The sequence below is a fragment of the Phacochoerus africanus genome, chromosome 5 (genome assembly GCF_016906955.1).
Source record: "Phacochoerus africanus isolate WHEZ1 chromosome 5, ROS_Pafr_v1, whole genome shotgun sequence".
Taxonomy (NCBI): Eukaryota; Metazoa; Chordata; class Mammalia; order Artiodactyla; family Suidae; genus Phacochoerus; species Phacochoerus africanus.
In genome coordinates, this window is record NC_062548.1 from 65,030,564 (window position 1) to 66,183,996 (window position 1,153,433).

General features: G+C 35.5%; 1 long non-coding RNA gene, 1 other non-coding gene and 1 pseudogene across 2 annotated transcripts; 1 reads left to right on the forward strand and 2 right to left on the reverse strand.

The window, feature by feature from the left end:
• Positions 1-33,001: 33,001 nt before the first annotated feature.
• Positions 33,002-54,266, forward strand: LOC125126808 (uncharacterized). The gene is made up of 3 exons (XR_007134788.1): positions 33,002-33,060; positions 46,033-46,115; positions 53,885-54,266. It is a non-coding gene; the product is annotated as an uncharacterized LOC125126808 (long non-coding RNA).
• Positions 54,267-102,342: 48,076 nt separating this feature from the next.
• On the reverse strand, positions 102,343-103,872 carry LOC125128450 (52 kDa repressor of the inhibitor of the protein kinase-like; annotated as a pseudogene).
• Positions 103,873-957,635: 853,763 nt separating this feature from the next.
• On the reverse strand, positions 957,636-957,742 carry LOC125128519 (U6 spliceosomal RNA). Its single transcript, XR_007135230.1, has one exon. It is a non-coding gene; the product is annotated as a U6 spliceosomal RNA (small nuclear RNA).
• Positions 957,743-1,153,433: the final 195,691 nt, after the last annotated feature.

The following is a 1,153,433-nucleotide window of genomic DNA, read 5'->3' on the forward strand; positions in this document are numbered from 1 at the left end:
ACTTCTGAGTGCATAAAGAACTATAATTCACTTGAAGTTAGGCATTGCCAGGAAAGGTGAGTTGAAGTGATGAATGTGTTTGTCAATCCAGAACATTCAGTGGGCCAGTGCCCTTCCTTCTCTTGCAACAGCGATTGTGATCAGAGGCCTGTGTTAAAATAATGATGTCATCGTTTTATTGAGCATCTCTTAGCCTGTGTTCTAGGATGGCCACAATGAATAATTTCATTGGCCTACCTCATTGAACATGTTGTGTGAGACAAAAATAAATCTTTATTATTTTCAACTACTGAGAGTTTGGAGTTGTTAATTTAGGTTCCTAATAAATGAGGTTGCTACCTAGTCTCTCCTGACAGATAAAATCCACAAAAGACTTCACTCCCCCACAATAACCTGGGGAGTATTTTATATAATCAATAATTAATGTAGTGTTGATTATATAAAATGGAGGCTTCAAGATTTAATTTGACTCAGAAAAAATAAAGGTGATCTTTATTGCTCTAAATTGTAATTGAACAAATGTTTGCTAATGAATAAATGTCTTTTTATGGCAAAAAAATAGAAAAAATATGATGGGCACTGCTTTTTTGCTGGGACACACTTATTAATCTAATTGCTAAATGTATTAAGCACAATATTTTAAATCCAATGTAATAGAACAGATGTGTAAAAGTGGTTTGAAGGAGTGAGGTTGCTACACTGTCATTCATCCACTGATTTGCTTTTGAAAATTAGTGTTCTGTCCTCAGATATTTCATACTGTTTGTTCCATACTGATAGCTTGGAAACATGACTTCTAGAAGTAATTTACTTAAGCCATAAATCCTCACTACTGCTTTCCGCTTGGCTACATGGCATCTGAGGTAGCCATGGGGGGTTTCTAGAGGATACAATCTATTACATGGCAAGGGGAAAGGGAATGTTATTTTTCTGACCCTGATAATTGTGGGCCTGTGTTCTTTTCATGTTACTTACAGCTCTACTATGCAGTCTATACATGAATCTTGGATGCTGCCCCAGAACACGGGATTTTTCAACAGTATTATATGTGGCTTTGGTTTTCTATCCAAGATTCAGCCAAAGCTTCTGATAATTTTAGTCCTTCCTTTAAATTCCTGGTTGTATCCAGTGGGACAAAGGTACTAAAAATCATCAGAAAGTTTAACCTATTCCTAAACATTTTACCAGAAAGCAAAGCCATATGGATGTAGTCTCCTCTGATACTTTCCTTACTAACTTATAAGCAGCTTGCTTATGACTGGTATTTATTCATAAATAAGCACACTGTTTCAATTTAAATGACTTCTCATGGAAATAAACACAAATTACACCTAGCCAAAAAAAAAAAAAATCAACTATTGTGTATCAGTACCAGTTGGTAAAATTTTGTCAACTCAAGTTGCATGCTATATTTTGGTGTAATGAGTGAAAGAATGGAAAAGCTATTTTTCTTTTTTAAAAGGATGTTCAGAGAATGGAAAGATGAGAAAAGGCAAAAGGGATTCCAAAATGTATCATTCCCATTAAGAAGTAGGAAGACGGAGTCAGAATTGCAATAGTAATATTAAATGAAACATTGTGGAAATTATATATATATATATACACACATACACATAGATTAGTACGCTATACATCTAAAACTAATACATTGTTATATGTCAATTATATCTCAATAACAATAATCTTGAAAAAATGACAGTAGCAAGATATAGAACTAGAATCTTCATTCTCTGCACTTATTTGTTCAATGCCTTAAGCAGGATTGATCTGTATTTTCATGGCAATGCTGTGCATAAGTGAATATTTTATTTTAGGATGGCATTAAAAATAGAAATATGTGGCATCTGAGTATTGGCAGAAAGGCTACCAGGGGACATCGATTTTCAGGCGGAAATGCAGCATTTGAGAAGAGTTAACTCAGATTAACCAAGATCATAAGTGAGTATGCTTAATTAAAGTGCTCACTTATTAATTCCATATGGGAAATAAAAGAACTTTGAAGATTAGAATTCTTGAGCAAACATATCCTGTAAAATGTATCCCTTTAATCATAACTACATAAGGTGAAAAACATGTATGATGAGCATAAAATTTAAGGAATTGATTAATTATGAAATGGCTAAAATCGAAGATAGCACACATCTTGTCAAAGGGGATACTCCCAAATGTAAGACTGGAATATTCAAAACATGTTGTCTAGATAGATAACCTTCTGAACGGTAGTGACACAGAACTGCCATTTCGTACCTCTGATTCTTTCCTCACTTCCCAGGATTCGAGAGGCCATTGTCTACTCACCTTCCTGCTGGCAGACTCTTCTGATTTGGTTATGATTCTGGAAACTATTTATGCCTCTTTAAAGTACCTCTTCTTTTTTATTTATATTCTGGCATTTCATGAATGAATGCCAATGTTAATTACCTTATTTATGAATTTGTGGATTTGTCTCTGTATTTCCCCCTCACAGATAATGGTTTCTTTGTTATTTGGGAGGCATTACTTTCCAGCTCCTGATTGCTTCTCTGTTCCATCATCATCCCATTTCAGGTGAGTGACTCACCAGATCTGCAAATCTGAGAACATACTAAACTTTTGGTCATGAACTGCCTTGGAAAACAGCTGTTCTCTGAATCTTGTTTAACATATTTCTAACCTGGGTAGGGCCTTCCCCAAAGAGCTCGTGACTTCATCAGTAATTATCCATAATTATGGGTTTATTTAGCTGATCCATTTTGCTCTCATACCGAATTGTGTGTTATAATTTAGATTTTACCTGTAATGGAGTGATTTTTGTTTTCTCTACATTGCCACTTATTCTTTTTATCAACTTGTTCAGAACTTGAGTGAGAAAGAATATCATTTCCACAAGGAAGTTTTCCTTGAAAACCCAGGCTTAGGTCCCTTGTATAGCAACCTGTTTTCCTTTAGCTTATCATATAACAATTTTTTTCCTTAATATTTATTTGCTACTCATGTTATTAATTCTAACTTGTCAGTAGCTTTTATAATCATACCATAGGGATAGCAATGGAAGTTTTGACCCCTGTATTCCTATCTCTTTAAACTAGTTTGTTCTTATTAATTATTATTGAATGAACAAATAAATAAATATGAGAAGAAAGAGGTAGAGTCTATTTATGCCTGGTACATTGGGTGATGCATTCTCTAGAAGAAACTAAGATTCAGGACATCTCATAAAATTGTTTAAGATTACCCAATACTCTCTAGTAGAAGAGAAAAGATTTGAACTCAGATAGCTTTGGCTGCAAAGGTAACCCCCGAGGCTAGTGGAATCATTAACACCTTATAAAAAATGGATCATCTCCTATTATGGGTCTCCAAGGAGCATCTTCTGTAATAACTGTTCTAAATTTCTGTTGTTTGGTTGCTGTAGTACCTTCTAAAAATTTTTGATCCTTGAGCTGATACTGTGGAAGAAATCAATCATTTCCATATTGTCCCTCAGACACTTGACTTCGACTCATATTCCCTGGCCCCTCCACACATTTATGTACTTTTTTTTTTTTTGGCTTTTCTAGGGCTGCTCCCGTGGTATATGGAGGTTCCCAGGCTAGGGGTCTAATTGGAGCTGTAGCCACCAGCCTACACCAGAGCCACAGCAATGTGGGATCCGAGCAACCTACACCACAGCTCATGGCAATGCCGGATCCTTAACACACTGAGCAAGGCCAGGGATCAAACCCGCAACCTCATGGTTCCTTGTCTGATTTGTTAACCACTGAGCCACGACGGGAACTCCTATGTACTTACTATTAGTTTACTTCTTTGCCTCAAAAATACTCTTTGCATGAATCATGGTTTAGTGAGAATGTCCTATTATCTTTGGACATCAAAGTCTCCAGAATGAAAGAATAACATGAGAGCAATTCTTGCTTTCCTCATGGTCAGTCCATTTCATTGTTTATCCCAGCCAATCTCACAGAGTATGTAAGAGTTAAAATCATAATAAACCAGTGTAGAAAATGGCACAGATAATAAAAGAGTCAGCATAAATCGCTTGCTGTTCTGCTGCAGGGCCTTTAGGAATATTACAAACTGTGACTATATATACATTTATGTGCCCTTGTAAATACGTCACATGTAAATATTTTTCTGGAAGGCTGGGAGGGCTGAATCAATGTATGACCATTTTTCCTCCTGTCAGAAGCAATAGAATTTTTATTAGCATAATTTCCATTTCTCAGCACTGACTGTGGTATCTTTGATCAAACTAATTAGAAGTAGTTATACTTTGTACCATGAGATATATCAAATTTATTAGAAAAAATTATGTATGTGCACACACAGAAAATAAATAGGGATATTAAATACAAAAATATGACATTTATGCCACTGCTTGGAGTGAGGAGGCATTCTAATTAGACAGTGAATGTTCTTAAAGTGTGGGTTTTCTATATGGATTGTGCTATTCAGCTAAAACTACAGTTGCAAATATTGCTTTTTTTTTTTTTGCACTGATGTCAATCTGTTTATTGGTTTAAAGTAATGTGTCTTTGCTACAAGGCATGATGAGGAAAGTAGGTTTCTGGTATTGAGAAGCTTTTTAAAATATACTTTGTGGATGATCCTTACCCTATATACAAATGGAATGTTGCAGTATTTTAAATTGTGTGTTAAAAGAGAGAACTGATGAAGTTGTGTAGAGAAAAGATGGAACCTTGGGGTCGGGAAACATTTCTGTGGAAGGGGTGAAATTCATGTGGTTTGGAAAACTGAGGAAAGAAGGCAGCAGTAGAAAATTATGGCAGTGAGAGAATGGAGTAAGAAGTGGAGCTTCACTGCTTGCATCCAAGGACACATATCACTAAAGATAGACTCAGATACCAGTGGTGAATAGGAAGTGGGTCTCGGGAATATATTTGAAAACTCTGTGGCAGATACGAGGCTAGGAATTGAATGGAATGAGTAAACCAGGAGTGCTTTCTCTTGCTGATGTTACAATGATTTTAAGCATCCTTATTTAGAAACAACTTCAGAGTTCAGAGGAAAAGGGGCTTTCCCAGTCTCGGCAGTTTCCAAAAGTGTTTATGTGACTTCTGTAACCTGTGTGTCCCAAGCCCCTACCAGTCTGTGATACAAATGGAAGTCATGTTATCTCCATAACTCACCTTCCTACAGAGCTCAGGTTTTGCTGGGCCACCTCCTTCAGCGAGAGCAGAGGTGCACATATACCCATGTGGTTGCCATGAGCATTCTCATCCAGTATCTCCTGGAGTCTGCCTCTGTGGTATGCAATGCTCTCTAATGCTGGAGAGCCCCAGTTCTGAATTCCAGCAAAGCTCCACTCAAAGCTGTCATGAAATATAGGTAACGTGTAGCTGCTAACACCCTTGGTAAACTTAACATTGTGCTAAAATGAATGCCTGTGCTTCCCTGGAGAACCAGAAGAAAACAATCACATAATTTATCCACTGATCAATGTAGAGTCTTCCTGCCTCACTTGACTGATGTTCAGACATGGGATAGAGGCTGTCATTCCTTTTGAAGCTGAGAGAATGTGTCGCTCCTCCCAGGAACTTTCTTATACTTGCTTTCAATAACCAAAATTTCTCCTTTTCAGGTCTGAACTTCTCAGTTAATTTTACTTTTTTTTTTTAATTGTGGGCTAAACCAAATACATTTTCGGTTATTTGAAATTCAAAGTTCCGTCATCTGCCTACTCTTTAAAAACCCTGTTTTCTTGTGCCCTTGGCCCCTCTTCTCACTTTGTTGTTGTTGTTCAGAAGAACACAATGACTGACTCAAAGCAAGATTTCTTTTTGAGAAAAAATTAATATGCATTAGCAAGAGTTAGCCCAGGTGAAGATATTTGTTATTTAAATTAATGGCAATTAAGCAACTGAATACATAGTCACAGAGGAAAGTCACGGTTATAACTTTTAACTAATGGGGAGCAATCGAGTGGGAAGCAAAAATATAACACCTTTTATTACATTCTCTTTCTCTTGCCCTCTCATTTCATTTTATGTTTCTTCAAGTGAAAATATATTTAGATTACTGAATACTAAAACTGCTAGCAGTTCCCGTCGTGGCTCAGTGGTTAATGAAACCAGCTAGTATCCATGAGGATGTGGGTTTGATCCCTGGCCTTGCTCAGTGGGTTAAGGATCTGGTGTTGCCGTGAGCCATGGTGTAGCTCGCTGACCCGGCTCAGCTCCTGAGTTGCTGTGGCTGTGGCGAAGGCTGGCAGCTGCAGCTCTGATCCTATCCCTAGCCTGGGACCTTCATATGGCTTGGGTGTGGCCCTAAAAAGACCAAAAAAAAAAAAAAAGCTGAACAGACTGAAAATAAGAATCAAGTGCTACACAAATAGGTGTGTGTACTTATGCACACATGCACACACATGCACAGGTCCATATTTCTGTTATCACATTCAGTATAAACATCTTGAAAATGGACAGAAGACTGTAAATCAGCTATAATGGAAAAAAAATCATTATATAAAAAAACACAACATCTTGGAGGAGGTAAGTTTTCAAAACTTCTTTCTTGGAGAAAGTGTGTTTGCGTAGTCTGTGCCCCTAGAGATGGGGCACAGGGCTGGGTATAAGGGATCACTTGGGCTACACAGATCAGGAATTTCCATGTATATTGGTTGCCTACTAAGTTCCTTACCCCAATGGCAAATACTTATCTTTGGTTTTGACTCATCAGGATTGGTTCTTGTCAAATATGGTGACTTCTACAAAAATCACTATGTGTGTACTTTATTGACTCTCTTAAAATAAATAATTGATATAGATTATTGACTAAAAATTATCATCAGGAAATCATTTTTGCCTCCATAAAACCAATGTCTATTAGTTATGGTTAGATACCTTAATACTCATTTAAATAATTTAAGAAAAAATTTTGATGCTAAAAGGTTTTTTTTTGAGGCATTAGTTATTCTGAGCCATTTAGATAGCCACCTATAACTCCAGACCAAAAAAAAAGTCTACTACAGTTTAGTTTGATACAATTTAACATTTATTTATGGTATGATCAAGGCAATGAAAACAAGATAAAGTCTGTCACAATATTTTAAAAAATAGGTAGAATAATGCATTTCAAGTAAATCTTAAAAGCATAGAATTAGACTAATTATTTGTAATCTCATTTGTCCATCAATAGTCCTTTTGTGTTTAGTTATTTTTCATAATTTTATGTAATGTACTTTAATAAATGCAACTCAGAAGCTCATTTTTCCACAGGTAACCTAGGATTTGGGCAATAAACTACATGTAATTATACATCTTTTCTCACTTGAAGAATCATAATCCTAAATCTTGTGTTCACCATTCATTTCCCTTTATTTAGTTTTATAGCTGCTATATATGTATATACAGTCGATTCATCTGCTCTGTGTTGATAGATATTGGGATAGCTTCAATTTTTTCTCCGTAAACAGAGCTTCTGTGAACATTCTTGTCTTTTTTTTTTAAAGTAATAGTTGATTTACTATATTGTGCCAATTTCTGCTTTACAGCAAAGTGACCCAGTCATATATATATATATATATGTACATATATATATACACTTTTTCTCATACTATCTTCCATTGTTCTATTTCAAGAGATTGGATATAGTTCCCTGTGCTATACAGTAGGACCTCATTGCTTATCCATTCTAAATGTGATAGTTTGCATCTACTAATCCCAATGCTTGCTACAATTTATCCTCCGCTAGCAATATATAAGAGATTCTGGTCATTCATATTCTCTCTAATACTTGTTATTGTTATACTTTTTAAGTGTTTTGCCAATAAATGAATATAAAGTTGCAGCATATTGTGGTCTTAATTCAAACTTACAAGATATGTAATAATACATTCATACATTTCTTAGCCTTACATGCTTGCTGTTTCATTAAATTCTTATCTGTTTTTGGTCAATTTTTCTATTGGTTTGTTTCTGCTTTTCTCATTGTTTTTCATGAGTTTTTTAAAAAATATAATCTAAGTCAAATCAGTTACATGAATTGCACAAATCTTTTCCTAGTTTGTAACTATCTTTTTTCCTCTATGGTATTTTTCATGAACAAATTATTATTATTATTATTATTATTTTTTTTTGGCTGCACCCATGGCATGTGGAAGTTTTCCAGGCTAGGGATCGAACCTGCACCATAGCAGTGACAATGCCAGATACTTAACACATTGGGCCACACAGGAATTCCCAAAGTTCTTAATTTTAATAGTCAAATGTATCAATTTTCTCTTAGAGTGACCCCATTTTGAGTTTTGTTTGATAATTCTTTTCATTCCCTGTCTGAAGTTATTAGCTTATATTTTCAATTAAGAATATGCAGATTTTATTTTTAACATATGTCATAGGCAGAATGATGCAGTCCCCCAAAGATCTATTCCCTTATACTCTGGAATATGTTATTATGGCAAAACATATACAATATGGTAAAGGGTTTTTGTAGGATGTAACTAAGGTTATGGACCTTGAGGTGGGGATTATATTTTCCTGATGGCATCAAACCGATCACATGATTTTGTCAGAGCTGACAATTTGTAGTCAGAAAAATTATGACAACTAGAAGTCATAAACAAAAATAATAAAAATAACCTTGGGAAACAATCCAACTATATCCACATCCACATTTAATCATTAATTGATCAACCTTTTGGTAGGACTGACATATAAAGTGATCTGGATCTAGCATTGCTTTTTGGCAGGAAAATTACTGAAGTAATGCTGTTTTCTTCTCAATGAATTCTATTACTTGGCATAAGCTCTTGATTTGTTTAATACTGGTAGTGTTACTTAACTCCTGGCCACTCAGTGAGATAGTGTCTACCAAGCTTCTCCACTGCAAAATTATTTTCTCCTCTCTTGTAAGCAACAGATACTTATTGAGGAAGTACCTTAAGACTATTCAAATATCTTGTCCCTCAGAAAATTTTCATTCACTAATTTAATCATTATTGCTATGTTTGTCAAGTGGAGATTTTTTTAATTCCAACATTCCTTCTCCTACACTTGTTAGAATTCCACCATAAAGACCCTTATCTATTTATGTGTTTATTCATATGACTCATTATGAGTAGGTTATACTTTTACTTTGATATCAAAATAATCTTGTATTTGGTCCGTGGGAATTCTTTGAACTGGCTCCTGGGTCTTTTGACAAAACCTCATCATTCTTAAAACAATTCCTTACTTTCTGTTATAAGATGTTTTAGACTCATATGGACTTTTCCTGTCACAGTCTAGGATTTAGCCATGTCTCCAAGAATCCTGGTTCCTTCTGGTGGAGAATAGTATTTACAAGTCAAGACATGGACATGAGGTATGCTGAGTACTGTTGGGACATTCTTGTTGTTAGACCCTTTCAATGGCTACAGCTAAGAATGTGTGTGTGTTTATGTATGTTCATAGATAGGCATGCATATGAACACATTGAAAAGTGGCACTGATAACTTCAGTGTCAATCCAACACCACATGGCTGATTCTAGCTTTCTTCTTTTCCTTGTTTATAACTCCCCTTTTTCAGTTAGAAATGTAACTTTTATTATCCTCACCATATCTATTAAATTGATCAATCTCCCAGTGTATAACCAATTTCCCTGTTGTAGTGCTGTTGGTACTCACTGTACAGACATCTTCCTTACTCAGCTCGGGCTTTGCTAATCTACTCTGGGGTCATTGATCACACCATCACCCCACAGCATCAGCAGCAAGTTCTAAGGCTCTTCTCCCTACTCTGCTTGGGCTCTGATACTCGGACCATGCAGTTGTTCTCTTCACTCCTTTCACTCTCTTGAATCCATACTTGGCCACTGTCTTTACTCCCCAAACACCACAAATTCCTAGCTTGCTCATTCCTATCCAATGTGATATGCAGCAAGGAAGGGAGAGAAGGAGGCTAATATCACTTAGAAAACAAAACCTACAATAATATCAACTGAAAGAAAATTAAAGATGAATAATACTTGTAGATGTTAAAAATACGAGCAAACTGAATTCAGCAAAGATAAAAATGCATCTAATCATACTGGGTTCAACCAAGGACAACTAAAATGCTTTCACATTCTAAACTGTTAATGTAATTCAGTACATTACCAGCTTAAAGGAGAAATAAATATGATTATTTCAATAGGTGCAAAAAAGCATTTGCTAGAATTCAATACCCCCTTTTGATAAAACTTAGAGAAACACTAAATATAAGTGTTAAGTATAAGATATTTTCTTTTTTATTCATTTCTGAAAGTTCTATTTTTTAAATATGGAGAATATTTTATAACATGACTTATTCTTTTCCTCTGTTTGCTTGCCCTTGGTCATTTTGATCAGACTTGTTTTATAGTCTCTATCTGATAATTTTAGCATTTGAAGGTCTCAGAGTGGCTCCAGTTGCTGGCCATACTCCAGGTACGTGTTTCAGCTTGTGTGTTGCAGTCTTGCCCAGGCATTAGCAAGGATCTTATGTGTGGTCTGGACAGAGGATGTGGCTGCTGGTGGTCTTGTGGTTTGCAGAAGCTAGCAACAGAACCAAATCTCCTTTCCTTGGGGATTCTGCACCTCCAGGTGATGTTGCTCAAAGCCTGGTCCTGGAGACGCTGCTGACCTGACAGGTCCCCAGGGAGGCTCCATGCTGCTGGACAAATTTTCCTATGTAAGACATGCTCTTGACTTGAAGTGGTAGAACTGTCAACATTCTTCAAGAAATATCATATTTAATCATTTGATATTATGAACATTTTCTTAAATATCAGTCACAAAACAATGAAGCCCAAAGTAATGTTGCTTCTGTTCATCATCTTACATTTTCTAGAATATGAAATAACCAAGACGAATGTTTCAAATGATCTTTGAAATGTAGAAGACAAAACTGTCATTCAAAATTTTGTTTTTGTCCAAATAGAATACACTAGAAAAATTTCAATCAAATATTGAGTTATTTTGAGAGTACAGGTGCGCTGGATATAGATTCAATATATGAAAATTAATGTATTTTTATATCAGGAACAAATATCTAAATTTTCAAAAAATACTACTTTAAAAACAACTTAACGTGGAACCTTATTTGTCAAAATGTACCTTCATGGCAAAATAATATTTTATTTAAAACCATGAAATAAGATATAAGGAGTTGGAAAGATAACCTATATATGAAAGAAAGACTTTTCTGCTGTCAAGATATCTATTCTCCATTAATTGATCTATGAACTAAATGCAATTTGAACAAAAATCTCAACAAGATTTTTCATGAAAATTGAAATGTGATGCTAAAATTTTCTTGGGAGAAAAGCCAAGACTAAGACAATTTTTAAGAGGAACATAAAGGGATGATACTTTCCTTACGAGCTATACAGATTTGTTAAAACACCAAAAATTTAAGAGGGTAAGATATCTATGTTACCAAGTCTAAAGATATATGAAAATTCCAAAATATTTAAAATTATTACAGATGATCCACCAGAGTAAAATAGGAAGCCCCTCAAATTGATAGTATCCTTTGAAGCATAGAAGGTTTTAATTTTTTTAGCCACACCCACATCATTCAGAATTTCCCAGGTCACCACTGAACTGGTGACCCAAGCCACTGCAGTGACAATGCTGGATCCTTAACCCACTGAGCTACAACAGAACTCCAAAGTTTTTAATTTTGGTAAAGACAATGTGTTTATAGTTCCTTTCTTAGGCTTTTGATGTCATACCTAGGACATTGCCAAACATGAGGACATGAAGATTAACCCTTATATTTCTTTTCTTCTAAGAGTTTCATACTTTTAGCTCTTACATTTTGGTCTTTGATCTATTTTGAGTTAATTTTTATTTACTTATTTTTATAAAGTATAGTTGATTCAAAATGTCATGCTAATTTCTGCTTTATAGCAATGTGACCCAGTTATATATATATATATATTTTTTTTTCTTTTTCTTGTATTGTCATCCATCATGGTCTATTCCAAGAGATTGAATATAGTTCTCTGTGCTATACAATAGAACCTCATTGCTTTTTATTTATTTAGATAATTTTTTGCATATGATGTGAGGTAAAGGTTTAATTTCATTATTTTGCATATGGCTGTCCAGTTGTCCAGGCACCATTTGAATTGTCTTGGCAAACTTATCAAAAATTATTTGACCCTAAACACCGGTTTTATTTCTGGACAAAGGCAAACAAAGTAATTTAGTTATTGGTCCCTCCAGTGTGAAATCAATATAGCTTGCAGAGTTCCTTAAAAATGTTACATTTCTTCCAAATTGATAACTAAGAGCTTTTATTTTCTGAGACACTAGTACTGCCCTTATAATGCCTATTATTATTTCATTTACTCCTCAGAGTAACTCTAAAAGATGGGTATTGTTATGTGATACTGTTGCTCAGAGACAGAGCATATAATGAGTCATAGACAACACTGTGGAATCATACCTCCTTGGCTGAATTCTGACTTTACCATTACCTTTGCCGTCAAGGCCAAGGCACTTAACTTCTTGCTATTTCAATTTCCTCATTTGTAAAATAACACCTACTCTGTAGGATTGATGTGGGGATTGAATAATGTAATATACATAAAATATTTAAATTAGTCCGTGGTTCAAACAGCTGTATAAATGTTATAATTACTTCAAAGATAGGAAGACTTGGGTACATAAAATTAGGTCATTTGCTTCAGGTAATTAAACTAGAAATTGATGTATCTTATAGAGCAAATGAGTTCTGTGCTTATGATCCTGACCACTCTGCTTTCTGCCTCCCAGGCTGTTTATTTAGATTATTATTTTTTATTGTTTTATGGATGATTGGCGATGCCTATTTTAGAAATTTCCCAGGTGAGAAGCATTTACATTTAAATAGAATTTTGAAAAGTGATCTTCATTTGTCCATGTGTTAGAATGATCTCCAAACTGTCTCCTGAGGAAGGTTTTGGTCCTGCCTATATTTTCTTCATTATCTAACTTGTGTTGAGGTGTAATGCCACCCATTCATGTATAAGTCATTGTCAGACTGTAATTTTATAACTTTACTTATTACATAGATAACTGTTACTGTGTCAATCTGCAATTATCTAACTGATAACATATAATACAGGTTTTCCCTAATATCTGAAAGTAGAGCATTCCTAGGAAAGCTTTCGTTAGCTGAAATGGTGTAAAGTCAAGAAGAAATGACCTTAGAGCACAATTTGCTAACAGACGCACAAGATAAAATGAGGTAAAGCACAGAGGCTCACAGACACAGTTCAAAGCTATGGTGCCCCGACACTGAGATGCTGAGTGTCATTCCCCTGGAAGGAGCTTGGAGGTGCCACTTATGCTGTTTGTGGTGTAAATTGCCTTTGTAACATCTTGCTGCAAAACAAACGCTGAAGGTATTTTCACTTTTTGAATTTTTTTTTCTAAAAGCAAATATCCTCTTCTGATTCCTTTCCATTAGCAAAAACAGGTACTAATGTAGGTCTTTAATAAAAGCAAAGTGGAGTAAAGCAAACTTTCAACTTTTTTGGCTTCTAAAAGCAAAGGAAACCTGTATCTGCCTGGCAAGCTTTATATAGATGGTGTAAATGCAAATCTTAAGTATGTGTCCTCTCTAAAAAGCTTTGGGTTAACAGAGTTCCTGAGAAACATTCAGTCCATTCATTCCTATAGATATTCAAAATGGATTATTAATTGAAGTTAGATCATCAAAGGTCTGCACCTTTGGTTTGCATCATTATGACTCCCTAAAACCATTTAAAATAAATTTCATTTTGGAATTATGCAAGTAACGTACATTGAGGATGTATCAGTAATAGTTCTACAACTTCTGTATTATATACTAGATATATTATATACAGTATTATATCTAATACATAAAATATATATATATACACATAGTAAAGATTTCACTTAACACTTACATTAGATTTGTGACATATGCCATATCTTCTACTAAGTTCTGGATATGCAAAAAAATGAAAACATTAAAGCATGATCTTATCACTGAAAGTCTAACTCATAGAGGTATAAGAACATAGTTAACAAAGAAGTGTAAAAAAACTGTTATACCTGATATGACCATATTATATACCAGCAACAGCAAGTTAAAATGAATTAAGGGTTCAATTTTTGCTAAATGGTCTGGAAGGCCTTCATGGCAAAAGAGAAGACAGGGATAGTAAAGGAAGGTAGGTTCATTTTTCTAAAGGGCTTAGATGCAGAAGGAAAGCAATAAGGCGGTGTTAGGTTGAAGGAAGGGTCAAGTCTTCTTTCATATATTTGTTTTGGTTTGGTTGCAATGGGGAAGATTTAAACAGGCTTTTAACGAATTGGGACAAACTATTGAAAAGAGAAATATCTGTTTGTTCACCATCTCTCACCCCCTAGATTGGCAGTGGCCATAAATGTGCAGGTTGCTGGTACCAGAGGCAGCAATGTAGCCCTTATTCTCAAGTAATTTTGGAAATGCTTTCCCAATGGCTTCCTGAAAGACTGGTGAAAGGACTTGACTTATTTAGCACAACTTGGAGTATTCCAGGGACAGAGGCTACTTCCTAGGTAGCATTTGCTGAGCTTCTAAAAGCAATAGATTGATCATAGAGGTCTGGGAGAAGTCTAGACAAGTAATAGCCTAGAAAGTCTGGGAAGGAAGAAGTTGGGGGAAAAAACACAGAGGGGGAATGAAAGCCTTTTAAAAGTTCCTGTGTCCATTGAAGAATCAAGAAGGGCACATATGTGAGCAGAGCTAGATGCAGGCTTAAAAGAGACCTAGACCTAAGCTTTCATCTTTGACTGATCTCCAGTCTCTACACAAGCAAGAAGAGAATATGAAAGCATAGTTGTGAATGGTGTGGCTAAGTTTTGAAATTGTGCCCCATGCAGAACCAATCTGCAGAGACTAGGAAATTCTTTTCTTCCTTCCTTCCTTCCTTCCTTCCTTCCTTCCTTCCTTCCTTCCTTCCTTCCTTCCTTTCTTCCTTTCTTCCTTTCTTCCTTTCTTCCTTTCTTTCTCCCTTCCCTTCCCTTTCCTTCCCTTCCCTTCCCTTCCCTTCCTCCCTTCCTCCCTTCCTTCCTTCCTTCCTTCCTTCCTTCCTTCTCTCAAGAATTTTAGTAAAGCTCTGTCAAAACACTTGTGAACTACTAAGTTAGTAGAACACAGACTTCACTGGTCAAACACAACAAGAACACAGACTTGGCAAAAAATTTTGGGAGATTTAATAAACTAAATACACAAGAACAGCCCACAACAAATACCAACAATAAATCTTAGGAAGGAGGAGAATCAGGGTTCCAGAGCTGCCATATTGTATTTTAAGTGTCTTGAAAAAAAAAAATACTGAAAACTATCCCCAAGGAAGCATAGGGATTGAATATACTAAACAAAGACTTTAAATCAACTGTCTTCAAAGAGCTGAAGGAAACTAAAGGCAAAGAACTTAGCTAAGAGCACCCTGTATCAACCAATAGAGAACATCATTAAAGAGATTGAGCAGAGCGGAAAGATTTAACCTGAGCAGAAACAGTATATTTCTGCTATTATACTATTAACCTCAGTATGCTTCTGGTGTTAAAAGGTGAAGGGAGTTGCATTTACAGAGAAGACTTAAGAACAGGGGTGGGGAATTAAAGAGGGGTCATGACTAAGAGCTTCAGTTTGCTCTGAGTCAATGTCAAGTGCTGAGAGAAGAGGATCATGTTGACAGGTTTGAGAAAGGCTGAAGATGTACATTTGTATAAATAATACTTAGTATCCAGTTGACACTGGAAATCAGAAATTGAGGGAGTAGAACTCTGTGCCATGGTGATAATTCCTTATCAACTACTGAGTAGGAGCAGAGAGGGCCTGTTGTCATATTGATCCAAAATTCTTGAACTCTTAATCTCTTAGTGGTCTTTTAACGGTAGCTCTTATTAATGCCAGTATCAAGAAAGAATGGTTTCCCTAAATAATATTTTACTTTTACACTCAAGTGTTTACATTGAAAACTTTTTTCATGAGGTCTTAGAAAGTATAGAACACATTTCGATTTCACTTCTAGAAACTACAAAGAATCATATGGTATGCATTTCTACAGGTAGATTTTTTAATTCTTAATTTTTTTCTTGACCAGCTTTCTATAATAGCAATTCACAAAATAGTTATGTAGAATTCAATGTTAGGAATTTTAGCGAGTTAACTAAAAACCACCTGTTGTATCCTTTTCTTTGACAGTCACGAATTACATTAATATTATCCAGAGTGCACATATATGATAAATAATTTAACTATTTTTAATGTCAACTTTTCTTATATTTATTTTGTGACTTCAAAACAGTTTGCGAAAAAATGTGTTCTGTGAAATGCCAGTGAGAACAATTCTGCCTTAAGCCATTTGTCTTATGCTCTTGTATTTTATGTTTTTTTTTTTTTCCTAAAGTGCCTTGATATCTTTGTCATTTGAGGAAAGTCAACTGGTTTCTAGCTCGAGGAAGGAGGTATTCATTTCACTGGACTTTTATGTGTTAGTTCACACCCAGAATGTTGTATACCCATTTAACACCAACATATTCTCTTTTCCTCAATGTATTTTCAATGGCTTTTTCCCACCTTTTGTGGAGGAGGGTTTTTTCATATATATATTTATTTTTTAATATATATATTTCCCCAATACAATTTTTCTTCTACTGTACAGCATGGTGACCCAGTTACACATACATGTACACATCCTATTTTTGTACATTATCATGCTCCCTCATAAGTGACTAGACATAGTTCCCAGTACTACACAGGAGGATATCATTGCTAATCCATTCCAAAGGCAATAATTTGCATCTATTAACCCCAAGCTCCCCAACCACACCACTCCCTCCCCCTCGGCAACTACAGCTCTATTCTCCAAGTCCATGATTTTCTTTTCTGTGGAAAGGTTCATTTGTGCTATATATTAGATACCAGATATGAGTGGTATCATATGGTATTTTTCTATCTCTTTCTGACTTACTTCACTCAGTATGAGAGTCTCAAGTTCCATCCATGTTGTTGTAAATGGCATTATTTCATTATTTTTGATGGCTGAGTAGTATTCCATTGTGAATATATACCACATCTTCCTAATCCAATCATCTGTCAATGGACATTTGGGTTGTTTCCATGTCTTGGCTATTGTGAATAGTGCTGCAATGAGCATGTGGGTGCATGTGTCTTTTTTAAGGAAAGTTTTGTCCAGATGTATGCCCAAGAGTGGGATTGTGGGTTCATATGGTAGTTCTATGTATAGATTTCTAAGGTACCTACATATTGTTCTCCATAGTGGTTGTACCAGCTTCCATTCCCACCAAGAGTGCAGGAGGGTTCCTTTTTCTCCACACCCCCTCTAGCATTTGTTGTTTGTGGACTTATTAATGATGACCATTCTGACTGATGTGAGCTGGTATCTCATGGTAGTTTTTTGATTTGCATTTCTCTAATAACTAGTGATGTTGAACATTTTTTCATGTGCTTTTTGGCTATCTGTTTTTTTGTTTAATGTAGAATATACCAATAAGGAAATACAAATGATCCATAGGTTGACTGTTTAATGAATGCCTGCTAAAATAAACAAACAAACAACTCATATGTCAGGCATTTTTTAAAAGAAATTCCAAACATTACAATATAATATAAAGTTATAAATATTATTCTTTCTAAAGGAAATCACTGTTTATAGTTTCTTGATTTGATTTCAAAGTAAAAGATCACATAGCAATGAATAAATATGTCCATAAATACTTAGCAATAAGTAAACTTTATCATACTATGTCGATTCACTAATTGGAGGTGCTTCTTCCCTCCCCCCCCCAATTCATTTAAGGGACTTTTCCATATAATTATAAGGTGTGCCTGCCACATTTTTAAAGAGTTATGTATCATTGAAGGAAACAAAAAAAAGAATGAACTTAACCACTCTTCTTGTAAACTTGGCATAAAAGGGTAAATTCTCAGCAATATAATGCTTAAGTCAAAAAGAATAGGCATCCAATTATACACCACCAGAAATACATGGTATTGCCAATTTTTTTCCTTTTATTTATAGTTTGAGGAGGGCATTGTGAAACCAGAATGTGTGCAGTGAGTGTGCTGAAAATATCTGGAAACCTAGACATGTGAGAACAGATTAAGACTGGGTTGCTGATTCTCAGGAACAAAAAGCTGGAGAAAATTTATTAATTCACATTAAAACATAAATGAATTCTATTCATCCTACTTAATCTTGCCAATGTAGTTGTATTTCATAAGGAAATTATTTACATGAGCCATTTTCTAATTAGGAGATTTTAGGCAGTGCAGGAAAATATTAAGTACAGCTAAATTTGAAAAAAAACAAAAACCAGTGTTATCAGACTGTTTGACTTAACAGGGTTTAGGTCTCTGCTACGTTAATCTTATAGCAGCTTCCTTCCTATTACTCATCAACCTCTTTCAAAAGAAATGATATTATAGGATTACAAGAAACTATAGGTGATTTACAATATGGATCAAAATATTGATCTATTTATTTCCTTCCTTCCTTCCTTCCTTCCTTCTTTTCTCTCTCTCTCTCTCTTTCTTTCCTTCTTTCTTTTTCTTTCTTTCTTTCTTTCTTTCTTTCTTTCTTTCTTTCTTTCTTTCTTTCTTTCTTTCTTTCTTTCCTTCTTTCTTTCTTTCTCTCTTTCTCTCTTTCTCTCTTTCTCTCTTTCTCTCTCTCTCTTTCTTTCCCTTTCTTTTTTTTTTCTCTCTTTCTTTTTTTTTTTTGTCTTTTTAAGGCCAAATGGCAGTATATGGAGGTTCCCAGGCTAGGGGTTGAATCAGAGCTATAGCTGCTGCCCTATGCCACACAGCTCACAGCAATGCCGGATCCTTAACCACTGAGACAGGCCAGGGATCAAATCTGCATCCTTTTGGATATTAGTCAGATCATCAGTTTGTTTTCTAAAGTCAAATTGTGACAAATGCATCAGGAAAAGAAAGCTCTGATGGTGGGGGAGGGGGTGAAGAAGGGGAAAGAATATTCTATTTTGGACTATGACTTCTTTAAGGGAGAGACTGGATTGATTTAGGGACTACTTTGGGGAGGATAGAAAACATTATACAGCCAGAAGGCAGCTATAGGGAATGAATAATTGCCTCAAGAATGAAGCTGAGCCTCATAGAATAGGAGTATGAAAATTGCTTAGTCTTTTTCTTATGTCTTCTTTCCTTTTCTCTGTTTTCTCTTTCTCTCTTGAAAAATTAATTTCTGCTCAATACTGCTTTTGTGAAAGCAGGACATCAGGTGCAGCCATCCTAACTCCTCTCATCCTAGTCCTAAGGATGCAAGTTCATGTCTTCACTTTCTTGTCATAATCCACTCAGATCCTGTTTCCAAACTCCACCTATAGTCTATACACATTGATCTGAAATTCTCAGATTACTACCACTTCTCTTTTTGCCTTTTTCTCCTATTTCGTTCATGAAATTCTAGTGGCCATTCTATTCACCTAAGTAGTTCTGCCTCCTTAATCACATTTGATTGACTTTACACCAATCAACGGGTGGCCAGCAGAGTTTTTCCCTTGGACTTTTTCGGGCTGGACTGTCATGTTACTTCTCGAATATCAGCACGCGGGGAGGGTCCAGGACACAGAAGACTGAACATTCATCTGAAACCTTCACCTGTGTTTCAAAGAAATAAGATCACTTTTTGCCTCTTGCCATTTCTCAATGGAGGATGGGGTCCTCATGGGAAGGATTAAACCAATAAAGTAGAAATAAATAAGTCATATTTTAATTAGATGTTTGAGTGAAATAAAAGCAAGATTTGCTGTGTACAACAGCATCATACAACCTGATACTTTTTGATTCAAGGTGATATGAACATTCTAAACTCTCAAGAGTGTTATTGCAGATGTCATCATTTCATTAAAAGATAGGGACAGACAAATTAGATGTTCTTCCTTGGAAAATTTTAAACTACTGTAAATAACCAGTGAAAATATGGGAAAAGATAAAAACACAAGCCCCTGGCACAGGGTAAACTTTAGGAAATTCACCTTTAATGGATCGTTTTGATTCCACATGGAAAGTTATTTTGGAGTTTGAAGATTTACTTTTTTTCGGCTGAATTCTTACTCTTTTAAGATAGTTTAAAATCAAAGTCGTAGAAAATACTTCCCAAGTTCACAATCTATCTTTGTCTGGGTGTCTTCCATGAAGCTGTGAATTTAAGGAAAAAAATAAAAATCTATTTGTCTTAAGAAAAAAATAGGGAGTTCCCATTGCAGCTCAGCAGAAATGAATCTGACTAGGAACCCATGAGGCTGCAAGTTCAATCCCTGGCCTTGCTCAGTGGGTTAAGATCTGGTGTTGCCATGAGCTATGGTGTAGGTCTCAGATGCAGCTCAGATCTGATGTAGGCAGTAGCTGTAGCTCCAACTGGACCCCTAGCCTGAGAATCTCCATATGCTGCTGGTGTGGCCCTAAAAAGCAAAAAAAGAAATAAAAAGACAGATACTTTTTGGTAAGGGTGATTTATGGTAACTGGGGGCTTGTTTTGTGAATTTTAATTTTGTAAAGTAGAAAATAAATCTTATAGCATGGCAATTGGCACTAATGACAAAACTCAAGTCTAAAACACATTAGATCTTAATTTTGGCTTTTCCGGACAAGGCTTATAGAAATATCATCTTTTCTAGTTGTTTTTTTTTAATACCTCAGATATGTGATATATAGGGATCAAAACCATTGACTGACTGCTGAGAATTTGTCAGACAAAACATTCAAAAACACTGAAGTTTTGGAAATCAGCTTATCTGTAACATTTCTATAATTAAATCCATCAATCTTTCTTTCTTTCTTTTTCTTTTTCTTTTTTCTTTTTTCTTTTTTTTTTTTTTTTTTTTTTTGCTTTTTTAGGGCCATACCCACAGCATATGGAAGTTTCCAGCTAGGGGTTGAATTGGAGCTGCAGCTGCTGACCTATGCCACAGCCACAGCTACACAGGATCCAAGTTATGTCTGTGACCTACACCACAGCTCATGGCCACGCCAAATCACTGACCTACTGAGCAAGGCCAAGGATCGAACCTGAATCCTCATGGATACTAGTTGGATTTGTTTCCTCTGCACCACGATGGGAACTCCTCCATAATTAAATCTTTCACTCATGTTTATTGATGTATCCATTCATTTAATTCAACTCAAATTTGCTGCCCCCCCTAGTACATGTTAGGTCTTGGGATAGACCCTCCACCAGCACACTGACCACCCTTGCTCTGACCATCCTGACCCAAGAGCTCTCTCTTTCCTTCATGGAGTTCTCATTGGTATTTCTAAACCAACCTCAATGACTCATGGAAGTTGTGCTCCCCATCACAAGTAACCAAAAAATAAACTCTCACTTGCATATCCCCTAAACGGAAATGAATCTTTTCTTCTCCTGAAATAAAGGGGAAAAAGACCAAGCCAAACAAAGCAATGAAGGGGTAAATAGATGAATCTCTGTAAAGCAGGATTCACTTAATCTTGCTGCAGTTACAGAATATTCTGCTTGATTGCCATCTCCTTTTCTAAATGATAGCTTTTCCAATTCTTCAACATTGAGTAAATTCACCAATCAGATACTTTGATAAAATTAAGGGAAAAAAATTATACTTCAGTGAGCAACCACAGTTTCTTTGTTTACATGTTCTTAGTTCTTTCCAAACTAAAGCACGTGAGTATAGTTGAATTTCTCATATTTGCATTCAATGTATTTGCATTCAACGTATTTTTTTTCAAATTAGAGGGGACATAAATGCCATAAAGAATTTGTGGAGAAGATTAATTGCCTTTCATTTAAAAAATATTTCTCCATCATTGCATACCAGTGGGATGCATTAGTACAGACAGGGTGAGCTTTTTCTTCTGTTTTCTTGTTTTTGCTCATTCAGTTTAAAATACTTCTAATTATTCGTTCTCCTTATCAAGCACACATTCATTGAGCTTACATTTCTGTGTGTGTTTGCTTTGAAACAGTAAAATATGAGAATAAAATAATATTTCAGCCAAGCTCAACACACACACAAATAAGCCAGAAAGATTCTAGTTATTATTATGAAACGTCTTAAGTTATTATTCTCAGCCTGATCCTCACCAAGTTATAATCCATCTTCAATACAAATGTAAGTCCCTGAAGGAAGGATAAACAAGTGATAAACATATTGTTTCTTCATTGTCTAAAATTCAAGTTTATGAAAAAGAATGGTAGAAAGGAATTCAGAAAATCATATAATGCAAGCAAATTCAGAGGAAACTTGCGTTTTCAAAAGTAGATGTGAGGTTTAATATTAGTTAGTTATTAATACTGCAATATATAGGCCAGACTTTATTTGAAAGACAATAATCGAGTTTTGAAAGTTAAAGCTGACTCTTTTTGAGTCAAATTTGAATATTTACTGTATGCTAGGCCTTATGGGAGGAGGAAGAGATTTGTGCCCATGTTTTGATTCTCCTTATAAAATATGAAGTTCTAAATGTTATTCTGTCAGTGTTATTCTATTGTTATGAATTCAAATATTAATTAATTCATGCAAATGCTAATTAATTCAGATGCTCATACTGGTTGACGTTTCATCGCTAATATTCTCTCCCTTGTGGTCAGTGCCTAGGAGTCCTGAGACAAAAAGTAGTCAAGCTCAGAAAATCTTTACCCTATGACAATACAGACAAATAAAAACACAACAACAGCAACAAACAATACCATAAAAGAACACCCCGACAAAGATAATTTTTTCTTCTTTAGAAAGAGCTTAATGGGATAATTTCTTAATTTCAAACCAAGGATGAATCTAATACTTGAAATTTTACACGGTTTTAGGTTACTTCTGATGTCATCTTTAGCTAAAATTCTAAGCTTCACTTAGCAGCTCCTTTCTCTCCACGGCTTTCTAGAAAAGAGCTACCATATTCAACCTAGTACCTGCTGTTATTGAAACAGATCAACCCCCCCCAACACACATTCAACCATTTATTACTTAGGTTCTTTTTAACTGCTTCATTATAAATGATATCAGAACTAAGAAATTTGTTTTTCTCTGGCCAAACCATATGCATCACACCAATTATGGATGCTTGGTGCATAGTGTCTTTCCTTTATTTCTACAAGGAACATAGAGTAGAAGGTCTGGGGAAATGGGGCACCAGGCTGTGGCCTGAGATCCATGCTCTCAGTTGCAAGATGAAAATAAAATAATAGGAACAATCTCCAAGCTTTCTATCTAACTTATACAAGAGCAGGCGATCCTTAGACATCCTTGGCTCCTATCCAGCATGGCAGCTGTGACTCTCAAAGCTGCGGATTGATGCTGGCAATGAAATTCTCGATAAGATCTTTTTCTGCCATATGTTCTGGGATAGCCCAGGGCATCAAGCTTCCAATGACAATGTAATTTAATGACTTAAGAGTATCTTAACCATATTTCTTTCCAGAACTTTCAGACAGAAAAGTAAGCACTACTTCTGGATACTGACAATTTATTTACTCAAACTATTAATTACCTAGTTCTGTCCCACAAACACTATCCTTGTGGGAATCTGGTGTTACGGAGTTATTGCACTTAGACTCTACTGCTTAGGGTATTAGCTGTCTTTGTGGAAAAATCAGGACGGTGATGGGGAAAGAGAAGACTCTTTTTGGAAGTTTGATCTGCCTCTGTTCAACACTAAGGCAACTTTATTTTCCAAACCCTATTTATCCCTGAGTAGAACAAACCTATAATATTTTATTGTAAACACAGCTCATAACACAATGGCTGTTTTTCTTATTACAGCATAGTTGATTTACAATGTTGTGCCAATTTCTGCCGTACAACAAAGTGACCCAGTCTCACACACACACACACACACACACGGACACACACACACACAAACACACACACGAACATACACACACACACTCTCACATATACATTCTTATTCTCATATTGTCTTTATCATGTTCTATCACAAGTTATTGGATATAGTTTCCTGTGCTGTACAGCAGGACCTCATTGCTTACCCATTCTAAATGTAAGAGTTTGCATCTACTACCCCCAAACTCCCAGTCCATCCCACTCCCTTCCTCCTCCCTCTTGGAAACCACAAGTCTGTTCTCTATGTCTGTGAGTCTATTTCTGTTTTATAGATAGGTTCATTTGTGCCTACCAAGGATAGATACATACTAAGGAATACTGTAACATAAAGGATAAATTTAGTAAAACATATCTAACTCAAAATTAAAGTGCCTATCTTTCTGTACTATAAATCAAAAAGAAATATGAGTTGCCATATAGAGGGCAGATCCTATAGACTTTATGGGCTCTGGGTCCAGAGAGAGACTTACGTAGCATAATGTAAAGGAAGCTTGTTTACATACACAGGATTCAGTTCAATGTTAGAAGCCACAGTTTGCAATGGTGTAGAAATCTATACAACAAATAACATAGTGACCCTTTAAAAAGCAAAAACTATAGGCAATGAGGGAATACCTGGGTAGAAACACATCATTAAAAAGAAACTAATGAACTAGTTGAATTTTTTAATTCTACTTATCACAATATATCGAGGCTTCTATTTCACCAGAGCTCGGTGATAAGCTCTTTAGTTTTTGCCTGAAGGGTATGGAATAATGATCTTATTAGAATGAACAGTAGAGGCTGTGGTCAAGAACAGTGACCTCACAGGCAGATCGCCTTCATTCAGGGACACCTTCACCTCTTACTCACTGTGTTACTTGGATGGATTACTTTGCCTCCTGTGACTCAGATCCTCATCTGTAAAATGAGGCTAATAATCCTACCTAATTCATAAGGTGCTTGTGATGATTATATAAGAATATATATATATAAATATAAAATATGAGAATGTATCTGTATATCATCTACATATATGTATATACATGTATACACATGTAGATATGTATTTATGCCTATATACGTATATAGGCATATATACATCACTTAGAACAATGCCTGTCCTATAGTCAGCACCAGTCAAGGCCTATCAAATTATCCCAATAATTTCCTTACAGCACAAGATAACCCCTCATCATATGTCGCATTCAGTTGTACATCTCTTTTGTCTCTTTTAATCTACAATGCTTTATTATATTTTCTTTCTCTTATAACATTAATATTTCTGGAGAATGTAGGCCAGTTAGCTCACTGAATTTTCATCAGTTCAGAAAAGCTGGATGGTCCTTACAGTTTAGTTCAAGTTATGCATTGTTCTTTCTTCTCAAAACATGCTTCATCTGACCCTTCATTGAGAGATATGGAGTTGGGTTAGTCTTCCAAAACTTCTTGAGTTGTTTCAAGGGGGCTTTATGCTCCCCATTAAGCAGGCTGCCATGGGAAAAAGTGCGACCTTGGGAAAGGTGGCTTTCTTCAGCACCAAGGAATTTCCAGAGAGGTATGACGGTGGAGGTTAGGGGGTTCAGTTCTGGCACTCCCAGCAGCTGGGCAGAAAGTGCTTCAGTCTTGAAGAGGGAGCTGAGAGGTACATCACAACCTCCCTACATGAATAATGCAAGTTGAAGAATAATATAAACTACATTATACCTTTTATATATATATATAGTCTTAAAGCAATACTAAAGCATATGTAAATGGTAAAACAATACATCATTTCAGGAACCTATGAATGCAGAAATTCTATGAGATGACAAGCTTTAAATCCAGATTGTTGGTTACATAAGGGTGGGGGTGACGTTTAATGGGATGAGGGGGGGTACTCAGGGTTCTACCTATATTTGTAAAGAGTCTTCTTTAAACAAAGGAAAAGAATAAGGCTTTTTAGACTTAGATGAGAACATGTGTTCTTGGAATTCTTCTGTTTATGTTTCAGCATTTCTGAAATATTTCACAATGAAACTGTTACAGGGATCATTAAATCATTTAAGCATTTGCTTGCCATAACAAATCACCCATGCTGAGTTTTAAATAACTTTATTTTAATTAGGAAAGTAATTTCTGCTTATAAAATATCAACTGTATAAAGTGCATCTGATGAAAAATAATACCACACCCCTATGTTCTCAATGCCCCTCCCCCTTTTAAAAATGCCTTGTGTTTCTCTCTAGAAATAGAGACACCTAGATAAAGAGAGACGTGAACTTAGGTGCGTGGGCTAGGAATGCAAGATGCAGAAAAGCACGAAAAGCCAGAGGGGCCTGAGTCCTTGGTTGCAATGCCATTTAGGGACAGTAATACACTGGCTGTGCACCAAATCTGGTGCTGGGATGCTACTTTTCTCCGTGAGATCTGCCAGGTAAAGCCTTTACAGTTGTCTAAGGTTGGGCCTGAAAAACCATACATAATTTTTTTAATCAGTTTTTCTTTCTTTTTTTTTTTTTTAACCAGGAGAGAACCCAATTCTCTATTGGGTTCATTCTAAGCACTCCTTTTGGGCAACAGGCTTAGGTTGGCTTCACAAGTGCCTAAGGAGTGTTTGGCTAACATCTCTTCTACCGTTTCTACAGTGAACTCTGGGAATGTCATCAGTTCCCAGTGCAACTTTCTCTTCTTGTGCTGCCACGAGAGCAGGTAGCCAGGAATAGTCTCTCATTTTCAGCTTCCTTCAATGATGGGGTCTCTGGAATTTCATAGCTCAAGGTCTAGTGTGGTCCCACTGAAGGCTTTCATGTTGACTTTGATATAAGAGGGAAGCATCCATTCCCCTTTGTCATAGGAGGGAGTAGTATGCCATAGTATTGTAAAATTTTCCAAAGAAATTCTTGGTGCAAGCTTAACTTCAACAATTCAACAGTTCTATAAATATGAGACGCATATAGATCAAAGTATTATCAAAAGCAGTTTTTGGTTATCTTTTTTTGTATAGTATATAAAGCCCATACTTTTTGTACAGTGCCATGTTATTTTAGGTTCACATCCTCACACAGAAGGATAGCACAACAGGCCCCAAATAACTAAAAGAATCTCGGAGTTCCCACTGTGGCACAGTGGAAATGAATCCGACTAGGAACCATAAGGTTGTAGGTTTGATCCCTGGCCTTGCTCAGTGAGTTAAGGATCCGGTGTTGCCATGAGCTGTGGTGTAGGTCACAGATGTGGCTCGGATCCCGTGTTGCTGTGACTGTGGTGTAGGCTGGTGGCTACAGCTCTGATTTGACCTCCAGCCTGAGAACCTCTACATGCTGTGGGTGTGGCCCTAAAAAAAGACAAAAAAAAGGCAAAAAAAGTGTCTTGAAAAAGAAGAATAGAGCTGAAAATCATGCTCCTTGGCTTCAGACTCTGTTAATCTTTTTGGGAAAATGACTAAAATTGGGATAAAGTATAAGATTCCCATTATACTTAAAGCACTGCTAAGAAGGAAATAATGTAATTGTTCAATCCTGATTTTATAGCTGAAAAAATAAGGACCAAAGGAGTAGATTGATGTTTTAATCAACATTAAACATATCAGGATCTGGAAATGTTATTATTTATATTTAATTCTAGCAGTCATCCCCTGTAAGCTTCGCTAACATATAAAATTGGAGGGGGGAGAATAAATAAGGAGTTTGAATCTCAGTGTCTTCATTTTTAATCTAATTTTCTTTTAAGATTTAATAAAATAAGTTAATTTTCTAGCATGGGGCTGATACATTGTGAGTCCAAAAGTATAACCACCATCTTTCATTAATATTTTTCTTCTTGTGCCATCTCTAAGTCCACATATATTTCTAAACATTCATAATATAACTTTAAAATAAAAATCACAACTTTTTTTTTCACTGGGAATTAGAATAAATTTTGAGAAATTTTGTCCTAATGTAGATCCTAGGAAAGGAAGAAGATAACCTCGAGGTAGAACTATTGAATCTGAATGTGAAGAGAGGAGGAAATATCATACAATAAATCCTATGAGGGTGGGAGAATAAAAGGGGACATGAATGGCTGAGATGTAGAAACCGACAGCAGCGAAGGAAAAGATCTTAGGGTAGCACTTAAAACTGTAAACTGGAGGAGAGAAAAATGGCTCAGGCCACTGATGATTAATTTACAAGCATGGCTTACTTTGTAAATAAATGACCTGGAACAATATTAACTTGACCAGTTAGAGCTGTGAACACACAGACACAGATTTTAAAAAAAGAAGAAAATATTAGACAAGACAGCTGAAGAATGACAACACCTGGAAGGTGCCAAGTGCATCATTTATTGTATATCTGACTTATATGCAGTAATGCCATATCTCAGTAAGTAGGAGTAAATTGAAAGGCAAAGATTATCTTTTGGTTCTACAATTCTCACCGCTGGCCTGCAGAGAAAGGATTTTGTAAGAATTACTGCCCCCTGGGAAATTTCAGGTTTGTAAAATATCTGGTGAGCGTCTCAGAAGAAAGATGCAATTCCTATGTGAAATTTATGCTGAGCTTGTATTGCTCCTGGTTCTAAGTTTCTCACTGGATATAATTAGGCACATCAGGAATAGCAAATTATATCTTCCTGTAGTGCCAATTTCTCTGTCAATTCTTGATCAAATACCTACTATTAGTCACTATAACACTAAGCCATACCTGACCTCTCTTTTAACACTCTTCATAGAATGACATGCTAGTTCTGATGAAGCTGTGTTTCCCGATATTCTTCATCTTATTTTTCTGTTTCATTCAGAGATGCTATGTTTCATCAGTGGTGCTGAGGCCAGTGGATTCAACTGCTGATTCAAGGAGTAATTATTGGTTTAATTTGGACAAAGCAGGCTTGTATACATGGGAGAAGAATGGGGGAAAACATAAATTTGTTCTTGATTTGAAAAGGCTCTGCATCATTGTTGAACAATGCTGCAGAGAATTTTCTTGGCTTCTAACTGATTTCAAGTCACAGAACCCCCGTAGTCAACTGAGAGGTGGATCTTTAGGACCGAGGTTCATGCTCTGAGATGGATATCTGAGATAAAAATTTCAAGAAATAGGCTCAATAGAAGAATAGGAAGATGCACAAACTGAACAAGAGAATAATAAAAATTACTTAATTTGAAAAATGGAATAAAAATAGACTGCAAAAAAGAAAGGAAGCTCAGAAATTTGAGGGACTGTAACAAAAGTGAAGTAACATTTGTATTTTGAAGGTTTCAGAAGGAGAGGAGTGAGAGGGCAAGGTTGGAAAGTACCCACATTTGGTAAGTCATAAACATACAGATTCAAAAAGTTGTATAAATCCCAAGAAAATACATAACAAGGTACACTGTACTCAAACTTTTATAAACTAAAAAAAAAAAAAATCTTAAGTGTGATAAAAACATCCTACTTGCAGGAAAAAATCTGAGTGTCAATAGATTTCCACTAGGAACTATGAAGACCAGAAGGAAGTGACTAAACATCACATTCCATATTCAGCAAAAGCAACATTCAGGGAGAGGGGAGAATCAAAATATTTGTAGAAGAAAGAAAACTAAGGGAATTAGTTACCAGAAGAACTACCATGCAAGAATGGCTATAGGAAGTTATCTGAACTAGAAGAAAGAAATGAAAACAAATTTTGGAACATCGTCAAGGAATAAAGAAAATGATAAACAAAAATATGGGTAAGTAAAATAGACATTTCTTTTGCATTTGGGTTTTTCTAATTTACATTTGATGAAGGAAAAATATAACACTGTTGGATATGGTTCTAAATATATAAAGATGAAATATTAACACAATTTAATTATAAATAGGACATGGTAAAAAGATATAAAGGGATGTAAGTTTTTACACTTCACCTGAACTGTTAAAATAATGACATGAGTAGACTCAGATAAGCTGTGTATACATAATTTAGACCTAAGGAACTGTCAAAACAGCTGTATGAAAACATCACATGTAAATCAAAATAAAATTCTGAAATATGTCAAGGAATTTATATGAAGGAACTAAAATGAAAAAGAAGAGTTAAATAAATCAGAAAGAACAGAGGGAAAACAAAAAATACAATGGCAGATAATCATAGGTCATAGACACGTGGATCAATTTCTTGAAAAATGTACACTAACACTGTAGCTCTGATTTGACCCCTACTGTGGGAACTTCCATAGGCCTCAAGTACGGCCCTAAAAAGCGGGGAGAAAAAAAAAAGAAAATAAAAAAAAAAACCCATTTAAAAATGGGTTAAAGGAATTCCCGTCATGGCTCAGTGGTTAACGAATCCGACTGGGAACCATGAGGTTGCGGATTCGATCCCTGGTCTTGCTCAGTGGGTTAAGGATCTGGCATTGCTGTGAGCTGTGGTGTAGGTTGCAGACATGGCTCGGATTCCGCGTTGCTGTAGCTCTGGCGTAGGCTGGTAGCTACAGCTCTGATTGGACCCCTAGCCTGGGAACCTCCGTATGCCCTGGAAGCGGCCCTAGTAAAGGCAAAAAGACAAAAAAAAAAAAAAAGGGTTAAAGACATGAGCAGATGACTTATCAAAGAATATGTACAGATGGCAGGGAAGCATAGGAAATGATGGTCTACAACATATGTCATCAGGGAGACACACATTAAAACAACAAATAGGAAATACTACACACCTGTTAGAAAGGCCAGGCTCTAGAACACTTAGCGCAGCAAATACTGGCAAGGATTTAGACTGACAAGAACTCTTTTTCATTGCTGGTGGCAATGCAAAATGGTATTGCCACTTTGAAACATAACTGAAAGATGATTTCTCATTTGAAAGTTTCCCAGAGAACTAAACTGACTCTTATCATATGATTCAACTATGATGTTTCTGTGTATTTACCCAAATCAGTTGAAACTTTATGTACCCACAAAAAGTTACATGTTAATATTTATAATTGACAAAATTTGGAAGCAATTAATTCATTGATATGTTTCATCAAAAAATTCAAATGTCGGTCAGATCTACCTAAATCAAAACCTGCCTTTTTTTAAAGTCAGGAAATTTTTTTTTTTTTTTTTTGGTCTTTTTAGGCATATGAAGGTTCCCAGATAGATTAGGGGTCCAAACAGAGCTGAGCTGCCAGCCTATGCCATGGCCACAGCAACAAGGGATCAGAGCCACGTTTACAACCTGCACCACAGCTCACTGCAACGCCAGATCCCTAACTCATTGACCAAGGCCAGAGATCGAACCCACATCCTCGTGGATACTAGTCGTGTTCATTAACTGCTGAGCCATGATGGGAACTCCAAGTCAGGAGCTTTTCAATAATTTTGGCTCACCTGTTTTATTTTGTGTTAGTTCAATAATATGTATACTAAATGTTCCTTGTTTAATACTATTTTTATTCTTTGTTAAAATCTAGTGAACTGGATGAGGTATTTATTATTTGTGATATCATATCTTACTGTATTTAGTATTAAATTAATAATTATATATTGGTTTTTCTTAAGTAGTGATGATTTTTTTTACTTTATGTCTTATTTTAGTCATTCTCACATCGGATTTCACAATCATCCCTACAAACCTAGATATTTCCTTTTGTTCTCTGCAACATCTGTTATGTAGATCCTATAAGTATTATCTTAGCTAAATATTAGATACATAAAATTTTTTATGTACCTCTTATATTCTATCTTACTCTTTACTTTTTTTTTTTTTGTCTTTTTAGGGCCACACTTGTGGCATATGGAGGTTCCCAGGCTAGGGGTCAAAGCCGCTGGTCTACACCACAGCCACAGCAACGTTCAGTTCCAAGCTGCTGCATCTGCAACCTACACCACAGCTCAAGGCAGCACTAGATCCCTAACCCAATGAGGGAGGCCAGGGATTGAACTTGAATCCTCATGGATACTAGTCTGGCTCATTAACTACTGAGCCACGACAGGAACTCCAGACTTGTTATTGTTGAACAGCACCAACTGCTTGTTTTTAATCAAGTGTATTGTAAATTCTAATTATCTCATGCATAATTTTTGTGTGGAAGTGACAATTTGAGTTATTTTAATCAAAAAGTTTCCATTCAAAAACAACTTCATTGGATAAATTTTATCTTCAAGATTAGTTGTGAAACAGATTGTTTTTAGAATCAAAGTATATATATATACATATAATTGTGTATTACATTATATTATACATCATTATACATTTATTAAAAAGTATACATAATATTGCAATATTACATATTATGTACATACATAGAATAGAAAATTTTGGTACTACAATTTATTTTTCCATTTAAAACTTTTTTGGTGTAAGGTGAATTATTGCAATCTTTAATTTGAATAATCTTGGCTGCTATAAGAAGCATCTTACACTATTCAGATAGCCTATAGTTTGAACTCACTGAATCCTCACTTAGCTTTACCTTTTGTCAGCTCCAGAATGGCACACACAGTTCTGTTATCTACTGAAGGGCAGCAGCCATGATTGTTATTATTGCTTCTGTGTTTACGTACATGGCCACTTTTTGGAGACAGGCAGCTTGCTTTTTTAAATCCTAATTTTACTAATGTTAACATTGAAATTTAGAGAGGCTATTATTGCCCAAGGCAATTCAGTCTGTAATTAGAAGATCTGAAACTTTTGATTTGTAGTTTAAAATTATCCTTTCGGTCTGCCCAGCTTCTCCTTATAGAACACACATCATCTGCTATTTGAGACAAATAAAACCCCAGTTTAATGGCACATTCTTTTCCCCTAATTGGGCACAACGCCCTGAAAATTTCTTTTTAATCTGCTGCACAAGGCTGTGCAAAATAAGATGCCTTAAAGTTCTTTCTCTCATTACCTTTCTCCTTTTCTGTCTTGGGCCTTTTTTAAATGTAGACCTCTTTGGAAACAGTGCGCCTGTGCTGTAATATGACCAATAGGAATGAGGCTGTATAAATCACCTTTCCTGGTAGTTGCCTGGGGATTAACAGAGGCTGTAGGCACTAAACTCCCTCCAGGTGGCAGTGTGCTCCAGGAAAGTCCTAATATGGAACACATCAAGAGGAAAATGACATTGACTGTTTTACTAAATTAGCTTTGCTACTTTAAAAATGTTATTGGGAGTTCCCGTCTGTGGCCAGCGGAAACAAATCCGACTAGTGTCTATGGGGCTGCAGGCTCGATCCCTAGATCCTTCGCTCAGTGGATTTGGCATCTGGCATTGCTGTGAGCTCTGGTGTGGGGCTCAAACGCTGCTGGGATCCTGCGTTGCGAGGCTATGGCTTAGGCTGGCGGCTGTAGCTTTGGTTGGACCCTTTGCCTGCGAACTTCCAGGTATGCAGCTGCGGCCCTAAAAAAGCAAAAAAAAAAAAAAAAAAGTTATCAAAGGTAGGCTCTGCCCAAGCTCAGCTCAACTGACACCATCATTATTCCTGTGTGAGGGCAGCTTGATGAGGGAACAATGACTTAGAGTACATAGTGGAAAGAACTTTAGCCTGGGAGTCAGATCACTTCTGAGTAATGGCTGTGCTACTCTCTACCTGAGTAATTTGAGGTCTGAGTTGATATGAGGCCTTACCCTAAGGTGTGGTGCTAATCTTCAGACCTAAGGCAATATCTTTAGGTTGGGGAGTTATTGTGGCATCCTTAGTTTGTGTGTCTGTGAAATAGTTGCCTATATAATATGATACCCATGATCAATTACAGATTTTATATTCTGAGACATAATAATGAGTTGGATTAAAATTCCCATATTATATCAGTTTACAGTCTCAATTAAATCAACATATTCTAAGGGAGGGGTTTGAGATGATTTTAAAAAGATATTATATTTTTTTATTTTTAAAATGTCTGTGATATTAAGAAACACCATTGTTTATAACCGCTTTCAAGGCAAAAAATGCATGCTTAAAAATAAACAACATATATTCCCCAGATAGCTGTTGGCAAATAACAATTGTCTAGTTTTAAAATTAGTATGATTTTAGTCTTCAATATCGTATCCTAGAATCTAACATTTCTTCACATCTAAGATTTATTCACACTCAGGTTCTAAAATCAACTCACTTTTGATACTTTACTGGTTTGCAAGACAACAAGGGGATAGGCTGCCTTTTTAGGTGATTTGTGTTTATGCCCTGTTTTTGCACCAATACAATTACCAGAGTCATTCTTGTAGTAAAATGAAGATGGAAGTTTTATCTCCATTTCTTATTTGAGTAAAATTATAGTTCTTTTTTCCCCCTAAGTTGAATTATACATCACTGAAAATTGAATGGCTTTTCTTGAGAGGCCACCGGGAACTTTTGTCAGATTTTCTATGCCTTTTTAATAGTCATTCACTACATGAGAATTAGCCATGCCAATCTCTCCAGTTTTGCAAATGCTTGATCTACTCTGAAAGGTTTGACAGTTACAGTAGCCTTTAATTGCAGTGCCTGACATATGTCAGGAAACACATTCTTATAAGTGTCTTAATGATGAGAGACTTCATATTTGGGGTTATCTATTCTTCCAAAGTCCTAAGAAGTATTCAGTTGTTACTTTATAAGATATTTTGTAAATTAGTTATTCTTCTGGACATACACATTCTCCTTTTAAAGTGAAAACTTTTTTGCTACTTTAATTCTATACTTTTTTGTATTTATAGTACATTTTATATATCCTATCTGTAGTGTTGCTTTTCAGTCTAAGTGTTGTAAAATATTTTCAGGGATGATGAAATGCAAATCTTAGTTACAATTCAATTGCATGTGTTGATAGCTGTGCAAATAGCTGAACTGACACAATAAATTCAGAAGAGATACCTTTTTCACATGGCGTAATTAATACATGCTCAACACTGAAGACTGCATTAGCACTTAAATCTTTTTAGCATGGGAAAGGTTATTTTGACAGAAATTTGTAGATGCATACTGATTTGGCTATAGTTAAAAGACAGGGCAGATAATATTTTAAAATCAGGAAATTACATATATCTGTGAATGTGTGCATATGTATGCAATAAATAAACATGTTTATTGTTTATTTTACTATTATATAAGCAAATAATACTTTAATCATAATATGGATGTTAATTTGGAATAAGGCAATGTAACATGTATCAGAATTAATAGGGCAGGGATCTCTCCAAACCAAATAGGGAGAGATTCAGTTTCTCTCTGGTACCTGTATTCTTATTACAAAATCTTTGCCACCACTTCCTCTTCCATGAAATATGCATATTTTTTCTCTAAAAATAAAGTCTCACAAATCTCAAAGTTTCACTTTCTAATGCATGCAATACACAACTACCCAGATATTAGGAATAAAACAAAGTCAGAACTCAGTAGTTGATACTTGTTTTAATCAGTGTATTTCCTTTTAAGCTGTGATTCTTCATACTTGGTTAGCATCCATTTTTCAGATTTCCGACATGCCATTTCTTCAGTAACCACTTATTCACAATCCTAGGAAAAGTTATGATAAACTTTAAAAAGAAAGATACATAGGTATTCTTATTGTGGCTCAGCAGTAATGAACACAACCATGGGTCCCATCCCTGGCCTCACTCAGTGTGTTAAGGACCCAGCATTGCTGTGAGCTATGGTGTAGGCTGCAGACACAGATCTCTCATTGCTGTGGCTGTGGCATAGGCTGGCAGCTACAGCTCCAATTCGACCCCTAGCCTGGAAACTTACATATGCTGTGGGTGCGACCCTTAAAAAAATAATAATAATTAAAAGTTCAAATGCAAACAAAAGCCCAAAAGACAAGTTAGATGAAATACACAATATCATGAACCTAAAAAAATAATAATACCATCATATATCTGGTAATCCCTGCCTTCCCAAGCTCTGGCACTATCTCACCTTGAAATCATAATCTGACCTTCCATTAAATGTAATTTCTACATGCTTGAAAGCATTCATGTAGTTCACACCTAGCCCCCTAGGAGGAGATGAGAAGTGCCTGTTTCCAGAGTGACAGAGGCCATGCTGATTAACCCATCACAAAAAATAAAAGCTGGCAGAAAGTACATAAATCAGGTCTGTTTGTTTTTGCCTTTTGAATTGCAGTGAGAATAGCTGAAGAACACTCAAATGAGACCAAGCAGAGGGTATTTACTCAGAGCTTGCTATATAGCAAGTGAGTCAGCCATCACTATTTGAAATTGGCAGAGATGCAAAGACTAGCACAGGAGTGAGAAAGTTTTATAGTGAGAAAGGTGAAGATTTGAAGTTGCCTTGATTGGGTTCTGTTGGCATGAGGAAGCTGGGGGCATGAGAACCATTAGTGGGGCATCCTATGTGATTGGCTTCAAAGCATGTTTGGGTTTCCTCTGGTTGGTCATGAGTTTGAATCATAGACAAAAATTATGGCAGCTGGTAGTCATTGACCACATCCTGAGGATTCTGGATCTACTGCTTGCAGAGGTAGTACTTTTGCTTCCCGGGCTGTTTGCTGCAGAGGTTATGGGTCAGAATTATATTGTCATATGTGGTCTGGTCATTGTCCATTTGTGTATTCAGTCTCTCATATATGTCCATATAACTTAAAATATGCCCCAAATTTCCAGCAATAATTTTGATACTGTCTTTGAAAAAGGTAAAACAAACAGCCTACATACTTTTCATCAGTCTATTTCAAATTTTCTTAAATTTTTGTTTGTTTTGGGGATAAAAAGGAGTGGAGATTGGAATGCAATTTTATTTATAAATGGTGATAATTGGGATTAAGTAAAATACACAGTTGCACAATTAACACTCATATGTTCAAATAAAGTACTATATTGGAACTTTCTTGGAATGATATATAATGTATGTTTTTTTCTGGTAATCATAAGAGGATATTTTTATATAACAGTTTACAGTGAAACTGAATAGAGGCCTAGAAAGGGGCAAGGCCACTTAATACTGAGGGGAATCATAGAAACCATCTAAATTGGAAGAAGATTAAGTAAAATATCCAAATTATCAAAGCCCAGTTAGTAGAAGAGTTAGTTGTGTTCTTCAAATCAGCCTAGTGTAGGGATCAGCAAACAATTTCTGTAAAGGACTATAATATAGTCTGTTGCATATTATTCTTTTCATACAACCCTTCAAAAATGTAAAAATCATTCTTAGCTGGTATGTTGTGCAAAAATGAGTCCTAGATTTTGACCCCTGTTCTAGTATATTAAAGAATTAAAGACCATATAAGGAAAGCAAAAACAAAGTTTTCAGTTGACTCTTATGCTCCACTCCCAAAATTGAACATCAGAAAAACCTATCAAAAACAGAAAAGTAAAACTATGTTTATTGAACCTACTGAAGTAAAGGAGACACCCACTTTGACCAGTTTTACCTGTCTCAGAAGGGAGAAATTTAGAAGAGGGGATGATACAAACAGATGGAAAGATATACCATGTTCTTGGATTGGAAGACTCAATATCCTTCAAATGACTATACTACTCAAGGCAATTTAAAGATTCAACAAATTCCTATCAAATTACCAATGGAATTTTTCACAGAACTAGAATGAAAAATTTTTTTAATTTGTATGAAAACACAAAAGACCCTGAATATCCAAAGCAATCCTGAGAAAGAAAAATGGAGCTGGAGGAATCAGACTCCCAATCTCAGACTAGACTACAAAGCTACTGTCATCCAAACAGTATGGTATTGATACAAAAGCAGAAATATAGATCAACGAAACAGGGTAGAAATAAACCCACACACCTATGGTCAGTTAATCTATGACAAAAGTGGCAAGAGTATACAATGGAGAAAATACAGTCTCTTCTATAAGCAGTGCTGGAAAAACTGGAGAGCTACATGTAAAAGAATGAAATTAGAACACTTTCTTATTCCACACACAAAAATAAACTCAAAATGGATTAAAGACCTAAATATAAGACCATATACTATAAAAACTCTTAGAGAAAAACGTAGGCCAAACACTCACTGACATAAAACACATAAATATCTTATCAGATCCACCTCCTGGAGTAATGAGCATTAAAACAAAATAAACCAATGGGAAATTTTTGCACAGCAAAGGAAACCACAAACAGCATGGAAAGACAACACACAGAATGGGAGAAAATATTTTCGAATGATGCAATTGACAAGGGATTAATCTCAAATATACAAACATCTCCTGTAGCTCAATATAAAAAGAAAAAATAGGCAGAAGATCTAAAAAGACATTTCTCCAAAGAAGGCACACGTGTAGCCAAAAAACACATGAAAGGATGCTCAACATCACTGATTACTAGAAAATTCAGATCAAAACTACTAGGAGGTACCACCTTACTGCAGCCAGAATGGCCATCATCAAAAATCTACAAGCAAAAAATGCTGGAGAAAAGGGAGCCCTCTTACACTGTTGGTGGGAATGTAAATTGATACAATTACTAGGGAAAACAGCATGGAGTTTCCTCAAAAAACTATCTATAGAACTACCTTGTGATCTAGTGATCCTACTCCTGTGCATATATCTGGAGAAAACCATAATTCAAACAGATACATGCATCCCAATGTTCATTGCAGCCCTATTCACAATAGCCAAGACATGGAAGCAACCTGAATGCCCAATGACAGAGGAAAGGATAAAGAAGATGTGGTACATATATACAATGGAATAGTACTCAGCCATAAAATAATGAAATAATGTCATTAGCAGCAACCTGGACAGATCAATGATTAATATACTAAGTGAAGTTAGTCAGACAGTGAAAATCAAACATCATATGGAATCTTAAAAAAAGGATACAAATGATCTTATTTGCAGAAGAGAAACAGATTCACAGATTTTGAAGACAAACTTCTCATTACCAAAGTGGACAAGCTGGATGGAGGGATGGCCTGAGGTTTGGGATTGGCATATCCACACTCTGGTATGTGAAATGACTGGCCAATAGGAACCTGCTGTATAGGACAGGGAACTCTACCCAATATTCTTTCTTTGATAATTTATGTGGAAAAAGAATCTGAAGAAGAATGGATGTGAGTACATGTATAACTGAATCAATTGGTTGTACAGCAGAAATTATCACAACATTTTAAATCAAATATACTTTAATAAAACTTTAAAAATTAAAAAAGAGAAGAGGGTATTATTGGATTAAGGCTTGTGTGGGGTCATTTTTAATTAAGACATCAAAAGATAAATCTTGAAAGGCAAGAAATGGTCTGAAATCAGGTAGCATTTATAACAAAACAACTTTAAAATCACAGGCACAACAAGGTGAGAATTTACAGTAATTATTGACAAGCAAAATGTTATTCTTAATAAGTAAGCTGCATAGTTTGCTCAGTTTTATTTTTCAGTAACATATGTCTTAGAGCAAATAGCTAAGAATGTTTTTCCCCCCAATTCTAGCATTGTTCAGAAAAACCTGCTAAACATGCTTTGTTTCACAATTGGTAGCATAGGATAGGCACAAAAGATTATTTTGACTTCAGTTCTCAGCACCTAAACACAAGTTAGTTATGAAAATTATCTGGAAAATGGACCAGCCATGTTTTTACAGCTCTAGCACCTAATAATAATGGTGCCTTGCACAGTGTAGATGACTGATGAAAAAATACTGAACATAAATATGATTTCAATTTGTAATCCAAAAGGATTTAATTAGCTAAAAACAGTGATTATATGTTCCATCATCTTCAGTTAAATAAAGGCTTCCTAAATAGAAATAAAATGGATGGAATTGAATGAGCAGCAATTAAGTTCTTACATAACAGCACTGGAGTTTATTGGGAAAAACATTTCTCCTTCTACTATTCTGGGTCTGCTTTCTTCTTATTATCTCTTTCGCTTTGAGACTGAAGCCTTCTAGTTCCACTCATGATAACACCAGCAAAAGAAACCAATATTCTTCTGCAACATACAAGCCTCTCAGTGAAAGAGTTGCTTACAGGTAAGGGCAGGGAGGTACCACCAGCTTAACCTATTCGTGCTGCAATCTGAAAGCAGTAATCTTCTAGATATCTTCATTTCCCAAGGTTCCCTTGCCAAGCCCTCAATTTAGAGAGAAAATCTATTTCTTATATTTCTAAGTGGAAATTCTCAGCTGATTTTAGATAAACTGGGCACCAGAGCTGTCAGCAACACACGTGGTGAAACCTCAGGATATGTTCTTTATTTCACATGTCACTTGGCTTTGCCTTGAATCAGCTGCCCTCTAACAATGGGTAATTATCTTTTTTTTTCTCTCTTTTTTTGGCTGCCTCTAGCAATGCATTCTCTCCCTCTTTGCTACGGAAAAGCCCACTCCCTGTGTGGATGCACATTCCCATCCACATATTTCTGCCGAAGAACAGGAAGAATGCATTTTGGCATGATTTTTTACAAACCAAAAAGCAAAACTGGAGGGAGACAAAACCATCTGAAGATAAGTTCAGAATAATCAACATAAAAACAAAAATTGAGGATTTGAGAATAAGGTCTCCAATGCAAGTCAATTTTAGCATGAATCACAGACCAGTTCGTGAATTAGAAGCTCTTATCCACCATAGGTTCTTAAGGCAGGGACCATCTTGCTCACATAATTACCATAACTCATAATTATATGAATGAATGAGCAAATAAATGAGCAGGGAGGAAAACAGGCATTGGCATGGAAAATAAGTTCCAGCAGATATTAGAGATTGAGGTTGAACATTAAAACCTAGACAATGCTGCAAACAATAACTAGGATTTCTCCCAAACATACGGAATGCATGAGGAAAACTGCAATGAATTGAGCCAGCATTTCCAGGGTGGCTTTGATTTAACATTTCATGGATCATGTCTTCTGGGTGTACACAGGGTTTCAACAGTACCCTGGCACCAAATGCCTAAAAAATTAGAGAAATATTATATAATTGGATAGATTTCCTTATTCACATCAAATTTTCAGACTTGTTTAGAGAAATAGCAAATCAAAATTTATTCAAAGGAATAAGAAATAGTCTTTTTTTTCTGTTATGGTCTATACGGGAAAAGAATCTGAAAAAGAATGGATGTGTGTATGTGTATAACTGAATCTCTTTGTTGTGCCACAGGAATTGTCACAACATAGTAAATCAACTACATTTCAATAAAACTTTTTTTTTTTTGTCTTTTTAGGGCCGCACATATGGAGGTTCCCAGGCTAGGGGTCCAATTGGAACTGTAGCTGCCAGCCTACACCACATCCAGAGCAACATGGGATCCAGGCCATGTCTGTGACCTATACCACAGCTCACAGCAACACTGGATCCTTAAGCCACTGAGTGAGGCCAGAGATCCAACCTGTGTCCTCATGGATACTAGTCGGGTTCATTAACTGCTGAGCCATGATGGGAACTCCTCAATAAAACTTTTAAAAATAAAAAAAAAAAGGTAGGGAAAAAAAGTTCCAAGACATTTGTCATCATTTTGTGCTTTTATAAATTCATAAAAGAGTAAATAAAGGGTATATAGTATTTACTATGTGTCATATTGGATGCCAAATATTTTAATACATTTTTTAATTTAGTTAATCAGCCCTACACATATCGTTTTGATCTCTATTTTACACATGAGCAAACCTAAGCACACTGTTAGTTAGTCATAGTGATTTGCCACATAGTCAAATCCAGAGGAGATTCAGGATTTGATTGCAGACAATATAGCTCTAAAATCCAGGCTCTAATTCACCATGGCCAGCTATGATTACCTCATGGGATTGTTAGTTCTTTGAACCGAAAGAGCATATGCAAAATACGCTTTAAAATGTTATAGCAATTTGAAAACACAAAAGCTTTCTTTTTCAGGTAAAAAATATATTTCAGGAGTTCCTGTCATGGCACAGTGGTTAACGAATCTGACTAGGAACCATGAGGTTGCGGGTTCAATCCCTGGCCTTGCTCAGTAGGTTAAGGATCTGGCATTGCCGTGAGCTGTGGTGTAGGTCACAGATGAGGCTCAGATCCGCGTTGCTGTGACTCTGGCATAGGCCAGTGGTTACAGCTCCGATTAGACCCATAGCCTGGGAACCTCCATATGCCGCGAGAGTGGCCCAAGAAATGGCAAAAGACAATATATATATATATTTCAAGAAGTTTATCAATGGTAATTTATTGACATGAGCCTGTGTGCAACAGCTAGATGCTTTAGGCAGTGGTGGTTGCCCTTATTGTTGTATAAAAGGGCATGGAACCAGGGGCTAGATAACTCAGATTCTACTTGGTGCTTTGAAACTAAATGTGTGAGCCAAGTTTCTTGGCTTCACTGATCCTCTGCTTTCTTCTCTAGACAAAAAATATAGTAGTAGACCAGCAGTCTCCATGCAAGGGCTGTAAAAACACTTTAAACAATACATGTAAAAATGATTTTGAAAAGTTAAACATACTCAGCGTATTTAATATACTGAAGCCTGCTTAGTAATGCAAATTTAAGTTATTTTGAAATAACCACCAACTTAGAGTGACTGAAAAGCTGGATTATTAAAAAAAAAATTGTTGTTTGAACAATAGAAAGCCGTCAAGGCACAAAAGAAATAAGATATACGGAAATAAGCTCTGATATAAGAAGGAAGACTATAGAAGTGGTCAGGTTCTGGTTGGTTTATTTGCATGCCTATTTACTTTAGGCATTCTTAATCTCCTAAACTTGTATTTGAGAGACTGAGACACAAGAGAGAAACTTTATTAAACTTACAGAAAAGAATCAGCATTCCAGGGCCACCAAAATGGAGACATCTTAATAAATGTCTTGTGATTTTAGGTGGAGCCATAAATATCTACATCATATGTATTAGTTTCCTATTGTTGGTGTTACAGATTACCACAAACTTAGTGGCTTAAATATAACAAAGTTATTATCTTGCTATTCTGGATGCTATCTTGCTATTCTGGATGCCAGAAGTCCAAAATGTGTTTGAGCTAACATCAAGGTGTTTCTTTCTGGAAACTCTAAAGGAGAATTTGCTTTGTTTGTTAGTTGGTTTTTTCCAGATTCTAGTGGTGGGCCACATTCCTTGGCTTGTGGTTCCCTTTCCTTTCCAAAGCCAGTAGTGGTTGGTTCAAGCTCTTTCATCCTGAATCACTCTGATGCTAAGATTCTTCTTCCTTTCTCTTCCAAGGTAAATACCTTATAATCAAACCTGCCCAGGTGAACAAGGATAATCCCCTAGTTTAGGGTCTGATGACTAGAAATCCTAATTCTCCACTGCCAAGCAAACTAACAGAATCAGTTTCTGGGAATCAGAGTATGCACTTCTTGGGGTGAGGGGGGAGCATTATTCTGCTGGCCACACACTAGGCTTAATATGTGCCATAATAAGACATGTTTTCCTAGGAAGTATGTTTGATATGAATACTATGAATCTCTGATTGAAGTATATTTGAGGTTGTTAGTGTTTCTAACTGGGCTTCATGTAAGAAACAGAAGTAAATTGTCTTTGAAGGATGAGAACACAATTTACACACTTAGGTTCTCTAAATTTTTTAGATTACCTGGTACCCCAGCAAAGTAATGAGGATTGTGAGAGGATAATACTTGAGCAAACAACATGTGACATATGAGACAATTAAAAAATAATAAAGTGATATTAGAAATTAAGGTTTTGCTACATGAGGTTTAAAATAACTACAATGAACACATTAGAATATTAAAGTAGACTTAGAAGTTATAAAAATAACCAAATGATAGTTCTATACCTAAAGAATGCCGTGATTAGAATTAAGAATTCAGGAGTTCCCAAGCTGGTTCAGTGGAAACAAATCTGACTAGTATCCATGAGAACGTAGGTTTGATCCCTGGCCTTGCTCAGTGGGTTAAGGATCTAGCGTTGCCATGAGCTGTGGTGTAGGTTGCAGACATTGCTCAGCTCCTACGTTGCTGGTGGCTGAAGCTCTGATGCAACCTCCAGCCTGGGAACCTCCATATGTTGTGGGTGCAGCCCTAAAAAGACAAAAAAAAAAGAATTAAAAATTAATCAAATATGTGTTTCAATTATCAATTTTTTGACTCAGTTCTAAATTCATTTTTTTTGGTAACTACTCTATGATAACTGAGAGGATGCTTTTATTTTTTATTTTGGCTACATCCACAGCATATGGAAGTTCCAAGGCCAGGGACTGAATCAGAGCTGCAGCTATAACCCAAGCCACAGCTGTGGCAATTCCAGATATTTTAATCCACTGTGCTGGGCACGGACTCAAACTTCACCTTTGCAGCAACCCAAGCTGCTGCAGCTGGACTCTTAACCTACTGCACCACAGCAGGAACTCCTGAGATGATTTTTATAAATATTTATCTTTTGCAAGTTAGCATGATGTCAAAAGTCAAGCCTTTTGAGTAGAGGGTGCTGGATGCACCGTAGGCAAGGGAATGCCATCTCTTCTTGGCTTTAAAGCAGATCACTTGGCAGATCCTACAGGAATGAAACTTTTTTCTCTCCATTTTTTGACCTGTGACTTTTTCCAGTGCTAGGTACCAGACAGCCACCTACCTTTTGTTCCAGTATTTAGTAACCACATGCTTTTTCTCACTTTCACTTTGGGGAATGGAAGTATATCTATTCCAGGCTTGAACCCATGCCTAAACTGCAGCCCCCAGCTCTCCTATAGCCCTATAATATGCCCATGCCAGAGGCCACATGATGCTGACAGGTACTGAGTTGGTTACCCGACTTTCATCCCTCTTGCCACTCCATTCCAAGAAGACAAGAAGCACACCAGGTTCCTACAGAAAGAGACCTCACCAGCTCCCAGCTCCAGTGATGTTAAGTGGTCCTCCCTCCCTCCTCTGCCTTTCTGTGGGCTTCTAGCCTGTGTCCCAGAGGGCTGGGCAGTTTCTGTTTGCTCATTGGTTGTGAAACAGCTCCGAGAGGGCAACTGTTTGAAGTTATCCTCCATCCAGTGGGCTTTAGCTATACCAATTTCAACAAGATCTGCCCCTCTTTTCCAAGTTTATCTTACCTCAGGTACTCCCTCTGAGCTCTAGAATCTCCTTTATAGTTAGTCTTCTATCATAGCTTAATTTTTTTATATGAATCACCACCTATTTAAATAACTGCATGGTTATGGTCTCCTCATTAGCCACAGACTGATTCAATGCACTGAATACCAGACATGGCTAGAAAAAGAATTAGATAGCTAGAAGGCATCTCAGGAAAAAAAGTACCTAGTCTAAACCAGAGAGAGAGAATTTTTTTTAAAGCAAAAAGACTCAAAAAGCAACAAGAGAGAAAGGGGTGCAAGAGAGATATTGGAAAATAATTATTAAGAATTTTGTAATATCAAAGAAATACATCAAGCAAAGATTTGAGAAATATTGTGGAACTCAAACAGAATGAATACAAAGAAAACCATACTCAAAGGCGCTATTAAAATGTTGCAGAAAATAAAAAAAGAGAAACTTATAAAAGCAGTCAGGAAAGAAATGTCACTTTGGTGGTGAAGCAAGAAAACTGGAGGATTTTACAAGGTATATAAGGGGAAAAAAGCCCAAAGACAATGAAGTTTTACCTTCAAAAACTTTTTAAAAATCTCTTAATCTGGAGTTCAAAATAAAATAACAATATGTTTAATTTTGAAAGATATTTTCAGCAAAACAGAGACAAAATATTTGTTAGCAAAGATATAAAGTCCATAAAAATATACAACATTTTGAGATGAGAAGTATAAAATTCTAGGGAGAAAAAGAGAGAAGCAGGAATAAAATGAAGAAGAAATGATCCCGGAAATATTACACAGACAATTTAAAATAATAATAGGTGGGAAAATAAGCAGTAAGCTGGTAGATAGATGGGCAAATAGACTAGATAGATAGACAGCATTCGACTTAAAGCAACAATAGTATAAAAGGTTTGAGGAGGGTACAAAAAGTTAAATTCTTCTGAGAGCCTTATAATGTCTTGGCAGGGGTAAAATTATTCATTCAAAGTAGTTCTCAACAAGCCACAGTGCATGATATAATTCGTACTGTAAACAAAATGTAAATAGTAAAACCATGCATAAAAGCTAGCCCAAAATGACTTACCTTGAATCTAAAATAAACGGATAAAAATAGGAAAATAATATAAAATTAAATGCCAAAGTAGAAAACAAATAATAAAATGGTAGGTTACAAATATACCAGTAATTATATTAAATACTTCCTCATTGCCAGCTTACGGAATTGTAAGAAAAAAAAAAAAAGAAAAGAAAAGGAAGCAAGCACAGACCAACAGCAGTTTCACTGAAAAAACTTGAAACATTTTAGTTACAGGTTGTACCCCTTTTACCAAACAAGACGCCTTCAATTACAAGAGATGAAACAGATGCCCATCTTTCAGCTCAGAGACAGTACCCCCTCCATTTCTCACTGTTGATGCTGTGTTTGTCCTATTAGGAGCAAGAGACATTTCATAGACCTTCCAGTGCACCTGGAACTCATCAATAAGACGTTTCACAATAATTACCTCTGATAAGCAGGTAAGTTGACTTGATATGTCACATAGTTAAGTTTCATCATTTATCTTGACTGACTAAATTCCAAGAGCACTATTATGAAAAGGTCATGCTCCCAAGTACATCTGGGTCTCAGATAAAAGTTCAGTCCAGTTCTTAGTTCTTTAGCTGTACCATAGAAACACTAATTATAATAAACTAGTCTAAGCTATACCAGTGTCAGGAAAAATAAACTTCACAGCAAGAAATACATTTTATGCAGATAAAAGCGTCCATTTATCAGAACTATATAACATTGCTAATGTATGCATCCATTAAAATAATGTATGTAAAGCAAAACTCATCAGAAGTAAGTGGTGATAAAGTCAAATCCATGGTCATATTCAAATATTTGAATGTCCTACTTCCACGCTTAATAGAACAGGCGGATATAAACAATTACTAATAGCATAGAATAGCCAAACAACAACTTTAAAAGTTTGATCTAGGAATTCCCTGGTAGCTTAGTGGGTTAAGAATCTGGTATTATCACTGCTGTGGCTTGGATTGTTGCTCTGGCACAGGTTTGATGCCTGGTCTGGGAAATTCCAAAGGCTACAGGTGTGGCCAAAAAAAAAAAAATACATTTTGAACTAATTGACATATACAGAAAATATGTACCCAATTACAGTGGACTAGATATTAGTATTAATTACTCATAGAATAGGTACTCAAACTAATCATATTATGATCCACAAAGCAAGAAATTGACTCATGTAAATTGTGTTCTTTGAGCACAATGAATTTAAGATGGAAATAAATGCAAAAAAAGAACACAAGAAAATCCTCATGGAAGGAAAAAATTAACGGATGGTTGGTAGAATTGTCTCAAGGTTCAAAGATACCTGGAGATTTGCTTCTTGACCAATCCTCCTTGTAATACTAATTCAAATGTTACATACCAGATTTAAGACAAATCTGAGTCCTCTTGAAGTTACTATATGTGGAAGTAAATACATCTAATTTCTTGATAAAAGCGTTTATTGAATAACCTGTACATTAAGAGTAACCTATATTTGATGTGATACAGCTGTAGCAGAGACTGAAAAAAAAAATCACATATTTCAAAGGGTTCTATGACTAAAAAGATAGAAAAAATTAAAGGAAGGGGCTTTCGAGTACCTAAAACAATGGTGGCTGATAAGCTACCTAGTTGGTGACATTTCTTCCCAAAACAATTTTTAAAAATGAAAATGAGGAGTTTCTGCTATGGCACAGTGGGTTAATGATTCTGCTTGTCTTTTGTGGAGGCTCTGGTTCAATCTCAGCCGTGCACAGTGGGTTAAGAATCCCACATTGTTACTGTGGTGCAGGATGTGGCTCCGGCTCAGATTTGATCCCTGTCCTGGGAACTTCCATGTGCCACGGATGCAACCCAAAAAGAAAAACAAAAAAAGGAAAATGAAAAGTGAATTTATATCAAAACCATGTTTTCTGTCTTATTTGAAGACGGAGAATACCTAAACTTCAAAATAATTGTGAATAAAAAGGGCAGTTCATCAAATATCAGCATATGCTTACTCAAATTTCTGCCCTATCCTCACTCTGCTGCAGTGCTAATGCCAAGCAAAGGCAAAGCAAGGGAAAAAATAAACACAAAAGCAAAAGAAGGGAAAGACAGAAATGGAAAGCTGTAACAGTGGGCTAAAGACTCAGCTTACCTTAAATCTAAAAATGCAAAAAAAAAAAAAATGTTTAGTAGGAATTTCTATCTTGGCTTAGCAGGTTAAGAACCCAAACATAGTTTCTGTGAGAATGCAGCTTAGATCCCTGGCCTCTCTCAGTGGGTTAAGGAACTGGCTGTTGCTCCAAGGTGCAGCTTAAGTGGCAGATGTAGTTTGGATCCACCGTTGCTGTCGCTGTGGCACAGGCCTCAGCTGCAGCTCCATTTCAACCCCTAGCCTGGGAATTTCCATGTGCCATGGGTGTGGCTGTACCAAAAAAAAAAAAAAAAAAAAAAAAAGAAAGAAAAAAGAAAGAAAGAAAAGAAAAGAAAAAATATTTGGTAAAATCACAACATGGACTACAGAGATAAGACTTCAAAGTATATATACTTAAGAACTCAAAAACGATTTTGAGGGAGCAGCCTACAAGACACTTTGCTTTTGAGAGACAGTAAAGGCAAAAAAGGGGGATTGTGCTCTTTGGTAATTTGTTAGTGAAGAGTTAAAGAAACAAAAGGGGGAAATTTAGTGCCCTGGGAGATGAGAAAACAACAAAACTAGAGAACTCATAGCTCTTTTCCCCTCCAAGAAAATAAACAAAACCCACCAAAGAATCAGGACTTTGTAATGACAGAAAATGGTACCATTAAATTAAAAATCTGGTTTTAAAAAAAAAAGTCTAGTAAAAAAAAAAATCTAGTAAACAAAGTTTAGCCAGTTCATACAGAGATAATATTTTGAAAAGCAAAATTTCACATCTATCATGCCAGAAACATTCCTCCCTCCTCCCAAATGAAAGGATCAGCACTTCCTGAATTGAAGTGGTCCATGCTCAGCTACGCTTGTCCCAGGTAGCTATAAATATCCCATTGTAGAGTGGTTTTCAGAATCTGATGCTGTGCCTTGGTCAAGAAAGCACCACCATGCCTTCATACATATGATGTTTCTTGTACTACATCCTTTTGGAAAGTTGAATAAACTTGGTTCTGAGTGAGGTGTATTGCATCTCATGGATTTGATTTTCACTCAGAATTGGAGACCATTGCCACTGGTGAAAGTGCAACTCAAAGTTTTGGAAATTAAAAAATGCCCTTCAGTAAATAGTGACTCTGAGAAGAAATCACAATGGTATTAGAAAATGCTTTGAACTGAATTAAATGAACTTATGGCACATCGAAACTTATGCATTGTGCATAAAGTTGCATTTAAAGAAATGTTATATCTTTTTTTTCTTTTTTCTTTTTAGTGCTACACCTGTGCCATAAGGAAGTTCCCAGGCTAGAGGTCTTTTTAGTGCCACACCTGTGGCATAAGGAAGTTCCCAGGCTAGAGGTCCAATAAGGGCTGCAGCTGCTGGCCTATGCCACAGCTACAGCAATGCCAGATCTGATCCACATCTGTGACCTACACTGAAGCTTGCTGCAATGCTGGATCCTTAACCCAATGAGTGAGGTCAGGGATCAAACCTGCATCCTCATGGATACTAGTCAGGTTCTTGTCTGCTGATCCACAATGGGAACTCCAGAAAAGTTATATCTTTTCATGAATATATTAGAAAGAAACCCCTGAAAATCAATGATATAAACATTTATTTCAATAAGTTAGAAAAACCACATTCAAAAGTGCAAAGAAGGAAATGATAATTTTAAAGAAATAAATGAAGTAGAAGATAAAAGTTGGTTATCTGAAGAGCATATAAAATAGTATTTTCAAGACAAATGAATAAAAATATAAACATCAGGAAATTATTAGGGGGAATCTCTGTAAATCATATGTATACATATATATATATATATATAAATGACATGAGGATATTTTGAATAGTCTTATGCCAATAAATATGTTATATTTGGAAGCTGTACTAGTTAAAAACAAATATTCAAACTTTGGACTTTTCCAAAATTAAGAACTTTTGTTTATCATACACCATTGTCAGTGTTAGCCCCAGAATGGAAAAAGGCATTTGGAACAGCTATAATTAAAAATACGTTTATATAGAGCCTATTAAAAAGAAAACTTTAACAAAGCCATGAAAAAAGAAAATTTCCAAGTGGGGGGGTGAATAAAGGACAACACATTAGAACAGGCACTGTAGAATGGATGGGATATTCAAATTAACAAACGTGAAAAGCCATTGAATCTTATTAAAATTTAATGAAATGAAAATTAAAAACTAGCAAAACATACTACTAATACCTACTGGAATTGTTAAAATTTAAAAGGTTGACACCATTAATTTTGATGAAGTTGCAGAACAAATGGAACTCCCAAACATGCCAGAGGGACTACGTGCTGATACAAATCCTTTGGGAATCTTTTAGCACTAACTAATAAAGCAGAATAAATATGACTATAATACCTAATCATTCCATTGTTAGGTAGTTAGCAACATAAATATACCCCAGTGTGAACCAGACATAAACACAAAAAGGTCATAGCACCTATTGCTCATATTAACTTTAAATTGGAAACAACCCAAGGAACCATCAGTAGTAGAATGGATAAATAGATTATAGTATATTTACTCAAAGCAATATTCTAACAAATTAACAGGAACAAAGTATTGTTAGACTCAACAAAGACGAACCTTACATACATCATTTTGAACAAATGTCTGATTCCATTATTTAAATTTAAAAATAGGCGAAAAATCCTCCATGCTAGAATTCAGGATAGATTTTTCCTTTTGGAAGGCAGGCAGAGGTAGACTTAGGAAGATGTCTCAGTGGCTATTTCTTGGGTGCTGGTTAAAGCCTATGTCTTCATGAGCATTCAGGTTACAAAACTGTGTTCCATTTTTAACAATTCATTCTGATATACAATTGTTATTTGAGTTTTTCCAGTGGATATGACACACTGAGATGATTGTTAGATTTTTATAGCAATAAATTATTTTAAAATTAAGGTGTGTACTTTTTTTTTTTTTTTTTTTAGGCACAAGGCTACTGCATAGTTAGTAGGCTACAGTATGTGTAAACGTAAGTTTTATATGCACTGGGAAACAAAAAAAAAATCGATGTAACTCACTTTATTGCAATAGTTGCTTTGCTGTGGTCTGGACTTGAACCCACAGTATTTCCAAGGTATGCCTGTAATCAGTAACCAGAAAGTAGTCTAGGATAAAGGTTTTAAAAATGAGTTAGCAGAGACAAATATATAACTTTATATAAGCTAAGGAAAGAGAACATTTCATTAAAAGAACAAGTTTGAAGACTGATGGGGGATATTCAGAAGATCATGTACCTGGCCAGTGCAAATGATGAGTAGGACCAAAAGCTCATTGGTTCAACATCATCTATGAAAGGTTATAAAACTATACTTCAATGTGTTGATTTCAAGGCATCAGGGATTTTTTTAAGTAAGCATCTTGGTTTTCCTAGTAGACCATCCTGGATCTATGGTCTATGTTTATGAATTTGTCTAAAATCTTTTAAACATATTTCTATTTGCAGTGAAAATACCAGGTTTTGTGACAATTAAAAAACAAATTGCATTTAGTACTTCCTTGAGAAAAATTCACTTATTCCTGACATTTTAGATTATGAATGAATGAAATTTTCACTTCATCAGCACCACATCAACCCAGCTGGACCAATAACATTAAATATAGAATTGAGAATGAGAGAATTGCTCCCCAAAGAAAAACAACAAGGAGAATGCATCCCAAGTGCTGGGAAATTTATCCATAAGTCTCTCTTGGGACTCAATTGACATTGAAATCCAGGTAAATCCCTTCAGATTGATGCTGTGTCTCAGATTTAGCACTCTTACAGCAGCTGTGTACATCTTCCGTCCTGCCACACCAGGAGCCATTCCTAAGAGATAAAAAGACACAACTATTCTTTTCTGCTAAGGAATGGATGTCATCAGGCAGATTTGTCATCCCTCAGTGAAAGAAAATTCTATTGCATTTTATAGATTCGAATGTTCAAGAAACTGCCATTTAAATAAAAGACAGACAGAAAAGCTAGAAGAGCTGGAAAGATAATCCTTAGTGGAAGGAATGAAGTTTATTGCTTAAGAAGAGTTCAAAATTGAACACTGCTAACCGGATTATAAAACCAGTTCCTTGCTAGAATGGTTCTGTTAACTTTAACAAATGTTTATTATACATACAGTACAGTTATTGTAAAGGCCTAAAAAGAAGACCTCATAGCTTAACAAATTTACACCAAAGGGAAATAGAGGGTGTGCAACTTGGATTTTGACACAAGATGTAATCAAAGTAGTAGCATAGTCTGTCTATGAGATTGATATAGTTGTAAGAGAAATAATTTGTTATTGAAAGATGGTCTACAAAATAGTTAAGACCCTGGTTATTATAGATGGTGGATAGGTTTGATGCCCCCATGATGGTACCTTTTGTGCTTTGCAGCACTCACTTCTGGGAGGAAGGTAGGAGACTTGTAATCAAGGCCAAAGAACTTCATTGATAATTTACTGAATTCTAAACCTTTCCCTTTTAGAAATTCACTGTTACTAGAACTTTTCTAGGGTGATTTAGGTTAACTTTCAGGAAAGAGCATGGAGGCTATGCAAAGGAGATTTCCCCTGGGTGAAGGGGGGTCAGCCCTGATGACAGAGTTTCAACATGAAGGTCAAGATGGAAGCAAGGCAATGGCTGGTTTTGAAACAAAGCTTGGCCAAGACTGGAAGCTCTAGGTAGCCCCAGCTATGTTGAATTGGCAGAAGGGCTCTGGGAATTGTGGCTGAGAGATTAATACAGATTAGCTAGCACTAACACTGCAGATCCAAGGGTAGGGCTCTTCTTTGTCCACTGTGGGAATCTGTGTCAGTTGGGGTGTCATTATAGCAGTGAAAAATGCAAGAACAGATTTTATGGGATCAATTTTCAACAGTGACTGTGTGGCACTGTAACCACCAAAGAATGACTCAGGAATAGATATGACACAACCACAACCCTACTTTCCCAAATCAAGGTGACCTTTGGAGGAAGAGATTCTGGAGCTTGGATTTCTCAGGAACATATACCCAGTGTGTGTGTGTGTCTCTCTCTCTCTGTGTATACTTACATATTCTATGCAAAAACATTTAGTGGGGTCTGTATGATGATACAGGCATGTTCTTAGTGGCTGGTGATAAAAGGGTGAATGAAGGAATATGCAGTGGTCTTTACACACATGCGTGCACACCAGAGGTCACTTTTTAATTCAGTTACCTGATCTCATCTGAGCTATATACCACCATCCCACTTTACAAATGATAACAACAAGGACAAGAAATAGAGATACTTGATGGCCAGGAAGGGGGGGTAGAACCATAATGCACTCATCAAAATTCAGTCTTCTACTTATATCTCCAACATTACACAAATCCATTCAGATTATTGATGTGCTTAATCACCAAAGGAGTGACTGTTACCATTAGAATAAGTGACAAACTATACAAGAAAGATTAACACACCCCACTCTCTAGTAAATACTCCGGGCTCCCATCTGGCCACTCTTACATCCTCTCTCTCTTTAAAGTACCCCAATTATCACCCAATCCCTCAAACATACAGCATCTTGTACACCTTAGCATCTTGTACTCATTCGTGTCACTTGGCATGTTTAGTTTTAGTAATAATTACGAGTAATTATTTATTTAATATCTGATTGCCCAGCTGTACTGCAGGTCCTGTCGGCAGTTCCACTGAGGTATTGTTTACTTGGTCTATGCCCAGTGCTTTGCCCAGTATCTGGGACATAGTCCGTGCTTTCTACATTTCTCAAGTCACACACTAACTCCAAATAAGAAAATTATCTTCCTCTGACATTTTATAGCATCTGGTCCTTTGCCACCTCTCTGAGAGCAGGCAGATTCCACCCACCTCCTTTGGTTACCCTGTGTAACTTCTGCCCCATCTTCCAAATCCAATTTTAGACTCTCTGGGACAGTTATTTCCCCATCTTCCCATCTTCACTCGTTTGCTGTTAGAAACACACAATCAACATTTGGTTACATTCATTCTTTTTATTAAAAAAATGTTTATTTCATGAGTATGTTTGCTTTTACCTCAATGAGATTCAAGATTTTTTCTAAAAAAACAAAATTCTGAAAGCCTTTTGTCCTTATTTTTTTTTATAGAGTCTTGTGCCTGCTGGGAATCTTCAAGGTGATGGATAACAACATGCTGACATTGATTTGGAAGACATCGAAGAGTAGAGAGCAGTTAGGAGACAAAGGTTTTTGATAAAGCACGTGGACTGGAACTGATCAAAGACACGTCTTAGGAATGACAGCCCTTTTCTTTTTTTAAATTTTTTCTTTCCTCTTTTTTCTTTTTTTAAGAGGCTGCATGTCTACAGATTGTGGTGAACATTTCAAAACATATCTGAGCAAATAACAGTAGATATTTGTCTCTCAGGATGCATCTGTGAGAAATGTACTGAAAAAGTCTTATCTAAAAACTAATAAGAAACTCAAGGTTAATAGGAGACATATTGTTTGAGAACTCCACACGCAATATTTGCAGAAGTTCAAATTTAACTTCATGTGAAAAAGCAACACAGAAAGAGAAGCAAAACCCTTTGGAATTTAAATCACTTACAATCATCTGTGTATTTGGACCCTTTATTCAAATGTTTTTTGGAGTTTTCAAACACTGAATTTAATCAAACTCAAAAGTACAGAAGTTGGCAATCTGACAGAAAGGGAATAATTGAATAGACTTTCTTCTTTCAACATGAATAGAACTTGTGGACGGAGGAAAACTATTTGTTCCCTATTCATTCCCTGTCATAAATCTATAGAACCGAACAACCATGTTCTGAAAATCCCTTTCAGACAGGGAACATGAGGCTCTTAATCTCAAAATCCTGTGGCCCAACCTGTACTGAGTTGATAGGTTTGTTTTTTTCTTACCAAACTGTGAGTCTAGAGAATTTTTTTTTTTTGCATGCCTATCAATTATGTAGTGTCTAGCTTTTATAAAGCACATTTTTAAAGTGAAAGGAAGAAGAAATTCAGGGAGATGCTATTGTGAACAGTAATAATTTCAAAATGATACTTGGCAAAACATGAAAGTCCTCAGCCACAGATCAGAAAATTGCATTTTTAAAGAGACTTATGAAGGAACAAAGATGACGAACTTCATGCTGCAGCATATTTCCAGACTCTGTCTTTTAGAGTACCTGATATTTCCTTGTTTATTTTAGCCTTGGTTTAAGGCATTTTTTGGCTCCTGTTAAAGTATTAAGATGGTATCTGAGATATGAGTAATGAATTTAACCCATATCCGCTACATGAATTAGTGTATCAGATATACCGAGACAAAACTCATTGAAGGATGGAGGCATAGGTAAGATGTGTTTTGATAAGAGATAAAAGGAGTTACGGTTCTGGGTTTCACCTCTGAGAAGAAAAGGTGTATGAACAACTCAAGGTAAGAAAACATTGTTGAGAGGAATAGAGACAGAAGAGGTGACCGGTGAGACTGTGTAACTCTTCATTTTTAAGTAGACCTGCCACAGACAGTTCAGCTCAATGGTGTGGCTAAATTTTGAGTCTCTGTTCATTTAAGATATTTTTTCTATGATATGGAAAGGAATTTCAGTAATAAAAAAAGTGTCACTGTCACTATCACCGAAATGTCACTGCACTGGCACAGAAATAGATCTTTTCTCTCTAAGACTTGAGCTGTGTTCATGCAACACTGGCTACATTGATGAGATACGTTGGCTACTCAGCATGGTTGCTTCACCATCTCTAAATCTGTTTGGGAGCTAAACTAAGACATTATGCACCAAGGGTTTCAAGTAAGTGCTGGGGCTGGACAGGAACATGGGTTATTTGGATATAGTAATTCCAGTTTGATTCATAAAATAGTGATGATGGTCTTTGCTTGGCTTTATTTTTTCTCTCACCTCCACTCCCTGCCCCACCTTACATCAAAGTTTACACTATCTCAATACATTTTGTTATTTTATTTTATTTTATTTTATTTTTTGGGCATGTCTGAGGCATGTGGAAGGGATAGAACCGGCACCAGAGCAGCGACTGGAGCTGCTGCAGTGACAACATAGCATCCCTAACCCACTGAGGCAGGAGGGCACTCCCATTGTTATTTTCTAATGCAGGTGAGTCCATGAATATTCATTAGTTATACTATACTTCCAACAAGCATAAAATGTATTTTCTTAGAAATGTTGAATGGGCATGTTGTGGCCTGGGATGAAGTGGAGGTGGGTGTAGAACAAAGCTTTCTTTTACTCTTCCTCAATGAAAATGGCTCATGGTTATCAAACTTTCTACAATGACCACCCCAAATATGCCTTATCTTCATCCCACTATCTGTGAACATGATGAGAGATCACACCTGTGAATATGTCACATTACATAGGAAGAGGGACTTTGCAGAAACGTAAGGTTACTCAAAATAACCGTTGACCTCAAAATAAGAAGGTTATACTGAATTTCCTAGGTGGGTCCTATGTAGTCACAAGTGCCCTCAAAAGCAGAGATTTTTTTCTCCAGTTTATAGGCAGAACCAGCAAGAAAAAGTGGATGTCAGAGAGATTTGAAGCATGAAGAATATGTCATTGGTGGTTTGAAGATGGAAGGGGACACAGATGGGATGCAGTCAGCTCTAGTAGTAAGGAGAGGAGAGACTGACAGCAAGGAAGTAGGGACCTCAAACCTACAGCTCTAAGGAACTGGATTTTGCCAACCACCTGAATGAGATAGACTCTCCCTGAAAGCCTCCAGATAAAAGCTCAGTCTGAATATAACTTTGATTTTAGCTTCATAAGATCCTGAACAGAAAGGCCAGGTAAACCCACTTGGAGTTCTGAGCACAGAATGCGAAATAATAAATGGGTGTTTCTTTAATAAACTGTGGGATAATTTATTATTTAGCCCTGGGAAACTAACGCAGACACATCCTGATCTATTTATGAATAAAATAATGTGATGTGGGACTTGCATCAGAATAATGTAGTGGAGTGGGCTGGGGATGGGGAGCATGTGAAACATGGCTCATGGTGGGTTGATAATTGGTGAAGGAGGTTGATAGGTCATGGAAATTCATTACATGATTCTTTCTGTGTATATTTCAAATTTTCCGTAATAAAAAGCTTAAAAAATTTGGAAAGCGTGCCTGAGACAATTTTACAAGGGAAATGGTTGGAAATTGGTTCCACAACTCTTTAAAATCTGTATCCACTATGAAATTCTAAAAGAGTAAAGCGAGAGGAGAGTTTGTGAGGTTCTGTGAATAGTTTCTGCTCTGACGTCAAAGGGTGGTTGAAATAGCAGAGAGAGAGGCTACATTGGGGATATAACGACTCCCACCAACAGAGGGACAAAGATCGTGTGAATATGTCCACGGACTAGGGATAGCCTGCATGCAAAGAAGCAGGTGTGAGATCCTGTATGGAGCATTTACTGGGATGTGACGGTGGTAGATTTTAGGTTACTGTGGGCTATGGGAAACCAAGTGACCTCCTTGAAGAATGAATTAGAAATGAAGATCTGTAGTGGTGGAAATCTCTGAGGAACTCACAATAGCACCACCATGGTAGAAAGTCTTGATGATGAGACAATCAACCATGTAAGAGTATTCCTTTCCCCACCCTTTTGTTTTTTCATTCTACTTTGGAGGGATAGGAAACCTTCTTAAGCTTGTGGGAGCTGAGGAAGTAGTGGGAAAGATGAACCAGATGGAACACAGTTTTCATCTATCTCTGGTCCTGCCCCAGGTGGGAAGGATGCAAGTGATTTAACCCTAGAACAAGTTAGGTGTGCAATTATAACATAGGATTGGGGTTCTAAATTGTCAGATGGGACTGTTTTGTGGCTTAAAGTAATAGCAATATTATCATTGTAGAAGATGATCATAAATATGTCTATAGACACTTCTGTCTATTCCTCTTATCCACCTATTGTGTCCCAGAGTAAATGATAGAGTTAAAATTAGTTATTACATGGAGCTCTGGGGCAGGGGGTGGAACAGTGCTTCCCCAGCACTGCCCTCCTGGGTTCTATAAACATGAAATGCGGTGAAGCACAGGCACACACACCCAGAGGGGATGATCTGCCTGGAAGTGGACAGCTGAGACTGTACTCAGAGCAGGAGACATCTGCATCTCTCCTGTCTTCACTCTGGGTCTTTCCTTTACTTCACTTGGGCTGCTGAGATACCCTTCATCTGGTCTCCTTGCTTCAAGATGCCCGCACTCTCGCTCAGCACATTTTTCTTGCCACACCCAGATGATACTTCTGTCATGTCCTTTCCCTTATTAACATCTTTCCAGAGTTCTTTATACCCCTTGGGGTGGAATTCAAGATACATACATCCTTTGTAGACCGGTTGTCTTCCTTTTTGGAGTTCTCTTTTACACTATCTAGACAGTCCATGCCATTTGTCATAGGGCAGGCCTGCCTTAAGCTCTTGAACGTGGTAGAGACTATGAGAGATTGAATGAGATGAGAAAAATAGATTCAAAAATTTACCTTTCTGTTAGTCTTAGATTTTTATATGTTGGTCAGATTTACTTTTAAAACTAAGTATACCATGGTATGCTTTCCTTGGGGGTAAAGTTACCCTATATATCATTCACTTAGGTTCCAATACATTAAAACATGTGAGAAGAAACAAGGGAGGGGGGAGAGAGAGAGCGTGTTCTTTTTTCGGATGAAATTATCATTATCTCAGGAGTGCTAACAACAATTGGCTTCCAAAGAGTTGCATCCTTAGTTAAACAAAAATTCAAGGGGAAAACATTGTGATCCAACTCCTATTGCAGAAAATGTGTCCCAAACACCTTATTCTATCTTTCTTCTAGTATGGCCCATTGTTCAGAATTGAATTTTTCTTAGATAAAGCCTTGAATGACACTCTGGGCCCTTAGTCTCTACACTCATTTTTCATGGTTTCAGGACTAGAGGATTATGTATTAAAGTTGGGTTAAAGTTGGATGGTCCTCAAAACATCACAAACAAGACCTGATTTACTTTTTAAAAATAAATATACCTTTTCCATTAACTTCTACTAATTGAAATCTAAGTTCTAGAGACAAAAGAGTGTTTATTTAGAACAATTTAAATGTCATTGCTTAGCTACAGTTTTAGGCAGGTAGAATTAAGGAACTGGAAATCCCCTAGGTAGCCCTGGCTCAGCTGTCATTTTAATAGTCAAAAAGCCAAAAAATACAGAGAACTTAAGCTCACGTATATACAGTAAGATATATGAACAAAGTTGCTCTAAAATACATTTGCATCTAAAATAATAAACACAAAGTCTTTAATTGATTGAGTTCTTAATATGTTGCAGACATTGTACAAAAATCCCTAATTTAAGCCTCACAATTATTTTCAAAATTAGTATTGCTTTCCTCTTGGAGATAAAGGAAACTGAAGTTTAAAGTCAGAGGTTCTCTGTCATTGCACTTTTCATAATTTATTAATTTTTTTCATGGCTATTTCATCAAAAGAGATGCCAAAAACTTCATATTTTAAGTAGTTATAGGTCCATACAACTTAAGTATTAATGGTCTACAACTTAGTGGCTGTTTAAAAAAAAATGTAGAAAGTGAAAGAAAAATAATATACTGATTTCAGTTTCTTAAGTAATGCCAATTAATTTGCTAATGGGATGTATGTGCCTATTAGACATTTTCAAGTGTCTCAAATCTCAGAATCAGATTGAACACAAATCTCATTTCCTATTTTACACTGATCTTCAGCAAACATATGTCCTAAAAAAGAATGGGATCTAATGTTCAAACTTCTAACTTACCTTAAGCTAGTAATTGCCTGGCTCCTGACAGAAATGGTATATCATGGCCTTTCTCTAAGAAAATAAAACATCCTGCCTTAACTCTTTCAGTTCCTTAACTCTGCAGTTCCAACACAGCTGGAACTGCAGAGTTAAGGAACATGCTCAAGATCATGTCAGCAGTCATCAGTATTTTTTTGTTTTTTAAAATTTTATTATTATTATTATTAAATTATAGTTAATTTACAATGTTTCGTCAAGTTCTGTTGCACAATAAAGTGACCCAATCACACACATTTCCCTGTGCTGTACAGTAGGATCCTATTGCCTATCCATTCCAAATGTAACAGTCTGCATCCCCAAAACCCCCCAAATGCCCATCCATCCAACTCCCTCCCCCTCCCCATAACCCCAAGTCAGCTCTTCTTGGCCATGATCTGTTTCTGGTTTTTGTTTGCTTGTTTGTTTTTGTTTTTAGATAGGATCATCTGTTCCATATTGTAGATTCCCCATATCAGTGATATCATATGGTATTTGTCTTTTTCTTTCTGGCTTACTTCGCTTAGTATGAGAGTCTCTAGATCCATCCATGTTGCTGCAAATGGCATTATGTCATTCTTTTTTATGGCTGAGTAGTATCCATTGTATATATGTACCACATCTTAATCCATTCACCTGTTGATGGACATTTAGGTTGTATCCATGTCTTGGCTATTGTGAATAGTGCTGCTATGAACATAAGGAAGCATGTATCTTTTTCAGTGAAAGTTTTGTCCGGATATATGCCCAGCAGTGGAATTGCTGGATCATATGGTAGCTCTATATTTAGTTTCCTGAGGTCACCATACTCTTTTCTATAGTGGTTGTACCAATTTACATTCCCACCAACAATGGAGGAGGATACCTGTTTCTCCAAACCCTCTTCAGTATTTGTTATTTGTTGACTTGTTAATGATAGCCATTCTGATTGGTGTGAGGTGGTACCTCATTGTAGTTTTGATTTGCAATTCTCTAATAATTAGTGAAATCGAGCATTTTTTCATAAGCCTGTTGGCCATCAATATATCTTCTTAGGAAAAAAAGTCTTCTGCCCATTTTTCAATTGGGTTGTTTGGTTTTTTTTGTTGTTGTTGAGTTGCCTGAGTTTTTTTGTATATTTGGACATTAGGTTCTTGTCTGTTGCATCATTGGCAAAGATTTTCTCCCATTCTGTAGGTTGTCTTTTTGTTTTTTTAACGGTTTCCTTTGCTGTACAAAAACTAGCAGAATCCTGCCCCTCTGTGCTGCTTCAGAAGTAACTTGGAGTTCCCCTTGTGGGGCAGTGGAAACAAATCTGACTAGGAGACATGGGGTTGTTGGTTCGATCCCTGGCCTTGCTCAATGGTTTAAGGATCCTGCATTGCTGTGAGCTGTGGTATAGGTTGCAGACGTGGCTCAGATACAGCATTGCTGTGGCTCTGGTGTGGGCCAGAGGCTATAGTTCTGATTGGACCCCTAGCCAGGGAATCTCCATATGCTGGGAATGGCCCTAAAAAGATAAAAAAGACCCCCCTCTCCCAAAGAAAACACCTTCTTTCCCCTAGGGGAAACGAGGCTCTCCACCACACCGAGGACCAACCGAGATGCCCTGAGCCTTCTGTGCTGTTATAGCAGTCACTTCAGTATTCCTGAACCCGGCTGCTGCCAGGGCTGTGTGGACTTAATCATTCCCACATTCCCTCCAACTGTTTAAAGGGTTCAATCCTCATGCTCCACTTTCTCTGTATTCTTAAGGGCTGTGGGCTGCTCCACAGCTGTTGCTAAGCAGCCACCACTCAAGGGTAAAACCTGGATCTGGGGCTGTTGGTGTCTTGCAGTCTGAGAGCATTCATGGGGGGTAAGGGTATGGTGGTGGCATCCCCCTCTTCTCTCCAGCTCCCCTTAACAATGGCATCTAGCCTCAAAACCCGACTGGGATTCCTCAGCTTCCCACTTCAAATGTGGTTATTCTAGACTCCAATCCCTCCAGGCTGTCTCCATGCTACCAATTCTACTTTTTTCCGAGGTTGCCAGCTCGGGAAGTGCAGGTGATGACACTGACAGTTTGTAGAGGACTGTTTCCATTTCATTTTAGTCTGATTGCTCTATTCTCCTCCAATGCTCCAAAGCTCCTCTATCTCAGCTGGTCTCCTCGCTGGTGTGGCGGACTTCTCACTTTTGTTCGTTTGTTTTTCCTCCTTTTCCAGCTCCCCTCCTGGGGGGTGAGGCACAGGTTTCTCCTTCTCTCTCTTTCTCTCTCTCTTTTTCCTGTGTCCTACCCTGTTTCCTGAAGATTTTCTTTCTCTGTTGGCATCTTAGGTTTTTTGCCAGCCTTCAGCAAGTTTTCTGGTCAAGTAGTTTTGCATATAGATGTATTTTTGATGGATCTGTGGGAGTAGGTGGGGCTCATGTCCTCCTCCTCCTCCTCTGTCATCTTCTTTCCCCATTAAGTGGTATTTGAACCCCATTCCCTGTGAACCAAAACCAGAGTTTGGGCTACAGAACACAATCCCTCATGTGCATATAGAAAAGTAAAATGATTCCAGAGTCACTCGATAACCATACCCTGTTATGTTGAGGAAGACTTTATGAATATTAGCATTTTCAGTAAATAACAATATTAAACGGTGCCAAGTTAATCCTTTTAGTTTCTCAACACTTAAAAATGTGTGGAGTCTATGAGGACATATTTATTTTTAAAAAGCCCTTACATTTCATGAGTTGATAGTCTCTAGTTAGGAAAAGATCATATATATTCAAAGTTTAACTGAAGCAACTCAGCTAGTGAAATTGACAACACTATGACTTGAACCCATCCAGAACCCAAACTGGGACTTGAACCCATGTGCCAGGACTCAAACCCAGCCAGAACCCAGATTAGGACTTGAACCCACAGTTTTTAAATTAGGATCACTCACCTGATGTCTAGACTCACTGAGGTTCAGGTTCTTTGTGCCTCAGTGCTGAAAGAATTCAGTGATAGAGAGCATGATAGGAAAGAAATAGGTTTCTCAAGATAGGATGCTTGTGGAGTTCCCGTCATGGTGCAGAAGACACGAATCCAACTAGGAATCTTGAGGTTGCAGGTTCGAACCCTGGCCTCGCTCAGTGGGTTAAGGATCCAGCATTGCCTTGAGCTGTGGTGTAGGTTGCAGATGTGGCTCGGATCTGGCGTTGCCGTGAGCTGTCCTGTAGGTCGCAGATGTGGCTTGGATCCTGTGTTGCTGTGGCTGTGGTGTAGGCCAGTGGCTACAGCTCTGATTCGACCCCTAGCCTAGGAACCTCCATATGCAGTGGTTGTGGCCCTAGAAAAGACAAAAGACAAAAAAAAAAAAAAAGATAGGATGCTTGTGAGAGGTGTAAGCAGGCAGGCAAGGAGGCTCTGCCCTGAGAATTAGGTTGGCTACAGTTTTATCATCCAAGGGGAGTGGGGGTGGGAAAAGGCTGCTTCTTCCTCTTTCTTAGAGTAGGAGATCTTCCTTGGTATCCAGTAAGAGAGGATTTGACCCTATAAAGTCAAACTAGCACTGTCATGGTGCTTATTCAAATCAGCAGAAGGGTGGTTCCCTAAACGCCTGCCCTTGGTTTGAACCTGAATGCAGGCCTCACCCCATCCCCCACCCAATGACCTGAGGCATATCTCACACCTCCTTTAGTCAAGAAAGCCAGCCTCATTCTGATGGCTTTCTGGAGCAAATATTAACTTGCAGGGATCTCCCCAAATTCCCTAGATTTCCCTCTCTATGATCCCTCATTTGGACTTCTACAACTACCTGTGTAACTATCCTACTCCATCCCAATTACTAGTACCAACAAGGTAAAGATCTTTCTGCTCCTCTTATGGAAGCATTTTATTTTATTTTATTTTATTTATTTTATTTTATTTTTTTAGAGCCACACCCACGACATATGGAAGTTCCCAGGCTAGGGGTCCGATTGGAGCTATAGCTGCTGGCCTATGCCACAGCCACAGCAACTCCAGATCCAAGCCATGTCTGTGAACTACACCACAGCTCATGGCAACCCTGGCTCCTTAACTCACTAAGCAAGGCCAAGGATTGAACCTGCATTCTCATGGAAACTAGTTAGATTCATTCCTGCTGTGCCACAAGGGGAACTGCTGAAAGCATTTTAAAATTCTCAATTGTAATTTTGCTTGTAGAAAAGTAAAGTTTATGCCCATAATAAAATATGTTGCCTCAATTAAAAACACTGGAATTTAAATAGGCAGTTGCTTTGATTTCTCTGGCTGCTTATTTATATTTCAGATATCATTTTTAAAAATTTCTATGTTTTGTTTTTATACATATTTTTATGCTTTTTTACTATCTCAGGCATTTTATTCATTTCAGTGTTACTTGCCTTTTTGAAAACAGGGTTAGGGTTAGGGTTAAGGTTAGGGTTATAAAAGCCAAAAAGAGTGGAAAAAAAAAAGAGTGGAAAAAAGCCAAAAAGAGTGGAAAAAAAAAAAAGATCATGGTATTTCAGAATACAATTGCTTTAGTAGATTTGCTCAGCCAAAGGTAGCCATAATAATGAAAAATCCCATGCCATCAAGAAAATTATTGATCCACTGCCAGTTTCCTGCAAAATTTGCTTATAATCAAAATATTTTTAAAGTAGTGTTATTATTAAAATATGGTCACAAATTCAGCTTATTTTATAAAAGTATTTTTTATATCATCCAATGGAACAATTTAATACATTATTTTTTGTAATGTAATAGCTATTAGTATATTCTGAGCAAATTTTCTAATGCATTCATTTTAAATGAAATTAGTTCATCTAAGTGAAGTAAAATCTACTCCTTTACAGATTGATTCTCCATAATATTTAAGTGTGAATTTTCCAGAGAGGAGATTTGATAAGGAGGAGTTTCAACAACAATTACGGAACCTTCAGAATCATTTTTACTTCACATGCTGAGAATTGCAATCTCAATATTGATTAACATGAAAAACAGATCTTAGTATAGTACAAAGTGCTACAGCTTATGCTTACGAAATGAAACTGAATAAGTTATATAGTGCATGCAAGGTCTCAGATTATCTTTTGCTACTCTGTCAATGGACTTAAATGAAACTTTTTTTTGTGCCACTTATATGGTTTTTACTCCAAAATAACAACATATTTTTTCTGTATCCCAGAAAAAAATTTTTCTAATAGCCATTAATTTATAGAATTTATATACATTAAAATGTCAAATTATTTTTATAAGAAGAGAGTAGCATCGTGTCATTGAGTTAGTCAATAAGTGACCATAGCTGTTGGTGGGATGGAAGACATTATTTTGAAATGTTTGATTTTATTTAGTCTGAATGGTACTTCAAGCCAGAAAAAGCCATAGGGGAACTTGATTTCAAACATAAAAGTCATGGAAGGCCTATAAAGGAGACATTGTCTACAGAAGCATACTTATAGATTTGAACAGTAGCTATAATACAGATGTACAAGGTGGCTCAAGAGTCATCATTCCAACTTCATAGGAATCCCACGAAGGACTCAACTTATGACTCTGGTTTGACTGTTTAGGACTGGCCATCTCACATGATTTATGACAGACTTTATTGGTTATATTTTCTTTCACACTCATGTCCCAATTTGCAGGACAAAATTTTATTTTATTTTTTTTCATTTTATTTCCTTTTCACTTCTTTGCCCCCTTCTTTTTTTCTTTCCCCTTCCTCTTCCTTTTTTTTTTTTTTTTAGACTATGGTAGTAGAGCCTTACAGAAACATGATTTTAGCTGAAAACTAATGGTATTTTCTTATTCATTCATTAAACAAATATTTATCCAGGATATATTATCTGTGATTCAAGATGGCAGGTGTGACATGGTAGAGTGTAAGAGATAAACCACAATGGCACATAGGAATAGAAAATTATTGGATGATAGTAAAGTAGTAAGAAGTTGTGCAATGTGACCAGCAATGTAAATAAAATCCTTGTCTCTTTGGGCTTAATGGCACCACCACCACCTATGATAAATAATACGAGATCGAGAGTTCTGATTCTGGTGCAGTGGAAATGAATCCAACTAGGAATCATGTGGTTGTGGGTTCAATCCCTGGCACTGAAAAGCAAAAAATTATATGAGACCCATGCTTTTACTACATTTATTTTGATGTTATTTGTGAGCTTCTCTCTTTACTTATCCTTCTATTGATGATTTGGTTTTTTGTTGTTGTTGTTGTTTTTTGTCTTTTGTCTTTTGTTGTTGTTGTTGCTATTTCTTGGGCCACTCCCGCGGCATATGGAGGTTCCCAGCCTAGGGGTCGAATCGGAGCTGTAGCCACCGGCCTACGCCAGAGCCACAGCAACGCGGGATCCGAGCCGCGTCTGCAACCTACACCACAGCTCACGGCAACGCCGGATCGTTAACCCACTGAGCAAGGGCAGGGACCGAACCCGCAACCTCATGGTTCCTAGTCGGATTCGTTAACCGCTGCGCCACGACGGGAACTCCTGATGATTTGTTTTATTCTATAAGATTTCTTTGGAGTTCCCATAGTGGCACTGCAGAAACAAATCTCACTAGGAACCATGAGGTTGTAGGTTCATTCCCTGGCTTCACTCAGTGGGTTAAGGATCTGCCGTTGCCCTGAGCTGAGGTGTAGATGTGGCTCAGATCCTGTGTTGCTGTCGCTGTGGTACAGGCCAGCAGCTGTAGCTTGGATTGAACCCCTAACCTTGGAATCACCATATGCTACAGGTGCAGCCCTAAAAATCAAAAGCAAAAAAAAAAAAAAAAAAATTTCTTCCACGCTGGGGACCCACTTCTACTCAAATGGTCCAGTATTCCAATTACACATTTAAAGTTAGTTAGGTGGGAGTTCCCACTGTGGCTCAGTGGAAATGAATCTGACTAGCATCCATGAGGATGCAGGTTTGATCCCTGGCCTTGCTTGGTGGGTTAAGAATCTGGCATTGCCATGAGCTTATATCACAGATGTGGCTCAGATCCCAAATTGCTGTGGTGTAGGCTGGCAGTTACAACTCTGATTTGACCCTTAGCCTGGGAACCTCCATATGCTGTGGGTGCAGCCCTAAAAAGACAAAAGATAAACAAACGAACGAAGCAGAAAACAACAATAAATTTTCTTAAGTGGATTCTATAACGTAAATCAATCATGAACATTCACAGTTATTAATTGATGTCTGCATTGGCTAAACTGTAGCATCTGACAGGATGCCGATCCTAAACTAGTTACCCTTTTAGGGTATTTTCTTCATTGTATCATTGCTAATTGTTTTTCTATGTATTTCACCATTTAAGTAATCAATCCCTTAATTAGTGAATCTTTTTTAAAAGTAAAATTGGGAATCAGTGTATTGTGATGAAATACATACACAGTAAGGATTGGGGATAAATGAGATTTAGTCTGTATCTGCTTTAAATTAGTGTATTCATTTATTAGGGCTGCCATAAAAAAAAAAAAGTGCCTCAGCAGTTTAAACAGCAGAGACTTTTTTCTCCCCACAACCTGGAGGCTAGAAGTTTCATTAAGGTGTTGACAGGGTTAGTTTCTTCTAAAGTTTCTCTCCTTGGTTTGTAGATAATTGTCTTCTCCCAGTGTCTTTACAAGGTTTTCTTTGTGTGTGTGTCTGTCTACAACTTTCCTCTTAGAAGGACACCAGTCATACTGGATTATGACCCACTCTAATGTCTTCATTTTAACTTAACTTCCTCTCGAAAGAAACTACTACCAAAAATGGCCACATTCTGAAGGACAGGGAGGGCTTTCATATAAGAATTTTGAGGGAACAAAAATCAGTCCATAACAATTAGCTTTGGTAATTTTTTTTTGGCTTCGGTGGGTTTAATTTTCTTCTATCCTAGAAACTGAGTACTAGACTTCACATCATCTCACATTCCTGACAGCTCTGACAATCTATGACTATATCAGCCACCTGTCACATAATGTGGGAAAATATCGATTTCGAATGTATACAATATGTTGATATTTGATGATCATGATAATGGCAATAAAATTGAGATTTTTCCAATGACTTTAAGTCAATAATATTTCTTACATGTGCATATTCATTTAAATTATTTGAAAGTCAGAAATGTAGAGCTCATATTTGTGTACATACTCATGCATAAGACTCAGAGTTAATGAGATGTAACTTTGTGCTTTATCAGCTACTCTCTGCTCATTCTTTTGGAGAGCTACAAATGAAATAAAGAAAAATTTGAAAGAATAATATTGTTTAAGCCCTTGACAAACTTAAATGGCAAATTTGCCAAAAAGCAAAAGGATTTAAGTAGTTTAAGAAAAAAAAATGAGATATTGAGTTGACAGGGTTGAGAAAACATAATGTTGTTCACTAGGACAAATAAATAGATACAGCTAAGGGGTTAAAAAAAACTGAAAGAAAATTCAGTGTGGAAAATGAGAAGAAAGAAATATTAACCTAAATTACAATACCAATGAAAAGACTAAATCTACATATTTAATTACCTAAGATTTGCTGCAGGTGGACAAGGAAATAAGAAGATTCCAATCTAAATCTCATGCTTATTATCTACAGAAAAAAAGTCTCCAAAATGTCATTCAGTTTTCCCCATCTGCAAAACTTATCTTATTGTAGTTTATTTTTATGTATGCTGTGAGAAAACTGTTTCCCAAAGTAATACCACAATCACTTCATTTATTATTTCTGTCAATCTATTATCATTTAAATATACAAAAATATAACCATAGAATTGAATAAGTAGCAATCATGCATTATCAAATTATAAACTGCTTTCCTGGATCATGACACCTCTTTCCTTTTCTTATGTCCATTCCTTCCTTTCCCTGCCAGTGATGGGTGCTCCAAATGTTTCTATCTCACATTGGTGCCAATCTTTGCACTTTTTCCCACAAAGTATACCTTTTTTTTTTAAAGCAGACCCTAATGCCAGAATATAATTTTATGTGCTTCAACTTTAACTCACTACAAATAAAAACTCATGAATATACTTTCTCAGTTATTTTTCGTAAGGATGTTAAGATCTCAACATATCAACCCAAGTCCTAACAGTGGATCCAATCAATTTCCCAGCTTCCCTCTTTCCCCAACACCATCAGACACAATACTATGGATTGAGTGTTTCTGCATTTTATCATTCCCCATATCACCTCATTACGGGGAGGCGAGCAGTGTAGTAAACTCAGTAAGTGCATAGCATGTTGGCTTTGAAGAGTCAAAAGATCTGCTGTCATTTCCAATGCCAATGTGCTGCTGCTACTTCCTCATGGATTTTATTTATTTATTTTTATTATTTTTTAATAGTTATTTCCCCAATACAATTTTTTTTCTACTGTACAGTGTGGTGACCCAGTTACACATACACGTTCTATTTTCACACATTATCATGCTCCCTCATAAGTGACTAGACATAGTTACCAGTACTACACAGCAGGATATCATTGCTAATCTATTCCAAAAGCAATAGTCTGTATCTATTAACCCCAAGCTCCCCAACCACACCACTCCGTCCCCCTTCCCCTTGGCAACCACAAGTCTATTTTCCAAGTCCATGATTTTCTTTTATTTTCTGTGGAAAGGTTCATTTGTGCCTTATATTAGATTCCAGATAGAAGTGATATCATATGGTATTTGTCTATCTCTTTCTGACCTGTTCACTCAGTATGAGAGTCTCTAGTTCCATTCATGTTGCTGCAAATAGCATGATTTTGTTCTTTTTTATGGCTGAGTAGTATTCCACTGTGTATATATACCACATCTTCCTAAGCCAGTCATCTTTCAATGGACATTTGGCTTGTTTCCATGTCTTGGCTATTGTGAATAGAGCTGCAATGAACATGTGGGTGCATGTGTCTTTTTTAAGGAAAGTTTTGTTCAGATATATGCCCAAGAGTGGGATTGCTGGGTCATATGGTAGTTCTATGTATTGATTTCTAAGGTACCTCCATACTGTTCTCCATAGTGGTTGAACTAGCTTCCATTCCCACCAGCAGTGCAGAAGGGTTTCCTTTTCTCCACAACCTCTCCAGCATTTGTTGTTTGTGGACTTATTAATGATGACCATTCTGACTGGTGTGAAGTGGTATCTCATGGTAGTTTTGATTTGCATTTCTCTAATAATCAGGGATGTTGAGCATTTTTCATGTGCTTGTTGGCCATCTGTACATCTTCCTTGGAAAATGTCTATTCAGGTCCTTTGCCCATTTTTCCATTGGGTTGTTGGCTTTTTTTTGCTGTTGAGTTGTATAAGTTGCTTGTATATTCTAGAGATTAAGCCCTTGTCAATCTCATCATTTGAAACTATTTTCACCCATTCTGTAAGTTGTCTTTTTGTTTTCTTTTTGGTCTCTTTTGCTGTGCAAAAGCTTGTCAGCTTGATTATGTCCTATTGGTTTACTTTTGCTCTCATTTCTATTGCTTTGGGGGACAACCTGAGAAAATATTCAATTACTTTTGGGGTTGAGTCCTTAGGGATTTCTATATATAGTATCATGTCATCTGCATACAGTGACAATTTTACCCCTTTTCTTCTTTTTTGGATGCCTTTTATTTCTTTTGTCTGATTGCTGTGGCTAGGACTTCCAGTACTATGCTGAATAACAGTAGTGAGAGTGGACGTCCTTGTCTTGTTCCAGATTTTAATTGAAAGGCTTTCAGCTTTTCTCCATGGAGTATTATATTTGCTTTGATTATGGCTTTGATTATGTTAAGGTATGTTCCTTCTATACCCACCTTAGTAAGAATTTTTATCATGAATGGATGTTGGACTTTGTCAAATGCTTTTTCTGCATCTATGGAGATGATCATGTGGTTTTTGACTTTTCTTTTGTTAATGTAGTGTATGACGTTGATTGATTTGCATATACTGAACCATCCTTGTGCACCTGGGATGAGTCCCACCTGGTTGTGTTATATGATCTTTTTGATATATTGTTGGATTCCGATGGCTAAAATTTTGTTGAGAATTTTTGCATCTATATTCATCAAAGATATTGGCCTATAGTTTTCTTTTTTGATGGTATCTTTGTCTGGTTTTGGAATTAGGGTGATGGTGGTGTCATAGAATGTCTTTGGGAGTGTTTCTTCTTCTTCCACCTTCTAAAAAAGTTTAAGGAGGGTGTGTGTAAATTCCTCTTTGTATGTTTGGTAGAATTCACCTGTGAAGCCATCTGGTCCTGGTCTTTTGTTTGTAGGGAGTGTTTTTATGACATATTCAATTTCATATCTAGCGATCCGTCTGTTCAGTTGATTTATTTCTTCTTGATTCAGTTTTGTCAGTTATTGCCATTTTAAACCTTGTTCTCCAGTTAATTCTATGTTTCTTTTTTCTTCTTCTCTTTTTTGGGTTGGATGGTTTCCATTTATTTTATGCTTGAGTACTTTTCTTTTCAATTTTTGTGAATGTAACATTTGGTTTTGATTTATGGTTGCCCTGTTTTTTAAGCACATTAAGCCCGTCCTATATCTGCTTGCTTTTGCCTGACAGTCATATAGGCTCAGACACATCATTAAAATAATAAAAAAAAAGAATCTATATTTTCTTACTTGCCTTCCCCACATTGTATGATTTTGATGTCTTTTTTTTTTTTTAACATCTTAATGTTTAGATCTGTATCCTGGCTTATTTAAGTACTTGCTTTCCAATCGTGGTTTTCTCCATGCTAATTCTTCTTTTTCTCCTTTTTCTCTCTCTCTCTTGTTTAATTTAGAGAAACCCTTTCAGTATTTCTTTCAGAATGGGTTTAGTATTGCTGTACTCTTTAACTTTTGTTTGTTGGAGAAATTTTTTATATACCCTTCTAATTTAAGTGATATTCTTGCTGGATAGAGTATTCTAGGTCGCAAATTTTTTCCTTTCAGCACTTTAAATGTATCTTGCCACTCGCTTCTGGCCTGTAGTGTTTCTGTAGAGAAATCAGCTGATAGCCTTATGAGGGTTCCCTTATAATTAATGCTTTGCTTTTCTCTTGCTGCCTTTAGAATCCTCTCTTTAACTTTTGCCATTTTTATTATAACATGTCTTAGTGTGGGCCTGTTTGGGTTCAGCTTGTTTGGGGCCCTCTGTGTTTCCAGTATCTTGATATGTTTCCTTTAGATTTGGAAAGTTTTCAGCCATAATTTCTTCAAATACATTTTCAATCCCCTTTTCTTCTTTTCCTTCTGGAATTCCTATTATGCATAGAGTGGCCTGCTTTATATTATCCCATAGGTCTCATATTTCTTTCATGTTTTTTTTTTTCATTTGGTTTTCTGTCTGCTGTCCTGATTGGGTGATTTCCATTGTTTTATCTTCCACATCACTTATTCATTCCTCTGCATTATTCACTCTGCTCTTTATGGCCTTAAGCTCAGTTTGCATCTCTGCAAATGAATTTTCTAGTTTTTCTTGGCTCCTCCTTATATTTTCTAGTTACTTTCTAAAGGAATCTGCATTATTGTTAATATCTTCTCTTAATTCCTTCTGTATTTTCACTAACTCCTTTTTGAACTTAATGTCTGTCAGACTGCAGAGGTCTGTTTCATTGTCTGCTTTAGGTGAATTCTCCTGTCCCTTTATCTGGGAATGGCTTCTGTGCTTCTTCATCTTGCTCATGTTTTTCTTTTTCTGTGAGTTAGGGGAAACCAAGCTGTAGTCTTGTGAGGCTACTTCTATGCAGGAATACCCTTTTGTATTTTGGGGGTTACTATTTATTTTTGGTGTGGGAGTTTGAATATTTGCTGTCTCTTTCTTCGGTGTGAGCAGGCTGTTGTTCCCAGGATGCTCAGTGCGATTTCAGGGAGAAGGAGGCAATGGGTAGGGCCAGTAGTCAGTGCCTGATTGTTGGGCTCTCAATAGCAGCAAGGACATGCAGGAAGGTGGCACAGGCTACTCCTAGTTGCAGGGCCCTGTGAAGTGATAATAAGCTATAGGCAGATCTTCAAGGTGATCAGAGCATTTGGCAGTAGTAACAGCAGGGTGTGCATCATGGATTTTCTAATCAGGATATGAATGTGTGCTGTCATAACCCAGACTGTTAGCAACAGGTGAAGGAGAACTATTCTCTGGTAAGCATTAATGAATGGGCATACTCAGAATATAGAAGAAATAGTACCAAATTTGAAATGGAACATATGGCAGGCAAAGAATCACATTCAAGATAGTCAGCTAAGGCAGACAGGCACCTAGAGATATTATGAAACAGGAGTTGAGATGACTCATTGAGGAGCCAAAATGAGAGAAAAGCATACTTGAACTGATCATTTGGACCTCATGCTTCAAGGAGTTTCAGCTCTGCTTCTTTTCATGTCAGGGTCAACTCCATTTTCCAGATTTCTGCTTTGCCTCCCCACCCTGAATATTTTTCTGCTGCTTTTCTTTTTCCCTTAGTAATCCTACCCTTTGATACTTCTAATTAAATAAGTGAATTTACTAAGTGATATTAGCCATTGATTGTAGCTCAATGTCTACTATCCTTCTAGAGTGTATTTTCACACAGAGAGAGGGAGAGTTATATGCCATGTATTTATGAAGGACTCTAATGCCTTTACATGGGGCTGGGCAGGCAGGAAGTACTATCCTTTAGAAAGAAGGATTTGCTTTGCTTAAGAGAAGGCTCACACTGTGTTGATTAGTACCTAGGGGTGCTTGTCTCATCCCAGTGATTGAGCAGTGACTGGAAAGAAGTGAAGGTGATAAAGGAGGGAAAGGAGAGCCACTGAGAGATGCAATAGACACAGTTCAAACTTTTCTGGCCAAGTAGAGTTTCTGCAAGGTTATTGATTTTCTTTTTTGAAATACAATTTGAAAGGCTTCTCTCAAGTTTATGAGTGAGGATGTTTTTAAGCAAGGCTGTGGCAAAGACATGCTTATGGTTGACACTGTGTCATTTTCCACTTTATGGTATCTGTTTGGGGAATATGTTTATATCCTCCTCAGTGCTGGCATTTACCAAGCAAAGACACCACTTGCAAAGGGTGATTTATTAATTTTTTTGTGTGCCATTATGTTTTGAAAGACTTTCAGGTTACAAGAAGTCTTTGAAATTAGGGCCCAGGATTTTAAGATTAATAACAGTAATTACAGGGCTCTTTTATAGCAGAAAATGAGGTGGCTTGCCTGTGAGATTAAATAAGAAAGGTCCCTGGTCCAAGGGAACAATAAAATCCTGTCCTTTCTGCAAGGATACCATCAGAGACATGGTGAGGGTTAAAGCTTTTTCTTTTTCTTTTTTTTTTTTTTTTCTGAAGCTATGCTGGTTCTCTGTAACCTGGACATGAGGACCAATTCAGGTCATAATTACTTTTGTTTGATCCTTTTTTTTCCCCCCTATGGTGCCAACAATCACCTGGGAAATTAGGATTGTTTTGATCCTTTCTCCCCAGCCATATACTTAAAAGTTTGCAGTGATATAAAATGTTCCCTGCAGTAGGTGGAACTGATAGACCTGCCATCTGGTTACACAGCAATGGTAGGGAGAGTCATTTCTCTTGATGATGAGTAGCCAGGGTTGGGCAGAAACTGAATAGTCCACCTACACTTTGGAGGAGTTTTTACTGTCTCCCCCCTCCAAAATGCTTTAAGCATTTATAATGACAGAAAATGACAAGTTAAAAAGAACTCTAATGATTTTTTTCCCACTAACTGGACTTTTTAAGGAGCCCTGTGGGAAGTAAGGAGGGGAAAAGTAAGATAAGATAAATGGAGTTGGAAAAAACATTGGGAAATGTGCTAGAATGAGTTAGAATGGAGTGGATGAAGAGGCAAAGACATAGACAAGATAGGGGAAAAGGTAAAGAAATTTGTAGAAGAACAGGGGGGTGGAAAATGAGAAATGGGAGAAAGACAAGGTGAGAGGAAAGGGAAGAAAATTGACAGGAAGGAGAAGTGGGGAAGGCTAGCAACAAGGATGACAGAGAGTATAGTAGTGAAGAAGGAATACAAATGAAGGAATAGGAAAAGTGGCCCAGAAATGCAATTCCTATCTCTATTCCATTACCCTTTTTACTCCAAAGAAAGTCTTGGAATTCAAGCTCAAATATAGAATTTTACGGTTGGAATATCATGCTCTTTAATAAGAAAAAATACATTTAGAAATAGAAACTGGAGTTTCTGTGGTGGCTCAGTGGAAACAAATCTGACTAGCATCCATGAGGACACAGGTTCGATCCTTGGCCTTGCTCAGTGGGTTAAGGATCCGGCGTTGCCATGAGCTGTGGTATAGTTTGCAGATGAGGCTCAGTTCAGCTGTGGTGTGGGCCAACAGATATAGCTCTGATTCAGCCCCTAGCCTGAGGACCTCCATATGCTGTGGGTGCGGCTGAGAAGAAAAGAAATGGAAACAGAAAGGTCCTACTTGAAATCTTTTCTCAGGATACACAGAAAGATAACAATGTCAAGTTTTAAGTATGGCAGAGCATCAGGAGACTCAGATTTGGAAAGCCATGCAGGATGCTCAGTGCTGGAGAGTGTGGTAACTTATTACCTTCTCAAGTCCTCCATGGGGTAGTCTGCAAGAACATCACCTGGTGAAATGCATCTCTTTGCTCCTGTCCTCATCCTTGTCATCAATCAGTAACTATATCTTTGGTATCTTCCTCTGTTCTATTTATTTCCTCTAGGAGATTAAATTACCATTCCCAAGTCCTCACCCTTCCTGTAACCAGACCTTCTTCTACATGAGTTTCAACTATTCCCACCAGAGGCAGGGTGTACACTAGTGTACCCTTTGACTCTGGCTTCACTGTGTAACTACTTTGGACCAATGAGATGATGGCAGATATGATGCAGGCGGTGGTTTCAAATATACTCACATGATGGGATCTTCCCTTCCATGCTTCTGCTACTGCTATGAGAAGAACATGCCCATGAGTCCTTTAGGTTCTCAAAGAATGGGACACATATGGAGCAGATCTGAACTAAACTGGTAACAAGGAGCTAAGCCAACCAGAGTTCAGCCAAGATAGGCAGAATTACTCCAGCTAAGCCACAGTTGTATGACCAGGAGATGATGCTCTTTAAGACAAGAGTGAAATTTTAGAGTTAGTTGTATAGGTTTTTTAAAATTTAATTTAATTTGTTGATTGATTTTTCATTAAGTGTAGTTGATTTACAGTGTCGTGCCAATTTCTGCTATATAGCAAAATGACCCAGTTATACATATATACATACTTTCCACATATTATCTTCTATCATGTTCTATCCCATGAGTTTGGATATAGTTCCCTGTGCTATACAGCAGGACTTAGCCACTATCTTTTCTATTGGGCAAAGGTCTCACTTCAAAAAAAAAAAAATCTCATGTTTTATAGCTCAGCCTATCAATGGGTCAATTTTGGGTCAAGTGGTATCCTCTGAGCTAGTCTATTGTGAACAGACTGTCACCAGGTAGAAATCATGAGCTTCTACGCTGAAGAAACAGCCTGAAATCACTCTCCTCAGTATCACTGGCTTGTATAACTAAACTACTCAGCCCCCTCCTTTTTTTCTCCTCAAATCTCAAACATTTTTCTTCTATATGACATGAATTTTGAGTTGTTGCTTTAAGCCTTTAATAAATCATGTATCAGGAACTATGAAACAATCACAGAATATTCTGTATATATTGGGAGAGAGTAGGAAAAAAATTAATTTCATTCAATCAATAGTATAAACCAATTACTTCCTTTCCATTCCTCTAACACCTGTCTCTCCCAGTATGTTTGGTTGAGAAAGTTTATAGAGTTAGAAAATCTGGCTGTACTTCAATTACTCTGTTTTTGTTAGCTGTGCTAGCTTCTGTTGTTGACAAGCTACTCACTCTTGGCTTTGATTTCCTAATTTGAGAACTAATATTATAAATTGACACAGAAAAAAAATTATAAAAGCAAAAGTTGCAAGATTGATATTTATAATTATGAGTTAGTAGGCTATTCATAAGGTTTAAGAATAAGTACTGTCAAGAGTTTCAGTGACTAATTTCTAGTAGTTTTGTTGACTATGTATGTTTGTAATTAATACGTTACTCATAAATTATAAAAGTGAGTGCTTTTAAGTTTTATGCACTAGGGAGTTCCCAATGTTGCTCAGAGGGTTATGAACCTTACTAGTATCCATGAGGATGTAGTTGACCCCTAGCCCGGGAACTTCTATATGCCACCAATGTGTTCCTGAAAAAGCAAAAAAAAAAAAAAAGTTTCATATACCAAAGACTTCTTTGGAGAGCAAGAAACTTACACCCAATTGAAAAGTTCATCTAGTGACCAAACATGCAACTCTCTAAAATGCCTGCCATTTCCCAGGATTATCTGACAAAAGAGTGAAGGCAGGCTGGCAGGCACTTTTCTTCATCCACGTTATTCCACAAAATTCGACCTGGCCTTGGTCTAGTCTCTGGGGAAAGATAGACATGAAAACTACATTTAGGAAGAAGTTGTATGAAGAACTTTAGTAGCATTTTGGATTTCACCTACCATATCTGTGGGCTTAGAATTCCATATTTGTGTAAGTGAAGGCATTAGCCTTGCATTTTATTGGGTCTTCATGCCTTCTATATATTCCATACTCATTACACGGAAGTATAATTATACCCTTCAGAGGAATTGAAGGAAGGAGCATTAAATTTGGACTCAGATACCCTAAGATTTGGATTCTGGCCACATAATTTACTAGTAGTAATACCTTAGAGAATTCATTTACCTTTTCAGAATCCAATTTTCTCACCTTTAAATTAGAGTAATAATTTGTGTATCATAGAATTATTGAGGAAAGTAAGCGTCATAATGCATGAAAAATATGGCGTGTGTATTCTGGCACATAGCAAGCATTGAAATGCTTTTTATATGTAAAAGGGTGATAATTTTTTGAAATCAATGAGAATAAATGAATAAAAAGTTAACAACAAAATAAGATTACAAAAGGAAAGCTTACTTTCATTTTCATAAAAATTTTGTAACAAAAGGCTATTACATCTCTATAAGAACTCAAGAAGAATGGAACCTTCAGCTGCAGCTTATTTGTTCATTAACTCACGGGATTATTTGAACGTCATCAATACCCATGGTGCTCTTGGCAGTAAGTACGCCCCATGGCCCCTGTTGTGCAGATGTAGAAGACATGCACCAGGCCATTAGGAACTTCTTTTTCCAGTAAGAGAGATGAGACATTCTTATAAAGAACTGTTAGTCAACACATCCCAAAGAACCTGCCATGAAAAATCCAATTTTATGAAACCCAGTTACACGGTCAAATTAGTTTAGAAAAAATATACACAGCTCCTTATCCATCCTTGAAAGTTCACAAATCAAAACTCCTCTCAGTACTCTGAGGATCCTATGTAACGAGGGTCCATTTCATGGGTAGAAAATAAATGTTTCTAGTTTTATATATTTTCCCCCCAAGTAACCCCTCTGGACAACTAGTGAGAATCTTGTTGCATGGATCAAATTTTGTAAAATATTTCTGCAAGTAAAGGTATAGAGTAGGAAGTGGCAAGGGAGGGTGGTCAATAAAGAAGTGCCATACTCACAGGGCACAGAGAAGGGGCAAAGTGCTTCTCTAAGAGAAAAGGAACTGAAGGATTATGGAAAGAGCCATATTAGGGCAAGTTTTGAAGTGTGACTAAGGACTGCAGAAGTAAACATTGACTGCAGAAATGTCTAAATTAAAAGGAGGGAGGTTTAAAAGGTTTGTGGGGTCCAGAATATTGATCTATTATATAATGCATATATTTTGTCTGACCTTCTAGCAGCTGCAATCAGATTTTTTTTTTTTTAACGCATAATGAGGATGTGCTAAGGATCAGAATAGAGTGTAAACAGAATAGCTATAAGGTTTCTTGCCCTTAGAAGTGTTTCATGGAAGGCCAGACAATGGAATAAACACACATACAAATGTGGCTCAGGATCTGGCATTGCTATGGCTGTGGTGTAGGTCGGCTGCTGAAGCTCCAATTTGACCCCTAACCTGGGAACTTCCATATGCCACGGGTATGGCCCTAAAAAGAAAAAAAAAAGAAAAAAAAAGATTCCTTTGGCTATTTGGGGTCTTTGTGTTTCTATACAAATTAAAAAAAAATGTTTTTGTTCTTCTCATTCTGTGAAGAATGCCGTTGGTAATGTGATAGGGATTACACTAAATCTGTAGACTGCCTTGGGTAGTATAGTCATCTTGACAATATTGATTTTTCTAATCCAATAGGATGGTGTATCTTTGCATCTATTTGTGCTGTCTTCGATTTCTTTCACCAGTCTCTATGTAGACATGTAGCAGGAGGCAGTATTACATTTCAAATTAACCCCTTGTACCAACATATGTTATAAGACAGAGTGACATTGCTTTACCAACTATAAGGTGCTGGTACAGTAAGTTTCTTTACATGATCATTGGTTTCAGAAATTTCCAACAAAACTCTCATACCCTCAGCTCTTCAAAGAAGATTTTTTTTTTTTTTTTTTGATCTCTTTGCTGGAAGAGGTGGGGTTTCCCATTTCCCTTTAAACCATGTAAAACAGAGGGCTGGTTGTATATATAACTTGATGGCTAGTAACTTCCAAATATAGAGTATGGAATTAATTATTTATCATATTCTCCACATGATAACCCCTATTCAATACCTACTATGTGGCAGGAAGTGCAGTTGGGTGTAACATCCATGGAAATGGAGAAAATCATGGCCTCATATACCCGAGGAAGAGTCAGGCAAGCACAACTCTCATGTAGTTAAAATTTAGCTGTCATCTAGTCAAACATTACAATTTTACACATCCAAATATGCAAGAGCATAAAAGACTATTGACTTTTCAAAATCACATGGGATATTGGTGGTACAAATGAAATTAAATCTCAACTCAACCAGCATCTGAACCAATGCTCTTTGAAGTTTAAATCCCAAGGTACATCATATTTGATCTCTCTTATCCTTTGCCTTTGCTTTCCTTGGTTTGAAAGCCACTGATCATTCTGTCCCATGCTAATCTAGTTCTCAACTATCTTCATGATTTCGTGACCATGCCCCTGATCAGTCCCCCTTTTGCTGACTTTTCTCCATCTCATTCACGTCCTTAGAGTTTCCAGAGGCTCCATTTGCTTGATCATTCTGTTTCACAACTGCCTTCGAGTGATGAGGTTCACTCTTGCCAACCTGTCCTTGCTCCTGATTTGGCTACAGATAATGCTGCCTCCTTCCACATTGCTTGTAGAAGTGGGAAAAATATACCTTAAAGAGTAATGGCTGTCTCACATATGTCTCTCTTGGCTGAGCAGTCTCCAGTCCTCTGTGATTATAAGCACATAATTTTCACATCTATTACTGCTTTCTTGGACATTGCTCCAACACTAAAACAAAATTAAGCAAAACAAAACCCACTGTACACATTTCTGATTGAGTTGTCTGTCCTGGAATTGATGCACATTTCTTTTCATCACTGGGAATGCCTGCCTGTTCACTCACTAGTTTTACCAAGATCATCTGCTCTTTCCTCTGGTTTAGCTGAGTCTATTGTTCAATATGTTGTTAACAGAGACCTTGTAAAAAATTTAAATATTTTTTTCAGGTGATTTCATAATTACATTTTTCTCTCTCTACATCCCACTCACTTTCATTAAGTCTCACTTATCCTACTGCAAATGCAAAATGATTACTTAATTTTTTTTACTTTTGTTTTTTGTACAACACACACTTATTACTGAGGACTCTAGCATTTAAGATGAACACAGAAATAAAATACATATCCCTGCATTCAAGTTTGTGGGGAAGTCAGACATGTAAATCAATAGTAACTACGAGGTGGCACATGATATGATGGAGTTAAAGACAGAGTGTTATAGTGAAATGGAAGAGTGATAATGGATCCTTGAATTCATCCCATGGTGGGAGAATGAAAGCCTTGACAAAGTAAATAGATAGTTACACTGACATTTGAGTGTTAGAAAAAAGAAAGTAATTGACAGAAAGGGAATACTGTGCCATTTTGCAGCTGGGGAAAATGAAGTATAAATAAAACATTGTCATTCTCAAAAGCATGGGGTCAAGTTTCCAAGAGAGAGAGATTATAGAGAAAACACACAACCCACTCAACAGAAGTGGGATATAGTCGGTGGAATTTTTAAGCATCCCAACTCCATTTGAGATCTCAGTGTACCATTTCCTTTTCTTCTCTTGGTGAAGAACGAACATTTGCGATATTTTAAGCATTTGATTTGATACCCAAAAAAAATTTAGAGGAGGTTAAGAAGTTAATAAAATATCTTTAACAGGATTTTGTTTTATGAGTAAGAAGGAGTCATTGAAAATATTAGAGAAAGATATTTGTTATATTGATGAAAGGTATATTTAATGAAGTTATTCTGGCAGGGACATTAGCATGTAATTTCATAACAGAATCAGTTTGGAGAAAATGATAATAGTTTGTCAGTGAGACAAGCCAAGACCAACATTATTTCTACAAGATTAAAAGTCAAAGCTTAAATCAGAGAGGCAATTTAAGTAACAGATCAGGATGTCCAATTGAATAAAGTAATTCTGAATTATTAATATGAATGAATTCATAAAATGGTGTTTTCCCTAGTACTTAATAATTTTTTTTTGTTTGTGAATGGGAACATCTATATATTATATGAACTCAAATACAAACTCTAATTTTTTTAGTTTTTTTATTAAATATACTTGATTGATTTGCAATGTTGTGCCAATTTCTGCTATACAGTGAAGTGACTCAGCCATGCACATGAATATATATATATATATATTCCTTAAAATAATTTTCAATAACTTGTTTTATCAGTTTCATGCTTTTTTTACTTTAAATTTTGTAAAGTGGGTTCAAGCCTCTAGGGATTTGAGCACATATGGGAATAATTGGGATACTTGTCTATTTCTGTCCCATGTAGCGTTGGACATGATGCTCTGAAATGATATTCACCAGAGACAGAAAAACAAAGCAGAAATGAACAAAAAAAAAATAGAAGAAATCTCAGAAGTCTCTAGTGGCTGATACCTTCCTTTTACAGATAAGATTGTGGACTAGTATAAAACCCTCCTCTATCAGTTCCTAAGCCTGAGGGGATTTCCAACCCATATAATCTATGATTTATATTGCTTTTTAGGATTCAAAGTGGTACAGAGTCAGCTGGCAACTAGGAGCCCCCAGACAAGCCTGAAACTCCTCTAGGGGATGCTTGGGCAAAAGAACAACCTGGGTGGGATCCCAGGCAGGAGATGAAAGGTGAGTGTGACCAAGGGCAGGCAAACACAAAGCAAAGCGAAAGGGAAATGCCCACTTAGTTGGATTTCTATCCTCCACACTTGAGATCTCTGTGGTGCCTGTGAAACAAAGATTTTCTTTTGGACCCATAATCCACAATGCCTGGAAAAAGAGATGCAGAACAATTCTAATAAGAATAGAAACTACTGGGATCTTGTGTTGTGTTACTGTTACTCCACTAGTCCTGTGGATTCCTCAGTGCTTTGTCTTCCCAAAGGAAAGAATTCCAAGGAAAGACACAGAACAGGTTCAAGCAGCAAAGGTTTTATTTGAGGAGTTCCCAGTGTGGCTCAGTGGAAACGAATCTAACTAACATCCATGAAGATGCAGGTTTGATCCCTGGCCTCCCTCAATGGGTTAAGGATCTAGCATTGCCATGAGCTATGGTGTATGTTGCAGATGTGGTTTGGATGTGGTGTTGCTTTGGCTGTGGTGCAGGCCAGCAGCTGCAGCTCTGATTAGACCCCTATCCTGGGAATCTCCATATGCTGCGGGTGCAGCCCTAAAAAGACAAAGAAAAAAAAGAGTTTTATTTGCAAAGTGAAAGTACATTGTCAAGGGAAAGCAGGCTGTCTGGAAACCAAAGGTAGCCCTGCTATTAGGGTTATGGTTGTGTTTTATGCCCTCTAAAGTGGTGGAAAGTCCCTCCCTGCCCTCCTATGCCATTTATTGACAAGTTGGTGGGCAATTCCAGGGTATATAAATTTTCTTCTTGCACTGCAGGTTCTTGCCCATAAGTACCCAAGTCAAACTAATGGTGGTGGTGGGGGAGGGGGGTCAAAACTGCACTGTTAATTCATTATAATTCATTATACAGTATAATGAACCCGGGGTCACCTCCTAGGGCTTGGTGTGCCTGTGCCAACCTGTGCTGCTGGTGGTTTAGAAGGCCCTCATTGGGTTTTGTGAATCCTGCTTGATTCTGATAGGGCAAAAAATTTAACCAGAAAAAGGGAGGATTTTATTTTTTACATCTAATGTCAAGGTGGTAGAAGAGAAAGATGGCTCCATCCAGGATGGGGTGGGACCAGCTTGTGTCTCACTAGCTACCCAATAGTAGTATAAATCATTTAGGAGAATAGACTTTCTGGTTCCAATTTTGTTCTCAGGTGTCAGTGTGAACCTGTCTCAGTTATTGTTCCCTTTTGGAGGGTATATATGTTTAAATTTATTTTTTATGATGAGAGAGTTGCATTTTCTTCTTATTTTTTTAAGAATAGAAGAGTTTTCTCTCTCTCAGTTCTATTTCTAGGCCACACCCAACATATGGAAGTTCCCAGGTTAGGGGTCAAATCGGAGCTGCAGCTGCAGGCTGACTCCATAGCCACAGCAACGCTGGATCCGAGCTGAGTCTTTGATCTATACCACAGCTCATGGCAATGCCAGATCCTTAACTCACTGAGTGAGGCCAAGGATCGAACCTGCATCCTCATGGATACTAGTTGTATTCGTTTCCACTGTGCCACAATGGGAACTCCTAGGAAAGAGTTTTCTTTGAGCTGAACTGAGGATTCTAAGCTGGAAAGCAGCATCCCAGATTACTCTTAGAAACAGCTCTGAAGAAGCATGGTTTTCAGTTCAGTTTTATATCTTGTCAGAAAAAAGAACATTGAACAAGTCAGAGACGCACTTCTTCAAGGTTTCAAAAAAAAAAAAAAAAAAAGCCAGCTTATACACAGCCAGTCAGTATGACCTTGAAACCTGGGAAAGGAGTCTTATCATCAGAAGAGTCCCAGCATTGGCATCCTAGGAAGGGAAGCATTTAATTTTTTACAATCAAATAATAATTTATTTTTCTTTTTTAGGGCCACACCTGTGGCACACGGAGGTTCCAAAGCTAGGGGTCGAATATGAGCTGCAGCTGCCGGCCTTCACCACAGCCACACTATGCTGGATCCAAGCCACGTTGGAAAGCTACACCACACATTGCAGCAATGTCATGTCCTTAACCCACTGAACTAGGCCAGGGATGTAACCCACATCCTTATGGATACTAGTCAGATTCTTAAACAGCTGAACCACAACAGGAACTCCCTAATCTTTGTTGTTCATATGGACATTCTTTACTTCTGGTCAATGAGAATTGCATCTTAGGTTTCTCATACTCCAAGCTTTAGGTCTTTCACATATTTCTTCCAGGAGTAAGATTTTTGTTTTTTACCATACAGAATCATCTTGAAATGTCTCAAAATATTTCCAGTCAACTTTTGGGGGGATGAATTGAGGATGTCATCACTTGAGTAGGGCCAAAAGGAAAATAAACATTTTTTTTTGGTTCATTTGTTTCACTATGGCATGTTGCACATACCCAGTATGTGGGGGCTCTTTCCTCACCACCACCTCATGGTTCATGGTTCCTTCCCTGAGGAGGACTTCAGGGACAGCCATCTGCCTCCTCCTCACTGGGTGTTGGTGGAGTAGAGTGACTTAGCTCTTTGGTGAGTTGGGGAGGAGAAATTAAATGTGGCTAGTACCACTCATTTCTTTGTCTTTCCTATCACAAGGGAACTACCTGTAAGCAGTACATATTCTGTTCTAACCCCCCATGGCATAAGACTGCTGCTGGGGGAGGCCTATAGCACCATGCTCTGCTGGATAGAAGTCTGCTATTTTGGGGGGTTCCCTATTCAGTCTATAACAGCTTCAATAATAAGGTTTTTTTTTTTTTCTTTGTCTCCAACGTGGTTTATTTCTTTGTCTTTTTATTTTTATTTTTTTTAAGGCTGCACCTGTGGCCTATGGAGTTTCCCAGGCTAGAGGTCAAATCAGCTGTAGCTGCTGGCCTGCACCACGGCAATGCCAGATCTGAACCGCATCTGCAGTCGATACCACAGGTCACGGCAAAGCCAGATCCTTAACCCACTGAGGGAGGCCAGGGATGGAACCTGGTCCTCATGGATCCTAGTCAGACACGAAGGGAACTCCTATTTCTTTGTCTTAACATTTCTCATCAATTTCAAGGTTTCAATTTATCTGAATTTTAGATACATCTTAAAGGGCCGACATATAAAAGTTTTATTTAAAACATTTGTTTTCTTAGCCATAAATTAAATAATGGAATTTCTAATAGTTGGTGTCATCTACTAGCTGATGAAATAGAGTGTATTCACAATTGATTTAGAAACAAAGTGGGAGTCATGTAGGGCAAATTTTTGGCTCCAGTAGTGTTATGTCCTGGGGTTAAGAAAAACATGCAGCTTCTGTGTGATGGAGAGGATAACCATATTGATGTGGAGGCTAAGCACAATTGGACATGTTTCCTATGCCAAGCAAATTTATCATTTTTATTTTATTTTTTTGCTTTTTCAGGGCTGCACCCACGGCACATGGAAGTTCCCAGGCTAGGGGTCAAATCGGAGCTACAGTTGCTGGCCTACACCACAACCACTGCAACACGGGATCTGAGCTGCATCTGGGACCTATTCCACAGCTCACAGCCACGCTGGATCCTTAACTCACTGAATGAGGCCAGGGATTGAGCCCACATCTTCAGGTTTGTCAACTGCTGAGCTGAAAAGAGAATTCCCTATCATTTTTCAATAAAATGACTTCTCTTTTAAGACTATATTCTCTTTGTTTTCAAGTGAAAACTACCCTCTGCCCGCTGCTCATCCCTAGGTTTTTAATTCATAAATATGCTATTTATACAGTTAGAGAAAAAGTCCAGGAAGTTCTAAATGATGTTGTTAGTGAGAGCTTTGGATTATCTTCCATGCATTGAGTGAAAAATATTACCTGTTAAATGATTCTTAATGCTCTCTGCTTAATCACTAACAGAAGGAATGTAGACCCATAACATTGGATAGACTTCAGTTTTTGTTTTTCCTTAAAGTAGAGCATTTCTTTAGTGAAGGCTGAATATTCAAACAATGAGCCTTCATTCTCTGTGTATTTTCCTGAAGTGCCAGGAAATAAACCAAGACACATACTTAGGAGGTAATCTTTTTCAAGGTTTTAGTGCACACTTGGAGGAGAGTGGCAAATAGGTTGCATGAAGTGAGGAACAAAGTATCTAGAGTGGAGTCAGGTGTTCATGGATTTAGTAACTGACTAGACTATTCACTAAGTCACATTATCTGCTGACATTCAGTCTCCTCCTCACTGAAAAGCTGCAGTTGGATTTGGGGGTTATCTCAGATTCTATCATTCTGTTTCTTTCTTTCTTTTTTTTTTTTGAAGTATTTTATTTTATTTATTATAGTATAGTTGATTCTTTCTGCTTCTTTTTTTGAGGAATTTTATTTTATTCATTAAGTCTAGCTAATTTTCAATTTCTATTGTACAGCAAAGTGACCCAGTCATACATATATGTACATTCTTTTTTTTTTTCATACCTTATTCCATCATGTTCTAGCTCAAGAGATTGGACATAGTTCACTTTGTTGTACAGTAGAACTCCACTGCTTATCCATTCCAAATGTAACAGTTTTCATCTACTAACTCCAAACTCCCTACAGTGAGGCACCACTTCACACCAGTCAGAAGGGCCATCATTAACAAGTCAACAAAAAACAAATGCTGGAGAGGTTTTGGAGAAAAGGGAACCCTCCTTCACTGGTAGGAATGTAACTGGTACAACCCACTGTGGAAAACAGTATGGAAGTACCTCAGAAAACTAAAAATACAACTACTATATGATACAGTAATCCCACTCCTGGGCATATATGCAGACAAAACATTCATTCAAAAAGATACACACACCCCTCTGTTCATTGTAGCACTGTTCACAATAGCCAAGTCACTCTGCTTCTTTAAAGTTTCCTTTAAGTGTCCAAATCAGCATGCCACACAGTACAGAATATGTGAACTGTGTAGGAAAAAAAAAACCTATAAGAAAGACATTTGCATATTGACTTAAGAAGTCTGATCCATGGTTATACCAAATATTACTATAGTCACAATTTAAGTAATTAAAGATGCATTATATGATACAAGAAAAACGATAAATTAGATGGTATAAAATAGTCTGAAATTAACTGGATTCTATTTAAAAGATGATTATCCAGTTAATATGAGAAAGGTTGAATTATTCTATAAAAGTTGTTGCAACAGTTTCTTTTCTACCTGTAAACCAAAATTTAGCTCCTCACTTCTTAGATTATACTAAAAAGTATTTCAAATGTCCTATGCAGTTAAATATTAAAAGTAAAAACATTAAAATACGAGGAATATTATGAATATATGAATATAGAGGAACCCTTTATAAACATCAAAGGGAGTCATCCACTAGTCTTCCTAAGGCACTGTGTATAGTATTTTCTGTCAAGGTTTCCTGTGTAGAGTGAGAAAATAAGCATATCCTTACTTTCTTTTCCTCCCCTTGTCAAAAATTAAACTGAAAGAAAATTTTTAAAAGCTCAAGCACATTCATAATTTTGCTAAGGATGGGAAGAGAAGACATCAGTGGATTAGAGATTTGAAAAGTTTCTGGAAAACAGAAAGTGGGTTGAGTCATGATAGGCAAATTGCAATGAGCACCATAATCCAGCCCAGAGCCTGAAGGCTGCTCTATGAACAAGAGCTGGCAAAGCTACAAAGAGATTCTGAAACCCAGAGGCATAAGCTGATGAACTGAGGATAAGTTTTAGTGATAAATACAAGTAAATTATTGAAGGAATGCCCATATGGGAAGGTTGCCTCTGAACTGTGGTGAATATAATGGCAAAAACACTCCTTATAGAAAATGAACAGCTTCCTAGGGAAAGTTGGCCCCAAAGTAAAGTTTTCCTTAGGTTGTTTTTGGAATAGTGGGTGAAAAGGATAAAGAGACCAAACCTGTGTTTTCTACATGGTCAATGAGACATTTAATTCTCCCATCCAGTAAAAGCAGAGTTAATCAAGAGAGAGACCTTTCACATGTTGTGAAAAAAATAAACAACAACAAAAAACCCTATCCACCTACTCTCTCATTCATGCACATGTATAGGCAAGACATATTTTGGGCATTCCCTTGTTAAGCTAGCAGAATCAATCCCTTTTGCCATCTCTAATCTTGAGAATTATTGAAAAATAAGGCCAAGGTTCAATGGAAACATATATTCCATCTTGGATGAAACTAAGAGGTTACAGTATATTGAGATCACAAGCGAAGAGAAAGTGGAACACTGTATAACTGAGAGGGATGAAAATAAAACAAAGGGAATAGGGATAAGTCCTCCGATTCAAGGTACACACACTGGCAAAACTTCGGGTGTAGAAATCTCAGCTTGTACAAATGGTAAAGTGACAGGTAGGGTTGAGTGTTTATATAAAAATAATTTAAATCCTCAGGTCCTTACTTCCACTCCCATGCCTCACATGGTAAGACTGATTATCTTCTGCAACCCCACAGACATACAGACATTTAAATTCTTCAGGAGATTGGATGTGTGTGGCTTGAAAAGAGGGAAAATCAGTCACAATGATAGTGGGATAAAGACTGAAAAAGTGAGGTTTTATTTCTACCTCTGGGGATGGCAGACTAGCTTTGTGCATTACTGATGCACATATTAAACATAAACATATGGACAAAACCCGGAGTTTGATTGATGGAATTAAGACATACAAAAGCACTGAGAGTGTAAAGGGCCCCAGATTCCATAAAAAGGGATGTGCATACAAGTGAGTCTGCTACTCACTGTTCTTCCTCTTGAATATCTGCCATTACTCAAGTTGTCATAAAAACTAAGGCCCCAATGCAAACCAGCCTAGGTCATGAACTGTGCTGAGGTGAAGTGTCCCTATCTTAATAGCTTGATAGCATCATGAATCTCTTCTGTAGCAAGGAAACATCACCAAGAACTTAAATTAATATATTATATCAAACCAAAGCAGTTATTAATTATTAACACATAATTATATTCTCACTGGAGACTTCTCTAATAACACTATATAAAATTACACCTCCTTGGCAAATTTTCTTTCATCTTTTTATTTTCTCTGTTTAGCCCTTATCTCTAATACATCGTGTGACTTACTATTTATCTTGTCTTTCTGTCTCTCTTGCTACAGTGTAAGTTCTATATGGGCAGAGATATTTTGGTCTTTGATGTATCCCTAATATATAGAACGCTGGCCTAGAACCATACTTCATAAATATTTGTTAAATAAAAATACTTAAACATTCACTTATACAACACTTGTGGTGATAGGCCTGAGGGAAATCAATCATCTAACAAGTGGTTACATCTTGGTTGTGGGAAATTGTATTTTTCTTTATGTTTCACATTTTCTACCATTACCATGTGTTACTTTTGAAAGCTTCTCTTTAAATGTTATTTCATCAAAAGCCATCCAGTAGAAAGTATCAAGGTCTTTCCCTCTTATAAATTCAATGTTTAAACTCAGGAAAAAAACAACTATAAAAAAGTATGACCTTTTAACACAGTCATGTTGTATGTAACCATGTTATCTCCTGTGTTTTCCAATTTGACACACACTAGGTTAGGATGGATGATTGAGGCCATGGAGCAGAGACAAGTCAGCCCAGACTTTGTAAAATGACACCCTTCAATTTATTTCCAGTGTTGAAGATCCTACCTTTCTATAATATCCACTAAGAGAGACACAGCAGAGAGTCAAGGCTAAAAGAAACCCTAGTCTAGAGAATATCTAGTACATATTTTTTTCTATAATGTTTGGGCATTTTTCCATATTTTTTTGAATTTATAAAATACAACCTACAATTAGGAAGCAATAATAAATATGTCTTAACAGTAGGAGATGACTAGCAACTTCACTGAATAGTCGTAATTACATCATCAAACAAAATACCAACATGTTTTAGTGTAGCTAAGTCTAATCTCTATGAAATTTCTGAAAATATCATATATATCTTCCAGACTGCTATTAATATCTTCCAGGCACTTCCACATGTGATATTGTCAGTTGGAAATTAGAAGTCAAAATCTCTCAGCTCATTTTATAGAATAATGGCAGTTAACCGGCATTCCTTTTACCCTAAAACCCCGTCCACGCACTATACATTGGTAGAATTTGCCACTCAAAAAGTAAACGGTTACTCATCTTAGACTTTGTGGTCCTCTAAGAAAGGCGCTGGGGCCCATGCCATTGCCTACTCTACTTTTAAGCGTCAGGCAAAAAGGCACTGCCCTCACACTCAAGTGTCATTTAAGGGTGTCATTGCCCAACGATCTTAAAAAAACTTATTCTTTATTATATTTAAACAAATGAAAGGAAGGAGGGGAGGAAAGAGGAAGGAAGGAAGGGAAGAGAAGAGAGGAAGAATGAGCGAAAAACAAAGAATCTACCAGGCAGCTAAGGCATTTGAACAAAATCGCTAACGTGAAAGATAGGGGCCAAAATTAATCCCATAATCAGAAACTTTGTAAAACATAAATACATCAGCTTTTAGAAGAAAACTTGAAGACATATGTTAATATACTGAGGAATAAAATATGTTTCACTGATGAAAGCAAATAGGATGAAATTTAGAAGAACATTTATATTAAAAGAACTTGCTATTGAAAAGAATAAAAAAGTGAGAGTTCTCGGGTGGTCTAGTGGTTAGGACTTAGCGCTTTCAGCACTGTGGCCTGGGTTCAATTCCTGGCCTGGGAAATGTTCACATTAAGCCACTGCATCCTGGGGAGAAAGGAAGGAAAGAAGGAAGGAAGGAGGGAGGGAGGGAATGAAGGAAGGAAGAAGGAAATGGCATTGAAATAAATTAGAAAAGTAGAGTAAAAAAGTTGATGAACTATTTCAGTAGACAATACAAAAAGATGAAGAGATGGATATTAAGTGAAGAAAAAAATGTACTTAAAAATTTGGCACATCAGGAATTCCTGTCATGGCACATTGGAAACGAATCTGAATAGTATCCATGAGGATTAGGGTTTGCTCCCCGGCCTCGTTTGGTGGGTCGGGAATCTGGTGTTGCTGTGAGCTGTGCTGTTGGCTGCAGACAAAGCCCAGATCCCATGTTGCTGTGGCTGTGGTGTGGGCTTGCAGCTACAGCTCTAATTGGACCCCTAGCCTGGGAACTTCCATTTGCCATGGGTACATTCCTAAAAGGCAAACAAACAAACAAACCACAACGACAATAACAAAGAAACACATGTAACCAGAAGGGCCAGCAAAATATCAATAAGCACTTCAGTAAAAAACTCAGAAAACAAAGAGGAAGAAAAGATGAACAATGTTCAGAAAATGTTCCCAAAACTGAAGAACTTACTTTAGTTTCAAGATGAAAATATATCCACAATGTACTTATCTGCTTACCCCTCCTGTGATAAACCCATCATTGTGACTGTTTAGGCTATCAGGGTAAAGAGAAGAATCCAAAAGCAAGAGACATGTTGCGCATATAGAAAAAGAAATTCAGATGTCATTGGGCTTTGTAGAACTAACAATTAAGAAATTTGCTGAGAAATTTGAGAAGAAATGACTTCTAAGTAGAATTTATACCTAAATTATCTCTCAAAGGTGATGATAAAGACATTCAATCACACGAAAATTTCAAAACTGTTACCTCCTTTGCCTCTAGATACTTTAAAGTGGCTTCTAAGAAATCAGAGATGAATTGACAAAGAGGGAGACCTGGGATTCCTGAGACTGGACATTCAAAAGGGACATGAGGAAGGACAATTTTATGATGAACAGGAGGGGAAAGTCCTAGAGTGATAGATGTCAGCAAACTATAGAGCCACCAGGTTGGATTATGTCCAGACAATGAAGAATGATAAGGATGGTGTCTCAAAGATGACAACATTTGATTAAGGACATGTATTAATAGAATTGACAGGAAAGAAATAGACAAAAATGAATAAACCCCAACCAAATAAAGTAAATTAAGGCAGTCATCAAGAATAGATTCTCTTACTCCCAAATATATCTGGATCAGATGGCCTTATTCATCAGTTTTAATGGTTTCAGAATGGAAAGAAAAGGAAATGTATCTAAATCACTGTGTGAGGCTACCTTAGATACATGCACAAGGATAACCTAAGAAAAGTAAAAACAAATATAACAATGGTAAATTCCCAAATAAATTATTTACAAACACAATATGCAGTGAGCTTTTTAAAAAATCGGTAGAATAAAACTGAATTTATCCCAGAAGCTACCAATGCAATTCATTATATTATTGCAGTAAAGACAAGAAGCCTAAGAAATCCTATAATATAATTAAACTGTATTAACAAAGTAACAGATTAAAAACTTTATTTGATGGGGGAAAAGCAGTATTCGGTATGATTAAAAATTTTTGGAGTTCCCATTGTGGCACAGCAGTAATGAGCCTGACTAATATCCATGAGGATGCGGGTTTGATCCCTGGCCTCACTTAGGGGGTTAAGGATCTGGTGTTGCTGTGAGCTGTGGTGTAGGTCATAGACACGGCTCAGATCCCGCGTTGCTGTAGCTGTGGCACTTTCATATGCCGCAGATGGGGCCATGGAAAGAAAAAAACCTCATTCTCTAAAATATAATTTGTTATAGTAACATGGTAATTGATAAGAACTTAATTTTATGGAGAAGTAAATAGTATTCAGTCATATTCAAGCTCATAATTAAAAATACTTTATAAATTTATCTAAAACTATTAATTGAAGGAAACTTTCTTAATCTAATATCATGTCTACTTACCTCCTCTAAAAAAAATCATACCTAACGATATCTGATGTGTACCTTTTAAAAGAAGAAAATAAAAGATAGAAATGACTTCATCAATATTACGCAACTTGAGATTTTATTATTAAATAGAAAAGGAAAAGAAGTATAAGAATTATAAAAATGTAAAAGATTTTAACATAAATGAAATATTAGGATTTTTGCTATAGAAAGTATGAGATAATACACATTCTAACAATTATAACTGAGAAAGTTTAGAAATAAAGCTAAATTTTTTCAACTATTAAAATATAATGGCAATTTTTAAAAATAAAATTAATATATATTTGCATATTTTATAAACTGTCATTACTTAGAATGGAATATAAAATACATATGCAATAACTTTACAGAGAATTTCTCAAAATACCGCTGGAGGGCATGGAAGAAAACTTAAGTAATTATGAGGCATATATACTTGGCTATGAAGTCTCAATACTACAAAGATATCATTTCCCCACAAATTAATCTAAAAATTCAATGCTATTTTAATCACAGCCCTAACAGGAATTTCCATGAAATTTAAAGATTTAATTCTAGGAGTTCCCATCATGGTGCAGTGGTTAATGAATCTGACTAGGAACCATGAGGTTTCGGGTTCAATCCCTGGCCTTGCTCAGTGGTTTAAGGATCTGGCGTTGCCATGAGCTGTGGTGTAGATCGCAGACGCAGCTTGGATTCCACAGTTGCTGTGGCTCTGGCGTAGGCCGGTGGCTACAGCCCCAATTCGACCCCTAGCTTGGGAACCTCCATATGCCATGGGAGCGGCCCTAGAAAAGACAAAAAAATCAAAACAAAAAAAACAAAAAAGAAGAAAAGATTTAATTCTAAAAGTGATATGGAAAAAGTAAAGACCAATCCTAAAATGGGCAAGGATTTACGGAAATGGGAACTTGTAGAAATTGCTTATAGTTTAAATTGGTACAATGGTTTTGAAGGAAAAAAAATTGCCATACAAAATTTGCCGTATTTGCAGATAAACAGAAATGTCACTTCAGAATTTAACATGGAGAAGCTCCCACTATGCCACAATGGGTTAAAAATCTGACTGCAGTAGTTTGAGTCTCTGAGGAGATGCAGGTTCAATCCCTAGCTCAGGGCAGTGGATGAAAGGATAAGGTGTTGTCCATAGTTGTGGCATAGGTTGTAGCTATGGCTTGGATTCGATCCCTGGTCCATGTACTTTCATATGCTGCAGATGTGGCCATAATAATAATAATAATACTTTAGCATGGAAAGTCTTTTCACTTGCACAAGAAAAATATAATCTAAATGAAGAATTATTTTCAATCACAAACAGCTGATCAATATAAAGTTTATCAACAGGAGGATCTATAACACATTATGATATACTCAAAGGGTGTAAAACCATAGAGAGACTTGACTAAATAATAAATATCAAATAAGTTATCTTGGGATAAATAGGAACGATCCATAATGATATATAGAACATGATAGATTTAATGTATATTTAATGACATGCATAACAACAATAAAAATTGTTTATGGATATATACAAATGTAATATACTATGGAAACATTTACTGCAAAGACACATATCATTTTTATAATTATGGTTATCTCTAGGGAGGAAGGGTGTTTGGATCCGAAGGGAATATAAAAGAGTCTTAAAAATAGCTGTCATGTTTGACTTAAAAACATTTTGAAGGAATCATTTAAATATGACAGCTGAGTATATGGTCTTTATTATAATATTCTCTATCATTTTCTAAATAACTAAAATTTTATTCAAATTAATATGTGTAATTCATCAGTTTTCTAGTTTCATTTAAAATTAAAAATAATTTTGTTTTGATTACATCAACTTCCTTTTTGTGCACCAGGCTTTAAACAAAAAGTACCTAAAGATTTACCAGATGGTGAAGAGTCGAGCATTAGGTCTGTAACTACAATAATCAAAGAGGATTTTAAGATAACTTTATAGGTGGTGTGGGTTTTTTTTACAACGCACAAAAAATAACAGACAGATGCTTCATCAGCTCACACAGGCACCTTATATATTCTTCATCTGTAATTTTTGAGCACAACACCCAGCATTCCAAATAAGCTGAAAAGTGGGCCAGTTGTGAAAAGAAATGTGGAGAGTTTGCTGTTCTCATCTTTCATTCCAGACAGATGGTTGTCAATTCTTAGAAAATTGATTGCACCCAGTTTAAATCACATCGTGATATAAATGTGTGTGGCATCTTTCCAGAACTATCAGAGTTGATTTCAGTTTAGGAGAACAAGCTTAATTTGCTGGAAGTGATGCAAGGATTGGTGTGATCAGGAGTGACTCCATTCATAACTTTCTTACCTTCGAGATGATTCCATGAATGCTAAGAATTTTTCAAATGAAATGCAACAGATGCTATTCAGTGTGAGAAATCTCCAGGAAAGTACTTCTTTGCAAGGGATATTTTTAAGGCACTTAATAACTAAGAAAATGGAAGTCTCTGGGCAGTTGAACATTGACAAGATGAATTTATTTATAAGCTAGTAAGGGTTTTGACCTGATGACATGAAGCTTGGATATCTGTAGATTTCTCAGTCTCAATAAGCCCAAGTCATTCTGTCCACTGGCCTCTTGTGATCTTTTAGAAATGTCTGATGCCATCTCTACTTAGGTTTTTCAATTCAGTCTTTTGCCATTGGTCAGGCATATTGTAGTCAAAATAAATTTCACTAAGAGTCCTTTCTCCAACAATAATTGAGGAAAATCACTACTGGTCTTTCCATTCTTTAAATGCAAATTAAAAAAAAAACATTTTGAGGACATCGAAATGAATGGTGCAGGTGCAGTATTGGCTAATGCGGTTTTTGAAATTTGCCTTGTTGCATGACTAATAGACAGGAAAATTCAATACCTTTGACCTCATTTTTTGTAATACACACATAACAGTAAATAAATACTAGAGCAAAATGTAACCATGTTACTTAAAACAGAAATGAAAGTTGGTTGTTCTGATCATTCAATTAGTCAAGCAAAATTTCTTGATAATTTATCTAATATTGGATTATTATTTTGTACATTATTGAGAAAGTAAAAATGATATTCATTAACTAATTGTATATATTCCATTACAATATTTAAAAGGATTACCTATTCTTTATTGGAAGTAGCAGTAGTGGACTTTTTGTTTTGCTTTCTTTTCTTTTTAGGGCTGAAGCTGCGGGACATGGAAGTTCCTAGGCTAGGGGTTGAATAGGAGCTTCCGCTGAGGCCTAGATCACAACCACAGTGACACTGAATCTGAGCTGCATCTGTGGCCTATGCTGCAGATTGCAGCAATGCTGGGTCCTTAACCCACTGAGCGAGGCCAGGGATCAAATCCACATCCTCACAGACACTATGTCAAATTCTTAGCTTGCTGAGTCACAACAAGAACTCAGATATCCTGGACTTTAAAGTTAAAGAAATGGTGTGACTCTGTAGCTTTCCATGATACTCAGACTGTGAGTCCCAAGACTGTTGAATAAAAGTTTTATCATCTGTCAATTGGGAGTAATATTTTACTGGGTTTTTTGAGGAATACATTGCCTATTGTTATCTGCTCCCCTAATGTGGCATAGGGTCTATGAGATCATAGTTTTTAACTGTTTTATTCACTTATGCTTCCCTATTACTTATAATATTGTCAGGCACATAGTGGGGGAATCAAGGACTATTTATTAAACAAATTATTAATGTATATAATACATTCATAAATGTAGGCATGAATGAAAGGGGTACTGCCTGGCACAAAAGTGGTTAATAAGCATTTGTTCCATCTCCTTTTACTCCTCTGCCTTAAGGAAAGTTATGATGACTAAACAAGTCAATGTGTGTGTTTAGATCACAGTTGCTACTGAGAAAAAATGTTGAGGTTGCATCCTCTTCAACATCTCTTCACATTTCCATATCAATTAATGCTTAAATACTTTCCTATTAGGCTAGAGAAGAAAGAGAAATAAGAGGAATCCATATTGGAAAAGAAATAAAACTATCACTGTTAGCAGATGACATGATACTATACCTAGAAAACCCTAAAGACAATACCAGAAAACTGTCAGAACTCATCAATGAATTTGGCAAAGTTGCACAGTACAAAATTAATACTCAGAAATTGATTGCATTTCTATATACTGACAATGAAAGATCAGAAAAAGAAATCAAAGAAACCATCCCATTTTCCATTGTATCAAAAGAATGAAATACCTAGGAATAAACCTACCTAAAGAGACAAAAGACCTATACTCTGAAAACTATAAGATGGAAAGAAATCAAAGATGACACAAACACATGGAAAGATATACCATGCTCTTGGATTGGAAGAATCAATATTGTCAAAAGGACTATACTACCCAATGCAATCTACAGATTCAATGAAATCCCTATCAAATTACCAGAGACATTCTTCATAGAAATAGAAAAGAATATCTTAAAATTTGTATGGAAACAAAAAAGACCTCAAATAGCCAAAGCAATATTGAAAAAGACAAAAAAAGATGGAGGAATCAGGCTCCCTGACTTCAGAAAATATTGCAAAGCTACCATTATTAAAACAATACAGTACTGGCACAAAAACAGAAATATATTTCAATGGAACAGGATTGAAAGCCCAGAAATAAAACCAAGCATCTATGGTTAACTAATCTATGACAAAGGAGGCAAGAAGATACAGTGGAAAAAAATATAATTTCTATAATAAGAGGTCCTGGGAAAATCAGGAAGCTACATGAAAAAGAATGAAATTAGAACACTCTCTAACACTGTACAAAAAAATTAAACTCAAGATGGATTGAACGCCTAAATATAAGGCCAGATACTATAAAACTCCTAGAGGAAAACATAGGCAGAATGTTCTTCGACATAAGTCACAGCAACATCTTGCTTGATCTATCTCCTAGAATAATGACTATAAAGACAAAAATAAACAAATGAGACCTAATTAAATTAGCAAGCTTTTGTGCAGCAAAGGAAACCATTGAAAAAATGAAAGACAACACTCAGAATGGGAGAAAATCTTTGAAAATGATGCAACAGACAAGAGCCTAACATCCAAAATATACAAACAAGTCACACAAATCAACATACGCAAAAAAGCCAAACAACCCGATTGAAAAATGGGCAGAAGACCTAAATAAACATTTCCCTAAAAAAGACATATCAGTGGCCAATAGGCTCATGAAAAAATGCCCAGCATCACTAACTATTAGAGAAATCCAAATCAAAACTACAATGAGATACCACCTCACACTGGCCAGAATGGCCATCATTAACAAGTCAACAAATAACAAATGCTGGAAATGTTGTGGAGAAAAGATACCCTCCTTCATGGTTGGTGGGAATGTAAATTGGTGCAACTGCTAAGGAGAACAGTACGGAAGTACCTCAGAAAACTAAATATAGAGCTACCTTATGATTCAGCAATCCCACTCCTGGCCATATATCTGGACAAACTTTCATTCAAAAAGATACATGCACCCCTATGTTCATTGCAGTGCTATTCACAATAGCCAAGACATGGAGACTACCTAAATTTCCATTGAGAGATGAATGGATTAAGAAGATGTGGTATATGTATATACTGGAATACTACTCAGCCATTAAAAATGACACAAACTAATGCCATTTGCAGCAACATGGATGGAACTAGAGATTCTCATACTAAGTGAAGTAAGTCAGGAAGAGAGAGACAAATACTATATGATATCACTTATTTGTGGAATCTAAAATATGGCAGTGATGATCCTATCTACAGAATAGAAACAGATCTTGACCAAGGAGAGTAGACTATGGTTCCCAGTGGGAGGCGGAGGAAGTGGGATACACCAGGAGTTTGGGGTTTGGGGATGCAAACTGTTACATTTGGAATGGATAGGCAATGGGGTCCTAACTGTACAGTACAGGGAATTGTATGTGATTGGGCCACTTTGATGTACAACAGGAACTGAGGAAACACTGTAAATCAACTATACGTTAATAAATAAATAAATAAATAAAATTTTAAAATAAAAAAAACTAAAAAAAGAGAAAAATACATAACAATTTGGTCTGGCAAAGACAAATGTGTATGAGGTTAGCTGTAAGTTCAATATATGACTATTCTTCAGTTGACCTGAAGTGAAACGATTCATGGTGTCTTCCATTTACACCGAGTTTCACGGCTTGTCTAGTATTTAGGAAACAATTCAGTATACTATTCTAGACTGTCACAAATTTCTTATACTAAGTAGGTTTCCCACCCCTAACTTCCTGATGGACTTAGTTCTGTAAAAGAGGGGCTCTAGTTTCTCCTATGCCATAGCATGTAGGTAAATATGTTTTAATAAATTATATCAATTAGGATGGAATGGCATTAATATTTTCTGATATGTCTTCTCTCTTTCCCCATTAAGTGTGCATGAAAAAATAAAACCAGCCCATGAATGATACAGCGAGTGGTTAAAATGTGTGCTCCAGAGCCAGACTATTGAATCTGAGTGATATTTCCACCATCTGGGAAAGAGTTGTCCAACATGTAAAGTGGGTTTGTAATTACCTCTTAAAGTTGTTCAAGGAATTAAATCTTTTCTACATTTAAAACATTTAGAACAGTCCCTGGACATAGTAAAAGAACAATAATCTGAGCTCTACTGTTATTATTGTTACACAAAGATTGGGGGAAAATAAAAATAAAGTCCAGCTATTGATGAGAAACACCTGAAACCAAAACTTGTCAAAAACTTGAAAATAAAAAGGTTGAAGATGCACTACACAAGTAGTGACAGAATAAAGTGGGAGGGGACCTATCAATATGACACAAAATAATATATTAAAAATAATTTAAGAGAATTCATTGGAAATGTAAGGAAAATAAACATCTATAATCACAGTGGCAGACTCTCTCTCTCTCTCCATATAGATGTATGTCAGTAACTCACTCAATTGGACAAGGAAAGCAAAAAGAGTAATTATCACTCTTACTTTACAGACACATAGGTACAGATGTGAAACTTGTGTGCCTTTAGCGATGGTCAGACTTGTTGCTCTGAAATTTCAAGCAGTCCTACTGGATCAACAAAATTCAGAAATCCAGGAACAATTAGATTATGTTCAGTGGTTTAGAAAAACATATGAATTTCAACCCTCTCCTTTGGACCAAGGGATTCACTTCTTATTACTCATGCCTAAGGCCCTCTCCTGGGAGTAGATACGGAGAGAAAGTCTCTCGCATGCACTACATTCAGCTGGTCCTGCAGACTAGAGATCCCAGCCATTCAGCTGTTCTCAGAACAAGTCCTTTTCAGGGCTGTTTGTAAATTTCCATAACAATTGTTAATCACTTATTTTCAGAAGTCATGGTAACTGAACAAACTTTCAGATGAACAAAATACAGGGATTGCTGCAAAATGTACATATGACATAAAACATTTTATTTTTAAGGGCAAGATAGTGAGGAAGCCTGGCACTCTTAAGCACAGTGTGACCCCTAGCAGGCTATGAAAGACTCTTATCATCTTGGATTATATGCTATGAAATATTGAAAGAGAAAAGATAGTCAAGGTAAAAACTGTAAAATTAAATTGAACTATTTGGGTGATATGATGCATATATATATTATTGAAGATCCCTAGGATAGAACAACTTGAGTTTGGAATGTGATAGACACTGCTGAACATTTTTGGAGGAGGCACAGTAAAGCTGCATCCATTCATCGCCAAAGGCTAAGGGTGATTAACATCTTTAAAATGATCCTCTATGTTTTCAATCATTTGATGTGTTAAAAATCTAATAATATACCACAGCTGGAGGCCACAACCGTTTCTTCAATTGATTTAATGTTGTGATTTATCTTAAAAATAATTTAAATGAAAATCAGTTGTGATTTTGGCAGAAGGATATTAAAAATATGCTTGATTCAGATAGTTATGAAGAAGTTACAAGGCTTAGATTCTAACAAAGAGACTGGTGTCATTTTGATGTGCTTAATTGTGACCTTAAAATATTAGCAATCACTCTAGACCCAAGTCAACACTTGCAACCACCAAGGCTTTTTAAAGTTGTCTCCTTTACCTCTCAGTAAGTTGATGTGGATAATTTGAGGTGAGAAAAACACACTCTATTCATCTTTACTACCACTCTGATTACTATCCCTCGAACTACTCACTGAAGTATTTTAGCCCCACCTATAGAGGATCTCAATCCAGACTCAAGATATTTTTTTGTTTCCATACCCACATTTGTTCACAGAGAAAATAATAGAAGAGCAAGAAAAATAAATGGTGTCAATCTTTACGTCATTTTATTCTCACATGTATTTGCATGTCATGTTCCATATTTATTTTATAGAGAAGGCCCATTATTTTCTTCTACCTGAACTTTACAGTTTAAGTGTGTCCATGTTAATCGCATTCAGAAATAAGTTGACCACCCGTGGCTACAATATTCTCTCATAAGCCCCACAAGACAGGCAAATGGTCAGATGGTTTCTCACTCTTGCAGCAGCACCCCTCTAACCATAAACAGCACTTATGATTGGCCTCTGGTCCTCCATCCGAAAGTGGCAAATGACCCTAAGGAAACAGGCAGATGCAGCCCATCAACTGACATCTTTTTGGTTATCTACTTAGAGAATCTTGGCTCCTGCATCCTCATGGTTTCAGTAGCCCCATGGTGCCTTTGTATTTTATCTAGAATTCTACTTTTTCTCAGCAGATTTGGTCACCTACAAGCTATATAATGGTACTGGGAAGTAAAAAAAAAATTATTTATTTTTAATTTTTTATCCTAACATAAAATAATTTAATGACATCTTTGCAATATTCATTCATTTATATTTTAGCCAGCAACAGTTAAGTAAACCCTAGCAATTTTTTATCAGGGGCCATATAGCATAATATTTTTAAAGTTAGATAAATCCTACATTTAATAATTTTGCAATTAAAATGGTTTCTTTTAGTTCTTCCAAGTAGCAAACCACATACCCCCCCAAAATAAATAAATAAAATATAAAAGAACTTATCTCCAATTGTGACGGTGATAAATATTTTTGAAAAGAGAATATACCACAAGAATCTGTTTTGTCCCCACCAGAAACAATGAACCTAAATGTTAAACAAGATTCACATTTTTTTAAGGTGGAAAGAAACTATACAAAATAGATTTTATTTACCAAAAATCATAGCCCTATTTTCTGATCATCCCTAGATAAGCTACAAAACACTTACGTGTGTGGGTTTTCTAGGTTTTGCTTGTAAATCAAATAAGGCAGTAGATACTGGGAAAAGACAGAAGAAAACAGACAAATCGGTTCTTAGTATCCATGGTCTCTGATCCTGTCTTGACCATGAAACAGAGAGTTTAACATGGACCTGCCAAAAAGCTGATGAAGGCATAGGCTCCACAAAGGAAGGTAAACTAGATGTGGATCAACAATGGCAGGGTCTTCCATTCAAATTTTAATTATAATTCGCTCCTTTAAGTTCCTTTGATAAAGATAAAAATATACACTGAAATCCTTGTCTGGTAAGCTCACAGGTTTCTCTTACCTGTTCGGTAATTCCCTTAAATGTCCCTTATAGATTTTTAATAGTGTACTTTTTTAAAACACCTTCTTTTCCAATGTCAGTCATTAGCTTCTCTGTAACACTTTATAAAGTGTATTCTTTCCTCTCGCACCTCCTCAAAATTTATTTCTTCAAAGAATTGGTAACTCAACACTTGATAATTGGCTCCACAGTGATAAATATTACAACTTAACTAAAATAATTGTAAAGTACCATTAGCAGAGATCACATGGAACTTTCAGTGGTCTCTTCTGGAAGAACAGTTAGGTCTCCAAAGGATGAGAGTTCAAATAGGGGCCACTTAACCAGGCAGATTATAAATGACTCATGTACTCAATGAGAGCCCTATAGGTCAAGATATTCAGTGATTAAGTGGCCTATGTACACCTTACAGATCTCCTGAAAGATATTTTCAAATTTCTTACAGATTTTTTTCATATATCAAATATAAGAGAAGGCCTATTTTAAAAGTCTCTTAGGTATTGTCAATGGTTTCTGAATTATCTGTAGGAAGCTCTGACTTATGTGTATAGAGTTTGATATAATGTATTCACTATTAAATCCAAATCATGTTTTATATCAAAATTTATGTTAAGCAAAGCCAAGTTATTTGACCTTTGGTCTGTCAAAGTGTTCCTCAGGTATTGCCCATTTTTCATAGCATTCATTCTCAACCTTCGTCACAGGAAGAACACATGGGACTTTCAGCAATGCATAAACATTAGGAAAAAACTTGATGTCTGGCAGATGAAAGGCTTCATAAATAGTGGAAGGAAGTTCTACATCTTTCCCTCTGGGTTTCCACCTGATTCTCCAACAATGCAGCTCACCATGCAGCATCAGGATTAGGTAAGTCACTTTTGTACATGTCAGCATGGTGTTCTCTGATGTATTGAATCTGAGCTGTCCCATGACAGGAGGTACAAGATATAAGCATTTAAGATCTTTGAGGTGCTGTTCTGAAAATATATCTTTGAGTTCCTGAATAACGTGTTCCACTATTGGAACACAATAGAGTTTCTTTATAGTAATTCTCAGAGGTTAGCTGGGATTCCAGGTTATGGTGCTGAGCTCTACAAAATTTCCCTGGGAGTTTCATCTGAATATTAAGCCACATTTGTGGCTTCCTCAAACCAAAATTTATGATAAACTTCAATATTTTCCATCAATTCACTTAGTGAATGTAGCCCTGCAGTCAAGCTATACTGGCTGCAAAGAAGACATGAGAGGTTTGCCCCTGAAGATTTTTTCCAAAGGCCCTTGTAAAAGAACATTTTTAAGAACCACAGTGGTAACAATGAAATCAAAATCTGTTACTGCACTACAGAGTACAAATGCTCGGCCAGCTACACAGTAATTCCATCTAGTATTTGTATCACTGTCTATATCATCTAAACATAAAACAAGTGCTTGTAGGAGGTCCACTAAGATTTCAAAAGCATCATGCCTGCCTGTTCACTGAAAATGGCAAATTTCCTTCAGTTCTTTGCCCCTTTACTCATTGTTCTGAAAGAGGACAGAAATTACATTGTCAAGCTCTAAAAACAACTGTGGTGATTGATGGAAAAAAGAACAAACTTCCTCAATTACTCCTAATGTGACAGGTACTCACATAACAGGCAGTGATTTTGCCAACCACATATTTAAAGCACAGGAAAAGCAGGGTGTGTAGATAGCTTGGGGATATTTCTCTAAAAGTCTAGAAACAACAACTTTCATTTTGGAAGAAAATCCACTGGATACAATGTCAGCCCGGCCACAGCAGTACTCCACGCTTAACCCTCACTTCTCAGTTATCATAGTGTGAAATTGCACCTCCAAAATTTCTGCATCAGCTTCATAAAGCAAGAAACTGACAAATTCCTCTCAGGTTATGAGCTTCATAGACAAACCTTGTCCCCTTCCGGACCCTGAAGGGCAAAGGGTGGGTGGGCTGCCCTGAGGAGGAAGGGAGCGGCAGGCTGGGCTGGCCAAAGAAGGATTGCGTTGTTTTATATCTCAACATTAATTGAAGGGGATACTTATGAAATCAGTGGGAGAGTTCTTATAGGACAGGTCTTCAAGATAATGCCATACCCTCAATATTTGATCTTACCAGCCATTTGAATAACCCACATAGTAGACACAGAAAACACATAAAAGAATTGAGTGAAAATGAAATCAGGACACTGAAATGGAAAAAAAAAATGATGAAACTTCTGAAAAGGACCAAGTTATGAGAAAAGCTGCACACTGGAAGTTAATTGTAATTATTGTATTTGCAAAATTGTAATTGACAAGGTGATAGTCTACAGATTATACAAAAGGTACCCACAAATCAGTAAGAAAAAGTAAAAGATAACTCCAAGCAAAAGTAGTTCAAGCATAAAAATAAAATATTCAAAGAAAAGAAAATCCAATTGCCTATGAGGGTATGTGTTTACTCCCTCAGTTTCAAGGAAATGGAAGTAGTTGAAACAATGATGTACCACTTGCAATTATCAGAGCATAATTTTATTTCTTAATTGGCAATAACAGCTGTTAGGATTAACCAGAAAGGGGGAAACAGATATTCCTCTGCACTGCTAGTGGTAGTGTCTTGTAAACAGATGACCACTGCTATATAAAATGACTTATCAATGGATCTGTACAGCTAGAAGAAATAAATATATTTAAAAAAATTAAAAGTCACTCAACAGCCATAGAACAGGGCAAATGTGTTTGAATAAATTGAAAATAGACATCAAAAATAGTACAAAAACACAGTAAGCTTACATAATTTTGGGATCATTTTTTTTTAATAAAAACAATCCAGAATTGGAGTTCCTGTGTGTCTCAGCAGTAATGAACCCAGCTAGTATCCATGAAGATGCTGGTTCGATACCTGGCTCCACTCATTGGGTTAACGATCTGGTGATGTGTGAGCCCTGGTGTAAGTTGCAGATGATGCTCAGATCTGGCATTATGTGGCTGTGTTGTAGGCCAGCAACTGCAGTCCGATTCGACCCCCTAGCCTGTGAACTTCCATATGCCATGGGGTGTGGCCCTAAAAAGAAAAAGAAAAATCCAGAGTAAAATATTTATTTAATGTGACATATTAACTAGTCAAACTTTTATTATTATCACCATGTGTAATGATATTACAATCAGATAAATAGTACACAAAATGTATAAAACAATATTAATTTTAGAGGTGCACATATCCCAAATACAATATTGTCAAATTAAAATTCTCAGCATAGGGAGTTCCCGTCATGGCGCAGTGGTTAACGAATCAAACTGGGAACCATGAGGTTGCGGGTTCGGTCCCTACCCTTGCTCAGTGGGTTAACGATCCCGGCGTTGCCGTGAGCTGTTGTGTAGGTTGCAGACGCGGCTCGGATCCCACGTTGCTGTGGCTCTGGCGTAGGCCGGTGGCTACAGCTCCGATTCGACCCCTAGCCTGGGAACCTCCATATGCCGCGGGAGCGGCCCAAAGAAATAGCAAAAAGACAAAAAAAAAAAAAAAATTCTCAGCATATGGTAAGATATCATGAACAAATAGATATTATCCTAGCAATAAAATACTTCAGTATTATAATTTATAGATGATATATGTTGTATTAAGAGATTGAAGAGAGCAAATATATGATCTCAATAGCTGCACATACGTATTTGATGTGAGTTCAACATGTTATTTGTTTAAAAGCTCATAATATGCGAGATTTACAAAAAAAGTATATGAAATTTCTTTGTAAATCTGGAATATATATAACATATACATATATAGGTGTACATATATATAAGCATAAAACATTTCTTTGTAAATCTGGAATATATATACTTTTTATATATATAATATATATATATATGTGTGTGTGTACATTTCAGCCAAATATTTTGGGTAAAGGGCCAAATAGTGAAATACTTTTAACTTTGCCATCCATACTCAACTGTGCCCACTATCAAAGCTGGAAAGCAGCCATAGGAAATATGTATGTAAGTGTAGGTATGGCTGTGGTCCAATGAAACTTTTTTTTTTTTTTTTTTAGCTGTGCCCACCACATGTGGAAGTTCTGGACCAGGAATGGAACCTGAGCCACAACAGTGACAATGCCAAGTCCTTAACCACTAGAACATCAGGGAACTCCTAAAAGGAGTTTGGGCTATTGAGCATTTGGTGCATGGATTTGGTGAACCTTGTACTAGAAACATGCTGCCAGCCTTAAACTTATGAAAGAACAATTAGACATATTCCCATAAATTTAGGAACAAGATTTAGATGTCAACTATCAGTATTATTGTTCAGTACTGATAGGTTCCTAGCCAGTGCAAGACAAGAAACAAACAAACAAAATTATATATTGTAAAGGAGGAGGAGCAGAAACTATCATTATTTATAGATGTTTTGACTGACAGAGAATCAACTGCAAAAGTATTAGAAAAACAAAAGATAATATTGATAGAATCTTGTAAAAAATCAATCATTTTCCTATAGGCAAGCAGCTGGAAAATGCAATAGAAAGGGATCCCATTAGCAATTATCCCAAATTGTAACATATCTTGGAATAAAACCAACCAGAAATGTCATCTAGTAAGAAATTTTTATTTCTCTTTGGAATGATTGAAATGGCAGTCAGTATAATTTTCAATAAATGAATACACTCTCAATAAAAATCCCAAGATATTTTAAAAATTTTTGTGGAAATTACCAAGGATTCCTAAAATTTCTATTTGATTATTTTAAAAGAATGCCTAAACATTTTTAAAAATTATTTTTAATATTTTTTTTATAGCTGTGCCTATGCATTATGGAAGTTCCTGGGCTGGGGTGAAATCTGAGCTGTAGCTGGAGCCTTTGCCATAGCCATGGCAACACTGGATTCTAGCATCAACTGAGACCTACACCACAGCTTGCAGCAACATCAGATCCTTAACCCACTGAGCGAGGCCAGGGATTGAAACTGCATCCTCACAGAGACAATATCGGAATCTTAACCCACTAAGCCACAGAAGAAACTCTCTGAATGTAAGTCATTTTTTAATACACTCACATTTTGATAACTCCCCATGGCTAAATATTGCTACCTCAATGTAGAATTCAAAACAAAGCAAAACAAACAAAAGCATTTCCCAGCCTCAATAACTTCTTGCTTTTAGGGACTTAATAGTTATCATTTATCTTTTATCAATCCAATGAGCACACCTAAGACTTAAATCAGAATTGTGAAACCTGAGAAAGTAAGCTGGACTAAGGATAATCATTTTTGCTGGTATGGGTTTAGCTGAGTTCTAAGGAGAGCCACTGGGGAGACACACCCCTGGTTTCATAACTTTCTGATTATAACAGAGGCAGCATTGGTACTGCATCCAGCAAAAGGAACTGTGGCTTCCAGTTCTTATAGCTTCCTAAGGGATTTCAGATCTGCAAACTGTAACTGTGTAAGTAGCTTCTTTATTCAGAGCTTCCGAATCACAATGGAGTCTAATGTCTTCCTCTTGGACTGCCTCTAAAGATCCAAGGTTTTTGTTTTTTTGTTTTCTTTTTTTTTTGTCTTTTGTCTTTTTTAGGGCCACACCCACAGCATACGGGGTTTCCCAGGCTAGGGGTCTAATCGGAGCTGTTGCTGCCGGCCTACACTACAGCCACAGCAATGCTAGATCTGGGCCGTGTCTGTGACCTACACCACAGCAGCAACGCTGGATCCTTAACCCACTGAGTGAGGCCAGGGATTGAACCTGCAACCTATGGTTCCTAGTCGGATTCATTTCCACTCCACCACGACAGGAACTCCTCAAGTTCTTTATACTCCTCAATAAATCCCTTCCTCATAAAGCTGTCTACAGTGAATCTCCCATTTGCAACTAAGATCCCTGGCTATTGTAGGCTCCTCAACATAGAAGCAAGAACCAACAAGATCCAACCTACTTCAAAAAAAGTTGTTGTTATTACTATTATCATTATCTTCATCAAATAGTGATTAACGCCTGGTGAAAGCTGCTCAGAATTTTACAAAGTCCTGGGTTCACCAATGAGATTGAGCTATAGGTTTTTCCAGTATTTACCTCCACTTGAACAGGTGCTAATATTCTAAAGGTATATAAAGGAGTGAGTCCAGAGTCAAGGTCTTCAGTTTGTACTTGCTCCTTGTAGATTCTTTCTCTCAGGTAATATGTTCTTGACTCTGCTTAATGAGAGAGAAATTGGTGAGGAGTATTCTGAGAGTATTAATTTTATTCCCAATTTTATCCCATGTTCCATGTTCTCTTCATGCAAATTTTCTTAACTGTGGAATTAATGTAGATGATTTTGTGGACAGCCCCAGGAACACTAGCTCCTCTTGTCTCTCATTTAGAAAGATGCCCAGGGAGTTGCCATTGTGGTTTAGTGGATTAAGGACCCAACATTGTCTCTGTGAGGATGCAGGTTCATTTCCTGGCCTCACTTAGTGGGTTAAGGATCTGATGTTGCCTCAAGCTGTGGTATATATGTCAGAGAGGTTGTTGCCATGGCTGTGGTATAGGCATCAGCTGCAGCTCTGATTCTTCCATATGCCACAGGTGTGTTTGTAAAAAGCAAACATAAATAGATCAAAAAGTAAAAACATGCTGAGAACAAAGAAGTCTTCTAGGTTGTGGAATGATTTGTGTCCATCTTTAGTAGTCCATTTGGTCTCTTTTTTATATTGTAGGAGTGGAAAACCAGCTGTGTAACTGAAACATACATGGCATAATACTCATCAAATTACACTAACTTATTTGGGGGGAATAGAGGCATACAGCAACAACTTCAGGATAACATTTTATAAGTCTGCATTTTGTCTCAGTTTTGTATTTTCTATGCCTAGGCAAGGTTATTTTATTTTTAAATAAACGAACAATATAACACTTGAAAAGGCAATATGATGCCACACATTCCAGAAAGAACCATGACAAGTTTTCAAACTCATCTCCAAATTAATTGTAGGGAAAGACCTATAAAGTTAGCTGTGAGGTCCAGAACAATCAGTCTTTCGTGTTTTCATATATGCCTCATTTCTCAAAGCCACAGGGGAAAAAAATACTTTATAGTGAGAGTATTTATGGAACAAAAAGAACAAAAATGACAAAACTCTAGAGAAGAGAGGAGAAAATCTAGTTAAAAAGAACAGTTGTCTCTTCCAGATGATTTTGATTTCCCCATGTGCATTTTCCAGCCTTTATAATTAAAAAAATAAAGGAAAGAAAGAAGGAAAAAAAGAAAGAAAAAGAGAGAGAAAGAAAGAAGGGGAAACAGAGGGAGGGAGGGAGGAAGGAAGGAAAGAAAGGAGAATTTGAATTTGTTTTGAATCAGAGACTGTGAGGTTCAGACATCCTTGTTTAGGAAGACTGGAATTTTTGCTCAAAGTAAGCTAATAAAAAATCTTTTTTTTTCTAGACTTTTTCCCTTAATTTAGGCACCCCATAGGGTGCATTCAACCTTTTTAGTTACTGTGGGTTTAAAAAAAAATCAACATCATGATCATATTGTGAAGGGAATAACAAGAAATTAAACAGGATTCCCAGAGCTTCCATTGCGCCTCAGCAGGTTAAAAACCCGACATAATTGTCCATGAGGATGTGGGTTCGATCCCTGGCCTCACTCAACGGGTTGAGGATCCAGCATTGCTATAAGCTGCAGCATAGGTAGCAGGTTTGGCTTGGATCCCACCTTGTGTGGCTGTGGTGTAGGCTGGCAGGCATAACTCAGATTCAGCCCCCAGCCCAGGAACTTCCATATACCACTGTAGCCATAAAAAGAAAGAATAAATAAATAAACAGGATTCCCCAGTTACCTTCACTTCCTCTGTTTTTTCTTCTCAGGAATTTTAATACCATCTACTTGCATTAGGCAAAAGGCTCTGCTTGTTTTCCTAAGCCCCTAACTCAGAGATTGGCAAACCTCTTCTGTAAAGGGGCTGATAGTATATATTTTAGGCTATGTTTATATGTAGTTCCGTTGCAACTCCTCTACTGTGTTGTTCTCTACTTGTAAAGTTTGAAACACCCTTTGAAGAGGGAAATGGCAGATTTTATGTCAGGCAAATGACATCTAATAAACACCAGAAAAGGTACTAGATTTAGGTCTGTGTCAGAAAAGCAAATAATCGTTCCAACGTATGCAACACAAAACATCCAGAAAAGCAAAAGCTAATAACACAAGACCAGGATTGAATAGGATCTGTGGTCTGGAGCAAAACGGGGGTTAAAAATATAGACCACACATAGGTCACAAATGTGTCAATGGGTAGAGATTAAAGGAAGAGATTTAAGCAGTCCCCAAATAGAGATTGTATAGAAGGAAAGTTCTTGGCAGTTCCAGAAAACAGTGGCCTTAGCTAGGTATGCCATGTGTGAAATGGGGCTATTAGATAAGCAAGACTGGATGGAAAACTGCCAGTGTTAAGAAAACATGTCTGGAGCAGGAAGCAAGGTGATAGAGATACATATCTTTTCTGGCATTTATGAAGCCTGTTGGTGAATTAAGGAGGACGATGCTGTATTAAAGAGGCTTTACCTCACCTTGTTCAGGGATAAACCTGGTACCCGTCTCCCTCTCCACTGTATGCTCTCCTGGTGCCTCTCTCCCACTCCAGATTCCCTCCTGACCACACTGTGTCCCAAGCCTTAAGCCTGACTGGCCCATCCAAATGTACAGCATTTATCTTGCTCTTCTGCTTTCATTTCAGCACCCATCTGATAGACACATTTGTCTCCTGATAGAATGGCTGCTGATCATTTGGATGAGATAAGCCAGAAGAGGTGAATACTGAAAAGTATTTGAATGAATCACACTTAGCACTTAGTTTAAGAGGGTCTTTCAACAAACAAATGCTTTGGCATCCGTTCTTCTTTGAAAGGTAATTCTTTCAAACGGTAGAAATTATACAAAACACCACTGATTTGGTATGCATTCTGTTTGAATTGTCTCAATATGGACGGTTTCTGCTATAACCTGATGCATTCACTGATTAGTGAGTATTGTCTTGGCAATGTCTGCACTTTTGACTTCATTTTGAAGGAGATACATATGAGTTTAAGTGGTATGTTTTCAGCACCAAGATAGAAGTTTCAACATTCATGTTTTTTCATTGCAGTTGTTTTATGCCCCCAACACAGCCAAGAATGCACAAGAAGAATATATTGTTACCCTAAGACAATTCTCAACATGAACTTCTAAAATAGCATATTCAGTGATTTTCCAATTCCATTCTGTCCATTTTGTATTTACTCTTTCCTTTCATCTCCTCCGTTCAACAGCTTTATTTCCATGGGCTTATACCAGGGATCTCCAAAGTGGGATCCACGCACTCCTGAGAGCTGGAAGATTTTCTAGTAGAACACAGGAAAAAAAAATCCTAGAATTTGTGTCAATATTTATTCTCTATAGAAAAATAAAGAAGAAATTAAGACTGCTAAATTGAAAATATTCAAATATTTATTTTCTTTAATATGCAAAATATACAGTTATGCATCAAATGCATATACTATCATCTATAATATGATATAGTTGAGAAATTATATGTAGGCTGACAATAGCACACTCATTCAGTTTCTAAATTAGATGTTCCTGTGCCATATTGACTATCCAAGATATCATCAGGGAATAGTGAGATTCCACAATGTAGAATGGGTAGGGCTATGGAAATTGAGTAAAAGTCTCAACATGTTTCAACATATTCTATTTGCTATGAATTATTTCAGTATAACAGAAGAAAGAAGAACATATCAGAGAAGAAACACGCTCAACAGGGAATTATTTCTCTAACAAATATATGCATTGTGGAACACTTTTATGCATGGCTGTATTTCTTCTTTTGTATTTCTTTATTGGTTTAGAAGAACAATTGGCATTTTATTTTATTTTGTTATTTTATTTTGCTTTTTTCAGGGCCGCACACACAGCATATGGAGGTTCCCAGGCTAGGAGTTGAATCCAAGCTGCAGTTGCCAGCCTACACCACAGCCACAGCAAGGCCAGATCCAAGCCACATCTTCAACCTATACCACAGCTCATGGCAACGCTGGATCCTTAACCCACTGAGCCAGGCCAAGTATCGACCTGTCCTCATGGATAAAACTCAGGTTCGTTAACTGAGTCACAAGGGGAACTCTGGCATTAATTTTAAAATTGAGATGCTGCCTCTGCAAGCTAAGAAATGCCACAGGTTGCCAGAAAACCAGCAGACACCGAGGGAAAGACCTGACACAAATTCTCCCCACAACTCTCAAAAGGAATAAGCACTGCAGACACTTTAATTTCAGACTCCTGGCCTCTTATAAGCTTCTGTTGTTCCATTTGGGGTAATTTTTACAACACCTCTGGGAAACATATATAGGATTTAGGATTAGCACTTCTTTTTTCTCTCTCTCTTTTTTTTTTTTTTGGTCTTTCTAGGGCCACACCCGAGCATATGGAGGTTTGCAGGCTAGGGTAGACCCTATGCCACAGACACAGCAATGCAGATCTGAGCCGCAACCGTGACCTATACCACAGTTCACGACAACGTCAGACTGTAAAATTACTTAGGATCAGTTTGCTTTTAACCTTGCTTTTAAGCTTTGTCAGTTGGGGCCAGATTAGCCTCTAGTCTTTTTTAACTATTATTTATTTATTTATTTATTTAATTATTTCCCCAATACAGTTTTCTTTCTACAGTACAGCATGGTGACCCAGTTACACATACGTGTACACATTCTATTTTCGCACATTATCATGCTCCATCATAAGAGACTGGATATAGTTCCCAGTGCTACACGGCGGGATCTCATTGCTAATCCATTCCAAAGGCAATAGTTTACATCCATTAACTCCAAGCTCCCAATCCACTCCACACCCTACTAATTTGGCCCTATTACTGAGGCAATGGCTGAGTGCTGTACATGGTGTGAATTTTGAGGCTTTTCACTTTAGCTGTAAACATGAGCCAGCGTGGTGTGAGCTCCAGGAATTGTTCCATCTGATTCTTTCTGGTGGTTCTTTCCCCACCTCTATCATTTCCTCACACAATGTGCTGATAAGAACTTATATGAAGAGAGGAATTTTCTTCTAGAGCTCTGGAAATTTCTATGTAACTCTTCTTGAATGCGGTCTTTAGATTTCTGGTTGCTTTGTCCTCCTGAACTCTGAGCTCTTTCTCCAACTGAAGGAGACCACAGACTTCCTGTTCATTCTCTTCCTTGTGCTTTGGCCCAGCAATTCCCTCCAGGCATTAAGCTGAGAAGGCTCAGGATTTTTCCCCTGTTTTATGAATGACTGTTCCACTAGGTTTTCCTAATGTCTGAAAAACATTGTTTCACAGAGTTTATCTTCTGTTTTTGTTGTGTAAGGTGGAAAGGTGAAGCTGGCCTTGCTACTAATGTATACCTGGAAACAGAAGATGTAAAGTGGAGTTTAGATTATTTTTTAAATTAGTTACTTATATGATTTTAATTCAGGGTATGATAATAACAAATTAATTAAGTAATTAACTTATTTATTTATTTTCTGTTTCCAGCTACATCTATGGTGTATGGCACCAGACCCAAGCTGCATCTGTGACCTACAGTATAGCTTGCAGGAATGCCAGATCCTTAACCCATTGAGCAAGGCCAGGGATGGAACTTACAACCTCATGGAGACTGTATCTCAGGTTCTTAACCTGCTGAGCCACAATGAGAAATCCAAATTTATTTTTTATAGTTATTCTTCTCAGAGAAATGGAATAAATTAAGAAGAGAAATAGAGGAAGAAGGAAGACCAGCTAGGAAAACATGGCCATGGACCCGGATAGATATGGTGATTGCTTGGACAGGGTTTGCTGCAGTAGAGACAGTGAAAAGGATGGTTGGGGGATATAATTTGAGATGGGTCATACAGATGCTGCTGGCTTGTTAGATGTGAGGTAAAAGAAAATATGAGCTATCAAATGTAATTTATAAATTTTTGTTAAAAACTGGTAAATGATGGTGCCATTTACTGAACTGTGGTAGAAAAGTCATTAGAGAAAAGTGGTACGTAGAGACCTAGGAGAAGAATTGGTATTTTATTACTAAAATTTTTTTTTGCTACCAATTGGGAAATTGGTACTTTTACTACTGCTGCTTATTTTTCTATTCACTATTTTTGCTTCTCAATCGTTTCTCCTTTATTGCCTTCTGTTACTTTTTTCCTTTTTTCACTTAAATACATTTGAAATTTTCTTTTATTTATCCTCTACCAGAGTTTAAGCCTTTAAACTTGTATTCTCCCATGATCATGAAAAATTAATCAATATCTACTGCTGGTAGGAAGGTTTCTAAAACACACATCTGACCATGTTGGGATCTACATAGAATTCTTCAGTAGTCTCTAGTGCTTCAGGATAAAATTAATTCTTAAAATTTATCTTATGTCAGAGCTTTGCTTCTTAACACATTTTATTCACTCGGTCTTCTGCAAGAACAGAAACTTCTTGTTGCTTTTATAAACTCCCAAAACTAGGGTGATGTACTTTCTTTATTCCTTTGATACCTTCTTGCTATAGCAAAAGTTTCATATTCAGTTAATTTTATCCATAGCCAGTGAGAGAAGGAGAGACCACTATGAGTCAGGTGATAGCAAATCAAAGATTTTGGAATTCCATGGCAACTCTTTCATGAACTATGAAATAATGAGAGAATCTAAAAAATTTTATCTGGATGTCAACAGGAAGTGGGTCTATGTGTAAAATAGAGTTGACATGTTGGATGACTGGTGTACATCATTCTTCCATCACTTTCCCTGCTTTTCCCCTCCATGAGCCACTGTCACTCTCTCTAGGACTTGTTCTTATCACCTCATGGAGTTTTCCCATGTAGAGCAATCCCAGAAGTGCGGCACAAAGGAAAGTGACCTGCATACAACATGGATAACAATATTTTTGTTTGTTTGTTTTACCTTTGGTCACATCTTTTTTTCCCATGAGAATAGCTTATTTTTTTTTTTTAATTATTAGAGTATAGTTGATTTGTGACGTTGTCCCAATTTCTGCTGTACGGGGCATAGTGAGATATGTGTATATCTTCTCAATACGATCCTCCATCATCCAATATCTTGAGATAGAACTGATGGTCACTTATCTTTAAAATGAATAAGTTTGCCCAAGTTTATTAATAAGGTCTTCTCCATCTCTATTATTTTAGAAATTTTATAATTATATAAATGAATAGCATGTTATATTTATCATCTCACCCAACACTGTTTGAAGTGTGATTTTTAAGAAACACTCATGTCTCTCAGAAATATCAGAAGAAAATGTCATATCTATGTCAATTCAGAAAATAGGAACTCTTAAATGAAACTACTAGAGAAGAAATGGTTTCAGGAACTTACAGAAAACAGAGTTGAGAGTGCTAGGCATAAAGAAGTGGGGAAAGTGATATTTGTAGTAATAAAATGATGAGGCACCTGGCTTAGTCTTAGAAATTTGACATTTTCTAATCTATTCTGTGCTTCTTAAATCCACAGTGGCTCTTCTCAAGATCAAATAATAAGATGGAACCATTGAAAATCTACTAACAGAGACATAAATGTAACTCAAATTCATTGTGATTATTATTGTATTTTCCTGTTGACTTTGTTCAGAGGTGTGGATATTTTACTTAGCCACTTCCTAGGCTAGATGTCTGAAATTAAAAAAATAAAAAGTGAAATTTATTATAGCTAACCTTGCTTGAAATAACAAGCTCTTGAGCACCTCTCATCTGGATGACTCTATCAGCCTTCAGTCACTACCAGGGCCCTACACAATAGCCATTCTCTCTGAATAGAAAAACAAGAAGAAGAATATGAAAGTATTATGATTTTGCTGTGTATGCGTGGTACTCAAAAATCCTTATTTGCCAGCCTCCCTTAGGACATGGGCAGTCATGTACACACTTCTAGACAATGAAATGGAGGGATAAGACTGTGGAAAAGAATATTTTCCTGAATCAAATATCAACTTTGTGTTTACTCTTCACATGTGCTTGTTCTTACAGCCCAGAATGTGCATCCTAGGCCTATAGCACAGAAAGAGGTGCCATCTTTTAGCCATAAAGTTAAAAGTAAGGTATTCAACGTGGTTGAGAAAAAGATAATTAGAGACTGGCTCCTTCTTTAAAGACATCCCTTTCACCTCGGGATCCCTAAAACTACATGTTCCTTGAGATGGTCAACTGTGCTTGTGTAAGTTGCAGGTAAATAATTAGTGTCTACCACAGTCTTTGAAACATGAACTGTCAACAAACATGTTTTTTCAGGAATAGGTTAATTTGGGCTCTGCTTACTTGTATTAGTTAGGATTGCCTTTGACTGCACTTAAGAGAAATCTCAATTAAGAGCTTCTTTTTCCTCTCTGTAACAGTATGTCTGGAGGTGCAGTAACTGTTCTGTTCCACTTTGGGATGCTTCTCACATGTGCAACACATGGTTTCTCCAAGAACCCAGGAAACAGAAAGCTTCAGCTTAAATGGTGCTGTCAAAAATTTAAATTGTGAACCACAGAAAATCACAACCAAAAAGCAGTTCCTATAGGACCTGGAAACGTGCATCCAGATGGATTTCAGTCCATAGCTACGGACTAGTAACATTACATTCCCTCCTTTTTGAACCAGCATGTCCATCATGGTTGTCTATCTCTGTTTCAACATTCTATGTCAATGTGGGAGCGGCTGGAAACTTTTCTGATTAGTTCACGTCTCCAAATCAAAAGTAACCTTACTTGAGAAGTTGTATACCCAAGGAACTCTACCTGAGGAGACTTACTTATACCAGGAGCTGATTTAAATGATGTAATTAGCTCTTTGGAGTGAGTGAGTGAGTTTGACGTATAGAAAAAAAAATCTCTGTTGATGGAGGGTGGAGTATGATTGGATGTATTTTCCCAAGGAGGCCACAATAATATTTCTTCTCCCTTAAGAATTTTTTTTTGTAATATAATATGCTAATGCATCCTCCAAAAGTGGAGTCTATGTTATATCTCCATGAAACTGGGCAGGCTTTGAGATTGCTTGAACAAACAGAATATAGCAGGTATTACACTGTGTTAACTGAGGTATAGCTCTGTTATGAGTTGAGTTATGCCCCACAGAATGGTATGCTGAAGTCCCAATCCCCAGGACCTCAGGGTGTGATATTGTTTGGATATAGAGTCTTTACAGAAATACCCAAGTTAAAATTAGATACTTCAGGTAGGCCCCGATCCAATATAAAATTGGGTTGGATCCATACAAAGAGGAAATGAAAACACAGAGACAGATACATACAGAGGGAAGATGATGTGAAGACAAAGGAATGAAGGGGTGCATCTCCAAGTCAATGGATGCCTTGGTCTACAAGAGTCTAAGAGAGTCCTGAAACTTCACCTTCAGATAGAGCTGAGCCTTGCAGACATCTTGGTTTTGTATTTCTGGCCTCAGAACTGGGAGATGACAAATTCCCATTGTGTTAAGCTACTTAGCATGTGGTACTTTGCTACAGCAGCCCTAACAAACTAATACAAACCTTTAGTTTGACTTGAAGCATCTATGTCCTCCCTCTTGGTGTGCATGTTTTTGGGGTCATGCCTCTCAGTATCATAGCATTTGTTTGAAGTCTAAGTCATATGGAAAGGTGGCATGAAGGCATTTTGGTTGAGATCTCCAGACAGACTCCCTTTTGACAGCCTTGTGAAGGAGCCCTCTTGGACTTCTGGAACTGTTGATGCTAAAATAACTAGTTACCACCTGACTGCAACTGAAAGAGAGACTCTGAGTGAGAACTGCCCAACTAAGCTTAGTCAATTCACAGAACCCTAGTACCTAATTTTAAGTCATTAATTCCTGACAGACTGGACATAGTTAAAATTTTTTAAAAAGGGAGTTCCCATCATGGTTTAGTGGTAATGACCCCTACTAGGATCCGTGAGGATGTGTGTTGAATCCCTGGCCTCGATCAGTGGGTTAAAGATCCTGCATTGCCATGATCTGTGGTGTAGGCTGCAGACACAGCTCAGATCCTGCATTGCTGTGGCTGTGGATGTGGCCAGCAGCTACATCTCTATTTCAACCCCTAGCCTGGGAACTTCCATATGCTGGACCTGCAGCCCTAAAGAGCAAAAACATAAATAAAAATAAAAAACAAATCTATGTTGCTAAAGACAGTATCAAGATAATTAGAGAACAAGTCACAGACTGGGAGAATATATTTTCAAAGACGTATCTGATAAAGGACTGTTATCCAAAATATACAAAAATTCTTAAAACTCAACCAGAAAAGAAACAACCAATTATAAGTGGGCCCAAATCTTAAAGGACATATCCTAAAAATATACAGGTGGCAAATATGTATATGAAAAAAAAATGCCCCACCTCATTTCTCATCATGAAATGCCAGTTAAAGCCACAATGTACCCATTAAGGCCAAAATATGGAACTCTGGCAACACCAAATGCTGGTGAAGATGTGGAGAAACAGGAACTTTCATACATTGCTTGTGGGAATACAAAATGGTACAGCCACTTTGGATGACAATTTGGAGGTCTCATATAAAACCAAACATACCCTTACCATATGATCCAGAAATCTGTCTTCTTGATTTTAACCAAAGAAGTTGACACCTTATGCACAAAAGCCTGAACACAGTCACTTATAGCACCTTTACTCATAATCACCAAAACCGGAAGCAGCCAAGATGTCCTTCAGCAGATGGACTGAAATACATCCAGACACTGGACATGCAGCCATAAAAGCAATGAGTTATCAACCCATGAAAAGACATGGAGGAAATGTATATGCATTTATTACTAAGTGAAAGAAGGAAGTCTGTAAATGGTTACGTACTGTATTGTCCCGACTTTATGATATTTCAGAAAAGGCAAAGCTGTGGAGACAATAAGAATATAAGTGAGTTCCAGGGAGGTGAGGTATTTTAAAATGACTTTTTCCCCATCTGTCAACATTTTTAGAAGTTCCCGTTGTGGCTCAATGAAAACGAATCCATGAGGATGCAGGTTCAATCCCTGGGCTCGCTCAGTGGGTTAAGGATCCAGTGTTGCCGTGAGCTGAGGTGTATGTTGCAGACACAGCTTGGATCCCATGTTGCTGTGGCTGTGGTGTAGGCTGGCAGCTGCAACTCTGACTCAACCCCTAGTCTGGGAACTTCACTATGCTGAGGGTGTAGCCCTAAAAAGAAAAAAAGAAAAAAAAAATTTTCTAAATTGCCTTTTGGCTAGCTGCTGTGGAAATGATACCTTTTTTTTTTTTTTCCTTTTAGGGATGCACTTGCATCTGTGGTACATGAAAGTTCCCAGCCTTGGGATTGAATCAGAGCTGCATCTGCCAGCCTAGACCACAGCCACAGCAATTCTAGATTGGAACCACATCTGTGACATATCCTGCTGCTTGGGACAACGCCTGATCCTTAACCCACTAATCGAGGCCAGGGATCAAACCACCATCTTCATGGATACTAATCAGGTTCTTAGCCCTCTGAGCCAAAACAGGAATGCCGTAATGGCACTTTCTGACCCAGTCTTCCTGTTGGCTCACTTTCAGGACCCTTTTCCCTTGGCATCCAATTCTGCCACAGCACTGTCAATGATGCCAGGTGGGATTTCATCTCCTTTGCTCAGAACCTAACCTTCCTTTTGCTGAAAAGGATTTTTAGGCCAGTGAAAGTACTTTGCAGGACATTATAATGATGAATATATGTCATTAAACTTTTCTCCAAAACTATAATATGTACAGCAAGAGTGAACAGAAAATAGAAACTGTGAACTTTTGTGATAGTGATTGGTCCATGTAGGTTTGTCCCTATTAAAAAGTGTACCATTCTTATAAGTGATGTTGATAACAGGAGAGGAAATACATGTGTGGAAGTGGGAGGCATATGAGAAAGGCCTGTATCTTCCTCTCAATTTTTTTGTAAACCTAAAACTGTTCTAAAAAGAAAAGTATTTAAAAAAATAATGTTTAAAAAAAAATAATAATGTTTACTACAATAGGGTCCTACTGTATAGTGCAGAAAAATACATCCCATCTCCTTGGATAGACCATGATGGAAAATAACATTTAAAAAGGAATATTTAAAAAATATCTATGACTGTGTCACTTTGCTGTACAGCAAAAATTGGAACAATATTGTAAATCAACTATACTTTAATAAAAAAAAAAAGTCCTAATTGTCACCCGATAGTTTAGTAGGCTTTTCAACCACTTGCATTTCAGTTGTTTTGATTAGTGGATGTTGAAGGGTGGCTAGCTTGAATAAATTAAATAATTGCAAAACAAGGCAGCAATAATTACAATTCAATCATTACTCCAGGAAAAAACAAGTATTACAAAGTTTATAAAAGCATCCAACATGATTACACTTGTCACTTGGCTGCCCTTCAGCATGTTGCTGACTAGAACCATTTCCTGCCATGATCATACCCATAATTTTTTGTATATCAGGAAAACAGGTCTTCTTTCCTTGTTGCTAGATTTTTGTCAAGCACTACCCATTCATTGCATCATGTGTCCAACCTGCCTTGCCAGGTTTGCTCAGTTTAATCTTCCTTTGGACTGAAATTACCACCATATCGTTTACACCAATCAATATTTTCCTACCCACCTGTAGGAAGTTCTTGGTCCCCCAGAGACACCAGGTCACAGGGAGCCACTGTCTCTGTTTTTAAGGGAAAATAATTTAAACACTTAAAGGCTTATTTTCGAAAGTATGCGTCAGAATGGCAAATGACAAATTTCACTTTTTCTATGTCTGGAGATAACCTCAATCTATTGCGCAGTTTCAGTTCCCATGAGTGACCCTCATACACTTTCCATCTCAGGCCAACTGGAGGAAGAATTGCCCGATGTCATGCACTGATTTTTCAAAATAATACTCAAAGTTCTACAACATTTGCTTGCATTTTACACAGTGATTTAACATTTTATATAAAAAGTGTAAGATTTTTAACATAAAATAACATATAATATAAAAATGTTCTTGCGTAGATATCTTCATTTTTTCTTAATTCTTCTACGTGAAGTATTTCTCTGCTTTCCAATATCTGATTACTTAAGTCATACTCATTCTTAACATCAAGTTGCTAAGATGAATCTCACTATTGAACACCATTTTGTGCTTATTTCCTATTTTGTGGCTTTCACGAGTTTACCATGTTAATCACTGATTTACAATACCAACTTCACATGTCATTTTATAAATTCTGTATATTGGAGATCTTAAGTACTGTATATATATATATATATTTTTTTTTTGGCTTTTAGCCAATTCTTGGGCCGCTCCCGCGGCATATGGAGGTTCCCAGGCTAGAGGTCTAATCGGAGCTGTAGCCACCAGCCTACGCCAGAGCCACAGCAACGCGGGATCCGAGCCGCGTCTGCAACCTACACCACAGCTCACGGCAACGCCGGATCGTTAACCCACTGAGCAAGGGGAGGGACCGAACCTGCAACCTCATGGTTCCTAGTCGGATTCGTTAACCACTGCGCCACGACGGGAACTCCTTAAGTACTGTATTGATTGTAGATTTCTAGTGTCAGGTATGTCTCTCCCTCTCCTTTTTTTTTTTTCTTTTCAGGGCCATGCCTGTGGTATATGGAAGTTCCCAGACTAGGGGTCAAATTGAAGCTGCAGCGGAGGCCTATGCCACAGCCAGGGCAGCACTGGATCGGAGTTACCTCTCTGCCACAACTCACAGCAATGCCAGAATCCTTAACCCACTGAGCAAGGCCAGGGATCAAACAATGATAATTCATTAAGTCAATAAGTCAGTGATAGTGAAACACTGGCAATATGGAAATTAACTGCTTCTTGGAATCTGTATTAGGCAGATAAAAGAAGCTAAGGATGAACTAATAGAAAAAAAAACATTATTCGTAATATCCTTACATTCGACATTCTCCAAATATTTCTCCACAAGAGAATGATAAACTGTTGTGGTATATTTACACAATGGAATACTACACAGCAATTTAAAAAAAAATGAGCTACTGATGCAGGCAATCACAGTGATGGCTCTCAGAAATATTTTTAGAAAAGAAAGTCAAGACACAAAAATATTACACACTATCCACTTACATTTTTTAAAAGTTAAAAAAAAAAGGTAAAACAAATTTATGGTGGTAGAAATCAGAAAAACTGTTTCTGGTGTTGGGGGAGTTGAAATTAAGCAGTTTTAAAGAATAAATTAACATATTCACAGTCATCATGGGAGACTGTAACACTAACAGAGAAAAAAATATTGTCTATGGAAGTTTCATGAAATAAAAATCAAGTGTCATCTAACAGATGTGTGTTAAACCCTCAAAACTACAAATATACAAAAACCATTCTTTTGATGCTAATATATAAAACATTTATAAAAATTGCCTGCATCATTTCCACATGAGGAATCTCAAAGTTTTCAAATTAAGTGTATAATATTATATTCTGTGTTAAACTATATCATTAAAAAATGGTTTATTTATTTTCCTTTTTTTTTCTTTTCTTTCTTTTATTTAATTTTATTTATATATTTATTTTGGCCATTCCTGAGGCATGTAGAATTTCCTCGGTTCCCGGGGTCAGGGATCAAACAGGGATCAAACCCACACCACAGCAGTGACTTAAGTCAGATCCTTTACCCACTGCACCACAAGAGAACTCCTAAAATAGTTTCTTAATACAAAGTAAATAGAACCAATAAGTAAAATATAATTATATACATTATATATTTTATACATATTATATTATATTATATATATATATATATATTTAACTTGGAAAAATCACTCTTAACCCATAAGTTAAAAAGTAAATTAAACTTAAATTTAGAAGCCCAAAAGGAAATTTTAAACTGTTTACAAATAAGTGACAATGAAATCTGCATAATATTTTGGGGACTTAAAACACAAAACAATTAAAAACAAGTAGACCAAAATGTTTGAAGAAGACAAATCTCACTGAAAGAGTGCTGCTGTTCCTCAGTTCAGGAAAATTCTTGTCATGTATGATTGCTGCCAGAGTTTCAAATTTTATTTATTTAAAAGAGCCTGAGAAAATCATTTCATATGACATCTTCCAAGAGATCTATGTTGGAAATCATCTTTTTAAAAAATTATACTGTATGAGACAAGACCAAAAAAAAAAGGAAAAAAAATATGTGTGCTAGCTAAGTGCTCCTAGGTGGCTCTCGAAGTGAGGTTCCTGCTATAGTCACATTTGTATCAAGAGGAAACTTGTGAGGAATGCAGATTCTCAGACGTTTTCCCAACCTTTGGAAACCTTATGGGGAGGGTCCAGCACACTGCCTTTAACAAGCCTCCCTGTTGATTCTTATGTACTTTCAAGAATGAGAAATACTACCTTAGTAGTCTAGAAATTTAACTGTGATGTCCCATCTTCCCAGTGCAGCTAAAACAAATTCATTTTTACTGCACAGTTTTACTTGAAACTGACAATGAATCTCCTTCTTTCCAAAGCATCAAATGCAGCACCACACAGAAAGAAAAAGACTATGTCATCCTTTGAAAGCAAAAAGCATCTTTGTTAATCTAACAGCTCTGTGTTCTTTCCATAAGGGAAAAAGGAGTTCAAGAGGCTCTGCCAGTTAAAGGATGTCTTTATTTGAATAGAAACAAACAAACACAAAACAAAGGAAGACAAGGAGATATGCTTGTGAGGGGGCAGGTCAGCAAGCTCCTATGCGGTTAGCTCCAAAATTGCACTTGTTCTGATGAAATTTTATGGCTATCGTCCCCAAAAACACAAGATAGGGTTTCTCTTATAACCACTGATTATGTTGATTTGTTTTTTAAAGAAAGCCTAAGCCCTAACAAGATGGCAAAGAGCCAAATAAACCTAATAAAAACTAGACCTCCTGATTTTCTATTAAAAGTCATTATAGTAAATAATTAAATACCCTGATTCTTTGCTGAGCTCTTAGTACCTATGATGCTTTAGGGAAGTAGTGTGTTTCATAAAGTGCTGTTTGGGTTTGTGCTGCAACTAGCCAGTTGAATATTGATAATCAAAAATAAGATTTCAATTTTCTGCAACTTGTGAGACAAATCTTCCTGGACTCACACGTAAGACCTATAGCTAGATTGCTGAGAAAACACAAACGAAGTCATAAATATATATATACATGTAATTTATATAATATAAAATATTATATTAATATTTATAAATATATATTTAATCTCTTATGCCCTTGGTCATATCTACAATTAAACACAGAAAAAACTGAATTAAGTCTTTTGACTTTTTTCAAAATATATTTCCCATCTGACTCATTGAAGTTTGAAAACAAAAACTTTTCTTCATTTTTTAAAATTTTATTCAACTAGAGCTGATTTACAATGTTGTGATAATTTCTGCTATACATCAAAGTGATTCAATTATACACATACACATATCCATTCCTTTTCAGATTCTTTTCTCATATAGGTTATCATAGCATATTGGGCAGACTAATATGTAGAATTGGATGTTAAGGCTCTGAAATCAAATAAAGCTGGCTCTGGGCTAGCTGTCACTTCTTAGCTGAGTGACTCAGCCAATTGCTTGCTGTCTCTGTGCCTCATTTACCCATATATAATATGAAGATAAGTATAGTTACTCAGAATAGGTTAGACAATTTTTCTTACAGTCCAATAGTTAAGATAATCTATTTGACAGTAACTTTCAATAAAAGCTACTGTTTTATTTTCATTAGAATTATTATTATATGAGTTAATGAGCTATTAAGTCTCCTCAGAACAAAAGCATTGTATAAAAATTTAGGCCCACATATACTTTTATTCCCAGAGTAGCTAATTTGAATAGGAATATGTGACACAAAAGAAGATTCAAGTACTGTGTGAACAAATGTTTTCTTTTTGAACAACTACCCAATCTGGTAATTTACTATTTCCCAAGCTAGATTACAGTGACATGGTTGGTATTGCCTTATGTTATATATTGGAAGAGACATTGTATGGTTTTATTATTTTTTTTCTTTTTTCCATCATTAACACCATATATCTTAGTTGATTTTTGCATAAATGGAGTTGTAATGCTCTTATCATCCTGACTGAGCTCTTCCTGGATATGAAACTAAAGGTTCCACTTTGCAAGGTTTAATAACAATACTATTTAAATATTTAAACTATTGTTGGGGATATGGCTCAGATCGTCAGTGTTGAAAAATGAGACACAAGGCTCTTTATACTTCAGCAGAAGGGTGTGGGTGCTCAAAGAAAAAGAAAAGACCCTCCCTATTTATCCCTAACACAGGTAATGTACCTGTCCCCTTCCCATTGGTCAGGTCAGGGTGCACATTCTTCTCAGTTGACTAATTTGAAATGAATTGTTACTGGGAGAAGAGGGAAAGAGGAGGGGGTTGCAGGAAGGCATTTCAGCTGAAACCTGAGCAAAATGGAGTAACCAAGATTTCCTTTGATAGAAAAGACATTATGTTACTTTCCACAGTTAGCAAAATGAAGTGTGGTTATATATAGCACGAGTTCCTTGGGGCAGACTCTAAGATAAAGATTAGCATTCAGGAAGCTGATTAGGGGTGCTCCTGGAATAATAGCTCAAGAAGGGAAAAAAAGGAATCAGGCGTGCTGAAAGGGAGAAGATGGACCAAACCAAACAGGCAATGAAAGCCAAAACTGTCCTTCAGAATTTTGCATTTTGGGAGTGAAGAGGCAAGCTTTTCGCTCCCACAATGACTGATCATTAGCTGTGGTCTGTTTCTAGGGAGGGGCTGTTACCTTGGGGGTCAGCAACTTGCCTCGGTCATCTTAAGTCAGCATTTCCAGCTGCAGGAGGAGTGAAGCCTACAGTCCTACAGAATGATGTCATCAGCATATTGTAATGTGGTACAGCATGTATCACAGAATGAAAAGGGAAATACCTATATCTAATCTCATATATATGCACACATTTATTTATATATAATGTAGGTATTTATATATAAATATAGTTATTTCTTTTGGCAGAAACTTGATCTTTAGCAGGGGCTGCAGTATGATAAAATATTCCAAGTAAATGCTGTTTTTTTCCAAACAAGATGATACATCTCAGCCAGATAAGCGGATAAATGAACATTAACAAGAGTCAAAGACCACAGCTGTACTATGTCTTCCTTTCTCTTATGGCTATTTATATAGTAAAAAAATTTTAGTTTGTTTTTGTCTTTCTGTCTTTTCTAGGGCCGCACCCATGGCATGCGGAGGTTCTCGGGCTAGGGGTCTAATCGGAGCTGTAGCCACCAGCCTACACCAGAGCCACAGCAATGCCAGATACAAGCCATGTCTGCGACCTACATACCACAGCTCATGGCTGAGCAAGGCCAGGGATCGAACCTGCAAATCATGGTTCCTTGTCAGATTCATTAACCACCGAGCAATGACAGGAACTCCTTTAAAGCCTAATAAGAACTGAGGTATCTTTCACTGCTGCCACCATCCCAGGATAGTTTTGCTGGGAAGAAAGAAGAAGATGAAGAAGGAGAAGAAGGAAAAGAAGAAAGAGAAGAAGGGAAGGGGAAGGGGAGACGGAAGAGGAAGGAAAGAGAGGGGAGAGGAGTGGGGAGGAGGAGGAGAAGAAAAGAGAAATGAAGGAGAGGAAATGAATGAAAAGAATGAGAAGGGAAAGGGAAAGAAAAAGGAATTTAGGAAGTGAGGAGAGGGGAGAGGAGGGAAGAGACAATCCCAGTTTCTTGGGAGTTCCCGTAGTGGTGCAGTGGTTAACGAATCCGACTAGGAACCATGAGGTTTCGGGTTCGGTCCCTGCCCTTGCTCAGTGGGTTAATGATCCGGCGTTGCCGTGAGCTGTGGTGTAGGTTGCAGACGTGGCTCAGATCCCGCGTTGCTGTGGCTCTGGCGTAGGCTGGTGGCTACAGCTCCGATTAGACCTCTAGCCTGGGAACCTCCATATGCCACAGGAGCGGCCCAAGAAATAGCAAAAAGACCAAAAAAATTTACTAACTCTATGTACTCTATTCACTTTCTAATTTGTCATTTGCCTGTGAAGACAGGTTAGGCGTAGGCAGTTCTTTTCAGGAAATGGGAAACCCTCACGTGAGTGACCATTTGAATGAAAATCCATCTCTGTAGGCAGACACATCCTCTTTCTTACCTATCCTTTTCTTCAACTAAAATCAAACTATTTTCATATGTTTAAGCTCTCCTATGGACACAAGAATTGGATCAACAAATTATGTCATAATTTTTCCTTCTTATGAACATAGTGTGCTTGACCAAAACTAAAATTCTTCAAGATATGTTTCAAGTTACAAGGGTTCAAGATCATAAAGTTTTGAAGAACAGGAAATTGATGATTTGGGTTGATTCTTGCCCCACTTTTTTTCCTAAATGTCTTTCTGGAAAAATAAGATGATGATTAAAATTTTTAATTTTTATATATTTTAAAAAGTTTCTTCTGCCGACAACAACATAAGTGATATTCTAAGCAGCACAAAATATGTTTTTTAGAGGAGAACAAAAACATTTTCTCAGTGTAATAGTGGCTTGTACTCAGCCACTTTCTCCCACTTGGTTAGACACCTCTATAATCAGTAGTAGTGAATACTTGGCTGTTTCTCTGCTTTAAAGCAAATGTTAAATCTTTTATCCTCCAGAGTCAAACCAGTGCCATTTATCATTAAGGGAAAGACTGTGCTGTGAGGATGGTTTTAGTTTAGCCTTTGCTCACCTTTTAACTGCTCAGCATGAAACATGCCCATTTATCATTAAGAGAAATGTACTGAGAATGGTTTAAATTTAAAAGCTTCTTTGTTTTTAAAGTAGCAGAGACTCAAAACTTAATTATAGAGATAGGGAAGTTTAAAACAGAAAATTCTCATTTGAGATTTTCCTCCACATATGGGAAAACAAAATCATATCCTAAAACATCCTCCCCTTTGCTAATAGCTGGTTAAGTCAGTGTCTATATGCTGCTTCTTCAAGCACTTTAATTATAGTGCAACCTATGTACAGTTGGGTTTGAGTTGTTACAGGGCAAAGGTTGAGAAAGGCATTAGGCAGAATGTTTTAAAGGCTTCTATGTTCCAAATGCTCTGCAGATAGAGTTGTATATAATGAAGCAATGGAAGTAAAGTGAGAGTTAGGAGGTTTTGTATTTGCAAAAATTGGACAGAGGAGTATTTTTGCAATCATCTGGCATAGGTTTGAGAGTCTAAAAAACGTGGAAAAAAAGAAAGACAGAAAAGAAAACTCTTCCCACTGTCGCTATGAGGCATTTTGGAACAAATGGTGCAAGACCTTTGTCAGAGTAGGTGTATGGCTCCTAAAATTCTGCATTCTCATGGTTGTATGTAATATCTAAAAGGTAAAAGAAGGTAGTAGGCAGCTGACTGCTGCTTCCTTTGTTTTTCTGTTTCTTTTCTTTTGCTTTTTTTTTTTTTTTTTTTTGAGGCACCCCCGGCATGTAGTAGTTCATGAGCCAGGGACTGAACCTGAGCCACAGCAGTCAGTGGTCAGTGATGACACTGGATCCTTAGGCCACAAGGGAACTCCCTGTTCCTGCCCCTATACAACAGAAGAATATAAACATTTCCAGAAGTAATGTGATACCATGTGAAGTGGTTTTCCCTACTAGAAAATTAGGCCAGGATTTTTAATGGGCATGTATCTTCAAAGGAGCCCCTAGGTCAATGGATCTCAAAACTTAGCATGCATCAGAATCACCTGGAGGGCTTGTTAAACCAGATAATACTCATTGTGGGAGAAAGAAGCTGCCATGGTGTGAGCACCCCAGTGATTGACTGTCTGTATCCTCCTAAGAGACCTTAAGTCAGAATCCCACAGCTAAGCCACCCCCACATCTCTAACCCTCAGAAACTGTGTGATAAGATGCTTGGTTTTGGTAAGTGCTGCCACCCAGAATAAATAATGTAATAGTGAATGATGCTCCGAATATAAAACTCCTGAGAAATTGTAGACAATGGCTTAGAACAATGTGCAGTTAAAGCCACAGCACTTATATATGAGTTTACAGGGAATGTGACCATATGATGTACTTTTTATGAATTGGAACATTGCATGGACGGGCCTGAAAAAATTTCAGTGGCTCAACCAGAGCAAAAATGACAGAAAGAGAAGTTCCAAATGCAATTAGATAAAAGCTACAACTTAGTTCATCTATGAAATAAAAAGTTTCCTCCATATACTACATAAAGTCAGAAAAGCGATAACATACAGAGTTTTATTTATAATTTGGTATATTGATATATGTGTGTAAATATGTATATTTGTCTAGTCAACAAAACTTGCTTAAAGGTACATGTCAAATTCAAAGTAATTATTTTACAGACCTGCATGTATAATATTCTATACATTTAACTTCATTTAATCTCAAGTAATTTTAGATATTTCTATGAAATACAATTAATGATGCCAAGAGCCAAGGATAGCAAATGCGTTTCAAGTCATAAGTCAGCTCTCAGCATCTTATAGAAGTTTTGTGGATCACTGTGGTATGAACTCTGACCCCACTACCAGACTTAGTGAAGAAGATGTGATGATAATCTACAAATATTTGTCTTAGACGTGGTGTGAATGGATTTTTGGCATTTCAACAGAGGAACCCAAACCAATACTTAAATGTGGAACCTTGTTTCCCAGAGCAGATGAAATAGATAAGAATCACTTGTATGTTTGGTTACTTATTTGTTTTTGGTGAGACAAGTTTAATGCAACTTGATTTACATCAATTCTATTCCTCAAAAACAAGTGCCAATGAAATAACCCTTTAGTTGAAAGAGAAATAGCAATTCTTCTTGTGATCTTGGATAGATTTTTCTGAAAATTTAAATAAGTCTCTATAAAAATTTTGGCCTTCTGCATATAACTCAGCTTTGGGGGAATAAGTAAAACCCATATGTCCTCAAAGAAATAACAGCATTGGGATTGGCATATGCACACTGTGGTATATGGAATGTCTGGCCAACAGGGCCTGCTGTATAGCGTAAGGAACTCTACCCAATATTCCATGGTAATCTATATGGGAAAAGAATCTGAAAAAGAATGGATGTGAGTATAACTGAATCACTTTGTTGTGTAGAAGAAATTATCACAATATTGTAAATCAATATACTTCAATAAAACTTTGAAAAAATGAAAAAAAGACCTAAAAAATAATAGTAAAGCTAAGTCTGTGATATAATTATTAAATGTCAAGCTTATTTGACATAATTATTACAGTTGATTTGTTCTACCAGGCAGGGTGATGTGTAGATCAAATAATTCCTGTTATGAAGTCAACTTTAAAATATCTATCTTCATAAGCACAGGGAATTATATCCAGTGTTTTCATATAGAATATGATAGAAGATAATATAAGAAAGGGAATGTAAATACATTTATGACTGGAGCACATTGCTGTACAGCAGAAATTGGCACAACATTATAAATCAACTATAATTAAAAAAAAATCTATCCTCATACTCAGGAACTCACGTCATCTTTAGTCCTCATAATTTTCAGAAAAAATTCTACCTATTACTTTTTCTGTATTTACATATAAAGTTTTAGTTAATATTTTTCTATTACTGAAATGATATGAATTTGCAATGCTAGTTTTTATTTCATTCTATTTGGACGCTAAAGATATAACAATTGAATCATGCTAGTAGTAAATCTAATATGAATTCATGAGTATACTTTTCTGACAATAATATATATGCAATATCATAAATCAACTTGATATTCCCTTTTTAGTCAGAATAGAGAAGTAAACCAGAGAATGTTACAGTGCACAAAAAAGGGTTAGAATAAAGTACTGCAGATGAACTGTGGTCTTTGTGGTCTAAGCATTCTAGAAAATAAATAGGAGTATAAAATTAATCTTTAAGAAGTGCGAACCTGTAGTTCCCATTGTGGTGCAGAGGAAACAAATCCACCTAGCAACCATGAGGTTTCAGGTTCGATCCCTGACTTCGCTCAGCAGATCAAAGATCTTAAAATACAACTCAAAAAATATTTAAATAGGAGTTACTACTGTGGCCCAGTGGGTTAAGAACCCAACATTGCCTCTGTGAGGATGTAGGTTCAACCACTGGCCTTGCTCAGTGGGATAAGGATCCCACATTGCCAGAAGCCATGACATAGGTCACAGTTACAGCTCAGATCTGGTGTTGCTGTGGCTGTGGCATAAGCTGACAATTGCAACTCCAATTTGATTCCTAACCTGGAATTTCCATTTGCTGCAAGTGAGGCAATAAAAAGAGGAAAAAAGATCAAATGAATGCAAAAATAAAATAAAAACAATCCAGCACCCAAAAATGTAAAATTCATAAGTTCTGGCATTGTTAAACATTGAACTATGCACCACCTCCAACCACACTCCCTGTCCTACCCTTCCACCCCAGCAAAAGATAGAGTGAAGTCCTAGCCCCAATATCTAAATATGTAACCATATTTGGAAATAATCTTTGTAGATATAATCAAGTTAAAATGTGGTCCTTAGGCGAGCCTAATATAATGACTGACATCTTTGTGAAATGAGGGAAATTTGGACATAGCATCCTATGGAAGGATGATAGTAATGTGAAGACAGAGATAGAGATTGCAATTATGTCACCACAAGCCAAAATCCCTGGGGTTACCAGAAGTTGGAAGAGATATGGAGCTTTAGAGAGAGCATGATCCTAGTGACACCTTGACTTCAGACTTTTAGCCTCCAGGACTGTACAGAATAAATTTCTATTTTATTTCTATTTTTTTCTATTTCTATTTCTATTTAACACAACCCAACTTGTGGAAATTTGTCATGGTTACTTCAGACAACTTATACAGGTACCATCAACAATTACCAAGCATTCAAAAAGTAGATAAATTTGAAGTATAATCAAGAGTAAAGTTCATCAATAGAATTTAAGACCCCAAATGATTTAGATAATCAAATTGGTAAACAAGAATAATAAAATATTTATCATAAATATACTTCATATATAGTTCAAGAATTATAGTAAAGCAGGTGCAAGATTAGAGATATGGAAAATATTTAAAATTATGTCATACTTCTAGAGATGTAAATTACAATACCTGAGATGAAAAATACATTCTATGGGATTAACAATAGATTATACACTATGGGAAAAAAGAGTAATGGATTTAAATACATAGCAATAGGAACTACCAATAGAGAAGAAAGTCTAGAGAGAAAAATGAACAGAACTTCAGTTATTTCAAAATTAAGTACATGTGTAAGTGATTAGAGTCCCACAAAAGAGGGAGAAAGAAGGAAAGAAAAAGTATTTGAAAAAATAATGGCTAAGCATCTTACAAATTTGATGCAAACTATACAGACTCATGAAACTCCATGAACTCAAAGAAGAATCCTGAACGAACTAAATCAAGGTTTATTTCAAAGATAATGCTTAAAATTAATGATAAAGATAATATTATAAAGCAACCAAAAGGGGGAAAACACACACACTCATGTGCACGTGCGCGCACACACACACACACACACACACACACACACTCCATACTGAAGAATAAGGATCAGAAACCATATAAACCAGAAAGCTTTAAACTCTAGACAGAAAGTGTCAGCAACGAAACTCTGTCAACCTGGAATTCTAGACCCAGTGAGAATATTTTTTCAAGCTCCATTTATGACCTATAAGATCTTAAATTTCAGCCATCATTTCTCTCTACTCTGCCTTCATTTGTTGCTCTCTCATGAAGATAGCCCACTCCAGTTGACACATTGCTAAATTCATCTTAAATTGAGAAACTTTACATTGATCCCTTTGCCTGCAATGTTTTTCCCCAGACTTTTGCCTCCTGGATTCTATCACTATTCAGGTCTCAGCTCAGGCCTTATTTGATTATCCTAGCTGTAAAGACTGGTGTGATCATCACAGATCAAAACTGATTGAAGAGCAAGTTACCTAGGTTTATTTAAGGAATGTATGAACATTTTTGATTAATGTGCAAGGAAGGGTTTAGAAATGAATCACTCTCCAAAAAAAAAAAAAAATGGGATTTTACTTTACTCAAGAAGAAGTGCTAACAATAAAGTAAAACTTTGCTGACAAGATTTGCTGACAAATTGTGAGAGATTAAGAACAATTAAGAATGACCCCTAGCTTACACGACCCCTGTGGCTGCCACAAAAGCGACATGGCTTTCGAAGATGCTCTTGTGGGAGGTGCTAGAGAACAAGGCACTGGAGGTCACTATTGGGAAGCCAAACTACGTCTACCAGAGCGGCATTAATTTCTGATGGCTATCAAATGATATCTTGAAACCATTCCCCTCTCCTCCATGGCGCAATCATGAAAGCACAGGACAAGGTGAAAGAGAGGAAGCATTTGCATTTTAGGAAAGGAGCCCACTCATTTCTAGTCATTTCTCTATTTTGAATTATTTCCATGATACATGGGTCTCCATAATGCAGTCATGGATGCTCATAGGAACTGCTGGTTTGGCAAATGTTGAAGAATAATTCATTTTACAATGCCGTCATTCATCAGGAAGCCAAAGACAGTTTTATTGAATTTGATACATAAAATAGTTTATGGTCGGAGGACACTGGAGGGCAAATCACTAGTAGTGGTGATTAGTCTTGGCATGATGTGCCTTACGCATCAGGAGATAAAATAATGTGAATATGGGAATAGCTAAAGCAATATATGCGTGTTCCAAACCCATTGTAGGCAACTTTTCTTTGCTTCACTCTAGAATGTCACACACTTAAAATAATATTTTATGGGTATGTGACATGAACGGAATACCTTATGCTAGAGGGCTCATTCATGCTTCTTAAAAAGCTCATATTTGAACTACATGACCACAGATCAGTTTGGAAGATGTTTTTAGCCTAGTCTGTGTGGTCCTGTATCTTTCATCTATGTGGTATTCACATTGGCAGAGCCAGCCAAGCCTATTCCATGTTAATGGTGTATCAACCATATTTCAGTCTGTTGTGTCTTTTTTTTTTTTTGTCTTTTCTAGGGCCACTTCCCGCGGCATACGGAGGTTCCCAGGCTAGGGGTTTAATTGGAGCTGTAGCTGCCAGCCTACACCAGAGCCACAGCAACACAGGATCTGAGCCGCATCTGTGACCTACACCACAGCTCACGGCAACGTTGGATCCTTAACCCACTGAGGGAGGCCAGGGATTGAACCTGAAACCTCATGGTTCCTAGTTGGATTCATTAACCACTGAGCCACGATGGGAACTCCAGTTTGCTGTGTCTTCTATTGAAAGTAGAAATGATTCAGGTTTGATTTTTAACAGTATCTGATGATTAGCAAACAATAGGAAACTGGGGACTTCTTTTTCTTTAGCTAGACCTTCAAGTATTAATCCTATATTGGTCAAGCAAAGTTGATTTAAAGAGCTCCTACTAGATGCATATTACAGAGGAAGATGTCTCTGTTTCTTTCTAGAAAGTAGTGATGAGACAGAGGCTTTGGGTTCTGCTGGATAGAAGGAAGAGGCTTTAGTGGAGTGGTCAGAAGCTTCTTGCCTAAGGGGCAAATATGCTTATTTTTTTCTTTCAGGAATAATTTAAAACAAAGTGATTTTGTTAGCATGATTCAAAGTGGCTGATTCTGTGGCCATGATTCTAAGAGGGACCGTGTAGACAAGTTGAAGCTTTTGCCTCCTTTGGGGCACTCTTTTATCTCACTCTCTGTTCTGCACCCCTTGGAGACTCACATTCAGCTGCTGTATACTGGGTCCCTCTTATTTGAATTCTGAAGTATTGGTTGTATCCTGCTTTGATAAAGGTTTTACTAACCACACTTTCAAACCTATGGAAGTGGTGGCTGTGTTGTGATCATAAGGAACATTAATCAAATAGATTGATGCCTTTAGTTAAACCTCTCTCTTGCATCATTATTTTTTTCTCTGCTTGATTATTTCCATCGGCATACCAAATTTCTCTAGTAATCTATTTTTAAAACATAAACAATGCTTTGGCTCATCATTCATGACCCGCACGTACCATCTAGCATGTCATCTCTGCTCTCCTTCATCACACTGTGATCAAGGCTCTATTATCCATCACTGGAATTGTTGTGTTGGCCTTCATGCCCTCTTAGCTCCTAACTTCAGCTGTTTTTCATTCAACATTCATAGTTGCACTTTCCCAAAGCAAATCATATCATAAAAATTAAATGCTTTCCCTCTATCTTAGAATGAAATTCAACTCCTTTCAAGATCTTATTTGCTTTGGCCCTCGCCTCATTCTCCAATGTTGTCTCAAACTGCCCTGTCCCCGCCCCCTGCTCCCCCCCCATGACGTGCACTTAACTCACTATATTCCAACCAAACTCATTACTCTTCCTCTCCTGAATATTTCAAGATATTTCCCACCTTAATTTGCTCTTCTCCCTTCTTGAATTGCTTCTTTCTCTCCCTTTGAGTGGCATATTTCCTCATCCATCCACTGAATCTCAGCTCAGCCTTTATCTACACAAAGTGGGTTTTATTCTCTTCTACCTTATTAGAATTGTTACCCATAAACTCTCTCCATGATTCCACCTACTCAAATGGAATAAATGTGAAATCATTTTGCTTGTAAATAAATAAATAAATTTTTTTGAGTAAATCTACCTTAAAATGTGGAATTGGATGAAAGGAAGAACGGTAATATGAGAGAGGACTCAAGTTAGTAATAAACACTGATATATATTGTTCCCATTATGGCAATCTTCTAAATACCTTACATGTGATAATATAGTTGATTCTTATAGTGTTGTGGTTCTATCATACTTTTTTTTTGTATTTGGTGCAATTATATATATATATATATATTTTTATGGTATAATTGACTTACAATATATCATTTTCAAGTGTACAACAGTGAGTCAATATGTTTATAAATTATGAAATGTTCACCACAATAAATCTAGTTACAATCTGTCATCATACAGTTATCACAATAATATTGACCATATTCTCTATGCTGATCATCATATCCCCAGTATTTATTTTAAAAGTTTTTACCCCTTAATCCCCTTTACCTCTTTCATGCATTCCCCCTCCAGCAACCACCAGTTTGTTTTCTCTATCTATGAATCTACTTCCTCTTCTTTTTTTGGTCTTTTGTCTTTTTTGGGCCACACTAGAGGCATATGGAGGTTCTCAGGCTAGGGGTCGAATCAGAGCTATGGCTGCTGGCCTATGCCAAAGCCACAGCAATGCCAGATCTGCCACCTATATCATAGCTCACGGCAACACTGGATCCTTAACCCACCGAGTGAGGCCAGGGATCGAACCCACAACCTCATGGTTCCTTGTTGGATTCATTTCCACAGTGCCGTGATGGGAACTCCCTCTTTTGTTTTTTGTTTTATTTATATTCCATGTAGTAGTGAAATAATTTTGTATTTGTCTTTCTCTGACTTATTTCACTTAGCATAATACCCTCTAGGTCCATTTATGTTGCACAGATGATAAGATTTCATTCTCTTTTATGGCTTAGAATACTTCATTTTGTATATATATACCACATTTTCCTTATCCACTCATCTATCCATAAACATTTAGGTTGCTTCCATAACTTGGCTATTACAAATAATGCTGAAATGAGCTTTGAGATGCAAAGATCTTTTTGAATTAGTGGGGTTTTCTTTGGATAAATACTCAGCATGGAATTACTGGATCACATGGTGAGTCTATTTTCAGTTCTTGTTTTTCATAGTGGCTGTAACATTATCCTTATTTCGAAAAAAGAAAACTAAGGCAATAGAGATCCATCAGATGCCAGAGGACATAGAAATAATAAGGTATGAGGCTGAAATTCCTGTCCAGGAAGTCATCATCTATTTCCTGAATCTTTTATTTATTTATTTATTTTGGCTACACCCATGGCATGTGGAAGTTCCCAGGCCAGGGACTAAACTCATAGCACAGCAGGGATCCAACCTGCTGCAGTGACCGCACTGGATCCTTAACCCACTGAGCCATAAAAGAATACCTCCTGAATCTTAAATTACATCCCAATGCTACTTTTTGCCTTTTTTTTCTTTGTCTTTTTTAGGGCTGCACCCACAGCATATGGATGGTCCTAGGCTAGGAGTCCAATCGGAGCTGCAGCCTGCACCACAGCCATGGCAACACAGGATCCAAGCTGTGTCTGTGACCTTCACCACAGCTCATGGCAATGCTGGATCTTTAACCCATTGAGCGAGGCTAGGGATCAAACCCGTGTCCTCATGGATACTAGTCAGGTTCGTTAACCACTGAGTCATGATGGGAATTCCTCCAATGCTCCTTTTTGGTGGCTCCAAAGAGATTGCCTCAAGGGGAAGAAGCAAGGACTTCTTATGTGGAATTTGAGAACAGTGAACATCACTTGCAGGCCTCAACATGGATCATCACTGCCGTTTGTAGCTCAGTGGTCCACTGTCCAGTGAGGAAACAGCAATATATAAGAGATAATATGAACAAAGGAAGAAATTAGTGATGAGTAATGCTAGTAAAAATAATGAATAATTTTGGCTTTTTTTTTTTTTTTTTTTTTTTTTGCTTTTTAACACTACACCTGCGGCATATGGACATTCCCAGGCTAAGGGTCAAATCAGAGCTACAGCTCTGCCGGCCTATGCCACAGCCACAGAAACGTGGGATCAGAGAGCTGCATCTGTGACATACACCACAGCTCACAGTGCTGCCAGATCCTTAACTCACTGAGAGAAGCCAGGGATTTACCCCATGTCCTCATGGATACAAGTCAGATTCAGTTCTGCTGTGCCACAAAGGGAACTCCCTGGCCTCTTTTAACATTGGCAAATCTAGCTGCTACTGTGGGTCAGAGGAAAGATACTTATTAGTCATTGAGTACTTTAACACTTACTTGGGCAGAGGTCCATTTTAAATTGCAAAGAAGACAAAAAAGGAATAAGGCATTTTCTCACGCATCAGTGCAACCAAATCCTTTCCACTTCGTTTTAACTAATTCCACTCCTCCCAAGTTCAACTCATTTTACCCTATTCTATCTTATTCTATCCCATTCAGTTTGGTTTTATTTATTCAATCATTATTGAATACTTGTGATGTATAAGGTTTTGCATTTGATGTTGAGAGTAAGGGAAAAAGTAAGGATTATATAGTTAAGATGTCATGTCCATCTTCAAAGATGTTAAAGTCGAGGGGTTGATCTATGTCTAGGAATCAGAAAGTTCTGCATTTGAAACATAGATCTCTTAGTCACTCTTTTGGCGCCTCAATTTCTTATCTTAAAGAACTTGTGTGTGTGTAAATATGTTTACTATCAGATAATTCAGTGCAATGATATATATAAAGAACCTGACATTGTCACTGGAATATAGAATTTTAATTCTCTCCTGCTTGCAAAACCTCAACAGTAGTACAGCAAATAATAAATCATAACAGATGGTGATAATAATTTCCAGAATTTATGTCAGAAATTCATTTTATCTTTTCTGAAAAGCTAATTTGTTAACTATAATTTTATTCCTCTCAGGCTTTTTATCAAATTAAATAAATTAGGAGGAACCTCACTTTTTAGGATATCCATACTGATATGTGAAAAATCTGCCCAGCCATAAATGTGCCACAGAGAGGAACAGATTCATGGATCACAAGGCCAAAGTGGAGGAGAGATTTTAGAGGTTCTTTGGTTAACTGCCAACATTATACTTAACAAGAACTTTGAGGTAAATAGAGTTGAAATGAATTGCAAAATATCATAAGTGATTTAGTGATTAATCTAGATACTTAATCCCACTTGTTGTACCTTGGCCTCCTTATTGTATCCCCTAAATTTCTAATGCAATACATCAGTTAGTTAGTTAGTTAGCAAATACAATTTTGTACACTAATTATATCTTGGATAAAAAAATATAGACTACTCTATGATCTGGCAATTCCACTCTTGGGCATATATGTGGACAAAACTTTCACTCAAAAAGATACATGCACCCCTATGTTCATTGAAGCACTATTCACAGTAGCCAAGACATGGAAACAAACTAATTGTCCATCAACAGATGAACAGATTAAGAAAAATTGTACATATATACAATGGAACACTACTCAGCCATAAAAAACAAAACAATGCCATTTGCAGCAACATGGGATATAATAAGATTCTCATATTAGGTGGAGTAAATCAGAAAGAGAAAGGTAAATACCATATGATATCACCTATTTGTGAAATCTAAAATATAGCACAAGTGAACCTATTGCCAAGGGGGAGGGAGGAGAAAGTGGGATGGATGGGGAGTTTGGGGTTGGTAGATGCAAACTACTACATTTAGAATGAATAAGCAATGAAGCCCTACTATCGCACAGGGAACTATATCCAATCTCTTGGGATAGATCATGATGGAAAATAGTATTAAAATAAGAATGCATATATATGTATTACTGGCTCATTATTGTTATTATTATTATTATTATTGTCTTTTTGCCTTTTCTAAGGGCCACTTCCACGGCATATGGAAATTCCCAGGCTAGGGGTCTAATCGCAGCTGTAGCCACAGGCCTACGCCAGAGCCACAGCAACACGGGATCCGAGCTGCATCTGTGACCTACACCACAGCTCACGGCAATGCCGGATCCTTAACCTGCTGAGCAAAACCAGGGATCGAACCTGCAACCTCATGGTTCCTAGTTGAATTTGTTAACCACTGCACCACAAGAGGAACTCCCATGACTGTCTCATTATTCTATGTACAGTAGAAATTGACACAACACTGTAAATCAACTATACAGTAATTAAAAAAAAAAAAAAGCGGACCAAAAAAAAAAGAATTCGGGAACTGCCTGTCAAAATCTTTTGTAAAACAGAATGAATTCCTCTCAACGTTTCATCTTTATTACCTTAATCTTCCCTCCCCTTCCTTCACTTAACAAATATCTGTCATGAACCTACTTATGACATTTTCCCAAGACCCTAGTTCCTGTTATTGACACAGAAAGTTTAATAAGATCAATGCCAATACAATTACACTATAGTGGTATAGTCAGTTCCTTTATAATCTAATACAGCATATTCATGCAGACATACAAGCAGATACACACTCTGTGAAAACTATCAGGGGTCCATCCATGTTGTTGCAATTGGAATTATTTCATGCTTTTTCATAGCTGAATAGTATTCCATTCTGTATATTACAACATCTTCTTTATCCATTTATCTGTCATTGGACATTTAGGTTGTTCCCATATCTTGGCTATTGTAAATTGTGCTGTAATGAATATTGAGGTGCAGGTATATTTTGGAATTATATTTTTGTATGGATACATGCCTAGTACTAGTATTCCTGGGTCATATTCCTAGAGATTATCATACTAAGTGAAATAAGTCAGAAAGAGAAAGACAATTACCATATGATATCACTTATATGTGGAATCTAACAACATAAATAAACATACCTACAAAATAGAATCAGACTCTTAGACATAGAGAACAGACTTGTGCTTGCCAAGGGAGAGAGGGGGAGAGGAATGGACTGGGAATTTGGGGTTGGTTACTAGTTGCAAACTATCACATTTAGAATGGATAAAAAGCAAGGTCCTTCTGTAGAGCACAAGAAACTATATTCAATGACTTGTGATAAACCAAAATGGAAAAGAATATGAAAAAGAATATATATATGTAACCAAGTTACATTTTTATACAGCAGAAATTAACACAACATTGTAAATCAATAGTTTAATGATTTTTTTAAAAAAATCTGAAGAACTAATACAGGTTTTAAAGCAAAATATGGAGCTTACAGGATCAATACTCATTACAAATAACTGAAGATAACTACAGAAACATGACATATTTAAAATGGAAATAGATGCTTACAGTAATTTTTATTATAATATTTATATATGCTTATTATAGACCATTTAGATTTTACTAGAAAACTAGGAGGGAAAAAATAAATCATCCATGGATTCATTACTAAGAAGCAATCACACTTAATATTTATTAATTTTTTGACTTTTTTTGAGGGATGGTGCAGATTATAGTGCATAAACAATTTTATTAACATTTATTATATTTATCTTTATGCTTGAAACATTTACTATAAACTCCTTATATGCATTTAAAATAATATTTCATTATCTTGGAGTTCCTGTCATGGCTCATTGGTAACAAACCCAACTAGTATCCATGAGGATGCAGGTTGGATCCCTGGCCTCTCTCAGTGGGTTAAGGATCCGGCATTGCCGTGAGCTGTAGTGTAGGTTGCAGATGCAGCTTGGATCCTGCATTTCTGTGGCTGTGGTGTAGGCCAGCATCTGTAGCTTTGATTTGACCCCTAGCCTGGGAACTTCCATATGTTGTGGGCGGGGCCCTAAAAAGACAAAATAAATAAATAAATAAATAAATACATAAATAAAACAAAATAGCATTTCATTATCTGGATGTTCTGCTATTTATTAAGTCATACCCTTAACAAAATTTGGCTTCCACCCTTAACTGCAGTTTTTACTTTCATTCCAACCTTTGAAAAATCACTCAAAATAAATATAACACATACCAGGAAACTAGGTATTGATTATATGGCTCAGAGCTGTTGAAAAGGAAAAGAAGGAACCATCAGAAATTGAGTTCTGATTTTTGGAACCACTTGACCATTCATAAGCTAAGTCTCTTCCCTAATGTCTAGCATCTATTTCTGCCTTGGATATAAGATTTTTATCAGGCTTCAATCACACATTCTAATATTGGCATTTGAGTCTTGACTGCTGACTTAACCATTTTGATTTTGCTGTTTCTCCGTGCTGAAAAACCTGCATCAGTATGTTGTGGAATTCTCCATTCCTTTCAGACATCGAAAAGTTTTGCCTTATTCTCACAATACTTGCTTTTAGGGATATTGATCAAATTAGATTATGCTGACAGCCTCTTGACCTATACTTTTAATTATTCTTTCATTTATTAATCCATAATGCATGGATAAATTATTCTTTCATTTATTAATCCATAATGCATGGATAAATTCATACATTCATAAATTCGTGCATATAAACTCACATGCTTATGCAGAACACTTCCCCCTGACCCAATTTTCTAAACCTCTTCTATATACCAGTCACTCTGCTACCTGCTGAGAATACACAGATGAATAAAACAGTTATTGATCCTGGAAGACTTTTAGTTTCACAAGAAAGATTGTTGTTTGATCCATTTGTCTTTGCTGGCTTCTACCCTTCTAAAAGCCCATGTCCTCGGAGGAAATGCTTTGCTGAGGTCTCAGTTTGTATTTTGATATTGTATCATCACCAGATTAGGCTTTGTTTATGCACCAATGCTTTTGTTTATCTCCCTGAAATATATTCTGAATCTTAAGAATCTGAATCTCTGAGTCAATCTTACTTCATTTCAGGAAGTCTGACTATGCTCAGCCATGAAATAGGGCAGAAGAATTGAAGAATTTGTGGTATTCTTAACACTATCCTAAACTTCTACTCCAGTAAGACTTAAGGGTGTCATCTGCAGAAGAAACCAAGTCCTTTCTCCTGATCAAGCCAAAAACTAGAATGTCAGAACAGCTAGATAGAGACTGTAAGTTTTTTGAAAGAGTAGTTTTATCTCTTTTGCTGCTGAAAAGCAGACGATGAATTCTCAAGGTTAAGTGGTAAAAAGAAACGTTTCAGTGAGTTTCTTAAATTTTCACATTGGGAAACTACAAAAATCCCTTGAATATCCCCAAATGTTCTCTTGAGAAGATACTGTGGAAAGAAGCCAAACTGCCTTTTTCTATTAACAGAGTGAAGGTGTTTGTGAGGGATGAACAGAATGACAATTCACTTTCATAGCTGGAAGATGAGCCTTCTGCATACCAAGACCATTCTCTACCTGAATCTCTAAAAGTCTACAATTCTCCCTTTGATACAATAGAAGTCCATACATCTCCCAACCACTAGTCATGCAATTGTTATACTGATCTATTGGTTAGGGTTATTCAGAAAAATGGAACCAAAAGGAAATCAGAGTATCTTTAAGAGATACACATACAAATTGATGTGTGTGTTATATACATGTATACACTCACACACACACACACACACACACACACACACATATATATATATATACTATATGTGTTATATACAGAGAGAGAAAAAATTAAGGACTTGGCTCATATGATTGTGGGGACTGGCGAATCTATAGATCAGGCATTCAGGTTGAAAACTCAGGCAGGATTTATATGTTACATCTTAAAGAGGAATTATTTCTCAGAGAAGCTTCAATGTTTACCCTTAAGGCCTTCAACTGATTTTATGAGGCCCACCACATTATTCAGGGTGATCTCAAATTATAGTCGGTTGACAATAAATATTAATCACAGCTACAGAATACATTCAAAACACCATCTAAAAAATATTTGACCAAACAACTAAGAACAATCAGTTGGCCAAGTTGATACATAAAATTAGTTGTTATATCTGTCTATACCATAAGTGCATTCACTAGGATATGGCTCAAACAATTAATATAAAATTTTCCATTTTATCTTTATATGATTACAGTTTTTAATCAAATCGATTCAAAGTCACTTGGAAAAGTGGTGACTTTTCATAATTCCATAGGCAAGATTGTGACATGGAGATGATCTCCTTTACCCTTCCTCTATGATAAACTATGTAGAACCCATATACCCATAATTTTTCTCACTCGAAACCTTGCAGGACCAATTATTTGGTTAGTAAATCTGGAAGAGTCCACATCATTCTGAATCTCACCAAGGACTCCATTGTTAGTAATAAGACTTACACCTTGAGGAGATTTAATCCAACCAGATTAGGGTCCTACTTTGATTTTATTGTGAATTATAGTGTCTTCATTTATTGACAGACCTCCATCATGTGGAATGCCCAAGTAGATTTTGCAAAGGCAGTCAACACCAGATGCCACTAAACCTATTATTGGATACCATCTTAAGATGCATCAGTCTTAAAGATCAACATCAAGAAACTCAAACACATGAAGATGCATAGTCATCCTGTGAAAACTGTCTCTGGACCTAAGGGACCTATGTAGTGTGGATAGATGTTAACCTATGGCTTCATTCTCAAAGAAAGAGCATGGTGAGTCTAAAATAGGTATCTGGCATTTACAAAGGAATCAGAGCATGCCAGAATCCTGTAATAAAAGCATTCTCAGACTAGCAAGTAAAAATAGAAGTCGGGTCTTATTTAATTTGGGCAGAGAGGGAAGGCATGAGATCAAATCTGAGTGTTGGAGCCATTGTGTCAAAGCAATGACATTCATCCATTTATTCATATTCACTCCTCCATTATCCAAAGTTTATTGTTACAAAGGTAGATGGTTTTCACAAAGTTAAAACCAAGGTAAGAGGGATGGTAAAAAATAAAATCCGCAGTTCTGAGATGCCATGATATGATACATGCTTATTTAGGGAAAGATTTATGTGAAGTTTACGTGGTTAGAGTTTTCTGTAATAACAAGCTTTGAGGATGTGAAGACTTCAGAGGAATTCTGACAATTCCTCATAAATAGTTCATAATGTGGATGGGCCAATAATTTTCAACATCCTTGGCTTTGATCATTATTTTTTCTTCCACAAACAAGAATGTCACATGTTTTATTATAGTTCTATATACTAATCTCTGTTTTGTTTTTACAATGTCTCTATGATATGCAATATCATGCTCCCAGTGGTATCATGTGAGGAATAACCTATGGTTTTTTTTTTACCATGTGTAGAATTTTTTCCACATATATTTACTTATTTTTCACATTTTCAAAACAGAATCATAAGGCTTAGGCAAGTGGCAAACATATATATAATTTCCGCCAATTATTCCATGTAGGAAAAATTATCTCTCCGCACAATAAAACAACAAAATAGATCCATACCTTGAAATCTTCCTTGGGTATAGGCTTGATTTTTTTTGCAAATGAAATTCATTATAAGAAATATCATCAATAATCAATTATATTTCAAAAGCGTGCCCTCAGGAAGTTTTCATTGTGCCAATCAGAAGAACATCTTGAGATCTACTCTAATTCAGGTATAGAAAATACAGCAGTGATTTGAATGGGTTGAAGTGTGTCTGATATAGAATAGATGGAGGGAGGCTGGCTATTCTATGCACAGAAAGAAGGAAAGCACAGGAGGATAAACAATGGTTTCAGGGAATTTTCATAACTGTGTGGACACTCAAACTGACTATAATTATTTTGAGGGGACACATATTTTGAGGTGGGAATCTTTTAAAAGGGAACCAGCATACTAGAATCTGAGGATGGAATGAGAATTTGACACAATCCCATCCAGAAAACTGTTTTCCACTAGATTGTAATTCTTTGAGTGCTGAAATGGATCAAATTCGCTAACTGCTGTATCTCCAGTATCCAGTATGAAAACAAAACATATTCTGCATCCTAAGCACCATAACTACTAAATCTTTGTCAAATAATTAATGATTGAATAAATGCTAAGACCTCAAAGGCTGAGAGAAAGTGTATAGGTATTATCTTCAAACAGAGTAAAAAATGAAGACTATTTTTTAATCTTCTGCACTTAAAAATCATTAAACAACAGTGTTAGGATCCATGTTTATCTCAAAAAGACAACACTGCTTGAAATTTGAGGAATGGACCATTAGGGTAAAAGACTGGATATAAACAGACCAGTTAGGAGCTGGTTAAGAGCCTATCATTGAATAAATAAAGCAGTCTGGAAAAGCACAAGGGTGAACAGGGAATGGGGGGTAAGATTTATGGTGTTTAAGGGTATAAAATTGTAATGAGTAGTAAATAAGACATAGAGGTCTACTGCACAGTATAATGAATGCAGACAAGAGTATTGCAATATAATGATGTAATGTGATAAATAATGCTTCAGTGGCAAATGTATTACAATATATAAATGTTTCAAAGTAACAGTCTGTACACCTTAAATTTACAAAATGTAACATGTCAAATTTATCACATAAAAAACACAAGGGTAGAAGATACTATAAGAGGAAGATTTGAATGAATGAAAAGGAAAAATCAAGAGCATGTAGATCCACCAGTCGTGGGGGAAAGAAGGTGTGATAGAGGATAAAATGACACAGGATGTTTTGAGGAATGACACTCACTGAAGAAGGAAATCAAAGAAGATGGTTTGTCTTCATCCACATTTCCATCATTGGTGACCTCAAGTGAAGCTCTGTTTGGGGACTAGAAAATATTTATAATTTCATGATTATACTAAACAACCATGTGTATCCATAGTGTACATGCCTTTCTTTTACTTTAATTAGTACTTAGCAACTTACCCATCATGCAGCAAATGTTCATAGACTCTTCATACCTGACTTTGGGTATATTCAATCTAAACATGGTCCCGATGTGGATAACAGCCTATTGAAAACCACTCCAGAGCCATTGGAAGTCACTACACTGGGGTAACACAAGGAATGTTCCTGAGATTTTGTAATTTTTGTTTTGCTTTGTTTTCTTTTTCTTTTTCTTTCTTTTTTTTTTTTTTTTGCCTAAAAATTTGTCAGCAAGAACCTGTTTACAACATTCAGCTCCACAAGATTTTTCTCTCTTGTTGTGTTTGCCTGTGCCACTTAGATGAATGCTCGAGTTGTAGACTTTCCATTGTCTATCTCATTCCATTTGTTCTCTGCTGTAAACACTCCTAAAAAAGATGAAGACAGAGATAGAAAAAATATCTTTAGTTTAGCAAGAGCCCACAATCCCACACACTGTGTGTGTGCTGTGTAGACATGTGCCCATTGGCATGGATGTATGTGATTTAATCCAGGTCTTTCCGTGGGTTTCCCATTCCCCAGTCCTGGATGATTTGAAGATTAATAGCTTTCATTTGTCAAGTCTTCTATCCAGCTTTTAAAATTTAATTATCTGCACAGGGCCCATTCTTTCTACTACATGTCAGAATGTGTCTTTATATTTTTATACAGAATAATAGTATCTGGATGTCTGATGAAATTGTTTTATTTACCATTGAGAATAATATAAAGAGAGTAAAATAAAAGGGTGAGTCAATCAGCTTCCTAGTATATTAACAAGGAAAACTGTCAATGTAATATAAGTACCAAGTAACCTTTCAGATCACACTTCATATTTCTGTTGTACTTAGAAACATTCAGTCAACTCTAAGAAAGTCTTTGGCCCAAAGACCTTTGCTAAAGAATTAGATCTAGAATTAGTTTTTTGCTAGATTTTCAACTTTACAAAAGCTGACAATGCCACTCCTTTTCTTCTAGACTCTAGTGATAATAGACTCTAGAAATAATTGAGTAATTAATTTACTTTTCACACATTTATGAACTGTATGCCCTTGCCACATCCTGCCCTGAGTGCAGGTAGTGGAATGTTGAGACAGAGTGGCTGCCAATTTGGAATTTCTGAGTTCCTCAACCACACAAAAACATATGGCCATATTCCCATGTTGGCAGAATTTAAACCATATGAATAAATAAGTAATGATATGTCTGTACTATATGAATGTGATACTAGGCATATCATGATTCTCTGTACCACCAAAGCCCTTCCAAAATATGATTATGAGAGTCCATGCACAATTTCCTACCATCCTTGGAGATGACAGACCTAAGATGAAGAGGCAGCACCTTCGTTACAGAAAATTAGTCCACAGAGATCGATCCTCTAATAGTATCTGAGTGGTATGAGGAGGAGGGTCTACGGAACATGGCTGGCAAGAGCACCACTGGGTCTCATGTTAATGGCAACTGTGCCTGAGCTCTTAAAGGGCACTAGTACAGTCAAGAGAGAGAGGCATTGGTAAATCCATTGAAATGGGGTCAATAAGGCAATTATTGGAAATAAACAACTCAGTAAACATAAAGTAAACAACCCAATGTTAAAGACCCGATGTCGTAGAACCGTGAGCATTCTCACAATTACATGAATTTCTTGTCTATTTTTGTGTATTAGGGAGGTAAGGTTGCCTGCTCAAATTATGTTTCTTTTGGGAGATAAGAAATCATAAATATGAAAGTATAAAGAGTGTATTTGTTCTTCACAAAGGGCTGCATCTCTCATAATGCCTAGTGAACAGACACAAACCACTTTCTTAATTTCAAATGGGTTGAATTAGACAAGGAGAAATCAAGGCACAATTTAGAAACTGATGTTGGATAATGTTGATATGTGGCCAAATCTGATTTTTTAAGTGTGATAGAGATCTATGTTTGTGTTGACCTTAGATTATAAGATGCCCCAAATCGCTTCCATGTCTTGGCTATTTTAAATAGCACCACTGTGAACACAGAAGTTCATATATCTTTTTGAATTAAAGTTTTCACTTTTTTTTCCAGAAATGTGCTTAAGAATGGGATTGCTGGATCATATATTAACTCTATTTCTAGTTTTTTTAAAGAACTTCCATACTGTTTGCCCTAGTGGTTGCATCAATTTACACTCCCACCAACTGTGTAGGAGGATTGCCTTTTCTCCACATCCTTTCCAGAATTTTCATAATGGGAATTCTGTTGAGTGTGAGGTGATACCTCATTATAGTTTTGATATGCATTTCTCTAATAATTGGTGCTATTGAGCATCTTTTCATGTGCCTATTAACCATCTGTATGTCCTGTGTGAAATGCCTATTTAGGTCTTCTGGCTATTTTTTGATTGAGTTCTTTTTTTTTTGTTGTTATTTAGTTGTATGAGTTGTTTGTATATTTTGAAAATTAAGTGCTTCTCAGTCACATCATTTGCAAATATATTCTCCTAGTCTGTTGGTCAACAGATGAATTAATAAAGAAGATGTGGTACATACATACATATAAATATATATATATGTATATATATATATATATATATATATAAATATATATATATGTATATATACACACACACAACTTACATGCATACACACACAAAAAAACCCAGAATATTAATGTCATAAAAAAATGAAATGATGCCATTTGCAGCAACATGGATAGACTTATAGATTTTCATACTAAGTGAAATTAGGTAAATACAAATTTTATATGATATCACTTATAAATGTAATCTAAAACATAGTACAGGAGTTCCTGTTGTGGCTTAGTGGTAACAAAACCGTCTAGCATCCATGAGGATGTGGGCTAAATCCCTGGCTTGGCTCAGTGGGTTAAGGATCAGACTTTCTGTGAGCTGGGTGTAGATCACAGATGCAGCTTGCATCTGGCATTGCTATGGTGTGGCATAGGCTGAAATTTACAGCTCCAATTTGACCCCTAGCCTGGGAACTTCCATATGCCATGGGTAAGACCCTAGAAAGACATAAATAAATAAACAAATAAATAAATATGGTACAAATGACCTTATCTGCAAAAAAACTCTGACTCATACACATAGAAAACAAGCATGGTTACCAATGGAGAAGTGGAGGAGAAGGAATAAATTGCAAACATGATTAACAGATGCATACTACCAAATATAAAATAGATATAAACAACAAAGATTTACTGTATAGCACAGGGAGCTTCATTCAATATCTTATAATAAACTATAATGGAAAAGAATCAAAAAATGAGAATATATATTTATGCATATATATATATGTAAAACTGAATTATTTTGCTGTACACATGAAACTATTATAAATTATCCATACTTTACTCAAACAATATAAAAGATGTCCCAGGGTTAATTCCAAACACAATGATATTTGTTATCACAGAAATCAGGCCTATCTTAACATGCAGTTATAGAAAATTATTTTAGGCTCATTTTATCTTTTTTTTCTTCTTAGAGCCACACGCACGGCTTATAGAGGCTCCCAGACTAGGGATCAAATCCAAGCTGTAGATGCTGGCCTACACCACAGCCACAGCAATGTCAAACCTGAGCCATGTCTGAGACCTACACCACAGCTCACAGCATTGCCAGATCCTTAACCACTGAGAGAGGCCAGGGATCAAACCCTCAATCTCATGGTTACTAGTTGGATTTGTTTCCACTGAGCCATGGTGGGAACCCCCTCATTTTATCATTTTTATAAATGTTTTGTTCTTTCTAAAGAAAACTCTGGATTTTATTTTTTTTTTAGTAGTGGTCCATGGTCAATTATAGTAAATGAAAACATGTGGAGACATAAAACAAGCAACATCTACCCAAATGTTGCATGTTATAGGAGACTTGGCAGGATGCTTGTCAAAGTGGTCTCCTGCATCAGAATCATGTGAGAAATTGTTTAAATACAGTTTCCTGGTACTTATTTGACTTACCAAATAAGAGTATCTGGAATAATGCATATGAATCTACAATTTCAACAAGCACCCCAGGTAATTCACATGTGTCCTAAAGGTTGAGAACTACAGTTTTCAAATGAAGGGAGGATCCTGGAATTCTGGAGCTATTCTCTCTAGTTTATTGACCCCAAATCTGATATTTCTTAATTACGATGCTGTTTGATAAAAATTCCCGTCCTAGAAAAAAAATCATTGCATTTTATTCAATATTTTAAAAAATTACACAAGATGAAATGTCAACATTGAAGATCAGGTTGAGAAAAATGTGAATTTTGTTAAACTCATAAAATTTAAATGATTGTCTTTGCTTCAGTTATCTCTGAAACACCTTAACATCTCAGGGTGAAATTTTAACCCTTAGCAAATGATAAGGTAAAAAAAAAAGAGAGAGAAAGAGATACTAGAATTTTCTTTAGAATGAACTTGCTTTCCAATCAAGATTATAGATCTTTGGATTTTCTGATGTGACACAGTGGGTTAATTATCCTGCTTATCTCTGTGGATGTCCTTGTTGGATCTTCAGCCCTTTGGGGTTGGTTAAGGATCTGGCATTGCCCCAGCTATGGTGTAGGTTGCAATTCTGGCTCAAATTTGATCCCTGGCTTAGGAATTTCCATGTGTTGTGGGTGTGGCTGAAAAGAAAAAAGTTTATGGCTTTTTAAGCGTATTATATAATTACACACTAATATTAATTCAAAATAATGTTTTGGGAATGAAAATTTAGGGAATAATAATATTTTGAAAGCAAACCTAGTTGTCTGATTTTAGGATGCACCAGCTTAAAAGCTAATATTGAATAGAAATATTTCAGTCTTATACAATGACTCAAAACACATTTAACTTGCCAAGAAAGAAGCAATAAAGTTTTTTAAAGAATAAATTCTATTAACATTTGTGGCTGGGGCCTCGGGGCATGCCGGGAGAGTGCAGAGAAATTCATAGAACTATATTTTATGTCTTATCTAAGTTCAGTAAGGAATATCACATTTTAGGCAAAATTTATCCCTCTCTAATTCAATATTTATATGCCCTATGTTTTCTGGTGTATTGGGATCATAGGAGATAAATATCAGCACAAATTTGAAAAAGAATGTTTTGGTACATTTTACTCAGATATACTTCGAAAAAGCTCAGCAATAATTGTGTTTTATTCTAGAAGCTTAACATATTTACAAAAATATCTTGGCATTTTGACAAAATATTGGTCATCTTGTAATTATGCTTTTATTTTTTAATATAAAGAAAGCAAAAAAATAACTTTGACATATATTTTTAAGGTTCTGAGTCTGATAAGCACTGTCCATTCTCCAGTTTTTAAGTATCAAAGTTACTTATTAATTCCAGTGGGTATAGTTCTGATTCTTACTTATGGTCTTATAATCTCTATATTGACTTATGAATTTCTGAGGCTGTAGGAATTCCTCCCACACCCAGAAGTGATCTTTGACTTTTATAAGATTCTTAAAAGAGTCGAGAGCCCTACCACCTTTTTGATTAACCCACTGCAGCCAGTTATCTTATTATAGCCTGCTACTAGTTATAAAGGGGGAAGGGTAGTAGTGGTATACAGTTACACATTTATTCAAAAGCTCATGCTCTTCTCAACTTAAAGAATTGTACTTTACTCAAATTATTTCTCTTTACTCTCTCAGTTAAAATATTCTCTTTTTCCTGATACTTTCTTTCCAAACTGAGCTGTTTGGCCAAAATGGTAACTCTTTTCTTAATAACCATTGGAATAATTATCCACTTTGTAAATACATAGGTCATTTTTTGTTGAAATGTCTTTCTTTCTGATATTTTGATGTTCATTTCTTTTGTTATTATTTATATTTTGTCCTGTTCATCTAGAATAGAAGTAGCAGAAGATCAGCATCTTCATGACAGTCAAACAGTAGTTGTTAAATAAATGCTTCATTAATGACTATTAAATAAATGTTTGTTATTTTTTACAACTAACCAGCACATTCATTTCCTGTTTTTTCTAAGTGTGGCATACTTTGACAAAGATACTGTATAGGCAGGGTGGACCACAAAATGCTAGTAATTTTGCAAATCTTTAACTAGGCCTTATTTAATCATTTGCTTAATACCTATTTATAAGAGTCTGAGTACCTACTAACCTAGTCTATTTATCAGAGTACATTTTAAAAAAATGAACTCCTGAAGAGGAGTTCTGGTAAAAGGTAATATTTTATCCATCACGTGATATTCTATATATAATTTAGAACCCATTATAAATTGGCATTCTAGGCCATCTCACTAGCCTGCTTTCTAATTTGGCTTAAAATCTATGTGGGTTAAGTCAGTAAGGGCGAAGTAAGATTATGCCTCAGCAAATCTGTTGTCCAGAGGACAGTTCTTGGCTGCCAATATAGTCATTAATGGTCAATTCCATGGAAAGGTCTTGGAAATGATTTCAACGAAGAACCCAAGTCATGAAGCAAAGGGTAAGGGCCAAGCAAATCTGTTGATTCTTCAGGCACCAAACACAAACTCAGAGATACAAGTCCCAGAGAACTCTAATGGATTTTGTGGAAAACACATTTGCTGTCTGCCAAATTTTATTGGTCTTGCTCCAGGCACTACAACATCATAAAATAAACTTGTGGTCTTTGATATTTTCAGTAAACAGTGGACTGTCTTCCAGGTAGTAGGGATTTAAAAGAAATCTACTTAATTCATTGAAAAACAGAACACAAAGTGCCTATCTTACTAATGTTATTTATTTGTTTAAGAAATATATATTAAGTGCCTATCCACTTAGCTGTGAAGTGCTAGATAAATACAAATAACACACATTTTCTCCACTTAAGAAGTTTGAAGTTAAAAGGGGTGGCAGATAAATTATACAAAATTGCGTAGCAGAGTCAGAGTGCCATGACAGAAGCCAGAAGAAGGACCTAGCACATAAGAATGAAAACAAACCCAGTTATAGGGAAAACAGTCTACCCACAACTACTCCCAATAAATACATCCTCATCTGAAATTAAAGAAAGGCCAAGGAATTTGTTCTTTCTTAACTTATCCGTGGGGTTAATTTATTGTCTTACATTTGAAATTTTTCCTATGAAAGCAACACCTAGGAAACAAAATATTAATTGGAGAAGTTTGGTTTGGGCTTATTCTGGGATGATTTATAATGTGAAGTTGGATGTTTCTGCATCTGGAGATGCTCATGTTTTTCTGGAGGAATTTCAGCCTTGGGCATATAAGGTAAATAGACAAAGAAAAGTCCAAGAATAAAGGATCCTCAGCCCTGTTTCTGCATCAGTCAGGTGGCTGATTTTCATCTCTTTATTATAATGGGTTCTGTTGTAAAATTCCAGTTAGGGTAAGTTATTTTTCTGAGTGGTCAAAAATAAATGTTAAAAATTCTGATGTAAATAGCAGAAACATCTTACTGCTGTAACCATTTTCTACCCAACATTTCCAGGTCTAAATTCCTTATCCTGTGTCAAGGTCATGTATACCATGGCTTCTGCCTTCCCTTTCTGGATCATCTCTCACAGCCTTACATTCCACCAAGCCATTACCCCAGACACTTGGGAGTTTATGACATTTCTCTACTTTGCAGGTGTCTAGGTATTATGAATTTTCTTAGTTTAAAACTTATCAAATACATGAAAATAAATTCTGCTTTTGCTGTCCTGCATGGAGAATTAGAGCCTGTTCAGTATTTACATTGATTTACCCACATTTTGTACTGCTTATTTTTTACACCACAAAAATGTTAAAATTAATCTTCTATGAGATAGAACTCAGATAATTAACATCGTTTATGAGTCAGGTTATGTATCTGTCAGAGAACAATCTCCCTTTCTATTTGCAGAATTTAGAGTGTAGGGTTAGCTTTTGTCTCACCCATTGTTACTGAAATGCTATTACTAACACGACCAAATTCCTGAAATGAGCCTGAAGAGAAACTTTTTGCCCCAAGACTCACAAAACTAATGTAAATTGTGATCATTAAATATATTTTAGGTAACAGTTCCAGTCAAGTAGTGTATAAGCTTTGAGGGAGCAGCTGTCCAGGAAATAATTTTATATTTTTCTCTTTCAAAATTATCTCAGTAGAGAGTATCACACATTTGTTTATATAGTGTATATATTTTATTTTTTTATTTTTTATTTTTTGGATTTGTCTATATAGACATATATGTAGACATATATAACACACAGTACAGACTAACTCCTAAATACTATGACTATATCGACTCCATATTTCTTTTTTTTCCCCCTCTGTTGATATTCTTTTCATTCTTTTTTTTAAATTGTTATTTCCCCAATACAATTTTTTTTCTACTCTACAGCATGGTGACCCAGTTACACATACAGGTACACATTCTATTTTCACACATTATTGTGCTCCCTCATAAGTGACTAGACATAGTTTCCAATGCTACACAGCAGGATCTCATTGCTAATCCATTCCAAATGCAATAGTTTGCATCTATTAACCCCAAGATCCCCATCCACCCCACTCCCTCCCCATCCACCCCACTCCCTCCCCATCCCTCTTGGCAACCACAGGTCTATTCTCCAAGTCCATGATTTTCTTTTCTGTGGAAAGGTTCATTTGTGCTATATATTAGATTTCAGACACAAGTGATATAATATGGTATTTGTCTTTTTCTTTGTGACTTACTTCACTCAGTATGAGAGTCTCTAGTTCTGTCCATGTTGCTGCAAATGGCATTATTTTGTTCTTTTTGATGGCTGAGCAGTATTCCATTGTGTATATATACCACATCTTCCTAATCCAATTGTCTGTCAATGGACATTTGGGTTGTTTCCACGTCTTAGCTGTTGTGAATAGTGCTGCAATGAACATGCAGGTGCGTGTGTCTTTTTCAAGGAGAGTTTTGTCTGGATATATGCCCAAGAGTGAGATTGCTGGATCATATGGTAGTTCTATGTATAGATTTCTAAGGTGCCTCCATACTGTTCTCCATAGTGGTTGTACCAGCTTCCATTCCCAACAAGAGTGCAGGAGGGTTCCCTTTTCTCCACACCCCCTCCAACATTTGTTATTTCTGGACTTATTAATGATGGTCATTTTACTGATGTGATGTGGTATCCTGTGGTAGTTTTGATTTGCATTTCTCTAATAATCAGTGATGTTGAACATTTTTTCCATTCATGATCAAAACTCGTACCAAATTGGGTATAGAGGGAGCACAACTTAGCATAATTAAAGCCATTTATGACAAACCCAAAGCAAATACAATACTCAATGGAGAAAAGCTGAAAGACTTTGCACTAAAATCTGGAATAATACAAGTATGCCCACTCTCACCACTGTTATTCAATATAGTACTAGATGTCCTAGCCACAGCAATCAGATAAACAAAAGAAATAAAAGGCATCCAAATAGGAGAAGAAGAGGTAAAACTGTCACTGTATGCAGATGACATGATACTATACATAGAAAACCCTAAGGACTCAACCCAAGAACTACCTGAACTAATCAACAAATTCAGCAAAGTAGCAGGATATAAGATTAACATTCAGATATCAGTCGCATTTCTGTATACTAACAATGAAATATTAGAAAAGGAACACGAAAACGTAATACCTTTTAAAATTGTACCCCCAAAAAGTCAAATACCTGAGAATACACCTTACCAAGGCAGTAAAAGACTTATATGCCAAGAACTATAAAATATTAATCAAGGAAATTAAAGAAGATGTAAAGAAATGGGAAGATTTTTCCATGTCCTGGGTTGGAAAAATTAATATTATAAAAATGGCCATACTACCCAAAGCAATCTACAGATTCAATGCAATCCCTATCAAATTACCTGGGTCATTTTTCACAGAACTAGAACAAACAATCCAAAAATTTATATGGAACCACAAAAAACCCAGAATTGCCAAAGCAATCCTGAGAAAAAACCAAGCAGGAACCATAACTCTCCCAGACTTCAGGCAATATTACAAAGCCACAGTCATCAAGACAGTGTGGTGTGGGTAGCAAAACAGACATACAGACCAATGGAACAGAATAGGGAACCCAGAAATAAACCCAGACACCTATGGTCAATTAATCTTTGACAAAGGAGGCAAGAACATCAAATGGGAAAAAGAAAGTCTTTTCAGCAAGCATTGCTGGGAAACCTGGACAGCTGCATGCAAATCCATGAAACGAGAACACACCCTCACACCATGCACAAAAATAAACTCAAAATGGCTTAACAACTTAAATATAAGACAAGACACCATCAAACTCCTGGAAGAGAAGATAGGCAAAACACTCTCGGACATCAACATTATGAATATTTTCTCAGGTCAGTCTCCCAAAGCAACAGAAATAAAAACAAATATAAACCAATGGGACCAATCAAACAGCAAAAGAAACCAAAAAGAAAACAAAAAGACTACTTACAGAATGGGAGAAACAAGTTTGAAATGATGAAACTGACAAGGGCTTAATCTCTAGGATATACAAGCAACTTATACAACTCAACAGCAAAAAAGCCAACAACCCAATTGAAAAATGTGCTAGAGACCTGAATAGACATTTTTCCAAGGAAGATGTACAAATGACCAACAAGAAACTGAAAAAATGTAGTGTATGTATTTTAAATGAAAAAGTGCACAACTAAAAAGAAATAATTTTTCTTCAAATAAAACCTACATCAAGCTGTTCCCATCATGACTCAGCAGCAATGAACCCAACTAGGATCCATGAGGAAGCAGGTTTGATCCCTGGCCTCAATCAGTGGGTTAAGGATCCAGAGTTGCCATGATATGTGGTGCAGATTGCAGATGCAGCTTGGATCGCACTGTGTTGCTGTGGCTATGGCTGTGGCCTGCAGCTGCAGCTCGGATTGGACCCCTAGCCTGGGAAATTCCATATGCCTCAGGAGCATCCCTAAAGAAGCAAAAAAAAAAAAAGAGCCAAAATCACTCAGAAATCCAAATCTTTTCAAGAGATAAGAAAAGGAGAAAATGTTAGCATGTGATATTTTTTAGTCTATCAAATTTTATTGTAATACAATTGGGAACTTAATTGGTGTATAAACATTGCTAGGAAATGAGAGCTAGGTGATAATCCTGCACAAATTGCAATCAAGAAGCAATTATGTAGCATTTATTCATGACATCTGTTATACTAAAATAGCTCAAATGTTAATGACAGACGGATGGATACAGAAAATGGGGTATGTACTTACAATGGAATATTATTCAGCCTGAAAAATGGAAGAAATCCTACCAATTGTAACAATATAGATGGGCCTGGATTACATGACACAGTGAAATAAGTCAGTCACAGAAAATATGCTGAATGATTTCACCATGTGTAGAATCTAAAATAGTCAAACCCCTAAAAGCAAGAATAGAGTGATAGTTTATAGGAGATACAGAGAAGGGGCAATTTGTAGTTATTCAATAGGTATAAATTTACACACTAGGTGATTCAATTCCAGAGATCTTTTGACAACATAGTGCCTATAGTTAACAGTAAGATGTTTCTTTGTTCGTTTTCTGATTGTTTGCTTTTTGGCCACACCCATGGAATATAGAAGTCCCCAGGCCAGGGATAGAAAACAAATTTCTGCTGTAGCAATTCTTAACCCACTGTGCCACATTGGGAACTCCAACAATATGGTGTTCTTTTCAAAATTTAAGAGGGTAGACCTCATAATGTGTTCTCCCCAAACACACATACACACACACAATCACAAACAAGAAAGAGGAAGCAAGGAATTTTTAGATATAATAAGTATGATTATAACCTTGATAGTGGTGATGGTGTCACAGTGTATGCTTTATGTCCAAACTCGCTGAAACACGTGCACTAAATATGTGCATGTTTTTTTTATTTTTTTATTTTTTGTCTATTAAGTGTATCTTGACAAAGCTGAAAAAAGAAAAGAAGTAGAACTCCCACTTCTGGAATGGCCCTGTGGGTTGCTCCACAGATGTGCTTCTTAATAAAACAAATTTTAATAAGTTAAATAGTGTCCTCCCCAAATACATGTCAACTCAAAGCATTAGAAAATGACCTTCTTTGGAAATAATGTCCTTGAAGTTTTCCTCAAGTTCAATATCTTGAGACAAAATCATTCTGGATAAGGGGTGACCCCTAAATCCAATATTTGGTGCTCTTATTAGGAAAGTTCATCATCAGAGAAGATGCTTGATATGATTTCAATTTTCTTAAAGTTACTGAGGTTGGATTTGTAGCCCAGGATGTGATCAGTCTTAAAGAATGTTCCATGTGCACTTGAGAAGAATGTCTATTCTGTTGCTTTTGGATGGAATGTCCTATAAATATCTATTAGGTCCATCTGGTCTAATGCTTCATTCAGGGCCTGTGTTTCCTTATTGATTTTCTGTCTGGATGATCTGTCCATTGCTGTAAGTGGGGTGTCAAAGTCCCCCACTATTATTGTTATTGTCGATTTGTCCTTTTAAGGTTGTTAGCAGTTGCCTTATATATTGTGGTGAAACTATGTTGGATGTGTAGATATTTAAAATTGTTACATCTTCTTCTTGGATTGATCCTTTGATCATTATGTAGTGACCTTCCTTGTCCCTTAAAATATTCTTCATTTTAAAGTCTATTTTGTCTGTTATGAGTATTGCTACTCCAGCTTTCTTTTGATTCCCATTTGCATGGAATATCTTCATTCATCCTCTTACTTTCAATTTGTATGTGTCCCTAGAAGTGAAGTGGGTCTCTTGAAGACAGCATGTATATGACTGGAAATCAACAGCAGGAAAAAAACAGCAAAAAACACAAACAGGTGGAGACTCAACAACATGCTACTAAACAACAAATGGATCACTGAAGAAATCAAAGAGGAAATTTAAAAATACCTAGAAGCAAATGACAAAGATATGACACTCCAAAACCTATGGAATGCAGCAAAAGCCATTCTAAGAGGAAAGTTTATAGCAATACGAGTCCACCTCAGGAAACTAGTAAAAGCTCAAATAAACAAGCTAACATTATATATAAGCAGCTAGAGAGAGAACAGACAAGACCTAAAGTTAGTAGAAGGAAAGAAGTCATAAAGATAAGAGCAGAAATCAATGAAATAGAAATGAAGAAAACCATAGAAAAGATCAATGAATCAAAAAGATGGTTCTTTGAAGAGATCAACAAAATTGATAAACCCTTAGCCAGACTTATCAAGAAAAAAAGAGATAGGACTCACATCAATAAAATTAGAAATGAAAAAGGAGAAGTAAGAACGGACATCACAGAAATACAAAGGGTCATAAGAGACCACTATATGCAACTATACGCCAATAAAATGGAAAACTTAGAAGAAATGGACAAATTCTTAGAAAGTTACAATCTTCCAAGACTAAACCAAGATGAAATAGAAAAGGTGAATAGACCAATCACAAGAACTGAAATTGAAACTGTGATTAAAAAACTTCCAACAAACAAAAGTCCAGGACCAGGTGGTTTCACAGGCAAATTCTATGAAAAATTTAGAAAAGAGCTAACACCTCTCCTTCTGAAACTATTTCAAAAAATTTCAGAGGAAGGGATACTCCCAAACTCCTTCTATGAGGCCACCGCCATCACCCTGATACCAAAACCAAAGATACCACAAAAAAGAAAACTACAGGTCAATTTCACTGATGAACATAGATGCAGAAATCCCCAACAAAATACTAGCAAACCACATCCAAAAATACATTAAAAGTATTGTACATCATGATCAAGTGGGATTTATCCCAGGGATGCAAGTGTTCTTCAATATTCACAAATCAGTCAGTGTGATACACCACATTAACAAACTGAAGAATAAAACCCATCTGATCCTCACAATAGAGGTAGAAAAAGCCTTTGACAAAATCCAACACCAATTTCTGATTAAAACCCTTCAGAAAGTTGGCATAGAGGGAACCCTCCTCAACATAATAAAGGCTATAGATGACAAACCCGCAGCTAACATCATTCTCAATGGTGAAAAGCTGATAGAATTCCCGCTGAGATCAGGAACAAGACAAGGATGTCCACTCTCACCACTACTCTTCAACATAGTTTTGGAAGTCCTAGCAACAGTGATCAGAGAAGTGAAAGAGATAAAATGAATCCAAACTGGAAAGGAAGAAGTAAAACTATCACTATTTGCAGATGACATGATACTATACCTAGAGAATCCTAAAGACTCTACCAGAAAAATATTAGAGCTCATCAATGAATTTGGCAAAGTCACATGATACAAAATTAATACACAGAAATTGATGAAATGTCTATGTACTAACAATGAAAGATCAGAAAGAGAAATTAGGGAAGCAATCCCATTTATGATCATATCCAAAAGAATAAAATACCTAGGAGTAAACCTACCTAAAGAGGCAAAAGACCTGTACTCTGAAAACTATAAGACACTGATGAAAGAAATCAAAGAAGACACAAATAGATGGAAAGACATACCATGCTCTTGGATTGGAAGAATTAATATTATCAAAATGACTATACTATCCAAGGCAATCTACAGATTCAATGCAATCCCTTTCAAATTACCAAGGACATTTTTTCACAGGTCTTGAACAAAATATTTTAGTTTTTTTGGAAGCACAAAGGACCCAGAATAGCCAAAGACATCCTGAAAAAGAAAAGTGGAGCTGGAGGAATCAGGCTCCCTGATTTCAGACTATACTACAAAGCAACAATCATCAAAACCGTATGGTATTGGCACAAAGGCAGAAATATATATCAGTGGAACAGGACAGAAAGTCCAGAATTGAAGACACACACTGACAGCCAACTAATCTATGACAAAGGAGGCAAGAATATACAATGGAGAAAGGACAGCTTGTTCAATAAGTGGTGCTGGGAAAAATGGACAGCCACATGGAAAAGAATGAAATTAGAACACTCCCTAATACCATAACAAAAATAAACTCAAAATGGATTAAAGACCTACTTAGAAGACCAGACACTATAAAACTCTTCGAGGAAAACATAGGTCAAACACTCTCTGACCTAAATGACAGCAACATCTTCTCAGATCCACCTCTTAGAGTAATGACAGTAAAGACAGAAATAAACAAATGGGACTTAATTAAACTTAAAAGTTTCTGCACAGCAAAGGAAACCCTAAACAAAATGAAAAGACAATCCACAGAATGGGAGAAAATATCTGCAAATGAATCGACTGACAAGGGGTTAATTTCCAAAATTTATAAATACTTTCTCCAGCTCAATACCAAAAAACAAACAACCCCATCAAAAAATGGGCAGAAGATCTAAACAGACAATTCTCTAAAGAAGACATACAGATGGCCAAAACACACATGAAAAGATGTTCAACATCACTCATTATTAGAGAAATGCAAGTCAAAACCACTCTGAGGTACCACTTTACACCAGCCAGAATGGCCATCATCAAAAATTCTACAATAAAATAAGGGCTGGAGAGGGTGTGGAAAAAAAGGAACCCTAGTACACTGTTTGTGGGATTGTAAATTGGTGCAACCACTGTGGAAAACAGTATGGAGAGTCCTCAGAAAACAAAAAATAGAACTACCATTTGATCTAGCAACCCCACTCCTGGGCATCTATCCAGAGAAAACCATGACTTGAAAAGATACATATACTCCAATGTTTATTGCAGCACTTTATACAATAGCCAAGACATAGAAACAACCTAAATGTCCATCGACAGAGGAGTGGTACATATACACAATGGAATATTACTCAGCCATTAAAAGGAATGAAATACTGGCAACATGGATGTACCTAGAAATTATCATGCTAAGTGAAGTCAGTCAGACAATGAGACACCAAGATCAAATGCTATCACTGACATGTGGAATCTGAAAAAAGGACAGACTGAACTTCTTTGCAGAACAGATAACTGACTCACAGACTTTGAAAAACTTATTGTTTCCAAAGGAGACTGTTCGGGGGTGGGGGGGTGCGCTGAAGGTGTGGGATGGAAATCCTATAAAACTGGATTGTGATGATCATTGTACAACTATAAATGTAATAAATTCATTGAGTAATTAAAAAAAGAATCATAAAAAAAGGAAAGTTCACACACAGAGGCACAGGGAAGATGGCTCTGTGAAGACAGAGACAGTGTTGGGAATTATGATGCCACAAATCAGAAATGCCAGGAGTCACCATAAGCTGGAAGAGGTAAGGAAGGATTTTTCTATAGAAAAGAAAGAACATGGTCCTCCTAACACTTTGATTTTCTACCTCTGGCCTCCAAAACCTGTGAGAGGATACACTTCTGTTGTATTATGCTTTCCAGATTGTGGTAATTTGTTATGGCAGCCCTTCAAAATTCAGAAACAACCATAGCTGGGGAAAATTACTAAAAGATAAAAAAAAAAAAAAAAAAAAGCTCTGCTCATCATACCAAGGGCATAGAAAAAAGAATAAATGTTTATCCAATAAAATCCACTGAATGCAAGTAATAACACTGGAGCCCTGGAGCCATGACCCTCCCCCACCCCTTGATCTTCTTAGCAGAAGCTACACTCTGAGTGATCTGGCCAACATGATGGGCTCCCTATCTCCTCAGCCATCAGTCAAAAGAGGCTGACAAGGGCTGTGATACAGATTCTGTTATGTTTAACCATAGCCATGAAATCAACTACCATGCATACTCTGTTATCCTCAAAATCTATGTACATAACGCCAGAAAAAATAGCCATTCATTGAGGAGGGAAGTGGACAAATGAAAAAAGGAAGTAATCTTGGAGTTCCCACTGTGGTGTAGTGCATTACAAATCTGCCTGCAGTGTTTCAGGTCTCCTGCAGAGGCAAGGGTTCAACCCCTGACCCTGCACAGTGGATTAAAGGATCCAGCATTGATGCAGCTGCAGCGTAGGTCCCAGTTGGACTCAGATTCAATCCCATGCCTGGGAACTTCCATATGTCACAGGTATGGGCATAAGAAGAAAAAAAAAAAAAAAAGAAGTAATCTTATTTTGACTATCACATTCTGCAAGAAAAAAAAAGATTGTGAGAGATGAAAGAAATGAGAAAATTTGAGAGATGAGGAACATCTGAAAATTCAAGTAACAAGCACTGGTTGTTTTGCTCGGACATATGTTCTAGGAGTATAACTTTTATTCTTGAAGTTGCTGCCAATAACTTGAACAGCTGGAGTTCTAGGACTTTCCTTTTTAGGTTAGTGGCCTTCTCAGTAAAGATGTGAGTTTATGTCATTTAAGATATAATCCAACAATGCTGCAAAATTAGTGGTACACTTTATGTAATCCCACTTTCAAGTGCTTCACGTAAGTATCCCAAATTCCTTCATTATATGCTAAATCCCAATTGTTCCTTTAAAAGATAGGGTCTTTTTTCCTGCTCTGGCATTTCTTCTACTTAGGGCAATATAAAACCATTTACTCTTATTACTATTGTTTGTCAAAAAGCTGAGTCTAAGACCCAGAGGGACTGAGTGATGAAAAAAGTAATCTCTGTGGAGGAAAGATATGGAGAGGGTACACTGGGGAAATTATGACCAACTTCAGCCAACTGAAAGCAGCCAAAAAGTAATGAGGATACCTAAAGGGTAAAAGGAGATGAATTCTCAAACATAAAGGTACAGACAGAGAGTAGATGTAGCTCCAAAAACATTTATATGTGGTAAATTTCTACAATCATATAATGGAAGAGAAAGTCTAATTCATACATGCCCTTTAGCTAATTGTAACTGACAATGTTGCACCCCCCCCTTTTTTTTCCAAAAAGTAAAGTGTTATTTGTCTAAACTACTTTTAAAATTCCATTGTATTGGAGTTCCCATTGTGGTGCAGTGGAAATGAATTCGACTAGGAACCATGAGGTTGTGGGTTTGATCGCTAGTCTTGCTCAGTGGATTAAGGATCCCACATTGCCGTAAGCTGTGGTGTAGGTCGCAGACAGGGCTAGGATCTGGCGTTGCTGTGCCTGTGGTGGAGGCCAGCAGATGCAGCTCTGATTAGACCCCTAGCTGGGAACTTCCATTTGCTGAGGATGTGACCACAAAAAGACAAAAAAAAAAAGACCAAAAAAAAAAATTCTGGTGTATTAAAAAAATTCTGTGTAAAAATGTTATCAAGAATTAATTTAAAATTTTGGTATCTGAAAAACATGTACAACAGTAATTACAAGTTTAAAACATTTGCCAGACTTTCCTCAACCTATCTAAAGATAGAATATTATGCTGGGCTCTAGTAATTGTCAATTTCATTATATAGAGCAGACCTCTTTATTGACTAAAAAACAATACTTGTCATGAATTTGAATGAACAAAGACCTTTTACCTTCATCTACCTTACAATTTATTTTGTCTATTTGCCTGTCATTAATTTTGGCAAACTGTTAACCAGAACATTTGCTTGCAAGCCTTTTCCTTAATTATTTTCAAATGAAAAATCAATAATGCATCACAGCAAGCCATTGCTTATAAATTTATTAAATATACAAATATTCTTGGAGTAGTTTTCTTTTTTTTAAGCTTATCTTAACAAATTGTATTTCCACCTCAAATACCAACCATGAAAATTCTACTTGAGGTTGACTCTAATTAATAAAATCCACAAGAAGAGAGAGCATTACTTATTCACTAATAGGCCTGCCTCTGGCATCTAGAAAATTCTCATTACATATGTGTTGAATAAATAAGCTCTAATGGTAATTCCTATAATAGAAGTTATGATAATCTGAGCCATTGTTCAAATTGTCACTGTGCTACAGAGATAAACATTGTAAAATGTGTTTGCTTGAAAAAAGAAGAGTCAGAGAAAATGAAGGGAAAATAAAAGGTAAAAAAATCAGAGAAAACTTCATCCTAGCAGTCCTTTCAAATACAAAATTCAAATTTAGAAAAAATCTTTACATTATTTTCTTTTATATTATATATATAAATGAAATTCTTTAAAGGACTCTCCTACAGAATACTAAAGATCCCTGAGCAATTCTCCACAGCAGGAGAGATGGGTGGGTGAGTGTGTGTCTTCTTAGTCAAAATATAGGACTTATGTCTGTTAACTAGTCTTTGGATATTTTTATTGCATTTTAATGCATATGGTTGTAGTTCATTTAAAATATCTTCAGGGGAGTTCCCGTCATGGCACAGTGGTTAACGAATCCGACTAGGAACCACAAGGTTGCGGTTTCGGTCCCTGGCCTTGCTCAGTGGGTTAAAGATCCGGTGTTGCCATGAGCTGTGGTGTGGGTCCCAGACATGGCTCGGCTCTCGCGTTGCTGTGGCTCTGACATAGGCCGGTGGCTATAGCTCTGATTAGACCCCTAGCCTGGGAACCTCCATATGCTGCAGGAGCGGCCCAAGAAATGGCGAAAAGACAAAAATAAAATAAAATAAAATAAAATAAAATATCTTCAATAAATAAAGTTATTAAGAATATATAGTCCTATATTGCTCACGGATTCTTTTTTTATTTTTCAAAATTAGTATCACACTTTTGTTGCCAAAATTCAGCCTCCCTCTGTCTTTGGTGCCTAATAGAAACGCAGAGAGAGAGGTTTGGGCAAAAGAGAAAAAAAAATAGCTTTATTGCTTTGTCAGGCAAAAGAGGTCGGATCTAATGCCCATAAGAGTGTGCCTTCCTTTGGGAGAGGTTAGGACATGCTCTTATAGTTTGAGGAATGGAAAATAAGACCACAGATAAGGATCAGAAAATATGCAAATTTTCATTTTTCTTCAAAGTTGGTGTTTAGTGGCCCTGAGACTGGTTCTGGTGGTCCTTCTTTCTGGATTGAAGAATGTTTCATCAAGTAGTTAACGTCTTTCATTTGTTGGGGATTCTAGTTGTACAGAAGAACTCAAAGATATTGTTATATATATTCCTTGAGGATATTCCTCATATATATATTCCTGCCCCAAGGCTCCACTATTTTTTCTTGACTACTTCTCCTTCATCTCTGAATCCCTCCCTTCCATGATTAGTAACTGTTTGAACCTGCCCTTTGGAACTCAGGGAAGGTCGTGGAGGCTGAAAAATGCCTATTTCCAAAGATGCCTATTTCCTACAAATAAGCAGTAAGGGAGAAAGTTTTTTGTGCCCAGAAGCCCACAGAGTCCAGCTCAGTTTCAGTCTTGGAAATGGAATATTTGGGAACTGAGAAAGCTGTAATGATCTCTATATGTGAAAAAACAAAACAAAACATCAAATTTGTGTTGACTTTAAAAGAGGGATTGAACTTTCCAAGCAGACATGACCAGAGGAATGTTAGACAATCTTGTTTTTAAAAAGCCCATGCATAGGCACAGAGCCTCAATAGATGTTGATGGGCTGGAGTATTAACAAAATTGGGATGTGTTGGTGTAGCAAACTTAGAGGAAAGGGATGACTAAAGTAAGACTGGAGAGATGGGGAGGGACAAGACTTTTAAATGTATTGTCTGCTATTTTGAAGAATTTAATATGTATATACGTAGAAGGTTGGAAATGGTCAAAACATCTTCTCCATGAAAAATTTTTAATCTTCAGTGAATTTTTTCCAACAGTCTTAACTGTATGATATGTAGCCATATGCTTGGCAATTACAAGGCTGAAATTTCCTCCCTCCCATTTTTATCACCCTTATGCCATTTTTAGGTTGTAATTTCCATAATATCAGGTCAAAAATGCAAAGAATTTATGTGGTGTCTTAAATGGGTAATTTCACCTTCTAATCAATATTCCAACCATGCTAGTATTTAATAGTGAGGCAGAGAAGACAACAATATTGATATGCATCCTTCCTTCCTAGACAGATTTTCTGTCTAAATTTGTATGTCCCATAATGGAGAAAGTAAGATATGGAGAAATGACACATTTTGTGATGAGGAAAATAGTAAAAAAAAAAATCAAATCTCTCCTCTGAGAGAGCACCAGTTTCCAGATACGATAAATGTGCTCACAGTTAATGAACAGTAATTCACTCTGCCACACTGTTTTGAGACAGAGTCCAGATTTGTTCCTAGAAAACGTTGAGAAAAAACAAATGGTTAATAACTTTCTGTTTAAAAAAAAAATCTGAAAAAAAGAAATTTCTAAGATTGAGAAAATTCTATTTTAGATCATTGAAATGTTAATGTGTTTCAGGAGGTGGAAGTTAGTGACACAAAGATATATATATCACTATGTGCAACTTATTTTTCCTAATGTTAATGAGAAGTAAAGAGGTGAACTTTGTGTAAATCATAAAAAGTGATTTTAAAAGGGGAGAGGCAAGGGGGTCACTTAACTTTGAAAATGAGAATAATCTTTAAGACTAAAAGCAAAAGGAGCTTCACATAAGCATGGTACTTGAGGGTGATAAAGTTGTTTTCCACAGGGGCATGGGTTCACAATTCTGATACTGTTATACATGTGTACTAGGATGGGACAATTAAGTAAATGGAGCCAGATTTCTTATGCTTAGAATGGGAATTTATAGATAACCAAGTGGAGGAGGCTAGAATGATTCAAGTGGTAATGAATTAGAGCTGGAGATGCCAGCATGGACTCATGTTTAACATAATATGATATAGATAGTTATATCTCTATACATATAGATTTGTGTGTGTACTTGGGCACTATACAACCATGTATGTCCTTGCTCTGTAAGTTGATGGCCCAAAAGTAACACCCCATTAATCCTTAGCACCTTTATTCATATCTTGATTTTAACACCATTCTCCAATAAAAGGAACCAGAGATACTCATAAAGATGGATGATTGCAGTACTGGGGCAGGAAATATACAAGATGAAACAATGAGGCTGAAAAATTCCTGTCATGTCAGAAATAAAGGAAGTGCTCAAAAAAAAAAAAAAAAAACCCAAACCTCTCAAAACCCCCACCTCACTGAAGATGGTATGTCAAAGGGACACTGGCCAATTGAAAGAACCCACAATGGACAAGAATTGGACAATTTGATCAAAATAAAATTTTAAATCAAATTATAACCATTCATTCGATTCAGCAATACTACTCCTGGACATCTATCCAGAGAAAACCATGACTCGAAAAAACACATGTACTCCAACATTCATTGCAGCACTCTATACAATAGCCAAGACATGGAAACAACCTAAATATCCATCGACAGAGGAGTGGACAAAGAAGATGTGGTGCATATACACAATGGAATATTACTCAGCCATTAAAAGGAATGAAATAACAGCGTTTTTAGCAACATAGATGGACCTAGAAATTATCATACTAAGCGAAGTCAGTCTGACAATGAGACACCAACAACAAATGCTATCACTTACATATGGAATCTGAAAAAAGGACAGACTGAACTTCTTTGCAGAACAGATAACTGACTCACAGACTTTGAAAAACTTATGGTTTCCAAAGGAGACAGTTTGGGGGGGGGAATGTGCTGGGGTTATGGGATGGAAATCCTATAAAATTGGATAGTGATGATCATTGTACAACTATAAATGTAATAAATTCATTGAGTAATTTTTAAAAAGAAAATAAATAAAATTATATTGGAATATAATCCAAATTGAAATAAATACCTAATGACTACTAGTCTGTTCATTTTTAGTAAATTAATAAATGCAAAGGAGCCAACAGATCTCCCACAGAAGAATTCAGAAGAATTTATGTAGCTACTCTGTCCTCAAGAAGAAGGAGTATGACTTCCATTCTTTATGCGTGAGTACTTCCAAAGAGTATGGCATGGAAAGGGGGAAAGAGAGAAAGTTTATAGAGGAGACCTGATGCAAACTACTTTAGCCAAGTGGATCAAGCTCACTATCAATAATGGGAAATCTTATTGTCTAGTAAGGACTCTTGATATAACATGATGTAAATGACATTTTACTTGTGTGTTTTCTCTCCCAAATCCATAACCCTGGTTTAATCATGAGAAAGATATCAGACACATTCTAATAGAGAGGCATCCCAGAAAATACCTGATTAGTAATCCTCATGTCTATCATAGTCATAAAAAACAAGGAAAGTCTGATAAACTCTCATAGCCAAGAGGAGCCTAAAAAGGTATGACCGATAAACACAATGTAGTGTGTTGGATGGAATCCTGAAACAGAGCAAGGACATTAGGTGAAAACTAAGGAGATCTGAATAAACTACAATATTTAGTTTTTAATATATTGATGCTGGTTGTAAATTGTAACAAATGTACTTATATAAGCTCTGAGGGGGATAGGGAGAGTCTTAGTACTGTCTTACTTTTTCTGTAAACATAAAACTCTTCTAAAAATAAAGCCTATTAAAGTAAATACAAGGAATATAGATTTATTAACATAGAGCAAAAGTAGTGAACAGCAGAGTAGGGAAATGGCCATGTCATTTTTTGTTGCTTTAAAATAAACTCCAAGTAATTTCCATGGTTAAGAATGCTCAATGAATTTTATTTGATTGATTAAATGAATGAATGAATGGACAAATGGATGACAAATATATAGCATGCTACTTCCAGGTTTCCATTACTTTCCCTTTTTTTAATTTTTTTTTTCTACTGTAAAACATGGTGACCTAGTTACACATACATGTATATATTTTTTTTCTCACATTATTATGCTCCCTCATAAGTGACTAGACATAGTTCCCAGTGCTACACAGCAGGATCTCATTTGCTAATCCATTCCAAAGGCAATAGTCTGCATCTACTAACCCCAAACTCCCAAGCCATCCCACTCCCTCCCCCTCCCCTTTGGCAATCACAAGTCTATACACCAAGTCCATTATTTTCTTTTCTGTGGAAAGTTTCATTTGTGCCTTATATTAGATTCCAGATATAAGTGATATCATATGTCTTTTGCTTTCTGACTTACTTCACTCAGTATGAGAGTCTCTAGTTCCATCCACATTGCTGGTATCTCATGGTAGTTTTGATTTGCATTTCTCTAATAATCAGGGATGCTGAATATTTTTTTTTATGTGCTTGTAGGCCATCTGTATCTCTTCCTTGGAGAAATGTCTATTCAGGTCTTTTTCCCATTTTTCAATTGGGTTGTTGGCTTTTTTTGCTGTTGAGTTGTATAAGTTGTTTGTATATTTTAGAGATTAAGCCCTTGTCAGTTGTGTCATTAGGGCAATACAACTTTCCTTGATAGAATCCAATTATTGGTGAGTATTTTTGTTTTTGTTTTTTGCATTGCCTGAACATGACCTTAGAATCTTTTCTTTTTTTCTCTCCTGGCTTTCTCAAAATTTAAATGAAGTCGGTCCCTGTTCAACTGTGGGTTTTTGAAATTCTTGGCAATAATGAATTAGTCTTTCCCGAGTGTTACCTGAAGTGGTTAATAAAAAACAAATAAGACCATGTGGCTTGTCTATTACATGAAATAGAGAACTTGATAAAGGCGGTTGAAGTAAATATGAATTGAATATCTACCACGTAAAACTATTAGTTTTAAAAATTAAATACTACTCAAAGCGTGACATAATCCTTACATAAAAGGCACAGAAATCTTTGACATACTTCTAATGCTTCTTTGCTAGAGTTGTGGGTTAGGGTAAAAAAAAAAAGTCAAAACAAATTTTATTCTTAAACAACTTCTGGTCTATGCTTATGGATTAACCACCTGTCTATGAACTGTCACTAATAACAAATTATTGTGTAGCAAAAGTGATAAAAAAATTCCCAGGATCCAGAGGAAGTAGGAAGCAAAGTAAATGCGAATACAAGTATCCCTCTATCTTCTACTTTAAGCTTATTTCCCCTTGTGCCTCTGTTTCAACAGCTCTTCAAGACCACTGGAATTGATAATTGATAATCCATTGATCCTAGTTCCTTTGTGGTATTCTTGTCAATCAACACTCCTTTGTGTTGTTGGAGTCTGTAAAGACCCAGTTTTCCTCTTATTTCATCCATCTGCTTTATTTGATGTTGACTATTCACTACTTCTTGAAATGTATTTTCCCATGCCTTCAACATCCTCCTGACTTTTTCCTACTTAATTGGCTGTTTTTTTTTCAGTCTCCTTTGGTTCCTCCTGATCTTCTTAACTGTAAACATTGATGCACTAAGTTCTATTAACATTGATCATTAAGTTTAGATGCAGTGTCTTATTGACTTTCTTCTTCTGTCTACAAGCAGTCATTTGCTGGTTTTATCCACTCTCATGCCTTTAACATCATTTTAAAGATAATGATTCTGAAATGTACATAAACCTGAAGTTCAGGGAAAATATCTTGGTTGGACATATATCCAGTGACTCTTCAATATATTCACTTATATATCTAAACAGCATTTCAAAACTCATTATCTAAAACTTGACCATTGATAATTCTTCCCTACACCAAATCATATTTACCTCAAACCTTCCTCAATTCCATAAGTAATACTACAACCTGCCATTTTTCTCTGGCCACCAAGTCATCTTTGACATCCTTCTTTTTCTTATTTTTTACCTCCCAAATATAACCCGTCAGTAAATCCTATGGTACCCACCTTCAGATGACATCCAGAATCCTCCTGTTTATGACCTCAAACAAAACCACTGTTATCTTTGACTTGGATTGCTGACAAAGCCTTCTCATTGGTATTTGTGATGTGCCTCTAACAGGCTATTCTCTGTAGAACAATGGAAGATCCGTAAAGACTGGTCCTGCCACGTGATTGTGTAGATTGCACAGTGTCACTCATTGTGGAATTGTACATCAATTATGACAATGCTGTAACAGATGGTTAAGAAACTCTGTTCTTATTTTTTAATTAAAGTATAGTTTTGAGAAACTAATATCTTGTTTAATGATTGACACCGAAGAGCCAACTAAACCATAACCTGAGATCATGCACCACTCATTGTCACACAATGGCTATCCAATCACTCAAGATGAAGTCTAACGAGGCTTTCTCAACCTGGGTCTTGCTACCTCTCTTTTGCACACTCCTAGTCCTATAGTTCAGTGATTCTGAAAATTTTATTTACGTAGGAATTACCTAGAGATTTTGTCAAAATTCAAAAATGATCCAATATGTCCAGTAGGGCTTTAATTTCTACATTTTAAACAAGCTCTCAGGTGATACCAATAGAGGGTTCAGGTCTGAAATTACTGTTTCAGCCAATCTCTTTGCTTGTGCTGAAGTTACTCATACCTAAAGACATCTGTACTTGTTTCTTTTCCTTGGAATACGCTTTCTCTATACATCCTCAACTACTTTTGGTTATTGCTTTTTTTTTTTTTTTTTTTTTAGGGCCTCACCCTAAAAAAAAAAAGCAGATGGATGTTCACAGAATAGGGGTCAAATTAGAGCAGCTACTAGGCTACACCACAGCCACAGCAACTTGGGATCTGAGCTGTGTCTGCGACCTACACTACTGTTCATTACAACACTGGATCCTTCAACTGGATCGTTGAAGCCACTCTTGCCTATCTTGTGTAAACATGTGTTTATCCCTCCATAATAAATTTTTTTTGTATGCAAATTGAAATTAGCTTTTATCTTTTTGATAGACAATCTGTCGTTTCTTTCTAGCATCTTTTTTTTTGTATTTTTGTATTTTTGCCTTTCCTAGGGCTGCTCCTGTGGCATATGGGGTTCCCAGGCTAGGGGTCTAAACAGAGCTGTAGCATGCCAGAGCCACAGCAACGCGGGATCTGAGCCTCATCTGTGATCTACACCACAGCTCACCGCAACGCCGGATCCTTAACCCACTGAGCAAGGCCAGGGATTGAACCCGAAACCTCATGGTTCCTAGTCAGATTCATTAACCAGTGCGCCACGACTGGAACTCCTCTAGCACATTTTAACATGTTCTCTTTTTTTGTTTGTTTAACTATGATGTTATTGGTTTATATTTCTACTGAATTATCCTGCTTAGAATTTGTTGGAGTTCCTGAGTCTGAGAGTTTCTGTCTTTATTATAAATGCTAGAAACATCTCATTCATTATCTCTTAGGTATTAATATTCCCATCTCCTTTTTGAACTATGTTAAGATATATATGAATGTCAATCTTCTCACTTAATCTTACACTCACATCCATATCTCTTAATCTTTCCTTCACATTTTCTAATGGTTAACCTCTTCTGCTTTTTGGATGGTTTGTCTGAATTTTTTTTTTAATTCATTAGTTATCTTTATTTGTGGCTTATCTATTTAAATATCAATTGAAAAAATTATGTATGTGTGTATAATTTTTGGAATTTTGACATGGCCCTTAAAAAGGCCTACCATTCATTCGTCATAAGATCTTTATTCTTCAGCAAATTCTTTTTGTCTTTTTTTTTTTTGATCATACCCATGGCATGCAGAAATTCCTGGGCCATGAACTGAACCTGTGCCATACCAGTGATGCAAGCTGTCACAATCCCAGGTCCTTAAACTGCTATGCCGCAAGAGAACTCCCCTTTCAGTGAATTCTTAAAATAATGTTGTATAATATTTCATTTATATAAAACATTTAATACTAAAACTATTATATAGTCAGAAATTCATTTATTTTAAAATAACATCTGAAAAAATTGATGTTTTATGAATTTGATTTCATAAGTAGTTGTTGTACTGACTAATTCATAAGAGTTTGTGTGCTTGTGTGTTTAGCATGAGATTTCATTTTGTACGAATTCTCCTGTGATGATTCTCTTAGCTTTTTGTGTAAACATACTCTGGGAGAGAATTTTTATTTGCTTACCCTAGACTCCTGGAAAGACCAACCAATTGACTAACCAAGTCAGTTAATTTTGATTTCAATGTTGATCATGATGATGGTAAGGATGATGAGGATACTTATTTTAAGATATAGAAGCAGTGCAAATTCTAGATCAAGAATTTTTAAAAAATAATTTAAGTGAAAGAATCAAGGTTTTAATCTAGAATCAGTGGACAAAAATAAGTATGTAAACAGTCCCACATATATGTTCACCTTTAAATTCTTAGGCTTATGTTCATGTTTGTGACCCATTAAGTGAGCACAATAAGCCTGTGAAGTAAACACAGAAGCATCTTTATGGCAATATTATATATTATATATAATATATATTATATATTATTAAATGTATTATAACAAAAATGGAGAATTAGAAGTATGAATTAATACTCAAGGACTAGGTCATGCCTCTGAGAGTTCTAAATTAAAGTTAACTAAACTTCTACCTATATTAAAGTATAGTACACTATATATTTTAAAATATGATATCTAATCTATAATTATGTCATGGAACTTTGGTTTTATTCTGGATTTGGTAATATTTCACAATTCTTCCAAAATGTTTTGCCTTCTATCAAATAATCTATTTCTAAAACTCTCTCCTCTTAACCTATTTGAAATTTTGACTGCAGAAAGTCTAGGGGTTATTATAAAAATACCTGAGATTCCTATACCCAAGTGTAGTCTTTCAACACAAATATATGTAAATGTCTAACTATAATCAAAATTGTAATTAGATTAAATTAACAAGATGGGTGGATTTAATTAGTGCCTGAATGATACCTGAGTCATTTGTCAATAGTTTCAGAAACATATACTCCCCCTTTGAACCCTTAAGAATAGTTCTGAGAAGAAATTAGAAGGAAACTGTTACTGACACAAATGAGGACATGCTCAGCCAGATGCCAGGTTGTGGGCAGAGCTCTGGGCAATGCAAGAAGAAAAATCAGAATTTCTTTACTCTTTAGTGCCAGTTCAGAGAGCTAGGAATTTCAGGGGTTTTACTGTGATATCAAAAGGTGTTGTTATGACTTGGATAGAGCAGGGGATCAGAAGACCTAAGTTCAAGGTTCAAGTTGATGATCTTTAATAGATAGTAAAAATTGGTTCTTTTTTTTCAGATTGGTCCCCCTTTGTGCAATAGGGACAACCCTTTCTGTCCTCATAAATAGAATTTTGGATGCTTGCATGCAAAATATTTAGCAATCACTTTACCTGGATATTACATTTAATCTTCATTTTGACTCTATACATTAAGTAGGGGTCATTATTATTCCTGTTTATGAATATGTAACTGAAACATTAGCAGTTTGATTCTGGAACCAATTTATTGGTAAGAATTACCCCAGAAGGACATTATAAGGACAGACTTAGGAATGCAAATACCTAAGACTGGGCAACTTACTAGATAATATACCTGGCATCTGCCTGATCTGCCTTCTTTGAAGATTTGCCAGAGTTCAGAACAGCTCTCATTTTCATTGGGAATATGCACTATGTTGGGCATAAATATCTGATAACTTTTGGTTAAATTAACATACTGTTGGGCCTCTTACTCATCTGCAAGCATATTAAGCATGTCTTTAATACTGCAGTACCACTGGCCTGAGCTAGGAACAGTGATTGTTGGTTTGTTTGTTTTTCTTTTTAGGGCTGCACCTGTGGCATATGGAAGTTTCCAGGCTAGGGGTATTTGCCACAGCCATAGCAACATGGGATCAGAACTGCATCTGTGACCTAAGCTGCAGCTTAGAGCAACACAGGATTCTTAACCCACTGAGTGAGGCCAGGGATCGAATCCTCATCCTCATGGATACCGGTGGGATTCTTAACCTGCTGAGCCACAACAAAACTGCTCTAGCAATAGTGTTTTTATGAATTGAAGCAGAGCTGCAGCTCTATTAAGTCGTCTTAGAATTATTACAGGAATATTTTGAACCATAAACGTACATTTGCTTTCTTTGTACGGTTAATGTTAGAATGTATTTTTTATTTGCATTATTGCATTTGTGCCTCACAGAAGGCTTCTGAGTAACTGTTAGGAATTTACTATTTTTATTGGTAAGAGAGCTCAGATCTCAAAAAGGCACATAAGTTTCCTCATGGCACAGCAAATAGGATTTGAAGAATAACTTTAAGCCAGATGTACTTTAAGGACATTTTATCATTTAATGATCATTCCTTCTCAAGGTAATCTCGTGCCCATGTATGGTGGAGTTGCCCAATGTTGGAAATGAAAGCTTGTTTTCTTCAAGATTGCATTATGTATGGAAGACATGGGCCAGTAAGGGGGTGCACACAATTTTTATGATTAGCAACTGGAAAGTAAGGATGATTAAGCTTGTCATAATGCCATGAGTGGGATCCAATACATTTAACTAGGTGCAATGGAAGGTGATATTGTAGTGGTGGCCATGAGGTCACTGGGCAAGACTTCCTGCCTAGCCATTCTGCAGATTTGGGATCTGTAGAGTGAATCATATTACAACTTAATTTACATTTTTGTGGGGCATACAATTGTACTCCTTTGTTTTAAATTGCTTGTTAAGTTTGATTTCCTGTTCTTCTCTATTGTTCCCAGATTCTGACTTATCTCCTGGGGTGTTGAATGAGATACTTATTTTTGAATGAATGCATCAATTAATTTATATGTATAAAATTCATGTATTCTTTCAAAACATATATATCTCATTCTGATGTACTAGGAAGTTATATATATATTTATTATATGTAATATATATTTTATATAATATAATTATATATATGTAAACACATCTCATTAACTCACCTGTGGTGGTTTCTAAATGTTCTTGTTGAGGTATGTAATTATTCCTTATCCTGCTACCTTCGTGATGTTCTTCCTGATCACATCTCTATCAGAAACTCTTTGAAATTATTTATTTGTTAATTTATGATCTCCCTTCCCCCACTGCACCTTTCAACACAAAAGATAGCAATTTTTTTTTTTGTCTTTTTGCTATTTCCCTGGGCCGCTCTCACGGCATATGGAGGTTCCCAGGCTAGGGGTCTAATCGGAGCTGTAGCCCTCGGCCTACGCCAGAGCCACAGCAACTCGGGATCCGAGCTGCGTCTGCAACCCACACCACAGCTCACGGCAACGCCAGATCGTTAACCTACTGAGAAAGGGCAGGGACCGAACCCGCGACCTCATGGTTCCTAGTCAGATTTGTTAACCGCTGCGCCACAATGGGAACTCCAAGAAAGCAAATTTTAAGTGAGCAGGATCCTTCCTATTTTGGTCACTGCTGAGTCTATACATAGAAAGCAATATCTGTCACATGTTAGGAGGTTAAAATATTATTGCATGAATGAATATCTTAACATAGATGAGAAAAGTGAAGAGAATAGTTTTCCTAGGGATGAAAGAAATGAAGAGAAGTCAAGGACAGGTGAAAAACTTGCCCTTCTCCTTTCAGAAGTATGAAATTTGATCATGTATACAAATAATCTAGAAAATCCAGAAGAAATAAAAATTTAGAACCTGACTAGTTCACCAAATCACAGGATGTTAAACCTAGGAATAGGCTTGCTTGAAATGTAAAGGTAAGTTTCATAGGTGCATCAGGCAATGGCTTCATAAACTGTCATTTTTCAAAGAGGTGCTAACAAGCTGAAAATATGAAAAGATACAAAACAAGAGCAACTTAATTATAAATTGTTCATTAGATCTGGACCCGTTTCAACTGCAACAAGATAACAAATACAGGCCCTTCATCTATTTTTTTAGTTTGCATCTCTGCCCCCTTGGAATTCAACATTTGTCAGCCAGAGCACAATTAGCAACAGATTCAGAAATGAGCTCTTTGTTAGCCAATTGGGCAGTTCCACTTGTCCACTCTTCTTCACCCTGCAAAGAAAACTTTGTTAAGAGCTTGATGATATTAACAGAAATGGGAGAAAAGTTTGGCTGTGTACAGCCAGAACTTTGATTGTGCTGGTAGTAGAGAAAAAAATGAAAGTGATAGTAAATAAAATACAATGATGGGCTTCTGATGCCCAGGCTGTTCTTGAAAGCAGAAAACTGAGGAAATTCCCCTGGACATATAAGATTCAATGTCAGGGCTTAAAAGTTTCAAAAGTGACCATAAAATGTATATCAAAACTGGGACATTTCTCTGAGTGAAAAGGGGAATTAATAATCACTCTGGAAACATGAGAAAGGAAATCTACTTCAGTGTCTGCTGGGGTTATCAACTTGCCTATCAAAGCAAAGGAAATTACAACTATGCATGTCAGGAACAACTGACTAGGAAAGAGAAAAAAACAGAACTTTTTTTATAATGGTGGATTGATGATTTTTGGAATATTACTTTCTGGTATTTATTTATGTGTGATAGTTATTCTTATAATAATCCCATTCAATTTTCCTCCTGTAAGTCAAATTGAATTTTATACACAATCCAAAAAGCACAGAGTTCCCATTGCAACTCAGTGGGTTAAGGACGTGATGTTGTCTCTGTGAGGAGGCAGGTTTGATCTCTGTCCTCGCTCGGTGGGTTAAGGATCTGGTGTTGCTACAAGCTGTGGTGCAGGTCTGCAGCTGTAGCTCCAATTCAACCCGTGGCTCAGGAATTTCTATATGTCACAGGTGCAACATTTTATTTTACATAAATAAAATAAAACAAAACAATAACACCTATATCACTTTCCCCACAGTCAATATGATCTGTTAGTTCCTACGTGGCTTGAAAAATGGTACCATGGGATATTCTGACACCAAAAATTTCATGCAAGGATGAGGTATTCAAAATGCTAGAGTCACAGCATGAATGCTGAGCTTTTGATTTTCTTTTTGATGTTAAGGGTGGACAGATAAAATTTTTAAAACATGGAAATAACTATATACAGAGAATAACATAAGAAATGTCATGTACGAGATGAGTCAGGTTACAAAGAAGGACAGGTTACCATGAATTAGGAGAGCACCAAAGAGGGAAGAGTTTCACATACCTGAAGTCTGTCACCATGGTGACCTTAGCCTGTCACCAACCTTACACTCTATTCATTTATTTATTTATTTATGAACTTTTAAATTAATATTATTACAAACATTTGTATCAAGCAGTGTGCTAGGCATTAAGGATGAAAAAATGAAAGACTCCACCTACATCCTGGTTGGAAGATGGTAAGCAAACAGTGGCATTATGATGAAAAATATGGAACTCAATTTGCTTCTAGCAATCCAAGTACTGCAAGGCAAGAGCCTGTGGGTCTATGGTAAATTTTCTTTCATACTTTTTGTTTATATTGTTTCTAAGATCATTCCTTATCATCAACTTTTTCCTTCTTCTCTTTGTCTTTTCATCCAGAAAAAATTAGTTTGTATAACAATGAATACTAAAGATTGACAATTTACTGTGTTTCCATGACACTAAATAAAGGATCTTGGGAGTTCCCATCATGGCTCAGAGGTTCGTGAACCCAAGGTTTTCACTAAAGATTCCCACCCAGTGCAGCATTTTCTGGTTAGATCCCTTATCCCTAGATTCTGCTACCACTCCTGTTCTCTCAACTTTCTTAAAACCCAACCCTGTCTAGCTTTACAATCTCATAAAGCCTTTTCCATGTACTTAATTGTGTTATAAGGATAATATAAGTAGTGAAAAGTTATGGAGTTAAAGTCATTTTCAACTCAGCTCTTATTTTTCTCACCATTTAAATAGAGATCCATGTGCAAAAGAATAAGGTTAGCCTCATCTTATACCACACACATATCAACACAAAATAAGTTCTTTAAAACATATTCTTTTTCTTTTTTTTTCAGAATCACATGATTTATGTAAAAATCCATATTCAAGTTCTTCCTGATCCAGAGACCGTGAATGAAAATGTACTTTCACAATTCCATTGAAAATTTGCTACATTAGTTTACAAAGTTGGAGCACAGACTTACTGTGCTAAATAGATCGTAAGTTTAAAGCAAGGATCTAGAGGAATTTCCCACCTATGCTTCTAGACACTAGTCTGATGAAGTACACTCCTCACCATCCTGTGATTTTTTTTTTCCTACCTTCATTCCCAGAGCTTGAGAGAAAAGTATTAAGTGAAAAAAAAAAAAAAAAAAAAAACTTCCTGAGTCATGCAGTGCATATGTCAGACTTTCATCAATTGGTAGTAAAAAGTGCACATGAGTAATTTGGAGTCATCAGGAAGCAGGTGAGCAAGGGGAACAATAAACCTACTTAGAATTAATGTTTTATTTAATGAGGACCCCTTGGGTTCATATTAAAAGCAAGACCTGTCTTTCTGCAAAGATTAGTCTCATTCAGCAGGGAACTCAGATGTTCATGCTAGTTGGCAGCAGTTTGTAGTTCTAATAATCCTGGGACTGAAGAATGAAGAGGGATGCTGACAAACTTTGCAATTGCTAATAATTAGAATTTGCATAAAGGTAACAACATTTACACCTCCAGCTCTTTCTTCCTACAAATAATTGGATAAAGGATGATTGAATAATTACCCAGAGTTAACCTAAGACCAAAGGTTAGGGGAAAAAAAGAGAAATATTACCAAGCTATAATAATCAGAACAGACTTGGCATAGAAACAAACAAACAGATCAATGGACCATAACAGAAAGCCCAGAAATAAATTCAACTAAATTACAGTCAACTAATTTTTGAAAAAGACACCAAGAATATACAATCAGGAAAGGATAGTCTTTTCAATAAATGGTGCTGGGAAAAATAGAGATCCACGTGTAAAAGAATAAGGTTAGCCTCATCTTATACCACACACATATCAACACAAAATAAGTTCTTTAAAACATATTCTTTTTCTTTTTTTTTTCAGCCACACCCATGGCATGTGGAAGTTCCTGGACCGGGATTGTACCTGTGCCACAGAAGTGACCCAAGTTGCTGCGATGACAATGCCATATCTTTAACCCAGTGCACCACAAGGAACTCCTCCACTCAAAATAAATTAAAGACTTAAATGTAAGACCCGAAACCATAAAACTCCTAGGAGAATACTTAGAGAAAGCCTCCTTCATATTGGTATTGGCAACGATTTTTTGGATCTAACAACAGCACAAGCTTTAAGTCAAACAAGTGAAAAAAATGTCAAAAAAAAACTTCTGCATGGTAAGAAACAAACAACAACATGAAAAGGCAATCTATGGAACAGGAGAAAATATTTGCAAATCATGTATCAGATAAGGGGTTAATGTCCAAAAACATAAAAGGAAATTTTAAATGCATTGGCAATAAACCCCACATAACCCAGTTAAAATGGTCAAAGGACTTGAATAGGCATTATTCTAAAGAACATACAAATGGTCAATAAGTATAGCCAAAGATGTTCAGCATAAACATATTTTTAAAAATACAAGTTAAATACAAAAGGGAGAAAGTGTGATTTGAGTGGAAGGATGATAAATGAAAATTGGGTACAGAGTAATGTTTAGAATGTGAAGGGCTTTCCTTCTTCCTTACACACAGCAGGGAGAAAGTGAACTTGATTGATTATTCCAGTTTATACGTTTCAGGCTACATATATTTGTGTGTTGGGGAGATGAAATTAAAGGTTGATGAAATAAGAACATAAAATTTTGAGTATTTATATATCCTTCAGTTTTTATTTAGTTTTGGCCTTCTGTTTTGAGTCTCATTTATGTGTGTGTGTGTGTGTGTGTGCATATCTTCATCACTCTTTAGATCTCTTGTTACTTGAGTCAGTCAGAAGTGGGGAAGAGCTCAATGTTTAGACATGACTGAGGGGAAAAGAGAGAGTCTATTGGCTTTTTTGCCATAGAGTGAGTCCACAAAGTTTACCAATGGTATTTGTAAAGGCCATCTTCAAATAATAAAACTTAGTATCTTGTTTGCTGCTCTTATTTCTGTGTATAACTTTCTCAATATCCTCTTAGGAGAGAGTGACTACAATCATCCTAGTTTTGGTAAGTTCCTGCCCCCTTGAAAATAACATAAAACTATGAACATCCATAACATTGATTTTCTATTCACGTTTCCTGAATTGGCTAGGTGACTGAAGCCCAGTACTCCCCCCACCTCTGTGGGAGGGATAAGTACAAGTGCTCGTTATTTTTGCCTCCCTCCTTTTCCTCTGGCACAGGGCATTTTGTTTGCACAGGTTTTCTGTGCATTTCAATGGTAAGATCCAGTCCTTAGACTTCACGATGATGAAATGCACAGGCCTGATGTGGTATTAAAAGTGAAAATAAGACCATTATAAGCAGATCCAAATTTTTAATATCAGAGGAAGAATAGATATGCTGGAGAAGTTCTCACTAACGTTTGATAAAATATTGACGCAAAACAGCAGTCTTGAGATAATGACAAATACTAGTCCTGAACTTAAGGGATGACTTTATTGTACTTGGGTGGCAAAGGTGAGGGAAGACTGAGATGCAGAAGGGAAACTCATATTTAAAAAGAACCTCCTTTAATTCAAGCAGTATATTGCAATGCATTATATAATGTATGAATAAATGGTAGTCTCAGAGGTATCCATTGTCTTTAAGAAATGTAAGATAGGAGTTCCTGTTGCGGCTCAGTGGTAACAAACCAGGCTAGTATTCATGAGGATGCAGGTTTGATCCCTGGCTTTGCTCAATGGGTTAAGGATCCAGCCATATAGTGAACTATGGTGTAGGTCATAGATGTGGTTCAGATCCCTCATTACTGTGGCTATGGCTGTGGCCAGAGTTGTAGCTCCACTTCGACCTCTAGCCTGGGAATTTCCATATGCCACAGGTTCACCCCTGAAAAGAAAGAAAGAGAAAGAGAAAGAAAGAAAGAGAAAGGAAGGAAGAAAAGATACACTTGTGTAGGAAAAAAATAACTTTCCAGTAGGTCATTCCCCTAGAACTTCACAAGCAGTGTCTCACTTATTCTTCTGATGTGCTGAAGAAATGAGAAAGGGATAGAAATTTATCTGAACGCTATATAGGTTTCAGAGACACTGAAGAAAGGGTTAACTTTTAATGAGTAATGCAGATGAGGCTTGGAGAAAACTCTAAAGGTATTTTCAAAAAGAAGCTATTTCTTTTTAAAGAACCAGATGGTGGATATTAAGAAATGTTGCTCAAGGGATAGCAAGCAGATTAGCCTAGATTTCGGGTGAGGATGGTGAGATTCAGAGTTGACTTTAACGGCCAGCTCAGCAGTACTCAAATTCTTTATAAAATTACACCGTGGGAGCCCTTCCTTTACTCAGTGAAGCAAAACCTTTCCAGGCAATTCTGAGTAATAGACACGGTTACAATCACTAAGATTGATACCTCCACCTCTTAAGTGTGACACTGACAAATAAAAGTATCCAGATGTGGGTGCCGGTACAGATCTAGGAAATGTCATACCTAGGACATGACTAACATCTTAGGGCATTAAGTCTGTAGAAGATACTAAAGAGGAATGTGTCAATGGCCATCGCCTGGAAAAAGACGTCATGTAGGAAGGGAAAAGTAGGGTAACACCCAGAGCCTAAATTCAGAGACAGAAAGTTTCAAATAGGCTTTCAGTAATTGATCTAAACAAATGTTTCTAAATGTTATTTCTTTAGCAATAGTTCTACTACCATAAAAGGAAGAAGGATAGGTCATAGGCAGAGAGTTTAAATATCCCCAGTGAGTTTCCATTTTCTTTTCCATTGCTATTTCCACTTTCCACTTTCCCTAGTTTAGGGTAAGGATATAAAAATGCCTATCACAAGACACATGGTATTGATTACTACATCAGTAAGCTGGGAGAAAAATCCTATAAGCTTGATTTTGTCGTTTTGCTTGTTTTCAGATGGAGTTTCTAATTTAATATATATTTCTCACGAACCTGTTATGTAATATTTCAAGACTTGACTTAGGAAGCAGCAAAATAATAAAACAAAATGCTGTTTGATAAACTCATGTAAATATCTTTAACAGGAATAACTAATTAACACCTTTGAGAGCTAAAAGAATTTCCCTTTGTAAAATTCCTACTTTAACTCCATTCGAAACAAACATTTTTATTGCAAAATACACATAACATTTTCAACTTTTTTCTTTTTTTTTAGGGCCGCACCTGTGCCATATGGAAGTTCCCAGGCTAGGGGTTGGATTTGAGCTGCAGCTGCTGGCCTACACCACAGACACAACAATACAGGATCAAAGGCACATCTGCAACCTACACCACAGCTCAAGGCAACACCAGATCCTTAACCCACTGACTGAGGCAAGGGACCAAACCTGTGTCCTCATGGATACTATTTGGATTTGTAACTGAAATAGAGTTTTAACTAAAGAACAACCCCCTCCTCCCCTTGGCTAAGAAGGCAGCTGCAAGCCTTTCCAGCTATGCTCATCACTATACCACCCTTCTTGTAATAATGTAAAAACTGTGTGCCCTATGTCCAAGCCAGCAGCCCTGCTACTCATGTACCCAGCATTGCTTAACAGTTCCGCTTCTGTAACCTTGCTTGCTCAGTTTCTTAGGGAGGAACACTCTCTGCTTGGGGATGGGAGGAGGTCCGGGATGCTTACATGGGGAAATCAAGACCTCGTAGTGTATAAAAGTTACTGAGAACAAAGACCTGGTGCTCAGACTCTGGAGGTGACTCCTCTGAGCCTGCACCGGTGCTGAATAAACCTTGCTTTTCCATATCTCCGGGTGCTGTTTGTCTCCTTCCACTGCCATGGTTTTTTGCGGTTTCTACAACATAACCACTGAGCCACAACAGGAAATCCTTAAATATTTTTAGTGTACAAATCAGTGGCATTTATTATATCCACCATATTGTGTAGTCATCTCAACTATCTCGTTGAAATGATATTTTTATCACCAGGAAAGGAAATCCTGTTCCCATTAAGCAGGTTCTCTCGTTCCTTTCTCCTCACCGTGCCTGACAAAGGCTAATCTGATTGCTCTGTCAATGGATGTGCCTCTTCTTGGTCTGTCATAGACGTAGAATCATGTAGTTGTCTTTTCTATTTTACTTTTTTCAATTTGCATAATGTAGTCAGAATTTATCTGTGTTGTACTATGTAACTACTTCATTTCTTGTTATGGCTGAATATATTCCATTGCATTGTTAACCAGGAATTCCAAGGAAAAAATACGTGGTTGAGAGCAAAAAATATTGTTTATTTTGTGCGAACTGCACTCAGTGAGGCATAGATTTAAGACGCACATGAATTGTATTCCCTGGACTACAAAAATGGGGGATGCTTATAAAGGAAAAAAAAAAAACCTGAAATGTTGCATAACATTTTTTTTTGTTGTTGGTCTTTTTGCCTTTTCTAGGACCACTCCCACAGCATATGGAGGTTCCCAGGCTAGGGGTTGAATCGGAGCTGTAGCCACCGGCCTACACCACAGCCACAGCAATGCGGGATCCGAGCTGTGTCTGCGACCTACACCACAGCTCACGGCAACGCCAGATCCTTAACCCACTTAGCAAGGCCAGGGATCGAACCTGCAACCTCATGGTTCCTAGTTGGATTCGTTAACCACTGTGCCACAACGGGAACTCTGTGTAACATATTTGTTGAGAATTAGGATTGGAGCTGGCAAGAAGTAAGGGTACCAGTCAAGCAAAGGAAGGTTGAGGTTCAAAACAACTAAATAAATGTCAAGGAAGGTGGAGGGTGGGGATGCGAGGGGGAGACCTTGAAACTATAAGGTTGGAGCTAGCAACTGCTACCAGACTTTGTTTCAAAAATTGTTGGTGAGTCCTGGCGTTTGATACAGTTCAGAAAATTCAGGTTCTCAGTAATGCAAGAACATGTCTGAAACCACAAGGGCCACCTGGCTCCCTTTTGGATGCCTGAACCATAGTTACTCTATTTCGATTTGTTTGAAAGATCTTAAATATGTCCTTAGCAAGTATGTACTACATTTCGTTTATCCACTCATCAGCTGATGGACATTTGGGGTGATTTCTACTGTTTGGCTATTGTGAATAGTGCTTCCAAGAACACTCTTGAAGGTTTTTGTTTAAATTCCTTTTGTGTCTCTATGCTGTCAAACCCAAGTTTGTGTGCCTGAGGCACAGCGAGTTCAAACAAACCAAAATATTGGAGCTTGGAGTAGAGAGAGGTTTATTGCAGAGACAAGCAAGGGGAAAGGGCAGCTTGTGCTGAGAAAGCCCAATCTTCTTCATGATTTTTGAGGAAGACTTTTTACAGACAACATTTGGGAAGGGCTGCCAGTGTGTAACCTCCCTCTCATTGGTTGGTGGTAAGTAATAGGGTAGTGTTGCAACAATCTCACTCATCAGCCTTCTGGTTCCAACCAATTTGAGCCCACATGCTTGTGCTTAGCCTGAAGTTACCATCTTCCACCTGGATTGAGGTCCTAATTCTTGTAGAGGAAACTAGATATAAGTATCAGATTGTTATGCATATACTCCGCCTGTAGGAGGGACCAGGACCCTGCCCCATGATGCATTATTATTTATTTGCATTCCCTCATTCCCTAATTAGTAACTGGTTGAATCTGTCCTTTGGATCTCAGGGAACGTGTAGGAGGCTGAAACCTTTTATCTTCAATGAAGAATGGGGGACAAGAAAGGCTTTTGTACCCAGGTGAGCCCTACAGGGTCCTGTTCAGCTTCATACACATAGGAGTAAAATGGCTAGCTTGCGTGGTTACTCAAAATTTAATTTTTTGAAGAATTTCTAAGCTGTATTACATAGTGGCTGCACAATTTTAAATTCCTAACAGTGATGTATGAGGCTTACAATTTCTTCATATCCTTTTCAATATATGATTATGTTTCCATTTTTTAAATTTAAAATGTTAATTATAGTCATTCTAGTAAGAGTGAAATTTATCTAATTTTGGTTTTGATTTGTATTTCCCTAATGACTAATGATCTTGATAATTTTTTTCATGCACTTGTTTGTCATTTGTATATATGCTTTAAATGGAACTGTCCATTTAAATTTTTTGCCTAAATTTTATTTGGCCCATAATTTTTTTCTTGATTGTATTAGATGGGTTGATTTTCATTTATTGTAGCACTTGCATTCCTGAGAATGATCCCACTTAGCTATTGTGTGTAATCAGTTTAATATGATTCTAGATTCATTTTCCTAGTATTTTCTTGAATGTTTTAAATCAATACTTTTTCTGTCTCCAGGACATTTATCACTCCCAAATATGTGGTTTCCTGTCAGTCTGGAGATTCCTGTTTTTCTCTGTCTGCTCATGGATCTTGCTATTTGCATGATGCATGGATTCTTGCCATCTGACCCCATCCTCCCCCTTTTCTGCTCATACTTAGTTGTTGCTGTAACAAGAAGCCTAGCAGCAACCTTGCTATATGTGCTGGTTGCATGTAAATCATATGTATACTGACATTCCCCCATACCTTTGGAGGGGTTTTTCTCAGAGCTATCTGAAATGCTTCCTCCCAGGCTATAGTCCTCATTTTGCCCAGAATAAAGTTTGTGTCAGCTTTTAGGTTGTGTGTGTATATATATAGGTATATGTATATATATATTTATATATATTTCTAAGTAGACATTTACAGTGTCATTATAAGGCTTTGGTATCAGGGTAATACTAGCCTTATAGAATGGGTTAGGAAGTATTGCTTCTTCTTCTATTTTTTTTTTTTGAAGAGTTTGATAAGGATCAATGTTCATTATTTAAAATATTTGGTAAAATTAGTCAGTGAAACCCTCTGGTCCTGGACTTCTTTTTTATGGGATGTTCTTAAATACCAAATTAACTGCTTTACTGGTTACAAGTCTGTTCAGTTTTTCAATTTACTCTAAGTTGGTTTTGTTAGTTTGTGTTTTTCCAGAAACTTCTCCATTTCATTAGTTTATTAATATACAATTGTTCATAGTCTTCCTTTATGATTCTTTTTATTTTTGAAGGTCAATAGTAATATCTCCATTATTATTTCTTATTTTAATAATTGAATCTTCTCTTTTTTATTCTTTGTCTAGCTAAAAATTTGTCAATATTGCTGGTCTTTTCTAAGAACCCATTTTTGGTTTTGTCACTTTTCTGTATTGTTTTTCTTATTTCCTGTATTTCTGCTCTGACCTCTATTATGGCTTTTACTCTGCAAGCTTTGGTCTTACCTTGCTCTTCTTTCTCTAATTCCTAAAGTATAAAAGTAGATCATTGTGTTGAGAACTTTTTTTTTTTTTTTTGATGTAGCCATTAATAGGAATAAGTTTTCCTCTGAGCATTGCTTTTGCTGCACTCCATAAGTCTTTGCTTTTGTGGTTTTCATTCATAAAATTATTTTCTAATTTCTCTCGTGACTTCTTTGTGATACATTGATTTTTTGAGACTGTTTTATTTAATTCCACATATTCTTGAATTTTACAGTTTTCCTTCTCTCAGTAATTTCTGGAGTCATCCCATTGTGATTACACAAAATACTTTCAGTTTTTCTCAACTTATTAATAATTGTTTCATGACCTATTCTGGAAGATGTTCCATGTGCACTTGAGAAGAATGTGCGTGCCTCTGCTGTTGAGGATAGTGATTTACAGCTGTCTCCTAGGTCTAAGAGGCTTATAATGTTGTCCAATCTGTGGGACTCCAAGTGTCTCCAACGAGATTAAACTCAAAGAGTCTCAGGATGTCAATGTTCCTGGGATAAAAATTACCAGGCCCTGGAGTTCTGTTGTGGCTCAGGGTGTTAAGAATCAGACATTGTGGCCCTGAGAATGAGGGTTCAATCCCTGGTCTCGTTTGGTGGGTTAAGGATCTGGTGTTGCTGCAAGCTGCAGAATAAGTCACAGATGCAGCTCAGATCCAGTGTTGCTGTGGCAATGGCTGTGGCTGGAAGTTGCAGCTCTGATTCAACCCCTAGCCCAGGAACTTCCATGTGCCACAGGTGTGGCCCTTAAAAAAATGTTATTACCAGGCTCTTATCTTCCCTTCCAATCCACTAAAATTTCTCCAAAGATCTTGAGCCCCTCCTGAGCAACATGGCCTATTTCACTCCTGTCCCATATAAAGAATAGTATTTGGCCCACTCTTCTCCCCAGCCCTATGGGCAAGTGTACGTCCTCAATCAATCAGCAAATGTACCATAAGACCTCCCTTCTGTCCTTTGTTCCTGGGCTATAAAAAGAGATGTCTCATGCTCTGGTCGGCACTCCCTTATCATCAGGAAGTTGGCCCACTGGCAGTGTTTATCATCTCAATAATCTCATCTTTATCTTTACCTGTTCTGAGTCTAGAAATACTATTCCAAACCACACATGGGCCATAACACAAATCTATTTCTGTGCTTATTCTCTATTACAAACCAAAAGTACAGTACCAGTGAAGTGACAAAATAAAAACATTATAATACTGCCTTTTCTATTTACTTGTGTAAACTTCACCAGTGATAATTGTGTCTTCTCAGTGCTTGAGAAGCTGTCCTTCCTTTCAGCTTGAAAGACACTCTGTAGCATTCCTGGATAGTGAGTCTACCAGCAACTAACTCCCTCTGCTTTTGTTGTTTGAAAGTCTTTGTCTTGTAATTGCAATGTCTGGGTCTCTCAGGGGCAGTTTCTGTTAATATTTTTGTCTTGTGAATAAGTCACACTTCCTTGTTTCATTTCACGCTTTATAAGTTTTTCTTGACAACAAGACATTTTGAATATTATAATGTGTAACTCTGTAAATCAGGTATTTCCCCTCCCCAGAATTCGTTGTCACTGCTTGGTTCAGTTTGGAATGGTCTGCTCTTTGTTCCTTGACTTTTCTAAGGACTTTTGTGAGGATTACATCTATCCATCCTTGCCTGTGGTCATTAACATTTCCATTTTGTTATCTCCTAGTCTGAGAGTGTTTTGATGAGCATTTCCTGAAATTCCTGGGGTGGGAGGCTGTAGCTCATCTCTCCGGGTCTTTGCAGATGTATCTGTGTTGTGGTTCTGCAGCAGTGCTCGGCAAGGCCATCTGTAAGTCTGCTTTGGTTTTCATTCCCTATTTATGTAACACCTAAGGCTCAGCCAGAGATGAAAGCTTTGAGTCTTCTCATCTCTTTTCTGAAGACATGTCCAGCTCTGTGCACGTGTATGACTTTCTACGTTCCTCAGTATATGCAAGCACTTTTTCAAAATGACATTGCCCCCATTTATTCTTTCATTAAGCACATCTTTGATTGTTGTAAATTATTGATTAGATTGTTTAAAAGTATACACCAGCTTAATCATTTCTTTAGTGGAGGCATGAACACTAGTTTCTTGGCCAGAGTTGATTTGAGAATGGCTGACTAAAAGACACTGTGGTAAATAGTACTATTATAGCTTAAAAGCAAAAAAAAAAAAAAAAACCCAAAAAATATTAAAAATTAAGTATTATAAGCAATTTTCAAACTGAAATATTCTAGTTTTTTCAGGTTTATTGAGATGTAATTGACATGTGATATTGTGTAAGATTAAGATGTTCCTTTGATAGACAGATACATTGCAAAATGACTATCACATAGTGTCAGCTAATGTCTTCCTCATGTCACATAATTACCATTTATTTTGGAGATGAGAATATTTAAAATTTACTCCTTAGCAACTTTTAAGTATATAATACACTAGTTTAAATTATAATCATCTTGCTCTACATTAGCTCCCTGGAACTTACTCATCTTCTAACTAGAAATTTTAAACTTTTTTTTTTTTTTTTTGTCTTTTTAGGGCCACACTAGTGGCATATACAAGTTCCCAAGCTAGGGATCGAATTGGAGCTGTAGCTGCTGGTCTACACCACAGCCACAGCCACTGCCACAGCAAAGTGGGATCTGAGCCATTTCTGTGACCCACACCACAGCTCACAGCAATGCTGGATCTTTAAACCCACTGAGTGAGGTCAAGGATTGAACCTACATCCTCATGGATACTAGCCAGGTTTGTTACCTCTGAGCCACAACTCCTAGAAATTTTACATTTTGACCAACATATTCCCATTTCTATCACTACCAGCCCCTTGTAACTACCACTGTTTTCTCTGTTTCCGTGAGTTTGGCTTCTGTAGATTCCATATATAAGTGAGGTCACAGACTTGCTTTTTTTCTGACCAATTCACATAGCACAATGCCTTCAATATCCATCCATGTTGTCATAAAAGGGGGCATTTCCTTCTTTTAGACAGCAAAGTACCACAACATGTATACAGCATATATACAGACACCAGTTTCTTTAGGCATTTTTCTGTCAGTGAAAACTTTGGTGGTTTCTATGTTCTAGTTATGGTGAATAATGCTGCAAGAAAAGGGAGGCTTGTTTTCTGAACATACTCCCCAGCTGTCTACAAGAGCTCATCCTGGCTGCAGCCCTCAGGAGCAGGCACAGGGAGTGGGTCACCGAGTGGAAAGAGGTGTGGGGAACAGGAGGAAGGACAGGTGGATGAAGTTTTCCTAGCAAGTTTTGGTCCCATTTCCTGATGGAATACACAACCCTATCAGCAGTAACCACATCCTTCAGTGCCCTCTAAAACTCCTAACTACAGGATTTTTAGTAGTCTCCTGAACTTCCTGAACCCAGTGATGGAGTGCCTGATTTAAAAACTCTGGAGGCTGCTTTTTGGCAGTGCCCCCCCACAGCTGGGAAACCCAGGGCTCACTCACTTGCTCTTTATTTTTATTGCAGCAGAAATCACAGACTGAGAAATTCTCACTTTGCCAACTTGGGGGGAGGGTAATGCAGACAAAGTCCTCTCCAGTGCATCCAAACTTGTGATTTTTTTTTTTTTTTTTTTGGCTCCAACATAGTTCTGGAATTTCCCCTCTGAAACCCGGACTTCCACAAAGGCTCTCTCCTGCATGGGTGACTCCAGTGGCTTTTGGACCATGGCTCAGAGATGCTGGAGCTTGTTTATAGATTACTGCAAGGTCCACAGCTGGAATTGAGATCTCTCTGCCTTTTATCCAATGAACAAGTGGGCAAGACTCTGCCCAGGTCCCTTAGTGTATGGTATCGGATCCCACAACCCTGGCAGAGGCACATTTATTTGCAGATAGTGCTGAACTTTTGTTGTTAAAAGGGGAGGCAACACAAGGGACATGTTATGCTTCCACGATGTTGATATCACTCTGAATGCAAAACTGGTTTTCAAATTGTGATCTGGTGGCATCAAAATTAATAGAACTTGGAGTTCCCTTGGAGAGGGCTAAAGATCTGGCATTTTCACTGCAGCAGCTCAGGTCGCTGCTGTGGTGAGAGTTCAGTTCCTGGCCTGAGATCTTCCACATGCCCTAGATGGGGCCAAAAAAAGAAAAAAAGAAAAAGATTAATAGAACTCATTTAGGATTAGTTGCAAACATGAGAAATACTGAGGAAAAATATTTGTACCATTTACCACCCCATACTTAAAGTAACACTTTAATTTTTTAAAAATATCTATCTATCTATCTATCTATCTATCTATCTATCTATCTATATCACATACACACATATGTATACATGTGTGTGTGTGTATATTATATAAATATAAAAAATATGTTAGCCAAGGAGATAAAAAAAGGGAGAGGAAAGATAGAAACTGAGAGCAAGGAAGAAATTCCCATCATGGTGCAGTGGAAATGAATCTGACTAGGAACTATGAGGTTGTGCGTTCAATCCCTGACCTTGCTCATTGGGTTACGGATCCGGCATTGCTGGGCACTGTGGTGTAGGTTGCAGACATGGCTCAGATCTGGCGTTGCTGTGGCTATGGCTGTGGTCAGCACTTGTAGCTCTGATTGGACCCCTAGCCTGGGAACCTCCATATGCTGTGGGTGCGGCCCTAAAAAGACCAAAAAAGAAAAAGAAAAGAAAACTCAGTAGGTCATGAGGGAAGGGTAGCAGCAAAGCTTTCTCTGGCACAACTTCCATATTTCTATATGCTCCACTCATTTTGTTGGACATAACACTTCTTGGTTTGAGAAAACTTGGTTTCAAATATTTTTTTCAACCAATTTCAGCAAATTGCTAGCTATGTAAGATGAGCTTCTCCAATAGTCCTCTGCAGAAGTAGTCCCTCAGGCAGTTTGGGATCCATTATGCTGCAGAAAATGTTTCTCCTTATCTTACACATCCATTGGGGACATAGGGGTACTAAGACCTCTGAGATGTCTTTCCAGGAAGAGTGTTTTAAAACTTCCTTTGGGAGTTCCTGTCTTGGCACAGTGGTTAACGAATCCGACTAGGAACTATGAGGTTGCGGGTTCGATCCCTGGCCTTGCTCAGTGGGTTAAGGATCCGGCGTTGCCGTGAGCTGTGGTGTAGGTCGTAGACGCGGCTCAGATCCCGTGTTGCTGTGGCTCTGGCGTAGGCTGGCAGCTACAGCTCCGATTAGACCCCTAGCCTGGGAACCTCCATATGCCGCAGGAGTGGCCCAAGAAATGGCAAAAAGACAAAAAAATAAATAAATAAAATAAAATAAAATAAAACTTCCTTTGTACTGGTATTTGTCAAACTGACTTGATTGTTACTGCTTTTTTTTTTTTTAAAAGCAGGTAACTTTTAATCTAATTACCATACTTTTGTAAACTCAATATTAAATCAGCAATCTCTCTGTACCTAAGTGATGGATTTAAAATAACTGTCCTCCTGTCCATATGCAGTGACAATTTGGCACTATAATATGACAGGTCATTATAAATCATAATATTTATATAAATAAAATTACAGTCAGTATACTTATGAATATTTTTAAAACAGTATATTACATTTCCTATTCTTTCTTTGTGGAGGCAGAATAGTGAGTGCTCAGATTCAGCCTTTGTTTCAGAGATGAGTAAAGAGTCCTAAAAAAATGAAAGGCCTTACCCAAGACCTCAAGGCAGTAGCTAGCTGAATTAGAATAAGCCAGATCTCCTGACACTGAGAACAGAGTACTATTTATTTTTCTTCTTTGCCTCCATATGGTCACATGTCAAACCATTCATGCATAGAGCCGTTGGGGTGAGAAGGCTAGAAGCATTGTCAAACTAACTCTGTAAAATATTGCCTTGGAGAAAATTAGGAAAGAATCATAATTTAAAATTCAACTTAAATCTCCACACATAGGATATTATAATCAGAGATGAATGTAAAATGTATTTAAAATATTTTAATTCCAAGTATTTTAAAAAGGAAAGTGTATGTTCTTGAATGAATGAGCCATAGTTGCTTGAAAATTTGTGCCACTGAGTATGGTCAATGGAAAATCTAGATTAATGGGATATTTCTAGAAGTGCCTAGACTACAACACTGATGTTTAATTTTTGACACTGGTCTCTAAATATTAAGGTTAATATATAATTCAAAAATGTGCTTTACTCACCCCTCATTCTCTATACTTTATCTTTTTTAATTCATTTTTTTTCTTTCAGCCCTTTAATTTTATTTCTTTTGCTATTCATGGCCATCTCTATTGAAGTAAGTTCCAGGTGAAAAGAAGGAGAGTTTGGCTAAAAGGAAAAGGGCATTGGTAAATACTTCTGCTCTAGTTCTGAGTGTGTTTGCAAAGTGACCATTTCAAAGTGACATGAAAGACATTTAAGGAACAGACACAAGCAGATGAGCAAGAGACTTCTTTGGGGAGACTAAAACATGTTGGTATTTTTTTGAAAATCAAACAATATTTTCCATGGGTTCCTCTCAAATTCAGAAATTATTTCTGAGATAGAGGAACTGATCAAAGAAGTTCAAGGGCCCTAGTTCAATGTCATGATCAGTAAAGGACCAAAAACCCAGAACTTAGAATATTCATGCTTTGTCTGAGATTTTTATTATACAAACTGAAGAGTTTCTTATACTTGGATAGTTATTTATATAAGTGGAGTATCTTTTAAAATAAATTAATGATTTACAAACAAAATATCAGGCTTAAACCTTTTAAAAAATTATTTTCACTATCATTAGCTGTACTCCCAAGTATTTTCAGGCTTTGTGAAGAAATAATGTTGGGATTGCTGTAGAAAAATTCAAAACATTTCTTAATTGTGTGAACACCAATGTGGCTTCATTAACCATTTTAGTCTGAGTCTAAGAATTTATCTGATCTGTACCTGTAACTAACAGATCAGAAATGAATTAAAATAGAACCAAAACAATACAAGAAGCAAAACTCATGACTTAACCTTAGGTAGAATTTCTTTCATAGCCTCATTAAAGTATGGAGAGAGATGTCCCTTTTACAAGGAATTAAAAACTGCTTTATATCAGAAAGTCATTTTCTTTTCATTTGTTTTGTTTTTTTAGGGCCACACCCTGGCATACAGAAGTTCCCAGGCTAGGGGTGGAATCAGAGTTGTAGCTGCTAGCCTACATCACAGCTCACTGTAATGCCAGATCCTTAACCTACTGAGCAAGGCCAGGGATTGAACCCACATCCTCATGGATACTAGCTGGGTTCATTATCACTGAGCCATAATGGGAACTCCCAGAAAGTCATTTTTATAAGAAGCACTGCTGCCCAAATCTTGACTGCTTCTGTACACGATGCCAAATAGAAAAGTGGAGAGAAGTTGGAGGAAACAGAAAAAGTAGCCCTAATTGTCAGGCAAAGAAGGGAACACAGCAGGCTAGTGCCTCAAGGACTGTGCCCTCTGGAAGGGGTAGTGAGAAGTCTTCTAGTGTTCAAGGAGCGGGGTGTGATCAGCTCCTAGACATTCTTCTGATTAGTGGATGGTGAGGTAATTGGAAGTCAGCATCATCAACCTGGTTCCAATTGGTCTGGGATCTACATGTTCGTGGGCGCATACAGTTGACTTCTTCCACCTGGTGGGGGCTCCAGCACCTGCAAAATGGCTCCAGGGACGTGGCTCAGAATATTATATCTATAGTCCTTGAGGAAGAACTAAATGTCCTTGACAATGTTGAATGGCGGAACTATTATTATTCTGTTTTGCTTGACTGTTTTCCTTTTTCTCAGTATTTTCTCACTTCTCTGATGAAATCTGTTCTTCGACTAAAGTTTTTCTATAGACAGAAAGGCAGGTGGAAGGTCTATTCTGGAAAGGCCTCGTAGGGCCCGGCTCAGTTATAGTACTTGTTTGGTGTATTCGCCCCCTTTTCCTCTGCCTCCACTTCTTCTCCCCTCTAAGGAGAACCCATGAGGAGCTTCTTACATGGGCTCATCTAGGTTTGCAGGCATGGGGAAGGCTAGCTGGTATGAAACACCAGCACCTGCACATGACTTTATTTAAACTGCATTTACATTTAATTTCAGCTCCTAGACAGTGAAATTTGGGTTTTAGTCAGCAACTTCCTGGCCCAGGAGCCTGGTAAAATTTGGGCCAGGTTTCTGGGCTAACAAGTTTCTAGAGAGTAGTAATGATTATAATGATAAATCTTAATAGCCACTGCAGTGCCTACATAATGAGCAATTGATAATCCAGTGAGGATTATAGACCAATATAAATGTTTGAGATATTTGGCTTAGGAAAGGACAAGGAATATGGCACATTTCTATTCAGAAAAGGCAGGCAATATCGGGCAACTATTAATCCCAGGAGGAAAGACCTGAGAAAGGAGACAACTGGTTTATCTGTTCCCTACAAGTCCCTGGGGCAACTTCAGTTCACAATTAGGTTATATTATTGAATATATAAATAAGACAACTAGGTAAAAAATAGCCATTTAGCATTGAAACAATACATACAGTAAACTAGTGATCTTCAAATATGAAGAAAGCAGAAGGGAGCAGTTTGAGTAAATATATATAAATATATATATTTATGGAGTTCCTATTTTGGCATAGCAGAAACAAATCCGACTAGGAACCATGAGGTTGTGGGTTCGATCCCTGGCCTCCCTCAGTGGATGAAGGATTTGGCATTGCCGTGAGCTGTGGTGTAGCTCGCAGACGTGGCTCGGATCCTGCCTTGCTGTGGTTGTGGTGTAGGTCAGCAGCGCTGCTCTGATTGGACCCCTAGCCTGGGAACCTCCGTATGCTGTAGATGAGGCCCTAAAAAGACAAAAAAATTAAAAAAAAAAATTTAAGGTGCATAGTTTGCTTACCCTGAAGAGAGGTGATGTAGGTCATGGACAGAAAATTAAATTTGATCATGCTTGCGTTATGACAACTTGCTGAATAAATAAATACAGTAGATGGTATATATATTTTTCCATTCTTTCTCTTTTCTTTACTTGTGAGCAAATGACTTTGGCATGAAGAATATAATTTTTCAGAAGAAAAACTGTATTTACAAGGGTTAAATAATTCAACTTGTCAACAGCACTTCTTCCAAAATATATTTGAAGAAGAGAAATCCGTAGGCAATTTACACTTTGGGGTGAGCATCTTTCTTTGGCATTTTATTCTCTGTAGTAATTCCATTAAAAGAGCACAATTTATTGCACATCTGTCTTTGCAGATTTTTATCAATGCTGAAACCTTTTAAACTGAGAATGGGATTAAATAAACCCCATTTACCAATGTGGTAAAATATAATAGACATCCAGCCCATTAAATGACCAGCTAAATCAATACATCCACTTGGCAGCAATTTCCAGAAGATAAGGTGAGAACCTCCTGTTCTGTTTGATAGATGAGTAAACTTAAGGGGAAGAATTTACAGTAGTTTCAGTGTATACCTTGAAGGAATGTTCATTATTCTCAAATTACCCTCTCATGTCAGCAGATTTGTGGTTAGTAAACAGAGAAGCCATTCATACTCCTGCTATGTGGTTATAGAGGCTGCAATGAGGCGACTGAGGAGGAAGGCGGTTGAGTTTGAAACTAGTGAACACAGACGAGATTTTAGCTCTGGTTACAAGATATTTGTAAATTTTAATTATGTGATACATACTTTTCCTATTACCCCAAATAATGTCGCTTTCTCTATGAGGCTGAGGAGAGGAGAACGGGAAGGACACAGGATGCTGAAGAATGTAATTGTTAAAACAAATAATGTGTCAGGTGCCAAGTGTTTTATATATTTATTAATTTAGTTGAAATCAATCAAAGGAGAGAAACTAACTTCATTTGTGTTTACAATGTGCCAGAAATGATTCTTGGAACATTTGTATATATTTTTCTTTAGTCCTTACAAAAAAATCTTTTGAGGTAGATATTATTATGGCTATGAAATAGAGAATCAGAGTGAACTGCCCCAAACCATAATTAAAAGTATTGGAAAATGGTATTTTTTTTTTTTTTTTAGGGCCACGCCTATGGTGTACGGAAGTTCCCAGGCTAGGGGTCGGATGGGAGCTGTAGCTGCTGGTCTACTCCACAGTGATAGCAACACCAGATTTGAGCCATGTCTGCAACCTACACCACAGCTCACGGCAATGCCTGATCCATAACCCACTGAGCAAGGCCAGGGATGGAACCCGCGTCTTTATAGACGCTAGTCAGGTTCGTTACCTCTGAACCACATTCCTGTCTGATATTAGTCTTTTTTTAAAAAAATTCCTTTAATAATGCTTATAGTGCAAATGTACTATCAAGGAAGTCTGTCAGTTTTTGTCTGAAAAAAAAAAGACTTTTCATTTATTGAAAGGTATTTTCACTGGTGGGTTAATAGATTTTCCTCTTTTTATATTTGAAAGTCACTACAAGCCATTGTCTTTGGTTTTCAGATGTTCTCATGAGAATGTTGATATTCTTTGTTCCTCTGTATCTACTGTGTCTCTTATTCTTTTGACTGTGGGGACCAACTGAGTTTTCTTCAGTGTGTATTCGACCCTCAACTTTGAGCTCAGAGAAGTTCTCTTTCTACGGTTGTCCCACCCCCAGGAGACTCACTGGTCATATACAGCGGGAGGCAGCAGTCCCTATTGTTCTGGCTCAGTCTCTGTCTTAATCAGATGTTATGTTCCTGAATCTTTGGAGCTGAACCTTCTCAGTGGTTCTGCCCCTCCCCAAATGGTAGAGGAGTCCCAGGATTTTCCTGCCCCTTGCCCAGGACAGGTCTTCAAAATGCTTTTAAGGTAAACAGTTCTATTCCTTCAGCATCTCGAGGCTTTAGGTTCCTTCCTTCCTTTCTTTCTTTCCTTCTTTCTTCCTTCCTTTCCTTCTTTCCTTCCTTCCTTCTTTTCTTTTCTTTTTTTCTTTTCTTTTCTTTTTTTCTTTTCTTTTCTTTTCTTTTCTTTTCTTTTCTTTTCTTTTCTTTTCTTTTCTTTTCTTTTCTTTTTCTTTCTTTTCTTTCTTTCTTTCTCTTTCTTACTCTTTCCTTTCTTTCTTTTCTTTTTTCTTTTCTTTTCTCTTTCTTCTTTCTCTTTCTTTCTTTCTTTCTTTCTTTCTTTCCTTCCTTCCTTCCTTCCTTCCTTCCTTCCTTCCTTCCTTCCTTCCTTCCTTCCTTTCTCCTTTTTTTCTCTCCTCCTTTCTTTCTTTTTAATTTCTCTTTTTTGACCTCTTTCGACCTCCCCATGGCATTTAGAGTTCCAGGGCCAGGGATCATCTCTGAGCTGCAGCTGTGGAAATGCTTGATCCTTTAATCCACTGTGCTGGACTGGGGATATGAACCTACATCCTGGTTCTGCCGAGATGCCACCAATCCCATTGTGCCACAGTGGGAACTCCAGAGCTTTTGTTTTATGGGAAAATAGGAAAGCTGGAATCACACAGGGATTATATAATTTCCCATGCTGTTCTGGGACCTAGTTCTAGAGAACTCAGATGCTTTGTGAAGTATCAAGACAGGGATAAAGACAAAGAAAACAAAGAAACTGGTATGGGTAGGTGAAACCAAGAAACCAAGAAGATTCTCAGGGACAGAGAGCTGGGAAGGATTCAACTCAAACTAAAATGGGGTCTCTGGGAAGTTCCCATTGTGGCACAGTAGAAATGAATCTGACTAGTAACCATGAGATTGTGGGTTCGATCCCTGGCCTTGCTTAGTGAGTTAAGGATCCAGCAATGCCATGAGCTTGGTGTAGGCCGGCACCCGTACCTCTGATTGGACCCCTAGCCTGGGAACCTCTGTATGCTGTGAGTGTAGTCCTAAAAAGCAAAAAATAAAAATAAAATAAATAAATAAATAAAAATAAAATGAAGTCTCTGCCCTTGGGACAAGAGCTTGCAGATTGTTGGGAAGACAAACTTACATACATGAAACTATCAAAAAAATCCAGCTTTCTGAGTAACCCATGACATCATGTGAGATCTGAAGATATTTTTGCCAGCTTCCTTCTTATGGATCTGCTTCCTATATCTGCCCTGCTGGACCATGTATCATCTCATTGCTCATTTAGCATCAGTGATGCCCCAAAGTTTGGTTTCTCTACCTCTTTGAACAATTTTCTGCTTTTCATTGTCAATTCTCACTTTCTTTTTCTCCTTTCTGTTTATCTCCACTCCCTCACTCTCCTCAGCTATGTGGCGACCCAAAGGCTGAGTCTTAGGCTCTTTCCTTCTCTCTCTCACTCTCTCTCTCTATCCCTCACCCCCATCAACACTGGCTATCTTCTTCCATTTAATTTTCAGAATAAAACTGGTATTAAATTTATACACTGGTTTGGCTTCCTAGATATTCCTATTTGGATACCATTTTTTCATATCCTTTTTAAGCAAAAAAGTTTACTAAAGACTAGAGAAAATCTTAGGCAAAAAAAAAAGTGCAAATATGAAAAAGGAGGCTTGCCTGACTTTTGAGCAAAGCAGCAATAATAATAACAATCATTCGTTCACTCCCTCATTTATTCCACAAATATTTATTGTGAGACTTGTCTTTTAGAGTTACTACTATATGTCCAAAAGTTGAACAGTGCCTGGTACAAAGCAGGCATTCGTTAATCATTAAAAAATTACCTAATGAAAGTAAATAAGGGAAGTCTCCCTGTGAAAAGAGAGTTCTGTTTAGCACAGGGAGAAAAAGGGAGGCAATGCCCACCATTAAATAAATAAAATCATCTGGGGTTGTTGGAAAGAGCTGGTATCCACTGATGGTGAATTAGGTGAAAAAATTTCTTCTGCAATGGAAGGATATATTTTGGATGTTTTTAAACAGTTGAACTTCAGACTGTGAATAATTGGTATTTACTCCTAAAGGAACCAGTAAACACCTTGATTCCACAAACATTGTAAGAAAAAAACTGTATAAATTATTGACTGTATATGATTTTAGTATTCTTACCTGAGGGCAGATTCTGTGAAATCATCATGGTACCTACCAGTAGGGGTGAGGTCCTCATTAAACACATGTAGCTATTTGCATCTAAAACTTTCCTATATCTTCTTTGCCATCTCTATAAATTGCTGAAATCTGGGATAAAATAGATGATCCCCCCAAAGTAACACCGGGATATTCAATGCTGTATTTCATAAATAATCTTTTTTTTTTTTCTCCTGCAATCTGGCAGAAAACATTTCTTGAAATATAAAAACACTATTCCCACATTTGATGTAAATAGAATAACTCATGAATTTTAAATACCCTCAATATGCCACTCATTTAATACTCTAAACAAATACAGTACTAAGGGGGAAAAAAAAAGGCATATTAAGTCCAGGGAAGAGGAAAGGAGAACTGTTTCCTTTATGGTGGTGGGTGGCATTTTATCACATGGTGCTATTTGAGGTTGACTACAGGATTTTACACCTCTCTTAAAGGAGTTCTTGGAGATGTGTCCACTTAGCAGAGATAAAGGATTATTTTCTACCTGTGGTAACATTGGTTAGGAATGAGCCTATAACATAAAATTTTAAAATATATAAATAATCCTGTACCCTATGGCACGGAGTAGAGTCAAAGGGCTACAAATCACAATTAGGAAAATCTGAATAGGGGCCCTGCAGCTAGATTTGGTCACCTGAGTCTATGTCCTGAACTTTCTTTTTTTCTTTTTGTCTTTTTAGGGCTGCACCAGCAGCATATGGAAGCTCCCAGGCTAGGGGTCGAATTGGAGCTTTAGCTGCTGGCCTACACCACAGCCACAGAAATGCCACATCTGAGCCACGTCTGCCACCTCCACCACAGCTCACAGCAACGCTGGATCCTTAATCCACTGAGCAAGGCCAGGTATCGAACTTGAGTCCTCATGGATAACAGTCAGGTTCATTACTGCTGAGCCACAATGAAATTCCCTGTCCTGAACTTTCTAAATGAGAATGACAGAAGTTTGGTGACAGTTACATTTTTAGGATGACGCATTCACTTGAAAACTAAGAATATATAGGTATTTTGGCAAAATTAAGCTATTTCCGAAAAAGAATGGATGTGGTAAGTGTATAACTGTTACACAGCACAAGTGATCACTGTTGTACAGCAGACGTTATCACAACATTGTAAATCAATTATACTTCAATAAATCCTTTTAAAATGAAAAAGAAATTATTTTTCTCCCACTATTTTTTTCTTAATAAGGAAACCCTGCTATTTTGTATAGATATAGGAACAAAAGAAAGATGCTTTCTATCATCATTTTTATTTATCTTTGGTACTGTTATCCAGTGAAGTTAGATAAATAATGGTTTAAAAATGGGGTTATTTCTGGTAACAGATCGATGGAAATCATTTTTTTTTCTTAATTCCTGTAAACCACACACACACAAAAAATCTAGTTACTATTACTGTGCTGGAAATCATCCTCAAATGCAGTGGTTTAAAACAGCAATCATTGCCATTCACCACGATCTGTGTGGAGTAGGAATTTGGGACCAACTTATCTGTGAAGTTCTGACTCTGACTGTACCTAAGGTCATGCCCAAACTTTATTCACTCATACAGCTGGTGCCTGGGCTGAGAGCTTGATGATGAAGGATCTGGTGCTCCATAGATGTATGTCTTCTTTTTTTTTTTTTTTTGTCTTTCTGTCTTTTCTAGAGCTGCTCCCGCAGCATATGGAGATTCCCAAGCTAGGGGTCTAATGGAGCTGTAGCCACCGGCCTACGCCACAGCCACAGTAACGTGGGATCCGAGCCGTGTCTGCAACCTACACCACAGCTCATGGCAACGCCGGATCCTTAACCCACTGAGCAAGGGCAGGGATCGAACCTGCAACCTCATGGTTCCTAGTTGGATTCGTTAACCACTGCGCCATGATGGGAACTCTTGTCTTCATTTATCTAGTCATCCCTCCTCATGGTTTCACCCCCAAGGTGGTGACAGGGTAGCTGGACACCTTGCGTGGTGACCATGCAAAGTTCCAAAGGCACATTTCCAGGTAGAGAGCCAGGCAAAAGCCGAACTGCTGATTTCATCTTGGAAAAAAAAAAAAAAGAAGAATCACATAGCCATCTTTAGAAAATACAAGTCTTCTCCAAGCAGTTTTTTCAAATGGACAAAGACACATACAATAAAGCGTGTGCATAGCCTATTGGAAAATGTAACTTTGTGTTTTACATAATTCATGAGGAAAGTTCAAACGTGGTATATGTAAATGTAAAATCATACAACCATAAATTTCTAGAAGAAAATATTGGCAATTCTTCTGTTTGACACTGTAACTCAAACTTAAAAAAAGGAATAAAATGTGAATCTAATAACATCAAAATAAAACTTTCTGCATGGTTCAAAATTGTTAAAATGATAAACACAGTAAAAATAGTGGCAAACTTTCAACGTTGTGAAATGTTTACAACTCCTCTCACAAAGTCTACTCTTTCCAATAGTAAAAAATATTCCCAGATAAATAAGATAAAGATTAATACCCAGGAGTTCCCTGGTGGCTCAGTGAGTTAAGGATCCTGCATTGTCACTGCTATGGCTCATGCTGCTGCAGTGGCACAAATTCAGTCCCTGGTCTGGGAACTTCTACATGCCTCAGTTATAGCCAAAAGGGAAAAAAAAAAAGTCTAATAACCCAAGGGTAGAAAATAAGAGAAGAAATAAAATGGCATTCTTGAAAATAACATAAACAGTACTTAAACCTAGGAAAAGCCATTTAATCTTATTTATAATATAAGAAAGAATTAAAACTATAAGGAGAATCTCCAATTCACTTATCAAACTGATGCCATTCCAAAATATATTAACACACAGTACTATTAAGGCTCATAAGGAAATAGGATTATATTGCTTTTCTCTTGCAAATCAAAACCACTATGAGTCACTTTATACCAGCCAGAATGACCGTCATCAAAAAGTCTACAACAATAAATGCTGAAGAGGGCATAGAGAAAAGGGAACCCTATTACACTGTTGGTGGGATTGTAAATTGGTACAACTACTGTGGAAAACATTATGGAGAGTTCTCAGAAAACTAAAAATAGAACTACTGTTTGATCTAGCAACCCCACTCCTGGACATCTATTCAGAGAAAACCATGACTTGAAAAGACACATGTACTCGAACATTCATTGCAGCACTCTATACAATAGCCAAGACATGGAAACAACCTAAATGTCCATCGACAGAGGAATGGATAAAGAAAATATGGTGCATATACACAGTGGAATATTACTCAGCCATTAAAAAGAACATTTTTAGTAACATGGATGGTCCTAGAAATTATCATGCTAAATGAAGACAGTCAGACAATGAGACACCAACATCAAATGCTATCACTTACATGTGGAATCTGAAAAAAGGACCCAATGAACTTCTTTGCAGAATAGATACTGACTCATAGACTTTGAAAAACTTATTGTTTCCAAATGAGACAGCTTGAGGGGTGGCAAGATATATTGGGGGTTTGGGATGGAAATGTTATAAAATTGGGTTGTGATGATCATTGTACAACTATAAATGTAATATATTTATAAAGCAATATATATATAAAAATAAAGTTGGTATGAAAAGAAAAAAAAGTGTAATTCTCTAGAGAGAGACTACTCTCAATTTTTTTTTCAAAATAACAATTGACCCCATAATTTCACATTAGGGAATATATATTTTTTGTAGGCAGATTTCTAAGAAGACACCTAGTGACCCATATACTTGCGTAATCCCAGCCTCTTGAGTATAGTAGGCTAGACCTATAATTGGCTTCTTAACCAATATATATGGAAAAAGTGATGGGATGTTGCTCCTGTGATTATAAATTATAACTTAACTATAAAGGGATTTTGAAGATATAATTATGGCCCTATAATAAGTTGACTTGAAATAAATCAAAGGTGAGATTATCCTAGGTAGGAATGATCTAATCAGGTAAACTCTTATTAAGTGAAAATAAGCAAGATGCTGAACAACGCAGTGATGTGCAACCAGTTATGTAATAAAAGAAGAAGAGGAATATATATTTCATTTGCTTGTATGTACATAAAGAGAACTTTTTGAGTAAATCAAAAATAGTGATCATTTTCTCTGACAGTTGGAAGATAGGATTGATTTGAAAGAGGATAGTTATAAGAAATAACCTTTTTACTGTTGATATATTATTCCAAAACTTTTTAATAATACATTTATTTTAAGTTTAAAAATCAAACTACAGATGTCAAGATCCATAATCAAATATTAAGGACTAGTACAATTTAGGAAAAAAAATATGTATTAATAAAAAACATGAAGGGGCCGAAAACATTTAAGAATGTAAAACACTTGTGTAAGAGAGCAGACAGGACAGAGATAGAGGGTTCAAGGTATGTATTTGGCACATTGTGGGATGGTGGGTCCGATTTAAAACACTGGAAATAAGTAGATACCTAAGATACTGAGGCCCTGTCATTGTTGGAGGCAGTCAAGTGGTGGATGGGTCAGATTCAGGGAGTGACGCAGCTGGTGATGAGAGACATAGTGGCATAATAGCAATACTGAGTTGAGAGTACTCTGTTTTCTACCCAAATTTAGGCCAATCAAACAAACTCCATTCTCATCCCTTAATCCCTATACATCCTGTATTTGTTTCCAGGAAGCTTTCTTACAAATCACATAGAGTTTCCATGGCTTTGATGTAGATATTGCCAACATTACAGGACAACACTGCTGATAACACTCATGAATTCCCAATGTCTGCATTTGAGGGATCTCACACTTGCCTGTCCATTTAACTGGTTCCTGACATGATTCATCTTTTATTACCAGAATGATCCTGACAATATTTTTAGAAACAAAGCCAATCCAATAACTGTATACATTATTTCATTGTTTATTCAGTGAGGTTTAGTCTTTTAAGTGGTGAGACCATAGAGACATCTCAAAAGTGCTCTGCATTTTAAAAACACCTGTGTGACTTCAATACATGAGGAAGACATTGCCAGAAAAATGATATCTGCAGATCAGATATAAAGAACATGAATGGAAAAATCCCTTTTGTTTTTTCCAATGTCTGTTTCTGGGGTCTGTGATTGTGCTGGGCAGCTGTGAGGAACAATTATAAAGTTGATGCTGTTTGCACTTCATTTGGTCCTATTAGAGGACCCTCCTGCCCCACCCAAGGGAACAGGGGAATATTTTCACTTTCCATCATTCATTATAACTCTCCACTATTTAAGCTGCAACTTGGGAGTAGTGATACACTTTGGGGGAACTATATTAGCCATAGCAAGCCACTAGGGAACAATGTAGTGTGCAGAAGCTGTAATTTACAAAACACCCTCTGGAGACAGAGGGAGGAAATGGAGCTTGGAAAGTGCTTCTTTTTCTGCACTGGAGCTCATACACTATGGGAATTTTACTCAACAAACTCATCACAATGCAAGAGCTTCCTAAATACAAAGGAGCCATTCTATTGTGTAAAACAAGATAATTTCAAAATTTCTTGGTTCTTTTCTATGTAAGCTATTATTATAATAAACACACATTCTCCTAATAGCACTTGAACAAGAATTTTAGCAAGATCATTTCCTGCTTCTGGGTAATTCTCAAGACAGATATACTCTACTTGCTTTATTCCACTCTCAGAATAAGTAGTCAATAAAGCTTTGTGTTGATTTTTGTTAGAAATTTATTTTGAAGAGAGTAGGTAACTGATTGACAAGAAATAATTGGAACTTTGCTGTAGATATTCCAAATACATAAGTGAACCTTTATTAATTTGATTGCTGATGACCCCGAGGTAGGTCTTTATTTTATTACTTGATTATTTCTAGGTTTTGCTGTTTTAAATAAAGCTGATATTAAAAATTAGAATGCAGACATTTGTGTAGACATATAATTTCAACTAAATGGGGTAAATACCTAGAAATAGAATTACTGCATAGTAGGGGAATATTAAATACAGCTTTGTTAGAAACTGCTACATGGTTTTACAAAGTGACTGTGACATTTTGCATTCCCACCAGCAGTGAATGGGAGTTACTGTTGCTCTTCATCTTTGTCAGCATTTAGTATTGTCATTTTTTTTTTATATTAGCCATTCTATTAGTATGGAGTGCTGATGTTTCATTGCCCTTTTAATTTGCAATTCTTTAAGAGCAAATTCCATTGAATATTTTTTATATGCTTATTTGCCCATGAATGATGATTTCTTTAACAGGGTCTGTTCAGTTCTTTTGCCTATATTTTAATTAGGGTCGTTTTCTTATTGTTGAGTTTTAAGAATTCTTTGTATACATTTTGAATACCACTTCTAACAGAAATTTTGTTTTATTTGTGTTTTGCAAATATGCTCTCTCAGCATGTGACTTTTTTTTTTCTTTTTTTGTCTCCCCTGTGGCATATGGAGTTCCTGCGTCAGGGATCAGATTCAAGATGCAGTTTCAACCTATCCTGCAGCTGCAGCAATGCTGGATCCTTTAACCCACTGTGCCAGGTCAGGGATGGAACCTGAGTCCTGGCACTGCAGAGACTAGGCTGACCTGGTTGTGCCACAGTGGGAACTCCTGAGTAGGTGGCTTGTGTTTTCATTCTTTTTATTTGTTTGCTTGCAGAGAAGTTTTTAATTTTAATGAGGTCTAACCTCATTTTTTTCTCTCATCAACAGTGCTGTTGATAAGGGATTTAAAAACTTATCACCAGGACCAAAAATAATTCCTGTTTTCTTCTAGAAATGTTTTAGTTTGTGTGTGTTTTTGTTTGCTTGTGTGTTCTATTTTGTTTTTATGTTTAGATGTATTATGCATTTTCAGTTAATTTTTGTGCAAAGTTTTAGGTCTGTGTTTTTTTGTTTGTTTTTTATTTTTTAGCATGCTTTGTAACTTATTGTTGAGGGTCAAACATTATGTATCAGGTAATAGTGTCTCAGATAAACAGGTCTTAAGTTTGAAGTTTTATATTAAACTGGCTAAGAGTGGGGCTGTAATTTTAGGAGTAATAGGCTTCTAATTCCTCTGTTTATGTTTGTCTCTCCTCTTGTCTTTGGGTTTGTCTAAGAACTTCTTAAACGAAGTCTGCACCTTATAACCTTTTAGCTGTAATCCATTGTTATTATACTGGGTCCCTGTTGATGTGTTCATGAATTATGGAGGAAGAAAGTGTTTCCATAATCTTATGATTAATTTTAATGATTTAGTGAGCCTGCGTTCATGGCCTGTGATCTTTACAAGTGTTTCTTAGCTTCCAGCCCTCTTAGATGAGACAGGGAGCCTAGATAGGATTGGTCATGGATAAATGCTCTTCCTCTTAGTGTGTTAAGGTTCTGGTAAAGTCCTGCCCCTGGAAAATAGAGCTTTGTTATAGAGAATGCTCTGGGAGTGTTTTAAAGTCGTTAGTATTTCTACCCTCCCAGTTCCAGAGACATAAGGAGATCTTTCTTGACACTTCACCATGAGTACCTGGGAAAGTACCTGAAGTAAAGTGTGGGGACTTCACCCAAGAGTGCAGGGCTCCGGGATTTTTTCTCTTTCACACTCAGCTTGCAGGATTTATAAAAGTTATCATTAAATATTTCTACCAGTTTATGCCTCCAGTAGTTTTTGCTTTGGGTTTCTTAATTCCCTTTGTAGTTCTTTACATTTGCCTGTTTCTGTAGATTTTGGAGTGTCAATTTGTCCTATGATTTCCATTTTCTGATTACTTCAAGAAAAGTCATTGCTTTTCAGTTTGGTCAGGTTTATTTTTGGTTTTCACTTTTGTTTTTTTTTGTAAAGATGTGCACACCATGTCTAAGCTCATCACACGTTGGAGATGAAATCAGAAGAAACAAGTTTTTATCTTAAATAAAAAGGAAAGAAACTACCATCTTTAAATGTCTGGCTCATTCTAACAACTGTATTTTTATTTTCACTTTTCAATGTTTCCTTTGTCTTAACACTGAATTCTATGAAGATGATTGATATACACACATTTTGGCAAGCCCAGGCTCTCCGTAGAAAACACACCAGGGCCTTGTAAGGATGTTTGTTCAGAGGAAATAATTGTACTTGTTCAGGATTCGAAAGCTCATATTGCCTACAGGGTCAAGCAGGTGACATAAATGTGCAACACACACTTGCAGTAATGAAACTGAGGATTCGATTCATTAAGCTATAACATGCTTATCTAATAAACAGTAAATTAAAGCCTACCTTCACCGGTCAAACAACTTTGTTTTGCAAATTGCATACCCTCCAAGCTTCGTATAGCTTAGCCAATACATCAGAAGACTACTTTAACCAGCCCCTATAGATAACACCTCTGATGTATGGGTGTGTGTAAAATAGTATAGTGATGATTTTTTAAGTTGTTTTTCAGGAACTTGGAGCTAGATTTGTCCAGCTCAAACCAGTCAAGAGCATTGACCGTTCAACTGAGTCAACATGAGTGTCCGATGGATGACATTTTGCTGTCAGAGGGCCAGATACTCCACCCTCAGATGATGCTAATGCCCCTAGTTTCTGAGCATGCATCCTATTAAGAATCACTAAGATCTGGAGTTCCCATAGTGGCGCAGTGGTTAACAAATCCGACTGGTAACCATGAGGTTGAGGGTTCGATCCCTGCCCTTGCTCAGTGGGTTAACGATCCGGCGTTGCCATGAGCTGTGGTGTAGGTTGCAGATGCGGCTTGGATCCTGCGTTGCTGTGGCTGTGGCTGTAGCCAGCGGCTACAGCTCCGATTCATCCCCTAGCCTGGGAACCTCCATATGCCACAGGAGTGGCCCAAGAAATAGCAAAAAGACCAAAAAAAAGAATCACTAAGATCAGCTCCTCCTGCAGAATAACGGTTTCCTCACCTTTTCCTACTTCCAGTCACTTTCTGGGGAACTGCTGATCACTCTATTCTCATAGATACCCCAGGCAGAGTTGAGATTTGTTCTCCTGTTTCCTCCATTGGCTGTCTCATGAATAAACACTTGCTTGGCTACCAACCTGGGAGTCTCAGTTTTTGGCTTACTCTAATGAACCTTATTTGGTATCAGTAACAAGAGTATAGGATGGGTGGCCAAACAACAAGCCATATTAATGCATTTAAATAAAAACGATAATAATAAAGGGCAAAGAAAAAGTTCACCTGTGGGCTTTATGCAAGATAATGACCAGTAGTTTTTCATTTGTTGTGAATGTGGCTGATTTATGCATTGGACTCCTACTGGGTAGGCTCAAAGATGAAATATTTTCAATAAAATAATAGGAAATTCTATATATGACAAAGGGATTATTATGATTTCAGGAAGGAAAATTGATATTTCTGTTTTCCTGATGCACTGGAATTTTCTTCTGAACTGGATTTTTCATATGTAGGCAAGAAGATTAAACACAACGCCATAGTAAAGTATCTCCTTGGCAGTCAGACCGACTTTTAAGAAATGATGCTGTAAATTCTTTCTTCAATATCTCCTGGAGGCTGCTCAATGCAGGCAGTCGTAGCAAGAACAGAATTTTTGAAAGCAGCTATACAATGTAATAATTAGAATTAAATTATTCATCATACTTGGCCTGGTAATTCTTCTTTACAATTTACTAGTAAGAGCTAATATAAAACACAAACCCATATTTATGCAAAGATGTTCTTTGTTTACAAACCAAATAAAAGATTTGCACAAACAAAAAACAGTAGAAGTAGTTAAGCTATGAAATATTAAAATGATTACACATGATTGCAGACTTCAAAGTGATGTGTGCAGAGTTCCCGTCGTGGGCAGTGGGTAAGAAATCCAACCAGGAACCATGAGGTTGCAGGTTCGATCCCTGGCCTTGCTCAGTGGGTTAGTTGCCGTGAGCTGTGGTGTAGGTTGCAGACATGGCTTGGATCCTGCGTTGCTGTGGCTCTGGCGTAGGCCTGCAGCTACAGTTCCCATTGGACTCCTAGCCTGGTAACCTCCATATGCTGCGGTAGCAGCCCTAGAAAAGACAAAAAGACTCAAAAAAAAAAAAATGATGTGTGCAAAGAAACAATAACAGGAAACGTGTAAGTATTATACTTAGAAAATGAAAATTTGTATCTGTGGCAATCTAAAACAGTATGCATAAGAAAGGAAAACATACTGAAGTTTAAAGACCATCTTCTGGGTACAGTGGCACCTTTCATTCTCTTGTCCTTGTTTTTATCATAAAGGGTGTTCCAACTTTGCTTCCACCAGGCTCATGTAGTCAGCCTGGGCTGCCACAGTAAATACCGTAAACTGAATGGCTTAAACAATACGAATTTATTTCTTAGAGTTCTGGAGATGTGAGGTCCAAGATCCAGGTACCAGCAGGGTTGGTGTCTGAGAACAGCTCACTCCTTGGTTTGCAGACAGCCTCCTTCTCATGTGTCCTTAAGTGGCCTTTCCTCTGCAAGGGCCTGTGGAAGGAGAGAGTGACAAAGAAACAAAATGTGAGCCAGTGAGTGAGTTCTCAGATCTCTTTCTTTACTGGGGCACTAATTCTCTCATGAGTGCCTGGTAGAGGAGGCAAAATTCATCCCTACACATCTTATATTTTCAGCTGAGATTCAAACAACATGACAAATTAACCTGAGAAAAGTAGTCTATGCACAAGCATAGTGCATGCCACCTCTACCAAAAAGGACTCAAAATAAGAGCTTTGAATTGCATCTTAGTGTCTCCAACACACAACAATACATGCGACAAGAAATGACAGGAAAAAGAAAGTTTTAGGCTTCAAAGAGTGGCAAGTTAGGGGAAGGTGTGTATATGTGAGGAAGCTAATAGAGTTAAGGTTTGTTTACATGTTCCTATGGTGTCATCTCCAGGCTGATAAGACTCAATCGCCAATAAAAGAATTGACATCCTGCCTTTAGGCAGAAAAGGGGAAGCATTTGTTTCTGCCTTAGCGCTTTCTTAATAGGCTTCAGCATAAAATAATTTTTATATCAAAAAGGCATATATGACATATTTGACATTTTCTTGTTTCCTTTAGCCCCATTCTCATGATCTGATCTAAATCTAATTACATCACTAAATACCATCACATTGAAGATGAGGGTTTCAACATCTGGATTTGAGGGGAACAAAATTCAATTAATAGCACCCACTTTATTTTTATTTTTTAATTACTCCATAAATTTTATTAAATGTATGTACAATGATCATCACAACCCAATTTTATAGCATTTCCACCCCAAACCCCAACCTGTCTCCTTTGGGAATAGTAAGATTTTCAGACTCTGAGTCAGTAAAGAAGTTCATTGTGTCCTTTTTTTTTTTTTTTTTAATTCCACATGTAAGTGATAACATATGATGTTGGTGTCTTGCTGTCTGACTTCACTTAGCATGATAATTTCTAGGTTCATCCATGTTGCTAAAAATGTCGGTATTTCATTCATTTCAATGGCTGAGTAATATTCCATTGTGTATATGTACCACATCTTCTTGATCCACTTTTCTGTCAATGGACATGTAGATTGTTTCCAAGTCTTGACTATTGTATAAAGTGCTACAATAAACACTGGAGTACATGTATCTTTTCAAGTCATGGTTTTCTCTGAATAGATGCCTGGAAGTGGGATTGCTGGATCAAATGTTAGTTCTATGTTTAGTTTTCTGAGAAATCTCCATACTGTTTTCCACAGTGGTTGCACAAAATTACATTCCCACCAACAGTGTAATAGGGTTCCCTTTTCTCTATGCCCTCTCCAGCATTTATTGTTTGTAGACTTTTTGATGATGGCCATTCTGGCTGGTGTAGGGTGGTACCTCATCATGGTTTTGATTTGCATTTCTCTAATAATGAGTGATGTGGAACATCTTTTCATGTGTTTTTTTTTTTGCCATCTGTATGTCTTCTTTAGAGAATTGTCTGTTTAGATCTTCTGCCCATTTTTAATGGCTTGTTCATTTTTTTGGTATTGAGCTGAAGAAGGTGTTTATAAATTTTGGAGATTAATCCCTTGTCAGTCACTTCATTTGCAAAGATTTTATCCCATTCTGTGGGTTGTCTTTTTGTTTTGTTTAGGGCTTCCTTTGTTGTGCAGAAAATTTTAAGTTTAATTAAGTCCCATTTATTTATTTTTGTTTTTATTGTCATTACCCTGGGAGGTGGACCTGAGAAGACATTGCTGTGGTTTATGTCAAAAAATGTTTGGCCTAAATTTTCCTCTAAGAATTTTATAGTATCTGGTCTTATATTTAGCTATTTAATCCATTTTGAGTTTACTTTTGTGTATGGTGTTAGGGAGTGTTCTAATTTCATTCTTTTACATATGACTGTCCAGTTTTACCAGCACCAGTTATCGAAGGGCATAATTCTTGCCTCCTTTGTCTTAGATTAGTTGGCTGTAGGTGTGTGGGTTTAATCCTGGGCTTTCTCTCCTGTTCTGCTGATTTCTATATTTCTGTCTTTGTGCCAGTACCGTATGGTTTTGAGGGCTGTAGCTTTATAGTATAATCTGAGGTCAGGGAGCCTGATTCCTCCAGCTCTATTTTTCTTTCTCAGGATGGCTTTGTCTATTCTGGGTCTTTTGCATTTGCAAACAAACTTTAAAATATTTTGCATAGCACCCACTTTAGAGATTATGTTTTATTTTTGATGAATTTTATGCATGTAAAATAACACCTTTATATTCCTTTAATTTGCATTTAATTGCATGTGTTTTTGTATAATTTCCCAAAACTTGAGCTCTGAGTTTATATCCTGTCTACATTTGACTATTGAGATTTTATTTTTTTTCCTCCACATTTGAATGAGCCCTCTATTTTTTCTAGATATGAACTAGTTATTTTTTAAAGGGTCCAAGTTTTCCTTTAAACTATTGTTTTCTTTTATTCCTTATAGTTTCTGTTCTTATTATTTCAGTTAATATTGGAGATATTTCTGTGCTATAGTTGCATCTCATACACACTTTGAGATTTAAAATTGACTCAGAGTCTTTCCATTTTTGTCAGGGATCCTTCCCCTTCATGAAGACTCTGTGAAGCTTGCCCATGTCTTCATTCTTTCTTTGCATTTTCCTTTCAGTAAATTTGCCTTTTTTTTTTATAATCACTTGGAAAATACCTATTAAACTTTTATTATGAATTAGTAACATTTTATAGACAGGGAGAGTCCATTGTGAATGAATAAATTTCCTATCCTCATGGAGCTTATATTGTAGAGTGATAGCAAGATGCAAAAAACAAGCCAATAAATAATATAATATCAGGGAGTTGCTGCTGTGGTACAATGGGTTAATGATCCAGAATATCTCTATGGAGGCACACAGTTCCTGATGTGGCACAGTGAGTTAAGGATCAAACATTGCCTCAGCTGTGGTGCAGGTCACAACTCCAGCTCAGATTTGATCCCTGCCCTGAGAACTTCCATATGCTGAAGAGGAAGTCCAAAAAGGAAAAGAGAAAAAAATACAAAATCAGATTGAATAAGTGCTAGTAAGAAAGATGAAAACAGATTGTGGACATACAACATGCTAACAGCAAATTTTTTTTTTGTTTTGTTTCGTTTCTTTTTTCAGTTGGTAATTTCTGCCAAACATTTGGTAAGAAAGAATTAACACAAATTCTTCACAAACCCTTCCAAAATATGAAAGACAGAACACCACCAGATCACTTCAGTAGAAGAGTGTTATCCTGATTCCACAACCAAAGATGTCATGAGAAAAGAAAATGACACTCATCATCTCTCATGAGTGAAGACACCCCCCCAAACAAACAAACAAACAAACAAACAAAACCTAACAGACCGAACCTAGGACTTATTAAAAAAACTATTATGTACCAGGGTGAATTTGAATCATCACAGAAATACAACGTCCAAAAACTAATCAGTCCTACAGATAGGAATCATCTTTTGCTGCAGAGGATATAATTTTATATATATAAACTTGTTAGGAATTCTAATAGGAAGTTTTAAGTCCTCATTTAAGAGCTCTTGAAGATTTGAAGCTGGAGCAGGCATTATAAACTCAAGATTCATAGACATGTTACTGTTAAGATGACTCTTATCAATAAGGTTATCCTGTCCAAGTATTTGAGTATTTTGTACATTTATCAAAATTGTGCTGGAGTTGGATGTGGACTATAAAATACTGGGAGAGTTATCTGGTTTTGCCTGTCTTTTTAACAAAATGCTCTTTTCCTCAAGTTGTTTTTTTGCTAACCCAAGCCATTGTGGCTTCAGAAATTCTTTAATATTCTAAGATGTGCAGTGTGCCTTTATATATTGGACGTGCATATCCCCTTTTTAAAAAGGGAGAAGGAAGTGTTCATTAGGAGGTCCCCTGAAGACATTGTGTTGCCAGAAAGATACATACAAAAAACTTCCACATAGACTACAACTAAACACAAAACAAAGTGGGAGGAAAGGAAAATTAGTCACTACATCAGAATTTTTATTGGTCAGCCCTGCAATGAGAAATTAGATTTTGCACTGCATATTTTAATATTGCTAAGAGAAAAGATATTTTAAGTTTTCATTATAAGAAAAAAATATATATAAATTATATGTGATGACAGATATTAACTAGACTTACTGTGGTGATCATTTTTCAATTTATATAAATTTTGGATCATTATGCTATACACTTGAAAGTGAAATAATTTTATGTCTCTACCTGAGAAAGAGCAAAAATAAAAAATTATGAATGTGTCCAAGTATAAACAATTAAAAGCTAGTTTGCTCTCTTCTACTTTTTTCTATTATGTCACCATCACAGTGTTCTTACATTTCCATTTTACTGAGTTAATTCTGGTGGTGAACCAAGGTAAATAAGGCAAAGATGACAGCTTTTATGATATGACTTCACAGGCCTAAACAAGTTAACCTGGACCAAAGCAATGTATATATAGATATAGACATTGATATGGTTATGGATAGATATAAAACAAATGGGTTATTTTCTCACATCTAAAATATGGTCTGAAATTAATTAAAATGAGATAAAGCATTTCAGATGCCTAGGCCACTGAAGGGTGCTCTGAGTGAGAACATTTATATGGATTATATGTTAATGTTTCCCCCTAGACTTGTTCAAATAAGAAGGAGAAAGGTACAGGTGCAAATAACCTGATGCGAAAAAAAACCAAAAAACCTAATGCTAATATGTAGGTGACCTGTGGGCTAAATTAATCCCCTGTTTTGTTTTGGTTGACTCTCACAGTGCTTATTAATATTATTATTTTAATTTGAATATTTTATTGCCAAAACCTGTGCTCTTCAGCTAACTGTAGATACTGCCTTTCCGATCTTTCTTACCTTGCTCATAACATTTTAATTTGAGTGTGTAGTGGAAGAAAAACAATCTTTCCTTCTACCCTTCTAAGCAGAGTCTGGGGCTCCTGTAAAAAAGCAGATTGGCAAGAGAAAAATAAACAGAAGCTGATGGACATGTATATTTCAAGCATACAAGGGAGCTTTCACAAGGAAAAGGAAAACCCAAAGAAGCAGTTAGAGCTGACCAGCATTTATACCAGGTTGGAGAAAGAGTAATAAATTGTGAAACCTTCACAACAAAAAGGGACTTGGACAGGGCAGTTAACAGTGGCCAAGAAATAGGAAGATGAGGATTAGTTTAACCCTATGCTTTGCAGATCTCTGATGACATCTCTGGGCTGATAAGAGTGCAATGTCCCCCTCAGGAAGGAGACTTTTTATCCATTCTTTAGGCAGAGAAGGAGGCAAGGGGCAAGCGATGTCCTCCTGTATTTGCTTCTTGATTGTCTTTAGCTCAAAATAACTTTTATATCAAAAAAGCATATTTGGGATGAGATAGTCTGGTTTCTTTCAAGAGCACTGATACAAATTCATTTATTTAACAGTGAGCAAACATTTCTCAACTGCCTCCCAAAGCATTATGTTTGGCTGGCAAAGTGAAGGAACAAAGAACTCAGATGTGACCCCTGCCTTTAATGAGCTTAGACTTCTGGATGTACTTTTCAGAGAAAGATGCTGCTTCCTCAGTCCTGAGGCTTTGTGCATATGCCAAGAAAGTTCATATAAATTAACTGCTTGTCTCTCTCCACCTTTTTACATATTCTTCCCTTAGAAAGGTAGCAACTACTGTTTGGATAATTAGAACCTGGACAGAGGCAGCTCAGCTCTACTTCCTTTCCTTTTGAAGCAAGCTAACCACAGTGCTTCATTATTTTAAACCTACATGGCTCTCACGCAATGTTGGAAATTTTAATAGTCTCTATTAACTAATAAAGGCAATATTCTGGTGTTCCAGATTGATATTTTGTCTTATTTTTAAACCTCTGAAAAAAATGCAGTTTATTTTTTTCCCTTAGTACCTCCAAAAAAGCATAGAAGACAAAATATATTAAAATTATATTTCAAAGCAAATTTGAGGCAAGTTGTCTGAAGAAAACAAATGCATCTGTTGACTTAAAGAAAAAAAATAACACTGCAAAAAGGGAGAGTCATGAGTTAATTTTTATTTGGAGCAAAATGAGGACAGTAGCCTGACAGGCAGCATTTCAGATAGCTCTGAGAGACAGCTCAGAGGAGGTGAGGGGGGAACTTAAATATGGGAGAGTTTGGCCACAAAGAGCAAGTACTAGGAACAAAGGATTACTGTTAATAAAGGAAAAGCAGATATCTCAAAGAATTTAGCACTTTTCTATGTATGAGAGGATGCAAGGTTCTGGGTTTACTGAAATCATTCCTTTGATATTCCCAGATACCTCAGCTTTCTGGGGCCAGCATCCTGTGTTTTCACATCCTGCGTTTCCTCAGGGCTCACCACTGGGCATGCCTATAGTCTGATGACTGCTAGGCTGCAGGAATTTGTTTCCTTCTTGAATTCCCTCAGGGCTCATCTACTCAGACTTGGAGGTGGCTGCAATCCCTGATGACTGTGACATCCTTTGTTTACTGATATGGCAGGCAATCTTTTCTTTCTTTTTAAAATTTTTTTTTATGGCCACACCCATGGTATAAGGAACTTCCTCCCAGGCTAGGGGTTGAACTGGAGCTGCAGCTCAGGCCTACACCACAGCCACAGCAACACTGAATCCAAGATGCATCTGGGACCTGTGCCGTAGCTTGCAGCAATGTTGGATCCTTAACTCGCTGAGTAAGGCCAGGGACCAAATTCTCATCCCCATGGAGACCATGTCAGGTTCTTAACCTTTGGCACCACAACAGGAAATCCAATATTTTATTTCTTACTTCATTGTTTTCTTTGTCTCCACATCCCTCTGGCCACGAATATTGCCTGGGTCTGTCTGCATCCATGGTGTGTAGCATTCACCATTGTTAATTTCCATGAAGAGTGGGCTGATGGCTAGCCTACGCATTTCATGAGCTTAGTCATATTGATGAGAATAATCACTTCAGCAAATGCCTAAGGTGAGGCTTCCACCTTAGTGCCTGCTTTACTCCCCCACCAGATCCTTCCTCCCCTTCTAGGGGAAACAGACTGCTTTTTCCTCTGTATCTCACAGAAAAAAATCTGTTCAGGGCCTGGAGGTTGACTTTGAGATTTCAAAAAATAAAAAACAAAATTCAAATGCAAAAAAATTGAAATGAATATCCATGAACATTTGTTAAAGTCTATCTATCTATCTATCTATCTATCTATCTATCTATCTATCTGTCTATTTATCATCTACCCAATCATTCATCCTGCTTTTGTACCATGCCATTCAAAAGAAAGTTGCCGGTATTACAATTTGTCACCTTTAAATACTAAATCATATATATCTAAAATAAAATATTATAAATATTATTTTATATTCAAAATATGCATGTCTTTGTAAATTAACATCCCTTTAAAAATATCGTACTGTCCACATTTACATTTCAAATTGTTCCTCAAATATAATTTTGTTGGGCTGTTTTTAAGATTTTGTCTCCATCTTCATCGGTTTTCAGCATTTGTTTATAATGTGATGTTGTGTGGCCTTCCTAGTGTTTATTTTGCTTCAGTTTACTTGACTGTATTGAGTCAGTAGATTTATATTTTCATAAACATAAAATGTTCCCACTGGGAACACTTTCAGCAATTATTTATTTAAATATTTCTTAATATATGGAAACCTGTTTATATATGTGGTATATTGTTTGACAGGGTACTGAGAGACCCATTGAAAAAGTGCTAAAAAAATAAAAGGTAGAAGAAAACTAAGCTGCTTTGATGTAACTGAATAAGAGAGACAGATTACCAGGATTGAATGATTCCTAAACAAAGAAAAAACTAATACTAGTCATTATTTGACTCAGTATCCAAGTAGACCAAATAGCCAAAAGACATTATTAACTATCCTTTAAAATACAGAGTGTAATTGCTTACCTAGATGCTCAGACAACTTTGAGCCAATGCATGATATAGAAGTCATTCTTTTCCTCTAGCAACAGTTTCCTGAATTAAGAATCATTTTGTACATAAAGGTATAAACAATGTCAAACAGGCTCAAAGAGCTTAGTCAATTAGAAATAAGTTTGGAAAAAAGGACAAAAATATTACACTTGGATAGAAAAAATTATATATGTGGGATTTTGTTTAGTTTTGGTTTTGATTTGGTTTCATTTTGTTTGTTTTTGCTTTTTAGGGCCACACCTGCTGCATATGGACGTTCCCAAACTGGGGGTCAAATCAGAGCTGCAGCTGCCAGCTTATGCTATAGCCATAGCAACACGGGATATGAGCTGTATCTGCAAACTACATCACAGTTCACAGCAATGCCACATCCTTAACCCACTGAGCAAGGCCCTGGATGGAACCTGCATCTCCATGGATGCTGGTTGGGTTTGTAAACCACTGAGTCACAATGGGAACTCTTGACATGTTTTTATGTAAATTCCCCAGCCAGTGGCATCACACCTTGAAAAAAAGTCCATACAATAATCAAAAAATTACTAAGCTTTTTAAAAGTTTATGTTATAATCACAAGAATCTAATAATTAACTTCTAGTAATTACAGAGAGGTATTACATACATGAGTTGTTTGAAATGAAATATCCCTATACTCATCACAATTTTTAGGTATAAATATAAGTCACAAAACACGATTATGGCTGGTTTATATTAGGAAATTATTTAAAAGTATAGAATGGCTAGTATAAGTGGAAGGGAAGTTGTAGAGACCATGACCACAGGTCAATCTGAGGAGGTCCAGGTCATCTTCAGTGCTAAATACTGCGTGCTGCAGATTTATGCTGCAGTTCATTGTTACACTAGGATTCTATGCCCTTGCTGTCAGCATCGCCAAAATAGACTTTTGAATGCAAATTTTGTTGTGTGTGACTTCCTCATTTTAATTCAAGGCCACATGTTTATATCTTAGCTGCAAAAGATTTCTGGGAAAATTAATATATAACCCTTTTGTCTTCTATACGGGGGCAATCTTTGCCTCCCAACAATACGATGTCTGGGAAACCTTTTTATGTAAGATGAAGATGTTTATATATACAAGCTACTTCAATATGATCACTTTGGGCTAAGACATCATTACCTGTATTTTGCCAAAAATGCATAAAAATATCATTCAGTATCATACTTGTTGCTATTAGCACTTTTCAATCACAATATGTTTGTTTTGTGAAATGTTTGTTCCAACTTATTCTCTAATAAAGCTTGTGTTCATCCCATTCTAATCTATTTTTGACTTGTGATTTCTTAAATGACCCACAAAAATGCAAAATGCTATGACTTTATAAATCTTATATGTTATACCAAGAATCAAGTATTTGTTGTTCTTGAGCCAAATCTACTGTAACAACCATGTGGCATTGGAAAAATACATTCTCTCTTAACTAGGTACTCTTGAAACTGTACACCTCTGATTAGGCTTGAACCGACATGCTGAGATTCGAACACATCCAAGACCCAGACCGGGACTTGAACCCATGGGCCAGAACTCAAACCCAGCAAAAAAAACAGATTGGGACTTGAACCATTTTTTATTTAAAACCAAACATCTGGGAGTTCCTGTCGTGGCGCAGTGGTTAACAAATCCGACTAGGAACCATGAGGTTGCGGGTTCGGTCCCTGCCCTTGCTCAGTGGGTTAACGATCCGGTGTTGCCTTGAGCTGTGGTGTAGGTTGCAGACGCGGCTCAGATCCCGCGTTGCTGTGGCTCTGGCATAGGTTGGGGGCTACAGCTCCGATTCAACCCCTAGCCTGGGAACCTCCATATGCCACAGGAGCGGCCCAAGAAATAGCAACAACAACAACAACAAAAGACAAAAAAAAAAAAAACAAACATCTGGAGTTATCATTGTGGCACAGCAGAAACAAATCCAACTGGGAACCACGAGGCTGCGGGTTTGAGCCCTGACCTTGCTCAGTGGGTTAAGGATCCGACATTGCCGTGAGCTGTGGTGTAGGTCACAAACACGGCTTGGATCCTGCATTGCTGTGGCTGTAGTGTAGGCAAGCCGATTAGACCCCTAGCCTGGGAACCTCCATATGCCACCACGGGTGCAGCCCTAAAAGGACAAAAGACAAAAAACAAAACAAAACAAAAAAACTCCACACACTTGGTCTCAGGACTTAGTGAAGTTCAGTTTCTTTATGTCTTAGTGCAGAAGGAATTCAGCAAGAGGCAAAGCCATATGTTAGAAGTAGATTTATTAAGAGAGAAAGATGAAGTGTGGGCTGTCTTAAAGACAAGCTAGTGGTTCTGGAAGAAACACTCCATAGGCACAGTTTGGGCTATCTCAAAATGTGAGAGGCCCCAAAATATAGGCTGGTGAGTTTTATGGACTGGGTAATTTCACAATCTAATGGGTGAGGGGATTATTCCAACTATTTCAGGAATGGGGGTGGGGGTTCCAGGAATTGGGCCACTGACCTCTTTTAGCCCTTCTATGCCTTGGAACTGTCAAGGGCCCTGTGGGCATGTCATTTACCATGCTAATGTATTATAAGGAGCACATAATGAGGCTCAGGTTGACTAGAAGCTGAATCTTCCACTGTCATGGACCTAGTTGGTTCTAACCAGTTTTTGTGTAGTCTTTATCATCTAAGTCAGTTTTTTTAAGGTTGTGCCCTGCCCTTTCCCTCCTGACTCACTCTCATTGGTAAATGAGAATGTTAGGTTCAATATCATTATCATTTCTAACATTCTCTGAAATATTTTCATTATAAAATGATGAGAGTAATAGCTCTGAGATGAAAATTACTTTGTTTTACATGATTAATATTCATATGCAAACATTTTCATACTATATCAAGATTTGACCCATTTCAATATTTTATTATGTCCTTTTTATAAGATTACCTTTGCTGTTTTAAATTTAAAGATCAAATTTAATGTTTTATAATGAAAATTATATTAGATTAAACAAAGTAAATTAATGTCATGTTATATTCCATAATCCTTTCAGGAAATGATATCTAATTTTTCAAAACAGTTAACAGTGCTGTCATCATGAACTTCAGTAGCATTTAGTAATTTAGGGGCACTTGAAAATTTGATAGTAAAATTCCAAAATAAGCTACAGAGTTATTTCTTATCCAGCTAGATTTACAAGTTAAGACAGATGCTCATTTTGAACTTGAATTTTTATCTTGGTGATAAGCACTATCATATGTGTGTGAACATGCCTACAAATCAATAAGAATATTTCAACATGTTTTACTAGGCTTTCTTCTATTGGCCTTAGAAACTTTCACATAATTTATAGTTTTCTAAGAGCCTAGGAAAGGGAAAATGGTTTCAGACCAGGTCATGTTTCCACTGGAGAATTTCCCGGCTGTGGATCTTCAGTTTCAGATAAAAGGATTTCATATAATCAAGTCTATCTCAGCCCATAAAAATTTTTAAATGGACTCTCCTACTAAATTAAACCTAAAATACCCATTTTCAATCTAGATTGAATAAAGTGATTGTACTTTTCTTTCAATATAGATTTCCACATGAATAGAGTTGAAACTATTAAATTCTACATTTTATTTTCATCTGATATTAATTTCTAACTACCTCTTTCACTCAGAGGTGTTTCTCTAATCAACTGGAATAGAAATATGCAAGCAAGTGAGGGGAAATATCAAAGACTGTTGGGATTACACTAGGGTAATTTTATCATTAAGAAATTGGACACCAGGAGTTCCCGTCGTGGCGCAGTGGTTAACGAATCCGACTAGGAACCATGAGGTTGCGGGTTCGGTCCCTGCCCTTGCTTAGTGGGTTAACGATCCGGCGTTGCCGTGAGCAGCGGTGTAGGTTGCAGACGCGGCTCGGATCCCGCGTTGCTGTGGCTCTGGCGTAGGCCGGTGGCTACAGCTCCGATTCAACCCCTAGCCTGGGAACCTCCATATGCCGCGGGAGCGGCCCAAGAAATAGCAACAACAACAACAACAAAAGACAAAAAAAAAAAGAAAAAAAAAAGAAATTGGACACCAGCACCAGGTTCCTGTCCTTTTGGTTATCAGGAAATGAACAAGTGGGGTCTGTAATTTAAGTACTAATTTGAAGAAAGCATGAACCAAGTAGTCAGACTAATATTAGGATCATATATTTACAGAGAATCTGTATATGCCAGTAACTGTATTTAATTCTTAATTCATGTTACCCTGTTCAACAACTTTTAAAATTATTAGATTAACTTGGGTAATAAAATATGAGGTTCAGATAATCTGAGTAGCTTTTGTCCAAACCCCACACATTTCAAATGATGTGGACATTATTCAAAACCATGGTTGCTCAATTATTCTAAAGTATATATATTTTTACAATCCCATTCCACCTCTCTGATTGTCTGCCTCTTAGACCTATTTAATTCATCCCGGATACAAATAATATTAGTTACATTCATCATGAGTTTTCACTGGTATCACCTACACCCAGAGAGAACAGGTTGGTTCTGTCTTTATCTGCCATGAATTTCCTTTATAAAGGGATATTCTTCTTAAGGATGCAAGTGTGTTAGTTCCAGTTTAATCATGGACTTGATGAGCCACACCATATTGTTTACATAGGATCAGAAATGTACTTATTAAGGTTGGAAAGAAAAAAAAAATGTTAATTTATGAACAAAGAGCTACAGCTATTAGAAAACTTTTTTTTTTTTTTGTCCTCTTTTTAGGGCTGCACCCACGGCATATGGACATTCCCAGGCTAGGGGTCAAATTGGAGCTATAGCTGCCAGCCTATGCCACAACCACAGCAATGCAAGATCCAAGCCTGTGACCTATGCCACAGCTCACAGCAACGCTGGATCTTTAACCCACTGAGCAAGGTCAGGGATCGAACCTGCATCCTCATAGCTACTAATCAGATTCATTTCCACTGAGCCACAACAGGAACTCCCAGAAAACATTTTCAATACAATATCCAGGCTTTTAGTCTGCAACCACATATATCTTTCATATAGAAAAGGGGATTTGGGAAAGGAGATAGTTTTGCTTCCTAACTATCAGGAATGACTTGATTTTTATGTTGGAAGAGTAAAGACCTAACAATGTGAAGTATATCATAAATACCCTGGTTAGTAGTATTCTTTTTTCTTGCTAGCATGGCACCACGCACTGACCAATAACCATTGACTCCAAGGCACTTCTAAAATGAAAATGTCAGAAAAGGAAATAATTCACAGAAAGCAAAGGCGGAAGAAAATATATATTATACATATTTCTTGGCCCACATTCCTATATTTATTTTATCAATTAATAAAACTATCAGGCTTGTAATATATTCTAGCTCTTATAGCCCAGGGAATCAAGAAGATAAGTATAATACAGGACCTATCTACTCTCAAAACGCTTATAATTTATTGTGTGAAATATTCACGTAAGCAAATAAATGTAATAAATTACAGTCTGGAAGGTTTAATACAGGGTGTTCTAAAAGTCTTGAAGATTAATAACTTTAGAAGGTAAATGACACAAACTTATAAAAACAATCTGAAAGTTTCATTATTTCAAGTTCTTATGGATTTATTTAATTCTGTGGGTTTTGTGTAATAAATTCTTGACTTCAGTATTTTGTCCCATCTGATTAAAAATAGCACGTGGTGACTAAAGAATTACAATGAAAACTTTCATGAGTATACACAAAATTGAAATGGTAAACCCTCTAATTTATATTTGTAAGTTAATAAAACTAAACAACTCATAAAATCCTTTGAGACAGACTATATTAAAGAAATACACAAAGTATTTTAGCAGCATAGAAGGGCAGCCTACCTAGATGTTGTATTAGAAGAAAGACAAAATTTGTGGAACAAATTATAGAGACAACATTACAATAGAAGGAAAGACATGAGCAAAGACAGAAAAGTAAGGACTGTTTAAGTGTGACATGTACCCACAATCTTTTCACATCCATAGTGATGACTCCTACTTCCTTCTACTCACTCACTGCCTTTCATTTGATGAAGACTTTTCCATTTAAACTAGCTAAGCTTTCCATCATAGACGTCACCACCACTTTCTTTGCCTTCAACACTTATGTGGATGATGTAACCAAAAAGGATGCTTCTTACTGCATTTTTTTCTCCAGTTATCCTTTGCTACTTTCTACATTTTGGATATTTCCATCACCAGAAAATTTACCTCATAAGCTCTAAATATCACTGACCTACATTTCTTTTCCTCCTTAATTACTTAAAAAGGCTGAAGGAGATTTTTTTTTTCCTCTCTCTTTATGACCTCAAGGAGGCATCTGATCAACTGAGTCTTCCAATATCTCTGTCCAAAACACCTGCCCACCATACATAATGGAAAGGGTAAGACCAGTCAAATCAGAAATGTACGCTCTTATGATTTGAGCATCTTGTGGTGTGCAAAAGCCCCAATTATGTCTGTGCCCAGGCAGAGAAAAATTATAGCTCTCAATAAATATTCTGTTTTCTACATTTCTTTCAAATTAAACTCCTTTAACTTTTGGGCTCTAGAAATAGGCCATTTGTAAGGTCAAATTTATTAGATGAATTAACATAATAGATGTTTTCCTTTCCCCCTTTCCCCCTTTCCTTCACTGTTTGGCACAACCTATTGAGGTAGTATTCTGAAGACACTTGGGTTCTTCCAAGAAGAAAACAACAGCCAAAACAGATTTTGAGGTAGTATTCTGAAGACACTTGGGTCCCTCCAAGAAAAAACAACAGCCAAAAGAGATTTTGGATCTCTCTGATAGAGAACAGATAAGATCTCTCAGGCTAATGTTAAAAACATGGTGATATTAGAAGTACAGATATGGGGGATATTCAGGCTATCTGAGTGCAAGAGTATTTATTTATTTATTTATTTTTATTTTGGGGGCCACACATATTGCATATGGAAGTTCCCAGGCTAAGGGTCTAATCAGGGCTGGATCTATAGCCACACCACAGCCACAGCAACGCCAGATCCAAGCTGCATCTGCAACCTAGGCTGCAGCTTGTGGCAATGCCAGATCCTTAACCCACTGAGCAAGGCCAGGGATCAATTCCTCATTCTCATGAATACTAGTCAGGTTATTAACCCTCTGAGCCATAGCAGGAAATCCAAGGCACATTTTTAACATCAGTCTCTGGGACAGCCAAAATTTCTCATCTCATTGGCTTTACTGATGGATAGCATACTTGAGCTTTATTTTCTAATCTAGATGATTTCTTGTTTATATCTGAGGAACCAGGAGCTACTAATTTTATCAGTTTTTATCAGTTCTGTCCCACCGCCATGATGAAATATTCACAATTATTAAAATTCATCCAAAATATTCCTTGCCCTTTATGCTTGAACTTTTTGAGGCTATGCCTAGCTATAGATATTGAAATGTTTTGTGCGTTTTAACCAAGCAGAATTTTATTTTTTTTTCAAGTTTTTCTAGTATGTGTTCTAGACACATTCGCGTGCATTAAAAATGTTGGATGACATTACATTGCTGCTTCCAAAATGATAAATTAAGGTATCCTATATTTTCATTTAACAGAAGGACAACACTGCAAGGTTTCAATTATTGAAAACTGTACTGTACACCTATAATGAGAAACTCTTGAAATTAGGACATACTGTATATTTACCAGTACTTCATATTCACTCTGAAAATTTTTTCTATGCCCTACATACAAGACATGCCTAAAAAAGAATTTTCCTGTGTATTTTGGTAATAAAATATTAAATTATGAGTGCTAGAGGAAATTAAATACGGAATTTCATATGGTTCTGATTGCAATCAAAACCGATAACTGGAAGAATAGGCAACAATCAAGGCATAATCCATAGTGGCAATTCAAGTAAGAACAAAAAAATGACTCTTCTGAAAATGAGCTTAACTGTTTAAAACCAAAAGAGAGTAAGAAAAATTAAAACAGGATCCAAGGAAGAAACAAAGCAAGAGGGAGTATAACCCCAAGGCCCCGTTAAATATTACTTGACTCAGTCAAATAAAAACCTCATCAATACTTTCAGCTGCTGGTAACCCCTCGAGACCTTAATTCTCAATCTCTGACATCTATGCGCAGAGTTTATTATTTTTGGCATGATAGACTTTTAAAGCAGTTAGCACTGAGACATCATTTGCATGACCTTCAAGAAATAATCTTTTATAGCACCGCCTTCCTTGAGATGAAAGAAAAATATTCTATTGGTAAAATAAATAACTGTACCCTATTTGTGTTGTAAGTCTGATCAATTTTCTCATTAGGTATGAAAATATTTTGAATGACTCATAGTGCCTTTGATATCATGTTATCCTTCACTTCTTTACATGGATGGGATCAGTCGGTATCTTTTAGTCGCAGACCTCATTCCCACACAGAGGAATTCTGATGAGACAGAATAGGAAATGAGGGTCAGTGTTGAATTCTTAATTTGGTAATTCTAACTGTAATGTATTTCCTGTGAGGATATGTGTCCATTCAATCTATTTTAATGAAATGGCAAAGAAAAGTGAATATTTTTTTTTTTTAATTTGGTTGGATGTTTGGTTGGTTGGTTTTTTCGGCCACACCTGTGGCATATAGACGTTCCCAGGCCAGAGATCAAACCTCCACCACAGTAGTGACCTGAGCCACAGCAGTAGGAATACTGGATCCTTAACTGCTAGGAACCTTCTAATATGTATATATATTTTTTGTCACTGTTCCCAAATACTTTAGGGTGATGATTTTTGCATACTGTTATGTATCAAAAATTAACTATTTCAATAGAAGCTTCAGAAGTTTTGTATTAGAAGTAAGTTTGGAATTCCATTTCCAGTAATGGCAGAGTAATCTTCATCAGATTATCTACCTGGCCAAAAACAAAAACACTAAAATTCTTTTTTTTAGATCTGAAGGAAATTTCTAGAAGAGAGGCAACACTCAGAATTTCCTGGTTTAAAAATGCCTTTTTGTCTGGGAACATAGGGAAAATTTCTCTGTTTTTGTTTGTTTGTTTGTTTGTTTGTTTGTTTGTTTTTTGTCTTTTTAGGCTGCACCTGGGTTAAACAGAAATTCTCAGACTAGGGGTCAAATCGGAGCTGTAGCCGCCAGCCTACACCACAACCACAGCCACGGCAACTCCAGATCCCAGCTGGATCTGCTACCTACACCACAGCTCACAGTAATGCTGGATCCTTAACTCACTGAGCAAGGCCAGGAATCATACCAACGTCCTCAGGTACTAGTTGGGTTCATTACCGCTCAGGTTCAGCAGAACTCCAAAATTTCCCTGTTTAATGAATTTTCATCTTGATGCAAGTCTCAGTTGCTGCCCTAAGGGCTGGCTAAAACAAAGAAAAAAATATTACATTCTTACCACTTGAGGAAGGAGAGTCTAGTTTTCACTGTGACCAAAAAAGATGTAAGTGTAACAAAGACTCTCTCCAGCAATCTATGCAGTACATGGGGGCCGGGGGGGGGGGGGGGGGGCAGAATCCAGAAAACCCAACTAAGTTTCACAGAATTATACAAACATTTTATGTCATTTTATGTTCTCTCTACTACAAGGGAGAAAGAATTTAGGGTTTTAATTCAACTCAGTTAACTCTCTACTTAAAAAGAAAAAAAAAAACAAAAAAACAAGAAAACTGTCAATGCTCTATAGCATACAACAGAGGGATCACAGACTCAATGACTTATCTGAGGTTAAATGGAAAGGTTGTGATCAATCACAGTGAGTGATTTGAACTTCGAAAAGTAAAATAAAGTTCCAATATTAAGTATAGATTATGCCCTGCCTTAGCAACAGCTCTTCAGCTTGTTACTATCACAATAATACTGATGAGGAAACTGAGGCTCAGTAAAGTTAGAAGAGAAACCCTGAGCCATGAATTCAACAAGTGCTAGAATCTCATTCATAGACTCTTAGTTCTAACACTAAAAATGGAAATGCGTCACTTCAGGTAGCTTTATGTATGTAACTGCTGATAGAATTTCCTGAAGTTGTACAAAATAAATGTTATGATTCATGGAACCATTTGCCAGTGGAAAATATAAAAAAAAGAGAAAGAAAAGATGTCTAAAATGATGATATTTGGAAAAGACATTTCTGCAGATACATCAATAGCAAGGGTTTTTCTTTCTGATTTTCTGTGCTAGTACATCCAGGATAAGCATAGTAATAATAATCCCAGGATAAACAATTTTATTATCTAAGTCTAACCAAGGGCCAGTTTTGAACACTTGATCCCTGATAACTTAACTTCTAGGTAACTGATATTTTCAGTTTACATTTATGTGCTTTAAATACCTTTGAAGCCATCTTTTCCCCATGTTCTGCTTCATATAGTTTTATTTTATCCAGATTTGTAGGCTAAGTCCCATCTCAGTTATAGAACTTTGGGGATTTGAACAGAAGGTAGTAAAGTAGATAAAGCCTCACATTTAGGGACAGGACAGCAAGCACTTCATCCAGCAGTAATGGCATGCTCTGTTCTTCGGCTATTATCTGATCCTCACTTCATTTCTGAGACTTTGCCTTTTTTCTTTGCATGCCAGTTTTGCCGTCTTTGTTTTACTTTGTACTTCTTCCTTAGCTAAAGGTATAGTGACCCCTGTAACACCATATTCATGAGTCTCTCCTTTGTTCCTATCAGTCTTTCAGGGTGATAATCATCCTAGGATCTGTCTTGATCCACATTCTCCAGGACTGTGTTCCATGTACTTTGGGACATTCTTGGAAAACCTTGGCTCTGACTATCAGGACTGAAACTTACATTGCCAACTCTTTTTCAGTTAATCTGATTTTTGATAGCTAACCATAGTCTTGATTTTCTAGTCCTCTCTCTGGTTTTACTTCTCTTCAGATCCTGTCTTGACACTTTGAGCATGGCTTGTTATGTCTTGGCCTCTCTCAACATAATCATTAAGACTATTAAAAAAGTTTTCCCAGAGTTGTGATGGGATACCTATCTTCATATGAACAAGCAAAGATTTTTAACAAGGAAATTAAAAGAAAAAAATTGAACAAAACTACAAGTGCCTGCTCAAGAAATTTTAGAATCAATACCAAAAAAATTTTAATGCTTTAAAAATCCTAAGTAAAAACCCAGATCATTTAGAACCAAAAGCAGATCATACTTCTCACCAGCAGCCCTGAATTTTAAAAAGTAATAGACTCGCTGCCTTCAAAGGCTTATGTGAGACTGATTTTGAATGAAGACTTCACTGCCAAATAAAACTATCCATAATGTATGAGAGCAAAATAAAGATATTCTCCTACTTCTAAAGTCTCAGAAATGTATTAAGAAGTACTATATCATATTTTAAAAAATAAAACTGAGGAAGTTCCTGCCACAGCTCAGTGGTAATGAACCTGACTAGTGTCCATGAGGATGCAGGTTCAATCACTGGCCTTGCTCAGTAGGTTAAGGATCCGGCCTTGCCATGAGCTGTACTGTAGTTCTCAGATGTGGCTCAGATTCTGCTGTGGCTGTGGTGTAGGTTGGCAGCTATAACTCAGATCCGACCACTAGCCTGGAAACTTCCATATGCCATGGGTGCAGCCCTAAAAAAGCAAAAATAAAATAAAATAAAATAAAATATAAAACTAAGAAGGAGAAAGGTAAAATACAGGAGAGAATCATATTAAAACAATGATGCAATGAAAGAATTTCTAGAATGATAGCTAATCAAAATGATGTAGAAAATCAGCTTACAATGTAATGTGTAGCATAATTTAAAAAACTGGATGATGATATTATTGCTGCTAAAAAAGAAATTTTCAACACAAAATTCAAAAGATATAGACAATTTTAATCTTCAGATTTTAACTTTTAATCTAAAAGCCATCCATGAAATAAATAATAAATACAAAGCAGAATTGATGACATGATTTTTGAGTAGTTGATACAATGTAGGAAAATATCTGACCTGATGTATAAATATTTTTTAACATGTCTTAGACTTATAAACTGAATTGCATTCTTTATATATATATCTCACAATCCTATTTCATTTTAAATTTTGAGTTACATAATCTTAATCTTAATCCTATTATTATTGATTTTTTTAGAGTTAACCTATAGACAGAAGAAGGAAGGTTATGGTTACATAACCCAATGACGTAAATGTAATGTGAGTGAACATAGAAATTATACGAGAAGGTTGAGAAGAACCTAATAACTTCATCCTAAAGGAAGGCTCTATTTCAAATAACATGAAAGGAGATTTAAGCACAGTTTACCTTGAAGATATTGTGGGTTCAATTCCAGACTACTGTAATAAAATGAATCATACAAGATTTTTTATTTCCTAGTGCATACAAAAGTTTTGTTTACACTATGCTGTAGTCTATTGTGTATGCAATAGCGTTATGTCTAAGAAAACAATGTACATACTTTAATTTCAAAATAACTTTATTGCTAAAGAATGATAACCATTGCCTGAGACTTTGGTGAGTTATAGCAACAACATCAAAGATTGCTGATTATAGATCACCATAACAAATATAATAATAGTGAAAGTTGGCCAGAGTCACCAAAACAAGACACAGAGACATGACAAGAAAAAGCATTCTGAGGAAAAATGGTGCCAGTAGACTTACTCAACACAGGGTGGCTATGAAACTTTAATTTGTAAAAACACGGCTATTTTTTAATATCTGCAAAATTTAAAAAAAATTGCAAAATACAATAAAATAAAGTCTACTTGTATATTATATATGACTGTAAATGCACATAAAATAAGAATTAATGGGAATTCCACTTGTAGCTCAGTGGGTTAAGAACCCAAAGAGTACCCATGTGGATGTGGGTTGGATCCCTGGCCTCACTCAGTAGGCTAAGGATCCAATGTTGTTGCAAGATGCAGTGCAGGTTGTGGATGCACTTTGGATCCTGTATTGCTGTGGCTGTGGTGTAGGCCTATACCTGCAGCTCCAATTTGACCCCTAGCCTGAGAACTTTCATATGCTGCAAGTGCAGCCCTAAAAAGACAAAAAAAAAATTGATAATAGTGGTATAGCCAACAAAATGGTCTGTGAGTTGTGATGACTGAAGATATTTTGGTAGAATCAATACAATCAAGAAATACATTCATCAGTATAATATTTAGAACTGTATTGTTAGCTAATAGAAAAACTAATATAAAAATGGTAAAGGGTTTTCACATCTTGGATATGGGACAGAGGGTGACAGTGAGGGCAGCTATCTTTTCATTTAATTTAGTGTCTTTATGGAGTGATTATTTAGCAGGTGCAGTGGTTATACAGTATGAATTAATTTTATATAAAGAGATTTACATATAAATTGGTAAAATATACATATTCTTGGATTCATAAATAAATTAATTTTGATTAACAAATGAACAACTTTTTAATGCCAAGTTTCTGAATTTGTAGAAGCAGAGAGAATTTGTTCTGATTGAAGGACTTCTGTCTCTCTCTGATCAGAGAGGACACTCTCAAACCTGACCTGGATTTCAATCATATTTATGCCACTCACTGGTTCTCTCATCTTGAGTTGCATCCCCCATGTGAAGATAAAGACATAATGTTCATATTTTTCAAATTGGAAAGAGTAAAGTGCTATTTGGGCTGTTATGTAAGGGATGAACCATGTCCTTACCATCTCACTTTCTTCCATTTGTTTCTGCACTTTGATGCCCCCCCCCCCAATTATTTGGTACCATCCTTTGTATTTGCTTTCTCAAATGACTGCAGAAATGGAAGCAGCTGGTATTTCCAATTTCAACAACTACTGTTAAGCACTAAACTTAGGTTCAGATTGCAAATCTCTCACAGGTTAATATTTTTTCTGGAAGGTTTCATATAACTCTTTTCACTGTCTTTAAAATTTTGAAAGCTTCCTGTGAGAAAATAGTTAAAAAAAGAATTAATTGAAGCTAACATGAAGGACATTTATCTTATTGATGGTGTCTGTCAAATGTCCTTAATCAAATGAATATTTATTTCAAAATAAGAAAAAAAATTTCTATCAACGCTTTCATGCAAAGAAATAACATGATAAGGAGATTAAAGCATTCTAAGAGAGGAAGATGATATGTGTGTAATTATATGAGATTTCACAACATTTGATCACTGTGTTCAAGGAAAAGAAAAACTTTTATAAAAAATGACTATTACGTTGAAAATTATAGAAAATTAAATATGTAACTTTGATAGAAAACTTACTAAAGCAGACACTGTGTTAAAACATTTACAAACTTTATTTCATCATCTTACCTGACCAATAAAATAAGTACTGTTATTATCTTCATACAGATGAGTGCCCTTAATAAGAAGGTACAATCTCTGGTGGTAAATGAGAAGGATTTAGAAATTACTCAGATGGTGAAGAGTAAATGATATCACCAGATGCAAAAAATGACAGTCTTGATACACCCTTCTCCAAGAAAAATCTTTATTCTCAGACCTATGTTGTGTGTGACCCTATTTCTTACTAACAGAGCTCTGATATACTTGTTTGCTACAGCTGCCGTAACAAAATACCAGAGCCCGGGTGACTTACAAACAGGAATGTATTTCCTCATAGTTCCAGAGTCTGGAAGACTAAGATTAAAGTGTCAGCAAGGTTGTTTTCTTATGAGACCTCTCTCCTTGGCTTGCAGATGTCACCCTGTTGCTGCCTCTTCACATGGTCTCCTGTGCACAGTCCTGTGGTGTCTCTTCCTCTTTTTTTGTTTTATTTTATCTTTTTAGGACTGCACCTGTGGCATATGGAAGTTTCCAGGCTAGGGGTCAAAACAGGGCTGCAGCTGCAGGCCTACACCACAGCCACAGCAACATTGGATCCAACCTACGCCACAGCTTATGATAATGTGACTCTTTAACCCACTGAACAAGGCCAGGGATGGAATCTACATCTTCATGGATACTAGCTGGGTTCTTAACCCACTGAGCCACATATGGGAACTTCCTCTTCTTCTTCTTATAAGGACTCCGATCAGATTGTGTTATGGCCCCCATCCTAATCCAACCAGATTTCTTCGTATTATGTAGTAACCTCAGACCTGTCTTACTTTAATTTAATCACATCTTTAAAGATGTTATCTCCAAACAGGTTTTTATTCTGAGTCCCTGCCTGAGCCTGAGTGTTGGAACATCAGCATTTGAATTTGGGGGGAATATAATTCAGATTGATTTTTTAGAAGATTGGGAGTCCAAGATTAAAATAAACAAATATCAACAATAACTCTACATTATTAAAATTCTCTCTTTGATAGGCAGAGTATATGATCTACTTCTATCTAAGGAGATATGATCAAAAGTAGCTGTATGGAATTATTCTTATGATTCCCAACATATACATATATATACACACACAAACACACACACACACACACACACACATATATATATATATACACATATACACACACATACATTTATGGATACACAATATATGGAGACAAAAACTTAGTATTTATTTCCTTGTTTTACCTCTCTAGTGCATTCAGAAATAAAAACTCCACTTCCCAGTCCTGGCAGTATTCATTACTGCCATGGATTAATCTACACAAGCCACTTAGTCTGCCAAGGTACTTTCTATTTAAGAGACACTTAATTACATTTAACCCCAGATGATTTTCCAGTTAGCCACGCACAATGCCATTGCATGGCTTGTGTTATTTTAAAAGCACAATTCCCCATTGCATTGAAGACCATGGCTTATAGCTAAACTAGTCACCGAACTTTCTTTTTGAGTCTGTTTCCTCCCACCATTCCTGGTACCATGTATGTACTAGCCATATAGTAAAATATGTTTTTACCTTGTCCATATCTTTCAGGTCTTCTGTTGTAGTGGGCTTGACTTCCAATTGATAGAGAGTTTTCTCTAGAGGACAGAAATCTCTCTACCTACCAGCACAGTTGACTAGAAATTCTGGGAAATTATTATTTCCTACCAATAGCCATCAAGCAATGACAGGCAAGAGCTGGTTTATAAATTTCTGAGCTCACTTACCCCTTTGCTGAGATAATGCTGAAACATTATTGCTGAATTGTATTCTAGAGGGATTGCTGGATTTTCCCAGACAGGTAGTAACCGGCTTGATAAGTAATGACTGCCTGCTTTATTCCTTTGCCTTATTTTCCTACTACCCTTCTAGTATTTTCTGAGATGTCTCCTAACATGTCTTGTCAATATCAGCTAATAAGAAGATAGAAGGCAAATATGAAAAATAGTTTAAATCATTTTCCCCTTCCAAAGCAAAGCATTATTTTATTTACTTTGTATAATTTTAAAAAATGATAATCTGTAAACCCATGGACCCTGACTTTTTTGCTTTCCTGGGAGAGGAGCTAGACAACAATCTAGGGTGACAAAGCTGAGTTACAAATATGAATATATAGATTAAGTTTAAATTAATTAGAGAAGTAAAACAAAAATAGTGTCTTCAGAGCACTTTGATAATATAGGAACCCTTTGATAAATGTAAAAGAATTGTCATAAAAGAAATATAGATTTTAGAATCATCTTAAATACCATTTTACATGATTTATATTTAATGCATTATCTTTCTAATATATTACCTCACTGCCACCATATACAGCTTTTAAGCTGCATAGTAAAACTTGAATTCATGTTCTTTAACTAAAATTTTCCTTTCCTCCTATGTAAAATTACTCCAAGGCAAATGATGTTTCATTTAGTCAAGGATCTAAAATAACTACATAATCAAACCAAATATTTTCTTAAGAAAGATTGCCACTGAGCTTGCAGAAATTATTGTAATTATCCACATATCTACTATCGCATGTACAAACACACAAACACAGTGAGTGAAAAATTAAACACTTTTTGTTAATATGTATGATACAGATTATTAGTATAGAAATGGCTTTGTTTTAATTGCTTAATACAACTTATTTCCTGATATGGTTTCCAAATCAAGGTATATATACACAGCTTGGACCTACTAAATCTGACTATCTGCCTGGAAATAATAAGGCAGCTACAAAGTTGGGGAACACAGTCCATAGACTGCCTTCCATTAAAATACCAAATTCCAGCAGTTGTCAAAATGACCCTCAATGACCCTGGAACCACTCAGAGAACTCATTGAAAATTGTTATACACACAGTATAGTTGATTACAGGGGAAGGGTATGTACTAAACTCAGCCAAGGGAAGAAAGTGTAGGCCTATTTGATGGAGCTCCAGTGAAGACTCTCCATGCCAAAGCTCAGGTAAACTTCCCTGGTTGACAATACGCCATGCGTTCACACACATCATTGCTGGCAGTTTGTCTATGTGTTGATTGTCCATGTGCCTGATCTCAGTTTCCAGATCTAGGATGTCACAGTGCTATCAAGTGACCCCAATCCTCACTCTAAACAGCATTTCTCCTGTGCCTTGTAGAACCCACCCCCAATGACATTATTAATATCAGACTGGCCCGAGGCCCCCATACAAAGAAAGACTCCTATCAGGTATGACATTCCAGGGGCTTGGACATTACCTCCCAGAAATCTTTGGGCAAAGTTAAATTTTTTTATGTTTTGTTTTTACTATCTGTGAAGATTTAAGGTGGGACTATGAAGTTTCCCACTTTATTTCAATGTAGCATGTTTAGCACTGGTTTGTAAACTGGCATTTTGGATCAGTGCCTCAAATTACAAATCTTTCCTGCTCTACCGCAATCTCAACTTCAGTGCAATTTCCTAAAGAAAATAATATTTGATTGCGTAAAAGTAAATTCGGAAACTGTCCCTTTTAGTCTTTCCATGCATACATAATTACAAGCATTTAAATTAATGACATGTTGATACTTTTAAAAATGCAGGGAAAATATGGAAAATGGGAAACATGTACAACATGTGCATTTAAAAAGGAATTATTGCTAATTAAGCCATCTGGCATATTGTCTCATACATAGTAGTTATTCAAAAATTCACATATCATATTGGTTCTCAAAAATGAAAGGATAATTTAAATGCAAAGATATGCTGATGTTTGGATAAATTATGTTTTTGTTCTAAAGGAAAACCCATGTTAGAAGTGGCGATCTTAGAAATTGTCTAGGCCAGTGAGAAAATGATTAAATTAGGACCTTGTAGCTGTGAATGACTTTCCTAAAACATATTTTGAACTGGGATTTCATGCAACAGAAATCTCACGATACTGGCTTAAGCAAGTTAAAGTTGACTTCTCGGAGTTCCCATCGTGGCACAGTGGTTAACGAATCTGACTAGGAACCATGAGGTTGCGGGTTTGGTCCCTGCCCTTGCTCAGTGGGTTAACGATCCGGTGTTGCCGTGAGCTGTGGTGTAGGTTGCAGACATGGCTCGGATCCTGCGTTGCTGTGGCTCTGGCATAGGCTGGGGGCTACAGCTCCCATTTGACCCCTAGCCTGGGAACTTCCATATGCTGCGGGAGCAGCCCAAAGAAATAGCAAAAAGACAAAAAAAAATTAAAAAATTAAAAAAAGTTGACTTCTCCTGTGTGAAGAACTCCAGAGGCAGAGTCCAAGCCTGGAGTGAGTGATCAGGCAAGCCATTAAGGACTTAGAACCCAGCTAGCTTTCTGATCCATTACCGTTAGCATGTGCCTTTTCACTTGTGTTCTTATGTTGGCATCTTCTCTTTGAGACATTGTGCCCACATTCTAGAGGACGCATTGTGGGCAAAGGAGAAATACACAAAACTGACCCTTTCCAGGAAAATTTAACTTACACTGAGTTGGGCAAAAGTGTGAGCTATGACTCATACAATGGAGTATTGAGAAGTAAGTACTTTAACTGGGCACATAATCAATAACAGAATATCAAAAAAACTGGGTTTCTGCTAGTAAAAGACACAGAAGAGTTGGATATTGGATTCATCTGTGTTTTATGCATGCCTTTTCAACATTTATTAAGCATTCATTTGTCCTAAGCTCAAATTTTAAGTGCTGAACAAAACAAACATAGGCCTGTAGTCCCTAATCTCAAGGAACCTAAGATAATGAGGAAAAACAAAAACAAAATGGTAAGCTAGCAAGTGTACAAACAGATATGATTGCAAATTATGATACATGCTCTATAAGAAAAAGCTGCTATGAAAAAGAGTATTTGAGCCCTAGGGAAAGTATGATCCATTTCGGGTTGTGTGATCAGGAAAGCCATTTTTAAAGGGATGGTATTGTAGATGAGACTTGAAAGAGAAGGATGAGCTTTGCAGAGGGAAGGAAGAGAGATTTAAAAAATGAGAATAGAGTGTGTGAAGGTACTGAGTTTAAGGGACTGAAATATTCAAGAACATGAGTGTAGGTCATTGTGGCTGGAGTATGGTGAATGGGAGAAAGAGAAGCTATAAGAGAAAGCAAGATGAATATATGATTTTTTGTTTTACCCTGATTCTCCTTCCTCCTTAAAGTAGGTAGATTCTTAGTTTTAGAGAAAAAAAAAAAACTGATAAAGCAGACATATAGAGAATAAATTTTAGTGTCGAAAGCCAAGGCTGCAAGATGATGAATATCTTAACATTTGAGAACAATTGTCTGCCCCCTAAAGAGGAGAAGATTTTCCCAGTGATGGGTGAAAGAGAAAACAAAAAGAAAAAAGGAAGTAGAGAGACCTGTGAGGCTCATATTAGAAACCCCATACCTGCGGAAATGATGTGAACAGGAACTTCTGCTGTCAACAGCCAGAGGCTCTCCCCGTCCCGTTGTGGCCATTGACATAACCATGGCCACATGACCAGCGCTATGGGAGATGCAGATCAACACCTGTGGTCTGCCCATCTGAGCCCATGTGAGAATCCACCTGGCAGGGTCTATATTCACCATCTTTATCCTTGCCATCTGACATGGTTCATTCCTTCCCTGTAGTAAATATTGCTCAGTGATTACCAAGAAATAATGTCATCTTATGCGCTTTGGCTTTTCTGTACCTAAAAGGCACTAGTTTTTGTACTGAGAATACACCTGCTAAAACTTGGCCCCTGTCATCCTTCATAGCCCAGTGAGGAGGAAGGAGAGTCCACCAAAAAAAAAAAGAAAGAAAAACAGTGTTAAGTTCTATAATTGCTTCCATAATTTAACACAATTGTATTTTCTTTAAAGATGAACTCTTTATTCATTCAACACATGATTACTTAGAGTTTACTGTGAGTAAGACACTGAACCAGCCATGGAGGGAGACACATCTTGAGCAGGTGTGTAGTAGTCTTGGCATACATTGCATTTCTTTACTTGTATCTTATTTCCTCTCCAGAATTTTTATTCCTAACTCTAACCAGCTTCCCTAGCTCCAACAATCAGTCTTTCTGATGCTGTTCCTATATATTGACCCAGATGCCATTAACATCTTTACCAGTTGCTCATCTTCTCTTTTGGTAAATTCTAGAATCCCTATCTTTCAATACTATGTGTCTGTGTCTGCCGGGCTTGACAGTCTATTGTTTTTCAGGGGACAGAAGGGCATCACATACCACTACAGCTAATGTTTATAACACTTTCATAGTTCCCAAGAGAGGATTTTGGCATAACAATCTTTTTAGTCACTTATTATTCTTGTCACCATTTTATCAGCATCTGTCAGGCAGGGACACATGCTGTCTCTGTTTTGTATGACATGACCATCCTGGGTTTCTAGCAATGATGCCGCAAACCCCACAGGCAAGCACTTCACATTGGTAGGAGGCTGGGGCTCAGACCTGCTCATCAACCTTTCATGAATTACGAACATTTCAAGTTTGACTCACATTTTATTTTTAATATGATTTCAAAATGACTTGAGATCTCTCAGCACGATAAAATCCTATTGGAGTTAGAGTTGCTTTTGTTGCAGTTCTGAACAATCAAAGGCATGGAGTCACCCTTGAGTGGCTGTGATAACCATGGCATTTCTAAATGAAATGAGGAAGCTCTTTATAAATGATGGCTTAAGGGCTTGACGCATCACCAATTCCATATATATAGATATACATACATATATATGCACACACATATATATGGAATATATTTTAAAAAGCAGATTTTCAATATAAAATCCTTTGAAATCAGACACATTTTAGTCTTGTTATATAACTGTCTGGTCTCTAATCTTACCTTCTTATTCGAAACCAAAAAAAAAAAATTGAGTTATTTTCCTTGAAATTTCAATTATTTCCAAAATAGTAGTCTGTAATTTTAGTTGTATTTTGGCTTAAGTGAAATCTGAAGATTAACCAGACAGGGTATTTAATTGGTCCCATGGATTTTATTCTTGAGGGTAAATTACTATAGAAATGGACAAAAGATAAGAAGAGGAGGAGGCATCAGGGAGGCATCAGTGGAAAATCCACTGATCTGGGTTAGGAAATCCCACCCTCAGTCTTTTTGTTTTGTTTTGTTTTGTTTTATGGCCATACCCATGACACATAGAATTACTATGGACAATCCAGGGACAGTGATTGAATGCAAGCTGTAGCTGTGATATACTCCATAGCTGTGGCAATGCTGGATCCTTTAACTCACTGCCCCAGGCTGGGATTCAAATCCATACCTCCACAGTGACCCAAGAAGCAGCAAATTGATTTTTTTTGTCTTTTTATTTATTTGTTTATTTATTTATTTTGTCTTTTTGCCTTTTCTGGGGCCGCTCCTGCGGCATATGGATAGTCCCAGGCTAGGAATCGAATCAGCATTGTAGCTGTTGACCTACACCACAGCCACAGCAATAATGGATCCTTTCACCCACTTAGCAAGGCCAGGGATTAAACCTGCATCCTTATGGATACTGGTTGGTTTCATTACCGCTGCCATGAAGGGAACTCCAGCAGTTAGATTCTTAACACACTGTGCCACATCAGGAAACCTCCTTCTCAGTCTTACTCACAGCACTCACTATTTTCTTATTTTTTAGTAATGGTAAGTGAAAATTTCCTCTCCATGACTTAATTATGACCTTTCCATTTTCTGCGAAGCCACAAAAAAATGAATATGATAACATACATAATAAACATCATGCCCATGGAAGAAATGACTATTATTACTTATTAAACAGTTATTATATACATTTAAATTGGAACAATAGCCAACTAAAGCCCACATTTGAATTTATTTCTTAATAACATAAAAAATTCAAGTTAAAAAAATTATTTTTACCCAGATATTCATCCATTGCATCTGCTGTAAGATAATGATTGAATTTAAAATTCATGTTGTTTGTGGCATACCTTTGTTCCTGTTCTACAGCAGTACCCTAATTGATTCCCTCGGATCTTGCATATAGGACCAATTTTGTTTCAGTGACTGCATCCTTGGCCTTGAGGAACATATCAGAAAGGGTCCAGGCTAATGCTGACAACCCTCGTTCACCTGTGGTGATGACTGGTTATGACTCCACCCAACTCAGCTCTGGTGCATGGGGAGAGAGAGAGAGATAAAGAGAGAGAGAGGTACTGAGAGAGAGAGAGATAGAGAAAGAGAGAGAACTCCTGTGTTCAACAAGTCCCAAATCAAACCTTTGACCTCTAATCACTGTAAAGCTTGCTAAGTAACAGAAATTGACCTTGACAATTGTGTTAATTTTAGCTATGTCTTTTATTCCTTTTGTCTGAAAGCATATATTAGCCATGGTCAAATTGTGGTATCGTACTCCTGGCTCCCCAGGCTAATGAACACTCTATGGCTACCTGTGACTGGAACAGGATGGCACAATGACTAGAAAGTTTTGGGCTCATGACTACTCCATTAGCTTGGTTCCCTGAGTGACTATGATAAGCAGAATATTATCATCTCTTGCGAACAAGATATAAGTCTTTGTTACTGTAAGACACATTTATCTTGGGCTTTGCTACTACAGTATGAACTAGCATGACCTGATAAAGTATCACTGTTATAGGATGATATGTGATCTCTGAAAGATATATTGAAGTCCTAACCCCCACACCTCAGAATTGGACCTTACTTGGAAATAGGGTCATTGAAGATTAATTTCAGGTTAAGTGAAATTGGGGTCTGGAGCAGAACCCCAATCCAATATGCCTGATATTCTTATAAGGGAGAACGCCACGTAATGACAGAGGTAGAGATTGAATCATTGCAAATACAAGCCAAGGAACTCAAAGGTCTGCCCCCTCCACTCCCTCAAAAAAAAAAAAAAATTATCAGAAGCCAGAAGGATGAAGGAAGGATTCTCCCCAACAGGTTTCAGGGGGAACATAATTTTGCTGATGCCATTGATTTTAAACTTTTGGCCATCAGAAGGAAAAGCCAATACATTTCTGTTTGTTTGTTTGTTTTTGCTTTTTAGGGCTGTGCATGTGGCAAATGGAAGTTCCCAGGCTAGGATTTGAATCAGAGCTGCCAGCCTACACCACAACTCATGGCAACTCAAGATCCTTCACCACTGAGCAAGGCCAAGGATAGAACCTACATCCTCATGGATACTAGCTGGGTTCATAACCCACTGAGCCATAATGAGAACTCCCATTTCTGTTGTTTTAAGACACCTAGTTTGTGATGCTTTGTTAGAAAACTTTAGGAGGCTAATAAAATTAGATACAACAATGCTGTTGATATCTTCGTTTTTGTTGATTTTACTGTCATTGTGTTATTTTTTTCACTCTTTGCAAAACAGATATTCATTACATACAAAGGGACATAATGGCCATGGTCTTAAATACCTGGTAATTATTTTGGTAGGACTTAAAAGAGGTATTTACATGAATAATCCTTCAAGGACAATGACTTTCAAAAATATTTTAAGTGGTCATTGAGAGCAGTGATTGATTGGGGGTTCATATAATAGTTCTATATGACTTACATAAACTAAGTGAAGATAGATATATTCTCTGTAAGTATGTATATGTTTGCATGTATATATATTTATGTATGTATGAATGCATTAGATAGATGCATCTGTGTATATATATATGTGTGTGTGTATGTGTATGAAGTTATATTCATAGGAGTTTAAATGGTTCTTTCTAGAGTTATTCATATAAAGAAGGGTTCAAAGAATTAGTTAAGGTCAGAAATCTTCTCTTAGTCTGAGATTCCCAAATATACAGAATCCAAAACTTCTACATTTCTTCAACAGCATACCCCACAGAATACCTAACCAGAGCCTGCACCTCCATTCTGGGTATAGTTTTGCTTAGGATGGCTCTTTTGCTTCTCTTATCTATTGCTACCAAAGTTCTACATCTTTGTCTTTATGAGCACTGGATTTATCTCTGAGGTCCAACATCTCTGGGCCTGATCTTGAATTACACTGACCTAATTAGACTTTTCTCTGATTAATACCCTTTACTCATCACTTTATTCTTAGTTCTGATGTTCCTTTTTTCTTGCATCTGAGAGTATGTCATTGAATCATTTTGTCACTACTCTGAAATGCCCTCAAAGTCATAACTTGTGCCTCAAACTTTCCACCAAGGAAAGGGAATTCTATAACAAAACAGCAACAAATGCAAAACAAAAACAAAACATATAAGTATCTCTGTGCTGCATGAAGTATACAATTCTTTTAATTTATTGAGTTAGCATCCTATAAAAGAGACTGGATGATGGTTTATGACTAGTTGTATTTTCTGTTAGCAAATATTTATCAAGAAACAAAACAATTAATAACTAATTTCCAGAAGTCTAGGACCAGATGACAAAGTTTGGACATCATGTTCTATAGTTATTATTTTAGGGTATTTTGGTCAAAGGTCAAGCCATAATTAATTGGTTCTTTTATATCTAGTGAGAATAGATTCAAAACTCCAAATTTAGAAATCAAAATTACTTTTTTAAAAAAACTATTTTCTTTTTTTCCCTTTAATTAGATCTCTATTTTTTTTTTTTAAACAAATTGGGTTCATAGCAAAAGGGAAGGTACAGATATTTTCCTTACATCCTTTTCCCACACATACATAGTTTCCCCAATTACCAACATATCACATCATTTGTTACAATTGGTGAAGTAACACTGACACATCATAATCATCCAAAGCCCACAGCTTATATTATGGGTCACTCTTTGTGTTCGGACACATGTAACATGGGTTTGGACACATGTAACATGGTATGTACTACATATATTTTTTGCTATTGTTCTTTCTGTTCTCCCATGACAATTACATAGGAGCAATGCCATAGTGAAGCCAGGCCAAAAAAAAAAAAAAAATGAATGAATAACATATTTACAACACTTCCTTCCAAAAGGCCCATTGATACACACAGAAAAGACTACTCCCGACTTTTCTAAACTTGACGTCCTCATCCCTATCACATTGTCAGCAGGTGAAGAAACCAAATTAGTACCATTATCCTGCTAAGTCCCTACGGACTATCTAGCAGGGAACACAAACTCTGACCCTTTAATTCCATGTTTTCAGCTTTTTTTGTTCAAAAATCTCCTTGGTGTCTGTATAATTCTTTATGATACATGTTCTCTCTGGCATCCCTTAAAACTTTTGGTATGACTTTGCATTAAACAGTTTCAACCCAAGCTTTGTAATATTTGTATCCTTAAGTTTGGCATCTCAGATGTCATCTCTGACCTTGATCAATGTATCTCAAGGATCTGGCTCCATGGGGAAAAGAGAGGTTTTCTGATTTATGCTGACATTTCTGTATAAGCAGCAGAGCTGAGCTGCAATTGAATACTCCTCAAAATGGTTAAGAACATCAGGTGGGCAGGGAAACTGATAGTAGCAATACAGTGTTTGGGTAAAATTATGCATATATTTGAAAAAATAAAAAAATAAAGAGTTGACTAGAACCTGAACTTCCAAATTCTCTATTGCTGATGCTGATTCTCAAGGCAGAAGTAAAAGAGGGAATATCTCAGGAAAAACAATTATTTATTGTTTTAATAGAGAAAAAAAATACAATGGAATTATTATTCTAATTATTATTGGAAGATTTCTGATAATGCATATATATTTTCATAATCCTTGGAATGTATCGATCTGTACAAATAATTTGAAGCTGGAGTGATCCCTACTTCTAATTTCCAGAGAGTTAATGATGTTTGTATGAATATGATAATATCAGTTTCAAACACCTGCATTTTAGGAAGCAAGTCAACCCCTCTCTAATTCCATCACTAAATATAAACATTAAAATAACTTTAAATATAATGATATACCACTATGCTCCACATAAATTCTACTCATCAGCACAGCACACACATCTCCAGAAAAGGACTCCCAACCCTTGCACCCTTGCAAAAGCTAATTTCCTTTGGTACAAAATTCAATACCCTTTCTCAATGCATAAACTTCCTCATGAGAAGTGTGGCTGCTTTTACAATATGAGGTTTTGTATAAATCCAAGTTAACTCTAAGTTTGTACATCTATTCTTCGAAAACTTAAATGCTTTGTCCACTACCATTTTAAGGAAAAATTTTGCATGAGATTTTGCTCATAATAAATCCAATTATGACAAGATTTGGAGGAGTAAGCCTACATTAAAAGACACAAGTTTTGTGGTATGTCTGACCTTAGTTTTCCAACCCATATAATTCCTTCTTGATAATCCATACATTTTGTGATTAATATGGAAAAATATGGCCATATACATCTAGGATAATACAAATATGGAGGTATATGCACAGAGCAAGAGGCTGGTGAAGTTACTCTGTGCATTAACTCTATTCATTTTACTCCAAACCTCTATCTGCAAATCCTAACACCTGTTCGATGTCCTAACCTACATTAACCCTTTCTAACCAAATACTGAATTTAATGTTTTTGTTCATTCTCCTCTAGGTCCACACTGTGTACATGGCTCTTTAGAACTTGAAACTATTGTATTGAAAAAAGACAGCATGTTAAGTATCTGGCATTGTATCTCCAGCAGTAATGGTTCCATCCCCAGCCTGATGCAGTGGGTTAAGTATCCAGCAGTTGCTGCTGTGGCATAGCATAGGTCAGAGCTGTGACTTTGACAATCCCTGGCCTGGGAACTTCCACATGCTGTGGGTACGACCAGAAAAGCAAACTAACCAACCAACGAACAGACAGACAAAAAACAAACAAAAATCTCCTAGAGTTTAGCTAAGCTACTCCATGGTATTGCTGTTTCAGCATCTATTTTCTTTGATAACGAGGCCGAGGAGGCTTAATCTGACCCTTGTCCCCTCATGCAAGTGCATACCCTAGATAAAGCCTGCAGAGTCACAAGTAAGGTCCTGATATGATTTCTCCAACAGATCAGTGATAACCACCATGCCTTCACTGCCATCTCCCAGAGCCTTCCCTTTTGTGCATTCTTAGAGAAGAGCCCCATGGAATTTATAAAATTCCCATCCTTTTGAGTTTGAATTGACCAATCTTGCCTTAGCCTGAGAACCCAAGCATTCCATCCATGGACCCGGATAAAGGCACATGCCCCAGGTCCTGCCCCTCTTTCTCTGCCTGTGTCTCCCTTTACTGCCTTGGGTGGACCCCACAAGTGTGGTTTTTACTTCTTTCAGGGCCTGTGAGTGATAAACTTCTATATACCAGTTTCTCTGGTGGACGCTTTCCGAGTCACTGCTCACCATCATGCATGTTATGCCTCATTTTAAAAAGTCTTAACAACATCTCTTTATTGAATAAAGTAGAAGCTAAACCATTCACTCCATGCATACTTTCCCCTGCAGCTCATGTATGTTTCTGCCTGGCTGTCTCAGGCTTCAGGCCCACCCCAAAAGCAGGAGGTCCTGAGCAGGTGTTTAACCAATCGCCCTTGTGAAAAACAAGTCGCTGATATCAGAGAATCTCATAGTTATATACCGGTGTACTGTGGGAATGAAATAACATTTACCCTTTAGCAAAGTCACACCTTTATCAGGATGTGAACATTAGAACTCCCTCCTGCGAGGGCTGGAGAGAAAAACAAAGCAAAAATTTGACTTTCCTAAAAGCCAACAGAAATCACCTTGGGTCAACTGAACTAGAGAATCCTTTGATTTTCTTCATAATTTGAAATCCATGAATAAAAACTGGGAAAACTTCCTTCAGACCATTAATTTGGAAAGTGGGTTAAACAAAAATCAAATCATGATCAATTCAGGAAAAAAATAATTTCACCTTTCCTTCGGGTAAGCTTTTAATATAGCCTACCAATTTTATATATAAAAAAAGTATCCCATTTGCAATTTGTCCCGAGGAAGTCGTATAATCACACTCCCATATGCTACACAATAAAGAAATTTGCCTTTGGTCATCATTATTTTGAATGTCAGGATAGCACAGAGTTGTAAGCACAGCATGCATTTTTTTTTAATTTAATATTGTTTTTAACTGAAACGCTAGGGGCAATTAATTGTCAGGACACTCCGTAGTTCCTTTTCTTAGAGTGTCCCTGAGTACTGCAGTGTTAGGAGATGATCCTACTCTGGATTCCTTCATCTGTAGGTGATAACAGAGGCCCTCAAGTCAGGTATGGTGTACGTCTATGTTTCAAAGTCACCGTGTGAAAATGGATCTGCAGACTCTATGTTTTAAATACAACCAGTTTTGCACAGTGGGTAACGTCTGAAACTTGAAGTTAGATCATTAGTATTTGGGTCTAATGTTTGTACTTAAAACCTGTATTTATAAATCTTTGGTTGAATTTTTAAAAGTTATTAAATGAACATATTAGGAGATGCCTTACATAAAGTATTCTGTGCATGAAATTCATTAGCATTGTAGCATGGCATATTAACTATAAATCATTATGCTGATGCTAATTATTATTTAGAAGAGCTGAAAAGCTTCACCTCTCACACACCAAAGATTCTTTTCCTAACATCCTCTTATAGCACTTATATTTCCCCATCATTTCTTCCCTTGGGCTAACATATCAAATGTTTTATTTGAAGATCTAATCATACTGCTTGGAAATAATAATTCAATAGCTGTTGCAGTCAATCAAAGATTAAGACTTTTAACCTAGCAATGTTCATAGAATATGGCTGGTTTGTCACAGAATTTGCAAAAATAGACATAAAATTATTATGCACAGAAAAAAGCAACACAAAACAAAGAGAGCTAAGGAGCAAATTAGAAGTCAGTGTTCAGAGAAACAAGTAACAATTTTTTTTCTTGATGATATAGAATCTTTTAAAATATACTTGAGCCAGCAATTATATTAGGAGAATTCCTTTAAAAATCTGACATATGGATTCTTTTAATAATTAGATTAGAAAATGTGGAAAAGCTTGGCATGTTTTCAGTGAGCAGCCATCCATAGAAGCTCAATAGCCATTAGCCCTTAATGTGTATGTCCTGTCTAATATGCTGCTATTCCCACTGCTACCTTTTGCCTTTCCATGAAAGTAAGCTACCTAACTGTTTTTGGAGGAGAATCTCTTAACAGCAATTTGAAATTCACTAAAAAAAGCATTCTAATTGGTCCATATTGTCCAGGTACTCACCACTATTTTAATGTTTTACATCAAAGGCCATGGGAACAAATGACTTAGTAATGTTTGTGCAGTATGTCTGAGAATTTCTTGCTAAAGCAATGTGAAATATTGTTCTCTACATTAATCCACTTATTAGATCATTTTATGATGAGGCTGGAAGAAGGTGTGGCATGGGTCCCAATCATTGGATCAAGTACATATCCACACAAATCAGACATAAGTCACAGCAACAAGAGCCCTGAAGAGGAAAGAGGTTGTTCCTGGATACCAAATGAGGGTACAGAGGTCTTATCTTGGAGACTGAGTCTCAGTCATAGATCCAGAGATGCGATGTGGGGATGAGCCCTTATTCTAAGGGCTTCCATGGAGGGGGAAAAAAAAAAAAGGAAGCAATATAGAATCCAAATCTGTTATAAAAGAAGTGGAGCCAGTTGAAAGCACCGGTGTAAAAACATTGGTTGAAGGATAAGTCCATGTAACACCAGGAGTAAGAAAAATACCTCCATAATGAAACATAAGCAGAACAGAACCTGTAGTATTCAGAAGGAGACACTTATATAACAGAAAAATTACAGAGGCTAAAATTTCTTCCTTCACATGCAGCAGAGTCATTCTCAAAACTTGGAATGGCAGGAATGAAGGGAGGGAATCTGGATTCCCAGTTCAAAGAGAGAGATGTATCATCATACATGTAGAAGTTCATCAGAAAAGCAGGATCTGAGGCCATAATTCTCCTGTGTTACGAGGATCAAAACCATCCCCACACAACACATGCAGATTGTCCTTTGTGATTTTAATTGCTTAACACAAGTCCAAAAGGTGTCCATGAGGAAGGAGGTATAACATAAGTGAGGTAAGTGAAATAGTCACTTCTCCCTTCTTATAGTTTATGTAGAACAGGTTTTTCCAATTTTAGCACTATTCACATTTGGGGCCAGATTATACGCTGTTGTGGAGAGGGACCATACAATGCACTGTAGGGTGTTTAGTAACATCCCTGACTTCTTGCCACTGGGTACCAGGAATACTCTCCCTCCTTTCCCCTGCTGGTAATGACTAAAATTGCCTCTAGACATTACCATAGGTCCTGAGGGGAAAACATAACCTCCAGCTGAAAAGTTTTCATGTAGGACATAATATTAGAGAAAATCCAGGATTCCCAGGCAAGAAAGCCAAGCAAATACACTGTCTGAAATTTACACCAATTCAAAGTAGTTTAGTGCCATTACATCCTATCTATGAAGATGACACTCAGTTCCCATGAAATGCCAATTCAAAGTCCTCAGTACCATTAAATAAATTATGGTAACAACCATAAATATTTGGACATGATAATGATTTCATAGAAGAATATTTGATGTCTTGAGGTCACAGTCACAGAATATTAATAAGTGGGAAAATGTTACAATGCACAATTGTATGGATGCCCAGTTTGAAACTCCCTGTTTAGATGAAAGAGGATTGTCTAATATCCATTTGCCATAAGAGAACTATTTTGGCAGCAGATTGGTTCGTTTTTCCTCATGCAGACATAGCACTAGGAGAAACTTTTGCAAATTCATGATTTTCTGTATGCAGCCCTGTTGAACAGAGAAGTAGGAGAGTCAGAATAAATGTGTGACCCCATAATATACAACTTCTAGAGAAAGTATAAGAAGCAAAAGTTTGGAGTGCTCCAGAAATTCTTAAACATGTAGGCTTGTATAGTCTTATTTATAAAAATAACTAACAAAAAATAAAACATAGAACTACCATATGACCCAGCAATCTCATTCTTGGGTATATATCCAGACAAAAGTTTCCTTGAAAAAGACAACATGCACCTGCATGTTCATTACAGCACTATTCACAATAGCCAAGACATGGAAACAACCCTAATGCCCATCGACAGATGATTGGATTGGGAAGATGTGGTATATATACACAATGGAATACTACTCAGCCATAAAAAAGAACAAAATCATGCCATTTGCAGCAACATGGATGGAACTAGAGACTCTCATACTGAGTGAAGTAAGTCAGAAAGAGAAAGACAAATACCATATGATATCACTTCTATCTGGAATCTAATATAAGGCACAAATGAACCTTTCCACAGAAAATAAAGGAAAATCATGGACATGGAGAAGAGACTTGTGGTTGCTAAGGGGGAGGGGCAGGGAGTGGGATGGATGGGGTGTTTGGGGTTAATAGATGCAGACTATTGCTTTTGGAATGGATCTCATTGCAGGCAATGAGATCCTGCTGTGTAGTGCTAGGAACTATGTCTAGTCACTTATGATGGAGCATGATAATGTGAGAAGAAAGAATGTGTACATGTATGTGTAACTGTGTCACCATGCTGTATGTACAGCAGAAAATTGACAGAATGCTGTAAACCAGCTATAATGGAAAAAAATAAAAATCATTATATAAAAAATAAAATAAAACAAACATCTTTCCTTCATTTTCTCTTTTGACTACATCTTTGTTAACATCTTAAAACTCATTCAGAGTTCTGTATATTTTTGTGAAAATTGTTATCATATATTATTAAATATGGGAAATACCTGTCTTTAGGCAGGTCCAAGCTGAGTATTCTTTGAGGTAATATATTAATATTAGTTCATTTATGAGAAATTTAGGAACTCATATTAAACCTGTGCATAAAATTTTTATTCCAGCTGTGTTATACTTTATTGATACCAATAGCTCTTAAGGGTACGTAGGTGTTTTCTCTGCCTTTTAAAATTTGCCCCTGTTTCCCAGAAACAGTATGTATTTCTTCAGATTATAAATATTCCTGTATCTAAAATAGTATTTGAATTTGAACATCCAACTCTGTTATGTTGTCTGTTTTACATCTGGTCATAAAATGTTCCAGTAATGGATGATCCATGATATTAAATGCGTGTGTGTGTTTGTGGGTGCCTGTGTGTGTGTGTGCATACACGTCTGCTCCAAAATTTTAATTCTAGAATTCTGCTGTAGCATTAAAGCTGATTTAATTTTAATTTTTATCTTGACTCATCTTTTTATACTGTCTAAAATTTTATTATTCCATGAACATGAATCTATTACTTTTAAAATAATAAATATGATGAAAATGTTTTGGAATTAGCTAGAGTTGGTGGTTGTACAAAATTGTGAATGTAGTAAATGTCATTGAATTTTTCACTTAAAATGGTTAATTTTGGAGTTCCTGTTGTGGCTCAACAAGTTAGCTACCCAACTAGTATCCATGAGGATTCAGGCTCAATGCCTGGCCTCACTCAGTGGGTTTAACTGGTGTTGCTGCAAGCTGTGGCATAGGTTGCAGATGCAGCTCAGATCCTGCATTGCTGTGGCTGTGGTTTAGGCCTAAAGCTGCAGCTCTGCTTCAACTCCCTAATCTGGGAACTTCCATAAGCTGTAGGTGCAGCCCTAAGAAGAAAAAAAAAAAGTTAATTTTATTGTATATGAATTTCATCTCAATAAAAAATAATAAATACTACCTAGAATTTTCAAAAATCTCTAAAGAAAGTATGCATATTTTTGTGTACCATATATGTGTGTGTGTATGTATATATATATATAAACGTTCATCACAAATCAATTCTCACAAAGTTGCTATATAAAATATAGTGCTTTAGATATCATTGAATCCACTGCTCTTCTGCTAGTACTTCGCCTGTGAAAGGAAGAGACTCAGAGGGTATCAAGCAGAACCAGTTAATTTTCTTTTATAGGTAGAAAAGGATTTCAACTACTAGCCAATTTGATCAACCACTAGTCTAAATCAAATTCTCATTTAGCAAAAAAAACTCTAAGGCCAAGAAAATATTTTTTGAAGTCGTTTCCATTATACCAAAGCCACTCACTGAATTCTTAACTCCTGATACCCAAATAAATATCCTATTCAAAAATTATTATTATCCCATTACCTAAGTATTTGTTGAAACAAAGAACGGATCAAAGATGGTGTTTATACAACACCATAGGGAACCTATCAGTAAAGAGTGTCACTGTTTTGTTTTGTTTTTTGGCCACAGCCACTCGCCAGGGATCAAACCCATGCCACAGTAGTGACAACATTGGATCCTTAACCCGCTGAGACACTAGGTAACTCCAAGAGTGTCACTTTTCAAATCTCACAGAAGTTCCCATCTGACTCAGGAACAGATCTGCTCTAGATATTTCTGTACCAAGGAACAATTCTAAACTTGGCCTTGGATTTACAAATGCAAACACTCCAGCATTTTGGTCACACAGAACTAGTGCAGCAGCAATGATCAAGATAGAGGGTGAGTGCAGAGAATGGTTTATTAATATATACTTCAAGAGAGTGTGGCATATATATTGCTCAAAACATGACCAAAGGACTGCAGTGCAAGGCTCTTCAAAAGGCAAAGGAAAACAGGTGGCAAGGTGTGATTCCAAGGTAAATGAGCTGCCTTAGGCTTTGTTACATATCTCATTTTGCATAGCTTTACCAAAAAAAAAAAAAACTTTTGGTATTTTTTAAACTTATATTCAAATTCCTTCAATTTACACCTCAAAATATTCCTCCAGAAAACTAATAGAAGAAAGAAAGAAAGAAAGGGCTTGTATGATCCTGTCTTAACTTTTACTAAAAGGTGGTAGCTAGGGTCAAAGAGAAAGGTGGGGTTCCCATCATGGCTCAGAGGAAACAAATCTGACTAGCATCCATGAGGACGCAGGTTCAATCCCTGACCACTCAGTGCGTTAAGGATCTGGCATGGCTGTGAGCTGTGGTGTAGATCACAGACACAGCTCGGATCTGGCAGATCTGGTGTTACTGTGGTGTAGGCCAGCTGCTACAGCCCCGATTCGACCCCTAGCCTGTGAACCTCCAAATGCCGTGGGTGCAGCCCTAATGAGATCAAAAAAAAAAAAAAAAAAAAAAAAAAGGAGAAAGTTGTCCACCATCCTGAACAAAAGTTTGCCCTTTATCAAGGTGTTCTGCCCACTATTGGCGAATAACCACCTCAAATGCAATGCCTCAGACAAAACATTTTATTGTCTGTAGATTTTGTAAGTCAGAAATTTGTACTTTTTTTCTTTTCCCTCTAGCTTCATTGAGACATAATTAACATATAACATTGCGTAAGTTTAAGATGTACAATGTGATGACTTGATGTATGTAACATTGTGAAATGATTACTGCGAGAAGGTTACTCAATACATCCATCTTCTCACCTCATTACCCTTTTATTTCCCTTATTTGTTGCTGCTGTTGAGAACATTTTAAGATTACCTCTCTTTGCTACTCTGAAGTATACAGTACAGTAATGGTAACGATAATCATCATGACGTGTTTTAGACTCTCGGAGCTTATTCATCTCAGACCTGGACGTGCGTACCCCTTTAACCACCTTTATCCACTTCCCCCACCCTTCTGCCCCCTCTATCCCTGGCAACTTCCAATCTGCTCTCTGTTCCTATGAGTTTGATATAAGTGATATCATGCAGTATTTATCTTTCTCTGTCTGACTTACTTCACTGAGCGTAATGCCCTCCAGTTTCACCCATGTATCATAAATGGCAATATTTCCTTATTTTTTTAATGGCTGAATGTTATTCTATTGTATATATAGTACCACATTTCTTTATGTATTTATCCCTTGATAGACACTTAGGTTGTTTCCCAAGTGTCTTGGTTTATAGGACAGAACACGTAGATTTATAGGTTAAATGCAGAGAGGCACATATCTCTTCTTCCAGATAGTGATTTCATTTTAGTCTCAGATCAATATCCAGAAGTGAGACTGTTGGATCATAGGATAGTTCTCTTTTTAAATTTTTTTCAGGAAGCTTCCATACTGTTTTCCATTTTCCATTTCCCCCAGGGTGCACAAGCATTCCCTTTTCTCTACATCCTCCTCAACATTTGTTTTCTCTTGTCTTTTACATAATAGTCTTCTAGCAGGTGTAAGATGATATCTCATTGTGGTTTTCATTTGCATTTCTTTGATGGATGAGTGATGTTGCACATTTTCATATGCCAGTTGGCCATTTATTTTATTTGAAAAATATCTCTTTCGTTTCTTCGCCCGTTTTTAAAATTGGATTACCTTTTAGCTTTGTTGATTTTTTTTTTTCCTGTGCAGAAGATTTTCAACCTGATGTAGTCCCACTCGCTTATTTTTGCTTTTGTTGGTTGTGCTTTTGCTATTAGGTCCAAAAATGTTTTGCAAAACCAATGTCACGGAGCTTTTCTTTCATGTTTTCTCCTGGAAATCTGCATCTGCAACCTACACCACAGCTCACGGCAACGCCGGATCGTTAACCCACTGAGCAAGGCCAGGGATCAAACCCACAACCTCATGGTTCCTAGTCAGATTCATTAACCACTGAGCCATGACGGGAACTCCCTCTGTGCCAGATTTAGATATCTAAGTTAATATTCCCCAAAGCATTATCAATATCAACATCAATATCTTTATCATCATAGTTACCTTTTGATAGGTGCCTACTTTATTCCAGCTCTTCGTCAAGGCCCTTTTCATGTTAGGCTTTAATAGTAACAGAGCCATTGTTATTATTAGAAGGTATTTCAATTCAAAATATCCACATACTAACAAAATACCCACATACTAAATATCCACAAATCAGGCTAGGCTCAGCTATATCTTGGTATCAAAGTACCACCCCCTCCAGTTCTAGTAGCCTAATAACATATAGTTAAGTATATCTTTAAAAAGATCCCTATCTATAGTTCAATCCCTGGCCTCGCTCAGTGAGTTAAGGATCCGGCGTTGCTGTGGCTGTGGTGTAGGCTGGCGGCTACAGCTCTGATTTAACCCCTAGCCTAAGAACCTCCATATGCCATGGGTGCGACCCTAAAATAAATAAATAAATAAATAAATAATAAAGGGATGCTTGATCTGGCATATATAACCTCCAGGTTTACTATGGAAGGGTATGATAAGGATAGAGGAATCACAGATCTAAATGCTATAGCGTCAAGGCAACATAAGCATGGCTTTCACAGAAATGCTATGCTCAGAATTAGTAATTTGTCATTGACATCACTGCCAAGGAAATATTTGGGAAAAGCTAATGGCCTCTGGCACACTCCCACTCCCCTCATTCTTCTTCAGCCCCAGCCTGTCTCGAGTTTTATTGGTTGAATATTTCTTTTTCTTTGAATGGTAGATTCATTTTGCCAGGACCCAGGAGGACTTTGCTTTCACCATAGAACTCATTGACCTGCAACTTCACTGGACTCCTCCATAATAAGACTATCATTTAGTAGCTGGCTAAAAATCCATAATAATATGTATATACAATTGAAGAAATAAAGAAAAAGACATTCCAATTCCCTTGCAACAGAAACCACTGAGAGAAAATGCTCTAGCTAGAATTAAGGATCTTAGTAAGGGTGATTGGGACTAGAGTAATAATAAGCCATTGCTTCTGAATAGTGATTTATAAATTTTAAAGCACTTTGATATACCAATCTTTTTAAATATATATCAGTCCATCTAAGGAAGGCAGAATAAGTATTAACATTACTATGTCCAGATAATATATTTAGGATCGAAGAAATTAAGAGACATGCCCCAAAGCAACACTTATTAAAGTGAGAGGATTGAAATTCAGGTTTTCAGACACTCCCCCATTATTCATTTTACTTCAAATATTAAATTAGGCAGTAGGACAAAGTTTTTAAGAAGTATCACATTCCTGGACCACTTGAATTGCATAGAAAAGGCATCTGCTTTCTTAGATTAAGCGTAGTAATAATGAAGCAGACAAAGCTTTAGAAATGGATGTTCTTTGGGTCACAGCTCTATTCAGAAGCTTAAAACAGCTCAGCAGACAAAGACTCAGACACAGAAATCTCAGGAACTGAATGATATCCAGGAGCCATATGTTACCTGAGCTGGGAACCCAGAAGGTTATGGGACTGAGAACCTAGTGTGGCTGATGCAGTAGGAAACAAACTCAGATTTACTCTCTAGGTATGTGGTAATCTGCAATACATCAAACAAAAAACAAATTGGGACTTATTAGGAGATACTAATTCAAGAGAAGTACTGTAAGAAAAGTAAAAGGAAGCAGTGCAATAGAGAAAATGCTCTGTAATAGGAAAAATGATCTGCAAGCATCTCAAACATTAGATAAAAAAGGATTTTCTCTTTTATGGAAGATTAAACAAGGATGCAAAGAAATGGGTGTGTGGAAATGAGATGAAAGTGTAGCATGAGCAGACAATTCATCATAAAAGAGTTTTATCCTGATGTCAGCCTATTTTCTCCAGGAGTTTATGATAACTCAGGCTGAGAGTGGGCCTAAATTCAGAAGCCTGGGAAAAGGAGGGAACTGTAATCAAAGTTTGGTTAACAAGCAATTGTTCTTATTGGTCAATGGGGACAAGCAATTCAGCTAATCGTTTATGAAGGAAAGAATGAGAATTTGAAAGGTCTGTTTCTGGTCCTGTAAGAGGTAAACTGGAGAAGTATCCATGAATCTTATCCAACTCCTATGATGAAAGATGTTTCTTAGAATTAAGTTATTTTGGGGAAAAAAAAAGGGGGGGGGATAATTTCTTACCTGTGATTCCTTTCTATGGCCATATGGCTCTGGCAAAGTTTAACATTGTGTATATATGTGTGTTTGTGTGTGTGTGTGTTGATGTAAACCTATCATTTTATTTTTTAATTTTTAAAGCTGAAGTATAATTGACGTGCCATATTATATAAGTAACAGTTGTACAATATAGTGATTCATAATTTTAAAGGTTATATTCTATTTACAGTTACTAGAAAATATTTACTGTATTCTCTATGTTGTACAATATTATCTTTGTAGCTTAGTTTAGACTTTACAGTTTGTACCTCTTACTCCTCCACCCCTATGTTGCTCCTCATCCTTTCCCTCTCCCCACGGGGAACCACTAGTTTGTTCTCTATATCTGTGAGTCTGCTTCTCTTTTGTTATAGCCACTAGTTTGCTGTATTTCTTAGATTCTGTTCATCCAGTTTTTTGTCCATGCGTCAGGGAATAGTATCTTCGACACAAGTAAAAGTAGTCTTCAGAGAAATACTGTCAAATTGGTATAATAAGACAAACATTTGCTGTTATTACTACCTCCATGTAATTTGTTGACCATGGAGCTTGATAACTAATATATGTAGTATTTAGTCCTGACAGTGATGTGTTATTTAACCAGAGTACATAAATTAGTGCAAGCATTTGTCCTATTAAACATCACCTTGGTAATTTCCTAGATTAAAATATTTGCTAAAGTATAGAACTAGGCATGTTAATTTTGATAAATGTGGGTAGTTGAAACTGGGAATTTTCAAAGCGCCCTTTAAGAGTACAGACCAAAGAAATGATAAATTGCCGTAAGAGCAGCAAAAGCATTATAATACTGATGAAATACTGTGCAGGAAAAGTGAAAATAGATATAGTAGTAGTATAGCTCTAAGGTTACCTTCTATATTAAAATAGTTATTAAAAATGGAATTCATTTACTTTAGAGTCCAAATGTATTCTGAACAATAACAAAATTAATTTCAGCCATGGCAAATCACAATTGGATCTGCAGAAACACACTTCTAGCATCACCCTTGTCATTAAGGAAATTAATTTTTTAATAATTGTCAAATATTAAAAACACAAAATAAATCATAAAAAGTAGTGAGTGACAAAAGTGATCTCTGTTTATAAATAACAGTTAAGGCCTCATCATTGTAAGTGTGATGCCTATCATGTACTTAGACTGCAGCTTTAAACTTCAGCTATCAGGTAGATAGAAGATCTGGTCACTTCACTTTAATTCCTGTAGTCTCAACTATGTCTTAAAAGTGAGAGGGAAAAGTTAACTAATCTTTAATTCTGCAGCATTGTTTCTGGAGACTAGTTTAAGGGATAATAAAATATTTGATTTGAATAATAATATACAATTTAAGTTACATAATAATACATATCATGGAAAAGAAGGGAATTCCTGGTCAGTGAGCTTCCACTATGTAGTAGGGGCTACATGTGTATTACATCACATATAGTTCTAACAAGAAATCCACAACTTTTGTATGAAGAAGTTGAGGAACAAACAGGTAAAGTACTTGTCTTATGTTACCTCTGGGAAAAATTGGACTTCGATGGAAAACCGTGAATTGACTAGAGGACACCCCTCCAGATTGTATGATGTTAGCCTTTCATTGGCTTTGAGCTACTGTACAATACCTTGTAAGTTGAAGTTAACTGATAGATGTGCAAAAATCTTCTAATCCTGTAAAGAATCATTTTCCTTCCTTTCTACCATGTGGAAAACCATACTTGCTCCCATTTACATAATCACTTCAATATAACAGATACACACACACAATGTATACATAACATCTAACTGGTTTTGGTATTAAAGAGAATACAATCTTTAGAATGTGTTCTTTTTTTTTTTGGTATTTTTGTCTTTTTAGGGCTGCATCTGGGGCATATGGAGGTTCCCAGGCTAGGGGTCCAATTGGAGCTGTAGCTGCTAGCCTATGCCACAGGCACAGCCATGTGGGATCCAAGCTGCAACTTCAACCTACACCACAGCTCACAGCAATGCTGGATCCTTAAACCACTGAGTGAGGCCAGGGATCGAACCCATGTTCTCATGGATGCTAGTCAGATTCGTTAACCACTGAGCCATGACAGGAACACCATCAATGTGTTCATTTTTATATCTGCACAACAGTTGCAGTTTTACCTTTTCTGAAAATCATTTTTTAAACAAACCTGAATTTTGCACCATAGAGCAAGGTTTTGAAACTTGGATTTTCTGTTATTTATTTATTTATTTATTTATTGGCCATAGTTCCCAGGCCAGTGATCCAATCTGAAAGCTTGGATTTTTCTGATTCAAAAGTTCATGGTTTCTCAAGTACCTTTCCTCATGAGAATCCTGGGCAGCTGGGAGAAGAACTACATGTATTCTCAATAGACATAAAGTAAACAGGCTGAGAGAAAGAACATTTTCTTGACAGAGACGATATCCTTGTTTAAATGGCATATTCAGCCATAGCTCTCTAGTACTTGGACTCGTCTAGCAATCTTTTTTGCCAAATAACTGTGCTGGGATGATGTTTTCCTGCACAAAGAGAAATGATCAAATCTTTGAAGTGGCACCGAAATGTTAAAGAAGAAACAGTAAGAAGATTTTCATAGAGACAAAGCAGTAGGAGAGAATGACCTCTGATGCATACCAGCAAGAGGATTTGAGGGTCCAGGATAAAGACATTTGATTAGCTAGCTTGGGGGAGAAAGAAATAAATAGGAATGGGAAGCCCAAATTCAATCTTGGATAGGGAGTACTTTTTCAAAACTTCATACATAATATTTTCTTTTTTATATTTATTGCTTTATTTTTTCCATTGTAGCTGGTTTACAGTGTTCTGTCAATTTCCTACTATACACAAGTTGACCCAGACACACATACATATATACATTCTTTTTTACTCACATTATCATGCTCCATCATAAGTGACTAGATATAGTTCCCAGTGCTATATAGCAGGATCTCATTGCTTATCATACATAATATTTTTAGCTAGATAAGTTTAGAAAAAAAATCCCACTTGCCTTGTCTTTGATGAACTAAAAAAAACATCTACCATCTAAAATAAAAATAATTTGAAATTAAAATACAATAATAACCCTGAATAAAACAAAAACTCTAAAAATAGGGCATTTATACATTTAACCTTCACTAAACCTTGTATTGATAAGCTGATCCGAAAGATAAATTTGGGAGAACAAAGATGATTCAGCTGAATAGTTATTAAATAGAAGTGGAAATCAAGGTCAAGGATAATTAAGGGAAATTGAATTATAATGATTTACGCTATTGCTGAAGAGAAAAGAGTAGACAAAGTGGTTCCCCAAAATCCTTTTTATTGATTTAGTTTCATTTGACCATTTCAAGAGCTAATCTGACAAAGGCTATTATTTCATCCTGTTAGTGGAAGTATCATAATGACCAAATTAACAAAATACTCTAATAAATGGTTGATAAGTGATTGGAAAATAATGTTTAGTAATTGAATATTGAAATTTTCCAAAAAACTAAGTATGTCTTTGTAGAAAGATGAGGAGCTTAGAAAGAGAATTAAGTTATTTTGGAAACTGGCTCTCCATATACACACCTGAGCAGTAGCCAGGATAATTATCAAATAACTCAATGATTTGATACTTGCATACACATTCCCTTCCTAGTGCATTTCAGTAACACCTATGTTCACAGAGTTTTATAAGTTACAAGTATTGTAAGACCAACTTTGATAAGAGTGTTTGTATGCAGTTTCTTTCAAAACTCAAATTGTCAGTGACAGAAGAAATAAGTAAAAAAGAATTATTGATGTTTTCTCTTTTCCCACCAATTTGTACTTACTTAAGAATATATTTCAGAGGTAATTTCAGACTCTTTTTGAGTTTTATATTCACAGGAAAGTATTTTCTAATTTTCATTCAGAAAAATTTAACCAAAGCACGAATTCACATGTTCAGGAGATATATACTGCAGACTTACTGTGTCAGGATAAGTACTTTGGGAGCAGCACTAGAGGGGACCTACTGAGTTCCTATTGTCTGATAATGACCAGTCTATTAGTGGAAGATCCAGATGTTAAGGATAGAATAAATTATTTGATTGATGTTTTATAATGCTACAAAAAAGAGAAAATAGGTGTAATAAAAACATAAGAGGGCACTTTACCTGGTATTTGTGACAAGAAGCTATACACCCTACATTATTTTGGAATCATTTATAAATATTAATGTTAGACTATATGGTCATATTTATTTTAAGTTTATTTCAGTTCTGCTCTGAGTTTATGACAAGCATCTTATCTCACTTGCAACATATAGAAATAGCTTTGATCACAAAGCTTTCCTATGTTGTCATTGAGAGGAAAATATAGGAAGTTATTTACATGGTTTCATATGGGTGATTATAAAAATTAATGCTTCACAAGCTAATAAAGGAACATTTTTTTTCCAAATTGGTAGCAAGTCAGACAAAAGACAAAAACTATCACTTAGAGAGGTGATTATAGATTTATAAAATGATTTTAAAGTATTTTGATTTTATGTGGTCGAATATATATGACACTAATCTGGAAAATTCTGGAAAAATAAGTGTCACATGTGGGAATTTATTTTGAAGATATATTTATTAAAACCTTAAGATCCTCACATAAGTAGAACTGGAAGTTTATTAACAATAAATGTGTATAAAAATAGAAAGAAAAATCAGTGAACCAATCAATAGATGTTCTATATCATATTAAACAAAATATATCACAGATGGTTCAATAATGTAAACTTAAAAACATAAAATGGGAGTTACCTGGTGGTTTGGCAGGTTGGGAATCTGACATTGCCACTGCTGTGGTTCAGGTCACTGCTGTGGTATGGGTAAAATCCCTGACCCAGAAACTTCCACATACTAAAGGAGAGGCAAAAATAATAATAATAATAATAATAATTTTTTTAAAATAATGTTTTAAATACTTATAAAATGTATGTTATAAAAATTCAGTCAATTTTTAAGCATAAGTTTTATTTAAAGTCAGGGGATCCCGTCGTGGCCCAGTGGAAACAAATCTGACTAGCAACTATGAGGAGGCAGGTTCGCTCCCTGGCCTCACTCAGTGGATTAAGAATCCGGCATTTCCATGAGCTATGATGTATGTCCCAGACACGGTTCAGATCTGGCATTGCTGTGGCTGTGGTGTAGGCTGGCAGCTATGGTTCTAATTCCATCCCTAGCCTGGGAACCTCTGTATGCTGAGGATGCAGCCCTAAAAAAAATAAAAAATAAAGTGTTTAGTTAGTGTTTTTCAGTGGTGAAAAATAATTTCATTGGCATAATTATGTAAGAAAATTCAAAGCATAAAATAGCTTAGACACAGAAGACATATCTTTAAGAAAACTTAAATTTAAAATATCAAGTGAAAAATGTTGCACATATTAGAAATAAAAACTACTTATTCTTAATTTGTAATTAATTTTCACCAATAAATGACACTATTAATAAGACAAAGGGCAAAGGAAAGAAACAAATGATACAATTTGACAGCCCACAAACAGAAGATTTACCAATGGTAAATGAACATTTAAAATGACTTTCAGGGAGTTCTATAGAGGTTCAGCAGGTTAAGAACCTGACATTGTCCCCATAAGCATGTAGGTTTGATTCCCTGGTCTTGCTCAGTGGGTTATGGACCCAATGTTGCAACAACCTGTGACATAGATCACAGGTACAGCTTGGATCTGGCACTGCTATGGCTGTGGCATAGGCCAGCAACTTCAGCTCCCATTCAAGCCCTTGCCTAGGGATTTCCACACTGTAAGTGTGGCCATAAAAAGAAAAAAATAAAATAAAATGACTTTCAGTATTTTAATTAATAAGCACAAAATTGATAATTAACTGTATTTCTGAGAAATTTTTAACTGGACTGTGCCAGATTATGCTTTTCTTTTTTTAATGTGATTTTTATGTTTTCCATTTTAGTCGATTTACAGTGTTCTGTCGATTTCTACTAGATTCTGCTTTTCTGATTTAAGACTTGTTTATGTAAATATATGTTCTTTGATTATGAGGGCCAGGAAGAAGTTAAGACAATACATTAGAGAGTAACTGTGTGTGTGTGTGTGTGTGTGTGTGTGTGTGTGTATGAGTGTAGGTTGGAGAGGTGAGGTGTGCATACTACAGATGTGGTAATTAGAAAATTCATTTTCCAGGAGATGATATTTGAAATGGAACTTGAAGGATCATGATTCATGCATATAAAGACCTAAAGGAAGAATGATCCTGGCTTATGGTAAAATAACTGAAATATGATAAACAGCTTAGAATATTTCAAAATCAGAAAGAAGAGCAATATGGTAGAGATCAAGTAAAATGAGAAAAAAAGTGGAAGTAAGTGAGGAACAAACAGGTGAATAACTTGCCTTATATCACCTCTAGAATGCACTCTAAGATAGAGGGAGCAGAGGCAGCAATTTGGAATTCTGGGAAGGACTTTGGTATTGATTCTAAGTGTCACCAGAAGCCACTTATGGATTTGAGGCTGGACAAGGCTGCTGTGTGGAGTCCATACTGTTGAGGTGGGATGACTCAAAATTTAGGCAGAAAGTCATCGGTATTTGAAATATGATAATCATTCAGAGTCAGGTTCTAGCTGTGCTGCTAAAGAGAAATAGATTCAAAATAGATTTTAGATAATGACAACAGAGTTGATAAGCAGTTAGATATGGTTGAGACAAGTCAAGAATACAGGATAATATTTTCTCCATTTCCTAAGAAATTAGGTGGAAGGTTGATATTTATTGATATGGTTCTGGGTAGATCTCTTCCTTCAGCCTCACTGAATCGTAGGTTTCTTTCTCCAAAGGGATTCATTCCATGGGCCCTTGCTTATTCTGCTTGATTTTGCTTTTGTCCACATAAAGTTTTCCTTCTTTATTGCTCATTTAGCCAGGCTTCAGTGACTTTGGTCTGATCATCAGACAGACAACATCCTTGAACAGTCTTCACCAGATCCACTAGTTGCATGAGGTCTAATCTTTTTAATATACTTCTTATATTTTTATCTCTTGTAGCTATTCCCCTTTTCTGATCACACACTAAATGATACAGCTGCTTTCACTGATTCAAAAGAGATGAGAAGTGGCATTATTTTTCACTGAATAATATCCCATTGTAGAAATACATCACAACTTCTTTATCTATTCATCTGTCGATGGACATTTAAGTTGATCCCATGTCTCAGCTATTGCAAACAGTGCTGAAAAAAACTTTGGGGAGTTCCCGTCGTGGCGCAGTGGTTAACGAATCCGACTAGGAACCATGAGGTTGAGGGTTCGGTCCCTGCCCTTGCTCAGTGGGTTAACGATCCGGCGTTGCCGTGAGCTGTGGTGTAGGTTGCAGACATGGGTCGGATCCCGCGTTGCTGTGGCTCTGGCGTAGGCCGGTGGCTACAGCTCCGATTCAACCCCTAGCCTGGGAACCTCCATATGCCGCGGGAGCGGCCCAAGAAATAGCAACAACAACAACAAAAAAGACAAAAGACAAAAAAAAAACAAAAAAAAAACTTTGGGGTGCACGTATCTTTTCAAACTATTGCTTTCTCTAGATATAAACCCAAGGGTGGGAATGCAGGATTATATGGTAACTCCATTTTCAGTTTTTTAAGGAACCTCCATACAGTTCCCTATAATGACTCTACTAATTTACATTTTCACTGACGGTGTAGGAGGGTTGCTTTTTCTCCACATCCACTCCAGTGCTTATTATTTGTAGACTTCATGGATTGACCTGGAGATTATTACAGCAAGTGAAGTAAGCCAGACAAAGACAACTATCATATGATAGCACGTATATGTGGAATTAAAAAAAAAAAAAAAAAAGATGCAGGGGTTCCCATCATGGCTCAGCAGAAACGAATCTGACTAGTATTCATGAGGACTGAGGTTTGATCCCTGGCCTCACTCAGTGGGTTAAGGATCCGGCATTGCTGAGCTCTGGTATAGGTTGCAATGTAGTTTTGATCCCATGCTGCTGGGGCTGTGGTGTAGGATGGTAGCTGCAGCTCCAATTGGACCCCTAGCCTGGGAACCTTTGTATGCCTAAAATAAAAAGACAAAATTTTTTTAAATGATGCAAATGAACTTATATACAAAACAGATATAGACCTGAAGACATAGAAAACACACTTATGGATGGTTACGAAAGGAGAAAGGGTGGGAGGAGGGATGATTTAGGAATTTGGGATTAACATATACACACTGCTCTATATAAAATAAATAACCAACAAGGTTCTACTGTATAGCACAGGGAACAATACTCAATATTTGTAATAGGAGTTCCCATTGCAGCAACAAATCTGACTAGGAACCATGAGGTTCAATCCCTGGCCTCTCTCAGTGGGTTAAGGATCTGGCATTGTCATGACCTGTGGTGTAGGTTGCAGACACAGCTCAGATCTGGTATTGATATGGCTGTGGCATACGCTGATTCAACCCCTAGCCTGGGAACCTCCATATGCCACAGGTGTGGCCCTAAAAAGACAAAAGACAAATATATATATATATATATATATATATATTGTAATACTCTGTAAGGTGAAAGAACCTGAAAAAATATGTATAAGTGAATCATTTTGCTGTATACCTGAAACTAACACAACACTGTAAATTGACTATATTCAATTTTTATAAAGTATTGAAACAGAAAGAAAGAGACAAAAAAAAACAGATGAGAAAAACATAGGTAGAGTTGAGGTAGGCTGGTGATTGTAGTAAAAAGAAAGATTCCCTATTTGATCAAATTTTTTCAGTGAATTGTGAGGTAAGGCCATGGGCACAGAGAGAGGGGATAGGGCTTATCAGAATGAAGAGTATCCTATCTAGAAAAAAAATTAGGATATTTGATCATATTAAGTGACCATTTGAAACTTGTGGTAATTAATTTAAAATGCAATCCTGGATTGTGTGATTTTTTTCCACTAGTGATTTTCATGTAATTAAAAATCACCAACTGAAAACATCAGAATTTTCAGTCTCAGCTTAGCAAATACTGAAGGGATTTGTAGCAATCAACATAAATGAGGTTTTCAAATGTTGGTACTTACTACCTCTGACTTATTTTGAATTAATATAATTTTTCTAAAGGATATACATCATTATATACATGGTTTATAATTTATACTCTATTAATAAAGACAACTAGTCTGATTAATAACTAGTAGTTTGTTGATTTTTGCAATTTATAAAGATCACTCCTATTAGAAGTCTATGGAGCTATCTAATGACCAAATATCATGATACCAGAATTTACGGAATTTTTAGATGAATAGCTTATGGTATGAATTTTGTATGTAAGTCTGACAGCCCAATGCAGTAACAAACTGAAAAATGAAATTTATGTGTGCACTCTATGCAGATATCCTTTATCTCCACAGAGTTTACGGTTGTGTGGAAAGTGAGAACTCTTCACGCTAACAAGCAGGATTATATTTTGAAAATATATGGCAACATCTTCTGCTTTTTTTTCCAGCTGTGCCCATGGCATATGGAAGTTTCTGGGCCAGTGATTGAATCTATGCCACAGCAATGACAATGCCAAATCTTTAACCTGCTGTGCCGCAAGGGAACCCCAGCCTCTTTTATTTTTATATTATGCTTGTGAACTGCATTTATTTTCTTTGATATTATGGAATAGTTACATTCTTTCCCCACTGCCTAATATCCCTTCCTTTAAGGGACAAAAATATGTTCATTCCAAGTCTTTTTACAATTAACCTCTGGTGACTATGTACCTTAAATAAACCTATTCTCAATTTGAAAATGATATTTATAATACAAAATTAGATGTACAATAAAATTAACTATGAAATTCCCAAAGATCCCATTTAACTTCTCAGCTAATTTAATTATTTTAATTTTATAGTTAGGAGGCAGACTTAATGACAAGCACACCAATACCTATTAGTTTGAAAGCCAACAAAGGAGATCATAATCTATATTGATCAAGGAGATCTGATCTATAATTTCAGAGAAATAAAAATCCCTAAAAAGAAGATGCTTTTGTGGAGTTCCTGTAGTGGCTCAATGGAAATGAATCCGACTACCATCTATGAGGATGCAGGTTCAATCCCTGGCCTTGCTCAGTGGGTTAAGGATCTGGCATTGCCTTGAGCTGTGGTGTAGGTCACAGATATGACTCAGATCCCACATTGCTGTGGCTGTTGTGCAGGCCAACAGCTACAGATCCAATTCAACCCCTAGCCTGGGAACCTCCATATGCCATGAGTACAGCCCCTGCCCCCAATAAAAAGCCAAAAAAAAAAAAAGATGCTTTAGGTACGTGTACAGTTTACATTTAGCATAAGTGTGCATTATGAGGTCAAATCATTCTTTTTTTTTTAACTTAAAATCTCTTAAGATCATAGATTTTCTTAGCAAAAACACATCAAAAGATTTTTTTTCTTGCACTATTTGTCCTTTAATTTTGGTCAATGGAAGCAATAGAAAAAAAATTAGAAGCCACCAGGATCAATTTTCTTGTTTTCAAAAACCAAAACCAACTTCTTAAATGCTACTTAATGGGAAAACAAAAACAACAGTCCTCCAATCAATGCTCATTTCAGGTAATAGGTATTACTGTGAACTTTTACTATGGGTCTTTTACCTGCTTTAAATTTTGAAAAAATTAAAAGTACAGAAAAATAAAGCAAAGCACAATAAACACTCATGTACTTGCAGTCTAAAACTTCAAGCACTCTGTACTCTCATTTCAAACATTTTAATTTTTATTATCATTTAAATAGTTCATCTATAGATGATGGCGAAGTCAATGCATTTATCGTAGGAACAGTGACAAATAAATGGAAATGTACATGAAATAAGACCCTGTCAGATAAAGGAAAATGTGCACCCCATTAGAATGACAAGATAATGTGTGTCAAGTGGAGTCAGGGAGTCTGGTGGGTCTCCACAATGCTGAGAAGTTGAGTGATTCAAAAGAATTAAGCACAGGGAAATCTACTCAGTACTGTGTAATAACCTGTATGGGAAAAGAACTTGAAAAGGAAAGGATATATATACATATATATACATACATACTCTGCCGTACACCTGAAACTAACACAACTTTTTTAAGTCAAATATACTCCAATAAAATTTTTTTTTAAAAAAAGAAAAAGAATTAGCCTTGGCTGTTAAGGGAGAGTGGCTTAGAGAGTTTGGGTTTTGCCAGAATGTTGTGAGTTTTAGATTTCAGGAGTTGATTCCAACCTAGGATTTTATCCTTCAGTAAGTAGAAAACCAACAGAAATTATTTCTCATGCTAGTCAAATTAGAAAAACTGCAATGGAACAAAGATCAAAGATTGTCATAGAATGTGAGTGGATAACTTCAGGTTACACAGAATTATGCCTTAAGAAGTCAATGTTGGAGTTCCTGTGGTGGTGCAATGGTTAACGAATCCGACCAGGAACCATGAGGTTGCGGGTTCGATCCCCTGGCCTTGCTCAGTGGGTTAAGGATCTGGCGTTGCCGTGAGCTGTTGTGTAGGTTGCAGACACAGCTTGGACCCCGTGTTGCTGTGGCTCTGGCGTAGGCCTGTGGCCACAGCTCCAATTAGACCCCTAGCCTGGGAACCTCCATATGCCACAGGAAGCAGTCCTAGAAAAGGCAAAAAGACCCCCCCCCCAAAAAAAATGAAGTCAGTGTCACCTGAGATTTTAAAAGATGAAAAGTAGAATGCCTATGTTATTTAGATTTTTAAATCGCTACTTTTAAAATGAAAATTATAGGTAAATTAAATCTTCTGATTAAAAAAATAGGAGATTCTTCTCAGAACTTCCTTTTTTTTCTAGTTTTCAAAGATATGATGACTTTATTGTTCTCTTTCCAGATGGAATTCTGGTTTTTCCTACAAGCTAAGTATATTTGAACAAATGCCAGGGACCTTTTAGAGACAGTTTGCAGAAAAATCGTAAAGATGTCCAATGGGTCTTTCTAAAGTGATGTAGATTTTTTCATCATTATGTTTTATTGGTTCTTCATCTTTTCTCTTGCATGAAATATCACTCATGTCTTTTTTCCATGTTTCTATCTACCTTTTTAATAGGGCATAAAATTTTCATATGTTCTGGATACAAATCCTTTGTCATTTCTTTGTGAAAATATTTTCTCCTTTCCTTTATCAAATCTTAAAAACAAATATAGCGGGTTTTTTTTTTGTCTTTTGGTAAACTTAAATTTGAATTTTAATATAACTAATTTCACTTATTCCTTATGTCAATTAGAACCTTTTAATATATAGTTTAAAAAATTTTCCATATCTAGAACTTATTAAGATATCCAGTTTGACTAAGGCTTCCTCATAGACAGACTTAAAAAATCAAAGGACAAAGGAAAAATAAATGGGAGAAATGAGGAACAAAGAAAATACACAGTTCTTATCTCAACTAAGTTCCAACCTGTACACTTAGCTCCTTGTTTTTACCTGGATAGTGTCCTTGATGCTTAAGATCTATGCTCATTACTTACTACAAGTCTTCTTTGATGGCCCATTTTATGGTCCTACTATGCTCTTAGTCTAGCCTGTGTTCCCACATCTTATCGATCTAGATTCATCTGTTGCTAACAGAATCCTCTTTAGAACATATACGTACTATATTTCACTTATAACAGAAGCATGAGGGCCAACCCTTTCTGTATTAAAAGATAAGATCCTTAAACACAAGGAATATTGAAGACTTGCATCCTTGGATGAAGCTCAGTATCCTAGATATTCAGTAAATACATTAGAATTTAAATGAAAATCAGTCATACATAAAGATAAGTAGAATAAGAGCTCTGAGTATATAAAGGTAACTTAGTCTAAAAGCCTCTAATTTTCAGCATGAACAATGGTGATCATGGACAAGTGTGTCTGAGAAAGAAGCCCAAAGATTGGAGAAAGTAGGGGAGACTCTGTAACCAAAAACTTCACAGCTTAGCTCTTAAAATCCAGTGTTGGAATTGACTTGTCCCTTAGATCATAAGTTTGTGAATTTAGGCTTTCAAGACATGTACATATGTATGTTTGTGTTATTTATTTATGCTCTTCAGGAAGAGATAAAGAACATGGATTTTCAAGTTCCATTTCTAAATTTTATTATAAAATAATAAAAAATAATTTTACTAATAAAATGTGACAAAAATCTAATTTTAGATAGATATTCTCTAATGTATTTATTTATTTTATGAAAGGGAATAAAGTCAAGGAACACTCATCATGATTTTTAAGTAAAATATGAATACTCACTTCTCTTCCTCTTTATCTTCTGACCATAGTGCCTACAAGAAAATTCTTGTTAGGTATAGAGTATACTGCATGGCTACTGCAGCACAAGTTCAGTTCCCGGCCTGGGAAATTCTCCACATGGAAAAAAAGGAAAGAAAAAGAAGCCTCAGTGGAAAAACTATGCATTTATCCATTGCAGGTAAGAAAAAGTTGAGAATTGATAGCATAACCTTACACACAGAGGAAGAGATAGCAAACGTCATTCTCTGCTGGATCACAAACACCATTATATTTCATGTGAAAAATAAAGAAATTCAGCTGACTCTGAGGTAAAGATGCCTTTATGCAATAGGCTTGACCTGGTTTTTCAAAGATTTGGGACGTGGGATATTTCATAAATCTCAGACTGGTCACATTCCTGTGACTTTTGAACCCAATTATTATTTGATTTGATTTGATTTGATTTGATTTGATATTTTTACTTTTGCTTTTTTAGGGCCGTGCCTATAGCATATGGAGGTTCCCTGGCTAGGGGTTGAATTGGAGCTACAGCTGCCAGCCTGCATCACAGCCACAGCAACATAGGATATGAGCCGAATCTGCGACCTACACTACAGCTCACGGCAATGCCAGATCCTTAACCCACTGAGCGAGGACAGGGATCCTCCATCTCATGGTTCCTAGTCGGGTTCATTTCCAGTGTGCCACAACAGGAACTCTACGGACACAATTATTTTAAATCGGAAATGTGTTGGTCCTCCTCAACGGGTCATTTAGAAAAACGTAAAAATGTTTTTGGTTGTACCATTCCTGACATTTCCTAGCTGGAGTTACTTATCCTGCTCAGTGAGGACCTTTAGCCAACTCAAAGTACCAAGAGTGTGCTGATTGAGAAAAACACATCCTGGGTCCCAGAACAAACGAGTCAGGAAGTTGCATTCGCTCTGCTCCCAAAGACAAAAGAAAGAACTTGATAGTTCCATTTATGTTCAGTGCAGCACAGCAGATAACAAAGAGAAGGGATTTAGGAAATAACCTTTTACCCCAATTAAAGAATGTACTTGGAAATTTCCTCATGCAGCATCTTTCAAAAACATATGTTCACACAGACAAAAGAAAGTCATACTCTTGGGGCAGCAGGAAGTGAGGTGTCAATGCATATGCTGCTATATCAATGCAATCCTCACTACTGAATATAAAATTATAAAAAGCTCAGCTTATGCTCATCCCTCATTTTACAGAGAAGAAACGATGAGACTAATATATTAAATGACTTATCTGCATTTAATTACTGATGAAATAAGATCCATCTCTTATAACCCAGAAGATTCATGACTATGAGACATGTAGTAACAATTGGGCAACATTTGATTTTGTTCCATTCTATGATTATTAACAAAGGTTAAATGTAAGTCGCGGGGGGGATGGTGGAAGTGTAGGGCAATCAAACTGTTTTTTATGGAATAATTAATATTTTACTTAATTTATCAATCATATTTTCATTGTTTAATACACTATATATATATATATATATTTTTTTTTTGTCTTTTTGCCTTTTCTAGGGCCACACCTGTGGCATATGGAGGTTCCCAGGCTAGGGGTCTAATCAGAGCTGTAGCCACCAGCCTATGCCAGAGCCACAGCAACTCGGGATCCAAGCCTCGTCTGCAACCTACACCACAGCTCATGGCAACGGTGGATCCTCAACCCACTGAGCAAGGCCAGGGATCGAACCCACAACCTCATGGTTCTTAGTCGGATTCGTTAACCACTGAGCCACGACGGGAACTCCCAACACTATATATTTTTTAAAAAATAAATTTTGCCCAATCAACATGGTTCTGAAATTACTTAAATCTTTCCCTGAAACAATAAATAAAAATCTCTAGTACTTTAGAAATATGATTTGTGAGTGATGGCCTCCTTCATATCCTTTCTAAATGAGCACTTTGGAAAATAAGATTTCAAGAGACATTTAAGCTGTTGGAATTTTTACTTTGTGAAGTTATTTTGTGTATTTTTAAAAATTTGTTTGGTAATGCAGTGTTTGTGTTTATTAAACAAAAATAAAAAGTTTCCTTGCTAATGCCATGAGAGTAAGAGGGCAAAAGTCGACTACAAGAAGAGAAAGTTGGAGCCTATACATGCCTCCCCATCAGCATATAAGTCTAATAATATAAGCACCTAGGACTAAAAATATATTTTAAAAAAAGAATAGAGAAATCTTCAGATAGTCAAGATGGGTGATATATTTCTCTGGCCCTAGCATGATGTTCAAAATAAGTAGATGAATCTAGATTGTGAAATAAGCCATAGGTAAGTAGGGATGTTTGCCAGCTAAAAATAAACAAATAAATAAAATTTTAAAAAATTTTAAAAATCAGTAGAATATATTATTCAACTAAAAGGATAGACCGAACAGAAGCTCAAACTCAACACTATTTTTTTAATACTAATTTCTTCATCACATTTGGAAAACTGATGATTTAATCTCACTAGAATATAAATTATTTGAAAAGTTAATATAGGATTAAGAAAAAATAGCTATTATGTTTTGTCTGTTCAACCACATTTTGTTGCAGTGAATTACACTATTATGGCTATAAATGGTGATCCTGGTTTTGTTTCCCTTATGAAACTTTGGAAGTTTCAAAGCCTCTATTGTATACTTCCTGAGCTTTCATATGGCCCTAGGTAGGCACATAGAGATTTTTTTCAATTGCCATCATCTCTAGGTGTTTCTTAAACTTAAAATCTATACAGAGCTCCACCATGCAAAGATGGTAGTAAGGTTTATTTTTTAATGGTCTCAGTCAATTAAAAAGAGAGTGCACTTACATAAAACAATGAATACCAAAATAAGTACCAGGGCTAAATGTCAAGTGTATGGCATAGAACAGAGTTCTCCAGAGGTTTAGAGGAGGGAAGAATAGCTGAACAGTCACTATAAAATTCACATATTCTTTATAGTGTGGTAGGGAAAGATGTGAGCCAGGAGCTCCCTGTAGGGTTGTATGGGTGTTATAATTGATATTTCCAGGAGAAAAGTCAATAGAGTATGGTAGCACAGATTAAAGAATTAAGTTACCATTCCCTGGGTTCCTTTAACTTTTCAATTATAGTAACAAGAGGTTCTTATGTGGAAATAGATTAAAATGAGAATAACCACTTCCAACAAAGTAGTTCCCAGAAGATGGACTCAAAGAATTCAAAACCACTGAAGGAGTTCCCATCGTGGCCCAGTGGTTAATGAATCTGACTAGGAACCATGAGGTTGCGGGTTCGGTCCCTGCCCTTGCTCAGTGGGTTAACGATCCGGCGTTGCCGTGAGCTGTGGTGTAGGTTGCAGACACGGCTCGGATCCCGCGTTGCTGTGGCTCTGGCGTAGGCCGGTGGCTGCAGCTCCGATTCGACCCCTAGCCTGGGAACCTCCATATGCCGCAGGAGCAGCCCAAAGAAATAGCAAAAAGACAAAAAAAAAAAAAAAAAAAAACACTGAAAACAAGAGGTAAGATCAGTGTAGACAAGAAATAGCACCTGAATTGGGAGGAAAAAACAAAAGAGATTTAATATCAAGTTGAAATGAATAGCAGTGGTTTTCAGTTAAAATAATTGGGTCAGCTTCGTAATTTCAACTTTAAGTAATATTTAAAATTAGTTAAATATTTGATTTGAAATGTGTTTCATTTCAGAAGTTACTAACACTATAAATACTAGGATTTTTCACTTCAAAATTCATGAAATTTCAAAATTCAGCATTGAATTTCTCCACTGTGAGAAGTTCGCGCTGTGGTGCAGCAGAAAATAATCCGACTAGTATCTAACTATTTCAATCCCTGGGCCTTGCTCAGTGGGTTAAGGATCTGGTGTTGCCTTGAGGTGTGGTGTAGGTTGCAGATATACCTTTGATCCTGTACTGCTGCAGCTGTGGTGCAGGCTGGCAGCTGCAGCTCCGATTCAACCCCTAGCCTGGGAACTTCCATATGCCGAAGGTGTGGCACTGAGGCACTAAAAAGAAAAAAAAAAGAAAGAAAGAAATTCTCCACCTTGAGATCAAAGTGACCAAACATTACATACCAAAAAGGCCTGGAAGTTATAGTTTTCCAAATGTATTAAAGGAAACGATGTTAGGATTTAGCTTCCATTCAGTTTACACTTTAATTTTTTAACTTTAATTTATTTAAACAAACAAAAAATTCATCCATTTCTCCTACCCTATGCTTCCCACATTTGGCAACAACCAATCTGTTTTCTGTATTTATGAGCTTATTTTTTAATTGTTGTTTTTATAGGTTTGTTTCTTAGTTTTTTAGATTCCATATATAAGAAAGATGATATGGTATTTTTCTTTGTCTAACTTGTTGCACATAACAGAACACTCTCAAAGTCTATCCATGCTGTTGCAAGTGGCAAGATTTCATTTTATCCATTTGGCATATAATAGTTGATTTACAATGTTCTGTCAATTTTTGCTGTACAGCAAAGTGACCCAGTCATACATTCTTTTCCTCACAATATCCTACATCGTGTTCCACAAGTGATTAGATACACTTCCCTGTACTATACAGCAGGATCTCATTGGTTACCCACTCCAAATGTAATAGTTTGCATCTACTAACCCCAAACTCCTGTCCATCTCACTCCTTCCCCCTCCCACTTGGCAACCACAAGTCTGTTCTCCATGTCCATGAGTTCGTGTCTTTTCTGTAAATAGGTTCATTTGTGCAATATTTTGGATTCCAGATATAAGTGATATCATATGGTATTTGTCTTTCTTTTTCTGACTTAATTCATTTAGTAGGAGAGTCTCTAATTCCACTCATGTTGTTGCAAATGGCATTATTTTGTTCCTTTCTATGGCTGAGTAGTATTCTAGTGTGTATATGTACCACATCATCTTAATCCAGTCATCCATCAGTGGACGTTTAGATTGTTTCTATGTCCTAGCTACTGGGAATAGTGCTGCAATGAACATAGGGGTACATGTATCTTTTTGAATGAAAGTTTTGCCTGGATATAAGTCCAGGAATGGAATTGCCGGATCATATGGTAGTTCTATATTTAGTTTTCTGAGGTACTTCCATACTGTTTCCTATAGTGGTTGTACCAATTTACATTCCCACCAACAGGGTACGTGTGTTCCCTTTTCTCTACACCCTCTCTAGCATTTGTTATTTGTACACTTGTTAATTGTAGCCATTCTGACCAGAGAGAAGTGTTACCTCATTGTAGGCTTGATTTGCATTTATCTACTAATTAGTGATGTTGAGCATCTTTTCATGTGCCTTGTTTTTTTGCTGTTGAGTTGTATGAGTTGTTTGTATATTTTGGAGATTAAGTCATTGTTGGCTGCATTGTTTGAAACTATTTTTTGCCATTCTATAGGTTGTCTTTTTTTTTTTTTAATGATTTCTTTAGCTGGGCCAAACTTGTAAGTTTTATTAGGTTCCATTGGTTTATTTTTGTTTTTATTTTTATTGCTTTGGGAGACTGACCTAATATCTTGTATGGTTGATGTCAGATTTTTAAAAGGTATTATATTTTCATATTCCTTTCCTAATATTTCATTGTTAGAATATTAAAATGCAAGCAATTTCTGAATGTTAATCTTATATCCTGCTAAATTGCTGAATTCATTGATCAGTTCAAATAGTTTTTGTGTGAAGACCTTAGGGTTTTCCATATATAGTATTCCGTCCTCTGCGTAAAGTGACAATGAACAAAGGGGTGTATATATCTTCTTAAGTTAGTGTTTCCATTTCTTTGAATAAATACCCAGAAATAGAATTACTGGATCATATGGAAATTCTATTTTTAATTTTTTGAGGAAACTTCATACTTTTTTACAGTAGCTACATCAATACACATTCCCTTCAACAGGGCATAAGAGTTTCCCTTTCTCTACATCTTCACCAACAATGATTACTTCTTGTCCTTTTGATAATATTCTAGCAAGTTTGAGGTGATATTTCATTGTGATCTATTTATTTTTATTTTTTGCATTTCTGCTAATAATTTGTTTTATACTCTATTAAGCCTATTTTCATTTGGCAAATAGTCCTAATGCATTGTAGTTTAGCTTCACAATCCAGATTCAGCTTCTTGTTAGGTTTTGGGTTTCTATTTTTTTCTTGAATTTCAGGATCATAGCAATAAGTAATTCCATTATTTTAAAAAAGATGCTAATTTCAGGCAAAAGCAATGCATGTCCAATCCAGGACAATTAAAATGTTTTTAACTCCAACAAAAAGTATAAGCAGGAGTTCCCGTCGTGGCGCAGTGGTTAACGAATCCGACTAGGAACCATGAGGTTGCGGGTTCGGTCCCTGCCCTTGCTCAGTGGGTTAACGATCCGGTGTTGCCTTGAGCTGTGGTGTAGGTTGCAGACGCGGCTCGGATCCCGCATTGCTGTGGCTCTGGCGTAGGCCGGTGGCTACAGCTCCGATTCAACCCCTAGCCTGAGAACCTCCATGTGCTGCGGGAGTGGCCCAAGAAATAGCAACAACAACAACAAAAAAAGACAAAAAAAAAGTATAAGCAGGGAGTTCCCATTGCAGCAGAGCAGAAACAAATCCAACTGGTATCCATGAGGATGCGGGTTCAATCCCTGGCCTTGTTCAGTGGGTTAAGGAGCTGTGGTATAGATCACAGCTCACTCAGTGGCTCAGATCCTGTGTTACTGTGGCTGTGGCTTAGGCCAGCAGCTGTAGCTCCAATTCAGCCCCTAACCTTGGAACTTCTATATGCTGCTGGGTGGCCCTAAAAAGAAAAAAAAAAAAAAGTATAAGCACCAGTGTTCCTGACATTTTGGAGTATAGTCTGATTTATTCTCTTATCCTTATGATATGCCAACAAATAAAAGAGAATATATATTCTGACACCTACTGTGGTACGTAAATATAATTCAATTCTGATGCTAACTACCTAGAGCTAGGATTAGAATCCACAGGTTTAAGGGCATGATCCCAAACAAGACTGCCTTTATTTCAGATGCTAGCACATGAGGGACACCTAGACTACCTGCACTTCTGACCAACTGGCCCCAAATCTGGGGTTTCCATGACCCTCCTCAGTTTTACTAATTCACTAGAAGGACTCACAAGACTTCTCCTAGTTCAACACCAAGACCTACTATATACCTTATTCAAGAACCCTTTCTTAATTGTATTCATTTTACTCATTATAACCTAGCAGGACCCTACGGTGCCCTCAGAGACAGGACCTTTCCCCCACACCCTCTGTTTTAGCACCTCTCTGAAGTACCTAGATAACAGTATCTGATGCACATTTCCTGAGTTGTTTTACAAATGTGAAAATCCCCACCCCACCACCACCAAATGGAAAAGGTTAACTACTTGATGACAGTCAGCACACAGCCCCCTGGCATCCCAGAGCCTAGGGATTGATAACCTTGACCCCTCTGACACTGCCCACACCATCAATCAATCAGAGAATTGTGCACACTCCCAACAACACCCCGCCCTCCACTTAGCTTTTAAAAATGCTTTACAGTTTGGGTTCCTGGAACTGGGCCTTTCTGGGGGGGGGCATGAGCCACGAGTCTCCTTACATGATCTGCAATAAAAATTTCTCTGCTCCAAACTCTGACATTTAGGATTGTTTGGCCTCACTGTGAGTCACTCATAGGAACTTGCCCTAACATATTTGTCCCCTTTTAATGATCCTTATCTTAACCTCAGGCAGAATTAATCACTCTGTTCTCCCTTTGAACCCAGTCACACAGCTTTCTATGAGGCATTCTGTTGTAATTTCGATTTGTGTATGTCCCTTAATAAATGCTTACCTCCCTGAAAACAGGGCTTATGTCATCTTTTGCTCTGCATCTTCTGGAAATCAGCACTCTGTCTTCCACACCCAAGACACACACATGTATTTAGGTATATGTGTGTGTTTATGAACACATGTGTATGTGGACCTATGTGTGTGTGTAATCCATACGGTTTTAAAGTAGAGGAGTTTTCAAATCAACTATAAAGTCTAACTGTGTGTCTATTTTCTTGTTTACTATTTTCCTAGTTTCTCATTCTCTTGCTATTGATCTTATGAAATACAGAAGATAAGGAAGATGTTCCCCTGCTCAAATGTCTTGGAACATTTGCAATGCCTACTGATGAGACGCTTAGTCCTCACAACCAAGAATAGCAATATCTAATAGGTTCCAAACTCAGAGAGGCTTCATTGATTTTTGTGACACTGTGGGGAAAGAAAATATTCTGAGGATGATTATAGCATGGGAACACTATCTTACTACTCCTGAAATGAATTCTCTTTTTTTTCCCCCCTTGTACCCATGCTCTTTTTTCTTTAAAACAATGAAGATACAGAAAAAATTCATTAAGGTTTTTGAATCTCAGTTTCCTAATCTAATAAAATGGCCTATCTATGATGGTATTGATGATGAGATGCAAAGACTGAAAGAGATATGATACCTAGCATTTGGATTAGGTTTATGCTGAACTTTCGCACGGCAGTTTGTTTCATTAAATGCAAGTTTGTTGCCGAGGAAATTAATTTCATTGCCTTGGATATCTTTCAACATCCTAAAACATGCTTAGGCACCCAAGAAATATGATCAGCTGATTTTCAACAACGAATCAAATTAAGACTTTTTGAGGCAATTTGTGTGGTGGCAACAGTTAAGAAATTTGCTGAAAAAATGTGAAGCACATCTCTAAAAGAGAAGGAGAGAATGACAAACCTTTTTTTTCTAGGTGCACTGAAGGCATGGAGGAAATTCACATGAGAAATTACCTTTGGCAGAGGAGTGCTTGGAATTAAATGTAATGCTGAATAATTGCAGAGAATCACTTTGGTACGTACTGGGACTCTTAATAGATACCTGAGTCTCTTGTAGCATATGGGGACAGTAAGGAATGGAATGTGGGATTGTCTTTCCTTGAAGCAGTTAAATTACTCATGTAGGTAAGCCAAAGGGAGGCCCCTGTAATTAAGGGAGGGGGGTTCTTATCAGGCCTGAAAATGTTTTCTCACTTAAGAGTATTTTTTCTTAAATCAATCATGATATTTCACGTCTTGATGAGACTCTACCAGTGAAAGAAGCTCACTCATAAAAATTAATTCTTAAAAACAGGTGATAATGTACGTTATATTGAAGAGGATTATTGCATGTACTCTACTAAATGAAGGTGGCAATAAAAAGAGAAAAATGAATTGGACGAAGACGTATTCTAAAATGTTCTAGCATTCCTTATGTAGAATATAATGACTAAAAAGAACAAGCTTGTCTTAAAATATTTTTATAATATATAGAAAGGGTGGGTTTTCATCCAAAATTCTGAAATCTCTAGCGCTATGATACTCATTACATATTCTAAATTCATATTAAAGCATCAAAATATATGTATCTAACCAAGGACCCTCAACTATCATTTATTTAGTCTCTATTTCAGAAGGTTAACATTAATCATATATGATTTTTAAATTAATATACTTTATTTTCAAAAATAGTTATAGGTATACAGAAAGAAAATGAGCTGATAGCATAGCATTCCCCTATTTCTGTTCTACCACCACAGAGGTTTCTCTGTCAACATCTTGTATTAGTGTGGTAGATTTGCTGCAGTTGAAAGACAAATATTGATATGTTATTACTATTGATGATGTGGTTGTTATTGTTATTATTATTTTGTGGCCCAGCCTGCAGCATATGAAAGTTCTCAGGCTAGGGCTCAAATAGGAGCTGCAGCTGTAGGCCTATGGCACAGCCACAGCCACAGCAACACCAGATCCAAGCATCTGCAACCCATATCACAGTTTACAGCAACACCAGATTCTAATCCACTGAGCAAGGCCAGGGATCAAACCCTTATCCTCACAAAAACTATGTCAGGTTCTCAACCTGATGAGCCACAATGGGAACTCCTGATATGTTATTATTAATTAAAGTCTATAATTTACATTATGATTCACTCTTTTTTGTATGGTTGCATGGGTTTTGACAAATGTATAATGTCTTTTATTCACCATCACAGTGTCATACGGAGTATTTTCACAATCCTAAAAATGCCCTCTGTTCTACCTGTTGGTCCTTATCCCACCACCAAAACTTCTGGCTACCACTAACTGTTCCACTGTCTCAATAGTTTTGCCTTTTCCACTGTAATATTAGAATAATATAGCATGCAGCCTTTTCAGAATGCATTTGCATATTCATTTAAACAATCTGCTTTAAACTTCCTTCTTGTCTTTTTGTGACTTGATCACCCTCTTCTTCCTATTGCTAAATAATATTTCCTTGTAGGGATGTACCCCAGTTCCACAGTTTTTGCTTTTTTTTAATTTTTTTTTTAATCCCTTCTCCTGTGGAAGGACATCTTGGTTTTTTAAAAAGTTTTGGGAGTAATAAGAATAATAAAAAGCTGCATCAAACATTTGTGTGCAGGTTTTTGTGTAGGTATAATTTTCAAGTAATTTGTTAAATGCCTAGGACTGGGCCTTATTTTGATAATGGGGTTAACCTTCTAACAGAGCAGCAAACTATCTTCCAAAATGGTGGATTTGTTTGTTTGTTTGTTTGTTTTTTGTAATTTTCACAAGCAATAAGTAAGGTGACACATTGCTCCATATGCTCACCAGGACTTGATATTTTACTAGATCTTTGGATTTTAACCATCCCAAAAGGTATGTAGTGGTAGCTCATTTTTGTATTAATTTACAATTTGCAAATGCTATTTAATGCAGGGCATATTTTTATATTTATTTGCTGTTTGAATATCTTCTTTGTTGAAGATCTTTTTTCCTATTTTAAGTTGAGTTGTTTGCTTTTGGTTGTTAAGAGTTCTATGTATAATGAAAATGTTTACTCCTAATCTGGGTCTTGTCTTTTTTCCTCTTAATAGCATCTTTTACAGGGCGAAGTGTTTTTTTTTTTTTTTTTGTCTTTTCGTCTTTTTAGGGCCGCACCCGTGGCATATGAAGGTTCCCAGGCTAGGGATCTAATCCAAGCTGTTGCTGCCATCCTACACCACAGCCACAGTAACGCCAGATCCACGCTAAGTCTGCGACCTACACCATAGCTCATGGCAATGCCAGATCCTTAACCCACTGGGCGAGGCCAGGGATCAAACACACAAACTCATGTTTCCTAGTCAGATTCATTTCTGCTGTTGCTGCCAGCCTACACCAGAGCCCCAGCAACACCACCAGCTCTGAGCTGCATCTGTGAACTATACCACAGCTCACGGCAACGCCAGATCCTTCACCCACTGAGTGAGGGCAGGAATCAAACTGGAAATTTCATTGTTCCTAGTCGGATTCGTCTCCACTGCGCCACGATGGAAACTCTGAAAGATTATATTTTATTGAATTGCCTTTTACCCTTTGTCAAATATCAGTTAACTTTATTTTCATGGGTTTATTCAGTGGCACTTTTTTTGGTTCCACTGATCCAACCACATGACAGAGACATATCCTTTTCATTAGTCTTTTTAAAGAAGCAGATTTTGTTTACATTGATTTTCTCTCTTCTTTTCTATTTTTATGTTTATTTATTTGTGCTGTTATTATTTTCTTTATTTTACACGATCTTTTAAAAATACTCTTTTTCTTAAGATGAATATTTTTAAATGTTAGATTTAATGCTGAATAAAAAAAAAATACACATAATACTCAACAGAAAATACAGTAAATATCCTCAAAAACTACCCTTTACTTCTACACTGATCAATGTTTGTTGTGAATAAATATTTATTCCCCCTTTTTTATTGCCTTTCTAGCACTGATTTCACTATTTCTGCTTTTACAATGGAGAATCATGCCTATGTTGTGCTAAGTGTTTGCAAATCTGTCAATCAAGGCATCCAACCCCTAGTCCAGAGGATGAAGTATATGTTCATTTGTTTACTCAACCAGTTCTCATTAAGTTGAAACCATATCTCAGACACTAAGAGGTGCATTGGAAATCCAATAGTTAACCAAATAGAAAAGATTAACACCGTATTTCACTTACATTTTAATTGGGGATTTGAGTAGAAAACAGACAACCAGTTAATTCTAACAGACTTCCAGGTGGAGAATAGGACTTAAAATTCAAGGTAGGGTTTTTGGACTAACTTTCCCAGGAATGTGAATATTGATATAAGCAAGGAAAGGACAGAAACTAGTTGGAACTGAATGGAGTTAGAGACTCTAGCTCTCCTAGAGATTCTGATTTTTGTCCTGTGTGACAACTGAACTATGTTCCCATATCTTTGATTTTCTGAGTTACGCAATACACTTTCTTTAACTTTTTTTATTGTACAAAATATTCTTTAAATTTTATAGTGCTTTATAATTTTCATAAGTTTTATACATATCATTTCATATCATCTCAAGCAATAACCTTTCAATCCACTCCTTTTTGTTACTATTATCTAGGGTAGGCTTCTGTTGCTTGTATCCAAAGTACTCTAATTAACACAATGTTGAAAATACTTCTGAGAACAATCAACTAGTGAAATATTGGAGACCAAGATATTTTTAAAATTCCCCCTTGCCCTTTTTTCATATGTAAAATTAGGGTGATACTTAACATCTTTCCCCAAAGAGTCACTTTAATGAACAAGGGATATGTTCCAGAAAATCTACACATCAAGCATCATTTACAAAGGCCCCTATTCTAATTTCTCAATATAACTTTCACATAGCACTATTAGAATCCTCACCACCTTATATGATACTTAAGAGTTTGTGCAACTATCTTACCCTAGGTTTAGTTTTCTTGCGTGTACATGAAATGAATCATTTATCTTTATATACCACTTCCTCTGGGACCATGTGAGACCGATGTTCAATAAAGCCTTTTTTTTTTTATTGTAATGAAAAGTATAGGATCCATTTAATAAAATTTTCTCAGGTTCCTATGTCAGAATATTTCCTCTCCCCATATTCATTTGCTTCTAACTCTCTAACACTTTTGCATAAGTCTGTATATCCTTTTGCCTTTCATCTAAATCAAAATGAAATAATCCTGAGATTTAACTAGGAGTGTGTGTGCATGTGTTTATTTCAATGGCCTAAATGAATCTAAGCATACTCAGATTATTTGAGTGGCCAACTTATTATCAAGTAAATCCATACTCTTTCAGAATCAGCATTTTTGTTTATGTTTAAAATTATGCTGGCACCAAAAGTATGACTTTAATTGTCTTAGTGTAATTAGAAAAGAAAAGGAGTAAACTTAATAAGAAAAAGATGACTTTGTGCCAAATGAAAGCCAACTGATTCACTGCATACTTCACAAAGAAATTTTCCACAGTCCCTGGAATAGAGAACTATAGTGGAAATTGGGTCCACAAAGGGCCTGGGGAAGTAGAAAGATGCTGACTCAAACGACGAACCATAGTAGTCAATAGCACATTCCTTTAGTGAGTGGCAATTTAGTTCAGAGAAAACCTCAACTGACACTTTAAATAAATGTTGTTAATTTGAATTTTATTGGCTTTGTTGTTTTTTTCCCCTTTATTTAATGAATACATTTGTTTTAGTTTTATGGTTGTTATAAAAGCTACACTAGAAGTTTACACTTTGCTTTATGTTTATACAAATTTAAGTATCATTATAATCAAAATAATTTAACTCAACATTAAAAGACTGAGACTATTCCCCTTTTAATAGTGATTTATATGTTAAATGCAATTGAGAAAGAGTATCTTAGATCAACATCTTTATTTCTGAAGTCAAATGTTTCAGTAACCTCAAAAGCATGGTCCAAACTCTGAAAGACATGTGTTTCCTGCTGGAGACTATTGGATAAATTTAGCTGGAAGTTTTTGTCTAGTGTATTCTATTTAATTATGTAATTGTTACTTTTTTTAATTTCTACATTATCCCCCAGTTAATATTCCAAATTAAAATGTAAACAATCACAGTGCTCTAAATTTTTATGGCCTTTTGGTGTATTATTATAAATATTTCATATAAAAGTCACTGTTGGTTTTCACTATATCTATGAGATACTAAATTTTTGCTTTATAAAAATGAAAAAATACTTTAAAAAAACTCTCAGTCTTCTGATGAAAAAATAATTGTACCTATATCTCTCCTATAGTACTTTATTAATTTTTCACACTTTCATAGGAAGGGTCCCAGCCTGAGAAATGGCTTTGTTTGCTCTTTTAACCTGGCCTACTTTGGCATTTATTAAATTCAGAACAGAGATATGGCAAAATAAGGAACTTGATGAGAGTTATCTTATGGGCTCAAGAAACTTAGAAATTAAGTTTATTTTAAGACCAAATTAATTCTGAACACACTACAAACTTATATTCAAATAATCTCTTAGCTTAGGAAATACAATGAAGACATCCATGTAAAAAATTAATTTAAAATGTTTTCTATGAATTTTGGGAAGCATTAGGTTGTATGGAGATTAAGCCATATGTGGTTAGCTTATTGGTTCCAGAGTGGTAGAGTCAGGCATGGCTCATGCACTAGCTGGCATTGGCAGTTCTGATGATATTGGTGACAATGCTGTTGACAGAATGAACATTGGTAGCAAGCACTGTTGTTACAATGCCATGCCAGCCGTATATGGCACTAATGCTGGCTCACAGCACTGGTCAGTAATTGGAAATCATGTTTCCGCTGGGGGCATTGGCAGGGAGAATATGAATGATAGGACCAAAACCAGTCCCCTTAGTATCATTGGCAGTAGACAGCAATGCCTGATTCTATGCACATGCATTCATAACATAAAAATGATGATTTCAGTATACAGTAGTCACAAGAGACAAAGGGAATGGATAATTTTATCTACAGCCCTTTTCTCTTTCCACTAAACTCTTCTCTCCTGTCCTTTTGAAATTTTAATGTAAATCTCGGCTTTTTATTTGGGGAATTACTTCAGTTTCAGATGGTAGAGAGCATCGAGTCATACTACTGAAAATCAACATGGAATTTATAAGATGATGCAATCCCTATCTATGTTTCACATAGCACTTAGTGCTTATGTGTCTGCATTTTGTATTCATCAAAAAGGCTAAAGTAGGGAAGAATATAACAGCAAATGGTGACATGAGGTAGACTAGCACTAAAAAGCGCATTGACCAAAGGATTTTGGGAAGCAATTTAGCTATACTTAGTAAAATTAAAAATGTTAAGTCATATGCAAATGATCCCACATATATTTTCATATAGATAATTAAGATGTCTATGTGACATTGGTTATGGAAGTGAGAGATGAAGGCAGCCTATGGTTCTATCCTAAGGGGGTACTGATATAAGAGGTATTCAGTGAGATACCCTACACTAGATAGAAGTCAGGACCTAGGTATACTTTCAGATCACAAACTATATAACATAACATGAAAGAAATAAAGAAGCAATAATCAAAAATATTAGAATGGATGCCTATGAGAGGGAGGTAGATGTGCTAGGGTAGAGAATTAAAATAAAAATAACACAAAATAGATCAAAAAAGAAATATTACATGTATGGGTCATAATAACATTATAAACTGAGGAGTATTGTTAATTTCATTGTCTACAGTGCAAGTTAAATTTTTTTAAAGAAAAAATCATGTAGGCTTCGTTCTGATTCGTGTGTGTGTGTTTTAAAGCTTTCTACCTAGAGAGAACAAAGTGTCCAGAAAGAATTCTACCAAGAAAAGAAAATAGCAATTCCATGGATAATATAAAATTAGCTTTAAAAAAATATGAATTTAGGTATACAACCCACCCCAGATATATTTTAGCTTCCCTACCTATTCAGTTGTTGGCAGAAAATTGTTGTGCAGTCAAGCAAAAAATTACAGTAGGCAAGGAATTGTTTTCTCAGTGATATTTTAGACTAACTTTTAAAAAAATATTTAAGATTTCTTTGACTTCTTGTTGAACCAAATTGATTTTATTATCACAAATAACAAAGTCCAAAACTTTTTGTTAAACAAGAGAAATGAATGGTGGTTGCATTGAGCCTTAAAAAGCAGATCTTTCCGCTATTGGATGATGATATTATTTTGTATGCTTTATCCTGCATCAAAATAGAAAAGGTATTTTTCATATATTCTTTAGTGACTTCATTGTCCTGAAATGTTAAGAAAATACAGTTTCTTTAAGTCAATGATAATATGGCATTGTATTATGCTACTAAGCTTAAGATGCATCTGTAGGGGAGGTGTGTGTGTGTGTGTGTGTGTGTGTGTGTGTGTGTACTATGAAGGGTGAATATCTGATGAAGACACGGGGATAGATAAAGGTGAAACACTTCATTTCTCCAGTATCATTAATACAATATTATTATTATTATTATTTTGAGGAGAAAGGAGATTACTAGGTAAATGGGTATGTGGATAGACTTCATTCTGAGCAATTTGAGAACTTCCTTTATAAGTCTATTGTAATATATTGGAATATGGATTTACATTTCAGAAGTAGGACATCGTGGATTGCTCTCCAAGAGCTTGTACACTCCTGCCTCATGTGGTTAAGGGATAATGGAAGTATAAACAATCTAATTGTAGGGTTGCAAGAATGACTATAGGTGCTTCTGACAATTGCTGCAGCAGCCATAAGATGATGACAGATTTGTTGTGGTATGGGGACTTGTGATATTGGCAACTCCACTTACCTGAGGCTAGTTCCAGAGGTGAGTCTTAATTAGACTTAGCTACTCACTGTATTCTCTTCTCAATGATCAGTAAAAATAAAACAGAGAGCCACTGAGACATGGGAATGAAGCATTAGGATCAAAAATGTTCTGTTCTTAGCTAAAAGACAGAAGGGATTTATTTCTCTCTTTCCCAATAAAATGCATCCTTAGACATGACCAAAGAAGCAATTACCATTATGTTTCCTGGCAGTCATCTTGGAACCTCAAGAGAAACCATGTATAGGGACAGCAGCACAGAGGGGAACTACAGAGATATGGAGCCAATGACTTCAAACCTAATGTAACACTATGTTTCCAATTATGTAGCCAAAAAGAAAAGCTTTACTAGTGTTAAGCACTTCTGAGCTGACTTTTGGTTACTTGAAATCAGTAGCGATCTATTTGATATAAAACAATGAAGCTAACCACATTGTTTGGTATCAGAACACTATTTCTCATTCTCCATAAGAAAGGAACAGGAGGGGAGAAAGACCACTTGAAATGTGGTAGCTAGGGTACCTAGCAAACAAGGATGATGTGCCATAGATGTCAATGATCATCAACATCCCAATCAGTATCTTAGCCCTTCATTGTAAGTTTTGCTATAAGACTATTAAAGTGAGAAAACTGGAGTGCTCTTAACACAAGATCAGTCATCTGGGGGCAGAGAGAGGTTTTGAAAATCACACTTATGGGACAGAAAGCAAAAATAGAGCATGCGAGAGAGATAAAATACCAGAGAAGAGGGACGGAAACCAAGTTGGATTGGTAAATGAAGACATTTTAGAGAAGGAAAGGATAGTTCATAATTCCTACAATGAAGTCAACTAAAGCAAGAAATAGAGTGTTCCTTGAAGCTGATTGGTAGGGTATCAGCGGTAATTTTTTTTCAGAGCAGTTTCAGAAGTAAAGACAGTAAGAGGAAAACTGTAAAGTGGAAATAAAGGGTGATATTCAGCAATATTTTAAGAAAAGGACAGTTTATAATGGAGATATTGGTCTTCAGGATGACTTATAATACATTAATTCTATGTCAAGTGGTAGTAAGGGAGTGGCGATTGAATATCCGAGAAGAGTAAAGCACTATAAAATAGATGTGGATATTTAATGCAGAACACCAAGTTGGTACCAGCTTGTTCAGTAGAAAGAAATTTATTAAAGGATGTCAGTTAACCCAAACATGTATTTGGAATGATGGAGAACCTAGTTATGTCTGAGCTCACATGAACAATTATCAGAAGAACTCTGAAAAAATGGTCAGATAAAGAAGCTGATGGTTCTGCTGATCTCCAAACCATAGCAAATTTACCAGGATCGAAAAACTGCTGCTACAAAACTCAGACTGCCAACTCTCAGCGCCCAAATCACCATGCTGTCTCTGCCTCCACCTACACCAGGAAAATGGCTGTCACGTCACAGTTAGCACTCTAGCAGCAAGGGTGTGTTTGTGTGTGTGTGTGTGTGTGTGTTTCCTTCCACATGGGAAAGCAGAGTGACAATGGTGGGCTTTTGAGTGTTTTCAGAAAACTGTGGACAGCCATAAATAGTAGACACTGCAAAAATCCTAGAGAATGTGAAAAAAATGCCATCTAAAGCATGGAACAATTTAAAGCATCAGTGTTATAGAATCAATGACTTAGATTTTTTTTTATGCCTTTAATAATACTTATTATTTTGTTTCTGATACATTAGTGATATATTTGATATGTATTATACACCTCAAGTCTTTTTAAATTTAAGTTGTTGCTGGGTTTTGATATCCTATATTGGCCAAGCTTTTTGGCTTTCCAAGGACTCCATAATCAAGAATTGAAAAAGAAAAAAAAAAGCTGACGGGGAGGTGGTATTCATCCTCTGCAGGCTTTCTGAAAACGTGTAACAGCAAGGTGGCTTGGAACCTCGAAACTTGCTCCAAAGGTACATACTGATTAAACTAGGTTAACCATGCTAGTCTCATCCCCTTTATCAATCACGGTAACAAAAAATATATCTGCAGGCAGTTTTTTCTGGATTTGGTTCAGTTATGCACAAATTTCAGTTACCAAGACCTAGTAAATAACAGCAGCCCCTCAATATCATGGTTCAAATTGTACCTTCCATAGTATATTAATTATGAGTGAGTGCATAAAGTACAAACTTTGTTGCTTCACTTCAGTGCACAATCACTATGTAAGTGACAGTCGCATATCATGATCTGTGACCAATTACATCATTTATTTCAAAATCTGTTGGTGATTAGTCCCTGCACATCTGCGATTCAATTCATGCATAGGCAGTAAATTAGGTATTTGTGTTATTGGCTTGTCTCTCAGTGACAAACTCTCATGACATTTTACAAAAATTAGATAATTAATAAGAGGGAATAGGCCATCAAAACTGAAAGTCGGCAAAAAAAAAATAGGTGATAACTGGAGATGAATTTAGGTAGAATATAAATGGAGTGCTGAGAAAATTATTGTCAGAATGTTGATATAGCTGGCATTGGAAAGACTCTAGGTAGGCGGCATAGTAATTCAGTGAAGGTGAACTTAATGTAAATGAAGAGTGTTAGTGATGAAAAAGATGAAGATGACTTAGATAGTTTTTATACTTTTAATAATACTTGATTTTTTGACACCAGCTAAAATCTTCCCATTAAAGGAACTCTCAAAATTAAAAATGCAAGGGATAAAATCTGATCTAATCTTGGAATGGACTATGACAAGTCAACCAAAGGATAAAAAGTTACTCTCTTCATCTTGTAAGTTATGCTATAAGAACAGGCACTGTTCAAATTACTCTTAACACAACTTTTTTTTTTGTCTTTTTGCCTTTTCTAGGGCCGCTCCTGTGGCATATGGAGATTCCCAGGCTGGGGGTCTAATCGGAGCTGTAGCAGCTGGTCTACGCCAGAGCCACAGCGACTCGGGAACTGAGCCGCGTCTGCAACCTACACCACAGCTCAGAGCAACGCCGGATCATTAATCCACTGAGCAAGGTCAGGGATCAAACCCACAACCTTATGGTTCCTAGTCGGATTTGTTAACCATGAGCCATGAGGGGAACTCCTCTTAACACAATTTTTTAAAAGAAATACAGACATCCTTCAGTATCTGTAGGAGATTGGTTCCAGGACCACCACCACCTCCAGTACCTTCCCTCACTGTACATGCCAAAATCCAACATGCTCAGGTTCTTGATATGATAACCTATGCACAATCTCCTGTATATTTTAAATCATCTCTAGATTACTTATAATACCTATTACCATGTAAATACATGTAAATTGCTGCTGGTGCAACAAACTCAAATTTTGGGTTTTAGAACATCCCCAGAATGTTTTGTGAATATTTTCACTACATGCTTGGTTGAATGGGGATGCAAAACTCAAGAGCATGGAGGGCTGACTATAACACATTTTTGTTGTCAATGTTTCTATTATTTTAAATTATGGTATACTAAATAAATATTAGCTTTACTATTTTTATTCTCCTATACATTTATAGTTATTGGTAAGATATTTTTAATATTTTGATAAAGAATAAAAGTCATGTGGAGTTCCCATCATGGCTCAGTGGAAATGAATCTGACTAGTATCCATGAGGATGTCGGTTTGATCCCTGGTTTTGCTCAGTGGGTTAAGGATCCAGCATTGCCATGAGCTGTGGTATAGCTCACAGATGTGGCTCAGATCCCACATTGCTGGGGCTGTGGTGTAGGCCAGCAGCTACAGCTCCGATTTGACCCCTTGCCATGGGTTGGGCCCTAAAAAGAAGAAAAGAAAAAAGAATAGAAGTCATGGAACAATCTTAAGTTTTCCCATTGATTATTAATATTTCCTTGTATGTGTTCAGTTTTCTTAGCAATATTATAGCCTCACTTTGTAGAATTAAGGGCTTTTGGCAATTGGTATGCACAAATAGAAATATGCTCAGCATTCATCAAGATTATAGGAAAAGGTGTAGGGAGTAAAGAGAGACAAATGCTATAGAAGCAACACAGCTGAATCTAAGCCAATTTAAAAAGGATAGAGCTGTCTCTTTTTTTTATGGTTTTCTTTGCTGTGCAGAAGCTTTTAAGTTTAATTAGGTCCCATTTGTTTATTTTTGTTTTTATTTTCATTACTCTAGGAGGTTGATCAAAAAAGATATTGCTGCAGTTTATGCCAAAGACTGTTCTGCCCATGTTTTCCTTTAGAAGTTTTATAGTATCCGGCCTTATGTTTAGGCCATAGAATGAGAGAAAATCTTTGCAAAGTGAATGACAAGGGATTGATCTCCAATATGTACAAACATCTTACATAAATTTATATCAAAAAAACCAAACAGCCCATTCAAAAAATGGACAGAAGATTTAAATAGACATTTCTCCAAAGAAGACAGAGAGCCAAGAAGCACATCAAAAGATGTTCTAGGGAGTTCCCGTTGTGGCTCAGTGGTTAACAAATCCGACTAGGAACCATGAGGTTGAGGGTTCGGTCTCTGCCCTTCCTCAGTGGGTTAAGGATCTGGCATTGCCGTGAGCTGTGGTGTAGGTTGCAGACACGGCTCGGATCCGGCGTTGCTGTGGCTCTGGTGTAGGCCTGCAGCTGCGGCTCCGATTTGGCCCCTGGTCTGGGAACCTCCATATGCCGCGAGAGCGGCCCAAGAAATGGCAAAAAGACAAAAAAAAAAAAAAGATGCTCTCCATCACTAATTATTAGAGAAATGCAAGTCAAAACTAAAAGGAGGTGATACCTCACACTCATCTGAATGGCCTTGGTTAAGAAGCCTACAAACAATACACGCTGGAGAGGGTGTAGAGAAAAGGGAACCCTCCTACACTGTTGGTGGGAATGTAAATTGGTACAACCACCATGGAGAACAGTATGGAAGTTCCTTAAAAAACTAAATATGGAACTACCATATGACCCAGCAATCTCACTCCCAGGCATTTATCCAAATAAAAGCATAACTCAGAAAAATAAATGGCACCTCAATGTTCATTGTAACAGTATTTACAATACCAAGACATGGAAACAACCTAAATGTCCATCAACAGATGAGTGGCTACAGAAAATGTGGAATATTACTCAGCCATAAAAAACAAGGAAATAATGCCATTTGAAGCAACAAGGATGGACCTAGAGATTAACTATTTCTATTTTAAGATTAGTCTAAAAATAAGTAAGTTCAGAGGTGGTGGCAAAGATTAAGGCTTTACACTGAAGTTTTTTAATAATGAAAGTTATTCCTGGAGATGCTTACATTATATTAATGTTTAGAAAGGCATTATTCACTTAATAAATCATTATTCAACACTTATTACATTCAAATAATATTTTTGGCAAGTAATGACTTGAACAATGAAAGGATAACAATTCACATTACCTTCAGAAGTACCTATACTAAAGGGATATTTATAGCTGTTAAAAATGTAAGGAAGTGCCCTCTAGACAGAAATCAAATTATTTGAAAAGATAATTTGCCTAATTTGCCTATGATTTCTGATATGGCAGAGAAAGTTTCAAGTTTAATCAGAGTCACAGCTACATTAATAGAGAAATAAAATGTATTATTTGGGGTTAAAGAGTATTGGGGTTGTATGCTATGTGTGTGAAAGATAGAGAGGCTATGGTGGGGAACTAAACAAAGGCCTGGACTTTGTTAAGCACAGTCTTGAAAAAAAAAATCTGTATTCAGTTTGCATAATTCAAAGGCCAGCCTGGAAACATAATTTCAGACTCTAGCTATTCTTTCAAAAAGTATTATAGATTCTGGGTTAATTTGCTATACGTAAAGCTTTAGCCAGAAATACGATGCTGAAGAAATTCAATAGATAGACTGTGTTTCTCTTAACTGATAGCATTAATAGATTTCCTGGGAAGTTAGGGGATAAGAACAGGCCATCAGCCTTCCTATCTAGATATATACATAGAAGAATGAAAAACAGGTGTTCAAACCTTGTATACAAATATTCATAGCAGCACTGTTTACACTAGCCAAAAACTGGAGACAATCCAAATGTCGATCAGCTGATGAATGGATAAGCCAAGTTTAGCCTATCCATACAATGGAAAGCTATTCAGTCATAAAAAGAATGAAGTGCTGAAGCATTCATCAACTTGCCTGAAACTTGAAAACCTTATGCTAAGTAAAAGAGGCCAGATATATAAGGTCGTATATCTTATAATTTCATTTATATGAAATATCTAGATTAGGTATATCCATAGAGACAGAAAGCATATTGGTGATTGCTAGGGGTGGGGACTACAGAAGAGAAGGACCACTTAATGGGCACGAGGGTTCTTGCAAGGTAATTGAACTTATGTTTGGAATTTGATGGTGGTGATGGCTGTGCAACATGGTGAATTAGTTAATGGTGCAAAATTTTACACTTTAAAATGGTTAATTTTGTTGTGTGAATTTTACTTGAATAAAAGCATATTGGATAGTCACATACATATACAATTATGTACATATTAGATTTTTCATACATATGATGCATGGCTCTCCTCCATACACCTGCTCTTCTACCTCCTGCGTCTCTGTGTGAATTGGTTTATCCATTATTATTCCACAGAATTTGAGGTAGTTCTTTCCTAAGAATCCTTTCTGTTCTAAGACTTTAGCATACTGGAATTTGGGTTCAAAGGCAACGTCTCACCTACATGTTAATTGTGAGATTTTCACTAAAACTTCTTCAATTTTCTCACCATGTACCCATCCAATTGCCTTATTCCACCAAACTTCTACATCCCATCAAACATTACACTCTTCTTATTTGTACTGATGATGTGTCTTGAAATTCCCCCTGCCCAGCTACAAATCCCAAACAACTTGGTAAGTTCAAGTCTTCACCTAAATCATTGCTACAACTTCTAACATGGAGGTTTTTTTTAATCAATTATTACCTGCACTTCATATGGGATGATTTTTTTCTTATTGTGTTTTAATTTTAAGAAATTAAGCCACAAAGTATAGAGAAATATATAATGAAATGTTATGCACTATCCAGAAATTAGAGTTTTATTTTATTTTCATTATTTTTATAAATAAATAAAGGCAATTAATATTGAATTCCTTTTTATAAAACTCTTCAATGCTTTTTCCATTTGTCCTACACAAAGGACATGTGAATATTTTGTATTTCTCAACAATATGATGATATATTTAGTATGCGTATGAAACCACTATAAAAATATTGTGGTCTTTGGGATTTCAAAGTGTTAAGAGTTAAATACTACATACATGACTTTACAACTTAGTGTTGTATTTGTCAATGTATCTTTGATATTTATTTATATATTTCAAGTTTATTGCTTTTAAGTGTTCCAAGATTTTCCACAATGTAAAAATATCTCAATGTACTCTTATTTTCCCATACAAAAATTTCTATTATTCTGTATTGTTATTATAAACAGTGTTGAAAAGAAAAGTGTTGCAATGTGAACAAGGACTATTCAAGTTCATATTTAACCTGATATATAACTAAAATGTGGTGGAATGAATGTACACACAGATTTATGGATTTGGAAAAGTTCTCTACAAAGAAGTTTCTGAATATGTGTCTATTTCTGGTTTCAGTGACCTGTTGCACTTTTCTAGTTGTCTTTTCCATAAGATTTTATGTTTCTTTACATTTTGAAAATGTGGTAATTATTAGATCTATTGGGTAACTCCTTATATTTCCCAATGTCTCTGTATTTCTGAGTTGAACTTAATTTACCATGGATTTTAATGTATTTCTAGGTAAAATTAACTATATTTTCATAGGATTTGTGCATGTATTTATTGGTATTAGAGAAGTTAGCTTTTATTTAAATTTTACTATTTTATTTGTGTTTTGCTGTCATGGTTATAAAAGTCTCATAGAATAATCTGGGTAATGTTTCTTCTGTTGACTTCTATGAATTGTATCACTACCATTTATCCATGCCTTAAGGTTTATGCAATTTGCTTCTAAAACTTTCTGGACCCACCATCTATTCTGAAGGAAGTTTTTATGCTATAAACTGTATGGATTTTAGTCATTTTGATCAGTTCAGGTCTTTCAGTTCTTCTTAATTCAAGGTTTTTTTTTTTAACTGTAATTGTCCAGTTCATCTATGTTTTAAAAATGTTCACTCGATTTTATATTAATTTATCAATATGTTAGTTCTTGGGGTATAGTTTACAAAGTTGGTTGGTTGCTGACTTGTATTTATTGTGTTAGACACAAAGTTTTTTGTTGCTATTCTTGGACTCATATTTGTGTGTTTGTCTATTTCCTGACATGAATGGTCTCATTCAGAAGCCCCATGTGATACCTGGTTTGTGGCGGTAATGCAAGGTATATTTGGAGGGTAGTACTTAGATTCTGATTTTTCTGGGCTCTAAGGTATTCATTCTTCTGGTTGTAGTTTTATTTTTTACTTTAATAGAAGTCTTTAAGAACCCCTGGTTCTTCAAGTCCTATAAATATTCAGGGCATATGATTTTATGTGCTGTAGAATAATATTCTGATTTCTTGGCTTAATTTCCTGCTAGGCTCCCCTGACACCCTACTGGCCAATGTGCATTCTATTGCTGTTGTACAAATTCAACTATTTCCCAGGTTTCAGCTTTCCAGGCAGAGTGTCCCATTACAAGCCAGCATCTGTAGCCGTCTTTGCTACCCTATGAAGGCACTAACACACTCACTTTTAAGCTGTGGATTTTCTTTTAATTTTTGACACTTGGACCTATCTAGTCCTTGTGTCCATGCTCGGCTAGGTCTTTTTTAATGTATATATTTGTCCATTTACCTATTTAAAAGTGATATATTTACATCTTGAAAAGACCAGAGAGAACTTCCAAAATCAAGGCCATCTACTGCTCCGTTCTTTGGAAGTGTCCCCAAATATCTTGATTTATTTTACTTTTCTTCAATCTTTTCTTTAGTTGCAATGTACATATCATTACACATAACATTGTCCCCAGTCATGTTCCAAACCACGTGATCTGTCAAGACTTCCCCATTCTACAGGTACCTGGTATCTTGGTTATAGAAATTGCTCACTGAAGAGTTTCTGATGTGGCTCAGAGAGTTAAGGACCCAACATAGTATCTGTGAGGATTCAGGATCAATCCCTGGCCTAGCTCAGTGGGTTAAGGATCAGGTGTTGCCCCAAGTTGCAGCATAAGTCATAAATGCATCTCAGATCTGCTGTTGCTAAGGCTGTGGCATAGGTCTCTAGCTGCAGCTTCATTCGGGCCCTGGCCTGGGGACTTCTGTATGGCACAGATGGGGCCATAAAAATTAAAAAAAAAAAAAACAACACAGAAATTACTTACTGAACAATCATCTAAATAAACCTTTTCATGTGCTCTTCTCTCACTTTGAAGTGATTTCTTCTTTGCTTTGTATATCATGTACCCTTTTAATATCTGTTTCTAATTTCTTATCCTCTGTAAAACTATAGGTGATTTAATCATGTCATGTTACTTCCTGCATCAGCTTGATCATATCTAATGTAGAGCAATTAAAGCATTTCATTGTAATCTTTGCTTGAATATGTGTTTCCCTCACAAGCTTAATTTTTCAGCAAAAGACACTATTTTAATGTTTTAGGTATATATTGTTCAGGGCATACAATAAATATTTAAGAAATAAATGCAAAAATAACAATTTAATGCAATTGCTTTTCAGAATATTTTTTAACAAGCTTTTTGCTATAATTCATTAGCCATCTCTTTATCACTTTCTTAATCAGACTTTACACTTTGAGGCCACTTCATTTGATTTCCAGGTTTATTTCCTATCCAATAGAGTCAAGGTTATTTTTGCATGTGGGTTTTTAATCTCCAAGCTCAGCATTGCAAGTCAACCATAGCTGATAGCCTGCTCTAATTTATAGCCTTGGATTCACTCCAAAAATAGGTAATGATTAGCACTCCATCCAATAAAAGTCAATGTCTCTACCCTGAACATTTGAGAAACTGCCAGTAAGGAAGAGAAATGTTATATACTTGGAATGTAAAGGGAGAAAACTGAAGCTTGACCAAGGGACACTTATTTTCAGTTTGGGAAGCAATGATCAGCTATAATGTAGAACAAAGTATATATTGTTAAACTTACATATGGCCCACTTTGTTATTTTTACTAAATCCTATGATCAAAAGAATACTCCTATTCCTTACATTTTATAAATTTATTTAGATTTGGAGGATTTCTTCTTAATGCTAATTTGTCTTCTGCCCAATTCTGCAAATGTGAAGTCAATTATTTACTAAAGATTAGGAAATGTTGGCGTACTTTCAAGTTAATCTCCATGCTGTGATCTAGATGATACATATTTTGGCTTGAGTAGAAATTATTTTTTACTATATCCTATTTTGATACAATTTCCACACACTAGATGAATTTTCATATACTGGCAAAGTTATATCAGCTCCTGAAAACCACTTGGTGGGGAAGTTGCATAGATGACTGACTACAGATTGCTCTACATAAAAATTGAGAGGTAGGTAAAGAAAAAGAATAATAAAGAACATTAACAATGATAAGAACAATAACAATAAAACAAGCTTGGAGTGTTTGCTTTGTGAAAAAAATTTCTAGGGACTTTATATATATCTTTTTTATTCTTCATCATCATTATTTAAAGTTGCTATTATAATCTTTGCTTTATCTGTGAGTCAAATTAAAACTCTTAGTATATAAATACTATGTCCATGGTCAGATGGACTCAAAGAGTTCAAGAAGACACATGAATTCAGAGTGATTAGATTCTAAGAACAATCCTTATTATAGAATACATTGCTTTTTCAAACTTGAGTTTCTATCCTTCTAAGATTGTTTTGGAATGAAGAGTGGATTCTAAAACATATCTAAGGCTTGTGAAAAATCATTTCTTGGCGTTCTCTGGTGGCAGAGCAGATTAAGGATTTGACATTGTCATTGCAGTGGCTCACACCACTGATGTGGCATGGGTTCAACCCCTGACCCAGAGACTGAAAACCAAAATTTTCATACTAATTTTCAAAATTAGTGCTGTTAGTGCCATAACAGACAAGTTCATTCTTCCAAATGCAAAAGTATATACACTAACTAATGGAGGATCCAGAGCATCAAAAGAAGATAATATTCTTTAAGGATACTTATGATCCCTCAAAGAAAAAAATCTGCAATTTTTTAGCAATTCATATTTGAATAAGGTTCACCTGAATCTTGCATAATAGTGCACAATTCTCAAACAGTTCTTCTCTGACAAGGAGTCTGAGAACTCACTGTAGAAAGATTTAATTGACCTTATTTATTGAAGTACTTCTATATGTTCATCTTTTACTGCTTGAAAACATCCAAGGAAACTGCCAAAAACTATTACATTTAGAACCCTAAAACCAAATGTGGCCCAAATAATTTTTTGATAGGGAGTGTTCAAATATTTAAATGTTTAAGTGACAATGAAATTAGTAGACAGCTCAGTTTCAGACATATGTTCCATGCTAACTGCTGTGGAGTCCAACTGATCTGCATTTCCCCTGTTACTGTCTTACATATGTTTCCATTAGATTAGATCCCAGGTTGCATATAACGTATTACTCATGCCCCAGTTGATTTCTTGAATCATAAAGCTGTAAAACACATGGAGGCCTTAATTAGATGCTACTGCTTACTAGAAGAATAGCTTTATATTTAAAACAAGAGGATGAAAATTATGCAAAAAAGCTATGCCAAAATGAACAGACTGGGGGATTTGTTCTTTGCGTTAAAGTAAAAAAAAAATAAAAATAAATTTTTTGAAGTAAACCTAAGTCAGCAAGTCAACAACTTCTAACTGGAGTTGTCAGTTCCTGCATTTTGCAGTGACTCTGTACATAAATTTATTGTGAAGTGTAGATTCAATTGGTTCTATTAATTCCAGTTTTTTGTATCCTCATTGACCATGGCTTAAAAATGTTTAAGGAGAAATGTCAAAAACTCTCAGATTTTGAACTCTGAAATTAGGTTTGGCATAAGTAATATTTTCCATATCTTCAAATTTTTGGATACGAAATAAGAAGATAAAAATTATATAAGTGCTACTCTCAAATGTAGTCATTAGATAGTAAGAGTGTGTGTGTGTGTGTGTGTGTGTATTTCTTTGTCTTTCTTCCTTTATATCACATTCAGGTATGTAATCCACAGAGCAATCTCATTGTGTCACTTTATTCCTTCATTTTGCTATGTTTCTATAGCATAACTAGGCATGAGCTCATGCCCTGACACTCCACCCAAGGGCCTGGGCACATTTCTGCACTTGGCATTCTTTAGTCTGAATCAGGGCATATTTAGAAGAGAAAAGAGAAACAATTAAGGAATTGAATCCTTCCACTAAATTCTTTCACTGAGTCCCAGAGAAATGTGACCCTTCCTGCCTGTTCTGACATAGATCCAATCCTTGGGAAATGTCTATTCTGTTTCTTCATTATGTTATTAAAATATACAGTGATTGTAATTGTAAGCAGCAGTTGGTAAACAATTTTAAGACTAAGCCTAAGGGAACTAAAAGAGAAGAGCTAAGAAATAAAATCAAATTACAAAGTCCAGGGCTGCACATTAACTTTCACAGAGACTGAATGTTTTCTTTGCAGTTAGAAAAACCATTCTTGTCCTATTGTCCTGAATTTGGATAGAAAGGAATTGTGCACTCCAAATCAAAGATCATCAGTTTTGCAATATGCTGCTAATAAAAAATAAACAAACCAAACTATTCTAAATCTAATGTGCAATATTACCATACGGAACTGAAGAAATTGGCACTTTATTTGGAATGGTCCTGTAAAGGAAAGATTCAAGTATACAAACTCCCACCCTAAAGAGCCCTGAATGTGAATTATGTTTGAAAATGGTAAATATATCTAGCAAATTTATACTTCCTCTATTACACTTCAGGCAGTATTTTTCCTACATAGCTCCATATTTAGGGAATACTGAATTTTGTAAGACTTATTCTCAGGGTTTTATCTGACTTGATTGCTGTACTTAACATTTGAATAGAGAATTCAGAAAGAAAAAAAAGAAAAGAAAACCCATCTCAAAGCTAGGGAATGGGATTGGAGAATAAAATTGAGCTCCAATGAATTTATCAGTTCTTGTGAGGGTTCTGTATGCCTGCTCAAACTTTCAATATTAAAATAATTGGACTCCCGATTATTTTTCTTTCTGAGTTAAAAAAAGGAGCAATATAAAATTTTCCCTATTTTTTTCTCTCTGATATGTGTTTTATTAAAAGCAAAATATGGTTGTCTCCAACTGGCTTCACTAAAGGTCATAAATATATTTTTGAAAGAACAGTATCTGTCTATAGAAACAATATCACGTATCATGCAATGGAGACAGTAGGGGCTCTTACTAGTAGATTTACATGTGGAGAAAGTACTCATAGCAATCTAGTTAAATTTCCTCATTTTATGAACAAGAAATCTGAATTCAGACAAGATATGTGACTGTCTTAAGCCACAGAAATTAGGAGGGAACTGAAACTCATTCTGTCAGTCCTAGAATTTATTCCCTGTGTCGCATGCAGTATGTTTTTGATGTCTATCTTAAGGATAGGAGGTGATCCAGCTTTCCCCTATATAACTCTGGCATTCTCAAAATTGCATAAGCTATTTAAGCCTAAAAGCATCATTATGAATAATGACTTCCTCAAAGGGATAGCCATGGATTTGAAAATAGGCTTCCTTTCACTTTTCTTCTGAACATTCTTTATACCACCTGTTTTTTTCTTTAGGAAATGGTTACGATCCCCATGATATTGGTTATTTACCCCTCTTTTCTTCTGTCCAAGCGTTCGGTGGAGCAGATAGTGTGCCTTTCTCCTAGCTCTCCTTTTTAAGGTTTGAACTAAGTTTTCTGACAGCTGCCTCCTAGTGAAAGAGGTGTTTCCATCTACTTCACCTTAATTATGTTGAAATAAACAATGACCTTAATTATGTTGAAATAAACTAAAAAAAAAGCCACAACCTGAAAGTTGAGAGTTAAGTTTTATTTAGGGTGCAATTAGGACTTAAGCCCTAGAGACAGCATCTCAGGTAGCCCCAGAAACAGTTCTGAGGAAGTGAGGTGGGAAGCTAGGAGTTTTACAACAAAGGGAAGGTAGTAGGAACAAAATATTTATAGAAAACCAGATTTTAAAAATCTCGGTTTACTGGAAACACTCCTTCGATATGCACCTCAGCTGTGGGCCAGTTTTCTGTTTCGTTCTTGAGTTCCCTCAAGGCTCCCTGGCCCACCCTTGGGGGTGGCTTTTCTCACAGATGACCATGCCATCTCTTGTTTCGTCCACTAACTATAGTCCAGGAGGCAGTATTTCAGAGCTCTGGAAATGCGGGATATCAAGATATAAGCCATAAAGGTGAAGGGGGAGGTGCATGCAGCCATGAACACATCTTACAGAGGTTTGCTGCTGGTCTTGTGAAGGTTACTACCAGTCACAGACATTGTAACCAAGCTGGTGCCTGTGGAGCTCCTAGGCACACAAGCCTTTCTGTGTCCTCCACTGCTTGTTTTTAGGGAATAAGTCTCAGCCTCCATGACCTTCTGGTGTTCCAAAGGGCAGCGTCACACAGTTGCTAATCAGGGAAGGGAGGGGATGCAGAGACCAGGGAGGAGCAGTCAAGAGACAATAGTGCAGCCTTGGGGCAGGGTCCTAGTTCCTCTTCAAAGAATATACATAATATCTTTTAGCCCTTCCTAGAACTAAAACCTTCAACAAATGGAAGAACTACTTGATGAAGCATTCTTCATTCCTGGAAGGAAGTGCATCAGAACCAGGCCTGGGGCCACTAAACACCAGCTTTGAGAAACAATGCAAGCTTGCCTCTACCCTGATCCTATTCCACTCCACAAAGTATAAAAACACTTCCTAACTTCTTCCAAACCTGGAGAGGGGCGGCAGTCTTTAAGGCATTAACCTGCTGTGGCCCCCTTTCCTGGCAAATCAATAAAGCTATTTTTTCTCCTTTACCCAAAACTCTGTCTCTGCATTTCAATTTGGCACCAGCAGACATCAAATACAGTAGAAAAGGAAAAAGTACATCCAGAAATAAAATCATCTTCTCAAACCTCCAGAAATATTCCATCTGATGGACATCTAATATTAACATTCCATTAGCATAGTAAATCTCCCTATTAAAGGTGCATAGGTGGAATTAAAGCAGAAAAGATTATGTTATTATTATCATTTTTTTTTTCAGTGAGAACATAAAGATTTCATTTAAAGGATGGGAGACTGGGAAAACCTCTGTGGTATGTTTAGTCAGAGGAGGAGGTTTAGCAAATTCACCTCGAATGTGTATGGGTAAGACAGGAGATTGGGTGCTCTTTCCTCTGAAACTCATCGATCTGAATTGATAGGGTTTTCTTCATCTTGGGTTTTCTTTTATAAGATGGGACATTCTCTGGATAAAAGCCAAAATTAGTCCTGGTATAGGAAAATCACAGGAGAATTTCTAAGACAATTTCTTCCTTCTATAGAAGGAAAGACTAGAACCACTGAAGCGAAACATCTTTTCAAGGTTTTTGTAGCCATGACAATTTAATTTCAACTACTAAATTGTTTTGATAAAAACATATCTTAATGTAGATATACTATGCCAACCTTGCTAAAGAATGATTTTTTTAAAAAATTGATAGTCATCTTTAAATTAAATACATATTGAACATTTTATTATACTCATTATTTAAGGGGACCAATAAGATGGAAAGTCTGATTCAAAGGGCATTTGAAATGTTGATAATTGTGTAAGTAATGTTAGAACAATTGTTACATTGTTACGGCAGCTGCCCAGCAGCCCTGCACCACAATGTATCAGCTCTGGCGACAGCCCTGTGGCTGAGGTATATCAGCTCTGGTGACAGCCCTGTGGCTGTAGCGTACTAGCTCCAGCAGCTCTGTGGCTGCAGTGTCTCAGCTCTTTTACCTGGCGAGAAACCAAGCGAGCACTCGGAGAGTTGGAGAACCCATGTTTATTACCCCTGCGGGTTCAGAGGAGATCGCTCTCCGGAGTCTGAGCCCTGAAGAAGGGTTTCACACGGCTTTTATGGGCTACCTCTTCCGGGTCGGGGCAGTTGGGGCAGTTGGGGCAGTTGGCTGGCCTTTGCTTAGTCATCATGGACAGGGTCTCTCCTTTCTAGCTTTTTATTGGGACAGTTTCTCCTACAACATTATATTTAAAATTTGTCAATGTCTTAAAGGGAAAAACATCATGATATTTATGTTTTGTGGGGCAGATATAATTTGTCCCTCTAAAAAAAATCTATAAGTTAATATATAATACTATTTGGTATTTATTCTATTAAATAATATTTTAGTAGGGCTGATAAGTAATATCTTATAAGACATTAAAAAGAATACCATACTTGGTAGTTCCCATTGTAGCTCAGCAGAAATGAATCTGACTAGGATCCATGAGGACACAGGTTCAATCCCTGGCCTTGTTAAGTGGGTTAGGGATCCTGCATTGCCCTGAGCTGTGGTGTGGCTCAGATCTGGCACTGCAGCGGCTGTGGTATAGGCCAGCGGCTACAGCTCCAATTTGACCCCTAGCCTCCTGAGAACCTCCATATGCCACAGGTGCAGCCCTAAAAAGCAAAAAAAAAAAAATAATAATAGAAAGGAAAGTATACCATACTTAACTCCTTTGCTTTTGCTTTTATTGGTAAGATTTTTCCTTAAAATTTTCATAAGCAGGCAGTATAATTTCATGTTGCTATCTTACTTATAATAGTTATTATAACTTTCTAAATTGCTCCGCTATTACTTGGGATCTATTGAAACAAGATAATTTGCTTGTGTTATTGGCTCCAAGATTCATGTATCTGATTTCTATTGCTCTTTTTTAATATCAGGAATTCTTTTCTCTCCAACCATCATTGATCATTCTGATCTTTTCCACTTTATCCATATATATTTTTATGTCTGAATCATCTGATTCTATCATATGTAAAGAGAACAGAAACAAAACAAGACTCTTGATATAGGACTAAATTTTTGTGTATACCTCCCCACAAAATTTCTGTTAGAACTTAATCTTCAATGTGGTGAATTTGGAGGTGAGACATTTGGGAGGTGATTATTTATGTGGGAGAAATAAATGAGAAGATTGTCCTTACAAAATAGACCCAGGAAGTTTTCCTTATCTTCTTCCAACATAACTGACTGTGAGAATATGGCTAAATATGAACAAGAAAGTGAGTCCTTACCAGACATTCAATCTGCTGGTGACTTGATCTTGGGCTTTCTTGTCTCCAGAACATTATAAATCAATTTCTGTTATTTATAAGCCATCCAGTTTACGATTTTCTGTTGTAACCGCTCAAACAGCTAAGATAAGGCTATTTGATGGCTAGCTTGGGGAATTTCACCTTTGAAGCATTAATCAATATGAATCTTCCATAGAGGACTTTTGAGTCCAAGATTTGCCTCTGGAATCAACTACTGTTAATTCAGGGGACAACTCATCACCAATCACTCACCCAAAGAATCCCATGTTTTTAGACAAATGCACACATAGTTTTAAAAAATTTCTAAGTGTTTTAAATTGACAGCAACTATAAGGAAAAAAAAACAAACTATATTTACTTCTGAGAAACTGTATTGTACACCTCAAAGTCACTAAGAAACTACATCTTAAATGTTCCCACCACAAGAAAGAAATGATAGTTATGTGGTAATTATGTGATGTGATAGAGATGTTAGATAATGCTATGGTGGTAATCATGCATTCTGCAGTATAAAAATGTATCAAATCAGATTTCCTGTTGTGGCTCTGTGGGTTAAGAACCTGACATAATATCCATGAGGATATAGGTTCAATCCCTGGTGCTGCTCAGTGGGTTAAGGGTCCAGCATTGCTACAAGCTGCAGTGTAGGTCACAAGGTGACTAACATCCCACTTTGCTGTGGCTATGGCATAGACCTGCAGCTGCAGTTCCGATTAGACCGCTAGCCTGGGAACTTTCATATCTCACAGATGTGGCCATAAAAAAAAGTATCAAATCAACACATTGTACAGTGTAAGTATAAACTTATGTAGTGATATATGTCAATCATATCTCAATTTAAAAAAAGAGAATTGGTTAATGGAATCATTTAAGTAGTTATGAGAGTAAACCAGAGACAAATAGAGGAAGGACCTAGAAATTATCTTCCCTCATATACTGGCACTTAAAAGTTTATGTATCCATACTTTAGTTTACATAATATTTTCTCGTTTCTTATACATATGTTCATAAGCTCTGTGTTTTTCCCCTAGTTCAGGGATATAAAACTAAATATGGTAGATAGCTTGCCAAGAGAAAATCATGTTGTGTTGTAGACAACAAACATAGGAATGGATTAATATTAATAAAACTACTGTTAATATTGTAAAAAACACAAACTGAGTATTATGGTTACACAAAGAGCAATAGAAAAAGACGGCAGGGAAGAGCCATCTGATACGATACAAAGGATATTTATAAGTCAGTCAGTGAAAGATGGAGACTTAAGAGTTGACTAAGGGGAGTTCCCGTAGTGGCTCAGTGGTTAACAAATCTGACTAGGAACAATGAGGTTGCGGGTTTGATCCCTGGCCCCGCTCAGTGGGTTAAGGATCTGGCGTTGCCGTGACCTGTGGTGTAGATCACAGACGCGGCTCAGATCCCAAGTTGCTGTGGCTCTGGAGTAGGCCAGCAGCTACAAGCTCCGATTAGCCCCCTAGCCTGGGAACCTCCATATGCCGTTGGAACAGCCCTAGAAATAGCAAAAAGACAAAAAAAAAAAAGGTGGGTGAGGAATGGAGGTCATGTTTGACAGAGGGTACTGGGTTAGAAAACTGAAGATAAGAAACAACATGACATCTCTGGGAAGAACAGGTGATTCCATCACATATTTATTTGATAAATATTCTTTGACCAGCACCAGATGCCAAGAAGTTTCAGATGCTGGACTCTTCCGATTACAAGATGATGTCTGCATTTGTTCACAAATTTACCATCTATCCTTTTTTAACAGATTATCACAATTTGTAGCATTTCTCGGATACTAAGGTATCTCTGCCAGCTTTCACTTACTTTTACAGCACAGTGTTGTTAAACGTATATCAACACAGACAAGTTTCATAATAGTCAAACTTGGATTTGATCCTGCTCTATAGCTTAACGGAAAAATAAAGATATCCCCAAATCATCGTTGATTTTAAGCTGTTCATTCAGAGATTCTGGGAAACCTGAGTCTTTACAACATCAAAGAAACAACCAGGAAAACTGTCACCGTTTATATTAGTTGGCTATTGCTGCTGTAAGAAAAAAAACAAACAAACCATCAACATAGTGCTCATTATTTAGCCTACCATAGCCTCCCATCTGTCCCACAAAGATTCATGTCTACTTCACATGAAAAGTACATCTACCACATCTCCAGGTTCTTATCCCATTGTAGCAGCAATTCTAAATTAAAAATCTCATTTTAATATCATCAACTTGACTGTAAAATCAACTTCATGATGACTAAAACTGTTTATTCAGCAATTTTTTAAAATTGTATGGCTGCATCCATGGCATATGGAAATTCCTGGCCCAGAGACTGAAACTAAATCACAGCTGTGACTTACATACACTACAGCAATTCTACATCCTTTCACCCACTGTGCTGGGCTGGCCCCCATCACACACAGGAAAGGAAGGAAGGAAGGAAGGAAGAAAGAAAGAAAGAAAGAAAGAAAGAAAGAAAGAAAGAGAGAGAGAGAGAGAGAGAGAGAGGGAGGGAGGGAGGGAGGGAGGAAGGAAGGAAGGAAGGAAGGAAGAGAAAGAAAGACAGACAGACAGACAGAAAGAAGAGTACTTCTATTTGAGATACACTTAATTCTAAAGTATGGGTTGAGTTAGACCATGAGAATTCTGCACCAAGACCACATAATTCCGGTTCCATGCATAACTGCTTAAACTGAATTTTGCTTTGGCTTGATGCCAAAGAGAAGTATTACTTCCTCCTCTCTCTCTCTCTATGTGTAAATATATATTTGCATTGTTTACCAATGATAATTTTCATTTAATGAAATCATCCAGATTCCTACTGGAATCCTTGTGGAAATTTTCTCTTTGTTCTGAGTATTAGGAATTGTGCCATTTCTTACTCCTCCTGAGGATCTGATTTGTTTGCCCTTTTAGGATATTGTGAATTTTACAAGTGACCATTTTTTGTTTTCTTTTCAACACCTAGAAAGGACTCCCTGCAAAAAACAGAGGTCATCCCTCAATATGAAAGAAGTGGAGAGTAAGGTCCAAGTCTACACCTGAGAAAGACTGAGGACAGTGAGTCATCATAACGTTCAGTAATCATGTTTGAACTTTTTTTTTGTCTTTTTTTTTTTGCCTTTTCTAGGGCCACTCCCATGGCATATGGAGGTCCCAGGCCAGGGGTCTAATTGGAGCTGTAGCCACCAGCCTATGCCAGAGGCAAAGCAACACCAGATCCGAGCCACATCTGCGACCTACACCACAGCTCACAGCAACGCTGGATCCTTAACCCACTGAGCAAGGCCAGGGATCGAACCTGCAACCTCATGGTTCCTAGTCGGATTCATTAACCACTAAGGCATGATGAGAACTCCTGAGCTTCCTTTTGTTCATGATAGTGTGAGCTGGAACTCCCTGCTGAATTAATTATAGGGTCCATAGATTAGCTAATTCTACCTGGAACATTATATTATTCCCAAACTTAACATCCCAAATCTGATGATGATTTAAAAAAAAAAGAAATTCATTAAACAGCAAGCTCTTCATAGAGAAGACCAAAAAAAAGGAAGTGTGAAAACTTCCAATCAGTTTTCCTCACTGAACTCTTTAGACTTCAGTATTTGGAAAAGAGTCGGTCTTTCATCTCCTTACTTAAAAAAAAAAAAAAATCCATATAGTATCAAAACATGAAATGGATAATTAGTTTTAAAATTTCAATGAGAAATGATTATAGTCCCATATTTGAAGTGGTTTTGTTGAGCCCAAACTATATGCAATATTGAGTTACATACGTTTTTACTAAGGAATCTAATTTCATTATCTTTGAATACATTTGCCAATGCTACACAGCCCTGAAAGTGGATTTCAGTGACCCTCATAACACTGTAAAGACAAGATTGACCCAATGTATACAGTTTCTATACAGTTTTAATTGAAAAGAGGGAAATTCTCTTGATAATTCTCCTGAACGCTTCCTCTCAAGGATTGCACTGCTGTTGGGAATAAGATCTAGTTAAGCGCAAAATAAACTACCTGCCCCTCCCACCCCCCATAAAATACTGTTAGCTCTAGAAAAGATCACCATTCAGAAGTCCAGAGTAAACACAGCTGGGCTGTTGAGGAAACAATTAGTGAGAGTGCATTGTAAAGATAAATTTGACCTGAAGAGAAAAAAGCCTTAGCTTTCAGCTTTCAGTATTTGAAGTGTGCTTTATATCTCATGACCAGAATGTCTTGAGGGGATTGCCTTTAATTTTCTTTTGGGGGTAGAAGAAACATAGCTTCAGTGCATCTTATGTACTGGCAGTTTCCAAAATTGTGTTTTGGAAAGATTTTCAAAGTCCAAGATTATTTTTATGGTCATTATTTAAACAACTGTACAGTAATCTCTGTGGGCTTCCTTCCCTGAAGTTGTTACAAGGTATCAGGTTCAATATTTTACACAACTATATCTCATTTACTTCTCAAAACTCTGCAATGTAGACTTTTTAATAATTTAAAAAATTAATCTTATTTTTCAGCCATTTTAAGTTTATAGGAGAATTGCACAGAAAATACAAAATTCCCTTAGACCTCGTTTCTACCCTCCCCCCAGTGTTCCTCCTATTATTAAAAGCTTGCATTAGTGTGGCACATTTGTTACATTTTGATGCATACATTTGTGTTAACTAAAATCCATGGTTTCCATTAGGGTTAACATTTTGGGTTGCACATTCTATGGGTTTTGACAAATGCCTAATGACATTTATCCACCCTTATAACATCATACAAAATAATTTTCCTAGTCTAAAAGTGTCAATTCCTCTCTCTAATCATCCCCTCAAGCCCTAGACAATCTCTGATCTTTCTATTTTCTCTGTAGTTTTTCTTCTTTTCAATGCATCACATAGTTGGAATCATTCGGTAGGTAGCCCTCTCAGATTGGCTTCTACTAAACAATGGGCAGTTTAATTTTCTTCATATTTATTTATGGCTTGATAGCTCATTTTCTTTTATCACTGAATAATGTTTCATTTAGTGAATGTACCAACATTTGTTATCCATTCATTTACTGAAGGACTTTTTAAATGCTCCCAATCTTTGGAATTATGAATAAAGCTAATATGAACATTCATTCATAGGGTTTTGTATATAAGTTTTGAATATAAGTTTTTAATTCATTTGGAGTGTGATTTCTGGATCCTATAATAAGTCCATGTTTTGCTTTGTAAGGAACTAGCAATCTATCTTCCAAAGTGCAATTTTGCAATTTTCTATTTTGCAATTTTTCCTGGTAATGAATGCAGTGTTGAAGTGTTTCCATTGCCCCACATCCTTGTCAGCATTTGGTGTTGTTAGTGTTTTGGATTGTGCAGTGGGCTCTCTTTACAGTTGGGGTAGCTTTCTAAACTACTGAAGTGATTAAAATAAGGGCTTTAAAAGGAGTCAGAAGTCCTGATATTTCACTTTCTCTCTGATATGTCCAAGTGGTGTGATCCTAGGTGCATTCCTTAAAAACATTATGACTCAATTTCCTTATCTGTAAAACAGGGTTAATGATAGTACCTTCTTCTAGGGTTACTGCAAGAAAGAATGACTTGATGTAGCTAAAATGTTCAGAACAATGTCTAGTGTGTCATAAGTCCCCATAAGTGATTGTATGTTTTTAGCATTATGTGACTAATTTTTGAAATTAGAGCAAAGTATTTTGCCCAAATTTACAAATTTAGAAAGTAGAGCAATTTCAGGTTTGTCTCTTGAGCTTGTATTCTTTCCAATATTCCATGAAGTTTTTAATGTTGATCTGTACATGAAAAGACAGTGCCCCCATTTTGAAAATTTCATGGCATTTCTAGTCAAGTGTGACCCCATTAACTCCCAGCTGTACATTATTCTGGAGTACAAGTTGCCTAAATCAAAGAAGCCAATAGAATGTATCTTTGGGGTCCTTTACTCCTCTTTTCTTGGTATATGTAACCCTTGAGGCCAGCAGTTCCCCTTTCTGATACCCAGAAAGCCCTGTTGTTTCTACCCTTTCATCCAATTTTGTTTGTTTGTTAGTTTTGTTTTTCCAGCCACACCCACAGCATATGGAAGTTCCAAGGCCAGGGACAGAATCTGAGCTGCAGCTCTGACCTCTGCTGTAGTTGCAGCAAAGCTGGATCCTTTAACCCACTGTGCTGGGATTGAACCTTGCACCTCAGTAGAAACCCGAGTAACTACAGCCAGGTTCTTAACCCATGTCCACAGTGGGAACTCCCCATCCAATATAATATATATATGTATTTTTTAAATCACTGAAAATTCTATATATAGGTATTTTACTTGTATTATTATTACCTTTTTGATTTTGTTTATGAAGGCCCAGGAAGTCCCCATGTGACACAGTGGGTTAAAGATCCAGCAATGCTCATGTGACTACTGTGGCATAAGTTTTGTCCATGGCCCAAGAACTTCCACATGCCACCAGCATGGCCAAAAATGGCCAAAAAAAAAAAAAGTTTGTGATAGAAATAATGCCACCCCTTTGCACATATTTCAAGCTTGTTAATTATAGCATAGTTTTCATAGGTTTAAGTGAATGCATTTGCATTGTATGCAGAAGATATGCATGTAGAAACCTGGGTTCAAATCTTATTTATCTTTTTATCACATTATACCTATCACATCCCCCAACATACATCAGTCTCTTGGAACATATATTTGAATAAATGAAAAACACATAGTTTGGGCCAACCAAATCAGGAGGTATGTGCAAAATCTATCACACACAAGAGAAGTGGGTACCTTTACTCTTGAAAAAGAACATAAAAGACAGGGTCATTAGATTGCTAAGACTTATGAAGGGAATGATTTTCTCTTCCAACAGGACAGCCCAAGGAGCTGTTAAATTGTGTAATTTTCAATGGAAACTTCATTAATTGACCATTCGACTCCATCATCAGTTTTGGCATCTTTGTTATGTTCTCAAGATTCATTATTTTCTAGAAAATTAAGCTGTTATTTCAATATATGTTTGTTTTTAATTCATTTTGAAGGCTCCTAAAACATTAGTTAGAAATGAATAGTGTGTGGTGTTCCTGTCATGGCGCACTGGTTAGGAACCATGAGGTTGAGGGTTCAATCCCTGGCCTTGCTTAGTGGGTTAAGGATCCGGTGTTGCCATGAGCTGTGGTGTAGGTCACAGATGTGGCTCAGATCCTGCGTTTCTGTGGCTCTGGAGCAGGCCAGCGGCTACAGCTCCAATTAGACCCCTAGCATAGGAACCTCCATATGCCGTGGGAGCAGCCCAAGAAATGGCAAAAAGACAAAAAAAAAAAGAAATGAATAGTGTGTAATTTACCTATCCTATTAGTGATTTTACCAAAGAACTACAGCTCAGCCTACCAAAAGTATAATTATTTTGTACCTGCCACAACTGCTATTCTATTTTAGATGAAAATCTCAACTATGTAATGCAATTACCTGATTATTTAGCTAGAATTCTTAAAACTCAATTTCAGTTCTTATCAGTGCCTTGGGGTCATCATTTTGAACAAGTTACTTCACTGTGTGGTAAGACAACAGGCATATAATATTACACTATGTAAAACAGCTTGTTCGCCCCCTATAATGACATTGGATTTCCTCTTTGGAGTATATACATTTATGTGTGCAATTTCTTAATTTCACCTTTTTCATCCTTAACTATGGCTTTTTATTGCTACTGATGTCTTGCTTGAAACAATACCCTTTATCTTGTCTTTTAATTATTTTACTATGTTAGGATTTGAAATAAAAATGTTTATAAATCCTAGGGTAAATGAACCACTGAATGATTTCCATGCTACCTTCTTCTATCCCACATGAAGTGGGATTATTTTTTATAGAACCATACATTTGGAATATATGGTTTAGTATCTTGGGCATTATAAGGAGGTATTGTAAACCCAGTATGAAAGATGATGGTTTGAATTATATCCTTGTTATTTGTAAAGTTTGACAGAGTGTCTGTAGAACTTGCTAAATGGTAACTGTTATTATTATTCCTACAGTTACATTTGCCTTGGCTTTTTTGAGGAAAAAGCATGTGCTGACAATCTAAGAGCTTCATATCATTGCTGTGACTCTCAAGAAACACCCTGTATGTAACAATTTTCCATAAGCTATAATAAACCAGAGTGTCAGGATTGTCTATTTCACCTTTCATGTGGTTGGCCCTCTTCCACTGACTTAAATTTAGATAGGTCATCACAGGGCTATGTGTTTGGCTTGTATACATAATTTGACCTCCATTTGTGTTCTTTTCAAATATATCCTTTCTTTGGACCCTGGGAGATCAGAAAGGAAAAAAAAAAAATGACCTCTTCCCCCTTTCTTTCCCATTTCCTCCTCCTTGATTAGAGTTTAATGGGGTCATAGATATTGGATGCTGGCCACAGCTGTGCCCTGCTAAGTGGCCTACTATGTTGAATAAATCATATTAAATTAGGCATGTGCAGGTGTTCAGGAATGGATAGAGAAAACACATTTCTCCTTGACTAGCTTCTTTTTCCAGTTGACTCTGGGCCAACTTCACAGTTAGTCTTGTAGCAGCTGCCTTCACCTGCAATTGCCAGCCTCTAGGCTCTGCGGGCTTCTGGCTCCAATTCTACTCCTGTTGTGGGTTCCATTCCTTTGAGGGTCCTGGCACAAAAGGGACTTTCTAAGAGTTAGTTATGGAGCTGATCACAAACTTATGAATCACCAAATCTCAGCCTGCTGTCTATTTGGAGCTTTGCTTTGTTTTAAATGCTGATATGATTACGGAACTAGCTGCCCCCACACAGACACACAATGGCATATTCAGGAGAAAGATGTAGACATTTATATAGAAAAATCAAGTGCAAATGATGAAATGTAGACAATAGACTTCAGTTCAATTGTTCAAATTGGATTAAAATTTTAGTGGAAAAATCAATATTTGGGCTGGAAATTTAGGAATTTACAAATATACGAAGAAATAATGTGATCTAAGCTCTTCATGTCACTGAAGGTTCATCTTTCCAATATTTAAGTCATTTTATAAGAACACATTTTCTTTTTTTTTTTTTTTGTCTTTTGTCTTTTTGAGGGCCACACCTGCGGCCTATGGAGATTCCTGGGCTAGGGGTCTAACTGGAGCTGTAGCCACTGTCCTGTGCCACAGCCACAGCAACACCAGATTCAAGCCAGATTCAACACCAGATTCAAGCCACATCTGTGACCTACACCACAGCTCACGGCAATCCTGGATCCTTAACCCCTCAAGGCCAGGGATCAAACCTGCAACCTCATGGTTCCTAGTTGGATTCATTTCTGCTGCGCCACAATGAGAACTCCCACATTTTCTTTATTAAAAATTTTATTGGAGTATTTTTGACTTACAAAGTTGTGTTAGTTTCATATGTACAGTCACGTAAAGCAGTTATACATATTCATACATCCATTCTTTTTCAGATTCATTTCCCATATAGGTTATTACACAGTATTGAGTAGATTTCCTTGTGCAATACAGTAGATCCTTGTTGGTTATCTATCTAAAATATACTAGTGAGCCTATGTCAGTCCCAACCTCTTAATTTATACACCCCCTCCAAAATTTCCCCTTTGGTAAACATGTTTGGTTTTGAAATATTTGAAATCTGTCAACTGTAGAGCTCTACTCGCTAATCCTCTTCAGCCATCTCCTTTTCTTATCCAAATTATCACACATGACATCCGCCTTCACATACAAAGGATACCTGACAGCTCAGTTCCTTGAGGAGATCTAAGTTAAAAGGATAGGACATAAAGGTCAATAACTCCTTTATTATTCCAAGACTATTAGAGTCATGGGCTGCAGTGCAACTTGCCTTTCAAGAATGTCTTGGCCTGAAAGCATCACTAGAGCTGAGAAATCATTCTTTTTATAAAGTCCATTTAGCAAGATTCTCTTGAAAAAAATGTATCCTTTGTCCTTGACATTCCAAATCTTGCAAATGCTCTACTGAAATAGTTTCTATTTTACTTGAAATCTCTCTTGTTCATTCTTCTCTAATATCCTGAAGAATTTAAGCCTCTTCCTTCATCATTAACCTGACATGATATTTCAGTAATCAATGATCTGTGTCCTGAATTTCATTTCACCACTCAAGTTCATGGACCCCAAATAACATGTTCCTTCACCCCTGTGTGTACCACATCCCCTCTATGCCTTTCTGCCTGCTGAGTGTTTTGTTCTACCATGGCTGCCTTTCAACATTTATAAGTCCTTTTCACAGGCAAGATGTAGTTCAACACATTATCTACTGGGCAGTGTTGGGACTGATTTAAGTTTCACCAGGGTTGTTGAGTATGGAGGTGAGCTATCCTTTTTAGAGATGGTAATATAAGTAGACATGAATATGAAAGACATTCTTCAACACCTTTGGATATCAGAAGATATAAGCTCCATGAAATTAAGGACCATGTCTCTTTTGTCTCTTCTTTTAGGTGCTATGGCAGTGAATTATTCCCATTACATATAGTGAATATTCACTGAATTAAAGAATAAATTAAGACAAAGAAGACCATTTCAACTAGTTATGTACTCAGTTGAGCTAAGCAGAGATCAGGAAGCCATTTAATAGGCAGATAGATTTTTTTTTTTTAAAGGAAAATCCATAGAAAGTAAGCCATGCTAAAGAATATATGGGGAAAATGCCTGGACAAAGCTCTTGAAAGTTTTAGAGCTTAGCTAAAGCTGTTATTTTTAGGCTTTCTGTGAGGTTAAAGGTGGAGAGAGATTTATTAAACCTGCTGGCTTACCAAGGACACTATCTTGAAATCCAGATTATACATATATATATTTTAAATGCTACCCAGATGAAACCGGGGATTTTTCCACTTTTTTCTCAAAGACCTTAATCTCTTCTTCCTATAATTCTTTTTATCTCAAAGATTAACATGCTTGTCATATCTTGCCTCTCAAACTGTAAGATCTTTGAAGGCAAGCTTCACAGCTGATTGATATTTGCCTTTTGCCTCTTCCTTTCCTCTGTAATGAATGGTTCAGTGCCTATGCAAGAATATGAGCACAGAAAGTACTACAGAAGCTGATGGAATGGAATTGGCTACAGCCTGGGGGAGGAGTGAGGCAGACAGTCTGCAGACAATGCATGATTAGGAATGCACCAGAACAAGGCTGCTTCCTAGGGAGACATGCAGTCTGGCTGCCAACTGACCTTCAGTTATGAGGATCTCCATCTCCCCACATTTTGAACCTGAAAGGAAATGTACTACCTTGATTAGTTTTTAAGGAGGAGTCGCATAAAAAGCAGGCTCCCTGTGCCAAAACTTTGACATGAAATACAATGTAACTGATGGCTTTTCATTAGCCTTTTATTAGTGCTCTTTAAAACCCTTGCTGTGGTAATTATTATTATTATTATTATTTGCTTTTTCTTAGGGCCAAACCCATGGCATATGGAAGTTCCCAGGCTAGGGCTCAAATTGGAGCTGCAGCTGCCAGCCTACACCACAGCTCATGGCAATGCATGATCTTTAACCCACTGAGTGAGGCCAGGGATCAAACATGTGTCCTCATGGATACTAGTCTGATTCATTTCCACTGTGCCACAATGGGAACTCCCATTAAAACCCTTACTGGACAAAATAGTCCAGACTTTGGTGTCTGTCACTGCTGTGCCAGAAGGTGTTTTATATCTCTGTGAAAATATCTTTGTCTCTTTTTCTTAGCTAGATAGATTTCCCATGACAAGATCTCAATGTCACTTCCAACACACATACACACATCCACACGTGCCTGCAAACACACACACAATATCTCGATAAATGCTTTAGACTACCAGAAATAGGGATTTTTAGATCGTTGATAAAGGATATACAATACAAACCATAAGAAAGAATGAAATAATGCCATTCACAGCAAAATGGTGGGACCCAGAAATTATCATACTAAATGAAGTCAGAGAAAGACAAATATCAGATGATATCACTTATATGGGGAGTCTTAAAAAAAATATGAATGAACTTATTTACAAAACAGAAATAGACATAGAAAAAAATCTTATACCTAGAGCTAAGAAAAAAAATAGCATTCAGACTATTACTCCTAAGTTAAGCAGAAAAATAATTGCTTAAAATCACATTGATCTCTATGAAGAGATGACAATGTCCTTTTACCCAGTCAATCTCAAAATAATTGAGTGTATTTTATACATACAGAGTGGAAAGCTAAGACCAGATCCTTTCTGAGCTTCAGCCCTTCTATCACCTCCTTCTTCTAGAAAGCTCAATAGTATGGTAACACAAGTAAATAAGAATTCATTTCCATACTTTTATCTGCCGCAGACTATTTTTAAGGCTCTTTAGTAAAAGAAACACAGTGCCAGTGTCCAAGAAAATAACAACAATGACAATTTTTTAGTTTCTTCCATTGTTTTGCCATAAGGGTACTGCCAAGCAGAAGGTGCTTGGTTTATTTTATTTTAATCACAGATCAAAATGCATAATCCTCAAGGGCATCCTGTGCATTTGCATATACCTCTTGAGGATATAAGTGTAAACATTCAAGAGAGGACTGTTTTGCTGCTTTGATAAAAAGGCTGTGGATTCCATACAGATTGAAGTAGAGAGCTGAGGCAATGAGGTCTCAGAAATCAATCGAGGTTCATGCAAGTGCAGGAGAAAAAACACCCAAATCTAGGTTTTGAAGTACATATTGAGTACGTATTTAGAGTACAAAGGTTCTGAATGTACACATTGAATAATTGCTCTGTTCCCGATCTCTGTTGGAAACTTCCAGAGGCTATCGCAGCCTGCTCCTGAAATAATCTTGTAAATCTCTCAGTTTATCTTAGGGCACCCTTCAGAAGCAGATTTTGAATGTAGGAACTCCTGATTTCAAATCCCACACCACTGCATGTTAAGTTCATGCTCTTTCTGATTTGATTTTGTTTTTGAAGCTTCAGTTAGGTAGATACCCAACATAAAAAATAGCTTCAATTTCTCCTGGATTTTTTTCAATATGTCAAATGTGATCTTGGTTGGAATATAAAATGTGAAGTCTAAAGTTATTCAGCTTTTTATTGCTTGGCAATTACTTGGATTTACTCAAATACTGGGCTTTTTCATTTCTCCAGATCTAGGTCTTCAGATTTACTAATATATGGAAATTGCCAACATATGATAACATACATATAATGATAGTACATCATCTACTGCTATTTAAGCATTGCTCTTCGGTTGTCCAAACTCATGTGAAAGTATTAGAGCCGTGACTCTTAAAATTTTTCATGCATCGTAATCACTTGAAGCTCTTGTTTAAATACAAATAGCCAGGCCCTAACTGACTGTTTTACTCGGTAGTTCTGGAATGGGATCTGAGAATTTTTAATAAATTAGGAGGTAATAGTGATGTTGCTGACCCAAGGACCAGATGTTAATGACTGGTATAGATAACAAAGGATTAGGTTCAAGAGAATTGTTTTTGTTTTTGTTTTTAATTGAGGTGGCCTTTCAAGGGGATTCAAGAATGAATGGTACAAAATAATCAAAAGCTGAATCTCTTGTGAATATTAAGTGTTTGTGCTAGGACTTTGGTAAGGTCAATGAGAACTTAGAACCTGACTAACTGAAATGATGCATACTTGCTTTCTATGACAGAACCTCTGAATGAATAATAGTTATTGCAATATATGTGTTTGGTGGCTTGAATGTAGGTTTAATGATATCTCAGAGATGCTTAAACTTAGAAAAAATAGTGCTAAATATTTTTCTGAATTAAGAGGATGTGCAGAATAAGATATTCAGATATGCTAAGGTCTGAATGACCTGTGCTATTATAACAAGACCTAAGAAAACTGGTCTCTCAGGAACACATTGAGAAGAACTTGGCAGTGTTTCTGAGCTCCGCTAGGATTAGTTCACTCTCTGAAATCTCTCAGCATTTATGGGCTCAGGAGAGAACTGTATAAAATCATGTCTCTTACTCCAGCCTTTCCTTCTTGTTCTCTCTTAAGTTTAAGTATAGAATACACAAAATAGACAAAATTACAGGGCTTTCCCTCTGATGTAGTATCTCTATTTATTTAAATTCTGGATTCAAAATACAACATTTGAAATATTTCTTTCTATACTTGCTTGGTCATTCCCCCCAACTCCACATCCATAAAAAACACCTTTTCAAGAAAGCTTATCTCCAGGTTACAGGACCTCTGTTTCAGCTTTCCTCATATGAACATAAAAAAGAATAAGAAAACAATCCCCAGTTTTCAAATACATAACATGAACATGATTATCTCTATAAAGTGGCACCATAATCTAGGTCATTAGAGTGTTTTCTAGTAATTTACATAACTGCACTTCCCCAGGGTTTCATGTTTAACAGAAAAAGAAATTCATTCAATACTTCAATGTTTTTATTATTTTTTTCAATCTTCTTTGCTGATTTTCTACTATGTTTTTTTTCTAAGGTATTATACCCGATGATCAAGAACACGTTGTATAAGATAAAATAGCCATTGAGAGGGTACACAGAATCCATTTCCTCCCTTCCTGCTGCTTCTTCCGGCTACATTTCAAAATTAGACAATAAGATGTTCCTCCAAGTTTTAAACTATAAAATAGCCATTAGAAAGAGCACATCATCCATATTCAAAGCTCTTTGAAAGGCAGGATATGTCCCAGGATAATATTTGACATTAATCTTATTTAAGGCATCAATAACTAAGGCAAAAAAAAGCTGTTCAGGTGGGAACATAAAAACAGGTCAAATCAAAAACCCAAACATGAGTGGCAATCTTAATGCACAGGAGCATTATATGAGTTTTAATATAGAAATTTCCATACTAATGAATCAGATTTCTGATTATAAATTGACCTCCCGATTGCCTTTAACTGCATCAAAAAGAATGCCCTGGTTAGTGAGTGAAGATATTTCAGTTCTTGAAGTTATATTTAGCTATTGCAAATAAATTTGGGGGTCTTTGCATTTTTATCTTTTAGCACTTGCATAAGCTTGAAGCACATTATAAAAGGAAACCAACTTACATTGTACACAAATTAGATTACGTAAACATATACTAAGTATCTGAACTTGGAATATGATGAGCACCTAAAGGTAAGTTTTCCCCTTTGTGTACACATGTGAGAGGTCAGTTAGCAGATCTGAGATGACACAACCACTGCCCAGTCATGCACTTCTTCACATTCAAGGTCTTGCAAACAAATGATTGCAATATATTGTGAATCTTCTCTAAAAGGCTTACAAATTATTCTTTTGCAACAGAAGTCAGGAAAGCTTTTTTAGAAAGAAACATTTCAACTAGCAATAAAAACCCTAGAGAAGTAGTGAAATCCAGGAGAAATTCAAATAAGTAGAGTTATTGAGGTTTCAGGAGCCAAACACACAGAGAATGTATGAGATATTGAGAGAAGATACTGACCATGAATAAAAGAGAAAAGAGAATTAAGGACTAAACCTTTGAATAAATCCATATCTAAGAAGTGAGGGAAAGAATAGGAGTTAGGAAAAGACACATAGGTGTGATCAGAAAGGTAAATGTGAAAGCACACACTATGGTATCAAGGATGGTAGAAGAATAGAAAAGTACAAAAAGAGAGTAGCTTCTGTTACGATTATAGAAAGTTCTGGACTAATTAGAGCAAAAGTGAAAAAGAAAAAAATTCCTAAAATCCAAAAAGCAACTAAAATGGAATCTATAGTAAATCTATGTCCCTTCCCTTCAACTTTGCTGTGAACTTTAAGCTAATCTAAAAAAATTAAGACTAACACACACACACACATGCACGCACGCACGCACACACACACTCAATCAAAAGCCAGGAAACCCAGAGCTAGTGGCAGTGGGATGACAAGCATCCATGCTTCAGTCTTCAAAAGCAAATCACTTATGTAATTTCTATTATTAAACACATGCATTCATTCCTGTTGTAGCTCAGTGGTTAACAAATCCAACTAGGAACCATGAGGTTGTGGGTTCCATCCCTGGCCTTGCTCAGTGGGCTAACGATCCGCTGTTGCCATGAACTGTGGTATAGATCACAGACATGGCTTGGGCCTCATGTTTCTGTGGCTGTGGCGTAGGTTGGCAGCTACAGCTCCTATTGGACCCCTAGCCTGGGAACCTCCATATGCCATGGGGATAGCCCTAGAAAACACAAAGAGAAAAAAAAAATCAACCAAAAAAACCCACATTCATTCAGAGGGAAGACCCTGAGACCACGAGAATGTCTTGGGAGATACCTCTGGGAAACGGGATGTGGAGAGCAATGTGAAGTGTGGGCTATTTGTATCTTTGTTCATGGCACATCTATGAAATAAATTTCTATTTTAAGATTTTTAAAAAGCAATTACATATGGGAACTGTAGATGATGCTGGCCTTTGAAAGAAAAACTTTCAATATCTGCTTCTCAAAATATAATACTGAGTTGGCAAGGGTCTTCGTATTCTCTGCATTCTTATTACTTTTCCAATCTTAATTGGGAACTGTTGCCCTTCCCTTTACTCATTTTATGACATTGAAATCATCACCACTTTGAAAGTTTTCCAAAAATAATTGCATAATCTAGGATCAAGTGGGAAAAAAGATCTATAGGGAACATTTCACAGCTTCTCTTGGCAACTGTATTCTCATTATCTCAAGACAGAACTTCATTTACTTTCATAAAGTATACTTCTCACCCAGCAACGGCAAAAAAAAAAAAAAGAAAATCAATGTATTGTGGACGGTTGATTCCCATTTATAAACTGTTTGAATCCAAATGTGGAATATTCTTTGCCAGAGATCAGTATTTTACTTTCCAAGTAAAGAGAGAATCAGATTCAGAAACTATTTCCAGTCATAGTTGTTTTTCCTGTGTGTGCAGAAAAGTAGTTCTCACCGTAGTTTTGATTTGCATTCTTGCTTTCTGTCAGTAATAGAACTGGATTTGGTGTTTCCAAGTTGTTAAAATGTTTATTTTCTAAAAGCTGTGGAATATAGTACAACTGTTTCCTGCAGAGATGGAGAGAGCAATCTGTAGGCCTGGAACACAATCTCAAGCTGTTCTTATTCTAAGACCAACCTCTAAGCACTTGAAAAATCCCCTTGAGAATTTCAAGTCCAAATACAGTGCCCTTATTCTTTTTTTTAAATTTTTTTAAGATTTGTCTCCTGTTTTGCCTGTGAACTTATGCCCTACTCTGAGAATGTTAGAGCTCTAAATGCTTACAGATAAGTAAGAAAAAAAGAGTCACCTGAAGTGTCCAGCAATGCAATTGGATCAGTGGCAACTAAAGGTAAAAGGGGTATGTGGGGGGTGATAAGTGGAGCTGTAGGTTTGGTTAGGAATATATGCACTGCTAGTGAAGCTGAGGACAAACTGATGGTTAGGAAAATATCCAGTTGACCTCCCCCCACAAAAGAGCCTGGAAGAAAGTTAGGTAGCAAATCTTATGCAAATCCAGAGTAGAAAAAAGAAAGGATTGCTGGAGCTCCTGTTGTGGCTCATTGGGTTAAGAACCTGGTATAGTGTCCATGGGGATGCAGCTTTGATCACTGGCCTCACTCCATGGGTTAAGGATCCAGCATTGCTATGTCGCAGATGTGGCTTGGATCTGGTGCTAATAGGGCTGTGGCATAGGCTGCTATTGCAGCTCTGATTCGACCCTTAGCCCAGGAACTTCCATGTATACAAGTACAACCTTAAAAAAAGAAAAGAAAACAAACAAAAAAAAGGACTGCAAAGAAATGATGGATAAATACCTTAGTCAGTGGTCTGATCTGTTGAAGTGTGATATAGATGAAGGAAGTGTCTTAATTAAAGTTAAATGTCTGCCTGGCTGAATTCTGCTGAGTGGCCATGCAGGCAACATCGGGCATCCACATCCTGTAGCTTTGTCTGCAAAAGAAAAGGAGGTTTGGGGAGATTATTGAAGAAAGAGAAGACGATGCAGGGATGTGGAAGAGGAATATCATCCATTAACTTGTTATGACGGGTGGGATTTGAGTTCCATAATGAGAGGAGATACAGGCAGAATGTGAAGGGTTTCTCTTTGTGAATTATTCCATGAGAACCGAGCATTCAAGAGGCCATGCTTAGCTTCCAAAGTAAAAGTAGGACACCATGGGATATAGACATGTCATCTGTCCATGTTTTCAAGGATGTCTCTGAATATGCATGTTCAAATCTTTGAGAGAAAAGCCTTGCCATTTTACATGGATCTTTGTAGCAGTGGGAATGGGAAACACATCCAATAAATCCCACAGGCCAAGAGCAAGAGAGCCAGAAGGTTAAGGGTGGGCAGAGTATTTACCCTATGATGGCTATTTCTGGAGGAGTAATTCAAGAATACTTTTGAGAGGCCCTCTGAAATTTCCTGAAAATACTTGGAAATCGGGGTGGAGTTTCTGTCATCATGTTATGATAGAAAAGAACTTGTGAAATCACTGATCTTGTGCAGTGAACAAGATTAGATTATTTTTTGTTAGAGTAATATCCACTATTACTGTTTCAGACCATTTTAGATAATTTAGACAAACAGTACATCAATAAAAGTCACTATTAGAATAAGTGATGTAAATTAAATCATGAGGTGTTTGTTACATACTGATACAACTTAAAGATTTTCCATATCTTTTTTTTTTTTTTCTTTTCATGACCACACCCACAGCATATGGAAGTTCCAAGGCCAGGGATAGAATCCAAGCCTCAGTTGTGACCCAAGCCAACTCAGTCTGATTCTTCTTTTTTTTTTTTGGTCTTTTTTCGCTATTTCTTTGGGCCGTTCCCGCGGCATATGGAGGTTCCCAGGCTAGGGGTCGAATCAGAGCTGTAGCCACTGGCCTACGCCAGAGCCACAGCAACGCGGGATCCAAGCTGCGTCTGCAACCTACACCACAGCTCACGGCAACACCGGATCGTTAACCCACTGAGCAAGGGCAGGGACCGAACCCGCAACCTCATGGTTCCTAGTCGGATTCGTGAACCACTGTGCCACGACGGGAACTGCTCAGTCTGATTCTTAACCCATGGTGCCACAGCAGGAACTCCAAAGTTTTTTCATGTCTTAACAACCACTTCTTTGAACCTCCACACCTGTGTTCTTATAAAGTAGTAACAACATGTCTGATAAGATCTAATGAGGACCTGAAGTTACATATTCCACATGAAAATACAGGAATTGTGCTACATTCACTATAGTAAGATGGATCTCCAGTTTTCACTCTTTGTTCTCATTGTGTTATCATGCTAAATGTGTAAAATATCTTCAGGCTTTCAGAATCAGTCAAGTCAATCTTATAGAAAAGTGGCCTCAATGGTGGGAAGGAAAAAAGGGGATTTCAAACGTTATGACCAGGGGCGGTTAACCATTGGGATGTCAGGGCAGATGACAGATGGAGATGGGGCATGGTGGAATGAAGCCCAGGGCTTTAATTCCATTAATTTGGAAAGTTACAATTAAGGCAAATAGTAAACAAAGTAGACTTAAAGAAAGAAAATATCTTCTCAGCAATGAACACAGAGGCAACCAAAAAATCTGGAAGGTGAGATCTACAAACTTGAGTGTATTTTTCCAGGTTACTAATACCTTAGGGTTGAACAAGTCATCATTCAGAAGAGACTCTATCCTTCCCATAAGAGCCTCCTATTGAAAGAAAACAGCTCAATCTTAGTGGTGTGGCATTTTTTTCAGGAGAGATATTAAGTGTTTGGGGAGAGACTAGGACATGTACCGGACTATGATCAGAAAATGAGTTTGTTTGGAAGATTTTTTTCAGTTTTTAATTTTTTATTGAAGTATATTTGAGTAAAATGCTATGATAATTTTTGCTGTACAACAACATGACCCAGCCATACATGTACACATATCCATTCTCTTTCAGATTCTTTTCCCATCACAGAATACTGGGTAGAGTTCTCCGTGCTATACATCAGGTCCTCATTGGCCAGTCATTCCATATACCACAGTGTGCATAAGCCAATCCCAATCCCCAGTCCATCCCCCTGCCCCCTGCACCTGCCCCCTAAGTTTGGTAACCATAAGTTTGTTTTCAAAGGCTGTGAGTCTGTTTTTTTTTGTTGTTGTTGGTTTGTTTTATTTTTAGCTTTGAAATGTTCTTTGTGAAGAAATAGTGTGCTATCTTAATGTTTTCCCTGCAAACTCTAAATCAGTGCTACTTGTAATTTTAAGTTTGTCAGGTAAAATCCGGAAGGTAGCAACATGTGACGTTCTTGTAAGCCCTCTAAGGTACTTTTTGAGTTTAGTCAGGGTATAAATTGATCCGTCAGCCAATCCTCAATTTTGCTTTTTTGCTACAAATATCAAATGCATTATTAAATTAATATGGTATTAAATTTAACTTGAAAGGCATTCAGAGAAAATATGTATTGATTGGAACAAAACAAGTAGTTCTATTTGGTGAGTAAAATGATTTGTAAAGAGCTCATAACAACAGAAGAACAAATGGCTTTAGGCAGCTCAATGCACCAAACTTAAAATTTCATACTTTATGAATATTAGAACCAATAGAATTATTTAAGAATGTCAGAAGGAATTATAATTGAATAATAGGGAAAAGATAATAACAATGTCAGAGAATTTTACTCTGGTTAAAGACAAAACATGGAAGGTTGATTTAGAAAAGATGGAAGAATGTATAACATACACATTATTATTACTAGTTATTTAAATAAAATCAGGCATCCCAAGAATTAAACTGCCCCACAACCAGCACACATGTTTCTTCTGGTTTTTAAAGGTCTTTTTCCTTTTCTTTTTTTCAAGTGTAGCTAAGAAATGAGGAATCCTTTGAAAGTCATATTTTACTTGGATTTTCTTAATACTGAAATTGCCCTCTTTTTTTTCCCCTTAAAATCTGGGAATCAAAGTCTATAACATGATTTCAGTAAGCAGATGATATACTCCTTCATAGCTATGAAAATAATATCATATAGCTGAAGTAAGAATTTCACAAATATTAGAAATGTAGTTTTTGTTTGCTCTTTTTCTCAGAGTTATATATTTTTATTTTCATTTTTCTAGCTTATAATTTTTTATTATAGAGTATAATTGATTGACAGTGTTGTGTGCATTTCTGTTGTGACCCAGCCATATATTTTTTTTTCTTTGTCTCATATTATACTCCATCATGTTCTATCCCAAGAGATTGTATAGTGTTCCCTGTGCTGTGGAGTAGGACCTCACTGCTTATCCATTCTAAACGTAATAGGTTGCATTTATCAACCCCAAATTCCCCATCCACCCCACTCTCTCCCCCCACCTCCATGGCAACCACAAGTCTGTTCTCTACGTCCTTGAGTCTGTCTATGTTTTGTAAATAGGTTCCTTTGTGCCATATTTTAGATTCCACATATAAGTGATATCTTATGTTTTTTTTGTCTTTCTCTGACTTACTTCACCTGGTATGAGAAACTCTAGTTGCACCTATATTACTGCAAATGGCATTATTTTGTTCTTTTTATGGTTAAGTAGTATTCCACATCTTAATTTACTCATCTTTCAATGGATGCTTAGCTTTTTTTCTATGTCTTGGCTATTTTAAATACTGCTGAAATGAACAGAAGTGCATGCACATTTTCGAATGAAAATTTTGTCTGGATGTATGTCCAGGAGTGGGATTGCTGGATCATATAGTAGTTCTGTATTTAGTTATTTGAGGAACCTCCATGCTCTTCCATAGTGGTTTTACCAATTTACCTTCCCACCAACTGTGAAGGAGTGTTCCCTTTTCTCCACACCCTCTACAGCATTTGTTATTTGTGTACTTGTTAATGATGGCCATTCTGATTGGCATGAGATGATACCTCATTGTAGTTTTGATTCACATTTCTCTAATAATTAGTGATGTTGAGCATTTTTTCATGTTCCTATTGGCCATCATATATGTCTTCTTTGGAGAAATGTATATTTAGGTCTTCTACCTTCTTTTAAAAATTACCAGTCCAGGAGTTCCCGTCGTGGCACAGTGGTTCACGAATCCGACTAGGAACCATGAGTTTGCGGGTTCGGTCCCTGCCCTTGCTCAGTGGGTTAACGATCCGGCGTTGCCGTGAGCTATGGTGTAGGTTGCAGACGCGGCTCGGATCCCGCGTTGCTGTGGCTCTGGCGTAGGTCGGTGGCTACAGCTCCGATTCAACCCCTAGCCTGGGAACCTCCATATGCCACGGGAGCGGCCCAAGAAATAGCAACAACAACAAAAAAGACAAAAGACAAAAAAAAAAAAAAATTACCAGTCCTGTGTCTCAGTGGTAATGAAAATGACTAGCATCCATGAGGTTGCAGGTTTGATCCTTGGCCTCACTCCAGGGGCTCAAAGATCTGGTATTGCTGTGAACTGTGGCATTGGTCACAGACGTGGCTTGGATCTGGTGTTGCTGCAGCTGTGGTGTAGGCTGGCAGCTGCAGCTCCAATTTGACCCCTAGCCTGGAAACTTCCATATGCCACAGGTGTGGCCCTAAAAAGCCAAAAAAAAAAAAAAAAATTACCACTCCTGTTTTTATCATGATATATGCTCATTAACTAAATAGGCAATCAGAAGAAAATAAAGTTCAAATAAATAAATATTTCTTGTTCAATGATATTTCCACAAACTTGTTTGCTGGGGGTGGGAGGAGGGGAAAGTTTTATTTTGCAGTGTCTTTCAATTTCTATACTGGAAATATTCCCAGTACGGCCAATCTAGTTCTCAATAGCTTAACAATCAGCTCACGAAATTTCCAAAAGTTTAGAAGTGAGCTCATTTGAGCTGCATTTAATCCAGCTCCCGTGCACCACTGTGTGTATAAGTACTTTGTGGACCACCATTTTGGCAATCACACAATGCTGTCATGAAAGGGAAAAGAAAGAGCAGAAGGTTATGTTGATAAACACATATAATTTATTATAAATAATTTTGAAAGAAAGAGCACTCCATTTATTATTAAAAGATTAAATTATTATTTAATTTTTAAAAGAAAAGACAGACTTGGAGGAATCAGTTCAATTCAGATTACTACTTACTAATCCTGAGAAGAGGCCCAAAATTAAAACATAAGAAAAGATATTCTGAAAATGATTAAACTTTTGAAGTCATAATTTTTAAAATTTCCAAATTATTAAGCAAAATGGACTGCTTTACTTCAATGAACAAAATTTTTAGAATTTTTACAGTTCTTTCCAAATTTTTATGCTATGGTTTTTGCTAGGTCAAGATTTAGAACATTTATATTTTCTTCTCCAACCATAATTCCTTAAATTATTGAATTTTATTGTTATAATTATATGACTTCTATGTTCATTAACAATGATTTATCATAATTTCTCTGTTCCTGGATTTTTAAAAAAATTATTTTAATTAAATTTATTGGTCCAAAATTTCATTGAGGAGTTCTATTTTAATTTTTTTTTTTTTTGTCTTTTTGCCATTTTCTTGGGCCACTCCCATGGCATTTGGAGGTCCCCAGGCTAGGGGTCAAATCAGAGCTGTAGCCGCTGGCTGCCGCCAGAGCCACACCAACGTGGGATCCGAGCCACATCTGTGACCTACACCACAGCTCACGGCAACGCTGGATCCTTAACCCACTGGGCAAGGCCAAGGATTTAACCCGCAACCTCATGGTTCCTAGTCGGATTCGTTAACCACTGAGCCATGATGGGAACTTCTATTTTAATTTTTTTTTTCAAGAAAGGATGGTGTATCATTTTTGCTCTTATACTTGAATGATATTTAAAGAGAATGAACATGTTTTCTTCATGTTTTCATTTCTCCACAATTTTGTACACAATGTATATGTGATCTAACACTGAAAATCTCTATAATATATAAACATTTAAAATGAAGAAACAATTTTGGTTTTGATATTCAATTAAATTTCTGACATTAAAAGGATTCCATGGGAGTTCCATGGTGGTTTAACAGGTTAAGGATCCAGCATTGTCACTGCTGTAGCTCAGGTGACTGCTGTGGCACAGGTTCAATCTCTGGCCCCAGAACTGCCACAAGCACAGGTGCAGCCAAAAACAAAGCATTCAACAGAGATAGGGTACATCTCCATCCCGTGAAGTTTGGCTTATATTCTCAGTCATTAGTATGCCTACATAGGAGTTCCTGTTGTGGCTCAGTGGGTTAAGAAAGTGGTATCATGTCTTTGAGGATGAGAGTTCTATCTCTGGCCTTGATCAGTGGGTTAAGGACCCGACATTGCGGCAAACTCTGGTGTAGGTCACAGATGCAGCTCAGATATGGCATTTCTATGGCTGTGGCATAAACCTGCAGGTGCAGCTCTGATTTGACGCTTAGTCTGGGAATTTCCATATGCTACAGAGGAGTCCATAAAGAGAGGAAAAAAAATGCCTGCACAGATAACAAGTCTGGACAGTCTTAATTATTGAACAGCATGGAGAGGCTTTATTTCTTATAGTATCCCTTGATATTGATAAGGTCTACTCTAATATACCTAAAATTTTTAAAAAGTGGAAAATTTTAGTGGTTTTGCCATTTAACATCTTTCTTTAGTGCACCTGATTGTACTAGTGTGGGAGTGTCCCTCTCAGAACATAAGAATAAATAAAAAATAAATAAATGCAAACAGTCCTTTCCACATCAGAATCTACTTTTTCTTTCTTTGGTTATGACCTTTCGAATTGCAGAAGATGCTTTCCATTTTCAATTTCTCTATTGCCAGTTAATGTTTGGCTTAGTGTAATTACTCTCTTGTATGCTAATTAATTTATTATAATTTAAAAACTATTTTGTTCAGTCATCTTTATGTTTTAAAATTGTCTTCCAATGTAACTGGATGACAAATAATGCTTGGCATATTTATGGCACATGTCACTGTTCTAAATCTAGTGTGGGGCTCTTCTGATCAGAGGGCCTCATGCAGCTGTATTTGTATCCACCCATGAAGCTGGACTGGCTATTCACATTGAGAGAAGGAGAGCATAGGAAAGGTCAACTTTGACAGGATCACAAATATGGAATGAGACTTTCCAGTTACAGAATTATGATGGAAGAGATGGAAGAGGCCTCCAAGTTACCTAATCTAATGTAGATGTCAACTTAGGGTCAAGACAAACACTAATGTCCAGACATCTTGATCACTATATTTATTCATCTGCATCTTTAGCCCCCATACCCTTTGAGAACCCTGGGGTACTTCTGACAAAAATGGGTTTGTTTGAGGGCTCATACAGTTGTCCATGGTAGTTCTACCAGTGAAGAGGTCACAGAGTCTAAGGAGAGATATTTTGAAGTGTTGCATGAGGGTAGGGCATGGGCACCCAAATGTATTTAATGGACTTCAAGTGTGTTACTGTTGTAGGTTTTTTCCCCATGAGGCTTTATTCTAACTATAAATAATCATGGAGAAAAACAAACAAACAAACAGACAAACCTGGCTGGCAGAGCTATATTGAATTTTTATAATGAACAAGTCATTAGCAATAATAATTGAATGTAAGAGGGAAAAATAGAATAAACATAGCTGAAGAGAAATTATGGGTTTCAGTCAATTCTATAGAATTCTACTTAGATATATATAAAGAAATAGAATGTGAAAGAGCAGTTAAAATACATGGAGTTTAGGTGGAGGAGACACCTAACTGATCTAATTGGATTTCCAGAAAGGAAGAAAAAAAAAACAAGAGAGAAGGAAAAAGAGTTAACATTCAAAGATAAAATTGTTATTATCAGAAATACTAAAAGAAACTGTGTCTTTGTGCTGGAGAACCACAAAATTCCACTGCAAGATAAAAACGTCATATTCGTAGAGATCATACAAAAATTATGTTGCATCAGAGATGAAGGGAAATCTAATTATCAAGAAAGAGAAAGAAGATCATCTAGAAAGGCTTAAAATTACGTGGATAACAGGTGTATTATCTATCTAGTAGATGCCAATATAGAATATCTTAAACTTGGGGATTAAGTAGAGAAATTTTAATTAGAGGTAAATATTAAGAATTCTAGTATTAAGTTTTAAGTTGAGAAAATTTATTAGTGTCTGGAATTCAGTAGGGAATTTACTGAATATAGAAAAAATGGGACCTTGGAAGCAATGCTGAAATATGAAATTAGTTAACATTTCAGTAAATCCCAGAATGGCTTAACTGTGAAAAAGTTAATGACTAAATGGGGGATGATTCAACTGTTATAAAATAAAATTACTAAAGAACAGCAATGTTGTAGATATTAATAGAGTTGATGTATAAACAAATTCTGTTTCATATATTCTTCCCTAGCAGCATAAAGATTCAAATCTTTAGTAAGATATGCCTGTTAAAATTTTAAGGATCTCTGCAAAAATATCAATGAGGAAGGATGAGGAATAGGAAAATGAGTGAACAAAGCTAGATAAAAGTAGAGACAGTCAGGAAAGGTGAAATAAAGATGCAAATAAAAGTGTTTTAAATAGAATGAACAAGCTAAAATTGTAGAAATATGTTCAACTACATCAGGAATCAAGAATAAGTTAAATTGATTATATTTATCTTATAAAAGCTAAGGATTTTTACTTTGGATACGAAAAGTAAGTGCAACTATTTAATAGGCCTAACTGAAACACAACACATTAAATATAAAAAATATTAATAGATATGTCTAAAATATAACAAACAATGCTAAAAATATTAACTATCTTTTCTCTTTACAGAATATTTAGTGATCCTTTCAATCTTTAGAAGAAATCTAGAAGAATATTATGATGATATTGAGATGGAGATGGATTTATTTTAAATACCTCAAATGTATAAAACATCTTAAAAGAGTGAAAATTTGATTACATTAACAACGTTAAATTCTTGGTAGGATAATGGTGTAAACAATGAAAAAGATAAGTCAGAAGATTTAATGATATATGTGTGGAATTGGAAACTCTTACGTCTCACTGACACAAGTATAAATTGCTACAATTTGAAGAGAAATTTATCAATGTACATTTGAGTGGATGAATATTTGCACTCTGATCCTGCAATTCCATTTCTGTATATTATTAACCTAGGAAAACTATGACAAAAATCTAAAAGGAAACATGCTTAATGCCATTTATTGGAGCACCAATAGCAGCAGCAAAGTAAAGAAATGGAACCAATTGAATATATATTTACTAATTGTACATGTATGTAGTATCTAATAGCATTTCATAACTATATCACTCAAAATTAATCTAATCCCATACATGTCTACAAGCATAAATCTCAAAAGCAAAATACTGAGGATAAAAAGCAGGGTGTGATGGCATTTGTGATATTCCATAAACACAGAATTCTGGTAAACTCAGGATGTATGGAATTTCAGTGATAAAAGGGAAGATAAATATATTATATATACAACTTAGAAGCAGAGGTGTTAACAACCCCAAAGGGCCGTACTTTCCATTCAAATCAGAATTGTGTTTTAACAAAGAAGGAAAACATTCTATTATATATAAATTATCAAGAAATCCTATCATATCTTCTATTGAATTCATGTTAATCTGTTATATTAGCTAACCATTTACAGAGGGAGTGATGGCATAAAAGTAAAGGGAAAATTAAGCCACTCCATATTTTCCTTTTCATTTCAGTTCCTTCTTACTCATCAATAAGCTGAAAGGAGAGGATGTGTGTGCATGAAGAATTGAAATGAAAACAACTAAGTTAGTTTTGTGCAGAGGTTTCAGTGTTCTGGAAAGAATGAAATCCATATGCAAGTGTAAGCTATGAAATATAAATTGTGTAATTTTGGTGAATTGTCATGTGAGTTAAATGCTCTTATATTTGCATTCAAATCTGGCATTGCACAATATAAAGGTGAACAGTAAAGTTCACTAAAGATTAAAATGTTTTATTTTCACTTTTCTTGGCATGACATTAAATAAATGATGTTAAAAACATATTTGTAGCCGAAATGAACTCATAAATATCTCACATTTCAAAAGAATGATCTTATTTTTCCAATATTTTAATAACATACATTGTCCCCAAAAGTGTGAAATGGTTTTATAGAAACCCAAAAGAGGAACTTAGCAAATACTAGATTGTAAGTTTTACAACCTGGTAAAATTTTGGACAATAACTAAATGTAATATACTCTGCATGTTGTTATTTAAAAGATTGATGAAGGAGTTCCCATCGTGGCTCAGCAGGAACAAATCTGACTAGTATCCATGAGGATGCAGGTTCCATCCCTGGCTTTGCTTAATGATCCACCGATGCTGTGAGCTGTGGTGTAGGTCACAGACATGGCTCAGATCCCACATTGCTTTGGCTGCGGCATACACCAGTGGCTATAGTTCTGATTTGACCCCTAGGCTTGGAACCTCCTTGTTGCTCTGGGTGCTGCCCTTAAAAAAAAAAAAAAAGGATGAAGTTATAAAGTTAGTGATTGAGTTCATTTGGAGGGTTAAAGTTTGAATTGCAACACATATGTTTCCTCGTAGATTGAAATAATTTAAATATTTTAAGGCCCTTTCTCTTAATTTAAAAATACCTCTTGAAATGCTATCTGTTATAAGTAAGAAGCTATCTATTTCTCCAGCTTCTTTACATTGTTTGGCAAGTCAAAGAATTGTTGTGCATTAAATATATATCTACTGAATACATTCCATGATTCCAGGAATATGCAAGGGGTCATAAATAAGTATGGGAGTCATAAGTATAAAACTAACCAGCAACTTCTAACACGAATTATGTAACATTTTGTAACCTTACAAAATTTTATATATGTCTTTCAAAAGGGTGGTAGAATTATTGTGATCTGAGAATTCAAAGAGGTTTGATGAGGATGTGAGTAATTAAGGACATTAAATCCAGAGATTTGAATTTATAATACATCTTAAGTTTTCAGATGTAATGAAGTTGCACTGTTATAATTTTCTAGTAGTGGCAAATTGTGATTACTTTTATGATAGCAAGTTTGCTAATTGTTCTAAATATACTGACTGGGCCCCTTCAAAACAACTTGGAGAGATTTATTAAGACTGAATAAGAAACATGCACTTATGTGAAGTGGGTTTGGGAAAACAGTGAGGGTTGGATGAGTCCAAGGATAGCAAGACCAAAAATCTAGGTATCATAAAAGTTCCAATTAAGTTTGCATATTAGATATAGAACCCCTGTTAGAAGTTGGAAATTCCAGCTTGGGCATGGGGACATAAGTGTGAAATTAACTTTCTGTTCCCCTAGACAGTTTAAGGGACAGGAGATCATGTGAAGAATATCAACAAAAGAGTCTAGCTCTGTCAGAGGTTTAGGGAGTCTTATACAACAGCAAAAGGGAAACAAAGGCATGACACTGTATCAGTAGTTAGTGCCAAAATGTAGTTGGAGAAAAGTACAAACAGGAGGGAGAGAAACCAGAGAGTCCCTCAATCAGCAGGTAGGGGAAGATAGGAAGAATCTGCCTTATAGGCCAGTGGAATTGACTATTTGGATAACTCATAATAAATTTCAGGTCTTTATTATCTCTGTGTGCCTGAGTCTAAGTTGCAAAGCAGGATCAAGAGTCAGAGTTATAACTAGCTTAATTTTCCTCTGAATGGTATGAGATAAGAAAATAAAAATTTAATTGGTTTTGGGAAGAAACTGAGAGGCTACAACCATCCAAAGTGTTGTGAGGCTGATTCACTGCAATGCTTGAAGATTAATTATGAAGACTTTCACTATGAATTACAAGGAAAGTTTGGAAGTTTGGCAGCCTTTTCAAGTCAATAAAGTGGTGTCTAATGTGCAGAATACATAAGGCACTGGGGCACTCTTAGAGTTGGGTCATGAGCATAAAATTTATCTACTGCTATAGTAACCCACTGGAACCAATTGGGATGATCAGAGGGTAATGGACAGTCATTTTTTTTTTTTTAGAATGTCATGAATATCTGAATAAGATTTGTCACATTTTATCTGCCTTTAAACTTTTCCTTCTCTTGCCATTTCTGAGAATGCCTGCAGGTTGGCAAGACATCTATCCACATTATGTGTTCTTTCTGAATGATGAGTGAAGACTTAGAATAAGTGGAGTGTGATGTCATCCATTTCCAAAGTATTGATTCCATTTAGATTATAAAAATTTAGACATTCAGTGAAAAGGACACCTTTGACATGAAGATTAAATTTTGATGGCCTTTCTGTCCTTATCTGTCACGACCAATCCTTGACTAATAAACTAGAAACTGAACTAGTTAGAAAGGTTCCAGATATTCTGCAATCAGATGAGGAATCTATTATGTAATCTTAGGACTCACTCTCATATAGGATTCTTGAAACAAAACTAGTTAATACTCCATCAATAAAACTGGCCTTTGTGGTGTTATGTTTCAAGCATCATAACATTGTAGGTTGTCCAGACTTGAAATGTGTGTTGACTCTTAAGACTGGAAGGAATGAGAGCAATATATTCAGTCCAAACCATAATTAAACTCCAAATTTTAAAATAGAGTTACTAATGGACATCAAACTTACTTTCAATAAAATCTAAAGAGTTATGTTTTACATATGTCTTTAAACAGTTTAAGCAAGAACAAAATTAATTTTTAACAAGCTAGGTAAATCATTTGCCTGTTTCTGTGGTGTGATTAAAATGTTCGTAATTCTTTAATGGATAGAATTGGCCTTGTCAATAAAATTGACAAATTCTTCAATGACATTTTTATGGTACTGATACCTGCAAACCATGTGATTTTACATTATATGATTTAAGAGATATGTATGGGTGTCAAGTCAATAAGGAGAGGGCTTGTCAAGAATATTTCTATGTGTCAGCTTGGCTGGGACACAGTGCCCAGGTAAGTAGGCAAACATTCTGACTCTTTCTATGAAAGTATTATTATTTTTTTTTAGGGCCACATCGGTGACATGTGGAATTTTCTGGGCTAGGAGTTGAATCAGAGAAGTAGCTACCAGCCTGTGCCACTGCCACAGCAACGCAGGATCCAGCAGCAACTACAGGATCCCATCTGCAACCTACAGGATCAAATCTGCAACATACAAGGCAGCTTGCAGCAATGCCCGATCCTTAACCCACCGAGCAAGGACAGGGATCAAACCCACAAACTCATAGACACTATATTGGGTTCCTAACCCTCTGAACCACAACAGGAACTCTGAAATTGACTTTTGAAATGATGGGCTTTGAGTAAAGTAGATTGCCCTCCTTATTGTGAGTGAGCTGCCTCCAATCGATTGAAGGCTTTGAATAGAACAAGACTGATCTTTCCCATCAAAACAAGATTCTACCAGCGACAGCTTTTGGACTTGTACCAAAACATTTTCTCTTCCTGGCTCTGAAGTATGTTAGACTTCCAGCAGATTTTGGATTTGCCAATTTCTGTAAATCACATGAGTCTATGTATGTATACACACACACACACACACACACACACACACACACACCTCCTATTAGTTCTGTTTCTCTAGGAACCAACGCAGGTGGGCACTCAGTCAAGGAACAAGGTATGCTAAATAGAATAAGAAAATATTTGAAGGATTTAAAATCATGTAAAATGTGGGTAGGTTTATCTTGAGTCACACAGCAGTTTGTAATAACACTTTTGAAATTATTTAAATAGCCAAGACTAGAAATAAAATCATATTGTATGTTCATATTCTTTAAACTAAGAAACAATCAAGGAATGATGGATGTTAGAATTCTATGAACCTCTGATAGTGAATTTACAATTGCGTAGCATGGGATGGTTTAAGTTTTTGAATGCGTTATTGCTGTATTTTTTCTTTTGCAGTGATTATATAGGAAAGCTTTAAATAATTTTAATCAAATAAAAATAAAAAGAGTCCTATAAAATGATCCTTTATATTTGTATGTTGCTTTCAAATTTTCATAATTACTTGTAACTTTGTTCTTGTCATGAGGCTATGTACATTGTTCTTATCATGAGGCTGTGTACATTGTGTCTTCTGTCACAGTTTTTCCCTCTTGTACATCCAGCAATAAAAGAAAGCAGCTTAAAGGTGATGAAGTCAGTTTTGTTTTAATTGGCTGTGAATCTGTGAAATATCAAAGAAAATTGTAGCCACAATTAAAAGAAATTGAACTTACAAATTTTAGTTGGCAATCTGCTTTCATCAGAATCTTTTTTTTTTTTTTTTTTGGCCATGCCTGCAGCATGCAGAAGTTCCCAGGCCAAGGATTGAACCTGAGCCACAGCAGTGGCCTGTGTCACAGCAGTGACAATTTAGCTTCTTAACTGCTGGGCCACTAGAGAAGTCCAAAATAAAAAAATTTACCCAAGAGATCTCATACATATAGATTGTTAATTACCACATACAATGACTATTTAATTTTGACGTAAAATGTTTCAGCAGTGTAAAACAAAAATTCTTACAGGCAATCATTCATGTTGAAATGTTTTACACTAGAATCAGAAAAAAAATAATTGCATGCACATGTCAATGGAAAGAATGACAGGTTTATTTCCTGCCTTGATGCCTATATTATTTGTGCCAATATCAATTTATTCAATACTTCTTTCCCAATATATTTAAACAGAACTCCTGGGAAATATATACCACTAGAAGCTACATTTGTATTTGAAGATTAGGCAGTTTATCTAAATTTCTTGAGTTGACATTCTGGCCCTGACATATTTTCCACAATATATTTGTCACCTCTCCTTGCCTTCAATTCAAGCCTGACTCTTCAACCACCCAGCTTGTACTTCCCACCCTCCTGTTCAGTGTCTGTTCCCTCCAGTAAAAGATATGATCTAGATAATGCCAGAGAATCTCTGTCCTCCAGACTCCTCACAGGGTTAAAATCCTTTCTCTTTCCACTCCTGTTCAAGTTTCAGTGTCCTCTAATCACTTCTTTGTTTGTTTGTTTCTAGGTACATTCTTGTTTCTTCTAGTTCAAAAGAAATATCCATAGTTCTATCATTTACTCTGTATCTGGCTGATTTTTTTCTTGTACTATATATTTGTTTTTTCCCAAGTGGCTAGTGATTAGGGCATACATGTGTCAAGTGGCCAAACAATTCCTAAGAAGAAGGCTGTTGGCAGCTATTAACTTGTCTTGGCACCTTCCCATAGATTCGAGCAGTAAAGGGACAAGGACCCCAAATGGATGCAGATAGTTTATTAGTTATACCTGCAGAGACAAGAAGAAATAGTATGGTGTTACCACCCTGTACCTAGTCTTATAGGATGATGTTAAACCTAAGGCACCAGATAGCAAATGACAAGCTTTATGGTGGGGGGTGGGGGTAGAGGGAGAATTGCTCTGTCAAGGAGGCATCAACTCTTAACTAAGGACACACTATTTTATAGTTTGAAGCTGTGCCTGTGTGGGGAGAGATGGACAGACCCATGCCTCTATAATTGAGTCCAGGAGATGGATAAAAAATACTTCATGAGGCTCTCACACTAGATATGGAAGCAAATGATAAAAGACCTTAAGACACATTCTCAAAAAATTGCTCATCTAGTTATATCATAGGGAGGTTTATAGAGTGGTTCACTGATATTTCAAAAAGACTGGGATTTAACCTTGCTTAAATGGCTTTCTTGATGCAAGAAATGTAATATGTTTTCCAAGGATGAGCCTTGACTCTCCATGAACGCATCTGCTGACTTACTTACTGTTCTGTTTTTGACTATCTCCCTGTAACAGTTATTGGTTAGCATGCTATTTCATTCTTAAAACTTGTCACTTTGGACTGTAAATTGCATTGACATTCTAGTATCAGTTGTTATCCTTTATTGCGTTTCAAGTATTTTGAGAAAAAGTGCCATAGTGTTTGGGGGGCATGGGGTGTGTCTTCTGCACACAAAGCTCTGCAGAGTGGCAGTCATGCAGAAGACCATCATGAATTCTAGGTAGTTTAATCTAGATAACATATTTCAGTTGTAAGGAAAGAAATAACAATGATCTTAGAGATTAACTAAGTTTGAAATAATCATTCATTTCTAAGGATCTTAGTTTCTTTGCAAAACTCTTTTTTTTTTTTTTGTCTTTTTGCTATTTCTTTGGGCCGCTCCCGCGGCATATGGAGGTTCCCAGGCTAGGGGTCCCATCGGAGCTGTAGCCACCGGCCTACGCCAGAGCCACAGCAACGCAGGATCTGAGCCGCGTCTGCAACCTACACCACAGCTCACGGCAACGCCAGATCGTTAACCCACTGAGCAAGGGCAGGGACCGAACCCGCAACCTCATGGTTCCTAGTCGGATTCGTTAACCACTGCGCCACGACAGGAACTCCTGCAAAACTCTTGATGGAAGAAAGGATAGTTGGTCAAAGTGGATGGTTGCTGAGTATGCTTCTAACAAAACAGTCTATGAAATGATGTAAATGAGGGAAACTTTAAGTTTGATTTAACAAATAATTTTTATTGAGTTCCCACATTTTGCCTGACACTGCCACAGCCACAATGGAGCCTGCAGTTCATCTGATCTTACTCTTTAAGCCAAGTATTGAATGACCCTCTATGGCAAAAGAAATATATTTTACTTGGAATATTGCCATCAGAGGCTGGAATTTCTTCACTCTTTTTTTCCCTTTCTATTTCACTGTCAATGTGTTGCCTGTTAAAATTTAGGCAAAATACCACTTTATTGGGGGTTCCCATTGTGGCTTAGTTGGTTATGAACCCTACTAGTATCCATGAGGATGAAGATTTGATCCCTGGCCCTGCTCAGTGGGTTAAGGATCTGGCATTCCCTAGACTGGGAACTTCCATATGCCGGGGTGTGGCACTAAAAAGTAAAATAAAAAAAGAAAAACATGAACAACAAAACAAAACAAAAAACTTTGTTGAATATGACAAGCAGATACTTTTCTTGGTATTGAATCATGCTTATTGTGCTTTCAGTGATAAAGGCTAAATGTTTGAATTGGAAAAATATCCTTGACATCAGGAAACTAGAAATTCCTGGTGAGGGCAATGCTTCTTTATCCAATCTGTTAATCTCTATCTCTGGATTGGAGAGTTTAATGCACTTACACATGAAGTAATTATATGCAAAATATTGTTTCTTATTTATCTTAGATAATTCAAAATATGTTGTGGCTATTGGCATGTTATTTATAAAGCTAGGGATGTGATAAACATTGCCATATTCCTTTGGCAAATATGTGTTTGAGAGAGTACAGAACTCTCTTGGATGAAGCAACAAATAAATAGGAATCCACTATAATAAGTCAGATATAACTTCATCAATTTCTTTGCACATTATGATCAACACTTTCCTATGGATTTACTAAGTTGAAAGTTATATAAAGCTATTAAATAATTGCCCTGCAGTTAATGTATAACTATGTTTATACAAAATAAGCTGCCAACTATTAAATATTTAATCAAAATAAATTTACTAAAATTTATATAAACATTTTGTAATTTGTTGAAGTAGTTTATCCTTTTGAATATGCAAATTAAATAGAAAATCACATAAAGTTTTGTCTGTAAAATGTATCCAATGTATTTGAAAAAAAATGGTAATCTTATTTATTTTCTTTATTTATATATTGTTTTAAAGAGCTCAAAATCACTTCTTTCTTAACAATAGGTAGATAGAAAAAGAGCTGCCAGATAGATATAGATATAAGCAGAGGTTTTCAAAGACTCTTATTTGTAGCTAATAGCATGTCATGCTGAAAATAGCTGAAAAGACATTCATACTTTTTAATAAATGGGGGAAAAAAGCTGAGTTTTAGAATTTAGTATTTTACTACTCTGGCTTTTATTCACGAAACTCTCCTTCAACAGTGATGTATTTCTTTAAAGATGAGAAATCATTAAATGCAAATTTCCTTTATTCTGAAAATTGAAACAGGCACATCTTTCTGACCCTTTACTAAATCATTCTGAGTCAAATACACTTTTCTATTTCATTGCTAAACAGTATTATAACCAAGTGAAAAAGAATTAGCTAATTTGTCCAAGAATATTGGTTCCTGGAATATAAGATTATGAACCAACTAAAATACCTTGCATATCGATATTGAGAATTTGATCTTAAATCACTGCTTCAAGACCTTCATCTTATTGTTCTCATCTACCCTAAGCTATCATTTTATGAAGTCTGTCTGTTCCCAGTCAGTTCTCTAGCTAGAATATTTTTATTTTACTTTAGCATTAAAAATAAAATGTGGATACACTTAAGGTACACCATGATAACTTGATGAATATATATATAGTGAAGCAATTACTACTGTAAATCTGATTAAGACATCATCTCCTCAAAAGTTACATTTTTGCGCTAAGGGCTCATGAAGTATACTCTCAGAAAATTTGCACAATTAAATATTGTATTATTAACTATAGCCATCATGGTGTACATTAGATATCTAAACTTATTTGTCCTACATACTGCATCTTTTTACCATTTGACCAACATCTATTTCTTCCATGTCCACACCTCTGGTAACCACTGTTCCATTCTCTGTTTCTATATATTCAACTTTTTTTATATATAGCACATTGAGATCATACACTTTTCTTTTCTTTCAGTGTCTGCCTTATTTCATTTAGCACAATGTCCTCCAGGACCATCCATGTTGTTGCCAATGGCAGAATCACTTTTTTTTAAAAGGCTGAATAATATCCCTTTGTGTGTGTGTATGGGATTGCTGGGTCATATGATAATTTTATTTTTAGTATTTAGGGAACTTATATATGATTTTCCATAATGGGTATACCAATTTAAATCCCTACCAATGGGTTATGACTTCTCTTTTCTCCACATCTTCACCACATTTATCAGAGCTTATTTTTTTGATAATAATCATTCTTATAGGTATAAGGTCATATCTTATTGTGGTTTTGACTTGTAAGAATAATAACTAAATCTTATCCAATTTAGAAAGTAAGAACTAAAATTATCTATTTGCCAATGACTTGATGCTATGTGTAAAAATCCTTAAAGACTCCACAGTAAATCTGTTAGAACTAATAAAAAAAATTCAGTAGTGTTGTGGGATATAAAATCAACATACAAAATTCATGTGCATTTCTTTAAAAACAGCAGTGTGTCTGAAAAGAAAATTAAGAAAATTCTAGAAATTCCTACTGTGGCTCAGCAGGTTAAGGACCTGATGTTGTCTCTGTAAGAATGTGGGTTTGCTCAGTAGGTTAAGGATCTGGCATTGCCTTAAGCTATGGCAGAAGCCATAGATGTAGTTCTGATTCAGCCCTTTGCCTGGGGAATTTCCAGGTGAGGTTATAAAAATAAGGGAAAAAAGAAAATCCTAAAAAAGAAAGAAAAGAAAGGAATTCCACTTATAATATCCTTTAAAAAGAATAAAATACTTAAAAATAGATTTAACAAAGTAGGTAAAATATCTGCATACCTAAAATTGTAAAATAGTGGAGTTCTTGCTGAGGAGCAGTTTGTTAAGAATCCAACTGCAGCAGCTTGGGTCACTGTGGAGGTGTGGATTCACTCTGCCACCCCGCACAGTGAGTTAAAGGATCTGCAGATAGTTCACAGCTGTGGTTTGGATTTGATCCCTGGCCTCAGATCCATGTACTGTGGGTACGGCTATAAAAAAAAAATAATAATAAAGTAAAATAAAATAAGTTATCCAGGCCCTAAAATCCTGTAAGTATCCTCAATGAATTTTCCTTTTTGACACAGTATTAATTCTCCTTCAAAGTGATATTCTCTCAAATTGCTTTAAGTCCAATATACTTATTTTGTTAGATTAACAGGTTGTAACAGGTTGTCTTTTTGACTAGGAGGTGACTGGTAATTTAAGCTTCTATCAAGGTGCCTCTGTCCTATAGCTTGAGATTCCCATATTGCAATCACATGTTCCTTAAAGGCTTCCGAGCTCCCTCTTGGTTTCCATTGCATCTATGATCCAAATGCTTTTCACTGAGCTCAAAAATTGCATTTTTTTTAGGGATAAGAAATCCTTTCTGGATCATTTTTGAGTATCTGATTAGATATAACAACTCTTATCCTTGATAGAAAACTGCCAGTTATTAAAAACAGCTCTATTTATCTTCATATAACTGTTCTCCTTATTGTTTGTTCGAATTACAAATGAACAAGATCTTAGGGAAAGGACACTAGCAGGTCCAATAAGTCCAGGTCTCAAGACGGCTTTGTGGGCTGATGAATTAAAACATCTCCTCAGACCAATACATTTTTATAGGGGTCACTTATTAAAACACTAAATCATTTTCATAGGCAATTTTTTGTTTTGTCCATGAGAACATAATTCAGGGATAGATCTCCTCAAACCTTCTTTCTCTGTGATTTTCAATTTGTTGGATTTTAATTTGATGATCTAATTATTAGATCATCAATCTGACACATGAGGTGGCCCAGGGGTCCCAGCTGACTGAACATTGTTAGATATTTATATTTTCTTTTCAGTCTATGCCCATGACCTTTCAAGCTAGTTTGAAGCTTCTTACATGTAATTACTATAGTCTAACTCGTATGCTTTTTTTGACACAATATCAAAAATTGGATAGAAAAAATTTAAAAGAATCCAAGGATACCCTAAGTTGCTCCTTAAAAAAACATGTTTAGGGAACAACAACATGTTAAATATTCCACAAGATATTTAAGACTGGCTATTTTGAGTGTTTTCTATGAAATAGTGGACATTTTAATTCAGTTCTACATCAAAAAAAAGCACTAAATCCATTTGAGACTTCAGAGACAGTCCAGTTACAACTTTATACAATAGTCTAAAGAAGATTGCAAAGCTGATCTTACCATAGTTCTCACTTTTTTTTTTTTTTGGATAATCCTGAACCAGAAAAGCTGGGCTTAATGTAAAAACAAAAATTGGAATGGGAAGTGAACTCTTTGACAGATGTATTGGTTTCCTAGGACTGTCAAAACAAAGTACAACAAACTGGTTGATAAGAGAGAAATTTATTCTCTCACAGTTATGGAAGCAAGAAGTCCTAAATCAAGGTGTTGGCAGAGCCATGTGCTCTCCGAAAGTTCTGGGGGAGGATTATTGTTTGCTTCTTCCTATATTTTAGTGGCTCCCTTCAATCCTTGGCATCCCTTGGCTCATAGATGCATCTCTCAAGTATCTTCCCCTATCGTTACATGTCTTTTTTCCCTTGGAGTGCATATCTCTCTGTGTCCTCACTTCTTATTTTTATACAGTATTACCCTACCTTAACTGCACCTGTAAAGTTTCTGTTCCTCAATACAACTACATTCACAGGAACTTAGGAATTGAATATATCTTGTTGGATGTTGAATCAGAGAACGATTCAATATTTAACTTGCTGAATATTTTAAATGAGACTTAGGACAAATTAGAATAAAACTTTTCAAACTAAGGAATTTATAGAAATATAAAACAAATAGATACTTATATTCAATCTATTAAAACACCAGAGAAGGCATCTCTTGATAAAGAGAGCACAGATACTCTAAAGAGAAAAGATTTGGGGGGAAAATACAGAGAAATATGTACTTAGCCAAATGGGAAGAAAAGCTATCCCCATGGGGCATGAAAGTCAAGGAAGACTTGACAACTAACTACAATTTGAAAGTGCTCCCCAAACCTGCACACAGATCTTTCAACAGAGGGTAGAAGCTTCACATGTTTGATGGTTTGATGCCCCAAATTTATAACAGCAGTGACTCAACAAATAGAGGACTCTTATTAGATAAGTAGAAACTATAAAAATGAAAAATTTTGAGTTAGCAGATAAATAACTGAATCAAATATTCACTAAGTGGGTTATATAGCATATCTGAAGAAGAATCAGAGAGGAAAAAATGAAGAAAAATGAACAGAGGCTTGGAGACCTGTGAAACTATTTTAAGAATATCTGCAAATGTACAGTGGCAGAAAACAAATTTATCTAGACTTCCAAAAAAAAAGATAAAGGAAAAATAAATAAGATTACAAATGAAAGAGAAAACATTAGAACATACACCACAGAAATACAAAAGATCATAAAACTCTACTATAAATAATGATACAAAATTAAGTCATATAACCAGATGAAATGAATATATTCTTAGAAACATAAAACTTGACAAGTCTGAGTCATAAAGAAATAGAAAATCTGAATAGACAAATAGCAAAGATGAAGATTGAATCAGTAATGAAAACCCTCCTGATAAAGAAATACTTTGGACCTGATGGCTTAACAGGTGGATTCTAACAGCAAAGGAAACCACTGATGAAATGAAAAGGCAATCTATAGAATAGAAGACAGTATTTGCAAACATATATATGAAAATGGATTTCTACTATGGATACACCATATATAACCATATATTTAGCTAATAACTGAAATATATAAGGAAATTTCTTGTAATAGCAAAAAAAAAGCAATCAATATTTTAGATTGAGGAAATGTTCGAATAGACACTTTTCTAAAGACATGAGGGGCAAGTACATGCAAAATGCTCAACACAACTGATCAGGGAATTACAAATAAAAACTTCAATATCATCTTGTACCCATTAGAATTTCTTTTTTTTCTTTTTTCTTTTTTTTTGTCTTTTTGCCTTTTTCTAGGGCCACTCATGTGGCACATGGAGGTTCCCAGGCTAGGGGTCTTATCATATGATCCAATAATCCCACTTATATATCTAAAAAAGTGAAATGACTACTTCAAAGACATAGCTGCACTTTATGTTCACTGCAGCATTATTCACAGTAGTAAAGACATAGAAACATTCCAAGTGTCAGTCCATGAATGAATGGATAAAGAGAATGTGGTATATATACGTATAATGCTGTATTGTTCAGCCATAGAAAGTGTGGCAATATTGCCATTTGTGATATGATACATAGACCATTGACGTATTATGCTAAATGAAATAAGTGAGAGAGAGAGAGAGATGAATGCTGTATGAATTCTCACATGCAGAATCTAAAATCATTAAACTCATAGAAAAAGAGTAAAGTGATGGTTGCCTGGGTCTGAAGGGTAGGAGAAATGGGAAGATACTTGTCAAAGGGTACAAACTTTCAGTTAGAGGAAGAATAAATTCTGGGAATCTAATGTACAATATGGTGACGATAGTTAACAATACAGTACTATATAATTTAAATTTGCTTTAAGAGTAGTGCTTTCTCACCATAACAAGATCAAATGTTAATTATGAGAGGTAAAGGATGTTTTATCTAACCTCCTTGTTGTGATCCTTTTTTTGCAATATTTATGTGTATTACATTATATTATACATCTTAAACTTACAAAATGTTTTGAGTCAGTTATATCTCAATAAAGCTGAAAAAAAGATCATTGGGGGGCACTAAACATCTAATATTGTGTTTTTAAGGTACAGAAGGCTATAGGTATTACTGCCATCAAGTTTTACAGAGATTGGTTCTCCTAGTGAACTTGTGGTTGCCTTCATTATAGTTCCTATTATTTCTAAGGTCTATTTTGTTCTTTCATTTTCCTTTCTCAGAAAAATATGATTATTAGGTCATTGGAAAAAAATCTAAAAGGAAAAAAAAATTGTCTCAATTTGTATTCAAAATCTTTAACAACTGAAGTAGAGTATTTGAAGATTTCTTCTATCCAAAACTCATCATATTCTATTTTATGAGTTATCAAATTTGGGCGAGGCTTTAGTTTCTAGCTGAGTGGGAACACTAAGCCATGCAACTAAGTACTTAGAACTTCTTGCTTGTGTTTTATAACCATATGGGCAATGAGTAGTTCAAATCAAAGTAGGCTTGTTTTAGATATAATGCTGGACACCCTCATTGAAGAATTTTTTGCCAGCTTAGAAGAAAAATATTTCCAAAAAACTCTATAGGACTTTTATACTCTAACAATGAATATAGAAACAGAGAGCAAATAGCTCATGAAATTAGGATGATTTGGCTAATACTCTCATGTCTGTTTCTAGATATGCTTCAGCTTAAAGACGTTAACAGCTCTCTTGGTTTAGTTTGAGGACTCTAGGATTTAGCTGAAGTGTGAGCGAGACCCTTTGATTATAATTTTTATTTTAGTCTTGTCTGGGGTGCAGTGTTCATCTGTGTAATAGACAGAGTCTTAAATGCTGCTATGCAACTGCTTTCCTCTCATGTGTTTTAACGAATCATCTCCCAAACCAAAAATAAAACAACAAAACAAAACAAAAACGGACATTTTGATGGTCAAATCATCTAGTTTGGACCTAAGAAACTTAAACCAATATATATTCCAGTCTCTATGCTAAATAATACTGAAATGCTGTCTCCGTGATGAACAATACTGAGAATAAGTACAATAATCAGGCTGGACTAGAAAGCATGGATTATCTATTTCAGAACTATTTTTTTTTCTTTTTTATGGTCATACCTGAAGCATATGGAAGTTTCCAGGTTGGGGCTGAATCGGAGCTGCAGCTGCCAGCCAACACCATAGCCACAGCAATGCTGGACCTGAGCTGCATCTGCAACCTACGCCATAGCTGTGGCAATACCACATTCTTAACACACCGATCGAGGCCAGGGATCAAACCCGCACTCTCACAGACACTCTGTCGGATCCTTAACTTGCTGAGCCACAACAGGAACCCCTACTCCAGCACTATTGATCCCTGGACTAGATTAATCTTTGTTGCGGGGAATGACTATCCATAGTGGGTTATTTGTCAGCATCTATGACTTCTACTGATTAGATGTTAGTGGTGCCCCTTTCCTGAGTTGGGACAACTGGAAGACTGATCAAACTTTGTACCTGACATAACTTCAGGCTGCTTTGGCTGGGCCATCTTGGCCCTGAATTTTATGTGAAATTTCTGCTCAGTAACTTATTTGCTTCATCTCGGGTCCTGACCCCAGCACTGTGTGCCCAACCAGCCATAATCACTGGTTATTTTGCTTTCTCGGATTTTATTCCTGGGATTTTGCCTCTTTCAATTTGTTTATATGCTGTCTTTCCAGACTTTTACTCACCCTCCTTCCTGCATCATCCAGAGCTATCTATAAAGGCGGTCTCAGCTAGGGCAAGAAGAAAACGCTGCATATTGTGGACTAGATAAAGCTATGTACACCCTTTTGACCACCAGTCCTAACACTCTATGGAGAGCTTCTCATCTGCCAGAGGAGCCCAAGTCAGACGGTCTTGCTCTGTGTAGGGAACACATGAGGTGGCTCTAGTTAGCACAGACCTGTCTTGAGACACTGCTCTCTCTCCCTCTCTGTGCAACCTGGGACAATTTTACTTCCCATGGCATTGGTTTTTGCTCCCATATTAAATTGAAAATATAATAACATTAGTTGATAAAGTTGATTCTGATAATGGAAATGTAAGAGCTTAGTAATCTATAGCTTCCTACACAATAGCTGATCAGTGTATGAGGCCACTTTTTTCTTTCTTTTTCTTTTTTTTTTAGGGCCACTCCTGTGGCATATGGAAGTTCCCAGGCTAGGGGTTGAATTGGAGCTGCAGCTTCCAGGCTACACCACAGCCACAACAATGCCATATTTGAACCGTGTGCAACCAGTGCCAGATCCTTAACCCACTGAGCAAGGGCAGGGATCAAACCCACATCCTTGTGGATACTATTTGGGTTCGTAACCCGCTGAGCCACAATAGGATATCCTTGGCCACTGTTCTGAGGAGAGAGTCAGTTTTTGTGTTCTCAGGATCTCCACCATCTTCAGGACCTTGTAGTGCTCTAGTAAGATACAGACAAAATGTCCACAGTAATGGACAGGCAGAGAGCCACTGTGTACTCAGCAAGCTTGCTCAGAAATGCTTCTCAAACTCACATCGTTATTGCTAAAATCATTTGGCGATTACATCCCATGGCTGTACCCTTCTATGACCCATCACATCTCCTGTAGATCCTAGAGTCAAGGCCAATTGCCAGGCTGTCCACTTGTGCACGTAGCCTAATGAAGTCCCTGAGCAGAGACGCCTTGAAGGCCTGATAGACAGGGAAGTGAGTGAGCATCTGCAGTGGCTGCAGATGATCAAATGACCAAGTACTCCCTGGTTCAGAACCAATCTTTAGGTCACCTAACATACTTACTTTAAAAACTAACAGCTTTCTGACCAAGACTTCAAGACACTCGCTTTGGTTTTGGAACACAAAACCAAACTCATTGTTATACTGTCATAAACTCCACCACATCCAGCCAGTGTCCTGGCTCTCAGGATCTACCTTCAAATCACCCCAACTATACCTCGATTTCCTATAACTGTCCTCTCCTGAATTTTGCTCTCCCGTACCACTGTCAGTCAAATCAACTTAGATTCGATGTTCTGGTATTTTTAGAAAGTGTATATCTACAAACTCCCAATAAGCCTGACACTAAAATCTGAGAGAGCTAGAACACAAATTCAAAATGATGCTCATATATTGTTTGTCTCAAAAGTTCAGTGTTTTGGGGAGTTCCTGTCGTGGCTTAGCAGAAATGAATCTGACTAGCATCCATGAGGACACAGGTTCAATCCCTGACTCTGCTCAGTGGGTTATGGATCTGACATTGCCATGAGCTCTGGTATAGATCACAGATATGGCTTGGATCTGGCATTGCTGTAGATGTGGTTTAGGCCAGCGGCTACAACTCCAATTCACCCCCTAGCCTGGGGAACTCCAGATGCTGCAGGTGTGGTCCTAAAGACCAAAAAAAAAAAAAAAAAAAAGTCACTGTTTTAAGACTAGCCATATTCACTGTCCAACCACATTCCTGTGGAATATCACCCACATTGTTCTCTGGGATTGCCGACCTGACCCAGTGGCTTAAACACTCTGGCTCTCCCTTAGAATAGCATACAGCCAACCGACCTGGGTGGTAGCAGAAAAGTTCTAGGGTAGGGTCGAAACTAGACTTGTTCCCAGGACTCCACGATCATGAATGGAAGTTTCTAAACCTAGAAGGGGGATTAATCTATCTAGCTACCCAGAGATCCAGAGAAACCATCTCCCTTCTCCAGGTTTTATCTTAATGACTCAGGATTTCTGAGCAGTTTTAAGCACTTCACAGGTCTAAATCACCCAAATCAGAGAACAAAATGGTACAATTGTTGGTTGGTCTACACCTTCACTCGGGATGATTTAGAGCACGTTTAACTTTTAACAAAATAACTCTTTCTCTGGTTTCCCAGTGGGAGATAGGCCTTATGTTTAGCTACTTGTGATAAACAAAGCTAGTTCTTTTCTGTTCAAAGTGTGCTCCATAGACTAGCTAGCTTCCCCTGGGAGCTTGATAAAAATATGGAATTTTTGGTCAGCTCTAAAAAAATCAAAATTTCTATTTTAACAAGATCCCTAGGTGGTTTGTATTCTCATTCAAATTTGAGAAACCACTCTAAATCAAGAAGCCTACCTCTGAGAAGGGCCTCCTTAGCTGGAGTCTAAATGCACGGCCCACTGCCATTATCCCATTCTACCACTGATCAGATGGAAAAATCCACAAATTGCTTTACTCCCAACAGAGTAGGTACAAGGTAGGGACACCCAGGATCTAATTCCTGATTATCGTGCACTTATTTTATTAAACAGAAAAAGTCTTCCCTTTGTTTGGTAGCCCTGTGTATTTTTAAATCCTGGGGCAAATCACCGTGGTGAGATTTTTCAGGAAAGAAGAGTATGATATTTTTTGTAATGTAGGAAGAAGACTCTTGTGAAAACCTCTTTTTAGAAAGTTTTGTCTTAGAAAAAGAGTATGAGTGGAGCCTGAGATGGTAAGAAATGAGATAGTATCTAGCCATCCCTCAACTTCACAGGAAATTTAAACAGGTCAAGTATTCTAATAATCCTGTAAACTTTAACCCCACTATATTAGTTAGCTTGAGAGGCCATAAGAAATAGCATAGACTAAGTGGTTTACAAAATTGAAAGTAATTTTTCTGCAGTTCTGGAGGCTAAAATTCCATCTCAGGGTGTCAGCATGATTGGGATCTTGTGAGAGTCTGTTTTCTAGCTTGAAGACAGCTACCTTCTCTCTGTGTTCTCATATGGTCTTTCCTAGTTGTATTCATATGGGGAGAAAAAGATCTTTTTCTTCAAATTCAGATTTTTTTTTTGGGGGGGGGTGAAATTCCTTTGATGGCACCAACAAAGTTACTTGTGAAAAGTCAGAATCTCCATGTTGTCATAAAACCATGCTAGAGAATCAAATTAAACTGTTTTTCTTGCCTCAAAAATAATTTGACAAATACAACAGCTTGGCTTTAAAGTATGTAATAAGTTATGGTTTCTTTCTGACTAATTGAGATAGTCAAGCTTGTAGTTTCTCTAGTTCAATTAGTTTTCTTTTAGCAAAAGTGTCCATTGCAATATATATTTTGAGTATTTTATAATTAAAAATAAAGAATATAGGTAGACATACCTCAGGAAAAGGAATACAATAAAACCAAAGATATTAAAAAAAAAAAAAAAGGCACAGCAAGATGCTAAAAGAAAAAAAATCAATATTGTTTTCCTCTTTATTTCTTAAAACATCTCTTAGAGGAAAACAATGAACCAACTCAGAATGCACCCAGCTGTTCACCCATAATTATAATTTTGTTCTCATAAGGAATTAACACCTGTGTAATAGTTCATTACAAGGTATTATAATTTTGATTTTACAAGCAAAATGGCTCATTTCCTTATGGGGAAATAGAAGTTTTCTTATATGTATTTACTAAACTTCCTTAGAGTGTTTCTTGACGGTCTTTAGCAACCATATCATTACTTAGGAAAAAAAAAACCAAAAAACTCAAATGGGTTTGTTAAATATCACTTTTGCCTTTTTTTCTCCACTTATTTTCTTGATAAAGTTATCCAACAGGAATTCCTAAGATTTAGATGAAGTATATAACATTTACCAAATCCATCCCTCTCCATCTAAATTTAAGGTTATTTCATGAAGGGAGTTTCCAAAATGGCAAATAAACATGGCTTGACTATGAACAAAGGTAATTCAGCAAGTCACATGAAGGGGCTTCTTTGTTTTCTTAAAATAGGCCACAAAGGGAACCTAAAGTGGAAATAATTGACAGAGGATATAATATTCATGAGAGCCGGAGATAGCAAACACCAAGACTGGAGTACCTGTCATGGTGCAGTGGTTAATGAATCCGACTAGGAACCATGATGTTGCGGGTTCGATCCCTGACCTTGCTCAGTGGGTTAAGGATCTGGCATTGCCATGAGCTGTGATGTAGGTTGCAGATGCGGCTCAGATCCCACGTTGCTATGGCTGTGGTGTAGGCTGGCGGCTACAGCTCCGACTCCACTCCTAGCTTGGGAACTTCCATATGCCACGGGAGTGTCCCTAGAAAAGGCAAAAAAAAAAAAAGACCAAAAAAAATCCCTACCAAACAAACAAACAAAAAAACAAACACCAAGACTGAAGTACCACTTCTTTCATACATTTCTGAGGATTTTTATCTGTGATTAACATGGTTATCAACTTATAGACAGTTTAGGTAACATGTTAGGTATGAATTATATTCCAGTTCTATCCACTGTGATGGTAGTTAACAAGTTCAGGCAAAAGAATTGCAATATATTTCTTATTAAGTTAACTAAAGGACATTCAGGAGATTTAGACTTTCGTAGCATTTGAAAAATATGGGTTATCATGATTGACAGAGAGATAAATTGACTCATAGTCAGATATCATTGACTCTAGAGTAAAACCTCAAAAAAATCCTGAGGGGACATACTTTATTTACTGTTAGCAGAAAGCATAGGCTGAAAATGAGACTTGCCCTGCTTTCTGGCTTTATGTGCAGACACCTAAGGTATCTGTGAGACGGGAAAAGCAGTACAGAAATATGAAGCGTAGGACAAGTCAAAGAGGAGTTAGTGGTTCCAGTTGTTGGAAAAAAGATAGCTTGATGTTTCAGTTCTATCACAATTTATCAAACACTAACAAAGAGTTTAGGTCCAATGATTGCAACTCATTGTTAAAAAAATGGTTACTTAAGGACCTTCATCCTTTACAAGAAGTAGGAAATACTGTTATCCCAGGTCAAATTGTAAGCTTGTCTGTCTTAAAACAGGTGACACTGTTCTACTCATAAAACCCATCCTGAAAGAAAAAACAAGTATTGGAATATTTTGCAAGAAATCTAAAAGTTAGTTTTACACTGTTTGCTCTAAAACACAAAGGTAAATAAACCACCTTCAACGTGGCCTCTCAACCAAAATTCTCTAGCTGTGCCCTTTATCAATGAAGAATAGATTTCCTTTGTCCTCTCTCTCCATTAACCAGTATCTTTGTCTCTTTTTTCTTTCTAGCTTTCTAATGCCCTCAAAAATCCCAATTTTTTCTCTCTATATCTATCTCTCTCTCTGGTTTTGCCCCAGACACACAATAAATGTGACCATTTTTCTATTGATATATTGTGACAAAGCAAATCAGCCTAAAGTTTATGGTAGAAAACAACACCATTTTTTATGTTTATGGACTTTGGACAAGGCTATGCACCATAATGTGTAAGGACTCAGCTGGCTAAATTGACACTAAAATGGCTAGTGGTTTGACTCAGCAGGATGCTTCTCCACTCACGTGCCTAGTACCTGAGTTGGGATGACACATATGTTGGGCTAACGGCATGCTCTGCTTGAGAAGATGCACATGGGTTCTCTATACAGCTGGTGCTTGTCACCACAAGAAGCTGGGTTTGAAGAAAGAATATCTCAAGACATCTCAACCAGGGAAGGAGCATTCCAGGAGGACAAAGCTCGGAGAAGACTTCTGATTCAGTCTCAGAAGTCACATAATCTCACTTCTGACACATTCTATTTGTTGAAACTGTCACAAGCTCTCCCAGATTCAAGGAGGAAGGGGTTGAAATGCCAACCCTCAATGGAAGGAGGGTTAAAAATTGTGGTCAATCTACATCACGTGACTCTAAAAATGCTTCTACCTATGCGACATTGTTACACTGAAAAGGAAGGTATTGTGGTTTTGTTTGTTTCTTTCATTATATTTAACAGATTAAAATCTCTAGTTACAAAGAAGCACCATTTTTAAAAGCAAAGGAGGATAAGGAATAAAATGATTTCGTTAATTAAGGATGGCTAAGTGACAGGGAATTTAAAGATGTAGGAGAAAATATGAGGATGTTGACAATGAAAAGCTAACACAAATTTTTTCCAGCTGATAATCCTTCAATGCAACATTTCAAGGAAAAATGTTTAAGAATAACCTTTTTACACATGACAGTCTAGAAATGGGAGAAAATGTAGCTTATATTGAATATAAAACCCTGAAATGGAAACTGCCCGATCTAGAATAGCGGCATTGAAGGCAGAGAAAAAGATTGAGAGCCATGTTTAAAACAACAATTTATACAACTCAATAGAAAAAAAAACAAAAACCCAATTGAAAAATGGGCAGAAGACCTATATAGATATTCCTCCAAAGAAGACATACAGATGGCCAACAAGCACTGAAAAAATGTTCAATATCACTGATTATTAGAGAAATGCAAATCAAGACTGCTATGAGGCACCATCTAACACCTGTCAGAATGGCCATCAATAACAAGTCAACAAATAAATTCTGGAGAGGGTGTGGAGGAAAGGGAACCCTCCTACACTGTTGGTGGGAATGGAAATTGGTACAACTACTATAGAAAACAGTATGGAAGTACCTCGGAAAACTAAATATAGAACTACATATGACCCAGCAATTCCACTCTTGGGCATATATCCAGACAAAATTTTCATTGATAAAGATACGTGTACCCATATGTTCATTGCAGCACCATTCACAATAGCCCAGGCATGGAAACAACCTAAATGTCATCCACAGGTGAATGGATTAAGAAGACGTGGTGTATATACACAATGGAACACTACTTATCCATTAAAAAGAGCAAAATAATGTCATTAGCATCAACATGGATGGAACTAAACTCTCATACTAAGTGAAGTAAGTCAGAAAGAGAAAGACCAGTACCATATAATGTCATATATATGGAATCTAATATATGGCAAAATGAACCTTTCCACAGAAAAGAAACTCATGGTCTTGGAGAACAGACTTGTGGTTGCCAAGGGGGAGGGAGTGGGATAGCCTGGGACTTTGGGGTTAATAGATATAAATTATTGCATTTGGAGTGGATAAGCAATGAGATCCTACTGTATAGCACAGGGAACTATATCCAGTTACTTGTGATGGAACATGATGGAGGATAACGTGAGAAAAAGAATATATATATGCACATATATATTTAACGTGTGTGTGTGTGTGTGTGTATATATATATATATATATATATATATATATATATATTAAAAACCACAACAAATAAGAGAAAGAGAATTTAGTGATATATAGATTTAAAGTTTGAAGGAAAATAATGACTCAATAAAGTCTTTAGGAGTTCCCATCGTGGCTCAGTGGTTAATGAATCCTATTAGGAACCATGAGGTTGCAGGTTGGATCCCTGACCTTGTTCAGTAGGTTAAGGATCCAGTGTTGCTGTGGCTGTGGCATAGGCGGTGGCTACAGCTCTGATTCGACCCCTAGCCTGGGAACCTCCATATGCCACAGGCGTTGCCCTAAAAAGACAAAATATATATTATATATATGTAAAGACTTTAAAGTTTATATCCTTATACCTTAAAAACTGTTTAGGAATGAAATGGAGTGTTAAGAAAGTTTACACACAGAACTGGAAAAAATATAAAATTGTGAAGTCCTTTCAAAGTTAAGCTTTGACATTTTTAGGAATCATCTAAGAATATTTTAATCATCTAAAAGAATAAAACTGAGTTTTCCATTACTATTTAGTCTTTGATTTGTTAATATAAAGTAACATACAGGAATTCCCACCGTGGCATAGCAGGTTAAGGATCCTGCATTTTCTCTGTAGTGGGTTGGGTCATGGCTGAGGTGTGGGTTCAGTCCCTGGCTTGGTGCAGTTCTTTAAGGGTAGCATAGGTCACAGCTGTGGCTCAAATTTGATCCCTAGGTCAGGAATATCCATATGCTGCAGAGGTGGCTGTAAAAATAAATTAATTATTTAAATTAAATTAAAAAGTTTGGATTATGTGTCTCCACACTTGAAGTGAAAAACTGAGCCTAGATTTTCCTTCTATTCTCAGTGCCTGTCACAGAATAAGCATGCAATAGATGTTTGCCTAAGTAAGCTATTTTGTCCTCAGAATCTCAGTTTTTTTCATAGATGAGCATACTCTGTTCTCCTGGAGAAAATCTTAATACTTCTTAAGACTCCTTTCATGTTACTGTTGTACAAAGGAATGGAAAAAACAAGTGGAGAGACAATGGAGTTAATACGTAATGCATTAAAATGGATCAACTCTAACTGGGCAACAAATATTTAGAAAACATAGCTCCAAAGAGAGAGCTTTAAACTCTGTCCTTTGTTTTTTGTTTTTTGTTTTTTAATCTTTTTAGGGCCGCTCTTGCACACATGGAAGTTCCCAGGCTAGGGGTCCAATCTGGAGCTGTAGCTGCCGGCCTACACCATAGCCACAGCAATGCCAGATCAGAGCTGCGTCTGCCACCTACACCACAGCTCATGGAAATTCTGGATCATTTACCCATTGAGTGAGGCCAGGGATCAAAGCTGAGCCCTCATGGATACTAGTCAGACTCATTTCCACTGAGCCATGATGGGAATGCCTAAACTCTGTTCTTAAGTATTATTGGAACCAGCTTTACCATCTTACTGATTCCCTCTCTCAATACTACATGGAATAAAATTTTTTGTATATCTTCAATTCATATTTGTAGAAGAATATTAACTATATTTTCTAGCTTATGACATTAAAATGTGGGGTCCTGCTGACCCGGAAGGGACTGACTCTCCAGGGATCACTAACAGTGAGACTTTCATAGGTGAGCTGATCTATCCAAGAGACTATTTCTCACACCCGTCTGCCTGCTTTTGTACTCTTACATCCCAAAACAGTATTCCCATGTCCAAACCAACTTGGGCCAAGCAACAGAAAACTAGAGGCAATTCCTAAACCTTGAAGCTCATTGAAAGGATTCAAACTAAGCAGTTCTAAAACCACTTAGACTACTGTGACAGCCACAGTGATGGCTCTAAGTTCCCCTGGTTCCCTCTGCCTTTGTTCCAGCAAAAGTGTTCTCTTTTGTGCCTTGCCTACCCAAGTGTGTCCTTCTCTCAGAAAGTGTAATAAGCTATCTTTTTATTAGCAATCCTGTCTTGATCTATTGACTTCACCCTTCCCGAATAAAAATAAAATCTACATTTTAAAACAAGGAGTGTTCTATTTTTAACATGTGAAAAATGATCGTTTAAAAGTATGAATTATTTGGAGAAAAATGCATTAATTTCCAGTAATGTATATTTAGTTCACTAGTCTTAAATGCACTTGGAAATTTCCATTAATATAAATGGTTATACAGAGCCTTTACTTCTCTGGAATATTGTTTGCTTTCTCTACGATATATATTAAAAAAAAACCTTTGAGATTATTCTAATTACATATTCTGTGCTTCTATTTAGCAAAATTTTGGAGCTATGTTTTCTAAATATTTGTTGCCCAGTTAGAGTTGATCCATTTTAATGCATTACGTATTAACTCCATTGTCTCTCCACTTGTTTTTTCCATTCCTTTGTACAACAGTAACATGAAAGGAGTCTTAAGAAGTATTAAGATTTTCTCCAGGAGAACAGAGTATGCTCATCTATGAAAAAAACTGAGATTCTGAGGACAAAATAGCTTACTTAGGCAAACATCTATTGCATGCTTATTCTGTGACAGGCACTGAGAATAGAAGGAAAATCTAGGCTCAGTTTTTCAAGTGTGGAGACACATAATCCAAACTTTTTAATTTAATTTAAATAATTAATTTATTTTTACAGCTACCTCTGCAGCATATGGAAATTCCTAAGCTAGGGGTCAAATAGCTGCAGCTGCAAGCCTAGGCCACAGCCATGGCAACACCGAACCTAAGCCCATGCCACCTATGCCACAGCTAGGGGGATAGCTGAATGAGACCTGGGATTGAACTTGCATCCCCACAGACTCAGTGTTGGGTTCTTAACTCACTGAGCCACAACAGGAACTCCAAACATTTATGTTTCATCCCCAGAAACATTAGGTACCACCCAGTCATATCATTTTAGCCGCCTGCTATTTTCAACACATTTATTTTCTCTTTTCTCTTATTGGCTGGGATGGATCCTGGCTCCTTTTTCTAAGGGTTTGCTTTCAGAGATTGACCACAAAATAAAATAAATATAAAACTCTTTTATGATGAAAAGCTAGTGGGTCTTGAGAGATCCACAGATTAGCATATAATATCATTGCATTTTGAAGATGATGAAAAGACTTGGGGAGCACTACTTTTCTTAATCTAAGATTGATGGTTGAAAATTAAGAAGCTTGATGGGCTTCAAGGGGACTTTGTTTTGGTAACGGGGGAGGGGTGGGAAAGGAACCCTCCAGTGGTAACCCATGATGCTATTTGATTTAGAGGCATTTGTGCCAAGACCTAATGGGAGTAAAATGAAGGCTATGAAGAGGTAGAGGAGGGCGTGTGGTTGGCAGGAAACAGCAAAGTCAGGGCTGAAATTCTGCGATTGGGCAGAGGGCAAAACCATTGTGTATTTGTAGAACAAGTTTAGTATGTAATAGATTTCCCTCTTTACCTTGTAAGGGTAAATGGGAGGGAAATAAAGGCAAAAACAAAACCGAAAACTGGAGATAAAGGCAATAAGGTATCAGTTCATATTGTCTTGATAAGCAGAGTGGATTCTAGTATCTGGTCTTCAAATACGTTGTCCCTCTTTCTTCAATATATATTTTTCTTGTGAAACCAATTTAAAAAGACCTTTAATCAACAACATAAGTTCTTCCAAGTCTAGCAATTAAGATTTCCATTGGTTAAAGTGTGCTTGTTTTGCCATGTTATAGGCAAATATAAACAGCCTTGTGTTTTTTAAGTCAGGTTTACAGTTATGAAAACCCATCATGTATAAAAGCAAATGAAACACCACTATCTGTATTGATTTGGCACTTCACAAGGTAAACCATGAAACACCGCAAAACTTTTATTTTCTATATTTCATTCCTTATCCTGAAAGCAATTAGGATCTTTTTATCAGAAACTATCATTCTTATGATTTGAATGTTAACTTTCCAAAGCATCATTTGTTTTGCAAAATAAAAACATGCCATTGTTAGTATTTATTTTCTATCAAAAAGAAATGACATAAATCCATTTAAGTCATTGGTATCTTTTTATACAAGCATTTTTATTTATTTGCTTGTGACATAGAAATGGTCTCTTGAGGAAATTATTCATTTGCTTTACTTTTAATATAAAAGGCAAGCACAGATTTTTTTTTTTTTAAATCACTTACCTATGTTTGTTTTTGAGAATATTTGATTCCCTTCCTACCCTGTTGAAGTAGGTACCTATGTGACTTTCCTTGGCCGAATTTAAGGATAAGCTGAAGATATATTTGTTTCTTTAGATAATTATCTTTAAGAGCTCCCATGTGCTTCCAGTATCTTTTTTTTTTTTTCCTTTTGCCGTAGTCATCACAAGGTTCCAGCTAGTAGATGGATGCTCTGTCAGTCAGGGTCCCTGGCGTGAGAATGATAATGAGTGAGCATCAAATGAGTGAACATCATTTCCAGGTAACACAGAATAGGTTCATGTTGGGGAGGAGTAATAGATCTTGTTCCTTGTAAGACATTAAGATACAGAGAGGGGTGTGTGTTCTGGTATAAACTGCCCAATACAGCACCTATTGGTTCAAAGCAGTATTTTTAAAAATTATTTTGGGAGTTCCCACTGTGGTACAACAGGATCAGCTTCAACTCTGCAGCACCAGGACCCAGGTTCGATCCCCAATCTGACACGGTAGGTTTAAGGATCCAGCACTGCTGTAGCTGCAGCATAGGTTTCAGTTGTCGCCCAGATTTGATCGCTGGCCTGGGAACTCCATGTGCCATGGGGCGACCAGAAAAAAAAAAAATGTGTATTTTAAAGATAAAATATATTCAAGTGCCTTAAGAGAAAAATCAAGCTTAAAACCAAAATCTCTCTCTATCTAGATGTTTAGGGATAAAGGAACATTAAAATGCATCAGCACTGTCAAGAGTGGATATTACATTCTAGGGGTGATACCCTTCGAAGGGACTTCACCTAGGTCATAGCCCCAATCAATTCTCAATTATTTACATTTGTGAAGTGTTCATCTACTATTTGTTTATTAGTTGCTTACATTCTTTATTCATATATTGGGTTGTACATTTCATTTCTTTTTTTTTTCTTTTTCTTTTAAGGCCACACCTGTGGTATATGGAAGTTCCCACAGCACAAGTATGAGCCATAAGTATGTAAATGTTTTTTTTTTAATTATCCTTGCATCCAATATGGTGTGCCAAAGAGACAAAGGAACCCACCCTAACAGCCCTATGCTGTTCATAGCTGGGAACATGTTAATGTCAACAAAAAATAGCATTGCCTATAACCTGAAGTATAACATGAATATCCATAGCCCAAACTTATATAAAAATATTGAATAGACTAATATAGGGAGGAGAAACAGATAGGTTGTAAAGAAGAATTCCAAACAATTTATGTAGCTGCTCCACCCTCTAGAAGGAACATATAGATCCCCACTGCTTAAGTAGGGACTGTGTATAGTGACTTAATTGCAAGAGTACAAGATAGAAAGTGACATCTTTTACTGAGTAAAGCTGACAAACACTACCCCAGACAGGTGATCAAAGTCAACCTCCACCTTGATAGATCATGTTGATAGAATTTATTGATGATATAATGTAACTGAGGTGACACTTTATCACTGTTGTCTTCCTCTAATAGCCCATAACCTCTGTCTAAACATGGCAAAACCTTTAGACAAATTCCAAGGGAGGAGCATCCTGCAAAATGACTGGTAATCCTCAACACTCTAATGGTCATCAAAAGCAAGAAAGTCTAGGAGTCTCCTTGTAGCACAGCTGGTTAAAGATCTGGTGTTGTTCCTGCAGTCGCTTGGGTCTCTGCTGTGGTGAGGGTTTGATCCCAGGCCCAGGAATTTCTACATGCTGTGGGCTCAGCCAAAAAAAAAAAAAAAAAAGCAAGAAAGTCTAAGCTAAAGGGTCATAGCCAAAAGACCCTATAGAGACCTGATAACTAAATATCATTTAGTATCCTGGAAGGTATTATGGGATTAAAAAAAAAGAACATTAGGTGAAACAAAGGAAATATTAACTATGGATTTGAGTTAATAATAAGGTATTAATGTTGATTCATTGATTATAGCAAGTGTAGCATACTAATGGAAGATGTTTATAACAGGGGAAACTAAGTATGGGACATTTGGGAACTCTGCATACTATCTTCTCATTTTTTCTGTAAATCTAAAACCATTCTAAGATATAAAGTCTTTTAAAATTACTAGATAATTCATTGAGTGATAACAGCATGAATTTCTCCATGCCATTTACTGCCTTCAACAATGCCTGAAACCTGTGCAAATGATATTTTATGAGTGGCATGGGTGTCAGAGTCAATACTTGACTTAAATATTTAATACACAACTGTCCTCGGAAAATCACTTGAACACTATCCTCCTTGGGGTTCTTATCTGTAAAATTTATGGAGTTTAATTTATTTCAACTAAAATAAAATAAGAAATGTATTAGTTAGGGTATACTAAAAGAGATGATGAATGAAGACTGTTTTAGTAACATATCTGGCATGCAGCACCGTTTTTTCCTTCTTTTATTACACAAATGTAAGGACTAATGCTTTACAAGCTATTATAACATGGAGATGATAGTAGAAAAGGATATGGAAAAAAAGAATTTGTCAGCATACAGTTCAGGCAAGAAAATGCAAAAAATATACATGAGTTGGAGCCACACGGGGACCAAAGACCAATGAGAGCCAGAGGGGTTCCCTTCAGTTGCTGCTCTGTGTCACTAGAAAATAAGAGTTTTCCAGGGCTTTTCAATCTTATAATCTTTTGAATGTACTTTTTGCTTTTGAAAATTTTGAGGGAATATATTAAAATTTAGTTTTCAACATTGTTTTTGACATGCAATGCCAATCTACAAAGGTAAGACACATTTATTTCATACACGTATTTACCAATATGGTTTACTGAATACTGTTCAACCAAAGAGAAGCACAGTAAAGTTTAGTGATGCCTTTTTCATACAAATAACCGCATAGGTATGTAATACACTACCAAGTGATGAACTTTTTTTTTTCGCAGAATTTTGAAGTTTTAAAGTATTTCATCATAAAGTATAATCTTTGAAACTTTAATGATTACAATTTTGAATTATGGAATATGTCTCCAGAAGGAATTTGAGTTTAGTTCAGGAACTGTCAAACTTTAACTTACAAATAACTGTTATTCTAATCCCTGTCTATTTCCCCTAAGCTCCTGCTAATATGTTTTCTTCCTACTGTTATCTTTTGGCATGTGTTAAATAAATAGTTGCAAGCATTTTGTATTTGGGGGAAAATTCAACTAAATAGGAACTACATATAATTATTTTCTCTATCAGAAAAGCTTTTAAAGCTCACTTTTGTACTGTGAAGCTGATTTGCAGCAAAATACCAAGCAGTTGCATTAAAAAAAAAAAAAAAAAAAGGAACAAATTTAAACAAGAAACATTTGTCCACAAGCAAGCAGGCTATGTGTAGAAATCAATCTAAATGTCCAGATCAAAATTGTATTTTTGCAAAGGCATTATGCAGCAGGGCTCCTAATGGCAGGACTGTTCTCTCTTTAGATACCATGAATATGAAAAAATCTTCCTGCTGTGTAGACCATGAGCAATCCAGGCACTGGAACTGAATTGCGCATGATTGCTAGCTTTCCTCAAGCCTCTCAATGCTTTGTCTAAAATAAAAATAGTTTTCTAAGAGAAAATATCTGAATCATTTTATTTTTCTCAAAGTTTTCCAGAATGACTTTAACAAGAAAGTTAGAAGTGAATATGATTAGAATCTGTGAAATATCTTTTAACATTTATTATTGGCTTTACCTCACTTGGTAAAGATTTCAAGTAAGCCACCTTCCAGGTACTGAGGAATTAAAATATCAAAGCTGGTACACATTAAATTACTATTGTTAGACAAAGAATAAGTGTGATATGCAAGAGGAGGCCTTTTCATGAAAGTCATTTTATTATGATTTTTAAATTATTTATTTCACAAGCATAATTGTGTATATTTATTGGTGTTTTTTTATCTCTAGGTTTTACCAATTTTAACCAAATATTTCTGAAATTATTATACTTCAATTATTATTCATTGTACTCTGTTACAGAATGAATAATCTTTATCAAAGTTATCACTATTGTAGTTTGTTTGAGGCACTGATTCACCTATGAAGCTATGCGTATTTAGCAGAGTTTGGCATATTTTATTAAAAACCAATACATGTCTTTAAATAATTTTGGAATAAATACATAGCTAGACATAAAATTTCCCCTGATTTTTTTTTTTTTTTTTACAAATAATTTAGTTTGCTTAATAATCAAAAGTTTTGATTAGGAGTTCCTGTCGTGGCGCAGCAGAAATGAATCTGACTAGGAACCATGAGGTTGTAGGTTTGATCCCTGGCCTAGCTCAGTGGGTTAAAGATCTGGTGTTGCCATGAGCTGTGGTATAAGTCACGAGGAGGCTCGGATCTGGCGTTGCTGTGGCTCTGGCATAGGCCAGCGGCTGTAGCTCCAATTGGACCCCTAGCCTGGGAACCTCCATATGTCGTGGGTGTGGCCCTAAAAAGAAAAAAAAAAAAAAGTTTTGATTAGAGTCATTTGTCTACAGGCAAGCAGGCTATGTTTAGAAATCAATCTAAATGCTAAATGAAAATCTTTCCTTAGTAAAATACATACAAAACCTTCTTTATAATTACAGATATTCATACAGTCAACCTCAGAATTATCTCTAGTTTCTGCTTTCCCCACTCTATATAATTGCCAAGTCTTCTGATTCTATATTTTGAAAAAATAAGTCCTCAAAATTACATTTTAATGAAATTTTCCAGGTTTCCCATTATCATTTTAATTGTAGACTTTACTGGACAACTTCTTATGTATACAGTAAAAAAAAATAAATTAGCAAAGCAGTTTGTGTAAGTTTGAATGTGTCAGAAGCCCAACACTTTTGAGAACTACTGCTTTGGGCTTCTGTGTTAATTATTAATTCCCAAACTATTGGGGAAATATATGCTAAATTTTCAACTAATCGCTTTTGAGTATATCAAAAATCTTTATGGAACTGAGTTTCTTTCCCTGTATAACCACTTCACTAGAGCAACTATTTATGCAATTCAAAACATGGAAACAAAGAACAAGGGTAACGGCAGGTTCTTTTCCATTTTTCTAACTCGATAACCCAGGAGCACTTAATTATTCAGGATAATAATTCACGACACCTGGATTTCATCTTGATTCTTCATATTTCTTTAAAACCCTAAAATAAGGAGTTAACCTGTGAGTTACTATGTTAGAAAAGATAACCACAAAGTCTAGAGATGTTTAACCCCGTAGAACACTTTTTGTATTCACGAACATCTTATTTCAGCATCTTCTTTGATTCATTATGTACACAAATTTTTATTCCTCAAATTCTTCTTTAATCAGCTTTCTTATCTCGCCATTGTCCTTATTCATGCATGTGTTAAATAACCTTATTGACACGGTGAATTCTATGTATGCCGTGTTTTAATTCCTTGAAAATTATTTCTGTAGGATAAAGGTTTAAGTCTGCCAAAGCATCACTAATAACACCTACTTAGATGAAGTACCAGAAGTAAAAGTTCTTGGCTTAGTCTGTGCAAGGAAATTCTCTGGAAAAGAAACATAAATTTAACATTGATCTTAAAAATTTCTTTAGCTGGATAAAAGAAAAATCTCCCCATCCCAATATCCAATTATGTAATTTTTTTGATAGGCAAGAAATAGATTTATTAAGATGGGACGCTTGTGAGGGATACAAGCGGGCAGGCAAGGAGGCTCTCCAATTATGTAATTTAAATTAAATCATTAAAACATTCATTAAATATCTAAAAATTAATATATGTTTATTAATCTACCAACAAAACAATATTTGCAATTATCCTAAGTTCTGACCGAGAAAAATTTTGTCATCAGATGGTGAATGTTTCTTTCTTTAAGAGTTCAAAATCAATTTTATAATATGACTTTTCATGTTTCCTTGATAATTTCGTTGTCAATAATCTTTATTCTTCACATCTTAAGTGCATTAATTTCTATCAGAGTAAATATTGCAACAAGAAGAGAGAGACAAAATTAGGATAAAGAAACAAATGTTTTATTGAACATGCCTGATCAATGCTTTCGATATTATTCTGAAATATAATTGGAGAAATTTCAAATAGTCAGTAAAACGAGCAGGACTAATTTCTGTATTGCAGTGTCTCAAATACTTTGCCTCTGGCAATCAGGGAAAACAAAACAAAACAAAAAAAGTGTTGCTCTTTAAAACTGTTTTTATATTGGCTCCAATTGTCAAGTCTTGCCTGACTCATTTGCTAGGCATTATTTCTGTTTTAAATTTCTGTGGTATGTAGCAGCTGTTGGTAAACCTACATATTTTTTATAGCTTTATTTTAGACTTTGTGATACTTCATGTGCAGTCCCAATAAAAGTGAGCTTTGAGAAACATTATTTACCAGGAGCATCAGATGTTTTATCACAGGAAAAGTGTCAGAGAGGATTTGGAACTATAGTTTTAGTTTTTTCAAAATTGTAGTCTGGGTTTTAAGGCCGAGAATAAATCCTTCCTCCGATTGCATGTGAGGGAAGCCCTTAAAACACACACACATTATTTTAGAAACATCTTATTTTCTCAAAGACTTACCAAATTTCTCAAAGGCCCTGTTTCTCCATATGTGAAAAGATTGCAACCGACATTTAGAGTCACACAAGAGCAAATACGATTCCATATATAAGTTTTCATTTTTCACCTAATCCCTTTCCAAAATATCATCTTATTTTATAGGCAAAATGATTGCAATTTGGTGATACCAACTTGTGAACTCTTCTATATTGAGGAACAATGATAGGCCCATGGCACTCCTCATAATCAACCACTGATACAAGGAAAGCCTGTGTTTAAACATTTAAAACAATGAATCATAGTAAAAAGTGATTTAGGATCCAAAGTTTTTAAAGAAATAGTTTACATTTTGGATTTCCCAGCAATTTCTGTTCTATCTGCCACTTCTTTACCAATCATGTCCAGGTTCCTGAGGTAATTTGAGTATAAAGGAAGTTGGAGCCACAAGTAACATCTTCATTCCATGAGACTCTTGGTGAATCATGTTCTTTGTCCCTTTGCTAAACTCAAAGAAGAAATCTAAGAAAATAAAAAGTACATGCTCTCTTTACCTCTTTTCTTAACTTAGAATTTGGAGTCAGCCCATAATGAACGTATGCTCAACATCCTCTACCCAGGACTTCACTCTGATCTCTGAAACATTTCAATGATCTATTATTATTATTTAATGTAATTAAATTAAACAAATAACACAACAAATGCAGAACAAATCAAATGAGAAAGAGAGGGAAAAAAAAACAAACATATATTCCAACCTTTAGAAAAAAATATATTAACACTTACTACTTAAAACAAACCTAGATATAAAAACAACATTTAAAACCTCAGAGGGTAAAAGTTGAGGCTTAACTAATCCTTTTGTACTCCAGACTGATGATACCAAAATGCTTGGTCTTCAGGTATGACACTGTTAAATTTCCCACCTTATGAAATCTTCCTGTGGGTAATGTCTCAGCCCCTTTCCTTTTTATACTTCACTCTATATTTTCTTTCACTGAAGGCTCTTGTGAAAATAATCAGCCTTTTTCACTACCCAGAATTTATGTTGAGTATAATAACACAATTGAGAATCTTCTTTAAAAGAAATAAATCATTTTGAAATGAATTCTTCTCTGCAGATTGATCCTATTTTCCTTTATCAGTATAGATTTTCAGAAAACAGGATTGTTCAAAGCAGAATGATTTTGTGTTCATTGTATTTAGAAATTGATCTAACCCTTAAGACAAACATCAAAACCCTCTTAAAAATTTATAAGAAATTTTATCTCCCTGTTTTTGTCCTTAAGTACTATGCCGAGGCATTGTTAAACAATAAATTATATGACAATTACCATTAACTTTATTAGCAATATCTGTCTGCATAAACAATTGACTTACAGCTACAGCTATCATCTGCATCTTACCTAACATCATCTTAGTGCAGAGAACTTCAATAAATTTACATAAATTTCCCTATATATGTTATATATTCCAAAATTGGAGGAAGAGTTGTAGGTGATCTGAAACAAATGAATGCCATGAACGTGTCCCTGAAAAACTGAAAATAAATATTTCACATTCCATCTGACTGAAAGAGATATTTGAGTATTTGCATGAATTGTAAAGTATTCTTTTTAATGGTTTGAAGTTTAAATATTTAATAATATGCTTTGGGCCCAATTTTAACATTTCTGCAATCAGGGAATAGCTCAAAGCACTTTCCGTTCCAGAAGAGCACATTAGGAAAAATGTTCATTGGAGATCTTACACCTCTTAGCTATTACTCTTCCACTGACACTCCATTTGACTACTGTGCACAGATATTTGCCCATTTTTATCAGGATATTCTGCTAGCTAAGGGTTGTTTTTTTTTCCTTTCCCCGGTATAATCTCTCCTTTTGATTTTTTTTTTTTGATAGTTCTATTCTTGCTTCTTCGTCCAAAGATCAGACCTCTTGAGTTGTAACTGGGATTGATTGATTGTAAGTATTACAAATTATGTGTGGAAAATCTCTATGGACCAAGAATGTTTGTGATAGGCTGTTACCTATCATTACAAATGATGTACAAAGTGTAGGGTGATTTCCAAACTAGATTTCTAGAAATTATCATTTGTCTGACAAGCTTTTCTTTTGTGACTGGGATCCTGGTCCCTTATTGGGCAATTTCAGAACCAAATTCCTTGCTCCTGCATAGATGGAGGTCATCTGCTGTTTTCATATCCAAAACTTGAAGATTTTGGTTGAGAATTCAAATCAGATTCTAACCCCAAGCACGAAGCAATGGGAGATAGTGGCCTAGAAGTGTACTTGAAAAGAGCAGCCTAATTGTGTACTCTGATCATGCTTATGCTGCAAGTTTATCATCTAGGATTAAAAGCATAACAAAGATATCATCCTTAGACATAACTCAAGGACACAAACAGTGGAATGATTAGGGCACTTGTAGGAGCTAATCATTAGGTATTATCTAGACAAAGACCTCAGGGAATTCTGCCAACTTCCTTGTCTCTTATTGCACTCAGAAGCAATGCACAAACTTAGTGGAGATGGTGCTAATTAAGCTTCTAGCTACTACCAGGCCTCCAGAGAAATGTAATAGTCTAGGGGAATAGATTAAAATGTGGAGTAAGGAATAAAACTGGCCCAGTAAAATGTGGCTTAAATCAACACAATCAGATAAACGTGATTGGTTTTACTTAATGGGTAAAATGTCATTGTAAATTGAAGACTAAAAGTGGCTTCCTGCAGCTAGCTAGAATATGTTTCTTATATGAGGGAGACTGAATGAGTTTACAACCTCCAAATAAGTATTTTAGCTATCATCCATCTGTCTTCTAGAGATAACTGTTGCATTCATTTATTTGCTTATCTGTTCTGTTTTTCTTATTCTTTGAAAACCTACTAAGCATTAGACACTGTGGTCAATCTTGGAAAATATAATAGGAGATTGCAATTAAATGTTTATATAAGAAATGAGCACAGATTTACAAAAGGGTATGATAGATACAATAGGGATAAAGATTTTTTTTTGCAATGTATAATAAAAAATACAACCAACACCTGAAACTAACAATGTTGTATGACAATTATACGTCAATTAAAAATGCAGTTGAGGAGTTCCCTTGTGGCTCAGTGATTAATGAATCCAACTAGAATCCATGAAGTTGCAGGTTCAATCCCTGGCCTTGCTCAGTGGGTTAAGGATCTGGCATTGCCATGAGCTGTGGTGTAGGCTGAAGACGTGGCTCAAATCTGGCATTGCTGTCTCTCTGGCATAGGCCAGCAGCTACAGCTCCGATTCAACCTCTAGCCTAGGAACCTCCAAATGCAGCAGGAGCAGCCCTAGAAAAGGCAAAAAGACAAAAAAAAAAAGCAATTGAGAAGAATAATCTGTGCTATAAGAAAGCACTTTACAGAAAATCAAACACAAACAAATAACATTGTGGAAGCTACTAAATCTTAAACATAATTACAGAAATGCACATTTCTGAGTGGTCATTAAAATATATCTCAAAATCAAATTTTTTAAGGTTTATTCTTAAATTTTATCTTCTCAGAGGTGTTCTCCTCAACCTATTTGAAAGTAGCATGCGACAACTTCATAAACTCATAAACAGAGTTGCAGAGCACAGGGAATTTAATATCTTGTAATAATTTATATATTTATATTTATATTTATATAATTTATATAATTTATATATTTATATTTAATATCTTGTAATAATTTATAGTGGAAAAGAATCTTAAAGAATATATGTCGCAGGACATGTTTCTTTGAAAACTCCATCTTGTCCTTCTTTACTTTATCCCATCTTCTTGTTTTACTTTATCCCATCTTCCTTCTTGGGAAAACAGTCAGTGCTGGTAAATGACTTAAGCTTAAGAACAAAGACCTAAAGGCATAAGTGACTTAAGCTTAAGAACTGTTATGTGCCTAGAGGTCAGAGTAAGAGCTTAACCCTTTACCACCTAAGTGGCTTTTTAAATAGTAAAAGAATTTATATAATAGTAAACAAACCCTGTATCCTCCACCCATAGCCACTCCTCACTTGATCTCATCTAAAGAGCACAATAAAAGCAGAGTGGTTTCTTGAGGCGGCGCTCTTGGTCCCTGAGACCTTGAGTCCCCGGCTCCCACCTTTACTTAAGACAAATGTCTCCGTGTCTTGTTTTATGTTAACTATTTTTCCTTAAGTTCCACAGCACCCGTTCTTCAGCCCCATCCTGCTGAGCTGGCCCCAGCAAATATATACTTTGTTGTACACATGAAACATTGGTAAATCAACTATATATTTCAGTCAGCAAAAGAAAAAAAAGTTGCAGAGAACCAGTACAGTATTTAGCACATAGTAGACATTTAATATAACATGTATATTGGATGAATGAATGAATGTGTAATATTATTGCACATTAAAAAATAGCTGCTCTGGTTAAAACAGATTTTGAGGTCTCATAAGCCTGAATTCTGGACCCTCTTTTTATATCTCTCTCTTTTTTTCTTTTTCTTCTATTGAAGTATACTTGATTTATAATGTTGTTCCAATTTCTGCTATACAGAAAAGTGACCCAGTCACACATATATATACATTCCCTTTCTTATATTATCTTCCATCATGGTCTATTCCAAGAGAATGGATAGAGTTCCCTGCATTACACAGTAGGACCTCATTTCTTATCCATTGTAAATGTAATAGTTGGCATCTACCTACCCCCAAAATCCCAGTCCAACCCACTCCCTTTTGTCTCCTTCTTAGGAATGACAAGTTTGTTCTCTATGTCTGAGTCTGTTTCTGTTTTGCAGATAAGTTTGTTTTTTTTTTTCATACTTTAGATTACACACTAAGTGCTATCATATTATATTTGTCTTTCTCTTTCTGACTTAATTCACTAAGCATGGTAATCTCTAGGTAAATATCCAGGTTGCTGAGTAGTATTCCATTGTATAGAGGTAACGCATCTTTTTAATCCATTCATCTGTCGATGGACATTTAGGTTGCTTCCATGTCTTGGCTATTGTGAATTGTGCTGTTATGAACATAACAAGTGAGTGTATCTTTTTGAATTGCAATTTTGTCCATATATATGCCCAGGAGAGGGATTGCTGGGTCCTATATGTAATTTTCTGAGGAAGTTCCATACTTTCCATAGTGGTTGTACCAAGTTTCATTCCCACTAACACTATAGGAGGGTTCCCTTTTCTCCACACCCTATCCAACATTTGCTATTTGTAGATTTATTAATGACAGCCAGTCTGATCAACATGAGATGATATCTCTTTGTAGTTTTGATTTGCATTTCTCTAATAATTAGTGATGTTAAGCATTTTGTCATGTGCCTGCTGACCATCTGTGTGTCTTCTTTGGATAAACATTTATTTAGGTATTCGTTCATTTTTCAGTTGGGTTGTTTATTTTTTGTTGTTGTTGTTGAGTTGTATGAGTTGTTTGTATATTTTGGAGAATAAGCCCTTGTTTGTTGCATAGTTTGCAACTATTTTCTCCCATTCCATATGTTGTCTTTTCATTTTGTGGTTTCCTTTGCTGTGCAAAAGCTTGTAAATTGGATTGGGTCATTTTTTTATTTTTGATTTTATTTCTGTTGCCTTGGGAGACTGTATTTGTCAAAATTTAAATGTATATCCCTCTTAAGAATATTTCTTCAGCTATATTTGTACAAATTAAAAATATGCCAAAATCCTACTAAGTATTATTGTATTATCAAAGTACAACTGAATTATCCACTGTATAGGAAAAGAAACAAATTTGAGTTTATTTTTAAAATATTGGGGCATCATTAAAAATAATAAGATAGAGAAAAATAAAATTTTTCAGTAATTTTAATAAAAATGCAAGTCGTCAAAAGAGCATCATTGTATATTACCATTGAAAATATGTTATTTTATATAACTGTCACAACATAAAATGGTGATGTTTCATAACATTGGGTAATAATGACATGCCTATGTATCTGGGCCAGAACACAAAAATATGCCATAAAAACCAAACCTGGAAACAACTTTGACAGTCCCAGCTACTTTACTCTTCATCTGTGCCTCAGGACTATTAGTCTACTTGAAATTATTTGAAAAGCTTTATACTAGATGTCTAATTCTGATGAGATTGACCTGAAAATTTCATCTTTTTCTGTAATCTCACACACATATCTATATACACACCTATGCCAGTGTATGTGTATTGTGTGTATTGTGTATATTGTGTATTGTGTATATTGTGTATATTGTGTATTGTGTATATTGTGTATTGTGTATGTTGTGTATATTGTGTATTGTGTGTATTGTGTATTGTATGTGTATTGTTTGCATGGGGGGGGTGTTTACACGTACTTGTATGTTCAGAATATCTTTAGAAAGATTCATGGAAAACTTTTAGAAGTGATTACCTGTAGAGAATTTGACCAGTAATGGGAGTTGTGAGAAGGGCTTTTTCTTTTGCCTTTAATTTAGGGTGTTAAGTGTTTAAATAGGATTGAATTGAATTTTTAAAAAGAAAATAATATAGCAAAACCAAAGACAGTTAAACATTTATTCTGAAGTAAGTGTAGACTCAGAAAAAAAATTTTTTCTGAAGGTGTAATTAAATTTCTGTTTTAGAAAAAGTATTTTGGAATTGAAGGGTATGGAGTAGAGAGGTGATAAGGTGGTAATAATACTATGATATTAAAGAATAAAAATAAAAACTAGTTTAGTGAACTAGGAATGACATGGAAAAGAAATCAAGCACTTGTAAGAACTGCAGAGGACAGGGACTTACTGAGTTGGAAATGAAAGATGTTAACTGACTGCATACAGTGAATGAGAACAAAAAATACTAAAGATGACTTTTAAGAGTTTAGATTGAAAGGCAAGGAGAATTATTTAGTAACTCAGCAAAATGCAGGGTAGTCCTATCAGTTGCTTGAAGAAGAGGCAAACCTCCCAGAAATAAAATTAGAACAGGAAAATATCACAGCCATGATAGAGTCACTGGGTAAAGGGATAGAGGCAAGCTCATTGTGTTCAGAGCTTATCTCTTGGAGGAGCAGAAGTAATTAAAATGATGGAAATTGTAGGTTAAGTGAAAGCAAGAAATATTAAACTGATAGCACCAAGTTAAGCAAAGCTAATCCTTGAATTGTCTCTTTTCAGAGCAAAAATCTTGATTTTTTTTTTCCCTTAGCTATTTATTCTACTACAAAAGTGATAATTTTAGTACGGCTATTTTTATAGTCAGTGATTTCACACACTATCATTTGCTGTATACAAAATTTACATTATAATCATCATAGTCACTTCGTAGATGGAAAACTGAGGCTCCAAGAGAGTATCATGTAACATATGTAGCAAAATTACTGAGTAGTTAAGATGGAATTTGAGGTTAATCAATTAAATCACCACACCACACTCTTAAGCATTATGATTATAATTGCATTGGGATTCAAGGTTATTTTGGCTGCCCTCAAATAATATTAGAATTTTTCAGTCATTTTCATGTAAGAATAAGCCAATCATGAATATTTCGGCACTAGCTTGAGAATCAGGACTTTTTAGGGGTCTCACTCAGGCTCAACCTCAAAATACTGGAGTATAAAGATAATTATATTATTATCATCTCCAAATTTCATTCTTAATTGCTTTCACTCAAGGTTTAGTTGCCTCCAAGAAACCCAAAGTTAATAAAGATCTCCTGTGATAAGGACAAGGTGACACTTTACAAAATCTTTCAACACGGAGATGAAATGGGCCATGATACTAATAAGGTTTGTTTGAACCATGCGATTTTCAGTTACAGGGAAGCTTCTAGATTGCCCTTGCTAATGAGAGAAATAGGAAATCGCAATGTAAAGTTTTGCCAATATATCTTTTTCTGAGCTAATTCTGATATTTTGTCTTGTTTTGATCTCATTTTCCAATGTCAGTTCATATTTTCTACTCTGCACTTTATTTTGTTGTATCATTTTTATTTTCCTAATATTGCTTTTAATTCATATTTATTGATAATAAATAAAAATGGGATATGAATGAAGTGAAAGTGCAATTTCCAGAAGTGTGTCATAGATAATAACTTACTGAGGAAGATATTCATATGAAATTTGAGACATCTATCTAGTTAAATAGATATATCTCTGAATCCAGTAAATTTAGCTGGTCTCCTATAAACAATTAAAATGATTTGATTTTCCATTTACAGTATAACATGGAAAAGTGGTTTTATATTCATAAAGTGCTTTCTTCTATGTATTATCATTTTAATCACATTATGGACTTCCAGTTAAGTGGTCCTCCTTTTTGAGTTTAAAAATTCGAGTTTTAAAAAGGTAAAGAGTTATTGCTGTGGCACAGGAGATTAAGAAACCGACTGCTGGTGTTCTCATTATGGCTCAGGGGTTAACAAACCCGACTAGCATCCATGAGGATGTGAGTTTAATCCCTGGCCTTGCTCAGTGGGTTAAGGATCTGGCTTTGACATGAACTGTGGTGTAGGTCACAGACATGGCTTGGATCTGGCGTTGCTGTGGCTGTGGTGTACGCCGGCAGCTGTAGCTCTGATTTGATCCCTAGCATGGGAACCTCCATATGCCAAGGGTGCAACCCTAAATAGACAAAAGACAAAAAAAAAAAAAAGAAAGAAAAAAAAAAGAAAAGAAACCGACTGCAGCAGCTTCTGGAGGCGTAGGATCAATCCCTGGCCCAGCAAAGTGTGTTCAAGGATCTGGCATTGCTGCAGCTATAGCATAGATCAGAGTCGTGGCTTTTATTCAATCCCTGGACTGAAAAATAAATATGCCATGGGTATGGACATTTAAAAAAAATGAAAAAACATTGTAGATAAATCTGCAAAAACTTTTCTGACTGGGCTTAAAACAGTGGCAGGTACTTCTAAAGATAGATTTTGTGGTTAACTTGAGATTATAAAAGGGAACAGAGTTATCTCAGTTGCAGAAATTTAAATTTACATTTACTTCAGTAAACCATCTGAGTCAGGTAACCTCAATAGATTCTAGCTCAGAGGTGACTTAAGTTCTCACAACAACATGACTCTAACACCTGTTTATTCATAATGTAGTGAAATAAAATTTTAATAATGTCCTGAAGAAGATTATTTTGATAACTATGAACTTCGCTAGAAAAAAATTTATGTAGTGTTTTATTCATTCAGTTTAGAATTATAAGTTGACACCCAGTTGAGTCAAAGTGCAGAAGAGGCACATGTGTTATCCTCGAGTGAAAGGTTATGTCTTCTTTAGAAAAGCCCCAGTGAACACAAATGTGATGGTGTCATAACTGATAGAAAGTTCTCCTATTAGAGTGATTTGTGATAATTGTGTCAATTTAAATTGTTTTAAAATGAGGTCCGGAGGAGTCCATATTCAGTGTCTATTCTAATTTTAGAGACATTTGATGAAGAAAATTAATATAGTAAATGAAAAATCAATATCTCTTACCTATGTCTTGTGTAGACATAAGTATCTCAAGTATATAAATTTGAGAGTAGCAAATGGGTATGAGATTGGAATCTTTTTGGATTTCAAAAAACCTATATCAAAAATAATATAATGATTACCTCAGACAAGATGAGATGTGAACCAAATGATCTTATGCATGGAAATTTTCTGTTTTCTGAACATGATTTAGAAGGATGAGAATCTCAACTAAGGGAAGAAAGAAAGACAGGTTGGCGTATTGCCTGACATAAATAGCACATGATGCTATAGCACCCACACTGTGTATTAAAGGTAACACTGTGTTATTTGCTCAATAACATGTACAATAACCAAATACATATTTTGTTGGTCTTATTGTCCCAACTATATGTATCATTAAAAGAGCTATGAAATAGAGATATTTAGATGCTAAGGTTGATATAAAAATATTTTCCCTACTTATTAAATGTGGAGATAACTTTTACAATGTTGTGATAAAATTTCTGAAAAAAAAATCATGATCCTAAATCTGAGATTTGAAATTCAAAAATCCTAAAAACAATAAGTTTATAGATGTTTCCAGGAATTAAAATATCAGTAATATTAACTAAAATAAGAATTGATTACAATAGTGTATCCATTAGCTTCTACTAATGAAAAGATATACGATTCTTCTTTTCTCCCTATAAACAGTGGAAAAGATAAAAACAAAGACAAAGCAAGCAACTAAATAAACAAAATTGATGACTTTAACATCTTATGTTTTCAAGATCCCATCCGCTCTTGTTCAATTTTCTAATAACAACTTGCAAGTTCTAAAATAATGCAATAGCTTAATAACTTGCATCTTTGTCTCAGTGCCCTTGACGTAATCCATCCTCAATATTCTATAATGAAAATAATGTAATAAATACTTATTGTTGGTTGGATAAAATAGGATAAAACCAAACTTCTTTTTTGGGGGGATTAAAAATTTTTTTCATGAACTGGCCAACCTCCTTTCACTTTACTATTTTTATCTCTGGCCATTAATGCAACTCCTCCAATGGTCCACACATTCCCCGATACTTGAACTTTGTTAAACATGTAACAACTTCGCTAACTCATGACTTTCTTATTTTGAGACACTGTTATCCTTCAAGATCTTCCTTTTTACACCATTTTAGTATTTCTGGCCCAAATGTTGGTTCCTCTTCTGATAACATAGCACATTTTATTTTATTTAGTATAGAATTTCACATTTTAAAAATTCAACTCGGAGATCCTGACATGGTGCAGCAGAAATGAATCCTACTAGGAACCATGAGGTTGCGGGTTCAATCCCTGGCTTCACTCAGTGGGTTGATGATATGGCATTTCTGTGAGCTGTGGTGTAGGTGGCAGACGCAGCTCGGATCCTCTGTTACTGTGGCAGTGGTGTAGGCCCGCAGCTGTAGCTCTGATTCGACCCCTAGCCTGGGAACCCCCATATGCCATGGATGTGGCCCTAAAAAGCAATAATAATAATAATAATTAAAATAAAATAAAATAAATAAAAATAAAAAATAACATTAAAAAAATAAAAATTCAGTTCTCTCTCCTGTTGTTTGAGCACTTGTCAAGGGCAAAGACTTGGCTTCTTTCATCAAGTGTTCTTTTAGCTGGAACAGTGATTGACTTTTAATATGTGTTTCATAAATGTTACATGATTTAATTAATCTTAAATTATCACACTCAAATTCTTTCACAAAAGTCTCATACAAGTCATTTCCTGAAGAACTTATACAAAACTTGAAAAAGTACTTTACTCAGTTATTCAAATTGCAATAAAAAATGACTGCTTTTTGTTACAAGATGTCGCACTAAGACTTCTCATAAGGCCCTGGGAAAAATAACAAAAAGGAAAATATGTTTATCCTTCTGTGATATAGCTTTTATTTGGAAACATACATATATACTTATTTTGCTCATTTTTTAAAAAGGGATACATGAACATCTTTTTTGTTGTTGTTGTTGTTGCTATTTTAAGGCCACACTTGTGGCATATGGAGGTTCCCAGGCTAGGGGTCAAATCAGAACTCCAGCTACAGCTGCTGGCCTACACCAGAGCCACAGCAACGTGGGATCCGAGCTACATCTGTGACCTACCACATAGTTCAGGCAATGCCAAATCCTCAACACACTGATGAGGCCGGGGATCGAACCTGCATCCTCATGGATTCTGGTTGGGTTTGTTAACTACTGGGCCACTAAGGGAACTCCCCAAGACATCTTAAATAAGTACAAAATAATATGAAATAAAATGATACTTCTTTATTTCTTCAAATTTTAGTCACATACCTGAGGGTGGTGAAGTCAGGGAAATATATTTCTATTATATTGCATTTGTAGCTTTCTTATAATACTATTATGCTTTTGTACCTATTTCTTGTTCTATTAACCTAAAGTTGATATACATTCTTTCTGAGATGTAAAAAAGGGAAATTTAACTAAATATTAGCACCTTTATTTTTATTCATGGCTTTTTTTGCTTTCTATTTTAGTTTAACCATGTAAAGTATTTACAAATATCTTGAATAATATACAACTGTAGAAATTTTGGTCACTCTTAAACAATTGGTGAAAATGGATCTGTAGAGAAGACACGATCCTGAATCTTGTACTTTATAAACTTGTACTTTATAAAGGAAAGTATCCAAAGTATCAAGGTCTAATACATACTCTATTTTCAAACATAAACCGTTGCTCAAAAATTCATCATATTTTAACTTGCTTCATAATTAGACATTTCTTTTCTTTTCTTGCCCGTTCTTGATTCAGTTGTGTTTCTTCCTTGGAGTGTGTGTGTGTGTGTGTGTGTGTGTGTGTGTGTGTGCATGTACAAATGTAAATCCCTCTCAGGAAATAAAACTTATTATTATCTACCTCATCTTAGTCAAAGTGGAGGACTAATCTGGATTGGTGATAGACAAGGCCATTGCATAAAGTCATCAGCTACAGTAGACAAAGTGCTTAATGCTGCACAAATCAAGGTACATTTGGACATAGTCCCACTTTACATGCTTTTTTCTCAATTGCTTAGTGAGTCCTTCACATAACGGCAGTCTTAGGAATCTCTTTTCCAGGCATTTGAAATAAACAAAAGTCTTGCACATTTCAATGCCATATTTATTTCACTATTTGTGGTGGTTCATTCACTTGGATTTTCCTGAAAGTATATTAGTAATGAGATTTGGGTTTAGTCGAATGGAGAGGCTGGCCAGGTAAAACTGCCTAGGCTATGCAAAAGGAAGTTACCCTGCAGTGCAACTTTACTCTGCCGAGTTCTATATTAATGTTAAATAAGCCTTCTCTCGGAATGTCATACACTTGTAATCAGACAATATGTGGCCCTTTCAGATAGGCTTTTTTCAGTAAGTAATATTTATTTAAGGTTCTTTTATGTCTTTTCATAGAATGATAGTTCATTTCAACAATCCTGAGATCATCTAGATCTTTTTTCTCTGTGTTCATCCAGGTGTTTTATTGTTTGCATTTTACACTTAGGTCTATGATCCATTTTGAGTTAATTTTGTGTCTAGATTCTTTTTTGGTCTTGTTTGTTTGTTTGTTTTTGGATATGCATATCTAGTGTTCTAGCACCATTTGCTTTGGAGACTATTTTTTCTTCCATTGTTTTGCCTTTGCTCCTTTGTCAAAATTGACTCTGTTTGTGTGCCTATTTCTATGGTCTTTATTCTATTACATTGATTTTCAGGTCTGTTCTTTTGAGTATAGCACACTATCTTTTTCTTTTCCTTTTTTTTTTTTTTGCTTTTTAGGGCCACACCCCAACATATGGAGGTTCCCAGGCTAGGGGTCTAATCTGAGCTACAGCTACCAGCCTATGCCTGAGCCACAGCAACACCGGATCCGATCTATGTCTGTGACCTACACCACAGCTCAGAGCAACGCCAGATCCTTAACCCAATGAGCGAGGCCAGGGATCAAACCTGCAACCTCATGGTTCCTAGTTGGATTTGTTTCCTCTGCACCACGATGGGAACTGCTAGCACACTGTCTTGATTACTGTAGCTTTGCAGTAAATATGAAGTCAGATAGCATTAGTTCTCCAACTTTGTTCTTCTCCTTTTATATTGTGTTGACTATTCTGGCTCTTTTGTCTCTCACATAAATTTTATAATCTGTTTGTCAATATATATAACTTTCTGATATTTTGATTTTGACTGTGTTGAACCTATAAGTCTAGTTGGGAAGAACCAACACTTGACAATATTGAATCGTCCTATCTGTGAACATAGTATATCTCTCCACTAATGCTGTTATTCTTGGCTTCCTTTCATCAGAGTTTAATAGTTTTTCTCACATAGATATTATATATATATATTATATATGGTTAGATTTATACCTAAGTATCACACTTATAAAGTAAGCAGGATTATGTTTTAAAATCAAAATCTAACTGTTCATTACTACTGATATATATGTATTAAATGATAATAAGAATTGATAATATTTATTGAGTATTTTACTGTGTGTTAGATATTGTTTTGCACACTTGATGAGTGCAATGTCATTTTATAGTTGCCCACACCCAAGGAACTATGCACCATTGCTTTCCTTTTTTACAAATGATGAAATTATAAAATGGAAAAGACAAATAACTTGCCCTAATTTACTGTGTAAGTGACAGAGACAGGTTTTGAATCAAAAAGACCTAACTCCTAAGCACTATACATCTATAGCCCTTTGCACATTTCATAGTATAACTATGAGATGATTATACTATATGGTATGTTAGAATTGCATGGCTGTTAAGGAAAGAATATGAAAGTGGAAGGAAACAAACCCAAGAATCACACATAACATGAGTTTTTATTGAAAATGTCTGTGAAGTTTTGGATTCTAAATATCTTTAAAGTTTAGCTAAAATATCCAATGTGTATTTCAAAGAGGTTCAAGGGTTTATAATGTAAGCTGTGGTGCATAAACCAGAGTAAGTATTGAGAAATTAAGCATAATATTTGCTGCCTTAACAGACTTCAAACCGCTTTAGTATTAGAGCTGATTTTCAGTTATTTATTCAGAAATGTGTGTTTCTGGATAAATATATAATTATATCGATTTTTCAAAATTTCATGGCAAAGAGAAAATATTTTTCATCCTTTAATTAATTTTGAAAATGCAATATTAACACTTGTTTAGAAACTAGAAGTAGTGAATTGGCTTCATAGATGTAGCCAACAGATCTATGTGTAATTCACGATGTCAACTGGATTGCTAAAGAAGATGTTAAAGTGACTTCTCTGCCTTGCAAACAGTGTAATTCCAATTCATGTAATAAATCTTGTGTCTTCTGGCTTGGATAATATTTTAAAAGACTGGATTAGATGGAGGGCTGGGCTAATTATCTGATAACTATGATTTTGATATACTATATTTATTCATGGCTATCAAAGTTTTTAGTTAATTATCAGAAAAAGGACATGCATTTTACACAAGAAGAGATAGCTACATTTTAATGTTTAGAGGGAATTAAATGGGTGGAAGAGTGAAATTACTTAAGTGCTGTGTTAGGAGACTGATTGATAAGGATTTGTTATACTCATACAATGTAAATACTAACCCAGAGACATTATAAGTATGATATTGAACATTGCACATGTAAAAATAGGCTTTACCTATAGATGACAGATTAGTTCATAGAAGGATATGCAACATCCTTAGCTACTAGGGAAATGTTAGCTAGTGGCACTAGTGGAAATGTTAGACCACAGTGAGATATAACTATGCACATATTAAAACAGCTAAAATAAAAACATTGATTATACCAAATGCCAGAAAAGATAGAGAGAAATTGAATCTATTGTGGATGATAGTTTCAATTATAAAAGCCGCCATGGTAAATCATTTTCCAAAAATTAAAAAAAAATAAATAAAAAATGAAATGGATGGTTACTGTATGTCCCAAGAATTGAAAATCTAGGTGCTTATCTAATGAAATAAAGAATATATATCCACACAAAACTTGTACATAAATGTCCATAGTAGCTTTGTTCATCATACAACCAAAATGTCCCTCAATAAGTTAATGGTTAAACAAACTGGGTTGCATTCTCAGCAGTAAAATAGAACAAACTTGATGAACATAACTCCTTGGATGGACTTCAAGGGAATGATGCTGAATGAAAGAATTCAATATCAATAGTTCACATACTGCATGATTCTACTCATATAATCATATATAAGTGAAAACACTATATATACATATGAAGAACAGATTAGTGGTTGCCAGGGATTAAGGATGGCAATAGGACCGGTGGGTGTGACTATAAGGAAATAATGTGAGGGAGATGTTTGTGGTATCCTGATCATCTTGGTGCTTACACAAATCTCCACATGTGATAAGGTAATGTAGAACTTAACACAAATGTTAAATCAATGTTCCATCGTGGTTTTGATATTGCACTATGGTCTATAAGAAGTAAATGTTAGGGAATACCACGTAAAATGTACTTGGGATCTATCTATCTTTTATTTTCTTTCCTGTTACTCTATAATTATTTCAATATAAAAGTTAAAAAAATGTAGCCCCAAATATGTGATACTTGTAACAATTAATAGAAAGTAAAATAAAGTAAAACTGGCCAAAGATCTAAATATTTTATCTGCAAGGAATGGTAGTGAGAGGTGGGGATAGAAGAATAAAGTATGATGTCCATCTTAAAATGTCTGAGAGATTGTTATAAGGATTAACTGCTAATCTTGACATTCCAAAAATATAAATAGATAAAGAATAAAGATTAAGACAGAATCTGAGTTTACAGAAATTGACGAGAAGGCCCTTGAAGCTGTTTCTTCTTCTTCTTCTTCTTCTTTTTTCGCTTTTTAGGGCACACCTGCAGCAAATGGAAGTTCCCAGGCTAGGGGTCAAATCAGAGCTTCAGCTGCTGGCCTATGTCAGAACCACAGCAACGCCAGATCTGAGCCACATCTGTGACCTATACCACAGCTCATGGCAGCACCAGATCCTTAACCCACTGAACAAGGCCAGGGATTGAACCAACATCCTCATGGATACTAGAACGGTTAGTAACCTGCTGAGCCACAAAGGGAACTCCTGAAAGTATTGGTTTTGCTTCCCTTGAAGTCTTATTTAATTGTGGGAGTAGACTATGTTTGCTCAATATTCCCACATTTGCAGAAATAATAATGAATTGACCCCAAAATTGTTCAAATATTTAGCTCTAGAAGCAGGTGCCAACAAAGAAATAGAATCTTTTATAACTAATGGAAAACAAAGTGGGAGCATTCCTGAGTAAATAGACAAAGGTTAAATAGTAATCTATATACAGTTTGCTTTAAAAAAAATTATTTATTTATTTTTTTGGCTACATTCACAGTACTTTCTTGGAATTTCCTGAAGTTCCTGTCCAGGGATCAAATCCAAGTTGCAGCTGTGATTTACACCACAGCTTCAGCAATGCCAGATCCTTAACCCACTGCACCATAACGGGAACTCCCACAGTTTGTTTTTAAATAATTTTTTTTTTTTTTTGCTGTTATTCACATTGCTAAGTGCCATCCTTAGACAGTCATGCTTAGCACAACTTAGACATCCTACTTAGCACTACTGGAACTGTCAGATTATGCTCCTAGTAGAGAATATTAAATGTATTTGTAGTGAAATATTAAAAATTAAGTATTAAAAAGAGCTAAAGAATGCTTATCTCATGTAGAAATTTCTGATAAGCTCTTACTGTTGTTTCAAGTGTTACTCATTATATACATTTGTTTAAGATATTTAATAGGAAACTAAAGTGCCAGAACCCTTTAGAAACCTAAATCATTTGATTTTAGAGATAAACTTAAATCATTCCAATACAATAATTTGACTATTTTATATTCTGTAAATCATTATTTCTATAAACCAGTACAATATCTTGCCTATTTTATATTCAGTAAACCATTATTTCTCCTTCATCTTTCCAACTATTAAAGATATCATTTATATCACTTAATTGGAGAGACAGATAAAAGTATTAATGAAAAAATATTGCCTGCCATATCAATAAATAACAGATGTTGGAAACATCAAGCCACCACATTGCAGCCACCCTGAAGGTGAGCCCTGAGGGAACTCAGGATAGAAACAGGATGCCCACCATCTAGGGTGTACCTGATGGTGCACCCTGAGGAGACTCAGGATGAGAAAGCACAGGATGCTGGCCCCAGATGGCTAAGTGCATATCAAAGGAATGATTTCAGTGAGCCAGACTTTTGCCTCTTCCCATACACAGAAAAAGTGATAAATTCATTAACTTGAGATACCTAGTTTTCTTTAATTAACATTAATCTTTTGATATTCTGACTATAGACTACATGGTCTTTGTTGAAAAAACTTCTATTTATCCTGGCTCCTCTCTTACCTCTTGGGAGCAGCCCCACACGCCTATCTGAAAAGCTGTATCCTGGGAATAAATCCTCAGTTCCATCCAATGAAAAAATTCTCAATTTTTAGGTTGTGCATTTTTTTTCAGTTGACACAAGCTAGAATAAAATCATCACTTACATGTATCAAATTATACTGATATGTTTTAAATATTTATTCCTAGAAAGAAAACAGTCTGATAACAGCCTTCTGATAATCTGTTGATCCTCAAAAGAGAGGTGTGGAATCTATCGATTAAGCAAAGCTAAACTGTTAAAGCATAACTGCACTAAAGGAGAACAATCCCTTAGGAGACAATTAGTAGTATCCGTCCTAGAAGGAAAAAATAATCAAGAGAGGATAATATTAGGGTTTAAGCTGAGATTTGGCAGAATTTATAAAATAATAGTTTGGGATTGTGAGTCCATGGAGGCTGATGTCTTGAAGCTAGATGGATAATCAAGCTGTTTATCTTGACAAGTCTGTGATTCAGATACTTCATAATCTTATCTTCCAGGAACAAATATAAACCTATGTAACTTGAGCAAGCATATATATATATAATCCTCAGGATTATATATATATATATAATCCTCAGTATCATTTAGCATATGGATGGATAAGGATGCTTAGTTCCAGAATTCTTTTACACAGAGAGAGGAAAATATATTTTTCAGTTTTCACAAGGCTTTCCTGAGATAAAAATTTATACGAATTCTCTATTTTCCCTTATACTTGTCAATTGCCAAGCCAGAAGTCTCTATAATCATGCTTATTATAATTCAATAAATAAGAACTCAAGATAAAATTTTTAAGAATCCAGGTTATTTTGAACAGGATAAGGGTAAATTAAGTAGAGAAAATAGACAATGGGGTTGCCACCTCCTCATTTCCTTGGATGTACCAAAATACTGTATGAGGCAAGTCTGAGAGTGAAGTAAAATCTTTTTATTTTTTAGGGCCACATCTGTGGCATATGGAAGTTCCTGGGCTAAGGGTCGAAATGGAGCTACAGCTGAGGGCCTATGCCACAGCCATAGCAATGTGGGATCCAAGCTGCATCTGTGACCTACACCACAGTTCATGGTAACATCCAGATCCTTACCCCACTGAAGCAGGCCAGGGATGAAACCTGCGTCCTCATGGATAAGAGTTGTGCTCATAACCTCCTAGGTCACAATAAGAACTCCCTATTTCATTTGTTTATTTTCATTGTCTCCTCCTCATTTCCCTTGGATGTTCCAGAATACTGTATGAGGAAAATGTGAGAATAAAGTAAAATCTTGCGAGTTGAATCACAGTGCTTCTTAGCTGGTTAGAAAGATGTGTTAGGAGTTGCCACCGTGGCTCAGCAGGTTAAGGATCTGGCATTGTTTCAATAAAAGCATGAGTTCAGTCCCTGGCCCAGCACAGTGGGTTAAGAATTCATTGTTGCCACAGCTGCAGTTAGGTCACAGCTGGGGCTCAGATCCAATCTTTGGTCCAGGAAATTCCATATGCCCTCAGTTTGGCCAAAAAAAAAAGGGGGGGGGGGGGGAGAGAAGCTAAAAGACACTAACACACTGTCACTTCTATTTCAGTATTTTCATTAGCAACAAGTTCCTGAGCCTAGTGTGTACCCAAGGGAAGAGAAATTTAGCTCCATCTCTCTCTCTTTTTTTCCTTTTTACTGCTGCCCCTGCAGCATATGAAAGTTCCCAGGTTAAGGGTTGAATCAGAATTGCAACTTTAGGACTATGCCATGGCCACAGAAAAGCCAAATCCAGCTTGTAGCAATGCCAGACCCTTAACCCATTGAGGAAGGCCAGGGATTAAACCCTCATCTTCATGGATACTAGTTGTATTCTTAACTGACTAAGCCACAAAGAGAACTCCATCCCCATCTCTTGAAAGAAGGAGTATGAAAAAACATTAGACATGTTTTAAAATTATCACAGAGGTTAAGTGTTTCGTGAACACTTTTGAGAATGCTGAAATTTATTCATGAGTCAGGAAATGAAACTTTCATATTTATATGTCTATGCTTATAACTTACTGTAATGAGTATGTAGTAAATGCATATGCATCGTCATTGCCTTTATAGAAACAGAAAGTGAATTTCAAAGGCAATATAGTTTTAAATGTTTATATTTTATAACTTTTTCATTAATTTTCACCTCAATATTTGTAAATAATTTTTGAATTAAAAACTATAGCTGGAGTTCTGGAAAAGATGGTAGGTTAAATGTATATATTAAACTCTGATCTCTTTTGAAAGTCTATTATCACAATATTAAAAAAATATGACATCCATTCACTAAGTGAAAGAGAAGAGGACTTTTATCAGTTTTCTAATTTAATGTATATATCAATCAAAAAAACATGTTAAATTTACTAATCCAATTGACGTTAGTCATTACTAAAAAAGAAATGTAATTAGTATAATGGTGTTGAATATATTTAATCCATAGTCCTCCTATTAAAATACATAATCATTAAAAAATTGTTATTCTGTTTAAGAGTTTAGTAGGAAGGAAATTTCTATCTCTTTCTATAATGATGAAAAATATAAATGTTAAGAATCCAATTTTCCCATTATTAATAAATTGGCAAATGGATTTCCTGCTGTAGGGCAGGGTTAAGAATCAAACTTCAGTGGTTTGGGTCACTGTTGAAATGCCTGGCACAGTGGGTTAAAGGATCCAGTGGTGCTTCAGCTGGGGCTGGGATTCAATCCCTGGCGAAGGGAACTTCCACAGGCCATGGGTACAGCCATTAAAAAATAAAATAAATTAATAGATTGGCATATATAGAAAGTCAACTAAATATTACATAAAGTGTTCTTAAACATCTTTTATTTTACTAGTCTATTTTTATATAGCAATCGCGCATAAAATTGTGCTAACTGTACTGCTGGTAAATTTGTAGTGAATTCTAAAAAGAATATTGCCATAGTCAAATGAAAGGCCCAACTCTTAAAGAGACAATTTTGAATTTCATTTCTAATGATCCAAACTTCTCCTACAAAGTTATTTTTAAAAGAATTTAAAGATTATCCATAATGAGAATTAAACATCACCAATCCTCAATCTTCAGTACATTCTAAAGTTACAGTTTTATTCTGGAGTTCCCGTTGTGGCTCAATGGTTAACGAATCTTACTAGTATCCATGAGGATGCGGGTTTGATCCCTGGCCTTGCTTATTGGGTTAAGGATCCAGCGTTGCCATGAGCTATGGTATAGGTTGCAGACACTCCTCAGATCTGGCATTGCTGTGGCTGTGGCATAGGCCAGTGGCTATAGTTCTGATTAGACTCCTAAACTGCGAACCTCCATATGCCACCAGCGGGGACCTAGAACAGACAAAAAAAGAAAAAAAATAATAAAAAGTTACATCTTTATTCATCTACTTTTCTTTACAATGTAGCAAAAAGTTATGAAAGAAATATAAGTCATGATATTTGGGTGGGAAGAAACTGATAAGAAGCAAGTTCTGTTATTTGTTACTTATTTATGCTAAGTTGCAGAAAACTCAGCAAAACTATCATAGACAGAGGAAAACATGGATCACAGCCTAAAAATTCAGGTGTAGCTGGAATAAGGCTTCATTTTAGTCTGACAAACATACTCATGAGGACTTTCTTCCTTGTTTTAAGTTTAGGACATCACTTTCTATTGCTTAATTCTGTTTTCAGAAAAGTTTTTAGCTTGTGTTCACCAGGTAATTATAGCAGTCCTGGCCTCCCACCATCCCAAACTTTGAGTTGTAATGACCCAAAATCCAGTCTACTAAATTCAAATGAAACAGCCCCAATATAGCATATTTTGAATAGTATGATACAAAGAATCTATATACAAATGAAAATGAAACTTCTTTTTTGAAATTCTATGAAAAATTTGTGACAATTTTTCCTACATTTAAACTGATCAAATTTTGTCCAATTCCAAATCTGTTTGCTAAAAGGGGGCTACAAATTTTGTTCTCATAAGATGATAGATGTGTGCATTTATATTATGAAATGCATGAATACTATTTGTCAAACTTTTGGAATTCTTTATTCATTAGTAATTTCCTATGGAATTTATTTCCTAATTTCTCCATTTCAGATAATTATAGTGATATAAATTACCATGGAAATTGCTCTTTGGGTCTTGGGGAGCATTACAAGAAATTAAGACAGCTTTTGGGAAATCAAAAAAGTGGAGTTAAACACAAAAATGCAAACTAGGAAAGAATCTAAATTTAAAAATTGCCCACTTTTCTGTTTAACCATGAAGCTATGTTTTGCAACTGATAACTTCATAATGCCTGGGGCTACTCAAATGTGAGGAAGATTTTGCCATGACATCTGCTCCTTGTGGAAAATAAAACCAGTCTGCTAATTTTATATTATGCACTTAGACCATTTTAATATATTTAGAAAAGAGAATTATAACCAATGCAAATAATAACCAATGGCAAAGACTTATATTATTTCATTTTGTATCCCAATAGAGCATATATACAAAAGTGCTCTGTATGAAGCAGTGAGTGCCACACATTTAATAAACCAGACTGACTGCTACTCTGGCAAACAGTTTTGTCCAAGTATTGCCACCAAAAAATGAAATTATAAACATTGCTCATTTTTCCTGTTTATATTTAAATTCAAGGCACAAATACTTCATAGAGTAAACATCAGTAGAACAAAAAGAATTGCCTTGTAAAATGTATGTGCTTATTTAAACAATTTAAATTTATGTATCAGAACTGCTCTTTTCAAATTGACAGCCACTGGTCACAGGTTACTAATGACCATCTGAAATGTGGTTAGAGTGGCCTTAGAACTGAATTTTTAATATTATTTATTAAAAATTAATTGGCCTAGAGATCATCATAGTAAGTGAATCAGTTAGAAAAAGACAGATATACTATGATGTATGTGGAATCCTAAAAAAAAAATCATACAAGTGAACCTATTTGCAAAACAGAAATAGACTTACAGACTTAGAAAACAAATTTATGATTACCACAGAGGAAAGGTGTGAGGGGAGGAATATATTTGGAGTTTGGAGTTAACATATATGTGCTACTACATGTAAAATAGACAATCAGCAAAGACCTACTGTATAGCATGGGGAAATATACTCACAGGTTATACTCTATAATAACCTATATGGGAACAAATATGAAAAACAATGGAGATATATATATATATAAAACAGAATCACTCCGCTGTATACCTGAAAATAACACAACATTGTAAATCAACTATACTCCAATAAAAAACAAAATTAAATTTAAAAAATAAAAAATTAATTTTAAATGTATAAATTGTTAATAATTTCAGTTACTAAAAAACATTTAAATATGTTTGGAACAACTTGAGCATATGAAACTACATTTTTAACATTTAGTATTATGAAATCTAAATACAAATATATTCTGATGAAACATAGTATAAAACTTAAAATGTGTAAACATTTCAAATAGTACAAAAAGACTTTATATTAAGAAAACAATGTAAAATATCTCATAAATAACTTTATATTGATTACATGTTGAAATAATATTTTGGATATATTGGAGTAATTAAATCCAGAATTAAAATAGTTATCTCATATACATTTAGTATGAAATAACATATGTTAATAAAATTATATTTTTTAATATAGTTACCAAAAAACATTAAAATTGCATATGTGTCTTGCATTATACCTTAATTGAGCAGCACTGTTCTAAAATGATGTATGATCCTTATTTTGCACTTGCAACTAATTTTCTCTGTCCTTCCTTTTCTCCCTCTCCTCTTCCTCCCATTTTCAAGTTTCTTAGAAAAAAAGGCATTGGTGATTTTTTTTTCCTAAATATAATTTCAGCTTAAATATGTTAATTTCAAAGTCTCCCTTTATTCAGATAATCTTAAATGTTTTCATGACGCAGATATATTTTTCTTCCCAAAGATCCTGAACATTGATAATTAACATAAGTATATATGTATAACATAGAAACCTAATTCTCGTAGTATTGTGAGGGAAAAACTCTTGGGTTATGAAATCTATGAAATTAGTAGGAGTTTCCACCATGGCTCAGCAGAAACAAATCTGACTAGCATCCATGAAGATGCAGGTTCAATCTCTGGCTTCGCTCAGTGGGTTAAGGATCTGGCATTGCCATGAGCTGTGGTGGAGGTCACAGGTGCAACTTGGATTCCTCTTGCTGTGGTTGTGGATTAGGGCCAGTGGCTACAGCTCTGATTCAACCCCTAGCCTGGGAACCTCGATATGCCATGGGTGTGGCCCTAAAAAGATTAAAATAAATAAATAAATAAATAAATCTGTGAAATTATCAAAACAACTCAAACAGGCATTCCCATTGTGGTTCAATGGTTAACAAATCCGACTAGGAACCATGAGTTTGTGGGTTTGATCCCTGGCCTTATTCAGTGGGTCAAGGATCCGGCGTTGCCATGAGCTGTAGTGTAGGTTGCAGATGTGGCTCGGATCCCAAGTTGCTGTGTCTCTGGCATAGGCCAGCAGCTACAGCTCCAATTAGACCTCCATATGCCACTAGAGCAGCCCTAAAAAAGGCAAAAAGACAAAAAATAAAAATAAAAAATAAAAAAAAAACTCAAATGATAAGGACTTGAATTAAAGTGATAGTAGCATGAATCAACAGAAGATAAGTAGAATTTGGAGTTCCTATTGTGGATCAACAGGGCACAGGTTCAATCCCTGGCCTCGCTCAGTGTGTTAAGGGTCCAGCATTGGCCATGAACTGTGGTGTAGGTCACAGACACGGCTCAGATTTGGTATTGCTGTGGCTGTGGCGTAGGCCAGCAGCTGTAGCTCTGATTCCATCCCTAGCCTAGGAACTTCCATATGCCATGGGTGCAACCCTAAAAGGATAGATAAATAAATAAATAATAAAATAGGATAAATAGAATTTGATCATATAAAATGTGATGGAAAACACGCTAGAAATGAGAGCTACTTAAATAACTAGTTGTCTCCTGAGCTGAAGTATTTCTTTCCTTGTTAAACATATAATAAAGTACTTTAAAAGTAGTCCATATTTTAATTTCCTTTACATTTTCTTTTTTTAATTTAAAAATTTAAAAATTTATTTTTTTTCAGTTTTTAAGGTTTTGTTGATATATAATTGATTTACATTGTTTGACAATTTCTGCCATATGACATGATTCAGATATACACACACACACATATATATATATATATACACATATCTATTTTTTTCAGATTCTTTTCCCATATAGATAATCACAGATCATTGGGCAGCATTCCCTGTGCTATACAGTAGGTCCCTGGTGGCTGTCATTCCATATACCTCAGTGTGCATCTGCTTCCTCAACACCCTGACTAAAATCTGCTTCCTCCAAAGCACATAGCACACTAACAGCTATTCATATTTATATTTACTGACTAGTTTTTAACTTATGATATAGTAGAGAATGACACAAATTATGGGCTATTATTTGCCTAAAATTTTTCACCTATAAAACAAAAGAAAAGAAAAATATCACCCAAGCCAAAGCTTTTGATAAACTGATTTTTGAAAAGCAATTATGAAATTGACATTTAAAATATAATTATTAATCTTGTCTTCAATATGCTGATATTAGTAAGATTCACATAAAAATTTCTATTCAAATGATCCCCTTTGATCAAACCTCTATAGTCACATGTTTCTACAAACTCAGCAGGCAGACTATAATGAGGTAGGAGGGAAGCAACCTCTTCCTTTGAATCTTAATTCAGGAATGTTTTATTTTCCAATTTCATTTTTCTCTTTTTACTTTTATTTTTTTACCTAAATACCTACTTTTGTAGAGCTCTAGAATTTTAACTCATCTATATATCCTGTAACTGGCCCCACACCAATATTCAGAACAGTTACATTACCACCAAAATCCTTGATGTTATTCCTTTAAAACCAAACCTTAACTCAATCCCTAACACTTGGAAAACTGTGATAAATTTTCTACTACTATAATTTTGTTGTTTTAAAAATGACATGTAAAGGGAATCATGAAATATGCAACCATTTGGTTTGGTTATTTAGACTATTAATAAAGCAGAATATACTGATCGAGTTTCCAATAATGAACCATTCTTGTATTGTAGAAATGAATCCCACCTGGTCATTATATTAGTCTTTTCTTTTTGTCTTTTTAGGGCTTCACCTAAGGCATATGGAGGTTCCCAGGCTAGGGGTCGAATTGGATCTGTAGCCACTGGCCTATACCACAGCAACACCAGATCCAAGCCACATCTGTGACCTACACAACAGCTAACAGCAATGCCAGATCCTTAACCCACTGAGTGAGGCCAGGGATCAACCTGCAACCTCATGGATGCTAGTCAGATTCGTTTCCACTGAGCAGCAATGGGAACTCCATATATTAGTCTTTTATCTCCCTTTTATTTATTCCTCTTGGGCATGTTTTGATAGTTTGTACTTTTTGAAGAGTTCATCCATTTCCTTAGCTGGAGAATTTATATTTGTAGAGTTTTTGGTTTTTTCATTGCCTACTTAATATCTATCGTGATATGTCCTTCTTATACTACTTTAATACCTTCCTACTGATGTAAAACGCAGTACTAAAAAGTTGATAGTTTGAAACAAAACAGGCTTATTATATCAGTTTTCTTGTAGATCAGAAGTCCAAGTATAATTGAACCGCATTCTCTGACCAGGATTTCAAAAGACTGGTATCAAGGTGTTAGCCAAGCTGTGTTCCTTTCTGGGGGCTCCTTTCAAGCTAAAGGAATTCTTGGCAGAATTTACTTTTATTTAAATTAATTTTTTTTGGAATATAGTTGATTTGCAATGTTGTCTTAGTTTCAGATGTACAGCAAAGCAAATCAGTTATGTATATATCCACTGCTTTTCAGATTCTTTTCCAATGTAGGTCACTACAGAGTACTGAGTAGATTTCCCTGTGCTGTACAGTAGGCCCTGTTACTCATCCATTCCAAATACAGTAGTGTGCATATGTCAATCCCAACCTCCCACTTTATGCCTCCCTCAAGCGATTTCCCTTTCATAACTGTAATTTTGGTTTCAAAAACTTCAGGTCTGATTCTGTTTTGTGAATAAGTTCCCTTGTATTATTCTTTATTAGATTCTACATGTGAGTGATATCTTTCTCTGTCTGACTTATTTCTAGGGGCTCAGAAGATCTAAAGACATTTCTCCAGAGAAAACAGATAGGCTGCCAAAAAGCATATGAAAATATGCTCAACATTTCTAACTATGAGAAATGCAAATAAAAACTACAATGAGGTATCACCTCTTACCAATCAGAATGGCCATCATCCAAAAGTCTACAAACAATAAAAACTGGAGAGGGTGTGGAGAAAAAGAGACATTCCTACACTATTGTTGGGAATATAAACTGGTGCAGCTACTATGGAGATCGGTATGGAGATTCCTTTAAAAACTAAAAAATAGAACTACTGTTTGATCCATCAATCCCAATCCTGGGCATCTATCTAGGGAAAACCATAATTTGAAAAGACACATGTATCACAATGTTGATTGGACACAATTTACATGGAAGCAACTTAAGTGTCCATTGACAGAGGGGTGGATAAAGACAATGGAATATTACTTAGCCACAAAAAGAATGAAATAATGCCATTTGGAGTAACACAAATTGTTACATTGTAGAAGGGGAGCCCCGATTCTCTTGCTAGTTGTCAGATTGGGACTTTTTTTTTTTCCATTTTACGGCTGTATCTGCAGTTTATGGGAATTTCTGGGCCAACAACTGCAGCAACTGTGGAAATGCATGATCCCTTAGCCCACTGTGAAGGGCTGGGGATATAACTAACGCCTCTCCGGTGTTGCTGCAGTTGGATTCTTAACCCACTGCGCCATGGTGGGAACACCAAGCTTGGAACCTTTTGAAATGGTCCACAATTCCTTGCCACAGAGCACCACTATATCCATTCGCCCTCTCACACTTTGAAAGGTCTGACTTTTTTTTCTCTCTGACCTTTGGTCCCAGACTTACCTATCCATATGATTAGATAAGGACCACCTAGATAAGCTCCTTTTCTATTAATTCAAAGGCATATCCTTAATACCTTTAGTTATACTTGCAAATCATTTCTGCTTTATAACAATGTAATCAGGAGTTCCTGTTGTGGCTCAATGGTAAAAAACTTGACTAGTATCCTTGAGGATTCAGGTTTGATTCCTGGCCCTGCTCAGTGTGTTAAGGATCTGGTATTGCTGTGAGCTACATTGTAGGTCACAGACACAGGTGGGATCTGGCATGGCTGTGGCTGTGGCTTAGTCTGGCAGCTGCAGCTCCAATTCATCCCCTAGCCTGGGAACTTCTATATATCACAGGCATGGCCCTAAAAACAAACAAACAAACAAAAACAATATAATCACAGGAGTGAAATACCATCATATTCACAGGTTAGGCAATCAAGAGGAGGGAATTATATATTTACCTCTGCAGGAAAAAAACTGGCTGCTTTAGAATTCTTACTGCCACAATTCCTGGAATTGACAATTTTTGTCTCTGCTCATTTTTCTTTGTTAGTCTCAGCAAAGGTTTTTCAACTTTACCTTTCTAGCTAACTAAATTTTAGCATCATTAGTTTTCCCTATTTTCATTGATTTCTGCATTTTTTTTTTTTGGCACACCTCCAGCATGTGCAAGTTCCTAGGCCAGTTATCGAAGCCAAACCACTGCAGTGACTTGAACTGCTGCAGTGACAATGCTGGATCCTTTAACCCACTGTGCCACAAAAGAACTCCAATTTCTGCATTTATTTATCTTCATTATTTATAGTCTTCTGATTAATCTAGTTTTAGTTTTTCTCTTCCTTTTTTTCTAGTTTCTTAAGTTGGAAGCTTAAATTATGATAGTAGATCTTTCTTTTGGCTAATGTAAATATTTAATGATATAAATTTCCCTCCCATCATTGCTTCAGATGCATCTCATGAATTTATTTAAATGGAAATTTTTGTTTGTTTGGTTTTTGTTGTTTGTTTTCCTTCTCAGTAAGTTCAAATATCCCTTGAAACTTCATTTTTGACACATGGGTTATATAGAAGGATTTCATTTTTGTTTTTGTTTTCTTTTTATGGCCACGTCTGTAGCATATTAAGTTCCCAGGCTAGGGGTTGAATCAGAGCTGCAGCTTCAAGCATATGCCACAGCCACAGCAAAACCAGTTCTAAGACCCATCTGTGACCTCCATCACAACTTGTGGCAATGCTGGATCTTTAACCTACTGATAGAGGCCAGAGGTCGAACCCACATCCTCATCGTGACTACATCAGATTCTTAACCCACTGAGCCAAAATGGGAACTCCTGTTTTTTTTGTTAATTTTAAAACTCCCAAATGTCTAGCAGTGTTTCCATCATCTTTCAGTTACTCATTTCTAATTTAATTGCAATATGAACTGAGGATTATTTTTCATGCTTTTAACTTTTATTAAAACATGAAGTTTGTTTTATCCTCAGGATATGATCTATAGAGGTAAGTATTTCACATACACCTGAGAAAAATGCATATTCTACTGTTGCCTGCAGGATCAGTTTGCTTGATGGTGTTATTTTGTATTTCTATATTCTTGACTAGTTTCTGTCCTCTATGTCTATTACTGAGAAAGGAGTGTTGACATTTTGATTTATAATTGTAGATTTGTCTGTTTCTCATTTCAGTTCAGCCAATTGTTGCCTTGTGTATTATGAAGTCCTGTTGGCCAGGGCATGCACATTTAGGAAAGTTATGTCTTTTTAGTAAATGAAAATTTTATCATTATATAATGTTCTTTATCCTCAGTAATTTCTTATATTCCAAGTTTCTTTCTGGCATCCTTTCTAGCTGCAGATTTTTATATAAGAATCTTTAAAAATCAGATCTGCTAAAAAGCAGTCCTTTTAGTTTTCCTTTATATGAGAATGCCTTCCTTTATATGTGAATGCCTTATTTCATCTTCATTTTGATAAGTGTTTCTCCTGGATAAAGAATTAAGGCTAACCACCCTCTTCATTTAACACTTTAATATTATGCCACTTTTCTGTCCTCTATGTGTTCTGCAATCCAGGGTCTATTCAAATTGTTTGAACACATTGGTAACATGTCATTTTTCTCTTGGAGCTTTTTAAATATTTTCTTTGTTTTTTTTTTTTTTGGTTTATGGTAATTTATGATGTATCTTGGTGTGAATCTATTTAGGTTTGTCCTCTCTGGGAATCTACAGACTTTTTGATTAAATCTGTAGATTTATATCTTTTGCTAAACATTGTAACTTTTCAACTATTATTTCTTCAAATACTTGACCACAACTCTCTTTCTCCTTTCCTTCTGGGACTCTTGATTACACAAATATCAGAACTTTTATGTTTGTCTCAGAGGTTCCTGGGTTCTGGTCATTATTTTAAATTTATTTTTATTGTTTATATGGAATGATTTCTACTGAGATATTTGCAATTTCACATTATTCTATCATCTTGACTTTACCATATACTTTAATAAGTGAAATTTTCATATCTATCATTATATTTGCAATTCTAAGATTCCCATTTTGTTCTTTATTATAGTCCCTATTTCTTGGTTGATAGTTTGAATTTGTTCACTTTTTAAGTGTTCATGACTGTTGAAGCATTTGTGTAATAGTTAAATACTTTGTCCTAAAATTGCAACATCTGAACCATTTCATTGTTGGTGTCAGTTGATCATCTATTTCATCTGAAGTTTCCCAGATTCTTCCTTTGCTGAGCAACTTTGGATTACATCCTGGACACTTTATTTTATGTTATGGGTCTCTGAGTTATACCTAAATTCTAAGGAGAATGTCCATTCTTTGTAGCTGATTAATTTCAAGGCACAAGTTCAGACCACCATTTTGGGTTGTGGTTTCGATGTTATTTTCCTTTCTCAAATCTCTTGCATTGCTTTTCAAATCCGTTCTGGGTAAGCACAATTCAGCGTTCAACCAGTGTCCTTGGTTGGGGTCAATTATGAAACTGTTTGTGGTGCTGATTGAGATAATATCCATGCATGTAAAAGCTGGGATGTATTCAGTATTTCATACACAACTTCATGGGTTTCCTTTCTTGAGCTTCCCCTGTGCATGATCTTCTGAGTACCTTATGGCTACATAGAGCTCTCATTATAGATACAGGAAGATAAAGAAGACATATAGGTAGGTAGATAGATAGATAGATAGATAGATAGATAGATAGATAGAGGAATTGTTGATTACAGAGAAAGCTCCCAGCTCTCAGAGTTTTGGATCTCGTGGCTTGTGGCTCCCCCAGTACCTGACATGTCATCATTACCTTACATTTAATTTTACATTTAATTGAAAACTGGTGTGTATGAGAACAAAGAGGAATAAAGGATTGGAGGGAGAATCCACACTGTTGCTGAGCATCTGGAATTTCTTGCCCAACTTCTTGAAATAAACTAGAGAAATTTTCCTGGATGTCTCTCTGACAGCACCTTGGTGCTCACTTCCAGTTTCAGACTGCATTCTGACTAAGGGATATACAAAAAAAATAATACTACTTCAAAAGTACTTCTGCTGTTCTTCTCCAATCTTGTGCTACCACTCACAGTTCAGAGTTCTAATATGCTTTTTGATGGATCGGGGCTAGTTACTTGGACAGAAAGGGCAGAGGATACTTATTTCCATCTTATCCAAAACTGGAATGGAAAAAAAAATGATTTCTGAAGCTACAACTCTTTCGAATTTTTAAAAGACACAGATACACTCTCAGATTCTGTGTCTTCCTTGGACTCCAAGATTTATGAAGTTTTTTCTACTCCCCCCACCCCTACTTTCAGGTGCCCTATTTAAAGATCATCTTTTTTTTTTCTGGTTTAATCTATGTATGTTTCAAATATTCTAAGAACTGACTTTGAGATTATATTATGTCTCGGAAACTCCAAAATTCTCAAATTTCTTCTTTATCACATATCATTCTTCAAGTCACAGAGGAAAATAGACGATTATGGCCTGTAAAGGGACAATTATTACTAAATTGGGCTTCAATTCATCCTCCAATGGGAAAACCCACCCTTGAGGAGCTGGATTGGATGCTGTAGGTTTAAAATGTCAGGGTTCAGTGCTATTTCTCCTAGACATAACTCTAATTTTCTTGAATTTCCATAAGAAGTGGTTTTCTAAAAATGTGAGGGTTATGTAGAATTGTTTTCCCTTTGAGCAATATGGATCTTCTGTCTTCAGAAAGGGGAAGAGAGGCTTTTACAGTGGACACTAAACTTGGACTTCTTGCTACGTAGATAACATGCATTAAAAAGGATTATTTTCTTTCCATTTTTGCTTCTCAATTAGATTATTCAAAACCTTTCAGATTTTGAAATTCAACTAATGAAGAGACAAGTGATTCTCCATCTGCATGGAAATAGTTTTAAGTACTTAGTTGGCCAAAAAGGACATACAGAATAGATTTTCAAAGAGAATGTTGTAGAAAGTAAATTGTACTTGAAGAGTTTTCCATGTTCTACTTCCACTGACATATAATTGTCTAAACAACTATAGGAGTCTTCCTGCTTCATTCAGAGTTAAAATATACAGTAATATTTTCTCTTGTAATAAAAACATTTTTTAGTCTAAATGTCACAAAGAAAAGTTAACTTGATTACTTTCTTGGTGGCGTGTCTCATAATTAAATCCGTTGCAGTCAGCCAGGGAGAGAGTGAGGATGCCGTGAGTTCAGAGAAGTGATAGTCTTGAATAATGTAGAGTCATAAACAGCCGAATTTGGGTTCCAGAAATGTGGAGTTTGAATTGGACTTTGATTAAAAAGAGGAAAATTGAAATAGTGCAAGATGGTAGAGTTGAACATGTATTTTTTCCTAACAAATTTGAGTGAAATTACAATATTTAAATAACTGTTTCTTATATGAATAATATGCAAAGTATCACTATACTAAATTTTTTTAAAGTCACTCTTTATCATCCCCAAGTGCTTTTTTTTCCATAATTAAAGGTAGCAGCTGAATTACACATGTGTTTCCTCATGCAAGACATTTTTTAAGTCATGAATCAAAATACTGATGGCCTTAGTGACTCCACCCACACCCAGTATTTTTAAAGTGCTGACTCTTGAGGAGGAGTTACTTTCCTACTCAGCAATGGGATAGAGTTTTTATGAATAACTTATGCAGCATTTTCCATGTTTCAATTACATTTGGAGTAGCTGATGCATAAACTCATTATTGACTTAGGATCCCTGAGTTTTAAAGCAGTTTGCAAGGTATTTTTAAATAATGTTTAAATTGTACTTCTTTGATGTCACTACAATTATTTTCAAAGTGCCCATATTTTACCTGCATTTCTGCTTTAATTTCTCTCCTTGCATTTCCAGACAGCTGTTCCTTCCTCTTTCAATTACTCTTGTTTCATAAGCACCACTAATGAGCCAGCAAGAAGTCTATTGAATCCCCCCAAGCTGTAACAAATGTGAAGACAGAATTTTAAAACTTGCTTTTATTTGTACACTATGTAAATTCCAAATCCAAAATTAAATACACACACACACCCATGCAGATTCTTAAAACTGATTTTTTTCTTCTTTTTTTTTTTTTTTCTAATGCATGAAAGCAATGCTCGCTTTCCCTGCATCTGTGTAAACATATGCTATTTTGGTAAAGATTAATAAACATACAAATTTATATTAAATACGTTTAAAAGGCTAATGTATAAGTAGACACTTCCCACTAATGAATGTAAAAAGTAGGCAGTTGACCACACTGTTATTCATATAGGTCCAGATATACACAACAAAACAGTATATCTTAGCTTTTTGAAATTCTGTGATTAAACTTCATTCATGTGGTTTTTCAAGTATTCTTAATTTCTAAGATCTCTTTTATATGTATATATTATCCATTTTTTGTCATTTTAATTGGTCTGGAAAATCAATTTTACCATTTCATAGGGAATCCCTTTAGGATCAGCTTTATCCCAATCCCAAGATCTTCCAACTTCCACACAAATTGTTTCTTTTTGATTTCCAACTACTCAAACATGTTTAGATTTGATTGCTGAGATTTGAACACTGTATCCTATTTCTGAGTCATCAATATCTTTGGAATTTCCTTTCAATAATGTGTACTTTCATATGTACACATAATGGCTTAAAGGCAAGAAGAAGAGATCAAGATAGGCATATCATGATAGACTATCTTCGATGGCCATTGATATTGTCTATTTTCAACTTTTAATTAGTATTTATAAATATGTTAATGGCAAAGTGTAGGATAAACTCAGAAATATAAGAAATGGAGAAATAAAAACAAAACCAGAGTAAGGCATAGGGAAATTAGTGAACAATGATTAAGAGACACTGGTGCCAAAATGTAAAGATATTAGAAATCATCATTCTTTTTTTAAGAAAAGAAGAGGTGCAGGGTGATCAGACTCCCCCCAGTTCTGGAAGGACTTCCACATGGAGGGTCACAGCTGAAATATGCCCACCTAGATCAGAAACTGCTGGAACCATCAACTGATAGGGACACCTGGATGGTTATTTTGATGAACTATTGGAAGCCAAGCATGGACATGCATTATAATGGGGAGCACAATCTTAGGGGAATCCAAACACTTTCATGGAATTTAGGTCCAGATGCCTTAGTAGATTCTTACGGTAAAACTCCCCCAAAAAATGCACTGAAGCTTCTGGCAGGGGGATTGAAAGAGTCATCAGTGTGAAATATTTTCTGAGCCTTCCCTATAGCACAGTGCTCTGCTCCTGGGGGAATACTCTGTAAGCTTATCTTAGCTAAGGGAAAGTATATATCCTCCAGTCTCTTCTAGCCTTACTGTTTTACCTGATGGAAGAAGAAGGCATCAACAGGTGTCAAGTTTTCATGAAAATAGATTGGCAATACAGCAGCCAAAGGATGGAGTGGGAGGCATGGCGGGGAGAGAAAAATATATCACGGGAGTAACATTTGTGAAGGTTAACGTGCCGCAGATGCAGGGCCATTAAAATATGGAGGTTTTGGGGTTCTCTGGTGGCTTAGTAATTAAGGATTCTGCATTGTCACTGTTGTGGCTCAGCTTCCTTTCCTGGCCTGGGAACTTTCACATGGCACCGACATAGGTTTCATCATAAGATAATACAATATTTCCCTTTACCTTCATCTCAGCATTCACCAACAAGGCTACAGTAAATAACAGTGGAGTAATAAGAAAAAACGAGATGCATGCTACTTCTGAGAAAGAGTACTTAAGAAAACCCAAATTAGAGAAGAGATTTTTCTTTTTTAATGTACACCAGAAGAATGTGAAGTCTTTGGATCCTGCAGTCACAGCACATTAAATATTCCTAGACAGATTTACAAAAGTCTTCACAACGAAAGCCTATTTACCTCAGTTCCTAGTACCTAATACATGTTCCATTTTCAATAGAAAACAGAAGGCCATGGAAAAAGGCAAGATAAAACATAGCCTGGGAGTTCTTGTCGTGGCTAAGTGGTTAACAAATCCGACTAGGAACCATGAGGTTGCAGGTTCGATCCCTGGCCTTGCTCAGTGGGTTAAGGATCTGGTGTTGCTGTGAGCTGTGGTATAAGTTGCAGATGTGGCTAGGATCCCATGTTGCTGTGGCTCTGGCATAGGCTGGCGGCTATAGCTCCAATTAGACCCCTAGCCTGGGAACCTCCATATGCCACGGGAGCAGCCCAAGAAATGGCAAAAAGACAAAAACAAAAACAAAAAACAGAAGAACCAAAAAAAAAAAAACCCACAGCCTGAAAAGACAAAATAATCATAATAAACAGATTTATACATGACACAGATGTTGACTCATCAGACAGGACATTTAAAATATATATAATGAATATGTTAATAATAAAAAAAGCACACAATAGGCAAGATGAGGTGAGTAATATGACAGAGTAAAAAAAAAACTCAAAGAATCAACAGGAAATAATAGAAATCAAAAATACTGTAACAGAAATGAAGAAAAATACTTTAATGAGCTTATGAGGAAAAATAAATTAATGGGCTTGAATACATGTCAATATGACTTTCCCAAAATTAAATGCAAAGAAAAAATAATTTTAAAAAATCCAAGAACTGAGAAACAATTTCCAAATATGTAACATATGTAATTTGAAAAGCAGAAAAGGAAAAAGAGAATGGAGCAGAAGAAATATTTGAATTTATATTAGCCAAGAACTTTGCAAAATAAATGATAACTATTAGACACCCATCCAGGAAGCACAGAGAACAGAAATCTGGATAAATAAAAATCAAACAAAAACAAAACAAAAGAAAACAAAACAATGAAAAAATACAGCTTCATATATCAAATTTATACTACAGAAAACCAAAGAAGCAAATGCTGAAATGAGTTAGAGGAGAAAAAAACTGACAAAAAAACTTTGAATATAGAGTAAAATTATAAAACCTAGGGCCTACTAAAACCTATAGCAAAACATATGTACATTATTCTGAAGCTTACAGAAAAAATCATCGGGAAGACCATAACATGGAATAATTTATTAAAGTCAATTCCATTAAAATTAAATGCCTGACTTCCAAGTTTAAAAATTAACACTCTTCTAAAAGGGCTATCTAAAACTTCCATGTTACTGCATTCATGCCCAATTCATCTCATGGAAATATTATAGAGCAATTGGGTCAAAGAAATAACCTTGACAGTGATGCCAGCATGAGCCAAAGAGAGAGTCAGCCTGGACATGAACCCAACCCTGCTATGCATTTGCTATATAAATTTGGAAAAAAGTAATTCATTTCCTTTAGCCTAGTTTTCTCATTTTCAAATGAAATAATAACTGTAATAATAGTAATAAGGAGAATACCTATGTGATAGTGTTCCTGTGATGATTAAATAAGAGAATTCCTCAACAGCACTTATTGCCATGCTTGGTGCACACACACACACACATATCTCACAAATCCCACAAATCCCAATAAAATTATCTGACATGATTGCTATTATAACCATTATGAGAGTCTGAGTAGAAGAAATAAAGCAAACTTGCTCTTATGCATTTTTATATTGAGACTCTAACCTGATGTAAAAGGGAGCAGCCCGAAGTCCAAATTAGGTACCATTCTCTTCTCAGAGATAAATAGAATAGTGTATCGTTATGTCTCGGGCCAGAAGTATCTGTTGCTTGGGCACTTTTTAGTAACATAGAAACAGTTCACACATTTATTTATTCATAAAATGTCTGCATTCACTGTGGAAATCAAACAAATCTTCAAAAGCTTACAGTTCCTATATAGACACATTTTAACACAAGATAAGTGTCCAAGTATATTTATGCATATAGTTTTCTGAGTCTGAGTCTAGGAGAAGAATTTTACTATGCCCTCCTGTGTGTGGAAAGAATGAGTAGAATTTTGCCAACTATAAATGTAGAGGGGGAAGTATATTTTAGGCAGATAAGAGCACTTAGGGCAGAAACAATGAAGTAACTCACTTATTATGTACTTGGTACTGTTCTAAATCCTTGTTTCTAAGTTTTGACTGGAGTGAGGTTTTTATTACAATTGGAAATGACCGTGCAAGCTAGACTTGTCTCTAACAGAGAGGAAACGATATCGTCAATAGCCAAGACTTCACCTCCAGAAACCACATCAGCATTAACCTATTTGTCCTTTGTCTAGGCCATTCTTAGACAAGGTGATTGATTTATGGCCATGCATATGGAAGTTTCCAGGCTAGGAACTGATTCCAAGCTTAAGCTGAGGCAATGCCAGATGCTTTAACCCACTGTGCTGGGCTGGGGACTGAACTCGCATCTTCAGCTACCTGAGCTGCTGCAGTTGGAGTCTTAACCCACTCTGCCATAACGGAAACTCAGGACAAGACAATTTATAAATGCCTTCAGGTTTAGTTAGATTTTTAATTTATTATTAATCTGGCTAAGCAGTTTTGTTCCTGAAGATTAGGTTCTTGTCTTGTTGCAGAAAGAATTCAGAAATAAGATGGAAATTGAGAGGCTTTCCTATCGTGGTGCAGTGGTTAATGAATCTGACTAGGAACCATGAGGTTGAGGGTTCGATCCCTGGCCTTGCTCGGTGGGTTAAGGATCTGGTGTTGCCATGAGCTGTGGTGTAAATCACAGACACAGCTTGGATCCTGAGCTGCTGTGGGTGTGGCATAGGCTGGTGGCTACAGCTCCAATTGGACCCCTAGCCTGGGAACCTCCATATGCCATGGGAAGTGGCCCTAGAAAAGGCAAAAAGACCAAAAAAAAAAAAGAAAAGAAAATTGAAGAATTATATAAGTGAGAAATACACCTCTTAAGGAGAGGCTGGCAGGGAGGCAAGCAGCTTCTCAGCATTGTTTTGGCACACTAGTTATATGGGACCTCTAATTGTACTGGGGGCATATTTACTGGGAAGTTGGGGTTTGGGGGTTGTATTCCTTATTTTTCATCCCAGCTTCACCTTCCTGAATGGAAGAAGAATTTTGGTCCTTATTTAGTTTTATCAGAAGTATGGTGTTGGCATATGATGGGTACTTATCTGCATAGCTAATTTTATTATAATTTTATTATAATGAGGGCATAATGAGCAACAGGTTACATCTGGACATTGGAGATTTGCACTCTTCCACCTTGCTTTGTCTGCCCCCAGGGCACTTATTACCCCCACAACTGTGGTTTCCCATCAGTCTGGAAGTTCTGACTTTTTATCCAGCATAGACCCTGCTGTTTCCATGATGTGTGGTTTCCAGCCATCTGGCCACATGTACCCTTTCTCTTCTCATACCTGCCTGCTGTAACAGTTTAATTATGGCTGGGTAATGTTTATAGTCTGTGGGAGACATGAATTTTCTCTATAGATTGCTTTTATCATATTGACTACTTTCAATTTTTTCTTACATTCTTTCAAATGTTCCTTTGTATCTCAGACACTATAATGAGTTATTTCTTCTCTTGGTTTAAAATGTTATTTGCAATTAAAATTCAAGATCCCCTTGAAAGTGATTATGTGACAAGGTGACAATCTCCTAAGAAATGCATTTACTCTAAATAAAGAAGTACCTTAGTTCCATTCCCAACCCGATTTTGAGATTGAGAAGCTGATAGATCTGAAATGACCTTGAGTGCTTCATTGCTGAGTGTGGAAACACCACTGAAAACACAAAGTGGGCTGAGGATCCACACAAGTGACATGTCTGCTGGACTCTGAATAGGTTCTGTGTGTTGGGGATATGGCTCGGATCATCAGTGTCAGTAAATGAGACACATGAACACAGGGAGATCTCGACAAGGCTCTTTACTTCGGCAGAAGGGCATGGGTACTCAAAAAGCATGCACAAAGAAGAAAACACCCTCCCTATTTATCCCTAATGCAGATGATGTACCTGTCCCCTTTCCATTGGTCAGTTCAGGGCACACATTCTTCTCTGTTGGCTAATTTGAAACAAATTGTTACTTGGAAAAGGGGGGGGGGGGGTCACAGGAAGACATTTCAGCCAAAACCAGAGCAAAATGGAGTAACCAAGATTTCCTTTGATAGAAAAGACATTATGTTACTTTCCACAATTCCCCCCTTTTATTTATTTATTTTTTTAATCAAATATTCTTTTCTTCAAACTCTTTGAGCATGGTTTGGCTGTCGTGTTCTATTTTGTCCACCAGGAGTACATTGGCTTGGTGGGGAGGGCGTTCCACTTGCTTTGTTAGGCAGTTTCTATTAATCTTTGAATAAGTCCCCTGGCACAAGGAATTAGACAACATGCAACTGAGACATGGATACGAACTACAGCAATTTGAGGGGTAAAGATTGAAGCTATTAGTCCCTTCCATTTAAAAAAAAAAAAAAAAAACTTCCTAAAAGGTCTGTGAAGGGGTCATTAATACCAGAATTATTTGAAAGCTCATCTGCTAAGATCATTAATCTGCATAGGGCCTTAGTGATGGTGCTGTCTGGGGCGATGTTGCTGGGAATGAATGTACAGCACTGGATAACAATCATTACACAGACTTCACCCTTTTCTGCCAGCATCATGTCTAAAGCAAGTCCATTTTCCCATGCCATTTGACTAGTTGACCCTAGCTGTTCAGCTATTTCATTAATGGCATCTCTAGTGTAATTAATGAATCTTTGTTGATTATAAAAGATGTAGTTTATATAATCAACACTTTTGCTTATGCTTGACCACCAAAAGAGAGAAGATTTAAACCTGGAAGCTACCTGATTTCTTGCCTTAAATTTGTTTGGGGAGTTCTCGTCGTGGCGCAGTGGTTAACGAATCCGACTAGGAACCATGAGGTTGCGGGTTCGATCCCTGCCCTTGCTCAGTGGGTTAACGATCCGGCGTTGCCGTGAGCTGTGGTGTAGGTTGCAGACGCGGCTCGGATCCCGCGTTGCTGTGGCTCTGGCGTAGGCCGGTGGCTACAGCTCCGATTCAACCCCTAGCCTGGGAACCTCCATATGCTGCAGGGGCGGCCCAAGAAATAGCAAAAAGACAAAAAAAAAAAAAAAGAAAGAAAAAATTTGTTTGGAACACCTATGGAGTCAATATAGACCTGGGGGTCAAAGGACCTCCACACCTCAGTGGGGAGGCGAAGTCTTGTTTCCTCAGGATTGACTGAATTTGAGATTGGGGCCTAAAGGCCAGGGTGAAGGGATGGCCAATTGCACCAAAGTACAGGTGTCACTCTAATTTTCCACAAGGATGCCCATTTGTGGACTCCCACAATACCAGCAGATAGCTGCCTGGGGCACTTGGAACTGGGATTTATTGTGGGGTTAATGTAGAACCAGCTTTCATTGCACCTGGTCAGGTTGCCTAAGAAAGTCACCTTTGCCTCTTGTCGTTTTAGACATAAAGAGAAGTTAACATTTTCATTTTGCTGCTGAACAGTTCTCAGGGGCTGACCCACAGAACTTTTGACCTCAGGAATAGCAGTGACAAACTCTGACTGGACTCATTAGTTCAAGCAGCTTTGCCCGGGAAGAAGGCCATCACACATTCAAGACCTTGTGGGTCTGATGACCGTGACAGAGGAAAGGGAAGCACATGGGCCTCCAGTCTCCCTGAGGCACAAGCATAACAGCTGCCTTTGTGTAGTGTGTCCACAGAATATTTTATCCATTTCAACCAGGCATTTGTGTCCCCATATCCTGTTTTTATACTCACAGTCAGCCTTCCTCCAAATGTGAGTTTTCTGTTTCCTTCAGTTAATAGGGCAGTACTTAGCCATCATCTGGTGACAGGGTTCAGGAGGCAGGAAAGGAAGGCCACCAGCTGGTTGCTTCCCCCATGTTTCTGTGTGAGGATCCCTAGAGCCATTCCCTGGCCCATGCTTACAAATAAATGAAAAGATTTTTCAAAAGGATGGAAAAGCCAGAAGAGGGGCACCTGCAGTGCCTCTCTTAAATCCCTAAATTGTTGTACCTCCTCCTGGTTCCATGGTAAGGGATTGGGGTCTTCCTCTACAAGCCTGGAAATAGTCCTTTTATATTATGTCCCTTTTAGTATGCATAGTCCCCTTGTTGCAGGTTTTGGGCCAACTGATCTTTATCTAAAAATAGATTACTCGGAGTTCCCGTCGTGGCACAGTGGTTAATGAATCTGACTAGGAACCATGAGGTTGCGAGTTCAATTCGTGCCCTTGCTCAGTGGGTTAGGGATCCGGTGTTGCCATGAGCTGTGGTGTAGGTCACAGACATGGCTCAGATCCCACATTGCTGTGGCTCTGGCATAGGCTGGCATCTACAACTCTGATTAGACCCCTAGCCTGGGAACCTCCATATGCTGTGGGAAGCGTCCCTAGAAAAGGCAAAAAGACAAAAAAAAAAAAAGATTACTGAGATAAACTTTAGAAACAAGCTTAGAATATTCTTTTAGAAGCTCAGTGAAACTTTGCAGCAATATAACATAACAGCAAAGAACTATCTAGGAAGTAAGTCTTAGTGATACTGACCACAATTAAAAGAATGAGTTTAACAGATTTAGCAAGTTTTCATTGAAACATCTCTTTCTCTCTAAAATTACTCTCATTTTTATCAAATATTAGCAAAACCAAGACTAATTTATTTGCCAATTAAGTCTGGGTCAACAACCTTGGCCTGATGATTTACGTGAATAAAAATGATCATATATATATATATATTTAAAATTGGCTTTGTTAGAACTTTATGAGGAATCTTAGACTAAGCTTTTAAAAGGCACCCCAGGGCCAGGAAAGTCATGCCAAGGGTTTGTCTTAAAGATTTTTATCTTAAAGATCTTGGTGAATTCGTTCCCTTATAAAAAACCTAGATACCTTGAGGTTTTTACAGGCTATGTACAAGGTGGCCTTCCGAATTACCTGATAAAGCTTCTGGAAACCTGAGAATTTCCATTCTCTGAAGAAATCAGGTAGAGAAGAGAGAAATGTTTCAGTTCTGCTTACAAAGCTGTAATTTACCAAATTTCTTGTTGGGGAGAATTTATTTATACCTGGAAAACAGATTAAAAGCCAGTATTATTTTAAATAGAAACCATAAAATTATAACCATGTTCACCAGTTCACACAGTCCAATGTAACCAATCCTTTTTTTTAACTGTTTATGAAATCATCAATTTCCCTTTTAGAATTTTTTTTTTTAAATTCTTACTCTGCTCATCATTAAGGTCTGTAAGTCAGAAACTTGTATTTCTTTAAAAAAAGTTTTTTCTGTAGATCTTCTGGAAAAGGAAACATTTTTGCAAAGGTATCAGAGTAAAGCCATTAATTAACAGTGACAAAAGATTTAAGGCACATTTTAAATCTGATTGCAACCCAAATTGACAATGAAACTTGGTACCTGATGTGACATATAACCATTTAAAATAACTAGAAAAAAAAAAAGAATTATAACATTGTACCTGTATATATCCAAATTTCAGAAACTGTAAAAGTTCTAGAATATCTGTATTAAAAAAATCTGTTTATATAATCTGAGGTTTATCACTCATTTGATAATGCTCTCTATGTATTTTAACATTCCAAATAATTCTAGTAAATTTAACTTTTTTTTTTTGAGTGCCTCAAGTATCCCGTGAAGCGTTTTAAAGTTAGCTGAGTTAAAAGCACTTTAATTAGAATTTGACAGTGTTTATAAGTAAATCATTTTTTTGTTGTTGTTGTTGTGGATTAATTTGATCAGATACAATCATAGGTCACTGTGGATAATACTTCTTTCTTAACCAAAGTTATAGCAGATCACTTAAAAGAACATTATATAATCTGTTATCAAAGTAGCATTCCAAGGAAAATTTTTAACAAAGAAAAGCCAAGTTCAAGTTTTGTACCAGCTTATTTTAAAATTAATTTACTCAATTAAACTTATTTTAAACTTAGTTCTGACACTGTAACGCTTCTCTCAATGTTTACTTCCCACAAGCCTTCCAGCACTTTCTGTATCCATTAGATTGTCCCCTATTTTTCATTTAAAACAAGTAGCTAGAAGACAGATTTAATCTTCTTTTCCCTTGATAAAATAGAATTCCATTCCCCTTCTCACATATAACTTTTATATCTCTCTTAGTAAGTTCTCTAATGGCTTATCTTTCTAATCCTCTATTTTTTTTTTAACTTATTATTTTGTCATTTGAGGGCTGTACCCACAGCTTATGGTGGTTCCCAGGCTAGGGGTCTAATTGGAGCTGTAGCTGCTGGCCTGTACCAGAGCCACAACAATGACAGATCCAAGCTGCATCTGTGATCTACACCACAGCTCATGGCAATGCTGGATCCTTAACCCACTGAGTGAGGCCAGGGATTGAACCTGCCACCTCATGGTTCCTAGTCAGGTTCGTTAACCACTGAGCCACGAGGGGAACTCCTGACATTGTTTTAACTCTGACCTAAGTCTGGAATAAGGCCCTTCCATATTTGGTTTTGTTGAGGTGGTAGGCTTTGAGCCCACTGGCTGGGGCAACACGTTTGTGCCTGCAGCCTAAATCTCCTATTCTGACTCTGCGAGCAGCAGTGACAGTGCGCTTATGCCTGCATGGGGATCTGAGCCCCTCCCCTCCTGTGTTAACTCCACAAGCAGAGGCAGTGCCCTTGCACCTGTGTGGTGGGCTCTGCACCCCTCCCCCTCCCACACTCCCCTGGCAGAGACAGTGGCAGAGGATATGGCTGGGGGAGGGGGGCAGAGCCATTTTGGGGATTATAAGGTGGTGGCGGTGAGCCAAGGGGGTCCCATGGAGGGGAGGAGGTCCCAGAATGTTCTTGCGTTTCCTCCTCATTTCCCGTTTGATCCTGTGCTCTGAGGGGAAATAAGACCACTGGTCCTGCCGCCAACAGAGAGCATAATAAGTTCCCTCCTGAGACCCAGGTGACTTGTCCTGGACAAACTGAATAAGCAGCTGACAGGCCCAATCCTCGTCCAATCCAAACTTTGGCCAGAAGATAGACGGGGCGAGAATAGGTGTGTCAAGATAAAACAATATGTAATCATTCTTCCCTTCTTTTTGTCTTCACCTGTGGATTGTCACCCCAATACTTTAATATCAATCCCAGAGGACTGTCTGGAGGAACTTGGTACCCTCCCCCATTCGATCCTCCAAGTGGAGGTACAGGTTGGGGAGACTTATTTCCCATTTCCCAGAATCATGTTCTGATCCTCTGATTTCACCCAAAATTGCTGGTCTCACCCAAGACCTTTTGAGGGTTGTGCTCTGATTTTATGATTTCACCTGAAATTGCTGGTCTCACCTGAGACCGCTGCTCTCACCTGAGACCACTGCTCTCACCTGCTTTGAGGCTTACTGGCCCCCATCCCCAACCACCAAGAAGGTACTTGATCGTACCCACAATCTTCCCTACCTTGGTCCATTAATGAAAGTTGCCTGGTTGTCATGTGATTTCCTGCATTGTTGAGAACATTCCAAGGGTTTGAAGTTCACAAGAGTGGACTTCTCAATTCAGGGCCACTGCAACAGGCCTTGGGAGGCATCTCCCCCCCTTGAGAATCTGTGCTCCAGTGGACCCCAAATCCCAGACGAGCCCCCAGGTCTGTTGGGGAGATGGCTTAGATCATCAGTGTCAGAAAATGAGACCCATGAACACAGGGAGATCTCGACAAGGATTTTTACTTTGGCAGAAGGGCATACACAAAGAAGAAAAGACCCTCCCTATTTATCCCTAACGCAGGTGATATACCTGTCCCCTTCCCATTGGTCAGGTCAGAGTGCATATTCTTCTGGGTTGGCCAATTTGAAACAAATTGTTACTGGGAGAAGAGGAAAAGGGGGGGGAGCATTGCAGGAAGGCATTTCAGCCAAAACCAGAGTAAAATGGAGTAACCAAGATTACCTTTGCTAGAAAAGACATTATGTTACTTTCCACATGTGGAAAAGCACCAACTTACAGTTGAGGAAGTGCTGCTAAAACTTGGACCCTCCACTGTTGTAGAATAGAGATGCAGAGACAATTTTGGGTGAAAAAGAGAAAATAGCTTTATTGTTTGCCAGGCAAAGGGGGCCATAGCAGGCTAATGCCTTAAAGACTGTGTCCCCATTGGGAGCGGTTGGGAGGCAGTTTTATTGTTTGGAGTAAAAAATAGGCCATTAATAAGGATAAGGGTAGATGAAGGCTTCCATTGTTTTCAAAGCTGGTATTTAGTTGGCCTCAGGATTTGTTGTCATGATCCTTCTTTTAGAATGAAGAATGCATCATCCACATCTTCGATTTTGGGGGGTTTCAGTTCTGTGGAAGAACTCAAAGATATTGTTATGCGTATTCCTTGAGGAGGAACCAGGTCCCTTCCCCAAGGCTGCACTATTGTCTCTTGATTCTTCCTCCCGGGTCTCTTCATCCCCTCCCTTCCCTGATTAGCAATGGTTTGAACCTATTTTTAGAACCCAGGGAAAGTCATGGAGGCTGAAGCCCATTCCCCAAAAATAAGAAATGGGAGACACAGAAAATTTGGTGTGCCCAGGAGCCCCACATGGCCCTGCTCAGTTTCAGAAGCTCTAATGTTAAGTCTTGGTCATGTATATTATCAAGCTCCAGGAAGAGTACAAATCATGTCATAATTTAATTCTCTTCACCTACACTTCCCACACAAAGATTTCATCAAATTTTGAAAGTGTTGACAAGATTTTAAAATACTACCTTTTTTAAAAAAATATTCTCTTACTTCAGTTACATCCAGAAAAAAAAAAAAAAAGAGTCCAATAAAAAGCCTTGTTGAAAACTAATTTAATTTGAAGGGGTTGATGTGCAAGGGAAAAATTCCAGGGGAAGAAGCAGGGCTTGTTAACTAGCTAGACCTTTTGTAGTAACAGTTTCTGGCAATCTTAGTCTTCTCACGTACAAATGAGGGTTTCTGCAATTATTACAATTAGATGATCATAGGTGGATTTGAAATAACTGATTCTAGTATTTTGATTCTTTAATTTTCTTTTCATTTTTTTTTTTTAGGGCCACACCTATGGCATACGCAAGTTCTCAGGATAGGAGACAAATTGGAGCTGCAGCTGCCTGCCTTTGCCACAGCCACAGTCACAGCCACACCAAAACAAGCCACATCTGCAACCTACACCACAGCTCACAGCAAAGCTGGATCCTTTAACCCACTGAGCAAGGCCAGGGATTGAACCTGCATCCTCATGGATACTAATGGGATTCTTAACCCTCTGAGCCACAATGGGAACTCCTGAGTCTTTAAATTTTCTGTTTTCTGAGGAAGGCATAGATTTAAAATGGAAAAAACTGCATGGGTTAATATGATTTGTCTTGCCTTTGTATGCATAATAACTTGTATTATAATATAAAAGCCTATGAATTAAGGACATAGTGATAGGTATGGAGTAGGATAGTCATACAGGTAGTTGTAAAAATCCCAGTAAGGGACCACAGATAGAGACAGAAACCTAGGGAACTTTGGGAAATCACTGTATGTTAGTAATTTCTCAAGAGGACCATCATAACAATGAGGCAGTCTTGCTAGACTAGTGGAGGCATGAGATATGCCTCAGGTCATTGGGTGGGGGATGGGGAGAGGTCTACATTCAGGTTCAGACCAAGGGCAGGAGATTAAGGACCACTTTTCTGCTGATTTGAATAAATACCATGACCATGACCATCCTAGTATGACCTTAGTGGGTCTTATCTGATCAGATACCAAGGAGCAGCTACTACAGGAAGAGGAAGAGGTATTCTTTTCCCACCCCACTCCCCCCTTGGATTATAAAACTGTAGCTCACTTGATCCTCTGAGCAGAGCCTTCTTGCCTGCCCCCTTGCATCTCTCACAAGTATCCTATCTTAATAAATCTGTTTCTTGCCTGTCTCTTTGCCTCTTGCTGAATTCCTTCTGCAAAGAAGCACAAAGAACTGGAACCTCAGTAAATCCAGACACTGGGTGAATGATTCTAATATAGAAACTGTGGGTTCAAGTCCCAATCTGGGTTCTGGCTAGGTTCAAGCCATAAATGCAGTCAGTTTCAATAGGGAAATTAATCAGGGTAAAGAACAAAGGGGGAATTTCTACATTTGAATAAAAGCTTATGTTACAGACTGCAGCTTAACCTTACCTTCATTCAAGCTATTTATTTTGTCTCCAGAATTGGTCAATAACTCTGAAAGGGGCACAGCATGCAACAGACACCCCAGAACCCAGAAGATAAACCGGTCTAAGTTCTTAAGAACATCAGATACGTCAGTGGTTGAAAGTGATCACAAGGGAGGGAGAATGAGAGCATGTGTGTGAAGATTATGAGGCTTCATTTCAGAGAGTGATTTATGCTAAGCAGAGTTATTTTCAGTAATGAGCTTTTATATTCAATTATATTCATTTTAAATATAGAGATTAGCTAAAGCACATTTATGTTGGCTTACTCCAAGCTCTTCAAATCCCCTAAACCTAACACCACTCTTCTCTTTAGACACAGAGAAAACTCAGCATCTGCCCCTGCTAAGAAATCACATACCCAGCATCCTACTTCTCTGAAGCCAATCCTTTTACTTGTAGATGTATTCTATTTATAATATATGAAAACATACTAATACTAATAGATTTTGCCAAATTGTTCACTATTTTGCTTATCTCTCATCATAGTGCATAAAGTTTCTATAGCTCTATACCTCCACCAATATTTGTAAGAATGTTTCTCAATATATTGGATAATAATAAAAAGAGCTATCTCTATTTATTTTGCAGTTATTTGATTATTAAAATTGTAGAGGAACACTTTTATATGGAATCGACCACTCCAGTTTCTTATGAAGCTGAATTTTTAGTATATAAAAACAACCCATATTTTAATGAGTTGTTTGCTTTTTATCTATTGATTATGAGGCCTACTGTATAAATAGAATTGCATTCTTTATTATTCATATGTGTCACAAACATATGCCTCAAATTAGAGGCCTTTCCCACTTTTTTTCCCTGCCCTTTTCCATACTTTGAAGTGTGAATTAAAGTCAAACATCCTGGTAATTACTTTATATACAGATTTGACTGTGTTCTAATTAAGGTATTTATCTCCATTTTCATATCATAAAGAAAAAAAATAATTTTTTTATAAAGTATAGTGGGTTTTTTTTAAATTTAGGAGTTTAATCCAAACCAATACGTTTTCCAAGTGTTGTAAGTTTGAGATATTTTTTGTCACAGATAACCATTCACAGCACCATTTTATTATACTTTTTTTTTTAAGAGTACAGTACTGGGTGACTGGCACCTATCAATATCCAAACATGCATGGGATTTTCCTTAAATTATTTCTTCTCACTGCACTGATACCTCATTTTATTTGTTACTCTACCTGATATCAGGTAAGGCAAATTCTACATTCATATTTCCCTTCAAAGTATTCTTGTTACCTTGGACAGTGTGGTCCTCCACAGAAAACTTAGAATAGGCTCATTAGCCTCCATCAATAATAGTTATAATAATAATGTTACATATTTTAATAATACTAATAGTTATTATAAATGTTTAAAAATATATTATTTAACAATAGTAGTTATTACCATTATAAATATTTTTGATTATTTAAAACTGTAGATTAAGATGGGAACTTTATGTAGTTAAATACTCTCATATGCAAGTATCATGTATTGCTCTATTTATGTTTTACTTAAAAAAATATAAAATTTTTGTAAGATTTAATCCTAGATAGCTTTAGGAGAGGTTATTTAATAATTATCAATTAAAATATACTTTCTAATTCTTATCTCTGGATGTGTAAAATTCATAATTTATTTTGTTTATATACTTATATGTCTAAATATCATTGTTCTATTTTCTTATTACTTCTAACTGATTGTCTTTAGATTATTTTAGTTTTTCCTTTGCAGGCAATGAAATCTTCAATGTTAGACAAGTTTTTTTTTTCCTCCTTAAAAACCACCACTATCATAAATAGAATCAATGATGGCTGTGTTGTGGAAACCGCAAAAACTGTGGCAGTGGAAGGAGACAAACAGCACTCGGAGATATGGAAAAGCAAGGTTTATTCAGCACCGGTGCGGGCTCAGAGGAGTCACCTCCAGAGTCTGAGCACCAGGTCTTTGTTCTCAGTCATTTTTATACACTACAAGGTCTTGATTTCCCCATGTAAGCATCCCTGACCTCCCCCATCCCCAAGCAGATAGTGTTCCTCCCTAAAAAACACTGCAAGCAGTGTTACAGAAGCAGAACTGATAAGTAATGCTGGGTACCTGATTAGCAGGGCTGCTGGCTTGGACATAGGACACACAGTTGTTACATTATTACAAAAAGGGTGGTATAGTGAGGAGAATAGCTGGAAAGGCCTGTAGCTGCCTTCTTAGCCAAAGGGGGGGGGGGGTTGTTCTTTAGTTAAAACTCCATTTCAGCTGTAACATATTTTATTTTAATTTAAATAAATACTTATACTATTTTACTGCTCAGGATGACATGTCTTTTATCTTTTTTCTTTTTTAATACACATTATTATAATACAATCATTGCCTTCTATGCCTAGTTTTCTATCATATATGTAGATCGAATTCTATCAGCTTATTTTGTTGATTTGAATTGTTGATCTAAAACAAATAGACTATTGTTTATTTCTCCAGCAAAGATGGATTTACTCAGGATAAGCAGAGAATTTCAATTTGGTATCTATAGCCATAATGAGCCAAGTATAAGTTCTCACAGTGCAAGGAAAAAAGAATGTTCTTATGGATGGGAAATGAAAGTTAGGGGCAGACTATAATAAACAAAGAGTCCCTGGCTTTTATTTTCTGATTTCTTGTGAGAGAAGAGGATTATTTCTTTCTCCTTTAGGACTCTGCTATTATTGAAAGACTATCTGCTCTCCGAAATATTTAATTGAGGCTTATGTTTATTAATTTTTTATGTTTCCCTCTTTTAATCAAGTTCTTTCTCTGAAAGCACTGCTAATCCAGAGTCAGGTTTAGCAGTTTTGGTGGCTTTTTGTTTCTCTAAGACAGGAAAGACCTTTCCTGGGCGTAGGGTTTCACATTGGAGGGAATGTGCACAGACTTGAAACATATTGAAGTCATGTGCATGTAATGACGAGAAGGGATGGGGGGAGAGTTCTCAGCTATTTTTAAACTAAAATCCATATGTTATCAAGATCATAGACATTAGACATCATCTAAAGCTTTATATCAGCAAAGACTTGGAGAAGAACTGGCAACAGGTCTGGTCTGGATATCTTGTGAAAGCAGTCTCTTCAGATGACTTCTACTTCAATTTCAGGAAAGGGGGTCACCAGATGATGTCCACATTTAGTCAGAGTTCAGTGCTTACTCTAGTATGTCATGTGAATACCAGAGTCCATTCCTTGGATTTTGGTGACACAAGAGTTAGCTGTACTTAATAGGGGCCTTTCCAGAGAAGTTAAAGAGAGTTCTGCTGGGCATGTCTTTTCCATCAGAAAAAGAAAAAGAAAAAGAAAAAAACCTCCAGCTTTCAGGAATGAGGCCTAAGGTCTTCACCTCCCAAAGATACATTGTAAAAAGAAAAAAAATGCTCTACAGAAACATGCTTATTTCATAATAGAAATAATTAGGCCTTTGCAATATTGGGGTATCACTCCTTTTATCACTTGTAGGTCAAAAGAGGCAGGAGCCATGGGCCTTGGGAATACTGTGACCATCTCAAATGGTGAGAGTTTCTAGGTTGAAAAAGGGGCGGACCTGAAATTTAGAAGGACTAAAAGCAATACTTTCAGCCAGGGTATTTGGAGGGCTTCTACAAATTTTGCCAGTTGAGTCTTGATAATGACATTAGTGCATTTGACTAAACCAGAGGTTTAAGAGCAGCAGGCACAGTGAAATTGTTATAAAATCGATAAACAACTCAGACTTGTTGATGTACTTGACCAGTAAATTAGGCTTCTTCATCATTAAGAAGTTCACGCACGATACCTCAGGTTGGGATAATCTTTTCCAAAAGGACTTTAACCACAGAAGAGGATAGCCTGTCTGCAAAAGAAGGCTTCAGTACAGTGTGAGAACATACAGACCATGACTGAAACATACTTATATCTGTTAGATAAGTGGAGTTGTATGAAATTCATTTGCCAGAACTTGAATGATTAAGCAGATTAAAATGTCCAGGAAAGGTACAAAAAGTCTTCCCTGTGTTGTACTTCAGATAAGTAGAAAAAAGTGAAGTAGGTGTTCTAGGGGCCTTGTTAAGATTCCCTCACTAATATTAATTCATGAATCCTGCTACTTTTTCTGTAGACCGATAGTTTAATGATTGTACATTGATAAGGAATGGACATTTTTGAGTCTCTGGTGGAACTGGGTTGCAATTTGGTCCAAACCAGAGCTCTCTCTTTTTATCGGACAGTAATTGTTCACTTTCCAATCTCGTTTCTACTTTTCTAAGGTCAAATGTTAAGCTTTGCCAGCTAATTTTTCATTATCATTTGGAAAAATATCACTTTAGAAAACAGCAGAAGTTTTCCAAATCATCTAAGGGGTTAAACAAGAAGTTTGGCCAGAGGAAAATAAAGATCTAGAAGACTGCCCCCTTATAAATTATTTAAACTTCCCAAAGGTGTGACTTTCTCTGGGCTCACCCATGTGTCTAATCACATATATTCTACTTTTCTAATAAACGCCTTATTTTCCTCTGTATCTTCCATATCTTTGTCAATTTTTTTTCCCCCAAAGTAGAAAACAACTGGGGTCCAGACTGTAGACACTGGCTCTTGTGGTCTGCTGCTTAGGATGTGGTGCTCTCACTTGCCACAGCCTGGGAAGTTGGGAAAGTGGGACCACACTTCAAGCTGCTGCTCTCCCCTGTCTCCGGGACATCACTTTCAAACTCAATTGTCGGTGAGAAAACCAGTAAGTTCAATGGGCCCAATTGTGGACCCTGCATCTGTTTGCTTACCAGTTCCAGAATCAATAGAGTTTTTCTTTGGTACCTGTATGGACCACAAAATGTTGACCTAAAATACATTGACATATTTATTTCTCCAGTAAAGATGGTTTTAATAAGGACCAACAGAGAATTGCACTTTTGGACCTGCAAACATGGAGACCCACGTGCCAGTTCCTGAGCAGCAAGAGAAAAGACCAATTTCATAGGGATAGAAAGGAAATTGGGAGAACTCTTGTAAACAAGGAGACCATTGCTTTTTCCTGGCTGAGTCTTTGCCAGGGAAGAAGAGAACATTTTTTGTTCTTATTGAGCTCAACTATTGTCATAGGATCTAAAAGTTCTTCCTTCTGGTCTCCTGATTCTATTTAATTGAGATTTTTGTTTATTGATTATTTATGGTTTGCTTTTTTTAAGGCCACATGTGAGGTATATGGAAGTTTCCAGGTTAGGGGTCAAATCGGAGCTACACCTGCCAACCTACACCACGGTCACAGCAACCCCAGATCTGGGCTGCATCTGTGACCTGCGCCAGAGCTCAGAGCAATGCCGGATACTTAACCCACTGAACGAGGCCATGGATCGAACCTGCATCCTCTCGGATACTAGTCAAGTTCGTTACCACTAAGGCACAAAGGGAAATCCTTTTTCATTTTTAAAGGATTATTGAAGTATAGTAGATTTACAATGTTGTGAAAATTTCTGCTGTATAACAAAGTGATTCAGTTATACATGTTAACACATCCATACTTTTTCAGATTATTTACCCATAGAGATTATCACAGAATATTGGATAGATTTCCTTGTGCTATACGGCAGATCCCTGTTGGCCAGGTATTCCATATATCATGGTGTGCATATGCCAATCCCCAACCATCATTCCATTCCTCCTTCTTACATATCCCCTATGGTGACTATAAGTTTGTTTTCACATCCGTAAGTCTGTTTCTGTTCCACAAATAAATTCATTTGCATCCTTTTCTTAGATTCCACATATAAGTGATAGTCATGTGATGTTTGTCTTTCAGTGTCTGACTTACTTTTTACGGCTGAACACTATTCCATTGTATATGTGTACCACATTTTCTTTTTTATTTACACTTTTCCTTTGGCTTAGTTTGACTTTTCATGTATTTTTTGTTCCTTTCTTAAATTGATTATTGACTGATGGTTGTTTGTTTTACCTTATTTTTTTATTGTTGATCCTTAAATTAAGATGCCTCTTTAAAAATCTAAATTTACCCACTGTCTTCATCCAATTGCCAAACAATTCAAGGACTTTAGAATGCTTAATATCCCCCATCTTTCTCACGGATTTCATGCTACAATCCTTCTCTAATGATATTTAGTCTTTTTTGTTTTGATTTGTTCTATCATGAATAAACACATAATTAAATGCAAACCTTTACACTTTTCTAGATTAACCCTTTCTTTGTGTACTTCAAACTTTTGTTTTGTGGTTATTTATCTTCCTTCTAAAGTTTTAGAATTTTCTTTGCTAATGGACTACTAGTGGTAAATTCTCAATTTCGTTATTGAATAATAATTCAACATGTATTTGTGCTTTTAACATAGCATCTTGATGTTCATTTGCCAGTCACTTGCTTTTTCCTCTTCCTTAGTTTTTTCTAGATTTTCAATTTTCAATGCTGACATGCTTAGATGGGAGTTTCTGTTTATTTTTGTGTGTGTGGATTCACCGGACTTCTTGAATTGGAGGTTTGATAATATTTTATAATTTCTGGTACATTCAAAATGTTAAAAAAATCACCTCAGGCCAGTGTGGCATTCTTTCAGTTTAAATGTCAGTTGTTTTAGAGCATTTCATTCTACCTTATGTGTTTCTTATACTCCCCATCTATTGTGTAGTTAGTTTGTGGTTGTATTACCCAATTATCTTCTTCAATTTGTTCTTTATTGCCTCTGTTTAAAGCTGTTTGATTTTTTCATTGTCTTTAAATTTACCAACTTCATTTTTCCAATCTAGAAAATCTATCAATAAATTCATTCTAGTATGTTTGCCCAGTTTCGATGGTTTCATGTCTCTTGTACACATGCTCAACCCCATACATTTGTTCTCTTCAAATATGTGCTATGTAATTAGTTTGTTTTTCAAAATTTGCATATTTTGAGGATTTAAGTCTGAAGTTTATTTATTTATTATTTGTTTATCTTAGGTCTAAATTATGATAGCAAGTTTATATGGGTGTTTATAAATGTACATATATGCAAACTACAAAATACATATACAAAACGTAAGTATATATCATATATTTATACGTGCTTTGATTTATTTAACTAGTGCTCATTTTGAAGAATCTGTTTTAAGATTATTTTCTCCATAGATAATAACTTATATTGTCTCACACAGAAAGCCCAAAGGCTACCAAGCTTAGCACACTTTAAATTAATTTATGGACTTGAAATTTTTCTGATTATTCAAGTGTTGTAAATTGAAATACCAAATCCAGATGAGGGAATAGCTGCATTTTGAATTCCAGGGACTTATTTCAATACATTTTCCACTTGACTTGTAAAACAAAAAGAAAAGTTCCTTGACTGCCTTTTTTGCCACTGGGGACTTTTTTCTTATTTTCTCTTCTGTAGAAGGAAGAGCTTTTTGATATCTGTCTTTAGGTGGAGTGATTGGTCCTAGCATTCTACTTCGGAAGGGCTCCAGGAATTATTTACATTCCTAGAGTAGTAGTTAAAAACCAAGTGTCTTTTTCCTTGGTATTGGCAAATGTTCTCAGGTTCCACTCAGTTTTTCATTTTTCTCTTTTAAAGTTTTTTTTTTTTTTTTTTCCACCTGGAAGTTAGCTTTTTAAAAATCTTTTTGCTTAGCTATCCATTTATAATTATTTAAAATTATTATCTAACATTTTTATGTATTTGGCAGCAAGGTTTCCTTCCCAGAATACTGACTCTGTCTTTTCCCAGCAATGAAAATCTCCAAATTTGTTTCCCATTTGCTTTCTCTTCACCTTGTATCTCTCTTCTGACATCACAAGCTAACATCTATAACTTCAGTTCTATTTCCCATATGTGTTCACATCCTGAATAAGCTTTGCATTTAGACCTTAGTTCACATATGGTACTTTGTCTTTGACCTCTTCTTGAGATAAAAAATTGTGTGCTTCCCAGACCCTGAATCTAAATTACTCAAGCATCACTCTATTATGCATAATCTCATGTTCTTACTCTCCAGGTGTGGAAATATTCTTTGCTTTATATTTAATGTAATGAATTTTCTGACTGCCACAGATTCTGTCAATCATATGGCTATTACATGAGACAAATAAATTTCCTTTTTATGGAATGTGTATACAATGCTAGACACAAAAGAAAAATGTAGATAGTATTGTCCATAGGTAGCCTTTTGTTTTTGAAGTGTGTAGACAACCATAATTAATTTAAGTTTGACACAATGTGAGCTAGGCAAATGAAAATATTTTGGTATAATATTTATAATATAAAGTAGGAGTTCCCTTTGTGGCTCAGAGGAAATGAACCCAATTGGTATCCATGAGGATGCAGGCTTAATCCCTGGCCTTACTCAGTGGGTTAAGGATCTGGTGGTGCTGTGAGCTGTGGTGTAGGTCACAGACACAGCTCAGATCCTCCATTCCTGTGGCTCTGGCATAGGCTGGCAGCTGTAGTTCCAATTTGACCCCTAGCCTGGGAACTTCCATGTGCTGTGTGGGTTCAACCCTAAAAAAAAAATTATGATATAAAATAGATGTGTAGGAGTTCCCGTCATGGCTCAGTAGTTAATGAATCCAACTAGGAACCATGAGGTTGCGGGTTTGATCCCTGGCCTTGCTCAGTGGGTTAAGGATCCGATGTTGCCGTGAGCTATGGTGTAGGTCGCAAATGTGGCTTGGATCCCACGTTGCTGTGGCTCTGGCGTAGGCTGGTGGCTACAGCTCCAATTCGACCCCTAGCCTGGGAACTCCATATACTGCGAGAGTGACCCAAGAAATGGTTAAAAAAAATAATAATAAAAGATGTGTAATAATAATTCCCACATATGGAAGATTTTGATGTACACTGGTCATTTCTCATAGCAACCCCATTTTATTTTTGGATCTATTTTTACAGATTAAAAGTCTGTCATGCCGAGACAAATATAAACATAATCATGCAAAAGAAAACTAAATAAAATAAACTATATAAGATAATGAATAAAGTAAATTATATCTTCATTTGAAAGTATCTGAATAGTAAACTTGAACACATCAGTCATGAACCTGAATCTATCTTCTCCTTTTTTTCTGACCCTTCCTTACTTTTTTGTTGTTGTTGTTGTTGTTGTTGTTGTTGCTATTTCTTGGGCCACTCCCGCGGCATATGGAGGTTCCCAGTCTAGGGGTCTAATCAGAGCTGTAGCCACCGGCCTACGCCAGAGCCACAGCAACGCGGGATCGGAGCCACGTCTGCAACCTACACCACAGCTCACGGCAACGCCAGATCGTTAACCCACTGAGCAAGGGCAGGGACCAAACCTGCAACCTCATGGTTCCTAGTCGGATTCGTTAACCACTGCGCCACGACGGGAACTCCCCTTCCTTACTTTTGGTGCTATTTATTTAACCACCAACATCAGATATCATGAAAAATTGTTTTCCTCTCCTCAGCCACTTCTTATAGTCAATCAAATCTCTCGGATCACTAGATTTTTATGTCTAGTAATTTTATATCTAGTTTTTAGATTGTATGTTGCTGAGACCAGCTCAGCAGGATGGGGCTGAAGAACGGGTGCTGTGAAACTTAAGGAAAAATGTTAACATAAAACAAGACACAGAGACATTTATCTTAAGTAAAGGTGGGAACCAGGGGACTCAAGGTCTCAGGGACCAAGAGCACTGCCTTAAGAAACCACACAGCTTTTATTGTGCTCTTGAGGATTAAGTCAAGTGAGAAGGGGGTTGTAGGTGCAGGATACAATTTTTTTTTTTTTAAGTTATTTTAAAAGTCACATAGCTGGTTGCTGATTAAGCTTTTACTCTGAGCTTTAGGCATTTAACAATCATTAGCATTTGAGGAAGCTTGGCCTCGGCTATCTATGCATAGCATCTAGAGAATCACCACTGTGCTTCTGCAGAGGGCATGCCTATCTGCAGCAACGAGTACCTAGGTTTGCACCTCAGTTCTCCTTGCTAATGAATATCCTGCTAATGACCCCTCATAAACTCCTTGGGGACATGAGGCTCCTCTTTTATTCTTAAACTGACATAGCATGCTGTGCAAAGGCGTGCCAATCTGCACAGGTCCTGTGTGCCTAGACCAACGCATTAAGTCCTCATTCAGCTGACCTTATGAATAACTTATGCCTTTAGGTTCTTAAGCTTGTCATTCACCGTCACTGTGACTGTTTTTCAAGCAGGAAGATGGGGTAAAGTAAAGCAGGACAAGATAGTTTTCAGCAAAGAGGCTAAGAAAATATTGTAGAAACATGTCTCAAGACAGTATGTCTATTTTTTCCACTCCCTCAGATTTGAATAAAGTCTCCATTTTCTCTTGCCTGGTTTTCATGATGGATTCATAAATGGCCTTCTAGTCTCCACACTCACCCAATGCTTCAGCCAAGGGAATCATCATAAATTCACATCTTATGTTCATGCCTTTATAGCCTTCCTATGATTTTGTAAGTAATGCAAAATAAAGCCAAACATCTTTCTTGCTGGATATAAGTTTATTCCTTTTTTAAAAAATTATAATCCTCATCAATACTCCAATGTTAATTTTGTTCTTGCCAAAGATGAGAAGAAAGTTATTTATAAGCTTTTGTACAAAGGTCTATGAATATACAAAATTCTAGCATTGCATATAAACTACCCTCTGGCCAGTTCATCAGTTTTTTTTAATGTATATTGTGTTGTCTGTGGGAGAGACACTTTTCATTTTAAAGAAAAATACCTCAGATGTCAGATAATAAATAATTTAATTATTATATAAATACATGATGAAATGCATAACTGCATGAGGAAATCAGAAAGATGAAATGAGAAGAAAGGGAGAGAGAGAATGAGAAGAAAGAACACATGATTAGATAAATTTCAGAGAACAAGATGCTTAAAATGTGAGAAAAAAAGTGACTCCTAAGAACTAACTTTGAGGAGATGACTTAAAACTCAATCTGTTTTAAGAGATTCTTAGTAAAGGCATCAAAAAAGATCAAGTATCTTCTGATGTTGTTTATCTTGCAAAAGGAATAGTACTGTGACTTCATTCCAAGGATTATCCAGAAAGGACAAGTTCCCTATTTATTTCTGTATAGACATAGAAGGTCAGCTGATAAGTAGTTGGAATAGGCCTGTCTGAAATGCATAAAATAAAATATCAGCTTCAGTATTAAACTGAAATATTGAACTTTCTAACCAATATGGGCAATTACAAGTTACCTACCTGTACATAATTTGTTGATGGACATTCCTCACTTGTAATATTTTTGTGAACATCACAAAAGGCAGCCTGAATCACTATTTTCACGTTAGGCATTTAGAACATATATTTATTTCATCATTTATATTATAAAAAATATCATGTGGGATTTCACTTAAAAACTCAACCTAAAATAAAGTGGTATCCAACTTCTAGTTAAAAAAAAAAAACCTGCAAATATATATTAAAGTAAGGAAAATTATAAACTTTATACTCACATATTCAGTCCTCAAGTTATTCACATAAAAATTTGGATTACCTAACACCTGCTTTTGTGAACATAAGCAGTTTAACCCTATGCAAAAAATTCTTTCACTTCAACAGATTTCTCCCGGATTTTTATTGGACATACATATAAGAAACAGCTACATGAAGCATAATTTTTATATTTTGAAAGACCCACTTGGAAGATGTAATCAAAGATGCTTCTCAATGCTTTATAGTGATACACACAGTAAATTCATTTTTTTTAACCAGGGAAATTCATACTTCTCTTGAAGACATTTGATATTTTCTTTCATTATATACTGACACTGTAATATTTGCTTTTCAACCGGAAGCTTAGTGTTCAACTTAATCAATACACAGCACAAATACCTATAATTGTGTTAGTGTAAGTATATGAACCTCCTAAAATCCAGGATACAACTGAGGCCACTAGTGCAAGAGTTGAAGAAATGTCAATTGTTCAGGATTTTTGGATCACGCCTTGTTTCAAATGGACCAGAAAGGCTTCAATCATTCTGTCAAACATACTAGATTTTCAAGTAAGATTTCATTTAAGGGACGTAGTATTTGTAACTATTAAAAAAAATTAAAAGGAATTCCCTGATGTTCTAGTGGTTAAGGATCTGGCATTGTCACTGCTGTGGCTCAGATGGTATCTCTGGTCTAGGAACTTTGCATGCCACAGGTTCAGCCAAAAAAAATAGAAACAATGGTTTAAATTAAAATTTTAAAATAACAGAAAATCACAAATGTTGATGATCGATTTTCCCCCTCTGTCCACTATTTTTAACTTTGTATTTTCTGTTAAGAGCTTCACCAACTAGTCTCTATTATTATAAATCATTATCTCAAATACTCTATGGTAGTACATGCAGAGATATAATTAAAGGTCAGTGTCCTAAGGAAAAAAACTCATAGAATGCTCTAATTATAGAAGTGGAAAACATTCACTCAATGTTCTGTTATAACCAATATGTGAGGGAAGAATGAATATATGCATTTGTATAACAGATCCACTTTGCTGTAAACATGATACTAATACAATATTTTAAATTAGCTATGCCTCAATGAAATTTTAAATTTTAAAGTTTAAAAAAAAGAAATGACAACCAATGGTAAATGGGGCATTGTTAGATTGTTTCATTTTTGCAGCTGTATGGCGGGTCAGAACAGTTGATGAAATACTCAGTGAAATATTATTTAAAGCCAGCCATGATAGTTATGTTCAGAAAATGAAGAGTTGGACTAAAGCAAACCAAGGGATAATACACTCAGTTATAGTGCAAACTAAGGGCATATATACTATTGCAAACAGTAAGGGAAGCATAAACGTATAAAAGCCAGGTTCCTTTTTGCAAGAATTGTCTATGTAACAAGATTTAATGGTCATATACATGTATATATGCAGATAATATAATAATTAAATGATAAATCTAGCATACATGTTTCTGTCTTAAAACCAAATGGTATTTAGACAGAACCAAAGTAGAAAAATTTGTAAGGAGATTGAAAATGGAAATAAGAGAGAAAAAAATTACATGGTACAACTTAAAGATAGTACACCAGTTTGGTTTGCATATAGTTTATATTGAAAGCTGGGGGAGGAGGGGATGATGGAAAAGTAGTCTGAGGCCACAATTCCAAGATCTTTAATTTTCATAAGAAAGTACATGAAACACGTCTTACATTCCAATAATTGTTTTAATGTTTAAGATAAAACGTACTAACAAGAAAACTAGGAAAAACCCAAAGGAGCATGTATAGATACTATTTCTTTGGGCACATTACATGTAGATTGTAACTCATAAATACTGTTCTGATGTTGGCACAGGTCTTTTGATTATCTGTATATGGGCCCACAGAGGGTGCATGCACGCGAACACACACACACACAGAGTAAGTAGAAAGAGAAGGTGATGGTGCTTTGGCTCATAATTTCATTATCTTTTTTGGCAAGGAAGCTTGACTTTGACATGTTTTCAACACAACTTTATTACTTATGAATATTCACATCTATCATCATGTTTGATAGTCACCACGACTCAGTGACTTAAACACATGGGATTATTACAATCGGTTTTTAGAGGAGGCCTAGGTGATGTGGTGTCGTTCACACAGCTGGTGATTTGTAAACACAAGGCTAGTGAGTTTATGAAACCTACTTTTTTGGTTTATTTTTCCTATTTCCTATTCTCTTCAAGATTCTGAAATGAATCATGAAAAATTCTGTTTCCAAATAGTGAAAATAGTAGCAGAGCCAAAGTGATATAAAGAACAGCAATAGCAACACGTACCAACATTTATATACTGCTTTCTATTTCTCAAAGCACACCACACATTAAAGATCTTAAAATTGTTAAATTGTGGGTTGCACAGATTTGTTACCATAAACTTACCGAATTCTCTGCTTTGACAAGACAGTTAACCTTGACGCAAGTCCCCAATGATAGCTTTGCCCTTTTGTCATGAAGCAGGCTTAACAATATCTCACTATCAATTCATGTTGACACATCATGGTCACATGTGAATATAATATGAAAATCAAAGCAAAGAAAGGACACATATTTTTCTTATAAAGGCAGCATTTTGACAAAGTAACAAATTCATTTCCATCGTGAGTAATTAACTTTGCACATTTTGTGGGATAAAGATGGACATGCTTTAAATGTTTATGGTTAACAGTGAGGGAAGCATAAATGTATAAAAGCATGACTTCGGAGAAAGAAAAATCCATAGGGTTATTAGCAGTGGAAGCTGCTAAGAATGGAAACGATTTACATAATAAAGTAATGCTTCCAACAAAATAAAATAATAATAATGATAATAATTACTCTTACTAGTACCATTAAAGCTGTATCTATTATTACTTATTTTCATTATTTATTAAGAATTTGTTCCATTATTTATTGGAACTTGGCTAAGCAGTTTATTCATAAAGTGTTATTTAATTCCAATGAGTTAGAATTTAAAAATTTTTAAAAAGTAGTATTTCACAAAATAATTACTCAACTAGTTTTTCCTTTGTCTGTATAGTTAAACGTTGTTTATTCTAAAAATATTGATTTTAAAAAATGTTTAAATCTTTGATCCACATGGAATTAATTTTATTGTAAAGGATGAAGTGTGGATCTGATTTTTCTTTTTTCTTTTTTTTGTCTTTTTTTGTTGTTGTTAGTGTTGTTGTTGTTGCTATTTCTTGGGCCGCTCCCGCGGCATATGGAGGTTCCCAGGCTAGGGGTTGAATCGGAGCTGTAGCCACCAGCCTACGCCAGAGCCACAGCAACGCAGGATCCGAGCCGCGTCTGCAACCAACACCACAGCTCAGGGCAACGCCGGATCGTTAACCCACTGAGCAAGGGCAGGGACCGAACCCGCAACCTCATGGTTCCTAGTCGGATTCGTTAACCACTGCGCCACGACGGGAACTCCTGACTTTTCTTTTTTCTTATGTTTAGTCAATTGCCCCAACACTATTTCTGGAGATATCCACTATTTTTTTTTCTCTAATTTGAGGTAGTAACCTTATCAAATACACAATTCCTATATCTATAACCAAGGAAAAATTAAAAAGAGAACAGGAAAAAGACGGTTTTATAATTGAAAAAAATGCTTTCCCATTGCTCCTTTTTATTTACCCTTAGGCAGAAGAGATTGGGGTAGGATTTGAAGAAGTTCTGGGATGGGCCAGGTGACCCACAGTTTCCTCTACTCCCAAACATCTCATTGAACCTCGCTTTAGGTGAGGAAATAGTCAGAGTGGTCACTTGCCCTCAGCCACATAACACCCAGAGAGACTTTATGTTTAATTTCTTTGAAAGTATTTTTCTTAATAGATAACACACAATAAAGAGAAAACAATTTTGACAGTTGCAAAACGCATAAAAATTTTCATCTTATGTTATCCTGATGGTGTTTAATTAAATCTGAACAGAGCAGCCAGAGCAGCCTTGCCCAGAAAATGGTAGTGGTAATGGTGGGGTGTCTGTCTTTCTCCTTTTGAGAGATCCTGATAAATTTATGGAATGCACTAGAAAAAAGAGTCCAAGAAACTCCCTCCAGCAATGCTGAGGGTGCTGATTTTGATCTTACAAGTGTCTGCATTATCAGATCATTCCTTTCCCTACAATCTCATTTTCTCTCCCTCCCTTAGGGGATTCCAGTCACTCTAAAATTCTTTCAGTTCCAGGAACACACCAACCTATCTTATCCTTCGGTATTTATTCCTCTAATTGGAATATTTCCCCTCCTCATTTAGTAACTTTAAAATAAAAATTTAATTATATAAGTATATAAAATCATATAGCTGTAAGATAGATGCAATATATCTACACAAAGATATAATAAAGTGGGTATTTTCGAAAAACAGCTAGGTTAAGAATTAGAGCATCACAAGCATGTTAGAAATATACTAGTGGCTCTCTCTGATTCCATCCTATGTCCCTTATCTGAGAGATAATAATTGTTTTGGCATTTGCGATAACACCTTATGTAGTTTATTAAACACTGTATTGAAAAGTGAAAAGCTGGAGTTCCCTTGTGGCTCAGTGGTTGGCAAATCCGACTAGGAACCATGAGATTGTTCGTTGGATCCCTGGCCTCGCTCAGTAGGTTAAGGATCTGGCATTGCTCTGAGCTGTGGTGTGGGTTGCAGATGGGGACTGGATCCTGAGTTGCTGTGGCTCTAGCACGGCTACAGCTCCGGTTAGACCCCTAGCCTGGGAACCTGAATATGCCATGGGTGCGGCCCTAGAAAAGACAGAAAAAAAAAGAAAAGAAAAAAGAAAAGTGAGAAGCAAAAAGTTGTACAGGTACAGAATGGTTGTGGGTTTACTGGTTGTTTATCCTCATGATCACATGACTGGCTGGGAACTGAGGCTCACTCTGCTGCTCAGCATCTTGAGAGAGGATCATATTGCTTATCACCAGTCCAGGAAAAGATCAAACTTCAAAGTACGGAATCTATAAAGCATGTGTGTGACTTTCACACTGTCATAAAGTCAAAAAGCTTTATTTATTTAAATTTATTTAGGGCTGCACCCATGGTATATGGAAGTTCCCAGGCTAGGAGTCAAATGGGAGCTATAGCTGCCAGCCTGTGCCATAGCCATAGCAATGTGGGATCTGAGCCACATCTGCAACTTACACCATGGCTCACCAGCAATGCTGGATCCTTAACCCACTGAGTGAGGCCAGGGATCAAACCCGCATCCTAGTCATGTTTGTTAACCACTGAGCCACGAAGGGAACTCACTCAAAAACTTTGAGACATCATAAGTCAGGGACCATCTGCCTTCTGTTCCACTGGTTTATGGGTCTATTTTTATGCTAGTATGACATTGTTTTATTTACTATAGCTCTATAGTATAGTTAAATATCAGAAAATGTGAGGCATCAGGTTTTGATCTTTCTCAGGACTGCTTTGGCTATATGGGGAATTCTGTAGTTCCAAACAAATGTTGGGATTTTTTCAATTTCTATAAAAATTCCATTGGGATTTTGATAGAGATTGCATTGACTCTATAGCTGGCTTTAAGTAAGTATGGGCATTTTAACAATTCTTTTGATCTAGGACCATGGTTATCTTTCCATTTGTTTGTTTCTTTTTCAGTTTCTCTTACCATAGTCTTGCAGTTTTCAGGCAACAGAACTTTCACTTCCTTGGTTAAATTTTTCCTAGATATTTTATTGTTTTGATGTTAAAGTAAATGGGATGGTTTTCTTTATTTCTTTTTAAGACTTCTTTTAGTGTATAGAAACACAGACTTTATATAAATTTATATCATCTGCCAATAATGATAGTTTTACTTCTTTTCCAATTTGGATTCCCTTTATTTCTATCTTGCCTTATTACTTGAGCTAGGGCTTTCATTACCGGGTTGAATAAGATTTGTAAGAGTGGGCACCCTTGTCTTATCTCTGACCCTAGAGGAAAAGCTTTCAATTTCACCACTGAATATATTAACTGTGAGTTTGCAGTATATGGGCTTTATAACGTTGAGGTATGGTCCCCTTTATGTGATTTTTTTAAGAACATGAAAGTATATTGTATTGTCAAATGCTTTGTTTGCATCCACAGAGATGACTGTATAATTGTTTGTCTTTCATTCTACTGATGCGGTGTATCATATTTATTTATTTGCATATGTTGAAGGAAATTTGCATCGCAGAGACATTATTTTATTACAGAATTAGACTTTTCTAAATGTAATTGTATACTTACCTTTACCAGTGTGTTGTACACTTTCATATTTTCATATCAGTAATTAGCTTTTTTTAAAACTTCAGTTTGAAGAGCTCCTTTCAGTATTTTTTGTGAGGCATGTCTTGAGGTGATGAAATCCTTCAGCTTTTGTGTGGCTGGGAAAGTCTTTATTTTTCCTTCATATCTGAAGGACAACTTTGCCAGATATAGTATTCTCAGCCGGCTATTTTTAATTTCAACATTTTGAATATATCATTATACTCTTTATGATAGGGTTTCTGCTGAGAAATCAGTGATAACCTCATGAAGGTTCCTTTGTGGGTTACAGTCTTTTTTCTTCTAGCTGCTTTTAGGTTTCTTCTTATCTTTTATTTTTGACACTTTTATTATAATGTATCTTGAAGAAGATCTTTTTGCATTGAGATAATAGAATGATCTATTAATTTCATCAGCTTGAATATCCAAGTCTCTCTCTCTCTCCTGATTTGGGAAGTTTTCAGCTTTTATTTCTTTAAATAAACTTCCCCTTCCTTTGTTCTGCTTTTCTCCTTCTGGAACCCCAGTAAATCTAATATGTATATTTTGGTGGAGTCTCACAGATCTTTCGTCCTTATTCATTTTTTTCTGTGTTATCCTCAGATTGGGTTATTTCAAAGTTCCTGTCCTCTAGGTTACTTATTTGCTTTTCCATTTTATCTACTCTGCTATAGACGTTCCTTATTGCATTTTCATTTCATTCATCAAATTCCCCAGCTCCAGAGTGTCCATTTGGTTATTTTTTATGATTTCCATCTCTTTGTCAAATTTTTCTCTTTGTTCTTGTATTGTTTTCCTGTTTACTTTAATCATCTTGTCTGATTTCCAATAGCTTGTTTTTTTGTTTGTTTGTTTTTTGCTTTTCCTTTTGTTTTCCTGAAGGTGGAGCTACAGCTCAAGTTAGCAATTTTTCCCTTGCACACCAACCCTGACCTGTTTTATGTGAGGACTCTCATTTTACCAGCGTTCAGTCTCACTTCTACACTCAGGAACTTATGCATAGAGCTAGCTGCAGAGTAAGGTAAAGTGTGATTTTAGCACTCTATATGTTTCAGGAGCAAATGGACCCTGTACTGGTGGGATCCTCCAAGGAGTTTCTCCTAGAGGTTTGTGGGCAGACTTCCTGCTGAAGTCCTAGGTATGTTCAGGAGGAACCACATGCCTTCATTGCCCTTTGATATGCTTATCTGCCTCTTCCCTATCTCCTTCCTCCCCCAAGTCACGGAAGTCTCTTCTCAGTACTCTGGTAAAGTGAAACAGGTTTCTCCAGAAGTAGTCCACACAGATGGGGTGGCCAGGCACTCACTGCTCTCCCTTTCCCAACAGGAGAGATCGCCACCTACTAAGTCAGCCTCTTGCAGCACTGTCAAGGGAGTTTCAGTCCTGGCAAAATTCCTCTTACCATATTCAATGTGTCTGTGGATGATGGAGAGTGAGCCAATCTAGTGGAATTTCATGGAACAAATTTTAGAGTGGGAAATTTCCCTCTAGTAACCTTATACAATAAAGCTGAAAGGATAAATCGGTTCCATAATAAGTAGAAAGCTGAAATACGGTGAAGGAGTTAGTGGAATTCCAGCCATGAGATCTGTGAAACCACAAATATTTATATCTGAAGGTATTGTAGGAATTCCTGGAGCTATATGCATTAAAGTTTTTAATTACTCAGGATATAGGAGCATTTCAGCTTGCCTACGTGTAATTCAACATTTAAAGCTATGTCAGGTGCAACTTTCACAATTCATATAAATACAGTCTAGATCTATAGAAATTTTGTTACAGGTTTAACGGGCACTGGAGAAAATAATTATATCATCTGACAAATAGAATTACTTAGACATAAATTATATTTTATGTGTGTATAAAGCAATATTCTGTCATAATTTGAGTTAATCTGAGAGGCAACAGTTATGATAAAACTGATACCTTTCTTCTTTAGGTTTTATGGAAATTATAATGATATAAAAACATGTACTAAATCATAACACAATTTCTGTTTTCCAAAATAATTTTATCTCTCTTTGATTATTATCAGGTCATTTGTGAAATGGTATTTTTTCCATCTTTCCATTTAGTAAAATTTAACATTATTTTTTTACAACTCTGAATCTGAAACAAATGTTGTTTGTGGAGGCAGTCTCGACATTAAATTATAAATCTACTGATAGGAGTTCACTAGTACATAATCATTGTGCAAAATAATTTAGAGATGACTTCGTGTTATTCTTTCCATTTCCACTTTCTCCATAATCAGATGGTAATGCATTTTACTAAATCTGAGCTATAAAAAAAAAAATGGTTCTTAAAAACATGAAAGTAATGCTCTTTCCATACTTATTTCACTGACTATTAAAATAAAGACTAATTATTTCACCAAGTTTTATTTTGAAATTTTGTATAGAAAATGCCAATTTTCTGCCCTGCGTAGTGAGCTATACTCAGTTCAGTTGTAAATGAAATTTGAAAACAAACAACTCGGTACATTGTTCAATTTCATGTCTTACATACAGACACAATGTAGTTTCTAAATTCTTTTAAAGAAATGAATGGGCAAAAAATTAGTTATAGCTCGTTTGTGCTTGATTTTATGCAATTGTAAAAATTTTTTTTTCTTAAACTTTCTTTTGTGTTGAGAACACTATATTGCTCCCCAAGTGTAGAAAAATTTAAGGCCTGAAAAAGTAAATTATATTGCTTTCATTTTTTAAAAAATAGACTATCACTGAAAATCAGGAGTGTGGAATGAGATTTCTGGCTCTTTTAATATTAGGCCAAGAATTGTGAATAAATGGCTCCATCTTAGTGTTTGAATCATATCTACTTGGGTGATATTTTGTTAAACATAAAAGGATTATAAGACTACTTGGGAAGTTTCCATGCCAAGTGCAAAATGGAAGGTAAGTAGGAGGAGATTGAGATTGTACTGGATCTCCATTAAGGTACTTTGTGTTTACATTATTTGGAAAACTTTGAAACGGCAGCTTTTGAAGTGAAGAATAGAAGTAGAAGCATTCATGAAAGAACTCTTTCTAAAGACATTTTTGCTGTGCCAAAGCTTAGCACAGCAAAGAATGTTTAGAAAGAGTTCTTTTGTGAATACGTCTAATTTTATTCTTAAGCTTAAAAGCTTTTGGACAGCAAAGGAAACCACAAACAAAAAGGCAACACAGAGAATGGGATAAACTATTTGCAAATGATATGACCTACCAGGGTTTAATCACTAAAATATTCAAACAGCTCTTGCAGCTCAATATCAAAAAATAAAACCAGAGTTCCCATTGTGGCGCAGTGGTTAACGAATCCGACTAGGAACCATGAGGTTGCGGATTTGATCCCTGGCCTTGCTCAGTGGGTTAAGGATCAGGCGTTGCTGTGAGCTGTGGTGTAGGTTGCAGACGCGGCTCGGATCCCGCGTTGCTGTGGCTCTGGTGTAGGCCAGGGACTACAGCTCTGATTTGACCCCTAGCCTGGGAACCTCCATATGCCTGGGGAGTGGCCCAAAGAAATAGCAAAAAGACAAATAAATAAATAAATAAATAATTAAAAAAAAAATCCAATAAAAAAAAATGGTCAGAAGAAGTAAATAATCGTTTCTCCAAAGAAAACATACAGGTGGCCAAATATCACATGAAAACATGCCTGACATCTCTAATTATTAGAAAAATGCAAATCAAAACTACTATGAGATATCACTTCACACTGGTCAGAGCGGACATCAAAAAATCTACAGACAATAAATACTGAAGAGGGTGTACAGAAAAGGGAACCTAACTACAATGTTGGTGAGAATTTAAATTAGTACAACCACTATGGAGAATATAGTTTTTATAGACAAAGCCAAAGAAAATGTATTGTTATAATGGACTTTGGATCCAAAGATGTAATTTAGAAGTTAGGTTTCATCAAAGATCATGAAAGTTGCAAAGACCAGAGGAGCTTTGAGAAGATACATGTGGAAAAAGAACAATGTGTATTTATTAGGTGAATAATCAAACTGAACATCAAATATATCTGGGAGCAAAATTAGAGATTTACTTTGGATAAACCAATGATGTGGGACAAGGATGAAAAGTCTGGTAAAAGTCAGTCAGTATATTTTGGAAAATATGTGGCAATGAGGTTAATACGTTGATCAATAGCTTTAACGTCATATAGTGGATGCAGATTGACTTTCTACATTCTCTTGAGGTCTGTGTGGAGAAATACAAGATCTACCACTTGTTTCCTCCACAGCAACAACAATAAGGCAGCCATCCATGGAAAAAAGTGCCTTTGTGGAAGCTTTGGGAAATAGGCTGGGGAATCCTGGTGGAATCCAAGGGGAGGAGGGCCGTTTTAGAAAGTAACCTCACCAGTTGCGGTACAAAGGGCCCGGAAGGCAACGGTAGACTTGAATAACACTATATACTAAATGAACCTAGACTTGAATAGCTCTATAGACTAAACGAATCTGATAGACATATATGGAACATTCCACCCAGCAGCCATAGAATACACATTTTCCCCTAGTACATGTAGAACATTTTTCAGAATAAATCATGTATTCGGCCACAAAGGAGAGATGAACAAATTTGAGAAGACCGAAATCACATAAAGTATTGTGTCTGACCTTAACAGTATTAAACTAACAATTAATAAAGAAGGATAATTGGAAAATTCACAAATATGTGGAAATTTATCAGCACATTCCTGAACACATGAGTCAAAGAAGAAATCAAAAGGAAGATTAAAAATCTTCCAGTTGAAAACGGAAATAAAACATATGAAAACAAAGAATACAACAAACATGAGTCCTAAAAGGGGACTTTATTGTTATAAATCCATACATTAAGAATAAAGAAAGATTCAAATAAACTATCTAATTTAAAATTTCTGAAGCTAGAAACTAGAAGAAGCAATTAAAGCTAAGGTTAGCAGAAGGAAGCAGATAAATATTAGAGCAGAAATAAATAAAATGGAGATTAGAAAGACAATAGAAAAAAACTTATAAATTGAGTTTTTTTTAAAATATGAACATAATTGAGAAACTTTTAGCTAGAATAACCAACAAAATAAGAGAAGACTAAAATAAAATTATTAGTAAAAGAGATGACATTACATATGATACCACAGAAATACAAAGAATCATAAGAGACTCCCATGAATAATATATACCAACGGATTGTATAACCGAGAAGAAATGGGTAAATTTCTCAAAATATGCAATCTAACAAGACTGAATTGTGAAGAAATAGAAAATCTGAACTAATCAATTAAATAAGGATATTGAATCGGTAATCAAAATTCTCCCAATAATGAAAAATATAGACCCAGATGCCTTCAAAGATAAATTCTACCATCTATTTAAAGAATTAATGTCAATTCTTCTCAAAATTTTAAAAAATATTTAATAAGGGGAAACTATTTCAAACTTATTTTTTAAAGCCATTATTACCCTCTTACCAAAAGCAGATAACAGCACTACAAGAAGAAAAAAAAAAATGGGCCAACATCCCTGATTAAAAAAAAAAATTAAAAATTCTCCACAAGATACTAGCAAAACAAATTCAACAGCACATTAAAAGGATACAACACATTCAAGTGGGATTTATCCCTGGCACACAAACTGGTTTAACACATACAGTTCAATGAATGCAACATACCATTCTAGAAGAATAAAAGATAAAAATTATACAATAATCTCAAGAGATGCAGCAAAAGCATTTGATGAAATCGAACATAATTTCACAATAAAATCTCAACAAATAAGGTATAGAAGGAATGTACCTAAACGTAATAAAACTCATACATGACAAGCTCACAGATGATATCATACTTAGTGAAAATCAGAAAGCTTTTTCTTAGATCAGAACAAGACAGGGTGCCCACTCTGGGCAGTTCCATTCAACAGAGTGAATATTTAGGCAATAAAAAATAAATAAATGTTATCCCCTGGAAAAGGAAGAAGTAAAACTGCCTCTATTTGCAGATGACATGATATTATATATTAAAAATATGCTGTTTCCATCACAAAACAGAACTAATAATTTAATAAAGTTGCAGAAAACAAAATCAATATACAAAAATCATTGGTGTGTCTATATATTAAAAAAGAACTATCTGGAAAGAAAATTTAAAAAAAATCTCCATTTATAAAAGCATAAATAATAAAATACTTAAGAATATATTTAACCAAGGAAGTGACAGAACTGTCCATAGAAAGCCAAAAGATATTGATGAAAAACATAGAAGACAAATGAAAGGAAATACATCTCATGTTCAATAATTTGAATAATTAGCATTGTTAAAATGTCCATACTACCAAAATCCATCCACAGATTCAATGCAATTCTTATCAAAATTCCAATGATTTTTTCAAATAATTAAAAAATAATGATCATGTGACTTAAAAAAAAATCATGTGACTCATTTTGAACCACAAATAGTCAAAACAACCATCAACAAGAAGAAACTAATTGTTCTTCTTAATTAGGATCAATATCCTGATATTAAATTGTATTAAAAAGCTATAATGATCAAAACAATATGATTCTGGCATAAAAATAGATACATAGACCAGTGGAACAGAATAGACAGTCCAAAAATAAAACACATATATACAACCAAATAATTGGCAACAAGCATGTCAAAAATACACAATGAGGAAAGGACAATCCTTTCAGGGTGTAGGAAAAATTGGACATCATCTGTAAAAGAAGGATATTGGAAAATTATTCCATACAATAAAATTATTCAAAATTTATTGAAGACGTAATATAAGATCTGAAACTATAAAACTCCTAAAAGAAAACATAGAGAGAAGATGCTAATACTAGTCTTGGCAATAGTTTTTTTTTTTGGATGGGATAATAAAACCTCAGGCAACAAAAGCAAACATAAACAAGTGGGAATACATCAAACTAAAAAGTTTCTGCAAATCAAAGGAAATCATCAAAAAACAGAAGTACAACCCATAGAATGGGAGAAAATGTTTACAAACCATGTATCTGATAAAGGAGTATTGTCCAAAGTAAATAGCAAACAACCCAACAGCAAAATAAATAAGTAAATATGTACATACATACATACATACCCCAAACAAATGATTAAACATGAGTAAAGTACTGAATTTTTTTTTCAAAAAGAAAAACACATTGCCAATATTATATGAAATGCTTCTTAACCTCATTGGTCATCAGACATGAGTAAATCAAAACCACAATTGATATTATTTATAGCTCTAGGATGTCCGTTATCAAAAAGATAAGGGATAACGAGTGTTGGTAATAATATGGAAAAAAGGGACTCTTATACACTGTTGGTGGAACTGTAAATTGGTATAGTAATTATGGAAAACAAAATGGCAGTTGCTCAAAAAATCAAAAATAGAACTACCATATAATCCAGTAGTCACATTTCTGAGTGTACATTCAAAGGGAATGATGCCTCACATAACAACCAAAGTTATTATTCGTTTTTTGTGAAATGATACCCCATAAAAATTTACCCCATACATTTAAATTTTATGGGGTGTTTACATTTATTTAATTTAATTTGAATATCCCATAAAAATTAATTGATAAAGTTGTTCAGATCTTGGAAGTTTCCTAAGCCAATTCATTATAGAGGAATAGAGTGTAGATTCCTGAGGTAAGACTAGTGAGGAAAGAAGTGGGTGACAGTTTTGACAAATAGAAACCATGCCAAAAAAGAAAAAAAAAAGTTTTTTAAAGTATGGGACAAAGGTGGAGTGAGGAAGAACTTGGGAAAACTATCTCTATATTGATCAGGGAAGTAGCAGGGATTCTGCATCACTGCTGAGAAGGGAGGAGTTCAATGGATGGCTCTATTTATGGAAGCTATTGTTTTGCATTGGCAAGTATGTAAAAGGCCAGCTAGTAAGATATTTAATAGATTTGGGTCTTCAAGGCAAGTCATCAACAGTGGGAAGGGAAGGGACTGAGTAAAAATGGACAAAAGGTGAACCAGGAATAAAATATTGCCAGCACACATATACTATGAAGAATTCTTTAGAATTTTACTGCCTTCCCCGTATTTATTTTGAACCCGTGAATAATTCATAATTACATTTGCAAATTATAATTTATATAATACACATGTATTTATTTTGAACCTCTGAATAGTTCATAATTATATTTGGAAATTATAATTCATATCCTATGTATCCCTCTGCCTTGTGTAGAGATTGTAGTAGCAGAAGCTCACTGTTAAAACATGTTGCTTTGTGACCTTAAACTTATCTAAGTCTCTTACCGCCAGGGCATCTTCTGCACACTGCTCAAAAGTGAGACATTAAACCAAAGTATTTCTGTTTCAAGGCTTTCTTGGCTTAATAATGATCTCACTCTACCTGCACACTATTTCACATTCTATCATATATATTAACATAATGTTTTCTGTTAGTTATTGTATACAATGTGAGAACCCTAAGGCATCAAGTTATAAATCGCAAATATTTGCCTTAAGAGACTACTCCTAATCACAGGAATTATCAAGAGTACTATGCCTGGGGGAGGGGAGAGGAAGAGGGCTGGATGGGTAGTTTGGGGTTGGTAGATACAAACTATTACATTTAGAATGGATAGGCAGTGAGGTCCTACTGTATAGCACAGGAAACTATATCCAATCTCTTGGGGTAGAACATGATGGAAGATAACCATCATAAGAAAGGGAATGCATATATGTGATTGGGTCACTTTGCTGTATAGCAGAAATTGACACAACACTGTAAAGTCAACTATATTCTAATAAGAAATTAAAAAGAGTACTGCATTAAAATTGTAATTCAATAAAATGCTAGTAGAATGTTGCCAGTCACTTGACATTCCATTTAAAAGTTAACTAGATATACAGCAGAAATTTGCACAGCATTGTAAATCAACTATACTTAAAAAAAAGTTAACTGGATTAGGAGTTCCCTGGTTGCTCAGTGGGTTAAGGACCTGGTGTTGTCACTGCTGTGGCTTGGGTCACTGCTGTGGTGCAGGCTTGATCCCTGGCCTAGGAACTTCTGCATGACACATATGCTGCCAAAAAAAAATAATAATATATATATATAAACTGTACTGGGCATTTATATGGCATAAAATAAGTCGTTTTCCTTAAGTAGATTTTTCTATTTTTTTCTTCCCAAATTGCCATAAAATAATGTTAATACAATCTCTCAACTTGGGCATGCACACTTAAGGGCAATTCTATGAGGTCATCATCTCAGGGCTTTTCTCCAGATGATACAGAAAGTAAGGGGCAGTACTACGTTTTGCTCCTGAATATTTTGTCCAGAAGACCAGGGTCTGTGTTAACAATGTTAATGTTTTTGATTAATAGCATCCCTTTCCTTCAAGGTATTTTACTTCTCTTAAAACCAAAACATTTAATAACTTAAGCATTTTAGGTATTTTTGGACCTTGTGCTTAAAATGTCCTTTATTTTAAGGGACTGTTTCTATACTTCATTAATTAATTGACAGAAAATCTTCATGACAACTAAGCAGATAGAAATAGCTTAGGATACATAAGAATAAATCAGACTAGAATAGAAATAGCAGAGAAACGAGAAATCACACACACAAAAGTAAACAATTCTACTTAAATAAGTTTATTCAAATTTACTTTTCCTCACTTGGACCAAATATTGGATTTTTCACCATAAACTAACCCTTTGGAGGTATGTTAGGTTAAAACTTATATTTGGTAAGTACCAACTAGAGACTAGGATGCTTATTCAAAAGATTGATCTTAACCAAGTAAAAGGATAGGAGGGAGAGGCTAAATAGAGATTTAGATCTGCCTAATTGTATTCTATTTATTTATTTTTAATTTCATTGGGGCATAGTTGATTTATATGTTGTATTAATTTTAGGTTTAAAACCAAGGCTATCAGCTATACATAAACATGTAGCCATTCTTTTTTTCCATATGTCACTGCAGAACATTGTGTATGTCTCCCTGTGCTATACAGTAGGTCCTTGTTAGATATCTATTTCATATATAGTAGTGTATATATGTTAAGTATAGAACTACCATATGACCAGTGATCCCACTCCTGAACATCTATCTGGAGAAAACTATAATTCAAAAAGATTCGTGCACCTCAGTGTTCATAGCAGCACTATTCACAATAGCCAAGACATGGAAACAACCTAAATGTCCATCGACAGAGGAAGGGATAAAGAAAATATGGTATAGATACACAATGGAATATTACTTGACCATAAAAAATAATGAAATGGCGCCATTTCTGGCAACATGTATGAACCTAGAGATTATCATACTAAGTGAAGTAAATCAGAGAAAGAAAAGTATCATATGATATCACTTATATGTGGAATCTAATAAAAATGATACAAAAGAACTTATTTATAAAATAGAAACAAACTCACAGATTTCAAAATCAAACTTATGGTTACCAAAGGGGAAACTATGGAGGGGAGGTGATAGATTGGGATAATCTGGATAATTTTAGAACAAATGGAATGGATCTTGATAAATTAAAAAAGCCAAAACTTGTTTATAATAGTATCTCTTTGAAGGTGCAATAATCTACCCCAGGTAGATATTTCTCCAAGTCTTAATGGTATGACAGAATTGCCATGTTGCAGAAAATTCCACCGTGAAAGTGGTGCATTTATTGTTAATTTTATAGAAAAGACTCTATCAATTTTAGTCACGCTTGCATCCATCCACAACCTCTTTCACAGAGTCTGAACAAAGTGGTACATAATTTTTCATGGAACATTCTTCCTTTCTTCTTTCATCATGTTATAATTTTCAGTAAAATATTGGAATATATTGTATTAAAATGTAAGAAAAATGTAAATTTATAATGTACAACTTAGTATTCCTCTCATAAGATAATTTTTCTTGTTTTCATCTCTTTCTGGAATGAAGAGCTTTCCTTACTTATAAACTCTGATATCCACTTTGTCTTTTTAAATACCATTTTTGGGGACATGTTCCCATGATAATGATGTCTTTCTTTAGGGTTCCTGGCAGTTTCACAACTTCACTGTATATTTGGCAAAGCAAAATCTCCTGAACAAAGTCAGACCACCTATATGGGAAATGATCATTTATTTTAAAACCGATTATATAACCTTAATCGATATATGTATGTAAATATGCATACACCTATATAAAATAATTTTATATGAGATAGCTAGTGTGCTAGATAGATTGATAACAATTTTACTCCATTGAGTTTGATATTAAAAAAAAAGCTGCCATGGCACTAGACTTTCTCCTGAGTATCTTGATCATCTGGAGTTTTGAGTAGCCTTTTGTAAGGTTGCTGCCTGTGAGGCAGTAAGAACCTTAAGTTCAATTGGTTCCAGATTTTAGACTGCATCCAGGACATCAGTTTGGCATTGCTCTCTTTTAATATGTGATGTGTGTATAATAATTCCTTCTGCTTTGATGAATAGTTGACTTGTGAACTTGCTTGGTAATTGCTGTGCTAAAATCAATAGTCACTACTACCTGCATAGTTTTGCTTTTCTCTGAAGAGCAATCCTTGGCAAACTGTAATCAAACACTCTAAATTATGTTCTTAGCTCAGAGAAAGCATAAAAATCTGCCCACGAATCTCTCCTGTACTCATCTCCTATAGCTGAGTTTCCCCATGCACTCTGCCCTACAGAATTGTCTTCCTACCTTCTCTGACCAGAACATACACTTACCCTCTAGATGCTTCTAGGCCAATCTCTACATCCTTCCCTCAGCACCTTTACTTGTATCCTCTGGGCTGACATACGTGTCCCCTCCTCTCAGTAATTAAAATATATTATGACCTCAAGTTCCAACCCAAGTTGAGTTTTACTTTTTAATATATATTTTTTTTAATTAGGAAGTTTTGACTATCTTCGCTAATAAGCAACCCCAAATCTTTGTAGGTTAATAAAACAGAAGATGTTTTCATGCATTCAGAGTCCCCTGCAGACCTGGAAACTCTCCAAAGCCATAGTTTTTCATAGGGTAACTCACTAATACAGGCTGTTTGATATCTTCAATTAATATTTTAACACAAGACTTCCTCCACTTTCATGTAGAAGAAAACAGGAGCCTAGAGAATTTGGATGAGTATTAAATGTTTAAATCCTGACATAAATGACATCACCTCTGCTAATAGCTTGGTGGCCAGAATTAGTTGTATAAGCTCCACTCCTAACTCCACACCTCATGTGCCCAGAAGCTGAGAAGACAGGAAATCTGTAAGTATAACCCTATTGTAAAAATGTAATAATATGATTTCTCTTGTGGCATTTTGGGTTAAGGATCTGGTTTTGTTACTGCGACTGCTTGGGTTACTGCCATGGTGTGAGTTCGATCCCTGATCCAGGAACTTCCACGTTCCATGGACATGGCCAAAAAAATGTAACAGACAAGATCTAAACTACGTAAACAGAAAACTTTACACGTACATACATAGTACACCTTCTTTTGCAGACTGTGAAACTAACATGTAAACAAGTCAGTCAATTAAAAAACCCCCATAAATATCTAAAAAGAATAGAAGAGAATGCATTACTGAATCACAGAACAATTAACATTGAAATTGATAGCAAAATTAGAAAGCACTAAAACTAAACCATAGATACTTAAGAGATTCTCATAACAAATGAACAACAGTTATTTATAATAATAATAATAACAATAATAAAAATAAAATTTAATATTTACAAGACCTTATTGCTTGGAAGGCATTATTTACATTTGTTGCTTCATTAGTCTTCATAACTTCTGTATGAAATAGTTATATTATCAGTCTTATTTTACAGAAGCGTAAACTGAGGCACAGAGAGGTAACATGACAAAGACCACAGGGACAGTAGGGAGAGGAGACAGGATTTGTATTGCCACCTGGATAGCAACGATACTACCAAAACTTACACGACTTCAAGAATGCTCAGAAGAAATAATTCAGCTTGTTATGGAGTTCCTAACATGGTGCAGCAGAAATGAATCCGACTAGGAACCATAAGGTTGCATGTTCGATCCCTGGCCTCGTTCAGTGGGTTAAGGATCTGGCGTTGCCATGAGCGGTGGTGTAGGTCACAGATATGGCTCAGATCTGGCATTGCTGTGGCTCTGACGTAGGCTGGCAACAATAGCTCCGATTTGACCCCTAGCCTGGGAATCTCCATGTGCCACAGGTGCGGGCCTAAAAAGACAAAGGACAAAAAAAATAATAATAATAATTTAGTTTGTTAAAACAAGTTAGATTGAAAGTAAACCAAAATATGCCAGTGGGTGAAGAAGAAATCATGAAAGAATACATGGAATAATTCAAAAGGGAGGGAGGGAAACAAAGCTTAGAATTAATTCTGCAAATGATACATTTCAGCCAATTCAATTGAAAAGTTTGAAAAATCACAAAAAACTCTCAAAGTTATGTTAAGAATGTAAATTCTACAAAGGTACATAAGCAGTTAGAGAAGAAAGCTTGGGAACAAATTCTTAAGAATATAGAATTGCATTAACATTCTCAATGACATGAATGATTTTTGATTACAAACTACTCATGTTGAACACTAAAGATATTGTGAATGTAAATACACCATTCATCTTTTAAGAATTAGAATTTCATTCAAGTACTACCCTTTGAATAAATTTCAGTATTGGGTGATTTTGGTACCTAACTTTACTGAGAAATATTGAAGTTCAAATTTACTGAAATTAACCAATAAGGATTTGCACTAAATCAAAATGCAAAATGAATTCAATATAGCCAAGTTTGATAAAGACAAAAGAAATAAATATCTACTTATATGTGTATGGCATGCTGGGTCTCCTGGGAGCCACTCTGCCTAAAAAACAACTTTGTCATAGAAGACACCTTCTTTGTGGCATTGCTGTACCCAGAGGTAGAGAAGAGGTCTTCAAATATCTCCCAAAAGTGTTATTTGGGGGCCTGAGAGAATAAGCTGTGGGCAGATGGAAAGAGATGGGATTTATCCAAGGACATATAACCCTGCCCTCTTTTGTATCATGTATATTTGGGTTTGCCTTAAGGAGCAGCTGAATCTATAAGCTTTCACATTGGGCCTTGACCCTTGTCAGAGCCTTTTCTGGCTAGTGGTCCTCTGTGGTTTGTGGAAGAAGAAAAGTCTCTTTTCTTCCTAATATAGGTCTACAGGAAAAAAAAAAAGAGAGAGAGAGAGAGAGAAGTTTATAGATGAAAATCATCAAGCACACACAAAAAGCTCAGAGATAGAGAGGAGAAAAAAACAATCAGTAGGAGGTTTGGATATTTAAAATGAGATAAAGAATATAGATGAGATACCTTTTGCATATTTTACTAAATAAAGCATGAAATTAGAGAACTGAATACAAAATAAGAGACTATTAGTATTGAACAGGCAGATTTGACATAGAATGAGACCTATAGATATGACAGTTTAATTGTTAAACGTCAAATTCTAGTGGATTTTTTAAGAACCAATTATATAGAGCTTAAGATTTAATACCTTACGCTTATAAATTGTGAATGATTGATATGTAACGCAGGATAACAAGAACACATGAATTCAAGTTAAAGAGATATAAATGATAGGATGCAAAAATCCCTCTGTGTGTGTATGGAAATCCAGAAGGAAAAATTAAAAGAATGGAGAACAAGCACATTTTGATGAGATATTAACTGGGAAATTCCCAGAACACTTGAAAAGAATGAGTCCTTATATCCTGTGAGAACATATCTTAATCAGGATAAATAAAACAAATCCAGATCTAGATATATACTAAAAAAGCTACTGAAACAAATACCAAACATAGTATCCTAAGAGCAGTCAGGGATACAAATGGCATTTTCTGTTGCAGAAGAAAATGAATTAGACTGAAAAAGAGTTTAATGGCATCAATTGAAACCAAAAGAGAGGGAAATTAAATGAAGGGGGAAAACTAAGGAAAGGAGTCTAAAGGGAAACTTCCCAAGGGCTTTGATATTCCCTAGTTATGTTTTAGAATTGCAGCCCTCAAACAATGAATTTCTGTGGAATGGAGGAGGACCGGGTAGACTATGCTAAAAACTTACATATACTAAGGAAATTGTGCAACAATGCCAAATTTGTTCTTTTACGTTCTGAAATTGTAATATTCTTTGAAATGAAGGCTTGACCATTGGCCTGTAAGCTAATGAACTAGACAGGTGGAACATTTAGAATGCATAAATAAGCCTATTGTTAATTAAAATTGTGATCTTTTGTTTGTCAGGAGTTTTTCGTTTGTTTGTTTGTTTTTGTCTTTTTAGGGCCCTGGGTTAGGGGTTGAACCGGAGCTGCACCAGCCAGCCTGCCTCACAGCCACAGCAAGGCCGGTTCCGAGTCACGTCTGCGAACTATACCACAGCTAAAGGAAATGCCGGATTCTTAACCCACTGACAAAGCCAGGGATCGAAACTGTGTCCTCGTGGATATTAGTCAGATTTGTTTCTGCTGAGCCACAACAGGAACTCCTCATCAGGAGCTTCTTGTATGATTTTCATTTTAGAAAAAAATGTGTTAAAATATCATTTATCATGAACATTGAGTGTTTTGAAGCCCCTTAAATTTTGCACTCAAGGGAGGTACTTCTGTCACCTCACTCTAGTTCTGGCCCTGAATATTCTCTGCTGAGCTATGACAGAATGAGATTACTTAGCACATTACATTACTAATGTCTTTTAAAGTCAAGCCTGTGTAATCGGTGATATAATCTTTACCTGGTTTGAAGGAGAAACACAATCAATTTCTCTGTCTCTCTCTTCTTTAAATCAGAATAATTCATTGAAGTCCCCTCACATGTTTCCATCAGCAGAGAAATCTTGAGATGGCTTTTAGTCCTTCCATCACCTCCTGCCCCAGTTATTCCAGTATTTCAGGTTCTTCTTCCAAAGCTGTAAGTTGAGGTTATGTGACTCAGGTGGAATGGGAAAATAAGTAAGGTTTATCAGAGTTTAGCTGTTTCAATTTAACTTTGTTATGTTATTGTCAAATGTATTTGATTTGTTGTCAAAATCCCTCTTTTTAGGGTATTATTCTATCTGTCTCTTTCTTTCTTTCTTTTTTTTTCTTTTTTTTTTTGCTTTTTAGGGCTGTACCTGTGGCATATGGGAGTTCCCAGGCTAGGGGTCAAATCAGAGCTACAGCAGCTGGCCTACGCCACAGTCACAGCAACCCAGGATCCAAGCCACGTTTGCAACCTACACCACAGCTCAAGGCAATGCCAGCTCCTTAACCCACTGAGCTAGGCCAGGGATCGAACCCTCGTCCTCATGGATCCTAGTCAGGTTCATTAACGGCTCAGCCATGATGGAACTCCTTAGACTATTATTCTCTTAACATGAGCCCATATCAAATGATTAGGTGCCATAATAAATTATAACCACCAGCACACAATATTGAGCAATGAGCCATTTCCCTGATTTCCGAATCTCCAGATTCACAATTCCTCAGGATGAATTCAACTTTGGAGTGAGACCTTCAACCCCAATCAGCTTCAGCTGTGACTATCTCAACCTATCACATAGTTTCTAAAAGTGCTATTTATCCCCAAAGTCATTCACACATATGCAAATGTATTTAATTATCTTTAAAATATCAACATATAGGGAAGCCTTGGAGAATAAAAGGATGCTCTTTTCCTGAAGGATTGGGTCCCACCTCATCTTGTGTTAAAAGCTTTAGGGTTAAATCAGTGTTAAAAAGCTGGAAATCATCATATATTAAGTTTATGTTTAGGCTTTCAGTAATTCTTATCCTATTGCATATTTAACATACACAATAAAAAAAAAGAAAAAAAAGCAGAGGCACCCATACTTTAAACTGAACAACATTTGTGTATGTAATTTGAATGCGCTAAACATCCACACTTTCCTTGAGTTTATTGTAGCATTTTCTTACCTTCCTTGTAGGTTCCTAATATATATTTTTTTCTTTTAGGAAGATCATGTATAATGGCCATGAAAGGGATTTAAGTTCATCATTGTTTTAAAGTTAACTTTTTTTTGCTTAATTTTCCTCTTGAGGAAAGAAAAATGTGGTTGTTTCCAAGGCTGGATTTTTCTTTTCAGTGATCCTCATGGCTCTTCCTTTAAGAAGCACAAAAACAATTTTCTTCAGGAAAGACCTACCTGCCATACAGTATTGATTGTTTTTTGGTTTGAGGAATTTGAATGTGCAACTGCATTTCTTCTTACTGGGCAACACTAAACTAGTATTAATATTACATTTTGGTGGGAGGAAGATGAAACAGCTAGGCTCAAATGGGAAAGAAGATAAATGAGACCAATTCCATAGAAGCAAGGTTCTTTTTTTTTTTTTTTCTCTTAATACCTGTAGTTTTCTTCCATGTTAATTCTCTCCCTCTCAAATACACACAAACACACACACAACTGCATCTTAATCTTCTTTGGTAAAAGCCAGGAACTCCTTGAATAGATTATGAATATAAAAATGATTCACTCATCAATTGACTCAAAACAAACTGCTTCCAGATGATTTGGTAAAAATGACTGGTTGACAAGTGAAAAAATTAACAAAGATCTAGATTGTAAAATGTGTGCACAGTAGTATAAGGATCTAAGAGGATTAGAAATGACACTATAAATGAGCAAAAATAAATAAGCTTCTCTCAATTATCCATTTGGAGTTGTTTAGAGTCCATTTTTAATTATACTCTTTCTGACATGCTCAACTGATTTCATTTAAAAATTCAAAATTTATAAAAGGAATAAAAGAATCCATTGCTTACTCTTGGCCCTATAAGAGGATGTTTTAAACTGAGAGTAAATAGTTCAGGGAATGAGGCTTAAAATGCTTAGAAGGAAGTGAAAAGATGAATGTTCCCAATCTGAAAGAACTTTGCTGTTGGTATCTGCCAAGTTCTAATATTATACATGGAAAAAGTGAGCCCTGTGGATATTAAATGATGAGCCCAATTCCATACAACCTGGTTTATTCAGACTGTATAACACAGTTTCTACAATGGGGATAACAAACCCTGTTGTCCTGACTTAAATTCCAGTATTTTTTATTTTATCAAACATCTTTTCCAATAATGCGTTCATGTGTGTACCTAGATTTAAATAGTAAATTTTTAATTGTATAAATGTAAATCTGAAGGAAGAAATGATTGATTCTTGAGAAATTTAAAAATTGCTAAGAGAAAAAGATAAAAAAGATACTTTCATAGCTTATTTCCGTTTCTTCTAAAAATCCTGTCTCTTGCTACGGAATGAACATCAGATTGGATTTAAGACAGATCATTACTTTCCTGAGGTACAGTGTTGGCTCTCCACATCAGAGCCAGATTCTTCTCTTCAGACACTCTCAGCTGGAGTCTGAAAACTCTTACCCATCACAGTAAGACTTCACAGGACATCAGCCAACCTCCAAAGGCCAGACAGGTATGATTAGCCTTATCTCTGTCAGCAAGGAGGGTAGGAATGGAAAGGGGTCTTGACTTCCAAAATCTATCATCTTCTCATAAAGTTTTCTTTTATTGTATCAGTAATTTTGCTTATGGGAATCAGATAGCAAATATATTACCTGAGAAGAAAATTGAAGTTTTGCCAGTCCTCATCAATGTATATCTTAAAATAGACTGAAGTTTTTTTGTTTTTTTTTTTTGCTTTTCAGGGCCACACCTGCAGCATATGGAGGTTCCCAGGCTAGGGGTCAAATCGGAGCTACAGCTGCTGGCCTACACCAGAGCCGCAGCAACATCGGATCCGAGCTGCATCTGCGACCTACACCACACCATGGCAATGCCGGATCCTTAACCCACTGAGCAACGTCAGGGATCAAACCTACAACTTCATGGTTCCTAGCTGGATTCATTTCTGCTGTGCCACAATAGGAACTCCAAACTAAACTCTATTTAAGATATGCGTTTTTAGAAGAGATGACTTGAAATATGATATGGCAGGATGCTTTTTCAAAAATATTTAATATTTTTATAATACTGAAGGAAAATGTGAATATATTTTCAAACTTCTTCCTCCTAAAATCTGTCTTGGTAGAGAATAATTAGTAACTTGTTTGTGATTCCATTGAATATCCAAATTAACTTGGAGAAATCTTTTTTTTTTTTTTTTTTGCCATTTCTTGGGCTGCTTCTGCGGCATATGGAGGTTCCCAGGCTAGGGATCGAATAGGAGCTGTAGCCGCCAGCCTACGCCAGAGCCACAGCAACATGGGATCCGGGCCGCGTCTGCAACCTACACCACAGCTCCCGGCAACGCTGGATCCTTAACCCACTGAGCAAGGCCAGGGATTGAACTCATAACCCATAATTCCTAGTCGGATTCGTTAACCACTGAGCCACGACAGGAACTCCGGATAAATCTTTTTAATGTTCAGTTTTCATTCCATAGATATGATTTATAATATTGTCTATAACTTCAATTATGGAAAATAAGTACAGACAGGAAGGAATTCAATTGGGATAAGAATCTTTCTAAGAAAAATGTACAAGATATCTAAGCTAAAATATTTTTGAGATAAATTAAGAAGGCAAAAATTTATGGAAGAAATTATAGGGACATATTACTATATATAAAGTTGGTAGGTAACAAGCTCCTACTGTACAGGACTGGGAAATCTACTCAATACTGTGTATTAACCTATATAGGAAAAGAATCTGAAAAAGAATGAATATATGTACATGCATAATTTATTTACTTTTCTGTACGTCTGAAACTAACACAACTTTTTAGCTCAAATATACTCCATTAAAATTTTAAAGGGAAAATAATAAAGTGAAAAAAAATAAATTACAAACAGATATATTCTTCCTAAAGTCAATACTTATTATATAGCTAAGAAAATAAGACATGTATATAAGATAGATGATGAATAGAACAATGGAATATAATGGAGTTCAAAAAAAATGAGAGTTTAATTATAGTAAAGCCGGGACTTCAGATTAATAGTGTAAGAACTGTTTTTTGATAAACTTATATCTAGCAAAAAATAAACACAAAAACAAAAACCAAATAGAAATGGAGTTCCCACTGTGGCTTAGCCAGTTAAGAACCCAACATAGTGTCTGTGAAGATGAGAGTTTGATCCTTGGCCTCAGTAGGTGAAGGATCTGGCATTGCACGAGCTGTGGCATAGGTCACCAATGCAGCTCTGAAACTGCGTTGCTGTGGCTGTGGCATGAGTCAGCAGCTGCAGCTCCAATTTGATCCATAGCCTGGGAACATCCATATGCAGTAGGTGCAACCCTAAAAAGAAAAGGAAAAAAAAAAGAGAAAAAGAAAAAAAAAGAAAAATAACAGAAGACGGGGCAGTTTAGTAAGAAAAAAACTGTTGGACAATAACTACTCTGTTCCAGACAAACTCCATGGAAAATTGTGACCCCCACCCCACATCAAGTCAAAAAATTGTAACCCCACCCACACACAAACACACAGAGGCTAAGTGGAGAACTTAGACTTTCATCTTAGAGATTGTAATGAAGCAACCCAATTTCCTCACCAGGGTAGCGTCAGCCAAGGCCAAGTGGGCACTGGGACTTTCTTTCAAACTGGCAGTAACAAGGGTTCCTTCCCATAGGGTCAGTGGAGAGCAGACAAGGAGCTTGGGCCTCTACCTTCACTTGAGGAAAATAGCAGCTCTCCACACCTTGTTGAGGGGTTTCAGGGGAGTTTCAGTGGAGAGTCAGAACTTTTACCACTGCTCAGCTCTAATGAGGCTGCTCTGGTGATAAAATAGTTCTGTATGTTATTCGTGGTGGTGGTTGCACACATTTGCATGTGTGATTAAATAACACAGTATTGTACACACACACTGTACCTGTGGAAGATTCCTGTTTTTATTTATTTTTATATTTTATTTTATTTTATTTTATTTTGCTTTTTAGGGCCACACCCATGGCATATGGAAGATCCCAGGCTAGGAGTCCAATTGCTATATCTGTTAGCCTATACCACAGCCTCCGCAACAAGGGATCTGAGCTGTGTCTGAGACCTACACCACAGCTCATGGCAATGCTGGATCCCTGGCCCACTGAGAGAGGCCACAGGTAGAACCTGAGTCCTCATGGATGCTAGTTGGATTCATTTCCACTGCACCACGAAAGGAACTCTGGCAGATTCCTGATTTTAATGTTGTACTATAATCATGTAAGATATAACCATTGGGGAAATTTAAGTGAAGATTCACAGGATTTATGTGTACTATCTTTTTTTCTTTTGTCTTTTTGTCTTTTTAGGGCTGCACCTGGGGCATATGGAGGTTCCCAGGCTAGGGGTCCAATTGGAGCTGTAGCTGCCGGTCTACAACACAGCCACAGCAATGTCAGATCTGAACTGCAACTGCAACCTACACCACAGCTCACAGCAGTACCAGATCCTTAACCCACTGAGCTAAGTGAGGCCAGGGATAGAACCCACAACCTTATGGTTCCTAGTTGGATTCGTTTCTGCAGTGCCACGACAGGAACGCCTATGTGTACTATCTTTTTATCTTCCTATTACTATACCATTATTTTAAAATTTAAAAAAAAAGAAGAAAAAATGGCAAGGATTGTTGTTAAGAAAATTTTTTAAAGGAGAAATATTCATAATATACAGATATTTCCAAAAATCAGTAAGAAAATAAGAAGTACAAAACAAAAAAGTCACTGAACAGGTAGTTCATATTTGAAGATACTTAAAGATACAAGAAATATATAAAACTCTGTTCGAAGTCATTAGTAATTAGAAAATTGTGAAGTAAAAGACAGGAACACAGGCAATGGTGAGGATATAAAGAAACAAGTTTCCCTATACTGTTGTTAGTAAAATATATGTGTACATATACATATATACACATATGTATTACTATATTCATTAAGCTGTATATACTTTAGTATCATCCCTATAGTATTGAACTAAACATGTACAGTTTTACATAACAGGAAATACTTTTTGTATATACCAAGATTGACCAAACTGATACCCTGTGACCTCGCTGATACTGCAAAGGGTAATAGCCAACAGAAATCTATACACATGTCCACCATTGTTCATACAACCATGTTCATAAAAAAAAATCTGTGGACTTCCCATCGTGGCTCAGCAGTTAAGGAACACGACTAGTATCCAGGAGGACATGGGTTCGATCCCTGGACTTGCTCAGTGGGTTAATGATCTGGCATTGCTGTGGCTATGGTATAGGCTCTCAGCTCTAGCTCCAATTCAACCCCTAGCCTGAGAACCCCCATATGCTGTGGCTGTGGCCCTAAAAAGACAAACAAACAAACAAAAAACACACCTTTAATAGCCCTCTGAGTAACTCACAAGTGTATCAACAGTTGAATGTACAAATTTTAATGCTTTTGTACAAAGGACAATGCCATTTCATACATACTTAAAACAAGAGAAATAGCTAAGTTTATTACTTGATGATATTTCTACTCAGGAGAATGAATAGAACAGTATTTCTTCAACATATATTCTTGACAAAAGCTGTTAGCAAAAGGTGTTTCATACTGTTAAATTTTTAGATTTTTTAAAAAATTGATGACTCTCAGTGTCCTTCACACACTGATGGCATTTAGTAAGTATCCAATAAATATATCCTCTGTTCTATTGAGCAATTTATTTAGCATTAATTTACTGTCCCATTCAATAAAGCACTTGTTATGAGCCTGTAAATGAGAATGGCTCTGAAGTTAAAACAGAAAATTATCTTTAAGGAAGTCATGTCTAGTTAAATATTCAGAAAATGAAGCCAAAAGCATGACAAGAAATCACAAAGTTAAGGTTTTTAAGCCATACTCAGAACTCTTCCTAGAGGATGTGGTGGTTGATATGAAATTTGAAGTGTATATGGAATTGGTTAGATTAATAAATATGAATAGATGATGTTCTAAGCAGGAGAAAACTGTGATCCAAATAGTGATTTAAATCATAGTTAATATTAGAGTATTTATATCACTTAAAGATTAGGAGAATTTCTGTGTCACAGTGTGTTAAGAATGTGACTACAGCAGCACAGGTCCCTGCACAGGTGCAGGTTCAATCCCCAGCCTGGTACAGTGGGTTAAAAGACCTAGCATTGCTGTAGTTGTGGTGTAAGTCATAGCTGCAGTTCAGATTCACTCCTGGTCCAGGAACTTCCATATGCTCCAGGTGCAACCATAAAAAATTAAATAAAAACAAATTGAAAAATGAAGAATAAAGGTGCATTGCAAAATATGTCACTCAAAAACTGGGACTGGGTGAGAGGGCCAGATAAGGAAAACAAGATAGCCAACATTTAAATAAGGATGAAAAGTATGAAAACTATATAGATTTCAAGGATTTCAAGCAAATGCTTAACTTTTCAGACAGATATTTTTAGAAAGATCATTACTAAATTATTTGCCGTATCAAATAATTGCAGCAAGGCTGGGTTAGTGGAAAAGAATCAGGAGGCTATTCTGATAATAAAATGGTAAGTTTATGATAATATAAATTTATATGATGAAATTATACATTTGAAGAAGGGAATAGATTCTAAAGATTTTTAGAGAACATTCTGCAGAACTCATGTGTTTTATAATTTTATACACTGCTGGTGGGGAAGGAACAGACACCATTTGATTGTAGCTGTTATGTGAATTAGAATTTGAGGCTAGAAAAAAATGTATATATATATAATTTGAATCTCAGTTGGTACATACATCAGGAGATGTGTTTATCCGGGGAAATATATCTCATTCTGTGCATATATATCACCTCTATGTCTTAATCACATAGCTTCCACGAAAATCACTTCCATAGACTTATCTTCTCTACTTTCACTAAATTAGTTTTTTCTTGAAATTCTTCAAACATATATAGTTTTTAAAAAAAAATTTTTTTCCCCCTACATTAAGTCTGAACTTCGGACTTCTTGGAAAAAATGTTTACATATCTTCAATATTGTCCCCTTATCATTCTTTCAGTCATATCTTGATGGAAAGCAATATGAATATTTGGTTTTTCTTCATAGCCAGGACTTTCTGAACAAAAAATAATAACAATCCAGGATAAAAGACAAACCTTTGAAGTAAAAGTTTGACTAAAAGTGTGCAGGTGCAAGATAGTGATGTATTGCTGGATAGTTCCAACTTCCCAGAGATGTGTGCTCTTATTTCAGAGGGAGGGTGAACCTAAAGCCGTACGTTTGGGCTTCAAACAATTGTAAAACATTAGATAGCAAAAGTTTTTGTCACTCTTTCTAGAGGGGAGGGGCCATAAGTCCAGATTCTATATATGCTTCCAGAGTCATATTTTCTGTGTTCCTTTCCTGTATTGCAAGAAACTCGTTTCAGAGGAATTGTGAAATATACCCTCATCTCATTGCCATGAGGTGAAAAATATTAGGCATAAAGATATGATGTGTGGATTGCTTTGAGGAGTAATCATTTTGCCTCATCCAGAAAATCGTGTTTTCTTTTATAACGACAACATAAAAACACAGGTATTAAAAATCTATCCAAAGCCTTTCTTGATCTTATTATTTAAAGTAGACCAAAGAGTGAGTAGTATTATTTTTTATTTCACCTACTGTGTGTTTTCTTTAATATACTTATTAAAATTGTAAATATTTATGTGATTCATTTCTACAGTAGATTTAAAAACAATTGTTGTTTTGAGGAGTCAGTCTCCACAAGCAGTTTTTGAATGCACAATGTCTACACATCAATGAATAACTCTGGCTGATATTACTCCCAATTCTAATATTTTGCAAGTAACTTGGAGGTATTCCATGAATGTTTTGCATCTGCCTATCGTATTTACGCATGCAATCTCATACTGGGAACAATTTATGATAATTAGATGTGAGTATAGCCACAAAGCAATTCCCATATTTTTGCCAGGTGTCAAAAATTGCATCTCTGGCAACTACACCTCAAAGGCCTTGGTAAAGTGGACTGTCATTTATAAAGGAAAAAAAAAGGAAAAAAATTTCTCTTTTATGTGACAAACAAAATAGAAGAAAATGGCTTTTATCTAGATTCCCCCCCACACACAAAAATAGGTAGCAGAGAAGCAACATTGTGACACAAGTGTTACTCTATGTAGAATAAATAAAAAAATCTCATATGCAAACATAATAAACAAGAACTGAAATTTAAATGACTGTGATGATGAATTATTACTTGCAATTTAGAGTTTGCTTAAGAATTGTCAATGAATTGTAGATTTTGTTTTTCATTCATTTTATTAAAGTTTTATTGAAGTGTAGTTGATTTACAATATGTGACTATGTCTGATATACAACAAATTTATTCAGTTGTACATGTACACACATCCATTCTTTTTCAGAATTTTTTCCCCCCTAGATTATTGTAGAATATTGTGTAGACTTCTCTGTGTTATACAGGATGTCCCCATTGGCCAATCATTATATATACTTCAGGGTGCATATGCCAGTTCCAAACCCCAGGTTCATCCCTGCTCCCCACCTGTCCACTTTGGTAATCATAAGTTTGAATTTCAGTTTTTTTGTTTTGTTTTGTTTTTGTCTTTTTGCCATTTCTTGGGCCACTCTCGCAGCATATGGAGGTTCTCAGGCTAGGGATCTAATAGGAGCTGTAGCCACTGGCCTACGCCAGAGCCACAGCAACACAGGATCCGAGCCAAGTCTGTGACCTACACCACAGCTCATGGCAACGCTGGATCCTTAACCCACTGAGCAAGGCCAGGGATTGAACCCACAACCTCATGGTTCTTAGTCAGATTCTAACCACTGAGCCACGATGGGAACTCCTGAATTTCAGTTTTGATGTCAACTGATAACTACCTTTGCAAATCAAAAATGGTCAGTGAATCCAAATCACTAATATTCTCACAGCAGAATTTTAGTATAGTCCTATAAGGAAAATACATTTCTATCAGGAACTGTGAATTCAAAACTAGATTACTGATTTCAAAATTAAATCATGTTATTATAAGGAGCGAGGTACTTGAAATCATTATAATTTAACAGAAATTTATAATTACTGAAAAACTTCATTCTTTTTAAAATATGGCAATGAACACATTTCCTGACATTGGAGTAATTATGATTATATACATTTCAAAAATTTTTTTTATCTAGAATCAAATACTTTGGGAAGCCTCAGCAACTTAAAGTATCCCTTCATCTGAGCTAACCTTGCTTTATTGACTCTCAAAATTTTGGTTTACAGCCCCACGATTTCGTTGATGATTTCTGAATTTCCCATGTACAGGGGAGATTACAAGGAGCTCAGTGGGAAGCAACAGCTTAGGAGATTGAAAGCGCTGAGCAGAGATTTCAACTCTCACCCATTTTAGAAGAATTAGAGTTTAGAACTAGAGTCCCACTAAGTTAAAGCGGCTCAACCATCACATTTGAACATACATAGAAACCCAAGAAGAGTCTCTTGATTAAAGCTATGTTTTTTGTTTGTTTGTTTTTATTTTGCTTTTTGGCACCACACCCGCGGTATATGGAAGTTCCCAGGCTAGGGATCAAAGTGAAGCTATAGCTGCCAGCCTACACCACAGCCATCGCAACATGGGATCTGAGCCACATCTGTGACTTACACCACAGCTCATGCAATGCTGGATCCCCAACCCACTAATCAACACCAGGGATTGAACCTGCATCCTCATGGATGCTAGTCTGATTCGTTTCCCCTGTGCCTCAATGGGAACTCCAAAAAGCTGTTTTTGAATTACAAAATTCACATTATGATTATGGGTACAGCTAAAGAGAGATAAGCTTAAAAGGAATAAAACCAAGCCTTTATAATTTTGAGGTGACTAGTTGCTAAGTAACCTACTTGGTAGAACAAAAATCAAAATATGGAGTTAAGAGAATTTAACTCATAATTATTATCCATATGGTTTTTCAGTACTAAAATGAGGGAAACGTGGCCCATAGTTGATAAAAAAAGTGGCCAGTGAAATGCTGAGATGACCTCCACGTTGGAGTTACCACAACAGGGACTTTGCAACAGCTCTTAAAAATAAGTTTATAGGAGTTCCCATCCTGGGCAGCAGAAACAAATCTCACTACGAACCATGAGGTTGCAGGTTCTATCCCTGGACTCGCTCAGTGGGTTAAGGATCTGGCATTGCTGTGAGCGGTGGTGTAGTTCACAGATACGGCTTGGATCTGGCGTGGCTATGGCTGTGGCTGTGGCTGTGGCGCAGGCCAGCAGCTGTAGCTCCGATTCAACCCCCTAGCCTGGGAACCTCTATATGCACCGGGTGCAGCCCTAAAAAGCAAAAAAAAAAAAAAATGTTTACAGACTAACAAAGATAGAAAGACTTGGAAAAAAATAATAGAACAAAAATAAAATATTAAAAGTATAAAAATATGCTAGGTATACTGAACAGCAATTTGGATATGAAATAAACAAAGTATGGTTTACAAATATGTCAAAAATAGAAATTAACCCTATTTGAACTAGAGAGATAAATGAAATTTTAAAATGAACAGTTTAGATTTCAGTGGATTGAAATGACAGAATAGAAAAGTCCAGGCCCTTACTTTCTAATGGAAATACCCATTAAGGTACAGGAAGGACAGCAAATAGACCAAAAATCTTTGTGGAGAGTCTAGAAACAGTTAATGATTTGCATCAACCAAGCATGCCCCCAATTAAAAAAAAATAAAAGGCCACACTCAAAATGGTAGGAAATGTTATTGCATTTTTGCTTGCCCTTGCCCCACACTCTCCCCAGTACAGTTCAGTGTGTTCAAATAAAATATATATATATATAGGGAGTTCCCATCGTGGCTCAGTGGTTAGAATCCGACTAGGAATCATGAGGTTGTGGGTTCAGTCCCTGGCCTTGCTCAGTGGGTTAAGGATCCGATGTTGCCATGAGCTGTGGTGTAGGTGGCAGACGCTGCTCAGATCCCGCATTGCTGTGGCTCTGGTGTAGGCCGGCAGCTACAGCTCCGATTAGACCCCCAGCCTGGTAACCTCCATATGCTGCAGGAGTGGCCCTAGAAGAGTCAAAAAAAGACTATATATATGTGTATGTGTGTGTATGTGTATATATATATATATATGTATATTGCTTGGCTCTTCTCTCAGGACAAAAGTAAACATGGAACTGTTGGCACTCTTCTAGACTGATTGTATTATCTTCTCAAGTGATAGGTATCTGTCTTGCCTGACTGAGAGTAGTGATGGGAAAGCAGTATCATGAGATTGGAGGCTGTTGCAAACAGTGCTGGGCATCACAATGTGGGCATCACAATACTCCCAGGTGCCTAGTGGCCTGAGATTATGGGAAGAGGATATAGTAGACCATTTAAGGTTCTGAGAAAAAGCATGAGCAAGACATTCTGTTAAATTAAGATATTAAAAAGCACAGTATACATGGGAGAATTTGGAAGAAAGCCTATGTATAGGGCCAGGAAAGATGTCTCCCCAGAAAGGGCCTATGAAGACATAGAACTTTTATACTGGGATGGTTACTGAAGGATTTTATCTGCATGAAGATAGTCTACAAAACTGGGAAAGGGTGCTATTTTTTTAAATGTCCAATTTTCAATAAAAATATTACAAAGCAAATAGAAAAACAGGGAAATGAGACTCATTCAAAGCAATAAAATAAATCTCTAGAAACCAACCCTAAAGAAAAATAAAGTTCAGATTTGTTTGACAAAGACTTTAAAATTTCTGTCTAAATATAATCAATGGCTTAAAAGATAACATAGTCATATTAAAAAAGATAATTGGGCAAAATATCTACAAACAAAATGAGAATATCATCAAAGGGACAGAAATTATAAGAAAGAACCAAACAGAATTCAGGAGCTGAAAATATAATAGCAGAATTGAAAAAAAAAAAATTAGAAAGTTTCAATAGCAGACTCAGACCAGCAGGAAAAAAGAATCAATAAAATTGAAAATAGGACATTTAAAATCATAGAGTCTGAGAAGCGAAAAGGAATGAAGAAAACTGAAAAGAGCCTAAAGAGTTTATGGAACACAACAAAGATGATCAATATGCACATTATAGGGTTTCCAGAATGAAAAGAGAGAGAGAAAAATAGCAGAGAGCTTATCTGAAAAAATAATGGCCCTAAACTCCCTAGATTTTGGACAAGATGTAGATATACAAATATAATAAGCTCAAACAAACTCAAAATAGGATAAATCCAAAGGGACTCACACTAGACACATTATAATCAATGTATTTATTTTCCTTTTCCAGCTGCCCTTTGGCCTATGGAGTTCCTTGGCCTCCACAACTTCTGCAATGCCACATCCTTAAACCTCACTATGCGGGGCTGTGTGTAGATTGAACCTGCATTCCAGTGCTGCAGAAATGCTGCTGATTGACTGTGCCACAGTGGGAATTCCACAGTCATATATATATGTGGAATTTATAGATTTATATATGTGTATATACTTATTTATTTATTTTAGGGCCACACCTGTGGCATATGGAAGTTCCCAGGCTAGGGGTCAAATCAGAGCAGTGGCTGCCAGCCTACACCACAGCCAGAGCAACACCACACTCGAGCTATATCTATGACCTACATCTCACCTTGCAACAGCACTGGATCCTTAACCCACTGAGGGAGGCCAGGGATCAAACTCACATCCTCATGGATTCAAGTCATGTTCTTAACTGGCTGAGCCACAGTGGGAACTCTGCAGTGGCATATTTTAAAAAGTAGAAAAAATAATAATATTAAAATGTATATGGAACCACAGAAGACGTGGGGTAGCCAAAGCAATTCAGAGAAAGAAGAACAAAGTAAGCAGCAAAACATTTATTGATTTCAGGCTATGCTATAAAATTGTACTGATCAAAACTTTTGGTACTGGAGTAAAAACAGACAAGTACATAAATGGAACAGAATTGAGCCCAGAAATAAACCCAAGCAAACGTGGTCAACTAACTAATATTTGATAAACCAGCAAAGAATACTGAATAGAGAAATTGACAGTCTTATCAATAAACAGTGCTGGGAAAATTGGATATTCACATGTAAAAGGATAAAATTAGACCCCTATCTTTCACTGCAAAAATTAATTTGTAGTGCATTAAAAACTTAAAAGTAGGAGTTCCCGTCGTGGCGCAGTGGTTAACGAATCCGACTAGGAACCATGAGGTTGCGGGTTCGGTCCCTGCCCTTGCTCAGTGGGTTAAGGATCAGGCGTTGCTGTGAGCTGTGGTGTAGGTTGCAGACACGGCTCGGATCCCACGTTGCTGTGGCTCTGGCGTAGGCCGGTGGCTACAGCTCCGATTTGACCCCTAGCCTGGGAACCTCCATATGCCGCGGGAGCGGCCCAAGAAATAGCAACAACAACAACAACAACAATAACAACAACAACAAAAAGACAAAAAAAAAAAAACTTAAAAGTAAGACCTGAAACCATGAAACTCCTAGGAGAAAACAGGAAAACAGCTACTTGACAGGGGTCTTTAATTTTTAAATTATGGTATCTAAAGCATAAGCAACAAAATAGAAAAAATAAATAAGTGGTACTACATCAAACTAAAAAGTTTATGCACAATGAAAGAAAAAAAATGAACAAAGTGAAAAGAAAATCTAAAAACTATGGGGAAATATGAGTTCCCATTGCCATTCAGCAGGTTACAAACCTAACTGGTATCCATGAGGATGAAGTTTCCATCTCTGGTTTTGCTCAGTGGGTTAAGGATCCAGCATTGCTGCAAGCTGAAGTGTAGGTGGCAGATGCGGCTCAGATATGGAAGATCTGGCATTACTGTGGCTGTGGCTAGGCCCGGCAGCTCCAGTTCTGATTCCAGCTCTAGCCTGAGAATTTCCATCTGCTGCAGGTGTGTCCCTGAAAAGCAAAAATAAATAAATAATTAAAAATGGAAACTTACTTGCAAATTATACATAGTATTGACATCCAAAATGTATAAAGAACACATCAAATAATGCAAAAGAAAAAAAAATCACATAATCCAATTTAAAATGGACAAAGAATCTGAATAGACATTTTTCCAAATATATATGTATGAACAATAGGTATATGAAAAGATGCTCAACATTACTATTCATTAGGGAAATGCAGAAAAAATGAAAACCATAATCAGATGTCATTTCATGCCTGTTAGAATGGCTATCATCAAAAAAGAGATAACAATTTCTTGTGAGGATGTCAAGAAAATGGTGTGTGCACTGTTGGTGGGATTATAAACTGGTGCAGCCACTACGGAAAATGGTATGGAGGATTCTCAAAAATTTGAAGTTACAATGACCATATGAAGTTAATTCCACTTCTGGGAATATATCCAAAAGTAAGGAAGAAATTAACTTGAACAGATATTCGCACCCCCATGTTTATAGGAGCATTATGTACTATAGCTAAGACATGGAAACAACATAAGTATTTATTAATGGATGCATTTATAAAGAATCCATAGTGTGTGTGTGTGCATAATAGTATATATGTGTGTAGTATTAAAAAATATGTATCTAGTGCAATGTTATTCAGCTGCAAAAAACAAATAAGAAAATTCTGCCATTCGTGACAAGGCAGAAGGACATCAAGTGCATTGTGCTAAGTAAAATAAGTCAACTACTGTATGGTCTGATTTATATGTTGAACTAACAAAACATAACACCAAAACTCACAGAAAAAAAGAGATCATATCTGTGGTTGCCAGCATGGGCCTTAGGGGTTAGGTGTAAGGGGATTTGGAGAAGAGTTGGAAAAATGAACAAATGTTCAGTTATTAAGATTATTATACTTAAGAAGAATAAATACTAGTGACATGACTATTATAACTATTAAACTCAAGAGTTTTTATGATATTTATGAAAGTTATTAAAAAAGTAAATCCTAAGAGTTATCATCATAAGGAGAAATTCTTTTTCCTTTTGTCTATATGGGATGATAGATTTTACTAAACTTATTTTGGTAATCACTTTACAATATATGTAATTCCAACTATTATTCTGTACAACTTGAACTTCTATAGTGATGTGTATCAATCATACTCAGTAAAACTGGAAAATGAAACTTATTACAAATCTACAGTAGGCAAAACACTGTGGTCCTGGCATAAAGATGGCCATATAGACTAATAGAATAGAAAAGAAAGGCCAGAAATAAACACTCATGTATATATTGAAGCTTTTTTTTTTTTTTTTTTGTCTTTGTGCTATTTCTTTGGGCTGCTCCCGCGGCATATGTAGGTTCCCAGGCTAGGGGTCAAATCGGAGCTGTAGCCACCGGCCTACGCCAGAGCCACACCAACGCAGGATCCGGGCCGCGTCTGCAACCTACACCACAGCTCACGGCAACACCGGATCGTTAACCCACTGAGCAAGGGCAGGGACCGAACCCGCAACCTCATGGTTCCTAGTCGGATTCATTAACCACTGCGCCACGACGGGAACTCCTGAAGTTATTTTTGACAGTGTTGCCAAGACATTCCCATGGGGAAAGGACAGTCTTTTCAACAAATGATATTGGGAAACATGAATATTCTATGTAAAAGAATGAAGTTGGGGTTCCTGTTGTGGCTCAGTGGTAGGGAACCTGATTAGTATCCATGAGAATGCTGGTTCAAACCCCGGCCTTGCTCAATGGATTAAGGAACCAGCGTTGCTGTGAGCTGTGGTGTAGGTTGCAAACACCACTTGGATCTGGAAATGCATAGGCCAGCAGCTGCAGCTCTAATTTAACACCTATTCTGGGAACTTCCATATGCCTCAGGTGTGGCCCTAAAAAAGAAAAAAAAAAAAAGAATAAATTTGTTGGATCCTTAGTTTAAACCATATATAAAAGTAATTTGACATAGATCAAAGGTCTAAATGTGAGAACTAAACATAAATTTCCTAGGAAAAAATATAAAGGAAAAACTTCACAATGCTGGATTTGACCATAATTTCTCGGGTGTGACAACAAAAGTACAAGCAGCAAAAGAAATAATAGGATAATTGTATATATCAAACTTAAAAAAAAAAACAAACTTTGAGCATCAAAGGATGTGATCAACAGAGTGAAAAAGCATCTCAAGGAAGGGGATAAAATATTTGCAAAAGCATATGTCTGATAAGGTGTTAATATCCAGAAACAAAGAACCCCTACAACTAAAAAAAAGAAATATACTACCTAGTTAAAACTTGCGCAAAGGACTTGAACATCATTTCTCTGAGGACGATATACAAATGGCCAATCTGCATATGAAAAGATGCACAACACTACTAATTACTAGGGAAATACAAATCAAAACCACAATGGTATATCAACTCACACCAATTGGGATGACAAGTATCAACTTTTTGTAAAACAGACCAGAAAAATAAACAATTGTAGATGACATGGAGACATCAAAATCCTGTGCATTGTTGAGGAAAGTGTAAATGGTGCAGTGAGTATGGAAAACAGTATTATGATTCCTCAATAAGTTAAAAATAGAATTACCATATGATGCAGCAATGCCATTTCCAGGTATATATCAGGAAAAAGTTGAAATCTTTGTCTTTCATGCCTGTAGCATCATTACATTATAATAGTCAAAAAGTCAAATGTTCATCAACAGAAGAATGGATAAATAAAATGTGGTATATGATACAATGATATATTGCGAAAGCTTAAAAAGTAATAGGGATTATGACACATGCTAAGCATGGTTGATGTTGGGGGACATTATGCTAAGTGCTAAGCCTACAGCAGAAAGACAAATACTTTATGATTCCATTTTTATTCAGTAGCTAAAGTAGTCAACCTCACAGATACGGAGAGTAAAATGGTAGTTGCCAGGGGAGAGAAAATGGGGAATTATTGTTTAATGGGAGCAGAGTTCAGTTTTGCAAGAGGAACAGAGTTCTCGATGGATGATAGTGATGGTTGCATAACAATAAGAATGTGCTTAATATTAATAGACTTGAAACTTAAAAGTACTTAAAATGTAAATTTTATGTTGTATGACTTATACCACCACCTATAGCACATGGAAATTCCCAAGCCAGGGGTCCAATCAGAGCCACAGCTGCAGGCCTATATCATAGCTACAGCAATAGCAGCTCTGAGCCACATCTGTGACCCATGCCACAGCTTGTGGCAAGGCTAGATCTTTAACCCACTGATTGAGGCCAGGGATCAAATCTGCATCCTCACGGAGACTGAGTCAGGTTCTTAACCCAGTGAGCCATCATGGGAACACCTACCCTCTCACTTTTATCAATTGAATGCTTAGCTCTTTTTTACCATGCAGTCAACCTATAATAATTTAAATTGTTATTAAAGTATTTTTTTAAGGGACAAAAAATTATTAGCAAGACATTCTTTCTTTTATTTACCCTCCGAACCTAGACCTGCGGTCAACCCCATAATCAGTTAATTCTTTCTCTAAATTTGTACATATCAAAATTTGATAAAGACAAAAAAAATTTGTTGTAGTTTTTGTCTATTAAGATACAGTGAGGAATTATTTTATGTCTGACATAAAGGTAGGCAAAAAATATATAAAGAAGAGGGATATATAAGACATTTTTTAAAAAAGAAATTGTTTCCAGAGTCTAGTTTATTAGGAGAGACCAAATTATCATTGGCTAAGAGAACACTCTCACTTCTCAGAGAACCTAGAAATGAACTGGTCAGTCTGCAGTGGATATCAGCCCTGAAATGCCAACTATCCAATACGGCTGTTCTCTTCAATCAGTACGATCATCTTGCCAATGAGGTAATATGCTCGACCGTGTGAATCCAGGCCTTCTAATTGAAATTTCTACAATAATGTTTGGGTGACCCCGCTACTTCTCAACTTCCTGTTTAATTTGTGAAATAGTCTGGAAATGAGGCTCACACTACTAGATTATTCTGCTTTTAGAGGGAGGATGAGGGCTCTGTAGACCATGAACATTTTGCCCATTGTCTGTAAATTTCCCCTGCAATCTTACTTTATTTTTGTATCATGCAATTGCCGTGCTTGCTTATACTCAGTTTGTGTGCTGCATGTCTTTCAATTCCACATATCAAATTTCAGTTTTCAAGCACTTAACCATTGTTGCATAGCACTTAACCTTTGGTACGTATTTTCAAACTTGTTACCTAAGGTATATTTGATTTATACATTCATTTATACTGAATGACAAACCCAGCTCTTCTATCCTGGCCTTTTGAGTTCAGCATGTTTTCTCCCTTGTATTCTGTATCACCTAAAATATGAAGGACACAACAAAGTGGGATTTTATCTTGCACAATTGCATTATGGTTCATTTCATCCCAGTATGACTTTAATGCCCCTTTGTCATCCAAACACACTCTTTGAAGTAATGTAAGTGACATATTTCAATAACTTGTAAAACATCTTCAAATGAATACTTTTTACACTAATATCATTAGCAGATGATCTTGGAATTAGCTGTACATAAGCAATTCTGAGTTTTCAAAATCAAATGCTAAAATGAATTAATTTTGCAAAATGCTCCTCCTAGATTTGTGTCAAAAAAGAGGCTTGTCCTCCAAATTCTGAGGAAATTATTATCTTTTTAAAACTCACTGCAGTATAAGTTGCACAAAATAAAAACATTTTTAAATAAGGCTGAATAACTACATAGCAAATTTCTGCCAGATATTATTTGACACACTGTAAACCCTGAAACATCATAAATAATAAAAGTGACAACTGACCTTTGGTTATAATATCAGAAATGTGATACTGTAAAGATGCCCATGCTCACTTTCTTCTGTTAAGGTCATTGGAGGAAAGCTTGTTTTGAATATTTACTAGGAAAGAGCCCTTTGTCCTAAATCCGATAACAATGTATAGTGTTTCTACACTTCCATATATTTATTTGCATCATCCACTAGCTATATGGAAGAATACTGAAATCTCTTAATTATATGACACGTATCACTATCCTTTATGTAGGAAATATGACCTAAATGTACCCTTTAACATGCCTTAAAGAATTGGATGTATCTTTTACTTGAAAGTTGAAATAAGATAATCACATGCCAAACTTAGTATGTCCATAAATATCATGAAAATTCCCTTCTCTTTTGCCACCCCCATGACATGTGGAAGTTCCCAGGCCAGGGATCAGACCCATGCCACAGCAGCAACATAAGCAGCTACAGTGGCAAGGCTGGGTCCTTAACCCACTGAGCCACAAGAGAACAAAAAAACTTCCCTTCTCTTGCATGAAGGATACTACTGTGTCACATTTACCTGGATGTCCAGATCTCTCAAGATAATCAATTTAATGCTCTAACTTCTACCTGGAACATGCAGCATGTACAAAATTGAACTCCATGTTTTTCTCATTGGTTAAAACAAAAACAAAAACAACTCTGCTCTCTCTTTTCTACTTCATATCTCATCTAATGTTTCCTAACCTCAGTCAAAAATCTGTACTTAACCCTACATTCTCCTTTTTCTCTCCAGTTATTCACCAGCTCCACGCCACCTCCTTTATCTCTTTTATGTGATTCTTACCATCCTTTTTTCTGATTCTCTACAGAATTTAAGCATCTGTGACCAGAGTTGATATGAAATCACTTGTTCAATCCCTTCTCCCAGTCATTTCTCAAGCAATCCATGTTCAACATTTCTGCCTAAAACTGATCAAGTTAGTCATGTTTGAAGTACTCAATGGCTTTCCGCTGTGTAGAGGACCACAGATAACTATTGTGTTCTCAACACATAGGAATGAGCCTGGCACAGTAAACAACAAAAAAATAAAATATTTGGACTGAAATGATTTTGTCCAGGTCTCTATGATTAAAACAACAAAGACCCCCCCCATTCATTCTAATTTGTCTGTTTATTCAATGATGGTCTATTGAGTTCCTCCATGGCATTGGGCACTGTTCTTGGTGATGGGTGAAGAAGTTGTTGTACTTTGGCAACCATGGCACGTAGACAAAGGAATATTAAATTTCAAGGGGACAGAGATTAAGTGTTTTGACAACTCAGGTGGGGGAAAAAGGAATGAGCTTAACAAATGGATGGGTGCAAATCAGTGACAACTGCAATGGAAGACGAGGCATTCAAACTAGAACCTTGAAGTAGAAAGTTTTTGATTGTTTGCTTTAACAATTTTCAGGTGGATTCTGAAGATAGCATGAACCCCTCTGTCCACCTCCACGATCACACTATTGACTTTTTTTTCCTCTCTTCTTCCTTTTCTTTCCCAATATTCAGAATATCTTTACCCCTGAGGGTAACATTTAACTAAAACTGTTAAGGAGTTACATTGGCTTATGTATAAGGAGTCTGGGTACAAGATGTGCTGAGATTTAGGTCATGGCACAGTATCCTCTCCAGGAACTCTGGGGTTTCTTTTGTTGGTTATCCTTAGTCTTTCAGCAATTCCTTCCCTCAGGAGCACTGCCAAGGTAGAAGATCCAGCTTCATTCAAATATAATAACACACACTTAAGAAGAAATGGAACTTTCCTTTCATGTGTCACTTAACAGGAAGGAAGATGTTCTAGGAGCCCCTCAATACTTCCTCTCAGTTCACAGTGGCCAAAACTGGGCATAAGCCATCACTCTAGCTGCAAGAGGGGATGGTAGAGAAGCAAGGTACTGATGTTTTCAATACTTATCCTGGAAGATAGGCTCTGTCAGCAAATAAAAATGGGATAAGGTTGACCTTATAGTAGATGACCAATGACATCTTCTCTGCTGCTTCCTTCTTTTGCCTTCTCTTTACACTTGGTCTTCATCCTTTCTCTGAACTGCTTTAACTACTATTGACTGTTCCAATCATTTCATAGTTAGACAACAAGTCCTGTTGTTAGATACTGTTTTGTGACTATGTCTGAATTAATTTCTTAGAACTGCCATAACAAAGTGTCATATCTGAGTGGCTTAAACTGCATAAATGGATAATTTCTCACATTTTTGGAGACTAGAAGTCTGAGATCAAGGTGTGCAAGAGGCCATGCTCTTTCTGAAGGTTCTAGAGAAGGATTTGTTCCAGGTTTCCCTCCTAGCTTCTGACATTTCCTTGACTTGTGGCAACACAATTCCAGCCAGTCTTCATAAGGTGTTCTGTGTGTGTGTTCCCGTGTCAACATTTTCCCTTTTTGTAAGGATACAATCAAATTAGTTTAAAGCCCATTCTAATGACCTCACTTTAACTTAAACACCTGCAAAGTTTCTATTTTCCAAAAAAGTCACATTCATAGATACTGGGTATTAGAATTTTAATATCTTTTTTTTTTTTTCCGGGGAGAGGCACATTTTAACCTATAACAATGATTAACTAGCCTACCAAAAAAGTAAACAATTTCAGCCCAAGAATTTGTTTTTCATGTGTTTCACAGAGAGCATGGGGCCGTATGCTTTTAACATAATAATCGCTTAATAAATATTCTGACTTAACATGATGCAAAACTTCCTTTTCTGACCCAGCATTACCCTAAGTAAAGTCCAATAAACATTAATGCTGCAACAGATATTAATAGATCTTGAATGGAGGGGAAAACATCCCATGATTAGAGGGGATTTGGCAATAAGACTGTAGTCCAATGGGTTAAAATTTGTTGTATGAGTTATTTCACCTCTAGAAAATTTCAATGACTTTAGCATGTCATTTGGATCTTCCAAAGGGTGCTGATTTATTAGCTATTTCCCAAATATATGGGCCATTCTTGTTTCTCCCATGTGGAATACATATTTATCTCTTGATAAACAATATAATGCTATAAACACTATTTGGGAAATCTGCTCTAAGTTCATTAAGAATTGGCTAAGTATCACAACTAATGAAACTAATAGATCTAACTTTATCAGCTCCCAATTTATACATCAAATCACATGTCTAATCCATATTTCTCTCTCTCTCCCTTTTTTTTTAGGACTGCATCTACAGCATATGGAATTTCCCAGGCTAGCAGTTGAATAGGAGATGCGGCTTCCAGCTATGACATAGCCACAGCAATGCTGGATCCTTATCCCACTGAGCAAGTCCAGGGATCGAACCTGCATCCTCATGGATACTGGTCAGGTTCTTATCCCACTAAGACACAATGGGAACTCCAAACCATTTTCAGTGGAAATATCTTTTGTTTTTATAATATACAAAATCTTTTTTATGAATCTCAAAGTCTAGCTGTTTGCACCATAATATTAAAAACCATCTATAGGAAGTGTGAAGTTTTATAAAAAAAATTAGACCTAGCTGATATTATTATTATTTAAATATTATATTTAGACAACTAAAAATGTCACTTTATTACATATTGGATTATTCAAACCTCTTCCTTTTGCAATACTCAGTACTTTTTTGTATGATTTGTTCACTTGATAGTTTTCAGATTTGGTCACATTTAACTGTGACCATGTAGGATTATAATAAAAGGGAGCCTGCAGGGAGTTCTCACTGTGGCTTAGTAGGTTAAGAACCCAACATATTGTCTATGAGGATATGGGTTTTATCCCTGGCCTCGCTCAGTGGGTTAAGAATCCAGCATTGCCATGAGCTGTGGTGTAGGTCACAGACACAGCTCAGATCTGGCGCAGCTGTGGCTGTGGATTAGGCCAGCAGCTATAGCTTTGATTCAATCCCTAGCCTGAGAACCTCATATGCTGTGGGTGCAGACCTAAAAAAAAAGGAAATACAGCTGTATGTATAGAAAACTCAATGTTTTATTTTCATGGATCTTTGCTCCACAATGTAAGTGCCTAAGCCAGAAGGTTTTTCTAAAGATTTAGCCTTTCTTCCTAAACAAAGGATTTAAGAACGTAAGTGGTTTTTTAAACAGAAATGATTTATTGTCATTGCCCGAAACAAATCTGTCAAAGAGCTGTTTGCTGACCGTACGATAGTAGTAAAATAAAAGCCTATTCTGAGGCATAACTAGATCTGGCGCTACTTATAGGGGCCAGAGCGCCATTTCAAAACAGCAAGATTGGACTTGGCAAGGTCTGCTCTGGCCACCTGGGTTGAGGTTTGGAAACAAGGGTGGAAATGCTGCTGCCCTTAACTTGACTTCAGGCAAAAATCCTATACTCCAATAAGTACCAACCAGACATGTCCAGGTTTGGCTGGCTGCAAACTGATAATTCTTGGCTAAGAAGGGTAGGATGTATATTAAATTATATTGGCTTCTGAAGCTATGTCCCATAAAAATATAAAAAAATCAGTGATACCGTTTTTTTTTTTTATTTCAAGATTTGAAGAAATCAGGCATGATGAAAAAAATCAGGAGGTGGCATTTGGTGGCTAGAAAGTCATGTGTTTGGACAACAAAAATAAGGCATAAACTTCACCTGAATTATACCCAGGATATATTAAGCTTGTCCTCTGATGATCAAGAGGTGTGCCTCCCTTATCTGCCCTGAGAGAGATATATCTGGTTTCTGGAACCAACACACAAAAGATAGTAAGAATGTTTGTCTCATTAGTTGTCATCTTTTTTCCTAAATTTGATGAAGTCTATTGATCCTAGAATATACACAAGGAGTTCCTGTTGCGGCTCAGTGGGTTAAGGACCCAATGTTTTCTCTTTGAGGATGCAGGTTTGATCTCTGGCCTTGCTCAGGGAGTTAAGGATCCAGCATTGCCATAAGCTACAGTGTAGGTCACAGATAGGCCTTGGATTTGGTGCTGCTGTGGCTGTGGCGTGGGCCCCAGCTGCAGCTCTAATTTTGCCCCCTTGCTCGAGAACTTCCATATGCCAGATGTATGGCCATAAAAATAAGAAGTTAACAAGTAAAATACACACAAGATTCTGCAATTCTACATAATTATCTTTTTTATATTTTTATATTTTTTTCAGGTTGGATGCAAATGGAAGGTTAACCTAGGAGTATAGTTGTTTCTTAGTGACTGCATTTTGAAGGTTGTCCCTGCTTGAGCAGCCAGGCCTTTTAATTAGCTTTTTTTGATTAGAGTTAAAACAACACTGTCAAAACCATCTGAATGAAGATCTCTTGACTGTTTATGCATATATCGGGCCCATAATGTCATCTACACAATTACTATCTTTTCTGCCATCTTGTTTCATTGGGAATATGGAGACAATAAACATTTATTTGAAACACAAGCAAAATATAGATCCTGAATTTTTAAATATTAAAATTATAATCGTCACCATATGAATTAGAACAGTAGTTCAGTTATAATTACACTTTCCTTCATTTTAGAAGAGAGGATATATGTACAAACTGAATTTACTCTAGATCTTCATTTCATAAATGCAGAACAAATAATTTGACCCCTCCATTCAACATTTCAGCATGCCAAATTGGAATCTTTTTATTAGGATTACTAGTATTCTATGAAGAGGGAAGTGTTTGTCTTTCCCAAACATGTATTTTTGCCTTTCTCTTAAGTATTTAAGGTGCTAGACTATTCCATGTTTTCCTCTTTTGCAATATTCAAAAAACTTTTAAAACATGCCATGATGGTAGATTTTAGAGAACAGAGAGTATTTGAGTCCATGGAAAGAGATCAGAGTAGAAGTCAAAGAATTATCTCAATAAACCATCTCTTACTTGGCCAGAGCTTTTAGGGCTTCAGAAATAGCAAAGCGATACACTGTTAAATAATAAAAACTGCTTCACACAACAGCAACCTGGGAATCTGGCCAGGCAGCTGCATGGAGACACTCCAGCCAGGATTACCTTAAAAGTCTCTGTGCACATGGCTGAGTAATCCATTCAGAGCTACGATTACTTGTAGTCCTATGGAAAACACTCTAAATGTTTGATTTCAGGACAGCAGGGCAGTCCTTGTCAAAATAGTGACTCTAGACAGAGGATGCCAGAGAAGAAAATGCCTCCTTCAGTGAGTACATTGTTTTTGATACATTTTAGGCAACTGTCCTTCTTCTTTAGAGCACTTTTTTCAAATGAATGTTCCCAAGCATGTTTGCTTATTTAGTCTTGGCGGCAGTGGTCAATGCTCTGTCTGTCCTTTTCTCCTTTTCAGGTCTGTCAACAAGTTTCACTCAGTCTGCCTCTCTAATGCCTTTCACAAGATAGGAGAAAAAAATCATTATGCATTTTCCATCAACACACAGATTACATTTTGTTGCACCTGTCCCTTGTATTCCCAGGGATATTCTAAACATTATGAGGACTCTCCATTCCAATACATATCACCAATCATCCCAGATGCCTCAGATAAGGCTTTGAACATCTTTCTGACAAATATTTACCAGATTGTGTGGGGTGCAGTGAAAATGCATTCAAATTTCCCCAATCGTATATAAAGTACAATATAATTTTTAGGATTAAAAAAAAGAAAATCCTCTTACACTTCATTTCTGTTAGTAAACAGAAAAATTAAATCACAAATGACTAAAATTAATTTCTTAATCTACATTTCTAGTTTTCAAAGTAGAAATAAAAACATTATGTAGCTCACATGTGTATTTTGAATATCAAATGTACTTATAATACATGTGCCTGGGTATGTATGGTTGTGTATGAATATATATGTGTGTGTGTGCACGCATGTGTGTACACATATAAATTGCTTAGCCCAGTATTGGGATCATGCTAAGGATTTCGTATATTGTAGATATAATGATTATTTTCATTTTGTAATTTTTTTTTTTTTTGGTATCTTGTCCTTTTTAGGGCCGCACCCACTGCATATGGAGGTTTCCAGGCTAGGGGTCCAATCAGAGCTGTAGCCACTGGCCTACACCAGAGCCACAGCAACACCAGATCCAAGCGGCATCTGCGACTCACATCACAGCTTACGGCAATGCCGGATCCTTAACCCACTGAGTGAGGCCAGGGATCGAACCGCGACCTCATGGTTCCTAGTCAGATTTGTTTCCACTATGCCACGACGGGAATTCCTTCATTTTGTAATTATTGTTGGAAATGTAGTAGTTTACTGGAATTTGAACATATCCCAGAATGGGGGTTTTGTTTGTTCGTTTTGTTTATTTGTTTGTTTCTTGCTTTTTAGGGCTGCACCTGTGGCATATGGAAGTTCCCAGGCCAGGGGTAGAATCAGAGCTTCAGCTGCCGGCCTATGCCACAGTCATAGCAACGCCAGATTTGAATCGCATCTGCAACCTATAGCACAATTCACGGCAACGCTAGATCCCCAATCCGCTGAGCAAGGCCAGGGATCAAACCTGCATCCTCATGGATACTGGTTGGGTTTGTTACCCCGAGCCACAATGGAAACTCCAAGGACTTTTTTTTTTTGGCCCACACCCATGTCATGCAGAAGTTCCTGGGCCAGGGATCAAACCTGTGCCATGGCTGTAACCAGAGCTACGACAGTGACAATGTCAGATCCTTAAACTGCTGAGCCATGACAAAACTCCCAGGATGTTATTTTAAAATAATAATTAAAAAAATTCAAAACAGAATTAAAAAAAAGTAGTTCAAAAATATCAAGGATGGCATACCAGGCAGATGGACTGGAAGGTGAGAAAAAAAAGACAATGTGAATGTACAAAATGATGAGGCGTCTGATTTGGACAAGGCATGCATTTGGTGAGGCAGAGTAGATGGAAATGTGTATGAGATGTTTGCTATGTGAAATTTACGGAAGGGCTTCGAATCCAGGCTGTGTTATGGTCCTTTTTGTGCTGAGCAGTGAAATGCTAAATTCCTTTCTATTAAAATAGGACACATAATGCAGCTGCCTATCGGAACAAATCAAGTACTATTTCTCTCAGGTTGGATTGATGTTTACAGAGAAAATAGATACAATGAAAAAGATGTGGATTGGACATCAGCTCTTCAAGAAAACCCTGGAAGAATAGCTAGCTTACCGTATTTACACTAGATTGGAAACTATGTTCCTGTCCCAAAGCCCAAGTAAGGATATCTTACTGACTCATCCGGAATCAACATCTTAGTGTTTAAGGATGGGGAAATCCAGATCATAATGTAGTCTAAATACACTTACCAGTCAGCTGCACAGAGACGCAAGCTTTGCAAACCCACGTTCTAGCAGGCGGATCCCACAGTCTCTTCTCTATGCGATGACTCTGTCTTATAGGAAACATGGTTTAATGGAGGTGAAGATTTTATTTCACCCAGTTGCCAAGTTATTCCTCTCCTGGGATGCAATGAAAAGAGTACAGAGGAATCTCAATTTTGTAAGAAAAAAGTAACTCCCACTAGGATGGTGAGATTAATTTTTCTTTCAATTATTATGAAGCATATACGTTAAATGTTGTTATGGAAGTTCCAGCGCATGTATGCATAACGTGGAAAATAAGAATAGGAAAAAAAGGAAATTATTTTACACAAAATGATTTAGTAAAGGGTTTGGAATGACTGACAACAACGAAGTTATGTAAAGAAGTGTGGCTCTATGCCAGAAATCACAAGTTAGGAAATAAAATTTAATGAAATCTTATTCCCCATTGCAATATGACTTAAAAAGATATGTAAAACTATCTAAAATATAATCTCTGTGAAAAATAGGCAGAATTTTATTTTTATTTTTTGCTTTTAGGGCCGCACCTGCAGCATATGGAGGTTCTCAGCCTAGGGGCTGAATCAGAGCCACAGCCGCTGGCCTACACCACAGCCCCAGCAATGTGGGATCCCAGCCAAGTCTGTAACCTACAGCACATGTCATGGCAAGGCCAGATCTTTAATCCGCTGAGCGAGGCCAGGGATCAAACACACATTCTCATGGTTCCTAGTTGGGTTTGTTAACCACTGAGCCATGAAGGGAACTCCTGGGAAGAATTTTTATTGAGAAACAATATGTATATTTGACTAAAAGGACATACTAATGTTGTATACTTGAATGGATTGATTAAAGAGTTTAAATATGGGATTTATTCAAATGTATTCTTTTGAAGGTGTGTGATTAATAAAATTGTAATAATTCAAATACATTTCATTCCAAAATAGAACAAAATAAAGTATGTTTTATTTGGAAGAACTATCCAGAGAGTATATATAGGGCACTGTAACACTGAGAATCCCATGGGAAACATATCCCGGGCTCGAAGGTCAAGTTGAATAGAATTAATAAAAGGACTATTCGAGAGTTATGAGCAGGTACAGGTGGAGGAGAGAAGGATGGACTAGGGGTTTGGGTATATGCACACTGTGGTACATGAGATGACTGGCCAATGGGGACCTGCTGCATATCCAATTTTCTGTGATAATCTATATGGGAAAATAATCTGAAAAAGAATGGATATGTGTGTGTGTAATATATATATAACTGAATTGCTAAAATTGTGTTCCTATAATTACATAACCATAGTGAGTTGAAGGTAGAAGGAAGCTAAAGCAACATCTTGATTTTACTGATGTATAAAATGAACCTCAGAAAGATACAAGGATGTGTCCAAGGTCATAACCCTAATCATTTTGGGAATGATTGAGAATATCCAATTCTCCACTAAGGCATTGTTCCAAACAACATTTGTCAGTTCTTCACAAACAGGCTTTGCTGAGTAGGAAGGAGCTCATTTTTGTGAACTCAACACTGCTTATTAAAGTTTAGTGTCAATGCCTATTCAGTTTTTAGGTACGAGATATTATGTCTTTTTAGGAACCTGGAGACAGGTCATTGTCAATACTTCCCTCCTCAAATCTTTCTTCCATTCCTGCTTCTGCATATGACTGAGCAAGGGAAAGAACACATAGCACATGGTTGAGAGAAAGAATACAGGCACTCAGACTTAGATTCCAGAAAGCATATGTTTCTTCCATAAAGTTTTCTAGTCTAACTATGGATAAACAACTACTTTCTTTGTGAAGTTTATTTGAAATAGGACATTATAAAGAAGACAAAAATGAATTGGTCTATCTAGGTAGAAAAGTAACCACATTTTCTAAAGTCTTTGCCACTCATTTGCAGAGGCTGCCCAGAAACCCATTGTTTTATTAATACTGTGAATTTGTCAGTTGCCCTGTTTGAAATAAGAGGCCGCAATACCAGCTTTCTCTTCATCACCTGTGAGGACAAAACACAGCACTAATTCTCAAGAGTCTTTAGCCTTGGGACAGGTGAGCAAACATCATTCATATTAGTCTCCTACGAATCATTATCCTTTTTAAAATAATCAAATATGATGGATTATTTATTAATTAAATAGCATTGCTAAGTTTGGGGAGTGCATCATGCAGCGTTTAGGTTATGTTTTAATTTGTTGGCATTTTCTCATCTGGCAAAATAGAGTAATTCAAAAGCAGTTATAGCCAATCTAATATGTGTGCTCCTCTCTCCCTCTTTCTGTGTGTGTGTGTGTAAATGTGTAGCTTCTAAGTATACCTAAAACTTGCCATGATTTGGGAAGTCTATGACATTTATTCTTAAATACCCCTCATAAAACAACAATCAAAACTGCTTCTAATCTCTAGCTCAGTCTGTGTGGCATTATCTACATTTAGTGAGGCCAGATCTTTCAGAATTTAGACAATGGTTAATTTATAAGAAGGTTAGCTGGAAGGTACAGTAAACATAGTGTTATAATATAGTAAGAGAGAAAATACAAAAGGATGAGTGTTTTTTTAATTTTTTTTTTTACACGCTCAATAAAGTGGGTTTACTGATGAATTTCAAATCCTCTGACAAGACAAGAGGATGTCGTATTAGGTATGTTTGCACATTTTAATGAAAGTTTAGCTCAACTATTTTGGGACAATTAGAGTGGGAATAAGTTATCTGAGACCACCAGATTGGCTGAAAATCTTTTTGCTTATTGGTGTGTTTATTTCCCACTCTTTAAATACAACTGGAATGCTATTTTCAAGAGAGTACTTGCATGACACAATTGGAATTTTGCTTGTGACCTCTGATGTCCTCTCTGCTAAGCCACATCAGCTCCTAAATACATGTTCTTGGTACTTTGAGAGAAACCCCATGTATAATGAAGCTTGGCCAGGCAGTGAGATTCATAAAACTAAATGTGTGTTCTAATGCTGCCTGCTGGGCCAAATTGATTCCCTCGAACATTTTAAAAACTAGTTTTGGGGTCAGTTGGTGCTTGCCCAGAGATTGTAAACTAACTTAAACAGCCACCACCAAAAAAAAAAAAAAAACCAGAAAGAAAAAGAAAGAAATGCTTTGTTCAACACAGCAACTACATGTGTGTGGTAAAAAGAAAAACTGTTCTTTTATTAGCCATCATTTCTTCTCCCTAGATTTTAATACATTCTATCAAGATCTGACTGGATATATATACAAAATATGTCCACTTTCTAGAGGACAATTTTTGCCTAAAGTAATCCAGAAATATTCCAAATTGTAGTTTTTATGTCAAATAAATCACACCTAATGTTTTGTTAAGTTTAACTATTAAAACATATTGGGAAATATGGCCTGTCACTCTTTTGGCAGAAGCACATGATTAAGCAGCTTGTTGAGCAGAATGAACAGGTGCTGGAAGAAAAATCAGAAAGCCTATTCATCTTTATGCTTCCAGGGGGAAAATAAACCATTTGGGGATTTCAGCCAGTAGAATGTTGCTTTCATGTTTTGGTAATTTAGTGCATTTGGGGTGATTCAGAGCCTTCTCTGATGATTTTAGTTTAGCTAATGTAAGAACAATCATAGGGAATTGCTTGCAATGTGTTTGCTGCCTTATGGCTAAATCATGCCAAGTATTAGTGGAAAGAGAGCTGTTCTCTACCATTTAGGCATTACTAAGTTATCATTATCATTTGAGTACTGAGTGAAAGCATTCAACTATGAATGCAAGAGCAGGTCTGAGTCTTTAATAGCACTTGATTCATAAGTTTATGTATAGCTTCTGTGATATATATCATTAGAGTTGGTTGAATTTTTATGGGAGATTCCAAATAATTTAATAGGCAGATCTTACTTTTGTATGTATCATCTTCTATCCCTGAAAAATGTCCTCCCTATCTGCTGCTCCATACATCTGGCCAATGTCAATTCATTCTTTAAATTTCATATCAGGCATCACTTCTAAGAGGAACTCTTACCTGGCCATACCACCAAACAAAGATCAATGCTCCTTCCCTGAGCTACCTTGATACCAAATGGAAGTTTTTGTGTTCTGTATATATACACTTTTAAAGCCTGGGCTTCTTCTGTAGTTGGAGAGAATTCCTTTTGGATCATAGAAAAAATATTTCTCTACATATGTATATTCTTTATCGAGAATAGGCTATGTAATGATAGACTTTCCATGCAGCTGAATAAATACCAGGATGGATAGATTGGTTGAAAAAGATATGGTATCTGTAAAACTCAAATTTCCATACCAATATCTTTAAATAAATATGATGTGTTATTAGTATAAAATCAGTTGCATGTGATATGTGAGCTACTAACTCACCCTTCAGTTGCTACAGAAGGATTATTTGAAGATATACTTCCTTCTAAATATTGAAAAAATGAATATAAGCATGTTATACAATATGAGAGAGGGATGACATTAGTCACTGCAAGTGCAAGGTTAGTGAGCTAAAAGTTGGTCTGATTTATTAATATAATGAAGAGAAATTTAGGGTTATATTAACAGTAAGAAATGAGAATTTATATGTAGACAGGAATAGGAATAAAAGTTTTATTCCATGACTTTGGGAAGTGTAAAGTCAAAGAGAGGTATTTATTTATGCATTTATGACTGTCCATATGTATGTATTTATTATCTTTTTAAGCAGAAGAATGATGTGATGGCCTTCGACTTAGACAATAACACCATCAACTTGGCATATGGATTGGGACTGGCATAATCTCATTGATGTGAAGAGCAGTTAAGAAGTTCAAGCACAAGCTAAGGACCGATGAATGAGTGGCAGCACAAATGGAAAGGAAAATCAGATTTAAAAATACATCTAAGTTAAAATTGACCAAATATGTGCTGATTTATATATGGTTGAGAGACATATTGGTGTTCATCAATGTTTTTGTTTGTTTGTTTGTTTTTTAATTTTGTTTTGTTTTTAACTTCAAGGAATGTTTTGGACTGTAGTTTCATAAAGAGATATAAGGTAATACAAGAATTGAGTAAAAAAACAATATGAGCTATAAGAGAGATTAAATTCTGTCATAGAAATATTGTTACTGGATTTGCAGATGGAAATGTACAATAGGAAAAAAGAAATGAGTTTATGGCATGAGCATGTTATTAAATTAGAATTAAATATTTTGTACTTAACCACCTAAAGATAATAGTTGAAGAACTGAAAACAAATAAGCCACTTGGTGAGTATGGAGCTAAGAGCAAAAACAGATTAAGTTTAGAATCTCAAAGCTACTCTTGTTACTTCTGATGATGTTATTCTTAAAGAGTGAACAGGGAAGAAAGCGCTAGCAAAAGTAAACATACCAGAATAAAAAAGAGGTAAAAAAGTTGGTCAGGAGTTCCCATCGTGGCGCAGTGGTTAACGAATCCGACTAGGAACCATGATGTTGCGGGTTTGGTCCCTGCCCTTGCTCAGTGGGTTAACGATCCGGCGTTGCCGTGAGCTGTGGTATAGGTTGCAGACGCGGCTCGGATCCCGCGTTGCTGTGGCTCTGGCATAGGCCGGTGGCTACAGCTCCGATTAGACTCCTAGCCTGGGAACCTCCATATGCCGCAGGAGCGGCCCAAGAAATAGCAAAAAGACAAAAAAAAAAGACAAAAAAAAATAGTTGGTCAAAATATGTTTGGCTGATGGCATAAAACTTGACACTGAGGATCTGATTATATCTGTACTAGATTTACAAGAGAGATATATGTTGAAATAATTCTACAAATAAAAAAGTTTTAAAATTTTTGCTATGAGGCATTTTTCCTGTGATGTTATCTAGTTTCCAAGTAATTGTGCTGAATCATACAGAAGTAAAATAATTTATTCTGTCTTTTATCCAGGAAAATGTAGGTTTCAGAACTATAGAATCATGATAGATTCCCCCCCTCGCCCTTGGTATATTGCTTAGGCCTATACCTTAACTTAAATGCTCCAAATTTATTACTCTAACAATGAACAAAGGGAAATAGAAAATGCAAACCAAGGAAAATAGTGGAGCACAAAAGTTTTTTCTCCAAGGTCTACAGCAGTTCTTCAACACCCCAAAAGAATATACATTTAATACAATAAATTGTCCTATTCTCATCTTGAGTCAACATTAAGAAGAGTTTAGAGCTGAGTTAAGTAGACTCTGAACTTCTCTTGGATGTCAGCATCAAAGGAGGGCAATAGAATTGGAGATGAGGAGGAGGAAGTTATAAGAAGTAATATGCACTTAAAAGCAACCACACACACACACACACACACACACGCACACACGCACACATGCACATGCACGCGCACACAGATGTTTAATGAACAGTGTCTCTAGGTTTTGGGACTTAGAATTTGGGTAATAATTGATGGCTTATAAGGAATGAAGCTTTCACACACGACAACAAAGCAAATATAACAAAATGTTAAAATTATTCACTTCAGGTGGTTAATATACATGTGTGTGTATATATATACACATATATATATACCTAGCTACATAAAGCTGCAACCCCTAAAGAGTGAAGAGTGAAGTACCACACAGAAAAATATGGTATTGTAGTGTGTTCTCCCTTTATGATATTAAGAAAAAGAACAGAGATTTAAAGAACATACAAAGGAAGATGAGAAATGTAAAACAACAGAAATAAAAGTAGGTAGAACAGAAGCGGGTGATGAAATTAGAAGGGACACTCTAGAGAAGCTAAAGGAAATTGATAATTGAATAAGGAAATTGAACAGAGATGCTGCATGAGTCAGATCCTCTGAGAAGTCCAGAAACCTAAACTAGGCAAAATGTCAGATTAGAGAAATTATAGGGATAGGGGACACTATATATGGGATTTCATCCAAAACAAGAATATTTCACTTGTTCTTCAGTCTTTTCATTTTGTAATTGACATGCACATCAATATGATGAATGAGAAAACTCACTATTCTACACTTGTTTATATTTTGTGTATCACAACTAATGAATTTTTTGAAGGGAAAAATTAAATTCCTAAACATTTGCTTCGAATATACTTCCTGAGAATATATTACAAAGATGATATATATAAAGCTTAGTCTTTTTAACTACAAAATAAAACATTTGAATGCAAATGTAATATAATTATCTCTTTAATAACTTAAGCAAGTTATGTCTGTCCAACTCAAGTTGCCTAGATGATGCTGTAGAGAAAGAATTGATTATTATAGAGAAAGAAGTCTCTGAATGTAAAGAGCATATCTCTTGCTATATATTTAGCTGATTGATTTGTTTCTGTTGGCATTACAAGGAGTCATGTATTTCACCAATAGTGATTTATCTTCCATCAAAGCTATCTTCTTACTGAAGGTGGAAAAACATCAAGAATCCTAGTATATTATAGGAGAGTATCACCTTAACCCTTCCTACATTGTATACTAGCTCAGTGAGGCCTTAAAGTCATTCGCTGACTTGTAACAAAATCGGGACTAGAATCCAGATTTTTACTTGACTAGTCTGGTATCTTTTCTCTGTAGAAAGAAATTGAAATAAAAAAGGCGTTGGAGTTATCACTCCCTGTTGGAGCCTCAAGGTGAACTCCTATAAGCTTGAATGAGCCCAGTTTCCCAACTCTCTGAATTTTATTTCATTAGCTTGATGCTATATAGCAACTACACTGAGCAAGAAAGATAATTCAATAATTTCACCATATTTTTTGCCTTATATGCTACCCTATATGATTGAATAAATGCATATATAAATGAACAAATTAAATTCCTACTCGCTAATTCAGCAGGACCTCTCATAGGAGCATTTCTGTTTAATCCTTATATACTTGGCCTCATGTCACCAATTAGGTTCCTGTGCTCTAGTTGGCAAGCAATACGTACAGCTGGGATTTGGAACAGTGTGGAACATTGAGTGCCTTACGTGACATTTGAAATCACGAATTGACTTCATTTGGACAAAAAGCTATGGCAGCTGTATCATTCAGGGTCCAAATTGTAAAAGAGAGACTTTAAACATGATGAAATTTAGCATGGGGAGTTGGTTAAAAACCTGAGGGAATAACTAAGAAGCCAAAAAGAGGAGAGTGTGGCAACCCAAACTTCAGCAAAAGCAGGAAAATACCCTCACTCTTAGCAATGCAGGGGAAAGAGGATGGGATGTGACTGGGGCCTGGAGACCAAGGGTCACCTGGTAGAAAATGCTACCAGGATGGAGCTCTCTGGTGGGAGCGGGAGCTGTGAAGGAGACCCTACCCCAAAATACACCAGGACCGCAAGAGACCCACCTGAGGTGGAAGGGGTGGGGAGCACTCAGAATTTTCTTTTCTCTGTAATCTCCCACCAATGTCTGCAGTGCTGAGCAGAGGACAACAAGGAAATTGAGGTAAATAGAATGAAGACCAGAACAAGTGTTTCTCAAAATGGTTTCCATAGAGTAACAGTTACAGAATCTGCAATTGTTGAAAATGTAGATTTCTGGGACAGAAATCAGAACTAATCATTCAGAATCCCCAAGGGTTGGTTGAGTATGATTTAAAAATGCATATTTAAAGAACTATTTTTTTTTCTTTTTTGTATGTGTGTGCATACACATTCCCAAATGTGAAAACTCTGGAACTCTGGCTGATCAGGAACTGATCAGGTATCAGAAGACTTTGGATCCAAGTCTGCCTTAATGATTGTGGGATATTTGGAAGTTTAGTTAAACTCTCCAGGTCTTATTTTCTTATATCAAAAGTAGGAACAGTACTCTATTGCTGGAGTTAAATGAAACAGTGTGTAATGATAGAAATTAGAACACTGAACATGCTTTCAGAATTTTAATTTTCTAAAATAACCAAATTAGATTCATTTCTACTCTAATGAGTTCACTATAGCATTCTCTGCAGCAGTATTACAAGGTCACCTTAATAGATCTGTCATATTTTGGCTACTTTCTGCACAATTTTTCTAGGACTTCTTAAACTTACATTTTATGTGATATACCAAATATTTTTGGCACTGTAACTATTATGGAGAAAATGGTATTGTATTGATTATTACCTTCCATTTGAAACTCAACATATGATTTCTCTTTGTATGTTTAATATACACTCTCCATACTGTACTATATTAAACATAGTTTTTAGTATAATTCTTTTCTTTTCCTAAGTTGTAGGTTATGATATTTCATGGAATCAAAAAATACCTCTCAATTAAAAAAGAATATTTACTTACATGATTTTGTTATTCTACAAGGAGAAAAGAGAAAGCCTAAGTATCTAAATTCACTGCTAAATAAAGTAAGGACTTCCTATTGTGGATTACTGGGTTAAGGACCTGACGTAGTTTCTAAGAGGGTGTGGGTTCCATGGGCCTCTCTCAGTGTGTTAAGGATCTGGCTTTGCTGTGGTTATGGCATAGGCCTGCACTGCAGTTCCAATTTGACCTCTAGCCACAGGTGCCACTGTAAAAAAGTTAAAGAAAAAGAAATGCCCTAAATGTTTGCGAAATGATATAATTGGATCATCTTTGTTGACATGATGACAACCTCAGCATTTCAATATTGCTAATATGGTGGATAGAGAGAAAGGGAAGCTGCATTTACTAAGTACATATTAATGGCAGAAAAATATCTGTATTCCATCTTTTCATCATTAAAACACCCATCATAGAAGTACATATTCTCCAGTCTTACGGTTTCAGTAACCGAGGCACTGCTATTTTCATATAGTATTCCATGCACCAGGTCTGGAAATGGGCTGGCTAAAATTTGAGCTCATAGAGTTAACTTACTTTTAAATCCATGAAACTCTTTTACCAAATAGAAAACTACTGCAGCTCTTCTCTCCCTCTTTCCCTCTATCTTTTTCTTATCACAACTACCCTATAAGAAAAACTGCAAGAATTGTAAGCATAGAGCTTGATGAATATTGATGAAATGGACCAGGGCCTAGATCATGAGACCTAATGTGCCTAGCACTCCCAAAACTCTTCTCATTATATTTTCTAGGAACTAGCCACCTAAGGCTAAAAGTAAAAATTTATCCGTTCATGGATAAATGAGCTTTATCCATTCTCTTTGAGTAGTAGTAGCAGTTTGTTCATTCTTATTGTTATAGAGCCTTTCCTTCTATGCATATCCAACAACCTCCTGGTAAGCAACAATTCTACAGCAACAATTCTTTTACTGTTGGGTACTAAAATCATTACAAATTTGTGTTGAGTATACACCTAGGGGAAGAATTCCTGGGCTACAAGAATTAGTCCTTGGAGTTCCTGTCATGGTGCAGTGGAAACAAATCCAACTAGGAACCATGAGGTTGCAGGTTCAATCTCTGGCTTTGCTTAGTGGGTTAAGGATCCAGCGTTGGTTGCTGTGAGGTGTGGTGTAGGTCACAGACACGGCTCCGCTCTGGCATTGCTGTAGCTATGCCTAGTTGGGCAGCTACAGCTCCAATCAGATCCCTAGCCTGAGAACCTCCATATGCCACCAGTGTGGCTCTAAAAAGACAAAAGACAAAAATAAAAAAAAAATAAGAATTAGTTCTGATTTGAATTAAAAATCAATTTATATATATATATGCACATATATGCATATATGTAATTTTACATCTATTATTTTATACATGTAATACATGTATATGTATGTACCCAAATGCATATACATATGCAATTATTCTGCTGAATATAAGGTAGCTTAAGACACATTAAGCATAAAAACATATGAAATTGCACACTTATCAGGAGGTTGTGGACAGACTGAAACCCTTGTGCATTGCTGGTGGGATTGTGAAATGGTGAAGCCTTATGGAAAATAATCCAGTGGTTTCTTAAAAAGTGAAACAGAATTTGGAGTTCCCACCATGGCACAGTGGGTTGAGAATCTGACTGCAGTAGTGTGGGTCACTGTCACTGCAGATTTGCAGGTTTGATCTCTGCCCCAGTGCAGTGGGTTAAGGGATTTGGTGTTGCCATAGCTGCAGCATAGATCTCCACTGTGGCTCAGATTCAATCCTTGGCTCAGGAACTTCCATGTGACACGGGTGTGGGCATAAAATTTAAAAAAATAAACAAACAAATAAATAAAGCGAAACAGAAGTTTGAATTCTCTTGTGGCAAAGTGGGTTAAAGATCCAGTGTTGTCATTGCAGCAGCTTGGGTTGCTGCTGTGGCATGGGTTCCACCTATGGCCCTGGGAACTTGTTCATACCACTGACATGGCCAAAAAAAAAAAAAAAAAGTGAATAGAATCAATCTCAGCAATTCTACTCCTTTCTATACACCCAAAACAACTGAAAGGAGGGATTCAAACTGATACTTGTCTTCCAATGTTCATTATAGGTGTATTCACAATAGTCAGAAGGTGGAAACAACCCAAGTGTCCATTAACAGAGGAATGGATAAATAAGTGGACTTTTTTTTTTTTTTTGGTCTTTTTAGGGCCACACCTGCAGCAGCATATGGAATTTCTCAGGCTAGGGGCCAAGTTAGAGCTGTAGCCGCTGGCCTTGCCACAGCCACAGCAACGCCAGATCTGAGCTGCGTCTGTGACCTACACCACAGCTCACAGCAAATGCAGGATCTTTAACCCACTGAGCAAGGCCAGGGATATTTCTGCTGAGCCACGATGGGGACTTCAACCATAAAAGGAGTGAAGTTCTGATACATGCTAAAGCATTGATGAACCTCAATACTTTATGCTAAACGAAACAAGCCAGATGCAAAGGAAATTGCCTTTCATGATTCCATTTGTATGAAATATCTAGAATAGACAACTTCATAGAGACAGAAAGCAGATTATAAATTACCAGGGGATGAAGGGAGTCATTGATTAGTAAACATAGAGTTTTTGTTTGGGATGACAATAAAGTTTTGGAAATGGACTTGAAAAGTTAACATGAATTTTATTATGTATATTTCACCACAATTTTTAAAAATGTATGAGAATCACTTGACTTTAAGGAACCTGCTGTTTCTTTGAGAAGAAAGATAGAGGTACATAAGGTGATCAACAATTTATAGTAATAATCAATAACTTTTCACCACTTTATCACCTCTACCCAGAGTATACACATTCGCACAAATGCACAAATGCATATAAACATATACCTACATCCTAGGCCAATGTCTTTTTTACATTTTACTGTCATAACATGATAGGTTATCAAATTTCTTCTCTCCTAGGTCTACATTTTCTCTGTGTTATTTATTTCCTCTCTCCAGGCTTACACAGCTGCCTGACTCCAGGCTTACACAGCTGCCTGACTTAAATTCTATTTATAATATGTGTCTATTTGAGACCTTTAACAGATCTCTGTTGCCATCTTCTTTTGTCCACACTTCATGTCTGAGGACTTATTATACAGTCTTTTTTGATATGGTGTGCAACTGTATCTCCAGCTCTTTACTCACTTTACAGAGATACAAACTACTTATTTTTGTTCCCTTGAACTTTGTAGATACTATTCTCTCCATCTGAAACACACTAAATCACCTATACCTTTAGGGAAAATTCTTAGCACTTCCCTCTTTGAGCCACCTCATATTATAATTAAAACAATTGCCCTTATTAGACAAATTTTGTTCTGATCCTTTATATATATATTCCAATAAGCTATACAAATTTTAAGAGCAGAGTGTGTCTCATTCATCTTTGCAATCTTAACAGCAAATAAATTTGTGTTGACTAAATACATAAACGAATTGATGGACCAAAAAGGAAATCACATCTAGCTGAAGGAAAAAGCTTTGAAGATGAAAGAAAACTTTACTTTCATAATCACATGGTTACCAGAACATATAGTTTAGGAGCTGTTTTCAAGGAGCAACTCCTTTAAATCCATTAGCCACCCTAGTAGCAGAACCTATCTGCATAGAAATAGCTAATATGTTAAAGCCAACAGAGAGTTTTGTTCTCTTAGGCAGGCTGAACATGTGTTATACAATCTCATTGACATATGGAGTTGTTCATCATGTTCTCTCAAAAAGGTTGTGCACCAAACATTAATTCCTTAATATACTGAATCCTCACAAAGTGTCTAGCTCAGAACAAGTTTAAAAAAAAACAGCGAGGATCACATACTTTAATAAATTGGATGAACTGGAACTGTAGTGAAATATTCAATAATAATAAAGCAAGTGAATCAGTAAAACTGGAAGCCTAAAAAGAAGCTCTGAAATCAGCCTATAGTAATTCCTTGCTAAATCATAATTTGGGCTGCCTAGATCTTTAATTTTCACAAAGATGCCTGACCAAGTTTTTCACATTATCATTTCTTGGAGAAAAACACTGACACAATCTGAAAAGCCTAACTATATAGCAGAAATAGCTTCCAAAAAGGCTAATCCTAATTTTGCTAGCACAATTTATTTCTCAAGAGGAAAACTGTTGGCTATGAAACACAAGCAAATTCAGCTAAAAATCCCAAGCCACAAAACCCTGTTAAACCTTTTGAAACATGTTGGAGAAATAGCCAACATGCTCATAATAAAGTAAAAGGAAGTTATATGGAAAATAAACAAGTTAGTACTGTAGGAGGCAGCAGACAGACATGAGCAGGGCAGAGAAGGGGGGCAGAGGAGACAAGTGTTAGGAGATGGTAACCACAAGCAGTGATGACACCTGCACTGAGGTACTTCGGGCATTCCGGCCCTGCATTTGGCAATTGCCCTCAAAACCAAGGAGGGGAAGCCCCTCCTCTGGAGCATTTGCTGACCAAAACTTGGCATGTCCCCCAGATAACAGCATTCTCACTATATGATCATTTTAATAAAGCTAACATTGTGGTTTTTGTCCTCCACCCCATGGGTTTTCTTTCCTAGGAATCCTTGGAGCCATAACCAAATAAAGAATGTCCAGGACAGCCATGTCTGGGAGGGACTAAATGGTTCATAAGGGAGGAGCAACACCTAGAACCCAGAACTGACAGCAAATAAAAGCAGCCCTAACCCTACATCCCAGGGCCGCTAGCCTTATACAGTGTGCCACCTTGCCTTTTTCTCGCAGGTGCACTACTCTTAACAAAGTGGGCTTGTTGCTTCACTTTAAGAGCACTGGCTCCGAATTCCTTCTTTGCCTGGTGCAAGACAGACCTCCAAAATGCAGCGCTCCATCAACAGTATAACAGTACCTGCCTTAGAGGTTTTAAAAGACGACAGATGAAGAATTTGCCAAAAGGAATTTGAAAGATGGGAGATCACTAGGAAGCAGTAAAGACAACACACACACACACACACACACACACACACACACCCTTCGGAATCAGTGCTGAGCAGTTTGCAGCATGTGTGCTACAATGGCACAGAGGCTGATTATAAAAAAAGAAGTAGCGATGAGCGTTTTCCTTTATTTTTTTTTCCCTTTTTCATCCCTGCTTATTTCCAAAAGTTTTCTCAGTTGTCTTTGACATTATGTCACAGGTGAGACTGTACCACTCAAAACCTCACCTCTCTAACACCACAATCTGAGTTAACAGCCTCTGCAGAAATGCCCAATACCTTACTTTATGTTTTAATCAAAGTAGAACATATATAAATTCTAACGTTAAATCTTAGAATAAGGTTTATAATGAAGAAAAGCATTTTTTCCCAAAGCCACTCTAAGCACAAATTCTGTTTCCACCCAACACACACACTCACAGCATTCACATAAATGAATGCCTTTTTTTCCATCCCTGAATGTTTCACATGTTTAGTTAAATGAATATTGTTGTATTACCATGAGGGTGAGATATTGTTTCCTGCTGAGTCTGTTATAAATTACCTCTACATTTTGTCTACATTTTTTTCTAGAGAAGTGTTCACATGTAATTAATAAATGCCACTTATTTTCTTTATGGAATTTCTATATGTTTAGCACTACTGCCTGCACAAGCTCTTTGATAGAAGTCTAAATCAATGGTCTGTTAACATAAATCCATGTGCCCAACGCACAGTAAGTCCGAACAAACCGAAATGTTGGAATTTTGGAGCAGAGAAAATTTATTGCAGGGCCGTTCGAGGAGATGGCCAGTGCCTGCCCCCCGCCACCCCGCCCCAATATCCCAGACAACTGGAACGAAAATTGCAAGATATTTTTAAAGGCAAAGTGAGGCTGGGGTGTGTTTGGTTGTTGTAAACTTCTTGGAACAGACATCCTTTGTTCTTGTAGCTGATCACAGAAGTACGGTCATGATGTTCCTGTAAATCTCCAAGATACATCTCCTAGGTCAGAGAGGAGCTAAAGTAGAGGATGGGGGGAAGGGAAGGCCCCACAGGGTCCTGCTTGGTTATTGGTCCATAAAGGAAAATAGTGTTGATCATTTCCATTGTATCATCCTTTGGTGATGGAGCCTGAGCTCTCCAGCACCATTTGGACTGTTCTTGAGGTTGCTGCAGAGCTGAGAGCATGTGGATTCAATACACTTAACTCTATGTTTAGATGCCTGCTTTCTTTGTAAATAGCATGAATCCTCTGATTTTGGTTTATTTCCTTGATTTTGAAGGACCCATCCATCCTTGCTTCCTACTTTCCTGAGAAAAGTTTCAAGGAGTTTTTCTTTTTCTTTTTTTTGTTCGCATATTTACTCATACCCTTTTTTTTTCCCTTCATATTTGATTGTCTAACTGGATATAGGATTTAAAATTCAAAATAATTTTCTCTGAGAGTGGAAGGTGTTGCTCCACTGTGAGGTACTGATAGGAGTCTGACCTTGTTTTGATTGCTAATCTACTTTTGGGCCTTATTTACATTGTGTTATTTCAACAGTGTTCCAGATTTGTTTGTTTCTCTTTCTATGATCTGATTGATATTTCTGAAGATAAAGTAAAAATAAGCTCGCTGGTAGCAGCTAGGCCAATTTTGAATTTTTCCTTGACCTCTAGTCACTAACAGAAAAACTCAACATAGTTTAGAACCTAGTAGTAGAACAGGAGTCCCAGAAGCAGTTGTAATAGATGTGTCATTGTGCAGTTATTGGCTTTTTTCAGCACCAGGGTGAGCAAAGAATATTCAGTGCATTTCCACAAGTAATGTCCTTCTTCAACTGATTTTTTTTTTCTGAAATAAAAAAGAGAAAAAGAGAGAAGAAAATGAAGCTATTTTGGTGTATTTGTTTCTGAGATATTTGATGCTTTTGTTCTGATTTTTAATTTTTTGTCACCTAGACTCATCATCTTTCTGACAGTATAATAATATTTAGGGTACTAAGAACTAGAGGAGTAGTATAATTAACAGAACCCATTTAACAGAGGCTGGTCCCATGAAATTGGTCCCATTAGGACTCTACATTTGCTTTAACTATCGGAGCTAAGCTAAATCACAGACCAAAAGTCATTGAAAATACTGGGAGTGTCCTTCTTTGCAAAAAAAGGGGAGATTAAAAATAAATGGAGAGAGTGGAATGGAAGGGAGGTTGGAGTTGATAGATGCAAACTATTACATTTAGAACAGATAAGCAATCATGTCCTACTGTACAGCACAAAGAACTATAGCCAATCTCTTGGGATAGATTATGATGGAGGATAATGTGACACACACACAAATATATATAAAACTACATCACTTTGCTTATAGAAGAAAATTGGTACAAGAGTGTAAATCAACTATTCTTTAATAAAAAATAAAATAAAAAAGAATTCTGTTCCAAAAAATTAATAAAACTAAACCAAACCAAAACATGAAAATAACATTCAGAAAAAAGCTTTCCCCAAAGTCACTGTATCATAGATCACAGGTGTGTTCTTTTTCCTTTATTGCTCTTTGGTTGTCACTGATGACTTGACTTGCTCTTTTGCAGAGAGGCCTTGGCTCATGGGGTTCATCGGTAACAGGAGGCCCTATGCAGGTGCGAAGAGGAGAACAACCTCCAGATTTCTCTAACACATGTTGAGTAGGCTCCCAAGGGAAGGAAAAGCATAAAAGAGGCTCACACATTCTAGCCAACGTATCTTGTTTGTAATGAGGTGGTGTTTTGGAGCCATAGAACAGTTCTGAATTTTTATTTCTTAAAATATGTATTTCTGCTAATCTGTTCTGTTCTGTTCTTCCTTCTAGAAGTTTCTACTTCCAAAATTCCTTAGACTTTATTTTATGTCTATATATGGCCTTACCTCTTCCTGAATCAAGCTTTTAATGAACATTCCTGTTATTTTTAGAAAACTTATAATATGACACACTCTCCAACTCTGAATGATAATGTTAACCAAACTCATGTTTGGCTGCTTGCCATTCAGAAAGCCAATACTCAAGAGAAAAGTGTTGGCTGGAAAGGAAAGTTTGCTTTTTTAGGAAGCTAGCAACTTGGGAAGAAGGGGGACTCAAATCCCAGAAGCAGTTCTCCAAATTCTGCTTTGCCATGAAAGATTTTAGAGAAAAAAAAAAGGGGGGGATAATCTCAGTGAATCATTGAGGCAGGAGCTAAGGTTCTGTCATTTTCCATTGCATGCAGGCCAGCTGACTCATCATGATCTTTCTTCAGATAATGTCTTGCCTACCTAGTCTTCCTGCAGAATTGCTAAGGGGAATCTGAGTGTAGATAGTTAATCATTCTTTAAGTAGTTAATTCTTCATTCCTATTTTATTTTAATCTAGAAAAAAATCAACAGGTTAGGCAAGGCATTCAGTAGAGATGTCAGGATTTGGGTTAAATATTATCTAGTAGATCTCTTTTATATGAGTATGATTTAAGGTTAACAGAAATATACAAACAGTTTGAAAGAAGCAAAAGAGCTGTTTCTAATAAGGGGCACTCATTTGCCAGCTGGATGAGTCCTTTCTGACTGGGACCCAAGAAAATCTCCATGAAAATAATGTGAACAATTCCCACCAGAATTGTGCAGGTGATGTACCAGTGTCAAAGTATCCATGATCATGAGAATCATGGATTTTTTTGTTCTGTTGTTAAAGGGGCATAGTCCCAGGGCTTTGTCCTGAATCCTCATGTTCACTTGGACTGATGTATGTTTCAAAAAAAAAAATCTTTTTAAACAATTGCATGAAGTGGTAGTTTAATATGTTAAAAAAAAATCAGGGAAATTTCCATTGATACAAGAAAGCTAAGAGCTTGTATTGTCCAGATTCAGCTATAAGCTACACAAAGGAGTCTGGCTGGTAGTGAGGGTCATACCCAAGACAGCCTCCCAGTCAGCTTGTCACAAAGACAATTATAACCACATTCCCAAAAACTTAGCTTCAGGATTCAGGAGAACAGTGTTTAACTGTTAATGTAGGACCCAGGAAAAAACATGCCTTTTTTTTTTTTTTTTTTTTTAAGTACAACGTGCACTGGAACCTGTTCTGTTAGACTCAGCCTTACTTCCTGAGTGACTGATACAAACATTTTACCAGCCCCTTCCTCTATCATCTGCCTTAGTCCACTCTATAAAACTGAAATTCACACCGTTGGGTTGGGGTGGAGAAAAGAAATTAACATCCAAAATAGGGGAATGTTGCCAATGCCAGTTTGGTTAGTGCCAGCTTGATTAATTCAATTCTTCTATGTGGTAAAATGTGATATTGATAAAATCACAAATCATCTCTAATGTGCTTGTAACAATCACCAACATATCTGATATTTTAGGGTTTCACAATTATACCTTGAAAATAAGGACACTGCATTCTTCCTCTTTCTTCCATTTGTGCTACAAGCACTTTTTAATTGTTTTTCCTTGTACCTCCAGATTGTATTGCTGCACCCACTCACATCATTGTGATTTATTTTCTAGTGACACAGAGGAACATGCACTCTGTGACTCCAGCTCTCACCGCAGAACTCCAAATTTATGTGTTGAACAGTTAGTCTCTAAGGGCTTCATCATTCAAGCTTCTCTTATCAACCATTTTTAATTCTCCTTTGGACCAGAGAGATCAAGACAGATACAATCTGCCTGGAGGGCATTGCCACAATTAATACGTGTAAATTCAACTTGGGGATTATAATATGTCATGTCCTTCCTCTAAAATATATTAACATATTGAATCTGCACAGTAATTTATGAGATAGTTTGTTTTCCCCATTTTTCAGATGGGACATCTGAGACACAGAGAGTTTATGAACACAGATGAAAGTCACCTAGGCAGTAAGAGGTTGGGCTGGGATTCAAAGCTCAGCCATGCCAGCATCTGTCTTTCTAAACACTGTGTGGTACTGCTTCACTGATGGAGAGAGAAGGGTTATGTATTAATAACTTCTAAGAGGCACATTCCACATACAAACCATGCTTCTCAGTTCAACTTTTCTTACTGTCTTTCCCAACTTCTTGTCAGAAGATTTTAACTACCATCAGCGAGATCTCTGTACTGTCTGATTATTTGCTTGATATCTGAAAAAAAAATCATTTTTCTCCAAAAGAAGCTTAGTGAAGCAAACCTTAAATCTAAATGTCGTGCCTGTCAATTAGCAGTTTGACCTTTACCAAGTCACTCTCCCTCTGTGGCCTCTAAGTTTTGTGGCATCTGGTGATTTTTTTTTTTATGTTGATGTGAACAAAGGAATTTGAATTTTCATATTTGACAGAAGGGAGTTGTATGTTAGCAGTTTATGAAATTATTTGTTATAAATATTTCATCTTTTTTCAAGCATATAACTACATTTAGGCTTTAAAATGAGTTTTAAGCATGTAGAGATCCTTGGTGATAGATGCTTTACCCACAGAAATTATTTAATAATTTTCTTTAATTGGTAAGAGAATGGATGTATGTGTTGATGGAATTAATTAATGAAATAAGAATTTCCAAATTTAATCAAATCTTTGTTCCTTATAAAATCATTAACATGACTTTCTAAATAAGATCAGCCCAAAGATTCTTGGTATTGCACTCCCAGGAGGCCAGATTTTGTCAGAGATTCTCCCTGCTACTGACTTTGCCTTTCCCATCTATAGCTCTTAAACAGGTTCTTTTCATCATGTCATAGCCTTTTGGAGAAACAGAGATCTCATTACCCCTAGGTCTCACAATTACCATTATATCCATTGATTCTGGCAGAATGCAGAATGACTCTTCCAGAATGCACTCCCCTTCCTTTTGGATGAACTCCTGTTATAGAAATTACCTTGCTTCATTATGATTATTTACTCTTTAAACCCTCTATACAGTAAGCACTTTGATATCAGAGACTGTCTTGTTTCTTTCTCCCTCAATTTCCATCTCTCCTCTCATGACTGGTCTATATCAATCATGAGAGAAATATTACTTGAATTTGATAACAAATGAGGTAATAGAGGTTATAAAATGATGACTACAAATACTCCCCATTTGATAATTGTGAGTCATCTTCCTTGGGGACTGTTAAAGTTCCGTAGAGACTATGTTTTCAGTAACGTCTGCTAGGATATCACAAAGGAGGCATTTCAGCTTAACATCACTCTTTTGTAATCCTTTTGGCTCCTCAGAGTATCTTTCATCAAGTAACCCTCTGTTGTCACAAGTCAAGTACTTCAAAATATTATGTGAATCCTGGAGTTGCCTAAAATAATCTTGGGAAGATCCTTTCTATGTCCCATATACAATAATCTAAACTGGATTTTCACTTTTTCTTCCAAGGTTCTGTTGCACATCCTATTTCTTCTGTTCCCGCTGCTACCATTTTAGGAATAGAATTCCTGGAAATTTTTATTTTACTTTGATAAAGTTTATAAAAAAAAATTTTAACTAAAAGAGTAGAATTCAAATTACTCAAAACCTATGCCTTCTACTCTTTTTTAGAGATAACTTCCTTTTTCCATGATTAATAGAATGTGCTTCAACTTAAGTGATACGAAGTATATAATTCATATTCTGATTGCAATTTATTTGCAAAGAAATTGTGAAGACTAACTTAGATACAATTAAGTATAGATATTTCTGCACTATATCAAATAAAAGTTTATGAGCTTACAGTAATAATAATACTTCAAAGCACTATGAAATAAGGGCCTTAAGACAGAGACAGAAATCTAGGTATGTTCAGATTTCTCCATCTCCAGCCTCTCCTGAACTTGAATAATTGCAATAGACTGAATATTTATTTCCCACCCAAATTTGTGTGTTGAAACCTAGTCCCAATGTGATAGTATTTGGAGGTGGGGGGTTTGGGGAGAAATTAGATTATGAGGATGGAGCCTTCATGAATAGGATTAGTGCCCTTATAAAACACCAGAGAGCTCTCTTGCCCTTTCCACCTTGTAAGGTCATAGCAAAAAGAGAGTGATTTGTGATCGAGGAACCTGGCTTTCATATCATGGACTCTCTAGCTTTTAGAGGAAAAAAATATTATTGCTCATAAGTCATCCAGTCTATGGCATTTTTTCTTATAGCAGGAGACTGAGAGAGAAAATTGGTACCAAGATACCTTAAAAAAATGTAGAAAAAGTTTTAGAAGTGGGAATTGTGTAGTGACTAAAAGAGTTTGGAGATGTATGCTAGAAACAATATATATAGCTGTGAATTGACCATTAAGGACAATTTGAGCAAGGTCTTAGGAAAGAAAGAGTTATTCAGGAAGTCTCAATATTCTTAGAGAATCTATCAGTAATTCTGCACAGAATGTGGGTAGAAATATGGATAGTAAGCCTCATTCTGTTGAGATCACAGATGGACATGATGAATATGTTATTGGACACCTGAGAAAAGGCCATCCTTTTTATAAATTGGCAAAGATCTTGACTGAATTGTGTTGTGTCCTAGGGTTTTGTGAAAGGTTGAGCTTGCAAGTGATAAAATTGGATATTTGCCTAAGGAAATCTCTATAGAAAAGTGCTGTTGAAGCAGCCTGGTTCCTCCTGATGGCTTAGAGTAAAATGCTAGGAGAGAACATTACTTAAAGATTGAATTGTTAAGCAAAAAAGAAATGGAACATAAAGATTTGGAAAGAAGTAAGAAGGAATAAAATTTTCTTTGCAGATGACATAATTCATATATGTAGAAAACCAAAAGAACCTTTTCTTTTGAATTCACTAAAAAGTGAATTCAGGCAAGGTGAAAGCTACAAAGCCAACATACAGATATTATTCATGTTTCTGCACATAAACATTGATCTATCTGAAAATAAAATTAATAAAACAATACCACTCAAAGCAGCCACAAAAGAAAACATTTAATAATAAATTTAATCAGAGATGAAAATTTTTCATTAAAATATAAAACATTGATGAAGAAAGTTAAAAAATGTACACAGATAAATAAAAATCTTATGTTCATAGATTTTAAGAACTAATATTGTTAAAATGTTTCTTCCCATTCTGGGAATCACTTGATGGTATTTAACAGTTCCTTTAGGCTCTGTTCATTTTTCTTCATTCTTTTTTCTTACTTTCCCCCAGACTGAAAAATTTCAATTATTTTATTTTCAAGTTTATTTTTCTGTCTTTATCAGCTCATATCTACTACTGAATTACTCTATGAAACTAAGTAGAGTTTAGTTTCTATGCTTTTCAGTTATAGAATTTCTATTCCATTCCTTATTTTTATTTTCATCTCTTTAAATTTTCTCTTTGATTCATAGATTGTTTTCCAGATTTTCTGTAGTTCTTTGTCCATGATATTATTTTGTTCTTTTAGCATATCTAAAACAGTTATTTTGAAATATTTTTCTAGTAATTGTGATATCTGAGTTCACTTGAAAACAATTTCTGATAATTTATTCTATTCCTTTGAAAGGGCCATAGTTTCCTGTGTCTTTGTATGATTTGCATTTTTTTGTTGGTGTAAAAAAATATTTAAATATTAAATGTGATAACTCTGGAAATAACATTCTCATACTTACTCAAGGTTTTACCTTTTTCTCTTTATTTTTGAATTAAATACATTGATTTACAATGTTGTGCCACTTTCTGCTGTACAGCAAAGTGACCCAGTTATGCATATGAATACATTCCCTTTCTTATATTATTTTCCATTTTGGTCTATTCCAAGAGACTGGGTTTAGTTACTTGAGCTATTCAGTAGGACCTCATTGCTAATCCATTCTAAATATAACAATTTACATCTACCAACCCTAAACTCCCAGTCCACTCCACTCCCCAACCCCCACCTTGGCAACCACAAGTCTCTACTCTGTCTGTGAGTCTGTTTCTGTTTTGTAGATAGGTTCATTTGTGCCATATTTTAGATTCCATATATAAGTGATATCATGTGGTATTTGTCTTTCTCTTTCTGACTTACTTCATTTGGTATGAGAATCTCTAGTTGCATCCTCAAAATTTGTACTTTTTAAAAAAATGTTGAAAGCTGGGAACTGATTTTTCTTATTTTTGCAAAGACTTCACACCATTTTGTGCATTTTAAGTGAAGTCTCTGTTCCTTAGTGTTTAACTAATGTTTACATAGATATTTTATTGATTGCCAAATGTTCAAACAAATGATCAAGATTCTCTCTTTGTGTTCTAGTTTCAACAGTTTATGATGTGCTTCAGTATGAGTCTTTTCAATTTTATCCTACTTGATTTTGATGAGATTCTGGGATGTGTAGACTCACCTTTCATTAAATTGAGGATGGCTTTAGGCATTATTTTATTCAAATGTTATTTCTTTTTCTCCAATATTCTCTCTTTTCTCTACTCCTGAGGTGCCCAGGTTTCATTATTTTGGTAAAATTAATTTTGCCCCACAGGGTCTCAGGATTAATTCAAAATTTTACATTTTTAAATTCCTATTCTTCAGGTTGAAGTATTTTAATGAAAACAAAAGGGGGAATAATCTCAGTGAATCATTGAGGCATGAGGTAAGGTTCTATCATTTTCCATTGCATGTGGACTAACTGACTCTCATGATCTTTCTTCAGATAATATCTTGCCTACATAGTCTGCCTGCAGAATTGCTAAGGGGGAATCTGAGTGTAGAGAGTTAATCATTCTTTGAGTAGTTATCGGCTTTTTTCAGCACCAGGGTGGGCAAAGAATATTCACTGCATTTCCACAAGTAATGTCCTTCAATTTTGCTGATCCCTTCTTCTTCAAGGTTTACTCTACTGTTGAGCTCTTATATAATATTTTAATTTCTGTTATTTTTAATATCAACCTCAAAATTGTATTCTCTTTTTGTAGTGGCTATTTTCTGTTCAGTAATCACTGTGTTCATGTTTTCCTTTAATTCTTTGGTCATGATTTCATTTAGTTCTTTGAATATTTTTATAATAGCTGCTTTGAAGTCTGTCTAGTAAGTCTAATATCTGTGTCTCCTCAGGGATTGTTTCTATTGACAACTTTTTAAAATCAGTTTCATGGGTTACAATTTACTCTTTCTTTGTAGCTTTTATAAATTGTTGTGTAAAGCTAGAAATTTTTAATAAAATAATATTAAATCCTGGAAATAATATCTAATCCTGGAAATTAGATCCTCATATTGTGCTGCTTTTGCTACGTGTTCTTTTTTACTGTTCTTTTGTTTAGTTATTTTACTGTCCAATTTTGTAAAGTTTTGTTCTTTGGTGTGTCCAATTCCCTTGAATTTTGGTCAGCTGCTGATAGGACAGATATTCCTGAAATGTACTTAAATATCTTGGACAAAATTCTCCCAGCCAACCTGTGTGTTTGTTATGATGCCTCTAAATACCTTTGTTAGGTATCAGTGTCTTAGTCTTCACTTACTATTTGTACAGATATTTAAAGTTGGCTAGATGTGAGAGATTAGGATCTTCTTTAGTCATTCTTGGACATATGCAGATCCCCAAAGCTGTTGAAGAGCCGAGGAGCAGGCACATCACAATGTCACAAATTTAGCTGTTCTGACAACGATTATTTTTTCTTAAATACTCTTAATATTGCTACAAGCAGTTAGCAAATTTCTAGAGTTCTAAAAATTCCTATTTTGGCAATTTGCTAGTGTCCCCATTGCCATAATAAAAAATGGATTCTTAAAGAAATTTGCTTTGCCATTCCAGAAGTTCCTTCTGTTCTTTTACAAATCTGTCATATTATGCAAGTATAACTTGTATGCTAAATATAATATTTTTAAAAATTTTATTTGAATTTATATATATAGTTTACATCTATCTACATATCTATCTTTATGCTTTTCTATCAATCACATATCTAATCTATATCTATATTATATTTATATCTATTTACTTAAAGGGAAAAGACAGAGCATAGACTTTGGAATCAGAAAATTACTTTGATTAATATAAATATTTTGTTTACCCATTATGTGAGATGTTGGATTGTTTGACTAAGTTATTTAACCATTAAATCTTAGTTTTCTCCTTTTAAATAAACATCTCAGTATTGCTGTATGATCTGAATGATAAGACATAGAAAATATTAATTCTCATTCTTTGGCAGTTGTTTAATAAATAGAGGTTATTATTAAAGCATTTATTGGTTCCATGTTATATTTAATCCTCTTGGAATAGATTTAAAATATTTCCTTAAAATACATGCTGAGAGTTTATTTTCACAGATTCTCTCTTTTCTTTTTTTTGCACTTTAGGGCCACACTTGTGGCATATAGAGGTTCCCAGACTAGGGGTCTAATTGGAGCTACAGCTGCTGGCCTACACCACAGGAACTCCAGAATTGAGCCACATCTGTGACCTACACCACAGCTCATGGCAACACCAGATCCTTACCCCACGGAGTGAGGCCAGGGATCGAACCCACAATCTCATGGTTCCTAATCAGATTCTTTTCCACTGTGCCACTGTTTAAGTGAGAACAATGGGTGCCTAGATATGGCACAGACTATGATGAACAGAGTAAGTCTTAGAGGGTCTTGGGTCTCACTGAAACACAGGCAGATATAGGAGTGAGCAGAAATGAAACCACTGATTAGCAGTCTTAAAACCCTAAAAGCAATCTATCAAATTATAAAGTATGAGGTGAGAATTAGCCAGTAGACTGAGACTTATGGTAGCAGAAATGACTGAGGTATTTAGCTGAGAGTCCTTCAGAAAGTAAAACTCAGTAGATATACAACAGGAATTCACTCTCCCCATAAGGCTCAATGCTGGCTGTGACAGTAAACCAACTTCCTAAAAGGAATATCGTAGGTCTAGCAGTTATATTCACATTATTTTAAAGTAATTCAGGCTAGCAAAAAGAAAAGCAAACAAAAGGTGGTGTAGCAGCATTAAAATTGTATATTTTGGAAGATGTTTTGAACATGGTAATAAATGATGTGAAACAAATGAAAATTAATTTTAAATTCCTCCTTTGGACTGCTTGATCTTCCTTTATAAACATAATCTATGAAAACAAGACAGGAGACAGTGAAGCATAAGAATGTGGCAAAATATCTGAGGACAGGGAAATATTTTGTCCATCTAAACAGTATTTTGTCTGCAATACTTCTTTCACTTCTCTTTCAAGTCACCTAATCTATCTGTCACTTACTCATTTGCATTTAATCATGAAATCAATGTTTACTGAGGTTTATTTTAATCTTCCTATTTTGGAATTTTTATAATTACCTGGAAAATAAAAATTGATTACTATTTAATAAAATTTGGTTGTATTTAATGTAGAGGACATAAAATGTTCATAATAAGCCTGATATATATTTTAGTTCAGGATCTAGAATGAATAATAAATTTGGAAGAAAATAAGACAAAATAGAGACTCATATGCCATTAGAGCTAAGAGATGGGCAATGACAAATCTTAGGGGAGATAACTGAGCCTAAATCTGTTCTTGGTCATGTGTTTTGCATAGAAGAAAATGCTTCCTAAGATGTTCTCATATTTTTTAACTGCTCAGAATTTTAAAACTTTCACAATATTTCTATTAAATATTTATATTTAAAAATTACAGATTGCAAAGGTAATAAACCTAATCCATTAAACTAAGATGCAAACAAGATTCTCCTGAACCCTTAATCAGTGCTCATTCATTCCAGTTTGTTCCTGTTCTCCAGGGGCGTTTATTTAATTTTGTCCTCTCTAGAGAATACTACTTAGCTACACATACTTACTCATATGTTACAAGATCCTCACTTCTTTAACACCTTGTTAACAAAAGGAAAGAAAAAATGTTATTTTATTCTAATACGACAATCACCAGTTGCTTAATGTGTTAGCTTCCCCAAGAACATGGCATATTCAAATAGATAACTCATTTTTTTTTCTTTTAGGATAATCTCTAATGCCACAATAAAGCATCCTATGGCAACTTGCTGTGAATATTATTGGGTAAGGATTCATTCCCAGTGCCAGCAAAGTAACAAGTAATCTATGACCTGGCTTGTTTTGTCTGAAACATCATACTTATTCATAATGCAGTATATAACCCAGGAGTCTACACTCTACTGATAACTTTGATGTGTACAATTCACTGATGAAATAACCCTATCTTTACTATAACTCTGCATAAAACTATCCTTAAACTCATCAATAATGCCACACCACAAGTGTTAAAAAAATAAAATAAAATAATTTTATTACTAAAATTAAATAATTTTATAAAATAAAATAAAATAAAATAAAATAAACTTGTCCTTTCTTCATTTCATTTATTTTTTCTTTTGCATCCAAACTGGAATAGAAGTCGGATTGAGACTTGTTTCCACAGCCTTTCAACCCACAAGGCTAGAGGCACTTAGCAAAACTACCTACACAAATGAATCACTACTCTTCAAAATCCTTTTCACTTTTCTGGTGCTTTACCTTTAACTTGAAATAAAACAATAATACAAATAATATCAAAATAAGTGGATGGATATGCATTTTAGTTCTCCATTAAGTTCTCCTTGCTTGAACTCCTGCCTTGCTATGTTGATACTCTCTTTATCATAACAAAGAAGGGACTATTGCCAATGTGGTTCAGAATCCACGACTTGTTTCCTTCAAACTTGAAGCTAGGCCACTGTGTTTTCTGTTAAGATAATGCTTATTTGACACAAGATGGTGAACATCTTGTGACCTCTGTCTTATTACAAAGAAAATAGACCATAGTCAGTTCTTTACTCTTAACTTCTAGGCCTGAAATGTAAGAGTTGCTCAACAGATATTTGCTGAATTATGAAAGAAAAAACAATTAAATGAATAAAGGGTATCTTTGAAAATTTAATCTGCAGTTCACATCCTGAGATTGTAAATCTTCATGTTTATCTCTTAACTAGGTATTTCTTATATCAATCCACCAACCTGAGATATTTTATTTATTCTTTTTATCTCATAAATCCTCTTCTTATGTCCCTAACAAATATACTCAGTTTCTGAGATGAAACACAAGATTTAAAAACTCTTCCTTTAAATCATACTGAATAGGTTTGAATTTATTATTTATTAATTTTTGGTATAAATTAAAGTGAAAATGAATGCAAGATATGTAAATTTAAATCATCTTAGGAGATTGAGTAATTTTCAGGAAAATGGTCATCCAGGTGGCAATACTAGCTTTCAGGTGACTTTTATCAAAAAAACTTATTCAGGGTTATTTTTGCTAGATACTATGCATTTTGTATTCATGGAATATATTATATAGATTATTGAGCTACATTTCAATCATAATTATTTTAAATTATAAGAATACAAAATCTCCACATTTTGTAGTGATATATGTTGACATACATAGAGTGAATTTGAATCGACTGATTTATGCTTGTCTTTGTGAAGTATAACATGCCACTTATAAGATAAGAAGCTTATAGAGTGATTCTTAACCAGAACTGAACATCAAAATCATATAACTGTTTTGAGATGTACATAGGCCTGCTATGCTTTTTTATTCACAACCTAAGCTGGCTGGGTCAAATAATCATTTCTTTAAAAAATTTTCCATGGAAATCTGATACATATCTCCATGTAAATCTGATACATGTTTCTATTTTTATAGTGACAAGTGAAAAGCTGAATTAATTTAATTTAATAGAATCTAGATAAGCCTGTAATAAGCCTGACCACAAAATATCAGTGGCTCAGTCAATAAAGTTTATTTCATAATCAAATCACAGTTGGTTATTGGTCCTTTAGGAAATAATACTTTTTCATGTGGTGGATTCTAGTGTCTCTAGTTCTGTCCTTAATACTATGCATATAGCCTTCAGAGAAGAAAGGTTAGATGTGATTTTAATCACCTCATTTTATAAGAAAATGTTAATAAGAAAAATTTACATTATTTCTGCCAAATGGAAGAGAGGTAAGAAATATCAATTAGCGATGTTCCAAGGAGAATATGATAAACTTTTGGCAATGCCTAGTAAGGTACCGGATAACCAATAAAAACTTAAAGATAAATTGACTTTTGAAATGCTATGCCTTGCATTATGTAATCCTTGATATTCCTACAATCTTACAGTCTACAAAAATTTAATAGATCAATATGCTTAATATTGTATAATGAATCTCTTATAATAGTCTGATCCTACATGTCTGCTACCTGACTGTGAAAATAAAGAAATTGTCTACTACTTTAGAACTTCTAAAGAGATTATTTAATTAATTTAACTTTCAAGATATCCATTAAGTTCATTAAAACAGGTCAATTATTTTATTGAAGTATAGTTGATTTATAATATTTCAGGTATAGAGCAAATATATTTTTCATTGTACCAAATGACTGCTCTTAATGGTCTGCTACTTGACAATTGTTAATAAAGTTAATTATTCCATGTGTTGAAAAAAAAGGAAAAGAAAAAGTATTTCATAATGTGAAATTGCATTTGTCTATAAAAATTATACTTTGTCTATTAAAACAGACAAGAGCTTATTTTCTACATTCACTATTTGGCCCATTTCGTTCTATCTATATAAGGTCTAATCTCCATCTCTAAACCCAGAGCCTATTTCATTGTGGAGGAAGTAATCACTGACCTTTGATGATCAACTTGGTAGTATACATGTCTAAGGATTAAAAAGAATGTTTTAAAGGCCTTTGGTGAGTTATTTATAGCTTCTGTGCCATAGATTTCTACTTACTTTGTTTTTTCAAGGATGATGTGAGGATTACATTACAAAATGCAACTGCAAACAAATGAACCAAACAAGAACTTACTGTGTTATTTAAAGTTGACCCTGTGTTGCTATTTATGAAGATATGATGAGGCTAATACAGAAGATTCCTGATCAATATTTGCTGAAAGAGTGAATACACAGAAGATGATTAATTTGATTGGAATTTAACTGCAATGGACTGGATACTAGACTTATGAAATTTGACATTGTGAGGGACAAGGAAATAGGATGTACTTTTGAGCAGGCAAGAGATGCATTTTTTCATTCCCATTCTTGTCTTTCCTTTGTGAGAAAGAAATTCTTTAAACTTTGAGTCTTTTGCTATTCTCGGTCACCCCAAACATAATAATTTTTAGAAAGTAGTCAGTGGCAATTATTTACAACCTGGACTAATCATAATTTGAACCCTTTTGCTAAAACACTTTTACAGAAAGTCAAAGATAAAATATAGTTAAAACAAAATGAGGTCTCCTATGAATCCTAATCTAGGGCATAGTCATCTTAAAATAACAGACAACTAACCAAATTATAAGTGCATAATGTTGAAAAGAAGAATTTAATCGGTCACTAAAAGACAGGCTTGTCTATGTAAACCCAACAAATGGAAGTCTAAGAATCAATGCTATTAAAGAATAAAAATGCTGCCAGGGAGAACTTCAGTAGACTACAAAGGGACGTTCTCAATTAAGCAATTCTGATATACAAATACACATGTGCAACAATGTCAATGTCAGGAAAGATGTGGGTTCCTTAAATTCCAATGTACCTATTTATATCAGTAAACCTAGTCATGTATATGGTTTCAATTATTGTTTATAAATTATTGATCTGACTTCTTTGATAGATATAGGCCTATTCAAATAGACTCTTTCTCATGTGACTTTTAGCAAATTGTATCTTTCAAGGATTGATTCATTTCATCCAGGACAAAAAAATTGTGTTCTCTCTCTTTCTTAGCTTTTATTTCAGTTATCCTTCTGCTATTACAAAATTGTTATCTTTATATAGACATTAAATCAACTCTAAATTCTTGTTACCATGCAATAATGACTGTGAAAAATTATATTTATATTTAATTATACTAGTATATAATTTATAAATGTGTGGATATAATACATACATTGGTAGTATATCAATACCTAGGAAATAAAATGTGTGAAATCAGGAGTTAGGATATGTGTGTGTGTATGTGTGTGTATATATATATATATATATATATATATATATATATATAATCATATTAAATACATAAATTATAAAAGAAATATTAATTCATATACCCTAAAATAATTTCGTACCATCAATGATGGAAGATACTGCAATAGTTTTTAGCAATGGCAAAGCTAGTTCTATTTTTGAACATAGAACAAGCTAACTGTTCAAAAACATTCCAAAGGAAAAAAAATTATATTTCAGTATAAATATTTATTTTTTTGATCTTAATTACTATCGTAGTTAATGACAAATAAAGGAAATCATGAGACCAGATGAAAAAAAATGATAATTTTGACTAGAAGCAGGGACTCAGGCTGTCTTTTCCCCTGGGCTTATTTATCAGGTCTCTTGTTCTAGAGCCAGAATATGAACAAGTTTATACAACTGAGCTGATAGGACACACAGAGAAAGTCGCAACAGGATGAGAATTAAGACATAAGGACCCTGCCAAAAGTCAAATAACTCAAGTAGCAATTATCTCAATAGGTGAAATGGAAATAAAATCTAATTTTATGGAAAAGGGGAGGTTGACTGAGAGATTAAGCCTTAGTCTTAAATCAGAATAAAATGCAAACTTGGGTAATTTATGTTGCCACTCACACTGGTTTACAAATTTGAATTTATGTTTCTTTGTATTAATCTCCCCCATCATCCCAAAAATACCTGAGATTTAGAACTGCTCAAAATTAGTAGAGTTCGCAGACACTGGATTGAAACAAGTTGTATTTAGATTAAAACCCATAATCATAATTTCAAATAATTCTCAAAACTGAAAATTCAAGAAAGAAACTTTGAAAAACAGCTAAGTATCTGAGGAAATCTGCTGTCATTAATATGTCACCAATGAAAGAAAAAAATTAGGAAAAGATCAAATAAACAAAAAATCTAAACTGAATATTGGCGCTATGGAGTTTAATACAAATGGATTTATATATTTCAGAAAATAAAATATAAAATAAAATCATGATAAAGGTAAAAGAAATGAACAAATCTATATAAAAGATTTGAAAATAAACTAAGAAATTTCACATTTAAAAATAAGTATATATATATATATAATTTCATGTTTGAAAAATAAGTATAGATAGATAGATAGATAAAAATTTAAATTCCAGATTTGTCTCCACTGAGGATATTAGTGACCTGGACATTTGTATAAATAAAATATACAGACTGAAGTAAAGAGAAATACATATTTAAAAATGAAGATAGAGGTATTAAAAAATATGAAGTTACAGAGTAAGAAGGTCTAGCATACTTATAGTTAAAGAAATTTTATTATAGTTGATTTACAGTGTTCTGTAAATTTCTGCTATACACCAGTGACCCAGTTTCACACAGATATATATAAACATTCTTTTTTCTCACATCCTCCTTGATGTTCCATCACAAGTGACTGGATATAGTTTTCTGTGCTATACAGCAGGATCTCATGGCCTTTCCATTCCAAATGCAATGGTTTACATCTACTAACCCCAAACTCTAAGTCGATCCCCCTCCTGCCCCCTCCCCTTTGGCAACTGCAAGTCTTTCTCCATGTCCATGAGTTTATTTCTTTTCTGTAGATATGTTCCTTTGTGCTATATATTAGATTTCAGATATAAGTGAGACCATATGGTATTTATTTTTGTCTTTCTGACTTACTTCACTTTTGTTCTCTTTTATGCCTGAGTAGTATTCCACCGTGAATATGTACCACATCTTAATCCATCTTAATCGATGGACACACGTTGTTTCCATGCCTTGGCTATTATGAAAAGTGCTGCAGTGAACATAGGGGTATATGTATCTTTTTGAAGTTTTTCTATTATATATGTCCAGGAGTGGGATTGCTGGATCATATGGTAATTCTATATTTAGTTTTCTGAGGTATATCCATGCTCTTTTCCATGGTTGTACCAATTTACATTCCGACTAACAGTATAGGTAACAGTATAGTAACCCTCCTATACTGTTTCTACATACCCCGTTCAGCATTTGTTATTTGTAGACTTATGATCGTTAGCCATTCTGACTGGTGTGAGGTACTACCTCATTGCAGTTTTGATTTGCATTTCTATAATAATTAGTGGTGCTGAGCATTTTTTTCATGTGCCTCTTGGCCATCCATGTATCTTCTTTGGAGACATAGACATATGTATATTTCGGCCTTCTGCCATTTTTCAATTGGGTTGTTTGTTTGTTTGCTGTTTAGTTGTATAAATTATTTGTATATTTTGGAGAGTAAGCCCATGTCAGTTGCATCATTTGAAACTATTTTCTCCCATTCCATAGATTGTCTTTTTTTTATGATTTCCTTTGCTATTCAAAAGCTAGTCAATTTGATTAGGTCCGATTGGTTTATTTTTGTTTTTATTTCTATTGCTTTGGGAGACTGACCTAAGAAAACATTTGTATGGTTGATGTCAGAGAATGTTTTGCTATGTTCTCTTCTAGGAGTTTGATGGTGTTTTGTCTAAAAGCCATTTAGAGTTTATTTTTGTGCATGGTGTGAGGAAGTGTTCTAGTTTCATCGATTTACATGCAGCTGTCCAGTTTTCCCAGCACCACATAATGAAAAAACTGTGAAAAGACTCTCTTTTTCCCATTTTATGTTCTTGCCTCCTTTGTTGAAGTTTTTTTTTGTTTTGTTTTGTTTTTGTTTTTGTTTTTGGTCCTTTTAGGGTGCACCTTTGGCACCATCCAAAGAAATTCCCAGTCTTGGAGTATAATTGAAGCTGTAAACACTGGCCTATAACACAGCCACAGCAATGCCAGGTCTGAGCTGTGCCTGCAACCTATACCACAGCTCATGGCAGTGCTGAATCTTTAACCCACTGATTAAACCATGGATCAAACCTTCTTCCTCATGGATGCTAGTCAGATTTGGGCAGGAACACCATTTCTTGAAGATTAATTGACCAAAGTTGTCTGGGTTTATTTCTGGGTTCTCTATTCTATTCCATTGTTCTGTATGTCCATTTTTGTACCACTGCCACACTATCTTGATTACTGTAGCTTTGTAATATTGTCTGAAATCTGGGAGAGTTATACCTTCTGCTTGTTTGTTCTTTTGTTTTTGTTTTTGTTTTGTTTTGTTTCCTCAAGATTGCTTTGGCAATTCTGGATATATATGGTTCCATATAAATTTTTGGATTGTTTGTTCTAGCTCTGTGAAAAATGTCATGGATAATTTGATAGGAATTACATTATATATGTGTATTGTTTTCAGTAGTATGATCATTTTAATGATATTAATTCTTCTAATCCAGGAACATGGAATATCTTTCCATTTCTTTGAATCCTCTTAAATTATCTTAATGTTTCATAATTCTTAGCATATAGGTCTTTCACCTCCTTGGTCAGTTTTATTACTAGGTATTTAATTTTTAGGGGTATGATTCTAAAAAAGTATTATATTTTTATATTCCTTTTCTAATACTTCACTGTTAGTATACAGAAATGCAACTGATTTCTGAATATTAGTCTTGTATTCTTCTATTTTACTCAATTTGTTGATCAGTCACAGTAGTTTCCATGTGTAGTCTTTGGATTTTCTATGTATAGTATTATGTCATCTACATAGAGTGACAATTTTCCCTCATCTCTTCCAATTTGGATACCTTTTATTTCTTTTGTTTGTCTGATTGCTGTGGCTAGGACTTACAGTATTTTGTTGAATGTTGAATAAAAGTGTTGAAAGTGGGCATCCTTGCCATTTTCCAGATTTTATTGGGAAGGCTTTCAGCTTTTCTCCATTGAGTATTACATTGGCTATGGGTTTGTCATAAATGACTTTTATTATGTTAAGGTATGTTCCCTCTATACCCACTTTGGTAAGAGTTTTTGGTAAGAGACCTTCAGACTGACAGAATAGATCTTCTACAGTGAAGGTGATAAAGAAAAAACCACAAGGATTCTGGTGGAATGGGAGGAGAACCATTCTAGGTGGAACTCACCCCCAGAAGAGAAGGAAGCATCACAGACTCAGGGATCCTTCCTAACGACTGAGGAGTTCCAGCTCATTTTTAGATACCCCAGCCCTGAGATATGACACTGGGAAGATGAGCCCCCTTCACTTGCTGAAAAATCATTCAGGCTTACTGGACGGCTGCAAAAAGACTGAAATTCTCCTCTTGAACAGCACAAGCACAGACTTGCTTGTTCCCAGTCCCAGTGAAATAGCAGCAGATTGAATATTTCATGCTGCAATATTCCCAATGCAACAGCAGCAGCAGACTGAATATTGCCTCAGTCTCCTACAAGGTGGAGACTGTCATCATTTCAGGAAAAAGCCCAGCACCCTTAGGTCTTCTGCTCCAGCCCCTTGGACCCCATAGGGTGGTGATAGCTCTTGAGTCTAGGAGAAGCCCTGCCTGGCACCTGGATCTGGCTCTAGCTCCTCCCCCTGCATTCCAAACTCCCACCAAGGCAATGGCTGCCAGTGCACATAGAGAAAAGATGCAATCAGTGTCCACTTTAGATCCAGTTCACCAAAGTCACTGTGCACACACAGATTGGTAAGGATGCCATCACACGAGGTCAGGGAAGGGGATTAAGAGATACAAACTCTTAGTTATAAAATAAATATGATAGAATGATGTAATGTATAATTCAGAATATAGGCATTCTTTATAATAACTTTTTACAAAGTACAGTCTGTAAAAATATGAAATCCCTATCTTGTCCACTTGAACCTAATATATAGATATATAGATACATATATATAATGAAATAAAGAAAATTTAAAAACTAAAAAAAAAAAAGAGAGATGACTAGAGTATGTCCAGAGAGTGAGAAGGAAAGTGAGGTTAGATTGACAAAACTGAGGAGTCCCTTTCAAAATATGCTTGTGGAAGAAACTGTGGAACAATCAGCAGGAAAACTGAGGGTTTATAGCAAGAGTACCTTGAATAGAATGCTTTACTATTTCATATTCTCAACTTAGATAATCATCTTCTAACGTGAAATTTTGCTTCGGGGCCTCCCTAATGAAAAAAAATAGTTTTTAATATAAAGTATTCAATTAGCAATTGGCTTTCCAATACAAAGATTGATGATCTGAGTTTGTACAACTTTCCTTGATTTTGTCTTATTCTTTTAAAAAAGTATAACCTCTTAACTGCCTTTTGAATAGAATCCATATTTCCTTAGTACCATTCCGAATAACTATGATCTCATTCCTCAGTTCATGTCAATCTTTATTTCTAACAAAATCTCTATCTCTACTGCAAATATATTGTGTGCTACATAGTGTTCCTTTTCTCTTAGTTTTCCATGTGAGGTGCTTACGTCCATACTGGTAATAATGTTAACTTCTATTTTTCTTATATTTGTATGTTAGATATTATTTTATCTACCTCCATACCATATCCCCTCATATTTGCCAAGGAGAAGTTCTGACATGACAAACATTAGAAAGATATCGAGCATTAATGGGACAGTTTGGTTGTGAAAGAGAAACATTATATGTTGTGTCTGCAATGGTACTTATTTTATTTTATTTTTTGTATTTTTTTTTTTTTTAGGGCCGCATGCATGGCATTTGGAGGTTCCCGGACGAGGGGTCTAATCGGAGCTATAGCTGTGGGCCTACACCACAGCCACAGCAACACCAGATCTGAGCTGTGTCTGCAACCTATACCTCAGCTCATGGCAACAATGGATCCTTAACCCACTGAGTGCAGCCAGGGATCAAACCCACAATCTCATGGTTCCTAGTTGGATTCATTTCCACTATGCCACAATGGGAACTCCATGGGATACTTATTTTAGAATCTGGTTTTTAACTCCCCTTTTCTAAAGTTGTATGGTCCAATTTGCATTCTTTCTCCAAGAACTACAAGATTGGCATAGCAAAATGGGCTTGGTGAAGCCTAAGTCTCATTGGAAAATGTATCCTATTTTGGAAAAGCCAACTGGCACCATAGAAGTGAAGGGTCTATCACTTAAGTTTACCTTTGCTTAAGCCTAAGGGGACTTCTCCTTTCACAGTTGACTGAGTATATTTTCCTTAGTTCTGAGTAACCATACTTATGTCAGAGGCTGATATTTCGTGAGAGCAAGTTAAAGTGAATTTATTTCCATAGCCTTGCTCTCTATTACAATTACAAAGTGACATCTTCACCCATGCCACCACCACTCTCCCACCTGAGAACATAATTTTCATGAGGGCTTTACATGGTGTCTGCCTTTTTCAGCAATGTTTTAGTCTATAGCACCAATGCTTTTTATGTATCAGAAACTCAAAAATTACTTATTGAATGTGTGAAACACATAGAGTGATAATAAATGAAAGAGCTTACAAATCCTTGCAAGCTCCCCAGGATCACAAAGACTCACAGAGCAAAGTTGCAGGCATTGTTTAGGAATTTGGGAAGCTATTTAAGGATTTTAAGCAGTAAAATGACTGTAAAGTTTTCATATGTGTATGCCCCTTCTGGCTACAAAATGGATAATAAATTTCCATGAGATAGAATTAGATGATGAGACCTGTAATATAGTTATTGACATGTATAAAAGTGGTTTCAGTGGGAGAGAGAGGTGGGCACATTCAAAATAGCCCTATGACACAAAATCAATGTGTTATATGTGATTAGGGATGAAAAAAGAAGTTTCAAGGAATAATTCAGTTTTTCAGTATGGGCAATTAGATGAAAGTTTGTGCCAATTACAAAAATGGACAAAGAGGAGAATAAAAGTTTAGAGAAAGTATGGGTTCTGAGTCTGAGGATTCTTCCTTTGAAGTATTCTGAAAATATCTGAATGACATATTTTATCAGGTTATACATTTAGATCAGAAAGAAGGTTTTGCAGAGAATAATAATTAAGAATTGAGTAATATGCATCATAGACATAGATAAGGTAGCCTAAGGAGAAAAAAAAGGTTAAAAAAAAAAAAGAGGGGAATCCTGGGAGATGGGGCTTAGAAATTCCATTATTCCACATCATGTTAGAGAATGTTGAGGCATAGACTGAGAAAGAGCCTCCAGAGAAGGAGAAAAAGGCTACAGAGTCATGGAAGACAAAGGAAGAAATGTTTAAGAACTAAGTTATATGATATATTTCAGGTATTTTTTCATTTAGCAACGTATAGCTAACTGGTATCTTTAGCAAGAATGCTTTTGTACATCATGCCTGGAGCCAACGTGGAAGTTAGGGAGGTAGGAGGCAAAAAAAAATGAAGACTAAGTGTAGAAAAACCTTTTGTAGAAAAGTTTGCCTTTGAAAGGAGCAGAGAAACATTATGACTTCCAACCCTACCTGCGCCCCCCCCCCCAAAAAATAAAGAAGTGCTGAGCAAGTGGTATGTATTACTTTCACTGTTTCATCTTTTGCCTACTTAAAGTCCTTTGTTTTGATATGGGAGAGACTTGAACTTGTTTAAATATTTCTAGGAAGCATGTTTTTGTTAAAGAACCAAGATGGAAGAAATCTTGGAGACTATGATTGACCACTTTTAAGTACTTCAGAGGCTCAGACACAAAGTCTAAGATACAGAGATCCCCCAACAAGTGTTTACTGATATAAATTCATGCAACACTAACCAGTTGTTGTGAATCTGTCTGGACTTCATGCTGGGAACCCAAGGACACTGATACTTTTCTTTCTCTGTCTCCCCACAAGGCTAGCGACAGTGAAAGGAACTCAGCCAATGTTGACCAAGCACATTCATCCTCTCCTTATTTCCCATTGCTCAGCACAGTTCCTGGTAGAGAGGATACTCCCTTCAACTATTTGTTGATCAATATAGCTAGATGAATGAATACATAAAAGAATAAATCCAATAACACAGGCCCTAAAGAAGCCTACCAAGTGTTTTCTTAATTCTATAATGTCAGAGAATATGAAGGCCATAATGCTGTTCTATATGTGTTTTATTCACCACGAGATTTCAGTATTCCCTGGAGAGGACCACATAGGTGACAGAATCATCCATTTCCCTTTCTGTTTCTAGTCAGTCTGTTTGATCTAATTCAGCTCTAATGACTTTATCTTAATGGTTACTTTTTTTAGGTTTTTTTACATTTTTTTTTTTACTTGACGTTCATTTTCATGCAGATACCTGTGGGCAAGGTGATTCACACATAGCACTAAATTTTATTATTAACTTTAAATGAAAAATGTACTTCAGATGAACAGAATATTATTTTCTCTTGAATTTTCTCCTTTATCACTTCTTTTCTTTTATTTACACGTTATGCTTTGGTAGCATATTGTTAACTCGTGATGTTGGCAAGAGTACTTGTGTTCCTCATGCCTGGAGCCAAAGGGGAATGATGGCAGATTGAGGAAGGTAGGAGGTGAAAGATGTGCAAGAATGCTTCTAAATGGTATATTCTAACATATGACAGCAAACAAGTGAAGCAAAATAGCAGTTTACAAAATCTGTTTGGAAATCAGATTTAATCATTTAGACAATATCTATAAACTTCCTAATAAGGTAATGATTTTTTTTCCCTTACATTTCTTTGGCTCTCAAACATTTACATCTCAAGTGCCAACTTTATTTCGACTCTTTCGATTTTCACTCATTTTAGACATCAGAGTTTAAATTTCCAATAGACTTGGGTGGTTCATTTTCTGTAGAATTATACTATTGTATGGATGTAGTATTTTCGTAATTATTCCTGAAGATATATACTAGGATCATAATAAATTTAAAGTCCCCAAAAGCATTTCAATTTCCTCCAAGTAATATTATTTTCTTGTTTAATCTTTATTTTTTATTCTTAATAATCTCCCATAATATCTATTGATTGATTTTTTTCATACTGGGTTATATTTGATTTACAATGTTGTGTTCATTTCATGTGTGCGCAAAGTGATTCAGTTACATGTATATAAATTTATATTTATATTCAGATTCTTTTTCTTTAGAAGTTATTACAAAATATTGAGTGTAGCCCCTAGTAGGTTCTTGTTGGTTATCTATTTTACATACAATAGAATGTATATGCTAATCACAAACTCCTAATTTATCTCCCCTCTCTTTTCCCATTTGAGAATGATAAGTTGGTCTTTTATGTCTGTGGGTCTATTTCTGTTTTGTAAATAAGTTAATTTTTATCATTTATCATTTTTTTTAGATTCCGCATATAAGTGATATGATATTTGTCCTTCTCTGCTGGACTTACTTCACTTAGTATGATAATTTCTATGTTGTTACAAATGGCATTATTTCATTATATTCTTTATCCATTCATCTGTTGATGTGCTTTTAGGTTGCTTCTATGTCTTATCTATTGTAAACAGTGCTACTATGACCATTGTGTTGCATATATTTTTTTGAATTACAGATTTCTATAAATGCATATGTCCAGAAGTGGAATTATAGGATCATATGATAGTTCTATTTTTAATTTTTTAAGGACCCTCCCTGCTGTTTTCCATAATAATTATACAACTTACATTCCCACCAACATTTTAGGAAAGTTCCCTGTCTCCACACTATCTCCAGTATTAGTTATTTATAGACATTTTAATTAGGGCCATTCTGGTGTAAGCTGATACTTTGTTGTACTTTTGACTTGCATTTCTTAATAATTAGTGTTGAACTTTTTTACATGTGCCAGTTGGCCATCTATATATCTACTTTGGAAAAATGTCGATTTATATCATACTAATTTTTTGATTGGGTTGTTATGGGGTTGTTTTTTTTGATGTTGAACTTTATGAACTGTTTGTATATTTAGAAGTTCATCCCTTGTCAGTTGTATCATTTGCAAATATGTTATCCCATTCTGCAGGTTGTCTTTTTGTTTTGTTTATGGTTTCTTTTGCTGTGCAAAAGCTTTTAAGTTTAATTAGGTCCAATTTGTTTACTTTTGTTTTTATTTCCGTTACTCTAGGGGACAGATTCGAAAACAATATCACCACAATTTTTGTCAAAGAATGAAGAAAACATAACAGATGGGAAGAGGTACTGTGTTCTTGGATTGGAAAAATCAATATTATTAAAGTGAGTATACTACCAAGGGAAGCTACAGATTCAGTATAATTCCCATAAAATTTCAATGACATTTTTCATAGAACTAGAACAAAAATACAAGTTTGTATAAAAACACAAGATACTTCTAATAGCCACAGCAATCTTGAGAAAGATATAAAGAGCTGGAGGAATCAGGATCCTTGACTTCAGACTATACTACAGAGCTACAATTATCAAAACATTATGATACAGGCACAAAAACAGGAGAATAGATCAATAGAACAGACTAGAAAGCCCAGATTTAAGCCCACACACAGTAAATTAATTTACGAAAAATGCAGCAAGAATATACAATGGAGAATAGACAGTCTCTTCAATAAATTGTGCTGAGAAATATGTAAAAGAATGATATTAGAACTTTCTCTAACACTATATCCAAAAATAAACTCAGGAGTTCCCATTGTGGCTCAGCAGTAACGAACCCAACTAGGATCCATAAGGATGTGGGGCTCAATCCCTGGTCTCACTCAGTGGGTTAAGGATCCGGCATTGCCATGAACTATGGTATAGGTCACAGAGGCCACTCAGATCCTTCTCTGCTAAGGCTGTGGTGTAGGCCTGCATCTGCTGCTCGCATTTGACCCTTAGCCCAGGAACATCCACATGCCATGGGTGTGGCCCTACAAAGAAAAAAAAAATTGAAATTGGATTAAAGATTTAAATATAAGACCAGATACTATAAAACTCTCAGAGGAAAACTTAGGCAGAAATCTCTTACTTTGTTATCTGGTTGGATGTGCATATGAATGTGTTCACATGTGTTCATTTGAATGCATGTGTATATAAGATTCAAAAACAGTCTGTCTGGAGTTCCCGTTGTGGTGCAGCGGAAACAAATCCAACTAGGAACCATGAGGTTGGGGGGTTCAATCCCTGGCCTCCCTCATTGGGTTAAGAATTCAGCATTGCCATGAACTGTGGTGTGGGTCGCAAGATGCAGATCAGATCTTGCTTTGCTGTGTCTGTGGCATAAGCTGGCAGCTGTAGCTCTGATTGGACCTTAGCCTGGGAACCTCCGTATGCTGCAGGTGCATCCCTAAAACAAAACAAAAAAAAAGGCAAAAAAAAATCAGTCTATTAAAAGATAACAGAGGTTTCTAGAACCTGTTGAATGGGAGATTTTAACACAATTTTACTTGCTCAGAAGCCCTCACAGAAGGAGAAGAAGTTTGGTTAAATGTAAACTTTTACATAAGACCCCAATTTTTGATCCTAGTTCTCATGCTCCCCTCCTTGGAACATATTACTTTCCCAGGTTTATGCTGGGGTGACTGCCTCTTTGATTGGCTCTAATCTTCATGTCACATAATTAAGAATAGAGCTTCTTATCCATTGACTTATTAAATATTATTCCATTTATTCTACCTTGATATAGAAATTCGTTAAATTCTTAGTTAATGATCCTGTCTTGTTTTCTTATCATTATGGATTTATTTCCTTTAATTTTTGCATAGTTATCATGTAGCCTTAGAAGGAAAAGGAGATAAATTTGCCTGAGTATATCAGTAACAATAGTAGAGTGTTTTGTTTAGCTTTGAAGTTAGGTTTTTATTTTCATTCTTATAAAATATGTCACCACCTTAGGGTAGAGAAGGCAGCTTCATAAACTCTGAACACAGCCGGTTGTTATAAGCAACTAGGGCCAAGCTGCTTATAATGCATTGAGCTTTAAGTTCTTGAAAATTGCATTGTCTTTGAAGACAGTGCAGACACAGACAGGACCTGTCTGTGGAACTCATATTACTCCTAGTTTCTAGATTCTAATTAAGACAATTAGGGGCAATAATCAGTGGAATATTCTTATTATGCAAGAGCTAGCAAAAGTACAATGCATGAATTAAATCATGCATTGTATTTGTGCACATTCTTGAGGGATTTTATGTTTGTTTGTAATGTAGAGGGATTTAAAATGTGATAGTATACAATTAGTTTAACGTGTGGTGTAATATACATAGCTCTTTCCAATATACACTATTGCATTTGGGTTTTTCAGACTAACAAAGATGTCATAAAGTAGACAAATTAAAAAAAAAGAAAAGAAAGTGTTACACTTTAATGTGAGTATTTGAGTTTAAGATGAATTATCTCAGGTCATACAACAATGGGACCAAGTTTAAATACATGTTCATGACTCTTCTAATGTTTTATAGATCCCATTGCCCTGTCTGTTAAATTCATAGATACATACCTCCTATCAAGTACTTATATGAGCCCTTAGAACAATAATAAATTCTAGGCAGTCTTAGCACCTCAGTATATACATTTTTGCTTAGTAAATTTTATTTGTTTTTGTCTTTTTGTCTTTTAGGGCTGCACCTGTGGCATATGGCAGTTCCCAGGCTAGGGGTCCAATCAGAGCTATAGCCTATGCCACAGCCACAGTAATGCAGGATCTGAGCTGCATCTGTGACCTATGGCACAGCTCACGGCAACGCGGGATCCTTAGCACACTGAGCAAGGCCAGGGATCGAACCTGTGTCTTCATGAATGCTAGTCAGTTTCATTAACTGCTGAGCAATCACGGGAACTCCTTGCTTAGTAAATTTTATTTTTTAAAAAAATTTTTTTTTTGGCTTTTGTCTTTTCAGGGCTGCACTTGCAGCATATGGAGATTCCCAGGCTAGGGGTCTAATCGAAGCTGTAGCTACCAGCCTACGCCACAGCCAACCAGATACCAGCCATGTTTGCGACCTACAGCACAGCTCACGGCAACGCTAGATCCTTAACCCACTGAGCGAGGCCAGATATCCAACCCGCAACGTCATGGTTCCTAGTTGGATTCGTTTCCGCTTCACCGCTTTGGGAACTCCTACTTAGTAAATTTTAAATGTGTTCTGCTTAGCCAATTGTATTTTGTTCATGCCCGCTTACTAATTATGCTTTAAATTCCATAATGAAAATTTTGTTTTATTTGATTTAATCCCAGTAGGCATTTTGTTCACTTTAAAATAGGTTCTTCTAGGATACAAAATTTTAAATGTACTCAAACTGAGTTGGAACATATTTGTACAGATCAAAACACTTAGTTTTGAAAAGAGAGAAGATGGGAGAATATAGTTAGGTACTATCCACCAAAATTTATTTGAATTTTTTTTTTTTTTTTTTTTTTTGCCAGTGGTTGTCTAAGAGGTACATTGGGACACTAAAGGAAAATAAAAAAATAAAATGTCGTCTCATAAATCTGATTAGGATCAGTCTAGTCTGAGTATGTATAAATAAGCCCCATCTTTAGCACACATTTACCATCCATTTGTAATGGCAATTCAGGCTAACCTATGAATGGGAGAGAATGAACAGTGTCCCTCCAAATAGCTCTTGACTTTGTCTTTTTTTGCTGAATCCTCCTCTTTATGACTATTTTAAATAGAAAGTGGATTCCTTTACAGTAATTCATGAGAGTATGAGTCATCTCTACTTGAATCACTTGAGTGATTCTTTGCTGGTCACTGAGTGAACAACTGAACAAATCATTGCACAATCAATTCAATTCCACAAGCAAATGAAATATACTTCAAAAAAGCCAGCTTTCTCACATCATTGGAACTAAGAACATCACAGGAGTTCTGAGATGCCTGTCTAAAGGTTCCAAAAGATCAATAAGATTTTGATTTCCTAATTCTAGTAATGGAAGTTTAAAGGAAAGGGAATGAAACTAAGTCTCAAGAGGCAATGTTGAGTTCCAATACTTCTATTAATTACCTGTATGAAATTTGGAAAACGCAAAGAACATAAACAAGAAAGCGAAGGATAAGGGATACAGACGTCTTCAATTAGAGATGCTTCTTTTTAGGAAGGTAACATTCACAGATTTGAAGCAATGCTACTAACTACAGCTGTGCAGTTAAATACTCTGGTGTACAGATACTTTTGAAGTAGCTATGAAGTTAAATTTGAGATTTCTTTCACACCCAAAACACTTAGAACATACTATTGATTCACAGAAGTCATAAATGATGACTCTGTGATTTGTCGACTTGGTCAGGCTGAAATATGTTCCCTAGAATTCCTTTCCTAGTGTTTTTGTTAGGGTGGATGATGAAAGAGATTCTATCAAGTGATTAGGTGGCCAGTGGAAGGCAGCAGCCATTTTGCAGCATGCCCTTATTCAAATTTCACAGGTGCTGCTCTGAAAGCATTTTCCAGATGTAATTCAAATCCTGTATTCGTTGATTTTGGGAGAAGTAATTGATCTTGGGCCAGGAGTGTATGTGTGTTTAGCTCCGTGATGGAGATTTCCAGCTTCTGCAGGATAACTTGTTGACTCAGAGGCAGCAAGGATTTTTGTTCATGCTCATTGGGGTCCAGCTGTATGTCATGTTGCCTTCCTGCTTGCCAGTGGGCTCTGGATTACAACATTAGTTATGTGGGGACAGACTTATGACTGCTTAGCCAGCTCACATAATTTCCTACAAAAATAAATATATATTTTATAGGTTATAAGTGTGTAAATCAATTATTTATGTATTAAATTACATTAAATATGTAAATAAAATATATGTTATACACATACAAATATAGGTTATATAAATATAAATGTTTCTTTTTCTTTCCCTCTCTTTTTTTTTCCTTCTGCACATGAAGGCTTACACTCCCTAGGTGATCCAATTATTGAAAAAGAGAAATGGCTGGATCTGGTTTTCTGCATTTCTATTAGTCCCTCCTCCCACATCTATCCAGTTTACACTATCACTCAATGGCTATTTTCCTACTTTTCCACATCTACATAAAAAATATTCCTGGGGGTTCCCATTGTGTCTCAGCATGTTACAAACCCAACTAGTATCCATGAGGATGAGGGTTTGATCCTTGGCCTTTCTCAGTGGGTTGAGGATCCAGCATTGTCATGAGCTGAGGTGTAGATACCAGATGTGTTTTGGATCCCATGTTGCCATGGCTATGGTGTAGGTCAGCAGCTATAGCTCCAATTTGACCCCTAGCTTGGGAACTTCCATATGCTGCCTCTGTGGCCCTTAAAAACATATATGTCTGCACTCAGAAACATGGACTTGATAAGAATATATGATCTCCAACTAAATGTTCTATAGCTTAGTCATGCTGTTCCAAACAGATCTCTGTATTTTTAATTTGGCAAAAATATTTTTTCTATATTTCTTCATTTATTCTCTGGTCTTGCAATGTATAGAACTTGTGGTTATCCTCAGCTTTCCTGCTCCCTTAAAATTATCCAATATTTAAATAATCACATATCCTCCCCCAGATCAGTTATTCTGCCTCCAGCATAAGATGCACTCCCCTGGGTGCAGTGGTTTAATGCCACACCTGCTTATTTACATCTAAGCCAGAACTTGGTTTTGACACTTGGTTAATGAGTGTTAAGTGTAGGCAGCAGTGTGAAAAAGTGATAACCTATTTGACCTTAGGTGACCTGTTCATCTTTTGAATTTCCATCTTATCTGAAAATGTGAAAGAATATTAGTCTACTGGCATTTGTTTGTAATAGCTTATGATATTCTAAACTCTTACTCCTCCAGATACTCTTTCTTGTCCACTGCCACTCTTCAAGATGGTGTCTGAGTGAATGCAGTTAAGAAACTTGAAGAACCTCATATCAGAGATAAAGAAAGGTGGGTTTTGTTTGTTTATATTTACTTATAGGTACAAGTATTTGTCCTGTCCAGTGCCTATTCTGTCGTCTTTGTAACTGATCCTTCTTTTTGGATATCAGTCACTCTGATGGCTCTTCTGCTTAAAGACTAATGACAATGACCTTGAGGATATTTACCTCTTTTAACTAAGAGCCTCTGACCCTCTGTGCAAAGAAGGTCTCACTGTGATGCCTAAAGGTACCAGGTACCTAATGAGTCCTAATTTCACTGTCCTTTAATCTACTGTCCATAGGTCTGTCCTGCCACTCAGGGCCACAGGCTCACTTCTTACTCATCATGAATAGCCCCTAAATTTCTCATCTGTTACTGATCTTGACTTCTTTCTGCCTTTTTAAAAATAATTCCTCTATAACAGGAAACTTGGACATTCCTTGATATGTGCATATTCTTCCACAATAATTGGAGCCAATGTGACTTGAAAATGCAGATATGTACTTACTCTTGCCTAATTACTGATCTCCTCAGGTTGTTTTGGAGTAGCTGACTATGGGCTCTCCTCTCCTTGCCATGAGGTCCCTAGAAAAAAATAGCTCACTAGAAAATTATCTGCTTTTGGCTTTAACCTCCTCTGCTAAAATAATTTAGGAGCAGAAGATATAGGATGATCAGGACTCACATTCTTACATTTCTTCACCTGCCTTCAGACTCACTAAACATTCTTTTGTTCAATACTTTGGGAACTGGAGTTGCTGTTGTGGCCCAGTGGTTTATGAACCCAACTAGTTCCATGCGCATATGGGTTCAATCCCTGGCCTTGTCAGTTGGTTAAGGATCCAGTGTTTGCCAAAGTCCAGCTCCAGCAGCCAGGGTGTTCCTGCAGGGATGGATGGTATCGGTGGTTGCACACGGAGACAGCTTCTTTGTCCCTTCTTTCAGGGCACTGGACTGCTCAAATTTTATTCGCATAAGTAGCAGTTTATATAGACAGCTTAATTGTAACTTACATCACAGTGCTTACATCATATTTTTAAAGGTTAAACTTTTAGATTACATGGTACAGTAGATATACATTGTGTTCTAAGGATTTTAATTAAAACTAATGGATACAATACATCATGTAAAACTATAATGGGTACAAAACATCATGTGGAAAAAACATTATGTGAAAATAAGTCGATTCGGTACAAAACATTTTGTGGTTAGTTTTAGCAAGCACCACCAGTTGTTGTTTTAAGCTAATCTTTAACAGCTAAAAAGGTCACAAGCACAAGAATTTGACATTTACAAAAATTCATTTTAAAGCTTGGGGTACTAACTTCAAAGCGTTATGGTCAGGGGACAGTATGAGAAAATATTTTTTATATCAAAGCAACTCAATTTCCTAAAACTTAAAAGCTTTCTACAGAATTCATTAAAAGCAAAATTATTATTATGTTTTTCCATCAAGAATAGTGTATGTCTAACCTATTCTAACCTATTGTACATTCCACAATTACCTAACTCTAAAACCTATTCTTACTTGTAACAAACTAATGAATACTTTGTTTTTACCTACATTAGATCTGAATAGGGGGAATTCCACCAAGGTGAAGCTCTTATTATTTTCCAATTTTTTGTTGTTCCAATTTTATTGAGTCATAAAACAATATAGAAAAATAACAAAGAATAACAAATAAGAGGAAAGACTGAATAATAAGTAAATAACAGAAAATACTGATTTTTCCAAGAAGCGATTTTTATTCTTGCACTGTTGTGCAAAGCCTTTATTTTGTTATTGTTGACATTGTTGTCAGGTTAGAAGGTGAGCCTCATTGTTTTTAGAACTTGCCCTCGGAACTGCGCCGCCGCCGGGTAAGCCCTTTTCCCTATTTCTAAACCCCCCCTTGGAACTGTGCCGGCAGGTAGGCTTTTTTTCCTCGGTTAGGAACCCTGCCTTCGGAATTGTGCTGTCAGGCTAGTTCCCTTCCTTGGCCTCCTGCATCTGCTTGGCTCCCCGCAAGTGTTGCCGTGAGCTATGGTGTAGGTAGCCTAGGTGGCTCAGAAACTGTGTTAATTCCCCTTTTCAAATGAATACATGGCCTGAATACAGGGTTTTCAAACTCATAATCCTATCAAAACGTTCTGTGTCTATGGGCCTACGAGGAAACCCAACTGAAATGTATTTAGCAGTATTTGTTTCATTGTAATGTATATCCAGGAATCATATATACATTTATTTTGCATATTAATTTACTTTGTCTTTGCTTTTCCAAAGGAGCATGCTTTATTTTCATTGTCTCATCTATATTATCTCAATGTTTATGTTAAGTTCAGCTAGTTATTATCCAACCATTTTAGCAGAATGCATTATTTTTCAGAATTACAATACACTTGTTGGCTAGAAGTGATTAATTACTGATTACATAAATACTTTATCATGGAGTCCATAGAAGACATGAAATAAAATGCCTGAGTTTGTCTTCTTGTTCATTTTTATTTTAACTATGGATTTTTCCTAACTATCATTTAAACTGATTAATTCTTAACCCAAAATTATAGATCTAAAATGCAAACATTGTTTAATACAAAGCAACTATGTACATATCTAACTTAAGAATTTTTTGATGGCACTGCAAAATGGAATGCTTAATAAGTAGTACCAAGACCATAAAATAAAATATGTAATAAAGCTGCCACTCTTGTGAATTGATTATTTTAATTAGAACAAATAAAATTAATCTTGGAGTTTTAAGATGACATTTCCTTTTATAGGATCATGGCTCCTATGAGGTTAAAGTAGTTCACTTTATGTCTTTCTAGATAAAAAAGTGTAATGTTTTCTGATCAGGTTGCTCACAAAGAATCTTGTATTCTATTTCCTTTTACATCTTCAAATAGAACAAGAGGAAATACAATACAATAAAGTGTTCTCCCTTTTTCAAACAAAGATAAGCATTTAGGGGAGTTTCCATTGTGGTTCAAAAAAATGAACCCTGACTAGGCTTCTTGAGGATGTGAGTTTGATCCCTGGCCTCACTCACTGGCTTAAGGATCTGACATTGACATGAGCTGTGGTGTAAGTCACAGACACAGATGGGATCTTGGGTTGGCCTGCAGTTGCAGCTCCAATTCAACTCCTAGCCTGGGAACTTCCATATGCTGCAGGTGCAGCTCTAAAAAAGCACACACACACACACACACACACACACACACACACACACACACACACTTGGTTAAATATGTACTATATCACACACACACACACTTGGTTAAATATGTACTATATATTATGTAGAATGTTAGGGAATGAAACTACCTCATGAGATTTCATATTTTAATATCAGTTCTGGGGACCTGGTCTCAAGAGGGTTCTGTAGGGAAAATATATGTGTATGTACCACATGCACATTCAATCAAACAATTAAATTGACCTGAGTAATAAGCAAAGATATATTGCTTTCTAAGCACAGAACAATTAGTTTTGAATGTTTGGTTTTCCTGGAAATTGTAAAATCGAGATAGGTGCTATTCAAATGACTTAATTCTAGGCTTTGCCATAACCTTGCTATGATGTGGTAGTACTCATTTAATCAATATCAACTTCTGTGTTTAGGTTTGGATAGGAATTATTTAATCTAGATAATTCTAATTCTAATTTTTTTTTGTCTTTTGTCTTTTTAGGGCTGTACTCACAGCACATGGAGGTTCCAAGGCTGTGGGCCTAATTGGAGCTGTAGCTGCCAGCCTACACCACAGCCACAGCAACACAGGATCCAAGCCACATCTGCAACCTACACCATAGATCACGGAAATGCCAGATCCTTAACCCACTGAGTGAGGCCAGAGATCGAACCCACAACCTTATGGTTCCCAGTCGGATTTGTTTTCTCTGCGCCATGATGGGAACTCCAAATTATAATTTTTTGACGCTGTGAAGATTCCTTGATTAAAGGATAAACACTGGGAACAAATTAACCAGTAAATAAGACCCAATTTAGAATAGTATATTAATGAAATAGAAGTTTTCATTAATATTAAATTTCTGAAGTTTTATACCTCTTAGTATCTCTGCCATTCATTTGATATTCACCAAAGTAAGCATGTTTGCATGTCCTATCAGAACAGATCATCTTTTTATTTTATTTTTAATTTTTTTTAAACCACCCTACCTGTGCCTTGTGGAAGTTCCCAGGTCTAGGGCTTGGATTGGAGCTGCAGTTGCAGGCCTATACCACAGCCACAGTAACACCAGATCCAAGCAGCATCTGTGATCTACACCATAGCTTGAAGCAACATCAGATCCTTAACCCACTGAGTGGGGCCAGGGATTGGACCTGTGTCCTCAGGGAAACTACATTGGGTCCTCAACCAACTGAATCACAAAGGAAACTCCAGAACAAACCTTCTTAGATAGGTTTACTTAAAAACCTTGAAGATTGAGAGTTTAACAACAAAAAATCACTTATATAAAAAGGGATATAGCTTTTGTGGAATTCATCATTTCAAGAAATGATAACAAATTATAAAATGTTTCAAATTAAAGGTAATAACCCAAACTTAAGAAATTACTTTTATCATGTATTTTAACATATTGGTAAAAGTTATTTTCAATGGATTCCCCTCCCTATGGAAAAATACGAACATGCCTTGAGGAGATTGTTTCTTAATTTTGAAACAGAGTAATAAATTTATGCACATTACAATTTATTCCTTGATACTGTCAGAAACAAATCCCAAATTAAAATTCTTCTAATTCTTATCCTTTGAGATCATTCTTCCTTTTGTGAATTTTAATTTATTTTCTCTTCAGATAAAAACAAGCCAGCGCAACATTATGGTAAAATTATTAGAAACATAACTTAAAAAAACACTATAAATTTGCAATGAGGAAACACAAATTTGATACTGATTTTCCATAAAGTAGGGTATTTGTATAAACAAGAAAGGGTCTGGGATTAGTAGATGCAAACTATTGCATGGAGAATGGATGGGCAATGAGATCCTGCTATATAGCACAGGGAACTATATCCAGCCACTCGTGATGGATCATGATAGAGGATAATGTGAGAAAAAGAATGTATGTATATATGTACGACTGGGTCACTTTGCTGTACAGTAGTAATTGACAGAACACTGTAAATCAACTATAACGGAAAAGATAAAAACCAAAAAAAATGCTTGAAAACCTAAACCGTTTATGTAAATTTTAATGTTCTTGAAACACAATAACCTAGCCAAAGCCTTAGAATCTTCTTTTTTTTTTTTTTGTCTTTTTGCTATTTCTTGGGCTGCTCCCACGGCATATGGAGGTTCCCATGCCAGGGGTCTAATCGGAGCTGTAGCTGCCAGCCTACGCCAGAGCCACAGCAACGGGGATCCGAGCCCTGTCTGCGACCTACACCACAGCTCATGGCAACGCCTGATCGTTAATCCACTGAGCAGAGGCAGGGACCGAACCGGCAACCTCATGGTTCCTAGTCGGATTCATTAACCACTGCGCCACGATGGGAATTCCAGAATCTTCTTTTTAAAGAATAATTGCACTAAATTATTTCCACTAAAATGAAGTATCTACCTTCTTCCTTCACTTCTGATAACTCCCATGGATGTTATGCAGTCATAACAATCAGCTACAATAAATGAGGTGCTGTTTTCTTGGAGATATACATGAATAACATTTGCTTTTGACTCAGGGAACCAAACATTGGATTTAAAAAGGTGACTCTGCTGATGACGAATGAAAAGAAAAGAAGACATTCACATGAGGTCACTCAGACTGTGAATAATTGATTCAAAACAAGAAAAGGGCTCCTTAATTCCATATCTCATCCTATGACACTTTTGTAATCATTAAAGCATAAAACCCAGCCCAGGTTCTGCCAGCCAATAAGTTTATGATCATCATAATACTATTTAATTTCTCTAAGTCTCAATTTTTTCATTTGTTATAAAAAAGGAGATAGTACATGAAAATACGTACCAGTTTCTGGTTAAGAGTAAATGCTCAACATTTTTTCTTTACTCCCTTTATTCAAGGATATTTAATTCATATTAGTCTAGTTTCACCTAAACCCCTATTTTCAGGATACGTACACATTAAGAAGTGGATAACAAGTGAATGAATTGCCTTATACTCAAAAAGCACTTCAAATTTGTCTAGTATTTCCAAAATGTTTATAAATGATTAAACCTCACCTCCTAGGTTAAAACAGTGGTGATCCCCAAGTGAATACAGAATAAGTGCCACCTTTTATTTATTCTTGTTTTTAAAGAAATTAAACTGTGCAAGCATGTATATATATATGTGTGTGTGTGTGTGTGTGTATACACATCTATATATATTCCACTATATATGACATTTATATCTAGAATATTTTTAAAAACATACAAAAGGATATGCATATATATATTTCATCTACTGGAATGTAACTACTTCATATGAGTGTGTGTATATATATATATATATATTTTTTTTTTTTTTTTAAATAATGCAGCCTTTCCTTAACCATCAACCCTTTCCTATCATCTTAACAGAAAATAAAAAATTTACTGGAGTTCCCATCATGGTGCAGCAGAAATGAATCCGACTAGGAAACATGAGGTTGTGGGTTGGATCCCTGGCCTCACTCAGTGGGTTAAGGATCTGGCATTGCCGTGAGCTGTGGTGTGGGTGGCAGACAAGGCTCCCATCCCGCATTGCTGTGGCTGTGGCGTAAGCCGTGGGCTACAGCTCTGACTAGATCCCTAGACTGGGAACCTTCAAATGCTGAAGGTGTAGCCCTCAAAAAACATAAGACCAAAAAAAAAAAAAACCCAAAAAACAAAAAACACAAAACTTACCAACTTTCCTAGGTCTAATTTATGTGCCACATTTTTTACAAAGCCTTCGGAAACTACCAAAGCCAAAGTGGTTTTTTTTTTCCCCATCCGTGAAATTTTATAAAATGTACAGACCCTAAAATTAATTTTAGTTTTTTAATCGCATAATGTAATATTCATACATCCCCCCCAGAATTGATCTCTGATGTTGAAAATGGAACCCAGTGTTTGACAGATCCCTAATGTACAAAAAAACTGTTCATTTGATTTTTTTTATATCAATGTGGGAGATACACTACTGCACTGTATTGCACATGGTTGGCCACTAAAATGGCATGTGATTTACTATTGACTTAAAACTTAAGTGCCAGATTCTGAAAACAATCATAAGAAGCAAACAGAAAGAGATAAGATAATTATGTGTTAAAATTATTTATCCAAGAGAGATATAATCCATTTCATTTCATTTGCCACGAGTTATTATTTAACCACAGCTGCCAAACTTACTTGTTGCAAAAGTCTTGGAGAGTCTTTGGGTTCATTCAGCTGTTGACTCAGCCGCGGAAAGAATAATGATGAGTTGAATCATCTCTGACCTGGGCATTGCACAGGCTGTAACAGTGTGTGTATGTCTCTCACTTGCCATCATAACAACCTCATAGCAACATCACAGTTGGCTAACACAAGAGTTGTATTACCTTAATAGGATGAGTCTATGGAGCTAAGAAATTACAGTCATCTATTATTTAATGTTATATTAGGAGAATACACACACATAGAAGAAAGCTTGAATTTCCTTTCTCTTTAAGGAATATATTGGCAATTCAACTGATAAAATAAAAAAAAAGTCAAACATTCAAATCTATTTTAAAAAGTGATTTTCTTTTATTGGTTGTTAAATATCAATTGAAATAGATATTGAAATAAATATTTGTGTCACATAAATTGCTAAGTAAAGTCATCCATGCTAAAGACATGCTTCTCAAAATGATACTAAATTCTGTATAATCTACTTGAGGGCACTTGGGCATGATGGCAGGGATATAAACACATACCATGTGCCATTCAAATATTAGGCATTCAGTGAATTCTGCATTCCACTGTAGTGCTTTAAAGTGGCCATATTAAGTAACAAGTAATTTGGTTTACGATATTTAATGATTCACTTTGCTTCTGTCTATAATACTTCATAGTAAAATTGGGACTTAGACTGGGTAACTTTATATGCTAATATACTGTGACTCTACATTTCATGACAAAAACTACATCAAAGTAGAACAGTTGGATTGATAATACTGTAGGGATTAATGCTTTGATCAACTAATATCTATTTTAATAGACACAACCAAACAAAAAAAGTAAATTATTCTACATAGGAGGAATTGCATTTTTACAATTTGGTTAAGAAGACATGATTTATAATCACAAAAGTAATAGTTTGTCAAATTACTTTCTCACTGAATTCATATATGCAATGTCTCCAGATATATAGTACTAAACAGGGGAAAGTTGAGGCAAAATACACTCAAACGGTAGGAAACAAAGATCCACTAGGCTTGGGACCACCTCAGGTTTGGTTTTCCTGTTGCACCAATTTGCATACTATAGTGCCTCTAGCCTGTTAGGTATTCACTAAATATATGATGGACAAATAGTTGTTGAAGTTGTATATATATACACATATATACACACATATATATTCTTTTTTATACTTATCTACCATTCTTCAAAACTGAACTTATCCAGTCATAAGCCATAAAAGTTGGAGAAAACTGAGCAACTACTATTTATTTTCTTTTTTTATTTTTTAAAGTTTTATTGAAGTATAGTTGATTTACAATGTCACGATAATTTCTGCTGTACAATGAGGTGATACAGTTACACATGCACACACATCCATTCTTTTTTAGATTCTTTTTCTGTATAGACCCTCACAGAAGATTTGGTAGAGTTCCCTGTGCTACATAGCAGGTCCCTCTTGGCCAATCATCCCATACATATTTATTTTAATTTTTTTTAAAAGTCTTTTCAAGTCTTCTGCCTACATTTTAATCTGATTGATTATTTTGTTATTTAATTGTATGGGTTTCTTACGTATTTTGTGGGGGTTTTTTGTTTGTTGTTTTCCAACAAATAATCAACAAATGGAAGTTCCCAGGTCAGGGGTAGAATCTGAGCTGCAGTTGTGGTAATGCTGGATACTTAACCTGTTGCACCACAGTTGGAATGCTCATATTTTGAATATTAATGCCTTACCAGACATAACTTTTGCAAATGTCTTCTTCCACTTAGCAGGCTGCCTTTTTGTCCTATTGATAGTTTCCTTCTCTGTGAAAAATTCTTAAGTTTGATTAGGTCCCATTTGTTGAGTTTTGTTTTTATCACCGTTGCTTTAGGATACAGATCCAAAAAAAATCGTTGCTGGGATTTATGTCAAAGAGTGTTCTGCTTGTTTTCTTCAATGAGTTTTATGATTTCCAGTCTTACATTTAGACCTCTGATTAACTTTGAATTTATTTGTGTATGTGGTATTAGATAGTGTTCTAATTTTCTTTTTTTACATGTAGCTGCCTAGTTTTCAGAGCATCATTTATTGAAGAAACTGTCTTCTCTCCAATGTGTAGTCTTGCCTCCTTTGTTGTATATTAATTCACCGTAAGTGTGTGAATGTATTTCTGGACTCTATTCTGTTCCATTCATCTGTCTGTCCTTGTGCCAGGGCCATATTGGTTTTTTTTTTTTTAAGTTTTATTGCAGTGTAGTTAATTTACAAGACTTAAAATTTATGCTGTACCACAAAGTAACCCAGTCATACATATACATGTGCCTTTCTCTCTGATTCTTTTTCCACATTGATTTTCACAATATACTGGGTGGAGTTCTCTGTTCTATACACCAGGTGCCTGTTAACCTATTGTTCCATATACCTCAGTGTGCATAAGCCAATCCCAAACCCCCAGACCATTCCTCCTACTCCTGACCTATCCTCTTTGGTAACCATAAGAGTTTCAAAGTCTGAGAGTTTGTTTCTGTTCTGCAAATATGTTCATTTGCATTATTTTTTTAACAGAATCCACATATAGGTTATATCACATTATGTTTGTCTTTCACTGTCTGACTAACTTCACTTTGTACAATAGTTTCTATGTCCATTTAGGTATTACATCATTCTTTTTTTATGGCTGAGTAATATTTCATCGTGTATATGTACCACATCTTCTTTATTCATTCCTCTATTAATGGACATTTAGGTTGCTCCCATGTCTGGGCTATTGTAAATAGTGCTGAAAAGAACATTAGGGTGCATGCATTTTTTCAAATTATGGTTTTCTCTGGATAGATGACCAGGAGTGGGATTGCTTGATCATGTTAATCCTATTTTTAGTTTTTTGAGGAACCTCCATACTGTTTTCCATAGTGGTTGCACTAATGTATATTTTGATTCATCTAGGCTTGTAGTAGTCTGAGGTCAGGGGCAGGATTCCTCTAACTCTGTCTTTTTCAAGATTGTTTTGGCTGTCTGGGGTCTTATGTGTTTCTGTACATTTTTTTATTTTTGGTTTTACTATTTATTATATAGTGATTTTTTCCATTATAGCTAGTTTAAAGTGTTCTATCATTTTCTACTGTACAGCGTGGTGACCAGTTACACATATATGTATACATTTTTTTTCTCACATTATCGTGCTCCATCACAAGTGACTAGATGTAGTTCTCAGTGCTACACACAGGATTTCATTGCTAATCCATTCCAAAGGCAATTATCTGCATCTATTAACCCTAAACTCCAAATACATCCCATTCCCTCCCCATCCCCCTTGGCAACCACAAGTCTATTCTCCAACTCCATGGTTTTCTTTTCTGTGGAAAGGTTCATTTGTGCTATATATTAGATTCCAGATAGAAGTGATATCATATGGTATTTGTCTTTCTCTTTCTGACTTACTTCACTCAGGATGAGAGTCTCTAGTTTCATCCATGTTGCTGCAAATGGCATGATTTTATTCTCTTTATGGCTGAGTAGTATTCCACTGTGTATATATACCACATCTTCCCAATCCAATTATCTGTTGATGAACATTTGGGTTGTTTCCATGTCTTGGCTACTGTGAATAGTGTTTTTTAAAATTATTTGCTCTATTTCTGTAAAAAAAATGGCATTGGTAATTTGATAGCATTTGCATTGAATCTGTGGATTGCCTTGGGTAGTATGGTTATTTTCAATATATTGTCTTCCTTAATCCATAAATAAGATATATATTTGCATCTGTTTGTGCCATCTTCATTTTCTTTCATCAGTATCTTATGGTTCTCTGAGTATGGGTCTTTTACATACCTAGGTAAGTTTATTCCTAAGTATTTTATTCTTTTTGGTGTGGTGGTAAATGCGTTTCTTTCCTTAATTTCTTTTTCCAGTAGTTTCTTGTTAGTGTATACAAATCCAATATATTTCTGTACATTAATTTTGTATCCTCCAACTTTATTGAATTCATTGATTCAATAGTTTGATTCACTGATTCAGTAGTTTTCTAATAGTTTCCTGTTGATGCCTTCAGAACTTTCTGTTTATGCTATCAAGTCATCTGCAGACAGTAGCAGTTTTTCTTTTTCTTTTCCAATTTGAATTAATTTTATTTACTTTTCTTGTCTGAGTGCTGCAGCTAAGACTTCCAATATTATGTTGAATAAAATGGCACAAGTAGATATCCTTGTTTTGTTCTTTATCTTAAAGGAAATGCTTTCAGTCATTTTACCATCAAGTATGAAGTTACCTTAGTGTTTGTCATATATGGAGTTTATTACGTTTAGGTATATTCTCTCTATGCTCACTTTCTGGAGAGTTCTTATAATAAATGGATATTTAATTTTATCAAAGGACATTACCATATGGATTTTATACTTGTAGAGCTTGTTAATTTAGTGTATCACATTGATTGATTTGTGAATTTTGAAAATATCCTTATATCCCTGGAATAAATCCCACTTGATCATAGTGTATGATTTTATTTTATTTTATTTTATTTTATTTTATTTTATTATTTGTCTTTTTAGAGCCGCACCCATGGCACATGGAGGTTCCCAGGCTAGGGGTCAAATTGGAGCTATAGCCACTGGCCCACACCATAGTCACAGCAAGATGGGATCCGAGACACATCTGTGACTTACACCACAGCTCACAGCAAGGTTGGATCCTTAACCCACTGAGTGAGGCCAGGGATGGAACCTGTGTGCTCATGGATGCTAGTCAGATTCATCTCTGCTGAGCCACGATGGGAACTCCATTTTTTTTGTCTTATCATGGTGTATTATTCTTTAATGGGTTGTTGAATTCAATTTGCTAATATATTGTTGAGGAATTTTCACCTAGGTTCAATAGTGATATTGGCTTATAATTTTCTTTTTTGTGATATCTTTGTCTGATTTGTTATCAGGGTGATGTTAGCTTCATAGAATGGGTTCTGATGAGCTACCATTATTAATATTGAATTCTATATCATTAAGAAAGAAATAAATTGCCCAAATATTCAGAGTATTTTCTTATATCTCATCCTTCCTAAAATAAATGCTATTTAAGTGTTTCTTTTACTTGGTATCAATTTGCTATAGATGTCATTGCATCTTAAACTTATCTACACTTAAACATGTAATAGACTAAGAACTATAATATAGATTACTAGATTCTTGTTAATCACTTACTAAAAAAAATATTTGATCAAGGTGTAATATATTATGAGGTTATTTTTTAAAGAAACCATGGTTTATATCTTAATAGTTCACAGTGTGGTTACAAAAATAAGGTGTCCTCCTCTAAAATTCTTAGTTATATGGATATTGTTATGCACTGATAAGACATGTTAGAGATACTAAAATTAATTTGAAGGGAAATTATGATAATATTAGAAAGGGCATTATACTTAGAAGAGGTGGGATTGAACAGGTCTTTGAACAGTGGGTAAAATCTGGATGGAAACTGGAGAGATTTAGGGGACTTAGTAGTGAGTAGAATAGCCTGAATAACATCTGAGTCGGTTCCTCTGTGTTTTTCTCTGTCACTGAAAGTGTAGGTTTCCTGGTAACACTTTAGAGTCTTTGAAAGTTTTCCTTTATTTCTTACAATATAAAAAAATAGCCATCGATTCTACTACCTTTATTTCCTATATCCCAATTCTCTATGTAAGATAAAACTAAAATATGTATTAATTTTATTTTAGTATATGTTTTAAAAGATAGGAAAAACATTGACATAATAATGTTTAAGAGTTGGAGGATGTCCTCTTATTAGAACAAGCCTCCACACATAACTTCAAATATATGCAAACTTGTATTAATCACAATTTAGAAATAATCTTATACTTTCAGGTTTCCATGCCTTGTCTTGGGCTAGTCTCCCTGCCCAGAATGATCTTTTCTATTATTTTTACAGTAATCATACTCATTATTTAAGGATCATCTCAAGTAAACTCATCTGGGAAGCTGTCTATGGCTTCTCATTAATACCTCTTATATCTGCACTCAAACGTATGTTGTTTATAGTTAGTACTATATAGTGTTCATTGAACATTTTCCCCAACCAGGCAAGCAGAGTCCTTAAATGATAAATTCAGTGTAGTGTCAGTTCAGCTCCTTACTTTAGGAGAAAAGTCATGGGATAGAGTGATCATATCTGGGAAAATACCTTGTCAAACCTGGTGGGGCATCTGTAACTAGTCCTCTTTTGTTATTAGGAAATATCAAATGATTGTATAAATATTGGTGGCACAGAATGTTTGCAGATAGTTAAACATAAATCTGCTTTCTTTTTTCATTCTCAACAGTGAAAGAAATTCCTACACTAAACACTGGAAAACAGGCAAGTGGGAACACTAAAAAGTTGATATCCTTTTGGTGTCACAGAGAATACATCACAGTCTCAAAATAATACACTGTTTGAAGGAGTCATTCCAAGGAAAATACAGCTATAGTCTGAGGATGAGAGCAACAAGCTTTGTTCATGGACCACAGGAAGAGTGTCCTCCAAGACTGAAGAACCCACTTGACTGGCCAATGGTGTGAAGTTACTGTGCTCGATAGATTTTCTGCCTAGGTCCTGAAAAGTAGAGTTCTTATTGTGTTTATAACCAAACCCTCTTCTTGATCAGTACTCATTTCACAGAAAAAGATAATTTAAAAATTTTCATGTTGGGAGTTCCCATTGTGGTGCAGCAGAAATAAATCTGACTAGGAACCATGAGGTTGCAGGTTTGATCCCTGGCCTCACTCAGTGGGTTAAGATCAAGCATTACAGTGAGCTGTGGTGTAGGATGCAGATGCGGCTCAGATCCTGTGTTGCTATGGCTGTGCTGTAGGCTGGCAGCTGCAGCTCCGATTGGACCCCTAGCCTAGGAACTTCCACATGCTGTGGGAAAAAAAAAAATTCATGTTAGTTAACAAAACTTAAGTTATAAGATAAAGAAATTTTAAGGTCGAATATATTTTCTGAAATGTTAATACCTGATTTGAACACTTTGAGTACAAACTACCTTTAAAGCAATACTTGGATATACACGTTAGGGTGCATTATTATACAAATGAATTTTGTGTGTGTTTTCTATCTTTTTTAATTTTATTTTTATTAGGATATAGTTGATTTACAGCATGGTATCAATTTCTGCAGTACAGTATAGTGACCCAGTCACACACACACACACACACACACACACACACACACACACACACACACACACATTCTTTTTCTCATACTATTTTCCAACATGTTCCATCCCAAGAAATTGGATATAGTTCTCTGTGCTGTACAGTAGGACCTCATTGCTTATCCATTCTAAATTTAATAGTTTGCACTTCCTCCCATTCTCTCTGCAAGTTAATTTTTAAAGTAAGAAAGTTGTCACAGAAAATAGAGCACTATTCAAAATATGCCCTTGATGTAGGAGACAGAGAATTCTGGTAAGAAATAAGAAGATATAAACTAAGGAGGTGCTAGAAAAAAAAGGGAAAGAAAATATTAGAAAAAATAAAAAGAAAAGAATCAAAAACAGAAGGTAAGTGTAATTTCTGGGCAAAAAGACATAAGGAAAAGGAGGTTTTGCTGATAAACAACATCATGCATATGAAGTAGTTCAGAGGCGGGTGGTCTTTATTTATTCTTACCTAATATAGATAATTACTCATAAATATATCTTCTGTTTTGATTTTAAAGTTCTTGAAAGCCTGGGCTTCTTTGTTACCACTGCATTTTTCTTTCCCAGTGCCCATTATAATGCCTTACATATGGTAGGCATTTAGCAAATGATTATTTACACAAATGAACCTCTGCTATTTTCTTCACAGATTGAATGGGAATCAGTCCCAGTAGGGACTAACGTCCTACAGTTACATGGTATGATGCTGTGGAGGCACTCTGATAATCATTTATGGATATAACCATTTAGTTTAACACTGCTACAAAGAAATAGTAATATTGCTCCTAGAAATACAGTCCTGATATGCAAACATTTGAAACTGTACTTGCACCTTCTCTTTGCAGCAAATAAAATGTGTTTAATAAGATTCCATTTCAGAATACATGCTGTTCCTCTGCAAATCTTTAGCTATCTTCTAGGACCTGATAATTCTTCCAAAGACTAAGTCGTGAGGAGATATAACAGAAGCATAATTGAGTAACATTTAAGATCTTAATCACATAATGCATTTAATAACAAGGGCAACAAGTTGGAATTAAGTGAAAAGTATCATAAATTCATAAATCTTGCCTCATTGCTGAAGAACATCAAAATATAAGGCTTTACAATGCCCTAAGTTTTTACTATATTACTAGAGTATCATGTGCACATAATCCTGCTAATGGTTAATAATTACAAGTAAAATGCATCTTGATACTATTGTGCATCTGAACTTGCTAAGAGGTAAATAAACAAAAATACTGAATTAAAGGGAATGATTTCTGTAACTTTCCTCCACTTAATGATTTGGCATTACATTCCTCACATTCTAAACACTTTAACTGAGCACCTCAATAATTACTCAAAATTTCACACTTTATAGATGAGGAAGGGTTAACTTATTTTTCCCTGAAACAATCCTGTCATAATAAGAACTCCAACTCTAAGTCTTTATGATTACACTGCACTATCTCGTAAATGCTATTACATTTGAAGTTCATTGCTATTTTTTCTACATAAGGAGTTTGGGGAATTTGGCTGAAGTTCGTGAGAGCATGAGCAATGGAAGAAATATACAGGGAGGTTACAAGCAAGTGGCAGAAATGTTAGGAACATAGAAGATGAATAACTAAAATTACAGATTAGGAGACATTGAGTGCTACTAGGCTTGCTTATTTATATATCTTTTTATCATTAACTTCTTCCATCACCCTGTCTCTACAAACATGCATGTACACAAATAAAATACTTATAGTAGAAGCTATAAAGGAGGTAGGATGAACATAGTGTGATGTGGAACTATCTAGTCAGGCAGAATGCATATTAAAGAAAAATAATAAACATCAAGAAAAGAATGCTAGATTTCAGAGTATTAGAACGAATCTAAGCCAGTTTGGTCAAAAATTCAGAGGACTTTATGGTAGTCTTTTGGAATCACTGAATGTTTTAAGATACCAATAGCATAATCCACCATCTCCTACTTAGCCTACTCTTATTTTTCCTACACTTTTCCCACATTCTTTTTACAGTGGATCCCAGTATAGATAAGTATGTACTTTGGTTTTGCATTAAAGTGTAAAGATGGTCTCTTCCTGAAAAAATTCAAACTGCAGGATTTTTGCATAAGTGTACATGAGACTATGGTACAGTGCTATTTTTCCATTATATGAATGCGAGAGCACCAGGTTTCCTCCATTTAATTTCTCTCTTAAGTTCATGTAACCATAAACTTAGTGTTTAGTTTGTGTGTGTGTATGTGTGTTTGTGAGAAAGAGAGACTTATAGGAGACAGAGAGAAAGCTTGAACAATATCTAAAGCACAGACGGCTTCATGGAGATGTAATTAAAAATGAAGAAGGAAATATTTATTTTTTTCCTCAAAAATGTAACTAAAAATCAACATTCTCCTTTATCGCCAATCTAATGTCTGACTTAGCCCCCTATCTGGTAAGTCTTCAAGTACATATTCAAAAATATATTCCAGTCTTCCTCTCTCATTGCCTTCCATGAGCTCTTGCTTGTATGCTCTTTAGTCAGGGACATGGCACATCTCATGTGTGACTTGCTTGGCTGGCACAGTATTGTTGTGACCAATTAGTTGGCTCCCTTTGGAAACACCCATATCGTACTTAGAATAAGGTGTTGCTAAGTCAGTCTCTCTCATTCACTCTCTTCTATTTTTTAACTAATTGAGCCAGAAGGAATGGATTAGACATATTTGTTGTTTTGCATATAAATTGGAAATTATTCCTTTACCCTACCTCAGTTTGCAAATAATGTTTCCTCTACTTTTGTCTGAATAGTAATCTCTATCTCTAGATGAGGCCTGTCCACATTATTGAAAAATTACAACATTTGCTGACAGTCTGCTCAGAAGTGATCAATCAAACATCCCCAAGAGAAAATTATTTTTTTAAAGAAGCTTTATAACTTTGATGGATTAAAAGGCTAAGTTATTCTTTTTCTCCAATTTAAGGACAGATTCCAGAGTCAAGCAATTTTAACTAAACTTTAGACCTTACTGCTCAATTTCACCACCTACATTAACTAACATAATTATGGTTGCATTGCTAAGCAAAATGTCCATTACCTTCTTCTGATGGACAACATACTCCATCTGGTTTTTCTTTTCTTTTTCAATTTTCTTTAATTGGAAAGAGCAGATTTGTTTTTCTTCTATTGAGCATAAAATAAAAGCCATTACCCAGTATGCTTTTGTATTTCATAATGAATCTTAAGGCCTATCCCTCTCCATCTGTCAGGCACAGAACTGGTTGAGTTGTGATGAGCAGAAGCCTCCTGGGATGGTATCTGATTAGTCCTTAGCTTCCAAGACTCCATGAACATCATACAAAAGTCTGTCTGATATAAAGCCCGATCCTTAAAAAAGTCTTCTTGCCATTCTCACATTCTCTAACCATTTAAAACCATGAATGTTATCATGAACTAGCCTGATGCGATACTTAATTTCTTCATAATACTTTTCATGAATGTTCTCTGAAATTCTCAATGACATTTTTCTCACTATGGTCTTTGACCTCCAGTAATTGGTTCAGATAGCTTCTTATCCTTTCTTTTCACTAAGGCTCAAAGAAACCTTAGTGCAATGTTGCTTTTCAAATAATAAAAGTCCTAGGCTTCACTATACCTACTGTATGCACCATTATACATCTAGAGGGTTCTTAATGCTAATGGAAAAATGCTGCAATGCTTGAATACTCTTCTTTTCAGTTGTTGTGAATGTAATGTTGGGTTTTGATTTGTGGTTGCCCTATTTTTTAAGTATGTTAACCCCTTCCTATATCTGTTTGCTTTAGCCTGATAATCATAAAGTCTCAAACACATCCTTAAAAAAAAGATGAAAAAGAATCTAATTTTTCTTACTTCCCTTGTCCACATTGTATGAATTTGATGTCACTTATGATGGAACATGTAATATGAGAAAAAATAATGTATACATGTATGTGTAACTGGGTCACCATGCTGTACATTAGAAAAAAAATATATAAATAAATGATAAAAAATAAATCTATATAAAAATATAATAATCATGATGTTCAACACTTTTCAAAAAATTGCTAATACTTTTAGAGAACAACTTTGAAAAAAGTAAGCTAAAAATTTAAAGTTAGATTGTCCATTCCTAATGTAACATTCAATAATATTTGTGAAAATGCTGTGAAAAATAATAGGCATGTATAAAAATAAGGGTAGATAAATATGTATAAATATATGAAATTATGTATAAAGACATAAAAGTGTAAAAGCATGAACATAAAATATAAAAAAGTATGCATATGGCCCAGTAATCCCACTCTTAGGCATACATCTGGACAAAACTTTCCTTAAAAAAGATACAGGCACCCACATGTTCATTGCAGCTCTGTTCACAATAGCCAAGACATGGAACCAACCCAAATGTCCATTAACAGATGATTGGATCAGGAAGATGTGGTATATATAAACAGTGGAATACTACTCAGCCATAAAAAGAATGAAATAATGCCATTTGCAGCAACATGGATGGAACTAGAGACTCATACTGAGTGAAATAAGTCAGAAAGAGAAAGACAAATACCAAATGATATCACTCATATCTGGTATCTAATATACAGTACAAACGAACCTTTCCACAGAAAAGAAAATCATAGACTTGGAGAATAGACTTGTGGGGGGAGGGGGAGGGAGTGGGAGGGATTGGGAGTTTGGGGTTAATGGATGCAAACTATTGCTTTTGGAGTGGATTAGCAATGAGATCCTGGTGTGTAGCACTGAGAACTATGTCTAGATACTTACAATGCAGCATGATAATGGGAGAAAAAATTGTGTACTCATGTATGTGTAACAGGGTCCCCATGCCGTACAGTGGGGAAAAAAAAAGTGTGTTGGGGAAATAACAATAAAAAGTATGCATATATATATATATATATAAAAATTAAGATGGACAATGTGGTACAGATATATACATGCAAACACAGTTGGCCCTTGGACAATGTGAATGTCAGAGTAAGGACACTTCATACACTCAAAAATGAGCTTACAATTTGTAGTTGCCCCTCCACATATGCAATTCCTCCATATCCACAGTTCTACGTGAGTAACTTCAACCAACTGCAGGTGGGATAACACTGCAATATTTATTGTTGAAAAAAATCCACAAATAAGTAGACTTCCATAGTCCAAATCTGTTGTTCAAGGGCCAAGGGTAATTTATAATCAAATATATATTTTGTCTTACCAACATGGAAATTGAAATAGGGAAATTTCCTATATCAGAAATTTTATGTGTTTTGATACACATACAAATTTGGGAACACATATATTTTATTTTTTATTTATTTATTTATTTATTTATTTATTATTTATTTATTTATTTTCCCACTGTACAGCAAGGGGGTCAGGTTATCCTTACATGTATACATTACAATTACATTTTTCCCCCACCCTTTCTTCTGTTGCAACATGAGTATCTAGACAAAGTTCTCAATGCTATTCAGGAGGATCTCCTTGTAAATCTATTCTAAGTTGTGTCTGATAAGCCCAAGCTCCCGATCCCTCCCACTCCCTCCCACTCCCATCAGGCAGCCACAAGTCTCTTCTCCAAGTCCATGATTTTCTTTTCTGAGGAGATGTTCATTTGTGCTGGATATTAGATTCCAGTTATAAGTGATATCATATGGTATTTGTCTTTGTCTTTCTGGCTCATTTCACTCAGGATGAGATTCTCTAGCTCCATCCATGTTGCTGCAAATGGCATTATGTCATTCCTTTTTATGGCTGAGTAGTATTCCATTGTGTATATATACCACATCTTCCGAATCCAATCCTCTGTCGATGGACATTTGGGTTGTTTCCATGTCTTGGCTATTGTGAATAGTGCTGCAATGAACATGCGGGTGCACGTGTCTCTTTTAAGTAGAGTTTTGTCCGGATAGATGCCCAAGAGTGGGATTGCGGGGTCATATGGAAGTTCTATGTATAGATTTCTAAGGTATCTCCAAACTGTTCTCCATAGTGGCTGTACCAGTTGACATTCCCACCAACAGTGTAGGAGGGTTCCCTTTTCTCCACACCCCCTCCAGCACTTGTTATTTGGGGAACACATATATTTTAAAATGTCATAGTCTCAGTGAAGCCTAGCCAATCCACCTCACTTAATTGTGAACATTTCCTTTTTCTTTTTTAAGCCCGATCAACCATTCCTATTTTATTTTAACCGTAAGACTAAACACCACTGGATACATTACATATTGTTCTTGTTAACTTTTATTTGTATATATTCTAACAGAAGAATAAATGTTCTACAAGAGAAATGTTCTAGAAATTTTAATCTGTTCTAGAACAAATGTTCTAGAAATGTTCTAGAAATTTTAATCTGTTTTGTTCATAGTTGTGTCTAGAACCCCCAGAACAGTGAATGGTAGATGCTTAACAAATAAAAGGTGAATATATCCTTTTACATTGATGATGATGATGATGATGCTTTAGGAAAGCACCATTTGAGGAACACTTTTTATGTACCAAGTATGCATAATATTATTCAATTTTCACAAATAAATATATAATGTGATATTATTCACATTTTTAATATACGATAGTATATAGACAGTGTTTTTAAGTTACTTGACTAAGGTTACATTATGGGGGAATATCAGCTTAAACCCATATGTCATCAGTGTGAAAATTCATGTTTTGAGTTACTCAACAATTCCAGCTTCAAGCAGTAGATACTCCATAAAAGTCTGCATCTTCATTAGAGTTGCTTATGCCACTAACTCTGCTAATGCATATTTATGTTCAGAGGATTTCTGCTGGAATCAGGTAGATTATTGAGCTTCTTACTGAGAAAAATAGTTGATTTTAACAAAGGATGATGTAAATAAGAATATGTAAGTACAATTTTAATCAATCTGTTTTTCAGAACGCATTAATAATCAAAGTTAACAATGTGATCCAGGAGTTCATTCCTCTCTTCAAGATGATGTCAGTCTAGATTTTTTTTTTCTTCTCTTTAAATGTGTAAGATTATAGCTCTGCAAAAAAGGGTAATTAACCTTATAAAAGTAAAAACAAAAAATATGTATTTGGTAGCTTTTTTCTTTTACTTTTATTTTATGCTTTGCATGTAACTGTAACTCAATTTTTAATTATGAGTTGTAATAACTAAGATTATTTGTTTTACTTCTTCAGTTATCAAATTAAAGTGTGCCAGACAGTCTTCTTAGCATTGAAGATCTGGCAGAGAACAAACATATATATATATATACATATATATATCTTATATTTTAGTTGTGTCACCTTAATTCATGTTAAGTTACTTCGTAAGCCCAACTGGTAGGATTCTGTTATGTTCTATTGTTGTTTTTCTTCTCTTCAGTGAATCCAGAACCATGAAAATTTTTATTCATATTTCTGTATTTATATTACCTGAGTTAATATTTATTTTGATGCATCTACAAACTGTAGTAGAATTTATTTTCTTTTTTCTAAGATAATTAGAGCATCATTGATTCATGTTTCTTCCTTAACGACACTTGTTTTAATAGAGACCCTTTCTTTAAACTTCATATTTTGCTTATTATTTTTATGAGGTTGAGGAAAGTTTGTTCACATTATATATCTAAACAAACATTTAAACCAAAACAAGAAAGAATTCACTATCACAGACATTTTAAAAATTGCAAAAAATTGCAAAAATCTCCATATATCTGTTATTTTTAGTGTTTGATAGTCCTTTCTTTGTTCTCTTATAGTCACTTGAAATATTTTCTCAGTAACTTAAATAGATTTTAAAATCAATTGATTATCAAATGGCACTGAATTTCCAATTATTTAGGATTAGTAACTATAAAAACTTCTGGATTAAACACCACTATTATTTCTATCTACACACAATGGAGCATTAAATAAAACAGTAGGTCATTTTGAATAGTACCATACATTTGAATCAAATTATGGAGTCATACTTGAGCAGCTCAGCAATAACATTTAAATAAATTAACTTCCATTAGTAAAGTTTTCAACTCACTAATAAATTTGTATTATACAATACCTAATTATATTCAGATTTGAGTTAAAAGAATCTGGTACAGAAGCCAAAAATTATAATGGTTAATGACATAATCATCATTAAATAGCAATGCTTTTATGCCACAAACTAATGTAGGGTATGTAGGAAATATGTCTGGATTCATATGTTATGCCAAGTTAATTTAGCTCTGTGTTTTATTTCCAATGTTATAGCCTTTATAATCATTTGTTATAAAGAAAGTTTCAACTGTACTTCTTTCATTATAAGTAGAGACCTTGGCCATATTTGTTTACAATCCAAAACTAAAGAAGATAGGACAAACCAGTATCTACTGAAGATAAAGCATGCCACGTGTATAATTTCGGTCACATTTCTTCTTAAAGTAAGTTTCTAAAATAGTGCTGTTTGGTTAGACTAAGAGGTAAACCACAAAGTAGAACTAGTAATTGTCTGTTAAATATTGTTTATTCTCTGGTGTGTTTTAGAGTTCATTGTGGTATGTGAAGGTTTCCATGAATAGAGAGCATTTCCTTGAAGCACACCATTAATTATCATCTATCTGAATATCAGAACAATAATTAAGATAAATAAAGGCAATGAGTCCTTTTAATCTTCACATACTAGTCCCTTGGAGATGAGAGAGTCTCAGCTTGTCTCATGATCAACTGGAGCTCAACAGAGGAACTAACATGAACAAAAATCTTGGGTGAGGATCTGTGAGCTTGAGTGTCTTGGGGTGAATATTTTGGTATCTATTGGTGTGTTGGTTATAAGTGGGAAATGAGACTTTGAGAACATATTACATCTAGGTTTTAAAGTGCCTTGAATAACTGCAGTGGTCAATGAACAATGCCTTCTAATACTGTTTGCTCTTGGGACACTCACTAGAGAGAAAGAGTTAAGGAACTTCGAGCACTTAGCTGTGCAAGGCTGAGCCAAGTTGGGGAGAGATCAGAAAATTGATCAGGCTGGTTACAGGAAGCCAATGAGTATGTTTAAGCTTAGATATGAAAAATGCAAATTTTAATTTAGGAAGTCTGTCAGGGATATTCAGTTAATTAAGTCACCTACTCATTCATTTACTCAGCACATCTAATTGAGTTCTGTTCTCTAGGCATGGGACAGAGAAGGAAAATTCTAACATTCAAATTTCTCCTCAGGGCTGGTAAGAATCTCAGCTATTCCCAATTCTGACTGATCAAGGGTGCCTCAGCCTCCTGACACCCTTTGTGTTTTTGGAGCGGGACCCAAGAATCAGTACATCCAGAGTGTTCCAAATATGGACCCAGGGGAACAGTAGTGTCAACACACCACAGTCCCTGATCTCTGTGGGTGTATACCCAGATGCAAAGTCTTCAAGGCCTTTTGTCTCCAGATTCTTGGCCTTCCATTCCGTGGGCACCCAAAGGCCCAACCCTGGCACAAGTCTGGGGGTTGATTTTATTTTTAGTTTCAGCAATGATCCTGACCAGTTACATTGAGTCATGTCAATATTTCTGCTGTTTGCCCTCCCATGTAGGACCTTAGATTTAAATGTTTCCAAACTTCAAATTGTATAGCATTGGGTAATGTTTCTGACCAGAATGGTCATTTAATGAATTCATTCACCTGTTCATTTATTTATTCAACACACCTGGGTGGATTTCTTTTCTGATCACTGTGCCTCAGAGGTTACATTTGTAAAACTGAGATGTTCGTAATGTCTACTTATTGCTGTGAAACTGAGGGTTTCTCAGTGCAATGCTTACTGTAGAATACATTTTCTGAAATACCGCCTATGGAGTTCCCCTTGTGGTGCAACAGAAAAAAATCCGACTAGGAACCCTGGCGTCATTCAGTGGGTTAAAGATCCTGCATTGCAGTGAGCTGTGGTGTAGATTGTGGACATGACTAGGATCTGGCATTGCTCTGGCTGTGGCATAGGCTGGCGGCTACAGCTCCAATTAGACCCCTAGCCTGGGAACCTCCATTTGTCACAGGCGTGGCCTTAAAAAGACACACACACACACAAAAAAAAAGGATAAAAAAATAAAATAGCACCTAATAATAATGAGAATGGGTTTTTTTCTTTCTTGTGATTAGAGGAGGAACATTAATTTTACCAGTTGGTCTTTTGCCTTGATTCTCAAATGATTGACTTTCTATTTTGCTACTTTTCATCATTTTCTCTGAAATTATGAAATTGTTGTCTTAAGAACTCTCTAGGTATAGAATATTTTTCCTAATTGAAAAAGAGAATTTGCAGTCTTGTCTCCTGAGGGGCAATTTAAAGATCATTGTGGTTTAAGTATAGATGATAGTTTGTATTTTACATGACACATCTCCACTGCGCGGTATGCTGCCTGTCTACCAACTAACATTTCCTGAGCTCTCATTATAATAATGCCACTGTGATTACCCTCCATTGAACACCTATCATATACTACTGAATATACAGAATAAATTGCAATAAACAATGGCTTATCTATCATTCCTCCTATTTTGTAGGTGAAGAGGAGGAAACTAGTGAAATAAAATACATTCAAGGTAACAAAGTCAATGTGAGAAATGAAATTCCAACCCAGCTTTGGTCAAATCCAAAGGCCATGTTTTTTTTTGTTTTTGTTTTCCCTGTGTCTCTGAACATAAAACTATTTTAATATCTTATAGTGTATTTATTTTTCAACTACTTAAATGATTTATCAGTTGAAGGTAGGGGTTTATTGTGCTGAATGCAAAGAATAGCCATTATCTTTATACATAATTTTGGGTATCTTTACATTTTTTATAGAAATCTCATGTACAGGATTTTTTCTTTTTTTGATTAAATGTATAAATGTTAATGTCTGTCCCTCACTACCACAGAGTAAATATAACAAAGAATATGTTGATTTTCCTATAAATACTGATTTCCATATCTTTCAATTACTATATATTATAAGCTGAAGATAGCTTAAATGTAATCTACAGGATTTTTTTTGGATTTTAGCAAGAAATTAAATCTTAAATTGGAAGAAAAAAAATGAAAGAAAAACTTTAATGGTGGACTCCCTGGGGCAAAAAGGCTCTCAATAAAGGAATCAAATGTGATCCCAGCAACATAACTTCAGGAATTCCTTAAATCATATAATCTTCTATAGTTATGTTCTTTAAAGCCTATCATTTCTACCCCAGAGTTAAACTAACCAGACAGCTATAAACACAATATGGGAGAGGAGAAAAAGGAGGACATCCCCTCCAGCAGAGAGACTCTAAATTAAATGTGAAATGGGCTAAATTATATGGGGACTATAGGAAACCCTAAAGTTGCCAAGTGAGAATGATCTAAAAATAACCATGGGTAAAAGCTTTATATTTATTTCACCAACTGGTATCATCACTGGACATTCCAGAGCCAAGTGTTCAAGACTGTTTGTTACTTATTCAGAGAAGCCTGTCTTAGTTTCCTTGTGAAATAAGATAAAATAAAATGACTTCATGTAGTCTTGGTTAATAGGTGCAGACTATTGCCTTTGGAATGGATTAGCAATGAGATCCTGCTGTGTAGCCCTGGGAACTCTGTCTAGTCACTTATGATGGAAGATGTAATGTGAGAAAAAAGAATGTATACATGTATGTGTAACTAGGTCACCATGCTGTACAGTAGAAAAAAAGGTAAAAAATAAAAATAAAATAAAATAAATGACTTCATGTAATTTTGATCTGCTAGGGGCACATATTTCATATTCTTGTACACTCATTTATAATAAATTACATTATGCACTAAGTAAAATTAAATGACCTAAAGAGTGGTAATGCAATGAAGTGATTTATTAGGTGAATCCACATCAATCATTTTTTTTTTCTTTTTCGGGGGAGCTGCACCCATGACATATGGAAGTTCCCGGTTAGGGGTCTGATCAGAGCTGCAGCTGCCAGTCTACATCACAGCCATAGCAATGAGGGATCCGAGCCATGTCTGTGACCTATACCACAGTTCATGGCAATGCCGGGATCTTTAACCTGCTGAGCAAGGCCAGGTATTGAACCTGCATCCTCATGGATACTAATTGGGTTCTTTGCTGTTGAGCCACAATGGGAACTCTCACATAAATTGTTGTAAATAAATCAAAGCAAAACATTCCAAAGAGGAACAACTTTAAAGTGAGGTTGTCTGAAATCCTAAGAATAAAGTTTGAAAGGATGAGGAACATATATTTAAATCAGAGAACTGTTTGGTAGTTACTTGCTGAGATAATGCTAGGCACAGGAGGCATAAAACAATTTATAGTTAAGGTTTTCCATAGTTATTAACTAGTGGAACTAACAAAAGAATGTGGAAAATAAGAAGATGCCAGAGAGAGACAATCTCAAGAGGGATATTTGATTATTCCCCAAATTTAGTTGAAGACATGGGCATCTACTGTGATATGTACCTATTTGTAGCTTCCAAATTTATTCAGTCATTTTTAGAAATATTTATTCTTTGGATTTCCCATATAATCCCACTTCAAAATGTCTCAGACTTCCCCAATCTTCACTTTTACACCTTTTCTTCTTCTCTATAAAAATTGAGGGACATTATATACAATTATAAGTACAAAATATAGGTAGATATTTTGATATTATATACATATTATTGATAAATCATAGCTATGGGTATTACCTAAATATAACAGGAAAAATTAGACATAAAATATCATTACTTGTTTTTCCTTGTTACTTCCTTTGCTAGTAGCAGACATTTCAATTTTGGAGTTTAAATCACAGGAATGCAAGATTATTATTTACACTTTATTACATAGCTTCAGTTATTTTATATTTTCCCCATGCTGTCCATGCCCATCCCAAGTCCTTTAAATATAAGAATGACATTCTGAGATGACAGAAAGTGGGTTTGTTCAATCCCTTTTTTTTTGTTTTCAGGTGGCTTTACAGGTGGGGATGCAAATCAGTTTATCCATTGAATATTATGGCTTCTCTCAGCTTCCTTAGCAAAAGGCAGGATGGAGGTAAAGGCATTTTATTATTATTAAAAAGAAAAGCATAATGAAACTATATTATAACATCATGCTAATATACATATGATATATATCATATATTTGTATATTATAATTTGACTATATCATTATTGTCATTCTAATAGGTGTAGACAGTTGTAGGGGAATTAGTGAACAGGTACAAAATATGCAGTGCTGCCATTATTGTTTATGTTTGTTTCATTACTTTTGGGTCCATTCAGATTAATATTCCACTTACCATTTGTTTCAACTATGTACAGTATGGCCCTATTCCAGGAGCACATGAAGATACTACCAAAATTCAACAAAGAGAGAACAGAAGAGTCTGTCTCTGATTTGAGAAATGGAGCCTGGGGTATAAAGGGAAACTCCGTGGGAGAGACAATGGACACACTTGTGGAGATGGTTAAAATTATGTTCAGAATATGCCACAAAAGTGAGGACTTTGGGAATAGGCATAGGATAGGAGCCAATAACTCCCATCCTTATGCTTATTCTTAGGGTTTCACATAATAGACCATAAGCAGAGTTGATGGGCATGTGGACCAAGCAGTGTCTTCCATACTTGGGTCTGATGAAGCTTTAATAAGCAACACATACATGTTTACTGCTTCCCTGTGGCTTAAAAGCACAGTCCCCTTTTGCACTTGTCAAATTATCAATTCATCCTTTAACAATCACTGGAACTAACCTTCCTTCCTGGAAATACTAGTAATTATTGAATTTAGTAAGTGCACTACTGTGAATGCTTTCAGATGTGCACCAAATGATCAACTACTTGATTGCACACTTTTGTTGCTATGCATGATCTCATTTCACTATCGTCATCTCCTTGAGGTCAGAGAGCCATTCCCAGTGTAGAAATTCTTCATAAATAAAAAAAAGATTTTACTTGCCTTGACTTGACCAATTTAACATCTGTAAACAGAGAGTTTGCCCAGATGCCAAATTAAAGGAAAACTAATGACATTCATTCTGTGGAACTGAAGATTTTCATTTCATTGATCATCAGGAGCATATACTTGTTTATCAACATAAACTCTGGAAAACATTTAAAAAAAAACTATGAATGATTAGGATTTAGAAAGACATGTTTAAAATATTTTCTTCAACACCCATTCTCAGTTTAAGAAATTTACTGGCATTGCCTTATCTTCAGGGAAATTATCAGGGCAGCCAGTCAATGACTGCTAGCGTTCCGGGCCATGAGTAATTCCATAGCAATTGTCTGAATGTTTGGAATAGTAGAGGATGGACAGCAGATTCATTGCTGGGAAATATAATCTCTGTAATGGCCTTTGTCACATTTTGCAGCATATAAAACATTCCTAGGAGACAATATGACTCACTTAGTTTGCAGCTAGCTCTTTAGGGTCCATCTGTCTTCGGAGATGTGTCAGTAAAGACACTAAAGTCGTGGTGGAGTGTGTTCTTCAGGGAAGTTTCATTTACTCTTTAATGCAACAACCATTTATAAAATACAGCTGGAGAAAACAGTCATTTAAAAGAAACTCATCAGCGGCAGTACTGTCTTATTCTGAAAGCCAGTACCAATGAAGCAAACCAAAGCTGATTTAACATCTTCAGAGATGTCCTCTGCTGATTATCCCCTTCCAGCACAGGAGGGCAATCATGAAAGCTAATGTTTTTGCTGCTCCTGATTCAATGAAGGATGTGCTCCCACTAGAGGGCTTTCCTCCGTGGGGTAATCACACTTGGTCATTGAAGAGGCTAAGCTGACAATGCAGCTCTTGACACCCACATTTTCTATGTGTTCCACTCTAATTATCTTACTGGGAAGCAGACATGATAAGAACATATCTGGTTAAAGAAATAAAATATATTCTCCTATGTATGTGTGTGTGTGTGTGTGTGCACGTGTGCATGCATGTGTGTTCAAAGCAAGGTCATTGTTTAGAGACAGATGAAAAAAAATCTCCATTAAAAAAAAGTAATAATGATAGAATGGATGCCTATCTCCATCAAACAACCAGAAGTGTTTTTGAACAAGAAATAACACAAGTTGAGGGATTTTCTCTACCCTCTATAATTGCATTTCACAAGAGCTCAAATAGGTGAAGTCACAGAGAATGTGTATTTTGTCTTTTTCTCTTTGTGAGAAGCTTCTTTCAGTGGGAGAACTGAGGTCGCCAGGAAAAAGTTCTGTAGCAATATTTTTTAAGCTATCACCATGCTTATCTTGCCTAGTGCGAGTCTTCAGCTTTTATAGTGTCTCTCCCAGCATGCTCTTCCTTCTGTCTTTTTTTTTTTTACCTTGTTCTCTTGAAACTCTTTTGTGCAATGTCATTGACCTGTTATTGTAATAATAAAACAAATGATAAAATAATGATAAAATTATTCCAGACCAAGTGTCAGTAGCTGGTAGTGGCTTAGTACATTATAGATGACCTGGAGTTTTGGTAAGATCATCAAGATTTGCCTATTATCACCGCAAAAGTGATTAAGTAGAAAGTTTTTAGAAAATGATGGAGACTTGAGGAAAAAGTATAATTTTAGTATTTGGTTGTTTTATTCACTTAGCAGCACATGACTGTCCCTTGCCACTCTCTGCTTCTGATGCTACTTGTGAGCTTTAAATCATTACAGTCCTTTTTTTAATGTGTGATTCACTTCCTAGTTATATTTTTTAAAAAAACCTGCCAGTTTTATTAGATATCAGTCACCTGAGGAAGGGATGTTCAAAAGCATAGAAATCACACCCACTGAATGTTGCAGTAATTTTCTGTGTAGCTGTCAGATTATAAGTGTTGGTCCTTATGCCAGCTAAGCAACCAACAGAGACCTAGAAAATTCTTTGCGAATCTTCTGTGAGATACACTGTAACTGTGTGTGTGTGTGTATGAGATGCTGGCGGGGGGAGGGATGCTTTGGTTAAAGCAGTTGTGCAGTATTCTCACTCCAGAATTGCATTTTCTGATGAGAATGAAAATGTCTACTCATCAGACTACAGGAATCAACTAGCTTGACCTAATATATCTTTTATTGGATTATATTCTACATGTATTTTTGTTATTTAATTTAATATATGTTCTTTTCTATTGCAAAGGAGACCTGGAACAGGAAAAAACGTCTTTAGGTGGGGTGATATAAGAAAATGTTAATATGGGAGTTCCCTTGTGACTCAGCAGTTAATGAACCCAACTAGGTTCTATGAGGATGCGAGTTCCATCCCTGGCCTCATTCAGTGGATTAAGGATCCGGCATTGCAGTGAACTGTGGTGTAGGTCACAGACACGGCTCAGATCCCATGTTGCTGCAGCTGTGGTGTAGACCAGCTGCTGTAGCTCCGATTCAACCCCTAGCCTGGGAACTTCCATATGCCACAGGTGCACTCCTAGAAAGAAAAAAAAAAAAAAGAATGTATAAAACATGACTACTACTTCTAAGACTTGGTACTCAGTACTCTAGCACTATTAGCTGGAGAACAAGGGTCTGTCCCCCTGAGATTTCACCTTGTAAGCAGAGGCCAGGTGTGGCTCCCATTGAAATAAGTCCATTATAAAAAAAGAGCAGGACCTTTCTTTTCAATAAATTGTGTTGAAAATATTGAATATATGTATATTGAACAAGACAAATGGACAAATAAAAATGTGACCCTTCCTCAGACATATACAAACCTTATTTTGAGATGGATCATAGACTTAAGTGTGGCAGCTAAAGTTATAAAACTCTTAAAGAAAACTTGATCAGAGAGCATCTTAATGAATTTAGGATTTATGATAATTTCTTAAGGTATGTAAAACATTGATAAAGTCAGTTAAAATGAAGAAGCTATTCATTAAAATGAACCACTGCCAGTGAAAAGTTAACCCCTGGAGTGAAAGATAATTAATTATGCACCATACAAATATGTGTCAAAAGTTTCACATAAAGTATAAAGAATTCCTATAAATCCATAAAAAGACAAAAGCCAAGATATGCACACACACAACATAATCAAATTTTTAAAAATGAGTAAAACGTGAATAAGTACTTGACATAAGCAGATAGTCAAATGTTCAATGCCAATAAGAAAGGGGCTCAACATCATTGTTCACCATGAAAAGCAACTTAAAGCCACAGAGATACCATCCAGAATGTCTGAAAAGACTAATAACCTCAAGCATAAACCATAGTTTATAGCATTTCAACCTCTCATACCTAGACAGTGAAATGTATTAATTTGTATAATTGCTTAAGAAAATTGTAAATATTAATTAATGCTAAAACTATAAGAATAATATATAGTTTAGCATTTCTCTTGTTTTTTATTAAAGTATAGTTGATTTACAAGTTTCTTCAATTTCTGTGGTACAATAAAATGTCCCATTCTTACACATTTCCCTGTCCTGTGCCGTAAGACTCTATTGCTCCCACCTATTCCAAATGTAATAGTTTACACCCACGAACCCCAAACTCCCTGTCCATCCCACTCCTTCCCCCACTCCCTGGAAAAAGCAATTTTATTAAATATATATCAAAGAGAAATAAATTAATAATTGAAATAGATAATAAAAACGATTGAAAAACTATATATAGATAAAAAAATATATAGTAATGTTCATAGCATTTTTTCCACAATAGCCCCAAATTAGGAAGAATCCAGGACCCATCAGCAGTATAATGAATAAATAAATTATATTATACAAATGATAATAGGATCCTGCATGATAATCAGGACAAAGTACTGCTATATAACTGCTGTGATGTAACACAGATAACAATTGGAATCATACACAAAGCCTTTATTCTATATCATTTTCCTTATATGAAAGTGAAGAGTAGTTTTTTTTTTTTTTGAAAAAAAGGAGTCCAATTGTAGCACAATAGAATAGTCATTGTCTCTGGTGTCTCTGCAACAGTGGAACACAGATTCGATCCCCAGCCTAGCACAGTGCATTAAGGATCCAGCATTGTTTCAGCTTTGGCTTAGGTCACAACTGCAGCTAGGATCTGACCCCTGACCTGGAAACTCCATAGTCTTTGGGGCAGTGAAAAAAAAAAAACACACACAAAAGAATGGTTCAGTATGGGTGAGGGATATTGACTAGAAGGTAAACAACAAAGTTTTCCGGGGTATTGATATTTTTTTGCAACTGAGATGGAGTGATGACCATAAAGGTCTATGGATTTATGAAAATTAATTGAATTATACATTTGTAATTTGTGTACCATACTATATCCTCTGTAAATAATAAAAAAAAGTTGAAATTAAAAAGCAGAGGTTATGGATCTATCTGCACTTTTCTTTGGGCAGGGAGCCTTCATACTTGTTTTTGCCTGAGTGGAATGGACCTGAGCGCCTTATTGAGGGCTCACTTGTGAGGCTCTGTCTGGGACAGCTTCCCTTATTCACTGATGATAACACAGTGGAACTCTTAAATCGCCAAAAGACTCTTGTGCAAAAGAATTCTTTGGTGCATATCTCAAAAGTTAAAACCCTCATGTGAATTTTGGATGTTCTTGAATTCTCTAGGTGGCAGTGGATAAAGATACCTATTGTCTTTGAGCCAGTATGCTAAGGCCCTAAAAGAATGTCATTAAAATGTGAATGTAACGCAATACAAAGTATATACTGCATGCCACCTTTGCAGTAGAACATTGCATGTGCCACCATAGCGTGTTAAAAGGCTTTTGACTTTTGTTTGTTTTTTAAATTTCTTTTTATCTGGATTCTATTCTGAAAATTAAGTTCTTTTTTTTTTTTTGTCTTTTTGCCTTTTCTAGGGATGCTCCCGTGGCATATGGAGATTCCCAGGCTAGGGGTCTAATCAGAGCTGTAGCCACTGGCCTACACCAGAGCCACAGCAACACAGGATCTGCAACCTACACCACAGCTCAACGGCAACACTGGATCCTCAACCCACTGAGCAAGGCCAGGGATTGAACACCACAACCTCGTGGTTCCTAGTCTGATTCGTTAACCACTGCACCACAATGAGAACTCCTGAAAATTAAGTTCTTAAACTGCATATCCCTGTATGTGTACAAACGTTTACAAATGCACATAAACACCAAACATAAATACTTTCTTTTTCATATAGAACTGATCTGGAATTGAGTCAGAAAAGTACATTTAAATAAAACCAAAGTTAAACTCCATTTTAAAGAAAGGTTGGATTTTATATGCAAATGTAATGGTAGTGACTGGGAAAGAAGTGAATTTGTAGTTTCAGGGGTTCTTGATGTAACATAACCAGGTTCAATTCTTTCTGGATTTCATTTATCTTTTTTAGAGGAGAACAAATTTTGTACTTATATTGAATATGTTTACATTTAAAATGGTTCCCTTTGGAGTTCCCTTGTGGCACAATGAGTTAAGGATTCAGCTTTGCCACTGCAGCAGCTCACTGTGGGTGAAGAAAAAAAAATTAATACAAAAATAAAACAGTTAAATGTTTCCCTATTATGATCTGTATAGCCTACCCACACCCAGCCATTGCTAGACATCTCAGCTTCTGAACAAAGAAAAAAATTACAATTATAGTTCTGTTATTCTTACATTATTTCCATTCTCATTTGCATGGCCTATGTCTTCTGGGACCCAGAACTTTAGAAAATAAAGTTAAATAGAAAGAGTAAAACAAAGGCCAATATAGAAGTTGAAATTCCCTAAGTAAACCCTCAGTAATGTGACAAGAAAGAAGAGAAAATCAGTAACAAACAAGAAATCAGAAGGATAATAAGTACAGGAGGGAAAACATAGAGAATGTTAACCACCATTCTTTATTTGGTTTCTATATTATGAAACATGTTAACTTTATGCACTATATTAATCTTCCCAATTACTCTCAGTAGCAGAAGAAGAAATGGAGAAAGAAACGAAAACAGACATAAAGGAGAAAGAAGAAAATACAGAGAAGGGAGGCAAGAGGCAAGAGTAGGGAGAGGAGGAGGGAGCAGAGAGGGATAGAGAGAAGGAAATCTCCAAGGAAATGCAATCGAATTGAGGCAACTTGAAGGTTGTGTGGCCTGTAGAGTCTACACAGGGGACCGTGCTCAGAATGTCCTCATATCTATAGTTTAATGCCCTGCTGTCTCCCTGTACACAGTCTTAGCATTTTTTTGAACAAGAAGCCCTGCCTTTGTAACCAAAGGCAGGTTTGGTGCTCACAACTCAATAGCCAATAAATCAAATCAAGGGGCAAGCTTTCCTAAAGAATAAAAGTAGTTTATTCAAAAAAGCCTGAAATCTGGGGAAAAGGCCAACTCTGAAGATTTTGCTCAGCCATGACCATCTCTAAAGGGAAAATATCTCAGTTAAATCTTAGGATAGAAGGTCAAATTCTGGGAGTATCCCCAGTGCAGGAGATTCTGTCACTGTGAAGTTGGGGTGGGTCACCCTTCTAGTGTATACATGTTCACCAATTAGGAAGTACTTTGAATCCTGCAGTACCTTGGGGAATTTTATGCAGGCTTCATTGTAAATATATGGTGAACCATTAATTACATTTCTAGCCCTTCTCTCTTCTCAAAAGAATGAGGGGTGGGGCTGAAAATCCCAAGCTTCCAGTTATGGCTTGTTCTTTCTGATGACTAGCAGCCCTCATATAGGAGCCAATTCCAAGTCAATTCACTAGAAAAAAGACACTCCTATCACCCTCAAAATGGCAAAGGTTTCAGGAAATCTGTGCTAGAAGTAGAAGGCAGAGACCACAATTTATTTCATTTATGATGTTCCCAAATTATTATTTGATTTACAAAAACATTAAAATGTTTAAGGCTAAACATCTATATGGAAATATACATTTAAACCTCTAAGAACTGTACTTTACAGCTGCATCAGCTGGGATGATGCAGGGAAGAACACTGATGAGTATACAGGGACTTACAAGTACAATATTGAGGACCCATTCAGATGACTGAGCATATTCTGCCCTGAGCACATTTTTTTTTTTAGGGCCACACCCACAGCACATGGAGGTTCCCAGGCCAGGGGTCAAATCAGAGCTGTAGCTGCTGGCCTACACCACAGCCATAGCAACATCAGATCCTTAATCCACTGAGCAAGGCCAGGAATTGAACCCGCATCCTCATGGATACTAGTCAGATTTGTTTCTACTGAGCCACAAAGGGAACTCTCTGAGCACATGTTCATTTAAGCACCTTGCACAAAGAAAACACAGACCACATGGAATATGAAATTTTAAAAGTTGCATGTAAAAGAATTAAAGTAGAACACTATCTAACACCATATACAAAAATAAACCCCAAATGGATTAAAGATCTAAATATAAGGCCAGACACTCTAAAACCCCTAGAGGAAAACATAGGCAGAATGCTCTATGATGTAAATTACAGCAACATCTTATTTTATCTACCTCCTAGAATAATAACAATTAAGGCACAAATAAATGAATGGGACCTAATCAAACTCAAAAGCTTTGCACAGTAAAGGAAACCACTAAAAAAAAAAAAAAAAAAGACAACCCGTAGGATGGGAGAAAATCTTTGCCAATGATGCAAAAGACAAGGGCCTAATCTCCAAAATATACAAAAACTTATGCAACTCAAAACCAACAACAAAAACAAAACCAATTGAAAAATTGGCAGAAGACCTAAATAGACATTTCTCCAAAGAAGACATACTGATGGCCAACAGGCATATGAAAAAATGTTCAATGTCACTAATTATTAGAGAAATGCAAATCAAAACTACTATGAGTTATCACCTCACACCAGTCAGAATGGCCATCATTAACAAGTCAACAAATAACAAATGCTGAAGAGGGTTTGAAGAAACAGGTACCCTCCTCCATGGTTTGTGGGAATGTAAATTGGTACAACCACTATGGAAAACAGTATGGAGGTACCTTAGGAAACTATATATAGAGCTACCATATGATCCAGCAATTCCACTGCTGGGCATATATCCAGAAAAAAATTTCATTGAAAAAGATACATGTATCCTTATGTTCACAGCAGCACTATTCACAATAGCCAAGACATGGATATAACCTAAATGTCAATCAACAGATGAATGGATTAAGAAGATGTGGCACATATATGCAATGGAATATTACTCAGCCAGAAAAAAAGACAAATTAATGCCATTTGCAGCAACATGGATGGATCTGGAGACTCTTGTACTAAGTGAAGTAAGCCTATCTAAAAACAAACAAACAAAAAACATAAACAGGTCATGGCCAAGAAGAGCAGACTTGGGGTTCCCAGGAGAGAAAGGGGAGGGAGTGGGACAGATGGGCATTTGGGTGGGGGGTTGGGGATGCAAACTGTTATATTTGTAATGGATGGGCATTGGGATTCTGTACAGCACAGGGAAATGTGTGTGGGTCAATTTGTTTTACAACAGAACTAGATGAAATGTTGTAAATCAACCATATAAAAATAATAATAATAATAATAAAAGGTGCATTTTTTTTGTCTTTTTGCCATTTCTAAGAGCCACTCCCGCAGCATATGGAGGTTCCCAGGCTAGGGGTCTAATTGGAGCTATAGCTGCTGGCCTACGCCAGAGCCACAGCAACGTGGGATCCGAGCCTCATCTGCAACCTACACCACAGCTCACAGCAACGCCAGATCCTTAACCCACTGAGCAAGGCCAGGGATCGAACCCGCAACCTCATGGTTCCTAGTCGGATTCGTTAACCACTGAGCCATGACGGGAACTCCCAAACGATGCATTTTAAAAAAAGTGTTTAAAGTTTTGTAGGAGACATTTGTAGAAAAGAAAGAACCATATTTAGGATCTGGGGACCAGATCTGCTAATTTACAAATTCGCAAGAAGAAATAAGAATGGTTATGTGTATGTGTGCAAATGAATCACTTTGTTGTATAGCAGAAATTATCACGATATTGTAAATCAACTATACTTCAGTAAAATTTTAAAAATGAGAAGTGAAACAAAAACACATTTAAACTGTCATTTCCTTTGAAAGGCATTAATAAACCATAATAATTTCCCTGTGAATGGGGTACAGGACAAGTTCTCCTACCTGTGGTTCCTTCTTCTCTGCAATAATAACAATAGCAAATAAGCCTCTGCTTTGATCCTAGCCCACAACCATCACTGTGGATCCTGTAGACTGTATATTGACAATGCACTGACCTGTCGCTTTGTGTTCCCATCTGCAAGATCTGGTAGGTTCAGGTCAAATACACCAGACTTATTGAATTTTTCAGTCTTGATCATGTGGGTCTGTATTTCAAACAGACTACTATCAACCACATCCTTCAAGTAAATGATCACTTCTCATGACAACCATTACATATGATGATGAGATGCTCAAACCAGCTCAGAAAGTAATTAATGAATAAGATATACTTTTTATTTCTACCTTGCAGGTTATCTGTAATTCAATATAAGCAGTTGGGAGTGCTGAGCTGGCTCATTTCCTTACATTGGAAGGAGGCCCAAGTGATGAACTCATCCAGATTGACAAAATGAAGACTTTTTCTCTGAGAAAAGAGACCTAAAATTGAGAACAGGATCCTGAACATTAAATTTGGTCACTCAAATGCAAATTAGGCCTGTATTGCTATTTTCTCACTGGGTGATTACTAAAGAATGAGTCTATAGTCAAGGGTGTGGCTGCTGGAAGATACTTCTCCATAGGTCTCTTCTACTCCAGCCTGTTTTTGGGGTATATTCTGAGCTCAAGGCCAAGACTTCTCTTTGTAAAGGCCATCATTGTGCTGGTGATGAGCAATCTTGAGAAATGAGGTAATGTCTCTACACAGAAAGAAACAGACTTACTAAGAGGCTGCTATAAAGCAGCAGATTCCTGGAGTTCCCGTCGTGGCGCAGTGGTTAACTGGGAACCATGAGGTTGCTGGTTCCGTCCCTGCCCTTGCTCAGTGGGTTAAAGATCCGGCGTTGCTGTGAGCTGTGGTGTAGGTTGCAGACGCGGCTCGGCTCCCGTGTTGCTGTGGCTCTGGCGTGGGCCGGTGGCTACAGCTTCGATTGGACCCCTAGCCTGGGAACCTCCATATGCCGCGGGAGTGGCCCAAGAAATAGCAAAAAGACAAAAAAATAAATAAATAAATAAAAAATAAAGCAGTGGATTCCCCAGGCTCCATGTTCTCCTACAGTGTAACTAGTGTATATTCAGGCATCTGTCAGTGATTCTCAGTTGGGGTGATTTTTATCCCCCAGGAGCATTTGGGAGTGTCTGGAGACAGTTACTGAAGTAACACTTGGAATATACATGTATATATATGTATACACATGTATTTATACACACATAGTGCAATATTGTATACATGCATATATGCATACATTTTTATATGTGAGAGATAGAGATAAAGTTTATTGTAGAAATAGATTCTAGTAATGCCTACTGCTCATAAAATGTGAAATATTTAATGATCTGAATTTGATACTATGGAATAGGAAGCCACCATTCATGTGCTATACCCAGACACCAGTGATGCAGCCATTCGGATATTTCTTGAAACAGAAACAGCATTTGCATTACAGTAAACAAACAAACAAACAAAAACTAAACAAGCAATAAACTTACTGTACTCATACAAAATCTTTTATTGATTCTTTCGACAATTATTTAAGATGTCAAAATCTTAGCTAATTTATTAGATTTTTATTCATAAATAAGTGAGAAAAAGATAATCTGTAAAGTTGTTTATGTCAATTCAAATGGGCCACAGGATTCCCGAATATTGGCTCAAACATTTTTCTAGGTGTTCTTTGAAGATGGTGTTGGATGAGGTTAACTTTCTAAGGGTAGAATATTGTTTGCCCACCGTACTGCAGGGCAGCTTCATCCAATCAGATGAGGGCTTAAAAACTGACCTTTCTCCAAGTAAAAGGATTTTCCTGCTTGATGACCTTTAAATTGGAGTATGGGCTTTTCCTGATTCTACAGAAGCTTCTGGTCTTCAAACTAGAACTGGAAGATCTGTCTATCTGTGTGTCTGTCTATCTATCTACCCATCCATCCATCTATCCATCTATCTGTCTCTCTATTCATATATATATAGTCATATATATATTTGGTTCTGTGTCTCTGCACAACCTTGACTAACAGAGTTCTTTATGCATAAAAAAGTTATTTTTTAAGAGAAAGTTATTTTCCCTTAAACTCTATGCTTTCATTTTCTTTATACTTTCCTTGATATCAGTACATATCTCAATACTTTGCCTATTTATTTATAAAATACGAGATCAAACCATGTCTTATTTAGCAGTATATCTCCAAGTTTTTGATATCTGTGCACATGCACAATTAATGTTTTTTGCATTATGCTAGTATGAACGAATGTGTAATTTAAAACTAATGCCTGGATTATAATTTTGGTTTATTCTAAAAACAGTTTAAATAATACCTTCTGCAACAATAATTATCTCCCGTGCATAAATAAATTATCCCATTTAATTCTAAGTTGAACAATATGAATCATCATCGTCCAATATTTTGAGAAGCACATTTTTGCTGCTCACTCTTCTAAAAAACTCAGTGGCCCATGGTGCTTTATATACATGTATTTTTCCTTTTTACCAATTTCTAACAAAATATATTGTGAAAACTTAAAGAGTACATCCAACAATTTCCAGGATTAGCTTGGTTCTTTACAAGACATATTTTCAAAGTTTGCTTTCATGTTAATATTTCTAAAATTTTATAATTAGGAGAATAATCAAATCTTTTTACTCTCTTAGTCAAAACCCATGAAGGAGTTGCCATCACATTTAAGCGGAGAAAGATGGCTTACATACCTTGCCTCAACTTTTCACAAGCCTGGATTTACATTAAGATTGCCTGGATTGCTTTGATAATATACCTATGTCCAGGGCCTACCCAAGACCAGATAAGTCAGATTCCTTGGAGAAAAGTCCTGAATATTCATTTTTTTAAATAGCTCATCCAAGTTGAAAAACATTTTCCTGCATGGCCTGGCTCTGGCACGCCTCTCCGAATTATTCCCCTCACATTCACTTCCTTGCTCATGTGACTTAAATTCCTTTGGGTTTTTGCAGTTCCTTGAATATGCTAAACCTGGTGCCAACTCAGGAACTTTCACTTGTTGCTTGCTTGTGTTCCCCATATTGCTTGTTTTCTCATTCCTTGCAAGAAAACATCCCCTTGCGTGCTGTCAGTGTAGCACTCTTATGATATATTGGCCTATTTCATTTTTCTTTATATCACTTGTCACTCCTATATGTATGCACATGTATACTTCCATCTCTCTGCCAGGACACAGGGTTGATGCCAGCAGGGTCGTTTTCTGTCTTATTCTTTTCTTTTCTTCTCTTCTTTTCATTTTTCTTTTTACACCCACACCTGTGGCATATGGAAGTTCCCAGGCTAGGGGTCGAATCAGAGTGGCAGGTCCAGGTGTATACCACAGCCACAGCAACACCAGATCTGAGCTGCGTCTACAACTTACACAACAGCTTGCAGCAATGCAAGATCCTCAACCAACTGAGCAAAGCCAGAGATTGAACAAGCATCCTCACAGAAACTATCTGGTTCTTAACTCACTTAGCCACAATGGGAATTCCTTTGTCTTGTTCTTGATCTAATTTTAATGCCTAAAATTTTTATTAAAATATATATAAACTTGGAGTTCCTGTAGTGGCGCAGCAGAAACAAATTAGACAAGGAACCATGAGGTTGCGGGTTCCATCCCTGGCCTTGCTCAGTGGGTTAAGGATCCAGCATTGCCATAAGCTGTGATGTAGGTCACAGAGGCAGCTCCGATCTGGCGATGCTGTGGCTCTGGTGTAGGCTGGCAGCTACAGCTCAGATTAGACCCCTAGCCTGGGAACCTCCATATGCCACGGGTGCAGCCCTAAGAAGACAAAAAGAGAAAAAATAAAATAAAATAAAATACACATAAACTCTAGATCAATAATGCTAAATGGGAGAATATATCAATTAGAAGCTCCAAACAAAGGTAGATAATAACATCAGAAAATGTCTGATGACTAATGGGTGCCCTTTTCTCGGAGAATAATGTAATTGGCAGCAATACAAGGATCCCTAGAGTTCAGGAAATTTTGAAATAAGGCATTGTGCCAGGAATTCATTTTGCAGAGATAATGACTGCTTGCTGGTATGGTCTGGTTACTACATGAGCTTCTAATAAAGATAGTCTGTGGTAGGAGTTCCTGTTGTGGCTCAGTGGTAACGAACCTGACTAGGATCCATGAGGACACAGATTCGATCTTTGGCCTCCCTTAGTGGATTAAAGATTTGGCATTGCTGTGAGCTGTGGTGTAGGTTGCAGATGCAGCTCAGATCCCACATTACTGTGGCTATAGTGTAGGCCAGCTGCTACAGCTCTGATTCAATCCCTAGCCTGGGAACTTCATATGCCTCGGGTATGGCCCTAAAAAAAGACCAAAAAAAAAAAAAAAAGATAGTCTGTGGTATAAAATATTTAACATAAAATTCAGGAGTTCCCTTTGTTGCTCAGTGGGTTAAGAAACTGACAAAATATCCTTGAGGATGCAGGTTCCATCCCTGGCATTACTCAGTGTAAGGACCCTGCATTACTGCAAGCTGCAGAGTATGTCACAGTTGCAAGTGTGGATTCAGTGTTGCAGTGACTGTGGCGTAGGCCTGCAGCTGCATCTCTGATCCAACCCCTAGCCTGGGAATTCCCATATGCCAAGGATGCAACCATAGAAAGAAATGTATATATACATATATTATTTCTAATATTTTAGCTTTACTTTCCCTCCTCCCTTTAGCTGAAAATGACACTCACTTTCTTAGTTCATGCTCACTTTTCATAGGGAGCTAAGGGGGACACTGTAGTTACACTTTTCTTTTTGAGGATGTGGATTATAAACAAACATTAGAAAGTATGAGATTTGGGACTAAAATGAAGTAAAGACAAGGTCTGTCTTCACTATTTGCTAGTATAATCCTTTAGTCAAATATGCATGGCTACTGTGATTGACATATAATAGGTTTGACTTATCAGGATTATTACAAATAAGAAAGGAAAGAGGGATAGGTAATGTATTTCCCCCCTGGCTGCATGCTTCCTACAGGTAAAAGTGGCTCCCACCTCTGATACAGTTCCCTTTGAGAATCTGCCTGCTTTTTTTTTCTTCCCCAAATATGCCCATATTCATTTATTCCTGTCAGATGTGATTAGTGTCAGGTGGCAAGGTGCTCACCTGCACACTGATCAGCATTTCCATGTTGATTTGCTTGCCATTCCTATTGCTAAATACTAGCAAATTGGAAGCAAAGATGCCGTCTATCCAGTTCCAATTATAATTATTCCTAAAACACCACCTTCTCTCAAAAGTTCTGCTTTGACGCCGAGGACAATTCATGTTTCTTTGCTTTCAATTTCTCTCTCACTGAATCACAAGAATTTTTGGTTCCATTTGTGTAACTGGAATGACCTGGAGTGATGCTTCATAAAAGGAGACACTGCATCAGCTCCAATTGTGCATGCTGTCTTCTATCACTTTGCATCAGGGATTTCAGTTCCAACATCTTCAGCTGCTTTCTAGCAATATTGGGATACTGGCTTTAGGACACAGTTTTCAGACATGTCACTCTTGACTGGACAGAGTCCCTGGCTACAGAACATCAGTGTCAAAAATAACAGAAAACTAATTCAGTTTTCTATCAGTTTGAGCTAAATATGAACCAAAGCTAAGTTGTGTGTATGAAGGGTTCCACAAATGGAAGGGACCTCCAATTCCCCTACTGTAACAGAAACTGACCACTTTGTAAAGTAGATTTGCCCAACAACTATCACTAAGCCCCATGATCGCCACATTAATCTGTTATGGGCAGGGCAAATAAAAGAGAGGAGATGTTCTCTGTGTCTGTGAGTCTGTTTCTGTTTTGTAGATAGTCTCCCCTGTGCCAAATTTTAGATTCCATCTGTAAGTGATATCATATGGTATTTGTCTTTCTCTTTCGGATTGACTTCATTTAGTGTAACTTGGGGTTGCCAAGGGAGAAGGAGGAGGGAGTGGGATAGACTGGGAGTTGGGGTTTTAGATGCAAACTATTACATTTAGAATGTGTAAGCAATGAGTTCTGACTACAAAACACAGGGAACTATATCCAGTCTCTTAAGATAGACCATGATGGAAGATAGAATGAGAGAAAGAAAAAAAAAATATATATATATATACACACACACACACACATACATGACTGGTAGGATTAGGTCACTACACTGTACATGAGAACAGTATAGTTCTCGTGTAGAGTATAAGACCGCAAATCAACTCATTTTTTTTTAAATACAATATTAATGAATAGAAAAAAGAGGAGGTACTTTGCCAGCAATCCTTGAGCTGCTAAGTTAAATAGACTTCATTTCTTCAAAATCTCAGGACAGCCTCCCTCCTCTAAAATAATGCTTCTTTTACCTACATTTGATGGGAAATTTCTCCATTTAATTGACATGTTTTCAACAAGGGTCAACACTAGACCACACTTATGTCTATTGTGTCACACTTCTGTGTTTCCATGTCTTTACCTTCTCTGAGACAAAGCGTCCTCATATTCTTCTCCCATTATGTGGACTCACTCCTGAATGCCACCCCAACATTTAACCATCCACTTCAATTCCAAATGCTGTTTTTGAATTTGGCTGATAACCAAGTAAATAAATCTTAGTCAGGATAGTCACCAGAGAGAGCGCCCTCTCATTTTCATTTATTTTACTATCTTTGTAACATGTGTATATTTCCTTAGAAAAGTAATAAGCTAAAATAGAAATGGTATCCCCAGGAGGCACATGTAAAGACCCTTACACCACCCATTAATTTAGCTACTCTTTCCTACTCTCGATTGGTTTATAGTTGATTTTTCAGATTGTTAAAGTCACATAATAATACTACAGAGAATACCGAAATTAATCCGTAATAACAACTGGGATGCACAAAATGTTATATATAGGCAATCACCCTATTACTTCAAAATCACTTTTCAAATGTATGAGTGTGTCAAGTGTCCTAACTGCTATTTCTATGCTACTTACAGCCTTGCTCATCATGCACATGATGCACTTTATCTTCTGGCTGGGATTAGGGCCTACTTCTCACACCAGATGGATGGGATAACTCCTGAAAGAGATTAGCTTTCTCTCTGGATGGAAGCGAGACCTAGCATTGTTCTGAATACAAAGGGAATGATCAGGCCAAACCATCTACTTCCCCCTAATTACAGGGAAAATTATTTCCCACATCTGGTTCCATTTCCATATAGCAACAGAAATTGTTGAGTTTGCATATTTCAGGTTTACAACCAAAATGCACTGTGACTGTCAGACCCAGAATAGCAAGCAATTATGGTTTCAGGAAAGCACGTGTGAAGGTCACACAGTTCTGTGGAGTCTATGCTATTACCACAGCACTTTAAAATTGGAAGAAAATAACTCCAAAGTCAATATTCACTCCAGCTACCTCAAGTAGTGATTGCGAAGAGGGTTAATGTGATGGAACAGGGTTGGAAGAAACCAACCCAGTCGGTTGAATTTGAGCTGCTGATTTTTTTCTTTTTTATTAATTGAATTGATCCTCCCTTTGTTCTCCTACAGCACCTCCCCAGCATCCCCCATAATCAAGGGATTTATCATGCAGAAGAAATATCTGCAAAGGCTGTTTTTTGCCTTTGCCTAATGTAAAAAGGCATCAGAAGGACTTAAACAGGGCAAACAGGAATGTGAGAGGAATCAAGAGATGCTTGGAAAAAGCAGTGTCCAGACTGCAAGATAACCTAGTGGCCAGAAAAGCAAGAGCTTTCATCTCACATGCTATAACTTGGCATTGACACCAAGGTTCATCTAACCCAAAAGACCTCACCTATTAGCTTAGAAAAGTCCCAGAAATTCAAACAAAAGTTACCCCGTTGGATTAAAACACAGTGAAATATAAGACCCGGAAGCTTTATTACGTCAGTGCAGATAATGTTAGTGTTCTGTAAACTGAGTGAACATCACATGTTTGAAAAGTTTCACTGGTTTTTTGCAAATGGATAGAACACCATCAGAAACTGCGGAGTTGAATTTTAAGAAGGTGGACTTTGCTTAAAATAAGGAAAATTTATTCAAATTCTGGAGTTGTCTATCAACTGGGGTGGGGGGTTGCATTGCAGCCTAGATAAACAGTGGACCCTCTATCATCAGAAATACTAAGACTGAGAGTATACTAAGACTGAGAGTGGACTCTCTGTCATCAGAAATACTAAGACTGAGAGTTCCTTGGTGTCAATGCCAAGTTATAGTAGTGTGTTAAGACCCTGACATAACGTCCTCGAGGATGTGGGTTCGATCTCTGACCTCGATCAGTGGGTTAGGGATCCCGCATTTGCCACAAGCTGCAGTGTAGGTCACAGATGTGGCTCAGATACGGTGTTACTGTGGCTGTTGGTGTAGGCCAGCAGCTGCAGCTCCAATTCAACCCCTAGCCTGAGAACGTCCATATGTCATAAGTGTGGTCCTACAAAAAAGACAAAATATATAAATGAATACTCAGGCTGCAATACATATCATGGAATAACACTGTCCAAAGAAAACATGTGACTCAGAGGAGCAAGCCATATATAAAACTATAAGTTTTCTAGTATTCTCATGTAAAAATATTTTAAAGTAGGAATTAAATAATATATATGATTTAAACTTATATACCCAAAATATTATCATTACAACATACAATTAATTCAAAAATGAGATTTTTACATTTTTGTACCAGGTATTTGAAATTCCATGTGAATTTGTTTTCCCTGAAATATGGATTAGTCATATTTTAATAGTTGCACAAGCCCAGTGGCTACTGAATTGGGCAGTGTAGTTATAGAAGTTTCCCAGTTATGGTAAGTGATCCATCCCCTAAAGTTATTTCCACTTTTAATATTTATTAATTCCATTGTTTAAGTAATTATCAAATCATATTAAACAGACTTCTAATTGCATAAGGCAATTATATTATTATTATTTTTCGTGTGTGTCTTTTTTTTGCCTTTTTCTAGTGCTGCTTCCCATGGCATAAGGAGGTTCCCAGGCTAGGGGTCTAATCGGAGCTGTAGCTGCTGGCCTATGCCAGAGCCACAGCAACGCGAGATCCAAGCCTCGTCTGCAATGTACACCACAGTTCACGGCAACGCCAGATCCTTAACCCACAGAGCGAGGCCAGGGATCGAACCTGCAACCCCATGGTTCCTAGTCGGATTCGTTAACCACTGTGCCAGGACAGGAACTCCAAGGCAATTATAATATGTGCTCTCTTAGCTGTGTGTAGAGAGGAGAAGCAACATGGAAGGCACTGGCCATTTCAGAGAAGATGGAAAACACAAATCAACATTTTGCACTTCAGAAAGTTAAAAAAAAAAAAGCCTGAAGGAAACTGGTGAAACAGAATAATGAAGTATTTCAATCCATAATTACTGGCTATTGGGAGTTTTTTTGCATAGCATTTTAGAGAAGTCAAAGGTCATGCCTTCAGAGAACATTTAACAAAATATGGGGAAGCCAGGCATATACTCGCTTAGAAAACTAATGTATATTAAGCAAAGTGAGAGAACACCCAAGAACTTTTCTAGGACAAGAGTCCTATAAACTTCAACGAGCAAAATTATGATGATTCAGAGAAATTTCCCAATGAACTAGTGGGCCTGAGCTGAGCCTTAGAGGATAAGTGGTACTCACAGAAGTGTAGAGAATGCTAGCAGAAGCCATGAAATAAGGATATACAAAGAATTTTTGGGGGGCATGAGCAAAATATAAAGGAGTCTGGGAGGTCCCTGGTGGCAGGTTAAAGATCTGGGTTTGTCGTTGCTGTGGCTTCGATTACTGCTGTGGCTCCTGGCTCAAACCCTGCTCAGGGAACTTAGGCATACCTCACAGCACTGCCAAAAAAAAAAAAAAAAAAAAAAACACTGTGGATTGAAAGGAAACTATCAGTATCCTGTTAATTTCTTGTTTGTTTGTTTTTTTAGGGTCAAACTTGTGGCATACGGAAGTTCCCAGGCTAGAGGTCAAATCAGAGCAGCAGCTGCTGGCCTACACCACCCTCCACAGCAATGCCAGATCCGAGCTGCATCTGTGACCTATGCCACAACTTAACGCAATGCTGGATCCTTAACCCACTGAGCGAGGCCAGGGCTAGAACCCACATCCTCATGGATACTAGTAGGGTTCTTAACCCCTGACCCACAATGGGAACTCCAAACCATCACTAATCTATATTGTTCAATGTCCCTAGCAGTTTTCTCATTTGAGAGGTGGGACTTTTTAGACTTAACAGTTACCAAAAAGCAAGAGAAAAGTAACAAAGATGTTCTTTGATTCTTGTACCTTATCGTCATTATTTGTATCTTCCTAATTCTAAACTTACTGAAAAAAATGGGCACTTGCTATTGACCATGGACTACTCGGAAGCTTGGTGCAGAGGGCAGAGTGCTAATTGAAATCAGCTCCAGATACCAAGCATCTGTATTGAATGTGTATCCGGACAAAGGAGCAGTCATCAGGCTGAAAGGGGAGGCCAAATGGACAGGCTGCATTTCCAATAAGGAAAGCAAAACCCCCTGGTTCACTTTTCTTTTTAATTACTTAATAAATTTTATTACATTTATAGGTGTACAACAATTGTCACAACCATTAGACAGGCTGAGTTCAAGGTTTCAGTGTCTAAGAGGAAAGGAGAGATGCTAGGCAGCATGGGGGTCAAACAGGTGATCAGCAATTATTGGCAGTCAGGAATTATTCTAATAGTCAGGGATATGACACGTGCTGGATATTCTGGGAAGAGGTTAAAAAATGAGAGCAACATTGGTTTAAGAATGAGACATAGTGTCCGTGAGGGTGTGGGTTCGATCGCTGGCCTCGCTCAGTGGGTTAAGTATCCTGTTCTTCCACAACCTTCAGTGTAGGTCACAGATGTGGCTTGGATCCAGCATTGCTGTGGCTGTGGCGCAGGCCTCAATTCAGCTCCAATTCAATCCCTGGCCCAGGAACTTCCCTATGCTGCAGGTGTGGCCTTAAAAAGGAAAAGAAAAAAAATAAACAAAGGAGAGCAAAACATGCTTCTCTTTGATGAGGTTGAGATGGTGTTCTTATTCTTGAGTCTCCTTTTTTCTTACTTCATATGCAATTGGCCATCAAACCTTATTGCCTCTCCTTTTAGATACACTCCAAGTCTAACCTCATTTCACCAACTAATGCTGCTGCCACTTTGGCCCAATGTGCCTTTATTTCACACCTTGATAATTGCCATGTCTTCCAACTGGGCACCTTTCTGTCCTCCTCTTCCATTCGCAGTCTCTTCCCAGCAGAGGATCCTTTTAAAACATCAATCAAATTCTATTGCTTTTCTGTTTAAAATTCTTTTCGTTTCCCCATCTTACTCAAAACAAAAATGTGTATCTGTGTTCTGATCTAAATTCCCTCACATGGTCTGCCTCTCCCTCACATCCTGAAACTGCTTCTCTGATTTTATATCCTTTATCCTTCTACTTGATCACTCTGCACATCTTGTTGTTTTTTTTTTTTTTTTTAAATTCCACTATGACTCACCCACAGGATTTTGAACTTGCTATTTGCTCTATCAGATATACTGTTCCCCAAACTATCCACACAACAAGCTCATTTTTAGCATCACTCTCATCTTATAAGTGAATCCCTTTCTGCACAGCACATTTTAAAAAATTTACCTTCCTTCCTGATACCTCCAATTCTCTTTTATTATCTAATTATTTTCTCCTTGGCAGGTATTCCTATCTAACAAACAATTACTTAATTATCACATGCATTGCCTGCTTGTGACAGTGAAATATAAGCTTCAAGAAAAAAGTTGTGTTTCCTTTTTGTGTTCAGCTATATTCCCAAATGCATAAGAGAGTGTTTGACACATAGTAGGCATTTAATAAATATATTTGAACGAATGAGGGATGTTGCAGAGTGAGACAAAATATGCTCATATCTTGTCTGCCAATAGCAGTGTATAGGTAAAAACTAATGAATAAGGGATAAAGCTAACTGTTTCTCTAGGAACTTAAAAGGTGGATTTCTCTGCAACTGAGTAGGCAGATGAAGCTTCATGGAGAGACACAGAGTGCCTGGAGGCAACTGAGAGGCAGAGGAAGAAGATAGGCATCCCTACAAAAAGGAAACAGGGAGCAAAAGTGGTATAAAATAAATGCAGGGCAGCTATTATTTTTTACAAGTCACAAACACAGAGGTACAATCAAACTAACTTAAAAAATCATCCTGTAGCTCAGACTTATGTATATCTCAAGCAGTTTTCCTACCTGATGGCAGGTAGATTAATCTTGGGCACTTTTGATCAGGACAAGGAAAGGGCGATACATCCCACACCGACACTCCAGATTAGGTAAAATTCAGATCTAGAATCAACTCAAGAGAGATGAAGTAAGGGGAAAAGGAATCTGAAAGCAGATAAATTTTAAGCCAGAAATGGTTGCAATCCATGAATCTTACCAGATCATGTAGAATTTACAAGGTATAATCTATCTATCTCTGTCTGTCCATCACACTATCGGTCTCTATCTATTTGTCTATCTATCTAGATACTCAGCTATCATCTATCTGTTTGTCTATAGCTGGACCATATTCATACAGATGCTCAATACCAAACTTTGGAAACATACATTTTCCAACAGGAAATTGGGTAAGAGAATCTCAGCCACTTGTCTTATAGACCAGAAAAAGGAAAGTAGAATGTAATAATCAAGGGCTTGAGTGTATCATAATGCCCACGTGGTATATCAGTGGGTTAAGGAGGTCCTTGTATATGCACTCCACAGCTGGCTAGGAAGACTCAAATTTTGATACCTTTAATTGCCTCAAAAATTGCCAACATAAACAATGTTTGAGCCATCTAGTGTCTGCCTGCTTCGTACCATCCACAAAACGGCACCCAATATCTGTTAGCCTTAAATAATACAAACCCTGGGGTGATGAAAGACTCCAGGTCACTGCTGCCTTTCTGAACTCTCTGACCCAAAGCCTCCCCTTCTCTTAGCTGCATGACATCACCTAAACACGTAAGTTCCCCTCCAGTACCCCTCTCTCATAGGAGCTCTCTAGCCTTCTTCCTTTCTGGGTTGTCTCTGGAAGGTCTTAAAATGTGAGGGATATCCATTGCATGTTATCCTGTGAAAGTCCACCCAAACAAAGCCCGTTGTTTATTACTGCCAACACATGGTCATATGTTTTTCCTTGACCAGCCCCATGTGCTCAAACTCACCACACAAAGGGACATCAGGCTGTTGACTAGTAGACCTGTGATGGATTTCAGGGCAAGGAAGCTTATTTTGTTCTTGTTTTATTCTGATCTACCCTCCGTACTATCTAGGTCGTGGAAGTACGTTCTCTCTCCCTTCTATTCCTCCTATTCTCTCATTTTTCCAAGCAATTTCTTCTACTCTAGGTTATAAATAGTGAAATTTTATTATTTCAATTTATTTTATTTTTCTTTTCTCTTAAGGGAGCAAAATTGTGATCCCTACACACAATTAATATAAAGTAGCAAAGACTAACCAAATTTTCTTAGAACACTTTTCCTCTTGGGAGTTTGCATAGGATTTCTATAGAGAATGAACATTAGCCCTCAAGAGGTAAAATAATAAAGCAAAACAAACAAAAACTAAAGTTATCCTCTGTCTTCAAGCACACATTGTATTTTCAGTATAGCTTATCAAGTTCCGTTTCTCACCTCTAGCCCTTCTCTCCTTGGTTAAGCCTGTTTTGCCCTTTCTTTGAGAGCTCTTCTTCCCTACCCAGCCTCATTCTATTTTTTTTTTAATTTGCTTTCTAATTTTGTGGCGAATATTCAAGAATTTTGAACTGTATTTCCTCTTACTTTGTGATTCTCTTAAAGTTCCATTACAGTGAGGAAGGCAGAATAAGTTTCCCTTGTATTCTTTTTCTTAATCTAAGAATTTTATAAAGCAGATGTAGTAGAGTACTTTAAAACTCTTGACTTAATATAGATTTAATTCTAGACCAAAGCAAAATATTTCCAAAATATTTGAAAATTCATCACAACACAAGAATTATATTTAAAAATCATACCATTTAAATTAAAATATATTTCAATAAAGTTGTCTCCTAGAAGCCTAAAACATCCCTGATTGATCTTATTTTTTAATTAAAAAAATTTTTTTGTTATTTTTATTATAGTTGATTTACAGTGTTGTGTCAAATTCTGCTGTACAGTATAGTGACCAGTCATATATATGTGTGTGAATGTATATATATGTGTGTGTGTATATATATGTGTGTGTGCGTGTGTGTGTGTGTGTATGTATGTATGTATTCTTTTTCTCATATTATCTTCCATTTTGTTCTATCCCAAGAGACTGGAGATAGTTCCCTCTATTTTTTTTCAATTAAGGATATCATTCTTGAGATATTATAATGACTTCTGCGATCTATCTTTGTACCTCAAGTGTCCCTTTAATTAACATCCTGCTTCTTTAAGTCTATATTCTATTATTTATTCCTTTCTGATTATCACTATGATCCCATTGATTATACCTTTTCCTTTGGCCTTGTTCTTTGATCATACATATCACATCCCTCAGCTGCACAGATGAGAGACAATCAAAGTAGCAACAGGGAGCCAGCTGTATGGTTTTCCCCCCCTAATAAAATGACATTCTGGCTAATAAAAAAGTAATTTTGTTCAATATATGTTTCACTTAGAAAAAATGGGACATGATTCAATTTGTTTAAAATGAGCTATCAAGACACAGAAATATATGGCAGAATATTAAATGCTTACTTCTTAATGAAAGGAGCAAGTATCAAAAGCTATATAAACTAAGATCTCAAATAGATCACATTTTGGAAAAGGAAAAAAAATCATAGAGCTAGTAAACAGATCAGTGGTTTCTAGAGGTTCAGGAAGTGGGGGCAAAGGACAAATAGGTAATTTTTGGAAAGTGAAACTATTCTGCACAAAAATTTAATAATAGATATTAAATATCTAATGGTAGGTATTATGCATTTGTCAAAACCTATAGAGATTCACACTACAAAAAGTGAATTTATGTTAAAATATAGACTATGGTTAATAATAATATATTAATTAGTATGAATATTAACAAATATACCCCATCAATGCAAGATATAAATAATAAAGGAAAGCGGGGCAGGGAGTGTTTGGAGAGGTGCATGGAATTATGTAAATCTAAAATTGTACCAAAAAAGATAAAGTCTAATAGTTGTTAAAAAAGAAGAAGGAAAATAAATATCCAGTTTGATGTACTCAGGGATTAGAGAATGAGGCATGTTTCCAGTAGCAATAGGTTTAAAGATTAATAATAGTCATATTTGAGTGTTTATTGCTAATGCAATTTTAACATTGTAAATTGACTCATCATAAATGCCTCTCACGTTTCAAAATAAATCCTCTAACGTTTATGTATGCCAAAAATGAGTTTTTAACATGTAAATGGACTCCCTTGCATCACTGTATAAATCCCTAAGCATTTATTGGCATAATAAATCAGTGCATTATTAGGAAATATTGGAATTGCAATGGTTTATTGTTTTTGATTTAGAAAATTTCTAAAGGAGAGATGTAAAATTAGGGAAATAAATTTTGTTATTGCCAAGGACACAACATCTTTCGCCTGTTAATTGCTCAGGGGGCTTAATGCTGTTGATAGGCAAATATGAATGCTTGATCACCTCCTCTTCTTTATCTTATCCATTAAGATGAAATAGTCATGTCTATACCCAGAAAAGAATTTATTTTTATTTTTATATATTTATTTTTTATTACTCAATTAATTTATTACATTTATAGCTGTACAATGATCATCGCAATCCAATTTTATTAAATCAATGTATTTTCCATCCTCGGAACCCTTCTGTTGCTTTCAACTTCATTGGGAGAAAATTAAAAATCCTTACAAAGCACTAAAAATCTTGGGATGGTCTAGGTTTTATTTTCCTTTCAACTTTCCTTCATAATACTCCCTATCAATTTGCATGCTGTCTTTACCTCAGGTATCATGCACATGATAGCAACCTCTCACTGGAATATTCTTCCTATCTATCACTTATTTTGCTTAGTTTCACTATACTCTCTCTTTGGATATTATATTGAATAATGGCCTTATTTTTTCATTGTTATAACAGCATATACTACATATGAATTATATTATTCATATTCATTTAGCGTCTGTGTTTTCCAGCTAGAATACAAGTTCCATTAAAGCAAGACTGAGTGACTCATTGCTTTATCTCTAAAACAGTTCCTGGCATAAAATAGCAGGCAAATCGATAAATGGTCAATGAATAAATGAGTGAACAAATGAATGAAGAAATCCATCTTAAGGTAAATTTTGCTTGATATCACTGGATTAAGTTAGATCATCTAATAAAATTTCATATAGCATGCTCAGTGGGCAGCCCTGGCCAGCACTACCACCAGTCCAAAGTAGCTCCAGTCTTGGCCCACACCACACACCCACAAAAGTTACTTATGCACCTCACAGCTGGTCATGCAGAGACCAGCCCCATCCATCAGCATAGCTACAATAGTCACTGCCAGACTTCATCTACAGCCAGGCCAGGGACCATCCCTGTTCCCCAGTGTGTCCATAGCCAGTCACATTCAGGCCTCAGAACCAGGTTGACTTGGAGTAAACTCCCCGCACCAGCATGTCTATAGCAATCATGGCCCAATCACAATAGAGGTGAGCATGAAGTTCAAATTCAGAATATACCTGGAACAATGACCAGGTTGGGTTCATCCCAGGCTCACAAGGATGGTTCAACATACGCAAATCAATCAGCATCATACACCACATTAACAAAAAAAAAGTCAAAAATCATATGATCATCTCAATAGACGCAGAAAAAGCATTTGACAAAGTCCAACATCCATTCTTGATCAAGACCCTCGCCAAAGTGGGTATAGAGGGAACATTCCTGAAGATAATCAAAGCCATTTATGAGAAACCCACAGCAAATCTAATCCTCAATGGGGAAAAACGGAAAGCCTTCTCACTCCAATCTGGAACAAGACAGGGATGCCCACTCTCACCACTGCTCTTCAACATCGTTTTGGAAGTCCTAGCCACAGCAATTAGACAAACCAAAGAAATAAAAGGCATCCATATAGGAAGAGAAGAGATCAAACTGTCACTGTATGCAGATGACATGATACTATACATAGAAAACCCTAAGGACTCAACCCCAAAACTACTTGAACTGATTCATGAATTCAGCAAAGTAGCAGGATATAAGATGAACATTCAGAAGTCAGTTGCATTGCTGTATACCAGCAATGAAATATTAGAAAAGGAATACAAAAATACGATACCTTTTAAAATTGCACCTCACAAAATCAAATACCTTGAAATACACCTGAACAAAGACGTAAAGGACCTATATGCCAAGAACTATAAAACTTTAATCAAAGAAATCAAAGAAGATGTAAAGAAATGGAAAGATAGTCCATGTTCCTGGATTGGGAAAATCAATATTGTAAAAATGGCCATACTACCCAAAGTAATCCACAGATTCAATGCAATCCCTATCAAATTACCCATGCCATTTTTCACAGAACTACAACAAACAATCCAAACATTTATATGGAACCACAAAAGACCCAGAATCGCCAAAGCAATCCTGAGAAACAAAAACCAAGCAGGAAGCATCACTCTCCCAGACTTCAAGAAATACTACAAAGCCACAGTCATCAAAACAGTGTGGTACTGGTATCAAAATAGACAGACAGACCAATGGAACAGAATAGAGAACCCGGAAATAAACCCTGACACCTATGGTCAATTCATCTTTGACAAGGGAGGCAAGAACATCAAATGGGAAAAAGAAAGTCTATTCAGCAAGCATTGCTGGGAAACCTGGACAGCTGCATGCAAAGCAATGAAACGAGAACACACCCTCACACCATGCACAAAAATAAACTCCAAATGGCTGAAAGACTTAAATATACGACAGGACACCATCAAACTCCTAGAAGAAAACATAGGCAAAACACTCTCTGACATCAACATCATGAATATTTTCTCAGGTCAGTCTCCCAAAGCAATCGAAATTAGAGCAAAAATAAACCCATGGGACCTCATCAAACTGACAAGCTGTTGCACAGCAAAGGAAACCCAAAAGGAAACAAAAAGACAACTTACAGAATGGGAGAAAATAGTTTCAAATGATGCAACCGACAAGGGCTTAATCTCTAGAATATATAAACAACTTATACAACCCAACAGCAAAAAAGCCAACAACCCAATGGAAAAATGGGCAAAAGACCTGAATAGACATTTCTCCAAGGAAGATATACAGATGGTCAGCAAACACATGAAGAAATGTTCAACATCGCTGGTTATAAGAGAAATGCAAATCAAAACTACCATGAGATATCACCTCACACCAGTCAGAATGGCCATCATTAATAAGTCCACAAATAACAAGTGCTGGAGGGGCTGTAGAGAAAAGGGAACCCTCCTACACTGTTGGTGGGAATGTAAACTGGTACAGCCACTATGGAGAACAGTTTGGAGATACCTTAGAAATCTATCCATAGAACTTCCATATGACCCCGCAATCCCATTCTTGGGCATCTATCCGGACAAAACTCCACTTAAAAGAGACACGTGCACCCGCATGTTCATTGCAGCACTATTCACAATAGCCAGGACATGGAAACAACCCAAATGTCCATCGACAGATGGTTGGATTCGGAAGAAGTGGTATATATACACAATGGAATACTACTCAGCCATAAAAAGGAATGACATAATGCCATTGGCAGCAACATGGATGGAACTAGAGAATCTCATCCTGAGTGAAATGAGCCAGAAAGACAAAGACAAATACCATATGATATCACTTATAACTGGAATCTAATATCCAGCACAAATGAACATCTCCTCAGAAAAGAAAATCATGGACTTGGAGAAGAGACTTGTGGCTGCCTGATGGGAGGGGGAGGGAGTGGGAGGGATCGGGAGCTTGGGCTTATCAGACACAAGTTAGAATAGATTTACAAGGTGATCCTGCTGAATAGCATTGAGAACTTTGTCTAGATACTCATGTTGCAACAGAACAAAGGGTGGGGGGAAAAATGTAATTGTAATGTATACATGTAAGGATAACCTGACCCCCTTGCTGTACAGTGGGAAAAAAAAAAAAAAAAAAAACCAGAATATACCTGGAGCACCTGGCCCTAGTGACCAGGGGTGATTGTGCCACTGTGCTCTATAGGACACCTTCTACATAAGGCCAGTCTTTCAAGAGTAGGAGATGTAGCTGATATACCTAGTACATTTTTACAACAACATAAAACAAATGATGCTTAGGATGTGCAGATAGGGAACCCTCAAGCCCCGTTCATGAAATGTGTTGGTGGAACTACTATGGAAAACGCTGTAGAGATTCCTCAAAAAACTAAAAATAAAAGTACCATAGAGTCCAACAATTCCACTTCTGAGTATTTATCTTAAGAAAAGAAAAATGTTATTTTGGAAAATACATGCACCCCTATGTTCTTTGCAGCAATATTTACAATAACCAAGATGTTGAAGCAACCTAAGTTTATTTCAATATATATTAAAGGGTTAAAAATATTTGGTGTATGTGTATATATATACATACACACAATGGAATATATATTAAAGGGTTAAAAATATTTGGTGTATGTGTATATGTATATATATATATGTATATATATATATATATATATATATATATATACACACACACACAATGGAATATTAGCTACAAATAAGAATGAAATTTTGCAAATTTGTAGCAAAATGGATAGACCAGGAGAGTATTACGCTAAGTGAAATAAGTTTGATAGAGAAAAAAAATACCATATGATTTATCTTATTTGTGCAATCTAAATACCAAAAAATGAACAAAGAAAACAAAATGGAAACAAATTTGGAGATACAGAGAAAAAAGTGGTGATTATCAGAGAAGATTTAGCAAAATAAATGAGGCTATTAAGGGGCACACATTTCCAGTTATCAAATAATTAAATAATGGGGATATAGGGTATAGCATAGGAGATGCAGTAAATAATATAGCAATAACTTTATATGGTGTCAAATTGTTAATAGACTTCTTGTGATGATTAATTCTTGGTATATTTAAATGTTAAATCATTATCATATACACTTGAAATGAATGTAATATTATAAATCAACTTACTTTAATAAAAAATAATTTCACATAGCATGCTATTATTATTCTTGATATTCTTCATCTCCTTCTGTAATTGAATATTTATCTTGCTTAAAAAATATCCTATAGCTCCTTTTGTAAATTAAGCATCAAGAGAAATTAAACATCAGCTGATTCACTTTGCTATACATCTGAAACTAATACAAAATTGAAAGTCAGTTATATAACAATTTAAAATAACTAATTTAAACAACAGATCAAATAATGGAAATTCTAGACATCTTTTTGTATACATAAATCCCTCCATTGATCTATGTTTGTTAAATTTTTATCCTTCACTGACAAAAAGAAACATTATTTTTATGTCTATATAGTGCATTTGAACAACTTTTCAAAGTATGTTAGGATGCACTACCACATCTCTGTCAAATTTATCTTTTATCATGAACTGCGTTCCCTTTTTTTTTTTTTTTGGTCTTTTTAGTGCCACACTTGTGGCATATGGAGGTTCCCAGGCTAGGGGTCAAATTGGAGCTACAGCTGCCAGCCTACAACACAGACACAGCAACATGGGATCTGAGCCGCGTCTGCAACCTACACCACAGCTCAAGGTGAGTCCGGGTCCTTAACCCACTGAGCCAGGCCAGGAATCGAACCTGTATCCTCAGGAATGCTAGTCAGGTTCATTAATCACTGGGCCATGATGGAAACTCTACAAACTGTTCCTTTTTGAAGATGGCAACCCCATTCCAGTCTATGTTTATATATTTGCTGGTATATTTTATATTTATTATTACATATATTTTAAAGTAATACAATAAATAAATATTATTTTACTATATATCTACTATGTTCATAGTTTTATACTCTTTTGGATATGCCAAAGAGATGCCTAAACTGATCATACCTATACCAAGGGTTAGAAGCCTAAGAACATCTTATTCTATTTGGCATAACCAAACTATAGATAGAATTTTTCCTAACTATAGGTCCATGACTTCACTTTTCATAGAAAATTTACTTTAGAAAACTTGGAATTGAAAATCATTTCTTTGCTCCTATGAGTTGAAATCTCACAGCTTCTTGCCAGTCTTAAAACCAAAGGCTTGTTCTTTTTCAGGAACCTGAAAGCCATACTTTTACAATGTGGTTATAACGAAAAACAGCATTCCTGTTCCCAGTTTCTGATGAAAGATAGGAACTTATTTACATTAAGTGTTCATTAGCAAACACAGGTGGCCTAATCCCATTGACCAGCCCTCCTTTTCCCATGTCTTCCAGTACTTTTCTCCTAGCATATCCTGTTGCTCAAAAACTTTTCAACCTTTTCTTTGATCACAGTTGAGTCAATCTTGTCTCCTTACTGCAGTTGGATTTTGCTGTTGTTGCTGTTGTTATTTCGGCTGTACCCATGGCATGCTGAAATTCTATGGCCAGGGTTCGTACCCATGCTGCATCAGTGACCCAAGCTATAGCAGTGAAAATACCAAATCCTTTAACCAGTAAGCCACCAGGGAACTCCTATAGTGCCTTCAAATAAAGTCATCCATGCCTGTTTATCTTGCCTAGTGCTAGATTTCTTTGATAACTGCATTCTTGAATCTGCCCCTGTATAATATTCTATAATCAGGGATATCATTTCACATTCTTGGGGTCACTATCCTTATCATTCAAAAACAATTAATGTCTACCTTGTATTAAACAAAATGCTATAAGTTAGAGAAAAAGTGGAAAACAACATAAAGTTGTGTTCATTGTGGCAATTACATTTATTATAGGATCTAAAGTCAATGAACAGGATATTGTCATAATGAGTAATTTTGGAAGATTCTACTTTTGATAGATATAGTACAGTCTTTTAATCTAAGGCATCAGCATTTTAGGTAAGTTTGGGGAAAGTGATGCAGTCAACTTAGTAAGAGGATTCTAGGCAAAGAATAAGAAATGCAAGTTCCCTTAAGGAAGGATGAAAAATGGCCCATTTTTTTCCACAGTGAGAAATAGGGTATTTCCCCTGCCCTGAACCTGGGCTGATTCTGTGACTACTTTGAGCAATAAAATATGGCAGAAATAATGTTGACCAGTACATGGTCTACATCTATGAGTTTGGTAGTTTCTAGCTCCTGCCCCTTGACGCACTTTCTCTTGGGGCCCAGAGTTACGCTGTTAAAAATAATAATAATAATAATAAAATAAAAATATAAACTACCTAGGAGGAGTGACCAGGTGGAGGAGCTCTAGGACAATATGGAAGGAAAGGGACCCAGCTGAGTCTAGCCTTTCACCATCCACATCAAGGCACCCGACATGTAAGTAAAGCTATTGTGGGCCCTCCATTCTGGACAACCCACCAGCTGAAAACTACCAAGCATCCTCAACCAATGCCACACAAGATAAAAGAATCTTTCTGATAATTTCTGCTGAAATTCACAGCAGAATCATTCTTTTGGTATCATGCAGCTTTGGGGTAGTTTGTTACCTAGCAATTAAAAACAGAACTTTCCAGAAACAGTAGAGAGAGTAGTTTATTCTAAGAACTGTTCAAAACCTGGGACTGGATATAGAATATGAGAAGCACGTGAACTGAGATGATGTGCAAGTGTAGGCAGAGGAAAGGAATGCTATTGTACATCACAGTAGAAAATTTGGATTTTATTCTAAGAGTAATAGGGCATTATTAGTGAGATTTTAAAATAGGAATCACATAAAAAGCATTTACACTTTACAAAGATCCCTCAAATTAGAGGGATGGACAAATTTCAGGAAGAAAATACTAAAAGTAGGGAAACCAGGAAATACAACTATGCAAGAAGGTGATAGTAATTTGGTACACAATGCTGTCAGCAGAGATAGAATAGAAACTTTTAAATATAGATATACTTTAAATTTACAACATTATATTAATTTCTGGTGTAAAACATAATGATTTGATATTTTTATAGATTATACTCCATTTAAAGTTATTATAAGATAATGACTATAATTCCCTGTAAGGTACAGCATACCCTTGTAGCTTATTTATTTTATACATAGTGGTTTGTATCTCTTAGTCCCTTAAATCCCTATCTTGCCTCTCCCCTGCTTCCTCTACCCATTGGTAAACATATTTGTTCTATATATTTGTAAGTCTGTGTTTGTTTTGCTATATCCATTTGTTTGTTTTATTTTTTTAGATTCCATATACGAGTGATAACATACAGTGTTTGTCTTCCTCTGTATGATGTATTTCACTAATAATTTCTAGGTCCATCCATATGATCACAGATGGCAGAGTTTAATTATTTTTATTGTAACATCCCAGTGTGTGTGATGAATTTTTATTTATCCATTCATCTGTGGATGGACACTTAGGTTGCTTCCATATCTTGGCTGGATCCTTAGGTTCATAGTAGTAAATAATGCTGCAATGAACATTGGCGTGCATGTAACTTTTTTTTTTTTCAGATATACAGCTAGGAGTGGAATATCTGGATCATAGAGTAGTTCTATTTTTAGTTTTTTGAGGGGCCTCTGTACTGTTTTCCATAATAGCTGCACCAATTTACATTCCCACTAATAGTGCAGGAAGATTCCCTTTTCTCCACATCCTCACTGGTATCTGTTATTTTTAGAACTTTCATGACAGTCATTCTGACCAGTATGAGGTGTTACTTCATTGTGATTTTGGTTTGCATTTTTCTGATGATTAGTGACTTCAAGTATCTTTTCATGTGTCTGTTGGCCATCTGTACGTCTTCTTTGGAAAAATTTCTATTCAGGTCTTCTATTTTTTAAATCAAATTCTTTAGTCTTGGTATTGTGTTGTATGATCTGTTTATATATTTGGGGTATTAACCTCTTTATTGGTCATGGGTTGTTTGCAAATATTTTCTCCCATTCAGAAGGTTTTCTTTTCATTTTGTTGATAGTTTCCTTTGCTGTGCAAAAGCTTTTTAAGTTTAACTGGGTCATCTTTGCTTGTTTTTGCTTTTGCAACAATTTGTATATATTTTGGAGGCAGAATTAACAAATGCTTTCTAAGAGTCATTTCAGTGTTGTTTGGGTGTCGAAGTGGGTCATTTGTTACTAGCCACCTCTCATGCCTAGAGTAAAGGAAGAATTCTACAGTGCCTGGTAACAAGGTTAATGGGTAAGTTTCAGTGGAGAAACTTAAAAGCTGATGTCAATGTAAAAAAACGCGGAACAATTCCCCATTAACATGCGGATGAAAGTCTCGGAGACAGGGCTGAACCTATGGAGTGGATCTGCCTTCCAGTGAAGGTATTTCACATCTCTTGTTCCTATTCCTTAGAGAAGGTTAGCCTTTTTCACAAAGGAATACATAAACTAGTTGGATGCCACACAGTTCATATCATCTGCTAGTGTTTCACAGGTGTTTGGGAACACCATCTGCCCAGCACATGATTACCTTGGAGCTATTGAAAATTGCAAGCCTTCTGTTTAGGAAAGAAAGGTACTGGAGCTTATTCCTACTCACAGAAAGAGGAATCTTCATTACTATGTAGCTTGTTGGTCCGGGAGATGCAGACTGAGTGCCCAGGGTCATTTTCCGTAATTCTGTTCTATCCATCAAAGTAAAACTTTCTGATAGAATTGATGATAGTGTTTTGGTAATGAAAAGAGAAAAATCAAGGATAAATCCAAGGTTTCTGACCTGACACCTGAAAATGCTAGTGGTATTGTTTACTAACATGGGGGAAATTGAGCAATAGACTATTTTGAAGTAAAAAAAAAAATCATAATTTGTTTTGTACAGGGTGCATTTGAAATGACCTCTGAGATATACAATTAGAAACTCTGATAGCAGGTGTTAGAATGTGAATATGCTAGAATACAAGTATAGTGCCAGAAGACAGAAAAGCCAGTGAGATGTACATCTTGGAGTAATCAGGGTATAGATGGAACTTAAAGTCGCGGGAACAAATGACATTACCAGACTACAGTGAAGAGATAATGAAAGTTTTGCGATCTCATTCTTAGGGCACTCCAAATTTCAGAGATTACAGACATGAAGAAAACCAGCAAATGATTCTAAGATGAACTGTCCAGTGAGGGAAGAAGGGGACCCCACATGTGTCCCTAAAGTCAAGTGAAAAGATGCACGTGTGCATGGCAAATGTTCTGTATTTCACATAGGGAAGAACTGAGAAATGGCCATTAGAATTGGTAACATGGCACTCCCCAATAACTGTGATGGGAGCAACTCCAGTGCAGTGACTGGGACAAGCACATCCAGGGGAGAATTTAAGAGAGTGAGAGGAGAGGTACGGGAGAACACACGTGTAGTGAATAATCTTTTTGAGACATTTTGCTGTAAAGGGGAGAAGAGAAATGCCATGTTGGCTGGAATATTTGTTGTTGTTGCTGTTGTTTTGTAAAAACAGAAATGCCTTTACATGCTTACTCAAAAATTTGCAGATATAGAGGGTGCTTCTGTGATGCTATCAGCTCTAAAGATGGAATAAACTTGGACTGCATTCCTTAGTTTAGCAGTGCTTCCCAAAACCTCTCAAAAACACTCAATTGTGCGAGTTCCCATTGTGGCTCAGTGGTAACAAACCTGACTAGTGTTGGTTTGGATCCCTGGCCTAATTCAGTGGCTTAAGGATCTGGAGTTGCCACGAGCTATGGTGTAGGTCGCAGATATGGCTCAGATGTGGCATTGCTGTGTCTGTGGTGTAGGCTGGCAGCTGCAGCTGTGATTCTACCCATAGCCTAGGAACATCCATATGCTGTGGATATGGTCCTAAAAAGCAAAACAAACAAACAAACAACAAAAAAATATAACACTCAATCTCAATGAGAAAAAAAATGATATGCAGTAAAACTATCTATCTATCTATCCATCTGTCTATCTATCTATCTGTGTTTCCTACAGATTTTTGGTCTTTGCTTGCTTTCCATATCTGTCATCTTTGAAGGATATCACATTATAATATCCATTTGTCATATATGTATGTGTGTATATATGTATGTGGCTATCTATCATCATAATGCCAGAAGAAAAAATAGAGAAATATGCTATATGATTTCTTTTTTAAAATACATTTTGTCAAAGGATAACTGGGTAACATAGTGAATTATCACAAAGTTATCAAACCCATGTAAGTATGTCCCAAGTCAAGCCATGAAACATAGGCTGAAAAATCTCTGCTGTGCACTTCTAAATACTATACACTTCCTTTTCTCAGTGATGATATCCTGAATTCTAGCACTATAAGTATGTTTTGGATACTTTTCAACTTTTCAAAAACATGAAATTTTTGAACATGTAAGTAGAAAGAATAAAATAACGAATCCCTAAACTCCTCCCTCTTAGCTGCAATAATTATCAACTCATAGACAACATTGTTTCATCTGTCAAATGATTCTCAAAATGTGGTACTTGTACCAACAACATCAGTATCACCAAAGAACCTGTCAGAAATGAAAATCTTTGTGCTCCAGCCTAGACCTTCTCAATCACAAACTCCAGGATGGGGCTTAACACTCACTGTACATGTGACTACATAAGAATGCTTGAGAACCTTTCATCTACATTCATGAAGATGTCTTTCCCCTGGTAAATTAAAGATGCACAACTTATATATCTTTTGATTTCTGCCATAATACATATAATAATACACCCTGCATATCAATAAATATCAAGTCAGTATTCAAATTGTTTCGTGTATTTTAAGTTTATTTGCTTAAACCAGAATCTAGATAATTTCTTGGCATTGCAGTTGGTTGCCTATGTTATTACATACATTTATTTAATGGTTTCTAACTTTCCTTGTGATCTCTTCTTCCTCTTTCTATCTCTCTCTTGTTCTAACTCTCTCTTGTGCAATGGAATTGTTGAACAAAATTGATCATTTATCTTGTAGTGTTTTATTCTGAGTCCAAGTTTTGATTAAAGCATCTCAATGTGTGTGTGTGCATGTGTGTGTGTGTGTGTGTAACATATTCATCTACTCATTGTGTTTCCTGAAATTGGGAATCAGATCTAGTTACTTTAGCATGATAATATTTAATTTTTCTGAGAACTTAAGAATTTTTTCCTATGTGCAGTTGACTCTTCAGTTTTTAGAAAAGGCAGCAATCAAAGTAAGAAAGCAATTTTAGAGGTTAGAGCAAAATGATTACAGGGTGTAACCTGGGATAGGCAAGGAGTCAGGCTGGCTAGGAAGTCATGAAACTAGCAACAGTCAAGTGATTGGTTCATGTTTTTGAGTTGATGGTGGGAGAAACACAAAAGGGGAAATAATTGAGGGGTATGATAACCAAAAAAATGGCCTTGGTAACTGGAGATGAAAGATAAATCCAGGTTTCAATCCTGGTTGCTTGAGATTGTGGTGTTGTTCAAAATATTAATTTTGAACAAATCTAAACAAAATTTTTCTTGAGCAATCAAACAGGTTTTGAATTTTGAATACCTTTGTTCAAATTTTAAAAAATCAAACAAAATATTGTTTAGATTAATGTTAGAAGAGGTGTGCTATCTGAAGTAAAGTGTTGAATTTAATTTGTAGAAAATACATTTACAATGGCATTGTTAAATGTTACATAGAAAGCTGTAAACTCCTCAGATACACCCACATGGCTATATTTTCCTTTTTCTCTGTTTCCATAATAGGAGTTCCTGCATATGCAACACTGATTTCCCCCCCCCCCCACTTTTTTTAATGGGTATACCTGTGTCATATGGAAATTCCAGGGCTAGGGATTGAATCCTAGCCATAGCTGTGACCTATTCCAAAGCTGCAGCAATGCCAGCTCCTTTAAGCCACTGCACTGGGTGAGGGATCGAACTTGCACCTCTGCAGCAACCCGAGTTCCTACAGTCAGATTCTTAACCCACTGAACCACGGCAGGAAGTCCCTACTTCACTATTATAATCTACTTCTGTATGAAAAATAAAACCCTACTATGTCTCCACTAGTCTAGAAAGAAGACCAGTTATTCTTCCATCTTTGTAATATTCTGTATTTGCTTTTTAGTTATATGAACTCCTTATCACAAAATTTCTTAATGTTTCTCTTTCGTACACAAAATAGAAATCCAAATTCTTGTCATAATTAATTTCGGACTCACAGGGTTACTTTTTTGTCATAGGCTGTCTCAGGGCCCTGTGTTTGGGAAAGAATCCCGTATTTTATCCAAAAAGGATGGGGGGGCTTCATGAGCTATCTTCCCTTCATTCAAGGGATCCAAGAAGGAGTGCATAATGTATTATATTGATATACTTAGAAAAACAAGTGAATGGAATTTATCTCTGATATATTTCACCGCTTATCAGAGACTATTTTCTGTATGATATAAAAGCAAATGCTTCTTTACTTTGTAGGATTAATTTAATGAATAAGCAAGATAACACATGCTAAGTACCCACTCTACCACCACTGTCACTTGGATTCAGTCCCTGGCCCAGGAACTTCAGGCTGTGACACAAAAATAACCCTGTGAGTCTGGAATAAAGCTAATTAAAAAAAAAAAAGAACCCACTATATGCTTTAGCATAAAGCAGATAAATGTGAGGATTAAGTAAGTCTGTGGTCTGTCTGTAGCTGAACAGTGTAACCTGCACACTTTTCTTGGTTTCATCATCATAGAATAAAGAATTCAGGGAGGGCTTCTTTTCTTTCCTTAGAGCAAACGCCATTACGGAAATTATAATTTATCTATTCAAAAGGATACTACATAGCAGGTAATGGGCTATATTCCCTGGCAGTGTCTCCTGCTAGAAAATTGTTTCCTGCCTTTCCAGATGAATGGTCCTTTTTTTCTTTTTTCTTTTTTTTAAGTTAAGAACTCACAGAATAATAAACCAGTGACAAATATGTCAAGAAGTAATGAAGGTACTCCTTAATATGTTATTCATCTGAATTGCAGCTAATTAAAGAATGTAAACATCTTTGAAAATAATTTTTTAAATGATTTTAAAAATTGAGTTATAGATGCTCAATTCATATTTGTAATAACATACTGAAAACTCAAATAATATCATATCCAGTTCTAGCAACAAGCACATAAAAATGGCAACTCAAATTAGTTTCATTACTTATATCTAAAGAAAGAAATTAGCCCATGAATATTATAAACTAAAAAAACCCCCATATTTTGGTTTAGTTTTAGCTATTATAAAACATAAAAAGATCTTTTTCCCTGCCTACATCTGTTCCTTCCTTTCTGTCCTTCAGAAAGATGAGGGAAAAAGTATAGATGAAATTTCAAGTGCCAAAATCATAGTAATTCATCTCTCATCTTTATAAAACTACTGCTTGTCACAATTCATAGGACATTGAAAAAATTTAATACTTCTGTTAAATTAAACATAAAATTCATTTGAAATTCTACATTTTTTTTGGCCATGCCAGGGCACATGGAAGTTTCCAGGCCAGGGCTTGAACGCACACCATCAGAGCAACCCAAGCCACTGCAGTGCCAACCCCAGATCCTTAACTTGCTGCACCTCAATTGAAATTTTCATCTCAGAACTAGTCCTCATTGTCTTGTATCTAAAACATAAAGTATTTTATTATATTCTTTGACAGATATACTTTACAAATGGGCGCCAGAAAAAAAAGTGTTTCTGGTTGTGGCATCCTTATATTCAAAAGTAGCACTCAGAACTAAATTTATTATGAAGCCAACAAGCCCATCATATCTAAAAGGAAAGGTAAAGAGGAAAATACATTCCTTGTTTACTCTGCAAAAAATGTTGATATATTTGAAATATTGACCAAATGTATATATCAGATTTGTCCAGGAGTTAATTAACTGCTAAAAAGAAATTCTTCCTTTGGTAGGGGTTTTGACACATTCATCCTATTATTTTGAATATTTCAGTATAAAATAAATATGACAGCAATAATGTAATTTTGAGCAAAAACTTTTATTTCTTTCAAAATCACAGTTAGAGAACAACTTAAAATGATTATGTCTTTGACATGCAGGGGACTTCATTTCATTAGAGGGTTGTTTATTTGGTTTCCTTAAATCAAAATTCTTAAAAAATATTTTAGATTTGTCAATTATTGTAAAAAAATTGTGTCTGTAATGATGAATCATTTCAACTTTTAGAAGAGTAATGGAGAATATTCAGTAGAAGAGGATGTTTAGGTGGTAGTCTTAAAGGTCTTTAAAATCATATCACAACTGACTTTCTGTTATACCTATCAAAGACCTTAAGAACACATCAGGTTAATTTTAATATCTAGAGCATTACAGAGTCTAATGCTAATATTTTTATCATGTTTATATATTCCTTGTCACTGGATTTAGTTTGAAATAGGAGTTCTGCCTTGACTGTTAGAACTTTCCATTAAATCATGAAAGTAGTGAATTTCACAAGAATATTAAAACTTCAGTAGTTATTATGTATTATCAGGGACACATACTCAATCAATATTTTTCAGAAAGGACGGGGACTTATGATACAGAGTCTGTTACTTAAACTGACGTGGTAAGTTTACTACTAGAAGCAGAAGCTGAAAGGGATTTTCATACATGGGATTTTTTTTTTTCATTTTTTTCAAGAGTTTATTGAAATGTAGTTGAGTTCCAATGTTGTGCTAATTTCTGCTGTACAATGCCGTGATTCAGTTATACATGTGTACACATCCATTCACTTTTGGATTCTTTTCTTATATAGATTATCACAGAGTATTGGGTAGAGTTCCCTGTGCTCTACAGCAGGTTAAACATTGATTTTTTTGAGCAAATGTTTTCAGGAGACCCAAGCAAGGGAGTGAGGGAAGTGAACAGGAAGGAGCTACTTAAGGCCATGATCTGAGGTGTAGTCTAGCTTCTACCTTACCATGAAAGGGGCTCTGGGAAATAACTTGTACCTCAGAATCTTTCCTGCCCAGAGGCCAGGGTACCAGTCAACATATACTGCACAACAACTACTGCTACCCTCTAGTCAGTCATTGATCTCAGCAATCCCAGGGCCAGGCTGTGTCACATCCAGACGTCACTCCATAAGATGGTCTCAATCAGCTCAGATGTGATACTTTAGAGACAGTTGCACATGTGGATGCTTAGCCAATGTGTGCATAATAGCTGGGGAATGGCACTCACCAAACTGGGAAAAGGATCTTGGGGGATCTGGTCCAGACATGACAGTATATGGATCAGGTAGCAAATGATTAGTCTTTATCCCTCAAAGTGAAAATATCCCACATTTATTAATATGTCATATGGATTTTTTCTCTATATAAGTTTGAAGTCATCCCCATTTTAGTCTTAACCTATTTAATATTAATGGATTTAAATTAAGTACATCTTCTGTATTCTGGCAAGTGAGTTCAGTTTTTTCACCTACATGAGGATTGAGCAAAAGACAACAGTACAAAGTTGATACTGATCCCTAGAAAACTACAGAGCATTTAGTAAGCAGCTGTTTTGATTAACTTTATCAAAAGAAAAGATAAACAGATTCCAATGAAGTTCACCCATATTTTCTTGTCCCCCGAATCTTGGCCTCTGTCTTCCAGCCCTGAATTGAATCACAGAGACAGAGTTTTTGGTAGAGTAGAAAAGAAGAGCTTTATTGCTTTGCCAGGCAAAGGGGGCCATAGCAGGCTAGTGCTCTCAAAAATGTATCCCCCCCTTGGAGGGGCTAGGGAGGAGCTTTATAGTGTTTAAGGAGCAAGACATGATTGACCCATGGTCGTTCTTCTGATTGGTTGGTGATGAGCTAATTGCATGTCAACATCATCAACTTTCTGGTTCCAGCCTGTTTGGGGTCTAGTGCTTGTGGGCAGCATACAGTTAACTTCTTCCACCCGGTGGGGGTTTCGGTATCTGCAAAACAACTCAAAATTTATGGCTTGGAATATTATCTATAGTCCTTGAGGAAGAACTAAAGGTCCTTGACTTTGTTTAATGGCTAAAATATTATTACTTTGTCTTGCTTTACTGTTTTCCTTTCTTTCTTCATTTTCTCACTTCTGTAATTAAGTGTATTCTTTGACTAAAGTTTTTCTACAGACAAAAGGCAGGCAGAGGACATGGGTGGGGTCTACACTGGGAAGGCCTCCTAGGGTCCTGCTCAGTTACACGGTGAGCAGGAAAACCAATTTACTTTTGACTTTGCTGGAAACAGACTCATTGGACACATTCAATTCAGTCAACTATTCAATATAGTCTAGACTGAAGCTGAATAAGTACTATGCAAGTTTTCTCACACATTTTTATGGCTGCTTCTCAGATTTTCTTTCATCCCTAATACATAACCTAATTATCCTAATCCCATACTAATTTTTATATTTAAAAGACATCTTTGTTTCCTTCATTGTCTGTGAGGAAGAAGAAAACAAGGGGTAAATTTCTCCAGTCCTTGTCTACAGATCAGGATGCAAACGTGCTCATTAGGCCTACTGGGTATTCATTTTGAAACAGTAGTCAGGCTTATAATTTCTTCATCCCTTTTAGGCCCATAGACAGCTTAGGAATCTCAAAAAATTATATATGACTCTGGGAGTCAGTTTTTTCCCCCCTGTACCCAATTGTAACATTATAATTTTTTTTTCCTCAAGCCCAGTAGCATTGGCAATATCTGTAAGTTATACTGTTTGATATTTTCTGTATGAGAAATATTTTCTGATTTATTCTTTAAAAGGTCACTTTTCAAACAGCTCTCTGCTGTGAGGCCACCAGGCCATATGGGCAGACTCGTGGGTCCCCACGTGAAGTGATCTAAGCCAGTTGTATAAGACAGGGGCAGGCAATTTTGTTTCCATGGGACCATGAGCAAAGTCTGGAGACAATTTTGATTGTCACATCTGGAGAGGAGGTGCTACTGGAACTCATGAGTAAATTCTAGGGATGCTGGTAAATGTCCTAGAATTCACATGGTAATCTACTCTTCAGAAAGAATTATCCAGTCCCAAATATCAATGGCAGAAAGCTTGAGAAACCCTGCTCTAGATCAAAGCCTCACTACCACCACTTAACAGGGATGCTGAATTGATTTTGCCTGCAAAGAATTTTGTATCTTGGAGTTTCATTCCAACTTTAAAAGACATATCTTTCTTCCTCCCTGCCTTCCCGCAGTCAGTCCAACTCATCCACAAACAATATACTGAAAAACAAATACATTCATTAGTGTTCAAAATTCCAACATTTCTTGCAGTCTCCATTTTTTATTCCAAAGTATTAGTTCTCTGATACCAGCTGCATAGGCTTTCATCCTCTATATAACTTAATAATGTAGTCTCTCTCTCTCTATTGTTGCTATCTGACTGTTTTTCTGTATCTACATATTATCTCTTTAGCGTTTTCTGATTGCTTTTTTACTTTTTTTATGTTGGTTTTAGGCTTCTAGAATCCAACCTCATTTCTGCAATTGAACCAATATACCACTATCTGGTTAACTCTCCCTGACATTTTACCCTGTGATAGGTAGGAGTCAGAGCGCCATACGCAATGTAAATGACTAAAATGTTAAAACATTGTTAGTCTAGTATTTTCAATTCTTTCCCTGACCCACTGAACAATAATTCTTTAGGATGAATGCATGACTTTCAGAGTGCATTTTTTTAAAGGCTAAAATAACCAGATTAACTCTTTCCTTGGATGTTGGATTGTATCATCCCTAAATATATGGTCTAATTAATTTTCTTTGAAATTTTAAACCTGAACCTATCAGTGGAAGTTGAGTAGACTCAAAGTAACATATTTGTAGGCCGTACATCTAAAGGGTATGGAAATATTTTTTTAGTTCCTTGAGAAATGAAGCAATTTTGTATTCAGCCACTCCAAAGCAGACTGTAAATTGGTTCTTAAAGTGGAACTGTGAAGCTGCAGTCCTTTCTAAATGGGTGTCATTTCTGAAATGAGCTATTTCTTGTTATTTGCATAAATACATGCTCACTTTGCACCTAGAGAAAACAAGAAGATAAATTAATGCTTTTGTATTTTACTTTCTTTTTTTTCTTTTTTCTTTTTTCTTTTATTTATTTATTTTAGTTTTAAATCTCTTAAACTATATTAAGGCTGGGAAACAAACTTAGGCAGCTTATAGAAGCCTTAGATAAATAGGTAAAGGGAATAGGGTAGTTAATTTTTGTACCTACCTATTCTGTGATTTCTTCCAGGCAAAAATATCAATTAAAAAAAATACACAAATCAAAAGTTACAAGCTTCCAGTTGTAAAATAAGTGAGTCATGGAAATGTAATGTACAGCATCATGACTATGGTTAATAATACTGTATTGTATATTTGAAAGTTGTTAAGAGAGTAAATCTTAAAAGTTACCATCATAAAGAAAAATAATTATGTAACTATACATACTAAGTTGACTTACTATGATAATTTTGGGAGATGGGCATTTTAGGGCTGCACTCTTGGCTTATTGAAATTCCCAGGCTAGGGGTCAAGTCGGAGCTATAGCTGCTGGCCTACACCACAGCCACAGTAATGCCAAATCTGAGCCAAGCCTGAGAACTACACCACAGCTCATGGCAATGCCAGATCCTTAACCCACTGAGCGAGGCCAGGGATCAAACTTGCCTCCTCATGATGCTGGTCAGATTCATTTCCGATGAGCCATGATGGCAACTCCCACATCTTGCAATTTTCTGTTGAATGCTAGAAATGAGACCTGATGTTCATCTGGCTAGGAGTTGGTGTGTTTAAGGTCTGTTGTAAGTATTAGTACCAGACACTTCAAATTCCTCTACTGTCCTTGTTTTCACTGCCCTTCTTAACTTAAAAGTTCCCTGAGTACTTCTGCTCTCCGTGAGTCTGTAGCTTGTGGTACTTTCAGCTTCCATTATTATTATTCTAGAGCTTTTTTGTCGCAGAGGTAGCATGTAAGAGAAGGGGTGTATTCTATAATCTTTTGATCAAATCTCAGTATGTTAGTAGGCTTGTGTCCACTGAATGTGGCCTTCACAAGTGTTTCTGTTTCTCCTCCAGACATACGTCTGCTTCCCCACCAAGCCATCCTCTACTTCCTTCCCCAGCAGCAAATACATTATTTTTCACTGATGATCTGTCCCCTGCTGACAGTTTTCTTTTCCTTAGGTGAGAATGGAAGGCTTTGTCTTTCCTTTTTAACACTCTTGTATCATTTGTCCTGATAGTTTTCACTGTTAACATTGCTGCAATTCACTTGATTTGTCTTGTTTAAATGTTATTTATTTTGCAAGAATATGTATTGTATTGCATTCAAAATAGGTATTGGAGGAGTTCCCGTCATGGCTCAAGTGGTTAATGAATCCAACTAGGAACCATGAAGTTGCAAGTTGGATCCCTGGCCTCGCTCAGTGGGTTAAGGATCTGGCATTACCATGAGCTGCGGTGTAGGCTGCAGATGCGGCTTGGATCCGGTGTTGCTGTGGCTGTGGCATAGGCTGGCAGCTACAGCTCCGATTAGACCCCTAGCCTGGGATCCTCCATATACCATGGGTGTGGCCCTAGAAAAGGCAAAAAAAAAAGTATTGGAGATAATAGGAATATTTAATACTTGCAATTTCAAAATCTATATTTAAACACTTTTTTCTTTTCTTTGATGTAAACCTTCCAGCTTTTTTATTATGTTTTGACAGAGCATTGCTCTATGAAAGTTGGTTCTTTTACCCAGTAAAGAAAGAATTCAGAGCCAAGTACTCTTAAAGCAAAGCAACAAGCCAATGTTTATTAAGGGCAGCACACTTGTGAGAAAAATACATCAACGAAAAAAATGCACAATGTGAGAGTTGTAAATTAAGTTTTATTTGGGGCAAAATGAGGACTAGAGCCTGTGAGTCAGCGTTTCAGATAGCTCTTTAAAAAAAAACAAAAACCTCTCTGAAGCGGGGGCGAGGGGTGCAGGTTCAAACTCTGTACCAGACACTAAGTCTTGTGTTTTGAAGCAAAAGTCTTTTCCTTTAGCTTCCCAGGCCTCTTCTCAGTCTGAAAAGACTGACTCAAGAGTTAATGACTAGGAAATGTTGTTACAGCTAAAAGCTAGTGAAAACAATCTCCATTAGGTTACGCCCTGCCTTGGCCTACTAACTGATTACTAATATTTACTTTCTAGTTAGAGTTATATTGCACCTAGTGTTTTCTTTTGTAATTGGAACACTCCCTAACACCCCTTCCCTGTAAGCAATCTTCTTTCTAGAGAGAAGGTCAAGGAATGATAAACCTGAAGACAATCAGAGACCGTCATGGACCAACTGAAGCTGCACTTGACAATTCCGAACTGATCTATGGAGGGATAATAATACAGACACCTGAATCAATAACCCTGTCTTTCTAGGTAAACCTATAAGAGCACTTGCTAGTCTCTCTCAAAACAGAACACACTTCTGAGGTGTTAGCCTGCTGTGGCCTCCTTTGCCTGGCAAAGCAATAACGCTGTTCTTTCTGCTTCACACGGAACGCCATCTCTGAGACTTAATTAGTGCTGGTGTACAGAGGCCGCTTTTTGGCTACAAGGTCAGTATATCTGTGATTTTGGGGAAGGGGAAGGGTACATGAAATCAAGCACGCATTTTGCAGAAGGTTACTGCTAGTCTTCTGAAGGTTTCTGCTGGTCACTAGGAACAAATGCCATCGTGAAAGATTTTAGGGCTTTTCTAGATACAAGGAGATGCAAGAATTGGGTTCACAAAAGCTTCTGAAAACACCTAAACTATTTGAAGACCTGTGCTGTCAGCTTTCCCAGAGCCCAGAGTGCCTCACTCCTTAAGTCTTTCAGAGAGTGTTGAAGGTCAGTGGCTGTGGCAGCTTAGAATTGAATCCTTACAGAGACAGAGAGCAGGTTCCAAGTCCCAGCGCCCATAGGCAAGGTAGGCTGATGGCCCTGGCATGTAGGGTTAGGGTTACTTTTATTTGATGTCAGTCCCAGGTCTCCAGGTGTTGAACCTTACTTATGGGTCAGTCCCTATCAGATGTGGTAGTCCTGGACCTTTATTTGGTTATGCCTCCCAGGATTCCTGGGGAGAAACCCATGGGGTTGGGCAAAACCTGCTATGCTAATTTTATTAAAATTACTGTAATAACAATGTGGGAATTCCTGTCATGGCTCAATGGTAATGAACTGGCCTAGTATCTATGAGGATGCAGGTTCAATCCCTGGCCCCTCTCAGTGGGTTAAGAATATGGCGTTGCTATGAGCTCTGGTGTAACTCTCAGAAAAGGCTGAGATTCTGTGTTGCTGTGGCTGTGGCATAGGCCAGCAGCTGCAGCTCCAATTGGACCCCTAGCCTGGGAACTTCCATATGCCACACTTGCTGCCCTGAATAGAAAAAAAAAAATGTGGTTAGCTAGAGACACACCAGGCTTTGGTGGGCACATGCTCCAGACAAGAGGCTTTCCCTTGGTTCTCCCAGAGCTTGCCAACCATGGAGCCAGGATGCAGGATGTACTCTGGTGCAGTTTTTAAACCTGCTTGTGGTTATGGCCCATAATAATTGTTTATCTTCCTGGGTCCCTTTCTTCTCTGCCTTGCTCATGTCTACTGCTGCCTCCTATATGTGCATGTATGAGGAAAATTTATTTTTATGGAATGTGGTCAAGTTATGTATACTTTTCCCTCAACTAAAAATATATGAAAATAATTTCATGTGTACATAACTGTGTATCTATACTAGAATATTACTTTAATAGCAATGAATTTTATGTATATATGACAATATAGTTAACCAGTCACCATTTGTTGACCATATTGATTGGTCCTATTTTGTTCTTATGAACTATATTGCAAGGAATGTCCTTATGGATACATTTGTAAAAAGTCTCCTATTAACCTGTTCAGATTAATTCTCTGAAGTGGTATCTTTAAGTCAAAGGAGTATGTTTCTTTTTAGACATTTTAAACACATTTGAAAGTGAAGTTAAATACGCTCCTTTATGGATTTGATATACATTGGTTATACAGTGTCCTAAGAATTAGTATCCATCTGCTGTCCTACCAACAATATATGGCAGTCCTAGATAAGTATTTTGAGTTTTGGAAGAAGTATGTGTCTCTCCTGGGATAAGTTCTCTCAGGGAATTCTTATGGGAGTATAACTACTCATACTCAGTCCATGTTACACTGATGGAATTCTCATGGGGAAACTATGTATATATTTATTAGTAGAAAAACATTGGCTCTTCCTACTCATTCTGGGTCTCTAAATCTGAGAGAGTAGGTAGATGAAAATATTTTTAAATACTTCATTTTCAGAAGGCTGTCTTCTAGATAAGTATCAGTATGCATGAGCTCCACAGATAGGATACATTTTATTTTATTTTATTTTTTATTTTAGAACAGGAAATAGAATTGTCCCTATACCTAGAACAGGAACTGATGTTTAAGACAGAAATAGAAGAAATAGTGGAAACCTACAAAGTCAGACTTCCTAGATAACATGCTTTTCCACTAGGTCATTTTATATTTTTAACTTTGCTGTCTTTCTAGGAAAATATTTCAGCATTTGCTTATTGCTTTTGTCATCTGATAATTGGAAATAATCTCTAAAAATTCTTACCAGTGCTTCTGGAATCCATTGTGAATGGAAGATGATGTTTGTTTAGGTGTCAGCTAATTTAATAGGACATATAATATTGCAGGCAAACAAATGGCTCTTTTCAAATGTATCTAAAAGGCAACTGGAGACAACTTAGGTAATTTGTGCACTTGTAATTTACTATTGTTGGCTCACAGTGTATTTTGGAAAGCAATTTTCCATGTAATTGCTGTTACCTTTTAAATGTGAGATTGCTTTACACAATGTTCATTTAAAGGAATTAGCCACTTCTGGGCAAATATCATGTAGGCTAACTACATAAAAGATGCCCACATGTTAACCCCTCTAAATGTATGGCTTAGAGGATAAAATAATAATTTTCTATATTCTAAGTAGGACTTGTTTATAATTTGTCTCAAGATATACTTATAGCTAATTGTCTGGGTAATGCTGTGATTTGACCTCTAGTGACCTCAGAAATTCTAAGTCCCATTTTATATACTGGGATCCAAAAAGATGGCCAAGAGTTAAACTACCTTGCTGCTAGGTATCAAGAGAAATCTAAATCAAAGATATTCCTAATGATATTATTCATTACTTGAAATGAGGACTATGAGGTCTTTTTCAATATTATTATTTCCCTAATAGAAAAGTTTGCCTTTCTTCTTTTCCTAGTACCTGGAATTCTAACACTCCTTTTGAATTTCTGGGCCTTACATGATATATCCCCATTTTAGTTATCCATTCCATGATTCTAGATAATCTAATTCTCTCAGTAATCAACAGGTTTGACTTTCTTCTTTTTCTCTCCTTCCCTTCCTCCCTCCCTCTTTCTTTCTTTCTTTCTTTATTCTAACTAGAGAGACCCCTCCACCACATTTTTCCTATATTTCCTCTCATTTATGGGAAAAAAATGACAGAGAAATCACATCTTTAAGGAGCAGAATCTGAGGGAAATTGTTGATTACAAAATTTGAAATCCGAGATATCGCCTATGCTCTAAGGGCTTTGTTTACTGTAAATCTATGTATGCTCCTCTCAGAAATTTACTTGATATATTGATATCCCCTTTATTTCCTCTAAATCAATGCCTTAGTTTGCTCAATATATTGATATCCCTTTATTTCCTCTAAGTCAATGCCTTCTTTAATTTCAGGGAATCATTTTTCTAAATCTTTGCCAATTGTATTATGCTCCTGAAGTAAAATTTCCAGTAATAGAGTCATTTTGTTTTGCTGAGATATTCTAAAACATCACATATATTATACAATTCAGTAAACTTACTATAGAATTTTTAGTACTCTCTATGAGGAAATGTTCAATTTTCTTTCCTGCACTTTTTAAAATCTTGTAGTTAAAATATTTTTCTTCTAGCTAATTGCAAAAATAAATTAAGTTTTATGTAAGTTGGAGGTAACAAGTAATGGAATAAGCAGTCTCAATAAATAGGAAAATATGGGTTGAATTTGTTTTCTATAACATAACCATTTCACAAGATATATTTAAAATATTTGGGGGACTATTTAGAAAATGATAAAAATAAAGCCCAAAGAATGATAAAAATGAGAGTTCAAGAAAAGATTGCATGAAGAACTTCATTTTATGTGACAAACAAGAATGGCAAGGGTCATGAGATGGCTGTCTAAATGGACTCACAATTCACAGGAGAACTCTGATATCAAATTTGTTAGATCATATGGGCCTTGACTTTGAGTTTTGGGGGCAATTATTTAGCAATAGATTTACGGTTAAGTAGTCTCCAGCTCTTTATTTTTGCCATCACACCGTTACTTCATCAACTCTGCCACTCTGGATAATATTCTTGAGCAGTAACTATTTACCAGAGATGTCAATTACTACCTTATACCCTTAGCTTCATGTAAGTTCAAATGCAATGAAGCTTTACATGATTTTTCAAGTTTACAAAGAGCTGAGATTTAAACTTCTGTGTCTAAATTGCTAGTCCACATTCTTTCTAAAGCGTAATTATTGACTCTATTCCACTTATAAATAGCATTTAATCATTTACCCATGCTTGTTAATTTTAACTTCTCCATTTTACCATCATATTTGATTCCTTGTAGTGAATATCTTGAAGAAAATCACATTTTTTTAAATTGATCACTATCCACACCTGAAAGAAGGAAGTTGCTACATAATAATTGCTATCTGAGAAAACACGAATTCTTTAAACATGCTTGGCTGCCAGCACCCCATGGTTCCAGGCTCCTCCCTTAACCCAGATCCTACTTATATCAGCCTAAAACACGGTGCTTTGTATGTCTTTATTTCATATTAAGAACAGTACCTCTAGTGTTACTGGTAAACAGTGGACATTTGGTGGATTAAATGAACTAGGATCAAACAAAACCCCTCTTTGGCCTCTAGTGGCTGGAGAAGAACATGGATAAAGTTAGAAGTAAAACATTTAAGGTGTATCTTATAATATTAAAATAAGTTGAAAAATGTTTATGAGGGTGGTGTCTGCATGAATTTAAATACTGAAACTTTATTATATGTTGAAATGTTATTCAGATTTAGTGAGAAAAGACTCTACCAGCACCTATGTGGCTTTGTGTCTGCCAACAATGCAAAACCTCGATGTCACAGCCAAAGCTGCTGGGGCTTCTGTCAGATTCACCTTAAAACTTGGAGGCCAGTGAGGACTCACAGGCCACCAAGATCAGCTTCTTCTCTCTGTCTTTGTTAGTCTCTAAAAATCTAAGGAATTTTAAGGTTGTGGGGTTTGTCTTCCATCTAGGGATTTCCCTTTGTCTCCTTTTATGGGACAAAATAAAATCAAAGGTAAAGACAATATGCACTTAACTATCTAATTTAAATGTTTCTTCCCTAACATGTAACTTTAAGAACCTGAGACAGTCTGCAAATGGAACCTGAAACATTGCCTTAAGCTACCACTAATATTTCAACCATGTGGATCTGGTCTGTGAATCCAAAACCACAGAGGTCTGTAAAATGCTATGTAACTATGCTGCAAATAACCACATTGCCACCTTTATAATTGACTTTGGATGAGTCTGAAGTTGAGGACTACTGGTAAAACGGATTACTTAATTTTGGCCTCTACTGTTAGAATTAAAAAGCAATAAAACAAAACAAAACAAGCAAACAAACAAACAAAATAAAAACACCTGAATGTGCAATGGTCTATCCCATGTCAGGATCCACTCTTAAAGGTCCTCTGAAACAGTGATTCCTTCTCAGAGCACATCTAAATTAGAATTGCCTGAAAGATTGTTTTGCCTGCATATCCCCAGGATGGCAGAGCCTAAACCAGAAAATCTGGAAGATGGGCATGACATCTTTAATTTTTACAATACTCCTCAAACGATTTCCATCAAAGAGAAAGTTGAGGATCTGTGTTTTACCACACCTGGTGATTTCTCATCAACTTTATGCTTTCCATTAAATTATCCTCTCTCAAATTCAAACCCACAGTATTACACTTGGCTGGGCAGGAACATTGAAAAGACCCTACTCCTCTACCAGTGGCTCCTGGTTGGCCTTGTCCCTTGCAGTCCATACAAGGAGACTGGAAGGCAGAAAGAAAAGGTGGTACACTTATCTATCTGCTTGTCCTTGTCTGCTTTGTTCCAGCAATGCTTTCTTTCACACTAGCCACAGCACTTGATTCCATATTTCCAGTTGATTCTTATTTGCAGTTTTTCTGACATTCACCAAAACAGCCTACTTGTGCCACATCCTCTCTTCCAATAGGGGTCTGCTTAAATTCAATTAAGCCAACCTCTTCGCATTTTCCTCATTGCTATAGAGGTGGAAGCTTTTTTTTTTTGAAGGTATTATCTATGAAATACTTCTATCAGTATCTTTTTTTGGTCTCTCTTCCTTACCAGTTTCTTAATACTTGATAAAGTTGTTTTTGATTTAGATTATTTTTGTTAAGACAATTGGCACATTTTTCCTGCTCCCGAATGGACACTGGTGAATTCGAGCTCCAACGAAATCAATTTTTCACCCCTCCTCCATCAAGAAAATTCATCACATTATTAGACAGCTCTTTTTCCTGGGAAAGTTTTCTTCCTAAGAACCAAATCCAGTTTCTCTGTCTATGCAGAGCCTCCCATATTTTGGTGCCCAAAGGTGAAGACCTTGTCATATTCTTGGCAAAGCAAAGGTGAAATTATATGTAACACTATTGTTACAAACCTTGAGATATTTGTTTTCTGTTTCACAATAAAGTAAGATATAACAAATGGGTAAATAATAATATTGCAATAAGTGTTTTACAATATGCCTTGTCCTTAATTTTTTAAATTAATGTGCCAAGAAGGCACTAGTATGTGCATCATAGAACTTTCAGACTTGAGCAGATTAAGATAACTAAGTTGTGTACTAGGATTGGTAAATGATGATAATATTTCCACTATAGTAAGTTTATATAAAAATGCTTTCATAGAACTAAAAAACCTTGAATTTTAACTTTAAATATCCAAAATAATTAAAAATGGCTTAGATGGATCGCTAGAATTGACATTGACTGGTTCCTTCAGGGTATTCATGGAAACTTCCAAGGGAAAAAAAAAAAAAAATTCAAGAAAGAAGTAGAGTAACATTCTTTTACTGAATTGCTATAATCTTATGGGTTTCTTAAATATAATTGTTAAATACTATATAACAATTTTAGAATCTAGAGCCTAAAATAATGTGTATATATATTTAGTATATATACAGATACATTATATTCATAACAATTTTTATCATAGCTTCTTTATGAACGTTAATATTATTATTTTACCCATAATTGTTTTAATATTCTCACCCTCTGTAATGAAATAATTACGGATAATTTATTTAGGGATACTTTTATTTTATTGGCCTCAAGATACATTTTTTCTGATGGTCATGTTTAACACTGAAAAAAGGATAATGATTTAATCTGTTCCCTCTTGCATTCTGAAAGTCAAATTTTTATATAAGCAGCAGCAAGTATTGACTCCTCTTTTGTCTTATGAATTCAATTATCTTCTGTAAAAACAATAATTTTATTTTCTGAATTTCAGCAGAGTGAATAATTTTTAAATTTAAAAACAGGTTGAGGCCTGATATGATTTAAAAATCCAGGTAGCTGTAGAAGTGTGATTTTTTCACTCAAAACTGCATTCAAAAGGTATAAAAATGCTTGCCTATACACTAATCTTTTTTTCTAAGAAAAATCATGCGATTTATAACAATCATAGTAAATAGAAACATTGATTTCAAGTTTAATTTACTCTAAAGTCATTAATTTTCTATTATTTTTCTCAGGTTTTGTGCCGGGAAAATGACAGTAAATTTCACTGTAGTTTAGAATTGCATTGGCGGTTTTGAATTTGAATGGTACCTTTATTAATGCTGGTAAATAAGAGGAGCAATTTGAGACTCCATTATTCATTTAGCTTTTGCAATTGGTGAAGACAATGTAATTGACTTTTATGCTGAAAAGAAGCAGGGTTATTCTTCTGTAATGCCAATACATGGTTGTTTTCTGGTTAAAATTGATTCCAACTTTGTCAAAAAACTCATCAGAGACTCTGGAGAGGTAACTTTGCTCGTTGGTATATTTTTTTGTTTCAGGTGCTGACAACTGAGTACAACAGGTAGGGGCTGGGACACTAATAACAATTCCCATCCTATTTTATGTCGAATTCACTGAGTCCAGAGATGGGAGAAATTTTTAGACTTCCCATGATTTAATCAAAGAATGAAGTCTGAGCTCATATTTACTGTTAACATTTTATAATTTCTTAATTTGAAATGATCACAGGGGTTATGCAGTCCCATTCAGCACCTAGAAAAGGAAGTCTGATTATGACTTTTTTTTTCCCTTTGTTTTTAGGGCCATACCCACGGCATTTGGAAGTTCCCAGGCTAGGGGTCGAATCGGAGCTGTGCCTGCCAGCCAACACTACAGCCACAGCCACGTGGGATTCAAGCCACTTTTGTGACCTACTCCATAGTTCACAGGAATGCTGGATCCTTAACCCACTGAGCGAGGCCAGGATCCAACTCGTATCCTCATGGATCCTAGTTGGGTTCGTTAACTGCTGAGCCACTAAGGGAACTCCTGATTATAACTGTTCTAATGAATGGTTACTCAATCTTATTCAACATTTCCAGGATCCAATTTCTAAAAGAGACCCTGTTCTTTTGTGATCCACCTTTAGTTGTTAGTCAATATTTGCCTCAAACATCCTAATTTTGCTTTCAGAGATTACTAATTTTACTTTCAGAGCTACACAGAATAACAGCAATTTTTCTCTGTTTTTCTCTGTTTGATCCTTATAACATATTGTGTTTATTTTTGATTTTTCCATTTGACACCATCAAAGACACTTCAGATCATGTGGTTTTTTTACCCTTTCGCCATCCTTGTTTCCCCCAGGAAGTGTTGCTACTTTTTGCAACACTACAAAATCTACTAAAATATAAAATAGGGAAATATAACGTATAAAAAGTTCAAGCACTGCTTCTATAAATAAAAAATGATATGGGAGGTGTTCTTCCTTATTGTTGGTTATGCTAAGTTTGGGGGCTGCTGATGTAACCACATTTTTAATAGAGTAATATTAATCTAGGTTTTCCTTTTCACATTCCTATGTTATGTATATATTTTAATCTATCAAACTATACAATTATATAAATCTGAAAAATTGGATCAATTTTACATGGAATGCAACATTTACTGAGCACAAATAACTTTCCTAAAACTGTCAGTGCAGATACTGGCAGGTAAAATAACTGTGTATTTGTTATACAAAGAAAGTGAATTAGTGAAGAAACTTTTTCATCTACACCTATAAGATCCTATCTTCCATTAAATAACCCTACAAACCTCTGTGATTCTTTCCGTATATTTAGAAAAATACTAACCACCATTACTAGCCATTATTACTAAACACCAATTAAGGGCCAGACACTGGAAAAACTTTCTTATATGCCTTAAATTGTATCCAACAGACCTATGGGAAAGTGCCCATAGTCCCATTTAACTCCAGTCCCAGGAAAAGGAGGAAGGGTAAACAGACAGAATGATTGAAATAAGGAATAATTCCTTGAAATAAGGAATAATAGCTAGAATATTTTCAAATTTGATAAAAAATGTAAGCCTACAAAGATCCAAGAAGCTCAATATACTTCAAGTAGAAAAAAAAAATAGGAATAATAACATTTTTTAAAAGGAAGTATGGCAAAGCATATTATAATCAAGTTTCAGAAATCTACCAGGAAAAAAATAGTTCAATTACTGGTTTTACATAGAAGTTGCCACTCTGTCCTAACAAAAAGTAAAAAACTGAGCACACTGAAAATTCAACAACTCTTCTTAAATTCATAAAAAGAAGACAGATTGCTAGTCCCAAGTTTGGGGGACAACAGTTGAGTTGAATACAGGGGTTTTCTGATAACCAGAGCAGATACCCATGAATGGAAACTGCTGTAGAGTCAAGGCCAGAGTAGGAAAAACTGAGCTGTTATTGAACAATAGCTAGAGGTCCAGGGTGGACAAGCCAAGAGTTAAAAACTCTAGGGGACCTAGTCACAGCAAGAAACTTGAATACTTTCCACTAAGATCAGGGACAGAGCAAGACTTTACCCTCTAAACACTACTAATTCAACATTATAGTGGAAATTCTAGCTAGTGAAATAAGGGCAGAAAGAGTAGTGAATGGTACACAGATTGGAAAAGAAGAAATAAAACTGTTTCTTGTCCACAGATGGCATAATCATCTATGTAGAAAATCTCAATCAACAAAATATCCTGGAAAAAAATAATTGCGTATTTTGCAGGATACAACTGTAATATTCAAAATAAACCACTTTCCTATATTCCTGAAGTGAGTGAGTAAAATTTGAAATCAAACGCATAATGCCATTTACATTAGCACCCTCAAAAAGAAAAATAGATCTCACAAAATGTACAAGATCTGTGTAAAAAAAAAAGCTATTAATCTCTGACGAATGAAATCAAAAGGAACTAAATAAATGGATAAATATTCCAGGTTAATGAACATGAAGAATCAATGTGAAGCTGCCACCTCTTCACAATATGATCTATAGATTTATTGCAATCTCAATCAAAATTTCAACAAGTTATTTTGCAGATATTGACAAACTTATTCTAAAATCTATAGAGAGAAAAAAGACCCTGAATAGCTAACACGTAATCTGAAAAATGATCAGGTTGGTGGACTGACTTCAAGATTATAATAAAACCACAGTAATCAATACATTACAGTATTGATCAAGGAATAGACAGACTGATGGACCAAAACAGAAATCCAAAAAATAGACTCTCATAAGTGTAGAATACAGATATTTGGCTAAGGAGGAAAGGGAATAAAATGGAGAGAAGACAGTACTCTCAACACAATATTGCTGGAAAAAGTGAACTCCTGCATTCAAAAATATAGATCTTGACATCAGACTATACACACTTTATATGAATTAATGCAAAATGGATCACAGACCTAAACATAAAACAAAAAACTACAAAACTTCTGAAGCATAATATAGGAGAAAACCTACAAGGCACTGTGTGTGGAGATACAACACCCAAGACACAATCCATGAGGGAAAGTATTGGCAAACTAAATGTCATTAAAATAAAAAAAAAAATTCCTCTGTAATACATTAACAAATGAATGAGACGACAAGCCACACACTGGAAGAAAATATTTGCAAAATACATCTTATAAAGGACTACTATGCAGAATACATAAAGAACATTTAAATCTCCGGAGTTCCCGTCGTGGCTCAGTGGTTAACGAATCCGACTAGGAACCATGAGGTTGCGGGTTCAATCCCTGCCCTTGCTCAGTGGGTTAACAATCTGGCGTTGCCGTGAGCTATGGTGTGGGTCGCAGACACTGCTCGGATCCTGCGTTGCTGTGGCTCTGGCGTAGGCCGGTGGCTACAGCTCTGATTGGACCCCTAGCCTGGGAACCTCCATATGCCGCAGGAGTGGCTCAAGAAAAGGCAAAAATGAACATGCGGGTGCACGTGTCTCTTTTAAGTAGAGTTTTGTCCGGATAGATGCCCAAGAGTGGGATTGCGGGGTCATATGGAAGTTCTATGGATAGATTTCTAAGGTATCTCCAAACTGTTCTCCATAGTGGCTGTACCAGTTTACATTCCCACCAACAGTGCAGGAGGGTTCCCTTTTCTCCACAGCCCCTCCAGCACTTGTTATTTGTGGATTTATTAATAATGGCCATTCTGACTGGTGTGAAGTGATATCTCATGGTAGTTTTGATTTGCATTTCTCTTATAATCAGCAATGTTGAGCATTTTTTCATGTGTTTGTTGGCTATCTGTATATCTTCTTTGGAGAACTTTGTGGCTGCCTGATGGGAGGGGGAGGGAGTGGGAGGGATGGGAGCTTGGGCTTATCAGACACAATTTAGAATAGATTTACAAGGAGATCCTGCTGAATAGCATTGAGAACTTTGTCTAGATACTCATGTTGCAACAGAACAAAGGGTGGGGGAAAAAATGTAATTGTAATGTATACATGTAAGGATAACCTGACTCCCTTGCTGTACAGTGGGAAAATAAAAAAATTATTAAAAAAAAAAAAGAAAAGGCAAAAAGACAAAAAAAAAAGAACACAAATCTCAGCAATGAGAAAACAATCTAATGGAAGAATGAGCCAAAATTTTAACACGTTACCAAATAATATATACACATGGTAACAGTGCCTATGAAAAACATTCCACATCATATGTCTTCAGAGAAAAAATAAATTAATAATACAGTAATAAACCACTACACACCTATTAGAAAGTCCAAAATCTAGAACATCAACCATACCTAATCCTGGTAAGGATGTGGAGCAACAGAAACCTGCATTCAGAGTTAGTAGGAATGCAAAATGTTACACCACTTTGGAATACAATTTGGAAGTTTCCTATAAAACTAAATATATTCTTCTCATACAATTGTGCTCCTTGGTATTACCCAAAGCAGTTGAAAACTTATATTGGCACTGAAATCTCCATAATGCACAAGAGATTTAGTTTCCCTTACCAATATTTAATGTTTTCATTATTTGTTATTTTAGACATTTTGATTGGTGTGTAGTAATATCTCATTACTCTTAATTTGCATTTTCTATATGGCTAATAATGTTGAAAAAACATTTAATGTGTCTGTATATTTTGTTCTTTGGTGAAATTAGAGAGAATTGTTTGGCCCATTTTCTAATTGGATTGACAGAGTTGTTCAGCTTCTTCACTATGGTGGTAGAAAAATATACCTACACAAGTGATAAAATTGAATAAAACCAAATATGCATGCACATGATTACAAATAAAACTGGGAAAGACTCTAATAATATCAGTGGATCATATTATCATTAAAATCATGTCTGTAAAATTATTATACAGTTTTGCAAAATTTTACCTCTGGGGAGAAACTGACAAATGATCAGTTTGATCATTTGATATGTCAATATGTTTGATCAGCTGATATGTTTCTATTATTTACAACAACAGCATGAGAATTTATAGGTATCTCAAAAACATTTCTTTTTTTTTTAAGTGTGCATTTATGGATTGATTGATTGATTGATTGATTTTTGCTTTTTAGGGCCGCACCCGCGGCATATGGAGGTTCCCAGGTTAGGGGTCCAATCAGAGCTTTAGCTGCCAGCCTATGCCACAGCCTCAGCAACTCGGGATCAAAGCGGCGTCTGTGACCTACACCACAGCTCACAGCAATACCGTATCCTTAAACGACTGAGCGAGGTCAGGGATCCAGCCCTCAACCTCATGGTTCCTAGTCACATTGGTTTCCTTTGTGCCACAACAGGAACTCCTCAAAAATATTTCAATGAAAGTAGTGTAGTATTATTTTATGTTACCAAGAGTATACTGTATTGTCTCTAGAATAAAACTTGAGAAATGCATTCACTGCTTTAATTCATAATTTTCTTTACCTAATAAACAATAAAATAAAATTTTAGGCTACTTGAGTTCCCTTCATGGCTCAGCAGAAACGAATCTGACTAGTATTCATGAGAATGCAGTTTCAATCCCTGGCCTCCCTCAGTGGATTTAGGATCTGGTATTGCAGTGAGCTCTGGAGTAGGTTACAGATATGGCTTGGACCTGACATCGCTGTAGCTGTGGTGTAGGCTGGTGGCTACAGCTCCAATTTGACCCCTAGCCTGGGAACCTCCATATGCTGCCTGTGCAGCTCCCCCAAAAAAAGACAAAAAAAGAAGTAAAATTTTATGCTACTGAAATGTTCCCCACACCAGTATGTCAAAGGCTAACTGTCAAATTAGAATTCAAAAATTACATTTTGTTCATGTGTCTTCCCTTCTACACTTACATGCAGCATCCATGGAATAATATTCCACGTGACTCTTTAGAAAACAAGTAATTTATTTTGCTCCACACAATTAGTAGAAAATTATTGATTAATGTAAAGGTTTTAGTCTGATATGTTCATCCTGATTCTTTTATGTGAAAAAGAAAAAGTTATGTATGAGTACAACAGAGACCTATGCCTAGTCTATTTGTTTCGATTGGATATGGACACTCCTGTACCAGAATAACAATTTGTACAAAGTTTGGAAATAACACTGCCAAAAGCCATGTAAAGCAAGAGGAGATTAACAAGAGTCCACTGTTGCAGAAATCAGAGATGGGAAAAAAGTAAGTTGAAATGGGAGGTTGCGGGGATTATCAGTGATTTTCTGAGTAGTTTCTATATAAAATGTTAGGAGTTGGTGGCAGATTTCTGTTGGGAAGTGAATGAGTGATAAGAAAACAGAAGAAAGTGCTGAGTGTATTTTGCTGCTTTAGACAAGGTATTGTGATGGAATCTAGAAAAGAAACTGGGAGAATTTTGGCCAAAATAAGTCTATAGTTCAAGTATTTAAATGATCCCCTCCTTTCAAAAACAGCAATATTAAGAGCACATAAAAATGAAATAAAATGAAATAACTACAAGCAAGAAAAATATGTCCATGGACCAGAATATGATTAGAAATATCCGGTTGCAAACAATGGAAGAAGCTGTGTTCCTGCTGGGATCAAGGCCTGAATACATGAGAAGAAGGTCTGGAGTTTGAGTTCCTGGATAACAGAGTCCAAAAGCACCTTAGGCATTACTGAAGATCAAAGTCTGGCTCACATGTGAAACCAGAGACTGGAGCTCCCTACCTCTTAACAGAAGCTAAAAAAAATTTAGCCCAACTGCATAAGTTTTGATATAATGCCTTGCCTTGGTTCGCTGGAGGAAATAAACAGAACTAGCAAAATACTCATGACCGAAATGGAACTAAACTAGCCCCAGTATCAGCAGGCACATCAGAAATGCAGTTAAACCCAACTATAAATCCAATATATGGATCTGTGATCATCAAGAAGTGCTCCGCACTAATCTCTTTGAGGCTAAGACTGAGAGTGAAAATTTCAAAATCAATGGCAGAAATTATCCTTCAATTGCAAAACACTATTTGCACAAGTGAGGACTTAAATGTATACTCAGCAGAATGAAACTCTGACATATGATATTAAAACACGTATTTTTAAATTCATTAGATGTATACGTGTAGTATTGACGTCTATTATAATAAAATGTTTGAAGGAGAAAGGTAGTATAAACGAAAATAGTAAGATGTGAATTACCAGCAGATATATATATGAAAGAAAACAGATAAATATAAAAAGATTGTCAGTGTGCTGTGACAAAACTGGTCTTAGCACTGAAAACCCCACATCTCAAGAGACACTTCAAGTAGTCAGTAAATTCCAGGAGGTAGAAATTTTATGTGAAACTTTGACTTTTTTGCAATCTGTGCACGAATTCACTTAGACCGACAACTTTGTATTCCATAAATGATCTCTGTGTACATTTTCTTTGCATGCCCATATGCCTCTCATTATAAATTTTCTGATATTAAAGAAATATGATTTCAGAGTTCCCGTTGTGGCACAGTGGAAACGGATCCGACTAGTAACCATAAGTTTGCAGGTTCAATCTGTGGCCTCACTCAGTGGGTTAAGGATCCGGCATTGCCATGAGCTGTGGTGTAGGTTGCAGACGCGGCTCGGATCTGGCGTTGTTGTGGCTGTGGCATAGCCCAGTAGCTGTACCTCTGATTTGACCCCTAGCCTGGGAACCTTCATATGTCCCAAGTGTGGCCATAAAAAGACAAAAAAAAAAAAAGAAATCTGATTTACTTCTTCACTTATATGAATTATGGCAGAAGTCTTTCTACATATATCTGCCTTATGCATCAAATATTGCAAATACCCCCAAATTGAAAAGATTTAATAATTAAAATGTAAAGTGTATATTTATTGATATTATCTCAAATACACTAAAATACTAATATTTTAAACTATAATTGAAGAGTATATTAATTTCATGTTTTATAATATGAATTAAATGATGATTCATACTAAACTAACATTATAAAGTCAGATTTTAGAGGAATGTGATTTATTTTATTAAGAGGAAAACTACTTAAGAAGTGTATTTTATATAAGCACTACCAATAATATACTGATTACAATAGTGTTTAGTCTTTTGCTAAGTTAGATCCAACAGTATTTCTACTTGCCAAGATATTAGCTTTTTGTTAACTCACTTTAAATACTTCAAGTAATAAAATTAAAATAATGTATATGAAAGCATTTTATAAGTACAAGAATATCATACACAAGTTAGTTATGTTTTCCTTACTCTAAAAGTACATTCCAAGTCTTGTTTCTCACTGAATCAAGATTTGATTTCCAAATAAGTTAGGATTTACTGCAGAAGTATAGGCTAATTCTATTTGTGACATATCACAATTACACCTATTTCATCTTGACAATTCAGCCATTTCTCTAGAACTGTATTTAAGTTTGCACAGGCATTACCTTCAGTAATATGAAGTAATCCATTCTGGCTTGAAAGATATGTTTTTATTGATTTCCCTTTAGCACCAAAAGGGAATTATGACTGTGTACATCTTCTTTTTTAATAAGATTATAGAACTGACTACAATAAAAGAAAAATCTCTTCTAGTCTCTCTTCTGCTTCTCATAAGATGGTAAATATTATAGCATTTATCATTGAGTTCCCAGCATAGGGAAACTGTAGGCATTTAGATACTGGTTCTTCTTTCTGAGCTCTTCTCTTCTTTGGCTTTGGCTTTTCTGTTTCTGTACCTGAGATAGAGAAAGTTGTGTGGAGTACCAATGGAACTTTATATCAAACACAATCCTGTTCAAATTATGTCCAGCAATTTCATGGACATGCTTATGTACACTTCAGATACTCTAACGCTGGACCTAAAAAAGACAAATACCAGATAATCACCTAGCAAGAGACTGTATGCCCAGGATATTATCAGATCCACTCAGTCATAGGACGAAGTGGGCATAGACTTACTTTATTCCATCATGGCAGTGGTTCATCTGTAATCAGACTTGAGAAAATATGGAAGAAAGAAGTAAATTATATGATTAAGTAGTTCAAACTCCCATGTCATCTGCCTCAGTTGACCTGTCACCTCTCCCTCAATTCACTCCTGTATCTACAAGTGGTTCCTTCATGAGGAAGGAAAGGATACAAGCCAGGTTCATACGTAATTATTATAATAGGTTGATACTAGCTATGGAGATCTTGCACTGAATTACCACTCATCTCATGGATAGTACTTACCACAGTGATGAAAGAGAACCTATTGTTTGGTGGGAAAGGAGGTCTAAGGTATGGATATATCCTGAAGCTTGAGCAGTAGAGAATGACTGCATTGTTTGATCAGAGGCCAAAAAGGCACAAGAGTGGAAACTTCAGAATAAGTTTACCTGGGGGATAGGCATTCAGATGAATCTATGAAATTAAGAACAAAATGTCATTTTACTTTTCTTCTACAAATTGTCAACAGAGATTATCCACCACAGATGAGTTCCTTAAAAACTGCCTGGGTGACTCATCTTGTGATGGTTACTCTGGCTCTTGCCTTGACCATCTTGGTACTTGTACACGTGCCCATGGACAGAGTAACCATCTGAGAAGGAATGGAGTGTACATGTAAACTCCAAAACTGGTCCTCCTCTTCTCTAAAGATGTGTTATCTACTCCTACTCCTGGCACGTAATCTGTCATCAACCGAGACTGATGGTGAAAATTTAACATGGCATCATTCTGCATTAGCAGCCATCAAATATTGACAATCTCATCAAATTCTGTCTACTTTGGCAGAAGTAGAAACTCAACCATGTCAAAAGTAATACTTAGATTATCTATGAATGCCTGTGTGCAATAACTGAAGCACCACGAGAAATTCTGATAATGTGAAGTTATCTTTACCACTATCAAAAGATTTTTCAGGATGCCTAATCTATGAACATGGTAACCCACACAATATTGCCTCTGGTTTTTCCAGAAAAGAAGTTATGACAATGAACGTGAAATTATGGTTTTCACTGGTTAGGCCGTGAACTCCACTTACAAGAATCAGCCAGCCTGATTGTACAGAATCGCCGCTGATAGAAGAGAATGCCAAAGGCTTAATTAATGAACCAGATTGACAACACTTGGCAAAACAGGGCTTGTTCTTCAGGATGCAGGTTATGTACATAATCAGTGATTAACATACAGTGAAGTATTCCCAGTAGAATATATACTGTTCCAACAATCAAAGAGTGATAGTAGGATCAATATCATACAATCGTCCCCAGTTGTCCAAGTGAGGAATTTGCACTTCTCATTCCCCCAATCTTAGGATCTGTCAGGTAATTATTTCTGTTTCCTTTGATATGAGTGGTAGTAGAACTATGCTCTTAGAGAATATCTGGGCTTATCACATTGCTATGTTGGGCTTAACTTATTGAATAACTATAAAATAAAGAAGGGAGTGATGCTATTAATGATCCAATATCATTATCTCAAGTGAGACAGTGGGAGTATGTTTATCCCAGGGAATGCCTGATGCTTTCTCTTGGTGCTTTAGTGCCAAACATTGTATGAAAATGATCCACTTCCCCAATTGCAATCACAAGGACAAAGGACAAAGCAGATAAATGTATAGACCATAGTGGGCTCTCTATGATCTATTCCTCCAAGTAAACAATCCACATCAGCCAAAGTGATGGTCACAGGTGAGGGAAATCTAAAATAGAGGGGAGAGGAGAGAAATGGATATAAATATTGACAGCTGTTATTTTGCTTAGGTTTTCTATTTAACTCTTTTGGGAATATTTCAACTGGTGGTGACCTTTAAGGACTATATCTATTCTCCCTTACAACTGAAGGCAACATTCTTTCCTACATGATCCAACTATACAAGAATGGCACAAGAAATGGCTTTTACCAAACCAAGTTATATGACATCTAAGTTATGCTCAGCCCTACCTATTTCTCCAAATTTAGACCTTGATACTTCCTTGCTCCAAAATGGCTCTAGAAATGCTTGTAACCTGTGTTTCTGCAGCAGCTGCTGCCACCACCACAGAAAAAGGAGCTCACCTGTGCAAGGTGACTGATAAATTGAGACAGTTGAATCTGTGCTTCACTCATTCTGGATACACAGAGACTCTGTCATCTCCAAAAGCCTTGGTGAGAGGCCAGGTAACATATCTTGAACATACAGATGGTTAATGACCTTGGATAAGCTTTGACTCATAAGGAATAGAAACTGAGGAAAATCAGCAGATAACATCCTCTCATCCTTCCTTCATGAATTTCCCTGAGATACAGCGGTTTTATTTGGTCTTTCTGAGGCTGTCCTACTATCAAATTGAGACCAAATATTCCTTTCCTGTATTTGCTCTGTTTTCCTATCTTACTTTCCTTTTCTCTTGATTTTTTTTTCTTTTTTTTTTAGGGCCGCACTTACGGCATGTGGAGGTTCCCAGGCTAAGGGTCAAATCAGAGCTACAGCTGCAGGCCTGCGCCATAGCCACAGCAACGCAGTATCTGAGCCATGTCTGCGACCTACACCACAACTTATGACAACACCAGATCCCTAACCCACTGAGCGAGGCCAGGAAAGGGATCCACAACCTCATGGTTACTAGTCGGATTCACTTCCCTGCACCACAATGGGAAATCCTCTTTTTCTCTTGATTTTTACTTCCCTCTGATTGCCAACCCATATAATATGATAGCATGGAAACTTTTGAGCTAGACTCTGCTATCTAGGGAATATGAAATATTTAATTATTTAACATTCACTCACTTCTCATAATTTCCTTGCATATATGATTTCTTTAACTCATCACTTGAAGGAGAACATTTGAGATGAAAAAGATAATGCATGCTATGGACAAATAGATGGCAAAATTTTATGGGAAAGATTAGGACTAATTATGGACAAAATCAGAACTTAAGAGCATATATTCTCTTGGTATTTCTAGGCTCTTTCTCTTGGAGCCCAACTTCCTGTCAAGATCCTGTCCCTTGATACTAAATTTTTCTATTAGTAAGACCAATATATTGCATTTCTAGTCACTATTGCCATCTTATATAGTATTAAATCAGTTTTATTCTTTAAAGGTGGCAATGATTTAATTGGATAAAGCTATACCAAGATAAATTTTTAAGTGGCAAGTAAAAAAGAAAAATATCAGTTGTTTACGGATCTTTAGATTGTTTCTTTTCAGGCAGTACAATGTGTGTCCTATTAACTGTGAGTATTGGAACAAGTGTCCCTGAATTATTCTGAGTGTACAGAATTTTGATTGGAATTTTATATGTTGGAATAGAATGATCTCTTCTTTGTCTTTTGTCTTTTTTTTAGGTCCACTCCCACAGCATATAGAGGTTCCCAGGCTAGGGATTAAATTGGAGCTGTTGCTGCCAGCCGATGCCAGAGCCACAGCAAAGCCAGATCCGAGCCGCATCTGCAACCTACACCACAGCTCATGGCAATGCCGGATTCTTAAACCACTGAGCGAGGCCAGGGATCGAACCTGCAAACTCATGGTTCCTAGACGGATTCGTTTCTGCTGCGCTACGACGGGAACTCCAGAATAGTCTCTTCTTTGAAATGAAGAATGTAGAGATATTAATTTCCTTTACTTGATAGTCTGTGGAATTTCCTACATATTCAATGTTCTATTCAAAAATTACTCATTTTGAGTTTTAAGCTGTGGAGGAATTGGGCCACTTATGTAAGAGTGATAAAGTATTTGTCAGCCTCCAGGTCCTTCAAATGTCTCCCACTTCCTGCAACCCATCATCTCTGGCAGCATTCCTAAGTATAATTCATTTCTTTCATAAGGGTATATTCAATTAATTAAATTCATAGTATAACTCTCCTGAATTCTCTGGTTTAACCATACATTCCCCCTTCCCTGCTATCAGGCTGTATAATGAAACTGGGGGAAAAAAGTCCCCTTACAAAATAAAATAGCATGAGGTGAGTTTTACAGTGGCAAAAGGGCAGCTGCATTTTTTTTCAAGCAGAGTCATACTTCATAATCCACTGGCACATTAATATAAAACAAATTTGTGTATCACTACTTGAGAAAGTGATTATTATTATCAAAATGCATCTTTGTTTTGTAATATCATATTCATCTGTCTAAAGGCTTGAGTATCTTCATAAGGAAGTATTTATTTGTGTTCAGTTTGCACAACAATGAAAGATGCCACAAGAGAAAACAGAATCACTCTTCTATGAGAATTTAAGGATCAGTTTGGTGCTATTTAGAAGCACAGGCATAGACAATAGCACATCGGATGAACTTCTGCCAGGCTTTCACTGTTGTTCTTGTTTGTTTGTTCATTTGCTTGTTTTCATGTTTAAGCCTAATCCGCTAAAGCTGGAGTAGCAACTTTACTGGCTAGGTGACAATCTGGAAAAGATGAAATGAAAAACCACAATGAAAGGCTTACATGGTGCTTCTCATCACTATTTCCTAACCTCTTAGTTTATCCCCAAACTTTGTTCACAGATTTCCTATCTACCCCAGTTTCTGTCATCATTTGAGAGATCTTGATATCCAAAAGAGAAACCCATCAATCTCAGAAACAATATTTATTTCAACATGATTTTATCTACATATATAACCATGGTTCCATACCAAGACTTGCTCTCACAAATACCTGAACTAGCTCCACCTCTTCAACTGGAATTATTGTCATAGCCAGTGCCAGGGATCAAAGCTGCACCTCCACAGCAACCCAAGCTGTTGCAGTTGGATTCTTAACCCACTGCACCACAGCAGAAACTCCTCTTATACTCCCTTTCATTTTATGGTCTTTTTTTGTCTTGACTCCATCTCTAGTTCTTTGAGTCCACTTCTGTTTCCTACGGACTAAATACTAGCTACGTTTTTTCTTGTTTTAGAGCTCTTTGAAGGTGAGAATTGTGATAAAGTATACAGCTTGCTGTAATTAGCAAAAATTGAAATTTAATACTTTGTGTTTGAAAGAATATGCAAGTAAGAACTTGCTTCATGATTATCAGTAAACTTGGTCAGCATAGTAAATTATTTCTCTGAAATCCTAACATAATCTTGAAAGGTGAATGAGTGTATAGTGCAAAACTGCACAGTACCCTGCCCTTAATTTTAGATATTTGGATTTTTAACTTATGCAACTTTTCACTCATCATAGAGTACATCAGGAACCCAGAAAAAATAAGATCCCCATATATGTGCTATTATCTTCATGACCTTGCTCCATCCACTTCACTGTGAGTACTGTACAATTTCATATATTTCAATCAGTATAAAGGCCCTGTCCTGAATATCTACTAAGTTGTCAAAATAGAACTTACCATCTGCCAGTGTTCTAAGTGCATCTCCTGTTTCTATCAATTACCCTTTCTAACTTTACCATTTCTTCAAAATCTAAATTCAGGTTCCAAGCTTCCAATTACCTACGCAATTTCCAAATGTGCCTTCACCATTTTCCTTTGTTTCCTCCTTCAGTCCAGTTGTGATCTCTCAATGTGAGGGTAATTCAACCAATATCGGCCTTTTCAGGGAGGATAGTGGCTGAGTAATTTTATGTGTCTGGCTCCCTTCTATTTAATGCTTTAATGATATGAACCCCAGATATTAAAACTGATTTTAATTTCAAGGGAGAAAGTCTGATTGGGTTAGCTTTGCTCATAAACACAAACTTTGGCTAAAGAAGGCAATGTTCTATTTTTCCTTCCCATTTTTAAAGTTTTATTGAAGTATAGTTGATTTATAAGGCTGTGATAATACCTCCTGTACAGCGAAGTAATTCAGTTATACATTTACACACCTTCATTCTTTTTCAGATTATTTTCCCATATAGATTATCACAGAATGTTGGGTAGAGTTCCCTGTGCCACACAGCAGGTCCCTGTTGGGCGGTCATTCTATATATGAAGCAAGGCTCTTTGACTAGTCACACCTAATCTCCTGAAGAAATATAAAACAAATATCTTGAATCTCTCTAATCCCTGTTCATACAGAATGGAGGAGGCTTATTGCACTCTTGCATGTAGGCTATTTATGTGGTTCCACTGGAGAAATAAGTGACTGGGCTTTAAAGAAGGATTGAAGTCTCTGACAAGAAGGCAGAGTGAGAGTGTCCCTAAACCAGAAACTCCCCTCCTTAGCTTTCACAGCTCAAGGCCTTGCATTAAACTAAGCAAAGCCTCAAGGAGTCACAACGATGGTCTTAGGAAAGAGAATATCACAGACAAGAGAAGAGGTCTTTTGTATCAATGAAGAAGAAGATTGAGTTAGAATTGCCATTTTCTAATTTTTTTTGTTTGTTTGTAATTTATCCTTTCTTGAATTTTAATCTCAGGGAATCCTAATATGTGGAATAGATAAAAATTATAGTTGCTTCCATGGGACAGGATCGTGTAACTCTGCTCCTCACTTCCCTTGATGTCTCCAGACTTTGTGTACCCCATTGTGAAGACATCTAGCCTACAAGTAAAAGCCTTTTCTTTTTTTTTTTTCAGTAAGTTGACTTACAGCATTGTGTCAATTTCTGCTATATAGCATAGTGACCCAGTCACACATTCATATATATATATATATATATATATATATATATATATATATATATATATGCACACACACACATATTCTTCTTCTCATACTATTTTCCATCATGTTCCATCACAAGCAATTGGATATAGTTACCTGTGCTACATGGCAGGCCCTCATTGCTTATCCATTCTAAATGTAACCTCAAACTCCTCATTCATTCTGTTTCCTCACCCCTCCTTCTTGGCATCCACAAGTCTGTTCTCTATTTCTGTGAGTATGTTTCTGACCAGTAGATAGATTCATTTGTGCCATATTTTAGATTCCACATATAGCTGATATCATATGGTATTTGTCTATCTCTTTCTGACTTAACTTTACTTAGTATGAGAATCTCTAGTTGCATACATGTTGCTGCAAATGGCATTTTTTTGTTCTTTTTAAGGCTGAATAGTATTCCATTGTACCTATGTACCACATCTTAATACATTCATCTGCCTATGGATATTTAGGTTGTTTCTATGTCTTGGCTGTTGTGAATAGTGCTGCCATGAACATAGGCTACATGTATTACAAGTAGAAATTTAATCTTGAATGGTGGATTGAGAATGTTTTGTAAGCAGTGAAGTGATAGATGAAGAAAAGTCTAGTCTATCCCAAGTATCAATGGTTAAATACCTTGTAGTCCACAAAGCCTTGGCTTGACAGAAGAATTCTTCCTGGTCTAATTCAACATGGCAGAATTGAAGAAGTTCTCTGGATTCCCAAGTTCTGAGAAGCAGGAGTTAGTAAAGGGCCAGAGCCACACAGTTGTGTTTGAGTTGTGACAGGTCGCTCTAATGATGTGAAAATTACCTTTTTCCTATGGGGAAATCAAGTCCTAGGGCCTTGGAAATCATTTTTGCAAACAACCTTTCCTTAAATAAACAATATGCAAATAATGCTTTTTTCACTTACCTTAACTTACTCTCACTGAATCAAACTGCTCACTGTCCACAAGTCAGGTTGAGGCATGATGTAGTTTCATGCATGGCTGTTATGACAGAGCTACTCTCTGGCATAAAGTAAGAAGCAATAAAATAGACCTCTGTTCTAAATATATTTCCCTATAGAATGTCATATTGCCTGACTGCATGATAGCTGAAAATAATTCCTTCAGCTTATAACATTTTCAAACTCATTGTTCTAGTCTTTCTTTGGGGCATCAGGAAAATTATGTCAGGACATAACCTCTCTGGCTTTCACGGAAAAAAAAAAATCCTGCTCTTGCAGTGAGATATGATAGTTTGGTGGCAAATTCTCGAAGGGACTTTTTAACCAAGGACTTTATAGCCTTCTATTTTCAGCTGTAACCAAGTCAAGAGAATAAAACCCAGCTGTAAATATAAATTGCATACCAAAAGAAAACACTCTTTCTTCCTTCAGAAGTGCTAGGCATTGGAGAAGAAAAATTAACTTTTTCTATGTTGGGACAGCAAATAAAAGCCAGAGTCATTACAAGTTAGTGATACAGGATGCAGATAATTTGAAATATATGTGGAATTTTAGAGGCATATGATCCCTCTGACATGGCAAAATTGAATGCATAATCAACATTACGTGACAGTTTTAGGTTCTATTTTTATCTCAGTTCCTTTAAAACTCAAAACACATTACAGATTCATGACCCCCCCTGCCAAGCCACGTGTTCTCTACAGTTAGAAATGATTATGTCATGTGGGTAAACTGCTTCCTAATAGAGACACCTGCTATCTGGCATTGTTATTAAGAGAGCACTGTTTTGTATAACATCATTCAGTCTTTTGATTGATAAGCACTAAGCGAAGGATCGTCACTTGGATGAGCAAGAAATAGACAAGGTCAACATTAAACGACTTGCATCTACTCTGAAAAAAGAAAGAAAGAGAGAAAAATAAAACACACCAGGTAGTGCTAGATTGGAGAGTATTCAACATCAAGAGAAATGCAGTGATCAGCTACCGAGGTCTCCCAATTTCTTGGAAGAAGAGCAAATGCCTTCTGAGGTTTTCATTGTTCATTGTCTCATAGGTGGTAAGAATTAGAGTCCAATCTCTGCCTTAAGTTGGCTTTTGCTTTTTCTTCCCCATCATGTTCAGTCTACTGTCAGAGAGTAGAGGATATAATATAATGTTCAATGTAACACTCCTGCCACAATTGCCTTGTTCATTTAAAAGCCTTCCCTTGACTTTCCAAGCCCCATAACACATGAAGTTAGTGTAGGAAATAATTCTGATATTGTTTTTCAATAAACGATATCATGTAATCAATGCTGCTTCAACATTTCTAACATATGGGTAACATATGTTTTATTAAAGTGATTATAGAAGTAAAAATATAACCCTAATTCATATATAATTCATCTTGTTGATGTGTATATAAGAAATTAGGACTTTTATGATAAAATAGAAGAGGTATATATTTATAAAAAGTGAAGGAAGAAATTACTGGGTAAGTGAAGAAATTAATGATTTGTACCTGTATTTTTCATGTTTATGTATTTGAAACAGAAAAACATTAAATCAAATAAATAGCATTCTAAATAACATTTAAATTTGTGTTGTGCAGGGCCATTTTTTAAATATTATTTCATTTGATATAGCCATGTAATCTATTTGGAAGTGGATTTTCAGCCAAAGGCAATATTTTGAAGTGCACAGTTTTCTATCATAATTACCCCACTTATCTTTCAGACATTTGAGGGAAGTTTTGAAATGTACCATCTAGTCTCATGCACCTCAACAATGTGCAAAAAGCTGGTATGACTCTTTATGTTGGATTCCAGAACATCGTAAATCAACTATAATAAAAATTTTAAAAATTAAAAAAAATAATCTGCTCAGACGTGGGACCTGTTCCTTTCCTCCTTCCTTCCTTCCTTCCTTCTTTCCTATTTCGCTCTTTTGTGATTGGGGTGTATATTCTTTGGTCTGTCCCACAATTGTATTTTAGAAAAGCATAACTTATTTGGTTTCACAGGTTCACAGCTAGAGAGGAATTTGCCTCAGGATGGGTTGTACCTTGAATCTCACCCATACCTGATTTAAATATTTGGAAGAAAACCAGGGCTTTTCAACTTTGCTAGAACAAGTTAAAATTTTGGGGGCTATTGGGATGGAATGACTGTATTTTGTATGTGAGAAGGATGTGAATTTTGGAGGGCCAGGAGCAGAATGCTATGGTCTGAATGTTTGTGTTCCCTTAAATTCACGTTTTAATCCTAATACCCAATATGATGATATTAGGAAGGGGGATTTTTTATTATATCATGAGGCAGAGTTCTCTTTGATAGCCCTCATAAAAGTGATCCTAGAGAGCATCCACAGAAAGTTTAAAAAATATCTGTTAATATATTTTAATAAACTTAAAGTTTATACTTTTTCTTTATCATCAGAATATAACAATATGGAAACATTTTCACAATTTAACGTTTTTAATGTTGTTTTACTGTTTAGAAAGGTCTACTGCAACTCAGAATTATCACTTTTTTCTTTAATTATTTAATAAAATTGATCATAACCAATATATTAATTAAAATTTATATTTTAAAGCTTAGAAGAGAAAATATGGACTTTATTTAATACATGTTTCTATACCCTGTTGTCTTAATTATTTGGCCCAGTGTGATGTTTGATAAAACTTCAGACAATAATTTGCTTTGAAAGAGTTGGACAGATGAACTATCAGAGACAGTTTAGATGTAATTCAATAATGTTAATAAAGTCTAGGTTTAAGGTAGGAAAACTTGTTCAGTCAAATTATTAAAGCCAGTCTCAATTCACCAAAATAAAGGTGTGTATCTATGGGCAAAAGCTGGAGAGAGTGGGAAGAGGAAGGAGAAGGAGGGGGGGAGTGAGGAAGAGGAGAAGAAAGAAGAAAGACAAATTTTTGGTTAAATCTAAGAATCATGATTCTGTTAAATGTTTTGCTAAATGGACATCCCCTCTCAGTTTAAAGCTAAATCTGGGTTATTAATGACTATATAACAAAAATAGCATTTATTTATTAAGCTCTGATGGTGTACACTGTATTACAGAAGCTGCTTTATTCAGCCTGAGCAGGAATTTGATTGTTACATTTGCATTGATTTTATGCTATTCTTCTAAATATATTGAAAACAAGCAGGGTTTTTTTGATCCATTAATCATTATGCCTAATCTTTATTTACTCTTCCCATGTATTTGCCAATCTTCTTTATTTGCAAACCAAACAAATGCAAATTGCTAACTTCTGTCATCACAGAATGCATTAATTTTTAATATATATTGATATTTATAAACCACATAATGAAATGCATCAATAATGACATGATAAGTATCTCATACTCTGTGTCAGAAACTTTGGAACTTTCATGTTACCGACAAGAATCTTTTAGAAATTAGATTTGTCCAATACAACAGGTGGTGTTTTGTCAAATTATAAGTTCCCAACTTTGATGTGGGGGAAAGGCTGCCATATGAAAACCAAAATTCTGTTAAAGAAAAACTGAGCCAGAATACCACTAAATATTATTTCAACATTAAAACTCCATGTTTCTACATCAATATTTTCTTATCAGACATTGAAAAACAGAGTATATGTTCTATACACTAAATCTTTTTTTTAACCATGAACTGTGAGTGGCTTTTCTAATTCCTTTCTAATTTTCCCTTGTAAATCCAGTAGTTCTTGAAGAAATTACTTCCACATACTCCTATTCTTTGTTCTAAAAGGTGTTTCTTTATACGTTCACAGTAGATACAGAATAATAACTAGTAACATAATTTATGAAAGAGTTGAAATGTTGGTGCTTCAACTGGGCCAAGCAGCCTTCATCATAACAGTTCACTCTTTCCCTGTCCATGTACCATATCTCAAAACCTACCAAGGAGAAAGTCAAGCATATGGGAGCCAAGCTCCCCTTCTTTTATTCTTAAATATAAAGAGGCAAAAGATGAAAAGAAATGTGAATGGTTAGAGTAGAATGTAACAGAGAGTAGAGATATAAGATGAACAAGTGATTTAGGGAGAATAAGATAATTCTTAGAAAAACAGAATGCTAAAAAATGCATACTAGTCAGAGAGATTTGTGAAATAATATTAACCTTAAAGAACCCCAGAAAATTTTGACGAAAGGAACAGAAAACTTAAAAAATCATATTTACCTTAAAAGAAAATTGTCATTTTTAAAGTAGAAGAAATGGAAGTGAAAATGACAAAACTGTACAGTGACTAGGACATGAAAGACAGAAATCAAAATTATTCCAGAAAGTCAGCCATACAAATTATTAAGGCAAAGTTTCTAATATCTAATTAATACGAGTCCTAGAAAGAGAGAACAAAGAAAAATAGACAAGATATTTACAAGGACATTTTTTTTCCTGTGGAATAAGGAATTGTGGTTCAAATTAACCATCTTACTTAAGAAATTTTAATAAAGGAAACAGAGAAACCATTTTCTGATGATCAAAACCAATACATTATATATAAGGGACTAAAAATAATTGCTGGCAGGTGTAATTGGGACAAATTATGGTCAAGAAGGTACAAAAAAACTAAAAACTCAACTACCACTTCTGATTCTGAAGAGATGAGCAAAAACAGGGTGTCAGGAGCAAAAGCAGAGTACTGTGCATGCCCCCTGCACACAATATCGGCAAGGGGGTATATAGATCACGTAGGCCACGGCTCTGGTCTTGTCCCTGGACCCATCCCTACCCTCACGCCATGTAAGAAACCACCTTGCCACCCTCTCGTGGAGCTAGCAAAGGGCATCTCTTGTTTGTTTTTGTTCCCCTGCATGGCCAATAAAGCCATGCCTGAAACATAGCAAGGCAAAACTGTACAACCACAGTACTAGTTAAAGAAAAGAGAGACGCTCAGAGCCTCAGTGCATAGGAGCTGCTTCTGCTCAGGAGCACTTGCCAACAAAAATAAAGACCTCAGAGATATCGATATCTGCCCTTGGAAGACTCAGAAACCAGGTGGACAGGAATCAGAATCCCGTGTCCGCCAAAGATGAGACGAATATCTTTGGAGAAGACTATTTACACTCTGTGTTGGGATCCAAGTACTGCTGTGTTTCTTTGGATCAAAGGGAATTCTCTTAAAGGAAAGACTTCATACTCCAATTGGAAATTGTAATGGAGTAAGGAACACATGTTAAATTCAGTATCTACCAAAGATGAAAACCTCAGGAAAACAACTCCTGCTGTGATCGAAACTCCTAACAGCTCTACGCTGTAGGTAAATAGACATTGTTAACCTTAGAAAAATATAAATTCTTGGCTCTGGACTGCTAGGACATGCAGCAGATAAGCAAAGGAAAATAACTACCTACTTCCTTTCCAACATGGTTGGAGAGAAAGACCCTGGACTCACATCCTCCCACTAACACACTGAATCTACCACGCCTACATGCAGAGTAATTACTCCTGAAGAGCTGAGGGCTTATTGAACACTTTCTGCACCAGTGATAGAGAGGCTGAAATTAGACGATATGACAAACAGGAAAGCAGTACCTCAGTTGGACAGATTCAGCAAGATGAAATCTTTTTTTTTTAATTCCAATGCTAAGAAATATATAATTTTTAATTTATTCACAAACACGATGTCATATACTTGCTACTTTGTTTATCATTTGTCTACTACTACTAAAATGGGAAGCTCATGAGGGCGAACATTTTAATTAATTTATTTATTTTTGGTTATCACTCTAGCTCCAGTCTTGACAATGGTTTCTAGCAGAAACTAAGTTCTGTGTATTAAAAGGATGAATGAATGAATGAGTGAATACCATTTAACCCAAGTCCTATAATATATAGTTTTAACTGGTGACATCAAATCACAAAACTGGCTCATGAGCTTTTTTTCTGGGACTGAAAACTTCATACCATTATTTTTATGAACTTATTATTCAACACATATTCATTCACCATCTTTTATGTGCAAGACAAAGAATATTAAGAAGTATAATGAATCACCTATCTCTTTAAATGCAACATAGAGTGGGTTCCCATTGTACCACAGTGGAAACAAATCGGACTAGTATCCATGAGGTTGCGGGTTCGATTCCTGGCTTCATTCAGTGGGTTAAGGGTCGGGTGTTGCCGCGAGCTGTGGTGTAGGTCATAGATGTGGCCTCAGATCCCACAGTGCTGCGGCTGTGATGTAGGTCAGCAGCTATAGCTCCAATTCGACCCCTAGCCTGGGAACTTCCATATGCTACAGGCACCACCCTAAAAAACAGTAAATAAATGCAACATTGAGATTAAACTTGATTATATACAAGTATCTTCCCCAAATATCATTGCATCTTCATCTCATCAGTTTACACAAATATTTGTGATAATAAATCTGAAAACTATGGGCATAACCATATGGTTTCCCTAGCAACTGATCCAACAGTCAAAGTGAAAATCCTGATTCCTATACAACTTAACTTATGAAATGACTCATACAGTGTCAATCTATTATACTCATCTGATTTGGGTAAGCCTTATTAAACAAAAATTATTACACATTTTAGAATAGGTTTCTTGAAAAAAAATAACATATGCAGTGTTGGTTATGGTGGGGTTTTTTTGTGGTTTTTTTTTTTTTTGGTTGTTTATTTGTTTGTCTTTTTAGGGCTGCATCCACAGCATATGGAGGTTCCAAGGCTAGAGGCTGAATCAGAGCTGTAGCCTCCAGCCTACACCACAGCTCACAGCAAAGCCAGATCCTTAACCCACTGAGCAAGGCTAGAGATTGAGCCTGTGCCCTCATGGATACTGGTCAGATTCTTTTCCGCTGAGCCACAACGGGAACACCTTAGGAAAGACAACCCTGGTTTGTAAAGCTGGCAAGAGGCTGGAGAAGATGCACATCTTAATTGGGTGGAGGATAAAAATTACAGTTGCCAGTTTCTCAAAGTAAATGCTTAAGGAAAGGGAAACCAGATGCCTGTGGTCAGGAAGAAAGGTTTCTAAAGTTGAGTCAAGTCGAGGGAATATTACAACTATCTTGTTCCTAGGAAAGCAAAATGTAAATTCAATGCAGATTGATTATGAAAAGAAAAACTGAAGCTTAGGAATATTCATTTATTGGTAGTGATAGGCTAGCACTTAAAATGAATCTCTGTCTTTTCATGTCTAAATTGGCCATTTTCTTGCTGTTTTTCTTTCTCTGTCCCAACCCATCACTCATTTTATGTTTTCTGTGGCAGAGTACCTGAAACATACTAAGATATAGGATTTTCAGATTCTGGAAAATTGCATTCCTCTCCCTTGACAGAGTTCAGAATCAACTCATCAATAGATACAGAGGTCAGAGGGAAGGAGGACATACTATTACTTTTATTACTGATAAATGGCCTGTCACTATGGTCCTGATGTCAACATAGCGAGACTTCTGCTTTTAGACCAGTTACTGCTCCTCTGGGGGTCATCCTGTAACTAAAAATGCTCAGTGTAGCCTTCACCCAAGCAAGGTTCTTAAACTAGTGAAGAAAGTCCTCTAAACTAAATGAACACAGAGTTTATTCTGGTCTTGAAAGTGAAAATATACTTCCTATTCTATGTCTCACCCTTAATTACGTCAAACTTCTCTATCCAAAAGAGTTTTTTTTTTCATTTTTTTAAATTTATTTTTTATTGTTATTTCCCCCAACACACTTTTTCCCCCCACTGTACAGCATAGGGATCCACTTACACATACATGTATATATAATTTTTTTCTCCCATTTCTGTGCTGCGTTGTAAGTACCTAGATATAGTTTTCAATGGTACACAAGAGGATCTCATTGCAAATCCATTCCATGAGCAATAGTCTGCATCTATGGACCCCAAGCTCCCAATCCCTCCCACTCCCTCCCCCTCCCCCTGGGCAACCAATCGCAAGTCTGTTCTCCAAGTCCATGATTTTCTTTTCTGTGGAAAGGTTCATTTGTGCCATATATTAGATACAAGATATGAGTGATATCAGTGGTATTTGTCTTTCTCTTTCTGACTTATTTCACTCAGTATGAGAGTCTTTAGTTCCATCCGTGTTGCTGCAAATGGCATGATTTCATTCTTTTTTATGGCTGAGTAGTATTCCATTGTGTATATATACCACATCTTCCTAATCCAATCATCTGTCTATGGACATTTGGGTTCTTTCTATGTCTTGGCTATTGTGAATAGTGCTGCAGTGGACATGCGGGTGCGTGTGTCTTTTTTAAGGAGAGTTTGTCCAGATATATGTCCAAGAGTGGGCTTTCTGGGCCATAGGTAGTTCTATGTATAGATTTTTAAGGTACCTCCATAATGTTCTCCATAGTGGCTGTACCAGCTTACATTCCACCAACATTGCAGGAGGGTTCCTTTTTTTCCACAACCCCTCCAGCACTTGTTATTTGTGGACTTATGAATCATGGCCATTCTGACTGGTGTGAGGTGGTATCTCATGGTAGTTTTGATTTGCATTTCACTAATAATCAGGGATGTTGGGCATTTTTTCAAGTGCTTGTTGGCCATCTGTATCTCTTCCTTGGAAAAATGTCTATTCAGGTCCTTTGCCCATTTTTCCATTGGGTTGTTGGCTTTTTTGCTGTTGAGTTGTATAAATTGCTTGTATATTCTAGAGATTAAGCCCTTGTCGGTTGCATCATTTGAAACTATTTCCTCCCATTCTATAAGTTGCTTTTTTGTTTTCTTTTTGGTTTCCTTTGCTGTGCAACAGCTTGTCAGTTTGATTAGGTCCCATTGGTTTATTTTTGCTTTTATTTCTATTGCTTTGGGAGACTGACCTGAGAAAATATTCATAAGGTTGATGTCAGAGAATGTTTTGCCTATGTTCTCTTCCAGGAGTTTGATGGTGTCTTGTCTTATATTTAAGTCTTTCAGCCATTTTGAGTTTATTTTTGTGCATGGTGTGAGGGTGTGTTCTAGTTTCATTAACTTGCATGCAACTGTCCAGGTTTCCCAGCAATTCTTGCTGAATAAACTGTTTTTTTTCCCATTTTATGTTCTTTATCAGAGATTAATTGACTATAGGTGTCAGGGTTTATTTCCGGGTTCTCTATTCTGTTTCATTGGTCTGTATGTCTGCTTTGGTACCAATCTTGATGACTGTGGCTTTGTAATATTGCCTGAAGTCTGTGAGAGTTATGCCTCCTGCTTGGTTTTTGTTTCTCAGGATTACTTTGGCAATTCTGGGTCTGTTTTTCCATATAAATGTTTGGATTGTTTGTTCTAGTTCTGTGAAAAATGTCCTGGGTATTGATAGGGATTGCATTGAATCTGTAGATTGCTTTGGGTAGTATGGCCGTTTTTACAATATTAATTTTTCCAATCCAGGAACATAGAATATCTTCTTTCCATTTCATTACATCTTCTTTAATTTCCTTGATTAATGTTTCATAGTTCTCAGCATGTAAATCCTTCACTTCCTTGGTCAGGTGTATTCCCAGTTATTTGATTTTTGGGGTGCAATTTTAAAATGTATTTAATTTTGGTATTCCTTTTCTAATAGTTCATTGTTAGTATACAGAAATGCGACTGATTTCTGAATGTTAATCTTATATCCTGCTACTTTGCTGAATTTGTTGATCAGTTCAAGTAGTTTTTGGGTTGAATCCTTAGGGTTTTCTATGTGCAGTATTATGTCATCTGCATACATTGATAGTTTTATCTCTTCTCTTCCTAATATGGATGCTTTTTATTTCTTCTGTTTGTCTGATTGCTGTGGCTAGGACTTCCAATTCTATGTTGAACAGCAGTGGTGAGAATGGGCATCCCTGTCTTGTTCCAGATTGGAGTGAGAAGGCTTTCAGTTTTTCCCCATTGAGTATTAGATTTGCTGTGGGTTTGTCATAAATGGCTTTGATTATGTTAAGGAATGTTCCCTCTATGCCCACTTTGGTGAGAATTTTGATAATAAATGGATGTTGGACTTTGTCAAATGCTTTTTCTGCATCTATGGAGATGATCATGTGGTTTTTGACTTTTCTTTTGTTAGTGTGGTGTATGATGTTGATTGATTTGCGTATGTTGAACCATCCTTGTGAACCTGGGATGAATCGCACCTGGTCATGGTGTATGATTTGTTTGATATGTTGTTGGATTTGGTTGGCTAAAATTTTGTTGAGAATTTTTGCATCTATATTCATCAAAGATATTGGCCAATAGCTTTCTTTTTTGGTGTTATCTTTGACTGGCTTTGGAATTAGGGTGATGGTGTTGTCATAGAATGTCTTCCAAAAGAGTTTAAATGATGATTTGCAAATGGATTGAAAGGCAGTATTGTCTAACAATTCAATGCAACATACAGAAGGGTCTATTTCATTTCATTTCATTTCATTTTTACTTTTTGCTTCTTAGGGCCACATCTGTGGCTTATCGAAGTTCCCAGGCTAGGGGTCAAATTAGAGCTTTAGTCACCGGCCTATGCCACTGCCACAGAAATGCAGGATCCCTGCCACTTCTGTACCTACACCACAGTTCACTGCAATGCCGGATCCTTTAACCCACTGAGTGGGGCCAGGGATGGAACCTGCATCCTCATGGATACCCGTCAGTTTTATTACCACTGAGCCACAAAAGGAACTCTGGCTCAATTTTAGATATAATCCTCATCTATTACTCTATTCTTAATGAGAAGTTAAAATCAAAATATCAATTCATCTTACAAATTAAAGTTCAAAGAATTAAAATTCAAGCAAATTAAATTTTAAGGTTAGCTTTTCCTGTATATATATCCTTCTCTGTTTCAGCAGAGTAGTGTCATTCCAATCCCTGGATGGATGTTGTGTTTCTTTGGCAGCTCCAACTGCACCACTCTTTCACTAATAGCAGTATGTCTTATAGATCTTTAAATGCTGAACTAATTTTTTTCTGAGTTACTTCTACTAAATTTCCCAAAGATTTCAGCACTAAAGATCATAGCCCATGCTAACACACAGCCCATACTGCCGTTGCCTAAACAAAATGATGTTCTCAGAAAAAAAACACAGTTATTGATTCGTTACAGGTCCTGGGCAATGATGCCAAAACCAAAGGTGTAGAATCAGAGATGATGAATATTTCATTTTTCTTGGTTTCTGCCATGTTTGAATAGTAGTCAAAATAGGATAGGATTCATTAATGTAAGATTACATGTGGTAAGAGATAAGCATCAATATTTTAGGGGTTTAACCAAATAGGAGTTTATTTCATACTCAAATAAAAGGGCTTGAGATGGGGAGAGGGAGACCTTACTCTAAGCAGTCCTAGAGGGATACCTTAAAGACTTCATGGAAAGGCACCAAGAGGCAACCAGGAATGTTAATTTGTAACTGGCCAGAGGGAGAAGAGAAAACTGAAGGTCATAAAGGAAGTGTTGATGGACTAGATCTGGAAGCAGCACACACAGTTTTTGTCTGCATTTAATTGGTCAAAACATAGTGATATGGCTGATCTGACTATAAAGACAATTGGGAAACTACAAGCTGCTTCTTGCCAGGAAAACAAACTAACAAAAAGTAAGATCATCTTAGTTTATGCCAAAATGATTTATGAGCTTAAATTCAGTTAGGATGAATATTTTATCCAAAAGTTAATTATGACATTGTGATTGACCATAACTAAGGAGGTGGGAGGGATCCACCTAAATGCATCTTCTCCAATCTCAGAGAGTGATGTTTAAGTATGTCTTTCTGTCATATTTAGAAACCTGCAGGGATCACAACTTTATTCACCAAGGTCTTATTATAGTGTCTATTTTTATTTTTATTAATTAGTGTATTCAAGAGTTCCACTTCTTTTTATTATTTATTTATTACTGATAAATATATATATATGTTAATTGACATATAGTTGATTTACAATGTTGTATTAGTTTCAGGTCACAGCAAAGTGACTCAGTTATACATGGACAAACATCTATTTTTGTCAGATTATTTTCCCTTATAGGTTGCTATAAAACTTCCATTTCTTTTGTGCATCTGCAATTTTTGGTGCTCCTACATGGCACTGAGTGTGAACTTTACCTAACAACAAATCCCCCTTTCCTCTAAGAGGCATGTTTCCATACTTCGATGGTCGTTGCCATTACTCTTTCAATGGATTTTCTTATGCCTGTAAAATTTTCTTCTGGGAGAGGAAGGCTTATCCTCAAATATATGAAGAGGTGATCTTGGGGGTTTTCTACTTTATCATCTTGGGGAAACTCTTTCTATCCACTCGTACCGTAGAATATACATGCAACATTGCAGTCACTGTGGACTCTGGTTTATTAGAATGGTTTGAAAATATAAGGAGAAAGGTCTACCTAGAGGATCTCTAGACTGAGGGAGAGTGAGGTAAGTTGATAAATTTCCTGCTTATTTAAATCAAAGTCACACATGTAATTACTATATGATTAAACTAATTAGAGATTTTGTTTTGTTTTGCTTTTGTAAATGCAATGCATGACCATTGATATTATTGGTGAAGTCCCTTCACTAATCCTCCAGATAGAACTAAACATGCTTATATTTGTTGCCATTATGAAACCTGAATACATATCTATCAGTGTGCCTAAAAGTTAGTTTACGTTCATTCCTTCTTTCTAATTTCTTTGCTGTTAACATCAAAAATATGTAAAAGTTAATATTAGATAGTATTATTGCTGTTCTTACTCATTTTTATGAATTTAAAAATAATTCAAATATATGTTGAGTTGATAAATATTATGAACATATTGCATTTATATGTAATAAATATCTATATAAATACTAAATATAATATAATTATGTATTACATAGTTATATACTAATATAGTGATATGCATTTGGTATTATATATCATGTTACTATATAATGTAATTATATTATGTGATAATATATTACATATGAGATATATGAGTGTTTTTATTAGATTGTAGATTAAAAGAAAACACAAACATTATGACACATCATTGGTTTCAACTAAATGTGTTTAATCGTGTCCTTATGTAAACAATGGCTTCCTTATCTTCTTGCAATAGGTACCTAAAAGAAAGAAATTAACGGTGACTTTCATATTTTTTATGTCATTTTTCCCTGATGGCAGGCATTGTAAAGAAGTTAAAGTTAAGATAGAAACCTACACTCTCATGGGTTTGAGTAACACTAAAAATTATGGTCGCACAGCAGCTAGAATCACTGATGCTGTGCAACTGCAGACAGTTCCAGAAACCTTTTTCTCCAATCCTGCTGAAACATAAGCAATCTTACACACAGCAGCCAATGGGGCTGGAAGCGGTTTTCTTCAGGAGCTCCAAAAATAAGAGTGCATGTGTTTTGCCAAACTTGTTTCCAAAGGGACAGAAGTTTTTCCTTATTGTTCTGGTTCCTGACTATAGTTCTGTGTTTAACAGACTGTCAATCTAGAGAGACTAAACTACTTTGTTACTTACTATAATAACTCCCATCTAAATAATTTTATTACTTACTACAATAATTCCCTCTGATTTCTATGTCTCACATGCAAGATTAAATAGATTTTGTTTTCATGCTGGTTTAATGTAGGTCCCTTGATCTTTAAAAGTAAGATCAAGACATGCAGCTAGATTAATGCCCAATACAACTTGATTATCTTGTTCTTAAGTCCTTTCTTTTCTATTGGCCAGGGTTGCTAAAATCTTGTGTTCTTTAGGAGTTCCTGGCGTGGCTCAGCAGAAACAAATCTGACTAATATCCATGAGGACACAGGTTCGATCCCTGGCCTTGCTCAGCGGGTTAAGAATCTGGCAGTGCACACTGACTCAAAAAAGATTGACCAACAACGCCAGCCCTCAGGAAATACTCCACGGCAGTGACAAGGCAAACACTATCCAATAACGGAGAGTACAACTCCCTCAGGAGAAAGAAAATAACAAGCAAGATGAAGAAGCTGAGAAACCACCCCCAGTCAAACCAACAGGAGAACTCACCTAAAACAGCCAACAATGAAACAGATCTCTGCAGTCTGACAGACCTGGAGTTCAAAAGAGAAATAGTGAAAATACTGAAGGAATTAAGAGAAGATATGAACAGTAATGCAGATACCCTCAGAAAGGAACTAGAAAATATAAGGAGGAGCCAAGAAAAACTAGAACATTCATTTGCAGAGATGCAAACGGAACTAAGGGCAGTAAAAACCAGAATGAATAATGCAGAAGAACGAATCAGTGATATGGAAGATAGAATAATGGAAATCACTCAATCCGGTCAGCAGACAGAAAACCGAATCAAAAAACTGGAAAGCAATATAAGAGACCTATGGGATAATATAAAGCAGGCCAATCTACGCATAATAGGAATTCCAGAAGGAGTAGAAAAAGATAAGGGGATGGAAAATATATTTGAAGAAATTATCGCTGGAAACTTCCCAAATCTAAAGGATACTGGGTTCAAGATAGAAGAAGCACAGAGGGCCCCAAACAAACTGAACCCAAATAGACCCACAGCAAGACACATCATAATAAAAATGGCAAAAGTTAGTGATAAAGAGAGGATCCTAAAGGCAGCAAGAGAAAAACAGAATGTTACCTACAAGGGAACCCCCATAAGGTTATCAGCTGACTTCTCTACAGAAACACTGCAGGCCAGGAGGGAATGGCAAGAGATATTTAAAGTGCTAAAAGGAAAAAATATGCAACCTAGAATACTCTATCCAGCAAGAATATCATTTAAAATAGAAGGGGAAATAAAGATTTTTTCCAACAAACAAAAACTTAAAGAATACAGCAACACAAAACCCAGGTTAAAGGAAATATTGAAAGGGCTTCTCTAAACCAAAAAGAAAGGAAGGGAAGGGAAGAAAAAAGAAGAGAAAAAAAAGAAGAAGAGGAAGAACTAGGACTGAGGAAACCACAATCAGAGAGCAGTCACTCAAATAAGCCAGCATACAGATTTAATCAGGAACATGCTTCAAACAAAATAAAATTAAAAAGAAAAAAATAAAAAAGAGTCATCAAAACCAGAAAATGTGGGCAAGGGATGTTAGGAAGTAAATAACCCTTTTTGTTTGTTTGTTTGTATGTTTCTCTTCTTAATTTTAATATAGTAATGAAGTGTTTGAACTTACAGGACCATCAGGCTAAAACACACAATTATGGGAAGGGGTTAGCATACTTAAAAAACAGGGCAACCACAAGCCAAAATCAAATATTGCATTTGCAAGAAATGAAAAAAAAAATACACTCAAGCAGATAATAACAGGAGACCATCCAACCAAAAAAAAAAAAAAGAAAGGAAGAATGGAGAACCATAGAATCAACTGGAACATGAGGTTCAAATGGCAATAAATAATCATCTATCAATTATCACCTTAAATGTCAATGGACTGAATGCCCCAATCAAAAGACACAGAGTGTCTTTTTGAGTGGATAAAAAGGCAAAAACCTTCAATATGCTGCCTACAAGATACTCACCTTAGGACAAAAGATACATATAGATTGAAAGTGAAAGGGTGGGGAAAAATATTTCACGCCAATAGACAAGACATAAAAGCAGGAGTTGCAACACTCATATCAGACAAAATAGACTTTAAAGCAAAAGACATAAAGAAAGACAAAGAAGGACACTACTTAATGATTAAGGGATCCATCCAAGGAGAGGATGTTACTATCATCAGCATATATGCCCCAAATATAGGAGCACCCAGATACATACAAAAAATATTAACAGACATAAAGGGAGATATTGATGAGAATACAATCATAGTAGGAGACCTTAATACCCCCCTCACATCAATGGACAGATCCTCTAGACAGAAAACCAATAAAGCAACAGAGATCCTAAAGGAAACAATAGAAAAGTTAGACTTCATTGATATCTTCAGGACACTACATCCAAAAAAAGCAGAATACACATTCTTTTCAAATGCTCATGGAACATTCTCAAGAATCGACCACATCTTGGGACACAAAGCTAATCTCAATAAATTTAGGAGCATAGAAATTATCTCAAGTATCTTCTCTGACCACAACACCATGAAATTAGAAATCAACCATGGGAAAAGGAAAGAGAAAATACCTACTACATGGAGACTAGACAACATGCTACTAAAAAACCAATGGGTCAATGAGGAAATCAAGAAGGAAATTAAAAACTACCTTGAAACAAATGATAATGAAGACACAACTGCTCAAAACCTATGGGATGCTGCGAAAGCAGTGCTCAGAGGGAAATTTATTGCAATACGGGCCTTTCTCAAAAAAGAAGAAAGATCCCAAATGGACAACTTAACCCTCCACCTAAATGAATTAGAAAAAGAACAACAAAAAAGTCCTAAAGTCAGCAGAAGGAAGGAAATTATAAAGATCAAAGAAGAAATCAATCAAATAGAGACTCAAAAAACAATAGAGAAAATGAATAAAACCAAGAGCTGGTTCTTTGAAAAGGTGAACAAAATTGACAAACCCCTGGCCAGACTCACTAAAAAGAGGAGAGAAAGAACCCAAATAACCAAAATTATAAATGAAAAAGGAGAAATCACAACGGATACAGCAGAAATACAAAAAACCATAAGAGAATACTATGAACAACTATATGGCAACAAGTTTGACAATCTGGAAGAAATGGACAATTTTCTAGACTCTTACAGCCTGCCAAAACTGAATCAAGTAGAAACAGACCAACTGAACAGACCGATCACTAGAAATGAAATTGAAGAGGTCATAAAATCACTCCCTACAAATAAAAGTCCAGGACCAGATGGCTTCACAGGTGAATTTTATCAAACATATAAAGAGGAATTGGTGCCCATCCTCCTGAAACTCTTTCAAAAGGTTGAAGAAGAAGGAATCCTCCCAAAGACATTCTATGATGCCACCATCACCCTCATTCCAAAACCAGACAGAGATACCACCAAAAAAGACAACTATCGCCCAATATCATTGATGAATATAGATGCAAACATTCTCAACAAAATCTTAGCCAACCCAATCCAACAACATACCAAAAACATTATACACCATGACCAGGTTGGGTTCATCCCAGGTTCACAAGGATGGTTCAACATACGCAAATCAATCAGCATCATACACCACATTAACAAAAAAAAAAAAAGTCAAAAATCATATGATCATCGCAATAGACGCAGAAAAAGCATTTGACAAAGTCCAACATCCATTCATGATCAAGACCTTCGCCAAAGTGGGTATAGAGGGAACATTCCTGAATATAATCAAAGCCATTTATGAGAAACCCACAGCAAATCTAATCCTCAATGGGGGAAAACTGAAAGCCTTCTCACTCCAATCTGGAACAAGACAGGGATGCCCACTCTCACCACTGCTCTTCAACATCGTTTTGGAAGTCCTAGCCACAGCAATTAGACAAACCAAAGAAATAAAAGGCATCCATATAGGAAGAGAAGAGATCAAACTGTCACTGTATGCAGATGACATGATACTATACATAGAAAACCCTAAGGACTCAACCCCAAAACTACTTGAACTGATTCATAAATTCAGCAAAGTAGCAGGATAGAAGATTAACATTCAGAAGTCAGTTGCATTGCTGTATACCAGCAATGAAATATTAGAAAAGGAATACAAAAATACGATACCTTTTAAAATTGCACCTCACAAAATAAAATACCTCGGAATACACCTGACCAAGGAGGTAAAGGACCTATATGCCGAGAACTATAAAACTTTAATCAAAGAAATCAAAGAAGATGTAAAGAAATGGAAAGATATTCCATGTTCCTGGATTGGGAAAATCAATATTGTAAAAATGGCCATACTACCCAAAGCAATCTACAGAGTCAATGCAATCCCTATCAAATGACCCAGGACATTTTTCACAGAACTACAACAAACAATCCAAACATTTATATGGAACCACAAAAGACCCACAATTGCCAAAGCAATCCTGAGAAACAAAAACCAAGCAGGAAGCATCACTCTCCCAGACTTCAAGAAATACTACAAAGCCACAGTCATCAAAACAGTGTGGTACTGGTATCAAAACAGACAGACAGACCAATGGAACAGAATAGGGAACCCGGAAATAAACCCAGACACCTATGGTCAATTAATCTTTGACAAGGGAGGCAAGAACATCAAATGCGAAAAAGAAAGTCTATTCAGCAAGCATTGCTGGGAAACCTGGACAGCTGCATGCAAAGCAATGAAACGAGAACACACCCTCACACCATGCACAAAAATAAGCTCAAAATGTCTGAAAAACTTAAACATACGACAGGACACCATCAAACTCCTAGAAGAAAACATAGGCAAAACACTCTCTGACATCAACATCATGACTATTTTCTCAGGTCAGTCTCCCAAAGCAACAGAAATAAAAACAAAAATAAACCCATGGGACCTCATCAAACTGACAAGCTGTTGCACAGCAAAGGAAACCCAAAAGAAAACAAAAAGACGACTAACAGAATGGGAGAAAATAGTTTCAAATGAGGCAACCGACAAGGGCTTAATCTCTAGAATATATAAACAACTTATACAACCCAACAGCAAAAAAGCCAATCAATCAATGGAAAAATGGGCAAAAGACCTGAATAGACATTTCTCCAAGGAAGATATACAGATGGTCAGCAAACACATGAAGAAATGTTCAACATCGCTGGTTATAAGAGAAATGCAAATCAAAACTACCATGAGATATCACCTCACACCAGTCAGAATGGCCATCATTAATAAGTCCACAAATAACAAGTGCTGGAGGGGCTGTGGAGAAAAGGGAACCCTCCTGCAGTGTTGGTGGGAATGTAAACTGGTACAGCCACTATGGAGAACAGTTTGGAGATACCTTAGAAATCTATCCATAGAACTTCCATATGACCCCGCAATCCCACTCTTGGGCATCTATCCGGACAAAACTCTACCTAAAAGAGACACGTGCACCCGCATGTTCATTGCAGCACTATTCACAATAGCCAAGACATGGAAACAACCCAAATGTCCATTGACAGAGGATTGGATTCGGAAGAAGTGGTATATGTACACAATGGAATACTACTCAGCCATAAAAAGGAATGACATAATGCCATTTGCAGCAACATGGATGGAACTAGAGAATCTCATACTGAGTGAAATGAGCCAGAAAGACAAAGACAAATACCATATGATATCACTTAGAACTGGAATCTAATATCCAGCACAAATGAACATCTCCTCAGAAAAGAAAATCATGGACTTGGAGAAGAGACTTGTGGCTGCCTGATGGGAGGGGGAGGGAGTGGGAGGGATCGGGAGCTTGGGCTTATCAGACACAACTTAGAATAGATTTACAAGGTGATCCTGCTGAATAGCATTGAGAACTTTGTCTAGATACTCATGTTGCAACAGAAGAAAGGGTGGGGGAAAAATGTAATTGTAATGTATACATGTAAGGGTAACCTGACCCCCTTGCTGTACAGTGAGAAAATAAAAAAAAAAATTATATATATATATAAAAAAAAAGAATCTGGCAGTGCTGTGAGGTGTTGTGTAGGTCACAGACAAGTAGCAGATCCTTGCTGTGGATTGTGGCTGTGGTGTAGGCCAGTGGCGACAGCTCCAATTCAACCCCTAGGCTGGGAACTTCCATATGTCACCAGTGCAGCCCGAAAAAGACAAAAAACAAAAAAACAAAAAACTTATGTTTATTAGATCTGTATGTCTACTATGACATATTTTTATTTCAGAGGAAACAGGAACTCACCACATTTCTCCCAGTGATCAGGACCAAAAATCAAAAGTTGCTTTAGTTCTCCTTCTTCCAACATGTTTTCCCACCTTTTACATTAGATCAGATCTGATTATTACTTTTCATAGTTATTGGTAATGCTGCTGGCTTGTTTATTTGAACCATTACATACATAATTGGCACATATAATTCATTGCTTATTATGTACTCTGTTGGTCTAGGCTTAAGTATTTAACAAAGTATTAGCATCTGCAGATCCATAAACAAAAAAGCTAGGACCATGGTAAAAATCTGTATCTAACGACATGTTCTCCTGTATCAACCCACTTTGCTGTCTATACCCCAAATTAAAACTTACCTGGAATACTTTGCTATTCTTATTATAAATTTATATATATATACCTGTATGTAAATACCTATATATATATATACATACACACACACATACATATACAGTTGTACATATATGTATTCATACATATTCCTTTGAAATTATAATCAAAGTATATATTTAAAAATGTAATGTATTTATGTATATCAATATATGCATATTCCTTTAAAAGTATAATATACTTTAATGTAAAGAATTCTTAAAATGTATAGTATTATGTTTCACGGAGTTTTTTGGATTTATTTATCACAGTTAATATTTTATTACTACTATTTAGGAATATTAGATGGTCCTTTGTGGTTTATTCACTATATGCATTGCATGATAATATTCCATTATCTGAATGTACTGCAGTTAATTTACTGTCTCCTTGATAGATTTTGTGTTGTGCGGTAGACAGACATTCAGATGGACCCCAATGATCCCTGTACCATGATAGCCATATGACTGTATATGTAAATGAGTATGAACTCTCTTTTAACAAATAAAATATGGTAAAGTAACAGGATATCAGTTCCAAGAATAAGATATGAAAATATCGTGACTTCTACCTTGGTCCCTTTTCAGAGGGGTATCTGGGGAAAAACGTTGTCATGTGACGAGTTGCTCTACGTGAAAAGTAACATGATAATAAACTAATATTTCCAGCCAAACACTAGTGAAGACCTGAGAACTGCCAAGGAGAACAGGGAGATTGGAAGCCAATCACTCCCTGTTGAAACTTAAAATGACCAGCTCTGACTGTTATCTTCATTTCAACCTTGAATTGTCCTGAACCAGAGGCATTCTAGCTCAAATTGTAAGATAATAAATGTGTTTTGTTTGTTTGTTTGTTTGTTTGTTTTTGGCCATACCCATGGCATGAAGAAGTTCCTGGGCCAGGAATCGAACACTCACTGCCGCTATAACAAGAGCCACAGCATTAGACAACACAAGATCCTTAACCCTCTGAGCCACGAGGGACCTCCTGATTTGTTTTAAGACACTATATATATTATGGTCATTTTGGACACAATAGGTAATTAATATTGGTTGATTTGTGGGCTTTCCATTTTGACATTAATAATATAAATATCCTTGTAATTGTCTCCTATTGATGTAGTGGAATATAGCAAGAAGGAAATCATAAGATATGTAAAAAATCAACCATTGGAAACAAATTTTCTCCATGTAACAAAGATCAAACTATATCTGTCTATTATCTTGATTTTCATTTTCCTAGTTATGGATGCTGTTGATATCTTGCCTTATGTTTATATTTGTTTCCTCTTCTGTTAAATATTTATTTATCTTACCTATTCTTCTATTATAGTTGCATGAACGTTCCTTACTGATGTGTAGGATTCGTGAAAAGCTTCTTGATAATCAATCTTTTGTTAATTATTGGTATCTGAAATACATTTTCCAATATTTATACCTCTATTTCTACTTTCCATAAGGAGTTCTTAAATGAATAAGAATTGCTAATCTCTGTCTTTTCTTTTACAGCCAGTGCTTTTGTATTACGTTTAAGAGATCTTTACATATGCCAGTTTATAAAATATATTAACCTAAATATTCTAATATCAGTGTTCAAAAGCTCAATTTTGACAATGAATTCCTTACTTATTTCTGAGGAAGAGAGCTAATGTCATATCATCTAGATATAAATACGAAAAAATCTGCAACATTATTTTATTGAAGAGTGTCTTATTTTATCATTTATTTTACATTCCCCCTATTGTTCATAGGCCAAATTTATGTCCATATACAGACTGATTTGAGGCAGTTACCCTATCACACATGTGAACTCGTTGAAAGATACACTAATACCACACTTAGTATGTCTTAACAGTCATAACTTCAGAATATATACAATATATATAAAACCTTGCTTTTCTTATTTAGATTTGTCAGTAAGTTGCACTTTTGTCTTCCAAATGTATTTTAGAATTATCTAATTAAGTTACATGAAAAATCTACTAGAAATATTATTGGAATCATACTGAATTTGTCAATTTGAAATTAAATAACTTTGAAAATAGGATTTTTAAAATAAATATCGTATGGCTCTCTAATCATCTAAGTTAATTGTACTAAGTTCTATAATTTCTATACATAGAAATTTTGAATATTTTTGTTACAGCCATAAGTAATTCATATTCACCACTAGAAAATGTCTTTTTTATATTATGTTTTCAACTTGTTTTTCACTGAAATTTTGTTTCAATCATATTAAATATTCACTTATGTCAGCACTTTTCTTGGGACTGGTTCTGTCAGTCAAATGCTTAACTTTTTTGAATTAAAGAAAATGTTTGAATATGTTATATTATTCAAAAGCTTGCACAGCAGGGCACCTTGAATTTTTAAAAATTTAAATTTTTTGAAAATTAATTGCATTATAGAGAACATTGCAATGACTTCGTTCCTTTGGCCTTGAAGGTAATGATATTGGATACAGGCTAATTTGAATAAAGATTTAATTTGTGTATATATGTTCTTGCCTCAAATATACCCAAAGATACAAAAGTATGTTATGAACATCCTTTTCTCCCTTCCTTCTTCCCCTCCTTCCTTTATTTTTCTTTTTAATTTTTTTTTTTTTTTTTACTTATTAATAGTTGAGAAGGAAAAGAGATGCCAGAGCATTTCCAGGCAGGACCCTGGACAACCTGGAGTATCCTGGCTCCAGGCTCTACCAGGTCCTGCCTGGCAACTCCAGGATGTCTTTACTGATCCCCCTCTCCATTCCTTCTCCTCTACCTCCTTCTCCTTCTCCCCTTGAAATAACAGTAAACATACAAGGAAAACCACAAATGCTACAAATCTGCAATATCTATTTTTGTGGAATAACTTAATTAATTACAGTTTTGACACAAACACTAAAGTAAAGTATAATTGTTTGAGCTATAAAATTGTTACAGGAATTTCATATATGAAATATAGTGTGGGTTAAGCAATGCCACCTTTAATGAGGCAGTTTTAAAGATATATTGTGAGCAGTTTTCAGAACTTCGTGTTTCTCTGTGACAGCATGATCATGACTTTGGGAAATATTTCTAGAGGTCTTACGTGAATGTGACTCATAATAAATGACAGTTCTGTCCTCTCTTCCCCCTCATCCCTGTCATAGGCATGGGGCCTAACTGCCAGGGCTGCTTAATACAGCAAGTGCCCAATCTAAAATCAGATGCTGGCAAGGACATCGTTACAATGGAGGAGGGTCCTTTTACTTGTTATTCGGGTAAAGTTGACTGAAAAGACCATTAATGTTGCTGAAATTAGAAACATATCCTTGTTAACACCGGCAAGCTCATGTGCATCATTTATAAACTTTGTGAGGTTTTACCAATGCCGTGATCTGAGAGCTGAGTACTAAACCAAGAGAAAAGAATAGATAACATCAATTAAAGAAGAGGAGGAAAAACAGGATCTTTTGACAGCACTGTGAAACACATCTAATATTTTTCCAGTGATTTCTTTGCAAAAGAGATGATTAATTTATCACATTCATGGGAACACATTTCCCAGAAGTACCCTTATACTGTTATGGCATGAAAAACATGTTTTTCTTATGTATTTGCAATCCTTATCATTGTTTAGCTATTCCTTGCCCTAGATGAGTGGATATTAGAATTGCATGCTGAGGACAGAAATTTAAGAATTTTTTATGAAGTCGTAGTAATGAAACCCTTAAAACTACCTAATAAAAGCTAAAAAGTTAAGTTTAATTTGATCTTTCAGTCCACAAGGTAATTTGGCAGCACAGCCGCACAGACCTGCTCATCTATGAAGGCAAGCGGGATGGGCATGGATGGAATTATTTAACTGCTAACATTGCAGAAATGACCTCTTTAGGTGTTTCTCAATGTCTTGAATCCTGGAGTGAGATAATTTCAATTCAGATATTAACATAGCCATCTACCAGCAGTATGGTTTGGTATAAGATTTTTTTAAACTTCTTTAACTTGTAGTTCCCTCTTCTGTCAAATTTGGATAAGCACAAATATTTGGTGAAGACTAAACAAATACCACATGTGCTAATAACTTAGAATAAAAATGTCAACCACTACTCTTTTTCACTATTATTATTATAGTTGATGTTTTTATTATGACTGACATATAATAGGGAAATAGGAGACTACAACTGGTTTATGCTTCATGACACAAATATATTAAATCCAAAGGATTTACATAAAATGGACTTCCAAGAAGTCATGGAGAGCAGGAAAAAGCATATGCTGCATGAAGTGAAATAAAATAGTAGTTTTAAAGATTAAAAAAAAGGTAAGTAGAGAAAGTACAGTTTGAGAGATTAACAATTTAATATCAATTTCTTTTTTAACATTATTATGGACTTGGTTTTTGTTGGAGTGCAGAATTGTTGTCTTATTTTGGAAAATAAGCTCATTGATGCTAGTGGAGGATATTCAACTTGCCGAAATCCTTAGCAAATAACAGGTGAAAGACTCAGGGTTCAAAATACTAAACAAGGTAGGAAAACTAGTGCTTTTGCCAGCCGTTAATGTTGGAAGTGGGAGGAGCTTCCAACTGCTTTACTTTGATTATGGAATGGCATGAACCCTAGGCTTACACTATCACTGGTACCTAGTTTTCTCTCTAAGTCACCACCCAGATTCCTAGCCATCTCTGGGACTCCCATTTACAACTTTAAAAGAACAATTAAAAATTATATCTTGTTCATCACCTTATGTAGTGTATGTTTTAACTACAGAGAAGTGTTATACGTGGGTCAAAATTTATGGTGTGTGTGCATTTAATTTATACTATTTCTACACATTCATCAGCAGAAATTTGTTATGTTCTAGTAGATAAAAGTATCATTAAATATTTAATATTTAAAAAATGATTTTGTTTTATTGATTGAGTTGCCCAGTATACTCCAATTAGAGTGTGGAAAGTTAAAATAATCATTGTCATATCAAGTTCTGCTTTGGCTGATTTAAACATGGCAACATCTAAACATTAAGTATACAACTCCAAAACAATTTGAAGCAAAAATAAAAATATTGGAGAATCAGAAGTTTGATTGTGTTGAAATTACTCTATATACATATATGTATATATCACCATCTTTTTTTTTAAATTTCAGACAAATTTTTTTCAGCTACTGATAAGTCCTCATTTTATTTGATAGAATATAATATACTTTCTATCTAAGCCATTGATTGGAATTTATAGATATGATATAACTATTATCCAAACTATGCAATAGACCTCTTAAAACAAAAGTAGTAACAATAGAAGATAAATATTGTCTTTTCCTTGAAAATCTGTATTTTCAAAATAATAACTCTGCATCTTTTTAATGTATGTTAGTTACCGGGAAGGGGAAGGTAGTGATGAGACCTGCTATTATTTATAAGAAAAAAAATCACTGGTTATCCAACTCTTCCTCTCTGTCCTTCTCTGAAATGTAAATATTAGACAATATTTTGCATGCAAATTAATGGATTGATTCTGAAACTTAATTAAAGTCCCTGTAAGATCATTTGCAAAGAATAAGTAATGATATTAATTGGTATTATATGGGTCATATATTTATGTCATGATATTTATATTTGGCAAAAACAGACAATTATCATTTTGAAAGGACTCTACAGCTTGACTCTGTTATAGTGGAACCCGGTTTCTCATTCTTTTTTTTGTTAGTGTCAACAACAGAAATATCTTATTCATACATAAACAATTTACAATAAATATAACTTGTTCTTACCTGAGAAGAGGTGGTATATTTACACAATACAAATTAAAAAATGCAAGTAAATAAAAAGTCATTTCTCTGAAACTTGCCTCTGTCATCCTCTAAGACTCATGATGGTAGCATAGCATTTTTAATTAGCTCTATGTAATGTGAAGTCAATGCCAAGATTTCTAATTCTTTCTTTCTATTAATCAAGACTTTTCCCAAGGGATTATTCTATAACTTGTGTTGACCTCAAATCATTTTCAGGAACTCATATAGAGGGATTATATTAGGTTTATGAAAGATCTGAATGTGTGTAACATTCTTTTTCTTAGGAAGATATATAGTATGTATAAATAAACTTTTTAAAAATTTATTTGAACATATTGATTATTTAGTGAGGACTGAACCCATCTATCATTCAGCTTACTGTCCACAGAAAATTGACAGAACACTGTGAACCAGCTATAATTCAAAATATAAAAATCATTATTTAAAAAAAAGATCAAGTATGCTTCACAAAAAAAACCCCACTGTGCTCTTCAGCTCTCTTCACTAATAAAATTCCACTGTCTCCATCAATATGACTTTGCTATTCCAGAAAACTCTTGTCCAAGAAGATAAAGGTTTAAATAATGCTATTGTGTTTCACATATTCCTGAATAATCCACTTAAATGCACATAAGTGTGTTCAATTTTTCAATAGATAACAACAAACAACTGTTTACTCTCTAAAGCTTTTGAAATTTACATACCAATTCTGAAATATATCATGTTCCATAACCAATCCTAATCAAATTCCTGCTTTGAAGCACCTACCTTAAACCAGACCAGAAATCCTCATAAGTGTTCCCCACTGATACTAAAACTCTGTCAAGGAAGTACTCTTCTTTACTGCAGCATGCAAGGAACTCAGCTTTAGCTTAGAAATACGTGCTTCACTGGTATTTTCGAGAAGCTGGAATTTTACAAAAGCTTTTCACTGTATTTTCTGCTTCTATATGTACAATGTCTTTTTGAAGATAAGAAACTTAATTTAATTTGTATAATTCTGAATGAACTATGATTAACAGGGTTTCAGTGTGATATTATCCTAATCCTCATCACTTCAGTCCACATCTACAGATGATTAACACAACTTTTTGTAACGTAGTTCGATTTTATATGTTGAACTTCAAACTAGGATTCATAATAGGTAGAGAGTATTTTATAATCATGTTATCTTCAAATTGTGACCAAAAGCTGATCCTAGGCAATATACATTTTTTTCCAAGGTCAAGAAAGAAGAAAACAAAAAAGCAAGGTCTTAAACCCAGGTGTTTGGACAAATGTATCAGTCGTAGTCTACCTAAAACAGGGGGTAGGCATCATTTTCCATCTGTGGAATTAGTCACCCATGAAATTACTTTTGTCCATTTAAAATATTTAATCATTAAAAAGATAGGCTCATGTTACATGGATAAAATTTAAGAATACTCACTCTTAGATTAAAGGACCCAAGGACACCACGTCACTTCTGACATGACTTGCAATCAGGAATCTAAAACTTAGTTTATACTTATTTTAACTCTATACTTATTTTAAATATTTCAAAACTAGATTAATAAACCCCGAGTTCCCCTTGTGGCACAGCAGAAACATATCCAACTAATACCCATGAGGATGGGGGTTCAATCCCTGGCCTCACTCAGTGGGTTGGGGATCCAGCATTGCTGTAAGCTGCGGTATAGATTGCAGATGTGGCTAAGATCGTGTGTTGCTATGGCTGTGGCATGAGCCAGCAGCTATAGCTCCAATTGACCCCTAGCCTGGGAACTTCCATATGCCGCACCTGTGGGCCTAAAAAGGCAAAAAATAAAAATAAAAAAATAAACCCATATGTTTTATCCATTTAATTTATTATTTGATGGAATTATATTCTTTGGAGCCTTCTTAATTGAAAACACATTGCAAAGTAATGTTAAGGTCATTCAACCTTGACTATATCATTTGTCCCAAATAGGTCATGTTGTTTAAAATTTGCAAAAATTAAATTTTAGGAGATGATCATTCCTGGTTTTAAATAAAGAAAAAAAAAAACTAATAATCTTGTTAGGAAGCAACAAAAAACAAGCAAACAAAAAATACTTAAGTTATGAATTAAAGCAATGCTGCTTAGCATATTTCATGAGATACTACAGTAGGTAGTTCTTGGTAACTGTTAAATAAAGGGGAAAGAAGAAAAGGTTATAGCTCTTTCCTAATATTAAATCTATTTAAACAAATTTTTAAACCTAGGAAAAATGATTTATTTTTGACAAGACAAGCTAAGATAATAAATGTGCTACATATATTCCTCTTACCATAATTTATTAATCTACTTCATTTAGATGGGTATTCACATTTTTCAGGCTCTACTAAATTACTATAATAAACATCTTTGTAGTTATTTCTTTATGAGTTGATTCTTTTGTTTCTCTGGGATAGAGTCTGGATAGCATTGGAATGGATATTACACACATTTTAAATTTTAAGTAGATTCATTAATTTCCAAAACTTGTAACACTTCATATATCTACTACTGATTTACAAAAATATAAAAACTATGTTTTCTCCTGTTTCCTCCCTCATCCCTCATCCCTCTCTAGTATTACTGGTGCCTCTGGGTTAAAGCAAATAAACATTGACTTCCTTCTTGTTTCTAGTCTCCTGGATTTTCAGAGTTCATATCTTAACTGTACCAGACATGTGCCTGGAGAATGGGGAGAGGAAGCATTTTTCCACTTCAGCTTCTTTAGTATGTAGTAGGCACTTAATTTCATCAATACCTATTGCAATACATAACATATGATTTCAACAAATAGGAAACTAGTAAGTTTAAGTTCATTAATGGTATCTAACCAGGAGTTATCTGTCTAGAAATTTCAAATTTTCAAGAATTCAAATTGTTATCTCTACCTATATTTACCCACCTCAGTCTAGAGGGTCCCATTTTCCCTAATGCAGAGAATGTCAGTTATTGAATTTTGTTCTGAGCAGCTCAAAATGATTTGAAGCAAATAGAATGAGGATGTTCTTCTAATACTGGGAATGGCACAATCTTAAACTGTTAATAAAAGCTTAAAACACTGAGATGATGATGTTATTAAAAATAACAAGATTAGAATATCTGTTGCGGCTCAGTGATAACAAACCTGACTAGTATGTATCCATAAGAACGTGGGTTCAATCCTTGGCCTCACTCAGTGGGTTAAGGAGCTGGCGTTGCCGTGAGCTGCAGTGTAAGTCCAACTTGGATACAGCTTTGCTCTTGCTACGGCATAGGCCAGCAGCTGCAGCTCAGATTCAGCCCCTAGCCTGGGAATTTACATATGTCATGACTGTAGCCCTAAAAAGACCAAACAAAAAACAAAACAAAAAAAAGAGGCAAGATTTAGTTTAATCTATTTTCTCAGTATTTAATTTAGCACTATAGATATTGTGGTTATAAAACTTTTTCTGGGGGATGGTTCTGTATATTTTAAGGTATATTAGGTCAAAGTTATGCATTTTGTTAATTTTTAGTAATAGATTGTTAAGTGAAAATCTTAAAACAATGTACCTCTCTTGAAATAGACAAGTGAAACAGATAATAGTACCTTGATTTTGTATGGATTTTTATTCTAAACCATTTTCTTATTCCTTTCTCTGCAAAATATTTCTAGAAAAGATTCACTTTTAAAGCAACATCACAAGCATGAATAATTCCAGCATCTTTGACTTGAAAGATGGCCAAATCTGAAGGATTTATAGTTAGGAAACTCAGAAGAGTAGTAACTCTAAAGTCTATCGTCAGCAGAATTCTATTAAAACTTGGCAATGCATCTTTCCAAACACCTGAAGGTCTCCATTCTATTCTAAGATGGAGACTATATGGACAGAGTTCTGTACAATAAAAAGTTGATGAGGAAGCCTGGGTTTAGGTGAGAATGGTTTATCACATAGTATATTTTGTTATAGTTAAAAAACATGCAAAAACAAAAGAAAATTATCTAGCTAGCTATCAACTATCTATCTGTCTATCTACCTATAGTATAGTGAACCTTGAGATCATTATTTCTGAATAAACCATATATATATAAAATCAATCAACAAACAGTGATTTACTGAAGACCTAATAAGTTCAGGTCGTTATAAGAGCTACTGTTGTTGGGGGTGGGGGTTAAGAGATTGACTCTCTCTAAGGAGATTGAGCTATTAGATGATAGAATCTGCTCCCAAATTACACACAGAATGTTAAGCTGAGGGCAAATATGTCTAAAGATACTGTATACTGGCCTTTACCCTTCTTTGTCAAATAAGCATCATCCAAAATTATCAAAGGTGGCTGGTATGGACTCCTTTTAGGTTTCTTAAGAGTAAATATTATATAAGAAAATAAATATGACTATTGCACATGATCTATAATCATATTTATGAATCAGAAATTTGTTTTGTTATCCCCAAAGCATTTGAATTGTCATGTTTAAGCATTTTTAATTTATAATTATATTATCCAGGCAATTAGTTAATTGGTAAAATATATATGTGTATGTACATATGTAAAATATGCAAACATATATACCTACATACCTATTTATATTGATCTTCTCAGAGACTATATGCACAGCTAATTGTTAAGTGCATAAAACTAGGCTATTCAGGGCTCCTTTTAATTAATTCAGTTTAACAAGTTTGCTCACATACAAAATTAACACTTTTTGAATGTGGGATGTTTCTACTTTATTTTATTATCCAGATTTTATTTACTAGATGAGTTAAAAATCTGTTTAATAAGGTACTTCTTAGGAAGAGTTTTTAAGGATCTAAATTATATTATTCCAAAATTTTATACATAATAACTTTTTCATTCAAACACATTGAATAAGTTTCTTAAGAATGACAGCAGAGGCATTCCCTTCATGGCACAGTGGAAACAAATCCGACTAGGAATCTTGAGGTTGCGAGTTTCATCCCTGGCCTTGCTCAGTGGGTTGAGAATCTGGTGTTGCCATGATCTGTGGTGTGGGCCGCAGACACAGCTCGTATCCTGCGTTGCTGTAGCTGTGGCATAGGCTGGCAGCTGTAGCTCTGATACAACCCCTAGCCTGGGAACCTCCATATGCCTCAGGTGCAGCCCTAAAAAGGCAAAAAAAAAAAAAAAGAATTACAACAGAGTTTTTAAAAAAAGACAAAATAATTATATGAAAGAAAATAAAATGGCCAGGGAATACAGTAATACATGAATAATGGATTTATATTTTTAAAATATCATCTGGTTTCTGGGCTAGAGCCCCTGGCATATTCTTTCCTAACTTTTCATCAAATTTTATATGGAAATAATATTATAGGTGAAAACTCACATCACCAATTTAAACTTAGTTCTAAATCTATGATTATAATTCAGCAGGGTCCAGTAGACAGTCTACCTGTATTGAACATTGAATGAAATGGTCTGTCAGAAACCAGAAAGTAGTTCATGTCATTTTCTCCTCTACCTACCGCCTGAATCAGAAACACAAAGACTTTACAGAAACCCATTGCATGAAATCTATTCCTGGAAGAAATGGCCTCTGGCCGTCAGAAGATTATTTTCCTTATCTCCTTGTTATGCAAATCTAAGTGAGTTAGAACAAAATCTGGAATTTTGTAAGAAAGGATGTGCAAGTATCTATTTAGGACCACAGATATTTCACAGTTTTTACAACTGCCATAAGCCAGAAAGAGACCATAATAAGAAACTTGGGGGGTTTGAGAATGGCATATGCACACTGTGGTACTTGGCATTACTGGCCAATACAGACCTGCTCTGTAACACGGAGAACTCTACTTAATGTTCTGTGATAATCTATACGGGAAAAGAATTTGAAAAGAATGGATGTATGTATATGTATAACTGCATCACTTTGTTGTACAACAGGCATGATCATAAAATTGTAAATCAACTATACTTCAATAAAAATTTAAAAAGAAGAAATCCACCGGAGAATTATGGTGATATTAATCCTTGATTTGCATATGTGTTCAGGGTCAAGCAGTTGGAGGAGAAGTCTGTATTTCAGACCAATAGAAGTACATTAGATCAAAGACTGCTACATGAATGGAGAACTGGCATAAAGTCATTGGATATCTACTTATCCCTCTAGATGTAACAAGAGATTTGATCTCTACTTACTAATCAGGGAGTTGAGTCAAAGGCAATACTCAAACCCTTTTTATTAGATAAAATTCATGCAAAAGTTTTATCTAACTGAATGATGAGAAAACACATCAGAAAACTACCAATGTAAAACTAATTAAAAATCAAGATATATTGAGAAACGAGGCCTATCACCATACACTCAGCAGAAGCAGATAACAACCAAAAAAATTTCCTACAAAAAGAAAAAGAAATTTAAAATATTTGGATAAAAATAGTAACACATGGCTTCTGTAGAAAATGACAAGTTGAATACAAGATGAGAGGAAGAGCCAACCAGATGAAATTAAAGATACAAACATAAAATGGTAACACTTAGATGTGGAACCTAAAAAGAAAAAAAGGATACAGATTAATTTACTTGCAGAACAGAAACAGACTTTGAAAACAAACCTATGGTTACCAAAGGGGACAGGTTGGGGGAGGGGGTTGTGAACTGGGGGTTTGGGATTTGCATATTCCCACTGAGGTATATGGAATGACTGACCAGTGGAGACCTACTGTAAAGCACAGAGAACTCTACTCAATATTCTCTGATAATTTGTATGGAAGAAGAACCAGAAAAAGAATGGATATGTTTATATATATATATTACTGCATCACTTTGCTGTACAGCAGAAATTATCACAACCTGGTAAGTGAACTAAAAAAGGAGATAGGGGAGTTCCCATGGTGGCGCAGCAGAAATGAATCCAACTAGGAATCATGAGGTTGCGGGTTCCATCCATGGCCTTGCTCAGTGGGTTAAGGATCCAGCATTGCTGTGAGCTGTGGTGTAGGTTACAGACACAGCTCGGATCTGGCATTGCTGTGGCTCTGGTGTAGGCGGGCAGCTGTAGCTCCAATTAAATCCCTAGACTGGGAACCTACTACGTATGCCATGGGTACAGCCCTAAAAAAGACAAAAAGACAAAAAAAAAAGAGAGAGAGAGAGATAGGTAAGACAAAGAAGAATAGCAAGAAAATTGCAAGCACTAATAACAATATTAATTTTTAATACAAATTGAATAGAAGTGATATTTAGTAACTGAATTTTGTCTTATAGAAGAAAGACTCCAGTCATTGTCTGATACTTTGTCAAGAAAAATCTTTGAAAGGTCAGAGAAAAAAATGATGAGAGTGTGTTTGAGATGGTGAAAAAAAATGAAAAATGCTAAAGTCATCATTATTGTCAGTCGTCATCATAATGAGTAATATTACTATCTTTTTTTAAAGAAATTCCTCATTATATCAACTAAAAATCATGGAAGGAAAAGTGATCAGAGAACTGCATAGTGCCTTATATCCCAATGATTTTAAAAGCCATTATTTCATAGGCAAATGCTTTAAGATACTTAGGCATTTAAAAAAAGAAAGTCAAATTGCCTATGAAGAAATAAAACGAACCTCAGACTTTTGACTATCACTCCATGGTGGGAAATAGAAAAGCATTTGCAACAAATTCATGAATATTTTTTCTGTGACAATAACATCTAGCAATGTTATCTTTCAAGTATGAAGTCAATAGAAGTAAGTTTCTCATATAGGCACAGATGTTTCCTTCATGCAATAGATACTCAAAGATGTGAATTAATAAGATAGTTATGATTATAAATCAATATGGGAGAGATTATGAAATAAAAAATGCAGAAATTATTTGACTAATATTGGACTATCAACTCTAAAATAGATTCGGTCTTGTACTATAAGTTAGATGCTATAAACCCATCTGGAAAGTTACCCCTCAGGATTTTTCTCAGCTCTCCCTCCTCTTCATGTCTATATTTAGAGCACAGAAAAATACATTACACAATAAATTTTATCTTATTGATAGTCCTTTATAAGAATAGTGCAATTTAATCCAAGTATCAAGTCTTTCAAGGCCAATAAAATAAATCTTAGAATGTTTTATCTACGGCATATAATATCATTGTGTTTATTGCACTCAGAATTCAATGTATAATTTTTTCAAGCATCTAAACATACGCTTGTTAAAAAAGCGGTGAGAAAAGAGATAAATTGTATTTCACTATCTTAAAGCCTTTGTATAGTAAAATGCTTATATTTGGACAATTCTCTTATTATAAATAGTACTGTTTTAAAAATTCATAATCTATACATAAACATAATTGTGTTCAAAAATTGCAGCAACAGCACCAGAAGGAAAAGTATATGAAAAGTGGGCTGTAGTTTTTGGTGGCACTATGAATTCCTTTTTTATATTCATCCTTTTTTAAATGTCAATAATTTCTATAATGTAAATACTTTTAAAAATTTATTTTTATTAAATGTATATGTTGTAATGATATCTCTATAAAATGGAGATATGTAGGGGAAATTACATAGTTCACATCAAAAGAATGTTTTGAAATGTATTATCTTTATAATTTTTAAAAATCAAGACATTGTGAAAGCAATAAACTATACAATTTAAATGTAAACTTGAAGAATTTTTATATATTTACATAAATGTACATTCAGATCCATATCATATATTTACAGGGAGAACAGCTTAAGGGAAGTCATCATTTTCCCAGATGGTTTCCTCTTTAGCCTCCTTTTTGATAATCTTCCATGGAATGTAACCAATATACTTATTTCCACCAGCATAAATTAGTCTTGTTTTTTGAACTTCATATCAATGAAGTTATTCGACATTTTGTTTTTCTCTCTGTTAATATATGTCTGAGTTAAATGGACCATTTTCTTAAATCGCTGTGTAGTTGTCTATTGTATGATTATAGTAATTTCATCCGAACTTCTTTTTTCTTTTTGCCACACCTGTGCATTATGAAAGTTCCCGAGCCAGGAATCAACTCTAAGCCACAGCTGTAACTAAGCCACAGTTGTGGCAGTGCTGGATCCTTAGCTCACTGCACAAGGCTGGAGATCAAATCCCCACTATTGCAGAGAAAATGCCCATCTTTAACCTGCTACACCATAGCAGGAACACCTAATTTCTACATTTAATGAATATGAGTTGTTTGCAGCTTTGAGCTATTAGGAAAACAATGCCTGCAATGTTCGTAAACATATATTTTATATTTTGAGTAAATAATAAATTGTGCCTTTGTTCTATTGAATGGAAGCTAGATTTAGCTTTAGTAGACTCTGTAAAAAAGCTTTAAAAAGTGATACTACCAATTTGTACTTCACTCAGAAAATATACAAGTTCCCATTGTAACTCAGTGGGTTAAGAACGCAGCTAGTTTCCATGAGGATGTGGGTTTGATCCCTGGCCTCGTCCAGTGAGTAAAGGATCCAGCGTTGCTGCAAGCTGCTATAGTATAGGTCACAGATACAACTCAGATGTGGTGTTGCTGTGGTTGTGGTGTAGGCCAGCAGCTGTAGCTCTGATTTGACCCCTAGCGCAGAAACTTCCACATACTGAAGGTGAAGCCTGAAAAAGGCAAAAATTTTTAAATTTTAAAAAATAAAAATTTCATGTTTTCTTAATGCTTGTTATGACTTGATATTAATGGTCATTTCAACGTTAGTTATTCCAGTGTGTTCACAGAAAGAGACCCTTTGGTTTTCTGCTTTATCTTATTTGCTAATGATGTTATATATCTTTCAATAAATTTATAATACACTTAGATATCATATTTGAAGTACTTGTTCAACTATTATGCTTGTTTTCAAATCAGTCTTTTTCTTGTTTATAGAACCACTTATATGTTGATATTAGCACATTGTTAAATAAATGAGTCAAATAACTATTTTTATTATATTTACTGAAAGCTACACCACTTCTCTAAGAAAATCTTTAGCTGCAAATTATAAAGATTAATATGCTGTAGTTTTATTATTCGATGTAAAATATTTTCTAATTTCAACTTGATTTTCTTTCTTGACAAATCATGGAAATTACATGTCTCAAAATGGAAATTTGTGTAATACTTACAATAATGCTTTCTGCTTTTATTACATTGTCAAAGAACTTTCTCAATATGATTTCAGTTTTTTGAAATGCATTGAAATTTGTTTTAAGATTTAGGTATGGTCACTTTTATAAATGTTCCAAGTACAAATATATAATTGAAAGTATAGTCAGAAATATATATATCCATAAAAAAATTATTTATTTATTTATTTATTTATTTATTTATTTATTTATTATGGCTAAACATGTTGAGTCTTCAACTGTTATGGATTCCATCTATTTTTCTTTTTAATTTTATCGTTTCGCTCTATAATTTTTTTCTTTTTTTTTCTTTTTTTTTTTCTTGTCTTTTTAGGGACGCACCCATGGCATATGGGAATTCCCAGGCGAGGGGTCTAATTGAGTTGTAGCTGCCAGCCTACACCGTAGCCACAGTAACATGAGATCCAAGCCGAGTCTTCAACCCACACCACAGCTCACCCACACACCAGCTCACGGCAACACCAGATCCTTAACCCAATGAGCGAGGCCAGGGACTGATCCTGTATCCTCATGGATACTATTCGGCTTCTTTACTGCTGAGCCATGAAGGGAACTCCAAGGTTAGGCTTTTAAAATGCTATTCTATTTCACTTTTTCCCTTGCTATAGCAGATCCTTCTGAAAACTCTGTTGAAATTCTAGCATATGCTGCAGGGGCTTTCCACCTTGGTAAGCTCTGAGCTAACACCTTTGTCTCCCAGCCTCATAGGGCTGCTAAATTATTTTCTGGGTTCTTTATGACCCCAGCTCTGCTTTCTGCACAGTATCTCAATAAGAGGTAATATGGAGATATTTGGGTTCACTTTCTTATTGTCATCTACTCTGCAAAATCTTGTCCTTCACTTCCACAGGATTATCTTTACTAGGACTCTATTCTGCCATTACTTTAATTGGCAGGTATTCTGAAGGGAGATCTTGAATTAATGTGACAGTCACCTTTCTGTTATTCACTAAGTCTCAGGAATTGAACCTGCCTTTATTGGAACAATGGATTGTTCTCTAATGACACTAAATCTTTGTTTTATGTATTTTATTCAGCTTTTATCATAGTTTTTGGAGGAACATTAGGTCAATGTAAGCTTCTGCATCATCACTAGAATATCTTAAGTCTTATTTTTGAAACTTTATCAAGTTCTATAAAATATCCAGTCATAAGCATAGCCAAATGTATTTAAAACCATCTGTCATTAATAGTTTCTTCATAGATTTTAATATAGAAAATAAGCCACTTTAAAGGTAATATGAACAATAATGATTAAAACAGAAAATCATGTGATTTTTCTCTGTAGTCTCTCGGGAGTGATTAAAAAATATTTTAAAATAATTTTGTGAGAACTTTAATAAACTTTATGATAATTGTTAGATATACATATGTGATTTACTCTCCGTGTTGTCAAATAATTTATCTTCTTATGCAAAACTTGCTTCTAAAGTTTTCCACTTATTAACAATTATCAAATAATATATAATATATAGTATAAGAATATATAATTAGAGAATATAAGACCCTTTAATAACTGTGAACCTCTTTTTAAAAGTAAAAACAGTGTTCTATAGGTACTCTATAATCCTATCACATATATCCAATGCAGTGCAACAGAAATTTCTATTATAAAGCTCATTCAAAAATACATCATATGCAATTTAAATTATCTTCATTTAGAGTTAATCTATGAGTTCAGTGTCTTTTGTATTGTTTGTCATTTCTAATTTTACATCTTCATTCATTTATTTTTTTCTCTTCCAGCCTTAAATTTTTCTGATTCATATCATAGTTGTTTTGTGTTATTGTTTTCTTTTGCATTTTTTTTTTTGCTTTTTTACTTTGTCACGGCCACAGGTACAGCACATGAAAATTCCCAGGCTAGGAGTTGACTAGGAGTTACAGCTGCTGGCCTATGCCACAGCCACAGCCACAGCAACACTGGATCCAAGCCATGTCTGAGACCTGCCCCACAGCTTGCAGCAATGTTGGATCCTTAACCCACTGAGCAAGGCCAGGGATCAAACCCGCATCCTCAAGGATAATAGCTGTGTTCATTTCTGATGAGCCACAACAGGAATTCCTCTCATGTTTGAGATTATTTTTTATTTGGTTGTCTTATGTTTTCCCACTGCTTCATGACTTAAATTCTTGATTTTCTTCTCTGAGAAGTTATGTAAATTGCATATCTCAATTTGCTAACATCTGGGAATTTGTGACAGTTATGATATTGCTTTCTACTTCTACTTTGATTCCATTATCATAGAACATTCTCAGTATGATTTCAACATTTGAAATTCATTGAAACTTGAATGATCTAGGTATGGTCATTTAAAAATATTCTAAGGAGTTGCCCTGGTGGCTCAGCAGGTTACAAACCTGTCTAGTATCCATGAGGATGCAGGTTTGATCCCTAGCCTCACTCAACTGGTTAAGGATACGGTGTTGTAGTGAGCTGTGGTGTAAGGTCACAATAAAGATCCCGTGTTGCTGTGGCTGTGGTGTAGGCCTGCAACTTTAGCTCAGATTCAGCCCCTAGCCTGGGAACTTCCATATGCTGCAGCTAGGGCCCTAAAAATAAAAGCAAAAAATAAATGAAAATATTCTAAGTACAAATGTACAATTGAAAGTATAGTCAGATATATGTGTACATAAATTTATTTATTTATTTATTTAAATTGTCTAAGCATGTTAAAGCTTCAACTATCATGAATTCCATCTATTTTTCTTTTTAATTTCATCTGTGAGGTCAATAGAACAGAAACTCATTTTTATCCCCAGTTCCCATCATGTTTATTGTTTCATATATAAGACAAGGCTGATGAAGTGTAAGGATTTTTCCAAAGGTCATACAATTACTGATTGAAGTCATACCCAAACCATATCTTTTACTCTAAATCATATGATTTTCTCCACTGTATCTGAGGAATAAGTAAGCAAAAAAATTCTACTTTTCCTGAAATATTCTCCTGTGTAATTTTTTTCTCCTTTATTGAACCATATGTCTTTAATACCAAGCTAAAATGTTTAGAGTTTTTGACATTATTCTTAGAAAAAGCCCTATGCACCATATGTGATATCAAAGCAGATGGGTTTTCGAGTGTAAAATGATCCCTTCACTTCATGTGACCAAGTAGTTACATCTCTGGAAACAGTCTGCAAAAATTTCCCTTTTTGCCAGTATGTTATTTAACATCCTGTTACTCTCTGTATTAGTCAAGTTTTTCCAGAAAGCCAGAACCAATAGGATGTATATATTTATACTGAGAGAGAAATTTATTTTTAAGAATTGACTCACATGATTTTAGGGACTGGAAAGTGTGAAATCTTCAATGCAAGCCAGCTGACTGGATTTTCCACTGGAAGTCAATATTACAGTCTTGAGTCTAAAGGCATTCTTGGGGATGAATTCTTTCCTTTTGGGGGTCTTTTGGTCTTTTCTTTTAAGGTCTTCGGCTGCTTGGATGAGGCCTACACACATTATGGTGGAAAATCTCTACTCAAAGTCTAGCAATTTAACTGTTAAATCACATCGAAAAAATACTTTCACAGCAACGTCTAGACTAATATTTGACTAAACAATTGAGCACGAGAGACTAGCCAACTCAACACATGAAATCATTACATAATGTGAAGATTCATATGGTTATTGTAAATTTGATAAAAGCAGACCTTGAGTTAGTTTGGCTTTATTATGCTTTACCCCATACACCTAGCATACACACCTAACATGCACACATGGAAATGAATACTTTGTTTTCTTTTGGCTGTGCCTGCTGCATGCAGAAGTTCTCTGGGCCAGGTATCAAATCCATGCCACAGCAGTGACCTGTGCCACAGAGGTGATAACGCTGGATCTTTAACCCACTGTGCCGCCTGGGAACTCTGATGAGTGTATGTCTGTCGATTCAACATAAGGGAAATAACTAAATATATTGTCATAAAATATTTTCATTAAACTATAAGAAATTTATGAGACAAATGAAGGTATTTCTTTAATATGTTATTAATGTATTTTCCAATGCAACAAATTAAACTAGATATAATTGTCAAACAGAGCCTTTAGCTTTCCCATTGTGAAGAATGAGAGTTTTCCTTCAATGAGTTTACTCCTACATAGAGAAACTGTATTTTGTCATCAATGCCTACACACACATATGTATAAATTTCCCAAAATTTCAATTTGTCATCTTCATTTTCAGACCCTTATTCTGAGCTTTTGGCATGCTGCAATATCTTTCATTCTGGTGACACGTGGAAGCAAATTTAGATAAGTTTCCATGGAATGGAATTGAGGGAATAATGAAATATATATATAATAATTATCTTACAACAGCAATAGGTATTAAGCTCAGGAAGAATAGTAATGAGTTCAAGAAGAATAAAAAAGAAAAGACATTGAGGATATTATTTCTGTGGGGTCATGGGGCTAGAATGGATAGACAAATTCACCGAGCCTCTTCCCTGACCCCTCTGCCCATGCCTTTATTGCTAGTTTTAAAAGTCAAAGCTTTTTTATTTATTTTTAAAATTTTCTTTGTCTTTTTCTAGGGCCTGCAACATATGGAGGTTCCCAGGCTAGGAGTCTAATCAGAGCTATAGTCACCGGCCTACACCAGAGCCACAGCAACACAGGATCTGAGCCACACCTGTGACCTACACCACAGCTCATGGCAATGCCAGATCCTTAACCCACTAAGTGAGGCCAGGGATCAAACACACAACCTCATGGTTCCTAGTCAGATTCGTTAACCACTGAGCCATTACAGGAACTCCTTTTCTTTCTTTTCCAAAGCTATTTTTAAAAAGAATATTTTTTCACATTCCCTCCTTTTGAGATCGTTGACTTCATTAAGATTATTTTGCAGACCGATATATGTTCCTCCTTTAAGAAAAAAATCAAGCAAGAATGTGTATGTATTAGGGTGAGGAATAGTTTAGCTTAAACAAATGTGAAAATATAAGATTATTGTTTCCGAGACATGAATTTTAAACATAGGATTAGAAAATCCAGAAGGGACTTGACTAAACAAAGAACAAAATAAAAGTTTAAATAATACTGTTAGATAAGAAATTCTCAATAAGCACTCACCAACAGCTCACTCTGTAGTGATAGTAAAGTTTTGTATCTGTGCTGTCTAATGTGATACTAAAAAGCCACAGAATGCAATTGAGCTCTTAAAATGTGGCTAGAGACACTGAGAAAACAAAGTTTTAATTGAATTAAAAACACTTATTTAAGCATTTAAATTTAAATAGACATATGCAGCTCATGGTCCATATTAGAGAGCTCAGGTTTAAATGAAATGTAAATAAATAAATAAATATTCATAAACTATGGATGGACAATGTATACTGCACAATAAGCTTCATTGTCCTAACCCCTATGCTCAGAAACCAGCCTGATATATAATTGATATTAAATGTATAATTGTTAATAGATTAAACTTATAAAGAAGAAAATTAGAAACTGCTAAGGAAAATATAATTTAACCAAAAAAATAGAATAAAGCCATAAAACTATTTTCATACTTTTCAGTATGTAATATAATCCAAAATGATACATAAATCAGATAAAATTGCCAATAAATTTTTATTATAGATGTGTCTATATACATAATGTAGTTCAAAGTCCTCATTTTTCCTTTAATAGATAAAGAAAATGAAGTTATGTGACATGAATTTGTAAGAGAAACAGATGATAACATGATCATTCATTTATTTAATTAATGAAGTATTCAATGAATAATTACCCATTGACAGAAATGCTGAAAAAATGAATCAGCACTCAAACTATGAAATTCTGGTATATTCTGCCAAGGGTCAACAAAAGGAAAAATTAGAATCTGATTATTCTTTTTTAAATTGTTTTTCTTATTACAGCCACACTTGCGGATTATGGAAGTTCCCTGGCTACGGGGCCAAATTGGAGCCGCTGTGTACGGCACAACCGTGGCAACATCAGATCCAGGACTCATCTGTGACATATGCTACAGCTTACAGCCAACACTTAACCCAGTGAGCCTGGTCAGGGATTGAACCCACACCCTCACAGAGACAAAGTCAGGTCTTTAGCCTGCTGAGCCACCACAGGAACTCTTGATTATTTAAAAAAATACAGCATTTTAATTAGATACTGAAAAAGAAACTGAATTTTAATGCAGTCAAACTGGACTGTCATTTTAGTGATGGAGGAGTTTGTTTTTGAACAGGTTAGGTGGTGAAGAAAGTAGAAGACTTTATCTTGATTTGATGTGGACATGTGCTGACATTTCAACAGGAGAAATCTCAGGAAACCAGAAAATTCTATGGATTACACAGCTTTTTACAATTTAGCCATTCCACCCAAAGAATCCCCAATGATTCTTCTTATTCAGTGCTTATACACATCCAAAACCTTGATGACCTCTGATCTTTTTCTTAGCTCTGTAATTTTCTCCTTTTCCAGGATGTCATTAAAAACACTCATAAGGCATATCTTTTATAAATCATAAAATTATACTTGGAATCATTTACATGGCTTCTTTCACTTACAGATGTCTTTGCATGACTGGATAGCTCATTCATTTTTGTTTGAATAACATCCTATTGTACAGAAGTACCCCATTTGGTTTATCCAATCAACATTTATAGAAAATCTTGGTGTGAATGGCAAAATTTTATTATTTTTCATGGCTGCATAGTATTCCTTTGTGTGTGTGCATGTGTGTGTGTGTGTGAGAGAGAGAGAGAGAGAGAATGTGTATACATAGACAGGTCTTTTCTGTCATGAACACAATGAAGAAATTTCTAAAAACACATCAAGAAAAACACAGAAGCCAAGAATTTGGTAAGCCTGGATGCCTTATTAGCAAAAACAAACAAACAAAAATAAAATTTATATTTAAAATATATTACATCTTCTTTGTGCATTCATCTGTTGATGGACACTTAGCTATCCTCTGTTTGTCTGCCTGTTGAATTTTATCACTGAAGAATCAGCTCAAATGTCCCCTTATTTGTAAAGCCTTTTCCAATCACTTTCTTCTTTGAGTGGGTAAAGTATTTGATCTCTTTTACTGATGTCAAAAAAATAAAATTGAAAATGTTTGCCTCATAAGAAAGCAAGCCTTTATTTATGTCTTCTACCTGAAGTCATAACTTCATTTTTAAAGTGTGGGAACTATGTGGGTAGTAATTTTTGGTATGCATAATCACGAGCACTTGGAATGGAATATTCTATTACACTCCCTGAACCTTATATTCTTTCAATAGTGGAATTATTACAGTTAGGTCTAATAAAAGACCTAACACAAATGATTACACACTTTTATTACATGGGGTATATTTAGGAGGTCAGAAAATTTCTTTTACTTTCCTTCAACTCCTCTAACTTTCTGACCAGTGTGAACATAAGATCTGTTAAGAGTCACAAAGCTATTCCTCAAGCATAGTATAAAAGTTCAAATTACACAGAAAAAGGAATAGCATTGACTTAATTGCACACTGAGTTGGAAATTACCACTGTAGATACGCTGAGATATGACACAGGGAAGAAAAACTAAGCACAAAAACTTTAGCAAGTAAATATGAGTATGGAAAATTAAGGATTGCTAGGTGATAAATAAATAGAGTTAGTTAGATAAGTCTACATGGTAATTTCCTTTGTCATGCCAGGAAAACTGAGGAAAAGAAAGAAGAAAAAATCCTGTCTATGTTTTTAGCAGATTCTGATTCTTCTTTTTAATTTAAATTTTTAAAAAATTTATTTAGTATATCTACCGGGATAAAGAGAGAAAAATTGAACTGAAATCACTAACATTTCATTTCGAAGTCTAAGGAAAATGTTCAAAATACTTGTTTTTCTTTTTTTTTTTTTTACAATAACATAATAACACTTTTATTCAAATTAATTCTACACTTGAGAACACAGCTTCTATCCCTAGTTATAAAACAAATGCAGAGTTAGTGTGTGGTCATTTGTTCCTCATTAGATTAGTCACTAATGCCTGTCCTTTAAATTAAAAGCCATATAATTACTGTTGCCATTTAATGGAGTCACATAATATGTTAGTCATTCAATTAATAAGCTTTCTGTTGAAATCACCAGGGGTTCAACATAAGGTATTCTGTCTCATTTATTTGAAAGAACACATGGCTCTTAAATGGACAGTTGTGGAGTTATGTAACTCAGTGACCCACTGTGTGGTCAATGAATTACTCATTGCAGTGGAAAAGATCAGTTCAAATGGATATTAATTCCCATGCAAGAGAGTAGCATTTACAAAATATTTTAGAGATGAAATTAGGCTCCCTGTCCTGGCAATATTCCTAATTTACCAATTGGCTTATGAGATAAGAATTGTCTCTGTTAATTCAAAAGCCCGCTACAATGGGTTCAAAGAAAAAAAAAGTTTGTATTTTTACATATCTGTTTCCCATTATTCCTATCTAAACTCACTTTCTTACCCTTACCACATCCACAGCATATTATACAGATATTGGTTTAAAAGATCCCTTTTCCATTTCTTTATTACTTAATAAAACATTATTGTCCCTCAAAACACAGGCCACCCATTCACTTTATAGTAAATTCTTCTGAATTTCCTCTTTTGAATGTTCCTTTTGCTTATTTCAACATATGACACATTGGGAGAGATAACTGAATGGCTGGTAAATGATTTTATCTCCATTTTCTGCATTGTCATGCTTAATTTAAAACCTCATTTCTTTCTTTCATCTCCTCTTTGTGTGCCCCCCCCCATTAAGGCTCTACACATTATATGAAGTTTCTCTAATTATTCAAGACTTGTAGTAGGCAGAGTGGTCTAAAGAAAGAACATAAATTTGAAAACAAAAGACCAGTTTGAAAAATTTGACTCTACCTAATTCATTCAGAAACCAAGATTTCCTTAGATCTCTTTACCTATATCTATATATAGCTATATATTTATCTACATCTATATCTATCACTAGGCATTAAATAGTATCTAATGAGATAAAAAAAGATATGCAAAATTATTTTTGAGCTGTAAAATATTTAATAAATTTTACGTTATTTTAGTCTTTAGATGTTTTATATATATGCATAAATATAAGTATATATGTCATATTCTTACCTTTTTTGACAATCGTGTATCTTCTTTCATTGCTCAAATAAAGAATGTTTCAGAAAACTGAGTATAGACATATCCCTAAGAAATGGCAGGTTCATTCCAGTCACTACTACTGACTGATCAGGGTGGTGATTGTTAAAGGCTGTAGTGACTCTGGTGATTTTTAAAAATAAGACAACAGTGACATTTGCTACATTCCTTTCATGAATGATTTATCTGCACCATGTAATGCAGGTTGATATCAATTTCTCCACTGTAGAATGTTTCTCCAAACCTACCACAGCTTTGTCAGCAAAATTTATATTATTTAGTTGTCATTTCAAAAATCTCTGCAGCATCTCCACCAGGAGTAGATTCATCTTTGTCAAGAAACAACTTCCCTTGCTCATCCCTAAGAAACCACTCCTCCTCTATTAAATACATATGCTGAAATTCAGTAATTCAGTGACCACATCAGACTCCACTTCTGATTCTAATTCTCTTGCTATTTCTACCACATGTTAGTTTCTTCCTCCACTGAAGTCTTGAAATTCTAAAAGTCATCCATTAGGGTTGGAATCAACTTCTTCAAAAATACTATTAACTTTGATACTTTGAGCCCTTCTCTTGAATGAAAAATGTTCTTCAGGGTATGTGGAATGGTGAATCCTTTTCAGAGGTTTTTGATTGATATTACCCGGGTCCATCTAAGGCATCGTTATCTATGGCATCTATAATATTATCAAATGTATTTCTTAAATAATAACTTTTGAAAGTTGAAGATATGCTTTGAACCATGGGCTGCAGGATGGATATGTTAACAGGCATTAAAACAACATTAATCTATTTCACTGTACATCTCCATCAGAGCTCTTGGGTAACCAGGTTCATTATCAATGAGCAATAATATTTTGAAAGGGACTTTCCTTTCTCTAAGTTTTAGGTTTCAATCGTCTGGGCTTAAAATAACCAGTGAACCATGTTGTAAACAGATGTGCTGCCATCCAGATTTTGCTCTTTCATTTATAGAGCAAAGCAAAGTAAATTTAGCACAATTCTTAAGGGTCCTTAGGTTTTTGAAATAGTAAATGAGAATTGGCTTCAATTTAAAGTCACCAGCTGCATTAACCCCTAGCAAGAGAGTCAGCCTATCCTTTGAATCTTAACTAGGCATTGACTTTACCTCTCTAAATTTGAAAGCCCTAGGTGTTACCATTGTGGCTCAGTGGTTAGTGAACCGAACTAGCATCCATGAGGATGCTGGTTGGATCCCTGGCCTCATTCAGTGGGTTAGGGCTCCAGCACTGCCATGAGCTATGGTGTAGATCGAAGATGCGGCTCAGATCCTGCATTGCTGTGGCTGTGGTATAGGCCAGCAGTTTCAGCTCCAATCGACCTCTAGCCTGGGAACCTCCATATGCCACAGGTATGGCCCTAAAAAGATCCCCCAAAAATAAAATTAAATAAATTTTAAAGCCCTAGATGGCGTCTTCTTCCAGCCCAAGACTATTTTATCTACATCAAAAAGGTGTTGTTTAGTGTAGTCACCTTCATTATCATAGCTAGGTCTGGATAACTTGCCAGAGCTTCTACATCAGCACTTGCATCTTCATTTTGCACTGTTATATGATAGAGATGATTTCTCTCCTTAAAGCTCATGAACCAACCTCTGCTAGCTTCAAGCTTTTCTTCTGCATCTTCCTCAATTCTCTCAGCCTTAAGAGAATTGAAGAGAGTTAGGACCTTGCTCTGGATTATGCTTTAGCTTGTTGTCACTTGTTGAATCTTATTACCAGACCACAAAAAAATTTCTCCATATCAACAATAAGACTGTTTTGTTTTATTACCATTCGTGAGTTCACTTGAGTAACACTTCTAATTTTCTTCAAGCTACTTTCCTTTGAAAATAATAATAATTGGCTAATTGTTTGGTGCAATAAGCCTGGATTTTGGCCTATTTTGGCTTTCAACATTCCTTCTTCATTGAGCTTATTCATTTCTGTATCTTGATATAAAGTGAGAGATGTGTGAATCTCCCTTTTGCTTTAACACTTAGAGGACAAGGACATGATTTCAATATTATTGTGTCTCAGGTAATAGGGAGGCCCAACAATAGGGAGAGAGATGAGGGAACAGCCAGTCAGTGGAGTAGCCAGCACACACGTACTTCATGATTTGCCATCTTACATGGGTGCAGTTTGTGTTGCCCCCAAAAATTACAATAGTAACATCAAAGATCTCTGACCCCAGATCACCATAACAAATATAATAATAATGAAAATTTTGAAATAATGCAAGAATTACTGAAATGTGACCCACAGACGTAAAGTGAGAAAAGATTACTGGAAAAAAATGATGCTGATAGATTTGCTCAACACAATGTTGCCACAAACATTAAACTAGTAAAAAAATGCAATATTTGGGAAGCACAATAAAGTAAAGTTCAATGAAATAAGTTACAGTTACATTTTAAAATATTTATTTCAAAGAATAGGCCCATGGCCGTTCAATTCTTCAATTTTTCTTCAGAATTAACTCTCTTTGTGTAAAAATTATGTTGAGGATGAATGATGATTGAATTGCTCATTCCTCTAGAATGGTGATTTTTCAATGTTCCAGAAATTCCACACATTTTTCATGTTTGTTAACTACCTATTAGGATTCAAGAATCACTGAGAAGCAATTCACAATTTATGCCCCCAATTCCCCTCCTTTTGTGTGAGGCTGTATATTGGAGTGACTTGTGTCTATATTACTGTTATATACTATGTAGAAAGAACTGGTTGATTAACTTTAAAGAATTAACTTTCTTTTTGATTAACTTTCAAAAAGAGCCATACTTATTCCATATGGAGATTCTATCATGTTCACAGCAAACAGGATATTTATTTGCTTCATTGAGGAAAGGATAAGTGCATTTGTTAACAAGAAGGATAGACTAAAATGATTTCTAAATTTTCCTGACCCCTTTGAGTTAATGGGTGGTCATGTAATTTACTTAGGTTGCTGAAATACAAAGAGATACACTATGAGTTACTTCCATGCAAAAGCTTCATGAGTTGTTGGTGTACTATTGGTCTTATCTCACTCTTGTTCTTATATTCTCTACCATTTTCTACTGATATGACAATTTTTGAAGCACGAATCAAGAAGAAGCTATATTAGTCTGGGAACTTAATGGATTAAAATGAGAAGAGCAAGATCACCAACTGTTATTCAATTTGATGTTTAAATGAGAATAAATTCAGTGGCATTATGCCACTGAAATTTGGGGGTCATTTGTTACTGCAGTATTATTTGTTTATCCAGATTTCCCTATATAATTTTATGACCAGATCTTACCTATCTCTTATCTTGTTTTTCCTTTCTCTTTAGCATTTAACTTTCTAACACACAAGTCACTTTTCTTATGTGTTTTCCCAATTTCCCTCCATCAGTACAAAGAAAATTGAACCAGAGAGTTGTATGGGTTACAAGAAACTACTGGCATGTAGGGAAATGTATAAAATATAGCTTAACAATTGACAGTAGAAATACATTTATATTTTCATTTTTTTTACCCCAAAGAGATTAAAAGTAAAGTTCAAGACCAGTCCTGTTCACAAATCGACAACAACACGATAATAATGGGGGAGGTTAACAGCCCACTTACAGCAATGGACAGATCATCCAGACAGAAAATCAATAAGGAAACACAGACCCTGAATGAAACATTATACCATCCAAATTATAGGATATTCCATCCAAAAGCAACAGAATACACATTCTTCTCAAATGCACATGGAACAGTCTCTAAGACTGATCACATCCTGGGCTGCAAATCCAACCTTGGTATCAATAAGAGAATTGAAACCATATCAAGCATCTTTTCCAACCAAAATGCTATATAACTAGAAATCAGTAACAAGAAAAAAAAATGCAAAAAACGCAAACACTTGGAGATTAAATAACATGCCACTAAACAACCAATGGATCACTGAAGAAATCAAAGAGGAAATTAAAAAATACCTAGCAACAAATGACAATGAAGATACAACACTCCAAAACCTATGGGATGCAGCAAAAGCCATTCAAAGAGGAAAGTTTATAGCAATACAAGCCCACCTCAAGGAACTAGAAAAAGCTCAAATAAACAAGCTAACTTTATATCTAAAGCAGCTAGAGAGAGAACAGACAAGACCTAAAGTTAGTAGAAGGAAAGAAATCATAAAGATCAGAGCAGAAATCAATGAAATAGAAACAAAGAAAAACCCTAGAAAAGATCAATGAAACAAAAAGCTGGTTCTTTCAAAAGATCAACAAAACGGATAAACCCTTAGCCAGACTTATCAAGAAAAAAAGAGAGAGAACTCAGATCAATAAAATTAGAAACGAAAAAGGAGAAGTAACAACGGACATCACAGAAATACAAAAGATCCTAAGAGACTATTATATGCAACTATACGCTACTATACGCCAATAAAATGGAAAACCTAGGAGAAATGGACAAATTCTTAGAAAATTACAATCTTCCAAGACTAAACCAAGATGAAATAGAAAAGATGAATGGACCCATCACAAGAACTGAAACGGAAACTGGGATTAAAAAACTTCCAACAAACCAAAGTTCAGGACCAGATGGCTTCACAGGTGAATTCTATCAAACATTTAGAGAAGAGCTAACCCCTCTCCTTCTGAAACTATTTCAAAAAATTGCAGAGGAAGGGACACTCCAAAACTCATTCTATGAGGCCACCATCACCCTTATACCAAAACCATACAAAGATACCACAAAAAAGAAAACTACAGGCCAATTTCACTGATGAACATAGATGCAAAAGTCCCCAACAAAATACTAACAAGCCAAATCCAAAAATAATTAAAAGGATTGTACATCACAATCAAGTCAGATTTATCCCAGGGATGCAAAGATTCTTCAATATTCACAAATCAATCAGTGTGATACACCACATTAACAAACTGAAGAATAAAAGCAACGTGATCTTTGCAATAGATGCAGAAAGCCTTTGACAAAATCCAACACCCATTAGAAAGTGGGCATAGAGGGAACCTACCTCAACATAATAAAGCCCATATATGACAAACCCAGATCTAACATCATTCTCAATGGTGAAAAGATGAAAGAATTCCCACTGAGATCAGGAACAAGACAAGGATGTCCCCTCTTGTCACTACTATTCAGCATAGTTTTGGAAGTCCTAGCAAAGCAATCAGAGAAGTGAAAGAAATAAAAGGAATCCAAATTGGAAAGGAAGAAGTAAAACTACCACTATTTGCAGATGACATGATACTATACCTAGAGAATCCTAAAGACTATCAGAAAACTGTTAGAGCTCATCCATGAATTTGGGAAAATCATAGGATACAAAATTAATACACAGAAATTGACTGCATTTCTGTATACAAACAATGAAAGATCAGAAAGAGAAATTAGGGAAGCAATCCCATTTACCTTTGCATCCAAAATAATAAAATACTTAGGAGTAAACCTACCTAAAGAGACAAAAGACCTATACTCAGAAAACTATAAGATGCCAATGAAAGATATCAAAGACAACACAAACAGATGGGAAGACATACCATGCTCTTGGATTGGAAGAGTTAATATTAGCAAAATGACTATACTACCCAAGGCAATCTACAGATTCGATGCAATCCCTATTAATTTACAAAGGACATTTTTCACATAACTCGAATAAATATTTTAAAGTTTGTTTGGAAGCACAGAAGACCCAGAATAGCCAAAGATATCCTGAAAAAGAAAAATGGAGCAGGAGGAATCAGGCTCCCTGACTTCAGACTATAGTACAAGGCAATAGTAATCAAAACCATATGGTACTGGCACAAAGACAGAAATATAGATCAGTGGAACAGGATACAAAGTCCAGAATTAAACCCACACACCTATAGCAACTAATCTATGACAAAGGAGTCAAGAATATACAATGGAGAATAAAACAGCTTGTTCAATAAGTGGTGCTGGGAAAACTGGACAGTCACATGTAAAAGAATGAAATTAGAACACTATGGAAATTAGAACAGTATGGAGATGCCTCAGAAAACTAAAAATAGAACTACCATTTTGTCCAGCAATCCCACTATAGGACATCTATCCAGAGAAAACCATGACTTGAAAAGCACATATACTCTAATGTTCATTGCAGCACTATTTGCAATAGCCAAGTCATGGAAACAACATAAATGTCCATCGACAGAGGAGTGGATCAAGAAGATGTGGTACATATACACAATGGAATATTACTCATCTATTAAAAGGAAGGAAATAACCTCATTTGCAGCAACATGGATGGACCTAGAAATTATCATGCTAAGTGAAGTCAGTCAGACAATGAGACACCAACATCAAATGCTATCATTGACATGTGGAATCTGAAAAAAGAACACAATGAACTTCTTTGAAGAACAGATACTGACTCATAGACTTTGAAAAAATTATGGTTTCCAAAGGAGACAGTTTGGGGGGTTGAGGGATGCACTGGGGGTGTGGGATGGAAATCCTATAAAATTGGGTTGTGATGATCATTGTCCAACTGTAAATGTAATAAATTCATTGAGTAATAAAAAAATAAATTAAAAAAGACCACTCCTGTTCAATATAAATGTCACTAGACATGTGAAGTTATTTCAATTTAATTTAATTACATTTTTTTTGTCTTTTTGTCCTTTTTAGGGCCGCACGCAGGGCATATGGAGGTTCCCAGGCTAGAGGTCAAATCAGACTGTAGCTGCCCACTTACAACGGAGCCATAGCCACGCCAGATCCAAGCTGCATCTTTGACCTACCTATGCCACACCTCACGGCAAAGGCAGATACCTAGCCCACTGAGAGAGGCCAGGGAGCAAACCTGCAAACTCATTGTTCCTAGTCAGATTCATTTTTCCTGCACCATGACAGGAACTTCTCAATTTAATTAAATTACAATTTAAATATTCAGTTAAAAATTAATTTTCTTTGTTACTCTACCCACACTTAAACCTCGGCTAGCCACATGGAATAAATTGATGACTATGTATCAACCAGTAAATATATAGAATATTTTTATCATTGTAGGGAAACCTATGGGCAGCATGGTTCTGACAGTAACAAACAGGAGAGAGTGCTCAGCCAGAAGTTGAAGCAACTTCATTATATTGTGAGTGACTTGCAGTAAGTACAAAATACAATGGATTTTTAACAACAAAAAAATGTAAAATTTCAGTGATGACTCCCAAAATAGCAGAAATAACTTACAAAGTGACAGATTTTTTGCCTTAAATTAGAAATTTTATAGCAATAGCAGAGTGCAGTGCTTAAGACTATGGATGCTACAGCCATATTCTCTACCTACTAACTTCAGGACTTTGAAAATGTACCATTCTATGTCTTGGTTTCCTCATTTGTAAAACTGGGATGGTGACTGACCATATATTATAAATTCTTGGGAGGACTAAATGAAACATTATAAGCAAAATTCTTAAAAGGGTAAGCATCATGGTATCTTAAGAAGGAGGCAAGTTATAGTCAACATTAAAACTGGATTAATGATTTTTTTTTAATTTTATGGTCACACCTAGAGCATATGCAAGTTCCTAGGCCAGGGATTGAATTTATGCTGCAGCTATACCTAGGCTGGATCCTTTAACCCAGTGCACCAGGTGGGGGATGGAAACTGCCTCAGCAGCAACTGGAACAGCTGCAGTTGAATTCTTAACCCACTGCTCCACAGCAGGAACTCCAAAGTGTTTTGTTTTGTTTGGGCACATTCCTCCACAGCATGTGAAAGTTCCCAGGTCAGGGATTGATGGGGATTTAACCTGAGCCACAGCAGCAATCCAAGCCACTGCAGTGACAATGCTGGATGCTTAACCAGTTGTACCATGAGAGAACGTCTGTGTTAATGAATTTTTGATAGCACTAAATTTTCTCTGGCTTTGTTTAAGCACCCTTCCTACAACGTGTAAATAAGAGTGACCTTAATGTGAGTTACACCCCCAATGCCTTACAAAGTTTCCCAGAACAACATAAACTTGAAATAGCAATTAACACCTTTGAACCAATTTATACAAATACATTGTAAGAGTTTAAAATTATTATCTCATTCATTTACTAAATATGCCTGTGATTTTTTTTTCTTTTTTTCTTTTCTCTTTTTGGTCAGTAAACAGCTGGTCCTTTAGGTAGGCTTCGGATTCAAATCCAGCCAGATTAGAATCCTAGATGTTAAGGGAAATATGCTCTGCTATATAGCTGTTATTTCTGTTATTACAGAGATTGTACAACCTTTTGTAAAAACTTCATCATCCTGAGAACAACATTCATGCAGGAATTTATTTTGTAGTTTATTAATATAAGGAGTTGCCATTGTGGCTTAGTGGTAACGAACCCAACTAGTGTTCATGAGAATGCGGGTTTGATCCCTGGCCTCATTCAGTGAGTTAAAGGATCCGGTATTGCCGTGAGCTGCAGTGTAGGATGTAGACCCAGCTTGGATTTGGCATTGCTGTGGCTGCAGCGTAGGTTGGCAGTTGCAATTCTGATTCATCCCCTAGCCTGGGAACTTCCATGTGCTGTGGGTGCAGCCCTAAAGAGACAAAAACAAATAAATAGATAGATAGATAAATACATATAACTAAAATTCAGATTTGAAAGAAATTTAATGTCTTCATGCAGAAATCCCTTATTTTTTATCTGTTGTACATAGATGGTAAAGGAAAATAAGTAGCTAATAGAAGGATAAAATCACAACAGGGAAAGCTGAATAGAGAATGAACGCCTCTTGAGAAATGTAGACGGCTTGGGGAAGTATTATCTTATATATCATCTCCATCTAGTGAATTCAAGGGCATAAAGGCACTTAGAGTTTGTGATAATCAAGCCTATTTCTCACATAATTTAGTTTCCAAAATGCCATCATGAATAGAAAATATGCCCAAACACTATATACTTATGTTTATACTTCTTTCAAGTTTCTTTTGGTAATGTGTCCATAGTATGTAGAAGTTAATAATTTAAAATTACACGTTTGTAAGCCTGGGCTAATACTAAAATTTTACACTTTCAGAGAATCCCAGCTGAATGGGTTTTGGAATAGAATTACTGAATTTTATAACCCAGAAGCTACTGAAGAAAGATTATAGCTGCTGTAGAGAGAATGTAAAATCCTTGCAACCTCTGGATATTCTGCATCTATATTTCCTATCTATAGTCATTTGTGTAGTACAAAAGAAATACTAAATATTTCAAGAATAATTTCTATGTATACAAACAAAAACCAAAAATAAACAAAACATATACTCGATTTTTTGCAGAGAAGAAAGCTGCTGGTTTTGACTATTTAAATTATTTGTTTACACTATACAAAATTGTTAATAGTGGCCCATCTTTATTGATCCAAATGTAAATCTGAAATAGATAAGTTGGCCATTAAACCATGTGAATGTGTTTTCTGGCTTAAAATGATTGATCAATATTGCATACCCTTGTTATAATAGTTTCTGGAAGATCAGAGAGGGGTGTGCATATGGGAACAAGGACAAAAAATGATCTCAAAGATCTAACAAACATTCTGTAATTGACTTCTTAGTGGTAATTAATTCTCAATAAAAATATATTCAATTTGGGGAGTTCCCATTGTGGCTCAGCAGGTTACGAACTTGGATAGTATCTGTGAAAATGTAGGTTTGTTCCCTGGCCCCACTCAGTGGGTTAAGGATCCAGCATTGCCATTGCCACAAGCTGCAGCATATGTCACAAATGGGGTTTGGATACAGTGTTGCTGTGGCTGTGGTGTAGGTTGGCAGCTGCAGCTCTGGTTTGAGTCCTGGACTGGGAATTTCCATATGCCCTCAGGTGCAGCCCTAAAAAGCAAAAAAGCAAAAAAACAAAATATATATATATATATATATACATATATATGTGTGTGTGTGTGTGTATATATATATATATTTGATTTGATATTACAATAGGAGATAATCTGTTGCTTTTTCACATATCAAATCATAAAGCCAATGTTTAAAATGCATCAAAAGCTCTATACACAACTGTACATATCCAGATGAAAAAAAATTTATATTTTTATCTAATGATTTAGTTTTTAATTTCCACATGGTATTTTCATATTATATATACTTAACTGAAAGATAAAAATCAGAGAAGGTATATAATGTGCTGCTAGAAGAGGCAAAGATTATATTATGGAAGACCATATATCAAAGGAAAAGTTAGGGAATTCCCATCGTGGCTCAGCGGAAAGGAATCTGACTAGAATCCATGAGGATGCAGGTTCAATCTCTGACCTTGCTCAGTGGGTTAAGGATCCTGCATTGCCATGAGCTCTGGTGTAGGTCACAGGTGAGGTTTGGATTTGGCGTAACTGTGACTGTGGCCTAGGCCAGTGGCTACAGCTATGATTCGACCCTTAACCTGGGAACTTCCATATGCTGTGGATGTGGCCCTAAAAATAATAATAATAATAATAAGGGAACAGTGATAGTAAATAATAGAAGTTTTAGAAATCATACATTAGCATAATTTCTTTTTTTAAAATACTTTCAATAACAAATAGGAACATATAGAAAACTAAGAAACTAAACAAGGTACTGACATAAGTAAAATAAAAAATTACATAAGGAAACAGGCTTAATATTGGATTCAACTGAATGATATAGTTATAAAATTAGTTATTATATTATTCAGAAGTTGTTATCTCCTAGGAATTTTGAGAGGAAAGGTATACTTCGGGGGGGAAAGATCAGTTATAGGAAGTAAGCCCTTCACTTGAATTGACAAAGTGTGAAGTAACAGTGCATTGTTTAGAAAGATTAAAGTACATACTCTAAATAATTTTAAAATATTGAAATTATACTTGAGGATTTAGCCATCAATTTTTCTTAATCCTACCATTCCAAGACAACAATATAAACACACTGCCAATGATGACTAGAGTGAGAAGGCAGAGGGAATTTCTGTTTTGATTATGCGGTTCTTACTCCTCATTTTTAAACAATGTGCAAAATACGAAATATTGTAAAAAGTAAAGACATAAGATAAACTAAATTTAAAAAAAAAGAATTTTTTTGTGGTAGACAGTATAAAAATTTCAGAAAGAAAAAAAAACGAGTGAAAAGAACCCTTTCTTGTTTTTTTTTTTTTTTTTTTTTTTTTTTTTTTTTTTTTTTTTTGTGGTGGGAAGGCATAAGGAACAAGGACATTCCTGGGTCAGGAACTGAACCCAGGCAATGATAACACGGGATCCCTAAACCACTGTGCCACAGAAGAACTCCCTTGTTGTATACAGTATTTGAATCAAAACTATTTGCATTAAATTGTTTAAACAAGAATTTCTCTTTGAGTTTGATATTGCATATCTTTCAATTTTGTACAACTATTTAAAAACACTTACAGTTGTTGAATATAGCATTTGTTGGATCTCAAAACATGAATTTACATTTATAAAATTTATAATCACAAACACCCATTATTCCTTCTGATCATGTGTTCCACTCTGTCCTATGCCTTATTCACTCTAATTCTGCATTAAATAGAACTGAAGTAATAAAATTGTTCGATATTGGGCGTAATTTTATTAGTCCTGTTCTGAGAAAGGGACAATTCCAGGTCTAGAATGGTGTTTTAAGTTCTGAAACTCTAATTCAAAGTAAAAACTGGCATGCACCTAAAATGTATACCTTTCACACTTCCTCAATGTATTTGCTAACTTTCCACCACTTGTAAACACTTACACTGCTGAGTATAAATATATTTCTCCCCAAGAAATCTGAGATTTGGAACTGCTGCTGTCTTGCAAAATATATTTCTACAAAAGGAATGGATTTGGGAAGAAAGCTAAATCCTTTCTGAGGAACTGCATTCTGTCACATGCAATGATTTATTCTGTCAGGAAAATAGATTCTATGAAGTACTGTAAGCCCCTTTGGCAAGAAAATTCATTTAGTCAAAAACTTTAATCTATCCTGGTGACAAAATTCTCTCTTTAGTTTATTGCTCAAAAATTGAGTTTTATAACTTCATGCACTTTTGCAAAAAAGATTGCCATTTTATGATGATCTTACGGCAATCCTAGGTCACATAAAAAGTAATTGATCGCTATGTAGGAATTGAGATTTTGTATATTAAAAAAAGGATGATTTTTTTGTGATGTAAATATATATGTTTATAAAATATATGAGAATTTTAATTTATTCCTCATGAAGTTTTAAGTCTACACATCTAAAAACAACCATAATCTGCTTTAATGACATAATCATCATTTAAGTTTCTTATGCTAAAACTAAGCTTTCTAATTCCCTTAAAAAAAAATACACCAAAAGAAAAAAAAAAAAAACTTAAAGCGAGGTTCTTTGTTAGAGTTGCTTTTATAATCTAAGTCATAGTATTTTCATCCACAGAATAAATTTCAAATTTCTTGTTCCAGTATTCTATATCAGGTTTACTATATGAACACTTCTGGAACTTTTTTTTTTTTTTTTTCTTTTTAGGGCTGCACCTGCGGTATGCAAAAGTTCCCAGGCTATGGGTCAAATCTGAGCTCAGCTTCTGGTCTACTCTACAGCCGCAGAAATGCTGGAACTGTGATGCATCTGTGACCTATGCCTCAGCTTTCAGCAATGCAGGATCCTTAGCCCACTGAGCGATGCCAGGGATTGAAACTGCATCCTCACAGATAGTAGTCAGGTTCTTAACCTGCTGAGCCACAGTGGAAACTCCCTCTTTTGGAACTCATAGTAGAGTTCTCTAACCATCTCCAAGCCAATTTAGCAATTTTATTGCTCTTCACTTGGAAATTAAAAAAATATTTTGACATAATTGTTTTCCTTTACAATCCTAGGTACTTAATTTGAAATATTTTAAAACGTTATTCTGAGTAAAGGGCCACAAGTTTTACCAGACTACTATAAAATCAAAAATGGTAAAGCACCCCTACAATGGAATCTTTCCTTAAAAGTAAGCTTATGCTTATTTTATATAGAAATCAAAGTCACTATCTAGAAATTAAAGTTTTTATGTAGAAATCAAAGTCATTCACACATCAACTTGGATTCATTGTTTTTATCTTGGCTCAGTCAATATCATATTTTTATGTCTGATGTTAAATATATTATTGTCTTTCCTTTAGGATTTGCAGCAGTGAGTCCCTAGATCCTTGGTATTAGTCCTCTAGCTGATAACACCACTGAATCATTTTCTCCTACAACTTAAGGTGGTCTTTAAGGAAGAACCAGGAATGAGTTACACGGCATATGCCATCAGAGCTGTCAAAAGCCTGATAACACCCTCCATTTGCAGGTGAGCCAGCTCTGCTAAGGAAGTTGTGAGATACCATAAAAAGAACAGTGCTCCAGACACCTTTCCTGACTGCAGAGAAATTTCTTATGCCAGAGGTAACCCATCGACCTTTTTGTAGAGAGGCTTGTATGATGGCACAAAAAGCATCATGGTTAAAAAAGGACCATCATGAGTTCCCATCGTGGCTCAGCAGTAACAAACCCAACTAGTATCCATGAGGACAAAGGGTTCGATACCTGGCCTCATTCAGTGGGTTAAGGATCCAGCATTGCCATGAACTGTGGTGTAGGTCACACATATGGTGCAGATCCCGTGTTGCCATGTCTTGTGATGTAGGCTGGCAGCTGCAGCCTAGATTCTACCCCTAGCCTGGGAATATCCATATACCATGGGTGTGGCCCTAAAAAGACACACACACACACACACACACACACACACACACACACACACACACACACACACACAAAGGACCATCATGTTTAAAATTGTTAATTTGACAGTAGAATCAAAAAAAAAAAGCAATACATTTCCATGGCCCACTGTTTAAATTTGAGCGAACCTCAAAACCACTCTAAATCCCTGACATGAAGAATCCATCATTAGGTCTGCAGACTCAGTTGAGTTGGGGCCCATGGCATATTCTTGAATGAAATATAGGATCCTTACCTATGAACTGAAATGGAACACGGTTATTTGTACCAGTTCTAAAAATGCTCAGAAAGTTTCTTCAAGATGAACTGACATAGCCTTTTAATATACACTTTCAATTTGTTTTTTAACTCCAAACTGAGCATTGCTGGAATCCTTCAAAGTCATGTATACGAAGCCTATCCCATTAAAAAATGCACATAATACTTCTATTTCTTGAGACTTGACCTGGCTAGAACTGTATCACTTAGCAAGAACTGAGGGACCACATACTTCCAATACATTGACATTCTAACATCATACTTCCACTTTGGGACAATTCATACTTGCCACCTCTGTGGCTACTGGGTAAAGCATTGCACTCATAAGAAAGTAAAAGATTTTTCCCACAGCACCTGTGGTTTTAACAAGTGTGTGTAAGTCCAAGACCCTTGATATATTTACCTTAATATTTTAAAAAAATCTTACATGAGGGATTCTCAGTTCTTTGTTCAAGGGCAAAAGAAAATGGACAATTGTCGTTTTGCTTGAACTCACAAGCTGATTAACCCTGTGCCTAAATTTCCTTCATAAAATGTGACAAAAATAGAACCTATTCTGTCATGTTCTTAGAGGAGTGCCAGAAACATACAAAGCCTTATATAATTATATAATTATTGGTTTTCTTATTTCTGAAATATAGTCATACTTATTGTTATTAGATTTTTATTTATCCCCAATAAATGGCACATTTTGGACCAATGTCACAGATTCTGTATCTTTGCAAATTAGCTCTTCAGAACGATACAATCCTGTCAGTATCAGGGAACATGTCCTTCCAAGTAGGTCACAGTAAGCATGACAGGCAAGGTGTGACTTTTGACTTAGGCAATGTCCTGGCTCCTTACCAACTTTGATTATGTGTGCCTTCCAGGACATTTTAGAAATTTTATACCAGAGACTAGCAGAGCATACTTCAATAAAAAATTAAAAGGAAAAGAAAAAAGAAATATCACAGCAATGTCACAAGATGATGAGTAAACCCAGCCCCTTGGTCCTTCACCCTTTGGAAAAAAAAAAAAATTAACTCAGAGACCAAGTTGGAGTGGTATGAGACTTGTCTCCCACGCCTTTGCTTGGCCTTCTTACTTTGCTGCAAACACCCACTGGCAGAGTTTGGATTTCTGCACCACAGGTGCACCAGCCCTTGCTTAGTTCACTCTTATAATTCTTGGCTTTGAGAAAAGCTCAAACATGTTCTGTAGCATTCATGCCAGGATAATAAATACAGAAAAGATAACAGAAGACTCAAGGAAGAGACACATGTTCAATTGAGGAAATGTAATATTTCCTGTTCCTTAATTTTTTTTTTCAGGACAACCCTAGTTTATATTTATGGTTTTGAAATTAACTTTGGGATTTTTATTTGTTGAACAATTACCTTTTTCTATTTAAATTTACAAATGTCTGTTTCATTTTCCCATGTTCTCTTAATCTTATGTAACTCCTATATTTTCTTCCCTAAAATACAGTCAGTGTTTGCTTAGATTTTTTTTTTCCCATGGTCATTAATTTGGAAGGTATCCCGACTTTGGGTCCTGACAGCAACATTTAGAGCATTACATAATGTACCTTAATCTACATAATTACTTTTATACATCTTATTTATGAGTCTGGTGATATATTTTATAACATATATTTAAAATATACTAGTCAATGTCAATAATGCAATACTATATTTTGACATTTAATGAGAAAATTATTGAATTTCTACATACCTTATGTCCACTCTGTTATTTTTATTAATCCATGTACTCTTGGATTTTGGCTTTGTGCCAGTTATTATTGATGTATAACTATTTATTAAATTAGATGTCTTACTGAATTTTTGCGGTAACTAAATCATTTTAGTTGTTTTTTAAACAAAACTCTCATATTGATATTATTTACACTGGAGTCTATCCAGTTGTATTAAACGTACTACTCTATTTCGGACAAAATCTTCACAATTTGTTGACTTCTTTGATTCATTTTCATTTATTTAGACTTTCCATGGGAGTAGGAGGAGTAACACATTTATTTCTTGTATAGCTGGTAATGCATAACTGTTAACCTTATGAAAAAAGTAATGTGGTAATATTTATCTCAGGACTTGATCTCTCAAAAGATACTCTTTGCTGTCACTTAATTGTGTATTAATTGTAATTAATGGTTTTGATTTTTCTCCCCTTTTTAGTTAGCACTGTTCTTGTGAGTGTTTATACATTTAATTAGAAAAAATAATTTTTCCTACTACAGCACAAAGGGTTAAGTATCTAGTGTTGTCTCTGGGTGGCACAGGTTCCATTCCTGGCCCAGAACAGTGAGTCGGTTAAGGATCCAGCATTGTCACAGCTGTGGCGTTGGATGATGCAGCTGTAGATAAGGTTTGATTCCTGGCCTGGGAACTTCCGTATGCTGCAGGAGTGGCCATTTAAAAAAAAGAAAAGAAAAGGAAAGAAGAATATATTTCCATTCCATTTGTTGTTTGTTAATTTTCTTATGGAGGACAAAATAAAAAATTTGGGGGCTACTAAAATAAATATACATCTTGTATCTAGAAGATTTCCTATATGTATGTGTATGTTTATATACATGTATTTTTTTCCACAAATAATTCTTCTTCTTCTTCTTCAGACATTAGAAATCTTGATGGATATTTATTTCTATCCTCCAGAGTTATCGCTTTTTACTAGCAATGACCTTCCTGGCCATTTATGTTTTGATCTTTGCATTGATGGACCATATTTTTAGTGTCAGATCTAGAACTCTTTAGCCCTAGAGCCTGAGGTTTGTCTCATGTTTTTTCTCAAAGTTTCATACTTTTACATTTTACACTTAAATGAATGATAAATTTTGATTTAATATTTGTATAACACATGAGATGTACTTTGACTTACTCTTTGTTGCTTACAAATGTATAATACAATATCTCCAGCTTCATTTGTTTAAAAATTTACCCTTTTTCGTTTAATTTCTTTTGTATCTTTGTTAAAAATAAAGTAGACATATTTGTTCAGTTCTATTTCTGATTTCTCTATTTTCTTCCATTGACTTGCATGTCTATTCTTTTGCCAAAACCACGCAGTCTTAATTTCTGTGCTGAATAATACTATACCATATGTACTATATAGTATAACATACACTATACTGTAGCATAGTACCATATAGTATAGTACAGTGCCATAATACTATACCATATAGTTGTATACCAAGTCTTTTTTATTTCATTTAATTTTAATTTTATTTAATTTTTTTTTTTTTTTTTTTTTTTTTTTTTGCTTTTTAGGGTCTCACCTGTGGCATACGAAATTTCGAATCAGAGTTACAGCTGCTGGCCTAAGCTACAGTCAGAACAATACCAGATCCAAGCCACATCTGCGACCTACACCATAGCTTGTGGCAATGCTGGGTCCTTAACTCTCTGAGGCCAGGGATCAAATCTGCATCCTCATGTATACTAATCAGTTTCATAACCCACTGAGCCAGAGCAGGAACTCCAGGTAGTTGTATACTGAGTCCTAAAGTTATTAGATTCACTACACTTTATTCTTTAATTTCAAAATTGGTTTAAATACCTACTCTCTGCCTTTTCATGTATAATTTCAGAACACTAGTCTATTTTTACAAAAAAATAAAATAAAATAAAACCCAACAGGATTTTGATAGGAAATGTATTAAATCTGAAAATCAATTTGAGTATGATTGACATAATTATGGTGTGTTCCAATCCATGAACATAGATTTATTTAACAAATAATGTTGATTTGTTTCATCAGCATTTTATAGATTTTTAGCATATATGGCCTATACTTGTTATGGTACACCTACACCAAAGTATTTCATTTTCTTTTAAAGAGTTTATAAATACAATCCTATTTTTAAACTCTGGTTTCCTACACAGCCATTGCTAGCATATAGAAATGAAAGAGACTTCTGTGCATTGATCTTGTGTCTTTTGACCTAGTTTAAATCGTATATTAATTTCCTTTTTTCCCCTCACAGTTTCATTAGGATATTATACATAGACTACCATGTCATCTGCAATTGAGAATTTGTTTATGTCTTTCCAATTTATATGCCTTTTCTTCTTTTTTGCTTGCAATGATTAGAACTTCCTGTTCTATATGAATATCCATGATTGGAGAAAACATCTTTGCTTTGTAGCCGATCATAGAGAAAAAATATTTAGTTGTCCACAATTAATTATGATGTTATCAGTAGGTTTTTGTAAATATTCTCTTCAAATTGAGGAAGCTACTCTCTATTCCTATTTTCCTCGGAACTAGCATCTTTAATAGTATTGATTTTTGTCAAATGAACTTTCTGCATCAATTCTTAGGACTGTAGTATTTTACTTCATTGCCTTGTTGGTATGGTGAATTCCAATGACTGATTTTCAAGTATTGAATGATTATCGCATCCCTGAAATGAACATCACTTGGTTTTTGTACATAATTATTTGTATACAGTGCTGAGTTCTGTTTGCTAATACTTTGTTAGGATTTTTATATATATAATATTATTAAAAAACAATTGTCTGTAATTCTCTTTATCTGTTTATCCTGGCTTTGTCTGGCTTCTTGTTAAGTAAACTAAGGTGGGGAGTGTTCTTTCCTCTTCTATTTTCTGGTAGAGCTGGTGTAGACTTGGTGTTAATTCTTTATTAAAAACATGGTTGACTTCTCTAGTGAAATCAATTTGGTCCTTAAGATTTCTTTTTTGCAATTATTTATTACAGTCTACTTAATCTAATACTAATATAAACACTCTTGCTTTCTTTTAATTGCCTGCATCTTTTTCCTTGTTTTTACTTAGAACTATGGACATTATTATATTTGAATTAAGGCACTTGTGAAAAAATCTTATAGTAGGGCTATATTTTTTTTTATATTTTCTTTCTTTCTTTCCTTCTTTCTTGAAATCCGCCCTGCCAATTTCTGTCATTTAATTAGTATATTTTGATTATTTACATATAAAGTAGTTATTAGTATGGGATGGGATGAGTCCATCACTTACCTTTTTTGTTGTTTTTCCCCTATTCTGTTTTTAAGTCTCACTCTCTTGTTTCCTCCTTTGCTGTAGGTTTCTTGGAATCATTAATAAATCCATATTGATTTACTAATAGTGTGCTAGAGAGATACATTTGTAAAACATTTTTAGTAGTTACTCTAGTATTTTTATATATACATAACTTACCATATTCTATTGATGTTAAGATTTTACCCATTCAAGTGAAGTGTAGATATCTCTTTTTATATCACTTTATACTCTCTTCATAATATAATTTGTATAAGTATTTTTTTTATATATATGGAGACCACATTAAACCATGTTAAAATCTGTGCTTTGACAATCAAGCATACACTAGAAAACTCTAGAGTAGAAGCAAAGTCTATTTATTTATACAGAATTTTTCTCTTTTGATCAGCCTTTGTTCCTTCCCGATGCCTATGATTCTTTCTTTGTCATTTACTTTCTTTTAGAAAATGTGTTGATTCTGTTTTCAAGATTTTAGCTTTGTCTCTAATTTTCACAAATTCAGCTCTCACATGTTTTGTCAGGAAGTTTTTTCAAGTATATTACCTGGACTTCAAACAGCTATTTGTGTCTACTGATTCTGTTCCTAAATTTGGGAAATGTTCACTAAGTTTTTGATTATTTTGTTATTAACACTTCTCCTTCTGAGACTCCAATGACATAAATATTAAATCTTTGTTACGGTGTAATTCAACATGTCTCTGAAACGCTCCTCATTTTTCTCAGTCTATCTCTCTCTTTTATTAGGATTGGTTAATTCCCATTGTTCTGTCTCCAACTTCACTGATAGTTTCTTCTTTCTTCTTCATTCCACTGTTGAGGCATTCATGGAGTTTTTTGTTCTGGTTTTTGTTCTTAAATTTTGGGCTTTGTATTTCTTAACTCTAAAGTGTCTCTGTCTTCTTTATATCTCCTGCTGATTTGCTGAAACTTTTAATTCTCTATTATTTGTTTTAAGTATGCCTTTAATTGCTCACTGAAATATTTTTATAACACTGCTTTAAGTCTTTGTCAGATAATTCTTTTTTTTTTTTTTTTGTCTTTGTTGTTGTTGTTGCTATTTCTTGGGCCGCTCCCGCGGCATATGGAGGTTCCCAGGCTAGGGGTCGAATCGGAGCTCCAGCCACCGGCCTACGCCAGAGCCACAGCAACGCGGGATCCGAGCCGCTTCTGCAACCTACACCACAGCTCACGGCAACGCCGGATCGTTAACCCACTGAGCAAGGGCAGGGACCGAACCTGCAACCTCATGGTTCCTAGTCGGATTCGTTAACCACTGCGCCACGACGGGAACTCCGACAAAAATCTCTTGATCTTAATTAAATTTTGTGACTTAGTTGCACTTTCAGACTCTGTTGTTGCAAAAGAATACTCTGCCCAGTTACTGTCATATGGGAGAAAAACCCCAGGTTCTTCCCCTTGACTTTCTCTGAATCTAGGAGAGAGAAGAAATCCTTGTTACTACTGGATGAGAGTGGGAGTTTAGACTTCCTGCTAAACCTCCACTAATACCTCTCTGACTGGGAGCGGAAAGGATCCTTTGTTATTGCTTCTCACTTAGCTTCCATCAATATGACAAAGAGAGAGTGTCCCTACCACTGAAAAGATATAAACATATTGACTTTTCCCTAGGCTTTGCCCAAAGCAACCCCAGTGAGGGGGTGAGGGACATTTTATTACCATTAGGTAGGGGGAGTTGAAGTCTAAGCTCCCGACATGGTCACCACTGACATGTCAGGGTGCGGTTCTTGTTAAGCCAGGTTTGGAATAAGGTGTTACATCCTCATTCAGCTTTCTTTGATGGCTGGAGTATTACTGGGTACCTCTGTATAGCCTGGTGAGTAGAGAAATCTAGGGTCTCCACTCAGCTTTTGTTTGATAGGTTTCTAGCGGGCTGGATTTCTCGATATTCTGACAAAGAACAATAGATTATTTTTCACCTTCTCTCCATATATAATGTCCAGGCATTTTAGCTCTATTTTGTGAGAGTAATAGGGAAATGTATATTCACTTTATTTTTCTATAGCTAGCATTTGGAAACACACTTTCTTTTTTTTCCTCATGAGAACTATGAGTTTTCACTGAGAGTAGAAATGCTATTTTTACCTCAACCCTATGAATTATACACTTATTAGTGGGCAAGGAGGATTGTAGCAAGATTTGAATGTGGGAATCAAAAAAGGAGAGTCCAGGAGTTCCCTCTGTGCCTCAGCAGAAACGAATCCGACTAGGAACCATGAGGTTACAGGTTTGATCTCTGGCCTTGCTCAGTGATTTAAGGATCTGGAGTTTCCATGAGTTGTGGTATAAGTTGCAGACGTGGCTTGGATCTGGCGTTGCTGTGGCTCTGGTGTAGGCCGGTGGCAACAACTCTGATTAGACCCATGGCCTGGGAACTTCCATATGCCACGGGTGTGGCCCTAAAAAGGACAAAAGACAAAAAAGTAAAATAAAAAAGGAGAGTCCAAAATAACTGAGAGTTGAAAAAGTAGAAATATTGATTCCAAACTGATATTTAAGAAAATATTTTGCAGTAGAAAAATTGGCAAAATACAGTAAATCAGCTATAATGGAAAAAATAAAAATCATTAAAAAAAGAAAATATTGTGTCAACTTGATGTATCTACAAATATCCAATTGGTTCAATAGACAAAGGGAAACTCTTAATTATGAGTCAGATTGAAATGTGAGGATGACAGTCAAAAAACAATACAATGAAGCTTAGTTAAAAGGAAATAAAAGGGAATTGTCCTTTGTGATTTTTGATAACTAGTGCTTGGTTTAGAGATGCCAAACATTTTTCCCAATGATCCCACCCCTTTCTATCCTAGACACAAACTATTCTTGAAAAATTTGCTTATATCTATCCTCTTTTTAGAGATTCTTTTCCAATAGCCTTTGCAACGTAGGAAAGAAAATGAATGATTCCATTTTCTGGGCAAAGTTTTATAGAAAGAAACATAAGATATAGTTCAAACTGGGCCAAAAAGATTGTCTTTCTTGACACTTTGAGGTTACAATTAAAAAAGGTGGAAAAAAGGCACAGTCTGTTGAGCTTCTGATCTGAGAGGCTGTGTAAAGCAGAGATAATGGAAGCAAAATACACCTCAAATCAAAATAATAAAGCAGCGTCTCTGGAAAAAGTTCAAGATTTATGTGCCCCTGGAGCAGCTGGGAGAATGATACAGATCCTGACTTACCAGCTTCTGGAGCAAATCCTTTAGAAGCCATATTTTAATTCTTGCCGGTGGGTTTTATAATATCTGTCTTTGTTTATGGGAATTAGGTTTTTAAAATAGTAATGAAACTTTCTCATTTAGGTAAATATTATTCTCTAAGACTTCAAATTTCAATAAAGCAAATGATATTTTTGCTTTATTGAGTTGCCACTCAACTTTCATTCTAAGATTTAAACTGTAATTGACAAACTTTTTGTTGAAGTCTTATAAATTCAAAAAAGAATAGAACATAAAGAAACAAGAAGTGCAAAGCTTGTTTTGAAATTTATCAGGATATAACGTGACATTAAAAAATGTATATATAGTGTGACTCATTAAAAAATGTATATCTATGCTACCTATGAGATATAGGTATATAGTATACATAGCATATGTATATATAATACATAGTATATATATAGATAATACATAATATCTATATATACATATAGATATCTCAAGTGAATGATAAAAAACATAGTGGAGAAAACTTTCAAGAATAAATATCTAATCAACTCAAAAAAAGTAAGTTACAACAATAGAAGTTTAAACAATAATTTGTACATAAATAAGTGTTCAATAAGGTGAGAAATTAGTTAAGAATCATTACCAAATACAATTAATAAAATAAATCATCTGGGAGATAAGAATAATCTGGGAGAACTAGGTTGGGTTCAGAATGCTTCATGGAGGTTTAGCTCATGCAGGGGGAAAATGGAGCGAAAAAATTACACTCATTTTTAAATGAGGGTATTAAAATTAATAATTTTAAGTTTTAGCTCTCAAAAGTATAATGCTACAATAAACAGTAAGTATTATGCGATCTAGAAAGGAGACCCATCACCTAGGGAAATCATTTTAATATAAGAAAGTGCCTATTATTGAAAAGTTAATAAATAAAGTTATTAATCATGCAGTAAGGCATACTAGCATAAGAAAGTTTAGTTCTGAGTAGGTCACCAGAGAACTGCAGGCAGTAACACAGTGCAGTTGTGTGATGATATAATTGTAAATACACAGTACCGATTAAGAACGCTTGCTCAAAACCAAATCAGTATTATGTAACTGATGCTGTAAGTATGAGCTCATAATTGTTACTGCACTTCCATTCACTGGTCTTTTGGTATGACTCTCACCCCATCCTCACGCTTTTGTGGTAAACTTTGGGACAAAGGAAAAAATTTTGCTTGGAAAAGGAAAGTGGCTAGCTCTAACAGAAAGATGACAAAATTCTAATATTCTTATTATTGTATTTTTTCTTGTGAAAAACAGGAAAAAAGAGCATTCTATAAAAATATTTGGAATGGTGTTTTGTTCTATTATGGCATCATTCTTCACTTATAACATGATGGAATAATTGTCAGTAGGGAAAGAGATGGGGTGTAGTTATTCCACATATTTGTCGTATTGCACTAGTCCAAATATGGTAATTTTTCTAGTCACCAATTTTTTTATGGCCACATCTGTGGCATATGGACATTCCTGAGCCAGGGATTGAACCACAGCCATAGCTATGGCCAGGCCACATCCTTTAACCCACTGCACAGGGCTGCACAAAAAAAACCCATGCCTCAGCAGCAGCTGGAGCCATAGCAGTTGGATTCTTAACCCAATGAACCACAGTGGGAAATTCTCTAATCACCATTTGTTTAATTGAAGGGAACTGTCTTAAAAATGTGAAATAAAATCTTGTGTTCATCATTCTTCAAAATGGATGTTTCTACTCATTAAGCCTTTTCGCCTATATTTCAGAGGCATGGTACCAGGATTTTTTTTAAATTGTACAAAAATATTTCAACATGAAGAGATAATTGGCTTGATATAAAACCTTAAATTAACTGTTCATTCTTCCATATTTATGTGGGTGTATGCCTATCATAAAATAGAATAATGATGAAAAAGCAATCCACTTGTAGTTGACTTTTCAGAACTAGGGTCTGCAGTTAGAATTCTTAAGCCAGGATGTTCTAATGTAGGAGAATCAATATTATTATTGGAATAAACTGATTTATCCATCTTGTAAGGTACAAAAGTAGAACTAAAGAATGTATTTTGAAACTCTAAATGGTGATGTATGATCTTATGAGACTCTATCTTAAAAAAAATTCTGTTTTCAAAAAAAGAAGACAAAATTAGGTCTTTTGGAGAAAGATTCTCTATCAGTCATGCTAACTCCGTATGACCGCATCAGATATCATCATGCTCAACAACATCCAGATGGGCCCTAATTCAATGTGACTAGTGTCCTTATAAGAAGAGGGAATTTGGACAAAGATACATATAGCCAAAAATGATGGTAAGACAGAAGAAGAAACCAAAGAGAGAGCCCTGGAACAGTTTCTTCACTCATGCCCTTCATAAGGAACCAATCTTGCCAACACCTTGGTCTTGCACTTCTAGTCTCCAAAGCTGTAAAAAAAAAATTTCTGTTGTATAAATAATACATTTATGCCACACAGTCTGCTGGATGGTATTAGGCCAGTCCTCGCAAGCTAACTCAGGTGTTGACATGGGGATTATGGTAGATTTGCATGCACACAGGACAGTTAGCCCTGCAAATATTGATGGATATTTTCTTCATGTACTTGACAAAGTTCTGGTGCTCAGTGGTTTATTTCATGTAAAATCCTATAGTAGGAATCATGGGGATATAGATTTTTATTCATAATCAACTTCTACTTTAAATATGCCTGTAATCTAGTATATAGAATCAATGTATTTTTTCCCTTGACTTTAATTAAGAGTAAAATATGAGAACTTACTATCACACACTGTGTCAATAGTCATTCTGCATTGAAAGCTTACACACATCATCACTAATGGCACCCAGAACAGTGAGTAGAGGGTGGTTAGTATAACTTTCCACCCTTACATTCTTCTGAATATGACAATTAAAGTTATATCATTAGAGACTCTGCCAATAGATCAGCTAAAACAAAGATCCAGTGCTTTACTGCAAATATTATTTGGGAAGGATAGGTTGAAAAACTCACATCATCCAAATTGAGCGAACATTTTTATTTTGGTACATATTAAGTATACCTTATTATATTTATATATGGTATATCTTATATACAATGCATACAATGTTTTATATATATATATATATATATATATATATATATATGTATTTCACAGGTAATAAAAAGGAAATAATTTAAAATTTTTCCAATGAGATAATTAAAGGAGGCTATAAAGGGAATGTGGGGTTGCAACAACATAATATAACTGAGCTTAAATAACATGGTGAAAATAAGGTGGAATATGTGGTCTGAGCAGAGAATATTTGGTGTTTTGATGAATCAGAAGTACAATAAGACAAGCACTATTTAATCACAATAGATCATGTTAGAATAAAAGTTAGAGCTATTTATTCCTTGCCTTTTGTTCTATAAAACAAATCAAAGGTCTCTACTAAAACGTTAAATGATGTTTATAGCAGCATTTTTTCATAATAACTAAAAAATGAAAATAACGATGGCCAATTGACCAACAAATGATGGGTGGATAAACGCAAGTTGTATGTCCAAACAATAAAACATTATTCAGCAATAACCAGGAATGTGGGAAGTGATGTCAACACCATGGTGGCATAAGATATTTCTCTCCCCCGCTGCCACTTAAGAACTAATTAGACATTTGCTCATGGACAAAAGGGCCCTTGAAGGAGTTATACGATCCAATGCCACATACCAAGCAACACATGGACAGTCTTGCCCACCTGTGTGTTTGGTAAAAAACAGATCTCATTCTGGGCTGAGCAGCCAGCAGAGCCAGCAGACCTGCCTCAACCCCTCTCACTCTGGTCATGGAAAAAAAACACTGTGTGGACTATATGGGTATATAAGTGCATGTCATTAAAGAATGGAAAATATATGCATGTGACTTTGGATGCAGTGGTCATGAGAAGAGCTATGCCAGTCCCATCCATGCCCCAAAGCAACTTTAGCAAGGCTTAACTCTATAGAGGCAGGATTAAGCTACCACAGTTATGCAAGTTCCCAGTTGGAGAAACCCATTTCTCTCCAGCATCACCCAGAATACTGAGGCATAAAAGGGAAGACATTCCTGCTGTCTGCATCTCGGACTTCAGCAGAAAGTCCACTCACTCTGAGAGTACCCCACCCAAGGATTCACTCCCTGATTCACCCACCAAAGCTTTGGAAACCATTGGCTCTGAAAGTTAAACCCACACCTGCTCCCACTCTGCAGAAGCTCATTGTGTGCACTGCCAAGTGCAGTGGAGAGATCAAATCTTACAAATGGAGTGCTGTCAAAAGAAGAGACTAGGATCTGTGGGTGGGCAACCAGGGTCTGGGGCATTAGAGCAATTGGGGAGATATTATTTAAGAGTGCAAGCCTGCAACTAGTGAATACATAAGTACTCAAGATCTAAGGCACAGCATAGTGATTATGGACAATAATACTCACTATATACAAAAATTGTTAAGAGAGTATCTTAAATACCCTTATCTCAGAAAAGAAATGATAATGATGTGACATGATAGAGGTGTTACTAAGGCTATAACAGTAATCATTTGAAATGTACAAATGTGTCAACATTTTTTGTAAACTCTAAATATATACATTTATATGTCAGTCATCTCAATAAAATGTAAATAAATATACAATATAAATAAAACATAAATTGCATATTATCATGCAATTTCCCTGAACAAAACCCCCAGCAGTTTACCCCCCCATGCCAAAAAAAAGTTAAATTTCTTACAGAGTGTGCAGTCCCAGATGTATCTCATGTTCTCTCTTCTAATACCCTAATTCTCAAACACTCAGTTCTCTAGAGAAACACTGGTGTCCATGCTTTTCCTCAAATATATAAGGTGTTTCTCCACCTTAGAATAAAATCATGAAAAAAGAGATGGTAGTCAAAAGCATTACAAGTAAAACAAAATATGAAAATGATACTATTAGGAAAGAGACACCAACAAAGATTCCTACAGTTCTGTGGCTGTTATGAAACGAATTGGAAACTTGAGGATCTATAAATGAATAATTGTTTTCCCTATGGGATACTTACTGAGTTCCACAGAAATTACTTGCTATAGGGGAAGGCAGTGAGCTAACATCAAAGTTTCTAAAAGATAAAATTAAAAGACCATTTCTGTAATGAAAACTGAAATAGAACAGATGAGCAAGAACAAACAAATCAAGAATGTAGTACTGATAAAAGCTGCAACATAAATGAACTTCACAAGCATTATGTTAAAATCTAGAAAGTATCTAGTCACAAAAGACCTCTTATTGTATGAATTCAAATATATGAATTCTATCTATAAAAGGCAAATGTATATAGAGAGAAAGTAGATTAGTGTTTGCCTATGGCTGGAAGAAGAAGAGGTTTGAGATCAGGGTTTCTTTTGAGGGTGAAAAAAAATGTTATAAAATTGATTGAAGAGAAGGATGTGCAATTCTGTGAATATATTAAAATCCATCAAGTCATACTCTTTAAATATGTGAATTACACACTGTGGGCTACAAACTGTGAATATCTAGCCCGTGAGCCACAAAATATTCTTGGTTATTAAGAAATATTGACTCTTTTGAAACTTCTTACAACACAATGATACACAAATCTTTTGTTTGGCTTTAATTAAAGTATAGTTAATTTACAGTGTGGTGCTAATTTCTGCTGTGCAGCATAGTGACTCATACATATGTACACACACACACACACATACACACACACACATATATATATATATACACACACATTCTTTTTCACATACTATCTTCCATTATGTTCTACCCCAAGAGATTGGCTATAGTTTCCAGTGCGATACAGTAGGGCCTCATTTCTTATCCATTCTAAATGCCATAGTTTGCGTCCAATGGCATTTTCAGCAACATGGATGCACCTAGGGATTCTCACACTAAGGGAAGTAAGTCAGAAAGAGAAAGACAAATACCATACGATATCACTTCTATCTGGAATCCAATATATTGCACATTATATAAAAAAGTAAACTGATGCCAAAATGTTTCCCCTTAGCCACATCCTAGGAATGAATGAAATCTGCATATGAAATAAGGCGGTCAGTGTATAGTATCTACGCTTTTCATTTTTAAAATATGCTGTTTATATCGGGGGTAATTTAATGTATCTACTTATGTAATAGCACAATCAATCTAGATATTAAGCCTAATGCAAAAAAATAATAACTGATTTTTTTTGGTTCAGAGTTCCAGCAGGATTATATACACTACACCTTGCTTTGGTCACACTGAAAACCCAAAGGAGTTGAAAACTTGGAGCAGAAAACATTGTCTTCCCACCACTGCATGGTACTCTTCTAATCAGAGTTTACTCTGTGCATCAACGCCCTGAAACCACCAGCAATAAGCAATCATGCCTACAATTGTCATCCTGAGTTGCTGGCACTAAACAGTGGTTTCTTTTCTTTCTCTTGACACATACTGCTTAGCTGCTGGCATGACAAGTTGTTTTCTCACTGAAGCTCCAGTAAAACGCTATTGATTTTTTTTCTGAATGGCTAAAAAAAGTAACTATTTCATTTTCATCTCCCTTGCATTGGCCTTAGGACTGTAAATTTCCAACCTAGGCATAACAAGGCTAAAAGTACCAACCTCATACAGTAAAAAGAGTCAACAATACTATTAATTTTCCCCTGTAATTTCTTAACTCAATGAATAAAATGAAATAGGCAGATTTTTTGTTTTCTCTTGGATGAGCTTCTTAATGATGAGTTATTCAACTTCTTGATAAAGTTCTCAGTGAAAGAAATATCAGTTTCTGGCCAAAGGGGCAAACATTCTATTGAAATGTACATGGACAATTTCAGAAAGTCAGTGACGGTCACAATAAACATGTTGCCATTATTCTTACTTTCCTTTGCTGCATTTTTTGAGCATGATAAGGTAAGTCTTTCAACTTTTCATACAGATATCTATTTATCTCAAGGCAAGAAAAAAATAGGAATGGCCAGTGTTGTATAAGTTCATTATACATCAAAATATGTGATTATCAATAAAGGGAATTAGTACACTGCAGTAGGGACACTTGGAGTATCTCCCTGAGAAACTATTTATCAAGTGTCCTTATAATGAGAACTTCAGTTTGGTATCGGTTAGCCTATATGCCAGATGAAGACAGAAATAGAAGAGATGGGGGTGGGGCGGGGAGTGGACACCACAAATATTCCTACTACTATAACTGCCAATACTAATTATTGTAACTTTCTACCATCTTAATCACACACATGCATTATCGTGTTTATTCCCTACAGAAAAACCATGAGGTATATTTTATTAAACTCATCTTACATTTGAGAAAACTAATGCTCAGACATTTTAAGGAATTGCTTTTAATTATCCTGGTAGTATGTAATCAAACAGACCCAAGATCTGTCAGAGTCCAAACTTGCATTTTTTAAATGCTGTGATACAATCTATATCCCTTCGCTACTCAATTGCTCTATTCCTAAATTACATGCGTAGGTCATTTGTTCATATTTAAGAGAAGTTATCCTCATTGAAAATCCAACTAGAAAAAAATCAAAATAAGGAAAGTCATCCTATGTTCAGAGAAGTGGGCGTGTGTGTTGGGAGCTGCAGGGATAAAAGAAATGGCGATAGACAGAGAGAATGTGAAATGTTTAGATATAGCCCACTGTTCCACAGCAGTAAGTGGCTCTACATAACATAGAAGGCATTCTAAGGTCAAAAACAAGGAATTTGACCTGATGCTACCAAATATTTCCTCAGAAATTTTCTCAATATAGCTCTCTTGACAGAAATTAACACCTTTTTATATTAGCACACGTTATACATTAATAGTTTTCTCTATAGAAATGATTCTGAAATAATAGACAATCACAGTTACTAATCTAAAGCCTATTACCTGCTGTTGAACGGGGAGAAAATTAAGACCATGACCATAGTTTTTATTATTTTTTAATTATCCTATTCAGGATTGAAGAAAAAGGATTTTTGTCTATTTGACAAGATGCTATTTTCTGTTATCAGAGCAGAAATCAATACATTGTAAAAGGATAAAATGTGAATTGTCTAAAACATGATTGACCTTATTTTTAGTATACTTTGTAATATTAATACTGTAGTTCAGACAATATTAAAATATATTTGAAACTAATAAAAGAAGTAGAAAAATGTATTTAAACATGTTCTCATTTTTGAGACTTAAAAATCATAATATTTTATTATAAAAATTCTTATAAAAAACTTGATAAGAAGGTGATTAAAATATGGGAAAACATGAACGATAATAAATGCATTTTGTTCTATAAAATAAGACAAAAATAATGAAATAAAAATGCTGATAATAAATGGAATCAGTAAAGGAGTACCGCCATAGCATAGATATACAAGTTAATAAGTAATGATAGAAAAACAAGTTGATATGACTTTGTACAATACATCTTGAATGCTTGTGACCATCATAACTATAAAATAAAAAGAAGCATGGGATGACCTTTAATCATAAAAAGATCCTGTTATTCTTATTAAAAATAGTGTGAGAGTTGGATTGGAATTTTGAATTCCAATGAATACTGTGTTTTAATAGAGAAGGTATAGGGCAATTTATAGCAGAGCAGAGGAGAAAGAAAGGAGGTATTATATTGTTCCCAGTACTTCATTCTACAATTTCCAAAGGCTGTTTGGCATTACTCATAGCAGTGTTTTTTGTATTTGTCTCCACAGACAAGGATAAAAAAAGCAAATATAAACAAATAGGACCATATAAAACTAAAAAAGTTTTGTACGGTAAAAGAAAATATGAACAAACTGAGAAGTCAACAGACTAAGTGGTAGAAAATTTTGCAAATGATAATATTTGGATATATTGATATCTAAAGTGTACAAATTACTTATACAATTCAGCATCAATGAATAGACAAACAAGACATTTAAAAAATAGGCAGAGGACCTGAGTAAATATTTTCCAAAGAAGACACCGCCATCTGGCCAGGAGACACATGAAAGGATGCTCAATATCACTAATCATCAGGGAAATGAAAATCAAAGCCACAATGAGATATCACTTTACACCTGTCAGAATAACTATCATCAAAAGTCAACAAGTGACAAGTCTTTGTGAAGATTGGAGAAAAGGGAACACATGCACTGTTGGTGGGATTGTAAACACTTGTGCACTGTAGTGGGATTTTCATTGTGAGGTACAGCCTCTATGAAAAACAGTATGGAAATTTCTCAAAAACTTAAAAGTCAAAATTCTGTATGATCCAATAATTTCACTTCTGGGTATCTTAAAATTTTTGTTAGAGTATAGTTGATTTACAGTGTTGTGTCAATTTCTGATGTACAGCATAGTGACTCAGTCATGCATATACAATTTTTCTCTCATTATCTTCCATCCAGGTCTATCCCAAGAGATTGGATATAGTTCCCTGTGCTATACAGTAAGACTTCATTGCCTATCCATTCTAAATGTAATAGTTTGCATCAACTAACCACAAACACTCCATGGATCCCACTTCCTCTGCCCTTCTCATTGGCAGCCACAAGTCCGTACTCTGTGTCTGTGGTTCATTTGTGCCATAAGAAACCCACAATGAGACATATCATAATAAAAATACAAAAGATAAATATAAATTTTGAATTCAGCAAGAGAAAGCAAGTAGTTACACATAGAGGAGCCACTGTGTGACTATGAGCTGACTTTTTAGCAGAAATGTTACAGGCCAGAAAGAAGTGACATAACATTGAAAGTACTGAAGGAGAAAAAATAATTACAAGAAAGGATACTCTATTCAGCAAGATTATTCAGAATTCAGAGAGATATAACAGTTTCCAAAACAAGGAAAAGATAACAAGTTTCAAAAAGGAATGTTAAAGTGATTTTTTTAAACAGAAAATAGACCATAACTAGAAATATAAAAAAAAGTAAAAGAAAAACAAATCTCACCAGTAAAGGCAAATATATAGTAAAGGATCAACCATAACTAATGCGAAGATTAAAAGGCAAAACTGGCAAAATCATATATATCTATAGTAATTAGTTAATATAAAGAGATGTAAAATACATAAGAAATATAAATGGAAAAGGTAGAATATGTAGTGTTTTTTAGAATTCACTCCAAATTAAACAAGCAACAATATAAAATAGCCTGCTATATAGATATATTGCCATCTAATAACCTCAAGTTAACAAACCAAAAATCAATAATAGATACATACCAAATAAAGAGAAAGAAATAAAAATATAAAACCAAAGAAACTCATCAAATCACAAAGGAAGAAAACATTAGAAGAAACAATTTAAAAATGGGAAGAACATAACCATTAATGATAACTTTAAATGTAGATATACTAAATGCAACAATTAAAAGACATAGGGTACCTAAATGGACATTTTAAAAAAGAACAAAATTAGAGCCATATATATGCTCCTACTAGAGACTCACTTCAGATCCGAAGATACAGAGAGACTTAAAGTGAGGAATGGAAAATTATTTCCATGCAAATAGAAACGAAAAGAAAACTGGAGGAGCAATACTTAATATTAGAAAAAATAAGATTCTAACAAGACGAAAGACATTAATAATGATAAAAAGATCAATCCAGCATGAATAAATAATACTTGTAAATACATATGCACCTAACATAGGAGCACACAAATACATAAAACAAATATTAACAGACATAACAAGAAAAATGATAAAATATACATATTAGCAGAGGACTTTAAAACTCCGCTTAAACCAATGGATATAACATCCAGAACCCCCCCAAATAGATAAACATTGGAATTAAATAATACATTAGAGCAGAATAAATTAAAGATATGTAATGATCATATCATCTTTTCATGTGTGTACTAGTCATCCATATGTCTTTGAGGAATGTCTCTTTAGGTATTATTATTTTTAGCTCCTATTTCATGTATGTCCACTCTAATACTTATTCCTTCATTCTATGAAGGTTAAGGCTTTGCTTGTTCTTCTTTTTCTAGAAGTTCCTTGAGTTTCGACCTTATTTTTGATTTTTTTTTTTTTTTTAGATTTTTCTTGTTTCCATGTGTATCTCTGTGTGTCTATAAACTTTGCTCTTAGAACTGCCTTTGCTGTGTTTTGTAGATTTTTTATTTGTTGTTGGATCTGGTTTGCTAAAAATTTTTTGAGAAAGGGTGTGGAAAAAAGGGGACTCTCCTACTCTCTTGGTGCGAATGTAAATCGGTACAACCATTATGAAAAACAGCATGGAGGGAGTTCCCGTCGTGGCGCAGTGGTTAACGAATCCGACTAGGAACCATGAGGTTGCCGGTTCGGTCCCTGCCCTTGCTCAGTGGGTTAAGGATCCGGCGAGCTGTGGTGTAGGTTGCAGACGTGGCTCGGATCCCGCGTTGCTGTGGCTCTGGCGTAGGCCGGTGGCTACAGCTCCGATTCAACCCCTAGCCTGGGAACCTCCATATGCCGTGGGAGCGGCCCAAGAAATAGCAACAACAACAACAACAAAAGACAAAAAAAACAAAAACAAACAAACAAAAAAAACCAGCATGGAGATTCTTCAGAAAACTAAATATAGAACTAACATATGATCCAGAAATCCCACCCCTGGGAATATTTCCAGACAAAACTATAATTCAAAAAGATACATGCAGCCCTGTGTTCATTTTAGCACTATTTACAATAGACAAGACATGGAAACAACCTAATATCTATTGACAGATGAATGGATTAAGAAGATGTGGTATGTATATGATGGAATATTAGTCATAAAAAGATGAAATAATGCAATTTGCAGCAACAAGGGTGCATCTAGAGATTCTGATACTAAGTTAAGTAAGTCAGAAAGAGAAGGACAAATACCATATGAGGAATCAAAAATATGGCACAAATGAACCTATCCACAAAATGTAAACAGACTCAAAAACATGGATAACAGAGCTGTGGTTTCCAACGGGTGGGGGAAGGAGTGGGATAGACTGGAAGTTTGGGGTTAGTATATGCAAACTATTACATTTAGAATTGATAGACAGTGAGGTCCTACTGTATAGCATCAGGACTTATAATCAATCTCCTTGGATAGGGAATGATGGAAAATAAATATAAAAACAATGCATATATATGTTTGACTTAGTCACTTTGCTGTACAGCAGAAATTGACAAAACATTGTAAATCAACTGTACTTTAATAAAAATGTTTTAAAAACTAAATATGTCTAATGTGAAAAAAACATAACATTGCAATGAAAAACAGTGGAAAAAACATTATTTTTGCATGCATATGGAAGATTCTCCAGGATAGATCACATGTTATGTTGTCAACAAGTCTCAAAAAAAAAAAATATTGAACTCACATCTAGCATCTTTTCTGACCTCAATATTATGAGACCATAAATCAACTACAAGAAAAAGAAAAAAAAAAGATAGAAACACAAACATGAGGGGCCTAAACAGCATGATACTAAACAATTAATTGGCAATTGAAGAAATAAAAGAGGAAATGTAAAATATCTTAAAACCAATGAAAATGGGAAAGTGCATGCCAAAATCTACAAAACACAGCAAAGGCAGTTCTAAGAGCAAAGTTTATAGACACACAGAGATACTCATGGAAACAAGAAAAATCTAAAAAAAAAAAAAATTAAAAATAAGGTCGAAACTCAAGGAACTTCTAGAAAAAGAAGAACAAGCAAAGCCTTAACCTTCATAGAATGAAGGAATAAGTATTAGAGTGGACATACATGAAATAGGAGCTAAAAATAATAGAAAAGAATAACATTAAGCCTGTTTCATTGGAAATATAAATGGTTATGTCACCCTTATCAGACTTATCATGAAAAAAAAATAGATCACTCCCCCCAAATAAGCTCAGACATTAAAGAAGAGAAGTTACAACCAACACCATGAAATGAAAAAGATCATAAGAGATTACCAAGAAAAATTCTAGTCCACTGATTGGACCAACTTGAAAAAAATTGGATGAAATATTAGAAACATATAATTTCCCAAAACTGAATTTGGAAGAAATATGAACAAAAGTATCACTGGTAACAAAACTGAAATAGAAAAATAAAAACTTACAACAAATGAAAGCCTAGGGCCAGAAGTTTTCACAGGTGAATTCTACCAAGTCTTTGAAGGATACTTAATACTGAATCTTCTCAAATTATCCCAAAATATTGAAGAGGAAGGAAGTCTTCTTAACTCCTTGTATGAGGTCAGCATTACCCCGATACCAAAACCAGATAAAGGAAATATTTTTTAAATAATATTACAGGCTAATAATTTTTGTCAAAATAAATCCAAAAATCCTTGAGAAAATATTAGTAACCATATTCATCAATTCATTAAAAGAAGCATACACCATCATTAAGTGGGATTTATCACATGGATGCAAGAACATTTCAATATCCACAAGTCCCTCAGCATGATACAGTATATTAACAAAATAGAAACTAAAAATCATATGGTAATTTTAATAGATGCAAATAAAGTATTTCACAAAAGTCAACACTCATTTATGAAAAAAATAAACTTCAGCAAAGCTGATATACAGGGAATACACCTCAATATAATAAGGGTTACATATATGACAAGCAATAGCTAACATAATATTTAATGGTGAAAAGCTGAAAGCATTCCCTTTAAGATCAAGATAAATACAAGGATGCCTACAATACACACTTTCACTCAACATAGTAGGACAAACTAAGATTTGTCCTAGCCACAGTGTTCAGACCATAAAGAGAAATAAAAAGCACACTAATTGGAAAAGAAGGAAAACTATCACAACTTGCAGATAACATGACATTATACATAGGAAAGCTTATAGACTCCACCAAAAAACTATTAGAACTCCAAATAGGGAGTTCCTGTTGTGGCTCAGAGGGTTACACATCCATGTGAAGACTGGTTCAATCCCGGGCCTCGCTCAGTGGGTTAAGGATCCAGCATTGATGTGAACTATGGTGAGGTTCTCAGATGCAGCTTAGATCCAGAATGGCTGTGGCTGTGGCTATGGATGGCAGGCCAGCACCTGCAGTTTTGACTAGACCCCTTCCTGGGAACTTCCAAAGGTTTCAGGTGTGGTCCAGCCCTAAAAAGCAAAAATGGAAGATCCCAGTTAATGAGTCCAGTAAAATTGTAATAAAGAAATTGATATACACATTAGGATTCTTTAATATAATATGGGTTTTCTATGAATTAATGTAAGAGAGAGAAATTAAGGAAATCATATTTACAATTACATAAAAATGAAAATAATGACTAGAAATAAATTTAACCAAGGAGATGTAAGACTTCTACTCTGAGAAGTATAAGACACTGAGGAAAAAAAATTGAACATGGCACAAATAAATGGAAAAAATTCCATGCTCGACAAAAATAAATAAATAAATAAAATAATATGCTTACAGATTGGAAGATCAGTTTTATTAAAATGTCCATAATACTCATGGATTTTTTTTTCATAGAACTAGATCAAATAATCCTAAAATTTGTATGGAGCTACAAAAGACTTCAAATAATCAAAGCAAACTTGAGAAAGAAGAACAAAACTGGATATACTGCTCCCTAACTTTAGACTCTACTACAAAGATGTAGTAATTAAATTAGTTTGGTATTGGCACAAAAGCAGTTACAAAGATCAATGGAAATGACAAGAAATCCCAGGAATAAACACATATCTATATGGTCAATTAATCTGCAACAAAGGAAGTGAGCATATGTAACGGGGGGAAAAAAACCTCTCTAACAAATGGTATTGAGAAAGCTGGATAGCTACATGAAAAAGAATCAAACTGGACAACTTTTCACAACATATACGAAAATAAATGGAAGACTTTTATATAAGACTTAAATGTAAAACCAGAAACAATAAAATTCTTAGCAAAACAAAACATAAATAGTACCTTCTTTGACACTGGCCTTAGCAAAAAAAAAAAAAAAGTTTTTGGATGTTTTTCCTCAGAAAAGAGAACTAAAAGCAAAAGAGTGCACAAATGGAAATACATCAAACTAAGATTTGTCCCAACCAAAGAAACTATCAACAAAGAAAAAGGCAATATATAAAATGGAAAAACTATTTGAAAGAGTATATACAGTCAGGCTTAATATCCAAATAATGTTAGAGAAATCACACAATAAAAAACAATCCTTTTGCTGAGTCCTGGTTGTGGATGAGGGAAGTAAAGGACCTGATATAGTTTCTGTGAGGTTCAATATCTGGCCTCACTCAGTAGGTTAAGGATCAAGCATTGCTGCAAGCTGCAGCATAGGCTGTAGATGCTGCTTGGATCTGGTATTGCTGTGGCTGTAAGACTTCAGCTGCTGTTCTTATTCTATCCCTAGCCTGGGAAATTCCATAAGCCGCAGGTGCTGCCATAAAAAAAGAAAAAAAAATCTTTTTTAAAAGTAAGCAGAAGACCTAAATACATATTTCTCCAAAGAAGATATATGGACATATGAAAAGATGCTCAGCCTCAGTAATCATCAAGGAAATGCAAATCAAAACCAAAATTATATGCCACTTCACATTAGTCAGAATGGCAGTCATCAATCAGATCAAATAACATATTTTGGTAAGGATATATAGAGAAAAGAACCGTTGTGTTCACTATTGGTAGGAATGTAAATTATACAATCACTATGAAAAGCACTATGGGGTTTCTTTAAAATATTGAAAATATAGCTATCATATAATCCAGCAATTCCTCTTCTGGGTATTTACCTGAAGAAAACAAAAATAATAATTAAAAATATACAGGCCACCTAAGGTTTATTTTAGCATTATTCACAGTAGCGAAGATATGGACACAACTTAAATTTCCAAAAAAAAAAATGAAATGATATAGAAGATGTGGTAAATGTATGCAATGGACTGTTACTCAGCTATGAAAAAATAATGAAATCTGCCCATTTGTGAAAACATGGTTGGACCTAGAGGATATTATTCTAAGTAAATAAGTCAGACAGAGGAATGAAAATTCTGTATTATCTTACTTATATGTGGAATTTTAAAAAAAAAACAAATGAAACAGAAAAAAAAACTTATTGATATAGAGAGCTAACTGGTAGTTGCCAGAGGGTAGGGAGATGGGGGGTGGATGTCATAGATGAAGAGGATTAAGAGATACAAAATCCCAGTTATAGGGTAATAAACCATGGGGATATAATATACAGCATAAGGAATATAGTCAATAACACTGTAATTATTTTATATTGTGACATTTTCTGGACATGCTGTGATGATCATTTTGCAATGCATATGGGTATGGGATTACTATGTTGCACACCTGATATTAACATAAAAGGCACATCTCTAATACTTCAATAAAAAAGATATGTGTATGCAAATAAGCATATGAAACAATGTCCATTACAATTCATCATCGGGATTTTCATATTAAAATAATAATGAGAAATGAATACAAGTCTATCAGAATGACTTATAAGTAGCATTGCCAAATTATGGTGAGAAGGCATAATAGCAGAAACTTGTATTTATTGTCAAGTAGGAATTAAAAACAGGATAAAAAGGGGCAGTCTCTCACAAAGGGAAACATGACAACGCATGTTCATACAAAAACTTACGTGCAAATATTTATAATAGTTTTGTTGATAATTACCATATCTGGAAGTAACCAAGATGTGCTTTAATAGCTGAATGGGTAAAAACACTGGCACATCCATTAAATGGAATATGATAAAAAGAAATTCACTTTCAAGCCATGAAAAGACATGGAAGAATCTTAATGCATAGCAATAATTGAAAAAAAGTTTGACTGTCAAAGCTACATATTGTATTATTTCAACTACTGGGCATTCTGGAAAATATAAAATTCTACAGTTGGGAAAAGAACCAATAGTTTGGGTACACTTAGGAGGTTGGGATAAATAGGTGAAGCTCTGGGAATTGTTTGCAGAGTATAATTGTTTCATGTGGTATTGTAGTGATGGATATAAGAAATGCATTTGTCAAAATTCATAAAATACATAATAAATGTAAACCTATAGGTGTTCAAGTTTTTAAGTCCATTTAGGAGCTAAAGAAAAGCACTAAAAGAATGAAGACTGTGATAAGAGAATGTAACAATTATAATATGTAACAATTGCACTGAAGAGGGTAGAGGAAAGAAATGATGACTTAAGTATCTTTAGAAATGAATGAATTCTGGGAGGCCCCAGAGGCTCAGCAGTAATGAACCTGACTTGTATATCTATGAGGATGTGGGTTTTATCCATGGCCTCACTCACTGGGTTAAGGATCCAGCATTGGTGTGGCTGTGGCGTAGGCCTGCAGCTGCAGTTCCAAAGCTCCAATTCAACCTCTAGCCTGTGAATTTCCATAGGCAGCAAGTGCAAACCTAAAAAGAAAAAATAAATAAATAAATAAAAGAATGAATTATGTAAAACTAAAATCAAAAGGAACTAAAAGTAATTATTGTAAAATTGTCTTCAGTGTATGGTTTAACAATTCTGATATTACTCTGTATGCGTATTGATATGACATAATGAAGTAAATGGATGTCGGTAAAAGCCAAGAATCTTAACAGAGGAATGGAATCTACACATAAACAAGGTAAAGGGATAAGGATGATCCATGTGGATGGCAATTAACTAGATATGGAGACGTTAGTGTGAACACATGTTTAGCTTAATATAGGTATAGATAATTACATAGTGAAATATTTCTACATATATTCATGAGTTACTATTAATGCATTTTTTTGCTCTGTCAGCTGACAGATGCTAAAGAAAAAATAGCATCAACAAGCATGTCTATCACTGACATTTTGGTTTCTAAGGCTATTCTTAAATAAAAAGAACTCAGGTCCTGTAAAGAAAAAACTGAATCTAGGATTAAGGCAGGAAATACATAAGATGAGCCTGAAGTATCTTGAAGAACTAGAGAGTGAAGAAGTACTTAAAAGCAAAACAAAACAAAATAACAAAAACATCACACACATTGATGAGAGCATGTCAAATTGGAGCAGGAGCCTATTGAAATAGCTCCCAAAACCTAAGCTGAAATTATTTGAGCAATAAGAGTATTATTGAAATATAACTCAAAGTGTAGAGTAAATAAATCAATATCCATGTGCTCATATTAGCATAAATAAATTACTAAATAAACTAATAGAGAAGAGACAAGTCTCCCATGCAAAAGAATTTCAAATAGCACTCCTTAGATGTTGGCTGCATATTTAGACTTCCTTCCAAAGTGTACAGTCTGGAAACTGAAAGAGAGAAAAATGTAATTTTTCAATGATGTAACTAACAAATACTAACCAAGACAAATGATCAAAGCCAACATCAACAGTCATAAATCACGTGGATTATATGTACAATTGAAATGATATCATGAAAATTATTTCTGTGGTCTTATTCCCAACGCTCCATACACCCAATCTTTTTATGAAAAAAAAAATTAAAAAAAATCTAACATTGAGCCATCCTACAAAACATTTAAATAGTACTCCTCAAAAACTATCAAGATATCACGTTCCCTGGTGGCCTAGCAGTTAGACTAGGCATTGTCACTGCTGTGGCTCATATTCATTCCCTAGCCCAGGAACTTCCACATGCCAGGGGCTCAGCTAAGAAACAAAATTGACCAAACAAACAAACAAACAAAAACAGTCAAGGCCATGAAAACAAGAGAAGTTCAAATAAACTGCCCCAACCAAGAGCGGCCTGAGAGACATGACTACTAAATTAACACGGTATCTTGGAGGGGATCCTTTAATAGAAAAATATATTAAATAAGCTAAGAAAAATCTAAAGATATAATGCACTTAAAAAATAATGCTAAAAAAATTAATGCTAAATTAGAATTTTAGGTCATATTTTAAAATTACATTTCCGATTTAATAATAAGAAAACAGCCTGACAAAAAATAAGCTTTGTATTTTAACAGATGTTTTCAAAAGGACACATGAATTGCGAACACTTTCCAGAAAATGTTCTCAACATCTCAATGTGAAGAGTAATAAGAAAAATGCAAATGGATAGACTACAGAAAGCACAATTTGGACAAAGGAAAATAGCATGGACAGAAAACTAGCAGCGAGTTATTAGAAATAATCCCCCTACCAACCAGACCCTCTGTCACAATATGTTGCTAAACTTACTGGAACCTCAGATTTCTCATTTAAAATTTTTGGAATTGAGCAAGAATATCTCTAAATCATCTCACTTTTAATCCCAATATTCAATAAGTTTATGTTAAGTAAAAAAAGATAAATATGCTGTATGTTTTCTTTCATTTTTTTTCTCCTGACAGATGCTTAATTCAGTTTTTTGGATAATTTCTGCAAAGTGATAAGAAGTTATCAGAATACAAAGAGTCATCAACAGTTTGAGCACTTTCATTTGCAATTTGCAGTATGAGCAAACATGCTATTACCTTTAAAAGAATTTTATCAGAAAAGTGGCAAGAATATGGTCCTTAATTTTCTAAGATGAAATGTTATAATGCCTCTGTTATTAATCTAAATGTTGTACACTGGAAAAATGTATATCCCAAGTGTTACTATAACTTAAATTTTTTGCTTAAAATATGTCCCATAAAATTAAATTCACCCCTGAACAGGGCCCTGGGGCAATGATTGATTGAACTATAAATTTTACAGCTAAGATATAAAACTCTGAAATTGCTATTTTGTAATAAAAATCACTGACAGAACTTTTAAACTTCATTTTTCTACCTGTGTTGTTATGCAATTACAAGTTCCAGTCAATATTTGAAAGGTTGGGCAGTAAAAAGAACTTAACATTCTATTAGTGACCAATGCATATCAACAAGATAGAATGTCTTTAATCTCTGTGCACCCAAGTTGTTCTTCTCAAAACAAAGTTGGAGATACAGAAACTCTTCCTGAACAGCAACATCAATACCTAGCACAAATATAAATGTACAAAAAAGAGCTCTCAAAAAAATCTGTTTATGAAGCTATGAGTGAAAAACATTCAATATTTTCCTAGTATCACAGAGATTTTTAACACATTAAATTTGCATCATTTGTTTATCATTCATTTTGAAGAATTGTATTGATAGCCAAAGAAAGCATATGCTTATTGTATCAAGTTGTGTGTCCAGTGTTTTTGTAGCAAACATCTGCCCCAAAAAGTTTTACACAACAAAGAGGCTGTAAGACAATTTTGCCATAAAACATAAAATAAAAATTATAAAAGAACAAGTATGCAATCTGGTTTTACACTCCCATATGTCACACCTCTGGTAAATTTTCTTACCCCTGTATTTTCTAAGTCAAAAAACACAATAATCATCCACTATTTTAAGATGATCCTGTCTTCTTGTCACTGTATAGACCATTATGAGATCTAAGATTTATTCTTTTACTTTTTATTTTATTTTATTTTATTTTATTTTTTGCCTTTTTAGGGCTACACCCCTGACATAAGGAGGTTCCAAGGCCAGGGTCAAATATGAGTTGTAGCTGCTGGCCTATACCACAGCCACAGCAATTCCAGATTCAAGCCACATCTGTCACCTACACCACCACTCAAGGCAATGCAGGATCCTTAACCCACTGAGAAAGGCCAGGGATCGAACCTACATTCTCGTGGATGCTAGTCAGAATCGTTAATCATTGAGCCACAATGGAAACTCCAGATTATTTTTCCTTAAAGGTTATTACAAAATATTGAATATAATTCCCTGTGCTATAGAGGTGGTATTTTTCAGCTATTTTGTATGTAGTAATGTATATATTCTAATCCCAAAAGCCTAGTTTATCCCTACCTCCCACCATTTCCCCCTTGGTAACCATAGTTTGTTTTCCATATCTGCTAGCCTTTTTCTGTATGTAGATAATTTCATTTGTATGATTTTTTTGATTTCACATATAAGTGATATCATATGGTATTTGCCTTTGTCTGACATACATGCTTCACTTCTTAATATGATAATCTTTAAGTCCATCTATGTTGCAAATTGCATTATTCATTCCTTTATATGACTGAGTAATATGCCACTATGTGTGTGCCGCTCTGTGCATATATATATATATATCTCACATCTTCTTTATCCATTCCTCTATTGATGGACATTTAGGCTACTTCCATGTGTCCTAAATGGAAGGACACATAGCTTCCGTAAGGACACATCGGAAGGATGGAAGACACAACTGTCTTCCATAAGTGGTGCTGGGAAAACTAGGCAGCTACATGCAAAAAAAAAAAAAGAAAAGAAAAAGAAATTAGAATGTTCTCTAATGACACACACAAAAATAAACTCAAAATGGATTAAAGAACTAAATGTAAGACTGGATACTATGAAACTCATAGAGGAAAACATAGGCAGAACACTCGGTCACTCTGTGACGTAAATCACAGTAATATCTTTTTGATCTGTCTCCTAGAGTAATGGAACTAAGATTTCTATAATATAAAATGAGAGTATGTGTCAATGGAAGAATGAAACCAAACTGTCAATCAGTTGAAACCAAACTTTCAACCCAAAATATCACATAGTTATTTTGTCTTTTAAAGTAAAATTGCCTCACTGCCAGTAAGTACAGTGTGTTGAAACTACATGAGGCAATGATTGTTATGGTGAAAACACCTAGAATCATCAAGTGGATATATGTTACTCTAAGACATTGTGGGGCATGATAGAAACTAAATCATATACATCAGCTAAACCAGGAAGCACCAATAATTTTAAATATAGAGAAAAGCTTATGTAGGATGAGTATGTTAATAATGGAAAAGAATACATTGACCAATATCAAAAGAAGTATCACAAGAGAATTCAGTAAAGAAGGACACAAGCCTAGAAAGAAATAATGGGATGATGAAACTAATAGTGAATACAGAAATGTGTTAATTTAAATTTAATCTAAGTAAACATTGATTAAAAATTTAATTTAAGAGGCAGTGAAAAAAGATGAGATTATAATACTAGTCTAAGTGATAAAAACAAAGATACTATTTAAATTGGGGACTCTTTAAGTCAAATGTACATGTTGAAATTGTAAAAGTTACCAAATAAGATAAATAAATAAATAAAATTGATAGCATATATGCTTTTCAAATATGAAAGAGAAGAGAAGAAAGCCTAGAGAAAACTACATAAATCCAACAGCAACAAGCTGAAGAGAATGAAATCAGAAGCAAAGATAGACTTGCTAATTATGAGACACAAAACAGAATTTTTGAAACGATCATAATAATTCCTATTAGTGATCAAAATCAATTTAGACTTACAAAACAGAAAATTTATATTAATCGAACACTGTGAAACTAATTTTTATGTTAAAAGGAGATGCACCTAAAATATTATGAGATGAATGTTTTCAGTTAATGTATAGACAGATATGCTGTTGAAAATTTACTAAAGTTGGAAGAGATATAGAACTCATACCTTGACTTCTAATATGATCCAAAAAATTTACTCAAGGATCCTTGGAGAAATAGCTGATTTTAGTACCAGGGTAAGAAATCTACACAGTAATCTACACTGGTGGAAGGATGTCAGAGAAACACATGATCCAACTGGGAGAACTCCCGGTGGTTCAAGGTGAAATCATTTGAGCAACAACAAAAAATAAAGAATTATTGTATTATTACTCCAAGTATAAAAATCCATTAGTTCATACTGATAGAAAAAAAAAAAAAAAAAACGGATGGAAGAAAGGCAAGAGGGGTGGCAGTCAGAACCAAATCTTTCATGCAGAAAAATTTCAAATAATTTTAGGTAGATAATCTACCATCAAGAAAGTGGAGTATAATTCTCTGCTTCATAACTGAGAAGAGCACAGTATTGAAAGGAGGGGGCAAGTTTACAGTGGAGAAATCTGACCAATGTCACCTCAGCAATGTGGTTCAGGATGACATAAACACTGACGTCATGCGGACATTGTGTGCTCTTGATATGATGGATTGATAATGATACTTCACAGGCTTAACCTTCCTCCCCAAAGCCCATAACACCAATCCAATCATGTGAAAAACAGCAGACACATTTCAATAGAATGACGTTCTACAAAACATCTACAAAATACTCCTCAAAACTTTCAGGATCTTCAAACATAAGAAAAATCTGAGTAACTGACACACCTAAGGGGAGATGAGAGACATGGCAAACTTTACATTTATAAGGTTATCCTGGGATGAGATCCTGGAACAGAGAAGAGTATTAAAACCAAGGAAATCCAGGAGTTCCCACTGCAGCCTAGAGGGTTAAGGACCTATGTTGTCTCTTGAGGAGGCAAGTATGATCCCTGGCTTGGCTCAGTGGGCAAAGGACCCAGTGTTGCCACAAGCTATGGCATAGGTTACAGATGCAGCTCAAATCCAGTGTTGCTGTGGCTGTGGGAAGGGCAGCAGATGGACTCTAATTCGATCCCTTGCCCTGTGAACTTCCATATACTACAGGTACAGCTTTAAAAATAAAAAAATAATAAAAAATAGGAAATCCGAAGTATTAACTTTAGTGAATAATAAAAATATTAAAAATGTAATTAATGTTACAATATTAATAGTAGGCAAAAGCAGAATTCAAGGAAAACAGCATTATTAAGGAAAAGAGATAATTGTGTGATTATAAATGGATGATTTCACCATAAATATGAGATAATCTTTAATATTTATACACTAAATATGTAGCTTCTAGAAAGGGTAATTTACATAGATAATTTTGATATTGAAATGTCAAAGAATACTCTGCATCAAATAAGATATGGAACTCAGTCAGCATAAAAATTAATGCTTAAAATAATTAACAATAAAGCAAAACATATTCCTGACACATACTTGAGTGGGGGACCCTGAATAATAATAATACTGAAGAATAAACACTTTTTTTTTGCTTTTCTTCCATTTTTTTTTTTAAGTGCTCATAGTTTAATCAGTCCTGTTGAGGAGTCAAGGTTCCTACAAAACAAAAAGCAGAGTAGCAGCCAGGCACATGGACCATGTCATGAGAGTGGCCCAGGCAATGAAGGCAATTTGCTGATTTAGAATATTATAGTTACTTTAGCATCTTTAGATGTTATTACAATGTAGAATGACATTAAATAGATATTTAAATAATAATCTTTGGCTGGAGGTGATCCTGCACTGAAAAATTAGATTACTCTCAACTCTTGCAAACAAGAAACAAAGTACAACCATCCAGTTTGTGAAGAGAACTAATGACAAAAATTAGTTCTCTAATTAGCTCTGGCTTAGCCTCAGGCCCTGATTCTCGAATCTCTCCACTGAGAAAGTCCTGCTATCCTGAGATTTCGAGGCTCCTCATCCAGGGTGCTGGACAGGATGCTCTCTCTGGGCAGAAGTATTAAAGAAACCCACATCCAGAGACAAATGAGGAAGACAGTATCTCCTTTGTATGTGGAGTGTCCCTGCCCCAACTTTCTCATTGCAGATAGTAGTGCTGAGCATGAAATATCCCCAGAGTGGCTTTAATAGATGTCACAAGCCAATTAGAGTATTTGCATACTTTGATCCACCTGTCTGATTTGAAATGTTCCTCCATTTATCTCTTTAATTACTTAATTGCTCTAAGACTCAGAACTATTTATTATATAATGGGAATAACTACCCCATAGGATTGCATGACAAAATGAAGATACAGTGTCTTTCATAAGACTTTGTTTTAGGTTTCTAATCAGGTTAAAAACACTAAAGGAAATTATTACTTCTTCCTATCCTTCCCTTACCTCATATAATGTGAGTATATGTCAATATCATGAATATTAAATAACCTATAGATGTACCTACTAAATCTGATGGATCTAATGTAATGTTCAGGAGATTATGATAAACTATTATATGTTGCTCCAATAATAAGCATATTTAATTTATTGTGTTGCAATACTTGGTCAAGTTTTCTGTTGTTATAATGTTTTGTTTTCAATGTGTTAGGACAACTATACCAGTTTGTTATATACCTAAAATTATTTGGCATGAGAGAGCATTCACTACTGTCATGGACAGTTGGTTTCACAAGTGAATCTAGTTCAATATTCTAAAACATTTTCCAGAAAGCAGCTAAGTTCCATTGTAAAAACACTGTGTTCACACAGATAAGAAAGAGTTGTTTTATTAAAGAACCAAAGTCATTTTCTATTGATAAGCATGCCCCCAGGAGATTTGATCCCAAACACAATGGTTTTTAGTGTTCATTGCTATCCAAGAGCCCTTCAGGAAAGCTGAGTTATACAGGATTGCAATGATGCATGAATGGCTGAGAATTAGAAAAGAAAATGAAATTGTTGTTGTCAAAGTAGCATTCTTTTTTAGAATTCAGAATTGCTTTGAAGCTTTTCCTGTCTCTTCTGATTTTTAACTGAAGTCATGGTAACAAAATTTAGCTTATTTGATTTCCATAAACTATAGATGGGTTATTTTAAAACTTTTCAAGTCTTTTTTTTTTTTTCCTAAAGAAAACAATACTGAAAGTTTACAAGATTGTACATCAATAACAGTCCCATAAGGGCATTGTGTGAATCAATGTTAGCAAAGGAAGCACTAAATACTCGCAACTGTTGAAGTAATATCTTAACAAAAAGCTGATTTGTCTTTCCTTTAATAATGACATTTTTTCCCCATTTGTAGCGATTCCAAAGAGAGAAATGTGATATAAAAAACTGTTAATATGGATTAGCCCAACCAGAATTGGTTAGAATGTCAGTCTATTAGGATTCTAAGACATCACTACAAAATATAAAGAGAGAACAGCTATTCCATATTCCCATTGACAATTATGTGACTTGGACATCTGTGAGTGTGGTTTACAGATAAGTGCACTCCGTTTTAATAAGAAATATTCTGCCTGCCTTTGATTCCCTATTTGCCTCTGGCTATACAACGCACAAACTCCACTTTCCTTTTGTCATTCCAGGAAGACACAGATAGCTGAGCACTGGGGATTGCTTTTGAGTAACTGCTAACATTCTTGTCCTATTAGTATGCCACAAGAAGGGCTTCATAGAATTAATCCTGTGGTGAGAGGCAATCATGTCATCTAATCAGATTTTGCTTACAGGCCAGGTGAGACTCCTCTCTCTAGGAAGCCATGCAAATTGTGCATTATTTAAGTTATTTTTTTTGTGAAAAAGAAAAATCAAATGGATCTCTTCTAGAAAGATAACCCTGCAGTAATACTGAACCACAAATATTTCCTATCCCCAAGTCTTTCCTTTTCTATCCTGAAATTCAGCCTTATTTTGTCATCAGTTCCTCCTTGGAGTAAATTCAATCAGGGGTGATTTTAGTGTGGTAGAATGATTGCAATTTTGGTTACTGCAATTTATCCACCTTCATCAGTGTTTGCATCTAAATCCCATGGCTCTAACACACATTCAACTGCATCTGCTTTCAATACCAGCCTAAGTTTATAGGTTTTCCTCATATCCATTGTCAGAAATGAGAGGGTTTTATCTGTTTAAGTCTCGGTCAACGGCACATCAGAAGAAACAGGATGTTTTATGACTACTTCCTTTCTATTGTTCAGTTGGCACGGCACCAGTTTTTGGCACCTACATCCAATCTGATTCTTGTTTTGCTGGAAACATCTGCCTATGCCCTTGGCAACTGCTGATTTCCTCATCTTAATGGCAATGAAGACTCTTTGAAATTGTATGGTGAAGCTAGTTTTCTTTGAGTCTCATCTCAGCAATATAACCCTGTAGTTTCTAAAGTCCGGAAGTATACAGAAACATGGTAGCCATCCCCTTCTCCATTGAGTTATCTACCTCAAAACTTCTCAATTGGGCCTCTTTACCTATTGATAGTCTTTAACAGGAAAGGGTAATGGCAGTCATAAGATTTTTCTGAGTTCCTATTATCTAGAGTTCTCAAGACATACAAGGAATAAGGAATCCCTATTACACGAAGTTTGGCTACTTTGGAAAACTTTTTGTATTTCCCAATTCAATCAGCAAGGCCTCCATCCCATGAACTTTTACATAATAGCTAGTGGTACCAGAGTCTATGTGTCAGTCCTGACAATCAGCTCTAGGTGGTGGTGGTGAGGGATGCTAATCTCTCCTATTTTTAGAGTGATCACTGACCATATGTTCTCTGTATTTTAGGAGATTTCCAAAATGTGAAAATTTCAGTCCTAAAACAAGGGGCATCCTGGATAAGTGGACCAAGTTAACCATCCAACCTGTTCCCATTTATCCTCAAACTTCATCAATGGATACAAGCACTTGGACAAGACATTCAAGGCTAGACTCAACCTCTCCTGAACACCCTCTTACAAGAGAGCTGTTCCCCCTTCAGCACCCTTGCCTGGTGTCCATATTCACAAAATTACTTCTGGGACCTAAGGTATTTTGGAAGAATCTGCACCAAGAATAAATTTAAGGAGCTGATGTAGTGCCTCTCTTTATTCTCAGGGGTCAGTTGCCAGTTATAACGTTTTAGTCTTTGGGAGAATTGGACTATAACAAAAGAAATCCCAACCTTACCTTACCTAACCTTTAAAAAACTTTGCTTTCATTTTCCTGGTCTCCCAAATATATTTTAATCATTTTAAGGACATGGTGCATTCTTTACTTTTTATTGGGTTGTTAAATTTTGCTTTGTTTTATGTTTTCCAGCCCATTCGATGTATTTGTCAAAAGCAGCTTATGAACCTATATTTCACACCCACAAATATCCACCCAGATCAAGCTTTCCCAGGAGCCTCATCTCTGAATGCAAAGTACATTGAATTACAGAAAGGATGACTTCACAGGCATCCAACGATTTATTCCCTCTCATTTTTTCTTCCTGCATTGCACTTCCTCCCCTTTGCCAGAAACACATTTTGCTGCTTCCATTAATCCATCACAAACTTTTTTTTCTACATATTTCTACACACAGTGGCCTTGCTTATTGGACTCTGAGGTTGCTTTCTGATATGTGGTCTGCTTCTAACTGAAATGTATTGTATTTACATTAGTGACAGCTATTTCCAGTGCATGTCCATAAACAAACCCCAACTTTAAGCATATTTCACTGGGGCGATTGATGTTTTATTTAACCTGCTTTGTTACTGAAGAGCATTGTGCTAGAGTCAAGGCAATTTTGATGGTATTATCTTCTCCTTTGCATTTTTCAACTACCCCACCCCCACAGACACAAGATCATATAGGCATTTTGTGCAAGTGAAGAACGCATAGATTATTTTTTTAAGTATCTTATCTGTCAAGTTATTTCTGATCAGCCCAGACAGCACCTTTCTACTTTCACTGTATATGAGGGAAATCTCGCTAAGTTGATAACATATTGAGAAACAAAGAATTAAAGAAAGGAGAGAAGATAGGTATTGGATAGATAATATTTAAGAGAACTTTACAGAGTTGCTCACTGGCTGGTTAACCTGACCTATACAGTCCCCTAAATGTCGCTTTGCATAGATTTGCTGCCTCTTTAAAAAAAATGATCTTTTTCTTCTTTTCTTCATGCCCAAGGAAGTCATCCTATTTTCTTTTCTTTATAACACTGCTATTAAATATTGTTACTTGGTACAGAGAGAAATAGTCTCCTTAGTTTTCCTATTCCTCTCTTGCTAAGCATGAGAAGGCAAACATTTTGTTGTTGTTATTGTTTTCTTCATGCTATTTTATGTAGAGATATGAAGCTAACATAAATACCACATTTATAGAAGTTACAGAGGTCCAAGCATATCCACAACTTAGGGTTCTAGGTAAACTCCATGTTACTGTTTTTATTCTTCTCTCCTCAATTATTTTGGAGGATAGAGAGTCAGCCATTTAATTGTTCAAATGCTATTTGCTTTTGCTTTCCTACACATATCGTGAAGTATCACATGGCAAGATTATGCTAAATATTGTCTCCTATAGCTGAAATATTATTTCCAGTTCCTTTGGTCTAGATAACTGTCTTAGTTCTTTTGAGCTGCTATAGAAAAATATTGTGGACTGGATATTTTATAAAGAACAGAAACTTATTTCTCACAGTTTGGAAGGCTGGTGTCCATGATCAGGGTGCCAGCATGGAACAGATCTGGTGAAAGCCCTTTTTCAAGTGGCAGACTGCCAATTACGTGTCTTTATTTGGTGGAGGAAGCCCCTTTCAAGGGCAATATTTCCATCTATGTTGATTCTATTCTCTTGAACTTAATAACCATCCAAAAGTCCCAGCTCCTAATAGTTTTACATTAGGGGTTAGCTTTCCAACCTTTGAATTTTGGAGGGGACATAAGCATTCAGAACATAGAGATGACCCTGCTTAGTTCTTCGAGAATCAGTTTAGATGCCATCTCTAGAAGAACTTTACTCACCCAAAGATCATCTAAGTAAACTGTTTTCTGTGTGTTCCCCTGTAGGATGTAAGGATGTGTGTATCCTTATTCTGACTTTATCTTGCATTTTCTCTCCATTAAACCTGGACCTCATTAATGGTAGAATGACTGAGATATTTATCCTGTTATTTCAAGGTCTCAGTTAGCTGCAACATTCTAGTGCCTATCACAATATTTTAGAATATGTATTTTTTCTCTCATCTCAGAGTCATTGATCTACTTTGTAATCTTGCTGAACATTCTTCTGGCTCTTTTTCCACCTTCCTCTACCTGGGATCTATAGAAATGTATACATCCCTCCATTCAAGACCAAGCAATTGTTCCCCACCCTCCTACCCACAGAAACATCCTGCACCTCTCCATGTTCAACTGGAAAGGCTATTACATTTAATGGATTCAAACTCCGCTCCTTACAACAAAGCCAAAGACTTCAGCTTTCAATAAATTAATACAATTTCCCTTTTCTTATATGATTCTCACTATGTTCCTTTCCTCTTATTTTGGCCTCAAATTCTGTTCTTCAGAGTCAGGAGCCCCATTCCAATCTTGTCAAGATGAAATTTCTTTCCCTATAACATACAAGTATTTGTTATCATGTCACCATTTGGGAATATTACTATCAAGTAGAAAGTCTCGTTGAGAAGAAAGTTTGTCAGTGATTTCAAACAGAAAATATATACCTTAGTATTTTCTTGGAAAATATGTTCCAAAGTGGAATGTTCCTAATTCTGTTCAATATTCCTTTCCTTATATGAAATACATCTGTTTAATTAACCTTTCTTTGGGGAAGATATCTCTGAACTCCCTAAGAAAATCCCTCTCGGAAGTCCTTCGCAATATATATTTCTTATTCATACCCTTTGTAACAATGTAATTTCACATTTTGTTATGGGACTTTCTGATAATAGCTCCTTAATCATTATACTATAAACTCCAAGAGAGGTGGATGTATTAAAAATGGTTACATAACATATGATGTAAAACAAATATTGCTTTATGCCATTATTAAAATAAATCTCTGTCATTTCTGTTCTCCCTTTAAAGTGTGGTGTCAGAATTAAACATGCCAAAATGGAAGTGACATGATGCAAAGAGAAGCATCCATGTAGCCCTATCTGCAATAGCCAAGACACAGAAGCAAACTAAATGTCCATCAACAGAGGAATGGATAAAGATGTGGTGCATATATACAATGGAATATTACTAAGCCATAAAAAGGAAAGAACAATGTCATATGCAGCAACATAGATAGACCTAGAAACTATAATACTAAGTAAAGTTAGTCAGGCAGTGAAAGACAAACATTATATGACATCACTTACATGTAGAATCTTAAAAAAAAGGATAGAAATGAAATATTTGCAGAACAGAAAAAGACTCATAGACTTTGAAAAATATATGGTTACCAAAGGAGACAGGTGGCAGGGTGGGGATGGACTGGAAGTTTGGGATTGGCATATGCACACTTACATATACTGAATGATTGGGCAACAAGGACGTGCTGTATAGTAGAGAACTCTACCCAGTATTGGGTGATGATCTTTGTGGGAAAAGAATCAGAAAGAGAATGTATAGATATATATGTATGACTGAATCAATTTGTCATAGAGCAGAAATCATCACAACCTTGTAAATCAACTATATTTTAATAAAACATGATTGTGAAAATAAAATGAGTTCAGCTACTTTTTAGCCAAAACCTTAGCTCAGATAACTAAATCATCAAGAAATAGACTCTTGTCCTAGTCCTGAAAGTGAAATCACATGTCTGTTCTAAGCACATGACTTACACAGCATGTTGAAAATGAATTTTAGTGATCAGAAAAACCTCATGAAGTAGTATTCAAAGTAACAAATGTCGTGTGCCTTATCCAAAACAAATTGGCCACATTACTCTGAATATGAACTATAGAACTTATTTATAACTATTAATTTTGTTTATAGAGAGTTTGATATTTTTTAAGATAAACAGTATATAAATATTGGGAAAATAGCCAAACTTTTGGAAATATGGTTCATTTTAGAAAGTCAAATGGAGAAGAAGAGGAAGCAAGATTTTATTAAATTGCCTTAAACTATGTCACCAAGTTTATATGAATATTGGCTTCATTCTCATGTCATGTAGAATTAATCTGCACAAGTCTAAAATAAAGTAACGTAACTCAAGAAGTGTTTTGTAAGAAAATGTGTCAATTGAACAGGAAGATCAGTACAGTGGAACTATATGGCACATTATATACATATTTTCCCTATTAATAATTTATAAAATTATGTATCAAGTAGGAGTAACAAAGTAGACTGACAGAGATACATACTTTTAAACACTGGAACATGCTCAAATAAGCCCTTGGAGTATTAGGATATATGTATTTTTTCTATTTATATAGCTTGTTTTATTGATGTTCATAAAAGTGCTTTACTTTGGAGATTACATCTGTGATAATTAATTTGGTGTTTCACTTCAAAAGATGACATAATTCAGTTGTGTTAGATTCAGTTTACTGAAGGGAAATGAAGTGAAGGGATGTTCAAAGTGATGATAAAATTTGGTTTCTTTCAACAACCAGAGGACGGAAGGGGGGACAAAAATTTGCAATTAAGAATTTTTTACAATAAATTCAAAGGAATTTAATTTTCCAGAATTAAAAAAAAATGAATTTGGAATCAATTATTTGATAAAGCAAGAGACGGGGAGAGATAAATTTAAGTTTTATAATGTGATCATTTAAAATAGTAACATGCCAAGGAAGTCAAGTTGTGTCAGGACTTAGAACATGTAAGGGAGGAAAAGATATGAAGTTACAGATGGAGAGAAAAGCAGAGAAGGCAGATAGGAAAAGAGAAACTAGTCCGAGGGCATTGGGCTGAGACAGGCTGGTACACAGGACCTGAGATACTTTGCTGCAGTGCTTGCACCTTGACAACCATCTTCTTCAGCAACAAAATACAAAGAAACCATAAGGGACTAAAAATAATTGCCTGCATGTGCCTTTGGGACAAATTATGAACAGTAAGATACAAAAAGACCAAAAACCCAGCTGCCACTTCTGAGGAGCCAGGAACAAAATCAAAATACGGAGCATGAACCTTGCACACAGTATCACCAAGAGGGTGAACTGACCATCTAAGCCAGCCCTCCAGCTTGACCCCTGGACCTACCCCTACCCTCACCCTATATAAGAAAATAGCTCCCCTCCCCCCGCCACCTCAGGGAGGAAGCTAGGAAACTCTTACTTGTTTATGCTCCCTCCTGCTATAGCAGGTACCCCAATATAGTCTTGCTTGAATTTCTTGACAGGCCTCTTATCAATTTCTATTAATTAAGGAGGCAAAGAACCCTGGTCAGTTACAAGGGGAAGCAGGGAGGGCTTACGTGACTACAGTGGAAATAGGACTTTTGCTACTTCCGTCTCTTACCTGGGCTACCACAGTACTACAGTGGTAAAGTTTTGCTGTTATCTTTAAATTTTGAAATTAAGTGTAATTGAAAGTAAATTTCCTGTTTCAGTAACTTCACAAAAGGTGCTTGAAACATAATTTCATGAAATTGTGGATGTTCTGTATAAGCAAAAATTATTTCTTATGTTTTTTATGTTTAAAATTTCTGTATTTTGGTTAAAGTTAGAGGTTTACTTGCACAACCAAACTTGGAACTTACAATTTTACTTGAAAGTTAAAATAACCTATATGTATTTGTTCTTAGTTATGAATAACTGACCCCCAAAGCATATGAACAAGTGGTTCTGCAACCTAACCAGGATTGCATCCAGATTCTCTGAACAGATCACTTGAAACAACTATGTTTGGTGAAATATGGGTTGGATGTAGGTATTTTGGAGATCTTTCTGCATCAAATTGACCAGATTATACGTGAATTCTGTTTCCTGTCAACCTACCTGTGTTTCCTGGGATCTTCATCACTGAAACCACTGACATACTCTGCTCATGGTATTAGTTCTTAAAATTTTCAGTCACGTATCCTTGAATTCTGCAGAAGCTATGGAAATTCTATCCACAGAAATTTGGAAAGTCACCGGAGCAGAATATCCAATCCAGAAGCTTAGGTACACACTAAAATTCTTTTTTTTTAATTTTTAAAACTTTTAAAGTATAGTGGATTTATAATGTTGCACCAAATTCTGCTGACAGCACAGTGACCCAGTCATACACACATGCATGCTCACACACACACACATCTTTTTTCCATATTATGTTCCATCATATTCTATCCAGAGAGATTGGATATCGCTCTGTGTGCTGTGCAGTAGGACCCCATTGCTTATCCATTCTAAACATAAAAGTTTGTGTCTACCAGCCCCAAGTTCCCAGTCTGTACTACTCCCTTTCCCCTTCCCCTCAGCAACCACAAGTCTGTTTTCCATGTTGCTGAGTCTCTTTCTGTTTTGTAGATTGGTTCATGTGTGCCAAATTTTAGATTTCACGTATAAGTTATGTCATATGGTACTTGTCTTTCTCTTTCTTACTTCACTTAGCATAATAATCTCTAGTTGCATCATGTCCCTACAAATGCCTATTTTGTTCTTTTTCATTACATTTTAATTTAATCCTAACATCCCATCATTTTGTTCCCCCATATTTCTATTATTAATCCTGATGGGGGAGTTCCCATCATGGCTCAGAGGTAATGAACCCGACTAGTATCCATCAGGATGAGGGTTTGATCCCAGGCCTCGTTCAATGGGTTAATCATTCAGAGTTGCAGTGAGTGGTGGTGTAGGTCACAGATGCAGCTTGGATCCCACATTGCTGTGGTAAGATCCCCTAGCGTGGCCCTAAAAAGACAAAAAAAAAAAAAGAAAGAAAAAAAATCACAATAGGTTCTGGTGGAGATGGGTTTGTGCCTTCTAAGGGACCTCAGCCTTCTGGGTCTCCTTACTCACAAACTCATTTGCTGGCACAAATTCTCATCAGCATTTATAGTCCACTGACTTATAAACATGCAGGGGATGGATATGGTTATGGATGACTTCTAAATATTGACATGGGCTTAATCACTGTCTCTTGGAAACCAGCCCAACTGCTGTCAGATATATGCCAACTCTGCCTCAAACGTTCCTATGTTCACCTCAAAACCATCATATGCCCTATATCAGTGATTTTTTGGTCTATTTCTTCTTTTTAATTTTTTTGGGGGGAGGCATGGCATATTAAAGTTCCCAGGCTAGGTGTTAACCAGAGCTGTAGCTGCCAGCCTATGCCACAGCCACAGCAATGCCAGATCCAAGCTGCATCTGTAAAACTATACCACAGCTCATGGAAACACCAAACAACTGATCCTTAACCCACTGAGTGAGGCCAGGAATTGAACTCATATCTCGCAAATACTGCTGAGCCACAATGGGAACTCTACTCATAAACATATTTTAAGCACCAGTGGCTTGAGAAAAACTTGTTCCATAAAGTGTAAAAACATTATATTACAGATAACAATTTTGTAGTGCTTGCTCTGAATCAGCTACTATTTTAAAATTTTTATACCTATTAGCTCAGTTTATTCTTATAACAACCCATGTCATCTTACACATTGGAGATATGAAACAACATTTTAAAAAACTATTGGAGTATAGTTGACTTACAGCATCATATTAGTTTTAGGTGTACAGCAAAGTCAGGCAGTCATATGTATGCATATATCCATTTTTTTCTCATATAGGTTATTACAAAATACTAAGTAAATTTTCCTGTGCTATACAGTATGTTCTCATTAATCATCTGTTTTATACAGTCGTGTGTATATGTGATTTCTACTCTTCCAATTCTTCCCTCCTCACAATGGTTGCACCTATGGTGACCATGAGATTAGTTTTGAAATCTATGAGTTTGTATCTGTTTTATAAATCAGTTATTTTGTACAAAGTGACACTTTCTTTTAAAGAGATCACACAGTTAAGACTGGTTGACCTAGGACTTGAGCCCAAGGTTTCTGGATACAAGTTTTATGACTCAAGGTCATATATTTAGGAGTGACTGGTTGGTCTAAGACTTAAGTTTTATGATCTTATGACTGACATTCTAATACATTATGTTTCCCAGGGCTATATCTGCTTTCAGAGAAGACACAATCTTAGCAAAACACATGGCATAAGGGCTTATTACTATATGTCCATTTTAAATTTCAAATATGGGGACATAACTCAAACTTGTATTCAAAGAGTCATATAGCCAGATAGATAGATGGTTAGATTGAAGATAGATAGATGATAGATAGATAGATAGATGAAAATGAAACAAAACAAAAACTTGCTTAGAATATAATTGGATCCGGGATACAAATGTTAATAACAGGGCATTACCCATTTCTCTGCTTTTTTTGTTTTTTTTGTTTGTTTTTCTTTCCTTTCTTTTGGCTTCTACCATACTTTAGAAAGCTTCCAGGAGCTGTATCATTTTGTTATTCTCACAAAATGCAATTCAATTTCATTCCTTACATTTAATAGCAGTTAAGAGAACATCCAGGGGACAACAAATTAACCTAGCTTAGGTGATATTACCATTCCTGCATTACTGCCCTCGGCTAGGAGATTAGAACTTCTGACTGGCCAGATCTGAGTCCTAAGACTCCCTTTTCTCTCTGACCCTGCTTCAGAGCCCTGTCCAGCAACATGAAGTGAGAACTGATGTGATTTAGGATCTCAGAGCATTTTTTTTAAGATGATCATTTCACCTCCAAAAAGAACCAGAATCTGTATGGAGCTATATTTTTCAACATAAGAAAGCATGTCAAGCAGCTTTGATATTAAATATTTCTTCCAAGGAAAATCAGCTAATAAATGATGGTTAATGGTACATAAAACAACTGGATACATAACACATTATCTTCCCAATACATGATTTAAAAAAACAAAACAAAACAAAACAAAACAAAAAAACCCTTGCTTAAAACTCACTCTTCTTTTCAATATATATGTAAGAGCAGAGGTTAAGGTTAAGGAACTATGGCAGACAGGCTAATTTCAGATCACCGAATGCTTTGTGAATAAAATTTCATTGGAAAACAATCATTTCCATATTGTCTATGGCTTCTTCCACTCTTCAAAGCAGAGTTGAGTTAATTTTGCACAGCTTTGTAAGAGGGCTGGAATATTTAACACCTGGCCTTTAATAGAAAAAAAAAAGTTTAACTTCTGTTTGAGACAATTTTTTAAAATAGTTAAACTACACCAATTTTAGGATGCTTAAGCTTATAGTAAATGTTAGGATTCCCACAGGAAGGCAATCTTTAATGTAGAGAAAAATGTATCTGACATGCCCTATGATCTATTGTCATTAAATAGTCAAACTATTTTTGTCCTTAGTTCATGTCTGTCAAAGCATCATGTGCCAATGATTTAACTTGCATAAAATTCTGCCTTCCCTTTTTCTATATTTATTTATTTATTTATTTATTTATTTTTGTCTTTTTAGAGCTGCACCCATGGCATATGGAGGTTCCCAGGCTAGGGGTTGAATTGGAGCTGTAGCTATAGGCCTATGCCACAACCACAACAATGTCAGATCCAGGCCATGTGTGCAACCTAACCACAGCTCACTGCAATGCCGAGTCCTTAACCCACTGCGCAAGGTCAGAGATCAAACCTGCGTCCTCATGGATGCTCTCAGATTCATTTCCACTGAGCCACGAGGGGAACTCTTTCCACAGTCCTTTTGATGACCCAAATACACAAACTGTACTTTCAGGAAGACACGCAAGATATAAAAGGGGCCAAGCCCTAAAATTATCAATGTTTTCTTCTTAAATTGCTTGCCTTCTAAATATCGAATGATTTCATTCTTTTAGTGTCTTAAAATTAGCTTTCACAACTGTTCACTGTGCAGTTATGAATATTCCAATCTTCCTTACAATTAAATTCTTCACAGTAAACTTCTTAGCAGGCATTCTGGTAACTCATTGTTCTTTAAAAAATTCTGAAGGAAATAAAATCTGAATATCATTTTTTATACTGAATAAATGATTCCCAATAATTATAGGCAAAACAAATTGAAATTTATTAAGAAACATAAAAAAAAATGTGAGATGAGACATTCTGTAAAGTTGCCAGATCAGAAAACATGAACTGATTCAAGAGGGTTGAAAGGATGAAGAGGGAAAAATTGACTTAATGATTGTCTGCTTTGTGTCATGTGCCTTTTATATTCATGTAGCTTATTTGTCACAGTTGCCTAGCAAGGGAAGACAGTTTCTTTTACTGTCAGCAAGAAAACAGAGATTCATAAATGTTAAGTTACGAGTCACAGTGGTGAGTATTAAGGCTGGCCATGTGAGAAAAAAAGTCCTACTTTCTTCATGGCTGTGATCTGAGAAATGCAGTGTTTAATATTCTTCGCCTTAATTTTAATAGTCTGAGATACAGGTAAGGAAAAAGAAAAAGAAAAGCAAACCAAGATGCAAAAATCACACAGGATTGACCTGAATGTTTCTGTCTTCATTAAACATATATCCAACTTCACAGAAAACTGCTTTTAGATCTCATTAGCAGACATAGGTTTCAATGACATCTGATTTTGCTAAGTACATGATGTGTAAAAGTGCCTGCTGTTCAATATACTGGAACGAATAAATAACAAATATAACTGTATTGAAAGAATTACTATTTTGACTACTTAGTATATGTCATATATTAATAATTATGTATTAAGTTTAAGCACTTGCTTTGTTCAATGTTCTGTGCATCTTACATGTATTTAATCCCATAAATGACAATGAAATGACATCTACTAATATCCTCATTTACAGATAAGAAAAGAAAAGACATGAGAAATTAAGTGACTTGCTTTTAGTAAGAAGTGGCTGGTAAGCTGCTAATAAAGTGCTAAACCAGGACATGAAGCCAGTTAATCTGTGAGTCTTTGCTCTGAACCATTATGTTATAGTGCTTCACTTGTACTGGCTTTTCAATTAATATAGAAATCTATTCAAAAAATATATATTGAGTTTCTACCACAGGCTTAAAAAATTCCAAATGCTCACCTACATGAATTTTAGTAATATATTTATAAATTTGATATGTCCCAGTGTTAGATTTTGTAGCTAGAATGAGGGGATTTTCACAGAAAGAATCACATTTTTTTCCCAAAATCATATATACATATTTCTTAAAAACAAGAAGGGAAGAAAATCACAACTCTAGCAATTTAAATATTCAAGTAAAAACTCTTTTTAAGACATTGAAAAAAATGAATAATTAATGCATAGAAGGCAAGCTATATGAGAATAAAATGTTGATAATAGTAGGCTTTTTTCCCTTTTAATATGTTGCATGTTTTCCTGAGAATGAAATGTAAGTATTTGGGTCATTGGAAGAATAAGAAAAAGCATGTCCGCTTATGTGGTCATGTCCATAGCTTAGATTTTATAAGAGATTAAAAGTAATCTATCATACTTTTATCTCTAAAGTGTAATAGACACTGCACATTTATCTTTCATCTTGAATAGTCCCAAATGTATCACATATTATATTTTCTAGTTTATTGTCTTATTTAACCACCAAAGCTCTTCGAAATCAACATCAAAAACTCTCCCCACCTATCTACCACATTTTTGTGAGGCTACTCAGATACCAAAGGAAAAATATGTTTCAAAAGATTTTCATAGTCAATTGGAGGTAAAATTAAGATCTAAATTCTATATTAATGATGTGTACACATATTTCTAGTAAGTGTGAATAGAGACAATTTTAATACTGTGATATGGCATAAGGTGATTGTTCAAATTAGGAAGTACAGCTAGTGACCCGCCGAAATTTCTAATCTCAAACGCTCATTTTCCAAAATTAAAGTCAATGCTATAAAATCAACCTCACCTTTTAATAATGACGATGTTGGTTAATTGCATTTCCCCAAAATATATGTCAAGGTCCTAATCCCCAGTACATATGACTATGACTTTATTTGGAAATAGTGACTTTGCAGATGCAATTGAAATGAGTTTATACTGGAGTAGGGTGTTTCCTTAATCCAATAAGGGTGGTGTCATAGTAAGAACAAGCGAGAAACAGAGGAGACTGCCATAGAAAAACACAGACACACAGAGTAAAGAGGCCAGATAATGACGGGGCAGTAATTGGGATTACCCAACCACAAGGCAAGCAACCCCAATGATTGCCATCAGAAGCTGAGGGAACAAGACCCTGCTAACTTTTTTTCAGAGTTCTAGTCTCCAGTCATGGGAAAGAATACATTTCTGCTATTTCATGCCCTTCGGTTTGTGGTAGTTTCTTACAACAGCCATAGGAAATAAATACATATGGGTTCTATGGCTTAATATTCAGAGCTAGTCCTGTTTGCTAAGCGTTTTTATCACTGATTCTTTATATAAAAGTATAGTAGGTTCTGCTCACATATGTAATTTTCTTTCCACAAAAATTCATTTCTAAATGGTGTGTCTTTAATTAAGCTAAACTTTATTAATTTATTTGCTTATTCCGTTGCCTCATTCTAGATTTCACACTTTTCCACAAAATGTGTCTGTGGCTTCATTGGGTTTATCCTTTTGTTTGTTTGTTTGTTTTTCATTTTTCTTAAAGACAACCATCATTCAAATGTGGGGGTTTTGTTGTCATTGTTTTCAACAAATTAACCAACTTCAGAAATTCTCATCCCCAAACTTGGAAAGTTTAGAAAATAAAATTACCAAAGTTAAAGTTTCTCTAATATGTAATATCCCACTTGGTGCTCCTAAGGGAGAGTTTTCAGCAGACGTGTTAGAGAATAAATTCCAGAGCAGAGTTTTTGTTTTTAAATTATTAACTAATGTCCACAGTTTACATTAGGATTCACCTTTTGTGTTGTACATCCTATATGTTTCAACAAATGTATAATGACATGTATTCACCATTACAACATCATAAAGAATACTTTCACTGCCCTAAAAATACATTCCCCCCACCCGCAGTGCTATACTTATTTTTTCTTCCTTCCCTCTCCTCCAAGCTTTTATCCTGAATGATACACTTACTGTCTCCTTTTAAAGTTTTGGCTTTTCCAGAATGTCTTGGAGTTGGAATAGTACTATAAGTAACCTTTGCAGATCCCATTTTTATTTGTTTTTTACTTTTTTTTTTTTGGTCTTTTTTGTTGTTGTTGTTGCTATTTCTTGGGCCGCACCCGCGGCATATGGAGGTTCCCAGGCCAGGGGTGGAATCGGAGCTGTAGCCACCGGCCTACGCCAGAGCCACAGCAACGTGGGATCCGAGCCGCGTCTGCAACCTACACCACAGCTCACGGCAACGCCGGATCATTAACCCACTGAGCAAGGGCAGGGACCGATCCGGCACCCTCATGGTTCCTAGTCGGATTCGTTAACCACTGCGCCACGACGGGAACTCCAAGATCCCTTTTTTTAAACGTAGCAGTATGCATTTAAGGTATTGTCAAATTTTAAGATTTTTTTACATACTCTGGACTAGACTCTTATCAGATAGATGATTCACAAATATTTTCTCCCACTTAGTGAATTTCGCTTACTGGATTGTACTCTTTGATGCTCACACATTTTTAATTTTGAGGAAGTCCGATTTATATACATTCCCCCTTGTTTGTTTGTATTTCAGGTGCCATATCTATAAAATCATTGCTTATTCCAAGGTTATAAGATTTATACATGTCTCCTTATAAGATTTAAAAATTTTAGCTACCATATTTGTATCTTTGAATCATTTGACTTAATTATTAACATGATTTGACGTCGGTGTCCAGCGTCATTCTTTTTCATGTGGATATTGATTGGGTTAAGCACATTTTGTTGAAAAGACTATTTTTCACAATTGAATTGTCTTAGTGCTCTTGTCAAACACGAATTGCTCAAACATGTATAGGTTTATTTGTGCACTCTCAATTCATTATATCAATCTTCATCCTTAATCTGTATGTCAGTATTGATTATCATAGTCATATATAGTGTATTTTAAATTTGGGAAATGTGAGAGATCCAAATTTCTTCTTTTTTTTTGTTTCTTTTTGGCATTCCTGGTCCCTCATATTTCCATATGTGTTTAAGAATCAGCATATGTATTACTGCAAAAAAAGGCAGTATAAATTTGAAACATAGGTCAATTTTGAGAGTACAGATGTCTAATGTCAAGTTTTCCATTTCATAGACATAGAATGCCTTTCCATTCATTTAGACTTTAATTTTTTCAACAATGTTTATGATATTTTAGTATCTGTCTTGATTTTTCAAATTCATTTCCATGAATTCAACTTTATTCTATTAATATTGTGCAGAATAGTGATTGATTTTAGCATGTTGAGTCAATCTTGAATTCCTGGTACAAATCCCGCTTGGTCATAGAAGATAATCCTTTTACTATCTTGGTGGATTCAGTAATTCCAGAAGCCTGGGCCTCTTTTAGAATGGTTTCTATCAGCTGCAGTAGAGGTTTGATCCCTGGCCTGAGAACTTCCTTATGCTGTAAGAGCGGCCAAAAATCAAAAAACAAAAACGAGCAAACATAAAAAAGAATGTTTTTTCTCAAAGTTGTTTTTGTAGTTTCAGTGGGTAATATTTTACACTTCTTTGAATGCTTTGTAACTTTTTTGTAAAGAACTAAACATTCAGAGTGTTATAATGGGGTAATCTGGGAAATCTGATTCTCACAGTCCTCCAGGATTGTTGTTTTGGGGTGTTTAGGCTTGAAAATGTCCATTTGTGACTTTTCTGAACTATTTTTGCAAAGCATAACGTTATGTGTTGCCACTGAAATTGTTGGCCTCTTTTCTCTCTCTTCAGACAATGATCAGACAAAGATGTCCTTGAATGTGTGATTCCAAAGGGAGATGCAGAAGAAGGCTTCTGCCTCTTTAAATGTCCTGATATTTGCACCAGGTGAAATCACTGCAGCCCCTAAGCTTAAAACTAAGGAAGGTGTCTGTGCCAGTTCTTCCATTAGACCAACCCAAATGCACAATCTCTAAATTTTGGAGAACATGGGTCGCCTATGCATTGCCGCAGAACCAGCTATACAACCAAAGAATGAAGAGCACTATCCTTGATGCCACGGTGTGGCCGAGGAATGGGCCTGGTAAATGGTTTGCGGATGATGGTTTGTTACCAAAAGAGCTTTGTCAAGGACTCTCCTCATTGTTATAAGTGACCAACCATATTCCTGTGTTCTAAAATAGCTTATTTCATTCTTTCCAGTTCAGTGGATACTAAGGTGGGTGGACCAATCCTTGGGTCTTCCTTCTCTACCATTTTGCATGTATGTTATTTTTATTGGGTATTCAGGGACCTTAAAAATCTCTGCTGCTGGCACTCCTTTCTTGCCAAAATTCTGGCTAAAGATGATGTTCTTATTTTAGAAATCCTTTCATGTTTCAAAGTTCTGAAAATATTCTCTTTTATTATTTTCTGAGACATTTAAATTTTGCCTTAAACTTATAGGTGTTAACCACTTAGAAGCACCTTTTTATTGAAAAAAACTATTTTCCCCTTTCTGTAGTGGCAGCTTATTCATATGTCAGTGGTTCATATATATTTGTGTCTATATCTAGTTTCCACATGCCACTTCATTGGCTTATTTATAAAACTTTGCTGTTACTACAACATACAATTTTTTTAAGAATTTTAAAAAGTCAGTATTTTATGCAAATAATATGATAGCATATTTATTATTCTTGGCCCCTGGTATTTCCAAATTAACTTCCTAAGTTGTGTAAAATTACAATATAAAGCACTTTTATATTGTAAATATAAACACACTGCATATAAATTGATTTAATAGGACAACTTTGAGGACATGCTTTGAAAATACCTTTCCAATGTATTACATATATCCATTTCTCAAGCCTTTTAAATAACTGTCAATAAAATTTGATAATTTTTCACAAATATGTCTTGTATTTCTTTGTTAGATATTTTCCAAAGCAATTGATATTTTCCATTTTACTGTAGGTTTTTTTTTGTTGTCAGAGTTGATGCTATATAGAACTATAATTGATTTGGGTATATTGATTGGGTATCCAGAACATTGCCAAACACTCTAATATATTTTTAACAAGAGTTTCAAATTGTCTTTATGCACAGTGATATCAAATATATTGATTATATCATAAAATTATTTTTCAATATACGATTACCTCAATTATAATACTGGAAGATCCTGTAGTTTTTCCTGCTTACATTTTATTTCAAAGGGAGAGAATACAGATTTTTAACTTTGAGCAAAATGTTTGCTGTAAATGTGAAAATTTATATAGAATTTAAAAATACTGTCTCCTTCACTTAGTAAGATATTTAATCACAAATATTAAATTACATGAAAATTTTTCTGTCAAAAGTATAAATTATAAAATATACTCTCTTTTTTTATTAATGCGTTGTTATAGTAATTTATTTTTTAATGTGAAATAGCCTACATTACTAGGATGAACTTGAATATCCATGATATATCATTCATTTTGTATAATGCTATAGTGAAATTTCCTTTAAGTTTTGTTCAAAATATGGTATTGGCCCATAATTCTCCTTTCTTTTAATGTCAAGTCTTGGTATCAAGGTTTTGCATCCTCATAGCATAAACTGAGAAACATTGCTGCATTTTCTATACTCTGCTAAATTTTGTGTATGATTGAACTTATTTCTTTATTGAAATTTTGATGTAATTTGCTGTTGAAAACCATCTAAAGCACATCAAGTTTGTGCATGTTATTTTCTTTTTAAGGAAGGATCTTCTTAATAGTTACTCTATTATTTTAATGGTCATAGAATTATTCTGTTTAATCTTTTTTTTTCTTTCTTTTTACAGCCGTGCTTGTAGCACACGGAAGTTCCCGGGCTAGAAGTGGAATTGGAGCTGCCACTGAGGCCTATGCCATAGCCACAGCAATGCTGTATCTGAGCTGCATCTGTAACCTATGCCAAAGTTTGAGGCAATATCAGATCCTTAACCCACCGAATGAGGCCCTCATTCTCACCAAGTCTATATCAGTTCCTTAACCCACTGAGCCACAATAGGAACTCTTACTGTTTAATTTTGAGGGTAGGGAATCAATCCATTTTACCCCAAATCTCAATGCTAGTGTAAAACTTTCCATAATGTCTCAATATAATCTTGTTAAAAATTGAAGCACTTATTTTAAAGTTCCCTTTTTTTATTTCTGACATTTACTGTCCATCTCTTTGTTCTTTCTTTTTTGATGACTTTTCTTTCAATATAATCCAAGACTTAAATAATTTGTATCTGGCTCTGTTTAGTCTTCCTCTATTACCAGTTTATTTATACTTTTTTTTTTTTGGTCTTTTCTAGGGCTGCCCCACGGCATATGAAGGTTCCCAGGCTAGGGGTCTAATCAGAGCTGCAGCTGCCTGTCTACGCCACAGTCACAGCAACATGGGATCTGAGCCAAGTCTGCGACCTATACCACAGCTCACATAAACTCCGGATCCTTAACCATTGAGCAAGGCCAGGGGTCAAACCCACAACATCATGGTTCCTAGCTGGATTTGTTAACCACTGAGACAGGATGGGAACTCCTATTTTCTACTTTGTTAATTTCTGTTTTAACCATTATTTTTTCCCTTCTTGTACATCCTTTAGATTATTTTTCTACAATGTCCTAACCATTTAAAAACATAAACACTGGAGTTCCCATGTGGCTCAATGGTAAGAACCTGAATAGTATTCATGAGGATGTGGGTTATCAAATGATAACCTGACTATAACCATGAGGATATAGTTATCAAAATGAATAAAATTTCAGCGATGCATTCAATTTATGTTATGCATAGTCTCTGTTCAAGTTTTATTAAGTTATCCCAATAATATTCACTGTAGCAAAGGCCTCCTAATTACAACCTTTTGTGGCAGGCTTCTTTAGGCTCCTTCATTCCAAAATAATTCCTCAATCTTTCCTTTGCACTCAGTTATCTTAGATACACCTTCTCAATTTGTGTTTTTCTTATGACTCATCATGTTTACATCATGCTGTGCATTATTTTGCAGGTATATCCTAGTTCCGACAGTGTATTCTCATCTTAGTCATGTTGCTGATAAATGGAATACATGGCTGACTTTGTTAACTTTATTTACAAAGTGTATCCCAAGTTTCTCTTGTGTAAAAGTATTCATTTCTGCCTCCATCTCCCTCTTCTATCTCTCTCTCCTACTTTTTCCTTTATTGCCTTTTTCTTGATTGACAGTATTTTTTTAATATTTTATTTTTGCTTGTGTGTACCTCTTTGGAAATTATACACTGTTTAATTCTTCTAGCATTAACCCTAAAAATTAAATATAATTTTAAATATATTGGGGAAATAGCAATTAAAAAAATAAATAAAGTAATAGGTAATTCAGAATTAACCAATAGGAGTTCCGTCGTGGCTCAGCAGTTAACAAACACGACTAGCATCCATGAAGATGCGGGTTTGATCCCTGGTCTTGCTTGGTGGGTTAAGGATGTGGCATTGCTGTGAGCTGTAGTATAGGTCACAGACATAGCCCAGATCCCACATTGCTGTGGCTGTGGCATAGGCTGATGGCTATAGCTCCAATTGGACCCCTGGCCTGGGAACCTCCATATGCAGCAGATGCAGCCCTAAAAAGACATAATAAAATAAAATAAATTAAAAAAATAGTTAACCAATAGATGCAATCCCCTTAAAGATCATGAAATTACATTCGAATAATTTAGTTCCACACTCCTAATCTACATATAATATTCTAATTCTAATTTTATTTATTTATTTATTGCTTTTTAGGGCTGCACTTGTGGCATATGGAAGTTCTCAGGCTAGGTGTCGAATTGGAGCTATAGCTTCTGGCCCACGCCACTGCCACAGCACAGGATCTGAGCCACGTCTGTGACCTATACCACAGCTCATGGCAAGGTCAGGGATTGAACCCACATCCTCATGGAAACTAGTCAGATTTGTTTCCGCTGAGCTGCAATGGGAAATCTGAGTGTATCTTTTTGAATTAGCGTTTTCATTTTTCCAGATATATAACCAGGAGTGGAATTAATGGAGTTTATGTAGTTCTATTTTTAGATTTTTGAGGGACCTCCATACTGTTTTCTTTCATGGCCGTATCGATTTACAATCTGACCAAAGTGTACTACTGTTACATTTTCTCCGTATCTTCATCAAGTCACATTTCTTATTCGTAGGCTTTTTAATGATAGCGATTAAGAAAGGTGTGAAATGATTTCTCACTTTGGTTTTGATGTGCATTTCCTTGATGATTAGTCGTTTAGAATACTTTTGCATGTCCCTGTTGGCCATCTGTATATCTTCTTTGGAAAATTGTATATTCAAGTCTTCTTCCCATTAATAATTGGGTTATTTGTTTTTATCATATTGAGCTATATGCATTGTTTACATTTGGTTGATATTGACTCATTATGAGTCATATAATTTTCAAATATTTTCTACCATTTGTTAGGTAATCTTTCATTTTGTCAGTGATTTCCTTTTCTGTGACAAGCTTTTAAGACTAGTTAGGCCCCACTTGTTTATTTTTGCTTCAGTTTCTTTTGCCTTAGGAGACCAATCCAAAAGGATATTTCTACAATTTATGTCAAAGTATAGTCTCCTATGTTCCCTTCTAGGAGTTTTATAACTCCAGGTATTATATTTAGATCTTTAATCCATTCTGAATTTATTTTTGCATATGTGTCAGGAAATGTTATAATCTCGTTCTTTTACATGTACATATCCAATATTCCCAGCACTACATATGATGAGACTTTCTTTTCTCTATTATGTATTTTTGTCTCCTTTGACATAGATTAATTGAACATAAGTGTGAATATTGACCCATCCTTACATCTCTGGCATAAATATGACTTGATCACGTTGTATGATCCTTTTTATATATCATCAAATTCACTTTGCTAATATTTGGTTGAGGATTTTTCCATCTATATTCATCAGAGATATTGGCCTCCCTCATTTTTGTATAGTGTCTTTTTTTGCTTTTGGTATCAGGGTAGTTGTAGCATTATAGGATGTACTTGGGAGTAATCCATCTGCTTCAATTTTTTGGAATTACTTGAGAATGATAGGTATTAGGTCTTCTTTATATGTTTGGTAGAATTCCATTGTGAAGCCATCTGGTCCTGGACATTTGTTTGCTGGAATTTGTTTATTAGGAATTCCAATCCAATTCAATTGTGTATTCTTCTCTCCCCACCCTAGATACATATGTTGAAACTCTAATACTTGAAACCTCAAGAAGTAACTATATTTGGAAATAGAGCCTTTAGCAAGGCAATTAAGCCCCAATGAGGCCATTAGAGTGGGCCTTTATCTGATATGTCTTATGTCCTTTTAAGAAAAGGATATTTGGGTACACAGGGATACCTTAAGTATGTCTCTGCACACAGGAAAACCATGTGTAGACACAGTAAGAAGGCAGTCACCTGCAAGCCAAGGAGAAAGGTCTAAGAAGAAATCAAGCCTGTTATCACCTTGATCTTGAATTCTAGCATTCATAACTATGAGATATATGTTTCTGTTGTTTAAGCCACCCAATCTGTGGTACTTTGTTATGGTGGTTGTAGCAAACCAATATACAGTGTCACAAACCCATACCAGAGGTAAGAATATTATGTTTATTAAGGATTTATTTGTGATACATGTAAGATTTCATGAATCTTAAGGTTTTCTTTGCCTTAAAATATTTTAAGCTCTATCATGTTGTTAATCCATACAGCAACATTTGAATAAGCTCTGAATTTGTTCAGCAATTATTACGGTTCAGAATACACACTCAGACTTGCAAAATACAAGTCGGCTTCCATCTTATACTGCATTGTGGAAGGAAAAGGACTGAAGAAGCAGCAGATAGATTTCCATTGCATTTGGAGGATCAGCCGCTCTATAGTTTTGAAATTCTTTTGCCCTATGGTTATGTAGGGATATCAGAAACAGATACAAAAGAACCAAGGTAGGTCACCTTGACACAGACTCTGGAATCTAAGTTTTTCACCAACTAAACAGAGCTACAGTTTGCATGCAAATTCAGTTTGCTCAATTCAAGTGAGCTTTACCAATTATAAGCTTATTCCAAACCTGATTTTCTCTTTTCGATGGTCTGTAGGCTCAGAGATTCAATTTTGCTAGTTTCCCAAATTTGGTAAGAATCTGGAATATTAAATCAAGGTAAAGATGGTTATAAGTGGCAAATGCATAAACATCCCAATTCATTAGAATACATTGAGCAATAAACCATCAGCAGGAGCAGCGAAACATCACAAATGGACAAGTACATTTCTTTCACGTAAAATGCTGCAGAACTTTTAAGACAGCATCCTTTAGAGAAGCTTGGAAATTATGGAACTGAATAATATCAGTTATAAAAATCATCTATTTAAGGAATTAGATATGGTGCCTTTCATGCTTATCTCATGCCTTCTATCCTCTACATCTGTGAAGTGTGCTAAATGTTTCTGTCAGTCCCACATTGTCCTTGTTCCAGTGTTCTAAAAAAATTGTAAGAGCTTGATTAAAATTTGTTACACGCTGATCTCTCCCCTCAACAGCCTAACAATGCCATATGTATACTAATAAGCATGTATGAATGAATGTCATTGGAAATCTAAGAGAAGCTGTGTTTTAACTTTTATTTTTATTTCTAAGTACATATCCTTTGGTCTTCTTTATGTGGAAATTTGCTCTCTCTCTGTGTTTCCATTGACTTATTCTCTAAAAATTGCTCAAATCTCATCTCTTCATTTAATTAATTTTGTTCATTGCATGAAAAACACAGTTGTTTTATTTTTATTTTTAATTTAATTTTATTGGAGTATGGTTGACTTAATGTTGTATTAATTTAAGGTATGCAGCAAAGTGAATCAGTCGTACATATAAATATATCCATTCTTTTTCCCATATAGGTTATTACAAATTATTGGGTAGATTTTCCTGTGCTATACATACTAGGGTCTCATTAATCATTTGCTTTATACAGCAGTTTGCATATGGTATTCCCACTCTCCCAATTTTTCCCTCCCTCAACAGTTTCACCTATGGTAACTTTAAAATTGTGCAATCCATGTTTGTTTCTGTTTTATAAATAAATTTTTGTATCATTTTTATTAGATTTCACATATAAGTGATATCATATGATAGGTGTCTTTTTCTGTTTGACTTCATTCAGTATGTTAATCTATAGGTCCATTCATAGTGCTGAGATGGCACTATTTCATTATTTTTATTGGCTGAGTACATTCCATTGAATATATATCATTGTAGCCAGAGATGAAGGCCATGTTAGACTCACATAACAGCTGAGGTCCATCCTTGTCAATGGAAAGAGTCTCAAGGGAAGAATATTTGGGGAACAAGCAGTCACTCTTGTGATGTGGACTAGTAGGACCTAAAAGTAAATTTCATTTTGTAAACTTTAGCACAACATTCTAGCATCTAAAATTCTTTTTTGGAAACTGGTTAAATCATTAAATAATTTTTAGCATATGTTATAGCAAAAATTTACCTCTACACTTAAAATTTGTTATTTTCCTTTACAAACTGAGAGTTTCAAATCTTCATTAAGAAATCACTCCAGCTTGTCACAAGATTTCTCTCTATGTTGTGATGGATTAACTGATTTTGTAGCAATTATAAAGGTTTGGGTTGCCATCATATTGAAGTAGGTGCATATTTATTTTGGGTAAGCAATATTAGTTCTGGTCCTCATGATATTCTAGTAAATGTTTCTTTTTTAAATTTTATTAGAGTATACTCTAATATAAAATCATTTATAGTGTGCCAATGTCTTTTGTACAGCAAAGTGATATATATACACACACACACTTTCTTTCTTAAATTATCTTCCAACATTGTCTAGCCCAAGAGACTGCATATATAATTCCCCATGCTATACAGTAGGACCTCATTGCTCATCCATCCTAAATGTAATAGTTTGCAGATATTCTATTAAATGTTTTAAAACTTATAAGTTGTTTCAATACCTAGACTGAATTTTTTAAAAAATAATATCTGAGTTTATCCTTTGCCTCATTGTATAGTATTCAGTTTTATAAGTTTCAAAAATAATTTGTAGGAGTTCCCACTGTGGCTCAGTAGGTTAAGAATTGGACTAGTATCCATGAGGATGTGGGTTCAATATCTGGCCTCCTTCAGTGGGTTAAAGAATCTGGCATTGTCGTGAATTGTGGTGTGGGTTGCAGATGTGGCTCAGATCTGGCTTTGCTATGGCTGTGGTTTAGGCTGGGCAGCTGCAGCTCCGATTCAAACCCTGGCCTAGGAACTGCCCTATGCTACAGATGCAGCCCTAAAAAAAAAAGTGAAAAAAAAAGGTAGACAAAACACACTATGTTTAGTATTTAAAATAGTCTGTAAGAGCTCCCCTTGTGGCTCAGCAGTAAAGAACATGACTAGTATCCATGAGGTCATGGTTTCGATCCCTGGCCTCTCTTAGTGGGTTAGGATCCAGTGTTGACACAAGCTGCAATGTGGGTTGCAGACACAGTGTCAATCTAGCATTACTCTGGCTGTGGTGTAGCCTGGCAGCTGCAGCTCTTATTCAAACACTAGCCTGGGGACGTCCATATGTTGTAGGAGTGCCCCCCCACAAAAAAAAATAGTCTAGAGAGGAGTTTCCACTATGGCACAGTGGGTTAAAATTCTGACTGTACCAGCTTGGGTAATGTGCATGCATAGGTTCGATCTCTATGCATGCATGGGTTCAATCCCATGCAGTGAGTTAAAGGATCTGGTATTGGGGCAGCTGCAGCATAGGTGGCAGCTGCTTCTCAGATTCAGTTCTTCACCTGGAAACTTACACATGTATGCTGTGAGTGCAAGCCATAAATAAATAAATAAATAAATAAATAAATAATCTAAAGATGTTGTATCAATGTGTTTGTTCTCAACCACTAAATAGTATCAATGTATTTGCTCGCTTTTGACCACTGCAGAATTGTCAACTAATTTTCTATGTATCCACATGTAGTATTTTATAAACAAGTTTGCTTAAAGAGTGTTAAACTCTTTAAAACTGAAAGAGAAACCTCTTCGTTTTGCAATCTGATTTGTATTACCCAGTAATTGAATTTCTTTACTCTATTGCTTTCCAGAAGAGTATATGCAATTCTATTAAACTCTAAAAATAGCTGCTATAATAAAAGTGGCTTCTGTCTCCTTGTCTCGTTATTAACTTACAATTTTTTGATATTATAAGGAACTATATCTTACTACCAGGCATGGGAAATAGAGTATGGAACTGTGTCTCAGATTGTGACCCTTACTCACTTTGTTAAGATTGATTCCAAAGACACATGTATGCACTTGCCTCTCAGAGACCACTCAGATATCACATAGGGATCTCAACTTCACAATGTCCACTTGCAGTCATATCACTGCTAGCAATTACTTGTGCCCCAAAACATGCAAGCAAACCAACATAACTTTTGTCAGTCATTAATTTACCCATTTATTTAGAAGGCAGTTCTTATTAGGTATTAGATACTCTTCTATAATTCACTTTTACTTAAGAAATGCTATAGATATATAAAAATTTACATTGTTGTGTGATTATTTCTTCCTAACTGTAAGAAGGAAGATGTTCATTTTTATTCCTATAAATTGCTGACATTCACAGAGATATGTGACCCCTTTGTTAAATAGAGTTGATCGTTTCTATCTACCCCACCAGGAGCACACAGGGAATAATGTGATGATTTATATGCAAAGCACTGCAAACTTGCCTAGAGCAGTCCAACCAATGCCAGATGTTTACTAAGCTGATACCATGTTCCTGAATCTTGATAGAAAACAAGATCATGGGATGAGGCTGTGTTTGTAGCCATTTGGATATTGAAGCTATGGAAGTCTCCTTTGCATTTTCCTTACATGCTTATGATATGCAAATGTAGGGTCTTGAAGAATTTAGTAACTTTCCTGAATTTATACATTTTGAATAAACAAAATCAGTGGAACTTTTCCACCTTACAGCTTTTGTGGCGTTCAGCCCATGCAGTGTCAGAGAGACAAGGCTTTTACGATGCAAGGAAACAGGAGTTCCCCTCATGGCTCAGTGGTAACAAATCCGACTAGTATCCATGAGGATGTGGGTTTGATCCCTGGCCTTGCTCAGTGGGTTAAGGATCCGGTGTTGTGGTGAGCTGTGGTGTGGTTTGCAGACAAAGCTCAGATCTGGTGTTGCTGTGCCTGTGGCTTAGGCCAGCAGCTGTAGCTCCGACTTGACCACTAGCCTGGGAACTTCTACATGCCATGGATGCAACCCTAAAAGGACACACACACACACACACACACACACACACACACACAAAGGGAAAAAAAGATCGAATGAGATAAATTTCAGGGAAATAATGATTTATAGAGAACAATCAGATTCTCTTGATGTCAACATACCAAGGAATTAAAGTGTTTTTTATTCTATGAACACAACTAATACAAAATCAAATTACATTAACCTTGAGAATTAATGATAAAGAGAAAAATAAGAGGAAGCTGTGGTCCTTAGTTTAAAAAATTTTTGGCAGAGGGAGGAGAAATCATTCTATGTCTGATTCACATTCCTAAGCCAAAAATCATACTAGTGCTGGAAGGAAGATGTGGCATATTTTTCTCAAAAACTTTTCCATTAAAAACAGAATCTAACACTATTTTAAAAAACCATGTGTTTTTTAGGAAAATAAGAATGGGTCAACTCTATTAATATAATTACCTAATAATATATTTTTTTCCTGTGGATTGAATTGCATTTTTTCCAGCTTTACCAAGGTATAATTGATTAGAGGAAATTGTGTATATCTAAGGCATAAGACATAACGTTTTGATGCACGTATACATTGTTAAATGTTTACCACAATCAAACCAATTAACATATCCTTCACCTCATATGGCAGTATTAGGAAATTTTTGATGAGAATACTTAAGATCTATTCTATTAACAACATTCAATTATACAAAGCAATATTATTGACTATAATCACCACAGTGCACATTAAATCTCCACAACTTTTCTTCCTGTGTAACTGAAACTTTGTAAGCTTTGACCAGTGTCTCCCTATTTTCCCCACTCTCTATACCCTGGCAACTACTATTCTACACTCTGCTTAGACTTAATCTTTCTAGATTCCACATATAAGTGAGATCATGTAGTATCCGTCTTTCTGTACCTGGATAATTTCACTTAACATAAAGCCTTCATGGTTCATCCATGTGGTTGCAAATGGCAGTCTTTCCTTCTTTTTAGGCTGAAAAATATTTCAGTGTGTGTATGCACACGTGTGTGTATGCATGTGTGTGTATGTGTTTATATACATACACACATATGTATGTCACATTAATAATCTATTAATTAGTGAACACTAAGGTTGTGTTCATATCTTAGCTATTGTGATAATGCTGCAAAGAACCTAGGAGTACAGGTATCTCCTCAAGATAATTGTTTAATATTCTTTGGATACATAACCGAAAGTGGAATTGTTGTATCATATGATAGTTCTATTTTTAATTTTAAAGGGATTTCTATATTGTTCTCCATAATGACTGTAGCAATTTATATTTCCATTAACAGTGCACAAGTGTTTCCTTTTCTCCACATCCTTGCCAACACTTGTTATTTTTCTTTTAATAATAATCAATCTAAAGTAAAGTGCTATCTCATTGTGGTTTTGATTTATATTTCCCTGAAGACTGATAATGGTGAAGAACTTTTCATGTACGTGTTTGGCCATTGTATAGCTTTTTTGACAAGGGTCTATTCAGCACTTGTCAATGTTAAAATCATGTTACCCTTTGAGTTCTTTATATGTTTTGCATATTAACATCTTATCAGATACATGCTTTATAAATATTTTCTTCCACTCCACAGGTTATTGCTCCACTAGGTTGATTGTTTCCCTTTCTGTGCAAAAGCTTTTAGGTTGATGCAATCCCATTTTTCAACTTTTGATTTTGCTGTCTGTGATTTTGGATCACATCCATGAAACAAACAAATGAAGCACAAAACAAAACAAAAAGAAAACACAGCCAAGAAAATGTCAAGAAGCTCTTCCTCTGTATTATATTCTATCAATTTAATAGTTTCAAGTATTATGTTTGTCTTCAATTAATTTTTAATAGACTTCTGTATATAGTGTGAAATAAAGTCTGATGTCATTTTTCTACATTGGATATCCAGCTTTCACAACACCATTTATTGAAGAGATTATTATTTCCCACTGTATGTTCTTGGCAAATTTGTCAAAGATCATTTAACTGGAAACACGTGGATTTATTTCAGGGCTCTCAATTCTGTTGCATTTTCATTCCATACATCTATTTTGATGCCAGCACCATAATGTTTTAATTATTGTTGCCTTGTAACATGTTTTGAAATATAATATTGTGATATCTCCAATTTTATTATTCTTGCTCAAACTTGCTTTGGCTATTTGGAGTCTTTTGTGGTTTTACATGAATTTTAGGATTGCTTTTTCTATTTTCTGTGTAAAATCCTAGTAGAATAATGATAGAGATCACACTAAATCTATAGATTGCTTTGGGTAATATGGGCATTTTAACAGTATTAACTCCTGCAATCCATAAATATGAGCTATCTTGCCTATATTTGTGTTTTCTTCATTTCTTTCATCAATATTTTAGAGATTTCACTGTACAAATCATTAATTTCCCTTATTAAACTTAAATCTTTTATTTAAGTCTTTTCCTAAATCTTTTATTTTTGTAATGCTATTGTAAATGTGATGGTTTTCTGTCCCTCCCTCCCCTTCCTCCTACTCACCTCCTCCTTTATTTCCTCCTTCTTTCAATAGTTTGTGTCTGCTGGCAGAATGATTGTTAATGATATGCTAAGCATATTTCCTGGACATAATAGGAACATCTCTCAGTTCTGTTATTGTATTTTTCAGCTCTAATATTTTTGTTTGGTTCCTTAAAATTGTTTCTGTTTGTTTGCTGATGTTCTCATTTTGCTCATTTACTGTTTTCCAGATTTCGTGTAGTTATCTATCCAAGTTCTTTCATAACTCACTGAACTTTAAGACAATTACTTTAAATTTTTGTCAGAAAATTCACAGATCGTGAATTCTTTCAGGTTTCTCCTGGGTATTTATTTTCTTCCTTTGATTCTACCATACTTTTTAGATTCTTCATGTTCCTTGTATGTTTGCTTTATGTCCACACATTTGAAAATATAGACTTTTGTTCAGCACCTTTTCACAATCTCAAAGATCAGTGCTGGATATAAGAGGATGTCCTTCATTTTCCTTTATTCCTAGCTATCCCATGGCCCGGACTCTGCAGGTTGCTTGGCACGCAGTATAAGCAACAAAGGAACTAGCTCCGTGAGAACCCCCTGAAATGCTAGGGATAAGGCATCTTCACTCATTCCCTCTCTTGTGGAGGCAAAAGCATCAGTTATGTGCCATTTTCTAATCCTACAGAGCAGTTATTAGCTGTAAGGAGATGCCCTCCCCTTTTCTTTGTTCCAGGGGACTGGACCCTGCAGAATGGACTCTCAGTGCTTTGTATGATGTAAGATAGAAACCAACACACGGGAATGTGCCCTGGGAAAGCAGGAGGCCAGGCAACCAGATGCTCATGCCAACTTCACTTTTCCTCCCATGCGAGAAATAAAATGCTGACACCATTTTCTTGGTGCTAAGCTAAGTTTGTCTGAGGGGAGGACTGAAGTAGGTAAATCAAAATTGTTCTTCTTACCCATACAAACTGCTTTCAGTTTGTGCTCCTCTTATTTGAGTTCTTTCTGGATTCAAAAATTCCTTTCAAAATATTTTGCCATCAAAAGTGTTATATCAGGAGTTCCCGTCGTGGCTCGGCGGTAACGAATCTGACTAGGAACCATGAGGTTGCAGGTTCAATCCCTGGCCAAGCTCAGTGCATTAAGGATCCAGCGTTGCCGTGTACTGTTGTGTAGGTCACAGATGCTGCTTGGATCCTGCATTGCTGTGGCTCTGGCATAGGTGGCAGCTGTAGCTTTGATTAGACCCCTAGCCTGGCAACCTCCATATGCCGTGGGTGTGGCCCTAGAAAAGATATTAAAAAAAAACAACAAAAAAGTGTTGTTGTATCAGGGATTCTGTGAAGAAGCAAGAGCCTGGGTTTCCTACTCCACCATCTTGATGATGTTAATGTCTCTAATCATGTATTATCTCAAATGTAAAATATCACATTTTTGGGGTGTGCTATAAAACACATCACCTATTGGTATTTTTTACAGGGTTTTTCTCAGCCTTCTGAATTAAGTTAACTTAGATACCACTCAGTTTGTATTACATGCATTTATTTATATGTATAACTTGTTTTATTACACTGAGTTATTGGTCTTCACAGATGTTGTATGTTTTACAGATTGAAGTTTTGGGGCAATCCTGCATTTGCTCAACATCAATTTGAAAAAACATCAACATCATTTTTTCAACAGCATTTGCTCACTTCATGTCCCTGTGTTATATTTTGGCAATTCTTATAATATTTCAAACTTTGTCGTTATGATTGTATTTATTATGGACTGTCAGTGATCTTCGCTGTTACTATTGCAAAATGATTACGTGCAGCTGAAGGCTTAGAAGATTTTTAGCAATTTTACTTTTTAATTAAGGCATGCACATTGTATTTTTAGATATAATACTATTGTACACATAATACACTATAGCACAGTATAAACATTACCTTTTATATGCACTGGAAAACTAAATAAAGAAAATATTATGATTGCTTTATTGTGACACCAGTTTATTGCAGTAGTCCTATACTGAACCTGCAATATCTTTGAGGTATGCCTATATTTTTAACACTGGTCATGATTTAGGAATTCACTGACTTTTCTCCACTTCAAGATTTCCCAGCTGGTCATAGGTGGAAGTCATGTCACCTGACTAATCACTTAGGTGTCTCCTTCTTCTGCAGAATCAAATGGTCCAGGCCATCACTAGGCTCTGAAGAGATATTTGTCATTGTCTAAGCTTCACACAGATTTTTAGTTTCTCTCTTTGGAGTCAAGAACTTTTAATTGACTTTTTTTTTGTCCTGCCTGAGGTGACTGCCTTATTCAGACAGATTATAATAACCTCGCTTATGAAGATTCTAGAAAGATAAGCTACATAAGGTGCTGAAACTGGAACTACATAGGATGCCACGATTTTATACATAGATAAAATGCACTGTCTTACAGTTAATACAAATGAACAGTTGTTGATGTTCATTCGATGAGGGACTATAACTTAAAAACACTCATTATCAATTTTGGTATACTTAAATATTAAACTTTTATCAATACGCAATAAAAATAACACCAAAGTAATTTCATAGATGATAAAGAAATGTGAGACTGTCAATGAAGTATAGATTCATCTGGTCTTTCATTAGTACAACAAAAGCATAAAATGACATAGAACATTAATAATTAAGAATAGAATGATGCCATATTTTATAAGAAATTCTATACATAAAGCCAAATTTAGAATTATGCTTAAAATATGAAATCATAAAAGCCCACTAACATATCGTAAAAAGTGAGTCAAAAATGCCCATGTTTTCTATTACTATTTAGCATTCTTCTAGAAGGACTAGAAATGCTCTCTGACGAGTAAGTGGTGTAATTATTGGTAAAGTGGAAGTAAAATTATCTTTATTTAAAGATAATAAATCATGTTGAAAAATTAAAGATAATCCTACAATCATGTAAAGATCTTGTTGAATCATAAAAGCAATTGGATATTTTATTTTTGGAAAAATATGAAAGCACAATTATAGTATATATCCTACTCACAATAGCAATAAAAATATAAACTGCTGAAAAACCATACCTTACCAAAAAAAATGGCCTTCGAGTCAAGAACATTTGTGCTTCTTGTGTGAAATGGGCATGATCTTCTTTTGACAACATGTGAAACTTCAAGGATGATGTTTCCATTTTTGACTGGAATTTGTATCATTTAAAGGCAAATATGTAGTCCACCTCGGGGTAGGAGACAGGACACTGATGATTTTCACATCATCTTCCTCCCTGGCTGGAGTTTATGAGTTTAGACCTTTACTCTCTTCTGAATTTATAATCTACATCCAATTAATTGTAGTATAACTTAGAGATCTCTGCGAGCTATCTTAAATGTGCTTTTGGAATAAGACAGGGTATGAATAAGTAAATATAAAATTAGGTGACAGAAATACTGACCATGGTTTATTATTAAAGACAGTCAATATCCTTTCCGTATACTTAACCTATTATAAACACTAGGAAGACTTCAGGTTTCATCTATAGTGCAATCTCTACATCAATCTCAATCTTTGAAAAAGCACAAACAAGAAGCAGTCCTAGAATTTAGGTTCCACGACATTCGTGCAGGGCTTTGCCATTATGTCACCTTTCCACAAGCAGAATGGATCTTATGGTCAGAATTCTTCCTCAAATTTCAAAATCTCCCTCTGATGTTACAAACTTTTTTTTCTGCTGGTAAAAATCCTTGCTACAAATAAACATGACAAATAAAGAAGCTATATTGAATGCATACAGCAGGACACATTTTATTCTAAACACATTAATGTATTAAGCATTTTATTATTAAAGTACATCAAAGTCTACAAAGTTCTATTTTTTATTTTTATTTTTTCCTTTTTCTTCACCATCTAACAAATGAGGAATTCCAGGCAGAGAGGTCATGTAAGCCCTGCAAACATAGATTTAGGTAGTGACAAGGAAGAATTTACCACAAGCATTCTAATACTAGAACTTACACTTCTAACCACTATATTCTACTGCCCAATTAAGGATAAATTGGAAGAAATAAATATGGTAAGATATTTTAAATGAGTATGTCAACTGAATTATGTACTATATATTAAGTGATACAGTTTTATTATCTTAACAAATATATATAATAATTTAACAAGCTGTAAAACATAAGCATCAATTAAGTAATGGATATGGCATTATTAATCACTAGCATGATTAATTATTTGCCATATTTATTGTGCTCCAATAATTTTTGAAATCATTGAGACCATTCTCTGATATATTAAATTGTTCTGAAACATGAATTTTCTTATCTTTATATTTACAAATGTGAATACTGAGGGTAAATACAGTTCAATAGCATTTTTTTTCTCCAAAAGATGCTTATATCACTTCACTTATACAGTTTTAGAACTTTTAAACTAAACTCACTATGTACATATTTTTCCATTCTTCAGTAAGAAGAAAATGACAATTTATGATTGCTAGCTGCTGTTCCCAAATGTCTCAACTAATTACTGTGTATTCTTCCTCAAAAATCAAACTAAATTTCACATAAGAGAAACAAGTAAAAACTGATACTTACGAAGTTACAGTGACCTAGCTCTATTTTTTTTTTTTTTTTAATTTTAGGGCTTCACCTATGGCATATGACAAGCCTCGTCTGTGATCTGTATCACAGCTCATGGCGACTCCAGATCCTTAACCTGCTGAGCGAGACCTCATGGATGCTACTCAGATTTTTTTTTTTTTGTGCTGAGCCATGACGGGAATTCCCTATCTCCATCTTAAAATCTCTTTTTAGATGTTTTCTGAAAATTGTTACTAAACACCATAAGGGTGCTTTCAAACTAAAGCCATTTCACATGAAGAAAAGAAACATGGTTACTTGTCATCTCTGCCTAATGTCATGTGAGACAGAGATTCTATAAGCAATCAGGGCATCCCTTCCTCACACTGAACCAGAATGAAAACCTCTGTGTTCAAGTATCCCATAAGGGAGTTCCCGTCGTGGTGCAGTGGTTAACGAATTAGACTAGGAAACATGAGGTTGCGGGTTCAAACCCTGGCCTTGCTCAGTGGGTTAAGGATCCGGCGTTGTTGTGAGCTGTGGTATAGGTTACAGATGAGGCTCGGATCCCGCGTTGCTGTGGCTCTGGTATAGGCCAGCAGCTACAGCTCCGATTCAACCCCTAGCCTGGGAACCTCCATATATGTACATTTATATATAATATATATACACATTATATATATTCACATATATGATCACCTTTAGAACATATTATATGATTGATATATATGTATACATAGCATACTAAAGGCAAAAAACTGGTGTTGTGATAGCTTTTGTTTTAATTATTAATAATTATTACTAAGAAAATTTGAAGTAACCTAGTCAAGGAAGTCTTCTCTGATTTGATAAGCACCCAAAGCCTACACAAAATGACATAACTAATGTATGTCTGAGTCATTTCTAAAACTTGAAATGACACATCATAAGTAAATATGTATCTTTAAAGTAAATCACCACAGATTGGACATGAGTAAGTTAGTTCTCTTCTCTAGACTTCATTGATTTTATGTACTTGTAAAATCCAGAATATGGATTGGGTGCTCTTTAAGTAGTAGAACATTTTATAAGTCTATAATTCTGCAAGTGGAAGTCGTTTGTTCTTTTCAGGAGTTTAACTCACAATTTATTATCTCTGATATAGCCCATCAAAGCTGCTTACACCAAAAATCAAGATAGCTATCCTCTCATACATAAAAACTGCAAGGGTATTTGTTAGTCTTATTGTCATAAGATCTGAACTAATTGATTTACCAAAGTCCCATGCTTTATAGTTTTCTTTTTTTTTTGCTCAAAAGTGATTTATTTTCTGAAGTAACTTCACCTTCTGCCTGATGTAATACATCTTTATTAGAGCAGAATTTTTTTTTTTTCCTTGACTGGGTTAACAACAGGTGAATTTCATTGTGTCCTTTTCTTTGTGAAAATTTAAAATAAATATTATTTAAAGTTATAGACCTCTCATTAATTTTCAAATAACCTTTCCCATGTTTTGAAGGTGTCTTGATAATATGTGATAAATATTCATAACTCCAAGGCCAACTCTCTAATGGTAGGCAAAAAAAAAATGAAATTTGAGATGCTCATTGTATGATGTTCATAAAATAATATTTCTCCAACTCAAGACTAATTTTTGGAGAAGCTCAACACTCTATACCTCCCCCTGCCCCTTTGTCTACTCTGTCTCCTCCTCCTTCTCCATATCCTCCTCCTCTCCTTTTTCAATGGTGCATCTGCTGGAGGAATAAATTTAATGACTAACTAAGCACATTTCCTGTGAAATTTCCTGTGAAACGCAATGAGTTGTGAAGCAGGGAAACTCTCGTTACTGCCAGTAACATAAGTTTGTCTTTCATTTATCTTTCTTTTCATGGCATGTTTGAAAGGAGTACTATAGGTTGGAGGTAACTAAGAGCAATATGCACAATATTTAATAATTTGTGAAGGATGGGTACATGCATATCAGAACTAAAGACACATAGATTGCTGCAGCAGAGTCCTGTTGGATTAGTATTTGAAGCTGCTTGAAAATACATTGCTTTCAACAAAAATTTTGGCAAATTATAATTATTTTATAGTTTAAGAAATGTACACACGGAGAATTATAGGAAAGTTGAATGATACCACCACCCTCACAACAACAACAAATAATATTTCTCAGGGAAAAAATTCATTGTTTGCACATATGATAGCCAGAAAGCAATGAAGAAGTAAAAGCTGCTGGTGCTCTGAAACATTCTAACATGTTGGTAGATTTGTTGCTCGACACCTGTAGTGCTTTTCTTTCCTTTTGAGTTTAAATGTGTTCAGTAATAGATATAACACGCTAAGGGACAAAGGGGAATGTGTTTAGCAGAGTTTGATACTAATGGGTGAACCTGAGTTGAAACTTAATCATCTGTTTGCCATTGCAGGATTTAACAGAGGACAAGCAGGAGAACCAAATCCTCCATAAACTCTGTTTTAAATCATTTCCTTAGTAGAAGCCATAAAATGAATTTTATTTCCTGTCTGAATAATTGGTGAAACTATCTGTTAACTGAATAAATCAGACTGACATTCTTCTACATCTTATAAAATCTTTTAATATTGCCAAATAATGAATTTCTTCTCCCTTTAAATACAGTTTTTAATATAAATCCTTATCTAGGATATTCAATTTTTATCATTATTGAATGCTGTCTATTAACTGCATTCTTTTTAAATCACTCTTTTTTTATAGTAATGTTGCTCAAATAATTTTATCAAATTTTCTTAATTCCACTTCAAAGTGCTCTTTGTAATTCCTAAATATCCTTGCACCACTTAGCATTCTTGTATGTTTGCATGTATACATGCATGTTTATATACATGCATGTGAGATATTCAGCATGCATATACAATGCATATTATAATACATATATATTATATTTATAACATAACATATTTTATACACACACTGATATATGTATATACACATACTGTTGTGTACATATATACCCAGACAGACATTCACAGACTCGCTCATATACATCAGGTATTGATTATAAATATAGGTATTTTAATTTTTTTCATTTACTTCTTGTAAAACACACATTAATTTAATCATAATTTATTTACTCAGCATAAGCCACATAAAGTTTTAGTGATATTTACTCTTTATTGCAAATAATGGAAAAGCTGATTATAACTAATTTTTATATGTCAAATACTCATTTCTTTATATATGACTTTAATCCTAAAATCCTCATACAAGAAAAATCAATGTTCCCAGCCTCATTTTATAGAAGCACATATAGGAAAATGTAAAAATTCACTTTGCTATAGTCTAACAGAAAGTCAGAGGTCTGAAACTAAAACAAAATCCATCCAGCTTCCAGTATCAGCATCTGCTATTGCCTAACATAATAACTATATGCATTAAAATAGAATCCCTCATAAGCTTTGTGAACATGTAAGTCATTCCCCCAACTGAATATATAGGAACCAGTATTGGAACACCTGCCATGAGCCATTTCTGGAACCTCTGTCATGGGCCTAAAATTCAGATTTGATTTAAATTTATTTGCCCTCATTTTATCAGTGTAAACTGGACACACTTAACTTGTAGGTAATTCCAGATGAATAGCAGGGGGATAAAATAAGCTAATCTTTTTAAAGTTGTTTTAGAACGGGGAAAAAAAAATGGGCCTTGAGTTAGAAATCAAAATTCACCAAACCAAACTTTATTATTTAAGGTACAGCTAAAAACAGTGAAGTATTTATGAACATACCTTCTTATAGCCACTACATTTGTGAGGAATTCAAATAGAAACTGCTCTTGGTATCCACTGGGAGTCTGAGAAAGAGTTCTAACTCTGTGAGCATAAAGGCTTTTCTTTCAACAGGAGATAGAAGTCAAACTTCTACATTAAAGGCCAAAGTTTCAGTTGAGCAGAAGAGAGCAAAAGGAAGTTTCCCATGAGTTTAATTCACGAGAGACCTATAGGTTTATCAGAAAATATCTTATTGGTATTACCTTTCTTCAAAGTATTCTGAATTGTTTGAGTCTGTATTATGGCTACAAGTCAGTTAACACTAATGAATGTGAAAGATCTTGCAGATGAGGATGGGATCCCAAGACAGACACGTGAGCATCTTCACTAAATCCAGAGTCATAACTAGAAAGCAAATTCACTCCGTGACATTGAGACTGGTTACCCCTAGAGATGTGCAATGTACCAACATATAAAAAAATTACTGAACTAGGTAACTCTTATCATCTTTCCTAGAACTAACGTATGATTATTTGATTTTGCTTTTTTATATAAAAATGAAGAAGGGCAAATAACATCGCATTTGAGCAATGTTAAGAAGGGCAAATAACATCGCATTTGATATTGTTTACTAAAAACCTGGGATGAGAAAATATCCTCTAGATATTGGCATCTTTGGACTACTATAACTCCATGGATACTTTAGTCTACTGGCTGGCCAGCTCAGTCCCATCTAAAAGGCTGAAATGAACAGAATGAAGTTTTATCTCAATCTCTAAAGAAATTATTTTGAATATCTTAAATTAGTAAAGAGAATGTAAAGAAAGTTTTTAAGTAAAAACCCTCTATCATCCCCAGCTGTGATGGAGGAAATATGAAATTTAAGGATCTGAAGTACAATTACTTTTAATATATAGATTTGTTTCATAATAATAAACTCATTCAGAGAAAACAATGTGTGATGTTTGTGATGGTCTTTAATATAAAAACATCACATTTTAGCAAATTGGAAACTGTTATTTAGGAAGAGGAATATATCCATGAACACTCACTATTCAGTTGCTTAATAGTATAATAAAGGACCTTTTAAAAATAAGATTGTGTCTTGTGTTTTTCTAATGTATATGTGTAAATTGCATAATTTTTCGTGCTGGAGTTCCCGTTGTGGCTTAGCAGTAATGAACCCAACCAGTATCCATGAGCATGTGGGTCTGATCCCTGGCCTTGCTTAGTGGGTTAAGGATCTAGCATTTCTGTGAGCTGTGGTATAGGACACAGACACAGCTCAGATCTAGTGCTGCTGGGGCTGTGGTGTAGGCCAGCAGGTGCAGCTCTGATTCAACCCCTAGCCTCCGTATACCATGGGTGTGGCCCTAAAAAAAAGAAAAAATATGTATAAGTTTTGGTGCTAATTTAATGTGATAAAATGTTTCTTAAATGAGCTAGCTTGGTTTTAAAATCTGACAATAAAATATTATCTACTCTGTAATATATACATACAGAACTCAATATTCTATTGCTTAATATTATTATAAAGGGGCTTTGAAAAATAAGATTGTGTTTTATTATGTTTTTCTAAGGTACATATATAAATTACATAATTTTTGGTGCTAATTTATAATGTGATAAAATATTTCTTAAATGAGATTAGCTTGGTTTTTAAAAATGACAAGAAAATACTATATACCCTGTTCTTTGTTTCTGAGAAGAATCAGGTGATTTTTCAGTTTGGGAAAGTGGCGGTACTGCATTTCAAGCACTTGAAGGAAGGTGATATTGAAATGGTTACTTGTTTATTTGGTTTGTTTTTTTTTTTTTCCAATTACTACTAAAGGGAATCTTTAAGGCAGAAATGAAATGAAATAATATATTACAATAAAGTGGGGAAAGATTAGAGGCTATAGTTCTTGGCAAATAATGGAATATCTTTTACTGAAGGAGACTAAGAACACCTGAGCACCCCACTGGACAGTAAACTCATTTACAGAGAGAGGTGATCTGCCTAAACCTCAGTAGTGAGATGATAACAGACCAGATGCTTAAAACCAAGTTCCTTGGATCCTTATCCAAGTCCTCACTCTATCACAAAACTGCATAGCTTAAATTTTTCATTGAAATTACACACAGCTGTTTGGTTTTTTTTTCAATATATTGAATTATTTTACTGAAATATAATGTCATTTGTCACTTAGGTTATTGTTTTTTGTTTTTTGTTTTTTTATTTTCCCACTGTACAGCAAGGGGATCAAGTTATCTTTACATGTATACATTACAATTACATTTTTTTCCCCACCCTTTGTTCTGTTGCAACATGAGTATTTAGACATAGTTCTCAATGCTACTCAGCAGGATCTTGTAAATCTATTCTAAGTTGTGTCTGATAAACCCAAGCTCCTGATCCCTCCCACTCCCTCTCACTCCCATCAGGCAGCCACAAGTCTTTTCTCCAAGTCTATGATTTTCTTTTCTGAGGAGATGTTCATTTGTGCTGGATATTAGATTCCAGTTATAAGTGATATCATATGGTATTTGTCTTTCTCTTTCTGGTTCATTTCACTCAGTATGAGATTCTCTAGTTCCATCCATGTTGCTGCAAATGGCATTATGTCATTCCTTTTTATGGCTGAGTAGTATTCCATTGTGTATATATACCACCTCTTCCGATTCCAATCCTCTGTCGATGGACATTTGGGTTGTTTCCATGACTTGGCTATTGTGAATAGTGCTGCAATGAACATGCGGGTGCATGTGTCTTTTCTGTGGAATGTTTTGTCCAGATATGTGCCCAAGAGTGGGATTGCGGGGTCATATGGAAGTTCTATGTATAGATTTCTAAGGTATCTCCAAACTGTTCTCCATAGTGGCTGTACCAGTTTACACTCCCACCAACAGTGCAGGAGGGTTCCCTTTTCTCCACAGCCCCTCCAGCACTTGTTATTTGTGGACTTATTAATGATGGCCATTCTGACTGGTGTGAGGTGGTATCTCATGGTAGTTTTGATTTGCATTTCTCTTATAATCAGTGATGTTGAGCATTTTTTCATGTGTTTGCTGACCATCTGTATATCTTCCTTGGAGAAATGTCTATTCAGGTCCTTTGCCCATTTTTCCATTGATTGATTGGCTTTTTTGCTGTTGGGTTGTATAAGTTGTTTATATATTCTAGAGGTTAAGCCCTTGTCAGTTGCATCATTTGAAACTATTTTCTCCCATTCTGTAAGTTGTCTTTTTGTTTTCTTTTGGGTTTCCTTTGCTGTGCAACAGCTTGTCAGTTTGATGAGGTCCCATGGGTTTATTTTGGCTCTAATTTCGATTGCTTTGGGAGACTGACCTGAGAAAATATTCATGATGTTGATGTCAGAAAATGTTTTGCCTATGTTTTCTTCTAGGAGTTTTGATGGTGTCCTGTCGTATGTTTAAGTTTTTCAGACATTTTGAGCTTATTTTTTTGTGCATAGTGTGAGGGTGTGTTCTAGTTTCATTGCTTTGCATGCAGCTGTTTAGGTTTCCCAGCAATGCTTGCTGAATAGACTTTCTTCTTCCCATTTGATGTTCTTGCCTCCCTTGTCAAAGATGAATTGACCATAGGTGTCAGGGTTTATTTCCGGGTTCTCTATTCTGTTCCATTGGTCTGTCTGTCTGTTTTGATACCAGTACCACACTGTTTTGATGACTGTGGCTTTGTAGTATTTCTTGAAGTCTGGGAGAGTTATGCCTCCTGCTTGGTTTTTGCTTCTCAGGATTGCTTTGGCGATTCTGGGTCTTTTGTGGTTCCATATAAATGTTGGGATTGTTTGTTGTAGTTCTGTGAAAAATGTCCTGGGTAATTTGATAGGGATTGCATTGAATCTGTAGATTGCTTTGGGTAGTATGGCCATTTTTACAATATGGATTTTCCCAATCCAGGACCATGGAATATCTTCCCATTTCTTTACATCTTCTTTGATTTCTTTGATTAAAGTTTTATAGTTCTCGGCATATAGGTCCTTTACCTCCTTGGTCAGGTGTATTCCGAGGTATTTTATTTTGTGAGGTGCAATTTTAAAAGGTATCGTATTTTTGTATTCCTTTTCTAATATTTCATTGCTGGTATACAGAAATGCAACTGACTTCTGAATGTTCATCTTATATCCTGCTACTTTGCTGAATTCATGAATCAGTTCAAGTAGTTTTGGGATTGAGTCCTTAGGGTTTTCTATGTATAGTATCATGTCATCTGCATACAGTGACAGTTTGATCTCTTCGCTTCCTATATGGATGCCTTTTATTTCTTTTGTTTGTCTAATTGCTATGGCTAGGACTTCCAAAACTATGTTGAAGAGCAGTGGTGAGAGTGGGCATCCCTGTCTTGTTCTAGATTTGAGTGAGAAGGCTTTCAGTTTTTCCCCATTGAGGATTATATTTGCTGTGGGTTTCTCATAAATGGCTTTGATTATATTCAGGAATGTTCCCTCTATACCCACTTTGGCGAGGGTCTTGATCAAGAATGGATGTTGGACTTTGTCAAATGCTTTTTCTGCGTCTATTGAGATGATCATATGATTTTTGACTTTTTCTTTTGTTAATGTGGTGTATGATGCTGATTGATTTGCATATGTTGAACCATCCTTGTGAACCTGGGATGAACCCAACCTGGTCATGGTGTATAATTTTTTTGATATGTTGTTGGATTCGGTTGGCTAAGATTTTGTTGAGAATTTTTGCATCTATATTCATCAATGATATTGGGCGATAGTTGTCTTTTTTGGTGGTATCTCTGTCTGGTTTTGGAATGAGGGTGATGGTGGCATCATAGAATGTCTTTGGGAGTATTCCTTCTTCTTCAACCTTTTGAAAGAGTTTAAGGAGGATGGGCACCCATTCCCCTTTATATGTTTGATAGAATTCGCCTGTGAAGCCATCTGGTCCTGGACTTTTATTTGTAGGGAGTGATTTTATGACCTCTTCAATTTCATTTCTAGTGATCGGTCTGTTCAGTTGGTCTGTTTCTACTTGATTCAGTTTTGGCAGGCTGTAAGATTCTAGAAAATTGTCCATTTCTTCCAGATTGTCAAACTTGTTGCCATATAGTTGTTCATAGTATTCTCTTATGGTTTTTTGTATTTCTGCGGTATCTGTTGTGATTTCTCCTTTTTCATTTATAATTTTGGTTATTTGGGTTCTTTCTCTCCTCTTTTTAGTGAGTCTGGCCAGGGGTTTGTCAATTTTGTTCACCTTTTCAAAGAACCAGCTCTTGGTTTTACTAATTTTCTCTATTGTTTTTTGAGTCTCTATTTGATTGATTTCTTCTTTGATCTTTATAATTTCCTTCCTTCTGCTGACTTTAGGTCTTTTTTGTTCTTCTTTTTCTAATTCGTTTATGTGGAGGGTTAAGTTGTCCATTTGGGATCTTTCTTCTTTTTTGAGAAAGGCCTGTATTGCTATAAATTTCCCTCTGAGCACGGCTTTCGCAGCATCCCATAGATTTTGAGAGGTTGTGTCTTCATTATCATTTGTTTCAAGGTATTTTTAAATTTCCTTCTTGATTTCCTCATGGACCCATTGGTTTTTTAGTAGCATGTTATTTAGTCTCCATGTAGTAGGTTTTTTCTCTTTCCTTTTCCCATGGTTGATTTCTAATTTCATGGCATTGTGGTCAGAGAAGATACTTGAGATAATTTCTATGCTCCTAAATTTATTGAGGTTAGCTTTGTGTCCCAATAACACAGCTGTTTTTTAAGCTGTGGTAAATTACTTAGTAAGAAGTAACACTTGTACAACAGAACTTGATGAAACATTGTAAATCAACTATACTTTAATAATAATAATAAAATAAATCTAAAAACCAAAACAAAACAAAAAAAGCAACACTAATAATATGTTTCTTCATGGGTAATGCAAAATTATCTGCTTTGAGTCCCTCTTATGTGTACATAAAAAATGTTGACACCTATACATATATAATATGATGTACAAAGGGTCAAAAGTCCTTCCCAAATGCACTTTATCCATGATTCACATAAAATTTGATTTTACCAAGAGCTCATGTTTTTAACACCAGTACTGTATAAAAACAAAAGCCTTTATAGGTGCAAAATTAGTTTATGAATAATATTGATGGACATGATTGTTAGATTGATTGGCCTCAGAGAGTGGAACCTTAAGGAATGATACAGGGGAAGGTAGATGAGAAGAATACCTCTGGGAAATGCCTGCCTTACCAGATTCTATCAGACATATATTCCTATTAGCAGTATAAGAATCTTTCCCACTAATCTATTATTTGTGCTTGCATTTTCATACTTAAATACTAATTCATTTTAGAGAAACAAAGATATTTTCCTGTAGGCTTCATTATGAATTTAAATAGGAATTACATGGACCTAGAAATGAAACTGAAACAGAGCTGAAATGTAATTCTGGATCTTCTACTAACTCTACTACAAGTTGCCTGAACTCTGAAAATCAGTTTTCTATTATATAAAATGGGAAAGATAATACCTAGCTTACTGAGCTTTTATTAGAGCTTTTATTAGGAGTAAATGTGATAATGTATATAAAGTATCTAATTACTATAACAAAATTGCCAGGCAATTTGTGTGTATCTCTTCCAGTCTTTTTTAGGTAAGCACAATTATTATTTCTATTTCACAAATCAGTAAACTGAGGGCAAATAACATTTTTTTAACATGACATAGCTAATAAACGACAAAACCTAGAAACAGAATCATGTCTATAGGACACAAGGATTTTGATTCATTTAATATCTATGTTATATAACTCCTCACAGAGTGTGATGGGTAATTTTAAGTGACAACATCACTGGCCCTAAGTATGTGCAGATGGCTGGTAGAACATGACTAGGCATCTCTGTAACAGTGTCTCCAGATAAGCTTAGCATTTGAATCCGGAGACTTAGTGAAGGTGATTGCTCTCCCCAAGGAGGGTGGGAATCATCCACTGGCCTGAAGGCCTAATAGAAGGAAAAAGACAGAGGAAGGGCAAATTCACTGTCTCTGCTTAAATTTTAATAACCATCTTCAGCCTTTGGATATCAGTGGTACTCCTGGATCTTGGGCTTTCAGACCCAAATTGGCCCTCTGATTCTAAGATCCCCTTTGAACTGAACTACATCCCTGGATCTCCAGCTTACAGACTTACAAACAGCAGATCCGAGGGCTTCTCAGCCTCCATAACCACATGAATCCATTACTATAACAAGCCTTATTCTTTCTCTCACAATACGTAGATGATAGATGGATGACAGATAGCTAGCTAGCTAGCTAGCTAGTTACCTATTTTTCTCTGGAGAACCCTGACAGATATATAAACCCTGACAAAACTTAGGTGCTCAGTAGGAGTTTAGGGGAAAGGCATGGAGACCTGACACATCCTTTGGATCAGAACTCTCCTTTGACAGAGAGCAGAAAGCCTAGTAAAGAAGCCTCTGCCCTAGGTATTAAATGGAGAAAGGGGATTAATTTTTATTGACTAGAAAGAACAATCTAGTAATGTTCAATGTTGCAAAAATAATCTTATCACAATTCATAACATTTTAACGATTTAATTCAGGCAGGTATCTAGGCTTCAGGACAATAGACTTCCAACTTTGAAATAGATACACACAGACCTTATCAGGGTACAGTAAGGAATGTAGCTCTAAGAGGAAGATTAGTGGTGCAGTTGTGAATATGACAGCAGGTATGTAAAGGATTGATATATAGAACAGAATAGGGAACAACTACAAACCCAGCTTGATAGCCTAAAAATTTCTCTTCACAGCTGAGATATTAAAAGGAGAAATATTTAAGAAAAATTAGAACTTCATATTAGAGGAGAAAGACTTAAAAACATTTTGACTATCTAAGAGTTCTGATTAGAAAACTTAATTTGGTAAGCCCTGTGAAAAATGCTGAAAGGAACAAGAGAGATCAATGAAAGGAAGTAAAGTAATAAAATGAGATATAGAAGCACTTTTGGAGACTATAGTATGATATTAGCATAGCCAAAATTTTGCTCTTTTTTTTTTTGTCTTTTTGCTATTTCTTGGGCCGCTCCCGCCGGCATATGGAGGTTCCCAGGCTAGGGGTTGAATCGGAGCTGTAGCCACCGGCCTACACCAGAGCCACAGCAATGCGGGATCCGAGCCGCGTCTGCAACCTACACCACAGCTCAGGGCAACGCCGGATCGTCAACCCAAGGGCAGGGACCGAACCCACAACCTCATGGTTCCTAGTCGGATTCGTTAACCACTGCGCCACGACGGGAACTCCAATTTTGCTCTTTAAATATTGAGTGATTTGGATACATAAGATAAACAAATGGCAAACACATGGGAAAGAATTAGTCATTAGTGAATAGCTACGGCACATCAGGGGTTTCGTATATAATGAATATGTATAAATATAATATAATATATGTACACACATCATATGTTGTATATATACATATATATTCCTAGGAGGCTATTATCTTCATTTAGGAGGCAGGAATTCAAATCACTTATTTTCTTGGTCACAATGGAGATGCCAGAATTGATCCTGAGCCCAGTTTCATTTCAACTTTCTGTCTAAGAATCAGACATGGAACAAATCTGTCCCACACTGGATTGAGAGCATCTTTAAAATAAAGAATTATGATGGATTGAATCTTACGAGAAATATTGTTTGCATAGTTTTATATCGATGTGGTTTGCAATATTAGAAAGTGGAGGAATTAATTCTGTGCTATTAATGTAAGAGTTAAGAGAAGCCTGTGCACATGAGCTAATGTCTATGATTCTGCAAGCTCAGAATGACTGGCCTATGTCTTATTTTTTTCTTTCTTTCTTTTTTGGGCTCCACAGCATATGGAATTCCCAGGATCAGATCTGAGACACACCCTAAGTCTCAGCTGGAGCAAAGCAGGATCCTTAAACTACTGTGCTGTGCTGGGGATCAAATCTACATCCCAGGGCTCCCAAGATGCCACAGATCCCCAGACTGCTCTCTGTCTTGTCCCATGCTTTGTTCCCAAGGTTTTATCAGTGTCAGGTATATGGTAAACTAATTTGGAACCAGTTTGCAGATAATTAGCTCACTGGCTTGTAAACAATAAATGGTTTTACTTTTTTTTTTTTTGGCCTTGCCTAAGGAATATGGAAGTTCCCAAGCCAGGGATCAAACCCACACCACAGCAGCGACCTGAATCACCACAGTGATGAGGCTGGATCCTTAACATGCTGCACCACAAAAGAACTCCAGTTTTACTTTTCAAAAAAAAAAAAAAGAAGAAGAAAGAAAAAGTATATCCCTAATTGTATCTAACCAAGATTCACAGAAGTGAAATGTAGTTATTACCTCCTGAGTATCCTTATGTTTTCAGTCATTTCTAAATAATAAATAGTTTCATTTTGGTCCCTAAAATTATGTTCTGATAGTGTTCAAAGCTGTAATTCTATATACAATTCAAAACTATGTGTCTATAGTTCCCTCAGTATGAGCTACAGCAGGGCTTTTCCTGGGACAAAATAAAAAGGACAAAAAATGCCAACAGAGCAGTGATTACCCTTGAATGTTAGGTAACACTTCTTCCCTTGGAGGTGATGGGTGTGTTGTATCACGTGTCATTTTTGTACTTGATGAGAACTTGGTAGTAAAGTGAGGGAAATTAGAAGAACCCTGAAGACAGAGGGTTTGCTCCTGAGAAAACCCCCACCACTAGCCACATCCTACTGCCCCCTTTAAGGGCTCTCATCCCCAATAACTATCTATCTTCAGATACTCCATCTCCTATTCCAAAATGTAGTATGAATGCACAGGTGTTCTGCCTTTGCGTGGTCCAGTTGAGTAATAAAATGATGGCCTTTCTATTTTCCAGATATTCTTCAGTCCTTATGTGGGATTCTGTTTAGATTCCCTTGGTTTCCAGGAGGATGGGTACCATTATCTCTGCGAAAGGGATAGGAAAAAAAAAAAATAAATGACCACTGTAATCCTGCAAAAGACAGATCTAGTCTCCTTGGTAACTGGATGTGGAATTGAAGATAAGAACTGGTGCCTGAATTGTCAAATTACTATATAGCTGGGAGATGCCATTTGCTCTTGGTTTATGTTACTTAAAATGCAGGGCAAATGGATCACATATCCTCATACTTCATCACAATTATGGGCCAAGAGCAGAAATTCTTTTTAAAAATTCCTGTTACAAATTACAAGAGAATAAATGAATTCATTAATGTAGTATTTGGGGCTGTGTCAAAAAGCTAAGTAAGGTTTGCCTTTGTAGAGCTACACAGAGTGAGGAAGAATATTCCAGGAAAGGAGGAAAGCAATTCAGTAAGACTAGACTATGGTTGCCTAATATAAAATTATATGAATGGAATGCGTTTTAAGAACCAACGGTGGCTGAGTAGTATTCCATTGTGTATATATATACCACATCTTCCTAATCCAATCATCTGTCAGTGGACATTTGGGTTGATTCCATGTCTTGGCTATTGTGAACAGTGCTGCAATGAACAAGCAGGTGCATGTGTCTTTTCTGTGGAGTGTTTTGTCCAGATATGTGCCCAAGAGTGGGATTGCTGGATCATATGTAGTTCTATGTATAGATTTTTAAGGTATCTCCATACTGTTCTCCATAGTGGTTGTACTTAAGGGCTGTTGAGCAATGTTTCAAGTGCTTGTTGACCATCTGTATATCTTCCTCGGAGAAATGTCTATTCAGATCTTTTGCCCGTTTTTCAGTTGGGTTCTTGGCTTTTTTTGCTGTTGAGTTGTGTAAGTTGTATATTTTAGAGATTAGGCCCTTGTCAGTTGCATCATTTGAAACTATTTTCTCCCATTCTGTAAGTTGTCGTTTTGTTTTCTTTTTGGTTTCCTTTACTGTGCAACAGCTTGTCAGTTTGATTAGGTCCCATTGGTTTATTTTTGTTTTTATTTCTGTTGCTTTGGGAGACTGACCCGAGAAAACATTTGTAAGGTTGATGTCAGAGAATGTTTTGCCTATGTTCTCTTCCAGGAGTTTGATGGTGTCTTGTCTTATATTTAAGTCTTTAAGCCATTTTGAGTTTATTTTTGTGCCTGGTGTGAGGCGGTGTTCTAGTTTCATTGCTTTGCATGCAGCTGTTTAGGTTTCCCAGCAATACTTGCTGAAAAGACTGTCTTTTTCCCATTTGTTGTTCTTGCTTGCTTTGTCAAAGATTAATTGACCTTAGGTGTCTGGGTTTATTTCTTGGTTCTCTATTCTGTTCCCTTGGTCTGTATGTTTGTTTTGGTACCAGTACCACGTTGTCTTAATTGCTGTGGCTTTGTAATATTGCCTGAGGTCTGGGATAGAGATGCTTCCTGCTTGGTTTTTGTTCCTCAGAATTGCTTTGGAAATTCTGGGTCTTTTGTGGTTCCATATAAATTTTTGGATTGTTTGTTGTAGTTCTGTGAAAAATGTCTTGGGTATTTGATAGGTATAGCATTGAATCTGTATATTGCTTTGGGTAGTATGGCCATTTGTCCAACCCAGGAGCATGGAATATCTTTCTATTTCTTTGAATCCTCTTTAATTTCCTTGATTAATGTTTTATAGTTCTCAGCATATAAATCTTTCACCTCCTTGGTCAGGTGTATACCCAAATATTTGTTTTTTGGGGGTGCAATTTTAAAGGGTATTTTATTTTTTGTATTCCTTTTCTAATACTTCATTGTTAGTATACAGAAATGTGACTGATTTCTGAATGTTGATCTTATATCCTGCTACTTTGCTGAATTTGTTGATCACTTCAAGTAGTTTTTGGGTTGAGTCCTTAGCATTTTCTATATATAGTATCATGTCATCTGCATATAGTGACAGTTTTACCTCTTCTCTTCCTATTTGGATGCCTTTTATTTCTTTTGCTTGTCTGATTGAACAAAATAATGCCATTTGCAGCAACATGGATGGAACTAGAGACTCATACTGAGTGAAGAAAGTCAAAAAGAGAAAGACAAATGCCATATGATATCACTTTTATATGGAATATAATACATAGAACAAAGGAAACTTTCCACAGAAAAGAAAATTATGGACTTGGAGAACAGACTTGTGGTTGCCAAGGGGGGAAGGGGAGGGGCTGGGAGGGACTGGGAGCTTGGGGTAAATAGTTTCAGACTGCTGCCTTCGGGATGGTTTAGCAATGGGATCCTGCGGTATAGCACTGGGAACTCTGTCTAGCCACTTATGATGGAACATGTAATGTGAGAAAAAAGAATGCATACATGTAAGTGTAACTGGGTCACCATGCTGTATAGTAGAAACACACACACACACACATATGTGTATATATATATATATATATATATATATATATATATATATATATAATAAAATCAATATTTGTTAATAAATTTTAAAAAAAGAATCAACTGTGCAGAATGCTAAGGTTTTGGACATTATTCTAAAGTTTTTGAAAAGGCACTAGAGGAAGCTCCCTCTGTGGCATAATGGGTTAAGAATCTAATAGCAACTTGGGTTGCTGTGGAGTTGTGGGTTCCATCCCCAGCCCGGCAAGTTTAAAGGATCCAGCGTTGCCACAGCTTCAGTGTAGGTTGGTCACAGCTGTGGCTTGGATTCACTCCCTAGTCCAAGAACTTCCATATGCCATGGGCATGGCCATGAAAGAAAGGAAGGAAGGAAGGGAAGAAGGAAGAATATGAAAAATGAAAGATATATCAAATACAGGGACTTTATTCCTAATTAAACATGGTGGGCTGAAAGAGAAGAGATTACCTCTAGGATTACTCTCAGAAAAAACCTAGAGTGTGTAATTGCAACCTTGTAGGACAGGGGAAAAAAATGATTTTCCTTTAATAAATGCAAATTGGAATTGTTTCTTTTTATTATATATATATATATATATATATATATATTATATATGATTATGGAATGTCCTGATCCCAATAAAAGGTAAATTTGTACAAGCTTTCTCTAGTGTATGGAAGAATTCTTATACCCATTTTGAGATGTAGTTTCTATAAAACAGTGAAAGACACATAGTTGTCTTTATCTACTTTGAAAATAGAATGGATCTTGATTATTTGTCCATGAAAAGAAAGATTTGTCTCTGCAGCAAGAGGTCAAAACTCAAAGGGGATGCATCAGCACAAGAAATGTATGGATCCTACATTTATCTACCCTTTTAAATCATCCTTGGCAAAATCATTTATGTACATAGAAGTCTCGCTTGCCCTGCCTAATTATTACTCTGCCAAAATTTTTATTACAATTCATTGCTTTTCCTGTTCTTATTTTTTTCACCTTAGATTTCCCAGATGAACTATTTTAATGGCATGACTTCAAAACACCATAGAAGGAAATGATGTTTCTATCTTGCTTGCAAAATCCGCACTGGAGAGAATCACTTGATTACAAATTGATCCTGATAGATTCTTAAAGGCTCGACCTCACTCAGATATACTCATGGGAAAGACTGACAGTACCTTGTAGATGACTCACATTACTTGTCTCTGTGATAGGACGGGAGCAGCACTAAATTGGTAAGGAGGAATATTGTACTTGGGGATTTGTTTCTTAGGATTCCCATCATTTTTGGGTGATGGAAGTCATCACTTCATCAATGTGCAATGAATATCTTTGTTCTGAGAATTGTTGAAATCACTACTATTTCCTAAACAAGGAAAAATGCATAATATTTATTGTTTATTACTTTCTTATAAGGTAGAATCTGTTGTTCCAAACTGATCATGTCTTGAATCTCTCCAGGGTTACTGGCTGAAGGAATAAACAGTTGTGGGTCGATATTTCCTTAGCAAGAAATGATAGGGCCTATTGCTGAGGAAGTGATTATTCCATTAAAGATATTAGCTCTTATTGCACTCAGAATGTGTGCTAATGAAGATAGGCCAAGATAGGCAACATCAAATGTTTAGTGTTAAATGCGTTTGTCAATAAAGACCTCTGAATACAAGTTTTGGGAACCATCTTCCACCGAGAAAGAGAGACGGCTTCATGTTAAAAGTTTTGATGACTGCGAGACGAAGAGAATTTGCAACTTAGAAGGTGACATCCTTTCATCCTTTTTGTGGTTTAATGAAGTACACTAGAATTTTATAGAAAATCACAAAGGTGCATTTAAAAATTGTAGAAACATTCAAATATTTATTTTATGAATATTTAATACATTAATTTTGCCAATACGTCAAGTATGGGAGTTTAGATAGAAGAGGCATAAATACTAAATAAAGCGTACTTAGAGTCAGATCATGGTGTCCTTTTAATTTCTCTGTGACTGTGACTTCTCTAGGCTTCCATTAAATTATCTCAAAAATGGAGGAAACAACATCGACCTGAGGGATCTTGAGGGAACTAAGTAAGTACATACAAAGCCCTTAATATTGTTCCTGCTGCAAAGAACATACAAAGACAGGTCTGCTTTTCCTAACTTTAATTTCTACATGTCCAAAACTATGAACCACAGAGCAATAAGTTTACTAGATGCTTTGCAGAAAATGCTTGATTTGTAACCTCACCTTTTGAGGGTTACAGTGTATATTACTGACTTTAAAAAGACAGTTGGGACTTAATGCAAGTTCCTCCATTATGCCCATTTTGCAATGAGAGCAGAAATAAAAATAATTTAAATAAAAAGTATTCAACTGCAAGAATGGGATTTAGAGTGTCAGTTAATTAGTTTTGAGGGTTGGGCATCTCACTTGTAAAATTCATTCAGTTATTCATTGAATTAAAATATATTGAGTGCTGATTCTGTTGACAATGCGGTGAGGTTTTGAGGGCTCATTGAAATACATAATCTATGAATTCAAAGGGTACAGGGTGGGGGAAACAAATAAACCAAGATAAGAAAAAGGAATCCAAATGAAAATAAGGAGAGTTGGAACTTAAAATGAATAAAATTATAAATAGCATGTATTACATGGTTCTATGAAAGCAGCATGCAAGACAGTCTGTTAGCCTAAGGATATTCAGAAAATCCTCATGGAGATGTTAAAACATTATCTCCAAAAAGTTACTTCATTCAACTTTGACGTCAGTTGCCTCACCTCAAACCTGTTATTTACTGATTTGCTTTCTGTCATGGATTAATTTTGTTTGACATGCAATTTCATAAAATTAAAAGAGTAAAGTAGCTATTTTGTGGTGTGTCTTACTTCTTTCTTTCAGTATAACATTTCTGAGCTTCATCCATATTTTTGGGCATCAGTGATGTATTGCATTTTATGTCTAAGTAGGATTTCTTTGTATGACTATACCATGTATACATGCAGTGATGTATTGCATTTTATGTCTAAGTAGGATTTCTTTGTATGACTATACCATAATTGTCCATTAATCTGATCATAAGCCTTCATTATATTATGAAACATAATATAATGTTTCATATTATCCTGTTAGTATGAATAAAGCTGGGTAGGATTTTTGTGTCTGAGTCTTGGATTGACACGTTTTCATTTCTCTTGCATAATACCTAGGCATGTGATTGTTGGGTCATAGGATAGATTTTTATGTAAATCAGGGATCGCTCAGCCTCAGGTATATTGCTGTTTGGACCAGATTATTATGGGACGGTGACCTATACATTGTATGATGTTTAACAATATCCTGGCCTCGACTCAACTAGATTGCAGTAGCATTGGGGCAAACAAAAACTGCTATAGTGAGTTCCCATAGTGGTTCAGTCGTAACAAACCAAACTACTATCTTTGAGGATGTGAATTCAATCCTGGCCTCGCTCACTGGGTCAAAGATCCAGCATCGCCATGAGCTGTGATAGAGGTCACAAATGGAGCATGGATTCCGCTTTGCTGTTGCTGTGGTGTAAACTGGCAGCTGCAGCTCCAATTCCACTCCTAGCCTGAGAACCTCCATATGCCACAAATGCAGCCCTAAAAAGACAAAAAAGAAAGAAAGAAAGAAAGAAAGAAAACGAAAGAAAGAAAGAAAGAAAGAAAGAAAGAAAAAAAGAGAAAGAAAAGAAAGAGAAAGGAGAGAGGAGGGAGGGAGGGAGGGAGAGGAGGGAGGAAGGAGGAAGGAAGGAAGGAAGGAAGGAAGGAAGGAAGGAAGGAAGGAAGGAAGGAAGAAGGAAGGAACCAAGAAAGAAAAAAGAAAGATAATTACTCTAGATATGGCCAAATGTCCCCTGGGGGGCAAAATTAACTCCCAGTTGAGAACCACTCCTGGTTTGCTTTAAAAGAAAACACCAAATAATTGAAATAATTCTGCTAAGAATATATGTGTTGTGTCACAACCTTAGTAAAAGTCAGTATTGTCAAGTCATTAAAGTGTGTATATATTTGTGTGTGTGTATATACACACACACATATATATATATATATATAGTGATATGCCATCAGGGTTTTAATGTGCAGTTCTCTGATTTTTAATGATTTTATCATATTTTAGTTTTTTATTGAATTATGGTTGACTTACATCTTTGTGCCAATTTTTGCTATACAGCTAACTGACCAGTCATACACATTATTTTATTTATTGTATTATATTATTTTCCATCATGGTATAACCCAGGAGCTTGGATATATTTCCCTGTGTCGTACAGTAGAAACTTATTGTCTATCCATTCTAAGTGTAATAGTTCGCATCTATTAACCCCAAACTTCCAGTCCATCTCACTCCCTCCCCTCTCTCCCTTGACAACCACAAGTCTGTTCTCCATGTCTTTGAGTCTGTTTCTATTTGTAGATAGACTCATTTGTGCCATATTTTAGTTCCCACATATAAGTGATATCATTTAAGCATCTTTTTAAAGCCATTTCTTCAATGTGAATTTTCTTCAAATATTTTATTTTTGATTAAATTGTATTGAGGCACATGTGGATTTATACTATTTTAAAAACAAATCTTGTGTAAACTTTATACAGTTTATAAAATTTTGAAAACTGTAGTATAATATCACCTCCAGTTTACTGGAGTTGATTCAGCTCATAACCTTATTCAGATTACACCAGCTCTACTTGTACTAAAGTTTGTGTGTGGGGGGGTGCATTTAGTTCTAAGCAGTTTTATAACATGTAAGTTTGTGTAGCTATAGTCACAGTAAAAATACAAAATATTCCAATTACCACAAAAATCCCTATTCCCTTTCTCTTTCTTAAACCTTAGAAACCACTAATCTCTTCTCCATTTCTAAAATTTTCTTATCACGAAAATGTTTCCCAATCACACAATGTTTAAATTCTGGGGACTGTTTTTTCTCATTTAATATATATTCTTAGAGATCCACCTATAAGAGATCCATCTGTCCTCTCTGTATCAATATTTCACTCTTTTTATATTGCTAACTAGTATTCCATTCTACATTTTGCCAGTTAATTGTGTCATTCACCTGTTGAAGAACATCTGGACCTTTTTCTTGTTTGGAATTATTACAAATAAAGCTGTTATGACCATTTGTGCATAGATTGTTTGTGAACATAAGCTTTCAATTTTCTGGGATAAATGCTCACTAATGCAATCACTTGTTAATATGGTAATTGCAAGTTTAACTTTATAAGAAATTGCCAAAATGTCTTCCAAAATATGTGGGTGATCAACATTTTCACATCTTTACAAGCATTTAGTTTTGTCATTTTTTTTTTAAATCTTAGCCACTCTGATGGATGCATAGTGATATTTCCTCATGATTTTAATATACTTTTTTCTGATAGTTAATGATATCATACATCTATTCATGTGCTTATTTACCATCTATATGTCCTCTTCAGCGCAATGTCTTTTTAGGTTTTTGGCTTATTTTCTTATTACATTGCTTGTTTTTTTTTCCCTACTGTTAGTTAGCTTTTGAGAGATTTATTATATTAGAGTTCTCCAAAGAAAGAGAACAAATATATATGTGTGTGTGCATATATATATATTATATATATATACATACATACATATATATTTTTAATTGTTTTAAAGGGTCTCAGATGTAAGCTGTTCACAACTGTTCAGTGCACAGTACACTCCCACTGTCTCACATAAGGGCCCTCAATTTATTATTTATTATCACCTCACTTTCATTTTTTCCCTCTGCCTTTTAACCTTGCTGACTGCACCCTATCCCCCCTCCTCAGCCCTCATCTTGAGCCAGCACCCATGTATTTGCAACCTTGTAAACGATTTTGTACGTATCTGATTTTAGATTCCAAAAATGACATATCATTTTTAAAGTCCAATTTAAATTTTTTGTTTTAGCAAACACTCATCCATTATAGCTTTAGCATATATGACCTGTGGTTCTAATGGCAGTTTAATTTTTGGAAACTTTGTGGTATTATTTTATGTTTGGTTTATCTGGTGCTGCTGGGCACTTGTTTCTCCTGATTTTGCTGCCTGGAGCAAAGAAGGAGGTCCCCAGACTAGACTCTCAAATTTGGGAGAGGGACCTCAGGTCTGAGTGATAAGAGGCTTCCCTAGATGGACAGTTTTTTCATATATTTAACATAGTTATTTTAAATTTCCTGCCGTATATGTTCTAATGGTCGCTTTGCTTTTTGGAGATTATTATTTTTTCTTGCCGTTTCTTATGTCTCCTAACTTTCAGCTGAAAGGTGAATATGTTATATAAACAGTGGAGACATAAATAGTCTCTGTGCATGGGGATAAAAGTGCCGCTTTATTTCTGCTATTATTTTAGCAATGGAGTTTTTGTCAATCTAATCGAGAACTGGACTGACCTGTTGTTGCTAGGGTACCACAGCTTTCGAATGCCTCCTGATACTTGATATTTAGCGTATAAACTGGTGTGCTAAATGTTATTTTCTCTCCATGTCTGTTCAATTCTTTGTTTGTTTGTTTTTTCTTTTTTCTTGTACCTAAAAAGAGTATATGTCTCCTGAAGCTCTCTCAATTGCATTCCACAGTTATTATATCCAATTACTATTCTGGAAGAAGAAATCAGTGTGGAAGTTATTCTCTGATTTTTTGATTTAACTTTAGTCTCATGCAGGCAGTAGCTCCAAGGTCTCAGGAGTGGGACCTTCAAAATTATGCTGCCCCTTTTCTATTTGTAATGGGGGGTTTAGCACTTATCTGTGAGTTTCCTCTGGGGCAGAAAAATTTTTTTTTCCTCATTTTCTTTCTCCCTATCATCAGGGGTGACCCTGTCCCCTAAGATGTCAATATTTGTTACTCTTATACCTGGAGACCATTGACTAGAAATGTGAGATTCATCTAAGCAAAGTTTCAGCAGTTAAGCCATTCTCCTCCTGTAGCCAGACTCATGAGGGAAGATTTGTCAGGATTCTCTCCAATCTTTCTATGAGTTCCTGGTCAGACTCATGAGATAGTCAGTAAGACGTGTGAATATTCCCTATATCTTTAATACCCAAAGAATTTACACTTTCACAAAGTCCACACTTGGCCTCTAACAATAGTGTGAGATATTTCAGCTCAGTTCTTACTGGCGTATTTCATGTCTAGCAGCACCTGCTCAATTTAAGCAAATATTCCTAACACTTCTGCCCCTGCATATGCCACCATCAGAATTCAGTTCTCTAACATGTTCCAGAAAGTTATTAACTTGTACTCTAGCCAGCTTTTTGTTTGTTATAAAGGTGGGAGAAATGGTCTTTTTATCTCTTTACCTCTCTGAGCTAAGAATCAAAAGCTCTCCTTTTAAATTTTTGTATAGGTACTTATTTAATCATATAATGAATGTTCATGAACCAAACATTCAGTCTACAAACTAGCTCATCACATGTACTCTGTACTGAATAATGTGCCCCTCCCTATCACATTTCCATCCTCTTTCAGATGAAAACATTATTTTACTTTTTTAAATTATTATTATTGAAGTATAGTTGATACACAAAGTTTCTTCAAGTTCTGTCTTATGGTAAAGTGACCCAATCACACACAAAATTTAAACTGTGATTTTACTATTTTGCTACATTTTCAGTTTAGTTTTAGTGTACGTAGACACATATTTCAAATATATCTTGGGTTTGATTAAATCTTGCTTTTCTTAATTACTTTGATTATTCTTCTTAGGCAAACAATGGTTCCTTGACTATTTATTTGAGGTGGCTAAATTTGATGGCTTACAAACATTTATTCTCCTCCATAGCATCAATATTGGTTTGATATGAAAGTATAAAGGAACAGGAGTTCCCGTTGTGGCTCAGTGCATTAAGAACCAGACATAATCTCTGTGAGGATGTGGGTTCAAGCCCTGGCCTTGCTAAGTGGGTTAAGGATTCGGTATTGCCACAAGCTGTGGTATAGGTCACAGATGTGGCTCGGATCCCTGGTGTTGCTGTGGCTGTGGCGAAGGACTCAGCTGCTGCTATGCTGATTCGACCCCTAGCCTGGGAGCTTCCATATGTTGCAGGTACAGGAGTTAAAAAAAAAAAAAGTATAAAAGAACAAAGTTATTCTCAAAGGAAGTCATTTAAACAAATTTCCTGGTTCATTGACGAAAGATATGCCTTATTTCACCATGATGAGTATCAAATATTAAATTTCTTGGGCTAACACAAATTCAGAATATCATCGAGAATTATTTTTTCTTATTTAATCAGATTAAAAATATTAAGGATGATGAAATACAATTGATCAAAAATACCTTCTAAAATGACAATTTATACATAGATACAATACAATTTAAATTATTTCCACTTGAAAATTTAATTTAAGACAGAGTAATTTTTGACATTTGCTTTTAAAAAAACCCTAAAAAGAAGGGTTCAAAGCAAGATAGAGCTTATGTGTTTAGTAATGCTAAGTTGCTTGTGAAAATGTATTTTCCCACCATTTATATGAAGGCTAATTTAATTTTTTAAATAATTTAGTCCTTGAAAAATTTGAAAAAATTTTTACATTGTTTTATATTCACACACACACACACACACACACACACACACAGGCACGTGCACACACACACACACACACAAAAAAAACAAAGGAATATATTCTACCAAAATTATTTTTTCCAGTTAAGGGCTTCATATTAGAGGAGATGAGATTAGGCATGTTCAGGGTGAATGGCCATAGAGAAGTGCTCATATTAAATCGTAAATGTTATAAGAGAACTTTCTCCTTTCTCTGTCAGTGGATCTTAGATCACTAAGGCAATTAAACGACAATGTTGCTATCATAGAACATTAGGGCTGAGTAGCATTTGATCTAGTTAAAATATGTTTTCTGTTTTGAAGTTGGAGACTGGCATTCCATGAAGCTGAGTGCTACAAGTATTTGAAAGCTATCTTACTTATTTCTTAAAGGAGTTCCAATTTTTTAAATTCTAACGTGTCATTCACCACATATTAAAAATAAGTATACTACATAATAATGCAAAAAAAAATAGTAGAACTACCTGAAATATATGAAGGACTTACATCATCAATTTTATATGTTCTATATTTTGTCCAAGGTAAGCCACTTAATGCAACTTACTGTGATTTTATTCTGAATCACACACAATATTACCTTAAGTACTCACTTTCTCTAATGTTTGGTTAAATAAAATAAAACTCAAATAAATAAAACTGGCAAAGCATATGGTTCTCACTCTTCAGGAAATGCTAAGCAATGCCAACTTAACCTAAATGATCCACGATAAGGGAGCGGTTGACATTTCAAGCATGTACTAATGTGTGACAAAATTAGACTGAAAATATATTACCATTGCAGAAGAGTCAAATCATTAAAATAAATTCACTTCAACTTGCTAGAGTTTGCAACTCCAGGAGGGAAATAAGAGCTCCTCCTGTGCTGTATTATGCCTAACAAAATAACAAAGTTTCCTTTAGTAAACCTTGAGCTCCACAGAAATCAGAAATCCAGCCTAGGCTAACAGAGTAATTGCATTCCTCTCCTTGTCATTGTGAAGTTAGCAAGGTACTGATGAAACATAGAGGTGGCAAAACAGACATCTTTGAATCAGTTTGCATGTTTCTGGAAAAAGATGATTGGTTCAGACTTGGTGAATATGTATGAACCTTAGATTTATCAGCATCATTCTATACATATTTCTGGGAAGATTTATCCAAATATTGCAAAAATCAAAGTCTTTTTTTTTTTAACAAAACCTTCCTCAGGAGACAGAGCAGGGATATTTAGGGATGCTAGGCAAGGCTAGGCAACACCTAAGCTATGTTCAATTTTCAAATGGTTGATAAGGTCGAACACTGGCAATATCTATTTAATTAGATTAATATTTTTGATAACTGTATTCACCTGTTATTTTAAAATATTCTAAAATATAGTCATCAATTAGAATGTCTTCATAAACACAAACAGGTTAATAAAATGATGTTTTCATCCCCATAAAACCCCTCACTCATTAGTTTCTAATCTAATTTACTATGAGTTCCTCAATGCTTTTTGAAACTGCCCTCTTTTTTCACACTATTATGGCATTTAGTTATCAAAAATCTCAACTTTTGTTTTGCTGTTTTTATTTTGTCTATGCCTGTGGCATGCAGACATTCCTGGACCAGGGATCAAATCCAAGCCACAACAGTGCAGCAATGACAATACTGGATCCTTACTACCAGGCCGCAAGGGAACTCCAAAAATCTCAACAATTTTCCCAGGACCTGATGTCAATATTCCCTTATTAAGACTTGCATTCTCCTCAGAGCATATTCATTTACATGTACCATAAGGCAATTTAGGTTTCTGTAATACCAGTTGGAGCATCCTTTCTCATCACGTCCTAGATTGTGATATTAGATTTTTTGTTGTAGCTTAAATTAACTACTTTCAGTCCTCAATACACCTTATGGTTTCTCATGCTTTGTTCTGTTTTATTTTTGCTTCCTTTGCCTTAACGAAACATATTTCATTTTTTACCTGAATACTTCTCTCTCACACTTTACTAAATTCTGTGACAAGCTCCTTATGAAAAGGAGTTTGAATTTCTGGTGCTCAGTACAGTGCCTAGCACAAAAGAGACAATATATAAATGTTTGCTGAAAGTATGAATGGTTTGGAAAACGTCTGAGCTTCAATTCCCACAGTCTATAGGAATGATGCACAGAAATCAGACTTTCTCAGTTCATTCCGCAGCTCCTTTATTTATTAGTTGTTGTGCCTTAAACAAGGAACAAAATTACTTTTTCTCAGTTTCCTCATCTATAAAATGGGATCCTAAAAAATCCTAATTTATTGAATCATTGTGAGGATCTACAGTTATTAAGTGCTATTTGGTAGTATTATTTTTTTCATAAAGGATAAATGATTTCAGAAAATAGTAGGCTTTATAACATGAATGCCAGTTTATTTTTAATCATCCGAATGGTAAACTGGGCATAAAAACCATGTATAGCAGATGCCTTTTATGAAGAAAACTGAAAACAAGTTCATTTACCAGCTATTCAAACCTGGAAGCCTGATGACAGATCTGAGAATAAAAAATCATCACTTTCTATTTTGGAAAGGTATAATCGAACTATCTCGCTTTCTACAAAATTAAGTTTAAGTATCTTCTACTCCTTAAGAACTCTCCCTCACATTTTAGTGTACAGACACACACACACACAGACACACACACACACCACATTATCCAGGATTTTGTGCAATTCTATAAAAATAATTCTCAGTGATATTAACACATTGGCAAATGTTCTCTCTTTAGCCATTTTCAAATAGCTTTGCAATTCAGTGGGCAAAAATAGATCGATCAACTCTTAAGTGACCTTGGCAGAACCTTCCTTGCCATTTTAAATAAGCTTGTCCTATCCACACAAAAATGCTCCTTGAAGAGAATTAGAAACCAGTAACATAAATTAATCAGTTAAATCTATATTTTAATTGGTCTTGTCAGGGCTTTCCTTCCCAGTAAACTGTTTTTCTTTTTTTCCAGTATTTTTTTACTACTCAGTGAATTTTATTACATTTATAGTCGTACAATGATCATCACAACCCAATTTTATAGCATTTCCATTCCAAACTCTCAGTGTATCCCCCCACCCCCCAACCTGTCTCATTTGGAAACCATAAGTTTTTCAAAGTCTGTGAGTCAGTATCTGTTCTGCAAAGTTCATTGTGTCATTTTTTCTAGATTCCACATGTAAGTGTCTCATTGTCTGACCAACTTCACTTAACATGATAATTTCTAGGTCCATCCACATTGCAAAAAATGCTGTTATTTCTTTTCTTTTAATGGCTGAGTAATATTCCATTGTGTACATATACCATGTCTTCTTGATCCACTCCTCTGTCGATGAACATTTAGGTTGTTTCCATGTCTTGGCTATTGCAAATAGTGCTGCAACGAACATCAGAGTACATGTGTCTTTGCAAGTCACGGTTTTCTCTGGATAGATGCCCAGGAGTGGGATTGCTGGATCAAATGGTAGTTCTATGTTTAGTTTTCTGGGGCATCTCTATACTGTTTTCCACAGTGGTTGCACCAATTTACATTCCCACCAACAGTGGAATAGAGTAAAAGGGTTCCTTTTTCTCCACACCCTCTCCAGCATTTATTGTTTGTAGAATGTTTGATGATGGTCATTCAGGCTGGTTTAAAGTGGTACCTCGTAGTGGTTTTGATTTACATTTCTCTAATAATGAGTGATGTTGAACATCTTTTCATGTGTTTTTTGGCCATCTGTATGTCTTCTTTGGTGAATTGTCTGTTTAGATCTTCTGCCCATTTTTTGATGGGGTTGTTTGTTTTTTGGTATTGAGCTGTAGGAGGTGTTTATAAATTTTGGAGATTAATCTCTTGTCAGTCACTTCATTTGAAAATATTTTCTCCCATTCTGTGTGTTGTCTTTTCATTTTGTTTAGGGTTTCCTTTGCTGTGCAGAAACTTTCAAGTTTAATTGTCCCATTTGTTTATTTTTGCTTTTATTGTCATTACTCTAAGAGGTGGATCTGAGAAGATATCTCTGTCATTTATGTCAGAGAGTGTTTGGCCTATGTTTTCCTCTAAAAGTTTTATAGTATCTGGTCTTCTATCTAGGTCTTTAATTCATTTTGAGTTTATTTTTGTGTGTGGTGTTAGGAAGTGTACTAATTTCATTCTTTTACATGTGACTGTCCAGTTTTCCCAGCCCCACTTATTGAACAGGCTTGTATTCATTACCCTGCTTTGGTTTACAAGACATTTTCTTCCTACCCTATTCAATAGGTATTGGTGATAAACGAAAAGAGAAAGGGTTAGCACAAATGTACCAGATTCTTTGTGACAATAAAACCAGCTGTAAAAACTTAGTTTCTCAGTTAAATAGATTCATTCATCCATTCATTTTTTGCCTCAAGTAGTTGGGATAAATTACTGAGAAGCTAAGTATAACCATGAATTTTCTTTGATACTAGCAATGGAAGAATATTCAAAATAGATATGGCTCCTGTCCTCCATACATTTCAATGGTATATAAGAAAAGAGAATAAAATATTGATTTGGTGTATTTAGAATTAATATCTATAGGAACTCCCACTGCGGTGCAGTGGGTTCAGGGTACAACTGCAGCAGTTCAGGTCACTTTGGAGACAGGGATATGATCCCTGGCCTGATGCACTGGGTTAAGGATCCAACATGATGGCAGCTGTGGAATAGATCGTAGCTGCAGTTTGGATTCAATCCCTAGCCCAGGAATTTTCATATGCCCTGAGTGTGGCCATAAAAGTTTTTAAAAATTAAAAATTAGGAGTTCCTGTTGTGGCACAGCAGAAACAAATCAGACTAGTAACCATGAGATTGCAGGTTAGATCCCTGGCCTCGCTCAGTGGCTTAAGGACCCAGTGCTGCCATGAGCTGTGGTGTAGTTCGCAGACTTGGAACTGTGGCTCTGATCCTGCAATGCTGTGGCATATGCGTAGGCTGGCAGCTGTAGCTCAGATTCGACCCCCTCGCCTGGGAACCTCCATATGCTGTGAGTGCAGCACTAAAAAGAAAAAAAAAATTAAAAAAGAATAACTATAAATGATTATTTTGATGAACTCTGAGGGTTTTTTTTGTCTAATTTAATCTGAGAAAAATAGGGAACACTTTTCTGCTGAAGTAAAATTTCTGTGGAAAGTTGATGACTGAGTAGGGATACACTGAGTGACAGAGGGAGAGAAAACCATAACAGGAAGAGGCCACTACAGGTGAAGGGATCTTGAAGAATGAAGGAGTCTGGTACATTAAGAAACATAAGATCCTCCTGTCTGGGGGACAGCTTAGAAGATGAAATGTGTGGGAATAAAATCTAGGGAGTCAGCTAGTCATGCTTATTCCCAACATATTAATTGTTTGAGTCTTAATCCTAAGGGTAAAGCCATGGAAAGCCTTTAAATAATTAGATGTCCATTTTTAATGCATCCCTCTTTGTTTTGGAAAGAAAAGATTGAAGAGAGCATTCATGAGAAGTGAGGAGATTAAAGAGAAGATCCTTTCAGAATTCCTGGATATCCCTGCATTCCCCTGGTTTTTAGAGTCATCAGTGGAAGCTATGAAACTGACTTGAAGGACTGCTTTAAGGTAAAAATGGAAGCTTTTATGATAGAAGGCTTTTGTCTAAGTGATTGGAGGTTGAGAGAGAGGGACTGAAAGGAGCATGGGCAACTATCACCTACCTCAGACCTATTCTAAAATATGTTAAAGGTTTTCTCTGGGCAAACTCAGTAAATACTATTATTACTTCTCAGGGAGTGTCAGCTGTGCTGATCCTTTATACAGTGGCCTTGGTATATCCTTCTGTACATTAATTGGACATTTTCTATGGTTTCACTTGATAACTTCTTCAAACCTAATTAAGTTGTTTCATTTGCCTTTAAGTGCCCAAATTGCATTGAATTCACATCTCTGCACTCTGCTTTTGCTTCACCCACTGGAGCTTAATTGCACCGGAAGCCATTGTGTTAAGTTCCATAACAGACAAGAAAATGAAAATGTGGTAGGTAGAAACTGGAAAACAGCCAATTGTCTAGAATTGTCTTTATGAGTCTATGTAAAAGAAGGTCATATCAAACTATGCTACTTATTTTAAAAGTAGCAATTATTGCATATACATTATCCAGGCATCACACTGGTACCTGATCTACATTATCTACTTTAGTATTTCTCAAAATAAAGTCCATGGACCATTATCACTATAACATATTTAGCTAAAAGGTACATAATAGTATGAAGCTCATACTAAAAGGTCAAATACTAAAAGTTGAAATTATCCCTGAGAGGGTATTTAAAATAAATTTTAACACAATTTAGGCTATTAAACATTTGCTTTTTCTTAACATTGAATAATAGTCCACCTAAGCAGTATTACACAGAATGAACTGGGAAAATGCCATCCCTATTACATCTCCACAATCATGAACTTCTCTATTCAGCCTTGTTAGTCACTTCTTATATACTCATGAAAATACCCAACATTCCACTCATATGCATTCTTTCATTTCATTCTTCATGAGTTCATTCTTTGAACTCATCCAAACACTTCCAGACTGTTGATGTGCCATATTGTCCCAACCTAGCTACCCAAGTCTTTTTTTTTCTTTCCTTGCCCTAGGCATGTAGAAGATCCCAGGCCAGGGATTGCACCCCATGCCATGGCAGGGACTGGAGGCACAGCAGTGACAAAAGCAGATATGCAACCCACTGAGACACAAAGGACCTTCCCCCCAAGTCTTTAATCACCTTCTTCTTCATCCTGGCAAAAGTCCATAGTCATCATGTCAATGAATTTCTTGCCCTGAGTGAGTCTTAACATACAGATTGCTTGCTCTTTCTGTTGCAATAATGCATGTTTAAAAGTACAGAGTAGGAATGCCCTATCTTTTCTAGCACAGGCTACCAACCCTTGTGAGGGCATCGTATAAATAGAAAGTAAAACTTTAGACAAAGGATGCCAATGACAAGTGGAATTGACTCATAATTAGCACACTATGTATTTATTCCTAATCAATGTACATTTCCATTACCAAGGGTAGATGTTTGAGACCTCTCCACATTTCTACACTCTGTCTCTAAATATTTTTGTTGCCCATGAAGCACTCAGAAACCCTTTTATTCTACTCATTTTTTGTTGGTGATTTTAACCTCTTTATTGGTGACAAGGACAGCATTCACTAATGAATCATTGTATCTGCTCCGCTTCACTCCTTTGCATATAATTCACTATTCACTGCAGAACCATACCTGAATAGTCCACCCACAGCTTTGACTGAATCCACCTCCTCTTCCATCCCCTAAGAATTTTATCTTCTTCATTATCCCCTGTATTGGCAAAACTCCACTGGCAGTTATTATTGATATCCTTCTCTGTCTCAGATGGATATCTGAGTACACTTAGAATCCTGTGATTCTCTAGTTCTGGTCATTCTCTAATTTCTTTTTTCAATTTTTACTTACAGTTTTAAAATTAAAGTATAGTTGATTTACAATGTTGTGTGAGTTTCTGCTGTACAGCATAGTGACCCAGTCATACCAAACACACACGCACACACACATAGAAAAAATATATATATAAATAAATGATAAAAAAAATAGAATGGATAGGCAATAAGGTCCTACTGTACAGCACAGGGATAGAACATGATGGAAGATAGTATGAGAAAAAGAATATATATACATTCTATAATTTTTTATACTCCATTTTCCCTACCACTTAACAACATGCTTTTCATAAATTACTGCAATAATTTCTTGCAAGTCTCCCTGCTACACATCTTTGCTGTGTTACCCTGTTCCTCAAAATATAGCAGGAGCAAACTTTTCAAAAATGTAAACCTGTGGAGTTCCCATTGCGGCTCAGACGGTTAAGAACCTGACTAGTAACCATGAGGATGATGGTTCAATCTGTGGCCTCGCTCACTGGTTTGAGGCTCTGGCATTTTCACAAGCTGTGGCATAGGTCACAGATGCAGCTGAGACCTGGTTTTGCTGTGGCATAGGCAGGGATTATATTTAATATTTTATACCTAGTGGAGGACTCCATGTTGCAGACAGTGGGTGATTAATTAATGTTTGTGTAATAATTTATGGTTTTCACAAAATATTCATAGAGATATAGATTCATTTTATTTATTAAAAAATCTGGATTTCCTGTCATGGCTCAGCAGAAACAAATCTGACTAGAATCCATGAGGATGCAGGTTCAATCCCTGGCCTCGCTCAGTGGGTTAAGGATCTGGCTTTGCTGTGAGCTGTGGTGTAGGCCTCCAGCTACAGCTCTGATTTGACCCCTAGCCTGAGAACCTCCATATGCCACAGGTCCAGCCCCAAAAAGACAAAAAAAAAAATCCCTACAGTATAAATAGGTTCCTACCCTCAATTCTCACATTGCAAAAAAAATGAAGTAGCTGTAACTTGCAATTGAATTTCCTGACTCAAAATTTGATGCAATATCCATTAAATTTTATTATATAAAATCAATCCAAACCTGGATTCTCCTAATAAATGATTTTCATTCTAATATTATGGCTTTGTCAGGTATCTTACTTCAGATAAGCTTCCATTATTCAAATGTTAATTCAGATATATGTATATGTATATGCAAAGGAATCAGAAAAGAGTAACCAAAGATAAAACAGATCTATACAAAATCTTATATTATGAGCACAGTGGTGTCTCAGTTACTTATATTAAGTGGCTTTCAATTGAAAATTGTGTTCTGCTGCTTGAATAATTTAAATGTATTTTAAAGTGACTTGTGATGTGCACCTTCAATATTAATCTGCTACTTTACAGGTGTTTAAATATCATTTTGTTTTGATCACAACATTTTCTATCTAACCTCTGTCATTATGCTGATTTTGAACTACCTCATATAAGAAGCAGGCACTCCAACAAAGGGTCACCACCCATTCTAGTCATTTAATGAGTATAAAGAGAAGAAAATATATTCTTCAAAGATCCCACAGGCATGCTCTGTTATTCCCATTGCACCTCTCATATTCACTGCAGAACTTGGATTTGCTTTCTTCAAGTCTATTAGAGAAATGCTAACTTTAGTCAATAATCATCAAAGTATTTACAGTGTATTTTGTATACACTGGGGCTTGGGGACATTGAATTAAATTACCTGGGCATTGTATTCATCTCTAAAATGAGCTGGTTGTCATAGATTATCTCTAAGGCTCTTTCCAGATCTAACACCATGCTGCTTTAAGTTGAGGCATAGATATTCAGGAATAAATACCTAGGATATACCACTTTATATTTAGAACAGAAGGTTGCATATAGCAAGCAAAGTATAATAACTCTTTTCTCAGGCTATCTTCATAGAGATAAATTACAGAGGGAAAGAATGGCCATTCAACTTTATGGAGTCTCATGGTCAGTGCTGGTTTCTATACTTCAAGTAAGATTACCACTCCTGCCTTCTGCTTCTAGTTGAATGGCTCTTATTGTGGCAAGGGGAGTGGAAAGGGCTCTTCTGCAAAATGTGAGATAAATTTTACCAAACTTAAGTGCAAATTCAATTCCCTGATTCCAACTTGAGTTTCTAGAGTCCTTGCCCTGTGGCTTGTATCTTAGCTATGGGTTTATACCATAAACTTGTCATTTTCCATCAGCATAATACTGGCTTATCATGTATAATTTGGATCTCTGACTCACTTTGGGGGCACACATTTTGTCTTCATTTCCCTCACTTTTTTTTCTCAGTTTTAGTCAATCTATCATATTTCCTGTATCATCACAACCCTATTCTGTTCACTGGCCTGTGTCCACAAGGGGCATCTTTTTCCCTTGCTAGCAATTCTTCCCAAGGCATTGTCAATTTCAAGTGTCTTAACTATTTTATCTGACTTTCTTCAGGTATTAATTTCTGAAGTTTCTGCTCACTCTATTCCACTTCATATATTTTAGGGTCACAATCATTATTTCTCACCCTCAGTGTGTTTTAAATAAGAAAGAAAACATTAATATAATAATCATACGGAGAAGAAAGAGATCAAGTTGTTGCCTCTAGTAGGTGAGCTCCAATATTTGCCAAAGTACAGGATCTTAAGTAAGGTATAGTGCAGAAAGAAAAAAAAAAGTGTTACTTTTAAGTCATAGTTGAGCCTCCCTCTACTTTCTCCAAAATCAAGAGATTTAGACCAACCTGAAAGAAATACTAACTTTCAGAGAACTACTGTTTCACATTCACCCAGCTTCCTGTAGGGCAAAATGTTTGACCTCTAAGAACTCCCTGGTATCAGGGAAAATGCTGTAAGGAGAAAGCCAGTTACTGCTTTCTCAACATAATATGTCTTTGCCCTATTAACAATGTTCATGAAAGTCAATTTTACAACAATCAAAGGTAAGTATGGACCAAACCAGCCTTGATATTCAGTTCGCTTGACTAAACTTCAGATAGGGTTCTTCTTGATCACAGGCTCCTGGCATCCTCTGTCCTAAAGCACTTAACGCTTAATTCTCTGCCCCATTGAGGTGTAAATTTTCTCCCAGATTCTTGATTGTTTTACAACCCAGAGGGTCCCTCTCAAGGACCTGAGAAGCATCCCTTTGATAACCATCAAGGATGATACCACTATCCTCCAATGTCCCTGGAGAGGCAGGTAGGTGCATAACTTTGATAAATGTCCATAAGCAAACACAGATGGCATAATGACATTGAACAACCCCCTCCAACACCCTACAGTACATGCCCAAGTGCCTAAAAATTCCTCCTGCCTTTTTTCATTTCAGTAGAATTGACTACAATCTCTCTCCACTATTGGAATAGTCTTGACCCCCTATTGCAATAGCCAGTGCATTCAGACTCATGGACATGGATAACAGACTTGTGGTTGCCAAGGGGGGAAGTGGGATGGAGACAGGGAGTTTGAGGTTGGTATATGCAAACTATTACATTTATAATGGATAAGCAGAGAGGTCCTAATGTAGAGCACAGGAAACAATACCCAACCTCTTGGGGCAGAACATGAGGAAAATAGTACAAGAAAGAGAATCTACATGTATGTATGACTGGGTCAGTTTTCTGTACAGCAGAAATTGATACAACAATTAAATCAACTATATTCTAATAAAAACTTAAAAAGAAAAACATGAAAAAAATCATTAAAATAGTAATTGTAATCAAAATTAAATAAAGATATTTTCTCATAGAAAATAATCTAGTGTAATGTCTCTTTGACAGTATTAATACTTCTTGGAGAAGAAGCCAATAAATGAATAATGAGGGTAAAAAACTGGAAGGATTCTTATGGGAGAAGAGGGAAGCACAGACATGTTTCCTAAAAGCTGATTGGTCTTTCCTCCCTCCCCAGGCACAACAAGTCTATTCATACTTGATTTTCCGGGAGTAGAATACAATCTAAATGCCCCAACATACATGAAGAAGAACATGGTGACTTTTGTAGAATGTGTTAAATATTGTTAGGCTGGGGTGGAAATGCAGCAGGATGCATGCTTACAAACATCAAACATTTCAAGGATTTGGAAAGAGGAAAGTCATATGGAAAAGGGATTTGGGCTTCTTCTTTTATGTGGTCCCAGAGAACAGTACTCAGACTAATGCATACGAGTTAAAATGGAAAATGTTTCTGTTCAATAATAAAAAAAAAACTTTCCAAAATCTTGAAATGTTCAAAAACAAAGTATGCACTACATTCTTGAAAGGTAGCTAGTGCAGTGTCAAGGGATATAAACACACAGTGGTTTAGGAAATCTTAATGGGAATGTTGAAGAGAAATTTCAAACACCACAGGAGTATGTGAGAGCCGAGTGTGATTTTTCCCTCTTGCCTTGATATTTTTCTCCTATTTTTATTTATAATATGGAGAATTAAACTCACGTGAAATTGACAGAAGGGATACACTATAAAAGATCTTTTGTAACAAATAAAATACTACTTAGTTTAATTTAATTTTAACACACAGAGACAGGGGCACACAAACACACACCTATACACACATACAAACAATAAAGTCAATTTCCTTTTCTGAAAATAATAACTGGGAAATAGAAAAAAAATAAACATACCATTAACATAGAAACAGAGACCTACATTGCTGTGAATCCTGTTAGCAACCTAAAGTCCTTGCAATAATCAAAAGAACCATTTTTGTTGTTGTTGCAGTCTTTGTGGTTATTAATAGCCTTTTAAACCAAGAGCTCTGCATCTCAAAGTTCTTTTCTTTACTTTATCTTCTTAACTGCATCTTTCACCTCCAAGCTAAATTAGGTTATATATCACAGGAAACATAAAGTAGACCAATGACCTTAAGAAATTCAGAAATGGTAGGATATCTTTGATTTTCAAAAGAGATTAAAAATAGGATGACTTCAGATGGCCCTGTTGAATGACTCCTCTGGGAAGATCAGCCTGTGACTATTAGTATGATTTGTCCAGTGCCGGCCTGTAAGAAGATTGTCAATTGCCATGCAGAGTATGCTTTGCAGAAGCCTCCTCTGAAATGTATAATAGCTTCAGCAGCTGAGTAGAAAATTACCAGATATTTCCTGGACACCAAATAGAAGAGGTCAGATACCACCATTATAAAAAACGATGGCCCAAGGCAAATTTATAAATCCAAACCACACAAAATTCTAAAATTCCTAAGATTTCATAATGTTCACCGGTATAGACTTGCTGCATGCATTGCTTCACTTTTCAGTGAAAGAACTAGATTAAAAAAGACTCACTGACATTTCGATGCCAAATGAAAACACATGTATTACAGATGGGAAGTTGTGAATAACATCTGCATCAAAGAACAACATTTTTATTATTCAGTTTTTCCCTATATGATGGCATGAGGATATACAGCTATAAAACAAAGGGTACAGAGGATTTTAACGTTTCTAAATTTATGTGGTTTTCTATACAGATGGGACTATTACCTTAAAACCACAGCGCATAATTTTAGTGTAACATATGCATGTTCTACAACTTTGTTAGGATGTATATAAGATAGTTTTCTGTTTATTTTATTTTTTGGCCACTTATGGCATGTGGAAGTTCCCCGGCCGGGGATGGAACCTGTTCCACAGCAGTGACCCTAACCCACCATGTCACAAGAGAACTCTGATAATTTTCCATTTAAATAGTTATTTAACTGATCTAATAAAAATCTGATGTTTCTAAAAAAATAGGTGAGTAAAAGTGCTATTTTCTTCCGCAAGAGTCTTACCCTAAATGTTTGCTCACTCATTTTCCACTCAAATAAGTGGATCTACCTTATGCTTCCTGTTATGGATACACATCAACAATTCAGACTTGCGACAGAAAGGAATTTTAAAACTTACAAAGTGCTTTAAAAATAAATAATTCAGTGATACATAACATTGACATTAAAACGAGGTAGTCTTGCCAGACGCTACAGAATTTCAAGGCATATGTCTTCTTTGGTGTTCCAAACGGTCTATATTTCCTTAAGTAAAAAACTCAAATCACTGAGCATGTCGGCTTATGCTTTTCACTTTTCTGCTGCTTCCAATTGTCTCCAGCACTGGAACTTCTCTGTTAAATTAAGGTGACAATCTGAATTCACTTGGGGTTACTGACCTTGCTCTTCATATCCTTAAAGAGAATTTGCTCTAGTTAGTTTGTACGTAAGCCAAGAAAGGATTGAAATTTTCAGCATCTCCAGTTCTCTAACATCTAGGAATTGTTATTATTTTTTTTCTATCCAGAGGCAGAAGTGACAAGGAAAATAATATAGACTATCTAATCCATGAAAAAAACACATTTTTTTTCTTGAGGTGTATATTTTTTTTCTATTTTAGCAATTATATTGAATAGCTTTCATTGCATGATCTCTTAGCAGCATTAAATAACTCAGAATGAATTTAAAAACTATTTTCTCACAGCTTTGAAATGCAATTCCCATAGAGGCTTAAGACTTTTTTTTTTTTTTCCAATCCAGTGTTTTTTTTTTTTTTCCAATCCAGTGTCTAGCATGCAAAACTGTTACTGATACATTTAGAACCAGGAAGAGACTTTTCTTATCAGAAGGATATGGACTGTGGTAAACTAATTGGGTTTAAGTTTGTATTAAATTGAGAAGTACTGATATTTTTTAAAATAAATGTTCTTATATGTATGCATTTTCATCTCAAAAAATGTGAGTGCCTTGAAAACAACCCCTTTGTATTTACAATAAAACATTAATTATAACATTTTGGATGTGGGAAGAGAGTTGTGCACAAAGCTCACTGGTATATTGGCTAGTGAAACTGGAATCCAAAATTACTCTAATGAGCAGAGAGGATTCTCAGGAAAAGTGATGGGACTTTCTTAAGAAAGCAGAAGCCTGCCAAACCTTGGGAAACCTGTGAGAGAAGTAATTATTGCCTTCGGTGTAGTTCCAAAGCTCTAAGGATAGTATAGACCTGTTCTGTCTAATAAGTAGTCAGTAGCCATATCATTTTATTTAAGTTTAAATTGGAATGAATGAAAATTTAGTTTAATTAAAAATTAAATTTTGAATTACACTAGCAATATTTTAAGTGCTCAGCAGCACTTAAATGTACTAAGGGCTACCATGTGGTACAAAGCTGATATAAAAAAATTTCTGTTATAACAGAAAGCTCTATTGGGCAACAGAAACATAGACACGATTGAATATTATTTAAGCCAGGGAACACTTTCTCAATATCCTCACACATAATATCATTTTTCATGTACTCATTAAACCCACACATGGATGTTCTAGAGGTTGATAGAAGGATTCTAGCACAAAAATATATTTTTATCTTTCTCTGTATTCCTTCTGATAAAAAGTAAATCTCTCTCTCCTTCAAAGATCCCAGTGCTCCTTTTCCTGATATCTACCTAACCTAGCTTTCAAACAAATCTGCTTTCAAGTCACTTGAAACTTAGGGTGAATCTCTTCTTTTCTTGATTCACTGAGACATACATATCTCACTGTGTCTTTTGGTTAAGAAATACTAATCATCAAAGGCCATCACGACATCATTTATGAGGAAAGGGAGATTTTTCCCACAACTTTAATTAAAGCAGATATTTGCTTATTTGCATATCTGGTACAAGCACTGGTGCCTCAGGTTTGACAGACTATAATGGAAAGCTGTCTACCAATTAGTTCTGCTCTGAACATTTACATCAAGTACAATATACAGTACCAACAGCAACCTAAGTGATTTATTTTTTCGTATCACTTACTACCTCAATAAATAGATATTATTTATTTATCACGAGGCTGGTAAAAATTTTAGGCATCTTTTCTGCATTACAGGAGCTCACAAACAAGGAGAAGAAAATGTTCTCAAATATAATTGAAACACTAAGTAATGGCATACCATTTCCTCTTTTGCTACATGTAGTGGATACATACATTTTAATAAATAACTACATCTATCACTTACTGATTGCTTATTATGTTGCAGGTATATGTGTCATATAGGCACATGAAAGATTGTTCAACATTCCTCAACATCAGAGAAATGCAGATCAAAACCACAGTGAGATATCACCTCACACTTTTCAGAATGCTTATCACCAAAAACTCCACAAAAAAAACAAATGTTGGCAAGGATATGGAGAAAATAGAACCTTGTGCACAGCTGGCGAGAATGTAAACTGGTACAGACACAGAAAATGGTGTGAACTTTCCTTAAATTAAAATCAGAACTATCATATGATGCAGCACTCCCATTTCTGCATATGTAACTAAAGAAAATAAAATCACTACCTTAAGGAGATGTGCACACCCATGTTCACTGCAGCTTTGTGCACATTAGCCAAGACAGAAAACAACCTGAGAGTCCATTAACAGATGAATGGATAAAGAAGACATAAGTAAGAAATAAATAAATAAATAAATAAATACATACATACATACATACATACATAAATATATAAATGCATACATAAATAAATAAATCTCTATTATCCAGCCTTAAAAATGAAGGAAATCCTGGAATTTGCAAGAATTTGTATGGATAAAGTTATAGGGCATTATTCTAAGTGAAATAAAACAGACAGAAAATGACAAATACTACATGATACCACTTACATATAACATCAAATAAATAAAGTTGAACTTATAACTCACAGAAAGAGAGTAGGAATGGTGGTTTCCAGGGATTAGAGGCTGAGAGCAACAGGGAGAGGCTGCTATAAGGACACAACTTATAGCTGAATAAGGTCTAAGTTTCTGAAGTATAACATGATGACTCTAGTTGACCATATAAGATGAATCAAAATTGGTAAGATAATATAGTTTAAGAGTTCTAAACAAAAAATATATGGTAAATGTTAAATATTCCAGGTAATGGATATTTTAATTAACTAGATCTACGATTGAGAATCCTTTTACAACACATACAAATGTTGAATCATCACATTGTATTCTTTAAATATGTTACTGTTTTATTTGTCAAATATACCTCAATAAACCTAAACAAAATAAAATTTTAACTTATATCTTTGTATCTATCAACTCATTTGCTGTGGGAAAGAACTATAAACCAGACACTACTGCTGTTATGGACTGGATAGATACATTGCCCCTAGTCACAGTTAATAATTATGAATGCCAGAGCTTGTGTAAGCCTGCTCCTTACATTGTATGTTTTTTTTTCCTCACCTCAGAGATTGGTAGTTATTCAATGGTTAATTAAAATTTGTATTTAAGGGAAATCAAATTAAACTAATAATAATATCTTTGTTGGGTTTTTTTTTGTTTGTTTTTTTTTTTTTTTAGGGCTGCACCTGCAGCATACAGAGGTTCCCAGGCTAGAGGTCAAATCAGAGCGGCAGCTGCCAGCCTACACCATGTGAGATCCGAGCTGTGTCTGCGACCTACACCACAGAATACAGCAACACCAGATCCCCAACCCACTGAGCGAGCCAGGGAAGAACCCACATCCTCATGGGGTAGCCAGTGGATACATTTCCACTGCTCCAAAATGGGAACTCCAACCGTACCTAAGTTTTATCCAGCAGCTTATCAAAGTAAAAAAAAAAAAAAAGTTAAAGACGAATTTTAAAAATATCTAGGATTAGTAAATTTCTAAGAGAAACAACCACCTTCAAATACCATTGTTGGAAATATAATCAATAAAACACTTTCAGGGAGTTCTTGTCATGGCTCAGTGGTTAACGAACCCAACCAGTATCCATGAGGACTTCTGTTCGATCCCTGGCCTTGCTCAGTGGGTTAAGGATCCAAAGTTGCTGTGGGCTCTGGAGTAGGTCACGTGTGCGACTTGGATCCCATGTTGCTGTCACTGTGGTGTAGGCAGACAGCTGTAGCTCAGATTCGACCCCTAGCCTGGGAACTTCCATATGCCATGGGTGTAGTCCTAAAAAGACAAAAGACCAAAAAAAAAAAATGCAAAACCAAACCACTTTCTTATTGGTGATCACGTAGATATGCATACATGACACATGAAGAAGAAACTCAAAGAAAAAGTACTTATAATCTTACATTTAGTGATATCTTTCCTAAAAATTTATCCACAGAAATATTTCCATAAATTTGAAGAGATACATACAAATATCTATTTCAACTACATAACCCATCTTAGCTAATCATTGAGAACAAATTAAAAACCCATCAATATCAGAGTTCCTGCTATGGCGCAGGGGGTAGAGAATCTGACTCCAGTGACTCAGGTCACTGCGGAGACACAGGTTCAATCCCCAGCTTGGCACAGGGGGTTAAAGGATCTGGCTTTGCCTCAGATGCAGCATATGGTAGAACACAGCTGTGGCTAGGATTCAATTCTTGGCCCCTAGGAACTTCCATATGCCATGGTTGTAGCCTTTAAAAAAAAATAATCACTGTGAATATTTGTCTAATAATTAAAAATAATTTTAACCCTTTTTGATTTAACAAAGACATATTTCTAAATGAAAAAGAATACCAAGGAAGATATACATAATATATGAAAAGATGTACATAATATAACCCAGATTTTGTTTCAAGAAGGAAAGAAAAACACTTTTAATTATATATGTCACTATATTAACAGGAATAATTAAGGAAAATTCATCTAAGTATAGTTATCTTCAAGTGAAAAAGTAGACTTAGAATTTCAGTTTTTTGTATTATATAATTATGTTGATTTGAATTTTTATAATTGGTTTTATTTTTTATAATTGATTTCATTTTCAATCAAAGAACGAAATAATGTTTTACCTACTATGGATTCCATTCTTATTTTAAGTAAGTTGAGGATGATAAGTCCTGTCCTGCAAAATTCACAGGACTGTTGCCTGCTGAAGTAAGATAAACATATGAAAGTTCTTTGGCAAGTATAATATGCCATCCTAATACCATATAAGGAGGCTCCTTGATCGGAGTCAATAGCACTTTTATTCTTGGGAATAAATAAAAATTGATTCCACGTAACTAAGTTTTTATATTTGGAGAATATAAATCCTTACTCATATCTTATTATTTTTTTATTTTATCAAGCTTCATGAATCTATATAGCCTGCACAACAGAATAGAAAAATTAATATACCAATGTAGCAATGTGCTTTTGTAAAATATATATATTTATATATAATATATATTTATATATATTTATTTATTAATATATATTTATATATATTTTCTGCTGAAAGTATTCAGGCAACATGTCTAAGATGCTCCCTGTTCTTCATTGCCCAGAGAAGCCCAATTTTCCCATTTGCTACTCTGCCTTGCACATCTACTATACTTATCATAAATGATTATTAAGCCTCTCGCATAACATTTATAACTTGCAATTTTAGGATACAAAATGAGATTCCAGGAAAGAAACACAAATTGTTGGTCCATGTTTATAGAACATGGAGTTTGGCTGGCAATCTTCATCTGTGTATGAATTAAGTCTCTTCAAGTTCAGCACTTAATATAGGAATAATGAGGCTCTCTAATTCTCAGGGGCTCTCTGAAAACTTTATCTCCACACTCTGAATTTTTAATAACCATTTTCTGTCCTCAAATTATCATATTTTAACAAAATTTTATTCCCAGTTTCTCCACTTTTCCTCTTTTGAAAAATTCTGATCATTTGAGCATATTTTCAATAATGAAGGCTTGTGAACATTATTGTGATTATAAATGGAAGGCTGTTGTGGGCTTTTTTCTTCATATTCAGTGCAACAATATTCAACTCCTAAAAAAAAATCTGTGCTAGAAGGTGGAAACCTGTTTTGAAGTTGTGCAATTACTAAGAATAATGTCTGCTAAAACACTGAAAAAGACTCCAAGAAATTCTAATTAATTTAATTAGAAAGGAGAATGGCAGGACTATTTTGTCAAGTTGAGAAATGGTGAGACAGTATCCAAAAAAGAAAAAAAGAAGAAGAAGAAAGGGATAAATGGTATAGGCCTCTATTCACACATCACTTTCAGCCTTGTAAATATTGATCCTTTCTTTTACACTGAAAAGTGCATACAAATGTGAAAATGCAAGGTAAATTCTGGCCTTGAAATATGCAATTTTTGGCCATGGGATTTAGTTCTGATAAGTGAAATGGACCAAGAAGCAAATGTAGCTTTATGCAACCTTGTGCCACTTGGCCTTTTAGGAATCCAGCTTTTCAGAGGTGTTAGAGGTAAATGTAGTCTTGGATTCATATGTTCCAGGGGAAGCGGCACTTGCATTGTGGTTTGTTTGTCAGCCCTCATTATCAGAGATGGCAGGGACATTTAGGTCACCTGGCAGTGACAAGTTATCACTCTTGTTCTACACACATCATCACATATGAAATGAGATTTTCAAGAGACAACACCAGAAAGGGAGAGACTGATTACAAAACATGAAAGGATGAATAAAAAGAGTGTACATTTTCTGAGTTTTGGAGTCATCTTATCCTTAATTGGCTAAAAGTTAAAATAACTATCAACTTTTTTTTTTTTGTCTTTTTAGGGCCACACTGGTGGCATATGGATGTTCCCAGGCTAGGAGTCCAATCAGAGCTGTAGCCACCCACCTACACCACAGCCACAGCAATGGCAGATCCAAGCTGTGACAACCTACACCACAACTCACTACAACACCATATTCTTAACCCACTGAGCGAGGTCAGGGATCGAACCTGCATCTTTATGGATACTAGTCAGATTCATTTCCACTGAGACATGATGGGAACTCCTCAACTTTGTTATTAATATGTTCAGTCACCAATATCCAGGCATATCTCTCTGTGTCTTAAACATAATTGAGTTAAATGCTTAGAAATTCCTTCCTGTTTTTCAAGGACCTTCAGTATGTAAACACAGTAGAAACCTTTATTTGAAAGGATATATGCTGAAAATATATTGATTGAAACTATGCATCACTTTGTTTTTCCATGAAAAACTGTTCCTTCAAAATATGTCTTTGGGAGTTTCCATTATGGCTCAGAGGGTTAGGAACACAACATTTTCTCCATGAGGTTGTGGGTTCAATCCCTGGTCTCACTCAGTGGGTTAAGGATCTGGCATTGTTGCAAGCTGTAGTGTAAGGCACAGATGCGGCTCAAATCCTGCATTGCTGTGGCTGTGGCATAGGCATGCAGCTGCAGCTCCTATTCAAACCCTAGCCTGGAAACTTCCATATGCCATAGGTGCAACCCTAAAAAATAAATAGGTAAATAAATAAATATCTTTGCTTTTCATGATATTTTGAAAAAATTCTCATTCATCCATTTGCTTTTTAATTTTTTTATTATTTTTATTTTTTTGTATTTTTAGGGCTGCACCTGTGGCATATGGAAGTTCCCAGGTTAGGGGTCCCACCAGAGCTGCAACTGCTGGCCACAGCTATACCAGATCCAAGCCGTGTCTGAAACCTACAGCATGGCTCACAGCGATGACAGATCCTTAACCAATGAGCAGGGCCAAGAATCGAACCTGCATCCTCATGCATACTAGTCGAGTTTGTCACTGCTGAGCCAAAAAGAGCACTCCTCATATTTTTATTTTTGACAAATATTTACCAAGTACTTTGTTTTCTAAAATCTCTACAGATGGATGTTTGCCTTTTTAGACACTTGGTAGAAATTACAAACATTAATCAATCATTTAAATGTAAAGATGCAAACGTGACAGTTTATGTGAAGATAAAGAAGTTCACTGAGAATTTTTGCCAAATAAGGGTAGTCATATAAAAAATTCTCCCAAATTACAAAAAAGCGGGAATTAACTAATAAAATGTTATTTATAAAATTACAAAACATCATGAAGAAACTTTGTAGTAGTAGCGAAGTTATTGAATAACTATTAATGAAGATAGCTCTGGAATAGAGAGAAAAACATTTAGAGATAAGTTAATAAGATAGTTAAGGTGATCTTATCATAATTACCCTTTTCTACTATGTTACTATGTTATTTTTCTCTTTAAAATATTTATTCAAGGAGTTCCCATCATGGAGCTGTGGAAACGAATCCGACTAGTATCCATGAGGATGCAGGTTCAATCCTTGCTTTGCTCAATGGGTTAAGGATCCTGTGTTGCTGTGAGCTATGGTGTAGATCACAGATGCGTCTTAGGTCCCATGTTGCTGTGGCTGTGGTGTAGGCTGGCGGCTGTAGCTCCAATTCTGGGAATTTCCATATGCTGAGAGTACAGCCCTAAAAAGCAAAAAAAAAAAAAGTAATAAATTAAAAAATAAAAATAAAATATTTATTCAAAGTCAGGGATATTTCCTCTATTTATTTATATTATATATATGTGAAAATATAAACACATGACATACACACACATATATATTACTAAGATTTTAAGCAGTTTTTTATAAAATAGGATTAATAGCCCTCCATGATTTTGTATTGCCAAATTTGATAACATAGGTCACATTCAGAAAGGAAGCTGCAGTGAATAGTATTTGCAGCTGCCATTTGGATTCAGTTTAAGTTTTGCTTTAATAATATAATGGTGTGTAGAAATATTAATAGTAAAATTACATTTTTCCAATAAAGTCAGTCATTGTATTACAGTATAATTTGAAACCACTAAATTATCATTCTTTATGTTTTATCAACAACCATAAACATATATCTCTGTCACCACAATGTCTGCAAATTTGAAAATAAGCTTGAACTTTGAGATCTCTTTCAATAGCTATATCCTTTCTGTTTTCTCTGTCTTGGCACTGTGCAGAATTATTGGTTGCAATTATTGGCAGATATAGAGATTGTAAATTATTTTAGGCTGCAGGCAAATTTGAATTATCAAATAATTTTGATCATTTAATAAATTTTCAATAATTTGTCTTTCTTTTTATAAATACATGTGTGTTATTTATATATTTGATAATTTTGGGGTTATAGCCATTTTGACTTCTCTTGAACCATCTCTATCTCTCACAATTCTCTAATCCTTGATATCACCTACATCATGGAGCCCTTTTCAAATACTTGAGTTGGAGATAATTTGCCTTTCTTTTCAGCCCTATTACATTTTAATTAGTCTCATGGTATATTTTTTACTTCATTTTATAATCTTTGTGTTTATTGTTCGCATAGGATTTTTTAAATTGTCAACTCTAATGTCAAAATGTCCTAGAAGTGTTTTGAACCAAGCGTTGAAAACATATTAACTGAAATTATTAAAGTCTAAAACCCAGCATGATATGCTTTGTGTTAATCTTTGTATTCAGAAAAATATGACATTAGTGTATAATAATGTGCTTAAAAAGTGGGATCTAATATAAAATGAAACTATGAATGTCTTTAGTAAAGAATAAAGAATTTCCAAGAATAGCTAAACAATCTAGGCTTGAATGCATAGATAACCAGTTTGCTAGATGGTCTCGGGCCACTTTTTCTTCCTGCCCTTTTTGTTACTCCCTCTCACGTTGAATAAGACTGACATCTGTAACTAATAAATTTAAATATGACAGTGTGATGTCATAAAAAGAAGTCAGAAGATGACTTTATAGATTCTCTGTATGAATTATTTATTCTGGGGGAAGGAGCCCTATGGAGATTGCCAAGAGAAGAGGGACTAAGCCTTCTGCCAAGAACCAGCAAATACCCAAAACTCCCCTGTCAGTAGGCATGAAAGTGACCCCATCTTGGGTATTCATCTTCTGGCTCAAGTCAAGCTTTTAACAACTACAGCATGACCATGATTGGCCAACATCTTGACCATGATTCACAAGAGGCTCTGAGAAGAACCATCTAGTTAAGCCACTTCTGTATTCCTGATCCTCAAAAACGGTGTGTTATTATAAATATATGTTGTTTTAAAATACTAAATTTTGGGATATTCCTTATAGTGCTATAGATAACTACTATGATCTTCAATCTAGCAATCAATATAGCTAAATACTGAGTGTTTATGATAGGCTAAGTGCTAATCTAACGTCTTCTTTTTCCTTGTATCACTTATTCTTCACAAAACCTTATCTGGTATCAATCATATTTTATAGATAAAAATTATAAACACTTACAATTTTGCCTGAATGTTGTGCCTCCCAAAAGCTGCTTAATGATGGAGCTAAAGTTCAAACATGGATAATTCTTGCTTTAACCCAACACCTATTCTTAAAACTCTAACCGTAGGGAAGGTATTTTCTTTTATGTGGCACTTGATGAAAATGTTCGTATGCCGTGACCTCTGACATAACTTTATATTTCATTAGGAAGATAATAAAGTTGTTCATGAGCATTTAGTAAAACATAAATGCTAAAATGAGTCTCTAACTTCTATATGATTTCAGAAATGTGAGATAAATATATGCTGTAGATATTAACTAAATTCCATTAGAGAGAATAATATTGAGAAGTGACATGTGATAAGACAGAAGAGGATCCAGATTTGCATTTCACAAATAGTTATTTATTTTGGTATCAGGAATAATAATAATTGCTTGTATGAGAGAAAGAAGACATCAAAGTGTATGATCCAGGGTAATGGAGAAATAAGATGGAAAATAATTTGAAGTAAGAATTTAGGGGAGTTCCCGTCATGGTGCAGCAGAAATGAATCCTACTAGGAACAATGAGGTTGTGGGTTCTATCCCTGGTCTTTCTTGGCGGGTTCAGGATCCGGCATTGCCGTGAGCTGTGGTGTAGGCTGTAGACGCACCTCGGATCTGGAGTTGCTGTGGCTGTGGTGTAGGCTGACGGAGGTAGTTCCGATTCGACCCCTAGCCTGGGAACCTCCATATGCTTCGGGTAAGGTCCTAAAATAGTTAAAAAAAAAAAAAAGTAAGGATTTAAAAAACACTAAATAACAAATAACAGTTTAAGCATTTTATCCTATGCTCAATAAGGTGTTGAACATTTCTGATCAGGAGAGTTATTAGATAAAATAGAAATTTTAAAGAGATCAGTGTAGATACGCATGTGAATACACAGAGAAAACTAAACTGGAGAAAATACAAATAAAATTGTATGCAAAATGTATTTTTATCACCTCACCTGAGAAGGAAGAAAGTAGAAAGTAAGTGTTGACTGAAGAATGGATTAATGGTTCAGTAAATGATGAATGGCTCAATAAATAAATGTGCAAGTGGGATTGTAATCACTGAAATATTTGGGCATTCAAGAAATGTACCTCTTGAACAATGTAAATCAACTATAATAGAAAAAATAAAAACCTTAAAAAAAGAAATGTATCTCTTTACCACATAACAAATACTACAAAAGAGGTAAGAGTGAATTCTAAAATAGTATAAATAAAGTTGATTTAACTGTTTCAGAGTAGAAACAGAAATTCAAATAATTATATGTGCATACAATATATAATTTGTCCTGTAAAGGCAAACTCTTGTTTACTTTTAAACAAGGATTGTCCCCATTAATTTAAATATCCTGTTGCAACTATAAGTACACATTTCAAAGAGGTCCACAGTGAAAATGCCTTTTTGTGTAATGCCATAACCAATATGTCACATATTATCTGTGTACCATTGGAAATTAATGACTCCACAATAATAATTAATCTTTCTTTTTTTTTTTTTTGCTTTTTAGGGCCGCACCCACAGTGTATGGAGGTTCCCAGGGTAGGGGTCGAATCAGAGATAGCCACTGGCCTACGCCAGAGCTGCTGCAACACCAGATCCAAGCAGCATGTGTGTTACCTATACCATAGCTCACAGCAATGCCAAATCCTTAATCCACTGAACAAGGTCAGGGATTGAACCTGCATCCTCAGAGATACTAGTCAGATTCGTTTTCACTGAGCCATGACAGGAACCCCAAGAATTAATTTTACATAGCCTTTTATTTCATCTAGCTAGCAGCCTCTACATATGTATACTTACAAAGTGATTAAGTATTATGCACTTAATCATTGTAAGAAGACAAGATTACATTTATTTTACTGAACAAAAAACTAGAAATTCTAAGATTTCTTTTTTCTAAGACATTTATGCTTTTTGCAATATTACTCCTAGTAAAATGTAAGCTCTTAATATTTCCAGGTACTATTAAAGAAGTCATTGAAAATTTCAACTTACCTATTCTTGTTAGTTTTAGATTAATTTTGAATAGGAGAAAGTTTGATCAGGGACTGTCTACAATTTTTCTTTCCTTTTATGATTTTTTCTATGCCAGGTCTATATATCATCAAACTCTGAGATTAATGCATAGCCTCTTGGATAATGTTACAAATTCTATGCATCTGCATATTTCTTTGGGCTACTCAGGTGTCCCAACAATTGGTAAAAAGGACATATAATTTTTACGGAGTTGTCTTAATTGCTACTAATGAGTCTATCATGGTCACAGATGGCAATATCCTTAATTGAAATGTTTTTCATTCAAATTAAATACCTCCCATAAGTACTTAGTTAAGTAAATGATGGTTTACTTTTCAATGAGTCAGGCCTCGGATTCCTTGATGCAGTAAATGGAAAATCATAAATGTAGTTATAATGACTGTTTCTTTTCTATTTGCCAAATATCCTAACTTGCCCCAAAATTTGTCAGAGTGAATCTGAAATAATGCATAATACTTTATTCCTATGCTTTCCTGTTCCATTCCAAAAAACAAAAAAAGAAAATAAATAAAAAATAGAGACAAAAAGAAAATATGAGCATTTTAAGGGAAAGTTCATTTCCCAATTTGACCAAATTCTACAGCTGTCAGAATTTTCTTCAGAAATTTCTACATAGAAGTATATATATATTTAATATGAAGAAGCTATGTATTTTCAAACTCTTACTCTATGTACCTCTACTATTATTTACATATACCAAAAGATTCTTAATATCATTCGTGTAACAAAGAACTTATTATTCCTAGTAGTTCAACTCATTTTGAAGACAACATGTCTTCATTCTCTATTGACTTTATACAAGTTTTTCTTCTAAATATATATTTGCCTATGGCTTATGACTTCCAGTGGTTATATAGGCCAATGGAATCCTGATCTATAAAAGGACATTTACATGGAATTTCATCAAAGCCTTTTGTTTGTATAATGAGAAGCTTGAGACACATTAGGTCACTGGTATAAAAATGGATAGGTGAACTATGACAGGTGAGTACCCATGGAATGTCATGCAGGACTTAGGAGCAAAGGAGAAGATATGTGAAAAGCAGTGTCTAGGATGCTTCTCACTAACCTCTGTCTCCTGGTATTTATGTCCTTGTGTGATCACTTCCACTTCAATGTGGGATGATTCTAATATACTTCTCTGGCTTTTGGTGAATAAAACATAGCAGAAGTGGTGGTATGTCACATTTGAATACAAAAAGATCATGGTTTATGCGTTAGGGTGTGTATCACTTTCATTCACTCTGGGAGACGAACCTGCCATATTGCAATTAGCCATATGGAAAAGACTGTGTAGTGAGGAATTGGTATCCCTTTCATGAAGCCATTGAGAACCTGAGAATTGTCAATAGCCCCATGCAAGCTTGAAATTGGTTTTCTGAGGTGTACCAAGAACCATGTGAGTGAGCTGGGAACAGAAATTTCCCCAGCCTAGCTTTGCCATAACTGTCACCTAGAACATCATCTTGATGACATCAAGGTGAGAGACTCTGGGTGAAAGGCTCTAGCAAAGTCACACCATGATTCTGAGTTCACAGAAAGGTAAGATAACAAGTATTTTTAATTTGGAGAGTAATTTGTTACAATGTAGTTGATAGCTGTGTAGAGACACTATAATTTACTGAATTGAAGGAACTTCTATACTTTGTGGGTGTTGGTGTTAGTGATTTTTTGGCTACTGCTTCACTACAACCACACACGGGACGATCATGGAAAAAAACTGCCATTTTTTTTAAATTAAAAAACAATAAAAAGGATATGGAAGTCTTCTAAGAGAAAGTGAGACTTAAACTGAACATTGGTTTTGTTTTAAATTAGAATATAGTTGTTTACAATGTTGTGTCAATTTCTGCTCTACTGTATAGTGAGCCAGTTATACATAAGTATATGTAAAAGTCATACAGATACTTTTTTTCATAATATCCTCCATTATGATCTATCCCAACAGACTGGATATAGTTCCCTGTGCTGTAGAGTAGGACCTCGTTGCTTGTCCATTCTAAATACAATAGTTTCATTACCAACCTCAGACTCCCCATCCATCCCACTTCTACCCACATCCTCCTTGGCAACCACAAGTCTGTTCTCTATGTCTGAGTCTGTTTCTGTTTTTAGACAGTGAACCTGACTTTTTGTACAACAAATATCCGAGGGACTAAATATGCTCGTATATTATTTATTGGTAGATACAGATGGAAAAATGTACTTTACATTCTACCACTTAGACCTTGATAATAAATAAAGGGGACAGAGAGACAAACAACTATTAAAACACAGAAAAAAATAGTGTTACATAGAAATTCAAGGCTTCATTCACCAGCCTCCAGGGATTTATGAGAGTTGATGCAAAAAAACCCAAATTGATATATGTCATAAAGGTATTTTATATTAGAAAAATAGTGCAAGAAAATATATAGATGAAAGAATGAGCTTATAATAAAGGGAAAGAGAAATGAGAGTTGCCTCGAAAATATCAGGGCATAGATATTAAAGAACTGTGAAAGGTAGCTGGAATTCAAAGAGTATTCCATTTCTCCTACAGGCTAGGTCCATTTTATGGATTCTAGAAAAGCACTATAGTGAGAATGCAATAGAGAAATAGCATGGCTGGGTTACATTATTAGCTCTGCATAGAATAGGCCCAAATTAAAGTTTTCTAGGAGCTGGAAAATATTTTGTTAAAGATTGTTAAATATAATGGAAACCTTCATCATTTTTGTAATTGAAAGAGCTGCAAGAAACCTTATTTTGTTTTGGGGCATAAGTCTATAGTGTGTGTGTGTGTGTGTGTGTGTGTGTGTGTACGTGTGCACAGCAACCTATTCAAAAATTATACTGAAGAACTGTCTGTAGATTCACAGCTCTGTGTTGTTTATTTATCTGTATCTACCATCTATCTATATAGATTTGTAAAAAATGCTTTCATTCAACATTTGCACCGCCATACTATTATATCATCAAAAAAATTAACTTTTTAGTCCCATAGTTTAGATATAAGGAAACTGCAAAGTAGAATTTACTTGAATTGCTCAAAATCACAAAATGAATATATAATAAAACAGGCTAAAAGCTTTCTAGAGTAATTCCACTGCATTTTATTACCACTAAAATTTAAGCAAATATATGTGCTCATTTAGCATCAGTCCTGATTTGTAAGGGGAGTTATGCATACTGAATTGTTATATCTAATATTTAAAAACTGAGTCTCTTCAATAATTTTCAATATTCAGCAAATCATATCAGACTGCTATTATCTGATATCTGACTGATACTGGAAATATTATTCTCAATTTTATCCTCCAAGGGAATTTATAAAAATCAATTGCTTGAATGATAAATTTTCCCTAACATTAATAACAAAGCCAGTATTGAATAATAGGATGCCTAATCACTTTGTTAATATAAAATATGTTAAGATCTTCTTTCTACTTTTTTTTCTTTTGTTTTCCTCTGGAACTTTCCTGATTCTCATCTCTACCTAGTTTGAATGTCTTTGGATAATAATTATTGCTCACTGCTCCATTGCCAATCAGTTAAGTTATTTGTTTGAAGATGAAATTTTGTGTAACACTGAAATTTGAATTTTCATAAGGAGTTCCTAAAAACCAAAAGATGGTGAAGCTGCAAGTGCAATAAGTTGGAAATTTTGAGCAAGACTTTTTTTTCCCATGCCCTTCAAACTACTCCAGTTAGGTTATCACACAGCCGTGCCTTCTGCAAATTAAGACATATGGCTTGCAAGAATCAAAAATAGTTTTGAATAGCCATTCTGTTCCTTTTTTTTTCCTTTTAAAACATCAAAGCTTATAGCGACATCGCATTTATTTACCATGTTATTTCAGTCTGGGAAACCATTTTAAGAACTGGAAATAGGTATATAAATGACACGTTAAATTTTCATCAGCAAGTCAGTGAAGTGTTTTCCTATTTGACACATCTTAGTGTGTAATGAAACATAATGGTGTGAAACTGCTAAGATGAAAGCAACTTCATGTGGCCTGCTCAGAATGTTAAAAAAAAAGTCAGTTTTACAATATATGACTCAGAGTTAAAAGGGTAGTTATGTCTTTGGGGATTTTTTTTTAAGTAGAATGAGAAGACTTTAATTTTTTTGGTACTCTTGATTTTTAAGTATTTATTCTTTTATTTTCTGGATGAGTCACATTTTTAATTTTAAATTATGAAGTAAATTAGGCTTCCTGATGATAAGTTGAATTTAATTTAAACAATGGTTTTCAGCAGTTGTTAGGGAAAATGACTACAACTACACACTGGATCTCTGATGCATAAGAAAATCTACCATTTGTTTCATATATACTGTACCATTTAATTTCCAAAAACCTATGACCAAGGTATTATTGGTATCCTCATTTCCCAAATAAAGAAACCGAGGCCTTAAAGAAATTACATGGTTTTTAAGGATAGATGTGGCTAAGTTAATGAACTGGGAATCACCAAGCCTGCCTGCCTTCAGAGACCACAATCCTCACCCCAAGTGAACCATGTGAGTTCCTGAAAATTAACTGCAAATAGTAGAAAATCAAATTGCCACAGAGTACAGCAAAACTGTATTCAAAGAGAACAACTTTGCATCCTTGTAGAGGATGTAATTTCAGGTGAGAGTGGAAGAATAGGGAACGGTGGGTAAAAAAGAAATGAGTAAGCACACTAGAGTATTGAGTAGATAGCATGGCTTCAGTTCAGAGGCATCTTGGAAGTCCTCTAAATCAGCACAAGATGAACCTTTCATTTTCGTAGACTAATAAGGTCAATGGGTTCTCACAGACTGAATTTTGCAGTGTCAGTTTCATATATCCTAAATACCGGCATACTGGATCCCTCAGACCAAATCCCTTTTATTTCAACAATGGATGTAGAGTTTACAATGTTTTTCAATCAATATTTTTGCCAGAGCACAAGGGTAATCATTCCTCTGAAGCGTCAATAGAGGCAGGCCCTTGAGTATTGACTCCTAAAGATGCGTTGGCTTTGCCATTTGACTGTATTCAGAGCAGTGCTGAGGATCCTTTATATCAATGTATTAGGTTAAATCAGGTGCTCTGTTGATCTGCTCCTGGTTTTAAATTCAGTTGTCCATCATTAGAATGTAATAGATTCTGGAAGAAAGCAGCACACATTACCCAGAATCATATTGTCTTAAAAGGAATCTCTGAGGTTCTTCCAAAAGTGATTGTCTGTGGCAGGCTCATTCTAGCCAAATCTGGAGCCTGAAAACAGTCATGAAGAGCAAACCCAAGCAGGAAGTTATTGCTTTCTTGGTTTTTCTGTCCCTTCTGTTCATCTGGGTGGATGCTTGCACTTAGAAGATGTGTCCCTGTGATCTGAAAGCAATTTAAGGATTGAATGTTATGTTCTTAAACTAATCATTAATGTGTATATTAATTTACCAATGGTACTCCACCTTAAATACATTTTATTACTCCAGTGTGATGAAACTTTGCAGATGTAAATTATGGAAAATCAGATATCACCAGGTCTCAAAACAAGGAGAAAAAAATGCCTTGCCTCTGAAAATCGGCTTCATTTTCAATCAAGATGCTTTTCAGGAGTGTTTTCCTGTTCTGAACAAACACAAGGTACAAATTATGGAAACTCAGGGAGCTCCAGTCTGAGTACAGTACACAATGAAAACTCTCCATAAAGTTACACTCCTCTTCTGGTTCAAGAAGGATCTAAAGTTTGCAAATGGAAGAAAAGGTATAGTTATTTATTCTCACAATGATATTCAGTGAGATGGTCTTTTATTCTTCCAAGTCAACAGTTTTGGAAAGGAGGAAGACAGTCTCCTTCTTCCACATAAGGGACCTTCCATGCTAGGTTGATTATGAAAGCAGAGGTTGTAATGATTAAAATATAGTCATGGAAAGCTTCTTCAAAACATGATTGGATCAGAATGGAGTGGAGGTGAATGTAAGTCTCTATAGTCATTCTACAAAAATGGGAAACTATGATTAGAAGCATTCTAAAATCGAATTTTCAGACCCAACTATTTTCCTATATTTAGATTTGCTTTTATTTTGTGCTTTGGCAGTATAATGACCATAATCATTGGTCTGTGGCTTGTTCTTTTAGCATTATACCTGTGAAATCTTCCTTAGCATATTTTAATGGCTTCCAATGATATGTTTCTATACTGATTTCAATTTTTGTTATGGATGTATCTTTAATAATGTCTCCCTTAAAATATGACATCTTTGGTATATTATTAACTTTGAGCATTTTTTTTTTCAAAACTAAGGCTGTAGATTTCATTGTTAAGTACTATAGTAGCAAGTACATGATTTTAATGTGTAGTTTTTTGTTTTGTTTTATTCTGTTTTGTTGCTTTTTAGGACCACACCCACAGCATATGGAAGTTCCCAGGCTAGGGGTAAAATTAGAGCTAAAGCTGCCAGCCACAGCCACAGCCATGCGGGATTCAAGCCACATCTGTGACCTATACCACAGCTCACAGCAATGCTATATCCCTGACCCAGTGAGCAAGGCCAGGGATCAAACCCACACCCTCATGGATACTAGTCGGATTTGTTTCTGCTGCGCCATGATGGGAACTCCTACTGTGAAGTTTTTTTGTTATTTTTATTAGTAAAGTAGTTCCACTGGGACTCAGCTTTTAAGGACCCAACATAGTCTCCATATGGATGCAGGTTCCATTCCTGGCCTTGCTCAGTGGGTTAAGTATCCTATGTTGCCACAAGCTGCAGTGTGGGTCACAGATGTGGCACAGATCTGGTGTTGCCCTGGCGATCACATAGGCCTATAGCTGCAGCTCTGACTCAACCCCTAGCCCAAGACCTTAAATATGCCACTGGTGTGGCCATAAAAAGAAAAAAAAAATTAGTTAAGACGTATTGGCACCTAGAGCATTCAGAGTACACTGATTTATTATTCTGACTGTGAAAAACACATTCCCTAAAAGTAAGTCACCTTTGTCATCAACTTCACTTGTGCTTTATTATTCTTTGAAAATACTAGATTTGGGAGTTCCCCTAGTGGTTCAGTGGTAATGAACCTTACTAGTATCCATGAGGACATGGGTTTGATCCCTGGCCCCACTAAGTGGCTTAAGGATCTGGCATTGCTGTCAGCTGTGGTATAGGCTGCAGACATGGTTTGGGCCCCACGTTGCTGTGGCTGTGGCATAGTTTGGCAGCTGCAGCTACGATTCAACCCCTAGCCTGGGAACTTCCATATGCTGTAGGTTTTGCCCTACAAAGAAAAAAAGAAAAAAAGGAAATATTAGATTTTATATACCAACATTTTATTCCATTCTCTCTTTCAAGACTGTTTGCAATGGTGGTATTTTGTTTTAGCTTTGTCTTTTAATATAATTATTTTTTCCTTAATAGCATTTAGAAGTTTATCATCTTTTATGATGCTTTGATGAAAGTAAAATAGTTTTTTTTCCTTGAATAATTAATGAATAAAACTATACAAATAATCTGATCTGAGCTTGGCACACTTTTTGGTATCACATTTTGGAAAACTTTCTCATTTGATGACTTTATTTGTTGGTCCTTTATGTTTTGTTTTTAAAACTTTTGTTGAGTGAACTATATAATGGAGGATGACAAGTCTGACTTTAGGCTTCTTTGCATCAATACCTAATAACCAAAAGCTTTTTGCAACGTTTTTCACAATGTTAAGAGAAAGAATGAATTAACTAAGAGAATGGCTTTGATTTTTTATTCCTGTATTAAGGCAAAATACTTAGAATTTCAACATGGCAAGGATGAAGGTTCTTTTTTTTTTTTTTTTTGTCTTTTTGCCTTTTCTAGGGCCACTCCTGCGGCATATGGAGGTTCCCAGGCTAGGGGTCTAATCAGAGCTGTAGCCACTGGCCTATGCCAGAACCACAGCAACGCAGGATCCGAGTCACGTCTGCAACCTACACCACAGCTCACGCAATGCCGGATCCTTAACCCACTGAGCAAGGATTGAACCCACAACTTCATGGTTCCTAGTCAGATTCACAAACCACTGAGCCACGACAGGAACTCTAGGTTCTTAATTATAATTCTTATGAGGCCTTTTGGGGAAAAATAAAACAAAACAAATGACATTAAATTCTGATACTGGTTTATAGGTAGTCTGAAAAATTAATAGAGAAGCCAATTTAAAAGGACTAGTGGCAGTATTGAATCCATTGACAGATAGATCTAAGATTCTGAAAAACCATGGGAAATTTAAGCATAGAAGTTAAATGTTACAAATTTTGCCAATGTCAAATTAAAAATATAACTAACAAATTTGGGTGGATGGAACAGGTGAATTGGTTAGTTTTCTTATTTTTCTAGTGATTAGTAAATTTATTTTATATTGATTAATCAATATTTTAAATGTATTATTCAAAGTTGCAAAGGAAAAATCTTAATAAATTGTACAAATGAAATAATTGAGATACAGGAAGTGATCAAGAGAAAGGAATAAAAATCGTAACTATTTTCCATTGTTATAATGCACGGAATGGACAGATCGATCTTCAGTTCTCCTTGTTCCCAGATTCAGATATGGCAACTAAAACTCAAAGAGTTTTCATAACCTCCTTAGCATCTACACAAATACCAAGTATAGTTTTGCTTTTAAAACTCGGGTCTCCCCTAATTTCCTGTTCATGTTTTAAAACACTACTATGCTCTATGCTTAAGGTGGAAACCTTAAATCATTTATCCAATAAGTCAATATTTTCCATTCTTTACAGTATATGTATGAGTTTCTAAGCCACTGATTCATAATTATAACCAAGGTGAATTAAGTCAATTAAATTGAAGCATATATTTAACCTGCATGAAAAACCAAAATAATTAATGACATTGAACTAATAACAATCAGCAACATAGAAAGTATCTGCATACATTATTACTTATTGAAATAGTTAGAGTAAATGGTTTAAGGAGTATACAATCACTGCTTGAATTGAAAGGTTCTGAATTTATTTGGTGAGTTTTTCATGTTTTCAAACAAATTTTATAAATTCAGAGGAAGCCAGTGTCTTACTCAAGTCAAATTGCATTTGCAGGCACAGAAAAAAACTAGACTCTTGGCTTCCTGGCTCCAGTTTAGATTCTTTGAAAAAGGCTTTTTTTTCCCCCTTCCCAAAATGAGGATGCTAGTGCACCTGATTTTGGCTGCATTAAAAAACCCATTTTTGTGGCTATTGATAAGGAGTCCTTCTTCAAGAGTTTAAATTATCTTCAGTGATGACAGAAAAATAAAGGCAATGAAAAATCTATTATTCTATTCCAGCAATCAGCCATACATTTGGCATTACATGGACAGAGCCAACATTTTCCTTATGTTAGCCTCACTCCAACTTTGTATGTACATTAATCCCTTAACATTATTTTACACTAAACCTTTGCTAATCTGATCTAAGATTAGGAGTCATCCAAACTAAGCACCAGTACCAAGACAACAGTCATGATGACACTTAAGGTGCTAATATTCTATTCTATTCTATTCTATTCTATTCTATTCTATTCACTGTACCCACAACATGTGGAAGTTCCTGGGCCAGGGATCAAACCTGCACCACAGTTGCAGCCTCTACAGATCCTTAACCAGTTGCACCACCAGGGAACATCCTATTCTATTTTATATTAACAATAAAAAATACTGCTCACTTCACCAAGGGTACACATACTGAAATTGAAAAGTAAAAATTAAAATACTTAAAATTTGTAAAAGAAAGATTTAAACTCATTTTCCCCCATATATGTGCTAATATGCCAAAAGATTTCTAATGCAAAAAGTATTTCAAAGTAAACCAGAAAACTACACACGAGATGAGGTTTTAACAATATATTAACCTATACTCAACACACATAAGTTAAAAGATCGAAAGACAGTATTAATTTCTCATTCAGTTTTACTCATTTATTCTGATGATTTCACACAGATTAAAGTCACTCAATCAAGATTACAGACAACACGATATAATTTCAGTTTCTTCACATGTGTTTTTGTGATTCTCCATGGCTTCTTTTTTTTATAAATTATATTTATTTGTTTGTTTGTTTATTTATTTTAGGCCTACACCCACAGCATATGGAGGTTCCCAGGCTAGAGGTCAAATCAGAGCTGCAGCTGCCAGCCTACACCACAGCCACAGCAGTGCAGGATCTGAGCCGTGTCTGCAAACTATACCACAGCTCACGGCAACTCCAGATCTTTAACCCACTGAGCGAGGCCAGGGATCGAACTTTTGTCTTCATGAATACTAGTCAGATTTGTTTCCACTGAGCCACAACAAGAATTCCAACTCCATGGCTTTTTATAAAGAGTGCCTCCCTATCACTGAAAAATGGAATATTATTTTTTATGTACTTAAAAATGTTTATTGGTGTTTAGTTGACTTACAATATTATATTAGTTTCCTGTGTACAGCAGAGTGAATTGGTTATAAAAATGGAATTTTGGGAATCCCTGCTGTGGTGTAGTGGGTTAAGAAACTGACTGCAGTGGCTCAGGTCTCTGCAGAGTTGCAGGTTCAATCCCTGCCCCTAGCGCAGTGTGTTAAAATATCTGGTATTGCTCTGGCATAGGTTGCAGCTGTGGCTTGGATTCAGTCCCTGGCATGGGCATAGCCACATGCCATGGTACAGCATTAAAAAAAAAAAGAAAGAAAGAAAAGAAAAATAAATGTAAAGAAAATTGTAATTTTCTAATGGCGTGGTCTACCCTTTCAGAAAAGCGCTGGGATTTATTCCCCTTTCTCCTGCGCCAGTAATTCCCCAATTTCCACCAAAAAAAAAAAAAACTAGAATGACAAAGTAAATAATTGAAGAAACATTATGCAGTATGAGAAAGCTGCTTCAGACCCTGAAAGTGTGGCTGAAATCTGTAGGCTTCGCATATTGGGTAGAATAGATCAGCAGCTCCCAGGAGGGTGGCACTGGAGGAGAAGAAAACAAGTCTGCTTTTTACCACTAAGAGAAGAGGGCATTATGAAAGGTTGATAATCACTAGTGGCCAGGGGTAGGCACATATTTTCTGGGACTGAGTGCAAAATAAAGTTGCCAGGACCTTTTTTTTTTTTTAAATGGAAGGTAAAGTGTTTTCTTTCTTGACCTCTCCTGATGTTTTGTATTTGCTAATCAATCTTGGACCCCCTTGAGCTTGGGGATAAGCATGAGCCAAATGCATGGCCCCACAGCCACCCCTGAGTCCCACTCTGCTGTTAAGTGGGTGTTCAGGGCCTGCACCTGGTTCTTCCTGCTCTACACTGAACCCCCCCCGCCCCGCCCCCATCGGGGTCTGCAACCAGCTCTGGGCCAAGCAAGGAAACAGTCAGCCAAGCATACATTGTCCCATAGGACTTCCTTTAAATTAAAACATAAAGTGATTAAGAATTTCAGACTGGCAGCCACAGCGCCTCAGGCTTCATGTGGGGGTCCTCCCACTGTGACACCCATTTCCTTTCATGAAGGTGGTCTTGCTGGTAACAATTACTAGTAAAGATGTAATTCTGAACAGTATACATTTCCTACAAAGACATTGAATTTGCTGATTGATTGTAACATATAATTTTTAATATTTTTATTTTCATCATATGGTCCATTTATCCATATTTTAGCATTACAGTGAATGTATCACAATTGTGTTCTGCCTGAAATATAGTATTTCTCACAGTTTCGGCATAATCATCTCCGTAGGTATTATATATATATACATATATATATATATATATATACACACATGTATAATGCTTTTTAAATATTCTGTAAAATATGTGTATGAATATACAAATGTTATATGTTACATATGTGTGTATTTTTGTATCAACTGCATAAACCTTTTTGAATTATATGCATATCTATGTCTATATCCATAAATATAGCACAGAGTTCTGTTACATATATATATATGACCAAATACACAATATGTAATTTTATCATTTTTGTTATAGCTATTATTAATTATTGAATGAACCTCAACAAAGTAGAAATTGTACAAATGTTTTTCTACCATGATATTCCCTTCAAATGATCTGTTATATTTAAAAATATGATCTTTAAGGAAAATAATGTTTTTTAGTGAGACTGCTGCCTGAAAAACTTTCCTATAAATCAACCACCTTTCTCCTGTTCTTTTTCTATCTGTCTTAATTAAATGCCAACCCTTCCCCCTCAGCATTCTCAGTTATGCCTTTCCAACTTCCTCATTTATTGCAAAGTTAAAATATTCCTTTGCAGAGTTCCCATTGTGGTTCAGCGGAAATGAATCTGACTAGGATCCATGAGGAGGCAGGTTCAATCTCTGGCCTCGCTCAGTGGGTTAAGGATCTGGCATTGCCATGAGTTCTGGTGTAGGTTGCCGATGGGGCTCGGATCTGGCGTTGTTGTGGCTGAGGTGTAGGCCTGAGGCCACAGCTCCGATTCAACCCCTAGCCTGGGAACCTCCATGTGCCATGGGTGTGGCCCTAAAGAGACAAAAAATAATAATAATAAAAATTTTTTAAAATAAAAATAAAACTATTCCTTTGCATTACAAGTTTATTTTTTTCCCTTAATGATGCAGAGTGACTCATAAGTAATTGAAGGTCTCCTGTGCACTCTGAGTGGGTTTTAGAAGGCATGGAACATAATCTCCCTCCATAGGTAAAGAATAGCAGAAGAGCCTAGGAAAATGTATAAAAGTGAATAAATCATTTTAATATTCACTGTACTTAACCACACAAGTATTCCTTGTCTTGTCTTATATTTCCCTCCTTTTCTTTTCATAACTTAGAGTTGGTTCATTAAACAGAGCTATGGATTGATTCCTGGCAGATAGTTATATTAATTCAGAATGGACAGTCATTTATTAATTGATTTATCCATTTCATATTTTAGTCCCTATTTCTGCCCTATGTCACTGGAATATCTTATGAAAATATATAATTTTCCTCAGATTATTTTATTCATCTATTTCGAAGACAGAGACATCTCCATACCTCCTCTTAGCGACAGTGCCTCCTCCATCCCTGCCGTGACTCCTTGGTCTTCCCCCCACAAGCTCATTCCTTTCACAGAAGCTTCTAGACATAAATTTTTAGCTTTGTCTTTCTGTTTATTTTAAATATGGGAAAGTAATTGCAAACATCATTCTTATTATAGTAATTGCAAACAAATTTAAGTTAATGTGACCCATGTGAAAAAATGGTGATAACATTTATATGTGCAACCTGGCAGTTTGACAAGTCTTGTAGAAGTCGATTATATATAGTCCCTCTTAGTTGGCATAGGCTATCACACCTCGGATTTTTGTTTTTTGTTAAAACTTGAACTTAACTACGACTTTTTATTTTAAGAGTTTTGTCTTTCTGCTTGTGAAATTTCTTAAATCTGTAAACCAAATGTACAAGATCTCTCTTGCCATACTAGTAGTTTCCCCGCCATCATTCCAAATTTCTCTCAGTTTGCTGAAAATAAATTTTCAAGCATTTGATATCTTGACTATGTTACAATTTACCCTATTCCTCAAATCTTATTCTTTTTTTATTTTTCGGCCTTCCCACAGCATATGAAGTTCCCAAGATATGCTGGGAATTCCACATATCCCCGCCAAAGTTGTGACCTGTGCTATAGCTGCAAAAATGCTGGATCCTCAACCCACTGTGCCAGGCTGGGATTGAACCTGTGTCGTAGTGCTCCAGAGACACTGCCAATCCCATTATGCTACAGCAGGAACTCCTTTCAAATCTTATTCTGAACTGTGACTAGGCCCAGTAAAAATTATAAACAAGATGATTTTCCTCTTCATCGCATCCCTCCTATACTTAGGAGTAGGTCAGTCCCTCTTTATACATGACCTAGAATCCTGCCATAGACTTCTAACCTATGTTTGGCTTTGGCCTGTACATTTTACATAGCATTGCAATTCAGCAGGGTAGTTAAGACCCTCTCATACATCACTGTCCATCAGGAATCTAAAGACTGCTATCTTACTACTGCTTTCCTTTCCAGAGTCCCCACAGTGATGGCACAAATATTTCATCATGCCCTTTTCTCCACCCCCACAGTATTTTGTATGATAAATTTAGCCATTTTCTTTTAATTTCTTAACTTTGATGGTTTGATAGCGGATGGTTTTCAGCATATACATCTTAGCGTAACACTACCCTTTAAACAATATGCTATTTACAGGTACTAAGCCCCTACCAAGGATGAAGTACTTTGTTAGTTGCTTTATATCAAGCACATTTTTTTGTATAGTTATTATTAGAATCTTGGATGTTTCATTTTATTTTATTTTTTTTTCCTTTTTCAGGGCCATATCCATGGCATATGGAAATTCTCAGGTTGGGGTTGAATTGAAGCTGCAGCCACAGGCCTACACCACAGCACAACACCAGATCCAAGCTGCATCTGCAACGACACCACAGCTCACGGCAACGCTAGATCCCCAACCTACTGAACAAGGCCAAGGATCGAACCTGCATCCTCATGGTTACTAATCAGATTTGTTTCCACTGAGCCATGATGGGAACTCCTCAAGCATCTCTGTTTTGAAGTAATTCTGCTCAGTGTTCTCATTTTCCTAATGATCAACTGATGAGTGATAAGATGGAATTTCTGCTCAGTATTTGGTCTTAAAAGTCTAAGCTTCTAAAGCCAATGCTTGCATTTCAATATGTCAGAAAAATTCTCGTCATTCTATTTTTTAAGACATTTGTGTAGATTTCACTTTAGGTATATTGACTTTCAAATTCGTTGAATGATTTATCTGTTTTTGTGTGATGGTTGTATGGTCCCTGTATACACTCCTTTTCCTAAATATTTTGGTGATTTCTTTGATAATATTTGCTACAGAGCTTGTGTTCTGCTTTTAGTAACCCTCAGTTTCAACTAGAACATAATCTACACTTAAATATCTTTAATTCTTCCTTTTTTTTTCTTTTTATGGATGCACCTGTAACCTATGGAAGTTCCAGAATAGGAGTGGAATTGGAGCTGCAGCTGGGACCTATGCCACAGAAATGGCAACACTGAACCCCAAGCTACATCTTTGACCTATGCTGCAACTTATAGTAAGGCCAGATCCTTAACCCAATGAGGGAGGCCAGGGAATCAAACTCATATCCTCAGAGACACTATGTTGAATTCTTAGCCCTCTGAGCCACAATGGTAATTTCTAATTCTTAACATAATGCAAAGCATTTCTATGAACATAAGTATAGTGTCTATATCCCTGAAGATTTTCGGATTTGGGGGGGGGTTGAAACAAACTCTCTAACACTGTCATGTTCTGCCATGGTTACATTTCCTCTACCATAGATCTGCTGTCATCAAATGGTGTGCGTGTAAGGAATTAGCTATTTCTGTGTGTATTGGTCAGTGGGTGTGGGGAAGTTGGTCCATCCTATCTGAGAGGAGAATTTTATCACTAACACTACCAGTGCATGATGATAAATTAAAAGTCAGCTTTTAGTTTTATTATTTTTAAATTCTCTACAATGTGCCAGAGATGGACCTCACCTACCCTCTTCTTCAGTAAGTCACAGATTGACTGTAGTATTTGATTTGTTGTGAGTTTTTTGTTTTTGCTTTTTTCTGCTCTTTTCTTTTTTTGGCCATCCCACAGAATATGGAGTTCCCAGGCCAGGGATCAGATCCGAGCCACAGTTGCAACCTATGCCAAGTTGCAACTGCAGCAAAACCAAATCCTTTAACCCACTATACCAGGCTGAGGATTGAACTTGAATCCTAATGCTGCAGATACATGGCCATTCTCTTTTCATCACAGTAGGAACTCTTTGCTATGAGTATTTTAATCATTTTCTTTTCACACTGGAAATGAGGGAAGGACAGCCCAACACCTGGCACCTGACACTGGACACAAGACATTGACAACAGTTTATTTGTCACACTGCAGACATTATCTATGAGAGTGGTGGAGATGGGAACTTTTGGTTAGGACATTTGAAGCCCTCTTGATTTTCCCAGGTGTCAAGGCAGCACGTATTACTGACCTTTAGTTTCTGGACTTACATCACAAAGAGGTATCAAATGTCTTGGAAGTTTAAACACTGTGAGATTTATGCCCCACTTAAGTGAGAGCTTGTGTAACCAAGTTGAAATATTATATTAGAAGTTTATTAATTCAAAGGCCTTACCAATTTGTATCCAAACAATGAATATTATAGACATGTGTTTCCTTTAATTACTACCTTAAAATCTTGGTCATGTATTTGTAAATATATAAGAAAAATAAGGAAAAAAATACTCAACAGATCACTGAGTAACATCACTGTTTAGAGTTGGGTTTTTTTGTTCGTCTGTTTGTTTTACCAGCTGCAGTTGAAGCATATGGAAGTTCCCAGGCTAGAGGTTGATTTGAAGCTGCAGCTCTGGGCTATACCTCAGCCATGACCACACTGGATCTGAGCCACATCTGCAACCTATGTGACAGTTTGTGGCAACTAAGGGATCCTTAACCCACTGAGCTAGGCCGGGAATTGAACCCACATCCTCACAAAGACACTGTTGGGGAGTTCCCGTTGTGGCGCAGTGGTTAACGAATCCGACTAGGAACCATGAGGTTGCAGGTTTGATCCCTGGCCTTGCTCAGTGGGTTAAGGATCCCGCCTTGCCGTGAGCTGTGGTGTAGTTTGCAGAGGCGGCTTGGATCCCGCGTTGCTGTGGCTCTGGCGTAGGCCCGCGGCTACAGCTCCGATTGGACCCCTAGCCTGGGAACCTCCATATGCTGCAGAAGCAGCCCAAAGAAATAGCAAAAAGACAAAATAAATAAATAAATAAAAAATCCCCCCCCCCAAAAAAAGACACTGTTGGGTCTTTAACCCATTGAGCCAGAATGGGAACTCCTAAATGCCATTTATAGTGTGTCTTTAACCTATGTCTTTTCACCACTTATTTATCCGTATGAATCTTCATTTTAAAATAGTAAATAGTAACGCATTTTAGTTAGAGTTTTATTACTGAACTTTCTTTTTGTTTTGTTGTTAAAATAAGACTGATTTTTATTCATTTTATTTGTTTTTTATGGCTGCATCCTTGGCATATGGAAGTCCCTGGGCCAGAGATTGAATCTAAGCTACAGTTGCAATCTATCACTCTCCTGTATCTCCTGTACCTCCATAGTAACCTGAGCTGCTGCAGTCAGATTTTTAACCCACTATGCCATGGCAGGAAATCCAAGCCTGCTTTTTAAAAAAGTTTCCTTCCTATTCTTAAAAAAAATAAAAAGGGAGTTTGTTCTCTTTGTCACACTGTATCGTGTGTGAAAATACAGTTTAAGGATGAAAATCTTTAGAACAAATAATCCAGCATTATTAACCCCTTGATGCTTTTGTGTTAGGTAATATATTTAAAGATATTTTTACTTTATGTATAATGTTTGCTTCAGTTTTTAATTTGTGATCGGATGTATGTGTAAAAGTGTTCATGATTTTCAGCTTGTATGTAGTTAATAAATTAAGGATGCAATATTGCTCAACAGTAAATAATATTACTCAGAGAACAATATTTACAAAGTAAGGCTGAATGATTTTTTTTGGCCACATGCTATAACAGGGATTGAATTGTGTTCTGCCAGAAAGATATGTCCAAGTCCTAACATTAATACCTCAGATTGTGATCTTATTTGGAAATATAATCATTCCAATGCAATTATTTAAATTGATATGAGGTCATACTAGAAAAAAACGACTCCTAATTCAGTATGGCTGGTGTACTTATAAGAAGATGTCCATGTGAGGACACAGAGACAAGAACACCAGGTGACCACAGAGATGGAGCTTGGAGTTACGAAGCTAAAGGAAAAGACATAGACCAGATTTGTCCCTAAAGCCTTTGAGATAGTATGGCCCAGTGGACACTTTAATGTCAGGCTTACAGCCTCCAGAATTTGGAAAGAATAACTTTCTATTGTTTTAAGCTACCAGATGGTGCTACTTTGTTACAGCAACAGAAGCTAATACAGATTTAGGTACCAGGAAGCATAGTGCTAGTTCAACAAATACATCAAAGAATATAAATGATTTTAGAATTGGGTAATCAGAAGAGGCTGGAAGAACTTCAACGTGCATGATAGAAAAAAGCCTAGAGTAAGTTGAAGAGACCATTGGTAGAAATTAAACCTGGTTTTAGTGAGAGATTTTAAAAGTTAGGAGCATCTATTTGAAACTGGAGAAATCCTTGTCATAAAATGTCAGAGAACCTGACTAAAATTGTGTTGGATGAAAAATAGAACCCTCTGGCATCATTTGTTCAAAAATCCTAAAAGTATATCTCAATAGTACTAACCCATGTATTATAGTCTTATTTATTGAAGCTAATGAACTTTGTAAACATTCCAGGCCAAATCATCAGATTGGCAAACCATTGGCCGTGGCTTATTTGGAAGATTTGTATTCCAGCTTCACCAAAAAGTAAATCAGCTACATGACATTAGTTTTAGGTAAAGAAGAAAAGTCGGCATGCTGCCCGGAAATTTGTGCAAAGCGATGAAAGACTCTTTAGATTTCATTTAAAAAAAATAATAATAAGTTCATGCTGCTGATTGAGTTTGATTAACGCAGAAGCAACCAGAGAAAAATAAAGCAGGTAAAAATGAAAAATGTACAAGTGAATTTTCAAAATGAGGTGACTGAAGTATCTGGGGTATCTTAAAATCGAATATTAAAGGTAGTATGGAACTCTTAACAAATAATTGGAGCTTAGTAGAAAAGGTCATTGCTAACACCTTTGAATTTCCACCCAGAACTGAGATATATGGTAGAAGAGACGTATTGTCACACCTTAAAATATGTCTGCATCTGTCATATTTCTGAATTAATTAATTTGTATCATTTTACCATGACTTTCTGTGTCTTCCTGCAAGCAATCATCTGTACACTTTAAAATAATAGCCAGAATGACTGGAGTTTCACGGTCTCCCGGTTTTCATTGCCCCATTACTTAATGGAAGATTTTCCAGGGTATTGGACAGAATGAGTCATCAGTACTCAAACATATGGCAAAATGCTAAATATGGCTTACCTCATTATAAAAGAAAGCTGAATCAATTTATCAGTGGCATGTACCAGTTACTGAAAGTTAATTGGATACATAATACCAACCTTATGTTACATGTGCACATGTTATATAACATGAGTCAGCTGACCTTGAATAAGAAAATTAATTTAACCATTTTACTAATCTCTTAGAGGCCAACAATTCATTCCAAATTCTCTTGAAACCAATCACCAATTATTTCAGAGAATTATTTTTTATGAATGATATAATATAGCCAAATTCTCCTAAATGTGGGTGCATGGGTGCCTGTGGGGAGAGAGAGAGAGAGATGCATGTGTAAGTGTGTAAATGTATGTGCATGGAATTTACCAAAAATTTGAAACCCCTTTCCCAATACTCATCCCCTAATCAGAAAAGTAATACCAACATCAACATTTCTATTTCTAATTAAAACCAATTAAACTTAATTTTGTTTTGAATCTTTTTAATCTTAATTATGTGAACTCCTCTAAGGCATCCTGCTGTGTGAAAAAATAAATCTATAAAATTTTGATTTATATATTCAGATTGCTATATTTTTTTCATTTATATTTTGTCAGTAGCCTGTATGTTCTTAAACTTAACATCACATCAAACCCTTCACTTGAAAACTCTTAGTACTTACTAAATAGTCTGGACTCCTTCCTTTTATCCTTTACTTAAAAATACATATATAGAGAGATTAATCCTGCTTGCCCCCAAAACGTTATTCTTATCATCTCACTACATATTCAGTCATTTTGTATCTCTATATCAATCTATCTATCCATCTAATTAAAAATTCTATCTCTATTATGCCTTCTGAATTCATTTGTTCATAACACGCCCTCCTCCCCCAACTATATGCCAGAGAGGAAAGAGTGTACATTAGACAGCAAGGCATTTTCTCTGCTCTCAAGAAGTTCATTGTAAAGTGGGGGAAGCAACCATAAAGTCCAGGTATGATGTGTGCTTATTAATAAAACAGAATTTGGAGACCTCACTTGGACTTACATTCCTAATCTACATTTGAACAGAATCCTCAGGTGATATGTTTGTACTTCAAAGTTTGAGAAATATATTGTGAAGTCATGCTACGGTGAAATAACTCCTTTAATCCATTCTAGTGAATTATACAGGTGTCCCAGATAAGCAATGATTTCCTTAAGGTGGAATTAAGTTGGTTAGAGAGGTGCATATGGAATAAATGAAAAGATAAGGCCCAGCAGTTCCAAAGATTTTTCTCTTCATTAAGCTGCTAGGGCTCATTTCCAGATGAATCAGAGAAGGAGAATCAGAATCAGGAAGCTTCTCACGCTACCTAGTTAGTCTTGGAATGACTACTGAGTGTCCTTGATGACTTATTGGAATAAAACATGGGGGAAATTACATGTTCTTCTACTTGATTTATCTGTCCTGCTGTATAAAGTCCATCATTTTTAAATAAAGCATGTACATCATGATTACCCGTGGAGCTTTCAAAAAAAGCTATGTATTTGGCACATCCCTAGATGTTTTAAATTGAGAGATCTGGTGTGAGACCAAGTTCACATATATTTAAGTGGAAAGAGATTTAAGTAGAGAACCAGTGGCTTACTGAATCAGCTTTTCACTGGTATTCCACTAAAAGTTACCAGGTCAGCAATAAGTAACATGCTGTTTAGTGCTCTATAGTACCCACTTTCTTTTAAATTTCTGTTTTACATTTTCTAAATTTGAATGGGTGTTGCCTCAGAAAATAATGTCCTTTCTCAAATCTTAATCTGATATTCTGGAAAATTTTTCTTGATAATACAAAATGAAGGAGGGGGAAGAAGAAGGAGTTAAGGATGGAGGAGGAAAAGAGGAAAAAAGAACAAAAGGAAGGAAGGAAGGAATGCAGGTAGGCAGAGAGAGAAGAATGGAAGGAAATGAATGAACAAAAAGAAAAGAGAAACCAGTGAAGAAAAAAAAATGGTGAGGGAAGAGAAAATGCACGAGAAAAAAAATAAAGAAAGAAAATGACAAAGAGAAAGGTAAAATAGGAACAAGGAAGAAACAAGGAAAAGAAGAATCTAAAGCTTCCATTCAATGACTTGTTGATTACCCTCTAATATCCCAGCCACCTGAGATCTATATCTATTATTATTCCAAGTAGAGATAACAAATTCTCCCCCTCTGCCTTTTTGGGTTGTTATTTTTTCAGGGATTTCACTGATATAAATATGACGTTTGTGAATTGACCATCCAAAGTGTAAAGTATAAATGTTTACCTGGTGAAATCATATACGTCCCATTTGAAATGTTCTGAAAGCGAACGTTTCATAAGAATGAGATTTTTAGGCACAGTTTTCCCCAATGAACCCTGGAGATTTTGGCATAAGTCAATTCTCAGCACTCTAGGGTTGTTTTGTTCTAGTTTTTAGCTTTACAGCATTCTTTCAGTCTGGTAATTCCCTAAAATAGTAGAAGTATAGCAAAACAATGATTACTTACATGTCAACTAATTTCATTCATCAAGTGACGAATAATTTTAAATATTTTGAAATTGATGTTACCACACACTCATGTGTTAGCACACACACACACAGATACGTACGCACCTCTCTACTTATGCTAAATGGCCTATCCCATACTACTGACAAGCCTGGAGAAAGAAAAGCACAATTTATATAGCCACTCTAAAGCCATGATAAGATTTCAGCCAGTAAAATTCCAGCAATTGTCTGAAAAATTTTTATAACAGATTTTATTCATTTATAATTTTAGTAATAACTAAAGGATGTGGCTTATAAAGTGAGAAGGCAGTTTATTGCATATCAGGATAAAACTGATCCTGAATATAGCTTAATTTCTCCCCTGACAAAATCAACTATCACCAATAATAACATTTCTACAATATGTAATGCCTATAAGATTTTAATGTACAGTTGATAGATACAACTGTTTTCCCTGTGCTATATAGTAAGTCCCTTTGGTTATTTATTATATATATAGTAGTGTGTATATGTTAATCCTAAACTCCTAATTTATCCACCTTTCTTCTCTCTTTGGTAACAAGTTTGTTTTCTACATGTGTGAGTGTGTTTTTGTTTTGTAAATAATCTCTTTTTTATCTTTTTTTTTAGACTCCACATATAAATGATATCATACAGTATTTGTCTTTCTCTGGCTAACTTCACATAGTATGATAATCTCTAGGTCTATTCATGTTGCTACAAATGTCATTATTTCATTCTTTGTTTAATCCATTGTGTCTATATACCACATCTTCTTTATCCTTTCATGTGTGATGGACATTTAGGTTGTTTTCATGTCTTAGCTATTGTAAATAGTGCTTCTATGAACATCGGGGTGGATATATATATTTTTGAATTATCTATTTCCCCAGATATATGCCCAGGAGTAAGATGGTAGGTTCATATGGTAGCTCTGTTTGAGTTTTTTAAGGAATAACCATACTGCTCTCCATGGTGGCTGTGCCAATTTGCATTACCATCAACCTTGTAGTTGGGTTCCCTTATTACTACACCCTCTCCAGCATTTATTATTTGTAGAATTTGGATGATGACCACTGTGACTGGAATGAGGTAATACCTTATTATAGATTTTTTTTTTTTGCATTTTTCCAATAATTAGCAAAGTTTAGTATCATTTCATATGCTTTTTTCTTTTTTCTTGAGTTCCATGGGCTGTTTGTATATTTTGGAAATTAAGCACTTGGTTGCATCATTTGCAAATATTTTCTCCCATTCTGTGGGTTGTCTTTTTGTTTTGGTTATTGTTTCCTTTGCAGTGCAAAATATTTTAAGTTTAGTTAGGTTTCATTTGTTTATTTTTGCTTTTATTACCATTATTTTAGGAGATGGATCCAAAAATATATTGCTGCAATATATGTCAAGTATTGTTCTACCTATATGCGCTTATAGAAGTTTTATAGTATCCAGTTTTACATTTAGGTCTTTAATCCATTTTTAGTTTATTTTTTGTATGCTGTTAGAGAATGTTTTAGTTCCATTATTTTACATGTTGCTGTCTAGTTCTCCCAGCCCCATGTATTAAAAAAAATGTTTTTTCTCCATTCTATAGTCTTGCCTCTTTGTCATAGATTAATTGACCATAAGTGTGTGGGCTTATATCTCAGGTTTCTGTCCCATTGCACTGATTGATATTTCTGTTTTTCTGCCAGCACCATACTGTTTTGATGTCTATAGCTTTGTAGTATAGCCTGAAGACAGGAATCTTTATTCCTCCAGCTCCATTTTTCTTTCTCAAGATTGTTTTGGCTGGTTTTGGTCTTCTGTGTTTCCATACAAATTCTAAAAGTGTTTGTTCTAGTTATGTGAAGGGGATTGCATTGAAGTTTGCCTTGGGTGATACAGTCATTTCGACAGTGTTGATTCTTCCATCCCAAGAGCATAATGTATATTTCCACCAGTTTGTGTATCCTTCAATTTTTCTTTTTTGATTTTTTGATTTTTCAGCATATTATAGTTTTCAGGGTTCAGGCCTTTTGGCTCATTAGGTAGATTTATTCCTAGGTATTTTATTCTAAGTTTTTATAGTTCTTGATTATAAGTTCTAAATTAAACCCACTCATTCCATTTTTTTCTTCTTACATTGTAACTATTAACTTGAGAAAAACTATTACATAAAGTTAAATTATAAATTATAAATCATAAATGCCCTCCAACACCCAGAAATAACCACTTTCACTTTGTTTTTCAAATAAATATTTATAATTAATGTAAAATTATATAATATATAGTTCATATATATTTATTTACATATTTAAACATATTTTCAGCTTTCAGAAATTACATATACAAAGCAGCATTCCATGTCTATATTCCATGTTAAAATATCATTTAATAAGTTATTTTGAATTAATAAGCATTAATTATATACCTACCGTACTTTAGGCCTTTTACTAGGCGCTAAGAGTAATAAGTAAAAGATAACATCAGAGTTCCCATCTTGGCTCAGTGGTTAATGAACCCAACTAGGATCCATGAGGATGTGGGTTTGATCTCTGGCCTCACTCAGCAGCTTAAGGATCTGGTGTAGCTGTGAGCTGTGGTGTAGGTCACTGATGCAGCTGAGATCCTGAGTTGCTGTGACTGTGGTGTAGGCCAGCAGCTACAGCTCTGATTAGACCCCTAGCCTGGGAACCTCCATATGCCACCAGTGTGGCCCTAAAAAGACAAAAGACAAAAAAAAAAAAAGATAAAATCTCAGCACTTAGATTTATGTAATTGAGAAAAACAGAGAAGAAATTTCTATAAAGCACATTAACTACTATGAAAATAAAAGAGCAGGATGTTATCTCAAAAATGAAGAGACATTGGGAGTTCCCTTCAGTGGGTTAAATATTTGGCATTGTCACTGTAGCAGCCCAGGCTAATACTGTGGCATGGGTTTGATCTGGGGCCCGGGAAATTCTACATGCTGCGATCACTGCCACCCACCCCCCCCAAAAAATAAATAAAATTTAAAAACAAGAGAGACTGATGCTACATTGGAAGATGTGGGGAAAGCCCCCTGAGTGCAGATAATGCCTAACTTGGATCTAAAATGTTTATAAGAGAAGGGGAGCAGGAAAAGCAATCTGGGGTAACCCCAGCAGATGGAAGAGTATGTCAAGAAGTCTGGAACTCATAACAGAACATGATGTACAACGTTAATTGCGAATAGTTCCACATTATTTTTGATATTCAAATCTTCAAAGCATATGCTTCTTGGATAGGTCATCATTTTGAGTATGAGTTTGTCAGAGATAGACTGAGGTGCTGTGAGTTTATGTGCAAGGAATTTAAAGAAGAGATTCCAGAACTTGGTGTAGCTTATATCCAGGGAACAGAAAAGGAAAGAGAAATATACTGTTTAAAAAAAAAAAAAAGTGCATATCCAAAAATCCTGGAAATTTGCCTCCAGACCTATTTGGAGCAAAATTTCCAGCTCAGAGTTTAACCCTCAGCAGAGGTAAGGAAGCTCAGTTTCCATCTCCCTGTATCAGTCAGGGGAGTGTAAACCCTGGGTACTCCAGGTTCTCCCCCAGTGGGCAAAGTGGTTCCAGTAGCCCAGGGCAGTATTCTAGAAAAAGCCTTAGAAAGCTATTAAGGCAAAGGCCCTAAAAATTTGTGAAGAGGCAAATAGAAACAAAAAAGATCTGAGAAAATTTAGGAAGAATGCTGACATGGCTTTCCTTACAGGTGAACACATATTAAACTATTACATCTGATTACATCAGGGCTAATGAGAAAGCCAGACCACATTGATATTTTTTTTCAAGTATCTTCATTGGAATATAATTTACACACTATGAAATATACCCATTTTAAGTGTACAATTCAATTTTTTTTGGGGGGGATACACTTACTGAGTTGTGCAACCTTTATCATAATCTCATTTTAGAATATTTCCATTATTCCAATAAAATTCTGCATTTCAGTTTATAGTTAATCCTATGGCCACTCTCAGCACTAGGCAACCACTAATGCCTTTTCTGGGAATTTCTTGTAAATAGAATTATAAAACAGGTGGTCTTTTTGGACTTGGCATTTTTATATATTATATTTAATGTAATGTGTTCAACCAATTTTATTGAGCACTCCTATTACCAGGTACCATTATAAAGAAGGCCATTAATGACCAAAATGAGTCCTATGCAAGCTGTGCTCTAGAGAAAAACATGGATAGTAACCAAATAATCGTAAAAACAACTGTCGAATTTCAAAGAAGTTTCATGATTTTCCGGAAACAGGAATGGGAGTTAAGACAAGGTTTTCCTAGGGAAGTAACATTTGACTGAAATTGGAGAATAGGAATTAATTAGGCAGAGAGCAAAAGAGTTAAGATGGAAGGAATAAAGCCTGGCCCTATCAAGAGGGAAGATGTTTAATCCAAGTGATTGAGAAAATGTTTGGAGTTTTGAGGAGGAAGGATCGGAGATGAGACTGGAGAGGAAGACTCATTGGAGATGAGACTGTTGAGATTTATTAAACCTTATTAAACATGTCTGGTCTATTTTAAGACCAACATAAAAATATTGACCTGTTCTAAGTTGGGTTGTAGGGAGAAATGATTGATATTACAGATTGTTTTCTGTTTTGGTTTGTTTGTTTTATAAAAACCCACTATTGATGTTGGGAATTTTATTTTTTTGTTCATTTAATGTTCCCAAAATATATCCTTTAAGCAGAGAAAGGAGAACATCCTATTTTCCCTGCTTTAGATGTTTATTTCATGGCAAGGTTATTTTATAAGTAAGTGCATTTTACAATTAAATGATAAAACAATCCAGTGATGTATATTTTTGGACAATTTATAGTTCAACATAGCTTTCTTATTCTGATTCAATAATGGGATAGGCATATTTCATGTGTGTCTGAACATTGTTCAACAACCATCTATTCTGATTAAACGGTGAGTCTTGGACATTCCCTTCATGTTTCAGTGGGTAATGAACCTGAGTAGCATCCATGAGGATGTGGGTTCAATCTCAGGCCTTGCTCACTGGGTTAAGGATCTGGCATTGCCTTGAGCTGTGGTGTAGGTCACAGACGTGGCTCAGATCCTTCATTGCTATGGCTCTGGCATAGGCTGCTGGCTACAGCTCTGATACGACCCCTAGCCTGGGAACTTCCATGTGCCACAGGTGCGGCCCTAAAAATACCAAAAAAAAAAAAAAAAAAAAAATGCTGAGTCTTGACCTCATTCTTCATTTAGTAAATGTTATATCCTTTAGTACACTAGATCATAAGAACTATGTGGATAACTACATTATATCTCTTTTCACATATTTGAAAATTTCTTATTTTTAGGACTGAAAATAACTTAAGACTTTTCTTCTCTAAGTAATATATAATCTACTTACATAGAAAAACATAGTTAAGCAATTATACAGATTATTTGAGCAGAAATCTTACTTTGTTGGCCTGAACAATCCTGGTAAGTTGTTTACATGGATCCAATTTACCAAATAATGGCTGATCTACACTTTCTAATATTTTGGAGTAGATATATATTGGATGATTTATCTAAGATATACAGAAAGCTGAAAGAAATGTCATACTGGAGTTTTCCTTGTGGTGCAGAGGAAACAAATCCGACTAGTAACTATGAGGTTGCAGGTTCGATCCCTGGCTTTGCTCAGTGGGTTGAAGATCCGGTGTTGCTGAGAGCTGTGGTATAGGTCACAGACATGGCTCAGATCCCGTGTTGATGTGGCTGTGGCAGTGGTGTAGGCGGGCAGCTGTAGCTCCTGTTCAGCCCCTAGACTGGTGAATATTAAAGGGATCATCATGTTGTCTGGTTTTAAATAATCTTTTTAATAAATTTGAGAAGAAAGAACATAAGTGAAGTAATTATAGTGGAACTTAAATGGAGATGTTAGAAGTTTGGGGCTTGAAAATATACATTTGTGCACACGCACACACACACACGCACGCACATAGGACAGGTTCAGAGAAATGCTACACAAATAAGCATTTGGAAGATGTAGAACTGAATGTATTTATTGAAACACTGGATGCATTTAATTCATTGGAACTATTTTGACATTGTAACCAGAATCAACATTAATTGCAGGTACTCTGGATAAAGAGATACCAAAAAATAAACAACCCACATATTTTCAATACATATATTATAATCCCTTTGGTTCTCAGAATCTGATGACGTAAGTACATTATTGTCCTTACTTTACAAAGAAGAAACTGAAAATGAGAATAAGATAATTGCTTAAAGCCACACAATGATTAGAGGAATGAATCCAGACATTAAATCCCAATTCTTTCTTATTCCAGAGTTCCCATAACTTGTTTCTTCTCTCTATAAAATATTTGCAATTTGTAGTTCTATAATTGTTTTACCTTAAGTGTAGTTCCTCTTAAAATATCATGGTAACATTACTTGTACACGGGAGAGATGTTTCTATCTTATAAAAGCTGTGGTGTGAAGAATTGAAGATTCAATTCTTTACAGAAATCTTTTCCTTTACTTTTTTTTTAATAATACAAACTCTTGAAAATGATTGTAATACAGACATGCATGAAATAAAACATTTCAATTTTAATAACTGGAATCTGCAGGCAATAAAATAAAGGGAACTGACACATGTTTGCAATACAGATCTTCCTCAACTTAGAATAGAGTCGCATCCTAATAAACCCATCATAATTTGAAAATAATATAAGTTGAAAATGCATATAGTAGGGAGTTCCCATTGTGACTCAGCAGGTTAAGGACCTGCCTAGTATCCAGGAAGATACAGGCTTGATCCCTGACCTCGCTCAGTGGGTTAGGATCCAGTGTCACAGAAAGCTGTGGGTGGCATAGGTCGCAGATGTGGCTTGGATCCCACATTGCTGCGGCTGCGACATAGGCCAGCAGCTGCAGTTCTGATTCGACCCCTAGCCGAAGTACTTCCATATGCCATGGGTGTAGCCCTAAATAAAAAAGAAAGAAATATCATATCATATATCTAACCTACTGAACATTGTAGCTTAGCTTAGCCTACCTTTAATGTACTTAGGACACCTACATCAGCATGCATACATGCGGGCAAACTCGTCTAACAAAAAACTATTTTAAAGCAAAGTGTTGATTTTCTCATGTAATTTATCGAATACGGCACAGAAAGTGAAAAATCGAATGGTTGTAAGTGTAGCAGTTTTTGACTCTCATGATTGTGTGGCTCACAGCCGCTGGCCCATCATCAAGAAGAATTTGGACCATGTATGGCTAGCTTGGGAAAACATCAAAAATCAAAACTGAAGTACAATTTCTACTGAACTTTTATCACTTTCAAACCATTGTAAAGTCAAAAAATCATAAATCATACTATCTCAAGTAGGAACCATCAGTGTTCCTAGTTAGAAGTGAAGTTGAAGAAAATTCAGGAATCTGGACACTTCACCTGTTTGTACTGTGGCAGTCTACACATGGGACTGAGACTCTGTTTTACCAACTATTAAGATCATACCCCAAGCATGTGTCCATGTACTGACCAAATAATAGTTCAACTCATTCAAATGACAATTTAGCTCTGTAAAAACTAGGAAAGAAATTTGCAGCAACATGGATGGAACGAGGGACTCTCATACTGAGTGAAATGAGTCAGAAAAACAAAGACAAATACTGCCGGGGCCAGCTCAGCAGGATGGGGCTGAAGAACGGGTGCTGTGGAACTTAAGGAAAAATAGTTAACATAAAACAAGACACAGAGACGTTTATCTTAAGTAGAGGTGGGAGCCAAGGAACTCAAGGTCTCAGGGACCCAGAGCGCCCTGCCTCAAGAAACCACACTGCTTTTATTGTGAGATCAAGTGAGGAGTGGCTATTGGTGGAGGATACAGGGTTTGTTTACTATTATATAAGTTCTTTTACTATTTAGAAAGCCACTTAGGTGGTAAAGGGTTAAGCTCTTACTCTGACCTCTAGGCACATAACAGTTCTTAAGCTTAAATCACTTATGCCTTTAGGTCTTTGCTCTTAAGCTTAAGTCATTTACCAGCACTGTGACTGTTTCTCCAAGAAGGAAGATGGGATAAAATAAGACAAGAAGATGGGATAAAGTAAAGAAGGACAAGATGGAGTTTTCAGGGAAACATGTCTTGCAACAAAATACCATATGATATCACTTACAACTGGAATCTAATATCCAGCACAAATGAACATCTCCACAGAAAGAAAATCATGGACTTGGAGAACAGACTTGTGGCTGCCTGACAGGAAAGGGAGGGAGTGGGAGGGATCGGGAGCTTGGGGTTATCAGATACAACTTAGAATAGATTTACAAGGAGATCCTGCTGAGTAGCATTGAGAACTATGTCTAGATACTCATATTGCAACAGAACAAAGGGTGGGGGGAAAAAAGTATACATGTAAGAATAATTTGATCGCCATGCTGTACAGCAGGAAAAAAATAAAAAAATAAAAAATAAATAAAAATAAAATAAAAAACTAGGAAAGAAAACCAGACAAATGAATTGTATTATTGAAATAAGTAGCCTGAAAAGTTGTTGGTGGGGCTCTTTTTTTTTTTTTTTTTTTGTCTTTTCTAGGGCCGCACCTGCAACATATAGAGGTTCCCAGGCTAGGGGTCTAATCAGAGCTGTAGCCAACGGCCTACACCACAGCCACAGCAACGCAGGATCTGAGCCACGTCCGCGACCTCCACCGAAGCTCAAGGCAACGCCGGATCCTTATCCCTCTGCCCCACTGAGCAAAGCCAGGGATTGAACCCACAACCTTATGGTTCCTAGTCGGATTCGTTAACCACTGCGTTACAAAGGGAACTCTGGGGATGGGGGGGCTCTTCTAATTACCAAAAGTTTAATTATTTTTCCACATTCTCTTATAGGGATATATGTATACAGCAATTGCATGTGATTCTGCAACACAGTGAAGCTGATTTCCATCAGGTTATTTAGCCATCTATGTAATCAGTACATTATATGAATATATATTGAATTCTAGAAACTCCTTCTCGCTATGGCAAGGAAAGGGGCTAAGGAGGGTGAAATAAGAGGTTTTTGTCTAGAAATATCAGGATTTCTCTAGCTATTCTTCAGAGTACACTTCACCCCTCTTCCACCATTCTCTATCTACCCTTCCACCCCCACACATATATGCACATACACATCAAGCATTACTGTTAGTATTACAGTAGAGTATATGGCATACCTTCTGGGTTTTGAACGTATAAAGAGGAAATGAGAATCAATGACGTAGTAGACATGATGGCAGAGTGTGTGGGGCACAAAAAGATGACCAGATCGTGGGGAACTCAGCCTCTATATACATGAATTGGAGCAAGTTAATTGTACATCTTGCCTTTATGTTTCCCACCTAAAGGATAATATCCTACAGAGTTTTCTTGTGGAGCAGTGGGTTAAGGACCTGGCATTACCACTAAGCAGCTTGAGTCCCTGATGTGGTGCAGGTTCAATCCATGGCCTAAGAACTTCCAAAATTTGGAGTTTCCGTCATGGCACAGTGGTTAACGAATCTGACTAGGAACCATGAGGTTGCGGGTTCAACCCCTGGCCTTGCTCAGTGGGTTAGGCATTGCCGTGAGCTGTGGTGTAGGTTGGCAGCTGTAGCTCCAATTAGACCCCTAGCCTGGGAACCTCCATATGCCACGGGAGCAGCCCTAGAAAAGGCAAAAAGACAAAAAAAAAAAAACAAAAAAAAAACTTCCAAATGCTCTGGGTGTGTCCCCCTCCAAAGAATGAAAAATTAGAACATAATGAATTGTAACGGCCTCTCCACCCCCACTGTCATCTATTACTGTGTTCTTTAAAATTCATCCAAGACCTGGAAGTCTGCACTTTATATATATATTGTAATTTTTTGGTCACGTCCATATCACGCAGAATTTCCAGGGCCAGGGATCAAACCTGCACCCCAGCAGTGACCTGCACTCCAACAATGACCTGAGCCACAGCAGTAACATCACTGGAAACTTACCCTGATGAACCACAATTTTTTTTTTGTTGTTGTCTTTGTCTTTTGAGGGCTGCACCTGTGGCATATGGAGGTTCCCAGGCTAGGGGTCCAATTGGAGGTGTTGTCGCCAGCCCAAGCCACAGCCACAGCAAAGCCAGATCCGAGCCAAGTCTGTGACCTACACCACAACTCACAGCAACGCCGGATCCTTAACCCACCAAGAAAGGCCAGGGATCAAACCCGAAACCTCACGTTTCCTAGTCGGATTCATTTCCCCTGCGCCACGAGGGGAACTCTCTGAGCCACAATTATAACACAATTTGGCAAGTTCAGGTTAAAAATAGATAGGTCTATTCAAGCTCTATTTTTGTTTTATATCCAAACATTTTGGGAAGAATTTCATTCTGTCACTTCCTTAATTCTACCTCATCTTGTCCTCCACCCTAAAATCATCTAATTAGAAAAAAATTAAATAGTATGGTTTATACTCCATTCTTCATTGGTATGTTAGTCATATTCTAGATATCATAATCAGAAATTTTTCTTATTTTAAATGATGTTCTTCAAGGTTTTTATCTATTACTTTACTGCTCATCTATTACTACATTCTCCCTCAAGTGAACAGCATTTTTTTGTTTGTTTGTACTCAGTGATCTTTTTTTTTTTTTTCTCTTAATCAGCATTCATTCTTAAGCACTATAGTGATGGAGGCATCGGATATAATCTGGGCAGAGATCCAGATCCAGCTTGGGAGAAAATAATAGAGTACTTCCAACTAGTTTAGCCAATGTTAGGAAGAGTACTCTTTCGGCATAAGCAGTGGACAGCACATGAAATGTTTTATTCTGGCAGTGTCAAAACTTTCATAACCTTGGGAATAGTTTTACAAATTGATTCAAATTAATTTTCCATTCACTTGTCTAAAGTATGCATGATAAATTTAAAATCATTGTCAAATAAAATCCTGTACTTTAGACCCCTCGTCATAATGTTAGAAATGCACCAGGACCCCTGGATTAAGATTTCAAATGGATGTGTCAGCAAGGCTTATTGTCCAATAAACTACATTGTGCATGCACTGCCCATGCAAATGGACTTTGATTAACAGAGGCTGCTGCTTTGAAAGAAGAAGAAAGAAAAAAAAAAAAAAAACATTTGCAGAGAAGTAAGCACACGCAGAGCAAAATAGCCTGCCTACAGACAGTGCATTAGGCTTTCAAAAGTAACTGGGAATGGAGCATAGAAAAAGGGTTTAAACTGATTTTGGTCATTTTGTATTCAGGACAAGTCTGCCCTTCAGATTTTCCCTGAAACAGACTGTGTTTCAGGCCCCGCAGATTCCCATCACGTCTCCTTCTGCTATGCTCCCGGCATACAGAGCTGCTGGAGGAGCCAAGGTCCCAGGCTAGTAATGGCAGCCTTCCCTTGGAACACTGTGAGCACCATAAGATAATAAGATCATCAGATCTTAGTATTTGTGGATGCCTCCAAGAGACTCTATTCTATTTATCAACCCAAGGGAAGAATCCACACGGGAATATCTCCTATTAATGACCACACAGTCTCTATTAGATACTTCCTGCCACAGAGAGATAATTATTTGATTATTGGGAATCTCAGTGCTAGTCAGTTCGTCCTGATTTTACACCAAATGATGTCTGCCAAGTCAACCTGTGGTGTTTCCATTGTCTAGGGCAAAGAACAATCTTTTTATGACTGACTATATTTAAAATTTGAAGAATACAGACTAACTTCATTTCCTTTTTCTTTTTGTCTTTTTTTTTAGGGCTGCACCCAAGTCATATGGAATTTCCCAGGCTAGGCGTTGGAGCTATAGCCGCCAGCTTACACCACAGCCACAGCGAAATCAGATCTGAGCCGCATCTGCAACCTACACCACAGCTCATGGCAATGCCGGATCCTCATCCCACTGAGTGAGGCCAGGGATCAAACCTGTGTCCTCATGGTTACTAGTCAGATTCGTTTCAGCTGAGCCACTATAGGAACTCCCTTCACTTACTTTTTTGAGTTCTGTGTTAAAAAGCCAATTTTCTTTCTGTTTCTTCTCTTAAAATCGCACATTCAGATCCCTTAAAAGGATAATAAATTTGCGTGTGGTATTGTGAGAAGCTGACTCCCAGATATATAGAGAGATTACAATAATCAAAAGAGAAAGAGCAAACTCCTGACTGGTCTCTGGAACATTTCAACTATAGGAAGCCTGTTCTATGGCCATTAGTGTTACAGCATGCTGCCATCCTTTCAGCTTATCTTTACCCACTGCAAGAACGGAGAATGATTAGACTGCCTTCATTGACATTCAAATGCCATTTCAGATGCCTTCATGTGTAACACATACTGAGAACTATCAAATAAATAAATGCATTCATAAAGCCAAATAGAACTAATTTAGGAAGCTTACCTTCAAGCTTATCTGAATTTAAAATCTCTTTTAAAGCAATGCTTACATAAGATTAATGGATGTATGCAATAGTTTTGAGCCAAGTGAATACCTATACAACTTCTCTTTTGTGAAAGAAATACTGATTTTAGTAGATGAAAAATTCTAAAGAATTAAAATTGATGTATTTTATTTCTATCTAAATAACTTTATTCTTATCAAAATAACAAAATATATTTTAAGGATGAAATATAATATCTGAGCAGAACCAGGTTCATGTACAAGCACTCCACTTTCTAATTATGTAATAGTGGGGATTTTATTTTAGCTTTCCTGCCTTACTTTTCCCATGTGTAAATTGGCTGTGATAAGTAAGTGTACCTCATTGTGTTTTTCTGACTTTCCAATATAAAGCATTAACATAGTGTATGTTATACAGTAAGCTTAGATGGATATGTTCTAAATGTGTTGGAGACTCGATAATGTGAAAGGAATCTGAAGGTGGCAATTGTGCTAATCATGATGATATTGGTATATCTAATTAACACAAGATAAGAATAGCAGATAAACATAAAAGCAAACTGAGATCAGGTGGCATTCTGTAGGCTGGGGCTGTGACATACACAGACAGACACACTCAGAGTGAGGGGGAGAAGGGGAGAGAGAGATAGGAAGTGAGAGAGAAGAATCCGAAAGATCAACTGCCTAAATTATACTTCTTCCCCGTGCCAGAAGTATAAGATTACTGACTTAGGGTGAAAAATGTGTAAGGTCAGGGTGAAGCTTGACAATGACAACTTAAACAGTAACATAATTATGGGCATTCACTTCACTATGGTATCAGAAGAAATAAAATGGAACAAAATGAACTCCCCATCCAAAACAAACAACAAGAAACAGAAACAAATAAAAATAGGTAATAACAATGAGCAAGATATCAAACTTTTTTTTAGAAAGTAAATAGAGGAGTAGTAACAGTCTTTGTAAATGGAAACATTTCCTATACCTAAAGAAGGAGGTGGGCAACTGCAGCCTCTGAAAAGTCCTGGATACCAGGCATCACAAACATAGCACTGTAACAAAGGAGAACAAACCTGACTCCATCTTGGATCTATTCCTTTAGATCTAACCCCTGGGCTCTATTGCCACTGCTCAGTCATGCTGGCTCTGTATCTTTGTAAAAGAATGTTGCCAATAGCCTGAAATATAAAGGATAGCCTAGCCTCAAGATGCTGACCTTTAAAATTGTAACACCTTTCCCATTTATAAAGAAATAAAAAGTTGCAGAATACAAAATAAAATTTGTCTTGTTTGAGCTTTACAGGAACATTGGGCCCAGATCTACTTGGACAGCTGTTAAGAACAAAGGATTCCTGCACCAAGAAGTTTACAACAACCAGCCATATCTTCTCCCCTTTTAGTATTAAAAAAGCTTGATTCCTAACTCCGGTTACATGATTCTTTGAGACATCAGTGCACTATCTTCTCTGGCTTCTAGCTTTCCAGATCAAGTCACTCTTCCTTGCCCCAATAGCTGCCCTCTGTATTTATTGGCCTGTCATGCTGTGAGCAGTAGGCGTTTGCACTTGGTGAGAGTACTTAAATGATAATGGAGGTATTTTATTAGACGTGTTCTAACCATGTTAGATCCCGGTATCCCTCAACAATCATACCCACACAGGTTGCCATAGAGAAGGGAGATTTAATCTTTTTTGAAAATGAAATTTACTGGCTCCAAAATGGAGGTGAGGAAGTGATTCATGGCTGGGAACAGAAGGATGAAGTTAAAACCTGTGCATAACAGATATGGAAGATTAAAAACAACAATAGCACTAACAACTACGGTAAAAGTTAGTAAAAGGTACCTAGAAACCAAGCCAATAGAGGAAAACCAGAGTCTAACCTAAAAATAGGAGAGCTGACATGAATATAGGGCAGATTTTTAACACTCAGTCTATTTGTGGACCCTCTTCTGCCTCATTGTTAGATAAAAGGTTGCCTTTTCTATATCTGGATTGCCTTCCTACCCACTGGATTTCCCTGATGCTAGAGGCACAGATCCTATCTTCCAAACATGTACCATCACAGGGTAATTAACTAAATGGTTGTGCATTGTTATTAATGCTGCTACTTTAACTGTTGTTTAAAAAATTATTTGACTTATTTTTTCTTCCTCAATAAAAATGTTTTTAGGCAAAAAAAAAAAAAAAAGCACAGTGCCTTTTAAGAACTAATGCTAAGCAATTTCTGAGTTAACACACGATATTTTATAAGAATCCCAACGACCAACATTGTCCCTTGGAACATCATTTATTGAGCGAAATGATAGAAAAATGTACCATGGCCAAAATTCATTTCTCTCTATGGCCCCTTAGTTGTGATTAATTTCTTAGTAACCTCAGTGTGTTACTTTTAAATCACACAAACCTTTTGGGTTCAATTAACTTGAACGAAAGTGTCGGTGTGTTTTAAAGGAACAAGGGGATGTTTAAAAATCTTCTTTCATTTTTCTCTACTTGTCAAAAAACTATTCCAGGTATATGGTTTACATTATAAGGTGGCATGCTACTAAATTCCATGAAACAAACACAGACACAAACACATACATATTCTTCATGCCAGAACTGGCTATGTGGATTGTGGGGCCCAGTGAATAATGAAAATGTGAGTGAGTCTTCTTGCTGTTTTTTCTTGCTGGGAAGAAGCTGATTTGTGAAGTGATTTTATGGCACTACCTCCCAATGTCCTACTGTGTTCTCTCAATCTAGTAAGTTATTAAACTAAATATTTAAAGAAGGGTCCATGTGGTTATGAACAGAAATTTACAAAGGAATGATCAGTGCTCGCCTGATTTGACTTTGCCAAGTCTCAGATGCATACACTCTAGGAAGCTATGAAACTATTAACTCCTCCATCCTCCAACCCGTTCCATTCACAGTTTTGATAAGGTTGTCAACTTTCCATATTCATCGTATAAACACTGTATTTCTTACACATAAAATCGAGCTTCTATTTTGTGCAAATCTTTATTTTCCCTATTTACCAAGTACCTCAATCCAGAAACCTGGGCTCATCTTTAGCTTGTTTTCCTCCCTCACGTGTCATATCTAATTAAATTCCAACTCATGTTGGTTCTACTACTTAAAGTGTCTTGCTTAGTCTTATTTCTTTCCCTCCTCATTACCTTAACATGGTGTTCTATTAATTTGCCACTTGTATTAATTAGTATAAGTGTTGTATAGCTAATATCTTTGCTTCTTTCAAAAACCTATCTCCTCCAACATTCAATTGATAACTTTCATGGTTCCAAGAGGGATCTTTCTAAAATATGAATTTAATTTTGCCTATTCTTCTTCAGTTTCTTCACTACTCATTTCCTCTAAGAATAATTTGCTAAGATTTCATCTAAACTACCCAGCATATCATTAATTACATCTTCTTAGAATATCAACCTCATGGCTACTATTCATCACCATCAAAAACTGTGTTTATGCAGTTCCCTGATGGCCTAGCTATTAAACATTTGGCATTGTCACTGCTGTGGCTCCCGTTGGATCCCTGGCCCAGTAACTTTTGCATGCCACAGGCACAACCAAAACAAATAAACAAACAAAACTATGTTTAATCATATAGAATTAGGGTGGCTGAAATTAAGGAGTTCAAAGGCAGCTATACTATCTCCATACGGGGATAGTAACTTCAGACTCCAGGGATGAGTTTATGTGAATACTGGTCATTAGCCTTAGCGGTAACATAGACTGGGCTGTAATGTGGTAAGAAGTATGGATTAGTGACCTTGGCTAAGATCACTTCCTAGTGGTCTGTCTTGCATTGGTAAGCCTGCTGGGACGAGTTCTGTAGCAGCTTCCACAAGACTCTATGTAATGGGAACAAGTAGACAGAGTGGCTTAGAGTCAGAATTATCCAGAAAGGGAATGTACCATGGTACCATTGATAGTGTGGGCATTATCAAATAGTTATATCATACCCTCCTAAAAAGTGTTTTTTGTTTTTGTGTTTGTTTTTGTTTTCTTGGTCTTGGTCCACAGCATGTGGATATTCCCAGACCTGGAATTGAATCCACACCATTGCAGTGACATCAGATCCTTAACCTGCTGTGCACCAAGGGAACTGCAAAAGTAGGTCTGTTGTGAATTTATCCATCTGAGTTTCCAAGAAAATGGGAGAAAAGTAAAAGCACTTAAATCGGAGTTCCCATCGTGGCTCAGTAGAAAGGAAACTGACTAGTAACCATGAGGACTCAGGTTTGATCCTTGGCCTCGCTCAGTGGGTTAAGGATCCGGCATTGCCATGAGCTATGGTACAGGTTGCAGATGTGGCTCATATCTGGCATTGCCCTGGCTGTGGAGTAGGCGGGGGGCGGGGAGGGGGACTACAGCTCTGATTAGACCCCTAGACTGGGAACCTCCATCCACCACAGCCCTAAAAGACAAAAAAAAAAAAAAAAAAACTTAAATCCAGAAAAAAAAAAGTCAGAAGAGGAGGTCAGGAAGATTGTGAGACTGTTTTCAAACCAAAAATGTCAGAATGTCAGAAATTGTAAAAATTAACACTTTTAACACACATTTTTAAGGTTATTAAAAAAAAATCCTCAAATAACTCTAAGCCCTGGTTTTCTTCTTTTATCTAATCTATCATCTTCAATAATTGCAGTTGAGTCAATTCTTTTTTTTTTTTTTTGGTCTTTTTGCCTTTTCTAGGGCCGCACTCGCAGCATATGGAGGTCCCCAGGCTAGGGGACTAATCGGAGCTGTTGCTGCTGGCCTACGCCACAGCCACAGCAACGAGGGATCCGAGCCACGTCTGTGACCTACACCACAGCTCATGGCAACGCCAGATCCTTAACCCACTGAGCAAGGCCAGGGATTAAACCGGCAACTTCATGGTTCCTAGTCGGATTTGTTAACCACTGAACCACAACCGGAACTCCAAGTTGATTCTTAATAGAATCAAAATATCCCAACACATCTAAATAACTCTCTCAGGTTCATTCAACCAGGAATCAGAGAAGATTCAAACTCATATCTGTTTTACTTCAAATTCATTTCTCTGCTTTTCCAAATATATCATGCTGTCTCTAGTAACTTTCAGGGAGTTAAGAGAATTAGGAATCAACTACTTCAGTACTCTGCTTCAAAGCATATAACATATTTCTTTTCCATCTTCCAGGTGAGAAAATGAGAGATAATGAGTGTTACAGACTGGCCCAAAGTCATAGACATAATATGTAATGTTGTGGAATTACTGGGAGTTATAATATAAAGGATTGTATACTTTCTAACTCTTCCTTTCATCCTTTCCTCCTTTTAACCTCTATTATTTCTTTATGCAAAGCTTTATACCAAAAATAACTAGAGCAACCCAAGGAATAACGCCTCCAGAAGGCCAGCTATCCCATCCCCAGACACGCCAGACATTGGTAAAGCTTATTGATTTTTTAGATTTGCTTTCCTACCAGCAACTTTTACATCTATAAACTTTGACTGTTCCCATTAGATTTCTCTTACCCCATTGCCACATAGAAATCAGAGTTTACCCTCTTCTGAATGCTGAGCCTGCAGAGGGGACTAGATTTTAACTGATAATATAATTCCAAGTGTTAAATGCTAACAAACTATTGCTATGTTTTATAGACAATGCATCTGCATAACAACAAGGTGCACTAACATAATGACCTCAAAATAAACATACCAAAGGACAGGAAGAGTATTTTGACAAAATAAGCAGCGTAAACATAAACATAATAACATGTTTTTATTCTATGATGGAAAACCCTTTCCAAAAGATAAGTATTCTCTCACTCCAAAAATAAGTCAAAGTAATCACAACTAACAAACACAAGAAGTAAACTTTTAAGAAAACAATGCCCTTGACAGAAGTTCCCTTTTCTTCCTTTTTCATCATTTCCCTTACTTTAATTACATTCTTGTCCTACTTCATTCTCCCTAGCTCCATTTTTCTCTGAATCATTGCCTCTGCCTCTTGTTATTTATTCATTTATTTATTTATTCAAGCATTGACAATTCTGAGACTTTCCCAGCTCAGCAATCTACAGATCATTCATCAGCATGTAAATGTCTTCCCAGCAGTGACCTTGGCATTCCCAGAAAAACTTACTCTCTTTTTACCCCTGGTCCATCGGGTCAATGGACAATTTAGAATTGCTCTCAGGTTATAGAGCAATTCTAAATCTAGGGAAAAATCTGATTATTTTAAATAGGACATAATCTTTCTGAGTTTCATTTTTTCAAATGTTCTTGAACTATGAGGAAAATGAAAATAAACACTGAGCAAAAGTCGATGAAATCAACAGGTGGTAGTATGCCATTCTTTATTCTTCATTGCCAAAATGAGATTTCCTGCTCAATTTAGATCAATTCTGTTTTGCCTGAAAGATGTTGCTGATAGTAGAGTGGTCAGTAGAAGTGCTCAATTTGCAAAAAGAGTTGCAAACAAGAAAGCCCCTGCCTTATGATTTAAGCACTTGGACTGTGATATGTAATATATGCCCTTCTGCTAGTATTATTCCTTCAAATTGGAAGGTAATTTTTCCTCTTTTGAACTTCTTAACTATACACCAAAGCTAAATCCTTAGGAAAGCCTGCCCTGATCTCTTAAACACTGGGCTGAAAGAATATGGGCTGTGGGCACAGGGAAACCCAGTTTGAATCTCCTTTTATCAATAGTAGCTGCATGACCTTCTCAGGTTTATTTTTACCTGAACTGAATTTTCCTAAATGTCTAAAGTGAAAAATATTTATCTTGCAGCATCATTTGAAAAGCTGTTAACACTAGCTTTAAAGTACTTATCACTCAATAATTGATACTCTTCCCATTATTACTTAGTTTTCCCACTTGTTAATTGCTATCTTTATATTTTGTGCTAATTATTTAGTTTCTTTGATCCTTTTGCTTCCATGTTTATGCATGAACCACTAGAAATAAAGTGGGAAAGAGAGATTAGTATGCTAATACTTGGGAGGTGCAAGCCCAGAATGATAAAGGTGAGGATAAAGGGAGTAGAGAAGCAGTAGGAGGCATGCTGCAATGCAAGGCAATTCCTTCTTGTTCTGGTTACCGTTTCAAACTGGGCAGTGAAGAGCTATAGCAGGTGAATCAGCATGCAGGGCTTAGGCTGGGTTGAGAGAAGAACCACTTGAGGTAGTTCTCTTCAGCAGGGGAGATTTATGTGCATGGATCCTTCCTGCCTTTCTTTCTCCTTGGTCTTGGTTTACCACATGGGGTAAGCTAGGTTGAATCATCTGACTCTTGGGTACACTCAAGAGTGGGGTCCAGCACTGCAGTGGTATGTAGTTTATGAAAATATGAAAGAGGATGGTCAACTTGGTGAAGGTGGATTCCAATTCAACAAAAAAAATAGAAAGTGATTGGAATCTGAAAAGACCAAAAGGTTTATATGCCAACGGAGTATTTCCCCCATTATGCTGAGTAATGCTGGAGGTCACTTTGTTCTATTGTTTTCTATGTCTAGTACTTAATTTAGTGCCACGTACTAAATCTGCTTCTATGATAGATAAGTAAAGTAACCAAAGAATACAAATAACATCATGGTATGCAAATTACTTTATTCCTTGGAAGATACTGTTAAAAAATAAATAATGAATGATATGCAGACCATCAGCTTATTCAGTTAAAATAAGAGTTCATTTTTTTTTTTTTGCCAAATAATTGCAGTGGGTGAATCGCTTATTTGCTATAGAGATTACCAAAATCAAAGAGAAGAATATAAGCAAGGCGATCCATCCATCAATACCAATAAATCTCTTTTCATTGTTAAAAAGATTGTCTATCTTCCTTTTGCATTCATTTCTCTGTGACCTCTTGAAATGCTCTAAGAGCTTTTTGCTGCTATTGTTTAACATTTACTGCTGAACCATTTTCCTCATTAATGAAACCTAGGGGGGGAAAAGAATACTATGTAAAACATTCATTCCTTAGTCCTGGATATATTGATTTCCTTATTTTCATGTTTGTTTCATTGTCTCTCTGTGTGTGTGTGTGTGTGTGTGTGTGTGTGTGTGTGTGTGTGTGTGTGTGTGTGTGAGAGAGAGAGAGAGAGAGACGGAGAGACAGAGAGAGACAGACACAGAGAGACAGAGAGACGAGAGAGAGAAATCACCGGGAAACAATTACAATAACTTTTTAAAAAGCAGCCTAAATGTCACCGGATTCATTATTGTAAGAAAAAGTTTTGTTATTCTACAGGGTAGCATGGAAACACCTACATTAAAAGTGAAAGAGGAAAACCCCTAGGAATAATCTTTCAAGAGTTTTCAGCACTTGCAGGCTCAGAGTAGAGGTTATGTTCATATAACATATGGATGGGCAAGATTCAAAATACCTACTTCAGGAAAAATGTATCGGTATTCCTTTAGTGATGCATTTGGCTGGCAGCTTCCTTCAGGAAGATCTTTGTTAGGTTGGCAATGAGGTGGCATGTTAGCCACTACCAGCTGCCCACTTCACTCTACTTTCAGTGACCCAGCCATAGCAAGGCCTGACCATTGATCTATGATTCATTTCTGAGCTTTGAAGTAAGAGTCCTAATGTCATTCTTTGATTCTGCTAGGTTAGTTTCCCTCTTGCTGCTTTCTCAAATTGGGCTGTGACCTACCCCCAGACTAATGTCTTGCATTTATTTACTGCTGGTTGGAGCGATTTGAGTTAAGTATTTAAAAAACTCAGTGAAGCATTTTAAAGCTTTACTGACATGTTGCATGCCAGAAATGTCATCTTTGAATATAGAAGAAAAAAAAAAAAAAGAACCCCAAATCCTCTGCTACATATCTAAATTTTCCAGAAGCAAAACTGTTTACCAGAATTTCCCAAACAGGAATAGTATATTACAACATACACTATTATGAGGGTATCACTTTAGAAAACTTTTTTTTTTTTAAATGGTGAAATTTTGGGAGTTCCCGTCGTGGCGCAGTAGTTAATGAATCCGACTAGGAACCATGAGGTTGCAGGTTCGATCCCTGCCCTTGCTCAGTGGGTTAAGGATCTGGCGTTACTGTGAGCCGTGGTGTAGGTTGCAGATGAGACTCGGATCCCTCGTTGCTGCGGCTCTGGCATAGGCTGACAGCTACGGCTCCGGTTAGACCCCTAGCCTGGGAACGTCCATATGCTGTGGAATCGGCCCAAGAAAAGGCAAAAAGACAAAAATAAATAAATAAATAAAATAAAATAAAATGGTGAAACTTTGGAAACCTGCATAGTCTCTCTCCCAGCCTTCTTTCCCAGCACCACACATACATTCATAGTCCTTATGTGCAAATTAGAGCCTCAAGACATGTTATGAAGATACCTGTTTTGTGTTATTTCAGCGCTGTCCAAACTTCTAGGTTCAAGAAATGTTGAATCAGGGAATATCTATACTAGAGAGAGAGAGCGAAGTTATTCATAAAATATACTTTGGGAAACAGTGGGCTAGATGAAGATATAACAGAGACATGGTAACTAGTTTTGAACATTCTTCAAGTCTTCTCTCAAAAACACTGCACCCAAGAATCCATCTTGCATCCCTCACTTGTTTACATATCTGTAAAAGGTTGGGCTTCTATGAACAGTGCCTTGAGTATGGCAATTCATGATACTTTTATAACATACCCCTCAGTGTCAGTTACTTTACATAGAATTTATCTGATTTTCATAACAATACTTCAGTATGGGTATTAATATCCTATTTATAGATGATGACACTATAGTTCAAGTAGTTTAAAAAAAATCCCTCAATTCATTCGAGTGATTCATATTTTCCTACATTATACCATGGTGCCTCCTTTATGTGCATACTTCTGTAAGAAGACTCTGAGCTTTCAATGGTCAGATATTTTCTCAAACATTCGTTTCAACCCCTGCCCCACTAGCTGCATGGATTTATCTTGATAATCCCCTAGAATTAATTTCATTGTATTTACATACATACATTTGTATGTGTGTAAATATGTTATAGACAAATTTAATGATTACCATAAAAAGTTAGTAAAGACCAAGTTTTGAGAAATGTTATCTAAATGGCAGACTTTTAATCCTTATAGATTAACTTTCCATTTACCTGGGCTGTGGGTATATTACGAGGATAAATCTCAAATGACCTGGAAATAAGGAAATAGAATATTCAACATATGCTATGATCAGAATTTTGAATTACGTTGTTGATTCTGATTTCTTCCTTTTTACTCATTTGCTCTCTTTGCCTAAGGTTTTGGTCCTAAAATAGATAACAATTTTACTATTGATGATGTCTAAAAGTAAGACAACCAGCAAAGTCTGACATGATATTTTTTATTGAGGCATAGTTAATTTACAATGTTGTATTGGTTTCAAACATTCACCAAAGTGATTCAGGTACATATGTTTATGTATTGATATATATATTGTTTCAGATTCTTTTCATTATAAGTTATTACAAGCTATTGAGTATAATTCCCTGTGCTATATAGCAGATCCTTGTTGTTTAGTTATTTTATATATACAGCAGTGTGTATATGTTAATTCCGAACTCCTAATTATATTTATGTTTATAGGACATCACATTTATATGCCATGCATCTAGTAACAAAATTTGCATACTTTACAACCAATATCATTCTATGAAATACCAAAGTCACTTTTTAAATGACACATATATAACTATTTTCAATTCAGTAGCTCAGATTTGATAAACAGAGTGGCATAGTTAAACAGCATTGGGTATATCCTCAATACCCCACAGCCCAGCTTTATTTCTGACTGCCCAATCTTTCACACCTACACAGTGTGCTATTTTGAGCAGAATATTTTCTTTGAAACCTTATCAAAAATGCCCATTAAAATGTTTAACTCAAGCTTTCTTCACAGAACTTTTGAATTTTAATTGAGGACACGTTAAGAGGCTTAGTGATATAAATCATAAACACAACAGGAAGAGAACAATTAAGGAAGTACAGCACATAGCTTATACCATATTTATGGTTATTATCTGGAGAAACTGGCCGTGAGGTGCATTAGAGAGCAGGTGTAATTCTTTTTGCAGAGCTGTTCTGGAGAAATGAAATATTGTTCAAGTGAATCCTAAACCAAGATACATGTACTAGCCAGAAGAGTTGGAAGAGAAAATTGTGACAAGAGAAATCCTATGGGAGGGAAAAAACAGTTGTTACAAGTGGGAAGTGAGAATAATAACAAGGGAAACAAGAATTGAGATTTCAAATCTAACTTCCCTCACCTAATATTCGTTCTTAACATTTCTGGAAAGACTGTCGCCACATTTAGTAGCAAAACATATCCAGAGAGTGTGTCCTTTTTTTTTTCTTTTTCTTTTTAGGGCCACACTCATGGCATATGGAGGTTCCCAGGCTAGGGGTCTAATCAGAGCTACAGCTGTCAGCCTGCACCACAACCACAGTAACGCAGGATCCAAGCCACATCTGCAAACTATACCACAGCTCATGGCAATGCCAGATCCTTAACCCACTGAGCGAGGCCAGGGATTGAACACGCAACTTCATGGTACCTAGTCAGATTCATTTCCACTGCACCACAATGGGAACTCCAAGAGTGTGTCTTAAAGTAGGTTAACATGAAGTGAAATCCTAACTGTGAATGTACATTATCTAGAATGATTGGTTGAGAACAGAAACAATAATATAAAAGCCTTTATTAGCAGAGTTGAATTAATGGAGTGATGAAACAGGAAATAGTAACATGCAGAATTATGAAAAGGTGATGCTTAGCACATGTACATGACTGCATTCATTTTTTTTAATGTTCCATTTGCATCATAACTTCTGAGAAAAGTGACAGCCTTTCCCTGACACATATCAGTTTCAAAAGCAGGTGCTACACAGAAAACAATTTCTCTTGAAGGGTTTCCTCAGATATATCGTCGATGTTAGTGTAAGCTCTGAAAATAAGCCATTGAGTAGAAATCACTTGCTGCCTAAATTATTTCTTGCTGAAGTTGGAATATCACTAACACTTAAGTAAAGATGTAATTTTTATAAATATTCACACCAAAGCAAAAGACTACCTCTAGACAACACCACACTACTGTACCAATTGTTCTAAATATCCAGATGATTTGGCCTCCTGGTGCCCTTATACAAAGAATTTTGACTTGAGAAAAACAGTTGACTAAGTACACTTCTGTATTTTCCAAGAAGCATTGTATCTTCAAGGTCTTTATTGCAATATCTACCAAAGAGCATGACAGCATATAAAAAGCCTTTTGTTTTTTCAGAAGGATCATGCTATCAGTACTTTATATTTGTGATGCTAGCTTATCTGTCCATAAAAATATGTAACCTATATTAGATATATCATAGAGTCTTATGCTGAGAATGAAATGCAGTGAGGGGGAGAATTATGTTTATTATCATTTATTATTTGAAGCCTTTCATCTGTCAGCAGTGAATCATAGGTGACAAAAGGGCATGATGTCAGAAGGAGCCAGAGAATGAGTGGAATTTTTTTAACAAGGGAGAGAATATTATTGAATTCACTGTGCAGACTTGCGGTACGTCACCACTGAAGTACCAGAAGTCAGAGGAGAGCATCTTTGAGCCAAAATAGCTGAAGAAACCAATGAAATGTCCAAACTGAGGAATGTCAGTGTTACCTTATGGGACAAGCTGCTGTCTCACAGATGCGTGCTGATATTGTGCAGCCCATGAAAGTGTCACTTCATAGCAAAAGGAAGTTATCTATAGGGAGAAGGGGACATGATTAAGGCCTCAATCCTATGAAAATCCCTCCTAATTCTAACATGAACCATGGGAACATTTAAAGCAAGAGGTCTGAGTAAATAAACCTAGGCAGACTTAAATATCCTCTCTCATTTATCTGTCATTATAAACTTTGTAAAGCACTCTATCCTCTTTAAACTGGCATGTGGGGGATCTAGATAATCTGCTCCAAATTATGTCAGTCACGCACCAGAGGATTCCAGGAGTGTCTAGTTATATTTATTCCAGGACTTTGTAGCTACATTTAATCTCTTTTCTTTTCTTTTTAGGATTGTATCCACGGCGTATGGAATTTTCCAGGCTCGGGGTTGAATAGGAGCTGCTGCTGCTGGAGTATGCCACAGATACACCACCACCAGATCTGATCCCTATCTGCGACCTACACTACAGCTTATGGCAACACTGGATCCTTACTCCACTGAGCGAGGCCAGGGATCGAACCTGCATCCTCATGGTTACTATGTTTTGTTCTTAACCTGCTGAGCCACAACGGGAACTCCTACATTTAATTTCTAATTATTTCTCATATGTGTCGTATTTTTCCATCTTTGACCAGGTTGATGGTTTTTGCCTGAGGTTACCTTACCCATTTTCTCTTTGGCACATAGCACTGCATTTAGGATTGGCATTGTGTCATTTCTGTCTTAGTGTCTACAAAGGTCCAAAATGAGCCTAATACATGGTATGATACACAGTTTTCAATAAATACATAGTTAATAAATACAAGAACACATTAATCTCACTCCCAGCCCTAATTGTGTATGAATGTTTGATTAATTCCCTCTCACTTCTTATATTGCATTCTCCTAAAATATGAAAGGTCATGTCATATAGCAGAAACTAAAATGTTCAGGCAGACAGGCTGTATCATGAGTTCTAACTGAAGGATGGTTTTTATGTGCTATGCAACCTTAATACAATTGAAATCTTTCTATTCTCGGAGGGAGTTGGACCTTTGAAGGCCTCTCCAATTATAAGAGTTTACATGATTTGGATCATGTGATTGATCCATTTGACTTGCACCATCAATTTTAGACCAAATCAATTAGCCTGTCAGTATATTAATGAATGCATATTTTGAATGTTTTTACATAAACTCACAATATATAAACAGTATAGCTAAAGTACCTAGAAAGTTATTCTAGGTTGTAGTTATAAAAAGAGATGTCCTTAGGTGGGAGAATTATTACCTTTTTTTCTTAGCAAGAAAATTTAAGTGATACCATCCTGAAACAGAACAGAATGAAACTTCATACTGCAGATGTCAATCAGAAAGTCAAACTACAAAAAGAGAGGGGAAAATTTTTACTCTGCTTATACCATAGTGTATACACACACACACATGCTCACTTCAGGGTAATTATTTTACTATACACACACACACACACACACACACACACACACAACTTTGTAACCAGGATTTTCATGTAGACATATGAATTAATACTACTTTTTAGAACATAAGGATGAATTTAATAAAGTTCAACAGAACTCCTAACATCTGACATTTTAATAAATTCATTACAACAATGCATATTTTAGAACAGGTTTTAGAATATTGTCACTATTATTTTTTACAATTAATAATAATCATATGTGTAACTTCTTTATTGAGCTTCCTGAACTAAATTATTCCATTAAACCTCATCTTACATCTAGGATGGAAATGTAGATATTATTCTCTATTGCTGATGAGATAATGAGGTAAGAAATATTAAAATATTTCCCCAAGGTCACAGAGAGAGTAAAGAGAGAATGATGTAGGAACCTGACACCTATCTGTATGTTTGTAGTCTCTTTTCCACTGAGAGATGAACAAAGTTAAAATAGAAAGATGCATAGAGGTTGAGGCATGGGTCTATTCCAACAGGAAATAAACAGAAACAGAAGCAAATGCAATATATTGACCAATGGCCCATTCTTGCTTTTGGTTTTGTCAGTGGGGTTCTGCACTTCATAGTCTCCTCTATCTTAGATCTTTAAATGTGATAGAACACATTAAACTCCCTTAAACCACAAAAGATTGAAGTTCCCATCGTGGCACAGTGGTTAACGAATCCGACTAGGAACCATGAGGTTGCGGGTTCGATCCCTGCCCTTGCTCAGTGGGTTAACAATCTGGCATTGCCATGACCTGTGGTGTAGGTTGAAGACGTGGCTCTGGCGTAGGCCGGTGGCTACGGCTCCGATTAGACCCCTAGCCTGGGAACCTCCATATGCCGTGGGAGCGGCCCAAGAAATGGCAAAAAGACAAAAAAAAACCAAAACCAAACAAACAAAAACCACAGAAGATTGTGTTCCAGTCCTCCCTGATCCATACAATTTGGGCAGCAAACTCCCAAAAGGAACTTAGTCTAGAACCCTCTTTACCTTCCTGACCTTGTCTTTCTGCCAATGCCTGGCACACAGTGCGGCTGGGGAGTAGTGCCGGTGTCCCAGATTAAGAATCTGGCCAATGTTAATTTCTTGAAAAAAGGAGAAACTGGATGGGACATGCAAAGGCAGCATCTAAATGCATACATGATAACATTTTGTATATGAAGCTAAATCAGATAGGAAAATAAAAATTTTAGATCAGTGAAAAAGTATTCATTAAATTAAAGACATTTTAAGCTTATAGGACTCAGAAGTAATTATACTGAAAGTATTTCCTTCATGAGACAAGTAAATTTCTCAAAAATACTTACACAAAATGTAATTTATTAAAAATTGAATAAAAAATAAGAGCCGTATTAGTAAAAGAAAACTTCATTACAAAAATTGAAAAACCTAAAATAGAAATTTTTATTAGGAATAGAGTATCACTTTGAGAATATTTTAGAACTATAGAAACACATCTTTTAAAGGAATGAAAGATAAAAATATAATGGAAAATAGGTATAATCATTTAAAATATGAATTAAAGATGTAAAAAATAAGGAACAAGTGATCCTGAAACAGTAATTCAAGAAATTTTCTTAGATATAAAATTAGATTAGAGAATTCAAATTAAGACATTTCATACCTTTCCAAAGGTAATGATCAAAGATTAATGTTATGATACTGTGGGTAAAGCATTATTTAAACTATTAAAAAATTGTCTTCAGAATTTTTAAGTCGGGCAAATTGCCTGGAAAACCACCAAATCCAATTTAATTTATAAATTCCTTTTTGTGCAAATAAATTCAATTAATAAAACATTATACACAAAATCATAAGGAGAAACTGCATGGACTCCAGATTTTATATTCCTACTAGCTATAATTTGTATAAAAATGTAGTGGAAAAATAATTCTCCAAAATGAAAATATAACATGCAATTACCTTTGCTATAAAATTACCTAAAAATATCCACAACATTACTGAGCAATAATCATGACAATAATCAATGAATGGTGAAGTTGCATTCAAAGATAGCTAGAGCTGTTTTTCTTCTAGTAAAAATGTATTTATATTTTTCTTTCAGTTTTAGGATTTTAGGATTCTTCATACATATCATACATATTCATTATAAAAAGTATTTAGTCATGGATTTTTTTCCCTTACCGGTTTTCATCCCCTCCTCTCGGTTATCTCATAAACATCTCAGGCTTAAGATTTAACTCTGGATGTTCCCTACCTCATAGAATCACTGTCTGTGATTTTATATTCTAGTCAAGAATGCTTGCAAATTGACAGTTATTTAAGTCAGAGTTTGAAATAGATTTGACATTCCAATCTTCCATATTCTAATCCATCACAGAGTATTAATGATTCCAGATCCAAATTAAAACTCAAAACTATCACCCCTCTACTTGTCCATTGCTACACCTTGATCCAAACCTTGATAATTCTATGCTTCAAATATTATAACATATGACTAACTTACTATCTCATAAACTTTTCTATTCTTTCCTATCCCCAGTACACACCCACCTACACTGATTCATCTTCTGCATAGTGGCCAGAGTGATTTTTTTACAATCAGATTATTACATAAGTTTGATCTCCCTTTATCCTATCTCTTTGCTCCATTGCCTGGCTCATAGATTAAATTTCCCTCCTCAGTGTCAGTCTTTGACATCCAAATCAATATTACCTATTCTTCATAATTTCTCTCATGTTACTATGTAGTTTCTTCCAGAGTGCTCATCACAATTAGTAGTCATATACTTTTTTCACAATACTTATCATAACATGTACCTATTAATTCCATGAGTTTCTTCTCTGCTATATTGTGAAGTCCTTGACAAAGGGGTAAATATGAGTTTGGGGTAATTAATATATATCACTTGCTGAGAGCAAGTACTCATTACCATAGCATTAATTAATGATTGGCAGTTATTTTCTATTAGGTTACCATTAAAGAATGTTTCAAGTGACACCAAATAGACATGCAAAATATTTTGAGCTAATTCAATGGAATGATGGCATGCATTTGGTGGTTTGAACATTAACTACTGTGGGATTAAGGATGAGAAGGCAGAGTAGAAGGACTTAAGCTCACCTTCTCTCTTGAAAACACCAAAATTACAGCTAACTTGAACAACCATCAACAAAACATACTGAAAACTACCAAAAAAGATACCCTACACCCAAAGACAAAGAAGAAGCCACATTAAAACAGTAGGAGGGACACTTTGTGATACAAGCAACCCTATACTTGCTAGGTGGGCAACCCACAGACTGGAAAATAACTATGCCAAAGAGCTCTCAATAGGAGTGAGAGTTCAGAGCCCCACATCAGGTTCTCATGCCTGGGGATCTGGCATTGGGAAGAGGAGCCCCTGGAGCATGTGGCCTTGAAGGTCAATGGAGCTTGTTCACAGGAGTTCCACAAAACTGGGGAAAACACAGACTCCACTCTTAGAGGGCACACACAGGATTCCATGTGCATTGGGTGCCAAGGAAAAGCAGGGACTCCATAAGAATCTGGGTCAGACCTACCTGCTGGTTTTGGAGTGTCTTCTAGGAAAGCAAGGGTAAGCTGTGGCTCACTTTGTGGGCAGGACATTAGAGGCAGAAGTCCCAGTTATAATCATCAGCATGAGGTCACCTGGATGGTGCCATTTTGGAAATATCTGGCCTCACCCATCATGGCTGAGAAGCCCCAGGCCAAACTACACAGAGAGTTGGAAAACACACTGACCAGTCAGAAAACAGGCTGCTTAAATTTCTCCTAGGCACACAAACACTTCTAATCACATCCAGAGACACAGCCCCACCCATAAGAGGGACAAGACTCAGTTCCACCTACAAGTGGGCTGGCCCTGGTCCCTTCTATCAGGAAGCTGGCCTCAAGCCACTTTATCAACCTCACCCACAAGGAGTAAGACACTAGAATTAGAAAGTCTACACCTCTGTAGCCTGAAAAAAAGAGACCACACAGAAAGCTATACAAAATGAAAAGGCAGAGAAATATGAGCCAATTAAGGAATAAGAAAAAATCGCAGAAAAACAGCTAACTGACCTCAAGATTAATAACCTCCATGAAACAGATTTTAGCATAATGATAGTTAAGATGATCATTTTGCCTCTCTCTGGTAAAAAGATGGAGGAAAATATCAATAAATAACAAGGAATGTTGACCAAAGAAATAGAAAATTTAAAGACTAAAGAAGCAGAGATGAAAAGTACAATAACCAAAATAAAAAATCAACTAGAAGAAAACAATATCAGAATATAGCAGAAGAATGAATAAGCAAGGTGTAAGACAGACTGTTGGAAATCACTGATGTGGAACAGAATAAAGAAAAAAAGAATGAAAAGAAATGAGGAAAATCTAAGACATTTAAACACATTAACATTTGTACCACAGGGGTGTCAGAAGGAGAAGAGAGAGAGAGCCAGAGCAAATATTTGAAAAGACAATAGTTGAAAACTTCCCTAGCATGTGAAAGGAATTGCTTACTCAAATCCAAGAAGTACACTGAATAACATAAAAATAAACCCAAGCAGAAATACCCCAGAACATATATTAACCAAACTGACCAAAATTAAAAAACAAAGAGAAAATACTGAGAGCACCTGGTGAAAAGAAACAAATAATATACAACTAACTACAATAATTTTATCAGCTGATTTTTCAGCAGAAACTCTGCAGCCAAGAAGGGAATGGCATGATATACTCAAAGTGATGAAAGGAAAAAAACCTCCAACCAAGAATATTCTACCCAACAAGACTCTCATTCATATTTGAAGGAGAAATCAATAGCTTTGCAGACAAGCATAAGCTATTTAAGCAGCATTAAAACAGCTTTACAAAAAATATTAGTTTGTTAGTAGTTCTACCTAGGAACTTCTCCAGGTAGAAAAGAAAAGGCCACAACTAGAAGTTAGAAAATTACAAATGAGGGAGTTCCCATCATGGCTCAGTAGTAACAAACCTGACTAGTATCCATTACGGTGTGGGTTCAATCCCTGGCTGTGATGTAGGTTGCAGATGCAGCACATATCCCATGTTGCTGTGGCTGTAACATAGGCTGGCAGCTCTAGCTCCTATTAGACACCTCACCTGAGAACTTCCATATGCCATGGGTGTGGCCCTTAAAAAAAAGAAAAGAAAAGAAAAAGAAAATTACAAATGAGAAGTCTCACTGACAAAGGCAAACATCTAATAAAGGTAGGAAATTATCCACATACAAATATGAGATCAAAACAAGCAACCATGAGAAAAAGAGTGTACATGAGAAGAGGAGGATGCATTTCAAATTAAGAAACCAGCAACTCCAGACAATCTTATATATATACAGACAACTATATCAAAACCTCATTGTAACTCAGACCCAAAAATCTACAAAAGATACATACACAAGTAAGAAAAACCAGTCCAAACACAACACTAAAGATAGTCATCAAACCACTAGAGATGAAAATTAACTATTTGCCAAAGATTGGTTGCAAACTACTGATGGGGTTGTTGATTTCAAGAAGCTAAGATCATGATCACTTCATTCAGGCCATGTGGCACTCCCTTTTCAATGGCACTTATATGGCATGTTCATGAAATTAAAAGAAGCAACGAATACTTTTTCAACAAATTACATCTGGATAGACATTAGGAAAGAGAAGGTGTGTGTTGAGGTGAGGGGTTCTGAGACCGAAGTTTATAGATTGTGCCAATATGTACTGAATCAATGTCAAGGAAAACCTTTATTTGAAAGAAGTAGGTGAACACTGGGATAGAAAGAGCTTGTGCACTGCCACCTGAAATTATCTTCAGCAATAAGAAGACTAATTTAAGGGCACTGAACACACACCACTATTTAAGAATGAACCAGGTGATTAAAACCCAGGTTTCCACCCTTTACAAGGAAGTAATCTTGTTTCTATCCACCAACTTTTATGGAGGACAATTTATGAGCAGAAATAAAATACCTTTATGCATCTTCTGTGTGACAGAAGGTAAAAGCCAGAGACTTCCATCTAGTTCTTTGTCTCTCAGGTAAATTTGGAGAAATAATTGGCCTAGCTACATAATTTTAATTGTCTAGGTAAGCAGAAATCTCCTTGATGTTAATAAATTACTTCCTCCACAAGCACCAGTGTCATCATTATACCCATATACCAAGTACCCAAGCATATTGCAAATGATAGAAAGTGTAACTTTTATTTATGTTTGACACAGTTTATGGTATTTTTAATCATTAAGAACATTAAACTGCATGTTCTTTTCAGATTAAATACCAATGGCCCATCCAAAAAACAGCTGCAGCATTTCTAAAAAAGTGAACGGTGGGACACAGGAGCACAGTTTTGCCCATTATTCTGGTTTTCAGTAATATCAGCTCTTTCAATAACTTCTGGTTTTCTGTTATTAATGTCCATTGTGAAAGAAAAAGTTTTCGTGCATTTTTTTTTTTCAAAAAACAGAGGGAAGGTCTACTTGTTAATGTTTTCTATATTTAAAAAAACTATGATCCCTCCATACGCACACACTACCCCCAAATCTGACATTATTTCTCAGTGTTATCAATCTCGTTAGGGGACTGTAAGTGGAAATATGAGATACCATTATTACAGGCAACTAAATCTTCATGCTTTAGAGAACGTTATGTATTATAACAAGAGGAGCATAAATTTGAATTGATTTCATTAGAGAAATTTAACACTCACTAAATGATGATACTACTTTTTCTTTAGGGACACTATTGCATTACAGTTTTGCCTCACTAAAAATGCCATCAAATTGGTAGTAAATTCTGAAGTATATTACCAAGCAAACTCTAAAGGCCATTTGGAGGCCAGGAGCTCATATATATCAACAAAAACAAATTAAACAAAAAGTTTAAAATTCAGCTTCCATTACAGGAAACTTTGAAAACACATCAACATTTTATCCTTTTTTTTTTTCGTTTGTTTTTGCTAATGCTCTATTTTAATGACTCAGCAGATGACGCCACTGATGTTTAGCTGGTGAAGGAGTTAAATTTAATGATGCTGAGTATTTGAGAGTTCAAGAGTCTTTGGACTGTGGACTGCTCTACAACAATGGAATTTATTTCAAATGAGTTTCTGGATGCCTGTTTTCTAAATATGCTTAAAATACCCTGGTAAATAATCCCAATGTAGCCTGTTTAAGAACTGGTCAGATGAGCCACCTCTTTTTATTTCCTGAGAAGTTCGGTGTTAAAGCTGTAGAATTGGAAAGCTTGTAAATTTGGAGGAGGGAGCAAGTATGGAGCTGAAATGGATGACCGAATCATTTTAGGAAAAAGGGTTCTATTCTGCCTTTATTTTTCTAAGTGTCTTCAATCAAAATATCACAAGCATTAATGTTTGCCAGGGCAGAGACTGAAGAAAGCAGAAGGACAAAAGGGACTCAAGGCTATCAGGTTGTAAGACTTCCTGTCCCAGAAGTAAGTACCCACAAGACAAACACCACTAGGAAATATGGATGCCTGAGAGTAGTTTGAGCATAAAATGAAAATGCATTGAAGGAACCATTCCAGTGAAAGAGGGTAATGTGGAATTACAATTCTGGATGATGGTTTATTAGTAAAAGTAGGCCTTGATGCTGAATCTAAAGCATGTTTCCAATTTTGTAGATGCAGAATAATGAAAAATAAATTTGCTGCCTTCTTCCCTAAAGCATCTCTAGCTAATAAATTTTCAATTTTTTGAAATCCTTTTGTGCAAGACTTTTGGCTTTAAGAGCATATTCACTTGTGGTTGAACACATTTTTTTTTTTAAATGAAAAATCCATTCTACGAAATTATGTAATCCTCTCATAATTTTATGTGTGTGCCAATTTCATCAACCTATGAAATTACAGGTCCCTCAAAAAACCAAGTTGCAATGTGTGCAGAACTCCCAGCTGCTTTATACAGGAAAGTAAGGTTTGTTCCGATTCTCAGAGAGAGCCTAATTGTGAGTTTAAACATCTGATTAGGTCTTTCTTAGTTCTGTTCTCTTCTTTACTCTATTTTTCCAAATACGGTCAAATATCTCCCCCTTAAATCCCTACAGTGATTGCAGAGAACATATTGCCACTTTTCACTATAAGCATGGAAATACAATGCAGGCAGTAAATACGTGACCATTTTATTGTTTAAAGGTTTAACTTAATTTGGGGCTCTCCACTTGTTACAAAGATCCCCCTTCCCCATCAAAACATCATTTAGCCACTGCCCAGTCCTCAGACCACATTTTGAGAATGAAGTCCCAGGAATACGTTTCACCTTCCCTTTAATCTAAGCCTTACCTCTGAGATCCTGTTTTTGATTGTTCATCCGCATTTCTAGATGGCAGTAATAATGGTCCAAGATGAGCAGATTCCTTCAGGGAAACTCCTACCACCACTTTAAGGAATGTATTTATGCTGGATTTCTTCCACTAGAACCTTGACTTCAAGGCAAAATAGTGCAACTTAACCACTCTTAATTCCTTCTTATAGATGGCATAATTAATAGAAGAGTATCATTATTCTTTAAACTATAAGAACTCCAGCCCATTTGCTGTTTATAACAGTTACCAAGTCCAAGTTCATACTGTTTGCTGCATGACAGGCTCATAAATCTAGAGACAAGGTGTAATTTTTGTAATTTTATTTAGAAAGGCAGTAGACCAAGAAAATGTTTGACTAGTGCTCCAAGAACCATCTTACTTGCATTTGGTTTCTAGTTTCTTTTATAGAGCAAAGAGCAGGAGGACAAGGAGGTAAAGTCAAAAAAGGTGATAAGTTGTTGCAAATATTTCCTGATTTGGGCCAGACTCCAGAGGAGATGTGTTAATTTCTTTCTTGCAGCCATTCATATGTGGCCCTGGTAAGGATACTTCCTGTGAGCTGAACAAAGGTATTTTAACATAATACTCAGGCAGGGGAGGCAGTGTTCCCAGAGATGGGTAAAGCTATGGCAACAGCCCCTAAGTCATTAACTTGTAGCAAAAGCAATAGAAGACAAAGATTAAAGTAAAAGAAACAGACACAATATGGAGTCAGATTTGTTTTTCCCTATTGCATAATCTCTTCTACAATTTGAAATGGAGATCATGTTTGTAACATATTCAACTAATTTTCCCCCATGCCTTCCTATCTTGTAAGCACAATTCAAAAATAATAGTTAAAAATACAACAAAATGACTACATAAAATACATACCTCTATAATTTGATATCTAAGTTTATGGAAAGAAAAATAAATGAAATATTTTTCTCTCAAAATACCAGCAAAGAATTTTGAAGCATAGCATTAGTTAAAATATACATTTTACAATTTATATTGCTAAAGACTTTGACCTCTAATATGAAAATTCACAATGTCCTTCAGTAATTATTGACTCTTTGCTTTATGTATTACTTTTAAGTTTGTATTTTAAAAATAAACATTACACGCACCTACCATTTCAAAAAAAAAAAAAATCAAATAGTGGTATTTTCTCTCCAGACAGCTTTTCGATTTTTTTTTCTTTTTAGAGCTGCACCTTCAACATATGGAAATTCCCAGGCTAGATGTCGAAGCACAGCTACAGCTCCCTGTATATACCACAGCCACAGCAACATGGGATCTGAGCTGTGTCTGTGACCCATACCCAGCTCACAGCAACGCTGGATCCTTAACCCACTGAGCGAGGCCAGGGATCAAACCCACATCCTCATGGATCCCAGTTGGATTCGTTACCACTGATCCACGAAGGGAACTCCCTGATTTTTCTTTTTTGGGAGGCGCTAAAATTTCATGATGTGCCTTCATGAGAGTCTATCTAGTTTCATTATACTAGACATGCTTTAGCCAAGGTATTCATGGCATTGCTGCCTAGGCATTTTTTTTTCCCTTCCCATTTTTCCCTATTGTTTAGATTGCTTAAGTTTTATTATCTGTCTTCAAGCTTACTAATTCTGTCATATGTTATTACCTCTTTATATTTAGACCAAATTCTGTGTTTTTGGTACTGGTTATTTTACTTTCTTGTTCTACAATTTCCTGCTTTGAATAACTCAGGTTTTTTTTTTTTTTTTTTTTGCAAAGGTTACCTCTCTCTCTCTCTCTTTTTTTTTTTTTCCCCACACTCTTGGCATTTGGAAGTTCCCAGTTCAAGGATTAAACATGCACTACAGCAGCAACCCAAGCCACTGCAATGGCAAAATGGAATCTTTAACCCAATGTACCACAAGGGAAATTCATAGGATTATCTTTTACTCATTTGTTTTAAAATAAGTTTTAATTGTTTGTTAAAGCATTTTTATGGTGACTGCTTTAAAATCTTTGTCATATAATTGTAGTATCTGTCTTATCTAAATTTTGGTATCCTTTAATTGCTTTTTTTCATTAAAGTTATTTTCCTGTGTGTGTGTGTGTATGTGTGTGTGTGTGTGTGTGTGTGTGTGTGTGAAGGGTTATTTCTCTTGCAGCATGGATATTCTTTTTTCTAGTGGGAATTCTGGGTTCTACTTAAATCTTTAGTTTTGAGATTAACATACAATTTTTGGCCAACTGTTTTGGACTATACTGCCAATAACAAATTTTCGGAGCTTTGCAATGCTATTATTTCTGTTTGATTTATCTGGTGTTTCTGGGGCTCCCACTGGTCCCTGATCTTCCTGATGGGGATGGAAGTTATTTCCCTAGGCTGGAGCCTCTGGTAGCCCTAGATACAGGAAAAGAATCTCTAGCCCACAGGGACAAAGAAGCTACCTAGGCCTGGCTGTTTCTTGTGGTGGGATTGTTCTTGTTGTCACCTCTCTGTAAACACAGGGAAGGGAAAATTTGGGTGAGAATAACAGACAGGTTTCCTGTGCCTGCCACATGTTATGTATTATCTGTTCTGTGCTGGAGGGTAGGGAACACCTTCTGGGCTAGCCGAGCTGGTTGCTGTTGATTCCTGGTTGTCTTGTGTCTCTGTGCAGAGGAGGTGGGTCTCAAGCCCAGGTGGAGAGGTAGGGGGAAAACAGAGTGCTTACCCTGTTAAGGAGGTTCCTGATTAATACTCCTTGCCAGTGTTACCAGGTTCAACTAGTTTGTTGGCAGAATTCCTGTTTATACATAGGGTCACCTTCAATTACTAAGTTGAGGCTCATAAAACATGAGGTCTGTCCTGTTGTGCGAGAGTGGTAAGACATTACCCACTGCTATGTTGTTCCTCTAGTCCTGAGATCTCTAACCAGTTCATCTACTCACTGGGCCTCTCAGAGTTGTTTGGTTGTCTCCTGCCATGTCTCCTGGATTTACAATTTTACTTAGCAGAGAAGAATCTATGCCACATTGTCTAGACATCAAGTGCTTTTGACTATTTTAAATACCAGAAGGCTTGTCTTTTCTTTCCCTATTTTGTAGAGAAGGGACAGAAAATAGTTAAGACCAGCATGTCTGATCTTTAAATATTATGGATCCAAGTACTTACTGATGTTACTTTTTCACATCTCACTATTTAAAATAAAATGTTTAAACCCACAAGAACGGTGAAGAAAATGAAAAAACATTAAGTGAACTCAAATCCCGAATCCTTGATTATGTTTGATTGTGAAGAATTCTTCCACTTCTCCAATATTTAATCCTTCATCCTACTTTAATTTTTTATCATCCCTATATCTAATTATGTAGGAAACATAATTAGAACATCTATGTCAAACCATGTATTAGTATCTAGTCCCCCAGAACTGCTTATTTGTATCACTACTGTCTTTTATTTACTTTAACAATTATGTAAATAATAAATTCATGATGACTTCTACTTTTCAACAAAAAAGAAGTTTTTAAAACAGGAGTTACTGGAAAGAAAACCACAAAACAGGCTTTATGTTTTTTCAAATCATACATATATGTGCATATCAGAATATGCTGTTTGTAATACACCTATTAGATTTATCTTATTTTTATGTCATTTAAATATTTACTGTTTATAAACCTGATGTATTATAGAGTAAATAAACAGGGAAGAATCATATCAAGTCTGTGCTACCCAGATATTGAGTCAAACGTCAGGCAGATGTCACTGTCAAGGTATTTCCTAGATGAAAATATCATTTAAATCAGCAGCCTTTGAATTAAGTAAATTAACTACCACAATATGAATGATTCTCATCCAATCAGTTGAAAGCCTGTGAGAAAAAGACTGAGGTCCCTGCTGTCTCCAGCCTCTTTTAAGACTTGAGCTGCAACATCAGCTCTACCCTGGGTCTCTGGCCTACCCTGTGCCCTGTAGATTTCAGATTTGTCAGTCTCCATAATTGTGTTAGCTAGTTCCATAAAATAAACCTTTGTCTGTTCCATCTCTGCCTGTCTCTGTCTCTCCGTCTCTCTCTCTCTTTCATCTGTGTATGTGTGTGTGTGTGTGTGTGTGTGTGTGTGTGTGTGTGTGTACACAGCAAACAGAGATCTTGACATCATTTGGCCACATCCATCTGGGAATGGATCAGCCAGCTCTCTAAAAGATAGTAAGGGTTTGGCAATTATATCAGATACCCAATCAGGATACCCCTGCTGCTATATCAAATATCAGATGTGACTTCAGAAACTCAGTTGTTGGGCTCTAAATTCTTGTCTAATTATTTTGAGGAGAATGATGAGCAGAATAGAATATTCCATTTTTAATATCAGTCTTAATCTGTGCTCTTCAGTACAGGTCATATATTGAAGATGATACTCTCTTTGCAAAACATATCATCTCTACTAAACATTTTTTGTTGGTTAGAAATTGAAAGAAAGATATTAAGTTTTATTAAGATCCTCATAACATATTCTGAAAGATTAAACACAGGGACTGTTATGTGAGACTGAGGTATTATGTGGAGAGGTTAAGGCTTTTTGGTGTACAGAAATTGCAGCATAGTTAATTAGGATTTTGTTGAAAAAAATATAGGGTTTCATCTTCCTCTAGGGTTCTTGTCAACATTACTGCACATAAAAGTGTGAGAAATTAAATATCTATATCTATATATCCATATCCATATCTATATATATGGGACTATGGGCCACAGGAGTTGGATTGTTATTGTAGTAATTTTTCATCTTCTATTATTTGGTGCCATATAAAGATGAATATTATTTGGTCACCAAAATCACAATATCAGGATCAATTCTCTTTCATCTAGTTAAAAATTACTAGGCAAAAATAATTCTGCCTGCTACCTGAAATGAACCAGTTTGGCTCTTTGTACATTAACTAAAGTTTGTTTTGTTGTTTTCGTTTGTTTGCTTGCTTTAATTTCCTTCCTTCCTTTCATAATATTTGGAATTTTCAAGTCTTGAGAATATAGGTGTTTATTAGTTGTTTCATTTCTTTGTTTTCTTCCTCCAACCCCCCAAATTACTATATCATCTCATTTCTTTTTTATTATTATTTTTTAATAGTTATTTCCCCAATTTGTTTTCCTACTGTACAGCATGGTGACCCAGTTACACATACATGTACACATTCTATTTCTCTGTTAAGGTTGTCAGTCATCTTTATCATAAAGATACGTTTCTCTCTCTCTTTTTTTTAAGTCACCATGATCGTCAGAATATCCTATTTGTTAAAAATAATTTCTAAAAATAATTCCTAAATTGGCATTGATTTATGCAATATACTAATGATACTAAAATGAGTTATGCATTTTAACTGGAAATCCTGTTTTCCTATTAGTTTTGTGTAACTAATACCTGTGACTGCAACCAGTGGACCAAGTATACTAGAAATTTGTTTTCTGGGTGTAAATTGTTTTCATTCTTTCAAGAATTTAGTAGTTATTTGGGATATTGCCCTGCCTCTCTTTTTATTCTCAATATTCTCATTTGGTCAGCTCTTGGTCAGAAGTGGTAAAGTCCAACAGTATGGCATTGTCTAAGGATGAATGATGCATGCTAAGAAAGACTAACTTAACAGAAAACATCAGATGAGATGACCTCCTCAACACCACCTCCCAGCAGGGCCCCGTAGAAGGTGGTGAGTTGTCATCTCCAAGAAGATGCATCAAATGTGAAGTCTTGGGCTAGGGAAAGGACAGTGTCCCAGAAGCTGACAATGCATAGGGAAATACATAACAGTGTGCCCAAGAGAGTAGCCACAGGACTACACAAAATACTGGCAGGTCTGTCACTGCAATTATAATTCTGCAGCATTCTAGCTTCTGCAAATATTGATGAAAAACCAGAAGTGGCCAAGAAATTAACAGGGAATCTGAGGTTTCAAAATATATGCAAAATCAAAAACAAACACACCTAATGAAGAATATCAGTTCCATGAAAAAGCAATTAAATCAGCAAATGCTAAACTTATACACTCAGAGATCACAGAGGAAATATAATTCAAAGGTAACTCAGAAAAATATAATATGCTTATGTTGGTAAGTGTGGAAACCACAAAAATGAACCATGAATAATAAATTAAGAAGAAATAACAAGTGGTCTTGGAAAAAATCAGAAATTAGGAAAATAATTATCTCAACCATTCAGTATGGATACATGTGAAGCAAAAAACATAAGAGTACCTGGAAGATGAAAAGCAAAACTTACCTGAAAATGTAGCCCAACAATCAGTGACAATTATCAAATAAAAAATAAATTAAATGACATAGAGAACAGATCAGGACTCTTAAAATTCCTCTCTTAAAGGGTTCTTCTAGCTTTTATTAGAAAATGTAGAATGGAAGTACTATTTAATATCATAGTAGCCAGACTAAATCCTCAGATTAGAGACCCAGCCTACATTTATCAAGATTTTAAAAAGATAAATCCAGTTAAAACAAGAGTTATAATAACAATAAATTAAGCAAAACTAGATAAAACTTCATTAGAGGCAAAGCCAGGAACAGAAGCCAGGCTTTTGCTTTTTGGATCAATTCTCTGTTCCATTATATGAGATTCTTAATTCAATTCCACAAAAGTATATTTAGCATTTTTATGTGTTCATTACCATATTAATTACTATACAGAGTGATATGAAATAAGATCAGGTGTAAATCAACCAGAAAGAGACATAAGTAAAATACAGTTTAAGTTAAACTTATAACAATGGTTTTTCATGGGTTATCAGAGAGGATTTTACATGGTCTCCATTTGATGGTTTGAAGGAACAAGCTCTGTAGATCATGTCTTTTAACTAATTTATTCTATCTAGAGGTCAATAAGTATATTTTGAAATCGTATGTCAACATAATAAAGAAGCAAAGATAATTTTTTATTAGGAAGCATCTTTGCCTGGAAAGGTAGGATGTGGAAGGACACATAAAAAATGCTTTCTAGGTCATATGGTAGTTCTATGTATAGTTTTCTAAGTTTCCTCTATACTGTTCTCCACAGTAGTTGAAGAAAGAAAAAAGAATGTATTACCATGTATGCGTAACTGGGTCACCATACTGTTCAGTAGAAAAAGAATCATATTGGGGAAATAACAATAAAAAAATTAACAAAATAAAAAATGCTCTCTAAGATGTTACCGGTTATTAGTCAACTCCATTTTCCTTAATAAAAATCTATAGTATTCATTCTTAAATACAGTTACACTCAGCTTTAAAAGATTTAATTCTAAAATAAATAATTCAATGACTTCAAGCTTTTCTCCAGTGCAAACAAATTACTTCATATGTATGGGAAGGAATTACTCTATGTATATGACTCCAGGAGACAAAGAAATAGCAAGTGTCATTTCTTACCCTGAAAGAAATTATATTAAAGGCTTTCAAACATTCAGGTTAAAATCTGATTTTGTTTTTGAGTTCAAGGTTTTCCTGGGCTTACAAAAAAAAAGAGCCCTTAAAGGAGTTTATATGAGTATGGTGAACTTCATCTCCCAAAGTTCCACTGGGGGCATAATTTCTCTGAATTTACTCAACACTGACATGAGGAATGTGGGAGTTACCCTAGAAGGAGGCATTTTAGTTACTAGTAACTACAGATTTACAATTACAAACCTTCATTGCCATCAAGAGCTTAATGTTTAGGGGAGTTAGTGTCCTCACTTTTATTGATTGGATTGTATAGTATCTATCAGTTTAATAGAGGTGTGGCCCAATCTCTGTGTCTCAAACCCCAAATTTCAAAGGGCTTCTGAGGAAGGAAGCAAAACCCACTCTGCAAGCTGAACTATAGCTAAAAGAATGAAGCATTTACATTTGCAGCTGCACTGTGTTGTTACCAATATCTGCTGGGAAAACACTCTGACATTTTCCCTGAAATGATGAGCCCATCATCTTCCTAGAAGTGGGCTGGTGGCCCCCAAATAGCACATTTATTCTGCTTGCTTAAGGATCTATAGTTCAAGCAGCAACATTAAAAAGGTTTGTTATGTAGCACAGAGCCTCTAACCATATTTTCATTTTCCACTTCAAAGTGGTGGAGTAATAGGTGTCACTGTTAATTGCTCCTTCAGTTTCTGTTTAAAATGTAGGATGTGATGTTTACAAAGAAAAGGTTTTAATCTTCAATGCAAATAGTACACTTAGTAATCATATATGAAATAATAACAGTAAATAATGCATTTGCATTATCTTCATGTATAAATGAATAGTATATGAAAATATGTAGACATTATTTTAGAAGATTATTTTTTTAATGAAGAGAAAAAGCACTTAGCAGTCATTTTTAAAGGTTGATTTATTTTTAACTTTTCTGCCCCCTAAATTTCCTCCCATCCTTTTTTTGGTAATTAAAAACACAATATAATATCTATCTACGTCATTTTCGACCAACAATCTTACCATTTGAGTGTCAAAATTTATGTAAATATAACCACTCTTCTACTTTAACTTCTCTTTTAATCTTAATACAGGTTATTTTAGAATTTTTTTATCCTTGTGAACAAGCTTACTGTCAGGCCAGTATAACATTATGATTGCTTTAAAAGCCAATTTATTAGTTATCAAATTATAGTAGCATTAATGCAAGTGTGGATCATGATGAAATGATGTTGCATTGCATTACACATAAGCTACATTTGTAGTTTACATTTAAATCTGCATTACATAATATTGATAAAATATTTTTTAAATTATCAGTATCAACTGTGCTACCAATGTAGTTTACATTTTCTTTTTCATGTAAATCATTTCATTGGTTAGGATACTTGGATGCAAGTAATAAAACATCCTATTAAAAGTGGATTACAGGTTTCCACTGTGGCGCAGTGGATTAAGAACCTAACTGCAGGGGCTCAGGTTGCTGAGGAGGTATAGGTTTGATCCCCAGTCCAGTGCAGCGGCTTTAAAATGATCCACCAGCGTTGGTCTCAGCTGCAGCCCAAATTCAGTCTCTGGCCTAAGCACATCCATATGCTCTGGGTGTGGCCATAAAAAATTTGTATTACAATAAGACATACAATTATGTATCTACTTTAAGACTGTTTCTTCTTTTTTTTTTTTTTTTTTGTTTTTAGGACCATACCTGGGACATATGGAAATTCCCAGGCTAGGGGATAAATCACAGCTACAGCCACTGGCCTAGGCCAGAGCCACAGCAATGCAGGATCCAAGCCATGTCTGTGACCTATAGCACAGTTCAGGCAACCCCAGATCCTTAACACACTGTGCAAGGCCAGGGATTGAACCCGCATCCTCCTGGATCCTAGTCATGTTCACTAACCATTGAGCCATGAAGGAAACTGAAGGTAGGTGTTTCTGAGTTAACGTCAACTTCCATCCTCAGCATGTCAATAATATATATCTCCCTTTGCTCACATAATGACTACAGAAATACTCAACATCAAACCCAATTGTGGCACAGTCCAAAGCCAAAAGGAAACAAAAATAATTCTTTTTTATCTGTTTTTTTCATAAAGAGAATCATTTCCAGAGGCATTCCATCACACAGATCTCTCAAGAGAGCTGGCCATGATTGGATCATATATCCAAACTGTAGATACAAAGACCCTTTCAAGGTGAGTTTTTATACATCTGAGTACTATTTTGGGGAATTGATTCTGTTAAGCTAGGAATAAAGGAGTCAGTGTTTGTTATTGGATAACTAATTGATAGTGTCTGGAGCAATAACCATTTTCATATAGCAGTAAGGAAACTATGGCTGAGAGAGGTTAAGGCCAATCATAAAATTTTTTTTTTAATTAATCTTTTCTGGATCCAAAGTCTGCTCTTCCCACATCAACATTTACCCTCCTTTGTGTTAGTAAAAACATCAAATCTCAGCAGGAGCAAATGTGTGTATTTAGCTTGTACAAAGCAAACTGAAATAAATATCTGCTATCTAGTTTTATAATATTTATGCAAAAGAAGAAAACAGATTTTTTCTTTGTTATTATCATCTTTAGATAGTGTACTGATGGATAAAAGTTATACACTTACAAGATCAGAGTTTAAGTTACACCATGAATACACAAATTTTTCTATCAGTGAAACAAACTGCTTTAGTCGCCACTAAATTAAACACAACTACATTTTTCAAACAATTCAAACATCCTATGCTAATTAATTCAGCGGTCTCTCCCCATGGTATCTTTACCTTGTCTATTTCAATGACCACAGCTCCCATATGCATAGCCACAATATGAATTTTAGCATAATTTCCATGCTTAACATCATAAACGCTAATATCCTTCCATCTTATTTTTACAATTCTCACAATTTTTTTTACAACTTTACAATTCTCAGTTTCTAGTCCTAGACTTCTGATATCTTGATGAACAATTTTCCTCAAAACTATCACTGTTCCCTTGCAGGCATTTTCTTTCCTATACAATCTGTATAATATTGTCCAACAATCTAGAGTTTCTGCTGTGGATACTGGGTTGAGGACACAGTGTAGTCTCTGTGAGGTTGTCGATTTGATCCCTGGCCTCTCTGCTCACACTTGGTGGATTATGGATCTGGTGTTGCCAGGGCTGGGCCATTGGCCAGCAGCTGCAGCTCCAATTCAACCACTACCTGGGGAGTTTCCATGTGACACAGATGTGGCTGTAAAAAAATAAATAAATAAATAATAAATAAATAGTAAATTTAAAAATATTGTCCAACAATTCAACAGTTCTGTTGCTCCCCCCTCCGCAATTCATGTCTCCTTGTTTTGTTGCTGTACACACCCAATAGAACACTGATTACTACATCTTAGAGGCCATCCACCCTACATAATGCAGGAATCAGCTCCTGAACACTGTCAGATAAAAAGCATTCAGCTATGTATGTATTCATTTTTGATCATTTAAAAATTTCCAGCATTTTTTTTTTTTTACATCTCAGCTAATTGTCGTATTCCCTAAAACAGCTAGAGAGAGAAAGACAGAGAAAGAATATGGGAGTGATTAAAGTCAACTTTAAAAATTCTCTTGTGGTGCAGTGGGTTAAGGATATGGCGTTGTCACTGCAGTGGCCTCGGTCGCTGCTGTGGAGCGGGTTTGATCCCAGGCCAGGGAACTTCCACATACTCTGGGTGTGACAAAAAAAAAAAAAAAGAAAAGAAAAGAAAAGAAACTGTAGAGCTAGTCTTTCTGTTTATACATCTCTTTTGAGCTAAATAATTTGCTGTATTCCTTGATTTTCTCACCTATAAAATGAAGGATTAATATTAGTAATGCCTATTTCTGGGGAATGAAAAAAACTAATATCAAGTGTTCAGAAAAAGTTTAGCACATAGTAAGGATGCTTTAAGAGTTGGTTTTTATATTTTGACCATTTGCCAACTCTGTCAATTGAAAATGTATTTTGTTTTTGCTGTGTCTACTACTTCTGCAGTCTTTCGGTTTGAGTATTCTTTTTCATGCAATGATATAAGATAATGTCAATCTCAATAACTGCTTTCTAGTCCACAGACTATACCCTTGTCCTTCCATGGAATATTTGATATGGCTAATATAGTTTCAACTTCTAAAGTGAAAGTCCAATAACAGTGGCTTAAACAAAACAGACTATATCTCATGTCCATAAGTCCATAACAGTTCAAGATGTGAAGTTCATGATTGAAATGACATATCCATGTGTCACTGTCTGAGACTCTTTCATCTTAAAGTTTTGGGACTTCCATCTCGTATTCTGAAAGATATGCTTCAGCTTCTGTTATCTTGTTCATTTTCAGTGAATTGCTCTTTCTAAATAGGCAGAGATAATGTAAGTTCCTTGAAAATAATCCTCCAACTCCCTGCACTCTCCCTGTACTAACAATCCTGTCTCCGCTTGTACTCTAAAATGTCTATATTTTTTCCTTCTTATCGACCTTAGTTTATCAATATATTCTCTCCTTATGCCTTCAAAGGATAAATGTCTTGGTTTTTCCCCATTAGCAAGTGAAGGGGCTTCTATGTCTCTCCTTTGTTTCTAGCTACCAGTGCCTCAAAAACTATGATTCTAAACATGCCACAGTAATGTGGTCAGCCAGAACCACACCAATGGAGTGATCTATCTCAGATGAATAATACACTAAGAGAATGGTTACTTTTTAAAATTTCTCAAAGTCAATCTCTATATCCTTCTGAGAGATCTAGTAGCACACTCATGCAAATGCTTTATTATCTTGAGAGAAGAGTTTTATCATAAACCTGATATTGGAGAAGGCAATGCAGAGAAATCAAAGGATAACAAGAGCTTAGTGATATATGAGAAATATTGACTCAAACTAAGAACATGGTCCTCTTTCTAGACCATTTAGGTATGTGCATCACATTTATCAGAGATCATTTTGTAAATTAACAGTTATTTAAAAGATAGAGGTACTATCAAGGTACTGATGTGGCAGGGAGAGGTCCAGAATTGCTAATGCAGTGCCCCATATCATTTTTTGTATTGTCAGGGAAAGTACTTAAGACATGAGGTCTCTAAAGTGGCTACATAACTTGTGCAAAGGAGAGCGTATGTTAGTCACAAAATATTTCCATTTCTTATTCAGATTATTACATAGCCTTATGTTTTCTGAGGAGCATGTTCATAAATCATAGATTCCCAGTTTGATCACTGTAGGTAATCTCAGACAGCCCAGGTATATCCTGATAAAAGCACTCCATAGAGATAAACTCTCTTGTTATATAAAACACTTGTTTCTTTTCTGGGAAGTCTGCTGTTAACCTGTTTAAAATGAGATTTGATCAAGACACCTTATCAACCCATCCTTTGTTCATGAACATTTCCCCTAAACACTGACTAAGGTAGAAAATAGATTCCAGGCTTGTTAGTCACCATCTCTAAGCCGCAAACTCTAGATACTTTCTCCCCAATAATAATAAATTTCAGTACATTTCCCAAACTCTACGCCAAGAAGATCAATATGGACGTAGTGAAACCATGTAAAAAGGATTCCAAAAATTGGTTTTAAAGTCATAATAACATAATAAGATTTGAGATTTAATTTTGATAAATTAGAGATTAGAAGTTTATTTTAAATATTTCAGATATTTGACACTAAAGATATGCGGGATTGATTTTTTTTCTCCTGAATACTTGATATTTTGATCATTAAGAATAATGGAGATTAATGATTTAGATTCATATGTGATTGCTATTTTGCTTGTTTCATTGTTTGCTGATGTTATTTTCTTTCTACCAAATTAAAATATCCCTCAAGAATTCAAGAAAAGAGGGGTTTTGTTAGGGTTAAATTAAGATTCTGTCAAGCCCTTTATCCAGTATATTTCAGTCTCTTTGTTACAAACATAAAATATAAATCCTAGGTCCACTTATCAGATGATATCTGTGCACTTATTTAACAAGATACTAGTACTAAACATTATATTCCAGTTCGGTGAATTTGCAAAAATGAGAAGGAAAGGAAATAATAAACATCAATAACTCTAATTTATTTTAGCATGCTTTCTATTTCTTTTTGAACTGTGATAGAATCCTATTTCTTAAATTTTGGTTTTAATCTCATTATGACTTTATTTGATCTCTGTTATCAGACTAATACATGAAACTTGGTTTTCAAAATATGAGTGGAGAAGTTAACAGTGAGCCTTCACAATATTATTTTAAATTATGCAACAATGTGAATTAAACAAAATACAATTGAGTATTCAATTGAAAATTATTATTAAAGTGCATTGAGCAGTTCTGAAAATCTGCATGAAAGATGTGTGATAGAGAGCTTCTTCACTCTATTATTTTTAAAATTAATATATTACAAAAGTACACACTGAATTCAGCCCTATGATGTTTGAAGTTAAATGAAGCTGAAAGGGACAGGTTATGTGATAGATGGTTAAATCAAGATTTAAAATGAACCTGACAATCTCTAATACTAAAATGAAATCAATAAAGTAAATGTAACAAAAATATATGTAGATATTTGAATTAAAAATCAGCTTTAATTATGTCAGTATTGGGTGAAGGAGCCAGGGATGGCTCAGGTGAAAAACATCTGTGGGTATTGAGACACCAAAAGATAAATATAAGCCATGAAATGATTTCTTAACATGCAAACCCAAACAAAAGTTGCATTCATAAAAATGAAATTGCTTTCATGATAAAAAATAATTTTCTAATGATATTTGTTCTAATTATTTTAATAGTTGTCAACAATGCTAGAAGTTCTTTCGTTAAATTAATTGATCTCTACTTAAGAAGGACAAAAAGTGTTTGCCCAGATAAAGTTGACCATCGTGGTAAAACAATGTAGAAATATTTAAAGGACTCTGAGAGAGTCAACTGTGTTTCTTCATATTTGAAGAACAATAAAACTATTTACTCTTGTATTTCTGCAAGAGGCACAGTAGGGCATGGAGTTAAAAATCCAATAGTAATCAGATGCATTTTTAAGGGAAATTTTTCAAGTAATTACAGCACTCCCAGATATAAATGAGTTACTTCAAGAGGAATATTTTGACATTGCTGCTGTTTTTCAGTTATTTCAAAAGAGGCAAATCAAAATATTAATATTTTTGTGGTTTTGGTAGATTTTAGTTTTGGATTATAAAATTATATGCCTAAGACTATCCCTTATATGAGTGATGAGTATATGTAACACTTGCAGCCAAGGCCAAATCTTCATGACCTTTCTATCGCATCTATTCCAGGAAAGGCAGGGCCCATTAGGGATGCTTCAATGGAAAGTCCACTCTCCTACTTTTTATTATTAAGCAATCTATGCATGGTAAATTGCTATGACCTGTCCAAACAAACCAACATTTTATTTTATATTTTTTATCTTTTTTAGGGAAAGTCCAAGGCCAGGAGTTGAGTTGGAGTTGCAGCTGCAGGCCTACACCACGGCCACAGGAATGACCAGATCTGAACTGCACCCACAACCTATGCTGCACCTTTCTGCAATGCTTAATCTTTAACCCACGGAGTGAGGCCAGGGATTGAACCCACATTCTCATGGATACTAGTTGGGTTCTTAACCTGCCGAGCCACAATGAAAACTCCCAAACTAACATTTTAGAACAGATTTATTTATTGTTGATATGGAAAAATTGTTCATCACACTAAGGAATAAATTATAATATTTTGCACTGAGTATTGGGAATGTATACTCTAATGCAAGGTTTTGTGAGGGCAAAAGAAAAGAACATATGACCAGCATTCTCTGGAAAATAATTTGTTTATTAAAACAAGATTAACACTATCCTAATCCCTTCAATACAAAGGGGTTCAATTGAACTCTCAAAATATAAATCTGATACACTACCCCTCAGGGTGTTTAGGGTATAAAGAAAATTGACATGAACATTTCAAATTAATTTTATCATATAAATGTAAGCAAATCTATTCTAATACCACTTAAGTTAACAAAATATTACAATGGTTATAGAATGGGAATGTTTATAAAACTTTTAAAAATAAAAGTAAATAACTTTAGTTTCACATTCTTCACAATACAGAAGAAATAAAAAGTTCCTGGCATTTTAATAGTTTTTAACAACTGCAGATATAAAATCATGAAGTTTCCCAGTTGCTTCATTCCACATTTATTTTTCTGGACTCCTGCTAAATTTATAAACCATTCCATTTTACTTAGCCCAAAAGGAGACTTTTCCGCTACTGAAAGTTAAGTATGTATCTTATTTTTCTCCTCTGTTTTTCACAAACACAAACAGTGTGTGGAAAATAGTGGATGTTGAATGGATATTTAGCAATTAATTGATTGTTCACCTTTAGGTGTAGAGGTTTCTAAATACCAAAGAGTTTTTCTTTTCCCCTAACAAGTGTCTTCTCACATGATTATGCTCAGAGGTGAATGTCATTTAAGGTAAATTACCAGGGCACAGGTAAAGACAAAAACAGTCAGCTTAGAAGCAAAAGATAAGTTTCATTGCCATTGAGTTGGAAGAAATTTCTAAAATGATTTCACTGAAATTCCCCACAACTGTTAGGACCTCTAAGTCTCAATATGTTAGGCTGTGGACGGATTTCATCCTGATAAAATGCAAATGTCCCATTTGTTTTGATTTTCTATATTTGGCACGTCTGTGTGTGTGACACATTATGAGGAGGGAGGCCAAAAGAAAATTGTCATGATGCACCTGTCCATTAGTGAGTCCTCATGCCCGGCAGAAACTTTCTGGCACCATCTGGTTATAATCTTAGGCTCTGAAGCATGAGAATTGATGGACCTTTTAATTTTTATCTCAGCTAGTATAATTGCGGATGCTATTCTTATTCAAAATGGGCCACATTTTGCCCATAGCCAAAAGCATACATTTCCCATTGACTTTAATATGTGGACAGGCACAAGAAAATGACAAGAGAATTCAGCCTAATGCTTCTAATTGCTTTATAAATCTTAATAAGCCTGTTTAACTTAATAATGCTTAATTGTGAAGACTTCCACAGGTTATTTATTCATTTGTGATAAAAATCATTTTTTTGAACCCTTTCTGAAAGGCCCGTGTTTTCATTACAGACCAGATTCTTTGCTTTCTGTGGCTAAAAAGCATGGCAGCAAGGCATGGATTTTATGCAAACAAAGGACATCTGAGGGAGACCGAAAATATTAGCCCCAATGTTTCAGCAGATACAGAAAGTGCAGGCCCCAAAAGGATAAAGGCTTAAGAGAATTTATGCAATGCCTTTTTTCTCACAAAGTCAAGTGCATTTTGTACAGAATATAAAGAATCGTAGCTAATTACAGTGGTTTTAATTGGCTTTTGCTAAATCCAATGCTTTATAGACCCATCACTGCTGAAAAGGAAAAAAGATAGACAAATTGTAAAATATACAGAGAAACTGACTATAGAGAACTAAGTGAGATAAACAGAGGTAACATCACTGATAGGAAAGAATTAGCATAACCTAAGAATGAAGCACATATTTTTTAAGAGGAGATAAAGAGGAAATTAATTTTTAACACTAAATGTAACCTGACTTCTTATTTCTACACTTTAAATTGTTAAATATGTATGTACAACTCTGGATATGCCTATTCTCATACACAAAAATAAAATATCTCCTTTCAGACACACAAAAAAAATATGAGATCATGTTTCCCTTGCATATATGGAACACTGATCTTGAGGCCAAAAGCGTTGTAGGATGATAGTCATGGTGTGAGTGGTTAAGGAAAGCTGACCTATCCTATCTCCATCGAATCGCAACAAATATCAACAAAAGGACTTTACATTGAAACACTTATACACACACAAGCACACAACCAAGAGAACAACAACAACAAGAAATGGAGTTCCCATCATGGCTCAGTGTAAACCAATCTGGATTAGCATCCATGAGTTCGCAGGTTCAATCCCTGATCTCACTCAGTGGGCTAAGGATCTGGTGTTGCCACGAGTTTCAGATAACAGCTCATATCTGGCATTGTTGTGGCTGTTGTGTAGGCCAGCGGCTACAGCTCCAATTCATGCCTAGTCCAGGAATCTCCATATGCCATGGGTGTGGCCCTAAAAAAACAAAAGACCAAAAAAAAAAAGAAGAATAAGAAATGCAAATATATAATATATGTATGCATCAAACCACTGGGGTGATAATCTCCATTATGTCATAGAGAGGAGGTCTACAGTTTGTGATACAGATAAGGATGTATGCCAGTCCAAGAGTGATTTACATTTCTAAATATGTCAATATGTATATTTACAAGCTACACTCCAACCTATGCCAGAGAGACTTACCAGGTTTAATGACTAAGAATAATGTCATTTCTCTCTTTTATGAGTAATCAGTTCTTAAACCTCAGCATATTTTTGAGGCAAAAGATTAATCAATTCTCTGGTTTATATATTCCTTAATGAAATGCGGGTTTTTTGTTTGTTGCTTTGTTTTTTGTCTTTTTGTCTTTTCTAAGGCCACTCCCATGGCATATGGAGGTTCATAGGCTAGGGGTCTAATCAGAGCTGCAGTCGCTGGCCTAGGCCAGAGCCACAGCAATGCGGGATCCGAGCCGTGTCTGCGACCTACACCCCAGCTCATGGCAACGCCAGATCCTTAGCCTGCTGAGCAAGGCCAGGGATCGAACCCTCAACCTCATGGTTCCTAGTCGGACACTTTAACCACTGGGCCACGACGGGAACTCCTGAAATGTGGGTTTTAAACATAGTGCTGCTAGGAATCTGGGCTCATATATAACAAATCCTATTTTTTGTGTTATTAAGTATTTGCATCTTTGATGGGAAGTCTTTAAAGTCTTCAGTTCAGAGACGAGGGAAAAAAGGAGGGGTCTGGGGTTTAAAAACCACTGGGTTGATAATGTCCATTATGTCACAGAGAGAAAGTCTACAGTTTGTGATACAGACCAGAGTGTATGTCAGTCCAAGACTGACTTAACTTTCTAAATGGGATATTATTTCTCAAAATCCAATGGTGGTCATCCTACTCCGTATATACTATTTAACACGCCATAGGATATGTTGAACTTCTTACTGAGTCATACAGGACGCTTATAGATGTTGTCTTGATAGGGGCAGGCAGGGGGAAGTAAAATTACATTGAGAAAATATAGCCTAGATTGCTATTTTCTTATTAAAGACAAATTTTATAGTAACTAAAAATAAAAACAGAAATTTTCATTATGCAAATAATAGTAGACATTTTAAGTGTTTTAATAAGTGCATTAAAACTTCATGTGTATTAGTCATATAACAGACACTTAGTGCACACACAAATAATCTGAAGACTAATACCACAATTTTACATGTGAAAGAAATATTAGGAAAAAATTATTTTTATTTTCATTTTTTTATTTCTTTATATATATATATTTACTACTGCACAGCATAGTGACCCAGTTACACATACATGTATACATTCTTTTTTCTCACATTACATGTTCCATCATAATTGACTACACAGAGTTCCCAGTGCTACACAGCAGGACCCCATTGCTAATCCATCCTGAAGGCAACATTCTGCATCTATTTACTCCAAGATTCCAGTCACTTCCACTTGCTCCCCTTCCCCCTTGGCAACCACACATCTATTCTCCAAGTCCATGATTTTCTTTTCTGTGGAAAGTTTCCTTTGTGCCATATGTTAGATTCAAGATATAAGTGATATCATATGGTATTTGTCTTTCTCTTTTGACCTACTTCAGTCAGAATGAGAGTCTCTAGTTCCATCCATGTTGCTGCAAATGGCATTATGTTGTTCTTTTTCATGACTGAATAGTAATCCATTGTGTATATATACCACATCTTCCTGATCCAATCATCTGTCAGTGGACATTTGGGTTGATTCCATGTCTTGGCTATTGTGAATAGTGCTGCAATGAACATGTGGGTGCATGTGACTTTTTTAAGGAGAATTTTGTCCGGATATATGCCCAAGAGTGGAATTGCTGGGTCATATGGTAGTTCTATGTATAGATTTCTAGGTACCTCCATACTGATCTCCATAGTGGTTGTACCAGCTTACATTCCCACCAACAGTGCAGAAGGGTTCCCTTTTCTCCACACCTCCTCCACCATTTGTTATTTGTGGACAGATTAACGATGGCCATTCTGACTGGTGTGAGATGGTATCTCATGGTAGTTTTGATTTGCATTTCTCTAGTAATCAGGGATGTTGAGCATTGTTTCAAGTGCTTGTTGGCCATCCTTGGAGAAATGTCTATTCAGGTCCTTTTCCCATCTTTCAATTGTATTGTTGGCTTTTTTGCTGTTGAACTGTATAAGTTTGTATATTTTAGAGATTAGGCTCTTGTCAGCTGCATCATTCAACACTATTTTCTCCCATTCTATAAGTTTTCTTTTTTTTTTCTTTTTGGTTTCCTTTGCTGTGCAAAATCTTTTCAGTTTGATTAGGTCCCATTGGTTTATTTTTGCTCTTATTTCTGTTGTTTTGGGAGACTGACCTGAGCAAACATTTGTAAGGTTGATGTCAAAGAATGGTTTGCCTATGTTCTCTGGATGGTGCCTTGTCTTATATTTAAGTCTTTCAGTCATTTTGAGTTTATTTTTGTGCCTTGTGTGAGGGGGTGTTCTAGTTTCATTGATTCACATGCAGCTGTTCAGGTTTCCCAGCAATGCTCGCTGAAAAGACTGTCTTTTTCCCATTTTATGTTCTTGCCTCCTTTGTCAAAGATTAATTGACTGTAGGTGTCTGGGCTTATTTCTGCATTCTCTATTCTGTTCCATTGGTCTGTATGTCTGTTTTGATACCAGTGCCACACTGTCTTGATGACTGTGGCTTTGTAATATTGCCTGAGGTCTGGGAGAGAGATGCCTCCTGCTTGGTTTTTGTTCCTCAGGATTGCTTTGGCAATCTGGACCTTTTGTTGTTCCATATAAATTTTTGTATTGTTTGTTGTAGTTCTGTGAAAAATGTCCTGGGTAATTTGATAGGGATTGCATTGAATCTGTAGATTGCTTTGGGTAGTATAGCCATTTTTACAATATTGATTTTTCCAACCCAGGAGCATGGAATATCTTTCTGTTTCTTTACATCTTCTTTAATTTCCTTGATTAAAGTTTTATAGTTCTTGGCATATAAGTTCTTTACCTTCTTGGTCAGGTGTATTCCCAGATATTTGATTTTTTAGGGTGCAATTTTAAAAGGTATTGTATTTCTGTATTTCTTTTCTAATACTTCATTGCAGTATACAGAAATGTGACTGATTTCTTCTATCCTGCTACTTTGCTGAATTTGTTGATCAGTTCAAGTAGTTTTTGGATTAAGTCCTTGGGGTTTTCTATACATAGTATCATGTCATCTGAATACAGTGACAGTTTTACGTCTTCTTTTCCTATTTGGATGCCTTTTATTTCTTTTGTTTGTCTGATTGCTGTGGCTAGGACTCCCAATACTATGTTGAATAACAGTGGTGAGAGTGGGCATACTTGTCTTGTTCCAGATTTTAATAGGAAGGCTTTCAGCTTTTCTCCATTGAGTATTATATTTGTTGTTGGTTTGTCATAAATGGCTTTGATTATGTTGAGGAATATTCCCTCTATACCCACTTTAGTAGGAGTTTTTATCATGAATGGATGTTAGCCTTTGTCAAATGCTATTTCTGCATCTGTTGAGATGATCATGTGATTTTTGACTTTTCTATTGTTAATGTGGCATATGAAATTGATTGATTTGCATAGGTCAAACATCCCACCTTCTCGTGGTGTATGTTCTTTTTGATATGTTGTTGGATTCAGTTGGCTAAAATTTTGTTGAGAATTTTTGCGTCCATCAAAGATATTGGTTGATAGTTTTCTACTTTCGTAGTATCTTTGTCTGGTTTTGGAATTAGGGTGATGGTGGTGTCATAGAATGTCTCTGGGTGTGTTACTTCTTCTTCAAGCTTTTGAAAAAGTTTAAGGAGGATGGATATGTACGTTCCTCTTTGTATGTTTGGTAGAATTCTCCTGTGATGCCATCAGGTCCTGGACTTTTATTTGTAGGGAGTGTTTTTATCAGGTATTCAATTTCGTTGGTCTGTTTAGTTGATCTATTTCTTCTTAATTCAGTTTTGGCAGGCTGTAGGTCTCTAGAAAGATGTCCATTTCTTCTAGGTTGTCAAATATGTTGCATATAGTTGTTAGTAGTATTCTCTTATGGTTTTTGTACTTCTGTAGTATCTGTTGTGACTTCTCCTTTTTCACTTCTGATTTTGTTTATTTGGGTTTTTTCTCTCCTCTCCTTGGTGAGTCTAGCCAGAGGTTTGTCTATATTGTTTACTTTTTCAAAGAACCAGCTCTTGGTTTGATTGATTTTGTCTATTGTTTTTTTAATCTCTATTTTATTGATTTCCTCTTTGATCTTTATGATTTCCTTCCTTCTATTGACCTTAGGTTTTGCTTGTTCTTCTTTTTATAATTCATTCAGGTGGTAGGTTAAGTCCTCAATTTGTGATTTTTCTTCTTTTTTGAGGAATGTCTGTATTGCTATGAACTTCCCTCTGAGCACTGCTTTTGCAGCATCCCAGAGATTTTGAGTGGTTGTGTTTTCATTATCATTTTTCTCAAGGTATTTTTTAAATTTCCTTCTTGATTTCCTCATTGACCCACTGGTTTTTTTAGTAGCATGTTGTTTAGTCTCCATGTAGTAAGTTTTTTCTCATTTATTTTCCTGTGGTTTATTTCTAGTTTCATGCTATTGTGGTCAGAAAAGATACTTGAAAAATTTTCTATACTCTTAAATTTGTCCTTTTTGCACCATTGTAAAGTTGAAAAATCATTAGTCATTATTTTAACCATTGTAACTCATGGGTTTTCTGTACTTCTGCATTTGGAACAAAAATAATAGAATGACTCTAAAAACACACGTATACACACACAGGCACAATTTTCTTTAGAATGTATGTTTTAGCACTAAAACTAGTGTGAGAACCTAGAAGAGAATACAAAAATGTAAATAGGATGGTATTATAAGCCTAGGGGGGTCTGAGAAACAAAGAGAACTAAAATTGTAATATATTACTGCAAATCAACAATGTTTGATAGGTGTGCTTGAAAATATGGTTTTAAATATAGTTTTACTAACCCAGGGAATAAATTTAAAGTGTAAACATTATGGGGATAACTAAAATCTACTAACACAGATGTCTAAATAGGTGTCATAAAGCTGATTAAAAAGGAATTGTAAATGTCAAATAGTATTCTAGAAACAAAAGACATGCCAGATAAATAATAACTTTATTTGCACTTAAATATTCATATAACATTACTAGAGAGAACAATGTATTAGTCAAATCATCCCAAATATAATAGCAGAAAATATTCTATTTATTATTAAAGCAACAGCAGAATAAAATATTAATATATGCCTTCCATAAAGTGGAGTGTATCAATGGAGCATAAATGGCCTTTGCATCCTATGCCAGTGGAAGTGTAAACCCCTATAAAAGAGAAATTTGGACAATATGGAATAAAATTCTATATGTGTTTATTGTTTGATACAATAGCTACATTTCTGGAATCTATCATAGACCAGCAAGGAGTTCCCATCATGGCACAGCAGAAACAAATCTGACTAGGAACCATGAGGTTGCCGGTTCAACCCCTGGCCTTGCTCAGTGGGTTAAGGACCTAGCATTGCCATGAGCTGTGATGAAAGTCACAGACACGGCTTGGATCCTGCATTGCTGTGGCTCTGGTGAAGGCCAGCAGCTGTAGCTCTGATTTGACCCCTAGCCTGGGAACCTTCATGTGCTACAGGTGCAGCCCTAAAAAGCTAAATAAATACCAGTAAGCTACATATGTATATTTTCTGGTGGAAATAAAAAAACTGATTCTATAATTCAGCAGTCACTGCAAAAGACCTGAGATTGCCAAAACAACATTGTAAAAGAAAAAAATTAGGTGATTAACACTATCTAGTTTCAGGATTCATGGTAAAGTTATAGTACTCAGATAATAGGGTACTCTTAAGATTGACAAGTAGCTCAGTTCTCAGGTTAGAGTCCATTAAAAGGCTCACACTGATTTTAACATGAATGGGAAATAATAATTCAATGGAAGAACAATAGTCCTTTTAATAGAATGTATACCCACCTATAATAAAATGAACGTCAATCTATACCTTGTACCATACGCAAAAATTAACTCTAATAGATCACAGATCTAAAGGTAAAACATAAAACTATAAAAATTACAGAAAAAAATAAAAGTTACAGAAGAAATCATCAGAGAAAATCTTTATGGCACATTTCTTAAATTAAATACCAAAGCATGACCTCTGAAAATATACAAGTTCCTGTTTTTATATCCATTTTATACAAAATTGTCATCGGTACCTATAAATAGATCTTCAGGAAAGGCATCACAGAAGCAGGGATTTCTAATCTTAGTTTTGTATTAAAAAGTGAACAATAATGAGACTCCATTGTCCATTGTTAGTGTGTGTGGGGTGGAGGACCATATTTGCTGCTGCTCCAATAAGATCTGTTGAGACAGCCACTTATTGAAACACTTTTATGACTTTTATTTGCCTCCAGCTACTTAATAAAAAGACAAAGCTAATCTCCTCTTTATCTCCCATGGTGCACTGTTATTTTCCAACTTTGCAATAAGCTATGATTTATCTGAAGGAGTTATGAAATTGGTGTGGAGAAGAAAAAACTGCATCTGAGACTTTATTAGTCATTGAAGCTGCCTCCTGTAATTACTTGTTGTTTTATTTTAAAATTCTGCTCCATCATTCTTCCTCAATAGTCTTAAAATTAAAGATAAAGTCAATCTGATCTCATCAGCTACTAGCACAGTCATTGGTATTTCACCCCACTCTGAATTTCATTTTCCACTACCCCCAAAGGAATAAGTTGGCTCAAATAATCCCCTGATATCTTTTTCTTCTCTATTTGCAGAGCACCTGTCTTAGAACAGGTGGGATATTATCTCCTACTGTTGAACTGGATTCTTCACTTTTCCCAAGTATCAGGTGGAAATCTTGGAAGGGTGTATCATGGCATTTCTACCCTCCTTAGAAGGAGGCCATAAAATCCCAAATACAAAATCTACAGCTTTTTCCAATAAAATAAAGAATATTTTGAAACATACTGTAAAATTTCTGTTAGGGGAAATCCTAACCCTAAATAAAATAAAAACAACAAAAACATAGATAAAATATTTGCATACTAATATATTGTGGTAAAGTACAAAAGAGAAAAGGTATGTTGATTGACTATTATAGTCAACAAAGTGCTCATTTAATGCAATAACTACTACCTTCAATCATTCAAAGAATCTGCAAATATCTATTGAGATTTTATTAAAAAATACATTGGTGTGTAATTGATTTACAAAAGTGTTAGTTCAGGTATAAGCAGAGTTAATCAGTTCTACATATACATACATCCATTCCTTTTCAGATTCTTTTCCCATGTAGGTTATTACACAGCATTGAGCAGATTTCCCTGTGCTATAGAGTAAGTCCTTGTTAGTTATCTATTTTAAATATAGTAGTGTGTGTATGTTAGTTCCTGCACTCTGCTAGAGATGAGGAGTGAAAGATTTATAAAGCACGAGTCTAGTTTTAAGTGGATTCTAGTTCACAATATCAAAGCTATCACTCATACTCCCACGCCCAAAGTTTTCTCACATTCTAACTTGCAAATTGACCCCATCATTCTCTCTGTTGTAATCACTAATATAAATTCACAATTTTCTACACATCTTTCAGATAGTCAGAGCTAAACAATTTTTATTTATGTATGTGTTTACTTTTTTCTTTTTGATCACCTCTTGGCATATGGTGTTCTCAGGCTAATGATCATATACCAGCTGCAATTGCAACCAATGCCACAGGTGTGGCAACAGTGGATACTTAAACCAGTGTGCTGGGCTGGGGACGAAATCTCCCTCCCAGCACTGTAGGTATGTTGCCCACCCATTGCACCACATCAGGAAATCCACAACTAAACAATTGTTAAAGTAATTGTATATATATATTTGCAATTCCACTTTGGTTTCAAATAAGGGCACTTTATTTTCTCTAAAGTATTTTGACCTTCCTTTTCTTTCATATATACAGAATCAGCAAGACCTATATAAAGCCTTTTTAAATTCATTAACAAAGTGAAGCAAATTCATTGTTGGAACATGGTACAATGTTCTTTGTTCAAGAGTAGGTTTTTTTTTTTTGTCTTTTTGTCTTTTGTTGTTGTTGTTGTTTCTTGGGCCACTCCCGCGGCATATGGAGGTTCCCAGGCTAGGGGTTGAATCGGAGCTATAGCCACCGGCTTACGCCAGAGCCACAGCAACGTGAGATCGGAGCCGCGTCTGCAACCTACACCACAGTTCACGGCAACACCGGATCCTTAACCCACTGAGCAAGGGCAGGGACCGAACCCGCAACCTCATGGTTCCTAGTCGGATTCGTTAACCACTGCGCCACGACAGGAACTCCTGTACAAGAGTAGGTTTGATTTCTTAGAAGTAAATGGAAAAAAGTAAAGGACGAGACTAATTTTTCTCAAATGAATTTTCTATTTTGACAGTATCTATTTTCATCTCTCTTCAATACAGATTGCATCAAAATTATTTTCATCTTTTATATTCATTATTGGTTTTATATTGGAAAGCATCCTAGAAAATCAAAAGGATAGTCTGACAATTACTTGAAACCAAAGAAAAGGGTGCATTTATTTTCATAATGAAATTACTTATTTATTTAGAGCATAAGCCTGAACCTGTAATGATGGTCTTTTTTGCAGAGGGAAGATGCAGTCTATTTGAAATAAATACAATATTTATAAATTGATGGTAGATAATGATATATTGAATGTGAGGTTCTTGTTTCTAATTAAATACTTCCATATTTGTTATTTTTCTCAATTAGTTTCTCAAATAGTTTACTCAAGCTAGAGTAAACCCCATTTTTCATCACTCTTCTGTGAGATCTTACATTCACAACTAAGGGTCTCCTTTTCTCCTCCCTCCCCTCCCCTCCCCTTCCTCTCCCTCCCCTCCCCTCCCCTCTCCTCCCCTTCTTTCTCTTCTCAGGAAAAGAAGGCAAATCCTCATGAAAAGAGCAAACCAACAATACATATACCCTTTAACTCAAAAGTGCTTTACAGGTGACATTAATCCAAGGAGAATGAGAAAAAGGAAAGAGGAAATAAAGGCAGGGTGGAAGCTGTCCCTGAGAAAAGATGGTCTCAAATGATGCCCTCCTACAATGTGACCTAGTGTATATGCAGCCTACATCGGCACTGGATATTCAACCCTTGAAATATGTCTTGAAATGGGCTCAAATGATATCTTCTGGAAATTTCTAACTAATTCAGTGACCACCAGGTATCTATATTTACCAGGGTTATGGTAAGTGACATGAAATCATATGAATGGGAATCTGTATAGACAGATAAATACGTGATAATTTGTCACATGTTAGAATTAACAGACACTTTAAAGCAAATATGCTTTCCATGTTTAAAAGACTGAATAACAACATAGAATTTATTAAAGGAAATGGAAAATTATAAAAATAGCAAAAACTGATGCGAAAGAGAATAAAACAGTTCTAGAATGTAAGCAGTTAATAACAAAATTAAGAACTTTAAAGGCTATATTCGGAAGTGGATTAGGTTAGCTGATTGGACTCAGTAGAAAGAATTAGAAGATTACATTAAGTTATTCAAAACACAGCAAATAGGGAAAAATAGAAGATTGACAATATAGAAAATAAAATAAAATACATGGTAATTATGGAAAGAGGATCCAGTACATTTTTGAAATTGGCTTTAAAAGTAAAAATAAGGAAAGAATATAGGGTTAAAACAAATTTTGAGGAGATAAAACCTGAGAACATGCATGTATTAAAAAAAATTTTATCAAACTAGGGAGTTCCCATTGTGGCTTAGCAAGTTACAAACCTGACTAGTATCCATAAGGATGCAGGTTCAACCTTTTGCCTCATTCAGTGGGTTAAGAATCCAGAATTGCCATGAGCTGTGGTATAGGTAGAAGATGTTGTTCAGATCTGCTGTGGCCACAGGTGCAGACCTAAAGAGCAAATATATAAAGAGCAAAATTATATATATATAATTGGAATTAATCTTTAAAAAGATTCCTTTTGAAAATTCTGTTTAACCTGATCTTTATATAATTTTCAGAGATTTATGTTTCCATAACAAACCTATGTTCACCATTAACATAATTCTCATTTTTTAAATAATAACCTATTAATTTTTTTTTTTGCTTAGATTTTGAATTGAGTGAAAGTAAGGCACTAGTTTCTTTTTCTCAATTTTAAATAACTGGCTAAATTTAGGTCACCCAAGAGCATTTAATTATTAGTTGTTTTTGAGTTTTGGGATCCCTTGCTTTTTTATAGTACAGTGGAATTTATTCTAATTCAGTGATTATATTAACTTTTCTGAAAATTTATTGAAGGTAAAATCTCTAGTAATTCTCTCTAGGTTCTTAATGCACACATTCATTCAAAATTATTTCTTGGATGAGTACTATATAATGCAGTATTCTAATAGTGGAATAATATTTATGACTGATGGACCAATTTAAATCTTAAATGTAACTAAAAATCTGATGAACTGTGGCAGATAATAAAAAATGTAAGCAAGTAAATAGGATGATTTCAAGGAATAATGAGCTCTATGAAGGAAATGGGTAGGGTGAAAGCATGTTTGAGGCATGGGTACCCTAAAAGCAAAATTAGTGTTAAGTTTAAAATACATATTAGAGAGAGACAAAGAAAAAAACAGTGTTTTTTCCTTGTAGTATTTCCATAGCAAAAGGCTATTATAAAAGGCCATGGAAGGGTATTTCTCTGATGTAGGTAATCTCCAAAGGACATTTTTTGTAGGACAATATGCAAATTTAAATGGAATTTAAATATGAAAAGTCTCAAAATAATATATCTATTCACAAAAATTATATCAAATACTCACCATATTAATTTCTCTGTGTTAACATAAGTTCTTAAATCTAATAGAAATCTTATAGTTTAGTTAAGGATATAAGATTTTTAACAATGAGAAGTTTGTTATGAATATAGAGCTCTGAGATATGATGGAGAAAACACCTAATTTGCAATCACTATTTTAGTAATAGAAGGCATTACCATGCCACCATTCAATTAAATTACTTTGAGAACTAGGCTTCAACTTCTAAAAGGTGAACTAAGGTTAGGATGACTACTTCTTTCTTCTAATATTTCCTTCCAAACAAGGAGATGACCAAGTCTTCCCAGACGTTCATTCACTTCTAGACTTCGCTGGGCCTTCCTTTTCCTTGTTTTCACTTTTTAGTGATTAGGATGAAGGAGTCATTTAGTGTTAACACATTTCTCCTAGTAGTTGACAGCTCTGATAAATATTTTGATAAGAGGCAAATGGCTGGTATGAAGATTTGTAAATGTGCAAGTTGTGACTTTAAATTTATCTTTGAATTTTAAACAACTGCATTTCAAGTTCTCCTTCTCTTCTATCTTTAGGTAAAATGAGGTTGGTTCATTTGAATAGAATTTTACCATAATTGTGTTTAATATTAAAATGGTAGAAAGAAGATCGTCTGTAATTCTTCGATTTCTAATACACTCTAGCACAATGCTGCTTAAATAGAAGACACTTATTTGAAAAGCAAATGCAATATGCCTGAAAACAAACCATTTGCATTTCCAGAGTATAAAAATTACAGCATTGTGCCAATATCTTTGACAGAACACTTGAGCAAAGCAGAGCTAGCAATGTCATATATACAAAGATTTTAAAGCGCTTTCTCTACGTTTTCATTTCATAGGGAAAAAGAGGCACCTTGAATCAGAGGAAAAATAGTTGAATATGAGATAATATTGTTAAGAATAAAAAGGTGGGGAATAGAGTAAATGTATGTAAATCTATAGGTTTTTTTTTTTCCCTAAATTGCAGCATAAGTTGATGGATGGATTAGTAATTTAGAATTTTCAGACTTTTGAAAATATAACTTTTTCAGAGTGGTATAAATTGGTACATCCACTCTGTCACTGTAAAATTTTGAGTTTAAAAATGGACACTTTTCCTTAGAGAAATGGGTAACAGCAGGAGAAGATACATAAGATGTATCTGGAGTTTCTTATAGAGCTGAAAAGTAAAGAAGTATTTTAAAAAATGATTAGGCATGCCTGAGTGGTACAGAAGGAAAAAGAAAGAATGTCCAGTGATTAAAGCAAAACATTAGGGAAAAAGTAAACACAAAAAAGGGACAACAAAAAATCAGAAAAAAAAACCCGTAATAATGGATTATAAACAAATATAAATTTCCGTGAAGAATTCTAAATAATTTACGTAGATACTCTACTTTCAAATTTGGAATATACTTCAGTCTTTAAATATGATTTGCCCATGTGGATTCTTTGCAAAGGATTCAGTGTAGAATTCAGGAAAAAAGAGTAACTTTACAATGATAAAAATTTAAAAATACTACATTAGGCAGGTGACCAAAACCATCATAAACAGTGTAAGTTATAGTCATAGCTTGTACCCTGGAATAATCTGATGAAAATTGTACTTTATCTCTGTGGTCTTCCTTCCAAAAACCCATATATCCAGTCTAACCACAAAATAATTTACCAATATGCTTTAAAACTGTCGATGGTGGAGTTCCCGTCATGGCTCAGTGGTTAACGAATCTGGCTGGGAACCATGAGGTTGCCAGTTTGATCCCTGGATTTGCTCAGTGGGTTAAGGATCTGGTGTTGCCATGAGCTGGGGTGTAGGTCACAGAGGTGGCTTGGATTCTGCGTTGCTGTGGCTCTGGTGTAGGCCAGCGACTACAGCTTCGATTCGACCCCTAGCCTGGGAACATCCATGTGCCTCGGGAAACTGCCCTAGAAAAGACAAAAAGACAAAACAAAAAACAAAAAACTGTCAATGGTATCAAAAACAAACGTGGAGTTTTAGCAGTCCAATAGCACCTAAGGGACATGAACAATTAAATGAAATGCATTATTTTGGAGTTCAGCTCGAAAACATAAAGATAACAAGGTGTGAAATATAAGGAATATGAAGTATAAACAATAGTTATAATAGTGCATTTATGTGGGTTTATTAATTGTGGCAAATGTACCATAGCAATGTAAAATGTTAATAATAGAGGGATCTAGGTGTAAGATAAATAGGAGCTCTCTGCACTATTTTTGCAAATTTTATGTTAATATAAAACTAGTCTAAAATTAAAAAGTTTATTTAAATATATATTTTAAAAAGCATGGGCCCTTGAAGATTTCTGTTGGTTTATTCCTTGAAAAAAGAATTGCATTATAGTTCTCATTAGAGAAAATTTCCCAAATTCTTCATAATGCCATCAAACTTCTTTAAAATATGCCTTATCTGCATTAAGGATAATGTCCAAAAATCACATATTTTCCTTCGACCATACAAACAATTATATTTTATTAAAGAGATATTTAGATGCCAACTGAGAATAAAGTATTTTGACTCAACTATACACTTAGAAATATTCTAACACGTAGAAAAGATATTTCAAAAGTGCTCTTTATTCAAAATATATGTAATATAAATGGAGTAGTGAAACTAATAAAATTAAGTAACACATAAGCATCAGTAAAGAACACAAAACTCCAAATAGAACAGTAACAAAATAGTGCAATCCATATACTTGCTTAAAGACTGACACATATTTTAATAAATATTCAGAAAGAGAAGAAATAAAGATGACAGAGTAATAGGATGTGGAACTCAACTCTCATATGAACACAACAAAAATACATTGAAATGTGTAACAATTCTCACCAAAAACTATTTGGATCCTAACAGAAGGATACCTGTACAGTCTAGGCTTTAAGAAAAATACCTACATAATAAGATAGGGAGGAGAAAAAAAATCAGGTCAGCACCTGTGCCCCTGGGAGGCAACTCAGTGGACAAAGGAGTTTTCATGGTGGAAATCTATCCTGGGGAGTAAATGAGTTGATTTAAGAATTGAGTGTCCCAGTCTTATGGTCCTAGTAAGAGGAGATAAAGGACAAATGATTAAAGATAACTTTCAATAAGTCACAATGCAGATTAAAAGATGAAAAAGTGGAAAAGTAACTATAACTACAATATACAGTTAAGGGATAAGCATGAAGATGTAAAATGAAACTTCAAAAAACATAAAATGTGGGATAAGGGAGTAAAAAAATGTAGATCGTTTAGAATGTGTTTGAATTAAATGAATAACAGTTTAAAATAAGTAAATAGGAGTTCCCGTCGTGGCGCAGTGGTTAATGAATCTGACTAGGAACCATGAGGTTGCGGGTTCAGTCCCTGCCCTTGCTCAGTGGGTTGACGATCCGGCGTTGCTGTGAGCTGTGGTGTAGGTTGCAGACGTGGCTCGGATCCCACATTGCTGTGGCTCTGGCGTAGGCCGGTGGCTACAGCTCTGATTAGACCCCTAGCCTGGGAACCTCCATATGCCGCGGGAGTGGCCCAAGAAATAGCAACAACAACAACAACAAAAAAGACAAAAGACAAAAAAAATAATAAGTAAATATATCTATAGAAGAACATACATAATCAAAACCTACAGCAGAACCCCACACAGAAAATGAATGGAATGCAGCACACTATTAAAGAAAATCTTCAAACTACAAGCTCAGAAACAAAAAGAAGAAGCAAAGAACAGAGATGTTCTACAGAAAACAAGTAACAAATGGCACTAAGTACACAATTATCAATAATTACTTTAAATGTCAATGAACTGAGTGATACAATTGAAAGATATAGAGTGGTCGTTTGGATGAAAAACAATATGTGGCCTACAAGAGACACAGTTCAGGGTAAAAGACAAAGAGACAGAAAGTGAATGGTTGCTGAAAGATATTTAATTCAAAAGGAAATGACAAGAATGCAGGAGTGGCAATACTCATATGAGGTTAAAATAGACTTTAAAACAAAGGCTATGACAAAAGACAAAAAGGGTGTTACATAATGGTGAAAATATCAATGCACAGATAGGGTTTATACTCAATTAACATATATTCACCCAATACAGAAGCATGTAAATATAAAAAACAAATACTAAATGGTATAAAGGGAGAATTTTCATACAATAAGAATAGGGGACATTACACTCTACTTACATCAAAGGACATATCATTCAAACAGAAAGTCAAATGACATGATACATCAGTTCTATTTAATAACTATCTAGAGGATATTACAGCCAAAAACAGTAGAATGCTTATTCTTCCTAAAGGCACATGAAACATTCTCCAGTATAAATCACATGCTAGACCACAAACAGGTCTCAAAAACTTTTAGAGGATAGAAATTATATCAAGCATTTTTTTCCAAACAATTCAGTGGAAGTTAAAATGTAGAGAGTTACAGGACTGGGGTGAGTTTATCCAGCTCTACCAAGAATCATTTAAGTAAGTTAGAGCAAAACTTATCTTCTTCAATTTCTGAGTCTGTAGAAATAGGATCAGGTTCTCTTTTATATAACAACCCCTATGAGAATTCAATAAATACCTAATTATTTCATTGTCTTGCTAACCATACTTTACCATACCAAGTTTATTTCTATCTTTATTTCCTTACTCTAAATATTTTACTAGTTTTTCTAAATCCCAAGCCCTATGATGATGTCCATAGAGACATTTTTATGGAGATTGGTGCTTTTTGCAAAGATTCTGAAAGAGTATGAAATGACACTGACTTACTTTTATTTTTTACATGTGAATATTTTTTAAGTTTCTGATAATCTTGACATTTATTGAAGTATATAAAAACACATCTGAGTATGTACATTTGTATATGTAATACATGAATATCTATATATGTTACACATAAGAATCTTCATTTATATCTCTATCTGGAGGTTTTTTTAATTTTATCATCTTGAGCTTGTTGTATTATGAGTCATAATTATAATGTGAGTTCTCAAGAACAATTGTCAGTAGAAACAGCTTATTACTCTTTGACAATTTTTTCCTCTTTCCTTATTCTTTCTACGGCGACACCTGTGGGATATGGAAGTTCTCAGTTTAGGGGCCAACTTAGAGCTGTAGCTGCCAGCCTCTGCCACAGCCAGAGCAACCCCAGATCTGAGCTGCATCTGCAGCCTGCAACACAGCTCATGGCAATGGTGCATCCTTAACCCACTGAATGAGGCCAAAATAGAACCCACATCCTCATGGATACTAGTCGGGTTCATTACCACTGAGCCACAATGGGAACTCCACTGTTTGACAAATTTTGCTCCAGTTTAATTATTGTTTCCATTCATTATTTTGGTGTGTAATACCTCAAAGAGAAGTGATTGTTTTTCACTAACTCATATTTAAATAAACAAATGGACTCTAAGCAGTCCTAAAATTTATATGGAACCACAAAAAACCATAGGTGCCCAATCATCAGAGAAAAAAACAAAAGCTTCCCAACTTCAAATTATATTACAAAGCTACTATAATCAAATTTAAACAAAATCCAAACAGTAAAGTTCTGGTAAAAATCAGATACACAGATTAATGGGATAGAATAGTGAGCCCAGAAATACATGTTCTCAAACATAGTCAAATGTTCTTAGGCAAGGGTGCTCAGACTACTTAGCCAGAAGTCTAGGTGATGTGAGCAAAAATGTAGTGATGAAGGCCTTGCATTTAAGCTGGTTATTTAAGCTGGAGTAATGAGTGATGGGAAAAACAATAAGAGAAATTATTATAGACATTTTTCTACCAATTATTTCAAGCAAATACATTTTATGTAAGAATGAATTAAATGAATTGTATTTCTATATTTATTAAAAATGGAATATATTTTAGGAATAAAAGAGAGGAGTGAAGAGTAGTTAAGAATAGTTTCCTAATTGGAATTGAAAATAATAAATAATGGTTAAAATGCTGGTTTTATTTTGGTAATTGCCTATATACCTTATATATGATCTTTTCTTACCACATAAATGAGTAAAAACAGAATAAATGTGTCTAAAATTCTTTAGAATAAAAATACTACATGTATAAGGCAATGTTATTGCACAAAAATAATGCAATTATATTCCTGGATGTCATACTTTTACAGGACTATATAAATTAAGTTCATGTAGGAATAAAATAATGCTGCTCTGGACAGTCTAGATTTTTCATATTCCATTGCTTTGCTACTAAATTTTAAATATGAAGGAAATTTTTTAATTTTAATTTTTTAATTTTATTGTTAAAGTTGTTATTGTTTTTTAATTTTATTGTTAAAATTTTTTAACAATAGCCACTGAAATGATAAAAGTAAAGAAAACATGTATAAAATTCAAAATATCGAATTCTACTTATTTACTTTATTGTTCATCATTACTCAAATACAGAGTTTCTTGACGAAGAAGAGAAAGAGGCAAGGTTTTTGAGAAGGCAGTAAAACCCCCTTTGCAATATAGGAAATCTGACAAGAAAAATTAAGTAAAAAAATAAATAACTAGAGCAACTTACATGGTCAGATCTACTTCTTCCTCAGTGAATCAGCTTTTTGTTTTATTAGAGATCAACTAATAAATTTAGTTTTACTATATTTCTCATTATATATTTCTTCATTATATATTATAAATCACTTTTCAACGGAAAATATAATAAATTCTAAAACACTGTTACTCAATTTTTATTGAAATTATGTTGAAAGTACTGCAAGTACTCTGTCTGTAGTACTTGTGGGCAATTGAGTTTCTATCCCAATTGATCTACCTCCTAAAATCAATATTCTGTAAAATATGTGGCAATTGACCCTGAAAGTGTTGGTAGTCTTATCAAAATGACCAATAAGTTGTAGCACAAAGTCTAAGAAAACTTCTTTTTTTTATTGAAAGTGGCCTTGTCCTCAGGTCTCCTCACTCTATTGGATTAAAGCCTTTTGTATTTTCTTATGTAATAGCAGGACTTGCCCTGTTTTTGTTGTTTCCAAGCATCAGTGTGAAATGCTGTATTAATGTACAACATAGGCTAGACTGCATTAAGAGATTATCTTTGATGTTCTGTGTTCCTTCACTTTTTGAATTTAAATTTATTTTGTTTTCCTCTTGTATCTTCCCATGTTTTAGGCTTTAAGAATAGCAGCAGGAGCTAAAACACCTCTGTGTTTAATGCATGTGCACCTGTTTGTGTGTGTGTGTGTGTGTGTGAGAGAGAGAGAGAGAGAGAGAGAGACAGAGAAAGACAGAAAGAAAGAGACCTAGAGAGAGAGAGAAAGAGAAAGAGGGGGAATGTAGTGACCTCCTTTGCTGGTGGGGTAATTTTAATGTAAAAAGAGAACTGTATAATAAATTTCTCTATAAATCTGTATGTTGGATTACATTTATTTATACATTTGTAGGAAATTATACTTCTTTTTAAAATGCTTTTTATTGCTAAAGTATATTGAGTTTGCTACGGAGATCTGTGAGGTCATAGAATCTATACACAGTCTCAAAGCTCAGCATCTTTTATTTTGCCATCTGTTTAAAAACACTTTCTTCATTTTCTTCCCTCTGGCTGAGTAAAATCAGAGGAGACAGATTGCAGCCTGCTGAATTCTTAGCAAATAAATTCATTCCAGAGAAGAAATCTAAACAAGGCAGTGACCCTATTATATCAACCAACCGTGGTGAACAGAAGCCAGAGTAGAAATGTTGGGTCTTTTCTTAAGCTCCTCATTGGAAAATGAATTAGGTCATTGAAGTCACTGTTAGTCACAACGTGATCCTATAACTGCTCCTTCAAATGCCAGTGGATGAGGCTCAGTAAGAGACAGTGCAGTCACCTAGCACTGTACCTGCATGTATCAGGAATTCAGTTCTAAGTGTTCCCCTTACTTCCTGCTCCCCAGGTGCTGACCTGAAACAAGGGCCTGAATGGAGGAATAGGCAGAGACTGCAAAGCACATAAGGGTTAGTGGGAAAACTATCACTCCAGAAGACACCCTACAGAGTGAACATAGATGATTGTTTTTTGGAAGACTCTGAAAGAGTCTACAGAAAGTTACTATTCTGTATACAGAAAGGTACAATCACCTTCCTTACCATTACAATATTTTAATGATTCATATCTTTCAAATAAAGTTCTTCTTTTGGCAAAAAAAAAAAACAAAAACAAAAACACAACACTTAACTAAAGAACATTAGTTATATTGGAAGAGTGCTGCTTTTTTTGATCTCGCCAAGATCCACTAATCAAACTTTATAAGAGGCATACACAGGGGAAAGGTTTTAGTATGTGTTTTTCTAATAAAATTGCATTTTGGTGCAAGTTGAAGAGTACATTTTCTGGCTGCCATTTCAAGCGTCTCTCACAAAAACACATATAAGGGGAAATAAATCTTCACTAAATCTTTAAAGTTTGACAGATTTTAATAGGAAAGTAATCAGAAACAGGGATGCTAAGTTTTTCTTTTAGATGTTACATTTAAATGTTATAATTTCTTCTACTTTCTGAGCTTCACTATCCTGCACCTAGTTATACATGAAACAAGCTTGACAGGGATGAAGTGGGATAATTAAATAGTTAGTTTGAAAATCCCACAAGGGGATTAAAGACAGAAAGTTAATTTTAAAGGACTCTAGGAAACTGTTGTAAGCTAATGACCACTCAAGAAAAGAATCCAGTTACCTAGCAACAAACAACACAACCTTGAAGAAAGACTAGGTGCTTCTAAGCACCAGATACACTGAAGCCATAAACCCTGATGGTTAAAACACAAGACAATAGACATAGGGTCTGAATCTTCTTACATGAAGTTAGGGAGTTAATGGTCCTTAAAGAGTAGCATTTCTGCCTGTATCCAAGACAGGAATACAGATAAAAGGGAAAAATAAATAAGTAAATAAAATGAGGTGAAAGGGGACAAAAATACCAAAACCTGAGATGAATTACCTTATTTTAGTATATGTTACCACCCTTTTGTTAGTATACATATGATTTAAATAATACCAGGACTGTCCCAGTTAAACCATACAGGGCCAAAAGAGGAACTAATGATATAAGCCTTGAAGTCTACTGAAAAATGAGGAAGAAGGTGGTTTTTTTTGCCTGCCAACTTTTTTTTTGGACTATAAATATACAGCCCTCTTGTTCTAGGGGATGCTGTGTCCCTTCATCAGGCTGCTTGTGTCTCTCACAAGTGACCTATACTAATAAACTCAAGCTTTGCCCACCATTTTGCTTCAGGCTAGATTCTTTCTATGATGAGAAAAAAGGACATGAGAGTCAGTGAGTCCCAACAACAGATGAGCAATTTTAATTAAAATCAAGTGGATTCAAGCCCCCTTCTAATCAAGAATCATGTGTTCAAGTCCCAATTTGAGTTTTGGCTGGTTTCAAGTCCCAGCCTATGGGTTCAAGTCCCAATCTAAGTTTGGCTGTTTTCAAATTCCACCAGAGAAGGAATGTGGTTTCAAGATCACTCCATGACCTGCCACCATTCCTTTGCTTCTTAAACCTTATTCTTATTCCTTGCCCTTAAATATTTGTAGCTCATATGTCTCTGATTATATTGACCTAGAACTACAAATTAAGTTGGTGCTAATATTTAATTTATAATGTCCTTATAGAAAGGGTTTCTTTCCAGAAATTTGTCTCTCTTTCTTCTCTCTAGTCCTAAACCATTACTTTGTCAACATAAAATTCTGAGAAAGTCCTAAAAAATTTATCTGCTATCACATTGTTTTCTTTGCTAAATATGGCCACTGTGAAATTATTACTCTGCTATGAACAGCCTGACCACTAAAGTAACCCAGTTTTTGCCTCAGGAAGAACTTAGGTGACCAAAAGCAGCAACATGTTGAGCCCATGAATATATGGTTAGATTTATACACCTGAGAGGGTATATACAATTTTGGAACAGTTTCTTTTGGAGACCAAATCTACATTTTGATATGCAGGAGGTAGCTCTAATGACCAGATATGTCCAGGTGCCAGGGTGGTACCTAGAACCACTCCACAGTGTAGGGCCACCAAAGGTTTAGGACCAGAGCATGTGTCAGCTTGCTGAGGCCTATGGACATTATAGTTTCCATCATTGTGTAAATGAGATCTCTTTTAATTTTTTTTAATCTCCTATATGTTCTTACTAATTTGATTTCACCCATTTTCCATGTCCATAAATATATATCTATGTGAGTAAATATATGTACATACATTAATATACATGTATATAAATATTTACATAGAGCCATGAGTAGATATAGACATGCATTTTATATATATATAAATATATATATCATTATATTATACACATATTTCTATATCAGACACACACATGTAAGTGTACATTTAATTCACGTACTATGGAAGAAAGAATTTAAAATAGTGCAATGTGGAGTTCCTGTCTTGGCTCAAAGGAAACAAATCTGACTAGCATCCATGTGAAAAACAGGTTCTATACCTGGCCTTGATCAGTGCGTTAAGGATCTGGCATTGCTGTGAACTGTGGTGTAGGTTGCAGACGTGGCTCACACCCTGAGTTGCTGTGGCTGTGGCGTAGGCCAGCAGCTACAGCTCTGATTCGGCACCTAGCCTCACCATGCTTGCTGCAGGTGAGGCCCTAAAAAGACTAAAATAAAATAAAATAAAATAAAATAAAATAAAATAAAATCGTGCAATGTTAATTCTTTGATGATCCTAAAATAAAATAATCACAACATTTAGGTATATTCACCAGTACATATTTGTTATAGATAAATAAAAATATCTTTGTTTTCCCAAGCAATTAATGCATCACATTTCAATTAGCAAGAATTGTTCTCTGTGGTATTAGGATGCTGAATTCAGTACTTAGTGAACCATTTAATTCCTTCATGGGCAATTATCACAGAGGTAGGTGAGTATGCAAAAAAAATGTAAAATATTCTTATTGTTGTTTTTAGTCCAATAGTAATTAGCTACTATGTTACAGAAATCAAAATATAACATGATTTACTTTTTTGCTATGGTTGAATAGTTTACAAATATTGTTTCTTTCTAATTTGAATTTACACTTCTCTTTTTCATCAGTTTTGTGTGTATGCATGCTATTAAAAGTATTTTATGTTAAAGTCAATCAAATATGGTATACTTTCTGTGTTTTAAATGAAATTGTTATTTACAGAGAGCTTGAGACAAAATACTCTTACTACTTTCACATAAGCCTACAAAAATTTATTGTTAGAATCCTTAGATGTTCGGACTTAGTGAAAAGCATATATGAAAAAGCCATTACCTATAAATTTATCCTTTAAGTATCATCAAACATTAGACTTATGAAATAACATTGGCCTAAAAACCGTCTATATCTCTCCTCCTGTAACTGAAATTTAATCACAATATTTAAACTACATTTAGGTAATTAAAGGCAAAGAAAGAATATTTTTCTAGAAGAATCCATTAAAAATACACAAGTTATTAGCGAAAGCAAATAGAGGTGTAGTTAATCTGCTTGCTCATTAATTTTCCTTTCCTCCTTGTAAACTATTTTTACTCATTTTCTAAAAAATTAATTGTATTGGAGTATAATTGAATTACAATGTTGTATTATACAACAAAGTGAATCAGTCATACATATAAATGTATCCATTCTTTTTTTCCGTATAGATTATTACAAACTGTTGAGTGGCTTTCCATGTAGTATAGAGTAGGTTCTCATTAATCATCTATTTTATACAGTAGTGTGTATATGTTGTTCCCAGCTTCCCAATCTTTCCCTCCCCACACTGGTGTCACCTATGGTAACCACAAGGTTGGTTTTGAAATCTGCAAGTTCATTTCTGTTTTTTAAATAAGTTCTTAGGAACGAATATATGGGTGGCTGGATTACTATCCTGTACAGCAAAAATTGACACAACACTGTAAATCAACCATACTCTAATAAAATATTAAGAAAAACCAAATATGTTCTTATGTGTTATTTTTATTAGATTCCACATATAAGTGATATGGTATTTGTCTTTCTCTGTCTGGCTTTCTGTACTTAGTATGATAATCTCTAGGTCCATCTATGTTGCTGCAAATGGCATTATTTCACTTTTTTTAATGGACATTTTTGTTGTTTCCATGTCTTGGCTATGGTAAATAGTATCACAATGTACATAAGAGGGAATGTGTTTTTTCGAATTAGAGTTTTCTTTGGATATGTGACCAGGAACGGGATTGCTAAATCATATGGTAACTCTATATTTAATTTTTAAGGAACCTCCATACTGTCCTCTGTAGTGGCTGAACCAATACATATTCCCACTAACAACAAAGGAGCGTTCCCTCTTCTACACATCTTCTCCAGCATTTATTGTTTGTGGACTTTTTTGATGATGGCCATTCTCACTGATGTGAGGTGATACTTCATTGTATGTTTGACTTGCATTTCGCTAATAATTTGTAAACTATTTCTATCCTTTATTCCTTCATCTCTTGAACAGATACATTGAATCTTATGAGAAAATAAAAACATCTCCTTACCATTCATACATGAATTTACTAGCCAAGGATTTAATCACACACTCCATGAAGCTAAAAATACTCTCCTTCTTCTGTAATTTATAACTTGGCTTTAATTTTTAATCTGTAGAAATCTATTAATGAGTTTTAAATATATATGGTCAATGGTAAATCAATGAGCACAGTTGTGCTTTTTATTGTGTGAAAATAATTCAGAAAAAATATCATTATATCCATTAAAAACCAACATTATAAAATGTTGTATATGTTAAACTCAAGCCTACTAGATACATTCTAGGATATATACACATCAGTTTTATTATATATCAGTTTCCTAAAATTACATTTACCCATAATTTTAAAAATATTCCAAATATTCCCTATTAACTGCATAATGAAAAGTCCATAGACTAAGATAAAGTGTGTCATAACTTGTGTCATTTTTTTTCCATCACCACCTGCATCTGCTCCTCAGTACAGATTATTTTCCATCCACATCTGTGTATAATAATTCTCACTTTCATGATTTTTTCAGACTTTCTCTTGGGTATATAGTTCTAACTTCGTTAAACTTTCCTATTATTTTCTCTTAAGGATCTTTTGAAATCTTAAGTTTGAAAAAAGCATTTTTTTACTGTTTATTGAATTCAAAGTGCTAATTTGCCTTCTAATTTGCTATTCATATGTATTTATTATTCATTTGTTTTTTTCTTTATGAGCATGCATATTAATTTTGCAATTAGATTGTCATCTTGAGAGGAGACTATGACTGCTATATTATATTGTATACCATGTCACATTATGTTTCACACAGATATATATTTTCATATATCCATAATGCTCAGAAAATGCTAAGCATATTGCAGGATCTAAATGAACGTTTTACTGACTGATTCCCTATCATCTGAAACAAGCATTAAATCTTCTGCATAAATAAAACTGTTTGCTCAACTTTCTTGCTGTTTTCATAATGGAAAACCTCGGTGAAGAAGATAGTCAATGGTGTCAAGGAATATGAAGGATCTGAAATTTTACCATACTTGTAGGCTAGCATGTTATCTTACCATAGTTTTATGAATGCTGGCAGGAAACACAAGCCTTTTATAAAGAACAACCAGAAGGATAAGCATCATGGCTGTATTCATTTGCCTTGTCCCAAACCACACAAGAAAATGCAAAGTACAAGTGATACCTGAATATACTAAGGATTGTAATACAGGAAAATAATCTTGACTTTAGGGAACCTATATCTTTCATCATGGGCAATAATTTTTCCTAACCCAACTCCAGCAGCAGGTTCCATTTGTCTTCCAAGCATACAAGCAAACCTGCCTTCTGTTTCAGAAGGAAATATTTCTCTATCATCTAAGGCAGTTTGCTACACAAATAATCTTAAAAATAGAGAATTAAAAAAAGGAAGTCATTGTTGTTGCTACACGCATGATGTGCAGAAATATGTGATTCTCCTAAAATAGGATGGCCCCAAAATGAGAAAAAGAGCCTAAATTCAGTTGGATAGGCCAGCTAAAAAAACCATGCATGGTTATAACTTTCTTTCACCTTTCTTTCCTTCTTTCCTTCCTTCCTTTCCATTCTTTTTCTTTCTTTTTTTCTTTTCTTTCTTTTCTTTTATTATTTTTTTTAATTTTATGACCACATATGCAGCATATGGAAGTTCCTGTGCCAGGGAGTGAGTCTAAGATGCAGCTGCAATCTACACTATAGCTGTGGCAACCTGATCCTTTAACCCACTGTGCCAAGCTGGGGTTTGAACCCATTGCAAGGACCTGAGCTTCTGCAGTCAGATTCTTAAACCACTGTGTCACAGTGAGAACTCCTCTTTTACCTTTCTTATTACAGAAGTGGAATAATCAGATTCCATCTTTGCCTGAATAAATACCTGACCACAGCCATCCCCCTCTTACCCTCTCAGACTTGTCACAGTTAGCAATACATTGATCAATTTTTTTTTCTTATAATTCTTTTCTGCTCTTGCCCTTCCACCTTACTGAAGCACTAGGGACTATGCATATGTATAAGATGAAGCACAGCACTTTCACTCCCTCATTCTCTTTCTTCTCATGTAGGAGGAGCTGGGCTTAGCTATACCAAATGAAGCTAGATTTAGAGTTGAGTCATCTGTATAGTAGTACCTAGTCATATGTGGCTATTGACACTTGAAATGTGTCTATTGACATGTGCTGTCTGAAATAAACACTGAGCCTCAAAGATGTATCCTGGAAAAATGCCAAGTATTCCAGTTATAAATTTAATTTTTATTAAAATGGTATCATTTTGGATATGTTGGGTTGGATAAAATATATTACCAACATTAACTATGTTTCCTTTTTACCTTGCAATATGGCTACTAAAAAAATTTTAAATTAAATACATGGCTCCCATTTTGTGGCTCATTTTGTATTTATTCTGTACAGCACTGCGTTAGAGATAGCATACTGAAGATGTCTGGTCTAACACACTGCCTCTTTGAATACATGCTTGTTGACAGCATCCTTCCCTGGGCTTTTATGATCAATTTTATCTCTCCTGCCTTCCCCTCCCATGCTAAAAATTAAGAAGAACTTAGTTTAGCTTTTCATACATCTTTTGCATACCTCTGTTAACCACCTCTTGGTAAGGGAACACTATTTGAAATGACCATTGGTTTCTTGTGGTTATAACATCGTAATTTGATGTTATAGGCAGTAGAATGGACAGCACTGCAGGGCTTTAGCACTGGTTCACTTTACAAAGGGCTAGCACATCACCAAATGACTTAGTTGATTCTGAATTCTTTTTTTTTAATTTAAAAAAATTATTAGAGTTGATTTACAATGTTCTGTCAATTTCTGCTGCACAGCAAGTGACCCAGCAATGCATCCATATATAGTCTAAGTGAATTAATTAGTAGAAATGTTATTCTAAGGCAAGCATCTACTCTATAAGGGAGGTAATTACTTACACATACTCAGAGTTCCTTTTATTTTTCCCTTCTAAATTCTTCTAAATTGCAATTTTTTGTTTTACTGGTATTGTTTAATTTAATTGAAGGTTTTTTGTGTGTGTGTTTTATTTTACTTTGATAATTATTTTTTGGATTATTCAAAATGGCAGCATTCACACTGGAATCAATAAATGTATGTACATAAATGTATATCTTAATAATAGAGAAAATTAATAGAATATTTTCTCAGTTCATCTCTTTTTAGCCAAATGAAATGTTTTAAATAAACTATTTGAGGTATATATATAGACTTAGATGATTTCTAGGATGCTGCTGAAAAACACAATGCTTATCTAATACTTCATTATTCAGAATTAAGCAGTACAATTATGTCTGTAGTGATCTGACTCCAGTCTAATTCTGTCAAGCATCTCCTAAAGTGTATTTACCTCATAACTTTGTCACTGCTATGTCTTATACTTAAAACATGAGGAATACATGAGGATAAAACCCCTGAAAATGAGAAGATTAAGCCTCTTGATGAAAGCCTCATTTTCATCAGGTATATTCACTGAGAATCAGGTGTTTTCCTGGAATCTAAAAGCAGATTTAAAAGTTGGCTCTTCTGCCCAGGTAATGCTACTGTAACTTACATCATATAACTTTTGTGAATCTCTTACCTATATTAAAGGAACTATGTGCCATTCTCTATTGTATACAGAAAAATTGACTCTAAATTGGGTGAGAAATAAACGTTAATGAAAAGGAGTGGTAATTAGTTGTGGTCATCTAAAAAATAAACCTCATGTCTTATCAGTCATGTAGTTTTGTTGGTTCGATTTCCTCTTGTAATATTATAGGAGTGCTATTATACTTGTACACAAATACTGTTTCTCAATTGTTTCATCATAGAAGAATACTTATATAAATCATAGTAAAACAAAACAAACAGGGAAGAGAGGAACATCTTACACTAATAAACCAGAGAAGTAAAGAAATCTTGATAAACTGAAGCTTATATTAAATACATATATCAAATTCCAGTTTATGTTAATAAAATGATTGCCCTCTAATCAGACTTTAAGGATTAAGTACAAGTTTTATTTAGTTTTAAATGTTTTTCTAAACACTGATTATTGTGATGTGGTAAAAATTATAGGCAGAATTAAGCTAACATTTTTAGAAGTCGAATTTTCTCAAATATTAAATATAAAATAAACATAAGAATCAAATCATCAGATTCATATTAAAAATCATGTTTCATTTAGCACATTATTAGGAAAATGAATATTTTTTCTCATCACAGAAAGGAGTCCGATTATGGAGTGCCTGTTGTGGCTCAGCAGGTTAAGGAGCCAACACTGTGAGGATGCAGGTTTGATCCCTGGCCTTGTTCAGTGTGTTAAGGATCTGGCGTTGCCTCAAGCTGTGGCATAGGTTGCAGATGTGGCTCAGATCAGGTGTTGCAGTGGCTGTGGTAAAGGCCTCTGCTACAGCTCCATTTTGATCCCTAGGCTGGGAACTTTCATATGCTTAAGGTGCAGCCCAAAACAACAACAATAACAAAATGTATCTTTATGATGAAAAACCTGGAATAAATTTTCATTTGTTTATATCATCAAGAGAGGACTGGACATTCGGAGTGTGAATACACCAACCAGTTTATGAAGGACAGTTCTAATTTATGCCTATTGCCCTGTAGTGGTTATCCATAATATCTTCTTTTATTCTGAAATCTTTTGAAATTATCAGAATCAAGTGGATTGAAATTATATGGTTCTGCTTGCCATGGGGGAGAAAAATTCAAGGCAAGTTTCAGGGAAAACTATTTTACTTAAGTCTATGGGGAAAATCAAGAAAAAAAATGAGACAGAGAAGGTAAGCAGGAGGTGGCAGAGATAAATTCCAGAGGCACTGGGTAGACATATGCCATGGTTTTAACTGAATTCTCAATGCAAATTTACATGGGCAAGCCAGGATCATTTAAAAAATAAATAGAAAGAAGTGTTTCTCCTGGTCTTTGCTGTTCTTCTTTCAATAAATTACTTGACTTAAAAAAACAAAATTAAACTAAATTGGCAGCAGTTGTATGACATCTGGGGAATTTCATTTTGGCCACAATTTAAAGTAAGCCAAAGGAAATATGTAAACATCATAAAAGCTATAAAACATAATGCTCAGATTTTCAGAAGAAATGATTTGATTCATCTCAAAAAGTTTTAAACTTTGAAAACCTATTTAAATTATAAGCATGACATTTTTAGAGGCACACTGACAAACCAATGTAGCTTTCAGAGTTTCTAAATACAGCGACAAGGACATTTAAACTATAAATTTTAGCAAAAGAGAATGAATTGAAGTTATGTCGGATTGTTATGAACTAAACATTCATGTCCCCCTCAAATCCATATGTTGAAGTCCTAACCTCTAATGTGAGGCATTTGGAGATGGGACTTTTGGGAGGTCATTAGGATTAGATGATGTTTATAAGGGTGGGGACCTCATCAGGGGATTAGTGCCCTTATAAGAAGGTGAAATGACTTGGGAGCACACAGCAAGAATGGGGTATTCTACAGTCCAGGGAGAGGGTCTCACCACTGCTGTCACCCTGATCTTCAGCTTATAGTCTCCAAAACTGCAATAAATAAATGTTTGGTATATAAGCCAAATAATGCATGGATTTTGCTGTGGCAGCTAAAGTTGACTAAAACATAGATATTCAAATAATAATATATATAAGGGCCTCCTGTCATGTAGAAGTGTAACTTGTGGCTACAGAAAACCAAATTTTAGGATTATTCCATGATCATTATGTAGTACCAGATTTCATTTCCTTAAGAGCAAGATTTTTATCAATGCATAGAAGAGAACATAGGCAAAACATTCTCTGACATCAGCCATACAAATGTTTTCTCAAGTCAGTCTCCTAAGGCAACAGAAATGAAAGCAAAAATAAATAAGTGGGACCTAGTCAAACTGACAAGATTTTTCACAGCAAAGGAAACCTTTATAAAAACAGAAAGAAAACTGACAGAATGGGAGACAATAGTTTCAAATGATGGAACTGACAAGGGCTTAATATCTAAAATATACAAACAACTTATACAGCTCAACAGCAAAAAAAACAACAACCCAGTGGAAAAATGGCAAAAGACCTGAATAGACATTTCTCCAAAGATACACAGATTGCCAACAAGCACATGAAAAAAAATGCTCAACATCCCTGATTATTAGAGAAATGCAAATCAAAACTACATTGAGGTACCACCTCCCACCAGTCAGAATGGCCATCATTAGTAAGTGCACAAATAACAAATGCTGAAGGGGGTGTGAAGAAATGGGAACCCTCCTGCACTGTTGGTGGGAATGTAAGCTGGTACAGCCACTATGGAAAACAGTATGGAAATACCTTAGAAAACTAAATATAGAACTACTATATGACACAGAAATCCCACTCTTTGGCATATATCTGGACAAAACTTTCCTTGAAAAAGACACATGCACCCACATGTTCATTGCAGCACTATTCATAATAGCCAAGACATGGAAACAACCTAAACGTTCAATCAACAGATGAATGGATTAAGAATATGTGGTATATATACACAATGGAATACTACTCAGACATTAAAAAGAACAAAATAATGCCATTTGCAGCAACATGAGCGGAACTAGACATTCTCATACTGAGTGAAGTAAGTCAGAAAGAGAAAGACAAATTCCATATGATATCACTTATATCTGGAATTTAATATAAAGTGCAAATGAAACTTTCCACAGAAAAGAAAATCATGGACTTGGAGAACAGACTTGTGGTTGCCAAGGGAGAGGGGAAGGGAATGGGATGAACTGGGAATTTGGAGTTAGATTCAAAATATTGCCTTTGGAATGCATCAGCAATGAATCTTGCTGTATAGCAATGGAAATTATATCTCGTCACTTATGATGGAGCATAATAACATGAGAAAAAAAATGTATATATGTATGTGTGACTGGGTCACCTTGTTGTACTGTAGAAAATTGACAGAACAGTGTAAACCAGCCATTATGGGAAAAAAATTATTAAAAAATAAATAACCTAAAGTAAATTATGCTCCCAGAAAAAAAAAAAAGATACAAATGAACTTATATTAAAAAATGTAGAGTGAAAGACAGAAAACATACTTATAGTTACCAAAGGGGATGGGGGAAGCAAAAAATTAGGAAGTTTGGAGAACATATCTAAAATATACAAACAAATTACATAAAATAGATACCCAGCAAGGATGTATAGCACATGGAACTTTGTAATAACCTATAAGGGAAAAGAATCTGGAAAAAAAAAATATATATATATCTGAATCACTTTGCTGTATGCCTAAAACTAACACACTGTAAATCAAATATATTTCTAATTTTCAATAAAAATTCTCTTAAAAAGAAAAGAAGCTATTTATCAATGAAATCTGCTGATAGTGGATTTCAGCAATTTATGAAACAACCATTTAGTCATAAATTGAATATTTTAAATAAATATTGGAAAGCGAATTACCAAGGATTACCAAGGATAATATAGATAGAAATTTTTCATAGAAAGGAAGATTGATTAGACCACATGAATTTTGGAATTGTATTCAATTAAATATGTGGCATGAGACTTTTTTTTGGCTTAGTTTACATAAAATGTTGCATTTCTGAGAGTTGCCATCATGGCGCAGTGGAAACGAACCCGAGTAGGAACCATGAGGTTGTAGGTTCAATCCCTGGACTCACTCAGTGGGTTAAGGATCCGGCATTGCTGTGAACTGTGGTGTAGGTCACAGATGCAGCCCCAATCTGGCATTGCTGTGGCTGTGGCATAGGTAGGCAGCAACAGCTCCAATTAGACCCCCAGCCTGGGAACTTCCATTTGCCATAGATGAGGCCTTTAACAAATGACAAAGAAAAAATAAAATAAAATGTTGCTTTTCCTTTTTAAAGTGTATCTGTATCAATATGAACTTAGTTATTCTTGAACTCTGTGTCACCTACATGACTAAAGTCTATATGTAAATTCCTTAAGATTATAACAATAAAATGTCAGTCATTTGTATCAATATTTCGTTATGGGGTATATATATCCTTTGATTGGAACTTCATAATACAGCACTGCTTTATAATAAATAGCATTCTTAGCTAACACAAAAGGCTGATTCTGATTATACTTCACCTCAAAAATAGCAATATTTTCCACAATGTGAATGGAGATGCCCAGTCTGTGTTTTGCATGTTCTAACATATTACCATCTTCTTGCTGGGTGATAACAATCTTCTTAAAGCCATCTCAATTCATAATTTTTAGTCTTTTTAGTCACTTTTGTTTATCGTACTCCAATTGGGTTAAGAGTATGGGCCCTCTAACTTAAATACCTCCTTGGGTCTCTGTAATTGTGCTCTATATTTGCACCAGTAAGACCCTAATTCTGTATCTCTCATTGTTACAGCAGACAGATAGCTATATATGAGCAGAGAAGGGGTGGGGGATGAGGGCAGGTGGCAGGAACCAAGCATCATGAAGAGTGGGGTCCTTGGGCAGACAAAGAAATGCAGGAACCTAGACAGACAGAAAGGAAATCACACATTTTGGAGTGAAAAGTGCCTTGGAGCAGACAAAGAAATGTGGGACAAGAGGTGAATCTCCATTATCTGAATGTAACCTATTGCTCTTATGTCCTCCTTACAATAAAATTATCCTTGCAGATACCTCCCATCATGTACCAACTTTTCTGATCAAGGCAAATAAGGACAAAATTCCCTCTTCCCTTTGGGAAGGCAGAGCTAGAATGAAAATCAGGGATTATGATCTCAAACCCCTCCTTCCCAGTTAATATTCCACCCATTCATTTGTATGCCCCTAATAACCTAGGTGCCAAAGAAATGCAGAGCAGCTGCCCACCTGCCCGCCTATCTCTCTTCAAGAAGCGTATCTCTCACATAAGTAAATTCTCACTTTAATTTCTCAATTTCAAAGGGTTTTTTTTGCCTTTTTTTAAAATTTTTTTTTAGAGCCACCCCCATTGCATATGCTAGGGGTTGAGTCAGACCTGCAGCTGCTGGCCTAAGCCACAGCCACAGCAATGTCAGAGCTGAGCCATGTCTGCAACCTACACCACAGCTCATGGCAAAGCCTGATCCTTAACCCACCTGAGCGAGGCCAGGGATCAAACCTGTGTCCTTATGGATACTAGTTGGGTTTGTTACTGTGAGCCACATGGGAACTCCATCAACTTCAGGTTTCATGATGTTTCCATGGAAAGGTTCTTGTCTCCTCACAAAAGAAATTCAGAAATGAGAAGAACAAGAACATTTCTGCCAAAATATCAAGGACATTGAAATCAAGATGAATTATCATCATTTCCCTTCACCATGGCTCTTCTCAATCATCACATGACTTCACGAATAGCTCTCATTTTTTTTTGTAGACTAGAGAGATAAGAAAAATGTTTAGCTAGTGAATTATATATTTATGTGTTATGTCTGGTTCCTCTGTGCCTGTGTTTTGGAGAAGAGACTGAATGTTCAATGAAGACATGGACACAGCTCTTGCTATGTTTGATTATTCCTTTTCCTTCTCTAATCTTTCCCTAATGTCACCTGGGATGTGGGAGATGGGTGGGTGGGAGTGAAGACTGTGCCGAAATTATTTCTCTTAACCAAATTGGAGATATTTGACAGTGTGAATCCCAGTGACTTAAGTTCTTAGCTGTTGAAAAACTTGACGTTTTCATCACTAAATTTATAATGATGCCTTATTTAAACTTTTGAGTACCAATTTTAAAAATCTGAATTTTATGATACTATAGTAACTATGATTTTACTTAAATAGCAATGCTTTTCTTAGCAAATGCATGGGATTATTGTATTACATGTAAGATTCTTAATTGTCCTTTTGATTTTTGGTTTATACTTGTATCACTTGGGGTCACAATGGGAAAGATATGTCATATTATGTTAGGTAAATGAAGAGAATCTAATAAAAGATTATTTACAAACTTGTAGGAAGAATTTAAGGAAACAACAACCATAATAAGAGGAGAGTGCATTACTCCAAGACTAGAGGCAGCAGAAAACCATTACTAACCCTAGGCCTGCAAGAATAAGGAAAGGGAGTAATTACTGGAAAACAAAGAGGATAGCTTTTACAACGAGAAATTGTGGTCTTTGATAGATAAAGCAACAACCTATGGAAGTGAGCAGAGAAAGTCAAGCAAATAAGTAACACTTCCTCAGTTCCTTCTCATTCCCATCTTTCCTGCTGTGTCTCCCATAGGTCACACACAATAGGAAGACAGAGAATGTGACTGTTGATATAGTCCTGATGCAACTCTCTCAGAAAACATAGGGAGCAAACAGAAAATATTTAGCAAAATGATGATATTTTTTTCCATTTGTCTTTTCATGAAATTCCTGATAAAAAATATGCCTCCAATGGTATATCAATATATGCATTTAGAATTATGATGGTGAATGTGGATTCTAAAAGGCTAAATTCAAAGTTGAATTTCATTGAAAAGAATAAATATATTTACTTGTATTGGTTTCCTCTTAGTATACATTTCCACACAAAAGAGGGTTTTTCAAGTGAGAATACCATGGATATATGACTTTAGACTTTAATAGCAATGACCAAAAGTGTTCTTTTATGGTTCATTCTTTCATAATAGTTTATCAGATTGATCCTCAACTTAAATTCCTACAGTCTGTTTGGTAATATTTGTATAGTTAGTTCTTACCAACTCACCAAAACCTAGATAGATCAACTGTATATTTCTTCCTCATACTTTTTCTGTCACTTTCCTTCCAACATGCTCTTGTGTGTGTGTGTGTGTGTGTGTGTGTGTGTGTGTGTGTGTGTGTGTGTGTGTGTGTGTGTGTGTGTGTGTTTGCCTTTTCTAGGGTCACTCTTGTGGCACATGAGGTTCCCAGGCTAGGGTTCTAATCGGAGCTACAGCCACTGGCCTTTGCCAGAGACACAGCAATGCCAGATCCGAGCCACATCTGCAACCTACACCACAGCTCACGGCAACACTGGATCCTTAACCCCCGGAGCAAGGCCAGGGGTTGAACCCGCAACCTCATAGTTCCTAGTCAGATTCATTAACCACTGAGCCATGACAGGAACTCCTTTCCAACATGTTCTTAACTGCTTCCCAGATACCTGTTGTCCTTATTCACCTTCTGACTACCTAGAATTGCTGATGGGTTGATTCTCCCACCACAGGCTCATTCATTCTAATTAGTCCTAGATACTTCCAAAATACTCCTTCTAAAGAATAATAAAACTTGCACTCTGGTATCAGTATAAAATTGATTCACTAGGCTTTAAGCTAGACTTTAAATGGAGAAACCTTTTTTTTTTAAATCAGAGTATAGTTGATTTACAGTGTTGTGTCAATTTTTGCTGTACAGCATATACATTCTTTTTCTGATACCATCTTCCATCACATTCTATACTAAGAGATTGCACATAGTTCCCTGTGCTGTACAGTTGGACCCTATTTCTTATCCATTCCAAATGTAATAATTTTCATCTACCTACCACATTATCCATTCAAATTCCTTCCCTCTTGCCCTGGCAACCACAATTCTGCTCTCCCTGTTCATAATCTGTTTCTGTTTTGTAGATAGGATCATTTGTGCCATATTTTAGATTCCACATATAAGTGAAATATGGCATATCATATGTACTTCTCTTGCTGACTTACTTCACTCAGTATGAAAATCTCTAGTTGGACACATGTTGCTGCAAATGGTATTATTTTGTTCTTTTTATGGCTGAGTAATATTCCTCTGTGTGTATATATATACCACAACTTAAATCTTTCATCTGTCAATAGACATTTATGTTATTACCATGTCTTGGCTATTATGAATAGTGCTGCAATAAACATAGGGGTGTATGTATTTTTTTAATGTAATTTTTTTTTCAGATATATGCCCAGGGGTGGGATTGCTAAATCATATATGCTAGTTCTACATTTATTTTTTCTGAGGAAACTCCATACTGTTTTCCATAGCAGTTTTACCAGTTTGCATTCCCACTGACAGTGAAGAAGTGTTTCCTTTCCTCCACACCCTCTCCAGTATTTTTTATTTGTTGTCTTGTTAACTATGACCATTCAGATAGGTGTGAGTTGGTAACTCATTGTAGTTTTGATTTGCATTTCTCTAATAATTAGTGATGTTGAACATTTTTTCATGTGCCTGCTGGCCAACCACATGTCTTCTTTGGAGAAATGTCTCTTTAGGTCTTACACCCATTTTTTAATTGGGTTTGGAGTTTACTAATTCATAGAAATATCTCTTTATATATAAGCTTCTCAGAACAACATCATAACATACTTTTTATTGAGAGAAAAGAATCTAGTGTCAATAATTTGGGCCTGGTATTTTAATGTTATTATTACCTATTTTCTTGTGACATTCTCATCCCTCATGGACTTTAGGTCTTTCCAATGTCTTGTCAAATGCAACTATATTTATAGAAACAATTTACCAAATCTAAAGCAGAATTTTGATAAAAAGAAAAGGGCTTTAGGTCATATATTTTGGGTATCAGATGCAAATGCTAGAGGGCGGCAGATTTTTTTCTTCAAAACAACTACTATTATTTTTTTCATTTTATTTACTCTAATAATATTCCTATGTGATTTTTCAGAGGGTTCTGGGCATAGACGTATCATCTGAATATAAGAAAAAAATGACATAAGCATCAATTAAGAAGATAATGTCCCCAGTTAAGGGTTGGTTTTATGTTCTAAGTATACATCTATTTGAGGTACTTCAGGATCAGGATAAATAAATTTCGCAATCCTAATTGGACCCTTCTGAGATAGACACTTATCTTTTCCTCTCTCTTTGGTAGAAAACATGAAAATCTGATGAAAACAGAAACATTTCCAATCAGGAGTTCAACAAGGATTGAAGTCAGTGTGTTTTCTTCTTTAATGTTTGGACAGGATCTAAAGCCGAACATTTCATATTTTCACAGGATACCACACTAGAATGTGTACATTAACTTCTCAGTTACTGTTTCTGTATTTTTTTTGTGCAATGAGCTGTCAAATTAGCAGCTTGGTTCTTAGATCCATTTACTCTGGTCTTCCATTGCCCATCCCTAGATTTCCCCAATTTTTGGAGTTTTCTTCCAAATTTAATTTCCCATTCCCTCTGGGATCTATTAAATACTCTCAAAAAATTATTCCTGTTAGAGTATAAATCCATGTTAATTTATGTCTCCTTGAGGCATTTAAATTTTTATGAAGAACTCCTTGGAGAGGAGAAGATATTTGAAAATCATTTAAAAGAATATCTATTTTCAAGAAGATTGTGTTCAACTTTGAGTAACATCTAAAATAAAGTATAGCATAAGCAGGCTAACCCCTCTTATTTATATTAGAAAATATTTAAAGTTTTTATGAAAAATAGCCAGGGAATAAACCACAGGGGCAGCAGGAGAATCATTATGAGGAAGTATTTGCTATGATTTTTTTTTAAAAAAGCAAAAATCACAATAGCAGGAATGCAAAAAAAAAAAGATTTTTTTGACAAGGTACTAACTTTGAGAGCAAGGCATTTATGTTAAGTAAAATAAGACAAAAGATTGAGATTTTGGGTTATAACATGAAAGACCTTAAATGCCAAGATCGGAAATTCTTCCTTGTTTTGCCAGGAAATAAAGTCATCGGAGGTTGTTCACGGAGTGAATGTGATAATGAAAGCTGAGATTGTAGTAAAAGTAGAGAAAACCAAGGTCACTCCTGGTACTAAAGAGAGTGTCAGTAGCTATAGAACTCACATAAGATAGGAGGATGGGGATCATATGAGCGAAAAATGTCAAAACATTTTATGACCAAGTCAACAAAATTGTTACTTCTTGCAACTATAGGATTTGAAAAATAATGGATATGATTTAACTCTGAAGTTGAAAAATTGGGGAAATTTTGAGAGGTACAGAATTTTTCTAGGAGAGAAGGCAAAGAAGAACAACAAATTTAGTTTGGTTAAGATAATTATCTACACAATTTATGACCTATTACTGCTCTGAAAATATAAAATAAATCTATAAAGACATTTGCAGGAGAGGAAAATATGATTGTGGATGTTACATAAGAAGGAAGAGCTGGAGAAACATATATTGGAAAATCAATCACATGAACTTAATCAGAAATATTTGTTAAGCCAAAGGATGATAAAACCAGGGGAAAATCTTTGTTATATCAGGCTTCGTAAATATTTCTATACAGTAGGCGTTTCCAGTGCTATTCAGAAGATGTATAGATAAAATGCAATTTCATAATTTTGTATTCTTTTTTATAAGTAAAACTGATCTGAATATTATCTTCATAATGTGTGCGCAAAGTTTTTTTTTTAGAATTCTGTATTTCTCTTTATATTTAAATAAACTTTTTATATTGTAAGTGTTTTAGATTTACTGAAAATTAGAAGGATAGTACAGAGACTTCCCAGAAGAGCATTTTATATTAGTACGGTACATTTGTCACAATTAATGAACAAATAATGACAGAGTATTATTAACTAATGTCCGTATTGTATTTAGATGTCCTTATATTGTACTTAATGTCCATATTCTTGCCTGATATCCCATTAGGATATCATATTATACTTAGTCATCATGTCCCTGTAGACTCTTCTGGTTGTCACAGTTTCTTATACTTTCCATGGTTTTGATGATCTAGACAATTTTGAGTTCTAGTCCAATATTTTGTAGAATGTCCCATTATTTGGAATTTTCTAATGTTTCTGTTATGGTTAGATTTGGGTAATATGTTTTAGGGAGAAAGTAAAAGGCAAATTTCACTTTTGCCTCATATCAATATGACTTCACTGTTGATGTTAAACTTGACCATTTGGCTGTGGTAGTGTTTGGGATTTCTTTAATATTTTTTTTTGTCTTTTTTTTGTTGTTGTTGTTGTTGTTGCTATTTCTTGGGCCGCTCCCGCGGCATATGGAGGTTCCCAGGCTAGGGGTCTAATCGGAGCTGTAGCCACTGGCCTACGCCAGAGCCACAGCAACGCTAGATCCGAGCCGCGTCTGCAACCCACACCACAGCTCACGGCAACGCCGGATCGTTAACCCACTGAGCAAGGGCAGGGACCGAACCCGCAACCTCATGGTTCCTAGTTGGATTCGTTAACCACTGCGCCACGACGGGAACTCTGGGATTTCTTTAATATTATTCTCATTTCCTGGGAGTTTCTGTCGTGGCTCAGGGGAAACAAATTGACCAGCATCCACAAGGATGCAGATTTGATCCCTGGCCTCGCTCAGTGGGTTAAGGATCCAACATTGCTATGAGCTGTGGTATAGGTCTCAGACATGGCTCAGATCTGGCTTGGTTGTGGCTGTGGCGTAGGCCAGTGACTACAGCTCGAATTCGACCCCTGGCCTGGGAACCTCCATATGCAATGGGTGCAGCCCTAAGAAGACAAAAAATATATATATTATTCTCATTTCCCCTCTTCTCTATTTCTTTCTAATTTCCTAATTGTTCATAGATGTTACTTATCCAGTTATGATTTGGAAGATAATGTGCCCACACAGTAACACAATTTCTTTTCTTTTTTTTTTTTTTTTGCTATTTCTTTGGGCCGCTTTACTGTTCACAGGATATTTATTTATTTTGTCTTTTTGCTATTTCTTTGGGCTGCTTCCGCGGCATATGGAGATTCCCAGGCTAGGGGTTGAATCGGAGCTGTAGCCACTGGCCTACGCCAGGGCCACAGCAACGCGGGATCCGAGCCGCGTCTGCAACCTACACCACAGCTCAGGGCAACGCCGGATCGTTAACCCACTGAGCAAGGGCAGGGACCGAACCCGCAACCTCATGGTTCCTAGTCGGATTCGTTAACCACTGCGCCACGACGGGAACTCTGGGATTTCTTTAATATTATTCTCATTTCCTGGGAGTTTCTGTCGTGGCTCAGGGGAAACAAATTGACCAGCATCCACAAGGATGCAGATTTGATCCCTGGCCTCGCTCAGTGGGTTAAGGATCCAACATTGCTATGAGCTGTGGTATAGGTCTCAGACATGGCTCAGATCTGGCTTGGTTGTGGCTGTGGCGTAGGCCAGTGACTACAGCTCGAATTCGACCCCTGGCCTGGGAACCTCCATATGCAATGGGTGCAGCCCTAAGAAGACAAAAAATATATATATTATTCTCATTTCCCCTCTTCTCTATTTCTTTCTAATTTCCTAATTGTTCATAGATGTTACTTATCCAGTTATGATTTGGAAGATAATGTGCCCACACAGTAACACAATTTCTTTTCTTTTTTTTTTTTTTTTGCTATTTCTTTGGGCCGCTTTACTGTTCACAGGATATTTATTTATTTTGTCTTTTTGCTATTTCTTTGGGCTGCTTCCGCGGCATATGGAGATTCCCAGGCTAGGGGTTGAATCGGAGCTGTAGCCACTGGCCTACGCCAGGGCCACAGCAACGCGGGATCCGAGCCGCGTCTGCAACCTACACCACAGCTCAGGGCAACGCCGGATCGTTAACCCACTGAGCAAGGGCAGGGACCGAACCCGCAACCTCATGGTTCCTAGTCGGATTCATTAACCACTGCGCCACGACGGGAACTCCAGTAACACAATTTCTTAACCAATTACCCTCCCCCAAAAAACTAAGACACAAGGTATATAGACACTTTAATAAACAAAAATGTATTACTTACACTATGTAAAGTACAATGTTGGCGATATTGAAAAGTGTGGGGGGGGGTATAATGATTAAGCTCACACACACACAATTGTCTAAAGGCACATTCAGCCCTAAATGAGATTGAAAATTTAGGAAATAGTAGAGTGATTCTTAAATTTGTCCGCACCTTAGGTCACCTAAGGAACACAAAAACTCCTATGGCTTTGGTTCTCCCCAGGAATTCTTTCATTGCTTTGAGATTTTCCATACACAGCATGAGGTAGGAGGCAAGTAAAAATCTTCCCTGGTTATTCCAATATACATACCATTTTCAGATCTACTAGCATGCAGCAATTACCCAATTAACCTTGGTCAACTTGTGTTATCAGCTGTGACCACAGTTAGTACAGCCAAGAGGTAAGTAAAGGGGGAGAGAAAGTTGCTTTATTTACTTATTTTATCAACAACACTGGCTCAATCAAGTGTTGATATAGAAGACTCCTTCAAATACACTTTAATGATATCTCATTTAAACCTTAATAAAAATACAGACATATATATGTTTATACCTTTATATATATATATACACAAACAATTTAGATGTTTCTTTTTCTAAAAGAGTAGAACAACAACCATAAAACTAATGCCTGAGGGAATTTATAATATGAAAGAATTGATTAAAAAGTACTATGCTTCTTATTAAGAACATTTTTAATTAGCAGACTTTGTGTACATACTTGAGAAGAAAACTGAAAATGATAATCAGAAAAGTAGGTGATGTCTCACTGATACCAACAAATGGAGTAACTTACTACATACACCTGAAAAAAATCTATGGGAAAATATTAATCATGTAAACTTTATCATACTTTTATTTTTTTGGCCATCCTCATGGCATGTGGAAGTTCCTGGGCCTGGGATTGAACCTGTGCCACAACAGTGACAACACAGATCCTTAACCTTCTGAACCACCGGAGCACTCTTTTCACACTCTTACTAATACAAGATAGTGTTGCATGAATAATTGTGTAGGGAAAGCTATTCGAATGTGATTTTATATACATTTTAATTACAGTAAGAGTAATATAGGAGGTCTTAAGTAATAAATACCAAAGAATTCAAACATTCTTGGGGAAAAAAAATTGTGGAGAAGATATTGAAGATGTAATATTTTTACCAGCAAACTCTCTTGCTGTTCTTAATTGAATGTTAGGATTAGTATTTGAAAGTAGCATCCTATTTGCTGACAACAGTCATCAATCTAAAGTAATTCAGCTTCATGGAGTAGCCAAGCATGGTTAGACAACATGCCAATACATGTCTTAATTGGACCAACAAGTGTTTATCCATCCATCACTTCTGAGGGATAAGTGGATATCTTGGAAACTTTGGTTCCCCAGAGTTTTCAGACATTAGAGTTATGAATTATTGTTTTCTAAGACTGCTTCTCTTATTTACAAAAGCTCATAATATAAAAATACACTGGAGGTGAAATTAAAAATTAGAATATACTTGTTTTTATTATTATTTTCTGATTAAATATTGAAATTATAGAGCTAGATTTTCTAACGCTATATAATTTAAAATATGTAATGTTGTTCCCGGTCCAACATCACTGACACCACACGTATATAACCATGCATCTCTTTTCAAATTGATTTCTTAGGTTTATGAGAAAAGCAATGATTTATAGACTATTTGGAAATAAATTACAATGAGAGCACTGCGTAATAAAAACAGAAAATTGGGCTAAGAAATAGGTTTGAAAATGAGGCATTTAAAAAAGTTACTAGAATGCAAGAAATAGATAAAACAAATTAATAAGTAAGCTTAAGAAGCAAGGAAAGATGATCACAATAAATATCAGGAAAAAAATTGGGAAAAGGTATTGACAAAGATGAATAGAAAACTTCCGCAATTTTAAATTTGGAAACAATTAAAATTTTTATTTGGCGGGGAATCAAATAGAGTAAAATTACTAAAGACTAGGCACAGTAGTTGAAGGGACTATTTCATAAAAATAAAAATTATTTAAAGGCTATTCAATACCGACCCCCAAATAAAGAAAGAGTATGATAATGTATTCAAATAAAGTTTCAAAATATGTCTTATGGTATATAAACCTTTTGGAATCATAACAAAAAATAACTTTTCAACTCAATCTTTGAGGGAATGGTATCCCTATCACCTACAATTGGACAAGATAAACAAAAAGCTAATCATCAGGTGAAGTAAACAATGCTACAGATTAGTAAAGCCTAATTACAACTGAGTAAGAATAATGCATTCTGACCAAGTAGGGCTTATCCTAGGAATGCAATAGTCAATAGATCAACTACTATAATCGCACAATTAATTGAATCAGCTGAATAAGCCTATGACTTCACAATACAATGATGAAAATTAATTGTATTAGCTATAACATTAATTCATGATTAAAACCCACAAATTAACCACAAAAAACTATTGAAAGCATAATATAGTGATACTACTAAATTATTTCCATTACAATTTTTAAAAAGATCAGAGTTCATAATTACCTGCACTATGCAAAGTTACTATAAAGTTAACTAATTCAATGAGAAAAAAATGGAATAAATACTTGCAAACATGATCTACTATTAAAAACATACATAAAAGACATCCAAACACAAAAATTAATGACAGCAAAATATTATACTCCCATATAAGATTAATAAATGAAAAAATATATATTCCAGAAAATAGCAGGAATGGCTAAAATGTATAATAGACAAAATGGATCACTAAAAATAAAAATAAAAATTGTAAAGAAACTCTGAAAAGTTCTAAGAAGAAGAAAATGAAAATCATATACAAACATTATCAAAATTTTTAAAGGTTATAAGACACCTAAATAAATATATATCTCATCATGTTTTGAGGTGTCATGATTCAAATTGTCAAACTCTTTTCTGTGAATAAGCCATATGTTAAAAAGAGCCTAAACACTCATGATAGATTTTTAAGAAAATATGATAGTCTATTCTAAATGTAACCTAGAAGAACAATTATCCAAGAATAATAAAAACTAATTTAATAAAGGTAACTGAACTGGGCATGAGGAAAGTTTTCCCCTCAGAGAAATCAAAACTTCATCATACTAGATTGCTAGGATAAGTTAAAGAAAGTTGGTCAGCAAATAAGAGAAAATCATGTCCTCCATTTTGCATTGTCAACATAGTTTATGACCTACATTTAAAAGTAAAAATCAAAATAACATTAAAATAAATTTTTTTCCAGGAGATAGAGGCAGAGGCAGAGAGAAATAGGAACATCCTAATGTTGAATAACCATCAGGACTCCTCTAAAGACATTCAAAGTCAATAACCCCTTTTCACTTTGAATCAATAGTGTGATTCTCCATTACTGTAATATAAAGCAAATGCTCCAAAAAGGTTGAGGGGATGAATCTTGCATTACACTTAATTATTAAAAAAGGATCCATAATCTGGGAAGAACTAAGGTGTGATAGTACCCAATTTCTTGCTGATTGCCAACTCTTTTTTTTTTCTAACTACAAGCATATATGCAATTATTAAAACAAAATTTGGAGTCATATCAACATTTCCAACTTGAACAACTTTTCTTTTACTAGTAGGAAATAAATTGTACAATGTAGCAGAATAGAACCTGGAGCAGAAAGTATGCATGAATAGGAACATTTTCTTATATATGAATTCATATATAATCACTTTAAAAAAAAAACTGCATGTAAGTCCTTTGGGATGATTATCACTCTGTATAAAAAATTCATAAATAATACTGTATGTAAGATATATTACAAATAAAAATCTAATACATGTTAAGTTTTTGATAAACATATTAGAGATGAGATTTTTAAATTATGTTTAAATATAAAGGGACAGAAAGTAAAAAGAAAAATAGAAAACCTGACATTTTTCAGCAATAAAAAGTAAAACAAAAAATATCTTCACGTTTAACATAATTTTTCATCAATATGACATAGAAGAAAGTACTTGCAATTATGTATTTTGAAAATGATAAATATCATGACACATAGAAGCTTCCTTCAGATATGTTAAAAAAGAGAACAAAATAAAACTAAATACATTGAGTATAATTCTGCATTTCAGAGAACAAATGTTAAAGACTACTAGACACTTGAAAATATGCTTAATCTTTTATAATGTTGAGAAAAATATTTTTATAAAAGAATTAGATGCCATTTTCCTCACTGAATTTGAAAATATTTAAACTAGCAAGTAGTATCCATCCTAATTGGCTACGTGGAAATAGTATTCAAATACAATGTTTATGCATGTGTAAACTCAAAGAATTTATGGAAAGTGATTTGGCTATAATTATCAAAATATAGTATCCTTTGTTCCAATAATTCACATATTTATTATAAAATAATATACTTGAACTTATGCACAGAGATACATATTTACATCATTGTTTTAACAATAAAATACCGGTAACATCTATAAACTGAAGAGATTCACTTGCCATCTGGTTCTTCGAGAATTGAGTCATTAGTCACTGCAGTCTCTCTCTTATAGTTCATCTTGAAAGGAATTCAGGGTGAAGATCAGGATGAGGCATGAGGCAAAATGGGCCCTGAGATAGTTACAAATATTGCGGGAGAATGGTTTTTGATGGTAGGGTGTATCCCCTAGTCACATGAATACTGGTCACTACCTTTTAAGAGCAGTTCCTCAGAGGTAGTCAAGAGGCTATTTTCCCAACTATAGTCCTGAATAAACCTGAAACTCTCACCTCTCAGACTGTGTGTTTTTCTTTCAGTCGGCACATCTATCACAAGAGCATGGTTAAATGCGTTTTGGAGTGTCTACACTGAGATCGCATATGGAACCATTAAGATTAGTGAGGCACTTTAATAATGTATGCTATATTCAAGCGGTTGTGATATATACCACAGAGTATGCATGTATGTAGTTGCGGAGTATAGTCCGCAAAATTACCCTCATTTCTGACACTATTCCAAGTTCAGGGGTCCTCAAGACCACCCTCAAATTTGGTAATTCATTAGAAATACAGAAATTGGAAGATTATCCTTAGAGTTATAGTTTATTACAGCAAAAGGATATAGTTTATTACGTCTTATTACAGCAAAATCAGACAGGGGAATTGAGTAAGGAGCAGAATCCAGAAAAATCCTCATGTAGAGCCTCCATTTGCCCATTCCTAGCGGAGTTAGGAAGAATACTATTTTTCCTGGCAATGATGTATGTCAAAACATGTGCGGTATTGTCAACCAGAAAAGCTCACTTTACCCTTTGCGTGATCTGCAGATCCTTTTGTTGTCAAGATGATACATGTGACCCAAAACTTCCGTCATAAATCACAGCGATAGACTGACTCTCTGGTATAGCACAAGGCAGTGTGTGTGTGTGTGTGCGCGCGCATTTAGTTAAGATTTTACGTGTATGTTTTTTTCTCTTTTTCTTTTTATGGCCACACCTATGGCATATGGAAATTCCCAGGCTAAGGGTTGAATTGGAGCTATAGCTGCCAGCCTATATATACCACAGCAACACCAGATCTGAGTTGCGTCTGCCACCTATGCTGGAGCTTACAGAAATTCCAGATCCTTAACCCAATAAGCGAGGCCAGGGATCTAGCCTGCATCCTCATAGGTACTAGTTGGGATCTTTTTTTTTTTTTTTTTTGTCTTTTTGCCATTTCTTGGGCCGCTCCCATGGCATATGGCAGTTCCCAGGCTAGGGGTCCAATCGGAGCTGTAGCCGCTGGCCCACGCCAGAGCCACAGCAACGTGGGATCTGAGCCGCGTCTGCAACCCACACCACAGCTCACGGCAACGCCGGATCCTTAACCCACTGAGCAAGGCCAGGGATGGAACCCGCAACCTCATGGTTCCTAGTTGGATTCGTTAACCACTGAGCCACGACGGGAACTCCTAGTTGGGTTCTTAACCTGCTGAGCGACAACAGGAACTCCCATATGTATGTTTTTAATTTCCTGAAAAACTACATAGAAGAGTATGCATCAAATTGGTAATAATTATCTATGATTTCTATGAGTCAGGAGTAGGATTTTAAAGATAGAAGGGGACTTTTTTCTATTATTTGTTCAGTGCACTTTTCACAAACTTGTAATTATGCTACATATTTTAATTAAATACTGAGTGACTATATCAGAAAACAACTTCTTAATTTGTCAAAGTGTAGTTTTCAAAATGTTAGAATATGATTCTCATAAGAATATGTAACAAACATGTATCAAAGATTTTATTCAACTCACTAATCAAAGACTGAACGAGTAAAATTGAAATGCTGATTCCAAGAGCATTTGAGAAACAGGAGTTTATCAGTACATCAGTGAATGCAATAGAAAAAAAAGAGTATTAGAAAAAGTTTGCTGTTAGATATAATTGGTTAATGTCCTCCATAAAAAAAAAAAAAAAAAAAAAAAGCCATACCCTTTGGGATTATCTTTCCTATCAGACATAAATCTACAATTTAACAGGACTCTTCATAGTATCTTATATTTAATAAAATAGTAAATAATAAAGACAAACATTATTCCCCAACAATTAAATAATTCTTTAGAGGGTTTGTAAGTAATGTCCCAATGTGATAAAGAACTTGAAACATAATTTTTGACTTATTTCCAAGTTTGTAATTATACTTTTCATAACCACATTTAGATACATTTGTAGTGGAATTAATATTAATTCATTATATGGAACAACACATGCCTAGTAAGATTCATCCCCATAGAGTTACACTTAAATGTCATAAATGAAGCTTTTACCTATAATCTTTCTGAAGTTATGATTTTGGATGTAGAAGATGATTATTATATCAAAGAGAAGAACAGGTTTTAAGATCTCTTTAGGCTAATGTTTTTTAAGTCTTTCCTAAGTCTTCCATAATTGAATCATTAATGTAGCAATAGATTACTTCTATTGAGAATTCATAGGCGATATGAAGAGAAAAATCCACTGAAATGGTTATTAATATGCTCAAAAAGGAAGGAGTCAAATGCTGAAAACTATTCAATGTTTAAAATATAAAGAAATTTTACAAAAATAGAGAATTTTATTTACTTTCTTGTTAGCATTGATACTAACTTTAATATAGTTCTATGTTTTAGGGAAAAATCAAAATCAAATATAATAAAATATTACTTAAAATATTAAATCTACATTTAAATGAGAAATGATAATATTGATTTAATTTATTTTGATCTCTTTTTCTTTGATTTTATTATCTCTGAATCATCCTGGAATTATTTATTAAGCATATTGAAAATATAAAATATAGAGAAATATTTTTTTCCAATGTTAACATTTATACTAGTACAGACATGTTTATTTTAGGGGAAAAATGCCTTATTTGTAAGTGCTTTGCAGTGTATAATTTTCAATAGAGGTTTCTACAGTTAGAAAATCACTTCATTCTTTCCTTTCCCCTGTAATTATTAACTTTATTGTCTAGGAAAAATAGCTTAACAAAACAAAACCTCTAATACCTGAATAAAGGAAACCTGCAGGAATTATGAATTAGTTTTCACTTACTTCTTCTCTTTGGAAAGTTTTATAAAATAGCAACCCATCACAATACTTTTATCTTTTCTAGCCCCAAATTTAAAAGAGGTAAATAGTATCTTAGGTCATGATTAGTCTCAGAAAGAACTTGATGGTTTGCTTCAAGCTGGTCATTTTTAGCATTTTACTTTTGTCTTACCAGAAATGTTTTCATTTTCTGAGTATGCTAGGAAAAATGTGGTAGCATTAAAAGGCTTTCCAATATTCTTCTCCAATCAATAAAAATGGTCAGATGAAAAGACTAATTGAAAGAGTGGTAAACATCTTTGTTTCGAACTTAAGCAAGGAACGCAAAAAAGCTGTTAAATAAGTTCTGTTAGATTTGAAAATGGCACAAAATTGAAGCAAAGCTCAGATCATAAACCCATAATATTATATAAGTTCATTAAATACGTGCAAAAGTATATACACCAAAATTATAACATTGTATTTTGGGTGGTGGTAATACAAATAGTTAGATATAAAGATAGAGATACAGTTTTTATAATTTCTTGCAAGAAAATGTACTTTTTGGTAATTAAAAATATAACTCCAAACAATTTGTTATTAGGGAATTGCAATTTAAAACATACAATACCTCTATACACTTATTACAATGGTTTAAAATGATCTTTTTTAAAAACTGCCAAATGCTGTTGAGGATGCAGAGCAAAAGGAACTCTCATTGTTGATGGATTTGTCAATAGTATAGCTACTTTAAAGGCAACTTGAGAATTTCTTACAAAGCTAAACATAGTATTTACCTTAGGATCCAGTAATCACATCATATGTACTTAACCAATTGATTTTAAAGTTACATTAACATAAACTTTGCATGTTAATATTTGTAACAGTTTTAATCAAAATTGCCAAAAAATGGAAAGGGACATCTTAGTCCCTCAATAGGACAATGGATAAACAAACCTTGGTACATCCATATAATGAAATTTATTCAATAAGAGGAAATGATCTATTGGGCTGTAAAAATGTACCAGTGAAATTTAAATGCATATTCCTGAGTAAAAGAAGACAGTTTTATTGTGACTATATACTTTATAATTCTAATTATATGTCATTTTGGGAAGGAAAACCCCTAGAGACTGTGAAAAGATCAGTGGTCACCATGGGTTCAGCTGGAACAAGGAGGTTGAAGAGGTGGCAGTCAGGGGATTTTTAGCTGTAAAAATATTCTATACGATACTCTAATGATAAGTATAAGACATTATGCATTTGCCAAAAACCATAAAAACATTATAGCAAAATGAGTGAAACTTAATGTATACAAAACAAAGTCAAAACATTTAGCAGTTGGGAATTCCTAAGAAGGAATGAAGACTGTTAAAAAGAAACTAACTGGATTTCTTGCTGTGGCTCAGCAATAATGAACATGACTAGTACCTGTGAGGACACAGGGTTTGATTCCTGGTCCCATTCTGTGGGTTAAGGATCTGGTGTTGCCACAGACAAGGCTCAGATCCCATTGTTGTGGCTGTGGCATAGGCTGGCAGCTATAGCTCTGATTTAGCCTGGAAACTTCCATACACTGCAAGTGTGGCCCTAAAAAAGAAAAAGAAAAAAACTAACTGAATTACAAGTTTATGAAACTATTTTAGTGAAGAGGGTGGAGAAAAGATACTGACTTAAGTAAATTTGTATGCGAATGGAGTCTATAAGATTGAAAACAAAAGAAACTACATATAAGCTGTGTCCCCTAGTTGATAAAGTTTTTTCTCTTTGGATACAGGAATTATTCTTCTATGGATATTAGAATTGAACAATTTATAAATGAATAGCAGATGGTGAGAGTGGGAATTTTTGCAGATAAACAAGGAGAGGAGGCTAGAATAATCTAGGTGGTAATAGATTAAAGAGTTGGAGACACCGTTAGGTACTCATTTATCTTTATATTGATATAGATGGTTACATATACAAATATTTTATATGCCTGTATATCATAGGTTAGTCTACATACATATTTTTTCTTGCTCTTTTCTATGAGAAAGGCAACAATACACATTATATCACTTGTTGAACCAATGTAATATCCAGTTCTTTTTTTCTAATTTCATTCTCTGATAGATGGAACTTGAGCTTCTTGGAGAAATGGCTGAATATAGGACTGAGAGAGAGAAAGAGGTATGTCAAAGTGACACAAGAGGTGCCTGAAGGAATTTCAAGTGAGCAAAGCTGCAACAATTTGAGCATCAAAATAAATAAATTTGTATTGTATTATAAATTTTAGGATAAATAAATATTCTGGAGTCATACTGATAAGAATGGTTGACTACATCAATACAAGGAGGTAAAGGTCGAATCTCCTACACAGAATTTTAAAGAATTTTTTAGACCCTCCACTCTCCAGGAGAGGGTATCATATATTGTTATTCTGCTATATGTGAGTTATACATGATAGCTTCTTTTCCAAGAGTGCTTGGGGAGGGGAAGAGAGAATAACTTTACAGTGGATTAACCTAACGAAGACTACTTCAGCCTTTTGATTAAGGTCAACATTTCCAGGGACAAATCATGTTGACAATATGTGTTTTGATGAAACTATACTTTATCTTTGTGGTCTTCCTTCCTGAAACATATAACCCCAAACTAATGATAAGGAAAATAATCAGACTAATTCCATAAGGAAATCCTATAAAACACTTGAATAATACTTATCAAAAATGTCAAGTTAAAAAAAAAAAAAGAAAGTTAAACTCTGCTCCCTCCCCCCTCTGAAAAAGGAGATTCCTGATGGCCAGCAAGTTAGGAATCTGGTGTTGTCACTGCTGTGGCTCAGGCAACAGCTATGACATGGGTTCGATTTCTGGCCCCAGAACTTTTGCATGCTGTGGGCACAGCCAAAAATAAAAAGGTCAATTTCATCAAAAACAAGAAATGGTCAGGCCAAGAGGCTCTTAAGGAGACATTCATTGCAGGATATAATCCTGGAACAGAAAAACATGTATTAGGTAAAAATCTAAAGAAATCTGAAAAAACCGAGCTTTATTTAACAATAACATATCAATATTGGTTCATTAATTATGACAAAGATACTATACTAACAAGTATAAGATATGAATAATAGGCAAAACTAGTGAAGAAGTATATGGGAGCTCTCTGTAATCTCAAAATGTTCTTTCATCGTAAAGCTCTTCTAAAAATTTAACATTTAAAAAAATCAATGCTATATTTCTCTATATCTATAAGCATAAGTTATCTGTAAAATTAATAGCCAAGTTTCATGTGTGCAAATGATTTGTGAAAGATATGTAAATCATTCTAATTTATCTACAGTTTGAATTATTTTCTTATACATAAACATGGATTTCTTTTTCAAAATAAAGCAAGAACAATGAAAACACTTTAATTTTTCTTTTTTCTTTTTTAAAAACTCAATAAATTTTATTATATTTATAGTTGTGCAGCCATAGTCACAACCCAGTTTTACATTTCCATTCCAAACCTTCAGGCAATTCCTCCCGCCATGACCTGTCTCCTTTGGTAACCATAAGTTTTTCAAAGTCTCTGAGTCAGTTTCTGTAAAAAAATTAAATTTTCAACAAACAATTAAAGGAAGAGTAAACCTCATGGTATCTTCATTGTATGGCTTTCATTGCTGTTCACTTACACTTTGAACAGGATTTCAATAACAAGTTCTCAAATGCAATGAAGATGCTTCCAGTGCTTTCTTCGGAGGATGAGGAATGGGGGCAGTTATACAAGCAGCACTTAGGAGTCCACACAAACACAAAAAAATGATCTTAGGAATAAACTTCAAATTCTGGTAAACGAGTGGGCTTAATCTGGTGGAAAGTTTCTATGCTGTTGCTCAAAACAATAATTTCAAGTAATATGGTCTTTACAAGATAAGGCTGGTAAGAAGAATAAAATAAAATTTCAACCACAAGTCCTCTCTAAATATGACATGTATTCAGTGAAGCTTAGGGAGCTGTGAACTGAACATTCCTAATTATCTCAACTAGAGTGTGCCCTTTGGGAGAATAAATAATTTATTTCTTAGCAAACCCTGGGTTGGCTGTTTAGGACCTTAGAGACATCCCTTAGCATTTCTATCTTGTGAAATGGATCAGAGGAAATAAAAACGCAGTTGTTAAATAATTGATTCTTTCATTCTATAATAAGGAATAGATTCAATTATATAAAAAGTGAAGTAGGAGTTCCCGTCGTGGCACAGTGGTTAACAAATCTGACTAGGAACCATGAGGTTGTGGGTTCGGTCCCTGCCCTTGCTCAGTGGGTTAAGGATCCGGCGTTGCCGTGAGCTGTGGTGTAGGCTGCAGACGCGGCTTGGATTCCGCATTGCTGTGGCTCTGGCGTAGGCCGGTGGCTACAGCTCCGATTCAACCCCCAGCCTGGGAACCTCCATATGCCGCGGGAGTGGCCCAAGAAATAGCAAAGCAACAACAACAACAAAAAAAAAGACAAAAAGACCAAAAAAAAAAGTGAAGTAAACTTAAAATATCATCTTAATAAAACTTTTACATATGTAGAATTATTTAATGATCACATTTGATTCTCACAAACTGCTAAAATGCTATTTGGTAAATGTTATTATTGATATCATCTATTGAAGGGAAATAAGGTTCAGAGAGGTTAATCATGTTATCACAGTTCATGCTGTTTGAAGTGACAAGATCTGGACTTGACATGTATATTATGACTCTACAACTATATAAATTTATTCTTTTATTTTGTTTTCATAAGCTAGAGTCCTCTCCAAAATCCTGAATTAAGCACACTCTTAGCAGAAGAACACATGGCCATTGATTGAACTGATCTTAAATCATATTTTATACCATATACCATATATTGGAATGATTAAGCAGGTATAGTATTAGATTGCTTAGCGGATCTGGTGAAATTTGAATATGCAAATTAAATTTATTAACTTTAATAAGCTGCCCACTTAATAATTTATAGTCTTTAACATTCAGATCATTGTTCTAATATGGAACTTTGATTTTAGGTGTAATCCCAAAACTTACTCACTACCTTCAAAATTAGGGATAGGCTTCATGAAAATGCAATGCTGAATGTATAAAAACATAATACTTTATGTAGACTGCCATATGCCATAGGAAAAAAACTATGAAGACTGAACATATGCATTTAGCATTGAGTATTGGAATAAAACAAATCTTAGCAATAGTAAAGCGATATACATTCAGTGATGACAAACATCAAATTACATGTTCAGACAGAATTTTTGAAAAATATGTGAATAAAACACCTAGCTGCTTGTATTTAAATTTCATCTATAATTTCCCCACCAAACAATGTCAACATTTTATCCAACATTTTTTCTGTGGTTTTGTATGCTTTTTCAAAAAATGCCAGTGGCAATACTTTCACTATTCACTGTGCGTTAAAGCTATAAATCTTTATTGAACATCTTTGTTAGAATAAGTTTATTCATAGTTATCTGACAACTCTTTCTTATCGCTTGTATAAATTAGAAGTTTTAATCCTAGCATGAGGGAAGCTGTCTTCACTGCACATTAAACAATTATTGGCTGAAAATTTTCTCTAAATCAACAACTTCCATAGTCAAAACTTGGGGTTACCACTATGATTCAAATATAGTATGTGCTATCAGGATATTTGACTTCAGTGAGGAAGTCCCCACAGAGATTTGAGGATGCAAGTTCTGATGCAAAAATTGTATGCTTTATCCCATTTATGTTCTCCATAAATTAACAGGAAAAATTTCTCAAATATATCCAAAATAAGCAAGCCAAATAACAGTAAATAATGACTAATGGATTATTAAAAATTCCATATGATTCTGAAATGATACATTATCCAACTTTCTGTGTTATTTTAAATATTTCTATAATGCATTTTTAATAAAATACAATTTTATGTAGGCATTAATGGGATTTTTTGCAGTCACGCTGATAGCACACAAATTATCACAAATAAGATTAGTATTACTAAAGGAGTAATGTAACAATATTGGTAGGAAAGGTAAGGAGATAACTCATCAATAAGGGATGGTACTAGATAAGCATTCAGAAGTCAAGGAATTGTTATTAGTGATAATTAATAAGTAATTACTAAACAAAAAACTATAATGGAAAAGAGATTGTATCATAATCATCAAAGAATTAAATAGCTTATAAAATTGCTCACTAATTAAAACAAAATCTCCTTGAACCCAGAAATCTTCCCACAAAGGCAGTAGAAAAATAAAACATTTATTATTGAAGAACATGTAGAGTCAAGTAGAATTATACAGGCAGAGCTGAGACTACTCACTGCAAAGACATTCTCAAGATAAATAAAAACTTGTCCTCTTCAAAGAGGACCCCACAGCACATTTGTCACATAGCCTAGATTTGCTTGGTAACTGGGGTGACTATCTGTGTTAGCTAGCTGGATTCACCTAAAGAAAAAACAAACTTTTCACATCTTTATAACCAGAGGTAGTTTTATGGATTGAGGCAAGGAGCCTGGTGAAGTTGGGGCCCTAACCTGCTGCAGAAACCTGGAGATAGGGATGACACCTCCCTTGATGTTTACATTTCAAAGAGATGGCTCCCAGGTCCTTGGGAAAAATAGTCTCAGGTTAAAAAACTGACAAAATGTCTATCTAGGCTTCAAAAGGACTTATATGCATTTCAAAGAAAGGGAAAAGTACTTATAATTACAGGTCTTCTAAGATAAATGAACTCAGAAAAAAAGAGGGAAAGAAATCCCTTCCCTTATTTTCAATGCAGAATATTAAGTCTCTTGTTTTTATTTGTTTGTTTGCTTGTTTCTTTGTTTTTAATTTTTTTATTGGAGTATAGTTGACCTAAAATGTTGTGTGAGTTTCAGATTACACAGCAAAGTAAATCAGTTATACATATACATATATCCATTCCTTTTCAGATTCTTGTTTTTAATTTGTATTTGTCCATACTTTCCTCAGATTTCAACTGTTCAACCATGAAAGGGATTTTTAAAAATAGTCAAAGGAAGAAAGTATTTAGCACTAAGAACAACTAAATTAAGGTGAGCTAGGAAATGATACAATAAAAAAGTCAGCATATATCAAAAATTTACTAACATATTATATAAAATTGTACAATCTTATAGAAACATCCAAAATTTAAATTAGTTGCATTTACTGCAAAAAAATCCAAAACCTTTTAAAAACTGAGGGAGTCTCCACTGTAGTGCAGTGGTTTAAGGATCTGGTGTTGCTGTTGCTATGGCTTAGGTTGCAGCTGGGGCTTGGATTAGCTCCCTGGCCTAGAAACTTCCATAGGCTGCAAGTGCAACCAAAACAAACAAACGAACAAAAACAAAACCCTGAAAGGATAGCGACGCTTTACTTTAATAAATGACATTAGTCAACATTAAATAATGAAGTAGTATGTTCTAAAATTTTTAATTTTACTTTTATTGGTTTATAACATTATGTGTTTTACATGTACAACATCATACTTTGATATCTGTGCATACTACAGTGTGCTCACCACCAAAGGTTTACTTTCCATCCATCACCATACAGTTGATCCTCTTCACCTATTTTGGTATCTCTCCACCCCCTTGCCCACCCTGCTAATGACTATTCTTTTCTCTGTTATCAATGTGTTTACTTTGGTTTGTTGGTTTTTTGTTTTGTTTTGTTTTGTTTTCATTTATTTGGTTTCAGGTTTTTTTTTTTTTAAACTCCATATATGAGTGAAATTATATGGCATTTGTCTCTAACTTGGTTCACTTAGCATAATATCTTCATGATACAACATTGTTGTTGCAAATAACAGGATTTCATTGTTTTTAATGCCTGAGTGGTATTTCATTGTATATACACTATACCTTCTTTATCCATCCATCAGTGGACATTTAGAACTACCTTTTCCTCCAACTATTTCATTTTTGGGTATTTAGCCAAAGACAGAAACATTAATTCAAAAAGTTGTACATTAGCCAAGAGAAACCACTTAGGGAGGACACAAAATTCATTCCTATGCAAGGCCTTTCATTGTCCTTATTGCTGTCAACCATAGCTGTTCACTTGGAATTTCTTTCACTAAAATAGAGCATTAGAAATCTTTTTTGGAAGTTCCTGTTGTAGTTCAGTGGGTTAAGAATATGACAAGTATCCACAAGGATACCGGTTTGATCCCTGGCCTTGCTCAGTGCTTTAAGGATCTGGCATTGCCACAAGCTGTGGTGTAAGTCGTAGATGTGGCTCACATCCTGTATTGCTATGGCTGTGGCATAGGCTGGCACCTGCAGCTCTGATTCACCCCCTCTCCTGGGAACTTCCATATGCTATAGATGCCATGAAAATAAAAAATAAATAAATGAATAAAATTATAAAGCTAAGTTCTAACCCAGCCATTATGCCACGACATTTTTTTTGGTAAATCTCAGAATTTTGTTTCAGATCAATCCAAGTCTTTGACACCAAGAGACTGGATATTCTATCAGTTCACATATTAAGATTTTATTGTTGGAATGATCTTTATTTAATTCACAGGGCAAGTTCAGACAGTGAATTTATACTTCATAGACTTAAGCAAATGGAAGAGTAATGTTATATTTTAGACAGCTCAAGGGAAAAGGCAAAAAACAGCCACATTTATTGAGTAGGAATATTGAAATATATGTATATATATACATATGGAGGGGAGACCAGTGTTGTCTTTCTATCAGACAAAATATGTATGCATATTCACAACTTCAAATGTTTACCATAGCTCCCATAAAATCATACAATGTGGAAAGGTGTGCTCTAGACAATGTGCTTTCTATCTCACTGAAGAATGAATTTGTCCCTATAGTTTCCACCACATCTCAATGTAGTTGTCTGATCCACATTTGTAAGAACAAAACATTGTTTCTTATTTTTACATAAGCTCAGCATCCACTGCTAACTTTTTACACTTTTTCTGGTAAAAGAGCTGCAAACAATGGCCAGTTCACATGTCAAATTTAGTCTACGGCCTATTTTTTAGGGTCTTAAGACTAAGATTTTTTTTGTTTATATTTTGAAAGGGTCATAAAAAAGGAAACCAAAAAAACTATGTGATGGCAATCATCTGTGGCCCACCAAGTCTAAAGTGTCTCATCTCTGGTCATTTACAGAACAAGTGTGCAGACTCCTGTCTGCTGAGAGGAGTTTATTACTTCAAACTAGAGCTCGCACAGAGCTCACTCTAAAATCTCTTTTTTTTTTTTCCCAAGACTAAAACTGACTCCTTTTCCTATGAGTTTCTGTCTTCCCAATTTATTCATTACTATCATTATTCATCCCTTTTAGAGATATTGTTTTTTATCTTATATACATACTCTTATGTGTGTGTGTATTACCATGCTTTCACTGTGGTATAACTCATTAAAGTATGTGATCCTGGTGACTTTGTAGGTATAAGAGTCCTCCCAGGTTGTAGCAAAACATTGGATATTAAAGAGTCAAGAGTGGAGTTCCTGTCCTGGTTCAGTGGAAAGGAATCTTAACTAGTATCCATGAGGATGCAGATTTGGTCCCTGGCCTCACTCAGTGGGTTAAGGACCCAGTGTTGCTCTGAGCTGCAGTGTAGGTAGGTAGCAGATGCACTTGGAACCTGCATTGCTGTGGCTGTGGTGTAGGCTGGTGTCTGCAGCTCCGATTCGACCCCTAGCCTGGAAACCTCTATATGCCGAGAGTGCAGCCCTAAAAAGACCAAAAAAAAAAAAAAAAGCCAAGAGAGAGCTGTCCTAAGGGAATCAATTATAAAGATTGACATCTCACTCTCCTATTAGACATGTCCTTTTAGACATAAGCAGCTGCTGTGTGGATCAGATTTGCACCTACCAGTATTGAATAAAGAAAAAGAACAAAACCATTATGGTCAAGCAGCCTGCCTTCTTGCCAGTTGGCAGAGCTGTGCTGAGTTCTATCTAGTGGGTCAGCTGGACTCTGAAACATAGCTGTCCTAGATCACTTGCTAGTCCTGTATAAGAGATGTTGTTGGAGAAAATTCTCTACTTAGGGCACTGTGCACTAGGGAGAAATCCCAAAGAATATCCAAGTATCTCGCACATACCCCACACAAAAATAATCTGTGTTGAGAAACATAAAAGGCATCAGTAGTCCACTGACATTTGACAGAAAACCAACATGAGGCAACAAGAAAGAGGATTCATGAGTCAGTGAAATAGACATCATTTCCCCCTTTCTCCTCCCAAGCATAAGACAGTTCTAGCACTATCACATGCAAGATGGACCTGGAAAGAAGGTAACTGTCTTCCACATAATCCAAAAGGAGAATCATAAGAAGTACTCCAACTGAGAGTTTCTAATTGGGGCAATGATTACAAAGGGTGTTGGGGGAGACTCAAGATTTTACATGGACATTGATTTTAACTGGGTAGATTTTAAAAGAGAAAATGCTTTGAAAATTATAATATCCAAAAAAAATATCCTTTAGAAACAAGACACCAGGCAGCAGAGACCGACATCATTTCTTGGAGTGCAGAGATTGGACGCACAGTTGGATACACTTGGTACACAAATAAAACTGTAAAATATGTAGACTATCGTTATAATTAGACTTATTCATTCTAGTGGAATGCACCTTCTTTACACTTTACTTAAAAACATATCATTTGTACATATACAATCATCGGTTGATAATAAAGTGTATCATAATAACTTTAAAAATTTTTTGAATTAGTTCACTATTTATTTGGAAGTACACATACTAAATAGTTCAGTGCTTTTTTGTTTTTCTATTTATTTTTCTATTCAGATGCATTCTTACCTGAATCCAATTTTTTAAAGGTCTTTCAGAAATGAGGTTTAATTTGGGGTATATCTTCTTTGCAGCTAATTACATCTGTTGAACATAACTTGTGTATCTCCTCTTTGGAAAACAAAGGACGACAATGCCACCAAATTGAAAAATAATACATTTACTCCTTCATCTGACACAAATAGAAACTGATGTTTGAGCATAATTATCAGATACTAATTTTCCATGACATAAAACATGATTTTCTCCCAATTGTACTGATTTCTGTGTTCATTCGATTAACAATGAATGTCTTGTACCTTGTCTTGGTTAAAACAGAAATCTCCTGACATTTGCCATAATTCAATTCTGTGGAGCAAAAGGAGAAATAATGTCACCAGATAACTTTAGGCTCATTGCACAACCAATTGAGCTTAGAGAAGTTCCTGCTTTGGTTGAAGTTAATGCAGACTCAGGTTATTTCTCCCCAATACAGAGTCCATCCCATGACACATTACTCAAGGTCATTAAAATGTTCTCTTATTTTCATGAGTCTCCTCATTCTTCCTCAAGTTTAAGCTGACAAATTACTATTCTATGAACTTCATAGACAGAATGAAACTTGCATAAGAAGACCTAGACATCTAAGTCAGAGTAAACTATATCTGTGGGACTATAGAAATTCAGGATATCTAATTGTAAGCCACAGGGAACAGTACATTATGAATTGGGGGAAGTGATGAGAATTGCTTTTACTGTTTGTTTGTTTGTTTTTCATAACACTTCTAAGGTTAACATATAATTAGGATACATTTTTGTTTCATCAGTTTGAAATGCAGAATCACAATTTCGGTATGAGGGAGAAGTGTGTCTGTGTGTGTCTCTGTGTGTGTGTCTATGTGTGTGTAAGGGAGACAATGGCCACTAAGGGAAATTAAAAACTAAACTAAACAAAACAAAAAGTAAACAGGCTGATCAGCATGTTGATAGGCTGCCTGTTTTGCTTGTTTCCTGAGATATACAATTTTTTGCTGCAAAATTAACCACTTAGTAGATTTCTTCTCTTTGTGTTATGGGTATATATTCATTTCTTTTCCTATTTGCTGTTAACTGGATGGACATGATTTTGAAGATAAAGTAGAGCAATTCCCACAGTGGATGCTTATAGAGATTGTTGCGTGCTATTGATAATTAACTGAAAATTTAGCTGTGATATTTAACCCCGAGTGTTTTTAAATTTGAACGTACTTGTGAGATTAAAAATCAGGAAATGTCACAAGTCATGCACATTTATTTTCTGAACAAACTCTTTTGGCCCCTGAATCTCTTCTGTTTTAGGCTCTTTAGTTTTGAGGGTATCTGCTAGGAAGTAAGATCAGAGTAAACTTGGCTGATAATCCACAAACTCAGACACCGATTGATTTGTAACAGAAAGCAAGCTGGAAAACTCTGAGCTGCCAAGCTGACTGAGAAGTAGTCAGTGCATTATTTTTCTTTGTAGAGATGTTAAGTTGAGAGGCCAAATTCAGTTCAGAATTCTTTTTCTTGAGACCTTAGGAAGCACATTGGGAAAAAAATACCCTCTGGTTCTTTTCACTTCCTAGGGACAGCATTTTCTTTACAGTGTCAGAGAGCCATAGCCCATATTACTTCTTGTCCCTGGCTCGCTCTCTCTCTTTTTTTTTTTTTTGGTAACTCAAATGATGACTTTTTAATAATTTTATTCCTACAGGATATCTTTAGGAATAATCTTTCATTGTTTTTTTACTGATGATAGCAGCTAACTTCACAAGATTTGTTAACCAACGGCCCACCTAGTTGCTTCAATAGTCAGGTCAAATTTGATTTCCTCTAGGAAGTCTTCTCCATCCCTCATCAATACATCAATAGGTTTAGTGACCTTCTGGTCCTTGATCATATGAGACCTTATGTATGTTTTTGTCAGTCATGCTTTTCAGTGATTATCGGTTTACTTATTCTCTCCTCTGCTTAACAGCATTTTATTTTTTTAGTGGCTTCACCAGTGGCATATGAAATATGGAAGATCCCAGACCAGGAAGTGAATCTGAGCAGCCAATAGTTGTGACCTATGCCACAGGTAAATTAACACTGGATCCTTAACCCACTCTGCTAGGCCAGGGATCAAACCCGTGCCTCCACAGTGACTGGAGCTGCTGCAGTTGGATTCTTAACCCACTGCACCACAGCAGGAACTCCAGTAGTAAAGTTCTTTAGTGTACTAATAAAATAAATGTTCACATTTTGATATGCAAGGAAGTCATTCTGGCTTATGCATGAGCTAACTTGAATTTGATGCTATCTAAAATAGCCTATTTGTGGCCTATCAAACATACATTGTACATCTGCTTTAATTATTAGAGAAACAGACACATTGATCAGAAGTAAAGGAAGTCCATATAAAAAATAAAGATTAAATTTATTTAAGGGAGCTTCTTGGGACACAGATGCTGGTACTCCTTTGTTAATAAGACTCCCTTTCCAGGTGCCAAGGCCATACTAACTCACTGTGTATTTGCTGATCTGTGTGTGTTCTGATTGTTTGTCTGTTTACTTTGAAGAAGTATATCTGTGATTTGTTTAATGCTCTTTTTTCTGACAAGATATAAAACTGTGCCAGAAAACATGCATCTCCAAAGCAGCTTCTCAGAGTAATTTTGGAAGCTGGCATCTAGGCTAGTTCTCAGTTTGGCTCAAATAAAAATCTGTTCTATTCTCATGACTGATCATATATTTATTATTTTCATTGATGGTAGTCACTGGGGGTCTCAAATACATTTGCATATTTAGATCGTTTCTCAGGATTTGTCAGAGAGTTGGTGCTGGATGCAACTGTATTAAATGCATACTTTTCAGTTTCTTATTATCTTCAGTCTCATACTTTAGACTCCCACCTCCAACAGAGAGAATTACAAATCCTTGCCAAATTAACATACTGTCTGCTAGAGATTAAGAATGTAGGTGATAGGCTTTGGAAGACCCTGCTAGAAATAATATTAACAAATCCTCTGAAATTTAGAGATATAAATATGGCAAAATATATTTCTGGCCAATAATTACATCCATACAGATGGGAAAACTTGTTTTGAAATTATAATGATCTCAGAGGCCAATTTATCCTTCTGCCTCTTTTTATCCTTCAGAATTAATTTGAAATAGCCACTAAAAGAAATAGAAATATTTTAGAGGCTGACATCTCTCAGAATTACTCTGGAGTCAAAGCATTACTGAACAAACAAAACAGAGAAGGAGAATCTGTTTGTGTGTGTATCTATGCATGTGGTCTGTGTGTTTAACACATTATATATTTATGTTTGTTATATGAATGTAAAACACACACACACATACACACACATATAGTTAAATTAATTGACTCTTCCTACTGCTATTAATATTTATCTGGTGATTGGAGAACAAAAATTAAAGTTTGGCATTTAACCCCCTGTTCCACTATCATGTTTACTTCATTCTCTTTGTTTTCTTGCTCACATTTCTTTTTCTTTATTCTGCCTTAATTCTTACATTTAGTTTGATACTCTCCTGGTGGAGAATAAGCAGGATGGGCTTTGGAAACAAACAGATTTGAGGTTGATATGCCAGCTCTTTTATTTCTTCTCTGAGAGGTCTTGGCAAGTTACTTAAACTTTCTGAAAGTAAAGGGTACCCTCGAAACTATGAGAGTGTCCTTCTAGAGCTAGTAAATGGCAGAAACTATTATAAAACAAGTAATAAAATTAAAGCAGGAGTTCCCATTGTGGTGCAGTGGAAACAGTCCAACTAGAATCCATGAGGACTCAAGTTCGATCCCAGACCTCATTCAGTGGGTTAAGTATTCAGCATTGCCCTGAGCTGTGGTGTAGGTCCCTGACGAAGTAGCTTGGAACTTGCGTTGCTGTGGCTGTGGTGTAGGCCAGCAGGTGTGACTCCAATTCAACCCCTTGCCTGGGAACTTCCATATGCTGCAGGTGTGGCTCTAAAAAGCAAAAAGTAGAAAAAAATAAATAAACAGTAGCTTAAAGTCAGATATTTCTTCTTATACATATAAGGTATTGATCATTTGCACAATCCATTTGCCATGCATCCAGGTATACTTTTAATTGATAGTTTTTTTGTTGAAATCTGAAAACACCATCAGCATTGGTTTATTTGCTTCCATTTATATCCTTTGAATTTCCAGTTTCTCTTATAGTTAGTCTCTCAAGCTTTAAACACACTAATTTAAAAAAAAATGTTTTAAGCACATTAATAAACATCATTCCACCTACGATCAGTCTCTCCTAGAAGAATCATAATACAAAGTATGCCAATTTCACTTTCCTAAAAATTATCCATCACCATATGATGTTCCCAATGACACTTATTCACCCCTTTCATTTCTATTCAATCAAAAAAGAACTCCCTACCTGACTTCCAAAGCATGTAAACCTGTACTTCCTATACCATTGCTTCTTAAGAAATAGGACAACCCTTCCAGCAGAAACCACAAAATTAGCATTTTATAAGCTCAGCTCATGTATCCCTGCCATAAAGTGCTTTTCCTCTTATTTTCTCAAACTTGATTAAGAATGCTAGCAGTGGTGTTTCCATTGTGGCTCAGGGCATTAAAAACCCAACATAGTGTCCCTAAGGATGCAAGTTAGATCCCTGTCCTCACTCAGTGGGTGAAGGATCCAGCATTGTCACAAACTGCAGCCCAGAAATTTCCATATGCCACTGTGCAGCCAAAAAAAAAAAAAAAAAGCAAAAAAGCTAGCAACTATCTAGAGATCTGGGCTTTTTTCTTAAATCCCATTCCCAGGACTAATTAAGCCACCAAGTAATGCATATGACAAAATAAAATGTCTATTTTGACACTGGGCAAAAAAAAAAATTAGAGCTATTAGCTCCCTTTTAGAGAGTCTATCAGTTCTTTATAAAAGGGAGCCTGTCCCAAGCTCCTGGCACCACACTTGACCCATCACAGATAACTTAATAAGTTGGTGGGTGAACAGAGAGCACTTCTATTGTAACCTTAGTGATAGACATAGGGCCTTGCAGTGAGCACTTGGTAAATCCTTACTAATATACTAACAATCATGGTCCATATGACAAATGTTTAAGTGGTTCTTAAAATGTAGATGCTCTTTCCCCAAATCCCACTAACACTAAGCAATTGACCTCGGATCCAAAAACTATGTAAGGCATAAATATCTGAAAGAAGATATATGAAAAAGGCTAATAGATAAAAGTTTGGGAGCAATAAAAGAATTTGGAGAATGTATGTTTATATAAATGTGTGTGACTGGATCACATTGCTGTACACTTACTGCACAAAAACACTGTAAACCAGTTATAATGGAAAAAATAAAATCATTTAAAAAAAAAAAAAGAAAATGTCTACACATCTACTTACACAAGGCACATCTGCATTACTGGGCCTTTTGGAGCTAGTCAACCCAATTAGTTCGCTCCTGTGGCTTCAGTCCCCAGAATAAAATCATCTTGAATTACAGTTGTCTTGTGCTTGTTCTCATTTAATGAGACTGACCCATTTCTATAAATGGCTGGTGTTGAAAACGTTCCTTATGCAAATTAGAGAATGGCTGCCCATATATTCTGCTCTCCATTAAGGTTATATTTCCATGTTGGTCTCCACAGGAGAAACTTAGCTCTTCTGAGTCTTAATTTATATCTTTTTTATCCTTCAAATGTGTCTTTTTCACTTTACAATAATTTTTGGTAAACATTACTTCTATTAATTCTCTTCGTGTTTATTAATAATTAACATCACTGTGAGACAAGCATTTTATTTGCTTTAATGATTGCTAAAAAGTCCAACACTCCAAAACTAGCAGAACCAGGAAAGAAAACTAGAACTGATGCTAAAATTAATAGTATTATTACTACATTATGATTCCATCTAAACTCTTCCTCTGAAAAATATCACAATCACTCCCTAATTACTTTGCCTAATTAATCTAGGTTAAAATAGTCTACCTTTCCTGTGGTTACCTATGTCAATTACATTCTGAACACAGAGAACTGGATCCTACATTATTTTACATGATTCTCTATTGATTTATGTTATCATTGTTAGACTCTTGGTCTGAGATCCAAATTCTTAATTTCTGAAATAGAGATAATCATATAAATCTTATAAGATTGAAACAAATGTTAAATGGTAAAGTAGTTAAGAACTGTAGTTTAAGATATGTTGATATTAGGAACTCATCATATTATAGTTTCTATTATTTAAGATAACCTCGACTAGCTTAAAGATTTGAAGTTTGAAATTTTGTCCCTTTGCCTCTGTATATTACAGAGCCCATTACATAGTATAACCAAATAGTAAGTAATTTATAATATAAATTTTATCCTTTTCCTACGTACAGTGATCTTTTTAAGGTATCGTATGAGGATTTAAATATTTTTATATATTATTACTCAGATAAAATGTTTTCTTTATTGATTTATTAGGATGGAAATATCTCTATCTCAGTTTTAGAAGTACAAATAAATTCATTGCAACAAGAAAAAGTGATGAAAATTATTATTTTAAAGAACATGATTATCTTTCATGAAATAGCCCAAAGGCATTTGAACTTTTATTAGAGCTAATTAGGGAGTATTCAGATATTTGTGTACAAGTAAAATACATTTGAAATCAAGACTTTTGGATAAAATTGGTATATAAATTATTATGACATCTCCATTAAAAGGAATAAACTGTCTGTATATATGCCACAAATAGAGATATAGAAATTTTTCTCAACTTATATATAAGTAAAAATATAGAAATTAATGGATTTGAATTAGAAATGAACAAGAACATAATCTTTGAAGTACAATTTTTCTTTAGGTGTTCAGATGCAAATCACTAGGATCATTTTCTTTTTTTTTTTTTTGTCTTTTGTCTTTTTTGTTGTTGTTGTTGTTCTTGTTGCTATTTCTTGGGCCGCTCCCGCGGCATATGGAGGTTCCCAGGCTAGGGGTTGAATCGGAGCCATAGCCACCGGCCTACGCCAGAGCCACAGCAACGCGGGATCCGAGCCGCGTCTGCAACCTACACCACAGCTCACGGCAACGCCGGATCGTTAACCCACTGAACAAGGGCAGGGACCGAACCCGCAACCTCATGGTTCCTAGTGGGATTCGTTAACCACTGCGCCACGACGGGAACTCCAGGATCATTTTCTATTTCTCTGTCTTACACACCCACATACAATACTTCAGCAGATGCTGTTAGCAAAAATACCTCCAGAATCTGGCCATGCTTTACCATCTCCTCATTCATTCCTTCCACATCACAATCATCTATCAACTAGATGATCCTAATAACCTCTTTCTTGGTCTCTCTGCTTTCACTTGGTCCCTTAATTATATATTTCGCATACCTGTTATTTATACTGCCCTCTTGGAACATAAGTCAGTTTAGGTCCTTCTACTCTTCAGAATCCTCAGACAGCCTCCACTTTTTTCAGAGTAAAAGCCAAATTCTTTATAAAGTCCCATATAATCTGACTCTACACTACTGTTCTGGTTTCCTCCTCCTACCAGTCTCCTCCTAATATTAACTCTGGCCAAACTATGGTCTTGCAATTACTGGAACTAGGCAAACATACACCAGACACAAGGTTTTATACTTGTTCTCCCCTCTTCATGGATCACTCTTTGTACATTTATCCAAATGATTTATTTCCTCACTGCCTTCAAGCATCTCTTCAAATGCTACATAATGAGTATAGACTCTCCCTTGATCTTTGTATATAATAAGGAATTTCCAGCCTTCCCCAGGACTCTTGTCCTTTTACTGCTTTGTGTCTTTCTATAGATTTTTATAAAATCTATCTTTCCTATCAAGAAATAGAGGCTTCAAGAGGGCAAAGGATTGGACTATTTTAGTCACTAAGTTGTTTGAGTATGTGCAATGTGAGTCATCATCCATAAGAACCACTGTCAGTATTAATATACATACCAATTTTTATTATTTTTATTAATTTTTATTAATTTTTATCAATATTTATATATATTAATTTTTTCATATATATACACATACATATGAAAAAATGATTAGGAAGATTTTAAAAACAAATGCCAAACTAAGAAAATATTAGTGACACATATAATGGTGTACATTTGTATATAGGATTATATTATTATGAGGTGCTCTTACAAATCAAAAATATTAGTCCTTCGGTTAAGGGGAAATTTTTCAAAAGAACTACAAGCTGTATGTAAACATTTGAAAAGAAGTTTACCTCACTAGAAATCAAAAACAAGAAATTACACTGCCTATCTATGTAACCGAGAAAAATGAGTTTAATCAATTTCAAGTTAGAGCAGCATGTTGAGAAACACATTTTCACATACTATTTATATATCGAAAGGTTGATATAACAATTTTGAAGATAAAATAATAATCCTGCTAAAAGTTAAAGTGTGTGTATTCTTTGAATAAGCAATTCTTTCCCACAACAATTTATCCTTAGAATATAATATATAAATGACAGAGTCCATGAAAATGTATCAAGAAGACTGTTTTTCACATGTAGACTCTTTATCACAGTAATATAGACGTTAAAAAACATGAACTAATTAACCACCATAAATAACACACTGGCTAATTAAAATAAGCATACATGTATGTGATATTGTGCTATATAGTAAAGGGATTTAATAGATTGATCTTTTATATATATACATTAATATGAAAATACATCCATGACATATATTGAGATAAATAAGCAATTATAAATCAATTTAATAGTATGATACCACTTCTGTTTATGAAGCCACTATTTGACATTTGTGAAGAGAAATGAGGAGAGGCTCTTCAAGAAAAAAAATGGTAAGACTATGTCCAGAAGGTGCAATTACAGTTCTGTGAGTTTTTTTTCCTTCTTTACATTATTAGTTTTTGGATTTTTGTTCCCAGACATATTTTTATATATTTCAGGAAAATAATAAATAAGTGAGAGCAATTGCTTAGCTATTAATTATCTTAGAGCAGGACAGAAATAAGCGTTTATGAAGTACACAGATTAAACCAGTTATTGTTTTAAGTGTTTTTCTATACCTACTGCATATATATATATATAGAGAGAGAGAGAGAGATAGAGAGAGAGAGATATATATACACATACATATATATATATATATATATATATATATATATATATATATACACACACACACACATTTTTCCTGTTTTTCTGATAAAGGTTGAATAGCATATCTGCAGGTAGCCACATGTGAGTCTGGAATCTAATTCCAGGCTCAAGTCATTTATAATCTGAGGTGGATTATCCATTTATCAATTCAAAAATTTTGAAACACTTTGGTTTACATAACAATATTTTGCATAATTTCCTGTTAGCAATATGTGGTAGACTACATGACTCCTTGACAAATATTCAATTTCCCCTCCTCTCATGACTGAGATGAGTATATTTTCTGTTTCTTTATATAGGGCCAAGTGACAGTTTTTATCAGTGGAATGTGAGTAGAAGTGAACATACCAGTTTCCAGCAAAGGCTTGCACTGGAGCTTTGGAGTCTGTCCTCTACCACAAGCAAATCATGCCTCAGGTAGAAGCTGTACCGGTAGCCTAAATAAATAATTTATGAAAGTTGGCTGAGATACCTAAGTAGCTTGATTTCAAACTATCAGTGAGAAGCCTTCACAATTATCAAGGATATCTGCAAAAGCTCTTACCATGTGTTTCAGTCTACAGAAGTTTAGTGAAAATTCTGAAGTTCTCGTAGGCCTTTGTAAATCTTGTGCATCCTTCTCAAGGCTGCCAATGTGTCTGATGGCAACCATTTCTTGAGAAGAGTGGTCTTCCTCCTTTCCATTTGCCAAAGCTCTCCTGAGTTCTCCTCATTTGCAAATTCAAAAAAGTACTGTCTGAAGAAGGGAATTCTGGGAAATGTAGTTGCTGGCTTCCACTCTACAATGATGAAGATAGTGTATAATGTCGTGATGATGGTGTTCAGGTAACAAGGCCCTGTATGATAGGGCACTATTTTCTAATATAGCCCAAAATAGTATGTAAATATTTAAGCAACTGGTGCAGCATTTTAAAGAAGTTATGGCCTTTCCTTGATTCTACCAGTAAATAACATTCAACTTTGGATAACCAGCTATAACTCCATGAGAATTAATGCATTCATACATAAAATGAAGCATGTAATCTAGATCACCATAACTATTTTTGGTAACACTGTGTATAGATCCTATCACTGATAGATTAAAAGATAGGCAAAGAAACATACGTATCTGATATTTAATCTGCTAAATATATATAGTTTTGGTTAACAGATGTTTGCTTAATTTAAGTCATGTTCCTATGGGAATTAATTTTTTTTCTCATTTGCATTGAGTACTAATTGGTTTTGTGGGAAATAACTTATTATTTGAGTCCAATAGATGCACATTATTAGATTTCACTGCATTTGGCCATAATCCCATTCCTAATGCCTTTAGAGTCACACTCCCATTTGTGCTAATTATTGCTGTTTATCAAACTCATCAGACTGCACCTCTGCCACACTCAGTAACTATTCATAGTTTATCTTAGGTCATGACTCAGTGTGTGTGTTTTTTCTGTGAATTACCTGCATGTCCACACTAAAGGATGACACTCATAGAAGAACTGAAGGCTTCTCTTTTTGGGGATCAGCATAGAACTATCTAAAATAAAAGGTCACAGGATTAAGAACTATAATACAACCTATGAGAAAAAAACTAACTGGAAGTATAACTAGATTTGACCCTATGGTCTGAGGAACATTAGAATGTGAGGTTCATGGCCTCTACCTAACGTTTTGAAACGACAATTGGTAAAAAACATATATATAAGGAATGGTAACAGAGATGACAGATGAAGAAGAAAGTGTCCATAGCATTCAGTCAATATAGGAAAATCTTGGGCTTACCTGATATTATATTAGATTTTATGTTTGGTTATGTTACTTTGAGTGCACCACGGAGCTTCTAAATGTTTTGAAAGATTTCCCTTTATCTCTCTAAGTGAAATGATAACACTTGTCCTTCTCAGCCTGTTTGTGTTGTTCTATTTATCAAAATCCCAAAGATGTTTATATGAGGTTGGTTATGGTGATTAATCAACATATGTGTGTGTATTTATAAAACAATTATTTTGATTAATAATGAGTGATTTAGTTCTAAATATATGGACTTATTGGCCAGTAGGGAATTCTGTATAGCACAGGCAACTCCACCCAATATTCTGTGATGATCTATAATGGGGAAATAATCTGAAAAACAATGGATGTGTATATATGTATAACTGACTCACTGCTGTACAGCAGAAATTATCACAACATTGTACATAAACTATACTTCAATATAACTTAAAAACAAAACAAAAAGAAAATAAGATAGAGCAGAAACTGATAGTAGTTATCAGAGAAATATACAACTTATAGTTAGGGCAAATATGCATCCCTTTTGGCCCATTATTGGTTTTTCTGGCATAATTTTTAATAGCATCCCATTCACTCCCAAAATTGTTATAATCTGGATGATACTTTATGAATTTGGATGATAGAGTACAGTAGTTTGTTCACCATATTAGAGGTTCATCAAATTGCGGAACTCCAGAAAAGTCCTGCCTTGAACTATCTGCAAACTTTAGGTTTGAATAAAGACATGAAGTGTTGAAGGTGTTAGAAATTAAAGTTCCTGTAGAACCAGGTATTTTGTTCTCAAGATACAGTCGGGCAATTAGTGTTTGTTCATTGCTGTGGACTGAATAGGTGTATGCCCTTGAAATTCACTTGTTGAAACCTAATCCCCACTGTGATGATTTTTGGAGTTGTGGGTCTTTGTGAAGTGATTAGTTCATGAGTATAGTGTGCTCGTGAAAGGGATTGGAGCCCTCATAAAAGAGGTTGCAGAGAGCGCCCTCACTCCTTTCACCAGATATGAATGTCTATGAACCAGAAAGGAGGTCCTCACCAAATACTGAATCTGCTGATGCCTGGTCTTGGAGTTCCCAGCCTCTAGAACGGGGAGAAATAAATGTACCTTATTCATAAACCACCCGATCTGTGCAATTTTTCATAGCAACCCGAATAAACTAAGACACCTCATATGCTGATCTTCTTCCATCAGCTCTTTATTACTTTCATCAGCATTCAAGTTCTTGCATGTGTCTTCAGCAAGTGGCAAGGTGTTGCTGATGGAAAAAATGATTCAATTTGATGTTTTTGTGAAAATTTAGACAGTGTATAACTACCACAATCATGACAAAAATATTGCCATCAATTACCCCCAAATTTTCCTCCTCTCCCTTTCCTACCCCTCAACCTCAGTTTCTTGCTCTGATTTTTTTCCATCACTGTAGTTTTACTTTTTTCAAAAATTTTATATAAATGAACTTATATAGCATATAATGTTTTATATCAGGCTTGTTTCATTTTTCATATTTTTGAGCTATATTTTTCATGTTGCTGCTATATCAGTAGCTTGTTACTTTTTTTTTAAATTACTGAGTGACATTCCATTGTACTGAGGCACTAGAATACATTTATCTTTTCACAAGTTTAGGGAAACTTTGGTTGTTCTCAGTTTTCTGGATATTAAGAATAAAGCTGCTATGATCCTTTAATACAAACTTTTGTGTAACTCAGATCTTAAATTACCTGGGCCATTTGCTAAGTGACAATTGTTTCTTCCAGAAAGATTTGAGTATATCAGCAAGTTAAAGCTGAGAGTTTCGTAAAGTTAATAAAGAAATACATTCAAGCAGGATTTGAAATTCCAAGCAGAAAAAAAATAAATAAACCACACTAACTTACATCATGAGAAACTTTGGCAAAGGCACAATATAAAGACTTTTATGCAAGCATTCAGAGACTGAAAAATAAAAAGAAACTGACAATCAAAGAAACAACTGGAGCCAGAAATCCATGGAGTAGTGTATTCAAGTGTATAAAAGAAAAAAACTAGCAGTTAAAAATTTTAAACTAAGAGAAAATATTCAAAATAAATGTAAACTGATGGCATTTTATAGTCAAAAATGTTAGGGAAGATATCAGTAGAAGATTCAATAAAACCTTTTGTTCTACCAGTCTACCAGAGGAAAGAAGCTATAAAAAGGATAAATATGTGGGCAAATCTGAATGAAAATTGCCTATAAAGCAATAATATTAATAAAGGTTATCTTAAAATATATTACAAATTCAAACACTTAACTAACATAACATATATGTCTGGGGTAGGGAAGTAAGTGAAGTTAAATACCATTAGGGTTCTTACATTTAATTTCTGAAAACTTGATGACTTTTTTTTTTTTTTTTTGGTTTTTAGGGCTGTACCCGTGGCATATGATGTGGAACTTCCCAGGCTAGGGTCGAATTTGAGCTATAGCTGCTAGCCTACACCACAGCCATAGCAATACCAGCCACAGCAACATGGGATCTGAGTCCACAGTTTGGGGCAATGCCAGAACCTTAACCCACTGAGTGAGGCCAGGAATTGAACATGAATCTTCATGGACACTATTTGGGTTCGTTACTGCTGAGCCACATTGGGAACTCTGATGATTCCATTTGTATAGTCTTAACAGTTAAAATAAAACTGAAATAATGTGTAATAAAATAATAAAAGAAAAATGAGGTGATAAAACAGCAATCCAAACCAAAGTTAAAAAAAAAGAGAGATAAATGGTCTATAGGACATGTTAGATAAATATAGCAACTAGTAATATATACCCACTTTTATTAGTATTAATAAAATATAAACATATCCAATAGTCTATAAAAAGACAAATGTTGTCATAACAGCTTAACAGAAAAAGCATTAAAAATCATTTTTAAAAAAACTTTAAGGAAAAGCTAATATGCCTATTATAACAGATAAATTAGATTTTTAGGGAGAGCTTTAGCTAAAATTAGAGAGACATTTCGTAATAATATAAAGTTTAACCCATCAAGAACATAAAGCATTTTCAAGCTTATAAATACTTAATGCATATACTACACATATGTGGTATAAAGCTAAGACCTCCAAGAGAATAAACAAATGCATAATTAGAATAGAAAATATTAATTTTTTCAGTAATTGATAGAACATTGACAGAACACAACTTTCATTAATATACTTTCTTTAAGGTATAATCATCTGTCTGGATGCCCTCTGGAAACACAGTCTGTAGCATACTTCAGTGATTTTCAAAGGATTAAAGTTATACTTTCGATATTCTTTGGCCATGGTGGAATTAAAGTAATTAAAGTAGTTAGACATGTATTACAAACAGTTAGACTATCTTACAAAACTGAAAATTATTAAAAACTGTAATTCAAAAAAACTATTAGTCAAAAGAAAACTCATAAGCTAAATTTATTTAAAGAGAAATTTTATTGCCTTAATGGAATAGGGGAAGATCTAAATATTCATTTTATAAAAAAAGGGGAGTTCCCGTTGTGGCGCAGCGGAAATGAATCCCACTAGGAACGATGAGGTTGCAGATTTGATCCCTGGCCCCACTCAGTGGGTTAAGGATCTGGTGTTGCCATGAGCTGTGGTTAGATCACAGATGCTGCTCAGATCCTGCGTTGCTGTGGCCCTGGTGTGGGCTGGTAGCAACAGCTCCGATTAGGCCCCTGGGAACCTCCATATGCCACCGGTGTGGCTCTAAAAAGTCAAAAAAAGATTCATTTTATGATGCTAGAAACAGAAAAGCAAACTAAATGCAAAGAAAGTAGAAGAATGGCAATACTACAGAATAGAACAGTGGTAATTATACATGTACATATTTGTATGTTTACATTTACATATTACAAATATATTTATAATAATAAATATGAATAAAGAATAACAAAATTGATTATTTTAAAAGTTAATAAAGTTGATAAATATAAATTGAAGCTGGCTTTTAAAAAGGAGGGAGGAAGGAAATAACATAAAAATACCTAATTTTAGAAAGGAAATAATTTTTTAGAATAAAACACAGTTAAAAACAAAGATATACACAAGAAAATATAAAGTCTGAAACATCCTATAACTATTAAATACATAAAATTCAAATTTAAAATTCCCCCCCCCCAAGAAATTTTCAGTCCTAGATGGCTTCCCTATTTCTGTCAAATATTTTTCAAAAATAATGACACTTTAGGGATTGTAAGTCTAACATAAAGTGGATATTAAAATCTAATAAGAATATTAAAGAAATAAAATTATAATTCCATATTATATTGACCAGAGAAATTAATCCTAAATCAATTATTATCAAACCAATTTACATAATATACAAAAAGGAAAATGCATATCGATGAAGCCGAGTTTAGTCTAAAATGCAAGTTATAGTAGAAAAAAATTCTATTGTCTCAGTTGTTGCTACCAAATATTTGCTAGTATTCTGTATAAGCTGTGACAAGAATTTTTAGCAATGCAGGAGCGAAATGCAACTTATTCACGTGGCTAAGGACTAAGCTACTGATCCAGAGTAGGAACACTGATTGGGAGGTGACATTGAGGCTAGTGGGTGTTGGAAACAATGATCTCCTCCTGGTTGTTGGTGGCCTAAGTGTGTTAATTTTCGATATTTCATTGAATTACCCACTTGTAGTATAGGCACTTATCTGTGAGTTATACTCCAATAAGAGTTAAAGTTGTTTTCAACGATCCTGTTTTCCACTCAGACAATGAGGACAAGATCCTTATAATGGTCTCTGGCCCTTTATCATTCTCTCCTGTATCCTTCACTCCCATTCCCTGGGTTCTTTACTGCTTGGGACACATAACTGACAGGTGATTCCGATGGCTTAGAGCTCAGTTGAGTGTTCCAAATTTTCTCAAATGTGAATTTTATTCAGTTAATGATAGTATGCAAATATATGTATTGATGAATCCCTTTGCTTTAAGTGTCTTGTAATGTGTCACATGAAAGACACCTCCTATTGTCCAAGTCATGGATACTCACATGAAGAACAAATAATTTTCTTTATTAAGCAAAAAAGTCAACAAAGGACTATAGAGTGACTTCTACAAATCAAATGCCTTTCTTCAAAGGTTGTCTGGAAATCATTCTTGCTTCTAAAGCCAATGCTTCACAAAGTGATGACAACTGCAATATTTTTCTTCACTCTTTTGAAATTTTTTGTCCAGTGACTTAAATTTATTTCTTTCAGCAGGGCACATTTTTATATTGTTCTTAGATGTTTTACTTTACCCTTTATGTGTGATGAAGAGGTTGGAGTTGAGGCATAAATGACTCAGAACAGCATTATACATTTTAAAGTTGTTCCAGCCTTGAATTAAAGGACTGAAGATCCAAGAGTAGGTTTTAAAGGCACTAATTAGGAGCTAAGTGCTGTTAAGTTGGGGAAGCTAATTAGGAAAGTCTATTTCCATAAAACATATTACATTCCATGAGTGTATACCTTGTTATTTCTTCCTTTCATCCATGAAGGCTATGTGGAAATAGAGATTAGATTTTATTCTTGGGGGTAGGGTGGGGATGTTCTAATGAGAAGTTCTAGACAACAGGTGGGAACAATGCATTTGATAATATTCAGTGGTTGAAAGTCAAATTGGAGATTTTAGAGCAGAAAAGAAAGAATATTAATTTCGGAGTGAAGTAAGTAGTTGTGAAGAAAGAAAAACAAAAATAGGTTTTGTTTCTAGAGGCATTTTGAGGAATCTAGTCTTGTTGCATATGTATTCTTGTAACCAAGCAGGACCCTATGAGGCTTTCTTAGAATAGACCCCTGACTTTTGTTGGTAGAAAGACTTTAGTCAAAGAATAAATATAATCAGAGAAATGAGAAATAAAGGAAATGCAGAAACAAAGGAAAACAGTCAAGCAAGAAAAAATAATAACACTTTAGCCATTAAACAGTCAGGGACTTTTAGGTCCCCCTCAAGTATATAGACAATATTCTGATATATGCCCTTGGAGCTGTTTTGCAGATTCTAGAACCCCTACCAGATGGAAGAAGTTAACTGTATGCTCTCCATAAGCACATGGACCCCAAACAGGAACCAGAAGTTTGATGATGCTGACTCCCAATTACCTCATCACCAACTAATCAGAGGAACGTCCATGAGCTATTCACACACCCCACAAGACTCCTGCCTCACCCTGCCTTTAAAAACCTTTCTCTTTGTAAAAAAAAAATGCATAGTTGATTTACAACATTGTGCTAATTTCTGCTATACAGCAAAATGACTCAGTTATACACATACATATAGATTCTTTTTTAAGAAATATTATTTTTCATTATGGTTTATCCCAGGAGACTGGACATATTTCTCTGTGCTATACAGTAGGACCTTGTTTATCCATTCTCAATGTGATAGTTGGCATCTACTAACCCCACACTCCCAGTTCATCTGCCTCTCTCCCCCATCCTCCTCCCCCTTGGCAACCACAGGTCTATTTTCTGTCTGTGAGTCTGTTTCTGTTCAGGGAGTTTGATTCTTTTAATCACTAGCTGGCCCAGACTCTTTGTTTTGTGCCCTGCAGTACATTCCTTTACCACATCCCTTGTCAATAGCTTGGCTTTACTGTGGGCAGGCAAGTGGACTCAAGTTGGCTCTGTAACAATGTTTCCCATAGAAGAAAAGTTCTGTAAGGCTCTGTCAAATTCATTTCCATATGCCTGACATTAGAACAATAATTTGTAATAGTTCCATCCACCATAGGAGTACAAAATGTTTATTACTAAGACACTTTCCAACAACCTCTCAGAGTCACGGGAAAGAGTATTCTCCCATTTTCTGATTTGTGTTTCCAAATGAAGGAGGTATTTTAATTAATATGTACTCTGCTCTATTGTTACATTACCCCTTTCTTAACACCTAATCCATTTCCCCTTTGAAAAAAGAAGCTCCTTTTTTTCTCTTCTCTTTCTCTCTTTATTTTTGTTCTACCCAGTTATGTGAAGGGCTTCTTGCCCTTTTTGAAGGCCTAAGATCTCCTGCCAGCATTCAGTAAAAGTTCTGTGTGAATCATTCTACATGTAGATTTTTCTTTTTTTTTTCCTTTTTTTTCTTTTTTTTTTTTTGATGTGTTTGTGGGAGAAGTTGAACACCCACATCTTACTCTTCTGCCATCTTGATGCCAACGTTTGTTGTTGTAACTCTTTTTTTTTATTTTATTCATTCTAATGAGTGTGACATTGTATCTCATTGTAGTTTTAATTTACAGTTACCTACTAACAAGGATCTTAAATGCTTAAAGAAAAGTGCCGAGGAATTGGTTCCTCACTTTGCTGGAGAATCTTTACTCCTTTGTTTCCTAGTTTGGAGAGAGACTTAGTTCTTTTTATACTCACATCAACGAAGTGCTCTTCAGTGCACAGGGAGTCCTATAGGATTTGTTCATGTTTGTATGCCAGTCTTTCCTCATCAGTGAAGTTTGGAAAAGAGTAATGATTCTCAGTATGTCATCCTTAAGACCCTCTTCAATCTTAGGCTACAAACAAAAGACTCAACTATGTTAAGACTTGTTAATGAAGGCAGAAGCATGTGCTGATTCATTTTAAAAATTATTTTCCCCTGCAATGTGCATACCTGAGAAGCTCTTTGTAAAACCCTTGCTGGTCCCGCACTTAAATTCCATAAAGTTTCTTGTTCCTTTATGTTTCATAGTGATTAAATTTTATTTGCAAATATTTCTTTAGAAATGTTTTGAAATATATGCATTATATATACATTATGTATATATATATACACACACACACACTCACATATACATTCATATATTTTGTCCTTAAATCTCTAAAGATATTTTATCCTTAAATCTCTCAAGGGACTTTTGGTAATTTTTTAAAAAGTATAATGGTAGAACATATATAATAAATACATATTCTGTATATACAAATTTTTATATACAAGTACATATATGTGTATATATGCACACGCATACTTATGTCTACTTTAAGTCTTGTATAAATGAATGCAGTAGAGATAAGATTTAAAAGAAAAAGTAAAAGGAGAGAGAGTAAAGCCTAAGCACTTCTGAACACAATTATTTTAAAATTCACAAAGAAAAAGCTTATTATAGGTTTCTAGGAGACCTTACAGTGAAGATGCTAATTTTCCCAGCTGCTTTATAATGATCAGCAAGCATATCTTATCCTGAATTACACAAAGTGTTTCAGTGAATTTTCTATGTTTTCATGTTAAGTGTTCTGAATGTCTACTTGGAAATTTACAGAGGTCACCAGAATAAGACTAATGCACTCTGTGTATATATAATTATCTTTGATCATGAGATATAGAGTTATACAAAAATTGTAGCTAGGATAGAATTAAGAAATCCATTATTTCTGAGTCTGAGTTTACCGTGTTAAGTAATTGTTTCTTTTTAAAAAAATTTCCCCATTCTATAATCAACATTGATCAAATAGTAGACATTACTGGCTATCCATAAATATAAATTCTACAATCAGTTCTGACAATATTTGGGAGACGTAAGGGATTAACTACATTTTTTTGTGTGCCATTTTCCTTACTTTTAAACGAAGAGGTTACATTTAGAACAGAATTCATCAAACATATTTTATGAAGACTCTTGAGGTCATTAATATATATGAGGCTTTTCTGAGCTGAAGGGTTGGAAGTTTATCTCTTTGTAACTCAGAGCCCCCTCTCCCATCTACTCATTTTTACACTATGTTTCTAAAAATTCTATTTGATACAAGAATATTTTTTGATACACATATAATTTAGCATTGGAAATGTATGCTTGTACAGATTTTTTTCCCATATTTAAAATCTCTGATCCCAAAGTATCACCTGCCTGATCTTGTTTTTTTTTTTCCATTGAAACTTGAAATTTTCTGAAAATTGAGAAGAATTTGAAGTTCTTTATTGGAATGCACATATAATGCAAATTCTATTTTTACAGTAATATAATTTTATTTTTCTCAGATATGTTTGAAATTTTCATTACTGTCTTAACAAAAACAATTTTGAAGTGGCAAAATTATTTATGTATATGTACAGACTTAGCACCTTGTTTAAATGCTGTCACCAATATCACTGTACAGCAAGGTAGCATTTATGAATGGTGGTGCTATAAATATCTGTGTAACAGTTTTGTTTCAATATCACTTTTTAATCTTTGAGCTGTATATCTAGGAGTATATGGTATATGGTAATTCTGTGTTTAGTGTTTTGAGGAACTGACAATTTTCCACAGAAGCTGCATCGTTCCACTCATACATCCATACCAACACCTAATATTTTCCCTTTTAAAAAATTATTAGCATAGATATACTAGTAGTTTTGAAGTAGCATGGATGATGTATCCTTCAACCTTGCTGAATTTATTTACTAGTTCTAATTGTTCCCTTTATTTTTAGTTGATCCTTTAGGGTCTTCTGAACATAGCACCGTCTGCAAGTAGAGATAGTTTTGCTCCCGACATGAAAACAATTCTTATGTGAGAGAAGATACAACTGCAAAAAAGTAGAAGTTTCATTAGATAAAATGATTTTTCTTAAATTGTCAGTGAGACAAAATACTAGAATTTGAGATTATAGGTTTTATTTTTACAGGTAAAATATATAGGAAAAGGGGATATGGTCTAACATTGCTTCCTAGGCCTGGAGCTGGATACAAATGTCTGATTACCATATTTCTAAAATGTTAACTAAATAAACTGTGACATATATCAAAAGATCAAGTCTATCATTAGATTATATATCTATATTGAGATGATGTGTTTTTGTAAAATAGGGCAAACAAAAAATACAAAAATAAGTTGCATCAAACATTTTTCTCTTTTATTCTCCTTAGATGAGTATATTCATCTAAGTACAATTTTATGACAATACAACCACTTACAATGTTATTTTAAAAATTAAGTGAACCTTAATATGGTCATATGCATAAATAAAATGATTCAAAGGAACTAGAATCCTCATGTCCCCGAAACCTACCATAACTTACTCCCACTATACTTTCCTCTAAGTGTCCTTCAGCCTCAAACTTCATTGAAACTGGCCTAATGACAACACAGTATAATTGCAGTTTAGCCAGCTAACATCATACACTAATAAATCAAATATCCCTTTATGCTAGCTCACCTTCCTTTTCCCCCCTAATTTGTTTGCTGGGAAAAAGTATTGCCTTTATCTGAGACCCAAGAAAAATCAGAAGGAAAAATGCGAGGGAAATATTCAATGACTTTAATAGAGAGACTGGTAAAAATAGTATCGATTTTACAATACTATAAAAGGCATGCATAAGCATGTGGTATTATTTAAATTAAATAGTAAATTATTTTAAACATGTTTTTAGTACTCAGTTATGTTTACCCTTCTAAAATTAGCAGCACTCTTCCTCTATTTTGTCCTTGAAACACAATGGATTTAAGATCAACAAAAAGAAGTTAAAGGAATGCTGATTTTTTTTCCTAGGAAGGGAAGTTATTTAGTGCAAATTGGAGTCTTCAATAAGATGAGTTAGAGTTTCTCATCATAGAATATGATCCAAGCAGATTGCAATGTTATTTCCTGGAATCATACAAATGCTCATTCAATAACTGATTCTTTTATCTTATATAATTGAGAGTCTGGCAATGCCAGCACGTGGATTAGAGCAATGATAAGAAATACTTGTTCCTGGCATTTCTAAAGCTTGTGATGTAGCAGCAGTTATAGACATAAGACAATAATTATGTAAAGATGGTGATAAACATTCTCTGAGAGTTGCAAAGGGTTCTGAGAAAGTGTATTATCATGAAACCAAAGCTTCCAGGGAAGGATTTCCCCAAGGAATTCATGCTTAAGTTGAAATTTGAAGTGCATTAATATTTTGGGTTACAGAGAATATAAGGAGGCAGGTAATAGTTTAGCAAGGATTCAAGCACATTAATCTATTAAAAAAAATCTTCAAGTACTATTTATTTTCTTTAAATCAGCCAATTAGAGGTTCAATACCTGGGGGAAAGCACAAAAGACAGCTTTGTTTTCTTTGGGGTAGAAAGTAGGGGAGGAAGAAAAGAAATTGTTCTATCTTAGAACAGCTTAGAGATCAAAGTCATTAAATGAGCACCTGATTGGAAGTCTTCAAGCAGGCTGCAATCTAAGAGACAATCTAAGTTCTTTGGAATTCTGGGATTTAGCAAAGAATAAGGAACTAGAAAATGATGAGTGATGCTGAAAAGAGACAATGCCTTCTTCAAAATTTTACATACTCTGCCCCCATCCATATTGCATGTTTCAGTAGGTTTTGAAGACCCTCTTAATATAACAATTGATATTATTTTGAAATGGTAAAAAAAAAAAGCCCTTAGAGCAGATTGTTTAATCCTACTTTTAATATATCTAGTTCAGTAAACATTTGAGTCACCATAAACTACAGGGCCTATAAAGGAGTGAATGCCTATTCCTCTGTAACTTAGCATGTTTGAGTCTCTTTAGAAATCGCTATTAACATTTTAAGATCAAAAAAACTAAAGCTATTTGATTTATCCAAAGAATCCTCTTTATGAAGTGGTGAAGTGGAAAGATGAATGCAATTCTACACAAATCACAAAAGCCACAAGAAATGAGTTCCCTCCCCCCAATATTTGTGGACTATTTGGGAAATTGCAGGAAGTCAATTTATCCCAATTCAAAGGGAGAAGAAAGAAAGTACTGAATTAGTTAGACTCTCTGGGGTCAGTGGTACAAGAAGATAGATATATGGATAGATAGATGATAGACAGATATAGGTAGATATAGATATAGATATAGATATAGATATAGATATAGATAGATGGATAGATAGATGATAGATATAGATAGATAGATATACAGATATAGATAGATGGATAGATAGATATAGAGAGATGATAGATAGATAGATAATGGATAATTTATTATGAGGGATTGACTTATGTGTTTACGGAGGTTGAGATCTTCTATAATTCCCCATCCACAAACTGAAACTCTAGGAAAGCCACTGATGTAGTTCCTATTCAACTGTAAAAGCCTGAGAACAAGAGGGCCAATGGTGAAAGTCCCAGCCTGAGAACAAAGACCTGAGAACCAAGAGCCCCAAGGTCCCCAGGCAGGGTGAGACACATGTTAAGCATGGTACAAATTTGCTGAGGGTCTGAATAGAACAAAAATGAAGGAAGGGTAGATTTGTTCACTTCTTCAGTGATACCCACTGTCCTCGATGAGGGTGATCTTTATTCAGTCAACAGATTCAAATAGAAACCCTCTCACACAGAAATAATGCTTTACCAACTATCTGAGCTTCCTTGAGTCCAGGAAAGTTGTCACACAAGATTAGTTTTCATAATCACCATATATAAAAATATAAATACAAAAGAAATTACAGAATTTTGAAAGTTTAATGTAGTGGGAAAAACATTAAAGACAGATCTTATATCAAGTAAAGAAGGAATTCATAATGAAGAAACAGCTCATAGCAAATAAAAGTTGTTCTTAAAATAAATCTCCATTAAAGTTATGATGATGTTATTAAGTTTTAAAAAATATAAAATAATATGGATATTTCCCTTTCATTGTAAGATATTTCAAATCATTTTGGAAGAATTTTTGAGTAGTGTTTGTTTACTTAAGTTCTATAGAATCTGAGAGGAAAGAAAAAGCATTGTGGGAGTTCTCTTTGTGGCTCAGTGGGTTACAAACCTAACTAGTATCCACAAGGATGTAGGTTCCATCCCTGGCCTTGCTCAGTGGGTTAAGGATCCAGCATTGCTGTGAGCTACAGCATAGGTTGCAGATGTGGCTAGAGCTTGTCTTCCTGTGGCTTTGGTGTAGGCCAGTAGCCACAGCTCCTATTCGACTGACCCCTAGCCCAGGAACATCCATTTGCTACAGATGTGGCCTTAAAAAGAAAAGAAAAGAAAAGTAAAAGCACTATGGTGGTGAATTTACAAGCTGTATTAAAATCTCTGCTTGCTTTCAGATATAACAATTATAGTAATCAGGGTTCTTGAAAGAAACAGAACCAATAGGAAAATATGTTTCCTATTATGAGGATTTAGCTCATGCAAATATGAAAGCCGAAAAGTCTCACATGATGCTGTCTGCAAAGCTGGAGGCCCAGGAAATCTAGGGTTGGAACTGCAATCAGTCTCCATAAGAATTGAGAATCAGGAGAGCCAATGGCGTAAATCCCTGTCCAAGAGCTAGAGAGGACTGATGCCCAAGCTTAAGAATGCAGACAGGAAGAGACTTAGGTATTCCCACTTACTAGACCTTTTATTCTATTCAGTTTCTCAATGGGTTGGGTGACAACCCTCCCCCCCCAACACCCACCCACCCACACACACATTGGGGAAGGCAATCTACTTCACTGCGTACACCAATTTAAATGCAAGCAAGTCTCAGAGTTCTCTTTGTGGCACAGTGGGTTAAGAGTCTGGCTGGAGTGTCTGGGGTTGCTACGGAGGTGCAGGTTCAATTCCCAGCCCAGTGCAATGGTTTAAAGGATCCAGCATTGCCACAGGGGTGGCACAGATTGCATCTGAGGCTCAAATTCAATCCCTGTCCTGGGAACTTCCATGGCCATGGGTGTGGCCATTAAAAAAAGGAAAAATAAAAGCTAATCTCAACCAGAAATACCCTTACAAACACACCCATAAATAATGTTTAATCTGGGCACCCTGTGGCACAGTCAGGTTAACATGTGGAATTAACCATCGTACGGAATAAAAAAAATCTCCATGCAAGAGTATCAAGAAGCAGCAGGGTGCAGTGGGTAGGAGCAGACATTCAGAAACAGGAATAACTGGGTTCTATACCCACTTACTAGTTTCGTTGGTGCATAATGAATCACCCCAAAACTTGGCAAGAAAGTGTAACAAACTTTCATTATCTCACATAGTTTCTGGTAACCAGGTTTTAAGAATCACTTACTTAAGAAGTTTATGAAGCTTCTGTCAGTTTGCAGACTGAGTAATCTGAAGGCTGAACTGAGGCAGGAAGATCATTTTTTAGATGACTTACTTGCACGGCTTTTAGCAGAAGACCTAAACTCTTCTCTAGTTATTGAGAGAAGCCTCAGTTTCTTGCCATGTAGTCCTCTCCACTGCATGACAGCTGGCTTTCACTAAGGGAGTGATCCAAGACAGAGCGTGAGATCAAGACAGAAGCCACAACATCTCGTACAATCTATTTTCAGAAGTGAAGCACTGTCACTTCTGCCACGTTTAACTGGTCCTGTGGACTGACTCTGGCACAGTGTGGGAAGTGACTACACAAGAGCGTGAACATCAGAAGACAGTGACCATTGCTGTCCATCCTGGAGCCTGGCTTACACAGTAGATGTGAGGCCGGAAGCACATGACTTAGTCTCTTTGTGATATAGGTTGTTAATTTGTAAAGTAGATTAAACAATCACACTGGTTTATCAGTTTATAATGAAGTTAAATTAGTGCTAAGAAGTCATCCTCATATTAAGTGTTTTATATACATTTGTATATATATTTAACAAATGCAAAACACTGTTTATTTCATATAAAACATAATAATAAACTACATATAGTCTAATTTTTCTCATAATATTTACCACTCTGTAATCAATACACTCATTTATTTAAAGATATTATACTATCAATAAAAAAAGCAAAAAGGGGAGTTCTCTTTGTGGCTCAGTGGGTTATCAATTGGACTAGTATCCATGAGGATGCAGGTTCGATAGCATTTCTGTGAGCTGTGGTGTAGGGTGAAGATATAGCTCCAATTTGACCCCTAGCCTGGGAACTTCTATATGCCACAGGTCCAGCCCTAAAAAAAATTATACTACTAGTTTAATGTGAAATGATAAGGATGTGTTAAGGATGTTAAGTTGCTATATTAAAGTGAAATCAGCCTTTCTATCCTGGTAACGTCTTTTGGATGAAGGATCTTTTTTATTTGTATAGAATTTATTCCATTGCCTTTCCTTTTATCATGACAGGTATTTGTCCAAAGATGATTGGTTGGGTAAATTAGTGAGTAAAACTTCATGGGCACATGATTTACTTTAAATTAGAAGTCTAAACTAGTGCTTCACTAAAATAATTTCAATTTTCAATATACCAAGAAGATTTCATCTTAAAAAAATTTTTTTTGCCCTTGTGTAGCAGTCCAAATGCATAGATCCTAAGGATAACCAGCAATCCTCCAGGTATTATCCTGGATTTAAAGGATCAATATTCAACTGCCTTCTATTCTACCCATATTCAGAAAGGAGCAACAGAAATTCAAGATGCAGGAAGCAGGCAATTGGAGATCACTAATTTATTTGTGACATAGTTGAGGCTATGATGGAGGGCATGACTCAAATCTCGTCAAAGGGCTTGCTAACACTGCCTGAATTGAGAATATCTCCCCAGAATAAGTCAGGGAACTTAATGCTGGACTGAGAGCAGGTGAGCTTTCTTCTCACGCATAATGGGATTCCAAAAGATGGAGACAGAAATATGCTGATCCATAAAGCTCAGCTTCTCTTCTCAACTCACAACAACATGTGCTTTCTTTTGCCAGCAGAGAAAAGTCTATGACTCTAGTGTATCTATTACATGGCTTATGAAGCCACAAGTAACGTGTTCTGTTATTTTCTCAATATTTCTGATATCTTTAAAAGTGGAAAGAACGGGGATCACTTTTTTATAAGCAATAATTACTGTATCATAATTTCAGAACAGATTTTACTCAGAATATTCCTGGCAATTCTTAATAAAAAGACTATAGCTGGAAAGTCCATCTGAGTATGATTTTCCTTTCTGTGGACAGTGAACTTTAAATTTCTCATTGTACTTGATCTTCTAATTTATTTGATCTAGAAATTGTTTATTTGCTTGATCTTTTTTTTCTTTTATAGTTTTCTCTTCAGTTTTTTTTTTTTGTTGTTGGTTTCATTAAGTTTATGGTGTGTGTCTTTCCTACACCCACGGTAAGCCACCATGAATAAACCCAGAAAGTTGCTATCTGTCATGAGACATCTACATTATTGCTATGCACGAGAGTCATGTAAAATTATTATTAATATCACTTGCATGGTCGTATGCAAGTGATATTGATAGAGTTATATTTTCCAACTGAGAGTGTTTTCAAACTTCCTAATAATTTTTACAATGGGAAATTATTTATCATTCTTAAGAGCTGATAAATGATTTCCAAATATTACATATACAAAAGATAATTTATTTCTCTTTAATCATTTCCTACTAAAACATTTTTTCTCTTTTCCGCAAAGGATATTATTATCTTTGGAGAAGAGAGATAAAATAAAAATAAAAATCTTTCTTCCCCTTCCCTCTTAGTCTCATCTATGTATTTGATAGTTTAGGGGGAAAAAATAGACACCCAATAATAAAAATACATGGATACTTCAGTCATTGTTTTAACATTAACTATTTATAAACTAAGGAGGTTTTCAAAGATAATTATCTACCTAGGCCTCACTACAGGCTTGATCATGTCAGAATTCCTGGATTGTTTCAGATGTTCAGACATGATTTTTAAGTCTGTTTCAGTATAAGGAATGTATCTTCAAATGCTAATAAACAACAGGGTTTATTGACTTGAAATTCTCCTGTCTTAGCTAAGCATTGAAAAATTGCTTTATTTAATCCTATTATTCATTTTAATGATTGGGAGTTCCCATTGCAGCTCAGTGGTTAACGAATCTGACTAGGAACCATGAGGTTGCGGGTTCGATCCCTGGCCTTGCTCAGTGGGTTAAGGATCCGGTGTTGCCGTGAGCTGTGGTGTAGGTTGCAGATGCGGCTCGGATCCCGCTTTGCTGTGGCTGTGGTGTAGGCTGGCGGCTACAGCTCCAATTAGACCCCTAGCTTGGGAACCTCCATATACCACGGGAGCAGCCTAAGAAATGGCAAAAAGACAAAAAATAAAGAAAAAGAAAAAAAATTCTTTTTTCCGATGTTATTCTCAATTCTTATTCTTATAAACAAACTAATAACTACTCTCTCCGTAGGTCTTACAATGATTTCCTCTAGTTCTTTTGCCAACAAAGTCATTTATAGATCCTGTCTCTATATTTCCAAATCCTATTATTCATTTTAATGCCTAATAATTTTATTCATTTTTCCCCATGGGAATTTCCTTTGTTCTATTGAAGAATAAAGCTATGACATATAAGTTGCTATTAATTCTATCTATACCTTTTGATCTGATAATAAATATTTTTGTATATATATCCTGTATTTTCACTTCTGATTTATATTTATATTTTTCAAAATTATGCTGCTTAAGACATGACATACATAAGTCTAAAAGATTCATAATGAGTGAGTGAATAAATAAATATAACATGAGCAAAATATAAATCCAGGTTTATGATCAGAGATAAATATTTAATCAAAAAGTAGAAGATAGAACTGCATATTCAAAATAATAATAGAGAAGGCAAGATCAAGACAGTAGAGTAGGAGGGTCCTGAGCTCACCTCCTCTCATGGGCACACCAAATTTACAAAATAAAAAAACACCTGAACAGTAGCAGAACAGCTCCTCTACATTTAAGAATATATATATATTAAAAAAAAAGATCAGGTGGGCTTGAGAGGTAAAGATACTATCTCATCAAGACCCACACCCTGGTGGGTGATCCACAAGTGAAAGATGATATCACAGATATAGAGGTCCTTCCTAAGGAGCACGTATTGGCCAATGGAGCCCTAAGGACCAGCACTGGGAAGATGACATTCCTTAATTGTTTTGTTTGTTTGTTTGTTTGTTTTGCCATGCACCTGGCATGCAGATGTTCCTGGGCCAGGAAATGAACCTGTTTCACAGCAGTGACCTGAGCTATGGCAGTAATTCTCCTGTCTTAGCTAAGCATTGAAAAATTGCTTTATTTAATCCTATTATTCATTTTAATGCTTGGGAGTTCCCATTGCATGGGCACACCAAATTTACAACATAAAAATGTCAGATCCTTAATCCACTGAGCCACAAAGCAACTTCTCCCTTAATTGCTTTTAAAACCAGCAAAGCTTATATCCATGAGATCCAGAGGACTCTAGAAAACCAAGACTCTACTCTTAAAGGATTTGCACACAACCCTGCTAGTTAAGCATTCCAGCAGAAGCTACATGAAGAAGAGCATGGTTCTCCTGCTGTTCTACCAGGACTGACCCCAGCATAACCCACAGCCCATAACAGGCTGCAGTACCAGCTACCCACCACTGAGGTGACAGGCCCCAATGTGCACTGTCATTTGCCATGCTCCAGCTCCAACCCCCAATCTGCCAAAGCAATAGCCCCAAGCACAACCTGGGAAAAGCCCCATCCCATCCCTGAATCATCTCCAACCTTCCTGCTAAAGCCAACAGATACACGGTCTGCATGGGGACATTTCTACACAAGGACATAACTTCAAGACTAGGAAAAGAAACAATTTTGCCTAATTTATAACAACACAGAAAGTCAAACAAAATGAGAATACACAGGAATTTGTTCAAACAGAAGAACAAGATAAAGCCTCAGGGGGGAAAAATGCAAATGAAACAGAGATAAATAATTTACCTGATAAAGAGATCAAAGCACCAGTCATAAAATGTTCACCAAACTCAGGAAAAAATGGAGAAATGCAATGAGAACTTCAACAAAGACTTAGAAATTTAAAAAAAAAAAACAAGCAGAGTTGCAGAACACAATAATTGAAATGAAAATGACACTAGAGGAAATCACCAGTAGATAAGGTGATACAGAGGAATGTTAAGTAACCTTGAAGACAGATTATTTTGTTTTATTTATTTATTTATTTATTCATTTATTTACCTTTTATTTATTTATGTATTTTTTCTACTGTACAGCACGGTGACCCAGTTATTCATTCTTTTTTCTCACATTATCATGCTCCATCATAAGTGACTAGACATAGTTCCCAGTGCTACACAGCAGGATCTCATTGCTAATCCATTTCAAAGGCAACAGTCTGCATCTATAAACCCCAAGCTCCCAATCCATCCCACTCCCTCCCCCTCCCCCTCGGCAACCACAAGTCTATTCTCCAAGTCCATGATTTTCTTTTCTGTGGAAAGGTTCATTTGTGCCTTATTTTAGATTCCAGATATAAGTGATATCATATGGTATTTGTCTTTCTCTTTCTGACTTACTTCACTCAGAATGAGTCTCTAGTCCATCCACATTGCTGCAAATGGCATTATTTTGTTCTTTTTTATGGCTGAGCAGTATTCCATCATGTATATATACCACATCTTCCTAATCCAATCATCTGTCAGTGGACATTCAGGTTGTTTCCATGTCTTGGCTATTGTGAATAGAGCTGCAATGAACATGCGGGTGCATGTGTCTTTTTTAAGGAAATTTTTGTCTGGATATATGCCCAAGAGTTGAAGTGCTGGGTCATATGGTAGTTCTATGTATAGATTTCTAATGTACCTCCATAGTGGTTGTACCAGATTACATTCCCACCAACAGAGCAGGAGGGTTCCCTGTTCTCCACACCCCCTCCAGCATTTGTTATTTGTGGACTTATTAATGATAGCCATTCTGACTGGTGTGAGGTGGTGTCTCATGGTAGTTTTGATTTGCATTTCTCTAATAATCAGTGATGTTGAGCATTGTTTCATGTGCTTGTTGTCCATCTAGATATCTTCCTTGGAGAAATGTTTATTCAAGTCTTTTGCCCATTTTGCAATTGGGTTGTTGGCTTTTTTGCAGTTGAGTTGTATAAGTTGTTTGCATATTTTAGAGATAAGACCTTGTCAGTTGCATCATTTGAAACCATTTTCTCCCATTCTGAAAGTTGTCTTTTTGTTTTCTTTTTGGTTTCCTTTTCTGTGCAAAAGCTTGTCAGTTTGATTAGGTCCCATTGGTTTATTTTTGTTTTTATTTATGTTGTTTTGGGAGACTGACCTGAGTAAACATTTGTAAGGTTGATGTCAGAGAATATTTTGCTTATGTTCTCTGGATGGTGCCTTGTCTTATATTTAAGTCTTTCAGCCATTTTGAGTTCAGTATATGGAAGTTCCCAGACTAGGGGTCTAGTCGGAGCTACAGCTGCCAGCCTACGCCCGACCCACAGCCAGATTCAAGCCGCCTCTGTGAACTACCCCACTGGTCATGGCAATGCCAGATCCTTAACCCAGTGAGCAAGGCCAAGGATCGAACACATAACCTCATGGTTCCTAGTTGGATTCATTTCTGCTGCACCACAGTGGGAACTCCAGAAGACAGAATATTTTAAATCACCCAGAGTAGTTTAAATTAACGCAGCAAAAGTTTACCAAAAATTAAAATGAGAATAGTTTAAGGTTTTCATTTTTGGGTTCTTTTTTAACCCATTCAGTCACTTTATATCTTTGACTGGAGTATTTATTCATTCACATTTATAGTAATTATTAATAGTTATGTCCTTATTGCCATTTTGTTACTTGTTTTCTTGTTGCTTTGTAGTTTATTTTTTGTTCCTTTCTTTTTCTCTCTCCGCTTTGATTTGATAACTAGATTTAGTGTTATGGCCGGATGACTTTCTCTTTTGGGTTTGTATCTATAGTAGAATTTTTGTTTGTGATTAGTATATGAGGTCCATATATAAAATATGGAACTTTTCACAATTATGCATGCCATCCTTGCACAGTAGCCATGCTTATCTTCTCTGTCCCATGCCTATTTTAGTGAATGTTCTGCTGAATCTAGCACTGAAGGGTTTTCCTGAGTTACTTTTGAATGAGCAAAGTAAGATGCAGAAGAGTGTGAGTTAGTCAACTACCGATGCTTAAAAAGTCGCTTCAAAATTTAATGTCTTGAGATGACAATGATTATGCAGTTTTGGCCAGGTTTCTGTTGATTAGAGTCTGTAGTAACAGAGAAATTTTGTGTGGAAAAGAGCCTAAGGAATGAGAGAAATATTTGCAAATTTTGTATCAGATAAGAGGTTAAAATCCAAAATATGAGAGAAAAGATATACAATTCAACAATAACAATAAAAACAATTTTTAAAAAATGGTTAGAGTACTTGAATAGACATTATTTAACAAAGACATACAAATGGCCATCTAGTACATGAAAAAGTACAGGCATTTATAATCATCAGGAAAATGCAAATGAAAATCTCACTTCTCTTTAAGATGACTATTATCAAAAACACAAGAGATAGCAAATATTGGCAATGATGTGGAGAAAAGCAAATCAATACAGTATTGATGAGGATACAAATTTGTGTATTCACTGTGGAAAATAGTATGGATGGTCCTCGAAAATTCATATGATCTGGCAATTCCACTTCTGGGCATGTGTTTAAAGGAAATGAAGTCACTATCCTGGTGATCTATCTGCACTCCCATATTTACTGAAGTGTTACTTATAGTAATCAAAATTTGGAAACAGTCTAAATAATCATAGGATGATCTCCACTCATTAAATATTCTTGCCTTTCTGGAACATTCTACAGTTTTATTTTAATACAAATGTTGATTCCAAGATTATTCTCAAAATTTTATATTTTTAGCTCATATATAAGTTCTTTTTATAAATATTCTGACAGGTTAGTCATGAATATAGTTTTTTTAAATTAAATTGTTCATTATGTATTTATTATCTAATCACATTTATAGAAATCTATCAAAGGAAAGACTGTAACAAAAAAATGCCATTTATCAACTTATTACTTTGATTAAACTATTGTCTGCTTTATTCAGAAATATGTGTAATAATGGCAACAAATAATATAATATTAGTTCATCACTAATACAGTTGATAGTTCACTCATCTGTCAATATCGATGACTTCTTACTTAGGAACAGGCTCTATTTTTCATTGTACTGAACCTTTAAAATTTCTCTAATATAAATATCATTTATTAATATTTTAGTATGTTATTGATTGATTACTTTGTGCTATTAACATATGCATTTTTGTTTATTTGAATGGAAACTTTCTGTTATTAAATTTGAGGTTGGGCAAAATTATGAAGTATTTTATTTTTAATAGATTTCATGTAATTTTTCTATTTTTTTCAGCCATAAGATAATATAACCTGCTGATATAGCTATATCTTTGTGTGCTTTACGGTATACATACATATAACATATATAATATATATATATATTTTATAAATATATATATATAATTCTCACATTTTTTTCCGAAATAGATAAGATGGGAATATGGACATCTGAAAAAAAAGACAATCAATTCTGCTTAGATAGGACTACAAAGCCCAGTGATTTAATATTTGATACATATTTTATTTACTACTTTCTGACAATACTCATTAAGAACTTTAATTTTTATTTAGCCACTAAGATAGTAAGATACTTTAGGGATAGCTAAAAATATGTATTCTCATATCCCTCCTGGGTTTTATCATAAAAAGAGGTAAAAATTAATGAAGGTATGATGTGTTAATGATTTGCAAGTATGTTAACTGAAATAAGTGACACTAAATTGTAGTAATTATAAATCTACTCAATTTTACACTTATTTTACCATAACATGAGGATTTTCATGGTATTCCATTTTTCTTATTCCATGTCATTGCACTTTAAGAAAAAATGTGTATCTGCTAAGATGCTACTCTAAAAATTTAAGGATTGTGATAAGGCCCTGTTTCCATACTCAAGGAATCTAGTAGACTAAGGTCGGTATGTAAACTGGCAACCATAAAACACTGTGGAATGAATAAAAGTAAGCATTGTGGTATCAGGAGTGCAGAATTACTGTGTTTGTTTGATGACAGTAGCATTCAGAAATGAGATAAAGAATGTCAGAGGCAATTTAGAATTTTTTTTTAAAAAAATTCAGATTAGAAGGCAATTAGAATCCTTCATTTAAAAAAAAATAAGAGCAATGCATTAAGTGTTCAAGTTCATGCAGTAAACATTCCTTTAATGAAAAAAGACTAGCTATATTCTGTCAGTGCAAAAGGAAGTAGTGGGGAAATGGCATTCTGGGTAAAGAGAATTTGATCTCTAGACTAGGGATTTCCCTATTCTGCAGCTGTGACCCTAAAAAAAAATCAAAAATAATAATAATAAAAGACCACAAATATTTTAATATTTTGTTTGCAATCACCACCCAGTACAATAAGTTTATAAATTTATATATGGACTTTCAGAGGATTACATACTTCCCTTCAAATAGAGCAAAAAAAATTTTGCTATGCTTGTTAACATAGCATTTTATTTTTAAACCACTTTATTGAGGTATGATTAACATACAAAAACTATATAACATGATGAATTTGGAGATAAATGTATATCAGTCAAACCATCACCACAATCTATGACCTAAACATATCCATCACTTCTAAGATTTTCCTCCGCTCTCTTTATTATTATTATTTTTTTGTGATAAGAACACATCTAGTCTAGGAGTTCCCGTCGTGGCCCAGTGGTTAGCGAATCCAACTAGGAACCATGAGATTGCGGGTTCGGTCCCTGCCCTTGCTCAGTGGGTTAAAGATCCGGCGTTGCCGTGAGCTGTGGTGTAGGTCGCAGACTCGGCTCGGATCCTGCGTTGCTGTGGCTCTGGCGTGGGCCGGGGGCTACCGCTCTGATTCGACCCCTAGCCTGGGAACCTCCATATGCCGTGGGAGCGGCCCAAAGAAATAGCAAAAAGACAAAAAAAAAAACACATCTAAAATAAAGTCTGCCTTCTTAACAAAATTTAAGTATATAATAAAGCATTAAAATGCTGATTTAAATTAATTTATATCATCTCATTAAAATAAACAAAAATTTTGTTAGAACATAGACATTGCTAACAACTTTGCTAGTAAGAAAGAAAAGAAATATTTTTATATCCCAAATTATTTGTTAAGAAAACTTTAAGTTCTGGAGTTCTTGCTGTGGCTCAGCAGTTCAAGAACCCAACTAAGTATCCATGAGGATGTGGATTCGATCCCTGGCCTCGCTCAGTGGGTTAAGGATCCAGTGTTGCCTCAGGCTGTGGTGTAGATTGCAGGTAGAGCTCAGATCCAGTGTTGCTGGACCTCTAGCCAGGGAACTTCCATATACTGCAGGTGTGGACCCCCCAAAAAAGAAAAAGGAAACTGACGCCATCCTGTTAATAGCGCAGAGTATAAGAATTCACTCCCTTCTCATAGGTTCTTGTGAATGAAATCTACATTTAACATCAAAAGCTGTTCATTTGCTTTCTTGCATCAATTTCTAATGCAAATTTAATCTTGTTTGTTTTCTTTATGTATCATTGTCTTTTTAAATTCAACTCCATTTTCCTCTAAATGAACATTGTGTTTGCTTTTCTCCATTCTGCTGTTTTTTTCTCAATGCCCTTTTAACTTATAGTTCTCTCCTTTTTCTAGTGTTTCTAGTAATTTAGTCTTCAACTTGAAAATTTTTTATCTAGTGACTTTCTGAATTTTGTTAGGACTCATTTCACAGCTATCTATTGATGTGACTCTCACTTTCTGTCTCTGAAATCTTCTTTTTCTATTTTGTTTTGTCCTTAGAAATTTTTGCACACTTCTAAATTTTGAATACATTTTGAAATATTAATTTATTGGGCTTTTTCATCTTCGTGGATAATTTTCTCTCCCCTGGTGTAGGTGTAGTTTATTATCAGATATTATACTTTCATCTCCTTCCCCAGCTTAAGCTGTTGTGTCTAATATGAGTCCCGCTCTAGGCAGTGTTTTGTTACATACAAGGCTCTTTGCTCTTTAAAAGGAATATGTGCTAAGGATTTCTGAAAAATGGACACACTTAGACTCGCTTTTCCCTCCTTTGAATGGTCCAATCAGCTAGAGCAAAATATACTACATACAGGGTTAAATAATTTTATGATGAATAGATATCAATTTGGGTTAATTGATTATTCATATAAATTACTCTTTCCAGAAAAAAGTGAAATATTAACTTTGTAGCATTTAATAAGGATAATAAAGTAGACACAATTAGCCATTATTCTGAAGTTTGCTCTAAAGTTATTAACCAATGGATATTACCTGGATAAAGACCAAATATTATGGGTCATGGTTAAAATGGAGACTCTAATGTCAGGTATTTCGAATGAAAAAAATCTGCCTCTACCTCTGACTAGCTATATGACCAAAAATTAATTCCTACTGAGGTAAGTCTAATGAGGTATAAAACAAGGACAATGATAATATCAAACAAATACAGTTGTGAGAATTAATACATCTAAAGAGTTTAAAGTGTGCCTCATATAGAAAGTTGTTAAGGTTGGGATAAAACCAGTTTTTTTTTTAATTAAAATCTGATCTATAGAGTTTGGAGCATGTGTGTATAATCTATCATTAAAAATTGTGTGTGGGTACACTAAGGTCACTTTTTAAACTATTTCCCAGGAGCAATTAGAATGTGACATGCTGGGACATATTATAATCACAGCTGTAAGCCTAGGATACCTGGAGATATACATTCAGTGTACAATGCTGCAGTCTCCTTTTACTTGTATGTTCTTAAATATTTATGGTAACAAACAAATAGTCCTCAAAATATATATAGTAGTTTCTAGCTGAACTGGAATTAGAAGGATACTATTTCATTAAATATCAAATAAATAAATGTTTCCATTCAAAAGGAGGCATTGTGCTAAGCACAATGATGGGTGAGCTAATTTACTTAAAAAATAGGTCATTCATAAGAGCAACTAGGTGGCTATTGGAAGATTGGATAGAAATAAAAAATGTACAATGTACTTGAATAGGCAGCATCCTGTCCTCTGACCTTCATAATTGTGTACTTTGTATATCCTTGGGTGAAACTCTGTTTAATAGAAAATACATTAGGATTTACAGGAGGGGGATATTAATTTTATGTTTCATGATTGAAACTTCTAGAGTCACTGAAGATGTTTGAGATGTTGAGAAATTAAGGAATTTAAGCATATGAAGTGGAGATATAAATGGCATGAAAGTCGTTAGAAAAGTAGTACAGGTGAAGAAGGACACATATCAGATGATGATTAGACTGTTAATTTTTTTCTTCCATTGACCCTGTTGATAAGTCATGGGCCATGGATTTTTGTTTTGTGTGTACATCAGGGATGGAGAGAGGGGAAAAACATTATGCTTAAACTAGTAAAATGGCCTTAACTTCAAGGGTATGAAGATCTGCATCATATATATATAGGGGTGTGTGGGTGAGAGAGAGAGAAAGGGAGAGAGAATTTTGCAGCAGGACCAAGAAAACGAAATAATCTGTGATCTGTGTTTAAAAATAATGAGTTTTTAAATACAGGGTATGTCAGCACAGCTTTAGCAACAACAACAACAAACCTTCATATTCTAGAAAGTTAGGCTTGGCAAATCATTTACTTGAAATGCATATATCTCAGACCAAAATGATAGCTGTTGTGATGCTAGATATTTTAGTGTTTTAAACTGTTTGAAGCATTCCTCACAAACTAAGGGGACCCTTCATGAACAATTGCTTCTCAATGTATTCTTTTCTCATTATGTTGTAGAATTCCCAGAAATCTCCTCAGAGGACACTCGAGGAAGATGGAGAGCAGCTTTATTATGCCAGTGGGTCCACAGGGAATCACTTCCCAATCATGGACCCTGAACAAAAAGGGGGAGATAACATGTATAATGCTTGCTTACGTGTCTAACATGCTACATTAATCTTTAGTTACATACAGGGTACAGAAAAATGTATAGCTGTACACAATGCCTTATATTGTTACTTTAATGATTAACCTCAAGCACAATCTGGCTGTTTTTGAATTTCTTTAGAATAATGGGGACTGGAGTTTCTCAAGTCCTAATGATGTTGTTTTTCCCAGAGCCCTCGTATGAGTCACCTTAAGTTGACCAAGATGCACAGAGGCAGCAAAATGGCTTTGCTCTTGTCAAGCTCCCTATTCCCTTTCCCACACCCCTACAATTTAGCATTAAATTTTATTTTTGTTCTCAGAGTGCAAAATATTCTTAGATTGTGGGAGACTGTGAAATTTAGGTCAATGTTAACAGTTGTTTCACTGAGTTATAAATATGGACTTGTATTAAAAGTGATAATTCTGAGTTTGTGATGGCAAAAATTAAAAAAGAAAATCTCAATTTTGTTTTTGCTAAAAAAATGTTCTTACATTTAAACCCAAAGTTGAAGAAAACAATCAAGAGTAATTATACTTTAGGTAGCTCTCAACAATATTCTTCATAAAAGTAAACAATCTAGATTAGACAATGCTCTATTTTCTAGAAATAACTTTCAAAATTCTGAATACTGTTTATGTAAAATAAAGAAATAAGAGAATGTTGGGATTATGCACTGTAAATTTATTTATTTATTTGTTTGTTTGCCTTTTCTAGGGACTCTCCCAGGCGAGGGGCTAATCGGAGCAGTAGCCGCCGGCCTACACCAGAGCCACAGCAACTTGGGATCTGAGATGCGTCTGCAACCCACACAACAGCTCATGGCAACGCCGGATCCTTAACCCACTGAGCAAGGTTAGGAATCAAACCCGCAACCTCATGGCTCCTAGTCGGATTCGTTAACCACTGAGCCACAACGGGAACTCCCTATCAGGTCTTTTAATAAACAAGTAAACACAACTATTTCCCTGAGTCCTTTGAAATACTCTAGCAGATTTTCCCAAGAGTCCCAAAATGGGCTACATTTTCCTCTTCCAGTTTCAACAAATACTCTTTATTTCTATGATAATTTCATATTACACATTGGTTTATCTGTCTCTCTTAATAGTTCATGCCTTTTATGAAAGCAAGACTGTGCCCCATTCTTCTTTATATCATTTAGTCTTTCATCTCTGTCTCATACCGAGTAGCACTGCTTAAACTAGAAATTGATTGGGTACCAGGATATGATGTATTACATTTAAGAATAGTGTTTATTTTGTTTAAATCCTTCGTATCTTGCTTCTACATAGAAAATGTCTCTTTGTCTTTAAGATAAGATGCCCTTTCACATACTAAGATGTCATGTAATGGGTTGCTTTCCTTAACTAGGAGGCAAGGCTGCCATTTCAAGCATGTCTGAAAACAATCAATCATCCAGAGGATTGCTGCTTCACTGCTGGTGGCTTACGCCTTCACAGTGAGAGTAGGGTTTACAGTTTATCAGAAAGGACTGAATCCTTCCCAAAATCACTTTCCATTTTTTATGTAGTGTTTTTTCATGTAGTGCAGCCCATCAACTCCTATTAATTGTGGGCCTGAGGTTGTTTCACTGGAGTTTTGTATAATCCATAATCTTTATTCATAGCTTTCTTCTCTTTTTAATTTTAAATGAAGTTAAGTCTTCTGTCTTCAGCTTCTTTTGCCTTAAGTGATAAACTTTGGCATTGAGCAGGCTTCGTTTAATCAGCAAATGTATGGTGGTATCTGCAGTTGCTAATAAATTATTGCTTCACTTCTAACTAGATAATTGCTCAGACCTCTGGAAAAAAATGAGTCAAATATAACATGTAAGAGAGAAGTGCAGCTGGTCATGACTTAATTTTTAGATGAAGGTAAAGGTCATGAGAAGTAACTTACCTGTGTCAGTGAGAGATGTAAGACTGAATTTCAGATCCCTTACTCAACATTGGTATTTGCTAATTGACACTTGAAAGTTGAGGTGACAATAACAAATACAGTCAGATTCCTATCTTGTGGATCCTATGATGTAAAGACAAAGTTAGAAAGATTACCAGTACTCATGAGAAGATAAAAATAAGCTAATACTTATCCATAGGAGGATTTGGAAGGGTTTCATAGAGCATGTGAAATTTTAGCTGCTTCTGGTAGGATGAGAAGTGGTTACTAGATGGTTTAAAAAAAAAAAAAGAATTCATTCTAAGTATAATAGAGAAGGAGTAGGATGGTTACACAGGTAGCATAGAAGTCCCACTAGGGGACCACAGAGAGGGGAGTTTTGGGAGATCACTGTAAGTTAATAATCATTCAAGAAAGTCATCAGAGCAAAGCAGGCTTTTTTAACTATTAAACCACAAATAAAAGCAAGATATATGCCTCAGGTCATTAAGTGAAAGATAAAATGAGTCCTGCATGCAATTTCAGCAAGACCCTTTACAAGGGCAGGACCCTTTACAAGGGTCTCCCACATTCCAAAGTGGGAGACCCTCATTATACAGAAACTTGAGATGATTCAACATATTTTAGCACATGTTACCACCCCTTCTGCTGATCTGAGTAAGCATTAGGACAGTCCTAGTTTGAAGTCATAGGGTCAAATATTCTTTTACTGGTTATGAAGGAGGAGCTAGTGATGAAAGCCTGATGTTTACTCAAAGAAAGAGGAAGAGGCAGTCTTTCCCCCTCCCCACTTTCCCTGAATTAGAAAAATGTAGCCCACCTTATCCTCGAGGAAGAGCCTTCCTGCCTCTCAGATTGCATTTCTCACAAGCATCTTATCTTAATAAATCAATTTTTTGTCTATCACTTGGTCTTTCCCTGGATTCTTTCTATGCTGAGACACAAAGAAACTGAACCTCAGTGAGACCAGACACTAGGTAAGTGATTCTAATTTATAAACCATGGGTTCAAATCCCAATCTGGGTTTAGGCTGGGTTCGAGTCCCAGCACATGGGTTCAAGTCCCAATCTGGGTTCTGGCTAGGTTCCAGTCATAAGTGTTGTCCGTTTCAGGTGGACAGTAACATATTTGTCAATTCAAGAAAGATCAATATTGAAATGTAGGGAAATTAAGTCAAATTGCCTTAAAAACCAGTGAATTAAGTTCTAACCACATGTTATGTTTTATGAAGTACAATTATTTGGACATTTTCTTGACATTTCCCCACCTGAAGTTGAAACTCCCATACATTAAAGATTTCTCGAAATACTTTGCTGGAGAGTAGGCTGCCAAACTGTTCTTTGCAGTTTGCTCAAGATACCTTGAACATAGTGAGTTTCTCATTTTTTTCCCGTGACTTGACATTCAGAATAGATATTTTCTATTACCTGGTTGCTATCTGTATCTTTATCCTCATTTTCTTTCTTTCAGCTCCTTATTTTGGACTTCATCCTTCTTTCCACATAGATTAACCTTATTTTTGAAACAATTTTTTTGTATTCCATTCTGACCAAGCTAAAAATCCACCTGCTCTTCTTCTACATTTAAAATAAACTGTTATCTTCATACCACTGGGCATAGAAGCAGCATAGAATTAGGTATTCTTCCCCCTTCCCAATCTTAAATTAGAGATCTTTATTTCTTAATTATTTTAATAACTTCAAGGTATATTGTATACTCTATACAGATAAACTAGTCCTTATTTTTTTTTCTTTTTATAGCCACACCTTTGGCATATCAGGGCTGCAGCTGCTAGCCAGTGCCACAGCCACAACACTGGGTCTGAGCCACATCTTCAACCTAGCTGCACCTTGTGGCAATGCCAGATCCTTAACCCACTGGGCAGCCAGGGATCAAACCTGAATCTTCAGGGACACTATGTCGGGTTCCTAACCCAGTGAGCCACAATGGGAACTATTAGTCTTTATTCTTTATTATCATTTTATTCATCATTCAAGGGCTTCCTGTTTGTATATCAAGGACTATTTCATCTAGTCCAATGTTTCTCTTTCATTCCTTATTTTGCCATAACTCTGGGAGATGCACTTACCTTGCAGATAACTCATCAACTAATCTACTCATCTATTTCTTAGATTTTCTAGTTTCAAATAACATCCACCTGCCTTTCCCTCGATAGGTATATTGAACTGGATTTCACCCTTAAGAACCTAAATTACTAGGAGTGTTTCTTCATTTCTCGGAATGGTGATGAAAAGGCCCAAGGAATATTAGTTATATCACGGAAAGTAGAGTTCCAGGTTGTGCCATTCATTCCTGCTCAGGGAGACATGGTCCTACCTTTATGAGCAAAGACCTTAGAGGATGCAGAGTTTTGGGGATCCTCTTGAATAGTGTATGGACACCAGATAAGAGACATTCTGATATGGACAAGCAAAGTCCTGGTCTCCATTTGTTGTCTTAAAATGCAAGTGAGGATCACTAAACCTGTTCCTAGATCTGGATGTTTTCAACATCTTGAAGAATATTCACTAAGTCCATCTCGTCTTTTCCCCACTGCCCCTCCTCCAAGCATGTCCAGTATAAATGGAATAGTACAATTAAATGCAGTTTATGTAAGAAGTGAGGCAATGGTAAGTTAAACATAGCTCATGAACAAGGAAATGTGAATTATCACCTGGCCCTATATATATCAGTAAGAAATATGGTTTTTTACATCAGTAAAAGGGAAGAACTTGGGTAACGATCAGAAGAAAAAATTATTTTTAAAAAGGATTTCGTTGTTTTTGTTGATGATGATGGAGAGGGTGGGTTTCAAGTCTAGTGTACTACACTCTCATTTTATTTAGATGTGTTAATTAAACTACCAATGTTATAGATGTCATTCTACAGATTTAAGGAGCTAGAAAAAAGATTTTCATATGGGTGATATACATAACTGGGTTACTGTAGCATAATATAAGCTTGAAGTTGTATGGATAATATATGGAAGAGAAAGTGGTATCATTTAGAAAACCCATATATATCTATACAATCACCTACAAGATTGATTATAGAAGGATCATAAAGAAAGGCCAGTCATTTTATTTTTATTCAAGTTGTCAGGAAATCAGATTTTTTCAATTAATCAATTGGTTATTTAATGGAAAGTTACCACACATCTCAACCACAAGCACAGGCAGAAACTTAGCATTCTTTTGATGATAACTGAAGGATTTCAGAATCTAGCGCAGGGATGTGCTTTCTACTCAGCATAAAAATGTTCATTGCAATACAATTTAAAGGGAGGAAATGCTCATCAGTAAAGTTCCATTCAGTTAAGTCCTGAGTAACTTGCCTTCACTGTTTTCAGATGGCAAGATTAGTGAGCCTGCATCTTATGAAAAGAACAATTATAAGTGGAATGGGATTGTATATTTTCAAAGAAATACAGTCCTCTTTTTCCCCCATTTCAACATGTTTTCATATGCATGTTTTGTTAGATACTTAGGACCAGGTAGTGGAAGAAAAGAAAGGCTTAGAAAACAAACAAACATATCTCTTCCCCTCTAGTTGCTTATAAACTAGTTGGGTTGATGAGACATCTTATAATACAATTCCGGAATATTTTGTGCAAACGATGGAAGTTTTTTTTTTTTTTTTTTTTTTTGTAGAGTATTGCTTCTGCTTTGAAAAGATAGGATAGAGTAAATAACTTTCTTCTGTATAATAATAGGTCCTTTTGCATTCTTGATTCTAATACTAAACTCTAGTTTTGTCCTTTGTAGCTGAAATTCTTCATCAAGTGAAATGCAAAAAAAAAATGTACATCCGCCATCTTTTAAAAGCACAGGAGTTCTTCTAAGCAAGGAAGCTTCAGCCTGGGGCATATTCCTAAGGTATTCTACTAGAATTTATTCTTAGGTCCTATTCAGCATTCGTATCAATATTACACATTAGAGAGTTTATATCAATCATAAAAATCAACTTTTAGAGTGAATTAAGCTGAGAGATAGCTAAGGGAAGGTATACAAGACATCTGTTAAGATATTGTTAACCAGATATAAACATGAACATTAGATATTTAATAGTTATCTAAAATGGATTTATTACAAAAAATGGAATAAATTTTGTAGATTTGAAGAAACTATTATTCTTCCTATTTTTCTTCTGACAGTTATTTAATTTTGGAAAACTTTAAATGCAAATAAATGTATGTATCTAAACTATATATATATATATATATATATATATTTATCTATAGGCTTTATGTGCTTGAGGGAAAACAAAACTTGTGCTTATAAGGAAAACTGTCTTCAAAATGAGAAGTCAGCCTTGAGAGCAGAAATTTTAAATATTTGGAAATTGTCCTAGAGTGCTATGTGTTATAGGAGTCCAGAAAAAAAAAAAAAACACATCAATGACTTCTCTTCCTCAAGTAAGCAAGAGAGGAAGTTCTTATGATTTACATAAAATTGGGTTGGTACATATAAAGATTGACTTAAGATGGCACTTTTTTGTGTTTTTTCTTATGGAGTCACTGAACTTCAAAAGTAAGTTACATAAACTGACTTTGCTTTTTAGCTTTTCTATATTTTCCCAGGTCTCCACAAATGTAACACCTGCTAAGGAAAAAGAGCCTGGATCCTAACATGTTCTATTAGGATGCAATCAGATCTGAGAAGAATAAATCCGAGGCGGGAGATTCATTGAAACAGTTCTATATTTCAGTATGTTTATTGAAAATAAACTTTTCTCATAATAGAATCTTCAGGAAATTCTCATGTAGAACTTCAGGAAATTTATGAGAATTGTGAATGCTAATTAATTCCAAAACAAAATTGTGCATTCTACAGGCAATTACAAGAGGAAATGCATATTCAGTTTCTCTGAAGGAAAATCTTTTTTTTTTTTTTTTTTTTTTGCCACGCCTGCAGCATATGGAAGTTCCAGGGCCAGGGATTGTATCCCAGCCATGCTGTAACTTCCAACACAGCTGTGGCAACACTGAATTCAGAGTGCTGGGCCTGGGATCGAACCTGTGCTGCTGAGCCAACACCAGATCCTTCCTTAATCCTCTAAGCCACAGCAGGAACTCTGAAGGAGATATTTCTTATCAGGAAAAAAAGAATCTGCTTTGTGGATTACTATAGCCCAGGAATATGCAATGGCACACATTAGCACTATCTGTGGACAGGAAAGGGAGGGAGTTTTCTCCCTCCAAAAAGGATATCAAACCATTCTGAGACTTTGTAATATGATGTTTTTCAGCAGCTTCCCATAACACTGTAGAAATATAGCATTATAGAATATGTTAGCTCTGTAACATTAACCAAACTCAAAACTGCCCAATCAGTAATGGTTATAAACTTCACTAGCTGGGAAAATGTTGTTGTTGACTCTGTCCATAAGTCATCCTCTTTATCTGTACTGAAGCCCTCAGTACAGATAAAGAGGTAACTGGGACGATGAGGAAGTCAGCAAGGTTTGTAAGAAGCGGACCACAGTTGCAAATAGAGGCAAGATGTTGCTAATATGACTCCAAAGAGATGTTCATTTGCTGGACCCTGGTAAGAGGTCTGTAAGTCTGAATGAGCATCTTGTGATGTTTTTAAAATGTGGATCAAGCAATAAGACCTCAAGAGAGGAAAGGATATATCTTGAACCTGATAACTGGATTTGAGGATCTTAAGAGTGGTCTTGAGATCATAACTATGGATAAATAACCCTATACAAATACTGAAATAGATGACTGGATAAAATCATTGGGAAAACGCGTTACAATAAAAATTTCAAGAACACACAAAAATTACACATCGGTTTTGGATAAATGAGTGCAGGCAACAATTAGTAAGATGTATCTGAAAGTAGTACTTAAAGAATGGATACATGGGGCTACAGATATTGGCCTTTAAGAATTTTAAAAATAAATTATATTTAAGAAATGTGTGAAATAGTTGAAAATAGTTGACCAGGTAAATTTGACTCACCTGATAATACCCCAGTCATTTTTGGTTAGATCATCTACTTAGAGGAGACTAAAGGATTGCGGGTGTGAAAGAATCAGTAAGAGAGTTGGACACTCGTCTTTTCTGGGGAGGATATACAGTTTGGCTCAGTTGACTTTGGAAGAAAAGGGAGCTTCACACTGACCATGAGCCCCTGCTCCATTATGAAATTGTACTGAGGACTGATGATGTTCCTTGGGAGTCGGTGGCAGAACCTGCAGAGTTTAGCCAATAGCCCACTTGAAAGGATTGATTTCCAAACTCCCATACCCTAATCACTCAAAGAATAGGGATGACCTGAAACAATAGCCATAGAGAACGTTATCCACCTTCACAGTCTTGATATCCGATGATCTGAGTGCTGTTCTGCTAGCTCTCCATATCTAGCTCCTTCACATATTTCATGCATCTGCTTAAGTATCATCCTCCCTTGGAAACCTCCATTAACCTCTTTCTCATTTCTAGTTCCCTTGTCATGCCCTGATTCTTGGTAACTAATGATGCTTAAAATGTTTTATTTTTTCCTGAACAGAGAGTATTTATGTGTTCAGTATTTGATCCTCCCTTTAGAAAAGAAGTGCTATTGAAGGCGAGATATTGCCTGTTCAGTGTCTTGTTATACCCCATTGCCTAAAAAATTCTGTGATATGAGAAGAAGTGAATATGTTACCCTGAAGAGTTTGTGAATCCAAGGAAGTATTGTGAAGGCTGCAACTAAGCACTTACTTTTGATATATAGTAAATTACCTCTGAATAGGACGGAAAAAATTTTGAAAATGATTTTTTACATGACATTGTGTTTCTTACTATAGGTAAATTCTCCCCTCTAAACACTTGCAAAAACCAAAACATTTCTTCCATAGGTAAGTTCATCATTGAAATATGTGCTTATTGCAATTAAATTAGTCTTTAAGAGAATGCAAATGCAAAAAGAAACTTAGGAGAATCACATCCATTTCCAACTGAAATCAGCATTATTCAAACCATATCCAGGAAGATAAACTTTTTTATGACAAAATTTTTATGGACATACTTAGAAGCAGGTCTTCATCATCCAACCATATTTCACTGTTCCAAGTCAAATTTGATGTAAGGATGTGCTAGATCTCAAGCACAGCAAATACATAATAATTGGATTCCTAATAGGGCAAAAAACATTTAATAGTCCTGAGAGTAATAAATTAACTAAACTCTATCTTATGGGATGAAGTAAATCAATTTATTCAACCTACCAAAGGCCTCATATTTAAAAAGAGTATTGAGGAAGGAAGAGGGTGGCATAACTTGAACCTATGTTACATACAGAATACTGGAAGCACATTGGGTCTAAGCCTAATCTGATGAGAAGAGCACTGAAAGTTGGTGCATTGAAGGGTGAAAAAGGAAAAACTTTTATTTCATGTCACCTAGATCATAGAACTGGGAAGAACAAAAGTTGCTACCTTGAAGATTCTAAAATTAAGAGGATCCTAAAAGAGCTAGTATAGAATGTACTGTTGGTAATAATGATCTTTCTTATCCCATTTTTTAAAAATTATATTTGCAGTTATTCAAGCAAAGACCAGAAATGCCTCTGTTGTGCAAAGTATTAACACTAGTTTATGCCAAATTGCATGTCTTTTGCATCTTTCCTTCCCCTAAGTAGGACCAATTAACAATTTCATAATGATTCAGACATTTTCAAACTCTTTCAACAAACTTCACCTTTGGGCACCAGTAGAAGCTCTGAAAATTCTGAATGCTGAGTTTCTCATATTTATTGTACCAAAACGCTCTGTACAAAATATGCCGGGGTTTCTTGCTCATGAATATCTTATTATATTCACAGCTGTTCTCTAGTGTAAGTTATTAGATGATAACATGTGTACCCCTTATTAACCACCACTCTCCCACCACCTTCCCTAAACCACAGGCCACTTAAACCCAAGAAATAAAATTGTGTGACCAGAGATCTATCTCAAAATAAAAAAAGCAAGCCAATCAAAACACTTTCCCTCTACAGAATTTTAGAATTTTGCTTCTGTGAGCAGCAGCTTGTAACAGAAATTAATTCATTAAATCAGCTAATAATGGTTGCGTGTACCCAGTGTTCCAGATATGTTGTTTAAAAAATGACTTTATTGGATTAAAAAAAAAAAAAACAAAATTAGTTTTTGCTGTCAAAGCATTTTTCATATTAAGTACTTAGAAAGTTAGAGGGAGGTTTTACAACTTTTAGACAGGATAGGAAAATTAAAGAGTAAAATAACTGAAACTTCAGTGAATGCAGCCTCTCGGATTCTTTGTATTGCATTATTTATCCTATTATAGTCTATTGTCCAGCTCATTTATTAGAAAAGGAAATTTGTCTTTTACTTCTTTCTCATTACATTCACTGACCTCAAAGCATCCCTGGGAAGGCAGCAGATGATCAAAGAAAGCATTGACTGAAAGGAAACACACAACCGAAAGGTTGTGAGTTGTTTTATTTAGGGGTTCTTCCTGAGGACTATAGCCTGAGAGACAGCCTCTGGGATATCTCTGAGGAACTGCTCCGAAGACCTAAGGGAGCGGCCAGCAAGGTTTTCTTGCTGGGAAAAATAAAACAAACAAACAAATAAAAAACAAGTGGTCAAGCATAAAAAGATTACTGCAGGTCACGAAGAGCAGACAGCTTAAGTTAATAATTGTAGTCCTTTTCTGTATATGAGAAGGTGCAAGAATCTGGATTGGTTCAAGTTATTTCTTAAATATGCATGTTAACTGTCTAGGGACAGTATCCAAAGCACAGATTGCTTCCTTTTTTTTTTCTCCATCCTAAATTCCCTGCCGGGTGCACTGTCAGTGGATGACTACAGTGGCTAATGGCCTGATCCTTACAGAACTACAGTGCTGAGCATCATTGAATGGGCAATAGGGACTTGCTTTATAGCACGGGGAACTCTAGCCAATATTCTGTAATAATCTATATGGGGAAAGAATGTGAAAAAATGGATATGCGTATATGTGTGACTAAATTACTGTTGTAAGACAGAAATTACCACAAACTTGTAAATCAACCATAATACAATAACATTTTAAAAAATAAAAATAAAGAAAAAATAAATCGATGTTAAAAAAAAAGACTCGACTCTTCTCTACATTTCTCCATTCCATGGCATTCACTTATTCACCTAGTCTGATCATCATATTAAGAATAATTGAGGAGTTCCCATTGTGGCTCAGTGGGTTAAGGATTCAGCATAGCTGCAAGCTGTGGCATAAGTTGCAAATGCGGCTCAGATCTGGCATTGCTGTGGCTGTGCTGTAGGCCTGCACTTGCACCTCTGATTTGACCCTTGGCCTAGGAACTTCCATATGCCACAGGTGAAGGTGTAAAATAATAACAATAATAGTAGTAGTAGTAATTGAGCTACTGTTTGAATTTTTTTTTTCTTTTAGGGCCACATATGGAGTTTCCCAGGCTGGGGGGAGTCTAATAGGAGCTACAACTGCCAGCCTATGCCACAGCCACAGCAATGCCAGATCCAAGCTGCATCTGCGACCAATACCTCAGCTCACAGCAATGCTGGATCCTTAACCCACTGGGCGAGTCCAGGGATCAAACCCACAACCTCATGGTTCCTAATCGGATTTATTTCCTCTGAGCCACAATGAGAAGGTCGTGTTGGAATTTTTTAATGCTAAATAAAATTGAGATGAGGAAAACAAAGTAATGGAAGTTATCATCAGGATAATCATAGAGGTTTTTCTCAAGGGCTTTTGCATAGTAAGTAGCAATCCAAATAACAAAACAAACGCTTGGGGCTCTCTGCAGTGCTGCAATAGGTCTTGGAGAAACAACAACTCAGAGATAGGAATTGAACTTTGTTATACAATGTGTTTTTTTCTTATTTTTTATTCCACAGAATGAGCAAGTATGTTGTCAAGAATTTCTATTAAGCACACATCCTCCCTGTGGTTTCAGATTACACTCTCATGTACCCTAAGGATTAAATAGAGCCATAAAGGAAAAGCAATGGGGATGCAGGACAAGAGAATGGGGTGTGCAAGGGACTTAAGGGATTGATAGTATTTTCTGACTGCTGCAAATAATTTCAGCTCCTCCTGAGAGATCAGACATTTCTTTGTTTCATTTTCCTTATGAGTGTGGTTTTCAGTCTTGACAATGATTGGGGCCTGAAACTAAACTGCAATAAAGTTTTTCTTGAAGTTTTACCACCAAGCCTCATATTCTAAAGTAGGTAAATGGGTGGAGATAGGAAATACAAAAAAAAGCCTCCAACAGGAGCAAAGGCAGTGCACTTTATTTATCGTCCCTGCCTAATTTATTGTTCTTCTTATTCCTGGAGTTCCTAGAATTCTCCAGGCGCATTTCTGCACAAGAGGCTTTGTACTTGACTTTCTCCTAATTCTGTCTCATTCCCTTCCCCTTATTTCACATACAATCTAATCAGCCATTATTATGTAATACCTCCCCCACCCCCCCGACTTTATTTATACCTAATGTTATCTTGTTTTATTTGTTGAATTATTTGTTTCTTTGCTTCTGAATTGGCTATTTTTCCCTGTTTGATTGTAAGCTTCATAAACAGAGAACTTTTTCTAAATGTTCTTTGTGGTATTGCCAGCTTTTAGAATACACTTGCCTGGGACTTAATACCAATACAATGGGATATGTATGTTTAAGGGATTAATTAATTAATGAGTTAACTTGAACATTAAAAATGCAAAGCCTGTTTTCTTCACATCTAACAGGATGAGAGAGCTACAGTATCCATTCAGAAAAAAAAAAAGAATAAAAGATATAATCATCGAGGGCAAGTTCAAGAAATCTGTGAAAATATGTGTGTTTGATTATAAAAGGATTGTTCTTTTTTTTTCTCTTTTTAGGGCTGCACCTGTGGTGTATGGAAGTTCCCAGGCTAGGAGTCAAATCAAATTGGGAGCTAAGGCTGCTGGCCTATGCCACGGCCACAGCAACTTGGATCCAAGCTGTGTGAGACACTTAATCCACTGAGCAGAATTGTTCTTAATATCTGATTTTTTTAAATTTTACTTTATGCATTCATTTTCCCTACTGATACACATGAAGAAACCATCCACTATAAATAGTGCTCAGATTTAAGATTACTTTGCAAGGGAATAACCCAAAAAGGAACAAAAATGAGGATAGCAGTTAAATTAAATATTAATTTATCAGTCTTACAGAATATACAATGTGCAGGGGACACCATTTCCTTCTAAGGCTTCAGTTATTTTAGTCAAATACAGAGTTGAAGTAAACATAATCTATTGGAGTGAAAATGCAGTCTCCCCTACATAATTAGAAATATCATAGAATTTTGAAGATGTTTTATATATGAATTTCAGAAGATGGAATATTCTTCCTTCTGAAGGTGAAACCAGTACACCTTCAATAAAAAGGTGTACTAGTTTATTTCTACACATAAGAAATAAAGATATTGCCACTACTGGTTTTATTTCTACACATAAGAAATAAAGATATTGCCACTACTTCTACTGTGGCTTTGTATCACTATAAAACTAGACCATCTATATATGCAGATATTGTTAATTGGGAGTTCCAACTGTGGCTCCAGGGGATTGGTGTGTCTATGGAGAGCTGGGATGCATGTTCAGTCCTCTGCCCAGCACAGTGGGTTAGGGATCTAGCATCCACACAGTTGTGGTGTAGGTCACAGCTGTGGCTGGGATCTGATCCCTGGCCCCCAAGGAATTCCATATGCTGTGGGATGGCCAAAAAACAAAAACAAACAAAAACACACACTCTCCCTGCCCCAGCACTCACAAATTAATTATAAACATATTCCTTGTAATTCAAAAATTATAATGATGATAAGGTCCCAAGGAATATTGTTCCATTAGTGAGGCTGAAGTCTTACTGATTAAGGGCTTAGATCATTTGATTATGGATTCCCTAGAAAGTAGAGACTGAGGCATGGATTTGTTGCAAACATTTTTTTTGTGTGTGTGTGAAAGAGGTAAAAGCCCAAGGCCATGAAGGTAAAGGAAGAAGGAAAACAAAGCAAGCTACAATTGGAATTAGAATTGATGCACTGCATAATTAGTTTGCTGGTAAACAGCTGCATACAAAGACATGAGACAGAGCATATTACTCAGGTCTGTGTACTTTGCTCGTTTTACTTCTTCGAAAATATTACAAGGACAAAATTTGACCTATTGTAGTCCCTGAAAGAGAGGGAAAAGAGAGAATTTTTCTGCTCAGCTCTCTCCTATTTTTTGCTGCTAAAATTTTAGCCCATGAAGAAGAACATTCCTGTATTTCTGGTTTTCAGAATCAACTCCTTTGGAAGCCAGACCCTGCATGTGATGGTCTGAAGATTTCTCTATATATGCAATTGGAGACTTGATATCATATGGTCCACCTTTCCAAGAGAAAGAAAATAGGAAGAAGTCAAAAGAATCTGAGAAAGCACACAAAATGTGTGTTCCAATAAAGCAACTGAAGTCAGAGAGTTATGGGTTCAAATCTCTATCCATTAATTTCTGACATTTTAAACAGGTGGAATTTAACCTCTCTACACTGTAGTTTCTGTTATTGTTGCTCTAGTGTACAATTCTTTCTATATTTTAAACTTGGTCTTACAAATATTTTGTGCACAGAGTGTATTGAATAGTAATCCATGAAAATTAAAAAAAAATCATTTAGAAGTGAAAAGAATTCCATCGTAGAATTCAGATATAGTGACAAAAGACTAACTATATTACATATGCTAGAAATATCCTCATTGAAAGAAAGTGGGCAAAACCTGCTGACTTTTAATTCTCACAATGAGTGGAACCACCTAAATTGAAGACAAAAGGAAATATGTGTAAGCACTGTAATCTTGTTGGTAATATTGTATCTCTCAGGGAGACAGGTTAACAATTCTAATACTGCTACACATGCCTGTTGGAATGGAGCAATTAATAAAATGATTAGAGCATGATGGAAGTCATGTTTCTTACTACTAGAGTGAGAAGATACAGATAAAAAGGGCAGGGGACCCGAAAGTTTCATTTGTTATTGTATTAGATTTGAGGACATCAGTATGAACTCATGTTTAGATTAATATAAAAGAACATCAATTATATTTATATATATCAGCTTATGTGTAAATGTGTATATATATCATTATATCATATATAAAATAGGACCTGGAAGAAATTATGTCACAGTGGTCATAAGAACGAGTAGCACTAGATCTTGATTTATAACATTCACGAACAAAAAAGGAACCGGAATTTCTTGGGAAAATGGGTGGTTATAGATGTGTCCCAAGAGATACACAAAATGAGCCTGAAGCATCTTGAAGCGCTAGAAGTAAGAAAGCACTAAAAATTAAGAAAACAAAAAAAAAACCCAAACACTATAATATGGATAATGTCAAAAGGACACAAGAACAAACTGAAAGATCTCCCAAAGGCCAAAGCTTTATTCGTCTTAAGCAACAAGACAAATAAAATATCATTGGATTATAACTTAAATTATAATATGAATATCCTTGCGTCCATACTGGTATAAATGAAATGATTTAACAATAAAGGAGGAAAAAAGATAAATTGCACATGCAGAAAATTCCCCAATAGCATGGGTAGATACTTCACTCTCAGGGAAGGGTAGCATAATTCCCCATTCCTTTATTGTAGGCTGGGCATTGTGTCTTCTTTCCAAAGAGTACAATATGGAATGAAGGATGAAAAGTGGTATGGATTTTCAATGGAGAAACTTGAAAAGCAACCTCACCTAGCTGATCAAGATCAACAACAACCTCAAGAGAGGTAAGTCATGTTGATGTATATAACCTTGATATGGCATGTGATAAAACATTGTCAACATTGATGGTGATGGAAAATGAAAAAAAAGTTTGTGTGCATATGGGTGGCTGGGTCACTTTGCTCTTCAGCAGAAATTGAAAGAACAATTTTAAATCAAATACACTTTAATGAAAAAGAATTAAAGCCTCATTGAAACTTGAGGGAAAAAAGTGGCAAATTCCAATTAAGAAGTATTCTGAAAATCGCCTGCCCGATAGTCCTCTATTTAGTCAAAAACAAGGAAAGTTTGAGGAACCCTCTCAGCCAAGAGGAGTCTAAGGTATATGACAACTAAATGCAATGTGATACCATAAATGACACCCTGGAACAGAAGAAGGACATTAGATTTAAAATAAGGAAATGTAAGTAAAGTATAGACTTCAGTTAATAATGATGTATCAGTGTTTATTCATGGATTGTGACAAATGGACTATACTACTAAAAGATATAAATAAGAGGGTATGCTAAGTGTGCAATAAATGGTGACTCCATGTACTGATATTGCAGCTTTTCTATAAATTCAAAAGTACCCTTTAAAAATGTATTGAAATATGATTTTCCAAATAGTATAGAAACCTGTCTAGAAAATAATATCTCATAGAAATTACTCAGTATATATTATCTGCAATGAATCCACTGTTCTTTTAATAATTTTCTCATTTTTCTCTATTATCTGAAGCTCCCCTATCACTTTCACAAATGCAAAAACCATTGTGCTCCTCAAATTTTGGATATTTGATAAAACAATTGATAGAATCTTCATATTGGACAGCACCTGAAATGCTAAATTATCTGTCCAATAAATAATTTTCTAAGTCATGGTTACCTACATTATATTCTGTCGTATATTACATATAAGGAAGTTGCAAATTTCCGAGGTGTTTCAAATTCTCTCAGGTCCTTTCAAAAATTATGTAGCTTTAACAAACTCAGTTCCCTTAGGAAGAAGTAAAAACCTAGTCCTGAAACTTACTCCTATCACTCTCCCACTGCCCTTCCGACCTTGTGTCCCTTCCTTAAGTTATATTTGATTCTCTGGTATCTTTTCTCTTCATTTCATGCCCACCTTCAATCATTTCATTCTATTACCAAGTAAATCAAAATAGGATCTGGAACAATTTTTGAAAGATGATTTGCACTTTTGTTCTGGATTTCTTCCTGCAATATCTTAAAATGTACCTCCTTTATTTCATTGCTCTTTCTGGACTCACATCAGTGCAAATAGCCCTAGCTGACCTCTTTAACAGTGAAGTTTAATTAGATGCAATTATCAGTCTAAGGATTGGGGAAGTCGTAAGTGTTATATAATCCAATCTTTCTCTAGTTACTACTTCTCTTGCAAATATGTTCCTGATATTCTCATTCAATATTGTTTAAACCATCCTTATGGGAAGAAACATGTATATTACTTCACTGAAAGGGACAGAAAAGGATCTAAGTAGGATTAATGTGTAGTCCTTTGAATACTTAATAGAATTCAACAGTGACAGTATAAGATTGGCTAGTTTTTGGTTACTGATTACTGATTCAATCTCCTTGCTTGGTATTGTTGTTGTTGTTTTTGGCTATTTACTTCTTCTTGAATCAGTTTGTGTATGTTGTATGTTTCTAGGTATTTATTCATTTTTCAAAAAAAAAAATAGAAGATGAAAAACTTCTAAACTCAATTTATGGGGTTAGCATCTCTCTGATGACAAAAGCAGACAAAGACACTACATGAAAAGAAGCCAGCTGAGAAATCTCCTTGACGAACATCGAACATCGATGCAAAAGTCCTCAATAAAATATTAGAAAACCAAATTCAACAGCATTAAAAGGATTATCAACATGACCACGTGGAATTTCTCACTGGGTTATAAGGATAGTTCCACACAAGTAAATAAATCAGTGTGATAGACCACATTGACAAAATAAAAAGAAAAAAAAGCATATAATCATCTTAATAGTTGCAGAAAATAAACACTGAATGAAGTTTAACACCCATTCATTTTTAATTTCCATGATGAAAAACCCATAGCTAACATCATAATCAATGCAGAAAAAAGTGAAATCATACTGCTAAGATCCAGGACAAGGCAAGAAAGCTTACTCTAATCATTGCTATTCAACATAGTACTAGAAGTCATAACAAGAGTATTTAGACCAGAAAAATAATTTTAAAAACATCAGAATTGGAAAAAAAATAAAACTATCTCTATTTGAAAAGACATGATTCTAGTAAACCTTAAAGACTCCACAAAAAGATAAATGAAGACTTGGATCTTGTTCATGAATTGAAAGAATTAATATAATTAAAGTGTCCATACTACACAAAGTGATCTATTGGTTCAGTTTAATTCTTACCAAAATCTCATTGCGATTCCTTACAGAAATAGAAAAAAAAATGCTAAAATTCATATGGTCCCCAAATAGTCAAAGCAATCAGTTTTTAAAGTTTTATTGAAGTAAAGTTGATTTAACATGTTGTGATAATTTCTGCTGTACAACAAAGTGATTCAATTATACATGTACACTAACCATTATTTTTCAGATTATTTTCCAATACAGGCCATCACATAATATTGGGTAGAGTTCTCTGTGATATAGAGCAGGTCCCCGTTAGCCAGTTATTACGTATACGTTAGTGTGCATATGCCAACCCCAAACCCCCAATCCATCCCTCCCCTCCACATGTCCCCTTTGGCAGCCATAAGTTTTTCAAAGCCTGTGAGTTTGTTTCTGTTCTGCAAATAAGTTCATTTGTATCCTTTCATTAGAATCCACATATAAGTGATGTCATATGATGTTTGTCTTTCATGGTCTAACTAACTTCATTTAGTATGTTAATCTCTAGGTCCATCCATGTTGCAGCAAAGTGCATTATTTTTATGGCTAGGTAATACTCCATTGCACACAATCTTAAGCAAGAAAAACAAAACTAGAGGCCTCATGCTTTTTGAGTTCAAAATATATTACAAAGCTACAGTAATAAAAATATTATAAATTTGGCATGTCATGCATATAGATTAAAGGAACAGAATAGAGAGCCCAGAAATATGTCCATATATCATGTTTATCTGGTCTTCAATGCTGAGGTAGGACAACTGGATATCCAAATGCAAAAGAATGAAAATGCACTCTTATCTCATAGAATATATATAAATCTGATCATAATAAATTAAAGACTCAAATTTAAGATCCAACACCATAAAACCTCTAGAAGAAACCATACAATAACAACTTCTAATATTGATCTGGGCAATAGTTTTATGTGCATGACACCAAAAATCAGGCAAGAAGGGCATAAATATACAAGGGAAATTGTATCAAAAAAAAAATTTCTGCACAGAAAAGGAAACAATCAAGAAAACAAAGACAATCTACAAATAGGAGAAAATATTCACATATCATATCTGTTACAAGGTCTATACCCACACTCATGTATAGAATTTAAAATATGACGCAAATGAACCTATCTATCAAACAGAAACAGACTCACACATAGAGAACACATTTGTGGTTGCTAAGGGGGAGAAGCGTTGGGGAAGGGATAGATTGGGAGCTTGGGGTTAATGTACTCAAGCTATTATACATAGAATGGATAAAAAATAAGGCCCTACTATATAGCACATGAAACTATTCAATATCCTGTGATAAACTATAATGGAAAAGAATTTTTAAAATTAATGTATAATCTCTTTGCTGTTAATTACAGAAAATCTCTTTGTTTTTAAATTGAAGTATAGGTGATTTGCAACATTGTGCTAATTTATTCTGTACAACGGAACTGTCAGTTATACACACATACATTAATCTCCAAAATATACAAAACACCTTATTGACCTTTACATAAAATTTTTTTTAAAAAGGGCAGAAGATCTAAATAGACCTTTCTCAAAAGAAGACAGACAGATGGCCAAAAAACACATGAAAAGATGTTCAACTTTACTAATTATTAGAGAAATGCAAGTTAAAACTACTACCTTCACTTTTATCTAAACCTATACTCTTTCTTAATTTGTTTTCTCCATAACATTTATTACTATCATACACAGTATCTCATTATTTTGTTCAGTGATTGTATTCTTCTACTAGGATAGAAACTCTATCAAGATTTTTTCCTTAAAATTTTGTTCATTGCTGTATCCCCAGCACATATTTTCATGTTTGAATGACCACTCAATTCTAATCTATCGTTCTTCCCTCATTACTACATACAGATATTATCTATATTGTAATTTACCTAGCAGAGATGTCAATGTTGGGACCTTTAGTAAATTTCCAAGATGCAGAGATATCCGAACCAGTGAATGATGCGGTCTTTATCTGTGTCTGCACTTTAGACTGCTTGCTAAGAGAAAGGGATGTTAATCTGAAAAATATATGTATCATTTATACCTACACAAGAATTGTGACAGAAAATTTTGTGAATGTCACACATAAAATAATAAATCCATCCAAAAGGTAACAATGAGAAAAAAGTAACTTTTTACAAAATGTCACAAAGAATATTTTTCATAACAAGGAACATATTTTTTCCTAAAACTCTCTCTATCCCAATATGTAATAATAACATAATGCTTGAAGGAAAACAAAGAAATATTTCTTGTGAAACTCATATTCCACTAACCTCTCTGCAAAACTGAGATTTCTAAGTAAACACAAGAAATCATCTAAAATTTTTAAAGCTAGACTGGAAGTCAAGAAATACAAGCTTTCACAGTTTTCCACACATAACACTAACATTGTAATAGAAATCCAAGCACATATCTTCTTTGGTAAGCCTATACATTATATTTTAAATGAATGTTAACTTTGTTGACAATAGGGGATTTCCTTAGAATAGATTTTTATCTTGCATATATCTAAAACATTGTGCCTGGCCTTTAAAGATTAATCTTCATCTTCATTCAATCAACAACTCAGAATTTTGCCGTTGATGTGCTTTTTTTCTTTAAGCATCAGGAAATGTTTCACACATGTGGTCAGTTTCAATACGGGCTGATTGGCAATAGGTGTAACAACCACGGTTGGTATGTGCCTTGAATCACAGAAATGTGGGCAGACTTGGAAAGCTTCATGGATAATCCAGGTTTTGTTGCCGACCTATTGTCAAAATTCACGACTCTCATCAAACAGGTAGTCTCCCACTGAATAGCATCTATAGATTCAAGGTGAGCTTTACTTGAAGATTTTTACATTTTATAACAGAGAATGTGGCTGTGATTGATCAATCCCCTAACCCTAGTTCTCTAAATTTCTTACCATCTGCAGTTTTACACATCACACATCAAGGGTAACTCTAAATGGACTTTCATATTTCAAATGAAGTCTTTCAGAAATTAACAGAATGAACTGACAACATATTTTATGTAAATAGTGAAAGAAACCATCCCAATTCAATGTGTTTTAGAGGTAATTAAAAAAAAATCAGTGCAATAGCCTTGTCAATCTAACCTCAGTGTTTCCAGTGTCTATTAATACTCTCTCTAATTTTGTCAAAACTGTCCTTTGTACTGACCTCACTTTCTCAGAGTTCTGCCAATTTTTTGCAAAGCCACAGAAAGTTCTAGGCTTAGATGAGTATGGAGGAAACAGGATTCTGTCATACAGCATCTGCTTATCAGATATCAGGGAAAGACACTGACTGCAAGGCACTGTCTCTGGCAATCCCCGGAACCACAGAGAAAGCAATTCCATGAAGGAAGAGACACTGGTCAAACAAACAAGACCAACAAATGTTAGCAGGACTTTCTTTCTCTTTCTTCCCCTTCACCTCTCCCTCTGCCTCCCCTTCTCTCTTCCTCCTCCTCCTCCTTCTTTTTTATTATTGTTAAAGTTAATGTATAGTGAGAGAGACTAACAGTTTTGACTATGGAGGGAAAACTTGGGACTCTGAAACAAGAAAATATATTTTTCTTCCTTAGGGCCATGTTGGCTCAATGAAGAATTGCAATTGATCACCACAAAGCAAATAAGGCTCTCTAAAAGAGTTCCTTGCCAAAGAGAAAAGCTAATCAGATAGCACTTCCTGGTTGCAGATGGTTCAATATTCTAATCATTTTCAGTCATTTTCACACGTCCATTTCCATCTTCAAATGTCTAAGACCCTATCTCTGTCACAGGAATACCAGATGGTAGGTAATAGAAAGAGCAGGCATGAAAATAAGCAATTCACAGAGGAGTATCATTCACCAGGTATGTGCTGGCTGGGGCTGGTTTAGAGGTGAAGGGGTGATTAGAAACTGGGGAGACAGTGAGCAGCACAGTGCACTTAGCTCATGACTCTTACTCCAGACAGTCAAAATCTTCAGTTATAGAAGTGAAAGTCCTCAAAGCTCTTGTGTACCAACTTCATGACAGTCAAGTGCAGGGCAGTTTTCATAGTGAAGAGAGGGGAAGACGATCAGGAGGCAGAAATTCTTACTGATGAATTGTACACCAAGAAGGCATTGTTTATAGGAGATGCAAACTTCAGGCTTTTAGAAGCTCATTTACTATATTGGTGGCCTTCTAGAAATTTAACTTTTAAATATATTTGAGAAAATTACTAATGCAGCAAATATGGAACTCATTATACACTGAGTTAGAGCTGATATATTAGAGGATATGTTTAGTTTCTTATTCTTCAGGTTTAATATGCCTCAGATTTGGATACATTTTCAGGTTGGCTTTGGCCTAAGTTCGACTTAATGTGTTTTTCTCATTCAAAATACTGTATGCATGCCAGTTCAAAGCAACTCCTCTTCTTTTACCTCCATGCCACCTTTTGGAATCAGGATCACTAGAATGTGGCCTTATGCCACATCTAGCCCTCTGAGTCTGCTCTTTTGTCTTCTCACCCTTTAGTCTTTTTGTTTATTTGTTTTTTTGTTTTGTCTTTTTAGACCACACCTGAGGCATATGGAGGTTCCCAGGCAAGGGGTTGAATCGGAGCTGAAGCTGCCAGCCTACACCACAGCCACAGCAATAGGGGATCCAAGCCATGTCTGTGACCTACACCTCAGCTCATTGCAACACCGGATCCTTAACCCACTGAGCAAGGACAGGGATCAAACCCATGTCCTCATGGATGCTAATCATCACCCTTTAGTCTCAAGATTAGCATTGGCCCAACATTCAATTCTTAATGCCAAACATAAGAAAATAAAAATTTGTATTTCTCACATTACCACTCCATAAAAAAAACAAAACACCTGTATTTCTAGATTGTAATAAAGAATGGAATAATTTATTCTCAATTATTTTTGGACATTTTCTGAGAGAAATCTGTAAGTAGAGAGAAGGAATGATCTAGTAACATCTCAATTAATGTATACCTGTATAAAGCAGAGTTTTGGCTTGCATGTTATAAAATACCTTTTGTTCTCATTGAATTCAAATGACTTTTCTACCTCTAATGCATATATGTAGGCTTGAGTTGGCTGTAGTCATAGTTGTTTGCAGGGGAATTTATTCATAATTTTAAAATGTCAGTTGCTAGATTGAGTTTTAACTTCTTGGCGAAGACATTTAAACTTAATCCATTTAGCTATCTTTTATAACTCTTAAAGTTTAAATTAATTATTGGTTTTTAATTCCATGGGGCATGAATTTTTTGTCTGTTATGTTCACTTTCCTATGTCCTGGTACTAAAAACATGGCATGGTGTATGAAAAGAACTAAATATATATTTGCTAAGTGAATGAATGCCTTTACTTTTAATATGAAAACCAGAAAGTCATATTGCAACAATTTGCACGGTTGAAACTATTATTTATATCAAATTGCATTTTTGCCCCAACAACTCTCTTCCTTCTTTTCTACAAAAATGACATATAACTCTCTCAGGGGCATTTTCTGCCAAATATTATGGGTGCAAATCCCACCTGAAACCATGATTATGTTGCTTTTGTGGATATAAGAACTTATTTTGTTTCATAGCAATTCTTTTATTCTAACATGTAGAAGAGAAACTATATTGTGGAAGAGAAGTTATATTGCATACCAGTAGAATACATTTTGAAATATGGAAGGGGATGAATTTTTCAATCAGCCAGCTTATGGGGAAACAACCCTGAGAACTGCAGAGAAAGCCTGCTATAGTTGTTTTGTTTTTGTTTTTTGCTGTAAATGCTGACTTGGAATAATAAGCTTATATCTCACCCACTTAAGGACATATGATCAGAAAAGAAAAATTATCTGTCTACAAACATAATGAAGAAGCTAGTTACAAAATGGCAAAATCGGTTCATTTCTAAGAAAACTGATCAAAAGTATTCTGTGAAGAACTATAATCCAATTCAAATATTGTCAAGCAAAATGCAGATTGAAGGACATCTTTGCTGCAGAAGGCAAACTAATAATAACTAACTTTTGATACCTTATTTTTTGAAGAAACTGTATAGTTTCTCCCTCTAGTCTATGAGAGCTATTCTCTCTCTTGCTTTCTCTTTCTCTATCTCTGTGTGTGTATACACACACACACATATACACATATATAAATATCCATATATATAGGTAAATATGCATATTATACATATCTGTTGTTTATACACAATATGTATATTATATATTTATAAATAAACATTATATTTTTACATATGTGTATTCATACATGTATTTATATATGTCTGTGTATAGAGAAAATAAAACTGCCTTTCATGTGTCTCTCTCTATGATATACAAATGTAGCTAAAATATGAAATTACCTTTTCTACTTCCAGAAACAAAAGACATGCTCCTCTTGTTTCCATGGTCTCAAAAAAAATTGTAGACATGTCCTGAGAATGGCTCGACCAAATCACATTAAAACTATAGGCAAATATTATCCTTCATGAGCTTTTCATGGTGACTACAGAACACCACAGACAAGGCTAAAAAGTCCTTCAGCATGGCTGGAATCTAGGCTTAAATGGCCCATGTAAGATTTTTTAAACCCTTATTTATTTAAATCCCAACCTTGATATTCATAATTATTATCAACTGTTGGTGTGTCCAACCTCATTCACACGTAAAACCACTAAGACATTTCCTGGTAAAATATTATCAGTTTAGTCCCCAAGTCTGACAAAAAGTATAACGTCAATGTCCCAGAATCCTAAGGGAAAAAGAGACTGCTCCTAAAATTAACTCATAGGTTTACTATTTAACTCAACCACTCAAAGCCAATATTATTCATGTAGGCAAAGCTGACAGTAATGCAATTTATATTGTAAAAGAAAAAAAAAGTTTACTTACTGACTTTCTGACTAGGCCTTCATTGAATTTTCTTAACGTATGCTTTTATCTAATTCCTACCTTTAGAAGTTATAATCTCATTTCTCATTGAACGCAAGTGGAAAGTTGGTGCCTGTAACTACCTGTTGTTACCTTACCAGCTTTCCCTTGCTTGCATTTCTTTTCCTGCAATGCCAGTTTAATATTCTAGCACATTGTTGATTGAACTCTTACAATTTTTACTGAGTTTATATTTATTTCCTTAAGAATGGAGCTTGCCTCTATAGCTTTAACATTACAGCAAGCAGATTGCCAAACCAGTCGGCATATGACGGCAGATACTGCTATGTGGTATCTAAATCCTGTCTCTTACAGCCTCCCAGATCAGACTCTGTATTGGCACCTATTGAGATCATACCTGTATTCCCCTCACCAATGTTTAGAGTTGATTTTAAATAAGAAGCCACTTGGTAGAAGAAAAGTTAAAAACCATGATCCTGGTTTGTGTCTACACACCTTACTTAGTCTAAATTAGCTCCCTCCTCCCTGGCAGCAAGTATATCATAATATTTATTGCACAATTCACAGAAGAAGTTTAGCCAAAGCTCAGTTGATTGATTCTGATTGGCATCTGGCAAAGTTAAGTTTCATTTTGCAATTACAGTTAAAAAAAAAAAAAAGACAGGACACAGTGTAACTGGGCCAATGCTGATAAAATTTTAAAGAAGACAACATGCATCTACGGCATGTTCCTTGGCACATTTCCCTAACAGTGGAATCTGGGAAAGGGTTGAAAAGATTGCTGAAGCGGGAATCGGGAGACCCTGGCTTAAGTCCTGGCATCACCATGCACTTGCTGGGTGACAACAAGGAGGATAACTAAAGCTACTTTAAATAATTCTTGTAAAAATTATGTAAAATTATGTATGTGCCCGCACTTTGCAAACTGTGACATTCCATAAAAATGTGAATTTTTCTTTGTTATTGTGGTTACACTTGAAACAGATGGATCAGCTAAGGAAAAGTGACAGGACATTATGGGTATAAGATAATACAATATGTGAGTTACACAGTCAAAATTAGAACATACTCTTCTTACTAACAATTCCATGAAGTGATAAAATTGAGAAAGCCAAATTTCGACAGGAAAAGTCTTATAGATGTGTTTCAAACACCTCCTTCATATATTGGTGAGGGAGGAAGCCCCAATTCAAGCTAACAGGGATGGTCAATCACACAGCACCCAACAAAGGACAGCTGAAATCACAACAGTTTATTAGTCACATATGCTCAGAGCCTATGGAAGAGGACACAGCGTGCCATGTAATATCACATGAGTCTTGCACTTGGGAACAGAGTAAACAATCAGAGGCTGTGGGAGGCAGGCTCGCTCTCATACCAAGGGCTGTGGTGCCCCTTGGTTACTATGGGAGAATGTGATGGGTCTGCTGGAATGATTTCATGGATTGGCAGGGAACTGGCCCTACTATTTGTTTTAACAAAGAAGGTTGCTTAGCTAAGGGCCCATTCCTCTAGTGGCACAGAAGAGAGGAAAACTTGTTGTTAGGCCATTTGAGGTCTTCCTGTTCTCACTGGATACCAAGGAAACACTTAATATTATGTCTTAATTTTTGAATTTACAGCCTGAAAGGAATTAACTCAACTAGTATAATGTCCAATTGAAAAAAATGCACAACATGAGAACTGCGAATTCAGTTTTATTTGGGGCAAAATGAGGACTCCAGCCCAGGAGATGGCATCTCAGAGAGCTCTGAGGAACTGCTCTGAAGAAGTAGTGGGGAAGTGAGTACACATGTGATTTTGGTGAAAGGAGAGGTACATGCAATCAGGCATACATTTTTGCAGAAGATTGCTGCTAGTCTCATGAAGGTTACAGCTAGTCACAAGGAGCAGATTATCTCCATTAATGATTTTAGTGCTTTTCTAGATATGAAAAGAGGCAAGAATTTGAGCTTATTAGAACATCCTGAAAATATCTACCTGAAGATCTGTTCTGCCAGTTTTTGCCAGAGTGCACAGTACCTCCTTCTTGATCTCCACCTTGAACTTCCAGGGTGTGCCAGAGGTCAGGGCTGCAGTGGCTAGTCACTGCATCTTGCAGAGGCTGATGGCAAGTGCCAATTTTCAGCTGACAATGGATAGAAAACTTGAGGAGAAGTCGGAACCGTGGACAGAAGTTAATATAATATGATAAATAATCAAAATTCAAAAGCCTGGAATACAATAAATTTTAATCAACAGAGAGAAAAATGAAAATAATGAGGGATTGTGAAATAAATAGGTTGAAAATAAGGAGAAAATGGTACCTTACAAAATCAGAAAATATGTCAGAACTGGAAGATGGGTGTGATCAATTATGTCAATAATTACAAAGAAAAGAAACAGAGTCAGGTGATGACTTAAGATTGATTTTAAAATCATTTTTAAAACTATGAGGTCAATTTCAAAGTTCATATTTGAGTATGTCTGACGCTGGGGCCCAGACTGAAAATTCTGCATGCTGTTGGAAGAAATTTTTTCAGCAAATTATTCAAAGATCTGATTATCATTCCATTCCAAAGAACTCCTTGACATCTTAAATTCTACCACTAGGAATTCCTCACTTTGCTGTAAGAATATTTTGAAAATTAAAACAAACAAACACATAAACAAAAAGGTCAACTAACTATAGCAAGTTAATGTGCTCATTTTAGGATCAGGGAATTGAGGCATTGAAAATCAGAAATCACAATATATATCATCTAAAATTCCACTACAGAAAAATAATGACAATAACCTACCATGGGATCCTTATTAATAAATATTAATATACTTGGAAGAGTGAAGTTTTCTAAAACCCATAGGTTATCTGAATAAAAGTCCTACAAATATGCCTATAAAAAAAAAAGTGGTTCTGTTGAGAAATACCTCTCTTAAAGCTAAAGAAATTCGGCAGCACTTTTATAAAGTTTCGCAAACACAGACTGGCAAAGCAAATGGACAGTGTCCTTTGATGAAGATAATTATTTGAAGAAACTTCATTTAGGAAATTGTTTTCTCTAATAAGGCCTGCTTACATTTCTAAGAGAGGAGCTCATTCTGCATTTTCCATCAGTTATCCAATGTAGACAAATCATCCTCAGCCACATGTTTCTGCCTTTATGGTGCCTCATTAAGACCTAACTATCTTACCTGGACCATTTTAACAAATTCTGAGCTGAATTTCCCCATCACCAACCTGACATTGTTCTGGTGCATTTTCTCAATTGAATCACAGTAATCCATCTATAGATGATAATTTAGATTTTGTGGGTTAGAAGCTGTTTAGTTTTGGTGTTCCCCTTGGTAAATACACAGAAACAAGCAAACAAAAATCTAGTAACTTACTTTGCAATGTATTCTGGAATATAGGACCACATATATCTTTTTCATAAGGGATTCTTATAATCCATAAATTTGCATGTCAGTTTGTGTCTTTATGTGTATATTTTCTAGGCAGAGTTTCCAGGTCTTCTATCACTTTCAAAAGGGATCCACATACCCAAATGTTAAGAAATGTCATTCTAGAGCACAGATAGGAGCAAACCAAATGCTAGACTTTAGCAGACACTCCGAGGTCCCAGGCAGGGAAAATGATGCAGGGGCTCATGGTTTCTGTGGTGAGCAATCCCTAAATCCCATTGATCTGGTGCTATCCTCAGCATAGAATTTATCATTAAAATTTAATTTTCTTGTGAATTAATCTGTCTACAGCAGGAGGATGTCCTTTTGCAATTCTTTATATTGTATAAAATGAGTCAAAGTAAAAAGCAGCATCTGTTTTTCTCTGAATTATTTCACTAAGCATAATATATTCTAATTCCATCCATGTGGCTGCAAATGGCAGAATTTCATTCTTTTAATATATATATATATACACACACACACATAAACATATATCCAATATATATGTGTGAACTATGAACTTGTCTGACCTATGGTCTTTTTCTCTTCTGCTGAAACATTTATCATGTTGGGATTGATATTGATTTTTTTTTTTCTTCTGTACTAATCTTTAAATGAAAAGAATATGCATGTGGATTGGCTATGGCTCTCTAACTTTTTATTTGAACATTGAATGAAATCCCTCAAAAATCTAAGGGAAAATTATATTCTTCAGGGAACCTTATATTTTGTCTTTTGTTTAGCAGGCCTTCATTTCAACTATAGGCTGAGAAGCTGAATTTCTAGATCCTCTCCTACTCAATTTCCTGATTCTATGAAAAACTTGCTGACCAGATAGTACAAAAATCTTCTACGTGCAGAATCCACCCACTGCAGTCAGGATTCCTGCAGCCTCTGCTCGACGTCAAGACCTCTAGTGTGGACAGTCCAGGTGCTGCTGATCTCTACATCCTTCTAACTTTCTGACCATGGCTTTCAGTCTTAATGGTCTTTGAATACATACAGAGATATGGCTAGATATGACGTAAATGACGTATGGAGTATGTCCTCAGGTTTCTAAAGTTCAATTCCTGTTTGTATATTTCACTTTCTTGTAGGACCCAAACTAGAACACAGAGCCTGAAAAGTAGAAGCAATAAAGAAGGAAGGAGAAGGTAACTTTTATGACTAGGTTATATAAAGAAAGGTGATTAAATCAAGCAGAAATACAAAGTCAGCCTAAAATTGAAGGTAATGTTAGCTAAATATATACTGTTTTCCTGTGATTTTTTTTTCCCATTTTTTTTTCTGCCTGCTAGAGATTCTGGGCTAATAAGCCAGGGAAAGGACAAACCTAAAGCAAAAACACATTTAAATTTCCTTTCATGTGATGAAATATATTGAGACTGGAAAATTTTTTGAATTTGTTATTATTATTTTATTTTGCCCTATTAAACTTATATGTGGGTACAAAAAAATTCTCCTAATTTCAAAAACCTTAATTTGTAATATTTTGTGCTATAATTTATGTATCCTCCTAGGTATATTGTTTTGAAGCTGGCTATTTTATTTGAGTCTATTATTTATTTTTTTATTGATATTCAAAATTACTTCCTGGAAAAAAGCTACCATCCAGGTGTCATCTATGCTTTGTGTGCTAATTAATACGCAAATTTTAATCTATGTTCCTTTTTTAAATCTAAAATTGTATTGAGTTCTACATTGCAGAATGATATTTGCCTCTTGATTTATAATTGAAGCAGGTTGCTCTTATTAATATACTTCCTCCAGGCAAGCGCAGAAGTGTGGCTATATTTTTAAAACTGTAATAAAAGAGAATGGTGAAAGTTTGATTAATATTTCTTTTTTTTTCACCTTTGAAAATTATGAAACTATATAAGAATGCCTTTTGGATGAATATTTATATTCTTGATTTAAGTAACAAACATTTATCCTTTCATCACAAAATGAATATTCTTATCATTTAATGTTTTTCTGTAATATAAAATACATGATTTCCAAATAACTCGTGTAGTTAATAATACAGGGAAACGAAATAATACCAGATAAATGCAATCAAAATGCTACTAGTGACAAAGATCTCCCTGATTTTTTTTATTCCAAATGCTTCAATTCAGGTTCAAACAAGCCAGAGGAGGGCAAATACCTTTAAGGATGTGAGCAGGTAGAGGAAATCTGTCCTTCTATTGCATTCTCTAGTTTCCTTCTTCTTGATAAATAAGTGAAAAAGGAAATTATAACTAAAAAAAAAAAAAATTCATTTTTCTCTGATGCTCTCACAACACATGGTAAATGTTCCAAGTTTTATTCCCATAGAGTATTTGAATTTCATAACATAAAATATTAATATAATTTTTTCATTTTTTCAGAGCAGTCTCTGACTCTTCAATTACCCTCAAAATCAAGGGCACTGATGTAGTCCATGAAACCCCTTATAACACATACCTAATATCATTATGCACCTCAGGTGACCGAGAACTCTCCCAGTCCTGTGCAGTCAATTCCACCCTTGGAAGTCTCTAGATGGTTCGGTGACTATAACAGAAATCAAAATGGGTCATGCTTTGGTTCCATTTATTCTCCTCTTTTTCCTTCTGGCCTGTAGAGAAAACGTCTGAATTTCTCCCCTTGTGTTTTTTCTTCCAACACCTCACTGGCTTCTTCATTTCATTTTTATATTTTCTCACCTTCCTCTTCAGTTATTTTCTTTATTTTCATCCACCTCACAATCCTTTTTTTTTTTCCTATACACTCCTAAGGAATTATTTTCCTCAGCTTTCATTTATTTAATCATCAGCATTTATGGGTCACTTCTATGTGCCTAACAATCAAGTCACTAGGAAAGCAGGAGTGGAAAATCACACAAAAATCTTCCTCACATTAACTTCTGTTCTTTCATGTTTTCTATCAGTTTTTACTTTTTTCCATCCTTTTTTCCCACCTAACATAAACTAACAAATAACTTAAAACGTAGTTTAAAGCCTGCAATAAGTGGAAAGTAGTCTGTATTTACATATCACTGAAAAGACATTATGGAAATATTAGTGCGAGTTTTATTTAGAACGCAATTCTATAGAAGATTAAACGTGCCTGGACTTAGGCTAAACTTATACATTTAAAAACATAATTAATGTATTTATTGAAGCCTCATTGAACACAAACAAAATTACCTCATGTAAATGTTAACACGAACAGTCCCTAGTATGGTAAAGCAGGCTCTCCATATTGGAGGAGGAGAAGAGGGTGGGGCTTAATTTCAGAGTAAGCTCTGATTCTTCTTTTATGCTCAGATTCATAATTTGCTTCCCAAATCACTAATCACCATCTCTTCCATGTCCATTCACTCAGAACACCATGTACTGGTTACATATTTTGTACCAGACCCTAAACTGGATTCAAGGAAGAAAAATAAAATCCTAGATTGTGCAATGGTTTATAGTTTATATAATGTAATTGCATTCTAACATCTTCAAAAATAGTGGAACTTTCTGAAGCCATTTTACTTGATGTAGACACAGACTAAAATACTTTAAATATTTTCTGGACATCAAACACTAAAAAGTAGCATAAGTAATATTGTATATGATTTTTCTTATTCCAATATCACTTTTCATTCCTGAGCTATGATTCCGCAGTCTATCCAATTTTGCCTTCCATGAAATCTTAAAATATTAAATTATTTGTCCAAACCTATAAATATAGGCCAAATCTAATCACATAAAAAGAGATCTTGACTATATCTAACCTTCCCCTAGACAATGATTTTTTTTTTCCAGAAGTCCCTTACCTAAAGGGATTTCTAGGCTGAAGGTCAATAACATAAATTCTTCAGAAAGAAAGATGGCCTCTCTTTTATCTGGATTATGCTCCAAATACCATCCTTTGCCTAAAGGCAAAAATAGACAACCCCCTGAATTTGAATTTTAAGTTAGTGGGCAACGTGGGTTGAAGCAAGATTAAGAATAAAGCTACTTTATTTGTCTGAAAGAACATTTTAAATCTTCTGGGATAAGTGAACCCTTTTTAAAAAATTATAACTGTGCATTTCTTGCCTTCCTGTTAACAATGATCACTTTAAATACCTGTCCTTCTCCTACAGATTCCAGTGTTCATAACTAACTCAATAATGTTTTAATACTTTCTTTGTAAATTTTTCTGACCAATATTTAAGTGGTAAATAGGATTCTATATACAGAGGATAAATTACGAAACAAAATTTACCTGCTGAATTTTTGGCCATAAAGTGTTTGGATCTAGTCAGTCTATACAGATACTTAGTAAAAGATAATCTATCTTCAGATAGCCTTAAACTGGAAGAAACTTTGTAGGAGAATGTTTAATAAAATCTAATTAATTGAAAAACATGATGCAGGGACATTATGTAACTTTTCTAGAGTCAAAAATATGCCATTGCATACCCAAGACTTCTAGCCAGACCTATCTTTGAATCCAGAATTTTTGCCTATACCATGCTGCCTTTGAATGCCTAACAGAAATGAAAAATACCAATACAATTTTCAAAATTCTGAATTAAAAATAAATAAGTAGTTATACTTGTTTAGGGGCATCTGGGGTACTATGATGAGTACTATGTCTATGTTTGTGCTTTATTTCACATAATGCTTATTATGGCAAGGATTATTTGTGTTTCTCATATTTGGATCATTCTACTTCTGGGCACACATAACCTATGTACCCCACTCCCCTTGCAGTTAGAGCCATGTGAACAATTCTGGCCAATATGCTGTAAACAGAAATAACATGTGACGTATCAGGCTGGAGCACAGAATAAAGGATGAGAAACCTTTATTCACATGATGAATCTGAAAGATGATAGAACCTTTACTCACCCCCATATGCCTACCCATCGATGTGAAACATGTGGTGTGAACAAGAAACCCACTTTTCTAAATAAGTCTCTGAGATTTAGCTGTTGCTTTTCACCAAATTGAAATCTTGGCTAAATCTGTCCAATATATTGTTTTTGCTCAGTTTGAGCTAGATTTTGTTACCCCATTTTTTAGGAATGGACACTGAAGCTTAAAGTGTTCATGAGTGTTCCAGTTGCTCAAAGGGATAAACCATGAGTATTGAGGGAAACAGATACAATGTCAAAAAAAACAAAACACAGGTGTGCCAAAACCTATTATTTGGTAACTTAAATTATACTTTGTGCCCCTTATAATGCTAAACACAGAAAACTTAATGTAGCTAAATCTGCATAAAATTTGTTATGTAGCTGTTTGACTCAAATTTATTCAACTGAGAATTTCCACCAATCTGCTTTGCCTTGAAATCAGATTCAAGGCAAATATTTATAGGAATTGTTTGAAATCAGTTAGTATGATTTTTTTTGTTTGTTTTGTTTTGTTTTAAATCAAGATACTGTTGACCAATTTGGATCCTTCTATTCTCTTTTCAATTGCAAAAACTGCTGGAATTTTATAGGCCAAATTGGATATCATGGACCAAAAGCTGGGGAGGATTTACATGTTGCTGCTTCTCTAATTAATGTAGATTATCTCTCTGTTTTTTTATACCTTTTATGCATTTTTCATCAGTGTTCTATAACTTTCAGTATACATGGATAAGATTTTCATAAATCTATTCTTAATTATCTTATGATTTTTATGCTACTGTATTTTTTCAATATTTCATTTTCCATTTATTTGATGTTATTATTAGATAGAAACAAATCTGTTTACCATGAATGACTCTTTAGTCATGAATAATTTGTTTATCATGAATGATTTTAAATTAACTTATTATATCCTAGATGTTTTTTAAGAAAAATCTTAGGATTTTTTTATATATACCAATGTGTCATCTGTAAATACAGGAAAATTGTAGAAAGATTTACTATTTCCTTTCCAATGCTTTTTATTTCATTTTCTCCTTTATTATAATTGTTGGGACCTCTGCTACAGTCTTAACTTGGAGAGAGCAGAAACCTTGCCTTGCATCCAGTTTGTTTGTTTATTTGTTTGTTTGTTTGTTTTTTGGGGGATATGAAGGGAAAATGTTTGGTATTTCATTATTAAGTAAAATATAAACTATGAGCTATTGAATATTTATAGATGTCCCTTTAGAGAATAAGAAAGCACACCCAATAGTCCTTTTTTTTTTTGTTTTCTTCATGAGTAGTTGTTAAAGTTTAATGAGTATGTTTTTCAGTATCTTTGAGATGTTCATACATTTTTTTTTATATCTTCATTGTGTTGATGCATGTTGACTGATATTTCAATGTCAAATCAATCTTACATTCCTAAGAAAAATTTATCTGGACTATAATACTTAATCCTTATAATTTTTGTGAATTCTTTTTTTTTTGTCTTTTTTGCCTTTTCTAGGGCCTCTCCCATGGCGTATGGAGGTTCCCAGGCTAGGGGTCTAATAGGGGCTGTAGCCACCGGCCTATGCCAGAGCCACAGCAACATGGGATCCGAGCCGCATCTGCAACCTACACCACAGCTCACAGCAATGCCGGATCCTTAACCCACGGAGCAAGGCCAGGAATCAAACCCGCAATGTCATAGTTCCTAGTCAGATTCATTAACCACTGTGCCATGACGGGTACTCCCATTGTGAAGTTCTTATAGTTATCACCATTTTATAAGTAAATCAAATGAAACATCAAGATATTAATGAATCTGCCCAACATTAACTGCTCAGTGGGAAATGAAGATGAGCTATATATTTAGAATTGGTTATGTAAATTTTCTGATGAAGAGTGAAAATTGTCTATTTGTATTAAATAAACATTACAGGTGGATTACAGGAGATTAAAATGTAAAAAACCAAACAAATTATTGAAGCCTAACATGCAATGAACTGTAATAGCTTGTTCTAGGAATATACACTTAAAGGTTGAGAAGCAGAGGTTGAGAGAAGATATTTTCTGTCCTGTGACTTAAATTCAGGATATCCTGACCACGATGGCATGGTGGCCTGTTACATCGTTATTGCCTTTTAATTGTGCCTTTCACCTAATTTGCCTGACTTTGGCCTGAATCTGTTGTAGTCATGTATGCATTTAGACTTACACAACACACTGCTAGTAAATTGATTAATGTTGTCAATCAATCAATCAATGGAATTGCTCAGAAAATTCAACAACTGGGGCTTTTAATTTTGTGTCTACGCTGTTAAATGAAGTGTACAAGCTTTTCAAAATTACTTCTTTGCAGACAAGTCCCTATCAGCTGGAAACAGATGGGCTGAGGGATAGTTTAATCAAATAGCCAAACAGATGCTAAGAAAATTCATCATCGGTGAACCATAGCATTGGAATAAATTGATACCTTTTCTCTGTTTTACCTAGTGGGATGTTAGTCATCAACAGACTTGTTTCCTTTGAAATGTGCCAGGAGAGAACTTCCAATTAGGGCACACCAACAAGCACAAACTAGCCTGACTGATGACAACTATCTTAATAAGATTAAGTATAAAGATCAAACAATATTGTCAAGCAGATAAGAGATCTCAATGTTCAATAGAGAGAGGTGGATATTTATATTCATCTTTTTGTATAGAAGACAACATCCTCATTTGGGTGAAATATTTACAATCATTTTGGATTTATGCCAAGGGCTTTGCCATTCTTATCCTTGGCTTCCTGATCATTAAAGGGCTGTAATTTAAAAACCCCTGGGCATTTCGTAAAAGAAAAAACAAGGGAGACTTGAAATAATCTTAATTACATAATCCACTGCATAAATACAATATATTCTTCCTGTAATACTTAGGGTAACTTTAAGTGATCCTGCCACTGGATTTAGAGATAATGCTTCATGCCATGTTTGACTCCTAAAAATGAAATCCCTGTTGACTGCACACTAATTGGAATCACCATTTTAATGTTTAAGTGCCGTAACTAATGTTTCATAGAGGGGAATATTTTAACAGATCACTTTTTCTCAGTACAGCTTTCGTACTTTGATTTTCTTTCAATATTAAATTGAAAATGGGTAATATTATGCCAAACCCAGCGGATTTTTCTGCATGTAAATTAACATCAAAAGTGAATGTTAACAAATCCATCTACTTATTTTACATATTTCATAGAATTTTGAAATGTTTATTTGTTAACTAAAGACAAATTACATAGTTAACTTGCATCATTTTATAGAAAAGTATTATATTTCTACATGCACACTTGAATGTGTATGTACATGCAAATATAAAGAAGTTATAGAAAGTAATGTATAAAAACAGTGCAATTATTAGAGAAGTGCAAATCAAAACCACAATGAGGTACCACCTCACACTGTTCAGAATGGCTATCATCAAAAAATCTACGAATAATAAATGCTGGATAGGGTGCAGAGAAAAGACAGCCCTTCTACGCTGTTGTTGGAATAGAAATTTGTGTATCCAGGATGGAAAACAGTATGGAGGTTAAAACTAAAAATAGAACTACCATATTATCTAGTGATCCCACCCCGAGTGTGTATCAGAAAAAGCAAAAACTCTAATTCACAGATATGCATGCACCCCAATGTTCATAGCAATGCTATTTAAAATAACCAAGACATGGAAAAAACACAGGTACTCATGAATAGACAATAAGCTTAGAAGAGGTGATGTATATAAATATAATATAATATTAGTTCTCCATTAAAAATAATAAAATATTGCTATTTGCACAACATGGATGGAGCTAGAAAATATTATACTTAGTGAATTAGGTTAAAGAAAGACAAATACTATATAATGTGACTTACATGTGGAATTTAAAAAAATACAAATGAATTTATATACAAAATAGAAACAGACTTACAGACATAAAAAATAAACCAATGGCTACCACAGGAGAGACGGAATTAAGGAGGTACAAGTTAGGAGCATGTAATTAACAGATATTAACTGATGTATAGAAAATAGATAATCAATAAGGACTTACTATATTAGCACCTAAAATGGAGCACAATCTGAAAAAAAATACACAAGGAATAACTCTGCTATGTGCCTGGAACAAACACAACATGTAAATCAACTATATCATGTTAAAAAAATTTAGGAATAAGGAAATCAATGTCCTACTCTACTTACAGTTACCAAGTAGTTCGTTTATTCATCTATTCGTTCTATTCATTCTATTCATCTATTCGACGATGGAATTCTCATTGCATCCCTTGTATAAATGTGTCACACACATAAGTTACAGTGGTAAAAATGGCATACACTCTCTGGACTTATGCAGTATATATCCTATAGCAAAATGGCAGATGAGATATTTATGAGTCTAGTCTTTATCCTCCCTTGTTTCTCTTTTCCTGTTCTCTGGGCCATGTTTCTAACTGGGAAAAAATTTGGCTGTGGTGGGACTAGCATCATGCCTTTGTCTATTGTGGAGCTGAGACCAAAGATTTGGCCCAGGCAACTGGCATGATAGATGTACTTGGGGCCTAACACATGGTCTGGTGTAACTGGCACATGCTGTCAGTCCACCATCCAGGATTTTCCTGGCACTTTCGTTGTGTTCAGTAAGGCTAAGATCCATGAGGCAGCCACTTGGCCAGCATGTTTGGAGGAACTGAGGCCAAAGAAGCCGTCTATGAGTTTGTGAGACTGATTACATTCAGGGACAGTGAACCAATTAGTAAACAGAGAGGGATAAGATAATGTGAGTTAGGTTTCTCATTGTCCAAGAAAGGATAAAAAGTATGGGAAGTGGGGAAACTGGAATGAATGCTGTATTATTGGATTGTAATTAGAGGCATTCAGTGTGAACTCATGGTTTTTAATATGTAAATTGGTAGTTATGTAAGATAACTATATAAATAAAGCTCATAGATCTATTAATATCTCTAGCCATAAAGATCAATATAAAATGTGTGTTTCTATGGGTGAATATTTGTGTACATGCATATTTTCTAGCACTGATCCTTGCATTCTGGTAGGAATAACACCCAAATTTTGGCTCCTAAATACTATGGTCCAATAAAAGCAACCAGAGCTGATTCCAGAGCTGGAACAAGACAATTATAGGATGAGCCTAAAATGTCAAGCTGTGCCAGCAGTAGGAAGGTAAAACTTAGAAATGTAAATGTAAGTAAGAAATATGAAAAATTTAGTTAAAATATTTAGCAACATAACATTTCGAAATCACGTTATATATAAGTTGCCACAAGGAATGCATGCTGTATTATTAGCTTATATTCTTATCCAATACAGTCCACTTCCACAGAACTGAGTTAAATATTTTATGTCTCAGTCTGAGGAATTTGTCTGGGGTACAGTTTATCCATTCTCCAAGACACTTAATGAATGTAACATTGAGTCTATAAAATTAAATGAGCTTAAAGTGATCAGTTCCTGGATTTTGACATATGATCCTAAACTCAGCCAGTTTTGCAATCTGCTACCCAAAAAAAGGCCTCTATAAAAATTAATTTCAGAGGAAACAGAAATAATATAATAAACAAAATAAAAAATAAAATATTTTATTACTGTGTAATTGCCATAATAAACACATAAATTTTGAGTTTATTAAAAATGTCATGCAAAGGAGCCATTGGAGATCATGAAACACTTTTGGAAATGACAAATTGTAAAATGTGATGATCTGACATAAAACAATACAATGTATAGATGCTTGAATACAGGGATCTCTCCAAATATCTAGAGGCATTTTCATTGACAGAAAATATGAGAGGAAAGGTGGGAGGTTTAATGAAATTTCAAGAAGGATGGACCTTGAAAAATGGAGATTAATCAAGATATAAAAATATATAATCAGACTGATCTGAGACATGGTTAAAATTCACCACTGAAAACATAATGTTAATGTATTTTTCTGATGTGTTATGCTTTAATACAAAAGTTGAATTCAAAAATGCATTAATTACAAGTTTTGCCAAGAAAGCCCTCTATAATGGAGCCTGGAGGACATAGAGAAAGTGTGACTTATGCCCAGATCTAATCTGAACTCTGATCCCTGGTTGTCTGAACACTAGCACCCAGAACATCTGCCTTGTGAGAGAAACTCAAGATACTTGTCTGACACTTACCCTAAAATAACTCATGAAAGCCTATCCCTTAAGAACAGATATTGCCTTTCCTGGATCAGAATCAATCATCATTCCTGTGCACGTAACAACCTTGTGATTTTGCCTTTATAAGCCACTGATCATTTCTCTTCCCCAGAACACTCTTTCAGTTTCATCCAAATCTGTTTCCTGAATTGTAGTTCCTAAGATCTTAAGTAAAGCTCTTCTGCTCCTCATCCTCAGCAGCCTCAGTACTGATTATTTGATTATTGTTTGACAGTGAGAGAATTAAGTTGAATTGTAAGACATCCGGTTGGTCTACAAATAATCACTTGGTGGTGGTGAGGAAATCTCTCCCCTGGTACATTTGAATTGGGTCTACACACACATATGTGTATGTATATATGTGGAGAGACAGAAAGAGGGAGAGGAATTATCTTAATGACATTATTGGGTCTGTTTGGAGGCAGGATCACTCTGTATTGTGGTTTAATTGAAACTTGATTTATTTTTGTTTTTGTTTTTGCTTTTTAGTGCACACCTGCAGCATATGGAGTTTCCCAGTCTAGGGGTCGAATGGGAGCTGTAGCTGCCAGCCTACACCACAGCCACAGCAACAGCAACATGGGATCTGAGCCACATCTGTGACCTACACCACAGCTCATGGCTACACTGGATCCTTAACCCACCAAGAGAGGCTAGGGATCAAACCCTCATCCTCATGGACGCTAGTCAGGTTCTTAACCTGCTAAGCCACAACAGGAACTCCTGAACATTTATTTTGGTATCAGAAAAGACATATGGATTACAAGATGGTTTCTAATATCATTTCATATTTTCTAGATAAAAATTTACTTGACTCATCTCTATTTTGCCATTGCCCCTTTGCTCCTTTACTTTACTCTTGGTTGCCTTAATCCCGACTCTTATCTCTAGTTAGCAGAGTTAAATATTTGGAGGAAATAGACTGGAATAAATGAAACTAAATTAAGTCCTTCCAAACTAAAGGGCTGGGTGAGTTATTTAAAAAAAAAAGAAGAAGAAGAAAGAAAGAAAACTCAATTTACCATGCATGATCAAGGGAGTCAGTTAGCATGGCATAGCATCTAGAGAATCACATTGTGCTTCTGCAGATAGCAGGCCTATCTGCAGCAACCCCGCATGCCTAGGTTTGCACCTTAGTTCTCCTTGCTAATGCATATCCTGCTAATGACCCCTCATAAACCCCTTGGGGCTATGAGGCTCCTCTTTCTTTTATTCTAAGAGGACGTATCATGCTGTGCAAATGGCGTGCCAATCTGTGCCTAGACCAAGAATACAAGAATACAAGAGGTGCTGGGATCTGGAATCTGAATCCTACTGCAGATTGGTAGTGATAGAATGATATATATTCTGAACACACTGTAAAGCAGAATAATTATCAAAACAGGTGTATTGGAACACTATTCACAATAGCCAAGACACAGAAAAAACCTAAATATCCATCAACAGAGGATTGGATAAAGAAGATCTGGTACATATACACAATAGAATATTACTCAGCCATAAAACACATGAAACGATGCCATTTGCAACAACATGGATGGATTTAGAGATTATTATATTAAGTGAAGTAAACCAGATAAAGATAAATAACATATGATATCACTTATACTTGGAAATTAATAAAAATGTTACAAAAGAACTTATTTACAAAACAGAAACTAACTCAAAGATTTCCAAATTAAGTTTAGGATTACCAAAGAGGACACCATGGAGGGGGTAAATTAAAGGCATGGCATTAACATATATATGAATATATATATATATATATATATGTGCACATACACACATATAATAGATAACTAACAAGGACCTACTGTGTTTACTCAATGTTCTGTAATAATCTGTGTGTGTGGGGGGGGTAGATATATGTTGCAGGGGGCTGAAGAATAGGTGCTGTGAAACTTAAGGAAAAAAGCTAACATAAAACAAGACACAGAGACATTTATCTTAAGTAAAGGTGGGAACCGGGGGACTCAAGGTCTCAGAGACCAAGAGCACTGCCTCAAGAAACTACACCGCTCTTATTGTGCTCTTGAGGATTAAGTCAAGTGAGTAGGGGGTTGTAGATGCAGGATGTAGGGGTTATTTTGTTATTTTAATAGTCACATAGCTGATTGCTGCTTAAGCTTTCATTCTGACCTTTAGGCATTTAAAAATCATTAGCATTTGAGGAAGCTTGGAGTCAGCTATCTATGCATAGCATCTAGAGAATCACATTGTGCTTCTGCAGATAGCAGGCCTATCTGCAGCAACCCCGCATGCCTAGGTTTGCACCTTGGTTCTCCTTGCTAATGCATATCCTGCTAATGACCCCTCATAAACCCCTTGGGGCTATGAGGCTCCTCTTTCTTTTATTCTAAGAGGACGTATCATGCTGTGCAAATGGCGTGCCAATCTGTGCCTAGACCAACACATTCAGTCCTCATTCAGCTGACCCTATGAATAACTTATGCCTTTAGGTCTTTGTGCAAGTCATTTACCAGCACTGCAACTGATTTCCAGGCAGGAGATGGGATAAAGTAAAGCAGGACAAGATGGAGTTTCCAGCAAAGAGGCTAAGAAAATATTGTAGAAACATGTCTCGTGACAATATGTATGCATAACTGATCCACTTTGCTGTAAACATGACACTAATTCAAAATTGAAATCAACTAAATCCCAAAAAATTTAAAAAAAGAGGTGGAAACTCTAATGTGCAGAATTTAGGAATTCAGGCTTTCAGAATCAGTAATACAGATGCACAATCCAGGCACAGGCGGACTTGAGAACAGGATTAGAATAAAAGGTGGGAAGCATTCACCAGGGAAAGAACTTGATGAAGGAGGATGTGAACCATTTGACACTAGCAAAAAGGAACAGATTCGTTAGCATAAGCCATTTGCAAAGTGACTATCAGTTTAGGTCAATAGCCAGATTACTCTGTCTTGCTTTTTTAGCTCATTTTCAGTGATGAAAGGGGAGAGGAGAAGAAAGGAGGGAGAGGAGGAGAGGAGAGAGAGACAAAAAGCTATCTAGGAAATCTAATGTTTCAAGTGTCCTAAAACCTGCTGTCATCCTCAGAGGAAAATAGTAGTCAAGATGGGCTAGGGTGCTCCTGTGAAATGTTTTGGCTTATGTTCCCATGTCTAGACGGGGATACTTGTAATATATGAGAAAAGTCTTAGCATCTCTTTCCACATTATATAAATTGTCTCTTAGGTAAATTATTTCCACAACCAACAAGAAGTGAGAAATAAATGAACTCGAGATAAGGATGCAACAGAAAACAGTTGAATCTATTAGAAATCACTGCTAAGCATATGCACACATGCACTTATATGACACACTTGTAAGTATATATATATATATATATGTATACATCGATAGAGATAGATGATAGATGATAAATATACATAGATATAGACAGATAGTGTATAGATGGTTTGCTAAAAGGAATGATCAAGACAATCACTCTAAATCCCAGTGACCTTCCTCCTTTGCTCATGTAGTCCCAAACATCATAGGCATTGATTCTCTTTTTATCTCCTACTATTACTACTGTGATGTTTCCATTTTCAATCCATTGTTTCTTCCTGCTCATGTCCCATGTAGTCATGAGTGGTTCAGCTTCACATAGTTGATACAAAAGAAAAAAACAGAAAAGGTCAAAATTTTAAATATTTTCCTTCAGACAAATCTTGGTTTTCTTTTTAATTAACTAGTGTCCATTAATGGTTTTACTAAGACATGTCTTTAGGTTAGTGTCTATCTTTAGAGCAACAAATTCTTCTTAATATCCAAAATTTGTAATATATGAGAAAAATCTTAGCATCTCCTTCCTAAATAACCTTCTGATTCACTAATCTCTGCCTGCAACATAGTGCAATAAATGTTGCACATATGAGTGTACCTATGTTTTAAAATGATTAAAATATGAAATAGGACTGAGTTCAGAAATTAAAGGTACTTTTGTAGGGACTCAGTTGGACAGAGTGTGGAGAAAAGGGAAGCCTCCTGCACTGTTGGTGGGGATGTAAGCTGGTACAGCCACTATGGAGAACAATATGGAGGTACCTTAGAAATCTATACATAGAACTACCATATGACCCAGCAATCCCACTCTTGGGCATATATCTGGACAAAACTTTCCTTGAAAAAGACACATGCACCCGCATGTTCATTGCAGCACTATTCACAATACCCAAGACATGGAAACAACCCAAATGTCCATCAACAGATGATTGGATCAGGAAGCTGTGGTATATATACACAATGGAATATTACTCAGCCAGAAAAAAAGACAAAATAATGCCATTTATAGCAACATAGGTGGAACTAGAGACTCTCATACTGAGTGAAGTAAGTCAGAAAGAGAGCAACAAATACCATATGATATCACTTATATCTGGAATCTAATATAAGGCACAAATGAACATTTCCACAAAAAAGAAAATAATGGACTTGGAGGATAGATATGTGGTTGCCAAGGGGGAGGGAGAGGGAGTGGGATGGATGGGGTGCTTGGGGTTAATAGATGCAGACTGTTGCCTTTGGAATGGATTAGCAATGAGATCCTTCTGTATAGCCCTGGGAACTATGTCTGGTCACTTATGATGGAGCATGATAATGTGAGAAAAAATGTATGTATGTATGTGTGACTGGGTCACCTTGATGTACAGTAGAAAATTGAGAGAACACTGTAAAGCAGCAATAATAGAAAAAAAAATAAAACACATAAAAAATAAATAAAACTAGAAAAAAAATAAATGATTAAAATATGAAATAGGACTGAGTTCAGAAATTAAGGGTATTTTGCAGGGATTCAGTGCCATCAGACTTAAGAGACAAAGATGGCATTTATGTTATGGAGTTCTTTGGGTGGTTGATATATTCAACAACATTTCTAAGCAGTCTGAGATATTTCAGAGACAAGTTAATTTGGCCACAGATGCAGATGTTCTCTTTAGAATATTCCATTAGCTAATCCGGTTCAATTTTTAAAAGATACATCTGTTTGTTGGATGTGGAAGGTGAAGTCGTTTTAAATCAGTAACCAAATACCAGCTATTACAGATGAGCTGAATTGCAGTATTACACAGGTTTCTATTATTTTATTAATTATTTTTATTTTTCCCATTATAGTTGATTTGCAGTGTTCTATCAATAAATTTGGAGTACACAGGTTTTTAAAGCTTTGGTCTGTTCTACTTTATAATTTTTCAAAAATTAAAAAAATCCAATAACAAACTCATTTAATCTCCTTCCAATTCAAGACAGTCATCTTTTGACTTAAGCATTTTAGCAGTTTCATCATTTCCCCCAAGCTTTATATTAGAAGGAGGAAAAGGGACAAAAGGAGGAGCAAGAGGGGAGGAAGAAGGGAAAGGAGCAACGTCTAAATAAGGTATCAGAAAAAATTTTATGTATAGAATATATTTTAGGGTTTTCTTCACTCCCCCTCTTTTAAACTACATAGTTTCTCTTGTAAATACTCAACTTTGCTATTGTAGCATGAAAGCAGCCATAGGCAGCATGAAACTAAACAGGCAAGTCTTGTTACCATACAAATTACTTATAAAACAGGCTGCAGACTGGATTCGCTTAGGGGCAGTAGTTTGTAAAACCTCAATCTAAACTTCAGTTCCATGTACCAAACAGAAAAATAGCAAACCAATTTTAATTGACCAGTGCACCCAATTGATAATTGGAATTGATAATTTTTGCAATATTTGTTACTTACAAAAGGTATATAAAAATAGATTGGATTCTTCTGGACGAGACATATCTGAAGTCTTCAATACCTTTTGATTTTGAACATATATAAATAATATAAATATTATATATTTTAAAAATGCTGTGAATTATTTTTAAATGTTTTACTTGGATATGTTTGTGTGATAGTGGCTTTCAAGCTTCCTAATCCTGGTTTTAGGAAAATAAATTGTCTTAAAAGTCTATGAAATCAAAACTCCACAGTGAAAAGGACAAGGGTTATAGGCAGTCTCAGGAAATATGCTTTGTCTGTAACTATTTTCAACAACAAAGTACCCATAAAATTTGAGAGAAGAAGGGTATCTTTTGGACTTCTCTGCTAATCTCATCATTTCGCAGGTAAGAATCACATGCCAAATCAGTGATAGGGTTAATATTAATATATATTTTACTATAACAAAACTAATACACTGTTTCTCAATAGTTTTGCTGCTTGAGGACAAATATGAAAAAAATATTTCTACTTTGGATGACTCATCCTTCTGCTATGTAGGAGAACTAATGTCACTGAAAAAAAATTTTTAGAAAATATATTCTAACTGTTCATCCTAAAATGAAATCTCCAGCCTAATTTCATCTGTAATCAACATCTCTATTTTTTATATTATAATGGAATAATTTTCTATGCTTTTATAAAGGCCACTTTGTCCTCTTCTCCTTCTAGAGGATTTATTCCTCCAAACACATCCTTTTTGCTCTTAACGTCTTTGCTCCTGGATCAGTCCATCACCAAACAGATTTGTTCTAAGGAATTCTATTTAAAAAAAAAAAAAAAAAGGAAAAGAAAATATTTCAAAAATCCCCTCCCTTGCTCTCCAGTCCACCCTCAATTAGTACCATAACTCTGCTTTCCTTCCTAGGAAAATATCTTAAAGGAGTTGATAGTGGTTATCTCCTCCACTTCTTCACTTTCTAGCATTGCCTTAGAAAAGACCAGTTGGGTTCTATCTCCTTAATTCCACAGAATTAAGTTTATCAGTGTCCTATTTTTTTTTGTCAGTGTCCTATTTTTTTTTTTACAAGTAATATTTTTTTACAAGTACTATTTTCTTCTTCTCATCCTCCCTGACCTTGGCAATCGGTATATCATTCTAGAAATAATCTTTTTTATTGGATAGCATGACACCACAGTCACAGTTTTTTCTCTTTATTCCGTGGCTTCCATTCTCCTCCTCTTTCACCAAAATTATTTTTCCCTTTGACAACTAAGTATTCCAGTACAGTTAGGCTGAGTTTTGAGTTCTTTTTTCATATTGAAATGTATCCCTTGCATAAATTAATTAAATTTCATCACTTTAAAAGTCATACATAGCTTATGACTTCAAATATATAACTTCAGCCTTTTCCCCTTAGCTTCAGATCAGCATCTCTAAAGGCCGCCACTAGATGGGATTTCCAGTTAAACATATGATAGACATTCCAGAATTCTTGATTTTTCCTTTCCAAAACTGCCCCTCACCTCATCTATATAATAGGACAAAAATCTAGAATTGCCTTTAATGTGCTAATGTGTGCTACATCAGTGCTCAATAATCACCCTCCACCCCCACACCTACACCCACACACCACACACTATACAAACTCAACCAACCCTCTGACAAGTTCATATACCCTGTATAGACCCATGGTTTTCTTTTTTTCTTTTTTTTTGCTTTTCTTTTAAGGCCACACCTGTGGCATATGGGGAAGAGCCTAGCCTAGGGGTCACATCAGAGCTACAACTGCAGGTTTATGCCATAGCCATGGCAGTGCTGGATCCAAGCCGCATCTGTGACCTATGCTGCAGCTTATAGCAATACTGGGTCCTTAACCCACCGAGCAAGGCCAGGGATCAAACCTTTATTCTCACAGATACTAGTCAGGTTCTTAACCTGCTGGGCCACAGTGGAAATCCCCATTGTTTCTAAATTAAGCTCTTAGCCTTCTAATCCAGACCAAATTATTTCTCACCTACAATATCTTAATCAGCCCCTATTTTTCATTCTTAGACTAAAATCCAAACTTGCCTAATTTGAAACCTTCAAGACCTTGCCTAATTTGAAACCTTCTCTGTTATTCTCTTTTACTAAGATCCCTCATATTCTATAAGCTGCATCTACTCTAATATTCTACTCTTAATATTCTACTCAATATTCTTTAATATCTACTCAATATTCTTCAAAAATTAATTTTGTTCTGACTTTCAGTTCTTTCCATCTATTCTTCTTCCCCCTGAAGCCACTGATATCAGATCTTCACACATCTGGTCCTTCTAATCTGAAATGCATTTCCTCAGGTTATCCTTGTTTACCCAATCAAATAATTAGCAAAATTCTGGATAACTGTATTATATCACCTTGTTTTCAATTCTTCATAGTATTTATCACTATCTGCAATTATGTTACTCATGTATTCGTTTACTTTGTGTTATTTACCTCTGCTGCCTTTAGATTAAATGCTCACTTTCATCAACTGCTTTATTCACCAGGGAAAAATGCATATCTGAAAAACAATGAATATTTCATCACATATGTTGAAAGAAAGAATAAAATGATGCAATGAACAATACATTATAGAACATAGTGTTTTTGTTTTGTTTTGTTTATTTCCAGCAAGGTGAAAAATATATAGCAAGAACAATTCCCATAGCTCTGTATACATAGACAACATGAGTAACTGGGAATGGCACAATTTGATTCTTTTTGTCTGTTTGTTTCCTTTTTAAGGCCACACCATGGCATATGGAAGTTCCTGGGCTAGGGATTGAATCCATGCTGCAGCTATAGGCCTATGCCACAGTCCATGGCTTTGCTAGATCCTTAACCCACTGAGCAAAGTCAGGGATGGAACCTGCATCCTCACAGACACTGTGTCAGGTTCTTAACCCCATAAGCCACAATGGGAACTCCCAATTAACTCTCAATATAGGCTGGAATCCTTTTCATCATGATACTCAATTTGGCTATATTCAAACAGCATCAGCTTTGATTTGAAACGTCTCCTGACCCTGAGGTAACGTAGCATAGTTTGTGTAGAGTGTTAGCCATCAATTTCAACATGTAAATGTCTGATACTTATTTCAATTCAATAACTATTTATTGAGTAGCTTCTCTGCTGATAACTTGGTCTCTTTTTGAGAGTCACAGTGTAATAGAAAAATAAATATACAAATAGACAAAGTCAAGGAAGGAATTTAGGAAACAGAAAGTAGCATGATCAACCTGTGCAAAGTTGAATAAGATGACAGTCAAAACCTGACCCTAATGGCTAGAAGGAAGATCAAGGAATGTTGGTGGAAACAAGGAGGGTAGAGCTAAAGAGAAAAGGGAAAATCTAGGGGCACAGAGACCAGCTAGAATGAAAATGCAAAATCTTAAGTGTCAGACAATTAGGATTCAGCTTAGGTGTTCATGGAAAAGAAAAGAAGGAATGCATTGCAGGGATTATTGCCATTATAACCACAGATTTAATGCTTATTTTGTTCTAAGTGATGGTAATAGAAAGATATTGAGTAAAAAATATCAACCGCAATAGATGGTGACAGGCACCCAATAGGAAGAAGCAATTACAAGACAACAGAGGAGCCTGTTTTCACACACACTGAATGTGAAGAGCTGTAAAGCTAACAATGTGGAGTTATTTAGCCTTGGTAGAAAAGAGATGGCTTGGGGTTTCAAAAGGTCAAATGTATTCCTTCTCTCTCCAACTTCTGAACTCATTTAGAAAGATGCACAAAATTCATATAATTCCAAACTTTGTTGCTATGTAAGCTGAATTAGAGAATATAACATGGGTTACCAAAATCTTTAACTTCCGATTATTGAGATTGAAATCGATTGGCCCATCCTCTCAAATAACAAGAGAAGATATGTCTAGTGAGTGTACAACATGGTGTTCATTTTCTACTGCTGTAGATTTCATTCTGTTTCAAGTTGTGAAAAAATTCTGATCAGAAAAACAGGCATATCAACCGGGTTGAATCGGCCACATAAGGGGTCTTAAAATAATGTCAGTTACCTGGACCTGAAGTCACAACTTAGGTCACAAATGTTGTGTTCCACCATGAATCTCCATCCTTCATCAAGTTCCCCGGCTTCAAATAAATCCAGAATTCCTTGTCTTCAAAAATGTGGCATAATGCCTGATCTAACCTGTAGATTTTTTTTTTTTTTTTGGTCTTTTTGCTATTTCTTGGGCCGCTCCCGCGGCATATGGAGATTCCCAGGCTAGGGGTCCAATCCGAGCTGTAGCCGCGGGCCTACGCCAGAGCCACAGCAACGCGGGATCCGAGCCGCGTCTGCAACCTACACCACAGCTCACGGCAACGCCGGATCGTTAACCCACTGAGCAAGGGCAGGGACCGAACCCGCAACCTCATGGTTCCTAGTCGGATTGTTAACCACTGCGCCACGACGGGAACTCCTAACCTGTAGATTTTTAATAACAAGAATAACAACATTTAATCCTTAGTGTGGGCCACCCTCTGTTAAAAATTTTACATTCGAAATACTAATTCTCACAAAACCTTTATATGTGAGATATTATTATGCTTATTACATGCAGTTTTATTAGGGACCTTGACATTTAGATTGTGTAACTGAGAAAAAAACATCAAAGAAAACATCAAATAAAATCCAGAAGTTCTCTTGAATTTCACCTGATTATCTGAATCTGGGATCCATGTGATCGACTGAACAGATTCAATATCTCAACTTGTTTTACTGTTTGGAAGGGTACCTTGACCTTGACCTCTTACTACACATGTTGATGTTATCTCTATAGCTAGGCTAGGTTTCCTAACCCTTGTGTTGGATTCACAGTACCTGAAAGAAGTTTTATCTTTATCTTTTCGATTTTGCTCCGTGTTGCTGCTCTTAATGCCTAATATTGGAACTTTAGCCGTTCTAAGGCAAGTTTCACTACATTCATATTTTTCAAGTCATCAGAGGCTAGACAAGCAATGGCCTTAAAAATATGCCATTTGGAGCACATTTCTTTCTGATTTACACATAGACTCTACTAGAAGACCCACTCCGCTGAAAATGCAGATATTCAAATGGCATATGACTAAGTTTATTTTGTCAAAACTAAAGTGTCATTATTTTTTAAATTGCTGTTAATGTGTGCATCACTAGGAGAGAAAAATTTATAAATATTGGAAATTTTAAAATATCATTGATTATAAATCTCAGGTTTCAGAGTTCTTAGAAGTGAAAAAAAGTTACATCTTGGAATCAATAGACTATCCTAAGTTCCTTGAATTTTCACCACCTTTTGCATTTCTCTCACTACGATTATGCTCTGTTAATTTTTATTGCTTTGGGTTTTCTTTTTTTGTTTTGTTTTGTTTTGTTTTGTTTTTTTGGGCCATAGTCATAGCATCTGGCAGTTCCCAGGCCAGGGACTGAACCCGTACCACAGCAATGACCTGAGCCAAATCCTTAACATGCCATGCCCAAAGGGAACTCCCAGATAGTTAACTGTTATTGTACCTACAGAAGCAGATGGATCCTTACTCAAAATTTGGCTCCTATGTTAAAACTGAAGATACTACACACACCAAGAAAGAATAACATTTATATTGGTGATGTATTTGAGATCTCTAGGGTGAGCAGGTCAGGCCTCTCTAGGAAGTCCGACATGGCTTGAGGAGCAGGGAAAGGAGACTGGCCAGGTTTTGAATTGTGACTGGGGAGTGGGGCCAAGTGTGAGTTCCCAAGCATAGGCAGGGGCTGGCAGGGTGTAAGTCTCCCTCTGGAGCCAAAGGAGGGAACACTGGGCCTTCTTTTCAGCTTGTCCAGAGGTGGGGGAGACAGGAAGAGGAAATGTTGAGTTTTAAAACCTGTCAGCAGTCAGAGTTCCTGTTGCAGCTCAGCAGGTTAAGAACCCAACATAGTGTCTGTGAGGATGCAGACTGATCCCTGCCTTGCTCAGCGGGTTAAGGATCCTGCATTGCCACAAGCTATGGCATAGGATCAGAGACACAGCTTGGATGCCGTGTTACTGTGCCTGTGGTGTAGGCTGGCAGCTAAAGCTCTGATTCAATCCCTAGCCTGGGAACTTCCAGATGCTATGACTATGGCCCAAAATAGGTGTGGCCCTAAACAGAAAACAAAAATAAAAAAATATATAAGACCTGTAAGCAGTCAAATATTAAAAAAATAGATTCTGACTCCTATATTTTCAAAACCTATAAAATTCAGTGTTTTAATTAAAGAAGGCAGAATATTCTCTTATCATAACTGTCATGAAAACTAACTTTCCATACATAGAGCAAAACACTAAGATCTTTAGATGCATTAGAATTTTTTAAAATTTAATTTTATTGGAGTATATTTCATCTACAATGTACAATTTTCAAGTATATGGCACAGCGAATCAGTCATATAAATACATCCTATCCATTCTTTTTTTTTTCCCATAGAGGTTATTACAAATTATTGAGTAGATTTTCCTGTGATATATAATAGGTTCTTGTTAATCGTGTATTTTACACAGTAGTTTGTATGTGTTATTCCCACTCTCCCAATTCTTCCCTCCTCCCCAATGTTTTAACCTATGGTAACCATAAGATTGGTTTTGAAATCTATAAATTTGTTTTTGTTTTTTAAATAATTTCTTTTGTATCATTTGTATTAGCATTTAGGTCTATTTTCCAAAATTCTTACATATCCTTTGCAGAATCTTTCTCAAAGTCTAGTATTCTCTCAGAGACAAAAGACAAAGATATTATCTGAAGCATTTTGGCTTTCTAATAATTTTCAGGCAGTTAATCATGTTGTTTCTCTGATCTACTGGCTTGCCCTAAGTAAAGAATAACTCATTAGTTTCTTTCTAGCCCTTCTTTAGCATGTTAGTAGGTAGCTTCTTAACTAAGTCTTCATTTCATTTTACATAAAAACTACTGAGGAAAAAACCCATCAGAATTCAAACATAGGAAGATGCACCAACCATAAGTAAAGATATGACTCTTGCTTTATATTCCCAAACTTTGTAAAATAATCTTCTTATAAATATTTTTTTTTGAAATTTCCTTCATTTTTCTTTTCTTTTTACAGCCACACCTGTAGTATATGGAAGTTCCTCAGCTACGGGTCAAATTGGATCTGCAGCCTACACTGCATCTTGCAGTAACACCAGATCCTTAACACACTGAGTGAGGCCAGGGATCAAACCCACATCCTCACAGTGACATCAGTTCCTTAACCCACTGAGCCACAGTGGGAACTCCTCCTCTATTTTAATATTATTGAGATGAATTTTGGTCTTGTAGGAAATTTTAAACCTGCTTAAGTTACAAATTAACTACTCCTAAGACAGCTTCTGGTCACTACTCCATGAGTCCAAAATTTAAGGAAACTATGGTGCCTCAAAAAGGCTATTATATTTCTTTTTCCTTTTTTTTTTTTCCTAGTTCTTAGATTGGAAGCTTTCAAAAGGCAAACTAAAGTGGAGAGCAATCAAATCTGGGTGGACAACCTTCAGTGGAAGAATTTCAGGACTCAATTTCTCAATTTAGAAGTACTTTTACCAGAGAGATTTACTCTACGGAACATAGTGGAGTGCCCTTTCCCACATAAACTCTTCTGTTGTTGGTGCTGTGTTGAAAGAATCACATTTACATGAGTTACTTTGTTCTTGTTTTGGACAAACAGCAATTGTTGGACACTGGAGCCTACCAATCAACCCAGAAGAAGAAAGAATGTTATCTCCTGATGTTTGAGCTTTGCCTTAGAGAGACCACAATGGCCATCAGTAACTTATCTTTATTGCATCTCCCTTAGGGAAGTCTCAGTAACCAATAACTCAGGAAGCACAGAACTCTCACACAGATTTTTTGGTGTTAAGAATGTTTAGCCACTACAAACCTGGACTAAATTCAGCTCTGAGCTCAGTATTCTGGTCATTAGCAACCTCCCTTTGAGAATGTGACTCCCATTTATTGCATTCTGTGCCAGCTAAATGATGCACTAGTTTGGCAGGTATAATTTTATGACGCGGTGGGCATTTTTTTTTATCCATCTGAAAAGAATTCAAACCTGAGTAATATCTGACTCTGAACACTTTATGTGACTTTTATTTGAGAGAACATCTCTAAAAGATTTAAGAGCTAGACAATTTCTCAGTTGGGTTGCTTGTATTTCTATTTCAACTAACTTTTTCATGGCTTTTGAAGTAGTTTTAGACGGTCTATGGAAACACAGGTGAATAATACTTATGGTCTTTGGCCAGTTTTTCTTTTCTTTTCCTCTACCAGTTACTATATAAAATAAAATATACCTATTATATTGGAATCTAGTCAAATCTGAACATCTCCAGGACAATGCAATCCCTATGGAAGAGTCATATTACCTTGAAGAGTGGTGTCTTCAGATTTCTCAATCAAAGCACATTAAAAAGACTAACATATTCCAAACTGGGGGCGGGGGGAGGTGGGGGGAATACAGAAAATAACACCACCAGTAATAATATGTTTCATTTAAAAATTAATTTTGCTTTTTACACTTTTGAGAATCAATCTTGTGAAAGTTTTAAGTATTGGAATTTGACTTAAAATATATTTGCACAAATATGGAATCACATTGTTATGTTGCACAGTATGAAAAAAATATAAACAGAATTGACTGGTCCTTCTCAGTTTTGTCTTCAGGAGCTCACTGGAATTCTGTTTCCACAATGATGGAACAGCATGGAAGAAGATGCTGCATTTTAGCTCAAATTCCCCATTACCATGCGGTTCCAGATTAGAATCTGTTAGTGAGAAGTCTTTAGTGAGATCTGAGGGCAGAAAGGGAAGAGAAGGCACAGTTCTTCAGTGGCAGCTACAAAAGATTAAGGGGAAGATATGAGGTTCAGTGAAGCTTCTGGGTACAGGGAGGAGTAGCCTAAGAGATTTGGTGGAAATTCCAAGCTTCTGCTTCACAGTGGCATCAGGGCTAAGCTGTGGAGAAGCCACAGGGTGAAGAGGTAGTTGTATCTTCTCAGAAGTTCTTGAGAATCTCAGGGGCTTCCAGGCAAGTTCCGAAAATTCGCCCTTGCCTGTACTGTAGGCTGAAGCCCTTAGAGGTGCCTCCTCTGGGCTTCACTCCTCCCGTTTTTCTCCTAACATTGGTCTAAGCATCTATTTTATTGTTTTAAAATCTTTCCGAATGCCTTCTGATTATTTGACTTTTATTATTTTTAATTAATTTATTTTTTTAAGGGCTGCACCCTGGAGCGTATGGAAGTTCCCAGGCTAGGGGTTGAATCAGAGCTACAGCTGCTGGCCTATGCCACAGCCACGGCAACTCAGGAGCCGAGCAACATCTGTGAGCCTCATCTGTGACCTATGAGACAGCTTGTGGCAACACCAGATCCTTAATCTCCTGAGCAAGGCCAGCAACCGGACCCACATCCTCGTGGATACTAGTCAGGTTCTGTAACCACTGAGCCACAACATAAACTCCTTGATTTAATCTTAAATGACATTAACATTAATCATTATGTTTAACTTCAAAAGAAATACATGGGGAGTTCCTGTTATTGCTCAGTGGGTTAAGGATCTGACATAAATCCCATGAGAATTCCAGTTTCATCCCTGGCATCGCTTCGTGGGTTAAGGATCTGGCGTTGCCACAAGATGTCTCATAGGTCACAGATATGGCTGGGATCTGGTTTTGTTGTGGCTGTGGCATATGCCTGCATCTGTAAAACAATCCCTAGTTTGGGAATGTCCATATGCTATAGGTGCTGTCATACAAAAGGAAAAAAAAAGAAAGAAATACATGGAATCAAAGCCTATATTTAATTTTTTCAATCTTTTGGAGAGTTTACAGTAAATACTACATATCCTGTGAAAGTGTGCATTCTAACATAAAAATCATATCAATATTGCATTAATAAACTTTGTTAAGTAGCACTATTTTTGGAAACCTCTCATAGCTTGTTTCCAAAAGATAAATTCAGTATGTTGGTATTTAAACCATGCCTTTCTTTGAGAGTAGGTTTTCCTCAAGATGTAGGAAATTTGATACTGAATTGAATTTTATGTATTAAAGATGATTATATTTGGTGTCTATTAAAGGATTATGTTTCCAAATGATTTGGTTGCTCACCAGGCTGATTCGAAGGGCTTTTCCTGCATCTGATTGCTTTTGATAGAAGGGCTTCGAATGGTGGCTACTACTTTGGTGCTAGCACGTGTTTCACAAAACTAAATACAGATGTGGGAAAACGTTAATGGGGAATCTATAGTATTAGTTAAAGCAGTAGAGGAAATTAATTCAATTTAAGCAAAATGAACTATCATTATTCACTTTGAGGAAAAAATCTGAGCAAAAAGGAGAGAATTAACAGACAACATCACTAAGTGACTTTGCATTTGCACTGTGGGTTCAGGAGGATGTAAATCTGCAATATAGGGATTTGAGCTTAATACTTTCAACAAAAGGTTTTGTGATCATGAATTTGTATTTGGAACTAAATCATTGGATTTTCTCTAAACACAGGATGAAATGGGATAGCTTTCCACCTGTCAGTGGTAGGGAGATTTTAGTCTGAATAATGATGAAGTTGTTGGACCTCCTGCTACTTCCTTGGCTTAGAAATATTTACCTCTTAGACAACATGTAAGACTGGATTCACAGAATCACCAGTTTAAATACTGAAAAGGTGTCCTCCTGACCAGTTGATAAAATATGATCTGATATTTGTCTATTGTCTGAAGATGGCCTTGCCAAGCCCAAATTTTACGGCTTACTGTATCTACTAATTCATCACCTCAATCTTATGTATTCTTCTCTAATGGAATAGACACAAACTCCTGCATCAACAATTCACGATTTTTGCAGCATGCCTATATTTCAACAGACTCCAAGAGTTCTTCTACTTAGAGATGAAGATTCATACTTTCTACTTAGAGATGAACATTCATACTTTCCATAGATTAATCCCCTAGATTACAGAATTTTTCCTAGGCCATGCCTTTTTTCTCAGTTGAATCATCTTTTTAAACCACTTTAGGCACAAAGCAGGGCTATCAAAACCTCTCAAGCAAGGTCAAATTTGAATGGGAAATTTAATTAGTTTCACATATCTCTTCCCCCAAAAGGTAGCCAAAATGACTGTATCAGCAAACTTCCAAACATAATATCTCAAATATCATTTTCTGGCAATATTTCCTAAAGAATGGAAGAATTTTTGGAAAGCATAATTGTCCACTGGAGCTAAGGTGAATGATATTTAACTCAGGTAAATTAATATTTGTTACCAAAATAGTCACACTATCTCAACTGTTATAACTGAAGCTCACTTTATATTTCTAATGCAAACTTTTCTTTTTACAGTTGGACAAACAAGCCTCCAATGAATGGAATTGCTTTCCAATGGTCTTTTAAGTGCCTAAAACTGCAGGCTGTAATCATAATACTGTGAGTACTCTTCCTTTCTCACGCATTTTCTCCCTGAGATATGAGACAGAAAAAGACATGAAATATAGTATTTGGATGAAATATTTGGAATTTCACTTCCATTCCAGGAAGAGAAATAGATTGGAGGCATGCTCCCTTCTATTTCCCCCAAACTAGGATTCCTTTATCCCAAATAAATTACTTTTAACACAGGATATAAAGGCATCAAGCACTGCTCCCCCTTTAAGGAAAGAAGGGTCCTGTAACAGATTTTGAGTGCCTGGAAGATTGCTGTATATTCTTTGCTAAAAATTATGGTGGCAGGAAAACCCCACCAGGCTGTAGGTTGTCAGGTTTCCATCAACTTGTAACCTTTTCTTAGAGCTGGTAAAGGATATTTTTGGTAATGAAACAGGTGCTTCTCAAGGCTGTCACAGGATTCCAGGGCTGGACAAAGTGTTCACCCTCCTGCTGTCATAACAGAAAGGAAGAACATTTCTTGGCAAGCTGCCTGCAATGAAAACTCAACTCTGATTAAGGAGTTGATAAAGTTTCATGGCAAGGGGCTATATAAGAAGGATTGGATTGAATATCTGAACCTTCCAACACAAAAAGTGACTAAACACAAATAATTGATTTTGCCCTCTCTTTCAGAGAGGAACAAACCCAGACTGCATAGCTAGATGGCATAGGTACTAATTTAATGCCTGACATAGCAAGCAATGGGGTTGGGTGATGAGGATAAGAGACAGATAAAGTCTTTGCCTTTTCGGTAATTATATTTTAGTTAAAGAGGTAGAAATATGCAGTCAAATCTACAAATGAAATGGTCTTTTCTTGTGATAAAGAAATGTGGTGTTCCCATTGTGGCTCAGTGGGTTAAGAACCAGACAAATATCCATGAGAATGCAAGTTGGATCTCTGGTCTGGCTCAGTGCCTTAAGGACCTGGGATTGCCACAAGTTATGGTGTAGGTCACAAGCAGCTCAGATCCAGAGTTGCTGTGGGGGTGGCATAGGATGGCATCTGTAGTCCAATTTGATCCCTAGTCTGGGAACTTTCATATGCTGCAGGTGTGTCCCTAAAAGAAAAAAAGAAACAGAAAAGAAATACACAGAGTTAAAATCAGAAGAGATGATTATGGAGGAGGCAGAGGTCAGGTCAACTTGTGGGTTAGACAAATTGGAAAGTGGGAAAGTTGTTTTTGTTTTTGTTTTTTGAGAAACATATCTCAAGAAATCATCCACATTTTTTTGACAATTAAAACACTAGTTTAATCCTTTTAAAGGATACTCTGTCTCATACAGAGCCCCTCTAAGCCAAGAAGAACCCACCAGGGTCAAAAAACCTGGTATGATATATTTTTAAATACACTAATAGAGAGTATATTATGATCATTATTGTATATTATATTAAAATCTGTAGTTTTGTATAAAAAAAGTGTGCCAGTAAAGCAATCATAACTAGGCTAGTCATTGGTCAATATGTAGAATTTCAGCACTATCAACTAAAGCAAATGATCAGGATGGAGTAGGAGTTGTCTAGAAAACTGCTATTTGAAACAAATTTTGTGGTTTGTCCCTAATGAATATGGATATGTAAATTGGTGGAAAAGAGAGGATATTTTATTTTTTAACTGTTTATTATTTATAGCCAATGAGAACAGTTTAGAATTTAGCACCCCTTTCCCCTTTAACTCACACGAGGGGTACACTTCCAGTGCAATAGGACAGAATCTCTGAATACTACTGTCTCCTTCATCTGAATCATTTAATTGGTTGGAAGGCATTCTCAGAGCAATACAACCTATTACCTCTATTCATTATATAAATGTAGACAGCAGAAATACTCAGTTTGTAGAACTGAGTGGTAATATAACCCTCATGACAAAATGTATCATAAAATAGAAATAAATAATTTCAAATCATCTTACAGCCTACCATTTGTTTCTTGTCAAACTTGTGATAGCCTTCATCCTTGCTTTTCTTTTCTGATTTAGAAAATGAAAACTGGCATCTCATTATTTTTTTAAACATGAAAATTATTTTATAATCTGAGAAGGGACACTTTCCCCCCTTGCTTATTTTTTTGGTATTTCTTAAGAAGTAGCCTAAATCAGAAAGAGCACAACCATATTTTTGCATGCTGAAAACTTTACATAGCTTTTGAAGTAAACAGGTTGAATGTCTGCGGCAACTGTCCCAGGGAGAAGAGTCTGAGATAGGGAAGCGGTAAGGGAAATACAGATTGATAGGGGAATGCTGATTTCTATTGATATAGAAATAATTTGGGGACTATCTGTCATCTGCAATCCAGTTTAGGCTTCCTCTTTTCTCTGTTCTAGAAATGTATGCAGGTCAAAAGGTTAAAAACAATAAAAGCAGGAGAGAGTGTGCTTGGAAGGATGGAGGTCATGGTTCACTAGTTATTTAACAGAATGGGTACCTTATTGGTTCAACTATGATTTAATAAACCTTGATTAATGCTTGATCTTTAAACAAAACATTCTTCAACTCAGTTATATTGGAGCCCATTTGGTGTAGGGATTATGCATATCTAAAGCATTGGAAAATGTGCCTGAGTATGGCAGCAGATAAAATGAAGTACCAAGAAGAGTGGGAGATTTGAATAAGCAGTAATATGTATCCTGGACATTGATGCTAATTGGAGCTTCATGATTTCTCCCAGAATCCAACTAAAATCCTTACATCCCCTAAGATCTTGATGACCTTGTACATTCCAGAAGAAGTTAAAAATTGGGATGTCTGGGCCAGATTCAGATGAAAACATCTGTAATGATCTACATAATGTTCACCATCGCAGAATATGTGAGACATCATTTAGTTGCCAAAGAAAAATGAGCTGATTTTTTTAAAAAAACAAGATCATATGCTTCTTTTTGAAAGTCACATCTGGCTACCAGTGTCAACTTTACTATATGACAAAAATTTTCCGTTTCTTAGAATTGCTGCTTTGAAGGAGCATCCACTCTCTAACTTGAGGCAATTCCCTTTTCTCTTTTTTTTCCCCCATCCCAAAAAGCTACTCTCTGTTGGAAGTTATCCTTCCCCTTGAACTATTGTTTTCCATTTAGTGAAATATTACTAAGGAAGAGTGAAATATTATTCACCTTCCCCACCCCAAAAAAAAGAAAGTTAAAGAGGGATGTGTTTTTAGTGGGGTTTAGTATAATTATTGTTAAAGTAGTCCATTCTTAGATACTTATTGAAAAAATCATGTTTGCTTCTAAAGGAAGGTTTTTTTTTTGTTTTTTGTTTTTTTTCCAATGGCTTCATCTGCAGCATATGGAAATTCCTGGGCCAGGGATTGAATCTAACCTGCAGCTGCAAACTACAGTGCAGCTGTGGCAATGTTGGATCATTTAGCCCACTAGGCAGGGGATCAGCTCTGCACTTCTGCAATGAACCAAGCCTCTATGGTTGGATTTTTAAACCACAATGCCACAGCAGGAACTCTAAGAGCAATTTGTTCATGCATTTACTTTTCTGCACTGGCCCCTTTAGACATTTGATACCTGTAGAAGTGTCATTATCCCTTGCTGTCCCCCCAAAATAAAGAACTTATCTTGTTTGCAAGTCAGTGTATGGTTTTTCCAATTATTTACTTTTCGTTTGGGATTGATTGTAGTGTCTGACATCAGAGATTTAACGCCGTAACCAAATTATTGAAGTTCTCATATTTCCCTCAGTGCACATCATTGGGTACTTGGCAAGAAGTATCTGATCTTCCCACACCACCAGCTATGACTGGGTTCATGTGGGCACATTAATGTCACTGCAATCAGGTATTTGCCTTTGCCCTGATCCGTTACAGTTAGGGTGAAAAAGATCCACCAAAACCACAATGTGAAAAGGATGATCTCTTTTCTACATAATTTTAAGATGATTTTGATGCCCACAAAAATTTATTGATGCAGGCTCACAATCCAAAAAAACTGATGGTTTTGGCATGCCCCTTTGTATCTCTCAGATATATAATGCATCCTTAAACAATGTTACATCACCTCAAGTCATTTTTTTTAACCTGCTGAGCCACAATGAGAACCCCTGATTCTGCACTCTCAGACTAAGTTAGTCCTCTGAGTATTTGTCTGTAGAAGTACCTTGCTACTCTCTTTAAAGTTTTGTCCTAATCCTGAGAAAATCCTAAGTTTTTCAGGAAGCAACTTTTATTATCTTCCTGATGATGCTTTTTTCTCAAAAAAGAAAAAGAAAAAACTGCTATTGGGAAATGATCTGATACAATAAGATTTTGCAACACAATGAATGAAAAAAATGCATATCTAGTAACTTTTTTTCCTGGAGTATTTACACTTTAAAACAAGTATTATTTCCAAAAGGAGTGGGGATTCCTGACATAAATTGTGGGAGTGTTACTTTGTGTAGGAAATTTCCTGAATAATTCCACAATGCTGCTGATCACCTAAAATTTCTTGGCCAGGCGGTCCTAGTTTGAAAAATTTAAAACACAGTGAGTATGTAGAAAATTTGCTCTGGTTCTATGAGCGGAATGAAAGCTGACATGCTTGGATTAAGCAGCATGTATCTGCCTGCCCATTCACCTCTCAGCTTGAAAGAATACAGCTCAATATTATTTTCTTATATTATTAAAATTTACCTCAGAATATATATATACTAAAAAAGTATGCAGAATTTGTCAACTGCAATTTTTTTAACTAAAAAAGAATGCCTAGAGGCAGCAATATATATATCAATACATTTACATTAATATATTCTTAAAATTCAATGGTAATATCTACCAGGATCGCCTCTTTAGGTTTGGCTATGCATAAGTGATTTTGTTTTATGCTGAATGTTTTCAACAATAATATTCATGAAGCATTTCCATAAGGGATTTTTTAGTGAATTTAATCAGTTCATTTTGTTTTATGGCAAAACTAGTTTTATAATTTAGATCCACAAAGATATAACTGTAATGTATTTGCCCTAAAGGTCAGTTATAATAAGATATCAACTTCTGTACAAAATCTGAAGTCATAAAACTCGAATTACTCTTAAAATTTATCAAACTTTAGATTTAAATAACAACATATCAATCTGTCTTTATTTATTTATTTTTTAAGGGCCACACCTGTAGCATATGGAAGTTCTAGGGACAGGGATTAAATCTGAGCTGCTGCTATGACCTACACCATAGCTGTGGCAATGCTGGATTCTTTAACCCAATGTGCCAGGCCGGGGTCTAAACCTCTGCCTCCTCAGTGACCCAAACCCCTGGAGTCTGATTCTTAACCCACTATGCCATGGCAGGAACACCCACATCAATCTATTTTAAAGCCAAAGAGGAAAATGAATTTAGACTCTTAATAAAACTTTTAAGGTATTAAGTTCTCATTTGAAAAATAAATAATCTAATTCACACCATAATTACTCTTTATTTTATTTTAATTTCTTTGTTTTTTCAGGGCTGCATCCACAGCATATGGAGGTTCCCAGGCTAGGGGTTGAATTGGAGAAGTGGCCACCAGCCTACACCACAGCCACAGCAACGCCAAATCTGAGCCATGTCTGTGAACTAAACCACAGCTCATGGCAATGCAGGATCTCCAACCCACTGATTGAGGCCAGGGATCAAACCCGAATCTTCATAGATACTAGTCAGATTCATTTCCTCTGAGCCAAGATGGGAACTCCCCCAACGTAATTATCCTAAGGTTACCACATCTATATTAATCCACAGATGGGGGGAGGAGTATGAGACTTGCCAGTAGGGCTTTTTATGTGTATTTGTGAGATTAATGTTCAAGATCAAAAACAATAGTGATTCTAAATGAAGCAATTTATTTGATAGGATCAAAACATTTGTATGCCAACACATAGACCACTCAGATTTACTATATATACATAGTTGCTGACTAAAAAAATATGCACAACCTAAAAGTTGAGAGTTATGCTTTTTAGGTAGACTAAACTGAGAAAGAACTTAAGCCCAGGAGGTAGCATCTCAAGCAACCCTAAGAAAACTGCTCCAAGAAAGTAAGGAAAGAACCAAGATATGTAGGGGTTTTGCAACAAAAGACAAGTGGTAGGAACAAAATATTACTACTAATAACAGAAAATTAGATATTTCAAGCTAAGGAATTTAGTACTTTTCTATGTGTGGGAAGATGCAAAGATTTGGGCTCACTGAAATCATTCCTTCAATATGCACCTCAGTTTTCTAGGGCCAGTATCCTAGGTTTTTGTATCCTGAGTTTTCTCAGGTTCACTGTGTGGAGTGGCTGCAGTCAATTGGCTGCTAGATTGCAAGAATTCTTTGTTTCCTTCTGGAGTTCCCTCAGGGCTCCCCATCAGCGGTGGCTGAAATCTCTGATGACTGTGACATCTCTTGTTTACTCATATGGCAGGCAATATATTATTTCTCATAGTAAATTTTCTATTCTATTATACTGTCTGGCACAAGATTTATTTTGATGGAATCATTACTACCCTTTATGTCATAATTTCTCCAGCAAGGATATTAATAAACCTGAGGTAGTGGAACTGTCACACTCCAAACTGGCCATGTGTGGAAAGTCAAAGAGTTATCCTGAAACCTTGCTTGATTTTTACACATGACTCATTAAATGTATCCAATAGAGTTACTGAGACATTCATATTTTCTAGTTATAGTCTTAGATGAGTAAGAAAATACTTGTACCTTGAAGAATTTTAAAATCACATTTGAGAACAAAATTAAGCAAGCGATTTTAATATTGTGGTCATAAAAGTGTGATATACACTACTACAGCAGTGTTATAATTACTCAAATAATCACAGATGTGCAAATTATACTTTATTATATTCTATTTGTGTTTATATTCACATTTGAAAACCTACTAAGCAGTATGAAACTAATGTGAGTTTGGTTGCTGTGGGGTGATCTTTTCAGCAGCTTCAGATCTTTTAATGCATTCTTTTCTTCCTTCTTTTTTTGCAAGATATTTGCTTAGTATAGAAGAAGAGGGGCTTTTTGTATTTTGGGGTCACAGTGAGAAATGGAGTTGCTCAGTCTACATGATCTGCTTTGCTTCTTAGCTGCTATATTCAGTGTAGTTGCTTGTCTTGTCTTTAAATTTTTGAAAGAAAGAAAGAAAGAAAACCTGGTAACCATGGAGGTCCATTAAAAATTTAGGGGTTACAGACTATAAAAAATCAGAAAACCAAACCAACCAAACCATTCTGTGTAGCTTATGCAGAAAATGATGCAGTTGATGGAAATTGATGTTTAGTAGAACATTGGATGTACCGACGGTCTAAGCTATAGGCCAAGATTCTGGAAAACTCCTGTGGTGTTCAAAGCTCTCTCCCTGAGGATACAGCAGTATTTGCCACAGTCAGGAAGAGAAAACAGTGGCTAGAGATCTGGGTCATATGAAGCTACTTGCTCCAAGACCACCCTATCCCAGCTGTGATTCGATACCAACAAAAATGGATACCCTGTGCCCTGATTCTAGACATTCACAAGTCTTGACCACTGGAATACTTGCTACAAATGCTTCCTACCCTGGCTACATCATATCTTTACCTTAGAATAAGTCAAATCAGCAGAAATAGCAGAAGCATCAACATAGCCTTAGTCCTACCTTTTCACTACCTCACAAATGCATCTACTTGGCATAATTTACATATATGCAGAACCTGAGCTGAAGATTATTTGATAAAGGTTATCTTTAACTTTCCAGCCTCTAGTGTATCCTAAGAAATGCAAAAGAACAGTTGGCAGGCTGTTAATAAACCAATCTGCTATCCCTGCCACAACCAGGAAGGAAAAGAATGTGTACTAATGTTACATTCAAGCTGAATAAGAAATGCCTAATATTCAAACAAATCAAGTAAATGCAAGGGGGAATGTATTCTCTTAGGAGAAATTTTCTTTTGGTGAGCAACAGAGACTCTACTTAATTTTGAGAATATTTTTCCCCCCTTTTCCCCTAGAGTCCTCATATTGCACTAGACAGCTGGTCTGATCCACAAACTTAAAAAGTTAAAAAGTTTTTGGATTTTTGCCTAAAGCACAATCGTGCTTTTTTTTTCTCTCCCATTTCTCCATTATATTGAACTTACAAATATATATATATTGAAGTATTTAAAAAAAATAAGCAAATAACCCTTTTTACGACTCTCATTTACTTTGAATCCTTCTTCTAAAGTGGTGTTACCACTTCTCTAACATTAATATGATCTTGTTTTACATTCTAAATCAAAGGATGGCTCAGCTCAGTGATGTTGTATAAAAGTGGTTTTCACTACCCACAGTAAAAACCTTAATGTTCCATTATCTGCAAAAGTTATCATTGCCTGGCTGAAAGGTCAAACGACTCATACCAGACTCCGTTGTTATTTATATGGGTATGCTTTGTGCCAGTGACATAATTATAGATGCCTACTATAATGCTCAAGGAGACAATCCATGTTGCAGCCAAGATTTAAAAGGATAGCCTCCAACCAATTACAATAACTTTCTTATGAAGCTGGTTGCCTTAGTCCATTCAGACTGCTGTAACAAAATTCCAAAAACTGAGTAGCTTATAAACAACAGAAATTGATTCCTCACTCTTCTGGAGACTGGAAGTACAAGATTAGGATGCCAACCCAGTAGGAGGTCTGGTGAAAACCCTCTTCCAGATGGCAGACTGCAGATTTCTCTCTGTGTCTTCACATGGTTGAAGGGTGTTGGCGCTCTCTCAGACCTCCTTTATGAAGATAGTAATCCCTGTATCGCTATTAACATGACAAAATCTGCCTTGAGCCTCTTTAATTCCTCCTGTCCTTGCACATCCCTGTAGTAAATCTCCTCAATCATCAAGGGTTTTGTAGTTAATAGATACTGCTTAATGATCATTAGGCCCAGGGGGCCTCGATGGAGTCTCTAAACAATGATGACCTTCTTTGATGTATCTTCTTTGAGCTCATGAGAATAGTCACCCATCAATAATCTTGATTTAGGAATGTGTTTCCTGTCTCCAAACATGTACCCATACACCCTAGGTTAACTATAGTATTTTCCCAATGGCCCCTCAGGGGTACAGAGTGCAGCTGCTAATGCTTCTGGATCATGATCTGCCTGATCCTATCCTGTATGTAAATTACCCCATAATATACTGATCCATGGATTCTATGGAGCTGCCTCTCTCATTGTTGGACCTCAACATAGTTTCTCAGTTCAGTGGGCATTTTTCTGTTCCCTCTGTCCTCCGACAATCCCATTCATGGGGGCCGCTTTTGTTAAAGCATGAACCCCATTCATGGAGGGGTGGAACATAAACATTCAATCTATAGCACTAATTTGAAAAGTAGCCATTTGCAACTATATTTCTTATGTATCTGAACATGCCACTAATATAAACAAACATCTGGGGAGTTCCCGTAATGGTTCAGTCGTTAAGGAATCCTACCAGGAACCATGAGGTTGCGGGTTTGATCCCTGGCCTCAATCAGTGGGTTAAGGATCCGACATTGCCGTGAGCCATGGTGTAGGTCACAGATGTGGCTCGGATCTGGTGTTGCTGTGGCTCTGGCGTAGGCCAGTGGCTACAGCTCCGATTAGACCGCTAGCTCGGGAACCTCCACATGCTGTGAGTGCAGTCCTAGAAAAGACAGAGAGACAAAAAAAAAAAAAAAAAATCTGGAAGCAATAGCTTCCAGGCAGGGCAAACATTTTTAATGTGAAAGAATGTTTAGAGGAATTGAAGCAAAGTTTACCTGATTAGATGGGTATAAAGGAATCCGAACTTTAGAGTAAGGTACAGAACCTAACATGGACTGGTATTTGGGCTGGAATTATCTCACTCCCTGCAGTTTGATCTTTTTTAAAAATGTGGAAAAAGGCTTCAAGAAAAAGGAGCAAATGGCAAATTGTATACAGGTGCTAATATATGCTTTCATATGCTCTTTATATGTTATAATCTGTATACAGAAATAATGACTATAAAAGAATGGGCAAATATTCCTCCTAAATACTAATAAAAATCAAGATGATAATCTGTATTACTATCACACAGAGTACTATTTAAGATTAAAAAATACTACTAGAGGTAAAGAGGGTCACTTCATGATGATAAAGATTCAAATTCACAAGTAAAATATAATTTTAAAGAAGAATATTCCTGCTAATATAGCCTCAGGATATACCATTGATAAAATTTAAATGATAAATCAACTAATCATTGTGATAAAGTTATTGTTATCTCTATAATAGACCATGGATTCATAAAGCTATAAAAATTGGAAATAAATAGCTCCTGGATTTATAAAGCTATAAAAATTAGGACAGCATAACTGACAAATTTGACTTATCTATCCTAAGGAAATTTACATTAAACAACTACAGACTAAAACTGTATTATTTTTAATTTCCACATAGAACATATAAAAAATATTTTCACATTCTAATTTACAAAAAAAGACTCAGAAATTTCAAAGGACTGAAATAATATAAACAGAGTTGAACCAGAAAACAATATACAATGATAAATATGCAAAAACATCCAAAATTCTAACAGATTTAAAATTTATTTCTAAATAACTGATGGGTAAAAGACTAACTCATTAGGGACATTAGAAAATGTACTATACATCAGAGTTCCTGTCGTGGCTCAGTGGTTAACGAGTCCGACTAGTAGCCATGAGGTTTCGGTTCGATCCCTGGCCTTGCTCAGTGGGTAAAGGATCCAGCGTTGCCATGAGCTGTGGTGTAGGCTTCAGACACAGCTCAGATCCTGCATTGCTGTGGCTCTGGCACAGGCTGGCAGCTACAGCTCTGATTAGACCCCTAGCCTGGTAACCTCCATGTGCCATGGGAGCAGCCCTAGAAAAGGCAAAAAGACAAAAAAAGAAAAAGAAAAAAGAAAAGAAAATGTACTATATTAAAATTTGGGGAGAGCTGTTAAATTTACGTCTGCAGGGAAGTAGATTTAAATGAATTCAATATGAAATTAATAAAATCAATAAATTAAACATTTTTTTGCTTGCTAGTAAGTGGAAGATCACTGACTTAACACAAAGAAAACAGAAGAAATAATTTGGGGGTGGGGGGAGGCTTCACCTCAGCATATGGAATTTCCCAGGCTAGGGATCAAATCTGAGAATCTGAGCTGCAACTTCTGGCCTACACCACAGCCACAGCAACATGAGATCTGATTTGTGTATGTGACCTACACAACAGCTCAAGGCAATGCCAGATCCTTAACCCATTGAGCAGGGCCAGGGATTAAACCTGAGTCCTCATGGGTACTAGTCAGGTTCGGGTTCATTACCACTGAGCCACAATGGGAACTCCAGAAAACATAAGAAATAAATGACGTATAAAGATAAAAAAGTAGAATAAATACAAAATAGGATCAACACATGTTGAAAAATAATAAAATAGCTCATGAAATTCTGTTAGAAATTCTGAAAAAAAGCCTCAGAAAAAACATGTTATGAAAAGGATTCATTATCGTAAATCTAGTAACACTAAAGAGACAGTAAATGTCATAGACCATTTCTACACAAAAATATATGAACATTTTGGAGGAGTATATCAAACATTTTAAAAGAGATAAGTAGAGAAAAATAAATAGATAGTATAATTTATAAACATAACTACAAAGAGATCTTCAGGTTCTAATAGTCCTACCTATGAAGTCAAATATTTAAAGAGGAAATAATGCAGATATATACTGAATTTTTCCTAATACGATATAAAGATAACATTTCTAAGTGATTTTTAGCACATCCCTGTACTTAAAACGAAAATTTTAGCCTAATCTTAATAAACATAGATGCAAAAAACATAAACAAAATATTAATAAGCAGAATATGTGAAATAATAAAATATATGGTTAATATATATAATAAAATGTATAGTTAACATATATAATATATAAAAATAAACTAAAATAATAAAAAATAGAATAATAAAACAAAAACATAATATGATGCAACAAATTTGAGTTTATTATAAATCCAAGTTTAGTTAATTCATCATTGTAATTCATTTTATTTTATTTTATTTTTTATTGTTTTGCTTTTTCGGGGCTGCAGCTGTAGCATATGGAAGTTCCCAGGCTAGGGGTCTAATCAAAGCTACAGCTGCTGGCCTACCCCCCAGCAACTTGGATCCAAGTCACATCTGTAACCTATACCACAGCTCACAGCAACACAGAATCATTAACCCACTGAGCAAGGCTAGGGATTGAACCCACATCCTCATGGTTCCTAGTTGGGTTCGTTAACTGCTGAGCCACGAAGGGAACTCCCTTAACTCATTTTATTAATGAGATAAAAAGAAAAACATCCTAATATCTTAGTTGATTCAGAGAAAGTATTTGTCAATAAATTGCAAAATTGATTTTTACATTCAAGTGGTCAGTAAATTAGGAAAGAAAAAAAATCATTAATCTGATAATGTGTTTTAGACATCTCTTTCTTCTTAACAAATTACTCCAAAACTAGTGACTTTAGAGCGTGCACACACACACACACACACACATTATCTCTCAATTTCTGTCATCCATGAATCTAGGTACAGCTTAGCTGAATGCCTCTGACTCAGTGTTCCTAACAAGACTGCAGCTATGTTACACTGAGTTTCAGTCAACTGCAGGTTTGACCAGGGGAGGATCCACGTCTGTGATCACGCCCATGGTTATTTTGGCCTCAGGTCCTTACTGGCTAATGACCAGAGTCATCAGTTCCTCAGTATGTGCGTCTTTCCAAAGGAGTACTGGAAACATGTCTGCTTGTTTCCTGCAGAGCAAAGGCTCCCAAAGCAAGAAAGTAAAAGCAAGTAACCCAGTGTCTAAAGTGACATCCTACAATCACCTCAAGGAGAGTCTTTTCTTTAGAAATGAGTGGTGACAAGGACTGAAGATTACACAAAGTTTTGGCTGCCAGAAGGCAGATCCCAGAATAGCTGGGATCCATCTTGGAGGCTGTGCAGCACAAGGTATCAACATTAATAACAACAGAAAAGACCTTCAGCAATCCTTGCACCTGATAAATGTTGAAATGTGTTTCCTCTGAGCTTAGAAATAAAGCATTATGCTCTCACCTATTAAAACTTGTGCCCCATGTCCCATCCAGTGCTATAAAGTAAGAGAGTAAACACCATCAGGAAGTGTCAAATTTAAAAATTATGAAATCATTATTTGAAGAAAGCATGATCATGTAAGTAAATTTTTACAAATCAATCATAACATGGCTTTAGAAATGATTATTTCAAGAGAACATTTTAAATAGCATCAAGGTATTTTAATTAAAATTTTTTTTTTTTGCTTTTTAGGGCCACACCTGTGTCATATGGAAGTTCATGGGCTAGGGGTCGAAGCAGAGCTACAGCTGCTGGCTTATGCTACAGCCATAGAATGTGGGATCCAAGCCTCGTATGCAACCTACACCGCAGCTCACGGCAATGCCAGATCCTTAACCCGCTGAGAGAGGCCAGGGATTGAACCTGCATCTTCATGGATCCTATTCAGGTTCATTAACCACTGAGCCATGAGAGATGCTCCAAGCATATTTTTATTTATTTTTTTCTTTCAAAATTATATTTTTTTCTATTTCTTTACTGTTATTTCCCCAATACGATTTTTTTTTGCTATACAGCATAGTGACCCAGTTACACATACATGTATACATCCTTTTTTCTCCCATTATCCAAGCATATTTTTAAAATATAGTAATATACCTAATAAAAGGAGTAGAATTCTCCATACTGAAAACTATAAAACACCATTAAGAAAGACTTGAATAAAAGAAAGAAAAATTCATGGTAATTAATTCAAGAACTAAGTATTGTGAAGATGTCAATCTTTCCCTACCCGATAGATTCAATCAAACCATCACAGTTTTTGGTTGTTATTGTTGTTCTTGACAAATAAATCTGACATTTTAAATGAAAAAAAAAGAAAAGAAAAAAAAACAATAAAGTCATAACCACACAAGAAGCAGAATGTTATGTTACAGCTTAGTCTACTAGTTTTCAAGTCATATTTTATAGCCTCACTAAGGAAGATAGTTTTGGCATAGAATAGAAAAAACAAACAACAACAAAAACAAAAAACATTGCTATAAAATAGAATTTTTCAGAAAAAAGACGTTTTCAAAAATGGCCAGTTGACTTGTGACAAATTGTCGTGTCATTAACAAGAAAACAAAAGGATTAACTACAAAAAATAAATTGTTATGTGCTAAAAGTAAGAGGTCTGTTTATCAAAGATTTGATTAGATTTGAAAAAGAAGAGAAAAGCAATGATCAATTAGATAAAGGAAAAAAAAGAAAAGTTAGCTATCAATTCGAAGAAGATACTGGCAACATACATAATCCTTTAAGAAGTAAGACTCCTAGCAAGAATGCATTAAACAAATAAACAAAATAAACCAAAAAAAAACCCCTGAAGATAAAAAAAATCAACATGGATGAAAGATGTGAAATGCCACTGTAGAAAATAAGGGATCAGATGGCTAACAAATATATGAGACTGGGTGTAACTTACCTAATAGGGCAAATGCAAATTATGTGTGCTATTAGTTATGAAATAATTGTCACAGAAACCACAAACATTAGATAGAGCAAAGCTTACATTCAACAACAATTAGAAATCAAGAAGAACCAGGTTTAAATAGATTAAATCCAATAAAGAAGATACAAGGCAGCAGGTAAAGTTGAGCTATTTGATTTGCGTTAGTTAATCATTTCAATGATGCTAAATCAATAATTATTCACACCACTTACAGACATGAAATTTCTTTACATTTTCATGGGACTTAGAAGATAGTAATTTTGCTTTTAAAAGTCCTTTTTTAAAAATTCTACTGGCTTGTTTGTGTATTTTCATGGTATTTTACATGCATATTACAGTTTATATTTCACAAAGTATTCTTCATCTCTCATTTTCATTTCTATCACCTACAAAGTTCTTTTTGGTGATAGATTTAAGTCCCCAAAGCCAGGAATTGGAAAGCACTACTGATTTGGAGTCAGGGTAACTTCCTCCCATTTTAGGTACCACTAATTTCTTGTATTTTATGATCTTAGGTGGATAGCTAATTTATATCAGTGTCAGGGTCATTTCTCATAAAGTGCAAGAAAATATATAGTTGTACCTTCCTTTGTGCTGTTAGGCAAACTCTATGAAATTGTACCTTTGAAGCATTTTAGACATTGAATATTAGACTTGCCAAGAACCCAAGTTATAATGGTAATGATGAAATTATTTTCCCAAGTCTTGAATTTCCTCCTATTTCTACAATACCAGTCATTAAAACAAAAAAAAACCCAAAAACATCATTGTGAGAAATTGATCATGGAGGTATGGAGTGAACAGGTACTCCAGCCACATACTCCATCAGTTTGGAAAGGAATCTGGGGCTAAAGAATAGCTAATTGGAAATCATTACCGTATGCAGGCATTTGTAGCTAAGCAACGATCTAAAATTATGCTGTACATATACTGCCCATTTTATCTTAATTCATTAAATATAACCCAAAATCCACCTTAGTTTTTTAATACTCTTGTTTATAACTTTGCATTTCTTTTAAAATAGATATGTGTTCATACTGTTTTCCAAGCCAAACATAAAACCATCTTTATAATAAGCACATAAAACAACATATTGATGCCTAATTTAGTACAAAGTCCTGTTTACATTGGAAGCATTAGATTAATTTTATTTAAACTGTGACATAATTCAGTTTCCATGGGAACCTGGATGCTAACCAAGCTAAGTGAGGCACCATGGAGTTTATTTCTGATTCAGTATAGCTTGCCAAGTTATTTTCCTAAGGTGTTTACCAAATATAATTACATTAGTTTTGTGGAGATGAAACAAAATTGCTCTGTTGTGCAGGCATTTTTTTAAAAATAGTTGTTTGTTTTTGTTTTGTTTGTGAGTCCTATTTTGTTTAATTCTCTCTAAAGGAATAGGGGCATTTCTCAAAGAAAATTTATTTAAAATGAGTTGAAATAATATCGAGGCTTTGATTTTCTGAGCAGTGAGTAATTATCAAAGAATTTTGAGTATGTCATATACTTAAGTTACTCTAGAGAATGTACAGTATAAAATCAATTTTCATTATATATATGTTCTATATGTATATTCATATATGGAATTCTATGAGTATATAGACTATATACCATATACAGAATTCTACCATAAACTAAAATAGAATTTCTCTTTGTTGCCAAAACTCAGCCTCTGTCCACTGGTGCCAAAATAGAAACATGGAGACAAAGTTCTGAGTGAAGGAGAAAAGATAGCTTTTATTACTTTGCCAGGCAAAATAAGCCACATCAAGGTAATGCCTACAAACTGTGTCCCACATTGGGAATAAGTGTGGGGAGTTTTATAGTAAAAGGAGAAAAACAGATTTTCAGATAAGAATCAGGATTGGGACAAATATGCGTTCTTCTTTCTTCGGGGGAATCTTAGTCATCAAAGCTGGGTCAGATCTCATTGTGATCCTGGTGGTAGTCTTCTGGGTTGTTGCTAGAATATCAGTACTTGTGAAAGGACATATTGATTAGAGATAAGAACAGACTACCTGATTAAGAAAGTTCCTGAAACACATCATGTGCTAATAATTTTTAAACCACAGGTAATTGTGCTCAGGGAGCCTAATCTTCAAACTTACATTGATTGTGTTTAGGGTGCAGTTAAGCCAGGGAGAAGCACAAGGAAAGAATCTAAACTGTTCAGTTTTAAAATATTCATTCTTAAAGAAGCATAAGGAATATAACTTTTCACTGAGGTGTCTAAGATACCTGCCATCATGTGTATTCCTTGAGAGGAAACCAGGATCCTGCTGTATTATTGTTTCTTTGACTGGTCCTCCCTTGTCTTTGCATTCCCTGCCTTCCTTGATCAGCAGGTGTCTGAACCTGCCCCTTGAAACTCAGCAAAAGTCATAGAAGCTGAATGAGACTCATTCCTTAAAAATAAGAAATGGGGGACACAGAAAGGTTTTGCAACCAGGAGGCCTACAGGACCCTGCTGGGTTACATCTTCAATATTGAAAGTAAAACAAAACAGAAAAGGAGAAGAGAGGAGATTAAAATAAATTCCTTGTCATATCACTGCATAATTACATTATGCAGTATCTGATTCATCTTATGCTGGGAATGAGAACATGTGTTGATTTTATTCTTAATTCGTACTATGAATTCAAGGATGTTTTCAAAGTGGTACTATATCTGGTTATGTAGGAAAATATCATATGGCACTCATAACAATAAAACATTTGAAAATTTTGAATCTCATGTATCTTCAGAATCAACAGAAAAATCAAACATCTCAACATACATTGTTTGGAGGCCTATTAAATACCCAAATTCTGCTAGATTAGAATGTAGCAGGACAGCAAAAAGAATATAAGCGGAAAGAACCATTTCTCTACCTTTAATATTTTAATAGAGCACAGACAACTCAGAAACAAAATGGTATTAGCATAAGGGACAGGTTATGATAAATAATGCAATTGATTTAAAATAATATAGTTATGAACAAAATAATATTGAAGACTGTGTGGTGAAGGGAAAGAGAGGAGCTAGTGTCTGTTGCATATGTTGTATATGTTGCTTTATGGTAGAAGGTATGCGTCATTGTTATGTAAGTTGCTTTAGCCATGTAACTCTGAGATCACTGTCAAGGTAATGGGGCAAAAAAGAAAAAGATGTTACTATCTCTTTTTCTTTAAACTGTTGTATGCTAGAAATCAGGCACTACAAATATTTACTGCAAACAATCCATTTTGCTCTCTTGTGTTCAGCAATATTCCTGCTTTTGTAGATGACTTCACATTAATGTGATCATTACTGCTAAACACAGTGTTTCTAGGTGTCTTTTTTCCAGATATACCTATTTTAATTTTGCTTATGGGGAGACCCTTTCCTTTTCCACCTTACCGACACCTTAACTGAGTAGTAGCTACTTCACCTGCTGTCAGAAGGGCTGTTAATACAGTAAATCACCCTACAAAATTTCTCTCTCTCACTGGAATTATCGATAACACCATCTCTATCATTTTTATGTTTTAGTACTTTTTTTCTTACCCAAAAGTCTGCCTCAGTCTTTTTTGGTTTTATTTTATGATTTTTTTCCCAGAGGGTCTTTTTCCATTTGGATCATATCTACGTTATCACCGAAGATCGATCGATCTATCTATCTATCTATCTATCTATCTATCTATCTATCTATCTATCATCTACCACCTATTTATCATGAATTGAGCAGGTTTATCCCTATGTGTATGTATGTGTGTGTGTTTCATATCCTGCTGATTCTGTTTCTCTAGTGGAACCATGGCTGATGCAGATTTTGGTAGAGTGATTCTAGAGAATCATAGAAAATTTTATGAATTTGTTCAAGGTTTCTGACATTGGTTACATAATATAATTAGACTTAAAGACACTAAAATGATTCCCTTTTCAGCGGTAAATAGGGCACTGGTTATCCATTTATTATCCAGCAATAGGCATACACAAAATATCTCCAGTGGATATTCCTAATCAAATGCTTACAAAAAATAAGGTTCCAGGAACTCAAGTATTTGATACCTTAGGATGTAGCAAAACTAAGATGTATAATGAGGTTAGCCTCTTATTCTTGTCTTTGTGAAAGAATTTGTGAAATAAAAAAGATGAGTTCAGGACTTTCCAGCTCCAGGCATAAATTAAGTCTGCCCTGAAAGAAACCTTTATATCTTGTAGGTGCAAGGCTAAGACTTCTGAAGGTCAAATCTAGAGTGTCATCCTACATGTGGTGGAATTTTAATAGAAATTGACTAATCTTGCATAGTATGTACTGCTTTTTTAAAAATAGTTATTTCCCCAATACATTTTTTTTCTACTGTACTGTTAAAGGGATTGATTGGGAAGGAAAGGCATCCTGGAAAGTGGAATGAGAACATAGGGGAAGATTCCAGTGAAGCTGGGAATACAGAAACCCTAAATTCTTCTGAGTCTTCTTTGCCAATAGACATAGCTTCTCCACTCTGTTTGAGGAAGTTAACTCTATTTTGTCTGAAAAATTTGTAATTGCTTCCCCTGCCCTTGCCAGACACTGGTGATTCTCTTTAGGACCAAATCCTATCACCTCTATTTATTTATAGTCTTACATCTAAACTCCAGTTCCAACAGCAGGTCCCACAGGGTCCTGTCCCACAGGGATAGGAACAATAACCTACAAGAAAGGGTGCTGCACATTAAAACAATTGGTTGGTGTTTCCAATTTTTACAAAAAGAAATTTGGGCAATATATGTGGAAATGGGTATTAAGAATGTGGGATAATGGGAAGGAGAGTTGGATCGCATCAAATATATTGATATAAGCCCACTAACAAGGAATTTGGATTCAAAGTTTTAGATTAGAGATTAGAAAGGATTCTAACTGCTTATTTGTTTGATTGGCTGAAATATGGACTAAAAAGTACTCTCCACTAAATAATGATGAAATGCCAGATCTGTCTTGGTATTCTGTACTGGAAAGAATCCAAAGCCTTAGAGAGATTGGAATATTACAGTAGATTTATTCTATATGACCTAGAAATTTCATAGGACACACTTTTCATCATGGCTGTGAGAAATATATCTGTGAAAGGAGCCTCCATAATCCTTGAAGAGGTCTCTTTCCACTCTTCTTGCTGGTCAGGAACTATGGTGGACATTTCTGCTATTGAACTCACCTCCCCAAATGCAGTGGAGAAAATTGGATAGCAGAATGTCAAGGGGCCAACTTGTATTTAATTATCAAAGCCAAGATGGTCATGGTTAACAGTGTAATGAATAGCTAAGTCAAGGTATTTGTCAGAGGAGTCTAATTTGAAGTGACTTATGTTCTTGGCTAGTTAATCATGGTGGTGTAAAAGAAAGAGAATGGACAGTTTAATAACTGTTATATGGTATGTATATGAATTCTAGGTTGGATTAACTACCTAGAAGTGTAACTTTAAGTATGAAAATAAACAGCCATAGTCATTTTCCCAATTCCCAGTAAGTTTATAGACCCCAAACCCTTTGAATAAAGAAGAGGATGGGTTACTTTCAGGAAGCACTCTGCTATAGCCTATATGTTAAACTTGGTAAAATTCCACCAAAGAAGCCTGCCACCATTTATCAGGGTGATTGTTTACTGCAGAAAGGGAAATATTCATATTTTCAGTGTTTTTGAGATGACTGGACACTGACTCTGTACTGACATTAATTCAGAGACTCAAAACATCACTGTGGTTCCACATTCAAAAAATGGGCTTATGGAAGTCAAATGCTTAGTGGAGATTTAGCTCAGGTCCATCACCAGTGTACCCAAACATATTTTCAAACCCATCCTGTGGTTTTATTTCCCCAATTCCAAGATGCATAAATGGAATAGATATAGTCATCAACTGGCAGAATTTTTACCCTGTTTGTCTGACCTGTGGAATGAACACTTATTTTAGAAAAAGATAATCAGAAACACCTAGAACTGCCTCTACCTAAATAAAGGTAATAAACCAAAGACAATGACACATTCCTGATGGGGCTGCAGAGATTAATGCCAGCATCAAGGACTTGAGAGATGCAGGGCTAGTCACCCACCCCCCAACTTCCTCATCCAATTTGCTAGTTGGGCTTGAGAAAGCAGATGGACCTTGGATGCTGAGAATAGATTACCATACACTTAACTGGGTGCAACTGCAATTGCAGCTGCTTTTCCAGATGTGGATGTATTGCTTGAGCAAATTAACATATCCCCTGGTACCTGGATTATATGAATTATTTTTTGTCTCAATTCTTATTAGTAAAGATCTCCAAAAATACAGTTTTCTTTCAGCTGGCAGGCCAGCAATGTACTTTTACTATTTTACTTCAGGGGTATATCACTCTTCAGCCCTAACACCGAAATACAGTCCATAAGGAGCTTTATCACCTATGCCTTCCAAATGTCATCACACTGATATGTTGCACTGATGATAATATGCTGATGGGACCTAGTTGGCAAGAAGTAGCAACTATTCTTGCTATTTTATTTCCCATTTTCTGACATGCAAATATATTATCCTGCGAAGGATAAGTGATTGCACTGTAACCAAAAAACTGACTGAGTCCCTAGAGGAACTCTTTAGATTTTGGAGATAAGAGAATTCTTATTCAGGTGTGCTCCTCCTGTCCTAGTCATCCAAAAAGCTGCTAGTTTACAGAGGAGCCAGAAGATGAGACGTCGCTACAGCCAATTCAAACTGCTATGCAAGCTGCTTTACCATTTGGAACCTTTGAGCCTATGGTACTTGAAGTGTCGGTGGTAAAGAGAGATTCTATTTGGATCCTTTGGCTGCTTCTATAGATGAATCACAGCACAGGCACTTAGAATTTTGTGGCAAAGACCTACTATCTATCTTACATGTCTAACTACTTTTCTTTTGAGAAACAACTTTTATCTTGCTACTGGCCTTAGAAGAGACTGAAAGATTTACCATGAATCCCCAGGTAACCATGTGACTTGAGCTTGGTGTTTTCTGACTCATCAAACCTTGAAGTTTGGCATGCACGGTAGCACTCCATTTTCAAAGGGAAATGGTATATAAGAGATGAGACTTAAGCCCTGAAGGCACAGTAAGATACATGAGGATTTCCCTGAATGCCTATGGTTCCTAGCTGCTACATTATTTCCTCTCTACCTGCTCATACCTATGGCCTCCTTTGGAATTCCCTATAAATAGTTGAATAAGGAAGAAGAAACTCGGGCCTGGTTTACAGATGTTCTGCACAATATGAGGCACCACCCCAAAGTTGCCAGCGGCATTACTTAGCCTCTTCCTGGGACATCCCTAAAGGATACTGGGGGAGCAAAATCTTCCTAGTAGGGATAAATCTGAGCATTTCAACTGTGTACTTTGCCTGGGGGGTGAAATGGGCAAAGGTTTGGCTAGAAGGTCAAGATATTAGAAGGAATACAATTAGTAAAGTGCTCACAAGGATATCTGAGAAAGAGCTATATTGAATGACATCTCTGAATGGGCAAAAATGTAAAGATATTTTTGCCCCATAGGAATAAGCAATCAGGGATCTCAGCAAAGTAGCAATAAAATAATCAAGTGCACAGGATGATCTTCTCTGAAATTCAGTCAGCCTCCTTCCAGAGCCATTCTTTTCATTTTCCAATGGGCTCATGGTTTCAGTGATGGAGGTTATGCATGGACTCAGTAACATGGACATCCACTCACCAAAGCTGACCTATTAAGTCACTGCTGGATGCCCAAACTTTCAGTAAGAGAAGTTAACACTGAGTCTCTGATATGGCAACATTTCTTAGGGTAGCTGTCTGGTGGCAGGCTGATTATATTAGATAACATTGACCACAGAGGGTGAAGCACTTTGTTCTTCCCGAAACAGACCCTCATTCTCAATATGGATTTCCTTTTCCACCAATGCTTCGCCAGAACTACTATCTGTGAACTTAAAGAACACCTTATCCATTATTATGGTATTCCACACTGCAAAGTGTTGTTTCTGATCAAGGAACTCACTACACAGCAAATGAAATGCAGCAATGGACACATGCTCATTGATTTCACTGATCTTAAACCATGTTACTCATCATCCTGAATATGGACAAGAATATTTAAATTTTGTATGAAAATGTAAGGAAAATTTGTGAAATTTGTGAAAATTTATTTAAACAAAAATAGCTAAAATCATTAATTTGTATATATACATAAACAATTAAACAGTTAAATTATTTTGTTTTCAAAAACATGTATAAAAATGTAAAAATTAACACTGGGAGATGTAGGCAAAGATATTTAAAATGCAAATAACTGACAGAGCATTAGCATTTAATGGTAGATAGATGATAATGATTGATACATACATACATACATACATACATACAATATACATATACATACATACATACAGGTTCTACACATCAATGACTGCAATACAAACAGCCTAACTGTAAAAGAGGCAGAGTCTATCAATAACAAAATCACTAAGGAATACCAATGATGTCTAACAAAATTTCAAAATATGTTCCACGTTACTAGTGGTAAGGAAATGCTAACTAAAGCCAAACATATTATTTCAAATGTGTAAGATTTGCAAAAGCATTATAAACTCTGACAATTCAGCATTTCTTTTAAGACATGCAATCAAAGTAACTCATATACTGGGGTTGAGTGTATAAATTTTGGAAAATACAATTTGACAACATCTAATAATGTGGAAGATGAGTGTGTATTACGGTTAGCAGCTCATACCCAGGAATACACAGGAGGGAAAGTCTTGCGCATGTAAATGAGAAAAAATGTACAAGTTTTATCTATAAATCAAATTAAAATAATTATTATGGCACACTGCTAAGAAGTTTGGCTCTGGCTTGAAAACACTACATTTTACAATGCCTCATTGCTTTGCAGGAAATAAAGTGTTTTAAGTTAACATTAAAAGGAAGGAGCGCAATTAGAAAGTGTAAGACAGTGATTACCATTATTGACTATGAAATGTAAATTGCGTGTGGAGGGAAATGAGGGCATGAAAGCAATGATAGAAAGCTCAGATTTCTTCAAACTAATTAATTGTGCATCATTTTAAAGGTCATTAGAGTCAGAATATTAGTCGGAGAAAGAATTGTGATAGTTACAGAAAGCAATAATTGAGATCAAGATAATGTAAGTGTTGTTGCTGTTGGCAATGCCACATTCCAGGGTTTCCCTCTTTGGAGTATGTGAACTAGAGGGGTTGATGTCATTATTGGAGGAGAGGAGGTCCATGAGCTAAGAAGCCAGGTTATTGAAAAGATTATCTTCACAGAAACCAAAATCATCCATAAGTGCAAGAGAGGTGTTGGGAAGAAGAAATATGAAATAGATAATTTTTTTTAAATGAAAGGAAGTGACTAGATCTATTAGATGACTATGTGTTCAAGTTTTTCTGATTTTAATTACATATATTTTATTATGTAACCAAAAATGAATTAAAACGTTAAAAATATCTTACTAAGTTCAACACATTCAAACGTGAATTATAACAGCTGGCATCTTTCATGACCGCTTAAACTACTTGAAGGGATGTATAAAACTCACATTCTCTTGTCCATCTATATTTAGCAGCTCTTTTACAATAATTATGGTCTTGATTTTTATTACTTTCTTTTGTAGTAAAATTTACTCCAGCAGAAAAATATGTTGAGTGCTAGTTAATGTGAATAATTAATAATTAACAATAAAGAAGCAGGATGAAGACAACAATTGTGCGAACATATGCACTTAATATTATAAGCCCTGTCCTAAAACTTTTATAGATATTGCCTCATTTAATCCTTATAGTAAATACATGATTGTTCCTTTATATATGCCATAAATAAAACTTTCTGAACTAAAATCACAAAGTACCTGTATTTTCATTCTTATTAATGCAAGGAAATTTAAGACCATGTTTATGAAATTTCTCACATAATAGTTCTAAAATGGAAAAGCTTAAGCTTTAGTATGCTAGGTCAAAAAACTATCTTCAGGCTTCAATCAGATTTAAAACATTGACTCTGTAATTGAGGCAAATGAGGACAGGGTGTTTTTGTCAAGAAAGATGAATGTAAGCTATTGGGGAAGTTTTATATTGCTCCATATTTTTCCGTTATTATCAGCAACAATGACAGTTGTTCATATTTTTCCAAGAGGAAAGTACAAATTAAAATGGGATGGTGCTAAATATAGAAAACTTGCCACCTCATTTAATTTGACAATCCACTTTTAATGAAAGATCTAAAACCAAAATGCAAAATGTTAATTGGAATACAAATGAAATCAAGTAATATTATTACTACAGATATATTTTAATTATACATGGATTGACAACTGGGCCATTGGACATTGTAATGAAGCTCAATGTTACTGAAATATAATTCAAGTGATAAACTCCTCCAAGCTATCTTTTCTCACAAATTCTAAAAATACATTTCCAGTGAAAACCAATGTCTGTCTATCTGTCTGTCTATCTTATCTACCTATCTCTATCTATCTATCTATCTATCTATCTATCTATCTATCTATCTATCATCTATCTATCTATATATAGTACTCAATGCTGGGATCTGAGCCAAGTCTGTGACCTACACTGCAGCTCACAGCAGCGCAAGATCCTTAACCCGCTGAGTGAGGCCAGGGATCCAACCCATATCCTCCTGGATACCAGTTGGATTCGTTTCAACTGTGACACAACGGGAACTACCTACATTGAGTTATTTACAATGTTTTATCTATCCATCTCTACTCCAATACCACAACGCTAGTAACTAATTTCACAAGTTTTGATACATATAAGACCAAATTCCTTAGCTTGTTTTAAAATTTGGAACTTTACCCTTCTGTATGTTTTGAAATAGTTTTATTAGTTTCTCAATAAAGTTCCACCTGAATTTTGAAAGGACATATATTGGATTTATATACTATTGTTAAATATTGTGAGATTTTATTTTTATTTAATCTTCATATTTATGAATTTTAATTTTTGTTTTTTTAGGTTTTTAATTGATTATATTTCCTTCTCCCCCCCCCCCCCCCTTTTTACAGTTACACCTGCAGCACATGGGTTAGAAGTCAAATTGGAGCTGCAGCTGAAGGCCTATGCCACAGCCACAGCAGCACTGGACCCAAGCCATATCTGTGAACTACATCACAGCTGGCGGCAATGCCAGATCCTTTAACCCACAGAGTGAGGCCAGGGATCGAACGGACACTTCATGAACACTATGTTGGGTTCTTAATCCACTAAGCCGCAATGGGAATGCATCAACTGATTTTCAGCAATGATTCATAATAGCCTATATCTGTTTTGCTTCAGCCACTTTCTTACTTCCTTAAATTTTCCACCTATATTTTGCAGCTTATTCTTTATGATATCATTTTCTTTTATTTGAAGTATTTCATTTAGAAATATTTAATATTTATTATGCCACTATTTGGTGAAAGTTTAGTTTGGCTTGAAAATTTGTCTAGATAATTTTTCTTTCATAAATATTGAGATGTTTCAATGTCTTTTCAATTTTGTATTTGCAACTTAAAACCTTTTACATAAATATTCATATTGTGTATTAGACAATATTAACATTGTAATGTTTTATTATTTTATGTTGAGTCCTTTTTTTTACCCCTTTCTTCTTGTTTTTAGTTAATTTTGAGATTTCTTAGGGATCTGAATGAAAGTTATGGTCTCTGGAAATGATATTTCCTTCTCTCAAAATGACTTAAGAATTAAATGTACAGAGGTGTTCCCGTCGTGGCACAGCAGAAACAAATCTAACTAGGAACCATGAGGTTGAAGGTTTGATCCCTGGCCTCGCTCAGTGGGTTAAGGATCCAGCATTGCCATGAGCTGTGGTGTAGGTCGCAGATGTGGCTTGGATCTGGTGTTGCTGTGACTGTGGTGTAGGCTGGCAGCTACAGCTCTGGTTCTACGCCTAGCCTGGGAATCTCTATATGCTGTGGGTGCAACCCTAAAAAAGGACAAAAAAGACAAAAAAAAAGGAATTAAATGTACAAACATTTTAGCAGTTGTCATTTAATCAGCATTATGCTAAGTGTTTCATAACTGTTATCACAGTTAATGTTACCTAAATATTTGGCTTGAAGTATCCTGGAGAACAAGGTTGTATACACCCACAACTTAAATATTTATAAGGAAAAAGTCATAGTTCCAAAAATTTCAAGAGAAATTATTTTGGTATACTTCCCACCAAGTATCATGAATGGCTTCATCAGTACTTTGTAGTGCCTTCTTTTCTTGAGGAGCATACATTTTATCATTCTCCATTTCTCCAAGGCTGTAGCCTTTACACATGATCCTATTTCAATGAAGCCATCAGAAATGGGCCAAGGCTCTATACTTATGCAATCATTAAGACCCAAGACACCATTTCTCTGGATTTTACAACCCACTCTTTTCAGTCATATTTTTACATTTTTTCAATCCCTTAGGAAAATTATATTTACAGCCTCCTTTTGGAGGCTCTTATTGTCTTGCAATATTAGCTGCATATGGAAAAACAATGTAGCCTAAGCTGTAAAAATGATTTTTAGATGTTTTACACCACTGGGTGCATTTTAGAATTTTGAGAAGTTTAAATCATATCCATCAATAGATTACAATGAATTTATACAATGGAAACCTATGTGTCAGTTCAAAATGTGAAAAAGGGCTCTGAGATCTTTGTAATATTTATGTGATAAAAGATCAATATGCTTGGCATGATTCTACTTACGTAAAAGCTAATTTGCATGAAAATATTCTAACCTGTGTATATCTTGCACGGTATTACACCATGAAATATTTAGAGGGTATATGTGGTTTAAAATGAGGAGGAATCGTAGGAATAGGAGAATCAAGAAGGATTTTTTTTTTCACATTGCCGTATTTTTTTGTGATTTTTTTAAATCTAAGCACACATAAACATTTTATTTATTTTTTTATTTTTTTGGTTTTTTAAGGCTGCACGCACAACACATAGAGGTTCCCGGGCTAGGGGTTAAATCGGAGCTGCAGCTGCTGGCCTATACCACAGAGCGCAGCAACACCAGATCCTTGACCCACTGAGAAAGGCCAGGGATCAAACCTGCAACCTCATGGTTACTAGTCAGATTCGTTTCTGCTGTGCCATGATGGGAACTCCCACATGTATATTTTCAGTTTATCAGTGAATCTCAACGTGCAATGAATGATGGTTAAGAGCATACATTATGGAATCTAACTCTATCATAAATAGTGTTATTTGAAGTCAGTCCTTTAATATTTCTGTGGTTCACTTTATTATTTATAATGAAGAAGATAATAGTACCCTACATCTCGTAGTGCTGCTATGAAGAAATGAGATAATATATGTAAATGACTTGAAAGAGCCTTCCCATTGTCCTTGTCGCCTTGAATTTTCACATATGCAAACAACTGTAAGTGATTTTTAAAACTACACTTGAGGCTAAATATAAGGAGGTGTCATGGGGGTAATGACTTCAACAACAAAGAAAGGCAGGGAGTCTTGGAAAATTGGTGTTTTCCTCTCATGTGTCTAGAATAGCATAGCCTCCCAATTATAGAGACTAGAAATAGTAATAAGTATACAATTTGGAAATATAATCTGAATAATCAAAACTTTATTATAATCTCACATATATTCACAAGAGTAAGACAAAGGTCAAATAACAATGCTCAGTAAGTGTTAGAGGCTCATCATCTCAATTGTATTATAAGAAATGATATTGAAAGAATATAATATATAATTAAGTAATTATGAATGATGGTGTTTTAATTTTAAATGTCTAGTCTATGTATCTTAAGACTTTCAGAAGCAATTTTCTATGCCAACTTAAAGAGAAGTCATTGGAGGTTATACAAAATAAAGCAATTTTAATAAGAATGTTCTTACAAGGTATACACTAGAAATAGCCTGTGACATAGTAATCATTTTAAAAGAAAAAATAGTAATATCCAGAGCCACCTCAGATTAAAATAATAATTGCTGTGTTTACCATTAATAGTCACCAATTCTTTTTATTCTATTCTACTTTATTTTTAAATAAAATGATAATATTTCAAGTGCACAACATGATGCTTTGATATACATGGTGAAATATTTTACAACCAAGCTAATTAATATACCCATCTCTTCTTCCAGTACCTTTGTTATTTATTTATTTATAGGCACTCTTAGCGAATTTTCAGTATACAATAAAGCATTATTAACTATAGTCACCATCAGAAGAATATTCTAGAAATTATTCATCTTACGTAACACATTTTGTGCCCTTTGTACACCATCTCCCCATTTCCTCCACCTCCGTCCCCCAGTAACCACCATTCTACTCTGCTCCTATGTACTAAACTTTTTTGGATTTCACACATTAAATGAGATTATTAAGAACTTTCTTTTGTTTTTGGTGTCTAGCATATTTTTCTTAGCCTGATGTCTCCCAAGTTCAACCATGTTATTGCAAATGACAGAATCTCCTTCGTTTGAAAGGTTGAATTGTGTGTGTATGTGTGTAGAGAGAGAGAGCAAGGGAGAGAGAGAGAAGATATATATATAATTGTCTTCATCTATTCATGTATAAATGGATACTTTGGTTGTCTCCATATCTTGGTTATTGTGAATAATCCTGCAATGAACACAGAAGAGTTCTCTCATGGTATGTTAGGTTAAGGATCTGGTGTTGTCACTGCAGTGTATTGGGTCACTGCTGTGGCACAAGTTCTATCCTTGGCCTGGGAACATCCATATGCTGCAGGCACAGCCAAAAAAAAAAAAGTGCAGTTATAGCTTCAAAGTACTGATTTCATTTCTGTATATATGCCCAAAGAATGATTCCTGGATTATAAGGTAATTCTATTTTTAGTTTTTTGGAGGCTTCTCCATGTTGCTTCCTATAGTGGCTATACCAATTTACATCCACCAACAGGGCACAAAATTTCCTTATTCTCAACATCCTCACTAATGCTTGTTTTCGTTTTTGATTTTTGTAATAGCCAAATGATTCACCATGTTGCTTTCCTTCCACCATGTTTCACTGTTTACTGGGGAGTAGTAATTCTTTACAGAGATATACTTTGATCACTTACTGGTTCTGCCAAAATTAACCACGCAAAGATTTAACCATTCAGGCATAGGAAAATAAGGTTTTTAAATTTACTCGAAGATATGTTTAAACAATACAAATAACCCATAAAATTTCATAATCTTGGCCTGGTTTTGTGGTTCTAAGATAATTAAGAATCAGTTTCCACCACCATCCATTTGATTTAGGAAATTATTCTATTCATGCAAATCATTTCCTGCACAACAATCTTCAACCATTTCAAAATATTTTCCAGGCACTGTTGAGATGTGATCATTATTAAATAACAACTGTATCTCAATAATGACAGAGCATAACCAGTGTTTTAGGAAGGTAGTATTCCTAATTTCTTCCTGTAAAATTTGCATTACTGAATCCCCCAATTATTATGAACTCTTTTACCCGTCCGAACCCTCATGCAAAAAACTTATGTCTGGGATGTATAAAAGCCTCTGCTCCCAGAAGAGCTAAAAGAAATATTTGATGTTGCATGTAAGTATATATTAGTAAAATATATTATACATTTTGGAGTATACAATATGATGGCAACTGCACAGGCAATTGTCCAAGGGAATCAAAAAATAGCTGTAGTAATGAAATGGATCCTTACATCAGCTCCAACTGGACATCGTGAAAGGATCCTTTTTAACATTGTCATCACAGTGGTAGCTTACCCCGTGGGCTGCTTAAAACACTAGGCATTCTTTGTTATTGCTATTTCCTGAAATTATTCAAGCTAACATTTCAATTTAGAAGTTATTTGTAGTAATAATTTCCAACTAAATTGTTTTCTGTAATTATTTGATGCTTTTATAGGCCCCATAATAAAGAAGACTTGGTACAAAATGAATCAAATGTATTATCTTACACAACCTATTTTATTCTGATCATAAAAAATAAGAACATCAAATTACCATGAATTAAACATAACATTATTAGTGTCATGTTTTATTTTGTTTTGCCTTTCTGAGAATAATATTACACTTGCTGTCGTAACATTTGACAGCACAAGTAGGGGAAATGACACACTATGCAGTTACCCAAATGTATTTATGTTTTCTGTATTGGAGCACTTAGGCATTATTGCTGTAATAAACAGAGCTGCTACCAAAATTCTAGGGTCACTTTCATGTTAGCTAATGTTTAGGAAGAAATGAATATATTTTCAAACATTAATGTTTTGGTTTACATTTCACGTACCATCTTATCATTTCAATTGGAGATCTACTTCCTTAATGAGTCATATATCCTCAGAGTTAGAGCAAAAGTGAATCATTCTATTCACCTAAAACTCTAGATTTAGCTGCATCTTATTTTATTCTTCATGTTTTTCCTTTGCAATGCCTTGTACATTGGTGACTTCAGTTATTACCTGTTTTAGGAAAAATCCAGACCCCAAAGCCTTCAAATGGAGTATTGATATTTCTAAGTCCATGACTCAAACTGCATCCCTGTTTCTGTTATTCTCTCACCTCCTATCTTCAAGCTCGCTCTCCTCATAGTTACAAAGATGACAAAGAGTAGGCATGAGAATTTGCTACCATATTCATGTGCAGAGGGTGAGGGTATAGGGTATCTCAATTAACTAAGGAATAGCATCTCTTCCATCAATGTAACTGAGTCAATTTACATCACTCTATATCCTAGAACCAATTGCTCTTTCCAAGCTAACTCTATTAGCTGATTTTCTCAGCTTTGAATTCTGGCCTGTATCTGGAGCAAAATGGCTGAGTTTGTCGTGATTACTTTAGAAGTTTGGATTAACTAATACTTTTCCTAGGAACTAGGGATGGGTCAACTTCCATTGAATTCCATGGGTACTTTGGGGAAAAATGGATACCTGAACAAGATTGTTGCTATGGTACAAAGTCTGAATAGGGAAACTGATGATGGTCAAACAACTTATAAAGTCCAGTGAGCCATCTTTATGTTCAAACTTTCTGTTTGTGAATTTAGCCCAGGGCTCTCTTCAGATGTCTCAACAAAAAATCCAATCACTACTTTATATTTTCAAGGGGAGTTGCTCACCTCACCGAAACAGTCATTTGGCATTTACCTATATGAAGTATTACCTTCTATTATACTGTAGACCTTGTACATGTTTTATTTTGTTTTTTTGTAGCAGTTATTCTTATACTAACAGAACAATACTTAAACCCTCTGTGATGCCACCTTCTCCATTTTAAAATGGGAATATGAAAACTACTAACTCACAGATCTTTTGGAAACAATGAAAAATATGTGTAAATTAATCATAGCAATTGCTGACAGGTAGAGTGTTTACTATTTGTTGAATGGATTATTTTAGTGCATGTGATTAAATTAATATAATTTACATACGCATTGACTAATATTAAAATTGTTTATATTTCTTAATAAAATCTGAATTTGTGGTAAGACAACACATGCAACTCAATAACAATAAAACAAACAATCCAATTGAAAAATGGGCAGCAGACCTAAATAGACATTTCTCCAAAGAAGACATAAGGATGGCTGGCTTACTGAATAAGAGACTTTCTTATCAGACTGATCTGGATCAAGTCTTCAGAAGATAATCCATTTCAAGATTTGAGACGGGTAGTCTCAAACATCAGGAATGCCCATATTCCAATGAAATTCATATCCCTTTTAAAATCTGCATTCACTGACAGTGGGATAAGGTATTGTCGACCAAACAGCAGAATCTGCTTACTACTGATTTGTACTGAAAATTTTAAAATCTCCTCCAATAACATTCCAAATTAGGAAGTCTCTCATGTTATATAGCAACAAATTATTGACAAATAGCTTGACACTGTTCAAAAAAAAAATGGAGCTGTTCTCTTCAATTTAGATTTTACTTTGATGATTACTTCTATCCATAAGTTCTACATAGGAATAATGTATAGATAGATAATTTTTATTTTTATTTTTTATCTTTTTAAAGCTGTACCTGTGGCAGGTGGATGTTCCCAGGCTAGGGGTTGAATTGGAACTCTAGTCATTGTCCTATGCCACAGCCACAGCAACGCTAGATCTGAGCTATGTCTCTGATCTACACCACAGCTCATGGCAACACCAGATCCTTAACCCACTGAGTGAGGCCAGGGACAAAACCTGCGTCCTCATGGATGCTAGTCAGATTCGTTTCCGCTGTTAGATAGTTGATACAAACAGAAAAAGAAATGTATCAAATAGTGAAATATGTATCAAAAATTAGTCTAATCTGGGCGGCATATCAAGTTGTCATTTCTGATAAAGGAGAAGAGTCCTACCTACTATTCCTGGGCAGTCTCATCAAAAGCCAATGCTATTTTATGTTTTGTTTTTGTCTTTTTGCCTTTTTCTTGAGCCGCTCCCGCGGCATATGTAGGTTTCCAGGCTAGGGGTGGAATCGGAGCTGTAGCCACCGGCCTACGCCAGAGCCACAGCAACGCGGGATCCGAGCCGCGTCTGCAACCGACACCACAGCTCAACGGCAATGCCAGATCCTTAACCCACTGAGCAAGGGCAGGGACCGAACCCGCAACCTCATGGTTCCTAGTCGGATTCGTTAACCACTGTGCCACGACAGGAACTCCAGCCAATGCTATTTTGATTACTCCTAAATCTCTAAATATGTCTTATAGGGGGCAGATTAATATATCTGGATACCTGCTGAATGGGACACATTGCAAGCCTATATGCCTAATAAAGATCCCAACAACATTGTTCTAATACGTACTGCTTCCCAATTGTCTCACTACATGGCACCATATCCAATGCATTCCACCAAATGATTAATTTAGACTTATTCTCTGTTGTGTCCTTCTTTATTATCTCACTCAAGTTACATGAATTGGTGTAAGTTCTAATGATTCTTTTTTGAACATAAATTTAAAATATGATACAATAATATTCAGCTTCCCTTTTTCAGGGATTCCATTTTATCTGAATTGATATCCTGCCTCAGTTATCACCCCCATCGTACAATTTGTGTTACAAGCAGCAGAATTATATAATATATAAACATAAACATCATTCTTAATTCAAAACATAAACTGTTAGTAACTCAATTTAAATCATTGTCATGCATCATACTCTCCCCCCCAAAATACAGAAATTTATTTTTTCAAAAATCTTTAAAACATATTTGCAATGATATAGTCTACTGCAATTGGAACGTTGGAGTAAATAGGAGATGAGCAGTGTGAGGGAGAGAGCGTGGATCATAACTTGCTGAGCTGGCATTATGGTTGGGTAGAGAATTCATAAGTCAGTATCATTTTCTCTCACATTATCAGTCATTATCACCTATGCTTATGAAATTAAATTGTGAGTGATGAGAAATAAAATGCTCTTCTAAGATAATTCCTCTGTAGTTACCTTGACTTTAGTCTCAAGATGATGAAGAAAACAAAAACAAAAACAAGAACTTAGAAACACTTGTGAAGTTCACAAACCAGAGGCATACTCTTCCTAAAAGGTGAAGACTTAATCATAAGATTATAGCACACTTCCCCTCCCACCACACCTCACTGTTGCATTATTAAAACCCTATTTATAGCAGTCCCTTTACCTAGTATGTGCTGTCCCACTATCAAGAAAAAAAATTACAAGGTAATCCAAAAAGTAGAAAAAACAAACAAACAAACAACCCCCCCCTCAAAAAAATCCTTACACACTTGAAGAGAAAGGGCAAAAATTAGAACAGCCACAACAGGAATATTGGAATTTTCAGACTGAGAATGTAAAACAACTATGAAAATGCTTTTGATGGGCTTCTTGATACACAGGGCATGGCTGAGGAAAGAGTCTCTGAGCTAGAATCTGTATCATAAAACCTTTAAAGCCAAAAATCAAAAAGAACAGAGACTGAAAGAAGCAGAGCAGATAATCTAAGGACCGAGGGACAGATGCAAAATGTGTGAGATTCATAATGGGACTACCAGAAAGGAAGAAAGAAAAGAACAGAATAAATATAAGAAATTACAATAACCAAGAATTTCCCCCAAATTATTATCAAATACAAAAACCACAGATTCAATGATCTTATAGAATACCAAACAGGATAAATTCCAAAAAAAAAAAAGAAAAAATTCCAAAAATACACCAGAGGGAAAAATAAATGCTGTATCTACAGAGGAACACAGACAAAAATTGCATATGACATTTCCTCAGAAACTATAAACAAGAAGAAATTATACTGAAATAAAATATTGGGAGGGAAAAAACAAAACAAAACAACACACATCTACAATGTAGTATCCTGTGAAATTTCTCTTCAAAAGTGAAGGAGAAATAGAGCCCTTCTCAAAAAAATTTGACATAATTTGTGGCCAATAAACTTGACCTGTAAGAAATATTACAAGAGGTTTTTTAGTGAGAAAGAAAATAACAGGTCAGAAACTTGGATTAGTGTAAAGAAAGAAGTAGCACTGAAGAATGAATAGGTTATGTTTAAAGCAAATGTTATTTGTCATATTATTAACTTATCAAACATACAACAATTTGTTAAATATAAGAATATTAAGAATATCTGATTATACATGGTTATATTTCATATATATTATATATTACATACGCTTATGTATATGTGAAATGAATGACAGCAATGATATAAGGGACAGAAAGGAGGAACTAGGATTATTTTGTTACCATAAGATACTCACAATTCCTATGATGTATATAGTATTATTTGAAAGTGGAACTGGATTAGCCATGACTGTAGGTTGCAAACTGTAGAGCAAATGATTAAAAAAAAAAAAAGTTGAAAAATTAAATAAAATAAAACTGCAACCAGTTAAGCCAACCATGATCTTTCCTTCATGTTGGTCCCGATATCTTTGGTAGCGTTAGAGGCCGTTGCTCATATGGATTGCCCAGTGGGACATGGAGACAGCCCATCTAGTAGACTTTCAGGTCTGACCTCATGCTGTCATCAGCATAGGCTCCAGACAGGTATGTGCAGCTGGTGCCTTCAAAAAGCCTGAGGCAGACTGGCCAGAGTCTACATTGGCCCAAATCATCATGTCCATCTTCACTAATCACAGAACAAGAAGAATGTGATTGAGGCCCTATTCAAGGCCAAGTTCAAGTTCTGGCTGGCTGCAAGAATTCTACATTTTTAAGACATAGGGCTTTACCAAGTTTAATGCAGATGAATTTGAAGACATGTTGGCTGAAAAGCAGCTCAGCCCAAAGTCTGTGTGTCACATACATTCCTAATAATGCCTCCTGGACAAATGGTAGCCCTGCATTCATAAGGACTTCAGTGCTGCCCCTGTGTACATTGACCAATAAATCCTACTTCCTGTCTAAAAACAAAAAGGGGGGGTAAAAGTATAACTGATATACTAAATAAAGAAAATGCAATCATATTTAATGTTCAGTTAAAACCACAAAAGGCAGAAAAAGAATGAAAGACAAAATGGAATACTACTCAGCCATAAAAAAGAATGAAATAATGCCATTTGCAACAACATGGATGGAACTACAGACTCTCATACTGAGTGAAGTAAATCAGAAAGAGAAAGACAAATACCACAGGAATCACTTATATCTGGAATCTAATATAAGGCACAAATGAACCTTTCCACAGAAAAGAAAATAATGGACTTGAAGAATAGACTTGTGGTTGCTGAGGGGGAGGGGGAGGGAGTGGGATGGTTGGGGAACTTGGGGTTAATAAGTGTGGACTATTGCCTTTGGAATGGATTAGCGATGAGATCCTGATGTGTAGCCCTGGGAACTATGTCTAGTCACTTATGATGGAACATGATAATGTGAGAAAAAAGAAGGTATACATGTGTGTAACTGGGTCACCATGCTGTACAGTAGAAAATTGACAGAACACTGTAAGCCAGCTATAATGGAAAAAAATAAAAATCATTATATAAAAAAATCAAAACAAAAATGATAGCAAAAGTGGAGAATAGGAACAGATAAAATAGATGCTAATTACATCAAAATCACTTGGAATGTCAACAGTCTAATTGAACCAGTAACATGACAGAGATTGTTAGCATGGGTCGATAATGAAAACCCATTATATGTTGCCTACAACAACACAATTTAAATATAAAGACACATATTAATTAGAAGTAAATACATGGATAAAGATGTGGCACACTAACACAACTCAAAAAGAAAAAAAAAGGAAAGAAAAGAAAAGCTAGAGTAGCTATATTGGAGAATTTGTAGCTCACAATGTTGTCAGGGAAATGAAGAGGTCATACATAATGAAAAGGGAGTTAATTCTCCAAGAAGACATAATAATTCTTATGCATCTAACCACAGAGTAGCAAAATAAATGAGACAAAATCTAATATAACTGGAAAGAGAAATAGATGAGTCCACTATTTAAGGCAGTCTTCCACACCCCTCTATCACCAGTGGATACCTCTAGGAGGAAGAGAGTCAAATAAGATATAGCTGAACTCAATAGCACTACCTATCAATTGGATATAATAAATAAAATGCTTCATTCAACAACCGTAAAAGGCACACTCTTCTCCAGTGGCACATTCCACCAGATAACCCACATTCTGGGTCATAAAACTCCTTAACAAATAGAAAAGAATAGACATCAGACACTGTCTGCTCTCATAGTACAAAGAAATTAAACTAGAAATCAATAGCATAACTGGAAAATCCCCAAAGAAAACACATAGAAACTAAGCACCATACAGAAACTAAACACCATACTTCTAAATAAAACATGGATCAAAGTAAAAATTTCATGAAAATTTTTAAAAATATTCTTAATACCAGGCAAATATTAAAAAATCTCTATATTCTGGGAATAAACAAGTGAAATTTGAAATTAAACACAAATACCATTTATATTACCCCCAAATATGTAATACTTATGAATAAATATAGCAAAACCTATACTGGATCTGTGTGATGAAAACTATAAAATTCTGATAAATGAAATCAGAGAACTAAATAACTGGATAGATACTTCATGTTCATGGATAGGAAAACTAAATATTGTCAATATGTCAGTTCTCCCCAACCCGATCTCTAGATTTTATGTAATTCCAGTTGACATTATAGCAAGTGATATTGAGGATATCAACAAAGTGATAAAATTTATATGGAAAGGCAAAAGAGCCTGAACATCAAACGTAATGTTGAAGGAGAATGAAGTTGAAGGACTAACACTACATTACTTGAAAAATAGTGAAATGCTACAGTAATCAAGGCAGTGTGGGGTTGGTGAAAGAATAGGCAAACAGATCAATGGAACAGCTTAGGAAGCCCAGAAATAGATACCCACCCCATAAATACTTAGGTCAACTGATCTTTGATAAAGGAGCAAAGGTAATAAAATGGAGCAAAGATAGTCTTCTCAACAAATGGTGCTGGAACAACTGGACACCTACATTAAAAAAAAGAACCTAGACCCAGATTTTATACCATTACACAACTTAATTCAAAATGTGAGGAAAAAGAATGTGTAAATGTATGTATAACTGGGTCACCTTACTGTACAGTAGAAAATAGATAACTGTAAACCAGCTATAATGGAAAAAATAAAAATCATTATAAAAAAATGGATTTCAGGTTGAAATATAAAATGCAAAACTATAAAATTCCTTGAAGATAACATAGGAGAAAACCTACTTAATTTGAGTATTACTATGACTTTTTAGATAAAACAAAGGTATGATCCATGAAAGAAATAATTGATAAACTGAAATTCACTAAAATTAAAAACTTTTTTATGGCTGAGTAGTATTCCATTGTGTATATATACCACTTCTTCCTAATTTAATCATCTATCGGTGGATATTTGGGTTAATTCCATGTCTTGGCTATTGTGAATTGTGCTGCAATGAACAGGCAGGTGAATGTGTCTTTTTTAAGGAGCATTTTGTCTGGATATACACCCAAGAGTGGGATTGCTGGGTCATATGGTAGTTCTATGTATAGATTTCTAAGGTACCTCCATATTGTTCTCCATAGTGGCTGTACCAGCTTACATTCTCACCAACAGTGCCAGAAGGTTCCCTTTTCTACACACCCCTTCCAGCGTTTGTTATTTGTGGACCAATTAATGATGGCTATTCTGACTGGGTGTAAGATGGTATCTCATGGTAGTTTTGATTTGCATTTCTCAAATAATCAGTGATGTTGGGCATTGTTTCAACTGCTTGTTGGCCATCTGTATATCTTCCTTGGAGAAATGTCTATTCAGGTCCTTTGCCCATTTTTCAATTGGGTTATTGGCTTTTTTGCTGTTGAGTTGTATAAGTTGTTATTTGCAGCAACAACTAGAGACTCTCATCCTGAGTGAAGTAAGTCAAAAGAGAAAGACAGATACCACATGATATCACTTATATCAGGAAAATAATATATGGCACAAAGAAACCTTTCCCCAAAAAAGAAAATCACGGACTTGGAGAAAAGACTTGTGGTTGCCAAGGGAGAAGGGGAGGGAGTTAGAGGGACTGATAGCTTGGGGTAAAGAGATGCAGAATATTACCTTTGGGATGCATTAGTAGTGGGATCCTGCCGTGTAGCACTGGAAATTCTGTCTAGTCACTTATGATGGAACACATAATGTAAGAAAAAGAATGTATACATGTAAGTGTAATTGGGTCGCCATGCTGTACAGTAGAAAAAATATATATACATAAATAAATGATAAAATTTTTTTAATTAAAAAAATAAAAAAATAAAATTAAGAAGTTATGTTCTGTGAAAAAGAGTATTAAGAGAATGATAAGACAACCCTCGGATGGGCGGAAAATATTTGTTAAAGGCATATCTAATAAAGAACTGCTACTGAATATATGCAGAGAACTCTTAAAACTCAACAATAAGGAAAGAAAACAAAAATGTAAAAATGGATCAAAGACATTAATAGATAACACATAAAGAAAGATATAAATACATAAAACTTGGGATAGTACCAGTTTGGAAGGACTTTATTTTTAGCAGGGATAAGTGATGTTTATGTTGAACAAGAACTGATGTGACCTAAAAGTTAAGGAAAAAAACTCAGACTACATAATCCTGAGGTTGGTGTATGAGCTAATCTTCTCTGAACCTCTGTTTTCCACAATCCCACAAACCAAAAGAATAATAGTGAGGATATTTAACTAGGATTATCTTAAGAATAAAATGGTTATATGTAATAAATAAATGTATAAATAAATAAATGAATTTTCCTCTCATTTTTAGCTTCTATCCATTGGGCCAGAGAGTAAATATTTACATTGTACTTGTATATATATATATCTGTTGCAGCTACCCTAGTCTATGGTTGTAGAACAAAATTAGCCATAGGCAATACATAAACAAATGAATATGGTTATCCTTTAATAAGCCACCTACAAAAATGTATCTCCAAACTAGTTTTCATGCACCAAAGAATCTTGAAAATTTGTATAAAAGTTGTAAAAATTTCATATAAAATTATTAAGAGATATGAAAAGGAAATTCACCAAATAAAAAATAATGGACTAATACAAAGAGAAAAAAAAATCCCAATTTACATCTAATCAAATAAATATAGCCTAAAAGAATAAATAGACGTTTATCTCAAATTAAAAAGAAAATGTTACAATGATCATCATTCCCTTTATTAGTGTATCTGTTTTTGTGGTATTATCTGGTATTGACACTTAGCCAGCCAGGCAGGAACCTTCAGCTGTAACTAGTTTCTCCAAAAATTATTTAATATTTCAAGTGTTAAGAGAATAACAGAAAACAAGAGCATTAAAAGTTAGCATGTCCTTTAGTTCATTAACATCTTTTTAGGATTTGATTACTAGAGAAACATGTTTTTATTAAATCGACAAATGTTTATTGGAAACCTACTAGTCCATTGGTGATAAAACTTTAATATGTAAATTACCTAAGTCTTTTGGGTAAAATTTTTAATGATATGTAGGAAATTTTAATAACCCATTAGGCTAATAACACGTTATAAAATAGCATTTGACATGCTCTTGTATTTTTACAATTACTTAAATATACATATATTTATAAAATATATATAAACATATCTGCTAAAATCTTGTGGGTATTTATATGTATGAATATAATCTCCTGTACTGTACTCACTTTCTATTATAAAATATATAGCTTTTATGGAAAAATGAAGTTCTAAGATACAATGAAAATATACAATTTCTTCATAGAAAAATTAGAAAAGGAGTTTAGTATCAGTGCAAAAATAATCCATATCTCACAGAATAGTATTTAGGGAATTATAAATTTTCTAGATTTCATATAATCATATATATGAAGGTTTGTACTTATGATAGCTTTATTATTTAATAAATTTTAGCATCCTAGGGATGAAATGTGAATTTTAATAAATGCATGAATTATTAATAAACATAACTGTTAATTGCTGCATAATTCTACATACTTTTGCATAATTGCACACAGTGCTATTGTCCTGAATTCTATTTAGCTATTCCTGGATAATTATATTTCTTTTTTAAATATTATAAACAGTACTGAATTATACACATATATACATATTTTCATGAGTTGTTAAATATATGAAAAGTATTTCCCTTAACAGATTTCTAGACTGTATATTGCTCTATGAAAATGCTCAACATTTTAATGGATCTTTGTATAGAACATAAAGCGTTTTTCTTTAGAAGTATTGATGTTCCTAAAACAGGTCACAGATTAATTGTAGAGATGCTCGCAGTTTAGTATTGATTGTATCAATACTGTTCTCTAAATAAATGTTAAAGCCTGAATTTAAAACATATTTTTGGAAAGAAGACTAACTTTAGGAATGAGAATTTTCTTATGGAGGGTGAGACACATAGGTGGTCTCATTAGACAGATATTTAAAGACTCTGGATAATTTTTAAGAAAAAGGGCAAGGAATTCTGAGGTTGAGAAAAATGTAATAGGTGGAAACGAATGTGTATGCTAAGTAATCTTGACTACTTTTCCTGACCCATACCAACTTGTGCACAACTGTTGTTTCCACACTAAGCTGTTGAGTTCTGCTTTTTCCTTCTTTTACAGACAGAAGTTTGAAGAAGTGAAAAAAAATGATATTCAGTGGAGTTTAATATTCTTGCAAAGTCGGAAATCAACTTTAAAATCCTTTTTTTTTTTAAACAGCAAATTACAGAAAGAGCTGAATGTCAGACTTATGTTGTGGTTGAGGACATCTGTCTCACAAAGGTTTGGATGTGAATGTTGAGTTTCCACTAGGAGATGGGAAGTTGACTCTTGAGATTGGCTGTCCAGGGCCTTGAACACATTTGGAAAGAAAATGGCCAGTTTTGTTGAAGGTGACAGACAGCAAGACCACATATAACTACACTGTTGCTAGATTTTAACTTCTCTGCTTCTTCAGGATACATGCTTTAGCTAAAAGTTGCTGTTCCTCCTCCTAAGTCTCATTGACTAGAAACAGTTGGAGGTGTGTGTTTGTGTGTGTATTTATCAGTTTTCTTCTCATGGGAAGAAATTTTCTTTGGGTGACTGGATTTATAGTCTCTGCATTGAAATGGGATTTTGTTGGAATGAATTGGTATTTTGAGAGCATTCCATAATAAGCTATCAAGACAGGCTAACACTACTCTCACATAGGATGTTCCTCCAAGTAGTAAAATACAAATGTATCAGAGCATGAACTAATCACTGTGATCCAAGCAAAATTTAGTTTTAACCATAGAGTGGAAATCTAGCAAGGAAGTCCAGACTGTTTGGAAAATATGGACTTATAATCCATGGGTAACAAGAATCAAATGCTGAGTTTCAGTTTGGGATAATGAAAAGCTAAGTGTTTGTAATTTTTCATTCCTTTATTCATAAATTAATGAAAATTGACCAGTAAAATATGTGTAAGGGCAAAGCATGGTCATAGCCTCTACCACCAAGAAAGACAAGTTTCAGATATCTAAAACCTATTGAAACCTAATATTCCGTTGAGGAATAGGACTAGAAGTGATCCTGAAAGCAGAAAATCCAGATGTGCGAGCAGTCTAAAAGCCTGATGCAATGCTTTATTCCTTGCTAATTAGTAAAGTATGAGAAGAAATTTAGATACATTTTAGATTTTTTTCATTTTTTACATGAAAGCATGTAAAATATTTCTCATATTTTATAACCTCATAACAATTATTTGTATTTTGTGAATCTTTTACTTTCAAAAATTATCAAGAGATGGTTCAGACAAAAAAAAATAGTAGAATGATTATTTCTAACTACTCCTTTATATTTTGTAATATATTCAATGATTTTAGATATGTTCACAATTAATACTTTAATTCCTGTTTGTAAATATTCAGAATCCGAGTTTTAAATGTACATGGTTTTAATTGCCATTCTATCTTTCTGCTTTAAATAGAAGTCCACTTGTGCTTCATGGTGTACTTTAATGCTACCACATTATTTCCCTACTTGACATCACTAGCACAAATTTTTCGTATATGAGTCCATATTAAATACCAAGGATGAGTTCTCTGGTGGCCTAGTGGGTTAAGGATCCAGCATTGTCATTGGTGTGGCTTGGGTTTGATTCCTGGCTGGGAATCAAAAAAAAAAAAAAATCAAGGATGGATAGAGCGTTAACCTCTAAGATGATGGGGATAATAGGGAGGTAGTGGAACAAAACCCAAAGCTGCGTGCTGATTATTTCTGTTTCCCAGAATCTATTTGTTTTAATCAGTTTGGATGGCTATAACAAAATATCATAGACTAGGATGTTTAAGTAACAAACATTTATTTCTTATGGTTCTGGAGGCTGAGATAGTACCCTCAAGCTGCTAGAAGTTACAGCGTTTGGTGAGAGCCAGCTTCCTGGCTTATAGATCATGGCCTTCTTGCTTTGTGCTCACATGGCCTTTCCTTTTTGTCTGCTCCTGGAGACAAAGTCTTTTTCTCTTCTTACCAGGACTTTAATTTCATCATAAGAACCTCACTCTATGGACCTAATTTAATCCTAATTACCTTCCAAAGGCTCCACTTCCAAACACCATTACCTTGGGCATTTGGGGTCTAACATAACACATTGGGAAGAGGGGAGAAGAACACAGATAACACCACAACACCATTGTAGTCTTTCCAAAGACATGTCTTCTAAATTGGATTGACAATTTAGCTGCTCAAATCTAACATTATATCTGAAACATATTGTTTAATCTAGTCTAGAATAGATCAAAAGACGAGGTGAGCATTTTTCACACCCAGTATCTGTGTGCAAAGGAAGAGGATTGATATGACTAAGAGTAAACATGTTGGGGTAGGGCCTTATGCTACTGGTTAAATCTGTATGCTATTTATTTCTACCATTTACATAGTTTTCTGTTTCATCTATTTCTGCATCTTCTTACTACCCTAGATTGTATTCAAACTAGTTGTGGGCAGTGAAATTGCTCTTACCTGGCAGGTTCATTAGAATGCATAAAACAGTGTAATACATACACATATAACATTGAGGAGTTCCCATTGTGGTGCAGGGGAAACAATCTGACTAGGAACCATGAGGTTGTGGGTTTGATCCCTGGCCTCACTAATGGTGTTGCTGTGAGCTGTGGTGTAGGTTGCAGATGTGACTCAGATCTGGCATTGCTGTGGCTGTGGCGTAGGCTGGTGGCTATACCTCCGATTAGACCCCTAGCCTGGGAACCTCCATATGCTGCGGGTGTAGCCCTAAAAAGACAAAAATAAAATAAAATAAAGCATAAATATAGTATTGAAGCTTTAACAATGAATACGTTTCTCCATATTCTCCTCTGATGAAGACTGATCCATGGAGGAAGTGAAGATTTGGACAGAATATAGGTCATTCTACTGTCTTTCTATGACTAAATACATAGGTACTCAAAATTATACTAGACCAAATCACTTTAAACTGGTGATAAATTAAATGGGTGAGCAGTAACTGATAATCTGTTATCTGATAAGGAAACAAATCATGCTTTTGGAAGCAGGAATGTTTGCCTAACATTCCTAGCTTCCACCACTAGCTTCAAGGGATTTATATTAGACCTGAGCTTTTCCCAACTCCAACATTACCATGTTCATCAATATCTGAGTTTACTCTGTGACTGGACTCAGCCCTTCCATATTTGAGAAACTTCATTATTGGCCTCAAAGGCTGTGACTCTTTAGAGACAGGAAATAGTCTTGAATGGCCACAAGTCTACCATGTTTCTCGTTTTTCTGTCTTAGAAACTCATCTATCTGTCCTCTTAGGAACTTAGAAACCAAAAGAAGCCAATATCCATGCTCTTCAGTTAAATGTACATGCTTTTTTTTTACCAGCTAATTTTTACCACTGTCTAAATGCTTTGAAAAGTTTTTCTGTATTTTATCATTATCTACAAGGCAAATCATCAGGTGGAATAAACAAATCTCTTAACCAATAACTGTGCTAATTAATTTGCAATTAGGTTTTTCTTTATTGTTAAAAATAAAATGATGTACATCACTATGTACTTTATGATCAGGTTAAAATAAGCATAAAGTAATCAGAGCAAATGGAGAAGAGAGAAAGAACAAGATCAAGTTTCTAGGGCCTTTCCTTACCTGCTCTTTCAACTACGCTGTGATTCATCTATTTGGGTTATCAAACGTAATAACGCTTTTTATTTTTTTCTCACAAGAGTACTGTGTTCCCAGAGAAAGCACTATTTCACTGCAGGTTAAACCTTCAGGAAATTGGGAAATACATTAGTATCTGCAGATTGTTTTAAGTGTAATTAAGGGTCTCAGAATTTTCAAAATCCCACAGAAAGCATGCTGCTTTCCCCATGGGGCTCTATGACAAATGCGTTCATCTGGGCAACAGGATGTCTTGCACAGAGTGATAATGAGGCAGTCAATATTCCAGGGTGACTCAGTGTAGGTGACAAATGACTTCCCTCACTACTCTCTACACAGATCCTCAGGGCCAGCCTAATATATAGATGGATTTAGCTGTTGCAGCTTTAGTAAGAACTGAGAAGTAGCAAGACTCTGCACTCAGAGTCAAAGTAAATTCTTTTCTCCAGAGAATCACCAGTGGAACAAATGAGAAAGACTGTTTCTTCCAGAAAACTGCTCTAAGGATCATACATTTTAAATGAAAGAGGCTGTTTTCCTTTTCATCTTCAGTTTTTCCTTATGTTAATTTGATAGGATCATTTCATACTGGAGTGTGATACCATGTTGGTCATGGTGCAATAAATCACTAATATTTTATTTGTCACTTTCCTTTCTAGGCCTCAATTTTATCAAATATAAAACAAAGAAATGTGATGAATTATTTCCAATGGCTTACCCAGAAGAATCACTTTATTCTCCCCAAATATTCATTTCAAATTTTATGCTCTAATACAGGATGGCTTCTAATTGTCACCTTGCAAGGCACAAAGAATATAAAATCTAGCATGGAGAGATTCCCAATGGAGGCAGTGTATATTTACAGTGAACTCTGGCCTTTCTCTCCAACCTCCTTTCTCCCATGTTGGACTTTGTATAGACACTACTGGTGCTTTGTCCACAGCTAGTCTACCACAGAGACAGAAAAGAAAGGAATCTAAAATATTGCACATACGGACCTATCTACAAAACAGAAACAGACTCACAGGCATAGAGAATGTACTTGTGATTGCCAAGGGGGAGGGGGGAGAGTGGAAGGGATTGGGAGTTTGGGGTTAGTAATTGCAAACTATTACAGTTAGAATAGATAAAAAATGCAGTCCTTGTACAGAGCAAGGAAGTATATCCAATCTCCTGGGATAGAACATGACGGAAGATAATATGAGAAAAAGAATGTATAAACCTGTATGACTGGGTCATTTGGCTATACAGCAGAAATTGACACGACATTGTAAATCAACTATACTTTAATAAAAAAATAAGAAAATAAAGGAATCTTCTGTTTCACTCTTTAATAGATACTTCTAAAATACTGTAACCTAATAGATTAGGTTTTTGTTCCTATTGACTCTCTGGTGATATTAATTAAACTTGATTTCTTTGGCTCAAAAAGTAAAAATTAACTTGGAGTCTCTGGATATGCAAAGTTCTGATAATATTTACCAAACTACATTCTTTGGCATAATTAAGGGAAAATTCTCTATTCCAAAGGTATTTCTTTAATTATCTTACCAGTCGTACAGGATAGATGCACCACTAACATTTTGACACAGCTCCATGATTGCCCCTACATATTTCTCAACTCCTTTATCTAACACATGTAGAAATTAATTCTAAAGACTAAGACTTTCCCTTGTGCTGTAGCAGTTTAAGGATCCGGCGTTGTTGCTACAGTGGCTCAAGTTGCTGCTGTTGTGGTGCAGGTTCAATCCCTGGCCCAGGAAACTCTCACCTGCCATGAGTGTAGCTGGTAAAAATAAAAGAGGAATACCTTAATGGAAAAAAATATTAATTAGGACTAAATTAATAAAAGACTTCAACAATGAAATTTCTCTTATACAAACATGGGAAAAACAGTATTAAAATTGTTTAAGATATTAATATCTTGGCTATATTTGATTTTTCATGGCTGTATAAGTATTGTTAGAGGCCTCTTAATACACATTTTTTACTTGAGGCAGAGAGGTATGCGTAGAAGATTCAATTAGTGATTTCATTTTAGATATTGCTGCACTTGAAGGAGCATCTCCAGCCCGGGCTCTGGTAACCAGAGATGACAAAATCAATTATTCAGTTCTTACAAAAACATAATTTCCCTCTTGCTGCAGTGGAAAGAAGGGATAATAGTTTGGAGATTCAAAGCATCGCTTGTAATCCTAAAATGTTCTCTGTTATTTCAATATACTTAGTGTCCGCCATATCCATGTGAGGTGAAAGCTGGATATTAAGAATTAAACACAATTGCAATCAAAGTGGCTGCATGGTCCACATATACAACGTTCATTTATTCAACCAACTTTCATATAGTTAATTTTTATATGGTTATTTTCATATACTTTCACAACTTTTCTATGTATTAATCAGATTTCAAACTTAAGGGATAGAAATTATAAAGTTTTCTATTTTTATTGGCTGGTCATATTTCCTTATAAGAATTGCCTATTTATTTACTTTGTCTATTTTTCTCTTCTGAATTTCTTTTCTTGTTGATGAATTATACACACACACACACACACACCCCAACATTTGCAAACCCATTTGCTGAAACACCCTGATGAAGGAATAGAATAAGATGCTACATTTTCTCTTTATCAGTAGAAGCCTGAAGATTCAGAAAAAGCAATGTGAATAATTTTTTCTGTATGTCACCTTGTGAATCCTTTTGCCTTTATGATGATATATAAAGAATAATATGATAGCATAAATAAATAAATCTATAGTGGTTTATTCATCAGTTTTTATTGATACAAATCACTATTTATTTATTCATTTACTTATTCATTTTTTTGACACTTCAGGGACAAATGTGGAAGTTTTTGAGCTGGGAATTGAACTGGTGCCATAGCAGTGACAACTCTGGATCCTCAAACTGCTGGGCCACCGGGGAACTCCACAAATTACTTTTTAAATTTGCATATTTTTATACATAACTAGCTGCTATTCAAATGTGAATCTAAGGAGTTCCCGTTGTGGCTCAGCAGTAACAAATCCAACTAGTATCCATAAGGAAGCGGGTTTGATCCCTGGCCTCACTCAGTGGGTTAAGGATTGGTGTTGCCATGAACTGTGGTATAGGTTGCAGATGTGGCTCCATTCTGGCATTGCTGTGGCTGTAGTATAAGCCAGTGGCTACAGCTCCAATTCAACCTCTAGCCTGGGAACTTCCATATGCACACATAAGATATAAAAGTAAGTAAGACTAATCCCTCCTAGATACATATATATTCTGGATGCTTTATTTTGGCTTAAATATTTTATAAGCATCTTCTTCCAGTCCATATCTCAGATTTTCATTCTGCTAATAAATGACATCTCTGTTTTAACATTATTTAAAAGTTTTGGTAAGCAAATTCCATTTTGCAGTTTGTGTTTACATCTATCCAGTTATAAAGTTAAAAAGTATGTTCTTTTTTTTTTTTTTTTTTTTTCCTTTTAAGGGCTTCACATACAGCATATGGAAGTTCTCAAGCTAGGTGTTGAATCGGAGCTACAGATGCTGGCCTATGCCATAGCCACAGCAACACGGGATCTAAGCCATTTCTGCAACCTACACCACAGCTCATGGCAATGCTGGATTCTTAACCCACTGAGTGAGGCCAGGGGTCAAACCCGCATCCTCATGGATTCTAGTCAGGTCTGTATCCCACTGAGCCGCAAAGGGAAACTCCAAAAGTATGTCCTCTATTTTCTCTTAAATTGGTATATTTTTAAATTTACATTTATATCTTTATCTATATGAAAATGTATATTTTCTTGATCATATGAAGTGGGAATCAATTTTAGAGTTCCACACAGATAACAATTACTATGCACCAATAATGTGATTGTTCATTAATTATTTATTTCCATTACATACTTAGCAGGCATCTATCAAACACTGTCTTCTCTGCCAGGCGGCATTGTAGGTGATAGAGTACAGAGTGATGAATGTTCTCATGTTCCCTTGGAGCACCATCGGGATGAGAGGACAGAGCCCTGGCAGCCCAGTTCCTTAGCCTGAGCTTAGGGGAGAAACTAAGTTAAAGTTTTAGTTCATTATTATTGTTATTATTTTTGCTTGTTGCTTCTTGGTTTTGAAAAATAATAATTCATCTGGCTTATTGCAGGTTGGTTGAGGTGTGCTGGGTGTTGGACGTGAACAACATACTCAGATCAGAGTGCTCACTAATTTTAGCAGTGCTGATGGTGCAGGAAGGAGTCTTATCAGGTTAGAATTGAGCAATTCCTTTCTCTTCTTCCTAAACATATCCCCTAGGTGGATATTACCCTGCATCTAAAGAGAGTACAAAGAATCCTGGTATTCAGGAAAGGCAAAAAGAACCAAGTAGAGGGATCTAATAAAAGCATCTTAATATTTTACCCCTTGACAGTAAGCTACACACTCCCAGCTCCCTATCCTGTAACTCCAGGTCTAATGCCAAACCCTGATGAAAACACTATGCTAAACTTATAAAACATAAATACTCAGTAAAATATTTTGTCTTTCATGACATCAAACAATGCTTTATTTTTGCATTTAAAATTTGGTTAGAGTTAATTTGTTAGCTTTAAAGGCACATTGTGCCGTTATTAATTTGATTATGAACATGTGCAAGTAAACAAGCACTTTTGTCCACATCGAGGAATAATACCAAATCTTTCTCCTTGGCGCAGTGGTTAACGAATCTGACTAGGAACCATCAGGTTGCGGGTTCGATCCCTGACCTTGGTCAGTGGGTTAACGATCCGGCGTTGCCGTGAGCTGTGGTGTAGGTTGCAGATGCAGCTCGGATCCCGCGTTGCTGTGGCTCTGGCGTAGGCTGGCGGCTACAGCTCCGAATCGACCCCTAGCCTGGGAACCTCCATATGCTGTGGGAGCGGCCCAACAAATGGCAAAAGACAAAAAAAAAATAATAATAATAATAAAATCTTTCTCCTAATACATCATCCCCAGTTCCTCTACTGGCAATAGTTTTGTGTTTATAGATCCTTTTTCTGTAATTTTCTAGCTTTTTAGGAGTCTCCTAAAAGAAAAAGTGTATGGTACTTCTATTTCAAATAAGAAATTATAGGTTGTGCAGTTTTCTAAAGTACCAGCGCCCTGATTCAGCTTTAAAACATACTCTTTTCTGTATGAGAGTGATCATCACTCTTCATGGTCAGTGATGCATGCACTCTTAGTTGCTTGTCAATAACTTTATGGTTTGGGCTTAGCTCTCAAGGCCCTCTTGCTACCAAAGTTCTAAGTGTTCAGGATGCCAGATCAAGGTTATCAATGAGGTTTGTGCCTACAGAAGCAGAACAACTAACAGAATGGACTGATAACCTTGGCTCACAAGTATCAGCTCTAAATCAACAAGCTAACTTACTAGAATTATCAACTACTCAAACAAAAGCTTTTTGTAAAGATTTGTTGTGTTTTTCTTTTTTCCAATCTGGTTTCTTACGTAAAAGGTCTGATGTTCCTTACCTGGATCACGTAATTTCCAGATGGTAATGAGGATTTCAGGAAAGTTCATAGTACAGAAGCCTAGAAAGAATTCATGCCCAAGAATAAATGTTCCTTTTTTCACAAACCTATTTTCATTATCTAGTTCTTCCACATTTATTCTATAAGAAAAATCACTTCTTGAAATATTTAATGCCTAAAATGTTAGAGTGAAAGTGAATTAATCTGGCAGTTTTGGTCTAGCTGTCATAGCTTAAATCTTTCTTGATTTTATGATCTGATTGAATTGTGAATCTTGGGTTACTGAACTTTGATGCTTTCCCATCAATATGTATTGGACTATAAAACTGCAGTGAGAATTAGAGAGCAGCATTCAGCAATAATGGGGAACACTTAATATTTTCACAGAAAAGATTGATCCATGTTGAATCATAGATACTCTATAATAGTTTCAAATTTATATAGTTGATACGTACAGATCAAATCTATACACATTGAATTTCAGACTTTAAATCTGGAAGTAATATTATACACTAACAATAAGAACCCTATTTTTTAGGGAAGAAAAACCAGAAGTATCAGGACTATAATTATCTGCAATTGTATAATTGTATTGTTAGAGTTGGAGATAGAACTTTAGACCAAAAACTGTAAATTTGTATTCACCCTCCAAAGAAACTTTACTCCTGAATTGATTGTGTGGTCCAAAATATGTTCTCGGCAAATGTAATTTCTACAAATAGCTTCTGTATTCAAGTGAGATGGTGAAACCTTCTGTGCCATACACCCTTCTTTGAAATTCATAGTTCTGCTTTGTATAGAAATGGTTTGGGAATTTTTGTAATAAAGAATCTTTACACACAGTTTAATGACTATTTTTAGTTTGTCCTAAAATTAGTTGACAAGTAAAGGGGGGGTGGTATATATGACAGCAGCAAGAGAAGCATAAGAAGGTACATTTAGAGAAAGACCTAAGTACTCATCATTTACTGAATATGATTTCCCATGTTTAGTATCTTTTCTAACTCAAATTTGGATGGCATGAGTACCCAATACTTTACTGATGGAAATTAAATTCTACACTCATTGTTTCTGAAAGATAGTTTTAGAAAAGTGGTTCTGCAGATTCTTGTTGCTTTTCCTCCTTGGCTTGTCCTCTCATGACTCCTGCTCCTGGTAAAAACCATTGTGAGGCAGAGGTACACTGAGTGCTACAATCAGTCCCCAGCTCCTGCCTCTGCCTCTTCAAATCCCACACCACACCCGCCCCAGGAAAGAATAGACTATTCTCACTCTTCATAATTTTCCTCATAAAACTGAGATAAGGCTATTGCTCTTAAGATTTTACTTAAGACTGTATCCCTCCCAACTAAACTATGTGTTCACACAGGTTCTGTTTCATTACCAGAAAACTGGGAAACCCTGAACTGAAACCAGTTCGTTTCCAGACCTACAGAGAAGAGAAAGCTCTTTGCTCAAAATGTTTCAAGATCCATCTCCTTGGTTTTTATTCTCTGCTCTAGGACATACCCTTTTTCTAGCTGGATGACATTTTTGATATAGAAACAGCCTCAACAGCTTAAAACATTCCTGTTTTCTAATATCAGGAATCAAAATGGTACAGTGTTTTTTCCCCCTGCATACAAATAAAATGGCTCACCTGTTTTTCCTACCAGGAAAGCTTCCCATTTATTTTCCACATGCTTAATACACATGTATCCATCACAACTAAATTCAACTGTTAGTTTTTTTTATTAATTTATGAAGATTTCCACAATTCTCCTTCAAAAAGGAGAAATATGGCTTGCATCACAAAATATATATCTATACATATGTCTATAATTATATTATAGATTAAATATATAATTGTATTTATATAGTTTTATTAGTTTTTGATATTGTGTTGTAATTACTAATGTATATATTTTATAACACAGAATATATGACAAGGTGGGGGCCATGTCTTTATAATGAAAGTAAAAAAATCACAGATAAGAAGATAAAATAAATCTGGAATAAAATTCTGCCTCCAAAGCTATGCAGTTATAAGACTTTGAAATTTTTTATTCAATGGTTTACTATTCAAAGATCTTCAAATTAGATAAAATAGAAAATCTAATCTGAACACGTTTTGCACTTAATTATAAATCTTTGAAAGCAAAACTCCAGAAACATTTTTAAGTGGGAAAATTTGTTACTACTTGCAATTTTGTGGCATCATTTTTTTTCCTTTGGTACTTTTGCCATTTCTAGGGCCGCTTCTGTGGCATATGGAGGTTCCAAGGCTAGGGGTCTCATCAGAGCTGTAGCTGCCGGCCTACGCCACAGCCACAGCAACTGGGGATCTGAGCTGTGTCTGCAACCTACACCACAGCTCATGGCAACGCCGGATCCTTAACCCACTGAGCAAGGGCAGGGACTGAACCCACAACCTCATGGTTCCTAGTCGGATTCGTTAACCACTGAGCCACGACGGGAACTCCTGACATCATTTTTTAATTGTTTTCATCATACATACATCTGTATAAAAATATTTTCCCCAAATTTTGCAAAAAAGATCTTGAAAAAATTATTTTCTTTCATTGATATTTAGTCTACTGATTTAAAAAAAAATTTGGGCATTAATATATGCCCACAGTATGGTGAAAGAAATATATAGTTCATAGGTATATATATAAGATTATGTATACACACACACAAACACACTACAGAGTATTAAGAGAGCTCCATGTTATGGTGTTTCCTCTCAATTTTCCATATAAAATGTAAGACACATTCTTAACCTGGAATGGAAACTCAGTAAATATTCTGAATGAATGATTACTTCTTTCTTCCCTAGATACTAAGATGCCTAAACAGCACTATCTATATTATCATCCTAATCACCAATGATATGCCTTTCTAAGATAGATGACCAGGGTTGATGAGATTAATATTTGACGAGTGTAACTACATGGGGCTCAGACTATGGGAAGAAAATTGTTGGCTTGCCTCATGAAACCCACACTTCCATTAACTTAACTAACCAGGCCAGAACGCACACACAGGGCATTGATTCAGGAGTTTTACATTTATTACAACTTGGCTCAGAGTACATATGTATTAATTAAAAACAAAACAAAACCCTCACTTCAAAGATTTTACAAAAGATGGTGCTGTCTGCACAGGCTTGGTTAATTGTTGTAAAGCAACTGAGTTTATCCTTTTTGTTTTCTAAAAAGGAAGTTTCGTTTAGCAGCATAATTGATTTGTCTGTTTTAAGATTTACATTGCAGGACATTTCATTTGAGAATCTGTATATCACTGGGGAGTATAATGTGGATATAGGGAATAATCTGTCAAAAGTTACTTAGTTGTTAGGCTGACTATATAACATTTATTCTTAATACTGATGTGATAGGTGCTTTTAAATCTTAAGGGTTTTTGTTTTTCTTTGAAAATGACTTAATTTAGATGAATTTATATAGCAGCAAGAATATACACAGATGAATATTTAAAGTACTAAGTCAAACTTAATGCCAGGGCAAAATACTAAAGGAAAAATATATCCTCCAAACCTTCTTTTCTCCAACAGTTTCATTAGCCTAGATATGGCTACCTAATACTCTGATGCAAACCCAAATTTTGTTTTAATTCCAGTTAGTTTTGCCTCTCCTTACTGTACAAAAGAGAAAAAAAAAGAGAGATCAAAGTAAAGACATAGCAAAACACACTAAAATATCTCTAATCCCTTCTTTTGAAAGTCAAGCTTTGCTTTGACAGCACCCACTTTCCACTATGCCCACATATGCCTTTTTGCTGGCAAATGTGCTTATACTAACATGTTCTGTTATAATGTTTTATATATATATATAAATGTATATATACCTCCTACCTATAGTTAAGAACAATGGAGGTCATGTGTGGTGATAACATGATCAGATCAGTACTGACTTAATTGCATTTATTTTGCAAACTCTTTCTGTAAGTTAGGTGTTATTGCGTATCATGCAAATGAAGAGACTAAATGTTATAGAACTCATGGAAACATGTGGTATACCTGATACTCAAACTCGTCTCCAAGCTCATGGTTTCTCCAAGTCAAAAATCTGTTGACTTGAATTTGGAAACAGTGAGAATGCCACTGAAATGTACACTGGGGGTGAAGTAAAGTGAAAGAGTAGGCAAAATCATATGCTTATTTATGGGCCAAACTAATTTAAAATATTGTGACTCAATGAGGTGAAAAGCTAATTAACTGAACCGCAAAATTAATTGCATCAATAATAATGACACAGAAAAATGAATTTAATACAGTCCCAAGGCACTCCACATGATGTTTAGAGCCACAACTAACATGTTTTATTTGTACACAAATCATGGAAAGATGAATTTCATCCTGATGTATATGCCATCCTCTTGCAACTATGGTGCGACCTTTAATAGAATTACTTAGATATTGCAGAAGATCATAAAGTTTTAACATATTTAGACTTAATAATCACTTTATCTCTAGGCACCTAAGCACCAAAAAATTGATGCATTAAAATTAAAGTCAAATAAATAAGAAAAAATAATTATATCTTCTTAGGAGGCAGGTTCACGTTTGTAGACAATAGACGCAGTCTTATTTAAATTCCATCCAGGTAATGCATCTTGAGCATATGTTTAGATGGTCATATGTAAGGTGCTTCTTGAAGTTCATTAAACTATTTCCTCAGCTTTTTAACTCACGCTATGTATTTAACATTCTGCATTAGAAGCACTGGGTTTAGCACCAGTTGCTGTGGAAAAAATATTTGGGAGAGATAATAATTTTGTGCAGTGTGCATACTGGCATGAAATATAAAATTTATATTCCAGGATCTGTTCTTAATACTATGTTTGCAAACATATTTAATCCTCAGAGCAACCTTATTTTCAAATGATTGTTCATAGCAGCTTTTTTTTTTTCGTTTTAGGGCCACATCTGCAGCACATGGAGGTTCCCAGGCTAGGGGTCAAAATTGGAGCTACAGCTGCCGACATATGCCACAGAGACAGCAACACAGGAACCGAGCTCTGTCTGTGACCTACACCACAGCTCATGGCAATGCCAGATCTTTAACTCACTGAACAAGGCCAGGGATTGAACCTGCAACCTCATGGTTACTAGTTGGATTCATTTCTGCTGCACCACAATGGGAACTCCACAGCTTTATTTTTTTTAACATGATCAAATACAGTATTTAATAGCATGGGAATATTTACAATATTTACATTGCATCATTAGCTAGAAAATATGCATTAATATGGTGATCCGAGGTAGTCAACCTATATAATCTCCTCCATCTCAACTCACAAGCAAGGCAGTGGGACTGGCATCCCCTTTATCTCCTTTTCATCATGAATCTGGCATTTATTTAAATTTATAAAATCCCACATATTTGTATACAGCTATCCCTCAGTATCCATGTGGATAATGAGTATCCTCAGGCACTCAAGTTCCTATACAAAAAGGTATAGTATTTGTATATAAGCTATACAATACTCCAGTACACTTGTTTCCTAGTTTTATTAAGATATAACTATCATAAACAGCACTGTATAGATTTAAGATATATGCCTTACTGATTTGACTTGTATATATCATGAAATGATTACCACAATAAGTTTAGTGACCATCCATCATCCCATATAGAAAAAAATATGAAATTAAAGAAATAGAAAATATTTTCTTGTGATAACCCAGGATTTATTCACTCAACAAATTTCATATATAATGTAATGTAATTACAACATTAGACTTAGATTAGACTTTCTTAAGGGTCCAATTTGTGACATATTGCAAGCGTTCTAAATTGAAGATTGAAGACTGATTCTCTGAACAGTATGATTTAAGGTGACCCCTCCTCCGTTTCATTCTCCCTGCATCAAGAATAAAATGTTGCCATACATATTGACCATGTCTTAATCTCAAGCTCCCAGTTAGCACTGCACAGCAGTGTTAACTATATTTATCATGTTCTTCAGTTCTAACTTTCACTTATTTATCTGATAGCCGAAAGTTTGTACCTCTTCGCTACATTCATATAATTCCCCCTCCTCTCACCCCCCCCCCCCCGTCTAGTAACAATAAATCTATTTTTTTCTGAGTTGTTTGTTTCTTTGTTTTGAAGAATCGTTGACCTACAACCCTACTTTAGTTTCCAGTGCACGTGATAGTTATTTGTTATTTCTATACATTACAAAATGCTCACAATATCAATCCAGTTACCATTTTGTAATACAAAAAAAAAATCTGCAGTATTACTTACTGTATTCTCAACATGCACATTTCACGATTTATTGTTTTGTAACTAGAAGTGTATACCTCTTAATCTCCTTCCTTGATTTCTCTGATCCCCTTAACTTCCTCTCTTCTGGAAACCACCTATTTGTTCTCTGTAACTGTAACTTTATTTCAGTTTTGTTGTGTTCATTCATTTGTTTTGTTTCTTAGATTCTAATTGTAAGTGAAGTCATATGCTATTTGTTTTTGCCTGCTTGATTTATTTCAATTAGCATAATATAGCTTATACATCCATCCCATGTTGTCCCAAATGAAAATATTTCGTTCTTTCATTCTTTTTTTTTACAATTGAATGATAGTTCAGTATCAGTTCAGATATATATGCACACACACACACATATGAAGTTCAAGAAATAGAAAGAAATATATATGTCACTATTTATTCACTTATTGATGGACACTTAGGTTGCTACCATATGTTAGAAATTGTAAATATTTCTGCAGTGAACAAAGAATGCATATATGTTTTCAAATTAGTGCTTTAATTTTATTGGGATAAATACCCAGGAGTAAAATTGCTAAATAATATGGATGTTCTATTTTGAGTTTTTTTAGGAACCACTATACTGTTTTCCATAGTAGCTGCACTAATTTACAATCATACCAACATTGCAACAGTGTTCTTTTTCTCCTTATCATGGACTATACTTTTACTCATTGTCTTTTGATAATAACCATTCTGAAATGTGTGAGGTACTATCTTATTGTTATTTTGTTTGCATTTCCCTGATAATTAGTGATGCTAAGCATCTTTTTCTTGTGCTTATTGGCCGTCATTATGTGTTTAAAAATATGTTTACCTAGGTCTTTTGCCTATTTTGTAATCAGGTTGTTTTTTTATTGTTGAGTAGTATGAGTTCTTTGTATATTTAGGCTATTAACCACTTACTGAATGCATCATATGCAAATATCTTTTACCATTCAAGGCAGTCTTTTTGTATTGTTTATGGGCTCCAACACTGTGCAAAATCATTTTACTTCGATGTAGTTCCGTTTGTTTATTTTTGTTTCCCTTTTGTGAGGAGACATATCTAAAAATATATTTCTAAGACTGGCTGGAGGGTGGCGAGGCTCATGGCCCTGGAGCTGGTATTGTCCTACTGGTGGACATAGCCAGGTCCTGGGCCCTCTGGTGGACAGAATTGATTCCCAAGCTTGATGGGGGTTGATAGGAACCTATTGCTATGGCAGCCTTATTTTTAATAATGGAATTAAGTATCTGTCAACATGTAAATGGACAGAAAATTGTGGTCTGTCTGTAAAATGGAAAAAAATAAAAAAAACAAAAGTACTATGGATAGTATTGAAGAAGGTGAATAAACTGTTTAGTTAACATGAAAATAATATCCCAAAGGAGAATTTATAAATACATACTTAGTTTTAACTGTTAATTATTTTATTTGAGGCTTAAATATATTACTTCAAAGATTTATCTCTTCAATCAACAAATAATACATATGTATATTTACATTTTCAAAATTACTAATTTAATGTAACAAAAATTGCTACACTGGAACTAGATTTAGTATTGTAAATAGATAAGTCTCAGTTTCTGACACATAAATAATGGAAAATGTAATACAATATACACTTATTAAAACCTCTGCTTTGGTGAGTTCCTTTGTGGTACAGTGGGTTGAGGATCTGGCATTGTCACCGCAGTGGCTTGCGTTGCTGCTAGGGCATGGGTTTGACCCCTATCCTTGAAACTTCCATGTGCTGCAGGCACAGCCAAAAAAAAAAAATCTGCTTTGGCACTGTGTAATGTTTCATCGTGTGTTGGAATATTTGTGTCATAATTGAAGATATCTAGGATTGTATGTCCTATGCCACGAAAGAAAAGGCAGAGTGCTTACTAGGAGCTTGAGACTAAGACATAGTGAATATGTATGGCAACATTTTTACTTGCTGAAGGAAAAATGAAACGGAGGAGGGGTCACCTTAAATAATACTGTGCAGAGAATCAGTGTTCAATCTTCAATTTAGAAGACTTGCAATATGTCACAAATTGGACCCTTAAGAAAGTCTAATCTATGCACAGCAATGTGAAACATGGGGATGTCATTACTCTCCCCACACACATACACATCTTTTTAAACAAAGTAATAATTTACCACCTGTGTAGAAATGGTGCCCATTTGTTAAAAATTCCAAACTCTACAGAACAGTATAAAATACAGATGTAAAATTGTAATATAATCTTACAATTCCAAAATAAGCTTCATTTCAGATAGTACCCATTTATAAATGGTAAATGATACTTAAATATAATATATAGGTACAATTTAACAAAACTGCACTCATATCAATTTGCATACAAATTATCAAATTTGATTTATTTTAGTAAAAAATAAATTTTACTGAATTTGAAGAAATAGATGAATTTCACTTATATATTTCCTCATTACAAAAGATTATATAGCCCAAAACATGTAAGGAAAAGAAGAAAATGAAATAAGGCAAAATTTTAAATGTTCTAGGTCATTTCTTTAATGATTCATTCTAACCTAGGATAGCATCTATGAAATCTTAAATACGAAAAAAGAGAAAAAAATAAGCAGAAATTTATACTTTAAATTTTCCTCTATCCCACTATTTCCATTTTTGTGATCTTATAGTTGCATAATATTCAGTTTTAGCCTTAGTTCAAACCATTAATGTGTCCTTTGCTCATTTTAGCATAGTTTCTTTGCTTCTTTCATCTTTACTTTGATTGTTCCCTTGGTTGGTTAGATTTTCCCATCATTTTCTTTTCAGGTAGGCCAAATAGATTCTGTATTCTCGCCCTTGCTTGTAGTATGTATGATTAATTCTACTTTTACAAATTGTAGCTGGATGGAGAAAGATGAAGGGAAGTATGCTAAATATGTATATACCTAAGACATTATCTACAATTTAGTGAATACATCTTAAATGTCCTTGAGTATTTGACACCTGCTTGATTAAGAAATCTGCTTGATATAATTTTGTACATGTACTTTACGGAAATCAAAGCATGTGTGTGTGCATGCACACACACAGCTCTTTCATGTAAGTACAATAGAATACCTATTAGAAAGAGCTCTTCAGCAAAGCAATTTTAGACAGAATAACATTTCCATATGTCTCTACTAAAAAATATAGTATTATAAAAAACGCCACTCCATCTCAGAAACAATGAGACCATATCCAATTAAAATCTAATTCTACAACATTGTTAACTTAAGGAAGGGTTATTTAAATAATATTTTTAGACACTATAAATAATACATTTGTTACTAATTAGAAGCTTCCACATCACCTTCTCAACCTCTGTTTTACAAGCATCTTTAGTCCTTGAGGAAAATTTGAAATCATAGATTTAGTTGGTGGTAGCAGGGAGGTAGGCAATTATTGAGATTTGTTTAAGCAGACACTAAGTCTTGTGAAATAATGCTGTTTTGACAGAATAAAAATATTTATCCTCATGCCAATTATAAGAATAGTATGTAAATTACAATAAGTCTCTCGTTCCTTTCTTATTCCCAGGAGGGTCAATCTTGCAATCTATGAGATTCTGGCATGTCTGTAAACTCGAACCAGCACTGGTTGGTCAGAACTAGGGTGGATGATTTGCATAGAGAGGAGTTGTCAGTTAATCCATTACTCCACAAATTTTAGCATTTTATATCTGAGCTAGGAAATGAGTTCTGAAAATGCATTTAATATTATACTTCTTTTCTATATTAGTAACACTAAGCCACTATACAAGTTAGGTGAATATGAGCAGCCTTGAGTCCCCTCTTGAGATCACTGATCCATTCACCTGCACGAGGCACCACCTAAAAAGTCAAATCCTATCCCCTGATAAATTATCAGAGTACAGAAATATGACTGGTACTTGAAGAGAAACATCTTCTATAGAAGCAATATGTATCTAACTGAGTAGTTAAACTGAGAATTCTATACCAGGAAATTGAGAATTTGTTTGGACCAAGAAATGCCATAGACAAAATGCATAAACTCATTATTTGACCTTCATATCACATCTAAATGTGTGATAGAGAGAGTAAACCCAATAGACATTTGAAAAGGGGAAAATATTTACAGGCAATGGTCTGGAGAAGATTTTGTTGAGAAGTGAGACCTTAAGGATTCAGAAGGTTTGAGTATGTGGAAAAGATGGAAACGGTCACCTAGATAATGTAGTGTTCTGAATTCTTGCCTCAGCAAATCTAGTTTTGTTTCTGATGTGTTAATTTAATTCTATCTATGTGAATCTCAGTTTAAAAATCTCTAAAATCAAGATATTATCTACCACATTAGCATTTTTGGTGAAAACTAAAGTTGCACAAATATAGTTTAAACACATATATACTATTAGACAAATATACAAACAATATCCAGAGGGAGAAAAGTTCTAAATCCATAACTTTGGATTCAAAACTTTCAGAAACACTGCTTACAAATGCCTCAGCAAACCAGACATGGACAACCATCAAGCAATGTGCAAATCCAGTAGGACTCACACTTGAAGACACATGGTCTCCTTTTTTATGACACTGCCTGTAAAACAAAGATGGCTTGCTTTATTTATTTATTTATTTTTGCAGAGCATGTCTATTCATCAGAAGGGAGTAGTCTATGAAAATGTTGAGTACTTGCATTCACATATGTAGGTACTAATATAACAATGTTATTATAGTTTATGTATTAATACCTCTTAAACAGGGTCAGTATAAGATACATAATCATTTTATAGTTGACCGTCAAATTCAGTTTGAAATCAGACTCTGGGTAACTGTTGAAAGCACCAATGTCTGGATAACACATGAGACTCTACTCAAGAAAGAATGCTGAATATTTCTAATCATATATGCTCCCCCATCTTTGGGTTGGTCTTGGTCATTTAATTTAAGAGAGTATCTTTCCATGTTATAATCATCTACTGATCCAGAGTCATAACATATTTTCATTTATTGCTTTATCACTTACTCTTGATTTGCTGTCACTCTCTTCAATGCTAATTTTACTAATGCTCATGTTTTCATATGCACTTAGATGACCCTTCCACTATTCTGGCCCTTCAATTACTTGACTTCCTTTTGGCCAAATGATTTGTCTTCAATTTTTCTCCAATAATTCAATACATGATTTAAGATGGTATTATAGATTCTGGCAATTATCACTAAAACCTTCTAAATTTCAATTTCAAACTACCCAAGCTATTACTATCTCCACCATTATCTATTTTTCTGCTGAATCCCTCTAGTGCACTAACTTAAACATCATTGAGATTCCACCAGGATTCAATTTTTCATCTTTTTCAATTTTGTTTCTCTTTCATATTTTCACTTCCTTTCTTAGTCATCTCAAATTCCATGATCTATAATTATAGTTCCTCTTTGGTATGCACTTTGAATTTTCTTTCCGTTTTCTAGTTTTTTTTTAGAATGTTTTTTCTTTTATATATATATATAAAAGAAAATGTTTTTTCTTATATATATATATATAATGATTTTGATTTTTATTTTTCCATTATAGCTGGTTTACAGTGATCTGTCAATTTTCTACTGTAGAGCATGGTGACCCAGTTACACATACATGTATACATTCTTTTTTCTCACATTATCATGCTCCATCATAAGTGACTAGACGTAGTTCCCTGTGCTACACAGCAGGATCTCATTGCTAATCCATTCCAAAGGCAATAGTCTGCAGCTAATAATCCCAACCCCCCAATCCAAGTTTTCTAATTTTGTTTTAAGTACATGTGGAGGGCAAACCTGAATTCCATATTTGCATCTCCTCTCCACACACACCTGCCCAGCATAAGTAAAATGCCTCTCAATACTCTCTCAAATAGCCATAAACTAATGATTGCTAGTGTTGTCAGGGAGCCCTGTGGGCTGTGTGACAATTATATAATTATTTTTTTCCCATAATTTACTTCCACTTCTCTTCTTACAGTAATATTTTAAGCCTTTCCCTCTTTCCTTAAATTTCCAACACTGCATCTCTCATCTTCTGGCTTTGTTTTTCTGTTGGAAAAATTATCACAACCAGATGCAAACATCCGCAATTCCCAGCATGACACATACCTCTATCTGTGATTTTACAGTCTATCCATTCCATATTCTTAGGGTGGGATATATTAATTAATATGATGAACAAAATCAAAGAGATAAATTTTTGAATTGTGATAGATACCATAAAATCATGAATAGAAGTACAGATCTGTATACTTTTAAGTAAGAAAAACATAATTGAAATAATAATTTAAAAGTCAGAAATTCTTGCCAATCATGAAGATTCATAGGAAACAAATGGATAACCAACAGCCTATAAGAGCTAACATCCATGAAAACTATTAGTTCTGATGAACCATGCCATTTATTTAAGAAGAATCATGTTTCCATATTATTTGCTGATTATTCTACCCTCCAATTAAATTTCACTTCTCTTGCTTTTGTTAATTTTATTATCTGTTTGACTCCACTAAACTTGTAACTAAATTTTCGTCATGTAGCGTGTTTAAATGTTCCATATGCTCAAGAAAAAAATATAAACTTCTAAAATGCAATTAATTTTTTTTTGTTTCCTTCATAATATGCATCACAGGCTCTTTCAGGTAATAGGGACATAACCAATATTGATTACTTTCAAATCAATTCATGAATAACTAGACTCAAGAATAAGTTCATAGCAGATTATAATCATCAAGGTTCTATCAAAGTAGCAGAAATAATAGGAGGTTATAGAATAAGAGACTTGCTACAGAGATTTGACATCATACAGTTGTGGAAAATGAGTATACATTTTACATCCAGTGGTTGCTTCTAAATTTCATCCTCATTCTGAAGTCAGCAAGGCAGGCAGTGGGAGAGGAAAAGTGGATGTGAAACGAGTGAGGGAAAGAGGAAACTAAAACATGTGATGAAGAATGGGACCCTCCAGTATGTCTCTATTGCCAAATCTCCAATTTTGATAACACAACTTTGATGAACAAAAAAGGTTCAGTTTCTCGTGAAAAAACTGCATCCTTGGCTTTTGCCTAACTCCAACTAGATGAATCAGCAGATATGCAACAACGTGAAAAAATTGTAGCAGAGCCTCATCTTATACTGACCTTCCAGAGAGAAATATGGCTGCGGCTTCAGACTAACAAATTTTGTGAAAATGTCCCTTTTGGCCAAGTATATATACTAGCCTAGAAAGAAAATGAGAAGAACTTTAGGGAAACATAGTGAGTTAAGTAGGTTGATATAATATGAATCCACTATATTTGGTATCTAATTAATTTGGCACATATATCTATTTTACCTATATTACTTCCAAGTATAATGAGTAGGAAAATCATACTATCACCTAACACAATGTCAAAATCACTTTATATAATTAAAAATAAGATAATCCTCTTTGCAATAATGGGCCAAATATCTCTGTATGCATATTTGAATTCTATCAATTTATCTTCTTGCTTAATTGCACTTTGTAACTGAAATACTAATATATAAGATCAACACATCTTGTGTCAGACTAAAGAAGGATGGGAGAAGAAAGGGAAATAAATGATAAATAGATACCCAAAGGTATTCATTTGAAGTAAGAAAAACTCATAAGGATTTTAATTGTTATATCTGGAAAGATTTATGTGGTCGTAGTGAAAATTTGTATCACTATCTTATTCCACTATTCATTCTGTATTCCTTTTGCTCTCTACAAGTACTCTGGTTGTATTTTTCTTACCCTTTGAGGTGATCCAAATCATTGTTTCCTGATGGACATGGACCATTAGTAGCCTTGATTGTATTGGTGTGTTCTAGTTTTCCATTGACTTTAATCACAGCACATGAATATACTGAGAGACTTTCCAGGATTCCCATATTCCAGCCTTAATTCTCTTTATCCCAAATGTGTTGCTATATCTGATTTCTTCTTGGTAATCACAACCAATCACCCATACCACTGGAATAATCTTCATCTTTGTCTCTGGCTCGCTGACATGGAGTAGACCAAAATAGTCAAGTGATTGTCTTAACTTTTAACCTTAACTGCCAGTGGAACCGTTGCTGTCTCCCCTTGTGGAAAGAGTCCTCCCTTGGGAACTAAGATTTCTAAACCAGTACATCCTATGTGGAAGGGAGATACAAGCCTTCATATGTTGAGACCAGTGAGTTTGACAGCTTTAATCTCATTGTTTCACTTCATTTTCAGTAAAAATGTGTTACTTGGTCAGGAGCAATTCTGTGGGGCATACCATGATTGCCAATTTATTCCTATATATTTCTATGTAACAAATTGTGATCAACTGAGTGACTTCAAATGACAAATGTGTATTATATTGCATTTCCTTTGGTTTTGGAGTATATCCATGGCTTTATGAGACCATCTGCACTGAGAAATTTGCAAAAAAAAAAGATTTATTTTTGATACTGATGAAAATTCCAACCACAAATTCATGCTGTAATTAATAATGCAAGAAAAAAAGCAAAGCTAAGATTTCAATTATAAATTACTGAAAGTGTATAGATCTAAGGTTTTTTTTTCTTTATCAAATAGGAGTTCAAAGTGAAATGCTGCTAAAAATAATTTCCTCTAGGAAAAATGGTTTAGATAAGAGAAGTCTCCAAAAGTGTTTAACCTTTGATGCTTTATTTAATATGAATACCTCAGTGGGAAAATGGAAACAATTTAATTTTCTTAGAAAACAGAGAAACTTAGTGATTTTTTTTTAGATTATAAAACTTGGCGGCCACTATATTTTCTCTGACCCTTTATGCAATGATGTACAATCACAAAAAAATGGAAAACCAAAGCTTCATGAAAATATTCACCTATTTTCACTCAAAATACATTTCTTGAAAAAAAAATGACTGCTATCGTTTACTTTCAACTTTTGATTAAAAAGTGACTCATAAATTTAACAAATAGTTTTTCCCCCTCTGAGAATTGTTTGCAATGATAATAGAGGAAGCTAAGGGTAAGATAATGTATAGTTACGGTAAGGATTAATCAGCAATATAAAATGGTCATCATTAGCTGAATGTTCTGATTGGTTTATAGAAACTAGCTAATATTTTCATTATACCTAAACTTAGGATTTTTCAACTAATCAAAGTAGTTTTTTGTGAATACTGTTCGATAAAGATATTTGACATATTTAACCAATTATTTTAGTTTTTAAGGAAGCTGGATTCCATCCCTCCATCCTCTCCAATATCTTTGATTTTACATTTTGAAACTTTGTAAAGAACTGAGCTCAAGAAATCTATAAATAGCCAAAGTCTCTTAAAATTAAAATAATTTTAGAAATTTTAATTAGTGGATCTTCAAAATCATGTAGGGCTTGGCTTTTCACAGAAGTGTTCTTGGTTGCAATTTTTTTTCTCAAAAGGAATGAAGGTACTCTTTGGCTCTCATCATCTGAGGCCAGTTCTTTGAATCTGAAAATCTGTAAGGAGAAAGCAATTTATTTCGCATCTCTGTGCCCTGGACTAAAACATTTTATTCATCACTCTGGAGCCTTCACTGAAAGAATAAGCTGTATTGCATTGTATTACACAATAAAGAGGCATGGCTTGGGGAAGATCTTGATGACATTGTATGGAAGTGTCTTGAAATGGGAATAGTAGAGTATTCTGTATGCAGAGAAGAAAGAGAAGAAAGAACATAAGCAAGTGAATTGCCTCTAACAAGTAATGAACATTTCTGATAGCGACAAAAATATGGAGAAAAATTAAATTCAAATTGAGAGAAATATACATATTTTAAATATATGTTGGCTTACTTGGAAACTTGAAAATCTGGAGTTTGTTATCATACCTCATAGACAATAGTTTTCATATATTTTTCCTTTAATGTGTTAATACTATTGATAATTTCTTCACAAAACCAGATATATCAAATCCCTTTCATGTTCTTTCTTAAAAAAAAAAAAAATCTACATATCTAGGATGCCTGTAATAATGTTTTAAGATGAAGCTGCTGATAGACATTCTCTATCTATTCATCTGTCTCTATAATGCTTTCTAGGATGATCAATAGAGAATGATACATAGTTTTCACAATGTATCCAAATTTGAAACATATCCTATGTTTTATATAACTCATCTTGTCACCCCATATATTTTTTATGGCTCCCAAATTTCACTAGTGCAATGACAGGCAAAAATTGATTTTGTTGTGTCAACATATAAAACACCTGGTTATAAAGGAGGGAAAAGAAAAATATTTGAGTTAAAGAGAAAGTCATATTGGATAAATCTTTAGTCCCTTTGGTAAAATTCTCTGTTATGTGGTGGTGGCCTAATATTAAATATACTTTCATAAATATTGATTTATCTTTGTTTTCTAGAAATAGGCATTATGATAGATCTATTTCAGCATGAATATGGAAACATTGCCAAGTTAGTAAACATTTTACCTTCCTGTCTTAGAATATTTTAACCTCATGTCTTCTGTCTGTGATGTATAGAATTTAGGTAACATTGGCTTGCCTTGGAGTGGGGAGCAACCAAGTAATATTCATTTTTCAGGGGAGAGGAAATCAAATCAACTAATAAATTCTGCATTTAGTACACAGAATGACAGAAGTAGTGTACAAATCTTCCAAGAATCATTGTTTCTAATGGGAATCAAATATCTAATTATCACGTTTTGACTTCTCATCTCTTACATAGTGGATGTATTTATATAGAACTGGAACATGTGAACTAAAGAAGCGAGTGAAATATTGCAATGGACAGTCTTATTTGTTTTTGTTCATATTAATGTCAGTTGAATTGACATACTTGAGTTTTCCTGGAACCAATTAGCATGTCTCCACTTAGAAGAAAAACTAGTCTTTACCATTCTTAAATACCTAAGTGTTATAAAAGCTAAAAACACTAGCAGTTATATAGACTGGACTTATGTTATGTGATCATAAAATAAATGGCTAAGATATGGAGGAGACATCATAAGTATTTCTATTCATAAAACATTCTAAAATTTTAATATCTTTATTTTAGGCCATTTGAAAATGTAATACAGCTAAATGACCTGGCCATGAATATCTCAAAACTTCCATTTAAATGTGTTTTCATAAACATACATTCCTATCATAGTGGACAGAAAGAAATATGAGAGAAGTCACTTGAGTGTGTAAGAAAGCAAATATAAATGGCTTAGACACTTGTTGTGGTGCCGGCAGGGGTGGGAGGTCCTGGATACATTTGGGAAAGGAGGATATCTGTATATGTATGGCTGTGAGTTACTTCATCTAAGTAACAACAACATGAGGTCTGGTGCCATTAACACATAGTACAATAGACTTGAAATCAGCTTGCTCTAGATTAACAGGGCTCCTAGAGGGGTAAGAAAAACATAAAAACAATGCATTTAATTCTTTCATACTTTTTATGGGCATTGGGCATGGGTTCAGAGTCAATTGTTCTTACAATAGTTCCAATATAACATTATTTCTGTCATACACTACTTTTAAAAAGTTTTGTGGGGTTTGTAGGTGTTTCCTCCACCACCCAATTTTGAGTGTTTCTTAACGATTACATGCATTAGTTCTGAATGCATCTATCTTTTAAAGGAAAATAAGCAGAAGCAAGGTTAGCATTTCAGTAGAGTATTATTATTTTTACCTTTCTGTGTTCCCTAAACGAAGTGTCTTTGTTGGTAACATCTTCTAAAGGAAGTATTTTATAAATACATGCAAATGGAATTGACGTGTGATTCGGCTCTGGGACATCTGGTGGTCTCATTGGCTCTAAACACTACACTCGCAAGGATCTACCTTTAGCATCTATGTTCAGTTTGTGGACTCACAGCTCAAGTGGAAAGCACAGACTGCCCATTGCCACTTCTTTCCACATACACCTGCAGACCCCTTTCTGTAATCAGACACCCAATACTTGAGATTCTGGAAACCAGTGGCAGAGAACATCCTGTTGGGGGAGATGCTTGAAATCCCTGTCTTCACCTGTATAAAATTATAGGTGAAAATATGGAATTTAATGATAAAGTGCCTCAATTTAGTGATTTTTAGAAATAAACTGAGATTGAATGGAAAGGAAAGGTTGAATGTCTCTTTTTACCACAAAAAAAAAAATTATGACTCTTTTCTTCTTTCTTTCCATCTGAATAAAAATCATGAAAAGTTGCAAATCTCCTCTAGACTTGACTATCAAATTCAGTCATGTTATCAGTTCAAATTAGTCTGTTTCCTTAAGTGGATCAAACCTGAGCCACAGCAGTGGCAATACCAAATCTTCAACTGCTAGACCCCAAGGGAATACCAACCCCATACTTTCTTCTTCTTCTTTTTTTTTTTAATGGAGGGGGCTACTCACCCATTTGCTAAAATTTAAGTGTAAAGAAATTGTTTGTCATGTTTTATAGACTGAAAATAAATATTTCCAGTTTTTAAAAATACGTATAATTTTATATTATCTTATTCATAAATAACATATATGAAAATTTGTCTTCAGGCCAGCTTCATTTCACATACCATTTTGCCAGTTAAATAATTACAGAATACTTTCTTCTTCTGGATTTGGTTGCTTTATTAATTTAGTTCATGATGCAACTACACGTAATCCTGCAATTGTTTGAATTGTTTTTATACTCCCTGCACTGTTTTATATCTCGTATTTCTCTTTAGAAACTGCATTTCTTTGTAAAATGTCCTCCACATTTTTAGCAAATACCCTCAAATCATTGCTAATCATTCAACGTGTACTATTTGGAATATTTGCTTTCCTCATAGAGAAGTAGAAGAAAAGAAAAAAAATCATACTTAAATTGGGTGCTTACTAAAAAATAAATGACCATCTGTTGAGTGTAGAATGTGTTTAATAATATATTTTTAATGATTGCCAATAGGAGAGAGGACATAAAAATTATTGGGCAACTGTTATATAAACATGAAAACTAAAATGTGCACACCTTGTGTCTTTGTTCAAGGACACAGAAGCAGGAAGTTGCAGGGCTTATACCTAAAGCTCTGTGACCAATATTTGGAGCCTGAATTTCTCCATGGCATTTTAGCATTCCACAGCACTTCTGTATTAATTCTCAAAACATTTGTTACATCAAGGGAGAACTAAAAAAGCTGCAGCATAAATAGAAGTTTATTATATTCATGGGACCTGTAAACCAGACACAAGGTAGAATAGCTAAACCTAATAAGCAAGGATTTTGTGAACAGTTTGAATACAAACATCGCTTTTCTGTAGCTTTGTGACCTTTGCCAAACATGTTACCTTCTCTGAAACTTAGGTAACTCATCAGTAAATTGGAACACAATGTTTTTGTCAAGATTAAATATTAATTGTACGATGCCTTGTCCGGTGTCTGCGCGATGAGATCCATTGAAATGGTTTGTAGAAACAACTCACTTTCTTTCAATGCCTATATTTTTTAGATGAAATATAAAAGCCCAACATGAGATAAGGCAGACAGTGAAAGAAAGATATTGTAAAATATGACTTACATGTGAAATCTGAAAAAGTTAAACTTGTAAAAACAGAGAGTAAAATGGTGGTCGCCCGGGCATGGGGGATGGGGCAATAGAAGAGGTGGTATTTAAGGTTACAAACTGGCAGCTAATAAATATGTCCTGAAGATCTAATGCACAGAATAGTGAATATAGACAACAATATTGTATTGTTCAAACACACTAAGAAACTAGATCATAGTCATTCCCACTACACACACACACACCATCACGATATAATTATGTGACGTAACAGAGGTGATAACTATAGCTATAATGGCACTCTTATTACAACATATAAATGTATCAAATCAACATGTCCTATAGCTTAAATTTATACAATGTTTTATGTCAAATGTATTTCAATTAAAAAAAACCCAGTGAACTCTGCTTTGAATTAATCCTTTGGGACAACTACTGTCATTTTATCTATCCTTAAATTTTCCAACGAATGTTATTATCCTAAAAACTTACTACCAGGGCCTCCAGTAGCAAATCCATTGATTCTACTGTAAAAAATATTAATATGAGTGAATAGAACATATTATTCCACACATTGCTTCTTATTAAATTTAGTTTTGTCTAAAGTAGGGTTAAATCATAGCTGGTTTGTAGTATTTCCATGCTTATTTCTGAAATGCCTGAAACCATGGTACTGACCCTTGGCCAAGATTAGGATAAAATGTCGTAGCTAGCAATTTATAATATGCTGTTTAAAGTTTGAAAGTACCCTGGAGTATAGCTTCACTGGTTGTCTACATTATTTATTGACGATATATAGATTGATGTTTTCATCTGGCTCAACAGGGTACAGAGCTTGGTTCTAGATACATGACCAGTAGGGTATAAGAGATGTCTCAGTGATCTTGTGCTTTGCCTCTTCTTACATGTATCACTGCGTTCCCCAAAATATATGCACAATGTATCTTTGGCAACTGAAAGGAAGCCCTGAGGAACTGTGCCTGAAGTCTGGAACCTCTGTATTTGCCTTCACTTTTTTACTCCTAATATATGATATTTTTATCCTTATTGAGGCTCTGGAATCTCAGGAGCCCTTTCAATTTTCTGGCCCTGCATAACTGCTATAAATTTTCTTAAATGTAAATTGAATGCATTTTACTTAAAGGAAGTGGGAAATATGTTTCCTCTATGTTAATGTCAAAAAGCATTATTTTTAATTAATCAGGTGGCAATATATTCTACATTGCTTTGGCAATTAAACTGTGATTTTTTTTACCTTTCTTTATATCATACAACTTTATATTTTTTATCATCCAAAAGCAAATAAATGTGGGAGTTCCCATTGTGGCTCAGGGGTAATGAAACCAACTAGCATCCGTGTGGATGCGGGTTTGATCCCTGGCCTCACTCAGTGAGTTAAAGGATCTGGCATTGCCATGAGCTGCAGCGTAGGTCACAAACACAGCTTGGATCCTGTGTTGCTATGGCTGTGGTGTAGACAGGGAGCTGTAGCTCCAATTCAACCTCTAGCCTAGGAATTTCCAAATGTCACAGGTATGGCGCTGAAAAGAAAAACAACAACAACAAATAAAGGTAAAATGAACATATATGACAAATGAAACTGTAGACTATTTACAACCTGAGTGATAGACAGATTTAAACTCAATAATTGGATTATTTCTATATTATGAAAAATGTTTCAAGTTTCCAGCCTTACAACTACAACACTAATATTCTACTTTTTCTCATTTTTTGTTTTATTGAAGTATATTTGATTTACAATGTTGTAATAATTTCTGCTGTACAACAAAGTTATTCAGTTATTCTTATACACACATCCATTCTTTTTCAGATTCTTTTGCCATATAGTTATCACAGAATATTGGGTGGCATTCCCAATAGACACTACTTAGCAATTTAAGAGAGACTCCACAGGTAGAAAATTTTATATTCCTGTAAGAAATATTTTAAACCAACAGAAATGATAAAACGTTAAGATCTCAAGGTCGGAAATAAGGGCAGAAGATATTTAAAAGGTAGAACTAGTTGGAAAATGAGCCTGTTTGTGGTAAAGATGAGTTCACTACTTGAAATGCTTTTACAGGACCACAGATATGCATTCTGTTCATAGGTGTGAAAGGTGAAGCACTGATGTTATAGCTGAAAATGGATAAGGCATAAATGTTTCTCTTCTAATATGTTGGGCATTACTTAGGTATTTGCCAAAGTCATGGATATAAGAAATAAGGGAAAAAAAAACTATATTATAGGTTATTCTTATTTAGCCCAAGACGCAATAAGATAGGTGTGGCTCATAGAGATTGGTATCTTTTTTTTTTAACATTTAACATTTGTTAATGTGAACCACATGTAAAATATCTTTGTGACTATGCATGAAAACTAGATCTCTCTCTCTTTCTCTCTCTCTCTCTCTCACACACACACACACACACATACAAGTTGACAGATGTGAGTATAAGGAAAGAACTCTTTACCTGGAAAGCTAAAGAAACATTTATTAACACGTATTTGACCAGTTTTAATTTTTTTGTTACTTTCGTTTTCTTTCGTTTTTGCTTTTCTTTTTTTTTGCCATTTCTAGGGCCGCTCCTTCGGCCTCTGGAGGTTCCCAGGCTAGGGGTCTAATTGGAGCTGTAGATGCCGGCCTACGCCACAGCCACAGCAATGCCGGATCTATCTGAGCTGCGTCTGTGACCTACACCACTGCTCACACCAACAATGGATCCTTAACCCACTGAACAAGGCCAGGGATCGAACCCACAATCTCATGGTTCCCAGTTGGATTTGTTAGCCACTGCGCCACGACAGGAACTCCTGTTTTTGCTTTTCGATGTTTTTTTATATGAGAATTATTGAATTTTTTCTAAGTTAGAGAGTATATATTGAAGAATATCTAATGCAACTACTCTACAAATGTTTGAATCTCCACTACTAATTTTTCTGTGGTGAATAGCAATACATACAAAAATTTGCATCTAAGAGAACAGTAGAAAATTCACTTAAATATTAACTTTTTGTGGTTCTTCACAATTTATTTGTCAAATAGAAATTAATCTTGCCGTTCATTTATTAGATCAATCGCTTCTTACATATGTATTTATTAACAATTCATTCTCTACAGTAAGTTAATGAATAAACATAGTTTTTGTCTCTGAAAAACATACTGATTCATTTACTATAATAACATCAAATCATAAAGATAAAAAGTGTTTTTTATAGTTGTACTTATAAAGAAAATATGCACATTGCTGCAGTTCCTGCCTCCTGGAAGAAATAATCTAATAAAACTGCATAGAGGAGATGATATCAGCAAAGCTTTAAATGATAATATAAATGTGGAAAATAGTTAAGTAAGAGAAGGTTCTACATGACTAACATCTTTCTGTCTCTTTTTTTTTTCCTATGGCCACACCCATGGCACATGGAAGTTTCTGGGCTAAGAGTCAAATGAGAGCTGCAGCTGCAGGCTGCAGCCACAGCAACACCAGGTCCAAGATACATCTGAGGCCTTTGCTGCAGCTTGTGGTGATGCCATATCCTTAATTTACTGAGCAAGGAAGGGATTGATGTGGGTTCCCACATGCTCATGGATACTAGTGGGATGCTGAACCCATTAGCCGCCATGGGGACTCCATTTCTGTCCCTTTTCTCAATGAGATCTTCTTAATACTTCTCTTCTCCAATCTAAACTCTCCTGATTTCTTCAGTTTCTCCTTATGTAAAGCACTTCTGGTTTGCTTTAGAAACTAGAATGAGTAAATTCCAGATAACATAGAATAAGAAGATAATATTAGAAGAATATAGAAGAAGAAAAAAATGGAAGTCTGCTTATTTTTAATGGAGTTCTTGCTTATTTTACTGCCCTCGTAGCTCACATTGACTTCTGATCTGCTTTATTTTAATAAAGGTGATAAAATGGTAAACCTCATTATTAACTAAACATAATGTGAAATTTAAACAATAGGAACTTCAACACTTACACACATTTTCCAATATTGTTAAGTGTGTCAAAGCTCAGCTTTGTTTTTCCCACATAATTTCCACTAATGCCTCTTAAAGTAAAAAAAAAAAAAAAAAAATCTTGTGGAGTTCCTTTCATGGCTCAGTGGTTAACAAATCCAACTAGAATCCATGAGGATGTGGGTTTGATCCCTGGCCTTGCTCAGTGGGTTAAGGATCCGGATTGCCGTGAGCTGTGGTGTAGGTGGCAGAGGCGGCTAGGATGCTGAGTTGCTGTGGCTGTGGTGTAGGCTGGCTGCTATAGCTCCAATTTAAACCCTAGCCTGGTAACCTCCATATGCCACAGGTGCGGCCCTAAAAACAAACAAACATACAAAAAACAACTTGTTTATTCAAGCTACTCTGCAAGTGTTGATCTTTTATCAAACACCAATGGAAAATTGTTTTATTAATATAAATATGTCTCTATTTTTCAGTATACATATTATCTGAAAATTAGAGATAAGACTTCAACAGTGAAAATACGTGAAATCAAAATAGCCCTAACACTATTTTGGGCGGCATGTGTTTTGACTCAGATATTCCCCAGCCCTTAGTTTATAATTAAAGGAAGTCCTTGATGCTATTTTAAACTCTAGCATTACATAATGTTTTAGAGTGCTATGATTTCTGTGCTCAAAAAATAACTCCTTAATCATCTTTCTGTGGCTCTCTGTAAGAACTTGGATGTCACCAAATAGACATTTTGATTTTGACATTTTCTACATCAAATAACTACAATTATTTAATTTTTAGCATCATTCAATTCTACTTTGATAAAATAAGCCAACAAAATAAGTTTGCTCTGTAATTTTTTAATAATAGCAAGTGATAAATGAATGCTGAATATATATTTAACTAGAAAAATATTTGTGTAAAGAAAAATAGTGAAATTTTAAAAGAATGTGCCTTAAATTATTTTCAAACCTGATATGTATTTATTTGGAAAATACTAGATTGTTCATGTTTAATATTAAATAATACATCTGTAAAAACATATTACTAAAATACATATCAACATGCAGTATTTTCAAATGCGAAATGAACCTACAAAATTCAAAAGCTTCTTTTTCAAATCACATTTAAGAGTTTTTAAAAGTGATAGTTGTAGTTCTTCCTGGTCTTCTGTTAAGACTGGCAGATGGCATAACTGAACTATTAAAAGTCATCTTTCCGTCTGTTCAGTCATTCATGATGTCCTTACCATTTATAATGAATTGTTATATCCATTGACTATAGTATCATGTTAAAGCAATACAATCAAGGGTTTGATTAACATATGAATCAAATTGCTTGATGTAAGCCATTTCTTTTCCTCATTACGGACTATGGTTTCAAAGGGTAAGACTAAATATGATTATTATTGCACACGCAGCCTCACCTTAGGAAAGCATATATATTGTGTGGTCAGTAAATAATTAGTTATGTTTAATGCAATAGCATATTAGTTCCAGAGCAGCTTTTTGATTTGAATTTACCAAACTTAATAATTTAGAATGTGTGAATACATATCATATATGTATTTATGAGCAGATGTGTGTGTGTGTGTGTGTATATATATATATATATGGATTTTATATAGTATATACATACTTATGAATATAATATAAACACTATACACACAAACACACATGTACCCACAGGACTACAATGATTTATCCTTTTAAAAATGTAAATATACAAATATCCTGCATTTGTCATTGGCATCAAGTTGATGTGACATACACAGGATGTGAAGTAGTAGATTCCATAGCAAAATAGATATTTAAAAGACTTATGTACGCATAGATTATTTCAACATGTATTTTATCAGAATTTATTTTTGAAAAACATTTTTTTCTGATTGTCAAAGATTTTTACGGCTTGGATCCACTGTGTCTTAACCAGTGGGCTGTTATTTATCTCAATTTTTTGTTGCAATCATGCCCTTATGCTTTTGCAACTCATTTTCCCATAATATTTTAGAAGGCTAATTAAAATATTCTTTCAAATATATATATACTCATTTATATACTTTGTAAAAAATGCTCAAAAACAGAAATATAGCATCCAATACTTCACTATCCAAAGGAAAGATGTCAAAACAGCAGCAATACTATAAAAAAGAGATAATCAGAAATCAATATCTGATCAGAATCAAACGCAAAAAAAAAACAAAACTTTTTCATGACCTAAAAATGAAAAAGATGTATAAATCAGTGAATAAGGCTGAAGCTGAAGATTGGAAATTTGGCTACAATTATGAAAACTGAATTGAAAATATTCGACATTGAGGAAAAACCTAAAGCAGGCTCACTGTCACCTGCTAAGTCCTGAACCTTATTGGAAAATACAGACAAATAGATACTTGGTCAAACCACTGACTGTCTCTCTCACTGAAGTTTACTTCGAGAGAGAAAAAAGAGACAGAGAGAGAGAGAAAGCAGGAGGAAAATTTTCCTGTGAAAATGAGTTCACATATTGTATTGAAAATATATGAACTCTAACACCGAAAAAAATGACCAAAATTCATATTTGGAATAGAATTTATTCTACATAAAAATCTTCAAATATCTTGGAAATGAGAAGGTATCATTCAAATTAGATATGCAGAAAAAGTAAAAAAACAAACAGCTCAATATACAACAATTAGAGAGTTCCCTCTCTGGTGCAGCAGAATCAAACCTGACTAGGATCCATGAGAATATAGGTTTGATCCCTGGCCTCACTCAGTGGTTTAAGGATCCAGCACTGCCATGAGCTGTGGTGTAGGTCACAGACACAACTTGGATTTGGCACTGCTGTGAATTATAAAACAAAATAAAATAGAGTCTCAACAAAGCTACCTGGTTTCTCTCTGAAATAGTAATAATAAAATGGGCAAAATAATGATAAGCCAAACTAAGCAACAAGAATTAAATCACAAATGACCAATGTTAGGAATAAAAGCAGGACCTAATTAAAAATATCATTGGAAAATTTATATTGAAGATAAAAAAACCTGAGAATAATATATTTGTTCGCAATACATAAATTGTACACCAGACATATTAGAAGTAAGAACAAGTGTAAAAAAGAAAGACCAAAAACAGAGTTCCCATCGTGGCTCAGTGGTTAACGAACCTAAGTATCCATGAGGACATGGGTTTGATTCCTGGCTTTGCCCAGTGGGTTAAGGATGAAGAGCTGCCATGAGCTGGGATGTAACTCAGTTTCTGGGATCCCACGTTGCAGTGGCTGGGGTGTAGGCCAGCAGCTATAGCTCCAATTCGACACCTAGCCTGGGAACCTCCATGTGCTGCAGGTACAGCCCTAAAAAGACAAAAGACAATAATTTTTTAAAAAGACCAAAAACAAAAATCAAAACTAAACAGCATTTAGATGTTTCCAAAAACAAAAGCAAAATAGAAAAGTGTATAATATATATGAAAATCTGATGAATTGTATTAATATACTCTACTAATGAATCATTTCCATTAAAAAATAGAATATTCCATGGCAAATTAACAGTCAGATGCAGGTAAAATTTGTTAGTGGCTAAACCATCAAGGAATTGATATTATTGCAAATAGCAAAAGAATTTTACCAGTTAACAAAAAAACGGGGTGATTAATTTTTTAAAAAGACAACAGATGAATAGACTTTTTCAAAGAGAGAAAGCCAAGGGACTAACAAGTATTTGAAAGGATGAATAATTTCACAAGTGAATAAGATACATGTAAACTAAAATAAAATGTGCCAGTGTAATTCGAAGAACAGATAATTTTTGTGTGGATGTGCAATGGAGAAACAGGAATTTTCCCCTCCTATGGATTAAAAAAAAAAAGTTACCCTTCTGTAGCACAATCTGGAAGTATATTATTAAATTAAGTGTACTTAAGATTCCTCAAACATACTCCTGGTTATTGCAGCAAACTCTAACATAAATCTTGAGGCCACCAGCATGAAGATTTTGTAGCAGCTCTGTTTGTAATAGTATAAGAGACAGTGATTGAGAATGCCAAACAAATACTATTAAAAAAAATTCAGTGTCCAGATTCAGTCTTATACTTTCCTTGAGTTAATAGTGACATTGGTATAAACCACCTTCATGTATATATTCACATATCTATCAAGTAGCATTTTAGGATTTTTCTCAATTCATTCAATAGACATTTAAAAGTATTAAGATTTAAATGATTTGAAGTTGTCTTCCTTGACCTTTTAATTATCTATTGAAGAACAATTAAGTACTCACATAAAGCAAGAGCATCATATATCACACCTAACAAAATCATACTCTTCATTTTATTTGTTCCTACTTTCACTTAGGTCTGCTTATCTGAAAGTTTTTTCTTAATTCTCATTAATCCTGAATGATTGTGTTATAACTGGGTACCTACAGCCATTTAATTTTTTGCTCAAATTCTGAATTCTTATATCCTTAAACTATAATTATTATTTTTTAAAGTTTATTCTAAATATGTAATGCATACTAAGCCCCGATTACTCAACATTAAAAAGAAAAGCCTCAAGGAACTGATAGTCTGAAACTGGTAAACTTACAAAATCTAATTTGTAAACAACTTAATATAGCTGTTCTCACAGGTAACCACACCTACACTTTAAGTTTAAATTCCACAGTCTTGGTAACTATAGGCACAGTAGAAATTACACTGACATTTTAGGGTGAATATTTCTGACCCTGTGTGTGTGTGTGTGTACGTGCGTGTGTGTGTGTGTGTGTGTGTGTGTGTGACCGCATGTGGTTTGGATTTCTTGGAAAGAATAAATTAATACATTAACATACTTATCTATGCTATAGCGATCTTTTATATTCTGTACTGTCACATGCCGACGGTGTATTTTAAATAATATAAAGTTATAGCTAGTGATTTCAAGTTTTTTTGCATAAAAGTGTATTGTTTTGCTAAAACTTAGTGTTTGCTATTCACATGGAAGTGATGAAAACTTTATCTTCTACAGTCAGCTGCTTTTTATCTCACTGACTTGTCACTGAGTGGTGGTGAAGTGTTTAGAATTGAATCAGTCACCCTTGACCTGTAGAGAATTTAAACCACAATAACCTTTATGTATGGCTGTTGTGTGGCCTCTACAACGATATCCTATTTTCATAATCTCATACTCAATTTGCTGCAATTTCTAAAAGAGGAAATCGGTCCCACTCCAGTTGATCTCTACTCTCCTCAACGTGTGGGAAAAATCCACAAGGACTCATACTTGGCCTTTTCCATTATGCCAATTCCGTGCCCTTTTAGAAATCTAGTTTCTAAATTTGTTTTATGATAATACAGCTATGCCAATGGTGTTCTCATTTAGTGCTTTGATGATAAAGGTCACTCATTCTCTCCAAGGAGCCCTTAAGGACTGAATATGCCTTCGAAGCCCAGAAATATTTCAGTCACTAAAAGGGAAATAACCCCTTTAATAACACATTTTCAGCTTAAGGATATTTGAAAGCTTTGAAAAAAATAATATCTTGCTTAATTGACCACATGAAGTCTCCACTTGAACTCAATTGCTCTGTTTAATAGGTATTTGTGTCATTAGATCTTTTGGGCACATAGATTTGGAAGAAAAAAAATGTATGCGGATAAAAAGTATCAAGATTGTTTTAATTTGCATTTGTGGTTCAGTTAATTACATAATTGCCAAATGGCAGCCAAAGAAATGTTTAAGAAACATAGAGATTTTGACAGATTTAAATTCATGTTGTATATGGACACATCATACAATTGAGTAGATAAATAGAAAACAATCTGAAATGCACATACTCAATATATTTGTTATCTATATCAAGGAAATAGGATATCAAGGGGTGATTTAGCCAGTCATCTGCAAGCAAAAAAAAAAAAAAACCTTAATTAAAATTGTTTAATTAAAAATAAATGTATTGGTCAACAAATGTTTTGGTCAATTACTCCCACAATTTTCTTTAATGCAGTGGTTTATTTATTGTTTTCTTTTTGGCTGCCCTGCAGCATATATAGTTTCCTGGCCAGATCAGATCTGAAGTTTCAGCCGAACCTGCATCTGTGGCAACACTGGATCCTTAATCACTGTGCCTGGCCAGGATTGAACCTGTGTCCCAGTGGATCCCAAGACATTGTCAATCCCGTTGCACTACAGCAGGAACTCCTCATAGCAATAGTTTAAAATATCTGAGTCTCTACAGCTGGTTTGGAATTACTATTGCTGATATGTACATATGGCTCAAAGATGGTATAACAAACATATAGAGTAACACAAATTTATAACTACAAAATTCCCAGAGAAATATCCAAAAGTTGAAGAAGGAAAACAAGGCCCTGCATGTAGAACTTAAAAATCAGCAAAAGAGCAGATATATGATTTTAAATACTGCAATGTATAACATTTCAGTTGACAAATAAATTAGCAACATCCGTATTTTGATGTGGTCACAATCAATTTAAGTCATCAGGGGTTGCCCAACTGATACAGAGCATAAATGTATCAACTGGATATTGAATAGATATAACTCTGTAAAAAATCTTAAATTCAATTTGAGACACTCTCTTATAAGCCTAATTTAACCAGAACTGTATCATATAGGAAGGATAACTTGGAACATATAAGGAATTTTTAAATTGGAGAAGAAAAGATAGAATGGGGGGGTGAGCTGTGCTTTCAGTTATTTTAAGTACTCACAGACTTACTTATTCTGCAGAAAGACAGCCAAATTAGGGCCATTAAGTGGAAGTGATAGAGGTATAAGTTTGATATAGTATTTAAAATTAATTTTTCTCTTTATAGCTGCCAGCAAAAGCTTGTGAGATTGAATTCTCAAGGCCAGTTACTTGTCATGAATTACTTGTCATGAATACAGTTTAGAGGTCTGTGGTAACCAGCATGACGGCTCTATAAGATCATCATATTTTTTTTCTGAATCTAGAAATCTAGAACTATTTACTTCTATAAAAACTTAGTGCTAAGTTAACTCCAAGGTATATATTCATGTTAAATATAACATGCATTTTGTTTTATGCATTATATTTTGATTTCTTAAACTCTATTAGAGGAGGCAGTCTTCCAATTAAAATGTATAATAGTGAATTCTATGCAGTGTATTTTCTAATATTTCTGAAAAAATTGCATGTGTAAAAAGTTAAATATATACAGAAAATAATTACATTTAGAGAGCTAATTTTGTAAGAAATTTAGTACACCACTAATTGCCAAATACTCATATAAGCAAATGTGACATTTTATTTGTTGAATAAAATTTCTAAATATTTCTACCTAGTTTGAGGAGTCTGGGCAGGTTTTCCTGAGGAAGTGATATATAAACTGGGTTCCAAAGAATGAGTAGAGGATAACAAGGAAAAGGTGAAGGACAGCATCGTTTGGGAGGAGACCAGGACTTTTCAGGTCTGGGCAACTGATTTACATTTGGAAGAGAGTATGTTAGAATGCTAAACTGTTAGAGAAATGCAAATCAAAACTACCATGAGATACCACCTCACACCAGTCGGAATGGCCATCATTAATAAGTCCACAAAAAACAAATGCGAGAGAGGGTGTGGAAAAAAGGGAACCATCCTGCACTGTTGGTAGGGATTTAAACTGGTATAACCGCTGTGGAAAATAGTCTGGAGGTATCTTAGAACACTATACATAGAACAACCAAGTGACCCAGCAATCCCACTCTTGGGCATATATCCGGACAAAACATTCTTTCAAAAGACACATGCACCCGCATGTTCATTGCAGCTCTATTCACAATAGCCAAGACATGGAAACAACCCAAAGGTCCATCAACAGATGACTGGATTAGGAAGATGTGGTATATATACACAATGGAATACTACTCAGCCATAAAAAGAACAAAACAATTCCATTTGCAGCAACATGGATGGAACTAGAGACGCTCATCCAGAGTGAAGTAAGTCAGAAAGAGAAAGACAAATACCATATGATATCACTTATATCTGGAATCTAATATATGGTACAAATGAACCTTTCCACAGAAAAGAAAATCATGGACTTGGAGAATAGAGTTGTGGTTGCCAAGGGGGAGGGAGGGGGGAGTGAAGTAGATTGGGAGCTTGGGGTTTAAAACATGCAAACTATTGCCTTTGGAATGGATAAGCAATGAGATCCTGCTGTATAGCGCTGGGAACTATGTCTAGCCACTTGTGATAATGTGAGAAAAAATAATGTTTGTATGTATGTGTGACTGGGTCACTTTGCTGTATAGTATAAAATTGACAGAACACGTAAACCAGCTATAATGGAAAAAAATAAAAATCGTTAAAAAGAAAAAAAATTTACAAATAAATAAAATGCTGAACTGAATGACTTCTAATTAGGAAACTGAAAAAACTACAGAAAAGGCAGAAAAGAAGCATACCAGAGGACAGAAAGGCATACCTTATATACACAGGGCATACCATGAGCCAGTCAGGGTTTTGATGATTACTCTCATCAAAATGAGAAATCACTAGTTTAAAGCAGGACAATTTTTTTTTTTTTAGTTGCATCTGAGACATATGGAAGTTCCCAGACCAAGGATGGATTCTGAGTCACAACTGTGATCTACACCACAGCTGCAGCAATACTGGATCCTTAACCAACTCTGCAGGGCCAGGAGTTGAACAGCATCTCAGCACCAACCTGAGTTACTGTAGTCAGTTTCTTAACCCCCTGCATCATATTGGGAACTCCGGAAAACAGGATATCAGGACTTTTATTTATTTATTTTTTTGGTCCCTTTGCTTAAGAATATATATATATGTATTTAATTTAATTTTTATTTTTTGCAAAATCCATTAATAGTTACGCAGATAAAATTGTAGATACATGGAATTTTGTTAGCTGATGATCATAAGTGAGTTCGTTTCAAATTCAATTGTGTCTTGGACAAAGTAGTAGAGATGGGAGGGATAAGAGAGATATCTAGGCATAAAATCACCAAGAAATTGAACAGTTTTATACTTAAATCCTAAAACTTATGTCCTTTTAAAATATTCTTAAACTTCTATGGAATGTTCTTTCTAATGTTGAGTTTTCAAGACAGTCTCAACCAAGGCTGACAATTTCAGTAATCTATAGTTTCTATGGAAACAGTCCTAAACTAGTTCTGGCTTTTGTTGCATGTAAGAGAGGTTGGCCTGAGCTGATGTACATCCATTCCAGCTGTGCTTACCCAGTGTCTAAACATTCACAGCATGTTAGCAAGCATATATTCCAACCACCGTCTTTTTATTTCATTTACGGAAAACACTCTTTGATGATTGCCCTTGTTACCTGTCTTTTAACCTTGCCTTTAGCCAGAAACACAGAATATTGATTATGATGAATTATTCAGATTTTTACCATCCTATGTTTGTATGTGTTGGGAACATCAAGGAGAATATATTCACCGATTATAAGGGATCTTCTCTGCAGGTCACTTGGGCTGGTGCATTCACTTACTTGCTCTGTGTGTAGCAGAATGGAAATTCTGAAAGTAGCAGGGCAGGCCAGAACTAAAATGACTAAGTTTAAGTGTTTATCAAGCCCCTATTACAAAAGAAAGGAACAGTTAACAAGGAAATGGAATGATCCAGTAACTAGAGACAACACTGGATTCACTGGATTCAGTTGGTTTAGCAAGACCGTCCATAAATACCTATACCTCACCTCTGTTTTCAGCCTCACAGAAATGTTTTTGTACCAATATTTTATGTACATACAGTCTGTTTCCTAGTATCCATGGAGGATGGGTTCCAAGGGCCATGGTGGATTCTAAAATCTGCGGATGCTTAAGTCCCTTACAAAAATATGAAGTGCAGTTGGACTTCCATCTCTGTGGGTTTCACAGTCACAGATTGAATGGATCACAGATGGAAATTTTGCTCTGAGTTTGGTTGAATCTGTGGATTCAAAACCTGCAACTAAGGAGGGCTTAGAATATACTTATGGGCTTAAGTCCCTTACAAAAATATGAAGTGCAGTTGGACTTCCATCTCTGTGGGTTTCACAGTCACAGATTGAATGGATCACAGATGGAAATTTTGCTCTGAGTTTGGTTGAATCTGTGGATTCAAAACCTGCAACTAAGGAGGGCTTAGAATATACTTATGGGGAAAAAAACCACATACAAATGGACCGATGCTATTCAAATTCATATTGTTTAAGGTTCAACTCTATCTATCATCTATGTATGTATGTATGTATGTATGTATGTATGTATCTATCTATCTATCTATCTATACACATACATACATACATACACACACATCCTGTTGGTTCTATTTCCAATACAAAAGTTCATTATCAGAATTCCAGAAAAATCTACTGCTATAAACCATATGAACCATGACCAAATCCTGTATACCCAAGAATAGATCTCAAGCCGAAATTTCATTCTTTTATTTGTTGTTTTTTATTGATGCCGTAAAAAATGATCACCAACTTAATGACTCAATATAGAGCTGTTATGGTATAATTATGTAGGTCACAAGTGTAACACAGGTCTTACTGGGCTAAAGTCAAGGTGTTACCAAGTCTGTTTTTCTTTTCTAGAGGCTCTAGAAGAAGATCTTTTCTTTCAACTTTCCTAGATTCTGGATGCTCCTCAATTCCTTTGTTTGCACCCTTTCCTTCCTCCTTTAAAGTCAGCAACAAAATGAGTTTTTCTAACAATGGTATTTACGTGGCCATGCTTCTGTTATTATATTTCTTTCTGATTATGGTCAGGAAATTTTCTTTGCTCTAAGGATTTGTGTGATTAGATTGGGCTCACCGGAATAATGCAGGATACTTTTCCCATCTCAAGTTCCTTAAGTTTAATCATATCTGCAAAGTCTGTTTGCCATGTAAGTTACAAATAGACAGGTTAGAATGTGGATATTTTTAGAAGGTCCTTATGCTCCCTACAGTATTCATAAACTCCTTGGCTTGTAATTTGGTGAAATTTTAAATAAAATTGATAAACTTGAAACTGACAACACCTATGACTTGAACCTAGCCAGAACCCAGATTAGGACTTGAACACACATAGCTGGACTGGAACCCAGCCTAAACCCAGATGGGGACTTGAACACACAGCTTTTAAATTAGAATCACACACCCAGGTGTCCAGACACACTAAGGTTCAGGTTCTTTGTGCCTCAGCACAGAAAGAATTCATCAAGAGACCAAGTGATGGGCAACAATAGTTTTATTAAGATAAAATGCTTGTGAAAGATGCAAGTAAGCAGGCAAGGAGACTCTGCCCCAAAGATTAGGTGGGCTCTATTTTTATAATCCAGGGAAAGTGGGGAGTGGACAAAGGTGACCTTTTCCTCTTTCTTCTAGTAGTAGCTCCTTCTTGATAGCTGGTAAGAGAGTATTTGACCCTACAAGGTCAAACTAGGATTGTCATGGTGCTTATTTGAATCAGCAGAAGCTTTTTCTCTTGCTCCTAAGGGTCATTGTCTTGCTGAACGTGAATGCAGACCTCATTTTGTTGGCCTGAGGCCTACCTCGTGCTTTTATCTGTGGTTTTGTAGTTAAGCAAGCTTGGCTCATTCTGGCTCATATGGCTTTCTTGAGCAATTATTAACTTACAGTCATCTCCCAGAGTTCCCCAGGTTTCCCTCTCTGTCTATGGCCCCCTATTAGGACTTCTGCAACTACCTGTGTAACTATCCTACTCCATCTCTATCAAACTGATAACTAAAAGCAACTCTTTCAAGGCCAGAATATTTTATGAATTATGACAACTATAGTTATTATATAATTATATAACGGTCACCTATATTTAATGGAATTTTACAAAAGTCAAAAATTTTCTCAGATCTTATCATGATAGCAATTGTAGTTCTTACAACATGCTTATGATATAAAGTATCCTTATCACTTCCACGTGGCAGATGAACCAACAGTAACATGAAGTGGCTAAATAACTCACCAAGATCATATTGAGCTATCGCATAAATAGTCATATTGGGTAAAGTACGAGATTTTTCTAAAGTACTTACCAAGTGGGATTTTAAACAACAGGTAGCCCCTTTCTGGAGGAGGCAAAATTATGGCACAAAAGTGATTTATAATCTGCTTTTGTTCACAAATGATAACATGCTCCACCTTTGTCTCCTGGAAACTTTCTACCTCTCTTAACCCTGCTACTCAAAGGAAGTGAAGTCCAAATACAAGAATAGTTGTTAAGAAAGAATTGCTCATGCAAAGGGCCCACAGAAGGGTGGGCCAGGATCTACATTGTGGAAATTAAAATTACTATGGCAATTATAATTTAGTAGTCCATCCTAATCAGTTCTTGAAGGTGGTTAGATATTCAGACTTTTATTAAGAAAATAAAATTGCTCTATTAAAATTACTAAAATTAATTGAGAATTATTAAAACATCATGGGGTGATCTATATAGGACCAATTTATATGTTTTAAATCATTTATATAATGATAAAACATTCACCAGCCAAAATTGTAATCGATATACACTGATTTTCTTCCAGTTATTTCTCATAGATGTCTATTCAATTTTATTGCCAAATAAGCTTGAAGAAATAGAATAATATACTCCTATTTGGAAATACAGCTTTCATTATAACATTTCTTCAATTATGGATTCTCTTCCTGAATCCCATAAAGTTTGTGTGGGCAAGACTATTTTCTAATGCATGTTTTTTTACATCAATGTTAGATACTGGTCTTAATATTTGGCCAAATTCTTTTCTTTGGCTTCAGGTTTTTTTTTTGTTTTTGTTGTTTTTGTGTTTTTGTCTTTTTTGCCTTTTCTAGGCATACGCTCCCATGGCATACGGAGGTTCCCAGGCTAGGGATCGAATCGGAGCTGCAGCCGCTGGCCTACACCAGAGCCACAGCAACATGGGATCTGAGCCACGTCTGTGACATATACCACAGCTCACAGCAATGACGGATCCTTAACCCACTGAGCAAGGCCAGGGATCAAACCTGCAACTTCATGGTTCCTAGTCAGATTTGTTAACCACTGAGCCATGACGGGAACTCCTGGCTTCAGTTTTAACTCCAGAACTAATCATCATCCCTTCTGTCGTTGATAAATGAACATTTGTTCAAAGATTAAGGGTGTAATGTTGGCATGATAATATCTAATCATTATAACATATTCAGTAATGGCAATAAGACTGTCATTTGAGCATGACAATATCTGAATTTTCATTTTCAGATAAAGTAAGCATTGTAAAAAAAACAGTATAAAATTTAGTATTTTCATATGATTAAGACTTCTGTCAGTCAGTTATATTAAAAATATATTTGATTACACAAAGTGCTGCTGTAATTAATATTTCTAAATTAGAATGATTTAATATAAAATGAATTATTAATATTGTCATAATAAATGCTGAATAAATAACAGTAAATATGAATATCCACGGACTGCAGCAACTATGTATATTAAAAAATATTTGAATCAATTTATTCCTGACATTATAAATAACTCCATAACACAGAATAATGTAGATTGCATTGTAATATAAGTATGTTGTTTGTGAAATTATTTGGAATATTAAATTTGATATATTGAATAAAATAATCTTTCATAACTCTATAAAGGTTTTAGTTATTTAGTTTCATGTAGATAATAAAGCTTTGAAGAAAAAATCTTGGTTGATGAAACTTCATTTCCTGTGAGGATAAATTGAAGGCATTGTCAACTGACCACTTCAAATTTTAATGAGAAAAAAAGAAGAAACACAAGAACATGTTAATAACCTCTTCAATCTAGGCATGATTCAGCCTGTTAACAAATATGAAGAAATTTGTACTCAATAAGTGAAATAACCCAAACATTTACTTTTCCTGATCAAACTTCAAAGCAACACACTTTTCAAGCGTTTTTAGAAAGACAATTTTTCACAGTGCTGAAAATAGGGTATTTACCTTATTTATTGCAGTTAGATGTATGTATAACCTAATGACTTGGTGTAACATCTCCATCAGCAGTGCTCTCTACCAGTAAATGTAGTCAGAAGAAGCCTTCCTTCTTCACTAATACGTCTGGAGGTGCGCACCAAAAAGGGTTACGTGTTTATCACAGCGACCCCGTGAATAATCCAACAGGAGGTAGCGGACGAATGAATCCTTGAAATTCAACTACTAAAATTGTGGTTTAATCATGGAAATTATAATGAATAATATCTCAGATTTATTCTCAATCCTATTTATCATTACCAGTTACCATTGCCCCAGTGTAATGATGTTCAGCCAGTTCTATAAAGAATAAGCTACACAAGGGAAACTAGAGTTTTATTTTATGCAACCAGCCAATTTGCTTTGAAACATTAAAGAGACTTTTCTCCATGGGAGATTCTTTTGGAGCAAGATAAATGATGTAGCAGAAAGAAGGGACAGACTGATCATCAGATATTGTCTATTTATTACTACTTGCTTTTATCATGAATAGGAGAAGTTCAGGAAGATGAACATTAAGTTAAAAAAGAGAAAATAGCATTACTAGATGTTGGCAATTATTTTCTGGATGTCAACTTCCTCTGGATATGCTTCTTCCCCTGAATTCTATAGTACTTGTTTTTAAATATTGTATCAGTGACTATAAAGATCACTACCATCCATTGTCAGCATTTTTTTTCTTTTTTCTTTTTTTCATTTTTAGGGCTGCAGCCACGGCATATAGAAGTTCCCAGGCTAGGGGTCGAATCAGAGCTGCATCTGCCAGCCTGTGCCACAGCCACAGCAATGTTAGATCTGAGCCACATTTGTGACCTACACCACAGCTCACAGCAAATATAAATAAAAGCATATTATCATATATTACATTCTTTCCATAAATTCACACGCACACAAGCTACAGCATTGAAAGATTTTCATTAACATATTAATAATTTTTATACAGTGGGTTATTTGCAGTGATGTCACTTTCTTCTCTGTGAGTTCCTTTTTTTTGAATATTTATTTTAGAAAAACAATAAATATTCTAAGCTTAGGAATATTTGTTTTTATTTAAATTCCCTTGATATTTAGTGAAGTTAAATATTTTTTAAAATGTTGACAAATATAATCCTTGTCTCAATGTCATTTGCCCAATTTTATTTTGATTTTATCTACTTTCTTATTAACTTATAAATGCTCTTCTTATACTAAAGGTGCCAATGCATTATCGTAATATTGTAAAAAGATGTTATATCAAAGTTTCTATTTATTGTTCGACATTCTTTAAAGCATGTTTTTGAAACTGAAAATTTAAATAAATATGTTGTCAGTTTAATTGCTTTCTTCAAAAATTTTGACTTTACGGCATATATGGAAAGGTTTCATCCACACTATTTTTTAAAAAATTTACTTGTGTCTTTTCTAAAAGGGTCAGCATATTTAGAAATTTTATTATAAATATATAAGGACATCAATTTTATTAAGGAATAAGGTAGATCCATATAGTCATATATATAGTATTCCATATAGTATGTTATATATTGTATCATGTTGAAATAATATATTATTAGTTAATGTGTAATAATGTGTTAGTTTTCACTCTCCAAACTTCTACCAAAAATTAAGATATTTTTCCAAATTTGAAACTTTTCCACTGACTGAAATTTCTACATTCTTATATATTAAATTCACCTATATGTTTGATTTGACTACTCAAATATTTACACTAATCTTAGTTTCTTCATTTTTACAATAGCCCATAAATTAATACAGCTTTACACTACAGATTGATGTCTGTAAGGAAATATACTACTTTTTCTCTTTTATTGGTATATTCCTTGATATTAACTCTTTTGCTCAGGAATAACATTAGAAAAATTTTGAGGAAACAATAATGATTACTTGAGATACTGAGTAGAATTTATATTGCAGATTAATGTAGGAAGATTTAATACAATAGTTTCTATCATAGCTCCTTATCTCAGAGTAAGTCTTCTGATAACTTCCTTCAGTGGAGTTTTGTGATTTTCTTAATGGAAGTGCCTGCATTTTTTTTAATTTTACTATGCCTTTATCAATTAAAACATAGTAATTATGGCTATGTAATTGTTATATATGCAAATCAAATGGCTAGTTATTCTGGATTTTTGTTTCTTATGACCCACAGGTAAAAATTCATGGTGAGAAGAATTCATGGATGATTGTTACTCATCTGTAAAGTGTTAGAATTTATGTGTAAGTGTGTCACTTGGAATGCACAAGGCTTAATGCACATTAACTCTTCATTAGCATAACATAAAAAGAGTGAGGCATAAGAAATAGTTGCAGCAATTCTGGTGAGTTAGAGGCTAGTATTTTATTCCATGCATTGTGCAGCAAGGTGGAACTATAAATAAATAAAAGGAAGGCGATCATAATGGAAAAATCCCTTACAAATTCTGATTTTATAAAGATAACACTATAAATAGTATTGTTGTAGTACTACATAGAAGAATAAACAATTGTGCATACAAATAAGGATACCAGAATTAATAAAGCTAGAGTAATAATGATGTAAAACATATTACGAACTTTGTTTTCTGCAAAAAAATCTGGTAGTTTCCTGTATATTTCACACTACTTATTTTTTACTATAGATGACAGAGTTGGGTTTTATTTTTAATATTATATTAACTAAAATTTAGAGTAATCAAGTATTTGTCCCCAAATACATTCAAACGCCAGTCAGTTTGACTCCCAATCATATGTTTTTCACCACTGTTCACTATTAAAATATTAACCTATGCTATACAGTAGAAAAGTGACAGATCACTGTAAAACAACTAAAATGGAAAAAATAAAAATCATTAAAATATAAAAAACATATTAACCTAAAAATGTCTCAGTATCAAAGTGTTGCTCTTCATAACCATCAATAGAAAAGAGACATTTTTTTCCCTTCCTTATAGTTTCTGCATTTTGTCCATTGACTATAGGAATGTGAATTTTGTTGTGGGCAATAAAATGCAATTGTATTAAGCAAGAAGCCTGATATTGAGGGAATGTAAGTTGTTAGAATATGAGTCATTACTTTTTTAGCACTGTTTTTGCAGATTTTTCAGATTAGTCATCATCTAGCAGAAGTCTAAAAGAGGACATGAAAGGACAGGTGAGTTGGACTCCTGTACTACCAGCAATGTGAAAATATGAAAGTATTCAAAGTTCTTGAGGTCAGGCAAGAGAGAATGCCTAATAGAAGGCTAATAGCAAAACTCCAAAACAATGCACCACTGTAAAAGATCAGCTTCAACACACACACTGAAAATTTTTCAGTAAAGAAATATTTTGTTGCACTTTCTCATTCTTTCTGTATATAAAACAATTAAGTCAAATTATTTGACACTTCTGGAATGAACTCTTGCTTGTTGGATTTAGTAGGATACTTAAAACACCAGTTCCCTCTCAGTTTCCTTTTTTGATAGTCACCAAGCTCTAAATTGCATGTTACTTTCCATATTTTAGAGAACTATCTTTTGATAATTCCCAGCACATTTTCATCACCCGAAAAAAAACTGTCAAAAGCTGGAAGTAGGAGTTCCCATCATTGTGCAATGGTTAACGAATCCGACTAGGAACCATGAAGTTGCGGGTTCGATCCCTGGCCTTGCTCAGTGGGTTAAGGATCCGGCATTGCTGTGGCTCTGGTGTAGGCTGGAGACTACAGCTCCGATTCGACCCCTAGCCTGGGAACCTCCATATGCTGCGGGAAGCGGCCCTGGAAAAGGTTAAAAAGACAAAAAAAAAAAAAGTTGGAAGTGACCAAGATACCCTTTAGTAAGGGATAGGACAGTACACATTGACAATGGAATAGTATTTATGGCTAAATGAAATGCACTACCAAGCCATGGAAAGATATGGAGGAACTTTAAATGTGTATTACTGAATGAAAGAAACTGATTCAAAAAAGCTACATATTGACTCCAACTATAGGACATTCTGAAAATGGCAAAAATATGGAGAACATAAAAAGATTAGTGGTTGTAGGGTTGGGGAGGAGAGAGATGCATAGGCAGAGCACAGGAGATTTTTTAGAGCAGTGAAAATATCTGTATGGTATTACAATGATGTATGTATGTCATTATTCACTTGTCAAAAGTCACAGAATATACAATACCAAGAGTGAACCCTAAGATGATTTATGAACTTTGGGTGATTATATGTAACCATAGATTCATCCTTGGTAAAAAAAATGTACCCTCCTGTTGACGTTGATGTTGATAATGTAGGAGGTCATGCAGGCATGAGGACAGGGGATATTTGAGAAATCTCTGTACATTTCTCTCAATTTTGTTGTAAACCTAGAAATTCTCCTAAAGTACAAAGGAGGGAAGGAGAGAAGGAAAGAAGGAAGGGAGAGAGAGAGGGAGGAAGGAAGAAGGAAAAGAGGGAAAGAAAGCTAGCAAGCAGGAAAGGGAGGGAAGAAAAGGGGGGGAGGAAGGAAGAGAAGATGGAAAGAAAGATGAAAGAAAGAAACATGTAAAGAGAGAGGGAGAGAAAGAGAGAAAGAGGAAGAGAGGAAAAGTGAAGAAAAATTACTGCATAGTAACGGATGGAGATGCTACTATGACAGTTAAGTAAGTTAGGTCTCACTCTAATTTCTGGCATTCAATAAATATGCAGCCTTGGGCAAATTAGTGTCTTTCCTTTGTCTCTATTTGGAGATGAATTATTTAAGATTTAAGTTTTTTGGAGTTCCCATCATGGCTCAGAGGAAACGAATCTGACTAGCATTAATGAGGACGAAGGTTTGATCCCTGGCCTCGCTCAATGGGTTAAGGATCTGGCATTGCCATAAGCTGTGGTATAGGTCGCAGATATGGCTCGGATCTGGCATTGCTGTGGCTGTGGTGTAGGCCAATGGCTGCTGCTCCAATTCAACCCAGCCTGGAAACTTCCATGTGCTGTGGGTGCAGCCCTAAAAAAAGCAAAAAAAAAAAAAGATTTAAGTTTTCGCTAAAGTTTTTCAAATAACTGTATAAAAGTTTAATAATATAATTACATATTTTCTATCTTACAGAGTGATTTCTGTTACTATTATTTGAGTCAAACATTTTAAGAAAAATCACATTGTCTTCTCTACGTTATATATGGGGAAACTGAAGTCTAAACATGTTGAATTAATTGCCTGTAGTTATAAACCTAGTAAAGAGCAGGAGGAAAACCGAACTATATGCTAGGCCCTTACTGAAACAGCCCAGAGAAAGTTTATAAAGAAATCATGTGGAAGAGTTGCATTTACAAGGTTGTGTCCCCCTTTTGAAATGTGATTAAATGAACTAAACACAACACGGTAAATGCCCTATGCGTCCTAAGCTTGTTTTATTGGGAGGAACATGTATATTACTTCTTCTACGACCTGAGAAGAAATTTTTTCCTTTGAGTATCTTTTGGTAAGAGAAGATTGTTCCAAGGGCCTAAGTTGTAATTACCTACAGTTTAAGTTAGTACTTTAACGAAGAGTTCTCTGGAGGGGTGTTTTTACTATTATTATGTTACCCAGGGAATCACTGCTGATCCCATTTACCTTATTTATAACCACGGAAGTGTCAAGTTTACCTAGTAAGTCTAAGTCATTCTTATACAACTAAATAAGATTATAAAGTTTTGAACTTTTTTTTAAGCTAGACACAAATGGTCTTATAAAGACTTGTTTGAGGGGAAAGAGAACACTAATTATGCTCCTGGAATGAGAATAATATTGTCCTATATTTTTCACTTGCCAATCATAGTTGCGATTTTCAAGTCATTTAGTTAGATATTTAAATAAGTTAAATGAAAGCCACAATAGTCATTTGAAATAATAAGAAGAAGCCATCTATACAGCAAGGCTGAATTAATTGAAAATTGTGATTTTCTGGGATTGAGATTCATGGAATAATAAAGTCGTGAAAACAACTCCAGGGACCCATACCGATTTGCTTAAAGTATATCTGTACTTATAGGCCAGGTTATGCTACACTATCAATCTTAAAATGAGAAAATGTTAGGGATCACTCAGGCTATATGTTGGATGTGGATAGCAGGGTCACTTATGAAATCATCAGTCTCACATTGTGATGTCACCATCACAGTGCTATTCTTCAGGCTTTGCCAGAGACAACTGGGGAGTTGAGAATCGACAATCACTATTATTTGTATGTATGTGTGTCCCAAAAAGGCACATGACATTTTATACTCAGTAGATTGAACACTGTTACTTATTTAGCCACACCTAACTACGAAGCAAAAAGTTATATCCTGCTATATATCCTAAAGTGATGATGAACCAGAAACTGGTGAAAGTTAGTCCTGTGTGTTATACAACTTACCTTTAAACAAAATTATTACAGTTGATTTACAATGTTCCTTCAATTTCTGCTGTACAGCAAAGTGACCATCATACATATACATACATTCTTTTTTTAATACTATCTTCTAATCAAGAGTTAGACATAGTTCCCTGTGGTGTACAGTAGGACCCCATTGCTTTTCCATTCTAAATATAATAGTTTGCATCTATCAACCCCAAACTCCCCACACTTACCTTTGTGTTCAACAGGGCACAAAATTGCAGTTGCTCTGGCCTAGTTTGTAGAAATGTTTCCATTATCAGAACTAGCACAGATTCCCACATTTTGAGTTTTATGGACCAATAAATTATCAAAAAATTATTCTGGAAACCGACACTTGGTTACAAATTCTTAATTTTTTTTAAAGTAAGGAAATAAAAATGTTTTCTCTATCTGTATTAGGTTTTCATAAAAGGAATTACACTGACAACATAAATTAGAAAATAATAATCTCCAGAGTTCCCATCGTGGTTCAGTGACTATTATTCATGAGGACAAGGGATAGATCCCTGGCTTCTCTCAGTGGTTTAAGGATCCAGCTTTGCTGTGAGCTGTGGTGTAGTTCGCAGACATGGCTCAGGTCCTGCATTGCTGTGGCTGTGGTATAGGCTGCCAGCTGTAGCTCCAGTTCGACCCCTAGCCTGGCAAGCTCCATATGCCGTAGGTGCGTACCTAAAAAGACAAAAAAAAAAAAAAAAAACCAAAAAACCTCAGAATTAAGTATAATTGTTTTAAAAATTAAATGCATTTATAGCTTTGACTGTTTTATAGACATTTTTTTTTCTTATTCTATATTTATATTTAACTGTGGACCTGTGAAAACTTTACCACAGTCCAATACATGCATGTTGGGGTTGCTGATCTAGAAATCAGTCTCACATCAAAAATCTCCAAAAACTCTACTTTTAAAGTAATTAAAATGTAACAAGATACTAAACCAGGAAAACATCTCAGAAGTATACCAAGTTAATTAATTTAGAGGTAAGAAAAAGAAAGCTAAAGGAAGAATAACATGAGTGTTACAACTCCAGACTTTGCAATTCTCTGTACTTTCTTTCAAATTCATTCTTTTCGAAACGTGGTGTGTGTTTCTTTATTATCTATGCCTACTTAGATGATATTCTACTTTTTTTTTAAATTTGTCAATATGGTGAATTACTTTGATTGATTTTTGCATGTCAGTGCAGGCTTATATTCCTAGGATGAAGTCCCCATGGTCATGATATCATATTCATCTTATGTACTGTCGGATTTGCTTTGCTAAAATTTTTTCAGAATTTTTGCCCCTATGTTCATGAGAGATGGCAATCTAAAGATTTCCTATATCATCTTTGCCTGGTTTTGGTATAAAGTAAAAGTTAAACTCATAGAAGAAATTAGGAATCTTGGATCTAATTAAAAAAAAAATTTCCAGAAGAGTTAGTGTAGCATTGATATGTATTCCTTAAGTATTTGGTAAAAATTCACTCATAGAACCACTTGTGAATGGAATATTCATCATGAGGATAATTTAGTTAAAAATATCTTTTTTTATGGAGTTCCTGTCATGGCTCAGTGGTTAACAAATCTGACTAGTATCCATGAGTACGCAGGTTCGATCCCTAGCCTTGCTCAGTGGGTTAAGGATCCGGATTGCCGTGAACTGTGGATTGCAGATGTTGCTCAGATCTTGCATTGCTGTGGCTGTGGCATAGGCTGGCGGCTACAGCTCTGATTCAACTCCTAGCCTGGGAACCTCCATATGCCACAGGTGCACCCCTAAAAAAATAAAAATAATGATAATAATATATTTTTTGAAATGATATAGGCTATTTTGCTACTTTTTAAAATTTATTTACTTTTTTCTTTTTTGACCATGCTTGTGACATGGAAAAGTTCCCAGGCCAGGGATCAAGCAGTGCCCTGAGACACAGCAGTGACAATGCCAGATCCTTTACCTCCTGAGCAACCAGGGAATTCCTTTATGTCTTTTAAGGCTCTTGTCCATGCTAAGTTGTTTAATTATTTGAATGAAATTATTCACAATATTCTATTATTTATTATACATTTAATATTTAGATCTTGTAATGATGTCACCTCTTTTTCCTGATACTCTTCATTTGTCTCTTCTCTCTTTCTGATCAGTCTGCCTGACTTGCCCACTTTATTGATCTTTACAAAGGTCAGATAAAGAACTGTTGGCTTTCTTGCTCTTGCCTTTTGGTTTTTTGATTTTTATTTCATTGATTTCCACTCTAACCTTTATAATTTATTTTACTTCTCTTACTTTGTATTTAATTTACTCTTTTTTTTTTTTCTAGGATCTTAAGGTGGAAACTGTGGTCATTGATTTGAAATTTTTTTTTTTCCTAATAGGTATAGACTATTATTGCTGTAAATTTTGGTTTAATTATTGGTTAAGAGGCATCCCACAAATTTTGAGATATTTTTGTTTTGCTTTCAATTCAGTTCAAAATGTGCCTTAATTTCCTTTTTGATTTCTACTTTGACCTTATTTTTTTAGAAGTGTACTATTTTTTTAAATTGTTATTTCCCCAGTACAATTTTTCTTTCTACTGTACAGCATGGTGACCCAGTTATACATACATGTACACATTCTATTTTCTCACTTTATCATGCTCCATCATAAATGTCTAGATATAATTCCCACTGCTACACAGAAGGATCTCATTGCTAATCCATTCCAAAGGCAATAGTTTGCATCTTCTAAACCCCAAGTTCCCAATCCACTTCACTCCCTCCCCCTTGGCAACCACAAGTCTTTTCTCCAAGTCCATGATTTTCTTTTCTGTGGAAAGGTTCATTTGTGCCTTATTTTAGATTCCAGATATAAGTGATATCATGTGGTATTTGTCTTTTCTCTTTCTGACTTATTTCATTCAGGATGAGAGTCTCTAGTTCCATCCATGTTGCTGCAAATGGCATTATTTTGTTCTTTTTTATGGCTGAGTAGTATTCCATTGTGTATATATACCACATCTTCTTAATCCAATCATCTGTTGATGGACATTTGGGTTGTTTCCATGTCTTTGCTATTGTGAATAGAGCTGCAATGAACATGCGGGTGCATGTGTCTTTTTTAAGGAAATTTTTGTCTGGATATATGCCCAGGAGTGGGATTGCTGGGTCATATTTTTCAGATTTTTAAAGTACCTCCATACTGTTCTCCACAGTGTAGAAGTGTACTATTTAATTTTCAAATATTTGTATAATTTCCAGAGTCTTTTGTTTTTGTTATTGACTTCTAGTTACTGTATGTATGACTTGAATACTATTTTATTTTTTGCCCTAGTCAAGAGTCTGCTGGGTGCTGGAATCAAAGACTTATACCCAGGGAGGGGGGACAAAAACAAAAACAGAAACAAAAACAGATAGTCATAAGTTTGTGAAAGAGTAGAAACTGAGGTGGCTCTTTGATTACTCCTGAATCTTTTAAATATGTTGAGATTGGAGTTGCCTTCGTAGCTCGGTGGTTAACGAATCTGACTAAGAACCACGAGGTTGTGGGTTCGATCCCTGGCCTCACTCAGTGGGTTAAAGATCCAGTGTTGCCATGAGCTGTGGTGTAGGTTGAAGACATGGCTCTGATCCCCTGTTGCTGTGGCGCTGGTGTAGGCCAGTAGCTACAGTTCCGATTAGACCCTTAGCCTGGGAACCTCCATATGCTCTGGGTATGGCCCTAGAAAAGGCAAAAAAAAAAAAAAAAGAGTTCCCATTGTGGCTCAGCAGTTACAATAAATAAATAAATAAATAAATAGATAAATAAATAAATAAATATGTTGAAACTAATTTTATACCCAATATATGATCTGTATTTGATGTCCTTCATATAATTGAAATAATCTGTATTCTGTTATTTAGTAGAGAGTTCTGAAAAAATAATTATGTTGATTATATTTGTTATTTAAATCTTTACACGTTTACTTATATTCTGTCAATTTTTTCTATCAATTATTGATAAATGAGTATTAGAATCTCAGACTGTAATATTAAAATGTGTCTACATTTCTTTCAGTTCCATGAAGGTTGTTACTTAATGCATTTTGAATTTCTCTTATAAGAGTAAAAATTTTATCACTGTTAAATGTTCTTAAATAGTGCCCCTTTTATCATTATGAAAAGATCTCTTTATTCTTTTTGATACTATTAGCTGTGAATCTACTTTGTCAAATGTGGATAGAATCACTTCTATATTTTTCCTTCACTGTTTGCATGTGTATTTTTCAATCCCTTTACCAAATCTATTTATGTTGTCATTTAAAATATGTCTTGGAGTTCGCATTGTGGCTCAGTGAGTTTAGAATCCAAAATTGTGTCTGTGAGGATACAGGTTCAATCCCTGGCCTCACTCAGTGGGTTAAGGATCCAGCATTGCTATAAGTTGCAACATAGGTCAAATATGGCTTGGATCCAGTGTTGCTATGGTTGTGGCACAGGCTGGCAGCTGCAGCTCTGATTCAACCCCTAGCCCAGGTGCAGCCATAAAAATAAAAATAAAATAAATCAAGTAAAAATAAAATAAAAAATGTCTCATAGGCAACAGAGTTAGTGCTTCCTTATTTTATCGAATCTTAAAATACCTACTTTTTAATTAGATTTATATTATTTACATTAAGTGGATTATTGATTATTCATGATTGGGATTTGTTGTATACTTTCCTATTTTTTATACCTGGGCTTTGTTTTTTCTTGTTTTCTTCTTTTTTTGTATTTGCATATTTTTAAACATGTTTTCTTCATTTCTTCTTTTACTACCAGTTATAAATTGCATATGTTTTTTTCATTTTTGGTGTTTTTACTGGTTGTTTTATGACATTTATAGAATAGAATCTCAACTCAGTCATCATTAACTGATATTATACCACATTCCAAATAGAATAAGGAACTTACAAAAGTGAACTTTCATTTCACCCCTGAAACCTACTTTTGAAATATTGTCATATATTGTTCTTTTACAAATATTGTGAACTGCAACATACATTGTTTTAATTATTTATTAGTCATTTATCATTTAGAACTACTTTTACAAGGGAGTTCCCATTGTGGTTCAGTGGGTTGTGAACCCAACTAGTATTCAAGAAGATACGGGTTCAATCCCTGGCCACGCTTAGTTGATTAAGGATCTTGTGTTGCCATGAGCTATGGCACAGATCACAGATGTGGCTCAGATCCCATGAAGCTAGGCATGTGGTATAGGCCAACAGCTGCAGCTCCAATTAAACCCCTAGCCAGGGAACTTCCAGATGCTGCAAATGTGGTCCTAAAAACCAAAAAAAAAAAAAAAAAGCTGTTTAGACAAAATAATATATGCTTATAGATACACACACGTATGCCATTAACATTACCCTTCTGAATGCTCTTTATTGAATCTTCCCTCTAGAATGATGTTACTTCTGCCTGATAGATATCTTGAAACACTTACTGTAGTGGGAGACCAGTAGAGTTTAATTCCTCCAACTTTTCTGACAAATTCGTCATTTCGTCTTCCTTTTTGAAAGATGCTTTGCCATGTATAGTTTTCTAAAGTAAGTTTTCCTCCTCAGAATTTTAAACAAGTTTCCCCACTTTGCCTCTGCTTCCATTGTTTACTTGAGTAATGTGCTATTATTCTCATCTCTGTTTCTTTTCGAATGTGTCTTTATTGTGGCTACTTTTTGAGATATTTTATTCTTTATCATTTGTTTTAAATGATTTGATTATGGCGCACCCTTTTTAGTTTTCATCACGTTTCTTGTGCTTGGATTTTCTTGAGGTTCTTGGATATCTATATCTATAATTATAGATATTGAGATGGTAGAATATACCATCTCAATATATGCCACATCAGCATAACTTACTTTAAGCTAGAGGCAACTGACAATCAGATGCAGAAAGTAGCTTTCCTAAAGCTTTCCTTATCTGACTAAGAGCAGAAATTTCTGAGGGATGAAGACTGACATAAATCCTCTTTTCCATAGAAGTTTTATGGTCATATAGAAGATGGAAAGTTGGCACTGAGAATAATCTACAAACAAACCTCACTAAAATAATCCTTGCTTTCCATTAGTTTTCTCTATTTTCCTACCTTGAAACAGCTTGCTTCCCCTAAAAGCCTTTAGGTTTTCCCTGTTCTTTTGTCTTGTCTCTTCTCCACAAGGTGCTGTATATGCCCAAGTGCTAACCATCATTTTGAGTTACTCATCATTGAGTTTTCCCCACATGTATGTACACTGCTCTTATTCATAAATTCTATTTTCCTCTTGTTAATCTGTATTTAAAAATTTTTAATTTTCAGGGCATGAGCTAGAGAAACTAAGAGGGTAGAAAAGGAGTGATTTTTTTGTCCATCTAGAATAGTGTTTATTAATTTTGGTGATTATATCTTCAATAATCCTTTCACTCTCCAGAATACTCAGGAATATGTATGTTTGATTGTATGGTGTGATTTTATGGCTCACTCTTGTCCTATTCTTTGTTGAAAATATTTTGTTTGTGTGGACTTTTCATTTTGTATAAAATTGATTATGTCTTCATATTCACTAATGTTTTCTTCTGAATTATCTAACACACCATTAAATCTATTAATATAGTTTTCATCTCCTACACTGTAGTTTTTACCTCAAAATATTTCATTTATACATTATATATCATCCCAATATCTACTTAAGTATTTGCACATGTGGAATTCAGTTGCAGAAAACTTTAATGTCTTTCTCTGCTAATTCTAACATATGATTTAGTTCTGAGTCAGTTTCAATTTTGGTTTTATTTATCTTGGTTTATGTTTTTTCTATTTTTTTTCTAAGGCAGATGATATTTGATTAGATGTCAGGTATTGAGATTCTCCACTGATTGGCTTGTACATTCTTTAGAGTAATATTCCTATAAATGTTCTTGAGATTTACACTGGGCACACTTAAATAATGTGAAATAAATTTGATCCTTTCAAATGCACTTGTTAGTTGGGGCCAGAGAAGGCTCAGTCTAGGGCCAACTGTCCCCCATTACAAAGCAAGAATTTCCTTGTACTTCTCATAATGACCCATGAACCGTGAATTTTTCTAATCTGAATATTAAGAATAGGTATTGGAGTTCCCACCATGGCGCAGTGGAAACAAATCTGACTAGGAAACATGAGGTTGCGGGTTTGGTCCCTGGCCTCGCTCGGTAGGTTAAGGATCTGGCATTGCCGTGAGCTGTGGTGTAGGTAGCAGACACAGCTCGGATCTGGCATTGCTGTGGCTGTGGTGTAGGCTGACGGCTACAGCTCTGATTAGACCCCTAGCCTGGGAACCTCCATGTGCCACGGGTGTGGCCCTAAAAGGACAAGAAGACAATATATATATGTGTGTGTGTGTGTGTGTGTGTGTGTGTATGTATATATATATATACATATGTGTGTGTATATATATATATATTGAATAGGCATTCTGAAGTTCCCATCGTGGTGCAGCAGAAACGGATCCAACTAGGAACCATGAAGTTGTAGATTCAATCCCTGGCCTCGCTCATGAGCTGTGGTGTGGGTCACAGACACATCTCAGATCCTGTGTTGCTGTGGCTTGGTGTAGACTGGCAGCTGTAGCTCTGATTTGAAACCTAGTCTGGGAACCTCCATATGCCATTGGTGTAGCCCTTAAAAAAAACAGGCATTTTCTTTGTCCTCCCCCTTGTATGATTGCTGGAAATTTTTATCCCTAAATTTTCCAGGTATTTTTCCACATTTTATGGGCATGTATGCATTCACTTATCAGCATCCAGCTGAATACTCAAATGGGATCTTCTTTAAAGCTCCACGTGTCTGTTTTTGTGCTACTTTCTCCCCTGGTGTTTTTTTTTTGTTTTTTTGTTTTTCTGTTTTTTTTTTTGTTAACAGTATTCACATTGCTCTCACCAGACAATGAGTTAGTTCCTTTTCCTCAACACAAGGACTCTGACTCTATCTTTCTAGCATAGCAACCTAGAAATTGTCTCAAGGCACAGAGGCAAGTCCCTAGGTCTTACCTCATTTGTTTCCCATCTCTCAAAAATTACTTCCTTTTATTATCTGATGTCCAGTGTCATAGATACCACTGCTTCATTTTTTGCTTATTTTAAGTGGAATGGTAAATCTCATTACTGGTTTTCCAACCTTACAAGAAATAGAAATCCCTGAATATTACTTGATATAATAATCTGGTGGGGAAGGAAATTTTTGGAATATACACTTGGACTTTTCTAAAGCAATATCTCTCATATTATGGGTTCAAGGTATAAAGGTGGAAATTCTACCTCTTGTTCAGTATGTACTGTATATTATAGATATAGATATAGATACAGATATCAGATACTAGATAAACACACAGTGTGTCTGAATGCAGTGAGTCCACTAAGAAAAGAACTCAGGTCAACATATCACTTATTACCTGAATTCCATTAGCCCTTACTCAGACCTGTGTATCTCAGAGGCATTTTGAATCCCCTGTCTATGAAATAAGAGCCAGTATCTTGTAATACTTGAAAATCATCACAATTTTCTTTATAAAATTATGCTATATGTTACTATGACTTAATATGCACTTTCAAAAATTAAGGAAGTCAGGATTATGGGGAATTTAAATGTGTTATATAGAAAGTCTTCTACTTTGAGTCTTAGTAACAATGATTGTTTAACTCTCAGATTAAATAAGCTAAAATTGTTTATAATAGGTATTTCTCATGACCATCCTAAATCATTGTTTCCCCCTAGAAAATGATTCAAACAGCACACTTATTACCTTGTCTTTCAAAATCTTGCAATTTGAATAACTCTAAATATATCTCCTTAATTTTTTTATTTATGTTTTATTAACTTAATTATTCTTTCTTATCAACAAATATTTTTGATTGTCTTCTATGCAGCAGGCACTGTTCTAGTCCTTTCATTTTCAGAGATGGAACGAGGTCATTTGCACTCTATTTTTGTGACACAGATGAATGATATTTAGCTCCCATGAACTAGTTACTTTTTTGAAAACAACCTGTGATAAAAATTTTTTGATATATTGCATAGAAATTGCTATATTTTATGCCTCCCAACTAAAGTATCATCTCCTTAAAGACAAGCAGTATGACATATTCATATCTTTATAAATTTTCTTGCAGAATAGAGGCATGAATATAGTAGTTGCTGAATCAAATTTAATTGATTGATTTTATTTTCTGGATTTAATGGATTGCCAGGGAACACTGCATTTTCTTAATATAATTTAACACACACACACACACACACACGTGCGCGCGCACCAAGTATTCACCTGGGAAAACAAGCTCAGATGATAAGTGAGTTTCCCCAATCTGGATGAGAGAACATGCATTTGATAATAAGTACAATTTATTGCGAAATATAAAGAGGACAGAATGTGAAAAGCTAAATACTTTATAATAAAAAGCTCTTTACAGGGCAAAGTGGAAGTACAGTATTAGTAAATGCCATTGCTGGAAAACTCCTTAAATACTAAAATTTCAAACTTTCAATCCTATATTTAACACAAAACTCAATTTCAAACTATATGCAAATGTTTTCATCTTCTGATAATTGATACAGATTTTTTAAATTAAACAATAGCTTAGCTAAAAATTTATATTAAAATCCTCAAAGCTTAAAAGAATTTTAAAATATTATGGTTTAATTTGAGTGGTTTTAAAGATGATCTACCATTTCACAGCTGATTTCATTAGTAATTTCCTTCTTCTAATGACTGTATAATTAAACCATTATGGGAAATGCAGCCTTATGTATATTCATAGAGAATTCGTTACAACAAACAAACCATAATTAACTACAAACCCAAAATACATTTCAATTTATATAATGATTTCTCCAATACAACTTGTTTTTGTTTGTTTAAAAAAAATAGAGCATAGTAATAAATGCTAACTTCTTGATCTAATGGGCCACATAACGAAAATACATTTTTTTTACCCTACAGTTATTTAGACTGTAATATTTTAGTTAGTATAATTAAGTGACTATAATTGCTTCCTATTATTATTGTATTTGTTAGAATATCAGTGTAGAGAAAATTACCACACAGTCACATACAGGGCTATGTTTTTGGTTTTGAGTGAAAAATATATAGTACTTACATACATATCTGTGTGTAATTTTATTTTATTTATTTTTTTTATCTTTATTTTTGTCTTTTGTCTTTTTAGGGCAGCATCTGCAGCATATAGAGGTTCCCAGGCTAGGGATCGAATTGGAGATGTAGCTGCTGGCCTACGCCACAGCCACAGCCACACGGGATCCGAGCTGTCTCTTTGACCAACACCACAGCTCACTGCAACGCCACATCCTTAACTCACTGAGCAAGGCCAGGGATTGAACCTGTGTCCTCATGGATGCTAGTCGGGTTCGTTAACCACTGAACCACAACAGGAACTCCTCTGTGTAATTTTATAATTGACATGATAGAGTTTAGATTCTAAAAATAAAAGAAAATTCTGGAGTTCCTGTCGTGGTTGAGCAGCTACCGAACCCAACTAGTATCCATGACGATGCGGGTTCCATTCCTGGTTTTGCTCAGTGGGTTACGGATCTGGCAACTGCTATGAGCTGTGTTGTAGGTCGCAGATGTGGCTTGGATCCCAAGCTCCACTGGCTGTGGCATAGGCCAGTAGCTGTAGCTCTGATTCGACCCCTAGCCTGGGAACTTCCATATGCTGCAGGTACAGGCTTAAAGAGACCAAAAAAAAAAAAAAATTATATCACTTAATCTTTTAACCAGTATTGTTTGCAATTAAGATAAAATTTCTTTGGTACCCACAGAACATTAATTATAGTGTCCATGATACACAAACTTGATCTTTAAACTAATATAATTGAATAAGTAAAGAGTTTGGTCATATAATCAGTTTGTCTAATTGCATAGGCTTATATATAACTAGTTTATCATTCAAATAAAACAAATAAATATAAGAATATCGTCTGCTTAATGTTTCTTATAAATATTGAAAATGCAAAATTTTCAAAATTGAGTCCATTTTACACATCCAAATGCAAGGAGCTATAAATCACAAGTTCTCCCACCAGTATATCAGTGTCCTGAAAATGTTGTTATTAGGACGTGGACATTGGATACTGTGCCTACTTTCTGAGGGTCTCTTAAACTCAAAGCTAATGCCAACCTGCAGTAGATGAAGTTAATCTCTAGAGAATAAACGATGCCATGCACATATGCACAGACACACATAGTCATAATCTGTCATGATTTGAAACATTTCATGACTTCAAATATCTGAAATGTCTATCAAATCCAGTGGTTTGTATGAGAAGAATACTAAGTTTAAATATTGGTGCTATCCATATTTTTATCTAATTCATTGTATTCAATATCTCTAGGGCAAATCCATCCTCATTAGAAGAAATTGAAAAGCTAGAAAAGAAAACTGTCACAAGAAAGCATGCATTTCCAAAATTAATCCTATTTATTCACTCATTTCCTCATTAATTTTATACACACACACACATAATTTCATAAGACATTTTGGCTCAAGAAAAAAATTTCCCACAGTGAGCTAAAATGAAACTAACTCTTCATTAGAGGAAAGTGATTATCTCAGCTTCAACCTAAAACATTATTTCTACTACAGAATCCTAAATATATACTGGCCTGAGTTTAGCTATATTAGGGAAACAGTATTATTAGGAGGTAGCTTGATTTCCCAAGTTGTTCTGAATGTTTAAGGATTAAGCCCCCAACACAGGCATGTTTCACTAATATCACCCTTCAAAGTCATAGCTCCTTTTAGAAGGGCTGGCAATGAATGGCTCTAGGAATTAGACTTTAACTGTGTCAGCTGGGGATACCTGCTTAGAATTATGAATTTACAGACAAAATTGGTCCAGAGGAGGAGCTCGAAATATCTGTAGAAATATTACATAAAATCATTTGAATTGAGTTTTTAAAGAATATTCCTTAGAGGAATCAATCGATGATATTTTCAGTGACCAAGGAGAAAGGAGTATCAGGATTCATAAGACACACTTCCTAAAACACTGAGTCTAGCACTTTAAATTATATTAATCCATGAGTGTGTTGTTATTAGCAAAGAATACAGAAAGTACAGGGATTAAAAAAGCAATGCCATAGTAGTTACAGAGATATGGGGTTAGGTTGAAGAAGGGAGATTAAAACATTTAGTTAAATGGATTAGATGATAGACAGGCAGATAGATATGAATGCAGGTTCTAGAGGAGGTGATATCCCATTTGATTCTATAAAGATGAGTAGTTCTCCAGTAGGTAAAACATACTGAAGTTTATTGCAAACCAAAAGAAGAAGTGAAACAACGTAATTCATAAATTTAGGAAATCTTAATTGGAACCTACAATCATAGATCTATAGGTTTTATGAATTAATGTGTGGGTTTAGGATGGAAAAGTTGAGTTGAGTCATTATAGAAAAATACTTCAGTATGAAACAATGCATTTTAGGCATTACTATTTTAATTTTTTTCAATGTTATTTAGGTATAACTTACATATAAGTTATGTAATAAATAGAATATTCACCCTATTTAATGGGGTGATATAAATAGAATATTCACCCTATTTAATGGGGTAGTTTGATGAATTATGACAAATGTATACAGTTATGTAACCACCATCCAGATATAGAAGATTTTTCATCATCCTAAAATGTTCCTTTTTGTCCTTTCATTGTCAATTTCATACCCTGATCCCCAACACTTGGCAACAACAATTCTGCTTTTTATCTTTATAGTTTTGCCTTTTAGAAAATGTCATATAAATGGAATGTTATGGTTTATAGACATTTATGTCTAGCTTTTCAATATCTACTTACACTTCTTTTTCTCTCTCTTTACTCTTCAAACCCCAATCCTCAATACAGAGAAGAAGATACTGAAAAAAATCACCATCAATCATCTGATAAAGTCTTTGAAGGAAAAAAATATTGAAAATAATTGACAAGTGAATGGAACTAAATTAAAAACTGGAAGTCCTTTTATTGTTTTAGAAAATATATAACTACTAGAGCAATGACTAGAAATTAATTGAAACCCAGTAAATACTGAATCTGAATTTAAATATGGGAGCATCATACACTCACAAAAGGATGTTTAGAGGTGAGGCACTCATAGTATTATAGGAAAAAAAAACACCTAATAAGTATTGGTATTTGAAGGTTCTAGAGGATTCAGAAATGAACTCAAAGGCACACATTTGGAGCAAAGAATAAATAATATTCATTTTAGGAGTTCCTGCTATGACACAGTGGTTCAGTGATCCAGGTTGTCTCTGTGGAGGTGTGTGTTCAATTGATCCCCAGGGAAGCACAGTGGGCTAAGGATCCAGTATTGCTGCAGCTATGGTATAGGGCACAGCTGTGGCTTGAAGGAGACCCCTGGCCCAGGAACTTCTATGTGCCATGGATGTGGCTGAAAAAGAAATGAATAAACATTTGTTTTAGAGAAGAGTTGTTTAACTGAATGTTTAAATTTGTTTTTCATGCCAATGACCTGGATTATGAAGAGAGTTATGGGACAATAGTGGATAGAATTTATGGAGAAGGATTTTAACCTAGAAAAAGTTATGTTTCTTCACTTATTCAGATTTAATAATGATAAATTTCACTGATGAACCATAGATAGCTGTGGTTTTGAAATTTCAAAATGAAAGACAAGTATCTATTAAAACTTGAAGATATAATTTATTCTGGCAGAACTTTTAAGCCTTAAAAAGTGTGACACGTCAATTTGAATACTTGTTTTATATAATTAACTTGTGTTCAATGCTGTGAGTTTTACAAAATAAATAGCATTTCTGTCCCCATGGGGTTCTATCTTCATTCATTCATTAATTATTTGGTTTATTTCTTCAATATTGAGGTTTGGGTAAGTTATTTATACAGATTTGGATGAATGTGGTGAGATAAAAAAGGATTTTAAAAGAAAAAAATCTAAGGTTATTAGTTTCTGTCCTCAATTTGGGTATGATTGTACAATAAAATCTTTGTTTTCAGGGAGATTTGGAAAGATATTCAATAAACAGAATATTTTTTCTTTTTCCCCTGGGCAGGGGTTGAATCTGAGATGCAGCTGCAAATTATGCCACAGCAATGACAATGCCAGATCCTTTAACTCACTGTTTAGGGCCGGGGATCAAATCTGCACCTCCTCAGTGACCTGAACAACTGCAGTAGGATTCTTAGCCCACTGTGCTATAGTGGGAACTCTGAAGCAGAAAATTTTTATTTGTTATTAAAGAAGTATGAACTTTGGGTGGTAAGGGAGGGATGAATAGGGAGTTTGGGATTAGAAGATGCCATTCTATTATATAGAATGAATAAATAATAAGGTCCTACTGTACACAGGGAACTATATTCAATATCCTGTGATAAAACTTAATGGAAAAATATGAAAAAGAATATATATGTGCATATATATATAGATACGTATAGGCACATATGTATAATTTAAGTTATTTTGCTGTACAGCAGAAATTAATACACTGTAAATCAATTATACTTCAATAAAAAGTTTTTTAAAAAGAAACATGAATTTATCATACAAGCCACAAAGCAGGAGGGAAAGTTTAGGACTAGAGAGTGACTTGCTTATTCACTCTGGACTATGAAAACAATCATAATTCTCAGCATATCTGTAAACTGAGCCTCAGGAAAGTGGGACTAATAGAATATCAAAAGAACAGTCAAAATGCACTGCTCAGAGTTCCCTTCTTGGCTCAGTGGTTAAGGAAGTCGACTAGGATCCATGAGGATGCAGGTTTGATCCCTGGCCTCGCTGGTTAAGGATCTGGTTTGCCCTGAGCTGCAGTGTAGGTTGCAAAGACCTGACTCAGGTCTGGCATTGAAGTGGCTGTGGCATAGGCCAGCAGCTACAGCTCTGATTTGATGCTTAGCCTATGTTGTGGGTAGTGGCCCTAAAATAATAAAAGACAAAAAAAAGAATAAATGAGATTAAACATACTTGAAAATGAAATGCAATGCACATCCCTTGACTGGAACACCAATGGATAGCTCTAAAGGACATTACATGCACATCTGGGGAATTTGAATTTGAATTCAGTGTTAAAAAATACTGTTGCAATTTATTGTGTGATAAATTTGCTTTTATAAAGGAATATCCTTTTTATAGGAATGAAATATCATGAAAGTCTACAACTTAACTTGCAAATGATCAAAATGAGTGAGTGTGTATGTGTGTATATGTGTGCATCTTCAGAGAGGGAGATAAAGATATGGCAAAATATAACTGTCAGTGAATGGTAAAATATTAAATATTTTATGATAAATGCTAGAGAAAATTGATGAAAGTAACAGTAGATAATGAAATGGTTGATGTCAGAGAAAGTTTTACATATGTTCTCTTCCAGGAGTTTGATGGTGTCTTGTCTTATATTTAAGTCTTTAAGCCATTTTGAGTTTATTTTCATGCATGGTGTGAGGGTGTGTTCTAGTTTCATTGATTTACATGCAGCTGTCCAGGTTTCCCAGAAATACTTGCTGAAAAGACTGTCTTTTTCCCATTTTATGTTCTTGCCTCCTTTGTCAAAGATTAATTGACCATAAGTGTCTGGGTTTATTTCTGGGTTCTCTATTCTGTTCCATTGGTCTAGACGTCTGTTTTGGTACCAGTACCACACTGTCTTGATGACTGTGACTTTGTAATATTGTCTGAAGTCTGGGAGAGTTATGCTTCAACCTTATGAATATTTTCTGAGGTCAGTCTCCCAAAGCAACAGAAATAAGAGCAAAAACAAACCAATGGGACCTAATCAAACTGACAAGCTTTTGCACTGCAAAGGAAACCAAAAAGAAAACAAAAAGACAACTTACAAAATGGGAGAAAATAATTTCAAATGATGCACCTGACAAGGGCTTAATCTCTAGAATATACAAGCTACTTCTATAACTCAACAGCAAAAGAGCCAACAACCCAATTGAAAAATAGGCAAAAGACCTGAATAGACATTCTTCTAAGGAAGATGTACAGATGGCCAACAAGCACATGAAAAAATGCCCAACATCCCTGATTATTAGAGAAACGCAAATCAAAACTACCACAAGATACCACCTCACACCAGTCAGAATGGCCATCATTAATAAGTTCACAAATAACAAGTTCTGGAGGGGGTGTGGAGAAAAGCAACCCCTCCTGCACTGCTGGTGGGAATGTATGCTGGTACAGCCACTATGGAGAACAGTATGGAGGTACCTTAGAATCTATACATAGAACTACCACATGACCCAGCAATCCCAGACAAAAACTTTCCTTTAAAAAGACACATGCACCCGCATGTTCTTGGGCTTATATCCAGACAAAACTTTCCTTGAATAAGATACATGCACCCGCATGTTCATTGCAGCACTATTCACAACAGCCAAGACATAAAAACAACCCAAATGTCCATCAACAGATGACTGGATTAGGAAGATGTGGTATATATACACAATGGAATACTACTCAGCCATAAAAAGAACAAAACAATTCCATTTGCAGCAACATGGATGGAACTAGAGACGCTCATCCAGAGTGAAGTAAGTCAGAAAGAGAAAGACAAATACCATATGATATCACATATCTGGAATCTAATATAAGGCACAAATGAACCTTTCCACAGAAAAGAAAATCATGGACTTGGAGAATAGACTTGTGGTTGCCAAGGGGGAGGGGGAGGGAGTGGGGTGGTTGGGGAGCTTGGGGTTAATAGATACAAACTATTGCCTTTGAAATGGATTAGCAATGAGATCCTGCTGTGTTGTAATGGGAACTATGTCTAGTCACATATGATGGAGCATGATAATGTGCAAAAATCAAATGTGTACATGTATGTGTAACTGGGTCACCATGCTATACAGTAGAAAAAAATTGTATTGGGGAAATAACTATTAAAAATATAATAATAAAATGTAAGGTTTACAGAAAAAAAAGAAATGGAAGGTATTTTAAAAAATACTGTATTTGGCTGAATTAGAACATTAAACTTAGTTGTTTAAAATAAATTTACAAATAACAATTAATAAAATTGCCTAAGTAATATATAGTTATGATTTATTATAGTTTTCATAATTAATCAACATGATATAGTCTGCCACAGTTCTCAAATGGTTAAATCTGTTTGGGCTCTTTAGTGACAACTGGAGATGGTAGAAGTCTGAATTCTTGAGAAATGTATCTCGTAAGGACTAATTATTTTCAGGGCCTCTTGTCTATGTTGTCTTCTATGGACTGTATTAGTGGAAAAAAAAGTGTTACCAGCATTTAAAAATATGTTTATGAAATCAGTATACAATACTGTTACATATATAAAAATAACTGTATGAAATATATATCCAAAGTAAGCATAACAAAGGTGCTTGACTTGTACTTTGCTAAAATGATATTGTATCCATCTTTGAAGTGTCATTCTTTTTTTTTTTTGTCTTTTTGCCATTTCTTGGGCCACTCCTGCAGCATATGGAGGTTCCCAAGCTAGGGGTTGAATCGGAGCTGTAGCCACCAGCCTATGCCAGAGCCACAGCAACGCAGGATCTGAGCCGCATCTGCAACCTGCACCACAGCTCATGGCAATGCTGGATCCTTAACCCACTGAGCAAGGGGCAGGGATCAAACCCGCAACCTCATGGTTCCTAGTCGGATTCGTTAACCACTGAACCACGACAGGAACTCCTGAAGTGTCATTCTGATAAAAAAACACCACACTATTTATTTATAACTACATGGCTGTGTTACTTTTTATAGACATACAGTTCTTTTTGTAGCATCGCACATTATCTAGCACCAATGACTCCCCATTGATGTCTTTTTCCATCTTGCAAAATGGTCAAAGATGCTGGTGGTACCCTGGGAAATTCTCACCTCTTATTGGCCACAATTAACACAGCGAGCTCTGTAGATACAGACTTGTACATTAGACCTCAGTTTTGCTCATTGTTCCCACGATTTTAGGTAAAATATTATTGCAACTACTTTGTTGCACAGCAGAAATCATCACCACACTGTAAATCACGTGTGCTTCAATGAAACTTAAAACAATGGGGAAAAAAAGATTATGGCAACTCAACTGAGTGCGAAAAAATGTGTGGAAGAGGAAAGGGAAAGTCTCAAAGGACAAGCTAATTGTTTGCATTTAACTTGCTTTTCAACTAAAAATAGTGCTGTATTATTTGAGAGGTGATAGCTTGCATTTAGATTCTAAAATCAGAAAGTAAGGATAATAATCTCGATTCTATGTCTTATCCTCTGGTTCACCTGAAAGAGATTTTTCTGTTTTCCACTTCTTGGCTTTCTTATTCAGAATACGGTGATAACAGTATTGATTGTCTCACAGAGTGGTTGAATGGAATGAGATAAATTACATAAAATGCAATGCTATGTGATTTATTTTCAATATATATTAGAATTTAGTATTAGTCATTGTACAAAGGAAAATTAAATTATCTCATTAATGACAATTGCCTGCCAATTGGTTTTCTGTGTCATCTCAGTAGGCTTCTAGTTATCTCCTTCCATAGCTCTTACTTATCTTTTGGGCATGATGTCTGGAAGCCTAAAATGAGGTGAAAGAAAAAGAAAAATCCCTTGAGATGGATGACATGATATTTTTGTCCTACAGGTTTTAGGAAACATATTTTTCTTCCAAATCAATTATGAAGTGTACTTTAAAGAATGGCTCTCTGACTTCTGCCATCCCAGCTGTCTGTGGACCTTTTATCCATTTTCTAAAAGAGAGTTATAACTTACAAATAAGGGGATTATCTGTGAATTTGACATTCTAGAGATGGAAATGTCTGCTGAAGATAAAATGTAATAGTGAGATTAACGATCACAGGGCAGTCTTGACTTCTCCAATCCTCTTAATGATTGTGCTAATCGCATCTTTGAAAGTATACATCAACCACAAATTGATCACTGGGGGTACACTCTAAAAAGAAAGATTTGAGAATCCACCAGGCTTCACTGCAGGATTATCATTGCACTTCATATAGTATACTATTTTCAGACTGAACTTTTCACATTTAAGCCAGTTATTTGCCTTCACGCTCTTAGAGCTTCTCAAAGGCAAGCGTTGTTGCAATCCCAGTGTGAGATTGCAGTCACTACAAAATCCCCAAGGACATTCACTGTGTCTGCCAATAATCTGAGAAGAGAAGGTGCCCTGATTCAGAGAAGAAAAAACTGCAATGTTTTTGTCCAGAATTAATTGAAAATTGCATATGTTGAAAAGTTGAAAAATATTCAAAATCATTTAATAGTGAAAGATCAAAAGGGAAAATAAGTGATTTGTGTATCTCAAAGGTGACACTTGGTATAAGTCAACTCCTTATCAATATGCTTCATATAATTTGGTCTTTGTATCTTTATGAGTGGTAGCTTGCACATATACATAAAATATGGTAATGTGTAAATCATATTTTCTTTAGAGGGAAAATTTTATTTTCTTAAAGAAGAAATATCCAGCAACTTATTGGAAATTGATCAGGCTTCCTCAATCACTTTTCATCACAGAGCAGCATTGTCAACTCTAGGGCCCAAATTACACTTAATTCATAATAAAAATGACTGTAATAATATTTTACATTTTAATTATAACTGATATACAGCTATGAAATCATTGGTGCCTTTTGGATGATAGTCATTGGGAAGTTATAAAATGTCAAAAAATTTGGAAAGTTTTGTGTGGGTTGTATAATTTATAAAGCCTCTTCTTTGAACATATACAAACAAATATTTTTATCGTACCTATTCTTTTGTACTCCACACAGGTGTTTTTTAAATCTGTGACTCAAAGAAAGTTTTATCTTATATTTTGGATTGTAAACTTGTTTATACGTAATATTTAAACATAGTATGAATCTGAATCACATTTTAGAGACCCCAGAAGGTTGTGTTTACCCATCTGTTGTATGTGTTAAGACAAACTCAACAGATAAATGCTTTATGTATTTATTTATTTATTTTTGTCTTTTTAGGGCCACACCAGCAGCATATGGAGGTTCCCAGGCTAGGGGTTGAAACAGAGCTATAGCCACTGGCCTACACTACAGCCACAGACATAGCAGCTCAGGATCTGAGCCGTGTCTGTGAGCTACACCACAGCTCAAGGCAATGCTGGATCCTTAACCCACTAAGCAAGGCCAGGGATCAAACCTGTGTCCTCACTGTTACTAGTCAGATTCATTTCCGCTATGCCACGATGGGAACTCCTTAAATGCTTTCTAAAAAATGTTAGCATATCTTCCTTCAAGAAAAAATATTAGCCAGTTAGAACACTATTTTTCCCTTTTTTTTTTAATTAAAAAAAGTCTTATAGCTTGCTCCTGGAAAGTTAGATATTTTAGCATGGGGCAATTTAGGGTTCAATAGCCAGAAAGCAAACCACAGGAGTACCTGCCCTTGATTGATGGCTTTTAATTATTTCTCTTAAGACAGAAGACAAGTGAAAGGGGGATAGGTTAGAAGCCCAAAGTGTCCGTTGCCAGGCTGCATGGGACCAAAGTATTTGGAATGGTTTTTATACCTAATTAAAGGACAGAACAAATGATTGTTTGAAAATGTAGAATATCACTATACATTGAGGTATGTTACATAAAAGTTTTTTGTTTGTTTGTTTGCTTGCTTTTTTTTCAATTAAACAATACCTTATTGAAGCCAAAACAATGTTCTGGGAAAGTAGAAATGGGAGCAAGGGATTTTAAAAGACGCTATCTTTATAGGACTTGTGTTTGTGCACCTTGTATCACATTTGCTAAAAGGTATCAAATCTCACCAAAATGTAAGTTCTGCAAAGTCAGCGATTTCAAATTTGATGATTGATGTTTTCTATGTGCCCTGATAAGTGCCTGGCACTCAGCAGGCCCTTAATAGATATTTTTTGAATAAATGAATAAAATATATAAGAAAAGACACTTCAGTTCATGGAACTGCCACAGAGTTCCTGAGGAAACTAGTCAAAATGGGCTGAAGAGATTTGGAAAATCACTATTGAAAAATGAGGTTTGAATTGGATCTTAAAGTGTAGATAAAAGGAGAGAAAGAAACGTGTATAGAAAATTTGGTGAGCAGTGACTAAATCATACTAATGAAGTGAACTATTCTTTAGAAGAGGAAGGAGAAAATTGAGTTTTAAAGGTATGTTGAAGTGAAGCAAAAGATCCTTTAGAGAAGTGTGTATTCTTCAATTTTGAATGATCATGAGCTTTTAAAAACTTTGGAATTGAGAGATCAGATGCTGGTGCCCACTAGCCAGCTGAGTCTTTTCAACTCCTTTTTGCAAACTGGCTTCCTGTTGGTGAGGATCCATGGATGTGTGTCTGGATTTCATTTCTAAAAGTCGACATCAATTTGGCTTGAGAAGCTTCAGAAATCACTGCTTTTCTCCATTAAACCAAGGATGTCATTCTGCTAATTCTAGAACCAGGCAAACATCAAGTTGAAGGGATGGCAGTTAATTGTTATTGATTGGTGTGTAACAGCATTAGTGAATTCCAGAGGGTCTGGCCATTAGCGAAGCATAAAATGATCCAGAAACAACTTCAAGTGGTTTTAGATAAAAATGAAAACTCACAGGAAGCCAATATCTGTGATGCTTAAGAGAACTGAATCTCTTCCCTCAATTAGGTTCAACCATCCCTAGAGAAAGAAGATTAATGAATTATATATGTTGGAAACATGATGGAAACTAGAAAACGTCTAGATAGTTCATAGTCTGAGCCAGTGTATCTCAATAGAATTTTCTGAGATAATGGCAATGAACTATATATTCGCTGTTCTTTGTGTATTCACTAGCCACATTTATGGATTTTTAAGCACTTGAAATGTAGTTAGCGTAACTGAGGAATTGATTTTAATTTAAATATTCTAGTTGCTAGTGGCTATCATTTTAGATAGCTCAAGCTGGAAAGTTTTGCCTAACAAAAAAAAAGAGCAACACTTTGGAAATTTTCACACAGCTGGCTGTATGAGTCAGGATAGGTGAGGTAATGCTAAGATAATGATAATAATATAAAAAATTCCAGGATCCCACAAGTATACAGCAATGACGATTTATATATCAGTTTCATGCTAGGACTCAGGCCACAAGGTAAGATCTGTCTGTCACATTGGTTGTCCTTGGAAAGTAAAACGAGAGCTTGTAAATCAATACTGTATATTGGTTCTTAGGACTTGTGATTGTTAATAACACACTCTACTTCTGTTGATAGATTATGATGATGATACGGATCAGGAGATTGATAGATAGACAGACCTCATATATCAATACATTATGCATACTGATGTTTTCTGCTAGTCAGTCACATAACCTTCCTTCCTACTGAGTCTCTCTGGGCCTGTACCCCATTCTCCTTCTGTCTTAAAAAAAAATGTAGTTGAATCCAATCAGTTTTTCTCTGAGCATTTACTTATTCACTGAATATTTTTGGACTGTGCCAGATTAATGTTCCTAAATTACTACTTTTAGTAAATTATCTTATATTCATATCCACCATCCCACATTTCATTCTATTTTATTCTAGCAGCAGAAAAATTTTAAAAAAGAAAAATAAATAACCATGCCAGTTTTTAATGCACAAAACAGATAAACATGGTTATTTATTTATGTAAGTACATTTTATAAGTTTATATTTATAACCTTAGTTTAAACAAAGTCAATGTATGAACACAAGTCAGTTTCTTCAATGAAAACAGGCATTTTAATATGGGGATCTGAATACTGGTAAATTAAATCAGATTTAATCCCCATAAATCTGAATTTATGGGGATTAAATTCAGATCCCCATTTAATATGGGGATCTGAATAGCAGAGTACAGTGTATAAACATCTTGAAGCAGAAGCCAGAAATTATTTAATAGATGTCTCATGCTAGAATTTCTATTAAGCATTTATGTCCCAGTGCCAGTGAATTTATATAAAAGACAAAATCTCTACATCCATGAAAAATACAGAGGTAGAAGTGAAGAAACAAAAAATAGGGATTGAGAAATTACAATTATAAAAATGAACACAGTGAATTTATGGAATCTAAACCTAGGAATTTTTTCTAAGGAAGTATATTTAAACTGCCACCTGAATAATGAGAATTCACCAGCCATGCTGAAAACCTAGAGAAGGAAAGGTCTTCAAGCCTGGAAACAAGCAAGAGCAAAGAGCTGCCATCAGGCAAGAAGCAGTCATGTCCCAGATGTGGGGCAGAGCCACGCTGGAAGGAACACAGTGAGCTGGGTCCTATATAAGGTCAGACAATTTGCAGACCCCAGACCCCAGACAACAATGAAAATTTCAAGACATGAAAGGAGCTATCCATGGGCTATCAGAACAGAATGCACTTTATCTATCTAATTTAGTTGTATTTAGAATGCATCAATGAAAATGATTTGATAAAACAGAGCATGCGATGAGGAGAAAATCAAGGGGGATAGTATAAATCCTGTCACTACCTGGACTTGAGTTGGTTGACATTGAATCTCAAGAAGAATCAGTTTTCGTACGCATAAAATAGGGTATATAAATGAGATATGTGTATTAGATTTCTATCACACCTGTAAAACACATCTAAAACACATCGGTGTGTTAGAAGTCAGAAGTCTAACATGTGTAACACCAGGCTAAAACAAGGTGTTCAGTGTTCATAGGGTTGCATTTATATCTGGTGAATATAAGAGGATCTGTTGCTTTCCTCATCCAGGTTGTTGTGAGGAAATCAGTTCCTTGTGATTATAGGACTGTGGTCCCAATTTCCTAGCTGGCAATCAATGGAAGACCATTCTCAGCTTATAAAAGCTACCTGCATTCATTGGCTCATGGCCTCTTCCTCCATTTTCAAATACAGCCATGGAGAGTGAAGTTGCTCTTGGGTTTCAAAACTCTCCTGTCTTTTTTTCTTCCACTGCCACATCGCTGTGACTCACTCTTTTGGCTTCTGCTTTTGCTTTTAGAGGTGTATGTGACTAAGCTGAGCCAACCCAGATCATCCAGAAGAAACTCCTAATTAAGAAGTCAATTCGTTAGCATCCTTTAATCAATCTTAAACCTTAATGATTTTTGTCATGTAAAGGAATATCTAGAAAGGTTTTGAGGAATAAGACATGGGCATCTAGGAGTGGTTGGGGAGACATTATTTTTCTTACCACAGTGTTTTGATAGACTTACATTAACATCTGTATCAATGCGATTTAGATTTGAGAAATCAATGTGCATTGTGTTAGGCATTGTTTAAATGGGTTTTCTAAATATTATACATATGTGGGTATATAAATATTTTACAAATATATACATATAGTATTGGATGAAATAACAAAACTGAGGGAAAATTGGGTCCTATGGGGATGCAATGAATCAATTCTCTCAAGCCCAGATAGTGACAGGATTTATACTAGGCCTTGACTTTATCCCAATAGCACTCTTTGCTGTTTCATCCAATATACATATATGCTTGTTTCATATATATATGTATATATATACACACACACACAACTAAATATATATGTAGTCATATATATATGACTAAACATAAAAAATTAATAAAGTTTATTTAAGTGCAATGTGTGAAGCACATTAAAAAGGTAGTTTGGCTTTATTCTGAAATCAGGTTATCTTTTTTTATGTTTAATATCCCCATCATTCATTTACATATGCCAATTTGCTTTTCTTAAGCCTTTTATTAAGTACAAAATATTTTTTGGTCTATTCATGGCAATTTAATTATTAGAAATATGGATCAAAGAAATAAAAAGTAAACTAATTTTTTTTTGTCTTTTTGCCATTTCTTGGGCCGCTCCCACAACATATGGAGGTTCCCAGGCTAGGGGTCTAATTGGAGCTGTAGCCACCGGCCTACGCCAGAGCCACAGCAATGCAGGATCGGATCCGAGCAGCGTCTGCAACCTACACCACAGCTCACGGCAATGCCGGATCCTTAACCCACTGAGCAAGGGCAGGGACCAAACCTGCAACCTCATGGTTCCTAGTCGGATTCGTTAACCACTGCGCCACGACGGGAACTCCCCTAAACTAATTTTTATATGGACATTTTTCATGCTCTTTTCCACAAAGGCAGTCTATATATTATGCTCCCGTTGGAATAGCTCTCCCCAGTAAGGTCTATGCAAGCAGTATAAATGCTAATGTATTGTGGTCTAATTTTTGCTGAACTGCATGTATGTAACATAATCAAAATTTGGTGTTCTTCTGGAACTAACTAGGTGGATGCTATTACTCTTTTTTTCTCATGACCTTTGGGAAAGTAAATAATATCAAAAAGCCCAACCAATCATGTAATGCACATCCCCAAATGAACAGGGAAATTGCAGTGCATTTGTACAATCTCTGGAATTGGATTAGAGTCCTAGGGCTTGGAATGTCACCCAGCACCGACCACGAATCCTGCCCTTAACACTGAACCAAACTATAAATCATGTAGTAATTTTTATTGCTGCTTGTTCTCTGGGTTGGTTGACAACTTAATATCCCTGAGTAGTATTTGGCTATAAAATGGTGCACATGACTGGTCATGGGCAGTAAAGAAAGCCCTTGTACTTTCTGATTGCTACAGGAAAATCTTTTGTGCCGTTTGTAATTGAAATAAATAAATAACTATCCAAACTCAGCAACTTTGGCCTTGCTGAAAAGTGAGTAGAAAAACCAAACTGAAAGCGCATTTTCTTCGCCCTGCATGTGTTTTAAGATCTCTGCTAGACAGATCTGAAGGCAGGATGCTTACTATACCCATTATTGATGGCAGTTTTCATTTTCTTAGTAGTTTGATTGCAAAATACTGGAGCATCCATAAAATGCTCCTCACCTTTAGAAGTATCTTATTGTAATGGTTCTTTACCTATGGTTTCCATTTTAATATTAATATTAAAAATACTAATATTAATATTTATTAATTAACAAAAACATAATGTATTTGTTATGTCTTATTTGAATATCATCAACAAATGATACACAAACAATTCTACTCTCTTCAAAATGCACTCAAAATTTCCAAATCTTTTAATATCCTACATTTTCCACTTTACCAGTAAAACACACACGTACACATACACACTCAATTGTCTGATTTGTGATTAAAGCAGGGAGGTCAAAATAACCTTTAGATTCTTTTTTTTTTGTCTTTTTGCCTTTTTCTAGAGCCACTCCTATAGCACATGGAGGTTCCCAGGCCAGGGGTCTAATCAGAGCTGTAGCCTCTGGCCTACACCAGAGCCACAGCAACGCGGGATCCGAGCCACGTCTGTGACCAAGCCATGGCAATGCTGGATCCTTAATCCACTGAGCAAGGCCAGGGATTGAACCCACAACCTCATGGTTCCTCGTCGGATTCGTTAACCACTGAGCCATGACGGGAACTCCCCTTTAGATTCTTAATGATAGCTCATCTGATCTTCAGTCATAGGCTAGTGTCTAAAAGCTTTTTGTCTTAGAAAGTCTCAAATCAATGCTTCTCATATATATCTTCTATTTGTGCCTGATGCTACTACTATATTTTAGGCCTTCATGTATCTCTGGTCCACACATTACGATGACTTTCCAATGGTCTCAGTGCTTTCTTACTGCACTAAAAACATGTTACATTGTTACCAGAGCTAGCTCCCTAAGAGATATTTTATCATATAACTTATTTTACACTATACCGTTATTCCTATTGTCTAAAGAATAAATTCCAAACTTCGTAGATAGGTAGTGAAGAGCTTCTGATGTCTAAGTTAGTTTCAACTTGAAATTGCATGTTCTTCTAACAGACTGCATACTTCTTTGCTCTTTCTGTACCCCTGGTATAAACAATTCAATCCACAACTATGCATCAATAAAATATCCCCTCCCTTTACTCTCTCACTGACTAAATAGCCACTTTATGTGAACTAATAGAGTATCTTTCTCCTACTTCTTTCTAGTATTTATTTCAGAAAACTAAAGTTGACTTACATAGCTCTCCCTCCTCCTTGTATTTTAAAACCTAGTAAGATGTAAGATTTTGTGTCACTTATAACAGGCACCAGATACTTGATGTTGGCTGAAACACCAAGTTATATTGGCTTCCTGGAAAAATAAGTTGTAAATCAAGCTGGGGTGTGTGTGTGTGTGTGTGTGTGTGTGTGTGTGTGTGTGTGTGTTGGGCATAAACAGAAAAAAATAACTGAAAAATATTGTCTATAATAAAAATACTTTCAAAGAATGAAAAAGATTGGTATCACTTCTTCGAATGTTAATAGAAGGTAAATTCAAAACTGAAGTCATCTGATCCTAGCCTTTTCTTGTTAGGATGTTTTTGAATTACTGAGTCTATCCCTTTACAAATATTCAGATGTATTATTTCATCATTATAGAGCCTCAGATTGTCTGTTTCTAGGGGTTTATTCATTTCTTCTGGGTTGTCCAATTTGTTGGTGTATAATTGTTCATATTAGTCTCTTATGATCCAACATGGATATGCAAATATGCTCAACATGATTAATCATCAGGAAAAAGCAAATTAAAATCACAATGAGATATTACTTCACACCTATTAGAATGACTATTATCAAATAGATAGGAAATAAAATGTGCTGATGAAAGGTGGTGAGGAAGATGGTGGGAAAATATGCATTGTTGGTGAGACTGTAAATTGGTACATCCACTATGGAAAACAGTGTGAAGTTTCCCCAAAATACTAGAACTAGAACTCTCCCATATGATCGAGCAATTTCACTTTTGGGTGTTTATCTGAAGAAAAAAACACTAACTGGAAATAGCACCTGGACCTCTAATGTTCATTGCATTATTATTTACGATATCCAGAATATGGAAATAACCTAAGTGCCCATTTATGGATGAATAGATAATGAAATTATTGTATATATATAAAGGAATATTGTTTAGCTGTAAAAATGAATGAAATATTGCCTTTTGTGACATCATGAATGGATCTTGGGGCATTTTGCTAAGTGAAATAAGTCAGACAGAGAAAGACAAATATCCTATGATCTCTCTTATTAGTGGAATCCAAAATGTAAAATAAAATATAATACAATAAAAATAAAACCAAGATCCTAGATACGAAGATCAGATTGGTAGTCGCCAAAGGTAGAAGGGTGAGGAGTAGGATAAATGGGTAAACTGGTTTTTATTCCTTTAAATAAAATAAATTAAGAAAATAACACTTTGATAAAAGGTATGTTCCATTAGGGTAGGGAAGTTTTGCTCACTGAATTATCAGAACTTTGAAGAGTACTTGGAACATAGTAGATTCTTAGTAATATTTGTAAAGTAATACGTAACTATCATTGTTATTTGGAAAGTCTAGTCGGCTAACACCAAATGAATCTTTCAGAGCATATTAAAGACCTAAAATGGTAGCAAGATTGTCCCTCTGAAGTACAATATTAAATTTTTCATGATAGGGATTTGATTAAAGGTGGTTCCCACTGAAATACAGTGATGGCTAGTATTGGAATCTTATGGGACAAAGCCAGTTTATATTCAGAGTTGTTAGATAATTAGAGTAATGAATAATGATACTGACACTGCACTAGAATGTGAAGTTAGCAGAGATAAAATGATGTCTAGTAATATTCATTCACATTTCTGAACTTGTGAGTAACTCAATTGTTAGAAAGACTGTTAAAGAAAAAGAGAGAAAAACAAATTTCACTATCATGTCTCCATGAATGCCCTTAATTTGAAATAAGTCAAAAAGTACAACAGATATAGGATAACGATAGCAATGACTACTGAAAATCTTTGGGAATAAAATTTTCATGAAAGTCCATGTGGTGTGTGTGTGTGTGTCTGTGTGTGTGTGTGTGTGTGTTTGAATTAGAATCCATTGACCACATATAACAGAAAAATCTTAATAGCTTAAAATAACAAAACGTGTCTAGCTGAGGAACAAACTGCTTAATGTAGGTGGCTTCAGGGTTGGTAATTGAGTCTTCAGGGAAGAATCAGAGTTTTATCACTTTTTCACACAGTCTTTGGATGTCTTCAGTTTAGTTTTTGTCATGTTCTTGAGATATTAGACCCATATCATATACTGAAACTTCAATTGACATGGGAATAAGACATTAAAAATTGCTGTTCATGTCTTTTTTAGAATTAGAGGAATTTCCCAAAATTGCTGTAAGAATTTTCCTCTCACACCAGTAAAAAGAATTTCATCACATGCCCATGACCTGTGTGGTGCCTACAGGTAAATGAGAAAATCTATCCCTGAGCTGATATTATTTACCCTGTCTCAGAAATGATGCCTAAACAAAACAAAAGAGTTTTTCTGTAACAAGAATTTAATGTGCAACCAACAATTACGTTACATTATTTTAGTTAAGGATTCTTACAAATTGGTTTTTATATCCCTGATATTTTTTCTACTAATACAGAAAAAGGAAATTTCCAATAGAGCATGTTACTCTCAGTTTTCAATGTGCATAATTTGTTCAATCATTAATATGGTGTGATAATCGGCACTATAGATATATATTTAGAGCTAGTTCCAGATTTACATCTATATTTCATCCAAAACTTCATCAAATAATCAAATTGGATATTTTATCATGAAAAAGGAGCAAAATTTTTGTGAGTAGTTGCCAAACAACAACAACAGTACTAAAATACCACAAATGTGTTTCTGAAAAATCTAATGTTTTGCAAAGTCCCACACTAAAATTATCAGGGCTTATGAAAAAAATAAGGCTAAAGGCATGAGAGTCAAAACCTAAGCAGCTTTATAACTGAGATGCTAACCAACACAATAACATTCACCTGATAACACAATATGATAGCACAGTTACAAAATAGGGTTTTTTTTGTTTTGTTTTGTCTTTTTTTTAGAGCCACACCCACCGCATATGGAGATTCCCAGGCTAGGGGTTGAATTGGAGCTGTACCCGCTGGCGTCTGCAATTTACAACACAGCTCACGGCAACACGAGATTCTTATTCCACTGAGCGAGGCCAGGGATCAAACCTGCGTCCTATGGTTCCTAGTCAGATTCCTTAACCACTGAGCCATGATGGGAAGTTCCCCAAAATAGTAATTCAAATAAATAAATGCAACATTGAATATAGTTATTACTTTTTTTAAAACAAAAGAATGTGTTGTAAGGAGTGGTTGAGTTTCCTAAGAAATTAATCTTTGGATGAAGTTTTTAAAAACACAAGGAGATCTACATAATTTCACTTCTACTGTAAACCTGAGTCAGGAGATTTATGGAAATGTGAATAGATTTAGTTCCTTACTGTGGATTCCTCTAGAGCTCACTCTAATCTGCAGTTATTGTCCACAGACTCAGAGATTCAATATTAAGATTAGTTTCAGTTAAAATAATTCCGAGTGACAGCAAATTATGTGCTAATGCCTGATTTAGTCCAGGGATAGGAAAGATTGCTTCTTAGCTGAATGCTAATTAGAGAGTAAAGACTATTTACATATTTAATCATCTAATGAGCCAAAGAGTACTTGAATCTGTCCTATTACTTTTTTTTCAAACAGAATATATACATAGATTTCAAGGTTAAAAAAAGAGAATTTCCATCAGAGTAACATAGATAAGAAATCAATGGTGGTGGAGAGACAACATATTTTCTGAGGGGACTGAATTTGAATTGGATGAGAACTTTAGAGTTTTATGGGATTCATCTATGTTCTTGGAATAGAAAAATATTTTTGGAGATAGAATGAAACACATTCCCCATTAATGTATACATTTTTATTAACTCAAAATTCATTATTGAAAAATTACCCTAGATTGGTTCAATTGCAAAGGTCCCATTTTTACAAAATTTCAAGTGTACAAGGCTGTGTGTCTGTGGTGTTTCAAAAAATGAATATCTGAACTAGTTGCAAATCTGTTCCTATATTTAAAAAGGCATTTAGGTTTGTACAACAGTATGGCTGACACTTCTTTTACTTACAATGTCATTTTGCACTATGTCTATTATCTTTACTACATATATTCATAAATGTGTGTATATATTTATTTATTTATTTATTTTTCCACTGTACAGCATGGGGACCAAGTTAAACATACATGTATATGTAATTTTTCCTCCCATTGTCATGTTGTGATATAAGTATCCAGACATAGTTCTCAGTGCTACACAGCAGGATATATTTAATATCAAATTGTAAATTCTCTCTTAAAACAAACTACTTTTAAAATAAACAATTTTATTCACAACTTGTTAAAAATTACTTTGATTGAATTTGGCTTATTATATTTTTGATTTTAGATTTTTTTAGGCCTTTTTAAAGTTTCGGCTTAGATTTGACATATCCAAATATTTATTTAGAGAGGCAGTTGTCATCATATAATGCAGATGTTATTGAATATCAAGGAAACAAATATTTATTTACTAACACCCATGAGATGTTATCATTTTAGCAAAGCAAAAATCCTATAAATTATAATTCCAACTTTATATATTAAGTTAGTTTAGAGAGACAACAGCCTGGGCTTTAGAGTCAGACACACTTTGGGTTAAATTCAAATCCTCTTCTTTACAAGTTGAGTTATCTAGAGCAAGTTACTTAACTTTTCTAAGCCTCAATATAACAATATTTCCTTCATAAGATTCTTACGAGAAAAAATTAATATTTAGAAATGTCTTGACATAGTGCTTGATACACAGCAATGACTAAAAGTGTATGAGCTATTGTTTCTAGTACTATTCTTTTACTCTAATATCATTATTTATTGTTGCTACTTTTTTTGGCATTTTTAACATTATTATTACTGTCAGAGATAGTAATGGATTTTCTACAAAAGTCACTGTTGTAAACAATTGAAATAGATTTCAATTGTGTGTCTTTCTATCAAAAACTGGACTTTGATTCCAGGTTTTCTGCCTAAAATATGTATGTTTCAGTCTGCCTCAGGGCTCCTCAAATTTTAAAGTGCATGCAAATCACTCAAGAATTTTATTTAATTATAGTATCTGATGCATTCAATAGAGCAAGAGGCCTGAGTGTCTGCATTTTTTAGAAACTCCCAAAGTACCAGGGTCTCTAGTTTTCAAAACACAATCTTAATAGTGGGAAATAGAGAATATTTTCAGATTCTTGGGCACAAGAAGTTTGGAAAAAGCACACAAGTCTTCTGGCTTCAAATAGAATGTCCTAACTCATCCCTGAGAAATGAAAGATCACTGTCTCCAAACCCTCAGATTCAGAGTAATTCGTGATTTCATAAGCATGAATTTCAGTTCATGCTTAAAGTATGATTGACCTAGGAAGATTCATTGGAAATAAGGCTTCTGTCTTTTTTTTTAATGGCCACATGTGTGGCATATGGAAGTTCCCAGGATAGGTGTTAAATCTGGGCTGTGGCTGCCTGCCTATGTCACAGCCATGGCAACACCAGATCCCAGCTATACACTGCAGCTTGCAGCAACTCTGAATCTTTAAACCACTGAGCAAGACCAGGGGTTGAATGTGCATTCTCACAGACACCAAGTTGAGTTCTTAACCCACAGAGTCACAAAAGGAACTCCTAGTCAGATGTTCTTTGTTGCTTTTCTGAGAGAGTAAAGGAGTAAAGAAGAAAATAAGGATATCATTTTCCTCCCCCGCCCCTTTTTTTTTGCTACACCTGCAGTATATGGAAATTCCCATGCCACAGCTGTGGCAATGCCAGATCCTTAACCTGCTGTGCCACAAGGGAATTCCTTCATTTTACTTTCTTAATGAATATTTATTATGACTCCAAATAAAACAGAAATGTTCCTTTTGCCCACATTGCTTAAAGTGTACATGTAGTATGTATACATCTACTTAAAGATGTTTGAAAATAGTTGGCCAGGGGTTACGGAACAGTGGGAAGGAATGTGTTTTCAAGAAAATTACCATTAAACAGGCACCTAAAAATACAAAGAATTAGTCAGGAAAATGAAAGAATGAATATATAACAAGAATATTTTAGGAACAACACGTGCAAATTTATTGAAAAAGAAAAGAATATGTTTAAAGCAACTAGATAGGAGAAATTTGCTTGTAATTAACTGGATATTGATGGCCAAGAGTGAAAATGGCATAAGATGTAAATTCAGGCAGAGATCTCATCATTCTTTCCTGACTCTGGTCAAGCTTCCTTCTCTCATCAGTTCCCACTGTGTAACAACTAGCAATATGAAGATGCTGGATCACTTTGCTTGCCATAAGCACATTTTTCTGTTTCTATGAAATGCAGATAACAGTTCTTCTCTTAGCAAGGTTATTTTCAAGATCGAGCAACATGAGATGTGTGGTAATGAAGTTAAAAATGCTGTGACTCTCCAGGATTATCACTGCAAAAAAATAACCAGCTTCAATCATGAATGATGGCTAGATTTTTGACAGACTTTCACAAAGATCAGTTTGTTTTTAAAACCAAGATGCCTTGTAAGTTCACTAGATTCCTTTGTGTCATTTGGGCATTTCAAAACTAAAACTAAAGCAAATGGTAAGAAAATAAAATAGTGTTGATGATGATAAAAGTTAAGACCAACCCATGAGCAGAGTGTTTTCCTCCATCTTCATTACACAAAGAAGAGATAATTCATGACCTATTAGGATAAGTGATATAAACTGATATAACCACTATGGATAACTATACCAAGGTTCCTCAAAAACTAAGCATAGAACATATGATACAGCAATCCCATTCTTGGACATAAATCCAGAGAAAACCATAACTCAAAAACCATTGTTCATTGCAGCACTAGTCACAATAGCAAAGTCTTGGAAACAACTTAAATGTCCATTGACAGCTGAATGGATAATGAAGATGTGGCACATATATATACAATGGATTATTACTCAGCCATAAAAAAATTGAATAATGCAATTTGCAGCAACATGGATGGACTTAGACATTATCATACTAAGTAAAGCAAGACAAAGAAAGAGAAATATCATATAATATCACTTATATATGGAGTCTAAAAACAGGATAAAAATGAACTTATTTTCAAAACAGAAACAGACTTATAGACTTTGAAAACAAACTTATGGTTACCAAAGGGGAAAAATGGGGATTGGGAGAGTTAGATTGTGAGTTTTGAATTGACATGTGCAAACTATTTTATATTGAATTGATGGTCAACATGGACCTGCTGTATTGCACAAGAAACACTACTCAATATTCTATGAACCAAGTTCCCTTTGTGGCTCAATGGTTAACAAACCCAACTAGGACCCATGAGGATCTGAGAGTTGAATCCCGGGCCTCACTCAGTGGGTTAAGGATCCGGTGTTGCCATCCATGAGCTGTGGTGTAGGTCAGAGATGTGGCTTGGATATCCAGTTGCTATGGCTGTAATGTAGGCTGGCAGCTGTAGGTCTGATTCGACCCTGAGCCTGAGAACTTACATATGCCATGGGTGCACCTACCCCCCCCAAAAAAAAATTCTATGATAACCTATATGGGAAAAGAATCTGAAAATGAATGGATGTGTGCATATATATAACTGAATTGTTTTGTCGTACAGCAGAAATTAACATTGTAAATCAACTATACTTTTAAAAAGTTTATAAATAAAGAAGAGGAAAAAAAAAGAAAGCAAATTAGAGTGTGGCTTTCTTTCATGGAAGGCAGATTGAAAGGCCTTTGGAGCACAGTTGCTAGGTTGGTGGTGGGATACCTTAAAAGAGAATTTAGATATATGTCTCCATCATTCTACTGCATAGGCATAACCAAGGATTAGCTCCTCACCAGAGAGGCACATCATCTGGAGGATTCCCAGGTAACACCTGTAACTCCTTGAGTCTCATCATCCCTATCACTTTAACTGCTGAAAGTCTTTACAGTTTAGATACTAGAAATGATGCATAGTTCATGAGAATGAGTTATTTATTTTCTTTGTTGGAAAAAGAAAAGTCAGAAGGGACAAGGAAGTTTCAGGGAGAATTGAAGCAATAGGAAATATAGTACCCTGAAGTGTCCAGAGCAAAATAGACTGATTCTAAATTGTGAGTGTAGTCTGTCCTTCAATGTGATTAATTTTCTCTAACTTTTTGTGTCTTTCATAACTCCAATAAATGGAAGCAACATGGAATTTCTGATGATCATTAGATATAACAGTATTTGAAATCTTGATTCTTTGAGAATTTCTTGACAAAAGTGGGTGGCAGAAGGCTGAGAGTTATGAAGAATTCTCCCCTTTTCCTAATTTTTGGGATCCATATTATTATTATTATTATTATACAATATTATAATGTTATAAACAAACTAGTAGTCAAAAGTAAGCTAATATCGCACAGGAGAATAAATTAGTAGCATGATAAAAGTGTAGAGTGGTAGATAAAATGTCCTGAGTATTTTGATCGAGGTGTATATATATAAGTATATAGATATAGTGTGTATGTGTGTGTGTAAGAGAGAGAGGGTAGGAGAAGCCTGGGAGAGAAAGAGGGAGGGAGAATTAAACTTTCAAAGTTATATTTTTCTAAATTCATCGTGAACACCTTATGTTCTTTACTGTATTCATCCAGGGAATATCTTGTAAAACACATTTCACAGGCAGGCAAGATATTTGACTTTTTTTTCTTCCCATAGTTTAATCCACTTGTGAATTTGAAACTTAAATCCTTTGAAAGATTCAATCCCTTTGGAAATGCTAATCTCAAAAGGACTTTTATTTCCTTTTTTGGTGTAAAAGTAATCACTCATTTCTTTGTAATTATATACTGCATTCTATTTTACTTCCATTGCATTTTTCTCATTAATCTTATTCTCTTAATACTCTAGTTATGATGCTGTCCAATTCCAATAATGCTGTTAACACAAAGGAAAAAAAAATTCTTAGAAAAGAAAAAGAATTATGTTGAAGTTTTATAGAGGCTTTTTTTTCTCCCTTCCATTTCCTTTTTGCTTCAAAACACTGCACTCCTGTAATGCTTTTACATTTGAGGCTAAGTCTGCAGCTCAAAAATATTGATTCTTTTATCTACAGGATGTTCTTGGCCACAGCAGACAGCACAAATGAATGAAAATGCATGTGCTTTTCTTCGCCTTTCAGAAAACATTTGCCATCTGTCTATGGCCTTTCATGAACAAGACACCCAGTCCTTTGGTTTAATGTTACATAAAGCGTCTCCACAGAATGATCTCAACCAAAGGTTCTATCTCAGGGGAAGTGAAAGAATGGAGGCCTAGAAAACTTTTGTGTAATGATGTATGCTATCAAATATTTATTAAGTGGCTTCTAAAATCTAAGCAATATGTTAAATTTTGGAAATACAATAACCAGAAATGCGAAGGCTCCATAATTTTTTGAAATAGCATCCATTCTAGTGAAATGAGAAGGAATATTGTATGGAAAACCTCATTAGTATTTTGAAAAATTCCTGATGGTCAGAGAGTGTTTGAGTAAAGAAAACCTTGGACTAAATATCTAGAGGCCTAGATTCTAGGTCCAGTAAGCACTAAATAAATTCTCAGGTGTCATATAAAATTGAAGTACACCTGCCTTACCATATTTTCTAGTGGCTTAAGTAACCTAAGGCTGTGAGCATACTGTTGTGAATTTGTTTTGTTGTTTCTTTTATTATGGTTCAGTTCTAGTTATTCTCCATCATATCTTCATTCTTTTCATATTTCCAGGTACAGTATAATAACTAAATACATACAATGAATTTTCTGAATAAGCTATTGGAAAACAATTTTAGTGACTGAGGCAGTTTCCTTTTGTACTTCAGGGTTATTGGGGACTCACTGTTCAATATCTAGGGCTATTTTACTTGAAGTACATCAGGTGACTCCCATATTATTCTTCCAGATTACATATTTTCTTACCTATTAAACAAAGATAATTTGTCCATTAACACATTTTTCTCATGATCTGTTGTTCAAATACAGGATACTAGAGATTTTTATAAATTCCTGCTTTCATTTTGTCAGAATTTTGTCATTGTGGACCCTATGTCTATTAAACCCCAAATTCTTTAGCTAATGACCAATGTGTTACTTATTTATAAGAAATTAGATAACTAAATTGGGAAGGAACCTTCCTAAATGGAGTTTAAATTTGAAGGTTACAATACCATACTGAGACTATCATTGCTGCTAATACTTTTTTCTTTCCCCATCCCTGTCTTAAAATGTGCTGTGGAAAAGGGAGAACATAAAAAAAGGACAAGAAAAAATAAAGTTTTGGTTTAGCTTTGCTTTCTCTTTCTCCCTTTCTTTATAGGACTTGTGCAGAATGTCCATTTGGAATTCAACTAGAAATATACAAGCACACATTTCTATGACAACCAGCCAGGTATCTCTCAGGCAAGCCATGGTTTACTTCTGAAGAATTCTCTCATGCTCCCAAGTGGTCTAGGCTAAGGAAGGGTGGGTTCTCTCACAGGTAGCAATTATTTCTCTAAAGCTGTGTGTATGTCTGTGTGTGTTTCCTCAAAAATAGGGCCTCAGGATAAGATAACTTGTAAATGAATGGTTTGCCTTATCTTCTCCAAGGAAAGAGAATCTATACTAAAGCATATGAGAAAGGAAGAGTTCCTGTGACAAAAAAATTGGATAGGAAATAGTGATAGTTCCCATTCCTGGCATCGTTTAATGTTGGTTAAATAAAATAAGAACTGTGACTCACATAATTCATTAGCGTATTTATACCTACATTTAGACGATTAAATATTATAGAGATAGCATGCCCACTCTTAGTTTGAAAAGGCAGAATTAAAGTGGATTTCCTAAATAAAATAAAATATAATAAAGTGGATTTCCCAGACTAGTAATGAGATAAGAATTAACATCATTTAGTAGAATCTCTTGGTTTATTTAATAGTTCAACATTTACAAAGTTCATTTGAGTGCATTACCATATTTAAATTACCAGTAAAAACACAAAAGAGGTAAGACAAAACTATCTATTTTCTGAATATAAGGAAGTAACTGATTTGTCATAACCAGTTTTCAAAGATGAAAACAAGTGCCATTTTCTTGACAAAGTCTTCCCTTAACTACTTAATTGCAAACAATTCCATTATCCTCCAAGCTTTCAGTGAAATATTATAATTTCTTATGTCACTATACTCACCTATAGACTCTAATCATGAATAAGCATTGCTTCGCATAATTTGCAACTCTTCACATACAAAACACTCATTTAATTAAATAGTTATTGACTCCCTTGATCTTCCTAACAATGAATATTATCACCTCCAATTTACAAACAGGGAAATCCAAACTCAATAAACGTGAAAGACATTGTAAAATATTACTGTAGCAGTATGTGGCAGAACCAGATCTAAAGCGAAAACCATGCATTTTTATATGCCTCCAACTGTCTCCTGGGAAGACAAAACATATTTACCTGCATATCATTTAGGATGTATGACATAATGCTTTGAGAATACTAGGCACTAAGAAAATGTTTATTGAATGAATGAACTGAAAGATAAAGAAGGCTTCAAATAAAGAGAAAAAATCATATTCAAAGAGTAAAGATGGAAACAGATCAACTTGATTTTGACAACGTAAACAAAATCCTGTAAGTAAACAAATATAAAGAGGCCAGACATAATCTTAATATTCTGTTTTCCTCAACAAGTGTATAGATCTCAGAAAAATGAAACATAATGAATGTCAATATAGGTAAGAAGATGAAAACAGAGAAATAACTTTGTGTGAGTCAGCTAGGTTAAGGGTTCAAATAGTTATAGTAAGTTGGGAGCTCAGCCTAGTGAAAATGATGTGAACTAGATAAAGAACTGATAACTCTGATGAAAGCAATCCTTCATTTAGACAGACTTAGACAAATTGAAACTGATTATTTCATATAATTTTGTCTCTGGTTTTCTCTGTTGTCAAAATCTGGGTATCATTTAAATTTTTAAAATTTTTATTGGGGTATAGTAGACATTATGTTGTATT